The following is a 926,433-nucleotide window of genomic DNA, read 5'->3' as shown; positions in this document are numbered from 1 at the left end:
GAAGAGTTAGAATATTTAATGGAAAATATTTTCCTATGAATGTATTACAAATTCAGTACGGGTGGATATGCAATTGAAATGTATCCACATTCATTCATTATATTTATTTGTGTGAGACTCGAATGTAGATACACCACCAGGCAACCTCGAAATACAATCCTTAACACTGTGTTCCTCAGGGGGCCCAGAACAAAGCCAGAGAGCTAGCAAGAAAATGTGATTGCTTGGGGAGGGGGCAGGTTGGTGTCACACCGGCAGTGGTGCAATCATTTCTTTTATTTATAGCTCTAACCAGAAAAATAGACTGGGAGCATCTGAGTACCAATTTATTTTGCTGCCTGAACCGATGAGTGGTTGCCTTAAATGTCATTGAGTTGGAAGGTTGTGCATTTCATTCACTGCCAGGTTCCAGGAAGCTTTGAAGCAGGTCTAGAAGGCGACCAGTAATTGTCCCGCCACCTATGAAGGTGGGCACGTGCAATCCTGCAGGGTAGAATTGGCTCAGTGGGGGAATGAGGGCCTCCTGTCATCGCTGCCTGGTCTCATCAAATGCTGCTTGAGTAGAAACAAAGGTGGCTCGTTTCGTGCTATTACAAGAGCAAAATGCAGCGGAAAGTAAGGGTTACCTCCCAGAACAGGAAGAAATGATTTGGCGGTCAGGAGCAAGGACGTGCTTAGGCCAAAAGCCATGTCACGTGCATGTGACACAAGGGTCCTGGATCCAGCTCCCTACATATGAAATGTTCACATGAAATAACCATAAGCAGGGTATGACGGGAGCACTGTGGAGACTCTACAAGGGAAGCTTGGCCACACACGTTGACCATTGCCCTGGGTCATGAAGGATGAGGGGGTCCAGGAGAGAGGGTGCAGGTCATGCTGGCCATGGGTGGATCCCAGCGCATACAGGAGACAAGGCAAAGAACAACACTATTTAGTGCCAGTGAGGACCCTAAACGAGTTCAACCTGCGTCTTTTGTGAGCTTGCGAGCTGCCAGAAATTTCACTCCCTGATACAGATTAACAGGTGTCTCCTCTGATTTTCTCAAGAACATAATAGAAAGCTGTGTCTCTGTGAGCACGTCTAGCCCTAATGATGGCAGAGTGGGCCAAAGTCACAGAGAACTCAACTCTGAAATCCTAGTAGAGTTGTTTTTAGCTACAAATAGTGCTACCCCAATAATATGACATGTGACACACAAGTACTAAGAGCCATCTTCCTAGCTCTCCAACTGAACCCCGGTGGTGTTCTCCCAGGCCAGCCGGGTGGCCGCCAGCAACAGCATCCCCTATGTCTGCACAACCACAACGGTCTGGCTCTGCCTCTCCGCCTTTCCCGCGCGGCTGCTCTCAGGACACCGCATGGACCCTCCTCTGTCATCACAACAAAATCAGCTGTCTGCGTTCATTTGCTCTCTGGGAAGTTCCCTCCCAGGCCGCTCCGTAGATACTGCTCGCTCTTCCGTCTTTCTTCAGCCCCCCAATCTCTCTCTTCCTCCCTCTGACCCATTCGTTGTCAGGGATCAGAGTGATGACTACAGAATTGATTACTATCCTCTGTTAAAGAAAACAGAAAAACGCCTCTTTTGTCTCGAGTCAGCCTCACTGGCTGTGTCTCGTGGCAGCTCTGGTTTTTCTATAAAGATGTAACAGTACTGATCTCATCTTAGAGAATACACGTTCCCTTAGTCTGGGGAGTCTGAATCTGCTACAAGATTCTAGGCCATCACAGACAGCATTTCCAAGACCTCTATTCTCCTATTCTGCCCATTTCCCATCTTACGTGAAAGTGCTTCCTTCCATTGTGGCTGGATTGTTAAAAAAATCTCTCAAAAAGCTCAAATCCAAACCACAGAGAGGCTTCCCTGAAGGAAGCACAGTGCCGGTGTATCAAGGTCAGAAGCCTGTCTAGCCCAGGGGCTCACCAGTGGGTCCCGTGCTCGTGAAGAGCAGTTCTGGAGGACTCTGACAGGCCTGCGGGTTTTATTTATTCATTTTGCAGACGTTACAGAAACCCTTTCATGTATCTTAGGGGACGGAGAGATGAATAAGAAGCCTCTGTCCTAGGGCAAGGGCATCAGACACCTACCTGTGTAACACTCACACGAGACAAGTACCGAAATGCAGGCATGAAGGAGAGCAGCGGAAAACCAGAGGAGAGTGGGATTAGGAGTCTGCAAGGATCGGGGAACACTGCCCCCGTATGCCGATCACTGCACTGGGTCCTGAAGGACTAAGAGGAACTGGTCGAGGGGAGAGGGGCGTGGAAGGTTGGGCTGACCACTGGTGGGAAACAAAGCTTAAGTAAAAAGAGGAAAAACAGGACACGCAGAAGAAGCAGGAAAGAGTCTGTGCGGTTGACCAGAAAAGAGGGAGTAACTGCAAGGGGAAGACGGGCCCAAGGGGGAATAGGAGCTAGGAACTGTCTCTGCTACCGCTGCACCCATGCCTCAGCCGGCCACGCTCACTGCCCACAAACACCGTGACCTGCTGCCTCCATCGCCCCGACAGACACTGAAGTTCCAGGAAACAAGTGACTTACAGTGGTCACCACATGCCACTAAGAGGCTATCTAAGGGGAGAGGAGATGCAGACGTTGAAGAGTTTGGAGGAAAATACACCGAAATGGTATTAGCTGTCATCTATGATCTGTAAGTTGGTAGGGCTACGAATGACTCTGATTTTCACTCTTAATTTTCTATTGTACGCTGAGCTTGTGTATAAACTGTTCAGTGGGCTACTGATTTTTTTGTGGTTTTTTATTTAATGTTTATTTTTGAGAGAGAGATCAAGCACAAGTGAGGGAGGGACAGAGAGAATCCCAAGCAGGCTCCACACTGTCAGTGCAGAGTCTGATGCGGGGCTTGAACTCAGGAACCACAAGATCGTGACCTGAGCTAAAATTAAAAGTCGGACGCTTAACCAACTGAGCCACCCAGGCGCCCCCTACTAACCGATCTTTAATACAAACCCATTCTAATAAAAGGGTTCCTCAACCTTAGTGAACCTTCATTCCTAAGTGAAGTTTCATGATAATGGCATCTGGTCCACAGGTAGAAAAGTGAGGGCAAAACACTGGGACTCTCTCATTTAGGGAGCAGAGATAACGTGGGGCGTGTCTCGTTTATTCGTGCACACATGCTGCCGCCACCCTCCCTCAGCCCACAAGCGCAGAGACAAACCTATCGCCATCTTAGGGTCCCCTGCCCCCAGCACAGAACCTGGCACAAGCAGGTGCGTATTTAACAAATGCTGGTTCATGAAAGAATCCTAGGCCTTCTGACCTTAACACAAGCCTCTCTCTGCTACAACCGTGATGCTCATACTTTAGCATATGTCAGAGTTACCCGGAAGGCTTGTTAAAACACCGAAGGCTGGGTTTCCCGACCCGCACAGAACTTCTAATCTGAGAGGTCTGGGGTAGGCTCAAGAATCTGAATTCCTAACAGGCCCCCAGATGATGCTGAATCTGCTCATGTGGAGCCACACTTTGAGAACCACTGCACTGTAACACACAGTCCCCATTAAAAAAATGTAAACAGTTGGCAGAGAGCTAAAATGACCAAGAATGCAATGACCAAGAATTCAATTCAACAGCTTACTGCTTACATTTGTGTTCAGTACTAGGACTTGAAGGGATTACAAAAGACATTTCCGCTGTTCAGCACCTTAAAGACCAGAGAGTTTGGTCATGAAGAAAATAATAATATATATAGTTGGATAACAAAATATGTGGCATCAGTGAGAATTAAAGAAGTTAGAGATCAAGGGCACCTAGACTAGCAACCACCAAGGCAAAGCTTTGGCTTTGGCACTTTGAAGGATAGTATTTAGGATATTTATTGCTGTATAACAAACCACCCCAAAACTTAGTGGCTTAAAACCGCAGTTATCTCTGTAGGCTGACTATACTCAGCTTGGGATCTCTCCTCTTGTTACACTCAGACTAGATTCCCTTCATGGCTTGATGGGGCTGGTTGTCTAAGATGCTTCTTCAGACCACGTGTCTGGTGCGTTGGCCCCACTCCATGTGGCTTCTCTCTCACAGCAGTTTCCTGGCCTTACTGATAGCAGTTCCGGGCTGCAAGAGACAGGCAGTGGGAACTGCCAGTCCTCTTAAAGAGTAGGTCCAGCACTGGCCCTTCCCTTCTACCATATTCTATTGGTGAAATTAGTCAGAGGCCAGCCTAGATTCAAGGAACAGAGCCCCATCTCTCAGTGGGGGAGTGGTATGTGTACACAGAAGAGAAGACAATGATGGCGGCTCTCTCTGGAAGACAAGTTACCACAGATAGGTAGGCAGAGGAAACCACTGACAGATTGAAGATGCAAGAACCAGATGAGGGCCAACAGGAGATCTGAAAGCTTGTACATAAGGAAAATCAGAGTAGCTGAAAACTGACATGAAGAGTCTGGGCCTGACTGTTGGAACAGTGGGGGATCACTCAGTTCTCAGGTAGCAGAGTGGCTCTCGCTCAAGACCCATGGAGTGTTTGGCTCCTGGCCTCAGGGCTGAGCGGTCTACATACAAACCTAAGACAGGCACAGGCCAGCCAGAGGATCAGAGATTAGTGGGAGATGCACTGGGTGCACAGGCAATGACAGTTGGGTATGATGACTGAAACAAAGGGCGAAATGTGGGTGTTATGAAAGCGTCCAACTCAGGTACAGAGGCAGGAGGGACAGAAAGGGGTGGCTCAGTGTTATTTTTAAAAGATCCCTCTAAGAAGCTTTTGGGCAAAACTGCAGGAGGGAAAGACAGAAGCCAAGGAGAGCAGTTGGAGGCTGTAGCAATTCAGGGAACTAGAAGCAGACAGTTTCCATCTCCTCCTCCATCTCCGATGTATGAACATGCAGTCCTGAGGCAGAGTCTGCCTAGGGCGTGGTGGGGTGTTAGGGCGGCAGCATCGTCCCTGTTAAAGATTCAGTTCCACCCGATATATGAAGTCATCTGATAAAGCTTGTCAAATGACCAAAGATGGTTGAGATGATACAGGCATTACTTAGCGTACTTGGGACATCACGTCGCAGGCAGCGGGGTGGAATGTTCTTTCCTTGGGCCCTGGAGGCAGCCCCCTGACTCCAAAGGAAGAACTTACCGTGTTCTTGGGAGGCACACAGACTCACTGACTAACCTTTAGCGGAGATTTTCTAGTGTGGTGTTCTTGTCTAAATTAGATAAGCTTGTGTCTTTAGGACAGCACCCGCGGTAAACTGCTTGGATGCTGCGCTGGGAAAATGGCAACTGCTTCAAGTCCCAGACAGCCCACCCCCCACCAGGCAGCAGGCCCCACAGCCCGGGCACGGCCTGTGCCTGGTGCACTGCCCAGTACGCAGTGGGCGCTCAGTGAATATCTGACTGGCTTGAAGCATCCATCAAATTCTGCACAGGCCACAAACGGTGATGGGGCTGGGTACGCTGAGAGCACTTAGCTCTGCGTCCTAAACTCTGCTGGGAGTGTGCAGGGAACTATTTAGGGAACAAGAGCACAGGAACGGTATCTGCTGTCATCCCTGGTGCAAACTGGAATGACTTTGTAAGAGAAACGGTGACACTTAAGTCAACACGACGAGGCGGCATCTGCCTGTCGTCCTTCCCATGTGTTTGGATCCTTACTGGTTTCAGGTGCCTCTTTTCCTATCTGCTCCTTTTACTCTTTGCACTTTCATTCAAGATTCTATCCCCAGGGACTACAGACTTTGAGGGGAGAGGGAGGGAAATGTAGGAATGTCCACTTTCCCCTTACCAGCTTGGGCCACTGCCAGACCCTATCAGAGTGGAAGAGGAGAAGTGGAGAGGAGACACCTAGGGAAACAGGAGAGAAAAATCATGAAAAAGGGGATGAGAGCAAGCAAAGAGGAGTGAAAGCAAATGGAGGCGATATGAGGCCTGGGCCAGTGGAGAAGAACCCCATGGTGTAAGGCAGGGAGGGGGAAATAGCCAGGGAACTGATTGTAGAGGTCTCGATCAGCCGTGACCCTGCCAGCCAGCTGGGCCCTTTGGTGTCACGGTCCTCTGCCTTGCTTTGGCTCTGTCATCCCACTCTCTTAGAAAAAGGGAAGAGATGAAATTTGGGCTCATCAGTTTTAGATCTTTCGTTGTTCAGAGCGAAATGCTATGTCAATTTTGTATTGCTGCTGTACCAAATCACCATGGGTGTAATCGCTTAAAACAACACAAAATTCTGATCTCACAGTTCTGCAGGTTAGAAGTCTGAAGGGAGTCTCACTGGACCAAAATCAAGGTGTCTGCAAGGCTTTCTGAAAGTTCGAGGGCAGAATAATATCCTTTGCCTTTCCCGGCTCCTAAAGGCCACCGCTTCCCTTGGCTCACGGCCCTTTTCTTCTTCAAAGCCAGTGGAGGCGGGTCAAGTCCTCACTCACATCACTAAAACCTTGCTTCTGACTCCTGACTTTCTGGCCTCCTCCTTCCCCTGTGATTGCCCTGGGACCATTGGACAATCGGAGATAATCACCTGTTTTAAAGCTGTCTGACTAGCAACCTTGCCTCCATCTGCAATTTTAATTCCCTTTCACCATGGAACATAACATAGTCACAGATTCCAGGGATTAGGATGGGTAGTGGGGCATTTGGTGTCGACCAAAACACCTTATAACTGTGCTAAAGCTACACGGTTTCAAATTTTTCCAAGTGGTATTCTTGAAAACCAAGAACTCTGAATGCCCGTTATTTGTTTTCCCTCTTACGGGTTTTGCTGGAAACAGAAGTGACAATCCTAACCATCTGTCATTTAAACAAGGGAAGATTTATTGCTTTGACTAAAAAGGCACTTTTCACAAGAGCAATGCTATATCCTTCAGCAGGCAGCACACTGCTTGCAGGGGTCCCTGCACCGGCCCCAGCTTCCTCATACCAGGGTCACACAATTCCTGGTGGCCCTGCATCCTTGCATCCTTGCCCCAGAAGGCGGTTGCAAGGTGCTCTAATGTAGGGGCAACATACAGGTACACGGTCCTGGGGAACCTGGCCATTTGTATGGATCATCTTTTTTAGTTTCTGTAGAACTAGAAGGCTGTCGTGTAAAATGACTCCTGACCACTTATTTATCTATCCAAGCAATGTAATACAGCTGCTTGGTGCAGTTGCTAGCAAGCCCAAAGGGTGATTTGGCTCCAGACCAGCCGGGCTTCAGTCAACAAGAAAGGATGTGGATTGGCTGTTGTTTTTGACATCATTATTAGGCATGGGAGAGAATGAGTTGGAATTACCAGAGAATAATTTAAGAAAATAATACATCTCTGCCTTTTAATTTTTTTCTTAGCTATGAGTGTTCCTTTGTTTTATTTTTAAGCAGATTTTATTTATTTACTTTTATTTTTTTTAATGTTGATTTTAATTTTTTGAGAGAGAGCAAGCCAGGGAGGAGCAGAGAGAGAGAGAGAGGCGAGAGAAATTCTAAGCAGGCTCTGCACTTTCAGCACAGAGCCTGATGAGGGGCTCGAACTCACAAATTGTGAGATCATGACCTGATCTGAAACCAAGAGTTGGACACTAAACCGACTGAGCCACCCAGGCACCCCTCATGAGTGTTCCTTTGAACTGGCAACAGGATCACTTTTGTGATGACAAAAGCCCACTTTTAAAATAGTAAGGTGGATATCCAGTTTCAAGAGCTTAAAATGGTAAATGGTGTGTGTGTGTGTGTGTGTGTGTGTGTGTGTGTGTGTATGTCAGAAAGAGGTTAAAATTGGGATTATATGGGTGTATTAAGTTTTTGAAAGAGACTTTTTAGACTCCCTCGAATAGCGACCATTTATGAACACCCTCCTTGTGTTAGGACTTTGCTGAGCACTTTGGGTGTATTATCTGTGATCCTCAGAAGGACCTTTCATGGCAGGTATTACAAACAAGGAAACTGAGGGTAAATGAGATTAATAAATTCACCTGAGGTCACACAGCTATTAAACAACAGAGACAGGAAATAACCCCTAGGCTCCCTGACCCCAAAGCCTTTGCTCCATCTTGCACAGAATAACTCACTGCTGGATCATCTAATACCTATAAGGTAGGTGGTGGCAATAGAAACATGTAGAAATGCCACTGCCAAGGCCGTGAGATCACCAGATTTTGTCCATGCCTCCATCATGAACTAACTCCCTAACCAGCACTGACTCCTCCAATTTCCTGCTTAGTGACTTGCCCAAATTCCCATGATGAGTCAGCAGGGTATCTATCCTGAGTGTCCCTCTGGTTTCTGGTGCCACACCACTTCTCCCCAAAGATGGCTGTAGCTTACTCAAGAAGAAATGAAGAAATGAGGCAAACAAGAAGAAATGAAAAAACTGAGCAAAGAAGAAAACAAGACAAAAATGAGAGCACGTGTATGTGCATAGGAAGGGAGTAGCTCCATTTTGTAGAAACACTGAAAAAGCCACACATACTGTTTACCATGGAAAGACTAGAGAGAATTGCTCCAAAAAACTTGGAAAATCTGATTTTCCATTATTTACCAAGTCCTCTTTATTTAGACCCCATCCTCAGAGGAGATGGATCTTTGGACTCAAATTTAATATTTGACCAATTAATTAAAAGCCAAAACCAACAATAGCCTAAATATTAGAGAAAATTCCTTTGGTGAATTAAATTCACTCAGTAATAAATTCATTCCTAAGGTCAGATAATTTCTTTTTTATAATTTACAGAAAGAGGTTATTGTTGATGGAACTCAGCTTTCCTGAGAACTCAGTATTATCTTTAAATCTAAGAATGCCTATGGACTGCAGTAAGAGACATGGTCTAGCATTAGGCAGAAACCTTCCCTAAGGTATGGCAAATCCACACATCACCCAGGCCCCATGCAGGGCGCAGCACCAAATCCTTGCAGGAACCAGTCCTTCAGAGTAAGGATCTCTGATTCATTTTATCTCCAAAGAAGCCCCATAGTGATACTCAATAAAACTGGTTAAATAAAGAAATGTATATTCTTTAATGTGTATATGTATATTCACTGACTCGCAAGACTACATAAGCACATTATTTTCCAAGGCAAAACAACCCAGGTAAAACTGCGTTCCTCTTTTCCATCCCTCCTTCCTTCAAAATTCCTCCTCCTTTAGATTTTCCTCTTCAACATAATGCTACAATAATGCTACTGACATTAATTTTAATTAAATTAGAATCCTGTACAAAATACTGGGGGAAAGGAGATGAGAGCTACATCTGACCTACACTCAAAAACTTCACAGATGGCCCATAATATGAAAAGGAGCCAGGACAGATTTTAGCACAGTTTCTATGCTGTATTACATCCCTAAAAACAGCAACTCTCCACTAGAAAGGAACATCAATGTCATGACTTGAGTATCAACTTAAGGATCCTCACCCAAAATAGAGTCAGAGGGCCTACAAAAGCATCTGAAATCTTCTGCTTCTTCCATAGGGTAAACATTGAAGGTTGCAATTAAAATCACATAAGTAAAATTTTTGTTAATATTTTAGCATTCATCATATTAACTAGTCACTCTGAGTTTTTGAAAAATTAAGACAGGCAAGTTCAGAGTCTGGATTATAGTAAAAGGCCAGAAACTGTTTAGAGCATATGGGGAGGTGAAGGGGCTGGTGGGGGAGTTGTAGGGGTGGAAAGCCCTAGTGAACTAGAAGTCAGCATAAGGGAGCTGGATACCATGAATAAAGTAACTTCCTTGACAGGCAAAAAGAATGATAAAGGAAACTAACATTTACAAAAAAAAATTATTACATACTAAATAAGTCCTGTATTAGGTACCTAGAATATACTAGCGTGAGACTCTAGAAGAAGGAGAATTTTTGTGCTTACTTTACAGCCATTCTAGCTACATTCTAAAATATTCTTGTTTTATTATGTGGTTTAAGTTACAAAAGAAAAAAGAAAACCAATGAGAAAATTACCTTTTACTACTTTTCCTCTTTGTCAGAAAACCTGTGAGCTAGAGAAACCAATTAATTGCCCCACACATTCAATAACTATGGCGGAGCAGGCACAGGATGACCAAGGGAGAAAATGAAAGGCATGTGGAGGTCTTTGGTCCATAGCAAATCCAACATGGGCACATTTTGCCAGTCCCTTGAGTAAGGTTCTCTTCTGCTGCCTGCAATGATTCTCCTCAGCTCTTGGCATCATCCTCTGGGTTCTTTGCTCTGCCCTGAGTTATCCTTCCTATTCCAAGAAATAGAGACCATATTTTAAGTTTAGTAGTTTCATGAGCCTGCTTCCTGCCTGTAAAAATTCCTGGGTCTAAAAGCTTCTTTCATCTTGAAGCCATTTTTCTTCCTAGTCCAGGCTGGTAGTATTTCTACAAGTATAATTTTCTTAAAAGCTTTGCAAGTTTCCTATGAATCTTATTGATTTTATTGGAGTTGGCTTCATTAGACAAAAGCCACATCAACAAATCTTGTCTACCCTGGGCTCCTTGTAAAGCTCCTGGACATCCATGTCCTTAATATTCTTTCAAATTCTGACTGTTTAATGGAAAGGATCCTTAAGCTTTTGTCTTTTTGCAAGTATTTAGAAGGCACCACTTAAACCTTTCTAGGGTCTTAACAGAAGATTTGACAGTCAAATCCTTAGCCTCATCTTTACCCTGGGAAGTTTTTGTGACATGGCAATGAATTTGACTTTTTTCCCACAAGGCCTTTTTTTACTTTGTGTATATTCTGTGGGAAGAGACTGGTCATCAGAAAGAAACAGGTTTTATTTTCTGACCCAGCAAGTCAAGCCTCCTTTGTATTTCCTCAAATTTTTGCATGAAAACAGTCATTTGTTCTATGGCACATGATAGTCTGTATTTGCAGACAGACAGCTAAAAGACACCAGGTGAAACTTTCAACCTCCAGCCTGAAAACTCTTTGGGCCAATCCATCAGTTCGTTAGGCATATCTTCTATTTCTACACTATCACAGGCAACAGTTTTATTAACAATGTCTTTTCCTTCAGATTTAGTAATTTTTCCCTTGTTTTCCTTTAAGTTCTAGTGACAACCTCAAGAGCCATCAACTTCTGCTGCTAATCTCTTCAAGACCCTTCCAACTTATGCCTGCAGCTCAGCTCCAAAGATACTGCCATATGTTTTAGATTGTGCTACAGTAATACTCCATTTCCAGATCCCAAAATCATTTCTAGTTACCCAATGCTATGTAACAAATCACTGCAAAATTCTGGCTTAGAACAACAACACACATTTTATTATCTCTTAGGGTTCTGGGGCTTGACTGAGCTTAGCTAGATGGTTCTTGCTTAGGGTGTCTCATGAGCTTGCAGCCAGATGGTGGCGGGTGCTGGAAACATCTGAAGGTTTGCTCATTCATATGCATGGCACCTGACCTCGAAAGACTTGTATAGCTGGGGGCAGGAACAGTTGGGGGTCCCAGACATCTCTCCCTATCTCCATGTGCTCTCCCATGGTCTCTGCAGCATGGAAGCTTTCAGATAGCTGTTCTTACTTGGCAGCTTATAACTTCAAAATGTATGTATGTGTCATGTGAGAGAGAGAGAAAGGAAGGCAGAATTTGTATCATCTTTTATGATCCTATCTCAGAAATCACAAAGTGTCATTTCTGTCACATCCTATTTGTTGAGGCAGCCACAAGAGCCACCTGGGTTCACGGGAATAGAACCCAGACTTTTTTTTAACCTAAATATAGAGTATGGTGGTATACTTATACTTTTTTATTTAAAAAAAATATGTATATTTTTTTAACATTTATTTTTGAGACAGAGAGAGACAAAGCATGAACGGGGGAGGGTCAGAGAGAGGGAGACACAGAATCTGAAACAGGCTCCAGGCTCTGAGCTGTCAGCACAGAGCCCGACGTGGGGCTCGAACTCACGGACCACGAGATCATGACCTGAGCCGAAGTCGGCCGCTTAACCGACTGAGTCACCCAGGTGCCCCTATATTTTTTTAATTGCAGTATCGTTAACATATAGTGTTATATTAGTTTCAGGTGTACAGTATAGTGATTCAACACTTCCGTGCATCACCCTGTGCTCATCAAGATGAGGGCACTCTAAATCCCCATCATCTATTTCACCCATCCCCCTACCCACTTCCCCTCCGGTAACCATCTGTTTGTTCTCTATAGTTGAATATAGACTATTTTTTTATGAGAAGTGTCAAATAGTTTGCAGATATGTTTTTAAACTACCACAGTTGGAAAAGGGAGAGAAAAAAGGACAAAAAAGAAGGCAGGCTTAAGAACTGTTGTTGAAACCATGCTATATTCTGTGGTCCCAAATAGTTAGCAGTTACAGTAACAAGTATGAGAGACGATGGTCAAAAACGGGTCAGGGGGCACATACATTCAAATGTATTAAATTAGTCCAACTTCTTATTCTCCAAAAAAGACATTTCTTTCTTCACTTACGGGGGTGGGGGTGGGGGGTGGTCGGTGGTGGTGAACAGCAAATGTTCCAAAGCTGGAGTCAGCAAAACTATGGCCTGCAGGCATCTGGCCCATGGCCTCTTCTTGCGAGCCCCACAAGCAAAGAATGATTTTACATTTTTAAAGAGCAGAAAAGAGGAGGAGAGGGAGAAGCAGCAGCATAAGCAAATAGACACCATATGTGACCAGCAAAACCTAAAATATTTACTATCTGGCCTTTTACAGTAACATCTGTTGATCCCTGTTCACTAAAGCACTTTCAAATATGTTTTCGATTGATTTCCACAGGCAGAAGAGCATCTATAGGATACTTTTGATATTATGTAGATTTTCCCCACAAAAGAGAGCAGATACTATAACACAGGACCTTATCCTATCAATTATCCCTTTCTAGTGTATGTTCAATCTAGAATCTCCAGATTTTTTTCTAATTTGTCCTCTATCCACCTACCAACATTCTCATCTCTTAATAAACAATCCTTTCACTACCACCCCCCCTCAAGTTTTGTGTGTGCAATTTTTCTTTTCCCCTTGTGTAATTTGCCTCTTCAAGAGCTGTTATGTGTTTCTTATTCCTAATAATAGTCAAAAAGGCAACCTACTGGGTGGGAAAAAATATTTACAAGTCATATATTTGATAGGATATTAATATCCAAAATACATAAAGAACGCATACAACTTAATAGCGAAACAAACAACCAACAACAACAAAAAAACCCCAGCCAATTAAAAAATGGGCAAAGGAGGGTGCCTGGGTGGCTCAGCTGGTTACGCGTCCAACTTCAGCTCAGTTCATGATCTCACTATTTGTGAATTAAGCTCCGCGTCAGGTTCTGTGCTGACAGCTCAGAGCCTGGAGCCTGCTTCAGATTCTATGTCTCCTCCTCTCTCTGCCCCCTCCCCTGCTTGCAGTCTGTGTCTCTGCCTCTCAAAAATAAATAAATATTAAAAAAAAAAAAACCTATTAAAAAAAATGGCAAAGGATCCAGGGCGCCTGGGTGGCTCAGCTGGTTAAGTGTCTGACTATTGAGTTCAGCTCAGGTCATGATCTCACGGTTCGTAAGTTCAAGCCCCACGTTGGGCCCCATGCTGACAGCACGGACCCTGCTTGGGATTCTCCCCACCCCAACTTCTCTCTCCCTCTCTCTCTCTCTCTCTCTCTCAAAATAATTTAAAAACTTTAAAAAAGAACATTAAAAATAAAAAAATAAATGGGCAAAGGATCCAAATAGACAATTTACCAAATAAGACACACAGATGATCAACAGATACATGAAAAGTTACTCAACATTACAATCATCAGGGGAATGCAAGTCAAAATCAGTGTGAGCTATCACCTCACACCTGCCAGAATGGCCAGTATCAAAAAGACAAGAAATAACAAGCGTTGGCGAGAATGTGGAGAAAGGGGAACCGTTGTACACTGTTGGTAAGAATGTAAATTGGTGCAACCAATGTGGAAACAGTATGGAGGTTCCTCAAAAAAATTAAATATGGAAACTACCATATGATCCAGGAATTCCACTTCTGGGTTTTGTTTTTTTTTTTTTTTTTTTTACATTTTACTTTTGAGAAACAGAGTGAGACCAAGCGTGAGTGGGGGAGGGGCAGAGAGAGGAGACACAGAATCTGAAGCAGGCTCCAGGCTGAGCAAGCAGTCAGCACAGAGCCCGACTCAGGGCTTGAACCCACAAACTGTGAGATCATGACCTGAGCCGAAGTCGGACGCTCAACTGACTGAGCCACCCAGGCGCCCCCCACTTCTGGGTATTTAACTGAAGGAAACAAAACAGTATCTTAAAAAGACATATGCACCCCATTTTCACTGTAGCATCACTTACAATAGCCAAGACATGGAAACAATCTAAATATCCATGGATAGATGAATGGAGAAAGATGTGGGGGGAGGTGTGTATGAGTGTATACATATTTACAGTGGAATATTATTCAGCCATAAAAAATAATGAAATCTTGCCATTTGTGACAACATGGATAGACCTTGAATGCAGTGTAAGTAAAATAAGTGGAAGACAAATACCATATGATCTCATTTCCATGTGGAATCTATAAATTCGTTATTTTGAGATGAACTTACAAAGGACAGATTGGTGGTTGCTAGGGGCAGAGGGTGGTAATGGGTAAAATGGGTGAAGGGAGTCAAAAGGAACAGACTTCCAGTTATAACACAAAAATAAGTCCTGGGAATGTAACGTACAGCATGATGAATATAGTTAATAATGCTATATTGCATATGTGAAAGTTTGCTAGAGAGTAAATAACAGAAAAATTTGTAACTATGTAGGGTGACAAATGTTAAGTCTGGCACATTGTGATGATGATTTTGCAATAACAAATATAGATCACTGTGTTACACACTTGACACTAATATAATGTTGTATGTCAGTTATATTTCAAAAGAAAAAAAGAGAGAGAGAATAGCTGAAACTCCTCACTCTTGCAGATCACTCATGTCGGAGCCCATACCATATTCCCAGCCTCTTTGTACCACCGTCCATGTCCCTGGCCCCAGATTCCTATGTAACATCTATGTTAGGCTATAGGGTTCTTGAAAGTCGATGCCTTTTGTGTAACTTTTCTCATGCTGCTCTTGTATCCAGAAATGCCCATTCCTTCATTCTTACCATATTGAGAACATCCTTATTCTTGTCTCTTGTCTCAATATCTTCAGATATTGACCCCTGATCATGATCCTGATCGGAACTGCTCAGTATTCTGCATCTCCGTGGCATGTTGCTGTATGGAGATCTGTATCACTTGGTTTATTCTGCTCTCAGTTATTTACACCCATGTCTATTTCCTCAAATAGAAAGGTTCCTTGAGGCCAGGGGATATTTCTTACTCATCTTCATATGTAATAAATATACAAATAAACAATTATTTTTAAAAATAAGTGAAGGATCCCAGATCCTTTTGCATTTTTCCTGAAAACCCACCCTTTTCCCAAAGTTCATCTAGGGGTACAGTTCTGGTGCTTAATTGACCTTTTCCTGTTTTGCTCTTATGGCTTTTCTATTTCCAGAGCTCCTAAATTCTGGAAGAAATCAGCCGACATTCTTTTTAGCAATTTTATGGTCCCAGTTTCATTAAATCATTTTCTTAGCACTTCAAAACTCCATCTGTCCCACAACATGACTTTCCACTTAGCCCAGCTCAAATGCATGCATTTCATCATAACTGCTCCCAATGGTTTCACGGTGCACAAACCACATATCCACCTGTAAGACCACCACCTTAGTTTTCTCGCTTACCTTTTCTTACATTAGAAATGTACATAAGACCTGACATCACAACCACCTTTACACCTCCAACTGATCATGGCTTTTATTTTGGAGAAGGGGAATATTATTTCTGCCACAATCACACAGACATTAGAAAAAATGTGGGGGAAGGGGCATGATAAAAGAAAAACGATGAACATTGGACCAAAATGCCCAGAGGTCATTCTGAAACTTGCACACTAACTTTTGGGATAATGTGTGTAATTTCCTGGGAGTGGTGGACCTTTCTGCTTCTTGAATCTCCGTTTATGGTATGACTTGACTATTAGAGAATGCCTAACTGTGGAAATGGTGGCTTTAATTCCCCAAAATAAAATGGTAACAAGAAGGGGTCATAATGCAGAGTCAGGCAGAGTGTAAGGAATAGTCATTTCAAACATAATGAACTACGGAGGACTTAACAGAGAGTCATCAACAGATACTAAAGGTGTTAGTAGTTGCAACATCTGTACAAATAATAATTATTAATATTACTGTAAGACAACTGAAGTTCCAGTGTTAAAATAGAAAATGCCCATGTATGTAGTAGATAAGGTCATGGCTTATTTCAAAATCTAAAACCAATGAGTCCAGATAATGGTTTACTAAGTATACACAGAGAGAGAGGTACTAAGTTAACAAGTCATTAGAATGCATACTTGGACATAAAAACTATTTAATATCGACAGTATTTATAAATCTAAGGAATTTTCTTATATCTGTAAATAATGCTTTAATATTAGAACTCTTTCCTTCAATTTTATTATACTGTTTATATATGTTTATCTCTGGCACATGGTCAGTGTTAACAGGATGATTTCTGTGGTAGTAAAACAGATTGTTTCTTTTCGACCTAAAGCAAAATTGTCGGTCGTACTTTTTAACCTCTACAGTGTACTAATATATCCAAAGAACAGCACTCAATTAATATTCAGAGTATTAGCTTAATAATACTGGTATAGGGAGAAGTGCATTGAACTACAGTTGACCCCTGAACACAGGTGTGAACTTCAGGGGTCCACTAATACATGGATTTTTCTTTATATAAATACAGCATAATACTGTAAATACATTTTCTCTTCTTTACGATTTTCTTAACATTTTCTTATCCCTAACTTACTTTATCGTACGAATGCAATATATACTACATATAACATACAAATAGGCGTTAACTGACAGTCTGTTACCAGCTTCCATGCATGCTCTTCCATGTAGGCTATTAGTAGTTCAGTTTTGGCAAGTCAAAAGTTATACAAGGCTTTCAACTGCATGGGGGGGGGGGGGTCGGCACCCCTAACACCTGTGGTGTTCAAAGGTCAACTATAATTACTAAGAGTTAACATGTATTAGTGGGAATGCTGTATACTATATATTGATAAAACATACAGATAGTAAAAACTAAGAAAAAAGGAATTTTTAAAGTAGAAACACAAAAATCTAATAAGTTGCTAAAACAATTATGACAGCTGATCATTTAAGATGAAAAAAACTAAGCTTCACGAAAATAGTTCAAGCCAAAAAATAAGTATTTTCAGTAAATTGTTTTAGCTTAGAATACCTGTTTTAGATTAAAAAAAAAAAAAGGATCCTAAAAACAAAGCATACTTCTACAAAAAGACTATGGAACCAGCAAAATACTAATATTTAAAATGGAAAGTTTTTAAGATTAATAGGGTAACATTAGAGCAACTATTTTGCACACACAAAATACTTAATTTTGCAGGTTTTAAACACATCCCTTATTAATTCTATTCTTAAATAGTTTTCATTATAATAGATAAACAATAGTATTCTTGTTGTAGACGTGTGAACTTCCATTGTACAAGTCAACAATTTTAATCTGCATTATAAGGAGAATGGACTAATCCTGTGATAGTGTTCAAGGTGATATTTCAAAGTAGTCAGGGAGGACACCCTCAGCACACTTAATTCAATCCTATTAATCTTTGTGTGGTTTGGTAGGGTTCTTTTCTTCCCTTTGGTGCTCTCTCAGCTACAGAATTCTTTCTTTCCCTTGTTTTATTTTCTTGTTGTTTTTAGTTTTTAGTATGGAACATTCCAAACACACACAAAACTGAATAGCATAAAGAACTTCCATGCTGCGGTAAGCTTTTGGACATCAGCCTTAGCAGTATTGTTATGGATCTGTCTTCTCAGGCAAGGGAAACCAGAGCAAAAATAAACTCTTGGGACTACATCAAACTAAAAAGCTTTTGCACAGTAAAGGAAACCATTAACAAAAACAAACAAAAAAGGCAAACTACTAAATGGGAGAAGATATTTGCAAATGATATACCTGATAAGGGGTGAATATCCAAAATATATAAAGAAATCATACAACTCAACACACAAAAAAACCCAAAAAATCCAATTAAAAATAGGCAGAGGATCTGAAGAGACATTTTTCCAAAGATGACATAAAGATTGCAAACAGACACATGAAAAGATGCTCCACATCAGTAATCATCAGGGAAATGCAAATCAAAACCACAATGAGGTAACAGCTCAAACCTGTTAGAAGAGCTAATATCAAACAGGCAAGAAGTGTTGGTGAGGATGTAGAGAAAAAGGAGCCTTCAAGCATTGTTGGTGGGAATACAAACTGGTATGGCCACCATGGAAGGGTATGGAAGCTCCTCAAAAAATTAAAAACAGAAACACCAAATGATCACTAGTTCCATTTATGGTTATTTACCCAAGGAAAATAAAAACACTGATTCAAAAGATATATGCACCATTATGTCCACTGGAGCATTATTCACAATAACCAAGATACAGAAGTGGCATAACTGCCCATCAATAGGTGAATGGAGAACAAAGATATGGTGTATATAGACACAATGGAGTACTCTCAGCCATAAATCTTGCCATTCATGACAACATGGATGGACCCAGAAGGTATAATGCTACGTGAAATAAATTACACAGAGAAAGACAAAATATGGTTTCACTTATGTGTGGGATCTAGACAACTGAACAAACAAAAAGAAACAGACTCATAAATACTGGGAACAAGTGATCACAAGAGGGGAGGGGACTCGGGAAAAGGGTGAAATAGGTGAAGGGGGTTAGGAAATACAAACTTCCAGTTGTAAAATAAATAAATCACAGGGATGAAAAGTACAGCATGGGGAATATAGTCAATAATACCATAATAACTTTGTGTGGTGACAGACGGTGACTACACTTACTATGGTATTTCATAATGTATACAATTGCCAAATCATTATGTTGTACACCTGAAACTAATGTCAACTACACTTCAGTTTAAAATTAAGTAAATAAACCTTCATGTCACCCAGACTCAACAAATGCCAACACAAGGGCAATCTTTCACGTATCCTCCCATCCATGTGCATGCCCCCTGCTCCCATCCAAGACCATGGGTTACTCTCAAGTATAAAGCAAATTCTGTACATCATACCCTTTTACTGGTAAATTCTTCATATGCATATCCTAAAAGAGAAGTATTTTTCAAAAACAGAACTGGAATAATGTCATCAAACATTAACAATTCTTTAATGCCAGATATTCGGTCAGTATTTTAATTACTGTACTAGTCTTATATTTTTTATAGTTGGCTTTGATCAAATTAGAATCCAAATGAGTTCTGCACATTGCAAATGACTCCTAAATCTCGTTAAGTCCATTTTAACAAAAATGAAAACATGAGCTCAAGAAATATCTCTGCACCCCCACGTTCACTGAAGCATTACTCACAATAGCCAAGATATGGAATAACCTAAGTGTTGGATGCTGCATGAACAGTTAAAGAAACCATGGGGTGTGTGTGTGTGTGTGTGTGTGTGTGTGTGATGGACTGTTATTCCAACATAAAAAGGAAGGAAATCTTGCCATTTGCAACAAGATCAACCTTAAAGGCATTATACGGAGTGAAATAAGTCAGAGAAAGACCTATACAGTATGATCTCACTTATATATGGAATCTTAAAATACACACGCACACACACACAAAACAGCTCATAGATCCAGAGAACAGATTAGTGGGTGACAGAAGAAGGGCATGGACAAAAATGGGTGAAGGGGACAAACTGTACAAACACCCAGTTATAAAATAAATAACTCCTGGGAATCTAATGTACAGCATAGTGACTACAGTTAATTATACTGTACTGTATTCTTGAAGTTGCTGAAAGAGAAATCTTAAAAGTTCTTGTCAGAGCACCTACGTGGCTCAGTTGGTTAAGTCTGAAAAAAAATTTTGTATGTAACTATGTATGGTGAGGGATGTTAACTAGGCTTACCCTGGTGTTCGTCATATATACAGACATGGAATTGTAATGCTATACAACTGAAGCTAATGTTATATGCCAGTTATACCTCAATTTTTTAAAAAAGCACACAAACTGCACTGAATGTCTAAGGTAATACATGAGCTAGTAAAATGAAGGACAGAGAAAAATGAAAGTCCTACTACGTGAGAAAAATGGGAGTCATAATTAAGAAAAATTATATAGGAGTGAGGCTGGACGTCTCTGGTCGGTCCACCAGACGATGACTTCAGCCCAGAACATCTTATGTACTCTCCAAGGAGATGTCAGTTATGGGTATGAAGGAATCAGATGTTGACACCAGTCATCTCTTTACATGGAATGTTTGAAGATATGCCCCTTAATTCACAAATATTTTTTTTTAAGTTTATTTATTTTGAGAGAGAGAGAGAGGGAGCATATCTGGAGACGGGCAGAGAAAGGGAGAGACAGAAATCCAAGCAGGCTCTGTGATCTAACTCACAAACGTGAGATCATGACCTGAACGGAGATAAAGAGTCAGCAGCTTAACTGACTGAGCCACCCAGGTGCCCCAAATTCAAAAAGGTTTTTAAAACTAAAAAGAAAAACGTCTGTGTGGATACAGAGGGGCCAGAAGAGATGCACCAGAGAAAAACAAAAAGTACATAGAAGCTTGTTTATCCTCCACATCTTGACTATTAAGCTCTTCTTGGTTTTGATGTGACATGATATTAATAATCATGTTATTTCCTACGTTGTATGTATATTAGCCATAGTGAGTTGCTACAAAAGTTGTAATTTCAACAACACAAAAGTCATATTTAACCTATAGGTTTCTTCTTCCTTTTTTCTTGCAATTTTTTTCCTCAAAGATCAGGTCATTTGTCATGTAGAATTTACCAGTGTGTATTTTGCCAATTGCACCCTGTGGTGATTTAACATGTTCGTCTATCTTAAATTTCCAGTAAACCGGTAGTCAGATCTACCAGCCCGAGCAGAGTCAAGTTCAATTACCTGAATTTCACGGATATGGTTCTGTACCTCTACTGCAACACTTCAGGGGACACAGAATGTCTAGATGTCTGTTTTTGCAATGTTAAGACTGGTCAGCAGGTTCAGGTGCTGTCAGCCTGATCCATGCACTAAATAGCTCCCCATCAACATCTCACTTAATAGTTTTAACAGCCATTGAAGAATCCTAGCTGGGTTCATTAGCTCTTGTAAATGTTAACGTCCTACTACTATCATACTATCCTTACGTTTAAGCTGGAATTATGCTATAATGAGAAAATGTCCCTCACAACTATTTAGTTACCCTGCGGTGTGGTTTGTTTAAGGCAGAATAAATACTCGATCCTTTCTCTCCTGTACTCAGTCCCTGGAAGGCTCATAATCCGCTGTCCATTACTTGTATGGTCACAACGCATCTATTCCAGAGATGTGCATTCTCTGAGGCCAGACCCACATCCTACTCACAGTGCATTCCTGCTTCTTTACAACATTTAGAATGTACACCCTAATATGTGATACCTGACTGTCTTGTGGAGACATATAAAAAAAAAGATGGCAAAGCCAGATATCACAGTCTGCATTCCTCTGGTGGGACTGAACTTTTTTGTTTTGAGAGACAGAGAGAGAAAGAGGGAGAGCGCGCATGAGTAGGAGAGGGACAGAGGGAATCTCAAGCTCTCAGCAGTGAAGCCTGATGCGGAGCTCAACCCTGGAACTCAATCCCAGGAAACTGTGAGATCATGACCCGAGCTGATACCAAGAGTCAAATGCTTAACCAACTGAGCCACCCAGGCACCCCGGGAATTTTTTTTTTTTTTTTTTTTAAACACAACCACAATATCACTAGTGTTTCTGGAGCAAGGGCTCTAGAGTAGGTACCTGAGGGGGACTCAAGTTTGCAAACAACCCAAGTGGCCCATAGATAGGGTTCCCTATGTGTTTGTTATTATTATTCAGATCTACTCCTATTAGAATACACATCCCGTTAAAGGCAAAGATTTGTTCACTTTAGTCTTCTGTGCAGCCCTAGTGCCTGCTACATAGTAAGCACTCAACATACTTGTTAAATAAAATGAATGAATGGATTTACCTAGAATAGTTATTTTGTATGAGTTGCATTCACTAAAGAACTAAAAGGGAGATAGGATTCGTATTCTCACAATTCACCTAAAGTCTTATTAAAGAGTATTATAAACATTTTTTAAGTGGGAAAATATATTTCTATTAGCTTACTTCTTTTTCAGATTTTTTTTGGGGGGGGGTAATTATTTTTTAATTTATTTGAGAGAGAACATTTGCCAGTGGGGTTTGAGAGCAGCAGACGTAGAGAGTCTTAAGCAGGCTTCATGCTCAGCACAGAACCCAAATTGGGGCTCCATCCCACAGCCCTGGGATTATGACCTGGGCCAAAGTCAAGAGTCAGATAGATGCTCAACCCACTGAACCACCCAGATGCCCCTGTTTTTTAGAGTTTAGTCAGCTCTTTCTGCCATCTATTCGGGTAACATTAAGTCAGTGTTACCACTACTACAGTTAGCCCATTGCTTGTATCTATATAATGCTTTTTGGTTAAAAAGTGCTTTTAGGAGCACCTGGGTGGCTCAGTCGGTTAAGTGGCTGACTTCTGCTCAGGTCATGATCTCGCAGTCCGTGAGTTCGAGCCCCACATTGTGCTCTGGGCTGACAGCTCAGAGCCTAGAGCCTGCTTTGGATTCTGTGTCTCCCTCTCTCTCTGCCGCTCCCCCATTCATGCTCTGCCTTTCAAAAATGAATACATGTTAAAAAAATTTTTTAAGTGCTTTTGAATATATCATGTGCAGAATATGTTTAAGAAATATTTTTTAATTTATTTTTAAATGTTTATTTCTGAGAGAGAGAGAGACACAGTGCAAGCAGGGGAGGGGCAGAGAGAGAGGGAGACACTGAATCCGAAGCCGGCTCCAGGCTCTGACAGCACAGAGTCCGACGCAGGGCTCAAACTCATGAGCTGTGAGATCATGACCTGAGCTGAAGTGGGACAATTAACCAACTGAGCCCAGGTGCTCCTAATGTTTGTTTATTTTTGAGACAGAGTCAGAGCACCAGTGGGGGAGGGCAGAGAGAGAGAGGGAGGGAGACACAGAATCTGAAGCAGGCTCCAGGCTCTGGGCTGTCCGCAGAGCCCAATGCGGGGCTCAAACCCACAAACCGTGAGATCGTGACCTGAGCCGAAGTCAGACGCCTAACCGATTAAGCCATCCAGGAACGCCCATGTGCAGAATATTGAAACAGCAACCTCCGAATCAGTACTTTTCTGTTATGTTCAAAGGGTATGAAACACATATTAATTGTAGCTTGTTATTCAACCAGAGAGCAGTTAGGGATCGCTCACTTATAAAACAGAGCATTACAACTACATGAATGATCTAAATTGCCAATGTCTATGGACACTTTTTAGTCTCTAATTTACTTGACTATTCTGACATTTGACACCATTCGGCCTTCTGACAAAACTGGATCTTTGTGATAAAACACTCAATTATGACAGAAGCAAAAGAATTTGAAACCAACTGGAGGCAAATGGTGTGTTTTCAGAAAGTGATGTCTGAAGTTGATTAAGAAGAAAGAACTAAGATTTTATCCTTTAAAACTAACACAAAACTTCTGTCTTAGGTTTGTTCATATCTGATATAATTAAAAGGGCAACTTCGTACTGCTGGGTGTCAACACCGCAGCTTAAAAGGATCCTATTCAAATTTAGTAGCCAGAAGTCTGGGAGGCACAATTCCATGACATCCCAACCAAACAGCGCTTTTTAAAAAGGTAACTGTAAAATGAAAACTTAAACAAAAATACAGAACTCTCAACTTGACATGAGAAAGCACACTGTTATTCACTGTCAAACTAGTATTTCTCTTAGACTAATTCAACTAACAGCCCCAGCATATTAGCAGACAACTCAAGGGTCAGCCACCTAGACTACCACTCAATACCAACTACAACTCTATCACTCACCTCCAACATCCCAATTCCACCCATCTACTGATGGCAATACACTTAATCAAGAGACCTAAGTGACAACATCTATTTATTCTAAGTGCTCGACAGGTCTCTCCCCTCAGCTTTCACCCACTTTTCCGCAGGTCTCAAAAGTGAACTAGGTCACGAATGTTTTTCCCACCTGCCCACATTTTCATTAAGCACTTCATGTTCTATCTTTTCTAACTGCATGATCCTTTGGGGCAGTGACCTAGCCATATAATTTTTCTGCTTTCCCCATGGTGCCCAACCATAATGATCTAACAAAAACACTTAATGAATTGCATTAGACAAACCATTCAGGTGATTTCAATATTTTTGCCTTGATTATCTGGGTCTTGATTCCAATGGCTTTTTAGATTTTACAAAAATAGTCATAATTCTCCTCTTGGACGCAACTAATCTGGCCTAACTTTTGACGATGATTTTGCTTTTGTTGCAGAAATTACAGAGGAGTATTCAGTGAGGTAAGTAAAGCAACTCTCTGGTCAGGTTTCTTTACCACTAAGACAGTGGAGTGTAACAGACAATATGGAGAGAGAATGTGTAGTTACAATGAAATCTCACCGCTTTCTTGGCACCTTGTTCCTACACAGTGAAGAGCTAATCTCTGCTGTCAGGTTCCTTTGCCAACAACTCTTTTGGGGTTACTGCACAAGACACACTATACCTTGAGCGCACCCATGCTGAGCAGTCTTGCCTACCTGACAGAAGGCAATTATATTTTTAAAATTTTTTTTAAGTTTATTTATTTTGAGAGAGACTGTGCAAGCGGGGGATGGGCACAAAGAGAGGAAGAGTACCAAGCAGGCTTTGTGCTGTCAGTGCAGAGCCCCACGAGGGACTCAAATTCATGAAACTGCGAGATCATGACCTGAGCCAAAATCAAGTCTGACACCTAACCAACTGAGCCCCAAGGCAATTATATTTTTAAACAGCTTATTAACACAGTTTTTATATATAAGACTAAATCAGAAACTTTTAACGTTGGGGCATTTAAAGCAAAACTGTTTCCAAAGAATCTTCCCCAGATGTCCCATATACAGTAACATCTATGTTTCCAATAATTGAGGATGACGTTAAAATGGCATTACCATAACCCAGCTTTCCTTTGCTAGAAAACTTGAGAAAGGCACCCAAAATACTGCCTTATTCTCTCCCATCAGTGGTTTTCGCTAATGCAAATTACTTAAATGCTTGAAAACAGGTCTTTAACAAAAAAGTTAATTGTGCCAAGTAAATGTCAAAAATACCAAAGTTGGGGGCACCTGGACAGCTCCCTCGGTTAAGTGCCCGACTTAGGCTCAGGTCATGATCTCACGGTTTGTGAGTTCAAGCCCCGCGTCGGGCTCTGTGCTGACAGATCGGAGCCTGGAGCCTGCTTCGGATTCTGTGTCTCCCTCTGTCTCTTAAAAGTAAGTAAACATTAAAAAAAAACCAAAAAAAACAAAAACCCAAAATTGTAAGTTGTACTTTTGATAAGGCAAATTCATCTTGTAGGACACTGTCAACGGTCAAAAAATGTTCAATAGGTAATTTTCTCTGGTGTACAGAGGAATATGCAAGTGAAAGGCTGATATTGCTTTCTCAATTGGAGATTATAGTATAAATAGAACCATGGTACCAAAAGTAAGTCAGCTGGGAGCAGTATATTCTCTTATAATTTAGCAAACAAGAATAACATGGCAGGAAGTACCTAAAAAATGTTCCTATTATGTGGGCAATACATAGTTTTGGATGAATTTACTTTTAAAGCAGAGGATAGGGGCGCCTGGGTGGCTCAGTCGGTTAAGCGTCCCACTTGGGCTCAGGTCATGATCTCACGGTCCGTGAGTTCGAGCCCCGCGTTGGGCTCTGTGCTGACAGCTCAGAGCCTGGAGCCTGCTTCAGATTCTGTGTCTCCCTCTCTCTAACCGTCCCCTGTTCATGCTCTGTCTCTCTCTGTCTCAAAAATAAATAAACGTCAAAAAAATTTTTTTTTTAAAAACGCAGAGGATAAACTATGAACATTGTATCTGTATAGTAGTTTGCTATCTGCTGACCCACTTTAAAGTTCAACAAATTGCCAGCAGAATCTGTAATACTTTGGTGGACAGATTAACAACTGTTGGTCCTCTGTAAAAGGTTACCCGGTGTAGTGGGCAAGAGGATGACCACTGCTGGATGAGGATGAGCTTGGCTGGCTGAATGAAGGGTCTTGGAAAATGAAAAGTATCACAGTGCAATTAGAATTTTATTATTAGTTTCTCCATAAATCAAGATTTGACCTACCACCCTGGCACTTAATAAAGTCCTGAATTTAAACTGGTCTTTCATATCAAGAAAAACAAGCTCAAAGAACCAACATTCAAGTATTTTCTGCATGTTAAGATTCAACATAAGGTTCTTTACTGTCCTTCCCACAATGAGGCAGCTCCATCCAGATGAGATCAGATTAAGGTTCTCTCTCAAAACCAAACCAAACCAAATCAAGGCACACTTATTAGATCACTTTTGAAATACAAAAGCATCACAATCCTATTGAAGTGAACAAGAAGTATTTAGTTAGTTTAGATTTTTTTCTCCATATGTAACCTTTTTTTCTTGTGAAGGACTGCCTTTTTTCCCGAATGAAGCATCAAATATTAAACCAAAGAAAACTGCATTTTGTGATTACGTTATATTCAAAGCTGATTCTGAAAAGTCAAAACCAGTATTAAGTGCTAAAATTTACCACTGATTTATCTCAGTAAATTAAAAAACTTTAAATACAATTATCTAACTTCAGGGCATTTAAAATATCAAGGAATTTCCCTAGTTATCCGAACTACATTTTCTTTCTACATATCCTGTGCTTCCTATTTGTAGTAGTAGTACTTCACAAGAAATGGGCATTATTAAATTTTAAGCCCAAAGTATCCAGAAACCATCCTTTTAATTCCTACCGAGATCCTTTCCTCCCATAGTAAAAATGCAACGACATAAACTAAAAAGTATGAGGATCAAAAAACCAAAAAGAAAAAAACAAAACAAACCACTCACTAAAAACTTACCCAAGAAACACAAAACACCAGCAGAATTGTACCCCCCCCCCGCAGTTAAACTAAAAAGAAAATGGGGGGGAAAAAAGCCACAGCACACTGTAGAAAAAATTTATTTGTCTCACACATTTAAAAAAAATCTCCATAACACACTGAACTATAAATTCAATCTTCTCATTCAAAGAGTTGCAAACAAAGTTTAAAGAGAAACTTTTAATAGCTTTAGGTTTACATTTTAAACACTCTTAAATTTACTGAGGGAATATATCAAAAAACCACATTCTAAAGGTTAAGACATAAACTTTATGATTAACGGGTCTACTATTCTGCCCCCAATATCACTTCTACCCGACAGGGCAGCCCACTCCACTCCCACCTACAGAATGAAGTCAAATAGGTAAACGCTCCTGCACCGACTGCTAAAAGAAGCATTAAAGAGATTTAGGGTGGAAAAGTTATCTGTTAACGTCTTGCACGATTTCCTTCCTTCCGGAGTAAAGAACGAGTCCAAGGCTGAGTTCTTTCCCACCTCTACAAAAACGCGCCCGCACGCCCGCCCCTCTCCCCGCAATTCCTTCCTCCCTCGGGGAACACGCAGAACTAACGGTTTCCGCGCCGGGGCTCCGCGGGCCATCCCCGCGCCCCGGAAAACAAAGGGGATTCCCAGCCATTGTCCTCCGCGGCGCTGAGCATCACCAGCACTAGCAAGGCAGTAGCTTGCGCAGTTATCTCCACAGCGGGCAATGTCACAACCCGACCAACAGCACAAACTACTACCTCAGCCAGGGCCATGGTGTCGGGGACGCAGCGGACCACGCCGAGGGCGAGCGAAGCGGCCGCGGCGCTCCTCAGTCTTTCGCCGCGACGTCGGGCCGGCGCCCCGGCCCTTCCCCGCCGCGCCCGGAGACCCCGCCCAGCGCCGCGCCGCTCGGCCGCCGCGGGCGCGCCCCGAGAGCGCCGGCGACCAGAGGTAGAGGTGGCGCCGGGGCGGCGCGTCCTCTGCGTGGCCGACCGTTCTGCTAAGAGAAAAGGTGCGGAGGGGTCCTGACGGAGGCAGCCGCTTCCTCCGCCGCCCGAGGAGAGCGCGTCCCCTGGGCCGCTCGAAAGCAGGAAATGGGCGGCAAAAGAGCAGCCAGAGGCCAGCGCGATCCGGACGGTCCCTGAGGCAGCAAGCCGCGCTCCCGCTTTCTGCCCGACGCCCGCCAGGAGCTCCGGACAGTCCCCGCCAAGCTCCCGCCACGTCTCCGCTGCACCGCCCGCGGCCCTCCCCGCTCCGAGCCCGCGGTGGGGGCTGGGCGGAGGCCGGGCCAAGCGCCTGGGCCCCCGCCGCCGCCACGCTCCCCACACTCGGCGCCCGGCCGGCTCTCCGCTCGGGCGAGCGCCCGGGGCGCTTCCCGCGGAGGACGCCGGCTCCGGCGCCGCGACAGCAACCAAGTCATAGCCCGGAAGTCCCGAGGCCACCCGTTCCCCGGCACCCTTCGGGGATATCCCGTACACCTCTGCAGAGGCGAAAATAAAACAAAAGCCCCGTAAAACTGAAACCGAGCCGGGCGACGTGTTGGGTGGCAGCGGCGGTGGCTCTGCGCGCGCGGACACACGGCCCGTCTCGCGCTCCGCTGCTCCTGTGCGTCCGGACGAACCATAGAGATCACTTAAGGAGGCTCGCGCGCTACTCCCCACCACGTGACTGCCCCGCCAGGCCGACCCCCGCGCCGCCATCTTACATCCGGGACAGAGGCGGCGTCCCCTTTCCCCGCCTTGGCAGGTTTCGACGTGTCACTAGAAATCAGCCCCAAAAGGGGGGACCCGAATCCCACGTCACCATAGTGCTGAGGCCGCGAGCCTTGCCCCCCCCCGCCCCAATCCGCTTAACGGGGCAAGGTGGCGCCCGAAACTTCTCCCGGTCTTTGCCCGCAAAGAAAATGGCGGCACTTACCGCCGTCTAAGTGGACACGTTGTACTCTGGCAGGGGTTCAAAGTTTCCGGCACCTCCTTTCCTATCCCGCAAGGACACGGCCATTTGCGCTCCACCCCGCGGGTGGCCACTGTGCTGCATTTCGCAGAAAACCGGCGGGAAAGCGGCTCACGGCTCGCTTTAATGCGCACGCTCCTGGGACTTCTGGGTGGTTTTTTTTGTTGTTTTTTTAAAGGCCAAGTTTGGGAGAAGGCCGCCTGCCGTGAGCCTCATGTGCTTTTGGCCCAGGCAAGTTACTTTTTGCCTCACATACAGAGATTTTTGTAGGAAGTTAAATCATTTGAAAGAACAATGAAGCAGAATTTGTCCAATGCAATACAGAACGTCCAGTTAAATTCGAATTTCGGGTAAACGAGTAGTTTTTTAATGTTTGTACTTAAAAACAATTGTTTGAAATTCAGATTAATTGGGCATCCTATATTTTTATCTGTTAAATCTGGGTACCCTGTTAATAATCACGCTTCTGCAAATACTGACTACACATAACAAGTAAGGAATGGAGGCATTAAACTGTTCAAACTTTGGACTGCCGCGCAAACTAAAATATGGTAACAATGTGCAAGGGACATTCATGTATAATTCCTTTTTGAAAGAGTAAGCTCCCCCCGCGCCCCCCCCCCCCCCCCCGCCTTAAAACTACATTATTAGTTTGAATAAAAGATCCTCTCGGTCAAGAGGCTCATTGCAAAGTAAAGATTACATAGCATGGCCTTTTCGTTTCTGCTCTCTACACGTAATCGGTGATGGAACACAAGTTCATGAAGAACAAGTCTTCAAATTATAACAAGTCCTGCCTGACATGATTCAAAATAACATTTGTAATATGCAAATTCAGAAAACAAAATACACTTGACTGTGTCCTCTAACAGATCTCAATGTTAGACTTAGTATAAGCAATTTAAAAACATATTTTTAATGGGGAGACAGAATGTTGGGGGGGGGGGTGCAGAGTGGGAGACACAGAATCCAAAGCAGGCTCCAGGCTCTGCGCTGACAGCTCAGAACCTGACATGGGGCTCGAACTCACTGACTGTGAGATCATGACCTGAGCTGAAGTTGGACGCTTAACTGACTAAACCAACCAGGCGCCCCGTTATAGGTGTTTTTAAAGCAACCGCTAAAGGTAGTTTGCCTGTTGTCACTGTGAAATAGTTCCAATTAATAACATTTATGTACTTACGTATTTTGTGTATGTGTTTATGTATTTTTATGTATTTGGTTTTGTATAGATGTAGAACCACTTGCAGTTAAATGCTTTACCTGACAAGAGCAGAAATTCGACTATGCATCACAGTGATGGTTACCAGAAAGTCTGCAGAAACTTGACTAATAGTTTCATTATGATTGGTACCACCCTGTCCTGATAAGCAATGATTGGGCTGCCATGGCCCAATCCACTTTTCATTCAGTGCACAGTCAACCACATTATTCTGCATCATAGCAAATGGCGTATGTCCTAATAGTACAGGATTTCAAATTCAAATGGTCAATTGTTTGGCTTACAGTATACAAATACATTAGAGCAATCAAGTTTCCGACTAAATTTAGTCATTACACTACTTCAATTGCACCTGATTCCTTTCCACAATTAACCCATTTTTGACAGTGCTGACACCAATGTACTCATCATCCAGACACAATGTATTGTTATCAGCTTTCTTTGCTCCAGCCATAATACTCAGAATTGTACCATCCTTTCCCAGTGTGACTGCCCTCAGCTTATCAATCCTTCATCATGACCGCACAGCAGGAAAAGTGCAACAGCTTCTACCTTAGCTTTCCCTGCTCTGTATTCCCTCAACTCAATCCTGCTTATTACTGCAAGTTTATCTTCCTTAGTTTTATAATTTACTTTTAAAAATAATCACTCCAAGCTTCTGCCATCTGAAATCTAGTCTGTTTGGCTTTCAAAGAATGTCCATCAATGGGCCTCAATCCCTCACAGTCAATCCTGGTTCACACAACACACCGAAATGTACTATCAGTTTTCTCATATTTCACAGATATGCCTTGCTCACATTATTTGTTTTTACCTGAAATACCCTCAAATATTCTTTGGACCCATGCAAAAAAAATAAAAATAAAAAAATCTACCTACCCTCAAGGCCCATTGAAAATTCTATTTCTACCATCAAGCCTTTTCTTTCTTTTTAATTGATTTTCCTTCTGAATACTAACAGTGATAATACCCTAAGCCATACAAGACTAGGCTAAGGTTCCCTACTTTATGACTGCGTATTAATCTGTACTTGTCTTTCACAGTATTTTGCACACTTGTTAAAGACCTGTATTTCCTGCAGAACTGAATTCCATGAGGGCAGAGACTAACCTAATGCCTAACAAATAAAAGGAACTAAAATATCATGGACACAAGTACTTCATATATGGTCTTGTATTATTTTATGTATGTGGTTTCCTCAAGTACCTATAAGCACCTGAGAGCTTCCAATGACTTTGTGCATATAGCAAGGACACAGATATGAGCACACAGTAGTTCTTAATACACAGTGGTTGTCCAATAAAAGGCAAAAAAAGGGGTCTTGTGAGAAGGCATGGGTTTTCTACTCATTTCTTGGAATGTTGTGTATCAAAAGCATATTTAATTTATATAACATTGACCTAGGTGCCAGGGACAGTGCTTTACAGTACTCTCTTAAAATACAAAGTTTATTTATTTTTGAGAGAAAGATAGTGGGGGAGGGATAGAGAGAGTGGGGGAGAGAGAATCCCAAGCAGGCTCCACACTGTCAGCTAGAACCTGACCCATGGCTCGAACCCACAAACCATGAAATCATGACCTGAGCCGAAACCAAGAGTCAGACACTCAATCATTGAGCCACCCTGGCGCCCCTACAACACTCCTTTTTAAATCCTAATAAGCAACTCCTACGAGTTAAACACCACTGTTAAATCCATTTTACAGATGAGAAAAACAAAACATTAATTAACTTGCCCAACATCACACACTAGTAAACAACAGAGCAGGGATTTGAACTAGAGTCTGACCCCACACTCTGGGCTCTTCATCACTATAATGAAACCTCTTATAACAAACTACAAATCAGTAAGATGTTCTAAACTGTCCCGTACAATAATAAAAGTCCAACGCAGCTCTGGAGGTCATAGCCATTAGGCAAATCTTTTTTCACACTATTTCAAGTTCTTTGTTACATCCCAATTCCTATCCACAGAAATAGTAATTGCCTAAAAAGTATTTTAGATTTATTTTAGTAAGGCTTGAATTTTAATGGAGAATATTTTTTGTAAGCTGTGCAACTAGCATGTTGTAGTGGAAGAAAACTGCGTTTGAAGCAGGACATGCTAATGCACAGACTATGTCTTTAGGCAAGTCACTTCAGCCTTTAAACCCTGACTTCCTCCTCTGTAAAAGGAGTGTAATATATAAAACCTTCCTTGTAGGAGTGCTGTGACGATTAAAAGGAATTATAGGTAAAGCCCTGGCTGACATATACGAGGTACTCCAGAAATGATGATTAAGAGAAATTAGAAAATGTATTATACCTAATTGCTGTAAGTACTATGTAGGCATTTTTCAGTATCATACACTTATCACACAACTCAGGTTCTCAAAAAAGAAACTTTAAAACAAACTATTTTTCTTTGAGAAGTAGAGGAATAGTCTGACATTGCTATAGATAGGCCATTTCAAGATTAGCCTCACTAAATTAAACATAAATATACAAAACAAAAGATTAAAAGAGTTTAAACTACATAAGGGTTGTTTTTCACTTGACCTAGAATTTTTACACAAAGTTCTACATCTGTTTTCTTTCCAAACTGCTGAGAGATACTTCATAATGTTCTTCTGACTAGATATTCTTTTAATTTTTGTTTTACATATTAATAGTTTCAACAAAGCTCTCAAAACACATCTCCATTATTCTATGAAAGTTTTTCCAAAATGACCATATATGTAAGCCATCCTAAACATATTGAATCATTACTTATGAAGTCTTTAACCAGAGTCAATTACATGGGGTGTCTCTAAAGTGTTGAACCTATTGGGGATGAGAAAGCAAACACAAAGTACATTAACGAAAAAAATGAAACATTTGCAAGATCTGAAAGTAAATTCTGAAAGTAGTTATGATTTTAAGTTACCCTGAGAAAACTAGTAGTGCTGGAACATAATTAAAAAACCTAGAATCGTGCTGAGTGGTAACTGTAAAGCAAATTAAAAATCTATGTAATCACAGCTATAACTATGCAGTTTTTGTGAAAAATATATCCTAGGCCACAAAGAAAACTTGGGTTTGAGGCCAAGAGACTTCATGATTATAATACATAACTGATACGTCTCAACAACATAAAAATTGTAAGGAGAAAGTGTAACAACAGCGGTATTACTTTCAAGAACTGTGTTGGGAGCTAAAAAAGAATCTCACAAAATTAGATAAATATATCCAGTCTGACATAAACACCATATGGTAACTGCCTTAAGAGACAGGAGTTGTATGTTATGTGTTAAAATTATGACACAGAGGTAGTAAAAGCTGGAAAGCAAATGCAATTTGCACAGTTGGGTCTGAAGCCTAATATTTTATTTGATTTTTCTAGATAAAAAGAATAAGATTGCAATATTACAATCTTGGCATTTTTCTCCCATCTAGTAAGACTTCACAGAAATGAGTTACTATATTGCAACAGTTTCCTAATAATGCCGTGGTTTAGCAGATCTTCCCCTGGTTGCACTCTATTGAATGTTAGTTTAAAATAAAACTCGATATAACTACATTTGCAGCAACTGGAAATGATCTCGGAATTCAAAGGTAAAATAATTTTTTTTTTCTTACATGAGGGATTAGAATCAATCCTAAAATGTAATTAAGAATGTTTCAACTGACCTCTGTGTCACTGTAAGCACTAAGCACAGGGATACCAAATATACTCTATAAAGACTTGGAGAGGAGTACTGTAACGCTGTGGCTCTTCTCTGAAGAATACTGTTTTGCCACAGAAAATTAGAAACAGCTGAAATATATGGGCAACATGCGGCCTCAAGTTTTTTTGAAAGTAAATAAATAATATTTAGATAACATAAATCTAAAATAGTTCAAAGCATTTGCCTCCAAAAACAAAGAAAAAGCCCTCTCCAAAAGAAACCAAATAATTTTTTAAAACCTCATTTAAACAGATTTTAAAAACTCTCTTTCAGAAAAGTGGTATAATCTCTCTCCATGTAACAGAAAAGACATGATTGTTCCAGGTTTAGCTGAATTCATCGTATTCATAGCAATCCCATTTGTGAGCATCCTGGCTGCTGAACCCTGTGGTTTCAGAAAGATAGTAGAAGCTACAGTCATTACTAGAACTTGTTCAGCTATTTTGAAATAGCAGGGAGACTTCACCTTTGCAAAAATGCAACAGTGGCCAAAGCAGAAGGTATTTCCAGAATATCGTTTAATAAAAAGGCAGTTGGCAGTGGTGCTACCACTAATAGCTCTGCTTCTTTTGAACAAAGTATAGGTGAAATTAAAGGAAGAGCTGGAACAGAAGAGGCAGAAAATAAAAGAGGAATGAAAAATAGAAAAACTGGGGAGAATGTATTAAAAAAGAAGATAAGGTAAACAGAATTTTTTAAAGAAAGGGAAAGAGAAGGAAAGAAAGTGATGCAGGAGAAAACGAGAGAAAAATATATAGTCAAATTTATTATAGAGTAATACATTTATCAAACAATTTTAATAGTTAACCTAACAATATCATTATGAAATCAAATCTAAGTTCAAACCATGTATTATTTTTCTCCAAAGAATTAGTAACTCATTATCATCTGTGCTTTACAGATGATAATAGAAGCCTTGAAAAGTTCACGTGCCTCAAGTTATGATTTACTGGATTGTTTTGTTATTGTTGTTTTTTATTTTTAAGTAAACTCTATGCCCAACATGGGGCACAAACTCAGGACTCTGAGATCAAGAGTCGTGTGCTCTATAAACTGAGCCAGCCAGGCGCCCCTTTACACATGCCTAAAGGTAACTAAGTCAAGATTACTAAGAGTGTTTATATTCACAAGAGGACTCACTGGGAGCTCCTTTAAAGAGAGCCAACACTATTAGTGCACTCAAAATGAATTAACTAGATTTGTAAGAAATTGGTATTTACCTAACTTCTATGAAATAGTTTTTACATAAATCAAGATACAAAGACTTTCTTTCCCAATCCATAAAAAATTTCAAATTGAAAGCACTACTCTACTTATCAGATACAAAAAATGCAATTTAAGTGATTTTGAAGTATTAAAAACTGTTTTCCCATAATACAAAAATCACTAACACACTGTAGTATGAACACCTGTTATCATCAACAATAATTAAAAAAAAAAAGTAAAATGCACTCTGATATACAACTCAGCAACATGAAGCACAGTGAAATGTGGTAGTTTATACAAGGTCAGCATATCTGCCATAATGTCAAACCTAATCTGTAGACATCTAAAGGACACACTAGGCTGCTAGCAATACTTTCATAAGACTATTTTTGTCCACATCCATGGTAGTTTTAATTAAAAAAATAAAATAAAATAAAATAAAATAAAATAAAATAAAATAAAAATAAAATGTCCTGGCCTGGACATTATATCTATGGCTTCTAAATCACCATTAAATTGTACAGCAATCACAGGCAGGTGGGTTCCTGAGAGCATTCTACTTATAGTATAGTAGATACTTATAAGATAGTACTTATACTATCACCTATGGTAGTCTCTTGAGGATTTGGCTGCCTATCTGAATTATTGTACATTTGGGAAGACTATGTTATATTAGGTCACTGTATAATAAACTGTTTTTCAGTAACACGAGTATAAAAATGACAACCTCATTAATACTTTTGTGTTGTTTTCTACACCATGCTGTTTCATCCTCACTTTAAGTAACCTCTACACCCAATGTGGGGCTTGAACTCACAACCCTGAGATTGAGAATTCCATGCTCTTCCTACTGAGCCAGCTAGGCGCCCCACACCCTCAGTTTCACAACTGATCCTTTGGCCTTAGGGTCACCTGGGACTAGTGCTACCAAACTGTGACAATAAGCAAAATACTTACTCTAAGGTTACAGTGAGAAAAGACAACCTAGTTGTTACTGGCTTGTTATAGAATTAATTTAAATGAGTGTTACTCTTTGGAATAAAATACATGTGTAAATTGTTCATCTCTTCCTTCTGGTGCTAAATATAACTTAAGGATTATAGGAAGAATAGGGGGGAAACAGGAAAGAAACAACATAGCTATCAATACAATAAAATTAAAAACGAAAGCAAGTGATGGGGCGCCTGGGTGGCTCAGTTGGTTAAGCGTCCAATTTCAGCTCAGGTCACGATCTTCATGATTTTGGGCCCCGCTTCAGGATCATGATCTTGGGCCCTGCTTCCAGCTCAGTGCTGACAGTTGGAGCCTGGAGTTTGCTTCAGATTATGTGTCTCCCTCTCTCTCTGCCCCTCCCCTTCTTGTGCTCTGTCTCTCTCTCTCAAAAATAAATAAAAACATTAAAAAGAATTTAAAAAAATGAAAGCAAGTGAAAGTGGTTTTCTCTTGGCCAGACTTTCATGCGTTTTTCTTTTAGCCCCTACAGGCTCCTAATAAGTGTTACTTATTCAGTAAAACTAACAAAATTTTAACACCAGTTATACAGAAATACTAAATGAGACACTACAAAATTACCTATTTTCTTTTCCTTTTTGGCAGTGGTAGGATTGTAGGAAAATAAAAAGTAAGCTATTCAAGTTGAAAATTTGTTTGTTTCTTTTATAATGGAAAAAAGTTATGGAAGGACTATAATCTGATGTTGGATTATACCTACCCTCTGACAATCTATATTAAGAAAGGCATGGTCAGTGAAAAAAAAAATGATATTAGGCTTAAAACTCATGGTATTTATAATATGTGTTCCAAAGAACATTATTACTAATGCTTCAAGGACTAGTCATAGTATCAGCTATGCTGTAAAGTGATATTAGCCTTGAGAACTTCCTTTTTTAATGTCATACTATCTAGTAATCTCACACAGCCCAGTTCTTCTGGTCACTACAGAACCCAATTCACACCAACAAGACAAGGGCACTCACGGTGTTAACCTCCCCAGGGACCAGGATATCTTAGAAAATGCAGACTAAGAGGAATGTGTGACTCAAGGGATGAACTGCTGATAGTGACCCCTGGGGTGGCAGGAGATATTCTGGGAGGAAAAAAACCTGTCAAATTATACCACCAAGCGGGCAGCCCACTTTGCTTGTCACTAAGACTGGCACCGATTACCATATTCTATGGTATCAACACATTCAATGCTTTTTGCTCTATAGGGAATGGTCCTGGTATTGAAGGCTAATACGATATTAACTAAAACTACTCAACTTATATAAATGTATGCTGTATACCTTTGATTTGTATTTAACTTTCACTGGAGAATAACTTTTATGATTGCAATCAATCGATTATTTCTCAGGAATAAACATTTTCACTTCAGGTAAATTCATGGCAATATTTTTAACATGTTACTTAACTGGCACACTACCCTTGTTAGTCTATTTCAGTACTTTATCAATGATACGCAGATCTTTCTAACTCCCAATGTAACATATCCAAAAATAGGAAATAAACTGAATACACAGCTTGGTATTTTCTTTTTTACAACTTTAAGGAAAATGCTGAAGACAGAATCTATGAAATGCCATATTAATTTACCCTAATTTTAGGTGAAATTATAAAATAGAAATTCATTAATTCATGTAAATAAAAATAATATCTCCTTGATAAAAGCTTACCATGTTTACAGATAATAGTGCAAATTAAATAATTTCACAATTACAACAGCCTCAAAATTGTATCTCATTCATTACTCAATTCTAATATCTTCTCCTAGTTTTATAATTATTCTGGAGAGGCTGCAATGTATAAATTCTATTAAAATCAAAGGACTTCCAGCACACTAACATAATACTGAAACCATTATGATTTCTTAATCATTGTTTTAAACATCTTTGTGTCTTCACATAAATGTTTATGCAAATGTAACTAATATGATAATACCACAATCCATTAAATAAAAAATACAGTAAGCTAGGTTAGTTTTTTAAGAAACAAGTAATGTACTCAAGAGCATTTTTCTTCTTCACTAAGATAGAAAAGTGAAACAAAATTAGCAATTCACTCCATGACAGAAAGTTTACTGTACTTCTAAATGCTTCACTGTCTCCAAAAATACACTTCTCATTGTTTTAGAACACACACACATTTTATATTTATGGGTTGGCATAGTTATTTTTTTTCTTGAGAAGACATTACAAAATGAAGCACTGCAATGAACAAAACTTCACAGGCAAAATTTAGGAAATCTGGAATCATCTTGCCTGGATCATAATTCAAAGACAGTGATAAATGCTTAGTCAGTGAGAAAAAGAAAATCAGTAGAAATATAATATGAAAAGTCTTTAAAATCCAAACACCAAATATAAAAACAGACTCACGTGAAAGCTGGGAAAGATATTTAAAGAAATGAGGTATGACGGAGTCAGAATGCTACAATATATCCCAATGTATTAAGCTAATAACTATACTTCAAAGTTGCAAAATCAGCAAATCATAAACTATTTGCTGCTGTGTTCACATGACCTTTCTGGTCAGATGTTTAATAGTCACTAGTAAATACATTTAAAATAAGCACTAAAGATAACTGCATGATCATATGGTAAGCATACCTGCCGCTTAAGAAGGCAAATTATAAGTAAAAATGAAAGCAAACAATTTTGTATTAATAAATACAGCTTCAAGCATTTAACATTATCAATATTTTAAAAATTTAAATAATAAATGCAACTATTTTATACAGAACTGTACCATTTATTATACACACGTTTATCAGTTCCCTTTGTTTACAAAGGCTGGTTATAGATAATATGGAATGTTACAGTACCATCTTGCATAAAATTTTAGTACAATTTGTACTTGAAAAAGGGTGCAAAAACACCAGCCTAATAAATCTGACTGAATGAAATATCTTTTCTTTCTTTTTAAAAAGTACATCATTAACACATACACCACAAACTGTACATAAGCTCACTTTTAAATCACCAACTGAAGATACAGTAGCAGGTATGTTGCAGTATTAACTAACTCTCCATCAGTTTAACCTACTAAAGGCTTCCACCGCTGCTCACTCAGGAGCCTTTGTTGACATGTAAGCTTGTAATATGAATTACTGAACTCAGGTAAGTACAATTTAAAGGAGGCGAACAACAGCTGCCAAGAATTATTGGTAGTAAGAAATGTCCTTCTCATAGAAGACTCACTGAAGATCAAACAGTCTTTAGATAATCTTTCTTCTTTAAAATTATTATAGCTGGTCAAGATTCTCCATTTTGAACTTTGGATGCTGGTGGCTGCATGAAATCCTTAAAAGGAACGAGTGCCTCTTTAAGTGCAGAGCAGACTTCTGCAGACGAGCAGGTGATGCATTCGACTAGAGTTGGGTATAAAGCAATCACTTGTGCCCAGGTATTTCCATCAACTGCAATTAAAAAGTATAAAATCTCAAAAACATGTGTATTTAAATAGCAGAGATTATCCAATTAACATAACACAATTCTTTAAATACAAGGCAAAGAAAAAAATCCCCCAATATGGAGATTCCACAAGCTTATACCCTTTTCTTTTTAAATCTTTGGAAGACTTCCCGATAGATCGAATAAGATATGAGGGGGAAACATATGGTCAGAGTACAGAGTCATCCATACCAAGGAATGTGCTAAAGTCCATTTTAAATGATACTTCAATTTGTGAAGGCCTTGGAAGCTAACAAAGTAACTTGGAATTCAAACTTCTGTCATTTTCAGTGTAAGTGCCAGACAATGTAGTGCATATTTCAAGAAGAATTAGAATTAGAAAACAACTCAATTTCTTATGCAGTTGTATGCTAAAAATATAAATATTCAAATGGTTTCCCCAGTAATGTCCTTGATACTAATTTTAGTTTCAAGTGACCAAAGATCCACTCTTCTCTTGTACTGCTTCCTAATCTTTAACAGATATCACTATATTTAAACTTCAGTGTGAAGAGACACGTCCGTGTTCCTCTCCACTATCACCAACAAGTAGTACAGTTGAACACTATTTGGTGAATGGGAAAAAGTGTTACATCCCATTTAGTTTATAATTTCCTTATACTCTGAGATCACATATTACATGTCTATTTTTCTGTAAATGCTGTGCATATTGCTGAGCGTGCAATACGCAACAAAACCAGCTGACAGATTTTGTTACACAGTATATGTATACGACACTATGAAACAAGTCTCAAATCTAGGAGGCAGTCTAGCATAAAAGAAAGATACTATATTATACACAAGGAACTTTGATTCTATTTTTCACTCCAATTCTCTTTATCTCAGCTTCTGTTGGAGAATAAAGGAATGCATTTCTTACACTAGTATTCTTCAAAATACTTCTTATAAAAACAATGACCAGGGAAGTTTGGCACAAGTTGTATATATTATCTTCCTTTTGGGGAAGATAGGAATAATTCACAGGAATTTATTAAAAACTTGCAGTAAAAAAGAGGCTTAACTTTATCTAATCCAGGATTTCCAAAATTAATTTGATTATGGGATTTTTTTACATTCAATATCTACTGACATCACTCATCATCATTAATATTCATTCCTGAGTACAAATCTTGGGAAATGCTGAACTGTTCATGCAATCCCTTCTTTACCCAAACAGAGGCTTCCTCAGACTGGAAATGGGAAAAAGAAAAAGGGAGGGGAGTGGATGCGTAATGGTGAAGGAGGGACTCAGGCCAGTGCTGTTTTTATCTGTTTTATATCTTGGGAATCCATAAGAGATCTCATTTGTAAAAAGAATTTTCCTTGCTTAACAGAAAACAAACAGTTTAAAGAGAAGTTTTAAACAGTCTGCTCCAGCTGTCTTCTATGAAACTTTCCACTAATCATTTAACAAAAGATTGCACAGAGAGGATTCTGGAAGAATGGCAGAGAGGAAGTACCTGGAATCTGTCTACCCACCTAGACAACAATTGTATTGGCAGAATCGGCTTGATACAACTATTTTGGAACTCTGGAGTCTACTGAAGGCTTGCAACTTCCAGAGGTAGACTTGGATAGTATATTGTGGTTAATTTTGGTCAATTTCAGCTCTTAGCACAGTAGCAGCTACCCATCCCTCACCCCTAGCCATGTGGTAGGCAGCTGTGCACGTGTTCCTGGAGCAGCTTGCCTGCAGCAGGCCACAGTGGGCAAAAAGACCACATCCTCCAAATATTGGGTATCTGTGCTCTGATCGCTGCTTCTGATCATAGAGGTGTAAACAAAGGGACTTCAACAACAACAAAAAACAACTCAATTCAAAAAATGGCAAGGGACTTGAATAGGCATTTCTCCAAAGGAGATATACAAATGGCCAATAATGTATACAAATGGCCAATAATGTACACGAAAAGATGCTCAACATCGCCAACATAAGGGAAATGCAAATCAAAACTACAATGAGATACCAACTCATACTGATTAAAATGGCTACTATCAAAACAAAAAATTTAAAAAAACACAAGTATTTGTGCAGATGTAGAGAAATTAGAAGCTTCGTTCACTGATGGTTGTAATGTAAAATGGTATAGCCACTGTGGAAAATAATACAGTGGTTCCTCAAAAAACAAAAAATAGAACTACCATATGATCCAGCAATTCTACTTCTGGGTATATACTCAAAAGAACAAAGCAGGGTCTTGAAGAGATTCCTGTACACACATTCATAGCAGCATTATTCGCAATAGCTAAAATGTGGAATTAACCCAAGTGTCTACCAATGGATGAATGGATAAGGAAAATATGAGACACACACACACACACACACACACACACACACACACACACACCCCACAATGGAATATTATTTAGCCTTAAAAAGGAAATTCTCCAATATGCTACAATATGAATGAAACTCAATGACATTATACTAAGCAATAAAGCCAGTCACAAAAAGACAAGTATTTTATGACTCAACTTATATGAGATACCAAGAGCAAAGTCATAGTAATAGAAAATAGAATGGTGGTGTCAGAAGCTAGGAGGAGCGGGGAATAAGGAGTTATTGTTTAATGAGTGTCGAGTTTCAGTTACAAGATAAAAAGAGTTATGGAGATAGATCATGGTGATGGTTGCACACTATTATGAAATTAATTAATACCACTGAACTATACACTTAAAAATGGCTGAAGATAAATATTTTATGTGTATTTTGCAACAACAGAAAAACTGGGGAAAAAAAAAAGGTTGCACAGATTGAAACCTATTTAGATTGCCCCAGGTGGAGAGTCAACTGACAAAATTAATTCTTGGTTTACTTCTGGAAAATAAAAAAATATGCTGTTTAAGGGGGCCCCTGGGTGGCTCAGCCGACTGGGCATCCAACTTCGGCTCCGGTCATGATCTCATGGTTTGTGGGTTCAAGCCCTACATCAGGCTCTGTGCTGACAGCTCGGAGCCTGAAGCCTGTTTCGGATTCTGTGTCTCCCTCTCTCTCTCTCTCTCTCTCTCTCTCTCTGCCCCTCCCCTGCTCACATTCTGTCTCAAAAATAAATAAATGTAAAAAAAAAAAAAATTTTAAAAATACACTGTTTAAGATCACATCCTAAACTCAGGGAAGGCTCTTCAAATTTCTTAAAATATAGTTTTTAAAATCTACCATACATATGGGGTGCCTGGATGGCTCAGTCAGTTGAGCATCCAACTTCAGCTCAGGTCATGATCTCATGGTTCGTGGGTTGGAGCTATGCATCGGGCTCTGTGCTGGCATAGGATTCTCTGTCTCTCTCTCTTTTGCTCTCTGCCCCTCCCCCACCTGTGTTTTCTCCCAAAGTAAAGAAATGAATTAAAAAAAAAAAAATCCCACTACAGATCTTGGGCTTACCTATCAAAAGGAATGAAAAAGCTGTATGTATTGATATGGAAGTATCTCCAAATTTTATGAAGCAGAGAAAAATAAAGAGTATTCAGGACAGTAGGTATAATATGGGGCTACTATGCATATTCATTTATGTTTAAAACTGGGCGAATACTGGAGTATATTTATATTGTATTTATATAATAAACTCATGGAAAGATCCACAAACTAATAAAAATGGTTAAATGGTTACCTATGGCGAGGTAAGAACTAGGCAGATATAAAATAGGATAAAGCTATCTCAAAACTTTTCCCTGTATATTTTTGAATTTTTGAAACATGTGTATGTGGTTACTAGCTATTCAAATTCTATTTTCTCCCTCTCTCTCTCTCTCTCTCTCTCTCTGTTGGATGGTTGATCTGGAGCCTGCAATGGAGCAAGCTGGCCCCAGACTTCTCCAAGTCTACATTTCTTTTCCTCCAATTCTTACATGTCCAAAGACAGGGAACTACAGACATGCCTTTGTAGGAGGGTTACCTATACAAATTTTAAAGTAAAGATCAAGTAAAATGATAAAAACAAAATTCCCCCAAATTAAAAATAAGTCCAAAAAATGCCTCCTCTCTCACTAGAAAACCCTAACACAAATGACTAATGTTTTAAACAATTTTGGACTGGCAACGAGCAATCCAACATATTTCCACTGGAAAGGCTTGGCTTTTTCTTAGTTATCTTCTTTTTTTCCTGTTTCTTAATGAAGCTTATCATAGCTTTCTAATATGTTACAATATCATCTTCATTTATGGTTACATTTAATTTAAAATTTCACTTCATATATCCAGAGCCACAATTCAAACTCTCTTAGACAATTTTTAACAGTAAGTTAAATCATTTACCATTACTACACTGCCCTATTCTTGGCCCACTAGCTATGAAAAAAAAAAAAGTTACTGAGTTTTTCTTCCCTTCTTCCTTTATACAAATTTTGGTTAAATTCTTGACAGCTGTCTAAAAATTCTACAAAATAATGCAAGGACTATGCACTGAAATATACTGGTTATATTTAATATACTATAGCAATAACATGGGAATTGGAGAATTTCCTGTTTAAGTCTAAAATATATTTTGGACTTGAATTAAGAATCCAATTCTATCCTATGATCTAATAAAGATTTTACTGGTCACTAGGAAGTTAATGCATGACTTCTCTCTCTAAAATATCAACCAGAACATTTTTGATGAGAACTCAAATTTGAATTTGAAGGGATGAAGTCAAGATATTGCTCCAAAAATTTTCTTACAAATTCCACCCTTCCCGGGGCGCCTGGGTGGCTCTGTCGGTTGATCGGCCAACTTCGGCTCAGGTCATGATCTCAGTTTTTGAGTTTGAGCCCCGCGTTGGGCTCTGTGCTGACAGCTCAGGGCTTGGAGCCTGCTTCAGATTCTGTGTCTCCCTCTCTCTCTCTGCCCCTCCCCTGCTCACACTCTGTCTTTCTCTCAAAAATAAAGAAAGATTAAAAAAAAAAAAAAAACCCACCAAATTCCACCCCCCCTCACTTTGTATTGAGTAAGTACAAATCTATTACTCCTTAAGGTTTAGTAAAATACTCACTCTTTCTAGGCCAAAGTACTAGTGGGTAAATTTTGAAAATGAAAAATATGTCTTTACTTTTATTACATAATAATTGCCAGGAACAAATATCCTATGATTCATTTATTAGGCATTTATTAGGAATCTTCTTCTTGGGTATTAAAAGTAATGCTGCGTAAAGTGCCAGTCTGCTAATGTGCTTGGGCCAGAATGTAAATCAACACACTTCCTTCTTTAACAAACTCTTGTTGTATAAAAAATGTCAACTAAACCACTGTGTTTAGTGACACAAATATGCCAGCTCTTTATCCTATCCTCAAACAAACCACTCTGAGTAGCAATGCTGTAGAGGATTCAAATAGAACAAAATATGGCCCAAAAAGCCTCTCAAGAAGTTTACAAGTTAAGGGAAGTGACTGATTCATCTATATGTGTAACAGTAATACATATAGAGTACCTTCGGACAAAGGTACACATAAACTAGCTACGAGTTCAATGAAAAGAGAAATCATTCACCACTAAAGATTAAAAAACAAGGTTAAAAAGTGGAGTGGTATTTGAACTAGGTAGACATAGGTAGGAGAATGAAATAAGCAAAAGGTTAGAAAAACTTGGGTAGACAAAATTTTAGTTTGGTGGGAAACAGGATACGTGAAATCTAGTGGAAATAAAGCATAAACCTAATAGAGGCTGACAATAGTACTCTCTGCATTTGGTAGGTAATGGTACATGAAAATTTTTTGTTTTGTTTTACAAGGATGGGAAAATGAATGATCAAAGCTGCACTTTTGGAAAAATCATTTCTAGCAACAATGTAAAGAACGGAGAGAAGAGAGATGAGTAACAGAAAGGGGAAACAAATGAGATAAGGCTATAAAATGATTCAAAGTTGAACAGTTTATACTTATACCATAATTCAGTACACATGCAGGATGAAGGCTACGCCCACCCAAAACTCAGTGATGCTCCACATTAAACTTATACGAAATACTAATTATCCATGCAACACCCTAACTTCAGACCAACTTAGTTAAATAAAAAAAAAAAAAAAAAAAAGCCAAACTGTTGTTTAATATTAAGAAGCTAAAACATTTACTTAATTGACATCCTAATGGACTTGATGCTTTGCTGTCATAAGGACTGGGAAAAAGGAAGTCTAATAGTTGTTATGTTCCTAAAATTCAGTTAACTTAATAATAGAAAAGTACATCAGAAATAGAACATAAATGTTATGAGTTTAGAATAACTGAGTTTCTAAGCACTTACCATTCTCAGGCTGAGTTTTCTTAAGTGAATCAATGAGAGTACTGACTGCTTTTAAAACAAATATAATTTCTGTTACTTGTTGCCTAAAAAACAGATGGGAAATTATTTCCATCATGATTTTAAGATATGCCATGCCACTAGGTTTATACAAATAGATATATTTTGGAAAAATACTGAACACAATACAAAGTTAATTTTAGTTTTAAATTCTTATTAAATTATTTTATTAACATATACTTCAGCATGCAAATAAGATTTATAGTTATTTTTACCATAAGTTATCAATTTCAAAGGGAGGGGGAGGCAAACTATTTAGGCAAATCTAAATTTGTAAGATAATTGTAAAATATTTCATATAATTATTTAACATTAAGACATTTTATAATATATGCTTTTAAGGCTTCTCTACAAAAATGGTTTTTTTTCCTTTTTAACTACTTAGCACCAAAAGGGATTTGCCAAAGCTTAAATGGAAATAAAAACCACTATTACCTCCTGGCACATATTTTATCATGCTGTTAAAGGAACATTTAAAATTATAATAGTACTTGTTTGATTTTCTAATACAACAAAAAGAAACATGCTCAAAACTAATCCTAAGGTGTCTCCTATTTGGAGACATCAGTAATGAAGAATGAACTTGGGAGTAAAGGATGAACAAGAGTAGCTTCATTCCCTTCTTTATCCCTACATAGTTTCCTCCCTTTCCCCTCATTGCTGACACCAATCTGTGTTTTCATTCTGCAGAAAAAATTTTTCTAATACTATGACAGAGTACTATTTCAAGCCTCCCTTTGTAAGCATAGAAGAAGTTACTGTGTTGCAATGTAGTTTAGAAAATAATGTAATGATACTGCATCAAACACAGGATGATACAATACAATACTTTATAGGACAACTATAAGTAAGACTCAATTTAAAAGCAATAAACACTAAAAACATGAAAAATGAAGGAAAAGCTGCTTTCTGAAGTCAAATAATATGTTATAATCTAGTAAATAAAAATATTCCAAGCAAAGCAACTTTATTACTGCTTTTCCAAGTATACTTCAGAGATTATGATAAATCAATTTTCAATCATGCCCATAACCAAATTACTACACCTGTCTTTGGAATGTTTTTATATATAAATCTGAATACGAGGAGGTATAATTTATATTTTAGAAATTCAAAATATAGTGGATCTTAAAAACAGAAATACAAATGACTATTAAGCATTGGTAATTTAAAAAAAAACAAACCACCATGTAACTATTTTTCATTCATCAAATTTAAAAAAGATAAAATAAATCATAAAATGGCAAATAATTTTAAAATGCTAAAAACTGAGAAAAGGACATTTATATACTTCTGGGAGAATGTAAATTGGTAGAAATTTCTGGTAGGCAATTTGGAATACATATCAAAAGCTTTAAAAATGTTTTTATCTTAGGGCACCTGAGTGCTCAGTCAGTTAAGCCTCTGACTTCAGCTCAGGTCATGATCTCACGGTTTATGAGTTCAAGTCCTGCATCTGGCTCTGTGCAGTCAGCTCAGAGTCTGGAGCCTGCTTCAGACTCTGTGTCTCCCTCTCTCTCTGCCCCTCCCCCTGCTCACAGTTTGTCTCTCAAAAATAAATAAACATTAAAAGAAATTTTAAAAATGTTTTTATCTTTTTAAAAAAAATTTTTTTTAACGTTTATTTATTTTTGAGGCAGAGAGAGACAGAGCATGAACGGGGGAGGGTCAGAGAGAGGGAGACACAGAATCTGAAACAGGCTCCAGGCTCTGAGCTGTCAGCACAGAGCCTGACGCAGGGCTCGAACTCACGGGCCGCGAGATCATGACCTGAGCCGAAGTCGGCCGCTCAACCGACTGAGCCACACAGGCGCCCCAAAAATGTTTTTATCTTTTGACAAGTAATTCTAACTCCAAAAATTTATTATAAGTAAATAAGAATGTGCACAAAGATTTGGGGCTGATGATTTACCTCTCCAATAGTACCTCAAGAGATGGACCCATAATGATTTTTGAAACTCTATCCTGACTTTGATAACTCTATCTTCCAATATTATTTTGTTTCATTTGTTTTGCTTTAAACTCTAATTCCCACATAAAAAAAATAGATTGGTGACATAACTCAAATTTATGATTACATTTTTTGATGAATTCTGATTTCCATCCCAACTTTGATTAGCTTTGGCTTAGCAGAAAGACCTAGAGCCCCTTCCACTGACACAGCTTGGCTAAGTGGAAAGCGAATTAGTTTAGGAACAAGGGCTAAAGTAAGCAAACTAGATAAAAAGAAGATCTAAAATGCTAGCTGACTTGTAGAGAAATCTAAAAAAAATTGTAAAACTAACTAGGAAGTTCCCAGAGTATGATTTATCAATTATTTTCTCTCTAGAGAGATCCACACCTATGTGCTCATACAGATCCACAAGTCCTTATCCAGAAATCCTTGAGAAAACATATTTTAGAATTCAAAATTTTCTTTTAAATCCAAAAAGGAAACTTGGTACACATATCATATATTACTTAACCTTCATGGCGAGTCTGAAAAAGCATCCCAAAATAAAATGCATTAATATATCTGCAGCAAAACTTATAAATATTTACACCATATAAAATAAGTAAAAGTATAAACAGCTTCAGGTTACATTCACATCACTTATAAAAACAACTTGGTGCTCAAAGCTTTTTTTTTTTTAAATTAATAACTATGACAGCATATTCCCTTCATCTATAAAATAAAATCTATACCTTGGAAGAGGGCATTTACCACTTAATCTTTCATCCTCTATATAGCGATGAAGTACATCTTGAGACCTCTTTAAAAGTACTGAGAGGGCCATTCGTGAGATATAGCCTTCTTGAGGTGTTGTGACTTTGTTACTGAAGGAAAACTGGAGCAATGTTTCAAAACACATTTTCGAAAATTCCTCTCTCAAACGAATATCAATCTCTGCTTCTGTAAAATTAACAACTTTTGATGGTTAATAGGAAGTTAAATTAATAACCTTAATGATAACAATTTAGCAAACTAGGAACAGAAGGAAATTCTTCAACTGATGAAGAGCATCTATGAAAACCTTCCAGCTAACAGCATGTATATAACAATTTTCCCCCTTTCAAGATCAAAAACAAGGCAAGACTGTCAACTCTCATCATTTCTACTTAGTATTTTTCTTGTCTTGTTTTTTTTCATACTCTTTGACAGCACTATAAAATACTTTTCAATGGTTTGCCACAAGGTCAAGCTTGTGATTTTTCTTTCTTCTTCCTCCCTCCCTTCCTACTTTCCTCTTAGCAACATCTTTCTAGAGCCAGACCTGAGCTCTATTCTGGACTAGCTGCTCTCTAGACCTGCTGTCCCGCTATCTCCTAGAACTAGTCTTTGTCATAGCCTGGGAATTGTTGTTATTCTCTTATTGTATACCCCACTTCCTAGATCCATGCCTTCCATTTCCTTGGCTTACTCCTTTGTTTTCATGGAGCACATTCTAGAATGTCTCAGAAAGACTATTCTGAATAGGAAGTAACATTTTTGAGAACTTGCATTTCTGAAAATATCATTACTTTACTGTGGTACTCAAAGAGTTGTTCCTTAGCAGCATCAACATCACCAGAAAACTCGTTAGAAATGCAGTCTCATATCCCACCCCATACGTACTGAATCAAGCTCTGAGAGTACAGTCCAGCAATAACTTGCCCTTGCAGCTGATTATAATACATGCTGACATTTGAAAATTACCATTCTACACTTATACTCTGCCAACAATGGGCCCACATTTAAAACTCCTTCTTAAAAATCCTTTCCATTTCTAACTCTCAAACTACTTCATCAACGTCTTTTAGCATATGGTGCTGCTACTGAAAAGTCCAATGTCCTCTTGATACAATTCTTCTGTGTTGGACTTTTTTCTTTTCTTTCTGAAATCTTGTAGAATCTTCTCTTTATCCCAGGTATTTTGAAATTTCCTAACAACATGCCTTCTTGTGGATCTTTTTTCTTTCACTGTTCTGGTCACTGAGTGGCCATTTTTAATTTGGAGACTGATTTCTTCAGTTTATGTATTTAATAATTTCCTCTGTTAGCTTTGCTCTATTTTCTCTTTCTGGAAGACCTATTGTCAGATGTTAGACCCCTTGGATTCATTTTATTTCTTTCTTCTTATGTTGTCTACTTTTTGTCTTTCTCTACTTCCTGGTTTACCTCCTTATATTTTCTTGTAACCCTTCACTGGACTTGTTATTTCAGCGGTCACATTTTTAGTTTCTATGAGCTCCTTCTTATTCTGATTCCTCCTTGTTAACAGTATTTTTTTTCATGAATATAAATCTTTTATCTCTTTGAACATCCTAATTATAATTGTGCTTTTTTGGAGTAATGTTTTTATGGCTCTGAATTTTATCTGTTTCCTCTCAGTTTCTTTTACTCCCTCTTTATTTGTTTTTTCTCTTTCATGTTGAAAGATTTTCTCTGAAAGCTTTGGCTATCAGGTCATACTTAAGAATGGTGGGGACCAAAACTGATCCCTGGAACCTAGGTCTTTATAGAAGCCTGGTCCTGTTTCTATGTAACATATGTTTCTATGTAACATATGTTTCTATGTATATGTTAAAAAAAAAAAACCCTCCAAGTTAAAGTTGAGAAGTTTGTGTCCAATGGCAAAGTCATTGGAAGAAATGTCCAAATACCTTCCTTACCTTGGTATATTTAATACTATAAATGGCAAGAGGTATCATCAGAAACTGCTAGAAAAAGTATACATGGCAACTCAGTAAACCTTATTAAGCTTAAAGTATTTACATCTGATTATATTGTTTGTAACACACATTTTATAAAAAAGTATCTAGAAATTTTTATATACTCTTTAATAATAAAAAGTTGACTGTATTAATATAAGTAGTATTTAATTATTTTTTCTGAGACTATTATTTTTGTTAAATCTGCACTTAACCACATCACTTTTAAAACTTGTTTGGGCTGGGAAAAAGAAGTGCTGTAGTTTGTGAAGTAAGCAGTATGAGAGACATCTAGTGGCCAGACTACACACATTTAAATGTTCTTCAAAGTCCTTAGCACAGTTTAACAGAATATTCACATTTTCCCCTCAGAAAGCTTAATGTTCTATCATGTTCTTAGAAATTACCTTAACCATTCTCCAGTTTACATTTTACCATAATCACAGGAGTAAACATTTATATAGTCAGCTTCTTCCAAAGTACTTCAATACTAACATTTTTAATAAATCATTAAAATAACATACCTGTAAATGAAGATGACTGAGAATGTATTGAGCCCTTATTAAGCATAGTCATTATCTGACCAACAAATTCCTTAGGAATAAAATTGGCATAAGGTAGTATCTCAGTGCTGATAAGCTGAACTACCTAGAACAAAAGAGGCAAACTCAAATGCATTTTGTTTTTCTTGAAAGAGACCAACTCAAATGACAGTATCTAGAGTAAAACCTAAATTTTATTTTAAAAGAAAATCAGCTAAAGAATCTTCCTTGAAGTACACAAACATTTTAATGTTAACATACAGGATGAGTAGTCCATTTCCCTCATTTGTCTTAGTAATAATAATAAATTTATTACAAAATAGTCAATACTATAGACTGTTTACTATGCAGCCATTTTAGTAAATGTTGATGTTATATGAAATGTATCCATGCTAAAATAAACTATCCAAAACAGAATTAAGAATAAGATTGAAATCACTTTTTATAACCATAAATGAGACAAAAGAGAAAGGAAAATTACATTCATTTTTGTTAAATAGCTCATTTCTAATATATAATGTGTTATTTTGCCCTTTGATGAAAACGAAGAAAAGTTTACAAGAGTTTTAATACAGAAATGGACAAAAAGCAATATTTTATACGTATACTTTTTTGATATACTTTAAAGTAATTTACTTCATTTACTTAGAAGTTCTTTTATCCTGCTTAAAGGAAAATCATCAAACCACCACCCCCAACAAAAAAAATCTATAACCAAAAAAACTACTTCTTTAAAGTCAATTTATAATCAACAAAATATATTCTTTAACAAGCTCTCATTATGTGCTTCAAGAGTTTGAGAGGCTCTATCTACAGCCTCTCAACAACTTATTGATTAGTTTGAACGACAAACACCTGGTTTGCCAAACTGTAGCACAAACTCTCAAATGCGTGCTCAATGACTGAGATTTTACTGAATCAACTATTTTTTAAAATTATTAAATGGACACAACTATGGATCTAGACAACATACACACAGCACAAAGCTAACAAATAAAAGGAAATCATGTCAGTGCTTTAAGAACCAACCTTTAATCTCTGTGAGAGTTTTAAAGCTTTTAGGTTCAATCTTAACTTACTAACCCTACTTGTTCTTTTAGCAATTTCATGATTTCAACATTTCTACTATTTGGTTTGCACAAATGGTTACAGGAAAATGTTTTAAACAGCTTCCTCACCTCAACGTCAATACTTTCATTTCTCTGAAATTCTTGAATAGAGAGATTATCTGGAGGTATGCTAAAAAATAAATAAAACACTTGATTTTTAAAAGTAACATGTTCCCTAGAAATGAGCAGTATTCAAATGACAAAAAGGATTTATTTTCTCACCCAGGTTAGACATTACCATTTATTTAAAAGAACAGTATTTTTAATTAAAGTTATTAGTATAATAAGGACTATACCAATTACAAACATGAATTTCTTAACTACAAAAAATGCTTGGTCCAATCCTGAATTAAATAAAATCTGTAAAATTAAACTCCTTTCAGTATTATGAATGAAAAAAACAATAAAAAGTGAGGGTATTACTATCATCTGCAGCTACAACAAAAATTACTACTGTGAGGATACCTGAATTCACTTACACTGCCAGTGACTTAAAAGAGTCTTGGTTATCTGCTGAACCCATTCACTCAGAGACTGGCCATTAATCACTAATTTGTAATAAACATAATGTATTAAAGATCTTTACATTAAAGATAGAGAACATCTAAAACAAAACAGGGCTGATTCAGACTTTCTAAAGCAGAAAATTATTCCAGCAAGATCAATGGAAATCAGTTATTCTGAGAGAACCAAGGTGAATTCTAAACCATGTGGCTCCTAATTAGAATGAGTGGTAAAATGGTATTAAACTTACAAAGCAGTGAAATATTTACTTAAAAACAGCTGAGAATAAGATGTTAATGATTGTTACAGTAATGACAGCGAAAAATTACAGAGCCAGCCACTGTACTAACAGCTTTAATTTGTATTATTTCATAAGTTTCCAGAGTAACCACATGTAGCAAGTATTATTCTCATGTAATTGACAGAAGAGGAAACTGAGGCTTTGAATGCTGGTAAAATGACCAAGAATGTACTGTAAGCAAATGACAAGGCCGCAATTTGACCCTAAACTTCTCTGGTATTTGAGCCTAAATTCTTCTCTTTCATGTTGTAAATGTAAAAGCAGTGTTATCTTAGATTTAGAGTTATAATATACAGTTTTGTATCTAGGGCTATTTTTGCCCTATATTTAGCATTATTTGGTTTTTCTATTTATAAGTATTAGAATACACACAAGCACTCGTGCACATGTACTCTGTTATGGGTACCAGATCTTTACTTGATTTAGATGTTTTTCATTCAACAAATATTTATTGAGTATCAGATGCTTTGTACCATATACAGCATATATACAGCATTGAGTTTGAGCAAGATGGTGTTCAAGATCCTGCTGTGAACAAGATGCACTTAGTCTCTGTTGCATGAAACTTGCATTCTGGTGTGCAAGTCCTAGACTAATTCTATAATCTGCTAGTAGGAAACTACAGGAAAAATTTTAATGACATGTACCCAAACTGGAACCAATGCTGGGAATTTCATAACTGCTACAACTAATGTAGCTTCACAGATCCTATCTGTATCTCTGGAGATAAAAGCTGTGTTTAATTCTAATTTATAATCAAGTAATATAAGTGTTCAGTGATACAAAAAAAATGGTGATAATGGTGGAGGTAACTGAGGATGGGCTGACTATGAATTAAAAAAAAAGCTTATTAGGAACAGACAGTAATAATATAAATGTGACAGGGATCATGTATCAAACACTGAAGTGGATCTTAAAATATTTTATGAGGAAAGAAAGCATACAAAGTCAGAAACTCAAAAGTTCACTCCTAATTCCAGCGATCAAAAAAATCAGGAAATTATTTGATGATGCATAGGTTAAGTATTCTGGTCTCAAAACTCAAACTAATGGTTATTTTTTTTAACTTATAGTTAGTATCCTTACTAAACACTTTGAGCATATCAAAAAAATTGGTTGAGCTTCTAAAAAACTGATAATTAACACAGTTTACCTATAAATTATAAGTAGAGATGGTGAATATTGCAGGTAGAAATGGGCCATATAAGATCCTTAATTCTCTAAGATGGAGGTAATTTTAAAAATTATCTTCACAAATATTTAGTTGAAATAAAATAACTGATAAAGTATGATTTGTATTTTTTGTCAGTTCTCTCTGCATGGTACATTCAAAAAGTGTAATGAGATACAATTTCATATACTATAAAATTCACCTTTTAAATTATATAATTCAGTGCTTTTTAGCATCTGCACAAAGTTGTGCCACTTCTAATTCTAGGATATTTTCATCACTCCTGAAACACATTCTGTACTTTGACCAGTCACTCCTCATCCTCTCCTCTCCCACCTGTAGCAACCATTAATCTACTTTCTGTCTTTACACATTTGCCTATTCTGGATATACCCCATAAGTGACATCATACAATATATGGACTTTTGTGTCTGGTTTCTTTCACATAGCATAACATCTTCAAGATTCATCTATACTGTAGCATGCATACATCAGTATTTTATCCTTTCTTATGGCTGAATATTCCAATCTGTGGACATACCACATTTACTTTATCCACTCATCAGGTGATAAACATTTGGATTGTCTTCATTTGGGGGCTATTATGACAAATACCACTATGAATATTAGTGAACAAGTTTTTGTGTGAACATGTTTCATCTGAATTCTTTTGGGTAGTACTTAGTGATTTTTAACTTAAGGTCCACAGACCATTTGTATGAATTCCCCCCCAGCCCAAGTGTATTCTAGAGGACAAGCACCATGTTTCAGTACTCCAAGGATGATTGAATGAACTCCTAATAAACTTCAAGTGTCTACCAGATTACAGTCTTTATGTTTTTCATCTTTAATCATGTTTTTTCTTTTTCTCCTTTCAACTATTTATTTATGATAGTCTTCAATGACGTCCAAAGCCTTCATTTTCTTCTAGCTAATTTTGATTTCATTTGTATTTCTTTGTTATTATACTGCCTTGCCAAAACAGCTTAAAGAACAAAAGAAAGCTAAGCATTATAAAGGCATGGTTATTCAAAGTCTTAGAGTGTATATTAAGTTAAAGGACTTATAAATGTTCCAAGATGAAATATGCTCAAATATTAGTATTATATAAAAACTAAGGCCTTATTATTCCAAGCAACATTCTGAAACACCCTACTGTTCAATATTACTGATGAACTTCAGTTATAGAACAAGTACATATATGACATAAAATAATATTTTGTGATTTCCAAAGTAATCAATTATTTGAAAAACAAAAAACAAAACCTCATGAAACTGAAAATGTGCATTGTTTTAAGTTCTCCTAGTGAGCACTGCCATTTTTAGCTTCAGCTAACTAATGCAAGTTTTCAATTTGAGCTTTAAAATATTTTTTGGACTATGAAATAAAAATGACCAGTCCAAGGTCAACAGGAAGTAGGTGATAGAGTCCAAAGTAGGTCATGACTTTCAATGTAGGGTATGTCTCTACTACTCCATGTAGTAGAAGGCGTAAATCTATAAGTAGAGTAACTACAACTGAGAACACTGATTCTGTGTTACTGACAGCTGAAGTCAGTATCTTTATTATTTTCTAGCCATTATACACAATTCCAAATTTAGAAGTAAATTTCCTACTCCTAGTTATTTACAGTTTTGGTCTTTAAAATTCTAGTTTAAAATATGGCTTTTTGATGGGAAAGGATACGGATAGCATCACTTTCTCTTAAGGAAAGGAAATAATGAGGATAATAATAGTGGTAGCAAGCATTTTAAAACACTTACATGCCAGGTACTACTCTAAGGAGTCATTTATTTTAAGTGACTTAACCCTCATAATGACCCTATGAGTTAAGTATAATTCCCATTAACAGATAAGGTAATGAGTCCCTGAGAGGTTAAGTAACTTGTCCAAAACATCTCAGTTATAAAGTAATATAGTCAAGGTTTGAATCCAGATGGCCCCACTCCTAAGTCAGTGCTCTTACCCACTATGCTGTCTGCTTTCTTAAGTAATATGATTTTCAACATACTCAATACACCCAAAACTTTAATGTAAGCAGGGCTGCCGTTGGGCTAAAAACTATAATGAATTATAGTACGACTGCATTAATACAAAATGACATAAGATGTGCAGTTTCTATTATTAGGCCTTTTGTTTCATTGCCTACTTTATTGTACACAAACACATAAAATTAATTTCAGAAAACTGAACTTAATAAGAACAAAGTTTGGAAAATGAAAAATGTTCAATAAGAAACCTGAGAATTAAGTAAGATGGTAGAAAGACCCAGCCAAAAGAAAACAAATAAGTTTTACTCATTGCCAAAAAACCTGCTCTAAAAGGTTATATTATTATGGGACACCTGGCTGGCTCAGTTGGTGTAGCGTGCACCTCTTGGTCTTGGGGTTGTGGGTTCAAGCCCCATGCTAGGTGAGGAGATTATGTAAAAGTAAAATCTTTAAAAAATAAATAAAAAGAAAAATAAATAAAAATTTTAAAAAAATAAAAATAAAAAATAAATAAAAATAAATAAAAACAAAATAATAAAACAACATGAATATACAGACAACTGAGAAGGAAAAAGAAAAGTTTAAATCTCTAAACCTATTTGATTCATACAAATTAATATAGCGATTTTGGGCAATGGAATCCACAAAGAAATTCAAATTTTCAGAGTTACAGATAAAAAGATAGTTTGTTTCAATGTACTTTGAGTCCTTATAATTTTCCTGCAAATACAGAGTATGCTTACATTGGTATTTACAAGATTTCTAGAGATGAGATACATAAGAAAGTAAACAAGGGGTACTTGGGTGGCTCAGTCAGTTAGGCGTCTGACTCTTGATATGGGCTCAGGTCGTGATCTCGTGGTCCTATAATTGAGCCCTACCTTGGCTCCACGCTGAGTGTGGAGCATGCTGAGGATTCTCTCTCTCCCTCTCTCTCTGCCCCTCCTCTGCTTGTGTTCTTTCTCTTTCTCTCTCTCTCTAATAAATAAACTTAAAAAAAAAAAAGAAAAGAAAGTAAAACAAAATCTGACCATTTGTGGAAACAGAAATTAGGATGTTACTACTTTCAATTTTGAAATACCAGATAAGCTTTTATACAAAATTTAAGTTAGCCCACAGATTCCTCATTCATAAAATTTAGTATGTCTTCTAATTATCCTACTCTCACTCAGTGAGGGGTCAAAAGATGATCCATAAACATAAGCCTTCAGATGGATGTCACACAATGAAAATTCCACTCTTCTTCACCAAAACTAACATATTTTTTTATTTAAAAAAATTTTTTTTAATATTTATTTATTTTTGAGAGAGAGACAGAGCATGAGTGGGGGAGGAGCAGAGAGAGAGGGAGACACAGAAACCGAAGCAGGCTCCAGGCTCTGAGCTGTCAGCACAGAGCCTGATGAGGGGCTCGAATCCACGAACCGTGAGATCATGACCTGAGCCAAAGGTGGACGCTTAACTGACTGAGCCACCCAGGTGCCCCCACCAAAACTAACATCTTAAAGAGCTAATCATGATCATCACTAATCGTATTTATTCTGGTGCAACACTAATTTATTGCAATTGTTTTCCTCTTGCGATGTCAAATGGGCAGCAGATTTAAAAAACAGATCTTCTTAGCTTCCTCAAGTTAAAACCTTAATTATGATGCATCCATATTGTCTTACAGACTTCTGTCTTAAAAACACAGGGCACCTGGGTGGCTCAGTTGGTTAAGTGTCTGACTTCGGCTCAGGTCATGATTTCACGGTTTCTGAGTTCAAACCAGGAGTGAGGCACTGTGCTGACAGCTCAGAGCCTGGAGCCTGCTTCGGATTCTGTGTCCCTCCCCGCTCTGCCCCTCCCCAGCTCTTGCTCTGTCTCTGTCTCTCTCTCTCAAGAGTAAACATTTAAAAAGACAAAAAAACAAAAAAACCACTGTAGGGGCACCTGGGTGGCTCAGTGGGGTAAGCTTCCGACTCTTCATTTCAGGTGAGGTCATAATCTCACCGTTCGTGGGATTGAGTTCTGCAACAAGCTCTGCACTGACAACGCAGAGCCTGCTTGGGATTCTCCCTCTCTTTCTGCCCCTCTCCTGCACATGGGCTCTCTCTCTCCCCCTCTTTCTCTCTCAAAATAAATAAATAAGCTTAAAAAAACAAAAACAGTGTAAAAAGCAAAAATCTCCATTGCTCATGATAATGTACCTAGTGGATAAAGGTCTACTCAGTCTTGCTTCGTATACAACATGGCAATCTTAATAATTACTTTGTTAATGAGTAATGAGAAAGATTGTTTTTAGATCACAGGTACTTTTTGAGAGATTGTCTTAATTGTAAAATTGAATGAGCTGACCTTTTAGTAAAGAGAAAGTCTTCAAAAGTATTGGCTAGTTCTGGCCACATACTGTCAAATTTTCCAGAAGAAGCATGCTGCCGGGCAACAGGTAGCCCAATAGAAAGAACTTTGAGGAGAGAAGATACTGCTAGTTTCCATGTGCTTTCAGAAGGGCAGGAATATTTCAAACTGAGAGGAACCCTAAGGGTCTGTGAAAATAAAGACAATTTAAGATATGTATTAATTAAAATATATAAATACAGCTTTAATTACTTAAAAAAACTATAGCAAAGAGAAAAAAATAAGAGCACAGGTATTTTCACTTAAAAAAAGGATATTATTTTCTAGAAAAATCAGTATTTCAGACATGGTCCTCAAATCCTACTGCCTAAAAAGATATTCTGTTTCCATTTTATAAACAATGACCCTGAATGAGTAACAACCTTTTGAACTTCAGTTTCTCATCATAAAATATAGGGATGTTATCCAAAAAGATAGGAAGAGTAAACTTAAAATTTCGCAGTTTCTCTCAACTTACTGTTACAGAATTAGAATGTTCTGCCATATTTTTCCTAGCAGAAAATAATTTGACTGATGGGGTTCTCCCATTTAAGAAAGATCAACACCTTGTATTTTTTCACTATTGGTTAGGTAAATATAACCTAAAGCATCAATACTTTGAAGTCTTATGTTTTATCTCTAAAATTCTTTGAACTTAATGTTCTACTCTAACATTTTAATGTACTTTTTCATTTTCCAAGTTATTTCAGTAAGTTTGATAATTCAGAAAGACTGTTTATTCCTTAACCCTTGCAGATACAGGAGTAAAGCATCTGAGTTACGTATAGTGATGTGACTGTGATGTTGAGATTTACTTTTTAACTGGTCAACTTTTGAGGTAGGTCACTATAAACCATTAAAGAACTAATTTGGTGGTTCAGAATGAAGTCCTCTGGCTATAGTTCTATCCAGCAACTACAAGGCTAGACTGATCAAATTCCCAGTTTCAGCATATCAGCAGATAATGTACATTAGAGTAAAAATCCTACTTTTATATAAAAATCCTAGTCTCAGAAAGATAAAGAGTAGCAGAGATAAATTTTCATATTTCAAGGTTATGGAGTGAATATAAAACTTAATTTCATCATCGTCCATACAAATTATTACTTACTCACTTCATGAACCATTACATGTTAGCATGAAATGGGCCTCCACTAAGAGATAATTAGCCTAGCCAGATCTATTCCTTTCCTTTCCCCAGGTGCTTTGGGGGAACCTGACTTCAATTCCACTTGGGATTTAGGGTAAAGAGATGATTAGCTCATTAAGCAAATCAATCTACTCCATTTCCCTGACCATAATCACTGGTTCAAGACTGGGCATAGGACTAAAGCTGGTCCAATTAAGGTTAATTTTAGAAACTTAAGAAGAATAATATGATAAGAACCACGTATATACACACACCTCCTACTGGACATCAAACCCCTTATTAGCCTGTAACTATGAGGAGAAACATGGGGTGTAATCAATCTTTGGAAAAGCAGAATGGAGAGAAAAAAAAACTTGATTTTTGTTGACACTGCAGAACCACTGGATAAACCAATCCTAAAACCCTCCATCTCTGAATTTTCCAACTAAGCATGGCAATAAATCCCTTTTATTGTTAAGGCTAATCAGAGCCTGAGTGTTTGCCATTTGCAAAGAAAACAGTGCTAAATTATACAAGGGCCAGTCTAAGTTAACATTTTATAACTCAAGGTTAGATAAAAGAAAAATATAATTAACTACTACAATTAATATTTTACTGAAATTAAGGGAATGTTACACACAGTAGATTTATGTGATTTGTACATTTTTTGTTTAAAAACATGTAAGCAACTAAGATGGAGATTGGTTTAAAGCATATACTCAGTAAATCTGTGTGGAACTGAGAAATCTGCTCTTGCTGCCACAAAGCTCACAATTTTTGAGAAAGAAAGAGTCTTGTCCAATTAATCACAATACAGTGTAGTGAGTGGCATCAAGAAAGGGCAGCATAGGAGCGCATGGGTGGCTCAGTCAGCTAAGTGTCCAACTCTTGTTTTTTTTAATGTTTACTTATTTATTATTTATTTTTAATGTTTATTTATTATCTTTGAGAGAGAGATAGGCAGAGTGCGAGTGGGAGAGGGGCAAAGAGAGAGGAAGACACAGAATCCGAAGCAGGCTCCAGGCTCTGAGCCATCAGCACAGAGCCCGATGCGGGGCTCGAACCCATGACCCGTGAGACTGTGACCTAAGCCAAAGTTGGGCACTCAACTGACTGAGCCACCCAGGTGCTCCAAAGCATCCAACTCTTGATTTCAGCTCAGGTCATGCTGTCACAGTTCTCTGAGTTCAAGCACCACACTGTGAGTGCATAGCCTGTTTGGGATTTTCTCTCTCCCTCTCTCTGCCTGCTCACACAAGCTCTCTCTTAAAATAAACAAACATTTTTTTTAAAAGGGGTAGGGGGAAGGAGTACAGAAAATAGATTATTTAATTCTTTTAACATACAAACTGATTCATGTCACTCTTCAATGGCTAAAGAATAAAGTCTGATTCCTTACAATGGCTTATAAGAACCATAGCTATTTTTTAAGACTTATTCTAGGTCCTGATATCTCCCTAAATGGAATTTCTCAAAATTTCTTTAAAAAATACCACAATCTTTTACATTGCTTAATCCTGTGCCTTCTCCCTAGCAAATCTATTACTCCTTCAAGTGTCACTTCTGTTGATCCTTGCCAAAATCCTCTGGATACTTCAGTTATTTCCTTGTCTATGGGGGATGGGAGGTGGGAACCTAACTTTTTACTCAGCACTGACTACTTGGCAAGTATCATTATAAGCTGTATCTCGAATGAGTCTCTCAATAGTTAAGACATATTAAGTGGTATTGGTATCAACCTTCTTTTATAGATGAGAAACGCTCTGACAGGTCCATTTACCCAAAATTATACAGCAGCAAGTAAACAGCAATACACTCAGGCAGGTCTATCTGAATCCACTGTGTACTCTTCACTTAGGACTTAACATACTTTGTCTGCCTTTTCTATATTCCCTTCACTGAATTATTAAATGTAAGAATTATCTTGCTCATTTTTAAATTTCTACTAGTTAGTACCTGGCAACAGAGGTGCTTACAAACTATTCTCAATGAATGAGGAGAGAATAGTTGTGATGGGATGAGTAGGGAGGGGAAGGAAGAGTATGACAAAAATCATGGGAAGGAGTTTAAAGAAGGTTAAGGGCAGTATCATAGGACAAGGAGGATAATTAGAAAAGCACACAGGATTTGAAGATTTGATCTTCTAAACTTTTAAGTCATTTCTGGAGCACCATATGAAAGTAAGCCAGCATGCAGCGGGGTGAGAGCGAGTGGCAGCTTAGATGAAGGCCACAAGCTGTTTAAAGGAATTTGGAAGGAAAGAAAAGCTGAAAGGGGATGGGCCATTTGAGTAGGAAGTAAAGTGAGAGAAAGTTCTTCTATAAAGGGCTTAATCATCTTTCCAAGGTACAGTTTATGAGACTAAAAGGAAAATGAAACAAAGCATCACCAACAAAAAAAGAGGGAAAGAGGAAAGGAGGGACACAGAGAGAAGGATGAGCTTTGAAACAGAGAAAGGCCTTCTCCATGAGGGAAGACAGTTCATATTGGCCTATAGAAGGCAAGGTTTAGGTGTGTTCTTCAAAACACAGGGAAAAAAAACAAGAAACAGACTTTGGAAGAATCAGACATAATCTACTAGAGATGAGTTTTTGCAAATGGTTGTCCATACACTAGGGAACTGGCTTTAAAAACAGAAAAGGCATGCATGATCAGTTAAGTCAATGGGCGATAAACTTCTCCCCTGAATACTCATCAACCTTGAAGTATAAGAAACAGGATACTTTGTTATCCTTTGGCAAAATTTAAGAAGTGAAAAAAGTCCAATGCATACTTACTTTAAAATATTTTTCATTAAAAAAAGAACTTTTCTTCCCATACTTTGGCTAGCTAACTTGGATGTGAATTAAAAAAAAAAAAAAAAAGAATTTTTCATACTGTAGAAAAATGGCTTCCTAAATATGATCCATGAATGTTGGAGAAAAGTCTCTACAAATAATTATATAAATATTTTCCATTATCTCAATATATGATAATATATCACTACCTATAATTTCAATAATTTACTGTAATTTCAATAATAGTATCATCATCAAGTGAGAGTATAGAAATTAAAAAAAAAGATACCTTAATAATATTCTGGAGTACTTTCTCATTCACCACTGCTTTGTGACAGGCTGTTTTTTGGTATAAATCCACAACTACTTCTAAAGACCTTTCAGCAAACGGTACATAATTCAAGGCTACCCATTCCGCCTAAAAAGTAATATTTTCACATGGAGTTAAAAATAAATGAGATTAAATTATGTTGTTTTCAAAGAGAAACCTTCTTTGTCTTAAAGTTCAGTCCTTGGTTTTAGGTCAAGATTATATCACATGCAAAGTTTTCAAAGAGATATGTACTTCATGAAAGAGTAATTTTCAGCCAGGCAAAAATTAAAACTATCAGAAAAAGCAGAGAGCATTCTATCAAGTACTGGGAAGGATGTGTTTTACTTGTTGCCAATAGGTTAGGACAATTTTAGGAAATTTAACTCACCGGTGCAAATAGTTGGATCTATTGTGATTCCATTGTGTTGCAAGACAAATAGAATGAGAAAAGTTAATACACATTAAAACTACTTTTCGGATGATGTAAAATTATTTTATGTTGAGGGAACAAAATCAGCCTGTGCATGCATTCAGAAACTTATTTTTCCTCTAAGCCAAAACAAAGCCAAAATTTGCCAACTATGGCTATCTTTGACATAAAATCCAACTACATTTCACACCAGCAGTAGACAATTTATTTAGCACACACAGATTTCTTCATTTTGTATTACAGATATTTAGACAAGATTAGGCTTAGGGATTTAGAAGCCATTTTGTAATGGGGTGGGGCAGCCAAGAAAGGACCTCTGAAGAAAAATGTAACATGAAAGGCCAAACTTTCTAGAGAACTACTTGGGAAAGGAAAGTCAAAAACAAGAAAAAAATGGAACACGGAAAAGGTTTTCCAAAAAGTGTTTCAGTTTAAACTGTTAACAGACATATGAAAGTTTATTTGTAAATGACAAATTTCTGAGATACTCAAAAGTCCATCTTAAGTGGAACTGTTAATAAGGCATGAAATCTTACAGAGAAAATATAATTTAGAGTAAATTACCTGATTATATTTTGCATTTGCAATGTGCTTTGTTTCCAGCTGTCCATACTGTGGAGGTTTACAGGAAAATTCCACAAATGCCAGTAACTGGTCAAATATAGCTGGATACATTATCTGCATGTTTTCTGGCCCTACACAGATGGCCTATAAAAGCAAAATATGAACAACAGAATGCATAATCTAAATTCCAATAAGTTCTTCACTGTATATGCACTTAACCAAAGAATCTGAAAGACTGTCCTATTTTATATAAGTATTATACAATCTTTTATAAGCCCTGAAGGACAGAGCTATTACAAGCTATTTTAAGCTATTATTGAATACAGTGTAAGCTAACTGTGTTGATCAGCTAAAAAATGCCTTTTAATAAAAAGTGTGATTTATTACTTAACAGACTAGAAAAAGAGCAAGCACTTGAAAAGGAGTCCCAGGCAGTCCTGAGGTTCCACAATCCGATCATTTGTTCAGTAATACAGCCATTAGGTCATCAAGAATGCTTCATTGACCAAGAGGATATTGACTGATACTGACTTCTATTTAAGTAATGGCATCAGTTCACTGAAATGACAGCTGATTTCTGCACTATGCTTAGTCTCCTAACTTTAACAAATAATCACGTATACCATCATTGGGAAAATGTGTGAAAATTTGTTTCTAAAAGAAATGTATATGTGAATTTTTTGACCTGGCAGTGTATATTTAATGTCTAATGTATCTGAATATACAGACTTGATTTAAAACAAAAGAATTTAAAATTTTTAATAGAAATTAAACTTATTGCTATAAATAATTTGATAAAACAGAATAAAATACATATCCTGACACTACAGATTTTAATTACTTCAGATAGCCTGAAAGTACTTAAAATGAGTCTTATATTTTCATTTTTTCTAGCAACAAATGTGTTTTCTCCTCCCATCCTTTCACATATTCCTGTTTTAATGTTTCTTTTCTGTGTGAAAAATATTCAATGATAGTATTTATGTAGTATCTAAAATATACTTGCGCTTTATTTACAAAACAAAAAACATAATCATTCTGCACTTGAATACTCTCAAAATAGATCAAAATTCAAAGCATTTCAAATTTTTAGGGAATTCCTTTAAAAAGATGCACACAACATTTATGGTTTTCCAGAACCCATGGCTTTTTGATCTGTCAGGTAATAGATTAATTTTATCTTCCCTCAGAGAAGACAGAGCCATTTAGTTTTAACTGAAGTTTTAGAGAAAAGTGTCTTGAAATATAAAGTAGATAAGCAAAGTGCTGCCCATACCTAAGTTAGATCATCCTATAAATACAATGTAAAAAAAAAAAAAAAAAAAGAAGACATCTAATACTATCTCTCAATATTTGGTTATTTTTCTCTGTAATAGTGAATTAGAGGAATCTGAATGGTATACAGCCTAAAAAAATCACTCTACTGACTGCTTCTGTTAAATTTCACTTTCTTTTTTATTAAGCTCTTGCTGAGTCTTAATTCTCAGAAGTAAATAAGCAGTAATTACTGTGAAAAAGAAAAAATTATCCTAAGTGGATTCTTAAGTTTCAAGGACTAAAAAAAAGTAAAGCCCATATGATTACCTTACAAAACTAAGTATTAACAGTTTCTCTGGAAATATCTTAGCACCAAACAATGACTTTGACTACACATTTCAATTTTCAGTGGCTGTTTATAAAAAGAAAACATACTGTATTGTCATAGCTGACTTAATAAGCAATTCCAGCAATCTTAAAATGCATACTATTGAATTGACATTTTTCAAAAAAAAACTCCATCTAAGAAAAAGTTATTGGTTTTCTTTCAGTGTTCTTAAATTTGTATATCAGAAAAAACTATAGTATGAACCTGATAACAGATTTCAGTTCAAAAGCTACGAATCAGTCAGCAAGCTGCACATTTCCTATTAGTCCAGTTTGAAAACTATATGTGAAAACAAGAACAGAAAATGGACATCCAACCTCTCCTGTGGTTCAAGGTTTCTCTTATTAAGTCCTTAAACAATAATTCATTCAGTGCCTACTTATACAAAGACTTTTTTTTGCCTCCTCAACTCAGAAACTAAGATCTATGCCAGGGAACTTGATGATACAGACAGTAACAGCTAACATTCACTCAATGTTTAACTGTGCCAAGCAGTAAATGCCTTGCAAATCCCATTTAATAAGAAAAAAAATTGTAGATTTATCATTTTCATTTTATAGATTAGGAAGCTCATGAATAAAGAGAGTCAGAAACTTGCCCCATTAAGCAGCAGGCAGGGCTTCACTGCACAACTCCCCGGGCACCATTCACACACAATGTGCCGGTGTCTCCTGGAGTACCCCTCCAACAGTCTTGATGATGGAGGCAGATACAGCGTCCAGCCATCTGACTGGAAGTTTAGTAATAAATAAGACAGATGCAGTCTCCTGACCTCAGAACTCAGGGAAAACAGAATCAAATTCTCAGGTCCCACGCATGTCAAAATATCTTGGCCAAGAAAAATTAATTAGCATACATAACTAAATCAATTTAGTGGGATCTAGTGATTTAAAAACCAAGAGAAGACTGTCACTCTGTAGCTTTGAACTATGTAAGGGTAAACGTGAAATAAAAAATGAGTTTTTTACAAAGGAAATTATCTTTAACCAATAAAAAGTTTCGTTGGAAAACTAATTTAATTATAAAGTCCCAAAGCAAGTAAATTTTGCTTATGAAAAAATTTTCTGACACACGTGGGAAAAAAATACAGAAACACTTTTACTGATAGTGAAATATCTTACTTTTTCCATTAGGAAATATTAAAGACACCATATGTCTGAATCATATTCAAGTGTTATAAAATACCATTTAGATAATTATAGAAGTAATAAACAACAGCTAGAGTGAGAATTAGTAATGCAAAATTGCATCAGTTGATACAAATGAACAACAAATAAGGCTTCCTAAGTTTCAGAATGAAGGTATATGTTGTTTTCAAAACTAGTAAAAGCTCAGAAAAAGTTCCTAGTAGTTGAAGTAAATGATTCTACTTGTTCTCACACTGCTAAAGCAGAGCTTTTAAAAATAAAATTATACAGCCTGAGTGGCTCAGTCAGTCAAGCGTCCGACTTTGGCTCACGTGATCTCGCGGTTAGGGAGTTTGAGCCCCCATCAGGCTCTGTGCTGACATTTCAGAACCTGGAGCCTGCTTTGGATTCTGTGACTCCCTCCCTCTCTGCCCATCCCCTGCTTGCACTCTCTCTCTCTCTCTCCCCAAAATAAAAAGCATTAAACATAAATAAATAAATAAATAAATAAATAAATAAAAATTAATAATTTTTTTTCCTTGAAAAGAATTTTGGAGGTTTGTTGTTATTTCTTTGTTTATAAAAACCTGAATCTAACATCTAAATGCGTGTTGTAGATTATAGACATCACTTAAGGTCTGTGCTTTGTTTTGCTGACAGAATAACTTTTCAATTCCCTCCAGGGCACTGCATAAGTAACATGTGCATGGTCAATCAAGGGGGGAAAAGTAGGTACTAACAGGCTACTTTTTTTCTTCACTGAAAATAAAAACAGCTATTTTGATTTTGATTGTGGAAAACTGATAACCCTACAATAAATTTTTTTAAACGTCAGATTCTCTTAAAATTTAAGTTTCTACACAATTTGTTTCTCTGCACAGACCACTAGGGTTAAAGAGATCAAGGTTACTGCACAGCTAGACTTCTTCCAGAGCCAGTGAAGAGGTATTCTGGTGTAGCAGAAACCACTACTTTCACTGTGAAAGTTTTCATCATTCCAGCTGGATATAATGCAATCAGCTAATTAGAAAACGATCTGCCATACACAAATCTGGTAACACATGAGTAATCAGAATCTAGTTCCATTCTAATTTTGCTAGAATGTCACAGCGACTTTGCTGGAATTGCTGGCTCCTCGGTTGGCATTTTTCTGTTTAGCAGTTTGTTTGTTGTGAATTGTGCCAACAATTACCTTGCTGGTTTAGAGAACTCTTTGATTCTGATCTGGTTTTGCCTGCTAGTTGGAATTTGCTCAATGATTTTTAGGTCTGTTTGTTTTAGTAACTTTTTCACAGTAACAAAACACACATAGGTAAAATCTATCTTTTTGCAATTTCTGTGAGAAACATACTTTTAAATTTATTCTTACTTCTTTTTTTTAAAATATAAGCTTCCAACAATTCCAGAGCTAAATTTAAGTACAATGAAAAAATACAGATATATATAATCCCATAACTTATTGATTTTCTAATTATAGAAGTACTTCACTAAAGCTGTTATTCAGAGAAGTATATACCCTCTTGTGAAGAGCTGCATAATCAAACCAAAAATGTTGGTGAATAGAAAAAAGAGGATACAGGCAGTTTCTGAAACTCTCTCAAAATAAACCTGAATTACCTTTTCAAATACATCAGAAAGCCCTAAGTTTTTAAAGTAACTGGATGTTTAGAACCTTGGGTTTATCTGAAAGTATGCATATACAACAATCTTGCTGATCCAGAATTTATCTTAAAAAATATGTGGCAAACTAAAAAACTTCCAGAGAACCACACACGTTATTGTTTAGACAGCCACTGAAACTCTATTACCTTCTGGAGAACATCTAAAGCTGTAAGCACAGCTTCTTGTAAACTTGTCAAAACTGCTTCAGTATAAGATGGAAGAATGAAAGGGGACGCGTCTGAACTTATGGGGACTGACACAGCACTATGCAGTGTGACTCCCAGCTTCTGCAAGTCGCCCATGCTGAAACCAGCCTTTATGTGCTGGTAGAGAGCTGGGAATATCTGAGTTAAAGCTGTAAGGAAAGGCTGGCTGGGGATGAAAGTCAACTTGTCAAAAGTAACAGGAGGCTTAGTGCTTTCCGATCCAATTCTATACCAGGTATTCCATGCAGCCCACCAGAGATTCAAATCTTCAAGCTCGTCAGTAACTATGGGTGGCTCAGAGCTGTTGTATCGTCCAAGTTTCTCTCCAATGGAATCTGTTCTTACAAACGGTCTGCTCAGGCCAGGGCCTGATATGGACCCTAGCAGGACAGGTACAGGTACATTAACTGCAGGTGGTGTCTCGGGCTTATCTGAGTCTCTGACGGGGGACACAATCTGTAAAATTTCCTGGAAGCTTTTCAGGGCAGCCAGAGATACTTCATTGTTTTTGCTGAGTGCAGCTGATTGTATGTGGTCAAGAAGAACATCCCATGCTCTTGAAAAATCTCCTGTATCGGGAAGAGAAAAACAAAATCTATCAAAATGGTCAAGATTTCTCAGACTATTGCAAACTTTACAATTTATTTTTCTGCTTAAATTCTTATAAAACTGAAGAAATATGATCAAGTACTAAGGTACTAACAGTGTGAATTAAAATCAATGAAACCTTGGAGCGCCTGGGTGGCTCAGTCAGTTAGGCCTCTGACTTCAGCCGTCTGACTTCGGCTTGGGTCATGATTTCATGGCTTGTGAGTTCAAGCCCCATGTCAGGCTCTGTGCTGACAGCTCAGAGCCTGGATCATGCTTCAGATTCTGTGTCTCCCTCTCTGTCGGTCCCTCCTGTGTTCTTACTCTGTCTCTCTCAAAAATAAATAAAAAATTTTTTTTAATTAAAAAAAAAAGAAAATCAATGAAACCCAAAAATCAAGTAAAAATTTTTTTTCAGATCTAGGGACAAAGGGCACCAAGAAGAGGATGAGTATATCAATGTTTTGGTCTTAAGAACAAAACTGTATAGGGGCACCTGTGTGGCTCAGTTGGTTGAGACCAATTCTTGATTTAGGTTCAGGTCGTGACCCCAGGGTGGTGGGATCAAGCCCCAGGTCGTGGGATTGAGCCCTGCATCAGGGACTCTGCACTGAGTGTGGAGCCTACTTGATTCTTTCTCTCTCTCTGCCTCCTTCCCTCACTTATGCTCTCTAAAATTAAAAAAAAAAAATTTAAATAAAAAATATTAAAAACAAAACCCTATAAATGTATATACACATGTTCACACTATTTCCTAGTTATTTCTGCCTACGGAAAACAGAATAAAAATGTAAGAGGGTAAAAACAAAAGCTTTTCAGTAACAACTTTGATTTACTCATCTACCTTTATTTAATGATTAAGATAAGATGTTCTCACTCTTAAACATATTGGAAAAGTTACAAATTATAACAGAATAATATGTATTTTTTTATTGGCCTAAGTTTTTAAAATACACTATGCTCTACTCATGAAATCTCAACTTCACGCCTTTTCATATTTTAATAACTTAGAGCTGCAGAATTCTTTTTTTATTTCGTTGTAGAATTTTCTTAAACATTTCTTCCCAATTACAGTGAGTCACCAGAAGAAAGTGCACCATAAAGAAGAGACTGTCTTTTTACAACTTTGAGTCTAAATCTGCTCCTCTCATGTGAAATGGAGTCTGCTGACCCACCCACAGCAGAGTATGGGCTGAGTGGCAGTTGTTGGCTTCCACTGATCAATCCAATCTCTTGTTCTACTCCTATGACCAGGTAAGCACATTTATGTTGAAGTTCTTTACAGCAACATGTAGTCTGTTTCTATGAAACCCAGCAAAAATGACCTTGTTCCTAGAGCAATTTACCCCAATGGCTTTGTTAACAGAATGGCTTATTACCCACATACATGCATTTAACACAAAAATCAGAAGAACTGACATTTTCCAAAGCAGGGTGACATAAGTAGGCTGTGACATACATAAATAATTAAGGTTTAAAGTCATTTCACAAAGGCTATAAATGAGTAAATTTTTAAATTTATCCTCATATTTCTGAGGAAGCAATCAGTTAACAGAAAAGCTGGAAGCAGTTCTGGGATGAAACAATAGGTACTACTCTGCCTATACAGGACAAAAAATAACACCTGGCCAGTTATATGCCTCTTCCTTTCCACGTTTTTTGTTTTTTTTTTTTATTATTAAAAATTGAGGTATAACTTACATACAATAAAAAACAGATTTTTTAAAAGTTTATTTTGAAAGTGAGAGCACGTGTGTACAAGTGGAGAAGGGGCAGAGAAAGAGGGAGAGAGAGAATCCCAAACAAATAGGCTCTGCTCATGGGGCTCAATAGGAACCATGAGACCATGACTTGAGCTGACATCAGAGTGGGGACTCAATCTCATATTTAGAATATTCCATACCACGGGAAGGAAAACCCTGTAATTCCTCTTTTAAAATATTCTATATCTAGGAAAAAGTACACATTCTAAAAGACTAGATGTAAGTATATATTGCTCATGGTTATGTTGAAAATATGAACCTTATTCTAAAATAATATAGACCATTTTCCAATAAAGCTACACAAACAGCCTTCATTTTTAAAAAACTAGATCTTTATTTATTAGGTTTTACATTTATTTATTTATTTATTTGTTTATTTATTTATTTATTTATTTATTTATTTATTTATTTTTTGATGTTTATTTTTGACAGAGTGTGAGCAGGGGAGGGCAGAGAGAGAGAAGGAGACACAGAATCCGAAGCTGGCTCCAGGCTCTGAGCTTTCAGCACAGAGCCTGATTTGGGGCTTGAACCCACTGACTGTGAGATCATGACTTGAGCCGAAGTTGGGTACTTAACTGACTAAGCCACTCAGGTGCCCCATACTTTAAAAATTTTTTAATGTTTATTTTTGAGAGAGAGAGAGACAGAGAGAGAGAGAGAGAGAGAGAGAGAGAGAGTGAGGGGGGGGAGGGGCAGAGAGAGAGAGAGAGGGAAACACAGAATCCGAAGCCAGCTCCAAGCTCCAAGCTGTCAGCCCAGAGACTGATGTGGGGCTCAAACTCATGAACCATGAGATCATGACCTGAGCCAAAGTCTGACACTTAACCAACTATGCCACTCAGGTGCCCGAGGTTTTAGCTTTTAAAACAAAGTAACTATCATGGAAGTTTTTTTGTTTTTGTTTTTTTAAGTTTATTTTGAGAGAGAGAACATGAATAGGGGAGGGGTAAAGAGAGAGGAAATGAGAGAGAATCCCAAGCAGGCTTCACACTCAGGGCTCATATTCATAAAGTGTGAGATCATAACCTGAGCCAAAATCAAGAATCCGACGTTTAACCAACTGAGCCATCTAGGTGCCCTATCACAGTCATATTAAAAATGATGCTTATTTGGTTAAAACTCAGCAAATATATAGTTAAGACTGGTACATTTCATTTTATGTAAATTTTATATGGAAATAAAAAACTAGGATTTTTATATACATTTAACATTAAGCTCTAGGAGAGCAAAAAGGATCAAACATTAGAGACCACTCTTGGTAAAAAAAGGAAAAAATGAACATAAAGAACACACAAAACTGCTGATGGAAAGAATAAATATGCTTATGCTTTAACATAAACAGGAACAAAAAAGCCAAATGTAAAATAATAATTTGTAAAAATGCAATAATATGTACAGCATGCTCATAATTTTATAAACCAGTATTTCTGTTCCATTCACTTTTCTCTACCCCCCTCACCACTATCATCAGAACTGAAGGTATAATCTACACTGGGGCTTCTCAATCTCAATATTATTGACATTTACACATTCTCTCTGCCTATAAAATTCTTCACATTTCATCTTACCCTTGCCTGATGGAAATACTACTGACCATTCAGACCTCAGGTAAAATACTGCTTCCTTAGGGAAGCTTACCTGGAACTCATAGGCCTGGTCAAATAACTATTATAAGCTTACAAAGCACCACTCCTTTGTAGCATTTATCACTGTAGCAATTTTGCATTTATTTATGTAATTACAGTTATTCCCTTATGCCCATGACAACAAAGATGTTGTGTATTTTATTCATCATTGTATCCCCTAGAGGCTAGCCCATATGAGGTAAATTACACATTTTCTCAACGAAATGAATGAAAATGTGTACGCTTATGCACACACCACAGATAAACAAAAACTGACATTAAGACTGATTATTCTTGGGAAGTAGCATTATATACAAATTTTTTAAAAATCTCCTACATTTTTCAAATTGCCTTTAAAATGAGTTACTTGTTTAACTAGAAGGAAAAATGCATATATACCTAAAGGTTGCAGTAAATATCTTCTAGTGTTAAAGATTCTTGCTACTCCGGCCAATGTTAAAACCCAGGTCTCTGCCCACTGCTTCTCTGCTGTGTCCCTTGAATGATGAATGAGAATATTCCCACCTCCAGACTCAATCTTTTCTTTGTCTGCAGTGGTAGAAGATTCCCGAACTCGGTCCAATAGATGAAAGAGAACCTGAATATTTATAAAAATGCATATAAAAATAACATAGCTTAAATAAAAGCATAGCAATTAAGAACTGTCACAACAAAAGTCACAAGAAATTATATCAGACAGATCAATCCAATATATTAGAAAAAATAGAAGTATTATATTAAGTTTATACTTGAAGTTATAGAATATGAAAAATGTTTTAATTTGATTGGATATTTTCTAAGACTTGTTGACGTATCAACAGAGCATCTATGGGGTAATGTGTAAGAAGGGACTGAAGCTAAGGAATTCAGTCCAGGCAAAAAACAGAATTATAGAAGACATCTAAATAGAGGTTATAACTCAAGTTTCGGGACTAGATGAGGGTGCTTGAAAATATCAAGCAGGAAGTGTCTGGGACTTGGAGAATGTTTACATTTAAAGCGTAGATTCAGGGGAAGGAGTTGAAGAAAAAAAATAAAAATGAAAAAGACAAGCAAAAGCATTCTGTGAAACAGAAGCCAAGGGAAGAGAAATTTCAAGGAGAAAATAGCCAACAGTATTAAATGCTACCAAAAAAAAAAAAAAAAAAAAATGAGTAGGATAAGAACTAAACTTAGGGCGAACATTTTGGCAATTAGAAGACTACCTGTGGCCTATGAACAATTTCCGTGGTTCTCAAAATATGGTCTCAAACCAACAGCATAGCATCACCCAAGAAATTCACAGACATGCAAATTCTCAGGCTCTGTGCCAGGGGGATCAAAAAAAATCACAAACTCCGGGGGTCTGGGGGTGGTAAGACTTCAAGGGGACTCTGTTACTAAGGTTTAAGAGGCTTTGAATTAGAATAATCTAGAAATCATATTAAAGGGTCAAGAGAATGCAGGGGAGGTGAGGAAGGAAAAAAAATCACTGAGAATTAGGCAGCAAGATTAACAATAAAGCTGTTTAAAATGAAAATAGGAATCAGAGAAAATATCAGTTTGTTTTTTAAAATAATAGTAAGGGAGACTAAAGCATGTTTATGATCTGAATAAGAGCCAATAGAGCTGAAACAGAACACAGGGGAAGGAGAAGAGATTTTAATTATTTTTATTAGTAAATGCACATTAATTTTTTAAATGTTTATTTACTGATTTGGAGAGAGAGACACAGCAAGAGAATGTGAGCGGGGGGAAAGGCAGAGAAGGAGAGAGAATCCTAAGCAGCTCCACATCATCTGCCCAGAGCCCAAAGCATGGCTACATTATTAATTTTTTAAGAAGACATTCTGGAGTCTTTTTTATTAAATTGAAGAAAAATTGTTAAATACAATTAGGATTTACTATGTTGCCTATTACCAAACTTAACTGATCTCAGAAATTCACAAAAGCAGTGTAAAGACGATGAGCAGAATTTTATTTTATTTATTTTATTTTATTTTTCAGGTTTATTTTTAAGTTTATTTAGTTTGAGAGAGAGAAAGAAAGAGAGAACACACACGTGAGGAGGGAAAGGACAGAGTGGGAAAGTAAGGGTTATAAGCAGGTTCCTGCTGTCAACACATAGCCCAACACGGGGCTCGATCCCATGAACTGTGAGATCATGACCTGAGCCAAAATCAAGAGTCAGATGCTTACCTGACTAAGGCACCCAGGTGCCCTGGAACAGACAGAACCAAAAAGGAAAGCAAAGAGGAGATGCTCACTAATAAGCTGTTAGTTTTGTAAAAAAGTCTTAGAGGATAAAAAAGAAAAAGAAAAAATGAAACTGTATATTTAATGAACAAACATACAGAATTTACCACTTAGAGGTTACTTCTGTTTGCTTAGTCTGCAAGTAAATTTCACTATTGTTGATATTCTTTCATTTATAAAATTTGTAGTTGATTACATTTCAATTATGTGGTTTTGCCACTTGGAAAAACAGGGAGAAAAAAGGGACAAAGGCAGAAATCAGAGACAGATATTAAGAGATGAAGATAGAAAAAGAGAGAATAGGCTTTCAATATGTAATTTGCTCCATGGTGTAACTTATAGCAGGACAAAACTAACATTTTGTATGGCCAAAAGCACAAATGCAGGGAAATTCTTCTTTAAAAATTAATAAGAACAAATTTAATTGAAAAATTTTTAAATCTGTCTCAAATGCTAATAACTCAGGCTAATACACAATACCTTCCAAATAACAGTATGCCATGTTGAATGCTGTAACAAAGTTCCATGTGCACCAATTGTTGAAAACAGAGTTTGCCCTGCACTTTTCCTCACAGCAGGACGGGGGTCCACACATAGTTCACCCAATTTTGCATAAAGACACAGCCACAAGCAATCAAACGGTGGTGCAGGGTGGAAGGGCCGATTTAAAACCACTCCTTTTTCTTCTGCCTGTTTTTGCTGTGCTGCCTCTTCTTTATTTAATTCTTTTTCAATAGTTTCCCCTCTTTGGAAAAAATAATCTGAAATATTCCACTAAAGAGCAAAGTAGAAAAATACCATTTCACTCACAGGTTTTATTTTAAACACATAAATAAATATTCAATACATGATTGGTTGCTTTAACTTTCAGAAACAAAACCTTAAAAAGTCACTTCAGAAATTCCTTTTCTAGCAGAATAGATTTGAAAACATCTCTGTCATATGTCTCCATCTGATTTCCGGAGAATATGGGGAAACAATCTTGTGCTGACATTAATATTTTTAAATATTTTTGTTATGAAACATTTCAAGAACATACAAAATAAAACAAAACAAAAAACAGGGAAAATGTATCAACATATCAATGTACCCAAAACATATTATTAACATTTTGGCATATTTATTTCGTGCCTATATTTTATAAAAAATTAACCGTGATACCATTATGACATCAAAAAAATTATTAACAGTTCTTTAATATCATTTAAGGGCATTTTATAATTTCATAGAACAATTACTATATCCCAACGTAGCTTATGACCTCATTCTCAACCACAGTACAGTGTATGAATTAATGAGAATTACACCAATGATAAAAATGTAGAGAATCCTATAAACATAAATATAAGAGTGACACCAGGCAGTAATATAGTCAACACTGAATTAAATACTCTTTGGGAGGGATTCTATATGTGTGCTTATTTTCTTTCCTATGATTACATTTTAATAGTAACTTATCTAGCTTGTGAGGGATATCGAACTTTAAAATTTTCTGGCTTATAGAGGCGTCTGGGTGGCTCAGAAGGTTAAAAGTGTCGGACTCTTTCATTTCAGCTCAGGTCCTGATCTCATGGTTCAGGAGTTCAAGCCCCACGTTGGGCACCTCGCTAACAGTGCTGAATCTGTTTGGGATTCTCTCTCCCTCTCTCTCTGCCCCTCTCTTGCTCATGCTCCCCCACTCAAAAATACATAAACTTTAAAAAAATAAAAGTAAATAAATAAAAACTTTTGGCTTATAATAAACTTTAAAAAGTGTAAATAATTGCCTTTAAATGCATTTATATTGGAAACAGCTTTGTTTATTAATGTAATATTAATAACATCCTAACTTAGATTTTACTTCTACATTCAAAGTGAGTAAAATGAGGCTCAAAAGGTCAGTCATTAAACAATTAACAACAGGCACAGAGAATTAAAATACAAGTATATCTGTTCCCACAGTCAAGGCTCTTCCATTAACATATGCCTTCTAGTAGCTAACGAAGCAGAGTGGATGAACTACAGGACCATGTAAAGACTTTTATTGGAGCTTTATTTACTAAATAAGTAGTACATGAAAATGTTGCTACGAAAACAATATTGAAAATCAATTAATCCTTACACAAGAGTCACATAAATATTTCTCTTTTATGTACTATTACTTGTTTACTAAATCCTCTCATGACAAACCTTTTAAAGCGAAATTTCAGCTCAATAGATAAAGATTATTCCAAATATTCTATCAATGAATTATTTCTTAAATTATGTCATTTAATCCTTCATGCAAAATCAAAGTTTAGCACTTAAATGTCATTCAAACAACCCCCATAAAACAAAAAGCCTATTTGCTTAGCATTCATTCTTAATTGCCTAACAACGATTTCTAAATTATATGATCGCAAGAAAGGCAGTAATACTTACCAATAAACCTATTGAAGTTAAACTAATATTAAGTTCTTGGTTATGAAGTCCAAAGCTACCTGCTACATCTACAACAATCTGCAGGCATGTGCAAGGCATTGTTGGTAGAAAATCTGTCACAACCAACTGAAGACACTGGAATGCAGTTCGTATCAAGGATTCTCTAAAAAAAATGAAAAATAAATATATATTTATGCACTTAAAAGAAATGTAAGTAAAAATATACACCTTACAATAATTTGAGCCAAGTTAAATTCTATTCTAAAATTTGAACAAGAGGGGTGCCTGGGTGGTTCAGTAGGTTAAGCATCAGATTCTTGATTTCAGTTCAGGCCATGATCTCAAGGTTCCTGAGTTCGAGCCCCATGTCAGGTTCCTCGTTGACAGTGGGATTGTCTTTCTCTGCCCCTCCCTTGTTCATGCTCTCTCTCTCTCAAAATAAATAAAAATAAACTTTAAAATTTGGACCAAAAAATCTCCCCTAATATAGGTCATACAGTATTTTAACATCTACATCATGTAAAAGAGATACTTATACTTAAATAAATTAACAAACAAAACTGAAGAAAGGATGTTGTATCAACCAGCCAAACAAAAGTTAGACATTAACAAAAAAAGGAAATTGACTATAGCTACTTTCTCACCACTATATCCCACAAATCTAGCATGGTGCCCAGCATATGCAAATAGACACTTAATGAAAATGAGTTCCCCATTCTTTTTTATGTATATCTCATTTAAAATAATCCATCTAGTCTGCATAAGAAAATAGTATACTTTGAATTTCAAATGAAGAGAATAAGAAGTATTTGACTTTAGGGGCACCTGGGTGGCTTGTTCCTTGAGTGACCGATTTTGGCTCAGGTTACGATTTCATGGTTCATTGAGTTCAAGTCCCTCATTGGACTTGATGCTATCAGTGCAGAGCCCACTTCAGATCCTCTGGCCCTCTCTCTCTGCCCCTTCCCTGCTTGTGGTCTCTCTTTCTCTCTCTCTCTCTCTCTTAAAAATAAATAAACATTTTTTTTTTAAAGAAGCATTTGACTTTAGAGAGAACTGGCAGTGGGGAAAATAATAACAAAAGTGAATTATAATGGCTAACACTTACTGTTTGCTATGTCATGTACTTCCTGTTTTACATGTACTAAATAATATCTTACAACAACATCCTATTTTATAACTGCACTGTAAATTAGGAGAAGAAATTTGAGCTTGATTTAAGCTATCGCTGGCTTCCTTCCACTTGAATCATCTCAGTATTTTGTAGAATTTAAGGAAATTTACTACTACAAATAAATAAGAAAGATCAATTTTCCATAATAGATAGTCTCAAGCATTTCAACCATACAAAACTCAACTAGTCATCATGTAAGATGGCATGAGTTCTGCTGCAGAATGAGACAAATATATCCACACATCTAATAGACCTTTCCACTGCAATGTTTCACTTTAAACTAAACAAGTCCATTTTGCTCTTCCTTCAGTATTTACTACTTAGTTAATACCACCACCATTCATTAAACTGCCTAAGTCAGAAATGTGGGAGTCATTCCTTATTCTATTCCTTATTCTATTTCCCATTTCACCCTTCACCTCTATAGTCAATCTTTATAGTCAATTTAAGTAGCGCAAATCCATCTCCTCCTGTCTTTTTTTTTTTTTTTAACATTTATTTATTATTGAGAGACAGAGAGAGACAGAGCATGAGCATGGGAGAGGCAGAGAGACTGGGAGACACAGAACCCAAAGCAGGCTCCAGGCTCTGAGCTGTCAGCACAGAGCCCAACGCGGGGCTAGAACTCACAAACTGGGAGATCATGACCTGAGCCGAAGTTAGATGCTTAACTGACTGAGCCACCCAGGTGCCCCATCATCTCCTCCTTTCTATCTCTAGAGAGCACTACAGGCTCTCTCATTTCCCCCCACCCCTCCAGGGTACTGTTAAAGTGATAGAGCTCAAATGCACATCACAATGTTCCTTTGCTTAAAACTCCTAAATGTCTCTCAAATGGACTGAGGACAAATCCAAATACATAGTTTATAAAAGCATGTAAGGTCCCTCATAATTTTGGCTCAGCCCCACTCCAGGGACACAGGCTCTTCCCACTGGAATCCTATTCTTTGGAGCATAACAAACTATTCTTATTAGGATCCTAACATAGACCTTGTTCCTTTTCCATAAGATTCTAGTTTTAGAGCAAGAGCTACCCAACTGTGTAATCATAGAAACTAGCAAGCATAGTATTTAGAATATACTAGGCACAGAATAAATGAACAATAAAATTTTAAAAGTCACTTAAAAGCAAATTCTTAGATTTCCCAATATATGCAGAGAAGTCCTAAGTGTTAATTTATATCTTATCAAATATTTATTTTAATAATATAAACCCCAATCTTTGGATGTGTTACAAAATTTTTTAGGTTGGTGCATTTATATTAATTATGAACTTTGTATTCTTGTACAAATGTCAAATAAACAGCAATTTTTCCATCCTTCCAAAACAAAGGTGAGCCCTAATAATTCACTCCAGCCAAATGGAGGTAGGATTAAGAAAAAATGATTCTAGATCTTAGACTTAAACAGGAAGGGTATACATAAAAAATTACCACTTCTGCAACATTTTAGGATGAATTCATTCTTTACCTCTATTACTTTCTGGATGTTAGTTTTAAAAACTTACCCTTGATCATTTCTGATTGCTCCCATGACTCCAAGCACTAATGGCCATCCAGGCCCAAGACTGTCTCCCTGACTCTGAAGAATCTGTAACACACATTCTAATTGCTTAAGTCGGATATCTGGATGGTTAATACTGGACATTTCTTTCAATGGGTTCAATAAAAGCAACTGTAGTCTCTGAAAAGAGGGCAGGAAACTAATTAGAAAGAGAAGCTTTATTGTTACTTTTTAAATTTAAATTCACCTCCACTCAGACTGTAAGAGTAAATAAAAACTTTTCTACTAAAACAAACACTGATTTCTCTGAAGTAATTAAGAGATTTATACGTCACCTTTTTTTAAAATAAGAGAAATAAAAACCTATCTTTAACATGTTAAATTTCAGATTAAATGGGAGTGACTATGCGTTAAAGGACACTAATTAAAGACCCGCATAGAAATTAATCTCAATAAAGGAAATGTGTCTATATACATCTAGCTATATCTGGAGAGAGGAAATAATCCCCAATTTCTAAAACTATCTTTCATAATTTACTCTGTTAATATACATCACGTTTTGTTTGTTTATTTTGAGCAGCAGGCAAAATATTTTGAGCAGCAGGCAAAAGTTTATTAGAATATACAATTAGAAAGGAAGAATAGTAGGAAAGCTCTCTTTACTGAGAGGGGACATTCAAAAGTGAATGCCCCTATATCACATACATTTAAATTTAAAATTCTTAATACTACTAAAAAGTGAGTAAGTATGGTACCCATTAACAAAGACAGCGTCAAACGATTAGAATCCACTGGAGTAAAGACAGCATTCTTTTCTAGTCCTTTCAAGGCCTGAAAGCACTTGCATCATTTTTACCTGTTTTCTCTTCAAGGATTCATTTATTTGGTTCACTGATTGAAAAAACATTTAAGCTCTCACCTATGTGTCAGGTATTACAGTGAATAGGATTTGGATAAGGGTTTTCTTTTCAAAAAACTTAAACTGTAACAGGAAAAAAATATGAAGTCACTAAAATTTAAGCTGTATAAGAACATATATCTTTTCTGTCTTGCTCATCATTCTATTCCAAGAGCTAAATCACTGGGTAGCATCTTGTATGTACTCAGTAACTACGTATTGAGTAAATTTATAGAATACAATCACCATCTTCATTCCTACTCAATCTTCAAACAAAAGAACTTCAGTGGACTTTTAAAAAACCGTATAAGAGATCTATAAATGATTATATGAGTCAGGACAAAGGACTCAAGACAAAAATAAATTGGGGAAGTACAAAGGAACTTTTTAAATTATTTAAAAATAAAAACCTATTTTATTGTACTTGTCTCTTCTACCACTTGCTTTTCTCCCCATGTAAGGATAATTAGAGAAAAAAATTAGGAATAGTTAGGGACCAAAGCAAGGAGGCTAATAAAGTAGGGCCTCAAAATAAAGTCTTAGCAATGCATGAACAGGGAAACTTCCACAATGGGAGCCCAATTCTAAGTAATTTAGCAGCTTTAATTCTGTGTCATTCACAAGAAGGTTTTCATGACTTTTAATAAAGATAATCCTAAAAATCCAGACATACCAGTCTTCTGTATGATATCCATGGCCTACATATAAAATATTAAACAACACCCATTCTCAGAATATCATCGATTTGATAAATTAAGAAAAAGACTACACATAGGAGAGGATGATTTTGCATTAAAAATTTTTTTAAAACAAGGTAACTTTTTTTTTTTTACCTGGTTTTGTGAAAGTGGAGGATCATGACTAAATGTTAATCCTGCTTTAATAAGTGAAGTTAAAGCTTCTGCTCCCCATTCTCTCATTCGAGAGTTTGGATGCTGGCACACCTGAAGACAAAACATTGAACAAAAATTAAATATTTAATTTGTACACTTAAGCTACATATCACACATCAACTGAGAAAAGAAAAATTTAAATATAACATTTTGTATTCTTTCACATTTTAAAAATTATATGAAATGTTCACCAATAAGGGCTGAATAAAAAATTGTATCTAAAATGGAAGTAAGCTTACCTTCTGTATAAGGGGCAAAGGAAGCAATAGAGAGACAGAAAATAAAAGATGAAACTAAACAAGTCACAGAAAAAAAAGGATTTCAAAAAAGTAAATTATATCATCAGAGTAAACAAAAGCGGCAAGCTGATACTAAGGTTCCTAATCAGGCCAACCCTCATAATCAAATACTAAGCTAAGATTTTAAAAACTTATTTTTGTGCCATTTGATGAGAATGTCTAGGACAAGAAAATCTGCATTTTTCCTCTATAGTAATTCATAAAAGTAATCCCAACAAAATGGGGAAAAAAAATAAAGAAAAGTTCAAGCTCATTTGTTTCTCTTATGAAGAGTAATACCTTTCCTAGCTTACTAAAATAATACAAAATGATCGTGGAAACTAAACCTAAAGTTCACATACACACGCATACTAACAGAAGCAATCATTACTGAGAATCAGCTAATTATTACCAGTCACTCCAACTTGAACACAAGAGTATACAAATCCAGATGAAATTCCCTGGCACTATCTACAATTAGTGATACCACACAGGCTTTTCCCTTTAGAGAAGAGCTATCTCAGAATCACAGGAAAGGTTATAAAGGAACAGTGTTTATAATGAACTCTCAGCCCCAAATGCCTTAAAGTTTCAGAACTAGCTGAAACTGAGGTGGATCAAGAGACTCTGTAACAAAAGAAAGAGGACCCAAGCTAACAGCTAGAGGAGACTTCAGAGATTTCACTGATGTGTCACCCATTATCAGTGCAAAACACCAACCTATTCCTTCCCCAAGGCAATCATTGCAAAACTTTAGTCCCTAATGAAATACACAGACATAAAGACAAGGGGGAAAAAAGTTAATGTTGATTGTTCACATGGTCATCCAGAATCCGTAGTTCAATGTGTCTATCTTTATTCTTACAAAAGTAAATACAGCATTTAAGAAAAAAGAAGTTACCTCAAGTAGATGGCCAGTTAGAGGTCTCCAAAGAATTTCTATTCGGTGCATGTTAACTAGACCAGTTTCTAACAATTTGGCAACAGCAAAAAGAGATGGTTCCTAGAGAGAAAACATATTGCATTTTGATATTGTAAGAAATTTTTAGTACCTCAACTATAAATAAAACTGACGATACTCTGAAAAGCATGACTATAATTAATATATAATTAGTATAAATTAGCAATAATCATAACAGAACCTTAGTTATCATGAGACAAGACTTTCTGAAACCCACCCTCAAGTATCCAGGATAGATTCTAATTATAAAATTTGGTTAGGAAGAGAATGCTTTCATGAGAAAAAAGTGAAAAATTCAAAATTATTCCAGACACAGAGTGGCTACTCTTCTGACCAGAAGGAAAGATACATTCTGTTATAGACTAAACTGTGTCCCCTTAAAAAATATCTATGTTGAACCCTACCGCCGAGGTGATGGTCTCTGGAGATAGGGCCTATACGGGGGTAATCAAGGTTAAGTGAGGTAATAAGGTGAAACTCTGGTAAGATAGTATTAGTGTCTTAAAAGAAGAGACACCAGAGAGCTTCCTGGCATGCTCTTGAGCACTCCTTCCCACCATGTGAAGACCCAGTGAGAAGACTGCTATCTTTCAAAGCAGGAAAAGAGTCCTCACTTGAGGACCACCATGCTGGCATCTTGATCTCAGACTTACAGCCTAGGCTGATTGATATATATTCTTACTAGTGCAGTCTTCAAATGTCCATGTTTTATGTGTGAATTTCAGGAAGTATGAAAAAATCCGAAAAGAAACAACAGAGACCAGGGGAAAGAAGTATAGAGTCAGGAATGAGGCAGATATTGGAACTGTGAGTTTAGGAAATAACAGAAAAAATACCAGAGACAGGTGACAAACCCCTCTCCTCAGTTGCTAGCATTTCACCAACCAGAAAAGGAATCAGTATTGTTTTAAGACAAATTTGGCCAGGCTGACCTTTGCTGCATGCACTAATGTTACAGGCACCCTAAAAATTTGTGTGGTAGAAGAATGTACCATTGTAGAGACAGTATGATACAGTGGTTAAGACTGACATTTGTGAAGTTTTAATTGACTAGGACCTCATTTCAACTCTACCACTTAATAGGTATGTAACTTGAATAAGTTACTACTTTCACTAAAATTTTTTTAATGTTTATTTAAAAGCAAGAGAGACCGAGCATGGGCAGGGGAGGGGCAGAGAGGGAGACGCAGAATTCAAAGCAGGCTCCAAGCTCCGAGTTGTCAACACAGAGCCGGAAGCAGGGCCCGAACTCACAGAACATGAGATCGTGACCTGAGCCGAAGTCAGACGCCCAACCGACTGGGCCACCCAAGCGCCCCTCGCTAAAATTTTTTAAATCTATACGATGGGGTAATAATATACAGAGACAACCACACGTTAGAAAGTATCTGGCAGATAATAAGTCCTCATAAATGTTGCCTAGTATGATTTTCTCCTCCTCCTCCTCCTCCTTCTTAGCCCCAACATGGGGCTTGAACTCACAACCCTGGGATCAAGAGTCAGATGCTCTACCAACCGAGCCAGCCAGCCACCCCATTCTTCTGCTAATTCTAACCAGGATGAACACAGGAATCGTGTGGCATTTAAAAAAATGTACAAGCTCAGAGCCTGGAGCCTGCTTCGGATTCTGTCTCCCTCTCTCTCTGCCCCTCCCCTGCTCACACTCTGTCTCTCCTTCTCCCTCTCAAAAATAAATAAACATCAAAAAAAATTTTTTGTTTTTAAATGTACAAATGCCCACACCTCATAACCAGATTCTTATTCAGAAAGCCTAGAATGTATTCCCGGCATTTGCATTTTTAAAAAACTCCACAGCAGACTTTGATGCACACAAAAGTTACAGCCACTAGTGAAGTGGTTAAGAATAAAGCTCTAGAATGAGACCTATGTGGGTTCAAATCCAAGTTCTAACAATTACTAAATATGTGATCCCAGGCAGATTACTTAAACTCTCTATTTTCATATTTCATCTGTAAAAAGGGGAAACTACCGCCAAACCTCACAGAGTTGTTTTAAATTATTAAATTAAACATTTAAGTGCCTGGCATACAGTAAACTATGAAGAATATTTTTGTCATTGTTATACTGAGTTTGGTAATATGTCTGCACAAGTATCATCCACCACACCTTCTTTCAGGGAAGAATTTGCAAGCTTCATCATAAGCTACTTCTCAACACATTAGCAAAAATTCCTGAAATGAGGACCAAAAATGAGATGACTTTAAATCCACACTAAAGAACACTGATATATATATCTTTCATTTTAATTTTTTAAAAATTTTTTAATGTTTATTTATTTTTGAGAGAGAGAGAGAGACACAGAGAGAGAGAGAGAGAGAGAGAGAGATAGCGATCATGAGCAGGGGAGAAGCAGAGAGACAGAGGGAGACCCAGAATCTGAAGCAGGCACCAGGCTCTGAGCTGTCAGCGCAGTGCCCAATGCAGGGTTAGAACTCACGAACTGTGTGATCATGACGTGAGCCAAAGTCAGATGCTCAACTGACTGAGCCACCCAGGTACCCCAATATATATATCTTTAATCCCTAGAATGTTTAACTCACTCAGAAGAGCTGACATTGTCAAATTTTTTTTAATAATGAATAAAAATATAAAAGTTTCTAATTTTAACATCTGCATATTTATAATAATTTTTATAAAAAGCACAACTGAATAATAAATTGTTCTTTGCCTCCAATTAAACATTTTTTAATATTTTTATAACATTACAACATTAATACATGCAGCAAAGGTCAGCCTGGCCGTATTTGTCTAAAATTTTTATAGTTTATATTTTTATAAATTTTTATTTCCATTCCACATTTATCACTTTGCTTTACAATATTAAATCCTAAAAGAGAGAAACGAGAATCCATTCTCAGGTATATAATCTCCATTCCAACGCATCCATTTTTTCAACATTTGTTCCTTCTAAGCTTCCCTGAAATATATCTGCTCCAACCACTCTCTTGAAATTGTATTCTTCCAGCATAATTATAAACATCAAATCCCTATTTTTTCTCAATTCTCATTGATCTTGACTTCTTGTAACATTTTTCTTTTGATTTCCATGAACTTGCTCTTTCTTATGTAAATTATACCATTCCTTCAATATCCACCTCCAATCACAAACCAATTCATGTTAATTAATCTTAATTCTTTTAGTAGAAATATGCACTTAGAATCTATAATAGGACACTAAAGATTCATAGAATATGTCTCACATCACTTAGTATCTATAACTATTTATTTAGACTCTTATACCATTTAAACTGCCACTTAACCATGAGCCAGTAGTTCACATGCTGTTAGAAAGTAAAAATCTTAAATATCCTTTATATTTCTTAGCACTATCATGTATACAGTACACATACCATGGTTACTGAGTTAATACGTAAATTCTCAAGACATTACCACAGAAACTTGCTCAGATTTCATTAAAGTACTCTATTAAAAATATATTTGTGCGTTGAGTTAATCTTAAAGATTCAGGATTATTAAGGATATCAAGAAATTTACTACTTTACTATATTTTATATTACCCATGCCTTAATTTGGAGTAAAGTATAAAACATATTTTCAAACACCTACATATTCATGTAATACCCTAACTATATGCTATAATATATGGAACTTCTCCTTAATAAGACCTCATTGGTTAATCTTTAAATGAGTCCTACAGATGACAAGCCACAATACAAAGAATTATAATTGAAGACTAAGCAGACAACATAATTTTGGATCTTACAGATACATGTTAAACAAGTTACAAAGCTGCATTCTCTGCTTTTTAATCATGTTCTAGGTATCTTCACTTATTTGTAAATGGTTACACCATATTTATTTTAAAACACAGAAGGCATTTTATTTTACATAATTTCTAAAATATAAACAAATCCATATATTCTTGTGCTGTCCAAGTATAATAGAAAATGATATTTTGATTACAGAAAGAAATGCTCTTGAATGCCAATATTCAAAAGTACTATATTCTATTCATTCAGCCAATAAGTAAAGGAAAAATTTAATTTTCAAGGTCGGGAGAATCATTACCTTTACTAAGAAATGATTAGCTCCTTATTTCCATCCCAATGAAGGCAAGAGAAACTGAGACATATATATATTGCTTGACTTAAACCTTGTATTGTCCCAATCATAAATTGAAATTACAAATATTGTGACATTCTATGGAATTCATTTATAAATGTGGTATTACATATATTCTTTTAAAAAATGTTTCTTAAAATATTCAGTACACAAGAGAAATGGACACAATTTAAATTTACAATACATTAGACATATCACAAACCACGTCATGTCCTCTTCACTCCCTCTTCAACCAATAACCCTAAATGGCAAAGCTCAACACAGACTGGAAGAAAGTATTAGTCCCACTACTAAAATACTAAGATCACTATGAGTGTACATCTTATTTAACTCAATAATGTACCATATTTAAAACAGAAAGAATATCACACCTTATTATTTCCATAGGCCATATCCATTGCTTCTAGGGATAAGGAGCAAAGTGCATTTATTAAATGATGCAATGATACATCATCAAGATACCTATAATGAAAATGAAGAAGTATGACATTCTGATCTAAAATACACAGCTAATAATATTTCTTTCAATTTCAAAAACTGATTCTTTTTTTTTTTAATTTATTTATTGTTTAATTTATATCCAAGTTAGTTAGCATATGGTGCAACAATGATTTCAGGAGTAGATTCCTTAATGCCCCTTACTCATTTAGGCCACCCCCCCCCACAGCCCCTCTAGCAACTCTGTTTGTTCTCTGTATTTAAGAGTCAAAAACTGATTCTTACTGTGAGCTTTCAAACAATCTTGAAAGTATATTGGAAATCACTGGTAAATCTGTCATCACTGCTGTTGTGAGAACCTAAGAGAAGAGTACAATTAAATGTAACATATGAACATATTGAGAAGCACAAATTCAGTAAGACTAACTACAGCTTACTGTACTGGGTCCTTCTACAGCTCTCCCAGGTTTCAAGGCACCACCACTACTAGGCTTTAATCCCAGAATCCATACAAGATGCTGTAAAATTAAACAAAAAAAAAATAACTAAATCTGTAAAATTGTAAAAACCCTAATAACTAAAATTAAAAGTCATTAGTAACTCTTAATAACTAAAATTAAAATCACAAGTAGGTTTCCAATAATTAAATTTAAATCGGTAACTGCTATTCATGTAAAATACTTAAAACACCAAGCATAGGCAGAACTTAGGCCATTAAGAGAAGCCACATCTTTTTTCTTTTCCAACTTTTCCTTCTTCAAACTTACTGTCTATTCTTTAGGCTTCCCCAAACTACCAACAGGCATTGCTTAATTTAATTGGTAGCACCTAGATATAAAAAGAACACTGATCTTTGACTCAGAGCCTACAACATACCTGCAGGGTCGCCAAGACAAGTTGCCATGATGTTCCAAGAACAGCTCCATGGCAGTGTGCCAAGTTAAGTAAAGTCCTCATACACTGGATATTTTTGGAAGTGAGCTATATTTAAATAAATATATATTTGTAAGAATTGTTATGCATTCTCGTAAAGTAGGATTATCATATTCAAATATTTTTTTAAATAAAAAAACAAATATATTAAGAAAATAGGTGTGGATGGTTTGTATAGAACAAATTAATTTGCTTAAAAATTGTGTTACCATCATTGTTATGATAATGTCAGTTGTCTTCTAAAGGTATCAATCATCCAATTAAAATAAATAACTCTAACAACAAAATCTGGCAAACAAAAAGAAAGGTACAGGCGACAGAGTTAACATGGCAGAGTAGTATAGGGACCCTGAGCTTGTCTTGTCCCTGAAACACAGCTAGATCAGCATCAAGACATTTTGAACACCTAAGAAATTGATCTCATGATAAATGCAACAATTTGCATAATATGAGCCAGAGAACTTGGCAGGAATGTCATGCAGAGGGGTGAAATAGGGGAGAGAAAAACTGTGGAGCTGCAGAGTAGGGTGCCATTTTCACAGAGAGAGGGCAGAGAAAGGGGGAGAGTGCAGAGCATCAGGATTGCTCAAGAAAAGCACTCCCCACCCCGACAAGAGCTGGAGAGAAAGAGAAGGAAAGAGTGAGAACACTCACAGGGAACTGGACAAACATCTGTTCTCCAAAACCATTAATGGAGAGAGGGGAGAGGGTTTCAATACCAGGGTTCTATAAACAATGGAGCGCAATGTCTGAAGGTTCAGAGATCAGTGCCTGACGATGCTCCAGTGAGGAAGTAGGGCAAATCCCCAGGAATAGGCAATGTGGACTGAGGGATCCATGTGCAACACGGAGAGAAGCGGTTCTCCTGTCTGGAGTGCATTTGATAGAGGCTATCTGTCCTCCCCATTGGCAAAAATCCCAGCGGACCCTGGAGAGCTGTCACATTTACTGATAGTAGAACAAAGGCACCAGAGTGCAGCACAACTGGCTGGGGTATGATTTACCAAAAACTCTGAGCCACTGCCACTGCATGATCGCACAAATATTTTCTAGGGAAAGCCAGCATCTGGTGATTGCTCAGCGAAACCCCGCCGCCCCCCCCCCCCCCCCCCCAGAGAATCAGTGCAGGTCAAAGATGAAGGTGTCTGTGAAGTATGGGGTTTTGAAACACAGCCCCATCTGAGATAAAACTGTGGAGGGAGGCATTACCTGGCAGGCAGACAGCTTGGACACAGACAGGGTAAAGGCAAGGAGCAGACAGAAGCCTGATACAAAGGAGGGGTACTTGATCACGCATCTGTGAGGGCACGAAATTCCTAATCCAGAGACTAGAGAGCTGGGTTAAGCTATTTTCACCCCTCGCCCATGCATTCACAGACCAGGATTGACCCCACTGAGCTAAGCAGCACCACCAAGTGAAGAATACAGCTGATACACCAAGCCCTGCCCACCTGCGTCCTCCAGAGACATCCCCCAGAAGACCAGCACAAATCCTCTCCACGTGCTTAGTCTACTGACCATAGAGTGCGTCAAAGTTTCAGTTCTAGGGGCGCCTGGGTGGCTCAGTCGGTTGGGCATCCGACTTCGGCTCAGGTCATGATCTCGCGGTCCGTGAGTTCGAGCACCGTGTCGGGCTCTGTGCTGACAGCTCAGAGCCTGGAGCCTGCTTCAGATTCTGTGTCTCCCTCTCTCTCTGACCCTCCCCCGTTCATGCTCTGTCTCTCTCTGTCTCAAAAATAAATAAACATTAAAAAAATTAAAAAAAAAAAGTTTCAGTTCTAGGGGAAACTGGATTTAACTTTATTCAGGTTTCGTTCTGTTTGCTTGTTTGTTGGTTTGTTTTCTTTGCTTCTATTTTTGCTTATGCTGTTTTCTTTTTTCTTTCTTTTCTTTCTCTTTCTTGGATACGTAAAGAGCAATTTTTATCCTATTTTATTTTATTCTATTATTAAACATTTTTTAATTAATTTAAAATTTTAATTTAATTTAATTTAAAAAATTTTACTTTTTTTCCCCTCTTTTTTCTATCAAACCTCTCTCCACAAGAAGACTGAAATACACCTAAGATCTGGCTTCCTTTATTTGATTTTGTTTTGTTTTAATATTACTTTCTTATTAACTTTTTTCTTCCTTCAAAATGACATGATGAGAAATTCACCCCAAAAGAAAGAAGAGGAAGAAATGATGGCCAGGATTTAATCAACACAGATATAAGTAAGACAGTCTGAACTAGAATTTAAAACCATGATTATAAGAATACTAGCTGGGGTTGAAAACAGAATAGAAGACACCAGGAAATCTCTTTCTGCAGAAATAAAAGAGCTAAAATCCTGTTAGGATGAAATTAAAAATGCTATCACCAAGATGCAATCTCAAATGGATGATATGACGGCAAAGATGGATGAAGCAGAGCAGTGAATCCGTAATTCAGAAGATAAAATTATGGAAAATAATGAAGCAAAAAAAAAGAGGGAAACAAAGGTGAAAGATCACCATACAAGACTTAAGAGAACTGAAAGATTTATTAAGGAGGAATAATATTCATATCATAGGAATCCCAGAAGATGAAGAGAGAGAAGAGGAGCAGAAAGTTTATGTGAGCAAATTATAACTAAAAACTTTCCCAATCTGGGGAAGAACACAGACATCAAAATACAAGAAGCACAGAGAACTCCCACTGGACTGAACAAAAACTAACCATCACCAAGGCATACTGTAGTCAAATTCACAAAATACACAGACAAGCAGATGATCATGAAAGCAGAAAGTGAAAAAAAAGTCTTTAACCTACAAGGAAAGACAGATTACGTTCATGGCAAATCTGTCCAAAGAAACTTGGCAGACCAGAAAGGAGTGGCAGGAAATATGCAACGTGCTGAACTGGAAAAATATGCAGCCAAGAATTATCCAGCAAGGCTGTAATTCAGAATAGAAAGAGAGACAGAGTTTCCCAGACAAACAAAAACTAAAGGAGTTCATGACCACTAAACTAGCCCTGCAAGAAATTTTAAGGGGGACTCTTTGGAGAAAAAAAATGAAACAAAACAAAAGAGACCAAAAGTAACAAAGACTAGAAAGGACTGGAAAATGTCACCAGAAACACCACTCTACAGGTAACACAGAGGCACAAAATTCATATCTTTCAATAACCACTCTAAATGTAAGTAGACTAAATCTTCCAATCAAAAGACATAGGTATCATAATGGATAAAAAAACAAGACCTGATCTATATGCTTACTACAAGAGACTCATTTTATACCTAAAGGCACCTGCAGATTGAAAGTAAGGGGATGGAGAACTATTTATCATGCTAATGGACATCAAAAGAAGGCCAGAGGAGCCATTCTTATATCAGACAAACTAGATTTTAAAACAAAAACTGTAACAAAAGATGAAGAAGGGCATTATATCATAATTAAGGAGTCTATTCACCAAGAAGATCGAACAATTGTAAATATTTATGCCAACTTGAAAGCACCCAAACACATGAATCAATTCATCACAAACATACAGAAAGTCATTAATAATAATACAGTAATAGTAGGGGAATTTAACACCCCACTCTAGCAATGGACACATCGTCTAAGCAGAGAATCAACAAGGAAACAATGACATGCTGGACCAGATAGACTTAACAGATATATTCAGAACATTTCATCCTAAAGCAGCAGAGTACACATTCTTCTCAAGTGCACATGGAACATTCTCCAGAGTAGATCACATAATGGGACACAAATCAGCCCTCGACAAATACAAAAAGACCTATATCATCCCATGCAGATTTTCAGATCACAAAGCTATGAAACTTGAAGTCAACCACAAGAAAATATTTGGGAAGATCACAAATACTTGGAGATTAAAGAACATTCTACTAAAGAAAGAATGGATTAACCAAGAAATTAAAGAGGAAATTAAAAAAAGTACATGGAAGCCAATGAAAATGAAAAGACGACAGTCCAAAGCCTTTGGGAAGTAGCAAAGGCCGTCATAAGAGGGTAGTATATAGCAATCAAGCCCTTCTTAAATAAGGAAGAAATGTCTCAAATATACAACTTAACCTTACATCTAAAGGAGCTGGAAAAAGAAGAGAAAATAAAGCCCAAAACCAGGAGAAGGGAAATAATGAAAATCAGAACAGAAATCAATACTGAAATTAAAACAAACAAACAAAAAACAAAAAAAAGGGAACAGATCAACAAAACCAGAAGCTGGTTCTTTGAAAGAATTAATAAAAATAATCAGACTTACCAAAAAGAAAAAGGAAAGTACCCAAATAAATAAAATCACTAATGAAAACAGAGAGATCACAACCAATACTGCAGAAATACAAACAATGATTAGAGAATATTTTGAACAATTGAATGCCAACAAATTGGGCAATCTGGAGGAAATGTATAAAGTCCTAGAAACATATAAACTACCAAAACTGGAATAGGAAGAAATACTAAATTTGAACTGACCCATAACCAATAAAGAAATTCAATCAGTCATCAAAAATCTGCCAACAAACAAGAGTCCAGGGCTGGATGGATGTCCACGGGAATTTTACCAAACATTCAAAAAAGAGTTAATACCTATTCGTTTCAAGCTGTTCCCAAAAATACGATGGACAGAAAGTTTCCAAACTCATTCTATGAGGCCAACATTACCTGATTCCAAAACCAGACAAAGACCCTACTAAAAAGGAGAATTATAGAACAATTTCCCTGATGAACATGGATGCGAAAACTCTCAACAAGATACTAGCAAACTGAATCCAACAATACATTAAAAGAATTATTCACCATAATCAAGTGGGATTTATTCCTGGGATGCAGCGGTGGTTCAATATCCACAAATCATTCAACGTGGCACATCACATTAATAAAAGAAAGGATAAGAACCACATGATCCTCTCAATAGATGCAGGAAAAACATTTGACAAAATACTGCATTCTTTTGTGATAAAAACCCTCAAGAAAGTAGAGATAGAAGGAACACACCTCAACATCATAAAGGCCATATGCAAAAGACCCACAGCTAATATCATCCTCAATGTGGAAAATCTGAGAGCCTCCCCCCAAAGGTCAGACACATAATAGGGATGTCCATTCTCACCACTATTCAACATAGTACTAAAAATCCTAGCCTCAGCAATCAGACAACAAAAAGAAACAAAGGCATACAAATCGGCAAGGAAGAAGTCAAACTATCACTCTTCACAGACAACATGATACTTTATGTGGAAAACCTGAAAGACTCCACCAAAAAAATGCTAGAACTGATACATGAATTCAGTAAAGTCACAGGATATAAAATCTACGTACAGAAATTGGCTGCATTTCTATACACCAATAATGAAACAGAATATCAAGGTATTGATCTCATTTACAACTGCACCAAAAATCATAAAATACCTAAGAATAACCCTAACCAAAGAGGTAAAAGATCTGTATGCTGAAAACTATAGAAAGCTTATGAAAGAAACTGAGAAGAGACAAAGAAAGGGAAAACATTATGCTCATGGGTCAGAAGAACAAATACTGTTAAAATGTTAATACTACCCATAGCAATCTACACATTTAATGCAATCCCTACCAAAATAACACCAGCATTCTTCACAGAGCTAGAACAAACAATCCTAAAATTTGTATGGAACCAAAAAAGACCCCAAATAGCCAAAGCAATCTTGAAAAAGAAAACCAAAGCTGGAGGCATCACAATCCCGAACTTCAAGATGTATTAAAAAGCTGTAGTCATCAAGAGAGTATGGTACACAAAAACAGACACATATATCATTGTAACAGAATAGAGAATCCAGAAATGGACCCACAAATGTATGGCCACGTAATCTTTGACAAAGCAAGAAAGAAAATGCAATGGAAAAAAAAGACAGTCTCCTCAGCAAATGGTATAGGGAAAACTGGTCACTGACATCCAGAAGAATGAATCTGGACTGCTTTCTTACACCATACACAAAAATAAACTCAAACGGATGAAAGACCTGAATTTAAGACAGGAAACCATAAAAATCCTAGAGGAGAAAACAGGCAACAACCTCTTTGACCCCGGCCACAGCAATTCCTTACTAGACATGTCACTGGAAGCAAGGGAAACAAAATCAAAAAAGAACTGTTGGGACCTCATCAAGATAAAAAGTCTGCACAGGGAAGGAAACAGTCAACAAATCTAAAAGGCAACCGATGGAACGGGAGAAGATATTTCCAAATGACATATCAGATAAAGGGTTAGTATCCAAAATCTATAAAGAACTTATCAAACTAAAAATCCAAAACACCAATAATCCAGTGAAGAAATGGGCAGAAGACATGAACAGACACTTTTCCAAGGAAGACATCCAGATGGCTTACAGACACATGAAACGATGTTCAACATCACTCATCATCAGAGAAATACAAATCAAAACCATAACGAGATACCACCTCACACCTGTCAGAATGGCTAAAATGAACAACAGGTGTTGGCAAGGTTGAGGAGAAAAGGGAACACTTTTGCATTTCTGGTGGGAATGCAAACTGGTGCAGCCACTCTGGAAAACAGTACGGAGATTTCTCAAAAAATTAAAAATAGAGCTACTCTACAATCCAGCAATTGCATACTAGCTATTTATCCAAAGGATACAAAAATGCTGATTTGAAGGGGCACATGCACCCCAATGTTTACAACACTATCAACAACAGTCAAAGTATGGAAAGGGCTCAAATGTCCATTAACTGATGAATGGATAAAGAAGACGTGGTTTATATAGGGGCACCTGAGTGGCTCAGTCGGTTAAGCATCTGATTTCAGCTCAGGTAATGATCTCTCTGTGAGTTCGAGCCTCTCTCAACAGCTCAGAGCCTGGAGCCTGCTTCGGATTCTGTGTCTCCCTCTCTCTCTGCCCCTCCCCTGCTTGCACTCGGTCTATCTCTCTCAAAAATAAACAAACATTAAAAAAAAATTTTTTTTAAAGATGTGGTATATACATACAATGAATATTACCCAGCAATCAAAAAAGAATGAAATCTTGCCATTTGCAACAACATGGATAGAACGAGAGTATATTGTACTAAGTGAAATAAGTCAGACAGAGAAAGACAAATACCATATGATTTCACTCATGTAGAATTTATGAAACAAAAAAGAAAAATATAGGGGTAGGGAAGGAAAAATAAGATAAAAATAGAGATGAAGGAAAACCATAAGAGACTCTTAAGTATAGAACAAACTGAGGGTTGCTGGAGAGGTGTTGGATGGGGGGAATGGACTAAATGGGTGATGGGCATTAAGGAGGGCTCTTGTTGGGATGAGCACTAGGTGTTATATGTAAGTGATGAATCACTAAATTCTATTCTTGAAACCATTATTACACTACATGTTAACTCACTTGGATTTAAAAAGTAAAAAAAGAAAGGTATAATAATTTTGCTGGATAGTTAATTGGTAACTAAGGTAAGAAAAGTCCTTCACCATTACTGTTCCTTGAGGCTGGACTGCCAAAGGTTGACCAACTGCCACAACTTGCTGGTGAGATTCACTTGATGGACTTATCATCATAACACTCTGGCCCTGAATGGAATATGCTAGAACACAAAGGAAAGCTTAAATAATTAAGATATACTTTTCACATTATTCAAAGTAATGTTGTACTTTAAAACATTAATTTGATTAAACTAAGTTCAACTATGACACTTATGCAGTTACCTATTATCTACATGCAAACATTTTTTAAATTCAGGAGGTATAAAAACCAATATAATTTAAGCAAATTTTAAGTAATTTTCTATATAACTTTTTAAAATTATAAAACTTAGGTATACTTTTTCACAAGCAAAATAGAATTAGGACACATGGAGTATTTTAACATATATTTCCAGTAAACTTTTATAGTTAAAGTTAGATGTCAAATCTCACATTTTCAGTCTGAAAACTAAATACCATCTTGAAATATATTTCTATTACATGTAACAAACCTGAGTGTTTTCAAAGTATTCAACAAGAAAAAAAACATCTGAACGTTAAAAGCAGCATTATTGTTCTACTAGTTCGTTGAAAAAATAAAAACAAAAACAAACAAAAAAACACCACTACTTTTTAAAATTTTTTTTAAGTTTATTTATTTATTTTAAGTAATCTCTAGACCCAATGTGGGGCTCAAACTCATGACCTCGAGATCAAGAGTTGCACATTTCACTGACTGAGCCAGCCAGGCACCCCAAACCACCATTTCAATAGTATGATATAGTTTACAACAGACTTCTAGATTTATTTTCTTTTTAAAATTTTTTTAATGTTTGTTTATTTTTGAGAGAGACAGACAGTGAAAGCATGAGTGGGGAAGGGGCAGAGAGAGATGGAGACACTGAATCCAAAACTGGCCCCAGACTCTGAGCTGTCAGCTCAGATCCCGATGCTGAGCTCGAACTCACAAGCCATGAGATCACAACATGAGCCGAAATTTGATGTTTAACCATCTGAGCCACCCAGGCACCCTGGAGATTTATTTTCTTTTATCCTCACTATCATTGTTGAAAATTGGTATTATTCTCCCTGCACTCCCATTGTTTTAAAGAGATGGAAAAAATTTAAGCTCTGGGTCGCAGACCCAGAGAAGTCTGCAGACTTCTCGCAGAGGTCATAGTCAGAGAGTAAAACAGGTAGGCTTGAACTAGGAATTTCTATAATATTTTCTCTACATAATGTCACATCACTAGATGAAAAAAAACTCCGAGTAAGCTGAAGTCTTACATTTGTTGGAAAGCGTGGCTGCGGTGGTGGTATTCAGCACAGTAAGAGCATAATGGGGGGGCAGGGAACCTTTGCATATTGCAGTTATAAAGGCGTCTCTTGAAGTTACAAGGCCCAGTCTTCCACAAAGAGCAGCCATAGTCAGTTCAGCTTTTAAAATATTCTCAGTGGCAGCTTCATCTGTGCTGAAAAGATAAAGTATTGTATTTAATATGATTAATTTATGTTTAATTATACTGCAAACATGATGTGCAATTAGGTATTCTGTGGAGTTTTAAGAAAATCTATAGACAAATAACAGCAAAATATACTTAAGGAATTTTAACTAATCAACATAATATCTGAAAATCTGAATTGGGTGAAAGCAATATATAATACATATTTCATTATTGAAGAAAATGGTTAAGCACTCAAAGATTTAACTTAAAATATCAAGCATTTTAAAATCAGGAAATTCTGCCATTCTGGAAAACAAATCAAAGTTACTGATAATCATCATCACTGTAAAAAGTAGTAGTAAGGCTTGAAGTGAAAAAAAAAATTCTGTAATTTTAGGATTGGATTTTCCGTTAAAGCATTACGAGGACTACTCTGGTGGGGAGCAGGGCAAGAATAGGAGGAAGGGGGGAGGTGGCAGAAAAAGAATAATGTCCAAAAACTAATATTAAGAAATAAATCTTAAGACAAATTGAAGTAACAATTTTAATGTTTCTTATTAACTGTCACATGCAATATAAAAATTATAAAGACTTAATACCTGGCATCAAGAAGGAGTGAGAGAGCAGCAAGTAAACCACACCAGCAGGCATTCACCATTTCTTCCCAAACAGCTCTACTGACTTAAATGACAAAAACACACAATACTTCATAATAACACAGTATTTGACAAAATGCTATTCTAAAACCTCCCTAGTCATATGATGATACATTATATATTCCATCAACAACTCAATTATAATACTAAAATCTATAATATTTATATATTTGAACCAATGAAAACTTAAAAACCACACCAGAGTTTCAGAATTCAAAAAGTTAACTTACTGGTGTGTGTGTGTGTGTGTGTGTGTGTGTGTGTGTGTGTGTGTGTGTGTAATGTCAGCTCCTTTTCCCTTCCCCTTCACTGGGCCAATCTTTCAGCCTCTGTGATCAGCTAAGAGTGATCAGCTGGTTCAGCCAGGAGACTGGTGATACACACACGCACACACACACACACACACACACATTGGGAATCAAGTAAATAAAGCGAATCCACTGAATAAACTGGGACCAAGTTTTCACTGTTGGAGAAGGTAATTACAAACATGGAAAGTTGAAAATAAACCTTGTGGTATTAAACCAGAACTGGAGAAACCTCATTTACACACACATTTTTAGACAGGCATTTTTAAAATGTAGAGAGATGTATGCTTGTGTGTGCATGTGTATGCGTGCATTTCTTTTTCAAGTAGTAAAAAGCACACTAGTGCCCATGTGTTAGTTTCCAAATACTATTCTAAACTAAAAGAAGCTAGGGCTCCTTAGATAAATAACTGAATCCTGGGCTTGGCAAGAAAAATCAAAGATGAGTTTAGAACATTTTGTTGTGTCAGATAGTAAGGTAGAGGTCAGAAAATGACAAAAGGACATAGTGACCAGTTTGAAAGGGGTCCCACTGGCAATGTCAGGAACTATCTGAGTGTTAAACCAAATAATGATAATCACAGATTGCAACCCTTCAATAAAATAAAATTCCATTCTGCCATTCTGGGGGGGAAAAAAAAATCAAAGCAACTGATAATCATCATCACTATAAAAGTAGTAGTAAGGCTTGAAGTGAAAAAAACATTCTGTAATTTTAGGACTGTATTTGCCATTAAAACATCAGGGCAAGAATAGCAGGAAGGGGGGAGGTGGCAGAAAAAGAATAATGTCCAATATATAAAAAATAATATAGATGAATAAATCTTAAAAAAATAAATGGGAGAGAAGGAAAAGCTCTCTTTAATATTTTAGATTAGTCTCAAAATATTTCTCCACAAAAAGCTCGTAATTATTCTTACACTGAAGAAACCAGCCAGACATATTAACCAAATGGTAACATTACCAATAATGAGACATGCTGACACTGTATGCTCCTGACATGTTGATACACTAAGTATAATGCAGCAACATTTCTATGGTAAAAATGAATAAATTGAATCTAATTATGAGGAAACAAAAGACAAACCCAAACTGACTGAGCTACCTTTCAAAAGGGTCAAGGTCATATAAAACAAGAAAAAACTAAGGACATGTTCTAGATTAAAGGACAGTATAGCAACATGAAACTAAATTCAACAGGTAATCCCAGAACATAAGAAGACCTCATTGGGGGGCGCCTGGGGGGCTCAACTGATTAAGCCTCCGACTCTTGGTTTTGGCTCGGGTCATAATCTCATGGTTCATGAGTTCAAGTCCCGCATGAGGCTCTACGCTGACAGTGCAGAGCCTGCTTGGGATTATCTCTTTCTCTCCCTCTATCTGCCTCACTCTGGCTCACACTGTCTGTCTCTCTCTCTAAAAAAGAAAACAAAAACAAAAACAAAAATGAAAAGGAAAAGGAATAGAAAAAAAGACATCACTGGGGCAACTGGCAAAATTTGAATGAGGTCTCAAATTAGATAATACTGGGCTAATGCTAAATTTATGATGGGACTGTACTGTAGTTATATAGGAAACTGTCCTTATTTTTTAGAAAACACTGAAGTATTAAGGGGAAATTGGGCATTATGTCTGCAACTTATTCTCTAATAGTTAAAAAGGTAAAAAGTATAGTGACATATATAAATACAATTACACAAATATGGTACTGTTAACAATTGGGAAATCAGGGTGAAGGATATATGGGAACTCTAGTATCTGTGCAACTTTTCTGTAAATTTCAAATTATTTCAAAATAAAAGTTAAAAATACATCACATATACCTATTTCCTTATCCATTTGGTCTGACGTTGACTGTGATTCTTGCCGTTCTGATGACTGTGTTGGTGAAGAAGCTGCTTCAGTGGTAGTCCGACATTCTGTTTCAACCTCTCCTAACTCTCCTTCAATCATACTAGTGATTCCACGTACAAGGTCTAGCAAACAGTGGAATGCCACAGACATAGCATAACCTTCTGGTATAGTTGGGGGCTCAACTTTGTCCAACATCTCCAGGCTGAAATTATGAGAAAATCAGAACACTAATTAAAAGCCACAATAATGAAAATACATGAAAGGACTTCCATAATTTGTAGTCTACAGAAATTAAGAGCAACAAACTGCAAAAGTGAATGGACATTACTGAGTTTGTGTTGTTCGGAGGAGGGCTCCCTTCTCAGTATTCTAAGAAACTGATTAGAAAAATTAAGGTCTGACCACTTCCATAACTAATTAGTTTAATAACTTACTTTTTTGCCTCTCCCCACAAGATGTGCCAATATTTTCATTAAATGTTGGCACTAGAAAAATAAAGACACGCAAAGTAGTGTAAGACTAAATGGATTATAAAACCACTCAAATCTGACTAAGGTGCTTTCAAAATAAGGTGCTATCAAATCAATCCTTTAAATGGGAAGATACTTTCACACTGAGAAAGTATTACTGTGAGATATCCAGCTTAGCTATCATCTCAGATACAATATGTCAACAGAGTAAGAATAATACTCAGAGCTTCAGTATGTCAAAGTCACATTTTAGAGCAGTTTCTACCCCATAGTTAAAACAAAGCTTTCAAAAGGGAAGATAAATCTTTTGTCTTAAATCATGGCAAATAAAGAGTTATGGTTTTAAGTTCCTTAAAACTGAAATCTGTCAAGATAAATCAATGGAAAAAGAACTGGTGGTACTGGAACAACTGGATATTCATATGTAAATGAATGATGGTGGATCTACCTTGCACCATATACAAAAATTAACTCAAAATGTATGAACGACCTAAATGTAAGGGCTAAAACTAAAAACTCTTAGTTGAAAACCTGGGAAAAAATCTCCACAACCTCACATTAAGTACTGATTTGTTAGATATGATGCCAAAAGCACAAGCAACAGAAGAAAAAATAAATTGAATTCATCAAAATTAAAAAATATTGTCCTTCAAAGGATACTGTTAAGAAAATGAAAGGCAATCCACAGAATAGCAAATCATATATCTAATAGGGGACTAAAGAATATATAACACTTATAGCTAAATAATAATAAAAAATAAATAAAAAGGAGCAAAGGATCTGAAAAGACATTTCTCCCAAGATGATATATAAATGGCCAATAAACACATGAATAAGAAACTCAAAGTCATCAGTTTTTAGAGAAATGCAAGTTGAAATATGGTAAGATAACATTTAATATCCAGTAGGATGGATATGATCAAAAGACTATGACAATAATCAAAAGATAGTAATAAGCATTGCTCAGGATGTAGAGAAATCTGAACATTCATATACTGTTGGTGAGAATGTAAAATGGTACAGTCTCTTGGGAAAATAGTTTAGCAGTTCTTCAAAAGTTAAACATCCACAACTACATGACCCAGCAATTCTACTCCTAGGTATATATCCAAGAAAAATGAAAACATATGTCTAAGCAAAAAAGTTACACACAAATGCTTACAGCAGCATTATCTCTAAAAGCCAAAAAGTGGAAACAACCCAAATGCCCATCAAATGATGGATAAACAAAATGCAGTACATCCATAAATCAGAATTATTTACCCATAAAAAGAAGTGAAACAGTGATATATCCTACAACATGGATGAACCTTCAAAACATGCTAAGTGAAAGCCTGAACAAAAGAATATTTATTGTACGATTACTTTTAATATGAAATATCCAGAATAGGCAAATCAGTAGAGATGCAAGGTAGATTCATGGTTGCTAGGGGGTGGGGAAAGGGAGACTAAGGAATGACTGATAATGGGTAAGGGTTTCTTTCTGGGGTGATGAAAAAGTTCTGGAATTAAATGGTAGTTACTGTTGTATATAGCTTTTGAATACAATGAAACCATAAATTATACACTAAGACTAAATTTTATGGTTTGTGAATTACATCTATACATACAATTGAAATCACTAAAGATTACAATAAAAAAAGTTAATAAAAGGGGTGCCTGGGTGGCTCAGTCAGTTAAGCATCTGACTCCTGATTTTGGCTCAGGTCATGATCTCATGGTTTGATGAGTTCAAGCCCCACATCGGGCTCTGCGCTGACTTTACAGAGCCTGCTTGGGATTTTCATATTCTCTCCCTCTCTCTGTCCCTCTCTCTCCCTCCCTCCCCTCTCCCCGCCCCTCCCTGGCTTGTGCTCTCTCTGTTTCTCTCAAAATAAATAAATAAATTTGAAAAAATTATTTAAAAAAATTAAAGTTAATAAAAGAGATTTCCTACTTCAAATCCTAAAAGTCCCTGAATCATAATCAAGACTGGAGGTAGGTAATTTATAAATATATGCAAAACTCAAAGTAAACAGCTATCATTTGTTGTGCAATTACTCTTGGCCCGGGACTTTAAGGTATTTTTTTGGTGCATTTTGTCTTGTTTAAACTCCACACAAAACCCCTAAAAGACACAGATGATGAAACCAAGGACTATGGTGACACCGCTACCAATCAGCAGTTCTTAACCCAAGTCTGATTCTAAAGTCTATCAATTTAGCCCCTAGCATGTCCTGGCTCTGAGTATTTTAAAATTTAGGTATTCAATAAAAATATAAATACATTCTTGATCAAGAGATCTAAGCTCAAACAGCAAGGGTAAATTTTCTGGATTCAACTGTATAAAGCCACACATTAAGCCTATCAGCACTAATTGTTTTTTTCAGACAAATCTCTACTTTCAAAGAACAAATGATCTACTGTGAAAATGCATCTAAAACAGATAATATAATCTTAAATATCCAAAACTCCAATCCCCAAATTCTATGGTAAAGACTTTAAGTTCCAGAAGAGTTAGGAGAAAAAAGGTGATTTATGTTTATTTATACCACAGCCTATAACATGGCCTACACTTTCTTACCTCAATATTTCAGGGCTATTTTATTAGAATCACTACATAAATTCCAGTTTTAGATAAAATGTAACTCATTTATTTAAATATTTTTAAATTTAGGTAAACTTGCAAAACTGTCACAAGCCCAACTTTGAAAGAAACCACAGTGTAATTAATCTGAAAGAATATGTCAACAATACTTAGGTAAAAACTACTTCTGAGGGCACCTGGGTGGCTCAGTCAGTTAAGTGTCCGACTTCAGCTCAGGTCACAATCTCATGTCTCGTGAGTTCGAGCCCTGCATCAGGCTCTGTGCTGATAGCTCAGAGCCTGGAGCCTGCTTCAGATTCTGTGTCCCCCTCTCTCTCTGCCCCTCCCCTGCTCATGCTCTGTCTCTCTCTCTCTCTCTCAAAAATAAATAAACATTAAAAAAGTTTAAAAAAACAAAAAAACTACTTCTGTCTGTACATCACTTAAGTTTTCAAACGATTACATACTTAAAAAAGTCAATACATGAACAGAATACACAATCAAGATTTCCATTTTTACCTTCAAAGAAAATAGTAAAAATAACTTTATACTCGAAATCACAGTATTTAGTAGCAGAACTAGTTAAAATCAACTCTCTTAATTGACAAGGACTAAATTATCAACAAACAATTGGCCCTGGGCTCCTTGGTGGTTCAGCTGGTGGAGCATCTGAGGTCAGGTCATGATCTCATGGTTCATGGGTTTGAGCCCTGCGTCAGCCTCCACTCTGACAGTGCAGAGCCTGCTTGGGATTTTTTCTCTCTCTCTCTCAATAAATAAACTTAAAAAAACTATTTGCTGTTCTTTTAAAACAAAAAGAATAAATTAAACAATTGGTTTCAGGGGCCCCTGGGTGGCTTGGTTGGATAAGCGGCCAACTCTTGGTTTCAGCTCAGATCATGATCTCACGGCTTTGTGGGCTCAAGCCTGGCATCAGGCTCTGCGCTGGCACCATAGAGCCTGCTTGGGATTCTCTCTCTCCCCTTTTTCTCTGCCTCTCCCCTACTTATGCTGTCTCTGAAAGAAAGAAAGAAAGAAAGAAAGAAAGAAAGAAAGAAAGAAAGAAAGAGAAAGGGAGGGAGGGAGGGAGGGAGGGAGGGGGGAGGAAGGAAGGAAGGAAGGAAGGAAGGAAGGAAGGAAGGAAGGAAGGAAAGAAAGAAAGAAAGAAAGAAAGAAAGAAAGAAAGAAAGAAAGAAAAATTAGACCATTGGTTTCTGACTTCCATTTTATTAATAAAAAAGCAATTATTACAACTTTGCCAAGTAATTACTCTTTTGTCATTTGTTTTGATTTTTCTTCCTCAAGCACTCACTCTCTCCCTTTAGTTATGTATCTGTTCAATCTTCTATCCTCAGAGATCATTTCTGTCCCCATCTTCACCTTGGTCACTCTCTATCCCCTTAACTTGTCTTTTCTTCAAAGAATTAAACACTAGCAAGGTGATATTACATGTTTATTTGAGCCTTTATTGACTATCTCACTCACTAATACATAAGTTCCATACGGGCAGCAATTTATGGAACCCAACAGCAGTTCCATGTTGGGGTTTTTTCAACTTATAAAATGAGGTGGGAAAGTGAATGAATCAGATTACTGTCTTCTTCAGTGCTAGAAATATGATTCTTTTAAATTTGATTCTCTAGTATACTTGCACCACTAGCCTTTATAGCAAGCAAAAGCTTATATGAGACTAGGTAACATTATCTTTTAAATGACTAAGAATAACAATGAATTTTAGTTAAATATTTCAGTCCTCTATGACTCCATGCTTTTATACTTTTAGCCAAAATAAAGCTGTACAGCAAAATATCATGATCATACAATATAGACTGACACACCATATAAATTTATCATTTAAACTAGTCAGAGAAAAGGAGGTTGGGCAAATGAGTAAAGGGGTGTGGGAGACACAGACTTCCAGTTCTTCTAGTCACAGAATGAATAAGTTACAAGAATAAAAGGCACAGCATAAAGGATAGAGTCAATGATATTGTCACAGTGATGTAAGGAGTCAGATGGCAGCTACACTTGTGATGAACACAACATAATGCATAAACTTGTCAAATCACTGTATTATATTGTACACCGGAAACTAATGTAACATGTGTACTATACTCACATTTTTTAAAAATGTTTATTTATTCTTGAGAGAGAGAGAGAAAGAGACAGTGTGAGCAGGGGAGGGAGAGAGAGAGAGGGAGACAAAAGCTGAAGCAAGCTCCAGGCTCCGAGCTGTCAACACACAGCCTGACACAGGGTTTGAACTCACAAACCATGAGATCATGAACTGAGCTAAAGTTGGACGTTTAACTGGCTGAGCCACCCAGGTGCCCCTATGCTCAAATTTTAATGAATGAATAAATAAATAACCAAACAAACCAACAAACTAGTCAGAGACTCTGCTTCAAATCTTAAGTTTTGATTTACTGTCATCGGAATAGTATTTTAATTATACATACTAAGCATTCAAAATGTATGAAATAACTGCTTCACAACAGCTGCAGCATTAAACCTATGTGGTATTAACTGCTTTATCTCTGGAGCACTGTAGTTCACTTCAACCTAAGAAAAATCAACAATACACTGCCGACTATATATTTGTTAAACTAAAATAACTAATGATAATACAAATAACATATATGGTATCCATTAAACACTTCAAATTAATTAAACTAAAAGTACTGTATGTTAAACCCTAACAATGGAATTAACTAAACAGTTAAAATAACTTTTATTACCTACAGAATCCTGAAAGGTAAATATATCACTACTCCCATTTTATAGGTGAAGAAACTGAGATTTTTAAAATTAAAGAATTTGCTGCTGGTAAAGTCAGTATTAGAAGACCTAAGTCCAAAGGGTCTGAAATCAAGTCACATACTTAAATCAAAAAGCCATATAAAACAGCTGACTAGGTCCTCAGGTAGAAAAACCACATTTTGTTTCATAATGCTATTAACAGGTCTACAAATAGACAAAAGAAAACAAACAAAATCCAATCCTTAGTAAAAATCTCAAAATATGGCCAAAAAAATTAGTTCTAAACTGTATTAGAATTAGTAGGCTTAAATTCAAAATATAATGCAGAGAGAAACATTTTATGATAAAATATCCCCAACAACATCAATCATAAAATAAGGCTACTACTACTTACTAGGTGGCTTTTGCACTGCCTTGTACTGTTATAGTCAGAATAGGTATCCAAGTTCCTCTATATTCAAATGCTGGTAGCAAAGTAACACCTCCACCAATTCCCAACATTCCTGAGTTAGCTGGTGTTGAAACAGGGCCCCCTGAGTTATTATTTCCTATTAGATAAGGAGAAGAAAACAAAGATACCAATTTACTACTTAATTACAAATCAATGATATTAAAATATCTGTTCAATTAAAAAAAAAATTTGTTCTAGGGGCACCTGGGTGGCTCAGTTAATTGAGCATCCAACTCTTGATTTTGGTTCAGTCATGATCCCAGGGTCATGGGATCAAACCTGGAATCAGGCTCCATGCTGAGTCTGGAGCCTACTTAAGATTCAGTCTCTCTCTCTCTCTCTCTCTCTCTGCCACTCTCCCCAACTCCTGTTCTAAAAAAAATTTTTTTTAAATTTCTTCTACAGGAATGGATACTGCACAAATAAATGAAGTTTATCATTCCTGTTATGGCTATTAGAGAGTCTCTCTGTCTTCCCAGAACACCATTTCCTTTTTTATTTTTTAGAGAGAGAGAGCACGAGCAGGGAAGAGGGGCAGAGGGAGAAAGAGAGAGAATCTTAAGCCGGCTCCACACCCAGCACGGAGCTCAACACAGGCTCTCATGACCTGAGCTGAAATCAAGAGTCAGACACTTAACTGCCTGAGCAACCAGATAGATACCCCACCATTTCCCTTTTTATAAAAAAAAAAAAAAAAAAGTACTAATTAGTAAAACTATTGACAAACTTTACAATATACTTTCTGTTAGACCACTTTTCACCATAGGTGAAAATAATGAATTAAAAAAACCATTAATCAGAGAGTAAAAAGTAGGAGATAAAGGCGGCAAAGAGAAACTAGAAGTTCTACACTGATTTCCAAACAAGCTTAAATCAAGTTCACCCGTTTCGTTAAAAGAAAGACTAACAGACCTCCTAAGATGGTGAACCAGACTCTTTCTTTCTTTCTTTCTTTCTTTCTTTCTTATTTTTTAACGTTTTATTTATTTATTTATTTATTTATTTATTTATTTATTAAAAAAAATTTTTTTTAACGTTTATTTATTTTCGAGACAGAGAGAGACAGAGCATGAACAGGGGAGGGTCAGAGAGAGAGGGAGACACAGAATCCGAAACAGACTCCAGGCTCTGAGCTGTCAGCACAGAGCCCGACACGGGGCTCGAACTCACGGACCGCAAGATCATGACCTGAGCCGAAGTCAGTCACTCAACTGACTGAGCCACCCAGGTGCCCCTCGTTTTATTTATTTTTGAGACAGGGAGAGACAGAGCATGAACAGGGGAGGGTCAGAGAGAGGGAGACACAGAATCTGAAACAGGCTCCAGGCTGAGCTGTCAACACAGAGCCTGACGCGGGGCTCGAACTCAGGGACTGCGAGATCATGACCTGAGCCGAAGTCGGCCACTTAACCGACTGAGCCACCCAGGCGTGCCCAGACTCTTTTTAAAGAGAGGCACAAAATGAAGACTCTTTTAAAATGAAGATAAACATCTAAAGTCTTATTCTTATGTGATTAGAGAAACTGAAAGTATACCAGAGAAAGAAACATATTCTGGAAAGAAATAAACACAGGGCTCCTGAATGGCTCAGCCAGTTAAGCGTCCAACTCTTGATTTCGGCTTAAGTAATGATCTCACGGTTTGTGGAATCAAACCCCAAGTTGGGCTCTGGGTTGACAGCATGGAGTGTGCCTGGGATTCTCTCTCTCCCTCTCTGCCCCTCCCCTGTTGATACACATGCTCGTTCTCTCTCTCTCTCTCTCTCTCTCTCTCTCTCATAATAAATAAATAAACATTAAACAAAAAGAAAGAAATATGGGTGCGTGGGTGGCTCAGTTGGTTAAGCATCGACTCTTGGTTTTGGCTCCGGGTATGATCTCTGGTTCATGACTTTAAGCCCCATGCTGGGTTCTGTGCTGATGAGGCACAGCCTGATTCTGACTCTCTCTATCCCCCACCCCCCAAAATAAATGAATAAGCTTAAAAAAAAAAAAAAGACAGAAAGAAACACAATTGCCTCAATAAGACTGAATATTCCTTTTTTTTAAAAACTTTTTTTAATGTTTATTTTATTTTTGAGAGAGACAGAGCATGAGTGGGAGAGGGTTAGAGAGAGACACAGAATCCCAAGCAGGTTCCAGGCTCTCAACTGTCAGCACACAGCCCAATGCAGGGCTCAAACCCACAAACCATGAGATCATGACCTGAGCCAAAGTTGGGCACTTAACCAACTGAGCCACCCAGGTGCCCCGAGATTGAATATTCTTTAAGTGAAAGTCTTTACTATCAACACATTTAGGTAATTCAAATTTCTCTATTCACAAAATTTCTATGAAATACCCTCTCAGAATAGTGCATATTGTAAATCGTGGCAGAATATAAAAAACAAAATATGAATTAGCCTTTACCAGCTTGGTTTGTTGTAGCAGGATTTCCAGTAGGAGGGACAAGAAACAATGACTGGATAAAAGATCCCAGAGCATTTACAATATCACGAAAAACCTTGGTAGAATGCTGTTTCATATCATAGGACTGACAAAATGACCTGTAAAATAATTTTTAAATAAAATAAAATGTTTAATAAAATGTTTCTAGGGAAAATATTTGAATATATTAACATTTTTTAATAGCAAGTAATTTTGATTTGTCAGTCTGAATGCTATACTTAAAACTTCATCACACCTGAGTTATTCTACTAAGTTAGTACAAAGGTTGAGACTGAGGTCAATATTCCAAAAAAATTTTTCTTGGCTGTATTAACCAGTAATTTGGATGGATGGCAATTACTACCCATGTTTTTTGCCCACTTCTCAGTTGTTTTCCACACTCATACCCCTACCCCTCTATATACATACAATACACAATTTTCTTTGTTTAGAAATCACTAACGTTTGGGAATACTTAAAAGTCTTCCTACTAGCACAAACATTAACCTATTTAACTAAATACTGCTGAGGTTCTACCTTAATAGCTGAGGCTGCACACAGAGTCTGTGTATAGATTCTACTGCAACAGCTCGTAGCCACTGTGGTTTATCTGCATCCAGAAATTTCACCAGAAGTGACAGAAATATCTCACATTCAGTTACCTAAAAAGTATAAGATTTTTTAATAATATTTCTTTAAATCTAAGATAAGAATTTATAAAATACACTCTTGTTCTTAGTTTATGGAAAAATCAATAAAATCTTCTAACTTTAAATAAATTACAATTCTTAATGGGGAGTAGAGAAAAGGAAGGGAAGAGCAGTTATATAAGGGAAAAGCTAACAGTAAAAATAATCAGTCTCTCTCTAAATACATCTCTGAAAACACACACTAGTCATCTGCTCACATGGTCAATCTTTTATCCTCATTCTTTAGAAAGCACTATGCACCATCACACCATCCTCACTGCTGCCAGGTAGCACACATATCATGTAAACTGCTGGTAGGATGTATATTCTACTCTTTAATAATACCACAAGTTTTTCCATACGTTCTTGTGCTGCTTAAACAAAGAGGCAATAAACGTAAGCATGTTTAGTGTATATTTTCTAGGGAAAAACAAAAAGGAATCCATAGCAGTTAGCAAGTATAAGATATAAAGTACTTAGAATGAGGCCTGGTACATAGTTTCCCTTTCTTTATAAATATCCGTTATCATTACTGTTAATATAAATCATCTCTTCTGCAAGCTCTTTGTAAATAAAAATGTTTAGAGCACATTCTCAACATTACACACTAAATGTGTGGTAGATGAATAAATGAACAAAAAAAAGTAACCAGTTTTTTCAAAAGTTAATAGATTACTTCTTAATGTTACACATTAACTGAGGGCACAGCAGGATCCTTGTGAGGTAAGAACCTGACATTGTGGTTAGTAGGCCAAACTGAAATCTCCCTTTATACCAAGTGCAGCACATTATTGGATGAGTTAGCTGGGGGTACCCTGAAATGAGTAAGCATCATGTGGGGCAAGAAATTTCAGAAATATAGCAGTCATCAGGATGTTAGCCCAAAGTCTTAGCAGCTGGTATCTTCTAATGTCTTACAGTACTGTTAACTAGATGCTTAAAACTAGGACATAATCATGAAGATAAAGCAGGAGGGATAATTAAAAACTTGATTCTTGGATTGCTATGATTGGGGAAGTCCTAAAACAGAGGCTTATCACTGTCCTAAACATGATACTGTTAAAAAGCATTAGATCGGAAATCAGATGGGCTCAGCTTTATCCAACAGAGTGGATGACAAGTTACATAACCTTATAAATAAAGGATAAGAGCATCTCATCTTCCGGAGAAGTCAAATGAGAAAATTGTAAAAATAAAAATGTCTCGTAAATATGATAAAGTGCCATGCAAATACGGAGCACATTTTTTCCTAAACAAATGATTCCTTTTAGTAAAGAACTGATAAAGAATCATGCTGGTGACTCACTATGCAAGTTGTTATCTACAACAGAGTTTTAACTTTAGTGGGTCCTCCAAACGCGCACTACCTCTTTTAGAATAAAAGTGAAATATAAATGCGGTAGTACAATTGAAGGCTCATAAGCCAGGTTTTGAGGCCAGAAAACAAAGGCTCTCAAAAACATTATATCACAGCCAAAAGAAATATTATTATAAAACTTGCCTTGAAGAGTATATCAGTTCCTCTCCTGTAAGAGAAGGACTACAGCACATTCTGTCAGCTGAAAAATCATGTATGAGTACTATGTACATAACAATACCTAGAGACCTGTATTATTTTAGTACTTATTTCATAAAAATTCCTATCTGAATATATCGTAACATACAAAAATTCAAAGGCTTTAATGAATATATTGTAACATACAAAACATACAAAAATTCAAAGGCTTTAATTTGTAATCTTAAAAAAAAAAAAAGCAAATCAAACAACAACTTATACTACAGCCACTACAACCTTGTAATTTGGGTAAATGAGAGCCTCTCTCCTGAGGTCTGGAACTTTGGTCTCCTTTCCTTCCTCCTTGCCAAGTGTGAAAGTCTGATCAGAGAACTAGTGTTGAGGTCACTGCATTGTTCTCAAGGACATCAATGGAGAGCACCTGCTGTGAATTTATTAAGCCTTTTTCCCAAGAAGCTGCACTCACAGGGAAACGTGTATTAAGAATGGCATCTATGGGGGGCGCCTGGGTGGCTCAGTCAGTTGAGCATCCAACTTCAGCTCAGGTCATGATCTTACGGTTCTTGGGTTCGAGCCTCACGTCGGGCTCTGTGCTGATAGCTCAGAGCCTGAAGCCTGCTTCGGATTCTGTGACTCCCTCTCTCTCTCCCCTCCCTTGCCCATACTTTGCCTCTCCAAGACAAACATTAAAAATTTTTCTAAAAAGAATATTTAAAAGAATGGTTTCTATGGCCTAAGTCTAATTAGCCTAATATGACATGAAGATACCTCATAAACTCCATTATACTAGCATGAAGAGTGATGAATGTTTCTGAATTCCTACAGTCCTTTGGTACTGGATAGTAGTCAAGAGACAACTGATGCTTAAGATTAATCATTCATTCTGGTAGAAATTTTAATCACAGTAGCACATGGATTTCTGATAAGGAACTATGTACATAATAAAGTAACTGTTGACTTAGGACACAACAAAGACAATCTGATAGACTATAAATGCAGGAGTCTATTTCTCAAAGGCTGATAAGAGTAAACAACCTTTTGGCTAATGAATTTGTAGTGCTAAGATCCTTTGTTGGAGACGTGTATGTGAAGCAGTAGAAAATTAGGTTGGGTAAGTCAAAATAGCCCCATTAACTCCTTTTTAAAAGCAGTGAGTCAAAGGTAGAAAAGAGATATGCTACCAATTTATAAGCTAAGTTTCACAAATCCCTTAAACTATCTTCCTAAAAAAGCTTTCTGGACACAAAGCATGAATGATTCAGAGGACAGAGAAGCATCTAGCTCAGATGATAGAAAAGAGAAAGAATATAGTATACCTGCTATATTATATCTCTTCCTGAATGTCCAGGGCATTCCAATTTCCTCCAGTCACTCTATCACTCTAGATATATTAACAGAACTAACCTTTGAATGTTAGGTATTTCCACCCCTGAGCTACTTGATACAACAAAATAAGCTGGTGAATACTGAAGGAGAACAGATTCCCTAGTTAAGTGATTCCCCAAAGTGGGGTCAAAATGAGGTCACAATTATTTTTATAGTAATACTAAGATATTACTTGCCATTTTTAGTGTATTGACATTTGCACTGATGATACGAAAGCAATGGTGGGTATAACAGCTGGCGCTTTAGCACGAATCAAGGCAGTAGCACCAAACTGCACTAATATCATTGTATTTTTCATTCCCACACACAATTTTGTTTTAAAAAGGTCTGTTTCACTAAACAACCACAATGAAAATAAGTAAATAAAAATAAGCATAAATAAAAAATAAAATACAAATTATTAATTTTATTAAATTTGACCTGTGTCTGTCTTTTTAATTTTCTGCGTGACAAAATGAGAATATATATGAAGCAGTTTTTCTATGTATCAAAGTACAACGGTTGTCTGGGGAAAAACATAATTAAGAACTGATCTAGTCACTTTTTTCCCCCTAAGGAACACAATTTTAACTGAAAAAGCAAATGGTAAATTACGACTTTTTAGACTTGTGTACATTGCAGACACTTAATAAAAAAATGAACAAAGTAAGCTTGTAGCTGTAAGGGAAACAAATAACAGTATTTGTTGCCAACAAGAAGATTTAAGCTTTCAAGCAAAAGTAAGTATTTTAGAAAATTTATATCTACCACTGTGACCTTGACAACTTCTTAATAACAGATTTATCTGATAAATGGTTGGTGATTAACAAAAGTGATTTCTGGTAATGTATAAAATGTTGACATTTGGATTATCTGCATAATTAAAATACATGATATTACAAAATCATGTATGGATAAAAGATACAATCAGAGCACAAGATGAATCAATGAATTTTAATGTAACCGAGTATGAAAATGTCATTACTATGGTTTCAATACTACACCTTTAAGAAACTGTCACTTGGTCCAGTCTGGTGTAGTAGCAAAGAGGAATATCCACTATTAAGATAGACTTAATATCCATGAAGACAATTCTGCCTTTTCCAACTACATGTCTTTGACAAGACAGATTTTCTTCATATGCTTCAACCAAAACAACACGTCACAATAGAATGAAAAAAGATAAGAAAATCCAGTTATCTTCTATTAAGCTAGACATTAAGGAGATTTGCAAAAAATATCTTTGTTTTCCTCTTGGAAAAATAATGAGTTTTATGTTAACATGAGTGGGTTCAGTATGATCTGACTTAATTTTTAGTACAATAAATGATAGAAAAAATCCACATAAACAAAAGGTCAATATTTTCCTACAAGCATAAAGAGATCCAAAGACTAAAAAGTGTAATAATTACTACTCCAGTATGTCTCCTAGATGTATAATTTCCATGTTTAAATAAAGAAAACACAAAGAAATGAGAGAGAAGCATTGCACATAAATTACATATCTTACTCCACAAGTATCATACCTTTAACTTTTGCCCTTGGAGAAGCTGTAGAATGTCTGAACTTGCTCATAATGAAAAGTGCCAATATTACAAAATCTAACAGTGTGGAATTAATATTTTAAATCATCTGAAGATGAATTTGCCTTTACAAACACAGTAAGGTAAGTTTTACCAGTTCGTCATTACCCCCAAGGAGTGAAGTACACGGAAGTAGGCCTTTCTCTACCACCTTTAGGTAGTAATATTCAATCTTTCCAGTAGCTGGTGACACTGTTACTTATCTTCCCCTTTTATCCCCCACCCAAGTCAAGGAGATTAAGGTCAAAATATGGAGAATGGTATGGTAACAGTATGAAAAATGTGACACTAAACAGCCTTGGAGAGAAAAGAAATAAGAACTAAGAAAACAGAGAAGTAGTAAAAAGCACTGGGATTAAAAGCGAGGATTTTGGGGTCTAAAAGAATGAGTTAACATCCCAACTTTGTGCTTATAAAGTATAATCTCAGGCATTTTACATAAATATCCTGAGCCTTATTTTTTCAGCTGTAGTAAAGTCTAAGTGAATATATGTAAAGCACTTTGTATAGTGTCTGAAATATATGCACTCAAAAACAGCAATTTCATCCCAAACCAAAATTACTGAGGAATGAGGTATCTGTATCTCTTAAGAAGTCACTGGATGAACTGCTATATACTAAAAGTGGTGGACAGAAACTAAGTTCTTAGTCTGCTGAGATACCATACCAAAATACCACAGACTGGGTGGCTTAAATAACAGAAATCTATTTATCACAGTTCTGGATGCGAGAAGTCTAAGATCAGGGTGCCAGCAAGGTGAGATTTGCATCAGACTGCTCTTCCTAACTCACAAGCAGCTGCTTTATCACTGTGTTCTCCCATGGCAGAAAGAGAGAGAAAGAGCAAGAAAGCTTTCTAGTGTCTCTTCTTATAAGGTCATTAACTCCATCATCATGGCCCTACAGCATGACCTCATCTAAACTTAATTATCTCCCAAAGATTCCATCTCCAAACACTATCACATTAGGGGTTAGGGCTTCATAACACTAGTTTTGAGCAGGTACAAGTAAGCACCAAGGTGACTTTTTTTTATAAGAATATAAAAGTTTTTTATAGCATTATGCATTATTATGAGAGTAGAAGATTTGGTGTTCTATGACTGATGAGTGGATATGAAAAGGAAAAGGAAGAATATCTCTGCTTCCTATACTTTTATCTTAATTTAATGTAGTTAAACCAGCATTTTAGAGAAGTCTTCCTAAGATAACTCTGATAATACTTAGGAAAATAAGTAGGTGAGTGATAGATATTTGGCCTTGTCATAGGTGAACTCTACCAGCTTTTGTTTACCTGAGAAAGTCTTAATTTCTCTTTCATTATTAAAGGAAAGTTTTGCTGGGTATAGTATTTGTGGCTGGCAGGTTTTTTTTTCTTTCAATACTTTGAATACATCATCCCACTCCCTTCTGGCCTGCAAGATTTCTGCTGAGAAATCTACTGAGTCTTATGAGCACTCCCTTGAACATGATGAGTTGCTTTTGTTTTGCTACTTTAAAGATTCTCTGATACTTTTAACAGCTTAATTATAACACGTCTTGGTATAGTTCTCTTTAGATAAATCCTAGTTGTAATTCTCTGAGCTTCATGAATTTGTATGTCCCTTTCCTTCTTCAAATTTGGGAAGGTTTGGGCCATTACTTCTTCAAACTGGCTCTCTGCCCCTTGCTTTCCTCATCTGTGACTCCAATAATGTATTGTGAAGTAATAAGAAATATATATATTGGTCCCTGCTCCTGGTTCCTGACACAGAGCTCCTACAATTCTCATAATTTCCTGAGTGATAGGAGCATCTGACACAGAGTTTTAAGTCTCCTGAAATTTCCCATGTGATTCTTTCATTCAAATGAGGCAACCCTCAATGGATTGCAGGATAGGGGCTGGATACCAGAAAAAATAATCATAATTAGAAGCTTGAGACTTTCAGCCTCACCTCTCATACTCTGGAGAGGGAAGAGTGGTAGAAATTGAGTTAATAATCAATCATGCTGACATGATGAAACCTCCATAAAAATCCTAAAAGTATGGAGTTTAGGAAGCTTCCAGGTTGGTGAATACATCTATGTGCCAAGAGGGTGACATTCCCCAACTGCATGGGGACAGAAGCTCCTGCTCTTGGGACCTTTCCAGACCTCACCCTATGAATCTTTTCATGTGCCTGTTCTTTTCATGAATCTGTTCATTGCTATCCTTTAAAATAACCTTTGTAATAAATAAGCAATAGTAAGTAAACTGTTTTCCTAGGTTCTGTGAACCACTTTGACAAATGATCAAACCCAAAGAGGAGGTTGTGGGAACTTCCTATTTACAGCCAACTTAGAATCTGTGGATAACCAGGCAATGCACTACTTGCAACTGGCATCTGCAACAGGGGAGTCTTGTGGAACTGAGCCCTTAACTACAGGATCTGTACTAACTCTGGCTAGTGTCAGAGTTGAACTCAACGTACAGTATCTGGCTGTCAGAGAATTGGCTGATGTGGGAAAAAATCCATACATCTGATATCCAAGGTGTTGTGAGTGTAGGAGCATAACCCAGTGTGCTTTTCCTAGACATGCATATCTTGGTCTGCTGTATGATATGCCAGAAGTCTGCTAGAAGCTCTTCTTGCTTTTTATGTTTTTGCTCTTCTGACCTGGTAATTGCCAATAACTTGTCTTCAAGTTTGTGGATTCTTTCTTCTGCTTGATCTAGTCTACTGTTGACCCCTTCTATGAATTTTTCAATTCAGAATTACCATATACTTCTTTAGAATTTTTGTTTTGTTCTCCTTTATAGTTTCTACCTCTTTATTGATATACCATTTTCTTGATTTCATTTAGTTGTCTGTATTCTCTTTTAGCTCATTCAGATCTTTACGATGGTTATTCTGAATTTCTGTCAGGTAATTCAGTGACTTCCATTTCTCTGGAGATTAATTTTGTTCTTTTAACCGAGCCATATTTCCCTGTTTCTCTGTATGCCTTATTTTGTTGTTGTTGTTGAAAAAGTCAACTCTGTTAGTCTTTATGGACTGGCTTTGTACAGGGAAAGAACTTCACCAATCAGCCTGGAAACCTCTCAAACCTCTTCTGTCAATGTGTTTCCTCTGGGCTTGTGTGTATAATTTCCCAGCAGAAGACACTTACTTGTTTCTATTGAGAAGCTCCCCCTGGTGTATGTCTGCAGTACTATGCCTCTCTGGGCAAGCAACAGGTTTGCCTTGGTGCCTAGCAGGCCCAAATGTGCTGCCTGTCAGTGTTCCAAGAATCAGGTGAGACAGAAACTAGGTGGACAGTACCCCAAAAAAGTCAGAATGTTAGATGCGCATTTTATCTTTTGCCCATCTAAAGGAGAAGCCATAGGTTGGCAGTTTTCTCCTGATCACACCATGCTGAGATGTGTAAGGAGTGGAGTGAGGTATGCAGTTAAGGGCCATGAGCTTTCCTACCCACTGTAATGAACCTCACTGTTTGGCCTTCCATTTGCCTATGGTGCTATAACCTCTCAACTGGTTTCCGAAGTTGTCACAGAGGTAATTATGTACTGTTAAGTTGGTGTCTCTCTGAGGGACAGAGGGCTTGAACCCTCATCTTCCAACATTTTGCTGATGTCACTCTGGTTTACAATTTTAAAAACTTTCTTTGCAGGGACTCCTGGGTGGCTTAGTCAGTTGAGTGTCCGACTTCGGCTCAGGTCATGATCTTGTAGTGAGTTTGAGCCCCACGTCAGGCTCTGTGCTGACAGCTCAGAGCCTGGAGCCTGCTTCAGATTCTGTGTCTCCCTCTCTCTCTGCCCCTCCCCCACTCAGGCTCTGTTCTGTCTCTCAAAATGAATAAATGTTAACAAAAAAAATTTTTTTTAAGTTTCTTTGTGGATTAGGGTGCCTGGGTGGCTCAGTCAGGTAAGTGTCCGAGTCTTGATTTCGTGAGAAATCGTGAGAAATTCATTTCATGAGACTGAGCCATGTGTCAAGCTCTATGTTGACAGCACAGAGCCTGCTTGGAATTCTTTCTCTTCCTCTCTCTCTGACCCTCTCCCGCTCGTGTTTTCTCTCTCTCTCAAAATAAAAAAACACGCAATAAAAAAGTTTCTTTGTAGATTGAAACGGACTATAAATAAATACAATTAAGAAAATATGACAACTGCCAGATAAAAGCTCTCCATCTTTGGAGAAATTAAGCAACTTTTCATTTATTTTCAACAAGTGACAGGAGACCTTTCAAAACCTCCAAAAGTTAATCAATGTAAAGATTCACAGAATTTCCCTCCATTTCAACTGTATATAATTAGACAAAAAAGTCTTATTTTTTCAATTAAAAATAATTATTGGAAATTATATCAAATACCATGCATGTTGGGAGGAACACTGACTGTAATTTTTAAAAAATTAAACCCTACAGAGAAAGATGGAGCTATGAACTAAAGTAAGTTCATAAACTCATATACCTAAATGTTCAATTATATGTTATTAACATGGGTAGAAGAGAAAAAATCCAAGCCAATAATAATGGGTGTACCAAAAGACTCTGAAACCTTTGGCACCTAACTCTGATAACTTAACAGTTTCCCTAATAAATAGCAACACTTTTGAAGTGATTTGATTTCCTACAGTTCTCTCTATACAATGCATTAAATACATCAATGTATATTATACATATACCTTTTGTGGCCAGAAATAATTATAACTACAGTGCTTATGAAGATTATTTCTGAATGCACTTTGCATAAATGGATTTGGAATATGAAAAGAAAATGTATAACATGTTTATCCTAAATAATTTTAAAAAAAGCCCTTTATTTTAAAAAGCTCTCCACAGAATTTAGTATAAACTATTATCTACTAGTTTGTGAAGTTGTTGGCTATCTCTAATATTTAGTACCTCAAATGCTCACAGTATTAGAAGTATTATAATTTTATACAGTTTACTATTCCACAATGATCAATAACCAATTATTCCTGTTAATTAAAATTAAGTATACAAGCTTAAAAAAAGTACAATGCTGGATTTGACTTAATATAAAATTAAAAAGAAATATAATACATCATTTTCTCTGAGAAATATTGATACATTGATGTACTGTGATCAGGAATATCACAAATTCATAAATTTATGCAAAATAAATATAATACTGGACTAGAAGCCAATATAGTTGATTATTCATCCTAGAGTTCACCAAATTTTTAATTTCTTTGCTTTAATCTGTTAAGATACATAAAATAGTATAAATGAAAGTAGCATTACTTGAAGATACTATAATTTTAATTATCCTTCAAATGAGGTATTGATAATTAGCTAAGAAGCTAAATTCCCTAGCCACAAATTCTATGCTGCCTTCAGATAATAGTCCATGACTCTACTTGACATACATTAAAAATAAGCAAGATTTAAGAAAGGACAGCATAAACCCTTATTAGAGTAACTAGGAGAATACCTATCAATACCTAAAAAATTCTGAAGTGAAAAGGCTGAATGCACTGTAATAAATTATCATTTAAAAAGAGCACTGCGTGCAATTACACATACAAACATGGATGAAAATTAGCACTTACCAAAAGACTGTAAAATTGCTTAATCAGAACAGATACTACTCTCAGCAAACGCATGCAGATAGGAAAATACGGTTTTTCAACTGGTGCTGGAGAAGATGAAGAGCTGGAACCTTGTCTGAACTTTATATTTGGAGAAAAGAGTTTTATCACAAGAGGACATACCCTTTCTTTGAGAAGGAAACTAAACTCTTGGTGCTATTTGCAAAGACAAAAAAAAAAAAATTAACTTAATTGGTACTTATTATTTTTACTTTTTACTTACTACTTTTCAAACATATGTACTAGCAAATAAAACTTAATAACCAGTATGAATTATTTAGCTTTATTATATGTTTAGTTTATTACTCAAGTTGACACACAAGTATGAAATTAGTGCTGCTCTTTGAGAGTGTAAGATCAAACTGTTCATCGTTATTTCAAAGTTTAGAAAGAATCTAATTTAAAAAGGAATCTAATGAATTGGAATTAAGTGGTTTATTATTAGGAATTTTAATTTTGCTGGAACACTATCAATTAAAAACATAAAGAACAGAAGAAAACAGATTACACAAATAGCTAAGGCATTTAAAATAAGCAGCTGAAAGAACACCAGTTTAACAAAATATGTTATATAATTCACTAATTTTATTTTGCCAAGATAACAATTCCATTCATGGATGGAAGATTTAAGAATTAACTTAATATTTTGTTCTTCTTAGACTGCTTGAACAGAACACAATAAGCTGATTTTTAAAAATGCAATGACAAACAAGCATAATTATTTTATTTTATTTCTTAAAGTTTTATTTATTTAAGTAATCTCTACACTCAGCCTAGAACTTGAACTAATGACCCCAAGATCAAGAGTCTCATGATCCTCTGACTGAGCTACCCAGACACCCCCCACAATTATTTTAGTCTGGGGAATCTTGCAAAGGATTCTTAAAATTTACTTATAGTCATATCATGTCATGCAAAAAACCTTCCTTAACCTATTCATTTCCTGCCTATATTAGCCCAAAATAGTCCCATTTTACTGATAATATAAAGTCCAGTGCACAACTAATGCCTAACCTCAAATATACATTATTTTGTTTTTTTATTCATCCAAATACCACTGAGGCTGAGAACAAGGCACAATAATAGAAATCATCCAATCTAATCTTTTAATCTTACAGAAAAGGGAACAAATAAGGTACAGAGCAGTTTATTTGTTCAGAATTAAGATTTTTAAAATGTCTCCTTATTAGAATCCGATTCATCAGAGGAAAAAAAAAAAAATGAAAAAATACCAGTAAGTGAAAAGATAAAAATAAAAGCCTTGCCTAATATTAACTTCCTGGAGAAACGCTATTGATCACTGCTAACTTCCGAATGCATATTCTTCTAGACTTTTATACACATTTTAATGTACTTTTTAATTCTTTGTCCCCCAAAATGGGATCTTTAGAGTTAAGTGATTTGAAATTCTACTGTCCTATCGATAATTAGTTTCTCTGACTGCCAAAATGAAAAGCATACCAAAGTACATTTTCATACTTCACTAACTAAATTTATATACTGGTTAATTGATAAATATTATAGACAACTCTTTAAAGTTTTATCTATTCACACTTTTTCCACTCACTACTCAACTTAATACAATTGGGCTTCCTTCATAACCACTAGGAACCACCCCAACTCCACTCAAATTATTCTCACTACAGTCATCATGATCTCTATGTCCCCAAATTATCATCTGTATAATAAAAGTTTCAGTTCCAAATCCTGGGCTAAAGGATCTTCTACTATTGTAGCACTTGGCTCACACATTTTGGAAGTGCCACTTAGGAAGGCAGTATGGTAAGGAAAGGAACTAGGTTAGTGGTAAAAAGATCTAAATTTTAGTTCAAGATTTGCTAATGACTAAGGAATCCTATGTAAATCACTGAATCAATATTAGACTTTAGCTTCTTGCAAGTTAAATGAAAAGTTTGGATTCTTACTTTTTCCTCTATAGCTCTCTATTTTGAAATATTCTGTACTGCAAATTAAACTTATCAGCCATTGACTACTACTTTTTTCCAAATAAATTATCAAAAAGCACATAGGTACATATAAACAAGTAAAGATCAGTAACAATTTTTCAGTTTTTACATATTTTAAAAAAAATAGCCCACATACTACATTCCTTCGTGGATTCACAGACTGAGAAATGTCTCACTAGATAGTCTCTAGGGATTCTAAGGTTAAAATTTCAAAATGCAAGGGCACTACAATAATGTAAGACACACTAAATTATCACAGTTCTAAAGTCTAAAGCTATAATTCTTTCAGTCCTCTAACATAGGAGAAAGAATACATGTTACTTTCTTGAAAAATATCTGTGAAAAAATCATAGATTAATTTTGTTGCAAGATACTACAAATGGCTTACTTGTAAAAAGACCTGTGGAAAATCATTCAGGACTGACTCAAGTAATTCAAGGCCAAATGTTCGAGTCATTTCTGTCATGCCTACTAGCCAGTAAGGGGCATCAGCATTAACCAACTGACAAAGATCCTGGGAAAATAATTCAAACAATAAATAAAAAATAAAACATTTACATGCTAGAATGAAATGTGCTGTTCAGAATTCATAAAAGTAAAAAAATTATCTCTTCTTATATGGTATATTTACTCCTCAGAAACTAAACACTGGTAATGCAAATTCTGACAAACTATAGACTTGATTAAATAAGTAAACTTTTAAAGAATCGTGTAACTTTTGACAAGACATAATATAAACAGATAAATGGTTAATAGTCTTTTAATGAAAAAACACTTATAATAATCCTTTAATAAATAATTAATAAAATTTCAGTGCTGATAAATCTCATTTTACTTAAAAGATTTATTCACGACAAATAATGTAAAAATTAGGTATTTGTATATCAAATTATATTAAATAGGCCAAAGGTTTATTAGTTAAATTTTAAGTTGAAAATTATTTTTCATTATTAGTTATTTTTCTAGTATAATATAATATGGTATTTTCTAGTATAGTGTAATTCATTCTACTTCCTTAAAGTGAAATGTTACATTTTATCATGTTAGTTAACTGTGGATAGTCTTTAACATTAAAGAAGTTTTTTGGAATACTACTTTTGACACTTCAAAATTGGACACTTTTTAAAAATTGACACTTTAAAAATTAAACCAAACATAAAATGCAAAAATCAAAAATTTACACAAAACTATATTCTGTAATAAAAATTATTTTTTATCAATTGAAATACCTGGAAAAGCATATATGCATCTTTAGCACAAGGTTTGAGGGTGCTGACACATCTTCTGTTACTGTTTCCTTGGACCAGTACTGGTTGTTCTATAATATCTGTAGTCAAAATCAGATGAGTTTTAGGAGTTTATAAGGACCTTTAAAAAATCATATGCACTACTTAAAATAAATACATGTTTATGAAATTACAAACTTTATAGGCTCAGAACTATGCTTCGAAACTGGGGGGAAAAATACTACTTAGCAATGAGAAAGAATGAAATCTTGCCATTTGCAACAACATGGATGGAACTGGAGGGTATTGTGCTAAGTGAAATAAGTCAGTCAGAGAAAGACATATATGTTTTCACTCATATGTGGAACTTGAGAAACTTAACAGAAGACCATGGGGGAAAGGAAGGGGAAAAAAATAGTTTCAAACAGGGAGCAAACCACAGAAGACCCTTAAATACAGAGAACAAACTAAGGGTTGAAGAGGGGAGCTAGGGGAAAATGGGCGATGGGCACTGAGGAGGGCACTTGTTGGGATGAGCACTGGGTGCGGTATGTAAGCGATGGATCAAGGGAATCTACTCCCGAAACCAAGAGCACACTGTATACACTGTACATTAGCTAAAGTGAAAATAAATTATATTTAGGAAAAACAAAAAAGAGAATGTATCCGTAAGATGAAAAACATATGATGATTCATCATTAGGAAGATGGCGGCTTAGGAGGACGCTGGGCTATGAAGCTTGAAATCAACCACAGGAAAAAGTCTGGAAAACCTCCAAAAGCATGGAGGTTAAAGAACACCCTACTAAAGAATGAGTGGGTCAACCAGGCAATTAGAGAAGAAATTAAAAAATATATGGAAACAAACAAAAATGAAAATACAACAATCCAAACGCTTTAGGATGCAGCGAAGGCAGTCCTAAGAGGAAAATACATTGCAATCCAGGCCTATCTCAAGAAACAAGAAAAATCCCAAATACAAAATCTAACAGCACACCTAAAGGAAATAGAAGCAGAACAGCAAAGACAGCCAAACCCAGCAGAAGAAGAGAAATAATAAAGATCAGAGCAGAAATAAACAATATAGAATCTAAAAAAACTGTAGAGCAGATCAATGAAACCAAGAGTTGGTTTTCTGAAAAAATAAACAAAATTGATAAACCTCTAGCCAGGCTTCTCAAAAAGAAAAGGGAGATGACCCAAACAGATAAAATCATGAATGAAAATGGAATTATGACAACCAATCCCTCAGAGATACAAGCAATTATCAGGGAATACTATGAAATATTATATGCCAACACACTGGACAACCTGGAAGAAATGGACAAATTCCTAAACACCCACACGCTTCCAAAACTCAATCAGGAAGAAATAGAAAGCTTGAACAGACCCATAACCAGCGAAGAAATTGAATCAGTTATCAAAAATCTCCCAACAAATAAGAGTCCAGGACCAGATGGCTTCCCAGGGGAGTTCTACCAGACGTTTAAAGCAGAGAAAATACCTATCCTTCTCAAGCTATTCCAAAAAATAGAAAGGGAAGGAAAACTTCCAGACTCATTCTATGAAGCCAGTATTACTTTGATTCCTAAACCAGACAGAGACCCAGTGAAAACAGAGAACTACAGGCCAATATCCCTAATGAATATGGACACAAAAATTCTCAATAAGATACTAGCAAATTGAATTCAACAGCATATAAAAAGAATTATTCACCATGATCAAGTGGGATTCATTCCTGGGATGCAGGGCTGGTTCAACATTCGCAAATCAATCAATGTGATACATCACATTAATAAAAGAAAAGATAAGAACCACAAGAGCCTGTCAATTGACGCAGAAAAGTCCTTTGACAAAATTCAGCAACCTTTCTTAATAAAAACCCTCGAGAAAGTCGGGATAGAAGGAACATACTTAAAGATCATAAAAGCCATTTATGAAAAGCCCACAGCTAACATCATCCTCAACGGTGAAAAACTGAGAGCTTTTTCCCTGAGATCAGGAACACGACAGGGATGTCCACTCTCACTGCTGTTGTTTAACATAGTGTTGGAAGTTCTAGCACCAGCAATCAGACAACAAAAGGAAATCAAAGGCATCAAAATTGGCAAAGATGAAGTTAAGCTTTCACTTTTTGCAGATGACATGATATTATACATGGAAAATCCGACAGACTCCACCAAAAGTCTGCTAGAACTGATACATGAATTCAGCAAAGTTGCAGGATACAAAATCAATGTACAGAAATTAGTTGCATTCTTATACGCTAATAATGAAGCAACAGAAAAACAAAGAAACTGATCCCATTCACAATTGCACCAAGAAACATAAAATAACTAGGGATAAATCTAACCAAAGATGTCAAAGATCTGTATGCTGAAAACTATAGAAAGCTTATGAAGGAAATTGAAGAAGATACAAAGAAATGGAAAAACATTCCATGCTCATGGATTGGAAGAATAAATATTGTCAAAATGTCAAAACTACCCAAAGCTATCTACACATTCGATGCAATCCCCATCAAAATTGCACCAGCATTCTTCTCGAAGCTAGAACAAGCAATCCTAAAATTCATATGGAACCACAAAAGGCCCCGAATAGCCAAAGTAATTTTGAAGAAGACCACCAAAGCAGGAGGCATCACAATCCCAGACTTTAGCCTCTACTACAAAGCTGTAATCCTCAAGACAGCATGGTATTGGCACAAAAACAGACACATAGACCAATGGAATAGAATAGAAACCCCAGAACTAGACCCACAAACGTAGGGCGAACTCATCTCTGACAAAGCAGGAAAGAACATCCAATAGAAAAAAGACAGTCTCTTTAACAAATGGTGCTGGGAGAATTGGACAGCAACATGCAGAAGATTGAAACTAGACCACTTTCTCACACCATTCACAAAAATAAACTCAAAATGGATAAAGGACCTGAATGTGAGACAGGAAACCATCAAAACCCTAGAGGAGAAAGCAGGAAAAGACCTCTCTGACCTCAGCTGTAGCAATTTCTTACTTGACACATCCCCAAAGGCAAGGGAATTAAAAGCAAAAATGAACTACTGGGACCTTATGAAGATAAAAAGCTTCTGCACAGCAAAGGAAACAACCAACAAAACTAAAAAGCAACCAACGGAATGGAAAAAGATATTTGCAAATGACATATCGGACAAAGCGCTAGTATCCAAAATCTATAAAGAGCTCACCAAACTCCACACCCGAAAAACAAATAACCCAGTGAAGAAATGGGCAGAAAACATGAATAGACACTTCTCTAAAGAAGACATCCGGATGGCCAACAGGCACATGAAAAGATGCTCAACGTCGCTCCTCATCAGGGAAATGCAAATCAAAACCACACTCAGATATCACCTCATGCCAGTCAGAGTGGCCAAAATGAACAAATCAGGAGACTACAGATGCTGGAGAGGATGTGGAGAAACGGGAACCCTCTTGCACTGTTGGTGGGAATGCAAATTGGTGCAGCCGCTCTGGAAAGCAGTGTGGAGTTTCCTCAGAAAATTAAAAATAGACTTACCCTATGACCCAGCAACAGCACTGCTAGGAATTTACCCAAGGGATACAGGAGTACTGATGCACAGGGGCACTTGTACCCCAATGTTTACAGCAGCACTCTCAACAATAGCCACATTGTGGAAAGAGCCTAAATGTCCATCAACTGATGAATGGATAAAGAAATTGTGGTTTATATACACAATGGAGTACTACGTGGCAATGAGAAAGAATGAAATATGGCCCTTTGTAGCAACATGGATGGAACTGGAGAGTGTGATGCTAAGTGAAATAAGTCATACAGAGAAAGACAGATACCATATGTTTTCACTCTCATGTGGATCTTGAGAAACTTAACAGAAACCCATGGGGGAAGGGAAGGAAAAAAAATAAATAAAGAGGTTAGAGTGGGAGAGAGCCAAAGCATAAGAGACTCTTAAAAACTGAGAACAACTGAGAACAAACTGAGGGTTGATGGGGGGTGGGAGGGAGAGGAGGGTGGGTGATGAGTATTGATGAGGGCACCTTTTGGGATGAGCACTGGGTGTTGTATGGAAACCAATTTGACAATAAATTTCATATATTGAAAAAAAAAGTAAAAAACAAAAACAAAAAAAAACTAAATACAGAAACTGTCTCGGGGTCTTGGGAATTATTCCAGTTCCCTATGCCTTATGTGGGAAAAATAAATAAAATTTAACAACCAAAGGGGAAAAAAAAAGATGAAAAACATATGATGAATAAAGGTCATAACTTTGAAAAAAAAAAAAACTCTTTTTATACAAAATACCATCATAATCACTCTTTACTATCTTATGACATTTTTAAGCTTAGCATCTTTATCCATACATTTGATTTTCCCAGTCTCCCATTCCCAAACCCCTTTATTTTATGAATTTGAAATTCACATGATCTTTCCATGTGCCTTTAAATATCAAACATATAAAAGTTTACCACATGGGTAATTTCTATACCATCTCAGCATATAAAAGAGAATTAACCACTTGATCTGCCATAATTACTATGTCAGTTAATACGTATTGACTAGCTAAGAGTCAGCTAAAAAGGTGTTTCCCAACTCAGCACTTCTTTGAATACTAATAAGATATCATTTTCTGTTAATTATGACAGCCTGCTTTGAATAAATGTTGACTTAATGAAAACTTGAAAAAAAACGAGGTTCTAAGTGTTTCTACCCTGTTAGAAAGTATTAAATAAGATACTGGTCTTTAGAGGCACAAAGCTAAAACCACCAATCCAGGAATCATACTCAGTTTATGAATGTATAACACACCCAAACTGGAGAACTGCCATTTTACCCTGTAAATTTACTCCTTAATATTTCAAATTCTAGAATTCCCCAGGGAAACATGCAGAAAAACCAATATACCAAAGTGGAAATACTACGATAAACAACAGATCAAGAATGCCTAAAACCAAACGTGAAAAAGCTGATCAATGGTGAACTTCAGGAAAAGTGAAGGAATAATTAGAGTAGGCAGCAAGCATTACCATCACCTACTAAGACTGCCATTTTTTTTATCAGTATTACCAAAAGAACCTCAAATGAAATGACAAACTGCATTTTAAGAGTGGGGTGGGGGAAGCTATGTAAAAGGGAAAACCAGTTTAATCTTTAGTTTCTTGAGTAAATAAAGCAGATAGGTTGCTCATGATGGTAGTACCGTATGATCCTTTAAACTAATCATGGGAAAAAATTTACTTTTCATCCAATAAGGAAAATAAATGCAAAAAGCAGAATTTCTATAGCTAAAAGTTATCAAACTGTAAAAACTGTAACAGAAACAGAGCATCTTTAGCTGACTGACATGTTTCTAAGTTTTTAGACAGTTTTTTAAAATCACAAAGAAAAAGATGTTTAAAGTTACAATAAAGATACTTGATGAAGATATGAAAAGGTTAATCTTTACATTATATAAATATTCATTAACACATGTTAAAAGGCACAGACAAAAATTCACATGAGGGAAATTCACTCCTGAAAATTTACCTTAAAGAAGTAAATCAAATGGAAAAAATATGTAAGAAGACACTCAAAACAGTATTAAAATACTGAACACAATATAACTGTCCAGCAGGAAACTCGTTCATTAAATTGTAGAACAGCTACAAAATACAGTGCAACCGTTAAAATTTAAATTACAAAAATAAAAGAATGACATGAAAAATTCATAGAACATAATGTTTGGCTAAAAATACATACAATGCAACAGCTGATATAAAAAAATGTGAAATTATACATAATTAGAAATAAACATGGAAAATAAAGAGCCTCTTCTTGGGATGATAGCACTGTAAGGGATTTATCTAAACTCCCACTGTCAATGTAATAATATTGTTAAAATAAATCTGTTTTTTAAAGTATTCTAGTTTTTGGATGCCTAAGTTCACAGGGCAAAGATGGAAAATAAAAAGAGGAATCAGGCAAGCAAAACCACCCACTGTGAAAAGGAAACTACTTTTATCACTCTACCTTGGTGCCGTTCATCTTCAGCAACCATCCTCTCAAAAACAACAGTAACAACTTGTCGCACTGTAGCAGCAGCTGTATTATTTGTAATATTATCTTTTGTGAAGTGTAGTCGAAAACAAAGAACAATTGCCTAAAAGAACAATTTTCATTTAGTGTGAAATAAGGTTGAAGAACATAGTAACTATTTGTTTTATTAGACATAACCCAAAACTAAATAACTTATGTTTGGCCGTTCCAATCACAGATACCAGAAGTCCCACCCTCTTCTCTTATACAATAAAGCCACAAAAATCCTTGGATTCTGAAATAATTCAAACTGTGTAAATATACAGCCACATAAGATTTGGTTAGATAATGTGAAACACACATTTCACAACTTGGTTCTTTTTTTTTTTTTAAGTTTATTTATTTATTTTGAGAGAGAGAGAAAGAGCAGGGGAGGGTCAGAGAGGGAGGGAGAGAAAGAATCCCAACCAGGCTCCATGCTGTCAGCACAGAGCCTGACACAGGGCTCAAACTCATGAAACTATGAGATCATGACCTGGGCCAAAATCAAGAGTTGGCCACTTAACCTAAGACTGAGCCACCCTGGCACCCCACAACTTGGTTCTTTTAATATATGTATAAAAATGTGTTATGCTTTTATTTCCCCAGAATGACTTGTTTTGCAAAGAACAAGTACTCAAAATTTGTTACATCACTAAGTCACTTGGAGAAATATAAATAGGCTAAACACATAAATGAATAAAATGATAATTTTTTAAAAGAAGTCATTCTTTATTTTTAAAAATCAACTTCAGGTTAAGTTATAATTTATATACAATAAATTCTAATCCTTTAAAGTATTTAATATGATGAGTTCTTTTAGTTATATTCCCCCATGAAACTACTGCCACAATCAAGACACAAGACAGTTCCATCACCCTAAAACTCTGCTGATGCTCCTTTGCCCTCCACATACTCCTCCGCGCTTGGCCCCAGTCAACCTCCTGGTTGCCTTTTTCATTACGGTAAGCTGGCATTTTCTACAAACACAGTCATCATTCAGTATGCACTTTTTTTGTATCTGGTTTCTTTTACTTGTAATGTTTGTAAAATTCATCCATGTTGCTCTCTGTATCAGTAGTTTGTACTTTTTTATACCTGAGTAGTATTTCACAGTATAGGTATACCAATATTGTGTTTATCCATTCATCTGCTGATAGACATTTGAGATGTTTGCACTTTTTAGCCACTGTGAATAAAGCTGCTGTGAACATCAAATACAAGTCTCCGTAGAGACGTGTTTTCATTTACCTTGGATAAGTAACTAGAAGTAAAAAGGCTAGATCATACGGTAAATATAAGGTTAAACTTTTAAAGAAAATGCTAGTTTCCCAAAGTGATTTTACACACCTTACAAAATTTTACAATTTTAGACATTTTTTAATGTTTATTTTTGAGAGAGAGAGAGGGGCAGAGAGGGGGGCGGACAGAGGATCCAAAACGGGATCGGTGCTGACAGCAGCAAGCCCGATGCAGGGCTGGAGCTCATGAGCCATGAGATCATGACCTAAGCTGAAGTCAGATGCTCAACCGACTGAGCCACCTAAGCACTCCTACAAGTGAAATTATTTTTAAAAGGTGAGAAGGAAGAGTTCTTACAGGGAAAACTCAAAGCAATTCGGGAGAATACTGATAACCCCAAACACATTTTTTTCCTCTCAGTTTCCTATTCTTCTATATTTTTCTGCTACTTTTCTCTTTTCCTATTCATGACTAAGCCTGTCAGCTATTCCCAAAGGACTCTGTTCAATCACCTTAACCTGATTTTAACTCTAACCTGAGGAAAATAAAGCATTAGTGGTTTTTTTAACATGCAATGTCCATTATCACAAGAACTACAGGGAAGTTGCTTTCAGTACAAACGGTACTAGGCTTTCCTCTTTCAGGGAGCTTATTCAAATACTGTCTCCAAAGCAATTATGAACTTTGACCACAGGTTTCCTACCTTAGAAAGTGCCTCATCATGAACTACCGTATTGGTTGTTAAAAGAACAAGAACTGTTTGAAGCAGCTTAAGTTCTTCAAGACTGTTTTCCATTAGCTGCCAAAGCATATTAATTATATTTCCAGCTGCAGTCTGTAAAATAATTATTTGAATTACTGTCAGCAAATAAAATATAAGGTTTTAGGTCCCTAAATAAGAAAAGATGTACAAATATTACCTCACTTGGAGAGAAGTTCTTGGTCATAATAACAAAACCTATGTTTCTGGATCTATAGGTCAAAACACATCTTTCAACTAATCTGAGACTTAAACTAATTTTTTCTCAAAAAATAAATTTCTTTAAAATGTACCATCTGAATATATGCAAACAGCAGCATGCAGTTCTGAGATGTCTAGTCAAAAAAATCAAAGCTCATTTCTACAATATGGGTATAATTCATGTGGACATTTATAAATATAGTCATGCAAGTTAATTGAGACTGACTACTACTGTTTCATATATTATTCCCTTTACAATGTCATAAAAAACAAAATGCAACTCAAATTAACAAAACATTTATAAACTCAATTACATTGGACATCATTTAGAATGCTGTATTAAAGGCAAAAGAATGTATCGCTTCTATTAAAGTACCTTATGGAGTACCACAAAGTTAAAGACCATTGCACTCGAAAGCAGGATGCAGATAGACCGCTGAAATGTTTTTCAGTGTTGTACTATCATAAGGTAATTAGAAACCACTGAAATTAATGAACAACAAATTATCACTTCAGATAATATAGCAAAGTCATCATTTTTCCTTTTTAAAAATAAATATTTTCTCTTATGTGGATCCTGAGAAACTTAACAGAAACCCATGGGGGAGGGGAAGGAAAAAAATAAATAAAGAGGTTAGAGTGGGAGAGAGCCAAAGCATAAGAGACTCTTAAAAACTGAGAACAAACTGAGGGTTGATGGGGGGTGGGAGGGAGGGGAGGGTGGGTGATGGGTATTGAGGAGGGCACCTTTTGGGATGAGCACTGGGTGTTGTATGGAAACCAATTTGACAATAAATTTCATATATTGAAAAAATAAATAAATAAATAAATATATTCTCTTCAGTGATACTGATCTATAGTACTCAATGGTGTCTTCTTAGTCATGACATGACAAAATGCACTTCATCTTTATTCATTATTCATGAGTGCTTAATAGTGAGAAAATCTGGTGATCTTTTAAAATTAAGCCATGTCCTTCAAGCACATAAGTTGTTTTACATTAAATTATCAGGTATACTTCATTTTCCCCTATTGAAAACTCCCGATTTGATTCTTAAGTACACAGTTTAAATTAAGATCTTCACATTACCTCAGACACGACTTCATGGGACATGAGTCTCTGAATGGCGGCCAAACACAGCTGAGTAATCTTCGGCTCCTTGGTTCCACAACCCATTAGGAACGGCTGAACAACCTCTGAGCTGTTCTCTTTCAAAGCTTTATTTAGAACACATATAAAATAAGTTATTAAATCTAATTCATAAGTAGAAATACTTTTATGTATTTACAACCAGTAATAACAATCTTAATAAAACCCACTTTATGTAAAATAAATGCCAAAACAGAAATCAAATAATAAGAGTTAAAATACTTCAGACAGATATTACAGACTCTGTATCTTAACCAGCCCTTAGCCTCAGCTTTCCCATGGCCTTCTCCTAGCACTGTTTTTTTATTTTCCTTCATCTCCTGCTGCAAACTTTTTAAGGACAACTTCTCAGAAGTTCTATCCTGCCTCAGAGAAGCCCTCTATTTCTTCAACAGTGCAGAGGGAGAAATATGAATAAAAATATTCTAGAGCAGAAAAAGTAATTAAAAATAGTATATACATCATCCTCATTACCCTTCTGAATGTTCAGAATCTCCACACAATCTTATTACATGCTTTGAATTTATAGAACCCTAATTTCTTCTTCAAGAAACAAACTCATTAAAAACAGTAACATTACTCCTCTTGTTACTAAAGCATCACTTTAAATTAATTGGATGCACATGCTATAATGCCAAATCTTAACTTAACCCCTTCTACCAAGCCAATTCTTTCAGAAGTTTTAAAGTGGTAACAAAAATCTAAGTTAGAAAATGCACAAAACCAAAAATTAAATTTACAAACTGAAATTAAGTCAATACACACTTAATGGCTATACAGAGATGAATGAGACAGGTCTGCCACCCTCAGAGAATTTAAAAAGACAACATGGGATTCTAAGGAAAGAGAACATTAAACTTATGTGTTTGGCATATGGTTCTCAAAGGTACGACACCCATCAATTATTTTTTGAGGTTAAGAATTGTAAGGAAGACATACATATCTGAGTTTTAACATGTTTTTCAAAAGAAATTGTTAGAAAGTCATCCACGATCACATTAAAAACGTAAAAGCAGTGTTAACATTAATTTCATCATTTAAATCCCCACCTTTTTCTCCCAAAGCTCCCATTATAGTATGCTAAATAAAGACCACAATTTCCTACAGCATACTCTGCAAAGTCCTTCGGTATGCCAGCATAAATTACTGACTTAAGACAGCTAAGAGATGGCAAATATGACTGGCAAAGAACAGTGTTTCCAAAAGGGCTCCCCTTGCCTTATTTCCTTGATTTCCTAGGCATAAACGTTTTGATTCAAAACAAGACACAAGGTACCGTAACAATGTCTCAAAACATTTCTATGAATGATTAACAGAGGACAATAAAACTCAAAAACTACTATTCTGAAGCAGTAAATATCCTACCATATTCAATCCTGCTGGAATTGCTGAAGCGTGAGGCTACCCCAACTCTGCTGAACATGCCTAGTTATTAAATGCCATTCAGCAAATAAAAGTTTTCAACAGTAACAAGTTGCATTTATCATTTTTATGATGTTAACGTGTTTCTCATCTGAGTATCATAATAATCATAGAGTTTTTAGAGCATGATTTGGCTCAAGTGCATAGTAAGTGGTAAAGCCACATTTTGAAAACAGGTCTTCTAACTCCTGGTTCACTATTCTTCCCACAACATTATGCTGCCACTCTTTAAGGTAAACAGCACTTAAAGCAAATCAAAGTTCAAACAGTTACAAGTATCTCAGAGGAACCAATGATCTGCACTTTCATGCTGTCTGCCTGAAGTCTTCAGGTAAATGAAGGAAAAGAAACTGTCCTCATAGAAGGAAAAAAAAATGTACTTTCATAGAGTCTCTGATGAAAGTGACTTCAAGACACATTCAACTGTCACACAGAAAAATCAGTGCCAATATTAATTCTGTCAGTTAAACTGATACAATGCTTTATCATCACTTAGAATTGTTCCTCACAATGTCATCTATCAAGGCCATTGTATTCCCTCGTCTCTGATAACAGTCACTCTGACAGGTGTAAGGTGATATCTCACTGTGGTTTTGATGTACATTTCCCTGATGATTAATGATGTTGAGCGTCTTTGCATATACTTGTTGGTCATCTGTAGGTCTTCTTTGGAAAAATGTCTATATAGATCTTCTGCCCATTTTATAATCAGATTGTTTGGGATGCCTCACTTCTTGAAAGAGTACTTCCCTATTGTCTCTGAGATCATCTTCTAAGCCAGTGTCACCCATTCTGTACATTTTGATGCTGGTGCTTTTGTGACCTTACCATTAAGATGTCAACAGAAAATTTCTGTACAACAACTAGGGTGACAGTTTAAATAGCAATTAAACTTACAAGTTATCAACAATGCACATAACTCAAATGACATTAATAGTAATATGAACCTATAAACAAGTTCACATTTGCACCGTAAATGACAGCTACATAGTACCTGGCCCACAATGATTGTAAGATGCCATCAACTGTAAGATGCATATCAATTTGGGCAATATTAAAATGTGAAAAAACAGTGCCTCTTAGAAAGAATAACATAAAGTGAGTTTCAGCAAAATGTTGTATATGGGGGCAGTCACAGTTACCCAGGTGTCTCAAGTTAGGATAAATTAAAATAGTATTAAAAATAATTTTTATGAATTTTATTTTAATGTAACAAAGGAATCCAACATCCATCTCTTGCCTCCTTCCCATTCTTTCTCCCAGTTTATATGAGAATAAAATAAAAAAGGATGTTTCAATGTTATCAGAATAAATAACAAAAAAAAATACAACGTATTGATGTGTTTTGTCTTTTGAAACACAGTGTGAAAAAAATGTATCTACCATATCCAGATCATAATGCAGTAAGACAGAAATCACAACAAAAAAAAGTTAGGTTTTTTTTTTCTTCTTGTAAAAGTGATAGTAGTCTTAGGAAACAGAAATTAGCCTGCTCTTCTAATTGAGAGATAGATGCTCTTTATATACAATAATTTTAATGACATGTTATTTTAAATACAGCTTTATATAAAAACCTTCCTATGGGCTGAGACTTTAGAAATCATGAGGAAAAAGCTATATAATGATATAAAGACATCTTGCTTTAACTATTTTTTAAACTCATTCCAGGAAATTAAGAAGAAAAGGCTCAACTCTTTTTAATCAAAACTCTCTATTTCAAATTCCTTCAAAATATAAAGACAGGCTTTTTAGGGGGTAAGGAAGAAAAATTTATTTTTTTTAACCTAAGTCCCTTAATAAATATGACTCCTTTAATAGAATAACACTGTTGGATAAATGTATTTTATTTCCAAATTTTATAACTGTGAGATCAAATGATACACTTTCACACACCTGAAAGAGGTCCAGCAGGTCCCCATATCCTAGGGGTTTCCTTGCTCTGAACAGTTTCACTGCATAATTGTAGTTTTTATCCTGGAAAGAAAGAATTAAACTAGGATACCCCACTATGAATCACATTAATGGGGGTTAATAAAAGTTTCATCATGATAAATTTTAATGGTCATTAAATAACAAATTATAATTCTTGTGAAAGAAATAAAATATGATGTAGATATGATTGCTACCCTCAAAATCCCTTAAAATTTAGTTATGGGAAAGACTGATATTTCTAACAAAATTAAAAAAAATTTAATGGTTCAAATAGTCTGAAAATACTTTATTTAAATGAGTCAAGAATAGAAGGACAAATAAAAGTATGGGCAGTTTCACATTAAAAGCACGTTATATGAAAAGGAAGGATTATTTAAAAAATGATGCTAGCTATTATAATTGGTTAGTAATTTTACAAATGAAAAAAGAATCTAGGTCCTCACATCACTCCATATATTATTAAGAAAAAATCAAACAAAAAAACTAAAAGAAAATAAAAATGACTATCACTATGTGGAAGGAGAACTTCCTAAGTGGAGAGCAACAAATCAGAAAAATTATGTTATGTAAAAATGAAAAACATCTCAATTAAAAATTAAAAGGTAAATGACCTGCAGGAAATATAAACATGATGGGAAGTTAATACCTTTGCTATAAAATAGTTCAAATAATATAAGAAAAACACAAAAACTGAAAGAAATAAATGTAAAATGAAAAAAGGAAATTTAATAACCTCAAAGGAAAATGTTCAATATTAAAAAGAAGTATCAATTAAAATAAGAAGTCATTTACCTGTTCAATTCCCAAAAACATTTTTTAAAACAATAATCAGGCAAGGATGTTATAAAAATACACCCACCTATTACTGCTAAAGGCATAAACTTTTATCAGAAAGCACTGTGGTAACAAATTCCAAGAACCTGTTCATACCCTGTGATTTAATAATTTAATTGCTAGAAATTTACCTTAAAAAAATAATTCTAAATACTGAAACATGCCTCACATAAAGGAATGGTTAATAAGCTACAATCACTGGCTAAAAAATATTATGAAGCAATTAAAAAAATACAAAAGATACCATCAAAAAAAGTATTTATGATATAATAAAAGGCAGAATACAAATTAAAGTTTTTAAAAGTTTAAAAAAAATCCAAGGAAAAAAGAATAAATAAGAACACATTATACCATAGAGAAACTGTAATCTCTCTCACCCACTAGGTTAACCTGCACACAAGGCATTAGTTACAGCCCCCTCGGTCTTCTAGCCTGGATTATAGACACCACCTACCAACAGACCTCTACTTTACTGAAGGTACATTGAAATACACCTTGCACACTGCTGGGCGAGTTTACATAAAAACGTTAAAATGAACGTGTCACTTCCTTGATTCAAACTCCTTCCATCCAGCAGCTCAGCTCAGAAAGTCACACAATGGCAATACCTGAATAGTGTATCCACATAGACCACACTGTTTTATACCTCATATATTTAAGTAATCTGCTTTACTTTCCACTTCTATACCTTATTAGTTGGGCTAACTCCTTTTTAAGCTTTGAGACTCAGCTTAAGATTCCCAGACTGGGTTGGGTGCCTGCCTTCTCTATGTTCTCATAATAAATAAGCCTGTCTATACTTCCATCTTGGCATTTACCACCACACTATGAAAATTCTCCATTTAAAGTCTGTCTCCTTCATTCTTCTGTTATCTGGCTGATATGAATGAAGTATGAAAAAATTCATCTAGTTGCATCATCATAACATGTAAAATTATGGCAAAGACTGAAAAGTAGAAAAACACACTAGAGGTAGCACTGACAGACTTACTCGCATTTTGGAATGACTCACTCACTATTGGCTTGCGCTAAATGAGGGCTTACTATTTCCTATGTAATGTGCTAACTTCTAGCAATATAAGGAGAATAAGATATTGATCCTGACCTCAGGAAGTATGTCCTCTAGAAGAAAAAATTTCTGGCAAAGGACTTCAAAAGGCAAATGGAATGAAAGGCAGGCACAAACACACTTTTCAAGTATATTTCTTATATTTCCATATAGACTACAGGTGAGTTACACTACTCATCTTTGTATTTCTTCCAGTGATTCTTACATAATTCTTTCCTTATTAAGAATATATTATGATATATTCTCTAGATATTTGTAAAATATCACAAGCATATGTATTGCTAAAATAGAAAATACTAAATAAAATCAGCAGATAAATTACCTTTTAACATCAGAAAAAAATTCCAAAGTATATTGTTCATTGCTACTTAAAGATGTTTTAGTAACAAGACCATGGAGATATGAAAAAGATGAGGGAAACTGTGTGAGAAAAGAACACAAATCATACACAGTGATCATCTACGTAAAAATTCTATTTGTATACTGACTGTGGCTGAAAGCAGCCATAGGTGGATGTGACCACTACGGTTCTGAATATGGGTTAAACACAATTTTAAGATATCACAACCTCGTTGGTTTCGTTGTTTCAAACATTCAAAAACAGATTCTCTGTTTATGTAATTTTTGTATAACACAAGCCTTCTCAGTCAATTTCAAGTATACCGTAAACTGGCTTAATAAAAACATTTGTAATATATGGTAGTCAAGTGTCAGGTTAAGGCATTTGGCCTCGTAAGTGAAGAACTGGATGTTGCTATCTCTCATTTGCAGAGTTTTATCTTGAAAGGAAAAGGAAATGTGGAGATAATGATCTGTATATTTGAATCAATGCTGACATTACCTGGCATAGCATTCCCACTTATGTCAGCATTCATGACAGCAGTGAAAACAAAGAAAAATAAACATTAAAGGAGGATGCTTAAGAGAAGGGGAGATGTAAAGCAAAGATTTATTCTGCAATGTAAATAACCTTCCCTTGGAAAATAAATCTCAGAAAACTAAAATTGGCTAGAAATCTGTGCTAAGTATCACTGATCAGACTAGTTGATCCTAATTAAGGATTCTGATTTTTATAGCAACCCTTTGTATTTCTGGAATATGTAGAGATATCTGAGAATTCAATATCCAATTTCATTTGAGATTCCTCCATTGTTTGATATCTTTAACATCCATGAGAGCACAAAAGTAGTAATTTACAGTCCCTACCACCATAGAGAAGTAAACACTTCTCAGGAAATGAAATTTTTTAAAAAGTCAACTAAAAATTGTTTTTAGTGTTAACTATACTCTAATTAAGCAGTTTAGAAACTATATATTGACTCAACTCTTTTCTTGTTCTTAAGAGCCCTTGATTTTCAAGATGCTAGTGGTCTAAAAATGTATACATTTTAAAGTATCAGTTGTTATACTTGGTAAAAAATGCTAGGAAATAGTGTAAATGCTAATACAGTCCTCAAGTACATGGCCCTGGAAACTATGGACATTAAAGCATGAACTATTAATTGTATGCGCATAAAGATTTGTTTTAGTTTGATTTGAATACAGCTAATTGAATTAAAATGCAATTAATAGCCCCCTATATATTAAACACATACTGAGACAAAATTTTTCTTACTCCTCCTTAAGATTAACCAATTAGACACCTTACTTTAGTATAGAACTCTGCACCAGACAGCAATCCTCTGAAGAAATCAGTCTCTTTTTAAAATTTTCCATCAACTACAGACCCAATGAAAACTTCCACTGTTGGAGAAATGATTAAGGACTAACCATGATATTAGCAATTATGGTAGCAAAAGTTATTATCTGTAAGGATATTCTAATACGCCTGGCCAACTTAAAAATATCCAGATCATAATTTATCTTTAAACATTAATGTCCTCACAGTTGCTAAATCCACCCAACATGCATCTCCCAAACCCACTAGCCCACCCTCCCAATCCAACCACACCTACCTTTGCCTTTACCCACCACTTTCACTATACCCCTTCTCAAAATGCACACAGAGCATTATTCAATGCTGTGAATAATGTTATGAAACTATATGGTGTTTTGACACAATGTTCAATATCAGAGAAGAAGCTGTGAGAAACAGATGCAACACAGGAGAGCTCACCCTATGGGCACATGTCCAGCAAAGCTGCAAGCCTAAGTGAAATCCGCCTTCCACCCTTAAACTGCCCCCCAAAAGTCTTCATTTCATTTTGTAATAGTCTTTGAAATTCCACCAATTAGAGCTTTTCTGGTATCCTTTTTTAAAAATGTAAAGAGATTTATGAGAGTTAGAGAGATTCGTCACTATTTGGATTTTGGGTAAATTAACTTAATAGGACTATTTTTCTCCTGTAACCAGCTGAGACTAATAGCACCGCTGGAGCTGGAAATGCAGAACGAAGAATCAGTGAAGTAAGCAATGATTAAGTATAAACACCTGGGAGGGAGGGGCTAGTGTGGAAACCTCACATTATCACGGCAGCATACTGTAGCAGGAAGAACATGCCCTGGATTCTCAACAGCCAGGGGCCTCAGTCTAGTTCCACCATTTATCATATGACCTTAGTCAAGTAACTTAATCTCTTTGCATCTCGATTTGCTCTACTATAACATAAAAACATTTCCCCACAAGGTTGTCTTTTATAAGACAAAGTGGCACGAATGTCTCACATGTAACAGATTCTCAGAAAATCCAGTTTCCTTCTTTTCCATGTTCATTACAGAGGCAAGAACAAGAAGGCACCAAAAAAAAGTAACGAGTAGACTATCAAAAGAGTGCCAAAGACAACTCTTAAAATTCCTCCTTGAAGACCAGGTTCAATCACGAGAATGTAAGAAAACATTTTCTTCTTTCTTCCACCCTACTCCCACTCTTTCTTCATGACCATACTGTCTTAGTCCTACGATTCAAAACTCATATAGTACTACTAAATTTATAATACTACGCTATCACCTGTTTATATTATACTAAAGATAAAATAGATCTTGGAAGGTGGACTGAGAACCAACCTTTTATTCAATTCAATACAACAAATATTAATTGAATGCCTTTTATGGGTAAGGTGTGTTTTAGGTGACTGAGAAGAGGTGGAGGAGAATGCAAATCCTTGCCTGTAAGGAGTTAGTAGTTTAAAGCTTTCTAATTTCAGAGAATTTTATAACATTCATCCTTGGCAAACCCAATTAGTTCATAAGTTAGGGACTTTTACATATTCTTTATCATAAATAGCATGCCAGGGCACAGAGGAGAGGCTACAGAAAACTGATGGCTGTTTTTTGTTGTTTTAAAGTGTGCACTTTTACTATTAGTGAAATTTTCATTAATTGTTGAATTTTTAATGCAAAAAATTACCTGCCAAAATTTCGGTGTTTCGTGCAGCTATTGTTTTAACTTTTATTATTCCTGATTCAGCAGCCTGTAAGAATAAAAATAATTAGAACATAAAACTTACTATCAACATGGATTAGCTAGGGAAAGAAATATATATGATCACTGTTACTTTTATTTACAAAACTTCAAATACTAAAGCCTAGTAGTGCCATATACATTATAGGTTGTAAGATAGGATTCATTTGATTGTTCACACACAAGCTCGGCACTACAGCACGTCGCCCTTCTCTGCCTAAGGCACATCTAATCCCTCATGAATTGAAGTGTTCATAAAATATAAAAATAATAAACAGAAACAAAGCCTAATAAAAAAATTAGGTTTCTCTTCCCCATTTCATACCTCCTCCGACCATTAAAAAAAAAAAAAAAAAGCCAAACACCGCAAAATCCAGTAAAACCTTTTTGGATTCAAAGACACTGAATAACCAAGAACTTTATTATTACTTTTAGTTTACATTTTTTAAACAACCATTAGATTTTTATAAGGTACCTAAAACGCTTCACGAGAAGTATGTTTAGTGGGCAGTATTTGGAAGTTATATAGCATTTTACAAAATGCCACAGAATTGTGCTGTCCAATACAGTAGCCATTAAGCACTTTATGTGAGGTTAGTCTGAACTCAGCTGTATTCTAAGTATAAAATACACAGATTTTGAAGACTTAATATGGAAAAGAAATGCAAACTATCCCTTAAATATGTGCACTGATTAAATGTTGAAATAATATTTTGAACATATTGGGTTAAATTATATATTATTAAAATTAAATGCCCCTGTTTCTTTTTACTTTTTTAATGCAATTTAAAATTACACATATGGATTACATCTGTGGTCCACATTTTATTTCTATTGGACAGTGCTGACATATAACACTGATATATAACTTCCATCATAGAAACTCAGAACATTTTTACTAGCAAGAACCATGCCTATTTTATACTTATACTGGTCTCCAAAAATAATATGTCAATATTCATAAGCTATATATCTAAGTTGTCCTATTAATTTGCTTGCTACTTGTTCATTTATTTTGTTATCTCTTATTGCTTACTAAGGGACAAGTGGTAGCAGGTTCTAAAGGTTTAAAAATATTAATGGAATAACAGCAGTGTCCTGTGGGTTCTTAGCTTGAGTACCAGTGGATTAAAATAAATAACACATTGTAGGTTATCCTATGTATAGCAGACCTTCGTCACTTTGTTGGCTTCCAAGCATGTGAAGCCCTTGCCTGTGTCTAGAGATTTCCCAACTTCATGAGTTTAGCAAGATGAGTAAGCAAGTGGAACTTATCTCCCACTATTAAAAATTGAAAATGCCAGATACCTGGCTTTCCCACATGGCCTGGCAGCTTCTTCTAATCCAAACAGACACACCTACCAGGGATTTTGAATATGGAGGCTAATGGCAAAGAAAAGCAGAAACAAGACAGAATTCTTTCTGATGACAGCAGTAAACTTCACTTCTGCTTAAACCAGCCAGTCAGCTTTCACTGCTCACAACCAAGAAGGCCTTAGTTCTACAACTTTAAGAAATGGAAATGTCCCAAATTAAATTAATATGGCTACAAGCAGAAATATAGTCAAAATAAATTACTTCAGGGAAAGATTACTGATTTTCTGATAATTTGCGGGGAGTACATATTAGAGACACCAGAAGCTTAAAAAAATCCTTGATGCCCAGGTTGCAATACATTCCAAGGAATGCCAGCGGGAGCTGGCATCAGTATTTTTTCAAATCTTCAGGTGAGTCCAATATGCAACAAAATTTAGGAGACAGTTGCAATAATGTAGGCAAAAGATGATGGTGGATAAGCCCAAGGTAATAGTGACTGAGATGGTAAGAAGTCAGATTCTGAACACATTTTAGATGTACAAACCATAGCACATTTATAATAAAGATTTGGAGAAAGAAAAATCAGACAAAACAAATACAAAATTCAAGGACACTGAAATTATCATCTATACTTTGTTATACTCACATATCTCATCTCAAACTCTGTTGGGTTTGTTACAGGGCCATTCTGTGGTCACTGAGATTTCTTCTGCCATGATTTTCAAGTTCTCCCCATCTTCACTATAACCATAGGTACCCCGTATATGTTCAAATTCAATATTTCTTTCTGCTTCATTTTCAACAAAAATTGATCACACTGAACCATCATCATAAATAGCAATGTCATTTGTCCTGACTTTCTGGAATTCTAGCCAGCCTGACCTTCTTAACAGTTTCCAAAATCAGTCCTATGGCATGCTAGATTAGTATCTAGATGTCAGTAAAAGATTTCAGATTTGCCAAACACTGTTTTGATTTCTTGAGATTAATTAAGAGTTGACCCATGTCTATATCATAAATAAGTACAAATAAGTATAAATAAATAAGTTGTAAGGAGTATAAAATGTTTACCAATTATATTTACACATATACACAGTAAGGAAAAGGAATAAGAACATTTTTTAAAGTTTAATAGTTCCAAAGTAGTGGTTTAAAAGATACATAAAACCAGTGTTTTCTTTCCTAAACACACCAAAAAAAACCACCAAAAGGACTATTTGTTGCCTTAGATATAATTAGACCTATCACATAGTTCCTCATTTCTTACATGCAGGTTTCTACTCTCAAATTTTGAAACTGTAACATCTTATTCTCTAGGCACACTGTGTTGCTGGAAAGTTTCAATATCAATGTTTATTGACAACACATGTATATCAGGGTCCCTCTAACCACTGCAGTCTTGCTTTATACCGAAGCCTAGCTACATCTTCAAGTGTCTCAAATAAATGGAGGTATTCAGACTCAGATTTCCTTCTCTTTATCAAGGACAGTCTATGTAAAGAAGAGTCTTTAACTTCTTGCTTTAAAAGTATCCCCTACTCTGAACAGGTATCTTATATATCCACAAGTGAACTACTCAATTATTTTAAACATAGTTCTTTTTTATGAATTGGCCCTCATGCATAAAATATTTAAAAAGAATAAGAAGGAGGAGAAGGAGGAGAAGAAGGAGAAGAAGGAGAAGGAGAAGTTGTTGTTGCTGAAGTTGACAAAAAAAAAAAAAAAAAGAAAGAAAGAAAAAAAAGAAAAAAGTTGCCAGTTCTGTGGACTGGATAGAGATGACATAGGTTAAGGTGCGTAGTCTAATATCTCTATTCCTGGGGGGGGGCAATCTGTGAGTTTGGGGAAAATACCAAAAGTCTTAAATACACAGCAGTATTTAATGCTTATTACTCTTAAAATTAATCTCTCTCAAGAAATACCTTTTCTTTTCTTCAATATTCTTTGATTACCCAAATAGACATACTCCCCAGGGACTTTGAATAGGGAGGCTAGTAGCACAAAAAAACAGAGACAAGAGAGAATGTGGACTCCTCTTCCAAGACTGTCTAGAATATCTCTGACCTCACTTCTCACTCAGTAAACTTTTCCTGGGCAAAAATAATTCCCTGGTTTCAATTACTTTCTAAATACTGTAGACTCCCAAATTATATTCCTGTCTCCTAAACTATAGGACTTACTAACCTAAATGTTTAAAAGGCACCTTAGATTCAAGATACTCAAAACAGGTGTCATCCTGTCACCCCCTCTACACACTTCCACTTCAGCTCCAGAAAAAACCTGTTCCTTTTCCTATAATCTCTACTTCTCTGAACAGCAGCAGTATCCATCCAGTCACTGACTAGACATCTGGGGTTTCTCTCTCATCCCACAAATCATATCAGCCACAAAGGCTATGTAGGGAACATATTTTGTACCCTTTCTCACAAATCCCACTTCTGCACCTTCATTCAAACTGCTGGGGTGTCTGGGTGGCTGAATCAGTTGGGTGTCCAACTTTGGCTCAGGTCATGATCTTGCAGTTTATGGGTTCAAGCCCTGCTTCAGGCTCTGTGCTGACAGCTCAGTGCCTGGAGCCTGCTTTGGATTGTCTCCCTCTCTCTATGACCCTCTCCCGCTCACACTCTCTCTCAAAAATAAACATTAAAAAAAAAAAAAAAAACCTGCTCATTACCAACCTAAACTAAAAGATTTCTGGACTTACAATCTTGCCTTCCATTCATCCATTGACTCAACTTTTCAATGGTTCCCCAGTGCCTATCCCAACTAGTGTTTCTCAAAACTGAGTAGTTTAAGGACTTCCTTAAAAAAAAAAAAAAAAAAAAAAAAAAAAAATCATGAACCTACCCAGTTACTGATAAATTTAAGTTTGTATAAACTTACTAGGAATAAATTCCTATTTTTACAGCTCTTAAATTATAGTTATATACAAGTTATATACAAACCCAAATCAACACTAATGCGACAAATAATGCTTTGCTGAAATTAAACCACTGCTCACAAAATGAAGATAACTGTAGGCTTAAAGAACAGGCTCTCCTGCTTTTGGTACTATAAGAGCAGTGACAGAAATAATTTCTTCCATCAATTTTTTTCTCTGGTAACTATGAAAAAGCCTTTCCATCTTTGTGGGCTGTCTATGGTTTGTACCGGTAACACTTTATCCCACTCATCTCACTACATGTCTGTTCCTCCATTCTAGCTATATGCCCTATAAGGACAAGAAATCTATTCCATTTGTCGCTTCATATCACTAACGTCTATCACAGTGCCTGGCACACAGGAGCTACATAATAAATGCTTCTAAACAAAAGTATTACAAGTTCTAAGAAGAGAAGGAGACTCTACTGCCCACTAATTAAAAACCCAGAGGAAATCCGATCCAGGTATGCACAAGGCCGTCAGGGCTGCTGGTCCACCTTTCTGCCATTCTCTTGGTTCCATCCTGTTCCATGGCTAGGTCCATCCTTTGGCCACTTCCAAACTTGCCAATAAAAACAGTTGCAGTCATTCTACATTTCACAATTTTATATGAGAAAGGCCTCTTTTAGCAGCTTTTTAAAAAGGAAGAGGAAACTCCTTGTCCAGAAGCACTCACTGGCATTATGTAACTTGGACAGAAATGAAGGTGGGGCTGGTGACGGTGGGGAGGGTTTAAATTAGATTAAACTAATCAAGGTACCCTAAGGAAGGAATGAGATTAATTCATCTCAATCCAAAGGTCTGGAAATGAAAGAAGAGTGCAGCCTACTACAGAAGGAAGCGAGAGGGAATGGATGCTAGGAAGGGAATTAACAAAGGTCCACTACTTGTACTAGAAACAATTTTACAATTAAAAAAAAATTAATGATGCTTCCCTTCATCAAAGTTCCTATGTTCTGTTTTTTCCTATGTTGTCTTTTAAAAAAAATACATACTTTTCACATCTATGAAAATTGACCTCAAAATGAGAACAAATTTACCAAAGGTCCAAATGAATTATTTACTTACATAGCATAAAACAAGAGCTGAGGTAGTATTATGAAACTCAGGTTAACAGCAATTTGAATCCAAAAATGTACCCATAAGATATCAGGGAGGTATAAAGCTGCCTAAAGACTTATGATTTTAGATATCAGGTAAAATAAAAAAAACTAAAATGAAGTCCACACTTGGGAATAAGGAGATCCAGAATACTCCCTACAGGACAACATGCTCATAAAACAATTAATACACTGAAACCAATACGGTTTTCTTCTATAACATATAATTGGTTTACAACCCCAAACTCTGAAAGATATATACCTACATGGCATCTAACTCAAAACCTCTGACCTGGGCACCTGGGTGGCTCAGTCAGTTAAGCATCTGACTCTTGACTTCCACTCAGGTCATGATCTCATGATTGGGAGATGGAGTCCCATGGAGCCTGGGTCAGGGATTGCAATGGGTGTGGAGCCTACTTAAGATTCTCTCTCTCCCTCTCTTTCTGCCCTTCCCCAGCTCCACCCACGGGTACATGTGTACTGTCTCTCAAAAACAAACAAACAAACAAACAAACAAACAAACACTGCCCCAAAACAAACAAAAAAACCCAACCGAATAACAACAACAACAAACCCTGGCTTCTACAAAACAACAACAAAAAAAGTTCTTTAACATATCAAATGAAAGACTGAAATGCAGGGACACCTGGGTGGCTCAGTTGGGTAAGCTTCTGAGTCTTAATTTTGGCTCAGGTCACGATCTCACGGTTCATGACATGGAGCCCAGAGTTGGGTTCTGTGAGCAGAGAGCCTACTTGAGATTCTCTCTTTCCCTCTCTCTCTGGCCCTCCCCAGCTCATGCTTTTTCTCTCTCAAAATAAGTAAACTCCACTTGCAAGCAAGTGAGCAGAGGGCTGTTCAGCTGCAAGAGTGGAGCAATGCCTAAGTCAAAGGAACTTGTTTCTTCAAGCTCTTCGGGCAGTGATTCTGAGTGTGAGGTTGACAAAAAGTTAAAGCGGAAAAGGCAGGTTACTCCAGAAAAACCTGTAAAGAAGCAAAAGACCGCTGAGACTTCAAGAGCCCTATTATCCTCTAAGAAGAGTAGGAGCCACAGAGATGATAACATGTTTCAGACTGGGAAAATGAGTATGTCAGTGGTTGAGACTTTAAAGGGAAAGTCCTAATTGATATTAGAGAATACTGGATGGATCTGGAAGGTGAAATAAAACCAGGAAGAAAAGGTATTTCTTTAAATCCTAAGCAATGGAGCCAGCTGAAGGAACAGATTTCTAACACTGATGATGCAGTAAACTGTAGAATCAGAGCCATATAAAACCTGTACTGTTCTAGTTGTTTTAATCTGTCTTTTTACATTGGCTTTTGTTTTCTAAATGTTGTTTTCCAAGCTACTGCATATTTGGATTGCAGAACAATTTGTAAGATGAATACTTTTTTTTTAATGTACATTATTAAAAATGTAAAGGAGGATTGCTTTGTGCCCACCACCTACTGCAAAATAAAATCAAGTAATACAATATTAAAAAAAATAATAATAAAAACAAAAAATAAGTAAATGTAAAAAAAATGCAGATTACATGTGGATCACTAAATATATATATATGATATTCCTATATATATGGTATCCCTTTTCTTTCCTTTTAAAAAATTTAACCTCTAAAAAGTAACTAATTAGTACCTCCTAGATATACAAATACTTTGCACTATGGTGAACAGAAGTATAAACAAGATGTAAAACTGACCCTTTAAGGTGCTATTTAGTCTCCCCCCCCCAAAAAAAAACCAAAAATAACTAAACAAAAGGTAAAACATAAGACTTATATGGAAATAACTTATAAAATAAATTTAAAAAAATCTTTTATGTTTGTTTATATTTGAGATAGGGAGAGACTGCAGGTAAGCAAGGGAAGGGCAGAGAGAGAGGGAGACACAGAATCTGAAGCAGGCTCCAGGCTCTGAGCTGTCAGCACAGAGCCTGATGCAGGGCTCAAACTCACAAACCGTGAGATCATGACCTGAGCTGAAGTCCGACGCTTAACTGACTGAGCCACTCAGGGTACACCTAAAATATGTTTAAATGAAAGTTAAGAAAAGAGAAGAAAACATATCAGTTTGAAAATGTGGGCAGGAGCTGTAACTGTTTTTGCTCTAACAACTAACAGTACATAGCACAGAGTAGGTACTCAAAAACAATTTCATGAACAAATGAATGAAGGGAATGAGGGGAGAAATTAGAAAATTATCTGTAAAGTTGATTTATTTATGCAACAAACAGATAAGCAACATTTAAAGTGGGATTCAATGAAAGGTAGGACCTTAATTTAAAAAGAGGAGAAGGTGGGCACCTAGGTGGCTCAGTTGGTTAAGCAGCTGACTTAGGCTCAGGTCATGATCTCAGTTTGTGAGTTTGAGCCCCAAATCAGGCTCGTTGCTGTCAGCACAGAGCCCACTTTGGATCCTCTGTCCCCCTCTCTGCCCCTCCCCTGCTCACGCTCTCTCAAACATTTATTTAAAAAAAAAAAAAAAAAAAAAAAGAAGGAGCTAATGGGCCAGCAAAAGGAACCTCAGAAGCATGGAAGAGAGAAGCAGCAGGATATATCTGGAGAATAAATAGCAGGCAATACACCTTGGCTGAAGTACAAAGGCATATCAGGAAAAACTGAGGATGATGAAGCTAGAAAGGAAGGTTGGGATGATCAAGGATGGTCTTAAATGCTATACTAAGGGGTCCAGTAAGTAGAGAGTAGCCATTAAGGGTTTCTGAGCTGCTTAGGTATATTAAGCTAGTGGTTACATATAGAATGGTTTTTCTTTTCATTTTTTTAATGTTTATTTATTTTTGAGAAAGAGAGAGACACAGACACACTGTGAGCAGGTGAGGGGCAGAGAGAACGGGAGACACAAAACGCGAAGCAGGCTCCAGGCTCCGAGCTGTCAACACAGAGCCCAACGCGGGGCTCAAACTCACAAACTGCGAGATCATGACCTGAGCTGAAGTGGGACATTAAACCGAGTGAGCCACCCAGGCACCCCACCATACAGAATGATTTTTTTTGTGTGCCATTGATGCATATTAACGGCCAGGTATTTGAAATTTGGTACTACAATAATAAGCTGAGAAAACAGAAAAAAGAAGAGGTATGTTGGAAACTACAGAGCAGGAAGGAACAGCTGACAATGAATAAAGAAAGAGAACTGAGGGGGAGAAGATAGCCCAATGTGACTAAGGTAAGCAACAGTGATAAATGCCATTAACAGAACAAGTGAAATGTGGGTAAAGGGCAAGTTTTAGGGCAAATAAGTTTAACTACAAAAAGTCCTATGTCAAGTATGGGAAAGATATTCTGGTCTAAGGAAAGACACTGGTCTATGCTCAGGAAAGAGAGCAGAGTACACGGAGTAGATTCAGGAGTCCTCAGCATCAGGGTAAAGCCCAGCAGCTTTACTGGGGGTAAGTAGAAGACAGTAATGAGGGAGGAGCATGCAGAAGAGGCCTGAAAACAGAGCTTGGGATACAATTCTACATAAACATGAAGGGAAGGAATACTGAGAGAGAAGGAGTAATAGGAAAGTAGAGTGCTACAAACATCAAAATGAGAGAATGGCAACATGGAAAGAATGATGAATAGTAACAAATAATGAAGCAAGGCAGACAAATGGAAACAATGATAGAAACAAGTAAGTAGTTTTGAAGGCATTTTGCAGCTCGGAGTAATGGAGAGGAGTTAGAGACAGATGCACAGGGAGCCACATCCCAGTTCTTCCACTTTCTAGATCTACTAATTTATGCAAGTTACTGAGCCAAGAGGAAACCATAATTTCCTCATCGGTAAAATTAAAATAGCATCTTGTAATAAAGTAAATGGATGCAACCTCCCTAGCCTAATGGAAAGACAATACTTTACTCAACACTGAGTTAACTTCATAAAAATAAAGGCAGTCTCTCATTCATTTTTTTTATCTTTCGCCATGCTTTACACTTAAGAAACTAATAAATTTCTATTAAATTATAACAGTACCGGCAAAACCCAGTGTTTCGTACATGACTGAAAATAAGCTATGCTTATATAAAAGAAAAAAGAAAAATAATTCCATTTTTGGAGTATGTCTTCCTTTTTGGTTTATGAGCCAGATAAATGTCATTTATTTCTTCTGTATCACCAAAGCACAGTGCTAAAAAGATAATCAATACATTTGACTAAAGTATGTTTCCAGTGATCTTTGCTTATTCATTTCCTTCATAAAAGTAAAAATGCAATGGTCAAAAACTTAGTAAAAAATAAATTATTATGTTTTATACTTTAATAATAAATTTCACTGGTTATGGAACTTTAATAAGTGTACAATACAGGGTATAGAATAACCAAAAGCTTTTTAAAGAAATCTCACTGTAAAAATGCTCTTAGAATACTGCAATAATCTAGCAAAATTTTCCTCGAAGTCCTAGTGAAAAAGTTGTGCTTATATATTCTTGAAGTCAACATCTAAATTGCTTACCGGAAGAAAATGAATTTAATGAGACTAGGAATCTAATATAACTTTTATGGAATAAAGTCAAAGAAAGAGCAGAGTCAAAACAAAGCAAAAAAACAAAGGTCAAAGGCCACGTGCACATCTAACACAATTATCTAAAATTGCATTATATAGGAAAGTAAGTCTTGACCAAAATGACTTCTAACTCCTTACCATAATTGTCATTATTTATGTGACTGGTGCTGGCAAGTTTTTTTAAATAAATTATGAAAATTAATTTATTTCATTATGTAAAACATCGACCTATTATGTCATACTTTTGAGAGAAAGAACACAATTGGTTGTGTCATGAGCAAATCTGTCCAACTAACGTCATCAGAAAAAAAAACTACAGTACGTTATAAAATGCTAAACCCAAATAGCTCCCAACGAAACATGTAATAAACATTATCCAGCCCTCATTCTCCACTGTCACAAGGTCCTGAAAATGAGATCTTCTCCCTACCAGAAAAGCCAACTGACTTGATCTTCAATCTCCAACTAGCTGGTTAAAGGGAGAATCCTGTTATGGTGAGTAAAAAGCATCTCTTTCACCAAACTAACACATAAAAAACACTGGGCCCTGAGGAACTCTACCACAAGAACTTCTGCTTTTTAAGGCAAAAATCCCTGCCCACCTAGGTTCTGTCAAGCCCACATACACAAGGGGAAACAAAGACAGCATAGGAAGACTACTTGCGCTTTTTTACTATTTACACCCTTCCTGATTCCACCTCACTAAAAAAGAGGGAGAAAACCCATTCAAAACCCTAATTCTGACCACCTCAGCTTAAATGGTCTTCATCCCCTTCCTCTTCTACCACCCATTCCCTGGACTTCATCATCCTCTAGTGCAGCATGACTTGGCAATCTGAAATCCAACATCCCTTTCCTGTGCCAATCCCGGTCCTTCTAGCTCTCCCACTGCTCTTTGATTAAATTGGTGCTGCTAGTCCCTTAACCCTTCCATCTTCTTCCAGTCAATCAAAGTTTTATGTATTTCCTTCTTTAGAAATAGAGCACAGATCTTACGATCTATCATCATTTCAACCACTTTTCCTGCCAAGACTCTTTAGTGTCCCAGGTTAATTTCTCCTCCACTTCTACAAAGCAATCCACTGCTCCTCTCAAACTTTCTGCCCGTCACTCCTTTCATCACCAATTGCTCCCAGCAATAAGCTTGTTTCCTACCTTACCAAGAATAGAGGCCACAGGCCAAACTATCCACGACTTCCTATCTCTCCACAATGTCCCTCCTTCAAATTTATCACATTCAAACTCATTTTTTTCTTCTTCCCTTCCTCTGTCAGAAGAAAATATGTTCCTTCTCAGAGTGAGAGCCAGTTCATTTACTTATGCCCTTGAAACTCCAGCTTCTCAGGGACCTTGCTCTGCCAAGTATTCCCTTTCTCTCCCATTTCCTTAACCTTAGTCAGCTGCCTCTTTCCCTTTACTGCTGTTGTTTCCCAAACTTCCTTCTTCGGCTCTGACATTCTCATGCCATGCACTGTTCCAGACCCATCTTATCTACTCCTATGGTTTCTATTATCATATATAAACTGATACTCCTAAATCTGAAATTCTAGACCTCCTCCTTAAGAACCAAACCATCACTTTCAAATACCTACTGGTCAGTTCCACTTGACACACACATAAATGTTAAACTTCTTATATTCACGACTACTCACTTTGCCCAAAAACATCACCTCCTCTTACGTTCCTTCTCTTAGTGATCTACCCAGTTTCCCAAGCCAGAACCTGGGAGGCATCATAGATTTCTTTCTCTATGTTATATAAAAGGTCACTATGCCTTGATAATTTAAACTGCTAAGTCTCTTTTTAATCCATACTCTCTCTTTCACACATGACTATCACAATGCAAGCAACCTCCTGTCTACCTCTACTGCTACCTCGACACAGGCAATCATCACTTTTTAAAATTTACTCTCTTCATCAATGTTAGTCCCCTCTAATTCTTCCCATGAATACTGTTACGGAAATGCTACTAAATATGAATTTGATATTATTCCCTCTCTTAAAAACCTTTAATGGCTCCTAATTACCTTCAGCATGAAATTTATTTAACATGGAATACAAACTTGTGCTAATTTCTCTGCCTAGAATGACTGCCCCCTTCTTCTATTGGCTTGCTTCTACTCATCCTATTAAGACTCAACTGAAGAATTACAAACTCTCTGACATACTTCCAAGCTCAGTTGGATCCCTCTCATTTGTTTCCAGAATAATGCCTGCAAATAGAAAATGACCAAAATGTTTTATTCATTAAATACATAAACATAAAGCTTCAGAGATTAGTGCCTCTGAAGGCAGTGAGCGTCACTTTCAGAAAAGCAATTTTACAAAGCTTTAAGGTAATTTTTAAGGCAAAGAAAAAATTATTCATACAAGTATTCCAGAACAGATTAGCTAGTAAACGTGTCCTTAAAAAGTTACATTGCTGAAACATAAAGATTCATATTTAAGGACTAAGAAAAATAAGCTGGTGCTGACAGCTCAGAGCCTGGAGCCTGCTGCGGATTCTGTGTCTCCCTCTCTCTCTGCCCCTCCCCTGCTTGCACTCTGTGTCTCCCTCTCTCAAAAATAAATAAACATTAAAAAAAAGTACTGGGGAAGGAGATCTGCCTTCCAAAGTACATCTACAATTACCACTGTAAGTTCTTAAGTACCCTTATAAGAAGTTCAGAAGTATTTTTCAACTAATAACTGTGAAGATACTGGGAGAGTGTTACCTAGCAAATCAGTATACAGATGGAAAAGCTTTTTATACTTAGAAAGGCCTTGCCTTGGGGCACCTGGGTGGCTCAGAAGGTTAAGTGTCCGACTTCAGCTCAGGTCATGATCTCATCCTTCATCCCCCAAATAAATAAAACTAAAAACTTACCAGTTTCTTAGAAAACAAAAGCCAAAATTGCTATTAATTTATCAGGAAAAATTTAATTCAATCAAAATATTTCTTGAAAGTCAAGGGTCCCTCCTATAAAATCATCACTTTTAGACTAATTACTTCATTACTGTTTTAAACTGGTAACACAGTGATGGTCATTTTCTAATTCCTAAAGTGGGCCCCTAAGCATATTAGAAGTGCCACTGGTTAAAACGTCAAGGTTCTTACATTCAACAAATTCTTACGGAGTAGGTACTATATAGGAAATTATGTATCAGAGATAATCACACCAAGAATGATTTTTGCCCTTACCTCAAAGAGTAGTGCAATCACCAAGTATTTCTTTGGCCAATGTCCAAATAAAAGAGCTAATGAGCTATATTTAAAGTTCCTAGATTAAATGGACTGAGTTCTAGGACTCTGTAAATTACCTGTTTGGAATTCTGAATGCATTTTCTAAAAAAAATAAGGTAATAAATGGCAACTAAATTCTCAAACAAGTCCACAAAGGCCTTTATATGTAATATAGAGGAATCTTAGTTTCTATATAAATTATAAGAGCTGCGAACAATCAGTTCTATAAATTATTGTCAAAAATACAACAGAACAGTCTAATTCTTTAAAATTCTTTAAAACTGCTTAATTCCTTAAAATTACTTATTATAACTTTCAGCAGAAAATGACACAGAGAAAATAATTAAAATTGGTATCACAAGCTATTGAGTATCTGAAATAAAATATATTTCGATAGTTATCTTTTCAAAAGTGGCACATCAGGTTCCCATTATTGGGTAATATTTGCTTACTTTATTAAAGGAATAGTAGATGGAGCATGTTGAAGACTAATGAAACCAAAAGCACTTACAGAAAAGTTAAGATTCCTTGGAAGCCTAAAATCCAAACTTTATTGGGTAAGTTTTAATTACAAAACCTTTATAAAGGCAAAACATTTAAATTAATATGAAACATTCCAAAATTCCTAGTAAACTTTTGGTGAATCCTAAATAGTAAATAAAATTGCTGGTAGGCCAAACTATATTATAGAAAAATAAAAATGATTGCTTTTACAAGTTTATCACTGAAATATCTTGTCCCCGATATGAGAAAGGAAATTGGGAAGCATTTTTAAAACGTTTAAGAGAAATAAAATGGCATCTTAAGAGAAAAAAATCAATAGTGACTAAACGTCAAATTCTTCACTTTAGGAAAGATTTGGAGAATTTATACAAATAATTAACTGGAACCTCTTTAATAATACCCTTTTTGCTCTGACGACTTTACCATCATAATCCAGTAAGTCCACCCTTTAACCCTATTTACACAGGAAAGAAAACTGAAGCTCAAAGAGGTTAATATGTATTTCAAGGTGTACTGGATTTGACTCTAAACCCAAACTTCCCATTAAAGTATTGCTAATAACAAGGCTTAACATAATTATTGCGGGTCTTCAATATTTGTCATAAGTTAAGTGGCTGAATAATTTATTAACACTTCGTGGTACTGACAGAGTGAAGCTGCATGACACAAGACAACAAGGAAGGCTACTCCCCTTTGAGTGATACACACTTTAAACGTGAGGAGCACAGATGTCACCGCAACGATGGATGATAGTTTTAGAAGCAACAAACCTAAGTTTTTTCAATTCTGGCTTGGCTAGTTTCAAGCTTGAAAAAGGCCAGAAAAGGCGAGGGTAAGACACATTCAGCTGAATTAGCTGCATCGGCTCACTCCGCGAACTTCATTCCTAAATCCGGAGGACAGGAGTGGAGAACATCAAAGCTCCCCAGACGTCTCCAAAGGAAACTCTAAAGAGCGCTTGTGGAACAACCCACCGACTAGCAAATCTGGAAAGGTGAGGACCAAATTAAAATCAGACAGGAGTTTGGGAGCGAAGGACTGGATCTAATAGGACCAGACATGCTCACCGTGCCCTCTCCCGACGTCACCCAAAGCTTACCTCTTTGACAGGTGGGAATTTCTTCTTGCATTCCAGGGACAAGGCCCGTAAATCGCTCTGCATGTTCTCCAGCAGCTTCTTCACTGCCTCGGGGCTGTTGGTGCCGGACATGATCCACCAAACTACAATCCAATTTGGGCGGCGCAAGCGAACTCCAGCACGGTCAGCTCCTTCGGGCGACCGGCAGCTCCCTCAGAGCGCCTCCGGCCCTTCCTCAGCGCGCCTCCTGGGCTCCGCGGGGCTCGGCCCGGCCTGGACTACGAACCCACAGCGTACCCGAGCGCCCCCCGCAGCCTTCTCGCAACTCTCGCGGCTCCTCTCCGAGGCGCCCCCCCGCCCCGGTCGCCCCGCCCCGCTAGGCTCCAGCGGCTCTGGCCGAGGAGCCCACAAGGCGGGCAGGTCCCTCCCGCTGCCGCGGGGTCCGGCCGCACAGTTCGTCAGCAGCCAACCTGGCAAAATCTCCGGCGCTGGCAGCCCAAGCCCTCCAGACTCGCAGACGCCATTAGCCGAGTCGCCCACAATTCCGAGCGCGGCCGGGACACGTCAGCCGCACTTCCGGGCACCGCGGCCACCGCCCCCGTCGCGGCCAACTGGGGCGGTGAGCCGCAGGCGGGGCGTGGCCAGGGGCGTGGTCACGTCCGGGGCTCGGTCGGCTCCCGTAGGGGCTGCTTTCCCCAGCTCGACTTTGGGACCCGCTAGGCGTGGGCCACCATTTGCCTCGTCTAAATTTGCTTCTTCGTAGATATGTGACAGCTGTCAGAATGGAGCCACGTGTATCTTGGCGTGTCTCTTGGGGTGTGTTCGTGTTATATTGTATTTCGGTGTAAACAGTTTGCTTCCTTTTGTTTTCATCTTCATCCGTCTTGTCCCTCGTCATTTCTGCCCCCTGGAATCTCTGGGCTAGTGGCCCCAAACCAATGCCTACCTCCTGTTAATTTTATTTTCCTCCTAAGTACCTAAATTGCAATTCCTCCACAGAGTTGCACAAAGCATACTGGTGCGCTTACTGCGGAGTAGTCCTTTATTTCCCTAATTTGTAAAATGACAGAGAAAACTACCCTTTGTTCCAAAACCCTCCGCTGGCCTTCCATTTTGCCCACGGTAAAAGTCAGAATTCTTCCTTACACCTGCCAGGAGCCACGCGATCTGCCCCGCCCCCTTTTACCGCCAGTTTTCCAGCTAAAAGGCGTTGGGATTTTGTCCTCCTCTGTTTTGTTCCCTTCTTATCTCCGGCACTTAGAATAGTTCTTGGCATATAGTAGATGATCAATAAATATTTTATTTTATTTACATTTTTAAATGTTTATTTATTTTTGAGAGACAGAGCGTGAGCAGGGAAGGGGCAGAGAGAGGGAGACACAGAATCTGAAGCAGCACAGAGCCCTGAGCTGTCAGCACTGAGCCCCACGCAGGGCTCAAACTCAGAAACAGTGAGATCATGACCCCAGCCAAAGTCGGATGCCCAACTGACTGAGCCACCCAGGCGCCCTGATCAATAAATATTTTAATGAATGAATGTAAAAATAATTTTGGTGCTTAAATAAGAAACCAATATAAAAGCCTTTATTAAGTAACAAATATTAAGTGAGACACAAGTAAGCAGAAAACTTACCTGTGCTTCCCAAGATCTAGGTCCGTGTGCTTTTGCCCAAAACATCTTGCAACCACTGAGAAGGAAGCAGAGGAAGGTAGAGGGAAAGCCTGAACCAGGGTAGAGGTAGGAGATGAAGAAAGGAACACCTCAGACAACTGAGCAGATGACATCATTGCAGTAGGCAGGGCAGCGGGTTGAGATTGTCAGTGGGAGGAAGGATTTGGCCCTAAAATAAGCCTTGCACCACAAGTACTTTGTAAACTAAATAATTTTTTCCTCATCTGACAAGAAGTAACACAAGGATGGATAAAGATAGCAGATAAGGTAATAGAGCTCTCAGAACACTAGTTTGTATCATTTGTGCCTATTGTGACTTTGGGAAATTTGATAGGTCCTATAATATAAGCTTTATGTATTAAAAACTGTGAATTTATAAAACAAAATCTTAGGCAGAATATATGGCAGACATTATTCTTGAGGTCCCAGGGAACTTTGAAAAATGATCCTCTTGTGGGGCGCCTGGGTGGCTCAGTCAGTTGAGCCGGGTTAAGCCCCAGACTCTTGATTTCAGCTCAGGTCGTGATCTCAAGGTCATGGGATGGAGGCCCATTGGGCTCCACACTGAGCTTGGAGCCTGCTTAAGATTTTCATTCTCTCCCTCTCTGCCCTTCACCCCCGCTGGTGTGCAATCTCTCTCTCTCTCAAAAATCAAATTAAATAAATAACAAAACCAAATAGTTTTCTATGTACATATGCCCAGGGAGATTGTACTGCCACAGAAACAATGCATGGCTTTATGCCAAAACCAACCAAGTTAGCAGGGGTAAAAATCATTCTTGATTCTACAAGTTAAGAAATCAGCTAGGTGCAACAGGGTGGCTCAGTCGGTTAAACATTCAACTTGGGCTCAGGTCATAATCTCACAGCTTGTGAGTTTGAGCCCCAAGTCAGGCTCTAGGCTGACAGCTCAGAGCCTGGAGCCTGCTTGGGATTCTGTATCTCCCTCTCTCTCTGCCCCCCACCCCTGCTCATTCTCTCTCTCTCTCTCTCTCTGTCTCAAAAAAATAAACATTAAAGAATGTTTAAATAAAAAGACTTAGTTATCAATAAGCTTTAAACTCCTAGTTGAAAATTAGGAAACCTGTGTCTTTTTCTCTTTTTCTGAGACTTTGTTGTGAATCTTTTGGAAAATGTATTTATTTAACAATGAGCATATATTCATGTGTAACAAGAAAACTTGTCCAATGACATTCTAAAATATCTGTCTCAGGTGATGGTGAAATACAAATGTAACTCATTTTACCTTTCTAGTTGTTCAATCCCTCAGATTTCACCATCATTCACTTATTCTCCTCTTGGATTTTTCTCTCTTCTACCTACTCCTTAGAGATTACTATTTCCCAGAATTCTATTATTTACTTTCTTTTCTTTATTTTCTACTCTGGAAAATATGCACACCAATGGTTTCAATTACTACCAACCTATTTAAAAAAAAATTTTTAGTGTATATTTTTGAGAGAGAGCGCGCAAGCAGGGGAGGGGCAGAAAGCGAGGGAGACTCAGATTCCAAAGCAGGCTCCAGGCTCTGAGCTGTCAGCACACAGCCCCGTGTGGGGCTCAAATTCACAAACCATGAGATCATGACCTGAGCCGAAGTCGGACGCTCAACTGATTGAGCCACCCAGGTGCCCCTATAACTACCAACCTATTGATAACACCCTGTATAACCTCCATATTCACAAATAGCAATAGAATGTCAGATTAACAGAAATACTACAGCAGGTATGTGGTTGCAATATCAGCTAAGAGATGGACATTCAAGTTTCTAAACCTTCCAAATATTCAAACTTTCTGGAATACATAACATCAGACCTTCTAGAAACTTCACTTCCCCTTCTTGTCCTACCTTATATATGTAAAGATAGATTGGTCCTATACATAGCATTCTCTAGAGACCATCTCACTTAGGCAAGGAAGCTCATCAATCTCAAGTTATATAATGCACAGCGTGATAGCTAAGGAAGCCTGCAGAGAATACTTAGACATGAAAACTCCTTTGATGCTCAGCTTCCCTAGGCTAACACAGCCTAGTCCAAGTACATTCCTGACTTTAGTACTAAGGGAATAAAACAAGAAACTGTTACTGGAATATCTCTGAGAATCATGATATCAAGCCCTTATACATAAATGTGTAACTCCAGAGCTCTTGTGTGAGATCCAAACGTGAATATTCCGCTGCCTACTGGACATCCTTACCTGGAAGTCTCATTGGCACCTATACTCTTTCCCAAAAAGAGGTTGATTCTTTTCATACATTATCTTTCTCAATGAGAGAAATTAGTTGCCACTATCCATCTGGTTACCCATATCAGGAAACTAAGAATCAAACTTGACTCTTACCCCTCCCTTATCCTCTACATCTAAGCTGAATCAAACTGTTACATTCATCACCCTTTGTAAATTTCAGTTCATCCATTTTCTCCATTCTCAGGCCATCATCATCTCCCACTGGTTTAAAACAACAATTCCCAATGTATAACCCCTACCTCTCTCTAGTCCATTTTTAATTTATTTTCCACACTTGTGTCAGAGTCCTCTTTCTAAAATCAAAGTATGAAGCCTTTTATGATTTTCTAATGTTTTGAGATTAAAGCCCAAACTCCTTTACATGGTGTACTAGATTCTTTCAGACACCTCAAACAGTAGGGCTTCAAATAAATAACCCACGTGAAAGTAAGAGACCAAGGAATTTCAGCCACAAGAGAGAGCCCTCTGGAAATATAGGAAAAGCTTGGTTTCACAGAGCCTAGGATGTAGTTTGGAAAACTAGAAAGCCCTTGGGTGTTCATACTGCTTGACTCATCTCAGCAGCTGTTATGTTGCTTCCTTCTCCCTCATCTGATCCTGAAGTATTACCAAGACAATCTCCTTCATGTTTCTGCTAATATTTCTCCTGCTTCTACCAACCAGTTGCCTCACTCCTGACTCCACATGTCACCAGGATCCAGTTCTCTCATAGCTTTAGTTTCCTCGTGGCATCTGCTCTTTTCTCCTTTCTCTATGTCCACTTAACTTCTGTTCTCTACCCTTCCAACTACATACTCTCTCTTGATGTGTCACATTCAAATTTTTAAAGAGAAAATATCGAAGTAGTTGAACAATCAAGTATCAATTCTGTATTTCAATTTCGCTATGCTTTTTGCTGGACTGCCTTCTAGGTCACTGAAAAGAATACGGATCAACTGTCCTTGGAGACAGAACCAGGAGACACCCCTGATTCCAACAGCTGTGGTCAAAGGTGATTGGTTTATGTGGTCAGGGCAAGGAGTTCACATGATACAGAACATGGATAACTATGTTGAGGAAAATATATCAGAGGTCTGTTAGTTGGATGAGTTAATATGAAATTTTATCTGCAAATGTATTTGGGTTTTTTCTAATGTTTATTTTTGAGAGAGAGAGACAGAGACAGAATATGAGCTGGAGAGGGGGCAGAGAGAGGGAGAAACAGAATCCAAAGCAGGCTCCAGGCTCTGAGCTGTCAGCACAGAGCCCAATGCGGGGATCGAACCCACCAACCGTGAGATCATGACCTGAGCCGAAGTCGGAACTTAGGCTGAGCCACCCAGGCACCCCTATATGCAAATGTATTTGTAAATGCTTTCTTACCCACTTCTTATCAGTAATTATATTCTAAGTATTATGTATAATTTAAACTTTATATTTAGAGATGAAAATATGTTAAACTCATAATTAATAGTTGTTATGAATTAAAATTTTAGACTTATTTCAGTCTTACTCTACTGTCTTTTTTTCCGTCATCATTAATTCTTTATCTCTGAATTACTTTTCCTGAAAGGAATTCAGTTTTACAGTTTTCTCTTTCAAAGAATTTTCCAGAGTCCAGAAATTATTAGTCTTTAATGGCTCTTGGTACATGCTGTCTATGTATTTCTTAAAACATATTTTCAAAGAATCCCTTAACTTTAATTTTCAGAATTAAAAATTATAACTTGCTGGCTGGTCTAAATTACATACTGACTGAAGAACACATGGTTTCTTTACAGAATAAAGAAATGATTACAAAAGACAAATTATAAGTGGAGAACCTATAATTTGCTATTTTAAACACTGTGTTCCTAGATGTAAGAATAAGTTGTTTATATGCTTCTTATGGTTACTCTTTAAATCCTTTTTTAAAGATGAATTTTTAAAAAAATGTTTTTAATTTTTAAGTGATGTCTATACCCAATGTGGCACTCAAACTTACAACCCTGAGATCAAGAGTCACATGCTCTACCGATGAGCCAGCCAGGTACGCCTCCAAGATTATTTTTAAACACTTTATTTTCTGTCTTTGTTGTAACTGCTTTAAGAACATATTTTATACTTGGTGCATGAGTTTGTTGCCTGTTGCATGGAAGGTCAGCAACAATGTAATAACAATGAAGGAACAGATTTTTAACAAGACAGCCATCTTTATTAGGAAACTTCTCTTAGCCAGTCCTTCCCAAAACCATCATATCAGTCACGTACCAGAGCGCACCTGAGTACAAATAGTGCAGAAATAGTTCTGCTGTAAAAAAGCAGAAGCAACAGTCCCAGCCAAAAGATGTCCTCCACTCCTGGGATCTCAAAGAATGGTTTAAACAACAAAGGGAGCAAGGAGGAATATACAAATTTTCCAGGTTCTTTCTACATTACAGAAGTACAGATTGAAATACTCCCTTTCAAATTTTCAGAGTCCAGAGGATCACAAACTCCTTCATTCTGTGGTGAAGATTCTCTGGAGATATTTAATATTAACAACAAATTATTTTAGAGGTATTTCCTCTAATAGTTCAGTTATTTCTATATTGCCTTGACGCTTTGTGCTCTATTCTTGCTTTCAGCTTTGTTCCTGAGACCAAAACCACACTGTCTAGTCCTCTCCAGCTTTTAAAATCACCTCTCTCACTGCTGGATCTCATGCTGGAAATCACACTGATGGTGGGGGGTTGGAGGGTGCTCAGGCCAGACTCATCATTCATAGTCTTCATTCTTTCCTGGACTTGTTTCTCATACCTGAGTCTGTTTCTCAGGTCAGCCCTACTTCCTGTATTAAGCTGAGTTCCCTGGGAGCAGACCCTAAGGAGAGATTTGTGTGTAGTTAATCTATTAAGGATGTGTTCCCAGGAGAAGCCAGTAGAAAGTGGGAGCAGGGAAGTGAAAGAGGCCAATAAGAGAAAACCCCAACCCCTAGGCAAGGGAGATCTCTTAAACACCAGCCACTGGCCAAAAGCTCCCTTAGGTAGTATGGCTTTCCAAATATGTGGAGCAAATTAACCCCAGAAGTCCATGGGCAGCACTTTGGGAGCAACATCATGCTGAAAGTCTTCCAGGTGAACTGGGGAGACCCCACGCCTTCAACCCAACCCACTCCCAAAGGTGTCATGGAAGGTTCTTGGTCTTCTCATGAGAAAGAATTCAAGGAGAGCAACACAAGTGGGAAAATTTATTAAAGCAAAAGTACACTCTTGAGGTGTGAGAGCAGGTGAGCTGAGAGAGAGAGGGAGAGAGTGAGAGAGAGAGAAAGAGAGAGGATTGAGAGACGAATGGCCTGGGATTTGGGTTTTTATCTTTTATTGACAGCTGTTAACTAGGGGGTAAAACATTCATTACTTGAGGCGGAGATGCAGGATTTCGCACCTTTTCTTCCCATGTTGGTCAGGGGCTTCCTGTCATGGCACCCACCATCATGGACCTTTCTGGTTTCATCCGGCTTCTTGTAGAGTGCTGCCAGGATAGGCCTCTGACTCTTCCAATAGCTGGGCATGACTTCCTTGTTGCTGGCCTCCAGGCATCCTGTTAGAACCTAACTGCCTATTCTGACAAAAGAAGCGTAACAGGAGTGTCTGGGTGGCTTAGTCAGTTGAGTGTCCAACTTTTGATTTTGGTTCAGGTCATAATCCCAAGGTCGTGGGACCGAGCCCTGTATCGGGCTCCAAGGTGAGCATGGAGCCTATTTAAGATTCTCTCTCTCTCCCTCTGCCCTTCTCCCCGCACGCCCCCCCCCCCCAACTGCTCGGCGCGCTCTCTCTCTCTCTCTCTCAATAATAATAATAATAATAATAATAATAATAATAATAATAATATCAAGAAGAAGGAGAAGAAGAAGGAGAGGGAGGAGAGGGAGAAGGAAAAAGAGGAGGAGAAGAGGAAGAAGAAAGGAAGAAGAGGAAGATGGGGAGAGGGAGGAGGAGGAGGGAGAGGAGGAGGAGGAGGAGAAGACCAGACAAGCTACACAGAAATGATAGAAGGGGCAGGGATCTGGGCAGAATGCTCACTACACTGTCTTACTGGGCCACTGACAGTCATTGCTTATTGTGGATCAGCTTATTGGTGAGACCCTCTCCCCCTGGTCTTCACCATTGGAGCAGCGCTGTCTCTGCAGTGCTCTTTCAGCATCATCTAACTCAGTGGTTCCCAACTGAGGGAGGACAATTTCCCCCCTCCCATCCTGTCATCCTCCCTGCACTGGGACCCCTTGGCAATGAGTGCAGACATTTTAGATTGTCACAACTTGGAGAGGGGATACTAATGGCATCTGGGCCAATGCTAAACATATTACAATGCATGCAGCAGCACCCCCCAACAATGAATTATCCAATTCAAAATGTCAGTAGTACTAAGCTTGCGAACATCAGTCCCAGTAGTTAGATCACTGTTTTGTTCTCCTATGTTTGAAACCCTGGTTTGTAAGCTATCTGGTACCCCCTCAATTCCTTAAGATTATTTTTATAAATCCCCAGACCCCTCCTTGACTGAGAGTTCCTCAATCCAGCTCCATATTATCCCCACCTGCCTGGATCTCAGAATATTGCCTGCTCTTAGGTCCCTGTATCCAAGAGTTTTGTCTGCACACATGGCTGAACATTCAGTCCCTCTGGCTGCATCTTCCTGAAGTCAATGATCCACCCTGAATATTAATGTCAGGGGTTATTTGTTCATCTTTTCTTGGATTTCAAATGCCGCCTCCTCGTCTAGATTTCTTACGGCCTCAGTTTAGTTCATTCTCTGGCCGTTTCTTCCTGCTCCTCAAGCTACTGCTCATTCATCAAATGTTATTCTTCCTGCTTAGCCTTATCTCATTGCAGCTGATACATCTATGTCCAGCTGCTTTGGAGTTAAAAGATATGTCCCATAAAGCCAGTTATAGAGGTAGGAAATCATGTTGGCCTCGCTCCATATCTCCTAACTGGAGAAATCGGGAGACAGAACGTTCGTGCCAAGCAGCATCCAGACTAGGTTTGTCTTATGAGACCTTCTCTGAGTGTGAAGAGAGATAATAGTTATCATTTATGGAACAGCTGTGTGGGAAGCCCTGTACTAAATGCATTTACTATCTCATAGGATTTAACCTTTGGAAAAATCCTGTGAATGAAGAATTACTGTTTCTAGTTCATGGATGAGGAAACTCAGTCTCAAAGAGATTAATTTGGTCTCTGGAGGTCCTGTAGCTAGAAAGTAGTGAGTCAGCATTCCAGCTTTTTTGACTGTAACATGTGTGCTCCTACTTCATCTGTATTTCAGAAGTGGCATGGGGTCCCTTGAAAAATCTGTTAAAGTTGGAGGCCTGTGTCCTCCCTTCACCTGTTTCCTGCGCCTGTTGTGACCGGAACCTTCCTTTCAGATTGATTGTTTGCTTAGAAAGAACGAACTTGGGTTTGTCTTAACATTCAGTACATTTCCCTGTGGGAATAACGTATATCCGTGTAACTGTAAGGTTATCTGTCTTACAGTTTCTTCGGTGGACAGGCCTTTGCATGATTCATAGCTATGTTCCTGGCAACTGGAATGTGTATAGTGGGCTTCGTTAACACTTGTTTTAGTTATACGGATTCTTGTCCTCAATCATAGAGGAAGAAAGGTACTGAAAAACATGACAAGAAATCAGGCAAAGAAAAATAAAATGAGGTACTGAGGTGTACATACTGGGCCACCTGCTCCCCTGCTCCTGCAGACAGGACTGGGATCAATCTTGTGGAAGCGAGAACTGCCATGCATCTTTTCCCATGTAGCTTTCCCTGAATAGCTGCATCCTTCCCTCAAAAGATGTTTATTGAGTTAGTAAATGAGTGATTGCGTGAGTACATGAATGCTGCCAGCAGAATGAGATATCTCGGGGCACCTGGGTGGCTCAGTCAGTTAGGCATCCGACTCTTGATTCTGGCTCAGGTCATGATCGCACAGTTCAGGGGATCAGGCCCCAAGTCAGGCTCTGAGCTAACAGCACAAAGCCTGCTTGGGGTTCTCTCTCTTTTCCTCTCTCTCTGTCCCTCCCCCGCTCACATTCTCTTTCTCTCTCTCTCTTTCACTCACTTTCTCTCTCAAAATAAATAAACTTTTTTTTTTTTTTTTTTTTTTTTTTTAAGAATGATGGGGTACCTGGGTGGCTCAGTTGGTTAAGTGCCTGACTTTGGCCCAGGTCATGATCTTGTGGTTTCTGAGTTTGAGCCCTGCGTCAAGCCCCACGTCAAGCCTGGAGCCTGCTTCAGATTCTGTGTCTCCTTCTCTCTGCCTCTCCCCAACTCACACTCTGTCTCTCAAAAATAAATAAACATTTTTTAAAAATTTAAGTGCACCTGCGTGGCTCAGTCAATTAAGCATCCGACTTCAGCTCAGATCATGATCTCAGGGTCGATGGGTTTGAGCCCCACATCAGGCTCTGTGCTGACAGTTCAGAGCCTGGGGCCTGCTTCAGATCCTCTGTCTCCCTCTCTCTCTTCTCCTCCCCCTCTGTGTTCCCTCTATCAAAATTAAATAAACATTAAAATTTTTTTTTTTAATTTTTAAAAGAAGAATGAGATTTCTTTCTCCTGATTTTAATACCTCCCCTGTAACAATACCTGGCCACTGTGAAGGCAACAATATGTGGCACATGGTGTGTGCCAGAAATACGTGTCTTAAATGTTTGAAATAAAACTTGAGTAACTACAGGAGTTCTTCAGATCAATGAAAACAGTGTAGATTCTTGACCAAGTCTTGGTTACTTTGCACGCAGTAACATATGACTTTCATGACTATGGTGATATGCCCAACATTTGATAAGTCTTTCTTTTTTTTTTTTTTTAATTTTTTTTTTCAATGTTTATTTATTTTTGGGACAGAGAGAGACAGAGCATGAATGGGGGAGGAGCAGAGAGAGAGGGAGACACAGAATCGGAAACAGGCTCCAGGCTCTGAGCCATCAGCCCAGAGCCTGACGCGGGGCTCGAACTCCCGGACCGCGAGATCGTGACCTGGCTGAAGTCGGACGTTTAACCGACTGCGCCACCCAGGCGCCCCGACTTTATATTTTTAAAATCAGGGTCAGGGGTCAAAGAAACTACGGAAATAGTTAAGTCCAAATAGCTCCTTGCTTCTCAACTATCAGGAGACTCTGTGAAAGCTAGTGGCCTATAAAATTACGATACAGTAGACGGGCATCTATGTGGTCTAGGGGCTTCAGTAAGCAAGGAATGGCCCACATCACTGAGCATGTTGATTGCACAAGATCCAGAGACACGATAGCCATGCTTTAAAGAGCAGCTTCCTGGTAACATTGGACACAGAGCCTGAGCACAGCCCAGGCTTGTTTGATTGCATTGCCCCTAACCTCAGACAGCTTGACTTTTGGCTTTCTGAGGGTTATGCCAGAGTGGGGCAAGACCCAACAGCTTCCTAGGTGCTTGTCTTTAATAGGGAAGCCAGCGGGGCGCCTGGGTGGCTCAGTCGGTTAAGCGGCCGACTTCGGCTCAGGTCACGATCTCACACTCCGTTGAGTTCGAGCCCCGCGTCGGGCTCTGTGCTGACCGCTCAGAGCCTGGAGCCTGTTTCAGATTCCGTGTCTCCCTCTCTCTCTGACCCTCCCCCGTTCATGCTCTGTCCCTCTCTGTCTCAAAAATAAATAAACGTTAAAAAAAAAAATTTTAATAGGGAAGCCAGAGAGAGCAGCCAGTGTCAGAAGGAGCATGCTAAATTTCAGGTTTCAAGAAAGAGCTAGAAAAAGAATGCAATTGCTATGACTGAGAGAACACTAGGTGCCCCAAAGCAGGAGAGCATGTTGAGGGTACAGAGGGGATCAGAGGATCTCCAGGTCAGAGGGAAGAGCCAACCTGCCCAGGCCAGTGAATTACCCAAGATCCTTATGAGCAAGACTCTACTGGTCCTGCCACAGAACATAGAAGTCCTTCCAAAACGAAAATGGAGAGGGCGGGGGCGGGGAACCATAATGAGCTAAGTGCCAGGAAAGACTACTGCAAAAACCCAAGTCGGTACCAGGTTCTGTGTGAAGCCGAAGCTAAGATGAAAATAGAGCTGACATTATGAGTTTTCAGAATCCTGGAGCTCCCGGGGCACATACAAGTCTTGGGGTGGATCCTTGGAGAGAAACAGGATCTTAGGCAGAAATTTCCAGCATTTGAGGAAAGTCAGAACAAGGAGGAACTCCGGGTCCAGGCATAGTTTTTGGATGGGAGATCCAAGGCCCTCTCCTGCCCAGATTGAAGGAAAGGGACACGTACCACATTCTACTACCACTGAGCAGGCTCTGAGGCTGAGGGACATCCAGCAGGGACAGGATGATGAAAAACAAGAGTGATCCTTACAAAAGCATAAGGCATTTTGTCTGGTTTCTTCCACACCCGCCCCATCCCGTGTCCACACTCTAGGGAGACTCCACCTCAAACCAGGATGCTCAAGCATGGACCAAGGTCACTTTCCCAACTAAGACAGGGATGTTTTAGAGCGATGGGGTGTTTGGGGGATGTTTTTTCATCAAATAAGCCAGTAATTAATCCTCTCTCCTTTCCAAGGAGGAAAATCTCTGGAAGCAATGTTTGTATACATACCTGGACAAAAATCTAATAGCCCTGATGCTAGCAATCTCCTAAAGAGGATGGTCTCTGTTTATCATGAGCAAGGATTTTTACTGTTCCCTAATTGTTTCTTCTTAATAGCAGTGTTCTGTTGTCAATACTGAGTGGGGGTATATGTCAGGGTATCCCAGGACTTTGGGCATAGGAAATAGAAAGGGTCAACTTTATTTTTTTTAATGTTTTCAGTGTTTTATTTGTTTTTGAGAGGGAGAGAGAGAGACAGAGTACGAGTGAGGGAATGGCAGAGAGAGAGGGAGACACAGAATCTGAAGCAGGTTCCAGGCTCTGAGCTGTCAGCACAGAGCCTGACACGGGGGCTCAAACTCATGAACTGTGAGATCATGAAAACAATAAAACATTCAGGAGCATTTCACAGTGCAAAAACAATAAAATCTATCAGAGCTGTCAGAGGACAAAGATGAGTGAGGGAGAAGCCTGGGACTTGAAGAGTCAGTCCCTCGGACCAACATGAAATGTTAATATCCCAAGTAGAAAGTAAATCTTGCTTAAGAGACTGTCACTCAGTTTAACAAAAAGTTATGTCGGTCAACATGTGATCCAAGGGGCTTAGAAAGGGGCAAATCATGAGATACGTTATCTAACCCTACACACTTGGGGTAGAATAGATAACTCTGGTGTCTACTGAAAAGGTAATGGGGTACCAACTGACCAGGATCATTATTTCACCCAGCATATTCAAGGGTATTGGGGGATAACTAGGAGCTTATTCCAGGGAGAGAGGATTTATTGGGACTACTATGATTGTAGTCTGTTGTCTTTAAATTTGGGATATTTTTAATCCAGTGTCCCTTTTCTTTGCACTACCTGCGGCCATCTTTATCTACTAGAGAGTCAAGGATGTCCCTGAGGCCTTGGGTCACAAAGATATTCTCCTACATTATTTTCTATTATCTTTAGGAATTTGCTTTTCACATTTAGTCTTGAATATATTTGTGGTCCACATTTAACTATCCTGTCAGGAAGGAAAACAGTTTTACTTTTTTCCATTTGGTGATCCAGTTTTCCCAAAACCATCCATTAAAAGTTCGTCCTTTCCCTAATTTCCAGGTAATAAGTCTCAAATACATGTGGGTCTATCTCTGAACTCTCTATTCTGTTCCAGTGTCTATTTGTCTGTTCTTATACTCTACTCTTCCTTATTTCCATGGCTTTGTAGTGTATCTTAACACCTGTTCCTCCCCATTTGGCTCTTCTTTTACAACCGAAGAAGTTAGGTAACCATGGAGTTTTGTTCTTTCAAATAACTTTTAACTGTTGAGTTTCCAAACAAACAACAAAACCAAACAGAACAAAACAAAAACACAGCTTCAATTTTGCTTGAGATTGCATGGAATTTGTGGATTAATCTGGGGAGGGTATATGCCTTCATAATAATGTTATCTCATTCAACATAGCAAACTTTCTTTCCATTTACTCAAATATTTCCCTATGTCTTAACAGTTTAAAAATATTTTCATAGATAACTTGTCTATTATTTGGTAAATTAAATTCTTACATATATATGTATATATTTTTAAATGTTTATTTTTGAGAGAGAGAGAGAGAGAGAGAGAAAGGGAGTGCATGAGTGCATGAGCTGGGGAGGGGCAGAGAGAGAGAGAGAGAGAGAGAGAGAGAGAGAGAGAGAATCCCAAGCAGGGTTCACGTTGTCAGCACAGAGCCCAATGTGGGGCTTGATCACAAACCATGAGGTCATGACTTGAGCTGAAATCAAGAGTCAGATGCTTAACTGACTTAGCCAGGTACTTATATTTTTGTTGTTTATATTATATTTTTGTTGTTTATGTTCTATTTTTCAGTTGATTATTAACTCATAAGTGAAACGTAATTATATATTTTCCCGTTGATTATTAACTCAGAAATGTCAAACCAATTGATACAAATTGATTTGTATCAATTCATCTTATATCTGGTGGTGTTTCTGAATACTCTTTCATGCTGAATAGTTTGGTTGTTGAATGTAAATTTTCTATATACATAATCATATCATTGAGAATCAGTGACAGCTTTATCTTTTCTCCCCCATCCCAATTCTTACATCACTTATTTCTTTTTCTTTTCTTACACAGCTTACTTGGTGCTGTGGAACCATGTAAAATACAGCCAATGAATTGAGCAACCTTGTGTTTTCCTGTTCTCAAAGTGAACACGTGTAAATTTTTTCCACTGAGAAAAAGTTTGCTCTAAGTTTTTGGTATTAAACCCTTGTCAAGATAAGGGAGTATCCTTCTATTTCATGTTTGTTAAGATTTTTAAAAGGGGGTGCCTGGGTGACTCAGTTGGTTAAGCATCCAACTCTTGATCTCAGCCCAGGTCTTTTTTTTTTTTCTTTTTATTTATTTTGAGAGAGAGGGTGTGTGTGCTAGTAGGGGAGGGATAGAGAGAGGGAGAGAGAGAATCCCAAGTAGGCTCTGCACTGTCAGTTCAGAACCCAATATGGGGCTCCATCTCACAAACTGTAAGATCATGACCTGAGCGAAATCAAGTGTTGGATGCATAACCGATTGAGCCACCCAGGCATCCCTCAACTCATGTCTTGATCTCAGAGTCATGCGTTCAAGTCCCATGTTGGGCTCCACACTACTCATGAAGCCTACTTAAAAAAATAAAAACTAAAAAAAGAAAAAACATAAAAAAATCTTAGCATAGGGGCACTTCGGTGGCTCGGTCAGTTAAGTGCCAGACTTCAGCTCAGGTCATGATCTCACAGTTAGTGGGTTTGAGCCCCTCATCGGGCTCTGTGCTGACAGCTCAGAGCCTGGAGCCTGCTTTGGCTTTTAATGTTTTAATAAATATTAAAAAAAATTTTTTTTAATCTTAGCATAAATGAAAATCATAAAAATTTTATTAGTTTATCATATGATATTCTGTAGAATATTATGAAGGAATTCTATTGCTAGACTTTTTTTAATGTTTTTATTTATTTTTGAGAGAGAGAGAGAGAGAGAGAGAGACAGAGCATGAGTCGGGGAGGGGCAAAGAGAGAGGGAGACACAGAATCTGAAGCAGGCTCTAGGCTCTGAGTTGTCAGCACAGAGCCCAATGCAGGACTTGAACCCACCAACCGGGAGATCATGACCTGAGCCGAAGTTGGACGCTTAACTGACTGAGCCGCCCAGGCGCCCTGCTAGACTTTTCTGATATGGATTATGCTTACATTCTTAGGATAAACTTGATTATAATGATTTTTTTTTTATTACACTACACTACACTATTGGACTTAGTTCCCTATTACAGTCATTTCCTGCTTAATGTCATCAGCCCTTTTTGAAAATGAGAGGTTGTAACTGAGAACAAACTGAGGGTTGATTGGGGGTGGGAGGGTGGGGAGGGTGGGTGATGGGTATTGAGGAGGGCACCTTTTGGGATGAGCACTGGGTGTTGTATAGAAACCAATTTGACAGTAAATCTCATATTAAAAAAAAGAAAATGAGAGGTTGTGAGTTATTAAATAGTAAAGGTTATAATGCATTTCGCATCAACCCCAATTCCAAATAAATTTCCTAAAACAAAGACAACTCATAAAAAGCATATAAGTAGCAAACAGTACCGTAAATGTACAAAATGCTCAAAACATCCCTTCCTGATACCCTTACGGTTAAGTGGAAGTTGATAAGTAGGACTTTGAAAAAGCTCAGCTGAGGTGTAGTCTTGGCCCTTCCCTCTTTCCTGGAAAGACATATGATGGCTGCGCTTTCATGCAGCCACTTTGTGATCTTGAGGGTGGAAACTACTTGCTAAGAAGGGTGGAGAAAAAAAGCCTGGCTTCTTATGGCTTTGTGCAGCTGGTTTATTAGCCCTTGATTGCTTATTTCCCTGGACTTCAATTATGTGGGAAAATTAACCCTTATGTATCACTATAGATGTGTTTCTGTTACGAGCAGCAACTACCTACCTGATCGAGGTATCTTGTTATTCAGGCCTGTGAGCTCATATTCCTCTGAGATATCAGTTCCCTGGTCTGATCTTGTGTATTGAAGAGGCCACAGCCTGCTCTCATTGTTACTCTTCCTGGTGAGTTTAAGCTGAGGGGTAGTGAAGGGAGGAAATGGGGATGAGACCCCAGGGCAGAAGGCCCCTGGATGTTGACCACTCCCTCTTTCTGCCACTTCTTTACACAGCTCTTCAGAGAGTCTTTCACGTCTTTACAAGAAGCAGCATGGGAAGAAGATGAATTCCTTACACTGCAATACACCCGTTCCAAGGATTAGAAAGGGAGACGATGAGTTTTCAGCCTAATGTTGGAAAAGATGCCAGGCATGCCCACATTCCCTCAGCTCAATCTCAGCACCATCAGCACTACTGCTGGCAGCTGCCATATTGAAAATTTGGCGGGAGCATCCTTGGAAAAAAGCTTGTTTCATGTAATGTCACAGACACAGCACAATCTCTCACCTGCAGATATCTGGTAGGTAACGTTTCAGGCACCGACTTCATAGTCTATGTCCTATTTTTATATGCCATTTTGCCAACCATTTTGCCAACTCTCTTTGAGGTCATTACTCAGATGTTGCTTTCTCCCCGAGCATCCAATTTACAATTGCACACCTTCCAACTCCCCCATCTCCATTCCCTGCTTTATTCTTCCTTCATAGCATCGAACATACAGCATACATTTTATTCACCCTGCTTATCATCTGTCTCCTTCACCTGCATAAAGGTTCACTAGCACTGGAGTATTTGTCTGTTTTCCTCACTGCTGTATTTCCAGTGTCTGGCAGATAACAAACATATGCTCAATAATTATTTATTGAATAAATGAATTCCAAGGTGTTACAAGGGTTGCTACATTCCTTTAGGTCAAAAAACTAGATTATTTTATTCAGAAGCACCTCCCAGTGCCTTAAGCCACCCCTGAACTCCTCAGGCTCATAAGGAATTCCCTTGGTGGGGGATCTGTTTCTTAGTTTGAGTGATGTATCAGTCTGGAGACAAGCAAGAAATGGATGGCACTCCTACAAGAGGTATTTAAGGATTGCTTAACAACAGGGCTATTTACAAAAGTATGGGCAGGTTAAAAGAACCCTTAAGGGAAGGTGAAATACCCACCGTGGGCTGAAAACTATGACGACCTATTATTCCTCTCCACCCTGAAGACACAGGGAGAGGACCAGTTACTGGAATCTAGTGTGAGTAGCTGTAATGTAGCAGATGTCCCACAGCGAGCCTGTAGGAAGTGGGCTGGAAGAATAATGCCTTGCCCTCACTCTCTTCCTTCCTTATTCCCTCCTGCCAGTGCCTCCCATTGGCCAAACCCAACAGGAACCTCAGGGATTCAGAAGCTTGTTGATGTTCAATATTCATATCTTAGAGTACAGAGAAGGAAGCAAAATAGGGGAGAGTGGATTTAGAAGAGAAAGAGGAAAATACCCAGCACAAATGGTAATGATTCACTGGTCAGTTGCAATCAGCAGCTTTCCTTTCCATAAAAGTCTTTCCTGCCATTGCTAAGCCCCAAACAGATTCCAGGAGCCCAAAGGTGTGTGACCCTGATTGTTTTCATTCGTGTGTCTACTATTCATGAGCATGTCTATCTGGATCTCCTATACTTCAGCACATTCAGTACCTCCATCTACAATCTATGGGATCCACTTGTTCTCAGCAGTAACTGTAGGTAACATGCCCCCTTTGATTAAGTACATGTTTTAACCACAGTCTACCCATTTACTGAGTACACGGGTACCTAATGTACTTTCTCCCTTCACTCCTATGCCAGCAGATACTCATTGCCAATGGCAAAGTTAATAGTATTCTTTATTCTTTTCCTAGCATGGTGAAGCTCTCTAATATCTTTTTCTAATGGAACCAAAGCATCATCTTTCTAATGTTGAAGTAGATTGCTACAGTATACTTGGGGAATTTTACAGAAATTAGGCCTTCCCCAGGATTAAAGAATCAATGTATCCCCCTCCCCCCACCTGCCCCTACAGGTTGTCACCATATCAGATGGTTCCAACTGTTACATAGGGTGATCTTGCCATCTTAGATGTCTAGGTTTATGGTCACAAACTAGGATTATCCACATCAAGTAACTCACTGTGCCCTGAACTACATACAGCCCCCTTGCTCAGATCACAAATTCAAACCCCTGCCCTGCTAAGGCATCAGATTAAAATTGGCCCTTCTCCCTTTACATCTCTGTCTCTGTGGTCGCTACCTCAAATCAAAGTATGATAGGAACTTGGTTCACAAATCTTCCACAGTAAGTATCATGGTACCTTCCAACTACATGACCACCCTCGGATGCAAACAGTTTTCCTAGGATTTCATAGGTATGTGTGGTAGACAAAAAATTGCCCCCACCCCAAGATGGACCCCCAAGAGTCTAAATCTTAAATCCTGGAACCTGTGAATATATTACCTCACACAGCCAAAGGGACTTTGCCTATGATTGAATGAAGGATCTTCAGATGGAAAAATTGTCCTGGATTATCCAGGTGGGCCCAATGTAATCGCATGGATTCTTGTGAGAGAGATCCAGAATGGTCCAAATCACAAGGAGATGTAACAAGAGAAGCACAGGTATGTGAGAGAAAAGGAGTGAGGAAAATGTGTAGATGTTATTCTGCTGGCTTTAAAGACAGAGAAAGTGACCATGACCGAGGGATGTAGATGAACTTAAGAGCTGGACAAGACAAGGAAACAAAGTGTCCCATAGAGCCTCCAGAAGGGACAGAGCTCTGCTGAAGCCTTGATTTTAGCTCATAAGACCCATTTTTGACTTTGTATCTCCAGAACTTTAAGATAATAAATTTGTCTTGTTTTAAGTCACTGAATTTGTGGTAACTGTATTACAGCAGCAATAGGAAATTAAAACTGGTGGCTTGGAGTAGAATGTTGATGTGGTGGTGTTTTCTGGATATATTTTTTAGGGCAGAGCCAACGGGATTTGCTAACAGATTGGATATGGAGGGCGGGGTGGGGAGGAGCAATAAGAAATCAAGGATGACACCAAGGCTTTTGGCTTCAGCAACTGAGATACATATGTAGTAAGGCAAATAACAACAAGGGAGGGATGGAAACCACAAACTTCTGTACAGTATTTTTCTCTGGGGGTTGGCAGGGGTTGAGATTAGAGAGGAGCCCTCAGGCAGCTTCAAGTATTGATAGTTTAGTTCAGGGACTGGATGGAGGGCTCCACGGTGTTTATTTTATTATTCTTCAAACTTACACATTCATTACATATTCTTTTATAAATATAAAACAATAATGTTTTTTTCTAAAAAGAACAATAAAATCCCAACAGTAGATGAGAGTAGGGGCGACTGGATGACTCAGTCGGTTAAGCTTCTGATTCTGGATTGCAGCTCATGTCATGAACCCACAATATGTGAGATGAAGCCCCATATCGGTCTCTGTGCTAACAGCGCAGAGCCTGTTTGGGATTGTCTCTTTCCCTCTCTCCGCCCTCCGCCCCCCTTAAGGAAAAGAGACTGGATATTTGAATGTGATTGTGTTAGATACACACGTCACCCAGTATATTCGTTTGAAGTATGGCTGTGAGTTGCAGAAATGCCAAGCACAATGGCTTAGCAAGGTTGAACTCATTTTGCCTTCGTGTAAACATAGAAGTCCAAGCTGGAATGGCCATCCCAAGGTAATCCAGAAACTCAGGCTCCTTCCATGTTATTGTACTGCCAGTTTCAGCATGGGGCTTCTTGTAGTTAAGCTAGCTACTCCTGCTCTGATCATTATTGTTTGTATTCTAACTAGGGGGAAGGAGGAGAAAGAAAGGAAGGGCATGCCCCTACTTTAAGGAAATTTGCTAGAATTTTCCATTCATTCATTTGTACTTATAGCCCATTGGCTGGAACTTAACGTCGAATGGCCACACCAGGCTGCAAGTTGAGGTGATGGGCTGAACTAAAACTTTCGGATCTTACTACTAAAGAAGATAAGAAAAACAAATAGTGGGAGACAATTCTCAGCCTCTGTCATATCCAGTGTGATTCCATGTTTCTTAAAGATAGAGACAACCAGGGGCACCTGGGTGGCTCAGTCGGTTAAGCATCTGACTTCAGCTCAGGTCATGATCTCACAGTTCGTGGGTTCGAGCCCCACATCGGGCTCTGTGCTGACAGCTCAGGGCCTGGAGCCTGCCTCGGATTCTGTGTTTCCTTCTCTCTCTGCCCCTCCTCTGCTCTCTCTGTCTCTCAAAATAAATAAACTTTAAAAAAAAAAAAAAACAAAAAAACAGTAGAGACAGCCAGACTAGAAAGATATATAGCAAAACATTAGTGCTGGCTGTCACTAGTCAATAAATATTAAACAATTTTTGTCTTCAACATATATTTCTCAAAATTTTTATCTTGAACTTGTATTTTTTTTTTAATTTTTAAAAATTTTCATTTTATTTTTTTAATTTTAAAGAGAAAGGGAGAGAGCATGAGCAGGAGAGAGGGGCAGAGGGAGAGAGAGAGAATTCTAAGCAGGCTCCATGCTCAGCAGGAGCCCAGTGTGGATTTGATCCCATGACCCTGGAATCATGACCTGAGCCAAAATGAAGAGTTGTATGTTCAGCCCACTGAGCCACCCACGCGCCCCTGAACTTGTATGATTTTTGAACATTTAAAATAAAACACTCATGATTAAGAAGAAATTAAATAATAAAAACAAGGAAATTGAGGAGTATTCTCTATACGGGTTGTCTCAAGGAATATTTAGAAAGCACAAATGAAGCCTATGAAAGCCTGCAACAAGGCTAGAGAACAATTTGTTGTGTGGGAACTCAAAACATCTTTTGTAAAATAAATATTAAACAAAGGGATAAAAAGTAAGATCCCTGGAAACACATAAGAAGCCTAGATTTTTAACACAGTTGAGCTGGATCTGACTTCGAGGAATGCATGGCTCTCTGTTGTAACCACTGTGAGTGCAGAAAGCCAAGATATTAGGCAGCAAGGTGATATCTGTGGCTTAGCTCTTCAATGTCAACTGGATGAATCCTCTTTCTTTTTTTTTAAGTTTTTATTTATTTATTTTGAGAGAGAGAGAGAGAGAGAGAGGGAGAGAGAGCAATGGGGGAGGGGCACAAAGAGAGGGAGAGAGAGAATCCCAAGCAGACTTCACACTGTAGATGCAGGGCTCGAACCCACAAACCATGAGATTATGACCTGAGCTGGGATCAAGAGTTGGCTGCTTATCCAAATGAGTCACCAGGTGCTCCTAACCTGGATGTATCCTCTGAATGTCCACAGTCCCTGAACGGTGTGTTTCCCTGGTCAGTCTAATATAACCTCCACTCTAGTCTTCGAAAAAGTCTCAAGCAGGGATGCCTGGGTGGCTCAATTGGTTAAGTGTCCAACTTTGGCTCAGGTCATGATCCTTTGGTTTTGATGAGTTCAAGCTCCGCATTGGGCTCTGTGTTGGCAGCTCAGAGCCTGGAGACTGCCTGGGATTCTGTGCCTCCCTCTTTCTCTCTTTGCCCCTCCCCTGCTCACACTCTGTCTCTCTCTTTCTCAAAAATAAATAAACATTAAAAAAGAAAAAAAAGGAAAGAAAACATATTAAGCAAAAGCTCAGAGAAGTTAAATAAGCCAGTCCAAGGTTGCCCAGCTGATGAGGCCTGATATCTTGAGAGTAAATGTTTTTCCCTCCATTCCTATCTCCAGTTGACATGATCTGCTGAATGTGAAGATAGATTTTTTTTTGTTTGGAGGTCTAAGGAGAGGACAAATCTTTGTGGGAAATCAAAATCAAGAGTCATAATCAGAAACTGATTCTAATTTACCAGTTTTAACATGACAATACCCATAGCCATTTTTTACTATGCACCAATTGCATAGCTGAAAAACGAAAAGATCTGGGGCACCTGGGGGGCTCAGTTGGTTAAGTGTCTGACTTTGGCTCAGGTCATGATCTCGAGGTTTTTGAGTCCAGGCCCCGAGTAGGGCTCTGTGCTGACCACTCAGAGCCTGGAGCTTGTTTCGGGTCCTGTGTCTCCTGCTCTTCCTGCCCTTTCCTTGCTCATGCTGTGTCTCTCAAAAATAAATAAACATTAATTTTTTTTTTTTAAATGAAAAGATCTGACACATCAAATTAGAAGCACTTCTTATTTAACACAGGTTTTGGAAAGACCAAAAGAACTGCAATGACTTGTACAGCTAGACACTCCTGCCCCCTGCTGGCTGGAACTGACTGCACTCAGACTATCTCAGACTAGCTACTAACAGTAATAATTGAAATCTGTCTACTAATAGACAGGTTTTTCTATTCTATTCTATTCTATTCTATTCTATTCTATTCTATTCTATTCTATCCTATCCTATCCTATCCTATCCTATCCTATCCTATCCTATCCTATCCTATTCTATTAATAGAAGATAGCTAGCTCTTTGTGTACTTTGACCAGAAAATTTCTTAATTTCCTTCGGGAGGCATACACACAGAGAGAGAAAGAAAGGGGACAGAGACAGAGAGACAGAGAGAGAAACAAAGGAACAGCATAAACACAAAATACCTTGCATCCTGCCTTCTCCTCTCCTCTCCCCACCTCAAGGCATTGTAATAGTCTGTTCAAGTACTGATTTGTTTCATTATATTGTAAGAAGACAAGAACAATGCTTAAAAAAATTTTTTTTTAACGTTCATTCATTTTTGAGAGAGACAGACAGAGTGCGAGTGGGGGAGGGGCAGAAAGAGAGGGAGACGCAGAATCTGAAGCAGCTCCAGACTCTGAGCTGTCAGCACAGAGCCTGACACGGGGCTTGGGCCCACAGACCATGAGATCATGACCTGAGCTGAAGTCAGGTGCTTAACTGACTGAGCCACCCAGGGCCCCCGATAATGCTTTTTTAATTCAAAATATAACCACAGCCTAAAACACCACCTGGCACACAGCTGCTCACTAAATATTTGCTAAGTGAGTGAGAAGTAGCAAAAGGGAAAATTGGAGAGGGATTGAGAGAGAAGAGGAAAAGAGACAAGACCTATTCTTCCAAGGACTCTTGCCACCTCTATTTCAGAGAAAGATTTATTTCAGGGATATAAATATCACACTTAGTATGTTCCAGGCACACGAAATAGGAATCCAATTAAGGTGGCACACATAGGTATTGATCTAAGCATTTTACAAATATTCTTATGTAGTTCTTATAATAATCCTTCAAATAAACACTCCTACATCCATTTTACAGATGAGGAGACTCAAGCAGGAAGAGGCTAAGTTAAATTTCCCATGGTTAAATAGCTACATGGTGGGCTGGGAATACAGGAAGTGCGGCTCCACATTTCACACTTTTAAACAGCAGCATGGTACTTCTCCAAAGGATGTGAAGAAGAGGGGGGAGAAACACAGCTTCAGCAGTATTGTACCAATATGTTCAGGTAAGTCATCTGCCTGCTGCAATGTAATCAGAGCTGATAACACTATAGCAGAGAACCAACTTCATCAACCTGGTGCTTCTCCCACTTGATCCCTTAAAGGGGCACTACTAGCACAGGTGGGTGAAGTATAGAAGGAGTGGGGTAGAGGACCTGAAACAGACTCAGGGGAAAAATTTCTTAGTAGTTTTCTCTTATAACTTACAAATTAATAGAGTCTTTCCACTTTCAACAATGGGTAGATGGACCATCCAGACAGAAAATCAGTAAGGAAACACTGGACTTAAAACTACACATTAGAAAAACAAAACAAAACAAAACAAAATACAACACAACAAAACTACATTAGATCAGATGGACCTAACAGACATTTATAGCACATTCTGTCCAACGGCAGCACAATACACATTCTTCTCAAGCACCCATGAGATATTTTCAAGAATATATCATATACTAGACCACAAAACAAGTCTTAATAGATTTAAGAAGATTGAAATCAGGGGGCACCTGAGTGACTCAGTTGGTTAAGCGTCTGACTCTTGATATCAGCTCAGGTCATGATCTCAGGGTTTGTGAGTTCAAGCCCCATGGTTTGTGAGTTCAGTGCAGAGCCTATTTGGGATTCTCTGTCTCCCTCTCTCTCTGCTCCTCCCCTGTTCATGTTTTCTCTCTCTCTCTCTCTCTCTCAAAAAAAAAAAAAAAGAAGATTGAGGTCATATCAAATATCTTTTCTGACCTTGATGGCATAAAACTAGAAATTAATTATAAGTAGAAAACTGAAAATGTTCAAATATGTGGAGATTAAGCAACATGCTCCTGATCAACCAATGGGACAAAGAAGAAATCAAAGAGGAAAGAAAAAAATCTCGAAATGGCAACATAACATTATTAAAATTTGTGTGATGCAGCAAAAGCAGTTCTAAGAGGGAAATTTATAGTAATAAATGCCTTCATTATGAAAAAGAAAGATCTCAAATAAAAAAATCTAACGTTATACCTCAAAGAACTAAAACAGAAAAAGAACTAAGCCCAATGTTAGTAGAAAAAAGGAAATAAAGATCAGAGTGGTAATACATAAAATAGGGACTAATATGACAAGAGAAAAGATTAACAAAACTAAAAGCTGGTTCTCTGAAAAAAAAAAATTGACAAACCTTTAGCTAGACTCACCAAGAAAAAAGAGAATTCAAATTAAAAAAAATCAGAAATGAAAGAGGAGACATTACAACTGTTACTACAGAAATACTGAAGATCATATTACTATAAATAATTGAATGAATTGAATTCAATGAATATTGAATATGACAATTTTTTTTAAAAAATGAATAAATTCCTAGACACATACAGGCTACTGAAACTAAATCATGAAGATATAGAAAATCTAGGGGCGCCTGGGTGACTCAATTTTTTAAACATCTGACTTCGGCTCAGGTCATGATCTTGAATTTTGTAGGTTTGAACCCTGTGTCGGGTTCTGCGCTGATAGCTAAGAGCCTGAAACCTGCTTTGTATTCTGTGTCTCCCTCTCTTTCTGCCCCTTCCCCACTCACGTGCCAACTCTGTCTCTCTCAAAAATAAGTGTGTATTTAAAAATTTTTTTTAAATTTAAAAAGATACAGAAAATGTAAAGAGACCGATTACTAGTAAGGAGATTGAATATAACAGAATGACATAAGTTAGTATTTCCTTATCAGTAAAAACTTTAAATGTAAATGGGATCAACTCTTCAATCAAAAGGACAGAGATTGGCAGGATGGATAAAAACACATGATCCAACTATATGTTGTCTGTAAGAGAGATGCACTTGAGATCCAAAAACATGAACAGGATGAAAGTGAAAGAATGGAAAAAGATATTTGATGCAAATAGTAACTGAAAGAGAGCAGGGTTGGCTACACTAATGTCAGACTTAAAATTTTTTAAAGGCTACAAGAGACAAAGACATTACATACTAGTAAAGGTTCAATACAGCAAGAAGATATAAAAATTATTAAAATTTACACTTTTAATGACAGACCATCAAAATATATGAAGCATATTGTTCTGTAACAGAGTTTTTGAACTTTTCAAAATTGAAACTCTGTATCCACTGAGCAATGACTCACTGATTTTTGAACTAATCTTGAATTTTGGGGATAAATCCCAGATGTACTATTCTTTTTATAAATTGCTGGATTCTTAAGCTAACATTGTGTGTGTGTGTGTGAGGATTTCTGCATCTGTGTTTATTGAACCTGATAGGTCTTAGTATCAAGTTTATGTTGGCCTCATGAAATGAATCCATGAATGTTCCCTTCTTTATTTTCTGGAAGAGTTTTTATAAGATTGGAATTATGTGTTCCTTAAGTATGTGATAGATAGGCAGATATCAGCAGTAAAACTTCAAGGCTTTTTTTGGTCAGATTTTTAAAAAAATTAGAATAAAATTAACAATTTGGCAGGTAAAACTAACATTTTTTTGGGTGTATCATACTATGGGTTCTATGAATTTATGAATTAAATAAGTTTTCCTCTCTCTCAGGGAAATACCTAGAAGTGAGGTTTCTGGGTTCTATGGTTAGTGTATATGTAACTGTATAAAAAACTGCCAGACTATTAACCAAAGTGTCTACCCCATTTTGCATTCCCACTAGTGATGGATGAGAGTTCCAATTGCTGTACATCCTCACTAAAACTGGCTATTGTCAGTAATTTTTATTTTAGCCATTCCAATTGATCTATAGTGGTGTTAACACTGTGGTTTTAGTTTGCATAAATCATTACAATGGCTTATGTTAAGCATCTTTTCACTTGTTTATATGCCATCTATATATCTTCTCTGGGGAAATGCCTGTTCAAATCTCTTGCAGAATGTCTTTATTTCACCTTTATTGTGATAGATAATTTTGCTACATAGAGAAGTCTGGGTTGAAAGTTCTTTTCTTTTAGCACTTTAAAGATGCCCTTTCATTGTTATTTGGGTTTCATGACTTCACATGAGAAATCCAAACTCATCCAAATCATTGTTTTTCCATAGGCAATTTCATTTTTCTCTAGTTCTATTAAGATTTTTTGGAAATATATACGTATATATATTTTAATGTTTATTTATTTTTGAGAGAGAGATCAGGCACCCACATGTGCCTGTGAGTGGGTGAGGGGCAGAGAGGGAGATAGAGGATCTGAAGTGGGCTCCGTGCTGACAGAAGAGAGCCCTACGTGGGGCTCAAACCAACGAACTATGAGGTTTATGACCTGAGCTGAAGTTGGACGCTCAACTGACTGAGCCCCCAGGTATCCCCTCCAGTGAGTTCTATTATGTTCCAGGATAATGGGGCACCTGGGGGCTCAGTCAGTTAAGCCTCCTACTTCAGCTCAGGTCACGATCTCACAGCTTGTGAGTTGAAGCCCTGCATAAGTCTCTGTGCTGACAGCTCAGAGCCTGGAACCTGCTTCTTATTCTGTGTCTCCCTCTCTCTCTGCCCCTACCCACTCACGCTCTGTCTTTCTCCTTCAAAAATAAATTAACATTAAAAAAGTTAAAAAAGAAACTTTTTAAAAATTATTATGTTCCAGGATCACATGTTGAATTTAATTCCATGTTGCTATACTGTCTTTTAATCTAGAACAGGTCCTTAGGTTTTTCTTGTTTTATATGACCTTGACATTTTTGAAGAGAACAGGTGTGAGGGGGAAGGGCAGAGATGGAGGGAGAAAGACTAAGCAGACTCCATGCTGTCAGTGGGGAGCCTGACTCAGGGCTTGGAACTCACAAACGGTGAGATCATGACCCGAGCCAAAATCAAGAGTCGCATCCTTAACTAAGCCACCCAGGCACCTTCTATTAAGATTTTTAAAAAAGTTTTTTAAGTAGTTTTCAGTGGTTTTGTTACAATGTGACTAAATGTTTTTTTCCTTGAGTTTATCTTGTTTGGGTTTTATCACGTTTCCTTTATCTGTAAATTTATGTCTTACTAAGTTTGGGATGTGTGAGGGCATTATTTCTTCAAATAATTTTCCTGGCTCCAATCTTATCTTCCCCTTCTGGGATCCCAATAAAAAGTATGTTAAAAATTTAAAAATATTGTTCCACAGGTCCTTGATGCTCTGTTCTTTTTCTTTCTTTTAAAAGTCCCACCCTCCACCATGTTCTTCAGACTGTATAATTTATCACTCTTCAGGTTCACTTTTTTTCCTCTTAGATTGCTATTATGCTATTGAAATCATCCAGTAATTAGATATTTAACTTTTAAAGCCTTTTCATTGTGAAATAATTATAGACTCATAAAAAGTTACCAAGAAAGTACAGAGAGGCACTATGTATCTTTCACCCTGTTTACTCCAATGACTACATTTTATGTAATTATAGTACAATATCAAAATCAAGACATGACATTGGTACAATGTCTGTATATAGTTCTGTATCATTTAATCACATGTGTAGATTTGTGTAATGACCACTGCAGTAAAAATACCAAACTATTGCATCATCGTAAAGACCTCTCTTATGCTTTTTTATAATCATATCACTTCTTGCGCCCACCACCTAACCTCTGAAAAACACTAATTTGCTTCCCATTTCTATAATGTCATTTTGAGAATTTTATATGTATGGAAGCATACAGTATGTGACCTTTTGAAATTGGATTTTTTTCACTCAGTACTATGCCCTTGACATCCAATAAAGTTGTCATATGTATATATGTGTATATATATATGTGTGTGTATAAATACATATATAAATAAATATAAACTGATATATCCATATTATGGATAAAGGAAATAAATTATGGATATGTAAAGGAAAAGGCCTTTTCCTTTTTATTGCTGAATAGAATTCCATAATATGGATATATCAGTTTATTTAACCATTTACCTATTGGGAGACATTTTGGTTGTTTCTAGTTTGGGCTTATTACAAATAAAGCTATGAACAATCATGTTCAGGTTTTTATGAAGACCTAAGTTTTCATTTCTCTAGAATAAACATCAAGAGTGATTCTGGGTTGCATGATGATTGCATATATGGTTATAAAAGAAAATGTCCAAATATTGACCAGAATGGCTGTACCAGTAATGAATGAGATCCAGTTTTTCTGTATTCTTACCAGCATTTGCAATTTCACTGTTTCATTCTTTTATGTTATCTTCTTTTAGTTTTATAGTGTTATGCTTTGCATTTAAATCTATGATTCACTTTGAGTGGATTTTTGTTTGAGGTGTGAGTTTAAGTCTGGGCTTATTCTTTCGCTTATGGCTGTCCCATTACTCCAGCACCACTGTTGAACATTATCCTCTCTCCACTGAATTGCTTTTGCAACTTGTCAAGGATTGATTGGTCGTCCTTGAGTGACACTATTTCTCTCTCTTCTGTTGCATTGATCTCTGTGTGTTTATCCCTCTGCCAATACCAATCTTATTACTATAGCTGTATGTCTTGAAATCTGTTAGTTTTCTTTCCCTGTGTGAATTGGTCACACATTCCTCATGCTTTGTATGCCAAGTAATTTTGGATTCTATCCTGGAAATTGTGACTGTGATACTATGGAGACTGTGAGTTCTCTTATAATCCTATGGAAGATGTTAACTTTTTTTTTTTTTTTTTTTCCCTTAACCAATCAACCCAGTTTAGGCTCAGACCAAAAGTTCTGTCTTGCTTTCTATGGGCAGTGCTTCCAATCTCAGTTCTGTTTTCAAAGTCTTTTCTATTTTCCTTTCAGACATTCCCACACATCCACCGCTCAGATTTAGTCTGAGAACTGGGCCATGGTTTAAATCTCAGTTCAAGCCACAGTGTTTTGGCTATATTGTTTTGGGTCTGTCCTGCACATGTGTTTCTCAGGGGTTAGTATGAGACTTGAGCAATGGTCTAAATATTAAAGGTTATGATGTTTTAGATTTCTCCTGTTCATGCACAACTCAGAGGTGAATGTTAAGTGTTGTGCTGAGTTAATTAATCACCTTCCATAAATCTCTCCTTTCCAGAATTCCTGTTATACTTTCCAGCCTGCAAGGTTCCCCTTTCACAGTTCATTTAGAAAGGAAAACAAGGCTCCACTGGAGGTTAGACATCTACATGATTGAGATTTCTTTAAGCGGGCCTGGTCTTAGGAGCATAGCTGTGAGACAAAAGAAACTCAGGAAACCCACCCCTTTATGGATTGCTTTTCCAACTTCTGACTTCCTTCCACAATCCCCTCATTTTCATGTACTTTTCAGAACCTTCAGGTGGTTGCTCTAGGAATATTCTTGATCTTACAAATATTACAATATTCTTGATCTTGAGCCCACAAAACAGAAGCTGTAGTGGGCTTCAGTGTCTTGTTGGAAACAGAGAAATAAATTTGTTTTTTAATATACAATTTGTGGCATTTTGTTACAGAACCCCAGCAAACTAAAACAGTCTTGCTAATTTACTGCTTTTATTAGACTTTTATTTTATTTTATTTTTTTAATGTTTACTTATTTTTGAGAGAAAGACAAAGTGTGAGTGGGGGAGGAGCAGAGAGAGAGGGAGACACAATATCCGAAGTGGGCTCCAGGCTCTGAGCTGTCAGCACAGAGCCCGATGTGGGGCTTGAATTCACCAACGGTGAGATCATGACCTGAGCCAAAGTCGGATACTTACCGACTGAGCCACTCAGGCGCCCCTATTAGACTTTTCAAAAACCAGCTTTTGCCTTGATTTTCTTTTTCTATTTTACCGATTTCTTCTTATTTTAATTTCTTTGCGTTGTTTGCTCTTCTTTTATGAGTTTCTTAAGAATGTTTAAACAATTTATTTTAAAACTGCTGCTTTTCTAAAATAAGCCTTTTAGGGGCATCTGGGTGGCTCAGTTAAGCGTCTGACTTGATTTTGGCTCAGGTCATGATTTCATGGTTTGTGAGTTTGAGCCCCACATCAGGCTCTGTACTCACAAGTGTCAAACCTGCTTGGGATTCTCGCTCTCCCTGTCTCTCTGCCCCTCCCCTGCTCTCTCTCTCTCAAAAAATAAAATTTAAATTTAAAAATTCTAAAATAAGCATTTTAAGTCATAAATCTCCCTTGAAGAGGTTTTCGCTTCACCCCACAAATTCTCACGTAGTTTTCTCCTTTGACCCATTAATTTTCTAGATAGCTTAGTATTTATTTCCAATATCATTATCTGGTGGTGAGACAGCATATTTTCTATGACCTCCATCCTTAACAATTGGCTGACTTAATTATGGGCCAGCATTTGGTTTATGTAGACTATTCCACAATGCTTTTGTAGTGTATAGTGCTCTAAAAGTATCATTCATCTTATATTAATGTAGACACACTAAATTTCTTATGCTAAGTGTTTGCATGGTATATCATTTTTCCATTTTTTTTCATTTTCCATCTTTTCACTTAAAACTTGTCTTTATGTTTAAAGTGTGTCTCTTGGGAAAAGCTCATACTTGGATTTTTTTTTTTTTTGTCCTATCTTACAATTTCTCTGCCTTAGAGAATTTAGCCCATTACATTTAACTTGATTGATATGGTTGGGTTGAAATCTAGCATCTTCCTTTGTTTTCTACCTGTTCTTTCTGTTCTTTGTTCCTTTCTTCTCCTTTCCTACCTTTACTTTTTCTGGGCAAGGAGGGGTGACAATAGTATTATTTTTCCATTTTCTCTTTTTGGGGTCTTTGAAAAAGTTTATTTTGAGAGATCAGAGAAAGTGAGAGAGAGAAAGAGAGAGCGAGCGAGCATGCGTGAGCAGGGGAGGGGCAGAGAGGCCCCGCACTGCTGGTGCAGAGCTCAGTGTGCGACTCCATCTCAGGAACCGTGAGATCATGACCTGAGCTGAAATTAAGAGTCAGAGGCTTCACTGACTGAACCACCCACGTGCACCCTTCTTTTACTGGCTTTTAGTTAAGCCTCATTTCTTTTTTTTGTGTACGTGGTTGCTCCATGACTTATAATATGTGTACTTAATATATCATGATCTTTTTGCATTAATTCACACATACACGTAAGAAATTTATAACAATACAATTTCCCACACACTCCACTCATCCTATTGTTATACATATATTTTATTCCCACATTACAAATCTCACTGCACATTATCACTTTGCTTTGAACAACTATTTGATTTTTCTAAGAAAGATAAATTGTTTTATATTTATCCACATATTCTATTCACCATCTCCAGAACCCTCATTTCTTCCTGTACGTAGACCTGAATTTCCATCTGCAAATTCCTCCAGCATTTCCCTCAATATGCCTTCAGTATAGGTTACCAATGGACAAATTGGTTTTCTCTGAAAATGTTTAATTTGCCTTCACTTTTGAAAGGTATTTTCTTGTGTATCAATCCTAACTTTGACAGTCCCTCCCCACCCCATCCCTTAGCTCCCCAAAGATGTCATCCCATTTTCTCCCAGCCTTCATTATTTCTAATGAAATTGTTACTTGTCACATCATTTCCTAATAATGTGACTTTTTTCCTATGGTTGCTTTTAAGAATTTATTTTTATCTTGGAATTTTAGCAGCTTGACTATTAAGGGTATGCATGTGGTTTTCTTCTTATTTATCCTATTTCATGGCCTAATATATGATATGTCCTTGGAAATATTTCATGTGTGCTTGAGAAGAATGTGTGTTGTGTTATCTTTGGACAGAATGTGCTGTAAATGTCTGTTAGGTCCCCGTCTGATCTAATGCATCATTTTGTTTTTTTCTATGTGTGGTTTTAAGTCCAGTGTTTCCCTACTGCATTTCTGTCTTAATGAGTCGATTTTTTTATTATCAAATTTGTAATAACTTCAGCCATCTTTCCTCAATTACATTTTTTTGCTCCATTCTCTGTCTCTTCTGTTTGGGTCTGTCTCGCATGGTTTTTGAGTTCCTGTTAATTAAGTAAAAAACCTTTTATTTTGGATAAATTTTTGACTTATTTTTAAGTTCTGTTCTGCATTAATCCATCCAAAACAGTTTTTGCTTTCAGTTAGTATATTCTTTAGTTTTAATATTTCCATTTGGTTATTTTTATAATTTTCATATAGTTCCTGAAATTCTTTATTTCTTACTCATTCTAAACTTTTCCTGTTGATTCTTTATTTTTATTTTCTTCAAATTTTTATTTAAATTCTAGTTAGTTAACATAGAGTGCAATATTGGTTTCAGGAGAATTCAGTGATTCACCACTTACCTAACACCTAGTGGTCTTCACAAGTGTCCTCCTTAATACCCATCACCCATCTACCTCATCTCCCTCCCACCTTCCTCCATCAACCCCCAGTTTGTTCTTTAAGAGTCGTTATGGTTTGTTTCCCTCTCTATCTCCCCTATGTTCATCTGTTTTGTTTCTTAAATTCCACGAGTGAAATCATATGGTATTTGTCTTTCTCTTACTTATTTCCTTTAGCATAATATATTCTAGCTCCATCCATAGTGAATGGCAAGATTTTATTTCTTTTGATGGATGAATAATTTTCATTGTGTACATATATCACATCTTTATTATAGTTATTTTAAAGTTCTTGTTTGCTACTTCCAACATCTTGGTTATTTTTGTATCTGTTTCCATTTACCAATTTCTTTATATTTCTGGTAATTGTTAATATGTTATTTTCTATTTAACAACATATGGAGGTAATGTAGTAATGTCAATGCCTCATCAGAGAACATTTTCATGTATATCTTTGGAATGTATTTTCTCATTCTTTTTTTTTTTTTAATGTTTGTTTATTTTGAGAGAGCGAGAGAGTGTGCAAGCAAGGGAGGGAAGGGAGAGAGAGGGAGAGAAAGAATCCAAGCAGGCTCCACACTGTCAGCACAAAGTATGACTTGGGCTGGATCTCACGAACTGTGAGATCATGACTTTAGCCGAAATCAAGATTTGGCCTCTCAAAGGGAAACAAAAGCAAAAACGAACTACTGGGACCTCATCAAAATAAAAAGCTTCTGCACAGCAAAGGAAACAATCAGCAAAACTAAAAGGCAACCAACAGAACGGGAGAAGATATTTGCAAATGATATATCAGATGAAGGGTTAGTATCCAAAAATCTATAAAGAACTTCTCAAACTCAACACCCAAAAAATCCAGTGAAGAAATGGACATTGAATAGACACTTCTCCAAAGAAGACATCCAGATGGCTAACCGACACATGAAAAAGTGCTCCACATCACTCATCATCAGGGAAATACAAACCAAAACCACAATAAGATACCACCTCACACCGGTCAGTGTGGCTAAAATTAACAACTCATTAAACAACAGATGTTGACAAGGATGTGGAGAAATGGGAACCCTCTTGTACTGTCGGTGGGAATGCAAACTGGTGCAGCCGCTCTGGAAACCAGTGTGGAGGTTCCTCATAAAATTAAGAATAGAATTACCCTACGACCCAGCAATAGCACTACTAGCAATTTACCAAAAGGATATAGGAGTGCTGATTTATAGGGGCACGTGTACCCTGATGTTTATAGCAGCACTGTCAACAATAGCCAAAGTATGGAAAGAGCCCAAATGTCCATTGGTGGATGAATGGATAAAGAAGATGTGGTATATATATACAATGGAGTATTACTCGGCAATCAAAAACAATGAAATCTTGCCATTTGCAACTACATGGATGGAACTGGAGGGTATTATGCTAAGCGAAATTAGTCAGAGAAAGACAAATATCATGACTTCACTCATATGAGGACTTTTAAGAGACAAAACAGATGAACATAAGGGAAGTGAAGCAAAAATAATATAAAAACAGGGAGGGGGACAAAAACATAAGAGACTCTTAAATATGGAGAACAAACTGAGGGTTACTGGAGGGGTTGTGCGAGGGGGGATGGGCTAAATGGGTAAGGGGCATTAAGAAATCTACTCCTGAAATCATTGTTGCACTATACGCTAACTTACATGTAAATTAAAAAAATTAATTTAAAAAAATTAAATTAAAAAATAAAAAAAGATTTGGTCTCTCAACTGACTAAGCCTACCAGGCACCCCTTCCCAATTATTTTTATGATAAATTTTCATGGAATGATTTTGATCCTGACATTTGTCCAAGAACTTGGTTTTTCTGTATTTGAAATTACATTAAGAAAACAACAACAATAACAACGATGTCACAGTTGTGGAAATACAGTCGCAAATGGTTTACTATAGAAGGACCTACTTCATCCCTTAACAGTCTAGTTATAGGCAGTGCAGTCAGTATAGTTTTCTTATTCATTATGGGCAGCTTAGGAGGAAGGCAGATCAGGGGCAGTCAAAGAAGAGAAGACCTACACAGACACAGAAGGTGAAACTGTAACTTTAGGGTTAAATCCCAACATCACATTTTGACAAACCAAACCACAACTGCAGAATATGAGCAAACGTCAGAGTCTGGACAGATAACCCATGCCCTTGGAGATACAATGTAGTTGTAGAAACAGACAAAAGTTACAAAAGAATGGCTAGGTCAGAATTCAGGTTTACAGAGATACCAGCCAAGTATCGGGGTAGAAACATACAGGCATAAAAGTGTTTTGTTTTTTTTTTTTAATATATGAAATTTATTGTCAAATTGGTTTCCATACAACACCCAGTGCTCATCCCAAAAGGAGGCATAAAAGTTTTAAGTGAACAGAAGTGTCTCGGAATCTGTGAAAGGTAAGTGGGCCCCTTGACGGGAGAGGGAAAATATGGCTATTATCTAAGGTAAGGAGTTATCTCTGCTCTGGTCTTAGGCTGTCTCACTTTGAGGGCAAAAAGGGCTGGTAGGACTACCCTAAACTCTGAAGCTAAGTTTTGAATTAGTTAATAATTTTAGTATGAAAGCAGTTTTCAGAATTCTAACAATTTCACTAGCACTAAAGAAACACCTGGTTTTAGCACCTTTCATCTCATCGTGAGCCTATTAAAATAGCACAAACTGTTAGCACAAATAGTAAACTGTTACTTACTTCTAGAATATACATCAATTAAATCATTTGCCATGTGCTTCAGAAAACATATTTTGAACAAGTTAAGCAATTTAATTTTCCTCCTGAGTCTATTTATCTAGGGTTTGGAGGTTTTGTTAATGAGTTATGTATGCAAGTAATTCTGGTTGGGCTGTTTGATTTTTACACAACTACAACTGGTATCATTAAACAGCTCATCTTTCACATGCCTTTGTACAAAATTGGGAAGATGCAGGATGTTTCAAGTTTACCTAGTTGTTTAAAGGGAATTTTGGGGAATATTTCCGTGAAAATATTTTTATCGTTTAACTCACCCGCAAAAGAAAAAAAAAAAACACATAAAACCTCTTTTCCAACCAAACTTGACTATTTTCTCCTTTCTCAACATTTCGTTCCTTTTGTTTTCAAAATTAACTTACTCTGTTGGGAAACTGAGTCTTGATCTTGGCCATCAATAAGAATTTTTGCCTTAAAAGTGAGATCTTTTTAAAATGGGGATTCAAGTCTGAAAACTATTTCACTCCCCAAATTAGTAATTTGCACACCTATTTTTGTGTATTCCAACCAAATAGTTAATGTTTTATTATTCCAGTGTGCTTTGGGTGGTGATGGTGGGGGTGATTAGGAACTTCTAAATAGTAAGAGCAGTAACCACTCAGGTTGATTCATACTATAAAAATTGTGCCCTTTCATGGAGATGGGGTCTCGACACAATGTTTGTGGACGCCATGTTTGTTTAGATGCAGTACCACTTGTCAGGTTGCCTGGAAGAAATTGCTAGGTAAGCCTCTCATCAGCATTTAAGAACTCTGCCTTCTCAGAGGATGGAGGAAGACAGACTTGTTGACTACATTTTCAGTCAATGCAGAGGCAAAAAGAATCTAGATCTTTTTGGTTGTTGTTTATTCTCCTGGAAAACCTTGGACTCTTTTCAAGTAAAATGGACAATCTTAAGACTTAACATGTAATATTGGGCAGAAGGAAACTATTAGCCTAGTCACAGCATGCTTTACTTTGCCATAGAAACCAGATAAGATCTGGGTTGGAAGATACTCTTTACAATACAAAATCTTTATAATTAATTTAAAATTTACAAGTAGTTTTATTTTTAAAAATATAATTTATTGTTGAGTTAGCTAAGATACAGTGTGCTCTTGGCTTCGGGAATAGATTCCCATGATTCATCGCTTACATACAACACCCAGTGCTCACCCCAACAAGTGCCCTCCTCCTCAGTGCTCATCACCCATTTTCCCTCCCCATACTCCGCCCCCCCATCAACCCTCAGTTTGTTCTCTGTATTGTTTGAAACTATTTTTTTCTCCTTCCCTTCCCCAATGGTCCTGTTAAAAGTTTCTCAAATTCCACATTATGAGTGAAAACATTTGTCTTTCTCTGACTTATTTCACTTAGTATAATACCCTCCAATTCCATCCACATTGTTGCAAATGGCAAGATTTAATTCTTATTGACAAGTAGTATTCCATTGTATATATAAATCATATCTTCTTTATTCATTCATCAGTTGATGGACATTTGGGTTCTTTCCATAATTTGGCTATTGTTGATAGCGCTGCTATAAACATTGGGGTAACAACACATGTTGACAAGGATGTGGAGAAGTGGGAACCGTATTGCACTGTTGGTGGGAATGCAAACTGGAAAGCAGTGTAGAGGTTCCTCAAAAAATTAAAAATAGAATTACCCTACGACCCAGCAATTGCACTATTAGGAATTAATCCCAAAAATATAGGAGTGATGATTCATAGGGGCACATGTGCCTCAATGTTTAAAAACATCTTTAGAAAATACAAACTATAGGGGCACCTGGGTGGCTCAGGTTAAATGTCTGACTTCAGCTCAGGTCATGTACTCACGGTTTGTGGGTTCAAGCCCCGTGTCGGGTTCTGTGCTGACAGTTCAGAGCCTTGGAGCCTGCTTTGGACTGTGTGTGCCTCTCTCTCTGCTCCTCACCTGCTTGCATTCTCTCTCAAAAATAAATAAAAACATTAAAAAAGAAAATATAAACTATAGTTCTTATTTACATTTAATTTTGAATATTCCAAATTTCATAAATGATACTGAATTTAGACTCTCACTGTATTTTTCATGTTTTAGTGTCCACTCGTGAACAAATTTACCTTTAAAATATGTATTTTTAATATGTCAGGGATGAAACAACATCACAATACAATGATGTTTCAGTTTTAAGAAAATTTCATTTGGTAATTACCACATTTAGGAACACTGAACAGGATTCTCCCATCAGATAATTCAGTTTAATGGGGTAAAGAAAGTTATGGCAACTTATGTGTCAGGAAGACTAAGCAGGTGCATGCTGGGACACGTCTTGAAGAACGTGTATGGGAGTTTGCCAGGTAGAAGATAAGGCAAGCCCTGCAAACTAGAATCATATATGGGGAAGCCCAGCATTGTCAAATTGTATGGTATGTTTGAGGAAAGGTAAAGAGTTAAGGGCCAAATTCTCAACCTTTTCCCTTAAACACCAGTTGAACAGGCAATCTGGTTACCTTACTCTTTGCTCTCTTGCTAAAAGCAGCTCATTAGAAACTGAGAATGAATGATAAAGAGAACAATCATTCCTACACGTGGGTACTTTATTAGTAATAATACCTGCTACATTCTTCACCAAGATCAAAAAAAAACTTCACAATTCTGAAAGGTAGGTAATGCAGTGCCAGAAATGGATGGCTCAGGTTGATGGGAGTTCTGTTTCCTCACAATTAGTAGCCCACTAGTAAACTGTGCATCCTGAGAAAAATCATGTGCTTGCTAAGCAAATATGCAGTTTTGACAGTCTCACACTTCCTTCTAATCAGACCCCAAGACCTTCCTAGGTGGGAGTTCAAGAGCTGATCTAGTTTGTAAACTAGGAGTGAGAGGCAGAGAGTGACATGACTTGCAGGAAAATGGCAGGCCCAGAACTCAAGTGGTTTAATTCCTGAGTCTATGCTCCAAACCAGAGGAGAACTTGAAGGTGGACAGAGGAATAGAATCTGACCTTTTCTTTTTCTTTCTTTTCTTTACTTTCTTCTTTTTTTTTCTTTCTTTTTTCTTCCTTCCTTCCTTTCCTTTCCTTTCTTTCTTTTCTTCTTCTTTTTTTTTTTTTTTTTTAATGGTGATCACTCTGGCAGAATAAAGAATGAACTGGAGTAAGAAGAGGCTGGTGGCCAGGAGGCATAATCCTGGTGAGTGGATATGATTGTACATTTACATTTTTCAAAACAGGATGCAACATTTTAGTCTGCCATGACATGCAGTTATTTAGTACTGGTTAAATTAAAATAATTATAATTGTTACTAAATATATTCAGACAAAATAAAAGCCATAAACTCTGGAGTTTGGACTATTATCTTTAACTCAAATGATTATAGACAATGATTAATGAAATTGGGGGGAAAACCCAGCACAATCCATGTCTGCCCAAGGCAGAGAAAAAGTTCTAAATTTAAAAGCTATGAAATTATGCTCACAAAAAGCTTTAAAAATCATATTGTTAGTATACAATTGGATTCTAGTATCCATGATGAAATTTTTTAAGCTTACCATCACACTGATACTTTTGCTCTTTTACAGGAGCCAGGAGAAGGATTTAAAACAAAAAACAAATTTTAATTTGGCCCATCCCATTAGTTATTCTTTTGCTAAGAATATATACTTCAACAATAATTTCCAAAGTTGAATTTGAGCCTTCCATTTAAGAAGTCTTTTATGAGTGATGCTACAACATTCTCGTTGTCCATACTACAAAATATGGTCTTATTTTGCACACCTGGAAGTTCACACCTACGTGTCCATTACTTCCTCACAAGAAACTGATATGATTTTTATGGTTGAGAAAACTGAAACATCAGCTAATGACTTGTTTAGAGCTAGCTGTGGGGAAATGGTTTCTAAATTTAGAATGTTCCCTACCAAATCTCATGGTATCCCAACAAATATACTAACCAAGTATCTGTAATTACTGATGTTTACTGTTTGCATCTGCAGTATCAATCACCTCAACTCACGCATAGACACATGGCTCAAAATGGAATGTAATTCCGAGTTTTTAAACTAAAGAGTTTAATTTTACTAAAGTCACTCAATATTTAAAAGTTCTACAGGAATCCACCCTCAAAAAAATACACTACAAATAGTTTCTCTATATTTACAATTTATTGTTTTTGTTTCTCTCAATTGAGGGCAATTCTAAAATGATCTGTATTTGTTTGTAGGGTGTTTAAGTTATTTTCAGGACACTGATAATTCACCATTTGATATAATGGAAAGATGGTTTTCACTATAAAGAAAATGAAATACTTTCATTTGCTCATAGGGAGAATTGAAGGTCAGAAGAAAGCAGGCCAGATGAAACAGTGAAGGCACACATGGAAGGCCAGACAAGCAGAATATTTTAGTGGAGTCTAAATTATGTAAATTGTATCTAAGACTCAAGGAGCAGAAGAGGAATAAGGAGTTACAATGTCTGTGAACCTACAATGTTCTCTTATAAAGTTTGAAAGAAAGGCAAATACTGTAATAAAAGTTTTAATAAGAGATTTGAGATGTTACAAAATTTAATAATCCTAAAAGTTTAAGAATTAAAAAACAAAGTGATATTTAAGCTTTTAAACAAGTTTGAGAAATTATGTAATTATTGAAAAAAATGTAATAATATACATTATGGGAAAAGACTATTGGGATGGTTCAATACTTTTTACTTTTATGTATGGAGCTTTAACTCCAGCTAGCAATGGACTTGAAGATCACAGTAAATGAAACTATGGTTTGTTTCACCAAACTATATAGAACAAGCTACAAGGTCCTGATAGGAGGAAAATTTTGAGCAAAATAAGTACCACCTTCAACCAGAATTTTCTGCAGAATATAGTTAATTACCAAAACAGTTTGAACATTTAAAATATTTGATTTTGTGCATACTGGAAGATATTGGTCTTATTTTTACAGCATTTCCATTTAAAAGAACAATTACCAAAGAGATAGCTGTATTTTCAGCTGCTTTGTGTAATCACATTTAACATTTCTAGGGAAAAAACAAAAAAACAAAAACCTCAAAATCCATTTGATTTTCTTCCTGTCCTTTGAGACTCTAGTCCAAAATGTTGTCAAGGCTTGATTTTCATGAATGGTTTACCAACTTTCTGGATTCCCTTTATAATGTAGGCTCTTTTCCTCTTATTACCCTGGCAATTTCCAGGCTCTCAAAGGCAGAGTTGGGATATCATTAGACTACGGTATGATGTGGAGTATGTTTCCCAATGCATATATTTGCCAAAAATGATTTTTGTAGTTTTATATTATCCATCAAAATATTCTTTACCCCATCATTACTGAAAATAAATTTTGACTGATAATTTGAATTTTACCATATACATTTTATCTTCCCAATTCTAATATTTAAAAACCTACTCATGTAGCTTATAAAAATTTAAATACACTTTTTAAATGAAAGTTTTGTTGTCTGAGCTATTTGGAAAAATTTTTAATACAGAGTAAATATAAATTGAACATTATCAAAAACATACATATCTAATTGAAATGTCCTACAACCTAACATGCTTATAAGAAAATTATATAGATTTCTCATTGGAAAAATCTGGTCACAAAACAATTTACTATAGTTCTGCATCTTAGTATGTAAGTCATCAAGGACATGTATGTACTCTCCTTCCCACCTCTCTACTATCCTCTGGCCCTTTAAGTGTCATTAAAAGAATTATTGGGGAATTATCCACATAATTATGTTTTCAAGAGAAGTGATTTCAAAGAAAAAGAGAAATTATATTTTATTGAGTAAAAAATACAAACAAAGGTGTCCACTATTCTTCTTTGCCTCCAGAAATGCAATTACTTTCTTTACAGTCTTACTCCTCTGAGATTTTAGAGGATGTCTGGTCCCATGCCCTAGTATATAAGAATTTTCCACATTTGTACTTTAAAAACTGAGTTAAAGAGAATGTGCTAATGTACACTGCACAAAGATCAGAAGCATACCAAGAAAGGAGGGTGGGAAGCTGGCAGTAATCAAGTGCACTGTCTATAAAGAACATAAAAATAAAAAGCAACTTGAAAGTTGACTTTTTATTTTCACCATACACGACTGTAGTGTCAATTCCTCTGGGGGGTGGAAGGTTCCAACTTGAATATGCCCCATCCCCACCCCTTTGGTAAGCTACTGGGACTCCCTTCATCTTCTCCCATAGTTTCCTGGCTTATTTTAAGATGTCCTCATCTCAATGAAATTAGTTGGTGACAAACTACTACCCATATGCAGAATCACTGGCTTTGGTAGTTACTGGGTTTCTTCTTGCCCAAATCAATGCTTTGTGTGGTTTCATAGTGCATTGCCAGGAAAGCAAGGATAAATATAGGACTGCTAAAAGAATAGACTATAGGAGAAAGCAAGATATTTAAGCAAAGTATTAAACTGTTGCTTTTGCTCAGAGATTAAAACTAAACTACAGGTGAAGAAAAAAGTCACGAAAATCAGGGCTGCATTTGCAGAAATATACAGAAGGGTGTACTTGAGTCAGATAAACAAGGAAAAAAATGCCATATTACACTTAAAATCAGTAATGAGTATACCACATAGTTTACAAAGCACCTTTCCATAAAATACATGATTTCATTTGGGATCTCAACAAGCCTGTGAGGCAGACACTGTAACAAAGTGGGAGGCAGTGCACATATCTGAGGGCAGAATATTGCCTCTATCACACAGTAATTGAATGAACTTGGGAATATCACTTAACTGCTTTGTACCTTGGTTTCTTCAAATGAAAAATGGTGATGATCAATGTCTGTCTCATAGCTACTGTGGGCATGAATGAGATAATACATATAACACTTTAATACACTACCTTGGTCTGGAGTAAATGCTCAATGAATACTACCATTGTTATAATTTTACAGATGAAGAAAGATAGTAGGGGAGATTAACTTCAAAGTCATATGACTACCAAGTAGAAAAGCTAATAGAATTCTAGGTTGGCTGCATTATTACCACCTTTATTACCTATGAATATCTACTTTTAATTAGAGCATGGACTAGCCTTTTGCACTGCCTTTAGTTTTTTTGCAGCTGAAAATGTAATTTGAGTTTGACAAATTCCATGGTATTATTAACATCCTTTTCTATTTTAAAACACTTCTTTTAGTGGGAATAAAAGTTAATCGCAGGCATTAAAAAGGAATGGTCTCTATGGACAGTTAGGGTGGAGACTACAATTTAGGGCTGGAAAAGTTAATTTGGTTTTTCTTTAAACCTCAGAAAAATGGAAAGTCTATTAAGTGGTAGACAGCAGAAAGACTGCAAGCTCTGAGTGGAGGGAGGTTTGTTTACTGCTATATCTCAAGACTACAGAATAGTGATTAGTAGGTGCACAAATATATGTTTAATGCATATTTTAAAAAACTCAACTTTAAAACACATCCTGAACAGGATTTGTTTAGCTGTGACATGCTTTCCTTTCTATTTTTTAACTATATGATAACTAAAAAGTCTATCATATAGTCACCTACCCACATAGAATTTTTATCAAGATTCAGAGTAAGAAATAAAAGACTTAAATAAGGCCTTAAATAGCTTTATTGAAATCTGTATAAATAAACATGCACATTTCAAATGTAAACTCAAGTGAACTCAAGTGCAGACAAAATTTTAACCTCTGTCATGCAGGAGGTTAGTTTACATTAAAAAAAAAAAAAAAGGAGAAAAGAAAAAGAAAAGAAAAAAGGAAAAAAACCAAAAAACAAAAAACAAAAAACAAACCCAAAGCAGCTTTTAAAATACCAGGATGAAAAACCAGCTTTAATATCAAGGTATAAAGCAAAGCCATGATCAACATACCTCATTTATCCTGGTCAAATGCATTTTTTTCTTTTTTACTTTTAAATGCTAACATAAATAAATAATTTACCAAAATGTGCACTCACAGAGTGAACTTTTATTTACAATACACAATTTATAATCTATTGTATTTGATTAGTTCAAGTGAAGAACATTATACTTTTTGCTTTAATAACAGTGGGACACAAAGCAATTTCTCAGGTAGTCGATATGTGAAATGTGCCCCAGCATTTAGATTTTTCTATTAAAGGCAGTATTGTATGCCAATCGACAATACATTCTTTCAACTAGATCAAAGGGAAAAAGCAGCAAATGAAAAATGTTTCAAATGTTCACACATATTTTTGGCATCCTGGATCCTTGAATGTGGTGAACTAAAAATCAAATTCAAGGTTTGTATACTTTATATACTATACAGGTTCTGACTCTAGAACATGCAAATGCCAATTCTCTTATAACAAGTTACCTTCTGAGAAAAGCTGTAAGGCTATGGTGAATTCCATCAGGAACACACAAAGAAAGTTAACAGACCTACCTTTAAAGCCAATTGTCCATTAATGATTTAAAGGCCAGTATATGAAAAAAAAATTCTCATCTAAGCTTGATGTAATTATTACTATGGACACAGAATACTATAAGTCTGTCCTTATATGTATTATAGCAATTGGAAGGGTTAAAGTTGCCAAATTACCAAAAAATGGGGTAGAGAAAAACAGACAGCAAAAATTTTAATTTTGGACCAACACCAGATTAAAGATATGCGTTTTAAAGCAAGTCAACAAAATTTGAATACTTAAGGAATAGATCTCAATAGCAGTAAAAAATACTTACATTTAACTGAAAAATGATTTTAGATGGAGTGTGAAATCTAGAACCTGTTTTTCACAGCGGCAGTAATATGAACATAACATTCTGGATTTTTAATGATTCTACAGAAGAAAATAACTTTTCCAAGATTGTTTCCTGTATCATGATTTGTTTTTTTAATAGGCCCATGTTGATTACCAGGGACAGATTTGAAAATTTGGTTTTCCAAGAATACTACTGCAGTATTTATGCCACATTGATACCGCAGCTAAATATCATAGTAATATATGTGGCAGCCTAATGCACATGAACTAGATTATCCAAAAACTAAGTTCAGCCATAGTTTTCTTGCAGTATTATTAGAGCAAAATAAATGACCAACATCCACAAATTTAACATCTGTCATCAATTAACTCACATCCAAAAAATTAAAGAAAACATAATTCATCAAAACAGCAGCAAACTTAAAAGGGATTTATTTGTGATTTCCTATATATATTTAGCTTGTAATTACAAGACTGTAAATGTATTAAGAGACAATTTCTGTTAAAGTTTTCATTGTGTTTCACTTCAAGTACTGCACAAGTTAAAATCTGATAAAGGATTTACATTCGGTTATCTGAAACTCCCCATCTCAGACTTTTGTTTAATGTGGTGGGTAACCTCATCATTTCATACCACCAGCAGGAAAGTCTCTCTTTTATGGCTTCTAGGACTTTCATTAGTTAGTGTGCATACAGTTTTCGTTTTCTATATCATTGTCATTATCATTGCTATCTTCATCACTTTCTAACGGGATGCCTGTGGCAGCTGAAGCACCTTTAGTTTCTCGGTCAAGAGGAAAAAAGCCAGTTCCACTGAAAGTGTCTTGTCTCTGGTAGAACAGTACATATGCTGCTTTGGACTGTTGAAACAAACAAAGGATGTCAAAATGGGCATAAGTCTCAAAGATCATATTAAGCACAGTATGGATTTTTCACCTGGTAACTGATTTTGGAGACAGGGCATAAGTCAAATAGAAAAACTGTACATGGACAAACTGTACATGGACAAACGGAACTTATTTAAATTGGTTAAATACAAGATCACTGCTATATATAAAGGAATAAGAGTCACTAGAATGAATATTTTTATTCTTTTAAATTAGCTAAACAGATGAATAAATGCAACTCTATCACAGATTAACCTAGTTGCTGCCACATGAAACAGTTCTATGTCTGCTTCCCTCCTGTGTCTAAGGAAAAGGGAAGCTTCTTTCTAATACTCATCCCTTCCCTCTCAGTTTGCTCCAGAGTCCAGCTTTTCCTGCTGCTTTCAGGGTACTGCTCCATTTGTCACCACTGCGTATATTTAGTGATTCCAATTGGACTTCTTGGCATAAAAAACACTCATGTCTCTTCCCATTATAAATCCCTCTCCACTCTACCACCTGCTCCAGCTGCCAGGCTATAGACAGAGCCACCAAATAATATCCATTTTTCACTCTCATGCAAACCCCTATATTCAGCATGATCTGTTGCGCCCATCATTCTACTGAAATTTCAGGCTTTCACTAGGGGCAATAACCTGCTGTAAACAAATTAAATGGATACTGTTTAAAGTTCTTTTATTCAGTCCCGCTGTAGCATTTAATGCTTTACTATTTTTCTTTCCTACATCAAACAATTTTTGGCTTTCATGACACTACTTTACCATAGATCTTCTATCTCCATGGTTGCGTCTGACTTTTTTGTGGGCTTAGTAAATCCCAACTTAAAAAAAAAAAAAATCATGTTCTGTCCCCTGCCCACCACTCTTTCTTACTCTGTATCTTCTCACCAGGTGACTCATTCAAACCTATGGCTTCAAGTATAAGACCAACAATGCAAAGTTATAACTTAGGCTGGTACTCACTCCTGAACTCATAATCTCATAAATCCATTTCCCTGTTGTTTATACAATACTACCACAACTTTATTTTTACTTGCTTACTTATTACTACTACCATGCTTTAAATTTAGAAATCTGTATTGCTGAAGTGACATGACAGCCTTGTTTTGCTGGAGGCTGTAATAGCCTGCTTCTTGTCTCAAATTCCAAATTTAATAATGTTCTATTGCTTAACAATCACCTATGATTCTCACAGTTTTTAAGAAAAGCTTTAAACTGTGAAGAATGTCATTTTTCTTGATCTGACTGCCATGTTTAGCTCTAGCCTAATTTCTGCCCCATATTCCTAACAGGTATTTCCTTTCAGTAATACCACATTGTTTGCTGTTTTGCTAAATACCATGTTTTATCATGCCTCCTTGCTTTTGTAGTACTGTTTCCTTTGCTTCTTTTGTTTAATTTTTCTATTTGTAGTTGCAGACTCAGGTCAAACACCACTTTATTATGCAAACTCCCCTACACTGGTCCTATCTCCTTACACCCCACATCAGCAGAGATAGCTGTCCTTTCTCCTTATAGCCAAGATATTTAATACTACTTATGATATAATTGGTAATTTACTTCTCTCTCATCTCTGGACTGTAAGCCTCTTTAAGTTAGAGATAGCGGTCTTTTAATCTTATTTAGAACTGAGTCCTACATGAAGAAGGTACTCAAATACTTGTTGACTAAATGAAGTATCATCATTGTTAAGATGTAAGGTAACATTAAATACATGTATTGTATAAAAACAAGATATATTGTTTATTTGAAGGCAAGATTAGGGCAGCACTGTCAAAGACATGTTGAAAGAGAATATAGGTAATTTCAGGATGTTCTGGCTGGGAGATTAAAGAGGAAAACACGATTGAAAAGTCACAGATGAGAGCTGAAATTAGAAGTCTAACTATAAACTGGAAATGTAATTAATTTAGGCACATACAGATTTTAAAAATATTAGCGTTCTAGTCTTTCTTTTATGTTATAGCTATAGGGAGATAAGCAACAGTACATAACACACACACACAAACACACAAACTTAAAATATCTGTAGAGAAACAAGTCAAAATTATTCCATATCTCTTCACCCAATGGTGAATTGGAACTATGCCAATAACAGAGCTCAGAAGTTTATTAATTTACTAAATTGAACAATATAAGTTGAAGACATTTAAGGCATTATGAACTCAAGAAAAAGCTGGTTTCTGCCCTCAACTGAAACTGGGAAATAAAGCAGTCAGTGCTCTGAACACCAAAAGAAAATCTCTATGTGGGAAATATGAGCTCCGTGCTCACAGGAGCAAATACTACATTTCTCACACTTCATAATATTGTGGTCAAACAGTAAAATTCATAGAAGGCAAACTTTAATAGAAAAATAAACCTTTATCAAGTGAGTGTTAGCTTTCTTCTTAGAATCAACTCATCATCCCTTCACCAATCAATATTTGATAATAAAAATATGCTCTGATGGGAAGCAAAGCAAATGCCAATATTTTGGCTCCAGCTGTAGCTGGTTAACTGATGTAAATGTGAATAGATGTTACTTCCTCATTTTTCTACTATTCAGAAGATATCAAAGTAACAGATACGCAAGGTTAATTAAAAAAAAATTCTCTAATTTGTTTTATCTAATCATGTAATTTTGAGTTTAAATGTTTAACTGTCATACAGGATAAGACTTTACTTTAAAAATCACAGGTATGGTAAGGAAGACCCTTAAAGGATTTTCTTGTTTTCTATATTAGTACTCTGATTTTAAGTAGTAAATGTCCCAAAATATCTGAGCTCATTTACCAAAGGAAGAATTTTAAATTCCAGTTTTCATGTTGAAAAGTACCAGAAAAAATTTCATGTTGCAATTTATGTTTATGTTAGTGGGCAGATTTAGAAGACAAATTTCCATTTAGAGGACAATTTTACATTTCTTTAAATCAGAGCAAGTCTCTCTTAACTATTAGAATGGCTAGAATACAGACTAGAGTGTTCCATTCCATGGGCATCTTTAAAAAAAAATGGATCTTGTAATTTTCAGGAAGTAAAAGACACACTTACCACAATCTGGTCTTCAGATGCAGTTGAGACACTACTGTCATCAAAGTAGTACCATTTTCCATCATCTTTATTTTTTGCGAAAGCAGTATCTAATGAAAAATATAATCACTTCTGTGACTGGAATGATCTATGGTTTCTGGGGGGAACCTGCAAATCTTTACAATCATCTATATAAGGAATACATACTAAAGCTGCATGATAATCATGTACACAAGGCCTATATTTTACACATTCAACTGATTCCATCGATTATAGGTTTTAGCATAATTTCCTAAAATCTAAATACCTAAGATGGTTTTCAAAGAAGTTGAAATCTGTGACTTTTTTTTTTTTAATCCCAAGGACAACAGAATAGATCTATTATTTTTTAGTGCACAGAATAACAATATGAATGACAATAAATGAGAATTAACATTTATGTAGTGCTTATTGCGGATCAGGCACAAAGCTCTGTACTTTACATGTATTATCTCATAGAGAAGGTATTATCTTATTCTTTTTCTAGTTTTAGAAATGGGAAAAGTGAAGCATGAAGAGAAATTTAATGTCCAAGGGTAAAGCTGTTAATTGGCTGAGTTAACATTTAAAGCCAGGTCTGTCCCTGACTACAGAGTTTGACATTTCAAACATAATTTAAATTTTGTATTTCAGTTATTTTTATAAATACTTACAAATTTTTTTTCAATAATACTATCCCAGTAATTTGTAGTTTTTACACCAAAAAACAAAAGTACTAAGCAAGAGAAAAATAAAAAGTGATTAATCTGTAAAATTTTTAAAGATTCGCTTTATCAGGGCACCTGGCTGACTCAGTTGTTTAAGCATCCAACTCTTGATTTCAGCTGAGGTCATGATCTCACAGTTCGTGAGATCAAGCCCCATGTCAGGCTGTGTGCTGACATCACAGAGCTTGCTTGGGATTCTCTCTCTCCCTCTCTGCCCCTCCTTCACTCACACTCTCTGTCTTAAAATAAACTTAAAAAAAAGTAAAGATTTGCTTTATCTTTAAAAGTAAAAAAAAAAAAAATGCTCCCTCTCACATCCTAGGCTTTATATAAACTATCTAATAACCGAGGAAACAAAGTTACAAAATGTCCCCCAAACAATTATCTGCTGTCATAGCTTCTAAAAAGTGACACCTTATAGGCTATATCTTCTGGATAATTCTACACCTCACAAAACAAAATTATTGCTCTTTTGGGTGGATCTTAATGTGGGTTGTAAGTTTGTCAATTGAACTGAATACCAATGCACCCACAAATTAAAAGGAACATATTGCCAGGCTGAATAAAAAGACAAGGTCTAAGAATAAAATGGTTTATAAGAGACAAATCCAACAAAAAGGCACACAGAGTTTGCAAGCCAACTGATACCAAAATAAAAAAAGTCAAATACTGGTAAAAGGAATGAAACAAAAAGAGCTACCCATTTTAAACACAAGTGCAACTAATAGTGCAAAACAACTAATAAAGTAAAAATAGATAAATCAACATTTTAGTAAGAATCCTGACAAATTCCTCCCAGAAATATAACAAATATATCAAAAATAACCAGATAGTAATGATTTGAATACAACTGATAAACAAGTTATTAGAAACATATAGAATTCTATGTCTGAATGAGAAATATATATATTTTTCCAAGCAAACATTTAAGAAACAGACCCTGTATTAAGTTAAGGCACATGGAAGCTTTAATAAACTAACGATTAATATAATACAGGCAATATAACCAATTGTTCTGTAATAAAATTAAGACAAAAGGAGAGCTTTAAAAAAACTATGTTTTGAAAAGCAGACCATATGAGGTGCCTGGATGGCTCAGTCAGTAAGCATCTGACTCTTGATTCTGGCTCAGGTCATGATCTCATGGTTTCTGAGTTCAAGCCCTGTATCAGGCTCTGTGTTCATGGTGTGGAACCTGCTTGGGATCCTCTCTCACCCTGTCTCTCTGACCCTCCCCTGCTTGTGCTCTTGCTCTCTCTCTCTCTCTCTCTCAAAATAAATAAACAAACATTAAAAAAGTAAAAAGAAAAGCAGATGATTAAACGACCTTAGACTAACTGGAAATCATAAAGGAAATTAAAAACATATATAGAATTTAAAGTCAATGAAAATACTACAACTCAAAATTTACGGAATAAAGCAGTATTTAGAGGGAAATTTAGAGCTTTAATTATAGCCTTCAAGAGAGCATGGAAAAAAGTGAAGCAAAAGGTAATAAAGTATTCAAACCAAAAGTGAAAAAAAGAGGAATGGAGCAAACTCAAAGTAACAAGAAGAAAATATAACAAAGTGGGGCGCCTGGATGGCTCAGTTAAGTGTCCAACTTTGGCACAGGTCATGATCTCGTGATTTGTGGGTTTGAGTGCCTCACTGGGCTCTGTGCTGACAACTCAAGAGCATGATGCCTGCTTCGGATTCTGTATCTCCCTCTCTGTCCCTCCTCTGCTCATGCTCTCCATCTCTCTCAAAATAAATAAAAAAATAAACATTAAAAAAAGAAGAAGAAAATATAACAAAGAAATCAGTGAGAAAGAATACATTCACATAACAAAAAGAAAAATTTAATAAAGTGAAAAGCTAATTCTTTGAATAGATTAATAAGATAGACCTCTGCACCTAGAGAAAAGAACGAAAAAGGGACAAAGACATCGCATAACTGTATTATATATAACGACTCTCAAATAAAGTGGAATACACAGATACATTTTTAGAAAAGTAGAAAATGCCATAATGCATACATCTTGGGGAAAAGAAAAGTGAATAGACTTCAATAATCATGTCATAAATAGAAAAAACTATGGCTATGTAAAAACTACATAAAACCAGATGGTTTTACAGGTGAATTCTACTAGACTTTCATGAATAGTTAATTCCTATACTATACTATCTGCTTTAGGATGGAGAAAAAAACTATCCCAGACTGTTTTATTAGGACTGTAATCTTGATTCCAAAGAAAGAATATAAAAAAATTACAAGACCATTTCACTTATGAATGAAATCTTAACCACTCTAAATAAAATTAGTTAACCAAATTCAACTGTGAATTTAAACACAATTTTAAGTAAACAATTAATTTCTAAACAAAACAAAACAAAACAAAACAAAACAAAATGTTAAGTAGGAATGCAAAGATGGTCCAACAGAAAAATCTATCAGTTGGAGAGTGTGGACTAGTATAACTGTCCTGGAGAGCCATCTGGAAGTACCTAAATACTCTGTAACTCAGCAATCTCACTTCTGGGTATGTTGCTCAAAGAAATTCTCACATAGGGCACCATAAACAACGATTTTTATCAGTCCTGTGGTGTTAGAAAGTTAAACGCAATTTGGATGTGGACCATGAAATGAGCACAGAGATAAAATATGGTAGATCTAAGTCCTAAGTGGTTAGAAGCAATTAGCTAAATGGACACAAAGTAACATAGAGATGTCTTATGTGTTAAGAGAAAAATGTAAGATCTGTAACATACTGCACCAACCATGTAAAAACTAACAATGACACATGATTTATAACACATACATCAAGCATTTTAGAAAGGGGAAGGGAAGGAGAATGGAAATGGACACGAGTCCTGACCATGATGTCCCTTTACATTAAAGTGAAAGTATGATTAACTCAATACTTTACTCCTGATGTTAAAAAAGGTTCAAAAGCTAATTCATTCATTAGTCAAATTTACTGGACAACTACTGTATGTAAGACACGTTTTATATTTCCCCTTTAAAAAATTTTTATTTTAGAGAGAGAAAGGACACGAGTGGGGGAAAGACAGAGAGAGAGTCCTAAGCAGGCTTCATGCCCAGTGCACAGCAGGGGGCAGAGATCATGCCCTGAGCCGGTATCAAGAGTCAGACACTTAACCAACTAAGCCACCCTGGCCTACTGCCCCCCCCCCATCCCCGCTTTTTTTTTAGAGGCTCCAGGTCCCAATGTGGAGCTTGAATTCATGATCCTAGATCAAGAATCACATGCTCTACCAACTGAGCCGTTAAGCACCCCATATTTTCCCTTTTAGTAGTAAATATCTTAAGAAAAAAAGTCTGCAGTTATCAAGCATCATAATTTTAGCAAAATGGTAACTGTCAACTTACAGTGTCCTCCTCCCATCCCTCCATAGTGGTTTGAAACAGCAATCAAATTATAGCGGCAAGGACCTGCATTTGGATTAATTAGGAATTCTGACATATCCAGGTCACTGTTTAACAAAGAGATCAAATTAGTTTTGTTTTCTCTAAATGTCATGAATTCTATTCTCTGTCAATGTTGCTTGACTCTCATTTATATAAAAAATAGCTCTTTCACTAAAGAAATCACTAAGAACCAAAGAACTGTAAAACAAATCACACAAACACACACCCTCTGAGATGTGAACATTTTGGCAAAATAATTCTTAAAAGGTTGGGAATTTCCAAATTCTCTACTGAATGCTGTTATTCAGATTAATGTTTTTGTGCTAATACATTTAACTTTCAGTATACTAGTAAAATAGTCATCACCCTTTACCATCTGGACCCTTTTAATTTTTTAGATTTTTGAAGTCATTTTTAGTAATTATTTATTTAAGGAAGAATAAAACAATAGTGAAAACAAACTTTCACAGAAATTTTATAATAATGTAGATATATCTAAACCCAATATTTATTCTATTTTCCTGGTTTTGATTATCTATATATCCTGAGTAGGCAACATTCTTTGAAATGCAACCAACTGTTTGTAATCTGTCATGCACAAAACTGTAACATGACCATTTTATAGCTTATCATTATTCATTTTTGGGTACTTGTGTCATCAAAAAGCAATAATGATCCTAAATTTCAAATATATCTCTCATAGATTCTAGATTATCATTACTGCTGGTTCTTCTTATACTTACACACTGTTAAAATGTTATATTTTTGAAAACTTTGATGATTCATAATTAAGGACAAAATTGCCATTGGTTTCTGGTAAAAAGCTGCAAAACATTTTTAACTTTATAATCAACAATCAGAATAAGCAATCCAAAGAATGTTTTCAATATTACATCATCTATTTACTTCCAGTCATCTAGTACACACACCTGCCTATGGCAGTTGTCTACTTATTAACTGTCTCAAACTTGTGGTGCATAAATATCATAAAATATAGAAGAATACTATCGATTTTCTTTTACCAAAATGGGAGAGTGCCAAGTTATTGCTGTAAAATGTTATGTGATGAAGTCCTTCCTGGACCACGTGAATGAGAATACACTATTTCATTTTTGTCCTTATGAATGCTCTATTAAATTTAGGGAAAGCTTAAAAAAAAAAAAAGACTACAGAGATGCTGTCTCCAGACTTTTTAAAAAAGTGATGTAATACTCTGGACAATGCGATAAATAAACTGAAGTATGACACAACAGGAATGACTGATTACACTACTGTGTCATCTTTTTAAGCAATTACATTATTCTGTTTCACATTATTCCAGTCTTCTTTAAAAAGCATACCAAGGAATAACTGATGATTAATGATGAAATAATTCCTAGGAAAAACAAAATCACTAAGATCCCACAGAGTATCTTAGATATATAAACAGGGCCCATGAACCCATATGATAACGTAACATAAAATTACTTTTATTTTGTTGTTCAAAAAGGTGTATTTTCTTTTTGTACTTTGAAAAATATCTAAAAAGGAATAAAATTGTTACTGATCCTTACAAACTGCTAGAATGACTCACAAATACTGGACCTGATGCTACCTTATGTTTATAAAAACCTACAGCTGTCCAATGCTGATAAAGCACAATCAAAACTTACTTGATGGGAAAATCAACTAATGTATCCAATTTGTCTCTCATGTATCGACTATAAGAAAATCGTTTGAGATGTACCACAAGTACTGGAGGCAGGGACCATAAATCCAATTTCTTTGTGGCTTGCTGATGTTCTTTACAATTTGGACAATACCTAAAAATAAAGAGAAATCTTTAAAGCTTGATAGAGGTAATGAAAATAATAATTAAAAAATGCTTGGAAAGTTCTTTTATTCAGTACACCTAATATATACCAGACTGATAAACTCCTTTATCATTTTTATCTTCAAAAAAATCAGATAATGAGATAAATTAGTATGTAAATAGGTATCAAAGAAATGATGAAGGCTAGATTATTTACATTTTAGTATGCTAAAAGAACACAGAACTATGTTGAGAAATAAGCATTAGAAAATCTTAATACTTCTGGGCTCTAATGGAATTAAAGCACCACAAAACGTATGACTTTCCTAAAAAGGTTTCTATCAAAATGGCTGCACAGTAAAAAAACTCTTGGGAAAAAGTAACTAAAATTAATTATCCATTGTAAAACAGCTATTAGAGAGAATACAGTAATGAGATTAGAGCTTAACATTGTAATAATATTTTTAAAGACATTTTAATCACTTTTAACAGACTATTATCATATAAAGAAATGCTTATTATTTAAATTATCAAAGGGAATTTAGTACTTTTTCAACTTGATATATAGCACATACCTTAGTATAAATCCTTAAAACATAATTAGAAACATTTTTTAACTTTGTCTCTTACCAGGGATCTTCAGCACCTAGCTTTTCTTTTGTTGTAAAAAGCTCAATGCAATCTTTTAATTTCACAAAGGGTTTTTTAGGAGGTTTATATTCCACACTTTCATGTTTTTCAAAATCCTAAAGAGAAGTATTTCTTGAGTTAAGAGAACAAATGAAACAAAACTCATTTTAGTGATACCATCTTACTATGAGTAGTAATGAAACACTCCTAAACTTTCTCAGAAGAATTATAAAGCTTTTTTCAGCTGAGATTTACACACGTCTAAAAAACTTATGATTACACACCTACATGGATGATTGAAACTGTTAATAGAAAGCATGTTCGAAACCAACAAGCCTTTTCTAGTCTATAACCAGAAAAATAAACACATCTGGTAGCAGCAAAGAGTGTAACAAAACAGTATGATCAACATGGGAATGAACGATGACTTACCTCAGCGGCATTTTCATCAAAATATCTTTTTTTCAAATCAGGATCCCAATCCAAAGCAAGAAAAGATCTTTCTAAGATGGAAAACATATTTCTCCTTTAAAACTTAATATGCTTTCGTGTTAAAATCAACATATTTTAATATTAAGATATATGCCAGAATAAACAAATAGCCATCTTTTCTACTTGCACTAGGTGATCAGGATAAATTGCTATTTCCAAGCCATTAAAATATTTAAGCAGTTAAAGAAAAAAGATACAAGACTTAAGAATAAGTCCAACCCCCATTTAATAAACAGTGATGTGTTTAATATACTTAGAAATTAAGACTTTTCATTCAAGATTTTATACAGATAGGTAAAGGTTATTTCCCATGACTGTTGCATTTCATAGTTTTCACCTAAAAAAAAAACACGGTTTGCTCAAGTTCAGTGTTCAAGCCATTTTTCACACTTACCATCTAGTCTAAGCTGCCTCTCGTCAAATCTTATATGCCTGGTGTCATCTTTGATGTAGTTGATATCAGTATTGCCTAAATTGTTGAACTGGAATGTAAATAGTCTTTTTTTGTGTCCCGTGAGTTGACTTTTACAAGTTTCCTCAGTACATAATCCATTTTCAGAATCATTATCTCCTCCAACTGAATCTTCAGACTGACTGTTTTCATTCTCGGAGGGAAGTTCTTGATCCTGGCTGGATTCATCATCTGGTTCATCTGTTTCCATCTCACCTAATTTTAGACATTAGAAGTCTTTAAATAAACCCAACGCTACATTTCAAAATTAATATTAACATTATTTTTCCCAGCTTGAAGATATTTTTCAGTTCCTTAATCCCCATCTTCTTTTTTTCTGAGGCAATAATCCAAGTGAAAGGTGTTATAATTTAACAGGAAAGTCTTACTTGGTGAGCCTTCTTCATGTATGCCATTTGGGCCGTTCCCATTAATATTTTGGTCCTTACAGCAGTGTAGGGATCCTTCGGTTTCTTCGGTTTCAGTAGATATTTTGACATACCGGCTTAAATAAAATCAGAAATCAAATTTAAGTTCTATGAAGGTAGAAACCTTAAAAAAACATTTTCCATTCCTTCAGTAAAACATAACTTTTTAATGGAGTAATGCTGGTCTTATACTACATTCAAGGATAAATTCAAACTCGGGATCTAGCACCATAAGTGCAAGTCACTAATCATTTCTGTTTTGGTTGTCTATATAAAAAGAAAGACAGCAATTTGTTACTTCTAGGGTTTTAACATCTTTCTATGCTAAAAGTTTGTGGCAAATAATTTCTTGACTTAAAAAAATTATTATATAAATATCCACATTTAGATGATATGTATTATTGCCAAGATTACTTATAACTCTATAATATGATCTTTATGTATGGGTTCTGGGATTGTAACAATTCAAAGAGGTATGCAAGAAAGAATACTACATGTCAGTTAAAAATGATAAAATAAAAGGGATCAAATGGAAGTCTTGATTATATTATAATTCAAATCAAGGTTTTAGGAAGACAAAAAAGGGGTTGCCTTAAAATACCATCAAGCATGAACGTTTATCCTTTTAAATAAAACCATCAGTACGAGTTCTTAAACTAGCAATGTGTTTAACAAAACGAAATATCTGAAATTTGTTTCAATTTTACAGTGCTGATATGACAAGTTCCTATTTTCTTCCAACTGTAAACTTCCGGTGTAAAACAGCTAAAAGAATTCACTTTCACGGTTTGAAATTACCTCAGTAATGTGTTTTACATGATTAAGAGACAAAATTAAACTATAATTTGATTTTTTAAGTTGCTACCTGTTTAAACAAAGTTGAGATAATATAGGGTTATCAAATTATATTCTGATAGTATGCTGCATATTTTTTATTAACTATTTTATTGTTTTGTCAATGAAGAACTGTCTGACACTTACCACATTCTCAAAAGCAGGAGATTATAGAGTTTATCTTCAGTGTTGTTTCGTGGTACAGCCATAAGAAAAGGCTGACCAAAAAGTGAGGAACCAGTATGGTGGGTATAACTTGAGTGTCTAAATTTTTCTCTTAGGCAAACAGGAATAATCACATGCTCTGTATCTTCTGTCCTATTGATATTAATTTCAAACCTGTAAGGACAAAACTGACCATAAACTCTGAAAACTTTTACGTTATTTCCTCTGAATTTTTCCCAAGTAATATTTTGCACAATGAATTTTATACTTACACATAAATATCATCCCGTTCCATAATACTACTAAGATTTTCATCCATAGCGAATATTCTGTGAAATCTATGATTGTATATATCAGTAACTATCATCTAAAAGGAAATAAATTTCTATTAATCTGGTTTTACATCACTGAAAAACTCAACTCCAACTTACATACTTCAAACCCAGAAACATCTTACCTTATCTGCAGGTACTCCTGACAAAGCAGACAATGCTGTACAAAGATCAAGTATGTTTCCAATTTTGGGGACAACCACTTTGTACTAAAAAACAAAAAATTATAATGAATTGATTACTTTGGAAAAAATATTTAGTAGTTGGAAATGACCTCATGTGACTTCCTCACATTCGCGTGGTATTTGGCTTACAGTGTCTGTCTCCAATCCTGCCGTCATCCTCGCCACCATTTTTCATTGGGATAATTTATCTTAGCCTTACTGTTTCTTGGCTCTTTGATACAAAGACCCACACTTACTTTCAACTGCAGTTCACTTCTTGCACCTTGTCATAAACTGGCTTCACCTCTGATATCTTAAACTCTTTTCATACTACTGACTAACCAACCACTACTTAATTTTCCTGGAAATTCATTTTTTCCTATTCTTGGCTTGCATTTAGAGCTCTAGTCCTTTTAATTCTCAATTTTCTCCAAGTTTACCAGCTTCCTACTGTCTTCATACACCTTCCATCCAGATCCCATATGACTGATTCATCACTTCAACTACTCTATTGCAAAACCTTTATTTTGTTATTCAGTTTTATTTTTGCTATACTTTCTTAGAGCTGTTTGGATATGCTGGAGGAACCTGACCAACTTTAGAGACTGGTTTGCAACAAATTCATAGTGCCCAAGTCTCAACAGATCCTTCAACAGTTGCCAGAAATTCTGTGCATCTCTTATTTGCTTTTTCTCTCATTTCTCTTACCATATAATTTACAAATCTCTCAAAAAAAAAAAAAAAAAAAAAAAGGAAACCAGTCCCTCATTGCTTTCCCTCTAAAAATTCCCCTCTAATTATCTTTCTCCTCTGCTTTCTAAATAACATTGTTAAAAGTAATGTCTACATGGACTATCTTAACTTCCTCACTTCCCATTCACTTAACAATCCATTCGTGGCTTTTGTCTTCATCTCTTTATTTAAACTGTAACCAAGGTTGTCAAACCCTGTTAGAGTTTGACCCTAGCCCTCTTCTGAATTCTATATGCTCTCTTTAGAGACTGTGATAATATATCCCAGTCTGCTTTGGCCAGTCCTGATTTAGTCCGCTGTCCTTGTATAATTATTAATAATGGCCCCTTTTATTTTTAAGAGTTCTGGTTTAGGTGATAGATTATAAGGTCATCCTAGCCTTGGGGATCTCATCCTTCTAAGATATTCACTATCATTTTCATAAACCTCACTACCCAATTTCTATCTCAAGAACAGACATCTCTTCTCTAGTCTAGATACATAAACTCAACACCTAATGAAAACTCTACCTAAATTTTCTTCATGCATTTCAGCATGTCCAGGACTACACATGATTTAAGTCATTATTAGGTCAACATATCCAATATTAAAACAGGTTTCTTCCTAAATCTTTCTTCCTATATATCCCATTAAAATAAATAACACCACTATTTCCTCAGTTTTACAACCCAGTAAGCTTGGCATCATCTTTGTATACTTGTAAACATTTTTGTTTCTTATACTCAACTGGTTCTTCAAACTGCCATCCTGACACTAATATTAAGAGTTCAAGCGCTTTTCATTTGTCATCTGATCACTGCAAAAACCTCTTACATGGTCTTAGTACATCTGACCTAAGCTTTTCCAATTCAATCTTTGTACTAGCTTGAATCTTCTTTCTCTAATACAAATCTGTTTAGTAACCTTCGATGGGTGCCCTAGCTTTTAAGATGAAGTCCAACTTCCTATCATGGTGTCAAAATTCTTTGTGAGCACTTACCATATTATCTACTTATAATTTCCAGAAGTGGGACATGTCCTCTTTCGCCTTTAGCTCTTTGTATATGCCAATCTCTTGGTCTACAATACCTTTATTTTCAGCTTTCACTTGTTTAAATCCTAATCATCCTTAAGGATTCAACACCGGCATTATTACCAGTTTGGGTATGTCACTCCTTCTATATACTCCTAAAGTACCTTATCATAGCACTTTTCACACTGCATGACAAACTTCTTGGGAACAAGAAACAGGAACACTTTTGTATTTCTAGGAACACTTTTGTATTTCTAGCACTTTGCAGAATCTTAAGTTCCAATACGTAATACATGTTCAATACAATTACTAATAAACTTCTATGACCTAAATCAACTTCGGTGATGGGAAAACTCATCAAGTAGGTTAACTCAGCTAATTTCCCTTTCCTCTCCAGCTGGTTAAAGCACATTGTTAATGAGGCTATCATTTTGTATTTGAGTTGTTACAGCCTCCAACTGGAAAAAAACCTCCCAATTCTTCTGTGCTGACCATGACTCCAACCTCTACAAATCTGTACTTTTGGTGAGAAAAAAAAAACCAAGTGAGAAAAGAGGTATACTAATGAAATTAATATTGCTGGAAAAATAATTTAAAATCCAAATCATGGGAGAATATTCAATACATGCCTCTGGGCTAATGTGTAATTTGAATGCAATCTGTCTCTACGTAATATAGATGATATTATTGGCATGGGAGAATACGGTCTTTAACAAATGTACTGTGGAGAAACAGAGTATATTCTTTTGTTGTGATCAATTTTTACTTATTGTTTTATGCTGCTCTCTCATTCCACTATACTCTTTGGCATATACTTGTAAACTTACAAACTAGAGAGGTAAGGGTGTAGTTTAGCATTGCCATGGTTTCCCTCCATTGAAAAGAATGTTAATTCTATACTTATTAAAGGATGTGATTTTAGAAATGTGAACACATCTCCCCTGGTCAAAAATAAAAGCGGGTCTTTACTGGCCTTCCTTAATATTCTTAGTACTACTGAATGAAATATTGACACGAGGGCATCAGGCTCATTGACTTCAGGAAGAAAACATAAAAGCAGCAGCAAAAGAAATAGGGGGAATTTCTACAACTGACTAGTCTCCACCACACTTTAATTACTTTGAATGAAAGGACTGTACTTTTATGATGAACACTTCATTTACTGTGCCCTTGCTGACAGTAAAACCAAACACTTTGACTAAATTAACGGTAAGACTGTAAATGCGTTAAAAGCAAATGTTTCATATTGATTTCATGACATTGTTATTAGCTGAATTGTGTCCCCTTAAAATTTATATGTTGAAGCCCTGACCACCAATGTAATAGCCTTTGGAGATGGGCTTTTAGAAAGTTTAGATGAGATCAAAAAGGTGGGTGCCCTTACAGATTACGTGCATACATGTGGTCTCTCTATGTAAACACAGTGAGGACAAGACAGAGTCTGCACTAGAAACCAACCATGCTGGCACTCTTGATCGTAAGACTTCTAGCCTCCAGAACCGTTTGCCAAACAGAGCTTTACACTCTCACTAGGCGTCCAACACATATTTGAATGAATAGAATTTTTGAATATTTCTCCATTAGGAATGCATTTCTGCAGAACTCATGGTCTAGCAGAGAAATGATAAAGTAAACCAAAGTTATAGGGAAATTTGGTTAAGTGCGGGAAGAGAATTTTAGGGGAACTGAAGGTAGAAGAGGAAGGAACTACTTTTGTTAGGGTGGGTCATGTGTCAGAAAAGGATTAATAAAGGGAGGAAATATAGTGCTTTGCTTCACAAATTTTAAAAATAATCCTATAATACTAGGCAATGGAATCAGGCTGACAACTGATATTAAGGCCTTTTTCAGGGCTCTTGAATTGAATAACCAGTGTTTGATACTCCAAACTGTTAGAAGATTAGAACATTATTGAAGCAAGTATTTATAGCTGAACTAAATTTCTTTAATTTTTTTTTAATGTTTACTTATTTTTGAGAGAGAGCATGAGTGGGGGAGGGGCAGAAAAAGAGAGAGAGACCCAGAACTCAAAGCAGGTTCCAGGCTCCATGCTATCAGCACAGAGCCCAATGCAGGGCCTGAACTCGTGAACAGTGACATCAGGACCTGAGCTGAAGTCGGACGCTTAACCAACTGAGCCAGCCAGGTGCCCCCCTTTTTTAAAATTTTTAAATTTATTTTTTTTTTTTGAGAGAGAGAAGGAGAGGGGTGAAAGGGAGAGAGAGAGAATCTTAAGCAGGCTCCATGTCCAGTATGGGGCCCGATGTGGTGCTCAATCTCATGACTGTGAGATCATGACTTGAGCCAAAATCAAGAGTTGGACTCAGTCGGGTAGACTGAGCCACCCAGGCATCCCAGCCCAACTAAATTTCTATTTCTCCTCCAAGTTGTTAACATGCCTAAAAATTACAGGTATTTAAATATACCATTATCATAACATGAATCAAAATGTGTACTATTAGTTTTATTTTCAAAAGACACTAGAAAAAAATTACAATTAACATTAAAGTTGGAAAATAGGAAAAATATTTATCATAACATTGCAAAACTGAACCTCTCATTTTTTCTTTTGTAAGAAAAAGCCTTTGAGAATTTTATTTTTACAAATAATGATACTTTACACATCCCTCAGCCTTTCACGATTCTAAAAAGGTGTATTAATTTCCAAAGTATTTAGCTTATAAAATCTCTTACATATATAAACTTAATTATTGAATTGTGCTTGAGACACAAGGTCTCAACACTTAAGTTTTTGTTTTGTTTTTTTAATTTTAGAGAGAGAGACAGAGTGCATGTGAGTGTGGAAGAGGGGCAGGATAGAAAGAGACAGAGTCTTAATCAGGCTCCAAGCTTAGCGTGGAGTCTGACATGGGGCTTGATCCCACGACCCTGGGATCATGACCTGAACTGAAATCAAGAGTCAGACACTAGACCAACTGAGCCACCTAGGCGCCCCTCGACACTAAGTTTTAATAAAAGCAACAAAGGCAAAGAAAATAATCATGACCTACCTGCATAGGTTTGGTAAGTGGATCCATTCTAACCAAATAAACTTCCAAAGTACGTTCTTTTTTCATGGGCAATGGAAGTGTCAAGTAACAAAAAGGATCAAATGTTACTGAAATCTTAGCACATTCAGGACAAACTAAAGTTGATTTGAAAAGGCCGTGAAATATATCTACTATGATAGAATCATTTCTTTTTAAATGGTTTTCCCAGGCTTCTTCAGCAACTATCTGTAAGAAAAACAGACACATATTACACAGAAATATCACATTATTGTAACAATGGTGACAATGATATTATTAAATTTACCTTATCTGGCCTTCCATCAGCATCTTTTAACTGTATATATGGTTTTTTCCTAATTCGATTCAAATCCTCATGCAGTCCATCTAATAGGAAAGCTAATAGCTCTTGACAGTCCTGCTGCTGGTATCCAGAGAACTGAGGTGCAAAACGTCCTACTTGCGTCTGCAAGAAAAGCAAAAATACAAAATCAGTTACGGGGACAAAATTGATTAAAACAAATATGATTCTCATTATTTATGGATTTTATATTTGTGAATTCACGGACTCTGTTACAATCTATTTGTAACCCTCAAAACAACTTGTGGCACTTTGGCAGTCATTTGCAGATATGGTAACTACAGACACATAAGTTCATACAGATAATTACATATCTAAAAACATTTTTAAAATTATAACTAATCTCTAATGTAGAAATGTTGACCTGAGGAAATAACAAGGAGAAAATATGGTAGAGTTTTGTACAAAGGATTTGGAAATACTCAAGCTTATTAAAATTCAATAATATTTCCGGGTCACTAGAAAAAATTATAATGTTCTCCTTTAGTTTCTGTGTATAAAAAAGAGGGTAAATCCCAGAGATAAAAGGAATGTTTGTGTTCATATATAATTTTCCTAGTCTTTGCAGTACTATTTTTTTATAAGACTGAAAAGAAATGTGAAAGGAAAAGTCAGATATCAAGAGCCTGTTTACACATAATTTTAAAAGAGAATAGCTGGCAAAATGAAACTAACTAGAATCCTGGGTAAGGATTGAGAAATAGTGTGTCTAAAGTAGCTTGTTCAAAGCTTAGAAAGTTAAGATAAATACAGGAGTATTTTGATTTGTTGTTTTTATGTTTTAGGAACTAGTATACAGTTAATAAAATAGTGCTTAGCAGATGTCCTATATGAGTGTCATTTGTGTATATTTAAAAATGGCTGAAAGCTGAGAGCTTCTTATTCTCTTTTAAGTTTAAAATTTCCCATAGATCTCACCTGTAAATAAATAGGAAAACTCTTTTAACTATATAAAACTAAATTTCATTCTTATTTGAATGACAAATTAAAGTTTTATTGGTTGTAAGAAACCACTTCACAAAAAAGAATGAACTTAAAAGTGTAAGGATTATATTGAAAGTAATTCATATTTAGCGCTGGTTATATAGACTAGTTTCATTTTAATAATTTTTCAAATTTACAAGGACTCTCAAAATAACCTGAGTGCTTAGACTTCAATGACATGCCCAAATTTAGCCTTTACATTTGTATAAATAAATTTATGTAGGTTTCTCATATATGTACTTATTATAAAGCAACCTGCCTATGCTCTGCTGTCTCTTTCTTGTCATTTTGTACCATAACAGTGTTTTCCAATCTTTATTTCAATATTTCCCTCCCCATCTCCCAGAGATTTTTTAGACATTTTAAAGTAATCGTCCACCACACCTCCCACCCAGAAAATTGAACAGCACTGATATACTGTGTATCTTTCTATTTGTGCTAGGTCCCTATGGAGGGCCATAAACCAATGTAACAGCTATGATTTTTCAGGGCTTCCCCCAAAGAACACATTTTTGTTCTGGGGGTCATATAGCCCTAACGAAAATGTATTAACCATACTAACCTTAAAGGCTCTTGGTGTGACATAGCTAAATTTTCCAGACCACATTTGTTTGATCAATTCAGCGTAAGATTTAGCTATTTCACCTCTCATTCCTAAGGGATTGTCAAAATTGAGTTCTTCTTGATACTTATCATTGAGGAAATATTCAGTAAGTGGAGGAGTGTTGCTCAAACACTGCAAAGAATAAAACACATTTTCAAGTAAAAGTAACCACAGGTTAAACATGTAAAATGAAGAGAGAAACAAACGGACTTGCCATAATATATAGAGAAAAATTTAAATGATGGCCTCATGAACTAATAAATAACTGGTCAAATGAACACTCAAATGATGCACTCAACTATTCATTTCCCAAATTTCAAATCAATTACTTATAATAAATGAAAATGCTATTATTTGTTGCTGTAAAATCTGCATTAATTTTAACCACAGCAAACTACCTGTTAACTGGGAGAGAAGCTCAGAGTTTTCTTTCCTTCTTTTACTTGATTGGTAGAAATTATGGTTTGTCTACTCATCCCAGGCACCTGCAAATTAGCCTAAGTAGGTAAAAACTGAGATAGAGTGCAAGCAAGAAATTAACTTTAAAGAGGTATTTATTGCTTCCATTGTCAATTCCTTATGAAAGAGCAGCCTTTACATTTTCCATTTGGTCAACCAATTTTAGAAGGGACAGTACAGATTCACTGAGCCTGAGGAAACTTAACTTTTGTTATGTGAACTCTGGCTAAGTGTGTTCCTACTTCCTCCAGTTCTTCAGTATCATGACAATTCAATTTTCCTTTTTGGCAAGATTAAAACTATGAATTAGTTAATTCTCCATCTCCTTTCTATTCAGAATGAAATAATTTAGGAGTTAAAATAAAATGGATGCCAGAAGTACAGTATTTCCATAACACTTTATCTCAAGATAGAATAATTTTAAGTTGACAATACCATATAATTTGAACCCAATGTTATTCTTTATTAAGAACCCAATATTACTTTATGAATTAGATGTCTAGAGTCATTAAATAGAATATGTAATGACTGACATATACTTTTCTTTTTTTATTTTTTACTGCAGGAAGACATTGGTCTTGGGAGTCAAAGTTTTTCACAGCTTGCTTATCACTCAGGTTAATAGTCTGGGATTGAACAGTCTTGGTAGCTATGAAAAGTTCAACCTGCTGGGTTCATGCCAATAACTGGCATGCCATAAACTATGTCTATATACCATGTACTGTTTGACTAAAACTTCAAAATTAAGCATATTTGATTTTTTGAAATAAATTATGATGTTCTGTTTTGTGGTTTCAATTATGAATTAATTTAGGTTTACTTAAGTAACCATAACATCTATTTTGGCATTTTCAATGTAATAAAAATAATACAATACTGCTCAAATTGATAGTCTAGTACCTATAATAAGGCAAAAGGGAAATTGTTTATAATATCATGGAATTTGTTATTATATAATTAATTCTTAGGCAATGAAAGCAAATAAAAATGTTTAGAGTGGACTATATAGACCTTAGTGTCATTTACAAGCCATTTTCAGCAGATATCAAATTTTATGGGAGCAAGAGGAAGATAAAGGTAGATTACAGTGTAGGAGGCGATTCAGGAAAGGATACTTTCCAACTTCTGAACTCCTTTTACATGTCAACCTCTCAAAATCTTACACAGCTTTTGAGATTCATTCTCTTTTCCTTTTGCATTATATGTTCTTTTAACTATAAACCCAGCACTAGAGGTAGGGTCAGGCAACCCAGAATACACCATGGCTACACTAAATGCCACCACTTAGTAGTATCATCTGATTTAATACAAACAGGATGAACACTATATAGTCAATGAGGCAAAGGGGAGGTCAGACAGCATTTCCAACAATTATCAGTTAGTTTTCAAATCCTTGAATTTGATCAGTTCAGGGTTATACTAAGAATATGATATTCTACTAATGTAACACAATTATACAAAGAACCTAATTTATGGTTTTACCAAACTAAGAACCAAGTTGTACAGATGTGAATAATTTTTGAACTTTGTTTTCACTTAATTCTATGTATCCTTATCTTGCAAAGAACTTCCAAATATAATTTAAAATCTGTAGCTTTCCAGTAGCATCCGGAGTGATTTTTCTAAAATTTATATCACTTTCATGCTAAAAATAATAGCAATTTCAGATTGAAATCTCAATTTTTGAGAAGAGTCTGTCTTTTGCCCACCTATGTGGCCTCTTATCTTGCTAATACCTTTATGTGACTCTATCCTAGCCTCATTTAATTACTTTAGGTTCCTTGACCTCCATGTATTCTCTCACTCTTAAATTTGCAACATCAATCCATCTATGTGAAATATACCTTCTTTGTTCTATTAACTTCTACTAAACCATCAAGATTCAGGTATCCTGTCTGGGAAGTATTCCTAGATTTCCTTCTAATGTTTCCTTTGGTATGTTTCCATATTGCATAATGCTCACTTGTACTACACCACTTATTTTCTAAGATACTGTAACTTTAATTTTTAGTTTACCTGTCTTGCCAAATGGACTGTGACCTTCATGAGAGCAGGAACCATAATATCAATTATATGTATATCTCCAGCACTCAGTATGTGTACAATAAACACACGTTTAATAAAACATGTTTTTGCCTACATATACAAATGTTTTTATCCTTTTGGCTTTTTAAATCTTTTCCTCCAATGTTTGGCACAGAGCAAATTTTTCTTGAATGAATTATTACTTAGGGAGGCAAAAATATATTAGCTGGTAATGGATAATCTCAAAAACTTCATCAAGCACTTCCACCTGATTTAATGGTTTAAATCACTTGGTTTAAATTATATAAACCAAAAGAAGGACAGCACCTATTAAAAACTTGCCCATGCTTTTGTGTGACTCTTGATCTCAGGGTTGTGAGCCTGAGCCCCAGAGTAGAGATTATGTAAAATAAATAAACTGAAACATACAAACAAGCAAACACCAAAAAACTTTCCCATCCTTTTAACTTTCATTCAATTCACTATCTACTTTGTAGTGGGTCTCTGCTTGGATTTTTTTTAGTCCTTGATACAGAGACCAATGATTATTTTCAAAGTGACACAAGCCATTTTGAAGATGACTATAATTGAACATTAACAAACTAAAAACAAAACACAGTTTTAATAAGTGCTTGTATTACTTATAAAGATATCATAACCAATATATTTTGAGGTAACCCTTATGTTTAAATTAAAAAAAAACATTCTATTTGTTAAACATAATTTTAAAAAAATTTAAGTATAGTTGACACACAATGTTACATTAGTTTCAGATATACACCAGAACATACTGTGTTAAGAAACTCACAAGCTACATTTTTCTAAAAATTTATACAAACATATATAAATACAGAAATTCAATAGACAGTTTAAGTGTTCTACTAATGTACATATCATAGTAGTTTAAAAACTGAAACTGATGTCAGACTTTTCTTTCTCATATTGTAAAATACAATACTTTTCTCCCTCACCTTGAAATTATTATTCTGGGAATCATTATATTCTTGGACTAGTATAAAGACCACCTAAAATACTAAAAGTTCTCTTTTAATTTTTGGTATAAATTTCAAGGTATAATTAGAATACAGGTCAAACAACTAAAGTATTTCCATGCCCCAAGTGTTGTCAGTATTCAATGCCATCACCGTGGCAGAAGTAAGAAGGTAGTTTCTTAATATTGGTCATACTGCAGTTTGAGTTATAATTTATACAATTCATTTTATCTTTTAACATGGGGCTATCTTAGAGGAATGAACATCTTTGACAAATACAAGAAAACTGGACATTTGGACTAGTTGCCATTAAATACAATGTTTTAAAGAATAAAGATTTTGGTTAGTTCAATAATAAAAACAACAATAACCATAGTTCTGAAGCATCTCTCTCAAAGATTCCTCTGCTATAACAAGTATCACTTTTCCATCTGATTGGGACTGTCCCAAAACAATTCCTTTCTTAAGACATATACAGACAAAGGGAATTTCTTCTTTTAACCTGTAAGATACTTTATTGAGTGACATAATATGGACCTGAAATCACACGTTTTATGCATCTATGTGGATATATTTCTCACTCTCAATGATTCTTGAACTGCAGAACAGAACAAAACTCATCCTTTCCTAACATAAACGGTTTCTCCTAGCAAAACCTGAGAATACAGATATAAATAAATCTTTGTAAAATCAAAAGGGATTACATAAATAGTATTAGTATGTTATTTTATGGCTACTTATGAGTTTTGTGATGTTCTACCAGTCATATGCCATTTTGAGCTTCACCTTTGTTAATTCAGATTTCAACTACCTGACATTGACAGATACCAACACTTCAGTATTTCAAGGAGAGCTACCTCTTACAACTCACCACCAAAAAAACTGAAGTTCAAGTATGAGGTGATGTGACTCATAATAAAACACAGATCTTAAGCCACATTTTACTTATATCAGAATGGTGCCTACAGTGGTTCTTACAATTGGTAGAATTTTATCAAATACTATGTTAAAAATAAAGCAATAAACAGAATGAAGAGAAGGATTCTGTACCAGTAGTCTCAATTCTTAATGTAAAAAGGAGTAAGTAAAAACTTACAGTAGTGAACAAGCAAAATTGCTTTAGTTAAAAAACTAAATTCCACATTTAGTAGATGTTAAAGAGTTTTGGCATTCATTAATTTAAATTAGTCTTTGTGATAAAACAACCAGTTGGTTAACTGGAAGGTCAGGACATAAGCTAGTATGAAAAATTGGTTTATCCATGAGGAATGAGAATGCCTGGGTATGTGCAAGCCAGTCATTTTGTGAGCAGACATGACTACTAAGTATCTGTTCCTGAAAGTGGCTCTGTGTCTTAAGACATATTAGTCCTTAGTTTAATGTATTAAGATTGAACCTTAGCCATGTACTTCTTCCTCCCTTTCTTAGAATGTTCTCCCCCTGTAAGAAATTCCTATTCTTTAACACTCATGTCAGTATCTCTTACAACATTTTATCTTGCTCAGCACCTCAAGGAAGAACTAATATTACTTCTTCTGAGCAAACTCTATACCTTGAACTCACTTACACTGCGCTTATTTTGAAAGCAGCCTCCATGTCTATTACACCTTTGTACCTCAGGGTCTACAGCACAATGCCTGACACATACCTTAATAAAGGTGTGTTGAATGAATGAAAACTTGTATGACAGAAAGACTGGAAGCTGTCCTTACAGAAACTGAGAACAGTGGGAAAACACTAGACTAAAGAGACCTGAATTACACCCTGGTATATAACTATAACCTATCTAAAAGTTCTGTAAGTTCAAAAACAGAAGTCCCAGTAATGCCTAGGCAGGCTTTTCTAATGAAGAAAAACAGCTACTGTGAATGCCCCAAGCTATCAGGATAAATCCATATAAGTCAAAGACATGTGAAGGAAAAGTATTTGGAAATATATTTTTATCAAGACTCCTCACTAAATCTTCAACCTAGAATGAGGTATAAAAATTCTGAAGAGAGTTCTTCTAAATAATCGAATGTCTCAATCAGTGGACATTCTGCCATATGGTTCAATGTATATAGAACTTTAACCACTGCCACCATGAAGAACTATTTTTAAAAAGAATGCATATACCATTCAACTATTTTATAAAGTAATAATTCTCTATGAAAAACTCTCTGGTTACAAATTTCCATACATCTAAAATTGGAATATTATGTGAGGTTATGATTTTCTTTCATTATTTAATTAGCTGGAAAGGCTACAATGCTCTGTACATAAGTTTTCCTTATACACACATGCACAAATCCTATTGCTCTTACATTATTTTCAAAAAGTTCTTCCGTTAAATATGTTCTGATCAATAAGAATGATGTTTCTAGAGTTCTCTGGAAAAAATTAATGACTCATAAGAGTCTCGATTTTGTATTTCACTATAAATTTCTATATCATTTTTTAATTGACGAAGTGAAATAAAGTTCTACTATATAACCAAATCTCAAGTCTGTAATCAACATATTTTAGGAAATGAATAATTAATAGCCATCCCAATAACTTGTAATGAATCTGGAATTTCCCCAGTACCTGGAAAATAGCCAAAGTAATCCCCTTCAAAAAGAGAAAGTTGTCTTTTGTAATGCTGAATATGAACCACTCCCTTTCTGTTCAGGTGCTCCAGAAGCCCAATTTTCAAGTGATCATGTATGCTCACTATTTTAGTAAACCGGTAACTAGAACAGGAAAGAAAACAAACTTAATTTTTGATTACCTAAAGCTCTGAGTTGTGTAACTCATTCTGTAACTGATCAAAATGTAATGCCACTCACACCCTTTAAAAAAAAAGTAGCTATACCTTCAAACTAACCAATACTAAAAATAAAAACCCAATCTAAAATGAGGAAACCATTTTCTTTTCTTATAATTTAAAAAATTACACCTGAAGTGACCTTAGAATAATCCAATATTTTTTTCCTGGATTTTAATATTAGATGGATAAAGAATTTTCAGATTTGCCATGCTATCGTTTTTCACTTTGTCATGACAACAGTATAGACATTCTAAAAAGATCTGAATTCTGAAGCATTTCTCTAAATACTGGGATATTGGCTCTAGTTCTGTAATGAAACAGTGGATGAGAAAGGAAAGTATGATGTAGATTTTTACAATGAAGAAGTATAAATATAAGCCTGCCCCTTCATCAAGTAAATTTTAAAAATGAGGCATTTTTAAGACACCTGATATTTTATTCTTCGTTACTTTTTCCCTTAGGAAAGGCCAATCTCGTTACATTTGAGAGATCAATTCTGAAGCTTCCCCACCTATTTTGGGAAAGCATATACAATCATTCTATTTTGCTTTTCATTTCCAATCTCCCTCCAAGCTTTCTTTAAAAAATAAATTCAGGTAAGTAAAATATAAGTGGGAATAAATTTATTTATTTAAAAAACCCCCAAAAAACCAAAACTTCTGTTTTTCCCTCTCCCAACTAGTCAGAGAAGAGAGAACTGACATACACTCAACTTAAAATATTGGAACTTTACATAAAATAGTTTCAAAGGCTGCATTTTTGAATTGGACAAAGATAATGTTCTAACAATGTAATGTATGTTATTAACCTGGTCACTATGCTTAAGACATAAATTAAATTTCATTTAAGTTCCTGCTGTCACCCTTTCTTTCAAATTCTATGAAATTTCTTCTTCATACAATACTTAAATTCAATAAAGAATTATTATGAAAGCTCTGGGAAATAGGAGAACTAATGGGGAACATTTTGTGGGCTAACAAAGAAATAGTGTTATTTTTTTCTCTAATCTATAAAATTGAGGAAGGAGAATTCTAAGTTTGTGAAAAGGTCTACCCCGTTACTGGCAGTGAGTAAAGCTTATAACTAGAGATTTCAATGTTAAAAAAAGCCATGATTATGTAAAGACCATTAATTTTCATACTAAAAGCTATCAGCAGAAACTAGACGGAAGATCTATTTTTAATATAAGTAAATTTGAAAGCTTCTGAGATGATTATACCAACAACAATACTGCAAGTTTCAGGCAGAATGTATTTTAGTGAGGTTTTCAAACTACTCAGCTATAGCATCAATTGTCTAGAAAAAAAATTTTTTTTTTGGTAAGAGGCTATTTAATGAGTGATTTTATGTTTAATATTATTTATAGGAAGCAAGCTAAAATCAAATGGTTCTAATAATATTAATAAACTTTAGTATAAATTGCATTTATTTTAAAGAACTAAAGCATATGAATTCAATTGTAATATTTAGTATTATTATCTGCTCTACACTGTTAATAATTCAAAACTGGCTCACAATGAAATGAATGTCACTATTTTAGGCAAGCAAGATGAAGGACTTTAGAAAAAGCAATGGTTCTTCATAATTTTGTGTGTGGTTCAATGCCTTGCACATAATATTCAGTATAGAAGCATTTTTGAAAAAATAAGTATCACAAATTTCTGATTCACTGATCTTTTAGTTTCCCTGTGAAGGCATACATGAAAGGATAGCAGAAATTTTTCACGAAGTTTAACTGAATTTTTACATTCTTTAAGGGAAATCACCAAGTCATGTACTTCTCTTCATTATTTCATTACACTAGACCCCAAACTGACAATAAATACTTCAGCTGAGTTGAAAAAGAAGTTTAAGGACTATGTAATAGCATGAACTATGAAGGGTTTCTGATTATTTTCATAATCCAAAAGAACATTAAATTTATCTAAATAATCACTCAACAGATATTTATTAGGAACAGAAGATTATTATTTGAAGAGTTTCTAGTAATATAAAAATAATGTTCCAAAAGGATTTTTTCCTATCATTCCTATTATTTCCTATCATTCATGGAACTAGCTGCGTGGGACTGGGGGTTGCTCTGCCAGGCTGGGGTTAACATAGCAGTTCGATGCAAGTGCCATCGGACTGGTTGCACCGGTGGAACGTAATGCTGTATTATTTCTTGAACTTTATATATAGCTGGGTTTCTGACTTACTCGGTTGCAAGAAGTAAATATATATATTATGTGCTATTATTCTTTTTAAAATTAATGTGCTCTTTTCGAGTTAGACAGCTCCAGAAAGATCATTAGTCTGGTCCAGGTGAAGTTCTAAACATTTCTGGTAAATTTTCTAATGCAGTATTTCTCTGTTTATGTGAAAGAACTAATTTCTTAACAATTTCCAAATCATCACAGACTGAGACTTTTATAAAGTACAGTAAAAATGAACCACTAGAAAAATGAAATAAAAAATGACATACAAAAAAACAAAGCCTCATCTTCTATTATGAGATTTAATAGATATAAAATACCCTGACCAAGTTGCTAGAAAAGTTTTAGACCACTTATACTTAATTTCTATGCTTATTTGTCAACCATGCTGTCTCATCCATAGACAGACTCTGAGAAATACTGTTCTAATCATTATCTGGCATTATGCTAAACATTGGGGATATAAAAGAAAACCAAAGACAGTCTCTACTTTCATGGCTCTCACTGTGTAATAGGTATTTATCCAGAAGAAAGAGAGGAAAGGGGGGAGAGATAGAGATGTGGGAAAGGCAACGAGGGAAAAGGAAGGAGTATACACTAACAGGTTTGATACATAACAAATTCCAAGAACCTTTAGTTTTGGCTTAAGAGGTAGGAAAAGCCCCATTTGGGTTTTATCCTTTAGGTGATGAGAAGCAAGTTTTAAGCAAAGAGATAAATAATTATATTTGCATTTTAAAACAACGACTCTGAAAGCAATGCACTAAATGGAGAGGAAGAGGATAAATGAAGGAATAAAGATAGGAGTTAGAGATATATTTCAACAGGTCACATAAAAGATGCTCAAGTACTCAAATATTGTACTGACAGTAGAAGAGAAGATGGATGGAAGTGACACTAAGAGGTAGTGAAATGAACAGGATCTGGGGAGAGTCTCAAGTTTTTGACTTGGGTTAGTGGGTGGACAGTTGCAACTAAGGGAGTATGAGATAAAAGGATCAGGTTTCTTGGGCGAGTGTTTGGTCTTAGTAGCCAAGGTTAGTTTAAGTGTAATATTATCTAGGCAGAAATGTCCATCTAATTGTTATATACTGGAAGGAAACTCAGGAGGGAGAATTATAGTGGAGACAGATTTGAGATTTGTCAGTTAAAGTGGATGTCAACATCTCAAAGGTAAAGAGTGACATCTCAAAGATAAAGAGGCTACAAACAACCCTGCAAACAGAAGGTCAAGAATGACTTTATCAAAAGCAATTTTTTGGGGGTGGTATGATGGTCACAGTGATGACCTAACAATAGTTGATAACTGCATATTGTTTACCAGGTACCAAGCACTTGTTAAACAATTTATCTTCATTTAACAGATGAAGAAACTAAAAAGTTTCTTATTCAAGATCACACAACCAAGTGGCAGAACTAGGTTTTGAATCCAAGCAGTCAGGTTCCAAAACCTATGCTTGTAACTACAACGCTATGCTGCAGAGGACTACTGAATGGAAGATGAGAAAGTAGGAAGAAAGTACAAACCATTATTTTCAGTTTTCAAGGTTAAGAGTCCTCTTCACTCCTCACTTAGAAGAAGAAAAAAAAAAAAGACGATATATATATATATATATGCTGAAAGGAACACAGTGAAAATGTGAGGTAAAAGGTACATAACAAAGATACGATGATTAATGGAACAAGTTTCGGGAAGATAGCAGAGGTCCCAGGAAGATGGTGGTATAATCATGATGACACAGACACTTCAGGTATGGTACAATGAGAATAAGAGGAATCTTAAAATGTTCTAGCTTACTATTAAGAATTTCCTTATAAACAATTAGTAACATTTTGGTTAAAAATTTATAATTTCTTTTCAAAAGTTATTGAAAACTTTTTCTTGTCAAAGTATATAATAATTAGGTCCTGGGCAATTACCGAAGAATCATTCATAATACTTCAATTACATACCAAATCTGTAACAACAACTACATATATTTATATTTACATATATAAATAGATATATATTTATATTCATATATACATAATGAATATACGTGTGTATATAGATTAGTGCATGTGTGTCAGTGATTCAGTTTATTTTCAAAGCAACATCTCTCTAAATGAAAGCCAGAGACAGACTTTCAATTTTTAATTATACACGACATGGTTATAAAGCAGTGATTTTCTGGTAAATCCTTCAAGTTCAAATGAACATCATCTTTGATGTAATCACTTTAGAAGGCTGTATGTTTTCTTGATACTGTCATTGCTCAAAATATTTTAGGTACTTTTCAATAGAGCCGGCACACATATGAAAAAGCATTAATATCTAGCATACAGTGGGTGTCAATATGTGTTTCATGTGTGTATACTCAATGAGCTTTTTTGTACGGTAACATAGATTTGTTTTCATTTATTTTTTTAATGTTTATTTTTGATAGAGTGCGAGAAGGGGAGGTGCGGGGGGTGGGGGGAGATACAGAATCTGAAGCAGGCCCCAGGCTCTGAGCTGTCAGCACAGAGACCAACATGGGGCTTAAACCCATGAACTGTGAGATCCTAACCCGAGCTCAAGTCAGACGCTAACTGAGTGAGTCACTCAGGCACCCCGTAGTATGGTAAAATAGATTTCTAATGTAGGGATTTTTGTGATAGAAAATTATGGGAACAAGCATGAGCTGTAATGTTGTATTTGTACCTTTGGTAATTCAGTGTTATTTTTATGACCAGATGAATAAAAGAGAAGTCATTATGAATAGTGTACTTTATCAAATAAAATCAAGGCCTGACTCAAAAGTCACCTCCTTGGTGAAGCCTCACTTATTTCCCAGGGGCTCATTTTTCTTTGCTTCTGTAACATTTGGCTGATCATGCTTTCTATCTTATCACATACTGTGTCTTATTTATTTATACGTCTAATTCATTCACAACACCAAGAACTTCTAAGAGCACAGGCAGTCTTTTTCAATTCTATTACTAATGGCTAAGAATACTGTTTGGTACCCAGAGACTCAGTGGATGTTTGTTGGATTAGCTAAATAAATTACCCCGATAAAAACAAGACAACTAGTTTAGCTGCTCTTAATTCCTTTGCCCTTTCTCTCTCCAACCCTAGATAAACCCAGTTACTTACTATATGAACCCAGTCATCTACTGTACACACCATGTAGCTAAACACTGCTAGAGAAAATTTCAAGTGAATAAACCCACACCGTTCTAAATTGATCTCCAGACTCAAAGGAGATTTCAATACTGCCAAGCAATCTTACTCTTTCATTCTTAGCAAATAACCTGGTCTCGTATTTTTAGGATAATGAAAGTCAACACAAAATCTAGAAACTACCTGTAAACAATCTTCTTTTCTCCTGTTGGCAACAGCAGTGTTTTTACTCCACTCAAATGTTACATTTCAAAGCTTAGTCTTGGGACCTCTTTTTCATAGATGCCCTCATTTAGATGCAACTATACCTGATATTAAATATCATCTATAAGCAGCCATATTTCCATTGCTAACCTAAGCCTCTGGTCTGTATTCCTTGTTAGAATATCCATCTGCCTATAATGTATCTAACTTGGGATGTTTCATGGTTGTCACAAACTGAATATGCCTAAAAAAATTAACTCATATTCTTCTCCCTACCTGAAATTTGGTCCTGCTACTGTGCCTCTCCTCCCATCACTCCAATTTCATTAAATGGCTATAATTATGATGCACAAGCCAGTACCTAGAGACAAACGTGACTTTCTTCACTTTTCATTAACTCGAGTTCCTTCTACATATCAAACATTGTTCTAGGTAACAGAAGTACAGCAGTGACTGAAAGCCCCTGTGTTCATGGAGGATGTATGTGAGAGAGAGGTAGGAGGAGGTAGACAGATATTTGGGGCTATAGCAGTGACTAAAACAAAGGCCCTGAGCTCATGGAGTGTGTGTGTGAGCATGCAACTCTGCGTGTGAGTGTGTGTGTGTGTGTGTGTGTGTGTGTGTGTGTGTGGGTGTGTGTGAAGTAGGCGAAGGCAGACAGAGAACAAACCCAAATATGTAGAGAGCATATGAGGTGGTCATAGCTGATGTATGGAATGTGGAGAGGGTGGTTACTACTGCATATAAAGTAAGTGTGAAGGTTCTGACTGATAATAAGAGACCTAAGGAAGAGAGAGAACAAGGATATAAGTATCTGGAGGAAGAAATTCCAGGGCTAGGAAATTCTAAGTTCAGAGATCCTGAGGCATGAACATTCTTGGCATCACAAGACTAGGGCTAATAAGGATGGAGAAAAGGGAACATGGAAGAAAGTGGAAGGAAATAAGATAGCATGCAGCCATATCATACAGCGCCTTGTATCTGTTTTAAGAACTTCACCTTGGTTGAGTGAAATAAGAAAGCATTTAGTATTACAGACAAGGAGTAATGGAAATGCCTTAGGTTTGAACAGGATAGCTTTGGCTGCTCTTTTGAGAAAAGGTCATGAGGATGAAGAATGTAAGCAGATAAATCAGCTAGGAGATAACTGCAATAAATCAGATGAAATTACGGTAGCCTAAGAATCTTTAATGCTTTCATAATACATTAAAATCCAAATTCCCCCTACATGATCTGGCTTTGCCTACTTCTTCAGACTCATTTTATAGCACTCCCGTTCAAATATTATTCCACAGGTTACTACTCATCTTTTGGCTCCTCAAACTTGCCTGTCCTAGAGGCTTTGCACATGTTATTGCTCTCCATCTAACTTCAACTCTCACCTAATTCACACCTAATTCATGAGTTCTTTGGTCATAAGTCAAATGTTACTTATGGACAGTATGACACCCAAGATCAAGCAGGTATTCTCCAAGTTCTTGTTATTTTCTCAGAGCACCCCATTTTTCTTCTTCATGCTGCTTATCAGAATTCATGATTTATTTAATGTTTATCTTCTCTACTAGACTATGCTCCATGGAAACAAATACAGTTTTGTTCACAATGTTGTAATTAGTGCCTATGAAAGGAACTTAGTAGGCCCTCAATAAATATGTGCTGAGTAAATGAATGGATGAATTCATAAGTATATTTGATTAAAAAGAATTACCCAGCTTGATCACCTACAATATTCTGAAGATAATGTTCTGAAAAACTTCAGGTTTTTGAAAATCAACTTCATCATCAAAGAAGAGAAATATCAATGATATTAAGAAAAAGGAAAGCAATTCCAAAAGGAGTTTTTAAAATGTTTTGAACACTCTATCAAATGAGTAAATGTGTATATAATCTTCTACAAAACCATTTTGATCTGTACAAAAGTAATACTACTTTTGGGGGACCATCTTGTATTAAGGGCACCATATACTTGGCCTAGATAAAAAACATTTGTAATGGCTGTACAATATGTATACTTAAGGCCACTGAACTGGACATTAAAAATGATTAAAATAGTAAATTTTATGTTATGTATATCTGACCACAATTAAGTATTTTTATGCATTTCTTACAAGTTGATTAGTATAATTTTGACAGATAACATTATCTCAGAATGTTTGGAATAACAACTGAGTTTTAACTCACTTATTAACTTGTTCTACACAAATCACTTAAACTTTCCTTGCCTCAATTTTCTCATAAGTGAAATAAGGATACCTTATGCCCTGACAAACCTCTGTGAAGAGGAAATTAAGAAAGTGACAATGATATAAAAACCTGCACTCTGCAAAGAAGGGTACTGTTTTCAGAGGCTGTAGGTTCTTTACTGGGCTGTTAATTTTTAATATGAGTTTAGGGAAATGAGTAATTTATTTCAAATATTATTATTAAGTAATGGTTTTCAGTAACCAACTCACTGACCCTCTCCCTGCCCCGTATAGCATAGTTTACAAATCACTGTTAAGAATTTATTGATATTACTTAGCAACTGCTTTCCATACATGTATACACTACTAAAGGAATATGTAACTAAGCAATTATTTGTAAAGTGACTAATGAAGTGGTTCATGAGCAATAAGCATAATCACAAACTATTTCTACGCAAAAACTAAAATAGAAAGGTGATTTTAAGATAAAGGACATTAAAAAGAAAAAGAGTCCAGAAAATTAGGGAGGTTTTAGTAATAAATATAGCACAGCTTCAGTTGACTAGAGTTTATATGTATACATTAAAACAAATAGACAAAAGATAACAAAACAAGCCCTTAAGAGGGATTTAGAGGGGATTTAGTGTGCCTTTCCTTTTCTTAAGGCTCTATCAGTCCAATATCCTATATTTTCTAGTGACACTATTCCATAATAGCAATTTAGAATTTAGACTATAAGCCTGACACATTTTAGAATCTTCCAACTATAAAGTGTTGAATATTAGTGTATATTTAATAAAGGAGGAAATAGATCTTAGAAAACATTCTGCCATCAAGAAAATCAACTGTTTGATTTTTAGGTGATAGAAGTAAATCTGGAACCACTTCCACTTTGTTTTTTTTTCGGTTTTTATTTTTAGAGGGGAGGAAATTTGTAGTTATTGTTATAAATTATAGATTGACATTTCTTACATTTTCCTTTGATTACAAATAAACATCCTTTTTAAAAAAATGTTTATTTTTGAGAGAGTGAGTGAGCGAGCAGGAGAGGGGAGAGAGAGAGAGAGAGAGAGAATCTCAAGCAGGCTCCGTGCTGTCAGCATGAAGCCTGACGTGGGTCTCAAACTCATGAACTGAGAGATCACGACCTGAGCCAAAATCAAGACTTAGACGCTCAACTGAGCCACCCAGGCACCCCATAAATACCTTTTTTTGTTGTTTGTTTATTTCGAGAGAAAGAGAGCACGAGCATGAGCGGATTAGGATCAGAGAGATGAGACAGAGACTCCCAAGTAGGCTCTGTGCTGTCAGGACATAGCCTGGAACAGGGGCTCGATTTCACAAACTGAGATCATGACCTGAGCCAAAATCAAGAGTCGGATGCTTAACTGACTGAGCCACCCAGGTGCCCCTACAAATAAATACCCTTACAACAATTATTAAAATCATTACAAGAAGGGCACCTGGCTGGCTCACTCCATGGAGCATGTGGGACCTTGAAACTGGGATTGTGAGTTTGAGCCCCATGTTGAGTATAGAGATTACCTAAAAATTAAAAAAAAAAAAAAATCAATACAAGATATTTTAGTCTGATTGTATTAACCACTGCTATAAGGTGTGATCACTGTAAGTAATCCTACCTAGTGAGTATATGTAAATTGGTGTTGATCTTTTTATAGCCAGAATAATGTAGAAACAATTCTGTATTAGAATCAGGTGTAATTATTTACAACTCCTTGAAATCATCCCTCTATTTCTCCACAATCTATACTTAATGTCATTTCCTATTATAGAATTAGGGGCAGATAAAACATTTAAGTCTATATTAATTCAGAAGTTGAAGCATTAATCCTAGAGAAATTTGTATTTTCATTCAGAAAATGTGAAGAGCAGACAAATAAGTTTGATTGCTTCAGTATCTGATTTTAAGAAAGGCATCTTTTCTTAAGGAATCTACACCTGAAATCATTGTTGCTAGCTAACTCGGATGTAAATTAAAAACTAAAAAAAAATTTTTTTTAAATTTTAAGAAGGCTTGTTTTCATGACAAAAAAATCACTACGAGCCAAGTTACACAGACTCAAGTCATTCTTTTAAAGATACCATTTCTCCCCCAGTCATGAAAACTATATTCTTACAGAACTATGCTATATACATTCTTCCCCCAAATAAAATGCCTGACAAATCAGGTTTTCCTTTTCCACCCCCTTGTCTTTTTTTTCCCCAAGTTTATTTATTTTGAGAGAGAGAGAGAGAGAACGTGCAAACAGGGGAGGGGCTGAGCGAGAGAATTCCAAGCAGGCTCTGTGCTAACAGCGGGAACTCAAACTCACGAACCGTGACATCATGACCTGAACTGTAATCAAGAGTCAGACACTTAACTGACTGAGCCACCCGGTGCATCCCCCTTTCTCTTTCTGAAAGAAGGGGTGACTTCTCTCTTACCCTAGCTCAAACAAAGAGAAAAGTAAAAACATTGGTATCTGTGTTGAGAAAGTGAATGGTTCTAATATAAGTAAGGTCATTTCCATTTTACATCAAAATGGAAAGAAGACCCAAGTGAGCTGCCATTTGATAGATGATTCAACATATTTTTGATGATAGTGCCATGTAATTTTTGACACATAATATGGGAGGAACTCAAATAACTGATTTTAATTTCCTGGATTAGATATGTCAAGTACAGCATACAGTTAATAATTTTGTAATAACTTTGCATGGTGACAGACGATTATTTTGTAACATATAAAAATATCAAATCATTATGTAGTACACATGAAACTAACATAATATTGTATGCCATTTATCATTTTTTAAAAATCTTCCCTACGAAAAAATATTTGAATTTTTAGCTATATTCTCTGTTTATTAGAAGAAGTCATTTCCTCAAGATCCTCAACTGTTTTTTTTAAATTCTTATGTCTCAGGGGTTAAATGATTCTTTTTTTGATGAAAACCATTTCATTTATTTAACTATAAATTTGGCTAAACAAAATTAGCTTCATGTTAAACCGGGCTTCTAAGAATTGGTGTTCCAATTAATGCAAAAAGAATGTCTCAGGGTGAGAGAAGAACAGCATCATACTTCATCATATGCAAAGCTATAAAGTACTACAACACAAAAATAATACCTTCAGTAATATCTTTTCCACTGTTTCACAGTATTATAGGATTTTAGTTTCTTAAAAAAAAGTTATTTCTGTGTATTACTCATTCTGTTTATTTGAAAAATAAACTTTAAGCTTTCTATTTAACATTCTTCTGAATTTATTGAATAGATTTTTTCCTAATCCAACAGATAATAATAATAATAAAAAAGTTGACTTTAAAAATGCTTGGAATCACAACTGATTTTACACTATATGACAGAACAGACCCTCGATTATTTTTTTTTCAATGACTTCCTACAGTAAGGAGCCCTATTACTTCCAAGTAAAGAGTTTGAAAACAACCATCTTATGCCATGCTGCCCTCCAGTGGAAAAGACCATATCACTTCCCTGCTTCAAATCCATCTGAAGAGTTGCTTCTTCCAGGAAGCCAATCATGAGCTTCCTAGGCCTTGACAATGAAAAAGACAAGGGTTGGAGTGCTCCTGAATCTACTCAACTGATGCTAATTAAAATTACCTCCAATAATGCAAACTTTTATAACTAAACATTCTCTCAAAGATTTAGGACATTAGAAAACTATTTTGCTAACTTATTTGTACCACTGGGACATGGTGGTATATGCCTACAATCATAACTACTGAGGAGGCTGAGGCCAGGGATAACCTGATCTCAAGAATTTTGAGCTCTCTGAAGACTAAATATGCACAAAGAGTTCTTCATTATTATATTCCTTGTGTAGGGAGAGTTAAACACAGTTCAGAAATGGAGCAGATGATAAATACCATTATTTCAATAATACTGAGTGAAAAATAATTTAAAAATATAATTAATTCTTTCTTCATTCACTAGGTTCAACCCAAGTGGAATAAGACTTGTAGGAAAGGGGAATAAATACAGGGGTTATTGAAGGTAGACTTTCTTCCAGAGTCACTCTGCTTACTGAAAGAAAGAAAGAAAAAAGAAGATAAAATATTAACCTAATGCCTACTCATTTATGATGTGCCAGTCACTATTCTAAGAGCTTTATATTCAACTCATTTAATCCTCATGAAATTCCTAAGATACAGGTACTATTATTTTCCTCATGAGAAAAATGAGTTGTGGAAATAATGTAAACAGGGCAACACAGCTAATAAATAGGAGAGACATATTTTCAATCCAGACAGTGTAACTCTATAGTCTGTGCTCCTAATCTATATTATTAGTTTTTAATGTGTTCTTTTCTTTTTTTCTTGCTATAATATAGTTTTTAGACTGTTCCTTAGAGTCTTAGAATCCCATGAAAATGCTTCTGGGGCCATTAAGAAAAGAAAGTAAGAGAAAGCAGATGGGACTCCACATCCTTTACCCAAAACAACTTCACTGCATCTGTTTAAAAAGAGGATAGAATTAAACTTTTCATAGTAATAATTAAAAAAAAAAAGATTTTCATAATGAAATACAGAAAGTGTGAAAATCAAATTATCTAGACTATAATCTTCATGAGGTCAGGATTTATGTCCAAAAGTATCTCACATGTTTGATATTCAATAAATATTAACTTAAGAAATTAGAACTATATGGCAGTACTACTCTCATCAAAAAAATTTAATATTCATTCATACCATTACATCAGACAAAATCTTGAATACCAGTATAATTAAATAACACTAATAATATTAAATTCATAGTAAGATTGGTGCCACTTAGTTTTTAATAAGAAACCAAAAGATTTCATTACCTCAAGGCTACTGATAGCTTAATAAGCATAATCCATTCTCACATAGAAAAAAAAAAAAGGTATGCTTTCCACTCACATTTTTTAAAATATATCAGTAATTATACTGCCTGAGATACTAAAATGTCTATGCATTTTTTAGAATTGGTAAATATAAGAAGTTACACTGAAATTCAAATTATCAGGAGAAATATTGGAGTATTTCTGAAGCTCATGAATTGTCTTCAACTTCACAGGTATTACAAGAAAACTGGAAAAAAAGGATAATTGAGGAAATAGTATCTAAAAAAAATATTTAAAAAAATCTACTCTATTAGTTATCTTTTACCCCTTTCATCTGTAGACCTAACAACTTACATACGTGTTCATGAAACAGGGATAAAGGCTACCAACATTTTGTATTCCCTTTAATGGTGAGTTTTCAGGTTGAGAGTGGACATCTAACCCATCAAAAATCACAAAAGCTTTAAGAAAATGAAACTAGTACTAGCTTTTCTAACTGTGGATTTAGATTAAAAGTCAAAAGTAGCAAAAATAAAAACTCATCTTTTTCTCTTACCCAAACTGATGTAGAGATTTTTATTTTAGAGAAAATACAATTTCCAGCCAAGACACAGACATGAAATAATATCCACTGCTTAAAAATTTTAAATCCCTTAAGTTTTCATCAAAAGTTTTTCTTATTTTATGACTAGTACAAGAAAGTAACAAACTATCACCCTAACAAACCTCACCCTCATGAATCTAATTTCAACTGAAATGAAACATGTGAAGGCGATATAACATTAAGAGACGGTCAGCAATAGACCTACCAACTTATTGTAATAACACTGCTTTAAAGTGAGGCAAAAACTAATAGAAGTTTCTGATACCTTAAACATATACAAGAAAGTTCAACAAATGCCAAATCTAGCTCAACATAAGTGATTAGAAGATTTAATTTTAATACTCATTTTTGAGAAATTATAACCATCTGGAAACAAAACACTAAAGACTATATCAAAGGCAGAGGTAATTAGAATGTAATAATCCCTTCAAAGGAACTCAGTTTGAATGAAAGCCAGAGCTTTCTCTGAATGATTAGCATGAACATGAACTCGTTCTCTTCTGAGAGACTCAAATTTTTTAGTGCCTATAGTGTTAAAATTATTTTCTTAATCCTTATGAGAAAGCATCAGGATTGGTTTTCTACACTAGATTAAAAAGAAAACAAAAAAAATTTCTCAAGTTTTCATCAAGTGTCTAGAACCAAAATAATTTTGGCAGTGCAAGGATAGGAGTTATACAAAAATTATGACCCGGTGACACAAGAACAGGGTTTTCTGGTACTGATGAAACCACCATTTATATAAAACATTTTCCAGAGATGGTATTAAAGATGATGTTCAGAGGTCAGGTAGAGTAGTCCAACAGATACCCAAATAAAATGAGAACCTGTCTGGCCTGTTCCTGTCTCTGCAAGCTCAGCACCCACACACTTTATCTAAATAGCTGTCAGGATAATAATATGTTTTGACTTGTTCTCAGATGATGTTCCCATTCTCCTCTCCCAGAAAAATAAAGGTAAATGTTTTAAAAAATTGCAAGGATCCCAGAAAAATAATTTTGAATAAAAAAATTCACATTAAAGTATAAGTAATATTACTCCTCAAAGAGGGTTTAGGAAGAGTTTATTAACCTTACACAGTATATGCTTGAACAGAAAGGCTATTTCCTGAGTGGCTCAACTCTAAACCAAGAAATCAGAAATTAAGCATATTTATGTCCCCTATGCATTTCTAAAAGATTTCCAATTCCTGATCTAGAGAATTATGACAATTAAGTTCTAATTTTCCAAGAATGCTGCAAAGGCAATGGTTAATTTAGGAGACAAATTGATTAATGCCAAAGTACAAAAGGATTTATTTAGAAATTTGGGTGGTTAAGAGTCGTATACTATTCTTAGTGAAAAAGAATTGTAATAATGCCCTTAATTAATCCATACTCTATATGTAATCTATATCTTTGTAGGATGACACGTGGGCATAGGAGATTTACTATTAAAATATGAATAGAGAACAAAAAATTCATATTTAAAAATAAAATTTCAGAATTTGCAAAACAAAAACAAAAAACACCCCAAAACAAAGGACCAAAAGAAAAAAAAAAAAGGTTAAAATTGAAATATCAACAATAGTATACCATTATTTTGGGCTTTTTGAAATACAGAATTCTATCAAAGGGGAATGAAACAACCAGCTCTAATTTTATAAACAGTGAGATATTAAAAAATATATAGATTATTGTCATTACTTCAAAGTCGATCAAAGACATAAATATTTAACAAGTTGGAAGAGGATATAGACAGAGCAGGAAGAAAAGGGGAGTTCCATGGAGAGACAAAGGGAAAAAAGGGGCAGTGATCAATTATATCCCCAAATTAAAAGATCTTTAAGGGAAAGTGATTTGTTAAAATATGTATGCAAAAGGAGGTTCATAGAATTTTCTCATTAAAAAAAATCTTAATTTCATATTAAGTTTAAAAAAAAGATTTAAAAATAAATTTATTTAGAGTTAGAGGACTGGTGACCATAAAAGATTCATTCTCTAACATTCCCACAGATGTCCAAAAAACACATGAAATTTCTACTGAATATGTAAAGGAGAGATCTCATGTGGTGTTTTTCTTTCTTTCTTTTTTTTTAAGTCCAGGTTTTCTGTTTGAAATTATATTTTTGCATGAAGTGATAGTTAATCTTCCACCATGTGGTAATCAGTCATATGCCACCTAATTGAGGAACATGATAATGATACTAGTACTAGAATGAGTGAATCAAATATACATGCTTAAATCTTCCATGAAAACAGAAACTTTCAAAACATATATAATACTTATGTTTTGATATGTAAAAGTCTACTCTTCTTTTATTGCTGATTTCCATGAAACACATGAGTTTCACTTTGGAAAGGACCTACCTGAATAGCTGAGTTCATGAAACACGTATTCCCCAAGTTACTTAGGCCGCAGAGGCCTGGCTGTTCATTGTTTCTGCCAGGTTCTGAATAATCATAGTTCTTATAAGCAGTATATGATGGGAGACAATAATTTGAATTTTTCACACTGGAAGAAAACAAAGAATATTTTTCATAATGCAGCTGATTATAATATAGTTATATGAACACAGTACTTTAAACTTGAGATAGGTGGTCAGTCATTAAATTCTTTATAAAAAAAATTAACTCAGGTACTTTTAAAGATATAAATCTAAATCAAAAGAACCCCTCTAATCAAGATACATCCCATCAACAAAATCACTGCACACTATGCCACACCAACCAATACAAACCACTGTTATATCTTTCTACCCTTGATTAGCCGGAGCAGCTCCACAGCTTGCTCCATTCTTCATTGCTCCATCAAATTTAAAACATTCAGATTTTAAACACCACCCACAGCAATAAATCATCTCATTTATGTCCCTTTTACATCCTGCTACTGTAATTGAATGAGAACAGTAGAAACAGGAGTTGTGCTTTAGTTACAGGTGAGAGAAGAGATTTCCAAGGCCTCTGTGACATCACTGGTCTGATGCACTGAAGATTCTATTTATAGTTTCTGTGCTAGACCAGCAAAATCTAGTATTCAAATGCAGAAAAAAGCCTGGGCTGATCAAGGCTGCAAAATGAAATGATTCTACGCAAGAACATTCCAGTATTATTTGCCTTTTCTTTCTTCTGGCTTGTTAGAATAATGTAGTTTATTCAACTAGATGAATATAACCTTAGGATAATTTGGACTATCAGTAGAATAAATATTAATCTTAAAAACAAAGAGCCAAAGTCATCTTCAACGTTAGGGAACCAGGGTAATTTTAGAAAGAACTAAGGAAAGTCAATCAATAAGTTAAATTGTCCTCTTTCTTTTTACATGTAATAAAAAATAATTCTGTGGAAAAGGATGGATTCTTCCTTAATTTTTAATAGGTTATTTTATAAAATATTTACAATGGACACTTTAGATTATTATTCAAAAGCATACTTTCAACCATAATTTTTTTTATTCATTAGAACAAACCTGAATGAGAATCAAGGTCATTGCTAAAAGCAAATGATGATTCAAATAAAAGAATACAGTGTTACAAATAAACATGATGAATCAGTAAACCTGACAATCCCAATTGGCTACACTTTATTCCTGGTATTCTTTTTTAAAAATAATTTTTACTTAAGATTTCAAATACTTTCTATTGTAGCTTCTATATTCTCACTTTTCTATTATAACACTTTAAGTGAACTATACTACTACCTGTTTTAACAAACCGTTTAGTAAAGACACACACACAAACACACACACACACACACACCCCAACAAGCTAAACAGTTTAAACAAAAGTACCTCAACCAAAAACTAAACATACGATGCTAACCAACTAATACTTTTGCATTTTTAAGAGCATATCCCCCCCCCACCAAATAAAAAGACCAACTCCAAGACTCAAAAAAGCAATATATCCTAAGATTAAAAAAAAAAAAAAGAGGGCCCAAAGAAATGAAACCTTGATTAATTCAAATTCAGAATTTCTAGACTTATAACTATATTTACTTGTTTTAAACTAAAAAAAAGTATAAAACAAAAAACAAGCATCTTTTGGTTTTGTCAGATCACTAGCCTTATGATTCATATTTTATGTGCCCAATAACTAATAAAGTACAAGACACCTATTAGCAATTCTTCAGTCAGTAACTGGTGATTGGATTATCAAATCTAACTTCTTCAAGGACATGTAACAAGAAGCTAAATTCTGTTTTTCTGTTAGTCCTATAAGTTGTGCTAAAAATCAAGGTCTCTACATACAAAAATGAAAGGTCTATATTTTCTATACATTCTACATGTTCCAGATATAAAACTATAATAGAATTTGAGCAGAGTATATAGGGAAAGTATGCTCAAATGCATGCTCATGCTTAGGCGTGCGTGCGTGCATACACACACACACACACACTCACACACACACACACACACACACACACACACACACACACGAAAAGACTAAAAACACATTTACATACATCTTCCTTAAGTATATATTCAGATATCTATCTCTGCCCACAAGTAACCTGAATGGATGCTGGAAGCTCTCCTCTTCGTAGTGGCAACAGGATGGAATTTGCTAGGATAGGGATTTTTATTTACTGAGAAATGAACAAAAAACTTACTTGCAGAACAATTTTTTGGTTTTGTCTTAAAAAAAACTTTTTTTAACGTTTACTTCTGAGAGAGCGAGAGAGAGGGAGAGAGGGAGAGAGAGACAGAGTGTGAGAAGGAGAGGGGCAGAGAGGGGCAGAGAGGGGCAGAGAGGGGCAGAGAGAGAGAGAGAGAGAGAGAGAGAGAGAGAGAGAGAGAGAGAGAATCCAAAGCAGGCTCCAGGCTCTGAGCTGTCAGCACAGAGCCCGATGCTGGGCTTGAACCCACAAACCAGGGGATCATGACCTGAGCTGAAGTCGGATGCTTAACCACTGAGCCACCCAGGCACCCCTTTTGTTTTGTCATTTAAAATTTGAATCCTTAAAGGATATCTACATTTTAGACTAAGTGACAGGATAAGTATAATTCTTGCTCAAAAACTGTAACAGTCTAGATGCTCAATGATAGTAATGAAAAGTGATAAATTTAAAATATGTTAATATTATATAGATTAGCCAGTTATAATCCACATGTTATGTGCTTTGTGAATCAAATATTAAAGTCATAGAAAATACCAAAACTAGCAGTTCTTAAACACTTCAACAAAGTCCTGGAAACCTAGGCCTAAAGATAGCCTCTGTTATCTTTCATGACTATTTTTTTCCTAGAGATTGTAAACTAATCCTTATCCTCTAAGGCTATGCTATTTTGCAAAAATAAATATGCCTGTAATCTTAATGGGAATTTTAGTACTTACTATACTATATAAATTCTGTATTATAAATTTATCACCCTAAATGAAGACACTGAAAAAAGTAAGTTGTTTTTTGGTAAAAGTGAGCTCTATCTATACAAATTTAAGACTGACTTTTCAATTAGCATTTACACTTGACATTATGAGCATTAAAAATCTATAATTTAATCCTCATAAGTACAATGATACCTATTTTGCAGTTAATGAATGATGCTTTCCAGAAGTAACTTGTAATAAGAGCCATATGGCTGGCTAGCTCTGGCAGTCTGCAAAATCAAGTTCTTTTTCACAGTTTAATCTCTTACAGGGAGTCATTTCCATTTCAAATAAAAGAGCTTTAAATGAATTAACATAAAAATAGAAATGTGTTCTGATGTGGAATGCCACGAGTTGGGACAACACACACATTAAAAAGATTTTTTTAAAGGCAGTATTCTATCAAGGCAAATGCAGCAAGACAGAAAAATGCAGTGAACAGCAAGAAACTGGTGCATTATTAAAAATGTACTTAAATTATAATCGAGGCACAACCAAATACTCTATGTACGATCAGGCAAAATTACTACATCAGGGTGAACTGATTCTTCATAATATTAGTCTTTAGTAAAAGCTTTATTAAATTTATATGAAATAGTTCCAAGTATACTTTGTTACTATCTTTATGACCAGTATCCTTATTTCTGGTAGTGAAAAATTTTATCTTAGTAATGTATCCATTTAATTCAAATCTTCAAACTGTAGATAGTTTCATATAAACTTGTAAGTCATAACTACTGATTTTCATACATACTTTGTTCTTGTAGAATATCTCCACATACTTGAAGTTTCAAAAATGCAATTTATCTAAAAAATGTCATTACCCTTTTTACATACTTTTAATTAAATGAAGCATGCTATTTCCATATGAAGCCTTAAGCTGCTACTTATTTCTACAAGCTGAATGGAAAGAAATTATATGTGAAATAATTTAGATAATTATGACGATATTAATTTAAATTCAAATATTAATTTAAAATAATCAAAATACTAAGTCAAATTAATGTAAAACATTTTTTTCCATTTTATAAATTTTGTTCCACCTAAGAAAAGTAAACTTGACTTTTAAGCGTGGTGGTAACTCATTAGCTATTTTCTATAAAAATTTCCTAATATGAAGGACTATTTTAGTGTCTAAATTAAACAACTATAAATACCTAAAAATATAATCTATCCATGTGAGGAGAATCATTAGTTAATCATATTTTAAACTTAAGAAAATCCTCCAATTCCTCTCAGTATCTTCTGCAGTTAGAGGTTTTAAGATCCGATTGTAACATCATATTTTTACTACAGGAGGGAGATAAGACAAAAACAGAGACTCACCAGACCACATATACTAATAAGACGACTCCAGTCAAAAGGTCAAAATACAGTCTATGCTCAATACAGTCTACATACAATGTTAAAAGTCTCTCCAAAGAATAACTATAAACACATTATACCTGGAACTGCTTCTTTTACAGTAAATCTGTGAGCATCTCCAATTGGTAGAAATACAAGAAGTACTTTATCTCCTATGAAAAAATTACTTTGATGAATTTAATTAAAAGATACCATATAAAATAATACAAACCAGATTATAAGGGTATTCCCTTTCACTTTTTTGCCTGTGGACATACATTTTTAAACAGAAAAGAGCATACTAAACTGCAATACTGGATATTCATAGAGTCTTTGATATTTCACTATTACAATACAATGTAATATTATTACACTATGGTACGTGTCTTTTTATAAACTACTAAAGGGGATGAATGTTTTAAATCTTGATACTCCAACCACTCCTTGCAAGAATAAGTATAATTACTTAATGTTTCCCAGTGAGACTGAGATGGAAAGAAGTGGATGGAGTTTTTTATGGTTTTAATTTGCACATTTCTAGTCAGTTGTGAATTTGAATATTTAAATGTTTATACATTTTACTTTATCTTATTTAATGTCTATTGATTTTTGAGAGAGAGAGAGAGAGAGGGAGAGAATGAATGAGAATGAGCAGGGGATGGGCAGAGAGAGAGGGAGACACAGAATCTGAAGCAGGCTCCAGGCTCTTCTGAGCTGTCAGCACAGAGCCGCATGTGGGGGTCGGACTCCCAGCAGTGAGACGAACTGAGCTCAAATCGGACGCTCAACCAACTGAGCCACCCAGGCACCTCTAAATGTTTATATATTTTAATTATTTTCCTTTTATTGCCAGCTGCATCATTGTCCAGTTTTCTACTTATCTTAGAAAATTTCTCACTGATCTTTACAGCTTTGATATATTAAGAATATTTATCCTCTGCTATTTGTAGCAAGTATTTTTGCCATTTATTTGCCTTTCATTTTTTATATGCCTAACAATTTAAGTCAATTTAATATAAAGTTTTACAAAGAAATTCTCAATCGTGATCCAATTTTCCAAACAACATTTCCTGGATAATCTGCCCATTCCCCATTAGTCTACAATGTTTTCTGATCACATTAAATTCTTTTATGTATAAAGGGCTGTTTCTGGACTGTCTTTTCTATTTCATTGATTTGTAGATGTTATTCTTGGGTCACTACTATGCTGCTTGGAACTTTATATCTTTATAACAGGTTGTCATTATTTAGTAGGGTTAATCCTTTCTCATTTTCCTTTCCAAAATTACTTTGGGTATTCTTACACATTTATAATCTAGATGTACATTAAAATCTTTTTGTCAAGCCCTCTCCCCACCTTAAATATGAATTCTAAGGTCAAATGAATTTAACCTGTAAATTCATTTAATGATGTTATTTTAAATATTATTTCACAAATAGCCTTATTCTTTTCAAATTAATTCTTTGGGAAACCAGATGCCCTTTATGAACTGGCCAAACAATGCAAATATTTAACTACATAAATACAGTCAACCTAAAAAATAAACGACAATGTAATGTATATATTCAAAAAAATAAAACAAGGATAAAATTGTCTAGATTAAAGGTTTTCCCCTAATTTGACTGAGCCACAAACAATAAAAGGTTTCTTTTTATCCTTTTCTAGAAAACAGAAACCAAGCCAGTTTTCAAGGTAATACACTCATGTCAGATGTTATAGTGCAGTCCAAGTGATTTTTAACCTTTTTTCTTATGGCCATACAACACACACTTTCACGCAACTCTTACAAATTCCAAGATTGTGAATATTATTCATGATGGGGCAAAGGAATTGTTTCTCTAAGCTTTTTAAAGAAAAAGTGATTGCCTGTTGATGAACGTGAAAATCTGTGTATGCTTTCCAGGTGAGAATCACTGATACACACTTTTAAAAAATACTACATATTGTAGGTCAGTGACATCTGAAATTTACACTCTTCCTAAAAAATCGAGTTCTAACAGACTTCTATATAAATTTCAATAATTAGCGTTTAAAATGTAAAATTCTGAAAGTACTTTATTTCTTTTTGTGAATTACTATAGTGTATGTATTAAAGAAGTTTATAACTGTGCTTTCTTTCTTGTAAAGTTACTCCTAGAAGAAGTAATCCGTAATTTAAAAAAAAAATCAATTTTAATGCATTAAGACTTTATCCTAAATTTTAGATACAAGAGATTTTTTGCAACCACAATAGGGCGATCGATTAAACAAAGAGTTTTTAAGATTCAGTGCTTACTTTCTGTTGTTGATGTTGTTATAATTATTTGACAGAGATGAAGGAGAGATCTTTGGTAAAGCTGAAAAATTGGATGCACCTGGGGACCTTTAAAAATATGAAAATGTTAAATTAGATAAAAAATGCTGAATTTTGAAATTAATTATGAAATAAAGAAAAGACAGATGACAATGTATGTAGTAAATGAATGCTGGAAAACAGATTCATGAGCAAAATCACTGTATATCCTTTGTTTTTCTATTTCCTATGTACTCTTTCATATAAAAAATAATGGTACAAAAGGGAACTATTTTCAAAAAAAATTTACCAAATTAAATATACAACTTGATATTTATTATTCCTATATATCTACTGACTCAGTACACCCATTTCTGAGTTCAAGTAACCATTTTTAATATTTTACAATCAATAATTTCATTAAATGAGTAGAACTAAAATATCAGTTTTTTAAAGGAAGCACATAAAAGCAATCCAATTTGGGTCCCAGTGGGTACCATGGCATTCTAATTATACACAACAATGATACAGATATCTGAGAATTTAACAATTCTTTAACATCTAAGGCAATAGGGACAGAATAGCATAAAATAATTCAAAACTAAATCCCAAGAAGTAATTTTTGGCCAAAGTTATCTCTGCAAAAACTGAAAGGACATACATCTGACTATATATTACACACCTCATTAATTCAGAATCTTTTTGGAAAAATCTCAATTACTAATGGCTTTTAATCAACCAATATGCTTTAAAGGCATAACTTATAATTACAAATCCATTACATAGGAATGATTACTTTCTTAAAGATTTAATTTCCCTTGTAATTTTGTTAATAATTTTATTTTATGAGGTAACATCTAGTCTATGAGCTGTAAAAAGCTAACTTTCAGTTCAGCATCTCAGTCATCATAAATTCTAAATTAGTGAGGTCCAAAGTGAGTAGTTTTAAAAAATTATTTTATTTCCTTAGGTGCTAATGAACAATGAAATGGTCAATGGGCAGGAAAGTATATCTACAGAATCTGTTTGAAGTCTATAAATTTTAGGTGATTTGGATTTCACCTAATCTATATACTTGCAACATATTTTGGAGAATAAATTTTGGGCAAAAAAATGTCTTACACACAAAAATTTTATTTATCTTTTGAGGTTTTGTATATTATGAAATCTTGGTAAAGATTTTTTTCTTATTTTAAAGGTGCTTCTTTTTGTTGATACAGGTTGTATATAGGTAGATTACATTAAGTGAGACTTCTATTTAGAAGCCTTTCTGACAAAAGATCTTACAAGATATTATTTTACCGTGCTTAAGTTAAAAACATAAAAGACAATCAGCCAAGTTTTAACATAAAAGAGAGAACACATCTAAAATGTTATTTAATATTTTAAGGTACTATTTTTTAAATATTAATAGAAATATAGAAGTATCCTGGCATTTTTGCTTTCATGTTAAGAATGCTAAATTAGCGAAGTAAAAAAACCCCCGAGTTTATTAGAGATTGAGTTATAATGAATTAAAGGAAGTTAATTTTTCAAAATGTGATCCATTTACTGCATTTTAGTTTAATTCACTTCAATTTTTCAGAAACACAGAAATAAACTGAAATGTTCTCTTAAATTTTACTTGCAATAAAATTTTTGAAAATAAAGATTCATTACTGTATCCAATAAAGTGGCTGAGGCACATATATTTTTTTCCTTTTTCTGCCCATCTCTCCCCTTTTTTATTATTCATTAGCAACTCTATCCAAGGATAATATTAGAAGTTTCTATGAAATTCACTGAAACACTCAAAACATTTATTAAGTGACTACTATAAGCCTTGCTCTTGGAAAATACTAGGAATACAAGGAGAGACAGTTCTTGACCTCAAATAGCTCACAATCTAATGGGAGAAAAAGACACATAAGCAAAGTAACTATAACATAGTGCAAGTCAAAATTATAACAAATTTCAAAATTATAACAAATATAAAATTTTGTGGGTAGTAAAATGAAGTGATTCAAAATGATGTGCAGAGTTGGAGGGAAAGGTAGAAACTGGACGTGAGAGTCCTCCAGTAGAAAGAACAGCACATGCAAATGTATGGGACTGTAGAAACCATGATGTGCTTAGGGAAGTATCAATAAATTCAGTTTGGCTTAAAGAACAGGAAGCAGGTAGTGACAGGAACAGAAGTTAATAAGGTAGGCATGATAATAAAAGACTTTTATATTCTATGAAGGAATTTATTTTATTTCATTATGCTGGGCACGTTAAAAGTTTGGAAGAATGTGTATCTACACAATCAGATTTGTATTTTAGATAGCTAATTCATGAGAAAAAGAAAGAAGACTAAGAGATCATTTAGGAAACCAGAGGTGATTAATAAAATTAATAAAGGATGGGGCTAAGACTATTGAATGGGCAAGGGCAACATGTCTTGGATGTTTAGGAAGTGGTTCTCAATGGACCCTTAGAGGGTCGCACAATTCTTTCAGACTGTACATCTATGAAGTCAAAACTATTTTCATAATAACTTCAAGGTGCTATTTAAGTGTTATTTGACCTTTTTCACGGGTGGATATTTGCAATGATAGCACAAAAACAATGGTGGTGAAACTGCTGACACCTTAGCATGAGTTAAGGCAGCAGCACCAAATTATAGTCATTGTATTCTTCACTGCCCCTTGCAGTAGAAAATGGTCATTTTCACTTAAGAATATCCATGTTGAAAAAATAGAAAATACTGATTTTATTAAATCTTGACCCTTAAATACACTTCTTTTTACTATTATGCGACCAACTGGAAAGTTTGCAGAAAGCACAAAGGTTCTATACTGAAGTAACATGGTTGTCATGAAGAAAAAGACTTGCATAATTATTTGAATTTCAAGCAGAACTAGCAACCCTTTTCACAGCAACATTCTTTCACATAAAAGGCTATATGGTAGAACATCTTCTCAAAAATAAATGAAGGGAGCCTATCACTTCAAGGAAAACAAAGTATTTGTTGCCAGTGATAACATTCAAGTGATCATATAAAAAACAGAATTTTATAAAACTTGACTTTGCCACCATGAGGCTTGACAGCTTCCCACTACTTGTAAGATTGGTAATGTTTTAACAAATGTGATTTAAAAATATTGTAGAATGAAATATGTCATTAATTTGGACTGTCTGCATAACTCAATTAGTATTTTCCAACTACATCAAGTTACACATGATAGATATTTCTTAAGTTTATGTATTTATTTAGAGAGAGAGGAGAGAGGAGAGAGAGAGAGAGATCATAAGCAGGGGAGGGATGGGGGGAAAGGGGGACAGAGAGAGAGAGAGAGAGAGAGACAGAGAGAGAGAAAATCCTAAACAGGCTCCACAATGTCAGCACAGAGTCAAATGTAGGGCTTGATCTCATGAATTGTGACATCATCACCTGAGCCTCAGATGCTTGACTGAGCCACCCAGGCGCCCCTACACATGATAGATTTTTAAAATAACAATATAAAAAGTTCATTGATAAGATTTCAGTTTCAGATTCCACACTGCGATTAAACTTTGATCATTAAACTACCACTGGTTGAGTTCAGATGTGGTAGCAATTATTTGAAATATTTCTCTCTGTTCTACCTATCCGTGTGAGGCTCAGTATTCTCTATGTACTTCAACCCAAACAATGTATCACAATAAACTGAATGCAGAAGCACATAGAATTTAGTTGTCCTCTATTCAGTCAGATATTAAATAAATTTGCAAAAATGTAAAACAATTCCACTCTTCTCAGTATAATTTTTTTGTTTTGAAAGTTATTTTTCATAAAAATATTACTTATATAAAGATACACTAGTTTAGTATTATTATTTTTAAATAAACATTTAAAAATTTATTTTTTATTTCTAACCCATATAAAAGAAGTTCTTTGGGTCCTTAATAATTTTTAAGAATGTAAAGGGGTATTAAGATCAAAATATCTGATTTAGGAGGTAGAATGTGCAAGACTGCTAACTAATTAGATGAAAAGATTGAAGGTGAAGGAGGAATTCAAGATGGCTCTGAGATGGTACCTGAAGTAGGGAATACAGGACATGGATATAGATTAGGTTGAGGGAATGGGAGAAGGTGGGGTAAAAAAGATTGTAGGTGAATCTTATATGGTGAAACCTATACCACATTTAGAAAAAGTCTGGAATTCAGAAGAGAGTTCTAGGCTAGAAATACAGAATGGGATGTTTGTGTGGGTTTGAGCTGAGGGACAGAATTAGCGTAGTCTATCCACTGATTTTGAGAATCTATTATAGTATGAAAGGAGGGGGTCATCTGATGGAAATTTGTGAAGTATCAATGCACTGAAGTTGTGAGCAGAGCTGCTGCATATAGACAAGCTGTACATTGCACAATTCCAAGGAGGTCCTTTCACAGAGAGATTACAATGTGGAAAATGCCCAAAAACTGTGCAGTACACAACCCACACAAGCAAACATGGCAGTTATGGAAAGGAAGAGCACCAGCCAGCCAGAGAATTGGTTAGAGAAAGTGAAAACAGTCTTGAATCATAGACTCAAATTAAGAGAATTTCTTTAGGAGATAGTTAACAAAAAGAAGTATTACAGAAAGATCAAATAAGATGAAACAAAATGAGAAAAAGTCAAATGAGAACTTTGTTACACTCTTAAATGAGTGGCAAGGAATAATTAAGTACTACCTTTAAAAAAGTTTTTTTTAGGGGTGCCTGGGTGGCTCAGTCGGTTAAGCGTCCGACTTCGGCTCAGGTCACGAGCTCACGGTCTGTGAGTTTGAGCCCCGCGTCGCGCTCTGTGCTGACAGCTCGGAGCCTGGAGCCTGCTTCGGATTCTGTGTCTCCCTCTCTCTCTGACCCTCCCCCATTCATGCTCTGTCTCTGTCTGTCTCAAAAATAAATAAACGTTAAAAAAAAAAATTAAAAAAAAAATTTTTTTAATGTTTATTTTGAGAGGAAAGACAGAGAGACAGCATGAGCAGGGGAGGGGCAGAGAGAAAGAGGAAGACACAGAATCAGAAGCAGGCTCCAGGCTCTGAGCTGTCAGCACAGAGCCCGACGTGGGGCTCAAACTCACAGACCATGAGATTGTGACTGGAGCTGAAGTTGGATGCTTAACTGACTGAACCACCCAGGCACCCTGTAAGTACTAGTTTTTTAAAGTTGACCAACAAAGGAAAAAAAAAATAATGAATGGTATTTGGAGTAAGTTTACGGTTTTTGTTTTTATTTTTATTTTTAAAGAAAGGATAGATTTATATTTATAGGCTGGGGGGAAGATGACACTGGAAAAGAAAGAAAAGAATGAATTACTGTTACTTCTTACTATACATGTCTGCAGAGGCAAGGGAAATAAAAGCAAAAATGAACTATTGGGACTTCATCAAGAAAAAAACTTCTGCACAGCGGAGGAAACAATCAACGAAACTAAAAAGTAACTGACAGAATGGAAGATATTTGCAAATGACGCATAAGATAAAGGGTTAATATATAAAATCCATAAAGAACTTATCAAACTCAACACCACCAAAACAAATACTCCAGTTCAGAAATGGGCAAAAGACATGAACAGACACTTTCCCAAAGAAGACATCCAGATGGCTAACAGACACATGAAAAGATGCTCAACATCACTCATCATCAGGGAAATACAAATCAAAACCACAATGAGATACCACCTCATACCTGTCAAAATAGCTAAAATGAACAACTCAAGAAACAACAGATGTTGGTGAGGATTCAGAGAAAGGGGAACCCTTTTGCACTGTTGATGGACTGCAACTGGTGCAGCCACTTTGGAAAACAGTATGGAGAGTCCTCAAAAAATTAAAAAAAGAGAGCGCCTGGGTGGCTCAGTCAGTTAAGCATCCCACTTCGGCTCAGGTCATGATCTCACGGTTTGTGGGTTCGAGCTCTGCATCGGACTCTGTACTGACAGCTCAGAGCCTGGAGCCTACTTCGCATTCTGTGTCTCCCTCTCTCTCTTCCCCACCCCTACTCTCACTTCGTCTCACTCTATCTCTCAAAAATAAATAAACGTAAAAAAAAAATAAAAAAATTAAAAAGAGAGCTACCCTACAACCCAGCAATTGCACTACTAGGTATTTATCCAAAGGTTACAAAAATGCTGATTCGAAAGGGCACATGTGCCCTAATGTTTACAGCAGCACTCTCAACCACAGCCAAATTATGGAAAGAGCCCAAATGTCCACCGACTGACAAATGGATAAAGAAGATGTGTGTGTGTGTGTGTGTGTGTGTGTGTGTGTGTGTGTGTGTGTGTGTAATGGAATATTACTTGGTGATCAAAAAGAATGAAATCGTTATTTGCAACAATGTGATGGCAATAGTCTATTATGCTAAGTGAAATAAGTCAGTGAGAGAAAGAAATATCATATGATTTCACTCATATGTGGATTTTAAGAAACAAAACAGACGAACTTATAAGGAAGGGAGTATAAGATAAAAACAGGGAGGTGAACCATAAGAGACTCTTAAATACAGAGAACTGAGGTTTGCTAGAGGGGTGTTTGTGGGGGGATGGGCTAAATAGGTGATGGGCATTAAGAAAGGCACTTGTTGGGGATGAGCACGTCTACTCCTAAAACCAATACTACACTGTATGTTAACTTGAATTAAAAAAATTTTTTTTAATGTTTGTTTATTTTTGAGAGAGGGAGTATGAGTAGGGGAGGGGCAGAGAAAAAGGGAGACACAGAATCTGAAGTAGGCTCTAGGCTCTTAGCTATCAGCACAGAACCTGATGTGAATCTCGAACTCCCCAACTGTGAGATCGTGACCTGAGCTGAAGTTGGATGCTTAACTGACTGAGCCACCTAGGAACCCCTAACTAGATTGAATTTAAACAAATAAATTAAAAAAATAAGAATGAATTACTGTTAACTGAGTGTCTACTATATGTGTGGTAGTATGGTAGACATTTATACATATGTAGAAGGGAGGAGATAGTGAAAGAAAAAGCAAGGTCTAGGAAGCATTGGGATATGCTCTATTTGGGATAAATAGCATTGGTAGAGAGATTGCTCTTAAAAAGCATAATGATCAGAAGAAAGAGAAGGATAGATGTGGTCCACAGGTAAAGCTAAAGTATATCAAGACTTTTAAAATGCCATTATAGACATTACTGATAAATGTTAACAGATCGCTTATTTATTCTGATTCCAGCTTCTGACATAAATTATACATAGCCCAATCTAGCTAACATTTGTGGAGTTAATTTAGGGGTTGACTAGCCAGTCTGTGGATTATAACCAGAGCTCTTGAGATCTATTTGTTTGAAGTAATTTAGAAATTACACCATTCCTCAGCAACCCTGCTCTAGTGGATTTTTAAGGAGAACAGAGAGAGAAAAAAAGCGCTTAGAATATCACTCATAGATTACATACTAAGCCAGTAACCTAGTGTTAAACTAACTGTGGCTAATTTGGGCTAGGTATAATATAAAATAGGGATCCAAGTCTTAAACAAGACAGAAAACAGTAAAACATCAATTTAACTGAAATTATTTCACAAAGACAGAAATTCAAACTTCATGCCTGACAAACATAGTATCTGAACTGCCCTACTTCAAACTGGAGTTTCAACTAAAAGCATGCAATTCAAGGCTAAGTTGAACTTCTTCCTTCAACAGAAAACTACAACTCGATAAATTACCTGAATATTCTTGATAAACTAACTTAATAATTAAATTACATGAAAACCATGTAATTTAAAAAACCATTTTGAGCAACCAAAATATGGAGATGTTAAGTTTGAACGCTGACATGGCAAAACAATGAAAGATTTTATAGTTATTTTCAAATCTGACATAAAAGAACCCCATGTTGTAAAATCTAACATTGTAAAACAAAAATTATCTTATTAAGAAAAACAAGACCAATTTTAAACTTTCCCCATTTAATTTCTTTTTTAGTGTTTATTTATTTTTGAGGGATAGAGCATCAGCAGGGGAGGGGCAGAGAGAGAGGCAGACACAGAATCCGAAGCAGGCTCCAGGCTCCAAGCTGTCAGCAGAGAGCTCGACGTGGGGCTCAAACTCATGATTCATGAGATCATGACCTGAGCTGAAGTCGGCTGCTTAACCCAACTGAGCCACCCAGGCACCCCTCCCCATTTCTAAAGATAAGTTCTTGGAGAAAAAGAAAAGTTTAAATCTCTCTAAAAATTAAACACTTTTACTGTTGCAAGATACAGATTAATTCAGTTCAACAAGCATTTGCTGTGTGCCTCTCCTATGACAGGCAGGGTATTAGATATTTAAAGATAAATGGAAGAAAGTTTAAGGGAATTTATGTATAAATTGGTTCTCATAACTTTATTTTTGTTCCTTATTTTGACTACCAATGGTACTTACAACATAAAACATTCCACTTAAAAATAAAATTACAGTTACTTTCCTTTAGTCATTATGAATCCCAGTACCAAAACTGCAACCCATTTTTTCAACTTATTATAGAAACTTCCAAATATATGCAAGTCCTCATGTGCCCAGTATCAGATCTCAGCTTCAAAAATTAATATTCTGCCATTTTTATCTGTATCCTCTCAGCCTCCTTTCCCCATGTTTTTGCTGGACTATTTTAAAGCAAATTCCAGACATTTATAATTTCACCTGTATATATATAATGGAATATTACTCAGCAATAAAGAAGAACAAAAGCATGCCATTTCTAACAACATGAATGGAGCTAGAGTGTTTTATGCGAAAAAAAGAAAGTCACAGAAAGACAAATACTATATGATTTCACTCATGTGTGGAATTTAAGAAACAAAACAGATGAACATAAGGAGAAAAAAAGAGAGGCAAACCATAAAACAAACTCTTAACTACACAGAACTATAGAGAACAAACCGAGGGTTGCTGGAGAGGTGGGGAGTGATGGATATCAAGGAGGGCACTTGTTGAGATGAACACTGGGTGTTCTATGTAAGTGATCAATCTCTAAATTCTACTCCTGAAGCTAATATTACACTATATGATAACTAACTGTAATTTAAATACAAACTTAAAACAAACAAAAATTTATAGTATAGATCCCTAACCCACAAGAGATACGATACCAGTGCCAGTCCCAATTTAACAGTCAGTTCATGTTCACTTTTTTCTCCCCAGTTGGTTAGTTTGAATCGGGACCCAAATCAAGTCCATATATTTGCAGATCAATTTTGATAACTTCAAAAGCCCTTACTTGCTCCCGCCAGCTAACTTCTCCTCTGGCTTCACCTTACTGTGACGAAGTTTAGTTTACATTTGAGTGATTTCTGTATCCATTCAAATAGTTAACATTGACTTATACATGTTACCATAAATTGCTCAAATCTTTTTTGGAACAAACCAGGGGACAAAAAAGAATATATCCAATAATTATTTGTGAGTACCTGTGAATATTAAGCATCTATACGACAACTGTAAACTTATTCTTTATGCATGAAATATACTAAATTTTGTAACTTCAATTAATGGCTTTTAAATAACCGCACACTAGGGGGCGCCCAGGTAGCTCAGTTGGGTGAACGATGGACTCTTAAATTTCTGTTCAGGTCATGATCTTGGGGTTCCTGAGTTCGAGCCTCATGCCAAGCTCTGCCCTGGCAGCATGGAGGGGATTCTCTCCCTCTATCTACCCCTCCCTTACTCATGCTGTCTCTCTCTCAAAATAAATAAATAAAACTTTTAAAAATTTAAATAAATAAATAAATATCTGGACACTAGTTAACATAAACTTGACTGTGACCATGCTGTTTGGCAAAACTTGGGAGACATGGTATTGGTACTAGATTATATATTATTTTTCCAGAACAGGAAGCTGGTAAAATGTTCAGAGGAAGGAAATATTTATTTAGTCCATGTGCATTTTCAGCATGTCAAAGGAGTGTATATATATACACTCAAGGTCTTAATAGGTGTTTTATTAAAATGAGAAACCTCAAAGTACAGTTATGAGGAGTGTATTTATGTGTAGGCACAAGCATTTCCAAAAAGAATTTAGAATTTGGACATCTAAAATAACCAGAAAAAAGCTGCTTATTGATAACCAGCAGCACACAGGAACTTCATTCTAACATCATATGATGCCTATCTTTAGGTGACAAATACCTAAGAAAGATGTATATATTCAAATAACAAAAAGATTTATATATAGTTTCTCTTGGAACCCTGCCTTTCCAACCAATTTACCCTCTTAGTTATCTTTCTTCTGTCAGTACATTTCACGGTGAGTGATTTGATCTATACCAGCTGTTCCATTTTCTGACTATTCAATTCCTCTTTCCCTATCATCTATCTCTCATTCCCAACATACTGTTTCCACTTGTCAAATACACAGAATCTCTTTTGTTCCCCATCCCTCTCCCCAGTCTCTGCATCACTTAGCAATGCTGACCATTCGCTATCTTCTGAAAGTGTTTCCCCTTGTTCTCTTCGATATAATATGTTCCCAGTTTTCCTAAATGTTCAGGATTACTCTATTTGATCTTTTTGTTTTATATCGTTTCTTAGGGACATCCTTTAAAATTCAGTATTTAGTTCTTTACATTTTTTATTAGATAATTCATATATGCTTATATTTCTCACTTCCAGGAATAGAACTCTGCACCTGCAGTTATTACTCTCCAAGCTTTGGTTCCTGATCTTTAACTGCATACTAGGCAGTTTTGTTTGGCTGTTCCATTATCTCAACTTAGAGTCTTGGAAAAAGTCACTGTATGTCTCTTACTGAAGGAGAACAAAATAGGAACAAAATAAAATGATATAAAGCATGTAAGAAAACTTACAAAAATTCAAAACATCTTAAAAAATGACAACAAACTGCAGATTTTGGAATACTACCCTAGATTTATGGCTCAGAGCTTACATTTTAAATAGAAGACACATTATTAATTTAAAATATGTGAATATAAATGAATGGACAAGGAATTGAAAGCTGGCTTATGAGCCATTCTCTCAACTCCCACAAACTCAAATCATTCAACCCCCTACTTTGTGTTTGAACAAGGTTAAGATTGGTAACAAGTTTGTATACTTTCATAGAAACTTTGAGGGTGCATTTTCTGTGAATGCTAATAACTATAGCTTGTTTAGTACCCAAACAGAACTGTAATAACCAAATCTGTTTCAAATAAGCAGAACCTATCATGTACAAATACTTAAAAAGTCTCAGTACAATTTGTTAAAATGAAACCAATACTTTACGTGGTAGGAGTTTCCTAATATTTATTTTAATAATTTTCAATCAAATAGGTCTATGCACCATTTCTGAATCCATTTATACAGTTAATGTTCTATTATTAAGCAAATTGGGCTTAATCACTCTCTAAAAAGTTCTAAAGAATTATGCATTTTTTGAATGTATTTAAGCGAATACAGATTTGAAAACGATAGTGTACAAAAGCAAAAACAATACTGCAGAGTCACCTAGGTGTTTTTATTATTTATCTTGGGCAAAAAGTAGTATGCAATAGTTTTATTTATAAAATGCTCCCTCTCGCCAAGCAGAGCACTCAGGGACAGAGTGCTGTAAAAAAAAAAAAAAACTAATATGGCACCAGATTAAGTTTATACTTAGCGTTTTGGTCACCAATTTGGTATTTGTTAATTAGAACAACACAGATGGCCAAAAGACAATGTATGAGTGAGAACTAACTTAGTTTTCCATTTGAGTATTTTTGGCCTTTCATGCATTATCTAGTTGATTTTGGATTCTTTCTCTGGATGTTTTCTTAGCCCATGAAAACTGCCTTTCACAATCATCAATAACACAACTTTTATTCACCCGATACTTAATCAACATGCCTTTTATCAATATTTGTGAGCAATTACTGAAAATACCTGAATTAAATCAGTTTCTTGGGCTGCTCTCACAAGAATTTTATTTCAGTAAAACCGTAAAATTTGGATCTTTTCATTTCTATAATATTAATAATCTCAAAACCATTCTTTGAAATACCTATACCTAAATAAAACCATAGAGAAAAAATGTGCATAATTTTTGAATGAATTCAAAATTTAATAAAGTTGTACTTCAGAAGCTATAGCTAAGGAAAAAAGTATTATGTTTAAACAAACTGGAAAGTAAGGGATCATCTGTTGGTCAGGTTTCTCTTCTTTTTAGGAACTTCTATACTTTTACAATTTATCTACTGTAAAATAATTTTTTAGAAATACAAGATTTAACTAACTATATATCTCCACCTGAATAATTACACTATGTACCTGATGCCAACATCTTTAGAAAATAAATGGTCAAATTTAACAGAACAGAAAACTGTGGGTTAAAATCTCTCTAAGATATTATTAGAAAAGATTGTGTTTTTAGAGGTTGTAAGAAATCAGCAAATCTAGATGAGAAGTGCAAGTTCTGAAAAAACTAAGCACTTAGTTTTTAAAAAATAACATAAATATGAAGTTGAAAATTTCAAATCACATGCTGGTATCTAGCAGAAAAATCCAGATGGAAAACTCTTGAGTATTTTTTAGGTAGGTTTAGATTTCTAACACGGATTTTGGGTTATTTTAGGGTATATGCAGGACTACATATTTTAAACAAAATTATATTTTACCCTTAACATTTCTTAATATTTAGCATTTCTTCTCAATCAAGTAGCATAAAAATTTAGCTTCAGCTGAGGATATACAGGCTCAATTATGATAAAAATGGGCTCAGGACAATTTTAGGACATTCAGAGCACTTTAGTTCCTGTTTTCAGTGGTGTAGTAAAGTCAGACAATTAGATACTAACATGCTTTCTCTCAACAAACATATGCCTACTATAATGGTATTTTCTTGTTCATAAGCAGCACCTAAAATGAAGATTCCTGGGTCCACCATAAAGATTTATCTTCTGCTTATCTGGGGTGAAGACCTTGGAAGCTGCCACCTATGGTGTCCCACAGAGTAAATATTAAGAAACATTACCTACAGAATATCTCAAAGTGTGATCCTTAGACAAACAGCATTAGAATCACCTGTGAGCTAATTAGAAATGTTAAATTCAGGAGCTCCACCCAGCTCTACCAAATCAGAAATTCTGGGGATGGGAAACCATATTTTAACAAATTTAACAGATGATTCTTCCTTCTATCACCCTATTACAACTTTAATGTTTCCCCCTCGACTTTTGATGCTCTATGTAGGAACCGGTTATGTGGTAAGCAATATGAGCACCAGAAAAATCCAGGTTAGTGATGTTTATTAGAACTAGCATCTTCACACCATCTTGAGGACTAGGAGTTGTCTCCTGCCAGATATAATGGCAATAGAATGTTCTACACATTAATATGCTGAAATTTCTCTTGAGGGCCTAAGATTATAGGCTCTCTGCTGGAGCTGAATATGTTTAAGTTATATGTGCTTATAATGTGACTTCAATGAACACAAAGAATTCCACTTTTTAAAGCTGGCATTTGCCCAGAAAAAACAATGTGCATCCTTACTTTACTTATACATATAAAAGAAGTGGTAATTCCTTCATCTTTTTCTTCCTAATCTGTACTCCTATTTTCCTCTATACTAGGTGCTTTCTCTATGCTCTTAAATATTATAATTTTATGTAATATGTTCTGCTTTGTTTTAAATTTATGTAAATGGTACTTAATTAAAATCTCATTTTGTTTTTTCTTTTCTCTCAACTGTATATTTATTTTAAACCTTACCCAGTTTTAAAGATCTTGTCATTGTGTACTTCTACCTGCCGCTCTCGTATTCCACAGCATACCATCACTCGTTTTAGCTAGGCTGCCTCCAAATCCCCACTACCAGCAACAACGCAGCTACAAAGCTTGTATCTTCAGGGACCTGCATAAAAATTCCCCTGAGCGCTGGGTCAGAGGGATTAAACAATTCCTGATTTCGGTGACACCGACTGGTTTATAGAATGGCAGTTCTAGTGAACACTCCCACCACTGGTTCATAACGCTTCTCCTACAACACTTCAAAACTCTGTATTAGCTATCTTTTACATTTTTGTCATTTTGGTGGCTGTTGGGTTGTACCTCGTGCGTCAAGCTTTCTGATTACAAGTGAGTTTGTGTATCTCTTCATCTGTCTGTCAGCAATGGAGCTTCCCCTTCTTTAAACTACTCATATCTTTCAGTTATTTTTTAAAAGATTTTTGCTTTGTTTCTGTTAATTTATAAAAGTTCTTTGTACATTAAGGTATTATTCTCATGTAGGTTTTAGATATTAAAAAAACTGACACTTGACTTTTTACTTCATTTATGGTTCCTTTAACAGAAATACTTAATTTTGATGTAATCAAACCCACTAATTTTCACATTATGTTCTCTGATTCTTAAAATATAGATATTTCCTGAAATTTCTTCTTAGCTTTAAAGTTTTACATTTCATATTTGAGTATTCCTTCTGGAGTCGGTCTTTATAAATAATGTGTAAGCTGGTGATCCTGTTTTTCTCCAAACAGCTAGTTTTCCTAATAAAAGCTAAGCATCTACCTGCTTTAAGCAACCTGTTTCTCATTGACTAGTGATGCCACTCACCAAGTTCTCATATTTACATGAGCGTTTTTTTTGAGCTCATTAATTTATTCCACTGTATTTGCCTTTCTTTTGTTAGCATCTTTTTGTTAGCATTATGGCTTTGTAGTAATTCTCACTATGTAGTAGGCTCAGAGATTCCTTCCTCTTCTTTGTCAAAAGTGACTTAGCTAATCCTGGACCTTTACTGGGATATGTTAATTTTAGAATGAGTTTGTGAAGTTTCTCAAAAAACAAAACAAAACAAAACAAAACTCAGGATAGAATTTTTAACAGGAGTCAGTGACAGGATAGATTTCAAGAAACAGGCATCATCAGATTAAAACACATAGTACATGATAATCCTTTGTCTTCTAATAGGTTATTTACCATGAAGGTTTTATGCATTCCTAATTAGGTTAATTTTTGTTATACTATTTTCTGATTGGGTTACTTATGGAGTATATACTAATGATATTTGCAGGGGTCAGGAACCTATGGCTCACAAGCTAATTCCAGTTTGCCACATTTTTCTGTAAATAAAGTTTTACTGGAATACAGCCATAACCGTTTGTTGACATAATGTCTATGGCTGCTTTCAAGCTCTACTGGCAGAGTTATAGTTAAGTCAGAGACCATATGGCTCACAAGCTAAAATATCTAGTTCTTTATTAAAAAGATTGCTGACCTCTGGGTATAAAAAACACATTAATTTTGACAAATTAATCTTAAAGAATCTTGCTGAATTTTCTCAGTTCTAACAGTCTGCTGATGGGTTTTGGGTTTTACATAGATGACTGTATCATATGCAAATAGTGAATTTTTTCTTTCACTTTCAATCTTACTTGGTTTGTGTTCAAAATTTCTCAATATAATTTTTGCTACAGACTTTGGGTATACAGACTTTATTAAGTTAGGAGAATTTCCTTTTATTCTTAGTTTTCTGAGAGTCTTTTCATACACTGATGCTAATTTCAAAAAACACATTTTTTTTTTTTTTTGCATTCTAATGAACTATCATTGGGCAATTTAGGACATTCTGTTATATGGTATAAGGCATATTTTATAGTAAATGGATACTAGATCATAGGCTATAGTATATAATGGATACTATATAATATACAATAATAGACACTAATATATATATATTATGTATATATGTGTATATATATATATATATCTCATGTATATATACTATATATATACGTGCAATGTTTTCATGCTTTAACATTTGGGTTCTGTATTAAAATACTGGGTAATTCAGTGAAGAATGGAACTCTTAACTAAGCACATTTCTAGTATAGTACTTTCATTCACCAACACTTTTTATGTCTATGTTGTTAGATATTATATACGAGAAATTGTGTTTTCTCTTATAGAAGGACTGCAGCTGTTTAATAAAAATGGTATCGTGTGCTAGCAAATAGGGAAGAAAAGAAAATATATAGTTTTATCTTTCAAGTGAAAATCAATAATTTTAAGTAGAACAGATCTCTAAATCCTTAGAACTCATGGTATTTCTTAAGGCACAAGCAACTTTGAAATTTCAAAAATTATTTAAAGCTGTTAACAAATACATAACAATCTAACAATAAGCTAGAAAAAAGAACATTTATCTTGATCTAAAGACTAAAAGTAAATATTCGCAAAGAAAACATTTCTAACTTCTAAGCTTCATCAATCAAGAAATTTACAATTATCTACCATGTGCTTTCAATATCTTCTTATTCTAAGTTCTACCCTTATATTACACCCTACTAAGTGGGAGTAATAATAAAATCTAATTAATATACTTAAGTGGTCTCATAAAAAAGTTAAATAAAAAAACTTCACAAGATAAAAAGGACAGAGAGCCACTCATTAAAGATGCATTTTAGTTTTAAAGATAAAAATTAAGTACCAGATCATTTTTCTCTTTTATTTGCGAGGTTAACGTTTAATAAATTACTTTTAATTTATTTAAGAATCATTATTTTAAGTATTTCAAACTATAAGTTTATAATCCCTTATGAAAATTCTGAAATTTCAAAAGCTCTGAAAATGTTTAAAATATTTCACAATTCACTTGAGGGAAACCTAACCTAAACTGATATTAAACTATTTATAGTCCTTTATCCTACTTAGTGTGAATATTTGCTAAGATTAATGTATTTGGTTAAGAGAGTCCCCTTGGATTCTACAGATATACTAAAATAATAGGCACCATATTATTTCTCAAAGGTTTGAAAAGTCTAAAATTGAAATACAACTGGCACTAAGTGTTTTCGATAATGTAGTATAAAACTGATCATTCTAAAACCTTTACAAATATTTTCTCCCAATCGGTTTGTTGTGTTTTCACTCTGTTTATTGTTTCCCTTACTGTGCATAAACTTTTTAGTTTGATGTAGTCCCATTTCTCTATTGTGTTTGTTGCTTATGCTTTGGTGTCATATTCAAGAAATCACTGCCTGGACAGATGTCATGACGCTTTCTCCCTAAGGTATCTTCTAGGAGTTTTATAGATTCACATCTTATTTTTAAATCTTTAAGCCACATATTTGATAAGGGGATAATATCCAAGATATACAAGGAATTCCTACAATTCCATGGCAAAAAAACAAATAACCAGATTAAAAAGTGGGCCTAGGACTTGCATAAACATTTCTCAAAAAGAAGGCATACAAATAGTCAATAAGTACAGATGTGCAACATCAGTAATTGTTGGGGAAATGCAAATCAAAACCACAATGAGATATTACCTCATACCTATTAGGATGGTTACTATCAAAAGAACAAATGATAACAAGTGCTCACAGGATGTACAGAAATTGAAACACTAGTATAGTGTTGGTAGAAACGTATAATGATACAGCTGCAATGGAAAACAGTACAAAGGTTCCTCAAAAAATTAAAAATAGAAGTACAATCTGATCCAGAAATCTCACTTCTGGGTATATATCCAAAAGAAACGAAATCATCTCAAAGAGATATCTCCATTCCCCTGTTCACTGCAGTACAATTCCTAAGATAGGAAAACAACCTGAATGTCTATAGATGGATGAATGGATAAAGAAAATGTGGCATATACTGCAATGAAATATTATCCAGACTTTTTTAAGGAAGTAAGACTGTGTTAAGTAAGGAAATCCTGCCATATATGATAACTTGGATGAACCTGGGGGACATTCTGTTAAGTAAAATAAGCCAATCCCAGAAAGACAAAAACTGCATGATTCCACTTACATGCGGTATCTAAACTTGGTCAAATACTCATAGAAACAGAGAGTACAAGGATGGTTGCCAGGGGCTGGGGGGAAGGGAGAAATGGGAAATTACTGTGCAATAGAAATAAAGTTTCAGTTATACAAGATTAAGAAATTCTAGAGATTTACTACACAACAATGTGCCTACAGTTAACAATACTGTACTGTGCACTTAAAAAATTTGTTAAGAGGGTAGATCTCAAATTAAGGGTTCTTACCATGTTCAAACAAATGTTAAAACGATTTCTAATTCTTTCATCCTTCCTTCATTGACCATCAAAAGCAATTCTTATACTCCTCTATCTCTACTTGTGCTTTTATATTCTAAAACATTTAAATAAATAAAAATATTAACTTTATGTCAGACTCATTTTGATAGTGTTCTTTAACATACTTTTAAAAGAAATCACAAAAAGCTTGAAAAATAGTAAACAAAATGTTTAATAGTGATTTGATGTATTAGACAATTTAACAATATTTATAACATATGTATATTGTACCTTATTCTAAAAGAGATCCGAATTGGAAGGCTTTTTAATTATAGCATATTAATTTAAATGCAAACTTAGAAAACATCTATAATGGGAATAAAATATTTAAATATAAAGTAGGAATATATACTTGCAATGTACAATTAGGTATCTTCTATCATTCTGGATTTTGTTATCTGAAATCAAAGGCTTTAAGATCATGCAATCAGCCATAAAAAGTGGGAGCACTTACTTAGGAGCAGAAGGACCCCTGGGCCATGTTCCATCTTCATTTTTCTGTTCTATCACTAACACCTGTAAATATGACACAATAAAAGAGTGTTTTTCCTTAACTCTGAAGTTAAGATAGCTTTAGAAGATTAGGTGAATACACTAAGAAACTAAAGTAACTCTGGGATTAAAGGACATAGTAGACAAGGTGAAGAGGTATTTGAATTTTGATTCCAAAGCTGGGCAATATAAATAGAATATAAATTCCTTGAGTTTAGGGAGTATATTTTCTATTTCTTTTCTATTTATAGGTTGTGACATAGTAAGTACCATGCAAAAAAACCCAGATGCTCAATAAAAGGTCAAAGTTGTTAAACATACTGATATATAAACTTAGCTATCATTACGCAAATCCTGGAAAATAGCCCCACAGATAATTCCAAATTACAGATCACACGTAATTTATTTGGGGCTTTAAAATTTGTCTTTATTTACGTTATCACTATGTAAATTATAGAATCTTTTAATGTATAAATGATAGAGTCACATTTGTGAGATTCAGACTCAAGTTCTTTATTGCAGCATGGTAAAGGCAGACAGAAATCAATTCTAATAAATGTAAAGTACAGGGCAAGCGAACTATGCTTTATTCTAAAACATGTCAGAATCCTCCCCCTTATCTGCCAGTCTAAAAAGCCTTTCTTCCAGTTTTTGCTATGGGTGAATCTGTGCAAAGAAGAAAAACTAAGCAAAAATAACTAAATTAGCAAAAGAAATATGTGATATATCAATACGTTAATAACCAAATTTCCATGGGAGAACTATAACATAGAAAACATGTCTTCAAGTAAACTCAAGCATTACAAATTGTGAATGCATCCTACATAATCACCTTCAACTCTTTTTCTTGAAATTGCAATTTTGTAACCTACTCTACATACTCTCAGTAAAATACTTTTGTGGACTGTATGTTTCAGGCCATTTGTAAGCTGGCATTTGGATCCTAATAATATAAAATGTAAGTCTGTTTCAGAGCACATACAACAAACATTAAAGCATCAATAAAAAAAAATTAATGGAACCAGGTTGTTGAGAGTATTCTAATTAAAATATAAAAGTTATCTTTAAGTGTTAATACTTCCTACATTCAAGGAACGTGTATGAAGTACATGTGTAGTATATAAAGAATAAGAGCACTCTACCTACTATCCTGATCTCTCCCTGATCATACTTTTCTCCCTTCCTATCATATACAATTTATCACTCTCCTCAATTTTCTGATATCATTCCGATATAATCATATATTCATATATTTTCATAGATTTATAAAACTGAATTTAGTAATTTTTAACTCCTGAAGTTTTTCTTTACTGCAACTTATAACTCTACAGACATCTATATATGAACTACACATAGAGAGAAAACATGTCTTGGCATTACAAATTTGAATATATGTATGTTTTGTTTTATATATATATATATACACACACACACACATATATATATATACACATACACATATGCACACACACACATATATATGTAACCTTCAGTCATTTGGAAGACTTAAATTAGTTATAAAATGAAAGACTTCAGTTATAAAAATTCCAAAATTATGCATTTAGTTATCATTGTTTATGGTTTGCTTTCCAATGGAAGGCCCTACAACTGAAGAATCAAACAAATATTTAAAGGTGAACCATAATATTTTAATTTCTAATAGTGTGTGTAGTTAAAATTTCATGTTTTACAACCAGATATTAATTTTGAAGGCCATCAGAAATGTTAATGCTCACTCCTTTATTCAAATATATTATTTTCTGAATAAAGTTTTGCTCATGGTTAAAACTTTCAAGAAGAAAACTATTTCAGAAACATTTCAAAATTGAATTAAGCTGAATGTGTGCATGCACACGTGCACACACACGCACACACTCTTTTAAGAGAGAGAGATAAGAATCGCCCATTTTGGGAGGCAAACTCTTCAATTATGTATCTTTGTTTCACTTTCTGATGTTTCAGTTTACTTTCAATTTCGGTAAAAATTTTAAAAAGTCCAGGACAATGTGAGTTCACTTATCATCAGTCAGAAAATAACTGTTTACAAAATCTGGAAAATTTAAAGCATGTTGTTTGAAACATCATTATTTCAAAAGATCAAATGTTCTTAAGGATATTTAAACTTGTTAAAATAATTTATCGTCAGCTGCAAGCTGATAAGTGCATTCCTATCAGGAACATCAAATTATTTAAATTGTCTAAGTCTCAGTTTTCTAGTGTACATGATGGATGGATCACAGCCATTACATGGGCTCGATCCTGGAAAACATTTAAAGAAATGATTCCATGTGTTTCAAATTGAACTCTTGGAGTTCAAGACTTATGGATGGTAACTCAGGAGTCAAAGAGGAAATTGGCCAAGGAGGGGAGTGCTGACTAACCAACAGAGTTCCAAATTCCTTATACCACCTTCAGTCAGGTTAACTCTGCTTTTAATTACAACACATGTTAGTTTCTGTAAGATTTCCCTTAAGACTATAGCTAAAATAAGTCTGAAAATTAATGTTTTTATAGCCCAATACATGACATACAGTAGACTTTTACTAAAAATTAATTTCTTCTGTTCTGAATTTTTTAACTTGGATCAAAATACCAATGTCAATAGTTATTTTTAATAAAACAGAACAAAATAAAACCCTCCATATATCAGAGCACCAGGCTCTGTGTTAGGTACTAAAAATAAAAACAAAAATAAATAGACACAAAGTCCAACTAAAACAAGGAACTCATAGTCTAGCTGGGAAGCTCAACATATAAATAAAGTACATAACGAATGACACAAAAGACCTATACATAAATCATTATAAAGTTAAGGGAATAATTTTTTCTCCAAAGTAGAAAACTCCTACACCTGAAATAGATACTGAGAAAAATAGACCAGGAAAGGCTGAAGAGATGACGTGACATTTGAATTGGAATCTGAAGGATGAAAGATCTGATCTGGTTAGACTACATGACAAAATGGAATGGTTAATTTGACTATTTTGATGTTTAAAAGGACTTTTTGCTGGATGGATGCAGGCATTGGGAAGAAGGGTATAACAGGCAGATGGAATAACACAAATGAAAACACAGGAGTTTGGAATAGGATAGTATGCTTAGAGAACTACAAGCAGTTCGGTTTGGTACTTGTCAGAGTACAAATCACAAGGCAAGGATAATGTAAGATGCTGGAAGACTAGCAAAAAGGTCAAACCTTGACTTGCATGCCGTGTTAAGTTGCCTGGACTTTAATTGTTAAGGAACCAGGAAAGGTTTATAAAAGGGAAACACTGAGGTTTTACATTTCAGAAAGAGTATTCTAACAGAAATATGAAAGACTGAGAGTGGATATGCAAAAGATTGGATGCAGAGGTATCTGTTAAGACACTACTGATAGGGCTGAGAATGGAATAGAGAGATTAATTCAAGAAATATTTAGAGGGTAGAAGCAGTAGGACTTGTTGACTGTGTCTAAACATCTTCATTTTTCAACACATTCATTTCTTTGGATTGTATCATAAAGAAGGACCAAATTGGGGGTTGATACCTTAGCAGAGGTTGGCAAACTACAGTTCACTTAGCTCACTGACTGCTTTTGTAAATGAAGCTTGTTGTTTACATATAGTCCATGACTACTTTGTTACTACAAAGGCAAAGTTGTAGTTGTGATAGAGACCATATGGCCTACTCAGCCAAAAATATTTACTATTTGATTCTTTACAGAAAGTTTGCTGACCTGTATTTTTAGCTGTTTTTCGATGGAAAATCATTTCTTTTTAAAAAGTAGGTTATTCTCAAGCTCAAGGAGGGAAGCAAAAGCTATTGCCAATGAACAGCAGGAACAGGGAAGAGATGAGTTAGAAAGAGGAAGCCAGAGAGAGTAGAACCCACTATAGATTGTCAAGATATTCATAAAGTTTGTGACTCCAAAAAGCTTCATGTATAGTATGCTTAAAATAAACAGTACTGCTAAACAATACCTGTCCTTGGTATAAACCAGCATCCTGAATGGTGCTGTCTGGTTTATTCAGTGGTTCAAATGTATTACTCATGTATTTGTTCCACAATCTGGTCTCCTTTTCATCTGGAATATTGAAGATTTTTCTTATTTCTTTTTCAATTGTATCTAGATTTAAGGAGGAAAGATATATAAATATAATACATATTTTAAAATATACCACATAGAGCTAAGTGCTCACCAGCATAAAAATCCTAAATTTAAAATACTGATATAATAGCAAGAATAGGTGAACAAATATGTAGGACATATATAAAGAACAAAAAAGATAAGACCGATGTGTTTTTTTACAAACAAAATGGTAATTATAATTCTGACAGATAATTACTTGGGAAAACAAAGATCTCACAAGGTAGAAAAATTTAATCATGTAACACTCCAGTATAATTTATATTATACAGGATGAAGTTTAACTTTTTACACATTATAAATTCAATGTATTTTTCTGATGATATGATGGACTCAGAAGAAGTATGAGTCACAGATGCTACAGATAGAAAATTTTATTTTTAATTGTAACATAACCAATTTTAGGATAATTTATATTAAATTGAATATAACTTACAGTTTGAATAGTTCACTAAAATTAAACAGAATAAATGGACACAAAGGAAAGTGCCTTCTTGAAGGAATGTCTGTATTAGTAAAAATATCTTGTTTTCATAGTAAAGCCATATATTTTCCTTACTTCTAAATCAATTACGTGAGTAGAAAAAGTATTTTTAACCTGGAGCAGCTTAACCTGCTATACAACAGGAGTCCCCACATATGAGAGTAGAGATGTAATTAAATTTCAGTGCCATACAGTTAAATGAATCTTTAAAATTTTTAAACATGAGAGATTATTAGAAAATAGCATTAAAACTATTGAATTCTGGTCAGTAACTTGCCTACCTTAGACTCATGAAAAGTGTAAAATATCTTATGACATATGAAGAAATATATAATACTTCTACATTTTAGAGTACCTGGCTAGCTTTGGGAAGAAATTATTTATAAAACACTAAACCTATTAATACATGTTCTCTGAAGAACTATAAAAACCTATACCTATCCTACTTCATTAATTTTAGTCTAATAATATTGTTTATGCTCTACTTAGCTAAAATTCATTAATAGTCTTATAGTCAAATGAGATTTTGATCAAGGCTTTAAATAAACAGGAAATCTTACAGTGTATCTCAAAACTTGGTGCAAATTAGCTAGAATATTTAAATAATTACACAAAATAAATATACTAACAGTACTGCTTTCTATTTTGGTGGGTTGGTCTTTTTCCTTTTTGTTCTTTTTATTGAAATATAAATATATAACAGAAAAATTCACAAGTCATCAGTATATAATGATAGATTTCCAAAGTGGATACACCCCGTAACTAGCATCCATATCAAGAAACAGAACATTACCTAGGAAGGAGGGTAGAGGAAGAAGCTGAGGAAGGGAGGTCATTTTCGTCTTTCTATAAAACTAAGTGCTCTTTTTCCTGATTGCATAAATAATTCTTGCTCATTGCAAAAATTCAGGAAATACAAACACCACTGTTAACATTTTGTTATTTCTTCTTTCAGACCTTTATCTGTTAATACACAGATACATAATACAATACATGGAGACACATATGGGAATTTCCTCTTCAATGAGTTCTGCAATCTACTCACACATAGGGGAAGAACATTAAAGACAGAAGAAAGGACTGCAAAGGCCCTGAGATAAGAATGCATTTGGCATGTTTCAGAATACTGTGGTGCAGCAGTGTGGCTGAAGTGAAATGAGCAAGGTGGAAATGGATTATATAGAATCTTGTGAGCTATGAGAATATACTATTTTATCTGAGTCAAGGGTAGGAGACTAGGCTACTGAAGCAATCAAAACCAAGGGAGAAGCAATGTTAAGTGGTCAGAATGAGAACAGATTCTGAAGGAACTGCTTAGAAGATACACTGCTTAGATTACATGCAGGGCATGAAACAAAAGAGAATCTGAATGATTCCAAGGTTTTGAGCCTGAGCAACTGGAAGAATACAAGTGGGGACTACTCAGATGGGGAAGAATGACAGGGTAGCAGGTTTTTTGGGGGGAAGGGACAGACTTTAGTTTTGTACATGTTATATATTGAGATTCCTATCAGGCAGAAGTGAAGTTAGGGAATGATTAAAACTGGAATTAAGGGAGAGTTTTGGGTAGGAGATATAAATTCAAAAGATATTGATACACAGAAAGTATGTGAAGTCAGGGCACAGAAGGAAATCACCAAAGAAATGGGGAAATCCAAGGACTAAGCATGGTAATACCCTGCTGTTTTGAGATCAGAAATATGAAGAGGATCTTTTCAGATTCTCTGAGAAGATGCAAGCAGTGAGAACTTGTGCCCTGGAAGCCATGTAAAAAGGAAATATTTGTAAATGGAGAAGTGAGTATGTATATTAATTTTTGCTGGCAGGTTAAGAAAATGGAAGACTGATATTACCATCAGGTTTATCAATGTAGAAGTAGAGACCATCATAGCAGCAGTGCCAAGGGATTGGTAGGTCTGAAGGTCTGATGCAGCAGAGTCAAGTGAGAATGGGAACAGAGTAAGTGGTATCTAGAAAGCAGGATGCTCACATTGAGATTCACCAGGTGCAGCTACAGATAACGACAATCTAGGGTATAACTAGGGAATTAATGCCTCAAATTGGATACAGATTAAAGGTCACTTGAGAATGTCAAGGTATTGAGAGGGTGTGTAGACTTTTCCACATATGAATCTGACTGTGTCAGGCAGTTAATAAAAAGCATAGAGGTAGAAAAATTATTACCTCATATAATAAAAACAAAATTGTTGTGACAAACATTTCTAGTAAGAATATTTAATAAAGTTAAGCAATTCTATTAATAAATTTTATAGAAACAAAGTACTTTTCAATAAATTTTATAACAAACATTGTTTTTTCCAGTGTATTCGTAAAGAAAAAATAAAAACCAAACTTTATGTTTCTTATTGGAACATTTTCTATATCCAAATATGTCAATTTAAGGAGAAAAATACTCAAAGGCAAGGCATTTTGGCTCTGAATGAAGTAAATTATTTAGATCCTGCCTGTGGCTACTATCATTATTATTATAAGTCAGTGTAAATAGTAGTGGCTGAAAATGAGTTTTGATTTGGCAAAACCAGAAAACAAATACTTCTATTTCTTAATTCTATTTACATAGCATATAGCTATATTTTATGGACATATATATTTGGATCATTTTTAATCAAGATGAGACCACAAGGGAAAAATATACATCCCATATTTCCTTTCTTATTATCCAAATTTTTTTTTATCATTTCAAAACTTACTTCCTTTAGAAAAACAAAATCAGCCCAATTAACCCTTGCACAGATTATATAACTCAATAATTAAGAAATGAGACTGTGTCCAGTTAGAATATTTTCACTTGGAACCAGGGTGATCCTAAGTAAGTCTTTTAACCTTTCTTAGCCCCAACTTCATCATCTATACAATGAAGATAAAGTATTGCTGAGGTTTAAAAAGAAATTTCCTACAAAGTGCCAAAAACATAGTCCCACAACTGCTAACTACTATGATAACTATTTTATCAGGTCTCTAAAATTCCCAGTTTAATTTTAATTTTTGTGAAGGTTTTACAAAATTTCAGTTTTTGTAAAACCTTTTGCTTAGAGAGCAAACTTGCTCAAGTACAGATTACTGAACTTTAAAAACTAAGACCTACAGTAAGAAATCGTGGCCCTATATACACGTGTTGTTTTCTATTGTGATATTTTCTGTTCCATTCTTTTCACTCCCAAACTACTTATACCACCCAGAGTATTGACAAACATGCTCTAATACAGTAAGAAACTTTGGCTGTACAAAAATTCAGGTCACTTACAATTTTAAGGTATATATCCAATGTATGTAGCATTTTAAAGTATTAGTATGTTGATTAAAATCTATACAAATCATAAACTTTTTGAAGCAGATTCTTTATAAATGATTTAACTCCATAAGACAAATTCTTATGTAGTACTTAATATGAGAACTCCCCACTGCTTGTACTGAAATCAGAAATTAAACCAGCTGATCTTCATATAATGAGCTTAAAAATATTATTCCGTGAACTAATGTTCTAAAATAAGATTTCTTTTATAAATATTTTTTTAATTTTAATTTTTAAAATGTTTATTTATTTTTGAGAGGGAGAGAGACAGAGCTTGAGCAGGGAAGGGGTAGAGAGAGGAAGACAAAGAACCTGAAGCAGGCTCCAGGCTCTGAGCGGTCAGCCTAGGGGCCCGATATGGGGCTCCAACTCATGAACCACGACCATGACCTGAGCCGAAGTCAGATGCTTAATCAACTGAGCCACCCAGGTGCCTCTCTAAAAGTAAGATTTCTGATTGTCCCATATTTATACATAATTTTTCTACAGAAATAAGCTAAGGAGAAAAGGAAATACCAAACTCTAGTTTAAAATAACTAGAAAACATTATCTGTATAGTAGCTTCTCATTTATATTCCAACTAGCTGAACATTTCAGACATTATTTAATTTCAATAGACTACCCTTATTAGACTTTAGAGTCTTACTCTGCATATTTTAATATGATTAATGCAATTTTATGTATATTGATAACTTAAAAAATTTTTTTTGAATGTTTTTATTTTTGAGAGAGAGAGACAGAGCGTGAGTGGGCAGGAGCAGAGAGAGAGGGGAGACACAGAATCCAAAGCAGGGTCCAGGCTCTGAGCTGTCAGCACAGAGCCCGATGCAGGGCTTGAACCCATGAACTGTGAGATCATGACCTGAGCCGAAGTTAGTCGCTTAACTGACTGAGCCACCCAGGTGCCCCTATATTTGATAACTTTCAGTTTTTCATATACAGAAGAAATGTTTTATTTTCCTGAATATGTTCCACAAATCTAGAAGTTCAAAAGTCAACTAATTGTACATATTAGTATAATAAAATGACATTTACATATGGAATTCTTACTATTTTAAGTATTCATTGTATTTTTTTAAAGTTTGATTTTGAGAGAGAGAGAGCACATGCACATGCAAGCAAAGGAGGGGCAGAGAGAGAATCTCAAGCAGACTCTGCACTGCAGCACAGAGCCCGACGCAAGGCTCAATCTCGCAAACCGTAAGATCATGACCTGAGCTAAAATCAAAAGTCAGATGCTTAACCAACTGAGCCACAGGCACCCCTTAAGCATTTATTTCAGAAAGATGACTTAATGAGTTTACTAAATTGCATCACAAGCTTATAAATGTTCTAGGTAAATAAAGAGGGGGAAAACAGAAAATCCATACATAATATCATATTTGTAAAAACATGAGGATTAACCAAGCACTAGGTATTGAAGAATGGTGTTATTTCATGGAAAATACAGTTTTAAAAGTATGTTCTGCTGTGAAATGGGTAAGTGGTGAAAGTCAAATATACTTGTGAAATTCAGAAATATTTTTATTTGCTTTTAACAAAAGTATACTTAATGACTGGTTTCAACAAAGAAAGCTATACATAAATTTGCAATTTTTTTTTTTTTTTTGGCTGAGAAGTTCTGTTCATTAATTGCTATGTTTCCACTGTCTGTCTACATTTTCCAACAAGATCAATATTACCATTCATCTTGCTTTCCAATAACTTTATTATAAAATAACTACCTTCTATAATTTTTATTTTGAGCTGTGTTCTATGAACTACAATTTTGTTATTAAATCCATAATCATTTATTTAAAAAATATCTTATTCAACATAGTCTGACCTTAAATTAAAATGTGACTTTAAAATACAATAAAAAATTGCATATATTTTAATACGCACTTATATGTGTAGATATATAAATATATAATGATATGTAGATATATAAATATACAGAGGGAGTTGGGTACACTTGAGACTATAATTTCCTAATCCACTCATTGTTAAACAAGAAAAAAATTAACGTATCATAAAAATGCTAACTCTACTAAGCCTACTGCCTTATTTAAGCAGCTACTTAATTGTATTTAAAGTCCAAAGAATAAACAGGAAAAAAGAAAATAAACAGTTGTCATTTTCCATGTTAAGTAACAGTTTCCATGTTACTTACAGTTCTCTACTTTAATTTATACTCACGTTACAAACATGGTATGTATTTTTTCAAATGCTAAATTAAAACAGTAATTATTTCATTTTTTTAAGTAAAATAACACAAATAATAAACTCATCTAATAATGTAAACTAGATCTAGACATGATAAATGATTCAACTCTAGGCTAAGATTTGTTGCCTCAAGCTTGGAAATCTGTAATGTTTAAGTGTAAACCTTAAAAAAGTTATCATCCTAGAAGCATATAAGAAATAGAATTACAGTTAAATTTCTAATAGCAATGGACAGGATGTTGCATACCTATTGTGTCAGCTTTGCTAAATCTTCGAGTTACAACATTGTTCATGTTTCCATTTTCACAGAGCTTCAATTCTGTGAGATATACTTCTACTTTGCAGTGCTTTACAAACATACCCTGTTCAACCACCTAAAAACCAAAGGAAATCAGTTAGCCAAAGCTCAATATATTTCACTGTCTCTAACAGCAATCAATATATACCTCTAAAGAGGCTTTCGAAAAAAACTACGGATCTCCAATGAAAAACATCTATTAAGAACTGTCAATATAAAATAAAAGATACTAGATAGTTTGAAAAGCAAGAAACATATTTGGAAATTTTAATATTTAACAGAATATGAATAATCATTTTAGACATTAACTGGTAGTTTGGAAAGGCATTTACTGATCTATGAAGATATTTTGGTATACTATAAATAATACATTCAATATTTATGAGAAAGTTTACCCCAAATGTAAATACAGTTCTGATTAATTATCCAGACCTACTTCTAGCTTTTAGTACTTGAGCTCTAGCAGAAAACCTTTAAATATGTTAAGTTTTATAAAATCTCAGTTAGCAACAGCTAACTCTATATGTTAATTCACTCTATATGTTAAATCTTTTAAAATAACTCCAAATTACTGCTGCCAAAATATTCAGCTATGGTCTGTAACTGATACGTTAGTTTTCCATCCTAAGATGACTTTGTTTGACCTTTATATACGCCCTTAGTAATTCTATTCAACAAATGGAAAAAAAAAGCTGCTAAACATGCAAGCAACAAAGCAAAAAAGGAGTAAAAAAAAAATATATATATATATATATATATATTAGGGTCACCTTTTAAATAAGTGTATTTCCTTTTGATCTTCTAAAGGTTAACTGTAGGATTTCAGTCATGAATACTGTTTCTGAAAATAGTAATTGGCCTGATATGTGATACATTAGACAAATATGGCAAAAGGGAGGCTCCAAAAGACTGTTGTACTCACAAGCTTAGCATCAGTTCAGTAAAGGACTTACAAATTTGTCTTTCACTTGCAGGGAAGTTGTTTTAGATCAACAAATTCAAATGTAGCTTAGCTAATATTTAATGTCCAATCCAACACTAATTTTTATGATACTCTTGCATTTATATTCTCTTAATTATACTTGTTATATTCATATTTCTAAAACAGGCCAACAGCATGCATCTCTCCATCTTTTAATTTTACAAACTTACAGTCTCTTAACGAAATTTGTTTTAAATTCCTTTTGCTTATTTATTTTGAGGTTAAGAATGTAACAAAAGATACCATATCATTTAATTTTATAGGATTACTGGTAGCTATATTTAAGAGGAAAAATTAGAAATCAAATATTCCTGTCAATCAGAAATTTCCACTCTGGGACTCTAGTATCTGAGTGAGAATCCTAAAATAGTATTAATACTAACCATTGGCAGATTGCTAAAACTGAGGTGGCTATAGGCCTCATTTTTAGGAGGGAAAAATGGAATGACCAATAATAGAATAGGGTAATAGGATAACAAAACAGGATAAAATAACAAAAAAGAAAATCCCTCATTATGATTTATATTGAGATATATTTTCTTCTAAATAAGCCTATTCTTTAAAAAAATGAGAATTAATTTTAGTAATACCAATAGATATTTTCCTGGAAAGAATCTGGTGATTCAACTATCAGAAACTCATTGTAAACAATGAAAACAAAACACCAAGATTATTTCAAAATCCACTTTATTGGGTTTCAGGATTTTTCTCGTCATTTTTTTTCTTTTCTCCAAAACTATCTTATATTATTAAAACCCTCATCATCAGTACTCAAAATACTACTGTTATATTTTACTTCCAAAAGTAGTGTAATAAAAAGATGTTCTTTTAAATAAATGTGAGTTTGTCCTCTCAACTGTTTTTATTTGAAAGAACCATACTATATGAATAATTAAAGCTTGAATACAGTAGCTCCACGGCAGAGAAAAATAATTAACATATTTATGTATGTGTTATTACGGTTTTATGTACATTATTTATTTACATAACATCTTATTTATATTTATTTATATAAAGTCTACTGCCTTATTAAAAATGCACAGAAAATAACCATTTAAAATAATGACTATGAAGACTGCGCAACAGGAAGAAACAGGCTCATAAAAAACAAGGTATAAAGTTATATTTACCTAATTATTATAAACATTAAAATATATATTTGAAATTAAGACTGGAATGTGAATATTCAAAAGCAGTAGTTATGTTTCAGAATTAGAGATAACCACGGAAACATTTTTTTCTAAGTGAATTATGTTATATTAATATGAATAAGAAGGAAATACAAGATGAAATCTGGCTCCCTGTCCAAAATTTAAAACTTATGGCTAAATAAAAGTAATTCCATTAATTGATATCCACAACAAAGGTAAAATCTCTTTACTAGTGAGGGAAATAAAAATTTATATTGAATTAAAATAAATATAATTTCCATTTGTTCATTTTGCTGTGAATATCAGCATTTTCCCCCCTTTGCAAACAGCAAGTGATTTCTAAGGAAATCTGGTATCTAAAACAAGTTGATAATATGGCCTAATGGACACATTTACTATTTTTGAGTTGGCTGCATTCATTTTTGTAGCACTTACTGAGTACTATGCTTATCCTAGTGGTAAAAACAGACAAGTAGTGAAGTCTAACAAAATTTCAAAATCATACATATTAATACATAAAAAAATCCTACATATGATATTCCATCCACAAATATTTCAGGACTTATTTCTTCAAAAACAAGAAAACAAGGACTCAGGACCATAATACCACATCACACCTAAAAAAACTTTAAAACTAGGGGCGCCTGGGTGGCTCAGGTCATGATCTCATGGCTCATGAGTTCGAGCCCCACATTGGGCTTTGTGCTGACAGCCCACAGTCTGGAGCCTGCTTCCAATTCTGTGTTTCCCTCTCTCTGTCCCTCCTCTACTTAGACTCTGCTTCACTCTCTCTCTCTCAAAATGAATAAACATTAAAAAAATTAAAAAAAAAAAACTTTAAAACGAATCTTTCATATCAAATATCCAGTCAATATTCAAACTGCCCCTACTGTTTCATTTTTAATATACTGTTTGAATCAGGATCCAAATCAAGTCCATACACAAAAGTCTCTAAAATGTCTTTTAACTGCAAGTTCACCATGCATTTTTTTATTCTTGCAATTTTTAGTAAAACTACTTCATATTCTTGCAATATTCAGTAAAACTACTTCAATGAGATACATTCTAAATAAGATGCATAGTTATCTAGTTGCCCCTCTTTTTGTGATGTTGGTAGGCATTAATTAACCAGTGCTGAGATCAGGGATGGGGAAACTATGACCCCACAGGCTACATCTACATCTGACTTGCTATCTATTTTTGTATAACATTCTACTAGAACATAGTCATGCACATTCACTTATATATCATCTATGAGTGCAACCAAAACAGCAGAGATGAATACCTTCCAGAGACTACCATGGCTTGCAAATATTTACTATCTGCTCTTTACAGAAAAAGTTTGGTGACACCACCCCCCACCCCAAGCATTATTTTATTTTTGATCAGTCTTGCCTGGACTCATCTTTATTTTACTGATCTAATTTTACTGTTCTTTATGAGCCAACTTTGTTCATTTAATATAGGTTTTTTTTCTATCTTATGTTATTGTCTCTTGATTAGGCTTAATTTCCTTTTCATAACTCCTTGAGACAAAAGATTTTGACTTCTTTTCTAATATAAGTATTTAAGCTAGCACATTCTAAGAATGGCTTTAGTCATTCTTTCATGTTGTGTTATTATTATTCAGTTTAAAATGTTTAATTTTATTTTGTATTTCTTCTTTAAGGATTACTTTACAAGTACAATGTTCCATTTCTAGACAGCTAGGAGATTATCTAGTTACCTTTTTGTTACCAACTTCTAAATTCCACTGGGGACAGAAGTCACTGAATAATTTCTAACATTAGAAGTGCATTGGAATTTGCTTGATGGCCCCGCATATGGTCAATTTTGGTAAAAATTCCACTCAGGAAGAATCTGTATTCTGCACTAAGTGCAATGCATGTCAATTAGGTCATGCTGTTCAACCACGTTGTTCAAATCTGCTTCCAAGCTCAATCATGTGGTTGCTGGCAGTTCTCAGAACCTCTCCAGCTGCTGGCAGAGAATTTAACTCCTCATTATGTGAGTGCCTCTATAGGCTGCCTGCATGGCAATATGGCTTCACTCAGAGTGACTGATCCGAGAGAGTGAGCGAGTGAGTGAGCGAGCGAGGGAGGGAGGGAGAGAGTGACAGAGAGCACACGCGTGAGTGCACACACAAAAGAGCACTTCCCAAGTTAGAAACACCAGTTATCTTTTCTTTTAGAAACTAATCCCAGAAGTGACATACTATCACTTCTGCCATATTTTACTGGTCACACAGACTAACTTTGGTACAACGTGGGAGATTACACAAGAGTATATAAGTAACAGGAGGTGGCAGTCACTGAGAAGCTTTTTGAGGCTGGCTACCACAGTCCACTCTCTGGCTCCCAGTAAGTCACAGTCCCTCCCTACAACATGCAAAATGCATTTACTCCCTGCAATGCCCCCATTAGTATCACCCGATTATAATATCAACTCAAAGTTTAGAAACTTGTCATCTATATCGGATCCAGGTATGGATAAGGCCTTGGATATAGTTTCTTAAACATCTTGGGTATAGTTCCTCTTTATCTATAATCCTGTGAACTACGATATAAGTTTTCTGCCTACCATACACCCTAAATAAAATGGTGGGGCATACAGAAGACAATTTTTTAGATATTCCTGTTAAAAGGGATGGGGATGGGGTGGGGAGAAAAACAAAGGAGTCAACGGTCCATGGAAATTCTGAAATCCACCTTGATCAGGGCCTGAAAATGACTCTTTACAACATTGTTTGTTTCCTGAATCACACTTTTTTTCATGAAAGTTAGCACATGTGTGCAGTTGAGTAAATTCTTAGTCTGACCTCTGCTTGTAGAAGTCTCAGAGATCAAAGGCCTCTTTGATCGTAACACTGTTTCTGTAGTCCAAGATGGTAGCAGTTCGTGAAAACACCACAGGTCTCCAGTGGATCTCACTGGAGTCTCATTCCATTAGACAAAAGTCACATCCACAAATGTCCTCTAGATATGTCCTATCTTGGGTTTACGCTGAAAGCCTGAAGGGCGATGCTCTTAAGCTTCTCAGAAGCTCCACTGTTCTTAGAAGCCACATATTGAAAGGAAGTGTGAAGTACACCCTGAAATTCTTTAAAGGGCCTTTTGTCTGAACAGTATTGTGAGGTACCACCTTTGACTTCTCTGAGGTCTTAATAAAGAATTTTACAGTTGTACTCTTGGCTTCAACTTTCGTTCATGCTTTCCTCAGAGTGACTTAAGTTTGATCTTTGCTTGGGAACACATCAGAGTTTCAGCACTGTCATCTGGAGAGGCCATCAATCTTCCAAACCAGGAAGTCTTGGATCCTTTTTAACAGCCCTTTCTTTAGTTTCTCTCTCCCTTCTCACATGTGACTATATGAAGCACAAGAAGAAACCAGGCAGTACTTCCAATATTTTGGCATATCATTCAGCTCATTAGATATTTTTTTACCTTTCAATTTACTGCAGTTGACAAATGCTGCTAAGCTTTCTGCTACCTTACAACAAAGATCACTTCTGGGTTCCATTAAGATTTTCCTCACTTTCCTGTGAGTCCTCACTGGCAGCCTCCTCAAAGTCTAAAATTGTGCTATCAATTTATTCAAGGCACTTTAAGCTTTCATTAATACTCATAATTTCTTACAGCTTCTACTCCCTGCCTGGTTCTAAAGCCACACCACACTTCAAATTTTGATAAGGCAGCACACTATTTCCAGAACTACCAAAATTAGTTCTTAGTTTTCTTTTATATACTTTTTTGTTTTGTTTTGAGAAAGGGAGGAGAGAATCCCAAGCAGGCTCCACGCTCAGCGGGAGCCCACTGTAGGACTACCACAACCCCAGGACCACTACCAGAGGAGAAATCAAGAGTCAGACGTTCAACTGACTGAGCCATGCAGGCATCCCAGTTACTAGTTTTCTAGTGCTGCATAATATATCATCCCAAAATTCAGCAACTTAACATTAGTTCACATAGTTTCTGAGGGTCAAGAACCTGGAGCAGCTTAGCTAGGTTGGTCTGCTTGGGGTCTCTTATGAGATTAAGGTCAAGCTGTAGGCTAAGGCTTCAATTATCTGAAAGCTGTAATGACACTGGAGGATTCACTTCTGAGGTCACTCACATGGTTGTTAACAGGTCTCCATTTCTCTCTGTTGCCCAGAGATCTCAGTTCCTTACTATATGAGCCGTTCCACAGGCTGCCTGAGTATGCAGTTAAACTTCCCAGAACGAGAAATGACAGAGTGCAAGAGGTTGTGTGCACCCAAGATGGGAGCTGAGGTGTCTTCTATAATCTCATCTTTTCTATTTTAATGAGGTATTATTGAAATGTAACATTAGTTTCAAATGTAAAACAATGATTTGATATTTGTGTATGTTGTGAAATGGATCACTACAAAAAGTCTAGTCAATGTCTGTCACCCTACATAGTTAGAAACATTTTTCTCTTGTGACAAGAACTTTTAAGATCTACTCTCTTAGCAGCTTTCAAAAATGCAATACAGTACTATTAACTATAGTCACCATGCCATACATTACAACCCCATGACTTAACCGATTTTATAACTGGAAGTCTGTACCTTCTGGATCCCTTTACCCTAAAATCTAATCTTGAAAGTGACACATCCACTTTAACTTCTGCCATGTTACTGCCACAAGGGACTACCCAAGGATATGGATATAAAGAGGTTGTCTTGGAGGCTACTATCTTAACTTATATACTAATATGATGTATTTTAAGTTTATGTATATATTCATCCTAATAAGATATTACTACCATTTTAAATAGTCTGCCTTAAGATTTATTCACAATATTTACTTTTGTTAATCTACATTTTTTCCTGGGTCTCCAAGCTTCCATACGGAATAATTTTCTTACCATTCTGAAAACTGCTTTGTATTTCCTTTAGTGCAGGTCTGCTAGTAACAAATTCTATCAATTTGTTTATCTGAAAATAGCTTTCTTCACTACCCGAAGGATCCTTTCCTTGGATACACATTCTAGGTTGGCAGTGATTTTCTTTCATCATGTTGAAGATGGTTATTGTTATTTTTCAGATTTCATTTCTTCTGAGAAATAATTTCTTTGTTTATTCTTACTTTGAAGGTAAATAGACCTCTTTTTTGGCTATAAGAGGAATATCTTTCTGCTTTTGCTATTGAACATTTTTATTGGGTATGGTTTTGTTTGTATTTTTTTGAGCATGGGTTTGTTTCACAGCATTTGATTCTGTAGCATGTTACCTTCCACTGGTTTTAGAAAATTCTCAGCTATTATCTCCAGCATTACTTCTTAAAATGTTGTTGTTGTTATTTCTTTTTGAGAGAGTGTGTGAGTAGTAGAGGAACAGAGAGAGAGGGGGACAGAGGATCCAAAGTGAGCTCCAAACTGACAGCAGTGAGACTGACGCAAAGCTCAAACTCACAAACCACGAGACCATGACCTGAGCCGAAGTGGGACACTCAACTGACTGAGCCACCCAGGTGTCCCACCTCCAATGTTACTTCTATGCTGTTCTGCTTTTTCTCTTCTTCTAAGAGTCCACTTGTATGTATATTAAACTAATGCACTTTGCTCAAAGTACCTTTGCTTATTTCTGTATATTCCATCATTCAGTGTCTCTAAACTTCAATCTGTATATATTTTTTAAAGTTTATTTTGAGAGAGGGAGGAAGCAAGAGCATGAGTGGGGCAGGGCAGAGAGAGAGACAAAGAATGTCAAGCAGGCTCTGTGCTGTCAGCACGGAGCCCGACGCAGGGCTCAATCTCACAAAACCTGAGATAATGACCTGACAGAAGTCAAGAGTTGGACGCATAACCAATTGAGCCACCCAGGTGCCCCAAGTCTATTTATTTCTACTGATGTTATCAGTTAGTTTACAAATTTTCTCTTTGGTTCTGCTTACTGTTTTACCCAAATACTGATTACTTACTTCTTAATTTTTTTTCATATTATTTTAGAATTGCAAATTTTATTTGGTTCTTAATAGTTTTAGAATTATATTTAATTCTTAACAGTTTTGAAGTCCTTCAATGGTCTTATTTTTAAACATAATAAGCACAGTATTTATTTATTCATATTTATTTTAGAGGGAGAGTGTGCGCATGTATGCACAAGTGATGGAGGGATGGCGGCGGGGTGGAGAATCTCAAGCAGGCTCCACGTCCAGCATACAGCTGGACTATGGGCTCGTTGTCATGACCATAAGATCATGACCTGAGCTGAAATCAAGAGTCAGACGCTTAAGTGACTGAGTCATCCAGGCTCCCCATAAGCACAGTATTTTAAAATTTCTGTCTGATAATTCCAGGGACAGAGAGAGAGACGGAGAATCCCAAGCAGGCTCCGTACTGTCAGCGCAGGGCCCGATCCCACAAACTATGAGATCATGACCTGAGCCTAAATCAAGAGCCAGACGGTTAACCAACTAGGCCACCAGGCACCCCAAGATTTAATTCTATACCTAAACCACCAATATACACATACAAATTGTTAATATAGCAACTCTGTAGCAGTTCCAAATAAATCCATGTATGGTTTGGTCTACTACAGGTCTATATGCTTGTGTTACCTAATTTGTTTTTTTAATTGTTTCTGGGTTGAAAAAAAAAAAAAAAGATAAATAATTATATGCTCAGAGATTCTGGTCCCCAAACTCTTCCTTCCTCTCTTCCCCCTCCCTGCCTGATACACTATTAAATACTTGTGTAAGATTGGCAGACCTACTTTAAACATTCTGTATTCTGTTAAATGACAACACCCTTACTTTCATAAATGACTTTTTAGTTCCAAAAAGTAAAAACAATGGGTCTTTTTTTTTTTTTTTTTTGACAGAGACTAAGAGAGAGAGAGGGAAGGGAAGAGGGAGAGGGACAGAATTTTCAGCAGGCTCCATACCCAGCATGGAACCTGACACAGGGTTCAATCTCACGAATGTAAAATCATGACCTAAGCCGAAATCAAGAGCTGGAGGCTTAACCAACTGAGCCACACAGGTACCCTGATAATGCATCATTTTTAATGTTTCTAAACTCTAACTGTAAAACTTGCAGCATAGTGGTTAAGAAAACAGGCTGCCTAAGTTTTTAAACTGATGTGACTTTCTAAAAGACCCTGAATCTATCTCTGTCCTCATTTCCTCATCTATAAAATGAAGGTAAGAATACGTACCCTACAGAGCTTCCTAAACAAAAATGTGAACTGTTGGAGAAAAATATTTTTATTCAGTTATGCTTAATACATACCTTTCGTGCTATTGGTTCCTGACCTTCCATCAATGTGTACCAGCTGACAAGTTTATTCCAGCCCTCAGTTGGCAACAGTATGTAATCCAATTCATCAATAAGATGTTCCTTAAGTGACTGGGCATCACCATCTGCAAAAGAAAATAGTAAACTTGATATGTAAAAAGAAACAATAGTACATATATCTAATACTATATAGTGTAACTATGATAGATTACTTAAATTCATGGAGACTAATTTAAATATTTAACCAATGAGTTCTGAAGAAAGCTCTGAAGAAATTCACATATAAATCTACATGTTTCAAAATAAACTGTTGCTTTAAAAAGTTTCAATGTGTACCAGTAGTCAATGAACAGCATTTAAAGACATAATTTTTTTATTAAGCTCTTAAAAAAAATACTAAGGTGTAATCTTAAAAAAATACCAAGGGATCTGAAAGAAAAGTGTTTCCCCAATATTCCAAGTAGCAGATATTCCTCACGTGGTAAAAGTGATCATTCTAGCATTAGGTGATGAAGGAAATTCAGAAGCAAATCAATAACCTTTTACAATGACTCCAAAGCATATGGGCTGGGAACCATGATGGAAATCAAAAAAGGGCACCTTGAAAACCAAATCATTACTCCAGAAGGCCCATGATCTATGTTCCTCCCAAAATCTAAAGTAGAGGTAGTTGTTCTGATGTGGTTCTAATTCTATAATCATTTTCAAAATTCTGGTTAAATTAAAAACTTACTGCAGGGCAGACCAGAGATCTAGAAGCAAGAGCATGAGTTACACCTGTATGACAGTTCTAATCTTAGACTCATTTTTTATTATCTGGTCCTGTTACCTGAATTTTCAAAGTGCAGAAACAAACACATATAGTTCATTGAATTACACACAACATAAAGATTTTCTCAATCTGAGCCAGTCTTAAACTAACAAACATGGAAAGCAAAATTGTTGTTAGTAGTATCTCAGTGAGAACACATATTCTTAATTAGACATTACAATATAAAACAAGAAGCAGGAAAAATTCTGAAAAGATTAAAAGAAAGTTATTTATTCCATCTAGCATCAATCTATGGTCAGAGAATCACACTGAACTTTGAGAAAACTTTCATGTAGAGAAGAAATGGTAAAACTCTAAGTTCTATAATACAAACTTCAATCGTAGATGCAAACTAAGCATTAATTTTTAAAACCTTAGTTGTAATTCTAAATTCTTTATGGAAACTGATCATTTGGAACATATTTTCAGAACCTGCTGAAGGTGAAAGAGACTTACACATTGTAAACACCTCTATGCATCATATCCTATGAGACATACTACAGGAGACAACCATGTTATCTCAGTTCTCAAAGCAATCCTGTAAGATAGGTATCTCCATTTTAGATTAGAAAATATTTTCAGGGAAACTCAGTAACTTTCCCAAGATCATACATACAGAAAACTGCAGGTACTATGAAAGGTGTTACTATAGAAAACACTGTTAGGTGACTTTTCAAAACAGTATCATGAGGTAGATATCTCCAAATTAATGAGTAAACAGATTCCAGTACTGATTAACTCGCCAAAGGTTACACATACAGAAGACTGTACAAATTGGACTCAAATAGATTGGTTTACTTAAACATCCATTTTCTTTCTACTATTGACAGATTGCCCTCCAGAAAACTTAGGAAAAGAAAGAAAAGTTTAAAAATTAAGACTTATAAGCTGTTTTCCACAATAATTCAAGAGTTTGAGTAAATGATTTTACTATGTACCAGAATCAAATAGTAACTTTATATGTAGTGGACAATATTTGTTACTTCTGCAATTACTGACTCATAATTGATACACAATAAATTGCACATATTTAAGGTGAACTATTTGGTCAATTTTGACAGATCAATACAAATGTGAAACCACCACCATGACCAAAATGATGGATAGATTCCTCCCCATTAAAGGATTCCTAAGAGTCCTTTGTAATCTCTACTTTCTGTTTATCTAAGTCTACTGTCCTGTCCCCCAAAAATCACTTACCTGTTTATCCATATTTTGCAACTATAGACTAATGTGCACTTTGTAGTTTTATATGAAAACTGTCTTTTGTTACTACAGGCATTTTCTAGAATCTCATGTAAAAATTATATATAGTGTTTTTGTTTGGCTTTCTTTACACTGCGTAATTATCTTAAGAGCCACCTATGTTTCTACATATTAATACTTCACTGCCAGCACAGAGCCTGACATGGGGCTCAAACTCATGAAACTGTGAGATCATGACCTGCGCCAAAACCCAGAGTTGGACGCTTAACCAACTGAACCACCCAGGCGTCCCTACACTTCATTCCTTTTAATTGTTGAGTAGGATTTCATTATATGGATATACTATAATTTGTTTATCCAGTTAGCTATTGATGGGCATTTGGGGTTGTTTCCAATTTTCTCTATTACAAATAACATTGCTATGCACATCTGTGTATAAGTTTTCATATGGATATATATTCTCATTTCTTTTGGGTAAATATGTAGGAGTGGAATGACTGCTTTCTACGGTAAACATGGGTTTAGGTTTTTAAGAAATTTCCTATTTCCAAAAACAGTGTATAGAAGCTCCACTTATTTCACATCCTTGTCAACACTTGGGTATCATTCTTTTAAATTTTAATCATTTTGATACACGTATCAAACAAACATACACATACACATTTGAAACCTCATTTCTCTAATGACTAATGATGCTGATAATCTATGCAATTATGCAGTTTTTGAAAACTCCATTTTCTTTTGTGAATCATCTGTTCAAATCTTTTGCCTATGTTTTCCACTAAGTTTTTCTGTATTAATATAGGTTCAAGAATTCTTTATTCTGCATACAAGTCTTTTATCAGTTAGGTGATCTGCAAATACTTCTCCCACACTGTGGTTTGTTTTTTCATTCTTAACATTTATCATTTGAAGAAGATTTTATTACTGAGCACAGGTTTTTTTCTTTTATCAGTTTGCTTTTCGTATCACATTTAAGAAATCTGCCTAACACAATGTCACAAAGATTTTCTCCTATTTTTTTACAATTTATATGATCTGTTTTATTTTGTATATAATGCCAGGTATGGATCCAAGTTCAGTTTTTTTTTTTTTTTTTTTTTTTTTTGCGAACAGATACCTAAAGCTCAAGCAGTATGTTTAAAGACTATCCTCTCTTTACTGAAATCCTCTTACATCTTTGTTTAAAATCAATTGACCACATATGTGTGCATCTACTTTTGGATTCTCTAATCTGTTCAATTGATCCTTGTCTCACACCGTATACGAATATTAACTTAAAATTGATCAAAGTCATAAATGTAACAGCTAAAACTATAAAATTCTTAGAAGACAACATAGGTGTAAATCTTTTATGACCCTGGATTAGGGAATGCATTCTGACACCAAAACCACAAGAAAAAAAATATAAATTGGATTTAATCAAAATTAAAAACTACTGTGCTTCAAAGACACAAGAAAGTAAAAGACAATTTACAGATTGGGAGACAATTTTTGGAGATCATATATCTGATAAGGGGCTAGTATCCAGAATATATAAATAACACTTAAAACAGAAAAATAAAAAGAAGCCCAATTAAAAAATAAGAACAGGATCTGAACTAACATTTCTCCAAAAAAGATACATAGACAGCACAGATAAGATACTTAACATCATTACTCACTAGAGAAATACAAATCAAAATCACAATGAGGTATCACTTCACACCCAGCAGGATGGCTATAATAAAAGGACAATGTGTTGGCAAGGATATGTCTGACTCTAGATTTCAGCTCAGGTCATGATCCAAGGTTATGGGATCGGCCCGTGTGAGGCTCCATGCTGAGCATGATATTTTCTCTCTCTCCCCCTCTGCCTCTCTTGCTGTCTAAAATAAAATAAAAATTAAAAAGATACAATTGGGTTTTTAAATAATCGTCTTATATCCTATAAACCAATCTCATTTATTACTCCTTAGAAACTTTGTTTTTTGTAGATTCAATCAAATTTTCTGGACAACTAGGCATAGTTACCTGTGAATAAAAGCAGATTTATTACTTCTTCCTGTACAATCTGTATGCTTTTTACCTCTTTTTCTTGCCTTACTGCACTGGGTGGAACCTCTAAGGTCAGCTGAAGACCTAAATGGACACTCTTGCTTTTTTCATGTTACCTGTAGATTTTTTTGTAGAAGCCATTTATGAGGCTGAGGACACTTCCTTCATTTTATTCTTTTATCTTACATATTATCTTTAATTTTTTTTAATGTTTATTTATTTTTGAGTGAGAGAGAGAGACACAATCTGAAGCAGGCTCCAGGCTCTGAGCTGTCAGCACAGAGCCCAATGTGGGGCTTGAACTCACAAAGTGAGATCATGAACTGAGCTGAAGTTGGACGTTTAACCAACTGAGCCACCCTGGAGCCCTGATGTATTATCTTTTAAATATATTTTTCTATATGATACATATATACATATAAAATATATATATATGTATATATGCGCGTGTGTATATATATATCTTACACATACATACCCATTTCATTGTTGGACTTTATTTACTAAACTTGTTTAGACAACATACGTAGACAAGAGTTTTCTTTGGATGTCTGTAAGATTTTGGTATCAGGGTAATGATGGTTTCATAGCATGAGTTGGAAAGTATTAGCTTCCAATTTTGGAAGAGTTTTGTAAAACAGGTATATATAAATATGTGGTGGAATTCACCAGTGGCACCATTTGGATCTGATGGGTTTTTCTGTGAAAAATTTTAAGCTACAAATTCATTTTCTGTAATTGATACAGGGCTATTCAGGCAATCTATTCTTTTGGAATGAGCTTTGGCAGTTTCACTTTTTTTCATCTGGTTTGTTGAATTTAATGACATAAAGTTCGTAATAATTCTTTATTGCCCTTTTAATAGTTGTTGATTCCGAACTGGTGTTACCTCTCGTGTTCTGATATTGGCAATTGTGTCTTTTCTTTTTTCTCTTTTTTTTTTTTTATGTTTGTTTATTTTGAGAGAGATACAGTGTGCATGTGTATACATAAGAATAGGAGAGGGGCAGTGAGAGAGGGAGACAGAGAATCCTAAGCAGGCTCCTGCTGTCAGCAGAGTCTGACACAGGGCTCAATCTCCCAATTTCACGAACTGTGAGACCATGACCTAAGATGAAATTAAGACTTGGATGCTAGTCAGAAACTAGATATGGACCCATTTTATTATTTCACAAAGAACGAGTTTATTTTTCCTTTTTTATAATTGACATATCATATTATATTTGTTTTGAGAAGAACTGATTTTTGGTTCATTGATTTTTTTCTTTATTTTTCTATTCTCTAATTTCTGTTCTGAAATTACTTTCTTTCTTCTAAGTTTAATCTGTTCTTTTTTAGTTTCTTAAAAACTGTCACTGATTTGAGAGTCTCATTTTCTTTACTGATATATTATTTCTGTATTATATAATTATATATTAATACAGTCACTCCAGCTTTCTTTGGATTAGTGTTAGCACAGGTATTACTTTTCTATATGCTGTATAACAAAGTAATGCAGCGGCTGAAAACCATACCCATTTACTATCTCATAGTTCTGTGAGTTACAAGTTCGGGGGGCTCAACAGACTTCTCTATTTAGGGTCTCATAAGGCAGAAATCAAGACGTCAGATGGGCTGATCTCCTAACTAGAGACTCTGGGGAAGAATGTGCTTCCAAGCCCATTCAGACTGTTGGCAGTATTCAGTTCTTCATGATGCCAGGACTGAGGTGGTCTGTTTCTTTGCTGGCTGTGAGCCAGGGTCTCTCTCTGTTCCTAAAGGATCCCCTGCCTTCTTTCTCACATGGCCCCTTCCATTTTTAACCAGCAATGATGTACTGAGTAATTCTCATGCTTTGAATCTCTGACTTCTACCAGCCAGAGAAAAGTCTCTGCTTTTAAAGAGCACTTGTTGTTAGATTAAACCTGGTGGGATAATCTCCCTTTTGCCAAACAATATTAATAATCCTGGGAATGGTATCTCATCCTAATTCACATGCTCTACCCATACTCAAAGGGGAGATGATTATATAAGAGAGAGAGAGCAGTCACTGGGAGTCAGTCTTAGAATTCTGCTTACCTAACATGCCATACTTTTTCAATTCTTTTAATCCATTTGTATCTTTATATCAAAAGAGGGGTTTCTTATAGACAGTACATAGTTAGGTCTTATTTCTTACCCAATCTCTACCTCTAATTAGGGGTATTTACATTTAATGTGATTATTCATAGAGAAGAGTTTGAATCTACCACGTTGCTAATTTGTTTTGTATGTTCCATTTGTTAATTTTTTCTACTTAAAAACTTTTTAAACATTGATATTTCTCCTCATTATGCATATTTTTCTGCTTCTTTGCCTACCAGGTAATATATTGTTAGATCCAAGACATTATAAATTTTATCCTGTTGGATGCTGAATATTTCTGAATTTCTCTAAGTACTCTTGCATTTTGTTCTAAGATACAAAGTTTGATGCTTTCAGGATAAAAGGACAGGACGATTAATTTTGCCCTATTACAGTGGCAAAACTGTTCGCAGTATACTCCATGAATTATAAGGCTTTCCACTCTGTTATGAACACTTTATTCTTGGTCCTATATGAGCCCCAATGATTGTTCCCTCTAATTCTTTTGGGCGCTTCTTTCCTTGGCCTTGGGTACCCCCTTCACATACATGAGCTAATCAACACTCAGTTGGAGATATGAGAGAGACTCTGTATATCTCTAGGTCTCTGTCTCTTTTTGCTGGTCATTCCTATCTGGTGCTCTAAACTGAAAACTCTGGTGGCCTGGATCTCCCTGAATCCCAAACTCTTTCCTCAACTGGGGGGAGTGCCAGGCTCTACATGGGTTTCCTCTTTTGTGCCTTGTTTTGAAAACTGGTATCAATGCAGTAAGCTGAGGCAATCATAGGGCTTACCACATTTGTTTCCTATATCTCAAGGATCACTGTTCTTTGCTGCCTGGTATCCAATGTTTTGAGAACCACTGATTTATATATTTTGTCAAGGTTTTAGTTTGCTCAGGTGGAAGAGTAAATCTAGTCCCTGTTACTCCATCTTGGCCAGAAATGGAAGCTCTGGTACTTGTGTTTTATACCCTTTAAATGTAATGAGAGGTACAGAAAACTGGTAAGTAGCAAGGGTTGGAGAAGATTGATGCAAAAACCCAAGAATGTAAACATTTATCAGTGCTCCCCAACTGAATAAAGAATCATGTGTCCATTAGGAATAATGTAGCACTATAGCGCTTTAAGATAGTGCTTTGTAACTTACATTCTTCATTTAAAGATGTGAATAATAAACATTTCTTACAGAATAAATGAAAACAATCTGTCATAATACACAGTAATAACTAATTATGATAGAATAATCTGAGTTCATTAGGTCAAATCTATTATACAAAGAAATTTTTTTTTTTAACATTTATTCATTTTTTTGAGAGACAGAGACAGAGCATGAGCAGGGGAGGGGCAGAGAGAGAGAGAGAGAGAGAGAGAGAGAGAGAGAGAGAGAGAATCTGAAGCAGGCTCCAGGCTCTGAGCTGTCAGCACAAAGCTTGACACGGGGCTCGAACTCATGAACTGCGAGATCATGACCTGAGCTGAGCTTAACCAACTGAGTCCCAAAGAAATTTCTAATATATCTATTTACATTAACATTTTCCATATTATGTACATTTACTATAACATATTCAAATGAACACATTTACAACCTAACTGAAGAAAAGAAATAATGACCTTTGAGAAGTCCAGAGTTATCAATGGGTCCAGGATATACATTTTGATCTCCCATCTGGTATTTGTCCCAGCTGTCAAAGCCAACATATTTTTTCCACTGTTTGAACCAGCGACTATCGACTAGGTACCTAAAAAAGAAAAGAAATCAGTAAAGGAACTATAGGAACAGCAAAGAAGCTATTTTTGATACTTCATTTTATACTACAGTATATGCCTACTTCAAAGGATTATTGAGAATAACTGTAACGTGACTCAGTATCTGGAAAAAGAATATTTCATTTGTGTAAAGTGTTATTTCTACTATTCTATAAATATCTACTATTTGAGGACAAGTATTGACATACATGTTAAAAAAAATCCTTAACAGTACCTCTTAAAAAATGCAGTAACTATTCAATAAAATATTTGACAATTGAACCAATTCAAATGGTAATCTTAAGAATCAATCAAAACAAACTTTAAAATATAACATGGTAAACAACATGAAAATGGTTCTTCTGCAAAAAACTTACAAACACAGTATGTTAATTTTATATATTTTACTCTATGTTTTTGGGGATAAGGAAAATGGATTATTAAAAGTTTGCAAGATCGATTATAATAACTATAATAACACCTTTTTTAAAACTATAAAAACAATTAGTTTCTTCACTAACAAAGTTAATAACAATAATACGGTCTCCATCTGTTTTTCATACAGTAGTAAAATCTGCTGGGGCAAGCAGAATTGTTTTTCTTTTTCTTTTTTCTTTTTTGGTGGTTTCAAAAGTGTGGTACCCAAGCACTATAAGCTTTACTTTATTGAAACTGTATTCATCTTATTTTCAAATATCTAGAATTGGCTTCTCATCAGATGGCCAGTGACAGAAGAAGTCAAATAATGGTGTTCTAGCAAAGAAAATATAAAAAAAATCATAAACGTAAAAAAGTTTACAAATTAATTCTGATTATTTTATATCTACTATGAAATACCGGTTTGCCATGGACTCATAATTATTTTAAATTCTTTACCAGAAATATTTTCCCCACACTTAACTAGGTTTAATCACAAACAAAATCTGGAGTAAAGGTCAACAAGATGTTTAAAGCCCACATGTGTACTAACACAGGTAGCCAAGTTTATTTGGAGACCATCATTATTATGTATCTGTGCTTACCACATGCAGCACTAAGTATAGGAATGAAATCCTACAGTTATATCTGAAAATATCTGAAGCAAATTCCTAGAGAATATTCATCAGCAGTTTAATTCCCTAAAAATGGGTTTTGTAGAATTATCTATACACTAGTACCCCAAACCTATAGTCAGAACTATGTAACATAAAGTCCTCAAACTGCAGAACTTGAGACTTATGTGGAGAAAAAGTTCAGAGACTAAGTCCTAAGAAAACCCTGTCTCTAAAATAAATAGATTAGCAATAACTTTACATGTTAAATAATAAAGAAAATTATACTTAATTGTACCTCATTCACTAAACATCTTTTAGAGTGTCTCCTATATCTAAATAAAATTATTCAGATGTTTCATTTGCTTTCTTTGCAAATTAATGTCACACTAAATGGCCTTTCCTCTGTTTCATCTATTTTTTTTTAATCATTGTGCCAATTTCATAGTATCTTTATTACTTTAATCTTAATCTTTATTTTTTTAGGGCAAGTTCCCTCAGCTTGCTGATTTTGCAAATTGCCTAAACTATCCTTGGCCATTTGCTCCTCCACATGAATTTTAGAGTCAGTTTACCAAGTTCCACAAAAACTATGATTAAGATTTTGATTGGAATCACACTGAATTTATAGATTAACAGTAATACTATAAATAACAAGCCATTTATAAAACTTACATTAAAACTACTTGGGAAATACTACCAAATTCTACTTATATTTAAAAGATACTTCTAAAAGATGGCATTTTATCTGCCAAAGTATTTAATAAATCCTTTACTGTTATAGTGTAAGTTTGTACTGGGTAGTATTCATCTCATCTTTTGCCATAATATTTCTAGTTCAACTCTCAGATCATGAAGTGACTACTTTCTGTATAATACTACTACTGTAAGAGGATACTCTCCCATTTGATGGATATTTATCTGCTTTCAACACTACTTTCAATTAAAAAGTCCACCATATTTCTATTACAGGCTACCTATATCTTATTTATGGAATTTTGTGGTAATGAAAGATGAAGGAAATGTAGGAAAAAACAGGAACATCTATTATAGAAATAATATGTAGACTTCTCCACTCTGGAAAAGAGTAAGAAGGTTCCTCAAAAAATTAAAAATAGAAGAACACTACAACCTAGCAATTGCACTACCGGGTATTTATCCAAGGGATACAGGTGTGCTGTTTCAAAGGGGCACATGTACCCCAATATTCATAGCAGTGCTACTGACAATAGCCAAAGTATGGAAAGAGCCCAAATGTCCATCAATGGATGAGTGGATAAAGAAGATGTGCGTGTGTGTGTGTGTATTTATATATATATATACACACACATACATACTTTCTTGTATACACACATACATACATACAATTGAGTATTACTTGGCAATCCAAAAGAATGAAATCTTGCCATCTGCAACTATGTGGATGGAACTGGAGGGTATTATGCTGAGTGAAATTAGTCAGAGAAAGACAAATATCATATGACTTCACTCATATGAGGACTTTAAGAGACAAAACAGATGAACATAAGGGAAGGGAAGCAAAAATAATATAAAAACAGGGAGGAGGACAAAACGTAAGAGCCTCTTAAATATAAACAACAGAGGGTTGCTGGAGGGGTTGTGGGAGGGGGGATGGGCCAATAAGGGGCATTAAGGAATCTACTCCTGAAATCACTGTTGTACTATATGCTAACTCACTTGGATGTAAATTAAAAAATTAATTAATTAAAAAAAAAGGAGGGCACTTATTGGGATGAGCACGGGGTATTAAATGTAAGTGATGAATCACTAAATTCTGTTCCTGAAACCATTATTACACTATATGTTAACTTGGATTTAAATAAATTGAAAAAAATAAAGAAATAGTTCAAAATTTTAAAAAAGTATGTAGACTTCTCAAGTATACTCAAGAAAGATAATAGTATTAGATGAAGTTGACAACTAAAAAAAAATATTTCAAGACATATACATAGATTTGTTATACTATAAAAACTTAACCCCTAATCTGCATATCTGCCAAAATTTAAGACTTCTCAATGTGAACTGATTAAAGCCTACAACAGAATCAGTACCTCTCAACGATTACAAATAAGTGAACAAAGACAGGACTTAGACATTCTCAACAGCACTCATTTTTCTTTCTTTTTTTAAAAAATTTTTAATGTTTATTTATTTTTGAGAGAGAGAGGAAGAGCATGAGCAGTGGAGGGGCAGAGAGAGGAAGAGACACAGAATTTGAAGCAGGCTCCAGGCTCTGAGTTGTCAGCACAGAGCCCGACATGGGGCTCTAACTCACCAGTCTTGAGATCATGACCTGAGCTGAAGTTGGATGCTTAACTGACTGAGCCACCCAGGTGCCTTTCTCAACAGCACTCTTAATCTTTGGTGTACTATTAGGATCCAGATGGACCAATTTCAGTTTCTGAGGATTTTTTTTTTTTGAATAGCTAGAACCATTTGTAAAGATTGATTTTTTCATGACTTTTATTCTTAGACCGCTAAAAAAGAATAAAAGTCATGAAATAATAATCTTTATAAACTGTTATAACTTTGATTTTAAGATGAAGTCTAAAATCCTTAGCATTGCCTACTAGGGCTTGCCTGATCTATCTACTCCTGCCTACCTATCTAGTCTCAACTGGTACTAATTTTCTTTGTGCTGAGATCTAACTACAAGAACTTTCTTTCAGTTGCTAGATACTCCATTTTTTGCCTTACAGCTCCATCTGCCTAGAATATTCTCCTATTGCTCCCAACATCTATTTAGTTCCTATCATCTTTCAGATACTCTACATGTCACTTTCTCAGGGAATCCTTCCATAAGCCTTTCCCATTTCCTCTCAGTTTAGATTAGGAAAAACAAGATGGCAATATCAGCCTACTAGTTATCAAGACTCTTTATTAAGTTAAAGAAATTACTTTTAATAACAAAATAATTAACATTTGAGCTTTATTCTTGGGCCAGGTGCATATTTCTAAGCACTTTAATATATTCGTTCATTTATTCCTTTAACTACCCAATAATGTAGGTACTATTATAATTTCATAGGCACACAGAAATAACTTGCCCAAGGTTACAAAGTTAGTGCCAGATCTGTGGGTAAAAAATGTGATCATGGCATAGAGAGAAGCAAAGACACCAATGAAAACAGCACAAAGAAACAAGAATTGGACTCATGTGTATGTGGAACTATGATATATGCCAAAACATGATTATGAATAGTGGGGAAAGATCCGGTTAAATGTGTGGGGGAAAAAATTAGAGCTCTACCTCACATATGCAGTCTGTTCTACTCTAATGTTTGTCTTGAAAACTTGAAAATGTTAAATGTATTTATATACTAAACATGATTAATATATTTGAGGACAATAGCACAAATTTCAGTATATGTTAAAGCACTACTTTAATACACAAGCAGCGCTGGGACTAGGGTAAGGCAGGTAAGATGCCTAGAAACCCTAATAGGAAGCTTCTTCAATTCTGCCCCATAAATGCCTAGACTGCTTTACCATAGTCCTAACACTGAAACACACACAAGGTGACGTAGAAAACTACTCAGCTGCACTGAACGGCTTAGGAATGCACAAAGCGCACACACTTCAAACCTTCATGTGTGTTATGAGTCACATTTGCCACATCTGCTGTTAAAACTTCTTGGCAGATTCCAGGGGCGCCTGGCTGGCTCAGTTGGAAGAATATGTGACTCTTGATCTCAGGGTCGTGAGTTCTAGCCCCATGTTGGGTGTAGAGATTACTTAAATAAATAAAATTAAAAAACAAAAACAAAAAATCCCACAACTTCTTGGCAGGTTTCAGAAAACTTTCCTTCCAACTCTCCACAATAACTCACAAGCTGCAACCCTTTAAAGCCTACTTCTGCAAGTCAACTTCATCATTTTCAAAAGAAAAATGTCATATTTATTATGGTAGTTCTACATTTCTTAACAATTTAACATATGTAAAACTGTGCTATCACTTTTATTATATATATATTTTTAACTTTAACGTTTATTTATTATTGAGAGACAGAGCATGAGCAGGGAATGGGCAGAGAGTGGGGGAGACACAGAATCCAAAGCAGGCTCCAGGCTCTGAGCTGAAAGCACAGAGTCCAACATGGGGCTTGAACCCACAAACCGTGAGATCATAACCTAAGCTGAAGTCGGACTCTCAACCAACTGAGCCACCCAGGCGCACCTATTATGTTTTTTAATGTGTCACTGACAAAAATTTTATGAGTGCTGTGTCCCAGACCCATTTTTCCCATATGCTGTGTTTTTTATTGCATGATTTTGCATATTGCACAGTGATTTTTAGGAACACATGCCGTGTTACAACAGAACTAACTGTACAAAAATAAGTTATAGTTGGACTAAAAATGTAAATGTGAAAGTAAAAGTATAATTTAAAAAAAAAGATAGGAGAAAATCCTCATTACCTTAGAATATAGAAGAGTTAAGACAAAAAGCAAAAAAACACTGATAAACTTGCCAAGGTTAAAATGAAAAGCTACCATTCAACCACAAAGACACCATTAAGTAAAGAGATAACATACAGACTGGGGAAGATACTTATACGCCACATAACCGACCAAGGATTACAATACATGAAAAAGTCCTTTAAGTTAGTAAATCAAAAAAAATTCTTTTAACAGAAAAAGGAAAAAAAAGCAACTCACAGAAGAGAAAGTCATAATGGCCTCTATACATATGAGAAGATACTCAATTTCATCAGCAATGGAAAAAAAAAAGAAACTAACACCATACCATATTGTTCAGAACCATATCATGAAGCTGGTGAACACAAGCATGTGCACATGTGTCAACAATATTAAGTTGTGGAGAACATGTAGGGTAACAGGAACTTGTATACTGCCACGGGGGAGTAAACTAGAACCTGCTAGTTCCTTCCAACTAGTTTGGATGGTAGTTTGGCAATATCTACTAAAGATGAAGGTGTACATACCACACGATCATGTATTGTCATTACTAAGTTTTACCCTACAGAAACTCTGGCACATATTTACAAAAATACAACTGTAAGAATATATACTGCAGCATAATTTGTCAAGAATGAAAAAGGGGGAAAAAACCCAATATCCACTTTTCATACCAAATATATTACACAAGAATTCTAATGAAAAATACAACTACATGTATTAATAAGGATAAATCTCAAAACTACAATGTTGAACCAAAAAAATAAGACACATGTAACATAACACAAATACATAAAGATAACAGATATGCACACACAGAGCAACTACAGAAAACTTAAAAACATGCCCCAAACAGTACATACTATTTAATGATCCATGCATATATTAAAATATATACATAAGATAATTTTAATAATTATAAAACTAAATAAAATATAGAATTTAAAGTAATAACAATAACCTAATTCAGGACAGTGTCTCCCTCTGACAAGGGAGGGAAGGGGATGGGACTAGGGAAACATACACAGGGACATTCAACTGTTTCTGTAATGTTTTACTTACTTGCTTATTTATTTATTTTTAAAGTTTATTTATTTTGAAAGAGAGAGCATGTGCATCAACAAGTGGGGGAGTAGTAGAGAGAATCCCAGGCAGGCTCTGCACTGAGGGTGCAGAGCTCAATGCGGGGCTCAACCTCACAAAAGAAGCTGAAGTCAGATGCTTAACCAACTGAGCCACCTGGGTGCCCAATGTTTTATTTTTTTAAACTAAGAGATGTGTACACAAGTGTTTTGTTATATTTTCCTTTATACTCTTCTGTCTTCCTGAAATAGGACATTAAACATGGCTAATATTTTCTATTTAAGATAGAATAACAGTTTATATATACGGTATACATATACACACACAAAAAGGGAGTCAAATGTATAGACTGAATAATTTTGAGGTCAAAACTGGTACGAGTTAAGTGACAGTCAATAAATGAGAAGACATTTCCACCATAAAAATAAGAAAATTATAAATACAACTTAGGTTTTTTTTTTTTAAAATTGGGATAGAAATATGTACAACAAAATGTATAAAATGCAGTTTGTTTTACTATTTATTTTTGAAATTGTAGGTTTATGTTATCTCTTATACTAATCTCATATCTTATATGATCTTTTCCAAATAGATAAATTCACATTTGAATTTTAATAAAAAGTTTACATAAGTTTTGGAGAATTTTCTTTGGAAAAAGCATGATTTACTTATTTCTAAATTTATCAAATTATGCTTCTGACACATATTAATGTATTCATTCTCAAGAAATTATTTCCTTTGGTAACTAGAGCAACCAGTAAGTAAGCCAGAAAAGTAGAAATGATTGGGTGATATCTCAAAAGAAAAGAAAAGCACATAAAATATAGAAAGTACAGATTATAACCCTTGATATCTGGGAAGATGATATAAGCTAAACAATCAAAAATCCTAAAATTGACACATATACTGATTTTAAGCTGGTTTAAGTTTTAGTACGAAGTATTACTTTATAGATTTGCAACCATCTAAAATTCATCTAAATACCAATCTGCAAATATCCAGAGAGTCCAAAGTGTAGAAGGGTAATAATAAATTGCTTTGTGATGAATGCACTAATTTAAGTTTCTTGCACAACAGACTCTATACCTTATAGATGAGACCAAAGGTGAAATCTATAGAGTCCTTTTTTAATAATCTGAAGACATCTGGCTGTGCTCCCATATAAAATGCCATGAGGAACATGCACCAAAATATGATCAAAATCACTTTATTTATGATTGAGGCCTCTGGCTGTAGCTTAATCACTACCATTTCCCTCTGTTTCAGTGGGTTACAAGGAACTTCATGAGTGTCTCACCCTTGCACTACCCATGATTCTCCACAATAGTACGCTAATATGAAAATATTTTTATCATTATGTTATTATCTGGGTTCAAAAATTAGTAAGGAAAATCTCGTGGAGATTAAAGATCTATGGTCTTCAGTCTCTCAAATCCTTCAGAGACAACCCACAATCCTCCAGCATATCTTCAGATAGCCTTCTCTATTTCCAAAAATTTCAACTTTGCCAGTCTAACTCTCTCATCCATTAGGCTGAACAGACAATCTTGCTTCCCTACTTTCTGAGGAAGTTAGATGCCTCTACTTTCTGTCCAACTCTCTCGCTTCACATCTTAATCTTATCTGATTCTGTTACAGTTTGGTGAAGGATGTAACCCTCTTTAAATCCAAGGTAATTATTTTTGATCCTAAGCTTTGGATTTAATTTCCTTCTGCCTTGTTGGAGACTTACCCCATTAAGAACCCCTACTCTCTTGTTTCTCCTTGTATCTTATCTTTTTTTTTTCCCACTCAGCATGTAAAAAGGGCCAATTCTTTCACCCTTTTCCCCCACATCACCTCCCAACTTTTACACTCATTTCCTTCTGTATCTACTTCCATTCTTCTGATCTGTCCTTGCAATTAAGCTTAAGTTTCTACTCCTCAATCCTCACTTACTCTTCACCCTTGTACAAGAAGTCTTCCTACCCCAAAGAGCCCTCAAAAAGTTTCTTAAAAATTCAAAGGATTCATAGTATTATGTACCTTATCAAGCCTTTCTAAAGTTAAACTATGTGAGGGGCACCCAGGTGGCTCAGTCAGTTAAGCTTCTGACTTTGGCTCAGGTCATGATCTCACGATTTGTGAGTTCGAGCCCTATGTTGGGCTCTGTGCTGACAGCTTAGAGTCTGGAGCCTGCTTTGGATTCTGTCTCGCCTTCTCAAAAATAAGCAAAAAAAATTTTAAGTTAAACTATGTGATACTACCTTTTGTTTTTTGCAACTTTCGCTTCCTCTGCTCAAATGTTACTACTTCACAGAGTTGCTAATTTCTTCTTCACTCACTGTTCATACTCTCCAATGATATTGTACTTCATACCAATGATTCCAAAATCTGCATCCCAGGGCCAGTCCTCACATCCTTAAATCATATTTCCAATTCCTACTAGTCCATGTCAACTTGGTTTTTTCATACATTTCAACCTCCATGTTTACTCCTTCACTAAGGGTCCTTTAATAAATGTCATCAATAATTTAATTTCCCAAGCCAGAAACCAGAATACTACCCTGTATTCCTCCTTTCCTTACCCCATAACATCTAGTAACCAAGTAACTTCAGAAAAGTACCTTATTTCTGTACCTCCCCTCCCCTATCATTTTTGAGTGGCATAGATTATTGCAATAGCTGCCCAACTTGTCTTTCCACTTTAAGTTTACTGCTTCCAATTTCCCTTCCATTCTGCTGCCACAGACATTTTAAAGACACAAATATGATCATGTTGCTCATTGCTTAAATCAGAATTCTACCACATAACAAAATATAAAAGCCTTATATTTATAAAAAGTGTTGTATAAAGTGCTTTCATGTTAATTAGTTTATAGTTAGAGTAACCTTTCCTTTCTTTTTTTATTTAGTTGATGGGGAAACCAAAACTCAGAAAATGTGACTTACTAATGAAATACAACTCTACTTGCATACATGAGTAATGCAAGGCCTGTTTTCATTAAGCACTCTAGTTTTCAGACTCTAAAGTTCAATGCTTTTTTTAATACATTAAACTTGATTACAAGTCCCATTTAATAAAGACCTAAAGATGTTATAGATGCTTAGTAAAACCACGTACCATTCCCCTCTTTACGAAACAGTAAGCGTTGTCCTAAAACTGAAATAGTAGAGGGACATCATAATGTTATTACCAAGCTATAAATAAAAAGTGAAATACTTATTCAAAAGGCATAGTTTAACAACTATTAGCCATTTTACGAATTAAGAAAATAAGTATTTTCAAAGTGGGGCATCTTTGGTAAATGTTAGATCTTTGCCTATCAAGAATTTAGTAGAAAAAGCCTGAGTGTTCACACTACGCCTATATGAGAGTCACACTTTCATGTCAATTAAGGCTACACAAAAAGTGAACACCATCTTTCTTTTAGGAGGTTTTCCAGAATGGTAGGTGAATACTAAATCATGGGTGAATTTTTTTTTCACATCTAATCTCAATTTGTTTTCATGCTTAGTTTTGCTTACAAATCTTCCTACCTCCTGAAATCAGACTGGAATATATATAATTTCTAAATTTAGAAGAGAGAAAGAACTAGGCTATAGAGGGTATTATGTTAGGTGAAATAAGTCAGACTAAGAAAGACAAATACGGTATGATGTCACTTACATGTGGAATCTAAAAAACAAAACATTAAAAAACAAACAAAATGCAGAATCAGACATATAAATTCAGAGAATAAAGTGATGGTTGCCAGAGGGAAGTACTAAGATTAATTCTCTCATTTAATGACATACTATTGATAACATCTGGAGGTTGTGTGATGAGGAAAATGGGTGAAGGTAAGTGGGAGATACAGGCTTCCAGTTACGGAATAAATAAATCCTGGGAATAAAAGGTACAGCAGAGGGAATATAGTCAATAACATCACAATAGTGTTGTATGGTGACAGATGTTAGCCACACTTGTGGTAAGCAGAGCATCATGTATAGAGTTGTCAACCACACTCGAAAGAAAAAGGACTAGGCCAAAATCTTCTAACATTACTTGCTGTGAGATCTTAAAGAGGTTAGTGCTAAAACCTTTAGATTGTTCAACTTAGAAATGGCAATTCATTTATTCACTCAATAAATACTAAACGTCTACTACATATATACTATTCCATATTCCAAAATAGCCAAGGTCCCTATATTCACAGAATTCAGAGTCCAGTGGAGGACACTAATTAAGTAATTAACATATGTAGTAAAATACTATAAGTGCTGTGAAGGGAAAGTACTGGAAATTATGAAAATATACAAAGGGCTCCCTATTCAGATCAAAGGAAAGCCTCTTTGAAAAAGTAACATTTTAGCATATGAATAGAAGTTATTTCAGAAAGAGTAAGAAAAAAAGCTATCTAGACAAGAGGAACAGCATGTGCTAGGACCAGAACTTTGGGAGTCTGGTATGTTGGAGGAACTGACTAAATGATGTTGGAGTTTATAAGGGGGTGGGGGGAGGTGGGGAGAGAAATGCTAGTCAAGGCTAGAGATGTAGAATGGACTCAGACTGTACAATGCCTTTAGGGTAATAATAAGGATTTTATCCTAAGTGTAACAGAAAGCCGCTGTAAGATTTTTAGCAGGGAAAAGATATGATCTGATTTACATTTCATGAAGACCACTGGAAATACCTCACAAGATTACTGGGAGGATCAAATACAAATCAAATCTTTAGTGAGTAAAAAACTTACATAAAGCTATAAGTACTTCAAAAAGGTCTATATTATATTGTGCTAAATATCTGAATGCGTGAAGAAAAACAAATTGTATTGTGGTCTGGATGGAATAGGTTTCAGTGGCTCCAAAGTAGCTGGGTCAGTTTTAGGACCCAAAATAAAGTTAATTTTAAGACAGTCGTCAAATGCTGAAAACCTACTATAAGAACTAAAATGGCCAAGTTTCTTTCTTCTTCTTCTTATTTCTTTTTTTGGTGGTGGCAGGGTAAAGACAGAACTCTAAAAGTTGTTTAGTGTTTTTATGCACGCTGGAAGCAAATTTAAGGAAAGATATATAGGGGCCAATAAATGAGAAATAGTCTTAGACACAAAGAAGTTTAAAAGCAGTATGAGGCAATGAGGGAATCTCAGTAGCTGCGTTTAGGAAATCATAGAGCTAATGAATGCATAGTTCTTTCTTTTCTTTTCTCCATTAGTATGTTTATACTTACAACTTTTAGATAAGCAGTTCCTCTTTGTCTAATACTGACATAAATATGTCATTTATTTTCTAAAAAACCCACCTTTTTCTCTGCAACATATACATAAAATAGTAATTCTTTTACCACTTAGAAAATACACACATATTTCAGCCTAATTCAACGTAGCACACAATTTCAGAAAAAAAATGTATAACTATTTATGCAGAATTAGCAGAATAAACAATTCTCGATGCTAATTCACTCTAAGATTCATTCTCTAATTTAATGATATACTATTTAGATTACATTTACATAGCAAGAACATAAAACCATTTTTAAGACTAAAGGAGGTATCGATAATATCTAGCATTTTAAGCCATTATAAACCAGATAATGTACAGGCTTTTTAAAAAAGTACCAAACTATAACTCAGGATTTCATTGTTTCAGTTAAACTTAACCAAAGAAAGCTATGAAGTCCTTTCAAATAAAACAATGGCTTGATTAATCTCTTTATATCTTCATTTTAAATTTCAAGCATGTCCAACTGATTTTCTGCTTTGCACATTAAATTCATCAGTTAGCAAGAACCAATTTTTATGACCTCTTTTTACATCTAAACTAAGATTAAAAAAGGAACTCAGGAAGGAGGCCAAGTAAAATTGTGAAAGTGAAAAGAAAACCCAGAGAATGGAAGAAAATTTTGCAAATCATTTCTCTAATGAGGGATTTGTATCTATAACACATAAATTCTCAAAACTCAGTAATACAAAGACAAATAATCTAATTTAAAAATGGGCAAAGGATCTAGATAAACATTTTGCCAAAGAAGGTATACAAATGGTCAATATCCATATGAAAAGATGTGCAATATCATTAATCATTAGGAAAATGCAAATCAAAACTACAATGAGATACGACTTTATATCCACTAAGATGGCTGTAATCAAAAAAAGACATTAACAAGTGCTGACAATGATGTGGAAAAATTGGAACCCTCATATACTGCTGATGGCAATGTAAAATGCGGCATCCACTTTGGAAAAGAGCCTGTCAGTTCCTCAAAAATTAAACATAGACACCCAGCAATTCCACTTCTAGGTCTGTACTCAAGAGAAATCAGTTATATCTACCCAAAAACTTGCACATGAATGTTCACAGCAGGATTACTCATAAGAGTCAAAAATATGAACAACTCAAATTTCATCAACTGATGAAGGAATAAGTTCAACGTGGTATATTATCTATACGATGAAATACTATTCAGTAATAAAAGGAAATGAAGTACTAATACTTCACGGAAGAAGCCAGACACAAATATCACGTATATGATTCCAAAATAGGCAAATCTATAGAACAAAAAGCACATTAGTAGCTGCCTAGAGCAGGGGGATTTGAGGAGAAACGGGGGGAAGAAGGGAGCTGCTAATAGTTACAGAGGATTTGGGGAGGGGTGATATTCCAATACTAATTAAGGTAATGGTTGCACAATTCTAAGAGAATACTGAAACCCAGTAAAATGTAAGTTTTAAGTGGGCAAACTGTATGATATATGAATTACATCACAATAAAGCTGTTATTTACTATTAAAAAGCGATTTTTTTTTTTTTTTTTTTTTTTTTTTTTGAGAAAGAGAGAGCGCAAGTGGTGGACGGGCTGAGAGAGAGGGAGACACAGAACTGGAAGCATGCTCCAGGTTCTGAGCTGCCAGGAGAGAGCCCGACATGGGCTTGAACTCACGAACCATGAGATCATGACCAGAGCCAAAGTTGGATGCTCAATGGACTGAGCCAACAAGGCACCCTTTTCTTTTCTTTCTTTTCTTTTCTTTCTTCCTTTCTTCCTTCCTTCCTTTCTAAGAGTAGAAGGGTCATATATGTGGATAGGATTATTAGGGATGATTCTACAGAAATTGGTGTTGAGCTAGGTTTTGAAGAAAGTCAATGTCAAGAATTAGTAAAATGTACTTGAAACAATATGAATGATGTGTAAAGCCCTATGATGCAGAAATCAGTAAGTAATTTGCAGGAAATGGGAAACACTATCAGTACCAAAAGCAGAGCTATGTAAGTTAGAAATGAGACTGCTAAGAGACTAGAAAGCTAAACCAAGGAGAGAGCCACAGAATATCCTACAGGTTCCTCAGATGGAAAACAGATGAAAGTGCTATTTTGATAAAGCTATCGCTTCCTGATTTTAAAACTTCAAAGTATTCTTCTTTCAAAAGGTGCTTCCATAATATGAGTATATGGCTCAGTTTTAAATGAGCATCATGCACTCAGTTTAAAATGTGGGCTTTCCAGTTGACTATCTAGCTTGGGAATCTTTGCTCTACCACTGACCCAAGTGTGACTATGTGCATATAACTCTGTACCTCAGTTTCTCTATCTGCAAAATGAGAACAGGTATAAAGCTCTTAACACGGTAAATGAGTGATAATTTTTGTAACCATCACCATAACTATATGATACATGTAACTATTCAGCTGTACTTCTCCAGAGAATTAAGCTTCTACAGCTTGAAACCCATTCAAATTTATGAATATAAATTTTCCATCTATATCAAACATAAATCTCCTGTGATTAAACTGTTAAACTTGGTCAATCTTTTTAAACATAGTTAAATAATATAAAACAACCCAAATCTTCATATTTCTTTTACTATGATCATTTTACCTCACCATTTTTAATCTTTTTTTTGGTAACATTTTACTCAAGGAACTTCATGCTCTTTTGACTCGGGTAATTAATTTGGTCTTTAATGCTCCAGGTTTTGATTTAACTGGCTCTCTAAAATTTAGAATTTTAGAATTTTTAGAGCCACTCTTGGACTTGCTTGTGAAAGTCTTTGACTTCTTTCACGAAGGAGGTCCTTTCTATGGCTGCTTCTGCTACATGATTTTTCCTAACAGTAAGGAATTATCACATTACTATTTGGGTCTTCTCAAAACTAAAAGGAGAGAAGGGACAGCTAGCTCTCCTCCTCAGGGAGAAGAAAAGGTAGTCATTACCCTCCTTTTCAGGGGGAGGGCTATAAAGAAACCATGCAGAATCTTACTGACGGAAGTAGTAAAAAGTGTTGTAGGCATAACCAAATACAGGTTAATCATACAGAGGTTTTCTGCCTCCTGTTAAAATCTCACCTTCTTTTCTTCTTTTTGAGGAGTTATTCATTAGGCCTTCAGATATGTCATTTAAACTGTATCCAAAACTGAGGTTACTTACTACCAGTCTTATTCTATGTTTCTTTAGTAGTGACTTCTGTGTAAACTGGATGATAAAACTGAAAGGAGCTCCTTCCTGTCCCTTGTTTAAAGAATAGATGGGAAAAGAGTGTGGAGAGATGACTTCTATGGAAAAAATATAAGATATAGAGTATGAATTACAGTGGAAACTAGGGAAATGAAAATAAAAGGCACAAACTGAACTGAGTCAAGAAGAAAAACAACTGTTTTAGTAACTGTTGAAAAACTCTATAAAGGAGCTAAGGAGGAATAATGATTTAATGAAATACTATTTGCAATATATTTGAATAGTGACAGCATGAGGACGTTCCTAATACTAAAGAGATATTGATAATACCTAGTATTTTAAATCATTATAAACCAGGTATTTAAACCAGCTCTGAACTCTTCAAAGCATCTATAAAACGAGGTAAATAAGAAAACTTACTCTAAGTATAAAGCATTTACAACAGTGAACGACACAGTGTTAGCATTCAATAAATGTTCACTAGTGGTGGCATTACCACCTGTGAACCACATGCAAATCAATTGATTTCTCTGAGCTCAGTTTCCTTACCTATAAGAAAGGAATATAAATACATACTTGATCCTTATTTTAAGGACTAAATCAGATAATGCAAGTAAACACCTTCATTGGTTGTTCTTAACCTTCCCATTATCTCCTTGTTAATATGTCTGATGGCTTCAATTCACTTTTATCAATAATCATGGCTTATTAATGAAGTGATTCTCAAAGTGAGGAATAGAAAAATCACATTAAACTCATGTAATAAAATGGATATATCTAATGACTAATATGGCAAAACTGATTGTTCTCTTTGCAGTAATGCTACTTGAACCATCAGTTTTCAGGAAGATGTTAAAGAGGGATCAATATTTTCACTGTCTTAATTCAAAAGTCTTTTGACTTTGAAAATTCATGAAGAGTTGTTTTTGAAAAACAAAATCACTTGGTAAATATGGAACATAAAATACCAAACTTTCATATTTGCATTTCTGGGCTGGGCTGTTCCTATGGATTCATAGTCCAAAAAGGGATCCTCATGTGTTTGTGGTTTACTATAAGCCAACACTTTTAAAATACAGGCAAGGTAACTAAAACAAAAATATCCTACAAGTTCTTCCTGTCTGCTTGATGTGTTATTTCTGTAAAACTGTATGAGAAGGAGCCATACAGCCTCTAATAAAATGTTACAATTACTGATAAACAATTTAAATTCAAAGTTTCAACAATAAATCATCTCAATTTCTTTATTTTAAATAAACTTCTGGATCAAAATAACATTTATTCTACATACTGAGTTAATCACCCATTAAACTTTAAATGAATTAAATTTTCAATTTCCAGGAGAAAGACATTACAATTTTTCTAAATACTACATATCTAAACTGAACAGTCGGAAAAGACAAGTTGGCAATAAAATGGTAGAATTCTGCTACTAAATATAAAATAGATTCCATTTAAAAAGAAAACATGTCCTTTTTTTTTTTTTTGCCTTTTTAAAGTGGGACATTTTAAAATGCATCTTCAAAATAAGAGGCAGTATAGTACAGTGATTTTAGGGCCTGAATTAAAGCCCCAGACCACTTGGGTTCAAATCCCAAACTGAAAGGTATTATGCTGAATGAAGTAAGTCAGCCAGAGAAGGACAGATATCATATGCTTTTACTCATATGTGGATCTTGAGAACTTTAACAAAAGACCATGGGGGAAAGGAAAGGGGGAAAAATAGTTACAAACAGAGAGGGAGGGAGGCAAACCACAAGAGACTCTTAAATACAGAGAACAAACTGAGGGTGGATGGGGGTGGGGGAGAGGGAAAGTGGGTGATGGGCACTGAGGTGGGCACTTGTTGGGATGAGCACTGGGTGTTGTATATAAGCCAATTTGACAATAAATTATATTTAAAAAAACAAACAAAAAAACAAATCCCAAATATATCTCTGTGTGAATACTCTGAGCCTAAGATTCCTACAGCACTTTCACATTCTAGTGCCCTAGAATCGTAGCAGAGTAAACAAGTTAACATATGTAAGTACTTAAAACAGTACCTAGCAGGTGGTTTTTAAATGTAATATAGGGGCACCTGGGTAGCTCAATCAGTTAAGCAACCGATTTCAGCTCTGGTCATGATCTCACAGTTAGTGGGTTTGAGCCCTGTGTTGGGATCTGTGCGGACAGCTCAGAGCCTGGAGTCTGTTTCTGGTTCTCTCTGCCCCTCCCCCACTTGTGCTCTGTCCCTCTCTTTCAAAAATAAACATTAAAAAATTTTTTTAAAAATGTAATATTATACAGCGTGGCCTGACACTAATTTCTTACTATACTTATGTACAAGCAAGATTAATACTTGTCACAAAACTATTTTGTAAAAAGAACATTTAATATTTTACATGTGCTAATGGGGCAAAAAGGATAGGATTTTGGGGGAAAAGCCTAAATGTCACTAAACAGATAAATGAAATCACTGACTAAAAAGCTCTGGATCTTCCTGGCAAATGAGGTACATTAATTTTGGACTAAGAACTTAGAAGTGATTTAAAAACTTATAAGAAGGCTTAAATTAGGAAAAATTCCCTTTCTGGATTTTAAGCAACCAGAATGTAAAAAATATGCTTTAATAATGTCACTATTTCTGCCCTTATTTTCACCAATTTACCAACACTAAAAAAGCAGTTTTGCTTTCTGGTTTCATTTCCTGAAAATGATGTGACATGTACCCTAATTTAGTGGTTAACACTTTGGCACAACTAAAATTAACATTTACAGTAATAGTAATGAAAAGAAATTTTTAGCAAGCATTTAGTAAACAATCTGGAGGTTACACTGATTAATAGTGCTCTTCTACATTATAAACTGATTTGTCATTCTAAGGTATTTTCTGTCAGTGTCAAAGTTTCAGAAACATAAGAGACCATATAAAATAAAGCCTCAAAGATTTCTAAGTAAAAAGAGTAGGAATGCAAGGAAAACTCTAAAACTGAATGTCTCCTAATGTGAAAACCTTGATCTGATGGGCCACTCCTTGCCAGCGTATTTAAACAAAAATATCATACATATCATGTGCAATAACTCCAAATACAAATTAAAGTTACTCTCTGAAGTTATCTTAAACCTACTATAGTTATTAGGGTGTATACAAGAGTGACACACAGGGACACCTGGGTGGCTCAGCTGGTGACTCCTAATTTAGGCTCAGGTCATGATCCCAGTGTCCTGGGATCAAGCCCTGAGTCAGGCTCCATGCCTGCTAAAGATTCTCTATCTCCCCCTCCTACCCTCTCTCCCCTGGCTTGCCCACGCTCTCTCTCATTAAAGTAAAATAAAAAAAATGACGCAAAATTTATATTTGTAAGTTAGCTATGCATTACCATAGACTGTACATAAAAGTTAAAATCACACATAAAAATTAGTGAAAACGACTGGTAGAGAAATAAAATTTCATAAAAATGGGGAAATAATGCGATGATTTTGATGATATGTAGTTATCTGTTTATTTACTTATATCTCCAAAGAGAGTAGTCCGTAACCCAGAAATTGTCTTAGTAAGTCATTTATTTAACTACCTATCCCCCTTGACTAGGTTCCTTTATCCCTAATATACTTAACATGTAACATACTTTAAACAAAATTTCCTCTTCTCTCCATGTCATGAGAAGCCACCAAGTATTTGAAGGTTATCTTTCATTCAATCTAAACAATTTTAGTTTCTTTATCCTTAGTTCTATAGTTACTAAATTCTAACAACCTTGTTCATGGTTTTCTGAATATCTCCTTTGAGCTAAAATACAGATTAAGAAATAGCATTATAAGACTACTTCTTTACTCCTTCTAATGCAGATCAGTGTCACTTTTATACCTCACTTTTTTAAGAGGTATAATTCTGCATCAATTTTGAGTTGTCACTATAAAATCTAGTATCAAAGTTATAAAATTTGTTCTTCCTCATTTCAGACTTGTGCAACTTATTTTCATCTATAGAAAATCAGTCTGCAGATTAAAAAAATCATTTACTATTTACAAATAAACAGAAACTCTAGTTTTCAAGCAGAATCAAACCTGTACCCATGCTTAAGTGTTAGTTACCGAGCAGACTACTATGAAACCCGTCCTTATCCAAAAGTGCTCACAAACTACTTAATGAAATTTATTCATTTTAATTCCCTTGACCATAACATCAAACATTAGTATTAAACTTTTAAGAATCAACTTATGGTAAATCTTCCATTTTTTCTCATTAACCCAGGTTTTCCAAGATGGTTCCACACATATATGAAGACAACGTTCCATCTACATATAATCCATTTCAGTTATAAAATACCAGACTGGATTTGCCCCAATAAGCAAAAATGACTAATCTAAAGATCTTTTAAAAAGACATCAAAAAGAAATAACTTTTTAACAAGTTAAAAATAAGTTTGAAAGAGTCCCAAAAACATGGGCCCAAGTAACAACTAAATTATTAAATATCTTTACCAGTTCTGTAATTATGTGTACATAATCAAATTTGTACTTACCAAATTATTCTCCTTAAAGCTCTGAATCAAACTGAATCTGAACTATTTCCTTTTTTGACAGGTTTCACCTAATTGCAAATTAACTGCCTTACATATAAACCAAACTGGTTTTTGCAAATCCCCAGTACTATCCTGTTCCTGCATTCTTTTTCCCTTTAACTAAGGAGGGTAATGAATTTGAGAATAAAATTTTTCACATTCTACTGTTACCTAAAAATACGGTCATCAGTTTCCTTTTCTTTAAAATGAAAGCTTTGAAAAGACGCAAATTTTGGACTTCCCGTATTCTTTTAGATCTTTAAAATGTTTTATAATAACTTTGCCAAAAAGCAAAAATACTTTTATTTGAGAAACATTAAACTTTAAAAAGTTTAATGCCCACAATACACATACTGTTCCTATCACCCTATGGTGTCAACACCACCAATTATTACTCAGTATACCAAAAACACACATTAAAGAGAAGTAATAGCCACATGAATAAGAGGCATATTTAAATTTTAGATTTCTATTTCATGGAAGTCCACATTTATCTTCCTATGAGGTGGTAATTGGCTAGGTGAATCAAGAATTTTTAAGCGTAGGAAGCAAGAATTACCTTCAATAATCCACAGACTAAGGTAAACTTGTGTCTCAGGAAATACCCAACTTCCACACAAGAATAAACATGCTACAAGCACTCCAATATGAACAATAATGACGATTAAATCATCCAAAGAGCGTATTTTCTGTTGTACTGCAACAAGTGTATGTTTACACCCTCAGGGATTTTTATCATATAAGCACAGAATGGAGCCTCACAAAGTAGGAAAACAGTACCAAGACTTAGATCAAAGTACTAAAATTCAAGTCCCAAGACTGCCATCTACTAGCTTAACTTGAAAATGTCCTAATACTACAGCATTTTATTAGAAGTAAATGGCGGTGACAAGAAAGTAACTAAAATTTAATGCTATCGCATAAACATAATATTTCAGAGCATTTCATTGAATCAGGACAAAAACCCCATAATGACATTATTATTGCCCATTTTTCATAGATGAAGATACTGAGGTACAACGATTTAAATTAACTTTCCTCAAAGTCACACCGCAGGTTAAGTGGTGAAAACAGTGACCTAACTAGGTCTAAATCTTATGTTCCTTCCAATAAGTCATAGAGAAGGTGAAAAAACACTCTAAATAATATACCAGCGATATGGTGACAATGGGACACGAAAATAATGGTTACCACTGTGAAGGGGAACATCATCCTTCTTAATAAACAGAGCACTTGCTCTTCACGCTACACATTCCCGTATCTAAGTTATTCTGAACGCCACTTGCAATGGCCGACAAGTATTAGAATGTATACACACTTCCTTCAGTTGTTTTAAGGATATCCTTTGGTATTTCATAAGTCTGACTATTAGCAAGCGACTTAAGCCTCAAGTGGACTTATCTACTTTTTGCAGGCCTGCGTTATCCTTCAAACGAGGAGAGAGCTGCGCTTCTAAGAGAAATGCTGCCGGTTTCCACCAAGCCTCCCCGAAAGCACAAGACCACGTGGTACTCCTCATTAGCCTAAGGATCTGTACTCCTATCCCTCCTTTTGACAAGGACCTGGAAACTAGGGTTTCTTTCTCTTAAGTGGCGCCCTGACACATGCCACCTGTGTAGTAGGAACCGCAAACATCCTGCAGCCCGCCTCCCGGAAGAATACGAGCAACAGAATAACGAGGAACTTGAATGCCGACAATGCCGGGAAAAGGAAACGACTGGAGGAGGAAAGAGGGTGAGCTCTTGATCAGCCGCGGGACCTGGACCTGTCAAAAATTCGGAGACTTACGCCGAAGGACTGTAACCTATCATTCGGGAAGGCCTGAGGTGGGAGCGGCACTACGGAAGGAAGGAGGACGGAAAGGAAAAGAACTGAGTGAGTCGCCTGTCGCCGCTCCTCGCACACCTCTCAGCTCGCCCCGACAAGCCACGAACCCTGGCCCTAATCTCGGGTCCAATCTTTGCCCCAGCATTTCGGGAGCAGCCCAATTCTTGCTGCCCAGCGCGGCGGCCGCCGGACCTGCCCGCACCTGTCACTAGCGAAAGACACCGGCCCGCAGTTCCCGCCCAGTTCTCCCCCATCCTCCCGCAACCACGGCCACCTCAACGCCTTTCTCTCACCAGGTGTCCCCTTTCCGGAGGGAGGTTTTGAGCAGCGTCGCGATGTCAGACCGCTGGATGTCCAGATCCGCCGCTCCGCCTTCCGCCATCTTCTTCCACTAGCGGTAGCGGAGGCGGCAGCGACGGCGGCGGCACACCCCAGAGCATTGTGGGAATGGCGTCCCGCAGCCCCGCCCAGTCGGCAGGTCGAAACCAAAAGAGACGTAATGGGGGGAGGCACCTCGGGACAAGAGTTGGTCCCCGGGGCGGACCGAGAGCGCCGCCGTGGTCTGCTGCCCCCCATCGGCCCCCGCCCGTTCAGCATCTCGTCTTGGCCTCCTGTGGCCCGGGACCGCCAGGTTTTATGTCTTGTCTGTGGGACCCTGGGTCCTCTGTCTCTAGAGCGGTGCCACCGCCCCGTCCATCCTCGACTTCTGCCTTCCCCTCCCTCTTTCTCACAGACGGCTGAAAACCCTTATTTGCGCATTCAATCACGCTGGAGGGTGGGGTGGGGCGGGGGGCGTGGGGACGGCTAAGATACGGCAGGCAGAGAATTTTAACCATTCTGAGACACCAGTCTTTAGGTTGCTAGTCGCAGAACCTAAGCTCGGTGAAGTTTGGCCCAAACAAAGAGCAATCCGAAACCGAACACTTGGCCTCGATGCCCTTCTTGGACTCCTTCCTGCCCTCCTACTCCTGTTGTAGGTGGAAACCTTTTATAGGCTCTTTGTGACGCCTCCCCAGGCACACCCAGACGCCAAACTGCAGTGAAAAACATGTTCCGATTCCTCCGTGAACAGGGTGTGAAATATGTATCAAATAATGCCAGATACTACAGAGGAAGAAAACGTGCAAGAAAGCCTGTATCTCCGATGTTATAAAGTAACATTTTCTTGACCACACCTTCCCAATGTGTGTATATCTGAAATATGTAGTAATAGCAGCTTTAATTATAGCCAATTATATTACAAATGGGGAAATCGAGTATCAAAAATCAAATGCCAAGGTCACACGGTAAGTGGAGAGGTAAGTTCATAACCGAGGTTCCAAGGCCCACGTGCTATCTGTCCACTAGAGCACACTGATTACCTCTTTTTTTGAAATCCCGACCTGAAATATAAACTGAGCTGCACTGGGTTCGTGTGTGTGTGTGTGTGTGTGTGTGTGTGTGTGTGTGTGTGTATTTTAAACCTCTGAACACCTAGTGGCTAGCATAGTGCTACCTAACATGTAAGAACCACCTAAATATTTGTTTCAAATGAATTGTGGCAAAACTGCTTGAGTGTTTCCAAGCATGAGGTCCAGAAATTTGACTTTAGGATAATGTAAATGATCTGAAAAGTCTAGAAGATGGATAAGAATTCCTGCATGATCTCCCCTTTCCCATTCTTAATGTCTACCCTAACTCATTTGATGGGAATATAATAAAGATGAATGCAGTTATGCTCATAAGAAGTACTGAGCCCTTCCAAATTAACGTAGTGTATACTGGCATTATGATGTGTGTGTATCAGCATTATGATTGCTTATTTTCTTCATAATACTATTTTGCATTATCATGGCATCCTTGATTTGAGAGTCTTCAGACTTTGAAGCTTCCAGTTACTGCTATTTCTTATATTATTTGACTTTCTTTATGAAGGTTAAAAAAAAAGTTTCCCTACCCATGAGTACCATCAAAGGGTCACATTTCCCCCCTCCCGCCAACCCCTAAAAGACAACAAAGTAATTTTCCAAGGGGAGGCAGCATGATATAGGAATATTGGAGTCATGAATAGGAGTTAAAACCTCACCTCAACCTCTAGCTCCAAAGTACTCAACTTTTCATTTAATCATAAAATTAGGAATAATAATACCTATCTTAAAGGATTTTTATGAAGATTAAATGGAACATTTTTATTGCCTGGGACATAATAGCTAATCAGTAAACACTAATGTTTACCAGTGACATGATGAATTGTGTAGCATATAAATTATATCTCAATAAAGCTGTTGAAAAAAATTTCACAGGCTTTGAAATCAAAACCATGCTATCATTGTATAAACATAGCTTCCATTGATTATTATTTTTATTATTTATTTTTGAGAGACAGAGACAGCATGAACGGTATTTTATAAACATAGCATAATTGAGAAGTGATGCCTCATGCACACTATTCAGTTTTCTTTCAAAGAAAATGCATATTTGAAATATTGAAGCCTATAACCATGCAGCAAAGTAAAATAATCTTTCCATTTGCACCATGTTCAAGGCAATGAGTTAACTGGAACATACATATGTAAGTTAAATGTTAATTTGAATTATACATCAGATTTATGAGGTCATTTTATAGCCCTAATTAGTTGCCTTTGGAGGCAGGAAAGAAATAACAATTACAGTATTTTATTTAATAAGCACTTATAGAGTTCCAAGACCAGTTCTAAGCACTTTAAAATATTAACTCATTCCTCATAGCAACCCTGTGACATAGGTATTATTATTATTATTTCCATTCTGTAGAGAAGGAATTGAGGCAATTGACAGAACTAAAATTTGAAACCAGTCTAGCTCCAAAATCTAGAAGTTTTGGGTAGGTTTTAATTTTTCTACCAATCTTTACAATCTCTCCCCCCCCCCACCCTGCTTTTTATTGAGAAACAACTGACTTGTATCACTGTGTAAGTTTAAGGAGTATAGCATGATGGTTGACTTACACGTATTGTGAAATGATGATCTTAATTATAGCAGTCAACTTTCTAACACCTCAGTTTACTAATTTATGGAAATTCTGCTTGTTTTACTTATGCTTCTATTTTAAATTATGAAGAGAAATAAGATATTATTCATAAACATTGAATTGGTTAAAGTCCACTTCCTTTCTGAATGAGTAGTAATTGATGAGAAATGTAACTTTCTCTTGAATCATACAGATAAATGAATATAAGCCAGGACTTACATTGCTTATTTGGAATCAGTGTCTTGATGTTTCCCTTAGTCAACTTTGTAAGAGTGTACTATTTGCTTGGTGATTATCATTACATCTTCAGACTCTCTGCACTTTTCTTGTCCGCTAAAACCTTAACCTAGGGCTTTGAGAAGGGGAGAGGAGTATGCTGAGAACTTATGAGGCTTGATACGAACCAAGTGTACCTTACATAAAGGCAGAGTAGGCTTTGAAATTAGAGATACTGTAGGAAAGGTTCCTTGATCTTCTGAATAATTCCCCTTTCTACTCACTGATGTTTATATGATCCCTTTCAGAGAGTTTCTTATACATGCCAATTAAGAGATAGGACTTCAAATGTAAACCTTTGGGAGAGAGTGAGGTTTAAACCTGAGGTTTCAAGTGAGAACCAGTTTTCAGCCTGGGATGCACCAGAGAGAGAAGAAAAAACACTGTGTTTTTAAATAAAGTGGAATGGAAGAAAATACTGAGAAGTCCAAGACAAGTTTTGCCTACTTCACAGTATTGTTTGGTGCTGGCTACATGAGTCTAAGGAAGACTCTTCCAGAATGAGCACATCCCTGAAGAGAACAGTGATTGATACCTTGCTGTCTTTATTTCTCAAGTCTTACTATCTTTAGTTCTTCAATAAGCAGTGTTTCACTTTTTCTTTCTACCTTCTTCTTCCTCTACAGTTATTTCCTCTGATAACTCCCTTTCCCTCCAATTTTATTCACTACTCTAAACCCTTCATTCTTTTCTCTTTTGTACTTTTATAGTTCCCTTCTCCCTTTACTGGCTCTCTAAATAGCTAAAAGGCAGTGGAAAGGCGGGGGAGTAGTGCAAACACCAAAACAGCATGTAGTAAAGTGCTTAATCTGTTAATGATGTTGTGCAACTTGAGATATGAGTAAAAATTGTTAAGTGCCATTATAGTTTTTAAAACTTAAAAAAAAAGAGTCTCCTTATTTCAGACAAACGTTAGATCCTGATAAAGAGAAAGAAAAAGTAGTGAAATGAATACACCGTCTTGTACAAAGGGCTAGTATACATGAATTTTGAGTTTGGCTCAGTGCCACTAATTAGCTGGGTAACCCTGGTCAAGTCATTTAATCTCTTTAAACATTAGTTTTCTCATTATAAAATAAGGTGATTAGACTCTTCCAGGACTAAAACTCAAATGCTTTCAAGGGTTAGACTATGTAACTATAAATGGGTGAAGCAAATCTGTTGTAAGATGGTACGAAGTTGTGGGAATTCTAATGAACTGTCTGCTCCAATGAAAGTTATTTAAATTAAAAAAATTAGAAAAAACAAAATTATATCTCCTACCCTAAAAGATCTGGAAAGTCACATTTTAACATCAGCATGAAGTTTAGGAATTTGATTATCTGAGTTGCTGCTTGATATTCTCTTTTTGGAAGCACACACAAAATGCTCTGAAAGCTGACACTACCCTGAAGGTTGATGTCAGTCTACTCCATAGTAGATACTCACTGAATGGTAATAGAACTAAACTGAATGAAATCAATAAACAAATCAGATAGTCTAATCAGTCTAGAATTCTATCATCAACAACAAAACATCCTTAATACACATAGTACATTCTATGGTTTGTAGGAATTTTTAAATGAAATGTACTTGCATGGTGGGAAACTATTCCAAGAAAGAATTGGGTTATCCTATCCAAGCAAGAGTGATATAGATCGAATCAATGTTGCTAGTAGGGATAATCTGCCTGTTTTATACTTTGTTATTTATATTTACTGACAGATTTCAAGGTTGATAAAGAACCACTTCATGGAAAAAAAAAAAGAAACATTAAACAGCCTCTGAGTCCTTTCCCCAACTTCATAATAATGACTGAACTTTAGAAAGCAAAATTATTTTAGACATGCTGATTTTTTTGTCTTAAAAGACAAGTTAAATCACAACAAAATATTGATCTTTATATACTTGATTGTTTTTACTTTATATCAGTTTTGTGCAAGAGTTTAAAAATGTTTTCTTTTATGCTTATGGATTTTGGAAGTCTACACATCCAAAGTGAAGGAGATAGTTGTGTAATGATCTACTGATTCTGTAAGTATATAGATTCCAGAGAGATTAACTTTGTTTTCTCCCATGAGAGGACTGAATTATTCAGATTTTCTATTTGGTCAATCCTTCTCTTCATTTTGGCTTAGATAGCAAAAAGATTTAAACTGCTTACAAAGAGTCTTAGAACAATATAATGGCAGGTCTTAAAGGATGCATCTATGTTCCAGGAGTGATGTAAACATTAAATGAGGCATTTTTCATGATGTTGTCTTCCAGGTCTCTAAGCAATAGGGCACTACAGACCCTATTAAGGGTCTGTTAGAAGACCTCAATGAGGAAGATAAAACAAGTCTAGTGATTTTATAAAATATTTACCATTGCTTTTTGTTGCTAGCCAGTATACTTCTGTCTAGGCCCTTTTGAACTATGTCAGTTATGGATTTCTAAAATTATTAGTGGCTGAATGCTACTATATAATATGTTTGACATGATTTCTATAGTATGGAGGAAAGGAAAACTTTTCCTTTTCATGAGATGTGTAGGAAATAGTAATACACCTCCATACACATTTTAACTTAATGTTTATGGAAATGTTTATAGAATAGAGTGGAAAGATTATACATTTTGGAATTGGAAAGACCTATATGTGAATGGCCCACTCTGCCACTTGCTAGTTCTGTAACACTGAAAACTTTAGTTTCCTCATCTGTAAAATGGGAATAATAGACTTATTTCATAGGATTCAGTAAAATGGTAATGAAATCAGAAATGTGAAACTTTAAAAAATTTTTTAATGTTTATTTTATTATTTTTGAGCGAGAGAGAGATAGAGCGTGAGTTGGGGAGGGACAAAGAGCAAGAGGGAGACACAGAATCTGAAACAGGATTCAGGCTCTGAGCTGTTAGTACAGAGCCCAACATGGTGCTTGAACTCGGTAACAGCGAGATCATGACCTGAGCCGAAGTAGGGTGCTTAACTGACTGAGCCACCCAGCAGCCCCTTGAATAGTGCACTCTTAATAGTGCTCAGTGTATAGTACCATTTACACATGAAATATTTGTCCCTCTTTGACTGGGACAGTTTTTCTAGTAGGACAAATGTCTAAACAAGTTCATTAAGATCACAAAGCTGCTATGCAATAATTAAAATGATTAGGCAGTTGTGTTAAAATTAATAGTACCCCATATCAAAGAAACCTAATCACTAAAGGGGTAAGAAAGATAATATTAAAATTACAGCTTTACTCACAGTCTTTTCTGTGAAGGTATTCTGAAGGATAAAACAATGTACTTGGAAGCAATATAACAGAAAAATATTACTATTGTTATGAAGTTCTCTAATTACAAAATAGGTACCTAACATATCAAAGACATGTGTCACAGTCATCTTACCCATGGAATGACAACACCGAAGGCAGAATAACGGCTCCCCAAAGATGTCAGTGTCCTAATCCCAGAACCTGTGAGTATGTTACCTTACATGACACAAAGGACTTTGCAGATTTGATTTAGGTTAAGGACCTTGAGATGGGAAAATTATCTTCCATTATCCATTATCCATTAATATAATCCCAAGAATCTTTAAAAGTGGAGAAACTTTCCTGGCTGCAGTCAAAGGTAAATATGACAACCGAGAAATCTCTTTGAAGATAAAGGGGCCATGAGCTAAGGAATGTGAATGGCTTCTAGAAACGGATGAATTCTCTTCTAAACCCTCCAAAAAGGAACAGTGTTGCCAATGCCTGGATTTCAGTCCTGTGAGACCTGTATTGAACTTCTAACCTATATAAATATATAAGATTATACATTTATATTATCTCAAATCGCTAAGTTATGGTAATTTGTTATAGTAGTAATAGAAAACTAAAGTAGTAGAACAGCCTACCCTAAGGAAGTTGAGACAAAATCATTTTAGATCCAAAATGACCAATTTGTCTGTCTACTATAGCAGTACACAGATATGTCTTGGATAACAATTATAAGAAATTGGGCTCGATAAGATATATTATCCGAACTACTAGTTGACAAAAGTATGGAAGACATTTTTAGAGATGAGCTCTAAAACTGATACAATACAGTGAGCACCTGGGTGGCTCACTCAGTTAAGTGGCCGATTTGATTTAGGCTCAGGTCATGATCTCGGGATTCACAAGATTGAGCACCCCATTGGGCTCTGCCCTGACAGTGGGGAGCCTGCTTGGGATTCTCTCCTTCCTAGCTCTCTTCCCCTCCCCACCCCCTCAAAATAAATAAGCATTTAAAAGTAATAATAAGACTGATACAATACATAAAATAATAGCCATACCAAAGTCGTCAGCAATTATGAGATTATTTTAACTCTTCAGGTAATGTCACCAAATTCTTAACATCAAATTATAATAAATACCCATCAAAGGTGAGGACCTGGAGCTTATAAGTGTGCGGATTACACTTCAACTGGCCAGATATCAGCCAAGGATAGAAAATAGTAGATCCTCAAACAGCTTCTAGACATGTCGCAGTGGAATAATTATTGACTATGCAAAAGAAATGCTATCCAGACTTACTAATAGAGACTGAATCAGTTCAGGGAAGCTAAAGCAGCTGTTAGCCAACTTCATGATTACAATCAGAGGAAATTGAGTCAAGCTGACTTATGAGAAATAGAGCTGTAAGTATATATAGAGCTAGATAGTACTTATGACTACTAGCCAAACTACAAATCAATACATATAGCCAAAAGTTTCCTTCCTTCCTCCCTTCTTTCCTTCCTTCCTTCTTTCCTCCCTCCCTCCTTTCCTTCCCCCTTCCTCCCTTACTTCCTTTCTCCTCTCTCTCCTTCAGTTGCTCCCTCCCTTTCTTTCTGCCTGTGTCCTCAGGCATTTATAAAACCTTATGTGGACAGTGGTTCCCTTGTAAGTACTTACTGAATGAAATGTCTTTGTGGGCAGGTTAAAACTAAGAGTAACCCTCAGCTCTACTGACTACTTAAAGTGGTTAATAGGAAATAGAAGTAGATCAAGATAAGAAGACAAAAACCCTGCTTTTAGTAGGGCAAGGGCTGAGTGCTTTTAAGTAATGCCCTTTAGACTCTATATCCTGTAACTGCTTTTCAATGGCTCATGTAAATGGCATTGTACCGTGAGTTTTCAGCCTTTTCAGAGAAAAATGAATTTCAAACTTTTTTCTCTTGAAGTAAATTAAAGGAAATTAGAAAATTAAAACTTCAGAACTGTCAGCCTTCTAAAATAATTTCCCCCCAAATGCTTCTACTGTTAAAAAGGTTTGCATTTTCTAGCTTTCTATTTTCATGTTGTGCAAATTAATTCAGAAAACAATAAAATTTTATAAAGATGTGAACACTTTTTCCAAGTTTGGAAGAAGTTTAAAACTATGTTAAAGAGAATAAGTCAGTTTTTAAAAATGCAGAAAGATTCTTCAATGGGAAACTGTAGGAAGGAAATTTTTACCAATGTTGAGTCTATTACATATTTGCTGTCATGACATCCAAGAAAATTTATGATAAAATCAATTGAGGAATTTTTTAAGATATTTCCTTAAAAGCTAGAGAAATAGTATTCTCTGATTAAGAATAGACTTGGGCACCCCAAATTAAATTCTAGTGCTCTTTGCCTCAAAAAAGAGAACTCTTAAATTAGGAAGCAGTGTATCTATCTGGCAACAGAATGCTACTCTTCATCTGAACTTAAGAAAAGGATGATGGAACTCAGTTGGAATTTTCTCTTCCTTTTGGCTGCCTAGAGGTATCACTTATCCAATGGACTGTTAATGGCTGGAGGGTTAAAAAAGGAAATCGTCTTAGCCTAAGGTAGTGTTTCTAAGGTAGTGTTTCTAAAAGTGGAATCTCTAGATAAGCTGTGTCACAAAGAGTTGAGGTGCATTTTAATATACGGATTATTCGGCTCAACTCCAGAGCTGAATCAGAATCTCTGGTAGATAAAGTTTAGATTTCTGCATTTTAACAAGTTCACTGGTGATTCTTGTGCCTTCCAAAGTTTGGGAAGCATTAGTCTAAGGAGATAAGTTGGCTTCTTCAATTAATTTTGCCCAGATTCAGGCAATGGCCTGTGACAAGAGTGAAATTATATCATAGCTGCGGGGCTGGATTGTTCATTCTTGATAGAATGATCTCTCCCTAGCCCTCTAGGATTATTTAATCTCAGTAAATTAAATGAACAGCTCTAGTATAACTCACATACTGTAACTGTTATCATTTCAAATAGGATTTTTTTCTTTTTTAAAATATATTTTCAATAAAGATGTTGGCTTATCTCAGTGGACTGATTTAATATTCAATAATTTCTTCTATTTGATGTCTCTAACCATGTATAGTCCCTATCAGTTAAAACACAATAAACTGTTAAGAATTGTGTATTCAGTTGGTGACAAATATTTTCAGTAAAAATGTAGAAGTAATTAGTTTTTATAGTAAAAGAGAAGTACTGTATAAAAAGACCTAACTTACGATTTAGGCCATAAATAGTTAAATATAAACATAATACAAATATACTATACTACATAGATATTTATAATTAGAGATCATTTTTAGCAGAGGGAATGAAATACTTGTATAGTGAACCACACATTTTTCTCTATGACAATTTAAATGTGTAATAAGTTACAGATTCTGTACCAAAACCTTGGTAGCTTTACTTTTTTAAGGATCATAGTCTTTGTTACTGCATAAGGATTACCACAGTAGAAACTCTTATTATTAAAAGGTGATTTCATTCTGGAACCACTGAAAAGAGACTTTTCTATAGGCTGCTGTCATCCCAAAACTTTAGATTCTTCTTGACCTAAGAATCATGTAGGGGATATGTAAAAATGACACATTCTTTAGTACTTTAGTACTTGATTTCTACAGAAAAAGAGTGCAACAAAAATGAAAAATGAGCAATTATTCTTTTTATTGCTAAACATTCTCCATTTTATATTGTGGCAGTGGATACCCCACCCCTATCCTGCCCACCCTACCTCAAAATGAGCTTAAGTGATCTTTTCTTCCTGGGCCCATTTCTCTTCTCATGAGTAAAGCATACTTAGGAGCAGTTTAGGGAACATGACTTCCCTAAAAAGTACTGAACGTTCCTATGTATTGGTTTATGGAACTAACTCCTTCCTTCGGACTCTCCTATTTTAACAGGTAAGAAGGAACATAAAATGAGAACCAAAGGAGTCTTGAATAAAAAACCAGTTATTAGATAACACACAGAGACGATGACAATGTAAACATGGCTTTTAAAATAAGAATAATTAAATATAATTAAGTTTAGGAGCAAAACATCTAGAAAAATATTATTTAGAGATGTACTTTCCTTAATTGGAAACAGATGGAATTGAAGGATTTGTGTTAATTACAACAGAGATTTCTTATTTAGAAATTACTGCTGAATAATTTGGGGACTCTCCTTTATTAATGATATTTAAAACTGTAGTTGAGTGTTTCCCTGTTTAAAGTCAGGACTTTGGGGGCACCTGGGTGGCTCAGTGGCTTAAGCATCTGACTTCACCACGATCTCACAGCTCACGAGTTCAAGCCCCACATTGAGCTCTCTGCTCTTAGCGCAGATCAGCACTCTCCAGATCTTTTGTCCCCCCACCCCTCCCCTGCTTGTACTCTCTCTCTCTCAAAATAAATAAAGCAACTTTAAAAAATTAAAAAAGAATAAAGTCAGTCCTTTGGATTTGTTACCCTGATGTCAAATTCAGCCCTAGGAATCTATAATAAATATTGAGGCAAAAACTTGAGGTACATTAGTACCTCAAATAGTAAAATACAAACTTGGAAAGGACAAAGAAAATTCAAGATCAACTATTTGAGAATGAGAAGTAAATATTATTTAAACAATATTTAAAGTGGGCGATATACATGAAGGTCACTCAAGGGAACACTCTAAACAAGTGCGTGCCTCGAAATGACACATGGGAGGAAACAATCTGTGAAAAGGTCAATTTGTAGTTGGAACCAAATGATCTTAGAACTTAATGGACCTGTAGCAATCATCTGGTTTAATTTTTACCTTTTCAGTGAGAGAGGTTGTGACTTATCAAGATAATAAAGCTAGTGAATGTAGAGCCAGGACTAGCATCCAAATAACTGCTTACTTCAATCCCCTTGCTGTAGTATCACAATAATTCAATAAATCACTGTGTTGGTGCCGGGGATTCTTACATTTTTTTTTTCAAGTTCATTTATTTTTGAGAGACGGAGAGAACAGAGTGTGAGCGGGGGAGGGGCAGAGAGCAAGGGAAACAGAATCCAAAGCAGGCTCCAGGCTCTGAGCTGTCAGCTCAGAGCCCGATGCAGGGCTTGAACTCACTGACCCTGAGATCATGACCTGAGCCGAAGTCAGACGCTCAACTGACTGAGCCACCCAGGCGCCGCTCCTTTGCTGGGCATTCCTAATATAATATGACTCGACACTAAATTGGAAACTTACCAACAATGCCAAAAGTCACAATACTCCGTATGTCGGAGATTGCTTACTGTCCCCTAGTATACACATATATATTCTGCTTTTCTTCCATAGCAATAGAAGTTTCAACTGAACACATGGCCACACAAAGAAACTATGGATTTTTTTTTCTTTAAAACACTGACACATAATTCCCATGCTATACATTGGACCCATTTAAAGTACAATGCAATAGTTTTTAGTATATTCACAGAGTTGTACATCTAACACCAAATCAATTTTAAAATATTGTCATTACCTTCTGCTGAAACCCCATATCCTTTAGCTGTCACTTCAACTCCTCATCCTTCAGCCCTAAGCATCCACGAATCTATTTTCTTTGTTTATAGATTTGCTTATTCTGGACACTTCTCATAAAACCAAACAATATGTGTACCTTTGTGACTGGCCTCTTCGATTTAGCATAATGTTTTCAAGGTTTATCTATGTTGTAGCATGTATTGGTAGTTCATTATTTTATTGCTGAATAATATTCCATTGTATGGATATACACATTAATTTATCCATTCATAGTTGATGGACAATTGGATTTCCTTTTTTGGACTACCATGAATAATGCTGCTATGAACATTCACATATAAGTATTTGTGTGAATGTACGTTTTCATTTTTTTTTGGGTAAGTACCTAAAAGTGGGATTGCTGGGTCAAATGGCCACTCAGCATTTAAAGAAAGTCAGACTGTTTTCCAAAGTGGCTGCATCATTTTACATTTGCTACTAGTAATCCAATTTCTGCACATCCTCAGCAATACTTGTTATTATATGTCTTCTTTTGTTATTGACACCCTAGTGGGTGTGAGGTGTTATCTTACTCGGGTTTTGATTTCTATTTATTTTTGAGAGAGAGAGAGAGAGAGAGAGAACACAAGCAAAGGAGGGGCAGAGAGAGGGAGAAGAGAATCCCAAGCAGGCTCCATTCTGTGAGACAGAGCTCCATGTGGGGCTAGAACTCACGAACCTTGAGATCATGACTGGAGTCGAAATCAAGAGTTGGAGGCTTAACTGACTGAGCCACCCAGGTGCCCCTTGATTTCTATTTCTTTAATGGCTAATGATGTGGAGAATCTTTTCATTTGCTTATTGGTCATTTGTATATCGTCTTTGGAGAAATATCTATCCAGATCGATCCTTTGCCCATTTTTTAGTCAGGTAATTTGTCTTTTTATTATGGAGTTGTAAGTGTTCTTTAAATATTATACATACTAGACCTTTATTGGGTAGATAATTTCCCTCAAATTTCTCCCATCGGTTATCTTTTCACTTTTTTTGTTGGTTCCTTTGAAGCAAAAGAGTTTTGATTTTTGTCATGTTAAGTTTTATCTGTTTTTTCTCTTTTTTTTTCTTTTGTTTCTTATCCTTTTGGTGTTCTAAGAAATTGTTGCTTAATCCAATGTCCTAAAGACTTACACCTTTCTTTTATTCTTAGATTTTTATAGTTTGTGAACTTACATTTAGTCTCTGGATCCATTTTAAGTTACTTTTTGTATGTGGTATGAGGAATGGGTCCAATTTAGTTCTTTTTTAAATTTTTAAAAAATTTACTTATTTATTTTTGAGAGAGAGAGAGAGAGAGAGAGAGAGCACGAGCAGGGGAGGGGCAGAGAGAGACGGAGACACAGAATCTGAAGCAGGATCCTGGCTCTGAGCTGTCAGCACAGAGCCCGACATGGGGCTTGAACCCATGAGCCGAGCCATGAGATCATGACCTGAGCTGAAGTCAGCCGCTTAACTGACTGAGCCGCCCAGGTGCCCCCCCAGTTTAGTTCTTTTACATGTGGATATCTAATTGTCCTATCACCATTTGTTATAACTATTATTCTTTCCCCCTTTTAACTGTCTTGGAACCCTTTTTCTAACTGACCATAACTGTGAAGGCTCAATTCTATTCCATTCATCTCTATGTCTATCCTTATGGCAGTAACACATTGCCTTGATTAATATAGCTCTGTAAAAAGTTGTGAAATTAAGAAGTGTGAGTCCACCAACTTTGTTCTTCTCTCTCAACATTGCTGTGGTTATTCTGAGTCCCTTGAAATTCCCTATGAGTAGTAGGATTCACTTTTCAATTCTTATAGAGAAGTCAGTTGGGATTTTGATAAATATTGCTTGGAATCTGCAGATCAATTTGGGGATTATCATGTTAACGATATTGTCTTCCAATTTATGAACATGTGATCACATCATGGGCTTTAAGTCTCCCTTGCAAATACATGTGGTTATATTCTAGGTTGTATTCAATGGGACATGAGCACAAGTGATGTGTGAAACTTCTCATATATACTCTTTCAAGAAAGGGTCTTGTTTATCACTCCCCCCTTTCCTTTCTTCCTTTCTGCTGGCTGAAAATCAGAGACGTTAGCGGGAGCTAGAGTTACCACCTTTCCCCACATATTGGAAGCCATCTATTGAGGATGGCAGAGCAAAAAGATACAGAGTCTGGTACTCCATCATTAAGCCATTATATCAGCCTTGGACTGTCTATATCAACTTCTAGGTGAGAGAGAAATTTCTATCTTGCTTAAGATACTGTACTTTTGGGTCACTTTGTTACCATAGCTTAACCTTAAAGGAAAAGTCTTTGCTGTAAGAGGGTCTCATTTCCATGTTTTCTTATTTCAGTGCAAATAATATTTTTTAACAGCATAGTAAGTAGTTTATGATTTTCAAAATGCTTTCGTGTATATTCATCTGATTTTATTCCAACTGTAACTTTGTAAAGTGTAAAGATATTTTTGCCTTATGTATGAGGAAAATGGGGTGCAGAGAGGGTAAGTGTCCTCCTCTAATCATAAAGGCATTACATGCAGAGCAATAGAATCTACATTTTCTACTATTTCAGTGCACTTTCACCCCACCATACTGATTTGCTTTTATATAACACCTATATTACATACAAAAAAGAAACATTTATTCATTCACTAATTCAATCAACAAATATTTCTGAATACCTAATACTCACTTTGAGTCCCAAGTCAACCGCATAGGACATGCTAGTATGCTCTAAGATAAAATTCCTCAGATACAGAATTCCAAAGTAATATTGAAGTAGATGAACATGGGGGTGGGGGTGGGGAAGTGACAAGCAAACCATGAAACACTCTAAACTATAGGGAACAAACCGAGGGTTGCTGGAAAGGAGATGGGCAGAGGGGATGGGTTAAATGGGTGATGAGTATTAAGGAGGGCACTTGTGATGAGCAATGGGTGTTGTATGTGGGTAATGAATCAGTAAATTCTACTCCAGAAACTGATATTACACTATATGTTAGCTAACTGGAATTTAAATAAAAACTTGAAAGAAAACAAAGCAAAACAAAAATAAGAGAAAATAAAATAATTAAAGCCAATCCCCCCAGACCCCAAGTAATATTTTTAAAAAATATTTTTTAATGTTTATTTTATTTTTGAGAGTGTGTGTGTGAGAGAGAGAGAGAGAGAGGGAGAGAGAGCAAGAGCATGAGCGGGGAAGGGCAGAGAGAGGGGGAGATACAGAATCTGAAGTAGGCTACAGGCTCTGAGCTGTCCACACAAAGCCTGATGCGGGGCTCGAACTCATGAACTGTGAGATCATAACCTGAGCCAAAGTCGGATGCTTAACCACCTAAGCCTCCCAGGCACCCCAGACCCCCAAAGTAATATTAAAGTAATCTGCAGTATAATCTATTCTACAGTGATCTTAGTATTTGTTACCTCTGCAGTGTTAACTTTACTTTTCAATTAGACCACTTTAATAGATCTTTATACTTATAATTTATGCTTAGATCACCAGTTATCTGTTTGCAAGTAACTAAGTCAACTTTTTTTTTTCAATCAGTCATTCTAGAGAAGCTCTATTATCTTCAAAACACTCATTTATAGAGTTAAAGCAATCTTTTAAATCACAGTGTGGGTGCAGTACCATAAGGCATAAAAGATCTGATGAAATAAACATGATTCTTTTACAAGAATTTGGGAATCTGGAAACTTGTCAACATGGTTTATCTAATCCCTCTTGAACCTATAGAAATGGTAGATATTATATCAAAAATTAATCAAGAATTAAATTCTCCAGGTATCATAGATAAAAACAAAAACAAGATTTAAAGAATAGTAGGTATAAACTCTCACCAAACATTACTAGGATACGTGTATGGGGAAAGAATACATTCAGAATGTAGAACGTGCTGAATAGAGGCTATTGATCCAAGGATGTTGAAACCCCTCGATATGGGAAATAATCAAATGAACACTTCCCAGTAGAAACATTATTCTATTTTAGGTTTCATGGACTACCATAGAAAAGTATCATATACAGAAGATAACAAAAATTTACAAGATGCACTAGAAAACAAACTACATTTAAGTGTCAACATATGCACCAAAAAGAGAAAATTAAAAAACCATAAGTAATGGAAAAATCTGTGTTAAAAATAAGTAAATTTCATATGGTCATAAACATAAAAAATAGAAACTAAGGAAAGAACAGTAAAATGTGCAAAAACGAAAAGGCAAATTGAAAAATGAACCAGTTAGACCTTCTATGAATATATAGGATGGTTATTGAAATTAAAATCTAAATGGATAGGGATCTTAGTTACCTTGGGTTGCTATAACAAAAATACCACAGACTGGGTGGCTTAAACAATGGAAATTTCTTACAGTTCTGGAGGCTAGGAGTGTAAGATTGGGGTGTGGACATGATTGTGTTCTGGTGAGAGCCCTTTTTAGGTTTGCAGGTGACTGCCTTCCAGGCAGTGTGCTCACTTGGTGGAGATAGATCTCCTGTTTCCTCCTCTTTTTATAAGGGCATTCATCCCATCATGAGAGAGCCACCTTCATGACCTAATCTAACCCTAATTACTTCCTAAAGGCTTCACCTCTAAATATCATCACATTGGGGATTAGGGCTTCAACATTTGAATTTGGGGGGTGGGGCACAAACATTCAGTCCATAGCATTCTGCCATCGCTCCTTCCCAAATGTATATCCTTACATTGCAAAGTATATTCATTCCATCTGAACATCCCTTAAAGTCTCCATTCTTTCCACCACCAACTCTAAACTCCAAAGGCCGAAGTCTCATGTAGCTATTACCTAAGTCAGATATGGATGAGACTTGGAGTATGATTCATCCCAAGACAAAATTCCTCTCTAGCTGTGAACCTGTGAAACCAGACACGTGTGCTTGCATCTAAAATACAACGGTATTTTAGAGATAGGGTAGACAATTCTATTCCAAAAGGGAGAAATCGGGAGAGGAGGGGGTCCCAAGTAAGTCCGAAATCTAGCAAGGCAAATCCCATTTGACCTTAAAGTGGGAGAATAGTCTTCTTTCATTTGGTGCTCTGCCGTCCAGATCCACTGGGCTGGGAGCTTCATCCCCATGGCTCAGTGGGAAGCTGCAGTCTACCTCACAGCTCGGCCAATGACTGTGAATCCCCCACAGCTCCTGGCAGCTTCACCCCCATAGTTTGGATTAAGAGCTGTCTGGACTGCTGAATGTGAGTTTGCGACTCTCATGATCTCCGAATCAGCAGCAGGGTCATGCTTCCCTTGTCTTGAAGAATGTCACATATTTGTAGCCTAAGACTCAATGGTCTGGGTCCTCTAGGATCTAAGAAACCCAAAAGCCTTCCTTTATTTTGTCCTATCTCTGTTCCTTTCGGTTCAAACTGGCAACGCCCCTGCTGGGGTCATCGATTAGGTCTGTGGTTGACACCCATATTAATCTCTTAATTAAATGGCAAGTCAGCCACACCCTTAACATTCTTTTCCCAACACAGTTTCTCCTATTTGGTATGGACAGGCTGAAAATTTCCACAATATTTAAGATCTGGTCTCTTTTTTGCTCAACAGTTCTATTTTAATTAATTTCTTTTTTGAAATTTACTTTATGTATCAGGGGGAACCTAGCTTTTCCTTCAGCATTTTGTTTAGAAAACTTCTCAGCTAAATATCCCCTCTCATCACTTGGAAGTTCTACCTTCCACAAAACACTACGACACAAACACAATTCAGCCAAATTCTTTGCCGCTTTTCTCCAGTTTCCTATGATCTCATCAGATGGCTGGTACCATTCACATTTCTACTACCATTCCATTCAGGATTATTCATGTGTTTTCGAGGAAGACAGAGGCACTCTCTCTTCAACTCTCTTCTTTTTCTTCCTGAGCTCTCACTAGAATCACCTTCATAGCAATACCAGATTTTTCTAGAATGTGCTTCAAAATTCTTCCAGCTTTTACCCAGTTCTAAAACTACTTCCTCATTTTTAGGTATTTGTTGCAGCAGCACCCTACTTCTCAGTACCAAATTCTGTATTCTCCAGAGAAACAAATATACATATATATACACATATATACATAGATATACATATATAGATATACATACACATACAAATGTATATGTTTGTTTATTTATTTATTTATTTATTTATTTATTTATTTATTCATACAATTTATAGAAGCCAAGAAGTCTCACAATCTGCTGTCTGGAAGCTAGAGATCCAGGAAAGCCCCTGGTTTAATTTCTAGTCCAAGTCTGAAGACCTGAGACCTAGCAGAAGGTTCAGATGAGATCAGTCCCGGGCCAAAGACAGGGGAAGACATATGTCTGTCCAAGCAGTCAGTCAGAGAGCCATTTTATGTCTCTTCCTCTTTTTATAGGGCCATTAATTCCATTATGAGGGCCCCACCCTCATAACCTAATTTAATCGTAACTACCTCCCAAAGGCCTACCTCCAAATACCATGGTATGGGGGATTAGGGTTTCAACATATGAATTGGGGTGAGGGTGGGGGTGCCCCCCACCCCCCCCAACAAATATTCATAGTAACAGGTTAAGTTACCAATATGATGCAGGTGAGGAAACAGTTCATAAATTCTTAATCCGAGAAAATTTCCCTGTATTAATTGGCTTCTGCTTTGTAACCAACCACCCACATACTCAGTGGCATACAACAAATATACTTTCATTTACTTCCCATACATTTACTACCATTAGGATTTGGCAAATCTAGTTTAGACTCAAGTGACCTTGGCTCTAAGCTGCAAGTTGAGGCCAAGTATATTGTACATTTCTGTCATCATAAGGACTTGTGGCTACCTGAGGCATGTTCTTCTGATGGGAAAAGCTGGAGGGCAAGAGAGAAAGTCCAGCCACACAAGCACATTGTAAGCCTTTGGTCCCGTTGTGTTCATTAATATCCCATTGGCCAGAGGATGTTATATGACTAAGCCGTAAATCAAATAGTGGGAAAGTATACTCCTGCCTGGAAGAGAAGGGAAGGAATGACTATATGTTGGACAGAGTTTTAAATATACTTTACTACAGTCTGCCCTTTTAGTCACAAATATTCATTCACTAACCATATGTACTCAGTCATTTCAAAACACCCCAAAAATCTCATTCAAGCATGACATTAGGCTTAAAGTCTAGGATCACATGATTTATATAAGGTGTAGAGTGTCTCCTTGTGATTCAAAGCCCTGAATACTTAAAAGATAAGGTATCTGCTCTCACACATTCAATACATGATGGTAGAACAAAGGTAGGATAACTATAGTCAACAGTTATGTTTGACAAGAAGAAGAATGAGATACGTATGGGAGTCACTGGTCCACAGCAATTCTTAAATCTTGCTAGGCAACTATTTCCAAGTCCTTCCACCTTGGGGATGTGGAATATTCCTTGATGAAGTCTTACTTCTGTTTCTTGAAAAACACTTCCCATCTATGCTTCTTCAGGGCACTTTGCTCTGCTCCTCTCATGAGGAGGGAGAATTTATCCTTTTCCATCACCCTCCTTAGCCACTTCTGAGAAGGTTTCTTCTTGGTGGCTAAGAGACTTGTGGTCTGTCCCCTGTGTGTAGAACACTGGCGCGCAAGGTTCTTTTTATATCTGAAGACTCTCAGTGACTTTTAGTCCAAGCCTGTGATACTTTCAGTTGTTATGGATTTTCTATGTATTTGATGCTAGTCAATGCTACATGCCAAAAGCTACATCCACAATTCTTTTTGAGATATGATCACCTCACTTTATAGCCTTAATTACAGATACCTCCATCAACATTCTGTTAGGCCATATTCTTAATCTTTCTTAGTTCCCTTCCCCCTCCCCCCACCCCAGCTGAAGAGATCTAGTAGGTAATATGTGTAGTAGACAGTCCACCTAAGCTCATACCTCTGGCTGCATGATGACTACCTTATGACTAGTTTACAATAAAGGGGACAAGTTGAGGTTTTATTTAGAAATGGTTCAGCTCAGTATGTGGGTATAAGCCAAAAAATGATGGCGTCTGCACTATAGATCCATTCATGAGTGGACTTGAAAGCAAGTAGTGAGGGGAAGTTCTCCCAGTGAACAGAGCTTTGGATGGTACACTTGGTCATCCACTTTGCATGAAAAGACAAGTTTGGTCAAGGTCCTAAAAAGAGAAATATTGTTAGATTGAGCACCAGGAAATTTAAGGAAAAGTTATGTGGCTGGACTTAGAGGAGTGGGTAAAAGTGTCAAGATTTTAGTGTTACCTGTGAACACCAATCATAAAGGATACACCATTACAGGTATTGAACAAACAGACTGAATGACACCAACAGTTGACATCAAATAGCCTCCATCCCCAGAGCCAGAGCAATGAGCACATGAATGCATAACCATAGTGTCTATACAACAGCACCAAAGAATGGGTTCCCTTTTACCAAGGCTGATCTAACCCTTACTGCTACCACATGTGTAACCTGCCAGGAACAGAGAGCAAGGTGAGCCTGTGATATGGAATCAACCCCAGAAGAGAAACAAACGGTGGTAAGTTAAATATATTGGATCCTACCCTGGAAGAAGGCAGTGATTCATATTGATTGGAATTGACATTACAGGTATTATTTTCCTTTCCTGCCAACAGTGCCTCAACCATTTCTACCATCAAAGGACTTACAGAGGGTTTGATCTCATGACATAGGATCTTTCATAAAATATCAAACAAGGAGCTACCATGCCTAGGTCATGCTCACTTCCAGGGGACAATCAGTATGTAATGACTGGTTGATGTGGGATTATAAAGGCTTGACACCTTTGCCTCAGTTTGGAACAACTCTGAGGAGCCATCTAAATTCAGCGGATTGAAGACTTTTTGTAAATGTAGTAGAGCTCACCTTCTTTCTCTGCCCAGTCTTGCTTGCTTCCTTTTCTTTCAGAGGTGTTGATTCTGAGAACATTTTTGTGCAGGCTAATTTCCATGTCAAGCTTTGCTTTCATGGTACTCTGACCTGCAGTACCACCTTTATCTTTTCTGAGGTTTTACTAAAGGATGTTGCAGTTACAGCCTTGATTTTGCCTTTACCCAAGGGTCATGTGTTACTGGTAGCAACCTAGATTTGCCTTCTCTCTTAGGTTGGGATTTCATGATAAATAGTTTCATTTTCAACCCTACAAATTTCAGAATTTCTGGACTCTTAAATTCCTTCTCAATTCTGTTTGTAATCCAGGCAGTTCTTTTTGAGTTCACCTCTTATGTCTCATTTTTTCTTTTAAGTTTTTATTTAAATTCCAGTTAGTTAACATACAGTGTAATATTAGTTTCAGGTGTAGAATTTAGTGATTCAACACTTACATGCAACACCCGGTGTTCATCACAGCTTATCCTTTTTAAATGCAGTGTAGCTAAGCAGCAGCTAGCTTTTTTTAAATTAACATTCTGCTTTGAAATCACCTCACCCAACTTAATAAGTATATTAAGTACATACTCTGACTTTTGTGCTATCGCAGGTAACAATTTTCCCAAATGTTTTGCTACTACATAAGACTGCTGCCATTTTCCCACTCTCATGTTAATTGCATCGCTGCCTACTCCCCATTCCCACGGCCAATTCCACATATTTTAAGTTTTTGTTATGGCAGCACTCCACTCTAAATACAAAATTCTATAGGGGCACCTAGGTGGCTCAATCGGTTAAGCATCCGACCTAGGCTCAGGTCATGATCTCAAAGTTTGTGGGTTCGAACCCCGCGTCGGGCTCTGTGCTGACTGCCCGGAGCCTGGAGCCTGCTTTGGATTCTGTGTCTCCCCCTCTCTCTCTGCCCGTTCCCTACTTGTGCTCTATCTCTTTCTCTCAAAAAATAAATAAACATTAAAAAAATTAAATATAAAATTCTGTATCAGTCAACTTTTTCTGCCTTGCAAAACACCTCAGATCCTAGTGGCATATGATAATATACATATATTTCTTAGTCATGCCCTTGTGGGTTGGCTGAAGTTTAGCTGATCCTGGCAAGCTCAGCTGGCCTGCAACCTGCAGGGTGGACTAAAGTGTGTTCCACATACATCTCATGCTCCTCAAGCCAGAAGACACTTGAGTCACGTTCTCATGCAAAAAGCAGGTGATGGAGAGAGAAGCCCAACTTTGCAAGCTTAAAATCTGTGGCAGAGAAAGCATATTCCTCCTATCGGGAGAGGTGAAGGGAGGGATCATTTGCTAAAAAAAAATCCTTTAATCTACTGTATTACCAGAATGCAGGATAGAGATAAAAGTATGAAAAATCAGAAAGAATGATTAAGACACGTGGAGAGTAGACAAAACCCAACATATTTCTATTAGGAGTTCCAGAATGAAAAATAAGCAATATTCAAAGTGATAATGCCTACACTTCCCCCGCCCCCTCAAATGACTCAGAAATCTTCAGGTTCAGATTTGGAAATTAAAATGAATTTCATGAAAACAAAATAAAACAAAAAATAATTCTCTATATACACACATACACACACTCTCTATACACGCACATACATACCCATACACACAGAAATTACAATGAGTTTGATGGGAATGATAAAAATAAAAAAAATCAATGCACATACATGCATACCTATAAGTACGTAGACCCATTGTCATGAACATAAAAATATGGATCTCATAGAAAATCTTAAATACAAAAAAAGAAGATTTCTCTGTTAAAGAAATGCCGTTTAGATGGAAACTTGTCAGTTGCAGTATGTGCAAGGAGACATTGGAATAATATCTTCAAAGTGCTGAGGGAAAAATTAAAACCAACTTAAAATTCTGTACTCAGTTAAACTATTCAAGATGAAGGGAAGTAAAGAGATTTATAGGAAAGGATTGAATTTACAACATACTGACTTCTCGCAGTTTCTCACACAATGTACTTCAGGAAGATGAAATTTGAACCTAGAAGTGAGAGGAATATAAGGAGCACTGGTGAGCGAGGAAATAAAAACAATACATTAGACTGACTTGAGGGAGGGGTGTTTTAAAAAGAAGTTGTATGAATGAACCTTAGGACTTCATGCTAAGTGAAAAAGGCCAGTCACAAAAAGACATATATACTATAGGATTCCATGTACACAAGGTGCCTAGAGTGGTCAAATTCATAGAGACAGAAAATGTCCTGGTAGTTGCAAAAGGCGGGGGAAAGCAGGGAATGAGGATTTGCTGTTTAATTAGTATAGAGTTTTAATTTTATAAGATGAAAAGAGTTCTGGAGATTGGATACATAATGATGTGAATGTACGTAACATTACTGCTGTACACTAAAAAATGGTTAAGATAGTAGATTTTTGGTGTATATTTTACCACAGTTAAAATTAAGAAAAAAAAGAAGTTGAAGCGAAATAATTTTAACAAATACAATAAATGACAGAAGTATAGAAATATCAATTAACTTTAGACCTTTTTAAGACAACTGTGTTAAAGATTTAAGAGTCACTATTTAAAAAAAAAAAAAAGAAAAAGAATGGAGCGCCCGGGTGGCTGAGTTAGTTGAACATCCGATTCTTGACTTTGGCTCAGGTCATGTTCTCACGGTCTCTCTCCCTCTGTCTCTGTCCCTCCCCCGTGCTCTCTTTCTCTCTCTCTTTCTCTCAAAAGAAAAAAAGTAAACATTTAAAAAAAAAAGGAAAGGAAAATGAACAATTTCCAAATGAGTAGAAGAAGGGAAAATAATACAGTAAATTAAGCCAATCCAGTAGAAGGCAGATGAAGACAACAATGATAACAATAGTAGCAAATGGGGGGTGGGGGTGGGAGGGAAAGCAATGGAAAGCATAGCATATAGAAAACATAACATATCTACAATAGTAGAAATAAGGTCAAATGCAATTGCAATACATGTGAGTAGACTAATTTGACTTGTTAAAAAACAGGTTCTTATACCTAAAAACAAAAACAAAAAAAGCAGCTTTAAGCTATTTTATCATAAGAGGTACTTAAAACACAAAGACATACAGGAACGTTGAATGTAAAAGGATGAAAAATAACATGGCAGAAAAATACCAAGGAAAGTTGGTTTTGCTGACATATCAAAATCTGTTTTGAGTTATCTTATCATGTCATTAATTAAATATCAATTAATGTGGACTCTGAAGCAAACAAAACAAAACAAAACCTTATTAGAAAAAGACACTGTCAAATGATGAAAAGAATGGCTTATAAGGAAAATGTAACGTCTCGAATCTTTTTGTATCTGAATGCATCACCTCAAAGTATGTAACATGGAAAGACTCAAGAATTATGTATAGAAATTGAGAAACTTTAAAAAAGCTTGATAGATCAAGCAAAAATCATTAAAGATATAGAAAATTAGGACAACATAATCAGATTCTTCTGCCCAACTAGAGAATACAGATTATTTCAAACAAGGATAAAACATTCATAAAAATTGCAGTTTGAAGTGGTAAAACATTTTAAAAATGTACCAAACAATCCATGTTGTAAAGATCTCCATTTCTGTACAAAATTAGAAATCTTTAAGAAAAAAATGGTTGTTCCGAAGTCCTTTGTGTTTGAAAAATGAAACTAAATAGCTCATGGCTAAAATAAATCATAATTGGAAATTATATAAGATTGATAAAGGAATGACAATGAAAATAATTTGGTGCTAAAAGAGAACCAAGGGTGACTTTTAAGGTCTTTCATGTATATACAAGAAAAAATGAAAATTAGTGAGCTAAAATTTTATTTTAAGATGTTGGGAAAAATACAACAGAATAAGCCACAGAAGTAAATAAAATAGAAAACAGAAACAAGGGACGCTAGGGTGACTCAGTTGGTTAAGCGCCAACTTCAGCTCAGGTCATGATCTCCCCGTTTGTGAGCCCCTCACTGGGATGTCAGCTGTCAGCACAGAGCCCAATTCAGATCCTCTGTCCTGCTGTCTCTCTGACCCTTCCCCGCTAGCACTCTTTTCTCTCAAAAATAAATAAATATTAAAAAAAAAAAAGAAAGAAACAGGAGCGCCTGTGTGGCTCAGTCAGTTGAGCATCCAACTTTGGCTCAGGTTGTGATCTCACGGTTCATGGGTTCGAGCTGCGCATCAGGCTCTCTGCTGACAGCCCAGAGCCTGGCTCCTGCTTCAGGTTCTGTGTCTCCCCCTCTCTCTGCCCCTCCCCGGCTCATGTTCTGTCTCTGTCTCTCGAAAATAAACAAACATTAAAAAGAATTAAAAAAAAGAAACAAAAAGAAGGATCCCCCAAAGCCAAAAGCTGGTCTTTGAAGAGGCAGGGATATTTGATAAAATGAGTAGAATATTGCTCATGCACAGTGACTGTTAAAGATAATGGCTGTGCTGATTGACAGGAGAGTGCTACTGAGCCATCATTTCAGATTTCTGCATTTACCCAGGTTATTTCGTTTTTGCTTGCTCCAGTCCCTGGCATTTAACCACACAATGAAATAGACAATCATTCCATAAGTGGTAGCCTTCACAAGTAACCATGAGTGTATATTGTTGCTTGGTTTAATCGACTGCATAATATTTTAAAAAAATTACATCATCTACTTGATAAACTGAAATGGCTATGGGGCTTCATTCCATCCTAAAGGTACATGATATGCATTTATAAATATGTAATTAGGCAGTTCTTAAAGCCAAATTTGCTAGTGCTACATTGCATGTCCAGCATCATAAGTACTAAAGCTTCTCCCTGCTGCGCATCCTATATCAATATTACTAAGTGGAGCAGCTTGACTTTGAAACGTAGTCGCTATACAAAATATGTAATGGAAAACTTGCATCTTGATAGTCCTTTTTATGCAAATCTTCGTAACTAAAGGTGTTTTCATTTTCTCCCTCCCTCCCTCCCTCTCTCTCTCTTTCTTTCTGTCTTAGAAAGAGAGAGTGCAAATGCGGGAAGGGGAGAAAGAGAGTGGGAAAGAGAATCCTAAGCAGGTTCCATGCCCAGCATGGAGCCTTATGTGGGGCTGGAGTCCTTTGTGGGGCTTGATCCCATGACCCTGAGATAGTGACCCTTACTAGTGAGATAGTGAGTCGGACCCTTAACTGACTGAGGCTCTCATTTTCTTAACTTAACATTTTAGTAACTTAACAGGTGCCCCTCATTTTCTCAGTATCTTAACTATCTTAATATTTAAAATCTTAATAACTTAGGTTGAAATCTTAGTAGGTTAGCCTATAGGTTTCAACACAAATTTTATGTTAAACACATATTTCATATCTACTTTTCAGGTTAGAACTCATTTCAAAGTCCTTTTTATAAAACTTATTTTTTAAATGTGTATTTATATTTGAGAGAGAGAGAGAGACAGAGTGTGAGCAGGGGAGGGGCAGAGAGAGAGGGAGACACAGGATCCCAAGCAGGCTCCAGGCTCTGAGCTGTCAGCACAGAGCCTGATGAGGTGGCTCAAACTCACAAACCATGAGATTATGACCTGAGCTGAAGTCTGATGCTTAACTGACTGAGCCACCCAGGCATCCCTCAAAGTCCTTTTAAACGAATCCAACTTTTGGGCAGAAAGGTGGGAAGAAAATTTTTGATGAGAATTTTACAAGCTGGTTAGTTCCTATTACTTGTAGATTGTGTTCTTATAAGGCATGTAAATTTCAATCTCTGTGAACTTTACTTTGGTCAAAGTACTATATTTTCTCAGAACAAGAAGACTCTGCTTTATAGATGCAGTCACAGACTGTATATGTGTGACATTAAATATTAAAATTGGAAATATTTAAAAAGTGTAGGAAATTACACAAAGTGATAAAACATACACCTGTGAAACGAGCACACAATACTCAATAGTTAACATTTTGTCATATTTGCTTTATCTTTTTATAACATAGTGACTAAAACAGTAAGGATAAATTGAAGTCTTTGTTCCCCCAATTCAGTCCAATTTCCTTTCCCCTTTTCCATAAATTTAATGTGTGTCCTTCCATTCAAATTTTATGGTTTTATACACATTATAGTATCAGACAAAATATATAGTATTGTTTTATGTTCTAAACCTTACTTAAATGAATTCATCCTGCATAAATCACTTTTCAACTCCTTTTTTTTCAACAGCATTGTTTTTCATATATATATATATATATATATATACACACACACACATGCATATATATATATATATATATTTATTTATATAAAGTTAGTGCATTGCTTTTACTTGCTGTATAATATTTTGTCCTTCAAATATACCACATTTTATTTATTTATTCTCCTAGTGGACATTTCAATTTGGGCTAATATTTTACTTTTACAAACAAGTCTGAAATGAACATCCTTACATTCATCCCCTTGTAAACACGTATGAGAGTTTCTATAGAGTGTGTATCTAGAAATAGAAATGTTGACATATGCAAAATGTTCATGTTAACATCTATGTCCTTTCTTTACTTCTTGCCAAAGTATTCTACTCAAATAGCTTAAAATTCAGTAGACACTATAAAGAATATATCATAAAAATTAAAGTCTCTTTTTCTACCTTCTCTCATGTTCCTCCCTGGAAGCCACCACTTTCAATTATTTTAAAAGTTGACTTTGGTGTTTACCTCTATTAAACATAATATGCTTATACTGGTATTGCCTGATTATTAATCATAGACATCTATAGTCTTTCTGCTTTGGGACGTAAAGACTTAGCTAATTTATAGCTTCTAACTCCTTCCTTCTATTCTTTTACACATTCTATATCACAATTTTTGATTATTAAATCTCTATCTTGTGTCTGCATCTTTTGACTATGTGAATATTGATCGCTGATGAGTCAGGTGTTTACTATCTTGTTCTTTTTTTTCTTTTTCTGAAGTTGATAATTGCTTTATTTTTCATTTTCATTCATTGAATTTCTTTGGAAATTTGGCTAAACTTTTCCCATGGTTTCAAAATCTCCTTAAAATATATCTCAATATCATCTTCATCAGGTGTGAACTTTAAGTTTATTTGTTCTAATTTCCCTCTTAGAAACATCAACACTGGACATATGTGATGTCCTGCCAGTCTTAATAGGTTGGTGTCTCTCCTTGATGTTCACTGTTGTCTTGGAACTTCCCGTTGTCACTATTTTTGGAATTCTCATTGCTTTACTTGGTCTTCTTTCTGGATCTGGACAGAGAAGAGAGAGGAGAGTGGTCTTATTGCTCAGTATGAACTCTTTCACCACCTTCCCCTATGTCTGATAACCTTCAGACTAGCACCTCTGTATTTCAAGAACAAGCATGTGTTTTCCTATGGGGATGGGGACAGGACAGTTGCTTGGCTTTCTTGAAGATGAAAACTTGGGAGTCTAATTACTAACCGTGTCATCTTACAAACAATCCCTGTGTTATCAGTCCCTTCTCTGCATCACTGCCTCCCATTCCCAAGTCCTTGTAGGGTTCTGAGGGCTAAGGCAGCTTGTTTCCCTTTGCTTTTCCCATTGTAGGCAAAGGTATACTTTGTGTTTTTGTTTCTTGTTTTCCTTGTTGCTTGAGGTAATTTTCAAATGGGGAGGCAGTTGGAAACATCTTCCTCGCTTCTGCTATGGTACACTATTTCTTCAGAAGATCCAGAAATTAGACTTCCACCATCCCACTAACTACCATGGTAGCAGTTGCTGGAACCAAATTAGGAAGTTGACTGACACATCACTAACTTGGAAAAAGATCACCTGCGGGGGGAAAATAACTAGTTAAAATTCCTGTATGTCAGGAAAAGGACTTCATAGGGAAATTAAATTGAAAAATTAAGAGTAGTCCCTTTTAAAGATGGCAAAGATATTTTTGAGTCCTCTTGGAAAATAATGTCAATACAATAAAGAGAAGAAAACTAGGAAACCCACTCCTTATCTTTGATAAAACTAGAAGACATTTTAAATTCTAAACCACAGTAAATGAAGTCAGAAAGGAAGTGGGCCAGATCTAAGTGCTTACAGTGGAAGTGCACTGTGAGGCAAGTTTGCTGTAGGATATGATTCCAATCTAACTTTTACAAATCTATCTTTCATTGTTTTCTTACACGTACTTCATGTTTAAAACCAAAATGGACCCTTCAGTTTCCTAGAACATATCTGTATTTCATATCTTCTTGGTACACAGAAACCCATGCTATTCTGTCCTCATAGAAATATGATTCCAACCTTGGCTTGTGTGTATTGGATAGAGTTGTGGAGAATTAGATATTCGTCTAGTGATCTAGAGTGCACTCAGGATTTAAACCATGGGTCTAGAATGTCCTTATCACCCCTTTTCTCTTCTGCCCTCAGGCTTCTTTGTAGTAAAATTCTACCCAATATTTCTGCTCATCTCAAGGACAACCTCATCTCTTACTGATCTTGTTCACTCTCCATTTCCCTACCCTGTTATTTCTTTTTCCACTGATCCTTTGTAGCCCTTTATTTATATACTTTTTATGGCACGCACTATATTCTTTCACATGGGAGACTTGTATTTACTATTTGTTTTTGTCATCCCTAGGCTGTAAATCCTTGGAAGAATCTAGTCTCTATTCATATTTACATCGTTCAAAGCATTTAGCACAGGGACTTGCTTGTAAGTGGGTACTCAATAAACATTTGTTACATTGAATAATTCAAAACCTTTTGATGAGGTGCTTGTTTTTAACTGAGAAAACTGAGATTGGAAGTCTATGGGATGTGATAATAAGGGTGTAATCAGTAGCAGGTCAGATTAGTGAATTCTATGTTTGAGTATATTTGCTATAAAATATTAAAAGCCTGGATAGCTATGATGTTTCTTTTCTTTTGTTATGTTTATTTCTTTTTGAGAGGGAGCACAAGTGGGGGAGGTGCAGACAGAGAGAAAGAGAGAGAGAGGATCCAAAGCGGGCTCTTCACTGACAGCAGAGAACTCAACGTGGGGCTCCAACTCACAAACCATGAGACCATGACCTGAGCTGAAATCTGACGCTCAAATGACTGAGCCATCTAGGTGCTCCTAGCTATGATGTTTCTAACACAGTAACAGACAAATCTTCAGGAGTTTACGTAAGTCTACAATTTCTAATTTCCTATGTCAGAACAACTCTGCAATGAGAGCCACCTTGAATTATTATAGATCTCCACACCCCAATAATTAGAGAGCCAATTAAGTAGAATTTGCTGACTAAAAAATTACACAATATAGGAAACAGGAGATTATACTGCAATATAGCAAAGCAATAGTACTTATTATTCAAACTGCTTGAATAATAACCAGCCTTTGCCTGGTGAGTCCACTCAGGCTGAAGTTAAGATAAAAAAACTTCCTGAGGGGCGCCTGGGTGGCGCAGTCGGTTAAGCCTCCGACTTCAGCCAGGTCACTATCTCGCGGTGCGTGAGTTTGAGCCCCGCGTCGGGCTCTGGGCTGATGGCTCAGAGCCTGGAGCCTGTTTCTGACTCTGTGTCTCCCTCTCTCTCTGCCCCTCCCCCGTTCATGCTCTTTCTCTCTCTGTCCCAAAAATAAATAAACGTTGAAAAAAAACAAAAACAAAAAAAACCTTCCTGAATCTAAGAACTATGGTTGGCCTCTACTGGAGAAAGGCTTGGCTGCTATAATGGCTAAGCTTTTCTTTGATTAGCAGTCAAGAAAAATCAGTCTTACGGCATCAAAAGAAAAATAAGGACAGTTATTGTCCAAATAACAATCACTGGTATTCTCCATCATTACTGCTTTCTTAACCATTTTTGGTTCTGGGCCCTCAGCTCTCCATCATCATGTGCTGCAGAGGGAGTGCCTGTGCCCAGAGATGAATCTGTGTTACTTTACTATTTGGTGCTGATGAAGGCCAGAAAAAAATCAGATATACTTTCTCAAGGAGTTTATATAACATGTGCTGTAAGTAGACAGAAATAATTTTTATGGGACACATTTTGTAATGGATGCTGCTTCCCTGGTCCACCTATTCTATGGTGGATGTCAAAATTTGATTAAAATGGTTAAATGATACCTATTCAACTCACTTTTCTATTTATCATAATTCATAAGAGCTTTATTTCAGGATTTAATGATAAAAAAATAATACTGATAGTGGTGATATATTGTAGTTACTTAAAAGTTTATGCGAGCATTATCATTTTAAACAATGGAATAGGGGTGCTTGGGTGGCTCAGTTCATTCAGCATCTGACTCTTGATTTAGGCTCAGGTCATGATCTCATGGTTCATGGGATTGAGCCCTGCATCTGGCTCTGTGCTGACAGCGTGGATGTAGCCTTCTCAGCATTCTCTCTCTCTCTCTCTCTCTCTCTCTCTCTCTCTCTCTCTCTCTCTCTCCCTCCCCCTTCTCCCCCCACTCATGCATGTGTTCTCTGTCTCTCAAAATAAATGAACCTTAAAAAAAAACAACTATGGACTAAGCGACTGCATAGTGAGTAAACTTATACATATATATGCAACTTAAAACTTTTGAAATAATTTCTGTCTTAAATCTTTAGTGTTATTGAGACAAGCATTAGATAACTGTCTCAGTTATCTTTCTTTGTATAATAAACCACTCCAAATTTAGTGGCTTAAAACGACAACCATTTATTTTACTTATGAATCTGCAATTTGGGAGGGTGCAGTGGGGAGAGCTCATTTCTACTTCATGCAGTATCATCTGGGCTGCCTTGAGTAACTCAAAGGCAGGAGTTTGGAATCACCCGAAGATGCACTCACTCTGACAGTTGATACTGGCTGTTGTCTGGTACCTTAGGTGGATCATTTACACATAGCTTCTCTATGTGGCTGCTTGGCCTCCTCACAGCATGATGGCTAGCTTCAAAAAGAGAGCATTTCAAGAAGGCAAGGTAGAATGCATGTCATTTTTATGGCTTAGCTGTGGAAGTCATATAGTATCACTCCCACCATACTCTGTTGGTTGAAGTAATCACAAGTGTCTACTCAGATTCAAGAGAAGGGCTGTTTCTTGATGACAGGAATGTCGATGTCATCTTGTAATAAGACATGTGTAGAAGTGTGTGAAAGTTTGAAGATGAGGATCAGTGTGGAACACTTGGGGGCCATTAGCATACTAATATGGCCCAGAGAGTAGATGGGATTGCTTTAGAAGAGTATACCAGGTGAAAGATGTGGATCAAGAATGAATCCCTAAAACACAACAGTATTTTAAGGGGTGGGCTTTGTGAGATGAGACATATTGTGATGCTAACCCTTGGAAAATACACTTTGCCACAGTGAGGATGGAAATTGAAGAAGCCTAAAGAGCTAAATTGCTCTCCACTCTGTAGATTTAACACTCAGAGAGAAGACTCTGGAAGGAGGAGATGACTGCAATTGACACAGTAGGAGAAAAAAGGAAAGACAGGTCAGTTGCTGTGGAAAGAAAAGCTCTAAGAAAATTCCTGAGGTTTTCAAAGGGAATTAGAAAGAGGTTTTGCTATTCTGTTTTGTAAAAATCTACATATTTTTCACTGTCCCTGGAATTGGACTCTTGTCTTTTTGTGATAGCAAAGATACATTGGTTTAAAGGAAGCTAAAAGACAGTGCAAGAATGGCCCAGGATACCCAGTCATATTCAGGATATATATAAATACACCAAGAATACACCTACATTAGGAATGCTCTATACTATAGTTCTGCTGATAACTTCCAAATACACCTCATTGCAGATTAGATTTGCGTTTAGATCAATACACATTTAACAGATACTTAAAATGTTCAGACAATGCTGGTTGCCAGGGCTATAAAGATGAATAAAACATAATTTGTCATTCTAAATCTAGTGGGATGACCAGATTTATATATTAGAAGTTTCGCTTAAAATCCTTAGGGATTGAAGGTTTAACAGATTCTAGAGTCAATATGCCTAATGCTGGGTAAGCTATGTATCTAAGCCGTAGGTTCATCATCTACAAAATGAGAAGGTAATAGTTCCTACCACAGTGAGCTAGGTTGGGAGGGTTAAATAAGATAATGCATGTAAGATACTTAGCACAATGCCCAGAACATGGAAAGTGCTGATAAAATGGACGATTATTATATAATATAGTAAAACTAATAAAGGTTAAGATGTACACAAGAGATGTCCATGAGGACATTGAGGATTGGGGTATTTATAGGGCTGAGATAGTCCATACACAGGCTCAGTACCAGTGAAAATGTGGGGCCATTGTTAAAAATTATTATGAATTAAAGAAGGTGACATCAGAGTATTAAACCAGGTGTGGGAACCTTCTAAGACTGGGGCCTCATGAGATGACATAGGTCATATTCCCATGAAGCTGGTTCTGCCCCTATGGTACCTTTGTGAAAGAAAAAGGCACACTTTTGCCATGCCGCTGTTTGCCCCCACCTGTCCCCTCAACCAGGTACTTTAGTAAAGTGTATAAACTGCACAACTGTACAAGAGTAGGATTGGACACTTATCCCAACCAAGAGTTTCAGAGTAGGCTTCTTGGAAGATATGATTAGACTGCTGTCTTGAAAGATAAACAAGGTTTAGCCAAAAAGAAGGAAGATACGGAAGAAAAACAGAGAGGACAGAGGTAAGAAACATCTTGATATCAGAGCCAAACTACCACACAAATTTTGCACTACCTGAACATTAATTCAAGGTATGCAATGGGAAAAATAGGTGACAGGAATGTGTTACGAAAGCCTTGTGTCATGGCAAATAGTCTGGGCTTTAACCTGAAGGCAGTGGGGATCCACTGATGGATGTTAAGCATAGGGCCTACGTGTTTGGATCTGGATTTTAGATAGATTGTTAAGGCTTTAACTTAATGGGGGCAAGGCTGGATACAGGAAGAGAAGGTGTTAAGCTGTTGCAATATTCCAGGACCAAAAAAGATGAGGACCTTTACTAAAGCAGCAGTAGCAAGGATGCAGTGGAGGAGTGAGATTTGGAAAACATTTAAGAGGTAAAATCAGTACCACTTGATGATTGATCATGAGTGAAAAGTGAAGAAGAGGGATGATTCTTATGTATATTTTTGTCTTCAGTAACTTGGTGAATAGTGTAATCATTAATTGATTTTTGGAAATATGAGAGGAAGAATGTTTTTGGGTGGGAAAGTGGGATAAATTTAATCTTAGGTTTCCATTGAAGGGTGTAGGTACCACACAGGTGAATTGATATACAAGTCTGAAGATGGGGGTCAATGCTAAAGATCTGGGGGCCATTAATATACTGGTGGTAGTTAAGGTCACGAGAGTGGGTGGAATTGCTAAGAAAGTATATCAAGAGAAAGATGTAGAATCCTAAAACACAACAGCATTTAAAAGATGGGCGTAGGAAGAAGAATTCATGACTGTGAATGGGAAGGGTAGGTCATACAGGACAAGAAGAAGTAGGAGAGATTCCGGTTTCAGACACCAAGGGATTAGAGGATTCAAGTAATCAGGAGGACTTGCGGTTTGAAGATGGTGGGATAAGTGGTTGGCATTTGTCTTTCCTTTTGCTAAAAATCATCTAAAAGCAACTAGGAGAATGAGAAAATAAAACAACACAAACCAGGAGACTGCTAAAACTCCAGTGCATAAAATGGGTAGAAATGTTAGCAAATCCTTAGAAATTAAGCAAAGATATTTGTAGGAGGGACCAGAGAGAACACATTATTATGAACATCTCCCAAAGAGCCAGAAAAGGAAACTTTTCGAAGTCAATAGATATAGCCTGGGGAGCAAAATCTAAGTAATTTGTTTGGGAAAGGTGTACATATTGGTTGTGCGAGACCATTGGTAGGGTAAGTTGCTAGAAATGAGATTGGATCCAAATGCATGACACTTGGAAATTTTGATAAATTTTGCCAAGTTGTCCTCCAAAGATTTTAAATTCATTGACACACCAGCTAGCAATGTATAAAAATGCCTGCTTCTCTATGCTTTTCCCAAGAGTGTGTTGTTAAACTTTCTGATCTTTGCCAAACTTATAGGTATAAATTGGTATTTTGGCATATCTGTATATATGTTTCTCTTCTTGTGAGAAAGTCTGTGCATCTTTTTATATGACCAAGAGCCCATGAAATGTCTTTTTAGATTATTCCCCATTTTCCATATTTTCTTTATAATACTGATTTGGAGAAACTTTTACTCCATAAGGAAAATTAATCATCTTCTCATGATTAAGTTGTAATAATTTCCCCCAACTTTCTTCTTTTAAAGAAAACTTTAGTGGGTTTTCCACATTTTTGTTTTTTTGTTTTTTTAAAATAATTGCAGCCAAACTAATCAGTCTTTTCTTTTATGACTTTTCAGTTTGGAAACACACTTAGAAATTCCTCCTTTCAGATCAGGATTTTTTCCACATAATTCTTCAAGTTCCTTTATGATTTATTTAAATTTGAGTTCTTGCTTAATTTTGTTTTTTTTTTATTATAAGATGGGAAACATGAATCCCAATCTCGTTATTCTCTAAAAGGCTGCTCATTGTCCCAACACCACTTATTAAATAATCCATCTTCCTGGTACCTACAGTTGTGGTGAGCATAGTGTAATGTGTACAGCTGTCCAATCACTACTTTTACACCTGAAACTAATGTAACACTGTGTGTCAACACAACACACTGTGTGTCAGTGTGTAACACTGTGTGTCCTTCAATAAAAAGGAATAATAATCCGTCTTTCTCCAGTGACTTGAAACATCTAAATTCTTGCCATATTTGATTTATTTCTGGATATTCTAGTTCATTTCTTCCACCATTGGTCTACGATGATCTTAGTACTTTAATTAATTGGCTGAACTAATTCCCTTTTAATATTTTTTTTTCAGAAATGTATTGGATATTACTTGTTTTTTAATCTTAATTTTAATTTAAAAATTGGGGTAAAATATACACACTATAAAATTTAATATTTTAGCCGTTTTTAAGTGTACAGTTCAGTGATATTAAGTACATCCCATTGTTGTGCATCCAGAACGTTTTCATCTTCCCAAACTGAAACTCTGGGCCCATTAAATAACAGCTCTCCATTCCTACTTTCCCCTACCAACTACAATTGTACTTTCTGTGTCTATAATTTAACCACTGTCAGTACCACGTATAGGTGGAATCACACAGTATTTGTCTTTTTGTGACTAACCTGCTTCAATCAGCACAAGGTTCAACATTTTGCAGCATGTTTCAGAATTTTGTTTCTTTATAAGGCTGAATATTTCAGTGTGTGTGTGTGTGTGTGTGTGTGTGTGTGTGTCATTTTGTTTATTCATCTGTGGTTGGACACTTGGGTTGCTTTTACCTTGTAGCTGTGATGAATAATGCTGCTGTGAATATGGGTGTACAGATATCTGTTCACGTATTTGTTTTCATCTCTTTTGGGAATATCCTCAGAAGTGAAATTGCTGGATCTTACAGTAGCTATGTTCCATTTTCCAGGAACCACTATACTGTTTTCCACAGTGACTGCACTATTTTACATTCTCTTTTCACTCTGTGGATAATGTTCTTTGATGCATAGAAATTTTCATTTTGATCAAGTCCAATTTATTTTTTTCCCTTTTGTTGTCTGTGCTTTTGGTGTCATATCCAAGAAATTGCCAAACCTAATGTCATAAAGATTTCCCCAATGTTTTCCTCTAAAAGTCTTGTAATTTTAGCTCTTCTATTTAGCTCTTAACCCATTGTGGGTTAATTTTTCTATGTGGTGTAAGGTGAGGGTCCAATTTCATTTTTGTGTGTGTGTGGATATCCAGTTTTCCCAGTACCATTTGTTGAAAAGACGGTCCTTTCCTGATTGAATGGTCTCAGTTCCTTTGTCAAAAACCATTAGATCATATATTACATGTTAAGTTTTGAATATGTAGAGTTTAGAATCAGCTTGCCTAATTAAAAAATCTTAGTATTCTTACTGGAATCACACGAAATTTAAGATCAGCCTAAGGAGAATTTGTATCTTAATAATGTTGAGTCTTCCTAATCAAGAATGTGGTATACTTTTTCATTTGTTTTGTCTTCTTCAAGTCCTTTAATATTGTTTTAAGATAGTCTTTGTGTAGGTGTCACATTTAATACATTCTCAAGTGTTTTTATGTTTTCTGTTGTTATTATAAGTGAGATCTTTTCTTTGTATCTTTTAACTGGTCACATTGTTTTTATATGAAGACTTTCTGAATTCTTTTGTTTTCAGTTCATGGAGGCAAAATAACATCTTTGAATATTTAAATCATTTTTATGATGAAATGTGTGGGTTACAACTTTTATTTATTTTTCAGCATTATTTTCTTGAGAATGTTCTTCATCTACATTAGCTTTTCCTATTCATTTACTCTGGCAGTATCTTTGTACAGATCGTGTACTGGTTCTTTTTTGACTACTCATCTTGAGGGAAGTCAGTTTTTCGAGGGCAAGGTACCTGTGGATACCTCATGTTGGAGCGGAGCTGGGGCCATACTGAGACTAAATGAAATTTCCTTATGACTCAGGATTTTCTGGTGTGTGTTTTCAAACCTTTACTTTTCTCTACTCAATGGAGGTAGGCATCTATGATCAATGGGGTAGGGGTTCTCACAATGCAATATCTCTGTTCAGCCTTCTGTCACAGACACAGACTGCCTCCTAGAATAAGGCTTGCTTGCTTTGATCCTTATTTAGCCCTACTCCATCAATTTATTGAATTCAAATTCTTTGTTTAACATGGTTTAGAAATTTAATCTGGAAATATCCTGCAACATTTTGATTTGTAAGTCTTTATATATTTTGGATACTATATTGAAAATATATTTTCTCCTCTCTATAGCTTTCTTTTTTTTTAATGTTTATTTATTTCAAAAGAGAGAAATAGAGAGTGAGCAGGGGAGGGGCAGAGAGAGAGAGAGGGAGAAAGAGAATCCCGAGCAGGCTCTGCACTGTCAGTACTGAGCCAGATGCGGGGCTCAAACCCATGAACTGTGAGATAGTGACCTGAGTGGAAACCAAGAGTCCAATGCTTAGCCAGTTGAGCCACCCAGGGGCCCCTGTAGCTTCCTTTGTTTTGTTTTGTTTTGTTTTTTAATTAACCCTTTTATGCTGTCATTTAATTCTTCATTTTAATGTATTAGAATTTTTCAATCTTTTATAGTTATAGTTTTTCTTCATCTTGTTTTAAAAAATTCTTTCTCTAAGGCCATAAACATATTCTGTAACATTATTTTCTAAAATCTTTATCATTTTGTCTTTATATTTGCTTCTCTAATCCTCTTGGAATTGATGTTCATAAATGCAGTGAGGGTGAGGCCCAATGTCATTTTCCTCAATTATCTCAGGTCCGTTTAATAAAAGTCTATCCTCTACCCACCAATCCCTCATGCTACTCCTGTCATATATCAAATGTTCATATATGAATAGATTTTTCTTGGTTTTCTGTTGTTTCTTAGTCATTGACCTAATTATTTATCTCTGTGCTACTAACACACAATCATCGTTATCATATCTTAATAATGAACCTTAGTATTTGTTACCAACTCGGATGCCTACTAAAATAAGCTGGGTGCTCTTTCAATATTTTCAATATTTTTGGACAGTGTATATTAAATAATGCTCATTTAAAAAATAATAAGTTTTTTTTTCAGTGAATTATCTGTGGTCTAAAACTTTATTAAGATAAATTCTTTTTCATACTGGTCTGTTTTGATCATATTGACTATGAATACTCCCTATTTTTAAAAATATATTTTCAGTGTTTTGTGACTATTCACTTCCCTTTGATATCACCTTTATTGTTACACCTTAGAAAATATTTTCACTAATTTCCAAGTCTTTTAAAATAGTGTAGTTAATATCTGGTTATAACATATAATAGTATTACATGTATATCATAGAAAATATAGAAAAGTATGATAAGGAAAATAAAAATGACCAATATTTCAGCTACTCAGAGAGGATTATTTTGTTAAATATTTTGGTTTCTTTGTTTTCAAACATTTTTTCTCTTACTTCCTCTTTTTCCTTTCTTTCTTAATGGACTTCAGTGTTTATAGCAAGATTTAGATGAAGGACAGAGATTTCCCATATATCCCCTGCTCCTGTACATGCATAACCTCTTTCATTATCAACACCCCCACTAGAGTGGACACTTGTTAGAACTGATGAGACTACATTGACACATCATCATCATCCAAAGTCCCTAGCCCACATCAGGGTTCACTCTTGGTGTTGTGTATTCTACATGTTTTCACAAATGCATCGTGCAGCCACTATCGCAGTATCATACAGAATAGATCCCTTGGACTGAAAATACTCTGTGCTCTGCCTATTCACCCCTTCCGCCAAGAACCCTTGGCAATCATGATCTTTTCTTTATTTTTTCTTTTACTCTCTCCACAGTTTTGCCTTTTTTAAGAATGTCATATAATTGGAATCATACAGTACATGGCCTTTTTAGGTTGGCCTTTTTCACTCAGTAATATCCATTTAAATATCCTCCAGGCCTTTTCATGGCTTGATAGCTCATTTATTTTTAGTGCTGAGTAATATTCCATTATTTATCCACTCACCTACTGAAGGATGGCTTAGTTGCTTTCAAGTTTTGGCAGTTATGAGTCAAGCTTTTATTAACCTCTGCGCTCAGGTTTTTGTGTGGAGATAAGTTTTCAACTCATTTGGATTAGTACCAAGGAGCATAATTGTTGGATTGTATGTTACAAATGTATTTAATTTGGTAAGAAACTGCCAAACAGTCTTTGAAAGTGGCTGTACCATTTTGCATTCCTGCCAGCAGTGAGTGAGAATTCCTGTTCCTCCACATCCTCACATGTGGGCATTGTCAGTGTTTTGGACTGGCCATTCTAACATGTGTGTGGTGGTATCTCATTCTTTCAATCAGGTATTTTTCAAAAATCTTTTATCTTTGTTCTTATATTTCATTTCTCCCTTTGTTAATTTGTATTTTTTTCACTAAGTGGGCTCAGTTTTATAATTTCTTTTCAAAATAACTATTAGTGTTTTTCATTGGTGTATCTGTTTTTCTACTTACTTTCCTACGACTCATACTTTGTTCTAGTTCTTTTTAAAAAAATTTTTTTTTAATGTTTATTCATTTTTGAGAGACAGAGAGCATGAGCAGGGAAGGGGCAGAGAGAGGGAGACACAGAATCCGAGGCAGGCTCCAGGCTCTGAGCTATCAGCACAGAGCCCAACACAGGGCTCGAACTCACAAACTGCAAGATCATGACTTGAGCCAAAGTTGGTCACTCAACCGACTGAGCCACCCAGATACCCCTAGTTCTAACTTAATCAGCTTTGTTTGTTTTTGTTTTTCTTCTGGGGCAGGGGGCAGTTTGTTAGTGCCTCTAGTTAGCTTTTACCTTTAGTAGAGACACTCTGAAATAAATTTCTTTTTGGTGACATTTCAATAATTAGCTATTTTAAACTATTCCATAATTAAAAAATACTCCATAATTTGTCCTAGATTTTTCTACTTTCCGTAAGTATTTTCAGTTTTCATTTCATATTCTCTCTGATCTGCTCATCAGTTGCTCTAAAAAAAATTCCAAGTCTGTATGTTAGCTTGTTGACATCCCTATGAAAAATGGAGACTTAAAGAAATGAGATTTTGCACTGTTTAAAGTTAATATTTAGAATTATTTATTTATTTTAATAACCCATTCAAAAGGAAGACTCACTGTTACAGTTCTGACATGATAGAAGGTGACAAAGTTTTCATGGACTGGGTGAACTGTGAGGTTATAGTTAGTGATTTAATTATCTTAAGTTTGGTGAACAAATTCAACCCCTCATGAAACATTTTGCTTACAATTTGAAGTGAAAAGTTCTCATTAGCAACTCTCAGATGTTCTAAGTCAACAGTCCTGGGAATTTTACTACTGAAATCAACTTGTGAATATTTTAGAACAACTCTTTGTCCTTGGTATACAGAAATTTAGTTTTATATTGATTTAGATTAAGGGTAGATTTATTTTGTGGTTACTGTATGTAAATATTCTCTAAACTTCTCCCGTATCTACCAATGCTTTGCATTTCCAAAAGCACTTACGTTAGCAACTTATTTTGTTTTCTATTAAATACAAATAAAATTGTGTTTTGTTTATAATTAAATCGGTTTCATTTATAATTTTAACCAAAGCTAATTTTTCATTTTTACACTTCAAATAACCAAATTAATTTCTTTTAGTTATGTGTTTGAATTCTTAGAAGTCAACCTAGGTTCTTATTTTCAGAGCTGGATGTGGAGCATGTTTTAATTCATCAATTTATGGAGATAAAATATTAATAAGAAGAACTTCTAAATTGTATTTTTTAAAAATGTGTTTTCTTTAAAACTTTTCTTTTACTATGCTCACCTTGACATATTTATTCTTATTAATTAAAATATAATTTTGTCCTCATCTTTTCTCAATTAGTCCAAATCACAGGTTTCACATATTGCCACTTTAATCCCATCATCTCAAATCTGAAATGCCAAAATGTCTACCTACTTTGCAAGTATGATATTATTGAATGTCCTATGTAAATGTGTAACTGCTTGAAAAAATGTCCTTCAGAATATCTTTGGTAAATATAAAACGATTCCAATTTAAATGTCCTTTGATATCTACTCTGATTATCATTGCTTTATTGACTTTGTGACTTACAATGAGGAATCAACAAAATATAAAATAGGAAAATAAGTGGCTAGGAACAACTCTTTATCCAAGAATATTCAGAAAATCTATTTGATTCATAGATTTAAGAGTGTACATAGAAAAAGTAGCACTATATTATAGAATATGGAGGAGTATTTGGTATGTTATAGGTAGTAAATACATTTTTACTAAGTGAATGAATGAAATTCAGACTTTTCACAAGTATGGTTTGTGTTAAAATGTTTAGTTCTTTGCTGAATAGCAAATGGTAGTATTTCTTTTTAAAAAAAAAATTTTTTTTAAATGTTTATTTTCGAGACAGAGCATGAATGGGGGAGGGTCAGAGAGAGGGAGACACAGAATCCAAAGCAGGCTCCAGGCTCTGAGCTGTCAGCACAGAGCCCGACGCGGGGCTCAAACTCACAGACCGTGAGATCATGACCTGAGCCGAAGTCGGACACTTAACCTACTGAGCCATCCAGGCGCCCTGCAAATGGTAGTATTTCTTTGGACTAACCTTATTCCTCACTTTAGTAACTTTGGAAGTGAAAGTTTACGCATAGCATTTTAAGGAATGGGAGAGATATGTTAAACACGGGAGGGGAATCTCTTCTACCTTTCCTTTCCTTCCCTCTCTTCCTTTCTTCCACTCTTTGTCTTTATAAATTAGCAATTTAATTCAGATTCACCTAAAACAAAAATCCAGAAGTAAAGCTTCTTTTTCCCTTCTCTTATTTTCATCCATCTAATTCAGTAGAATTTTGGTATGTATTTTTAGGTAGTTTTTTTTTTTTTTTTGGAAAAAGATTCTCAGATGCATATTTGTTTGCAAGAAGTTTACTGAAGAATGCCCTTGGAATCAATAGGGATCAAGGGAAGTAAGAATGGCAAGATGGAGCGTTAAACTGTGAGGCAGCTGTGACAATGGCCTTGGCCATCTCCAGGGGAGCTCTGGAATTAGTATACCCCTTCAGAGTTCAACTTTGAAAGGAGTGCTAGACTTTTATACTCTTACATCTAGATTAGTCACTGAAAGTGGGGTGCCCCCAGGAAAAGGGCTTAGTTTTGGGAGAAATGGGTCTCTTGAGCTGACTTAGGAGAAGTCTGACAGAACCCACCTCATAATGATTAGCTCTGGCCCACTGATTACTTGATCTCCCGTGGTCAGGCTCTCTGTCGCCACCAAGGTACAGCAGCACTATAGACAGCTTCTCTCTCACACACACCGTCTCCCTCTCAATAGTGTGTAACTCACTGCTGCAGTTGGCATAGTTTGATCCAGAACCTTAGGGATCTATGCTGTGATTTCAGTGGAGGGACCCGGCATAAATACCACATGATATCCTTTCTCGTCATTGCCACCTTTAATTCTGAAGGGTCTGTCAGATCATATGGCCCAAGCATTACAACCTGAACCTGTGGCAAGTCTCCTTCCTGCTTTGGGTCTCGCTCAGACTTTCATGTTACCTGGTAAGTGTGTCAGACTGGTATTTCCTAGTATGTAACATGCTGCTTCTAGAATCCAAAGAGGAATACAAGGCATTATATTTCCTTTCTTTGTGCAGGAAGACACAAGATGCAATTACTTGTTTCTTGATTTAGAAATAATGTCATAGAGTATCCCAGATCACTTAACACCTACGTATTACTTACATGGCATTTCCCTGAATCCTTACAGGGTCTAACTTCCACTCTGTAAGGCATGTTATACCAAGGCCCGTTATTTATATGCTACTTCTTGTTTATCCAATCTGATTAGCACAGTACCATCAATACAGTGACCAACGCAATGTTCTACCAAATGACCAGGTCAGGTCTCTTCTAACTATGTTATGTCAGAGAGCAAAAGTATTAACCTAGTTATGGGTAAGACTACAAATATACATACATAGCTGCTTCAAGTAAATTCAAACAATTTCTGATCTTTCCGATAGGGATGGAGAAAATGATACTTTCATCAGATCAGTAATGGCATAACAAGCAGCAGAGGCCATGATAATCTGTTCTAGCAGAGAGGCCACATGGGGCCCGCAGTTGCATTTGGGATTACTTTCTAATTGAGGTAATTCTCCAGGATATGTCTATTTTTTTGTAGGGTCCAAGCTAGCTAAGTAAATGATGAGAACCAGCAGCCATGCATCCTTTAGGTTTTTAAGGGGGGCACTGATCTCTGCTACTCCCTCACCCTCCATCCAGGGATAGAATACTTCATAAAAATTTATAATCTTCAGGGAGGGTAAAGTTTCAGACGATTCTACAGTCTAAGGAACCAATATGGGGGTTCTGCAAGTTACCAGGTATATCCATTATAACTATGCATTTAAGAGCAAGAGAGGTGACCACTGGATGGTCTGTGGCTCCACTGTTAGCAGAAACTCGGCCAAGACTCCATTTATTACTTTATTCATATATGCCGGTACTCTAACAGAGGAAACATGATGATGCTTCAGTATCAACTCAAACCCTGTGTCCCAAAGCCCTTGAAATGTTTGAGTATTTTCTTAGCTGAGTAAATGAATTAGGTCAAATCCATCTGGGGAGGGACTAAGGAAATTGTTAACCTATTATCAATAACCCCAAATGTGAACAAGTGGATGGAAACTGCCTTTTGTTGCCTTGTTCAGAAACTGGAGGGTATGAGTGTTTTGGGAAAGTTTCAGTCTCCTATGTTCATATACAAAGATATCTTACCTAAAAATAATGATTTAAGTTTATGTCTCTCAAGTGAGAATTCTACAACTTTCTTTCCTTTCTAGACATGTTCCTTTTGTTTTGGATCAGGAGAGTAGGTCTTAGTGCTGAACTTTCCCATCTTCTAGTAAAGGTTTTGACTTTTCACTGTTGAGCAGGATGCTAGCTTGTTATATGTGGCCTTTATTGTGTGAAGGTACATTCCTTCTATAATTCATTTTTTGAGAGTTTTTAATCCTGAAAGGATGTTGAATTTTGTCAAACGCATTTTCTGTTTCTATTAAGATGATCATATGATTTTTACCCTTCATTCTGTTAATGTGGTGCATCACATTTATTGATATTCTTCTGTTGTACCATCATTTCACCCCAGGGATAAATCCATCCTGATTATGACATATGACCCATTCAATGTGCTGTTGAATTCAGTTGGCTTGTATTTTATTGAGGATTTTTGCATCTACATTCATCAGGCATATTGGCCTGTGTTTTTCTTCTCTTGTAGTACCCTCTTTAGCATCAGGGTAATTCTGGCCTCATAAAATGAGCTTAAACTGTTCCCTCCTCTTCAATTTTGTGGAATAACTTGAGAAGGATTGGTAGTAATTCTTCTTCAGTGTTTAGTAGAATTCACTAGTGAAGCCATCTTTTCTCTGTTCTCAGCTGCCCCCAGGTGTTCTAATTACACTCATTGCCTCAACACTCTGGGTGAGGTGAGAAGGTAGTAAGCCTTTGGGGGCAGTGCCCTGAAAGCCTGGGGATGCCTTTTCTCTGAGGGAGAAATTACAGGCTGAGTGGATCTCTCTCAGCCTGACCTGGGTGGCTTGAGGGAGGGTCTGACACAGATAAAGTGAAACTGTTTCTGTTACCCACTTCAAAGCAAAATTCTTAATTTTATGATCTCCTGGGGTGTTGCAAATTCTCAACAGGATTCTGGAGGTTGCATAAAAGTATTTTGGCTCAAGAATTGTTGTTTTACCAGTGTCTCTGCTGGGAGACCAGGGCTGGAACTTCCTATTCTATCATCTTGCTGGTATCGCTCAAATGTCTAAATCAGCTCTTCTATTTTATTTTATTTTATTTTATTTATTTTATTTTATTTATTTTATTTTTTATTTTTAAATGTTTATTTATTTTTGAGAGAGGGAGGGAGGGAGAGAGAGAGAGCACAATCTGGAGAGGGGCAGAAAGAGAGGGAGACAGAGGATCCAAAAGCAGGCTCTGCACTGTCAGCACAGAGCCCATTGTGGGGCTTGAACTCACAAACCGTGAGATCATGACCTGAGCCGAAGTGGGATGTTTAAATGACTGAGTCACCCAGGTGCCCCTTCATTGTATTTTAGAGAACGACAGAGAAAGAGAGAGAGCGAGCAGAGGAGAGGGGCAGAAGGAGAGAGAGAGAGAGAGAGAGAATCTTAAGCAGTTCCATGCTCAGCATGGAGCCTGATGTGGGGCTCCATCCCACGACCCTGGGATCATGACCTGAGCCGAAACCAATAGTCAGATGCTCAACACACATCACCCACGCGTTCTTAAATCAGCTCTTCTTAGCCTGGGGTGCTTGAAGGGGTCAGGAATTGCTGGACTCCTTGAAAGAGTTTATGAAAATTTTACAGAAGTATGTGTTTTCATCAGGTTCTCAATGGCTCTCTGAAAAGTGAGGAGGCCAAACGGTGTTTATGTGCTGGTAGTGATGTCAACTGGGAATTTGGTTCAACTTCTTTGTGTTTAACAGCTTTTTCAGAATTTTTTTTTTTTACCTTGGTTCACATTTCTGGGCATCTACTACCCATTTTAATCACTGTTTCCATGGGATGGGGACAATCTGAGTTCCAAATAACAAAGTTTTGCAAGATATCCCATTTGTTAGTTGCAGCTACCTATAACTGGGATAAAAATAATTGATTTTAAAGGATTTCAGTGGTTGAGAAACATTTTTATGCTTTAGCTTGGATTATAACTTCTACAAAACCAGAGTATGTATATTTACGAAGCACACTACCACACACAGGAGTACTTAATAGCAACTTGTACTTTAAGTAATTATCAAACAAATTGAACTTACTTAAATTTTCTTTTCTTTCAAAAATTTTTACTTATTTATTTTTGAGAGAGAGAGAGAGAGAGAGAGAGAGAGAGAGAGAGAGAAGGGAGAGAGAGAATCCCAAGCAGGTTCCAAGGCCAGCATGGAGCCTGACACAGGGCTGAATCTCATGACCATGAGATCATGACCTGAGCCAAAATCAAGAGTGGATGCTCAACCAACTGAGCCACCCAAGCGCCCCTGAACTTACTTAAATTTTCAAGTAATTACCCTTAAAACTAGGCAGATTATCCATAAGCAGAGGGATTTTTCCTCTGAATTCTAAAGTATGGGTTTAGACCTATTCAATCCCTCCTTTCTTGCTCAAATAGGAGGGATTGAAAACTGTTTGGTATATTAGCAGCTACCCAGTCTAAGTCCAGAAGAGAAAGACAGACATTTATAGTGACTCCTGGATATAAACTGATTAGAGAAACGGGGCAAAATTTGTGGTCTTAAAACTTCCTGGGTTGCTAGTATAAATGCTACAGTTACTTCACATCTTGACTATAATTATTTCCACCAAAGAGAACAAAATACATTACTTGTGGCCTGTGTTTTATAAAATTTCATAGTTGCATTAAAAAAAACCCTAGAATATGAGGCAAATATTTCAAGTAGTAATCATTGTTTGAGCTTATTTTGGGGCATCTTCGGCACCCTCATATTAAGTTTTAATCTTCTGTAAATAATTTTTACCTTGGAATTTACATCTCTTGGACTAAATGAGGTATATTTTTTATTCTCAGAATAATGAAATAGTTAAGAAACTTATTGTAGCAGCACAGTTGCAATTTATATTTCTTTCTCTCAAGGGTTGGATTACACCTTTGGTAATTCAGAATGCTGCGTGAATAAAAAAAACAAATGTTTTCAAATATTTCATTTGTATTAGTACTTTTTTGGAGGGATAGAGCATATTACAATCTCAATGATTCTAACAGTCTTTTAAAGGAAACAGTGAGGTCTGTCAAGGAAAGAACTGAAGCTTAGACAATGTTTATTTATTTATTTAGCTCTATGCCCAATGCAGGGCTTGAATTCATGACCCCAAGATCAAGACATGAGCTGAGATTAAGAAGATGCATAACTGACCAAGTCACCCAGGCATCCCATAATGTTATTAAGGAGAGAGGAGTAGGGTGACTTTTCCTCTGTAGATGTCAGAGGACTTTGGTAGGCTCAGCTATAATACCTTGTCAACTTGCAAAACATCTAATGGTGACAGAGAGGAGTTTTCCTAGAGGATATCCTTGGAGAATTTGAAACTTGATCATAAAAAGGGGGAGACCTTTATTCAAAACCCACAAAGACAAAACTGGAACAGGTACATTGTGAAATAGAGCACTCTGTGAAGCATCTCCTTACAAGTACGTTCTTGGAGAGGCTGTTGAGTTTCCATTGCTGAGTATTGAACGTTATTAAAATGAGAAAGAGATTTTGCGTCTAGGATAGTTTGAAGGAAAACTGAGTGCTTTTGGAAATTTCCTTTCCAATCCTATGAGTTGATGATAAGTATAGACTGAATCTCTTTCTACCCACTTTTTCCTGATTTGCTATATGCTTTGAACCACAAAGGGATAATTATAATTATATTATGATTTTTAACAGTATTTATTGCTTGATTACAAGCTTCATAAAATCTGGTGATTTGTTGTGAAGTTAGTTGTTAATAATAAAGTTACTACTAATAAAGCACTGAACTTTGGGAAGAATTTATTTTGAAATGTAAACTGGAAATGTTATCCCTGTAATTGTCCTTTTCACTCACTTGTATTAGCTGTGCTTTGTCAGCAGGAGAGAAAGGACTTACAGGAAAGAAGCCAAGAATTTTGAATAACCCTGGTACATTTATGAGAATGCTTTCTGTCTCACATAAGGAAATAATCAAAATGTGAGAGCCACTGGTCTAATCCATAGCCTTGTACACGTGTGCACGGTGTTAGGGCCAATACTCCAATAGAGATAGGATTTCATAATAGAGGTTGACCCAGAGAACCCAAGCACAAATCCTGAATAATTACAAAAGAAGACCTATTATTATTAAAAATCCTTTTCTTATTATACTCAGAGTTCTATGGCTATATTTTCTAAATTTAAAATTTAATTAATTTTAAAATTAATTAATTAATTTTAAAGAAAGAGAGTGCGTGAGTTGGTGGGGGGGGAGTGGCAGAGGGGGAGAGAGAGAGAATCTTAAGCCGGCTCCATGCTCAGCATGGAACCCAAAGTGGGACTTGATCCTAGGACCCTGGGATCGTGCCCTGAGCTGAAATCAAGAGTCAGACATTCAACCAACTGAGCTACCCCGGTCACCCCCCTGCTTTTTAAATTTAAAACAAACATATGCTCTATACCTAATCTGCTTTGTCATTCATGTAATTGGATCAATGAGCTAATACCTTCATTTTGTGATGATGTCATCATCTCTGCTTAATTAGATTGTGCTTTCCAAAGGGCAGGTGCTATCTATGTACAATTAAATGTGTAGTGAGTCCACTTAGATGATGATGTTTTAATGTTAGTCCTAATGGATCTCTTGTTGCATGGTGTTCACTTGTGTTTGTCATTACACCTTGGTGGAACTTGATTTCTATAGGTTTCCCATCAGTTGTCTAACTAGAGATTTCACTGAATACCTCTAATATTGGCAATTCCACTAATTCTTTGTGTGGCTCATTACGCTGTCTAATTAACCTCTACATTAAAAAATGTGTGAAACAAAACCTGAATACAACTCCTCTTATTTTTACTGCCTCCTCACATACAATTAAATTTTATTATCTCATTTCCTTTTACTCCTTTATTTTTTCTAGCATTTTGGAACAGGCACATCTTCACTTACGCTATTTAACTTTTTCATTTTTAAAGATTTGTCTCCTCAGTTTCATGCACATCTTTCTGTGGTGGGAGTATCTTCTATATGTATAAACGTTACCGTTCAAAGACTCCAGAACCTCTGTCATGATTTATTTTTGTTGCTATAAAGCAACAGTGTATATACACTATCATGCTTGTTTAGAAACATTAGTATTTGCCTGCAGTTGCGCTGTTTTGACACTGGGTGGCCAAAATGTACAAAAAAATTCAAACTAAAACTTGCCTGGGCAACATTCTGATCCTTTTGGGTGACAGAAATCATTCTCTATCATACTAAAAAGGGAGGAGATTTTGTATAGGGATTCAAAGAGAGCTTGCATGGAGAAATTTCAGAGCTCGAGCTTGAGCTCTCTGGAAATAATTAGATCAGAACAATACGTAGGGTGAAAAGTACGCTGGACTGGAAACTGGGAGACGGAGTTCTTGTTTATGTTCCTGAGTCAATAAAAATCGAATTACAATTCTGGCTGCCCTCACTTTTTACCTGAATTACTTGGACAAGTTATCTAACCTCTGAGCCTTAGTTTATAAATCATAAAATGAGATGATATCTATTTTAGAGAACTATTATGAGAAGAAAGAGAGAAGTTAGTTTTCTTTATTTTTGACGGAAAGTTTGTGAACATTGCTCTCTACTTAGTTTCAGTTAAAAATAGTCTTTATTGTGTGGTCATTTAGTTTAGTGGATTTCATCCCCCTTCTCCCCATTCTTAGCCACATTCTGTGAATGAACAAAACTGTGGATTATTAATCTATTTAGTCAGCAAATAATAGAGGGAAATGAGACTTTGAGCTAAAGTATAGGACGACCCAGCCTCAAGTATGGTACTGAAAATTTACTTTCATCTTGGTCTGTTCCTCCAGAATGTACCTTTTCTGTGTGAAATCTTTGGTTCCCTGTTGAAGCGACAGTCTGTCTGCTTCCACAACCTTACGTGGGGTAAGTGGGGAGAGGAAAGTGGGTGCAAAGGGGGCGAGAGGCCAAAGGCAATCTAATTAATGCAGTAAACCAGGCAGGAAGAATGAGGTTTAGGAGAAATATCAAATGGCCGTGATTACTACAAGCACGATAAATCAAGAGATGGGCCATCTGGAGCTATAGGCTGTAGGAGGTTGTATCGCTCCTTAAGTGAAGACAGAAGAAAGACCGCTCTGGGTAACTGTTACAAAAATCTTATGAAAGAAGACAGCCAATGAATTAAATGAGGAACAGTGGTTAAAGAGCCTGGACTTCTTTCCTCAAACCAATGGAAATTTTTGTTTCTGATGGAGCAAGAGAACAGTTAGTAAGACAACACCTTCAAAGCCAATGATCCTGCCCTCCAAATTTATGTTGTTGAGACTGGTATGTTCATTATACGGACCACTAATTTCTCATATATCTGGGATTTGTCAGTTTCTTCCCAATCCTCAATCCATGTGAGATGTTCATAATCATTCTATAGCTGTTTACTTGCTTCCTACCTAGTTCCAGAAATCACGAGATCTCAGACTAATGTAATAGTAATAGCTCCTTTCTGTGAACAAGTGGTGTCTGTAAAATAGTTTTTGTGTGTGTGCTGCTTTATCCTTTAGAACTAAAATGTCCAAAAGGCCATTATTCATATAACTTAACATTAAGCTCATTAATAAGTGGGCACAAATTATTAAGTGCAGTCAAGGCATTGCTTTATTCTTCTCCCAATGCCTTGATGTCTCAGGCTCTATACAGCCTTTTGTGATGGTCACTTGGTCCATAAAACTAATATGTCTTTGACCAGTTGAATAGATTTGACTCTTGACTCTCAGATGATCTCTCTATTTTGGACTGCTCTTCTTGGCCACTTCAGCCACATTTCTCCCCTTAGAAATTTCAGGCAATAAGCAGGCAAATTTCACATTTGCTCCCAAACTACTGGGGAAACAAACGTTAGATTCTCCCAAGGCTCTTTTTCTCTCTGGTCTCTGCAGCTCAGCAAGCATCTAGGCAGGCAAAGAAACCAAGAAGGCCCACCTCACCTTATCCCTCCTTGTGGCAGACCTCAGTGATTACAAGGGATGAGGATACCTAGACATTAGAGACCCAGGCAAAACACCAGCATCTAAGTTGTCAAAGGGAAGGGCTCTTACTGAGTTCAACAGGAAGCTAACGCTGGGTTTCTTCCTTACCTAGTTACTCTGGCAACATGGGAAAAAGGTTTATGTGCTTGTAATTTAAATGAGTTGATCATGGAAAGCTAGGGTTCGGAGTCTAGGGCTATTCTTCTTTGATCCTTGATTGAATATAACACTGTGGAGAAGTGGAACTTCCTGTGAACCGTAGGAGCCACTGTAGTTCAGCTGTTGGAGCAAACTGGACTTCAGTTACTATTCTAAAACAAGGCTTAGTCCTCAACTGTGCATGGAAACAGCTGAATGTAGGAAATAGAAACAAGTAGGTGGGACTCTGGAGGTCAGCAGGCCAAGATAGACCTTAAGGAGTGAGTCTGAGATCCTTGTCTCTAGAGATGTGTGTGTGTGTGTGTGTGTGTGTGTGTGTGTGTGTGTGTGTATTTGTACAGCAATGAAAAAGGGTAATTTCATAGACCATGTCAGCATTGTTCAAGATTTCCAGAAGTCACTTGAAGATCTAATCTCTAGATGAATGTAATTCATGTGATCAGCACGATGAAAGCATGAAATCATCATTATTGGATATTAAGGTAAGTGTGATCATGTTATTCCAAAATCTTGTCCATTGACATATGTTCATTACCCATCCATCTATCCATGTCTAAAGCTTCATGAGGTGAAATACAAATGTACTAATGTGGGATAATTTATGAAATTTATAAAAATGAGTCAATTATAACACAATGTAGTGAGTGTGAAGATCTCTATCTTCACACTTCAGATGATTTTCTAGAGGGGCTAACCCTGGTCCTGAGCCATAATGAATGAGTTGTAGTTAACTAGGTGAGATTGTTTATAGATGTGATAGGGCCAAGGGTTTCAATCAAGCCCATTTGGGAAGTTATTTATGATAGGTATTTTTCCTCTTAACTCTTTGGAACATGTTAAGAAATCAGGAAGTAAACAAAGTCTTTAACCAAAACAGATTTTGTGGGGTCCATTTACCAACAATGAAATAATTACTGCCATGTAAAGGTTGCTAGTGATTTCTAACTAACATGTCAGATTTTATAATACTATTGATAAATCTTAACTGTCCGTTAAAGCCTTGGGATTGATTCAATGGCTAATGTGGAAAGTACACGAAGTCTTGGAAAATTTGTGCTTTCTAGTGAGAAAGAATTACAGAGGCATGTTCCACTGTATTGGTGAAAGCTGTTGCACAGACTATCTGATAATGAGAGCAAATCTGGAGACTTGATAATCTGGACAAACTTCTCGTTCTTACTCAAGATAGGTGTCCTTTATACTGTGCTGGGAATATTCTGCTTTTCACAGCTCAGTCCACAAGACATCTAGTGGATTAAGCTACCATGCAAAATGCTAACCTTCTGGGATAGCTATTGTACCAGATTGTAAAGATCAAAACAAGTTCTTCCTTTCCCTGTACCAGGTTCTTGAATGTGTTATTGTAGCTCTATCCATTACGAGGCTGGCCTGATGAGTTGCTTAGTCAAGGAGACCATAGTAAACACGATGCAAGCCGAGCCTTGGAAGGTGCTTAAGTACTGAGGCTTCCCCTATCGCTACTCTTAGAAGCCTGTGTTAAACAGCCAGGCTGGCCTACTAGATGGTGAGAGACATGTGGCCTAGTTACTCCCTGATACGCCAGGGTATACTCAGCCGATTGTCAGATAAGGAATGAGGCACTAGACTTTCAGGTCACCACAGATACCTAAGCTGAGTCCAGAGAAACTACCCAGCTGAGCCTAGCTGAGCTCAACCCAAATTGCTAATTCACAGAAATGTGAACTCAATAAATATTTGTTCTTTAAGTCACTACAATTTTGGAGTGGATTATTCCATTTGCTACATATAGGACAGTTTTCCCGCCTCAGTTCTTTCTCACACCACTCCATGGAGAAGTTCTCTTGATTTCTTTTCATGGCGTCTTTCTGCTTATTTGATCTTTGGTGTCTTGATTACCGACCAGAAAGTATTTAAAGAGTATTTATTGTGTTAGGTAGTATGCTAGGTGATGGGGAGTCTAAAAGTTAATAACATATGCATGCCACCTTGGATTATATGGAATGGATTCGGTGCTTCTTCTGTTCACCTAAGTAGACAAAAACACTTAAAAGATGAGTGGGAGAGGCATTATTGGGAAAGATAGAAATAAGGCGGTTAGCGCCAAAGAAACAAAACAAGAGGAGACAAGCAGGAATGAGAGGCTTGTGATATTCCTTTTAATGTATGTACTGGGAATCAGAACTTTGTGTTCATCTGTTCTAATACTCCCTGCCCCGGGCTGACTACGGAGAGGGGCTGGTGCTAAGTTTTCCTCTCTTTTCCATCACTCCTTTCTGTTCTCATTAATGAAGCCAAGTTCCTTGGCTAAGTCTTTTCCATATCCAAACATCCAAATGATTTTTATTTCTCTGTAACACAGGAGATAGCACGTTTTAGCGGTGGTGCTTGGGAACATAGAGAAAAATCAAGGCCTAGACCAAAACAAACCAAAACCAAAAACTGGCTTTAGATTTAGGTAGATCTGGTTTGAATCCCAGCTCTGCCACTTCATGACAGTGAAATTAAGTCTCAATTTTTTTTCATATGTATAATGGGGGTAATATCGTCTATTTTAAGGGATGTTGTGAGGACTTGAGATAAAGATTTGAGATAACGTGTTAAACCTCTGGCAGAAAGCTTAAAGTGCCCCAAAGTGACATTTTAGTACTCCTTCAGAATATGAAGAGCTATACACAGTTACAATTGGTGAAGTTCAGCATTCCAAGCAATGATTTTTTTATTGCTTACACAGGAGGAAGTGGACAGTTTAAACAAATAGATGATAAGAAGCATCATCTCAAGATTTCTATTAAACTAGGCATGTATTTGCTATTTTATTTTGGGGAGAAAACAAAAGATTTGGTTTTAAAGTCTAGGAGGTGCTGGAAATAGGAATACCTTGATCTAAAAATCACTAGGAATTATCTGGATGCTGACAAATAGGACGAATGTTGTTATAGAATTTCAGTATCATATGACGCTGGATAATAAATTCTCTGTTGTATTTTGTAGTTAATTCATACATTTGTTCTCTTTACTTTTTTCATATTTTTATAAAAAGACAGGCTTAATTAGGAAAATAAGGATGAAAATGCCATTTTAACAAAAAATAGTTTCAGCAATATGATAAAATTATAGATTTTCCTACAACCACACAGAACTAATGAATTAGAAACTGAAGGATTATGATGTATGCTTTTTATTTCTTGTGGGAAAGGAAGGCCATTGTTCTAAAGTGATTTTATAAATGGCTATTCCTCCCAGCACAGGGCCCCGATTTCCACTGCCATTCCTACTTGGATTCCATCCTACTACTTAACGTAGCAGACACACCATTACTATAAGATTTGCAATAAAACAGTGCCAGTTGTTGTAAGAGGAAAACTTTCATCCCTGGGGAAATAAGTAGCCAGGCAAGAGGAATAAAATAAAAATCTTTGGCACATGTGACATGAGTCTTTTGAAAGAGACCATTTGAGGGTACCTGAAATGGTTGTCATGTGCTAGGCTGATTCAAATGTACCACAGAAAAATTAGCTAAAATAGTAATCCTCACCTGGTTTGGTTTTGGCTCCTTGTCAGTCTAAGGTATTTTCTTATAAGTTCTTTTCTTTCTTTAGGCTTATACTAAATTCAATTATCAAGTTAAAATAGAATCGCTTCAAAAATTCAGAGTGAATGGTGAATGGGAAGGAATTTAATCATAACATAAGTACATATTTTGTAAGTCAGACATGCAGAAACATTTCGAAAGCAAGCCTTCAATTAGCAAGTTCACAACACTTAAACATTAAAGTTACAGATAGAAGCTCGCTTGAATCTGACTGAAGTAACAAAACATAAAATCTGTAGCGCTTTTATTAAAACAACCACGCCAACCTAAATTACTTGACGCCTTTCTGATATAAAATATGTTTGAATTACAAAGCATGTTAAAATCACTAACAAGTGAAACATATATTCCATATTTGTTTGTAAATATGGTGACTAGTGTTACCTTTATTTTATAGCTGGTGAAGGGAGCATGTGATGCCTAGTTTGTTGATGATTTCAGCAAATCGGAGTTATCAAAGCACAACACTTAGAGCTGGGAGGAATTCAGTCACCTTGGAAATTACCAGTTAGTTGAATAAGAGGTATAAATGTTGGCTCTGAAACAAGATCTTTGAGACATTCCCAGTTTGTAAGGGACTTGTATGTAAGATTTTGTGGATCAGCATCTTATTTCTTTGCTTCAGATTTTCTTCTTTTTCTAAATCTAGTATGGCTACTCATTCGTTTTTTATGATGTTCTAATCGTTAGATTAGGTTTTGCTCATCCCAAACTCGATCACAGCGAGCCTAAGAAGACCCTTCATTTAAGTTCATACGCATTCTAAACCAACAGCCAATTTGACCAAACCTGTAAGGACATGACCTTCCAGGCTCTTGCTATTATGTTTCTGTAAATATCTCGATGTTCCTTTAGCAAGGACTCTGCTTACATAGGGTGGCAGTGCAAATTTTGTCTCTAAATCCATTAGAGGCTGGAATTTGTAAAAATGCAAAATTCTCAGGAACCAGATGCTGTTTTTTTTTTCTTTGTGGAGAAACTGGGAGTACTACTTACCTCCAGTCAAGCTTTCTCACCCGGTTCTCCCTCTAGAGGGAGACATAGTCCAGCTTTTATACCGATTGCCGCCCTCTCATCCTTTACTGTCTCCTTTCCTGCAGGACCGCAGTTCGCTCTTCGCAGCAGCCGCGGCTGCTAACAGAACAGGCTATTGGCAGGGACCGGAGGGAGGCCACGCCGCCGGGTTCTGCCATCCCACTTTAATGCCTAATTCAACCTGCGGTGTCGGGACCTCTTCTCTCTCCGCGTGGTCCTTGCACCATCCAAGGAGGCCCTCACTCCGTACTCTCAGGACAGCCAGGCTGGTTGGAATAAGGGGTCTGGGTGGACCCAGGGGGTCCTGCCCTTTACGGTGACTTTCTGAAAGACACCACCGGTGTCTCGACAGTACAGCGCCTGGGGTGACAGGCGGGGAGCGGGTTTCGGTTACTAAACCGCTTACTTTTTTTCCGCCTGGTCATCCGGATTTGTTTCCTGGGCCCCCTCCCCCGCCCCTCCTCTCTTCCCTCCCGCCTTTAGCGAAGTGACACGGGCAACACCTGCTCGCTCGTGTTCGATGTTGGAAGTCGCACCTTGTCGGTGGTGACGCCGGCCGCGTGCTGGGGGCAGGGGACAGCGGCGGATTTGCCTTCCTTCCAGCCCACGATGCCCAGGGGGGCAGCGGCGGGGCTGCGTGGGGCTCTGCCCGCAGCACTTCGAGGCGGGATTGAGGGGCTGCAGCTGGCCAGGAGTTGCTGCTAAGTGGCCTGGGCGCAAAGCGTCCGAGAGAGAGGGCACCAGCTGGGACCTGTGTGCTAAGAGCGGGAACAAGGGGCAGGTGATCCGAGGAGGCCGGCGTCTTGAGGGCCGAGGACCGCCGAGCGCAGAGCCGCTCTTTGCTGCCCCGAGCCTCGCCGGCAACTCCTCCGCGCTGGAGACCTGGGACCCGCGAGAGCCAGGGAACGGGAGTAGCCTGCCTGCTCTCCTGAAGGTGAATCGTTCCGTCCAATTGCCTTTCCCTCGAGAGCCAAAGGGAGGGCGGGAGAGAGGGACGGAGGATGTGTGAGTGTGTGTGTCTGTGAGAGGGAGAGGCGACGCGAGGCGAGAGGAAAAGTCTACTCGGCGTCGAGAGCAAACGGATCAGAGATGGAATAAGAGCTACTCGCTGCGAGACCGCCTCGATTCTCGCATTCGGGGGAGCCGAGCGCACCCCACGCACCCGCTGAGGACCGCGGGCGACCGCGGGCGCTGGCCAGGGCTGCGGGGCTCGGGCTTTTGCCTCAGTAAACACGTCTTTTGATTACTTTGACACCGCGGAAGAGAGAGCCGGGAAGAGAGGCGAGGTTCAGGCGCGCCACCTTGCACCCGCTTTCAGGGGGGACTCCAGTGTGGATGTCAAGAGATTCCTGAGCCCTCTTTGCCATCGCAGGAGGAAACACGCGCGCGCACACACGCGCGCTCAGGGCCACCCTCACACGCCCTCCACGAGCACACCCCACACCAGACGTGGGTTCCCTATGCCCCTGAACGGCGACGGCGGATTGGCATCCTGGAAGCGATGCAAGAGCGATAAGGCTGGCGCGGGCCCGCGGAAGCTGCAGGAGCGTCGCTAGGTGTTGCCGCCACCAGGAAGCCGGGCTGCAGGTAGGTGCGAGCCGCGTCTCCCGCCTCCCCTCCCCGCCGGCGCCGGGGAGCGGGCGGCAGCTGGAGGACCCGGGGGTCGCGGGCCGTAGGGGGCCCGCCCCGGGACGGCGAGGGGTGAGAGCAGGTGCGGGCCGGGCGCCCGGCACCTCCCTCGCGGGCGGTCAGGGTAGGGGCGGGGGTGGAGGGACGCCGAGAGGGGCTCAGAGCACGCGAAGGAGGCTCGGGGAGCGGTGCCCTCCCTCTCTCCTCTGCCCCATTTCTCTTAACACAGCGAGCGGCCCGGCCGAGGGTTGCAGTGGGTTTGATGCCATTCCTCACACAAGCCCATCCCGCCTGGTAACCATTTTGGACTCTTCGTAAGGAGTTGGGGGTCGCGTTCAAGGGAGGATCGGTGGGACGTGTCGGGTCGCTTTTCTGAAATCCCCACTTTCCGTCCACTTCTGATTAGTTAATTCTCGGGCCTGTCTGCAGAGGGTGGGCGTTTCGATGAGGCTATTGATTTTCCCACCTCTAACTCTTTTCATAAAGAATCATCTTGGTAAGTTCTGGAGCCTCGCGTGTTTTAAAGATATTCTTAGATTTGGGAACGGACACTTCATGACTGAATGAAGCAAAGCTTCGGTAAAGGATTCTACAGGACAGCTTTAGGGAAAGGATCGTTTCACCAACAGCGTTCAGAAAAAAAAAAAGAACAGCTTCAAGAAACGGTTTTTTAAAATACTTTTCTTTCCTGATAGGTGCCTCCCCAAATCTTGTTAATGGTACATGGCTTTTCTGCCCTGCTGCTTTGCTGTCCCTTCCCCCTTTTGTTCCAAAATGCCGGGTTCCTACTAAGAGGTGTTTTCTTTAGGCTACTGATCTGCACTTGTCAGTGGGGAACGTGTTATTTCCAGAAACTGCCTTTGCAAAGGAAAGTTTGATATTCGTCGCCCTATTTCTCCTAGAACTGCAGTCTGAGCTATCTCGTCTCTACTTGAAAAGGACGAACTGTAGGCGCTCGCTGAGCCCTCGGGTAGACGCGTCGCTTTTCTACTCAGTATTCCACTTCCTGACCAAGTGTTAAAACAATTGCCTGAAGGGTTTGGAATCAAATGTGTACTTACTGTAGTGGCTAGCTAGCCTCTCTTCCCCTCGTGCTGGCTGACTTTGACTTGTGGCAATAAGAAAAGAAAATATGTTCCTTTTTTGAGTGTAAATCCCCTCTTGAATTGTGCAGAAATCATTCTTGGAAAAAAAAACAACAACAACAAACAAACCCTATATGCAATCTTAACTCTGAAAAGTACCCCAGAAGCAGTTAGTGTGTAAGGGTCCTTCACTCAGGACAGGATGAATTTCAAAGACTATTGACTGGATGGTAATTATCTGGTTCCTGTCTTCCCAACTAGATTGTTGGAGACATCAATAATCAGACTGTTATCAATTAACACTTTAAAACTGCTCTATTAGGCAATGTAAGTTAAGACAAATGAGTAATTAATTTAAGATTTCTGTGTAAAGTGCTAAATGGCAATAACTACCAAAGGAGATTAAAAACACTTCTAAAACCTTAAAAAAACAAAGCATTAAGATTCCTTGTATTTACTCCAGCCTTTCCATGTTTGCACATGTGTTCTCAAGACTGGTTGAACCTTCTACAATTTCAGAATTGGTACCTAACCTCCTTAAAAATCATCAGACACATTCATATTTCTCTTTGCCTACTTTATCTGTTTTGGATCTCATCTTGAGTCAATTGTTTGCATGCTGACTTTTTTAGAGTCCTAATTTTTTAAAGCCATCAGTAGTCATTGAGAGGCCATCAGTAACCACACTGGAGCTTATTTGATTATTTTCTTAATTTTCAGTGAAAAGATTGGGTTACATTTGTAGATGTGATGCTATGGGAGCAGTGTCACTACCGATGGAACACTTAGACACCAGTGACTTAAGAGGAAGAACACAGTTTCAGTGTGGCATTTTTTGGGACTAAAATCTTGATTCTTTTCTTGCCTTTAATAAAATTGTGTAGTTGAGGATACTTGAACTTACACATTATGCATAGTGCCATGCTGATACCTCTTAAAGAAGAACCAAAAACCTCTATGTAAAGCAAACACCTATGATGCTACAAGTTGTGCCAAAGGGGAATCTAAGGTTTCTGAGTATATGTGCTTTTGAATCTGAAAAATGTTAGCTGTTTTAACCAAGAATGAAGATTCATTGAAACGCCCATGGATCTGTGTCAAAAAAGATACATATTGCTTAGACACTGCATTATAGTATTTACTAACCACCAAGTTATAAAATGTGATGACACAGATGTAAAATGATCTGTTTTTAGACATGGCCACTTTACCTTTTTAAAAATTTATAAAGTGATGAAACTTGGTGATAAATGATTTTCTAAAAATTATTTTATATATTATCAAAAATTTTAGTGGTCCTGGATCCAGTATCTCCATTATAGTATTTAATGATGATTCTTTTACAAGGTGTTTTTGGATATTGGTATGTTGAAAGTGCATTTTAGGGTTGATTTATCACTAATTGCAGCTATGGATTAACCTATACACATAGGGTGAGATGTGCCTTTCCAGCATTTTCCAGGCATCATCATGGGTTGTAGTAAAAGGTATTGTTAGGTTCTGCCAAAGTTCAGCTGTGGCTCCAAACTGATGACCATTTGCTTCTCTGATGTATTCCCCAAACTAGGAATGTTCCAAAGTGTCATCAGTTACCTCTAATAGATTTGAGAAGATGAAACAACCAGAGTGCAAACAGTTCAGTGTGCTTGCTTTTACTTCTCCAGTGTTTTATTAGGGATGCCTCATTAAGTCGTATTATTCTGCAGCTGTTTTGTTCATTGAAGATTCAAGTAAAAATAAGGAACTTTACTGTGCAATGCAGTTTTGTTTTCTTGGTGAAAAACACTAAGTTGAAGTAAAATAAGCATCTAACATAGTCCCCTTTGATCTATGCCTGACATTTACACATGTAATTCATCAACTTGTCATTAGTAGGGCTCCATCAAAACAAAGAGAAGAAATGCATTAACACCGGCTGCTGCTGGGTATGAAGGCCAAACTAACTGAATCAACTTCCTATCTGGTTCCCATGCTTGCACAGTATTTGACATATATCTCTCTTACAAACCATTGTTTTTTTTTTTTTTTTAATGATACATAATATGGTATATTAGCCATTTTGTTCCAAAATTCTTTGGTTAACTTTATTCTAAACTACTCGGAGAACTATACCACTATACCATTGGAAGAATAGGAATAATTTCACAAGGGGGTTATCATAAGTCTTTTTAGAGACAAGTTTTGCTTTAGATCTGGTTTGCTTAGATCTGGAGCATAGTGTGATACAGGGGAGATGGAAAGGTGGGCCCGTTCATTTTTTGTTTTTTAGTTGTCATCGACCACTGATTTATTTGGTCATTTTTGGAAAATCTGATTCTATTCGTTTGGCACAGTGATTCACGTGTCCTTGTCAATGAAATATAGCAAGCAATTCTTATTTTCTTATTTTTAACAGAAATTTAAGAAGTGTGGTTAGACTTGTTGGAATATGAAGAAAAGTAGTATTTAAATATATTTCTCTGTATTATCTATGTAATCTTTATATCTCTGTATGTCCATATACATATATGTGTATTCATTTAATGGCACCCATGTATTATACTGGTTTTGTGTTAAAGAGGAAAGAATGACTTTTTAAAAAGCCTACATTTTTAGGTACATAGTTTTTCACTATTTTACATGATTTGACCTGCAGTGTAACTGCATCCATGGTTTCACAAGGTCATTTATAATTGAGTTTTATTATTTGGACCACTGTTGCATGTAGTATGTTTTTCTCTTTAGTTTTTCTTTTGGAGGCACTTTTATTTGTTAGGTTACAAATGTTTTTAGTTTTTCTTTTGGAGATATTTTTGTTAGGTTACAAATGCAAAACAAACAAACAAACAAACAGCTTTGTCCTTTACGTAGAGTTGCTTGGGTTGTGTTTATTGAGCCTATGACTGGGAATTTCAACACATTTAAAACACTTATATGTTTGTATGTGATCTTTCTTAACTATGCACCTCCACAGTTAAAACAAATCATGCGTTACATTGGAGCATGCTACTCTGGTTTACACATGGTATCTACAAATTTTCTAGAAACATATTGATTCCACATTTGTTCGATTTCCAAAACCCACCCACTTCCCAATGTGTGTACCACATGTATATGTTGGATTTCATCCTATGTTGCGATGATAGGCAAGCTAGTAACTGGAATCTGTGAAATTCTGGCCTATTTTGCCAATTTATCGATACTGCCTTTGGAAAATAGAAGACTTTCAGGTCACTTTTGTGATTCAGATGAAAACAATATGTAAGCTATAAGGAGAATATTCTATTTTATTCACAGCGATCCATATGAATGAGGTATGAGCTATAACTAAGGAATCAGTGTGTACATGCTTATAATAAAGCCCTTTTAATCACTTCCTTCAATTTCCTAGATTATTCCACAGGTGCTGTAATTTTGTGATTTCCTCTGAATGGCCAATTAGCAAAGGTATAGCTCCCTTTCCCTGTGCTATGTAGGCATAGCACAAACATACTAATTTAATTCAATTTATATTTATGTTGTTTTATACAGTAAATTTTTGAAATTATTCACAGAGTATTTTGGTTAATGGGACAGTGTTGCATTCTGAGCAATTATGGTGGTGGGGCTGAATTTAGTACTTTGGCAAAATGGGGACAAGCCGACAAGTGTCTTGCTTTTTTGTCTCTGTGGGCTATGTAAAACTAACTCTTGACATAAAGCTGGGCAGTGCACAGTAGCTTTTAATGAATGCAAGGTTTGTTTCACTAAATATTTTTGTTTCTGTTTTGTTTTTTTTTTTTTTGCTGTTATGAACTAGTCGCTGTATAATTGCATGCATGTGAATGTGAATGGGCAACTGTGTTGACCTTTAAAGGTCATGCAAAAATTTTAAACCTTTCAATTTACAGAGTTAATTGCTATGGCCTCCTGTTGCTGCATATAGAGCTTTCTGCTGAGTTTAATAATAGAGAATAACACTTTGGTTTTCTGTGGTGGATTATGCAGCTTCTATAAGGAAATTTATGAAGGTATCTGTAGTAGGCACTATGATGGAAGATTTTTGGAAAAGTGCATTTGTGCTTTGCAGTTAAAGTTTTCAAGTCCAAATGGCCTGGGCTATGAGGATACAAATGCTTTCTGGTACAAAAAAGCTGATCTTTCACAATTATTACCTATAGGTAAGAAGCTGCGCCATGGTTTTATTTGATTTTGGATCAGCATTTCTGTTTTTTAACCTCCTTCTTTGAGATTCCAATGAGAATTGTATTTAAATATTGGAGGAACTAAATATGCTTGCTCTCTTAGGGAAAAGACTATGAGGAAAAGTAGGTTGGGTTAGTTGTCCCTGTTTTTTTTCCTGTCTTCATGTTGTTTGTCATTATGGATCACACTAAACAAAAGCAGGCAACTGAAAAAGGCTTATGTGGTCATAGGAATCTTACTAACAAAGCTTCAACCTAGTAATAGAACACAGAGATTTTTGTTAGAATACATTATTCTGGAGGGCAGGCTTTCCACAGCTCTAAAATTTGGTCTCCTTGAACGGTGGAGCTTTGTGTACCAATGCAGTGAATTTGTGATTACTCAAATAAGTCGAGAATTCAGAAATGGCCAATGCAGATCATTTGAGGAAAGCAACATACACCCTTATATTTCTTATTTGTATTAGTTTATGGGTAATTCCAAAGGTATTTAAGGTGGGAGAAACTGGTTATTGTTACCATTTCCTTCTTAGTTTAGTTTTACCTTGCTCTAGATGTATGGTGAAAAGCATACTCACATTTGTTGGTGCTGAAGAGTTTGGTAAATTCTTTCTTAGAATGGCCATCAGACATGTGAGTAGCAGTGACCTGGTCTTGCTTTTGTTTGTATTTTCTACAGAAAGGTGAGTCAAATTAGTTATTGTACAGTATACAAAGAGAAAGGAGGTGGAAGATCCACATTTCTTCAGTCAGGCAATCCAAAAACAAAGAGGAGAGTGAAAGGGCGTTGAGATCTCATACTCCATAAAACAGGCCCCATTTGGGGCAGCTTTAAGTTGAAGGAAAATTTCTAACAATTTTATTTTAGGTTTAGTTCTTGAAATACTGTATCACAGTAGTTTTCTGCTAAGATGCATGTACTTTATTGCAAGCTCTTTTTAGATTGATTGTTGGTATGTTTATAAATATACCAGAATTTGATCAAAATTTAGACTTTGCTATTTGAAGATACATTTGCTCATCATATCATTTGTTGAGTGGCTAAAATTCATTGGCTTGCATTTTAGTTAGCGGCTAAATTTTGAAAATGACTATTATAAAACCAGTGTAGGGCAGTGGTGAGAGCTCTGGAGATGCTTTTGTAGCCCTCCCATTAAATAACCCATAACCACAAGAAAATCACTTCATTTCTCTGTGCCTCAGTTTCTTAGGAATGTATTTTTTTGACCAAGTTTTCAAGACAATTAAAAATGGAAATTTTTTTCTTGTGTACAGATCTAATAAACATCATGGTTTTGGAGATACATACAATAGTATTATAGGACATATCTTTTAGTTAGGAAGTCAGACATCTAGCGCTTAATTTCTGGCACACCAGTAAATGTTCCATAAATGCTTTTCGATAAGTGATCTGTGACAGTTGTCCAACTTTATAAGACTGGGATGATGATGATGATGGTGATTATGATGATGACCCAAGATTCTAGATGTGGGTACATAGAATTGAATCAGATGAAATCTCATAATTCAGTGTAGCCATTTTGCCTAGTTTACATGACATTGTTTTGTTGCAAAACAAGTTGTGATAGGTCACTAGGCTTAGGCTTGTTAACATGTCTTCTCTCTACTGCTGGTTTTTGTAGTCACTGAAATAGAAAGGTTTGTTTGATGAACCCAAATAGAGTTAGGCTAGCAAATCAATCTTCATATACTTGTTGGCAATTAAAGGCATTCATTCAAAATCTGTGTATGAATTTTTGAGAATTTATCATTCTTGGGAAAGTTCCTTCATTTATTCAGTAAGTATTTATTGAGCATGCTATAGGTGCTTGAGGTATGTCAGTAAACAAAGACAAAGGTACTTGCCCTCATAGAATTTACCACTTCTTTTTTTTTTTAATGTTTGTGTTTATTTTTGAGAGAGAGAGACTGCGATTGGTAGAGGGGCAGAAAAAGTTTCAAGGAATCTGAAGGGGGCTCTGTGCTGACAGCAGTGAGCCAGGTGTGGGGCTCAAACTCAGGAGGTCATGACCTGAGTTAAGTTGGACTCTCAACCCACTGAGCCACCCAGGTGCCCAGTTTGCCATTTCAGTAGATACAAGTTTTGAAATGAATCTGGAAGAATGATTCAACAATGGATTTTGCTGTGGCTGCTCTTGCTATTAATTCTTGTTTATGACTATGATTCACAGTTTTAAAAAGAAATAGTTAAAATAGCTAAAATGTCAGAATTGGAATGAATTATGTAGAAAAAAATCATAGTATTAATTTAAGGTGAGGTACTGTGTAATTCAGTGGATTGATTCCAGATCAAAAGGTTTCTGATCCAACTGAAGGTGATATAAGCCATAGCCCCTTTTCCTGAATTACACATATGAAAGAATAAATTCAGATAGGTTGAATGACTTGAGATCAATAAAGGGGTCAAAAATTCAAAAGCCAATAGGGGTCAGGCTGGGAATGTGAATGAGTGAAGCAGACCAAATGGAAGGTAACAAATTGCAAGTGACACGCAACCTCAGCTATAGTGTTGGGGAGACCCTAGGGAGTGTAGGAGGTTCTGGTCAACATCTAAGTGAGACAGCTGAGTCTTTGCCCCGTGCTGGAATGTGGGTCTGGTGTTGCCAGATTTTCTGATTTGTGGAAGAGAATTAGGTGTTTAGAGTTTTTTAATGTGAAAGTTCCAGATTTATGAATGTTGGGAATGAATTCAAATTTGAACTGTTGTGTGGGCCAACAGACATATCTGCAGGCCATATGCAGGCTAAGGGGCATGAATGTGCCACTGTTGACAGATGGAGGTGTGGGGACAGCTAGTTAGGAAGATATGCATGTGCCTGCCCTTCTGTCATCTCTACCCAACCCCCTGGCATTTGGAGCCAGGGTGGTTTCCAGTTTAGGGCTCAGCTGGAGGAGCTGAATGATAATGAGGAGTGGGTCATTCTAACCTCTGCATTTAGTGTTCTTTCTTCTTATTGACTCATTGTACACTTGATGCTGAGCTCACCTTAAAGTTGGTGGTATCTTGGAGGGCTTAAGGGATGTGCTGGAAATGCAGAAGTTTAAATCTATGCCCAATATTTGGAATGGGCTGTATTGTTCTGTAATGCCTTATTCCTTTATATCAGTGCTTGTTAAACTTGTATTTGCACACAAATCATGTGGGGGAAATTTGCCAAAATGGAGGTTCTGGGGGGGGGGGCTGAGATTTTTAACAAGCTCCCAGGTGTAGCTATTGCTGTTGGCCCATGGACTACACTTTAAGCTTCAAGTCTTTAGAGAGCTTTTTCACCACTGAATTTCATTCCCTGCGTGTAAGAATCTGGGGAGGTCTCCCACTCTTGCCTCTCTGACAGGTTTCTCCCCATAGTGAGTAGCCTAAACCTGGCCACTGACTCAAAACCCTTGCCTCAAAGGCTTTCCAATCTGAGTGTAGAATTTATAAGTGTTTGCTTTATTTACTAGTTTTCTATTTAGAGGATATATTTTATCCCAAAGAGTAGATCAGAAACTGTCTGCTTTTCACATACTAATGCAAGTTTGGTTTACGTCATATAGTTTGAAGAAGTAAATGTATTTATTTCATAACTACAGCATCACGTTATACATGGCTGTATTCTAGCATATAAGGTCAATTTTAGCTCTCCAAATCATTGTTTTTTGGAATTTCAACAGCAGTTGCTTCCTCTTAGGGCTTAAATGTCAAAATTTTGGCCACAATGTCTAGATTTTTGTTCTACTTGAGTGGTCATTATGAGTAGGTGAGAAGAGGGATTTAAAAATGATGGTTTTGTGTGTTTACTGGGCTTACCACTTTTAACTGAATCTCTTTTTTGTTTTTGCTCTGCTTGACCCTAAATACCTTTCCAGAAGAGGTCTCTTTAGGATTGAAGACATAGTAACTTACTATTTAGGGAGTTTGACTCCTTCATATATTACTAATTTTTCCCCCCTAAAACCATTTTACTAATGCCAGAAGGTATCATAGCTCAGGTGTGTGACTATTCTACAGAAGTCTGACCTGGGTCTCATGTCACAGGTTCAGTTCACTGGGTAGACTATTTTGTTGTCAGTTTTATCAATGCCCTGGGAATTCTTAAGTTTCCTTATGCTGGTATATTAATTATAAACTGAGATTAGATTTCAATATGTCAGTCTGAGGGAGAGAAGCAATCTGTTTTCTTGCAAGTTGTATGATTAATATAGTTTACAATAATAATGCTATTATTTCTTACTCAATTTCTTTTAAGGGCTTAGGAGTTTCTATTATATAGAATATCTTTGTTTGTAGGTGAGTAATCATGTGAATTTTATTGAGTCTGTTAGACTGTAAGCTCTGTGAGGCAAAACCATGTGCATCATGTTTCTGTTGATTCTCAGTGCTTAGCGTAATGTGTAGCACATAATAGGTACTTAATACATTTAATGGGAAGAAGATTAATAGTTCATATTGATAGAATGTCTTTTTGTAAGTTTCTTCAATGGGTGAGAAGTATTCTGTGAAGAATTGTCTTTTATCCTGTCTAATTGAGTGCATGTGAGAGAGAAAGGAGAGGGAGAGCCATTTATTTTGACCTATACTTTCCATCTCTAACATGAAAGATATTTTAGCCCTCAAAAAATACATACATTTTAGGCAAATCATAAAGGACAAAAACATGCTGATAGATAATTCCATTCTTTCCACAGTTTATTATAACCTGGAGGTTTAGAGACTACGTATGCTTGTGATTCTACTGTTGTATAAATTAAATAATATTTGTCAATGTCAAATTTAAATGTTAATCACATATGGAGTATATTTTGATTGCTCTTGTCAGTGACTTGACTCATCATTCATTAGGGAACTTAAAGCCATTTATTCTTATCTACATAATTACCATTTTTATAATTTATCATGAACCAGATTTACTTTTTTCACCTTCAGGAACACTATTAACTGTGATACCATTGTTCTTGGCTTCAGTGATATTGAAAATTATTGGTATTCTAATTTTAAATGCTATTTAGTATGGATAGTATGCATTCAAATATTTATTGATTTTTATTTTAGTCCTTCTGTGTTAAATAAACTTTCAAATGCTTGCTGCCATGGAGAATTTCACAAAATTAAAACTCTTCCACTATATTTAATTATTAAGGAAACCTTTATATATTATAAAACCAAAAAAGGTCAACTGATTGGATTACTGGAAACTTTAATTTGAATTTTTTGCATTGCTTTTATTTTAAAAAATTGCACTAAACTGCATATATTAGCATATGCTTATGTACATACCTACACACATATAAACTATATACTTAAAAAGTTTCTCAGAACCCTTAAGTGTGATGTCTTTACTCTTGCAAGTATTTTTGGAACTCTTAAATGAGTCAAAAGACAGGCTTTAGGTTGAATGGATCTGTTTTTTCCCTGTATTGTCCCTAAACATTCATACTTGTGTAATTAATATACAACCTCTAAGGTTATGGAGCTAGTGCTACTCTGGAACTTACTGAAAAATAGATCTATTCCTTTTCCCCACCTCAATCCCAAATAAGAGATGAGTGAAAAATTTAGGTACTGTATAGTACTGAAAAATTTTCAAAATCAGTAAGTAGAATTAAAATCGAGCTTATAGTACTTTGGTGAATTTTGCTGCGGGGCAAAGTCCATGTTAAACAGTGACCCTTGCACAACACGGGTTTGAACTGTGTGGGTCCACTTATACGTTTTTTGTTTTGTTTTGTTTTTGTTTTTGATAAATACAGTATAGTACTATAAATGCTTTTCCCTATGATTTTCTTGATAATATTTTTTCTCTAGCTTTATTCTAAGAGTAGAGTATATAATGTAACATGGAAAATGTGCGTTAATTGACTGTTTATGTTACAGGTAAGACTTCTGGTCATGGTCAATAGTAGTTAAGTTTTTGGGGGAGTCAGAAGATAGACACAGATTTTTCATCTGTGCCAGGAGTTGACACACTTAATTCCCCTGTTGTTAAGTCCAGCCGTACTTCTAGGAAGGGTAGGTGAGCTATGGTTTTCCTTGCCCTGTATCTTCTCCTGGCAGCTGATTACATTCAATCTTCAAGGTGGATTTAAGAGTTTGTGGTTAATGTTTCACTTTGTATTTTGTGAAGTCTGCTTCAAGTTGACTGTGTAGGTGGTATGGCAGACTGGAGTGAGATGAAAGAAAGAAGCAGATTGATTAACTGGCAGTCAGAGATTGAGAAGGTGGTAGGGTTAGTTAGCATTTTGTGGGCTATGAAGGGGAAGAATTAGGTAGGGGCCCAGATGACACAAAAGGGAGAAAATAGAGGTCAGAAGGGAAGTTTGTTCTGGCTAGCATTTTTATACAAATAAAAGAGGAAACCCTTGACCTTTGGAGGGGGAGAGAGAGAGAGAGAGAGAGAGAGAGAGAGAGAGAGAAGAAGAAGAAGAAGAAGAAGAAGAAGAAGAAGAAGAAGGAGAAGTAGTAGTAGTAGTAGTAGTAGTAGTAGTAGTAGTAGTTAGGCAAAGAATAAATAAAACCGTTGTTATTCTTGGGTAGCAAAGAGGTAAAATGGCATTGAACTGAAATAAGACCATAGAGGAGAGAAAAATGGTAGTGCCAAACCAAATTTTCCTCTTGGTCTTGGAAAAACTCTACCAGGAATATGAAATTTCTGTCAAGGCTTTTTATCAAATTAAAAGTCAGAAAGAATGGGTCTAATGCTGACTCTGCCACCAGTTAGTTGTCAACTTCTAAAAAAAAGTTAATATATATTTATCGGTTTTCTTGTTGGTAAATGAAATGGTTAGGTTTAATGATTACTTAACTTCCTCCAAGCTCTATAAGTCAATGATGACCATAGGTCATCCTTTTATGCTTTTGTTTTGTCACATGAATACATCTTAGATGCTGTCCTATCTGCTTCTTTCCTACACTGGAATTCTTGAGGACAAGGAATGTGTCTTATTCTTCACCTTGTACTACCCACACCTAACCTAGAACACATTCAGGCATTTAGTAAGGCATTAATAATAATTTTATTAATTGATATTTAATTTTTTATTATAAAATTCTGAATTATTTTCATCTTTCATTTCTGTAATAAACAACAAATTTCCAGAGGCATAAGTGACTACATTTGCATCGTTAGTGCTATATTGCTTTATAAAACTCTTTCATGCATGTGATTTCATTTGATTTTGTAAAGTGAGTTAGGGATGAGTGCTATCCTTAATTTTAGGTGAGGAAACTGACAGAGTGGCAAAAATGATACAGCCAGTGGGTGCCAAGAGTCTGGTTTGAATTCAAGGCTTAGGTGTTGGGAACAATTTTCCATGGGTCTCTCAAGATGCTAACTTCTCATAATACCTTTTTAAGGATGTTTAAGAAGTGAATAGGCTTGGAAGGTAATGGCAGATTTACTCAATGTCCAACATAATAAATACAGTGTTTCCCTCTAGAGCAAAGGGTAGATCTCTTTGCAGTCCATTATTTGTCCAATATTTGGGTTCCTTAAGTTTGGGGCTCCACAAATCAATGTGTGTGCAGCATCCACATGGGCAGCCTTGCATCACACCTGAGAGATTTGGGGGCAGAGGAAACCAATTCAAATGTGATGTTCATGCTGCTTTGCTGTGTGTGAGAAATAGCTCTCTGTCTCTGACTCAGGAGTCTTAGGTCTTTTGCCAGCATCCATAAAATATGGTAGACTAACTTGTAAGCTTACAAGGAGGGTAAAAATCTCAGACCTTTCACAGTTCTTGACAGTATATCTTTCTGTCACATCAGATCCTTTTCTTTGCTCAGTTTATGTCTACTTTTGTAGCTACTGTAAGTAAAACTGTAGCAAAAATGAGTGATCTATTATACTGCCAGGATTTTAGTACTTCTCTACTGGGGTCCCTCTTGAAGCCCACCCTTCTCTTGTGATTAGATTCTTTGGTGGCAGCATAGAAGATAATTTCCATGGAGGGTAGAGGCTAGGAAGCCGGGGAAACCAACTAGAGACCTATTTCAGTGATTGTGATTTCAGTGATTGTGGAAACTGGCAAGAGTTTGAAGAAAAGAGTTGGAATAAAGGAGGAAAAGAAGACATAAATTAGAGGTAGAACCAACTGGTCTTGGAGACTGAATGTGTGGGACAGGGAGAGAAAAGAGACCAGAATAGATTCTAGCTTAGGTGACGCATGCTGTTTGTACAGTAAGATCTCAGAGCCAACTGTAGTCTTTATAGATGAAGATAATTGGTTTAATTTTAAGCATTTGGAGTTTGAGGCATCCTTGGGATACTCAAAAGAAAATCCAAATACTTGTAAATTTGGGTCTGGTGTTGAGGACAGAATTATGGTTTAGAGCTAGAGGTTTGGGAGGTCACCAGTGTACATGTAACTGTTGAAACTTTCTAACCGGATGAGGTCTCCCAGAAGAGTGCTTAAAAATCACCAAGAGGAGACTCCCGGAGAACACTAGGATATAAGAGAATCGTAGATTTTTTTTTTTTTTAATGTCAGCAGGAAGAGCCACCTTTCTCTCCATTGTTTTCTCTCAGGGATTTTGCTCAGCTTACAGCAAGTAAACCTCATACATCATGGAATCTACCTTTCCTGCAGTGACCTGCTGCCTAGAGAAGAAAAGAGAGTAATGGAGGAAAGTGGGGAGCATGTCCAGAGCCGCCTGTTTCCATTTTGGCTCTGCTACCCCCTTAGTATCATTGTGTACTGACTGGTTCCCTGCATTGCTGTCATGGACAAGAATGATGGGAGGGGACAAAGACATCTCCCCTGTGGTCATTACTTGCTGTAGAGATCTATAGACATTTTTAACATTTAAAACCTGAGCATTTACAATGTACCAGCCATGTACTAAACACTTTACATGAATTATCTCACTTAATTCACACAGAAATTCCAGAGGAAAGAACTGCAGTTATCCCTATTTTATAAATAAGTGGCTTGACCAAGGCCACACAGATTGTAAGAAGAAATGAGTCTTGAAACACACAGCCTGCCTTCAGAGCTGAGTTTTTAATCATACAACACACATCTCAATCATACTTGTTGGAAAATGAAACTTCTTTTGCTTAATGTGGTGCTGGTCAGAGAATTGTCTTGGTTCAAATGATTTATATTTAGACCTCCTAAGTAGATTCTATTCCTTTAGGTTTAGAGTTGTATCATTAAAATTACACTAACATGCATAGCATTCTTTGAATATGCCTCAAATATCCCATAAGTAACTTTCTATGATTCCCTAATTTCATTTGATGAAAAACTTTAAGTAATGAGATACAGTACTGGTGTTCAAGAAAAATTGAAAAATTCATTTATATACTCAAATATTTATTCTTTTGAATTGAAAAACATCCCCCAAAACTCCACCTCTTAAAGAAATGTGAGGTAAAGTATGTCTTTTTCTGGAATTTATATTTTGAGAGAGAGGGAGAGAGTGCACATGTGAGTGGGGGAGGGGCAGAGAGGGAGGAAGAAAGCGAATCTCAAGCAGGCTCCATGCTGGCAGCGCAGAGCCAGACGTGGGGCTCAGTCGCACAAACTCTGAGATCACGACCTGAGCTGAAATCAAGAGTTGGATGCTTAACCAACTGAGCCACCCAGGCACCCCTGGAATTTAAATTCAGACAGAAATAGCCTACTACATCTATCTTACAAAAATTTCTCTTGGGCTTTTTGCTGTGTAAGAAATGGGTTTCTTCTGGGTAGGGTGGGAATAGCCTTATGCAGAGTCCCTGGTTGCAGAACTCAGTTGATTCTGTAGAACATCAATATAAGGCTAATTAGATGTTAAATGCTTGCTGAGTATTGAACAATGCAATCTTCTAATTTTCGGATTAATGACAAAGCCTCATGAAAACATTAATTATTTTGGAAGAATTCAGACAATTCCTTTTGGAGTAAAACAGAAAATATATCTGTAAATGGACTTTTCCCCCTAATGATATGATAATGCAGGCAGCAGACATTTTATGGTAATATAGAATAATAAGTTCCTATTCTGGAAGGTTATGGGTGTTTTTAATATGATGACAACATCAAAGGAGCAGTACTGTATTACAGCTATGTTGTATTTTCTTTTGACTCTTTGAAGGAAAAGAATGGGGACATACTGGCTCTTTTTTTTTTTTAAATGAGAAGTATTATGCAATACCTGTGTGTGTGTGTGTGTGTGTGTGTGTGTGTGTGTGTGTATAAAACATATTTATTTTTAGAATATATATAATATGCTCTTTGTATACTTGAATCACTTTTTTGGTCTGAATTATAGCTGTGGCTTAAAGAATGGGAACAGTAGTTGGTGATAATTTGTCTTAATTGCCAATAAATATCACTATAGATTGTGCTCTAAAATTATAAGTAGCAACAAAACTTTCTAGCTGGGGCCAAGAGAAAAGCCCCTTGTTACAGAGAGGATTTAAAATCATAACAAACAACAATATAATTCCACCTGAAGAGCCACTTTGTCGAAGATGACAGGGCAGTTTTATTTCAAATGACTGGGGATATGGCAAAATGAAAATGTGGTATAAAAGGAGCTTACCGTAGACACATGATAACTTTAGAAAAGAAGAAAAATGTGAAGTTTGAGAAAATGGTATGATCAGAGCAATGAGTAGACACTTCAAATATTTCTTTTACACATTTTATTATAACATTTACATGTGATTCTGCTCCTCTTCCCCCATAATCTTAGAGTTTTGAACCAGGAGAAAACCTTGGAGTATATATAATCCAAAAGATTCACTTTATAAATGAGACCCCACAGTCCAGAAAAGTAGCCAGATGTGCTGAAGGACACAGAAATAGTGGCAGACCTGGGATCCAGGTTTCCTGATTTCCCAGTGGGATGTTTCCACTATAAATAATGTTTGTAAGCGTTTTGTATGATCAGCATTCTGGAAGGAGTTGAAGAGGCACCTAGTCTATCTTGCTTTCTCATACTGATTAGGAAAGTTATATGAACATTAATTAAGGAAAAAAACACCAGGAGTGGCTGGGGGGCTCAGTCAGTGGAGTGTCTGCCTCTTGATTTCCTCTCAGGTCATGGTCTCCTAGTTGTGAGATTGAGCCCTGAGTAGGGCTCTGTGCTGGATGTGGAGTCTGCTTAAGATTCTCTCACTCCCTCTTCCTCTGCCCTTCCCTTGTTCATGCTTGTACTCCTGTGTGCTCTCTCTCTTTCTCTTTCTCTCTCTCTCAAAAAAAAAAAAAAAAAGGAATGCTAAAAACTCAGTCAGTAATTCTAGAATTTAAATCTTATTTGTCAATGTAGTCATTTTTTAATCATTGTTTATGGAGCACTTACTATGTTTCAGGCACTGTGATATGTGCTGCAGGTACTTAGTATGTAAAACAGAGAGTATCCTTGGAGTTTAGTAGGAGAGTGAACCAATAAATATATCTTTATGTATATACACGTGTTTGAAAATTAGGGTAAGTGCTGTATCAGAAAATTGATCTTCAGATATTTAGAAAACTATTGTCTACTGTTGTATCAGTGGACAGAGATATATATATATAGATATAGATATAGATATATACATATATCTATATCTATCTATCTATCTATCTATCTATGGAGAAATATATTGATTCATAATGAGAAAGTTTATAGTATTTAGAGCTGTCCAAAGATAAAGAGTTTTAGAAAGTGGTAAATTTCTAACACTGGGAGTGTTAAGTGCAAGTGGACAGTTCCCTGGAGAGCATTATTTTGTAGGCATTCAAACATTAAGTGGGCCCTTTATTGTTATCTTCCTTTGAACATTTTAATGAGTAAATTGTTTATCCAGTGGATTTTATTTAGGCTTCATTTTATTTGATCTCTTTGACATTTGTTCTAGATGACTGCTCCCTTCTTTTTCTGCTCAACTCCCCTGTGGTCTTGTTAAACAGTATTTGTAGGAAGTTACTTCTATGACCATTTCTTTAGAACCTCCTTTGTGGGCTTTTCTTCCTTAGCCTTTCCACAAAATATTGATGTTCCCTGGTCTTTGTCCTTGGCATGTCTCTCTTATCAACATATTCTTATTTCCTTGTTGATCTCATCTTCTCTCATCACTTATCTAGTGCCCTTGTGTTGACAATTGCCAAATCTGGGGCCTGGCAAGACCTTGTTGATCTGACTGTCCAATTGTATACTAGACCTTTCCACCTGGATGTCTCAGGAATCTTAAACTCTACACATCTGAGATTCAACTCCTTTTTAATTTCCTCAAAACTCTTCTTCTGTTTTTCTTTGACAGTGAGTAATACTTCCTTCTGTCCAAAGACTGAAAGTTGTTTCAGAAAGTGGTGAATTCCAACACTGGTGTTTGTTGTGGATATTAATCATCCATCAGATTATCTAGAACAGAAACTTAGACTCAGATTTACAAGACACTGGTCTGGAACACAATCCATGACAGAGGGTAGATATGCAGTAGTTGTCAAATATATTAATTGGTGGAGTTTATGCTTGATATTGATGGCACTGTTTGATTGCTCTCAAGGGAGATTTAACCTTTTGATAAGGAAGGTTGTAGAATAACCTTTTCCACATGCATTAAGCTTAGAACATCTTAAAAGAGAATGATGAGGAGATCCTTCAAGGTCTTTTATAGTTGGGATATCTTTTTTTCCATATAAATAGTAAAGACAGGAGACTAATTTATTGAATACTCTACATGGGCCATAAGTTCATATATATATTAGTTCATTGATGCCTCAAAATGACCCAAAGGATTAGTATCAGTATCCTCATCTTCATTTTATAGCTAAATAATTAAGAGTCAAAGAGGTTATTAGGTACCCTGCTTAAGGCCAGTAGGCTTATTAAATGATTGAAATTGAATTTGAACCCAGGTTATTTGAGTTTTAAGTCAAAGGCTTGCTCTAGTTTTCATTTATTTTCTGCTTATATTTTTAACTCACCAAGATCACTGGCATTTTAATTCTCTTTATGGTGAAAATACTTGGCATTATTTTTCTAGCTTTGAGTGTGCAATTACGATGTATTAAAGCACCTGCCTTGTGTTTTATACTGAGCATTAAATACAAAGAGGCAGAAGTCAGCCCTTGTCTTGAAAGAACTTTTTATTTTCTGTTTTTTAATTTTTTAATTTATATCTAAGTTAATTAGCATATAGTGCAATAATGATTTCAGGAGTAGATTCCAGTGATTCATCCCCTATGTATAACACCCAGTGCTCATCCCAACAAGTGTGTTCCTTATGCCCCTTACCCATTTAGCCCATCCCTCCCCCCACACTTCTTTTTTTCCTGCTGGATTGTTCTAGTTACCTGATCTTGGAGAGTCTCTTTGGTATATTGATGAATATATCATTCAAATAATATCAAGACAGTCTTCTACCTGGATGGAGCTATTGGGGCTCTCTTTTGGGCATTTATGCAATTTTGATTTACATCTATTAATGCATTCACCTTATTAAAATGTAATTATTTGTTTGCCTTAACCAGTAGATTATGTGATTCCTGAGGGCAGAGACTGATCTTTGTCTATTTCTTGGCATGATACTGTCCCTTAGCAAACGTTTGTTGGAAGATGAGGGGAGAAAGAAAGGAAGGGAGGAAGGAAAGTATCCTTGTTTTCTATCTTCTGGGCCTATAATATTGTCAAGTAAGAATGTTAAATTTGTCTGAAATGTTTTCTTCTTCAAAAGAAGGGTTTTACTGCATGATCAATACTGTTTATTTTTTGATAAAGAATTTTGTGATGATTTGCTTCAGTAAGTTTCCAGTTACATTTAAAATATATAGATATACAGTTACATTCTGAGGTTCTTCCTAAACCTCCGTGAATTTTAAAAGAATGATAGATATGGGCCTGTGGTCAATTTCTTAGTATTAAAAGAGATTTATATGTTCTTTTTTAAAAAAGGTTTTATTTATTTTGAGAGCAGCAAAGGCGAGTGGGGAAGGGGCAGAGAGAGAGGAGAGAACTAGAATCCTAAGCAGGCTCCTTACCAGCAGCACGGAGCCCAATGTGGGGCTTGAACTCAGGAACTGGGAGATCCTGACCTGAGCCATGCAGACATACCAATTTATGTATTTATTCTTACTTGATTTCAGTATTACCAATATATAATGCATCAGAAGGAAAGAACAGAAACTTGGGGGGGGGTGTCTTTTCTTGACAATTTATTACCAAGGGAATGTCATGGAGCAGAAATTTCTTGTTACTGCTCCAACGTTGTTCTAGCCACAGCTATAGTTGTCTTACAATACCGTCAAAGTATGGGGCCTGTGTTTCAGGATTTAGAATTGTTCCCTAATGTAAAATTGTAGCAGAGTGGAGCCAAAAAATTATGCAGAGGGGAGTTGCTTACTTACGTTCTCTGTTTTTTTTCTCTCCAAATGCTGTAGATCATCTGTGTGGGTCAACCATTGGAAGAAAGGGGATGATTAATAAAATCAGTAACTAAAACTAAAATAATAACAACAATGATCTGATGTATAGAGAGACTATGTGACACCTTAAGTGTGGTGGGTCATAGCAAAGTGAATAATTCAATGTTACTAGGTTGCATACTACTTACTGGTTCTAAAACATGGGTCAATCAAGAAATGTTACAGCAGCCTAAGTGTAAAACTAAGAATAAACAGTTTTGAAAACTCAGAGTATAAAATGTTCTGGGTAGAATAGGTCAACAGCCAAGTCTGTTATCTGATAAAACCCATTTTTCAGTTGGGGTTTATAGCTCTTTGTGTTCTCTATTTAGTAAATCCTATAGAAAAGTAATAAACAAATACATAACTCTAGGAGAGCAAATGTAGAAATGGAAGAACATAAAAGCGGAGTGATCTATCTCAGGAACCTGGCTGACTTGATGTACATGTTGGACAAGTTTCAAAACTAGTATTTCTTTTATGTCTTGGCAACATTTCAGAGGAAGGTGTATCTTGACATGAGCTGCATCACTAGGAAATTTCTTTCCTCAAAGAGATTGTCTAAAGTATCCAGTGTGATGCTAATCGCTTAATATCAGATTCACCTGCTTAAATATCTTAGACTTATGATGATGGTAACACTGGACTCTGACACATAGTTTCCTTTGTTTGGCATTTAAAAAAGAGGTACCAATTATTTCAGGCTGTGAGGGTACTATTAAGTTTTGCCCTCTGGTCCTGGAGACTACAAGTTTCTTTTCTGGCTTCCATAAATCACTGGCATAACAAGACGAAGAAGAGGACAGTTATGGTGCTTATAAAGAACTTGGAAAGCCATGTACTATATGCACTTAGAATCTTAATGTATTTTTTAGATATGTGCTTATATTGTAATCCCATTCCTATTATATATCACAGACTCATTTCTATTATACAAGTGCTTATCAGTTATGAGTGGAATGGATTAACAAAAGCATTTATTAAAAATACATGTCATTTATTTTAAAGTGCCTATTTCTTGTGCTGTTTTCTAAGTCTAATTTGCCACTCTTTTAGTTGGTTTTAATCTTTACTATGACCAATATATACTTGTTAAACTGTTACTAAATGCATATTTAAGGCATAGAAAACCCTGCAAAGATAAGTAATACAGGTGGTAATAATTTACAAGTGGCTGTGTGCAGGTGTCTGTGTGGTGCATTTGAGAGGTATCTCAGAGTATCTAATAGATCATAGGCTTTGGAATCAGACAAACAAGATTAGAGTTCTGGCTTTATTGCTTACTAGCTGTATGATACTGGCCAAATCACCCAACTTCCACAAAACCCAGTTTTGTTTCATTTTTACCTCCACCCACTCCTCTACCCCCAGATTAGAAGGTTGAAGATAGCTATCATTTTTTTTTCTGAAAATATTTCTGTATTTTTCTAAAAGATAGTGACTTTTTAAAAGTATTTATATATTTTGGATATGAAGTCCTTACCAGATACAGTTTGCAAATATTTTCTCTCTGTAGGCTGCCTTTTTCTTTTGTTGATGTTCCTTTGCTGTATACAGAAGCTTTTTATTTTGATGTAATTCCACTTATTTGTTTTTGCCTTTGTTGTCTTTGCTTTTGGTGTCAAATATATATATAAAAAAACAGTTGTGAAGAAGGATATCAAGGAGCTTACTGCCTGTTTTCTTCCAGTTTATGGTTTCAGGTCTTATATTTAAGTCTTTAATACATTTTCAGGTTGGTTTTGGATAAGGCGTAAGGTCGAGTTCCAGTTTTGTTCTGCATGTGGCTGTCTAGTTTTCCTTACGCTATTTATTGGCTCCTTTGTTACAAATCACTAGATCATATATGCATGGGTTTGTTTCTGGGCTCTCTGTTCTGTTCTCTTGACCTATGTGTCTGTTTTTATCCTAATACCATGCTGTTTTGATTATACAACTTTATAGTGTAGCTAGAAATCAGGAAGTATGATGCCTCTAGTTTTGTTCTTCTTTCTAAAGATTGATTAGGCTATTTGGAGTCTTCTGTGGTTTTATATAAACTTTAAGATTATTCTGTTTCTGTGAAAAATCCCATTAGGATTTTGACAAGGATTACATTGAATCTGTGGATTGCTCTGGGTAGTATGGACATTTTAACACTATTGGTTCTTCCAACCAGGGAGCATTGAATATCTTTTCACTTATTTGTATCATCTTGAAAATCTTTTATCAATGTCTTATAGTATATGAAACTTTATATAATGTATGTATATGAATGTATATTATTTGTACATGTATACATATAAATGTTTATAGGTATATGTTTACACATATAAAATATATATGTAGCCATATATAAAAATATAAAGAACTCAAACAACAGCGAAGAGATAAACAATCTGATTACAAAGTGGGCAGAGGAACTTGAGTAGACATTTTTCCAAAGAAAGCATACAAAGGGCAAACAGGAACCTGAAAAGGTACTCAACATCACTCATCATCAGGGAAATGCAAATCAAAAGCACAGTGAGTTACCCCCTGACATCTGTTAGAATGGCTATCATCAAAAAGATAAGAGGTAACAAGAGTTGGAGAGAATATGGAGAAAATGGAACCCTTTTGCACTGTTGGTGGGAATGTAAATTGATACAGTCATGATGGAAAAGAGTATGGAAGTTCATCAAAAATTGAAAAAAGAACTACCTTATGATCTAGCGGTTCCTTATATCTGAAGAATTTGAAATGACTGTCTTGAAGAGATATCTGCACCCTTATGTTCATTGAGGGATTATTTATAATGGTGAAGACCTGCAAACAACCTACAGGTTCATCAATGAATAAATTAATAATGTGAAATATATATCTATATCTATATCTATACACACACACACACACACACACACACACACCTACACATATACACAATGTGAAACACACACAGTGGAGTATTATTCAGCCATAAAAAGAAGAAATCCTGCAGTATTTGGCAACATGGATGGAATTTGAGGTCATGGTAGTAAGTAAAATAAGTCAGAGAAAAACTATATGATCACACTTAAAGGTGAAATCTAAAAAAAACCAAACTCATGGAAACAAAACACCTCTGGTATTTGCCAGGTGGAGTGTGGACAGTGGGAAGAAATGGGTGGAGGTGATCAAAGATGCAAACTTCAGCTTATGAGATAAATAAGTCCTAGGGATGTAATGTACAGCATAGTGGCTCTAGTTAACAATAATGGATTGTATATTTGAAAATTCGTAAAAGAATAAATCTTAAAAGTTCTCATTGCAAGAAATTTTGTAAAGTGAGATCAATATTATTGTGTTAATCATTAAAACAATGTATATATATGTCAAATCATTATGTTGTACAGTTTATTTTATTACTTTTATTAAGCTTATTTATTTATTTTTGAGAGAGAGAGTGAGTGAGCAGGGGAGGGGCAGAGAGAGAGGGAGAGAGAAAGAACCCCAAGCAGGCTCCACATTGTCAGCACGGAGCCTGACGCAGGGCTCCATCCCATGAACTGTGAGATCATGACCTGAGTGAGCCAAAGTCAGATGCTCAACTGACTGAGCCACCCAGGTGCCCTTTGTACAGTTTAAACTAATACATTGTTATATGCCAAAAATTTGGTCACAATTTCATATAATCGCAATAATATACATACATACATACATACATATGTATGTAAGAGAGAGAGAGAGAGAGAGAGAGGAGTGTGATGGATGGATTGATTGATATATAGTTTAAATCAGGATTCAAAAGAAGTCTATACATTTATTCGTTGATGATAGCTCTTGAATATTAAAAAAAAATTTTTAATGTTTATTTTTGAAAGAGAGACAGAGTGTGAGTGGGGGAGGGGCAGAGAGAGAGGCGGAGACACAGAATCTGAAGTGGGCTCCAGGTTCCGGATGGCAGAAGAAAAGCTTGATTGTTTTTATTTACACATTTTCAGATATATATATTTAGCCTCTTTCAAAGGTGAATGAGTTTTCTAAAAATTAGAATTACGAATTTTATTATCCTGAGGTTCAAATTGCCTTATCTTTGGTCAGTGAGAACCTTTCCAAGTTGTCTCATTAGTGTTTCTAAACAACCCTATTTTCAGTGTAACAAGGTGTGTCAACCTTGTCTTATATTTACCTGCCATAAACCTGGGACAAGCTATTTTCTTGAAAAGCCCTGGTTCATTTTAGTAGGAAGTGACATTTTGAAGTATAATCTGGGAACAAACAATGCCCATTACTGTTGGATTGAAAGCTGTTTCAAAGTTTTTCCAGTGTACTAATACTAGGAAATAGGAACTTTAAGGTAAATTCTATTATAAATTCATAATATCTCCAATTAAAGTTTAGGACTATAGAGTTTTTACGTAATTTCTTTGATTTTTGTCTGTATCTTTTTCTGTGCTGGAAATCCTTGTTACTAGTGATGCCAATATAATTGTTCATTTGTTTCATTCAACAACGCACATAGAATGGTGTAAGGATCACAATACTAACGCTACCACCAACAAATGATTACTGAAAACCTGTAATATTAGTAACTAGCTCCCCTCACTGTGGTTATACTACTAGCTTGATAGACAGACTCATTCTTTCATATTACTTTTAGCTTTTAGAGCTTGTTTTTAAAAATTGAATTCTTATGTAAAATATTTAAATGTAAAAAACAAGGCCTATTCAGAAAAGTTTAACTTTTCTCACTGTCCTTTCTTCCCCTTGTAGGTCATGGTTTAAAAATTTTGTTTACCTTAAAAACTAGGTAAATACATATGTGTATGTACATCCTCCCCTCTTAGATAAAATGGTTGCATAGTCCATACATTTTTTTCTCCAATGATTTTTTTTCCAGTTATTATTTCTGGAAATCATCCCATTGTAGTATGTAGACATTTCTTGGACCTTTTATAGTTGAGTAACACTTCAATGGGTGATGTAACCTAGTTTATTTAGTCAGTTGCTATTGATGGACATTGGGTTTGTCAAAGAAAAATAAGATTTAAATGATTTAAGTAGATACTAAAGACTTCATTCAGCTGCTGTGCATTACCTGAAGACCAAGTAATGCCCTCAGCTGCTTCACAACTGGAGTTTTATAGGAATTTTATAGAACTGGAAAAAAGGCGTGTCCTTGTGTTATGGTCCTGTGATTTCACCTCTTACTGTGGAGGAACTTGTAATTGGAACATTTGGAGATTGTTTTGGTTCTTCATGCCTCTTGTTTGGGATCATGGGGATAATTCCCTCCTGGAAATTGTAGAACTCTTTTGCAATCCTTGTAGTTTTTCAAGATTTGGGGATGCTGGGGAGGAGTGGGGGTATAAACAAAGGAGAAAGGGGAAAAAAGAGAAAAAAAAAGAAGCAAAGGTTGAGCAAGGGCAACTGGGGTTTGTTTTAATCCATTTATAAATTATTTCTGTTCCTTTGCTCTTATTAAATAGCGCTATAAAAGTGGGCCTTTGTCTTTTTGCCAATATTACTTTGGGAAGTATTACTAGAAGTGAAATTGCTGGATTGCAGGTTAAAAGTACATGTAATTTTACCAAATTTCCCTCCCTAGGGTTTATACCATTTTGCATTAGCACCAGCAATGTATGAAGTGCCCATTGTTTTACCAAATTGCCGAAAGAACATATTGTCAAATTTTGGGACTTAGGCTAATATGATAGATGAGAACAGGTGTTTCAGTTTAATTTATATTAGAGAAAACACTTTTTAAAAGCAAAGGATACATAAAAACAAGAAATAGAATGTGACAAAATCAAAGAAATGCTATTGTAGAGGTGTTTCTTTGTGGAGAGTCAATAGGCTTCCCAGGGGAGAATTCATGGTACCAGTCCCCTAAACATTCTGAGAAGTCAGAGTCTAGACAATTTTTGTTAATACTATGGGAGAAAGAGAAAGAGTGACTATAATAAGCTTAAGTAACCACCAATTAAAAACAAAACAAAACAAAAACCCAAACCAAAAATAGTCCAGCTAGCAAAGTGTTAAATTTTGAGTCCTTACACAGTAATTTTTGGACAGACTTCCTTAACGTTTTCTTAAAGAAAAATGAAATAGACTTCCTGATTTTCTTCAGTACTATTATCATTGAGAATGTATTTTAGCCTGAAATATGTGTGGAAGACCATGGTTATAAAACCTTCTGAGAGAGTGCAAGTCTTAGTTTCAGAAGTGTTCATAGTGAGTGACATCACCTCTAAAAATGTATTAGGCTGTTTACATTTAATTTTTGTTCTCCTAAGAGAAAAACAATCACTGTACTTTTGAGCAATGAGTGCCTTTTCTCATTGCCTCAGTCTCAAACATTGAGCAAACACATGTAGTGTTTGTATTTTGCTGAGAAATTGATTGAACATAGTGGATAACAGGGCTGGACAAGATGGCAGAGAGTCTTGGTTACAAGACCAAAGCATTTAGATCCTATCTAGTAGGCATAGTGGACAGATGTGATCTAGGGAACAATGTGATAGAATGTGACTCAGGAGGATCAATTACCCTTGGGTAGTTTTTAAGATGGCTAGAACTAAAAGCACACCAATCATTTAAGAGGTTCTGGGAATGGGGAACTAGACTAATGTGATTTCAGTGGGAAAGGGAAGGAAGGAATAAAGAAAAGACATAGAATGTATGCTGGATTACTTATGAAGGGTGAGGAGACTCAAAGGTGTCTTCTTGGTTTCAAGACTGGAGAATTATGGAACTGTTAATAAACTGTGGAAGTTTGGGTTTTGCACTATTTTTAAGGGGAAGATGATTTTGATTTTGGTCCTGGCAATTTTGACATAACATTAGAACACCTAATGGCAACAGCCAGTAGGAAGCTGGAAATCTGGTGCTAGATTTCAAGAAAGACATTAGGGCTAAAGATAAATGTTTTGGAGTACTGGGGAATATGTGTGATGTCTGAAGGAGACAGTACGGAGATTGAAGTGTTCAACTTTGGAAATGCCCATACTTCCAGTACATGAGGAAGGAGGAGAAAGTAAACAGAAGGAATAAATAGAAGAGATAGGAGTTCATTCAGTGTGGTGTCCTTAGGCCAAAGGACAGTGTAGGTGATGGTGTTAAATGTAGCAGAGAGGTTAAAGGAAGGTGAAGGCTGAGAAAAAGGCTATCACATTCTGAAATTATAAGTTGTACAGGATAGAAACTGAGAAGACTTCCTACTAGAGGATAGAAGTAACGCTTAGCCCTTCTCTCTAAGGATAGTTTATATGACAAAATAGCTCATTATAATGGAAAAAAATCATTTCCCTTAAGGTATTGGGGAAGCAGTATTAGACTTGTCAGGGGGCCTGCGTTCCAATTTCAGCTCTACCTCTAGTTAGCTTTGTAACCTTGGGCAGATCAGTGAATTTCTTTGGGCCTCATCTGTGAAATGAACTGCTGGGGCCAGAGAGGGTTGTGTGGCTGGTACTATTATGGCCACTACTATGCTGCTGAATTGCCAGCTATTGCTTACTGAGCCCTGTGCAAGACTGTGTACTGACTACTTTATACCTATTCTTTCATTTAGGTGCTATTTCATGAAAAATGACATGATTTAATCTGAAATGCCTCAGAAGCGCTAACACTTGGAAGCAGCTCTGAATTAACCAAGATTATGTCTGAAAAACATTCTAGCTGATTAATTTTTCCAATTGATTAATTGCTGGGTGGATTTTTAAAAATAATAATTATCTAAAATCTTGAGTGAATCATGTGTGTATTAATGTCTAAGACCTGAACCCTGTCTAGATTTAAAACTTGTAAATTCTCATGGGAAGTATATTTTTAGGCATATTTCTTCACTAAAGACAGACATGTTCGTTAAGAAGGTAAATGAAATATTTCTTTAGAAAGAACTCAGTGTCTCAATAAATGCTGGCTGGCTTTTGTCTGCAGGTTTTAGCACAGTGATGTCTTGAGTATAAAAACATATCTTAAGTTCTCTAGGAACAAGATAGGTGAGAGAGAGAGGGAGGGAGGGGTTGAAAAACTAAGTGAAACTTTGGCTGCTCTTCAAAAACCTCAAGTTTACCAAATTGCAGATCAATGGACTCTATTCTTATTAAAACTTCTAAGGGAGAACCCTATACAGAAGGATCCATGATTTAAGCACAGATGTTCTTTGAACCGTACTTGTGAAAAACAAATCAAATACTAGATTTCTTGTTCCACTCTCTTTGATTGCCTGAAATAAGACTATTCATAACATTTTCATTTTCTCTGTTTTCCAAAAATAAATTAGATCTTAGCTCTGATTATAGAAGCCTCTGTTGAGGTGAAAATCCTCTTAATGAAGTCATGGGAAAGAGTTAAAATACAGCTTTCCCCCAACTTCTCCTCACCCCCAATCCATGTGCTTTTAATACACGCATCAAAAGAAGTTGGACTTGTTAATACAAATGGCTGTTGCCTGAATCCATTCGTCACTGTGCCCAGCTTGTTGAAGGTCCGTTGCATTTACGTTAGGCCAGCGAGAGATTTATGTTACTTGGAAAACAAACAGGTATATTTGCCATACTTAAATAAGAGCCACTTTCTGAAAGCATCTGTCTTTGAATGCAGATTTTGCAAATGAAAGAGGACATTCTGTGGGTTCTTACATTTCCGTGACTGCTCCTCTGGGTTTCAACAAATCATCTTTAAATAGGCAAGACACCTCCCTGAAAATGAGAAGGAAGGTCAAAGAAAAACTAGAACCACTGGCCTTAGCCACTGTGAGAGACAGCATAGGAAAAGTGAGAGCAGTGGCTGCTTCTGGCCCAGATGATGAGTTGAGAACAAAGAAATTGTTCTTTTAAACAGTCCTGCCATTTTAATATCAACATCCCAGACTGCTGTTAGCTATTATGGATATAAAACAGATAATTGTGGACAGACAAAAGACCAAGTCCTAAGAGCAATGAAAAGCTGCGACTTGTTTGTATTTTCTTCTAGCGTTTGGAGATTGTTGTCCAGAATCTGGGAGCTCATTTTTACAGAACTATGCTAAAGGAAGCATAGCACTGAACATACTCGTTCATATTTTTCATGAAAGATCCTTGTTAAGTCATAAATGCTCCCTTCAGAGACAAACTGGGTTGTATTTCAATAGTCTTTTTGAATATTTTAAATCTTCTTCCTGGCATTCAGATATCTGCACTGTTGTCCTAACTTCCGTTACTGGTTTTGTCTTCCAAGCTCCTACCTACCCTTGACATTTTTTACGTGATTAGACGTCTCTGTGTTCTTCAAAAGCTCAGTTTTTCCTTCTGTGCACTTTATTCATGTTGTGCCTTCTCTTGCAATGCCATCTTCCTTTATTTCTACCTTTGGAGAACTCTTCTCTTTCCTTAGACCTTAAATAAAAGCTCGACTCTTTCTCTCTTTCTTTCTTTCTTTTGTTCTTTCGTTCTTTCGTTCTTTCTTTCTTTTTTGTGTGTGTGTGTGTGTGTGTAATGCCACAGAGATATTCATACAGTAGATACAGAAATCTCTTTATTGACTCAAAATTTCCTTCACATTACAAGATTTCACTATTATATGAGGTCTGAAACCAAGATGGTAGATCAGTCAAAGGGACATATTTGCTGGGAACCAGACAAAAGCTACAATGTATCAGGCATTTCAGTGCCCAGAGGTGATGCAGAATACTGTTGTGGAAATAGAAACCTGTCCTCCCAATTTAGAAAACCTCTGCCCAAACTTAGAAGAGGAAGAGAATCGCTTTATTATTGAAAAATGATTAAACCAGAATGTGAAGTGAATCATAGGCCCTCCAAGAGATGGAAAAGCAGAAATCTCACTCTTGTGTATAGCCAAGAAGACACAAATCGTTATATACCCGCTCTCCAGATAAACAATAACTAGTCTTTATGAGGACTTCATAGCACTGCTTCTCAAGAATAGTCCATCCAATATTTACCTAGCAATTCAGAGTGTCTCTGTGTGTTAGCTGATTGGTTTCCTTCAGAGGAGAAACAAACTTCTCCTTTATTTATGCTGAGAGAGAGTTTTGCAAATGGTGCTAGGCTCCCGCCAAAGTTAGTGCCCGTCTCCCAGTGTCTGTGGGATCTTCCTTGATGTTTACATTGCAGAGAGAGGGGTCCTTGAAAAAGACCTTCCTGTGTCCTGAGCCCAGCAAGAGGCTTAGGTGGCGTTTAAAATGATTTACATGGGGGCACCTGGGTGGCGCAGTCGGTTAAGCGTCCGACTTCAGCCAGGTCACGATCTCGCGGTCCGTGAGTTCGAGCCCCGCGTCAGGCTCTGGGCTGATGGCTCAGAGCCTGGAGCCTGTTTCCGATTCTGTGTCTCCCTCTCTCTCTGCCCCTCCCCCGTTCATGCTCTGTCTCTCTCTGTCCCAAAAATAAATAAACGTTGAAAAAAAAAATGATTTACATGTATTTCAAAGAGAGAAAGAAATTAAAATGACAAGTTTTCTAAAGTAAATAAGAAAAAAGACAATGTGGATGGAAGATGTCTCTTTGCTTATTTTCTTCCTTTTTAAAAAAAAAATGATTCCAAGATTTTTAAAGCATTATATATATGAGAGTGATCTTCTCATTCATTGTGCTGCTGTAGATACAAATCCAGACATTCTCCACTCTAAAGCAATTTTCTTTTCCGGTAGTATTTGATGCATCAGAATGCTATTTTTTTTTTTATTGTGGTAAAATTCACATAACATAAAACATACTGTGTCAACCATTTTTAAGGGTCCAGTTCAGTGATTTTAAGTACGTTCCTGTTGCTTAACCACGTCACCACCATCCATCTCCAGAATTCTTTCCATCTTGCAAAACCTAAAACTACATCTATTAAACAATAATTCCGTGACCTCTTCTACTCAACCCCTGGCAAGCCACCAATATACCTTTTTCTATTCTTTTTTGTTTTGTTTTCTTTCTTTTTTTTTTTTTTTTTCATACATTGGCTATTGTGAATAATGCTTCAGTGACCATGGGAGTGCAGATGTCTCTTCCAGATAGTAATTAAGCCTCTTATTTTGAATTGATAATTTCTCTTACAGTGCCACCTGAGAGCAACAAGACTCATTAAAATTTTTTTTAAATTTTTTTATTAAAAAGATTTTTTTCGTGTTTATTTTTGAGAGAGAGCACAAGTCGGGGGAGGGGCAGAGAGAGAGAGGGAGGGAGACACAGAATCTGAAGCAGGCTCCAGGTTCTGAGCTGTCAGCACAGACCTGTGGTGGGGCTCAAACTACCCAACCGTGAGATCATGACCTGAGCTGAAGTTGGACGCTTAACCGACTGAGCCACACTGGCACCCCCCAAAAATCTTTTTTGTTTTTATTTACTTTGGAGAGAGAGACAGAGCGTGAGCAGGCGAGGGGCAGAAAGAGAGGGAGATCCAGAATCTGAAGCAGGCTCCAGGCTCTGAGCTGTCAGCACAGAACCCACGAACTGTGGGATCATGAGCTGAGCTGAAGTCAGACAGGTAATTGACTGAGTCACCCAGGCACTCTGTTACTCATTTCTGACCCCTCTCACAGGTAAGGACCATAGAATTGGTCAGGGTCAGACCTGCCTCCCTGTTCACAAGTACTTGCAGTTAATCATTACTTTCTGTCATATATTAGATATTTCTCTGCATGTTTCATCTCCTTTGCATGACTTGGAGACCCTGGATGGCAAGCAGAAAACAATTTCTTATTCTCTAGCTTCTTCATGTTTAGCAATATTTATTCAAAATTTAGTGTGACAGATATTGTGATAAGGATAGGGTAACAACGATGAATATGGAGAAACCAGAGACAGCAAGTAATTATGATGCATCTGGCCTTTCAGAGAATTAAGAACAGAATGCTCCGAGGGCTCAAAGGAAGGAATAACCACTTGGAGGATTCTGGAAAGATTCCCTTAGAAGGTGTGATGGTTAATTTCATATGTCAGTGTAAGTGGGCTATGGGGTGCCCAGATTCAGTGCTGTTTCTGGGTGTATCTGGGTGTGTGAGGGTGCTCTAGGTGAGATTAACATTTGAATCAGTGACTCACAAGGGTGGGGACATCAGCTAACCTTTTGGGAACTAACAGAATAAAAGACAGAGGAAGGAGGAATATGCCCCTTTTTCCTACCTCATTGCCTGAACTGGGACACCTCATCTCATCTCTTTCTCTACCCTGGGACTGGAGGTTACCTCAACGTCTCCCTTGTTCTCAGGCCTTTGGATGTAGCCTAATTGTACCACTAGGTGCCAAACAGAGAGTAAACTGTGGGACTTCTTCGCTTCTGTAATCACATGAGCCAATTTCTCATAATCTCTTCTCATATCCTGTTGGTTCTATTTCTCTGGAGAACACTAATACAGGAAGTGACAATGAACCTTGGTAGAAATCTCTCTTGTCCGCTGCCTACATGCACATTCAGATGTACTGACTTTTTCTTGTTACCTAATTGTCTTCTGAGATCACAGAGCTGTTAGGGAGAGAAGAAAGGCCAGGAGAGACAACCTTGGGGTGGAGAGACAACTGAGACAGCTGCACGTCTGGCTTCCCAAGATATTTTTCAAGGACTTCAACTATCGCCTCAACATCAACCACTTTGCCTTTCGGAGCTCTAAAAACACAGGACCTGTTACACAGAGTATTGCAGTACTTAGTTCTTGAACTGAATGGCTTGGGTAAAGGTAGAGGGGTGAGAGAAGAAACCTGAAGTCATGGGACTCCAGGGGCAGGGAACCCAAGGGTGTAGGAACTGGTGTATCATGGGGGAAGCTAAGAGCATCAAACAGTCTTCCGCTAATTGATCACACTGAGCTTAGTTCAAAAGCTGGGACTTGATAGAATACACAGGCATATTATTCAGTTTCTGCCATAAAAAATATTTATTGTGGCCTTCTATTAAAACAAATTAGAGTTCTGACACTCAGAGGAGCAGACTGTTCCTTTCAGAATATTTCTTTCTGAGTTATAATTCCTAAATGGGGGAAATGCATCTACAAGATACTTAAGAATTTTATGGTTCTTAGTAATTCACCATAGTCTACTCAGTTTATGGTAGCAGTTCTGCTTTAGTTATAGTTTGAATATTTTTATTAATGACCAATCCATGGAGTGCTTGTTTCTTCAGTATCATTAAAAATCCTTTGCTTAGTTATTTTTTCATTTTGTTCTCTCCTGAACCCACCTTTTGGCGAGTGATTGACTATATCACTGCATGAGCCAGTATTTTAAGGAAACAACTTGAGCATTTAAAAAATGTCATTAAAAAAATGTCATTTAGCCATATCTGATGCGTTTACAGAAACAGAAGAGTCCTTCAGTGCTAGGTCAAGTTACACCATGGGACAGGAAGAAATTATGTCTCTTTTATAATGAGTCTTTTGACAGCCTGAACTCTAAGAGTTTTTTTAGAACTCTACTGAATTAAGGAAGTTTGTTGGCATACCTGTATAATATGTGAAGGTACTACCTTTTACTTCTAAACTGGAGTATTTGAATTCAAGACAGACGTTTCCTTTTTTCTTAAATAAATTGAAGAAGGAATCTAATGCTTCTTATTTTCCAAGGGCCTTTCCTTTTCATTTGTACTGGGTCCTTAGGGTGGGAAGGAAGTACACAAGCTTAAGTGATGGCGACAGTAGAGGACATGAGCATTCTGATTTGCTTTTAACTAGGTACCTCTAACATCCTATCTTGGGAACTAAGGGGGGAGAGAATATCCATTTGTTGGGGTCAGGAGTGGGTGGGGCTGTGGGGTGGGAAATAAACATCCAAAATGGAACCAGCTGTATTTTCACAACTATGTCTTAATCGTTGGGTAGGAAGAACTGAATCTGAAAAACAGAGACCAGAGACCTAGGTCTAAGATACAAGATGCAGACTTGAGGGGACATAACAGTTTAGTAGTCTTCAATTTAAGGAATCTAGCTTATAGATTTGAGAAGACGTACTTTATTCTTTCCCACGGACAGTTGACAGTATCTGGAAAAATATGTTCTCTTATGCTAATAAGTTGTGAAGAACTCACCAGGAGAATGTTTGGATCACTCTTTTTTAAATTTTAATATTTTAATTTCTTTTTGTCTGTCTCTCTGTAGTTTTCTTGAGGTAATTAGAAACCAATAGAAATGTTTTAATGAAGCATTATGTTAAGAATTGTATTTGTGCGGGTGCCTGGGTGGCTCAGTCGGTTGAGTGTACAGCTTTGGCTCAGGTCACGATCTCATAGTTCATGGGTTCGATCCCTGTGTCCAGGCTTTGCACTGATAGCACAGATTCTGCTTTGGATTCTGTGTCTCCCTCTCTGCCCGTTCCCCACTAGCATGCTTGCTATCTCTCTATCTCTCTCAAAAATAAACATTAAAAAAATTAAGAAAAAAGAATTATATTTGTGATCTGAGATACTATTATGTACACCTCTATGCAGCAGCTTTAGTCCTTTCAAATATTTTGTTATTTTGTCATATTTGTAGATTAAGTATAAATAATAGTTGAATTAATGCAATTCAGCCTATAATTATTTGTGTCACGTTCTGTCTGTCGAGATTATACTAAGTATTGAATGCTGCCTGTGTTTTAAACAACTTATTTTGGATAAACCATAAAGGTATTGATTTTTTTTTTCAGTAAAGTTTATAGGGAACACAATTTAACCTACCAGACCATCAGAGCCACTATATATATAAATTTTTTTTTTTCACTCAACAGATATTTATGGAGCACTTACTTTGTGATGAACCCTGTTCTAGCTACTGAAGATAGAGCTATAAACAAGACAGACAGTGCCCCCGGCTTTGGTGGAACTTACATTCCAGCCTGGTGGGGATGCATAAGATAAACAAATGAACCAAATAAAGCATATCAGATAATTGTAAATGCCATGAAGAAATGAGAGCAAGGTGATGGTGAGTGACTTTTTCAGGGGAGCATGGCTGAAGGGGGTCAGCTCTTAAGTCAGGATGTTCAGAGAAGACAGCTTTATGGAGGTAACATTTGAATCAGCAGTGGAACGGTGAGAAGGAGCCAGTAACGTGGAAAATTGAGGAGGTGACAGCAAGTGCCAATGCCCTGAGGTGGTGGGGTGAATGGGTGTGATTCAGGGAGGCAGAGATGTCATGAGGGAGGGTGGGCTTGACCGCAGACGTCCTGCTGGCCATGGCGTATGCTGTAGGTGTAGGGATAGGAGCAGTAGGTAAGGTGTTTTTCAGGCTTTCCAAACAATTTGCTCCTTGATATGTTACTTTAACATCATGCATGTTCAAATTGCATGTTCATGTCGGTCTGTGCTCCGATATTCACTAAAAATCATGTTACGGTGCCAACTGCTTCTTCACAGGGCACTGTAATTATATTGTCACTGCGACAGAATATTTTCCTTATTCTTTCCCGCAATGACTTTTTTCTCAAACCATTTTCTAGGATGTGAAAAAATTAATAGACTTCCTGAAAAAAAATTCAGTGTCTATCATATGTGCTTGTATTGAGAAGATGAATTATATAAAATTTTATGCTTAAATTTTTTCTTGCGGTTGTCTTTTATTTATTTTTTCGAAGGAGAGGGTAGTGCTTCAAGGCATTTTAATTCACAAACTGAATAATTGCTGTTTAGTTTTATCACATGTAAATGAGGGAAAGGCATATATACCCTGTTTTAATTTTTATTTTATTACTATTTTGAATTCTAGTATAGTTACCATACGGTATTGTATTAGTTTCAGGTGTACATTATAGTGATTCAGCAATTCTATACATTACTCCGTGCTCATCATGACAAGGGCACTCTTGGTCCCCTTCACCCATTCCCTCACCGACCTCCCTTCTGATAGCCATCAGTTCTCTTATACTTCATTTTTAGACAAAAAATTGGGTCATCAAAGATAAATGATATACTTAAATAAAAAAGAAGTAAAAAACTTTTATACTTTGCCTTAATATCATAGGCTGTATGTTTTTAATTTAGCACATGTTTTTACATATATTTTTAATGTACAATGTCCCAAATATACAAGGAAAAATACATCCTTCCCGTTTCCTAGGTGTATGTGTGTGAAACCTAATATACTGTATATTAGGTAATATGCCTATCTATAGTTAAAATAAGTATTTTATCTATGTCCATTTTCATGATACTGTATATACATGAAAATAGTATCACATTTGTTCAACTTAAATAAATCAACTTTGTTAAGCTTCATGGTCAACAAAACATTTTCAAATATGTTCTCACATGATTCTTAACACCAGCTCCGTAAAGAATATTGAGGCAGACCATGCCAGTTACCGATTCATTCCACTCTAATATAACCCCAGTTTTGACTGGACTGGAAACATGTCTAACCTAAAAAATGTACACTTCCTCACCTCCCTTGCTACCAGTGGCATATGACACAATTCTAGCCAACAAACTATAGATGGAAGTCTTCCTGGGATCTGGAGAGCTTTGTCTCTTCCATTAAAGCCTCTGCTGCATTCTCCTCCACACTTGTTTCCTTCCTTCTTCTATCACAGGCAAAATTGTTAGAGTGCTCACACATTTCTGGGGACCAGAGGGAAAGACCAAGGGAACGGTAGTGACCGTGGCATCCTTAAATCACCAAACCAACTCCAGCAACTCTATACTCTTGGACTTGTTGTGTGAGAACAGCCTCCACATGTGTTGGTCTGCATGCAATCCATTATTAATACAAATCAGCCAATGGAATAGAGTGAGACAGAATATAGGATACAGAGTCTGAAGACTTGCATTCAAGTCCCAAAGACTGCCCCTTACATGATGTGCATTCTTAGTCAAATCACTGAAACTGAGAATGTTAATAGATTTCTATCACACCATGGATTTAGCATATTGATGATTGTTTTTCTCAGAGATCTTGTCTAATGAGATTGGAATATTTTCCAGAGCAGGCACTCATCTTCCTTCTTACCTGTTAAAATAATGGGATGTGAAAGGTGAGGGGTCACTGTGCTAAACATAAGCCAGAGGTAACAGCTAAATCAGTTTTTGTTGGGGTCATCACTGCTTTGGACACCCACCTTGGATCTTCAAGCCCCAAATTTCCAGTTTAAATTGTAGAAGTTAGGTATTGTAGTCATTCATTAAAACAAAATTATTGAAAGCCAAGCCCTGGGCGAGATGGTGGTACTGAATGATGGATAGGTTCTTACTATAGTATATGCAGTTAGCCTCCCTCCTCTGTTTATCATGCTTGACATCAACATATCACAACACTTGGGCGTTTTTGCCCTATAGCAAGGGTTCAACACATTCTTGGAGCTTGATGAAAATTAAAACATGAATATTTTTCTGGAGAACTGGCTCTATTGTTGTAATATAATTTGACACTTCAATGGCTTTTAAATCTATGTCTTTAGAGCCACAATTATGCTGGTGATTTGGGCAAAAGCAATTACCCATGCAAGTAGCCGCAGCTGTGTCCAAATAGCCTGAAATTATTCACTGCCCCCATCAGGGCTCTGTGCTTCACTTCTGTGGGAGAGTGACCCTGAATTTCAGAATAGCATAACACAGATCTTTAAACAGGAGATGAATTACACGCAAAGGAGAACATTGTCAGAATGTTTATATCTATCCTTCATATCTGGATTAGACAATTATGGGCTCCAACTTGGCAGAGAACTTGGGACATCTTTATGCTACCAGTGATCAATCAATCAATAAGTAAAATTTCTCAACATTGAATTATTGGTCACATTTTCTATCCTTTGGGTCAAGAGTGAGTTCCTGAGCTTGAGGAGTGTCAGGATGCTTCATCTTCCCGGTGGGTCTCTGTACCCCAAAGCTGCTTTATCTGTATAAGGAACTGACACTAAGTTCACATTTTCCCCAGTAGTTTACAGCAAATCATATCCACTCTATGTTCTTTTCTCTACATTGTTCACTGTGCATACAAATCAGTAATCTGGGAATGTGAATGTAATTAAAAAATGCTCTCTAATGAGCATGGCAAGAAAAAATCTTCCAGACATCATCTTTTTTTTTTTTTCTTCTCTGGATACAGTTGACTGCAGTGTAAGATGTTTGCACACTTTCCAAAGCAATATCATTCTGCTGTGTATTATAGGGTAGGCCTGCTGTTCCAGAGGAATGTACTAAATCAGAAATGCCTACTTTATTGAAAATATTTTGCACTACAGCCTTGTATTATGTTTCCTATTGCTCTCCAGAACCATAAACATCTAAAGGCTAACATCACTGTGTTTCACTGGTTCACTGGGTAACTGTATCTGATAACTAAATGAAACATAACTGAAGAATTTATTTCTTGAGTCTTGTTAATATTCCTAACCCCATAAATATACTTTTCTAAATAATAGTCTATTTTAATGTATGGCATAGAAGCCCTGTTGGGCTCATGGGTGTGTAGAAGTAGAGATTTCTATGTACAAGATACTTAAATCTGGAGGAGAAAGAAATGAGCATATGAACACTTTTCTGAAAATTGGGAAAATGACAGTTGAAATCAGAGCAAACTGGCTAAGGGATCTTTTCTGGGACAATATATAATTGTGTTTGAAATTGTTACTAAAATCTTATTAGGTACCCAGTCTTTTCTATAGGACACTAAATAACTATACACACCTCAGATATTGCAAATGCGCCATATATATTGTCATTCTGGGCAATCTTCTGCATAAAAAGAAGAGAAGACCTTCCTTTCCATAGAAAGCACGTCTTGGGCTTTTCTGCAAGTAACAAAATCTAGGAGCGCTATCTTTCTCCACATAGACTTTCAGCTAAGAATGAAACTGAAGGCGGTGGGTAGGAGGAATGTGCTGATGGGCGTTGGGGGGGGGGACAGACATGTGGACTGCTCTCAGCCAGGGGCTCATGGGTGGGCTTCCTGCTGCGTGGAGGCTCTGTGGGAGGAAGCTGGAGTTAGCATGATCGGGGCTCATTTGCTGGGTGCCCTTGGACCTGGATTCGCCCAGTTGGTTGGATTTGGAAAGGACAAAAAGAATGCCTTTCTCTCTGCCTAAAAGAGGAAAATGGGTGTGCACATCAAGGAACCTCTTGGAGCCCCTCTGGCTCCAGAAGTCAGGTTTTAGACACATTTGAAACTACAAATTAGAAACTGCAGATCAGTCCTACCCGCCTCCCCCAGGGGGTGGTGGTGGTGATACAAATGTGAGCAAATCTGTGGGAAAAAAAAAGTAAACAACTTACATGGTAGTTATATAAGATCCCAAATGGATAAAACATAAGTGGGTTTTTAGGTGAAAGTACACATGTATCTGGTGTGACTATCTTTTTTTTTTTCTTTTTAAATGACAAGGCCTTTAGCACTTGGATGTGCCCATTTCATTCTAGAAATGTGTTACTCAGTCCCATTCAGTCGTAAGCACGTATATGGGACAATGCATTTAGGTGGGTTCTATATTCTCTGTGCCAAGACTGCCTCTGACTTGATACTGTTGGTTGATTTTGAGGACAATGTGTATGGGGTAGCACTTAATATTTGGGAGTGGATGAGTGAGGTGATCAGGACAAACCTATTAGGAAAATTAATCTGATGATTATAGGATGGGTTGGAAGAGAGGTTCAGTCTGTGAGATGATTTAGGAAGCTAAGAGAGAATATCATGTCTGTTACCTGCCCCTCTAGGGAAATGGAAATCAGGGCCTTCTCTTTATGTAATATGCTAATTCAATGTACTTAACTGTAATACCATATATGTTATCAAAATATGAGACTGGGTACAAATAAGGTAGATACACAGAAATATCATGAAGATAAGAATAAGAACCACCTGAGGTCTATTTTGAGGAAAGCATCCTGTTTTAATAATCTTTGGCTGTCGACACCTGCCACAGTGCTTGGCACCTGAGTACTTCATTAACATTGTCTGAGTTCCTGGAAAGTCAGGAGATAATTGATAATTGGGTCAGAAAACACCGCATCTTGAATATGGGTCCTCTCCCTGACGCCATGCCTTTGGTTTTTTTTCCTCTTACCCTGTGCCTTTAAACACTGAATATCAGTTTCAGTTTACTAGCAGCTAAAGGCAAACCAAATTACAAGTTCCTGGGTGTCTTAAAAAAAAAAGAAAAAGAAAAAAGAAACCTAGAAGATTTCTCTAGCTCTCAGCTCTAAGGGGAGTTCATTACATGTGTCTTTATATAAGGGACATGGACAGTATCTTCAATAGCAATTTCACACACAGGGCAGAAGTGTTTGTCATATTGCTCTTCCTTAGATCGACCCCTGATAAAGGCTAAGGCATAATAGTAAATTAGAGTTCTGTAAAGGCATTTCTGTGAGCGTTGAAGGAAACTATTTGTGTAGCAGGACACAGAACAGTGAATCTCAAAAATAATGATTGTGTTTTGGCATAGTTACTAACATTCTGTTTCTTATGGTGGTAATTAGTAAAAAGTCCAGTTCCCGCAGGAAGCTTTTATTCTTATTTGATAAGGCAAGAAGATCTGTATTCATTTTCTCTGAAGGAGTTCATAAAGGAAATGTTCATTTTTTCTGGTGACAAAACCATTTTCCCCATACAACACCTTAAGCCTAATATACAAAGCAAATGAAATCTTGTCTACTTGGGTTGGCAACATGTGTGGGACGACAGTGCTGGGAGACCCACACTCCTGAATTTCCCACCACTGGCAAGGCTCCTGGGATGCCTCCATGCAATCCCAGGGTTCTGTAGAACCTGGTTTGAAAACCTCTTTCTAAAAGCTTTAGATGATTGCCTAGATCTGTGTCTTATGTCTTACTCTCCAACATTTGTAGGACTTGAACTTTATTTTTTTTATTTTTATTTTATTTTATTTTTATTAAAAAAAAATTTTTTTTTCAACGTTTATTTATTTTTGGGACAGAGAGAGACAGAGCATGAACGGGGGAGGGGCAGAGAGAGAGGGAGACACAGAATCGGAAACAGGCTCCAGGCTCTGAGCCATCAGCCCAGAACCTGACGCGGAACTCACAGACCGCGAGATCGTGACCTGGGTGAGGTCGGACGCTCAACCGACTGCGCCACCCAGGCGCCCCAGGACTTGAACTTTAAAGAGCCACTTCCTATTCATGTTGATTCTTAACAAATTATAGTAAAGAAGAAATATTACTGGGATTTATATCAGGAAAACATAGTAGATTCACGAATGTTTTTGTTGTGGAATCAAAAGCAAATGTTACATTAACAAATTCTGTAAGTGTGTGCTAAGTCCTAGCTCAGGGTCAGGCTGAGGGCGTGTCTACTCCACCACCAATTTGGTGTGGTCTAGAAAAGAATTCTAAGTGATCCTAAGATAATAATGTCAGGTAATGGGATCATAAGAAATAAAAATTTTGAAAGACTGTTGGGATATCTAAAAAAATCCACAGGGGCCCCTGGGTGGCTCTGTCGGTTAAGTGTCCGACTTTGGCTCAGGTCATGATCTCGCAGTCTGAGTTTGAGCCCCCCGTCAGGCTCTGTGCTGACAGCTCGGAGCCTGGAGCCTGTTTCCGATTCTGTGTCTCCCTCTCTCTCTGCCCCTCCCCTGTTCATGCTCTGTCTCTGTCTCAAAAATAAATAAGCGTTAAAAAAAATTAAAAAAAAAATAAAAATCCACAAACACCTCAAAAACGGGAGCCTGACCTATATATTATAATATATATGATCTTGTGTTGGGGAACGGGTTGTACTGGCATTAGAAGGAATGGTTTCTAATTGGTTATATCCAGTAACTAAGAAAAATGTCCCTTTTAATGTTAACCAGGATTGGTGAGATAAGTCCCTCTTGTATCTTCATTGCATAGTGCTCATAGTTTAATAAAGGACCCAAACTTTAGCCCAGGTGGAGTCACTTTGAAGATCGCAGCCTCAGTAGAAACAAATTGTTTTAAAATTCCCTGAAGACATTATCAGGTCAGAGTCTGCGTTTGATTTTCTAATCTTGTCACATCCTGAAGACTTTCAGTCTTTATCAGATGTATTCCAGAGAACTCTCAGGATCATCGAAAAGGCAGCTTTTTGCTTCCTAAAGCCTTGGACGATGTTTCTACACGTAACAGGATGTTGAGTGGAGGTTTTTCTATTGCCTGGGTTCTGGAGACTAGATCTTAAAGTTAGGGACAGAGAGGTTAAGCCTCCCTTTCTGAAGAAAGCCACCCTGATTGGGAGCCACTTCACTCAGGGTAAGGGTGGAAGCCTTGCTACCTCCAGTCATTACCCCCAACACCTACTCCTAATTCCAGTCTGTAAAAGAAGAGGGGGGAGAGGACTGGGGAGACTTGCAGCTGTGCAGAATAGTAGCATCAGGAGTGCAGCACTGTGATCTTGCATGGGGGAATGATGCCAAGCAGGAGGAGGGTGCTTTGGCTTCTCAAGACGAAATGAGGGGGACTCTAAGAGAGCGCTCTTCTTCGGGACTGCAGGTGCCTGCAAGGCGGTGAAGACAGCGCTGCAGGATAGAGGGTGGATATGGCAAATGACCTGGACTATCGCTGTGCTTATCTCAACAGGAGAAAGGAGAGCTGGAGTGAAATAGGACAGAGAGGAGTCAGAGAGGGGGACTAGCCTGCATTTCCACTCTGTGGCACAGCAAGGAGGAAGTGTCAGTTTGTCATTGGTGTCCTAGATGGCTGGACTGAAGCTGATGGCTTCCACCTTCCCCGCCCCACCCCTGAGTATGAAGGGCATCCCCACAGCCATGGGCTTTGAGGTAGGAACTGAGAGCAGGCCAGCAGACAGCTCAGGCTGGAACTAGATTTCATCATGTCAGGGAACAGTGAGGATACCTGCAAAGTCAGCTAAAGAGGCCACAAGTGGGCCTCCTGAGAGAGTGAAGAGTTGGACACTTCCTCCAGATTGGGCATCTGTGGCCCACCAGTGGTAGCCAGTAATGCCATTCAAGTAAGAGACTTGGGTCCCTTTGACCTGAAAAGGGAGCCACTCAGTAGGGGAGGAGGATGTCCTAGATGGACAGCATGGATGTTCACTCTATGGTAAAGAAGGAAGACAAAGAAAAAATGTCCTCCACTTCCTTCAGTCCTTTCTACCACAGACTGAGCAATGTCGGGAGAGGGGAAAAGCTTTGAATCTGGTAGGAGATGGGAAATCAGACTGCACAAACTATTAAAACCAAAAGGTGGCTGAGAAGTTAGGGAGCCTGCCCAGGATATTGTTAAATGATCTGCTACAGGGAGGGAGGGGCCACTTAGGAGGCTTTGGAGAGGAAAAAAAAACACCCAACCTCATGCTTCAACCCCAGTGAGAAGATGCCTTTAAATCAACTGTTACATGTAGTTGATGATTTACTGACACTTCCAGGTTAGACATCAAGGCCAAGTCCATCTGGCTAAGGCATAACTACAAGACCAATTCCTTTGAAGTGAGAACACAGTCCTTCTTCACTAGTCCATCTTGGGAGGATAGCGGCTCAATGAAAAAACAGCCAGCCCGTGAGGAGGTGACATCCTATGGTATCGGGTATCATTAGGGCTCTGCTTGTGGGTCTGGGATGTTGCTTTAGGTGATGCGAAATATCAGGACTGTTTCCTTTCAGGCTAATCATAATGTGTATTTTAAATTAAAGAGAAAAATCCAGGACACTTAGAGACATAAATCAGTGAAGATTCTTTGTTCTGTATCTAAAACAATGTGACACAACATTTAGGTATTCCCACTGGCTCTCCCTGTGTATTTTTTTACGTTTATTTATTTATTTTTGAGAGACAGAGACAGAGCACAAGTAGGGGAGGGGCAGAGAGAGAGAAGAAGACACAGAATCTGAAGCAGGCTCCAGGCTCTGAGCTGTCAGCACAGAGCCTGACACGGGGTTCGAACTCACAAACTATAAGATCATGACCTGAGTTGAAGTCGGACATTTAACTGACAGAGTCACCCAGGCGCCCTACCTTGTGCATTTCTTTTTATAATTCTTTTTCTGCAAATGTTCAACCAGATCTTGACCTTTCCTTTTTTTGGTTGGGAGGAGGGATAAGGCCATGCCTTCATTAAGGCTTCAGTGATCTTCGTGGAGTTCCCCTGCACAGACGTGATGGGCAGAAGAATATTCAGTCATGACTGCATGCCTCCGTTGGGGTGCAACCAGGAGCAGGGCATCTCTGTGCTTTTTAGTAGCAATATGAAACATGAAGCTGGCATAATTTTGGATAGAGATGTTTCTTAGAGGAGCTTGGCTAACATCTCCTTCTCTCTATATTGAAATATACCTTCTAGAGAAGGACACATATCTTATTTAAGAACAATAGGCAGCAGTAACATTTTGCTAATTCCATTTCTTTCCCACAGGAAAAAAACCCCAATCATCCACATGGTAAACGTAAGGGAGTTTTTGAACTTCAAAGGATAATTTGACTAAAGGTCTTGAAGAAACAGATACCATCAAGAGGAGACTGGGTGAATAAGATTGTGGTTGGAGGCAGAGAAAATTGTTACTATATTGCCATAATATGTGTCAGCACTGCTGCTCACAGTGGCTCAGGTTGTAAACTGCACTGATCCAGGTAGCTCATTTCATGTAGATTGGGTGAATGGCATATGTTGGAATTGAGTAATGTGGTAGCTCCAGGGATGTTATACTTTGTACTATTAGCTGTGAGATTTAAACTCTGTATACTGATCACTTGAACTTATTTTATTATTGTCTTTTTAAAGTTCATTTATTTATTTCGAGAGGGAGGGAGAATGCACGTGTGCGTGAGTGTTAGAGAGAAAGAGAGAGAGGGAGGGAGGGGGGAGGGACAAAGAGAGAGGGAGAGAGAATCCCAAGTAGGCTCCATACTGTAAGTGCAGAACCCAGTCGGGGGCTTGAACTCAGGAACTGTGGGATCATGACTTGAGCCAAAATCAAGAGTCGAATGCTTAACCAACTGAGCCACCCAGGTGCCCCTTGATCACTTGACTTTATAGAAAGTCAGGCATGCCTTTAGCAATAACTGCTATTTTTCAGATGCAATTAGGAGACTTTCTTTAGATGACTAGTCATGTGAGGGAGATCCTTCTGTGAATGGGGCTGAGTATTTTCTGGGAAGTAAAGAAGGCTGTGAGTGTTGGAAGACCATGGAATTATGCCGAGGAGGGCGGGAAGTAACAACACATTGTAGCCGCCTCTGTGTTGAAAAACCTTGTTAGGCACAGTTTTAAACCTAGCCACTTCTTAGGTGTCTTTCAAAGCAAAGGAGTCTGGCAAGGCAGAAATAAAGGGATTGTATAGCATTATGGTCTCTGGCACTGGAATGCCTGGGTTTAAGGTAAGCCTTTATTCACAGTACAACTTTGAGCATGTTCCTTGACCTCTGTGTGCTTCATTTTTCTCCCCTGGAAAATGGGGATACTAGAGGTGCTTATATAATAGGGTTGTCATAAGGATTAAAGACGTTGACCCACATGAAGTGGTTAAAACATTATCTGGAAAAGAGTTACAATTCAAAAAATATTAACCACTTAAAAATTATCTCAGACACTCTGCTTTGACAAAAGGTTGGATCTGTTTAATTGGCTTTCTTTGAGAATCCACCTAAATTTAAAGGGGATCCTAATAATTTTATTATAGGCTGTACCTTCTTCTAGCAAGTGTCATAGCGAATTTTATTTGAGGGAGAGCTGAGGAATTTTATTGAGAAGTCTGACTTGGGTAGAGCTTTTCTCCTTCTCAGATGCTATGGAATATTGATCAATATTGGGGAGTTAAATATGGGAGACACTATGAATTTTTGTTGTGGCATATCTTTAGTTAGGCTGCAAATTATTCTGGGAACATAACAGTGCTGTGGTCTGAAGCATGATATAATGTAGTGAAAGGTATTTAGGCATTTGGAGAGTGAGAGACAATGTTGGAATCTCTGGTCTGCTCCTGACCAGCATGTAATTCTGAATATCAACACCGGAGCCATCATTTGCCATATAATGACTTTATCAGTTTTCATATAGTATTTCTAATTCTTCTCACATTCCATTATTGAGACTTTGATTTATTTAACAAATGGTAATTGAGGGCCTAGTGTCAGGCAGAGCACTAGGGAAATGGGGACAGCACGAGACTCTGGTAGTATTTTCCCCATTTTACACATCTGAGAACTGGCTCAGATCAATGAAATAGCTTCTCTAAAATCGCAAGCTTATAACGTGGCAAGTTATTTAATCTTTATGAGCCTCAGTTTGTTTTTTTTTTTTTATAAAAAGGAGGGATGATATCTGCCAGTAGCTAGTATATATGGAGATGAAAATGCTTCCCTTGTTGGTTGGATAACACAGGAAGCTGGGCATTCGTGGCATTCAATAAGTAGTGGATAACAGAAACAACCGTAATCGGTGAGGGTTAGTTTCAACGCATTTTGTAGGAAGATCTAGTTTAGGAGTCTCCTAAATCACTAGGATCAGTGATGAGCATGACTTTGTCAATCTCTCTTAGTTGACCTAGTGGAGTGTTTATTGAGGTTTGCGTAGGAGTCCCACTTCGGGATCTAGGAAAGGCCTATCTATGCAGAGCTAACTATAGAAGATGAGCATTCAGTTTCCCCTGTTGGGGATGTGACTGTCCTCATAATTGCTTTGCATACCTTGTCTCTTACTGTTCACAGTTTAAAAGTTTTCAAAAAGCAAATAACAGTAAGAAGCCAAATCAAAAGATGACTGACGAAAAAAGACAAAACCATTAAACTGCGACACACATTCAGATTTAAGCATTGAAATAACAGTCAAAGGGCCAAAGTTCTTTGTTTGAATACAAGTGTGAGGTATATCCCCAAGGCAGGAGCAGAGCTAATGACGATTTCAGGTAAAGCTTCTGAAGGTGGAGGCTGACGAGAGCCCATCCAACAGGGCCAGGAACTGGAACCTTCCAGGCAGGCACCAACCACCTTAAACCACATCAGAGAAAAGCATCCCTATCAGCTGAGGTAAGCCTTCTTGTCTGTGGTGTTCCTGGTCAGGCAGCATGGAACACACAACCCCCAGAACCCAGGCATCATTCTTTCTGACTTTTCCATCTCCAGAGATCCTTACCGGCTTTAAATCTAACTTCTGTGTATGGAATGAAGAACGTTGTTCATTGTCAAAGGAATCTCCGGTGTCTGTGATTGAGTTGGTGACCTCAAACAATTTAGTTAGCCTGAGTCTACTTCCGAAACTGTAAACAGGGTAACAAAACCTACCTCAGAGCAGAGGGTGGTTGTGAGAACTTGGAGGGACAGCATATATAAAGCAGCCAGCACAGTTCCTGGGCCAGACAAGCTGGTCACGAAATATGAACAGAGGGTCCTTCCCGGATATCCCTGCCACCAGCGGCCTGTCTGCTCTCTCTACAGTCCAGGTTCTTTTCAGTCCGCCCTATGTGCTGACTTTTCGATCTGATGGGAGTAGTGCCTATGGTTTTCGACCAGGTAGTCTCTCAAACTGTCCTGTTCCTACAGGAAATACCCTATTTCTGACAGCACTGATACATAGTCAGCACTGGGGAATTTGGTTGTAGTGTGAACTGTGCATCCTCTTAGCTCTGATTAGGGTATCTGCCTAGGAAATGCAGTAGACATTTGTTGTAGGTTGGATTGAGTGGAAGCAGACATTGGGGCAGAGCTTGGTGTGGAAGATATTTATTTGGGATTGACTGCTTGTGAAGGAAGAGAGGAGGAAGCAGGATTGGGTGGATGGAGGCAGGTCCAACAAAGCTTTGTTCCTCTTGGCAGCGAGCTCTGGGAGTAAATATTGTCCCTCATATTTGCCCTGCATTAGCCAGACTGTCTAAGTTTATACTCCCACCTTGCTTGGACACCAGATTTGGGTGGTATCAGAGGGTTTGAGCTCCTGAAAGGTGGTTTGCTGCAGCTGATGGGAAGCTGAAGGAACCAATATCTGAAGCTGTTCTTCCTTGTTGACTGGGAGAATGTCCTTCTTTGATTAAAAAAATTTTTTTCATGTTTATTTTTGAGAGAGAGAAGACAGTGTGAATCGGGGAGAGGCAGAGAGAAGAGAGGGAGACACAGAATCCAGAGCAGGCTCCAGGCTCTGAGCTGTCAGCACAGAGCACCATGTGGGGCTTAAACTCACGAACCAAGAGATCATGACCTCAGCCCAGGTCAGACACTTAACTGACTGAGCCACCCAGGCACCCTGAGAAGGTCTTTCTTTGAATGTCTACCATAACATTCTTTAATGACGAAAGACATCATCCCTGTTCAGGTACTCCCTCACAAGACCACTGATAATCTGTAGACATTGATCTGGGGAGGCTGGGATAAAAATTTAATCCTATAACTAAATAAAAGGAAACTGCTAAAATATTTACAGTAAAATGTGCCAAGTTCCCAGGACAAATCTCTTCATAAAACACATTTACCCAAGAGCACATCGTGCTCTGGGGAAATAAGATACACATTGCCGCTCTGGTATTGTCTTTCTAAAGTCTTATATTACAAAATACAAATAAACAATAATAAATGAGAATGTCCTCTCTCCCTCTGCCTTTCCTCCTGCTGCTTAAAAGAAAACAATGATTTATCAAGTACCCATGATGTAGTGGAAAAAATGATTGGATTAGGGGTTAGGAGACTATTTTAGTCCTTGGCTCAGTCATTGTGTGACCCTGGGCAAGTCAGTTTTCAAATTCAAACCTCGGTTATCTTGTTGGTATAATGAGGAAATTGGACTCGATACCTTCCAGCTCTCATATGTTATGACTTTGGGATAAGAAAGCCTGTCCCCAAAGTGTAGCCTCCTTAGTCTTTTTATGACATGGCATGGTTTCAAGCAATGCTTGTTACTGAGATGTATGGCATTGGTCACATAGCCTACTAACTGGAGAAAGTGTTTCTCTAGTATAGATGTTGACTCATGTATTCCTTCTCCCATCCCCAAGCAAGAGAAGACATTAATGATTTCTTAGAATTGCTGTAGTCTTATATTAAATCAATGTGTACACTATAAAAAGTAGGCCTAGTCTTCATACTCTATAATAAAACTGTGTACAGTAGCCCCCCCTTTATCTGCGGTGTCACTTACCTCCGGTCAACTGTGGTCTGGAAGAAGATGATACTCCTCTGACCTATTGTCAGAAGGTCGGTGGTGGCCTAATGCCATGTCACCATGCCTGTGCCATTTGTTTCACTTCGTCTCCTCATGTAGGCATTTTTTAAATCTTATATCACTCCAAGAAGAGTGACTACAGTACAATAAGATATTTTGAGAAAGACTCACATAACTTTTTCAATGTTTATTTATTCTGAGAGAGTGTGCACGAGGTGGGGGGGGCAGAGAGAGGGAGCGAGAGAATCTCAAGCAGGCTCTGCCCTGTCCACACAGAGACCAATGCGGGGCTTGGTCTCAAGAACCGTGAGATCATGACCTGAACCAAAATGCAGAATTGGATGCTTAATCGACTGACCCACCCAAGCGCCTCACATTCACATAAATTTTATTATGGTATATTGTTATAATTGTTCTATGTTATTATTAATCTTGTACTGTGCCTAATTTAAAATTGGACTTTACCGTAGATATGTATATGCAGCAAAAAACAAACAAACAAAAAAAAAAACAAAACACAAAACAGAACAGGGTTTTGTAGTATTTGCAGTTTCAGGAATCCACTGGGGGTCTTGGAATGTATTTCCTGAAGATAAGGGGGAAAAAATACTGTATTTTGCTTTTCCAGTAAGAACAACTTACAGCACTGATACTCTAGGGTAGAATGTTTCAGTTTATCTTACTTCTTTGTAAATCTCAGTCCCTCAATGGGGGAAATGAATTCTATGAAATACTTAAGAATTTTATAACACTCTGTAGTCCAGCAAAGAGTACTCATTTTACAGTGTTGGATGCATTAGTTGTGACAGTACCAAGGAATTACAATAATGATTATGCTCTATTAGTTTCTTCAGGAGTATTGAAATACGTTGGTGGACTTACTTGTATTTATTTTATTTTCCCTAAGCCCCCTTTTTAACAAGTGACCGATAAGACCTCTTCCTACATTGGTGTTAAAAGTAACCAGCTTTGGGACAGTCTTTCTATCCATTTACCCACATTTAACAATTTCATAAAATCTTAAGATTTTGTCTTTTATATATCTAGTTTCTCTGTGGGAAAGGATGGAAATTACTTTTTTTAACCTATTGCTGGTCTTTGGATAGCATGAAATCTATTAATTCTTGTGGAACTCATTATTGAATTAAGGATTCAATTGGCAAGCCTGTTTAAAATGGGAAGCTCACACCTCTTCTGAAAAAAGGTTATTTTAAATTAAAATGAATGTTTCTGTTTCCATTGTTTTAGATGTCTTAAATGGTGCACTGAACTGAAAAGAGGACGTGAAGCAGACATTTGGTTGTACCAGGGGAAGCCAAACTTTGCTGAGCATTGCATATGCACTCAAAAGCTGCATTTAATTGACGTGCAGTGGAGTGTATCAAGGCAACCCTCCTATTATAGTGGCTATCATCCAAATAGGCTCTGGGAAACCTTACAATTCAGTGTCTTCTGTTGGTCTGTCAACTGAGACTTGAAGTGCCAGTGACCATTTCGTAATTAATTAATTCATCACATGTTGATTGTATACCTACTGTGTGCCTGCCATTGTTCTAGGATCTGGAGCTTTGACAGTAAACTATTGGGCAAAAATTCTTGCCCTTCTGAAACTTACATTCACAGGGGGCAGAAAATAGAACATAATCAAATAAGTAATGTTAATGGTATATCAAATGATAAGTATATGGGGAAAAATAAAGAAGGGGAGGGGGAAAAGGGATGTTGGGGTAGGAGTTGGTATGCAATCTTTAATGGCATGGTCAGGGAAGACCTCACAGAGGAGAGAGTATTTGAAGCAGAGTCTTAAAATATGTGTGGGAGTTTGTGATGGGAAATCTAGGGAAGAACATTGCAGGCACAGGGAATGAACAGTACAAAAGTCAAGAAGTACGTCAAAGAGGCCAGTATAACTAGATTGGAGTAATCCATAGGGAGACGTTTCAAAGATCCTGAAGTGAAGTCAGAGAGGCAGGGATGGGACCTGACAGAGTTGGACCTTGTAGGCTTTTGTAAGTCATGTTGTGTTTAATCTGATTCTCTTGGGGAGCCACCATAGGGTTTGAGCAAAGGAGTAATGCTGTGATCTAACTTATACTCTAAAAGGATCCCTTTGGTGCTGGGTTGAGAATAGAATGTATGGGGGCAAGGATGGGAGCTGGGAAACTGGTGAAGGGGCCATTATAAGAATCCATATGGAGATAATGATGACTCATACCAGGGGGTTTGTGGTAGAGGTGGTGAGAAAGGGCTGGGATTCTTTTGACTAGATTAAGTATGTGCTTCAAGAAAGCAGTCCTGGGTTCTGTGTTCTAAGCACTGTAGATGACCACACCATGCACTCAGCTGTGGGGAGATACAATATAATAGAATGTGGGCTTTGGAATTAACAGAGTTAGAATCCAAATTCCATCAGCTACTGGCAGTGTGACCTTGGACAGGTTACTTACCTCATGGAGCCACTGTTGTTGTTTTTATTATGATAAGTGTACTCTTTAATCCCCATCACCTATTTCATCCTCCCTCCCACTGCCCTGTAGCTATTACTTTGTTTTCTATAGTTAAGAGTCTGTTTCTTGGTTTGCCTCTCTCACGGAACCACTGTGTTTGAATGTGAATTCTGTGGTTTGAATGTTTGTGTTTCCCCCAAATTCATTATGTTGAAGCTTAACCTCTAAAGAGAGGGTATTAGGAAGAGGGTCTTTTGGAAGGTGATTGAGTCTTGAGAGTGGAGCCCTCATGAGTATGATTAATGTCCTTAGAAAAGAGGCTCCAGAGAGATCCCTTGCCCCTTCCACCACAGTGACATTATGAACAGGAAGAGAGCGCTCTTCAGAACACAGTCATGTTTGATGTCTTGATGTGACATGTCTTGATTTGAATGTCTCAATGTTCTGGCACCTTGATCTCAGCCTTCTAGGATCCAGAACTATAAGAAATAAATTTCTGTTGTTTATAAACCACCCAGTGTCTGGTACTTTGTCATAGTGGCTTGAACGGACTAAGATGGAATAGTAACTAACTCCTAGGGTTGTTAAGGAAGATTTACTGTGGTAGGCGCTAATAACAACTTGTAGAGGGGTTAGCTTACCTAAATGCTTCATAAGTATTAGTTTTCTTCAATTCTTCAATAGTTTAGATATGGTCATTTATGATGCAAATTCAGTAGATCATGGCTTATTTGCTCCTAAACTCTAAGTATATTCCTTTTACTTTTTTGGGCAGTATCTGCTTAGGGCTTCTTCCAGTGCATCTGACCCTCAGGTGGCAGGGGTGAGGTATAGGAGATTTTCCTGGCCAAAGAGCTGCAACTGTATTGAAGACAAATTCCTAATAAGATGTTTTTTTTTTTTTTTCTTTAAGTTTCAGTCCCACCTTCATATTTAAGGTGAGGGCCCTCTTCAAAGCAGAGGTTTTTTTAGGGAGGGAGATGGAGAAGGATTTCCAAGGATAGACTTAAGGGGCTCGGGAAATCCTCTCAGATTTTATTAAAATTTTGTGCATATGCCTATTTTTTTTCTGGGAATAAGAAATAAAAGATTATAAGATTCGCAAAGAGACCCACAAAGCCCAAAACGTTACCAACCACTGTTCTATAAAACTTTACCTAGCCAGTGGCTGTGTTCTAAATTACCGCCCCCCCCAAAGAGAAATTGTTGCCTACTCTTGCTAATTCTGTTAACAAATATTTAACCACAAAACACTTTGTGGTTAGAAGATGTTATCCTGGTTTCTTATATTTCTCAGTCTGTCAATATCTTCTGTCTTTGACTCCCCAACCACTGCTAATTATAAACTTCTCTGCCTATAGCTGTTTACAGAAAAAGCTTAGGACGTCTTTATAACTTATGCTTTTTGTCATGAATTACAACGACAGCTTATTTATTCTTACTTCTTCTGTACCAAAAACCTGTGTGGGTAGGAATCCTGTTCTGAAAAGGTTTGTCCTCTGCCATTTATATTTGTTGAATATTGGAATGATAGAGTTTCGTAGACGGGAAAAGCACTTCCCTTCCTTGAAAATTATCGGAGTTGACAGAAGAGTCACAAAGGAGATGAAAACTGCCACATCCCGTCTGATTCTGGGTTTGATTCTGTCTAACCCATTTGTATCCATATTTCCATTAAATGACTTCTAATATTTGTTAGGATCCCTGTATTAAATAAAATAACTTTTAAGATTCTTGGCTCTTCTGAATTAATGAAAAGGAATATACTTTTCCTCCTAATTAAAATCTCTACAATTCAAAAACAAAAACATGCCCACTTGTTAATGAGGAATGACACCACAAACACTGCTGTGTATGCAAGCCATTGAATTTACAAAGTTGAAAAATTGCATGCAAAATAAGGGTCGAGGCAGTGATGAGCCAAATATGACCCATCAGCATTCATCATGGAGCCTCTGGCATGAAAAAGAGCATTCTTCTCCTGAGACACATGGAGAGCAGAGAAAAGCCAATCAGGGTGAAGAAGCCATGCATTCCTTCTACGTATATGTGACTTCTCCTGAGAAATACATTGTTTATCAGTTCACATCACAGAAAAAGTAAATCCTCTTTCTTGAGCTACAGACCAGTCAAAAGATAAGCTTTTCTAATAGTACTTTATATGATATTCACTTTATTGTATAATGTAAGCTTTGTTATTAACTTAATTGAGCTGATGATATCCATGAGTGGAAAAATTCAGAGGTGGTAAATCAGCCACTAAATTTGCTTTCTGAAAGGAAAGCTTATTTTGTTATTTAATTTGGTTGTTTTACCATGATATAGAAAATCTGTTTTTCATTAGTTTTTTTTCTCTCTAATGTTTATTCTCATTTTCAAATAACCCTTTGCTTTCTATATGTAATGATTTCCAAATCTTTCTCACCTTGTAGGAGTAACACTCTGCTGGCTCTCTGACCTTGTGATGAAGAGATTTTTACTTTTGTTGAGTAGTTGAGTTTCCAAATCATAAATCTGGTGGCAATCTTGTGATGCTTGTCACTGGAGCGCTGAGCAATTTATTGAACTATCCAATCCTTCAGAAGTGGCATTTTGCTTGATAGGACGTTAGAGGAATCAGATTTTGCTAAGAATGTGGCTTTGCTTGGGTCATTGGCAAAACAAACAAACAAACAACAAAAAACAAAACCAAAAAAAAACCCTGGCTTTTTTTTTTTTTTTTGGGCAGAAAGCTCTTGTTCACAGCCTCAAACCTAAGTACCAGTCTTATTGGAAGAGGGAATGGAATAGTTTCTGTTGAGCCCCTACTATGTGCCTATGGCTGTGACCAAGATATACTCCTTACCTCCATAGAGCTTACAGTTTACCAGGGAAAAGAAGTAATTAAATAATTATGATTGTACATGTGATTGGTATTATAATAAGGCATATGGCAGTGGACATAGCATTTTGGGTCAGAGAAAGCCTTCTGGAAAAGGAAGGTGTTAAGGTAAGACCTGAAAGAACAGTAGAAATGAGATGGGTAAAGAATGATGGGATTGGGGGTGAGGGTAGATAGTGTTGCAATGCTGGGATGGAAGAAGATGACTTCTGGCAGAAGGAATAGCATATGCAAAGCATATCTGAGGAATTAAAATGAGTCCAGGTAGCAACAGAATATAGAGTTTGGGTGGTATGAGGTGAGCTGGAGAAGTAGGGACCATTCATTTGACAGTTATGTACTGAAGGTTATGTGCTAGGTGTTGGTAATATCTGCCCCCATCAACTTTACTTTCTAGTGAAAAAGAGACTAGGTAAGCAAGGAAACAAAACCCAAAATTAGCATAGATTTGTGATAAGTGCAGTGAAAGACATTAACAGTGCACGATAGCAAGGTGGACATGGCTGCAGAGTTGTCCCGGATGACGCAGTGCAGGAAGTGACATTTAGATTGAATCATGAAGGACCAGGAAAAGCTAACCATAGGGGGAAGAGAAAGAACATCGCAACAGAGCAAATAATCATCAGGAATGAGAGGGGGATGTTAGAGGTTTTACAAGGAGGCTAATGCGGCTAAAGCATTATCAATCTAGGAGCAAAGTATTGTGAGATGAAGAGGTAACTCTTCTGAGTTTTACAGGTAAGGAATCTGAGAGGCTATTTGCTCAAGGTTATTTCTAGTACTAAATAGTAAAGCTATGAAAATGGTACATGCCTATATACTATATCTTTGTCCAATCATATGTTTGTTTACTCAATATTTATTGGCAGTCAGGCATCATGCTATATGCTCCATATTATAAGCGATAAACAAGATTCTTGCCTCCATGGGGCTAGGGTTCCATCTTTTCCCTGAGTTATGTTGCATCCTTGTAGGGCAAGAGGAAGACATAGGGACTTATATCTGTAAGTAAAGGGAAAACAAAGATTAATATGTCTAGGGAATTAAAGGGGAATTGTTTGCTTATGTAATTGGAATAAAACTTCCAGGATGATTAAATCTCCATCTCTAATTTTTTCTGTCCTTCTCTTAGTTCTTTACTCTTGTGTAATTCAGTTTTGCCCAGTTCCAGAGTTCGTATGCACATACCACTCTGTCCAAAAGGAGAAAGGGTCCCAGAATTTCCATCATAAGTCCTAAGCTTTGTGCTGATTGAGTTGATCTTGACAGAACCAGCTTAACCCCAGGTTCCATATTTATTCCTGAACAAATTATCGCGATAAAAATATTCCCAGAAATTCTTAGTAGGGTGTGATGTCAAGTTGTATGTGCATGGTAGCATAAGGAAAAGTGTGCGCAGAAACTTTTGACGAGTGTTGTGTTGTCACAATGAAGGGGGAGTCAAAACTGACATTTAGTGGACAGGGGCTAGGGATTCTAGAGGTACTTTAATGCGTAGGATATGTCTGCACCACAAAGAATTGCATAACTTTTGGATGTGATTCTGGACTATATATATAGGTAAACAATTTTATATAATTTTACCAATTATGAGTTATTAAATTTAATACACAAGTTATTTGACTTTTCTTTTAAAATGCTTAACACATTTTCAAAGAGGTTGAGTTTATTTTTATTATTTATTTTTATTTTTTATTATTACCTACCTTAGGTAATATTTAGAAAAGAGCCTGGCATATAATATAAACTGGTAAACATTTATTTAATGAATAAATTAAGACTGTTCCTTTTTTCAGTTATTTTAATCTTTACTGTGTACAATACCATCACATGGTTTTTCATGCATCAGATTTTTTCCCCCCAAATATCTATAGCTGGAAAGGAATTTGCATTGTTAAAATGTATTTGGCTTTCGAATTTTATTGTAATCGTTTATCTTTTTAGCTTTCTTGGGTATGGACACTGGACTTGGCAAATTTGAATTGCTATTTTAAGTAATAGTAATAACGATGGGCTCCTGGGTGGCTAAGTCAGTTAAGTGGCCAACTTTAGCTCGGATCATGATCTCATGGCTCGTGGGTTCGAGCCCTGCGTGGGGCTCTGTGCTGACAGCTCAGAACTTGGAACCTGCTTTGGATTCTGTGTCTCCCTCTCTCTCTCTGCCCCTCCCCCACTTACACTGTCTCTCTCAAAAGTAAATAAACATTAAAAAAAATATAAAGTAATAGTGGTAATGAGAACTAACTTTTTTTTCCTGTTATTAATTACTTATTTAGTAAGTAGAATATTTCAGTTTATTTTAGGTATTCTTTTTTCCCTTTTTTAAAAAATTTTAAATTTTAGTTTGTTAATATACCGTGCAATATTGGTTTCAGGAGTAGAATTCAGTGATTCCTCACTTACATACAACATCCAGTACTCATCACAAGTTCCCTCCAACCATCACCCATCTAGCCATCCCCCCACCCAACTCCATCCATCAGCCTTCAGTTTGTTCTCTATCTTTAAGAGTCTCTTATGGTTTACTTCCCTCACTCTTCACTTCCCTCACTGAAAATATGGGAGGAACCATATTTTCATCTGTTTTGTTTCTTAAATGCCATATAAGAGTGGGATGTCTTTCTCTGAATGACTTACTTCTCTTAGCATGATACATTTTAACTCCATCCATGTCATTGCAAATGGCAAGATTTTGTTCTTTTTGATGGCTGAGTAATATTCCATTATATATGTGTGTGTGTATATATATATATATATATACACACACACACACACACACACACACATACACCACATCTTCTTTATTCATTCATCCATTGATGGACATTTGGGCTCTCTCCATAGTTTGGCTATTGTTAATAATGCTGCTATAAACATTGGGATGCATGTACTCCTTCAAATCTATATTTTTGTATCCTTTAGGTAAATAGCTAATAGTGGAATTGCTGGATTGTAGGGTAGTTCTATTTTTAGTTTTTTCAGGAACCTCTGTACTATTCCCCAGAGCTGCTGCATCAGTTTGAATTCCTGAAAAATTTTGTATAATTATCTGAACCTAGAACTTAGCTGTTTCACATTTAAACATGAAGTGTAGTTTTGGTGGTACTGTTTGAGTATATCTGAGTTTATATTGAGTATATACTGAGTTTTCTAGAAGTATAGCTACTGGGTATATTGTGAGAATATTGTACTTTGTTCAGAATTTTTCTAAGGTTTATTGACCCATTTGAAAAAATCTCATCATGGTTGGGATGTTGCCCTGGTATTGGAGTTAATCTGTTTAGTATACCTTATCACCTGCATTTGTAGGTGTCTCATTTCATGCTGGTTTACATATTGGAATACATTTGTTTTATAAATTACTTTAAAAATTCTGCTTGGTTTTATTTTGAAAATTATATTGATTTTTGAAATTATGTATGGAGATAATTATATTTGAGAATTTAATTTTAGTATAGAATGGAAGCATCACAAAATATTATATAAAGGATTATTAGGTTTGATCATGTTGAAGTCACTGGTTTAGACCCATCAGAGACCAGGCCTGAAGTTGGGGGTAGGGTCAATACCTGTACAACCTCATTAATATACACTCATAGAAGTGGATATTGGAGAGATATCCACACTGTCCATTAAATGCTCATTTTATTTTTAAATGTGAGCCTTTTGCGAGATAGAATTGGAGTTTAATATTAAAAAAAAACCTGTTTAATCTTTATTTTTGAGAGAGAGAGAGAGACAGAGCTGAGCAGGGGAGGGGCAGAGAGAGAGAGGGAGACACAGAATCAGAAGCAGGATACAGGCTCTGAGCTGTAGACACAGAGCCTGACGCAGGGCTTGAACTCACAGATGGTGAGATCATGACCTGAGCTGAAGTAGGCCACTTAATCGACTGAGCTATCCAGGTGCCCCTGGAGTTTAATTAAAAAATTTTTTTAAAAAATGTTTTTATTTATTTTTGAGAGAGAGAGTGAGCGGGGGAGAGGCAGAAAAAGAGAGGGAGACACAGAATCAGAAGCAGGATACAGGCTCTGAGCTGTAGACACAGAGCCTGACGCAGGGCTTGAACTCACAGACTGTGAGAACATGACTTGAGCCAAAGTCGGACACTCAACCGACTGAGCCACCCAGGTGCCCCATGGAGTTTAATATTTTTAATGTTAAATTCATTCTTGGGGAAAATCCAGATTAAGGTGACTTCTCGTTTTGAAGATACGCACCAATTGCTTTAAAAAGCAAGTTCATCTGGGATTAAATGTGATATAAATTTTATTTTACATTGAAGATTTTATCAACATAGATTTCAGATTCTCTCTTGACTTAATTCATCTCTGCGTAGTTACCTCTTATTTGTTTGTTGTTTTAACACACCATTTTCCATTTTACTGTTGTGAACTAAATGCACAATTTCAGCATCTACAAGGGTTCTCAAATGTACAGCCTGACCTGGCCATGAAGTATTTACTAGAAATACTAATTTCTAGTAAAAGAATCATCAGGGAATCAGTAGAAGGATAGAAATGGAAGGCAGCAAGTATAAAACATGAATAATGGTTGGTTTATTTTATATGCTAAATAGTTGAGACAACTCATAGACTAGAGTTATACAAACATATCTGGTTCCTTTTAAACAGGGTTTAAAAACAAACATTTGAAAATCGCCATTTTAGATAGTGGGAGTTTAGATTTTTTTTTTCTACTGCTATAAAATTCACACCCAAGTGAAGATCTTCTATGCTGCCTTGAATTAAATTACAAACCAAAAAGGTATGCCTATTCCTTTGGTCATACATATTTGGTGCAGTGCACATATAGCCCTCTAGGGTGTTCGAGGAGCACAATTGAGAGTCATGTGAATTTTAAAGAGGGATTTATGGAGTGCTCCTAGGTCATACTTCTAAAGCTTTTCACTTCTAGGACTTTCTAAGTTCCTATAAAATAATTTTTTTATATACCAAACCACCTGTAAATATGCAGGACTTAACTACTTGCTCTTGGATAATCTTAAGTGCATAGAGAAAGTGCAAATGTTACCACTTTTTTCTTTCTCCTTGTGTGTGGATGTGATCCACAGAGTCTTTACAGTTTCAGGGGTAGTAGTTGATCTATTTATTTTGTAATTAGCAGAGAATGGCTCTGACCTTTTGCTTTTGTGCTCCAAATTTCTAGCTTCTCCAGTGAACTGCAGTATATGTTTTTGCATTGTTTTGTATGTGACACTTTTTCACAAAGCCCATGAACTATACAGCATTGTCCCTTAGTGAGGTTTTCAGTTTTAACGTATTATTTTATGTCAGCTGGCTTTTTTGGTTTTACATCAACATTGTAATCAGTAGCTAACATTTTGTTAAGCGATTTATTGGTGCTTATCACTTGTCAGGTTTTCAGTTTGCTAACTGCTGACATGATTGTCATTTTCTTGTTCAGAAAATGGTTTTTGCAGTTTAATAAAATGTTACCAAACATGTAATTTTCTCTCCCCTCTCTTTCCTCTTGTTGACCTTGCCTATAAAATAGGTATCTCCTTCTCAAAGAAACATATTGTGTTTGAAAGTCTGAACAATTAAAACATACCAAATATGGGTCAGTAGATTTCAATTGCTACTTACAAAGAAGACCGTTATGTGGAGCATGTCATACATTTATGTGCAGAAATGTTTTTAAATGTTTTTATTTAGCTGTGAATGTCCCTAGCACAGTTCCTGCCCTTTAGTGGGTGCTCAGGAAATGTCAGATGAAGCAAAATGAAGAATACATGTAAATGATCACTTTCTAAGTTTAAATAATAAAGAATTCTAACTAATTCATTTTCTTGCAACAGTACATCCTGGGGAATGGGCTAGCCAATAAACACGTCATGAACTGGTCTTACTGGATTTATACTATTAGTTTATATATTCATATATTCCTTATTCCTTTGAATTGTGTATTTCATTTCAGCCACTTTAATTTTGAGCTAAGATAATTTTTTTCCTTTGTGTGAGTTTCAGCAACAGCAGGAAAAATTCTGAAGGCCTCCTGATAGCTGTTGCAAACTCTTGATTATAAGGAGTAAAAGAAAAAGCTGAGGAGACATTACGTACAAGGCTACAACTATGGTTGTAAAATCCCTCAACTCTCTCCCTCCCCAACTTTTACTTGGGATAGTGGAGGCAATTTATCAGAATTCTGTTCCAGTTTATGGTTGAAAATAGCTGCTAAAATTTAAGAAGGTTAAGTTCCTAGAGTATTAGAATTGAATAATGAATAAATACCTTGGATTTATGTTTATCATCTGTTGTAACAAAGAAATGGGGTTTATGGTTGACTGAATATGCTGGTTAATGAAATGTTACTAATGCACAACATAGAGACTACTCATTTATCCAGGATGACTGAGAAATGGATTATTATGTACTTTGGATCTCTAACGGTTGTTACAAATACTACATCTTCTATAGCAGTGGTTCTCAACTGGGGGCAATTTTGCTCCTTAGGTGACATTTGACAATGTCTGGAGACCTTTCTGATTGTCAGGGTGGCGAGAGGAAGAAGCGCCAACTATCACTGAGTGGGTAAAGTCCAGGGATGCTGCTAAACATCCAGGCAGAAAAACCATCCTCATGACAAAGAATGATGTGGTCCAAGATGTTGGTAGCTTTGAGTTTGAGAAACACTGCTCTGCAGATGAGCACTTTTTATCAAATTATATTCAGCAAAATTGAGCTATAGTACAAGATGGCAGCAAGTATTTTCGATGATTTAGATGATAGTTTAGTGTCTACAGTGCTTCTGTGTCTTTACTCTTGTATTGGTGAAGTGTACAAGAGTTTATGAGGCTTCCCAGTTGCTAGATGGATAAGGATGTTATGCTGTGGCACAATTATTTGAAGAGGCTCAATTAATTCTTGTGTCATAATAGTTAGTTGTAATTGCAACTTCTTCCTTATAGGGAGGATTATTTACATTTCACATTATAACAGAAGTGAACTATAACTTAACTTTGTTAGTGTGTTTTTAAATTTTTTAAAAAATGTTTTATTTATTTTTGAGAGACAGAGAAGACAGAGTGTGAGCAGGGGAGGGGCAGAGAGAGAGGGAGACACAGAATCCGAAGCAGGCTCCAGGCTTTGAGCTGTCAGCGCAGAGCCCAATGTGGGGCTCGAACTCATGAACCGTGAGATCATTACCTGAGCCAAAATCGGACGCTTAACCATCTGAGCCAGCCAGGCACTCCTGTTAATTTGTTCTTAAATGTACTTTAAAAATAATAGGTGATGTGGTCTTGGAGGAATACTTATGTCAACACAACTGTTGTTAGAATATCCCATGCTTTTATTTTAAGCGTACTGAGGGAAAATAAGAAAGAAAAATTTTCCTCCTACTGTAGGATAAGGTTTATTTCTGTGCACAATTCAAGAAAATGGAAATGAAAACTATGTGTTTCTGGGTAGAAAAACAAAGGAATCTGTTTATTTATTAGTCACTCAATTAAATATTTATTGAGGTCTGTCTCATTCACATTCTGGGTCTAACGTGGTAAATAGAACTTTTTATGATGTCGTTTACTGAATTATTTGGAAAATAATAAAAGTTTAAAGCATGAAACTGAAATTAATTTTATGTCTATAGTAGCTTCTTACACACATGGATTCAGATATAATGTATGATATTTACAGCTATCAAGACTTCAATAATAGAAGCGGCCTATTTTGTGACCCTAAGCTTATCCCCTGAACCACTCTGAATATGAGTTCATTAAATACTTACCATCCTTAAGTGGGTTTATGCAATTATTCCTTTTCACTAAGCACACATTAAACACCTGATATGTACTCTGCCATTCTGTCAAGAAGGGACAGAAACATGAATCAGGAATAGTCCCTGCCTTCCTGAGACGCTGCAGGAGGAGGTACTTGGCCAGGGAAGAGAAAGTTGGAGAAACGGGTGTTGAGAATGTTGAGTGGGATAGGAGCACTGAGGAGATAGAGTTATGTGAATAGTAATGTGTCATAAGTGGTAAAAGATGATAAAGCATGAAAGGAGCAATTTGTCACTTATACCTGTGTTGACCTCTTTTTTTTTTTTTTCTTTTTTAACCTGGCTTTGATTACTCTTAACCCTTTATGTTGGATACTTTTAACTCTCCACTACATTGAATAATTAGCCTTGGGAAAGGCAGGGTACACACAAGCATAATTTATGTCTGTTTCACAGACTCTGAGTTTCCAAGGAAATGAGTTCTCTAAGCACAAACTCCGTGCATTGATTTCATCACACTTCATAACAAGCCTGTGGCTTTCAGGGCCTTTTCTCTGAATAGATTAACATTGAATAAACAATGAAAATTCTTGAGCCTATATATTCTGCAGTTTCTATTTCAAAACAAGTCCTAATTCAACTTTTAAATGTTTTTTGTTTTGTCTTTGTGTGATAAAATTGACCTGAACACACTGCTGAGAGAGAGAGAGAGAGGAGACAGAAGTGATGCAGGCAACTTAATCTCAACATGTCTAAAATAGAATGCATTGTTTTCCAACATCCTTGTGCTTCTTAATCCCCGTGCATTTTTTCTGTTCTTTTTTTTAATTAAAAAAGTTTATTTATTTTTGAGAGACAGAGAGAGAGACAGAGACAGAGAGAGAGAGAGAGAGAGAGAGAGAGAAAGCGAGCAGGGGAGGGGCAGAGAGAGACACACACAGAATCTGAAGCAGGCTCCAGGCTCTGAGCTGTCAGCACAGAGCCTGATGCAAGCCTCGAACCCATGAACCATGAGATCACGACCTGAGCTGAAGTCAGACGCTCACCCGACTGAGCCACCCAGGCACCCTGTATTTTTTCTGTTCTTCAGTGTAGCTCCGGTGGATTTCATTCATGTCAGTCTTGATACCTTCAGAGTTGTTGTCCACAGCAGTCATATTGATCTATAGAAACCATAAGTATGAAGGGAATAATATAAACAGATAATATTTTTTTAATGCCAGTATAGTTAACATACAGTGTTTTATGAGTTTCAGCATACAGTATAGTGATTCAGCAATTCCATACATTAGCCAGTGTTCATCATGATACGTGTATTCTTAAACCCCCTCACCTATTTTACCCTACCCACCTCCCCTCCTGTAACCATCAGTTTGTTCTCTGTGTTAAAAGTCTGTTTACAAAAAAATTTTGTTTCTTAAATTCCATACATGAATGAAATCATATGGTATTTGTCTTTGACTTATTTCACTTAGTGTTCTACTTTTTAACTCTATCCATGTTGTTGTGAATGGCAAGATTTTATTCTTTTTTATGGCTGAATAATATTCCATTGTAGATACATACCTCATCTTCTTTATCCATTCATCAATTGACAGACACTTATGCTGTTTTCATAATTTGGCTATTTTAATAATTGTGCAATAAACATAGGGGTGCATATATCTTTTTGAGTTAGTGTTTTTGTATTTGTTGGGTAAATATTCAGTAGTGGAGTTACTGGATCATATGGTAATTCCATTTTTAATTTTTTGAACAATCTCCATACTGTTTTCCATAGTGTCTATACCAGTTTGCTTTCCCAACAGTATATGAGGGTTTCTTTTTCTCCACGTCCTCAGCAACACTGTTGTTTATTGTGCTTTTGGTTTTAGCCATTTTGACAGCTGTAAGGTAATACCTAATTGTGGTTTTGATTTTCATTTTCCTGATGATGAATGATGTTGAACATCTTTTCATGTGTTTGTTGGCTATCTGTATGTCTTCTTTGGAGGAATGTCTGCTCATGACTTATACCCGTTAAAAAAAATGCTTATTCATTTTTGAGAGAGAGAGAAAGAGAGCAAGCATGCAAGCAGGGGAGGGGCAGAGAGAGAAGGGGATAGAGGATCCCAAATGGGCTCTGTGCTGATAGCAGAGAGCCCTATGTGGGGCTTGAACTCCAAACCGCAAGACCGTGACCTGAGTCGAAATCAGATGCTTAACTGACTGAGGCACCCAGGCACCCCTGCTTCTGCCCAATTTAATTGGATTATTGTGTTTTTTTGGTGTTGAGTTGTATAAGTTCTTTATATATTTTGCATACTAACCTTTTATTGGACGTGTCATTTGCACATGTCTTCTCCCATTCAGTAGGTTGTCTTTTAGTTTTGTTGACTATTTCCTTTGCTATGCAGAAGCTTTTTATCTTGTAGTCCCAAAGGTTTATTTGCTTTTGTTTCCCTCGACTCAGGAGACCTATCTAGAATGATGTTGTTATGGCTGATGTCAGAGAAATTACTGCCTGTGTTTTCTTTTAGGAGTTTTATGGTTTCCGGTCTCACATTTAGGTCTCTATTCTGTTTTGAGTTTATTTTTTGTGTATGGTATGGTGTAAGAAAGTTTCATTCTTTTGCATGTAGCTGTCCAGTTTTCCCAATACCATTTGTTGAAGACACTGTTTTTTTCCCATTGCATATTCTTGCCTCCTTTGTCGGGGAGTAATTGACCATATAATTGTGGGTTTACTTGTAGACTTTCTATTCTTTTCCATTCATCTATGTGTCTGTTTTCTGTGCCAGTACCATAGCGTTTTGTTTCCTACAGTTGTGTAGTATATCTTGAAATCTAGGATTGTGATGCCTCCAGTTTTGTTCTTCTCTTTCAAGATTACTTTGGGTATTCGAGGTCTTTTGTGGTACCATATAAATTGTAATATGTCTTCCAGTTCGATATTAGCAGATAACATTTAATGGAGTGCTTACTCTGTACTTTGGTGTTCTTCTAAGTATTCAGTGTATAGTAAATCCTTCAGGTTTTCACAACAGTATAATATCAGAACTATTCTTATCTTTATCGTATAGATGGTAAGTCTTAGGTACAAGAAGAACTTTCTATAAGTGATATATCTAGTATGTGGCAAAGCCAGATTTTTACCTGGTGTTCTGATTTGGGATCAATGGGTCACAACAGCCAGGCTATGCTCTTCTACTTAAGATTATCAATGTCCCCTCAGAGCCTACCAAGAAAATCAAACACACTTCTCATTTAATGACTTTTAATTCATTTTTTGCAAAACCTGTTGCTAAATGAAAAACTAAAAGTAAGAAAGAAAAATCCAGTAATTTTAACCCCAAATTAAAAATTATAGTTAATTCCACCTCAAGATAACTAAACAGGTTTCACAGGTAGAAAAAGATAGCAATTCAACACTAAAAGCAGGTTTATGTAAACAATAAAGAACAATTTAAAAGTAAATAAATAGAATCTACATAGAATGAAGGTTTATTTTACTTGTGAAAGGAGGAAGAAGATTTTTGGGAGCAGGTAGTAAATGTTAGAAATAGAGTACAGTGGAAACCCTCTTTGGAAAACACGATCCCCTTTCTTTTTTTAACCAATTCTTTTTTTTTTTTCTTTACCAATTCGTGGCCCTTCTTTGGGCTTAAGATTATCCTGCACTCAAGCTTCACTTTATAAGTGATCACACAGGAAAACACCTTCAGGGCAAAATAAAAGTTAAACACAAGAGTACACGTAATACAAACGATGTGTGCACGCACACCTGTATTTTCTGTTTCTCTCTCTTTCAAAAAATGTTTTGGGTTCATCCAAATGTGGTACTTAATTAAAATGACTTCCCTGGGGCGCCTAAGTGGCTCAGTTGGTTGAGCGTTGGACTTCAGCTCAGGTCATGATCTCGCAGTCTGTGAGTTTGAGCCCTGCGTTGGGCTCTGTGCTGACAGCTCAGAGCCTGGAGCCTGCTTCTGATTCTGTCTCCCTCTCTCTCTCTGCCCCCTCCCCCACTCATGCTCTGTCTCTCTCTCGGTGTCAAAAATAAATAAACATTAAAAAAATTTTTTAAATGAATTCCCTAAGATACTTTGACTAAAAACTAGTAAGTCAAGTAAGTTGGTGAGTGTGTTTCCCTAAAACCGTAACTTCAGTATATCATGTCTTACAGTGTATTTATTTAGCGGATTATTGGGAAAAATGTTGCTGCATTAAAAAATTGATTTGGGGCGCCTGGGTGGCGCAGTCGGTTAAGCGTCCGACTTCAGCCAGGTCACGATCTCGCGGTCTGTGAGTTCGAGCCCTGCATCAGGCTCTGGGCTGATGGCTCAGAGCCTGGAGCCTGTTTCCGATTCTGTGTCTCCCTCTCTCTCTGCCCCTCCCCCGTTCATGTTCTGTCTCTCTCTGTCCTAAAAATAAATAAACGTTGAAAAAAAAATTAAAAAAAAATTGATTTAAAAATGCATAACTTTTCAACAGCTATACAGGTCATTACCCAAAGTCATTATGAAATAAGTTTACAGTTGGCACACGAAGTTCCCTAAGATTCCGCCATTGCATTGCTTCCCGGCCTCATTTTCCCCACTTTGTATCTCATACCTGTGGACACGACTGTGTTGTTTATAGTTATGCATCCATATGATGGTGTCCCATACCTCTGTTCCTCCGCATGGAGTATCCCCTTCTACACACACACAGTGGATTTGTGGCACAATTGAGGAAACTTTGGAAACCCCAGTCCTTTAAAGGCGGTGGCTAGAAAATCTGCCCAAACTTTACCCTGGAAGGACACATTATCTTAATTATTCTGTTCGGAAAACAAATCTGCCCTCTGCCCTGGAGAGGGAGACACTGTGTCTTCCAAGGGTGTGTGGTATGCAAACATTCTAGAGCAGCTAGTCTGAAACAAAATATTGGTTAATGCCTTTGCAGAAAGTGTAGAAATAAGAGCCATTCTTGGAGAGTTTTCTTCCAGCAATTGTTGTGCTTGGCACATTACATTAAAATTATCCATTTACTTGTCTGGTTAGTGAGTCCATTTAAAGCAGAGATTTAATCGTGTCAATCTTTATATCCCTAATATCCAGCATAGTGCTTATGACAGATTAGAGAAACAATATATGTTTATGAAGTAAATGAATAAATAAAGACCTTTAAAAATCTGGAGAACTTGGGGCTCTAACAAAAGTTTTATTTAAGACAGTCCTTTAAACCACACTGAGAACAACTGAAATTTAAATACCAGGTGGCTCGTAGACAACCAGCTGGGTTTCTATGACCCGTATTCCAGTACATTTAAAAGTAATTATTATGTAATGATAATGCCGAGTCTATCACTATTGTGTGCCAAGCATTGAGTTAAACTCTTTATAAATTATGCCTCACTATATCCTGGTAAGCAACCCAATGAAGCAGTTCTAATATTGGTTGCTAGTGGAAACAGATTCAGCAAAGTAATGTGACTTGTTCAAACTTGCATAGGTGGTCAGTGGTGAAGGTGGGATTTGAACCCTGGTGGTTTGACCCTGGAGGTTGTGCTTTTAAGCACTTAAATTGAACAGCCCCTCACAAGAAAGGAAAAAAAGAGATGTGCATGAATTAGGTTCTCTCAACAGATGCTCTGTTTCCCAAACCAAACTTGGACAGAATAAAAAACATGCCCTATTAACAGGTTCCAGCATGCATTTGGGGAAATAAACTGAACCGTGTTTGTTTTAGCAAGGATGTCTCTCTTGCAAAGGTAATGCTTTGAGGATGATAAGATGAGGTTGGCATCTTTGTCTGATGTTGGGGATGAAGGATCCATGAAGACACTGTTATTGCTAACCTTAAACTAACCTAGGGCTCCAGCAAGGCCAACTTCATGGGCTTGTGACCCCTGTAGTCAGTTGCATAGGATTCCATATTTACAGGCTGTGCCTAGAAGGGTTTCCTTGGTTGACTTCCTGCTCTGCTGTCACTGTCTTGAAGTTCTTAATACTTTTTGAAAAAGGGGCCCTGCATTTTCATTTTGCACTGGGCGTCTCAAATTTTGTAGCTACTCATGGGCTGGAGTCTTGGTTAACCCTTTCTGGCAGCTCATGATAGGACAGTGGAGACAGGAGATAGACTGGCAACATCAGAAGAGCTACTGGCAAAGGTCTTTAGTAACCTGAGGTTATGCCAGGATCCGTGCTGGACTCTGTAGAGAAAAGCTCAGGTCCTAGATTTCAAGGCTGTGGAGTATACACATCTCTGAGTACTTGATGATTTTATAATATCACCCTGGGACTGGTTTAAGATCTTCATTGCAGAAAATCAGTCTAAAGGGAAAAAATATTATAGACCATATTTTCCAGAGTTTTAGAGATCTTAGGTCTAGTTTCATTCTTTTTCCTGGTATGATGGTTTGTTTTAGTACAACTTAACCACTCTCTTTTATAATTAGCACCAAATCAATTAAATGAGAAATAATACTTCCTTCTGACAGAAATCAATATCTACCATTTCCATTTTGATGCATAAATTACATTGCTATTATCTTTATTTAAAAAATTTTTTTTAACCTTTATTTTTTTGAGACAGAGACAGAGCATGAATGGGGGAGGGTCAGAGAGAGGGAGACACAGAATCCGAAACAGGCTCCAGGCTCTGAGCTGTCAGCACAGAGCCCAACGCAGGGCTCGAACTCACAGATTGTGAGTGAGATCATGACCTGAGCCGAAGTCGAAGTCGGATGCTCAACTGACTGAGCCACCCAGGCGCCCTGCTATTATCTTTAGTAAATGCAAATGTACTTTGTGATTTTAGGATGTTTGGGGGAGGCGGTGTGACCGTAGGCTCAATATATTCTTTACTATCGGATTTGCTACTATATTTCAGTAATGTTAACAACAGCTTTGATCTGTAGTGCTTTAGGGATACTGCCTGGCCAATGCTGTCTTTTCTTTCTTAGAAACCTTACTGAGAGGCTTTAAATTTGCCTTTATCCTCTTCATCTGCATTTGCTTCTGACAAACACATGTGTAGTCCAGATCTTTTTTCTTGTGATTATTTTCTTCGGTACAGTTTTATATCCCTGTCTCTTTAATATCTGAGCTCCCCTGCTGAATTCCACCATTCTACTACCAATGAAGATAAACACGGACAAGGAACCCTGATTTGTGTAGTAGTTTCTTAAAAGCCACTTGTCTTGATATATCGTTACTAGTTTATCCAGGTCCTAAATCTCTTCTGTTTTCAAGTGATTGTGTTTTGTTAGATAGTGAATTTAATTTTAGGTAAAACAGGAGAAATTCTGTGGGGGAATGGAGTTCCATAACCTCCAATTCTACAGAATTGTATGTTTTACTCCTGCAGACCCAGCAGAGGGAGCCCAAGGTAATGAACAAAACTTTCTCTGGTGCGGTTTTGATGACTCAGAACTAGTAATTCATAGTCAGATGGTGATTTTTTTTTTTTTTTTTTAAGGCAAGGGGGTTAGGATACAGAGTACATGTGTGCGCGTGTGTGGGCCTGTGGGTAGAGAGTAGAAGAAAGAAATAAAATAGAAGGTGCAAGTCAAGTGAATTTTAAGATGTACGTGAAATGTGGTTGATGTATTACATCTCCAGCAGGAAAATGGCAAACTTGATGGACTAAAGCATTTGATTTTCAGATCCTGAGAAGCTACTTTAATGCTAAATGTATAAAACTACTTCCTTTTCTTTTTCAATTAGCTGGTTCTCCCCTTAAAACTTTTTAGATTGAATCCTAATACATTCCCATTTCTTGTGATTTTTATATTTAGGGTAATTTCCCAATGAACGCTTTATTTATTTCCTTCTTCATTTCATCAGCTCACTGACCCACACATTGTGTGTGTATCCATGTCTGAGTACAGAAAATCATGGAGGCTGTTTAAGCTTAGCTGAATATTTATTCAATAGATTAATCAATTAGTCTGCCAACTATCCAAACAGCATTTATTGAACTTTTAGTACAATATGAGGTATGGAAGGTGTGTGTCTGTGGGCATGAGGGGGTGCCGTGCAACCAGGGGAGGGAATCAAAACCTTTTTCTGTTCTCAACAGACTTACATGTAGCTGAGTAAATACATGTTCGGTAAACTGCAAAACATTACATAACCAAATGTTAAGCAGTAGTTCAAAGTGTACATAAAGTAAACTGAACATAAAGTAAGTGTGTGTAGAAGAGATCAACAGATCTTTGAGGTAGGTGGAAGAGCCCAGAAAGGCTTCAGGGAGGATATGGCCAGGCCTGAATGATAACTGACTTTGTGCCTGGAAAGAAAAGAGGGGACCGGGCCTTCTTTGGTAGAGAAGCAACTTGAGAAAGAATGGTTTATGATGGAGATACAGGTTCATTGTGTGAGGTGATGTTGTTTGTATATTGTGTACTCCTATGGGGTGCCATTCACATCAAGCCTGAGGGAATGGTGTTCTTGGAGGTATCCAGTCTCTTATGAATGAGTTCTGGAGTGACAGGTTACATTAAACACTGGTTCTTTGCCCTTTGTATATTATAATCATCAGTAACTCTAATGAGAGGAATCTATAACATGGTGGGCATAGATTAGACTGTGTAATCAGACAGCCTGGATTTGAATAAAAAGAGATGTGTGACCTAGGATAAATTTCTTAACCTTTCTATGCCTTATTTCCCCCTCTTCTATAAAATGGCATGGTAATAATAGTGCCCAGGGCATCAAGTTGTAATGGTTAAATGGGATAGAATGTCATCTGCTTAAAACAGTACCTAGAGTCTAGTGATCCCTGAGTATTTGCTGTTACTATCAAAGAATTAATGTGTTACTGGAACAGAAAGCAAATGTCCTTTCTCAAGTGCAGAACTATTTCATTAGACTTTCTGTTAAGAAATTTATGGGTCTCACCTAGACTACTTTGTCTTTTGCTGGTTAAGAATCAAGGAGCACATCATGTGTTCAAGATTACGCTGGTTTTGCAGGCTGCTTGGTGGATGTATATCAGCATGGCCTCCCTTGTTTCAATGAAAAACAAAGATGACACTCATTTCAGTAAGTGTCCTCACCTGGGAATTCGGTGGTCCCCTTTGTGCCTGCAATGTCTCCACACTTTGCAGTTGCTTTGAACCACGCACAGAATATAAACTCCATGAGAGCAGGAATTGTGTACCTTGGTCACTGTTCTATCTCCAGTGCCTGGCCTTCACTTTTCTTTTTTTTTAAATGAATGGGTCAATGATTAAATGAAGGCATGATTTTAAAAATGAAACCTCTCCCCTACTACAAAATTTTTGGCAGTCTTATTCCTAGTATAGGAGAAGTAAGCATCACTACAGGATGTCTTGGGGGAAGGCTAATTAAATAGCTCTCCTGGTGGTTTATCATTGCCATGAAGGGAACATCACTTATAGTTTAGATCACTTTATAGTTTACAAGTGCTTTCTTTATGTAATTTCCTACAGCATTCAGGTGAATTCATTGTTTCTTCCATTTAATAAATTGACCTAGTCTCAGGAGAGTTAAATGACTGACTTAATCTTACATATGAATGACTGTGGACTTTGGACTTGATCAAGTCCTTGGACTACAAGTGCAGAGGGTTTTCTTTAGATGTGTGTGAAACCTGAATGGAGAGCTTCACGATTATCTTCATTCCCTAGGGAATGATGGAGCCTCGACAAATTTCTCATATCTATGTAAATAATTTGTGAGATTAGGCTGGGATTGCCATGGAACATGCCCAAAGGGGATGTGATACCAAACAGAACCTTGAGGTAGGAGAAGTAGAGGGCAGAATTAGATTTCCACTTGGATAGGTCACAGAAATCATGGTAAGTCCATTGCGACTGGAAGTCCTGGATGGGATGCTCTGGTAGAGGTTTTGAATAAAAGCAGTGGGAGTGTAGCAAAGGTCAAGATAGGGAAGACTGGAAAATAGAGGACCTGGAGTAGGCATTAAAAAGCCTAATAATTTTATGTAGAACTTGTCCAGTGCTTGGATCAGGTGGAAACCTAAAGCCAAGTAACTGAGTTGCCTGTAACTGTCTGACTATAAACACTGTAGGAGGTGAGAGTTTGAAAAGACTTTATTCTTCAGTTCTTCGTCTTCTCTCTTGGGCTTGGAGAAAAGCCTTTATCAGATGTTGGTAACATTTATCATCTTCTGTGCCAGTGTTTATCTTATGGTCCGAGACGTGCCTGCCAATAGATTTTGCCTAACAAATTACACTCCTGTTGATTACTTCTATTCTGAATTTCCAACATCATGAAATTATGAAGTAGCTTCTTGAAAAAGAAATTTAAAAAAATGCCTATTCAATGAGATTGTTGAAACGTACAATGACATATCCTTAGGTGCTTAGTAAATACAAACATAATTGAACTCAATCAACATTTGTGGGCATTTCTATTATATAACTTATCATAATTGGTCCCATTTTAAATTTATTTATGGCTCCCTGATTATATCATAGAGCAAATTTGTGTTGTTTTTACTCTCTAGTGCATTGCTTTGCTCATCATAGATGTTTGTTAAATGGATTAAAAGTTAAACCCTTTTACTTTTACAGAGTAAATTGGTGGAGAAATGGAGAAACGAGCTCCTCTGAGATAGTTGATATTTGGCAATTGATTTACTATTTAGTATGCCATTTCTTTATTTGTGAATTAATTTTATACATAGAGCAGGTTTACTCAATTGAATTTTAGAGCAGATTTAAAAATAACTGATATAAAATGACTGTAAAACAAATCATAGTATGAATGCAAAAGTGGAAATGGAAGCTGTTATGAAGCTATGAGTGTTTTTGCCTCTTCCACATTCCTGTGGCTTTCTGTGTGTGGTTTGTGTATGTTTATATGTGTGTTTCAGTTAGTCATGATAGATTTATAACTATGTCTTAAGGAAGGGAATGGGAATGCTTAGTTGTTAGGAAAATCACCTTCCTGTTTCTCTTTTTTTGCTATTATTTTAGTGTATATGAAGGAATTAGCAACGTATATTTCTACCATGCAAGATTTTCTTTCATTTAGGAAAATATTATGTAAGTAATATCAGAATTTTGGGATAGCTTATTTTAGAATTGTGTAATAGTTTTCTAAAACTGGACATCAAAACCTGAAAATTTCATTAAGGGTCAAGAAAAATGAAATTAGATACTTATCCCACACTACATAAAAAGATTGACTTCAGATGAAGATTTCAATACCAAAAACAAATCTTTAAACATTTAGTAGAAAATGTAGGTGAATGTGTTTTAGACCTAGCGGTAGGAAAATATTGCTTAAATAATGCATATAACATGTTGATTATAAAAAACGTAATTTTTACTATCTTAAGAGTAGAAACTTGAGTTCAAGAGATCATTAAATTGAAAGTCCTATAACAAACTAGGGGGAGTTATTCACAATATACACAACTGTCTAAAGAATGGCGTCAAGAGCACAGAAACATCTCCTACAAATGAATTATAAAAATGGGCAAAGATCTTTTTTTAAAAAAATTTTTGGGAGATATGCTTGCATGTGGGGGACGGGTGGAGGGGTTGAAAGAGAGAATCTTAACCATGCTCTGCACCCAACACAGAGCTGGACATGGGGCTTTATCTCATGTTTGTGAGACCATGACCTGAGCTGAAGTCAAGAGTCAGATGCTCAACCAACTGAACCACCCAGGAGCCTCATGGGCAAAAGCTCTTAATAGGTATTTCATAGAAGAGAAACTCTTATGACTAACAAACATGTGAAGAGATGTTCATTACATCGCCTCATATCCCTTAGTGATGATGGAAATGCAAATAGAGACAATTATACAATATTATTTTATACTCTTCTTTTCGCAAAAAATTTAAAAGCCTAATAATATCAATTGTTGGAGAGAATATAGATCTGGTAGATGTTCATTGCTCGTCAGGGAGCTAATTGGTGCAATCATTTTGGAAAATACTGACATTTTAGGAAAAATTGCAGATTCACACATCCTTTATTCCAGAAATTCCACTACTAGGTATCAAGTGAAACTTGTTTACATGTATAACAGAAAACACGTACAAGGATGTTCATGTCAGTGCTATTTAGGGTATAACCTGGAAATAATCCAAGTGCATATCAGTAGGAGAGTAGATAAATAAATTGTGATATATATTCACAATATAATATATAGCAGTTGAATGAAGTACAGCATTTATAAATATGAATGAATCTTAGCAATATAATAGTAAGTTAAAAAACTCAAGTTCTAAAAAATCATTTACAACATACTGTTTTTATAAAGTTAACAACTAAAATATCTCTTAAATACTGGGAGACGTAGTAGTTCTGTATAACAAGGATGTCAAGGGAATTATGAATATGGAATGCAGTATGGTTATTGTCTCAGGAATCGAAAGGGATGTCATATGAGGTGACCACATAGCTGAACATGGGCTATGATTAGAGTGTTGTTGTTTCTTTCAGGTGAGGAGATTCATGGTTCCTACTTATATTATGAAAAATGGCTAAATAAATGAATAAAAGTGGGTCATACAATTATGAATAATAAGAATATGTTATAAGCCAGAGATTATGAGTAATTGAGTAATGCAACTTTGTGCACCAGAGGTACAAAGAGAAAAAAAGGAAATAGTACCCCAAATATATGAATATTACGGAAATTTAGTATTTAACCATATTTTAGTGTATCATTGTACTAATCTCAATGAGATTAGACACTTGAATGGTAAGCATTAAATCATCAACCTAAATATATCTGTTAGATGTGGGGCGGGGGGCACCTGGGTGGCTCAATCCATTAAGTGTCTGACTCTTGATCTCGGCTAGATCATGATCTCACAGTTCGTGGGTTTGAGCCTCACATCAGGCTTTGCGGTAATAAAAAAAAAAAAGATACGGGGACCTGGATTGAATTTGCTGGGTCAGTATGTGGAACTTGAGATCTAAATGTCTGCTTTCCTAAAAATACACTTCCTATAATTCACATTTGGTTATATTTAGAAAACAAAATTGGAAGCATCTTAGAATAGCAAAATTAAATCTATTGTGAATTATTGTAAATAAAAATACAATACAAATATCATGTAGTGTATACCACATCCAAAATACAAGAACTAATCAATAAAAGGGAAAGGAATTTCAGCTTACAAAAATAATGGGCAGTTTTTAGAATTTGGCAATACTATTTTGTAGTGAAACATATATATATTCCCATCTATATTAGCTGCTAGAGCTACCATAGCAAAAATACCATATACTGGTTGCATAAACAATGGGAATAAATCTTTTCCCACAGTTCTGGAGGTCAGAAGTCCAAGATCAAGATGTTGGGAGGTTTGGTTTCGAAGCCTCTCTCCTTGGCTTGATGACCAACCTTCTTGCTATATCCTCATATGGTCTTCTTCTCTGGTCATAGGCATCTCTTTCTCTTATAAGGACACCTGTCATATTAGAGTAGGACCCCACCTTATCAGCCACAGTTAAACTTCATCACCACTTCAAAGAAGTTATCTCCAAATGTGGTTACCTTGCAAGGTATTGGAAGTCGGGATTTGAACATACGGATTTTGGGGGAACACAGCTCAACCCATAGCAACATCCTTTTCTTTTTTTTTTTTTTAATTTTTTAACTTTTTTTTAAATTAATTTTTGAGACAGGGAGAGACAGAGCATAAACAGGGGAGGGTCAGAGAGGGAGCGACACAGAATCTGAAACAGGCTCCAGGCTCCGAGCTGTCAGCACAGAGCCCGACGTGGGGCTCGAAGTCACAGACCGAGAGATCATGACCTGAGCCGAAGTCGGCTGCTTAACCGACTGAGCCACCCAGGCGCCCCAGCAACATCCTTTTCTGTGACTGTGATTGTTCCAGAGACTGCCTGCTCTTTGCCAGACCCTGTTCTAGGCATTGGAGTACAACAATAAAGCTTATAACTTATGTCTCACAGTGGACATGAAAAAGCAGCAAGGACCCCAAATTAGAGGAAAAATTTTTATGATATTAAATTTGCAAATGCCATTATCCCCACATCCCTGTCATTTTTTACCAAGGGCTGTAGGCTCCCCCCTTAATTGTTTGGAAGAATTAGCCACTTCAATAAAGAAATCCCTGTCGCTACTGACTCTAGAGTCTAGGCATGCCGTTTGTATTTGAGCACAGGATAACAGCTTAAAGAACACCAGTAATTAGAAGCTTCTGTCACTGTGCAATTGGTTGTGGACTCATATTTGGAAGACTGTGTTTTCTCTGCCGACAAGATCTTGCTTCATGCTTTAGGTGTGTCATCTCTAAATGTGGTCATCTGGGCCTCTTGCGCCCTAGTGTTAGTTGCTCTAGGGGATGGCTACCTATCTCTTTTGAGGTACTCCTCAGTCCCTCAAAGAGAAGTTTAGGGAAGTCACATAGCACACATTTGAAGTCCCAAGAATAGGTTCCCGTTTTTGTAAAAGATGAACTTTAGTGGTATTGTGTCACATTCCAAAAACTGATACCTTATTGTGCTTGTTTGACAACACAGGTGGCTTTAAGGCAGGAAATAGATGATGTTGCAGAAATGAAGACAAATGACTTAGACAAGATAGGATTTTTTTTCCTCAAAACCTAATAGGTGTCAGCAGTCTAGGGTTGGCAAGGTGGTCCTCAGCAGAAGGCCCCTGGGAGCAGTCTTCTCCCCCTATCCTTACCCTGCTACCCCCTGTCCCTGCCCCCAGAAAACCGAGGGAACAGTTTTCAGCATCACAGAAGCCTAGGTATACATCCCATCCTTGGCCAACACAATCAGTAAGGTTCATTCTGGGCTGCAAGTGCTTGGTTGAAATGGCCCAAGCCATTCAGCAAAATATTTAATGACTCCTTTGCCAAGAATAGGCAGAGTTGGGGCAGCATCTGTGAGGTCATAAAGAATCCTGGCTCTTCCCCCCGCTTCCCCCCACCCCAACTCTACTTTGGCCTTCTTCATCACATCAATATTTCATCCTTGAGCTTGTCAATTTATTTTTAAAAAATGGTCCCAGACATCACATCCTCACATCACTGCCACAAACAAGGAGGCAGGAGAGGAGGGAGGGGGACCTTTTCTTTTTGTGTCTTTCTTTCCTCTTTTTTCTCTTTTTCTTTTCAGAACAAAAGTTTCCTAGAAGCCCCTTAGAAAACTTATTCTTGCAGCTTTAAAAAAAAATCAGTTTATTTTAACTAAAAACAAAAACCAAAAATAGTTCACCCGTTTCTCCCATCTGCCACCCTCCACATCTGGCAGTCACCAATCTGTTCTCTGTATCTTTGAGCTTGTTTATAATGTTACAGTGAACATGGGGGTGCATATATCTTTTCAAGTTAGTGTTTTCATTTTCTTTGGATAAATATGCAGAAATGGGATTGCTAGATCATATGGTAGTCCTATTTTTAAGTAAAACATTTTATGGAAGTAGGGTTGACATACAGTGGTTTCTGAGTTTATGGTATACAACATAGTGATTTGACAATCCTGTATGTTACACAATGCTCACCATAAGTGTAGTTACCATCCGTCACCAAACAATGTTATTAAAATATTTTTGACTATATTTCCTATGCCGTACTTTGCAATTCCATGACTTAATTTATTTTAATTTTTTATGCTTGCAGCAAGAATTACTATCAAACTCCAGTCATTAAGCCGGGACCCTTGTGGTGTTAGCGAAAGACTTGCCCCTAATGTAGCATACTCCCTACACTTGTGAGTTCATTGGCCAGCCAGGGCCTCAACTCCGAGCTCTAATGACTTATTTATTTTATAACTGGAAGTTTATACCTCTTAATAGCTTCCGCCTATTTCGGCTCTTCCCTACCTGCTTCCCATCTGGCAACCACCAGTTTCTGGTGGGTTTTTATTAGATTCCACATGTAAGTGAAATCATATGGTATTTGTCTTGTCTGACTTCTTTCACTTAGCCTAATACTCTGTAGGACCATCCATGTTGTCACAAATAATAAGATCCCATTCCTTTTTATGGCCGAATAATATTTGTCTGTTTATACACCACATCTTTATTCATTCATCTATCAGTAGATTCTTAGGTTATTTCCATATCTTGGCTATCGTAAAGAATCCAATAAATAGAGGAGTGCATATATATTTCTGAATTAATGTTGCTTTTGTTTTTGGTGTCAGACACACAAAAATCATTGCCAAGACCTATGTCAAGAAGTTTACCACCTGGGTTTTCTTCAGGGAGTTTTATGGTTTTTAGGTATTACATTCAAGTCTTTAATCCATTTTGATTTAATTTCTGCCTATGGTGTAGGTTAGTGGTCCACCTTCATTCTTGTGCAGGTTACTTTCCAGTTTTTCCATCACCATTTCTTGATGAGACTGTCTTTTCCCCATTTTATATTCTTGTCTCCTTTGTCATAAATTAATTGACCATATATGAGTAGGTTTATTTCTGGGCTATGCATTCTGTTGCATTGATCTATGTGTTTGTATTTTATGCCAACACAATACTAAATAATGCTTTAATTACATAGCTTTGTAATATCATTTGAAATCAGGGATGTGATGCTTTCAGCTTTGTTCTTTCTTAAGAAAGAAATGGTCTTTTGTGGTTCCATACATATTTTAGGATTGTTTGTTATATTTCTTTGAAAAATTCCATTTGGGATACCCTCTAAATATTGTGAAAGTCCGATCAATTATTTTTATTTGTTTTCATACACAGAAAAAAGAACTCATATTTACCTTTACTTTAAAATGCGGTTGGATATTACTTTCCAAGATTAGCTAATATAGCCTTTCTCTCTCCATTCTATTTTTGTTATTCCTTTGACTTCCCTCTATTTGGGAGGTTAGACCACAGAGGGATGCTGAGAGGAACAGAGTCAAATGATTTTAATGTTGAGGCATCTAGAAGTGAGGGGGCTACTGTGGCTGAGCATGAGGGAACACCGGGCAGTAACCTCCTTGGGCCAGTGACCAAGGACAAGGAAGGAAGCTGGATATCTGAGAAAATACCACTGCAGATCAATGGCATTTGAAGGTCAGATTCACCCCCTACTCTAGAATGTGGTACAGTTAAGCTTCCTCCTCAGGATGGAAATTGGATATAACCTTGGGAAACCAGGACTTTGGGGAGGGCAGGTGAGGGTGTAGATGAGGGGCTACATCTTTAAATTTACTGAGGTGTTTCTGTCACACTGTTACAGAAACATCAATATTAAAAAAGTTGTATTACTTGCCCACCTGAGTTTATGGTCTAGGATTTGGAGCTGACACTGTGTATTCCATATATTTTGGTTTTGTTACAATGGCCTCTGCTAACAAGGACTGAAGAAGATTGAGCTGCAGTGTGGCTTGATCCAAGGCTAGAGACTCATGAACTGTAAAAATCATACACAGCTCTTGTAATATGCTGTCATAAATTGAAAAAAAAATCAGTACAATGTGAAATACTGATCTTCTGCAACAGCATAAAGATGATCTGTTATATAAACTTGGAAAATGGGGGCCTGGGGAGGGAGGCATACACAGTCTTGGTGCAGTAAGAAGGTAACTCTTGTTAGTTTTTAGCTTGATGATGTCTAATCTGGATGAATTCATTACTTTCTCTTCTAGGCTTGAGATTAAAATAAAAATGGAAGCTAGCCAAATTATAGGTGAGGAATTACTCAGAAGGAGGTCAATATTCCAAAAAAAAATTTAAAAAGAAAGGAATTGATAGTTTTAAAAATTGACCTTGCCTAAATGACCAAAATCACACTGCACTTCAACTAATCCATAATTATCAGCCCATGTTCAGTTGAGTGAGGCCCTTGAATTAGAATATGTCCCAAATAAGAACTATGACCAAAATTGTTAATAAAAATAAAATTCTTGGAGGAATCTTTTGGGTTATGAATCATACCAATAAAACAACCCATATATTTACAACAGTGATAATTGATATAAATATAGCCCGTAATATTAAGTAGTGGTTAAAATCCTGGACTTTAGATTCAAGTAGATTCTGATTCAAAGGCTGGCTCTACAACTTAGTATCTGTATCAGCCTGGGCAATGCACTTTGCCTTTCTATAAAATGGGAATATAAGCTCAATTCCATAGTATTATTATCGATATTAAATCTGAACACATATTTAATGGGCCTGGTAATGGTAATAATTTATACTGTTATTAAAAGTTTACTACTTGGAGGTTTAGCAGACTGACCCAATATATTCTTTGTTGGTTTAACAACATATCTTTAATTAGTGAGACTTTATGAGTTTTGCATTATCTAAATAATTGTTATTCATTAAAAATGATACTTGACAAAAACTTCCATGTAGCTTTTCCTAATGTATGGCCAAAAAAAAAGCTATGAAAAGATTATGAATGAAAAAATGATTTTTTAGACAATATTCTTTATGGCTTAGGCAAAATTAAAAAAAATTTTAATGGCCTCTGGTTGATAGTAATGATAATATTATTGTAATAGATACTACAGTAATTTATATTCTATTTAGTAGCATTTTTATTTCAGTCATCCAGGGGATTTTAACAAAATGAAACAGTGAGCTTGTGTATGCTAAATGAGGAAAGAAGGGGTTGTTGTTATGAATTTACACCAAGGAAAATATAAATGCAGAAGAGTAAAGATGTCCAGTAATATGATCCTAATGAACTAATTCTTCTTCCAGGCCTCCTGTTTCCATTTCCTCTGTGGATGCAAGCCTTGCTTAAGAAAATAATTGTAGTTCATTGAGTCAGAATCTTGAAAATGTTGAGGTCCCTAGACTGAAATTAAGAAAACATGGCTTTGAAGATTCTTCAGAAGTCACTACTTGATTTTCATTTTGGACACAGAATTTGGTTTGTCTGGAAAAATCACATGCAAACCAAACTTAGGACTCAGATGGCATTTATTTGATGTTCCCTTTTGCTGCTTGGAAGAAATGGTGTCTTTGTTTTTTGTTCTTTTTTTCCTACTGGCTTTATGAGCTCTGATTGCTCCTCATTCTCAACATTTTTGTAAAGAAAATACTAGAGATATTTTTACACTTTTGCCCAAACTGCAGCATGACCTAAACTTTTGTTTGGCTTTTAATGTTATTAATAACTTTTATTAGCAGTGATGGATAGAGGGTGAATACGAAAGCAAAAATCAGTGCACGAGGAGCATTAAGAAAGCAGAATCCTCCTTGTTAGGGATTTTATCTTGATCTTTGTCAATGAGGGGAGCAGCAGAGGGTGTGATCCTGAGTTCGTAAAGGAAGGGTATCCTTTTTTGAGAGATTTCTCTTGGAGTCAAAAGGTAGAGGTGGTCTCTGAGAAATGGAATACACTGCAGTAAAAGGAAGCTTTTTCAAGCATCTCCATTGCTGCTGCTACTCCTGACAGTGAGGTTATTTTAACTTTTAATTTGCTGAAAGGCAAATAAGGCAGCTGTCTTCACAGTAGGAAGTTCGGGGTGAGTGTTGGAGAAACAGCGTCTCTTTTCATGTAAATTAAAGGAGAACAGACTAAAGAAAAGTTAGCTGTTGCTTTACAGAGTCTCTCTTGGCTAGCAGGCCAGGATGTCCTCTTTAGTGATTCTCTTAGGCTTCCTTTTAATTTGCCGAACACATCAGATCTGAGGGCAGATTTTAGATTTGACAGCACTGAGCATTCCTTCCTTTTTGCCCCTTTCTCCACCTTCCCGAACACCAAAAACCAGAAAACTTTTTGGATGATGTCTGATTTTAGGATTCTGCTTAGTGTTTTCGTTAAACCTTTATTCTTTTCTTTATGATATTCCTTTTTATTGAAGCATTTCTCTAGAGGAATTGAGGCACATGTAGCAGGAACTAAGATTGCACCCATTTTTCATCAAATAGGAGCTGTGTTAGCAACATCTTCAATGGTGCATGTGATCTACTAATGGCTGCAGACTCTGGATGATTCCTTTTGATGTTGCCCTCTAAAGGTCTCATCAGAAAGCATTACTCTCTGCATTATCCCCTTCTAACTTCTGGTGGTTTTGTTTTATTTGGCTATTGATTGGTATTACACATCCCTCTTAATGCTAACATTAGATGATGCTGTATAAGAGCACTTAGTGGAAAATTACTACATAAAGGTAGAAAGTTCATTAAGTAGTTTGAACTACGTGTCTGGGATACATCATATCAGCCAAATACCTGTTCTGACTATAGGACTGACTGGGAATTTTGCTAAGTTGATTCATTTACCTAATCTCTGCTATACTTTTTGTCATTTGTAGGGTAACATGCATTATTTAAAAGAATGCAAAGCTACCCTTTGTACTCAGTATAATACATTTTTAATGGCTAACGATTGTATAGATAATCTCATGCAGAGGGGCAAAAATGTTTCCCTTTGGTTATCATTATACATTTACTTCTGAACTAATTAAAAATGAAATCATCATCCTTGTCAGAAATGGACAGGAAGACAAAGGGTTATTAAGAGTCTGTTTTTCCCTTGGTGAAATATATTATCAATAATCATTGCAGTCCATAATGCATGTGGTTTGGCATGATGTATTAATTTGTGCTGATTTAATGGTCTAGAAAGCATTTTTGTTTTACCCATTTTGTTGATTTTCTCTTCTGGGACTTGCAGTAATCACATATCTTCCGTAAATGAGTTTGCATTATGATTATCATACTGAACCTATATGGTGTAAGGTCAAATAAAAATTAAGAGGTTTAATTTTCCCTGTTGAAAATAAGGGAAGAGACTTGTTTTTTCCCTTTTTCCTAGAACACTTCCTTTAGCAAACTTGTAAGTACTTTTTCCTGCCTTTGAAAAGTATATAAATCCTTCTGAAAACCTCATGGACGTTTCCTCACCTCTATGACCCAGGAATATCTTCCTTAAGGACCCAGGAGCCATCCCTCTGCAATGTAAACATTAAGGAAAAAAGTGTTCCTCACTCCTGTTACCTGTGGGAGGGTGGGAATCTCACTTTATTGGGAACCTTGCTGCAAAACTACCTCTGGTCATAAAGATAGGAGGAGTTTCTCCTCTTCTGGATAAAGCCAGTTATCTAACACACATGGTCACCTCGAATACCAGGTAAATTTAAGATGAACTATGTGTGACAAATGGTGCTATCGTGTCCTCTTACTTGAGGACTGGTTATTGTTTATCTTGAAAATATGTAGTGAATTGTATCTGCTTGGCTATATAAAATGGTGAGATCTCCTTCCATTCTTGCCATTTCTTAGTGGATTTCATGTGAAGCACATTACATTCTGGTTTAATATTAATTAAAAAGTAAAAGTGTTTTTTTTTCCTCTACTAACTTTGGGAGGAGGATTTCTGAGTTGAGGGAAGATTTAGCTTTAAATTCTGTTTCACCAAAAATGGTCATGGACTATCATAGAAAGTAACACTTTGACCAGCTCATGCCTTTAGTTGTGCTGTGTCTTTTCTTCTTTAATCAGATGTTCAATTCAGAGATAACCCTCTTGGCTGAAACCACTGTGGATTAATCAGTATTATGTAAAAAGAAAACAGGACTGTCCCATTTGCATTTTTTTTGCAGAAGAACGGCATTCCAAATTCAACCCTGAGAGCTATTGTGAAGATAGAATTAGCTAAGTGGCACGTTTGTCACTTTTCTTTTAATTATTACTTAATAAATTCTCGCAAAAAATCTATTTATAGGATAATGCTATTCTATTACAGTTACCACTATTCATTTTAAATATCACTTGCTTTCAATTATATTGTTAGTAGGATCCTGCAAAATGTTAAACTTGGCATTGCTAACTCAGAGGTGACTTGTGGCACCGGAATGATTTATGCCTGTGGATTGCAGAGATCTAAAAATAGGGCTTGATGTTACATTAATATGTAGTGCAGTACACACAATAGGGTTAGAGGAGGATGGAGTTTCATCCCTAACTCTCAGTTTTCTTGTCTTTGTCTCTGTGTCTGAGCAGCACTGGAATAATTAGACATTGCTCATTTGTCATTTGTATCATTTCCTATCAGTGCATACCATCGTGCCCTGCCAGCTCCCAGGTGCTTCCGAGGAAGCACGTGGTCTGTAAATAGCCATTCTGCACATCTCTGGTCGCTGTCCTAATTTGAAAATCTCCTTCATAAATTGGACCGGACAATAACAGACCATTGCTGCTAGGTTCTGATGGGGTAAGTGTACAACTCTGACCTTAGTATGAGATCAGAAATGAAAGTGACCAGCTGGACATAAAACAAATACCACAGATTCCAAGAAGGTATTTCTGTTAGCAAGGTGAATGCCAGCGGTTCTGGGCAAGCAGCATTTCTCAAGGAATGGCAAATATTTTGGTCAATGTCTCCCCTGGTTTGATGCCTCTGATTTCAGCTGTAATCGAGTGTGAGACGGCAGTGTTGAGAGATGCTTGTCTTCAACCTTTCTGAGTAGGAACTCTGATCAGATGAGTGGAAGTCATGTAACAGAGTTTGCACATCTGTTGTCGACAGGACTAGAGGTTGCATGTGCATAAGGATGTGCTGTAGGCAGAGAAATCAAGGCTAGTACCATTCAGAATATATATATGAGCAGTGTAGGAATTGGGTACTTTTTCTTTCCTCATTGGATGAACTGGGGTGGACTGTTGATAGAAAGAGACAAGGAGATGGAGCAACCCTGCTCAAGACACCCTCAGAGACTTCTTTAATGACAAACTGGGAAGATTACACATGGGAGCTATAGGTCTGCCAAAATGTCATGAGTTCTTACCTTAGTTTTTCTCCACCAGAATATATTTGATCTTTAAGTTGAGGAGGCAGTTGGGTTCAGGGTATATTATTGTCCCATAATGAAGGAATTGCTCAGATTTTGGAGGTAGCTCTGGAGTTCTCTAAAGTCATGGTAATCGTAGAACTGATCTGATACTATTGTTTCATAGGTAGCTTAGCTCTTGGAGTCTACTGGAAACGATCTCAGGGATCATCACATCAGCAATTTTCGCATTCACATAATAGCTTGCATGTTGCTGTGGTGTAACAATGTGGAACATGTTATACTAGTCACCAGCTGCCAATTTAAACACACACTTGGAAGAGTCATCTATTTTTCAGGGGTATTAACTTGATCTTAATAGATGTTGATGTTTAATTTAATTGTGACCTTTAGTTATACTTTTTAAAGAAAAATGTCTCATGTTTTCACAACACGAGCTGTTGAAAAGTCAAGATACTGGGGCAGATCTTTTAAATGGACCCAGAAAAATATTTTAAAAACAACAGTAGTTTCTACCTGACTCCAGCATATTTTGTTTCAATCCAAATAACAACCTAGTAAATCTTCCCTGATTACCCACTTTGAAGTCAGAGGAAATATAATCGAGAGGAGGACAAAGCACTTGTATAATGAGAGCCGGAAGAACATTTTTCTCTCACATGCTTACAGTTAGTGATACAGCAAGAAGAAACTTGATTCCAGCAGTCTTCTTCAGCTTCTTAACTAGGCAAACTCCTAGTTGTCCTTCACAAATCACTAGAAATGTTGCTTTGTATGTGTGTGAATTTTTTCTTAAGCTTCTGCACTACCCATAGACAGAGCTGATGACTCTCTTAGCACTTGGTTCAAATTTTGTTAGCACTGCTGGGTGTTCTATCATTTATTTTTATATTTTCCTCCTTCACTTGCCTGTGCATTCCTTGAGGACAAGGACTATTCCTTACTCATCTCAGTGTCTAATGCTAACCCTAGTGTTAGACCTAGAGTAGGTACTAAATAAATACTTGGTGAAAAATGAAAAAAATGAATGGGCTCTTAATTAGACTTCAGAAATGGTTGATCCTCACTGTGTTGAGGTAGAACTCTCTATGTAGGGTGGTGATGGTGCCTGTCCTCTGATGGATTGTTCTTGTAGAAGTTGCACATGGGGTCCTTCAATCCATTAGCTGTAGATCTCCCTTGGAAGTCACTTGCATTTTGCAGCACTTTGTCTTTCAGGATAAAAGACAGGTCTGGGTTTATAGAAGAACTAACTCAATCTAAGGAAATTTGATAACCAAATATTTCATGATGAATATGCATCTCCAGGTAAATGCAAAAACCTTCAAGTGTAAGTATACATTTATGATAGGCATGATTATAGATTTGAAATAGGTCACTTCTCACCTTTGGGGTTTATTTTTATGGCTGGTAATTTGGCATCAGCCATAGCACTGTATCAGCCAAGTCCATTAGTTAAGTATGTTTTGACTCCTACGGATCTCAGACGAGCAGCGTTATTGTCAAAGAACCTAGTCTGTGGCGTGCTGGCTCCTCAAGCTGCCCTTAGGTTTGAGGGAGCTCTTACAGTCCTCAGGGCTTTCCTGGATCTTGGTTTATTCTAGAGCACTGTTGAAAAACAGACTTTGATTCATAGCTATTGTTGGATAATCTGAAGCTAACCTAGGCCATTTCTACATTGTGAGTGTTTGGTGCATGTGTATCTAAGTGTCTGCATCTATGAATATGGTCTTTGTCAGTTGGGGCTTCCATAACAAAATATCATAGACTGGCTGGCTTCAGCAGCATACATTTATTCCTCACAGCTCTGGGGCCTGGAAGGCTGAGATGGGGTTTCTAGCATGGTCTGGTTCTTAATAAGAATCCACCTTCTGGTGGTATCCTCTTATGGCAGAGAACAGAGAGAGAGCAAGCTCTTTTGTTTCTTCTCATCAGGGTACTAAACCTATTTGTTAGGGCTCCACCTTCAGGTCCTAATAAGTTCCTAAAGGCCTCACCTTTGAATACTATCACATTGGGGGTTAGGATTTCAACATAGGAATTTTGGGGGGACATTGATATTTAGCACAATCGGCATGTCTTATCGCATCCCAGTTAATTAGTATCTGTAGGAAATTGTAGGATGCGGCTTGTCACAGTGATTAAGACCTCTTTTTCTGAAGTATCTCCATCATTTGTGTAACTTTCTAAACCTTATATTCCTTAGTTCCTATGATAGGGGAGTCAAAATAGTACTGACCTTTAGGCCACTCATAATTGGGTTCCATCCCTAAAGAGCATTATTCATATTATGATGTATATGACTAGCACCCCAAAGTTGAAAGAGCAGAATGTGTACAGCCACTACCCGAATACCTGTTTGGTTATGAGAATTAACAAGTCACTGCACATAGAATGCTTGGCATTCAGGATGTGCGCAAGTGATAACCTTCATTGTTACAGGAAGGTTCACACTGTTCCCTTAAGAAGACTGGATAGGATGAGGTATAGTATCGTTACAACAAACAATATTTTAAAGTGATGCTAATGGGCAAGTAAAGGATTCAATTGTCATCTCCATAAATCATTGCTAGAGTCTATATTTAGAAGTCAGATTGTTGGCGAGAAACACCAGACCAAACTGTATAAATGTATAATTATATCGACATTTCATGTATCTGAAGGTGGTTTTCTATCTGCAGTCCTGCTTTCTGAAATGTCAGTTTTTTAGGATATAACTTTTACTAGAAGTAAGGAAACAAAGTGAGGAGGCCTCTGAAACAGTGATTTCAAAGAGCTTCCTACAAAGACACGGAATTGACTTTCTGAGTTCTACCGGAATTTTAATGACTCTTAATAAACCTACAGTTCTTAAACAACCTGGTTATGTTGTTTACCCATCCACAGCGGACTGGAAGACCAAACTTGAAGGGCTGTGGGTGTGTGTGTAAAGCTACTATTATGAGGTGTTAGTGGGATACACAATGACGTAAGTGGAATAATCAAAAGTTTGACCTAGAGGGCTAATAAAGAAAACAAAACAAAATCTCCATATTGATGATTATCTCTGAGACATTAAGAAAATATGTTCCATTTTTTTGTGCTGAAAGGAAAATTTACCTCTAAAATTCATTCCCATTTTATGATCATTTATTATCTAAAACATGGTCTAAATGAAAAAACTTTGGGTGTCTGGGTGGCTTAGTGGGTTAAGTGGCTAATTCTTGATTTTGGCTCAGGTCATGATCTCTCATGGTCTGTGAGTTTGGGCCCCATGTCAGGTTCTGTGCTGACTCATGAAGCCTGCTTCAGATTCTGTGTCTCCCTTTCTCTCTGCCCCTCCCCTGCTCATGCTCTTGCTCTCTCTCAAATAAAAACATTAATAAAAGTATGTTAAAAAAAAGAAAAACTTGGGTAGCTAAGAGAAGACAGTATGACACGGTAAAAACATAGGACTTGGCATTGGACTGGATTCATTCCACATTTGCCACTTATGCTTAAGTGTACTTAATGCTGTGAGTTTCAGCTTGCTTTTTTCTGTAAAAGGCAGAGATGATAGTTCCCACCATGCAGGGGTGCTGTGAGGCTCGGATGACATCATATTTGTGATTGAAGTACAGCCAGCAAGGGCCTGGCATGTGCGGCTCAATATATTATTTGCCTCCTTCTTACCAATTTGGCAAAATTTACTTATTTTTTTTATGTTTTATTTTGAGAGATAGAGACAGACACAAAGTGGGGGGAGGGGAGGAGGCGGGGGAGAGAATCATAAGCAGGCTCCACACTCAGCACATGGGGTACCATGCTGGGCTTGACCTCACCATCTTGAGATAATGGCCTGAGCTGAAATCAAGCTGATCTTGTAACCTCAAATGGCCTTGGCTGCTTAACTGACTGAGCCATCCAGCGCCCCCTAAAATTTATTTATCTAAAACACCCCATTCTCAATGAGGTTTCCCTACATTGCTTTTTCTCTGACTAGAAATTAAATTCATAATGCACATCTCTGACAATAACCGGTCATTGACTTTAGTAATTATAACCTTTGGTCTTGATACTGCAAAAAGCCTGCAGATGGGGAGTCTCTAGCAAAGTGGTAAGGTGGTCTGAATACTTTAAAACTATTTGTTTTGTAGTTTGGTGAGGTTTTGGGAATGTTATGACTCTCTAGTATGAAGAAGGAAAGATAAATTTTATTTGTTGCCAGTGCTACTGAAGTTAAGAAGACTGATAACATTCTTGTGTTCAATGCACTTTTAATATAGTTTGGATAATGTTTCTGGGCTGTGTTACAATTCACTTTTTTTTTCATTTACTCTTAGGTGGTTCTTGTCCTTATTATATATCTTATTGATTTGGAGGATGTTCTAGAGACTTACACTATTGATTAGGCAGAGTGTTTCTATATTTTGTGTTTTACCAGTTTTTGTTCCTTGTATCATCATTACCAGTAGAATCAAATTGAAAAGACATACAGATCCTTTTCTCTCATAGAAGTTTTAGTCTTTTATGACATGTACTGGATGAAATAATTTTATGAGAGCTGCCTAATTCCTTTAAATTTATCTAAGATACACCATCTGCTTTGTAACCTCAAGTGATCTTATGGTTTATTACATTTATTAAGCAAACATTTAATGTGTAAATATAATTTAATAAGATTCCCACAGCTTTCTAATTAGGCTTTAATTTCTGCCACTAGAATTAAATCCACTAAAATATACTTAGGTCTCTAAGTCCTAGTAATACTTCATAATGTTAACTGATCAAATAGGAATTTATATTTTGGGTCAGTTTTAATATCTTTAAGTCTCTGTTGAATTCTGATATCAGACCACTACATGAAAGAGATGATTCTTAAGGTTTGGGGGGATATTTTTTAAGCCAGGACTAACTCTGTTGCAAGTGACAGAGAACCCCAACTCAAACTTGCTTAAAAAGAATTGATTGGCTAAGTAGCTTCAATGAATATTGGGAGTAGATCTCAGACCCGGAGGAAGTGATGCAAGAAGTAGGACTTTAATGAGTAGAACCAGGGACTCAATGATGGCAGAAGTCTATCTCTATTTTTTACCCATGTGTCTATTTATTTACATATTTGTTCTGTTTCGAAAGGATTTTTCCATATGGCAGGACACAAGGCCATTGCAGCCCAAGCTTAGCAATGCCAATGGAAAAACAACTTCATTCTCTTCTTATACATTTGTCAGTTTGGGGGAAGATTTCCATTGGCCAGGCTGATCAGATGGTGGTGATGGGAAGGTTTGCTAGGCACAGGTAGGTTAACCTCAGTCATTCACTCTTGAACCCTACTGCAAATCTGGCAAGTGTTACAGACTTCTGCAGGAAAATTGCTAAGTACCAATGGCTCTGTTTGTAATTCTTTCAGGGAGCAGCTTCATGGTGTCTTAGAAGTTTGGACTTCAAATTAAGGCCCCTGTGATAAAATGTTAAGATAATGCAATTCATTGTTGAAATCAAATGTTGGCAAATTGGAAATAAAATGTGAAATCAAATTTTTACTTCTTTAAAAAAATTTTTTTTAATGTTTTTATTTATTTTTGAGACAAAGACAGAGCATGAGCGGGGGAGGGGCAGAGAGAGGTGGAGACACAGAATCTGAAGCAGGCTCCAGGCTCTGAGCTGTCAGCCCAGAGCCCAATGCGGGGCTCGAACTCACGGAGTATGAGATAGTGACCAGAGCTGAAATCGGATGCCCAACCGACTGAGCCACCCAGGCGCCCCATCGAATTTTTACTTCTAAAATACTAAATTCTTTTTATTAGAGAGAAAAGAGTGTATCTTTGATAGAATTCAAGGTAATATCTCCTTGTAATATGGGGAAATGTAAAGATTTTATTATTGGGGGATTGACTTCCCAAGCTTAAAACATCTTTAAGCTTTAAGGACAAAGCAGCTTCCATGAAGAGTGAACACAGCTGAGAAGGGAAGGGCCAGAACTTTTCTCATGCTAGTTATTGGATTTACCACACAAAGGAAAAGAGGGATCTGGGCCTTTAATAACTCAAGCTTTTCCACGAAAATCAGAATAGGGTATAAGTGACTGGTGGAGAAGGAAGAAACTCACCTAATTGAAAGAGATGGAGTCCACCTGGATTATTGCAATGCCCTTGAAACCAGCCTCCTGTCTTCCACTCTTGCCATCTTAGTTGGTTTTTTTTTTTTAAGTTTTTAATGTTTATTTTTGAGAGAGAAAGGGGACAGAGTGTGAGCTGGCAAGGGGCAGAGAGAGAGAGGGAGGCACAGAATCTGAAGCAGGCTCCAGGTTCTGAGCTGTCAGCACAGAGCCCGACATGGGGCACCAGCTCAGGAACTGTGAGATCATGACCTGAGCTAAAGTCGGAAGCTTAACCGACTGAGCCACCCAGGTGCCACACCTCTTCCACCCCATTTTTTTTTTTTTTTTTAATTATTACCACAGAACAGAAGGCGCGATCATTCAACATGTAACCAAGCAGATTTGTGAGTACTGGTCATTGACCAATCCCTGTGGTAAAAATATTTAACATGATCTATAAGCTGTGGTCTGGCTCCGCCTCCTTTCCCCACGTGGTCATATGCCAGTTTCACCCCTTTGACTGGCGTTTCTATTCTGCACATGCGCCAAGCTCTTGTGTTTCTTAGTTTTTCCCCACGTTGCGATTTATTCCTTAAACGTCTTCACTTTTGCTTTTTTCCCCCGTAGCTCTCTCCTATTTGTCCTATAGACCTTGATTTAATTATTACTTCTTCAGAAAGGCCTTCTGGAACCTAAGTATATTTGAACTTTGTGGTATTCCCTCAGGAGTATTGTATCGGTGTAAGTTGTGAGGATGGATTTGTTGGTTTAATGTCTATCTCCTTTTTACATTATAAGCCCTGTGCGGTCAGGTATCATGTCTGTTTTGTTCACTTGGTGCCCAACACAGTGCTTGGGACGTAATTTTTAATGAATGCTTTTTTAAATAATCAGCGAAGAAACGGGAAGAGAGTAGTGATGCTACCAAGCAGCTGCAGCAGCTGAGTGCAGAGCACAGAAGGAGCAAGGGAGTGATAAACTATAGCAGATACTCCGATGGTGGAGCCAGAGAGACATACACATGCAAAACGCACACTGAACAGCATTGCCGCCTGGGGCGTGGGGCTCTGTGATTGCAGGCACGTGTCCCTTGAGGACACGCATAGGCACGCGTGCCTCCTGCTCAACCGCCCCTGAGCGAATCGGTGTGACGCTGGGGAGGCCTGGCAATCAGGACCGCTTAGCAGCCTGGGGAAAGCTTTGCACACTGCCTGTGAATGACAAGCTAAGCCATTTCTGCCTGTGTTTCAACACTCGCTCTGCTGGTAGACTTGGCTTCATTTGTAACACTGAGTTATCATTATTGAAATACTGTGAATTGCATTGTACACTTGGGAGGTATTTTCCTTAAAAATAATTTAAAGATCATTTACCTTCTGGGAATACATACAAAAAGGGGGACAGTTGTAGTTGGGATTATAATCCTTTGTACCAAATTTAGTTTACTCTTTTTAAATGAACTTTATTCCCTGTTTTTTTAAAGGTAATATTTTACATTTTCTTTTCCATGAGTTGATCACATTGTGATGAGCTACATGTCTTTTTATCTTAGCTTTAACGAACCCCTCCCCCTCAAAACCCCTTTCCTTTGGGTTCAGGTATAGTTAAGCAGGCCTTCTTCACTTTCCCCTGTTTTCTCGATGATACTTGCATGATTTTAGTGTTTGTAATTTCAGTGATATGTGGATGCTTGACTTTTGAAGGAGCACATCTCAGTCTGAGCAACATCTTTGGCATCCAGATAGGAGTCCCTGGACCTATCTGTGATGTTGGGCTGTACCTAAAGGTACAAAGAACAGATAAGATCCCCAAAGAAGGGAATCCAAAGTCACACTCTGCTTTTTTTGATAATAGCTTCCACAACTTATCATGGGATGCTGGTTTAATGGTGGTGGGGAATGATCATGTACAAAGGTATTAAGAAAGATATGGCAATGGCAATACAGGGAGACATTTTCCTAATACCAGTCTTTGTAAAGTTTGCTCTTTGAACCAGATCTGTCAGGCTCTTTTTCTAGGGGCTTTGCATAACGGGTTCCTTCTCACCTTTTAGATGTCATTTTTAACATCACATCCTTAGAGAGGCTTTCTGGGGTAGGCCAGTTTGCAAAGACTGGTTCATGCTTGAGGATTTGCAAAAAAGAATTTTTGATCTTTGGGTACTGTTAGTGTTCTTGTATATTACTATGAATCGGAAAATAAACAGTGCAAGGGTACATGTGAGTTTAGCAACACAATGGCAAGGAGGGAACAGATTCCTCAACCTCCTGTGTTTTTCAGAGGCACACCCAAAATTTAGTAGAATCAGCTGTGATGGATCCTACAGGGCAGAAGGGTTTTTTGCCTTTTAACCATTTTTAGGCTAGTGTGAGAGTTGGACATACCAACTTAGGGTGAGGTTCTGCCTTATTAAAAGAATTTCATTTGGGGGCGCCTGGGTGGCTCAGTTGGATAAGTGTCCCAGTTCGGCTCAGGTCATGATCTCACGGATCGGGGATTCAAGCCCTACATTGGGCTTTGTGCTGACAGCTCAGAGCCTGGATCCTGCTTCTGATTGTGTGTATCTCTCTCTCTCTCTCTCTCTCTCTCTCTCTCTCTCTGCCCCTCTCCTGCTCATACTCTTTCTCAAAAATAAATAAACATTAAAAAAATTCATTTGAGCTGTGCCACTCACATGTGGATGCTAGGTCCATAATTTCTTGCTGTGCCATGACATTTGATTTACTGCTCTGATATTTGGCCTTAAAGGGCGTGACCCTGGTCTTCTAGACCTTTCCTAGCCATTCCCTTTATTCTCTACTACAATGCCATGTTTATTTCCCTCATAAGTCAAATAGCATTTAATTTGTTTGCCTGTTTCATGACCATCTACCCCTCAAGATGTGAGCTCCAGTAGGCTGGCAATTGTAATTCCATCTCTCAGGTGCAGTCCTGTGCCTAACCCAGTGCCCGATACCTAAATACCTTGTATTTCTTCCTCTCGTAGAATCATGCATATGACACTCTTGTGGTTGTAGGTATGATTAGGTAAGAATGTTTTCTACATGTGTGCAAGCCGCACACTTTCAGTATGCCCCCGAGATACCTTAGCAAAGTCTGGCCTACAAGGTCTGGGGCCTGGGATCCGGGGGTAGGTAGGCATGTATAGATGGTACCTTTAAAACCATCCATAGCATTTGGAAACCTGGGCAATTGAGAAAAACCTGTCAATGGCTGTTTTTTTTTTTTTTATTGTTATTTCTCCTCATTCCTGCAAATTTTAATACCTTTGAAACACATGTTCTTCTAATTTGTTGTAGTAATTTGGCCAATATTCTAAGCAATTATATCACCGTAGTTCAGAGAACAGGATCTAGATTGAATTGCCTGTGTTCCTGTCCCGGCTCTACCTCTTTTGATCTGTGTGATTTTTAGTGTTTTTTTTTTCTTTTTTAACTTTTATCTTAATTCAAGTTAGTTAGCATATGGTGTTATATTAGTTTCAGGGGTGTGGTATAGTCAGTTATTCAGCACTTCCATACATCACCCTGTGCTCATCACAAGTGCACTCCTTCATCCCCATCACCTGTTTTACCCATCCCCTCACCCCCACCCACCTCCTTCTGGTAACTATCCGTTCTCTATAATTAAGAGGCTCTTTCTTGATTCGGTGCTCTCTCTTATTTTTTCCTCTTTGGTCATTTGTTTCTTAAATGCCACTTATGAATAAATTCATATGGTATTTGTCATTCTCTGACTTATTTCACTTAGCATTATACACTCTAGATCCAACCATGTCATTGCAAATGGCAAGATTTCATTATTTTTTCTGGCTGAGTAATATTCCATTGCATGTATATACCATATCTTATTTATGCATTCATCAGTCGATGCACGCTTGGGCTGCTTCTGTATCTTGGCTATTGTAAATAATGCTGCAATAAACACAAGTATGCATGGTTTCTAAATCTCTATGCTTTGAGTTTCTTCATTTTAAAAATGAAGCTAACCAGAGGATGTATTTTACAGTAGTCTTGTAAAGATGAAATTTTTTTATTAAAAATTTTTTTAATGTTTATTTTTGGGAGAGGAAGAGAAACAGAGCATGAATGGGGGAGGGGCAGAGAGAGGGAGACACAGAATCTGAAGCAGGCTCCAGGCTCTGAGCTATCAGCACAGAGCCTGACATGGGACTTGAACTCATGAACCACGAGATCATGACCTGAGCTGAAGTTGGATGTTCAACCAACTGAGCCACCCAGGCCTCAAGATGCAATTTTTTAATAGGTTCAATGTGTTCAGAGCAGTCTCTAGAAGAGAGTAAACATTCAGTGTTAGTCAAAATAAATTGATAAATCAGGGTTAAAATTCAAGTTTAAATTTGTTCTCTTTCTTTCCTATGTTATGTAGCCATTTGAAATTTTGAAAGGTAAACGAATTTCTTTCTAAAATTCTTTTGTGGTAATGCCAGTCATGGCTATTTTTCAAGTTGGGAGACATAACCCTGAGAAAGATGGGGACAGTTGTCTCCTAGGTGCCTAAATTTACAAATACCCATAGCAAGGAATTTTTAAAACACAAAAGTTCCTGAATGTATAATAAACATGATTGATATCTTTGAAAATATTTTCCCCTGGAGGCTGCACACATTTCAACCCTGCTGCAATTACTCAATACATGTTAAAATCTTCTCTTTTGGATTCGCCTTCAGAGCAAGTTTACACTCTTTCCAAGGACATCTGCCTTTTTATTTTGTAGTTAAATCTTGTTTTGAGTATTGCTTAATTTTATCATTCACCTGATTTATTGGACTTGACACAAAATGGTTTTGGTTCTTTAATCCACCCTCAGTGAATGAACACATGTGGCTCTCTGAGGATAATCAAGAGTGCAATTTGTGCTTTGGGAATGTTTTCGAAGGTGGAGTTCTCAAAACGTCATGAACATATGGCACCATCATTGGAATCTGGTGTTGCCTTATAAGGTTACCACTTTGAGAACAACATGTATTTGGATGTAGAAGTTCTAGCAGTTATTAGTTTTATAGCTAAAATTTGAACTCCCCGGAGGGTCTTTTTGATCCTTTGCTTTCAAGGTACATAACAACTTTCAAGCCAAAATTCATTTGAATGTGTGAATTCTATTAGTTAAAAAAAAAAAAAAAAAGAAAACAACAAAACTCTAGCAATGTCAATTTGCGATCCTTTTTTGTCATGGCTGCATTTTATCATTAAATATTTGTCATTCTAATCACACATATTTGAAATCTTCACTTCCATCATTAATACTACCTTGATAAATCCATAACATATACACGGGAGTGGTTTATATTAGAAACATATAAATGCATTCTCTCATTGCTTTCCATCACAACACATTCCTGAAAATTGTTCTATAAAGGAGATAATGTCTTCCCAGAGGAACTACTGTTGGAGATTGTGTTCCTAACAAATGACAAGAAAATCAAATAAATCAGAGATGTAGCAATAATGTATTAAAAATGCAAAATTATAACAGTCAAGCCCTTTATAATAGTCTAAAATACTAAAGTAGTATACTAAGTCATATAAAATATCCATAAATATACTGAACATATTGATTATAAAGAAGATATGAATTGACTATAAAGTTTCCATATTGCAAAGAAAATATTGATGTATAAATCTGACTGAAAACTGACCGATAGTAAATGGTTATTATTCATTTAATTATAATGGTTTTAAAAATTGTATGGGATTTGGAGAGAGATGATTTACTGGACTGATGTCTCTGAAACTGTCTAAAGAAATGTAGGGGCGCCTGGGTGGCTCAGTCGGTTGAGTGTCCGACTTCAGCTCAGGTCATGATCTCGCGGTTGTGAGTTTGAGCCCCGTGTCGGGCTCTGTGCTGACAGCTCAGAGCCTGGAGCCTGCTTCAGATTCTGTGTCTCCCTCTCTCTGGCCCTTTCCCGCTCATGCTCTGTCTCCCTCTGTCTCTCAGAAAATGAATAAATGTTAAAAAAAAATTAAAAAAAATGTAAACATTGTGCCTTTTCTCTCTTAATACAATGTTCCCACAAACAGGCAGATGTGACAAAAAATAAAAAAGATACCTTTGTCCTTGGAGCCATGTCTTAACCTACTTTTTAGTAGGTTTTCAATACATTTGTTAATGAGATGCATTGATTCACTCAAGTGACATATATGGGACATGTACAGTGTTACAGGCACTGTTCTAGATATTGGGCTACCTAGATGTAGGGGAGTTGAGCAGGAATCAGTAAAAGAGGCTGAGAAGGAGTAGAAAGGAAAACCAGGTGAGTGTGATGTTCTGCAAGTTAAGTGAGGAAGATATTTCAAGGAAACTGGGCTGCTTATTTGTGTCAACTAGTATGAGAAGGAAAAATACTTAATAGCAACTCTTCAAAAAGCGATTTGGAATCTCTTTCCTAGAGCCAGGTATGAGGTGGTCTTGGAACAGTATTGTGACTGAACTTACACCTTGTCCTCAGTTTGACAAATATTTGAATGAATATATAGGGACTGGGATCACCTAGTTGTGGCTGTTAATTTGGGACCTTCAAATGATTTCTTTGGAAATCTGAGTAATTAGACAAGATGGCAAATAGCTGTATGAGATCTGAATTACCTGCTCAGAGTACCAGTTGATCTGTCACTTAGTTCCACATGGGTGCTTTGGTGATCCTCCTCTTCTCCACCCCCCAGTGATCAGAAGGTTGTAACGTACAGGGCATAAAAGGCAAGGCCAGTACCTAGAGAGACATTACATAATGGATGTCTATGTGTTTATGTAAGTATATACATTATGTTTAAGAGGGAGACAAATACTTAATATATATCTATTATATGCTAAGCATGTGCCGAGCTCTGTAATGTTGTTTAATGTCATACGGGCATTCACTGCCTTGAATTAAAATGAGAAATATAAATATAAATGCTGTAGTTGCTTACAGAACAAATGTGAACTGGAACAGTCAAAGAAAAGTTGGATAAAAATGTGGAGTTTGCACTGGGACTTCCAGCCATGTCTTTGTCTTGGCACCTGAGATAAGAAAAGGATGTATCTACACCTAGCAAAATGTTTGGCACGTAATAAGTAGCTAACAATGCCTGTTTGGTTACTTTTGCTATATTACATGTGTGAATATTCAAATCTTTTGTTCAGATTTCCTGAAAGCGGCAAAGCAATAGATAGTAGGCATAAATAACTGTATGTATGTAGGAAAAGAATCCAGCTTTGCCAGCTTTATCAAATGTAAATTACTGGAAATCTAGTGTAGGCCCAAATTGGCTATCCTCTAAAGATTTATGAACTGTCCTAACAAAAGTGGCAGATTTCTGGAAGTGACCGAACAACCGAAGAAGAGATAGATTTGCTTATTTGTCTTGATCTAACTGGGAATATTTTCCCTGGAATGTGAAGGTTGCAATTGGGATTATCTATTCTTTAGAAAAAATATTTGTCATGTTCAACAGGGAAGAAAAGGGCATAACTAAATGTGGAAAAGAGAGAAGAGACTAGCTTTTCAGTTGACCTTGAGGCTCCGGCACTAGGATTGATAGTGACTCTATTTCAGCCTTCAATTATTACTCAATTGCCAAAGGAAAACTTCTTATTCACAGTCTTGAGGCAAGCCCTTTCTCTTTCTAAATCAGCAGCTTGCTTAAAGTAATGCCAACTGTTTTGTTTAGAAACCTCGCTGTTCTTCAGACTGTAAAAGCATGCTTCTATTTTCCAAAGTAGAAACGTATTTTATTTGATTTTGCAGTATAATTTTGATAGCTTTGTGGTAAAGTTGGAAAATTTTCCTGTTAGATAATGGATGTGTAAATGACTGCCAGGAGATTTTGTTCAGGGTCCAATTTCCTGTAGCTCCTCACTTATTTGTAGAAAAAGCTTTCAATTCAGTCCATTAATTGAAATTCTTGAATAAATTCCCCAAGAGTTTGACTCTACTGGACTAGAGGTTAGAGACTAGTTTGCAATCATGTGGAAATTTTATCCACTGAAAAGTCAGGATCTGAATGTGAAAGGAAACCAAAGGGGGAGACTCTAACGTTAAGTAAAATGGGGAGTCGCTCCCAGAGCCTGAAGGTAACTGTGTGTGGAACATAATATCCAGGCAGTCTTGAGAGGATTGCTAATATTTAGGTAGCACATAACTCATAAAGGATAATATCCAAATGATATCCAGCTTAATTCACAGTGCAGGATACAATGATGTGTGAGGTTTGATGGATCTATAGTGTGATTAAAGAACTCTGTTGGGGGATAAAGCAAATGGCAAGTGGCAGGACGAAGGATGCTTGCATAGGTGAAAGCCTAATCAGGTATGTTACCTGTAGCCGTTGATCTTCAAAACCTCATAAAACATGGACTTCATCTTCAGTTCCCATGACTCATTAGCAGTTATTTGTTTCAGCACTGTGGTTTTTCAAAGATCATCCAGCTATTTCTGTGGGCCACATATATCTAAAAGCTTGGGCCAGGTCAACAGGAATATAGAATAGATTCAATTGGCCTCAAGGGATTGGTACTTCCCCTCCCCCCCTCTAATGTTACAGCTCAGTATAGACTCTGGCTAAGTCCTGCTGCTTTTCATATCCTGTTTGGCTCAGCTTAAAACTATCAATTGACAAAACCAATGACTGAAATTAAAAACTCATCACTTAAGACCTTGGGCACTGCTAGGGTTCTTTCATTTAGGGTAATACTGGAAATCATAGTATGTAGATGGTTCACAAAACTGAGGCTTAAAATAGCCTGGAAATGATGGGTAGCAGGTGAAGTGTGGTGGTTCCCTTTGAAACAAAACTAACCTTTGCATTTGCTGCTTGACTCTGATCACATTCACTGATAGTCCCCAGTCAATTTCATCTATCATATGATTTCACTCATATGTAGAATTTAAGAAACAAAACAGATGAACATATGGGAGAGGGGGGAAAAAGGGAGAGAGAAGCAAACCATGAGAGACTTTTAAGAGTAGAGAATAAAGTGACGGTTGATGGAGGGAGGTGGGTGATTGATGGGCTAGATGGGTGATGGGTATTAAGGAGGGCACTTGTGATGAGCACCAGGTCACTGGGTGTTGTATGTATGTGGTGAGTCACTGACTTGTTCTCCTGACACCAATATCGCACTGTAGGCTAACTAGAATTTAAATAAAAATTTGAAAAAAAAATAACACCATTAGAAATATGTGAGTAAATCTTAATATCACAGCAAGGTTGTAAAAACAACATGATAATAAATATGTGTGCAAAAAAAGTATATTGGTTTATTTTGTCATAAGAGGTTTTAATGTTAACTAACTGGACTTCAAATATTCATAAAAGAGACTAGTGTTAGTATAGTATTGGTGTTAATTTGTTTTACCATTATCTCAGAGTTGGTTTGAAATCCTATTTTGTCCTTGAGGAAATCTGTTGACCTTGAGAATTAAGAAAACTTTAGAGCATTTTTTGTTGTTGTTGCTACTACTTCTCTTTTGGATAAAGGGAAAGAAAGAATATTGTTTCATGAGGTTTGGTGTGTGTGTGTGTGTGTGTGTGAGAGAGAGAGAGAGAGAGAGAGAGAGAGCGCGAGAGATAGAGAAAGACACAGACATATAGATAGCAGGTGTTTTTTCAGTGTACATCAATCTAGATTTTTCTCTCAGAATGCAAAATCATAATAAATCTGACACCCCTTGTGAGTACCTCAGGAACTGACAACTTCAATATACGAACATATTTCTTAATTTGAATTTTACATAGTGCTATCTCCATCACTTGTAATTACTTAGATGCAAGGTATTCCTATGCCTTTGTCTTCCTAAGGAAGCATCTTCCATAGCCTTCCTCACTTTTAATGTGTTTTCTAGTTCATCGCCAGTGCCATTTTCTGGGGAGCAAGCAGTGTCTCTATAGGGCTCCTTTCCCAGAGATGATCCTTGAGAGTCTTTCCTTCTACTCAGTTAGTGCTACAGACCATTGTTGTTCCCAGCTCAAGAATAAAGCTCATCCTACCATAGTCTTGCCAGGCCAGAGAGCCACATCTGTGATCTTTGTTTGTACATGGGACTGAGGGCACCATGGGAGCTATTCTTCTGTATGCTGCTCCCTTCTGGAAATTGCTTTTTTTCCCTTTATTTTCTATTATTATTATTATTTTTTTTTCTGCTGAAGTTTTAAGATGCATACTTATCTGCTAAATTGGAATGAAAAGAGAAACATGGGAGTTTTGAATGATCATGGACAAAAAGGATTGAATAAAAACGAATGGGATGTGGAGTTCTAACTGTTCTTTCCTTATTTGATGATGCTATTAATAGACTATCATTGAAACATCAATACCACAAACTTCTGGTTGCTCAAGCTGAAGAGTCATGCTTGATTCTTCTTTTTCCTTTATTCCCCATAGCTGGGGTAACTGTGGTTTATTGTCCAAACTGGGGTAATGTTGAGAATGAAAGTGCCCTATATGGGGCACTGCAACCATAGACAGAAATCAGTTTTGTCACAGGTGAACAGGGAATGAACGATTATCCTATCCGTGAGTAAATACATAAGATTTGTTAGCTTTGCCTTCAAAACATACATTGAATGAATTCATTTGTCTCCATCCCCACTGCTATGATCTCCAAGCCATCAACGTGTGCTGTTACAACAACTCCTAGTGGATCTGCTTTGATTCTTGCCTTCACAGGTTTCATTTTCTACACAGCAGCCAAAATAATCTTTTCAAACAAATTAGAGCACATAATTCCCTTGTTCCAAAATCTCCCAAAGTTCCAAGTCCTTGGAAGAAAATTCATATGCTCCCCTGGCCTGTAACGCCTTACCTATCTCTTGTAGGTCATCCCATAGCAACATCCCTAGGCCTCATCTCTACTGGGCCTTCTCTGTAGTTCTTCACGTGCAAGGCCCAGGTCTGCCACAGAGACATTGCACTTGCTCTTTTTCTTGCCTGAAATGCTCGCCCACCAGGTCTACCTTTCTGATTCTTTCTTGTCATTCAGATCTCAGAAAATGTCACTTCCTCCGAGTACTCTAACTCATTCTAATGCCATCTTTACCCTTTCTCCAGTCATTGCATCTTGTTATGTTTCTTTATAGCACCTCCCAGTATCTGAAATTACTCTGTTGTTCAAAATCGTGGTAAAATACGCATGTCATAAAATCCACCAGGGTAACCACTTTTGAATGTACAGTTCAGTGGCATTAAGTCCATCGACCTTGTTGTGCAACTCTCTCCAGCATGTTTTTCATCTCCCCAAGGTGAAACTCCACACTCATTAAACAACGTGTCTTGTTTTGTTTCTCCAAAGCCCTGGGACCCCTGTTCTACTTTCTGTCTCGGTTTAAGTTTGACTATTTGAAGTACTTCATGTAAGTGTAATTTCACTTAGCATAGTACCCTAAAGGTTTATCTGTGTTGTAGCATATGTCAGAGTTTCTTTTAAGGTTCAGTATTTCATTGTGTGTCTATAAACCACATTTTGTTTATTTGTTCATTGATGGATCCTTTTGGCTACTATGAGTAATACTTCTATGAACATGGGCATAGAGATACCTTTTTAAATTTTTTTTAAAAGTCTGAGAAAGACAGAGAGAGAGAGAGAGAGAGAGAGAGCCCAAGTGAGGGAGGGACAGGGAGAAGAGAATCCCAAGGAAGCTCCTCTCTGACAGCTCATAGCCCGAGGCAGGGCTCGAACCCATAAACCCATGAGATCATGACCTGAGCCGAGATCAAGAGTTGGACTCTTAATCAACTGAACTACCCAGACGCCCCCATACAGTTACATTTTTGAGACCTTGCTTTGAGATCTTTTGGGTACACACTCAGAAGTTTGAAGTTGGATTGCTGGATTACGTTTTAAAGTTTTTCATGAACTACTATGCTGTTGTTCATCCCGGCTGTACCATTCCCACCACAGTGAATAGGGTTTTAATTTCTCCATATCTTCACCCCCACTTATTTTCTGGGTGGTTTTTTTTAATATGTCATTGTAATAAATGTAAAGTGGTATCACTATAGTTTCATTTCCATTTCGCTCATGATTAGTGATGTTGAACCATCTTTTCATGTGCTTATTGACTGTGTATCTTTTTTTGGAGCAATATGTATTCAAGTCCTTTGCTCACTTTTAAAATGAGTTCGTCGCTGAGTTATAGGAGTTCTTTATATATTATGGATACTTTCCATATAAGATATATGGCTTACAAATATTTGTTCCTGTTCTCTGAGTTGCTTTTTTACTCCTTTGATGCACAAAAATTTTTAATTTGGAGGAAGTCCAAATTATCAATTTTTTTTGTTACTTGTGCTTTTGATAATACATCCAGGAAATAATTGCCAAATCCAATGTTATTAAGGTTTCTCTCTATGTTTTCTTCTAAGAGTTTTATAGTTTTAGCTCTTTTTAGGTCATTGATTCATTTAAATTTTTTTTTTAATGTTTATATTTATTTTTGAGACAGAGACAGAGCATGAGTGGGGGAGAGGCAGAGAGAGAGAGGGAGACTCAGAAGCAGGCTCCAGGCTCTGAGCTGTCAGCAATGAGCCTGACGTGGGGCTCGAACTCATCAACTGTGAGATCATGACCTGAGCTGAAGGTGGATGCTCAACTGACTGAGCCACCCAGGTGCCCCAGGTCTTTGATTCATTTAAAATAGATTTTTGCATATGGTATATTGTACCTGCTCTTTTTTATTTCTGTGACTCCCATAAAATATAAGCTTAATGAGAAAATGCATCATGCTTGTTTTTCTCTACATTGTATTCCAGCCCTTCCATTAGGGCTTGGCATATAGTAAAATGTGAAATGAATGAACAAAAGGAGATATTCAAGTGAAGTGTTTAAGGTAAATAAATATTCACTTCTCAGAATCATAGAATCTTGTGCCAACATGAGAGCTTATTCAATTTGTGTTAATCACTTTCTAGGTCTGCTTTCTTCTAGCTCTTATTTCTTTGGTCATCCAGCCTAGAAATTATGTTCCTGGAAATGTGGTTTATCAAGTTCAATTTATCTCCATCTGCTAAGAGTGGGATTAAACATAACGTAAGTAGTGTAAGGTAATGTAAATAACAAACATAACATTGAAAAGTCCTCTTTCTTCTGTAGAAGAAATGGGGGCAATGAACTTCAGAATAGGTCTTCTTTTTAGAATTTTGAAGTTTCATGTAAGTTTCATGTTAAAGATGCTGTAACTTTGTCTAGTTTCTTTCTTTTACCTGGGAAAGTACAGTCTTGTTTATAATTCTTAGCATGTTATGTGAACAATAATTGAGAAAGCAGGCTTGGAAACTTCAGCATTGCTTTTCTTAATTGATTGGAGAGTAGAGAAAACTCTTCATAATCCCTCCTCTTACCTCAAGAAAATCTGCTTAAACTATTTGTGCAAGAATCTGCTGCTAGAGATAGGGAGGTCTGATGAAAGGAAGACAAATCATAGCTTATTGATGATAGAGGTGCTATAGGGACAGGTTTACCAGGACAGTGGGAAACAGTCTCATCTCAGTCTGGGGTGGGGTAATCCATCCCTCTGATTGCGTGTGGAGTGGGGCATGAGGGCCTGAACAGATAGTGAGGAAGCATTTGTCTTGGAGAAGCCTGACTGAGAGGGGTCAGTCAAGGTCAACATCATTGGGATTTTTAGTTCTTAGTGGGAGTAGCAACTGGTGATTTCCTCATGGATCCTAAAGTTTGAGGTTATGTGTGATGAATACAGTGGCTTCTGGGGCAACTCAAACAGGTCGTTGTTGTTGTTGTTGTTGTTCTTCTTCTTCTTCTTCTTCTTCTTTTTTAAGAAAGAAAGAAACTTGGATATTCTTTTAATTCAGTCGCTGAAAGAACTGAATTTTGAGCATACTCTGTAGCTCATGTGGCATAGGGAAACAGTTCCTATATCAGGAGAGCCTGAAATGTTTTAACTGATGTCAACCTGTCTTGCTATAACCTTTCTGTCTCACTGATTGTTTTTTTTTGAAATGTAAGTTTTATTTTTTAACTCTACTGATTATGAGGAAAAGAAAACAAAATAAATTCTCTGGGTGGGTTTTAGAGTGTTTCTAAAGGGTTCTATCATTCAGATAAGTGTTTGCTATCTCTCTTACTGCTTTGTCCAGTCTTTATTTCTAGTCATGAGTGTTTATGATAGTCTAAGCATGAGGCCTGCTACTTAGAAAGGACAATTTCAGCTGAAATAAATAAACCACTGGAGGGAGAACTTGCCTTTGCTACTCTCTTTTCCCTTTTTTGGGGGGGAGCAGGATTTCTCCTCTCATAAAAATTATTGCAGACTCATATCCAAACATGGCTCTCAGGTTTTGGCAAACATTTATAACTGCGCATTGGTAAATATGCCAAGAGACCTTCCCCACTTCTTGTGAATATGACTGTGCACGAGTCAGTTCAGCATTTGTATTATGCCTCTACCTTTATACTATGCTTTTATAATTAGAGAAGAGCAAATGGAAAAATGCTAATGACTGTCATAATTGGATTCATTATTTAAACAAGTATTAGATAATCTATTAGGTGTTTAAGTATTAAGCATATAATTGGGAAGTGGTTTTGTGCTCTCAAAAAGCTTCCATGTAAACTTGGATTTGAAAATTGTAGGAGGAAAAGGAATATAATAGGTGAAGAAAATATTAGAAACATGTAGTGCAGTTGCCAGATGATTTTGTCTCTTTGCATACCTAGTACAGATTTTGATGAAAGGTTGGCTTCTTTGAAAATGTACTGTATACTCATATTTAAGCCATAAATCTCTTGAATTTGGAGTTCAATTTAAAACACCCTGGGAATACTGACACATTTCCTTTTGAATGTATCTTTAGAAACACACACACGCTCAAGCACACACACCGTGATTATAAAATATTCTCTGAGTAACAGCAGTGTGGGAAGAATTTAAGTTAGATGGTAAAAAAATAAAAAAGTCACATAAATGCTAATGCTATTAACATAATTTAAATGTTCTAGATATTTTGATGACAGGTAATCTGTTGATACTCTAGTACACTAGATACTCCTACACTAGTTTTTCTACTATCTGGCCATTGCTAATAAAAATAACATTTAAACATAAAAGGCCTATTACTCTCTCAAGCTAAAACTTTGCAAGACAAACCAAAGTTCTTTTTTAAGTTTATTTTTATTTATTTTGAGAAAGATACAGAGAGCAAGTAGGGGAGGGGCAGAGAGAGAAGGAGACAGAATCTGAAGCAGCCTCTATGCTGTCAACCCAGAGCCTGACATGGGGCTCAAACCCGTGAACTGTGAGATCATGACCTGAGCCAAAATCCAGAGTTGGACGCTTAACTGACTGAGCCACCCAGGTGCCCCCAAACCAGAGTTCTTGATGGTAAAGTTGTGTTTGTAAATGATGTACAAGCCATTGTAGTCAAATGTGATTTGGGTTTGCAGCTTTAAAAATATTGGTCAGACTCAGATAAACAAAAGCTCAGCCATATTTAATTTTGTTGATGGTGGGGAGGAGAGCAGGTTATTAAAAGTTAGAGGTAATTAAAAATATAAAACCTGCTATCTTTGGTACATACCCCAGAGAAATATTTAACTGGACTTTGGGGCGTGTCCAGTAAGCATTTTTGTACTTTCTGAAATTCCTTTACAAATGAAAACTCTCCCCTGATAAGAAGAGAGTTAGAAGGAAGAAGAGATAACTACCATTGAGAAAGCTGTGGACGGTGAAGCAGTGCATTTTCCACCCAAAGAGATGATTCAGATCAGACCTTACCCTAGTCCTATCAGAGCCTGACAAATTCATATGAGATGAGATTGTTGCCTTGATTTACAATCTTGATTAACAAAAGAGAACTTTAACATAAAAGATAAATTCCCTGTGCCTGGAATTTAAGAGAAACTCAAAAAAATGTTCATTGAGGCAACAGAGTCTACTAGTAAAGAGCCTTGATTCTAGAACCAGATTCTGAGAGTTTAAATTTCAGCTCTATGATTTACTGTGCAGGAGTTTGGGCAAGTTCCTTTTTTTGCTTTAGTTTCCTCAACTGTAAAATGAGAATAATAACAGCACCTACTCTCAAAGGGTTGTTGCAAGGATTAAATGGAAAAAAAATTACTGTAGAACATGGTGGACCCATAGTTACTATTGTGTGTTAATTGTCTTTAGTAAGTGAGTAAATGGCACAAACTATTCTCGGAGGCTGTGTTTTGCAACTTAGAGTGGATATTCTTTAGAATTGGATAGAAATGTTCCACTGTGAAGAGTTTATGATTAGTTACTTTTTTTGATACATGATGGAGTCTTTGCTTGACTCCATAGCCCCATCAAAAGACTCGATGTGCATCCAGGTGCTCCCTGGAGACCTTCAGAAACCACTCTCCTTGGAAGTAATTTCCGAATTGGATAAGCTTTATAAATGCAGGACTATGCCTTGTGTTGAGGCAGCCTCAGCACCCCAGCCTGGAACCTTATGTGGCACACAGCAGTGTTCAATATCTATTGCATGAACAAGTACTGACTGTGTGCTATGCCCTGTACAAAGCAAGATAAACAAGATGTGATGTTTGTACACTGAAAAACAGAAGAAAACAAAAAAAAAAAACACACACACACACAAAAAAACCCCTCAGTTGCTTATTAATAAAGATGACAGGGAGTGCCAGTGGAATAGGAAGTGCCTCAGGCCAAATGAGAAGAAAATTGGAATCTGCTCTTGGTTCTGTTCCTAACTTGCTAAGGAAAAAATCATTAAACCTTTCCCCAGACTCAGATTTTTTTTTTTCACCTGTGAAATGAGAGGAGTAACACATGCTGTACCTATCTATTGTACATGGATTTTTTTAATTATAAAATTAATGGGACAATAATTGTGAAGTTACTTGAAAATGTAGGCTGATTTAAAGTTAAAATGAATGCAAAGATATTATTATAATTCTATACGTAGAAGTAATATTTAGGAGGAGGTTTCTTTTTGTTGTTGTTTGTTTATTTTTGAGAGAGACAGAGCATGAGCAGGGAGGGGCAGAGAGAGGGGGAGACATAGAATCCAAAGCAGGCTTCAGGCTCTGAGCTGTCAGCACAGAGCCCGATACAGGGCTCGAACTCATGAACCATGAGATTGTGACCTGAGCCCAAGTCAGACACTTATGCGACTGAGCCACCCAGGTGCTCCTAGGAGGAGGTTTTAATGCCAAGAGAAAATAGACCATGCGTCAAAGGATCAGGAGGCTGCTTTTTCATGAATTTGTTGCATAGACTACTCTTCATGGCATTAAAGTTAAGTTGAGACCATCTTCCCTTTTCTGTAACCTTGTACATTTTTTATTATAAACATGTTACATATGAATGTATGGTCATGCAAAATGGAAATCATTGTTTCATAAATTATGAAACTGAAGGCCAGAGAAATTCACAGATTTAATAGAGCCACACTAAATAAATTATAAATTTTAGAATTTTGTGAAGTTTGTACGTGTGGTAAATCAAAGAAGCCACAACAGTATTACACATTCTTCTTCCTTGTGTCTGTTGCTCCTTCCATTGGTCCTTCCTCTCTCTGCTCAGGGGATAATGTGGTCTAGTGTCTGATTATGTAGTAGAAAGAACTATAATTAGTAGGCAGAATTTTAAGATGTTCCGCAAGATTACAACCCTAGGTATATATTGTCTCCCTTTGAGTGTGGGCCTGAACTGTGACTATAATGGGGCTTTAGGAAAAGAGATTATCCTTGTCGAGCCTGACCTCATCAGGTACATCTTTAAAAGGGATTGCTCTCTTCCTGGAAAATGAGATTTGGAATGAATGGGAATTTGTATTGACAAGGGACAATCTGTGTTGCTTGCCTTGAAGATGGAGAGGGGGCTGCATGTCGAGGGGTTTGGCTCACCTCTAGGAGTCGAAACCAACCTCCTGCTGATAGTCCACAGGGAATTCGGCACCATGGTCCTCCCACTGCAAGAAACGGAATTCTGCCACGATGACATTGCCTTGGAAGAGGAGAGGAGCTCCGGATGACAACACCTCTTGGCTCACATTATGATTTCAGCCTGTGAGACCTGAGCAGTGAAACCAGTGTCTTCGCTCTTGGACTTCCGGCCTGTCGAGCTGGGAGCTAACAAATTTGTCTTGTTTGAAGGTGTCCAGTTTGTGGTAATTTGTGACGCAGCTATAGAGAATTAATACAGGGAGATTAGGGATTAGCTATTCCATTCGTGTGTTTCTTGATTTACTTCTTGTGAGCAGCTTCTGAAAAAAAAAAGAGTAGGTTGAACCACATTAACTTGAATATCCTAGAATTATTTTAGACAGAAATACTAATTTGAGATCATGGATTCAGTCACAACGTGTTGTTAAACCTTTATCAAGTCACATTGTTGACTCCAACCCCAAGACCTATCAGAAATATTGAACAATTTGAATGTAATTGATAAAATATGTTTTTTTATAAACGTCTACATTTTAAATTCATGCTCTGTTTTCTTATGTCATTTTACTCCCTGCCCTCTGGCAGAGACGCTGGTGAGTGATAATGATGAGAAATGCAGCCTTAATTTGCAGATTTGGGAATGTACGTGTGTGTGTGTGTGTGTGTGAGAGAGAGAGAGAGAGAGAGAGAGAGAGAGAGAGAGAGAGGGGGGGGGCAGGGGGAAGGGAGAGGGAGAGAGAGAATTGAGGTTAAACAGATTCAAATGGATATGAGGCCTACAATTTGCCTAGGCTTCTGTTTGTAGACTTATTTGTAGGAAAGGGGCTTGCAAAAGAGATGTTGGTGTATCTTGCTGGAGAACTGAGGTTAAGACAATGGTATCTGCAGATGATACAACATTGGGAATCCATTATGTCTCCATGGGCTACTAGGACCCTACACAGAGAAAGACTATAGCCAGAACTTGAGTTGTTTTCAAGAAAAAATTGTGAAACGTGCACATGGGCTGGGTTGCGTGGATCTCCAAGGGCCAAAGTAAACTACAGAGGGGGATTTTCATGTTTTCCCCTCTTCTTGTGAGGCTTGGTATTGCCTCTGGTGATATGAAGACCATAGATACTCGTGGATATACCCAGAGGATCACTGACCAAGTTCTGAAGGAAAAGATGGACACCATTCATGGAAAGAGGAAATGCAGGAAGGAGAGCTAACAGATTATTTGCCTATGGGGTAGGAAGTAGAGATAGTAAATTTGGAGCATGTTGATTTTGAGGTCCTTGTGTTAGAGAAGAGGTTTTAAAATATGGACTGGGAACTTAGAATGAGGTCGGTATTGAAAATGTAGATTTTGACAATCAGTGTATTGGTGCAAGTTGAATTCATGAATGTGAATTAGATCATGTGGAGGAGTATGTGGGATAATAAGAAAAAGCTCTCAGGACAGACAGGCAATACTGGATAATACTGATGAGTTTGGAAGAGAATTGGAAAGTGATATATCCTAGCAGCTGAGGGAGAAATGGGATTTCACATCTTTATAAAATTTCTTCCACCCTTGGTGATACCTGTTGAATAGCTTTAGAGGGATTTAATGATCTAGTCACTAAAAGAAATTTCTTCTTGGAAATCAGCCATGCTCGATATGATCCTCATTTCTTTACCAACAATATCACTTTCCTTTTAACAATCCAGAAGAAGTTACCAAGCGTTTCCTCTTTTGTAATTAAATAATCATTACTTGCTAATTTAAGAAGGAACTTTAGTGTTTAATTTTGTCTCATATAAAAGATAGCTTGTATAATGACTTGGAGCCAAACTCTCAGTGAATATTTCTTTGTCAGTTAATGAAAACAGAACACCAAGTAAAAGCATCTCATTAAACCACATTCATATATTTTGCAGCATCTGAAATCACCAATGTCAATTTAATTGAAAGAGGTATCTTTAAACTGTTGGTTTTAAGGAGAAACCTAATCAAATCAGTCAACAATAATTTTCTAGGTTGATAATTAATGAATTTAATAATTTGTCTTGTGTTGAATAATTCCTTTTATGGTTGATAGATTCATAAATAATTATCTAGGATTTGAAGAATATGCATTATTTTCATTTATATTAAATATCTCAGAAAGCTAATCACTGAAACTAGACTAATATACCAGAGGAATCTAAAATTCATTGAGGCTTTCTTTCTTTCTTTGTTTTTAAAAAATTTTTTAAGGTTTATTTATTTTTAATAGAGAAAGACACAGAGTATGAGCAGGGGAGGAGCAGAGAGGGAGGGAGACACAGAATCCGAAGCAGGGTCCAGGTTCTGAGCTGTCAGCATAGAGCCCGATGCTGGGCTTGAACTCACAAACCACGAGATCATGACCTAAGCCAAAATTGGATGCTTAATCGACTGAGCCACCCAGGAGAAACTTTGAGACTTTATTTCTATTGGAATTCTACCTCTGAGTTCTTTTCTTGACAGGTTTCAGTTTCATGTCGATGTCCCCCCCTCCCCCTTCCCTACCTGACTTTGATGCTGCCTTGAACAGCTTTTTTACATCCTCAGGGCCTTCAAAAGAATGGTCTTATCTGAATACTAGCCTGTGAGGATAGTTATGGGGATAAAAAATAAATTATATCTCTATCCCTTCTGCTTTGTGTGTTGTGTAACAGAACTGCCGGCTAATTTTCTGGAAAAAAGAATTGATACAAGTCCTTGTTTGATTACCTTCTTTTAAGGGTGTAGGAGAAACACTATTTAAATGTGACACAAAATTGGGTGCGGGATTGGGAAGGTTCCTGGCGAATATCCATGGACTTTTGTTTGGTGTCTAACCTTAGCAAAAGAAGAATTGGAAGAGTTGTGAGGAGAATATTAGATTTTACTGAGGGAGATCCCTGGAAAGCTTTAAGGAAAGCTTAGGAAGCAGAAAAAAAATACATAACTATCCCAACTGTCATGTCAATAATAAGACTTTGCTGAAATCCAGTACAGAAACGTGATTTTTGAAAAAAGTTATACAGATTTTTGCCCTGGAAATATTTATTTATTAAAAAAAATCAATTTCTATTTCTAATGCCTTAAATCTCACTGAGTTACCCTGCTAACAAAACGTAAAGATAATTTGGAGGCTTTCTCCTCAGAGACTTTAAACTTTAAAATTCTTCATTTTTCTTTTCCTATTTCTCCACATAGGTCTATTGGATTTTTTCAGAATAATATTGATTATACCAGACATGCTCAAATATATAGAAGTAGGAACGTCTGATCATAGCTAATTTTTTAATATGTTTAAAAAATTTTTTTTACCATTTTTATTTATTTTTGAGAGGGAGACAAAATGTGAGCAGGGGAGGGGCAGAGAAAGAGACAGAGAGAGGGAGACACAGAATCTGAAGCAGGCTCCAGGATCTGAGCTGTCAGCACAGAGCCTGACGTGGGGCTTGAACTCATGGACCGTGAGATCATGACCTGAGCTGAAGTCAGACGCTTAAACTGACTGAGCCACCCAGGTGTCCCTTAGCTAATTTTTAACATAACGACAGGCAAAATTAACTTCCCTTTTGAATATGCAGCTCAAATTAGCTGAATTTGCCAAGTCAGACATTAGAGATATCATCACAAATTGCTGGTACAATGTAGTTTTGAACGTACAGATTTTGCTGTAGTACCTCCTAGGCCAATTGATAGTTGTTTCTGTTTGGAAGTCACTTAACCACTCTGAATTTCAGTTTGGGATCTACAAAATAGAAGATGTATAATGAGGAAAAAGTGAGAATGTTTTTGGAAACGTTTTGTAAACCATAAAATTTAAGTTCACAACTATTCAATTAAAATGTTGAATGTCATTAGCAATATAATATCAAAAAGCAATAGTTTCATTTATAGCTTATTGGGTGTTCTTGATGTTTTGGTCCGTGCTTCTTAAAGAACTTAATGGATTAATAAACCTGCAGAAGTAAAGACAAAAGCCCCTCTTGGTTATTGACTATAGCGCACACACACACACACACACACACACACACACGTGTGTATACATACACATGTGTGTGCAAAATTTATTAGGGTAGGCTAGCCTGCTACAATAAACAGACGTCAAAATAATGGTTAAAGAAAAGTTTCTAAGTTGATTGTTGTCATCTAACTGGCAGCTTTTCTTCTTACAGTTAATTGGGAACAGACTTGAAATGGCCATTGGAGCTATGAGAAGGAGGAGAGCATCTAATCCAGGTCCACTGATTTCCACTCAGGCAAATAAGGTGGACTTTGCACACATTGCTTCTACCCAGGCCACTGGCAAGAGCCTGCATATGTGGCTGCATTTAAGTGCAAGGGAGCCAGGGGATAAATAATGCCTAGGGTGGCATTCACATCCCACCTAGAACTTCATTGTTTCCAGAAGAACAATGGATAGCTATGCTGTCAGCCATGATGGACACTGCTTTTTCTTTATTACCCTTTTAATAGAACACCTAGAATGTTGGGGCGCCTGGGTGGCTCAGTCGGTTAAGTGTCCGACTTAGGCTCAAGTCATGATCTTGTGGTTCATGGGTATGAGCTCCGTGTGGGGCTCTGTGCTAACAGCTCAGAGCCTGGAGCCTGCTTTGGATTCTGTATCTCCCTCACTCTCTGCCCTTCTCCCACCTGGACTTGGTCTCTCTCTTTAAAAAAATCAACATTAAAAAAATTAAAAAAATGTTTTTAAGAATACCTAGAATGTTGAATGGTTTGCATATTAAATACCACCTAAATAGTATGTTTGTGTCTGGTATACAGTAAGTCCTCAAGTGATAGTTATTATTACTAATGCTTCATTTATTAACAGTGAAGGAGAATGTTGTTTCTTTGTGCAGTGATTGGAATCTGAAAATACAACACATGTCTGTCTTTCATGTGTGATGAATTTCCTGTAGTCATTACATATTTAAAAATCAGGTAGAGAAAGGATTCTGAATGTGAATATTGCACAGACAAGCTTGCTGAAAGCTATTTGTTGTGAAAATAAATTGGTGATTGACAGATGTGGCTTCAGAAGCAAGAGAGAAATAGAATTTCTTATTTTCAAAGTGCTCGATAACTATGGATTTGTTGTGAAAAAAATGGAAATATATAATGCTTTACTGAAAATGCTTCCAAATTAACAAATTGATTACCATGAATTAAGAATTAGCTCATAAGACACATGACTCCAAACAAATTGCATTAGAGACTCGAATTTGAAGGGTTTTAAAAAAATCCTTCCTTTTAAATGAATCCTTCAATTTCAGAATTAAGTATGGGAAATTTTACAGTGCAAAGAAGTATACTTAGTGATATATGCTGGGGAACCTCTGTGCCTCTGCTGTAGTGTTGGCTGGAATGTTGTGGTTCCTGCTGGGCTATATTCTGCCTGGGCACAAGAAGTCTAAAGCACATCGTGGCTTTGACATACATTATCTTCTCGTGTGTGTGTGTGTGTGTGTGTGTGTGTGTGTGTGTGTGTGTGTGTGTGTTTTAGCTCTGGAAAGTAAAGGGTAACAATGAATAAACTTCAGTCACTCTTGTGTCTGTCAGTTACTGTACATTTAATGAAAAATAGATGTTACTGCAAAGTGCCTTGCTGGCAAAGTCAATCAAACGAAAGCAAGTTTGCACTCACTAACCCAGCCTCAGATTCAGCACTCATAACTTTAAGAATATTTCTTTCATAAACCCATAAGGTAGTCAAGATAGAGATCCAATTTGCTCCAGCAGTGTGCAGGTGTGATGGTTGGTTCATCCTCTCAGGAACAGTCCATGCACTCTGGCCATCCTGTGGAAGGATTCACTCTTGTCTGGAGAGCCACAGCTATAGGAGGATCTCTGTGTCACCTGAGCCCTGCTGTCACTTCATAATGGAAGAAAACTGAACATGTACTGCCTATGTACATGTTATATGTATGGTGTATACCTATTTATACCTATGGTGTAACTAGAAATGTGTCTAGCAAACAAAACCGATGAACATAAGGGAAGGGAAGCAAAAATAATATAAACACAGGGAGGGGGACAAAACATAAGAGACTCTTAAATATGGAGAACAAACAAAAGGTTACTTGGAGGGGTTGTGGGAGGGGGGATGGGCTAAATGGAATCTACTCCTGAAATCATTATTGAACTATATGCTAACTAACTTACATGTAAGTTAAAAAAAAATAGGGGGTCCTGGGTGGCTCAGTTGGTTGAGCGTCCAACTTCAGCTCAGGTCATGATCTCAGGGTCCATGAGTTTGAGCCCCGCGTCGGGCTCTGTGCTGACAGCTCGGAGCCTGAAGCCTGTTTCAGATTCTGTCTCTGCCCCTCACCCACTCATGCTTTGTCTCTCTCTGTCTCAAAAATAAATAAAAACATTAAAAATAAATAAATAAAAATGCAAAACAACAACAAAAAAGAAATGTATCTAGCAAATTATAAAAAATAGGGAGGCACAATCAGGGATTTTAAAGTTCAACAGACCTAAAGCCACAGCCTGGCTAAATCCCTTACTAACTATGCAATGCTATGTAAGTTACCTTTTCTGAACATGCATTTTCCTGTTTATATAGTAATACCTATCTCAAAGGAGTGATGTAAGGATTAAATGGAAGAAGACAAACTATGAAAAATGTCTAGTACACAGAAATGAAAAATAGAGTAATAGTGAAAATCTTGAGGCAAGAGTGTTTAGGGCAAGATATTTGTAGTATTTTTTCGGTCCCTGTTTTTTGATTGCTTCTGTCCACTGATCTTCATTGCTTATTTTATAACACTCTAAGTGGGATGTGGCATATCTGGTATCAAAAGCAATGTTTTGGATTAGTTTGTTTTAGTCCTTGCCCTATCCTCTGTGCTCTTCTGGTGGGAGAAATTGTCAAGATCTCATTGGCTCCCTTGAAGAACAAGAACATCATTAACATTAGCTCCCTAGACAGAGAGTTGCCACCAAAATTCTTGGGGTGTCAATTTAATCAAGGGAAAGATCAGATTGTTGACCATATTTCCTTTTCTGGTTGTTGCTCCTGGCTGGTATATTTTAAAGCCTATTTTTCAATGTGTGGTGAGTTTTGTCACATTATTTCTGTCTCTCTGATACGCACACACATACAGATTTTCCTGTCCTTATGGGAAGAATTATATCCCTTGAGGATGGCTTGAAAAAAGTTACCGGTTGTATCAGTGTTAGAGATTAAGAAAGTCTCAGCAGTCCATTGCTATTTTTATGTCATTCAATACACCTTTTAAACTCAAATTCCCTAATAATGTTCCAAAAATAAAGCAACAGAGGCAATAAATACCTTAAGGAAACTGACCTCTATCTTTGGAATTTCCTCTAGTTCCATGCTGAGAGCTGGTCTCAGATGGCTCATGAAAGAATGAATGAATGAACAAATTAATGTTACTCCCCACACTAGCAAGCAGGTGTCTAAATGTCTACCTGAAGTAAGGCTACCTTACAACATTATAAGTACTAGAAGAAACTCAACATATATGTATTGGCCATAATAAGCATGCTACTTAATTCAAATAAAATTGTTCTTATTTTAAAATGTTGTCGTAAATCTTTACAATGTTAAGGAAGAATGCAATGGACTTGCACGTTGAGGCCGTAGTGATGTGCATGGTTAGTATTGTGTTGTTCTTACCACATGGAAGTGCTAAAATTCAAACATCCAACATTGGCTATTGAGTCATGAATAGTGATATATTATCAGTTTCCTTTTTTTAAGTACAAGAAACAAGTACTTGGACTCAATGTAAGTGAGGAACGTATTTACAGATTTACTTGGCACTTAGGAACTGCTCAACACATGTTAGCTAGTGTCTTTACACGGTTTAATGCATTTCTTGTCTGTTGTTCACGATCCTCTGGAAGTTCTTACTATTAAAGTACAATTTGGGTGAACTCCTAGGGCATGTAGCTTCTGAAGCTTCTGAGGTAGTTTTAGCCCAGGAAAAACTGTAGTTCAGCATATTCTTAATTTTGGTAATGCACTATTTGTATACAGACTAAAGAATTAGATCTGTCTCTGCTCCTTGGACTCAGAGCACCGATTGGTCATTTCCAGAAAATAAACAACACAAGACGTTAAAGAAATCTGTCTTAATTCTTTCCTGCCCCTATGCCATTATGGATTTTCTGTTATGGTCAAAGATAAACTAAAGTGTATCTGCAGGTCAGAGTTAACAGGCTCCCATGGAGCAATAAGAGTGGTCAGCCTGGAGAGCAAGAGACCAGTATGGAGCCCAGACGCCATTTATTGGTGGTTCCCTTAGATTCCATAAACTAATCTTCTCTGTGGAAATTGTGATATGGAATCCCTGTGTTTCTTTTGTGATTGAGGTTTTCAAGCCGGCTTTGTTCATTTCCAGAGAGTACATGCTTTGTGATGTCCCTACACAAGAAACTTTGAAAACATGAAGAAAATTGGTGACACGCAGGCACCCAGTTTCTGAGTAACCTCCTCCTGTTGGAGCATTGATGCTGGTAGCACTGATGCATTCAATGAGTAGGAATTCGTCATTTCTATGTTTAAATGATTGCTTATGATCATCACTGTTTCTGACGGATGCCATGTTGCAGACTGCAGGTTCACATTTTCCAGTGATTCGTAATAATGGTGGAGTAGTATCAAACATCCCCCGTCCTCTATATGAAACCAAAGATAACATTTAACTTGGTGAAGGAGAAATCCTCTAAATTAAAAATTTTGAGCAATATTTGAAGTCCGTGCATTTTTTCATTCTATATTCTCATGGAAAGCGGGCTCATCTGATAATTTGGCGTGATATATGAGCCTCTTGCATGACTGTTGTAAGACCTATTCCAAGGAGGCAGGTGGAAGACAAGATAATTGCTCTTAGGCTGCCAGCAGGAAAAATAGCTTTGATACGTTTCAGCTTCTCAAAAGAGAGCAGAAGTAAGGTTATAAAAAGAGAATCCCATCTCGTCTCTTTCTCAGGCAGCTCCGTCCCACAACTTTTTCAGTGCTGAGATGTCTTTGTGGTGGATTTTCCCAGGTGTCCGAGGATGTGCCTTTGGAACTTAAGAGTGGCCACAGGTCTGCTCATATTGGGGCATTTGTAATTTAACATTTCTTGAAAGTTCACTTGGTAGTTTAGTGTCCTTCTTTCGGTTGTCTTTGTAAGGATGCTCATCACAATGTTTCCTGCATTAAAAACAAATAAAATTAGAGAAATCTGTTCTGAGTTGCATCAGTGTTGATATTTTCAAAGTGAGGATGGTAAAGAAGTCTTATTACTTTTATTTTTGGGGAAGCCAAAGGAAAAGGAATTATAGTCCAGTGACTGGAGAATGGGACCACTCTGGAATGACAAAAAGGAGTTTGTTGCATTGAAGATCTGATACTAATAATCATCCTTTCTATGCAGAAGAACCTGAACAAATCAAAAAGTAAAACCAAGAATTACTAAAATGGAAAGTGATAGGGGTGCCTGGCTGGCTCTGTCAGTGGAGCGTGTGACTCTTGATCTCGGGGTTGTGGGTTCAAGCCCCATGTTGGGTGTAGAGATTACTTAAGAATAAAATCTTTCAAAAAGGAATGTAATAAAGAGACACAGAGTCAAATCAAAGTCATTAAGTGACATAAAAATGCAAATCTTATTGTGAAGTCTAGTGTTTTATTTGCCTTCTGAATGATACTTGGATATTGAGACGATACTTAGTTCTCAAGAGTTCATTTTGAGACTCTAAGAAGACTAGAATTTTGTCTGATACTTGCATGTTTTTTTTTAAGTTGGAATATTTCAAAAAAGGCTTATCAGACTTTTATTTGTATGGGGAATTCTCCTGTCTTTACTTTTATGTAACTAATTCACAGCTTCCTTTCTCTGTGAAAAAAAAAATTCCTGTTCCTGATCACACAGAAATGACAGGGTTTATCTCCAGATTTTCCTACGTGCACTGGTGCTCTCTGGATTACACTGACATTAATAATTGTAACCTGCTGTTTTATAAAGTGGTGTGGTTCTGGAGGTTGTTGGTGTTTTCATAACTGACATGCAAGAGAAAGCTTGTTGTTCCTTTTATCATTTTGTGGATGATAAGGCTGAGCCAGATGTAAATATTACTTTTGAGATGAAAATCAGAGTTGTACTTCTACCTTCATTAATCATTAACACAGACAAGTTAAATTTTTCATTGGCATACATAACACTTCTTGGGTAGTCAGATTTTGTGATTTTTAAAAATTGATTAGCGCTGAAGACCTTTTGTAGACTAGAGGCCAACTAAGAATAAAGACAAAAAAGTTTATAATAAATTATGTTCTGGGCCTGTGCTCATGACACACTTTTAGTCTGAAAACTAATTTTACAAGTCTCAGTATGATTTTGAGTTTTCAACTGTGCATTTTCCAACATGGTTACAGTATTTTATTGGTATAATTAGGTAGGAAAACAAAAGCCTCTTATATTATGTTCAGTGATTGTTTCTTCACAGGACTTTAGTTTCTAACAGGTTGCTGAATATTTGATTTATGTAATTTGGAAATTCCTATTCCTGTTTACTCTGCATACAGAAACTGTTGATGTTTTGACTGCTGTATGTTTTTTCCTGGAAGTGAGTCACATGGCTCAGATTTTTCTGGAAGTGAGGTGTATCCTCTTAATGAGCCCTTTCTCAGTAAAATACATGTGTTGTGTAGTACGTTCTGATTTCATGCAAAGCTTGTATTCATTATGAAAATAACTTGCAGAAAATGCTTGTACCATGACTGGTTTTTGGAACTGAACTCTTTGGAGGAAAAACAAGGCCGTGTGATTTGCTAATCTTGAGACACTGCTTTAAGGTATAATGTTAAAATATATGGCATTCAGTTACGTATGTTCAAGACCTTGTATCATTAGTTAAAATAGCACAATTAATATTGACAACTTAGGAAATGTAGACAGCAAAAGCTGGACTTTGTAGTTCATTAGATGATGCAAATTCAAAAGAATCACTGTGAGGATCGTCAGTGGTATTCCTACAGTAATAGTTTTGTAAATTCTTTGGATTACATGGGAACCATGTGCACTTGAAACTTGTTATTGACCACCATTTTGTTTTAGGTTTGCAGATGGATATGTATATAGCGAACTGATATGTATCTTAATATCATTTATTAGAGATCACATTCAGTTAAATAAGTTATTTTTTCCCAGCACTATACTTTATGTGAAACAAATGGAAAACTTAATGATTATATTGAATGGAAACATATCTTATATTTGGGTAATTATTTTAAGATTTTGCATTGTTGTGGAATCCACTGGAGAGGCAAATTTGAAAACCAAATTCAACATATTTGGGTGATGTATGTTTTTTGTTTTATTTCTTTTTATTGCTTTGGCTCCCAAGCCAAACCTGGGTTCCCTCATAATGTTGTACTGGTAATTTGTTACTAAGAAAGCATAGGCTGGAGCATTTGGGTAGCTCAGTTAGTTAAGCATCCAACTCTTGATTGCAGCTCGGATCTTGATCTCAGGGTCGTGAGTTCAAGCCCCACACTGGGCTCCATGCTGGAGCCCACTTAAAAAAAATAAAAAATAAATTAAAAAAAAAAAGCATTGTAAGTTTGCTGTCTGACAACTATAATTTTTTAAATTGACCTAAATTATTTTGTCAGTGTGCAATGGTAAAACATGCCAAAATTGTCTCTATATAAATACATAAAATATAATTTATATATTTTATATTATATAAATTAACAAAACTAAGTTTTCCCCTAGAATTTAAAAAATAACAGTGTTTATGACTGTTAGGTAAAGCTTTCAGTATATTTTAGAAAGATGATGAAATTTATGCCCAGACTCAGGTTTAAAAATTACAACTCTGAGGGGTACCTGGGTGGCTTGGTCAGTTAAGCATCCAACTTGAGCTCAGGTCATGATCTTGCCATTTGTGAGTTCAAGCCTTCATAGGACTCTACGCTGACAGCTCAGAGCCTGGAGCCTGCTTGGGATTCTGTGTCGTCCTTTCTCTCTGCCCCTTCCTCCTTCCCTCCCTCCCTCTCTCTCTCTCAAAAATAAACAGTAAAACAATTACACTTCTGACACTTGCTAGCTAATTGCCTTTAAGCAAGTTTTAAAAATTGTCTTTGAGCCTTAGTTTCCCCATCTCTGAAATGTGCATGCCACATAAATTACACAGCTGCTGTTAGGAATGTAGTAATATATATTATGCACTTGGCACTGTCTCAGAAATAGAAAAGGGGACAGTAAATAACTCTTATTATATTGTTTTTCTCCAGAGTTGCTTCTCTGTTCTTGTCTTTAAACATTAGGATCATCTGATCTATTTTCTTTGTGAGCCTAGCCATCTTTCCTAAGTGTGATGACAAAAAAAACCACTTTGGCCTTTGTATTTGGATTCATTTTGGGATATCTGTATCGTTAGTGATGCTTACTTTTTATCCTTCAAGTTTTTTGATTAGAAGAAATCTACAGGTCTCATACCTCTATTAATTGTAGTAAATGATATATCAAAACAACTTATTCCATTTGGGTAATGAAGAATTTGCTATGAGAATAGCATTCATTGGGCAAATAGATAGAAAAATATGATTTGGATAACCATTAAGTTGAACACTTCATTGCCTCTGTATCTGCCTTTCTATCAAAGGTGCCTTTTCTAGGGCTGCATACTGAATGAATTTCATTGCTTTAGAAAGATCCCAAGTGTACTGAGTAAAGGTTAACCCAAACAATATATGGAATACACATTTCTGTTTGCTCAGATAAACTTTAGCAGATAAGTGAATAAGCATTTTATGGTAAGATGTGTTCTTGGATTTATTCATAACACGGTGTAGATACATAAATAGCCCAGTTATTATCTCTATTGGCTTAGATTGGCACTGGAAATTGCAGAACTATTTCATGTTAAGATTTGGGGAAAACATTAATAGTAAGATTATAACCAATTTTGTCTTCTACAAAGCATCTCTCATTTATAAGACTAAAACGACTAAATAATACTCATGAAGAAACTAATCTTCTAATGGAGCAAAGTAAATGTACTCTGAAATCACAAAGAACATTTTAAAATTTGCCATTTCGGGTTGAATTAATGGAAAACACTTGCATCGCTGAAAAAGAGAATTATCCTGAAGTGATAAAGTACTGTAAGCATAAACCTAGAGACAGAGAAAACAACCCTAACGCATTGTCATTACCAAAGTTTTTATGGAAACAAATACTTCCCTATGATGACATGGTTTGGTACTATAGATTTGGAATATTATTGTTTCATAAAGCATCTTAATGATATGTAATAGGAACTTAATAATACATATCTTGCAAAGTTATTCTGTATCACAAAGTAAGTGTACCCCAATAAAAAAAAGTTCTGTTCTAATTTTATTTAGGAAGTTGATGTCCTCTTTTGAAACTTTCTAAAAGCACTTAGAGAATAGTAATTTAATTATAATGATTATTGGAAATCTCCCCTTTTGTGCTGTGCAGAGGCCATTAATAAAACACTTTTCTTCTTCTTCCGAAACCAGCCTCTGTTTGTAAAGAAGTACAAATTCTCTGCTTGAAGCCCACCAGCGAGTCAAGTATGGTGGACAGAATAACGTCTTCTCCTTCCAAAGATGTCTGGGTCCTAATACTCAGAAACTGAATGTGTTACCTTACATGGCTGTCTTATTTTGGGCTGCTGTAACAGAACATCATAAATGAGGGGGCTAATAAACAGCAGAAATTTATTTCTCACAGTTCTGGGGGCTGGAGGTCTGCAATTAGGGTGCAGACTGGATTCTGGTGAGAGTCCTATTCTGGTTTGTGGAAGACTGTTTTGCCCTTGTTATCTGTAGATGACAGAGGTCATAAAAGAGTGCTTTCTGGGGCCTCTTTTATAAGAGCAGTAGTCTGGCTCATGACCTAAGTACCTCTCAGAAGCCCCACCTCCTAATATCATGATATTGGAGGTTAAGATTTCAATATAAGAATTTTGGGAACACAAACATTTAGTCTGTAATGATGGGAAAAAGGCTTTAAAGATGTGATCAAAGGTAAGGACACTGAAACGGGGGATTTTACTGGATTATGTAAGTGGGTCCAGCCTATTGCATGGGTCCTTAAGAGTGGATCTTTCCTGCTGGCTCAGAGAGCTGAGAGGGAGGAGGAAAGATTTCAAGTGTGAGAGGTACTCCACCCACTGTTGCTGGCTTCGAAAGTAGAGAAGGGGAGTCCATGAGCCAAGAAAGTCACTGGCCTTTACTAACTGGGAAAGGCCATTAGCTGATAGCCACCAAGAAAATGGAGACCTTGGTTTAACAACTATGAGGAACTGAATTTGTCAACAAGCAAGAAATGGAATATCATTAAGAGCCTGCAGAAAGGAATGCAGCCTGCCAGCACCTTGAATTTAGTGTGATGAGCCACAGAACTGTAAGAAAATAAATTTTTGCTGTTGTAAACCACTTTGTTTGTATAATCTGTTAGGATAACAACAGAAAACTAATAGAGGTGGGATCACCTCTGCACTTCATTTCGGCAGATAAAGATAAGGGGGCAGTGGAGTTGGATTTTTTCTTTTCTGTAAAATGGAATAATAATACTTGCTCTAACATGTTGCTCGATGATTTTGAGGACCATGTATGAAAACCATTGCAAACACCAATGGAAAATAGCCAGGTCTTTTAACAGATCAGTACAGTTGAGCAGAGAATCTTTACCATAAGCTGGTTTTAATCTTTACTAGCTGTGTGGCTTTGGGCAAGTCATTTGAGTTCCAAGTCTTGATTTCTTTACTTGTAAAGAGGTATGATAATATTCTCTGTTTAATAGTGTTGGATCTTTTTAGATGTAACTTCAGGGTAGAAGAAGGCTGAGTTGGCCTGTGACCTTTATTGCTAGGTCCTTGACTAGCTCTTGACCACAACTGTAGTATTATCAGGAAACTTGCAGAGCGAGATTCTTTGATGTAATAACTCTTTTTGTCATTATACATTTTTGCTCCAAATCTCTGGCCTTTATAAGTTGGATGCGACTGTGCATGGACCTCCAGCATCCTTCATCTTTCTCATGGAAGGACTAGACTAAAAACAATCCCATTGTACTTCTTGGCCCTTTTCCCCAGGTTCAATATTTTGAACTTGACACTTGCTGTCCTCCTCCTAACATGGTAAGATGAGCAGGGAAAGGTGAACCCAAGGGAAAAAGGCATCACATTTTTTCCCTGAGATTTATAAACTTAAAAAAAAGTTTTTTTTTGTCGTTTATTTATTATTGAGAGAGACAGAGCATGAGCAGGGGAGGGGCAGAGAGAGAGGGAGACACAGAATCCGAAGCAGGCTCCAGGCTCTGAGCTGTCAGCACAGACCCCGACGCGGGGCTTGAACTCATGAACTGTGAGATCATGACCTGAGCCAAAGTCGGTCGCTTAACTGACTGAGCCACCCAGGTGCCCCTTTCCCCTGAGATTTAGAGCAGAGATGGCCTAATTGACCCACTCGAAGATGTCCTGAGAGCAGGTGGGGAGAGATCCTCCCTGGCTAGACAGTCTGAGGATGGTCTTTCCATACCTCCTGCATGGTAGCCTTCACAATAAGGCTGAGTCAAGAGAGAATATTCTTAAAAAACAAAACAACAACAACAAAAAGGAATTCAAAGTATTAAAGAGATACTCCATATACAGAAGAAAAGACCTGTAATGTCAGGTCACCCTGAAAACCCCTGTCCTTCTAATTTTTTTTTTTTTATAGCTAGGTAGCTTGCTTGCTTATTTATTTATTTACTTGACATGTAATGTTACATTAGCTATGTTGTACACATAGTGTTTCCACAAATTTATACATTATAGTGTGCTCACCACAAGTGTAGCTACCATCTGTCACCATACAATATTATTATTATTTTTAATGTTCATTTATTTTTGAGAGAGAGTGAGAGAGTGTGCGTGTGAGCGGGAGACGGGCAGAGAGAGAGGGAGACAGCATCTGAAGCAGGCTCTGCGCTGTTAGTGCAAGGCCCGACCTGGGGCTCAAACCAATGATCTGTAAGATCATGACCTGAGCTGAAGTCAGACACTCAACCGACTGAGCCTCCCAGGCACCTCCAATATTATTTTAATTTTATCTTCTAATGCTCCCCATCCAGATGCAAGAAACTTGAGTTTCTCCTATAATTCAGAGCATGTTGTTTACAGACTTAGTGAGCATTCTAAGATAATAGATGAGATCTTGAAAATGAAGGGTTGGATCCGATTCTAAGTAAAATGGCCAAGGAGGAGAGTTTTGTATTTTACGTTTCTTTTTTTCTGAGCTTCCTCTGGACATCTTAATGCCATGTCTTTCTCACCCTTACAATAAATAGGTTAATGTCCTCATGCTTTCTAGAATGTCAGTCTCCTGTGGGCAAGGAGTTTTGACACTTAGGACACTCATGTATTTCCAAAAGCTGGAGAAAAGTCTAATCTGTTATCTTGTAGGTGCTCAATAAATATTTGTCGAGTGAATGAATGAATGAATGAATGAAGACTTCTTACTTTCTTTGGCACCTGATAGCTTTCCATATTCCTGTGATGCCCCCAGTTTTCAAAATTAGTTCCTCTACCTCATAATGTGGGTAATCTCCTAATGGCCATCAGGTTTAATTATATTTAAAGGTTACACTAAAAATGGAACATTTTTATTTTCTCCCTCACATCTTGTGACTGCCCTTTCACCCTACTGCCCTCACTGTAGGATATATTTAATACTTGTAACATCCCTGGAGGCACCTGCCTACTTCTATTTGATGGCTGCTCTGGACAGAGGACAGGGGACAAAACCCAAGGCCCACCCAAACAGTTTTAGAGACCAAACAGTTAGATCTTTGTGAAAGAGTAAACCTGTGAAAACCCATCATACAGAAAGATGAGGCAAGAAAATATACTTGTCTTGATGTTGTTGGGTTTTAAAGGGGGAAAAAAAATCACCCCTGAGAATCTGTAAAAGCAATATGGCTCTTGCTTGAGTTGAAATTTGAATTCTTGTTGCTTTTGCGGCCCATAAGAAACCTGAAACTAGAAGCTCTTTTATCATGTTCTTGATTTCCTTTTTCCTTTTTCCTTATCGGTAGAAGCAGAGCTAAATCTTCTCCAGAGGAGGCTTTCTTGTATCTATGCCTCCAAGAATTAAAAAAAAAAAAATTAACAAAGACAAGGACTTTCAAGTTGAAACAAGACCTGATGTGAGAGAGGCAGCTGAACCACAAACAGAATCAGTGGGGACAGACTCTAGCGTGGGCCCTGATCCCTATTCCCTGATATTCACAGCCTTGTGTGGTCTCCTCTCCCCTCCAGTGCGAAGATCTTATAATCAGCTCAGTGGAAAGACAGATTTCCTACACAGGCAGATGCAGAGTTGCCTTTTGAATAGCAAGAAAGGGAGCTAGAGGATGGTGCCATGATAAATGATGAAAAGAAAACAACTATCTCACTATAATTTTATATTCAGGAAACCAGTCTTTCAAGAGGAAGGGTGAACCAAAGAGATTTTCAGGCAATTAAGAGAGAGCTTCCCATCAATATACTCTTCACTAAAGGAAATTCTAAAGCATATACTTAAGAGTGATTCCTTAAAGGAGATCTGAATGCAAGAAAGAATGATGACCAAAGAAAATCAGAAGCTTGTGGTTACTCACTGCATGAATCAGTAACAATAATAACTGATTAGTGTGCTTAAAGTGATAGAACTAAGATATTTGACAGTGGTATATACTTCCCAGTGGAACGATGGCATATGACAAGTTCAGGTATCTAAACATTTTTTGAAAGGAGGGTAATACTGATGAATATTAGACTTTACATTTTTGAAAAAAAAAATTAAATGTTTATTTTTGAGAGAGAGACAGAGACAGAGTGTGAGCAGGGAGGGGCAGACAGAGGGAGACATAGAATCAGAAGCAGGCTCCACACTCTGAGCTGTCAGCACAGAGCCTGACGTGGGGCTCGAACCCACAAGCCACGAGATCATGACCTGAGCCGAATTCGGACACTGAACCAACTGAGCCACCCAGGCACCCCTAGGCTTTGCTTACTTTTTAAGTAAGTAAGCATAATAAAATTTCAAGGGTAGGACTCAAAGAAAAGGGAAAGAATACATAATTTCCAAATTAGTTAAATAAAAAAGGAATGAGGAAGAAAATAATTTAAAATAGGCAAGAAAGGAATAAAACATAGAAATGAGAGAAAAATAGAAAACAATATAACATAGTAGGAATAAATCCAAATACAATCATAATTTAGAAAGAAAACACACTTTTAAGAGATAGGAGCAACAGAGTCAAAATCTGTTTTTTTGGAAAGACTTAATTAGCAAATACCTAAAAAGATTGGTCAAGTGAAAGAAAAAGCAAGTGTAAAAAATTAAGAATAAAAAAGGGGCACAATTGAGAAATTAACATGATCAGAAAGACATTGTGAGTAATGGAATGGTAATAAAATTGAAAACTTAGCCCAAAGTGGCAAAAAATTTTTAGAAAATTACTTTTCACCCAAACTCAAATAGAAATAGAAAACCTGAAAATTTTTATAAGCATTGAAGAAATTAAATCAGTTAGTAGAAATCTGCCCACAAATAAAATGCCAGGTTCCCATGGCCTTAGAGGTACGTTCATCCCGATATTCAAGGAATAACTAATTCCAATCTTCCACCTTAAACTTTTACAGAGAATAGCGATGGAAGGTACAGCACAGTCTTGACATCAAAATCAGAAAAGGACAGTATGAGAAAAGAAAATGGCAGGCCTTTCTCAGGAATGTAAATAGAAATGCTGTACAGAGAATGCCAGTTAAACCTTGTCTTGACGAAGGATTAGACATTTTCCCCCAACCCCTTTAAAAAAAGATTTTAAGTTTATTTATTTATTTTGAAAGAGAGAACCATGGGGGGAGGGGCAGAGAGACAGGAGGACAGAGGATCTAAAGCAGGCTCTGTGCTGACAGCGGGGCCTATGCAGAGCTTGTACTCGTTAACTGTGAGATCACCACCTGGGCCGAAGGTGGTCACTTAACCCACTGAGCCACCCAGGCACCCCTCCCCTCACTGCCTTACTTTTCTTGTGTTTGGTTACTATTCAAGGCCAGTACCACCTGTTTAGCTTGCTAGGGAATGCAGGAGTTAGTGTCTCTGACATAGTTCTTGATTTTCATTTTCTCTGCACAGCCCATCTTGTGACCTCAGTGTTCTTGGGAGATCCTGGCTAAAGGGTGTGTTCATTCCTGGGGAATTAAGATCTGTATCAGAGCAGACAAAGGTCCAGTCAGCCTGAGAAAGTTCCAGAGTGCTGATGGAGCTCTAGGAGAGTGAGTGTGTCATGAGGGAAGGGAGTTAGGTAGGGGAGCCTGTGGCCCACAAAACCCAGGTTCTGGGAAGTTCAGGACAACTGTTTTCTGCTGATACCCTTTCAGTGACTGGTTAGACCACGTGCTCCTACTGCTACTACTAATTTATTAATTATTATATGCCACGCTGCTGTTTATATATATCAGGTTAACTTTTCTAAGTTAGATTCAGACATTGTGGTCAGTTATGTTTATAGCATGATACCTATACACATTTGTGAAAATTAGAGGGAATATCGGCTACTACAATAGCATATTGCTGAGCTGAAGAAGAGATTTTTCTTTTTTTCAGAATAACATAATTTAATTACTTTCTAAGAGAGAATGTTTTAAGCTTCCGGAAAGCTAGCAACTAACCACTGTGTAGTTGGTTTTGTGGTACTCAACTTCATATATCTCCCCCACCCTCACTCTCCCAAAAAAGGAGTTAGAAGAGGTGGATAGAGCAATAAAAAGAGAAAAGTTGTATTTCCAGTTTTTAGAAGTCATAACATCAGGAATGAAAATATGGTCTTTAATGCAGAGAATCATTTTACTGTATTTGTTAGAACTTCACATATTGTGTAAGTATATATTGCTTTCTTGGATTTGCGTGGGAAGTGAACTACATAGATCAATTGTAAGCAGTAGTCAAGAGTTTTACATTTTACTTTTATATTTATATTTATGTGTTCTCTCTTTTAAAGGTTTTTGACAGTGACTTATAATAAGAAATAGGTTGTAATTGCAATTCAACATGCACAGAAATACATAATTAAAAAAATGTTTCATGAAAAGATAGTCTTACGATATACTTTAATATTTCTCATGTTTTTGTTTTATTCTGTTCTGTCATTTAGCTAAAACAATGCAGGTTGTAAACCACTAACTTATTTGGAGGCATACTAATAGGTCACAACCTGCAGTTTGAAAAATACTATTTAAAATATAATTAGATTGCTCATTTTTCTTTGGATAGCCGTTGATCTCTATTACTACAGATTATTTAGATATAGTCACTTGAAATCATTTTTCTTTCAATCTTTCTAGTTTGCCATTGAAATGGTGGCAGCATAGTAATTGTAACCTGCAGAACACATAATCATCTTGGATGAGTTTAATTCTGCTGTGAAGTTTGGAATTAATGCCCATGGTAACTGAATGTGGAAATACCTATAGTTACCATTGTAGTAAGTTGACTAAACTGTATGTGGAAAATTAGATGGAGAGGAGGTTCCCTTCTGTTACAGGCATTTTCAAAATTCTGAAATAAATGGGTTAATTACTAACTGCTGCTGTGATCTAGAAAAACCCATTATATGTATGAGATTAAGTTGTTTCTTAATTATATTTAGAAGATAAAAATACTATTTTAAAAAGAAGATTCTGTGTTGAAATCCTAATGTTTCCACGTTTTAAATTGTGACACCATTTTATAATTCTTTGGTTCTGACATCAATAAAATAAATGCAGCTCCAGAATACAAAACAAGGTATTTTAAAATGCCATGAAATGTACCCAAGTGTTATATATTTAGAACACAGCTGTATGGAATAGAATGTTGTTTTATGTAAAGTAGCAGCTTTCACACTTCAGGTATCTGGAAGAGCTTTATAAAACAAAGCATTAAGTGTGAACTGCTCCGTTTTTATTCAAAGTTTATGAGATTCCAGAAGTACCATTATATTGCCTTTGCTTTAAAATGCAATTCACAGTAAAATACATCTTCCCTTTCTTTTTTAATAAGATTCAGTGGGCTAAAGCTTCAAGCGTCTGGTAGCATGTGTGCATTTCCTCAGGCTGACGATGGTTTGGCGAACTCCCGATTTTGCATGGTCTGAGACTTAGGTTAAGTGTTCTGGAACTTTATTTCTGAAACGTTGCTTTGTGAAAAACACAGTGGGCAAGTCTTCATGTTAAACCTAAGGCACTGATGGTGAAGGGACTGAAAAGGTAAAACAGGAACCTTTTAATATCATGCCCATATTTGAGTTTGTGTGCACGCAGACACGCTTTCTAGATTTGATTTATAGTTGTTAACCACAGAATCTGTCACTGGATGTACTTTTGCTTTTTGGGTTTCTGATCTACTTGATATGGTTGGCCAAAGATGTTGCTTCAGCATCGTGCCTGTAATGCAGGGGACCCACCTGGCAGCCACTGACTTCACAAGAAGCACACAGCTGTATCATATCCATTGAGTTGTGCTCTGTCTGGTGTGTTTCTCCTGTCCAAACTGCTCAACCTCAATTTTCCTTTCTATGCAGCTCTACATAATTGTCTCTTGTTTGTCATTTGTGAGGTTAAGTCATAGCAAATGATATAGAACCCAGACAAAACAACATACGCCTAATGGCTAATATCCAACATTTTCTATGTTTTAAGCTCTGTTTATAGTAGGTTACAGATAACTATCTCACATCAACCCTGTGAGATAGGCTCTTATATTATTAATTATGCCATTTTTCAGCACAGCAAACTGAGACCACGTGAGAGGTTAAGTAACATGCCCAGAGTCTCTCAGTTACTAAGCATGAGTCAGACTTTGTGTTAGGGAGTCGCATTCTGTTGTGTGGTACAGCTTCTCAACTTGCAAAGCAGTGGAAAAAGGGAGTCCCCCTTAACATTTTTCTGATACACTGAGTTACTGAAACCTATTTTGTTGGTATTATGGATGTTTTGCTTTATTTTATGCTGAAATAATATTTTCAGTAAATAAGTATTTCAGATAGGATCATACCAAATAGCTTAAACTACAAAATTTTTAGTTTGCTTATTGATTTTTATTTCAAAGTTGGTTAATTGTTTGTAATACTTATATTAGAATCTTGTATGCTCTGCGTGTTTCGCTCTATAGTAGAGGGTCTTTTTCTATGAAGATCTTTCAAACTCACAGTGAAAGGATAACGAAGAATATCCTGAAAAATATACCAGAAGATTAAATATATGTGTTCAGAGAGGCATCGTATACTGACCAAAGAAATCTACTTTTTCAAAATGTCCTGAAAAAATATTAATCTGGGTTGTTGTAATTTACATGAAACTTAGGGAAAGGAAAATTTATTGCTTAGGGAAAATGTACTGCTTGCTTTTTATATGTATTCATGATTTTGATGTGGAGGACAAGAAATTAACTCTCATTTTGGAAGTCTTTATGGCACCATCAATAATTGGTCTAATGGTTCCAGGAGATTAAATTGTGGATCGTTGTGATGTTTTGGCCCTTTGCTCAATTCAGAAATTTCTGTGCTATAAAAGAAATCACTAGCCTTTCTTTGGAGAAAGAAAGGCTTTTTACTTTACTCTTTTACTTTTTACTTCTCTTTCTCTCTGTCTTTTCTTTTTTTGAGAGAGAAAGAAAGTGTATGTGGTGGGGGGAGGGGCAAAGGGAGAGGGAGAGAGAGAATCTCAAGCAGGTTCCACACCCAGCACAGAGCATGACAAGGGACTTGATCCCACAACCTGAGCTGAAATGAAGAGTTAGATGCTTAACCAACTGAGCCACGTAGGCACCCCACTTTTTACTTCTTAAGCAAGCCAGTGTTCATCTAGGATGCTCATTGCTACTTAGTATGACCCTGTCTGAAATACTTGTTTACTAAAAATATATTCAGCATAAAATAAAGCAAAGTATCCATAATACCAACAAAGTAAGTTTCAATCTCTCAGTTTTTTTGAATGAACTGAGTAAAATTGCTCAGTAAACTTAAAAAAAAATTCAAATGATTAACTTTAAAAAATTATCTTAATATTTTGAATCTGTACTCCCTATTTAGCAAGTAATAAACATCATGCTTGGATACAATCCTCCTTTGTGACTAATATTCACCAAGTCTGCCAGTTCTCTTAAATCCTACTATTCCATGGTTTTGCTGAGTCAGACCCTGATGTTCTGGAACAGTTAGAATTGAGGCAGAGCAGCTTTGTTTCATTTTAGTGGCACCAACAGAATCAATTGGCTACACTGAGGACCTATGAGGAGCTTATTCAGTGCCAGGTGCTAGAGGACTGATGAAATGTGTAGGCAGAGGACGTGTTAAAATAAAATATTAATATGCAAAAGTATCTAATCGCCAATTGCTTAGACCATACATGTTAAGACAGTCTATCCAGAATGAAGAGAAGGTAAAAGGAGAAGGATATACTGGTAAATCACAGAGGTACTTGTTGTAACTGAACCCATGTTCATGTGCCCCAGTTGCAGCAAAGCCCATCACTGAGACATGGACTGTGTGCAAGGAAAGTCTGAGAGGCAGCCAGATGAGGACAGGAAAGGGCAAGCCTCAACTTCGTCCCCACCTCCCCCAAGGAGAGTCAGGGATTTTTAAAGTCAAGAAAAAAGGGTCTGGGTAAAGGAGAGAGGAACTACTAGGCTCAAAATCAGATAAAAAGAAATTGCTAATGGGGGGGGTGTGTGTTAATTTCATTTTGTTGTGTTCAAAGAGGAGGTCAGTGGTCGTAATTGGTTCTGGCTGGCTGCTTGATGAAACCTCGAGTTCCTGCAGAATAACTAAATTAACGCTCAGTTATGACGGTGTCAGGCAGGAATATTATAGAAACGATGGCATCAGCACTCTGAGAACGAACAAGATTTTGATAAGAGACGCAGAGGCACTGTTCTGCCCTGTTAACTCTTGGGTTGCTGGTCGCACTATGAAGATGTCATCTCAGTTTTCAAAGTTGAAATTTGGGGGGCGGGGCACCTGGGTGGCTCAGTTGGTGGAACTTCTGACTTCAGCTCAGGCCATGATCTCATGGTTTGTGAGTTTGAACTTCACATCGGGCTCCACGCTGACAGTGCAGAGCCTGTTTCACACCTTCTGTCCCTCTCTCTCAAAAATAAATAAACATTAAAAAAAATTGAAATTGGGGTTGGCAAACTATGGCCTGCAGGTCACTTGTGACCCACTGTTATTGTGAATAAGGTTTTATTGGGGCTTGGCATATTTGTTAGTTCATACATTCTTTATGGCTGCTTACATACTGCAAGGGCAGTGTTAGTAGCTGCCTCAGAGACCATATAGACTGTGAAGCCTAAAATATTTACTACAGGATCCTTTATAGAAAATACTTGCTGACTCCTGGTCTAAATTATATATGAAAATTATTTGCAAGTTCCCTTCAAGGTATTGTAGGTATACATATAAACTGATGTCATATCACACAGCTTGAGTAGTGTGGTTTGGAATGAAATTATCTTAGAATGTCACATTGAGTAAATTACTTCATCATATGAAAAGATATGTTCATACCTTTGGAAAAATTTATATTTTATTACTATAATTCAATTATTTTAAGAATAGATTTATATTCCTTGGGGTAAAATGAATTTTTATTTTGTATGGAAATTTAATTCTCATTTGGAGATCTTGATCATGACTTAATGAAAATTGGAATGCTAAAATAGCTTATTATTTTACTTACTGCATTTGATATTTTGTTAATGGGAGTTAGTACAGATTACTTTTCTCGTTTGCAGGACACTTTACAAGATATCAATTAAATATTCCTCTGAATTAGTAGCAGTCTGTGACACCAATGTGTGACATCTGTAAGTTTCACGTTACATGACAACCATTAACCTTATAAAATGCATCTAGTGGTTGAAAGAGAAGTTTTAGAATAATTGGTTTATTTTTTTGAAGGTTGGCAGAGAAACATTTTGGAAAGCATGCCAGCTTCTTTATATTTTGGTTTTATTTAATACTTTTTAAATTTAATTCATTTAAACATTTTTTTTTCTGGCTATGTATGATATAGTTCTAAGGACTAAAGTGTATCTTAGGGCTGAATGGCGTCTGACACATGGCTCATAGTGTAGTATAACTTGACTGCATGTTTGCTTCTCCTCCTGTTTCTATCTCCTCATGGATAGGTGACAGGTACGCACAGTAAGTCACTCACTGTAGTCCCTGAGTCAATAAATTGTGTTGAATCGAAGTATCCATGTAATGAGAAATTGCATATTTAAAAAGTCCTCCTTGAATTCCAAAGTATTCTTACTCTTCTTGCTTTTAGTTAAAATACAATGGAGAAGCAGTTACTTTCACTGTTCCTACTCTTACTTAAAATACAATGGGGGACGTCTGTTTGCCACACTTGATCTCCGTAAGAAGGGATTGTGCTTGATTCCTTTTTTGCGCCCGGCATACAGCATGAGTATATACCTGCGAAGCAAGTTATTAGTACAGTGACTGGCATTCCTCATCACACACGAAAATAGGCATTTGCTTCTGGATTCCGATGAAGTCCTTTCACGGGAAGCAGGCAAGAGGAGGAGGAGTAAGGAGTAATCTGTAATGCCTTGCTGGGTTGAAGGTCTGAATAGTCAAGGATTGCTGAATGGATGAATGGAAGAGTGGTAATTAGACTCCTAGCTGTCAGGCAGCACAGAATTGAAATATTAGAGCAATACCAAGAGCTGATTTAGCAAAAAAGTATTTTTTTTCCCCCTCTGGTATAATTTAGCAACAGTAAGGATGCTATTAAGGTATGTTCCCTCAGAGAGAGTGAATTTTCAGACTGGGAAATGTTGGCATTTTGGAAATCCTGGAGAACTCTTCTAAACTGAGAGATGGGAAGGGATCCAAGTCAGTTTTTAAAGGGTGCCTAGAGTAGTGTGGTGGGTTGGTAAAGGTTTAACAACTGCTCTCTATAAGGTGACAAAAACTCTGATTTGTAGTGTTTTCCAGCTTCTGTGGTGTAAAGACTCCCACCATGGCTGATTTAAGCTACTGACTTGACATTACTGAAAATGGAGTTGGAAAGAAATACACAAAATTAACTCTCAGGAGCGCTAGCTGGTTCTAGCACACAGCCCTTTAAAGTAACTTTGGCTCTTTGTTGTAGGGATTTACTGCAAGGTTATTAGAAATTATGTGGAGGTGTTTCATGTTATTAGCTAAGAAGTATGAATGTGATCATTTGTTTTACATACACGGGTAGATATGAAATTGTGGAAAGTTTGTAACAAAGTGTTATTCTTTGTATCTTGGTGGGAGAGGCAACTGTAGTTTGCAAAATTTGTGTCTCAGGAAGGTTGGACAGAATGGTTCTAGGCATTTCCTTTGCCATTCAGTAGTGGTGACAAGTAGAGGCATTTCATTATTCTCTTTTCAAATGAGTGAACTCTCCTAAAGGTACAGGGAAGAGATGGCTTTGAGAATTTTTGGTGTATACAGACATGAGCCAGCACTGTGTAATTGTCCTAGCCAACACTGATCTGGTTTTGTGAAATCTACACCTTTCCTGAGGATAGTTCACACCTAACTAAATGATCCAGTTTTGATATTCAAGTAGCCGCTTGGAAGGCTTGAGAAGCCTCTTTCTTTTATAGGCAACTGGTAACAGTGCTTCCCTGCAGAACCGTGTCCATCCTGTTTGTGTGCTAGGTACAGCAGTGTGCCTCCATCGTGCAATTACCTGGTAAGAGTCTGACTTATTCTTTCTCTGTGTTGCTAAGATGCCACTCAAAAAAGTTAATAACATATTGACATAATGTACATAAATTTACTTTATGTTGGAAACCTGGTTTTCATATCTTATCCTATATCTGTTGACTTTGTTTCAAAGCTATTTGTGACATTTAAGATATTCTTTGATAGTCTTCATAGAAAAGGGGTTTAGATTAATTTCTTCTTCATATTCTCCCACTTCCTCCTGAACTCAGTGTTGTTTGGCTTCTTTGCCCATTATTCAACTGAAACTGTGTTAGTTAAGTGCCTTCTCTTCTCTCATCATTTTCTTTTCTTTCTTTCTTTTTAAAAAATGTTTATTTTTATTGAGAGAGACCGGGAGCATGAGCAGTAGAGGGCCAAAGAGGGAGGAGGAGAGAGGATCTGAAGCAGGCTCTGTGCTGACAGCAGTGAGCCCGATGTAGGGCTCGAGCTAATGAACTGGGAGATTATAACCTGAGCCAAAGTCAGGCACTTAAACCAACTGAACCACCCAGGCACCCCTGCTCTCATCATTTTCTGCTTGTTCTCCTTAAGACCTCATCCAAACTCATGTACCTCTCAGGAAGGCCAGAGGACATAGTGTCATTCCTTTCCATCCTCACTACCACAGATTGAGTTAGGTGCTAGGTACTTCTTGTCTGGGTGGTTGCAAGAAGACGCTTAAGTGTCTCCCCTCCAATCTGTAGTGCTGCCAGACTGCACCATCTAAAATGAAAATCGGATTGGGTTAGGTGACATCTGGCTGCCCTCCTAGGGCAATAATTTGGTGCCCCTTCTGAAAAAGTTCTCTTTATTCTTCCACATTGATTTAGAAGGCTGCCATGAAGGTGCAGCGGTTTGAGTACGGCTGCTGGTGGCTTGCTCAGTAAATCCCGTCTGCTTCCCTAAGCGGCACGTCACTGGAGCTACTTGGGTATGTCCAGAGGAGGATATACTCCACCTCATGAGACTTCATCGAAGTAGTCTCTTATTTAGCCTGTCCTTGAGAGGACTTTGTAAAATGCAATTTTCACCATCTTGATATATTTCTAGCGATAGTTTCTTGGTAATATGAGCAACTGTGTGACTAGTCAGCCTCTTAATGTAGTTTTGTCTGTTATCACATCTTTCGTGATAGATTCCCTTCCTTGCTCTGTGTATATAGTACGTAGTACTCAGCTGTAATATTCACACACTTTAAGTGGGTGCTGGCCCTTACTATGAGAGAACTCTATTATGATAACCGGCTTTACATCTTAGGTTGTGCGAAATGATTTAGTTCTCCATTTTATTAATTCAGCTATTTGGACACTTGGTGTAGTTTACTCCTAATAAGGCTTGTTTATAATAATAAGAATGGGGGCAAAAGTAATAATGAATTTGATATAACAGCATTATGATCAGAGGTTGAGCTGTCAATAAAGGGGTAACTGACAACAAGTGAAGATTCAGAAATTTGGGAAATGTAACCAGAGAAAAGTTAGCTGCTAAGTGAAAGTTTAAGTTTCCAGAATCTTTTGGGTATTGTTACTGTCTTATATCTGCTTTTACCAAAACTATCTACTGCATATATTGGAGAGATAATTTCCTTGGTTAGAAGCAATCACCAAAAGAAGAATTATTTAAAAAAAATATGCTTCAGAAATCACATTATTATCACACAGTGTTTACTTTGAAGCAGGAATTTGTGTGGTTGTGTTTATTTTATTTATTTATTTTTCCCTTGTAAAATTTTGGAGACCCACAGATCAAGGACTTGGGAAGAGGTTCTATTCAGGAACTTTCAGAATGAGGAAGCAGTTATACTAGCTCCATTTTAACCTCTACCTGGGCACATCCTAGCATTCTAGGGAATCCAGAACTATATTATTCTTTTAAAAAATTTAATTGAGTAATAGTTGACATATAATATTAGTTGCAGGTGTATAACATAATGACTCTCCAATTCTCTACATTACGCAGCACTCACCATGGCAAATGTAGTCACCATCTGTTACCGTACGGCGTTATTACAATCTTTTTCACTATTTTCCCTTTGCTGTGCTTTTTATCCCTATGACTATTAACTTAATAACTGAGAGTTTATACCTCTTAATCCCTTTTATCTATTTCACCTTTCCCCTTACCTCTTTCCCTCTGGCAACCCCCAGTTTGTTCTTCATATTTATGAGTCTGTTTCTGTTTTGTGTTGAGATTCTACCTACAAGTGAAATCATACGGTATTTGTCTTTCTCTGACTTATTTCACAGCACTATATTATTCTTCAATGACAGTAGGCTAAGGTGGTACTAATAGGTTATTATTTATTGATGCTTTTGAAAATCTCACATAGCAAAAGGACAATTTGCTTCACATTTGTGGGTATGTGTACCTCAAGGAAGGAAAATAATTTACTAATTATCTTTTTAAATTAAGTTTTTTCTGTTAAACAGAGATTTATAAAATATGCCACTTAACACTTTGGATAAATAAATTTTGAGAATTTATATTGGAAGTTGAATTAATGACAGTTATCAGTATTCTGTGATAAAACCAACCCAGAACCGAATTAAATTTATTTTTCATTATTTCTTATTTCCTCTGGTTACCCAAGCATTGGTAGTAGTAATACATGTGTATTACATAGGGCTCTATCATTTAAAAAATGTCACCTACACCATCTAATGGAATCATGACAGTGATTGTAGGATACAAGTTGGGCTGATATATTAAGAAAAAATTGTGGTTTAGAGAGGCTATGGCTTGATGCTACAATTCTGGACCTAATTATTATTACTATTTTACTTTCCAAACTTTTAGATTGTCTTAGTTTTTCTACATGCACTTTTTTTCTAAGGAATAAAAAATAAAAGCATAATTTAAAATTCTTGGGATTTTGCAAATACTGTGTTGGAATAGTAACATCTTCTAATGAACAGAGCAGTAATCGGTTACATAACCATTGGATTGAGACAAATCCCTCAGTCCACACAGTGTTAGTTATTCATATATTGATCCCGATGAGTGTTTTTTTCTGATTTAATAAGGCATAAACAATTAGAATGAAGTGGGACAAATAACAATTATAGTAACAATACTTACTCAAATCTATATAATATTCTGTACTTCGATAAGCTTTTCATTCCTGTAGCAGCTTTTTATATCGGATGTAATTGTTTGGTGTAGGCAGTAAAATAACAGCATTTTCCACTTCATTTAAAAATATTTTTAATCAGTTAGATAATAATGTACCAAAATTCACAAGGAGCATGTTTAAATGTTAACATGTGTTTTCTTTTCCCTTTAACACTTGGAGTGATTTATAACCCAAACTAAATTTGGTTCTGCATATCTTTTCGTGTAGTTGGTTGAGATAGAAGATTGCAGAAGTTTTAGCCTTTATAGTGTCTTTTTTCCTTTAATCTTTGTTTCTGATCAGTGAGCTGAGAGCTGCCTAATTGGATGGCAATAAATCAGCACAGGAACTGACTTATCTTGACTCATTTTTCTAGCTCTGATATCTAACCAACACGGGAGCAGGTTGAATTTTGGGGTCAAATAGTATGAGAAACACACTTTAATCATTTGGATCCAGTCTTAGTATTTAAAAAGCACATTACAGAAGTGTTGCTTTCTGAATCCATCATTATGGTCATGGGCTACCTTGACCTTTGTATCCCTGTCTGTCTGGGGCACCTTATTTTGCGAGCTAGTTTTCTTTCTTTCTGATTTCACTATTTATTGTGTTTTCCCTCAGATTTCCTTTGGATCCCAGTTCTTATTGTTAAGTTCACTGTTAGCTCTCAGATCCCTTGCTCTGGTGTTTCTTACTGAAGGCAGTTTGTATTCTTTCCTGTCTTTTGTTGACTCTCCATGTGCAATACTGGTTTGGGAAGCGCCTTGCTGTTTGCTCTCTGTGTGTTGTGGATGATGAGGTTTCTCTCATACTGTTCTGGTAGCTATTGTAATTTGATTGATTTGGCAAAGGGGAAAGAAAGAAGGAAGAATGTCATATTAGATTCTCACACGTAGTATTTCTTAATTTTTATAAACAGAAACATTTTTAAAGACCACGTTAATACCTGGTACCTGTGTATTATGTTGATGCTTTCTAATAGAAGACATGGCAAAAGTCTGTAGAACATAAATTTGAAGGCGAAACAAACAAACAAACAAATAAATAAATAACACCTTTACCTGTAAATAGTTTGTGGTTTTTGAAGATACTCTTTTTTGGCTGAAATTTTCAGAATCCACATAGCTTGGCTTTGAAAGGAAGGGGTAGATAGCTCTGTTTTAATGGCGAACTCTTTGGAGAGTATACCATGTGCCATTGTATGATGAAGTCAAGATTTGTCTTTTATAAGTTCTTCCTAGGAGAGCAAACTTTTTTTTTTATAAGTTGGTCAGATTCCAGCCGAAGGTATATAGTATTTGATGAATAACTAATACAGATAATGAACAGATTACGAGAATGTGTGAACCCAAGCATGAACAGAGAAGTTGGGAAGGAGGTTATCAGTGTAAAAAATGTTAGAAATGAACAGGGCAACTGGAGCATGAATGAAATCAATTTAATTTGTGGGAACTTGTATTTCCTTAGAATTATATTCTTATTTTCTTACTCTGTATGATTTAGGCTGTGTCCACAGTCAGTAAAGAATATTTGTGCCTCAGATACCTGCTAGATGGGCTAGTTTAAGTTTCTCTGTAAAGAGGCCCATTGCTGTATTGGGTGCATATCTCAGTCTGTTCTTCCCTCTCCATGGAGTGTTGTCTCTGGTATTCCGGGCCTTAAAATGCCAGGAACAACAATTTTCCAAGGGCTCAAGGAACCCAGATGGAAACCCCTTCCTGCCAAATGCAAGAAGAAGCAGAAAGCAGCCTGACCATCCTAGGTCTTATTCTGTTCTCACATAGTTTGGAAGCTTGAAGAAGCTTGATTGCTTGGCTTCACATTCCTTTGTGCCTGAGAGAGATTTTAAGCCCAGTTGTTGAACTGCTATTTGGATGGTAGTGCCTCAAGAGGATGAAAGATAAAGATAAAACATTCTAGTTCTCATAGACTTTTCCAGAACCAGTTGGACCCCAGAATGTCTGGTACATCTAATAATGTCTGCTAGACTATTGATTTCCCAGCAGGTAGGAAGCAGACAGTGGAGGCAGATGAAAGGAGGATGAATCTGAGCTGAATGTCATTGGTCCCCTCCATGTTTAATAGCTCTTGGTATCTGTTGACCTGAGCTGTGATGGTACCTGCCAAAATTCAGGCTGTTCAGGCTTTCTCCACTCTTGGGATGTGCACACAATTGGCCTTGTTTTCCTTCCATAATCTGTTGCCCTCTGCTACCTTTTGGTATTCCCTCTACCAGGCATAGATTCCTAGAATCCTCATGATCCATTTGCTCTCACCCTTTAATCTTAAATACAGAGCTTTTGTCACTCTAAGTTATATTAAAATGATAGCAACTTTAAAGTATTAAAATTCCCCAATTGTTGCTACTTATACTAGTATTAAGAATTGAAACTAAAAAATTTTGGGCAATTGTGCCTGGGTGGCTTGGTCAATTAAGCATCCAACTCTTGATTTCAGGGTCATAAGTTCAAATCCCACATTTAAAGAGAAAGTTTTGGGCAATTTAAAGAGGAAGAAATATATAAGGAGGGAAGGAGATTTTTGGAATCTGAGTTTTCCTGTTACTTGAAAGAAAGAGGAAGGAAGGAAGGAAGGGAGGGAGAGAGGGAGGGAGGAAGGAAGGAAGAAATAAAGAAAGAAAGATAAAGAAAACCACAACTCCTTAATACTCACTCTCCACCCACCTGCTCTTCTCAGGAGGCAAGGAGGAAGGCTTATTACTTTAGAATCACACTGCTAGTGGATTCTCAAGTACCTCTGCATCTGAAAGTCTGCATTTCAAAGATGAAAAAGATTTGGAAATTGTGTAGAACTGTTATAAGTCTCATGAGTAATTAATAGATTTGGATTGGAAGAGGATTATGTTTGCTTTAAAATGTTAGAACAAGTGCCACTTGTTACTTTTTTGTGTTTTGTTTTGTTTATTCTATTATTCCTGTTAATACAGCATAATTGCTTTTAATACAGCATTCAATCTGATGGCAGCCAAGCTTTAAAAAATTTTAATAAAGTGCCCTGCATGTGGTTTTAACCAATGTATGGGGATTTATGGATTTAATATGGGCTGGAACTATCACTTGCTATACACAAAACAACATAGCCCTTTCCACCAAGAACTTACATTTCTTGCAAGGTGGTTTATGTGTGACACATTTCCAAAAATTATTTGAGGCAAATCAGAACACCAACAAGTAAAATTTAAAGACATAATATGTAATTAATTATTGAGATTCAGTTACCATAATAATTTTGATTAATGGTAAATACTAGTACTCCTAAAAGAAGACAGAACTTAAAACACGCATTGAAATATTAATTAAAATGGAATTTTTTAGATTTTTATTTTAGAAACAAGAAATATACTACTTGTATACTTATAAATATTCGTTACTACTGTCTTTATCATTTATGGTTAATATCTCTATCTGCTTTTTTTTTCAAGGATCTAATTTTTATTTTTTAAAACAATTGAGATAGGTAGCAATTATGACATTTTAATGTGAGGGCCCTAATAAGAGGAAGGAAGGACAAGGTACCGGCAGTTCTGCATTTGGTTGATCCAAGAAGTGATCACCACAAGAGGTCGTGCTCAGAATTGGACTGGATATAGCACACTTAACCTCATAGGGTAGAGTATATGAAAGTCTACTCCACTAGAATGGGACAGGTATTGAGATGATTTATGTGGTTTAATAGAGTTGATGAGATACAGAGCACATGATCAAAAGGTGTAGCAACAACAAAATACAGTCTCATCATGGAGTTGCAAATGTAAAGTAATATAATGCAGGTACTTAGGAGTCCAGGCAGACGTGTAGGCTGGTAGAACCAAAGAAACCGTTCAAATAATTGCAAGTTTTCAACCACTAGATGAGAATTCAGGGCAAGACTCTATTCCAGTAGGGACACTGGGAAGACAAAGTCTCAAATCTGGAGGAATGCACGCATTATGCCTATTACTGAAAAACGAGTATAGAAATTAGAATTAAATCCAGCTGATCAGAATTGGGGTACAAAAATTTCTAGGGCACCTGAAGTGGATTTGTAGTCAAGGAGACTTCTGTCCATCTGTAAGTTTTGGGCTAGCGTTGTTCATAGTGTTCCTCCATAAGATCAGGTTTGGCTTAAACACTGGGGGAGAGTTGAGCCTTCAAGTGCTCTTGGTTGTGGGAAGAAAAGAGCTTGGGAGGACATCCCATGAGTTTCTCCCCGTGCTGTAGGAATTCTCTTCTCGAATGGAACAGATGTTACTCTTAGAGATTTTCCATCATGATCATTATTTAAAATATGCTTATATAAAGTATTAAGACTACATGGATAAATGAAATACCTCTTGGACATCCGTTATAACTCTGTGATTTTGAGAATAAGCATTTAATAATAAAAGGAATGCTCTATCATTGGATTCTTGGATTTTAAGCAATGTTGGATCTTCTTTCAGAATTTAAAGATGAATAAAAAATGGCTTTAAAATGAAGTAGGATAGTCTTTGAGCAGAATCTTCTAGGTCCTGTGAGAAATCTTTATTAAAACATAAATCTTTACTTAATCTTGAGTGTGATAAGAAAACATGATGTTATTAAAAATACTTAAATTTTATATTTTAATGTACCATATGGTTTGGGTCTCTAGCTGATTCTCCACTCTTTATTAAGGGAAGAATACATAAGCATACACATGATTCTGATAGTAACCTTTAAATTCCACCTTGAGATTTTCTAAAATTAAATTATAACTGAAGTTGTCGACTTGACCAGAAAGATAATTTTACTAATACACATTGGTGGGAAATATATTTTATTTTGGCAGCAATAAATTCTGATTACTTCCAGGTGAGTGGCTTCTTCAGCTCTTCTATGCATACGGCCTTTCAATAAGAGAAATACTTTTTAGCTGTTTCTATGAAGTTAGGAAACTGTAGTTTCCTAAGCCTGCCTTCAGTGCCTGTCTCATTTTAATAATTATTTGGAAATAATTACTGGGAAATCTGGACAGCCAAATGCAAAAGAATGAATTTGACCATTATCTTATACCAGATACAAAAATTAAAATGGATTCAAGTCCTGAATGTAAGACCTACAACTAAAAATCTGCAAGAAGAAAACAAGCAGTATGCTCTTTGACATGGGTCTTCGTGATGTTTTTTTGAATCTGACATCAAATGTAAAGGCAAGAAAATAAACAAGTGAGGTGACATCCAACTAAAAAGCTTCTGCACAGCCAAGAAAATTATCAAAAAAATAAAAAGGCAACCCAAATGGGAGAAAATATTTGCAACTTCTATCTGATAAGGGGTTAATATTCCAAAATATGTAAAGAATTCATATAACTTAGGGGCGCCTGGGTGGCGCAGTCGGTTAAGCGTCCGACTTCAGCCAGGTCACGATCTCGCGCTCCGTGAGTTCGAGCCCCGCGTCGGGCTCTGGGCTGATGGCTCAGAGCCTGGAGCCTGTCTCCGATTCTGTGTCTCCCTCTCTCTCTGCCCCTCCCCCGTTCATGCTCTGTCTCTCTCTGTCCCAAAAATAAAATAAACGTTGAAAAAAAAATTAAAAAAAAAAGAATTCATATAACTTAATAGCAAAAAACCCAATCTTATTAAAACATGGACAGATGATCTGAATAGACATTTTTCCAAAGAAGATATAGAGATGGCCAAGAGGTACATTAGAAGACACTCAACATCATTAATCATCAGGGAAATTCAAATCAAAATCACTGTGAGCTATCACCTCATACCTGTTAGAATGGCTATTATAAAAAGACAGTAAATAACAAGTGTTGGTAAGGATGTGAAAGAAAAAAGGACTTTTATACACTGTTTTTAGGAATGTACATTGGTGCAGCCACTCTGGAAAACAGTATGGTGTTTCCTAAAAAATAAATAAATAAAAAATAAAACTGCTATTTGATTTAGCAAATCTACTTCTGGGTGTTTACCTAAAGAAAATGAAAACACTAATTTGAAAAGATATACACAGCTCCATGTTCGTTGCAGCACTATTTACAGTAGCCAAGATAAGGAAACAACATAAGCATCTGTTGATGGAAAAATTGATAAACAAATTGTGGTATATACATAGAATGGAATATTACTCAGCCATAAAAAAGAATGAAATCTTGGTATTTGCAGTACCGTGAATGGGTCTTGAGGGAAGTATGCTAAGTGAATTGAATCAGAAAAGCCAAGTACCATATGATTTCTCTTATATGTGGAATCTAAAAAGCAAACAAAACAATCCAAGCTTATAGACTAGATAGGTGATTGCTAGAAGCCAGGGGGTAGAGGCTGGGAGAAATGGGTGAAGAGGATTAAAAGGTTAAAATATATGTATATATTTCCATAAATCCACTTTCATCATATGCTCATTTTAACAATTATTTCATGGAGCGCCACAGTCCACATGGAGCCAGTTATGGTGTAGTGGAAAGACCACGAGTTTTTTTTTTTTGTTGTTTTTTGTTTTTTTTTAATTTTAGAGAGCGAGAGAGCACATGTGTGAGTCAGGGAGGGGCAGAGAGAGAGGGAGAGAGGGAGGGAGAATACCAAGAGAATGCTGATGTGGGGCTCGATCTTACAACCCTGGGATCATGACTTGAGCTGAAATCAAGAATCAGATGCTTAACCAACTGAACCACCTAGGCCCCCCAAAGGCTGTGAGTTTGGGAAGCAACAGATATGACTTTGACCCCCAACCTCCTTTTATTTTTTATTAAACCTCTTACCAGCTCTCTGATCTTGGGCAGTTTACCTAACACATGGGTTTCCTGACCTGTGAAAGGTGATAAGACACCTTCCTCAGAGGGAATTACAGATATTAAATAAGGAATTTATTAAAATAGTGCCTGTATATTACATAATTTCATTTAAAGTTTAGTTCTTTGCTAGCTCCAGTTTCTGATTTAAGCAGTAGAGATAATGCCTACCTCATCAGATGGTCTTCAGAATTGATAATAAAAATATTTTGAATAATAAGGTCCTAAGGACATATAGGGTTCATTGTTATTCCTTCCTGCTATCAACTGATACTTCAAAACTGTTCTGAGATTGCATAATCACATGGCCAGTGAAAGTTGTTCACCTGACCAGGAAGGTCACTTTATCTATTTATTTAAAAAAATTTTTTTAATGTTTATTTTTCAGAGAGAGAGAGAGAGACAGAGAGACAGAGAGACAGATGGGGAGGGGCAGAGAGAGAGGAAGACACAGAATCCAAAGCAGGCTCTAGGCTCTGAGCTGTCCTCACAGAACCCATTGTGGGGCTTGAACCCCTGAAACATGAGATCATGACCTGAGCTGAAGCCAGACACTTAACTTACTAAGCCACCCAGGTGCCCCAGGAAGGTCACTTTAGAGGGATAACAATTGTTTAGGTAATTTCTGTGAAATTCTTACTGTCTTTGGTCTGAAATTCAGTTCAACCTCTTTCCCCTTTGGTCTTATGGTACAACACTCCTTTTTCTCCAACCATGGGCTCTTTGCTGCCACTTCCTATTGTTCCTGTGAATATTTGTGCGTTTTTTAGGGCTGCTATATAAAAGTACCAAAGACTGAATGGGTTAAAACAATAGAAATTTATGATCTTACAATTCTAGTCTCTACAGGTCTGAAATCATGATGTTTGCACTGACATGCTGTCTCTGAAGGCTCTGGAGGAGAACCCTTCCTTGCCTTTTTTAGCTCCTAGCAGTCGTTGGAGTTCCTTGGGTGGTGGTTGGATTTTTCCAGTCATATAGCCGTCTTCGCTCAGTGTCTTTTTATGTAGTTGTGTCCCTTTTTGTGTGTCTGTCTCTGTGTTGAAATTTCCCTTTACAAGGACATGGTTCCTACTAGATTAGGGCCTATCTTAATGATCTCATTTTTCCTTGATCACTTCTGCAAAGTCTGTATTTCCAAAAAAACATCACATTCTGAGGTACTGGGGGTTAGAATCTCAGTATATCTTTTTTTTTTTTTTTTTTTTTTTTTGATTTCCGACCTCAGCCTCTTTTGGGTCCTCTCTTTCTGTATCCATTCTTGAATTTAATGATAACTGTCACATAATGGAGTGAACATGGTCTTTGAATCAGACCATTTCACATTGGATTGTGGCTATTTCACTTTCTGGTGAGTTCACCAATGTGAGCACCATATTGACAGGGGTCTGTTGAGTGGTATTCTCCTGTTCAGGGTTCTTCCCAGGGAAACACAGGGCCAAGATGGCATAGCAGAGGCTAAATTCACCAGTGAGTTGGCCTTCAGCATTCTTAGTTTACCAACTTAGTATGGGACACTCAGAAACAAAGGGTAAAAGGAATCAGAAAAAAATCACTTGGAGGAATATTACTGAAAATATGGCCCATAGACCAGCATTTGCATCACCTGGGAGATTTTTGGAAATGCAAATCCATGGTCTCCGGGTTCAGATTACTGCTTTAAGAATATATCTGGGTGATTCTTACACACTTTGTAGGTGAAGTACTGAATTTGATTTGGTATGTATAGAATACTGTGGCGACTGGCTATGGCGATGATGGCAGGCTTTATGGGTTGATCACACAAGTGTGTATTCATCACAAGACTGTTTAAGCAACAGGTAGGAGCATTCCCCCTCCTCTTTAACTTCCCTTCCTTTGAGTTCTTAGCAGCATTCCTAGGCATACTAATGGGAAAGATGGCATTGATATTGAGGCAATGTAGCATTAATTTCATCTGAGTTACTTGTAAAAGTCCTATTCTAAGCTCCATTTGGCAACTGATCTTTCTCAACATTGCTTAATGCCCTGCTCTCAACCATCAAGTTTCTGCTTTACAACTTCTTGTCTAGAGCGAGTAAGAACCTAGTGAAAGGCATTTCTCTTTTTAAAGGAAATATGGTATGCATATCATCCTCTTATTATCCTCCCCAAGGGGATGTGTGCAACATAAATGATAAATTAGAGTGACTTATTAGGACTGAAGAACCTATTCTAGTGTCCTTACTCAGCAGTTTTCATGGAATGCTCTATGAGTGGGAAAGTATTTGTTACTTTTGGACAGATTTAAAATAAAAGAGAACTAGTGCAAGATGCCTAAGGTTTAACATATCAAATGAATTTGCCTGTCATTACAGTCCAGTGTACCCAACTGCATTTTGTATTTGTACATTGGTAGTTCTGGTTCTCCATTTTCCTTGCATTTGAGCTCCTGACATCTCGAATCAGATGTGGGGTCTAGAATTTCCTTTGTGGGTCACCTGTGGCAAGAACAGATACTGTTACACTTTTTTTTGCAAATATGCAGACATCTTCTGAGGCCGACTTTGCAAAAGAGTAAAGCAATGACGAGTGGTCAGGTCAGACAACAGGGAGTATAGGAGATAACTGAGTGAGAAGCTTGGGAGTAATCTAATTTCTTCCTGGGAGGTCTATCATGTATAAATAGCTTATCTTAATTCATTTTAATAATTGAGACTTAAGATGCATTCATGGTAGAAAAGATGGGTAAGATAAATATGCATTTCCTTCCTGGGAACCTGGTACTTTCTTGCATAACACTTCCAAGTGATAAAATGAGAAATCTCATTTTTTCTCCTCCTTCGTGTATGTCTTGAGGTTTTTCTTATATAAAAAAACCGAGGAAACGGATTAAAGTACATGTACGTGTATGTAAATATGCTTGTATTTCCTTATCCAAATTTTATTAAACATCTGTTATATAACTGGATCCGGATTCGAAGGTCATTTTGTTCAGTCTGTTCCAGGAGCCTGTCAGTTCATCTAGGGAAAAATAATTTATGTTGTCAATCTTCTTATCCTTGACTCATTAATAATTATATGACCATTAGTAATTATTGCTCTCATCTATAAGGTAGTTATTCTTAAATTTTGGTGCACACAGAATTGGGTGTGCAGGTTTTCTTGGGGATTGCGTTAAAAGGACTGGGGGTCTGCCCCTATCTCCGGCTAATCTTATTCCATTAGACTGTAGGGGGCCCACACATATGTTTTTGTTGAGGGCAGTGCAGATGAGGTTCATCACAATTCAGGAGCCTCTGCTGCAAGTGCCTAGAAGCAGGAATGATCTATATGTTGATTTGTGGCATGAGTAGATCGAGAATCATAAGGTTTTGTAAAAATCAGGAATTTGCCTGGAAATTTGAGCCAGAACTCCAATAGAGCAATTTAATGATAGCTTTGGCCCTTGGAGACTTCACCAGACTCAGGGGTCAGAGGGATTCTGTGGGCAGTGTTTTTCCATTCTAGTATGCCTAAGGACATTGGCTCTTACTTCTTGGTTATTGGTTTAAATGAAACTCATCCTGCACAGATGGACCATGGTTTGTAAGCACAGATGGAGAAGGAACAGTAAGTTCACTGGCAGAGCCCACATGTGGGAAATAGCAAGAGAGAAAAAGACAAAGGCTGGGGGTGGAGGTGCTAAACGAAATTAACATTCACCTGGTCATTATAGGAAATGTTCCATCCTCTTAAGTTTCTCAGTAAGGGTATACATAGCAAGTCTTTTAGATGCTCATCCAGAGTTACCTTACTTATTGCCATGAAATTGCGTAGTAAATACCTTTCAAGCACTTATAAAATAAAAATAGCTAACAATGCAACAGGATTGAAATAACAAGAAACCTCAGTGACAAATTACATGTTTTTCCTACAGAGCAGAAGGAGCTAAGTTAACAAGAGTGGAAATAGTTGACTAACTTTCTGTTCTAACCAACAAAGTTCTCAAGTTAATACAGCCATGAGACTTCTAAAGAAAAGAATTACTGTTTCTGGTGAAACACCTTTGTTTTCTGTATTTGATTTTTGCTTTGGTTTTGATGATTTGGGTTTTTTAGTTTTGTGCTAAAAAATGTATAAGGACATACTCAAAGGAGCATAAATACCATCTATTTACATATGGAGAGATATACAGGATATAGAGAGAATATATTCTTTATTTTATAATATATATCTACAATTTATTCTCCATATTATTTTTTATTTTATTTTATTTTTTTAATATAACTTATTGTCAAATTGGCTTACATACAACGCCCAGTGCACATCCCAGCAAGTGCCCTCCTCAATGTGTCCATACTATTTTTGTCTAAGTCCTACCCCGTCCCTAATATCTGTATTGGAATTCCAATAATCATGGACAAACATTTATTTAGCAAACACTGTGTAGAGCATTACTGCCAGGCTGCCTGGTAAACACAGATGCACAAAAGGCCCCTGAAGCCTAGATGATCCAGCTACATGAAGGGACAGTGGGGAAGTACGTGACCAGTGACCCTGTTTGCACTTCCAGTGAGGCAGCTGACCTACTCAGATTATCCTGGGAGTGACTGACCTACTGTCACCCTAGTCTTCGGTAGGCTTGGAGAACTATGATTTCTCCGGCAGCTGTAGAATTTAACTCCTTTAATTAATGTCTTCTTGCCCTACCCAGATTGTTTGAAAAAATCATTCATTTGCTTTAATTATGCAGTGTTTTTTCATTGCTTTTAGGATAAAGGCCAAACTTAAATCACCTATAAGGCTTTGTGGCAGTGGTTTTTAACCAAGCGCAGTTTTGTCCTCAAGGGGACATTTGCCAAAGTCTGGAGACATTTTTGGTTATTGCGGTGGTGGTGGCAGGAGAGAGGTGCTATTGTTATCTAGTGTGTTGAGGCCACACATGCTGCTAAAAGTCCTACAATATGTGGGACAGGTCCCCAACACTAAGAACTATTGACTCCAAATGTCAGTAGCACTGAGGTTCAGAAACCTTGCCTAATGCCATCTGGCCCCCATCTGCTTCACCATCCTAATCTTGGGGCTACCCTACACTTGCTGTCTCTACTCCAGGCGTACTGGTTTCCTTTCAGTTCTTTGAGTAGTCTCTGTTGCTTTTTTATTTTTAGGGATTTTTCAGCTCTCCGTACATAGACCTTCTTCCCAGTTATTTGCCTAGTGTGAATTAGCTCCGAATCCTTCAGAACTCAGCTAATAGCACTCCTTAAAGAAGCCTCCGATGCTTCTCCTACTAGCTTAGAATCTTATGCTCTTAAAACACCATGCATTCCTGTGCCTTGGACTTTATTTACACTCTAATTAAATACTTTATTGTGTAACTGGTTGTTCACATCTTACCTGCTCCATTAGAATGTAATCTTCAGGAGGGCAGAGCCTATTCACAGTTGTATCCCTAGAGACTAGCATAGTGCTTTGTACTTGGTAGTCAATTAATATAAATATATTTGGAATGAGTGAGTCATCAAATAAGATAATGTACCTGACAGTTATTTAGGAAAAGGTAGACCCATTGCTATTTTGACACTTTAGGTGACCTCTTTATTCTAAATCCATAAGGCCTTTTTATATAAACCAATATCTGGTATTAAACATACATGGTTTTGTATAGTAGTTATAGGCTAAGTAGGCTATATTGGCTGTGGCTTTTTGGATGTGATTGTTTTTGATACAATGAGTGCAAAGTCACTCTCCTTTATCACCATTCCTTGTTCTCCATTTTCTGCCTTCTCCAATTACAGCTGACTTTCAATTTCTACTTTATTTTTGCATTGTCTGATTTTTAAAAAATTAATGAATATCACTTTATATTCAGAAAGATGATTAAAATTTTAAAATTCAATTTGGAATTGGACTGGATTCTAAGATTTTATCATCCAATTCCCCAAACTATAATTTTATAGGTGTTTAATAATATTAAGATAACAAACTGCAACTTTGTAGGAGTTTAATAATATTAAGATAACAGATGCATTCTATTGACTATGGAGAAATTTGTGAGAAATTTCACTGAAGATTAACTATGCAATTTGGAGTTGAGGATAAGGGTTTATATTGTGATCCAAACATCCTGCTTGGCTCACTGTCTAATATATATTCTCAGCCAAATATAGTTAGCATAATTAAGCAGCCTACACAAAACAGAGGTGTTCATCCTCTAGATTTTTCAAATGGAAAACAGACCAGAGATCTTTATTAGGTTGATTAATCTATTTATTACCTGAAACAAATTTGAATGAACATTATAGCTAAAGAGAGTAATAAAAAATTTGAATCACAGACCATTCTCTATGAATATATTCATAGAGCATGAGTTGAGTCTGGCCCTTTCTCATGTCTGTAAGTCTAGTAAACATTTGACTCCTGCTCATGTGTTTTGACTGCCAAGTAAATGATGCCTAACCTTCATCCTGTCCCTACTCAGGGTGTGGTGTGGGGTTCACAGAGGGGGGTGGGTTGATGCTTCCATGGCTTGGGGTTTAAAAAATGTGTGGTTTGTTTTTAGCTGCCCTTGAGTCAAAATGCAACAAGTTGCTGCTCATAATGTCACATACCAGTTATACACCTTTGTGCATTAACTGGATGTGATGATCTGTGAATACAAGGATTTTGATTTACACAGCTTTGTTCCTAACCTCTTTCTATTTTATGTCATTCAGTTAAATTTTTTTTGATGACTGTTTCAGGTTTAACCCTATGAATTTGTTAGTACTCAACTGTTTCTGACCTACCAAAAATGACATTTTCGTATGGTTTGTTTTAATATAAATAAATGAATGGATGAACTTTGAATTTATTTTTCCATAGAAATGATGTTCTAATTAATAGTGAAACAAATTAGAAATCGTACTATTTGTTCAGGTACATAATGGTTCAAATAGATTTTTATAGCCTACCGGGAAAAAGTTAGCAATAATTTAAGCCATTGATTCAGTAGGAAAAGGCATGTCAACTACAAAATTCAACTTTATATGAACACTGAGTATATGATGTATTCATAGATTGGTGATCTAAATTATGGGGCCTGTAAGAATTTTCTTCATTTTCTGACAGGATCATTGATAGAAGATACTGTGTTAGTCATTTGGTTTAGGACTAGCAATTAGGGATGTGAAGAGAATTAGACGATAATGTCAGCATTACTGGAGTCTGTGTCCTCTTTTTGAGGCACTGAGTCATTAATAGAAACCTTTGTCACTAGGGAACAGGGTCTTTGGGATCTTATAAAATGTAGGAAAAATTTGCGGAATTATAAAAAGCAACCCCCCCTTTCTAGGAGCTGATATATGTGTATGGGTTGCTGTTATGAATGAAGGTCATTTTTAGTGTTTGTTTATTTCCTGATGTTAGTGGTTTGGGAATTCTGTAGCTCATGGACTTTTAGCTCTCCAGACACACAGGAATATTTGTGTTTTTGTGAAAAATCTCATGATGTGAGTGGGCATCTGGTTGGTGTTTCATAATGAGACACAGGAAGGGTGCTGTTTCTGCCAAAGGGTGATGTAACTCACCATAATTTCAGCCTTTGAAGAGCAGGGGTAACAGCTTAGCTCAGTCCTGCTCTCTGCATAGGCTGGAATAACTTTCCAGGTGCCAGTATGACATGGCTGTAGGAGTGGTCCATATGTGCGTTTCTTTATAGGGAAGATCTTTACTTGGGGAGGAAGAAGAGAGAGCTGAATGAGTTTTTATTAACTCTTTTAATCCCTTGGGGAAATAATAATAAAAATAATAGTAATAAATCCATGAAGATGTGGGAATCATTATTGAGGGAGAGGATATTCTTAGGTGAGAATGTAGCTTCCTTTTCTATTGTTAATTTTTAGATAAAATAGTGGAATGTGGGAACTTCCCCATACTCCTTTGTTTCTGCTGTCTGATTAATGTTAGCAAGAGAGGCTAACAACACTCCTGATGCTCATAAATATAAGTAGCTCCAAGCAGGTTTGTTGTTTTTGCCTTGTTAAAAAAGCGACCTCAGGATTCTTTATTAATACATCAAGAAGTCTTATATGAGAGTTTGTTGGAAGAAAACACCATGATTTGTATGGAACTTAAGCAATTAAAAAAAATCGGCTAATGAATGATATGATTGCCAGTCGTTATTATGCCAGATTTCTTGAGGCTTATATTGGTGAGACTAGAAGTAATACTAAAGTTATTATTATTACTGTTATGACAGATATCATTATTAAAAGCAACATGTTTTTATTACTTACAATCCTGTTTTATTTTCAATTTAATATATTCCTCCAGATTTTTTTCAACTTTTTACTAAAATCCTAGTTAGTTAACATGGATATATGGTAAAATTGATTTCAGGTATAGAATTTAGTGATTCATCACTTACATATAACACCCAGTGCTCATCACAAGTGCCCGCCTTAGTACCCATCACCCATTTAGCCCACCTCCCTCACCTACCCCCTCCCCCATAAACCCTCAGTTTGTTCTCTGTAGTTAAGAGTCTCTTACGCTTTGGTTCCCTCCCTCTTTTTTCCCCTTCCCCTATGCTCATCTCTTTTGTTTCTTAAATACCACATATGAGTGAAATTACATGGTATTTGTCTTTCTCTGACTGACTTATTTCACTTAGCATAATAATGCACTCTAGCTCCATCCTCCTCGTGGCAAATGGCAAGATACTTATAATCCTTTCATATATTTGATTTGCAAAATAGTTCTCAGAACTGTTGTTAGAGATATTGGCAAAATTTGATGAAATTTTAATGGGCATGTTTTATCAATGCCAATTTGTATTGTGGGATCCAGTGGAGAAATTTTGTGTCGAATGAAATTGAGAAGGGTCATATTACTGAATGAAGTTCTGTCTTGTACCCTCTCTCAGGTGTGTTTCTCCCTCATCATAGCTACATTTGTCTGCTTTGTGTGTTCAACATTATTTGTTAAACCTACCCACAGAGCTGTTTGTAAGTCATCATTCACCACTGATCTCTGGGACTAACGCTTGCTTTGCATCTCCAGGTTGGTGTTACACCATCAGTAACTGCTTTCTAACTGCAGTTTCCAGCCAACTTTTCGCTGTTATTTACAGTGGGAACCATATCTGATAATAGAAGGCAAAAAAGTCCTAATTAAAATCTTTGCCAATGGTAAGAAGAATTCACTTTTTGTTTCCTAATAATATTCATCATACCACATCAGCTATATTTTTCTTATCAAATAAAAAATTAGCCTGGAAAATTCATCCTGAAAATACTGGAGTGCACTCAAAAGTAAGTAAGATTAGCAATAAAGTAGGTGACCATAAATATTGGAATTATGTTCCAAATACTACAAAATACATATTGCTGACAGTGATATGACTCTGCAACAGGCAGAGTCATGTCTTTTGTTGAAAGAGAACTTTATAGTATAAATGACTATTAAACTTAGATTCCCCAAATTCTCAAGGTATATATGCATAGGCTGTATGCATTCTGTAAAATTTACTGTGGATTTGTCTGGCCTTAAGGACTTTCTTGGTAGTCCAGGTCTTTGCTCCTTTACACTGGGTCCACCCATTGATCTTCACCCTCTGCAACATCTCTCTGAAGGTACACATCCCTTCTCCTTTAAGCAAAGACAACCTAACTTTTCTAGTTCATGACTCCTTTGCCCAGGAGCTAAATAGAGTTAACTCTATTTCTCATAAGTAAAATGGGGATGATAATGGTACCTCCTACATAGGGCCATTATGAGGGCTGGATATGAACTGAGACGAAGCCCACACTTGCCCTATGCCTTTTATCTGCATCACTGAGGGTGAAGAGGTAGCCCCAGAACCTATCCCTTCTATCGCTAACACTCACAGCTTTATCTCCACCATCTACCTTGAATCCATTGAGACAAATTTCATGTTCTTAATCTTTAGTCATGACAAGAATTTTATCTCCCAGGTGACCCCCCACCCCTATGTTTCATACTTGAATTATTTCAGCCTTTGTACATCTTCTCTCCTGTCCCTTTTATTTTATTATTTTATTTTTAACATTTTATTTGTTTTAAATTATTTATTTGATTTTTAATTTGTGTCCAAGTTAGTTAGCATATAGTAAAACAATGATTTCAAGAGTAGATTCCTTAATGCCCCTTACCCATCTAGCCCATCTCCCCCTCTCACAACTCCTCCAGCAACCCTCTGTTCTATTTTTTTTTTTTTTTACTGTTAAGAAAAATTTTTTTAAGTTTTAGTTATTTTTGAGACAGAGACATATCATGAACAGGGGAGGGTCAGAGAGAGAGGGAGACACAGAATCCGAAACAGGCTCCAGGCTGTTTGTTCTCTGTATTTAAGAGTCTCATGTTTTGTCCCCCTCCTTATTTTTGTATTATTTTTGCTGCCCTTCCCTTATGTTCATCTGTTTTGTATCTTAAATTTCTTATATGAGTGAAGTTATATGATATTTGTCTTTCTCTGACTAATTTCACTTAGCATAATACCCTCCAGTTCCATCCACATAGTTGCAAATGTCAAGATTTCATTCTTTTTGCTTGCTGAGTAATACTCCATTGTATATATACTGCATCTTCTTTATCCATTCATCCATTGATGGACATTTGGGCTCTTTCCATACTTTGGCTATCAATAGTGTTGCTATAAACATTTCTCCCAACCCTTTATAACACCCCTCCCTGACTCCTAGAACTCTTCTTTGTGCCTTATAAAGTTTGAGAGCTGTTATCAGTAAAGTCTGCAACAATGTCAGACTTTTCTCTGAATATTTCTTTTACTTTCTTTTTTTTAATGTTTAATTTTGAGAGAGAGACACAGAGTGAGAGCGGGGGAGGGGCAGAGAGAGAGGGAGACACAGAATCTGAAGCAGGCTCCAGGCTCTGAGCTGTCAGCACAGAGCCTGATAAGGTGCTAGAACCCACAAACCCCGAGATCATGATTTGAGTCAAAGTCAGACACTTAACCAACTGAGCCACCCACATGAGCCACCCCCCCCTTTCACTTTCTTGTTCTGACATCTGGCTCTGCTTGAGGTTGCTGCTTTCACTGCATGCCTAGCAAGAAGTGGCTGTTTTCCTCTTGTACCTTTTCTTCATACTGCTCGGCTCAAGGGTGAGGAGGCATCTTCCTTGTTCCTCATTGTCATTTGCAGACCATGCTTCTGTCCTCCTCCTAAACTCCTTTAAACTACTCTTCTTCATTTCTCTTGCCTACCAACCACTGGGTGTTTGGTCTTCATTTCTCAGCAGTTTTCTCTCCTGGCTCTCACTTTGTCCCATGCTACCCCATCTTAATTCTCGGCCACTGAAATGTACATATAGATGATTTTTCACTACCCTTGCCCCTCAGCTCCTAGGAGTCTCCTTCTCCGTGATCTTATATTCCAGAGACCTTGTCTTTACCAATAATTGCAACCCTTCTTTAATTGCCAGTTTTAGGCATCCTGCTCTGACTACCACCTTTGAGACCTCAGTGAGAAGTATATGTAGCTCTGAAAGCAGTTAATTTTGAGGCCACTTTTTTCAGACATTGCTGTGATACTGCTCCTATGTTTATCTGATTCTCTAGAAACTCTCTGGAGTCCAGGATAGTGTGAGTGAGTGTGTGTGTGTGTGTGTGCGTGTGTGCATGCACATACATGGAAAATGGTTAGGGGAAGAGGAGGAGAAAGACCCCTATCTGTGTAGGTTCATCTATGTGGCCATGATCATGAGGGCTGGAGCCTAGTTTTCTCACATGGGCTTATTGTTTATTCCAGAGAGACCTTGACCTATACTTCACTAATGAGGTGATATCAAAGTACGGGGCAATTGCACTTTCTCTTACCTTTAGAGTCTACAATTTTGTGTTTTGGCTTTTCCCCTTCCTCCCTCCCTTCCTCCCTTCCTCCTTTCCTCCCTCCCTTCCTTCCTTCCTTCCTTCCTTCCTTCCTTCCTTCCTTCCTTCCTTCCTTCCTTCCTTCTTTCCTTCCTTCCGCATTGGGTAAGTGAGGGGGAAGAAGAGTTTATCTTGTTAATTCTGGATGTTCTGCCATATTGTCTGATACTTAGCCACCTTATCATATGAATTTAAGTTATTCAAGAGGTATGGGACATAGAAACTAAATAATGCATAGTTTACTAGCATTGGCAACTTTGCAAACGGAAGGTCTGCTATTAGCTGTATGACCTTAGATGAGTTGTTAGCCTCTCAGAGATAAAATGTCATTATCTGCAACTTGGCTATGATAATACCTTCCTAACATGAATAATATTAGTGTTAGAAAGATGCCATACAGTTGAAACTGGCCTGCATATCAGGCCTGTGCTAGATCTTATATAATTTGTTGTTTTTCTTCCTTCTTGTCATCTCAACTGACTACAACAGTGTTGCCAGTGGGTGTTTGTCTAATAGGTTATAAATTCTAACTAAATGGTTTGAGATAACTGGTCTGATTTCAGTTGGAATAGAAATATAAAAGGATTGTTTAAAACCAATTAGTGGAGGTTAAAATGTTACTAACCTAATGTTTTTAAAAGTTTATTTATTTATTTTGAGAGTGAGCACACACATGTGCAAGAGGCAGACAGAGATAATTTCAAGCAGGCTGGATGCTATTAGTGGGAAGCCCGATGTGGGGTTTGAACTCATGAACTGTGAGATCATGACCTGAGTTGAAATCAAGAGTCGGATGCTTAACTGATTGAGCCACCTAGGCACCCCTAATTTTTGATTAAAAAATAAATACATTGGGGTACCTGGGTAGCTCAGTGGGTTAAGCATCTGACTCTTGATTTTGGCTCAGGTCATGATCTCAGGGTTTGTGAGTTCGAGCCCTGTGTCAGGCTCCGTGCTGATAGTGCAGAGCCTGCTTGGGATCCTCTCTCTTTTTCTGTTTCTCCCTCCCCCCACTGCTGTGCAGGATGGCTCTCTCTCTCTCTCAAAAAATTAACTTAAAAAATAAAAAACAATTAAATACATTGACAACATTTTCCATTTTTAATGTTGAACATATTATTCAGTCTTTCAAAATACCCATTTTTTTATAAATTTTCTTAAAAAATATTTTTTTAATGAGACAGAGAATCCGAAGCAGGCTCCAGGCTCTGAGCTGTCAGCACAGAGCCTGATATGGGGCTTGAACTCAGGAACCGTGAGATCATGACCTAAGCCAAAGTCAGACACTTAAGTGACTGAGCCACCCAGGTGCCCCTAAATTTTCTAGTGTGTGTGTGTGTGTGTGTGTGTGTGTGTGTCTGTGTCTGTCTGTGTGTCTCTGTGTATTAATTACAAATGAAATACACATGTTTTTACACATGTTTTAAAAGTGAAAATAATTATGCTTGGTAACATGTTATCATAGTACAGATAATAGATGGCAGAGATTCCTGTATTAGAGATGAAGGAGGGGTGAATGGAAGCAAACAGAAACCAGGAAGTAGTTTGGTGTATAGTTTGTCCTTTGGGGTCATTGTACTGGCTGTTATGGCAGAAGTCTCTTTTCCTACTTAATAAACAAAATTGATTTTACTCACATTTGTTCTTGGCTCCCAACTCACAACAGGTGGTCAGTGAGCCTGTTGTTGCCTCTGCAACTGCTGATTGTCAGGAGCTTTGAAAACCTTCTGTTGTGATTAAAGCAATAGTTTAGAAAAACTTGGGAAAGTTAACTGAGTTTACACAATTTGTAAACTTACTTGCAAGCTGACGTGGATTTTAGTGACTCACATGATGCTTTTCTTTTATGCTGTGTTGACATGTTTGGCTATAGAGGACTCTAACATTAGATGTGTATTAAGCGTTCAGTAGCTGGCAGTTGAGAATTATTTCAAAAGTGTCTCTGCTATGAGGGTTAGGTAGAAGAGGTGTTTTTCCAAGACCTGCTGGCTTTCTCTTCTGGCAGAGGGGAAAGCTTCAGAGGTTAAAGATGGGGAGAGAGAGCATGGGACTCACTGGCAGGAGCAAATCCCTTGTCTTCCTGCACCTTCCTTGTCTAGCTCTTCATAGACAGATAAGGTCCTTAAGCCCCACCCAGCTTGCCATAGTAGAAAGCCAGATTAAGTCCACAAAAAACACATGTGAGCATTTGCCTTTTTATATATTCCTTGAGACCTTGATATGGTAATAGGTTAGCAGAGAAATATTTGGGGGAATTTGCTCTTATGAAAAATAAAGATACTGGGGACATGATTTTCCTCCATCTATGACGTGGCCTGATGGAATTTGGACCCAAACGGGCAGGTAATAGAGCCTGTCTCTATAGCAGAAGAGGTAGAAAGTAAAGACCTAGCCTGGAGGCTCAAAGTCCTTCAACAAAGAAACAGGATGGACTGATTTGGATAACACAGAGACATGGGATTCTTAGCCTGCTGCTCCTCAGAGATCTGAGCTAGTCTTGTAGTTCTGCAGAGGTGCTTGTCATGGAAAAGCATTAAAGCATGGCTGTTTTGCACATGAATCCTAAAGATGGGTACCTGGATTAAAATCTCCACTTTACTATTTTTGACCTTTAATAAATGGACAAATTAACTCCTGTGTATTTCAGTTTCTTTGTCTCTAAAATGGGAATAGTATTTACTGCATAGAGGATTTAGAATACAAAAATACACAATGAACTGGGGCTGACATATGGCCAAGTACCACATTTGAGGTTGTTTTTTGAGAAGAGGGGAGGTAAAATATACTCTTTATGAAGTAGGGTAACATAGATGTTCTGTGCAAGAAAAATATCATTAGACTGGGGGATTCATATATGAAGAGTGCTATAGAAATACTACCAATCATGGGGCACTGGTGTGGCTCAGTCACTGCTGACTTTTGATCTCAGCTCAGGTCTTGATCCCAGGGTCTTGAGTTCAAGCCCTGTGTTGGGCTCTGCAGCGAAAAGAAAGCTATGAATGTTTCCTTGCTTTGTTCTTTGCAGTGAATTTCACTTTTTAGGACATTTAAAATTTATATCACTTCTCTTGGGGATAATTTAATTTTCTCTAGTAGCTTTTTTTTCAGCCCTACTCTATTGCCTCATGAACAACACTCTAGTTTATTAATTTGTTTGAGTGTAAACATTATCCTCTTAGTTTCTGTTCTGTGTTTAGGGCCATGCCAAAGGCTACCTGCTGCATGTTAATTCTTTATCTTCAAATCACACAAAATGTAATTCAAAATAGTAACTTACATGCAGGTCCTTGGTCCAGCCTAGAAAATTTTCATTTACATATTTTAAATTAGTCTGCTTTCAGTTCAGTGATTTTGTCTAATTTTATAGTTATAAATATGTGGCCCATGTTTAGCTAAATTTAAAAATTAGGAATAATTATTGTAGAAATAGTACTTTTATATATGCCTTTCTGTGAACCATGGGAGAGCTATTATTCAAAAAGAGAACTCCCCTGAAAAAATCTTAGTCTTTGAGCTATTGGTTTTTAAAGGAAAAGACCCTAAAATTATTACGAAATCAGCTAAGTTAGGAGTATAATTTCAAGCTGTGTTCTGATTTATCTCATGCTGTTTGATATTGCCACAAGAGTGATGCCGGTATGGCCAAGCATTTAAATGCAAATTTATAATTCTGAATGCTTTTTTTCATTGAAGGCATTTTTGTTTAGCTTGAAATCCCCAAAAGGCTTACCACAATTTTGAGTATTTTCTGAAATGGAAACCTTTGATAAAAATAGAAGAGTCAGAGAGTACGCTGAATAATATAGCATTATTCAGCAAATTCGTCTCCCAGGCTCTGTGAACCCAAACACAGTTGGACAAAATAACCCCTGTCTGCCAGCCGATGGAGGAATCAGAGCCATTTGTGAGGCCAACGGGGAAGTGTGCAACAGGAAAGGTCAAGCTGAGCTGGAGCTAGAAGATAGAATCATATCAATAAGTACATCAACCTGCTCTAGTGACAAGGGATGTCTCCAGGCTTTGCCAAGAGTCTGGAAATTCACATTCCCAAGAAGGAAGCAAATCTGTTATGGGTTCACCTCAGTGCAAATTGTGGGGATGCCTGAGAGGGTCCTTTCTCTCTGCTTTGTGTGCCTTCCTTGACTGGCTATACCATCTACTCAGGTAAACCTTGTTGAAATAAATGAGCAATGGAAATGACCCAAAAGGAACACCTTAGCAACTATTTTGCCAGTGATTTGCCAGAGATTCGAGAAAGGCAATAGACTAATTTTAAGAAAATTTTTTTATGGTTAGTGTTTAGATTTGACAAGGATGATGTGAATGTCTTTTCCAACGCTTATATTGTTAGTAGAATTTTTTTACCCCTTGTCATGTAAATTATTAGTGCCCCTCTTTGATTGGGTTATTGCATGTACTGAAATATATATGGTATGAAAAATGAGGTAGGGTTTTTTATTTGCCGTGTTACCCGTTAATTTAGAGTTAATTTGTCTAGATTACCTATTTTTCTTGGGTTCCTCTGCAGTACACAGAGTAGGTGCTCAATATTTTTTATTAGAGTTTTTCCTTAGATGAAAATTCTAGTTTGCATTGTAATTAAGATGGAACAACCAATTTTTAATAATTAAAGGTATAAAATGAAATTTGAATTAGGTTACAATCTTTCTCATAAAAACATTTTTCATTATTAGAGGACTTTAAAATGCCATACTTATTATGCTCTAAGTAAGTGTGATACAAAGCAAGTTAAAAGGGATTTTTTTTTTAACCATAGCAAGAACAAAACAACAGCAATAAAGTGTTCTGGTTAAATTTTATCTCCTCTACTTGAATATGCATGATAAATTTTATGTAGAAACTCTTTCCTACAAGTAAAAACAGTCCACAGTAATGTTTCTTGGATCTATGTCATATTGAGAGAAAGCTGTCAAATACTAGTTTATCAGTGTGTAGAAATCAGAATGGATTCTCACATGGGATATTAGTTTCATATAGCTGCAAAGAAAAAAGCCTCAGAGGCTCTGCTCTAATGAAGCAGTAGGCACCGTGGACAGGATCACAGAATCATTTTAGAAGAAGTTATGTATGGTGAGATCCCTATCTCTTTCTGGACAACTATTCATTCAACTCTCCATGACTATTCATCTTCAATCAACATAATACAGTCAGGTTCCTTAAACAGTGGGTTTGGCAAGGTGGTATTTCTGGTGGTATATACCAAATCTGTGCAAAAAACTAAGGAGAATGAATGCTGAGATCATGGAGCTGTTGGTTGACTTTCCTAGTGTGGCCAAGGATGATTATACCAAATTATCGTGTGATGAGAGGGGGAGGAGAGCATCTGCATGATACAGAAAATGTCTCCACATCAGAGGCAGGCAAGAGGAATAGGAACAGAGTCTCTTCAAGCTGTCCAGGTAAGACAGCTGATCTTGATATTAGAAAATTTTTAATTACATCAGATATAAAAAAGATGCTTTAGAACTAATCAACACTTCGGACTTCCACAATCTTAACAAATGTCTATTTATCCTATAAACCTTCTCATAAGATAACTGAGGTTAGTCACCCTTTGGCAATAAACATGGTAACACACAGTGAAGAAAAAAATAGGTAAACCTTGGTGGGAAGTTTTTGGGAGATACCTGTAGTTTTCCCTCCCCTGATTTTTTATCTTTTCCTTTATTCCTCCTGTTGGGTAGCAGGTCAAGTTCAGACTGTAAGGAGTGGAGGTAGTAGAAAAAGCTAGCTATCTAAGGTGAACTGAGGAAGTACGGAGGTACAAAATGCTGTCACCCTCTCACTGCTGTTTTCTAGTGTATCTGAAAGCTATGTTGCTGTTTTAGGATATTGAGAGGAAAGTCCACATACGCTTCAGCACCTTTTCAGCAAGAAAATCATGGTTTCTAACTCACGGTCCAGAAGTCTTGGTTTGTCAGTCTTGTATTGTGTGGGTAGTGCTCGAATGAAGTGGTAACTTCCTTGTTTGTCATCTAATTTTGTCTAATTTTCCAATAAAGTGATTAAGTCTATAAAATATACCGTATCCTATAATTACTAAATTTAGATCTGAACTCAAAAGCTACTGTATTTAATATAAGCAAAATACTTAGCGTATGAATCATTTTCTGTACTTTCAGTGTAAAAATGAAGTTAATTGCTTCCTATCCCCAAGAGAGGTTTACCTCTTGTTCATCCATAGTGGGTCACCTATTGACCCCCCACCCCTCCCAACCTTCCCTATGCATTCTTCTCCCTGTTACTAAGCTAGTCATGCCAGTATCAATTCCTAGTAATTTCATCAGTTTTGCTATTGGGAAACAGGCCCCAAATACCATGTGTTAAGCATTGATTTCTCTCTTTCTTAGCTTCATTCTCATCACTAATGCTCATTAATTCCTTCCCCCCACCCCATCTGTCTCTCTGTTTCTCTTTCTCTCCCCACATGACTAAAACATCTACCTGCCAAATTACTTAGAAGGCAGATGCTTAAATAAGGAGGATTTCAAGGTTTAGGTGTATTTGTCAGTATAATCCTGGGTGGATCGGGCGGACGGTGTGTTTCAGGTCTGAGATTGGTCGTGGTTGCTTCCCTCAGTCAGTGATTGGAACCCTGGGGATGGGCACTGTTGACTGGTGTAAACCACTGTTTCCTCAGCACCATTCCTGGTACATGATGGATGCTTAGTGCACTGTCGTAGTAGGTAATGAGTTCATTAGTCAACTACTTGTCTGTCTCACCTCACAAGGGAAGTTAAAGTTATGCTACAAATATTGAACATATTTAGCCAGGAGCAGAAAACATACGTGGTTTGAACCCTAGAAATGTTTTCATGCAGAAAACAGTTAAATCTGGTCACATTATCTTATGTATCCAGCTCAATGAGAATTACTTGTGCAGGGCATATAAGTGAGGATTGAATGAGATAATACATCTAAAGGACTTTACATGTGCTTGGTACATAGTAACATTCATTAAGTACTAGGTGTTATTACTATTATTTTTATTAAGAGAGAGAAAATGAGTAAGGATGGTGGTTGCCTGATAAGAATGTTTCTCAGTTCTTCCTAGAGAAAATATTCCTTACATCCCAGTGCTGTGTTTTTTTAGGTAGGAAAAGAAAACACGTTAAATACAATCAGATACATTGCTATCAGGATGACTGTTTTAAAATGTAAGACTGATCATGTCACAGGCCTTCTTTTTTTTCTTTAATTTTTTTTAATGTTTTATTTATTTTTGACAGGGAGAGAGAGAGCATGAGCGGGGGAGGGTCAGAGAGAGAGGGAGACACAGAATCCAAAGCAGGCTCCAGGCTCTGAGCTGTCAGCACAGAGCCTGATGCAGGGCTCGAACTCACAAACCACGAGATCATGACCTGAGCTGAAGTTGGACGCTCAACCGACTGAGCCACCCAGGCTCCCCTCACAGGCTTTCTTAAAACCCTGCAGAGGCCTGCCATTGCCTTCAAAATGAAATTTGAAGTCTTCAGCATGACATATAAGGTTCCTTGTGATTTGCTCTTTTAATTTAATCTAATCTAATTTCATCAGCTTTTTCTTAATCACAGTCCTTTGTTGTAATTTGGGCTCTGTGTCCCAATTTCATGCTCTTACAATATACTGACATTATTTGTAGCCCATTCAGATGCTTAACCTACTGAGCCACTCAGTCACCCCTCACATTGTATTTTAACTCTTCTGTTTGTGTGTGTTGCTCTTTCCCAACATATTCTAAAGTCATATGCCTGTGCCAGTATAGAACTTGGCATGGTGGTCATTTACTAAAAACTAAATAAAATGAAACCTTTTCATATAAATTTCCAGTATCCTATTGAGACTGGCATCACTTTAATCTACAGTGATGTGACTAACTTTCAATGATTCTTTAGGTAGTCTCAGTGTTTAACATTGAAATGAATGTAATTAAAATTGAATACAATTGTAGGTATTAACAAGAAATTGAAAAAAAATTAAAATTGGAAACTTAACTAAGTCAATTATGTATATCTCAATTTTGTAACTTAGTTTCAAGTTTAGTAGAATTGAAATCTCCAGATGTATTTAAGCCTTTGCTTGGTTTTGTGTGAATAAATGGTGATATCAATAGTGATAGCATATGTGTATTGCTCTTGTTTTCTGGAAAGGCAAAGGAGAGTGATATTACTGAAGATTTTGTGGCGAAATGTAATAGATTTTAATTAATGACCATGTTATTTCTGCAAGTTCACGGGTTTCAAAACTTTACTTTGATGGAATGTAGCTGGAAGAGATAGGAGACATTTTGTAATGTACATTAATTACGGTGTCAAATATTCTGTTATAAAAATTCTCTCAAGCATTTTATACATGCTCAATCCTTACTTACTGTAGGAATACCCAGTACCTTATATCATATATCTCCTTAGTTCTCTGGGGAAATTTCCTGCATTCTCCCACACTATAAGATTTCCAATTGAGATCACTGTTCTGGGTATATTTCACCATAAATGTCTTGGGAAATCTCTCTAGGAATTGAAGGCATCTCATCATGTGCAATGAATAACCAGCTTTTCCATTATTGATCAATCAGTTTCACCAGTTCTGATAATTATAACAGATAGTAATGAGTTTCAATGGCAGTTTAGGTTGTCATCATAAACAGAATGTCAGAATACTGGCTGCTTATCTTCTTTCTTTGAGAGAATTGCATACCAATGATTGGAAATAAGCATGTTGTTCAATTGGTACACGTGTTTATAAAATATATGCTGTATTAATGTGAAAAGCAAGAGCAACCATGCTCAGGTGAACTTACTTGGTATTTAACTTGTGCAAAGTCCTTACATGGGGAAAAATAGGTATCTTGCAGTTACCGGACAAAACAATGACGGAGAATGTTAATAGAATACACTCCAGAATAGGGGCATTTCACACTAAGCCCTCACCCTTAGGCCTTTGGGTATCTTCCTTAATTTTAAGCTACAATATATTTTGTTAAATATTCTCTGCAATGCAAACACCTTAATGATAGGAATTGTGTCCTATATCTTTGTGTACTTAGCAGTGCCTGGTACAGTGTCTTGTATATAACAACAGCACATATATTTGTTGAATTAAGTTTTATTTATAAACAGTTCAGACAGTATGTATGAAAAAGTAATGATTGCTAAAATGCTCTCCTAGAATAACTTTTCCAAACATGTGCTATTTCTATAAACATAAAATAATTAAATGATGGCAATCATTCACTGAGAACCTAGTATTTTTTTTTTCACATTAAATGAATTGACTTTCAAAACCATTGTATGTGGTTGGTATTAATCCCTCTCTTCCCTCACCCTTCAGGAAGCTGAGGCTCAGGGAAATAAAATAACTGGAATTTATGTGTAAAATGACAAGAGTATTATTTTGTAGGGTTTGTGAGGATTAACTGGGTTGGATTATAGACCAAACTTCCTGGTGTTGGTAAACCCTAAGTAATTTAGCTAGTATTACTAAGGTTGTGCAGCTAAAAAGTTGTAGAGTTGGGATTACATCACTGATCTGTTTCATTTCAGAGAGCCTATGCTCTTTTCATCATTGTGTTTCAACTTGTTGGGGAAAATACATGGTGCAATCATTATCCTTCCAATCTTGAGCTCCAGAAGGGCAAAGGAGGAGACTTTTTCTTTAGTATCATCTACTAGTACCCCATACACACAGTAATAAATGTTGACAGCTTGCTGGCTTGGCAATGATACTGTTTCTGGTTTTGCTTTTCACATGAATGATTGGTACAGTGTTTGATTCTGAGTAGGACTCAGAAGAATGTTGGTATAGTATTCCTCACCCTTTATGTTGTAAAGTTCCCTTCCCGCCCCAGTAATATACTACCTGCATCTTGATTTTGAGTTTTGTTTCCCCTGTGCCTGTGTAAAGAAGGGACTGAGAATGGTCTGTATTCAGTCAGAGTTAACATTTTCCAATTAGCTTTGCCAGTATTTCTCAGTTTCATTCTGAAGTCATTTCTGGTGGTCGTGCTCTGGGATTTTCAAAGTGTAAGATTTTTCACTTGAAGGGGAAAAATTTCTTTGCGTTATTGGAGGTAAGGGAATTAAAACAAAAATCATTGAGTCTCCTAGCCCTGGAGAACTTTCCTGAAAGGGAATTTGAATAAAAAATGAGCTGTGTCCCTGAGGTTTCTTGCTCGTCATTTAATGATGCATCATTTGTCGAACATAGTTGTCTGTCTTGAAGATCCTGCTGTTGGTGGTGTTTCTCCATACTTGTCCATGTGCAACTCAATAACAAAGTCACGACCAGCAATTCTGTACATGGGGGTGCTTTGTGTGACTGTTTTTTTCCCCGTAGTTTTTTTTTTTGTGGAAAAATATAAAAAACCTAAAACTTACATTTTAACCATTTTTAAGTGTATGGTTCAGTGGCATTAAGAACATTCACATTGTTGTGTGACCATCACCATGATCTATCTCTAGAACTCTCTCATCCACCCAGACTGAAGTTGTGTGTCCATTAAACAGTAACTCCCCCTTCAGCCCCTAGCAACCGCTATTCTGCATTCTGTCTCTGTGAATTTGACTGCCTGTGTTTCACTTTTATAACTCCATAATTTATTGGTTTAAATTGAGGCCTACTATCTTCTGTTTTTCCTTGTTGTGGTTATTATCTGATTATTGGGATTGATGTTCCACTGCCAGATCTATGTGACGATGTGAACTTAATGCAATTCTCTTGCAATCAATACTCTGTTTTGCTTCTCTATATAGCAACCCCTTAAATTTCATTATCACATGAGGGCAAGAACTGTATCTGTTCTCTTTACCACTATATAATCAGTGTCTGGTACACTGTAGAGAAATATTTATAGAATAAACAAATGCTGCTGATCTTTTTGATTGGGAAAATATTTACTTAAAAATCATTTAAATATCTCTTACTGAGACTTTATACTATGTAGGAGATCAGCTAAAACAGCAACTCCTATGCTTCTATGATCATCTCTCTAAAAATAAACTGTGGTGGTCTAATCCAAATGATTATGGGCTTATGCCCCTCCAAATCATTCATTTATTCTTTAATTTATTTATCCATCAAGTATTTATTGAGTACCTGCTATGTTTTATGTGCTGGCTGTGCAGTGGTGCACAAAATGGCCATGATCCTTGAACTCATGGACAGAGTCCTAGTAGAGAGCACCGGCTGTAAAAAGTGAAAACACAAATGATATATTAGTTGTAAATTTTGTGAAGGGTGAAAGCTGGGATGCTATCAGAAAGATTGATGATGGGTGGACTACTTTAAATTGAGGCAAGTGGAGAAATGATAACTATTTTCATGTTTGTGAAGACCTGTGCTCTCATGTAGGAGAACAAGAAGGCTTGTTTGAAAGCCTTAAAGAGGTAGTAGGGTAGACATTCTTAGAATACAGATGTTGGCTAATTATGGAAGAATTTGCTAATAGAGCTCTTCAAAGATGAAATGCATAGCCTTTTTCACATTGTCTGTCCTATCACTGGAGCTAGTTAGGCATAGGTTGTAGAGAGAGTGCCCTCAGACAACTGGTTTCCAAACCTGGTTGACCATCTGAATCACCAATGTATGTGGAAAGGTCCAGCCCAGTGCTTGGTATTTAATGATTATGCTTAGTAAATGCTGCTGAATCTTTGCATTACTCTTTGGTATATTTAATTATGGCAGCCAAGATGAAAAATCAGAAAACTGAAAATGATTTAAATTACTTCAAGCTCACAAACACAAAATTAATTGCTCAGCAGTATTGGTTAACATACTGTCTGGTTAGGTCTGAATGCTGCCAAATATGGTCCATTGTTGTACTAAGTGTACATAGTAACCTTGAGGATGTAGCTTTCTAATTATTTGCCTTTTAGTGCCTAATTGGGAATCAAGATTTGTGATGCCAGTAGGGTCTTTCAAGTTAATGTCTGTTTATAGAACTCAGTGGAATAATATGTATTTTAAAGATTTGGGTAATTTGTTTTATAGTAGCATGCTAAGTTATCAGTCAGCAATCAGATAGATATCAAGTATTTAAGGAACATCTACTGTGTTCCAGGTGCTACTGATGCAAAGTGAATCAAAGGTTGGTAATTTTCATTCTGTGTATGTTGATGAGACCAATTGGGTAGGCCTTATGAGATAGAACCTTTTGCCATTGTATCTAATACTGTAAAAGTGTAATGCTATTTTGGCATTTGATTATGCTATATTTGAAGATGACTTTACATTATCACTTAACTTACAGTTAATTTATCATTTTTACATAGTGAGTCTCCCACGGTGCTTAACTGTAGATGGTCAAGATTTGAAGACTGAATAGTTGAGGAAGTAAGATAGGTTATTACATGAAACGATCTGGCTTCAACACATTCCACTAAAAAGCAATTGCATTATTATTGCAGTTCAGTAAGTGATCCTATACTACTTACAATGCACTTCATTACTCACGCTGTGGTATTGGGCTAGTCACAAGGGTGATTTTAGTAGCATTAAATCTCACAGAGCTACTACATTGTGTCATGATGACATGTGTGGTGTTAAATATCTGGGTGTAGTGTTTGTCTGAAGAATGCGATATTGGAGTTTAAGACTTACTATGAACTCAAGCCGCAAATGGTACCCGTTAGCAATAGGAACTCTCCTTTCTTTTTCTTGTTGAGTGCTTATTACCACACTTTTGAAATGCGTTAACCAGGAAAGTTGTGTTCTACTTGAACCTGCATTAGTTCAAACCTGTTAACATGCTATGATTAGAGATTTGTGGGTGGGTAGCGGCAGGCATCAATTTCTTTTGTGTCACCCTTGCTATAAATACCACGTATTTGTAAGCTACAAAGCTTCAATTTATCTCCCCAATTTCCATGTAGTAAAATTCTATCTCATTTATAGTCTCATAACCTAATCCTTCTCACACAGCCTACCTCACTGAATTTACCGATCTTTTGTCCATAAACTGCAAATGCTCAATAAGGGGCTAAATTCACATGACAGCATCTGCAGATAATCTAAACATTCCCTTGTGAACCTGCATGATTTTAAATATGGGACCATGAATGCCTCTTGGGCAAGGAATTGATTTCCACCATTTTAACAAGGAGGGTGTGTAAATGCACGTTGAAGCTCTGAACTCTATTGTTAACTGGGCCAGTTTCAGGATGATGTTTGTCTATAGCATGAGTGCATGTTACCTTATTTACTACAAACTACTGTTCCCTCCATATTTAGATTTAAGCGATTTTTTCCCCCTAACCTTGCAATAATCAGGAATATAGGATTTTTTTTCTCTTCCAAATGCATTCTACTGTGGAATATTTAGCTGTGTTAGAGTATCAAAAACATACTGTACTGATTTGCTTTTATTATTGCTAAGGTGAAATTTAAAGTACTGTGTTTTAGATTGAATTATTTCCCATTAAATTTCCAAATATTTGTTTCTATAGAATAAACTTAGGAATAAGACAAAGTCTGAGATGAAATAATTGGGTACAGTTTCACCATGGTAGAGATTTTTCTACTTTTGTGCTTTGAGAAAATTCAGTGGGAACATAAAGCAGTGAAAGTTTGAAGGTACTAACAAAAATGGAAAATATCTTTTTGACCACAGGCACCGTTGTGCCTCCTCAAAGCTCCTACAGAGGTTAAAATAGCAACAGCAACAACAACACTCTATTATAAACTCAACAGTGTGTTTGGTTGGAAATACTGAGATATGAGAAGGATGGTATGTGTGCCTCTCACTGGTTTCAATATGGTACATACACCTAAAGGAAAATAAAAGTAGGAAAACTAAGAGTTTGCTTACAGAAAGAATGTTATGTTTTTTATCTGCCTTAAGAGAAGTGCAGATTTTCACTGCACTAAATATTATATTTAATAATTAACATTTGTTGATGATTTACCCATGTCCTGATGTGCATCAGGTGGTTTGGATTCTCATTGTTGCTAAATCACTTTTATTTAATGTCTCCCGGATATGACTAAAAAAATAATTGCCCTTAGAAATTCTAGATTTGCACCAAAGATGCTCGCTGTAGTGTTGATGGTGCAATATGAAATGACTTAGAAACACTAGAAAATTATACACAAATGGATGATTTATTTAACACATGTGTCCTGGGAACTCAGCCAAGCATTGCACAAACGTGATAGTTGGTACTAGCTCTGTTTTACAGATGAGGCAAACTGAGGTTTAAAGAGCTTAGAGGAGTTTCCAGGGTTTTAAAAAACTCTGGTCTACCTAATGTAAGGCCAGAAGCTCATTGGCTATCTTATACAATAGTTTCAAGTTAATGTTTTTGTGTAGATGTTTTGAATTCTGGGGAAAAAAAAGGAGAGTGTAAAAATTAATGGAGAATGGGTGTTTCTTAGCCACATTTAAGTATGTTAGATGTGGCGGCCTCAATTGGTCAGTTTCCTTTATGTTTTCATGGCACTGCAAAAGCTGTTTGGGGGAAGTTTTAAAAGTACATTGAATTATTTTAGCATACACTACTTTGTTATTAAGGCATTCCTTCTTCTTTGAAGAAGAAAATGCAAGGAAGATAAGTTTATATGGTTTATAATAGGAAAATTATGACCTAGGGACTAGCAGACAAGAGTTAAGGTCTAAGAGGCCCCTCATATTTTTGACCTCATACATATTGCAAAATTTTCAGAGTATTAGTTTCCTAAATGGCGAAACAAGGAATAAAATTCTCAAAATCTTTTCGAGGGGTGATAAGTGGATGGGATGACATAATGTATCACTTCTCATGGTTTAGTCATTGGAAATAATAAGAGACTTGCACATGGTTATAGTTTTTAATATCTGGAATGGCCAAATGAATGTGTCTGAATTGCCCCATAGGTAATGTTTAGTCTATTTTGATTTTATTTTTTCATTTTATTTAATTAATTAATTTGGTTTTAATTTTATTTTTTAAATTTACATCCAAATTAGTTAGCATATAGTGCTAGCAACACTTTCAGGAGTAGATTCCTTAGTGCCCCTTACCCATTTAGCCCATCCCCCCTCCCACAGCCCCTCCAGTAGCACTCTGTTTGTTCTCCATATTTAAGAGTCTCTTAGGTTTTGTCCCCCTCCCTGTTTTTATATTATGTTTGCTTCCCTTCCCTTATGTTCATCTGTCTTGTCTCTTAAAGTCCTCATATGAGTGAAGTCATATGATAGTTGTCTTTCTCTGACTAATATCACTTAGCATAATACCCTCCAGTTTCGTCCACATAGTTATAAATGGCAAGATTTCATTCTTTTGGATTGTTGAGCAATACTCCATTTTGTGTGTGTGTGTGTGTGTGTGTGTGTGTGTGCGCGCGCATATGCACATATATGTGTGTGTGTGTGTGTGTGTGTCTATATATATATATATATATATATATATATATATGACATCTTCTTATTCCATTCATCCATCGATGGACATTTGGGCTCTTTCCGTACTTTGGCTATTGTTGATAGTGCTGCTATAAACATTGGGGTGCATGTGTCCCTTTGGAACAGCACACCTGTATCCCTAGGATAAATACCTAGTAGTGCAATTGCTGGGTCATAGGGTAGTTCTACTTTTAGGTTTTTGAGGAACCTCCATACTGTTTTCCAGAGGGGCTGCACCAGCTTGCATTCCCACCAGGAATGCAAAAAAGAGAACCTCTCTCTCCACATCTTCACCAACATCTGTTGTTGCCTGAGTTGTTAATGTTAGCCATTCTGACAGGTATGAGGTGGTATCTCATTGTGGTTTTGATTTGTATTTCCCTGATGATGAGTGATGTGAGCATTTTTTCTTGTGTCGGTTGGCCATCTGGATGTCTTCTTTGGAGAAGTGTCTATTCATGTCTTTTGCCCATTTTTTCACTGGGTTATTTGTTTTTTGGGTGTTGAGTTTGATAAGTTCTTTATAGATTTTGGATACTAACCCTTAATCTGATATGTCATTTGCAAATATCTTATCCCATTCTGTCAGTTGCCTTTTAGTTTTGCTGATTGTTTCCTTTGCTGTGCAGAAGCTTTTTATTTTGATGAGGTCCCAGTAGTTCATTTTTGCTTTTATTTCCCTTGCCTCCAGAGACGTGTTGAGTAAGAAGTTGTGCAGCCAAGACCAAAGAGGTTTTTGCCTGCTTTCTCCTCAAGGATTTTGATGGTTTCCTGTCTTACATTTAGGTCTTTTGTTGATTTGGGGTTTATTTTTGTGTATGGTGTAAGAAAGTGGTCCAGGTTCATACTTCTCCATGTTGCTGTCCAGTTTTCCCAGCACCACTTGCTGAAGTGACTGTCTTTCTTCCATTGGATATTCTTCCCTGCTTTGTCAAATATTAGTTGGCCATACATTTGTGGGTCCATTTCTGGGTTCTCCATTCGATTCCATGATTGGAGGGTCTGTTCTTGTGCCAGTACCATACTGTCTTGATGATTACAGCTTTGTAGTATAGCTTGAAGTCTGGGATTGTGATGCCTCCTGCTTCGGTTTTCTTTTTCAAGATTGCTTTGGCTATTTGGGGTCTTTTCTGGCTCCATACAAATGTTAGGATTATATGTTCTATCTCTGTGAAGAATGCTGGTGTTATTTTGATAGAGATTGCATTGACTATGTAGGTTGCTTTGGGCAGTATCGACATTTTAACAGTATTTGTGCTTCCTATCCAGGAGCATGGAATCTTTTTCCATTTTTTGGTGTCTTCTTCAATTTCTTTCATAAGCTTTCTATACTTTTCAGCGTATCGATTTTTCACCTATTTGATTAGGTTTATTCCTTGAATTTTATGGTTTTTGGTGCAATTGTAAATGGGATCAATTCCTTGATTTCTCTTTCTGTTGCTTCATTGTTGGTGTCTCGGAACGCAACTGATTTCTGTGCATTGATTTTATATCCTGCAACTTTGCTGAATTCATGAATCTATTCTATCAGTGTTTTGGTGGGATCTTTTGGGTTTTCCATATAGAGTATCATGTCATCTGCGAAGAGTAGTGGTTTGACCTCCTGTTGGCCGATTTGGATGTCTTTTATTTCTTTGTGTTGTCTGATTAGAGAGGCTAAGACTTCCAATACTATGTTGAATAACAGTGGTGAGAGTGAACATCCCTGCCTTGTTCCTGATCTTAGGGAGAAAGCTCTTAGTTGTTCCCCTTTGAGGATGATATTAGCATTGGGTCTTTCATATATGGCTTTTATGATCTCGAGGTATGCTCCTTCTATCCCTACTTTCTTGAGGCTTTTTTATCAAGAAAGGATGTTATATTTTGTCAAATGCTTCCTCTGCATCTATTGAGAGGATCATATGGTTCTTGTCCTTTCTTTTATTGATGTGATGTATCACGTTAATTGTTTTGCAGTTGTTGAAGCAGCCCTGCATCCAGGTATAAATCCCAGTTGGTGGTGGTGAATACTTTTTTTAATGTATTGTTGGATTCAGTTGGCTAATATCTTGTTGAGGATTTTTGCATCCATGTTCATGAGGGAAATTTGTCTATAGTTCTCCTTTTTAGTGGGGCGTCTGTCTGGTTTTGGAATCAAGGTAATGCTGGCTTCAAAGAATGAGTTTGGAAGTTTTCCTTCCATTTCTGTTTTTTGGAACAGCTTCAAGAGAATAAGTGTTAACTCTTCCTTAAATGTTTGGTAGAATTCCCCTGGAAAGCCATCTGGCCCTGGACTCTTGTTTTTTTGGGAGATTTTTGATTACTAATTCGATTTCCTTCCTGGTTATGGGTCTGTTCAAATTTTCTGTTTCTTCCTGTTTCAGTTTTGGTAGTGTATATGTTTCTAGGACTCTGTCCATTTCTTCCAGATTGTGCATTTTATTGGCATATAATTGCTCATAATATTCTGTTAGTATTTGTGTTTCTGCTGTGTTGGTTGTGATCTCTCCTCTTTCATTCTTGACTTTATTTATTTGGGTCCTTTCCTTTTTCTTTTTGATCAAACTGGCTAGTGGTTTATCAATTTTGTTAATTCTTTCCAAGAACCAGCTCCTGGTTTCATTGATCTGTTCTACTGTGGGTTTTTTTTTTTTTTTTTTTTTTTTTTTTTGGTTTCGATAGCATTAATTTCTGCTCTCATCTTCTGTCTTCTGCTGGTTTGGGGTTTTATATGCTGTCTTTTTTCCAGCTGTTTAAGGTGTAATGTTAGGTTGTGAATGTGAGAACTTTCTTTCTTCTTTAGGAAGGCCTGGATTGCTATATACTTTTGTCTTATGACTGCCTTTGCTGTGTTCCCGAGGTTTTGGGTTGTGGTGTTATCATTTTCATTGGCTTCCATATACTTTTTAATTTCCTCTTTACCTTCTTGGTTAGCCCATTCATTCTTTAGTAGGATATTCTTTAGTCTCCAAGTATTTGTAACCTTTCCAATTTTTTTCGTGTGGTTGATTTAGAGTTTCATAGTGTTGTGGTCTGAAAATATGCACGGCATGATTTTGATCTTTTTGTACTTGTTGAGGGCTGATTTGTGTCCCAGTACGTGGTCTATTCTGGAGAACGTTCCATGTTCATTGGAGAAAAATGTATATTCTTCTGCTTGAGGATGAAATGTTCTGAATATATCTGTTAAGTCCATCTGGTCCAGTGTGTCATTCAAAGCCACTTTTCCTTTTGAGTTTTTGATTAGATGATCTGTCCATTGCTGTGAGTGGAGTGTTGAAGTCCCCTACTACTATGGTATTATTATCAGGGAGTTTCTTTATGTTTGTGATTGATTTATGTATTTGGGCCCACCACATTTGGTGCATAAATGTTTACAACTGTTAGTTCTTCTTGGTGGATATACCCCTTGATTATGATATAATACCCTTCTTCATCTCTTGATACAGTCTTTATTTTAGAGTCTAGATTGTCTGATGTAAGTATGGCTACTCTGGCTTTCTTTTGTTCACCATTAGCATGATAGATTGTTTTCCATCCCATTACTTTCAATCTGAACGTGTCTTTAGGTCTAAAGTGGGTCTCTTGTAAACAGCATATAGATGGATCTTGTGTGCTTATCCATTCTGTTACCCTGTGTCTTTTGATTGGAGCATTGAGTCCATTGACCTTTAGAGTGAGTACTGAAAGATATGAAATTATTGCCATTGTGATGCTTGTAGAGTTGGAGTTCTGGTGGTGTTCTCTGGTCCTTTCTAGTTTTTGTTGTTTTTGGTATTTAATTTATTCATTATATATATATATATTATTTATATTGTTATATATTATTATATTTATATTTAAATATATAAATGTATATAATATAAATATATATTTATATAATAAATGTTTATATAATAATGTTTATATAATAAATGTTTATATAATAAATGTTTATATAATAATGTTGCTTTTGGTATTTAATTGATTCATTTTATATATATTTATTATTTATATTATATATTATATTTATATTTAAATATATAAATATGTAATATAAACTTATGTTTATATAAATAACATTTATATTATATATTATTATATATTATGTATATATGTATATATATTTTTATTTATAGTTATTTAAATTTTTTAAGTTTATTAATTTATATTTATTATATATGTATTTATATATATTTTTTTCATAATTTCTCCCCTCAAAGAGTCCCCCATAAAATATCTTGCAGGGCTGGTTTAGTGGTCCGAAACTCCTTTAATTTTTGTTTGGGAAACTTTTTATCTCTCCTTGTCTTTTGAATGACAGCCTTGCTGGATAAAGAATTCTTGGCTGCATATTTTTCTGATTCAGCACATTGAATATATCCTGCCACTCCTTTCTGGCTCTGTTTTTCCCTTGCTGCTTTCATGATTCTCTCCTTGCCTGAGTATTTTGTGAATTTGACTATGATATGCCTTGTGGATGGTCAGTTTTTGTTGAACCTAATGGGAGTTGTCTGTGCTTCCTGGATTTTGATGTCTGTGCCTTTCCCAGGTTAGGAAAGTTTTCCACTATTATTGCTCACATGACCCTTCAACTCCTATTTCTGTCTCTTCCTCTTCTGGGACCCCTATGATTCTGATGTTGTTCCTTTTTAATGAGTCACTGATGTCTCTAATTCTTAAATTGGGCTCTTTTGACTTAATCTCCCTCTTTTTTTTTTGCTTCATTATTCTCCATAAATTTGTTCTCTATATCAGTGATTTTCTGTTCTGCCTCATCCATTCTTGCCACTGTGGCATCCATTCATGATTGTAGCTCAGTCATAGCATTTTTTATTTTATCCTGACTGGTTTTTACTTCTTTTATCTCCTGTTTTGACTTTTATTTGAGAACTTTTCATGATGGTGATGTTATTCTCCAGATCAGAAGTAGTCCCTGCCATGTTATTGCTTCTGTCAGCCCTAAAGCGGCTGGGGGGCTATGCATATTTATATTCCCCATATCTGTTAGTTCATGAAACTCAAGAAATGCCTATTAAATGAATAAATGAAGAGCTATAGCTAAGGAACTTGAAGTTTCTCCTTTGTCCTTTGATACCTCTATTAGAAGAATGAGTCCCAGAGGACATGATGATTTCATAATTGAAGGGACTTGCATCACCTTTTGGTCTTACGATGTCCTTAAATTTTAATTTATTTTAAAATAATTTATTACTTTGCAAAGTATTACAAAGATCTACAGTTATGTGTTCAATATGATCCTACATATGAATAGATAATGAAATTCTTATAGTTTTGTCCTTTTTAAAAAAAAAACTGATTATTTGTGCTACCAGATTTCTCTCCATGTAGGTACTTGGATGGGAGATTTTCATTGAGAAGCATGACTAATAACAAAACTTTAGTGGTTGGAAAAGTTGGTTATTCAAGAAGGAGATCCAAGTATGATTGCAAAGTGGTCCTTTTTGTCAATTTCTGTCATTTGATTTTTCTCTATTCGACCCCACGATTTTCTTTCAAAGGTCACTTCTTTCATCATGTGCAATATGCGGCTTAAAATGCTGGCAATAAAATGGATAGTGTCAGGCATTTTTTCAAAATTCCAAATGATTGCAATCATTTGTCTTGTGTGTAATCCTGGTGCATCTAGATAGACAGCAATGCCAGAAAGTCAGGTAGGATTTTCACACGTGTTAACAATTTTGCCATTTTTGCTAATTCTTTAGTGATGGTAAGCATACTTAAAATGTGTTCATTCTAGAGCTTGGCTTTTATATGAGCATATATTTAAGAGAGTAATATTTTTTAAGATGAATTCTAGGCGTATCATTTTTGAATCAGACTTAGATGTTAATAGTGCGTGATAATGTGTTAAAATACTTTTATTTGAACAAGGTTTGGCAGTGACCTATTAAAAACAGGTACTAGCTCACACACTTAAAATTGGTAGGTTATCTATGGTTTTTTTTGCTTTCTCATTCTCAAGAAACATTATTGTATTATAGCCTTCATTTAAAAGAGTAGAAGCTATGTGAAATATTTACCCTTTAACCACTTATCCATTTCCAGAAATGTTGCATTTTTGTAGCTGTTTTTGGTGTTGTACTTTGTCTTAAAATGCTTGATCAAAAGAAAAAGACAGTGATCCAGAAAAAGTATTTTACATAACAGTGCATTGAAATCTTTAAACATCTGATGGTGTCCTCAAAATTAATTTAATTGCTTTATTTATAATTTATTCCTTTCAAAAAGTTATGAGGATTTCTAAAAATACTCTTCTTAGAACCAGTAGGAAGAGCTTAGGGTCTATTTATTTGAGATAATCTTTCTTTACAAAATCACAGGCTAGGGCTCTAGACATCATGAGACCACTCTCTCATTCAAAGTGGAAATGAGCTCTGTAATGTCCCTGATAAGTTCATTTACTTTTTATTCAACAAATATTAATTGATTACCTGCAATTAGGCAGATACTCTTCCAGTCATTGTGAACAGAGCAGGGCACCAGGTAAGTTAAATCTCTGCCTCACAGAGCTTGCCTCCTAGTGGGAAGATAGTGACTATATACAAAGCACAGTGGCTATAATAACAGGAAGGAATAAATGCTCATGTGAGAAGCAGAGTCAAGGGCTGTGGTCATTTTATACGGGGTAATCAAGGGAATATCTCTTTGATGTGATGACCTTTGTGCAGAGTCCTGTATGTTCCTGTAAGAACAGGCTGTGTGGCTAAATGTATAAAGAACATTACAATCATAGGGGTCAGTAAGTGCAAAGGCCTCAGGGCATGGTGTGTTTAGAAAGGGATCAATGCGCCATAGCACAGGGAGCAAGTGGGGAGAATGGTCAGGGAGTTGGCCAGGTGACCACCTTAGAGAGTTCCTTATCACTTCCCAGAGTGATGTCATACATCATGGGCAACACCTGTGTCTCAACGCCCCATAAGGAACATATAGTGTCCATTTAGTCCACAAATCTACCTTAGGAAGTGATAAGTATATATATTTTTAGAGTTTATTTATTTTGAGAGAGAGAGAGAGTGTGTGCGTGTGTACATGGGAGGAGCAAACAAAGAGGGAGAGAGAGAATCCCAAGCAGGCTTGGCGCCCAATGCAGGGGCTCCACACAGGGCTTGGTCTCGTGAACCATGAGATCGTGACCTGAGCTGAAATCAAGAGTCAGAGGCTTAACCGACTGAGCCACCCAGGCACCCCAGAAGGTAAGAAATATTATCCTAAGTTTATAGTTGATAGTTTAAGTAATTTGCCTGAATCCAAAGCCCACAAGCAGGGAGTTGTCTCTCTTGGCTTGTAAACAGATATTTAAAAGGTTTATGGGGGAATTACTGTAGAATGGTGATAGACAATGGGTTGGGAGAAGATATGCTGGCCACCAAATTTGGGGACTTCCATTCGACAATTTCCTTTGGTGAAATATGATGAATAACAGAAGTGACACCATCTATCTGAGTATGATTTCACTATCACTTCCTAGCTGTAGCCTGTGTTAGATTTCAGTTCGTAGTAAGGCAAACATAAAATACTAACACACACACACACACACACACACACACACACACTAATATGCTAATAAGATAAATCTTTTCATTCAATTTCAGTTTCTATGCCTTATAGATATATTTTGTTTCCTATTTGAAGTCTTATATCATGATGGCTTTTTTAGAAATAATTTTTAACCTAGTATATTTTAGATCTTTAGATAATACTAGATAGTCACATAGATCATAGGATGTCTCTGGTTTAAAGTATGACAATTTTCTTTTTTCTTTCTTTCTTTTTTTTTTTTTTACCAGCAGAGGGCACACTTCACAACTCTCTTTGCCTATGTCAACAAAAGCACAGATGAATTAGATTTTTTAAACTTTCAAAAATGATAAACTTTCAAATTCTCTGTATGTGGTTTATGAAACAAAAACATGAAATAGAAGGAAACTTAGGATCTAGTCAGTACAGGTGAGATTTTACACTGTTTGAAGTCATCTAAGAGAGATTAAAAGTTGTTTTTATAAATCAAGAGAAGAAAAAAATACAATAATAAATGCTGCCTATGAGTCTGAAGAATACTTAAAGAGGGAAAACAGGTTTATTTTTCTGAATAGAGCTATGTATGAAAATATTGAAATACATATTTTAATAAATAGATGATCTAGGGGTAGATTATCGAAGATGTGCTGTGCAGTTGCTTCTTTTCCAGATATGATTTTTCATTGGCAGGTGTGCATATTAGATCGTTAAATGTGATTTGAACTGCTTATGGTTTGCACAGTTTAGGACAGATGACCTGTCTACACCTTATTTTCCTTATTTGTAAAACGCATGTAGTCATGCCTGGCTGAATTATTTATGTGGATTATTGGAAAGAAAGGATGGAGAGAGAGGGAAGCTGCATTGTAGGCCAGCTCTGTGACCTTTGACAAGTTGTTGACCATCTCTGGATGTCGATTATCTAGTTTGAAGTAGATTATCTATGGTCTAGGTATGTGGTCTCTGTAAGAAATTTTACCCTAAGATTTCATGTTAAAACGGCTAGTAAACTGGGGGGTGCCTGGGTGGCTCAGTCAGTTCGACGTCTGACTTCAGCCCAGGTCATTATCTTGCCGTTCAGAGTTTGAGCCCCGTGTCAGCTCTGAGCTGTCAGCACAGAACCTGGACCCTGCTTCAGATTCTGTGCCTCCCTCTCTCTCTGCCTCTCCCCCATTCTCACACACACACTCTTTCTCTCTCACTTTGTCTCTCAAAAATAAACAAACTTGAAAAAAATGTGAAAAAATGGCTAGTAAACTGGAAAGTGCTATGTAAATATAACTGAATAATAAAGCAGTATGTACCTATATTATTTATTTATTTATTTGCTTACTGTTGTCTCTGTATTTTAAAATTAAATTATATTGTATGTGAATTTCTGGGAATGTATCTGCATTCTGAAGCCATGGTGATCAGTATTTAAGGTCTGAGCGGAAAGAAAGAAAGAAGCAAGTGTTGCATGGAAGCAATATGAACCAAACAAAGGCCCTTAAAAGGCAGCCAGTATGACAGACCATCAAGGAAACATAACCCTTCTTCCCAAGCACCTTCCTTCCCAGTGACAAAGTAATCCTCGGGTTATAAATGCATGAGTTGTGCATTCATTCACTTAATTCACTAACCGAACAATTGTCTTGCTCATCCTGCTTATTCTAAAGACAATTTACACACTATCACATTTCCCACCAAATTTAGAGACAGTGTTTTGCCCTTTCTCTGCTCATGTCTGAGCAGAGATGCAATGCTCCTTTGTCTTTTACAACATACCTGTTTTCAACTTAAGTAAATTTTTAGGTAACTTTTTGTCTCCGCCACCTTCTAGCTCTTGGTTAGCAATCCCAGAAAGACCTACTTTCCTTCACCTTTTTTCTAGTTCTCCTTATATTTCATTTAGATGAGTTGAAAAGAAAGTATCTGTGGATTAGAAGTATAAGAGCAGTGCTGGTGATCCACTTGTGACAGCCAAGGGGAAATCCTTGGCTTTGAAGTGAAAATAGACGTGGCAAAGACTCCATTTCTAATAACTTTACCAGGGCCTTGAAGTCCCCTTCAGAATTAACATAAAAGTTTCCAACTTTCTTCTCACTTTCTTTAATTAAATATGGCTGCTCTTAAGTGTTGGTATTCAAGATCAAATAATACTTTTTATTACTTTCTTTGCTTTTCAAAAAAGCTTTATGGAGGTATAATTGGTATATAAGAAACTGCACATATTTACTGTATTCAGTTTGATGAGTTTGGACAGATGCAGGTACCCATGATACCATTACCACAATCAGGGTAATAGATGCATAAACTCCCAAAGTTACTTTGCATTTTGCATTTCTGCTTGTTAATTGATATTGAAATGGTTGAATTCACTGTTACCCATTTATAATATGCAGCATTTTAGGTACTTGTAAATTAAATATGCTTTTGTACACTGACTTCTGGATTTCCAATTAGAACATTTCTTACCTATGGGGGGAAAATGTAGAAATCAACTTTTGGACTATAGCATATGGTCAATTAGGAGATTTTTATTTATTTTTTGAATCCACTTCCTGCAGAAAGATAGCAAATGAGGAATCTGCAAGTTTATACTGCAGTCTAGTTCTGGTTCTGTTGAAATCCAGCAAGTAACACATAGAGGCATATTTATGTTTTTTATTTAAACATTTATTTGGTATAAATGGTATATGTACTATGTAGTAGGCATTGCTGTAGGTACTTGGTGGGTATAAGTGAATAAGACGGATCAAAAATTTTGACCCTCATGGAGTTTAAATTCTAGTAATGGGGCTGGGCAAGAGAAAGATGATGGGTATAATACATAAACAGATTATATACTATAGTAGACAGTTAAAAGTACAGTGGTAAAAAGAAAAATAGAATAGGGTATGGAAAAGTGGGAGTACTAGGCTGGGGGAGGTTTCAGTTTTAAATAAGTTTTCAGGGTAAGCCTCATTCAGAGGCTGAGATTTGAGCAAAACTGAAAGAAGGCAAAGGAGGAAGTCATGTGAATAGATTTAGTTTAAGAGCATTGTAGGCAGAGGAATTAGTCCATGCAGAGGCCCAGAGGGAGGGGCATGTCAGACAGATTTGAGAAGCAGTGAGGGTTCCAGTAGCTGGCCTACAGTGAGGGAACAGAAGAGGAGTAGGAGGGGAAGTCAGAGGTAAGGGGCACAGGTCACATCTGGGCTTATAAGCCATTGCTTGGACTTGGATTTTACTGTGAATGAGATGGAAACCACTTGAGAGTAGTGAATAGAGGAATGGCATGATTCGATTGACCTTTTTTTAAAGGCTGCTACTGGCTGCTTTATTAAGAATAGACTGACCGTGGATAAGCTGGGGGAACTGTTAGGAGACTAATATGATAACCCAGGTGAAAGATGATGTGGTGAGAGGGAAATGGAATCAAGGATGTATGTGAGGAAGTGATTGTAATGATTTACCATGGAGTTTTGAGTACGGAGGGTGGAGAGATGTCAGATGGATGGAGGACAGTGAAAATTAGTGGGATCAATGCTCTGCAAGTTCCCAGGAGATTTAAGCTGGAGTGAACTGAGGTACTAGAAGCAATGCTCTTGAAGACAGAAAGTGGCCAGGAAGTGGGAGGCTTGAAATTTTGGAGAATTTGTAGGTAATAAAAAGGTGAAGAATGGGTCTTAGGAGTGAGTGGCTAGGGGCAGGGTATAGGACATGATTATTGGAAGAGAGAAATTTGGGAAGAGGCCAGGGTGTTGAAGGCCTTTCTATGTATGAATTGAAATAGCCAAATATTAAGATAGGGGTTGTGTTGTATGAAAGTCGTAGTGAACGAGGAGTTAATATTGTCAAGCAGTGAGTGGGAATGACTCTGGTATCAGTGGATGGCACCAACAGTGATTATATCTGATGAGATTCCAAGCTGGGAAATTTTATAGAGGAGAGTAGTGGGGGTGTAAAGAGCAGGATGTGACATGGTACTATGAAAACATCACCAGAGAGGGAGGCTGCAATGAGGAGAAAGGGGGGCATCTACCTCACTGGTAGGCTCAGTTGAGTTGTAGACTCTCAGTGAGAGAAACCAGCACTTGAGCTGTGAGGGGAGTGGGGTGCTCATGTCATGGAGGAGCCAGGATTTCTGTAAGGGAGAGAGGGTGAAGGCTATAAGTGGGCTACTTTCCCATTGAAAAGAGAAACCAAGACCTGTCTTTTATGATAGAAGTATATGCCTCACAGAAAACTCCTGCTCCTATTTTTTCTTTTTTATCCCAAGGAAGCAAATCTACAAATATTTACTGAATACCTGCAATGTAAAAAGTACTATAGTCTGTGGTCCATGAAAAATGCAGTGAAACATAAGCCATGGCCAGACAATTACAGTGACCTGCCCCACCATATCATCACCAGTCTCTGAAGATTTTTTCCATGGTCTGGACCTTTGTCAATTAATGTGGGGTTCTACAGAAGAGGGAGAGGTTGGAGGGTTGAGGGTACTCGGGGGTGGTGATAAAACCATCTGGCTCTATTTTTCTGGTACCACTATTGTGTTTATATCACTAGGGGATCTTTTGATTCCAAGTTTTATTCATATTAAAACCTCTTTTAAACATCATCACTCATGAACAGCTAATTATATCTCTCTATAGTGTGTTTTGATATTTGCATAGTTTTTAATTTGTTGCAATAATATGTGTTTTTGTTTTACTTTTTACATACAATATGGATCACTATATATTGTGCTGCCTAGGGTGTAAAAAAGTCCAGTACATTTATTTCCCGGATGAGGGAGCAGGGAGAAGTTTAGCAATCTTTCAAAGCTTGTTGGAGGAAGCAACAGAATCTCAAAGGTTGTATAGGCCAGTGTAAATGCTGTGATGTTCTTTCCCCTGCCTTTTATACTTTCTGTAGGATATTTATGAATTGTAGGGATATCATTGGGAAGAGGGAGCAGAGCAGTGGAGTACAATGATGTTCATTCTGAGGATTTAAATTTACATAAACACTTTTTATCAGTTGTGATATGATTTATAAGTCATCATTCAGATGACCAAAATATATTTCTTAGATATATATGGTCTTCATCCACAATTAAAAAAAAAAACTTCAGAGCCATAAACGTGAAATGGGTGTCTTATTATTAATCAAGATGACTTTTAGACCCTGCTCAAGGGCAGGAGCTAGTTGTCAGGAGGACAGGCCATGTGATTTGAGAGTTTGGAACTTTTAGTTCCAACTTCTGACCTCAGGGTAGGTGATAGGGGCTGGAGGTTGAATAAAAACAATGGCCAGTGATTTATGGCCATGTCAGTCATGGCTATGTAATGAAACCTCTGTATAAAACCCAAGAAACTAGCTTTTTGGTCTTCCTCTTCTTCTTTTTCTTTCTTCTTCTTTTTTCTTCTTCAAGACTTTACATGCTTAGGGAATCAAAGCACTTCTTTGTGCCACTGGACTAGGCCCCAACTTCCATGAGGACAGAAGCTCCTTTGTTCAGGATCTCATCCAATGTACTCTTCATCTGGCTGTTGATTTGTATACTTGATCATATCCTTTAATTATCTGGCAAACATAAGTAAATGTCCCTGAGTTCTGTGAGTCCGTTTAGCAAACTAACCAAACCTAAAAAGATCACTGCAACCTCCAATTCGTAGCCAGCCAGTCAGAAGCATAGTTAACCAGGACTGAGATTTATGACTGGCATCTGAAGTGGAGGATGGAGGGCGGTGTTTTAAGGCTGAACCCCTAACCTGTGGAATGTGAGGCTGTCTCTGGGTGGGCAATATCAGGATTGAGTTGAATTCTTATACCTTGCTAGTGTCTGAGAATTGCGAGGTGTCGTGTGTGGCGGGGAAAACTTCTCCTCCCCACATTAAAATTGGGTGTTGGAATCCTGAAACATCAAGTACTTCAGAGGTCCCTCCTGTGTCCCTCCCCCAAAGGTAATCACTATTTCTGACTTCTGTTATTATAGATTCATTCTTCCTGATTTTGTCCTTTATATAAATTGAATCATAGAGTATGAATCTATTTGGGGGTGGTTTCCTTTGTTTCACATGATGCTTGTGAGAGTCACTGTTAAAAAAATTAATATTTGTTTATTTTTGAGACAGAGACAGAGCATGAGTGGAGGAGGGGTAGAGAGAGAGAGGAAGACACAGAATCTGAAGCAGGCTCCAGGCTCTGAGCTGTCAGCACAGAGCCAGACGTGGGGCTCGAACTCATGAGCCGTGAGATCATGATCTGAGCTGAAGTTGAACGCTCAACCAACTGAGCTGCTCAGGAGTCCCGAGAGTCACCATTTTTATCATCAGAGGGGGTAGTTTATTTTCACTGATGTGCAGCATTCCATGATGTGAATATATCTTAATTTATTCTGTATTGAAAGAACATTTAGATTGTTTCATTTTGGTGATATTCCATGTTTTACTGCTTTGAACATCTTTGTACATTTTTTTGAGTACACATATTTATGCATATCTGCTGAATATGTACCAACAGTGGAGTTGCTGTATGTATAGGGAATGTGTATATTCAGTTTTGTAAATACTACCAAACGTTTTGATAAAGCGATTGTACCAATTTTAACTCCCTCCTATAATGGATGCGATTTCCATGTACTCCACATTCTTGCCAACACTTGTTATAGAATCTAGTTCAGAACTACCATGGCCTTATTGAGGTATTGACCTTCTATATATTGGAAATTATAGTAAATGGTGCATGGAATGAAAAAGCAATGTATGATGTACTTTCTGTCTTTGAGTTTCCCCTAATGTAGTTGGATAGGTAACACCTGTGAAGAAACCAAAGGATAACATAATTTACAATAAGATAATGAATTACAGGGTTAAGCTAGTAACAGCTATATTTATCCATTAATTGTGACTTTGTTTCGGTTCATAATTTTGGTTTTCTTTTTAAAAAGTACAAGCTAGGAGTGCCTGGGTGCCTCAGTTGGTTGAGCATCGACTCTTGATTTCAGCTCAGGCCATGATCCCTGGATCATGGGACCGAGCCCCATGTTGGGCTGTGTGCTGAGTGTGGAGCCTGCTTAAGATTTTCCCTCTTCCTCTCCCTCTCCCTCTCCCTCTCCCTCTCCCTCTCCCTCTCCCTCTCCCTCTCCCTCACCCTCTGCCTCTTTCTCTCCCTCTCTCTCTCTCTCCCCCACCCTCCCTCCCTCTGCTCCTCTCCCCTGCTCATGCTCTCTCTCTCCCTCCATCTCTCTCTCTCTCAAAAATAAAAAAAAAAAAAGAAAAAGTATAAACAATAGGAAATGACAGTAATCTTAGTGGAAAAATAAATAATTTGGCTCATCCAAACATTTGATCAAATTTATTTTGGTATCTCTAAAAAATATTATTTTTTTGTTTATAAGATTTTTTCTTTATAAATATATGAAAATTTCTGGGAAATATCTCCTCTATTGGAATATAGATATAGGGGTGCCTGGTTGGCTCAGTTGGTTAAGAGTCTGACTGATGATTTCAGCTCAGGTCATGATCTCAGGGTTGTGAGATGGAGCCCCAGCATCTGGTTCCATGCTGACTGTGGAGCCTGCTTAAGATTCTTTCTCTCCTGCTTTCTCTGCCCCTCCCTAGCTTGCTCGCTCTCTAAAATAAAGTAAAATAATAAAAGAAAATAGGTGTAAGAACTATTTATGTTGGCCAAGATCCTATCTCTTTCCATAATCTCACAGGTTTGGGAAAGTCCTTTCCCATCATTTCTGAGATATGTCCCCCAGGCCACCTCTCTGCCTTTCTGGTGAACAGAACTCACTCGTTAGATAGCTACATTTGCAAAATTTTTCTTTGTATTTATTAAAATCCTTTGTTCCAGGGACTGTGCTAAATGTTGATATACATTAGTTCATTTAATCATCTCAATAGTTCCGGGATATAGATGTTAGTATTAGCCTCACTATAGATAAGGAAACAGGTACAAGGTGTTTAAATAACTTGCTTGAGAATTTCACAGCATTCTCTATGGAATTCTATCAATTAGCATGGAACTTGCCACATGAATGGCCTGTTGAATGATTTACCTTTAATGGATGATTGAATGGTCTGATCTTCACTTTCATGGAGCTATATCCACATATCACCTCCATACTTCACCTACTTATGTGATCCTACCAAGACATTTAAGCTCTGTATCCTTTATCTTCTTTAGCAAATTCAGATACTAAATTTGATGAGTCTTCTTGGTGGATTTTATGAGGTTAGATTTGGGTACTACAAAATGACAGCCATTATTTACAACAAATTCAGCTATTGAGGCTATTGAATAAATTGGGAATATCTGGGAAGGTTCTTGAGATGAGAGTCCCGAGGTCACTTTTGAAGAAGGGGACTAGCTTTAGTTCAATAGTAATTTGAATTTGTCATTCAGTTAAGTTGGAGGACAAAATCCCCTGGAATTAAATGGAATTGGTTCTTTTCCTGTTAAGATCCTCTTATGGCAAGGGTCTTTTTCAGTCTTCAATAAGATCTCTAGAAGAAGAAGTAAGGAAGTATAATATTTGAAACTAGATTTTGTTCATGCAGCTGAGTAAAAGCCGGCTTCTTTGACATGATGCTCTGGTATTATTACAGAACAGGTTAGTACTTGAGTGCTACAAGTAGGAGAAATTTTTCAGGATATGAGAATCTGCCTATGATATGGGAGGTGAATCTCTCACAGTTGTAGATGAGATGAGGATTAGAGAACATCATTTGCATCTTCCCTGGCACCTTCCCTCCTTAGCTATTGAGGAGAGATGCTTATTCCCAGCCCTTTCCTCATTTTTCTTCAATTACATCCTTTAGGTGCTGGTTCTGATTTTGTTTTTTTCTAAACTAAGGTACCATCTGCACAATACAATAGGAGGTAGTATGTGTAGTGGTTAAGAGGACAGAGCCAGACTGCTGGGGTTTGAATTCTGGCTTCCACCTGTGAGGCCTTGGTCCAGATATTTAACTTCTTGGGAGCTATTTGTGTAATGGGGCAAATAATAGTACATGCCTAATGTAGCTGTGAGGATTAAATGCTTTTATACATGTAAAACACTTAGAACAGTGTTTTGTATGTACTAAGTACTATGTAAGTGTTGGCCTTTAATATATGAAGTTTTTAAAGGAAAAAAAATACCTATCTGTGTCATAAAAAGTACTGTTTGCATCTTTATATCTAGATTCAATCTTTTTTATGACTGAGGTATAATTGACATATAGCATTGTATTAGTTGCAGGTGTACAACGTAATTGATTATGTATTCCAAAATGATCACTATAGTAGGTCTAGTTAATCTCCATCACCGCACTTAACTACAAAATTTTTTTTCTTATGATAAAAACTTGTAAGATTTACTCTTTGCAATTTTCAAATATGCCATACAGTATGGTTAAGTATAGTCCCCATGCTTCACATTATATCCTCAGGACTTACTCATTAAGTTTGTACCTTTTAGAGTGCTGTCTTTTTAGAGATGTGAGCAAGAAAGGCAGATGAAGTAAATGAACAAGCAAAAGGTGTGTTTTTAAATGAAGTTTTCTGGAAATATCTTTAAAATGTTATGCTAAATTACATTTATTAAGAAATTTATAGATCTGAAATCTTATCATGTCCTTTGAAACCTCAGATTTCCCCCCATACTGATATTCTGAGTGACAGGAATGGGCAATTATGCTTCTAAGGGAAATTGTCACTCCTCTTTTACTTGTGCTATTTTATCCGTTAAATTCCTTTTAATTTTTTAATCTTTAGCACAGTGAACCTGAGATTTTCTTTTCCCTTCTGACTTGGATAATTTACACCTGACTGTGATTTCCTGTAGATTGTGACAATGGGGTTGATCTAAGTTTTCTCCTTAAAAGAAGTGCTTAAAAATCAAATTTTGCTTTGCTTTGTAACCAATATGAACACTATGTAATATTCCAGATCAGCTTTATACTTTTATTAAGAATTAATTTAAAATTTTTGGTTAAACATGAATAGCTTTCTGTCATAATATTCATTTGCAAGAAAAACAATGCTTGAGCAGAACAAACATCTTTACTTTTATTTAATTTTAACATTTATTTATTTATTTTGAGAGACAGTGCATACATGTGTGCATGCAAGCAGGGGAGGGTCAGAGACAGGGAGAGACAAAATGCCAAGCAGGCTCTGTGCTGTCAGGGCAGAGCAGAGCCCGTCGTAGGGCTTGATCTCAAGAGTTGTGAAATCATGATCTGAGCAGAAATCAAGAGATGGATGCTTGGGGTGCCTGGGTGGCTCAGTAGGGTAAGTGGCTCACTTCAGCTCAGGTCATGATCTCATGGTTCATGAGCTTGAGCCCTGTGTTGGGCTCTGTGCTGACAGCTCAGAGTCTGGAGCCTGCTTTGGATTCTGTCTCCCTCTCTTTCTGACTCTCTGTCCTCTCTCTTAAAAAAAAAAAAGAGTTGGACCATCTCAGCCACTGAAGCACCCCTCCCCCCCTTTTTTTAGATGCTTAAGTCATTTGAATGCTTTCTCCCTCCCTCCATGTTGATCTGCTCTCACATCCCCCCCCCCCGACCACTGTTAAAGCTTTCTGAGTGGGCCCCTGCTTCCACCTCTGCCTCCCATAGTGTCACCACCCAGCAGCTTGCATAATCTTATAGAAATGTAAATGCAATCACACCATTCCCCTTTTTACAGTTGTCCACTGGAGAAATGCTTTCAGAATAAAATTTAACTTCTGTCCCTTGGCCTTCAAGAGCCACCCTGCCTCCTTTCCTGTCCTTCTCCTGCATACTTCAATTCCAGCTGTATTGCCTTCTTGGTCTTCCTTGAACATAACAAATTCATTTCTAACTGCTGGTCTTTGTCCTTACTGTTCCCTTAACCTGGGAGGATTTCCTCCCAATAATCATTCAGATTTCTGCTCAAATACACTTTTCCAGAGATTCCTTCTCTGGTCACAGCCTCTAAAAAAAAAAAAAAAAACCAAAAACACCCCCCCCCCTTTTTTAATAAAGCTTATCACTATCTACCATATTATATATTTACTTGCTGGTTGTTTCTTGCTACTAGAATAAAACCTGTAGAGAATGTGGATTTTGTTATGTCCACTGCTGTATTTTCAGAACCTAGAAGAAAACCTGATTTATAGTGGAAATGGATATTTGGTGTGAGAATGAGTGAATTGTTGAATGAATTATTTTGGCAAATGTGTAGTCCTATAAGCATAATTTATGGTTGTCCTATCTGATTGACATTATGCCATGGTATGAATTCAGAATATTTAGGTCCTCTTGGTAAGACAATGAGAATAGAGAAGTAGACTTTGAAGATTGCCTGAAACAGAGATCCAAATAGATACTGAGACAAGGCTTTCAATAGGTAGTTTATTTGGGGAAGTGATCCCAGGACACAGAAGTGGAGCATTTGGAAGAAAGAGAGGGAAGGAGTAATAGCCTGTTCAAGGTACATTTTTGAGCTGTTTACTGCTATGGGCAGCTATGGCTCAGTCCCACTGGGCAGACTTAGAGGAGTGGTATAATTACACCTGGGACACAGAAGAGTGGACTATTTATGGATTAGCTCTGATGTGGTTGAGGGTTGTACCTGTTGTCAGTGCCCACCCCTTCCAGGTTTGCACATATGTTGGAATGGCTGAGTGGTTCTGTAATGTCCCACAAGGCTGCAGTGTAAGTCTCGGTAGAAAGTAGGAGGGAGGGGTTGTTTAGTTAAACCTGCACACAGCTGGTTGCTGAAATGCCAGCTGGGATAAAAAGGGATGGTGGAGCATAGTAGATGAATCATGAGAGGTTTCTGATACAGTGACCTTCGCTCTTCATCATCTTAATATGGATTAAATGGGTTCTTCAGACTTCTTAAGGGAAGAGTTGAGGCATTTTTCTTTTTGGTCACTTCCAGTACCTTCATGGTTTGCAGTAGGTATTGAAGAAGTACTTCTTTCCTTTTTGACTGCCTTATTAACATTAGTCCATATTCATTTACTTTTAGTACTATAAAATGAAACAAAATATAGGCGAGTGTACATCTGTTATCTATGAAATTAAAAAATTAATCAACCCATGGATTAATCAAATGTTCTTTTTTTTCTGTATTGGGACATGGTTCATATACTGTAAACTTCACCCATTTCACATGTACAGTTTAATGATTTTTGTATATTTGAAGAGTTGTGCAGTCATCACCACAATCCAACTGAGGGCATTTTTATCACCCCAGAAGAAATCCCACGCTTCTTAGCATCCACCCTCTTTTCCTCTCATCTACCTGAAGCCCTAGGCAACTACTCATCTACTTTCTGTTTCTACTGATATACCCATTCTGGATATTTCAGATAGATAGAATCATATAATATATAATTACATGTAATCTTAAATCTTGGACATATTTATTGATATTCAACACATATTTCCTGAGTACTTACTGTGAGCCAGGCACTATTCTGGGTATGGGGCGAGGGGGGCATGATGTTAAAAGAGGCAGACCTGGTCCCAGTCTATATTCTAGTAGAAGAGATAGAAAACAAGCCTAAAAACACATAGAATAATTACTGTGATAAATTTTATGATGAGAGCATAGGACACAAATAGAGAAAACTGACAATGGAAGAGACCCCCTGAATTGTGAGTTCATGAGAAAAACCTCCCTAGGCTGGTGACATTTATGCTGAACTTGAAGAAACTAGTGATATGAAGGTGGGAGAAGGGTGTTTTCTCAGGAGGGAACAGTATGTGTAAAGTCTCTAATATGGGAAAACTTAGCTTATTTGCAGAACTGAAGGGAGACCATTGTGGCTGTAGCATAGTGAACACAGTGATGGGGATTATTCACGTCCATGTGGGGTGAAGACAGGGGAAGGTAACATGATGCAGGCCTTGGAGATCATTATATGAGGTTGGATTTTGTTCTCGGTGTTTGGGAAGCCTCTGAGGGTGTTTCACAGGACAGTGAACTGAACTGATTGATGTTTAGTGTGGTCACTCTTGTGTGGCTCATGCAAAAGACATGAGGCAGAGACCAGGTAGGAGGCTGTTACGGTGGACGAGGCTAGCAAGGATGATGGCCTGGAAAGGGCTCATTTCAATGGAGATGCAGAGAAGTGAATATGTTCAACATACAATGTAGAACCTAGAGAAAGAGCTGGCCCAGGCCCAAGCCCTAACCATATGTAGAAGTGAGAGATGGAGAAGGAGACAGGGAGACTGAGAAAAATCTCTAGGCAAGTAGAGAGAAAGCTGGGTGTATAATGTATGGAAACGGAGGAGGATGTCAAAAAAGATGAGGACAAAGGAGAATGCATTAAGTTTGGCAAGATCAAGTTTATCGGTGACTTTAGCCAGAACAATACTGATGAAAAGATGGGTGGAAATTCACTTAGACTGGACTGAAATGGGGATGTGCATGAGAAGATGGAGGAAGTGTGTGGAGACTTGGAGGAGGAGCAGAGAAGCAAGCAGAGTGATAAGTGAATTAGGTGAGGTGTTTTACTCCCCTCCAGTTGGGATGTATTGAAACATATTTGATTGGTAGAATTACTCAGGAGAGGGTGAGAGACTGGGAGACTGAAGTTGTGGGAGAGAGGTCTGGAGAAGGCAAGATGGGATCCTGAGCGTGACTGGAGACATTGGTCTTTAATAAAAATAGTGGCATTTTTCCCGTTGTAATCAGAGGGAAGAGGAAAAAGCAGGCACAGACAGCTTTGTGTGTTTGAGGTTGTGCTGCTGACAGAGTGCCACTTTGGTGACTTTCTTCACAGTGGAGGTGTACAGACTGAAAAATGGTGAGAATGTTGACCTTAAAGAGAGAGAGGAGGAGGGTGCGTGGTACAGGTAAACTTATCTGGGCAAGGGCACAGAGCACAGAGGGAACTCCAGCTTTTTGGCCTGAAGTGTTTGTTACAAAATTGTGGGCTGTCAGCCTGTAGAGAGTGGGGTCTGGTTGTAGGAAGTGTTCAGTATCACACTAAGAAGTCGAAACTTCACTCTAGGTAGTAGAGAGCTGTTTGTGCAGGGTATCATAGCGGAGGGAGTGATGCGAGGGAAGTGGTGTTTAAGAAAATGAGGGCTGCCTGCATGCCTCAGTCAGTTGTGTATGACTGTTGATTTTGGCTCAGGTCATGATCTCACGGTTCATGGGTTCAAGCCCTGCGTGTGTTTGAGACTGTCAGCCCAAAGCCTACTTGGGGTTCTTTCTCTCTTCTCTCTGCCCCTCTCCCACATATGCTCTCTCTCTCTCTCTCTCTCTGAAAATAAAAAAAAAAATTAAAAAATAAAGGTGAATCTCTCATTGCTTCAGTGTAAATAGACAGTGAACAGAATGGAAAGACTCAAGAGGCAAATAAACATCCTGTTAACACACACACTTTAGTGTCTGTGTTAGAAAATTAGTTACAATCTATTTCAGTATCTGTATCTAACAGTGACCAGTTGCAGAATGTCCTCAGTTTACAAATGGAGAAACTGAGGGTTAACAAGATGGCAAAAGGGGTGCCTGTGTGGCTCAGTTGGTTAAGCATCTAACTTTAGCTTGGGTCATGGTCTCATGGTTCGTGAGTTCAAGCCCCATACCAGGCTCAAAGTTGTCAGCAGAGCCTGCTTCGGACCCTTTGTCCCCCACTCTCTCTCTTCCCCTCCCCCGCTCATGTTTTCACTCTCTCAAAATAAATAAACTTAAAAAAAAGAAGATAACAAAGGAAAATACTGATCTATGAGACTTTCATTAGAGTGAGCAAATGGGCATCTACTCTCTGTGCCCTTATGTTCAATGATAGGAATATTTGAATAGCAACAATGAATTGTGTAGCTTCTGACAGATAACTTGTATTCTTTTACATATTATGTGTATATTCAGGTTAATTCATCATTTAACACTTGTTAGAAACAGTCACCAAAACAAACAAACAAACAAACAAACAAAACAGTTCCCAAAAAGAAAGAAAAAAAGGAAGAAAAAAAGAATGAAACACACACAATGACCAATGTATGAGGTGGAAAGACATTTTAACAAAGTAGGTTCCAAACTAAAGACCTGAATTGTATTTGTTTGGACAGATAAGACTAACACAGACCTACAATTTAGAAAATTATAGAAAGGCTTGCATATTTAAGAGCACTGTAGTACTTCACAAACTTTAAGTGCTTTAATCCTGAAAATGGAGACACTGATATAAATTGGAATGATTCATATGAATGAATGGAAATTATGAAGAGAAGTATTGATTTGTAATATATGGGAGATTTGGAGTTGGAAGAGGGCATTCCAGATACATAAGACTGCCAGTTTAAAGAATAGAAATAATTGTGCAATATTTAGTATGTAGAGGAGCCTAGTGAAAAGACCACAGAGTTGAAACCTCAGTGCTACCACTTTCCAGCTGTGTGATCTGGGATATGAAATACAACCTTCCCATGATTCAGCTTCCTTATCTATGTAACAGGGATAATAAGTTTTTGTGAAGGTTTCACATAGGGTAGGCATTGGGCTTGGCATTCAATCTGGAGGAGCTACTATTTATGGAACTGTATATATACACATATATCTATATATACATATATATGTATCTATATATACATATCTATATAGATATATATAGATATATAGATATAGATATAGATACATATATATGTATATATATACATATATATACATATGTATATGTATATATAGATATATATGTATATGTATACATATATATGTATATATAGATATATGTATATATAGATATATGTATATATAGATATATGTATATATAGATATATAAAGATTCATCATTGAGTCTCTTCAATGAATATATGAATTGTTGTAGTTTAGGGGCACATCAGTTTATAAAACACCCAAGTTGCCATTTTCATGGAGCTTATATTCTTGCGAAGGGATGTGTGTTGGAAGAAAAGGAAGAGCAGTGTGGGTGAAGCAGAAAAAGGTGGTTGAGAAGGTGGTGAGGTGGGATGGTTGAGGTCAGAGAAAGCCAAGTCCTACAGGGCTTTGGTGAAGGCATCACAGGAGGCTGTGGTGAAGATACTTGGTTTAAGTGCATGAAATGGGAAAGCAGTGAGATATTTTGAGGGGAGCTGTGACAGTTTGACTTACGTTAAGGGCTCACTCTCACTTCTGGGTAGGAACAGACTATAGGGACACAAGAGCAAAAGTGTGGAGGCTCCTATAAGAAGTGCAAATGAGAGGCAAAGAGGCCTTTGGGTTGGGTAGCAGTGGAAGCTGTGAGAGCTGGTTGGATATTGTATATATTTCCAGAAAGGAGTTGAAAGGATTTGCCGACAAATTGAATGTAGAGTGTGAGACAGAGTAATCAAGGAAGATTTCTTCTGAATGGAGTCTTCATTTACAAAGATTAGGGAGATGGGAGTATTAGCAACTATGGGAGGAATAACATATGAAAATATGGGAATAACATAAGGGAATAACATAAGGGAATATCATGGGAACAACATATGGGAGTTCAGGACATATTAACTTTGAGAGGTTTTAGTTTTACAAATGGAATGAACTAATAGAGGTTGGATGTGTGTCTGGATTTCAGAGAATAGGAAGGACCTGAAAATGTAAATTTGAGAGAAATCTACACTTAGATAATTTTTTAAAGCCATATGACTGGTTGATAGGAACGAGGGAGTTAGTGTCCCTCTGAAGGTCTGAAGATGGAGTCCTGGGTTGTATGAATGCTTAGAGGTCAGAGAGGTGAGAAGGAACCAGCAAAGACTGAAAGGTGATGGAGAAGAATTGAAAGAACAGTCTTCTGGAGGCCAAAATGAAGGAAGTGTTTCAAAAAACAGGAGGTGACCAGTAAAATCAACTTTTGACAAGTAGATGAGAAAGAGAATCCCTGAGAAAAATGACAGCTGGGTTTTACAATGTTTAGGTTATTAGCGACATTGGCAAGAGCTGTTCTAGGGAGAAGAGCAGGGAATAAAACCAAATTAGAATAGGTTCAAGAGAGAATGCTACAGGAAATCCAGACAGCAAGTAAAAATAATTCTTTCAAGAAGTTTTGTTGTAAAAGGGAACAAAGAAAATAAAGAAGATCAACAGAGGTTTGTTTGTTTTTTAAGATGGAGGATACAATTTTTATTTATGTTAATGGCAAAGAGCCAATAGAAGGAGAAGTTGATGTCATTGAACTGTAGAATTCATGTTAGAATTTGTGAGAAATGTTTGGATCATGGATAATACAGAGCTTTGAAAGCCAGTGAATAACCTTAAACTCCATATGGTAGGAACATGAAGATTTTGTAGATATTTGAATAGAGAAATTACATAAAAACCTAAATATGTGCCCATAGTTAAATTCATTGATTTTTAAGCATCATTACTTCTGATAACACCCCTTTAAAAATAAAAGATGGTAAAGTCCCAGCAGGATAAACATCTCATCTTTAGGTGGACTTAAAACGTGCTGTACAACATATACTTTAATACTTTAGCCCATTTAATCCTACCAGCTCTTCTAGAAGGTGGATACTATAATTGACCACATTTTATAGATGAGGAAACCGAGGCGCAAAGATTAAGCAACTTTTCCTAGGCAACAGCTATAAGTAGTAGAGCTAATAATAAGCCAACAATCTGGTTCCAGAATACAGCATAAAGCACCATGTTTGATGTGTCTTTCTCCATGTAGTGTGTTTAAACTGTAAATTTCTTTTGGCCCCATTTATAGTTATTTCATCAGAATCTAAAAAAAGTTTGCTCTTTCCTTCACCTAAATATTCTGCCTCTCTTTTTCCTGTTCTACAAATTATATCTCCTTTCTTATGGCTCACATGTATTATGATACGTATATCACTGTGCATAATTTACATACCGTGTATACACAGCTTCTGTTCATATACATATACACCCCTTGAGGTGGTGGTCAGACACAGATTCAAGCAAATTAGAATGTTTTTAATAATGGTCACTTCATAATTGCATAGTGCTTTATTGTTTCCTAAAAACTACCACATGAACATGTCTACTTAATCATCATTGCAACCCTGTGGTTAGAATAGATATAAATATTGCCTTTAAACAGATGAAAAATCAGAGGCTGTTGGAAACTGGCACAGTGCTTAGCTTAGAGTAGACACTTAATAAATAGTTGAATAAAAGAGTAAATGAACAAATGGTCTAGAGTCATAGTCACAGAGCTTGGAAGAACAGAGCAGTAATAGAAAGCTGGGACTCCTGACTACTAAGCCAGGGCTTTTTCATTATACTGCAGTTGTCTTGAAATTTTTTAATCATTATTTTAAAATAGAATCCTTTGGCTTCCAGGTACTAGCAGTTAAAATATAATCAAAGTGGTGAGATGGGATTCTTTACTAGCCGCCTCTCACATTCCAAGCTGGTTTTCAATTGAGACTTGTAGTGATGCTGCAGGTAGCAGACATTTCTTTGGGTCAATATCCAATTAATGTCTCAGCAGATTGCTAATGGAGACTGGATTGTAGGGAGTGCTATTTTGGAGGTGAAATGGGTGAAGGAAAGACGATTCTCAATTACTGAAATCATTAAAATATTGAGGGTGATGATTTACACATCTAGGGTGTGTTAGTTGTTCTGAGTTGGGCACACTCCAGCTTGAGTAATTGGTATCTTTCCCTCTGTGCATACCTCTCTCCATTTATTGTAACAGGCTATGAGGGCAGTAAGCTTTCTGGCATCCTATTTGGAGCACTTCTGCAGATTTGCTTCACATGATTAGCTCTGCCAGATGCCACGCTTCAAGTACATCTATTCTGGGGGTGGGTAAAGACGTGTGGCTTCTCACATCCATCTTCTGACACAAGCTGTGAGTTGGCTCTGGCTTCTTCTTTCTGAGAAGATGGGCAGTAGTGCTGTCTGGATGAGGAAGGCAGGTGGTGTTTACATGAGGTGGTGCTGAGGGGCTTGGGAAAGAGTTAGTGGGGAGCACTATTTTTACACTCTTGGTTAGACAGGAGTGATTTCACATAGCCAAGGCACTGTTGGAATGTGATGGGCATTTGTCAAAATCAGTGTCATGTACAGTTGTCAAAGTTGTGCTCCGTGGGGAAAAAGCTAATGGGAAGATCCAGGTTTTCAGTGTGTCTTAGACATGACCCTTTTTTGGGGGGGGGGCAGGGATAGCAGTTTATTTTTGTATGATGTACATTGTTACTGTCATCCTCTACAGATTTCCAGGCACTCTTCCACATTTGATGAGAAGACACATGCAACTATACTTTCAGGTTCCATGCTGTTGCACAAAACCACTGAGCACAGACCTGAGACCCCTGTTACAGCTAGCTCATCTTGGGGTGGGGGGAGCCTCAACATGCAGTGCTACTTTAAACTGGTCATCTTAGGGGTACCTGGGTGGCTCAGTTGGTTATGTGCCCAACTTCTGCTCACATCATGATCTCACAGTTCCTGAGTTCAGGCCCTATGTCGGGCTCTGTGCTGACAACTCAGAGTCTGGAGCCTGCTTCAGATTACCTGTCTCCCTCTCTCTCTCTGCCTCTCCCCACTTGTACTCTGTCTCTTTCTGTGTCTCAAAAATAAATAAAAGGTTAAAAAAATAAATTTGTCATCTTAAGGAGCACACCAATATGGAACAGTATTAGCTAATAGCATCCTTAACAATTTTTTTTTTTTTGCTTAAAAGCATCTGTATTATATACTATGTAAGAATAGTTTGAACAGCTGAAAATATATTCATTTTTAAGAAAAATATTCGTCCTTTTCATAGACACCTCTGTATCTGCCTATATTGAGGTGGGATTGTTTCCATTGAAATAAGGATGAACGTTATATTCCTAAGTGTCAAAATAAAATGTCTATTCTGCTTGTCTGGCATCAATTAAAAAATGTAGACTCCCACCTCCTGCAGCACTCAGCAGGGAGCTCAGGCTTGCATGGGCAGCCTCCTGCTGAAGCATGTTTAAAACAGTATTTGGAGAAACATTTCAGTTCAAAAGACACACTAACTATTCCATAAAAACTGAATACTCTCTGAACTCTATTGCTGGGGCCAAATCATATCACCAGAATACAACATACCTTAGCTACAACCTTAGTTTTCTGATAGAATGTATTTGTTGAGTACTTTTTAAAAGTTTTTTTTGATTTTGACTTATTGAGAACAATTAAAGTTATGTTCATGACTTTGATCAGAGGCCAAGTTAAGAAACAGCTATTTGAAGAGTATTTCTTAACATTGTAGTGCACAGAGTGGGTGCTTTCAGTAAACAGTTGAATTCATGAATGAATTGAAGACCTTATGTATTCTGCTTCTTAAGGTCCCCTTCCCCCAGGAAGTATCATGTAGAAAACGCCTCCAAGGGTTTAGTACCAGCAGAGTTTGTCTTTTTTTTCTCCCCCAGAGCTTATCTTTCCATATGTATTCGCGTCTTTTGATTTCATTACTTCCTAAATGGTTTCAAATCCATTTTAATTTTTAACTCCAATATTTATATGTTTTAATATTATTACAGAAATTCTCCAGGCTCTTTCTTGGAACATTTTAGAATATCTGTAGTATATTTCATTATCTGCTGCTTGAAATGCTTCAAGTCCTTTTGGGTCATGAGGTGGGCATATATGAAACATGAAAAAGAAAGCAGCAACAAAATAATAAAGAGTCCCAAAAGTGTTGTTTGAGAAGAAAGGGCTCCTCTCATTGAGGATGAAAGCTTAGTTCAGCCTGGAGCTCAGGGCCATGGTGGCATCCCCATACACACCCCCCCAAAGCTTAGGACATCCCTCCAACCTGGCCATAACCCACTGCATTTATCAGAAGCACCAACTCCTCCACCATGGGAGAATACTAATTAAAAGAAGGGTTTCATTGTGGTGATGATTTATAATCTTTGATTTATTTGATGTGATTTAAGCCTTAGGGAAGTTTACTGATTTTAATTTGCTTCAGCAAACATTTGTTGAGAGCCTCGATTAAGTTGAGCACTTTACAAGAACGGTAGGTCTTCCTCTTGAGCTTTCTGAGTACACTGTGTTTTGGGGTAACATTTCTGAGTCTGTTCACTTCTACAACAGAGATTCCTCCTTAGATGTAACAGTGTTATTTTATTTATGGATTTTGCTAATTCAGTTTAGGTGGCAGAACAATCTGAATAATTCAAGTGCTTTTAGATTGGGCTATTTTGGGTTCAGGTGTTATTGTATTATCAGAAGTACAACTTTCAATAGGGCAACTGTCATTCAGGAAGGGTGCAGACTTTCTTGGGCTCTGTGGTTTAGTACCTTGCAGGGGATAATATTTCTGGCCTATTTCTAACAGAGGTAATCTGCATTCTGAACAAAGCAAAATACAAATTGCACATGATACCCAAGCTATGCAATAATGGTACACATACCCAGAGAGAAGCACATTAGCATATTTGTTCAGTGATGAGTTGAGCAGAACCGTTTACTTCTTTGTCCTGGACCTTGATGGATTATTGGTTTGAAAAGAAGGCAGAGATCTATAGATAGAGTCCTCATTCTAAAAAAAAAAATTAGTGGCACAATTGCTTTCCCCTTATTGCTTTTATAATTCAGCTACATGTAAAGAGGAAACTGCAGAGAAGTGCATTATAATTTATGAGTTGTGGAGTCTGCTGCACCAAGATTCTTAAAACCAGAATGCAAACTTGTTTTCTTTGAATTTCAAAGAGAAAAAAAAAGTATTTTCTCTCCTCACTTTCAGAGTAGATGCTTAAAAATTATAGCAAAATTATGACTTTAATGACTTTTCTTATGTTTGGAGGCGGGAACCCAGCCACATAATAGGAGTTTCTGAAAGAAAATAGTTTGTCTGTTCTGTTCAAAAGAATTCCCCAGTTACTTTCTTGGAGCTTTTTCTTGACCAACAGAATCGCTGTGTAGCAGATACTATCTCCACTGGTGAAGAATGCGAGCCTCTGACCTAAATGATCTGCTTGTCTTCTCCCTGGTTTTGCTTCTATCAAGATGTGTTTATATGATGTCATGTTTTATGTAATTATTCAAATTTAAATGATTTTAGTTTTCAAACATATAAAAGAAAGTTGGTATGCTTTTGACGCTTCTACATCTATAAATATATTTCTTCGGATTAAAAAGAAATGTTTTTTGAGTCTCTTGTATACCTTGTGATCCTAGAAGTCTGAGAGCAATATCTGTGGAAAGGAAGAAAATGAACATTACCAACACATGGTTGTTTTACCAGAGAGCCCTTTTCCTGGAAGGACTCCATTTGATTTTTGCTTGAATGAAAACCATATGCTGAAGATCTGATTGCATTTGTGATTTCATTACTATTGACCAACCATATACACACACACTTCTTAAATACTATGTAAGAACACCTTTTATTTTTATTTGATATAATTAACTCTGTTAGGACGGTAGGGTAAGTTTTACCATTGAAGAGGTTTAAGTGACTTTTTTCCCCCAGATCTCATGATCAATATGTGATAGACCTTTTGTAGAGCTTAGATCATTTGACTTGGGTCTTGTCACTTTTCACTTAGGAAATATGCTGAACATGATACAAAAGATGGTGTGGCATAGGACCCCTTTGTGTGTACTATTTATTCAGTGGTCGCCAGGGGAACCTATTAGATGCCATGAGAAAAATGATATCCCAGACTGATGGATGCAGGCTAAGTAAGGTGAGAAGTCTTGATAATATGTTGAATGGTCCAGTGCTGTGATTACCAGTGTATGCCCCACTCAAAAACAAACAGAACCAAGAAGTGCGCAGACTTGTATCTTGCATCTAAATACAGCAATCAAAAAGATATTTTGTATATAATAACTTGACTTTTTAAGCTGAAAATGAAAAAAAAATTCTTTTGGTTGTTCCTAAAAATCATAATTCAGTGGAAATAAGTGCAATTGGTTTCTTTGCCCACATTCAAAAACAGAAGAACAAAGAGAAAGAGAAACATGTTATTAGGTTAGAGAAATCAAACTTTTGAAGAGGAAGGAGCTGGTGTGTTAAAATGTGATAACTTACTGTCTTTTTCATAAATTCTTAGGTTTTTTTGTTCATTATATTAATACTGTGTCCCTGAGCAGGGGAGATTTGTATCTTACAAGTAAATATTAGAAACCTTTGAATTATTTGGACTTCTGTTCAGTAGGGATCATTTCAGTTGAGTCTTTCAAAATAACCTCATAGGTAGGGAGTGGGCAAAATAGGAAGAGGTTGTTAAACGGGCACACAATTTCAGTTATAAGGTGAATAAGGGCTGAGGATCTAATATATAACTTGATGACTATAGTTGATAAGACTATATTATATAATTGAAATTTGCTGAGAGGAGAACTTAAATGTTTCTACTCCCCACGCCCCAGTCCCTGACCCAACAAAGTGTAAATAGGTGATGTGGTGGCTCACATTTCCTTGATGGTGTGTGTGTGTGTGTGTGTGTGTGTGTGGGTGTGTGTGTGTATTTTACAGTGTATGTGCTTATTAAGTCATCACCTTGTATACTTTAAATACCTTACAATGTTATTTGTCAATTATACCTGTTAAGTAACAAAATTCACCCAAATAAATTGGAAGATCAATTGGCTTTATTAAATGATTCATAAATCAGGCAGCCCTTCATCTAGCAAGTAGGAGTCCATCTAAGGAGTTGTACAAAATGGAAGGTTTTTATAGAAGGAGGGTGGGGGCAAGAAAGTTATCAGCAAAAGAAAAGGATTGTTGTAGGCTAGGCAGCTTTCTAGAAGAGAAAAGTAGGATGCTGATGACCTCAGCATCCTAATTTGTAGATGAACTCCTCTCTGTTTGTGGGGTGGAGAGGGCACATGTAGCAGACATATTTGGCATGGATTGACAAATTCCTCACTGACTGGTTAAGACTGCGTATCTGGGGGAAGTTGAAACTGCACTTAGATTATATATTGAGCACTAGTTGGAGAATTTGGTCTAAGTGACAATATTTGGGCCCATTTTTACTTTGTTTTGCTTTTAAAAAATCCTCACCTCCATCCCCCTCCCTTTTTTTTTTTGAGAGAGAGTGAGCAGGGGAGAGGGGCAGAGAGAGAGAGGGAGAGAATCCCAAGCAGGCCCCACACTCATCACAGAGACCCACATGGGGCTAGGTCCCATGACCCTGAGATCATGACCTGAGCTGAAATCAGGAGTCGGACACTTAACCAACTGAGCCACCCAGGCACCCAAGAATTCTCCACTTTTGATCAGACTCTAAGCTTAAATGAGGGATGTGATCAAATATCTAGTCATTAGTGTCACTCTTGGATACCACTTGGAGGTTCCCAGAGGTTATTAATCCTCAGTGTGCCTTAATGTTTTTACTTAACCTCTGTGATAGTCACAGGTCATGTCTTCTAGTTTACATTTAATTCGTTGTTTTTTTTTAATTTTTAAAATTTATTTATTTATTTATTTACATCCAAATTAGCATATAGTGCAACAATGATTTCAGGAGTACATTCCTTAATGCCCCTTACCCGTTTTAGCCCATCCCCCTCCCACAACCCCTCCAGTAATCCTGTTTGTTCTCCATATTTAAGAGTCTCTTATGTTTTGTTCCCCCCCCCGTTTTTATATTATTTTTGCTTCCCTTCCCTTGTGTTCATCTGTCCTGTATCTTAAAGTCCTCATATGAGTGAAGTCAGATGATATTTGTTTTTCTTTGACTGATTTCGCTTAGCATAATACCCTCTAGTTCCATCCATGTAGTTGCAAATGGCAAGCTTTCATTCTTTTTGATTACCGAGTAATACTCCATTGTATATACATACCACAACTTCTTTATGCATTCGTCCATCAGTGGACATTTGGGCTCTTTGCATACTTTGGTTATTGTTGATAGTGCTGCTGTAAACATTGGGGTGCATGTGTCCCTTCGAAACAGCACACACTACTTGGATAAATACCTAGTAGTGCAATTGCTGGGTCATAGGGTAGTTCTATTTTTAGTTTTTTTAGGAACCTCCATACTGTTTTCCAGAGTGGCTGCACCAGCTTGCATTCCCACCAGAAATGCAAAAAAGAGATCCTCTTTCCCCACATCCTCACAACATCTGTTGTTGCCTGAGTTTTAATGTTAGCCATCCTGTTATTACCATCCTGACTTACCATCCTGACAGGTATAAGGTAGTATCTCAGGTATAAGGTTTTGATTTGTATTTCCCTGATGATGAGTGATGTGAGCATTTTTTCATGTGTCAGTTGGCCATCTGGATGTCTTCTTTGGAGAAGTTCTATTCATGTCTTTTGCCTATTTCTTCACTGGATTATTTGTGTTTTGGGTGTTGAGTTTGGTAAGTTCTTTATAGATTTTATACTAACCCTTAATCTGATATGTCGTTTGCAAATATCTTCTCCCATTCTGTCAGTTGCCTTTTAGTTTTGCTGATTGTTTCCTTTGCTCTGCAGAAGCTTTTTATTTTGATGAGGTCCCAGTAGTTCATTTTTGCTTTTGATTCCCTTGCCTCCGGAGAGGTGTTGAGTAAGAAGTTGCTACGGCCAAGATCAAAGAGGTTTTGCCTGCTTTCTCCTCAAGGATTTTGATGGCTTCCTGTCTTACATTTAGGTCTTTTGCCCATTTTGAGTTTATTTTTGTGTATGGTGTAAGAAAGTGGTCCAGGTTCATTCTTCTGCATGTCGCTGTCCAGTTTTCCCAGCACCACTTGCTGAAGTGACTGTCTTTCTTCCATTGGATATTTTTTTCTGCTTTGTCAGAGATCAGTTGGCCGTATGTTTGTGGGTCCATTTCTGGGTTCTCTGTTCTGTTCCATTGATTGGAGAGTCTGTTCTTGTGCCAGTACCATACTGTCTTGATGATTACAGCTTTGTAGTATAGCTTGAAGTCTGGGATTGTGATGCCTCCTGCTTCGGTTTTCTTTTTCAAGATTGCTTTAGCTATTTGGGGTCTTTTCTCATTCCATACAAATGTTAGGATTATATGTTCTAGCTCTGTGAAGAATGCTGGTGTTATTTTGATAGAGATTGCGTTGACTCTGCAGGTTGCTTTGGGCAGTATCGACATTTTAACAATATTTGTTCTTCCTATCCAGGAGCATGGAATCTTTTCCCATTTTTTGGTGTCTTCTTCAATTTCTTTCATAAGCTTTCTATACTTTTCAGCGTATCGATTTTTCACCTATATGATTAGGTTTATTCCTCGGTATTTTATGGTTTTTGGTGCAATTGTAAATGGGATCGTTTCCTTGATTTGTCTTTCTGTCGTTTCATTGTTGGTGTATAGGAGTGCAACTGATTTCTCTGTGTTGATTTTATATCCTACAACTTTGCTGAATTCATGAATAAGTTCTAGCAGTTTTTTGGTGGAATCTTTTGGGTTTTCCGTATAAAGTATCATGTCATCTGCGAAGAGTGGAAGTTTGGCCTCTTCCTGGCCAATTTGGATGTCTTTTATTTCTTTGTGTTGTCTGATTGCAGAGGCTAAGACTTCCAATACTATGTTGAATAACAGTGGTGAGAGTGGACATCCCTGTCTTATTCCTGATCTTAGGGAGGAAGCTCTTAGTTTTTCCCCTTTGAGGATGATATTAGCATTGGGTCTTTCATATATGGCTTTTATGACCTCGAGGTATGTTCCTTCTATCCCTACTTTCTTGAGGCTTTTTATTAAGAAAGGATGCTGGATTTTGTCAAATGCTTCCTCTGCATCTATTGAGAGGATCATATGGTTCTTGTCCTTTCTTTTATTGATGTGATGCATCACATTAATTGTTTTGCAGATGTTGAAGAAGCCCTGCATCCCAGGTATAAATCCCTGTTGGTCATGGTGAATACTTTTTTTAATGTATTGTTGGATTCGGTTGGCTAATATCTTGTTGAGGATTTTTGCATTCATGTTCATGAGGGAAATTCGTCTATAGTTCTCCTTTTTAGTGGGGTGTCTATCTGGTTTTGGAATCAAGGTAATGCTGGCTTCAAAGAATGAGTTTGGAAGTTTTCCTTCCATTTCTGTTTTTTGGAACAGCTTCAAGAGAATAAGTGTTAACTCTTCCTTAAATGTTTGGTAGAATTCCCCTGGAAAGCCATCTGGCCCTGGACTCTTGTTTTTTGGGAGATTTTTGATTACTAATTCGATTTCCTTCCTGGTTATGGGTCTGTTCAAATTTTCTGTTTCTTCCTGTTTCAGTTTTGGTAGTGTATATGTTTCTAGGAATCTGTCCATTTCTTCCAGATTGTGCATTTTATTGGCATATAATTGCTCATAATATTCTGTTAGTATTTGTGTTTCTGCTGTGTTGGTTGTGATCTCTCCTCTTTCATTCTTGACTTTATTTATTTGGGTCCTTTCCTTTTTCTTTTTGATCAAACTGGCTAGTGGTTTATCAATTTTGTTAATTCTTTCCAAGAACCAGCTCCTGGTTTCATTGATCTGTTCTACTGTGGGTTTTTTTGGTTTCGATAGCATTAATTTCTGCTCTCATCTTCTGTCTTCTGCTGGTTTGGGGTTTTATATGCTGTCTTTTTTCCAGCTGTTTAAGGTGTAATGTTAGGTTGTGAATGTGAGAACTTTCTTTCTTCTTTAGGAAGGCCTGGATTGCTATATACTTTTGTCTTATGACTGCCTTTGCTGTGTCCCGAGGTTTTGGGTTGTGGTGTTATCATTTTCATTGGCTTCCATATACTTTTTAATTTCCTCTTTACCTTCTTGGTTAGCCCATTCATTCTTTAGTAGGATATTCTTCAGTCTCCAAGTATTTGTTACCTTTCCAAATTTTTTCATGTGGTTGATATCGAGTTTCATAGTGTTGTGGTCTGAAAATATGCACGGCCTAATCTCGATCTTTTTGTACTTGTTGAGGGTTGATTTGTGTCCCAGTACGTGGTCTATTCTGGAGAACGTTCCATGTTCACTGGAGAAGAATTATATTCTTCTGCTTGAGGATGAAAGGTTCTGAATATATCTGTTAAGTCCATCTGGTCTAGTGTGTCATTCAAAGCCATTTTTTCCTTTTGAGTTTTTGATTAGATGATCTGTCCATTGCTGTGAGTGGGGTGTTGAAGTCCCCTACTATTATGGTATTATTATCAAGGAGTTTCTTTATGTTTGTGATTGATTTATGTATTTGGGCCCGCCACATTTGGTGCATAAATGTTTACAACTGTTAGTTCTTCTTGGTGGATAGACTTCTTAATTATGATATAATGCCCTTCTTCATCTCTTGATACAGTCTTTATTTTAAAGTCTAGATTGTCGGATATAAATATGGCTACTCAGCTTTCTTTTGTTCACCTTTAACATGGTAGATGGCTTTCCATTCCCTTACTTTCAATCTGAAGGAGTCTTTAGTCAAGTGGGTCTCTTGTAAACAGCATATAGACGGATCTTGTTTTCCTATCCATTCTGTTACCCTATGTCTTTTGATTGGAGCATTGAATCCATTGACCTTTAGAGTGAGTACTGAAAGATATGAAATTATTGCCATTGTGATGCTTGTAGAGTTGGAGTTCTGGTGGTGTTCTCTGGTCCTTTCTAGTTTTTGTTGCTTTTGGTCTTTCTTCCTTCCTTCCTTCCTTCCTTCCTTCCTTCCTTCCTTCCTTCCTCCCTCCCTCCCTCCCTCCCTCCCTCCCTCCCTCCCTCCCTCTTCTTTCTTTCTTTCTTCTTTCTTTCTTCTTTCTTTCTTTCTTTCTTTCTTTCTTTCTTTCTTTCTTTCTTTCTTTCATCTTTTCTCTCCTCAGAGAGTCCCCCTTAAAATATCTTGCAGGGCTGGTTTAGTGGTCCCAAACTCCTTTAATTTTTTTTTGTCTGGGAAACTGTTTATCTCTCCTTCTCCTTTGAATGACAGCCTTGCTAGATAAAGAATTCTTGGCTGCATATTTTTCTGATTCAGCAGATTGAATATATCCTGCCCTCCTTTCTGGCCTGCCAAGTTTTTGTGGATAGGTCTGCTGCAAACCTGATCTGTCTTCCCTTATAGTTTAAGGAATTTTTTTCCCTTGCTGCTTTCATGATTCTCTCCTTGCCTGAGTATTTGGTGAATTTGAGTATGACCAGTTTGTTTGTTTTTTCTTTTTGACGGTCAGTTTTTGTTGAATCTAATAGGAGTCCTATGTGCTTCCTGGATTTTGATGTCTGTGCCTTTACCCAGGTTAGGAAAATTTTCTGCTATGATTTGCCCACATAACCCTTCAACTCATATTTCTGTCTCTTCCTCTTCTGGGACCCCTATGATTCTGATATTGTTGCTTTTTAATGAGTCACTGATGTCTCTAATTCTTAAATCATGCTCTTTTCCCTAATCTCCCTCTTCTTTCTCCTTCATTATTCTCTATAAGTGTGTCCTCTATATTGCTGATTCTCTGTTCTGCCTCATCTATGCTTGCCACCGTGACCTCCATTTGAGATTGCAGCTCAGTTATAGCATTTTTATTTCATCCTGACTAGCTTTTACTTCTTTTATCTCTGCTGAAAGGGATTCTAATCTATTTTCAACTCCAGCTGGTATTCTTATTATCATGATTCTAAATTCTGGTTCAGACATCTTACTTGTACCTGTGTTGGTTAAGTCCCTGGCTGTCATTTATTTTTGCTCTTTTTTTGGGTGAATTCCTTCATTTCATCATTTTGAAGGGAGAAAAGGAATTAATGAGGCAAAACAAATTAAAATTAAAAAATATGTATAATTAAAGAATTAAATTTTAAGTAAACACACACACACACAAATTGAATAAATGATGCTAGATCTCAGATGTGTTTTGGTCTGGGTGTTGAAAGCAGCTTCATCGATTAGAGAAAAAAGGAGAAAAAAAGGAAATCATTTGAAAATTTGAAAAAATGAATACACTGAAATATATACTAAAATGAAATGATGGAAGTAAAATAGAATTTGTAAAAATTTGCACCAAAGTAAAAAATATAGTAGAAAAAAATTAAAGAAAATATATTTAATAAAAATTGAAAATTGAAATGAATTTTTTCTCTTTCTGTATTAAAAAAAAGAAACGAAAAAGAGAAAAATAAAAAAAAATTGAATAGATGGACTGGTGAACAGACAAATATGACTGAAATTACTTTGTTTTCCCCTAGAAGTCAAAGTATGAAGTACTTTATAGTCCATAAAGTAAGCAGGTGGAGAGGTTTGTGTTGCTGAACAGGGAGGTTGGCCCCATTGGGTGGGGCTTAGTGTAATGGCTCTATTCTCCACTAGATGGCGCTGCTTAGCTTAGTGGGGTGAATTGTTCTGGCGCTTGTAGGTGCCTATGTGCATGTGCGGGAGTGGTTAAAATGGAATCACCCGGCCACCGAGTCTCTAGTGTCAGTACTCTGTTCTCCCCAGTCAGCAATCACACACCTGTCCTTTGTCTCTGGCTTCCACCCACTCCCCACGTTTACACAGTCAGTGACCAAGCCCCAGACAGCACCTCCCTCCTGAGTTTTGTCTCAGATGTGGCTGTTTTTCCCGATCCCTTACTTCTGAGGGACTGTGGCTTTTACCCGTTCTGCCCCTCTGCAGCAGTGTCTCATCGAGCAATGGCCAGGTACCATCTGCTCCCAGGAATGTTTATGGTCCTGTGCTGCTGCCGATGCCCAGAGACTGTGGCTGGGTGCCAGCCTGTCCCAGAAAAACTTCACAAGATAATGTAGCAGCAGCGTTTCAGGGATTATGGAAAATCACAACACACATCTGGCACCAGGCTTCACCCCCAATAACCTTGTTCCAGCACCAGTGAATGTGGTTGTTCTCCCCAGTCCACTGAGGACTTTCCCTGTGGGGTGGCCACACAGCTTCTACCAGATGTCCTCCCATCAAGGGAACTGCTTCTCCCATGTGGCCTAAAGAACCCCGGACTCTACTCTGCTCCTGGGAATTTGCCCTTTCCACCAGAGCACTGCCAGGTATTGAGCTGTGGAGTTTCAGACTCTGTGCTCCCCCTATTTATAGTCTTAATGGAATTTAAACCCTCTCCTTTCTCCCTTTTTAATTCAGTCACCATGGCTGTTTCCACTTTTCCACTTTCTCTCCAGCTGCTTTTGGGGGGGGTGCTTCCTTCACCCCCCCCCCCCCCCGCCCCATCTCCATCCTCTCTCTGCACACAAAAGCAGCTTCCTGCCCTCCATGGCTTCTCTCTCTCCCCCAGTTCACTTCTCCATGCTGTGTACCTGCTGAATTCTGTGGTTCAGGTTGTGCAGATTATTGTGTTAATCCTCAGATAAGTTTTCTAGGTGTGCAGGATGGTTTAGTGTTGGTCTGTCTGTATTTCATGCACACAAGACACACAAAAAACTTCCATGTTGTTCCCTAATTTGTTGTTGTTTTTTAGACATTTTTGTCTTAGGGAGCTCACTTGTTTGGTGCTTAATGGCTGTAAATACATGTTTAAATTTTTTGAGAGAATACAATGCACCAGGGAGATAGCTATGATTACTGTAAACAAGATGACTCCCAATATTTGAGTGCACTTTAGAGGCATGGTCTCCAAGACCCAAACCAATCAAAATCAAATAAGTCAAAGAAGCACTCCTATGGAAGGAGTCACCCTTTAAAGACAAGCAGTTTGTTCTTATGGAATTGATTTTTAACTTCCCCAGAAGTGTTAATCCAGGCAGAGCAGGTGCTGGTAGACACAGCACAGATGTCTCTTTGCCCGACAAAAAAATAATCAAGAGCTATTTTATTATAAAGGACAACTTTGGCTAGAAAGTTGAAGGGTCTTTGTTGGGCTGCTCTTGCTTTAGCAGCAGATTGTGTAATAATTTTAAGAATTAAGGAGACATTCTTGATCATAGCCTTATTTACATTTATCCCTAATCAGGGAAATTGTGACCTGCCAGAAGAAGTAAGTCCTAAATTGAGAAAGTTTCCTGGCAGGTCTTTTTTAACTCAACAATGTAAATTTAGGGAGTCAACCAATGAGATGTCTTATTTTGTTTGTGAAAAGTTATGGGCTCAGTTATTTCCTAGACTAAAATAAAACAGGTTACACACACCCCGCCCTAGCAGTAGCCTGGGAAATACAGACGAGGGCACTATTCTTTTAGGCCAATGTCAGTATAAAAAAAAGGAAAAGAAGGAGAAAGTGTTCTATGTTCAGATAAAGTGTTCTATGTTCAGTATGAAATCTTGATCTAGTGTTTTGGACAGAAGCAGTCCAGCTCAATGTCAGCCACTTATCTTCCTCATTAATTTCATTTGGAGATCTCTAGCATCTTCTAGTACAGCATTGTCAGTGGTCAGGAACACTTGGTAAGGTCCCCTTTAATGGCATGAGGGCTGTCTTTCTCTGATAACATTTTATAATACCAAGTTGCCAGGCTGTAGACGATGACCAAAAAGTTCTTTTGAGTTAGGATCTAGAAAGGCTTCTTTAATCCATTGATGACAGGCTTGAGCATGAAATATTAGAGACTTATAATAGCAGGTCATGCTAGCATGAGACAACAGGGGATCAGTAGAAGGCTGTATACTGATAGAATTTTAAGGAGGTTTTTGAGGTTCCTGTGATTTCTCTTGTCAAGTAGGTGCCTTGATCACTGGAGATAGTGGAAAGTGCCCCCCAACTGGGAAATACATTTTTTAACAGTTTTGAGGCCTTCAGCCTTGGGGCAAGAAAGGCTTTAACCCATCCAGATAATATACATAAAATAACAAGAACATAATTGATAACTCATACTAAGTGCAGCTACATGGAGTCTACTTGCAAGTGTTAAAATTTTATAGACGTCTTTATACCAATGTTTATTCATAATTTGAGTCATCTGAAATGTACCGTAGTGGATGAAGGAATGCAAAAACTTAAAAAATGGTGTTTGTTAGGGAATTGGTTTGGGCGTCCCCTAGCCCCTGACTGTTTACTGAATATACGACCATTATTTGTCCATATTAATTTTTTTTTCAGAAGCAGATTGTTACCAGGTCACAAGGACATTAGAATGGCAAAAGTCTGGCAAGGAGGAGCCATTTTTGCAGAAGTGAAATGGGCTTTATTTACATTTGTCGTCATCTTACAAGTATAATCTAAAAAAATGTAGTGTTTGATAATATTTCCTATGTAATTTACATAGTAAATAAGCCTAATTAGTTTAGCAAATCTTTTGGAATATTTCAGATCAAAAAGGCATTTTTTTTTCATTTTTTAGAATTTCATTTTGGGAAGCTTGTCAAAAATGTCAAAAAAGGTTTTAAAGTTCTCATCTAAATAGGATCACCGATCATTATGAAACTTAATATTTAAAAGGTATACAAACTTATAACAGCCTTATCAAAAAGCAGCCCAAAGTCCAAGAAAACTTTGTCCTTTTAGCAGAGAAGACCAAATTTTAATTTTGGAACAGCTTAATTTTGATATTAAAATTTTTAAAAATAAATTTATTTTAATCTTACATTGGCCATATATTAAAAAAACTTTAAAAAAAATTTACCTCTATTTTTTCACAATATTTTTAATTAAGCTTTTAGTTTTAATTCCAATATAGTTAAATACAGTGTTATATTAGTTTCAGGTGTACAGTATAGTGATTCAACAAGTCTATACATTACTCAGTGCTCGTCAGGAGAAGTATACTCTTAATCCCCTTTACCTGTTTCACCCATTCCCTCCCCCACCTCCCCTCTGGTGACCCTCTGTTTGTTCTTTATAATTAAGAATCTGATTTGGGGCGCTTGGGTGGCTCAGTTGGATAAGCCTCTAACTTCGGCTCAGGTCATGATCTAGTGGTTCACAAATTCAAGCCCCACATCAGGCTCTGTGCTGTCGGCTCAGAGCCTGGAGCCTTCTTCAGATTCTGTATCTCCCTCTCTCTCTGACCCTCCCCTGCTCACACTCTCCCTCAAAATAAATAAACATTAAAAAAAAATTAAAAAAAAGAGTCTGATTTTTGGTTTGTCTTTTTTCTCCCCCCTTTGTTCAACAAACCTGATTTTTTATCTTATGTTTTTTCTTTAAACCAGTCTCATTTTTAGGACAAGATTATTTTTTCCTTAGCAAAAAAAGTACCTCTTCCTCATACCTCTTTTTTTGTTTGTTTTTATTGAAAATATCTTGTCTTCCTGGCATATGAAGATGTTTATATAATTTTTATAGTTTAAATAACATATTAATTAGAATTTTTAACCCTTAGGAAACTTGATTCCTAGTGAAAGTCAAGCAGTAAACAATAGTGATGGTCTGTCTCGAGCATTTATTTTTAAATTTGCAAATTTATGAACATATTTTAAAATATCTAGAAGCATATTCCTTTACCATTTTTTCAAATTACAGCATTAACATATACAAATATTTACAGTTTTTCTGTAATAAACCAAAGGTAGATAAACCTATGTTTAGTAATTAATGTTCCATTATTTTCTTTTTTTTTATATATGAAGTTTATTGTCAAATTGGTTTCCATACAACACCCAGTGCTCAACCCAAAAGGTGCCCTCCTCAATGCCCATCACCCACCCTCCTCTCCCTCCCACCCCCCATCAACCCTCAGTTTGTTCTCAGTTTTTAAGAGTCTCTTATGCTTTGGCTCTCTTCCAGTCTAACCTCTTTTTAATTATTTTCTTATTTGAAAATGATCTAGACATTTAATGAATTTACCTCATTATTGAACTTAGCAAAACTTTTAAGTTTTCAAATTACCAAAAAAAAAAAAAATGGAGAAGGTATTGTTAGGAAGATTTTCCTCTGTCATTTGAGGTCCTTCTAGTTGGACTAAGAAGTAAATTGACATGAGACACATTTACTGGAGAAAATCAAATTTAGTTTTCTATGTACAATGAATCCACATAGGTGTGAAATTCCAGAGTCTGTCAGGCAACATGAGGCTTACAGGACACCTTGAGTTAAGGAGATTGGTCGGATCTGGGTATACAAAAGGAAGGGAAACAGTTAGCAGGAAGGTGACAGGAGATCTTCAGGAAAACAAAGGTTCCCATGTTACACAGATAAGTTTCTGAGGTACAGAGGAGTTTCTGTTAACAGTTCTTTTTCTGGTATAGGCAGGCATCTGGGGGAGAGGTAAAGATCTTTTCCTCGATCTGCTGGGTTTTGATTGCCTTTTACTCGAAATAATCTTTATGCTGAAGTGGTCCCTCTTGAGATGGCTTGCTGGTGTCCCCCACACTATTTAGAAAATTGACCTAAAATTTTTAATTTAATCTACTTAACAATTAGGTTTAGATTACTCACAAAAACTTGATTAAACTTTTGATGAAGTCAGTCATTATTTTAAGCTGTTATTTAATTGGTCTTATAAGAGATAGCATAAATTTAGTTGGTTAGTAAACTTAGGTAGAATAAAAGTTTTGCATTTAATGTTGGTAACTCTGAAGACATGTTTAATTAAACCATCAATTTCAAACTTGCCTTTCTATCAAATATTTTTTCAGATATGTGAACTTGAAAAGCATTTTGTTTATTTCTATTAATTTTTTTTGAGTTTTAGAATGCCCATTCCTTATAAGTGCTTGTCTTCAACTAAATAAAGCTGTTTTACAAATTAATTTTAGCTAACCTTCCCAAGGTTAGAAACATATTTACAACACAACTCGTATACAGACACACTGTATCTGTCCATGTATATGTATGTGTATCACACATTGGATCTGAGTTTGTTTTTGTGGTCTAGATGGCTAAAGCTTTCTTTTACTTGTGGAGAAGACTCTTAAGATTTGTATTTTTCTTTGGCAAGTCAGGTTTTAAAAGGCCTTTGGCCATTGCTTTTACTTCATAAGAATTCCCTCCTTGCAATGGGCATTTTTAAAGAGATGGGCTAGATAAGAAGTTGCTGGAGAAGACCGGGCAGAACACTGAATATTTACGTCCTAAAGGCGCAAGGAAAAAAATGCAAGCACGTTCTAGAAGGACTTTTGTTCTCTTAAGGCCAGAATTTTAACAGTACTTATGAGCCTTTTGAGATAAAATGACAGAGGTTTTGAGATTGGTAAAGGGAATGGTGGTTTTTGAATTGTTTTTGGAACTACACTTCTGGTTCTGTGAAGACAATAGATTTGTAAAACAAGGACAGATGGTTTTAATTTCTCACACAATTGGGTTGTTGCTTAAATAATAGCAAAGTACTGACACATCCATCCATCCATCTATGAGAAAGTGTTGTTTTCCTCTGGGCACATTTAGCTTAGTGGAGAAGGCCTAAAATTTCCATCAGGGTCTGAATATCAGCTTTCAATCTGGCCAAATTTCTGACTATAGAGTTATTAAAATTTTTTGAATCTTGAGGCACCTGTGTGGCTCATTTTGTTAAGCCTCTGACTTTTGGTTTTGGCTCAGGTCAGGATCTCACAGTTCATGAGTTCGAGCCCCACATTGGGCTCTCTGTTGTCAGTGCGGACAGAGTCTGCTTTGGAGCCTCTCTCCCGTTGTCTCTCTGCCTCTCTCTCTCTCTCTGTCTCAAAAATAAACATATTTTTTTTTTATTTTAAATACCTTGTCAGCTTTTAGCCAGGGCAAGCAGTAAAGATTTTTGGCAGTATTAAACAACTTTATGAACCCAGGAAACATCCTCAAAGAGGGTGTGAAAAATACTATTTTTACAAGATCTAGAGCTACTCCCAAAGAGGGCCAAAGAAAGAACTGACAGTCTGCATGTCACAGGCGGGCAGAAAGCCAATCCATATTGTTAGAGTTAAAATGAGATGAGCAAGAAAAAAATTAGTTATTCTCAGGTAAGAAGGGGTTACTAGCCTGTGGGTCTGGATTTGGAAAGGAAAAGATAATGTAAATTTTTATTTCCCTATATTAACTGAGTTCAGGAGATAATCTATTTAAAAAGAATAAGGAGAAGGAGAAGAAAAAGAAAAAAACCTGTTGGGAATCATCCCTATGTTTAAAAAATATTTTACTGTGGTCCTTGGTTCAGTCTTTGACCAAGGAGTGAAAGATCTCTCTGAAGAGGGTTGCCTATGACTTCAGGTGACTTTATTTGAAAAGATAACTATCTCTTTAGAGTGGAAAGACAGCTCAGAAAATTAGTAGTATGAATTAGTAGTACTAATTTTGTACTACTACCAAATTAGTAGATTGGGTGTTCCAGTAAAGAAGTGCTGAGGAGGAAGAATTTCCTCTGCCCTTAAAGGTCCTTCTTGCTAGACTAAGAATCAAATTGATATGGGTCAGATTAACAGAAGAAAATCAGATTTAATAGTGTATTTATGGGGAATCCACATGGACATGGAATTCCACAAACAGTGAGGCAAAATGACATGAGTAAGGAGAGGGATGGGGGTATGAGGATACAAAGGGGAGAAAGACTATTAGCAGAAAGGTGAGAAATCCTTGGGAAACAATGTTGCCCTATGTGTATATAAGTTTCTTATGTGAAGAGGAATCTCTGTTAATAGCTCTCTTCCTGGTACAAGCAGGCAGTTGAGGGGGAGGTGAAGAGCTTTTCCTCAATATGCTGGGTTTTGTTTTCTTTTAACTCAAAATATTTATGCCAAAGTGGCCCACCCTGGGGAGGCCTGCCTGTTGGCCCCTGTTGAAGAAGAGAGGGAAATTACATCAATGTTACTGTCTTTTGTCTTAGATACCTCTTGTGTTTTTAATTTTATGTTAGTCTTTTGTAACAAATTCTTCACTGAGACTAGTTTGGAATCTTAAAGCCTTTTAGAAGCTTCTGTATACCAATGAAAATAGTCACCCCATTCTGTTGACTTAATTTGGGAACCTTTACTTTCAAGAACACTTCTTAAATGAACAATCTTATTTAATTGAAACAATTCCCATAATGGCCACTGTAATTCTCAGTTACTGTTAATAAAATTTTTCTATCTTGTTAGATACCTGCAATGTCCAGGTCTCTAGTTTTTAGACATAAAATAAACAGCTGTGCTGGAAGGTAGCATGCCAGAATATAAGAATCCCATTAGCTAAATCTTTGGATTTCTTGGAATCAGTCTAAGACCTAAAAGGGATGGACCTTGGGGTTGGGGATTGTACTTCATTGCATAAAATTTTCTTGAGTTTGGTGGGTGAACTATTGCCAATCTAACCTGTTCCATGACCAGCTCATCCTATCATGGGATCCTTCTTGAGGTGGAGTCTTTAGCAGCCTTCAAAACTCATTTTACACAAAACAAGACAAATATGTACCTTTGTATATTTGCAGTACTGTGTTGTGGCCATAAGAAGGCCCTGTGTGTACCACCTCCAATGCCTGTAGAACCTTACTGAGGTTTTCCACCTGGGGAATTATGGTTTAAAAGGCTAGGGGCTTGGCTGTAGGCAGACCCTTCTGTCAGTTCAGTCAGACTCTGGGCAAAACTGCACGCTTGACTGGGTTCTGGGCAGAATGTCCATCTCAGTTGACTTCAGGTATAAATGTCTGCCAGCTCAAGCTGACCTGCCCTGTAAAGGAAAGCCAACCAGGTTTGGAGTCCAGTGCCACAAGGAAGCAAGCTTAGACCCCGAGGAGCTTACCATAGCCCTCAAAAAAGCTGAGAAGTTGCTGAATTCAAAGGGTCTGCGGGTATCACACCCGAGTTTCTCATCTCTCAATGGTGTTGGACGTTCACTTAGGATCTCATTGCTGCCACTAAATCTGTTGAATAATGGAATTCAAGTAAATAGGAAGATCAGTTGGCTTTACTAAACAATTCATGAGCCTGAAAGCACACCATCTAGCAAGTAAGAGTCCATCCAAGGAGTTGTACAAAATGGAAGGTTTTTATAGGAGGGTAGGGGTAAGAAAGTTATTAGGGAAGGAAAAGTATTGTTGTAGGCTGGGCAGCTTTCTGGGGGAAAAATAAGATGCTGATGATGTCATCATGCAGATGATCTCCTCTTTGTTTGTGGGACGGAGAGGGCCCATGTGGCAGACATATTGGCATGGGTTGAAAAATTCCTGGCTGGCTGGTTAAGACTACATTTCTGGGGGAAGTTGAAACTGTAATTAAATTATGTATTGAACACCGCTTTGAGATTCGGTCTAAGTGACAATTGGGCCTATGGGTAGTTTTTGTGTTTGTTTGTTTTAACCATACCTCACTACAGCTGGGGGGAAAAAAGGAAAAACAAAAGGGTATAAAATATCCCATTAATTTCATATTGATTACATGATGAAATGATAATATTTTGAATCTATTAGATTGAAAACATTAAAATTAAAAGTAAATAACAATAACCCCATTGTAACTGTGCAGAATTCTCAGAACAATTGAATTTTTTTCATAAGAGATTGTTTAGAATAAACCAAAATTGTTTTCCTCCCCTCAAGAGCTTAGGATTACTGCTGCTTAACACTTTGTCATTTATGGTTCTAAGAGCAAAGGTATATATAGGACAAAGAAAACTTCTAGTGAAAATATGAAAAACAGGCTCTTTTATTGACACATATTTAGGCGTTATTACGCAAGTCAAAATAAGCCTTTTATTCCTTCTTAGTCTTGGGGTTTCAGTCCCTAAACTTTCAGTGCAGGAACTCTTCTGTTTTACTGGATTTTTCTGTGTCAGAGAGGATTGTCTGTGGCCAGGAAGGAAATGTGACTTCTGGAGAGTAAATTGCATGATCAGCTCAGGTTTACGTTCTAAGCAAATTTCACCCTCTCCCTCTCTCTCAATTAAAGTCTAGGACAGTATTTAAAATTTCGTTTCTTTCACATTCCTCATGTTTAGTCAAGGAGAGTCTGGCTTATAATATAATATGGCATATTTATTCTTACACCAGTATATATGGACTGAAGCTTTATGTTCTTACTGGCTCACTGAGAGACCAGTATCACGATTCTAAGACTTGGTAGATGATGATTTCATTCCATTAGAAAACAAGCATCATGACTTAATGAGGACCTGTTACATAACCACTGAGACATTTCCAAATTGTTAGTTCCTGTACCCATTGTTAAACTATACACGGAATTATGTATATGTGTAAATTTACGCACATCGATTAAATTACTACTGCGATAATTTATTTAAAACCTAAATATGATCCCATGTATAAAATATATAGCTGAAAATGCTCCTTAGAACAATAAAAGTCTGAAGAGTTCTCATGGCTACTTCCTCTTTTGTGGCCTGATTTGAATAGGCCTCTAAAAAACTGAGAGAGCTTTAAAGATAGATGATGGAAAAAGGAACCAACTCAGGCTTTTCAGCTCTTTCTCATGCTTGTTAATGTCTTCCCTCAGCTGTTGCTAAATTATTGAACCCTCTCTTTTGTACTTTGTTCAGCATGGCAGAGTGGAAGGGCTGCATGAATTATAAGATGTGAGTGCTACAAATCAGACAGCCTACTTGTCTGTTTCCCCTGCAAGAGTATAAGCTCCATGAGGCAGGGACTCCGCTCTCTTGTTCATTTTTGGATCTTAGGCATCTATCATAATCTCAATTGATTTGTTTCACAAATATGTGAGTGCCAGACACTCTTCTACATGCTGGTGCTAGCACAGTGAAAGAAATAGACAAAATCCTTGCTTTTATGGCATTAATACTGTAGTGGGAAGATACATGTGATAAGTGCTTCGAAGGACAACATTGCTGTGTCTGATTGGGGGCATGGCGCTGTATAGAGTGGTTGGAGAAGCCTCTCTGCTCAAGTGACACTTGAGTAAAGCTAGGAATGAGCCATGTGGATATATGGGGATAGAGAGTTCAGAGCACAGTAAATAGAGACTCTAGGATGCTAGTTGTGTTTAAAGAATAACAATAATAAATATAAACAAAAATGAGTCAACCTGAAATCATAGAGGTGCTGGTGGTAGGACTTGAGGCTATTAGCCTTTTCTGTTTAATCGTGGCCTTTAAGCTTGTTTTCAGCCTTCGAGCAGAATATTGCACTGATTTCCCTGATTCTTAAATTGCAGGGGCTTCCGAATTGTCTCTAAAGTCCTGATGAATAGTCCTAGGGGCCTCGGACCTAGAATTCCACCTCTTTCCAATTTTTCTTACATGGTGATAATAGCAGAAAGTTTCCCAGGCTCAAAATCAGTAGTAGTCTGAATGGGAGTTTTTGCTTGTTTTCTGCCCCAGAGGTGTCATTTAGATCTCACTGGGCATAAATGGGACAGTGGATTTATGGGAGTTGTGGCTTATTGAAAGGAAAGTAGGGTGGTCCATAGAAAATACACCACATTCTAGCATTGTATAGTTTTTTTTATCTTCACTACAGTCTATTCTATGAGCTTTTTAAACTAGGACATATTTTATCTCCTACTCCATCCAAACTGCATTCCAGTTGACCTTTTGCTTTCAAAACCAAGCCTGCCTCTCTTCTTCTTCTTCTTCTCCTCCTCCTCCTCCTCCACCACCTTCGTCAACTAAATTTAAATGGAGTGTGGATTCATAGGGTAGGGAGGAGAATTAGAGAACTTTTAAATATATGAAAAGCCGCCCAGGTTTTTCTCACCCAGTTGCTGGTGGGAATGTAGTCATTTTGGAAAGCAGTCTGGCAGCATGTGGTTAAATGAGCATTTGCTGCATGACTACTCACCCAGGCCTAGGTATACCTTATAGAAAATTCTAAAAAAGGGCATGGAATATGCTTGAGAATCATCTCTCTCACCTGTATAGAGTGTATACAGTTTTGTGGTGTCGGGAGAATATTTGAGAGTTAGAAGCAACAAAGATGGTCCATAACTTGGGGACTGAGGAAGTAAAATGCAGAAGATGTATGCTTACTTACTAAGGGCACTTGAAGCTAATAGACTAGATATGAATAGAGCAACATGGACAGACACCAGAGCTTGGATGGATGGTAATAATCTGGTATGAGTTAAGAGAAAACAACCCAAAATGAGATGCAAAGCCTAATACTACTTTTGCCAATTAAACACGCTGATATGAACTTAATATTTTTATAAATATGGGCATGTTTAGGGACTTCAAGCAGTTTGGGAAAGGAGGGATGTTTGGGCAAGGGAGGATAAGGATTAACTGGAAAGGAAGCTAAAGCAGGGCAGAGGCTTTACAGTAATGATAGTGTGCTTTGACCTGAGGAAAATGATGAACTCTTGCATCCAAGGTTCAAGGCACAGGAAATCATGCTCTCTTGTTTGGAAATTAAATGGTCTTTTCTGCTTCTCATATATTGTGACTTCAGAGATACATTCCTATGGAGAAAAGAGTACTGGAAGTAATTCTAAATAATTCATGAGTATGAAATACACTTTAAAGATAACTTATGTAAAAGAAAGAAAAAACATTTTCTAATTCAGCGTTAGCACTAATGCTTCTAGTTAGTGTGGCATTTAGAGTGCTCTCTTATAAAATACAGGGTTGGTAAGGCTTGTCTGTGGGGTCTGAGGGTAAGGAGTGAACATAGAGGGCTGTTAATTATTCATTTATATCTGCTCTGTTTCCACAGTGGTTTCTTTGTGAGACTTCTCTCCCAGTCTAGTTCCTCCTAGCTGTGTCTTTGACTAACTGGCCTTTTTGTAGGCCCCTCTACTGTGGTGATGGGGCTGCCTGGGGTTGGGGGTCTGCTGTGAACTTACTTTGTGGCAATACAGCTTTTCTCTTGGAGACTGGTTTTTCTCCTTTTTTTTTTCTTTCTTTCCTCTAATTTTCTTTGTTCTTTTCTTAATTTCCTCCTTAGGAACTCTCTATCCTTTTCCAACTCTGATGTTGCTTTATCCAGTTCAGGATATTTTATGGGCAGGGCTTCAGTGAATTGCTAGAATACATATTACCTCCCTCCTGTACTGTTCCTATGCCCTGGCTATATAAATTCACTTGAATTTTAGCATTTTTAAAGTGGAAAGGGTGAAATTATGCTGCCAACTTTAAGTTCTGAAATGATGATACAGTATATGAATCACCATTTCACTAAATTTTTTCTGTTTGACTTTGTTCCTTTTCTTATTCAGGTGATATAATTTAAAACCCATGACCTTTGAGCTGTTCTTTAGTGGCTTAATTTTAAGGACTTCATTGAAGGTCTCCTTCTTTTGTTTATCCAGTAAGGCATTGATATCTTTTACCATATACCAATTCCACTTAGTTATTGGTTCCTCAAAGGATAATTACTATTTCTCTAATTACGCGGTAAATGCTATGCAGGGACAGGTAATTAAACAATGTTCTCCACAATTACAAAGTGTGGTGTTTGGAGGAGTTTGTGTGATCAGGATTCATTCTAATGGTAACTCATTTGATACCAAAAGAGAATAACATCAAGTTCCTTGTAGGGAAATGGCAAATGTCATTTCATTTTGCATTATAGCTTATTACAGTTTAGCACCAAAGAAGCAAAGTGTATTCTCCCGTGAAAATGAGTTTCACACACTTTCCTGGTTGCTGGAGAACTAGTTCCTCGGTTTTTTTGATTGGGAAGTAGTTGCAAGTGTTCATTTAGGAAATATTGATTATCTCCTTGTGTGCGCCTAGTTTGAAAGGCAATGCAAACGAAGGCAAGAATAGGCAAGACTCAGCAAGCATAACTACTGCCAACTTGGGACTTCAGTTCTTACAGTTTCTTCAAGTATGGCATATTGGGGAGGAAAACTTTACGCTTCAAGGTTCTTCTGGTTGGCCCAAGAATTAAATTGACAGGAGACAGATTAACAGGAGAAAATAAAGTTTAATTTTGTATGTACAGAAACCCCACATGCATGAGAGGTTCAAAAACAGAAATATAAAATGGGGTATATATGCCACTCGGAGCTAAGGAATAGGAGAGGGGCCTGGGGCTTCAAAGGGGAGGAGGGCAATTCACAGGGAAATAAGAAGAGTAGATTATTTGCCAACTAGATATTGGTTCTGCCCTACAGATGAGTCACGCAGATAAAATTGATTTCTGGTAATAACCCTAATTCTGGGACAGGTCCCCAATTTAGTTTCTTCTATGTAGTTAAGGGACGGTTAACTGTTTCTCTTGAACTTGTTAGGTCTTGATAGCCCTCCGCTTAAAATAGTCCACATGCTAAAGTGGCACATTTTGGGGAGATCTGTTCTGAACCCTTTCAGGTACATGGACTACTGACATCACAGTCATTGGTAGAACTGAGCCTAGGAGGGGGTTCTTGTCAAATGTTAGTTTTGGCCCCCTACAGATTCTAATTCAGTAGGTCTAGGTTGAGGCGCTAAAATCTGTGTTTTACCTAGATGGACTCAAATGCTCCCCGGATGAATCCAAAGCTACTAAACATCATGAGGATACCGAGGTCTGATGTGTGAGTGTGTGTGGAGACCTGTGTGGGCTCTTTCTTCTTCATCGTCCCCTCCCAGTACTTCTGTCTAACATATGTGTATGCCAGTTCAACTTTCTTTCTCATAGGCACTCTTCTCCTTTCTTTTCAATTTCAAAGTACACTTCCATTTTTGAAGTTAGTAAGCCCCCCAATAAGAGTATTTGTTACAAAAATATTGTGACTAATACATATATGTCTTGAATGTGAGGTATGATGTACATAGTAAACACATAAGGATACTGGATTCACTAAATTCATTTTAGGATACATTTATAAAAGATGATTGGCCTTTTGAGATCTTTGTGAAGTTTTGCTTTCAAAATAAGGGTTATTTAATAGGACAGTTAGGCAGGTCACGTATTTTACATACCTCTTCCCTTTTTCTTTTTATATTATTTTAATGTTTATTTATTTTTGAGGGGGGGAGAGAGAGAGAGAGAGAGAGAGAGAGGGAGAGAGAGTGTGTGTGTGTGTGTGAGAGAGAGAGCAGGGGAGGGGCAGAGAGAGAGGAGACACAGAATCCGAAGGAGGCTTGGAGTTGTCAGCACACAGCCCGATGCAGGGCTCAAACTCATGAACTGTGAGATCATGATCTGAGCCGATAGCAGACGCTTAACCGATTTAGCCACCAATGTGCCCCAATATACCTCATCCATTTTAAGCTAACAATCTCATGTTGAGAGAAGTAATAATATACTCATTTTCACATGGGAAATTGTGGCATGGAGAAGCTAAAGAGCTTGCCCCAAATCACACAGCTTAGTAAATATGCATTGATAAGTAAAACTTGAGTAATGCTGCTGTGGGGAGGAAGAATAATTTTCCTTTTATTGTTTGATGGGGTTCAGAAAAAGCCTCCTCCAAAATGTGCCACTTTAGCATGTGGACTATTTTGAGCTAAAGGTGATCAGGGCCTAGCAGAGTTAAGAAAAACTTTTACCTCTCCCTTTACCTAACAGAATGTAGACTTAGAAAGAGAGCTATTACAAAGAGATAAATTTTTATACGAATGGCCTGTGTGGCAAGACAAACATCTAATTACCAGATATCTGTTCTTATACTGTGAATCACTCTCCTCCCCTTTGAAGCCTCAAGCCCCTATCCCGTGTCTTAACTCAAGATGGCATTAAGCTTCAATTGCCAGGGTTGTCTTTGGGTCTTAAATTCTTATGGGGACCCCATACCAATGTAATTAAATTTGTTACTCTCTTATTAACCTGGCTTATGTTAATTTGGTTATTAGCTCAGCCAAAGAATTTTGAGGGGTAGAAGGAATTTTTTCCCTTCCTAGCACCTTCCAGGTTCTTGGCTGAGACATCCCCTGTAATAAAACACAGATTAACAAAAAAGCTAAAAGAAGTTTAATAGCAGGTATACCTCCTATTGTCATGGGAGACACTAAGGAAAATTGAGTAACTCCCCCAAATGGCCCAGATAATACCTTAGAAATCATCTCTAGCTAAAGACAAAAGATGTTGGAGGGAGGGGAGGCCAGTTATGGTAGGTTACCAGGCAAAGCACAGTAATCAAGGTTATGGTTGCTATGCAGGTATAAATCTATGCCTTCTGTATTGATAATTTTCTGGAGATTTAGACATCCTCTTTTTGGTATGGAAAAGGAGACACCCTAACAAATGGAGATTTTCCTTGTAAATGTCTCTTAAAAAAGGGCAATTTCTCTGTTTTTACAGCTTTTCCTGTGTCTGCTACCTCCTAACAACAATCATCCTAAAGTAATCTTTGCGCCAAAGAAACATATTCTAAAGTCAAATTCTACTCCCCTTCACGGCTTTTGAGCACCTTCATCATGGACAGCATTGTAGGAATGCTTTTATGATTTTTATAAAAGAAATTCTTAATTAAAAAAAAGGCAAATCTTTAATCTACCATAGTTTGTTATGGTTTCCTTCTTTCATTTTTATATTTTCCACCACCTCCTCCCCTCCCCTCCTGCCCTGAGTCCCAAGATGTGTGAGAACCTATCAGAAGAATGAGGACACCACTATGTTTGCATTGTAAGAGCCTGGCTGGAAGAAAGACTGACGTTCACAGAAGTGGCTGTTGTGCATTGATTTTTTTTGTGGTGAGAGAGACAAAGTGAAAGAATGGCTGCATATGTGAGGAAGTGACAAAGTGTAGACTTAAATGAATGCAACCTCCAGAAAACTAGGCTTTTAAAGAGTGACAATTTTACTTCATTGGCCTACCAACTATAAGATGTAAAAATACAATTTTATTCATTTTAGAGGCCAGGTACAGGGTTACTGAGTGAGTTTTACAAAGAAGAGGTTTTAGTCAGACAGGTCTTGCTGACAGAAGCACATCCATTGTTTGAGCTTTGCAATGGAAGACGCAACATTCAGTATACACTTGGGTGAATGATGCCCAATAGGAAAGTCATTTTGTTTCATGATTTGCTTAGAGCTCTTTATAATATTTCTAGTGCAGATGTGAAAAGCATAGACCACCTTTCAGGGAATAAGGTAATTAATATTAACAATAGTTATTTAATATTAACAACTTAGAACCATTTTAAAATTTGGACACAAAATATTTTATTTATCTGAAAATTCTGCAAAAAGAAGTGAAATTCTGATCACATCAATCATTTGATAAAGCTTTGTCAGAAAAGCATGCTTGAGCCTTTCATTTGGTATTAAAGTACATATAGTTTATAGTGCTAATTCATATGAAAAATTCCAAAATGTTTTGTGTGGAGAATTATTTTTAAATTATTTCACTTTCTTTATGTTTGGATCTATTGTGGAGGAAGAATTTCCTCTGCCCTTCAAAGTCCTTCTAAGAATCAAATTGATACGAGACAGATTAACAGGAGAAAATCAAATTTAGTTTTGTATGTACAAGGAATCCACACAGACATGAAATTCTAAGGACAATAAGGCAATGTGAAGCTTACATGAGTTAGAGAGAGGGTTAGGGTCTGAGGATACAAAGGAGAGGAAAACCATTAGCAGGAAGGTGAGAGCTGTTTGGAAAACAATGGTTGCCCTATTAGATAAGTTTTTTAGGTAAAGAGGAATCTTTGTTAATAGCTCTTTGCTGGTACAGGCAGGCAATTGAGGGGGAGATAAAGAGCTTTTCTTGAATCTGCTGGATTTTGATTGCTTTTCATCCACAATAATGTTCATGCCAAAGTGGCCCATCTTGGGGTGGTCTGTCCTTAGCCCCTACAAATCATCATAAATATTGCTGATGTTGGGGACAAAATTTTTTTTTAATCTGCTCTTCAAGTTTCTTCTAGCTGGACTAAGAATAAAATTGACATGAGACAATAACAGAAAATCAAACAAAAGTTTAATAACACGTATACCTACTGTATACATGAGAGAGACCCCAGAAAACTGAGTAACTTCCCAAGATGGCCACAGCCACCCCCTTAAATACTATCTCTAGCTATAGACAAAAGAAGGTGTTGTGGGTGGGGAGTCCATTAGGGGAAGTTACCAAAACACAGTGAATAAGAGTAAGGTTGTTATGCAGATTGAAGTTCATGCCTTTTCCACAGATAACATTTTCTAGAAATTTAGAGTAATTCGCTGAGGAAAACACTAAAAAATGGAGATTTACCATATATATATATATATATGTATGTGTATATATATGCATATATATACACATACATATATATATATGTATGTATATATATGTATATATATATATACATATGTGTATATATATATATTATATATATTATCTGTGTATATATATTATATGTGTATATATATATGTAAATGTCTCTTACAAAAGAGTAACTTCTCAGGTTTGAGTATCTCTTGTGTCTGCAGTTTCTTAAAAATAACTGGATTGAATAATCATTATTCAATAACCAATAACAATATTATTCATACTGAATCATCAGTATGCCAAAGAGGCATATTTTGGAGCAGCACAATTTGCTTCTCTACATCCAGCTTCAAAGTAAAAGCTGATTTAGGTGATTCACGTGTGTTTCTTTTTACTTGCAGGAGAGTCCACTTTAAAGTTGTTCTTACTATTTATATTCTCAGAGTTGCATATTTTAAAAGGAAAACTGAGGAATATTAAAAATTTTAAGAGTTTAATTGAATGAAAATTGATCAAGTCCAGCAGTGCCACATCAGAAGTGGTTAGGACTGCTCTACCTATAGGAGCCAAGGAAAAGACACAGAAGGGGTATGGAAGCAAAGAAAGAAGTTATTTTGCCACAGTTTAATGCCTAGTTGGATGTTTGTGATTGGTCATCCTTAGGTTTTGATTCTGTAACATCGAGACATTGGAAGACTTATATTTTGGTTTGCTTACATGGTTTGGGGCCATCATAGCACTAGAGCCATCTCAGTCTAATGGCTACCTTATTAATGTAACAATAACTCAGGTTGTTGAAAAAAAAAAGTGTGTTGGCTTTGAGTGGGCAACTAGTGAGTCCATTAGTGGCTCACTGAAGAAGTTGAAAAGGCAAATTACATCATCTTTGACTTTTTCGTTTTAAAGAAATTCTTCTAAGCCAATGAAGAGGGAAAAGTGGTTTTTAAAGGACTGCCTCTTGATTCCCCCTTGATGTTTCAGGGTAAGAGTACAATTATCTAGAATCATACCTACCTCTGCACTAGGAACTGTGCAGATAATTTAGAAATCTGTTGGTCATCAGGCTTTGGTCTAAGGATTTGCATTTATAACAACTACAAAATCTTCCCAAAATGATTGGCTACATAAATGTTTGCACTTAACTGTATCTGAAACATGTACTATCAATTGGTAGTGTATATCTAGCTCTTACATAGATGAACTGTGATAACTGAGGCTTTTTACCAGGCAGTCAATTCACACACACACACACACACACACACACACACACACACACGCACACACACACCTTTCCACTATTTCTGTAGCACTCAGGTTCTTTCACCAAAGGAAACTGCATTGATTAATAATTTAAATACTATTATTCTGTGAGTCTCATAACCACATGTGCTGTAGAGACTGGATTACATTCTGCTGTGAGCATTGTGGAAAAGATGAGCTGTTCCTGGGTGGCATTGCTACTGTAACAGTGTGAGTTGCACTTTTAATTTGTCTTCCCATCTGACAACACATCTAATTATACTTTATAAAACCTGTTTTAAATGATACTTAAACATCCCATTGAAAGATATTTACATAAAAGTGAAGAAAGTAACACTTAAAAATTACATCATCAAATTATTTTAATTCAACCTCCTCCTCCATTGCATTTGAAATGTAATAGATGCTTTTTTTCTTCCTGAGCTAATTTTCAAGACAGCCAAAGAATGGCCAGTTACTACTGATTAGAATGGTGGTGAGAAATGAGAGATGACCTTTTCTGACTTTGAAATTATTCAGTTACTTAATTTACATATCTGAGTATTTGGAAACCTTTTTGTACCACCGAAATTCTTTTTAATTCTCCTAGGTGTATACATTTGGCAAGAGTAGTAAATAGGATAGGAGCATATATGTATTTTTTAACTATATAGAGATGGAAAGAATCATAATCTTTAAATAACAGGTTAGGTTACAACTCCTTTTCTCCATTTGTCTTGCTTAGCCATTTTCTGTCTTTGTCCTAATTTTCAATATTGTCAACATAATAGCTGGTCTACTTATTAGAGCTTCATTATCTTTATATAACATATGTATTTTTGTTCTTTCTCTATTCTTGGAGAGTTTTAGCAAGAGTTTTTATGTTATCAATGAAGTTCTTTTTCCAGACATCTAATGATTTTGATTAGTATTACAAACCATCTTGCGATTTAAGGCATTGGATTTCAAACTTGGGTGTACATTTGGGCTCTTTAAAAAACAACTGATGTCTGCCTCTGACTGCTCAATGATTATAGTTTAATTAGTCTGTGGTGCAGATGGGTCTAGGGATGTTAGGACTCTCACATGATTTTGATGTGCAGCAGAGTTTGATCCTCTCAAGGGGTAATCAGGTTTCCGTTAAGGAGTTCTGTGTTAACACAGTGGTTTCCATATTGTTGGCATGTTGGAATTATCTAGGGGATAGAAAAAAAATGATGCCTATGCTGTACCCTGAGAACTTGTGATTTAATTTCTCTGGGTGGTAGATTGGGATTTGGAATTTTTAAAAATCCCGTGTGATTCCAATTTGAAGACACGTTTGGGAACCATTGTATTAACCGAGAATTTTAGACGATATATTCTAAGGAAATCAGAACTTATATATGTTTTCAACATGTGGTAATCCTTGGAGTCTGTGTACTTGATGAAAATAAGATATGAGATATTCTTTGCCCTTGACATTGTGTAAGTGAAAGGTTGGATGTACTTGGAACTCATAAAATGTTTGTGGTGCACTTAAATTTTTTTTAGTGTTTATTTATTGTTCAGAGAGAGAAACAGAGTGTGAGAAGGGAAGGGGCATAGAGAGAGGGAGACACAGAATCCGAAGCAAGCTGTCAGCACAGAGCCCAACATGGGGCTCCAACTTAACAACCATGATGAGATCATGACCTGAGCCAAAGTTGGACGCTTAACCTACTGAGCCACCCAGGCACAACTGTAGTGCACTTTTTAAAAATTTAATTATTTTTTAAAATTTACATCCAAGTTAGCATATAGTGCAACAATGATTTCAGGAGTAGATTCCTTAATGCCCCTTACCCATTTAGCCCCTCCCACAACCCCTCCAGCAACCCTCTGTTTGTTCTCCATATTTAAGAGTCTCTTCTGTTTTGTTCCCCTCCCTGTTTTTTTTTTATTATTTTTGCTTCCCTTCCCTTGTGTTCATCTGTTTTGTATTTTAAAGTCTTCATATGAGTGAAGTCATATGATAGTCATCTTTCTCTGACTAATTTCGCTTAGCATAATATTTCTAGTTCCATCCATGTAGTTGCAAATTGCAAGATTTCATTCTTTTTGATTGCTGAGTAATACTCCATTGTGTGTGTGTGTGTGTGTGTGTGTGTGTGTGTATGTGTGTGTGTACACACACACCACATCTTCTTTATCCATTCATCCATCGATGGACATTTGCGCTCTTTCCATACTTTGGCTATTATTGATAGTGCTGCTATAAACATTGGGTTGCATGTGTCCCTTCAAAACAGCATACTTGTATCCCTTGGACAAATACCTAGTAGTGCTGTAGTGCACTTTTAAATTGTATTCATATGTATGCTCCCAGGTAGAAGAAATGGACAAAAATGCCCTTTACTATTAGTATCTATACTCTATCTTTGACAGATGTATAAAAATATGCATTTTTAAAATGAGTGTTATATATTTGAAAGGGAAAAAACAAATTACTTTCATATAATTCACATGAGTATTTTCATCTGGAGTAATAATATAGTAGGTGTTCTAATTTGTGGTACTAGTATTTGAATGGGGTATTGAGGTCAATGGGAAAAAATTTTTAAAGTATGAGTTACTTGATTTGGGTCACTAGATGTTTGTGTAAGATAAATCCTGTATTCTTAATAATGGGTTGGAGCAGTTGACCCTAGTGTAATGGTTTTGTCCCACTTTCCCTCAGATATTCCTTGTCTGGCACCTTTGTTTTGGCAGCTCGTCTCTGGCTGCCCAGCTTCTCCTCCAGATGATTTACTGCTGCCAATAATATCTATGTCCAATGACAAATTTGTTCTCAGCTACAAGTCATTTGATCTTTAAAAAAAAAAAGTCATTCGGCTTCTTCTCCCTCCACTACAGACTCTTTATTCTGTCCTTTTTTTCTTTCTTTCTTTTTTTTTTTTTTTACTCCTAAGACCCTTTTTCTTTTCTAGCTTCCTTAAGTTATCCAAACTTACTACCCTCATACCATACCCACCAGTTAGGGTTTGGCCAAGAAAACAGAATCCACTCTGTGAATGTTAAATGTGAAGGTTCTAATACAGGGACTGAGGATTCATACAACTTTGGAAAGCCTGGGAGAGTGAAATTATCACCCCTGGAGTATATCTCCTGACTGAACAAATTTGAGGTCCTCCCTTCTCAAGTTTTCCTTCTTTATACCTTCTTTATAGACAGTGCTGATTACCATGCCCAGCTGCTTGACCTTTTATTGCATATAACTTCTGTTCCTTTATTCTCTCCCCATGACTTTGAGTAGATTCAAGATTATTATATAATTCACCACTCTCTTTATCTGATTCTTACCATTCAAAACCCAGATAACCTTTCTATTTTTTTTCCCCAAGAAGTCACTGATCACCTTTTCCATGTGATCTTTGAATGAGTATTCTATAACCATCGTCTTTGTGTCTTTGATTTTCACTCCATTTTCTGCCCTGCTTTCCATACCCTCCCATTTTCTTTTTATTTCTTCAAGTTTACTAATGACATGTTTTGCTATATCCTAACTTTTTGTCAGTCTCAATTGATATAGAACTTATGGGTCACTAGACATTATGGTTTACCTTCTCATTCTTGAAATTTCTACAGTGAAATGCAGATATGCCAGAAATATTCTTTAAGTTAAAAAAAAACCAATATAAAATGAATTACTGAGGATATTTTTTTCATCTCCCAAAAGCTTTTTGAATTTTCCTCATAATTCCTAAAAGATATTTCTAATCTGGGTGTTCATAATAATTTCATAATAATTTTGCTTGCTAACTGGTGATTCTTGTTTCTGTAACCACTTCTTAGTGACTCCTCTCTCCTGATCTGTGGTAGGCACTGAATGCATGTTTGTTAGCTAATTAATGATCCAAAAATAGTGCTTCTGTCATTTTCGTGCAGAGGACCTTAGTTTTTGTTATTGCCAAACTCCTTTGACTGTTGGACTTTAGACTCTGGGCTCGATCTGCCATTTAATTCTTAACACTGTAACTTTTGAGGTAGAAAAAGTTCTTATTGCTATCCTGGTTTATTTTTTACATCTCAGATATGTTAACCCTCTTTTGTTTATTTAAAATCTTGCCTGTCCTTTGCAACTAGTTTTTTGTTCTTATCACATTTAATAAATTACAGCTTCTGACATGTTTTTTTTTTCTTTTGTGGCCATTATTTCTAACAAATCCAATATTTGGGGAACACAAAAATATTTAGATACAAATTTTATTAGGAAAATATGGCTGTCAAGGTCTTTAACAACCTGACTGTATGTTCCCTCCCATCCTGTCTCTGACCTACATCTGTATTTGCCCTTTGCTTTAGCCTTATCAGATTTCTTGCCATCCTCTGAAAATGTTGCAACCTAATTTTTACATGCAACTGTGTTTTTGTTCCCACAATTCCCTCTATATGGAATATCATTTTGTTTCCTTCTTAGCCTTGTGAATTTGTATTCTTCTATAAGGCCTAGTTCGTATGTGTATTGAGTTCTCTGATGCTTCAAGCTTAGCTAATATCTCCTTCCTTTATGTTGTTATATCATTATTTTTGTACCTTTTAAAAAGTATTTACCACATTATGTTATACATGTTTTCTCTATTAGACTATGAGTTCATTGGAGATCAGGTGTATGTCTTCAAATTTTTTTTTTTTTCCCACTCAATACCTGGTAGATCTTTCATTAGAGATGCTTAGGGATACATGCCTCTTATGCATTGCTCTCTTATACTGTACATAAAATAAGATTTGGGCAAGCATACCAGATCCTATATTTTTAAAGTGTCTCATGGCCACAAGCTGGGTTAGGATTCTACTCATTAGTCATTGAAGATGTTTGTCTCCAGGCAGCCTTTGTTAAATTATCATTTTTCATATCCTCAGTATAATCTCACTGATGGATAATAGACTAAAAAGTTAAAAAGAAAAAAAGTTTAAAGTAGATTTTTAAAGGGATCTTGTAATCTAACATTAAAATTGGTTAGCATATGAATATATCTTTATTTAATCACAAGTGTATATTCAGTAGTAAAGCATTTATTGATTACTTATGGTAAAATTATTATACTTGAAACAATAGAGCACAGAAAAGTTGTAAAATTGTTGTTTGGCATGAAGACCTTCCAATTTAGGAGAAAAAGAGAAAATAGCTGCTTAAGTGTTTGCTGTATGACAGTCATTTTGTGTGTGTGTGTGTTTCATATACTTAATTCCTGTTCATACTCACAAGTATATTATTTCATTGTTAAGAAATGTGGCTTAAAGTGGTTAATAAATTCATTCAGGATAACCTAGCTTGTGAATTTGAAATCAGCCAGTTTTATGTGTGTCTAAAGCCAACACTCTGGTCCCACCCTTTACTAGTGATCTCTTTGAATGTTCGTTGAGATATGAATTCTAGGGAAAACTTCTTAATTTCTTTTCTCTATCAGTTTCCTGATATAGTTAAATAAAATAATTATCCTCATCCCAACTCAACTGCGTAGAATTGTTTTAATGATTGACTAAGATAATATGCGAAAAATAATGAGCCCAGTGATTGGAACAAAGCTCTCAAAAACTGGAAGCCACTATGATCATCATCATGATTTAATCATAGTGCCTTTGAAAAAATAAACAAGGAAAGCAGACCTATATCTGCACAAACACAGCAAGCTCAAGATGCTGCATGTGGCTTGAAGCAATGACATTGATAGTGAGGCCCATGTTGTGTGTCTCATATTTTTATATAGTGTTTTAAAATGAACCAGTTGCTTTAATGTATATTGTTAAGGCATGTTAAATGTTGGGGGCTGAAGTACAAGTTTATTTTATTGACATACATTTGTAGAGTAAGAGAGCTCAAAGAAAGAGGTATTTGGCTTGGAGAATGGAGTGAGTTAGGGAAAATTAAAAATACTGACAGAGTTGTAATGAAAGTGCTGGTAGAGCGTTTATAGAGAGATAGATAGATAAATGTGTGTAGATAAAATAGCATAATGAAAGGACCAGAAATTGGAATGAACAAGTTGTATATGGAAGAAAAAAAATGAGGTCGGCCCTGGACAAATTTTTTTTCTTCTTTTAAATCTCTAGCCATCTCTGCTGCCACCTAGAAGAGTAGCTAATGTAACAAGGAGATAAGGAACATGTTTTAAACATGTTTTAAATGATAATATGTTGCAGTTACATCTATTAACTGATAAGTACCCATTGAACCAACATGGAGACCTCATTAAACAATGGTTGGCCACAGGGACATTACCAGGGCAGGACCAACATTACAGAAATGTGGGACTGTACACCTGTTGAAGAGGTTCACTGCTTGTGTATATATCCTATTTGGACTATTATTTTCTTTATTGGAGAATGTGTGACAGTGGTGAATAGATCACCTTTATCTTTTCTCCCCATTCATATAATACAATGCAGAAACAGGAGCTCCATAAATCCTGACTGTAAGTGCTTATCAGTTTGCTTTCTTCTGATGTTTTCACTTCTCCTGCCAGTATTCTTGATTGCTTTTCAAGTTTTGAACTGAAATACTGAAAGCATTATTTTGAATGGTTCAAGGAGCTGGTTCAACTTTTACTTGAGTTTCCAGCATTTTGTATTATTATAGATTGAAAGAACTGTATCAGCCTGCCAGTGCTGTTTGATAGAGTGTATGTGGTATGTTGAATGTGTTTCATTCAAAATGATAGAAGGAACAGTGCGGGTGTAGTATGTTTTTTAGAATCAAGTCATTGCACTAGATACATAATGGATGGCTGTTAGATTCTCTTTAACTTATCCTTTACAGTTAAATTATTGCATTCGAGGACTTTGAATTCCCTCTGATAAAGGACCTCCATGGAGCATGGATCGTTATTCCCAGTCACTTCTTTGGAGGAAGTCAAGTCCTTGGGTTCTTCTTTGTAACCCCAGTGGGCCTAGCACAGTGTTTATATTTAGCAGGTAATTAATTAGTGTCTCTTGATTGAATTAATTATTGCCTAATTTCAGAAGAGTACATGTGCTGCTCTGAATACTTAACACAATAGAATATATACATAGAAAAAGATACACTCAGATGTCACCTCCTCACTGAAGCCTGACCCACAAGAAAAGATTGGGACACTTTGTATTACAGACCTTCATAATTTCTCATTTTTAATTTGGAGCAACTTAAAATTTATTTGTAATAGTATATGCATTGTTTCCCCAGGTCAGCTTGGGTATTCTTCTACATGTCTACTGCTCATATGTAAACTTATTTAACAGTAGAATATACACATAGAAAAAGACACCCATAGAAGAGTGATTATTTCATTGACTGGCAAAACATAAGGAATTTTATATTTATTATTGAAGTCTGTCACTCTAGTGTTGTAAATATGTCTTGGCAGTTTAAAACACTTCAAATAAGAAAGAAGGAAGATAGAAGTTATGTTAACAAAGCTGCAAGTGAGAACAAAATGGGCTGTACTCCAAGATTCTTGAAGTGGAATTATACTATGCAATGTGGTTCTACTTTGTTTGGATGCAACTGAGCTGAACTCTCCGATTTGGTTCCGTAAATATTTATTGAAAATGTATATGCTCAGCCATAGCCTTGATGTGAATGATTTAAAATATGATTAATATGCACTCATACCCATTATATTAGAAAAAAAAGAAACAGAAAATAACGAGTGTTGGTGAGGATGAAGAGAAATTGGAAGTCTTATGCACTGTTGGTAAGAATGTAAAATGGTGCACTTTGCTATGGAAACAGTATGTTGGTTTCTCAAAAAGTTGAAAATAGAATTACCATATGATCTAGCAATTAAACTTTTTGGCATACATCCAAAAGAATTGAAAGCAAGGTCTTGAGATTTTGTACATTCATGTTTGTAACAGTATTGTTTATAAGTATCAAAAGGTGAAAACAACCCAATTATTCATCCATAGATGAATAGATAAACAAAATGTGGCATATATACATTTGGATGGAATACTATTCAGCCTTAAACAGGAAGAAAATTGTGACATATACTACAACATGACTGAACCTAGAGGAAGATATTATGCTAAGTAAAATAAGCCAGTCACAAAAAAAGGACAAAAACAACAGTTCCAATTAAATGAGGAACCTGGAATTGTCACATTCATGGAGACAGAAAGTAGAAAGGTCATTGCCAGAAGCTGGGGGGAAAACGGAATGGGGATTTACTGTTTAATGGGTATAGAGTTTCAGTTTTGCAAGATGAAAAAGAGTTCTGGAGATGGGTGGTGGTGATATGTGTACAAGAGTGTAAATGTATTTAACACTGATGAGCTGTACATCTAAATGTTATCATCTTAACTTTTATGCTTTATATTTTCATCATCTTAATTAAATTTTATCATCTTATTCATTTTTATGTTTTGTATATTTTACTCCACCCCCTCACACCTACACGATGATTAAGACACAGTTCCTGTCTTCAGTGTTTTACAGTCTCTTTGTGGTGATGAAGTAAATGAAGTTATACTTACTTGAGTGGAATACTAAAGGCTGATTAGGAGTTAGCTTCATGTAGAAGGAAGGCAGAAAGGTAGAGGGCCCTGGGAGAGGCATGTGGAGTAACTAGGTGTTAGGATGGCCAAAGCTTGTGGGATGTGTAGACCATGGTATCAGATGAGCCTTGAGAGGGAGGCAAGGTCCGTGTTTTTCAGAAGTTCTAGGCCACATTATAGATTTTAGTCTCTAACCCAAATATCCATGTTCATTGAATGCAATTAAATGTGTCTCTGATTAGGTGTTTTGGGGGTTGCATAACTCCATATTATTCTCAGTTTCCCATACTTAGGGCCACTGATCATCTGCTTGCAGCTTCTGTTTTGTTCTGGCTTCACCGTGCCATTGATGACTGGTTAAGGAGTAATAATTGCATGAGGTTGTCAGAGTATTCTTAGAACCAGTCCATCCCAGAGAATCAGACTTCTTGTTGCTTCTGAGTTTGTCTGATCTTGGATTCTAGCATTTATTGATTTTTTAAATTAGTTTTATTGAGGTAAAATTGACAAAATAAGATATTTACAGTGTAATGATTCGATGTGCATATATGTTTTGAAAGAATTCCTCCCCCACTGAGTTAATTTAACAAGTACACCATCTCACGTATTTACCTTTTTTGTGTGTGTGCGTGTGAATATTTCTGCTTCCTTCTCTAAGCAATTTTAATTATGCAATACAGTGTTATCAACTGTAGTAATCAGATTATACATTAATCCCTCAGATCTTATTCATCTTATAACTGAAAGTTTGTATACGTATAAGTGATAGCATGTGAAATTTGTCTTTCTCTGTCTTATTTCACTTAGCATAATGACCTGCAGTTTCAACTATGTTGTTGCAAATAGGATTTTGTCCTTTTTCAAGGTTGAATAATATACGTGTGTGTGTGTGTGTGTGTGTGTGTGTGTGTGTATCACACTTTATTCATCCATCAATGGACATAGGATATTTCCATATCTTGGCTTTTCTGAATAATGCTGCTCTAAATATAACTCTTCAAGATGTTGATTTCAACCCTTTTGGATATATGCTCAGAAGTGGAGTTGCTGAATCATATGGTATTTCTATGTTTAATTTCTTAAGGAAACTTAATACTGCTTTCTTTAGTGGCTGCATCAATTTATAATTACATCAACAGTGTGCAAGTGTTCCCATTTCTGTGCATCTTTGCTAGCATTTGTTCTCTCTCTCCCTCTCTCTCTTTTATAATAGCCATCCCTACAGGTGTGAGTTGTTATTTCATTGTTGTTTTGATTTGCATTTCCAGATGATTAGTGATGTTGAGTACTTTTTTATTTACCTGTTGGCTATTTGTATATCTTCTTTGGAAAAATGTCTATTCAGGTCCTTTGCCCATTTCATTTTTCTCTTTCTTTCTTTCTTTCTTTCTTTCTTTCTTTCTTTCTTTCTTTCTTTCTTTCCTTCCTTCCTTCCTTCCTTCCTTCCTTCCTTCCTTCCTTCTTCCTCTCTTTCTTTCTTTCTTTCTTTCTTTCTTTCTTTCTTTCTTTCTTTTTTATTTGGCTATTGAGTTGCATGGGTTTCTTATGCATTTTAGGTATTAACCCCTAATTAGATATGTGGTTTGAAAATATCTTCTATTTGGTAGGTTGCCTTTTCATTTTGTTGATGGTTTTAGAAGTTTTGCTGTCCAGAAGATTTTTAGTTGGGATTTTGTTTCACTTGTTTATTTTTGCTTGGACTCTCATGTTTAAAATAAACCTTCCTTGCTCTCTGATTGAGTCCTTACCTGGTTACCCTCCCAGTAGATCACTTTTCTCCTAGGGGGGATCTTTTCTTGTCAGTTACCTTCTCCTAAGTAATTGTTTACTTGCATGGATTCTTAGGTATGAACTTTGCCTAAATATTCTATTTCTTTGCTAACCTTTTGGAATTTTGGGTTATGGTGTCAATTAACCTTCAAATATCTGTACTAATCTCTTGATGGGAAACTAAAGATGTGTAAAGCATTTTACTTGACAGTCATATATAACCTAGTGGAGGGGCTACAGATAACTGTCTAATACAAATCAAACTATGATGAGTATTGTGATAGTAGTATGTAAGTAAATAATTCTTTGAACACATAAGAAAATTATTTTTGCAGGGGATGGTGGAGAGAAATTAAAGAAGGTGTTATATAGGTATTGCAAATACCATTGGATTGGGTCCCAAAGGATGAATAGAATTTTGATATATGGGGAAGAGAGGTGTTACTGAAAGAAGTCTAACAAACAGAACAAAATGATTAGCATCTGACACTGTCCCAGATACATAGAGTGCCTTACATATTTGTTCAGTGATTAATGAATGGATAAAAGGGTGGGATAAGAAAGAGGGAATAATCAAAGAGATTGTGTGTTGCTAACTTGACTAACTGGATATGTGGTAATGCCAAGACTCAGGATTCTGGGGCAGTGGCAGATTTGGGTAAGGTAGGGGAAGAGAAGGTTATTTAACATATGGTGAATTTGAGGTGTTTGGATGCATCTTGTGAAGGTTACAGCATTCTGATAGCTCAGCCTTAGCATTCCTTGGGTAGCACCTCATAGAAAGGAGGTTTCTCAGAGGAAAGACAGTGGGAGGGAGATAATTTGGGGGATTTTTACAAAAATCGAGATTAAAATGACTGTCTAAATTAAGATACTGGGAATATATTAGAAGGAGTGATATGATTTTCTAATAAAGAATTTATATAAGGATATAATTAGAAAATAATGAAATGTGAATATAAACCACATATTTACTAAAAAAGAAATAAAACAGGGTGACTGGGTGGCTCAGTCGGTTAAGCTCAGGTCATGATCTCATGGTTCGGGAGTTTGAGCCCCACATCGGGCTCTGTGCTGACAGCTCAGAGTCTGGAGCCTGCTTCAGATTCTGTGTCTCCTTCTCTCTCTGCTCCTCTCCCACTCATGTGCTGTCTCCCTCTCTGTCAAAAATAAAATAAACATTAAAAAAAAAGAAATAAGACAAAAACCAAATAAGCAACAAGAAAAATTCTATGACTCAGGTCCCCATCCAATCATGACTGCATTTTTCAGAATTATAAGCTTGGCTATTTGATTATCTCCTTTTAAGCTCCATGGTGACTAGATCAAACACTACTGTAGGAAAAGAAGACCAGGCAAAGCCTTCTATGTATAAAAAAAGAGCTATATCAGGGAGATAACTTATTTTACTTGAGTTTTGTTCTGAATGAAGCTGTGAAGCAAATACTTAAAATACTTTTCAGAGGTTTGGTGTCATAGACTCTGGGTCTAAAGTTCTCTCCTGTCTAGGTAGAGAGCGGGACTCAGGATGAAAGACAAGAGCCCTGAATAAGGGTCCTTGCCCCATTTTTATTAGGATCAGAAGGCTTACAAACATGGCGATGGACGTGCACAAAGGGACAATGAATCTGTGAACATTAACTTTGGACGTGAGGGAAAGGGGGTCTTGAGGATATATGTGGTTAGGGCTTTGGGTTAATACAAAACAAAATCCAGGCACCGGGCAGTTGGGAGGAAGGTTGTTGTTAACAGCAGACATGATGCAGCAGCTCTGTTTATCTTAGCTAGCCTAGGAGATGAGACAGGTAGGGAAAATAGCCTCAGGGTTAACAAGGCACTTTTTCTTTTGTTAACCGTGTCCCCTCTGGGCTGCTTTGCCTGCAGCTCAGTGGTCCATAGTTCAATTCGCCAATTTACCTAACCTGGCCCTATCCTCCTGTGAAAGCAGCTTTTCTGCTTTAGTACTGAACTGGGGGTGTTACCACCCTAAATATCTAATCTTGTTTATTACATATACCTATGTATTGGCACCTTTGCGCCATTCTTATTTTAGGCCTTTGCCTCTCCCTTTCTATTCTGGGGCTCTGCAGCCCCTCTCTATTTTGGGATGCCTTTGCCTCTCCCTATTTCTGGCGCCTTTGTGCCTCCCTATTCTCGGAGTGCCTTTGCACCCCCCTTATTCTTGGGGTGCCAATCTGGTTTACCCAAACTTGAGTGTGAGCATTTTATGATTTTGTATTTCTTCATGCCTTTTTAACCCATTGGTGTAAGCCCTGGGGATTCTTAAGTTTATCCCCCACAGTTTGTGTTAAAATATGAAGGTAAACAAAAACTCCTAGAATTTCTGTATTAGCTTTAATGTACATAATCTTTAATAATAATTAATGAAGAATGAATGTGACATTTTGTTGGCTTTAATGTAAATCCATATAAGTAGTGAAAGTATTGTAGTTGTAATCAGCACAATTCAAATTTTGAGTTCTAGTGGAAAGGAAAAAAAAACACACTAGTTTAGCTTTCTACCAATTAGAGGGATTAAATATTCTGAATTCAAACTGTAGTTGAATGCTATCTCCTGTTGTAGAGAAAGCACTAGGTCTACTTATCTCAAAAACGATAGATAACAAAATACAACCAGATAGATTTGGAGGATCATTCTAAGGAAAGCATTTGATGTTAGAGAAGAGATTAAAACAAACAGGAAAAACTACAAGGACATGAACCTCAAAGAGAACAAAACAGTCACATGGAGCCTGAAATATACTCTATTACATGCATAAGTAAGAGGAACAACTCTCTGAAGTTGGTGCATCCCTGCTTGACCTGACATGCATCCCTGCTTGACCACTCAGTACTTTTGTGACCTTGAATGAGATGCTTACCTTTTCAGACTATAACTTCTTTACCTGTAAAATAAGGGAGGAAAGATGCGGCCTGATTGCCAATAATTTATGTAAAAGTGCTATGGAATAGGAGGCATTCTGTCAAGCTAAAAGCTTTCAGAAAACAAAGTGAAGGATTAGCTCTGGAATAAAATTTTGATTAGAAACTATATCATCTCATCACCCCAGATGACCACAGTTCTATAACATTACGATTCAGATGGAGAGTATATATCCAAGTAAAAATTATAGGCCCCAAGTTGATAGCAAATACAGAAAGGAAAAAAAAGACGAGTTCCATTTTCTTTGTTTTCACCAGGTGGTACATGTAAATGTTTAGCATTTTTGAGTATAGAAGGGTTTTTCATTGAAATAGAACTAAGTGGCTGTAATTAGAAAAGGCATAATGATAACTTATAAAATATGTTAGGTGGAGGGAATGGGCTAAATGGGTGATAGGCATTAAGTAGGGAACTTGTTGGGATGAGCACTGGGTGTTACAAGTAAGTGATGAATCACTCAGCTCTCCTAAAACCAACACTACACTATGTGTTAACTAACTTGGATTTAAATAAAATTAAATAATTAAAAAACATGTTGAATGGGATCAAGAGATACAAACTCCTAATTATAAATAAATAAGTTACAGGGATAGAAAGTACAGCATAAGGAATATAGTCAGTAACATTGTAATAACATTGTACGGTGACAGATGGTGATTACACTTATCATGATAAACATTGTGTAATGTATAGAATTGTCAGATCACTGTGTTGTATACCTGAAACTAATGTAACGTTGTATGTCAACTAAACTTCAACTAAAATAAATAAATAAAAATAAAATAAATAAATAAAAATATGCCCAATGGTCCAATGTGGCGATTTGTGAAAACATGCTGTGATATGATGAAAAGAGGATTCTAGGTCTTGTCCGAGGAACATATCTGATAAATTTAATGATGAATGATTGCACAACTGTGTGACTGTACTAAAACTGACTGAATTCTATGCTTTTAAAAGGTGAAACTTATGTAATTTACATCTTAATAAATTTCTTATCTAAAAAAAGTTGAAAGGTAGTGTAATTGATTCATAGAATTCATTAAATAGCTAAAGATTAATCTATAATTGGAGAATATACTACTTATGATTATGTGGGTAATAGAAAGGAACATATGGGAGGGGGAACTGAGAGACTAGATCCCAGTCCTTATACAATCCGTCTCTGAGCTGTTTAGAGTATGTTTTCTCATGTGACAAATGAGGTTAATAATAATGCATTTCTCAAGGGTAGTATGTGGATAAAATGAATCAATATAAATTTAGTGAGCCATAAAACTCTATTCAACAAATACATTTAGCACCAAAAATATGCTTAGCAGGATGTTAGATGTTAGGAATATAATGATAATTGGACAAAGCTTGTTTGCTTCAAGAACACACAGTGTAATGGGCTAGGTACCTGATTGTGCTGTTTTGTTGCCACTTAATTAGATATGTGTGCAGAGTGATCTTGGAGGACAGAGGGAGGAGCATGGATATATTTTAGAGAAAGATTTTGAAACTAGAATCATACTGAAAAGCACCATACAAATTTGAGATACCAAGATTACACCCATAGATTTACAATGGTGAGTGGTAAAGAAACTATCAAGTTATTTAAATATGAAATTTAAAGGATGAAATTAAAAAATCAAATCAACAAATTGCAGCACACAAACCAGCCATGTTATTGCATAAAAAGTAATGTACTGAATCTTTTGATAAACTGTTAATTTATGAGATCATTCCAACTGTTTAAAGAAAACACAGAAATGTTTACTTCTAGCTGAAGAAAAAAAATTATAGAAAATGATACATAAAATCAGTTTAGACAGCCCCTATATTTATTGGACATTGTCTTTATTTTTCCACCTCCACACGAAGGCATAATGTTTAATATTAACATGATAGACATAATTTCCAGGTCTGGGGCCCATACTATTGCTCTGTTTCTTTGTTACTACTCATTAAAGCATATATCTAAAATGTATATTTATATTGAATAAAAACAAATTAAAGAATTAATGTTAGAATTCAGCAAGTTGGCTAGATGTGCATCACATAAACAAAAGTAATCGGTTTATTTTCTTTATTCTAGGAATAAATACATAGAAATGCTGTCTTATAATCATGATGAAACTATCAAATTGTTAGAAGTAAATTTAACCAGAAGAGTAGCAGACCTATGCAAACAAAACAATGACATCTAATTAAAACCATAAAGCAAAATTTGAATAAAGGGATAGATATATCGTGTTATAGGATGGAGAAGTCAATATCATGAAAGTAGTAATTTTCTTAAAGGTTAATGTATATATTTAATGCAATTTCAATGAGAATCACAGCAGATTAATTATTAAGTGGACAAAATAATCTTAAAGTTCACATGGAAGAATGAATGTTTTAGAACAGCCAATAAAAATGTGAGAAAGAACAGCAAGAAAGTATTTTTCATATCAGATATCAGAGCATACAATAAAGCTTCTGTAGTCAAATCATCATGGGGATAGATGAATAGGTTGGTAGAAAAGCATAGAGAATGATGAATATGTTAAAAGTAAAGAATTAATATTGACAAACAAAATGGCTTTAATTTTTCTGGAAGAGAAGAAAAATGGATCTTTACCCTATGCCATATGCAAAAATAAATTACAGACAGATTAAAATATAAAAAGTTAAAAAGTGAATAAATGATTAAAAAAATACAGAGATTAATGAAACTTCTTAACCAGGACTAATAACCCATTATCTCAAAAAAAAAAAATTGTATGTAACCACTAAAAACCTATGGAAAACCTATGTATGGAAACCAAAACATACAATGGATCTGGAAAATACATGTCCCGATTTTAATATTTATATAGATAAGAAAAGTTGTAAAACAAAGGCAAACACATTAGGAAAAATGGGCAAATGTTATGAATATGTGATTCAAAGAAGAACAAATATATATATTTTTTAATGTTTGTTTATTTTTGAGTGAAAGAGACAGAGTATGAGTGGGAGAGGGGTAGAGAGAGAGGGAGACACAGAATTGGAAGCAGGCTCCAGCCTCTGAGCTGTCATCACAGAGCCTGACGTGGGGCTAAAACTCAACAGCAGTGAGTTTATGACCTGAGCTGAAGTCGGATGCTTAACTGGCTGAGCCACCCAGGCACCGCCCCCTGCCCCCTGCCTCCCCGCTGTAAAAAAAATTTTTTTTTCTTAACGTTTACACAGAAGAACAAATATAAATTATCAACAAACATATGAAAGGATGCTCAAATTTCTGTTGAGAAATGTAAATGAAAATAAAAACGAGATATAACTTCATAAATATTAGAATGGCAGAAATTAAAGACTAGTAATGCAAATTATTGGTAGGAATATAGACAAATTTATTTATATATTGCTGATGGATATAGCCTCTTGCAGAGGTCTTTGGAAAAATCTAGAATTGTAGTGTTGGGGAGTTATAGAAATAAAAGCAGCTACATATAGTTAAATGTTTAGTATGATACTTTGTTCTATCAAAAATCTGAAAAGAAAGCATCCAGCAGTAGGGTATATATCCATACTTTGGAATATTATGCAGCCATTAGAGAAGAAAATGCTTGTGTTATACTAGATAATTTTGAGGGATTTCCTTGCAGTATTGTGGAAGAAAAAAATGTTTAATAATATGACTCAGTTTTAATAAAACAATGCAAGGCAAATTTTATATATGTATCTGTATATGTAGCTCTGTGCACATATAGGTCTGTGTAGGATTGTATGAGAAAATAGGAAAGGATACACATCAGTGTGGTAACTTATGATAGGTTTAGCTGAGGAGCAAGTGCTATTATGGATGGAGACTGAAGGACATGAACAAAGGATAAGGGGACATGGGAAGATGATTAAAAAGGGAAATGAGAAAAAGAAGGCTGCCCTTTCCAAAAAATGTGAACCACATTTATGCATTTATGTGTGGTTATACATAATTTAAATTCAAAGCGTTGACAAACTAAAGAGGAAATTACCCAAATATGACTGAGAGAAATGGTACTAACGAGTAACTATGTATTTGCCTCTATTTGCAAAAAAAGCCATTTGTAAATTTTAATATTTTTATAACAAATTACTTGTGATTCATTCCACAACTTATGCCATAGCTATGAATCAGTATTCAGAGCAGGGCTTCCCTGTATTTTTCATCTCCTAGCACACATAGGAAATGATAACATTTGCTTGGCACAGTGGGATGGTGGGGGAGGCTGTTTGGAGCTTAGTTCTGACTTGCCCAGGGGCTCTGCAGTCCTGTAAGCCATGTACTCTGCTGCCCAGGGGGAGAGGTTTTGCTCCAGAGAACCGGAGAGTTAAAATGTGTGTGTGGCCATTTGGAAAGCTATAATTTCAATTTTGATGATAAGTTATTTTCTCTTTTATTTAACCAGCAATTCTTTTGTTACTTATGGGTTATATTAGCTCATGCTAAGTTTTTAAAAAATGGGTAGCAAATCTTTATATCCCATAGCCCAAATTTCTCCTCCACGTGGAATATTCTCAAAGCAAGCACTGAATGCAGGCTGAAGAAAGAAATGTCAATGGCTCACTCATTCTTAATATTTAATTTTCCTAGAATTATCTTTTGGATTTTATCTTTCCAACTCAACCTAGGATAATTTTGCCGTGAGCACTCTATTGTAATAAGGGAGTCATATTTGTCAAGTGTCTCAGCCAAGATTGCTTTCTTTGTGAATTACAGAAATCCTGACTATATTGCCTTAATTTTTCTCATACAACAAGTCTGGAGGAAGCAGTCCAGAGCTGCATTAACAGTTCCACATTTTCAATATTCTGGACTCCTCCTTTGTATCTCACCATCTTTTTAGCATGTGGCTTTAATTCGTATGATCACAATTGGGATTTGTTGTAATCAGGAAAGAAGTGAGGGGAAGAGGCAGTGCCAATATCAGAAAACTGAAAACATTCCCAACACTTTTTCCAGCAGGATTTTTCTTATGAGTTGATGTTCAGAGCCATGTAACATGTCATACCTAGCTGCAAGAGAGATTTGAACTTTCAGCTACATATGTGGTGACAAGGACTCTTTGGCCAAACTCTAGTCAGGGTCCTCTGAGCCTTCTTTTTTGACTAAAACTTAAGTTTGGCCCCCACTCTATCTTTGGCCTGCCCAGCCATGCATTAGAAAAGAATCCTACTAAGTCACTTTAGTGAGAATCTTTCTACCTTTGATATTTGATCACATGCCTTATCCCCCCACCTTGTATAAAATTCTTGGCTTGTCTATAGTGAGAATCAGGTTAGGTCAGTTTCGCAAGAATTCTCTTACCCTTGAAATCTTCTGTCTGCAGTTTTCTCTCCACTGACCCTGTCACTCTGTGTCGTGGCTATAAATCCCCAGCTGTCTTCGCTGTATTTGGAGTTGAGTCTGATCTCTGTCCGCTATTGCAATACCCTTATTGCAACAGTCTTGGATAGAGTCTTCCTTACCATTTTAACAAGTGTCAGAATCATTTTCCTTTAACGATGGTCACTCTGAACAGAAGTAGGACTCTGCTAACCAAAAAGAAGAGAAAAATGGATAACGGAGAAGCAATTAACAGTGTGCCTGCAAACCAAAGGTCTCCTTATTCTAAAAGTTGGTCGTTTCCATTTGAGGAACCAGTGTGAAATGGGGCATAAATCCTTGTGAGTTTGCGACTTGGATTTAACTTTCCCATTTGTTAGTGATACATACCCAAGAATTCAGCAAAATGAACTTGTATAACTTTCTATCTCCATATTTTGTGGAAGTATTGTGAAGTTTAATTAGCTAATGGTTATAAAGTGATTTGATGAAAGTTACTGCAAGTACATAATGCTTTGTTAGATAATGTGTGAGTAATTTCACAAAATCTGGATAACTGTCAAGTAATTAAAGGCAAATGCAATGTGGATGCCGTTATGTGACTTCCATTAGTGTTCATCAGAGGCTGACACACCCATTGAGGAAAGAGCAGATCTCGTACTGTTCTGAAATGGTTTTTGAAAAATCCTTACTCCTCTTTTAAAATCACTTTCACCATCTGCTGGTAAAAGAATTGAGTGGCTGCCTGTGAACTTAGCAATTAAATGTGCTAATACAGTAGCAGGAGAAAATGATTGTCACACCTGTTTTTGCAAAAACAACAACAAACAAAACAAATTCCACTACCACCCCCACACCAAAAAACACCATCTGGTTTTCTGTGAAAACAAGACTTCAGATTTAAGGAAAAACAACAACAACAACCCCAATGATGTCTTCAGGTATCATGCACACTGAACATAGAGTTGTTTTATTCCTCTTAATTCTTAGAAATATTGGGGTCTTAGGCAAAGAGTTATCAAACCAGTATTACTGTGTGTTTTCCTTCCTCCTTTTGGGTTTTGAGAAGATGGGAGCAAAACATAATCATGAAAAAGTTGTTTCATTTTACTTTGTCAGTGAAATTCTTAATCCCCCTACCAAAGACAAGGGTTACATATCTGTCTCAGTTTAAGAAATATGAATGAGTATATGAAAATTGACATGTATAAAGCTAATAAAGGGATACATTGCCAAAGAATCCTCTTCTTAGCAGAGGCCTATTTCTGTTCATAGTGACCATCGTTAAAGAAATATGAGACATTATGAGATACATTGCTAAAGAATACACAAGAATCTACGGAGACAGAGTGTTATAAAATGGAGTCGTTGTACCCTGATGAAGGTTTCTGAAAATCTTTAGCAAATGCAGATCAAAAGTTTTTTTGTTCTTTTTGTTTTTTAATCTAGTTGGTATTCACAAATTACTAGGCTACTGGAACCTAGCTTTCTGGTAACTGTTATTCACGTGTTATTGTCTGCCTGCCACTAAATTTCATGTTTCTCTTAATTTAGAAATCATAGTTAAGGCCAAATTTAAAATTTATACATATTATTGAGCTATGAAATTTCAAAATATATATATATATATATGTTTTTATTTTAGAGCGAGGGAGCACAGTAGGGGAGATGGGCAGAGGGGGGAAGAAAGAGAATCATAAGCAGGTTCCACGCTCAGCATGGAGCCTGATGCAGGGCTTAATCCCATGACACTGGGATCACAACCTGAACTGAAATTAAGAGTCAGATGCTTAGCTGACTGAACCACCTTGCTAGGAGCCCGTTGATCTACAAAATTTTAGAATCACTAAAATTATATCATGAAATTTAGGGCATTATGGGAGCTTTCTGGCACCAGGATAATTGGTATAAATAAAATCAACATGTGCTTGATTCATGGTTGAATCTCATCTACTACTCCAATGTCCAGTGTGAGAACTATATAACATTGTAAATTAAGTAATTTGTGAGATTCATGGATTTCTGAATTAATAACACCTTCCAGAAAAACTCAGCCTTCTTTTTGAGTATGCATCAAATTTAAAATTAATTTGATACACATTTTTATTTAACTTAAATTTTTCTGAAAACATCTATCATATGACAGTAAACATAGGATAATATTGTGCTCTGGTTTTTTGTCTAAATGACAATAGTTAACAGTATATGACCAACCTATCTAGGTTAGCTAACACTTTCTCCAAATGAAGCATTAAATACCAACCAGTAAGTTTATAATCCAGACATTTTATTTTTATTTATGGGGAATTTGACACTATTTATAGTAGAGCTAATATTATTTCCACATACTGTAGTCTAATACCTAAAGATTCTCATAATATTCTTTACTGGAATGATGACATTTGCATATTTAGGAATTTACCCTGGTACCTGGTAAGCTTCTAAGAGTTAAAAATACATGAAGTTTCACGTTAATTTTTTTCTGTGGTTTAATGATTTCCTATAGATCAAATGAACCCTGAAATAGGGCTTTCTGTGAGAAAAACCTCCTGAAGTCACAATATCTCTGTAGTAATGTAATAGCTAGAGTTTTATTTATTTATTTATTTTGTCTGTTCTGGTTTCAAATACTACAAGTTGCTTAGTGTCATTCATGTACATGAATTTCCCTTTTTTTGCACCAAATTGAGATTACTGTATGTTTAACACTGTAATAAGCAGATCACTCAAATAAAAGTAAGCACCATTTAGGCAAAGTTCCATAAAGGATTCTCATTATCTGTTCTGTCCACTTTACTCCCCAAAGTAATACTGTCTTGTCAACTTGGTCCACTCCACCTATGTGTTTTGAAGCAGTAATACCCCAGGTACTTTTCCTATGTGTGTAAATTTCTCACAGGGTGCTAGTGAATGGGCTGGGTCAGAGAGAGTAATGCCCTGAGGCTGCTCTTTAGGGGAAAGCCTCTGGGGCGGGGGTGGGGTGGGGTGGGGGGAAGCAGCTACCTTCTCTAGGGATGAATTTTAGATACCTCATGGCTGCAGGGAGGAACAGCTGGTCCCAAGGATGGAATGTTAAGGTTATTCTGGCCTTGGACCTTAGCAGAGGTGGGATTGGGGCCCCAGGGTTCTACAAACCCACCATTGCTACTCCAAGCCCTTTTCTCTCCTGGAAGGCTGCAGATTTGGGGTTGGCACATGTGTAGTTTACTCTCTATTCTAGCCTATGGTGTAGCCTTCCTGCACTGCCTTTGGGCCTCAGGACTTCTGGCACCCAGCCAAGCCTCTGGGGAGAGGCACCCCTGTGCTGTGACTCTGTTTGGGGCCAGGAGGCAGGTGTGGGGGTCCATGACCGTTAGGTTTTGTGTTTAGTGGTGTGAGCCAAACTCCTTATTCTTAGAAAAGGTGACTCTGGCTTCTGGGGCACCCAGCTATTTCTCACCCCAGCGTCCTTCTGCCCACCCCCTACCTCTCAGGAGACTCTGCAAGATTGGACTTCAGGGAACAGTGGTCATGGCCATAGCACCTTCCCAGATTCCACCATTCTCTGAGCCACTGGTGATGCTCAGCCCATCCCAGCCCATCCTCTCCCTGTCACTATGTCAGAACCCCCACATACCCCGCAAAAGTTTATTATAAAGTTAAGCTAGGAGCATTACACACATAGGATAAATGCTAATTGACCATTGTCAAATCTATACTGTGAATGAGATGACTCTTATTTTCTGAGCAATTAACTTGAAATTAAATTTATATATTACAAACTCCAAATGCTATATAATATAGTGTTCCACTGACTCACCTTCCCCACCCAAAGAAAAAGGTAAGTATTCTCCCTAGACTGTTGAGTGGACTTTGTAAAACCTTTATTTTTAACACTTTATTAGTTCCTATAGTGGCTCTGCAGGTGCTATAAGTTCATACTCTAACATCTCCCTTAAACTCATTTCTAAGCCTGTATTTCTTTTTTTTTATAATTTGTTTTAGAGAGGGAGAAAATGCACATGAGTGGGGGAAAGTGGCAAAGAGAGAGAGAGAGAGAGAGAGAGAGAGAGGGAGAGAGAACTTTAAGCAGGCTCCATGCTCAGAATGAGATCGTGGCCCTGGGATCATGACCTGAGCCAAAATCAAGAGTTGGATGCTCAACTGACTGAGCCACCCAGGTGCCCCCTAAACCCATATTTCTAAATAAATTCAGGAAATGGTAGGTTTAAGAAAGGATGTCCTTTTTTAAATACAGTTTTCAAAAAAATTGCCTGTATAGTGATTTATCAATGGAATGCCTTATCTCTGTGTCTGATTTTGTCACACTCTCATCTGTTCTCTCTGTGTCCTTGTGATGTATGACTTTCTGGGGTTTGTCTAACCAGGCCCTGGTGTTTTGCTGGATGAAGTACTTTTGAAGATACTGAGACAGCGTTCCTGCCTTCCCCTAACACCCGATTGTATAGAAATCATGAAACTGTTGTGTCATATGTGTTACTAACAAATATCTCCTAGCTGAAGCCACTGATTATTAATCATACACATTTTTTATAAGCTAAACTCCCACAGAAATGTAGCAAATAAGTGATGATGGAAGCTGTAAGAAATGTGAATTTCTCAGTGAGTGATTGGCAGTAGTTATTAGTCTCGACAAAAGCTGAATCATAGCTGTATTTCATTTGTTATTATCCTGCAACGTAATTTCCCTGAAATTACACCTTTTTTGAGTTACTGTTACTTAACTATTTTCTTGACTTGAAAGCTGGTGCTGACTTGTACCTGTTTTGCAGTGGATTAGTATCTTTTGCATTTAACTTCCTGTTACAAACACCTGTAATTCAACTTGAATAACTATCTGAAAAATACAGACTAGGTGGATGGTGGTAATACAAAGTTATAGGGCTTTTCTAAGGGGAGTGTCATTTCTTGGAAAGTGTAAACAGTGCCTTTGCCTAGTGCTCAGGAGGTGATGGGTTCTCAGGACGCTGGACTGGCTGAATTTGTATATGTGGCTTCTTTGATCTCCAGAAAAGACTTAAGCTTCATGGAAGAAATGATAAACATGAGAAATGGGATGAAGAGTCACAGTTTGGGTTTGGGTACATTTTTGTGACTCCTTATTTGACTACTAAATTAAGTAAAAATCTAGCGAGGCATTGGTTTTGTCTCACACTGATCCTGATAGTATATGTTCCAGCTAAACTGCTTTCCCTAGGCCCCCAGTTTGCTCTGCTCTTCGAGTACATTAAGTCTTCCTTGCCTTTGTTTATTCTGTGTCTTCAGCATAGAACTTTCCCCCTACTGCTTCCATTTGACATAATTCTTCTTGTCCTTCAAGGTCCATCTTAAATATTACCTCCTACATGGATCTCTCTCTTATCTCCTTTACCAGATATGTCCTTTCCCTCTCATTTGGACTCTTAAAATAGTCCAAATTTTAATAAATGCTCCTTATTTATGCATCTCACAAACATGTATATTTTCCCTTATCTACTATTTATTTTAATTCCTATTTCATTCATCCCCATGAAATACTATAAAGTTCCCGAAAACAAAGACAGTCTATTTTTCCTATTTAAGTGCCCAACTAATAAGAACTTAAAAGTATGGTCATGTAAGTGAAAATTGCATATAGACCCATACATCTAATAGCTCCAGAGATTCCTATATATTATATATATCAGTGTTTGTTTTTTTTTTTCCAAAATTGATGTTCACTTAAGTAAAGTAACTGGTGAAAGACATAGCCTTGTGCTATTCAGTATAAAATGACATATTTAAAAATTGGTCTAGGTTGTTTTAACAGATCATATCTTTCTGTTTTTATAAAATATTAAAGAGGAGCAATGGTCTAAAAAAGTTGATCTTGGGTCCAAAAATGCACACTTAATTCTTTATATGGCCACACACATCATCATATATACATAACCATGTATTTAGTCAGAGAGCACACCTCATTCTGAGACATGCAAATAATTTCGCTTAAAATTTCATCTATTTCATAAATTTCTGTATGCAGTTTTTCAGGCAATAAAAAGAATCCTAAAGATTAACAAATTGGAAAACCAAACTGTAGATACATGAAGCTTATATATGTAGAGATGAAAAGGTCAGTTGCTTTTTTTCCTTTCTGTAAATAGTAGAGTGCAAGTATTGTGTTTCTGAAAATCTTTCTGTTTCCAGTGGCTACTCCTTGTCAGTTCTTGATGTTTTTATATCGATCCCAGCAAGATAAGTGTTTACTGGAAATCCGGAAAAGAACAAGCCAGTTTGAGTTAATTAAAAGCAAAATTGATGACAAGAACAAGGAATAAAAATATAAACCCTCTGAAAGGTGCATGCAAAGCAAATTGAGGATGGAAAAAAATTGATATAAGTCTTCAATTTTACTTGTTCATAGTCCTGTTTTTTTCTGTCTGAAAATCTCATAGTTTATTCATTACCTAATGAGTAGAGAAAAGTAATTAATGAAAACACTGTAATATTATTGACTGACAGGTTAGATATTTATTTTTACCCACATGGTCTGTGGTGGAAAATGGGCAGCCCTGATATCTGTCTTGCCTCCCCCTGTCTGCCTTCCTGTCAATCATCACTTCGATAGATGGTAGTATTTGCAGACACTTGGGACGAGGCATGTGTGCACATAAAAAGCACAAAAAAATATGATATAGAGATGAGAAATATTTCTTTGGCCATCCATTTTTTCTACCACTTATGCATCGGTAACACTAGGAAGAAGTCCAAGTGCTACCCTGGATTTGGCCGTCTTAGGTTATTATAATGCTTGAAGCGCTTTGCAGTCTTTCTCAAGTGTATACTAGTGAAGCCATATTTAACCTTTCCTTTGTATTATGAAGTAAATATTGCAGCTTCTGCAGAAATATTAGACTGAAGCCTTAAACTTTAAGAGCAGCCAGTTTCTGTAATAGGTGCACACAGTGATTAGTTTGGCAGAGGTATGACTTAATTGAGAATTCAGGCATTTGAAATGGAATTACTGATTAATTTTGATCCTGATTATTGACTGATCAGGATTGGAGGATTGTGGCAGAAAGAGGTGGTGATGGATGACAAAATTGGGACAGCAGTTGACATAGCTGGATGATAATCCTAATGATTAACCAACTGGCTTTGCCAGTGTGGTATGGCAGAAAGTGGTCTGGGCCTAATTCTAATTAATACTGTTCTGTGACCTCGAGCAAGTAGCTTAAGTTCTCTGGGTCTCAGTGTCTTTCTTTGTACCACAGGGAGGTGTAAATGGTAGCTGGGACCCCTTTTATTTCTAACATTGTGTGAGTTGGGGACTGGGTGTTCAGATTGCAGCGGCACGGTGAATTTTGGGAGGAAGACAGTTGGAAGATACTTTGGAATTCAGGATCCCTTTATTTTAAGCTGCACAATTGGAAGTTATCCCAGTGTCCTGTTTAAGGTTGATTTCCTTATTTCCTTAGCACAATGTTTGACTGTACCTAACCTAAACTTATTAACCCATATTTAAAAAATTTTTTTCTTAATGTTTATTTATTTTTGAGAGAGAGAGAGACAAAGTACAAGCCTGGGAGGGGCAGAGAGAGAGGGAGACACAGAATCAGAAGGCTCCAGGCTGTCAGCTCAGAGCCCAACACGGGGCTCAAACCCGCGAACTGTGAGATCATGACCTGAACCGAAGTCGGACGCTTAACCAACTGAGCCACCCAGGCGCCCCTTACTAACCCATATTTTCTTTTCACCCCCACCATTGCAGTTGATGGGTTTATTTTAACTCCTAGTTGAAGGTGTAGCTTCAACTAATTTTGCTTGGTCATCTGAAAAAAAAACTTCCTTATGTTCAGATTTATTTTTACAGTCTTAGACCTTAAAAGTTAAGGCCAAGCAGTCAGCACCTCATTGTAACTCTAGTTTGTGGCATGCCTTCTCTCCTGATCCCGCCTTCCAGACACTTCACAATTGCAAAATTAAAATCAGTTTAATGCAACAGTCACCTAGAACAGTGACTTATTTACAAAATAAAAAAGCCCCAGGGCCAAACTAAAGATTTATGGAAAGTTGGACTGTCTCTGACAGACAACATATTTTATTCTGTTAGAAAAACCACAAAGTTTCTGACAGGGAAGTAGTAAGAACCAAGTAGCATTTTGTCAGGACTTTTTATTTTTAGCTAGTGTTTTCCTTCTAGTCTTCTTGGGTATACCTGATCTATCATACAGGTACTGAATATAAAGTGTCTCAATTGATATTTCATTAGGAAGAAATAGGGGAGGGGCGCCTGGGTGGCTCTGTCACTTAAGCGTCTGACTCTTGGTTTCGGCTCAGGTCATCATCTCACAGTTTGTGGGTTTGAGCCCCATGTTGAGCTCTATGCTGACAGCATGGAGACGGCTTGTGATTCTCTCTCTCTCTCTCTCTCTCTCTCTCTCTCTCTCTCTCTGCCCCTCCCTTGCTCCCCCCTCTCTCTCTTTCTCAAACTTAAAAAAAAGAGGAAATAGGATATAATAAATATTGACATGATTACATATTACTGCCAAGGTTTTCTGTAGCACCAAATCCTATTGAAAGGGTGTCCTTGTCTCACATGAGTCTAAAAGAGTGAGGGCATCATCGTGGATCATCATTCGAAGGGCACCAAAGGTGGCATCACTGACAGTCCTTCCAGAACCCATGAATGAAACTATGGCACAATTTTAGCTGTGTGTATGGATTTCCAGACTTGTTTTGAAATTTGTAGTATATACCTCAATGTCATCTGGAGAAGAAAAAAAGAGAAACTATATTTCCTTTGTTGACACCATCTTTACTTTTCTCTTTCCTTCCGTGTCCTTCATTTCCTATCTTTTGTTTTCCAGACATAAAGTTGCCTAGGCTTTCCCATGTGGTTCTGACTTTAACCCACTCCTCACTCCCATGGCTTATTTAATTTCCGTTGCACATCTAGCGGTTAGTTGTCAAACTGTTGAGCTACATAAATGTGCACATTTATTGCAGGCATGCACACTCACACTAATTCTTGATTGATGTTATTTTCAGTCTGTAAGGTTTTCTGGGTAGAGAATAGTCCATACTGCTGATATTTCTTCTTTTTAAAATACCAGACTTTTTTTATTTTTACCATTTTGTTAAAAAAAAACTTTAGGGGCGCCTGGGTGGCACAGTCGGTTAAGCGTCCGACTTCAGCCAGGTCACGATCTCGCGCTCCGTGAGTTCAAGCCCCGCGTCAGGCTCTGGGCTGATGGCTCAGAGCCTGGAGCCTGCTTCGGATTCTGTGTCTCCCTCTCTCTCTGCCCCTCCCCGTTCATGCTCTGTCTCTCTCTGTCCCAAAAATAAATAAACGTTGAAAAAAAAATTTAAAACAACAACAACAACAACAAAAACTTTAAAGTATGTATTTGCCTGTTAAAAACCAAAAAAAACCAAAAACGATTTAGCCTGTTCTTGGTAAGATCGTTTTTGTAGGCATCATTTTGTAAACATCACTCTTCCTCTTGTGCTCCATGGAGCCCTTGGGGGAAAATTCATGTATGTGAAGCTGCCTTCTCCTGCACCAAATCTCTTCAGTTTCCTGTTGAGTTGATGGTTCTTCTGACTTCTTTTTTGTTAAGTCAGACTTCAGTAGTTGATCTTTATCTAGTACTATTTTTTCCTCAGCCCTTTCTTTCTCCCCCTGCACCCCAGCCCTTTTGGCATCTAATTTGTGATTTTGGTCTTTGAATGCAAAACTCTAGTCTAGCAAAAGCCAGGTGAACATGATTGCTAGATTGTACAGCCAATAAGAAAGCAGCAGGTTCTAGTCCAAGGAAGCTCCCACCTTTCCTATGGATTAAGAGGGTTGATGGTAGAGAGTTGGTTCAAAACCTGTGTCTCACAATTGCCCTCATATGCATCTGTGGTCAACATTTACCTCCAGTTGATTTCTCTTGGCTTCCAGGTTTGTAAAAGTTTGTATTAGAAGTCCTTTGCAGTGAGGTTATACTTATTTCAGATCTCAAATATTAGGGACTGCCTAATTTTAAACTTGGCTTTGACACTTACAAGCTGTGTAATTTTGTGTAAGTTACTTAACTTCTTTTGGAACAGGAATAATAATCGAACCTACAGTATGGAGTTGTGAACATGGAAAAATTAATATATGTAAAATGCTTGCCACAGTATCTGGAAAATAATAACACTCAATAACTGTTAAAGGTTATTATAATGAAGAGTTCTTGTGTAGATTAAATGAAAAATTCTCGTCAGTGTGCCTGGGTACTCAGTCATTCTTAGCATCTTCTCCTCCTCTTCTCTTCTCTTCTCTTCTCTTCTCTTCTCTTCTCTTCTCTTCTTTTTGGATTACATGGCTGCTTTTCAGGTATTTGAGGTTGCTGTAAGTCTTACAGCTGAATAAATGAGTTTCTCTAAAGTATGCATGTATATATCCTTATATATCTCCACTACCATTATACTTTGTGCACACTTCTTTATTCAACAAGTATTTTTGAGGCTTACCATATATCAAGACTTGTGCTAAACTCGTGAGATCCAAAAATGAATGACACTTCCTTGCTTTTAAGTTGAGGAGTCTTGTAGGGCACACAGACATGTAAAGCATAATGTACTAGTACTATCATGTATATGCAGGGAGACAGGGGGAACCTTGACTTTCAGGAATCAGAAAATTCACCTTCTTAGAACATATTTTGCTGGGGTAGAATTTTGGAAGGGTAGGTAGAAATTGGCCCAGGGAAATAAGGTGGGGCTTTCCAATGAGCAGACAGAATGGAAAGATTACATGCCAATTTTCAGACAGGTAGCATCACATGGTCCCTAGTACATGGTTGTCTTTCAGTTGTTGTGGAGAAGCTTGTAATGAAACAGGTGACAAAATTCTTAATTTTTGCAGTACTTAATTTTGCCTACAACATAATCCATTAGACTAATACTGTCCAATAAAATATAATGGGAGCCAGTATGCAATTCAAAATTTTCTAGTAACCACATTAAAAAAGTAAAGAGAAAGAGTTGAAATTAATTTTAATGATATATTTTATCTACCTAACATATCTAAATATTATCATTTTAACATATAATCAATATAAAAATTATTCATGACCTATTTTAAGTTCTCATTTTGGTACTAAGTCTTAAATTTTGGGTGTGCAATTTAGTGATAGCATTTGTAATTCAGACTCCAAATTTTTCTCTCTCTCTTTTTTTTAATTCAGACTCCAAATTCTTTAAATGTTTTATTTATTTTTGAGAGAGAGAGTACAAGTTGGGGAAGGGCAGAGAGAGAGCATGAGTCTGGGAGGGGTTGAGAAAAGGTGATAGAGTATCTGAAGCAGGCTTTGCACTGACCGCAGCAAGCTCAATGCAGGGCTCAAACTCATGAACAGAACTGTGAGATCACTACCTGAGGCAAAGTCAGAGGCTCAACCAACTGAGCCACCCAGGTGCCTCTAGACCCCAAATTTTAAACACAAGGAAAACACCATATTTCAATTCATAAACTTACAATTAAAAATAGTTTCATGTACATGTTGTTCAAAACATACACAAAAAAATTTTAATAAGTCATATCTTTTAAATTAAAAATTAAATTATATTTAAGTAATTAATTAAAAATTCATTTAAAATATGGCTAATGGCTCTTGTCTGGAATGACCTGGCATTAAACTGTTTCCCCTTAAATAAATGAATGCAATTTCCCCTAATGTATCTGAATGATAAACTCACAACTGTGGCATTCTAGTAGCTTCATGAAGTAGTTTATAGATAAGAGCAGTTTTTCCACAATATTTACCATAAAACCACCATTTATTGAGGGTCTACTCTTGCTTCCATGCGTCTATATCCAAAGATCAGTTCTCATTCATTGTCTTATTTGACCTTTAAGCATCATGTGGTGCAATGATCTCTTGTTTCTCTTGGACATATTTTCCTGGGATTCTTGCCAACATACCCTCCCACTTTTCCTTTAAGCTAGCTGGTCCTTCTCAATTTCCTTTACTTTTTATATCACTGACCTCTAAATGTTGAAAGGCTTCATATCTTTGTCTTTGGAACTTTTTATCACTCATGTTTTGATCCTGTCCAGTCTCATAACTTTAAATATCATCAACATGTTGATGACTACCAAATTTGAATCTTTAGCTCAGACCTTTATTTGAACTCCAGACTCATAGACCTACTCTGATGTCTAGTGTGATGTTTAATACACATCTCCAACATAATGTATCTAAAACTGATTTCCTGATTTCCCACCAGGAAGTTCTGGCAGTCTCCCTATTTTGGTCAATGGCAGCTCTATCCTTCTAGTTCCTCTGGACAAGAAACTTAGAGTCATTCTTGCCTCCTCTCATATCCAGTATCCTGTTGGTTTTACTTTCTAAAATATGTCCAACATTTAAATCACTTCTCATCACTTTGTTTCTGCTACTATCCTGGTCTAAATTACCATTGTTATCAACTAAATAATGACTAACTACATTCCATGTCTCTACTCTTGCTCAGTTCATTACAGTCTCAGTGCAGAATCTGGAACATGATACTTTGTATAAACTCCAATGGCTTCCCATGTTAGAATGAAACCTGATAATGGCCTCACAAGGCTACTTGCCTTTCTGATCTGATTTCCTTTCCATCTTCTGGGCTTATTGGCCTTGGGACTGTTTGAGGAACATGAACCAAACTCTTGTCTCAAGACCTTTGAACTCGCTTGGCCCTTATTCCCTTGGCCTACTGTTTTCTCACTCCAACCTGTGCAACTCACTTGTTCACCTTTCCAGACCTTTATTCAAGTGTCACCTTTTCAGGATACCTTTTTTTTAACTGGCAGGCCCATTGCTAGCTTAACTGGAATCTCTGTGTAAATAAGACAGTGGGTACCCACTCTTGGGTCATGGCTCTCTGTTTCACAGATGGACAATAAGACAGGCAGGTAGACTACGGCATCTAAAGGTACCTCTGGCACCTTGTCATATGTATGATTGTCCCCACTTAAAGCCACCTTCCTGGAGCCAATTTTGCGCAGAGAAACCCAGGTCCCCTTCCTCCAGGTGGTTTTCGGCCCCTATCAGCCCCTTCTGCTAGGCACTTTGGTGTCATGTTCAAAATGTGCAACGTCATGTCGAGGCCCTGGTGATCACTCTGCCTGCTTCCCATCTCCCTAATCCCTTCTCACTATTTTCCTCCATAGCATCTACCACCATCTAGGAAATGAAAATGGGGCCCCTTATTCAATAAACATTAAGAATTTCAAGATGACAACAGTAGAAGATTAAATCAAACAGAGATCCTTTGAGCTCAGGGCTGTGTGAACTTGCACAGGCTGCATGTCCATGGAGCAAGTGCTGCCGTCATCTGACAGACTGTATATTTTACCCATTTATTTGGTTGGTTGTTCTTCTCTTACTTGAATATAAGCTCAGTGGGGCCTGGGGTTCTTCTGTTCCAATCTCTATTATATCTACAGCAACTAGAAAAGATTATCTGTTGAATAAATGAATGTGCTAAGCATAAGGCTATCTGCTTTAAATATATTATCTCTAAAGCCAGTTCTACAGACAGAAAGCTGTGTGAGATAACACTATTAAATCTATTGTCATTTGCCTGCATAGGTGGGGCCAGGTAAGCTGTTCCATTTAGAAAGAAATACTAAGGCTCTGTGACATTTAGTAACTGCCCCCAGAGTGAACATTTCAGTGCCAGAGAATTGGTCTTTTTCTCTGGGTCCTACTTCAGGTGATAGCTTATTTTTTGGTATTCTGTTTTGAGTGGGTGGAGAGAAAGGCCATGCAAGAAGAGGCAGCCACCAGATGTATTTTGCTGCTCCTCTCCAGTCACTGGAAAATGCCCTTGATAATAACATTACATACTTTTATGTATCTCTTAAATTATCCCATTTGCTCCACAAAAAAAACGTCTATGAGAAAGAGAGAAATTGTACTTTTTCCCACTTTATAGATGTGGAATTTGGAATCCAAATTGCCTAAGATTAATCAACTAGTGAGAAGCAGGTCCTTGCTAGGGACCCTGGGGTTTTCACTTCTGTTTCTCTTTGTGCTTTGTTCAAGAGTTGATCTTTCAAACAAATGATTCTTTTAATTTATTGCAAATTTTTTCTTGATAAATGCTTGCCATTTTTCTATTTCTAAGTAATAAGTATGTTGAAGAATCTCATATCTTTCTTTTTTTAGTGTTTATTTATATTTGAGAGACAGAGAGAGAGAGAGACACACAGAGACAGAGCACAAGCTGGTGTGGGGCAGAGAGAGAGGGAGACACTGAATCTGAAGCAGGCTCCAGGCTCTGAGCCGTCAGCACAGAGCCCAATGCGGGGCTTGAATTCACAAGCCATGAAATCATGACCTGAATTGAAGTAGGACACTTAACTGACTGAGCCACCCAGGCAACCCTTGTATTTTTCTTAAAGCCATGGTTTTTAATCTTGTGCAAATCCCATAATGAAAGTAAGTATATGTCAAGAATTAGAGTTTCTGATACATTAGATGGAGTTTAAAATTAGTGTGGCATAGCACATCAGGTACTTGATAAGGTGTTCATAAACTTATAAATAGCTAGATGAATTATTTCATTGATTCAGGGATTAAATGGCAATTTGGTCTGGCGGCTTTTGATGAATTAGAGCATGATGAAGTTTTCTGGAGAACTATGATCTAGGCAGTTGCTTATGATGAATTTCCATCAATTGAGAAACAGATTGTATTTCTGGGAAAGGTAGCTTGAAATATTTCTTATCATTTTAGTACTCGGGTTTCTTGGCATTCACTATTGAATGATTATTTCTGGATAATGTTGTCAGAAACCAGACATTCTAAAAATAAAACACACTCTCCTAGAGTTAACATTTTTTCAAGGTAAGGAATATTAGTAAAACTTAGGACTTTGCATATAGCTGTTTGTAGTTCCATTTTTCATCCTGATTCAGTCGATGGTGTTATACAGTCAATAATTAGTTATTTCATATACTCATGCCATGCTTAGTTGATGTTTATGAATTCAGCCAAATGCACTCATTTTTTCATAAATCTTATCTGATCGGAGGCATACATACAGGTGTTCTTTAGAAATTAAGTCTATTTCCCCAAAAGGGCTATGTAAATAGAATCACACATTAAGTGTGGTAAGGAAGTGGTTATTTAAAGAGATCCTCTTGAGAAGTGGAGACTCTTGCAAAAATCAATCTATTTTATTTATTTAGATTCTAATCTAGGTGTTTCTCTTATCACTTTCCTGAGTTAGCCATTGGATGCACAGTGTGATAAATGTCAAGAGTGATGATGTGGAATGTTCTCTCCAGAGAAACTTTTGCTCATCTCCAATATTTGAAAACAGTTTTTGACATACAGAGAAATGTCTCTGTCAGGTATCGTAGCAGCATGAAGAAACATGTGGAGAAGTTGAGGACAGTTATCTCTGCTTTGAGGCAGAGTTTTCCCAGGCAAATGAACATCTTTTTGGTAGGTATATATGGGCCCAGGGGTTATTTTGTATCATCTCAGAGTTCAATTTAGCTTGATAAAAAGGTACAGGAAGTAGCTTTTCATTTTCTTATAGTAATTTTGTTCATTGCTGGGGTCATTTCAATTGGTGTTTGGTCTCAACCTTAATTCCTGAAGAAGCATTTGCTTTCCTCCACTACCTACTTCAGTGCCATTGGCGGTTGTGAGCGTTAGGCTTTATTCTTCAATTCTGAGTCTCCAAGCTCTTTGAGTGGAAGTTTTGTGACATTGGGTCACTGTCAGCTAGCCTCTTGGGACTTTCTAATCAAGCTAGAGGCACTGGCCTTCTTTCTCTGATAGGTGGTACTACTTTACCCTACTCCATGGGTTTCTGGTTAGGGGAGTTCTGGGGAGTCTTGGGCAGTGTGGCAGCAGGAATTAGGGTGGTGAGTTTGTATAGATTTACTTGGGTCCCAAAAATCTCTTTCACTTAGGTTTTGAGATCTGTTACATAAACTAAGGAAAACTATTACGTTTAGAATACATGATGAAAATGAGCATTGGGCAGTTCTTGGCTGTGTGACATTGGAGAAGTTACTTACCTTTTCTGAAGTCAAATTAGATGCTAATTTGTCTGGTGGAACCCTGACTCAAAGCAACGGATGGGATATCCTTTACATGTCCAGTTTTCTCTGTGCTGTTTGTATCACTTACCAGGGATACTGTTCTGTCAAATAATAATGTATTCACACTGTAGGTTTTTTTAAATGAGATTTAGAAATACTATATCCATATGCTTGGCACAGTGACTAGCCTGTAAAGTATTCAATAGTAGGTCATTGTTATTTTTACTGTATCTGCTACTGTTGGAATGGATGCTACTATTATTTTGGATAGTTTTTGACCAATAAAGAGGTAACAAATTTTTCAAACCCTGGGATAAAGTTCTGCACCAGGAACTTTATGTACATTATTTTATTTAATCCTCATGACAAACTAATGAGGTAGCTCTTATCTACCCATTATGTAAATGTGGAAACCACAGCTCAGACCTTTTCAGAATACTTTTGCTAAGGATCTGTAAGAGTGTGAAGTAGGATTTGAAGTTAGTTGTTTGATTCCAAATTCTGCATTTCTTCTTTGATGCCATGAAGTATCTAAGATAAATCTAGAAATGAAGCAAATTCATGTTAGCTAACAAAGATTTCTTCTTGCATGAACACAAGTATCTTCTTTACCTTGACCTCAGTGGATCTTTTTCACTGTGTTTGGGGGACTTGTTTGGGGAACTTGGTAAGAAGCTCAGTGAGGCAAACTCAATTTTCTGTTTTTTTCCATGGTTGCCTTGAATGCAGCTCAGCTTTTATAGTTCCTTAGTCCCAGGAGACAGTAGCTTGTGGCCTAGGGAAGCCTACTAGTATCTAACATTTGATTTGAGGCTCCATAATGTAGCAAAATGTCTACCACACAGACTAATTTCCAACAGACTCTCATTAAATATTAAGGAGTCGACTCTCTGCCAGGAAGAGGAAGGGTATAGGAAGGTTAACAGAACCACTTGGGTGCACAAAACTTAGAGCTTATTGAATAGAAAAGAAGGGTTGTGGGGTCCTCTTCGGGGGCAGGAGAAGACTTAGGGTGTACATGCTGTCTTTCCTTTCTTTGCTGTACTACTATCTGCTTTCCACTCTCTACTCTAGCTACACCATTTCCCAACCTTGGAAAACAGCTGTTATTCCACTATGATTAAGAGGTCACCACCACAAAGTTTCTTTATAAAGTTGAAATGCAAGTAGCAAAGAAAAATAACGTGTCATGTGATCGTAGCCCCTTGTCTTTGGCTGCAAAGGGCACCATCCTTGATGCACTCGGTGGACAGCATTTGTGGTACCCCTTCAGAGATCACTCCCCCAATAGGAAAATCTACAAACTATTTTTCTCCCTTTAAAATACTATTTGGGGGCTTCTTGTATATTACATTAGTAATATACATTATTTTATTACTGTAGATAAGGAAGCTCATTTTTTGGTACAAAATTAATTTGAAATGAGTCAGTGATTTTTAATGTTATTTGATGTAGCTGAAGTGAAAAAAGATATGAGGCAAAGGAGGAAATTTAGGCTTAGGTATAACACTTGCAAGGAATGAAAACATTGGTGAAGCAGAATTCTCTTCAAATACATTTTTGTAGGCAAGCAAGAGCCCTATATACAGAGCTTTGATTATATATAGAAATTTCCTGGCACAAACCTAATACAAAAATTGGTTTGCTGCATATTACCTTTTGTGTTCCAGAAGATTTCCCAAAGAAGATAATTCATCTGATAAAGTTGCTCTGTAAGCCCACTGTGCATTTAAAACAAAAGACCTTGTAAGATTACAAAATGACAGTGACCACCAGGGACATATGCAGCTCGAGTCAAACAGCACCTTCCATACTGGAGATTAAAATAGCTCACTTCTCTTTAGTTTTTGAAACTTCTGGGAGAGGCACAACAGATCCAAGATTTTGTGTATTGAGTAGGGTTTCATAAAGGATCACAGGTAAGCTGCAACAAAAATAAACCTTGGGCTTGGGGATTCCTCATTTATGGCTTTCATATAATATGGTAATCACAGAAAGGCATTAAACGGTATCCAGTTTCACAGCAGCTGGACCTTACTATGTGCTCACACAGCATAAGGTCAGGCATTGTGCCCTCTTTATTATATTGATTTGAATTGGACTACTATAATATTTGAATCTAAAATTAAAGTAAATATTTTGATGTATCAGGTGAACCAAGGTATCTGAGATTTCCAATATAATATAGGTAATATGAGGATTAATTTTGATGTGCACATAGCAGGGATTAATTATGAATGCTGAAAGACAACATATGAAATGGATCAGTTTCTAGTAATTCTAAAATTGAAAAAAAGTGGTAATATACTTTAACCGTAAATATTTTTTAAAATTTTGTTTAAATCCAAGTTAGTTAACATATAGTGTAATAATGATTTCAGAAGTAGAATTTAGTGATTCATCACTTACATGTAACACCAGGTGCTCATCCCAACACATGTCCTCCTTAATGCCCGCCATCCATTTAGCCCATCCTCGCACCCAACACCCCCTCCAGCAACCCTCAGTTTGTTCTGTTTTTAAGAGTGTCTTATGGTTTGTCTCCCTCCCCTGTTTTTATCTTATTTTTCCTTCCTTTCCCCTATGTTCATCTGTTTTGTTTCTTAAATTACACATATGAGTGAAATCCTGTGATATCTGTCTTTCTCTGACTGACTTATTTAGCTTAGCATAATACACTCTAGTTCCTTATGAGAAACTATACTAATTTATGATAATGATTACACTGATGATGGCATGAGGAACAGGAACATGTTAAACAGCATAATTTCATTAGCCATTTTGACATGTAAAAAAAGGAAATAAATGATCTCTTTTTGGTCTCTCTAGTCATTTTATCAAACCAATCAACTATCCCAAAGCCTAAGTGGGAGATGGATTCTCACTGTATTTATTAATATGTTGGCACCAAATCACTTCTGCCATGCAATCCTCTTTAGGATTTATCAGCAAGGCTATCACAGGAAGTGCTCTTCCCATGTGGACCATTGTACCTCATGGCACCTGACAAATTGGATTACAGACATTGCCATTTCAGGGCATAAGTTACCCCCTACCTCATGCAGAATGCTATAAGGGAAAACTAAAAATGCTGAAAATATGTTCCAAGGTCCTAGGGAATTTATATCTTGTGGGAAAATAAGTCTTTTGAAGATATCCACTGAATCTAATATCCTAAAGTATTGAGTGTATGAATGTTTTGCTCTACTAGATGGAGGCAGATATAGAACACAATGATTAGGGTCAGGGGCTTTGTACCCAGCAGTTACAATCTTGGTTTTGCTATGAGTAGGTATGAGGTTTCAGCTTTCTTGTCTGCACAGTCGATCTAATAATAGTGTTTCCTCATAAGTTTGCTCTGAAGAGGAATGTGATAATCCATGTCAGCTATTTAACACGGAGGCTATCGCATACTCAGTGCTCAATGCATGTCTCCTGTTATTATTGAAGTGGCTTCATAGCATTCAAGGGATACAAAGATGTAAGCTTCTGTATGTTCCTTTCTCTGAACTTAGTTTAGCTCTTGAGGCTTCATTTTTGCTCTAGGGAAAAAAAAAAGATTTAATCTTGCCAACTTGAGGTTATACAGTCACTTCTCATTTAAAACTTAAGTCTGCTTGAGTGAATAGTCAGATTTGAAGATTTTATATTCCCCTTCTATTCCCCCTTTCTTCCCCCTCTCTCCTCCTTCTGCCCAGAGCTGATTCTAAACTCCAAGGGACTTTTTGAGTGTTTTGGCATCCAGGAAGTATCAAATGGTCTGTTTTGCTTTTCATTTGCCATCTTTTGCTTTGTGTTGATGTATCTCCAATTCTCTCTATGTGGAAATTGCATGGAGATTGATCTGGGGGAGCTTGGTGGACTTTCTCTGAAGACTTGGCCCCATCTTGGCTCTTGATACTGAATTGCCCTTCCAGTTCTATTGGCCTGTTGACTCCATAGCCATTGCAGACTCTGCTTAATGAGCTTATGTTTATCATTAAGATTATTAGTGATTCTAAATCTTCTAGAAGAGTATGCTAGAGATTAGGATAACACAAACTGAATAAAGGTGCTAAGCAACAGCTTGTGTGACCATAAATCTTTTTGGAGTCATTATGGTCAATAAAAGATGGAATCTATAAACAATTATTTGATTACCAATTACTGTAGTTGGAATTTAACTTCAAGAGTTCTGTGTCCCAATCCTGTGTTCTTTTCACTGTTTCCATCACCACCTCATTTTTTTTTTTAAAGAGACGCTTTACTTTCAGTTTTAAGGGGAGAGCCTACATTCCACCCACAGTAGGGGTAAGAACATCGTGTTACTCCAGACCTCCTTGATTATACATGAAGGAGTCTAGAGGGAACCACAGGTTCTTTTCCATTCTTTCCAAATGCTCTCAGCCTCACTATCACATTCTACCTTGAGCCCATTTGAACTTGAGCCCATTAGGTTGGCCCTTAATTTCTTTAAAGTTATTCTCCACAAGACTCCAGTCTTCTCCCACCTTGTAATTTGCATCAGCTTTGCCTGTATCCTATTCTGTCTCCTTCTCTTACCCTTCCCCATACCCCAAAACTTTTCCACTGGGCTCATCAAGGTCCATCATGAGCCCAGCCCCCATATTCACATCCTTTGCTCTGAACAGTTCCTTTAACTCACTCTTCAGAGGATCTTGCTTCCCCTGCAGATTATCTCAGGTGGTGACATTTCCCCTCCAATAGCTCTGTTACTATCAAGGCTGAAGCTGGAGAAGTTTTCCTAGCTATCTGTTGCCACTTGTAGATCATTCTCCCTCTGTCCTCCCTGAAACACCCCAGTGCTGAATCCCATGTTGGCAGACTGTTTGATCCTTTACCTCTCACTGTTCTGATCAACTGATCCTTGAATTATTCTTCCATATTTCTTGATAATTTTAACTCATGCCACTGTCCATTACTATTTATATTTTAATTCATGGCAGTTTTAATATGCATATATACATAATCCTTCCAACACTTGACAGGTAAGTTTCTCAAACTCCTCTTCTATAGTCTTGTCCTGCTTCCTACATCAGGATTCAGCCACTGAATCATATGGTGGTTCTCTGGCCTCTGCATTACCAATAACTGTAGCCCACATATAATTTCAATTTCAGCTGTGCTGCTCTCTGGCTACCATTGGTGATCTTTTAATTTAATTTGTTTTCTTATCCTGACATCCTTCTAATATCCTTCATGAATCTTTCAACCCTCCAGGATCTTCAATCCATTAATCCTACCATCTTTTTACCATCATTCAGCTTCTTTATTCTCTTAGCCAATCTTTACCTAATTTTTTTTAAAAAAATTATTTATTTATTTTGAGAGAGAGCAAGTGTGAGTGAGCATGAGTGGGGGAGGGGAAGAGAGAGAGGAAGAGAGAGAATCCCAAGCTGACTCCACACTATCAATGCAGAGCTCCATGCAGGGCTCAGTCTCATCACTGTGACATCATGCCCTTAGCCAAAGTCAAGAGTCAGACGCTTAACCAACTGAGCCACCCAGGAGCCCCTCTTTACTTGATTTTAATCTCCCAGTCCATCATTATATTCACTGCCTTGCATACATTCTTGACCCACTTGTTTTTCTTGTGCTTCTCGATACTTGCTTGGAGAAGCACAACTCTCTTTATACCCAACTCCTCTATTTCTATACCTATGTAGCTGATTGATGTTAGAATAAAACCATTTGACTGGTATCACTTTAAATCTGTAACCATATACCTCAAAAGGGTCTGGAATGCTTCTTGGCCAGCATAGTGTCCTTCACTTTTTTTACTCTTCTGCTCTCTGCATGCCCATTTCACTATTTATTCTCTGTCTTCATAGTCCAGAACCTCTTCCTCTTCCTCATTCTCACCCTTCTCTAATGGCCTTGCTTCCTGATTTATTGAGGAGGAAAAAAAAAAGGATCAACACCGAAGTTCCACTGAGACATTTACCTGCACCCCCTCATCTGCTTTCCTGCTTTGTACTATAGAGCAGTGTTTTTCAACCCTCTGGGCTCAGTGGAATCACCTGGGACTCTTATAAATCTAGTAATGCCTCTACTCTTGCATGGTTAGTTGAGGCCAGGGTATTATATTTTAAGGACTTCCCGGAGGATATTTTTGTTCAGCCAGCATTGTGAACCATTGCCACAGATGTATCCGTGTTACTATCTAAAGCGAATTTTTCCATTTGTTCATTGGCTCCTATTTCCTCTCACCTCCCAAGGATATAACACTGGTGATTCTCCCTTCTCTTTCCATTATCAGTTGTTCACCTCCCTAGTAGATTCATTTTCCCTGTATACAAACGTGGTGTTATTTCTCTATTATTTTTTTAAAAAGTTCTTTTTACTGTACTTCCCCATCAGCTCTATTATTTTATATTCCTTTGCAACAAATCTTGCTCTTCTTTCATTCTCTCTGACAGCACATCTCATCTGGTCCGTGTGTCACCACTCCTTGAAACCTGTTCTTACTAAGATAACCAAAGACTTCTCCGTGGCCAATTCTAAGGTTCATTTCTTAGTCCTCATCTTCCTTGATTTGTTAACAGCATCTGACATAGTTGATTACACATTTCTTGATACAATTTCTTTATATGACTTACAGGGCATCATACACTTGATTTTTCTCCTACCTTATTTTCTGTCTCCTTCACTGGTTGCTTCCTTTTCCCTGACCTTACCATGTTGGTGAGGTCTTGGGCTCAGTCTTTAATCCTCTTCTTTTTTCTGTTCATACTCTCCCATAGTCATCATACCTAGATCTATTTCTTTATGCTAGTGGCTCCCAAGCTGGTATTTAGATTCAGATCTCTATCCCTAATTATTTACTTAGATATGGAGTTGCTTAATCCAGCATTTCCATGGAGGGCTGATACACAGCTGATAGCCTTTTCTGTCTCACATAGTGGAACTTCTATCCTTCCACTGCTCAGTCCCCAAATCTTAGAGTCCTCCTTGAGAACTCTTTTTCTTACACTTATGTTCAGTTACTTAGTAGGTCTTATTGTACTTTCAAATTATATCCAATATCTGATTGCTTCTTGCCACCTGGCCTAAATCACTATCATTTTGACCTGGATTAGTGCGTAATCTCCAGACTGGCCCCCTGTTTTCTGCCTTCCCTTAAGGTACATCATAATCAAGCAGCCTGAGTGATTAATTTCACATCTAAGTCAGAGCTTGTCATTCCTCTGCTCAGAACACTCCTGTGGCGCTATTTGTCACACAGAGTAAAAACCAATTCCTCTAATGGCCAAAAAATCCCATAATGATTTGACCACCATTTTCTTTCTAATGACTCTCACTGCTTTCCCTTTCTCCTCTCTTACTCTAACTACATTAGCCTGTAAGCCCACCAGTGTCATTCCTGAGTCTTGACCTTTGCACTTCCAGAGGGAATTTTTGCCCCCAGTATTCACTAGGCTACTCTTCATCTTCTTTAAGTTGTATCCTTTTAGTGAGGGCTTCTCTGGCAACTCTTCACTTGCCCTTTTGTTCATAGCATCTTAACCTTACTATTTAATACTTACTACATAGATAACTTGTTGTTATACTGTTATTAGAGTCTTAGACTATCTTATATAGTATGCTTACTAATGATTTATTGTCAATAGAAAAAATATTCTTTCACAATTCAGTGTCTCATTTAATGTCTAAGTTGGTGCTTATTTGTGTATCAATTATATATTATATTGATACTATAGGTATTTTAATTTTAATACTTGAAAATGCTTCAAGTACTTCAAAAATTGCCTTTGTGATTATTACCTATTTTTAAATTTTGCATATAATAATTTCATATTGGTAATGAACTAATGGGACCAAGAAATTTTAGCATGAGTCAACATCAAGAAAGTGACGTAGGAAATTGAGGATATTATGCTGATAAGCTAGGCCCAAAATGCATTTGCCTGAATTCAGCAATTGAAACAGACCTTACTGTTTTGAGTTGAGTGATTGATTATCTTTCATTGCCCAACTTCCCCCTTTCTCTCTCTTACTACAGATTTAGACTCAATGATCAAATGAGATAAATGAAGAAATTGCCTGTTATACAATTACAATTAGAGGACACATACAATGATCAGAAAGATTGCATTGGGGAGGTGATGGTTGATCTGAGTGTTTCACAGATGGAAAATATTTAGCTGCTGAGAAAGTCATTTAGAAGGCTTTCTAGCAAAAAGTGCAACATGCCAGAAGGCTTGTATGGGAGAAGTGGCAGTGAGCATGTGGAGGGTAGTGTCTGGGCAAGGGAGAAGGGTTGTCTATGAAAGATACAGTGAATATTAAATTAGCAGGTCTTTTGGTTGGTTCCTCTTTGCCCTATTTCCAAAGATATACAGAGCATCAGAAATAAGGAAGCCAAGAGAGAAATGTGGTCTTGAAAGTGTAAGTAATTCCTTGAGGGGAAGTTAAAATCAATATGTTATAATAATGAGAACTAAAAATAATAATTGCTACAAATTACTTAGTGGCCACTATAGGCAGTGTGTTACATACTTTACACTTACTTTCTTATTGAATTCTTATAACAATCCAAACAGATGGAAGCTGTGATTATCATTTTTATTTTGCTAAAGAAGAAATATGTTTGGGATTGGCAAAGTGCAGGTATAAACTCATGTCTTTATGACTCTAGAGCTCTTAACCATGGCATTGCTATTTCCCAAAGAGCCTGCTCTTGCTAAATATAAAGCCTCCTGGGCCTCACACTAGAGGTACTGAGTTAGAATCTCCAGGAAAGGAGGCAATAGTCTGCATTTTAAACAAGCCTGGCTTAAATAATTTGAGAATCTCTGAACTACCCAGTACTGCTTCTCTACAACTGCATGTATTCACTCATATGATTTGTGAAGCTCTTGAACAAGTTGTCCTTTGTTTACAAAACTTAGTTATTGATTCTCTTCCATGAGGCTAGACTCTGCCTGCCTGCTAGCTAAGGTTTGTTTCTTGTTTTGTTTTTTACTGCATGGCTTTTTGGGCCTTACATCCATGCCTGATGTAGGAATTGTGACTTTAGACCTATACCCAGTTATCACACATCCTTAGGTTTTTCAGGCCCCTAGTACAGATTGTTCCCCAGTAGGTAGAAGTAGCCTGGCCTGCTTTAATAGGCACTGTCCGTAAGTACCCACCAGCTCCTTCCCTTTGATCTCCCACCTGCAAAGCTTACTGATCAATGTCACTCTAGAGAGCCCAGGTCAATTATGGGTTTGGGGGGGGGAGATATTACGGGAGGGTATAGAGTTTAATCAAATAAATGGAGTAAATGCCTAACAAAAAATGTTTTATCACTGTTGTGCTGTGGCTTGTGAGGTAGCGAGACCTTCTCCTGTGGGCATAATCAAGCACAATCTGGATGCCTTATTGTCAAGGATACTACACAAGAAACTGGATATAACTCTGACTTTACTATTAAAGAAAACTAAATGTTTAATTTCTGGCAAGAGAAAATTATTAAAAAAATTTTGCGCATTCCTTTCAAAACACTGTCTAGGTTTGGATTTATAGGGACAATTTTATACATTTTCTTACTGTTTTTATTATTTCACAAATGTTTCCTTGCCAAAAGAAAGTTTCCATGCCCAGCAACTTCAGATCTCTGCTATTAAAGCAGTCTGCCAGGTTCTCTTGACAATTACTCCTCTTGATTTTGAACACTGATTTTGTTTTCCTTCTCTTATCTTTTGTAGATTTAGATGGCAGGACTGGGGGCTAGGAGATCCACATGACTCAGTCTCCTTGCCTTGTGCAAGTTCTTACTACTCCCAGTCGGGCATTTAGGTTAATTAGACATGAATGACAATGATGTGAGTGAACTTACCATAGTTAATGTAGCTATTAAGAAGACATTTCCATGCAGCATCTGTACATAATTTGGATAAGGAAGCATCAAATGTGAAATATATCTTTTCTTAATTATTTTTCAAGCAAAAATGGAGAGCATCTTAGATTAATGGGGAGTTTTCACTATGATCCTGTCAATTGGGAGTTAGAGATTTATCATGAACCCACACACCGAATTTACTGTGATACATGGCTCAGTGTCCCCACTTAGAATTTTTTTCTAAATAAAAGTGGGATGAAAGAAGAAGCCAGAGATAGGTGAGTTACCAAGCCAAGAAATCAGAGAATAAAAAAAGCAAAAATATAGAATTGCAACCAAAAGATGAAAAGCAGAAACAGATAATAGACTGTCTTCAGGAAAATTTTAAACAACTTCAAATATAACTTAGTCATGCTTTACTGTGGGCTGGTCAGATAACAGCTGGAGAGTAAACACAGTAACAATACAAAAAGAACTACCATTTATTAATCTTTTGATTTAAACTTTTAGATACCAAATTAAATATTATACACACTACATCACATTTAATCCTTAAGATCAACCTTTGAAGAATGTAATGAAACATTCTGATCTCTACTATGTGGAAGGTGAGATGAGGAAACAGGAAAGTTAATTAACTTGCTGAAGGCCAAGCACTGGGAAGTTGTAGAGCTAAGGATCTAATACAGATCTATCAGAACTCAAAGCCTATTCTTTTAAAGCTATTATGATATATATTTTCCCTTGATTATGTTTACTTCTGGATCTCATTTTTCAAGATGGACATAGACAAACTGGAACCTGTCCAGAAAAGTGAACTTAGTGGCAAAGGGTTTTTATATCATTTCATTATGAGGAAGGGCTGAAGGCCTTGGGAACAGCTTAGATCAATCAGGAAGAAGGTGATAGCTGTCCTATAGTATTTAAAAATACCCATATGGATGGGGACTGTGACTTCATTTACATGGTGGGAGACAAGGATCTACTGGGAAAATGAGTTTGGTGACGGTGATTTCTAGGATATGTGGGACAGCCACTTGGTGGGGATCTTGTAGAGAGGATTGGATAGTTTGGGCTGTATACATTTATGGTCTCTTCTAAACCTTAAATGATATTAGTCTAGGAAATAGAATTGTAGAGCAGTTGCAAATCACATCCAGCTTATGGCACATCATTTTCTTAAAAAAATTTTTTTTGTAATGTTTATTTATTTTTTAAATACAGAGAGACAGAGCATGAGCAGGGGAGGGACAGAGAGAGAGGGAAACACAGAATCCGAAGCAGGCTCCAGGCTCTGAGCTGTTAGCACAGAGCCTGACATGGGGCTTGAACTCACAAGCTGTGAGATCATGACCTGAGCTGAAGTCCGACCCTCAACCGACTGAGCCACCCAGGCGCCCCATGGCACATCATTTTCTTATACTACATATATAAAAGAAGTTTTTTTTTTTTTTTTTTAATAGCCTGTCTTTCCAACTGGAAAGCAGCTATTTAGGGAATGAGAGCCTTGCCTAATTCTTTGCCAACTTTAGATCCCTTGCCTGGCATACAATGATGCTGAAATGCTTGTTGAATGAATCTGTGAATGGTATAGGATAATCTTAGAGTAAAGTCTTGAGAACATAATGGCAGGTCCTACAATCTAGCAATGAGAATATTTTTTTAGAAACTTCTTTTGAGGAAAATTCTCTCATGTCTTGTTTTCTTTTAGGTAGCCTTATTGATAAACCAAGAGAGTCTAACTGGAGTGGCATTAATCATTTTCATGGGACTGAGAGTGACCCATAGTTTCAAATAAGTAGGCTTTCCAAAGAATGCATTTCCAACCTATGGACACTAACAGTGATTGCTCAAACTCCTACACTTTTGGACCTTTGAGCTATGGGGAGCAGTATGGTGAATGTGATATCCATATTCTGGGCCTCCTCTTTACTTTTGGTGTGAGACTAGCTTTAGACTATTAATAGAAATATATTATCAGATCCAAAGACAGTGATGGCCCATGGCATAATTATGAAGTAAATGGAGTTTGAATTTAATGCCTTGCAGCTGAACTTTTAACATGTCTCTTCTTATACTGCCTCAAATTCTACCCATGGGTCCTCAACCTTAAAGTTAGGGCATCAGGGACAGATGTGAGGAGAGAAAGGTGATTTCCTGGAGTGCCCAAATCTCATCACTCTTCTTGTCTCTAGTAAAGACTGGTCTGGTCCTTACATGGCATGATTACAATTGCTTAGAATAGATGTAAGGAACAAATTTCTCCATTACAGAATCCTACAGTGTTAGTGCTTTTAGTGGTTCAGTGGCTATCTAATCTAAGTCCAGCAAGGTTAAATGTCCTGCCTCAGGTCATTCGAGGTGGCATACATATGAGTCTTCTTTTTTCAGTCCTGGGCTTCTAGTACTATCCCACAGAGCCACTTCCAAAAGTTCTTAGTTAAATATTTGTTTCTTTTGTCACCTTTATTTTGAATACTATGAAATCATGGTTCTTAGGACTCAGATTTTGGAGTCTTTTGAAAGTTTGGGAAGATATTGCATCCAGCTTTTGTCATCTGACTGTCCTTAAGTGTTCTTTCAGGGGTGGGCATAGCTGCCTTAGAGGTATATGTTCTTCTGTGACCAGATTGTGGCTTTCTTGCATGAAGGACATAGGTTCCTGTTATTGTTGACCTCATTGATTTGCTTAAGAATTACATTACTGAGAAAGTGGTGTAGAAAATATTAATGAAAAATGTTACAACTACTTGGAAGTCAGGATCGTGATTCTATCCATTCGGTCTCTGTGATTCACATCCTTCTGACTTCTCTGGTATAAGACAGAAAGGAATGTGACACATAGATTGAGAACAGAATCATAGTCATGCTTTCAAAGTGCTGTCTTCAATAATAAAACCTCCCAGTTTTTTTCTTTGTTAGATTAGGGTTGCCTCTAGGGACTATAGTGTATAATAATCAGCACATATCCATACAGTATTTTGGGAAATGTTAGAGGCTTTGTATTATAAATGTCAATTGATTATTCAGATTTCTTGGGTCATATAGGGATGGCTACTTTGTGGAGTAATCAGAACCATTTTATGCTCACTTTCCTTTCTTAACACTCTCTTTCCTTCCATATTTTCTTTCCTCATTCTTTCTTTCTTAGCTTGGTTTTCGTGCTGTGTAGTAAAGCCTATGGCCTTAAGACTGCGACAGAAGATTGTTCATGGTTACCTCAGCAATTACAACAGAATGTCTTAATTTTTTTTTCAAATTTGATGCCTTTAGCCAGACATACATCACCTATTACCAGACTTCCTACTACTCCCTATTGTACTACACCAGAACTACATTTATATAACCAGCATAGACTCTATAAGTCCTTGGGTCCCTGATCTCAGGCCTAGAGGATTACTTCCTTTCTGAGCTAGGATGAGGCTCACAAGTTCTTATGTAAGCTAACTAAGCTCAGAATTGAAACCTCTGACTTGTATTCAGGTCTATGTTAATGTTTCTTGAATTTTCTGTGATTCGCCTCTGTTGTATTGTGGTCATTTAAAATATCCTTTTGAAGAGGCAAACATTTCTTTGCTGTTCTAAGAGGAAGTAAAAGAAGAGTTTGTTTCCACACTTAGATGCTGGCATGATGGTGTGGCCGTAGGTAGGGATTCCAGTGAGGACGGTAAAAAAGGGAGCAGAGTGAGGGCATTCGGTTGTCATTTTTCTCTTCTGGATACTGTTTTTCTGTAGCTAAGACTTTGGAGGTTCTGTTTTGTTTTAAGAAGTTTTAAGAAATAAATTGTCTGCATTTCTATTGGTCAGCACTATTCTAGAATGTAAGTTCGGTCATATATATATGTACATATATAAATTTCTTTATAAAAGTTTTATATAAATATGTAAGTTTCTGTTAGTCACTTTAAAAAATAAAAGGGGTGAAGTTAATTTTCACAATGTATCAATGTATTTTATTCAAATTAATGTATTAAAAATATTATCATTTCAACATGTGGCAGTAGTCACAATTCACATGCTTGATAACCACTTGTGGCCACTTGCATTGGTCAGCACTGTTCTAGAATGAAAAAGAGCTACATGCATTTTCATCTGCACAAACTTTATCATAAATAGCATATTATAGAGAAATGAGCCCTTTGAATCCCAGCTCTGGCTCTTACTATGTGGTGAGTTTAAGGAAATTATCTCTCTGGGCCTTGGATTTCTCATATGTGAAATAGAAAATTAATAACTGTCTAGAGGGTGTGACATTTAAAAGAGATAATGTAGGGGTACCTGGGTGGCTTAGTCGGTTAAGCGTCTGACTTTGGCTCACATTGTGATTTCACAGTTCATGGGTTCAAGCCCCTCATCGGGCTCTGTGCTGACAGCTCAGAACCTAGAGCATGGTCAGCTTCTGTCTCCCTCTCTGCCCGTCTCAGGCTTGCACTCTGTCTGTCTCTCTTAAAAATAAACATTAAAAAAATAAACGAGATAGTGTATATAAAGTGTTTAGCATACAGGCACTAGGTATATCATAGCTACAAGTATTCTTAGATTCTGGTGAAGAGTTTGCATGATATTCTTAAGTTTCTACTCAATAAGGACTGGGTGAAAACTATTAGCCAGTGAGGACAAGGCATTAACTTCTGTGTGGCATTGGTTTGGATCTTCTTTGAGATTCTCTGCATCCTCTGCTTTAGCCTGTGCTGTTTGCATTTTGATTGCTCACTTCCCTCTTCAGAGCCTTGCTTGTTGTTTCCTGGATGCTCTTCTGATGTTTCACCTTCAAGTTCTTGACATCTCTCATTCAGGATCCTTGCTGTCAATTCTGATTTTACCTCCCAATTCTATTTGTGACTCACTGTCTAGGCTTGATGCTAGCTTTTTCTGCTTCTCTGGCACCAACCCTGGTTTTATTCTTGCTCTACCTCAGAAAATAAAGTAGGATAGATAACCCTGCTCGCTGAATGCCTGAGAAGTGTTGGCCTTCTAAAGATTTGGGGTGATTTTTAGTATCTGTACCTCAGCCTGACAAGGAATGCCTTACGGGATTTAATTTGGTAGCCAAAGCAAACTAATTTGAAGTGGTATTTGAGTGCAAAATGTCAGGATTTAATACAACTTCACTTGGTGGTACATGGAGTTTACTTGACGTGGGAGTAATGAGTGTAAGGGAAATGGTAGGGTTGTTTATTGTTTAGAATATTTGGATGACGGGGCCAATCCCAATGCCTCTTTGATTGGTATGTTGCCCAGAGTCTGTGCAAAGGTGGGAGTATTGAGTAGAGAATCAGGGAAGGGAGCTTCTTGCTGCTGAGTGATTATAAGAGTGCTAATTATGGTAAATTGCTATTTTTTTTTTGGTTGCATGTTGGATTATTTTGTTGTGTTTTTAAATGCAAAAATGTAAACTCAAAGAAACTTTCCAATCCAATCCTAAATGAATGGCCCAGAAAACATAACATAGAATAAACACGGCTATTTTCTTTTGAAAATTGCAAGGACAAAGTACAATAAATACAACCTTTGTGAACATCTGCACATGATGTAACTCCTTAGCCATGTGGGGAACTTCTAGAAGGACAAAGAAATTGTGAGACATCTGATCTTTGAAACAAGTGCCTCCCAAATTAGAGCTGTCCCAGTCATTGGCAGTGTCAGGGCTGATATTACTCACTTTGAAGAAACACAGATGGTTCAGAGTTGCATGGGGTGAGTTTATTGGTGGTAATGGTGAAGGGGGTGCTAACTATGAGAAGACTGGCTGGTTTCACTTTGCTGCTTGGGGTCTCTGGCTTCACCTAGGTTTAAGAGATAGTGCAGTTCCTGCCTTTTTCCCAGCTTTTCCTGAGGTATGTTCTTTCTTCTTTTAATACATTTCCATTTGTACTACAAATTTCATTAACAATTAGGCATAACCCTGAGCTAACTGCCCTCTAGTTGTCTTGACCAGTCTATAACATCTTAATTTATTTAGGGCTTCTCAGGGCTGGGTGTAATTTTCCAGTTAAATTGGAAGCTCCTTGAAAACAGGGGCTATTATTTATATCACTTTAACCCCCAGCCCTGCCCAGTTGGCATTTGTTGATTATGTTGATTCCAAGAGTCAATTTCTGGTGCGCATGTTACCCAGTGAGATGAGAGACAGGCAGAGTCGAGGCTTTTCAGCTCCCTGAGAGCTACAGTTAGTTGTTGTCAGCTACCTGTACTTTTTGGAAGTCAGCATTCTCTACTTAATTATCTAAGCTATGTTCCTAGCATGTATACTGATATGTAATACCAAAGAATAAGGTAAGAGAGAACTTCTTTTCATACCATGGACTGTACCCCTAAATTCCATAAATTCTCTTGACAGTACATGCCTTGTGTCCTGAGGGACTGAAAGAGAAAAGAGTATGGATGGGTCAGCATAACCACCAGATAAGACACACACATACAGAAGAATATTTGTGACTTTTCTGGGGACTTGTTTTGCATTGTATTGAAAATTATTAACACAGTTGAATTCCCGAGGTCAGAGGTTTGTCTTCCATATCCTTGTCCTTTCCTATAATCTCCTTTAATATTTTTTATTGAATAAATGTACCTTCTTTACATATTTAAAAGGCAGTAAGTGTATCAATTATTCTTTTAAGGAATCTAGGAAATTTTTCCTTAAGTAAATTCCTCTCAGTGAATATTCTAAACTTTTCACAGTCTATTTAAGACTACCCTCAAATTTGCTACTTCTGCTTTCTACAGTTTGCCATGACTTTTAATTTATGGAAAACCAGAAGCCTTTAGATGTGACCACTCTCAAATCTGCTTTTCCCCATTGTATAAATATGGCAGTGAAGGGTTTCCAATCTCTTTATTATTCTTTGATACATTTGCTATTTAATACCTTGTCACTGACTCTCTATCCCCCATTGGCTGCCTAGCCTTTGCACTCTCCTGGTACTTGGCAGGCCTCCTGTCTTTTGTAGGCTTCTCCTTTGCTTCTCCTTAAACACTGGCATTTCTTTAGGGATTTATCTTCTTCTAGAGCTCTGTTGATGCCATATTCCTTCCTGGTTGATCTCATCATGCTTCTCAGTCCTAACTATCCCTACCTCTTGCCCCAATATGATATGATTCCGAAATGTGTATTTTTAATCTAAACATCTCCTCCTGGGGCTCAGAACCTTATATAAAAATGTCCTGTTGGTCAGCTTTACTGGTGAGAAGGGTCTGTGGGTAACTTAGCCTTGCGTTCCTAGGCACTATTAGCATGCTCTCAAATTGCATGATTTTTCTTATATTTTGGTAACATACCTCCATTTTCTCAAACTAGCAAATAGAACCTTGAAAATGTTTTGATTTCAAGGTCAAAATGCTCCTTATAGTTTATGAATTTGTGACTGACTACTTATCCTGTGTAGGGCTTTGGACATCTTTCTCTCCGGATATGTGGACATCCTTCACTGTGTCCATGGGATTACAAACTCCCATCTCTGGTATCTCTCTCACAGTGAAACACAGGCTCCTTCATGCAAAACTTTCTTCATGAAATTGCACTAATGGATCGCTCTAGGATTAAAAATTACACTTGAGACCTGAGAATAAACTGACTTTGGAGCAGTTTTATCATTTTGGCTTAGGTTTGCAAAGAATGCAACATTGTGATCATACATTGAAATAAAAGGATGGGAAAGACCATGAACTATTACCTTGTTTCCTCCCTCATTCTCATGTATAGGTTTATGTTACTCTGTAAAGAGATTTCCCCAAATTAACATGGAATACATTCATGTTCTTCAAAACCAGTATCTTCAGTGGACCATCATTTGGTGTCATATCACAAAATATTTTGGGTGTCTGGGCCAGTGGTTCTTGGCAGTCTTGAAGTTCTGGGATATCCTAGTACCACATATCACATGGCTTGAAGCTTTCAAAATCCCTAGAATCCATGACCTTGTGGTAGAGTTTATGACATCCTCAATACTTGCAGATGGATACAGTGACTCCTCTGTATTTCCTAGTTAACATTCAGTGTTTAGAATAGTTATACTTTTTCTTGACAACCTGTCAAAAACCAATTTCATCTGCAGTTATTCTGAATGAGGTAGTATACTTTCTTTCTTAAAAGAAAGATTAAAAGTAGTAAAGTTGTATGTTAACAACATGATTACTGAACTTAGACTTTCTCCATGTCGTCTCAGATGAATTGATAAAGCATTGTAAAAGAGAGATTTGGGGCCTGTGGGTAAGAGAGAGTGTCTGTGTGCCTGATAGCAATAGATAGATGTCAGAGGCATTTTGTTCAGGGACTTAATAAAATGAGTATTTGCCTTTTGGTAATTTTCAAAAAGCTATTATCTCCTGTATATGAGAAAGGAATTCTACATTATTCTTTGCTTTCAAAAGTGAGGAGGACAAGAAGCCCTTTTTCTAATTAAAATCTCATTTTATACTAATTTGATATGAAGAAAATTTTCCTAGAGACCTCAACAGTTTTTAATATATGTAACAGTGATCTGTCTGGTGATACTGAGACTCTCTGGTGATACTAATTCTGTACATTTATTTAGCACTTTGTAGTTTACATATTCATACATGTATATTTCAGACTTGATCCTCAGTAAAAAAATATTAAGACCATATTACCTTTTGAGAGGGTAAGCGAATGATTTATTTTGTTTAATTTATGTCATTGTTATTATAGCTATTTATTACTCCAAATTAGTATCTTGATATGAAGGTAATAGTAATATTGGGCCATTAAACTATAGTTTCAGAAGAACTGACAGTTTATTGCTTTTTCATTTGTGGCACTTCTCAAGTCATTTCAAGTTATTAGCACACTTATTAGAAGGCCTAACACTGGCTTAGGCTTTTGAACAACAAAATAATCTCTTACTCTATGAGAAGATAAGAGACTACCTTTTTAAGATAGGCATAAAATAGGTCCATTACACTATAGAAGTCTCACATACTGCTGAATTAGGTACAGTAATTCTCTGTGAAACAGAATAATACTTCTGGGCTATATTCCTGTATTTAACCAACTAATTGTTATGAAATGGAGAACCAGAAAATGGGGGGAAATACTACCCCACACTCTTGAGTCACCAGTGGGTACTAAATGTACAACTTCCTCTGACTTCTTTTTAGGATATAGTTTTTAAAGGCAACCTAGTGAATATATGACATTAAAAATTAGGTTGTTTAGTAAATATATCAACACTGTGAATTTTTGTACTTTTTCAGTGAATCAGAGATGAGGCCAATGAAATGCTTACTCAATCTTTAAGCATACAGAAAATAAATAATTATAAATATTTTTTAGTATTGTTCATTTATATGTTCAGGCCAATGGTTATAGTGTATTCTTGCCAATGGAATGGAATGAGTCTAAATTTTCATTTCAAATGTATACTGTCAATGGCTAGAAGGAATCACATAGCCCATGTGTTAATGTAACCTGGTTGAAAATTATAAAAATAGTAAGTTACTTATTGAAATATTTTCTTTTGTGCCAAGTATGTTGCCTACTTTATCTTGGCTGATCATTAATGGGATTAGTATTTTTCTTGTTTTATCTCGGAGAAAGCTAGTGTTCTAAACTATGTCTCTAAATTACCGGATAGGCTTATTTTTGTGGCCTTCATCTAGGATAGCCCCTGGGAGAGTAGGTGCTCAGTGGCTATTTGATGAGGGGAAGACCTGTAATCTGCTCAAGTACAAGCAGTGAGAGGCAGAGCCAAATTTTGAACTTAATCTAAAATCTCCCTACATTCTTACTCTTCCACCCTGCGTCTTGATTCAGTACCTGAGTTTTGGAGGGAGTTTGTCCCACCAGGAAAAAACCGGTAATATTTTTTGTTTAAATCTCCAAATGTTCATGTTGGAGATTGTTTACCTTTCACCTAGTATGGTGGCTGCAAAGCTGGGGACCTCCTTGTGGGTGTTATATCTTTAGAACATCACCATTAATTGCTAGACTGTACTGATGCTCATCAAATTTACATTTTCCTTTACCTTATTAATAATATAGTTGATATGGAAGGATGCTTTGAGGTTTCCACTTCTAACTTCTATGTCAGTTTTTTACTGTCCCCAAAGCATGGCTCTGAAGGTATAGAATCTTTAGTAATTTCTGATGATGGATCTTGAAAAGAATAGCAGGACTTGCCAAAAGCTGAGTATTTTTTCTCAAATCACTTAGGCTATTATTATTTCATTGTCTGAAAGGCATAGAATTTAATGAGTATAAATTACAATTGACTTTGTAGAGAAGAGCTTTAGCTCTTCAAGTTCCTCAGAAGTAAAAATAAAAGTGAGGTTTTTGACTTCATAAGTGCAGTTGCATTTTTGACTCAACATGGAATAGCTGATATACAAACTGTAGAAATTTTAAATGACTCTCTTAAAATTAGAGAATGGCATGCAAATCAAGCAAGTTCTCCAAAACTATTAAATTTTATGTGAAAATATAAATCAGGGCATTTTTTGGGGGGCGGATGGCTATTGGGTATTGGAAAGAGAGTCTTTATTAAATTTATGTTTTATATATTTATTTGCTATCTCCTGTGAACCAGTAGCTGCTCTAGACCAAGTAGCTTGGAACATGGTGGTACACAAGACAAAAGATTCCTTATATAGAACTTAGATGCTAGTGGTAAGAGTCAGAAAATATACAAACAAGTACACAAACACATTATCACTGATAGTAATGTTCGTTGACTGGAAATAAATTGGATGGTAAGCTATAAGTGATAATCAGGGAAGACTCTTTGAAGACTTTGAACAGAAATCTGAAGAAGGAGAGGGACTTCTAGGCTGAGGAACTTGGCAGTATAAAGAGCTTGAGGATTTCGGCACTTTTAGAAAAGAGGTGAGTGGGTCATGGTAAGGAGTTGAGATTTTATTCTGAGTAACATTACATTGGTAAATTGTAAGTGGGCAGTGGTAAGATTTGCATGTAAAAAAAGAAAACAACTCTGTGTGTTATTAGGAGAAAATATTCTATGGTGAAATAGTGGAAGCAGAAAGATCAGATAGGAGGCCATTGTAGTAGTGAAGGCTAGACTTGGGAAAGAATGTAGGTGGAAAAAAAATGGATGGATTTAATTTATATTTGAAATGTTGAGCATCGGTTGTGCTGAAATGTTGGAAATGAGAGTGAGGGAAAGAGGAATCACAAGTGACTTCTGAATATTTCCATTGGCTGGATGGTGGTACAGTGGAGAATGGGAGAGGAAGAGTGGGTTGGGAAGAAGGATGGAAATGCGTAACTCTACTTTTTAAGGTTGTGATGTCTATAAGGATGTGATCTATATTGGAGATTTGAAACTCTCAATTGAATGTGAAAATCTGGCTCCAGTAAGATGTCAGGGTTGGAGGAAAATTTTGTGAATGAACAGTCATATCATACCCAAACTGTGGGACTAGATGAGATCATCTGGGGAGGAATTATAGATAGAGAAGATGGCTCTGGCAGAGCCCCAGGGCACTGTGATAGCCATTCAGAGGTTATCCAGAAGAGCAAATATTAGCAAAGTGTCCTGAGAATGAGAGCCCAGTAAGGTAGTAGGAGAATCAAGAGTCTGAGGGTGTTGGGTTCCTCACTCCCAGAAGAAGGAGAAATGTTTAAAACGGAAGGATATGCTTGATTGTGTCTATACTACAGAGAGCCCCAGGAAATGAGGACAGCAAAGTTAACAACAGCATAGGAGGTGGTGTCTGTGCTGTTTTTGGAATTGAGCATTGATAATATGCTATGTCCAGCTTTGAACTGGATGGACAGTAAGTCATAGTATTAACATGTTATTTTAAGCTTGTGACAGTTGGTCATTTTTAAAATGTAAAGTTGATGTAATAGATGTTTCCCAAGTTCTATATAGTTTAGCTAGAATCCTTAGACTGAAGCATTATGTAGACAGCTTAGATTTAATAGGGTACTAAGAGGCTAGATTATTCCTATAGTACCATACCAGAAAAATACAGATTCTTTAATGTTAATGCCCTGTGGTTAACAGGTTGAATTTAAAAAGTCTAACTGGCAGAGGTGCAGAGCTGTAAGCCCTGTCCATAGCCATAGCTAGGTGCTATAAAAATCATAAAACTATATTTGATAGAAGATGTACTGCTATTCTAGTCATGTGTAGTAAATAAGAAAAATGTGATGCCTATGCATAAAAGTATTCAAAGAAACAGACCCTATTGTCAGAAATGATATTATGGTAGATCTGTGGTAGGTTGTTATAGCTGTATAATCATCATCATTAACTGACATGGTCTAACAATCTAAAATTGTCTCTGGATGCTGTGGGAGACATAATTAACAGAGTTGTGTGGATCTAAAATGTTTGATCAGGCTGTGCTTTCATTTCAACTTTAAATACCATTCTGTCTTTTCTCATCTGAGGAGAAGAATTCATTTTTATTGGCCAAGTACATGAGCTGTCTTCAAATAGCATCTTAAGGAAATCAAGGCATTTTTCACTGTAATTCCACTGTGTCTTTTTTCTACTCTAGGAGTTCTATATGTTTGTTTTGCCACAGTTAGCAAGTGTTAATAAAACTTAGAGAATGATTTTCAATTACAAAGATGGAAAACAATCAAAATTATTATAAAAAGTGAAATTAAAGAGTTAAAACCTGGGAAGCAACTTTGGCAAATTGGAATAATTCTACTTAGAAAATATGCAAAACACTACTGGCAAAAAAAGGATCAGTCTATAGACATATCTAGGCATAGATTTTATAAAGATCACGGAAAAGTGACCAGCAGCTCTTAAAATCTGACATACTTGTTATAAGTGGACCAGAAACTGGTAATCATATCTACAACTCAAAATTCAGTACTGGGTGGCTAATTTAATGAAAAACTTGATGTGATCTTGGTGTTTTGGTGATAGAAAAAAAGGGATGGTGTTGACTGCTTGCCTGAAAATCCATTAATTGTTCGGAAATTAATGGATATCAATGAAAGTCATGAAGTCAAAAAATATAAGCATCATAGAAAAAGACATTGGCTAAATACAATGTGACATGTCAATTATATCTTAATAATAATAAAAACAATATTTGCCTTCAAATGGGGAAATGCAAATTGAGACCAAAATGGATATCATTTTGTACTCACTAGAGTGTAAAAAATACAGAAACCTTTCAATATCAAAAGTTGGCAAGGATGTAGAGTAATGGAACCTCATCCACTACTGCTATTGGTGATGTAAATTTGGACATCCACTTTGGAAAACAATTCAGTAGTATCCTGTAAAGTTAAACACATGCATTCCCTGTGGCCACCAATTTCTTTCTCTTGTATAACTCCTAGAGAAACTCTTAGCACAAGTGAACCAGGAGACATGTATAAGATTATTTCTAGTTGTATATTCACAATGGCAAAAACATAAACTACAAACAACCTAAATGTCCATGAACAAGAAATGGGTGAATGTATTTTGCTAAAACCACACAAGGGATTGTACAACTGTGAAGATGAATGTCCTACAGTTGAATGCAATGACATAAACATATCTTTTGAAATGTAATGTTGAGTGAATGAAGTAAGTTTCAGGATACTATACACAGTATGCTACTATAGTTATAAGGCTCAAACCAAGAAAATAGAAATAATACATTGGTACAGGATACATATATATGTGCTAAAATTATTTTTAAAAAAGGAAAGTTATTGGTTACTTTTGGATAAAGAGAAGCAGGAAAGAGCTGGGATGGAGCACAAAGTAGAGTGGTTTAAGAACAGTGATAATGTTTTTGTTCTTAAATTAGTAATGCATAGTAGGTGGTGGTTCACATTTATTTTATTATGCTTTCTAACTATACACACATTACCTGTTTGTGTATGTATCAAATAGTATAGAAAAGTAGTATCTCATGAAATCAGTTATAATGGGAATCCTCTTGACTGACAGTGGAGTACTACCTAGGTTACCATGTTCTTAAGTCTATTTGTTATACTCTTACATAACTCTTAGGTAACCTTCCTTTGCTAGTTAAATCACAACTATCTTGATGGCAAACAAAAGAACATAGATAATACAAACAGTTACATTTCTTTTTGAAAGCTGAGCTCGTGTTCTGGGGTCCTTAAGAAGCCAGGATATCTGTTTAGCATTTTGGTTGACAGGGAGTCATGTCGTTCGATGCCTGCTGAACCCTTTCCCTTTCTTCATTCATTCAATTTTAGAAATGCTGGCAAGATCAGAATAAAGAAAATCAAATCACCTGCTGAAAGGCTTACCTGTAAGGTATAGGCAGATAGTACAGAAGTACTAATTAAAACAAGCATATTGAATCTCTGGTAACCTAAGCTCTCTAAGCAGAGGGATTGTCAAGGGAAGAGCTTCCAGCCATTTGAAGTGGCCACATAATATCAGGAACAATGATGTGAATGTGAATCTAAGCACTTGTGGAGTGCTGTGTATTTAACTGAAGAGATAATTGTATGCAAGTCTATGGGATCCCTGGGCAGATGAAAAACGTGGAGTTTGGTAGATTATTAAATATTTCATAATGTTTTTTTACATTCATGAAAGTATAATATAATTAGATCTTGGCTTAGTTTGTGCTTTTGACTGCCATTGTTAATTTTTTTCATTCCAAAATTTTATTAACTCCCAACCCCAGAGTCATTACCTTCCGTACACTTCATACTTAGCTTTGGCTAAGTTTAAGGCTTTAATTGCTATAAAAGAAGTGAAAATTAAAATAAAGAACTGGCTCCCCATTGTCTCCTCTAGGAGCATAGATTTTTGGTACCATCCTTTGGCAGTTGTATCTCTTCCCTCCCCTCCCTTTGGCTCTTCCTTTCCCTCCTATTTTCCCTCCCTCCCTTCTCCCTCTCTCTCTACCTCTCTCTTTCTCTCTCCTTTCTCTCCCCTTTCTCTTATTGCTGTTTGGATTCGTGGTCTTAATCTTAAGAAATTCTTATTAACAAGGCAATCCTTCTTTGGGGGGTGGAGTAACTTCTCTCTAAAACCAAACCCTTGAGGAATTTGCATAAACTGTTTTTTTAATACATTAGTTACCAGGTTACATTCTACTTCTTACTAGAGTGCCTGGGCATTCATGCTTTCATTCACTCATTCATCCAGTACACACTGTATTGAGAACCGACCACACGATAGTGCTGTGGTGGACTGCTAGGATATCAAGTTGAAAATAACAGAGTCCCAGCCTCTGAAGTTTTTTTTTTTTTTTCTGGGTGAAGGAATTACCCTACTTTATGATTTAGAAGTATGTGCCGTCAAATATATGAACTGTTGCAGTTATCTAAAAGAAGGGCAGTTGTCATTCTTGGGGATATTGGCCTTTGTGATTTCCTAATTCTCTTCTGCACTGTATATGTGATGGTTTTGGTACCCTTGAGAAAATCCCAGGTACCAGGTCTTAAATTTATCGCAGCATTATTTGAAATAGCCAAGGCATGGAAACAACTGAGTGTCTGTCTGTCAGTGGATGAATGAATAAAGAATGGATAAAGATCTATTACATATCATGGATATATACACAATGGAATATTAGTCAGCCGTAAAAAGAGGGAAATCCTGCCTTTTGTGACAACATGGATGAATCTTGAGAGCATTATGCTAAGTGAAATAAGTCAGACAGAGAAAAACAAATATTGTATGATCTCACTTATGTAATATCTCAAAAAGCGGAACTCAAAGAAACAGAGTAGATTGGTGGTTTCCAGGAGCTGGGGGTGGGGGAAATGAGGAAATGCTGGTCAAAGGGTACAGACTTCCAGTTGTAAGATAAGTTTGGGGGATTTAATGTACACCATAGTGACTATAGTTAACAATACCATATTGAATACTTGAAAAATGCTAAGAGAGTAAATCTTAAATGTTCTCACCACACACACCAGAAAAGGTAGCTATATTAAGTGATAGAGGTGTTATCTAACCTCATTGTGGTAATTATTTCTTAATATTCTTAGTATTTGTTTTCAGTTTCTATTAGCAAGACTTGATATTTGTATATTAAATCATCACATTGTATACTTTAGTTTATATAATACTATCTGTTATATTTCAATAAAACTGAAGGAAAAATCTAGCCACAAGAGCCTAGAGAGTCACTGGGCTAATTTTTATGAGATCTGTTTTACTTTTTGAGTGTGTGAATAGGTAGATGAGAAGAGGGAAAGTGTGTGCTTTGTAGGGGAGGGGTGGAAGGATATAGAATGATTGGGTTTTTAAAAAGGAATTAAAATATTTGTCACTAACTTGTTGCTTTAGGGACCAAGTCATTGAGAATCTCTGATATGTCTTAGTTTTCTCATCTGATTAAAAATATATTTATGATCTCTTTCTATCATCTCATTAAATTCATAATTTCCACTTCCCGTAATCCTCTGGCTGGCCCTCCCTCCCTCCCTCCCTCTCTGTCTCCCTCCCTCCCTCCATCCATCCATCTTTCTTGACTGCCTTTTGGGTAACAGATGCTCTGCAATTGCAGCATAAAAGGGCTCTGTCTTTATGGAGCTTAGATTTTGTTCTGTCTATGCTCCTTGTGTTCATAGAAGGAAACTAAGATAAATACTCCCCAAAGATAGTGAAGGTGGAAAGTTTAAATTGTAGTAAACTTGCTGAGAAAGAGGCCTGTTGATCTGGAAAATATTATCAAAAGATAACGATGTGTTAGTTGGTTTAATAATCAGGATTTTTTTTTCTGTACCCATATTTTCATCAATTCTAAAAGCAGTATCAGTTTGATTTCAAATGCGGGATATGGATAGGAGACACATTCCTTTAAATATTCAAAAGAATACAGGATTGTTTTAGCTGTGAGCTTTGTGTTAAAAATAACAGAAACCATGCATACAATCCTTACCCTGAAATTTCAATAAATCAGGGAATTTTGTTTATCAGACCATCACTCTTTTGTTAATAAGAACATGAAGTGCTATAGGCAAATAATCATGTTCATTTACAAATATCAGGAATTCAGGTAACTGACAAATGACTGCATGATATTTAGAAAAATGTTCTAAAAGGAATATATCTATTTTTAAAGTCTTCACTGTTTCTCTTTGTGCTCCTCAAAATGCAGCACTCTTTGCTGCTGAGCTGCATTTATAGCTATATCACTGAATACCTGATTTTTATTTTGGAGGAGATCCAATGCAAATATCCACATTAATGCAATACATGCAAAGGTCAGGAGGTCCAAAGTATGGTTCCCACAGCAACTGACCTTTGTTTCTCTGGAGCTTGGCAGTCTTTACTTTCACTTTGTATTAGCAAAACTTTTCTACTTAATGATGTACGGTATGATGCAGTTGTTGCAGGAAATGTTATTTAGGAGTTTCTGGTTTCCATTTAGAAAAACTTCATTCTTGATGTTATAACAGTTTAGAGGCTATTTTATACTTCCCATATTCAAGAAAAATAATGGCAACCATGGGAAAGTAAAAGTGAACACTTTTTCCTAAACAACTACCTAAGAGTAATTCATTTACCTATCAAGATATCTTGAAACATGCAGCTAATTTTGAGTATGTCTCTGTTTGCATGAGTACATAATAGCTGAGTAATTTTGGACAAACTACAATGTAGGCAACATATTTTATTATACATGAGATATTTTTGTGTACATGTTCATAAGTGGAGTCATTTTATAACATTCGAAACCCTCAGAAACCACACCAAATTTGCTATCTACTTTCTGTTAAAATGGAAGAATTGTTTCTACTACTGTTAAAAGTCAACCTATCCATCATAGTTTGGATATCATTTCCTACAAAGGGCTTTCATCCCACCATTTTCCCCTCTCATTTCTGAATCGTCCAGTTCTATCTACCAGGTCATTCCATTGACATACACATCCTAGTGTATCTTCTCCACCCTTTGTCACCGCATTGTTACCACCCTATTTTCTGTATTCACTTCTTCATCTTTCCATCCCACTCCAGTGGGTCTTTTGTTCCTCCACTTCACTGTAGCTGTGGTTTTCAAGGTCATAAAGGCTTGTTTCCATGCTGCCCAGGGTCATGGTTACTAGTTGAATCCATTTTATTCAACACCTGAGCAAGAGCCAAAACTTTAGAGTCAGTCAAGCATCACTTTCTTGGGACACCTTTTTTCTCTTATTGCCTGTGACCCCACACTCTCCTTTTGATCCTTCCTTCTAAGTCTCCTTATATATACTTTGTAAACTCTTCTTCCTCTGATCCATCTCTGCAGGTCAGAGTACACCAGGTCTTGGTCTTCTGTATTTATAATCTCATCCTGAGTTAGGGTTTCCACGTTGAGCAAAAAAAATATATAGAATAACCAGTTAAATTTGAATTTCAAGTAAATTTTTTTAGTGTAATTTTTTCCTACATAATACACACACACACGCACATTTATCTTTGTATTGCCTGTTTTTCTATCTGTGCATCCATCCCATAAACTATAGGGATATACTTTAGTATAATTATGTTCCATGCAATATTTGGGGCTTACTTATACTAATAAATTATTTATTGTATCTGAAATTCAAATTTCACTAGTATCCTGTATTTCATCTGTAACCATTTTCTGGATGAACTCTTCTGGTTACTTGGTGTTAGATATGATCTGTATGCCCTAGAATTTACCTCTAACTAGTTCCAGGTTTGTGCTCTCAATTTCATAAGTAACATTTGGATATCTGTCTTCTCAAAGTTAATATGTCTGAAAGAGAATTGCCTATTTCTATCCCTTCTCCGTCTTAGTAATGACACCAATATTCTTTTTAGCATCCTCTCATCAGTCTTTGGATGAGTCCCAAGATGTATATGTCTAAAACAAGTATATGTACTTTGCTTTATCTTCACTAATAGCTTCCTCAGTCGGGCCATCATGATAACTTGCCTGGACCATGGCCTCCGCTTCCTAAATGTTCCTCTTGCTTCTAATACATCTACCTCCCACAACTCTTTATCCACGCAAAACAGTTTGTAAAGTGATCCCTAAAAACTGTCTCTGATACCATGTCATTTGCCCTGTTGTTTCAAAGCTCCTAATTCCACCTGACAGTAACTTCTCATTGCACTTTAAATAAACTCAAATTTATCATAACCAACAAGGCTTCCGTGATCTGATGCTTGCCAGTACTACTCTTCTGATTCATGTTACCTCCTCCAACCACACTGCCTTCTCTCTATTTCACTATTTCTGTGTCTTTATTTTTCCCCAGAATTTACTTTCTCTTCTTTTTTCTTGTGGCTGTTTTCCTTGGCTAATATCATCACTAATATCTTTGTCATTATCTTATCTAATACTACTTTCTAACTTTCACCTATCACTATTTATCACATGACTCTTTTATTCACAGCATTGATCAATATTTGAAATTTTCACAGTGATTTATTTAGGTATTCATTCATTTTCTCTCTCCTGGAACATAAATTTCACGGAGGAAGGGACCTTGTTTTGTTTTGTTTTGTATTTTTTGCTTGTTTGTTAATTATTTTTATGTACAGTTTGTATGATAGTACGTAAGTACTCAAGTGTTTGTTGACATTTGAAACAGTGGTTTTCGGCAATAAATGTGAGCCACAATATATCATGAAAGTTCTAGCATATTACCCTTGGATGGATTTGAAGATAGGTATAGAATAAAAATATTTGCACTGTATTTTTCCCCCCACTGGCACTTATACGTGATGTTGAATTGGATGTGTTGGTGAAAAAAACAGCAGTCAACACCAGTGAAAACACTGAAAATGGTTTCATCTGCTGGTATGAGCTGGCTCTGTCCCTGGGGAGAAGCCTGACACATTATAGCCAGTCAGGATCTTGCAATGTATTGTCTTTCAAAGTCAAACTTCAGCCTGTCAAGAGGTGGAGAAAATGATTTGTGACCTGGAGAGATGGTAGATTAATATTTTTGAAAAACTGTGCACTAAACCCCCTGTAGCTACTTGTTTGTTCCACTATTAAGACCTTCCTCCCTCTGGTATAGGAAATGCTTTGCACGCAACAACATCTTTGCTTTGTATATAGACATTTCCCCTGCCCCAAGATGGGGTTTCCCAGTGAGATGTAACATTCATTAGCCCCTTTGGACAATGCAGTTGCTGAGACAGACTTGTGTCTGTATCTTACACCTTCATTTCAGTGTCAGACTGCTCTGGATGTCGGGGGGAATCTGTGATGTATGAAGCAGAAAGAAGATTGATTTTCTACAAGGTACCTTGTACCTGGAGTAATGAGAATGGCAAATTACTTGCTCACTGAGCAAACATGACAGGAATGTCATAGAGTGAATTTATATTTATGCAAACACATTAGGTTCACGTAGGTGGGAATTCCACAAAGTGACCTTATCTCTGGAAGATATCCCTCAAAATCATCGCCTTACGCCACACTCAGCAAAAGCTGCGTAATGGCTGCTTAAAAAACAAATACTTCTAATGAATAATGTAATACTCATGGTACAGTAAGAACTAGGATAAATTGTGGTGCCATTTTAAAATGAGAGTCTTCAACTCACAGGCTATTTCTGGTGTTCATCTTGGATTTTGTGGCAGTGGAACATAAAATATCTACTTTAATAGAGTCAAAGAAATGGAGTGATTTATCCTAGTCATTGTGGGCCTTTAGAACCTCTCATTTGGTAATGGAAAAAATCAGTCGTTGATGGGGAAGCAGATAATTTTTCTATGTTTAGGCACTCCAATGCATAGAGGCCCTAGTGCTTCTCAGAACATTTGAGGCAGACAAACAAAACAAAACAAAACAAAACCTTGAAAAAGTCTTTAGATGGAAGGAAATGCTGGTAATATTCATTTTAAACATTTCAAGATTTCCAATATACCAGTTTACACAATGCCCTTTAAAAAGCACTACTTGGGGTGCCTGGGTGGCTCAGTCAGTTAAGTGGCTGACTTCAGCTCAGGTCATGATCTTCCGGTTCATGAGTTCGAGCGCCGTATCTGGCTCTGTGCTGACAGCTCAGAGCCTGGAGCCTGCTTTGGATTCTGTGTCTCCCTCTCTCTGCCCCTTTCCCGCTCATCATCTATCTCTCTCTGTCTCTCAGAAAATGAATAAGCATTGAAAAAAAAATTTTTTTAAAACACTGCTAATGCTCTTAGCTATAAATTATTAAAAGAACATTAAAATGACAATAATTTTGTTAGTGAGTTTAAAAGTCTTCTGATTTTAGCAAGTAGTCCTGGATTTATAATAATTTTTTCTTGTTTGATATTCGTTGATCATTCATTATTCTTCGAGACCCTGGTTTGAGCTTGGTGCTGTGTTAAATGTAAGGTGCACAGAGATCAAAGGCATAATCTGACTTCTCAAGTAGCACATTCCTAGTATCTCGGGTTGTAAATGTAGAGTAAATCTAGAGAAAGTGAACCTTGTTAAGCCTTGGTATGGGGACTGCGCCTTGGAGAACAGAGCAGAACACAGCATTCTAAGAGAAGTGTTACTGATCAGCTTGTGCCCCCTCTTGTCTCCAGAGTAGTGATGGGAATACTCAGTGGGGTCCAGTTAGTCTGGATATTCATAAACGACAAAAGGTGACTTCCTTTAACTTGGTACCTTATGTCACAACAGAACATGCATATGTTTGTATGTGTCATGCACCATCCTAAGTCTTTCATTTGCGTTAGCTAATAATCATGCTATTCCTATTAGCTAGAATTGAACATTAGCTTCACTTTGCAGATGAGACAAATGGAGAATGAGATGAAATAACTTTGCCAAGGTCACACAGGCAGTTAGCAGTCAAGACCAACCTGCTGTAGACACCTTACGGGGCATCCCATGACTCTAGGGGAGTTTAACCTACTGAATCTACATTTTGGAATAAGAAATATTCTCTGAAATTTACGACATGACTAGGACATGTTTATAGATAACTACAAATGGTGTAGAATGGAACTTGTATTCATTTCCAGGATGTAGTCACTATGAAGCTGGTAATGCACATTGGCACACTCCGAATTTCTCTTCCTTTAGGTACTTCTAATCCTCTTTTGTGTTCACACTATTCTTGCCTCATGCCATTGTGTGTTGGATTGCTGCATTCTTGCTTAGGGCCCCTAATTTTTATTCTAAGAGTCTTTGTATTCACTTGCTCTTCTAAAGTGCAGTCTCTCACTGAATTTCTAACAAAGATCGCATCCTTTAAAAGCTTTGAAAATGTGAGTTGTTATGTATACTTGTTATGCTTCCTTTGCCTGCTTTCTTTCTTTGTAGGGTGATGCAGTTATGATTACTTCCTTCTAGTTTGGGTGATCTTTTCCATGGGGTGTGTTCTTCTTTAGGCTGCAATTAATATTTCAGCTTGCTTTCATTGGGAAGAGTCCTGATCAGGGCCAGAACTAATGACGCACTGCCTGTTTGTTAGAAACATGGATGCCTCCTGGCTTTAATTGCTTAGGGACATGCTGGTTTCATCATTTCATCTCCCTGCCTATTGTGCGGGCTACACTAATAATGAAGAGTAGCTAGCACTTCAGTGTTTTCTGTATGTCAGGTGCCAGTCTAAGTGCTTTATGTGTCTTAACTAATTTAATAAGAAGACTAACCCTGTTAAGTGGAAGAATTATTTTCCACATTTAACAGATAAAGGACTTATACACAGGTAGTAAGCTGTCAAGGCTGACCTAGTGCTTCAAACCTCCCTGCTAAGCAGTTACTGATACATAGGAGGCAAATCCAAATTGTCCTGGGGAATGGCAGAATGCCTTCGTGGAAAAGTTAATAGTTGATTTCAACATGGCACTGATTTTTACATTTGGTCTTCTCTATGACTCTTCTAATTATTTATTAGATATGGCAGTCCACCCACATAATACTTGTTGAACATTTATTATGAATGAGGCCCTGCTATAAGCCCTTTATATGTGTTATTTAATGAAGTCTTTAAGAAATCCATCATTGGGGTGCTTGGGTGGCTCAGGCGGTTAAGCCTCTGTCTCTTGATTTACACTCAGGTAATGATCTCACCGTTCATGAGCTTGAGACCCAAGTTGGGCCCTGTGCTGATAGTGCAGAACCTGTTTGGGTTCCTCTCTTTGCCCCTCCCTCACTTGTGTGTTCTTTCTTTCTCAAAATAAATAAGCTTAAAAAGAAAAGAAGGGCACCATTATCTTCCCCTATTTCATAGTTGAAGAAATGAAAGTTCTTGCTAATTTTGTCCATTTACCCAAAGTTGGCAAATGTCAAAAGTATGGTTTTATTCCAGGAAGTCACTCCTGAGTTACATACCCACCACTCAGTACAGCATTGCACTGTTAATGTCAAATAAGGTAGTCGTAATTATAGCTGATGCCCAAACCTTACCAGTTCATGAACCATACTATTTTATTCTCTGATATTTTAAATGTCCTGTAAGAGCTAACAGTATAAAACAACAAAAGTGAGGAACCAATCTTTTTTTTTTATGTATCTCTCTCTCTTTTTTATTTTATTTTTTTTATTTTGGGAGAGAGAGAGCATGTGCATGTGTGCATGGGCATGAGGGAGGGGGAGAGGGAGAAGGAGAGGGGGAGGGGAGAGAGAGAGAGAGAGAGAGAGAGAGAGAGAGAGAGAGAGAGAGAGAATATCTTAAACAGGCTCCACGCTCTGTGTGGAGCCTAATGCAGGTCTCAATCTCACATCCATGAGATCATGACCTGAGCCTAAATCAAGAGAGTTGGGTGTTCAACAACTAAGCCACCCAAGTGCACCTATGTACATCTCTTTCAATTAGATTATAAGCCCTGAGTGATAAATATCAGCAAGTTGACACAGATGAGGACCACTGGGGCCCATAACTAGACCTTGCCACTATGAGAGTTTGCTCTTGGAATCAAATCCAGCTTGGGTCTTGAGGGTTGGTCCATTCTGACAGGCAATGCATGGTATCTAAGTGATAAGGCAAGGGCAATAAAGCCTGAGAAATCTTATGGAGGGCGGTAGAGATATACACAGACAAATTAGTCAGGGAAGACTATCAGGAGAGATCAAAGACTAGAGATAAATTTCAGGGACAGCCTTCCAGGTGGGTAGTAAGAGCAAAGTCCTTACTAAGAGAGGAGGTCAAGCCTGGGAAAATGGCAGAAGTTCAGTTTCTAGAACTGCAGCACCATGAGATAGCTAGAATGACAAATGTGATGTGAGTACCATGGTATTGGGCTGTATCCTCTTAAATTTCTTATTGCAATTGCTAGGGCTGATCCTAATTATTGGAGGAAGGTCTGAGCCTAAAGAAGATAGAGAGAGGTTCTGGCTTTGGGAAAATGCTTTTTTGTATATCAGAGGAAGACCTTGCCCATATCCTGTCTCAAATATTAACCAATTATTTGTCATAAATGTGGGGGTTATTTCTAGATTTAGGTGCATTCCATTGGTTGTACTTACTAGGTTCTTTTCTGATTGGTTCTTGAGGAAGAGCGAAGACACTATTCCTAGATATGTTGTCTGCTTTCCTCAGGACTAAAAAATTTGAAAAGAGAGAAGAATCCTTCATATCAGTATGTTATCTTCTGGTAGAAAGTGGGAATTAAGTCTATTTAGGCATGTCATAACATCAGTGGTCAAATCACTGGTACGGAGGGAGGAGAAGGGTGATGTCCTTAAGCCTACATAGCAGAGAGTCCAAGATTGCTGCTATTGACTATTAGGGACCATTGTGTAGTTGTCAGCATATAATCACCTCCTTAAATACGTTTTCGTATAGTGATCAATTTTTAGTCTTCACACTTTAAGCTGGAAGGAATTAATTCAGAATCAGGTGAAGAGCGAAGGTGAACTATGTGGGGGACGCATGCTCCCCAGATAATCCACAAATTGGGAAGTGACCCCCGGTAGATGAACACTTAATTGTATTATCATCTTCCTCTGGTGTTTGTACAGTATGATGTCAGCAGATGGTGTCTGGGGTTCTGTGAATGTGATTGTTGTACAGTTCTTGGTATAGAACTAAAGAAGAGGATAAAAGAAGCAGTGCTACCCTGCACCCTGGCGTCATGTTGTTCCTCCTTTGTGCAAAGTGGCACTTAATAAGCGAGGACTCTTTCTCTACTCTTCTTCTGGGGCGAAATGTCCACTGGCATTGCTTTAGGTTGATGTAGTAGAAAGAACAGGACCTTGTAGTCAAAGACCTGGATGTGGGTCCTACAGCTATCCTGTCTGGGTGTGTTCCTTTTGGGCAAGTCACTTTACCTATCTTGGTTTTATTATTTTTGAAATAGATTGTTCCAGATTTAACTCTTATTACTCCATTCCATAGACTTTGGGGTGGAACCAAAGGAGACTGCTTGCCTTCCCTCCTCCTTGCACGTTCCCAATTCCATATCTTTCCCTACCTGTTCCCTTGACTTGGTATGTCTTTCTTATCATCTCAGCTTATTAAAATTTGACCCATACTTCAAGGTGTAGGTCAGTTATTTCTTACTTCAGAGCCAGTTTTAAAACATATTGAGGACATTCTGGTGTCCGAAATAGTGAGGGTGCTTCACATATGTTATCTAATTCAACTACCAAAGTTGTGGAGTAACTGATATTCAGATAAATCTGTTTAATTTATCCTGATGTTTGTTTTTTTTTTTCAGAAGAATTTGTGAAGGCCAGAAAGTTAGTAAAGTTTTATTGTTTTATTTTACAGATAGGAAAGCTGGGTTGAAGTAATTTGCTTTAGTTCATATAACCAGACTTAGGTGAAGACATAATCAGAATCTAACTCAGAATTTTGGCTACTGGTCTGGCATTTTGTTCTTTTTCTCCTCTCTGTCCTATTTGTTAAAATTTTCTATTTGACTTCTGACTTTGGTTTATCTCTCTAAGCCATTACAATCCTTCATTTAATACTTCATGCATTATTCCCTACTTACACATCTACAAATCTTATTTCTGCTCTATTACGAGTCCTTTGAAGGATGGAAGGCCCTGGGACTTGCTGATCTTGGTATCACTTAAAGTGCCCTCCATAGGGCCTTGCATAACATAAGCATTTAACAATAGCTATTTTGGATGAATATATGGTATTTCCCCAAGCCAAACTGAGTAAGCAGCTGCATTTCCCTTAAGTTTGCCTGATAGGAAGTGGGTTCATGCTGACTGTTTAATAATGACTATGTACCGATGATGCATATATAGTAAACAGTACTTTGACTATGTGATTTTAGGCTAAGTGTCTTTCTGAATTTATTTAAGATATGCTATTATATTCTTTTTTTAATGGAAATGAATGGAAAGCAAGCAATGCATTATCAGAGACTTATTTATAATCGTTTATTAGCCAAATGAGGAATTATTATGTTTACTATGCTGTTGTCAAACCTTAAATTAAGGATTTTCAACTTTAGGGGTGCCTCGGTGGCTCAGTTGGTTAAGTGTCCTACTTCAGTTCATGATCCCAAGGTTCCTGGGTGTGAGCCCCACATCAGGCTCTGCGCTGACAGTGTGGAGTCTGCTTGGTAGTCTCTCTCTGCCCCTCCCTCACTCACACTTTTTCTCACTTTAAAAAATTAAAAAAAAATTTAAAAAGAATTGACAGTTTTAGCAGAATGTAGGCTCTGTGTGTAAAGATCTTGCCTATTATTTTCACAGCTATATTGCCAGTATTTAGAGTGACAGTAGATGTTTAATAATATTTGTTGAATGGTGGGTGAGGATGTAGTTTTCATTGGGTTATGGACCTTTGACTCTGGATAATATATTATTTAGGTTGCAAGACATTTTCATATAGGTTATCTCTTTTGATCTTCACACCAACCTGATGAGGTAGTGAAGGCAAGTGTTATTATCTTCATTTAACAAAAGAAGAGGCTTCAAAAGATAAAATGACTCCAGAAATCATCTACCTAACAGTAGCTGGTGACCAAGGCTTGAATCCAAACATTCTTACTGCAAATCAGTCCTTCTGTGTTTTCATGTAGAATGGAATGTGACTGGGGTGATCACATTAGACACGCTTTTAAGGTGTTTCTGGAAAGTTATATGTAATAAATTGATGTGGCTTTGGCATCTGAAAGATGGTATCACCAAGAAAACAATGCTAATGATTTTGGTGAAAGAGTCTGAATTTGAGGTAGTTCTGAATTGTCCTTCGAGCCTTAGACGAGGAGGAAAAACTAAGTAAAACCACTTATTTTCCATTTACTTACTTTGCCTCTAGTTTCTAGTTTGTCTGAACCATAAGCTATTTAAGGCTTCACATTTTTACCAAAATTTTCTAAATATCTTTTTGTACTCTGTAGTTTTTGTTCCTATCAGCTGAAAAGAACCAGCTGACTTCTTGGGTATTCTTATACCTTGTGCTTTATTGTTTTCCTTCAGTGTTTTCTACACGATGCCAAAGTGCAGATGCTGTGATTGCTACTTCTAGTTCAAGACATCTGCTTTTCAGTAGGTCCTTTCCTTTCTTTCATTCCTGATTATAATCTTTATGTGCCACTGCTAAAGTACAGAGTCACATCTTGTCCTTGTAAGAATGAATACTCTGTTTTTAGCCTCTTGATTCTCGCATGGAATGCAAACTGAGTTTTAAGATACCATTTAAATGGAGCATCTTTAAATCTGAGGACTTTAAAATACTCCTATAAGCTCAGTTGTCTGATTAAAAAAGCATTCATTTGAAGCCTGTAAGTCAAGGTACAATTTTAAATTGGGAATAAATAAGAAGTATAGGGAAAGTTGCTAATTGGTTTAAGGTTATTTTCATCTTTATATGCTCCTTTTTTTTTTTCTGATCCAAGTCAAACAGAATTATATAGCCTATTACTGGAAAGTATTTTCTATAACCTACCCAGAAAAATAATGGGTTAGATCAAAGGTGCACACTAGCTGCTCAAGGGCTGTATTTGGCATGCAGAGTGTTCTTAAAATGGAATTAATTGAGAACATTGAAAAATTGAGAGATTTCATAAATGGTTCTGGATTTCTGGCTCTTCATAAGAAATGAGGGTATGACAGAACAAAGCTCACATTTCCATGTATCACCAATGGACTGGAGGTGGTTTCTGGAGGTGAAGTAGAGGGTGAGACTGATTCCCCATTTCACTTCCTTACTTTATTGCTCCTGCTGGCCCCATCATAGATCTATATACAGCTAGTAGCCTGCCTGCCTTCCTTCCTTCCTTCCTTCCTTCCTTCCTTCCTTCCTTCCCTCCTTCCCCTACTCCTCCACACATCCTCTCCACCCATGAAGGCCCTCTCTCCCTCCATCCAGTATTATATTGGGAAATAGTTCACTAAATTTATTTCCAGACATGGATAATCTGCATCTTTGAGGATTAAAAGATATCTATGGTCAGGGTATCTTTTTTAGAAGCCCCAAAAGGAAATATAGTAGGACTTAAAGTATTCTATTTTAAAGCATAGAAAATGTGCCATTAGTGTCATTGTTTTCATTATCGTCATTTTAAATCTTTTTTTTTAAATGTTTTTATTTTTCAGAGAGAGAGAGAGACAGACAGACAGACAGACAGACAGATAGACAGAACATGAGCAGGGGAGGGGCAGAGAGAGAGGGAGACACAGAATCCTAAGCAGGCTCGAGGCTCCGTGCTGTCAGCACAGAGCCTGACACCCGGCTCTCACTCACGAACTGTGAGATCATGACCTGAGCCAAAGTCAGATGCTTAACCAACTGAACCACCCAGGTGCCCTTCATTATCATGCTTTCAATGAAAACAGTATTGGATCTGGAAGACCTGGTTTTGAGTTTTGGCTCTGCCGCTTACAACTTTGACCTTGAACAAGTCATTTAACTTCTCTGTGCTTGTTTCCTCATCTCTGCCAGGTGATTATATCTGCCAGCCTCTTGGTCATGCGTATTGAATGTGATCATGGATGTGAAAGTTCTTAGTACACCATATGGCATTTTTCAAGGGTGAGATACTTTATGAGGAAGCAGAGCTAGCATATGGTTTCTCCAAACTTGGAATCTAGTTACAGAGACAGGGCTTACATATAAGATAAAATAACAATTGAAAGTATCCTGCCTACAAGGGAAAGAGGTAGTCATTGTTACCAGATGTAAGAAAAAGTACATTATCATGTAGGATAATCAAACTCAAAATTAAGAGGACATATAGTATTTCTTCCATTTATTAATTTATCATAGAGCTTACTGTGTAGATGGAGGTTGCTGCTTTGATTTTTAATTGGTTGCATTTACAGCTGCTTAAGCTATTAACTGAAAGCTGAGTATAGTACTTTGCTATATTAAAATCTGATAATGTTCTGCTCTTCCCTCAAAAGGAGCTCATTAAGATATATGAAGTTATGTACAAATACTGAACACAAACAAGGATTGTATATAAAATGCATTTAGGAAAATGGGTGAATCCTAGTGTCACTCTCTTTCATTATACATTGTGAAGTTGATATGCTTAGAGTTTAATACTGGGTATACACAGTTGTCCAAAAATCTTGGCTAAACAATTATTCTTAGAGCAAAGTGTGGACCATTGAGAACTTGATTAGAATAGCCTCTTCTTGGACCTCTTACTGTTTTCTTATGAGGAGGTAGAATCACATGCCTTTCAACACATAGCTGTTAACTGTCTTTTTCATGGTTTATTTACTTTTATAGATTTTCATAAGGTTGAAATTTGTTTATATTGGTGCCTTGGGGGAGATGGTTATATGAGGGGAGGTCTTGAGGCTTGCAGTTCACTTATGTCACAGGAGGTTCTATGTGGAGGGGAAGGTCTGTGTTGCAATGGCTTATTTGTAAAGGTGTATCTCTCTTAGGTGAGATGTGTCCTTCTCAGACCACAAACTTTATCCTAACAGGAAACCCTTAAAGATTAATTTTTTTTTATTATTCTCACTCATTCTTTCGCTCCTTGGCTAGCATACAGGAGGACTTGAGGTGGAGTAGATTTTTTTCTGTGGCCTCATTTCCCAAGAGAACAGGTACACTAGAGTAAAAGGAAAAAAGTTCTTAACTAGTTCCAGTGCTAACAGAGTAGACAAAAAGAACTGATTTCATGACCATAAATTACTTGCTTTCATAACTATACAAGCTTTATTAAAAAGGAAAGGAAGGGACACCTGGGTGGCTTAGTCAGTTGATTATTCTGACTCTAAATTTTGGCTCAGGTCATGATACCAAGGTTGTGGAATCAAGACCCATGTCAGGCTTTGTGCTGGGTGTGGAGCCTGCTTGAGATCCTCTGTCTCCCTCTGCTCCTCCCCAGCTTGCTCTCTCTCTTTTTCTCTCTCTCTAAAATAAAAAGAGGACATATTTTATTATGAACACTCTATGTGGACTTTAGATACATGTGCAGAGCTGTTTTTATCATACATACAAAATTAAATGCTAGGCTTGTGATTTAGCTACATATGATTGGAAGTTTTCTTTCTTATGCTACTTAATGATCCTCTACCCAACAATTGTGAGATGTAGCCATATCTATATTATTCAGGAGTAGATGCTCTGTGAGTTGTCTAGATACTGTCTGTCTCCCACAACCTGTTCCTAGCCATCATGTGACATAGCGTCATTGCTGCAAGAGGGTGAGAGGAGGTAAATCCAAATTTTCCTAGTTGTTGACATTTTTGCCTGAAGTTTTTCTTTATAGAAGAGATTGAATATGAAATGATGCTTTACGTGGTCTAGTAGTTTTCTTTATAAGTATCATCAATGTACCATTATTTGGTGGTAAACATATGTTTTATATTAAATTGTACAAGCTAGTTTATTTCCAATTAAATGGCTTTATTACATTTTAAGTTTTAGCTCAATTACACTCACATTTGTTTATAGCTTATTGTTTGATATTGTATATTGCTTGTTTCAGGTGGTTCAGTATGAAATCTCACTTTGATCATACCATATAACCGTAGTGCCTTTTGTTTATTTTTAATTTAGGAAGAACACATTTGGATCCCAGAAGCAATAGTCCATAATTAAAAAAAATCAATAAAAAAAAAGGTATGGATAGGGCTACTGAATATGAAACAGAAGTGCAGAGAAAGAATGTAGCTTAAGGTTAATACTGTGAAGTGCAAAGAGATATGAAATTTAAATCTGATGGATACACTACCCTCAATTGTCTAAAGCCACTGAGAAGGGAGTAAATACCTCAACAGGTCATGTAAGAAGGAAGACATGTGTTCAGTACTGGCTTCCTTATGCCTTGTGGTGCTTATCAGCCAGATTTGGAGATCAGTTGACTGGCTTTTTCTTATTTAATGAAGAATTAATCACAGAAGAATTTTAAATGACTACTATATTACACATGCATTTATAGATTGCTTACTATGTGTCAGGATCTGTGCTTAATACTTTACCATCAATGATCTCATTTACCTTCCCAACAGCTCTTGGAGGCAGTTATTATCCACATTTTATGGAAGAGGAAATGGATCTTTATGAAATTAAACAGCATGTCTCTAACAGCTCGTACACACCAAGTCTTGACATCCATGTCTGACTTCAAACCTCATGCTCTTAATTGCCATACTTTACTAAATATGCTACATTTTTAGCCAGAATAAACAATTCAGAATCTTCAAAATTGGCCAGCAGAACTGCAGCCAACTTGAAGAAATAGTTTTTAGCCGTGTCTTCTTGCGTCCGTGTGCATAAAATAGTAAAAAAAAAAAAAAAAAAAGTGAAGATTTCATTATTTAAGTGTTTGTCATCATCCCTAAAATTCTAAGCTTGTTTTTTTCTTTAGATGAGCATGCTTCCATGTAGATGTCAATGTTAGTTTCTTGCTTAAGATGATATAGTTGAAAACTAGGGTAGAGTCATCAGATTTGGCAAGTAGCATTATAGGACACACAGTTAAAATGTCAGTTTCAGATAAAACTGATAGGAGATTATTTTCCAAAATATACACAGAACTTAAACACCCAGTAGCAGAAAAAAAAAGATTAAAAAATAGGGGATCTGAATAGATATTTTTCCAAATATCTGTAAATATTTTTGTGTATCAGTTGTATCTCAACCTGTGAAAAAGAGATGAATTCCAACTTAAATTGGCATTCTATATTTTATCTGACAAATGTAACTAAGGTTGTCATTCTTGGTATAGCAATTCCATTAGGTCTAATCTCAAAAGACTGGTGTCTGGTAGATCCTGGAAACTTAATTCTGTTTAATTCTGAAAGTGTTAACTCACCTTTCATCAAACCAGGTGTATACATGAAAAAGGGTGCACCATGTAAAGATTGTTTATCTTATTTATAGCCCACAGTAATGAGGTACAATAGTATCTCCTTTATCCAGTATCATGGCACAGAAGTGATGAAAAAAAATGCCAGATAACCAAGAGCTAGCACTCCATTTTAGCCTTTTTCAGTGCACACTATCCTAAAATGCAGCATGTGCTTTTGAGATACATTATAGAGAATGTGGAGCATTATTCATCTACTGTCTCAATGAGGACCAAGCCAGTGGGCAGAAGATCTGGATTCAAGACCACATTCCTACTTATAACTTGTCTTCAGATTATTCTTGCAGATTCTCATGTGTAATCTGGGGATATTAATACATGCAGAGCTTTGTTCAAAGAGTTATCATGAGGATTCAGTGATACATTAAACAAGCCAATATATTTTAAGCCAGTACATTTAGAGCTGTAGAAACATATGCAGTAATATTAGTAACTTCAGTTAGCATGCTGTGCTCTACTTACCTCTAGGGGCATCTGGGAGTATTTGTCCTATTTCTTTAACAGGTTTTTTTTTTTTTTGAAGTTTTTAAAAAATTTATTTATTTTGAGAGAGAGACAGAGACAGAGAGAGAGAGAGAGAGAGAGAGAGAGAACAAGCACACATGAGCAAGTGAGGGAGAGACAGAGAGAGGTAGAGACAGAATCCCAAGCAGGCTCTGTGCTATCAGTGCAGAGCCCAACACAGGGCTCTTATCTCAGGACCCTTGAGTTCATGAGCTGAGCCAAGATCAAGAGTCTGAGGCTTAACACACTGAGTCACCCAGGCACCCCGTGGAGTATTTGTCCTTATACCTAATGATCCTAGAATGCTGTATATTTATAGATTTGATGTATTCTTTGTTATCCTTGTATCACTATTTATTTTGAAGAACCATCAGAAATCTCTGTTCGTTAGCCCTGCCTCCAGTTTTTAGCCTGTTGCTTAATATTCTCACCTTTTAATTCTGTAGACTTAGCCCACATCCCTAAAAGTAGGTTTATGTCTTACTTATGATTAGAGAACATGAGGTCTTTTTGTTGCTCAAGGACTTTTTCTATTTCACTCATTCTTAGAATGAAGCTATGCTCCAAATATTAATAATATAAAATAATAGATACAGTTTTGATGTCTACTGTATTCTGGTTTGTGGTAGATGCTTTGTATACATCGTTTTTATTTTTTACAACAGTCCCACCAATATGTAATAGTATCCACGCATTCCATATGTGGGCCTTGAGACTTAAAGCTGTTAATAGACAAATGAATTTATCAAGTTTCCTTAGGTGTTAGAGCCAGTATCTCACTCAAGCAGATATTTCTGACTTGTAAGCCAATGCTCTGAGAGAAGGACCTTTGAAGAAATAGTAACACCTCTGATCTATCATATATCTTTACTTTTTTATTTAAAAAATTTTTTTTAATGTTTGTTTATTTTTGATAGAAAGAGAACGTGAGCAGGAGAGGGGCAGAGTGAGAGGGAGACACAGAATCTGAAGCAGGCTCCAGGCTCTGAGCTGTCAACACAGAGTTTGACGCGGGGCTCAAACTCACAGATGGTGAGATCATGACCTGAGCCAAAGTTGGATGCTTAACTGACTGAGCCACCCAGGCACCCCTATCATATATCTTTTATTAAGTTCCAACTGTCACATGAATTCTTGTTTGTTAGAGTGGCGTTCCTGCTTGAGAATATAGTGACATTCTCGTTTTATAGATGGAAAAGGAGGGTACGTGATTCAATTGTAATCACAGATGCACAGCACTGGGGTTCAATTTAGTTATCCTCATTGCAGATATCTTTCTAGGACTTTCATAAACCTCCAGTGATTGACTTATTTTGCCTTCTTTCATTTTTGCCAGTTTGGTGTATTAGAGCTTGGATCCCTAGAATATTGCATGTTTCTGGAGAAATCATTTAAGTGATGATACATTTCTATTTCCTATCATTATGGTCTTTAGGTGGCAAAGGCATTTGTACACAATCAACACTTTGGCTATACATTGCCAGGCATTAAGCAAAAGTTCTCCCTGGGTTTCTACACCCATGAAAATTGCAGTATTGTGGAAAAATGAATGGAAGTATAAAGTTTGGGTGAAGGGAGGAGGCAGTTGTGGTTCTTAAATGGATCTTGTACTTGCTACCAGGCAAGCCTTGGAAACCATTTGACTTTTTTTGGCAAAACCTCCAGGGTTGACTTAACTGAATAAAATCCCAAATGTAGATTCATCATGAAACACTAATGTAAAAAATAGAATGAAATTTTTAAAGCCATTGTTTTAATTCAGAAAGAGTTGAGAAACTGATTAAGATTCCAAAAACTTTGTTTTGAAGTTACCTAAGGAAATACAAGCTAACTGGGCTAATCATATGAATGGCATATGAAAATGCAACTCTAAACTTTTGATCATATTTACAAGATGGGACGTCCAGATTCTAATTGTTCAGGAGGGAGGTTTTAATTTAAATGTACGTGGTAAGTAAATTGCAGTAATGAAAATGTGTTGAATCAACCACCCCAGCTTCTGGATGATGTAACACACAGTGTAGGATTACTGGTAGAGTTGCATGATTATCTCTTAGGTTTGTTACTATATATTCTTTTATATGCACAATACTTTAATCTTTAATCTAGATATTACTGTCTACTTCAAAGATAATTGCTATTTCAGTCAACAACTTGGATATAGTAGATAGAGTCATAGTATTTATCATAAAATGTTCATCGAGCTTGACATTCTTCTTGGATAAAGCCAACAATGTTGTGAAATTTGTGGCTCTACATGGGCTATTCAGTAGGCTTTTTCTAATTACCTATCAGCAAATGAAGAATCATTTAGTTTTGGAAGATACATTTGTTTCAATATAAAATGAGGAAATTAGAAGTAGTAATAATCATAAAAAACAATGTTATAACAGCATCGTAATAATAACATAGTTATGGAACATAAAAATGTACAAAAACTTCAGTCTTCAAGTTTATCCTCACTTTGATATCTTTACCTTCTCTCTTCCTTCTCTCCCCTTCCCTTCACTCTGTTCAGATCTCTCTAGCACCACTGTATTTTTCCTTGTCTTCTCTGCATGTATCTTGAGAGATTAATCTGGTCTTTGTTTTTATTTCCTTGCCTCCCACTCAGTCCTCTTTTTATTTTATCTCCTGTTACTCCACTAATATGTATGTGGTTCTTACCATTAGCATTCCTAGCTGCTGAATATAATAGAAATTTAATTGTTTAAATTAAAAGACACCTGTGGCTTAGTCCGTTAAACATCCAACTCTTGATTTTGGTTCAGGTCATGATCTCACAGGCATGAGATGGAGCCCCGCATAGAGCCTGCTTAAGATTCTCTCTCTCCTTCTCCATCTGCCTCCCCCCACCCACCCAAGCACGTGTGTGTGTTTTCTTTCTTTCTCTAAAAATAAATAATAAAAAAAGAAGTAATTAAAGTTATTCATTAAATAGGATTCATTTCTTTTGATTGTAAAATCAGTATACTCATTCCTTCATTGAACAGCTGTTGATATTCCATGATGTTGGTATTCTTTGTGCTGGAGCAATGATTACTAGACAGGACCTGCTCTCATGAAAATTATCTTTTAATGGAAAGAAGAATAAAGTAAACCCTAAAGATGTATAAATAAGTGAATAAGGCCACTTCAGATTGTAATAAGTGGAGAAAGAGAACAAGAGAGACTGTGGGGTGGGTTTCTCTGGACTCTGGAAAGTAGGCTGGTCAGGAGCCACTCTGTGGAGGCTATCATAGATAGAAGCTCACTGTACCAAGACCTGGGGGGGAGACTTTAAGGCAGAGCTAGCAGTTAGTGTAAGGTCTAGAACAAGCTTGGCATGAGGGTGTTGGTTTGTACCCTTGGGAGTTTCCTGGGTGAAATCTAAAACTGACTCCCATACATGTGGGGCAAGGAGAAAGTGAAGAAAGAGGCAGGCCCCTCCAGATTGGTAGGTGTCAGGGAAGGGAATACTAAGCAAGGGGACTTACATATGAGGCTTGTCTTGGGTGGCTGCAAGCAGAGTAGATGTCTCCACCCACCCACCAGACTCTTAAAAGTATATATAGAGTCCTGAATGGTGTTCAGTCACGTATACCATTCCAGATGGTGTCAGCAACACCTTCTACTCTCAAGAGTAGGTCTTTGAAACAACTCCCACTCTGTAAATGGTGGGAAGAATGTATCTTCCAAGGATAGGCAAGGGGTGAGAAGCCTCTGATTGCCTGGGTCCAGCTCGGCAGCCAATTATCAGTCATGTCTTCTTGATGAACTTCCCCAGCAAAAGGATAGAGAGAAGGCCAATGTGGCTTCAGTGTAGGCAAGGAAGGGACCAGGAATGTGAGGTGAGGTCAGAGAGGTCTAGGGGGGAGATGATGTTGAGCTATCTTTCTGGCAAGAATTTTAGATTTTACTCTGGTTTCAATAGGTAGGTAAATTCTGGGATTTAAAGTAAGGAGTGTGTGTTTGGCAGGGGTGCAGGAGGGTTAGGGGGAGTTAATATGATTGGATTTAAATTTTATAAGACCAGTCTGGTCCCTGTGAGGAGAAAAGGAACTGGTGTTACCAATTGTAGCATTCTGCCTCAAGGGTAAATTCCTGTACTAGATTTGGCTGATAAAGTCCATGCCTACACTGGATTGGTATGCACATTAGATCAGTGTAGAGGAGAGCCCTAAAAAGACCCTTATGTGTATTGTCTTACATGGCCTTTATTTCTACAGAGCATATTAAGCTCAAAGGGAGCCCAGGTGGATACTAGGCTCCAGCTTTTATCTCCTTTTCCCATGCATCTTCTCCTCTTTAGATCAGCTAAACTTACTTTCTGTTTTTATGGGGAGACGATTTTTCTAGCAGCGTAACAATTTTTCAGTTCTTGCTTATTTACAATTAAACACACTTTTAACATCAGTAGGGAGGCGAAGGGTTTCCCAGTGCTTCAAAGATGAAATCTAAGAGAATATAACTGAAACATGTCATATGAAAGAAAGGAGTAGGAGAAAGTCTGAAGGTTTAATTGTCAGTTTTCTCCTCTGACAACTTTTCAACATCCTCCACTGCCAAGGTTACCCTTACTCAATTATCCCGTTTCCCTTGTGCTCCTTGTAAGCTACTGCTGCTGGAGGAGCAATTTCAAGGTTTCATCCTCTGTGTGTATTTATCCTGCAGTTTTCCGTTTCTTCTTCCCTCAGAGGTTGCTGTTAAAAAACGCACTTATATTTTGTCATTTTCGCAGATGAAGGGGACAGTTCTGAAAGTGCGTCTGACCCTTGACTATGGTGGACACGTTCAAACTGGGGTCTGGTGTTTACACACTGAATGAGAAGTGAATGCCCCCTCTTCTGTGCTCTCACAGAAGGTCAAGAAGAAATGGAGCACTCAGCCTTCTTCCTTCTTGATAACGCTCCTTTGTTGAAAACCTCCTTCACTCCATTGCACTTCAGTTTGCTCAAACTTGATTGTTCTTTAAAACTCAGTTAGAATAGCACCTGGCTGGCTCAGTCTGGCATCTGCCTCTTGATTTGGGCTCAGGTCCTGATCTCGCAGTTGATGGATATGAGCCCCTCATCTGGTTCTGTGCTGATGGTGCAGAGCTTGCTTGGGATTCTCTCTCTCTCTCTCTCTCTCTCTCTCTCTCTCTCTCTCTCTCCTTCTCTGCCCCTCATGCACCCTCTTTCTTTCCCTCAAAATAAATAAACTTAAAATCAGAATAAAACACATTCCAGATTGGATTTCTCCTTTTTTCTTCTCTTCCAGATTGCCCTTTCTTGTCTACCCCTCCCCCACCTCTTTCTCACATTCTTCTTTGTTTGTCTTTTCCCAGTTTTACCCTAAAGAAATGACACATACTTGCTTCCTCCTCGTGTTGACAACTACACAATATATTTGGATCTAGGATACCACCAACATTCAACAAAAACTCATTTTCCATTCTAAGCTGACCCTTGGGCCAGGCCCTAGCTATTCACAAACGTATGGAGTACATTCCCTATCTTTAGGAACCTTATATGACAGTGAGGGATGGAGATAAGTAAATGGAAATTATAATAGTGTGGCACGTGGCTGGTGTGCGTAAGGAAGGATTCTCAACCTGGTCCTGGAAGGACTGCTCATCTGCCCCTTGACCAGTGAATAGAATGTTAGCATTAACAAGAATGGAGGATGGAGTGGATGGCTGTTAGGTTTTAGGTGACGTGGAAGTGAAATTTGGCTGGAAGAAATTGAGGAAATGTAATGCAGTTAAAATACAGACTAGGAGCATGTGTGGAGAGGGAGATGGGGAGGAAAGCCCTAACATTAAGATTAGGGACATAGTCAAAAAAATGTTTATCTCTGATTTAGGTTTTTTTTTTTTTTAAATATAATTGCTAACAACTTATTAAGGGTGTTTACTTCTGAACCCAAGGGGATTCTTGTGAAGGTTTTAATCATGTAAAGCGTGTCTCATGATCATAGTTATGTATTTGACCACACTCTATTACATTCAGTCAACAATATTAGGCACTTACTGACTGTTAAACACTACAAATTTGGTCATGAAAAAGGCAGACAGAGAGCTTGTCTTCAATTCCAGAGGGTGACAGTGTTGGCAGTAATAAATTAGCTAAGAGAGAAATTTGGGTGGTGTGAACTGCAGTGTTGCAGTAGGAATGAAAATAAGTGTATTCATTTAAGAAATACTCAGGAAGTAGTACTGACCAAAGATGATAATTGACTGGAGGGGATGGAGGGGGTGTGAGAGGGAGAAGGAAGTGGTCTTTATACATCTCCGCATGTTGCATTGTATTCCCCTTCCTTTCTTAGTTTGACAGCCTGGTGACTTTGTGGGTGTTTCTGTTTCCATATGTCCAGTTACCAGTTTGACCAGCTGTCAGTTCTGTCATCCCAATTGGTGAGTGCACAATGGTATGGAAAATACAAATGGGTCATTGACCTTGTAGCAGAGGCCATTTGCTATGGGAAAGCTATTATCAAGAATTATGCTAAGCAGCTCTTCTTGTCAGATGAGTTTTGCTAAACTGTTCATTCAGTTATATGATATGCAGTACAGTAAGATTGCAGGGATCGGGTGTGTGTGTGGGCGGAGGCAGGAGGGCTAAAAAAATTTTAGAAAAAGTATAGAAAAAGTAGATTCTCAGAACAAAACTAGTAGTAAGAGTCCTGAGAGGAAACAAAGGCTACAAAATGGAAGGTGTAGAATGGGTATTTGGTTTACAGAGGGAGAATACAAGACCAGATTATTTCTCCAAGAGGCTTCCTGGGAACACTTGTATCCTGTGTTACTCTGTGGAGAAAGGCTTCTGGAAAATGCTGCACACTCAGATATGCCTCTTACATTTGTTGAATCCCATACACAAACATATATGCCCCCTATGTTTTTCACTAATACTGTAATAACATTCTGTGAAAATTGATGCCTCACAGAATGCCCCAAGGGAAATGCTGGACTAACCAATGAATTGTTTTATTTGATTTAAAAGTTTACTTATTTATTTTTGCAAACTCCATTGTGTTTATATACATACACCTTTACATAGTTGTAATTTCAGTGTAGTTTTTAGAAAACAGCATGTATTTCCATTGCTATCATTGATTATAGTAATTGTTAACATTTATTGAGTACTTATTATCTTCTGTGTATAGTGTATACACAGTGCATACAACTTCTTCATGCCAAGGAATATTAGCATATATCTATATTAAAATAGATAATAATTCAATTTTAAGGCATTTACCCATATGAAAGACTCCTTTTCAAAATTATACAAAATTATAGCCATCATTGCTACCACTGAATCATATTTTTGGAGATGGAATTTTTGGAAGTAAAGATGTGAGGAAAGAGGTAACTTAGAGAATCCAGAGGAAGAAGAATCAAGCTAGGTCAGGAAGTGACCTCATGAACCTTCCCTAGAAATAATGTAAGAATCTGTAGGTCAAACAAGAATGGAGTTCAATATAGGACCAGAATCTGAGAAGGCACTAAGTGATGGACAAATATTTTATGTCCCTCAGAAATAAATGCAGATGAATTGTATTTTATATCAGTTTCACTCACCCCTTAACAAGGCAGTAATGTAAGGAATTTAGAATTAGGCATTTCTGGGTTTGAATGTTTATTCTATCATTAAATATGAGCTTAGGCAAATTTCTAAATTTCATCTTTGAAATGGCGATGGACATACCAATATCCCAAATTTGTTGTGAAGAACGACTGAAATAATGTCATAGAAAGTTAGAGAAAGTAGGTGCTGAACTTTTATTATAGGTGGCTATTATTTTATTAGAACATCACTTTCCTGAGTTTTGTGCTTTCAACTTGAAAGTGTTTGCTTGGGGGGCACCTGGGTGACTCAGTCAGTTAAGTGTCTGACTTTGGCTCAGAACATGATCTTAACGTTCATGAGTTCGAGCCCTGCATTGGGCTCTGTGCTGACAACTCAGAGTGTGGAGCCTGCTTCAGATTCTGTCTCTCTCTCTCTCTCTGCTCCTCCCCCACTTGTACTCTGTCTATCTCTGTCTCCCAAAAATGAATAAACGTTAAGAAAAATAATAAAATGTTTGCTTGGTATTTTTCATTCTGCTTTTCCATTTCTCTCCTGCTTCTGATAAAGTGCAGAATGGTGGATTCCAACAATATTAAAACATCTGTGTGTCTCTAATGGTAGAATTGTAAGAAGTTGTACCAGGTGACTTTTTTTTTAAAGCACATTAGGAATAATAGATTTGAAATGAGTTTATTCTGGGCAGGAATTCATCTCACACATTTTATCTAAACTGTTTACTCTGACCATTTGACTTGGCATTGAAGAAGGAATCTTTTAGGAAAAAAGTAAGATAAGTCACTTATTTATTCAAACAACTATGCCTCGGATTTTGTGAATAAGTTAATCTATATTTATATGGAGAAAAATGGTAATGTTTCCCAGTTGATTTAGGCTATTGTTAAGTGAATGAAGACTGACTGAGATAGGGCCTCTCTTATCTCTTTCATCGTATCAAGGTAGTTTGTTTGGAATACTTGTATTTTTTCTTTTCAGAGTTTATATACAGTAAACAGCTTTCCAAATACAATAAATGCAATTTTCAGGTGTTCAGGTGTCATGAAAGCTTTAAATGTAGCACAATTATAATGGAAAAACAGTGATTTCATATGCTTAGGGTTTTTATTATTGTTTTTTATTTGCAGGATGAGTAAGAGATACTTACAGAAAGCCACAAAAGGAAAGCTGCTCATAATAATATTTATTGTGACCTTGTGGGGGAAAGTTGTGTCCAGTGCAAACCATCATAAAGGTAAGCTCTTCTGATTTTTTTTCCCTCAGCTCTCTGTAGAAAGTGACTTCCTTTAACCCAGACTGTCCTGTTCTATCTTCACTGGTCTGTTAGTTTTACTGGGTATGGGTCCTTCCTGGTCATTCTCTTTAAGTAAAAATGCAGAGAGAGTTATCCTTGATATGGCTTTGTTAGGGGAAGCATGATTGCTTAAATGTTTCTAGGGTTATTGCCATTTCTGCGAAGAGTTCAAAGAGTTCGGAATTTTGGCTCTGCCTTTCTGCCGTCATTTCCATTTTCAAGGTATTGATGTTAAAATGTTTAGTTGACATGTAATAAACATGAATTTCAAATTGCAGTCATCCTGGTAATGAAAGGATCTGTATCTTAATATACATATATAATATATATGTAAATATGTATGTATGTGTGTATATATATATGCACATATATATATATGTAAATTTCCCCTCAGTGCTTTTTATGGATCATATTTCTTCATGCCAGAGTACCTCTTTCACCACCTTTTGGACTCTATCCCTAGTACGATATTCAGCAGGCTCAATTCAGGACAGAGTGAGAATATTTGTTTTAAACATATGTGTTAAGCCTGACAGCTCAGGACCTTTCTGTTCTCTTTCCTGAGCGTAAGACTCAGTATATGAATAACTACCTTTTCAAAATGAATTAAAATGGAGCTATTTCTGAACTGTCCCTACCATAATCAAGTATTCATAACCTGAATAGTCAATTCAGATTTTTCTGTGAAGTATGATTTTACAATTCAATTTTCAGTCCTCTGTAAAGTCTAGAGATGAGCAACATTTAAATTTTATTTTGAGGGGGGGGAGGGAGTTAAGAGTGCCTTGAATTCTGTAACACTTAAATTAGTTACACATGTGCACTTCATTAGCGTCACATGGAACATTAACACCAGGGAGAGGAGGGATGTGTTGTGAGAGGTATGCCTCTTGGACAAAATCTTTACCTCCATGTTTAAAACCAAAAAGAGACATCTTTCAAAATAAGAGAGTTTTATGAAGCAGCCCTTCATATTTTATAATCCTGTTTTCACCCCACAGTGTGTGTGGCAGTGTATACATATAATATTAATTATATCATGTCTTTTTTAGAATTTCCTTCTTTCTTTAATACAGCATACTGATCCACAAATCAAACTTTAAATGGTCTTTGATAATTGTTATTAGTGTAAAATTAAAAAGATGGCGAGAAGGACGTTATTCCCCATGCCTCCAATTGGCAACAATGGACCAAATCTAAGGACAAAGTTAGTGTTAATTACTCACCTCTTTTTTTTTTTTTTTTGAGAGACAGAGTCAGAGCAGGAACAGGTGAGGAACAGAGAGAGAGGTAGACACAGAATCTGAAGGAGACTCTAGGCTTGAACCCACGAACTGTGAGATCATGACCTGAGCTGAAGTCTGACACCTGACTGAGCCACCCAGGCACCCCAAATACTCACCTTTTAATAAGACTTGCAAACTACTAGGGCCGAACCCCCTGCCTTCGCGTAACAGGAGAAGACACACCATTCCTTCTGTGATGGGTGGTCACCCCAGTTCCCCTTCCCAGCCAATAAAAGAAGAATTGAGAGAAGTTGGGTGGAGGACGGTTATAGGAATGGTCGGTGTTACTCTTGTGAAGCAAAGGTTTGTGATAAAGATGCTTTGTCAGCTCAAAGCCAAGTGATAGGATCCATGCAAAATGCCCCTTTTGTTTTAAACTAATTTACATTTAAAATAGTAAGTATGATGTATATGTAAGTCATGTCTATAAAATGAATATGTGGTTCATGCTCACCACCCAGTTGAGAAATGTAGTATTTCTAATACTCTGTGGCTATGTCTGCCACTCTGATTTCATTCCTTTGTCTCTTAGATCCCCAGATAATCACTATTCTTAAATTTTGTGATTATAATTCTTTTGCATTTATTTCTAATTTCGCTATGTCTTTACATCCAAATGACATATTCCTTAATTTTGGCTCTTATTGAATTTGCATAATAGTATTATACTGTATTCTTCTGTACTTTGCCCAATAAGTATTTGTGGCATTAATTATGGGTGATGGCATATAGCTCTGGTTTATTCATTTTTTACTATTGCTCTGTATTTTTTTGTATAAAGTCACCACAATTAATATATTTATATTCTCATACATGAACATTTGGTATTCTATTTTCTTGCCATTATGAACAATGCTTCTATAATATCTGCATACTTCTGGTGCACATGTGCGAGAGTTTCTCAGAACACATTCTGAGGAACAGAAATGCTGGTTCTCACGGCATGCATATCTTCAGACTTACCGGATGATGCCAAATGGTTTTCCAAAGCGTTAGTGCTAATAAAGTAGTTCAGGGCATATTTTCTTACTATCTTTGTAACCCTCTGTGTGTGTATGTATATCTCCTCTTTCTGTGTGACTAGTGCTCAGTGTGTCTTCTCTCTTTTCTTGATTGAGAAAACCAGAATTGGTCAATTTTATTCATTTTCAAATGATCCTGTCCTTTGTGTATCTTCTTATATGTCATTACTTTCTGCTCTTATCTTTATAGCTTCATTAATTGTATTTATTTTTATTTATATAACAATCACTTAAACTCAGTATAGGGTGGGTATTTGTGGGAAAGTGAAACTTTCTGGAGTTCTCAGTGCTCCAATAAAAAGCCCCAGCCTCCTGAGATATATCACACCTAGAGTTAATTATATAGTTAATTGCTTTGATTCAAAAGAATGATAAAATTCCTCTTGTCCCCTCAAGTGAAATAAATGGTTAACAGCTTGGATTAGGTCCGTAGATTAAGCTCTCAAGGTGTCAGAAAGATTAGGGCCACTACCTTTCTAAGTATGAAACTCAGATCTTGGAGACCCCTGAGGTTTCTTTGACCCTTGGAAAGATGTATTTACATTCAAAAGATTAGAGTGAGAACCTAGGATCCTTTCCAACCCATCTCAAAGCAGCAAAAGATTTTTTTTTTCCTTTCAGGATGGGAGAGGATGACTGTCTCTCCTGTATATAAGTGATGAAAAGCCCATTCTTCTCTCATTCACCTGTAAAGTATTCAGCTATTTGTGTAGGACATTTGAGCTGGTTTTCATCATGAGTAAGGCTTGGGGCACAGCAGGCCAATATACTTATTTATTGGGAGGTAATCATAATATCTACATCTGAATCTATATCTGATTCAGAGCACCTTGTGTAAACATTCAAGAGAAAAGTTAGAAAGCTGAATATTAAAAACTCAACAGCACTATTCTAAGAGCTTTACAGATACTCATTTAATCCTCATAACAATCTCTGAAGTATGAAATATTATTAAACCCACTTTACAGATCAGAAATTAGCAAATGAAGGTTAAATACTTTGTCCCCTAATGGCTAGTTAGTAACTCGGAGGCAGGATTTAAATCTAGGCAGTCTTGCTTCATATAACCATGATATATACCTAGTAGTGAATTTCTTTTTACACTATTTATGGTTTGGTTGACTTTCTGAATCTGTGGATAGGTGTCTTCCATGAACTTTGAAAATATTTCAGGCATTATCTCATCAAATATTTCTTCTACACCACTATCTCTACTAAACTAGAGCTCTGGTCATGTGTATGTCAGCTTCCTCATAGTGTCCTCTGTGTATCTCAACCTTTGTATTTTCCACCTTTAAGTCTCTCAGTACTATATTCTGGGGTATTTATTCACATCTTCCTGCCACACTAGTTCTTTGTTCTCCTCAATCTAATCTCTCTTTAATCCATATATTGAGTTTTAGTTTCATCTACTATATGCTATTCAAGATTACTTTTTTTTCCTTTTGGTGAAATTGACTTTTGATATTGATATATTTTTGTTGTCATTCATGTTTGCATTTCCTCTTTTTATGAATTTTATATAATATATGTTTTGTATATATCATATATGTTTTAAAGTATATATAGTTATATATATTTATATACAGACAATATATAGAGAATATATTATATGTTGTATACATATACAACATATGTTGTATATACATATACATATATGTATATACATATATGTATACATATATGTATATACATATACAACATATAATATATACAGAATATATTGTATATATAATACATGTTTTGTGTATATTATATATAGGTTTTATATTTGAGTTGATTCTCTTTTCTAAAATTTTTGTGTCTTTTTCTTGGTGAATCTCACTCATGATATGTATTATAAAGTTTTGTGATTTGAAAAAAAAATTATGAACTAATGTTCATTGAAATCATGTTTGTGAGAATCTTTAAGGCCTGTGCTTAGGATGCATTCTTTCAGATGATTTGCATATTACCCTATGTCCTAGGTATGGTTCTCCAGAAGCAGAGCCAAGTCGGGAATTCTTGTTTATGTGATTTATTAAAAGAGTGCTCTCAGGAGGAGAGCAAGGGCAGCAGGATAGAGCAGGAAATAAAGGCTAAATACAAATACAGTCTCAGCTGGAGAATAGCCTGGTCAGGTCCTTTGAAGGTGCTCTGAAACATGAATTGCTCCAGAGTTGGCCTCTCCTTGAGATAAGATAGACAGCCTCATCCACCCTTGTGTCTACTAGTAATTGTCTAGTCAAGTCTGTTGATTGCCTTCCTGGGGAAGTGGCTCTTCTTTTGCAGAGGGTAAACCTTTGAAGACGGGAAGAGCTGAGAACATTCTGCTAACATTCTGCTCACATTCACAGCAAATGTAGGAAAGGTGCACAGCTGACAAAAAAGAATCTTGGTAACATTGCACCATCTGTATTCCATTACTGTCCATTTTTCATAGCCCTCAGATCCACTTGCTGCTTATATAAGTTCACTTCATCCAGGCAAAGTTTATCAAATTGGTCACAGTTGGTTGCAATTTCTAAGAAAAGGTACTTGATAATACAGTTGGTACCAAGGCCATTACTGATACTCATGATCTGTCCAGCCCCCTAGCCATTTAGGTTTCACTTTCCTTTAGCCAGCACTTCTCATCAGGTAGGCTTGCTTGATGTTTTACCCAGACCTAATACCTGAGGATTCTGAGCCCTGGATTATCATGTTCTTAATGCTATGGTTGTACTTACAAGTTTATAGTTATAACTGACATGAAGATGCTAAAAAATGACCCAGTGAATCATCCGAGAGCCTAACATACTCGTTTCTGTACTTCCTCCTTCCATTCATAGCAACTACCCTCTTCCTCATGGTCATCAGGGTCATTTGCCACATCAATATTATTAACTCCTTTCTTTCTTGTTGGTCTATGCGGTTTACCAGGAAGCAGCTGTAGCTTTGTGTTCAGCTGAACTCCTACTGTTTCCCCTGGTAAAAGTATCCCCTTTCTGGGAACCAGTACTCCTAGACTTATAGAGTCTATCGGTAGTTTTCATAAGAGTATTAAGTTATGGTAATTCCAATGGGATATTTGTTTTACTCAGTAATTTTCATGTACCTAAAATAAGGGCTGAGAATATATCAGTACATAAAAGAGGCAAAAATTTTTGTCTTTATGGAACTTTTGTCCTAGAGGTAGGAAAACAGATAATAAAGAGAAAAATAAAATGGTTTTATCATGTAAGTGCTATGGAAAAAATAAAAGAAGAAAGGTATAAGAAGTGTTCAAGAGGTATTGTAATTTTAAATAAAGCCTTTGGGTAAGACTTAAAGTTTCCACTAGAGCCAGCCACAGAAATATCTAGGGGAAAGGTGTTGCAGGCAAAGCAGCAATAAACATGAATGGTTTCAAGTAGGAGCATGCTTGGAGACAGTGAGGAGGATGATATGCATAGAGGAGAGTATGTAAGAAAGATAGTGGTAGGAGATTAGGTCATTACAGAACAGGCAAATGAAGATGAAAGAATGGAATAAATAACTCTAAAATATCAGTGCCATAGCATTGTGCTCTCAAGAGCAACCAAATGGAGAATTGTGTTACTCTGCTTTCTGAACACGACATAGGAACACTAGAAACCCAGAGCATTTGGGTTTGAAAAATGAGATATCTAAAAATCAGAAAATGTCACCAACTTAGTAAAATATTCTGAGCTTTGGGAACTAAAAGTCCCTCACACACAGATAAATAAGTTTATTGCTGTAACTGCCGTGGAGATTCAGTCCTGAATTCTCATGATTGTACTGAGCTGGGCACTTTGGGAAGGGATGGTGATTAACTCAGAGCATTGTGACAGCCAGTCAGAAAGCATAAGCAGTATTTCCCCCTTGGAAGCAATTACATTAGGTCCAGCTTCAGATATTAGGGATCAGAGAGGAAACATTTCAGTTTAGGACTCGAAGTTCCCTACAGAAAAATATAGTCATTAATCTTAGGAGGCTAATACATTTTCTAGCCTTTTCTTCCTCTACCCATCATGTCGAAACTAAATCTAAAGAAAATGAGTCATCACAGGATATTTGGGTTGGAAAAAGGATCTGTATTAGTGTAAAAGAAATACACACAGTTGAGTTATATACAAAAAAAATCAAAATTCCTTAGCTAAGATTTAATATATATTATCCTCATTGTCATACAAAGTAATTACTAATCTGAGTTGAGACTTTTGATTAAATGGAATTTTTTCCAAAGGAAAAAAAAAATTAAAATTCAGATGATTTTTAGTTCAAAGCTTGGAAGAGAGAGCTGTCATTTAATTTTTGTTTTTCGGTAGCTCTTTATTTCTTTGTTGTTTTATTTTCATAGTTTATTTATTTATCTAACCAATGACCCAGTAAACAAAATCTATATTGAAGGCCTGTTAATGTATATTGAGATTGTTAATCTATTTTGAGGATCAAGTTTTAGATCAAGTTCTGGAGATATAAAAGTGAGCAAAATGGCACAGTGTAGGAAATATAGTCCATAGTATTGTAATAGCATTATATGGTAACAGATGGTAGCTACACTTGTCGTGAGCACAGCATAACATATGAACTTATCAAATCACTGTGTTGTACACCTGAAACTAATGTAACATTGTGTTTTGACTATACTTCAATAAAAATTAAAGTGAACAAAATAGACATGACCCACGTGCTATGAAGCTTATAGTCAGAGAAGAAAACATTAATCTGATAATCAGACAAATATTTAATTAAAATGGTATAAGAGTATTATAAAAATAAAATTTCAGGATAAGAGTATCTGAACTGTAAAATGATGGAGGGTGATCAGGGAAGTCTTTTCTAGAGAAGAGACCTTTGAGCTGAGTTTTGAATGGGGAGTGGGAATTAAGTAGGCACAGGGTGGGGCATCCAGGCCAGAGTAGCAGCCTGTGCGAGGTGCTGAGATATGAAGGAACAGAATGCTCTGGAGCTGAGAAGACTGCTGCGTCTGCAGAGAAAATAAGCAAGGAGGTTAGTGGCATTCAGTCAGCTTGGAAAGGTGGCTGGTGTAGCTCCTTTGAGGCCATATTCAGAATGCTGGTTTTCTAACAGTTAAAATTGATCCAATTTAGCTATGATATTAATAGATTCTCTTGGGCTGGTTTTCACCTGACTATGATGTATACCAAAGTTTAGGAATCCTGATTTATAATTCAACATCCATTCATGATAAAAACTCTCAACAAAGTGGGTTAAGAGGGCACATAACTCAAATAATAAAGGCCATATGAAAAACCCTCAGCTAACATCATACTCAGTGGTGAAAAACTGAGATCAAGACCAAGACAAGGATGTCTACTCTCACCATTTTTATTGTATATGGTACTTAAAGTCCTAGCCACAGCAATCAGATAAGAAAAAGAAATAAGATAAGAAAAAGATAAGAAAAAGAAATAAGAGGCATCTGTATTGGTAAGGAAGCAGTTAAGCTGTTACTATTTGGAGATGACATAACATTATCCCTAGAAAACCCTGATGACTCCACCAAAAAACAAAACAAGCCAACAAACACAAATTCTTAGAAGTAATAAATACAGTAAAATTGCAGAATACAAAAATAATGCCCACTGATAGAGTGTCTATACACTAAGAAAGAGAAATTAAGAAAATATTTCCATTTACAACTCCACCAAAAAGAATAAAATACCTAGGAACAGACTTAACAAGGGAGATGAAAGACTTGTACTCTGAAAACTATAAAATATTGATACAATTCAGTGTTGTAAGGATCTTGTTTGTGGAAACAATTGGATTAATGTTCCCATAGAAAGAAAAGTGGCCAGAACATAAAACTGACCTAATTCTGAACTTTTAACAACATATTTAATTATTTTATTTTATTTTCAGAGTAATACATGTTCATTTGAGAAATTTTGGTAATGAAGAGAAATATCAAGAAGACCATTAGGGTTACCTATAATCCTTTCGCATGGTAATTATTAGATGTCATTTGGGCGTATTTTCATCTGGTATAATTTATGAACATGTTAAAATGTCTGAGAGCTTGATGTTCATTCATTTATTTATTCACACATTTATTGACATGGACATAGGTAAGTGAGAGACTGAACTGCCCTGAGCTGGTGATTCTGTTTTAAACGATGAAGACAGAGGTGTTGTCTTCCTGGAGTTTATCCTTCCATGTCCTGATATTTTTCTTCTTTTATTTTAAGATATCTCATACATACAGAATAAAACATGTATGTACACTTGCAAGAATAATTATAAAGTAAACAACTGGGCAACCATCAACCAGGACGAGAAATAGAATATTGTCATCCTCTCACAGCTCCTTATGCCTCACCCTCATTATAACCCCTCCTCTTACAGGTGTACTCCTTTCCTGACTTTCTCCCCCTAAACAACAGAACATAATTTTGTGTGATTTTTAATTTCGTAAAAGTGGAATCCTATTATGGACATTTTTTAAGTGTTATTTATTGCTTGCCCTCAAGATTTTCTCTAGAGATTCATCTATGCTGTGACATAGGATTCTACTATATGAATATACTGTTATGGTTTATTTCTTTTATGATTGATGGACATTTGGGTCTTTCAAGTTGTTGGTTGTTTTTTAACAACACTGCAATAGACTTTATTGTACATGTATTTTGCTTTACATGTAAAAATTTTCCCCAGGATATATTTCTAAGATAAGAAATTTATGACTCATCTGATAACTGCATATTTAACATTCCCCTCCCCCCCCACTTTGTATAATTAACAGTAAATGATGTGTATTAACTTATATATCTAAACACCATTCATAAACACAAATCTTATCTGGGGCTTAAGAAAACATAATAATGTACTCTAAATTCCTTTGGTAAATTACTTCTCTCTAGTCTTAGATTTCTTTGGGACTTTTTTTATTTGTTCATACTAATATAAAATTTTTGTGCAATAATCATTTACATGTAATATTAATTCATTAAATTTATTAATAAATTTTGTTCATATTCATTTCTTTACATAGTTAACACTAATGACAATTTCTGAGGTCAAAAAGAATGAAACAGGTTTGTATCATTCAATGTTCACTCTGGAATGAGGAGATCATACTAGGGTATTTAAAAATAGGGAATTGGCTACAAAAGTATTGAAAGGGTGGGAAAGGAAACAAGGAGGGTGATACTACTCCCTAGACATTGGTAACTGCAGAAAGCCATTCCTGCCTCTAGAGGTGGAAGAGCAAAAAAACAAAAACAAAACAAAACCCCCCCAAAACGCAGTGTTACCCAGAGCTCCTGAATGTATTTGCTGTCGAGGTTGCTGAAACACTGGTACTGCTTTAGGAATCACTTCCAATGCCACTGAGTAGGAAGCCTGCACCAATTCTGATGCTGCCAGACAGACTCCACTAATGCTGCCAAAGCCCACAGGCATCTACATTATCCTTCCTTAGCACTTCTGAAGCCAGAAACAGGAAAAAAAAAATATATGGCTCTTTGTTCTTCCAGTCTCCCTTTCTTATGAGAACCTTCCTCTGAGAAACAGACTCCAAGATAGAATTCAATGTGCAAGAAATTTATTGGGGGAGACACTTTTGAAGTACAAAGGGGGCAGGAGCAGGAGGAGTAGATGGAGGCAAGCCTTTAGAGCATGAGGAAGTTCTGACCCCTGTGCAAGAAGAGAAGAAAAGAAGGAAGGTTGAGGAGGAGGAGCCTCAAACTTCAGCACAGTTTTGAAAACATCTTAGGCAAACTTGGAATCCTTAAGCAAAGGTTACCCTTTGGAGAGAGTGCCATTATGTGCTATAGAATTCTTGTCATGCTCAGCCACTGGTAGCAGCTCAGGGAATGTGTGGCCTTGGTGGGAGCCTATAATGGATCTACAGGTGGGACAGGTGGACGTCATAGGTCGACTATGTTCTTTGCAGTGGGTTCTTTTGAGGGAGATCTAAGCACACACCTTATGGCTGTCATACCTTGATGGACAGTATCTAAATGGCAAGGCAATCTGAGAAATCTAATATCTAAGATCCCACTCCCCCTTCAGTACAGAGAGGAACATAGAAAAATGAATGTTGGAAAAGAAAGTGTCAAATATCTACCACAGGAATATTTATATAGGAATGTATATTATATATGCAGGAATAGTTATATTATCAATTTACTCTGTCTTCCCTCGCAGAGGTATATAAAACTTCCCATCTTACCACTCTGAAAATATTGGCTATTAGTTTAAAAAAATCTTTTTTAAATAAAAAGGTCCTTACATAGTTATTCAAGTTTTAGTTAATATTTTTGAGTACTAATGAATGAATACATTTTGAACTCTTCATTTTCTATTATTTGAATTATTCATCATTTCCTTTGCCAATTCAGTGTTTCTTACTGTTGATCTGTTTGAAAACCTTACATAACTCTTAAAGCTTGATCATGTTCATTGTGTATTTTCAGTTTATATGCTTTCCAAATTTAATGTTGTTTTAAAATAATGTTTATATTTTTCAGAACGTAAAGCATCCTACGCTTGTTGTTGGAGATAGTTTGGAAAGTATATAAAAATATAAAGAAATTCTATAACACCTATAATCTTATACATATATCACTATTTATTCTTGAATATTATTCATATAATATCAAGAATATGTTATATCCATAGATTTTTCTTATTATATTGCAAGACTATCTTCATATTTCTTATGTAAATATTTAGCCACACTATATTATTGGGTAGTTAAGCTGTTTATTTTTCTCTGATAAAATAGTTCTTATAATGAACATTTGTATGTTGCTTTTCCCCATATCTGTTAATTACGCTAGATTTTTAGTGATGGAATTATTAGGTCAAATGACTTAAATTTTAAAATATTACTGTTTGGACAATGGTATTTTTAACTATAAAATTATTTGTGTTCTTTTTAGAAAAATCTAAAAGAAGCACTGATAAAAATGATCTAATATAGGATGTTTATTAATATTTATTATATGTTAAATGTATGCATATTGATATATAGTGTCAAGTTGCAAACATCCCAATTTATGTTACCGTCAGCAGGGAATTTATACATTCTTGTCAACACCGAGATTTATCGTTCTGTTTAATCTTGGTTGAGTTCATCTTGTTTTAATTTGCAATTCTTAATTACTAAAATGATACACATCTTCATTGATATATTGATCACTGATATTTTTATTAATTATCTTTTCATGTATTTTATCTATTATTTTCATTAGAGGACCCTGTTTTTCTTTATAGTTTTATGAAAGCTCTTTGTAAAGAACAAATGCTTTGTGTCATGTGACCGGTAGTTTATATTTTGTCTAGTCACTGTGTTAGCACACACTTTGTGTGAGCCCCCAAGCCCCAGTCTATTTTAATCCATACTTCTTTTACTAACTTGAAGGTAATCTTGCCTCTCTTTTTTTGTTGGGGGGTGGGGGGTGGAATATCTGGATACTTTTAAGACAGTTTCTTTTACCTTAAATTTTTAAAAAAATGATTATTACCAATATATATCTAGGTTTAGTTTCTTTCAATTATGGAGTAAATCTTTCCAAGCTTAGATTTCAGTTTTCAAAGAAAACCTTACTGGGGCACCTGGGTAGCTCAGTCAGTTAAGCGTTGGACTCTTGGTTTCGGCTCAGGTGATGATCTCATGGTTTGTGAGTTTGAGCCCCACATCTGGCTCTGCCCTGATGGTGTGGAGCCTGATGGGGCTTCTCTTGCTCTCTCTCTCTCTCTCTGCCCCTCCCTTACTCAAGGCACTCTCTCTCCCCAAATAAATAAACTTAACAAACAAACAACAAAAACAAAGAACAAAGAAAACCTTACTTTTACTTTGCATTTAATAATGCTTTTGTCTTTTTGTTCTGTTTTATTTTTTCCCTCCTCTCTGTTTCTAGATCCCCTATTGTTTGTCTCTTTGACCTCCTGGACTTGTCTTCTTCTAGTCTTATATTTTCTGTCTTTTTGCTTTATGTTTTTTTTTTTTCTTTGCGGGGGTGGGGGATATTTTCACCTTTATTTGTCTAAACCTGTGTAAAATTTTATATATTTTTTATACTTTTAATTTCTATGTGCTATTTTGTTATCTGATGTTCTCCTGCCCCCCATTTGTAAATATTTCTTGTTACATAGTTTTGCTTCTAATATATATATTTTTTCCCTCTGTTACTTTAGTTTCTGTGTTCCATGCTAGAAGCTTTTCTCAAATAACGGAGAGTTAATCCCAAACTGTCTGCTCTGGAAACTCTGGGCACATCACTGGGGCTTTATAGAATTTGAGATTCAATTTAAGATGATGTAGGGCTTTCATTGGAGGCCCAGCTATGTCAGTACATTTGAGTTTTCCCTTTTGGACTGGCCAGATTTCTTAGAGAAGAATCCTTTAATCTCTTGGCTGAGAATGTCAGAGAGTTGAAAGGTAAGAGCGGCTGGGGTAAGCAGTTATGTCTCACTTCACCATTCTGTAGTTGATTCAGTAGGGTGCCCGTAACCTCTCCTCTCTCTTGGGTTCCCCTGTCCAGACACTACCTGTGTCTCTTCCCAAATAATAAACCTACAAGCTTTTGCCGGGTTGGCAGGTGGACAGCTGCCTAGTGACATAGAATGATGGAGAGTAACTGGAGATTTAATTGCCTCTCAGACAGCGTTCACCAAGGCTCCTAATTATTGTCTTCAATCCCTCACCCTTTCCACACCTATCTGCTGCTTTCAGTCCCCCATTCTCTGATAATTCTGCACTGCGAGCCTAGAGAGTCTCTTTCCTAAGACCAGGAAATTCATTCTAAAATTTTGTTGCCATTGCCTCCTACTTAGATGCGTCTTTCAGTCCACCCTCTTAAATCAGAACACTAATGATGCTTTACATTTTCTTTTTTCTGTTTTGTTTTCTTTTACATGTTCTTGTTAGGCTCTCTTTTACATCCACATATCTGTTTTCCAGTTCCAAACTTCTACTCCACATTCTGTTGTTGCAACTCATTTGTCATCCTTGCTTTCATCAAGTCCATTTTTCTTGAATTATATGGAAGTACAAAGCAGGACTTTAAGAGAATTTTTTAAATGTCATATATTTTTACATGATGCTGTGAAACTGGTTTTAGAGTTACTATAATCTCTCCCTTTCATTAAAAAATAACATTCTGCAGCCCTTGTTTTTTTCTTCCTATTTTCTCATCTATTCCTATTTTTTGTCCACTGGGTAGTAGGTCTTGAATTTTCTCTCCTCATGTGTATCCTGTTAGAATTCTGCTCTTGGAATGTAAGTAAGACATTCTGAAGTTATGGCCAGTTCAGGTACCTGCCTGGTTTCTTCTTAGTGTTTGAGGTAGCCGTTGTGATAGGCACCAGATATATGCAGCTAATTTGGGACTTGGCATGGGCTTTCTTGCTAGAAACACAAGACATTCCCACCTTTTTCTGAAGGCTACTTAGTACCCGTGAAGTCAAGGGAGGGTATCATTATCCTTCTGGTTTTCTTTCTTTTAAAAATTTTTAATCTTTATTTATTTTTGAGAGAGAGAGAGAGAGAGAGAGAGAGAGCGCGCGCAAGCAGGGGAGGGACACAGAGAGAGGAAGGTACAGAACCTGAAGCAGGCTGCAGGCTCTGAGCTGTCAGCCCAGAGCCCGAAGCGGGGCTCGAACTCACAAGCCGTGAAATCATGACCTGAGCCGAAGTCGGATACCCAACTGACTAAGCCACCCAGGCGCCCCTGTCCTTCTGGTTTTTGTTTGGTCTCTCAGAACATCTGTTTAATTCGGAATGCTCAGACGGCATCCTCAACAGCATGCTCCCCATTCCACAGTTGGCACTGCTCATTTGCCAGTTGTTCAGGCCAGAGTCTTCGGCAGTATCTTTGACAGCTTTCTTGCTATTTCTCCCCATATCCAATCAGTTGTAAAATCCTGTTAGTTTTCATTCCTAAGAGCCTTTCAGATCTGAATGTTCTCTATCTCCATGGTCTTTGTCTTCTTTGAGCTATTGCAATTCACTTCTCATCCAGTATTTCCTGACTCTAATCTATTATCCACACAACTACTGAAGTGAAATTTAAAAGTAAATGTTTGGTGGGGTACCTGGGTGGATCAGTTGGTTAAGCTTCTGAGTCTTGATTTCTGCTCAGGTCATGATCTCACATTTTGGTTCGTGTGTTCAAGCCCCGCATCAGTCTCTCTGTTGTCAGTGCAGATCCTGCTTTGGATCCTCTGTCTCCCTCTCTCTGTCCCTTCCCTGCTTGTGTGTGCACTGCATGTGTGGTCTCTCTTTCAAAAATAAACAAGCATTTTAAAAAAGTAAATATTTGGTGATTTTACTTTTTAGGAACTTTTTAAAAAAATTTTTTTTAACGTTTATTTATTTTTGAGACAGAGAGAGACAGAGCATGCACAGGGGAGGGTCAGAGAGAGGGAGACACAGAATCTGAAACAGGCTCCAGGCTCTGAGATGTCAGCACAGAGCCCGACGCGGGGCTCGAACTCACGGACCGCGAGATCATGACCTGAGCCGAAGTCAGACGCTCAACTGACTGAGCCACCCAGGTACCCCTAGGACCTTGAAGATAAAGTTAAAACTTAGAACACAATTGACAAAGTCCTGTGTGATTTGTCTCTGGTTTTCTTCTTTAGGTACCTTCCCTCTTAGTGTGATCCAAACACATTCTCTTTTGCAGTTTCTTGAAGGCATTGGGCTCCTTTGTGTGACCTTTGCCTCTGTGTGCCTTTTGCATTTTATTGCCTTATTTGTCTACCTAAATGCAAGCTATTATTCACATCTATTATCTCCCCCAGAAAACTTTTCATATCCTTCTAGGTTAGTTTCAAAGGGTCACATAGTACCTTGTACCCTTTATATGTCTTATCTTACATTTAATTGATTATTTGTACAATTTATTTGTTAATGCTTACTTTTCCACTTAGCTATAAGCTCTATGAGGATAGATGCAAGTATATTTCATGTTCAGCATTGCCTGTTCCTAACAGTATCTAGCATAACTAAAATGATAACCTAGTCTCCTCTTTTAAATATGCTCTTAATTTAGATTTCATATTTCAAAACATTGAACAGAAATTTACAAATTTACATAAATACAAAAGAATTTAAGAATTTAATACTGATACCAGATATCCTTGTTTTTATTTTATTTTTTATTTTAATGGTGGCAGGTCTATACCCTATGACCCAGCAGTAACACTGCTAGGAATTTACCCAAGGGATACAGGAGTACTGATGCATAGGGGCACTTGTACCCCAATGTTTATAGCAGTACTCTCAACAATAGCCACATTATGGAAAGAGCCTAAATGTCCATCAACTGATGAATGGATAAAGAAATTGTGGTTTATATAGACAATGGAGTACTACGTGGCAATGAGAAAGAATGAAATATGGCCCTTTGTAGCAACATGGATGGAACTGGAGAGTGTGATGCTAAGTGAAATAAGCCATACAGAGAAAGACAGATACCATATGTTTTCACTCTTATGTGGATCCTGAGAAACTTAACAGAAACCCATGGGGGAGGGGAAGGAAAAAAAAAGAGGTTAGAGTGGGAGAGAGACAAAGCATAAGAGACTCTTAAAAACTGAGAACAACCTGAGGGTTGATGGGGGGTGGGAGGGAGGGGAGGGTAGGTGATGGGTATTGAAGAGGGCATCTTTTGGATGAGCACTGGGTGTTGTATGGAAACCAATTTAACAATAAATTTCATATATTAAAAAAAGACTGGATAATATTCCATTGGAAAAAAAAATAATGGTGGCAGGTCTAGTGTTTCAGCATTAAGTATAATGTTGACTTTTAAAAAAAAAGTTTAAAAATTACATTTAAGAAATCTTTTTCTCTTTTTATTTTAAGTTATTGGGTTTTGGTTTTGGTTCAGAATGTATTTGAAAGTATAGAATTAGAGAAGTTCTGAATATTTAAAGTTAAAAAATGGATAATCCTATTATTTCTAGTATGACTTGAAATACATTATTTATTTGGGCTGTGAAAGGAATATTCTTTCACAGTCTCATGCATTCAAGAATTTTTTTTTTATAATAAACCTAAAGTAGAACAGGTCTACTATGAGGAGACTAGATCTTACTATTTCAGGAAATACAATATAGTTTTTTTGGTATTGTCAGGTTCGATAGTCACTGAATAAAGGTATATATCATTGTTGTGTAGTTGCATGCTTAAAAAAAGATAAACATCATAAAGCATTTATTCTTTTTTTGATTGTGAAAAATTCATTAGGTGAAAAATATTTAGTTATTTTCGGGCATATACTGGACATTGTGTAGGCATCAAAAAGCATTCCATAAATTATTTGGGAAAATTTAATGTATTCCTATGATTGATTTGCCTTGTGTAGCAACAATCAAAAGAAGTCAAAGACATCTTGAATTAGTTTAACTTAGAATTTGCTAGTCCTTGTTTACTTAGAGGAGTGTTTCTCAATTGTTTTCTCATTTTTGCACTCTAAGGAGTTTTTAGATTTTTTCCCCCTAATTGATCCCCACTCTTTTAAGATTTTAATACCACAGATATACTGTATATCTGATTGTGTGCTGCATATATATCTGTGACTTATAGTTAGGGGGTAAGATTTTTTTCTCATGAATCAATTTTCACCCTTGTTGAAAATGCATGACCCAGAGTTAGTCAATTTTTGTTAGTGTGCTATCTGTTTCACAGTACTCTTCTCCTGTCATTAATCATCATTTATCAAAGTCCCCAATAACATATTGACATAATAGACCTTAAGGATTTGGAGGAGCTAATATCACCTAGCAGATCAATAATCTACATTTTAATGAGTTTGTATGACAACATATTTGAGGGAAAAAGTTCTTTCATATATCATATGATTTATTTTATTCATGTCTTTTTCATGAGTGTGATAAGAAAAAATGCTGGCCTATTGAAGTACTAAAATTTTTGTTCAGTCACATCAGCCTTCTAACCTTAGTGCTGGGAACACGTTTCTTATCAGATTATCAAACCATACTGTTCTATAATTTTTACAATAATATATGTTATTGGGCCACTGAGAAATATTCTTAGTATTTTCTATAGTTTCTACTTTTTCATACTGTGAATATCATGTCTGTATCACTAACACATTGGATGCCTGGATAATAGGAAGTCATTTACTTAGTAATTTGTCTAGTCATGATATTTGGATGTTAATAAAATAAAATAAACGGGACACAAGACAAGATATTAAATTACCAAACAATGACTACTTAGCTGATCACTCATGATGAACCTGTCTACTTTTCCAAATAAATTATTTATAAGTTCACAATGACTGTGGGAGACTGCATTTGTAGGATAAACAGATTGAGAGACTAATTTTAAAAGGTAATATACATATCTGATGACAGTAGTGAAAATAGAAAAAAACTTGAGTCAAGAGAATTTAGGGTTTAAGCTGAATTTCCTTGAATAAAACATATCATCTCTGAAATTTTAATTTCTTTATCCATAAAATAGGAATAATAGGTGCTTATTTTTCTATATCCTATATTGGATTGATAGATAAAAAATGATAATGTGTGTGATATTTCTTTTAAAGGGCCATAAAATGTAAGTTATAGTTTTTACTAGATGTATAATTTAAATTTTACTGATACTTTTATAAGTATTGATTATTTTGAAAGGCATTTATTGGGAAATAAAATTAAGGTGTAAGTCATATAGGGAACATTTTCTTTCCCTTTTGAATATGGCACATAAAATGATCAGTCCCTTAATTATTTGCATTACATGAAATTAATATGCTTTTGCAAATATATACCTGTGGGAGTATTTTGAGGAAACCGAGTGTTACCTGTTAGTAGAGTGTTACATGTTGTTTTGTAATGTTATTTTGAAGTTATAACTAGTTCACTGGAAGATTCATGTTGAGAAAATTAATTGAAAATTTTACCTGAATTGAACCAAACTGCGTTAAAAAAGAAATGAAAATCAACTATAGATAAACGTAACAGCTTCACTAATAGAGAATCCATGGAGAAAATATGTTATTAGGTTATTTGTGTAGTAGTTTTAGCTTATGTGTTTTTTTCTAACTTTGCAAATGTCTTATCTCAGTACAGATGTTACCTAAGTAAAATCACCTTTACTGTTGTATTTGTTTCCTCACAAAAATATGCTGCTCTAACATTGATATGAAACCCTGTAGCAAATACTCCTCCAGAATGCTGGTGCCCACTAGACATTTAGATCGAAGACAGATGAAGCACTTTTTTTCTTTGCAATTTATATATTTCTAAAATTTATGTTAAATGAACTTTGTAAATGAGACCATTTAAAAAAAAACACTGAAGAAATTTCACCTTTCTAGGTAAATCATATTAACATATAATTATATCCCAACGTATTTCTCTTACACATTTTATATATAATGTGTTTTTTCAAAGTAATTTATACCAATCAACTCTTTGAAAACAATTAAGTTTCAGAAATAAAATCAAATTCTGATTGTCTTTTTTTTCCCCTTCCAAGCATTCGTTCGTTCATTCATTCAGAAACATGGGTTGAGCATTTATCATATGTCACATACTGCTTAGGCTCCAGGAGATCATCACAATGAATTAGATCATTGTGCTCTCAAGGAACTCATCAACTAAAAGAAAAGCACATTTGTGAAATGAAAGTATGAACACCATGAGTGTTTAATAAAATCTTACCATTCACAGATAAGGACAAAGCATGTTCACATGTATATAATAACAACAGCAGAAGAACTGATAGAGGCAAGTTCATATTAATGTTGAAAAGTGCAAAAAGTACCAAAAAAAGTTACTAAAAAGTGCAAAAATCTGTCAGCCTTAGAGTGTCCATGTAGGTAGGAGATGGCTGATGTGTTAATGGATGAGTAAAGGACTTGTATGGGAGGTAACACGTAGGTGGTGAGAAGGCAGCTAAGGGAAGGATGAGAAATCCATGTGGGAAGTAAGAAGGAAGGGAGACTAAGCTATGATCACAAAACAACTTGTTTGATGAAACACCCCTGGGAGATGAACTTGAGTCTTCGGTTTTTCCCCAGTAACAGCTTGGATTTTTGAAATTGTAGAACTTTTACCACTTTAACTGAACAGTTGTTCTAATCTCTTTGTGTTTTTATGGAGGACAGTAAATATCTCTATCAAAATGTGACTGTCATTCTCAGAGCTCTTTGGTCAGGTGATTGTTTTAGGGTGCAGTTGCATTCTCATTTAACCAAATAAAAATCAAGTTTTTATTTTAATTGCAATAATATTCAGGTTATATGAACAAAGACTATAGCTTTAATAAGGTCTACCTTTCTATCATAGAAACATTTAAAACCTGTTATTCATTATGGTTTTCTTACTTGAATTTGTTTCGGGGTTATGATTTTATTTTATCAGACTGAAGAGTTCTCAAATAAGTCATAAACTTCTGTGAAGTTGTCTTTTTAATGAAAATGCTGTATCACCTTGGTAGAAGTAGTAGGATGATTCCCACTCATCTTTCAGAAGTAGTTTTTGAACTTGAATCTAATCATTAAGAAAATGCTCTTGGAAATGAGTATGTATATTTGATCAAAAGAAAAGCCCCAAATCCTAATAACTTGAAGAGAGTATGCTAAGGAATATGCCACAATAATATTTATAATGCATTAATAAGTATAGAGAAAAGTCTTTCCATCAGACTTGCAATGGAAATGAGACATGCAAAGACAGAACCTCTGAAGGTACTCTAGGATATTGCTATTGATGATCAGTTCTAGAATTATTTTTCAAGATTCACTTTGTTGTTCTTTAGCTAAAGCTTCATATTTCAAAAAGAGTCTGGACTCCCAATCTGGGCTCTAAATGTATTACTTTATTTCACAATGTAGACTGGTAGCACTTTCAATAATATCATGAAAATGAACAAAAGCTTATTTTATATAAGAATTCTGTGGTCAGTTCAACACAGACATGGCATTGTACTGTTAGTGAAGAAATTATGAACTTATAAATGAAATTAGGCAACTACCTATTCTGTCAATAGGAACATCCTGGACCCTTACCATATGGTATGTTGTATTTTTTGTATTTTATAGAATCTTCTTTTGTGGATCATTCACACGAGTGGTAGTAGCAAAGGGCTTTAGACTTTAGAGTTACCAAATGATTGCTTATGCTTCTTGCACACGCTGGGGAGCTTTAAAATATGAAGTTGTAATTCCAAATGCTGAGATACTCTCTTTGGAAAATAGGTAATCTTTCCAGGGGGATACTGACCTATCTCAACTCTCTAGGGGATTTTTTTTTAATGTTTCAAATCTGGCTTCTCTCAAAGCCCTAATACTGATTCCTCATAGGGAACAATCCTGTGCTAAACAAATTCTTCATAAATCAAAGGTTGATCGTCAAGCCACAGCATCTCATGCACTGCAGTGTTTCAAGGTCTCTGTATCATTTTTCTCTGGCCTAAAAAGGCAATGAGAAGCTTTGGGCTTGGATATTAGGATCCAGAATTTGCAGGTGACCAAGGTCTTGGGCATATTTGGAGTCTCCATATGCTTTTCCTTTTATCTAGAGATAGTGTCTCTGATTAAACATGGGAACATAGGTAAAAACTATTAATAATTCAAGTGAAAATTTGTGTTACAATTTTTATAGTCTCAATGAATGACTTATGTCACAGTAAAAAAAACTCCTCTGTTGTTGGTAGTGCTATAACTGCTACAGACATGATCAGGCTGGAGCTCTCTCAGACACCAGAGATTTAAAATACTAACTCAACTAATTGCCTTGGAAATTTCTTAGTTTATTATTTGACTTTCTTCTCTTTATGAAATATCTTTGCTCTCTGTGTCCTCTTTTCCTGGAACCCATCTCTGTCATGTCACACAGACAATTTCATCATGCTTAATTCCTTGTGACTTCAACTCACTTCTGTAGCTGGTCCTGAGCTCAACACCATAGCAACTTTCTTTGACTGGTAGGTAGTCTATTATGTATTATATTAACCTAGAAATGTACACTGTGCATATAGTTCTATGTTCTGTGGTACTGCCAGATGAGCTTGCTTTGTGGATTGTTTGTAAGGAAGGCAACAATATACGATCTAAGGATGAGCAAACTGCCAGTTACTCCTCATAGACATAGATGATTTTCTGTAAACTAATAATGAATTTTCACATGGCTGATAATTGTTCATGAGTTGTGCTCTTTAGCTAATTTCTTGCTTCTCTCTGAACTGTGATTGGTGATATTTTATTTTATTTTATTTATTATTTTTTTTTAAATTTTTTTTCCAACATTTATTTATTTTTGGGACAGAGACAGAGCATGAACGGGGGAGGGGCAGAGAGAGAGGGAGACACAGAATCGGAAACAGGCTCCAGGCTCTGAGCCATCAGCCCAGAGCCTGACGCGGGGCTCGAACTCTCGGACCGCGAGATCGTGACCTGGCTGAAGTCGGAAGCTTAACCGACTGCGCCACCCAGGTGCCCCTGGTGATATTTTATTAAAGCACAGCGACTTCTTTTAGAAGAACCAAATTATTATTTCTGTTTACTTTCATTTCAAATTAGATCATAATGAAAATCTTTGGGTGTAATGAGCTTTAAAACCTAGTTCCTGGGGGCGCCTGGGTGGCTCGGTCGGTTAAGCATCCGACTTCGGCTCAGGTCATGATCTCGCGGTCCGTGAGTTCGAGCCCCGCGTCGGGCTCTGTGCTGACAGCTCAGAGCCTGGAGCCTGTTTCAGATTCTGTGTCTCCCTCTCTCTGACCCTCCCCCGTTCATGCTCTGTCTCTCTCCGTCTCAAAAATAAATAAACGTTAAAAAAAATTAAAAAAAACCCTAGTTCCTGTAAAAATGATCCATTTTAACCTAAATCATAAAGACTTAGTAGTATAAATTTCTGTATCTCAAAGAAATTAAAAAAAACATTTGAAAATATGTACAAAATGCTTTTTTTTTTTGGTACTACTGTAACAAGAAAGAAAACTTTTTTTTTTAAAATGTTTTTACAAACAAGTGACTCCATATTCAGTTCTGAATACTGAAACACTGAAACTAGATCAATTTTCAGTTTTGCTACAGATTCTTTGAAATATTTTTCAAAAAACCAAACTATTTTCAAAATATTTTATCGGGAAAGTTAAAATCTTTTTCAAACCAGAGATGTTTCCCATTTAGTGTCAGTCTTAAGCTCAAGGCTAAAGTATTTTTTATTGGCTAAAATGTAGAAACGATTTAAAGTGAAATTCTCAGGAAGTCTCATTTGGCTGTTATAGGGAAGAAATTATTAAATGAATAATGAGAAAGTACAAATTTATAAAACTAACATCTTGTAAGATACCACCTTTCTCAATAATCTACGTTTCTGCATAAAGTATTAAATCTTTTAAGAATTATCTCATACAAGCCATGTATACATTGTTATTAACATGAAACATTTTCTCCTCTCAGGAAACTCATTGATCCAGAGTTTCAGGATTGAAAAAGCAGAGGCCCTATATTCTAACCACTAATCAAAGCAGGAATCACTTCTATAACACTCCTGATTAGTCTTCAGCTTTTTAAATCTATTGTCACAGGCTTGCTTCACAACTTCATGAAGTTCACCTACTTTATTTTTTGAACCATTAACTTCTTTTGAAGTTCTGTATCATGTCTTTATACACTTATACATTTGTTTACCAATTTGTGCGATATGTACGCATCTACTTTGAAAATTAGAAGTAATAACATCTGTTGCATAACTGCAATTGAAAATAGGTAATGAGGTATCACATGCCCATTCCTTCTATGTAAATTAATGGTCTTTTAAATGTCCCAGACACCTGTCTTCTCTTCTTTAGAATTAAAATCCCCAATTCTTTCAACTAATCTTCAAATCAGACTCTTTCCTTTATAATCTTTTGAGGACTTACCTCTGTGTATCAGAGGTTACTTTAATTATGGACTGGGAACTGTCCAAAGCAGAATAAATGGAAAGTACAGTGTTCTGAATATTTTTCTATTGCTTTTTCTGCATTTTTTGGTCAACCTCACTTTTCTGGCTTCCCTCAAATATAATTTTCCCATTTTCTTGAGTCCCAGTGCTTCTTAAATAGCATACAACTTTGTTTTAAGAACAGAGTGTAGTAGGGTAATTCAGCAAACAAAGAAATAATTTCCTTATCTGACTCAGGCACCTCAGATCTGTAGTTACAGAGAGAAAAGACTTGACTGAAATAACCTTTCCTGATTGCCCTCTTTTCCCTTAGGTGAGGCAGATTTGTTCTGAAGTTAGTCTCAGTTTCCCTGCAAGGTCTAATGATACAAAGGCAGCCATTCCCTTGGTGTCTCTGGTTAATCTCAGCCCTCCTCTGTGTGTCTGGTTCCTTCTTCCTTCGATGAATCTGCTCTACTTCTCCATGCCTAGATGGCCACCCATAAACTCTCAAGTTTATACAACATCAGATGCAGCCACATACTGAATCTGAGCCTGATGTATCACAATATCAAGTGAAAATTTCCAAGAAAGATGCCCTAAATAACTGTGGTTCAAGTTTAAATATGATTTGTGTAGAAAATTTCAAAGGGAAAGAGTGTCTACTTTAATGTTGATTCGCTCTTTGGTTTGCCCCAGTGTTCAGTCTGTGGCTGCTACTATTTTATATTTCTCATTTTTGATGAAATTAAAATATCATATATTTAGGGCTTCTCATTGAGGTTTTTGAAAAATCTAGGAACATCCAAATTTTCTTGACATAGAGTGTATGTTTTAATGTGACTTCAAGAAAGTATTTCACAGAGTCCATTAGGCCTTTGCAGGAGCATCCTTTGTTTATTTATTTTTTTTTTAATATAATTTGTTATCAAATTGGCTGACATACAGTGTATACAGTGTGCTCTTGGTTTTGGGGGTAGATTCCCATGATTCATCGCTTACAAACACCACCCAGTGCCATGAGCATCCTTTAAGTGGGCTCATCATAAAAACCTCACAAACCTGAATAAACTCAGATTCCTAACTTGGCCTCTTATTCTTCATACAGATTTATGCAATCCATTGTTTGGAAATTGAAAAGGTCAGGCATTTCAAAGGATTTGTACCTGACATTTTCAAGAACAACAGAGTTCAACTTTTAAAAAATCAAGAACACACTGTGCTGAAATAGCATCTGCCTTTAGAATGAAGGCATTTAGTTGCAGTCAATATTTTGACCTCCCCAAAATAAAGAGTAAGTTCCCCCATGTTGAAGTAGCCTTTTGATTGAGCAAAAATAGACCATGTTTTCTTTTCTTCTTTCCCTCCTATCCTTTGTCCCTCTGTAGTTAGTAAACCCATGTAGTTGGTTGAGAAGATCCATAACCTGTTAAGTGTAATTATTTTCTGTACACCTTTGAACTATGAACAAAAAGGAAAAAAGAAAGATTCCCTATGAATTCCCTACTCTTCCAAACAGCCTCATCCTTAAGTATACTGGTTTGAGACAGGCCCTTCTAAAATAGCCTTCTTTTGGTAAAAAGAAGCCCTATTTTGACTATTCTGAGTTTGGATAAAGGAAAAGCGCCTTTGATGTAGTGTAACACCACTCTTTCAGGAGCTGCTCTCGATATGGTTGTGCACTGTCCATGGCAGATATAGTGCTATGGGCCATGTTTACAATGGGACTCACCTATTGGTACAAGCAGACTGGGGGCTGGCTGACCTGTCACTGTGTTGATCCTTGCTCCAGCAGGAAACATGGGTATGCATAGTGCCCTGTGTGAATTAGGGACTCCACCAGTCTTTGCTGAATTAAATGGAGGAGGCTTTGTGACCGTATAAGATATTTTTTATATCTGGGATCTTGACTCTTTCATTTTGATGATTGACCTTGCTTAACATTGATTTCAGGCACCTCTGTGTTTTTTGGCTTCTGAATGCTGGCCTTGCCCTTACCTAAATTCTAAGTTTCCCTCATGATTTCTACTCCTGATCTCTCAAGTGTCTGTCTACCACTGTCCTCACCTTCCCACTATCTTGATAGGATACTCAGAAGAGAAACGGAAACAAAACCCCGTAGGAAAGAAACATCATTATTTTATTTTGTTCCTTTACTGGGAGGCTGGTCATGTAAATAGTCAATTGTTTGTTTAACTGGTGATCTTGAATGTTTAAAAGAGTAAAAGACCTTTAAGAAAAGGAAAAAAAAGCCTGAAAATCTTCCAAAGTATAATATAATAGATACTGAAGACAACAAGCTATGTTGAGAGTTACCTTAGAAACTAGGATAATTCCCTGGCAACTGATACCAAATTGTTTTGCTCTCTACCTGAGATTTTTCAGCTGCCTCATCTGTTGTGTCATCTCTCAACCAGTCCCTTTAGTAAGGCTTCTCTTCCTAGGATCTGTGCAGCTTAATATCTGCTCTTTGGTTGAATGGTGTATCTTGCAAATTAACATGTATATGAAATCAAAGAAAGGTTTGTCAAGGAACAATGGAGGTGGATGTTGAATATATACAACCTTATAACCAAAGTGAATTTAAGAAGTTTTAAAATATGCGAGGTTGATTCCTTGTGTCAGTCAAACTGACTGGTTGTGAAACATGCCAAATAACATTATCACTGATTTATCACACTCTCGATATAAATATCCAGGCACAGTGAAATACAGAACGGAGGCACTTCAGGCACACATATAAAAATAGACTTGAAGCAAATTAAGTCAGAATTAACCTCAAAATGCCCCTGCTTCCCACTTCGCAGTGCACCAAATCACAACTGTGTGCTTTGTCAACTCGACTGGTGCAGCCTTGCGTTTGGTTTTGAATTACCGCTGCTCTGGGGGCAGTGAGGACTTGCCACTTCAGCATGATCTCTGTTAGCCTTGCTGTTTCTGGGTCTCTCTGCTTCAGAAGTCCTGAGAGCCTGAGCCCCGTGGACAGTCCACATGCTTTCACAGGTGAAGATCTTTGAATCACGACTTCACATCTTTGCATATAAGGCTTTTTTCTGTTTGAAATCTTTTTCCCATGTTGATGCCAACTTTGCCTGGCTAATTCTACCTTGTTCTTCTGGTACTGACTCTGATCCTTCTCTTACCTTCTTAGGCAGCATCTAAGACCATTTTCCTTTATAGAAGTGTCCCTTGATCCCCCCAGACTGGATTGGATACTCACTTCATTGTATTATAGGACCATATGTTCCTCGGTATCTTAGTACTGACAACATTTCTGTCTTCCTGTCTTCCTGGCCCTATGTCCCTCATTGGACTGTAAGTTTCTAGAGGGCAAATGCCTGCCTGTTTCAGGGTCCTAATGGCACAGACCGGTTTTAACATCTGACACAAGCCTGAGTGGATTCTCTGCTCTTGGGCTGTTTTGTCTTCAATGTTAATAGCTTTGATAACACCTTGTTTCCTCCGAGGCAGGGTTTCTTAACCTCAGCACTATTGACATTTGAAGTTAGATAATTATTTGTTGTGGGGGCCTGCCCTATGCACTGTAGGATTTTAGCAATATTCCTGATCTCAATCCATTAGATACAAACAGCCCCCAACCCCAGCTGTGACCACCAAAAGTGTATTCAACCACTCTCCCTGGGAGGTGAGAGGCAGAGTTTTCCTAGTTGAGAATTACTGCTCTCAGGATATTAATCATAATCTGAACAAACTTTCTATTTCTTCAAAATAATTGAAAAATGTACTTTTTATATAATGTTTTCTGGAAAATCCAATGCTTATCCTCCCCACCCCCCACTGCTGCCCCGCTCCCTGATACACCTGCTATATAATAGATGCTCAAAAATGTCTGCTGAAAGTATTTTAAAAATGCTTGGAAAGAACAGATTTTTCAATCATTGAATTGCCCTTTTTTTCTTTGTTTGATTCTCTTTCTGCTTCAGTAGGAACAATGTGAAAATTGCTTGTAGGTTACATCTCAAATCCTATACGTGGCCTACAAGGCCCTGAATGATTCCAACTCTTCCTGACTACTCTCCTCTCAGATGATTTTTATTTCCATTTAGAAGGACTTTTTCATGTGTCAATCTTTTGTCTGCCTTGAGCCTTGGAATGTGTTATCTTCTCTATCTGGAATATACTGCCTCTGTTCCCCTGCTGATGTTAATTAGCATGATTTGGATTGAAAGTTACAGAAATTCATATTCAGCAAACTTTGGAAAAAGGATTTATTGGAGGCATGCTATTGTATCTTGCAAGATTATAGGAAGGGCAGGGTGATCAGGCCTTGGATACAACTGGCACAAGAAACTTAAATGCTGTCTGCATGACCCCTCTGCTGTCCTGTCCTTTCCTCTCTGCTAGAAACTTCATTTTCTCCTCCCACAACTTTCTTTGTCCACGTGCGAAGAACAGAGCCACAGTGGTGTGCGGAGTCTGCCTCTTGTGTTGACTTCTACCACCTGTGAGGCATTGATTCTCTTCTCTTAGGTTTAGTCCTCAGAATTGGCTTACCTTAGATCAAAGGTCTATGCATACTTTAATCAGCTCAAGCTGTGGGCTAAGCTCATGTAAAACAGACATAGCAGCACAGGGTTCTTTTCCAGATTTTGTGAGCTACCCAGCTAACCCCAATGTCGTCTAGTCCACTGGCTTATTATTTCCAATCCTTCAGTGCTCATCTCTGATGTCATTTACCCAAAGAACCCTAATTACAAGCCCTTGTAGCACTTTTAACTTCTTCATAATACTTATTAAAATTATAATTACTTTTTTATTGGTATAATTTGTTGGCCATCCCTCCTCCTCAGTAAAATGCAAGCTTCAGGAATGCAGCAACCATGTCGGTTTGGTCTGTGTTATTTTCAACAATTAGCACTAAGTCTTGCTAAAAGTACATGTTTGGTTCATAGTTATTGAATATAGGAATGAATTCCTGGACCAAGTCATAAGATTTCAAACCTAGCAAATCACATATGCAAGTGATGTCTTAGCAAGGAAGTGCTTAAAGTTTCCAAATTAGTCATTTACAGGAGTATTAGTAGATTCCATCTAATGCCTGCTATCTACACCAAGAATATGATTCCCATTCAAATACTATTTAAATACTATTATATACCAGACGTGCTTTGCAATTTATGTAACTGTTAAGGTAGCACCAATAGTTAAAATTATGATGTGACTAAAGAGCAACACTCATTTTCATCCATGTGAGGAGGATGCTGGAGTAGAGGAGGAATCTCATATGGATATAAGAAGGCATACCACATGACCTTTGAGTCCTCAAAACTTAAATAGTAATAAAAGAAAAAATTAAACTGGCTCTGAGATAGAATACTGGCTGCCATCCCAATCAAATCTGTTGGTTGTTACATCATTCACAAGATATAGATAAGGTAGAGGGAAGTTTAGAGATCAATGATATAGAATGATGGATTTGACTACATGAATATTGGAAACTGTGGTAGTTAAAAAACACCACAAATAAAATACATGGAACAGACTTCAACAATATTTATGACATAAAAGGGTAATAGCTTAAATGCATTAAGAATCTTTTACAAATCAATAAAGGAAAAAAAAACCCTCTGCAAACACTTGTATGGATTAGCAGGAAGTTCCAAAGGAAGGAATACAAATTCCCAATAAAGATATAAACAAACAGAAATTGGTTCCATTTCACTATTAATTTGCTAAAAGCATAATAGTGGTATATATCTTTACACGTACACACACACACACACACACACACACACACACACACACTGAGGCCAGCAGTAGTTAGTTAGCCCAATAGCTGGCTTAAGGAGGAAATTGTATAATTTAAAACTGACAAATATATATACTAATTCACCCAACTGTTACAGAGGCTAAGGCCTTTTCTTTGAGATGGGTCCTGAAAGTAGAATTTTGCCTTATCTTCCCTGTATATAACACATCATCTAAATTTCTAGGTTGGGATTCAAGAATCTAAGGCATTTGCTGAATAATCTGTTTGTAGAATCTTTCCTAATTTTTGAAAAATGTTTTTCAGTCACACCTAGCTCCTCAGAAATATGTTTTTAGTAACTTGTCTTTCTTGAATCTTACCAAAGCTTTTCACATTCATATAGCATCAGTTTTTTACAATAATTAAATTATGTAAGTGCAATGGCATGTACAAGTAATATAAACATGTCTGGGGACACATGCAAAGGATTTTTGGTAAGTAATCAATTTAACCAGTAGAAGTGAATAGCCATTAACTAAGAATATGTACTTTTGGTGTTGGGGAATCCATTAATCAAAGGCTAGGAGTGGATGACACCAAATAATCCAGTATTGTCTAAGTGGAAGTGAGTTAAGACACATCTGCTGTGCTTACCATTATTTCAGTACTGAAGATGCTAAGTGCACTTTTACAGTTGACCTATCTCCTGCTCAACTGTAGGCCCCTTCAGGATGGGTACTCCATCTTGTCCATACCTATGTTTCTTGAGCCTATTAGAGGGTCTAGCACAAAATAGGTGTTTATGCAATTTTAGGTTGGATTAAGGAAGGAACAGAATGTTTGTGCTCTTTCATTCGGTAATATTTCAATTCTATAAATCTGTCTTAACAAAAATTCAGACCTATGCCAAAGATCTATGTTTAAAGGTGTTTATTGAAAGTTGTTTTTTTGACGGTTTATAGGGTTGCTTACTGAAGCATTGTTTGTAATAGTAAAAGATGGAAAATATCCTAAATATCCAAAAATGTAAAAATAAGTTATGGTAATGTTTGATAACCTGTCATACCATTATTAAAAGTGATTTATTTTTTTAAATAATAAAGTCTCTTTTTCAAAGAACATGGAAAATGCTCAAAATTTGCTATATTTTAAGTTACAGTGAAAACTATACATAGCATTATCCTAATTATAAAAAATTATAATAAATAAATTTATATATATCTCAAAGCCTGGAATGAAAAACACATTACTATTAACAGTGGCTCAGAGTGGGTTGTGTGTAATTTTAATTTTCTTTTTGATACCTGTTCACAGGTTTTATGTATTACTTTATAGTCAGAAGAAGAAAATAAAGTTTGTGGGTAGAACTGATTTTTTTCCTTAGGCAATGAGAGGAAACGAATTAGCCTTCAGTTAGAAATGCAAAGAACAGTCAAGACAGGCTAGCTGAGACAACATAAGCAATTATGGAAGATCATAGTCACAGAAAGAAAAATTAACAAAGTGACGGAAAAGAAAAGATTGTATTCCAAAAATTAAGTTTGGAGTGACTAGAACCATGACAGAAATAAATTACATGATTTGATGTAACAAATAATTGCTGTGGCTTCAATAAGTTACACAGTATTATTGATTTTATTGGATAGGAAATGATAGTAAGAGAAATGTCTGTCATTTAATCCAGAAAGAATTAAGAACCCAGCCAAATGATAAAATCGATCATTGGTAGGGTTTTAAAACTGGTTATTTCTTGCAGTTTTTTTCCACTTATTTTTATCTGCAGAGTTTGTTCATTGTTTGAAGTTATCTAATTAGGATAGTCCCCCATGAGTTGATGTTTTGCCAGGAAGGAATGTGGGAAAACTTGTACTGACCTCTTAGCAAAACATTGTACAGAGCTCCATATACCAGATCAGTATACAACCGTAAAGAGACATAACCTGCGGGTGTGCTCTGTTGCAAAAGGAGCTGCAGACTGGCCCGAAGGCCCTGTCAGTCTGCCAGATTTCCCTCTGCAGAAGCCAATGTCACTGGGTCAGGCTAAGGTCAACATTGTGAATCAGAGGTGTTCTTCATAGCAGAAATAAGAGCTGATGTGCAGGTAAGGAATCCAGTAGCAAGCCACAGCACCAGACAGCCCAATGCTATTGATTTTACTGACTTCCTGCTCATGCTGCCAAATTCTCATTTCTCTGGAGTAGGAAGAAGCAGAGGATCTCTGTAAACTGGACATATGTCCACAGCTGGGCCAAGCAGCAAAATGATGAAATAAGGCAGAAGCCATATCTAAGCTATGTTGATTCATAGTGCTTGTGAGGATTAATGCATATAAAAGTATTTAGATCAGTGCTTGGCCTATGGAATAAACACAGTGTAAGTGAGAAAAGGGATTAGTAAATTGCAGTAAGAAGGGATAATGGTAAAGGGATAGTCCCTGAGTCTTGAAGGATGAGCAGAATTTTAATGGATTCAGTAGGTGCATTGATTTCCATCCTTGGTTTAGGAACCAACCTTGGCTGTGTAAGAATCACACGGGAAATTTACTAATAATAGGGAATCTCTAGGCTCTACCGAGATGTTGCAACAGGGCTATATCATGTGTATTTTAGACCTCCCCCAATTTTTCTGATGCACAGCCTGGTTTGAGATCATTGAAGTTGGAGCTGTGGGTGGAGAACAACAGCGTAATGAAATGCAAGGAAGTGTGGAGGTTTGTGTGATGTTTGTAATGAGTCAGCCCAGTTTATTTGAGGAAGAGAGTTCTGGAATGCTATAGATGAAGATAAATTCAAAAAGGTAGTTTGGGTTATTACATAAAGGATCTTGGGTGCTATGCCAGAGGTATTTGACTTTACTGGCTAGGTGCTAGAGATTCACTGAAGATTGAGGAGAGATTAAGAATGATATTCTTCGTCCTGAGCATCAGGAATATAAATTGGAACACTTTGGGAGGGTGGGCATGAAGAACCATTATGCTTTATCTCATTTTATATTCATGGTCATCAAATTAATTGAGACTTAATTGCAATTAATAATCTCATGGGTGGCTCTTAAACAATAACTATGCCCTGGTCCCAATTCCAGAAGATCTGATATAATTGTTCTGGGGTAGAGTGTCCCCGTTGATAGCAAATGAAGATTCCCCAGGTGATTCTAATATGCAACCAGGTTTGAGAAGCTCTGCCATAGTCAATTCACTCTTATACTAGTAAAAGCATTTCAACATTTCTCTTTCTCTCTGAATGCTGTTCATTTTCTTACCTCATGACTTTCAGGTATTGGCTTTGTTCTTTTCTTTTTTTTTTTCTTTCTTTCTTTTTTTTTTTTTTTGAGTAAATAGAAACAATTCCCTATAACCTGAACCTGTAAGTGCATCTTCTTATTCAGTACTCTACTTTCTCGTCTGCCCCTGATCCCTATTTAGGCAAACTTTCTATGTATAAACCCTAGATAAATCCTCTCTTACCTACTCAAGGTTGCCTTTGGTTTTTCATTTTTCTCCCCTGCATCATCAATTATTTCCTCTCTTTTGGATCATTCTTATTAACATAAAAGCACACTTATTTCTCCAGACCCCATCTCCACTTTCTGCTTCATTTATTTGCTCCATATTGGAGCAAAATTCCTTGAAGGAGTTGTCTGAATGTGCTGTTTCTATATTTTATCTTTCTGTTTTCTCTTTTAACCACTTCAGTCAGGCCTTGGTTCCCATCAGTCCTTTGAATTTGCTCTTGTCAAGGTCACCAAGGATCTTCATGTTGCTAAAACTAATAATATATTCCCAGCACTCACTTTACTGGAAATCACAGCAGATATTGACATGGAGCATACTTTCTTTTAAGATGTTTTCTTTACTTATTTTTCTTGGAGATCCTTTTTTTTTCTTGGTTCTCTTTTAATCTCTTTTGCCATCCTTCTATTTCTTTGAAGAATCCTCATCTTCTCACTCAGCCCTTGGATCTCTTATTTACTTAGACCCCCACGGTGTGGTCAGCCATTTCAGGGCTTTGAATACTATTTATACACTCTTGACTTCCAAAAAATTTTTCATTTCTAGCCTCAACTTGTCCCCTTATTTATATAGTCCTAAATCTAACTGTTTAAGTGACATCTCCCATTTATATCTAATGTGCATCTCAAACCTAACTTTTCTAATATCATATTTTGACTCCCCAACTCTTGCCCTAAATCTACTCTTTTCTCAGTCTTTTCCATTTCCATTCTTCAGTTGCTAAGATAAAACATTGGAATTTACCCAGACACTTCTCTTTTTCTCACATTCAACATTCAATCCATCAGCATATCCTGTTGATATTCTTACCTTTTCACCTGTATAGCTACCATTTGATTTTCCTGAGGCATTCTTAGTTCATGATTGTTAACAGCATTCCCTTTTACTCTCAAAAGCGCCTTAATTTGGATAATGGTCATCTTAGTTGCCACCTTAATCCATGTCACTATCATCTATCTCCTGGACTATTGCCAATGACTCTCACTAGTCTCTCATTTCATTCTTTTGTCCTATAGTCTGTTCTCCACATAGTAGCCAATATGACCTTTTCAAAATATAAGCCCTCAAGTCACCCTTCAAGCCCTCCAGTACCTTCCATCCTTAGGGTAGGCCAGATTATACTACAGGAATAAACCTCAGCGGTGAGCCCCCCTGTCCCTGCCAAAGACTGTCACTTACATACCATGTCCATTGTGTGTCTGTTTGGGGAAAGGAGTGGTGATCTCTGTTCCCAGTAGTTACTCAGGTATCCAAGCTAATAGAGGCTTTACTTTGTGGTAGTTCAACCACCTGGAATTTGTAGCCTTCTTGATTGCTTAGGCAGGTGAAAAGAGAGGCTAAAGAATCCACATGACATTTTTATTTTCTCAGCTGAAATGTAACCTGGTACTCCTACTCATATTTCATTGGCCACATCTATTCAAAAGGTCTTGTCCAACTGAGAAGTGTATTTTCTGTGGCCCAAAAAGGAGAAGAAAACTAGAGATTCATGAACATATTTAATGTTTCACACATCATTTTAGTTAGAATAAAATCCAAAGCCTTTGTGATAGCCAAAAGAGCTCATAGAATCTGCTTCTTGGATAACTCTGGCTACATCTTCTGCCACTGTCCTACTTCTTCACTCTACTCCAGCTATTCCTGCCTTCTTATTATTTTTGAACACTCTGATCACAGACCTCTCCCTGGAATGATCTCTCTCTACGTGTAGTACTAGATCTCTCATTTTATATAGGTCTCTGGTCAAATACATTTTTTTTTTAGTATTTATTTTATTTTTGAGAGGGAGAGCGAGAGCGAGCAGGGGAGATGCAGAGAGAGAGGGAGAGAATCCCAAGCAAGCTCCATGCTGTCAGTGCAGAGCCCAATGAGGAGCTGAATCTCACAATCCGCGAGATCATTACCTGAGCCAAAATCAAGAGTCGGACTCTTAACTGACTGAGCCACCCAGGTACCCCTCTGATCAAATACATCTTATTAAAAATGTCTTCTTAACTCAACAATAAATTAAAAATAAATAAGGAAATAAAACTAAAAAAAATGTCTTCCAGTACCACTCTATGTAAAAAGTACCTCTCTGTCCTTTGTACCCTGCTTTATATTTCTTCATATTACTTATTTATACTTGTATTATTATATTATTGTATGCCAATTTATTTTCTATTTTTACTAGAATTTATGTACTATCAGAGGAAGGATGTTATCTGTTTGGTGTACAGCTATCTATAGCTGGTCCTACAACAGTGTCTGCCACACATTATAAATATTTATTGAATGAATTAATACATGAAGTGATCATTGAAATCCTAGCAGTAGATGAGCTAATCAAAAGGAGATAGCAGGGAAGAAGGCTGCTTTCTTTCAAGGAGTGCCTTCTTTCAAGAGTGTGCTAGAAGAAATAAATCCACTGAAAAAGATTGAGGTAGGGAGAGAATCAGAATGTGCTAAGTGATGAATGTAAAGATAGGACAGAGATTTAAAGACTGGGTGCTTGCAAGGTTTAACAGAATGAAAAATTTGTAGAGGGCATTGGGTTTAGTAAGTAATAAAGCCACATATGTTCTGGTTGTTGCTGCATAATCAGCCATCTCAAATTTAGTGGCAAAAAGACAATTTTGATATGCTCACAGATTCTTTGGGTTAGGAATTTGGACATGGCACAGTGGGAGTGGCTTATTTGGGGTCTCAGCTGGGAAAGCTTGATTGGCTTGGAGTGACTTAAAGACTAGGGCTGGAATCATCTGGAGGCTTTGTTCACATGTCTGGTGCCTGGTCTAGATGGGATTCAGCTAGACTGTTGACAAGGGTACCTAAAGGTGACCTTTCCTCTGGCTTGGGCTTATCATAGCTTGATGTCAGGGTTATTTCTGAGATGAACTGTCCAGAGTAGGTACATCTGGTAGATGAGCTTTCCAAGGGAAGCAGATATAAGTTGCATGGACCTTCTGATCCGGTTTAGGAAATCACACAGTGTCGTGCTGCTACATGATGTTGAGTACGAGCAGGTAACTATGACCAGTGCAGATAAGGGAGGATAATTACACTCAAAATTGGGGGTTGGAGTAGGAATTAGATTCCATTTCTTGATTGGCAAGTGACAAGATCACAGTGCAAAAGGAGATGCAGGGAGAGATATTTCATAGCTATCATCTTTGAAAATGCAATTTGCCACAATTGATAACTTTTGATAATCTCATTTATGTATATAGATTTCTCTGCTTGGTGGTAAAAGAAAGAGATGGACTGGATTAGACATAAATGGAATATTTCAAACTTTTTATTTCAAATAATAATAATAATAATAATAATAATAATATGAAGAGTTTAACCAAAGAGATTAAGTGACCTGAACAAGGGCACACAATTTGGAGGAAAGTCAGTTTCCAGAAAGCAGGACCCAGAAGCCCTCATGCATTCTGTGCTTTCCATTCCATTATAACATCCTGGAATTCTGTAGGAGTGGGGTGGTCCAGAATCTGCTTTGCTCACAGTAGATGTGGATTCAGGGCTCTCCATCTCTGCTTCAACTAGAGCAGCTCTTAGTTGATCAGTTTTATATTGGGGCTCCAGTTGGGATTTTATTTTGAAAAAGGATTTTGCTGCTAAAAAAAAATGAAAACAACAAAGTCGAAGTTCTCAAAGTTCCTTCTATTTCCAACTTTCTATGTTCCTATTTTTGTGTATTGTTCATAAGCTGACATTGACAGCAATTCCAAACATTGAGGACAGGCCAGGGAAAGAAGAAAGTGAAAAGTACCAGTCGTTGCAGATCTGTACATATCATGCTCTGAGCCAGAGTCCTTACAGATGTGATCCCTTTAAATCCTTTTACTCCTGCAAAGTAGGTGTTATTATCCAAAAGGTTCAAATAATTCAGATTGCTTGTCTAGGGTCACTCAATCACTCAAACGGAATTGGTTAGTTTACAAAGACAGTGTTTTTTTTTCTTCCTTTTTCCCCTTTTTTCACAAAAGACTTCATTATCTAGTGATGCATACTGAGAACATACAGAAATCTGCATGCTTCACTTCACATGCAGTAGAACAATCTCCACTTTATAATAAGTGAGTGTCAACTGTTTTATGCAATATAAACCTTTAGATTTATGATCACACCTCAGAATTTAATTCTATGAATGTGAAATATGACTTTGGCCTTGGCTTCCCTGGGCCAAGTATGTATGTGCTTCTACCAGACATAAGAATTTTTACATCTAAATAAGTATTTTATTCATAGCGATCAGTTGCACTAAATACAAGGCTGGTTTGTTTTGTGTGTGTTTTTTCCCCCGAATTTTGCTCTTAAAAGTTTTTGAACTCTATTTTTGTTAGAACACTAACTGAAGGAGGTGGGGGAGCAGGATATTTTGGAGTACTACATTTTTTTCTCAGACTTTCTTCTTTTTATACTTTGTGTTATTTATTTATGGATGGAAGATTACCTAAAGTAATTATAGATTTTTTAATTGTATCAATGCTTATAAACTAATTCTAGAGAAATTGGAATGACAATATAGTGCCTACTATTCTTACTATTTACATTATTATTATTTACATTTCATAAAAACTTGTCAAGAAAATATGTATTTCATAAAGTTATATAGCTAATGTGTTTTTCCCTGATATTTATCTATTACATGCATTTCCCTGTTTAATCCTTTGGGTGTTTTTAATCATTTTCAACATAAAATTAGCAGCTTTTATTATTAGATATAAATTGTTACAGCATTTTACTCTTAGAAAAATACATTTGCATTAGTGACTGAACATATTACCAGTTTTTAAAGATTTTATTTATTTTGAAGAGAGGCAGAGTACATGCACATATGGTGGAGGGGCAAAGAAAGAAGAAGAAGAAGAGAGAGAGAATCCCAGATAGGCTCTGTGCTCCAACCAAATCTGAGGTGGGACTTGACCTCATGACTGTGAAAACATGACCTGAGCCAAAATCAAGAGTCAGATACTCAACTGACTAAGCCACCCAGGTGCCCCCAAATTATTACATATTAAATATTATATATTATGATATACATAGCACAGAAGGAAATTTCCTCCAAGTTACATATTCACATATTAACAATGGATTGAAATGACTTGTCTTTATTTAATACTGTAGAAATGATGGTCATCTACCCATTACATGATCTTTGACCACACACAAGTTCACTGAGGCCAGAAATGGCATCAAAGTAGGCTTTTAACTCCTTGGCAGTCTCAAGGTCATGGCTCAAGTCACATGTGACAGCAGATTTGAGTGTAATACCAAGGCTGAAGCTAAACTTTAGTCTCTCCCTATTGAATGCCCATCTCTTTGTAAAACTGTTAAGTATCAAACAAACAGCTCAGGAACCAAATGTATCCTGAGACCATTTTTTCTTTTAAATAGAATTAATTAATACCCACAAATATCTTACCAATGTGACAAGACATTTGAATAAGTTTAATTTGGAATTATAATTGAGAAAAGAAACAAGAACACTATTAATTTATTCAAGAATATATTCATATTCAGATCAAACTGTCCATGTGGAGTCATTAGATAGCTATTCAAAAGTTTACATATTACTCAGAGCTCAGTGGAATCACTATTAATTATCTTTAATTAAACTTCTGACATTTAATGTTGAGAGCTACCATTAGTGAGGTCCAAGAGATTTGATTGAAATCAATTTGATTACCTAGACTAAATGCAGTTAAAAAAATTTTTTTTTTTGGAGAGCCGTATATTTGGTTAATTCATGAAATGGTAGCACATGATGTGATTAAAACCAATTTGGTCACAAAAAAACTGGCCAAGAAAATGCTATTGAAAAATTGGTCACAACAAATAATTTATATACTTGTTTTTCAAAATTGGTTATTTTGGTAAGGCAATTTTTAATTTTTTAAAAAAAAATTTTTTTTCAACGTTTTTAATTTATTTTTGGGACAGAGAGAGACAGAGCATGAACGGGGGAGGGTCAGAGAGAGAGGGAGACACAGAATCGGAAACAGGCTCCAGGCTCTGAGCCATCAGCCCAGAGCCCGACGCGGGGCTCGAACCCACGGACCGCGAGATCGTGACCTGGCTGAAGTCGGACGCTTAACTGACTGCGCCACTCAGGCGCCCCAGGCAATTTTTAATTTTATAGTTAGTTATTACTACCAAACATTTTACTATGTAGACTTACATAAAGTTAGTTATACTGTAAATCCTATAATTTTGGTAGATCTAGTTTATTTAAAACTTTCTAATAGACTGTACTTTATTAACATGACTAATGAAACTTTAATGTGCCCCATCCACATATGAATTTATGATTGTTTATTGAGGCGACAATTACTGATTAAGAGAATGGATGTGGAAGACTAAATGTGCATTTTAGTTGTATAATTCTTTGGTTTTGTGATTCTTGAGTTTCTAGTCAAATGGCAAGTAATGAAACTGGTAATGTTCATTATCAGAGAATAATGACTTTCTAGTCGGAAAAAGATAGATATCATATGTTTTCACTCGCATGTGGATTTTGAGAAACTTAATAGAAGACCATGGGGGAAGGGAAGGAGAAAAAACAATAGTTACAAACAGAGAGGGAGGGAGGCAAACCATAAGAGACTCTTAAATACAGAGAACAAACTGAGGGTTGATGGGGGAGTGAGAGAGGGGAAAGTGGGTGATGGGCATTGAAGAGGGCACTTGCTGGGATGAGCACTGGGTGTTGTATGCAAGCGATGAACCACAGAATCTACCCCAAAAACAAAGAGCACACATTACACATTATATGTTAGCCAATTTGTCAATTATATTAAAAAAAAGAAAATAATGACTTTCTTTCATTGATATTTGTTATGTTATTATATGATTGAGTGAAAGCAAAAGTTCCTCAGTTTACCCCTTTCCTCAATGTAGGCTGTCCATGAAACTGAAGTGAATTGAGTGCACACTGCTGCAGGTGGACAGTAACAGTAGAGGAACTGAGTTCTAGTTGCTACTTGCTTCACTGAGTGCTACTTGTGTCATTAAACTTTCAGATGCCATCACTGAACTAGCAAATAATCCTTACTATATTGTGGCCAGTAAAGGTGGACATGGGCAAATTTAATAGAACCAGTTAATGTCTATCTTAATTAATGTCTTTACTTAGAAAAGTAAGAAGTGGATGAAATGGACCATATTGTGAAATAGCAAGTTCTGTTACTGGAAGGTTTCTTACTTAGCAAGAGTTGAACTATTTGTTGAACATGTAGAAACTTATGCATTATGTAGTGATTAAAAATTCTCCAAAGAATGTTCTACGGAATCGCAGTTATAAAATATGTTAATATATTTTGTGTTTAAAGTGTTTCTATGTTCCATTGCTAGGGGAAAAAAGTTAAACATGATCCTTTATTTCAGGAATACTCATATTTTTGATATGCTAATATGCCTTGTGCATCTCAAAGAAGAGAATTAATTTTAAGTGTTTTCCAAACTTTTTTGACTTTGATGCCCTTTATTGTTATCTCATGAGACTACTGCCTATCCAATTAAATACACATCAGGAAACACCAGACTGCATGTTACATAAAGCTCCTTAAAGCTCTAAGATTATTTGACTATAATTGTTTTTCCAAAGTGGAACTGCAAATTTGGAAGGAAAAGAAAATAAGCATGATGTCCAAGAGCAAATAATGATGGAGAATCTCCTATTTCCTCAGTAATACACAAGGATAGACATTCAGCAACATGACAAGATCCTAAATAATACTGCTTTAAACGAAAGAGGTTATTCTCTCATAAAATTCTGAAATGGTATTGGTGATATGCTGTGGGAATTTATCAAGTCTGAGGGTTCTTCTACCTTGTCACTCCAGCCTCCTAGCGGAGTCCCTTCATCTCCGTGGTCTAAGAAGGCAGAAAAGGGGAAAGAGAAGACAAACCACTTTCTTTTATGGGCACAACTTACAAATTGCACACTACTACTGACATCCTTTTGGCTACAATTGAATCTTATAGCTACCTGTAACTGCATCTCTAAACCGAGCTACCTCGGTTTATTCTGGGTGGTTATATGCCCAGCTAAGGATTGGGAAATTCTCTTACTATAAAAGTAGGAGAGTATGGATACTAGAGAAAAACCTGCAGTCTCTGAGCTATCAGAGCAGTTTCTTTTGATGACATAATATTTGTGGTTTTTGAATTAAAAAAAAATTTTGTCATCACAAGTGTACTTTTTAATCCCCATCACCTATTTCACTTGTTCCCCTACACCCCTCCCCTCTAGTAACCCTCAGTTTGTTCTCTATAGTTAAGAGTCTGTTTCTTGGTTTCCTTCTCTCTCTCTCTCTCTCTCTCTCTCTCTCTCTCTCTCTCTCTCTCTCTCCTTTTCCTTTGCCCATTTGTTGTTTCTTAAATTCCACGTATGAGTGAGACCTTATGGTATCTTTCTCTTATTTCATTTAGCATTATATTCTCTAGATCTATCCATGTTGTTGGGAATGGCAAGATTTTATTCTTTTTTAAGGCTGAATAATATTCCATTGTATACATATACCACATCTTTATCCATTCATCTCTTGATGGACATTTGGGATCCTTCCATTGTTTGGCTATTGTAAGTAATGCTGCAGTAAATATAGGGTGCATGTATCCCTTTGAATTACTGTTTTTGTATTTTTTGGGTAAATACCCAATAATGCAATTACTGGATCATATGGTAGTTCTGTTTTTAGCATTTTGAGGAAACTCCATACTGTTTCCAGGGTGGCTGCACCAGTTTGCATCTCCATCAACAACTGTGCAAGAGAGTTCCTTTTTCTCTGCATCCTTACCAACACTTGTTATTTCTTGTGTTTTTAATTTTAGTCATTCTGAGACGTATGAGGCAATATCTCATTGTAGTTATGATTTATATTTCCCTGATGCTGAGTGATGTTGAGCATTTTTTCATTTGTCTATTGGCCATCTTGATGACATAATATTTGTAAGAAAACATTCCCTCTGGAAATTAAAAGTATATTTCTTTACTGATTTTTGTCATTCCCTTAAGTATATATCTAAAATCCAAGAAAATCTAGCAAAATATAAAATGTTGATAATAAATCTGAGAGAGAAAGAATGTGCAAACACACTGAGAGAAGGAATGAACAAATGAAACTATATGAATGAGATGAGCTAGACCATGTATAATGCATTTTGCTGTGAGTCAAAGCTGAGAGTAACATTTTGCATATAAGGTAAGATTCCCTGGCCATTGGTAAATTCATATGTACTGTTTCAAAAAGCCACATGTGCTTTCTGACTCATAGCCACTCAAATATTCATATATATTCGCTTTATGATGGTGTTAACAGTTCATATTTTACGTAAGATAATTTCGAAGCTAAGGACTGTTTCCTAATTTTTTTAAAGAATTTCAAAACTTTTTGTCATTCAGTATTTTTTTTAAGTTTATTTATTTGTTTTGAGATAGAGCATGTGTGCACGTGGGTTGGGGAGGGGCAGAGAGAGAGAGAGAGAGTCCCAAGCAGACTCCACACTATCAGCAAAGAACCTGACTCAGGGCTTGAGATCATGACCTGAGTTGAAAGCAAGAGTCGGATGCTTAACTGACTGAACCACCCAGGTGCCCCTGTCATTCATTATTTTTAAGATTGCATTTTTCTTTTAATTATTTAATGAACAATGAATTTGCCTATATTTGACATCTATTTTCTCACTAAACACTAAACACAATTTCAAATTTACAAATACATATACGTTTACATTATGTATATACATCATATACATATATAAACTAATAGTTATAAGAACCTTTTAATTATATATACTAATATATAAAGTATATATAACTAATAAACATATAAACTAATATGTGTATATTAACTATAAAACTATAAAACTATATATATATGTGTATATACAAACTATATATACATATATATATATATAAACTAATAAGTAATTATAAGCACCCTCTCTATATAGAATTGCAGTAAATGCTATGGAATATGTGAAAAAGGGTAGCACTTGGTTACTGTGAGGTTGTGTGCTACACATACTTTAAAAATAGAAAACCTAGAAAACAAAATTTTCTAAAACAAAATGCAAATTATAGGACTAGTGGGCATGGTGTTATCTGCTTGTCTGGACCTAACATTCATCATCAAGAAATAACTTGCTTTTCATAGCTGAAAACATAGGTGTTAGAATCTTGCATCTAGCTGTCATTGCGTCAATCTAGGGTGCTGTATTAAGAAATGGAAAGCATGTCAGAAAATTGCTCAATATATGTACGTGTGTATGTGGGTGTGTGTGTATGTATACACATATATGTGTGTATCTATCTATCTATGCACACACATACATACACATACATACATACAGTAACTCCATATTCCTCTGAACGTTCACCAATCCTTTCATACTCATCACAGCTGCCTTGTGGTCCATTTTTATAGATGTGCCTATCTTATATTACATTCAAAATCAGGACAGATGGTCTACTTTTTTCCTTTAATTTTCCCTAACGGACAACAGAGTTGCTATGTACCAAAGGGCATGTATGTTAAGATTTTTGTTGTATGTATTTCAGTGGCTTCCTTCAATATAATAGTTTTCATCTTTTGAAAATACTCAGATCAGAACTCTTCTTTTGACTGGTAGGCAGACATACCCTGAAAAGCATTTAGGTAACTCCAATCTCCTCCTAATTTTTTGCATGTTCTTATTCAAGATCCTGTTGCTTTGCTACCTTGAAAGCATGTTACATGTAGTTGTTATGTCCTCTTTATTTCTTAACCTGCTTCTTATTCACTGTACACCCAATACTCAGGTGAAACTGCACTTTTATGGGCTTCCTCATTGGCAGACCTCCTTGACTTCTTTCTCACCTCTTGTCTCACTCACTTTTCCCTTTAAAGTCCAGCACATACCAGATACACCTGCTCCCTCCACACAAACCAGTCTGCCTCTTATCTCTCTCACATCTTTTAATGATGCTTCTGTTCCTTCTCATGCAGGTTTGAAACTTCAAAGTCATTTTCAATTCGTCTTTCTCTATCATCTGTCTCATGCAATCAGTTGACCAGCTTATTGTAGGGTCCAGGTCCACAATATCTTTCTTTTCTGTCAGGATCTTCTCCATGCCAGCTTGGTTCAAGCCTTCATGATTTTTTAATTGATGCTGACTCCCATGCTCTTGTTTTTTCCCAATAAACTATGATGGCTTTCAAACCCAAATCACTTGTTCTATGAAAATTCCCCCAATTCTTACCCCTAGGTGCATTCATTTACTGTTTTCTCCCATAGAATGTTCTCTGTCTTATACCTAGCTATTGAAATATTACCCATCCATTCATAACACTCATGGTCATTTAACTGAAGCCATTTTTTCCCCACAAAGATGGTATAGATGAGTTCATATAAGCAATTTTACTTTTCAATAAAAATTTTTTCTTCTGTTAAGATATTTGGTATTGGAAACAATTTAAACCTTTTCATATTGACAACATATTCTCAAAACTTAGTGCAACAAACTTGTAGTTTCTCTTAGGGCACTAGCCATGTCTTATTCATATCTGTATCCCCCAGAGCACTCTTTACAATTTACACAAGACAGAAGTGCATTAAATATTTGATAAATTAATGAGTGAACCAATTTAAGACTTGTTGCTATCAGTATTAGTAGACCCTAATTGTAAAGAATGGCCAGAGACCTCATCAATTACTTTGAGAAATATGTTCCTCATTCATTCTCTAAAATATGCTTTATTCTAGATTTCTGAGAGAATAAAATGTAATAACTTTTTCAGAAATACAGTAGCTATATCCATTGCGTTTCTCGAGGAGATAAAATGAGTCATTTTACTTCCTATGTGCATAGCACTAATAAGGACCCTACACAAAATTCAAGCATGAAAAGACCAAGATTAACTTCATAGTTGTACGAGTTACCTATTGGGGCATGAAAAATTGGCACACAATTAGCCGCTTAAAACAACACACATTTATTATCTCATGGTTTTTATAGGTCAGGAGTCTAGACATGGTATGACTTGGTTCCGTGCTTCAGGATTTCACCAGGCTGAAGTCCAGGTGTTGGCTGGGTCTCAGTCTCATCAGAGGCTCAACTGGGTTAGAACTTATTTTCAAGCTTTCTCGGGTTATTGGCCATTCATTTCCTTGCAGTCTAGGACTGAGGCTGCACTTTTTCCTTCTAGAGACTACTAGCAGTTCCCTGAAGCATGAGTTTCTACTTTATGGCAGCTTGCTTCTTCACAGCTGATAAGGAAGAGAGACAGGGGAGTTACTTTGCTGGCAAGACAGTCTTCTATAACATGGTCATGAAGTGACATCCTATCACTTCTGCCATCTTCTCCTGGTTATGAGCAAATCACAGGTCTCACCCATATTTAAAGGGAGGGGAATTTATAAGGGTGTAAACACCAATAATTGGCTATCTTAGGGGACAACTTAAAGTCTTTCACCACAGTGATGGCATTGGTATATGATTCCTGTTTGTTCATGCATAAATTTTGGTCCAAGCTCTGCTGTAGTTTAAGAATCTTCCCTGTACCTCTTTTTAAAAATTATTTTTATGTGTGGATTTCCACTGTAAGGATATTAAAATTGAAGGACCTGATAGTTTTGCAGGGGGCAGGAAGACTACCTTTATTTGTTAGTAGTTTCAAGAACTGAAAATATTACAGAGTTCATACTAAGATTCCTAAAAAGGAGTTACATCAACACAGAATGTGATGAGTGGGATAGAACCTGTGAGGTCATCTGATACAACTACTCACTTTACTCACTTGCAAACAGAAGTGCTCAGAGGTTGACTGGTTTGTCCAGGATTGAAGTCAATCTGTGATCTACCTGGGGACCCTGAGCTCTTAGATAGCAGAGGTAATGAGTACTTGCCCTGAAATTATTTCAGTTAAATATAGTTTATGGAGATTGACTTTGATCCAAAGAAACAGGTTTTGGAAGATTTTTTGGTAAACATTTTAAAAAAAGTGTAATAGAGTAAAAACTATACTTATTTTGGTACACAAAAAATAAAATTAAAAGATTCTTTGACACTTTATTATTATTTTTTTATTTTTTGACACTTTGATATTTTATGCATATGCTAGCAGTTAGCTTTATATAGAGTAAAAAAATAACTAACATGGTGTTTCCTACAAGTCTCTAACTATAACTCTATAGAGAAACATATGGAATGAATAGTCAAAATTATGAATCATAAATACATGAAACACCTTGACCTGAATCTTGATTATATTCCTGGATCTTTTTTGGATCCTGGTTAGGCTCTACCTTTTAGAGTATATATTTGTGTTTCCCTCATTGTGAATCATCAGCTCATTTACTTAATTATATATTAATGCAGCTTAGTATATACTACATCATAGACATTATGCTGGCCCTAGGAATGTCAAGATCAAGAGTTAGTCCTTTTAAGTACTTCATGGTCTAGTGGGGAAGAAGGAAGCATAAACAAAGTTAATACACAGTATGCTCAGAGTGTGGCGATATGAACTAGCCCTGGTATAAGTCCATAGGCAGGAACAGTATCTGTGTCTGAAGAATTCAGGAGACTTTCAGAGAAGTGACATTTAATGTCAGGCAGGGATGCACAGTGAACACTCACCTTGTCCTCCCTACTGGTTTCTTAGTTCTCTAGCAATTTTACCTTATCTACATTTGATTCTTCACAGTTGGGTGTTTATTCCAATTTAGAATATTTAGGCGGCATTGAAGTTGTAATAAATTACAGTTGGGGAGGCATGGGGGAAAGCACCTTGTCATTTCCTTTACAACTTGATACTGCTCCCGACTTAATGCTATTCATGACCCCATAGCAAAGGGGTACATGCACTGATGTGCCTAATAAGTAGGTGATTTATTTTAGATCTGTGCTATTACGAGATTTAGAGGTGAGAGAAAAATTTCTCAGTATCTTGAATTCATGTTTTCTCATCATCAGTGAAGAATAAGGTAAACATTTTTACATATAGTAGACACAGATTGGATTAGTATACAAATTAATTATGTCTTTTAGTACAAATGACTCCCTAAGGATAAATGAGAAATTAAATTTGCAAAATAAATTCAAAAAAGAGATTATCCATAAAAATCTATCATAAAATTTATTTTATTTGTTGCTTTATAACTGATTTTCAATTATAAAACTATAGATAATTTTCAAATTAATTCATTTAATCACATATAACTGTGATTATCTGAAAAATGGGGCTAACAATCCCAATTTGCCTGTAGATGGGTTGTGAAACTCAAAGAAGATCATGACTAGGAAAGTTCCCTACAAATTAAAAGCTCTAAAGAAATGAAAACCATTCAAAATTCAGAAATGTGAGTTCAGAATTTTCATTTCTTAAATTTTGAGAACAAGTTTGGAAGCATGGCAGAAAATGAGTTAATTAAAAAAATTTTTTCTCTGAATTTAAATCCCATAAAGTTAGTTATACATTGTTATAATTAACATTCTCTTGGAGAGGTGCTGGTGGAATTTTAAGGATGGAGGATAAATATGTTCTTATTAGAGTTCTTGCTTGCAAATTTATGTTAATATGAGTCACAGTCCAAATGACACAGAGTTTCCTAGAACAGCTCTGAAATAACATTTGTTTCTAAGGGTCTCTATTTTCTTCCCCTCTCTACTCCTCCCTCCCTGTCTTTCTTCTTCTTGTTTTTTCCTTCCCTTTCTTTCTTGCAAGCCACTTTATTGAAAGATAACCCTCAGTAGGCTATCTCAAAGTGAAAATTCCAATTTAGGTTTGGGAAGAGAACTCTTATTTAACTGTAGATGTATTTTGGTTTTATTTTTATTTCCTAACTACTTCCTAAATTCGGTATTAAAAAGAACCAGTAAAAACAGATTCCACCTAATAAAAATTTGAGAATCTTCAAGGCATTCACTTATATTCTAACTACTTAATCATCAGTATGACTATATCAACATTTTACCCTTTAGCTATAGAAAGTAAGTTAGGAGATATGTTCACCTTCAATACAGCAATTAGTTCAAATTGCAATGAGATGTTTTAGTGAACTCATTTAATTGTGTAGTGCGTATGTGCGTGCGTGTGTGTGTGTGTGTGTGTGTAAGTCTCTATCAAATCAAGTGTCAACACTGTAGGTAGTAGGTCTTTAAGAAAAAAAGGAAGTAACTAATCATTGAATGAATGACTAATGTGTGCAGGCAATAAAAAAGCTATTATTTCCCACCAACAAATTAGCAAAGGTACAGACGCCTTCCTAAGGCTTAGTATATAGGTATATCCAGGGCTTGCATCATATTTCAAAACAAAAATAAGAGTCTCCATATAAGCATATATATCACTATATATACACACCCTCATAGAATGTTAGTGCTCAAATTACAAGTTGCCTTGTCCCAGTTCTTCATGTTGTATATGACATCCACAAAAGCCAATGTGTTTCTGAATATTCCTGCTAGAGAAAAAAAAAACTTGGACTAAAATCCATCTCCTTTCCCAAATAGAATTCTTTTCAACTTATTTTCATATTCATTTATTTAGAGCCATCAAATAATCAATGAGTACTTTGTTTAGTAGGACAGAGAGAAAAGGTGGTATAATAAAGCTTGATATCTCCCTCCTTCCCTCCCCCTTCTCCTCCTTCTTTTGTATTACTTACTCTAACTGACACTGTTCTGGCTATTGGAAGTTCCTAAAGCTTACAGTTAGGTAGAGTTCGAGAAAGTCACAAAGGTAGGTAGGTAGGTAGGTAAGATTAATAGATACATATGTAGATAAGATATTATTATTCTTATATTACTGCTTATTTATATTAGTGCTTATTAGAGTTTAGTGAAAAATCAATTAGGGAATGAATTTAGATGTTATAGTTAACGAAAGCTTATGTTTCCCATATTATTTGGATATATTAAGACAGATTTAAAGTGAGAACACAGTGTAATGTTATCTGTTGGTGTCTAGTTATTTCAACTCTCCATGACCACCCCACTGTTTTATAAACTTTTCATATTAAAGTAAATATAATAGATGTACTGCCTATCACTGTATCATCACTGATTCACACAGTAATGTAATCCTTGACCCTGTGAGGGGCGTTAGCAACTATTGGTATGGGAGGAACTAATACAAATACACTTTTCTTTAAAAATTCAACAATGACTGAGGCACCTGCGTGGCTCAGTCAATTGAGTGACCGACTCTTGATTTCAGCTCCAGTCATGATCTCACAAGTTTGTGGGATCAAGCCCCACATTGGGCTCTGCACTGACAGCAAGGATCCTGCTTGGGATTCTCTCTCTTTTTCTGCCCCTCCCCCTCTTTTGCTAGAAAGAAAGAAAGGAAGGAAGGAAGGAAGGAAGGAAGGAAGGAAGGAAGGAAGGAAGGAAGGAAGGAAGAAAATGAAAAATTTTAACAACAACTATTAAGACTTGTGCAAACATTCCCCGCCCCCCTGCCCTGTGTTTCTGGGGTACGGTAGAGTGGCTCTTTTCAAGATCAGCTAAACTTTTAACAAAATATGAAGACTCAGTGAAATTTTATCATTACTCCACAAATTTATCTATGGATTTTTGAACAGAAAAATGTACAATGATTTTGAAACTTAAAACTTTTGGAGAAGAAGTTTTTCTATCCCAGATGTTGGTGCATTTATGAAATTTAATAAAATTTCATGGAAATGTGCACTGAATAATGCCTTCTGGGACATTTGTCAGATTCTCTGTATCGATTCATGAAATGGAAACCAGAGCTGTTCTGAGCTGGTGTGATTACGTAATAGACAGTAAACATGTGTTTTTGACAAGTGAATAGTTAGCAAATTAGGCATCTGGATGGAGTGAAATTTTGGATTCTAAATTGCATAATTCACCCCTGAACATCTGCCAAAGGAAAAAGAGCAAAGATAACATAGAATCTGTGGAAAAATATAAGCTGATAAACAGAGAACGATAATGCAGTATCTAACAAGTTTTTGAGTTCAGATCCTTAGTATGTTTTCCACAACTATGCTATTTCTGTAATTATCCAGAGATATTTGGATTTGCAGTAGCAGTGTTCTAAGGACATGGAATTCAGCTGATTAGGAGAAGAATTCTGCTTATTTTTACATTTTATTACTGGAAAGATTTTACAATTGCTACAAATCCAGTGTGTGCTCTGGACTTGATGGTACTGGATGGGTTAATATGAATTAAAAATATATTCTTTGAAGTAATATTCTCAGGTAATGACAATTTTTCTAGTACATTTGAAAGACTTAGTTTAAAAAAAAGTCTTTGAAAACTTTGAAAACTTTTAACTATAAATTTATCAATACTATCCTCCCCATTTCTCTCTTCCAGTCAAAACTATTGTTACTTAGTGCTCTATGCAAACCTACTCCTTGCTGCTGTTCTGTTTTTTATTAGTATAAGTAAATATTAACATCCACCATGTTAATCAGATATGCCGAACACCTTCACAATACAATATATAAGAGAATGTAATTTGTGATAATTGTGGGATGCAGACTAGGTTAGGAAGATGTGATCTGGTTTAGAGGTAACGTACAATAGTAGAAGAAGCAAGAGTTTGAATCCCATCCCAGCCTTCTTAAAAAATATGTAAACTTAAACAAGTTACCATCTCTGAATCTGTCTTTTCGTTAGTAAAAATGATACCATTATTGGGGGATTAAATGGGATACTGCTTATGGAACGTTTCAATAAAGTGAAAATTAGCACTCAACAATATTATAGTTTCTTCCCTACTTATTTTTTTCTTATGTTGAATAGAATCTTTGGATAGTAGAGCTGTAAAGGGACTTAATGATCCCTTAGTTCAAAGACTCTCATGTGCTCCCTGGAGTCTTGTAGGTTGGAAATATCTCAGGGGCCGCCATAAAAAAGGGTGATGATACACCACGGGGGCAGGGTTCTGGAATCCCATTCCAACCTGTGTCAGGTCGTGCTCTATTTGGGTGACTTTTTTTTTATACCTAGATATACAACAACATTTAATAAAATTGTGAAATCATTTTAGTCCACTCCACCTCAATTTTACTGGTGAGAAGGACCCAGGGATGTTATATTACGTATCCAAAATGAATAACTGTTTTGGCTCATTACTTATTAAACACAGGTAAAAGAACATGAGCCCTGAAATGTACAATTTTTTAAGGAATGGGGTTTGGCAGATTCTGTTTGTTAAAGAAAAAGAGATGTGACAATATAGAACAGAGAGAATGGGCTGAAGATTTAATGACAGGTAAGAAGGATAGAGAAAGTTGGGGCTTCAGAAAAAATTATCAGAGTCAATTGGCTGAAAGTCTCAGTGGAGGAAGATGTGGATTCCATTTTTGTGGTGAGGCTGCCAGGCATCCTGATGCTGACTTATGAGGAGGAATGATATAGCCAATGTTGGACGCTTGGGAGAGAGCCTGTTTTGGCTACTTGGCAGCCTTGGGTGTTGCTGAAGGATGATGGAAGCAAGAAGGGAAGGTAACTGAATAGCAGAGGCTCCCCAGAGCCATCATTGTGATTTAAAGTTTCTGAGAATGAAGTTTGGAGCACTGGGAGAAATAAAATGCCTAGAGGAAGGTAGAGGGTGGTTGAGTAGACCACAGAATTGTGTCAATATGTCATTTTGAGGTAGCTGATTTATGTTTATTTTAGGCATTTTTATATATCACTGTTATTGCTTTCTGCTAAAATTCACTCATTGTGGCCTTTTTATGGCTGCTCTGTGCTACACTAATCTGCATCAGAACTGGGAAGAGTTGCAGAATCAGTCTTTAAAGACCCAGGGCATGCCTAGTTGCCACTTAACACACACACAAAGCATCTTTAAAGCACTAACTTTAAGATGACCTTTGAGTAGGAAAAAATAAAAAGCTCTCCGGGGGAAATATTTGTGTCTAGGAATTGATTCATGTATGTTTAAGGTTTCTAGTAAATCAAAACCATATAAAGCAAATTCATCATCATACATTCTCTATCTCTAGGCCATTTTTTGGCACTTTAGTTTCTTGATGGTGTTATCCTAATGATTATCCCAATATTTGTTATTTTTACTACTATAATAATTACTGTTTTCACTTTGTGACTGGCTTGGCCCTGTCACATGCAGGTAAGAGCGGAAGATATGTTTACCACCATTTATAGATTAGAACATGAAGCCTCAAGAGTCTGGGTGGCTCAGTCAGGTTACGTGTCAGACTCTTGATTTAGCTGAGGTCATGAACTCACAGTTTGGGAGTCTCAGCCCTGCATCAGGCTCTGTGCTAATGGTGTGGAGCCTGCTTGGGATTCTCTCTCTCCCCCTCTCTCTGCCCTCCCCTGCTCGCTCTCTCTCTCTCTCAAAATCAATAAACTTAAAATAAAGAAAATTAAGCCTCAGAAGTTACTTGTCAAAGTCCCCAGTCCTATTGTGTGTGAGATCCGGTTTGAGAATCTTGTCTCCTTACTACAAGTCCACTTTTCATTCACTTTATCAGGATGTCTTCAGGTAGCGTACTCTGTAGCAATACACATCATGCTGCTGATACATTGCCATTTGGGTCACTGTGTTTATGCAGTCTCTTCAAGTCGATTGTGAACTATTGGAAAGGGCAAGTCCTTTTATTTTTTTGGGTCCCCCCAACCTTGTAGATAATAAATACTTATTATTTCCTCATAATTTTTCAGTGGCAAACACAATAATATATATCATAATAATAGCTACCTCAGTGCCAGACTGCATGCAAAAAAAGAAAAGGTGTTTTTTTCTCCAAGTGTTTAATCAGATGGGAGAAGACAATAAGTGTGGCTGCTTCCTGTCATTCAAATCTCAGCTTAAATGATTCCTCAATAAAGAAGTCTCTGGGGATGCCTGGGTGACTCAGTGGGTTAAGCCTTCGACTTTGGCTCAGGTCATGGTCTCATGCTTCCTGAGTTTGAGCCCTGGGTGGGGCTCTCTCTGTGCTGACAGCATGGAGCCTGGAGCCTGCTTCTGGTTCTGTGTCCCCCTCTCTCTCTCTGCCCCTCCTGTGCTATAAATAATATTTTTTGAGGAGGGCACCTTTTGGGATGAGCACTGGGTGTTGTATGGAAACCAATCTGACAATAAATTTCATATATTGAAGAAAAACAATTTTTTTTAAATTAAAAAAAAAAAAAGAAATGTCTTGGAATTAACCTGAAAATTCAAAAAAAAAAAGTTTCTGGTCCTCAATTTAAGGATGCCTTCTCTTTTAAATGCTAATATATTTTATCAGTTTCTGAGAATGACGTTTTCCAACTGCTTTATTTAAAACAGCCCTGAGACCCCTGCCATCTTGCTTTATTTTCATTAAAACATTTATTCCTCCTTATATTTTTTATTTATTCATGTGGTTTATTATCTGTCTCCTTTCACTGGAATAAAAGCTTCATGAGAGTAGGGAAAATTTGTCTTGCTCACTGCCGTGTGTCCTGGTCTTAGAAAAGCAGATGCTTAATAAATATTTAGTGGTTAAAGGAGTAATTTTATCTAGCCTCATAGCTTCAAATGCCACCTAAATAGTGATGACTTCCAAATTCTAAGTAAAATTTAACTCTCCAGCCCTTACCTCTGCACTGAATCCCAAATGAACATATCCAATTGCCTACTTCTTACCCTCTCGGGACTAATAGGCATCAGACACTTAACACTTTCAAAATAAAACTGTATTTTCCCTTTCTCCTTTTTTGCCCAGCCTGTTTTCTGTACAATTTTCCCAACTTAATACCTATCTTCATTATCTATCTGCTTGAGTCAAAACTCATAGATCCAATACAATGCTTATCCTATCAGATCTGCCTAGAAAAAATATATATCATATTTATTTACTTCTCTACTATTTCTTTTTTTTTTGCTTTTTTTTAAAATATATGAAATTTATTGTCGAATTGGTTTTCATACAACACCCAGTGCTCATCCCGAAAGGTGCCCTCCTCAATACCCATCACCCACCTCCCCTTCCTCCCACCCCCCACCAACCCTCAGTTTGTTCTCAGTTTTTAAGAGTCTCTTATGCTTTGGTTCTCTCCCACTCTAACCTCTTTTTTTTTCCTTCCCCTCCCCCATGGGTTTCTGTTAAGTTTCTCAGGATCCACATAAGAGTGAAACCATATGGTATCTGTCTTTCTCTGTATGGCTTATTTCACTTAGCATAACACTCTCCAGTTCCATCCACGTCACTACAAAGGGCCATATTTCATTTTTCTCATTGCCACGTAGTACTCCTTGTGTATATAAACCACAATTTCTTTATCCATTCATCAGTTGATGGACATTTAGGCTCTTTCCACAATTTGGCTATTGTTGAGAGTGCTGCTATAAACATTGGGGTACAAGTGCCCCTATACATCAGTACTCCTGTATCCCTTGGGTAAATTCCTAGCAGTGCTACTGCTGGGTCATTGGGTAGGTCTATTTTTAATTTTTTGAGGTACCTCCACACTGTTTTCCAGAGTGGCTGCACCAGTTTGCATTCCCACCAACAGTGCAAGAGGGTTCCCATTTCTCCACCTCCTCTCCAGCATCTATAGTCTCCTGATTTGTTCATTTTGGCGACTCTGACTGGCGTGAGGTGATATCTGAGTGTGGTTTTGATTTGTATTTCTCTGATGAGGAGTGATGTTGAGCATCTTTTCGTGTGCCTGTTGGCCATCTGGATGTCTTCTTTAGAGAAGTGTCTATTCATGTTTTCTGCTCATTTCTTCACTGGATTATTTGTTTTTTGGGTGTGGAGTTTGGTGAGCTCTTTATAGATTTTGGATACTAGCCCTTTGTCCAATATGTCATTTGCAAATATATCTTTTCCCATTCCGTTGGTTGCCTTTTAGTTTTGTTGGTTGTTTCCTTTGCTGTGCAGAAGCTTTTTATCTTCATGAGGTACCAATAGTTCATTTTTGCTTTTAATTCCCTTGCCTTTGTGGATGTGTCAAGTAAGAAATTGCTGTGGCTGAGGTCAGAGAGGTCTTTTTCTACTTTCTCCTCTAGGGTTTTGATGGTTTCCTGTCTCACATTCAGGTCCTTTATCCATTTTGAGTTTATTTTTGTGAATGGTGTGAGAAAGTGGTCTAGTTTCAACCTTCTGCATGTTGCTGTCCAGTTCTCCCAGTACCATTTGTTAGAGAGACTGTTTTTTTTCCATTGGATATTATTTCCTGCTTTGTGAAAGATGAGTTGGCCATACTTTTGTGGGTCCAATTCTGGAGTCTCTATTCTATTCCATTGGTCTATGTGTCTGGTTTTGTGCCAATACCATGCTGTCTTGATGATTACAGCTTTGTAGTAGAGGCTAAAGTCTGGGATTGTGATGCCTCCTGCTTTGGTCTTCTTCTTCAAAATTACTTTGGCTATTCAGGGCCTTTTGTGGTTCCGTATGAATTTTAGGATTGCTTGTTCTAGCTTCGAGAAGAATGCTGGTGCAATTTTGATTGGGAGTGCATTGAATGTATAGATAGCTTTGGGTAGTATTGACATTTTCACAATATTTATTCTTCCAACCCATGAGCACGGAATGTTTTTCCATTTCTTTATATCTTCTTCAATTTCCTTCATAAGCTTTCTATAGTCTTCAGCATACAGATCTTTTACATCTTTGGTTAGATTTATTCCTAGGTATTTTATGCTTCTTCATGCAATTGTGAATGGGATCAGTTTCTTTATTTGTCTTTCTGTTGCTTGATTATTAGTGTATAAGAATGCAACTGATTGCTGTACATTGATTTTGTATCCTGCAACTTTGCTGAATTCATGTATCAGTTCTAGCAGACTTTTGGTGGAGTCTATCAGATTTTCCATGTATAATATTATGTCATCTGCAAAAAGTGAAAGCTTAATTTCATCTTTCCCAATTTTGATGCCTTTGATTTCCTTTTGTTGTCTGATTGCTGATGCTAGCACTTCCAACACTATGTTAAACAACAGCAGTGATAGTGGACATCCTTGTTGTGTTCCTGATCTCAGGGGAAAGCTCTCAGGTTTTCCCCATTGAGGATGATGTTAGCTGTGGGCTTTTCATAAATGGCTTTTATGATGTTTAAGTATGTTCCTTCTATCCCAACTTTCTCGAGAGTCTTTATTAAGAAAGGATGCTGAATTTTGTCAAATGCTTTTTCTGCATCGATTGACAGGCTCATATGGTTCTTATCTTTTCTTTTATTAATGTGATGTATCACGTTGATTGATTTGCGAATGTTGAACCAGTCCTGCATCCCAGGAATGAATCCCACTTCATCATGGTGAATAATTCTTTTTATATGCTGTTGAATTCGATTTGCTAGTATCTTATTGAGAATTTTTGCATCCATATTCATCAGGGATATTGGCCTGTAGTTCTCTTTTTTTACTGGGTCTCTGTCTGGTTTAGGAATCAAAGTAATACTGGCTTCATAGAATGAGTCTGGAAGTTCTCCTTCCCTTTCTATTTCTTGGAATAGCTTGAGAAGGATAGGTATTATCTCTGCTTTAAACATCTGGTAAAACTCCCCTGGGAAGCCATCTGGTCCTGGACTATTATTTGTTGGGAGATTTTTGATAACTGATTCAATTTCTTCGCTGGTTATGGGTCTGTTCAAGCTTTCTATTTCCTCCAGTTTGAGTTTTGGAAGGTGTGGGTGTTTAGGAATTTGTCCATTTCTTCCAGGTTGTCCAGTGTGTTGGCATATAATTTTGCATAGTATTCCCTGATAATTGCTTGTATCTCTGAGGGATTGGTTGTTATAATTCCATTTTCATTCATAATTTTATCTGTTTGGGTCCTCTCCCTTTTCTTTTTGAGAAGCCTGGCTAGAGGTTTATCAATTTTGTTTATTTTTTCAAAAAAACAACTCTTGGTTTCTTGATCTGCTCTACAGTTTTTTTAGATTCTATATTGTTTATTTCTGCTCTTATCTTTATTATTTCTCTTCTTCTGCTGGGTTTAGGCTGTCTTTGCTGTTCTGCTTCTATTTCCTTTAGGTGTGCTGTTAGATTTTGTATTTGGGATTTTTCTTGTTTCTTGAGATAGGCCTGGATTGCAATGTATTTTCCTCTCAGGACTGCCTTCGCTGCATCCCAAAGCGTTTGGATTGTTGTATTTGCATTTTCATTTGTTTCCATATATTTTTTAATTTCTTCTCTAATTGCCTGGTTGACCCATTCATTCTTTAGTAGGGTGTTCTTTAACCTCCATGTTTTTGGAGGTTTTCCAGACTTTTTCCTGTGGTTGATTTCAAGTTTCATAGCATTGTGGTCTGAAAGTGTGCATGGTATGATCTCAATCCTTGTATACTTATGAAGGGCTGTTTTGTGACCCAGTATGTGATCTATCTTGGAGAATGTTCCATGTGCACTCGAGAAGAAAGTATATTCTGTTGCTTTGGGATGCAGAGTTTTAATATATCTGTCAAGTCCATCTGATCCAATGTATCATTCAGGGCCCTTGTTTCTTTATTGACCATGTGTCTAGACGATCTATCCATTGTGTAAGTGGGGTATTAAAATCCCCTGCAATTACCACATTCATGTCAATAAGGTTGCTTATGTTTGTGAGTAATTGTTTTATATATTTGGGGGCTCCTGTATTCAGCACATAGACATTTATAATTGTTAGTTCTTCTTGATGGATAGACCCTGCAATTATTATATAATGCCCTTCTTCATCTCTTGTTACAGCCTTTAATTTAAAGTCTAGTTTGTCTGATATAAGTATGGCTACTCCAGCTTTCTTTTGGCTTCCAGTAGCATGATAAATAGTTCTCCATCCCCTCACTTTCAATCTGAAAGTGTCCTCAGGTCGAAAATGAGTTTCTTGTAGACAGCAAATAGATGGGTCTTGTTTTTTTATCCATTCTGATACCCTATGTCTTTTGGTTGGCGCATTTATTCCATTTACATTCAGTGTTTTTATAGAAAGATATGGGTTTAGAGTCATTGTGATGTCTGTAGGTTTCATGCTTGTAGTGATGTCTCTGGTAGTTTGTCTCACAGGATCCCCCTTAGGATCTCTTGTAGGGCTGGTTTAGTGGTGACAAATTCCTTCAGTTTTTGTTTGTTTGGGAAGACCTTTATCTCTCCTTCTATTCTAAATGACAGACTTGCTGGATAAAGGATTCTCGGCTGTATATTTTTTCTGTTCATCACATTGAGGATCTCCTGACATTCCTTTCTGGCCTGCCAAGTTTCAGTAGACAAATCCATCACTAGTCTTATTGGTCTCCCTTTATATGTTAGAGCATGTTTATCCCTAGCTGCTTTCAGAATTTTCTCTTTATCCTTGTATTTTGCCAGTTTCACTATGATATGTCATGCAGAAGATCGATTCAAGTTATGTCTGAAGGGGGTTCTCTGTGCCTCTTGGATTTCAATGCCTTTTTCCTTCCCCAGATCAGGGAATTTCTCAGCCATTATTTCTTCAAGTACGCCTTCAGCACCTTTCCCTCTCTCTTCCTCCTCTGGAATACCAATTATGCGTATATTATTTCTCTTTCGTGCATCACTTAGTTCTCTAATTTTCCCCTCATACTCCTGGATTTTTTTATCTCTCTTTTTTCTCATCTTCTTCTTTTTCCATAGTTTTATCTTCTAGATCACCTATTCTCTCCTCTGCCTCTTCAATCCGAGCTGTCGTGGTTTCCATTTTGTTTTGTATTTCGTTTAAAGTGTTTTTCAGCTCCTCGTGACTGTTCCTTAGTCCCTTGATCTCTGTAGCAATAGATTCTCTGCTGTCCTTTATACTGTTTTCAAGCCCAGTGATTAATTTTATGACTATTATTCTAAATTCACTGTTATATTGTTTAAATCATTTTTGATCAGTTCGTTAGCTGTCGTTATTTCCTGGAGGTTTTTTTTGAGGCGAAGTCTTCCGTTTCGTCATTTTGGATAGTCCCTGGAGTGGTGCGGAACTGCGGGGCACTTCCCCTGTGCTGTCTTGAATAACTTGCATTGGTGGGCGGGCCGCAGTCAGACCTGATGTCTGCCCCCAGCCCACGGCTGGGGCCACAGTCAGACTGGTGTGTGCCTTCTCTTCCCCTCTCCTAGGGGTGGGATTCACTGTGGGGTGGTGTGGCCCGTCTGTGCTACTTGCACACTGCCAGACTTGTGGTGCTGGGGATCTGGCGTATTAGCTGGGGTGGATCGGCAAGGTGCACGGGGGCGGGAGGGGCAGGCTCATCTCGCTTTTCCTTCGAGGTCCGCTTTGGGAAGGGCCCTGCAGCACCGGGAGGGAGTCAGACCCGCTGCCGGAGGGATGGGTCCGCAGAAGCACAGCCTTGGGTGTTTGAGTGTTTGTGTGGTACAAGCAAGTTCCCTGACAGGAACTGGTTCCCTTTGGGATTTTGGCTGGGGGATGGGCGAGGGAGATGGCGCTGGCGAGTGCCTTTGTTCCCTGCCAAACTGAGCTCTGTCATCCGGGGCTCAACAACTCTCCCTCCCGTTGTCTTCCAGCCCTCCTGCTCTCTGAGCAGAGCTGTTAGCTTATAACCTTCCAGATGTTAAGTCCCGCTTGCTGTCTGAACACACTCTGTCCGGCCCCTCCGCATTTGCAAGCCATACTAGGGGCCTCTGCTTGGCCGGCAGGCTGCCCCTTCGCCCTGGCTCCCTCCCGCCAGTCCTTGTAGGGCGCACCACCTCTCCGCCCTTCCTACCCTCTTCCGTGGGCCTCTTGTCTACCCTTGGCTCTGGAGAATCTGTTCTGCTAGTCTTCTGGTGGTTTTCTGGATTATTTAGGCAGGTGTGGGTGGAATCTAAGTGAACCGCAGGACGTGGTGAGCCCAGCGTCCTCCTACGCCACCATCTTCCACCCACTTCTTTACTATTTCTGTCACCATTGCTCTACTACATGACACTGTCATCTCCCCCATTATTACTTAATGCAAAAGTCTTATGTACTATTCTTCCATGTGGCTATAACAAATAACCACACATTTAGTGACTTGGAACAACATAAATTGATAATCTTATAATTCTAGAGGTCAGAATTCCAAAATCGGTTTCACTGGGCTAAAATCCAAGTGTTAGCTGGGCTTTTTTCCTTCAGGAGTCTCTAGGGGAAAGGCCATTTTCTTGCCTTTTGTAGCTTCTTGAAGTCATCTGCATTCCTTGGCTGGTGATCACATTCTTTATTTTTAAAGCCCAGCAGCATAGCATCCTCCAATCTCTTTTTCTGTTTCCATTATTATATTGCCTTTTCCGATGCTGATTCCTTATTTCCATCTTGAAAGGACCCTTGTGATTACGTTGGGCCAACCTAGATAATCCAGGATAATATTCCCATCTGAAGATCCTTAATTTAATCACATCTTCAAAGTCTCTTTTGCCATGTAAGGTAACATATTGACAGGTCCTGCAGATTAGGATGTGGACATCTTTGTGGAGAAGAGGAATTGCTCTGTTCATCACAGTTATCAATGACAGTGAATGAGTAAAAAGTAATTTTCTAATAATTGAGTGTTTAATACATTATGATTTAGTCAGTGGAATGCTTTACAACCATTATGATGAAGAAGTTTTAAAAGTAGGTTAAGAATGGGGCACCTGGGTGGCTCAGTCGGTTGACTGTCCAACTTCAGCTCAGGTCATGATCTTATGGTCTGTGGGTTCGAGCCCTGCGTCAGGCTCTGTGCTGACAGCTCAGAGCCTGAAGCCTGCTTCTGATCCTGTGTCTCCCTTTCTCTCTGCTTCTCCCCTACTCTCACTTTGTCTCATGCTGTCTCTCAAAAATAAATGTTAAAAAAAAATTAGAAAAAAGTAGGTTACAGACAGTGTGTGTTGTTTCATGCTATTTTTTAAAGCATTTTTTTCTGTGTATATTTTCAAGGAAAAATTAGGGAAGGAGTTACAGCAAACATGTTAGGAGACTATTTGTTGGTTTTTATTCATCTGTATTCTCTGAATTGTCTTCAGTAAATATTTATTAAAAAGAAAATAAAACACAACACAAAATAGCTATTACATTAATAGAGGGAGAAAAAAAATGAGGCTTTTCAGATTCTAATCCTCTAGTTCAATCCATATTTGATCCTTAGATTTATCTGGCTAGTATAGAACTTTAATAATAGTTTCTGTTACATGCGTAACAAAGTCAAAACTTAGCTTGATATTCAAGAGCCACTATGAACTGATCCCAACTTGTCATTCTAGCTCTTTGCCTATCCATTTCCTGTTTTCCATTATACCATATATTTGTCCACTTGAAAGATTTTTTCCTGTCTCTACCCATTGAATTCTACCTATTCACGAAGAGCCAGGTTAAGTGGTATTTTCTATAGAGTTTGCGGACTCTTTGCTAAAAATGACCTTTCTTATCTAAACTCTCAGAATATTCTGTAGTATTATTATGACATTTACTACATACTATATTTTGTTGCAGTTATTTTTGTACAGGTTTGATGCCCCCAACTACTTTTTAATGTGCTTCATGTTCCTTACATATTCTTATTTCTCACAGTCCTTGAATGTCATCATGCCCTGTACCTAAAAACTTCCTAATTGAATGAATGATGAGTTTACAGATTGGCTTTATTCTTTATGGTTTGGGCTTCTTAATATTCTCTTAATTCACTAGGCACATGATTATTTTGCAGTTGATGGGTGTTTCAAATCCCCTCTCTTACCAACTGATACCAGTATAATCTTTGGCAAATCACTCAACCTCTCCATGCTTTATGTTTTCCAGTGGTAGGATTTTCAGAATTAATGTGGTAATGTATGTAGAATGGCACATTGTAAGAAATCAATAAGTGTTAGACAAATCATAATAATTTCCATCATGTGCTATTTATAATAATTGTGTGTTAATCTGTTGACATTATCATTTAGAAATCTCCCTTTGAGAGAAATGATAATTTTTTCTTATAAGTTATATAGTGTCAATATGGTTTTCTTTTACTGGATAGTAATTTGACTACATGGACTAGTTAAGGTTAATCTAGCTGGTATAAAATATTAAGTACCAACACTCAATAGGTTAATACGATAAGAGATTATCCATGCCCTCCCCTCCTCCAACACCACTTGACAGTGGCAGAAACAGTGGCAGTTTGGTCTTAATTCTCACCCAGCCTTGCAGCAACCCAGGCTGACAAAACTCTGCCTTCTTTAATACCTGGTTTACAAGGTCACCTTAGACAATTTCAGCTGGCTTGATGGTAGAAGAGAGAAAGATCATTGAGGATTGTAGAGGAGATTATAATCCCCAGAACTGGAAGTAGCAAACTTCATTTCTACCCTGATTCCACTGACTACAACTTACTCACATGGCCCCACCAAGAGATAAGGGAAGTTGGGAAATGTTGTGTCTAGTCAGACAGCAACTTTCAACTTTTCAGCAACAGCACTGAAATGAGGAAGGGAATACAAGGGAGGTAAGTAGCTATCTCTATCATATTATTTAAACTTTGCTAATATTTAGATATTATTAGAACAGTCACCTTAAAATAATAGGAACACTTTATACGAAACAATAATTCTTATCTGTTCTTGACTGTGAGCACTCCCTTCCTAATCTTATAATTTTACGTGAGGCTACATTTAATCTCCTTAAATATACTTATGTGGAAATATGTACATTTTAAAAACAGAGGAGTCATGATATAAAGTTATATTTTTGGAAAAGAGAGATTCAAAATAACGGTGGTGCCTCCTTAAAACACTTTTTTTCCCTCTAGAGAAAGAGCAGAGCTCATTTTAGGAAGCCAGGTTTAAGTTTGATACACTGGAAATGAGAGGCAGAATTCTTAAAATGTTGGGCAAGGCTTATTTTGAGGAAAAATATTACATGCTCATTTACCAATACTTGTGAAATCTTTAAAAGACAGGAAATCACTATTTATGTATTTTTTGTACAAGGGAAATATTTGATCAGAGGGCAAAGATGATGGGAGAAGAAATGTAGTTCCCAAGAGGACCCTAACATTGTCCTATGATTCCCTTGCCGATGTGGAGGCGTGGCCCATTATGTCTGCAGCGAACACCATGGGAATGGGAAATTGTATGGAGATTACCCCCTGGAAATGCTGGAACTTATCAAACTCAAGTCACCTGTGCTTAGAAGTGTTGCAATTTGCCCTTCTGTGGCAGAGTGGCCACCAAAGCCGAGAAGGGCTTGGTGCTTTGTGCTGATGACAGTAGGGTGAAGTAGGTACATACACTTATCCTCAATAGGCGTTCCTACACTCAACAGCAGGTAAAAGTTAAATTTCCTCTAGTGTAAAACACTAAGATGTAAAAATCACATCTCAATGCATTATACTGTCAGTTGAAATCTTGTAGGAGTAATGCTTTTTTGTTGTTGTTTAATTGAAAAATGTTCTAATCATGATTCCTGCTAGTTTCATGGGTTAGATAATAATTAGTGCATGCACTGTTAATTTTTTAAATAAAAAGCATAGTTTTATGATGACAAATGCCCTGAGGCTCAGTCAACTATACCTGAACCACATCTGAAAGAGCAGTAGCTCTTTTCTTTCTTTGAAAAAAGAAAAAAATAACATCAAGAATAGTGACTAATGGGGACACCTGGGTGGCTCAGTACGTTAAGCTTCCAACTTTGGCTCAGGGCGTGATCTCACATGTGTTTGGGCCCCGTGTTGGGATCTGTGCTGACAGCACAGAGCCTGGAACCTGCGTCAGATTCTGTATCTTCCTCTCTTTCTGCCCCTCCCCCCTCCCTTTCTCTACTTCTCTTTGCCCCTCCCTCTCTCTCTCAAAAACAAAACATTAAAAAAATAAATAAAAAAAAGAATAGTAACTAGCATTTATTGATGCTTACTATGTGTAAGACAGTTTGACAAATACTTGTACTATCCCAACTAATCTTATAAGTACTATTCTAATGCCATTTTAAAGGTAAGGAAATTACTATCATAGTCAGTATTTTAAATATGAAAAAAAACATCGGTTAAATAACTTGCCCCCAATTAGCTCACATGTAAGTATTATGGTTCCAATATGATATCCAGGCAGCCTGACTTTGGACTTGCTCACTGAACCCTGCTCCCTCTGCCTTTCCATACGTGTGGTCTTATGCACACATGCTTTCAAACTTGAGCCTCTGTGACTCATCTATTTCCTGTAACCACCATTTCTAGATGTCTTTACTAGACTTTCTGTCTTGATATCATAGTTCATTCATTTATGTCTTCATTCAGTAAACATTTACTGATTGCATATTGTGCTGCAGGCACTCTATAGGGATGTGAGGCTGCTGTAAAAAATACTGATTCATTGTTTCCAATCTTTCCCTCCTAGAACCCATTAGCATTACTCCTTCCAGATCAACAGTCGTTCAGTGTTGCTTTCATCCTGGAAATTTAAACTTTGCTGCTTAAAGACTTTTTAAAGCATTGATCCAGTCTTAATTACAGGCTAAACAACATGTCCTTTCCTCTCTTTTCTACCTCCATGCTGGCATACATTGCTTTGCTCTTCAACTTACCTAAATCCTAATCATCTTTTAAGGTTTTCCCATGGGGTTACTATTGCCTATGAAATAGGGAATGCACATAAATAATTGTATACTACTTTCTAATTATTATACATTTATACAAAAAAGTATAAAATAGAAAAATAAAACTGTACACGTTCCCTGCAAAAATACAACACAGTGTGGAGGAAACCAGCTGCATTCTTCACCCTCACATCCAAGTAATCAGTGTTAATAGTTTATTGTTCCCTTCTTTCCTCTTCTCCATGTGTTTTGATTATAGAGACTATGTGTTAAGGATGTTTGTTCTAGCACTGTATATTTCTGAATACATAGTAGCAAACAATTTAATCTGTTAATTTGTTAACTCCACCAAGATGAAACCATCAGCAGTTTAGGGTAAAATCTCATCCCAGTTTTGGGTTCCATAAATAAATTATTGTCCTATTAAAAACATATTATTAAGTTCTCCTTATTAGTATTTCTGTACTTTTATTTTTTTTAAAAAAATTTAATGTTTATTTATTTTTGAGAGAGAGAAAGAGGGAGACAGAGTACGAGTGGGAGAGGGGCAGAGAGAGAGGGAGACACAGAATTCAAAGCAGGCTCTAGGCTCTGAGCTGTCTGTCAGCATAGAGCCTATGCGGGTCTTGAATTGATGACCTGATCACACGAGATAATGACCTGAGCTGAAGTCAGAAGCTTAACTAACTGAACCACACAGGTACCCCTGTATCTCTGTATTTTCAAGAGGTTAAATTAAATAAGTTGCTATTTCCACATTCTAATGAATATGGTTTCTTATTTCTATGGGTACATATTCATTCTGGAAATTAAAATAATGTTGCCTAGGGCATCTTGATGGACATATCCTGCAAAAAAGAATTACTTAATATGGCATGAAGTTGTCATAATAATCTCCATCACAATATTAAGTATTAAAAAGTGTTGAACATCTGAGCAATAAACTTTGGAAAACTATTAGTAAAAATAAAAATGCACTTTGGAGCATTTTGTTTAAAAATAATAAATATATTCTAAATCTTGCAATATGTAACCTTAATATTCATTGAAGTTTGAGGTTTTGAATTAAAAGTGGATGTTTCCACATACAATCATGAATGAAGTAAGGATAGAATCTTTTCTACCACTGGTGGTAGGTGTCATAAATCTCTGTCGCTATAAGGTAATAATCCTTAGAAATGCAAACTGCAAGTGTATTTTGACATCTGACAACTTATTTCTGTAGTGGCTAAATGTCATGGCCAAATGTTATATATTAGAAAGAATTTTATAATTATTCTATTCATTTTATTTCTTCAGGCATATTATTATTATTATTATCATTATTATTATTATTTTAGAGTGAGAACATAAGTAGAGGAGAAGAGCAGAGGGAGAGAGAGAGAGAGAGAGAGAGAGAGAGAGAGAGAGAGAGAGAGAGAATCTTAAGCAGGCTCCAGGCTCAGAACAAAGCTGGATATGGGGCTGAATCCCATGACCCTGGGATCATGACCTGAGCTGAAATCAAGAGTTGAACACTCAACCGACTGAGCCACCCATGTGGCCCTCTTTAGACACTATTCTAAATTACTAAATTATCTTTAAAATAAAATTTTGATCATAATATGTGTTATCACCTATAAATTCAGGATATATACTCTTTTATGGATATATAAAAATAGAGTTATTAATTTGGTACAAGGAATTATATTCATGATTATATGCTAATTTTGCTTTTAGGCTTAATTGGTCACATGTGAAAGTGCATAGTAAGCCTTGTCCTACTGTCTAGTTTACAATGTCAATAAGAATTGTAGAACTAGGAATAGTATAAGTAACTTTCTAAATACCATTGGAATTTTGAAATTTTCTCAATTTGTATCTTGGTTCTTCCAAATATGAACTGTATGATCTTAGGTAAGTTATGTAATTTCTATGTGTCTCAATTTCCTCATTTGAAAAGTAGGAAAAATAATAGGGATAGGTACAAAAGGTTATTGTAGGTTTAAATGAGATAATGGATATAAAGCTTCAAAATGCTTCAAAGATATTAGGGTTTATTAATTTTTAAAAGACTTCCAGGAATGATGATTCTACAGAGCACATATTGTAGTAGCTCGTTTTATGGAAAATTAACTTGGCTAAATGATTTTGGCCCAAATATGTTCTATAAATGGCACTTAGAATCATTGTCATATAAAATGAAGTCCCTGACTTGATTCTCTGCTCCAAACTTGACCTAATCCATTTCCTGGGTAGCATTGGCACAAGTTTATTAGTAAGAACTTTTTGCAGATGACATGGTAATATGTGTAGAAAACTCTAAAAATATCACCAAAAAAACTTTACAACTAATAAATGAATTGAGTAAAGTTGCAAAATCTAAAACTAATATACAGAAATCTGTTGTTTCTATACACTAATAATGAAGTAGCAGAAAGAGAAATTAAGAAAATGATCCTATTTACAATTACATCAAAATGAACAAAACACCTGGGAATAAATTGAACAAAGGAGGTAAAAGATTTGTAGTCTGAAACTGTAAGACATTGATGAAAGAAACTGAAGAAAACACAAATAAATGCAAAAATCTATCATTCTCATGGGTAAAAGAATTGATATTGTTAAAATGTTCATACTTCCCAAAGCAGTCTACAAATTCAGTGCAGTCCTTATCAAAATACCAATATTTTTCACAGGCCTAGAACAAATAATCTTACATTTTGTATGGAACTACAAACTACTGAATTCCAAAGGAGTCTGAAAAAGAGCAAAGCTGGAGATATCACAATCCCAGATCTTAAGTGATACCACAAAGCAATAGTAATCAAAACAATATGGTATTAGCACAAAAATAAACATAGAGATCAATGAAACAGAATAGAGAGCCCAGAAATCCATATTTATATAAATCCATATTTTTAATCTACAACAGAGGAGGCAAGAATATACCATAGGAAAGACATTCTTTTCAAAAGATTGTGTTGGGAAAACTGGAAAGCTACATGCAAAAGAATGAAACGGGACCACTTTCTTTCACTATACACAAAAATAATCTCAACTTTGATTTAAGACCTAAATGTGAGCTCGCAAACCATAAAACTCCTAAAAGAAAACATAGGCAATAATCTCCTGAACATCAGCCTTAGCAACATTTGTCTCATCAGGAAAGGGAAACAAAAACACAAATTAATGGGACTATATCAAGCTAAAAAGCTTTTACACAGTGGAAAAAAATCATCAATAAAGTGTAAAAGCAACCTATTGAATGGGAGAAGATATTATTTGTAAATGATATATCCAACAAGAGGTTAATATCCAAAATATATAAAGAACTCCTATAACTCAACACCAAATTCTACTGCTACTACTACTACTACTACTACTAATTTGATTAGAAAAAGGGCAAAGGACTTGAAAAGACATTTTTTTTTTCAAAGAAGACATACAGATGACCAACAGACACATGAAAAGGTCCTCATCAACACCTACCATCAGAGAAACAGAAATCAAAACCACAATAAGATATCATCTCATACCAGTCATAATGGCTAGTATCAAGAAGACAAGAAATAACAAGTGTTGGCAAGGATGTGGAGAAAAGAGAACCCTCATGCACTGTGGCGGGAATGTACACTGGGGAAGCCACTTTGGAAAACAGTATGGAGGTTCCTCAAAAAATTAATAATAAAAATATCATACTATCCAGTAATCCCACTACTGGGTATTTACCCAAAGAAAACAAAAACACTAATTCAAAAGGATACATGCACCCTTATGTTACTGCAGCATTATTTACAATTGTGAATATATGGAAGCAACCTAAGTGTCTGATAGACAAATGAATAAGAAAGATGTGGCGGGGGGGTGCCTGGGTGGCTTGGTCAGTGAAGTGTCCGACTTTGGCTCAGGTAATGATCTCATGGTTCATGAATTTAAGCCCCACATTGGGCTTTATGCTATCAGCACAGAGCCTGCTTCGGATCCTCTCCCCCCCCCCCCCCGCCCCTTCCCTGACTGTGTGTGTGTGCTCGCTCAAAAATAAACATTAAAAGAAAGATATGGGGTGTATGTATGTATACATACATACATACATATAATGCATTATTACTCAGCCATAAAATAGAATGAAATCTTGCTAAGTGAAGTAAGTTGGAGAAAGACAAATTCAGTATGATTTCACTCATATACAGAATGTAGAAAAATAAAACAGATGAACAAACAAACAAAACCAGGAACAGACTCATAAATGCAGAGAAGAAACTGGTGGTTCCTGGGGGTGGGGAGTAGGGGGTTGTGTAGAAGAGGTGAAGGGGATTTAGAGATATAAACTTCCAGTTACAAAATCATGAAAAAGGGTATGAAAAGCATAGCATAGGGAATATAGTTAATTACACTGTAATAACTTTTTATTGTGAAAGATGGTGCCTATATTGTCATGGTGAACATTGCATAATGTATAGAATTGTCAAATCACTATATTGTATACCTGAAACGAATACAATATTGTATGTCAACTGTGCTTTAGTAATTAAAGTAGTAACTGGTTGAAGTACCCTTTTCTTGTCTTTCTCTCTTAGAGAAGACCAAGGAGAGTGTGCCTGCTGAGCTAATTCAAGTCTCTCTGAATATGAAGTGGTGAGAAGGGGGCGGCATAAAACATATGGCTTTGTTTATAGCAAATTTTTGACAGATAGGCATGTGAATGTTTGGAATTAGTGACAAATGTTTTTGAAGATGGACATAATATCTTCTATGTTAGCAACGGTAGTAGTGAATGGAACATTTATGGAACATTTGTGTCAGTTGCTTGTTAAATTACTGAAGGCTTATGAAAGAGAAATATGAGTTACAAGTGTTTACATTTAAAGTATGCAAAGCTATTATATTCTAGTCTTGACTTGGATGGAAAACTGTAGATTGGTTTTCCAGGTCTCAGAAGACTTCACTCTGTCATTTGAAGATGTTGAGTATTTTGAGTAGGAAGCTTTAGACAAATGTACTGAGTACAGTACTATCTTTCTTTTTCGGGTTACTGAGTGAATAATAAAAATGTGTTTAATAATAGTACTGTTCTCCTAGGCTTATAAGTATTGAAAGAGTTAATATATGTAAGATGCATAATATTACACTTTGCACATAGGAGTGATATATAAATCTTAGGTATTGCTTTTCTCATTATTCTGGAGTATGTGCTGTTTGGTATATCTGTGGTTTCTAATGGCAAATCTCTTGAGAACTCATTTAGCTAGCAATGAAGAAGTTATGTTTCATATTTTAAAAATTAATAAAAATATTTATTTAAATAAGTCAATGAATGATAGTTACACATTAGGAAACTGAGTAAAATCTGGCGTGCCTGGGTGGCTCAGTTGCTTGAACATCTGACTTTGGCTCAGGTCATGGTCTCGTGGTTCATGAGTTTGAGCCCTGAATCGGGCTCTGGGCTGACAGCTCAGATTCTGTGTCTCCCTCTTTCTCTCTGCCCCTCTGTTACTCATGCTCGCTCTCTCTCTCTCTCTCTCTCTCTCAAAGATAAACATTAAAAAATTACAAATAAATAAGTAAAAAGAAAATTGAGTGAAATCTTAAAAATATAATTGTGTTTGTGTTCCATTCAAGTATTTATGCCAGTATAGAGGTTATGTATACAATGTGTAAGGGGGATTTAGGATAATTTTGTTATCCATTAAGACATATAATTACTGACACAATTTGTTGATTTTAATCACTGAAAATTCTTTTTTTTTAATTTTTTTAAACATTTATTTATTTTTGAGACAGAGAGAGACAGAGCATGAACGGGGGAGGGTCAGAGAGAGGGAGACACAGAATCTGAAACAGGCTTCGGGCTCTGAGCTGTCAGCACAGAGCCCGTTGCGGGGCTCGAACCCATGGACCGTGAGATCATGACCTGAGCCGAAGTCGGCCGCTTAACCGACTGAGCCACCGAGGCGCCCCTGAAAATTCTTATTTAATGTATGTAGATGGAACAGACCATTAGTACTTAAAGCTGGGCACAAAGTTCATTGCAGAATCTGAATGAAATCTACCCCTATGAAATCAGACATGGCTTTGTGTTACTTGGCAATTAATTTTGTTACTTTTCCACTACTTATTTCTTTTTTATACTCTGAATTCTATTGCATGATAGACTTGCAACTCCAAGGTAGCTTCTCCCTAGTCAGAGACTCTGAATTAACAGAAATTTGGGCCTTAGAGATGAAACAGTAGGCATGCTCATTCTTGAGTCTTGCTAGTCATTTCATATGTCTTTTATTCTTATCAATTTGTTTGTCTTATCATTTGTAATCCATAGATAAAAGTATCGGTCAGATCTATATTCCACAGGAAGAAAAATATTAGTTATTTTATTCATGCTGTGCATTTTTAAAAAACTTTTTTCATTACTACACTGGACTTGTGAGAAAGAAGTTTCAAAAAAAATGTTTTCCTTTGAGTGTAGCTGACACATAATGTTACATTAGTCAGGGGTACAACATAGCGCTTCGACAAGCCTATACATTATGCTGTGCTCACAGGTGTTGCTGCCATCAGTTACCGCACAACGCTAATATGCCATTGACTGTACCTTGTATTCCCATGACTTATTCATTCCATAACTGGGAGCCTGTATCTTCCCCTCTCCAGCCCCCCTGCCCTCCTCCCCTTAGCAACTATCAGTGTGTTCTCTGCATTTACACATCTGATTCTGCTTTTTTTAAAAAATTAGGTTTGTTTTAGATTCCATATGCTATCCATTCTTAAAAAAATGGAATATCTATCTATCTATCTATCTATATTTTTTTAATTAAAAAAACTGCTATTAAGGGATTCAAGGTTCAAGTTATAACTGTTGGGGTATAGAACACCGCACACATGGAAGTCCCTGACGCTGAAAATCTCCAGCCCAGTGGAGTCCTGTGATGCATTCTTCATAAATGATGTGTAATGTAGTGACCCTTGCTGCCTTACAGTAAGAGGGTGAGAAATGGCATCTCATTAATTTTTACCCTTTTTTGCTCCATGTGGAGTCTATTTCTGACCCTATAAGTGTTCCCTTGGGGGTCAGGGGAGGAATCTTTTCCATAAGGGACCTCCCCAGCCCTTCTGAAGCATTTGGCACTCTTGTCCATAACCTCAAATCTGTCTTCCATTTCTTTCTCTATCTGGCATTATCCTCTTTCTTCTGTATCTCTGAACATTCCTTCTCTTTTGCTGCTCCTTCTCCCTTTCCCAAATTCTTCCTTCTGAACCCTTGCCGCCGCTCATGCCTTCTGTAGTCTTAAAACTTCATAGATTGCACCTTTGTAGCAAACCTCTTCCCATCTCATTTCTCAGGCTAATCAAGTTCCTCAATATTTGCCCCATATTTCCAAGTGCTTGATGAGTTTCTCTCCCAGTACTGGGCTGTTACCACCAATTCATTGTGTTCGAATAAAGCTCTCTCATGTTTTCCTGATTTCAGTTATTGAATCATGGTTTCTCACCTGCAGCTTCCTCCTAATAAGTATAAATTGTATAAATCTGTCAAATATATCTTCTGAAAGCAAGGTTTTAATTATGAAATTTCTTTCTGCAGCAAACCTTAAATTTGAATACAGAACACATGGGTACAAATATTACCAACTTCCTGCAGTTGTAGTGAAGATCAAAAGAGTCATCAAAAGTACAGGTAGCCAACATTATATCTGGTACACACAATACCGAATCTATCATTCATGATGATGGCTAATGACATCTGATCACCAGTTTTATTTATTCAAGTACATTTTGCTTCCGCTTTTAAATTTTTTTACATTTATTTATTTTTGAGAGACAAAGTGCAAGTCAGGAAGGGGCAGAGAGCAAAGGAGACACAGAATCTGAAGCAGGTTCTAGGCTCTGAGCAAGCTGTCAGCACAGAGCCCGACATGGGGCTCGAACCTACGAATGGTGAGATCATGACCTGAGCCGAAGTTGAATGCTCAACCGACTGAGCCACCCAGGCGCCCCAAGTACATTTTGCTTCTTAAGTGCCACTTAAATTAATTGTATGATGTCTTCTCAGTTGTCATTTATATAAAAATATCCATTACTTGCTCACCATTCCAAATGATAGTATTTATTTGAGAGCAATGTAATTTACTTGATTTTATGCAATCCTAACCTAGAAGGAATAGAAAGATTCTTTCCTGGAGGGACAGAGAGCTGTATTGGAACCCTCAAACCTCTGTATTTGTCCAGATTCCACCACTTGGGTAAACAACTTTATCCTCTGGATTTTTAATTTTTCACTTCTAAATTAGAGATAGAAATATATTTTTTGATTGTTTACCTCATAAGAGTTCTGATGAGCCTCAGACAGGGGTTCTATCCTAAGAGAGCCTTGGTTCTGTGCCCTGAGAGATCTCTTATGCCTTCCCTCAGTTCTCATGCAAGCCCCTCTCATCACACATTGAAAACGTGATCTAAAATAGGACCAATGTCTTTAATGACAAAAATGCTTGATGACACTTATTATGTGACTTCTCCAAAGTAAAAATAATAATATGCTGCTAAACAGTAAACTATAAACAACACATTATTAATTTGTTACAAGAAGAAAAATGAGGAACAAACACATACTGAAAGAATCACAAAGGGACTCTATAATACTGTTCTGTAGCCACAAAATACTATTATCTGTTACATGAGTTTGAAAGTGAAAAGTGCATCTTACACATTTGGTAATAAAGCATATGTGCCCATTTGGTGCCAGTTGTATAGAGACTCAGTGGAGTTGAAATGAAGGAAGCTGTGTTTTCTATCTGCTTTTGTCTCTTGGCTGAAATCTGTTCTTCTTGCTGGTTTTATATTCTGGGCACTTGGCCCTCAAGGAAAAAGGGAGAATAAACATTGTTGGTGCTGGGCATTTCTCCTGAAAGATCATATAGTCAGTTGTCTTAGCATTCTATAGAACGTTTTAGATATCTTATGTATCCTAGTGGATCTCTGTATCACTGATCTTTAATATCTTTTTATAAAACATTTAACTATACAATATGTAAGTATGATAGAACTTTGCGTTTTGACAATGGGTCTATTATATGTTCACTTCTTGTCCTGTTTCATCCTTTTCCCCCACTGCACATATTCTTATTGTCCTATTTCATGGAACCATTATGCCTTAAGAATGGACCTCAGGTACATAAAGTGGTCAGATTCATAGAGACAGAAAGTAGAATGGTGTTTTCCAGGGTTTGGGATAGAGAGGAATGGGGGAGTTAGTATTTAATAAGTACAAAGTTTTAGTTTGGAAAGATGAAGAAGTTCTGGAGAGGCATGGTGTTGCTGGTGGCACAACAATGTGAATGTGCTCAATTCCAGTGAATAAAACAGTAAATTTTCCATGTATTTTACCACAGTAAAAAACCAAACAAACATGAAACTGATTTTCAAGAGCAGTATTTTTAAAACTGCAAGACGTAAGGCATCAGTTGATCCTGACAGCAATGATCAGCATTTGAACAAATAAAAGGAAGAACAGAAGATAACAACAACAACAACACAACCACCACCTATGCATGCATTGCTCATAAGAGTACGCATTGCTCAAACTTCCATTTCATGATAATTTACCGAATCGACATTGGTATAGTGATAATAGGCTGTTTACAGCTAATGTTTGGTCTCTTGAGTTAATGCCCTCTTCTGATAGATTGATGCCTCTAACACACTGATTATTAAATATTTGGAAAATCACCTCTGCATGTATTGTGTACTAGACCATGATATAAAATATATTTCTTATTGTGGTTGAGAGTCAAAAAGTTGGAAGACAAAAATTTCATTCTAGGGCAAGTCTGATTGGCAGCAAGCTCTTGTATCGACAAGTATAGGGAACTGGTGTCCAGCCCATCCCTGCACCCTTAATTACAGCATCGGCAATAAAGTTCTCTGTTCCTGTGGCCATGGAGGGATCTTGACTTTGTGGAAGATGAGATCACCTATTCAGAGAAACATGCTTTCACCAGTGCTGAAGCACTGATTGAATAAAATGAGTCCATGTAAAGCCAGGAGGGTGAATTCAGATGGCTGAAAACTGGCCAGGTCCTAGAGTTTCTACATGGAGTACTCCATCTGTGGTTTTATGTTGTTGTTGTTGTTGTTGTTGTTGTTGCTTTAATGACTTTTGTGCCCAACTGAGTCTAGGCCAATTTTCCATTGAAATTTGTATAAACTTTTTCCTGACTCAGCAGCTATAAATCCATCCAACTTCCATTGCAGCTCATGGGCAGTGTCCTGGGACTATTTGGGGCTTAATTTCACTAGGTCATTAGTGTATAAACTCCTTAGAGAATTGCTTGCATTTGAGTTTCCCTTGATTTTTTTTTTCCAAAGAGGAAAAGTCTTCCTTGACAGATGGCTGTTACTGGTGGCTGGCAGGCAGACTGATGGAGGAGAATTTTCTCCTTTGGTATGATGCGGTGGAGCATGCCTGGCAGTGTGGATCTGGCAAACCATTTGTTAGCCTCACTTTTAAAGGCTACCAGAGTTGCTGTTGGTGTGTGATGCTCAGTGAATTCTGCTCAACATTCTACACCCAACTGGACTAAATGGGTTAATTGCTTGGTCGAATCAGCTCTTCTGATGTAACTGGCATAACATCTGTATAGTAAACACTTACCAAGAATTAGTTCTTTGAATTCACAACTGCTCTCCCTGGAATTAGTCTGATTGAGAGAGTTTTGTAACAGCTCTTTGAAAGAGGTATGATTAAGGATGTCCTCTTTGCCTGTATTTCTTGCTAGTTGTTAGATATGTTTCTGCATTTTTATATATGTTAAACTGTGAAGTCAGTAAATTTCAGATTTGCAAAGATTCCCTGCCACTTCCCAAAATTTGGGAAGAAGACGGTGTTTGACAGAATTGTTCACTAAAGGTAAGACAAGATGAATGAAGCCACCATTTTCTCATCTATTCATCATGAACACAAATAGCTGGGCTTAAAACTACTAAACACTCATGACTTTTCAAGTCAAAGCACACTTCGAAAAAAAGTTTTTTAGATGTTTTACTTATTTTTGAGAGAGACAGAAGGAGAGAGCAAGTAGGGGAGGGGCCGAGAGAGAGGAAGACAGAAGATCCAAAGCAGGTTGCACACTGACAGCAGAGAGCCTGATGCAGGGCTCGAACTCATGAACTGTGAGATCATGACATGAGCCGAAGTCAGACACTTAACCAACTGAGCCATCCAGGTGCCCATCAAGTCAAAGCACACTTTTAATAATAACTTTCAAATCTTATTTCTTGATCTCTTTTTTTTTTCTATTGGAGTAGGAAATTTTTTTCTCAGATTATGAGAATAATGTTACCATTTTTCTTTGTTTTTTCCTTTTAAAAATCTCTCTTCTGCCCCTCCCAATCATGCTCTAGCTCCCAGTTCCAAGGCAACCACTGACCTGCTTTCTGTCATTATAAATTTTTATTTAATGTTTATTTTTGAGAGAGGGAGAGTGCATGAGCTGGGGAGAGGCAGAGAAAAGGAGATACAGAATCTGAAGCAGGATCCAAGCTCCCAGCTGTTGGCACAGAGACTGATGTTGGGCTCTTGAACCCACAAACTGTGAGATCATGACCTGAGCCAAAGTCAGATGCTTAGCCGACTGAGCCACCCAGGTGCTTCCTGTCATTATAAATTAGAATTTTTCTATAACTTGATATAAATGGAATTATATACACTCTTTAAATCAGGCTTTTTTATCCAGCATAATTATTTGAGAAGCCTCCATGTTGTCGTTTGTATCAATAGTTCATTTCTTTTTCATTGCTCAGTGGTATTTTACTGTGTGGTTACACCATAATTTATCCATTCACTTTTTGCTTGCCATTGGTGTTATATCCGGTTTCTGATTAGTGTATGTGTGTATCTGTTATAAACATTTTATTTACAAGTCTTTATATAGACACATGTTTTTATTTTCTTCAGGAAAGTACTCAGGGTAGAATGACTGGGTCATGTGGTATGTTTAGCATTGTAAGAAATTGTCAAACTACTTTTCAAGGTGGCTCTTCATTTTGCATTCCTCCTGGGGGTTGTGTGAGACTTCAGCGTCTTCAATTTTGTTCACATTATCACTAATACTTGTTCTAGAGCAGTCATTTTAGCAGTTCTAATAGTGTGTGATGATATTTTCTTGTGGTGTAGTTTAACATTTTCACAATGACTACTGATGTGGAACATCCTTTCATATGCATATTTGTCACTCATCATATTTTTCTGTTATTGAAGTATCCATGTTGCTTATAGCTGGCCAATTTTTCCAGTACCATTTGTTAAAAAGCTGTCTTTTCTCCACTGAATTGCTTTTGTCTTTTTGTTGAAAATCAGTTGATCATATATGTGTGAGTTTAATTCTGGACTCTATTTTGTTTCACTCACCTGTGTGTCTTAACAGTACTATACATTCTTTTTTTTTTTTTTTAATGTTTATTTATTTACTGAGAAAGAGACTGGGAGGGGATAGAGAAAGTGAGAGAGAGAATCCCTAGCAGACTCTGCAACATCAAGGCAGAGCCCAAAGTGGGGCTCAATCCCAAGAACTGTGAGATCATGACCTGATCCGAAATCAAGAGCTGGACGCTAAACTGACTGAGCCACCCAGCTGCCCCTGTACTTTACATTCTTCATTAACATAGCTTTATAAGAAATCTTGAGATCAGGAAACATTAATTCTCCAACTTTGTTTTTATTTTCAAAGTTGCTTTCAATAATCTAGGTCTGTAGATTAATCATTTAATTAAATTGATCAATTAAAATTTCTGTAGTAATTTTAGAAGCTTCTTGTAAATTTCTGCAAAATCTGCTGCTAGGATTTTAGTATTAAGTAGGGTTACAATGAATCTAAGGATCACTGTGGAGAAAACTGACACCTTAAAAATATTAAGTGTTTTGACACTTGAACAAGATATATGTCTCCATTGATTTAAATCTTATTTTCTTTCAGAAATGCCTTACAGTTTTTAGAGTATAGGTCTTCCAATTTTTTTCTCAGCTGTTTTCATAATTTTTGATGCTATCTTATGTGCTGTTTAAAGCATTTTGTTTCCTTTTTTAATTTATTTTATTTTTTAAATTTACATCCATATTAGCATATAGTGCAGTACTGATTTCAGGAGTAGATTCCTTAGTGCCCCTTACCCATTTAGCTCATCCCCCCTCCCACAACCCCACCAGTAACCCTCAGTTTGTTCTCCATGTTTATGACTCTCTTCTGTTTTGTCCCCCTCCCTGTTTTTATATTATTTTTATTTCCCTTCCCTTATGTTCATCTGTTTTGTCTCTTAAAGTCCTCATATGAGTGAAGTCATATGATTTTTGTCTTTCCCTGACTTACTAATTTCACTCAACATAATACCCTCCAGTTCCATCCACATAGTTGCAAATGGCAAGATTTCATTCTTTTTGATTGCCGAGTAATACTCCATTGTATATATATACCACTTGTTCTTTATCCATTCATCCATCGATGGACATTTGGGCTCTTTCCATATTTGACTATTGTTGATAGTGCTGCTATAAACATGGGGGTGCATGTGTCTCTTCAAAACAGCACACCTGTATCCCGTGGATAAATGCCTAGTAGTGCAATTGCTGGGTTGTTGGGTAGTTCTATTTTTAGTTTTTTGAGGAACCTCCATACTGTTTTCCAGAGTGGCTGCACCAGCTTGCATCCCCACCAACAATGCAAAAGAGATCCTCTTTCTCTGCGTCTTCGCCAACATCTGTTGTTGCCTGAGTTGTTAATGTTAGCCATTCTGACAGGTGTAAGGTGGTATCTCATTGTGGTTTTGATTTGTATTTCCCTGATGATGAGTGATGTGGAGCATTTTTTCATGTGTTGCTTGGCCATCTGGATGTCTTCTTTGGAGAAGTGGCTATTCATGTCTTTTGCCACTTTTTTCACTGGATTATTTGTTTTTTGGGTGTTGAGTTTGATATGCTTTTTATCTGTTGGTTGCGTTTTAGTCTTGCTGATTGTTTCCTTTGCTGTGAAGAAGCTTTTTATTTTGATGAGTTCTCAGTAGTTCATTTTTGCTTTTGTTTCCCTTGCCTCCGGAGATGTGTTGAGTAAGAAGTTGTACGGCCAAGATCAGAGAGGTTTTTGCCTGCTTTCTCATCAAGGATTTTGATGGTTTCCTGTCTTACATTTAGGTCTTTTGTCCATTTTGAGTTTATTTTTGTGTGTGGTGTAAGAAAGTGGTCTAGGTTCATTCTTCTGCATGTTGCTGTCCAGTTTTCCCAGCACCACTTGCTGAAGTGACTGTCTTTCTTCCATTGGATATTTTTTCCTGCTTTGTCAGAGATTAGTTGGCCATATGTTTGTGGGTCCATTTCTGGGTTCCCTGTTCTGTTCCATTGATCGGAGTGTCTGTTCTTGTTCCAGTACCATACTGTCTTGATGATTACAGCTTTGTGATACAGCTTGAAGTCCGGGATTGTGATGCCTCCAGCTTCGGTTTTCTTTTTCAAGATTGCTTTGGCTGTTCGGGATCTCTTCTGGTTCCATACAAATTTTAGGATTGTTTGTTCTAGCTCTGTGAAGAATGCTGGTGTTACTCTGATAGGGATTGCATTGAATATGTAGGTTGCTTTGGGCAGTATCGACATTTTAACAATATTTGTTCTTCCTATCCAGGAGCATGGAATCTTTTTCCTTTTTTGTATGTGTGTCTTCTTCAATTTCTTTCATAAGCTTTCTATAGTTTTCAGTGTATCGATTTTTCACCTCTTTGGTTAGATTTATTCCCAGGTATCTTATGGGTTTTGGTGCAACTGTAAATGGGATCGATTCCTTGATTTCTCTTTCTGTTGCTTCATTGTTGGTGTCTCGGAATGCAACTGATTTCTGTGCATTGATTTTATATCCTGCAACTTTGCTGAATTCATGAATCAATTCTAGCAGCTTTTTGGTGGAATTTTTTGGGTTTTCCATATAGAATATCATGTCATCTGCGAAGAGTGAAAGTTTGACCTCCTCCTGGCCGATTTGGATGCCTTTTATTTCTTTGTGTTGTCTGATTGCAGAGGCTAAGACTTCCAATACTATGTTGAATAACAGTGGTAAAGGTGGACATCTCTGTCTTGTTCCTGACCTTAGGGGGAAAGCTGTCAGTTTTTCCCCATTGAGGATGATATTAGTGTTGGGTCATTCATATATGGCTTTTATGATCTCAAGGTATGCTCCTTCTATCCCTACTTTCTTGAGGGTTTTTATCAAGAAGTTATGCTGCATTTTGTCAAATGCTTTCTCTGCATCTATTGAGAGGATCATATGGTTCTTGTCCTTTCTTTTATTGATGTGATGAATCACGTTAATTATTAATTGTTAATATTGAACCAGCCCTGCATCCCAGGTATAAATCCCAGTTGATCATGGTGAATTTTTTTTTTTAATGTATTGTTGGAGCCTGTTGGCTAATATCTTGTTGAGTATTTACATCCATGTTCATCAGGGAAATTGGTCTATAGTTCTCCTTTTTAGTGGGGTCTCTGTCTGGTTTTGGAATAAAGGTAATGCTGGCTTCATAGAAAGAGGTTGGGAGTTTTCCTTCCATTTCTATTTTTTGGAACAGCTTCAAGAGAATAGGTGTTAGCTCTTTCTTAAATGTTTCATAGATTTCCCCTGGAAAGCCATCTGGCCCTGCATTCTTGTTTTTTGGGAAATTTTTGATTACTAATTCGATTTCCTTACTGGTTATCGGTCTGTTAAAATTTTCTATTTCTTCCTGTTCCAGTTTTGGTAGTGTATATGTTTCTAAGAATTTTTCCATTTCTTCTAGATTGCCCATTTTATTGGCATATAATTGCTCATAAAACATTTTCAGTTTCTAATTGTTTGTTGCTCATATATATAAGTACAACTTATTTTTGTATATTAACTTTATACTCTGTAACCTGATTAAACTCACTCAGTTCTAGTATCTTTTTTCTAGATTCCAGAGGGTTTTCTACATAGGTGATCATATTGTCAGCAAATAGTTTTATTTATTCCATTCCATTCTGGATGCCTTTTATTTCTTTATCTTGTCTGATTGAACTATCCAGAACTTCTAGTAAAATGTTCAGTAGAAGTGATGAAAATGGGACATCTTTGTCTTGCTACTGATTTTAGAGAGAAAATAATTAATCTTTCACAGTTAAGTATGACAGCTGTAGGTTTTCCATAAATATTCTTTATCAAGGATAGGAAGTTGTCTTCTATTCATAATTTGTTGTGAGATTTTATTATGGATACTGGATTTTGTTAAATGCTTGTTCTGTATTTATTGAAATCATTTTTTTTTAGTTTATTAATATGGCAGATTTTTATTTTTCAAATGTTAAACCATGAATTCCTAAGATAAACCCCACTTCATCACTCTATATTATCATTTTTATATATTGTTAGATTTTTTTTTTTTTACTAAAATTTTATTTAGAATTCTTGGATCTGTGTTCATGAAGAATAGTTTGTGTGTGTGTGTGTGTGTGTGTGTGTGTGTGTGTGTTTTATAACTTTCTGTCCTTTTTTATAATGTTTTTACTGGCTTTGTTATCAGGGTAATGAAGGCCTCATAGAATGAGTTGAGAAGTAGTCCCCCTCTTCAGTTTTCTGAAAGAGTTTTGGAAGAATTGGTATTATTTCTTCCTTAAATGTTTTGTAGAATTAATAAGTAAAGCCATCCAGTCATAGAGTTCTCATGGGAAGGTGGTTCATTAAAAATTTAGTTTCTTTGACAGATATGGGCTATTTGGGTTATTCAGTTTTTCTTTTTAATTTTTTTTAACGTTTATTTATTTTTGAGAGAGAGAAAGAGCATGAACGGGGGAGGGTCAGGAGAGAGGGAGACACAGAATCTGAAACAGGCTCCAGGCTCTGAGCGGTCAGCACAGAGCCTGACGCGGGGCTCGAACTCACGGACCGCGAGATCATGACCTGAGCCGAAGTCAGACGCTCAACCGACTGAGCCACCCAGGTGCCCCATATTCAGTTTTTCTTGAGTAAGGTTTGGCAGTTGGTATTTTTTAAGGAGTTTGTCCATTTCATATAAATTGTTAAAATTATTGGTATGAAGTTAATATCTTTATTTTTCCCTTTTTAATATCTATAAAAACAATAGTGTTCTTATTTCTCTCATTCTTGTTTTGGGTAATTTTTCCCCCCTCACATTTGTTCCTGATAGCCCAGGGTGGAAGATTATAAATCTTATCAAACTGCTCAGAGAATTAGCTCTTGGTTTTATTGATACGTTCTATTGTTTTTATATTTTCTAGTTCACTAATTTTAATTCTAATCTTTATTATTTCCTTTGTTTTGCTTACTTTGGTCTTAATTTTCCTTTCTTCTTATTGTTCCTTAAGGTGGAAGCTGAGGTCATTGATTTGAGATCCTTATTCTTTTATAATATAGGTGCTTAGTGTTATAAGTTTCCCAGCATCCCATAAAATTTGATAGATTATGTTTTGTTTTAATTTAAAATTCAGTAAAAAACAAGTTTTATTTTCTCTTTTGATATTTTCTTTGACTCATGAGTTATTTAGAAATGTATTTTTTTCAAATAAATTTGGGTAATTCTAGATAGCTCTCTAATGTTGACTTCTAATTTAATTCAGTTGTGACCAGAAAATTTGCGTATTATTTGATTTTTTCAATTGAATTTTTTTTACTGAGATATAATTGTCAGATAACATTATATTATTTCCAGATAAACAACATAATGATTTGATATTTATAGATTGTGCAATGATCATCACAAAGAGCCCAAGTTAACTTTCATTGCTATACGATTATAATCTTTTTCTTTGTGATGAGAACTTTTGTGTATGTGTATGTGTGTTGAGAACTTTTAAGATTTACTTTCTTAGTGACTTTAAAATTTTCAATAGAAAATAGAAAATAGGCCACTCAGGTGCCTCAGTCCGTTGAGATCTGACTTCAGCTCAGGTCATGATCTCATGGTTGGTGAGTTCTAGCCCTGCATCAGGCTCGCTGCTGTCAGCACAGACCTCACTTCGGATCCTCTGTTCCCCTCATTCTCTGCCCCTCCTCTACTCATGCACTACCAAAAATAAACATTTAAAAAATACGTGCAATAGAGTATTATTAACTATACTAACAAATCTGATTAAAAAGTGAGCTGCGGATCCAAATAGACGTTTTTCCAAAGAAGACATACAGGAGGGCAATAGGTATGTGAAAAAGATGCTCAACATCACTACTCATCAGAGAAATGCACATTAAGACCATAACGAGATACTACCTTAAACACGTGTTACAGTAACTTATCAAAAAGATAAGAGATAAAAGGTATTGCAGAGGATGTAGAGAGATGGGGGGACCCTTGTGCACTGTTGATGGGAATGTAAATTGGTACAGCAACTCTGGCAAAAAAAAGTATGGAGGTTCCTTAAAAATTTTAAAAATAGAACTACCCTACAACCCAGTAATTCCACTTCTGGGTATTTATATGAAGAAAATGAAAACACTAACTTAAAAATATATATGCACTCCATTTTTATTGCAGCATTATTTATAATAGCCACAATATGGAAACGACCTTAGTTTTATTAATGGATGAATAGATAAAGCAAATGTGGTATATACGTAGAAAAATGCAATATTATTTAGCCATAAAAAAGAGAATGAAATTTTGCCATTTGTGACAACGTGGGTGGATCTTGAGGGTATTATTCTAAGTGAAATAAGTCAGACAGAGAAAGACAAATACCATATGATTTTGTTTGTAGGTGGAATCTAAAAACAAAACAAAAAGCTCATATATACAGAGAACAGATTGGTGTTGTTTTTAAAGACAGTTTTTTCTAGAGCAGTTTTATGTTTACTGCAAACCGAGAGAGAGATAAAGGAATTTCCATATACTCACTGCCCCCACACTTGCATAGCCTCTCCTATTATCAACATTCCCCAGAACGGTACTTTTCCACCAAGGTTAAATCTACATTGACACATCATAATCATCCAAAGTCCCTAGTGTACCTTAGGGTTCTCTCTTTGTTTTGTACATTTTCTGAATTGGGGCAAATATGTAATTGTTATGGTCAGGCGTAAGGCAGGGTAAAGATAAGAGTCAGAGGCTAAAAAATTTTAGCAGTCAAAAGCTTTATCAGGAACTAAGGTCTCGGACGAGGTTCCGTGACTCAGGGAGAGAGAAAGAGAGAGGAGTCAGGGAAGTTGCGCCCAGGTGTGGTGGGGTGGGGTTTTTAAGCTGCAGCGGTTCTGGGTTTAGGTCCGGGAGGGCCTTTTTCACTTCAGGTCGTGCTGTCACTCAGTGATTGTTTGACCTCCAATTTGTTCTGGCACGCTACCAGGGGCTTTTTGTTGGGTTGCGCTGGCAAGATGGCCATCCCCTCCACTGTGGTTCCAAGGACATCCTAACATTCCAATCTCTTATTGGTGATAATGGGTGACGGATCTGATCTGGCTGCTTCCTGTGGGTGTAAGGGCGACGTTATGGTATGTGGGGTCTGAGGTTGGAATGCGGGAATATGGCCAGACCACCATCTGGTGAAATGCAACCTGGGAAACTTCATGAATTTGTTTTCATACGAAATGGAGAAAACAAGGTAAAAGCATAAGTATTATACAGATAGCAACTAGTGGGGTGACTATGGGGAGGAGCCAAGTTAGGAGGGGGGTTAGGGGGTCTGAGGATCCTGGGCAGGCGAATAGAGGTTTTTGGATTTCCTTTAGGTGTTCTATATTGGTTTCGACTAAGCCTGATTCATTGAGGTAGTAGCAACATTCCTCTCTCAGGAATAAACATGTTCCCCCTTTTTCTGCTGTCAAGAGATCTAGGGCCCATCGGTTTTGTAGAGTGACCTGTGCTAGGGAGTTAATCTGCCTTTGTAAGGCGGATAGGGAGGTTGCTGAGGCTTCTATTGCGATTGGAAGCCTGTCTGACAGATCCTTGGAGGAGCTAATGGAGTGTATTAGGGAGCTGGTCCCCACCCCAGCGGCCAATAGGGAGGTGGCCGGGGATAGTCCGACCATCAGTGGGAGGAAAACGGCTCGTTTTTGGAGACAGAGTTTGAGGAGTTGATGGAGTTCTTCCTGTCCGTATAGGGTGAGTTGGGGGATGATGGTGACTGGGGGGCAGATAGAGGCGTTTTGGTACTTGTTTATAAGCTGTGCCATTACACCAATAGAATCCCCCTGGGAGGGGGAGGGATTGTGGCTAGGCATAGGCAAGGGGGAGGGGCAAGTTGGGGAGGCATGAGAAGAGTAGCATGTCGGGTGAGATGTGTTGTATTGAGGGGTCTCAGTGAGGATGGGAACCTGTGGGAAGATTTGACTTCTGGGGTGATTGATGGAGTTAGTGGCATTGGGAAAGGGGGTGGGTAATGGGACGGCTATTACTGGATCCTGCTGGAGGGATGTGCAAAGAAAGCAGTGTGACAGGTTAGTTAAGCCTTAGTGATTAAGCAGGATCGCTCCTTGTCTGATTAGTGTAAGCCATGAGAAGCGATGTTGTGTGGGGGTGTTTGTAGTTGGGTGTTGAGCTGGTTTTCTTGGTCTGTGATTGTTTGGGTAAGATCGTTAAGGTTGGAGAGGGAAGGAGCCATTGAGGGTTCCTAGGATCGATAGATGGTTAAAGAGGAGACGGGGTTAGAGTGATGGCCGTTCTGATACAGTTTGCCCCTTGTTCCAGTTTGCCAGCAGATATCCCATGGATCAGGGATAGTAAGGGTAAAGTTGCCATTTCTCAAGCAGAAGCAGCCCGTCTTTGTTCCTGTGAAACAGTATTGGTTGAGCCAGTGTATGTTACAATAGTAATAGGGGCATCCCCCATATTGGGGGGGGGGAGGTTTGGGAGCATTTGTTGTCGGTTTGGTCATATAAAAAGCAAATGGCGGGGTCATATAAAAAGCAAATGTGCAGAGGCTCAGAGAGGGTTGAAGGAGGGAAATTTAAAGGTAACTTGATTTTGGCACCCAACAAGGGGGAAAGGGGCAGAGGATATGATAGAGGTGTGTCCATTAAAAGTTTCGGATAGATAAAAAATCCACCTATAGGAGGGCTGTGAGGGTATAAGGGGGAAGATGTTAAGGAGGAGTAACAGGGGGAGTATCATCATGATATATAAGTATGGTTAGCAAAAAGGTAAAGAAGGAGATTTCAGCAGGGGAGAAATCAGAGAGAGTTCCCTGAAGCCAACAGTCAGAGACCCAGGAGAGGAATGAGGGGAAGGTGTAGGGTCGGATGGGTGGGAGAGTTGTAGCTCATGTAGTATCGTGATTGTGAAGGTGGAGAACTGAGGGGAAGGGTCAGTCATGAAGGGGTTTGTCCAGTTAGTTTGAGGGTGAGGGGGCCAGTTGGTTGGGAGGTCCACGACTCTTCTGGTATGGGGAGTAAAGGGGGGGGGGCCCGCTTGAGGTTGGAGGTGTGAACCCACGGGGTATGGCCCAATAATTTAGCAGCCGTGGGGGTTGTGAGTATGACCATGTAGGGACCCTTCCATCGGGGGGCAAGGGTTGGTTTTTGTCTTACTCGAAGGAGTACCGAGTCTCCTGGGTTTACAGATACTGGGGGAGAGGAGAGATTGGTGGGAGCTGGTAGAATGAGGTCAGCGTGCTGTCGGATCAGGTGGCAGAGCAGGCTAAGGTAAGGAAGATAGGCAGCCAAAGGAGGAGGATCTTTTGGTATGGGTTGGGGTAGCAGGAAGGGTCGCCTGTACAGGAGTTCAAATGGGCTGAGGCCTGTGGGTCCTTGGGGAGCGGCTCAGAGTCGGGTGAGTGCTATAGGCAGGAGTTGAGGCCAAGAAAGCTGAGCCTCTATGGAGAGTTTAGTGAGATGTCTTTTATGAGGCCATTGGCCGTTTCAACCTTACCTGAAGATTGGGGGTGGTATGGTATGTGGTTCCCAAGTAATGCCTAAAACTTTGGAGACCTGTTGGGTGGCTGCTGAGATGAAAGCAGACCCATTGTCAGAGTGTATCCTTCTTGGTAGACCAAAGCGAGGGATGATGTCCTTGAGTAGGATCTCAGCCACTGTGGAGGCCCCTTCAGATGAGGTGGGGAAGGCTTCTATCCACCCTGTAAAGGTGTCACTTATAGTAAGGAGATACCGTAATTTTTTGTGTTTTGGCGTGTGAGTAAAATCTATTTGCCAGTCTTCGCCCGGGAGATGGCCCCACATCTGATAAGTGGGGCCTGGGTGCCTAATTCCTCCTTGGGGGATGACTGCGGCGCATGTGGTGGATTGTTGGTGTGTTTTGGTGATCAGTTGTTGTAGGTGGGGATGGTACATAATGGGCTCAAGGAAGTAGAAGGTGGCCTCCAGCCCACTGTGTAGAGTTTTGTGGATTTTTGTTAGTAGGGAAGGGGCTAGGTTATTTGGGAGGGCCAGTCGGGGGCCTAACATGGTCCAGCCTGCATTGGTATGGGCATCGGGATGGGCCGTGTATTGTTTTTGTTCATCTGGGGTGTAGTCGGGAGTTGTATCGTCGGTGAGGATGCCCATAGGAACTGGGTTGAGACAGAGCTGTTTTTCTGGCGGTGTTGTCAGCCTTGTGATTTCCTATAGCTATCTCTGTGGTTAGGGGTTGGTGGCCTTTGCAATGGACAATGGCCACCTCTTGTGGGAGTTTGAGGGCCTCAAGGAGTTTTGTGATGAGTGGCCCGTTGATGATGGGGGTACCCTTCGTTGTGAGGAATCCTCTTTCTTCCCATAAGTGGGAGTGTGTATGTGCAATAAGGAAAGCGTATTTTGAGTCTGTGTATATTGTGACTCTCTTATTTTTGGACAATTGGAGAGCCCTAGCGAGAGCTGTGAGTTCAGCCTTTTGGGATGTGGTTCCCATGGGTAGTGTCTGGGCCTCTTGGGTTTGGTTTAATGTAACTACAGCGTACACTGCTTGTTGGTGGCCTTGGGAGTCAACTAGTGAGCTACCATCTATAAATAGGGTGAGATTGGGGGAAGTGAGAGGAAGGTCTTTTAAGTTAGATGGAGGTTTGGAGAGAATGTCTATAAATTCAGTGCAGGAGTGGAAGGGTGGCTGTGAAGTGTCTTTGGGGTCAATTTGTGGGAGTAGGGTGGCAGGATTGAGCCTGGGGGAGAGTTGGAGAGATATTTCAGGATTTTCAATAAAGAGCAGGTGGAACAATTGTGTGCGTGATGGGGAGAGGAGCGCCAAGGCCTTATGTGTAAGGAGATCAGATGGACGGTGCAATGAGAGTACCGTTAGGGGGCAGTGTAGGGTAAGTTTGAGTGCCTCTTTGGTTAGGGTGGCAGCCGATGCAAGTGCTCTGAGGCAGGGTTGCCACCCCTTGATAGTAGGGTCCAGTTGTTTAGAGAGGTAGGCGACAGCTTGTAACTTGGGGCCACAAGGTTGGGCTAGGAGCCCTGTTGCAATTCCAGCCCTTTCATCTGTGTATAAGACGAAAGGCTTTGAAACATTGGGGAGGGAAAGGACTGGTTGAGTGACTAGAGATGTGACCAGCTGTTGGAAAGCCCTTGCTACCGATCCCAGGCTGGAGAGTGGGCCTTGAGGGGTTTCTTTAGCTGCTTTGTATAGGGGGGCTGCGTGTACAGCAAAGCTAGGGATCCAGTGCCTGAAGAAGCCCACTAAACCCAGGAAGGAGAGGATTAGTAGGTGGGGACAGGGTCTGGAGGGCTTGGAGATGGTCTTGGGTTAGGGTCTTGGTGGTAGGTGTGAGTGAGACTCCCAGGAATGTGACTGTGCTAGTACAGATTTGGGCTTTGTGTGGGGAGACTCGATACCCCAGGTTAGCCAGGAAGTTTAGGATATGGATTGTATCTTGTTTGGTGTGGTTGAAAGAGGTTCCACATAGTAGAAGGTCATCTACGTATTGTAGTAGAGTACAGTGACTAGAGAGTGGGGCTTTGAGGAGATCCCTGGCCAAGGCTTGCCCAAAGAGATGGGGACTATCACGGAACCCCTGGGGAAGTACCGTCCATGTGAGTTGGCAGGCCAAAGAGGTGACTGGATTTTGCTACGTGAAGGCAAAGAGGAATTGGGATTCAGGATGTAGGGGAATAGTGAAAAAGGCACCTTTGAGATCAAACACTGTAAAATGGGTTGTGGATGGGGGAATTTGGGAGAGGAGGGTGTATGGGTTGGGCCCTACTGGGTGGATAGGGCTTACTGCTTCATTGATTATTCGAAGGTCTTGTACTAGTCTATATGAGCCATTAGGCTTTTTTACAGGCAAGATCGGGATGTTGCAGGGGGAGTGACATGGGATTAGGAGGCCTTCCTTGAGTAGGCGATCGATGATGGGCTTTAGGCCTAGTCAGTGGTTGTGGTAGATTGGGTATTGGGGTCTAGACAGGAATTGCAATGGATTTTTGAGTCTAATGAGGACAGGTTGGTGGTGGGTGGCGATCGTCGGGGTGGACATATCCTATATGATTGGGTTTACTGGGAGGTCTGCGTGTGGGTTAAGGTTGTGGTCTGTGTTGTCTGTGATAACAGTCAGTAGGAGATGAGTGGGGGAGGGAGAGGGGCAGATAGCTGGTAGGTGTATAGAGGCTCCTAATTTATTGAGGATGTCTCAGCCCAACAGGGGGAAGGGGCAGGTGGGGATGACTAGGAAGGAGTGGGAGAAGTGGAAGCCATCCAGGCAGCAGGTGAGTACCGGTGCATGGGGGAATGGAGGAGATGCCGTTTATACCCATGACCAAAACAGAGGATGGCGTGGTGGGGCTGGAATAGCTCGGCAGGATGGAATAGGTAGCTCCCGTGTCCAACAGAAAGGAGATGGACTTACCCGCTACCTGGAATTTTACCCTGGGCTCAGCGTGGGTCACCGGAGTTACTGAGTCTGGGCCTCGTCTGTCATCATCCTCCATCTCCAGCAGTTGGAAGGCAGAGTCCAATCGGGGTGAAGCTTGCCATGTGGAGGCGTCACGAGTCTGTCTCCCTTGGGTTAGGACAGTCGGATTTCCAATGGCCCATTTGTTGGCACAATGGGCATGGACTGGTAGGCTTTTGGGGATGGGGACACTGACGAAACCAATGGCCTTCTTGGCCACATTTAAAGCAAGGCCCCGGAGGGGGCCGTGGTCTGGAGGGCTTTATTGTGGCTGGCCTCAGGGCAGCTACCAAGGCTTGGGTCTATAATTGTACCTTTTGTTGGAGACGGGCCTATCGCCATTGTTCTTGAGCTTCCTCTCGGCCATTAAAAACTTTAAAAGCCATCTTTACCAGTCGGCCATAGGGGTTTGAGGACCATCTTTGGCCTTTTTTAGGTTTTTTTGAATATCAGGGGCAGATTGGGATATAAAATAGGTGGCCAATACTGTGGCCCCGGCGGGGGTGGTAGGGTCTAGTCTGGTATACTGGGTAAGTGCCTCTGTGAACCAGCTAAGGAAGGCTGCAGGGTTTTCATTGGGGTCCTGTATTATTTCTTGAAGTTTGTTCAAGTTTACTGATTTGTTTGAGGTTGCCCTCATGCCTGCTAGTAGGCACTGGATCATCTGGTCCCGGTGCCAGTGACCATTGCCTGCATGTTGGTAATTCCACTCGGGGTTGGCCACCAGGACAGCATTGACCCCTACAGGCATAGTGGGGTCGGCCATGTGGGTTTGGTCTGCATGTTCTCTGGCTGTGGCCTGGATGCGCTCCCTCTCCTCAGGGGTGAGGCTAGAGGTGAGGATTACATGGATGTCATGCCATGTGAGACTGTAGGCTCGGGCAAGGTATTGGAATTCTTTAATGTATTGGGTGGGGTCAGCCGAGAATGACCCTAGCCGCTTTTTGATGGCGGATAAGTCTTGGAGGGAGAAGGGGACGTGAATGGAACCAGGCCTTCAGGTCCTGCCACCTCACGGAGAGGTAAGATGGCCGCTGGGGTCTGTTCGCTGGGAGGGGCCTGAGCACGAGTTTGGGATGATATGGGAGGCGAGGGCGGGATGGCTGGGGGTTGGGAGTATGGAGGGGGGCGAGGGACCCGTGGGCGTCATGGCTAGATCCTCTAATGGGTCGGAGATCAGGGAAGTTGGTGAGGTGGGGTCGTTGGGGGGTTGTGGGCAGGCAAGGAGCATGCATGCAGAGGGGCAGGAGGAACATAGGTTGGGGCGAGACCTGAGGTCCCAAAAGACCATGACGTAGGGTATTTCTCCCCATTTTCCCCACCGATGGCAGATATTGTCCAGATCGGTTAAGATTTGGTATTGTAAAGACCCCTCAGGTGGCCATTGAGAATCATTATCTAATTTGTACTGAGGCCAGACTACGGTGCAAAGGCAGATGAGTCGGTTACGACAAAGTTCTCCTTGTAAGCCCAGGAGCTGGAAGTTTTTTAACAGACATTGGAGTGGGGTAAGAGATCAAGGCAGTTTAGACTTGTTACTCCCCATTGGCATGGCAGGGCGAGGTGCCCCTCATGCTGCAATAAGGGGCCTATTGGCGTGTGGGCCTTGCGGCGTGCGGAGGAAAGGAGACTGACTTGCAAGACATCTCTCGTGGGTGTCAGCCATAGTTGGAGGAGGGAAGGAGGGGTCTGTCCTACTTACCGGCTCCTGTAGGCTCTTGGGAGTAGGGTGGTTGGCGTCTGGCTTGGCGAGGAGGGAGCTCAGACAAGGGAGGCGAGCTACTACCTCCCCCGGGTTTCGGCACCAAATGTTAGGGTCAGGCGTTAAGGCAGGGTAAAGATAAGAGTCAGAGGCTAAAAAAATTTTAGCAGTCAAAGGCTTTATCAGGAACTAAGGTCTGGGGCGAGGTTCTGTGACTCAGGGAGAGAGAGAGAGAGGAGTCAGGGAAGTTGCGCCCAGGTGTGGTGGGGTGGGGTTTTTAAGCTGCAGCGGTTCTGGGTTTAGGTCCGGGAGGGCCTTTTTCACTTCAGGTCGTGCTGTCACTCAGTGATTGGTTGACCTCCATTCTGGCATGCTACTAGGGGCTTTTCATTGGGTTGTGCTGGCAAGATGGCCGTCCCCTCCACTGTGGTTCCAAGGACATCCTAACAATAATGACATATGTTTGATATATTTTTAGTTAAAAACATGTTTTATTTTCCCTTTTGATATCTTTTTTTTAATGTTTTAAAGTATTTATTTATTTATTAGAAAGAGAGAGAGGAGAGAGAGAGAGAACAAGCAGAAGAGGGGCAGAGAGAGAGAGGGAGACACAGAATCTAAAGCAGGCTCCAGGCTTTGGGCTGTCAGCTCAAAGCCCAAGCAGGATGCAAACCCAGGAACCATGAGATAATGACCCGAGCTGAAGTTGGACACTTAACCAACTAAGCCACCCAGGCGCCCCTTTTGATGTCTTCTTTGACCCATGAGTTATTTAAAGGGTGTTACTTTGTTTCCAAATATTTGGGCAATTTTTAGATAGCTCTGTAGTTGACTTCTAATTCCATTCCATGTGGCCAGATAACATGCTTTCTGTAACTTGATCGTTATATCCTATTGATGAGCTGATCTCTTTATCCATTAGTATTCTTTTTTAAATCCCTGTTAATATTCTCTGCCCTGAAGTCAACACTATTTGAAATTAATAGTCACAACCAAGTTTTTAGTGTAGTATTTGCATAGTGTCTCTTTTTCTATCCTTTTGTTTTGACCTATTTATGTCTTCATTATTTATAGTTGATTTCTTATAGGCAGGAAATAGTTGTGTCTTGTGGTTTTACCTAATCTCATCATCTCTGCCTCTCAGAGCATTCAGACTACTTTATTTAATGTAGATTATTTGTATGTTTAAGTTTAAATCACTGATCTTGTTCTTTGTTTTCTTCTATCTGCTCTTCATTCCTTTTTTTCCTCACTTCTCTTGGATTAAGTTTTACAATTCTAGCATATCTTATTTGGCTTGTTAATTGTAACTGTCTTATAGTTCTTATTTTGCTTTAGAGTATACAGTACACATCTTTAAGATAACAGTCTATCTGACAGTAATATTATGCTGCTTCATGTACAGTTTAAAATCTTATAGTAATGTACTTCTATTTCTCCCTCTTTGGTCTCTGTGCTATTGTTGTTATATATTTTACTCCTTCATTTGTTGTATACACCTCAAACCACACTATTATTATTTTTGCTTTAGAAGTCAACTATCTTTTGAAGAGAATTGAATTATCAGAAAACATTACATATTTTCCACATAATACCACATCCAGGATTCTTATTCCTTGGTATAGATCCATTTTTCCACTGGGTATCATTTTCCTTATGTCTAAAGGACTTCCTTTAACATTTCTTGTGGTGTAGGTCTGCTGGTGATGAATTATTCTAATAGTTTTATGTCAAATGATGTGTGTATTCTGCCTTCAGTTTTAAAAGATATTTTTGTTGGGTATAGAATTATGGTGTACAGTTTTTGTCTTTCACCTGTGAAAAGATGTTGTGCCACTACTTCTCATTTGCATTATTTCTAGTGTGAAATCTACTTCTCATTTGCATTATTTCTAGTGTGAAATCTGCTAATATCCTCATCTTTGTTCCTTTGTACCTAATGAGACTTTTTCCTCTGGCAACGTTTTTCATTTTGTAAGAATATATTCCTTAATGCAGTTTTTTCATATTTCTTGTGCTTGGTGTTTGGTGAACTTTTTGGATCTGTGAGTTTATATATACTTTTATCAACTTTGGGGGATTTTTATCCATTAGTTCTTATAAATGTTGTAATATTTTTTTCTATCTCCCAACCTCTCTCTCCTTTCTTTCAGAAACTGCAATTAAATATACTTTATACCCACATACTTTACACCTACAACTCCCAGTCCTGTGTGGTCTCTGGCGACTGTTTCTTTGAATCCTTTTGAGTATTTCCCTTGCTTCAGAGAATTTTCTCAGAAGCATGTGGTATCAGTACTCTGCTGAATATTCAAGTTCTCTCTCTGTATAGCTGTCCTCTCTGGTAAACTGCTCTGTGAACTCTAGCTACTTTTTCTCACAACTGTGTCTCCTTAACTCTAGGCATCATGGCATCAGCTAGGCCCCATCTGGGCTTCTCCTCCCTAGTTTTGTTTTGTTGTGTTTTTTTAGTTTAATAATTCATCCTATATGTGATTCTCATAGGGATCAAACTATTCTTAGAATGGGAATTTGTTTCCTTTGAAGAAAGCATGAAACTAATTCTTTGGTCACCTAAAAATTTTAAAGTAACTTTAATTATGACACAATTAGTATAGGGCTTATAACAAATATCTGGCCATTTAATAAATGAATCATTTCAAATTATATAAAAGTAAGATTTGGCATCTGAAGACCTGAGCTTCAGTCCCGGCTCTATCATTTATAAATGATATGACCTTGAACAAGTTGCTAAACCTCTCTGATCCTCAGTTTCCAAAAGTGTAAGGTGACAGCTTTCCCTGCTGATATGTAGTTATGAAGTTTATATGAGATAAGTTATATGAGAAATAAGATAAGAAATGTATTTTGCACTTTTGGACTCTTCCTAACGTTAATATTTGGGTTTTTACAGTATCAGTTGAGGAAAAGGATCTCATATAGATCACAATATGCAAAAAAAATACTCATTGCAAATAAATTACATATGAGTAACTATTGCAGAAGCTTACAGATGAAAGTAAACCTTATGCATGCTTTTATCTCAGTGCTACAATAACACATTTTGGCAATATGACATATATAGCTTCTAACTTGAAAAGTATCTTTAAGACTTCAACCCTCTTATAAACATATGTTTTGGTAAAGCACTTTTTTCCTGGTTTGTGCTCAATTTTTAATTTTCTCACATGTCCAATATCTCTTCTTTTTTATTGATAATTATATCTTATTTCCAATATTTCTTATGTAGGATTTTGAGAGGAGCCACGTGTGTGTGTGTGTGTGTGTGTGTGTGGCATTGATTTTTTGCCTGTATCTGTGTCAATATGTTAGAGTCAATAAACAATATAATACAAACTTGCTCATATACTAAAAGTGTGGACATATTATATCCTAATTCTTACACAAAGTTCAAGGCATAATTGATACTTCACGGACTGCAAAATGGCATGAGAGGTGCACTTTTATATTTACAGTTATTATTCCATTGCCAACAAGTAGAAGTAATCTTGGCTTTTGTAGCATAGAAAAACTACACTATAGTAAAATGTTCATTTCCTTTGATTCTTTCCTTAAGAGTCAGAAAATGAAATTAAACAAGGAAAGATAAAAGTAAATAATTAAAAATGAGGGAATTTAAGAAAGACTAAATACATAAAGCTTCCCTTGTACATAACATAAATTTGAAATACAATTTTTTGAAAAATGGGGGAGATATTTTAAGACATATTGAAGTCCCCATTTAGTTTGATTAGAGTTAGGGATACATTCAAACCTAATTTTATTCTTTTGACAACAAAAAATTCTTGAACACTGCATACTTATATCTGTAACATATTCTCTCCCCCTGTACTGGACTGTGAGAAATTCTCTCCATAAACTCTCTTCCCAAACTGTGGTTTGGAACCACTTCCAGTAGGATAACATTCTGCCAGTGAAACTCGAGGGTTCTTCTCACTTCTGATCTTTTTGCAGTTGGGGAGTGATGGTGGGGGTCCAGAGCTGATGACCAAGAAAGAATTCTTGAGACATTGGCACAAAAAGGTGATTTTATTAAAGCATGGGGGCAAGACCTGTGGGCAGAAAGAGTGACACTGGGGCTGTAAGGAGTGACTGATTGTGCACTATGGAGTTGGGGGAGGTAGAGGCAGAAGAGAGGTTTCCATAAGGACTTTCATATGCTAAAGAGGACTCCTGACATAAGGATGCTTAGCTGTTGTCAAGCTCTGTTGTTTTTCCCTCTAGCAAAGCATTAACATTAGGACAGTAGGGAGTTGCTAGAGAAATGTTATACTCTGCCTGTCTCAAGTATTTGTCAATGGGCTGCAGGTTATAAAGAAATTTAGTTTTATCTACATTTTCTTCTTGTTCCCCACATCACTATGGAGGGTAGGGTGACGTTAGGGCTCCAGGAAACTGAGTCTACAGGTTTCTGGAGATAGCCTTTTTTTTTCTTGTAAATCATTAAAACAGTTGCAAACTGATGGAGACTGTGTCCTGCATGACTGTGATCTCTATCAGTTAACCATTTGTTTTTCCCTTTCCTTTGTTCTTAGGCACTAGGAGTGCCTGAGGAATATCACACCTTGGGGGATAGGGAGTGTGAGGGGCTGTTAGCTTTTCCTTTGCCCTCAGCTTGTCTTTGGCTCCTTCATCAATCTGATACACTATGAGGACCAGAGAAGATTCCTGCCTCACCCCTTTTTGAGGGGACTTCTTTTATAGCACTTAATATACTTGACAGTTCTTTGTTATGTTGATCACTCTTTGAGCAAGAAAAATTACCTCTCAGGCCTTCCCCAGTCACCTAAGCTTCATGACTTAAAGTGGGAGGCAGTCTCTGTTGTGCACTGAATGCTTGTGTCCTCCTTCCCTCCCTTCCTCCCCCAGATTCATAGATTGAAGTTCCTTGCCCTCAAAGTGATGGTATTAGGAGAGAGAGGTAATTAGATCATGAGTGCAGGGCCCAGATGAATGGGATCAGTGCTCATATTGTAAGAGACTGAAGATAGAGGACTTCTCTCTCTCAGCCTTGCGAGTACATAGTGAGACGGCAGCTGTCTACAAGCAGGGCAGTGAGCTCTCACCAGACACCAGATCTGTCTCCAGAACTGTGAGAAAACAAGTGTACATTGTTTAAGCCACCCAGTCTATTATATTTTTGTCATAGCAGACCAAACTAAGACATCCTCCTGGACCTCTTACTCAGTATCCTCTTCTCTCTACACTTTTCATATTTTTCTCTATAGAGTGGGCTTATTTCCAAATTACCTAAAAGAATTAGATTATGACCTTTCCTTCTTTCCTATTTTACATCTCTTTTGCAGAAAAGGTCTCAGTCTCACGGGAGGAAGCATGACTATCCAAACAAACTTTGATGACAAAAGTATGTTGTTTTCCATGCTGTTTTTATGCCTTTGGCTTCCATTTAGTTTTCCACTTATACGTGATCTAAAGTGGATTGTCTTGAGTTATTTTAAGAAAAATACCAATATATTAATCTCCTCTGACTAAATGAACTGTTAATACAAGCCTTGAAATGGAACATTAGGCTATATAAATACTTAAAAGGCATACCTCTTACCTTCCTTAATGGCAATGAATTTTCTTTAGAAAATCTAATGTTGAATTTTGCAGTTTTTACTGAGGTCTTTCTTGTTGATTTTGTCTTGGGACTTAAGTCCCAATTAGTCATATTTAAAATAATTTACAATATTAACCATCTATTCCTTTACTAGTTTAAAGAGCAGAGCCTCTTGCCCACTTCCTTTCCGAAGTTGCTTTCTGTTCATGAAGTAATTAATATCATGTCTGGGACAGGAAGTGGAGAATACCTGGTTGGCTTCTTGTCTGGCATATGCTTAGTGTTCATTAATTTTAAGTCAATAGGTTTTTATTGAGCACGTACTTTGTGCCAAATGCAAGAAATGTCTGTCTCAGAGGAAGCCAGTTCTTACCATAGAATCTGATAACTGCCTCAGCGCATTGGGGGTACAAAAGAGGAGTTGTCACAAGCTCTTAATTTTATTACCAGAAATACACTTGATTCTGTCATGTATAATTAGGCATGTGAAATCAAAGCTTATTCACAGGAACTTGTCTTAATCAAAATAGGGAGGCATTATTCAACAATTCTCTGTAAAATGAATACTAATTTCTGTATTCCTTATAATATCCTTTTCTGGGTTTGTTTTCACATTTCTGATTGATCTTTCCTGGGCTCCAAGCACTTCAGACTTCCTTGCCTGGGGCTGTCCATCAGATAGTTAATGATCTGTAAGCAGTATTTTATATAAGTAGTTTTCAAACAACTTACTGACCCTTTGATGTGATAGTATGTTGAAAACTCAATATGTAAAGTAATTTAACATAAATTCTCCAAAAATAAATGTTTTCCTGAAGCTTTCAGATTAAATTCTAAAACTTCCAGGAAAAAAAATTGTATGTCAGCTGTGCTCTTCATTATGAGACAATGAAAGAACTCTTTGGAATGTTCTTAGGGGAAGTAGGTTTCAAGTCTTTGCTAAATATCTTAAATAGGAAATAAATATATTTGCTTCACCTAAGCTCATAAATACTGTGTCACATACAATGGCAACTTTACTTAAAACCTCTTCTAAAGAGTCTCTTTAATTACAGAGGAGTTTAAAACCTGATTAAATAACGAAAGATGGAGAAATCTTTGCAAGGTTTTTTGTTTGTTTGTTTGTTTGTTTGTTTTTAGGCCTATAATTTAAGCTTGTACCTTTCGGTGGAAACATTTACATGAAAATGTTGACGTTTTCAGTAGTCATTTACACTATTATGTCTAACACAACATTCCCCTTATTCTCAAATTCCCCATTTCCTAAGGGATATCCCAGTTCAGGAGGTATGAGAAAAAAAACATCTAGAAGAATTTTATGAGCTTTACTGGTTGGTGATGGCATGAAATCTCATAAATTTCTATTTTTTACTTCTTTTATTAGCAACTCTTCCTGCACAGAAGTAAAAATTGCTGGTCTTCCTGATTTTTAATTGTAATTATTATTATCTTAGCTCAATTATTTCGTCGATTGTAGGTTATTTCATAAATCTATTGAGTTTTTTGTATCAATATATAATTGTGTTACAATATTTTTCCCTAAAAGTTTTATTAACGACTTTATACATATATATATATATATATATGTGTGTGTGTGTGTGTGTGTATGTGTGTATGTGTGTGTGTGTGTGTGTGTGTGTATATATATAGTTTATTTCTAATGTTATTGCTAAGGGCTTTTTTTTTTCAATATAGCAATAAATGGAATGGAGGAAGATTGGTAATTTTTGCCTTGTCCGAGGCTATGGTGGTGCGTGTGTGTGCGCGCGTGCACACACGTGCATACACACGCTAATTTGACGCATGCTATAGAAAGAAAAGTGAAGAAACAATGTCAGATTTCAAGTACAGTGATATTCTAAAATCGAAGCTACTTTACAAGAAGTCAGAAGTGTTTAATAAAACAAACCCTGAACATCTTCATTAATCAAACCAAGTGTGGCTGCCTGTGTGTGCAGCTGCATGGCAAAAATACCTCAGCCCCCAACTTCTTTTTATCCTAAACCAGTTGGAGGTTGATGAGGCAGACTCTAGGCGAAGCTGTAAATCCTGTGAAATTTCTTTGCCCTCATTTTTTCCGCCTTTTTTCCTCCTCTGCACCACCAGCCCCCTGTCTTTCTATTCTTCTCAGGCTTCCTGCTCCTTAATCCAAACAGGAAAGGCTCTCATAATGACCCATTTATACCTATTGATTGGCTGATTACACCACTACTGAAATGCCTTCACACTGAAGCATTACCTCAACCAGCCTTTTATCTCTGATTGTAGGAGAGGCTGATTCTTTGTTAGAAAAATTTTGTTTTCCTCTGCAAACTGGTGAGGAGATTGTTTTTGGAGAGTAAGGTAGGAGGAGGCCCTTTGGAGCCCCTGAAATCACAGTTGTTCTAGTCAAGCAAATTTAATTTAGAGTTTATGATGTTTTCAGCTGTCCGAGCAGATGCTCTACATTAAGCCCTATAGAAGAAAAATTGTATTGGACACTTGTTTAAAAGTGGCAAGGAAGATTTTATTCAAGACTATGGCAAAAGGATGGAAAGAATGAACTCAAAAAAAGGCAGGGGGATTTTTAAATAGTGGGGTGAATTGGTGGAAGAGTATTCAAGGACAATTTGGGGAGACTGGTCAATGTGGTTATCTGGGGCCATCTGTGTCTGCTAATTGGTGAATATCAAAGTTAGCCTCCTAACCTGTCACAGAGACTAGGAGACAGAAGCTCTGTCTTCCTTGATGGTTGCATTTCAAAGGAATGTCTCCAGGGTCCTTGAGAAAGATATTCTTGGGTTATAAAATGGGCAAAAGTCTGGGAAAAGATTTACATTTCAAAGAGGCAGAGAAAGAATCTACAAGTGCATATTTTCTAAAGTAAGTTTTGTAAGAAAAGGGAGGTCAGAGATATACAGTCTGGGCAAAGCCTGTCTCAGGTTCAGTCAGGCTGAGGAGAACCGTAAGATCATCTTGGCCATCCACTTTCCACACTCTTCCCCTTCCTAACGCCACCTACAAGCTCTCCAGCCTGCTGAAGAACATTATAAAATGTTTGGTTCTTACGGGCATTGACTGTAGTTGACCTGATGATATCCCTGTATTATTAGTTTCTTGCATTTATGATACATACTCTGCCCTCACAGAGGTATGTGTGTTAGCATTTATCCTACCTCAACCTTATGTGCCTTCTCTCCCAAATTTAATCTAATTTCTGCCATTTGTTCCATATGCCCTCTGGCTTGGAATCACATACATTATGTTCTGGGATACTTGACATTGTTTTTGTTTGCATTTAATGATTTTACATATCGTAACTTTCTGTATTTGATGTCCTGAAACACACCTCTGAACACAATGTTATTTATACCTCCAGTTATAAGGTTTTGTCTAAAATCGACATAGTACTGGGCTGCATGCCTTCGTGAATAGAGATGTTATCATATTGGGGGTTAATATCTGTAGTCACAAAACAAAGGAAAAGAAGATGTCATAGATGCAGAGCAAGAGGAAACCACCTATGTTGTATCTGGGAGGCTTCAAGCCCAGCCAATATAATCTAGGCTTTTCAGAGAAAACATGTGGCTGAGTTTTCAGAGTGTAAAAATCCCTATGCCCATGTAGGAAAACCTGTTCCCTACCAATTGACTTTAGTCTCTTCTATAATGAGGGAGTGTGGGGCAAGCTGAGGGCAAAGTACAGGCTAACGGCATTCCCTCTACCCCTCACCCCCCAGGTGGAATATGTGTGATATTCCTCGGATACTCCTGGCTACCCAAGAACAAAGGAAAGGGGTTTAAGTGCTTGCCTGGTGATGTGGGGAACCAAGGTAAATGAAAAATTAAATTCCCTTTCTGCCTACAGCCCATTGACAAGTCCTTGAAACTGGCAGAGTGACCTCCTTCCAGGAGCTCAGCTGCCTCACTGATGACACTTGGCTAGGGGCCAAAGAGAATCTTAGCTTAACATTATCCCAACCCCCAGGATCCTGTAAGTCTACTTTAATATATAAAACTTCCTTTGGAAACTTCCTTTATCTGAACTCCCCCAAGATACATGCTGGCAATCATACTCCAAGTTTATGGCCTCTGATGCAGATCTGAAGGGTCTCATGACTAAGGTTTTACTAAATGATAATAAATGGTGTTTTCCTAACAACAGCTACCCCCTCAAGGTCTTGGAAACCTTGCTTTCAAAATTCCCTAAAGACCTACTCTATCCCTAACCCCCTCCCAAACTGAGTGCATGTAATCAGTTACCTGTCATAACCCCAGTGCAGCTCTTTCTGCCCACGGGTCCTGTCCCCATGCTTTAATAAAATTACCTTTTTGCACCAAAGACATCTTCAAAAATTCTTTCTTGGCCGTCAGCTCCAAACCCCGCACCATCACCCCAAAACTTCATCACTAGGATTTTAGTCTCCCCCGCCCCCAACCCCAATGCGAGACTTCATAGGACATAATGACCCAGATCAGCACATTTTCAAAAGCCTGGTTATTTAGGCTAGAATAACACCATAGTTAGCAAGGGCAGGCTTTAGCAGAACAGTTCCGAGGGAGCGTTGGCAGTGATTATATGTTCCAGTTTGCATCCACACAGCTGCAGTTAACACCTATTATTCCAATATAATCATTAATAGCAAATCTATTTACTTTTCAAATGGCTCCTGATGTGGATCATAAATTATATGGTCACTGGAGCTTGTTCACTCCATGTACTGATCCCTTCTGAGGGTCCTCTACCAGCATGTACTGAAGGTGTGTCTCCTTATTCAATCATGCTTTCAGGTGTGCAATTATTGGATTACATTTTCTCATTCTCTCACACATATACACATATTCACATGATGGACACCACTACTCCAAGGGAAAAAATGTGCTTTTTAGACTGACTACCTTTTAAGTGTAATTTGAGGAAAAAAATGTCTTAAATGCAACATGATATGAAAAGATACCTGCTCACAGTGAAGAAACAGCTTTACATTACGATGTAAAGCACAATTCATTCTCCATTGGGATTCACTGCTTTGTGTTTTCAAAAGACAGAAATGTGGTGGTGACCATTTATTACAGAAAAATTGGCCAAAGCTTTGAAAACATAACTCCCCCCCCCAACCTTTTTAACTAATCACATTTTAAAGCAAGTTACCCTCTCTTGTCAGACTCTGTAAGCAAAGGGGAACTAGTACGATGATTTATTTTCCTTTCTTGGTCTGCAGCTAATTCTAAGAGCCAGATACGAGGTGGATGGTCAACAAGAGGGTTATTCTTCCAGTTTCAAGAGGACTTTGGCATTCACATTTCCCAAAAGCAGAAATTGAAGCTTAGAGCAATTACCTAGTTTGTTCAACACACAGCTAATGAACAAGAGGACTGGGGCTTAACGCCAGGTTGATCTAATTCCACAGCCTGTGTCCTGAACCAGCCCCCTATATTGCCTTTCCCTGTCATAGTTCAATGTTATCTTCTCCATGAGGGCAGGGACTTTGGCTTCCCTGTGTTTGGCAAATCACAGGTGTTTGTAAATATATGAATGACTAAAGTCACACATGAGAGGGAGAGGGAAAAAGAACAAAAGATGGCATCTGAGGGAGGCACAGTGTTGGATTTGTATGTTCACAAGTCATCATGAGGACGCTCACTGAGAGTCCTGGGTGAGAACCAGAGCAGCACCGGTGGATGGATATAATGAGGTAGCAAGGTTTAAGAGCGGGGGTTTGGCAGTGGAACAGTTTGGCAGTTCAGTAGCTTCCTTGCCCCTCAGAGATAGTGTGGGGCAGCGGTCAAGGTGTGAGCTTCAAATTCAGTTAAGCCTAAGGTAGAGCTCTTTAAAATATCTCCAAAAATCCAGTATAGAAGTAACCATTTTACATTCAGGATCCCATTTCATCCTCACAACAGTTTTATGGGGTAGATACTGCTATTCCTATGTTATCACCAAGTGCCTTGAGACTTTGGAGTGAAATAACTTGAGCAAAAATCATGCACAAGAGGTCACCTTTCCAATTTGGGTCTGTCTGACACTAGAGAATGAACTCTCAGGGGGCTTGAGAATACCATAACCACCAAGGCAGGATGTTACCATGAACACCAGTGTCCCTCTCACTCCCCATGGATGACACTACCTCCTCCTTGTCCACAGGTGTTAAGCAAAATGTCATTTCTATCAGTGGCAATCATTTGCAGAATACTTGCTGTGGCCAAATGCTGTTGCGCGCACTTTAGATACATTAATTAAGTTCTCAGAATTGTGCTATGGGCCGACACTATGGTTGTGCCTTATTTTACAGAAGAGGAAACTGAGATGAAATTACTTAACCTGTCAAAAATGATGCAGGAAGTAAATGGCAGAGCTGGAATTGGAACCCATATAGCTTGGCTCCAGAATCTGTGTTTTCATAATTACTACTTAACTATGTTATCTACTGACTCAAAGAGGTAACTTGCTGAGGACTAGATCCTTTCATTAGCTTCACTTAAAACCATTGCCACCTGTGTACCTCTCCTCCTGAGGAATGTTCTCACAAGGATAATAGGAGTCTCTGGATTAGTAATAATGATGATAATAACAACAGCCAATGATCACTGAGCACTGTCTATGTGTTGGACATGGTGTTAAGAGCCTTCCCTATTCTTAATCTTCTCAACAATAATGTGAGGTTAGCTTATTATTCTTGGTGTACAGATGAGGAAACTGAAGCTTGAATGTTCCTTTGCTCAGTCACACAGCTACTGACAGCTGTGGAAAAGCTGGCATCTGTCTGATTTTTCCCTTGAACATCCCAGAAGCTCTGCTGCCTCCCACAGAGGGGTGTTTTAGCTTTTGATTCATTAATTAGTTTTGCTGGGTGGTGTCCATTTTAAGCTGCCCAGGAGGGCATGTTATTGTACGTGCTCACTTCACCCTCAGGAGAAAAAGGCAAATTATTAAAAGAACGACAGAACACCAGAGACCTCTTCAAGAATTCCTGGGATGCCAGTCAGTATATGTTGTACATATTTCACACTATGTCTTGGTGTTTGTTTTTTGTTTGGGTTTTTCTTTCTTTTTGTTTTGCATCTGTATAAAGCTATACTCCAACACACCTGAGAACTGAATGCTTATGATCATGGCCAAGATTAATATAAATGATATTTAGGAGATACTGTTTAAAAAAAGCAAGATAAGTGGGGGGGCATCTGGGTGGCTCAGTCAGTTGAACATCTGAATTCAGGTCATGATCTCACAGTTTGTGAGTTTGAGCCCCACATTGACCTGGTTGCTGTCAGCAGAGAGCCTGCTTTGGATCCTCTGTCCCCCTTTCTCTGTCCCTGTCCTGCTTGTGCTCTCTCTCACAAAAATAAGTAAACATTCAAAAAAAAAAAGGCAAGGTAAGTGTTTTAGAAAGTTTTATATGAGAGGGTGCTTGGGTGGCTCAGTTGGTTAGGCATCCGACTTCAGCTCAGGTCATGATCTGAGGCAGGGTTCATGAGTTTGAGCCCTGCATTGGGTTCTCTGTCCACTTCGGATCATCTGTCTCCCTCTCTCTCAAAAATAAATATTAAAAAAAGTTTTATATTAGAAATATTTCAATATAGCATTCTAGATAGTATATGTGGTACGGTTAAATGTACTCATGTAAACAAAACACAAATATGTACCTCTCTGTATTGTTATTAAGAATGTACATAAAGTTATAGAAATTTAAAATCAGAGATAACATAGAGATCATCTAGTCTAGATCAGGAAACTAAGTGAGGCCAATGTTGCTGACTTGACATGTCAACTTTCAGGCATCTCACAAAATTCAGATTAAGCATCACCTTCTTTAAAAATTATTCCCTCGGGGCACCTGGATGGCTCAGTCAGTCAAGTGTCCGACTTTGGTTTAGGTCATGGTCTCATGGTGTCATGATCTCACGGTTCGTGGGTTTGAGCCCTGCGTCAGGCTCTGTGCTGACATCTCAGGGCCTGGAGCCCACTTTGGATTCTGTGTCCCTTCTCTCTCTCTGCCCTTCCCCTGCTCACACTCTGTCTCTCTCAAAAATAAATAAACATTACAAAAAAATTCCCTACTCTTCTTCACAAATTATTTCCTATTTCATTTCTCATGCCTGCTCCTCATTAGGTGGGATTGTTTTTTTTTTTTTTTTTTTTAAACTCTTAGTACATTCTGTGGCTCCTGGTATCATGGCCCCTTTATCCTTTATTTTCTTTTTGTATACATGATGCCCTCCCGCTACAGCCTGCTGAGCTCCATGAAAGCAGGTAGAGTTTTTCCTTTGGTCTGTATTCTGGGGAGACAGCACAATGCCTGGCACTGAGTCAGTGTTGGATGTGTCTTCAGTGTGTGAATGAGTTGGCAGAGCTCTCTTGGTTATTTAGTAATGTAGTACAAATGAGGATGTAGATTTTCCAACTCACCAACCAGTGATCCTCTCACTATACTTTGCTACTTCTCTATTCTAATTTGAATTTCACATCATTAATGAATTCTAAAGTCATTTTTTAAAAGGACATTTTCAGAAGCTATCAACAACAACAAAAAGCTCAACTGATAGCAGTGTAAATCCTTATCCAGTGAATAGGTAGTATGGCATGTAATTTCTCAAAAAGTTACTGGCATCTTTCTTCTAAAAACTGAAAAAAAGCCTCATCTAGTCTTCCTTAATAATTTGACTTAAGATTTATATCCTTTTGATCTAGAGTGACACTCACAACCTGGATGTTCCATATTGAAATTGCTGAAGTGTAGAGGAAAGATAATCTAAATTTGCTTTTCATGTCAATCACTGGGAACAAAGCAAATCTGTGTGTGAGAACAGATTTTGTTGGAAGGCAAAGATTTTGTTCATTCTTGAGTGATACTGATTTCTTCTGCTTATAGGTGTCTTGCTGGCTTCAAAGAATACCCCATATGTAGAAAACCTCTTAGTATACTGAAGGGTATAGAATTATGAATCTGCAAAATTAGATAAAGGAAACAGTAAAACAGTAAAAGTTTTCCTTCTCTTAGGTGATTATTATTTCCTAAAATTAAAAGACTTTAGTGCCTCTATCCCTCTGATTTGTACATATAGCACACCATAGATTACATTTTTAGAGAGGAGAAGATATTGAGAGATCCTTCTAATTTTGTAGTTGAGGAAACTGAAATCCAAATAATTGAGTTTTCAAAGAATTGTCCTGACCAATTTGGGACCAAAATCAAGGTTTTGGGGGGAAGAACAGAAAGTCATAATCCTCAGATTAATAAGTTTTCATTGACTACATTGGAGGTTTCTTCTGTTATATACCAATACTATTGGTTGAGATACTTTTAGCTGACTTTACACTTTTTTTTCCCATTACGACATAATATTAAATCCTCTGTCATCATAGACAACTTCCTTATTTTACAGATAACTTGTTACTTCGGGAGATAACTGATTTACCAAAGATTAAATAGTTCATGGTAGTGCTATAAATAGAAACTAGGACTTTCCATCTCCCAATCCAGGGCTCACTGAGTGTATCTCTTCTCCTGAAACCCTACTTGGCTCTCTAATAGAACAAATTAAGCACACATACACACACCACCACAAAATGACAAGGTCAAATGTTTTTACAATTTCTAGTAAGTTCATCTAAGCATGCATTTGGAAAAATGATTCAATTTACTGTTTTTTTCTCTTTTGAGAACTCTTATAGCAAATCATCTATTTATTCATTTATTCATCAAGCATATTGATTTTTCTATTATGGATCTCAAACTGTGCCTCAAGCTGGGGATTCAGAGATGAATAATCATGAATTTGGGTCTCACAATTTAGTAGAGAAAAACAGAGATATAAAAAGTAAATATAGAACACTGTTACAGGTATTGCAGAAAAAGTAAGAAAATGTTATTCAGAGGACAGAGTGGTTCAGTCTACCTGAGGAGTTAACAGCTTCAAAGAGTAGATGTTGTGATGTTCTGAGTTTGAAAGAAGGGGTAGAGGTTTCCTGGAGATAAAAAATGGGGCAAGGATTCAAGAGTGACAGGTAGCCTGAGCAAAGATATAATAATAAGATTCTAAAAATAGTTTATAGGATTTTAGTGGGGTGTGCAACAAGAGTGCCTATGAAATTGTGGCTGGAGGATGGACCAGTGGAAAAATGCTTGGGCTGTGCCAAGAGTATGAATGTATCCTACAAAAAAAATGAAGAGCTTAGGAACAGTTTACACTCTGGGCTTAGTTTTAAGATCTACTGTAATATAATGCATATGTTTATGTGTGTGTAAGGGAACAAGTTAGCAAATAGGGAGACCAGTCCTGGCCCCTGATGGTTATGCAAGGAAAAGATGCTAAAGGTGCTTAAGCCAAGTCAGTAGAAGTGAAGTTGTGGAAGGGGTAGAAATTAAGGAGTACAGAGGCAGAATGAGAGGAATGTGGTGAACAGAGATGTGGGGGTTAGGTAATGGAAGTGAGATTGAATGGAAAATTAAGACAGCCAAGTTCTAATTATGGATCTTCCACTCTCTAGCTCTGTGATCTTGCGCCAGTGAATATTATAGATGTTTTCTAACCATCAATTTCCTTTTTGTAAAATGGCAAGGTAGGATTTTATCTCTATTTTTCTTTAAGTCTCTACAAATTGATGGTTCTCTCTTAGATATTTTTATTATATAAATAGAATCAAGGATCTAAGTAAGGTCATCTTAGCCTCTATAATAATCATAGCTAACATTTATTCTTCATCAAAATATAAGCATCGTTATGAATGTCGACTCAGTGGATCCTCATTACAACCCTTTATGGTAGATGATATTATAATTACCATTTTACAGATGAGTAGCTGAAGCATAGAGACTTGAAATAAATTTTTTAGATCATATCTTTTTGTTCTCTGTCAGTCCATTCAGGCTGTCTATAGCAAAATACCAGAGACTGGCCTATAAACAAGAGAAATTTATTGCTCATGGTTCTGGAGGCTAGAAGCCCAAGATCAGGGTGCCTGCATGGTAGAGTGAGGACCCTTCTCGGGGATGCTGACTTCACTTTGTACCCTCACATTGCAAAAGGAGTGAGCTAGCTCTCGGGGGCTTCTTTTGTATCAGCAGTAAACTTAATCAACTTCCAAAGGTGTTACCTCTTAATACCATCACCTTGGGCATACCTTTTTTAACATTTGACTTTTGCAGGGACACAAACATTCAAAACACAGCACTGCTCTTTTGATTCACTGAATAAACTCCCTTAAGAAGCATTTGTGCTGTACCTGACTCTTTTCTATTTCCAATAATAGGAATATTATTGCATATTAGTTAATACTTGCTATTGTAACAGATACACCTCTAAATCTCATTGACTTAACACAGCTTATTTCTTGTGCATGTGAAACCAGTTAGTGTCAGGGGCTGGATCTTTCCTTAATACAGTCATTCAGGGTCACAGGCTGATGGTAGCTCTTCAAGGTCACCTTTGGCACTGACATCTATATGAAAGAGGAAGAGGGTTCCTGACAAAGTAGGTTTTTATAGACCTGGTCTTGAAGACCTATAACTTCTGCCTATATTCCATGTGTCACATGCAAGAAAGAATAGAAAATGTAGTCAGTCTAGTTGTATGCCCAGAAGAAAAGAAAAAGAAGGCTTGGTGAACAGTTAGGCACTCTCTTTTGAAGCTGGGACTTGAGCCTAGACCATCTGGCATCAGAATCCTCACCCAGAACTCCTGGGTGGCTCAGTAAGTTAAGCATCTGACTCTTGATTTTGGCTAAGATCATGATCTCACAGTTCTTGGGATCCAGCCCTGCATCAGGCTCTGCACTGACAGCATGGAGCCTGCTTGGGGTTGTTTCTCTCCCTCTCTCTCTCTGCCTCTCCCCTGCTCACACTCTCTGTTTCTTAAAAACAAATATCTAAAAAAAATCCTCACCCAAACCACTGTGCTATATTACCTTTTGGATTTGATTGCTTTCATGGAATTGACAGTAATCAAACTCTTTTGTACATAAAATAATATAAGGATGCAGGTTGACTTTATAGTGCATATTATTCTGTGTAGTTAAGATTTGTGACTTCACACAGATAAGAAATATATTCAAAATATAAATTTCATAAACTCCCTTCTCAGTTTCTCATTAAGTTCAGTGAATTAATAGACTTAATTTATGTTAGTTTGAAGCAGTTAAAAAATCTTTTACTTTGACTTTCATTTTCTGATAGGTCTAATATATTGTACCCATTATAATGAAACTTAGTCATTTCATAAATTCCAAGAATTTTAGAATTGGAAGGAACTTTCAATTCTAAATTACCACTAAAACTAGTCTGATTTCTTCATTTTGCAGGAGAGGAAAGATACCCAGAGACCTAAATGACCTACTCCACATTACACTCTTCAGAGACAGAGAACTATTCATGAGAGCCCAAATATCCCAGCTTTCTTGTGCCTGCTTTTCTACTCATCATGTCATTTTCCTCAAGAAGCTCTTGGGCTGTGCTACCCTCCCTCCCAGGGACACTCACAGGAATATTATTAATCATAAAAGGACAGCATGACTCTTATAGTTTATAGGAATTGGGGATGTTCTGATTCTTCACATTTTTTAAATGTGTATGTAATTTGGGATTAAGCAGAAAATCTGCTTTTAAACGTTTGACATTAGAAACATTTAAAAAAGCACAACAGGCCATTTTCCTGTCTGAGCAATTCAAGATGGCCTCAGGGTCATGACTTGAAATGTCGCATTTTCATTATGAGGGAAATGTAGAAAGTGGATTGGGCATTTCTTGGATCATACTTTGAAAAGGTAGACACTTGTCTCCTGCTCTTACAAGTGGGGACAGAGATAATTCTAGCTGATAATTAGCTTTTGTTAATAATAACTTCAGTTAGAAAAAAAGAGAGAATTACCCTGGTCAGCACATTTTTGGGTCAAAGAACACAAACATCATGAAATTACCTCGGGAAAAAAAAGAGGTTCATTGAAACTTATTCTCTAAAGTACTTCAGGAATGCAGGAAAATTTTCAGGAAGACCTGAGGAAGGGCAAACACCAAGGCAGCTTGTCGGACTACTCATTCTCTTATCTCTAACCTTGCTTTGTATCTGTGCTTAGTTCCGTGTCTCGTCTGCTTCCTCTGAGTCCCATCACGGTGACACATACACACATCTCTCCATGGGTCACCTGATTCTGAATGCCAGATGACCTTTGGCTCAAGTGCCCATTTCCATGTGACAGTTTGGTGGCTTTCATTTCAAATTTCCAGCCAGAGGGATTTGATTCGTCCAGTTTCTATTCTTCAGAGCAGGCATTACCAGAAGTTCTGGACAGTTTATAGAGACCACTATTCTGTGAGGTTTGTCTCCCTCAACATCAATTCTCATTTAAAATGTGGATGTAGGGGTGCCTGGATGGCTCAGTCAGTTAAGCATCCTCTTGGTTTCAGCTCAGGTCAATGATCTCACAATTTGTGGGATGGAGTCCCATGTAGACCTCCCAAATGATAATGTGGAGCCTGCTTGGGATTCTCTCTCCCTACCTCTCTGCCCCTCCCCTGCTCATTCACAATTGCTCATGTGTGTGCATTCTCTGTCTCTCAAAAATAAATAAATATTAAAAGAATGTGGATGTAGAAGATGTTCATGATTGAGTTGAGGGGCAACATGTCTAAAATTCTCTCAAGAGTGGATCTTCTTCTGTTCTACCTCTTTCTCTTAAAATAGATTGGTGGACATCCTCTGGTTGAGAGCTTTCTCTTAATAGAAATGGTACCGTTAGTGGGGTTACTATCCTTTAGTGGCAATCTTTTTTCCCCCAATGACTGTTTTTCAGATAAAAACGGAGCAGTTTTAGAAAACAGGCTTTGTAAAAATGTCACCAGCACTTGGCTATTTCCTCCCTGATCATTTTGACTTCATAAATTATGTGAACTTTTGAAATTTCATTGAGCTCTTTAAATAACCATTTCTTTTAATTAGATTGCTTCAGCATGAAAGTCTAAAAATGTGCCCTATTTTCTCCTTCTAATGAATTAAAGTGAGAAATTAGCTGTCTTAAGAAGTTTTTGTTTCAGCACATTTTTTCCATTCAAAGTGATTTACAGCAACCTAAATCCACTAACTAGCTTGCATTTCAGATGTCTGTTGGTGCATGTAGGTGATGCTTTATTTCTGCTTAGAAGGTGTAATGCAGACTCTCCGGGGAGCTAGTCAAGCTGGGTAAAACTATTAAATAGGAGTGTATGGAGACAAACAAAATTTTGGAATCAATGAGACAAATCAGAATACAAATAAGAACTGAAATCTAATGGAAAGGAAACCAACTAGGAACAAATTCACAACTTGATGCTAAATTTACTCTGTTCTGTAGCCTACGTGTCAAATTAAGTATTTTTTTACATGCATCTCATGTCAACACAAGTATATATATAGATTTTTTGAAATATCAAATTAGAACTTTCAGAAAATGTAGATAGTTTTCCCTAGCCGTTGTGTCTTTGTAACTTATATATGTCCCATCATTTTGTATTTGTTAATTACATTAATAGTAAAAACAAATTTAATTAATATTGCAGTAATGCTGTACAATTTAAAAGCAGTTTCATATAAATTGTCTCATGCGGTCTTCACAAGGACTTTGTGGAGCCATTTTAGAGATGTACGAAGCAGTTCTTTGGTGAATGGATTTGCTTAAGGGCTTACTCAAGTACAGTGTAGGTATAGCAAGACTTGGACTGGGGTATTTGAGCTCCAGAGCCCATGTCCCTTTGAGGCTACCAAGCATCGCTTGTGGGGGAACATGTCCTGTATTCCTCCAATCATCTGGAACTGGAGATTGTTGATGCGTGTGGAGCATTATAGAAAAGGCACTGTAGGATAGTGTTTAAGATGATGGTTTCTGAAAGCAGACTGCCTGGATTCTCATCTCTGGTTTTTCTCTTACTAGCTATTTTACTTAATATTTCTGGGGCTCAGCTTCTTCATTTGTACATTGGGGATAATTTTATCTTCTTCTCCAGTGGTTGTTGTAATGATAAAATGGAATAATGCTTGGCATACCATGAATATTCAATAAATGGTAGCAGTAATCATTATTTTATACATTGTTTTCAGCGTGAACAAATAATTTATATATAGAGAATGTGATATGTGTAGCTCTGTGCTCTTATTAACCTAAGGCCAGCAAACACTATTCAAGGTGAAATGATTTGCATAAATATTATTCTATGGTGTACCAATTTTTCATACCCATACGTTTATAGCTGATTCACAGTTGATGAATAAAATGTGACCATATTAACATATGTATAAACCTACGTGTGTGTATGTATATATATGTATATATGTGTGTGTGTGTATATATATATATACACACACATATAATTATGTGTATGGGCATAATTTTTACAAGGCTTGTGTGTATATATATATGTATATACATATACATACATAATTATGTGTATGGCCATATAATTTTTAAAAAGCTATGCATGCATACAGAGCAAATGTTATTTCATTCAATTTCCGCCCCCCCCCCCCCCCGGAGAAATTCCTTTCAGTAGGTAAAAAAGTAGTTGAAAACAACAAACGTTTGCTAAAATTCCTTATAGGACTTCATGCCACAGAATTTACCAGTCACAATAGCTTTAGAAAACTTTCAGGAGTCTTGAGACATGATTTAAGAGGCAGTATCTTTTTTTTTAAAGTTTAGTTTTCTTGAAAGAGAGAGAGTACAAGCAAGTGGGGGAGGGACAGAGAGAGAGAGGGAGAGAGAGAATCCCAGGCAGGCTCCTGCACTGTCAGTGCAGAGCCCAGTGTGGGGCTTGAACTCATGAACCACGAGTTCATGGCCTGAGCTGAAGTCAGACACTTAACCGACTGAGCCACCCAGGTGCCCTGTAAGGCAAGGTGAGTTTCTCACCAGGAAACTCAACCTGGATGTCTGTACATTTTCTTTTCTATCTTAAGGTCATGTTCTGGAGGTACTCTAGGTTAATGACCCTATTGTTGAAATGAGACATAGGGTAATAACCTTGGAAGGCAACAATTAGAGCTGTGTAAAACTTGGTATCCCTGTTTTCATAAGAATTAATGTTTCATAAGAGTTATGTGTCTCTAGCATCCTTTCGCAAAAATGTAGGAGGCAACACTTGGTGTTTATGCATCACATCCAGGGAGGAAAAAATAGAATAGAAGAAAGGTGTTTTTTATTTGCTTGTGCCTGACTTGGGAATTGTGACATGAAGAAAATTGTTTGTTTGTTCTTTTTTCATTTAAATCTTCTCCAGGGGGTCTTGCATTATTTTAATATGATGCTAACTGTCTGTGAAGCCTATTTTGTTAATTTGGAAAGCCCTAATATTTGATTAGGTTAGTTTATCATGGAGCTCTGTCTGAATCTGTGTAGAGAATTCTAGTAACTGCTGGAATTTCCTACAGTCTCATTAACCTTTTAAGGAAAACCACGGGAATTAGTTTTATTTTCTTAAATTGCTTGTTTACCATTTATTAAACACGTATCACATGCTGGGCAGTTTACATGAAAAATTAGTCTTTGTATATAAGAATCTGGTTATCATAAGATGTTAGACATATAGATAAATAAGAAAACTATGTATATGTATATACTGGCCATGCTTAGATGAACTAAATTCTGCTAGAAGTTTCACTCCCGCATTTTGAGGTGTCTTGTTTCACTTGGCATATTTACCGGCTTGTATGAAAACGTACTGGACCATATTCTTCCTACCCATGCCTTCAAACACTGTGAGTATATTACCCATCCATCCATCCATCTATCCATCCACTTACCTATCATCTATTCTATTTTAAAAAGGTTAATTAACACTCTCTCATTTCTCCACAAAAGAAGCTTTACAACTTCAGTTTTAATAAGAAGAACAAACGCTGAGAAAGATGTTTTTACTCAGTCTCATTTCTCACCAGGAAACTCAACCTGTATGTCTGTGCATTTTCTTTTCTTTCCTCAATGAAGAAAAAGGTCACGGCAGCAAAGCCCGTGTCTGTCAGGCTTGCTCTTCCTGGTCAGCTTTATTATTAATCTCTTCATATTTAGTACCATGTTTTCTGAGGGGGAGGACATGTCTGTCAGTCTTCCCGGTGCAGCTCCTGCCTTCTCCTCCTCTTCATTATGCCATATGGGCATCATTTTACCTCCTTTCTCCTCAGACAAGAAAGCATAACTTCCTTCACTAGCGTCCTCACATATCAAACCTAGCCAATGTAATTATCCAATCATGGAATAACTCTCTGCAGTCCGTTATATAATATATAAACACTTTCCTTTATGCATTTTGCATTGACTCAGATAGAAGCTAGAATATGTTTTGAGATATGATGCTTCACTGGTTTATCCTCCAACTAATGCATTCTGAAAAATATATCCTACTAAACAATCTAGGATGTGGTAGAAAGTACTACTATGTCCTCAGGGCGGGCTAAGTTTTGACGCAGTAACCACAACAACCTCAAAATTTTAGAGCCTTATAACAACTCAAGGCTTATTTCCCACTCAGGTCCATCATGGTTGGTGGGGACTCTGCTTCATGTCTCTTCACTTGGAGACTCAGGTTGATGTAATTCCCACTGTTAAGAACATATTTGGTGGCTCGGGCTGGTAGGGAGGAAGGTAGTGAATTACACACTAGCTTTTAAAGCGGCCACACAGATGATATCCTTTGCTTTTGCTCATAAGTGACTGCTTTCATTTTACTTGAGCTTTCATTTCATTGGCCAGATCAAGTCACATCACCACATCTAAGTTAATGAGGTGGAAGAGTACAATATTACCATGTGTCCAGAAGAGAGAACCAGAAATATTTGGCAGTCAGCACTAATGTTTATTATGACTACCACAACTACTTTATCCTTTTATAGTTCTTATCAGGCAACGAAGAAATGAACTTTGGTACTGGCATTGGGAAGGGGAAACCAGATGCAGAGTTTTTGCCCGTCCATCCCTTTCCAGTGTATGATAAACTCTCCTTATAACAAAGACGGTAAAATGGCTTTTGTGAGTGCTGAAATAGTGCCTCTTCTTTCAGGGGAGAGGTCAGTGGCCTGCTGCTCTGTGCTCCTGGTTGCCACTGTACTGTGGAAGGGACCAGAACCCCCACCACCTCAGGCTGTCCCCAGAGCTGTCTCAGCTCAGTGCTGAACAGAGTCACTAATAATCTCTTACCTCCAGCCTGGCTTCCATTCAAAGACTTGTAGGGCTGATCTCATGACCTATATCTCCGTTTTCCTGAATCACTATCAGAAGTCCAAGGATCCCAAATAATGATGACGGAGAGGGTTTTCTCCATTCCGCTCTGAAATCCCAGCCCTTCTTGCATCCTGCCACGTCCTCTGCAGTTTACAGTGTGCACCAGCCAGCTCCCTCAGGCCATCCTCCTACTCCTTCCCAGTACAATTACTTTCCCTCTTTCTCAGATGACTATTGTATATCCTCTTTTTTCTTTTCAAGCAGCTCTCATATTTCATGGCAAAATTAGATGAAATCGGATAAGAAACTGCCTCACGTCCTCACCGCCTAGTCTACTCACACCTACCTGCCGCGGTAGCTACACATCCGACCTTCACTCTTGTTAAAATGGATTAAGTATTTTCACATCAATTTATTGTTAACCCCCCAAGTGCCCCGAGTCTCAATTCCTTCTGCCTTCTCAAGAACATTCTTTTGTAATTACCCATCTTCTTTCCTATATTGTGCGTTTCTCTACCAGATCGTTCCAGCAAGCAAGCATGCCTTTATGGCATCCATTCAAAAAAAAATTCCCTTGACACCATGTTTCATTCCAACTATTGCTCGCTTCCTTCTTCCCTTAACAGAAAAGCTTCTTCGAAGAAAGTTGTATAATTGCACTGTTTTACATCCCATTCTTCAATAAACTTACTTTAATCATGCTTTTATTTTCATCATGCCTCTAAAATGATTTTTACTGTGATCAAATGCTAACAATAGCTAACACAGAGTGCCTACTATAAGGCAGGCAGTGCTCTAAATATTTACATCCATTAACTCATTTTAGCCTCAAACCAACCCTATAAAGATGGTGCTGTTAGTATCCCTCTTTTAGATAAGAAAAAAAAAATGCTATTCAGAGATACTGAATAATTTGCCCAAGGTCACACAGCTTTTTGGAGGAGCTTACATTTGAACCCCGCTACTCTGTTTTTCAAGGCTAGTACATGATATTACTTTTTTAATGGACAGTGATTTCTCTTTGCTTATTGAACCTTTCAGCAGCACTTGACAAAGCTGATCAAGCCCCTCCTTCTTGAAACATTTTGGTTTTTGGTTTTTCATGCTTTCATCCCATGGTCTTTTTCTCTTACCTAATGCGCTGCTCTTTGTCAGTCTTTATTGTTGTCTTCCCCATTTCGGACTGAGGTTTTTTTGACTATTCTTTCCCTTCTCTCACGGCAACTTTTTCATGGTAATTTGGTTTAGTCTGTGGCTTTAAATATCACCTATGAGCCTAGATTTCTTAAGTGTGTATCTGCAGCCCAGATCTCTTCCCTAAGCTCTGCTTCATAAATGCCACTGCCTGATTTACATAGCTACTTGGGTGCCTTGTAATTATCTCAAATTTAACACTGACAATACAGAACTATAGGTGTCTTAACCCCACCCAGCTATTGCCAGACCCCCCTATTCCCAGGCTTTCTCTATCTGCCAGAACCACCACTATATATGTATATGGTTCGTGTATAATTAACATACGGTGCTATATTAGTTTCAGGTATACGGTATAATGATTGAACAGTCCTACACATTGCTCAGTGCTCATCATGATGAATGTACCTTCACCTATTTCAACCCCCCACCCCCCAATCTCCCATCTGGCAAACATCAATTTGCAGGAACACCAATTTACCAACTTCTAATTGTTCAGGACAAGCTGAGGAGGAATCCTAATTCCTCCTTCACTCACAGCTCACATTCAATCCCCTAACAAGTCAGACAGCTCTACAGGGAAATACTCCTAATCTTCCACTTCTCCCCAACTCTGCTGCTATTAGTATAGCCTAAGTCCTATTCTTTATCTTTGAGACTCTTGCAAACTCTTTGTAACTGGTCTCCCTGATCGCACTCTTGCTTTCTTCAGTCCATTATTTAAAGAACAGTCTGAGCAAACTTCTAAAGCATTTATGAGATGGTACCATATCCACCCAGAGTATTTCCCTTGTGAAATCCAGTCCCCACACTGCAGCATCCCAGCCCCCACTTGATCTTCCTACATTTCTGACACAGTTCCTAGACCTCTCAACTGTTCAGCCACACTGTAGCCTGGGAACACAGCACACATTTCCCCATTTCAGTTCCCTGTCACTTACTGCTGCTTTTCTTTGGAATGCTCTTCCTTTCCTAGATCTTCATAATAGATGCTTTCTTCTCACTCAGGTCATCATTAGATTAACTCACAGAAGTCTTCTCTGAGACTTACAAAAATATAATTTCCCTCCCTACTCTCACCTTATCCTACAGAAATTCCTTCCAGGAGCTTAAAAATCTAGTATTGGCTTTATGTCCCCCCTTTTCGTTGTTGTAGCCCCAGTACTCAGAAACATACCTCAGGTGTGATATTGACTCAAATAAAATCTGATTAAGTGAAGTGCAGTATAGAAAGCAGTATATGGACTTGTATGACATAATGTGAAGCATTCAATAAATTAAAACAAACTGAATCATCCTTAGCTAAGAAAATGTTTTCTAGAGCATAAGAAGAAAGAAGTCTCGCTTTCAAGTTTTTAACTTTCCCACAGATTGCCTTCTGTTTGAATCAAACACCGAGACATCCCCATTTGTATCTTCAGTGGCAGGAAGATCTTTGTGACATTGGAAATGGTATCTGCTTCTTGAAAATTCTTTTGAGAATCACATGTCAAAGCTGTATGTCACACCCAACTTTCTTGGTCTCACATAGAGGGATGATGTTGACAATATGTGTGATTTGTTCTCTCTCACAAGAAAAATCTAAGGAAGGTATCTAACCTGAGTTACAGCACAGTGATACTCATACCCAAGGGGAAGATTAATATAAATATATGATGTACTGATCTCATTTACAAAATGGGCCTCGATATGTTTATAACATTAAACAACTTCAGATGTGCTTTTTATATCAATCACATTTTTTAAATTTCTGAAAGCATAGTGTTTCAACAGATGTTTGATTTTAAATTTGTTGTTTTTAGCAGATGAAACTTCTTTATCATTTCACAGTAGGGTTAATACTTTGAAGATGAAATGCTGCAAAAAAAGTGAGGGCAAACTAGAACCCTAACGTAACGTGATAAGTGAGGTCCAAAATTCTCAAGCACCCAAACCGTTCAGTAGCCTTACTGCCAGGTTAACGCCATGGGTCGGGGAAACTTAAAGCTGGTTGGATGGGGCTTCCAGGCTAGATATAAATACATCCACATTCTGGCGACAGTTGTTGCTATTGGTGGCAGTTGTTCCCTCAGGAGGAACTGAAAGAAATGATTTTCAGGTCTGAAACTGGCTGGGGCTTTCAGGAAAGTGGCAGCAACTTGAAGAATTCCCAATTAATTCATGCCCAGGGAAACTGGGCAGAAGAATACCTAGAAGATGGGTTCCACCCTGTACTTGCTTCCTGAAAAGAGGTTCCCTTTCTGGCCTTTGCACTCATCCCTAGAAGAACAACATAACCTTAATCCCTCCTCCCCCACTTTGAGACCAGGTCTGCTCTTAGCCCCACTGCAGGATACCTTGTCTATGGCTTTACTCTTCTTTGTTGGACAGAAAGTCACATGCAAATAAGTATGTTTTTGATGGCACCACATATTGTCTCTGTATTTCAGACTGTTCTAACAGCTTATCCTAATGTGGTCACTAATTGTTCCTGCTTCACCAAGCATTTACTGACAGAAATGGTTCTACCACATTTAGAAAAGAAATCAAATCTGCATTATGGAGTCAGCATCATTGTATTTCTAGTTTCATGCATGGTGGGTCCCTTATAGAGCAATATTTAATGCACTTCTAATTAAAAAGGGGCGGGAGTATCCAAAGCTTTCTCAGCGTTGCCTTATCTCTTGTTTTTGTTTGTGCAGCTCACCATGTTAAAACGGGCACTTGTGAGGTGGTGGCACTCCACAGATGCTGTAATAAGAACAAGATAGAAGAGCGATCACAGACGGTCAAGTGTTCCTGCTTCCCCGGACAGGTGGCAGGCACCACGCGAGCAGCTCCATCTTGTGTGGATGGTGCGACTTCTTCCATTGCTTCTTGTGGTTGTATAGCTGGTGACTCATTAGAACTGGAACCCCACTACAATGCTGTTGACTGTGGTCAATCCTGAGGGACCATACCATAAATCATGTAGCTGTACAGAGATTATTTGGGGGGTATTCTGAAATCTGAAATCCTTTGGAAGGAGATCAAAGACCTTACTCCGTTTTGTAATAAGGCATTATAATGAGGTTCCGACAAGTCCATGTGTTTCTTACTTTGATACCATGAAATACTGCTTTGCCAGTGAAGGGCTTGTGTATGTAAATTAATTGGGAAAGGAAGGATGAAAATAATGGATTAAACAGTATGGTTGCCTAAGAACCCATGGATGGTTTTAAGAATGAAAAATAAGCACCATACAAATGAGCAAAGTTGTAGTTGTAGATTAAATTCACATGAAATATTGATTTTTATGGAGATCCATCAAAATTAATTTCTTTATTGCAGGGTTCACCTAATTACAATAGGAGATAAATATTTGTATGGGTCTATTTAATTGATATTATCATAGATAACTAAGTACTCATATTAGCATGGTTCATTTCTTGTGATGATGGTTACTGCCCACATTAAAAAAATTACATTGATTCTGAGGGTTGCTGGAGGGGTTGTGGGAGGGGGGATGGGCTAAATGGGTAAGGGGCATTAAGGAATCTACTCCTGAAATCATTGTTTCACTATATGCTAACTAATTTGGATGTAAATTTTAAAAAATAAAATTAAAAAAAAATACAAGAAAAAAATCCCCCCCCAATTACATTAATTCTAATAGCCTCCTAATTTTAGCCTACTTGTGGGAAATATTACACTGATTCTAAAATACTATGAACTGGTAATAGGTTTATTTTTTTATGTTTAGGTAAATAATTGCACACATATGCCTACAGAAGTCTCTTTCCAATGAAGCCTATATGTTCACATGAAAAAATCCTTCAACAATGTGCCTATAATTAACAATACTATTTGTTAGGAGAGTAGAGCTCATGTTAAGTGTTCTCACCACAATAAACTAAAATAGAAAATAAAAATTCTTTTAGTCAGAAAATCTAGAAAGATTCAGCCCCTTTGGACAAAAAGAGAAGCATGCTTCAAAACCCAATCTACCCAGTGATGGGGAAAATTGGTGCCCTTTTTTCCTCTTTAAATGTACATTCAGAGAATTAACTAGTCCAAATAGAAAACACTGAATTGATTTTTCTATCTCCTGTAGCTTCAATAGTGGAACAGAAATGGTGGTGCCATATGCAGCCATGTCTTGAGGGAGAGGAATGTAAAGTTCTTCCGGATCGGAAAGGATGGAGCTGTTCCTCTGGGAATAAAGTGAAAACAACTAGGGTAAGTGGACAGCCAGCTTGGGAAAGCAAAAGGTCTCTGAATTTATAGAGCACGGGAAAGTGTAGTAACATGGTTAAGTGATGGTTGTAGAATGAAGAGTTTTCCATACTACATTTCCCGCCCACCCCCTCCATTTTCTTCCTAATTCATTTTCTCATAGCACATTTTTATTTCACTCAGAATAACATCTTCTATAGATTTCCATAAACTGTCATGTTATTTAATAAATTAATGTTATTTGTTCCTTCATGAGATACTTACAGTAATGTGAAATCCCCTGAGGATGCATGTTAAATGCTGGGAAGGTAACCCCAATCCTTAATTCTAATAGACAGTAATTTGAATAAATTCTGGGAAAAAAAACCCAAAAAACCAAAACCAAAACAAACCTTATTTCAATTTCCCAGTGAAGATTCTTTCATTTTCATGAAAGTAATTATTTTGATCTCCCTGATTTCTGGGTCAGTAAATAGTTTTCTAATGGTTAACTCTGTAATCATTGTAATGAGTTACCTAGAGTAGTTTCTAAATCTCAGGGTCAATATGAAAGGAATACTCTTCAGACAATGATGTATTTCATTTTGCAATGATTGACTTCTGGGACATGGTAGAGAAGTGAACAATGGTTAGATTTCTTCTCTAATTTCCTAATTAGCTCCATGGATATTCTGGACTGGCAGAATTTAAATTCTTTGTAGAATCAGCAAATGAAAGTTCTGTCTTGTTTTGCTTTTTGCTTTGAGGGGAAAGCAGACTATTGATTAGAATTGGATAATTGGAGTCACGAACAGAATAATGATATAAGGTGATACTTTATAAAAAGTAACATAAAACCAGAGACTGGTTAATTTACCATAGTGTTTAATAATAGCAGTTTTTTTTAAAAACCTTGTCTGGACCTATTCAAGAGGATTATTTTTAAAATCCCATGAGATATATAATTCAGTCTGTTGAATAACATGTTTAGTGCATTGACTGTTCACACATACACAAAACTAAGTTTCCAACAGCAAAAATAATAACTTTATACTTTGTCAAATTATTTATGACTGTATCTGTTGGCTAAATGCTGACACACTTTTACAAAACCCATAGACTGCATGATCAGTTAATTAGAATAACTGTATTATTCAGTCAGTTAGCACATGATATCAACTATATTGATTTGTTAAAAAACATCCTGGCAATATAAAATTTCCTTATCAGTTATTTATAGCATGGAAATATTTCCTTCCTAACACTATTAATTCTTAGTCCAAAATAGCACTCATGGAAATTCACTGAAGATTTGAGATTCCGAAGCAAATTAAAAAAAAAAAAAATAGCACTCTACAACTAAACTTAGTTTTTTATTACTTCGGTGGACATGGGGAAGCTAACATTTATTGGATACTTAAAACATATGCCATAAACCGAACAAAGTACCGCATGTGACTGAGCTCATTTAATCCTCTTAACAGCCCAGTGAGGAAGATAATATTATTATCTCCTTTTTACAGATGAGTAAACCAAAGTTTCAGAATCTTCAGTGACTTCCCAAGGTCAGCCAGCTAATTAACAGGGAAGCCAGAGTTCAAACCAAGCAGGCTCATTCCAGAATCTAATCTCTTAAACCGTCCTTGAAACTGGATAATTTAACTTAAGTTTAACTAAGTAATAGTGAGGAAAGTTTCCTATCGTTCTATTCATATCAGGTAGACCTTTAACTTTCTGGATCATTGAAATGAAAAGGTCAAGACCATGGGTTGGAAATTCTCATAGTAAATTGTTTTACAAGTGGTTGCTTCACTCCCTGCTGGGCTCTAGTCTCAGCAGTCCAAAGGTAAAATTGAGTCTCTGAAATTCTTCAGGTTTAACTGGCTTTCATAATGTAATTAACAAGTTGGATGACAGGCTAAGAATTTGTGAGTGAGGAAGACCATATCTAGATCCCCCATTTTGTTTTAGTTATAAGGTGTGATGTCACATATAGTGGCTTGTACTTTCTGTTTATATTTCGTCTCTTTTGCCCTGAAGATCTGTTAAAGAAGGACCTCACTGAAGATATTTGAGGGAGGACTCAGGCAACTATTCTCATTTAAAAAGGAAAAATCATCATATATAAGACCAGTGATCTTGAAAGATGGAATTTCTTGAGTACAATCAAAGTAAATTATTATTTTTTTCTTCAAAAGCAAAAGATGGCTGGTGAGAATGCAGCTATGTAGACATTTCAACTAAAGGGATATCATGGCATTCCAAATGGCTAGGCAAAAAGATGTGCAATTTGGAATGTTTTTTGGCTCACAAAAAAATTTGGGTAAATTTCCCTGAGGCCTCAAAAACAAAGTTTCCAAGGTCATCAGGTTATTATTATTCTCTCTCCACTGAAATAGTACCAAAAACATAGGAGATACACATTTTTGAAATAGTTCTGGCATAGTATTACTTTGCACACAGTGGAAGTGTTGGACAGAGTTTCTGCTATACATAAATAGCAGCAGTGTAATTGAGAAGATTCTGATTATCACTTGAGTCATTGGCATTATTGTTCATGTGCCAGTCTTAGATAAGTTAGCCATGGCTGTGGGGAGCCAAGCAGCCACTGAAGCCCTGATTTGGCAGGTCCTGGCCACAAGTGGGGAAAGTCCAAGAAATTAAGCAGGGATAGGTTACAAAGTAACTGAAGAGCTGCTTGCAGCCAAGAGTCATTTGAGTTTCTTATGCAAGATATGTTGGTCATGTCGGATTATCACTGCAAGCAAAATGGCTCGAGAAATGATTAAAATTTGCAATAATGTACACCCTCCCTTTTAATTGCCCATATTCAATCTGGAGTACTCTGGTAAGCCTAATGTTAGAAAAAAAGCAGTCAGCCAAAAACAGCAATGAGGCTTGCTTAGCCTCCGCAGAGATACAGTGGTACCTTCCAGAATTGACTACAGATTATGGGTTGGGTGAATCCCTCATTTAAGACTAATTTGGAATTTGCCTACTACAAAATGTGAATTATATCCCCCTTCTTATTGTTCTGACCCATTTTCTATTTGTCCTGACAAGGGAGAGAAAAGGCAAATAGCCTTTTTGGAACATCAATATTTTGCATACATGTTCTTCGACACCTCAAACATTTAATATGGAGGGAAAAGAGGATGCAACATTTGTTTCCTGAACCTGATTTCTCATCTTAAAAATGGAAACTTAGGACTGCCTGTGACATCCATAACCACCTATTGTATTACTTTTAAGAACTCCTAAGCTCAAAAGAAGGAAAGGAAAAGTCATGAGAGCCTTTTGATTTCAAACTCACTTTCAAAGATAAATAATAAAGAACTTTTTCAAAGAGTCATTAATAAAAGAATAGTCTTTCCAGTGTGAAAGATCACATAATTATACGCTAATTCTATCACACAAAAGTAGCAGGGGGGAAGGTGCTATAGAGCTGTAAGATTTGAGGGAGAAAAAAATCTTTGATAACATTGTTGGATCCTCAGAAAAAAACAGACTATGATTCACTTATTTTAATGTTTTGATATTCTTTCTTTGTGGAACATCTCCTAAAGGAACTCACATTTTGCTTTTAGAATTCAGAGCCCATGGCCTTGGGTATGGGCTCGAAACTCTAAATGCCAGTGGTCATGTAGCATTAAGTCTGATTCTTACCTAAAGAAAGATGAACTTCATAATATGCAAGATTTTATATTTTCATTAGAAATATTATCTTTATGAATCATAAATCCTAGGTCTATTTATTTTTCACATAAGAAATTTTCTGGGTGATTTTTAATTGGAATTCTTTCACCTTTACTAATTTATTTAAAGTGCATTACGGAGATAAAAACTCTAGTTTTCTAATGTCTCTGAATATAAGTGGATAAAGCATGATTTTTTTTTGTCGCATAATGCAATGAAAATCAACAGCTGTTAAGAATTCCCCATGCATAAACATTCTATAGTAATAATGCTCTTATTACAGTCAAAGCCACAAAAGCATATATGCTGGTATTTACTTAGCTTTTATAGTGTACTAGGAACTCTGCTAAGTGGACTGCAGGTATTATCTTAGTTCCCCAACCACAATAGGCATTAATGAGGGTACAAAGATACATGGTGTGAGCCCTATCAGCCAGAAGTATGCCCTTGAGAAGGGGAATGAAGAGCATACAGTTGCATTATCCTTATATTTGTTATCCATATGCAGTCCACAGACAGCACTGGAATCATGGATAAATATAAGAGTAACATGGTTATAATAATGGGGATAGTGTAAGCCTTTGGGTCAGCTTCGTCATCTGCAAAATAAATGAGAATATTGAGTTAGATTGAATTTCCAGTTCCTCTAACCAGTATTTATTTTTTGGTTCCACGTGCCAAGGAAATTTCTAACTTCCTTTCCTGCTAAATTTATATGACACTAATAACTGGCTAATCTCAGAAGATAGATAGGTATTAGGTTTTTAATCCTTCCCTGTAAGGGAAGAGAGAAACAGCATCTTAGATGCTTTGCTGATGAAAGCCTCAAGTCTTCCTCTTCCAGATGCTGTTGGATTTTATACCAAGAACACGGACTGTTCTTTGTTAGGGGGGTCTGAACAGTGTCCAGAGGCACCATTCCAGCCCCAAGGCAAAACAAAACAAAAAAACATCACACGAGGAAAAGGGTTCATTTCTTCACTTTAACATGGTGCAATTTGTGTGAATACTTCAACCATAGTGCTCTCTCTTGCCTTGCAAATTTAATCACAGACTTAGCATAGTGTAGTTCTTTCCTGATCAACTCTTTTGTAACAGACACATTCACCATTCATTTGTCTTCATCTCACCTCTGGTCAGGCCCTAAATTGCATCCTGGTCCACAGCACAGAGTGCAGTGACCTTTAGGGCTGTTGTTTTCCAATTATTTTGCTGGTACATTTCTACAGTAAGAAATACATCCTACAGTGTGATCCAGAATACACACACTCATACATCCCACACTGAAGTTAAAGTTCTAATTTTTTGGTTTTATTTTCTTCCTACCTATCTCAACCCCATAATTTGATTTTATGACCTGTTAGGATATGCATTTTGAAAACCAGTGCTTTAGGAAGTGGCAACCAGTCGCCACTAACTTGCAGAGATACAGACTACTGATTAAACAGTTTTCAAATCAATCCACCTTTTACACTTTAGTTTTAAATATTTTCATTCAATGTTTTGGGGTCAAAAAACGTTATCATCTTGTAAAATACAGATTTCATGGGAAAGAATGCATATACTGTGTATATTCATTCATTCAACAAGTATTCATTGTCTATTGTTGTGAGGTGCTATTCTAGGCTCTGCCACACAGCATGGAAAAAAAATCCCAGATGGGAATCCGTGCCCTCATAAAGCTTATATTCTAATAGGGTATACTAGTTTTCTATTGCACCCTTAGCAAATGTAGTGACTTACCGTAACATTCATTTATTCTCTGTTGGTAAGACTCGGCACAGCATGGTTCAGTTATTTATCGGCTCTGGGTTTCACAAGGCTGAAATTGCAGGATGTGTTTCATCTTTTCACAGCAGGGCTGTGTTTCTGTCTGGAGGTTCTAGGGAGACTCTGCTTCTAGGCTCATTCAGGATCTTGACAGTATTTGGTTCCTTGTACAAGCAGGAATGAGGTTTCTGTTCTCCTAGTAGTTGTCATTAGGGAGCCTCTCTCACCTCAGTCAGAATGCCTGCTTTCCTCATCACACTCATTCATTTTCAAACCAGCCACTGCATATGGAGTCTTTCTCATACCTTGAATCTCTCTGGCCCCCATATGTCTTCTGCCTTACTTTTCTGCTTCTGAGGGCCAGGTATAATTACATTGGCTCCACACAGATAGCCCAGATGATCTCCCTATGTTAAGGTCAGCTGTTTAGCAACTTTAGAGAGCTTACAAAGTCCCTTACAAAGTTATTTCAGTAACTAGGGGACAGTAACCTTGGGGGTCCATCTCTAGAATTTACCTATCATGCAGAGAGAGACAATAAGTAGGTGAAGTAGATAGTATGGTAGATGGTGATAAGTGCCATGGAAGAAAATGGAGAGTGCAGAGGAGGAAGTTTGCATGTTTCACTGAGGTCCTGGAGGAGGTGAGGGAATGGGGCACATGGCTACCTAGAGGACAGGTTTTCCAGGTAAAGAGAAGAACAGGTACAAAGGACCTGACCTGGGACCTGCTGTGGGAATATCACATTCAAGGGACAGCAGTGGTGCTTGTGTGGCTGGAGTGCAGTGAGCGAGGCTTAAGTTTAGGATTGGAAGGGTAACAGAGGCCTATCACGACTGACTGAAATTTTTGTCCTGAGCACGCAGAATGACGAAGTTGCCAGTTAGGGGAGATGGAGACAATTGTAGGCAGAGCATGTCTTATGTTTTGCATTAATACTGCTAAGTCTAAGTCCTTTAATTAATGGAAATAAATACAGTAGAACATCTTGAACTTGATATGTATTAAGAAGAGTAGGTAAAAAAGTTTTTACTATAGTAAGAAATACACACATTGAGTGACCTTAATATCACAAAAGATTTAAAATTTCAAATAGTAGGGACATTTGGAAAAGTATATAAGGGACTATATAATTACTATAATAATTTTTTTTAAAGAGATGCGGACAGAAATGGATTAATATACTGAAGGACTTTTCCCCCTCAATTAGATAATGAATCCAAAGGTCAGTAAGAAAACAAGCTAGTGTCCATGTAGCAGCACTGGTAAAAGTAACATTTAAACCTGGTGTTTTAAATTTAAGAGCTGCTTACTTAAGAATAATCTAATAGGGCCAGAAGTGTCTCTCTTGGTATTTCTTTAGAGAGTTATTGGAAATTAATGCAAAGACTTAAAAATACATATCATCAGGGCTATATTTCCAAAATCAGGCCTATAGTTTTATAATTAAAATGAAAAATGGGCAACATATGAATACATTGAAGTTCCTTTAAGATTTAAATACTTCTATAGTATTTGAGCCAAGCGTTTATTTGTAGGTGTTATTCTGAATATTGTGATTATAATCTTAACATTAATTATGAATGTTCACACATGGTAATAGAATTAAGTTGGGACATGGTACAAGTTCGTTAGCAACTATGAGGTACATCCTTAGGTTCTTGCTTATGTCCTGTGAATTAAGTGGTGAGGACCACATCCCTCTCCCTTATCTGAGGATTAAACTTCTGTGAGGGATACATTTTTAATATGGAAGAGCTTGATGTTTGTTCAGAGGTAACTATCCCTCAGAGAGGCAAGCCTGTTTTTGGTTATCTGTAATGCCTTAATAAATGAAGAACACTACCTCAAAGGACTTGAATATTCTGTTCTCCTCTCCAAGGCACCCTACCTAGTGGGGGTTCTATGCCTTCTCCTTTTCCCATAGTGGGTGACAGCTCTGTCAAAAACCATAGATAATCTTCACTGTATACATCCCCCATACTTCTTTCTCTTCTCTACTCTTCATACAATTTACATGGAATCTACAACTCTTAATCAGTGATTTCAGATCCAATTTCATTTTCTTACTTTGGCCAACAGGATGAAGATACAGCTGAGAAATAAAAGGTAATTTTCCCACAGGCTCAGAATTTCACATGCTTTATGACTGGTGCAGAGATTGCATAAGAAAACAAAACTGTGGCCTAATTCCCAGTTCTCTCTAGGATGAGCATGAATCCCGGCTCTCTGCTGAGCAATCCACTTGTGAATAATGTGAGGTGTGCATAATACAAAGAGCGGAGTCAAGCTTCACTCTACTGTGTACCCCAGAGACCATGTCTGACCATGATAAAGTTCTGGATGCTAACTTTTAGTGGGCTAGGGGAAAAAAAAGGCTTATCTAAAGGATTTTGTGGATAGTTACGTCAGAGAACAGAAGCACTAGGAGTAACATGTGTTAAAATTATTTGAAGATCTATCACATAAAAGAAAAACATAGACTTGTTCTGCATGACCACAAGGAGTACAATTAAGGGCAAGGAATAACTCTAATGGTGTCAGCTCTAGATGATGTTGAATGGGCTGCCTTGGGAAAAAGTAAATTCCATATTTCTGCAAGTCATCAATTTGTGACTTAAAGGATGTGCAGAAATTTAGAGTGGGCTAGTTTACTATCCCACCACCACCAAACAGCTTATGCAAAGGCAGGGAGGTATAGAAGATCATGTCTTTCTTTGCTCATGGAATAGAAATCAGTTCATGTGTGTGTGAGGGGAAACATGGCAGGTTGAGTTTTTATCATAATAGTTTTTTAAAATGCCATGCTAAATGATTGGATGTTAATCTCTAAGAAATGATAAACCACTGAAGAACCTTAATGAAAAGAGAAGAGATGTGGTTTACACTTTAGAAAATCTATTTGTTGGCAATGTGTCACCTGCAAGGAATTGAGAGGAGTAAGAGATGATGGGCCTGAACTAAGATAGGAAAGTGACACACTGAGGGTGTCATAGCCTAAGAAGTAGAATCAATAGGGTTTGGCAATTTTATATAAGAATATACTGAAAGGAAAATTTCAGAAAGGCCCCTATTTTTGGCCTAACCTATTTGGTGATATTAATTGACAAGGACACAGTGAGATGGAGATCGACTGGAGAGTTTGATATACAGCCTTAGAGATGAAGACAGAAGTTTGAGAACAGTTATCCCCTAGATGATGAGGAAATGATTCTGAAGGCTGTCAGAGAAGAAATGTGTTGAGAGAGAAGAGAATCAAAGACATTTTCTCAGGTAATTCACAAGAAGGTCCCTGCTTAGGAACATGAAATGTGGACAGAGTGACAGGAAAACGAAGAGACTGTAGAGTCTTAGAAAATGCAGAAAGAGAGAGTTCCAGGGAGCCAGGGCCATCAATTTATACAACAAATATATAGAACCTACCAGATTATGTGGACTTTAAATTTCTTTCTGAACATGACATTTGCAAGAAATATTAGAAGTTCACGATCTGTTAGTTGAATATGATTTACTCTCATAATCTTAAAATTTGCTTCCTCATTGTATGGTACCATTGACAAACCATTGAAAATATTGTAGAATATACATCTATTTAAAGTAGAATGTAATATAAGAAACATTTTTAAAATAAGAGTATAGCAGAATGAGAAGATTAAGATGGCAGAGGAGTAGGGGGCCTTAGGCTTGCTTCATCCCTCAAATACACCTAGATAAATATCAAATCATTTTGAACACCCAAGAAATTGATCCAAGGACTGAGAGTAAAACTGCACAACTAGAGATAGAAAAAAATGGCACATTGTAGAAGACGGGAGTCATGGAGAGTTAATTTGGGGAAGAAAAGAATTGTGAGTGCTGTGGAGGGAAGGGAGCCCTTATCAGAGAGAGAGGAGCAAGAGAGAGGTAAAGAGAGTAAAAGTACATGGGGAAATTGCACAAGAAAAACTTTTTCCCAAAACCACTGACTGGAAAAAGGAGAGGGGCTGAATACTACAAGTTATAAGCAGCAGAGCTGAAAGTCTGAAGTTTTAGAAGTCTACACCATCACCAGGGTCATGCCTGGTGGGCTTGGCAGAGACCTGGAAGCAGGCAGTATGGTCTGAGGATCCCCTGAGCCCCTGGGGAGAAATAGTTCCCCTGTTTGGAGTACATTTGCGAGTGCTGACATGGCCTCTCCAGGGACAAAAAGAACTGGTGATGTCAACCTGCTGCCCTGTTTCCTAGTATAGGAAGAAAGATACTGGCTGAGGGAAACAAACCTTTGCTGGCTTTGTGTTGTGTTTTACCATAAACTCTGAACTGCTGCACTGAGGTGGAACCACTTTTCTGGGACAAACCAGGAAACAACAAACGTGTAACCAGACCCTCTCCCAGAGGATCAGTGCGGGTCTGCATCGTGGGTCCCCAAGATTTGGAGTTTTGAAACACAACAACACACCTGAGATAAAAAAACAAAACAAAACAAAAAAAAAACAAACCAGGAGTACTGCGCTGCCTGGCAGGCAGACAGCTCATTGAAGCCAGGGATCTGACGGAAGAGAGGTGAGAGTAGCAGTAAGAGGTAGCAGGCATGAACTCCTTGCTCTAAGGATGAGAGGGCAGGGACACACCATTCTCTCCCCTCCCGCCACCACCATCTTCAGTGACCAACTTTAGTGTGCAACACAGCACCCCCAAGTGGAGGCCAGAGTTGCTTACATCACCCCCCGCCCCCACCGTGCCCTCCACTGGAGCACGAATCAGCACAGCAAGCTCTACCCCCAGAACACCAGCACAGACCCCTCCCATGCATCAAGTTTACTGATCATAGAGTGCTGCAAAGCTTCAGCTCTAGGGGAGATGGATTTTAGCTTCCTGTTTTTTATTTTTTAATTTTTTTAAATTTTTTGTTTCTGGACCTCTTCTTACTATAGCCATTACTCTCAGGAACCCAAATACAACAGGCTTTCTTAACACATACGAAAAACAGTGATGACCCACACAAAATGAGAAGATGGAGGAAGAAGTCATGGCCAAGGATTTAATCGATACAGATACAAAGATGATGTCTGAACCAGAATTTAAAACAACAATCACAAGGATACTAGCTGGGTTTGAGAAAAGCATAGAAGACATTAGAAAATCCCTTACTGCAGAGATAAAAGAGCTAGAGGATGGACAAAGTGGAGGAACAAATGAGTGATATAGAAGATAAAATTGTGGAAAATAATGAAGCTAAAAAAAAGAGGGAAAGAAAAAAGGAGATTTAATCAAATTATAATAAAAACTTCTCTAATCTGGAGAAGGAAACAGATATCGAAATCCAGGAAGCACAGAGAGCTCCCACTAAATTCAACAAAAGACAGCCATAACCAAGACATATCATAGTCAAACTCACAAAAACACAAACAAGGAAAGGATCCTGAGAGCAGAAAGGGAAAAAGAGTCCTTAACCTACAAGGGAAGACAGATCAGGTTCACAGATGTGTCCACAGAAATGTGGCAGGTTTGAACGGAGTGGCGTAACCAAGAATATCCAGCAAGGCTGTCATTCAGAATAGGAGAGATAGAGTTTTCCAGACAAACAAAAACTAAAGGAGTTTGTGACCACTAAACTAGCCCTGCAAGAAATATTAAAGGGGACTCTTTGATGGGGAAAATAAAAGACCAAAATCAATGAAGACTAGAAAGGAACAGAGAACATAACCAGGAACACCAACTTTATAGGTAACACAATAATTGCTGTGAATATAAATGGACTAAATGCTCCAATCAAAAGACATAGGGTATCAAACAAACAAACAAACAAAAAAAACAACAAGGCCCATCTGTATGTTGCCCACAAGAGACTCATTTTAGAGCTAAAGACATCTGCAGATTGAAAGTAAGGGGATAGAGAACCATCTATCGTGTTAATGGATGTAGAAATAAAGCTGGAGTAGCCATACTTATATTAGACAAACTAGATTTTAAAACAAAGACTATAACAAGAGATGAAGAAGGGAATTTTATCATAATTAAGGGGTCTATCCATCAAGAAGATCTAACAATTGTAAATATTTATGCCCCAAAGTTGAACTCCCAAATATATAAATCAATCAATAACAAATGTAAAGAAACTCACTGATAATAAAATAATAGTATGGGGCTTTAATACCCTACTCTTACAGCAATGGAAAGATCATCTAAGCAGAAAATCAACAAGGAAACAATTTGAATGGCAATCTGGATTGAATGGACTTAACAGATATATTCAAAACATTTCATCCTAAATCAGTGGAATACACATTCTTTTTGAGTTAACATGGAACATTATCCAGAGTAGATCACATACTGGGTCACAAAGCAGTCCTCAAAACCACAAAAAGACTGAGATCATACCGTGCATATTTTCAGAACACAATACTATGGAACTTGAAGTCAACACAAGAAAAAATTTAGATCACAAATACATGGAGATTAAAATATCCTATTAAAGAATGAATGGCTAACCAGGAAATTAAAGAAGAAATTTAAAAAATACATTGGAAGCAAATGAAAATCAAAACATAACAGTTCAAAACCTTTAGGATGGAGAAAAGGCATCTTAAGAGGGAAGTATATTGCAATACACATCTACTAAAGAAGCAAGAAAAGTCTCAAAAACACAACCTAACCTTATACCTGAAGGAGCTAGAAAAGGAATGGCAAATAAAGCCTAACGTTAGCAGAAGAAGGGAAATATAAAGATTAGAACAGAAATGAACGATATAGAAACAACAATAAAAAACAGATGAATGAAACAGATCAATGAAACTAAGAACTGATTCTTTGAAAGAATGAAACTGATAACCCCAAGCCAGACTTACCAAAAAGAAAAGAGAAAGGACTCAAATAGATAAAATCACAAACGAAAGAGGAGATATCACAACCAACACCACAGAACTACAAATTATAAGAAAATATTATGAAAAATTATATGCCAACAAACTGGGAAATCTGGAAGAAATATACAAATTCCTAGAAACATACAAACTACCAAAACTGAAACAAGAAGAAATAATTTGAATAGATGCATAAGTAAAACTTCTCAGATTAGATTTTTAAATCATTTTAAAGTTTCCTACCAGTTACAAAATATGGAAGAGAGGAGAGGGGGAAAGAAGGATTTTATATATGGGAGGGTAATAGTAACTGATTAAATAAAAAATAGTTTAAGATTGTGGCCATGAAATAATACTGGAGCCTCACAACAGTGTACACATTTATTAATACTTTTAGCTTATAGAACACTTTAAAAACATGGGGCACCTGGGTGGCTCAGTTGGTTAAGCATCTGACTTCAGCTCAGGTCATGATCTCGTGGTTTGTGAGTTTGAGCCCCACTTCAGGCTCTGTGCTGACAGCTGGGAGCCTGGAGCCTGCTTCAGATTCTGTCTCTCCCTCTCTATCTGCCCCTCCCCTGCTCATTCTCTTTCTCTCAAAAATATAAATAAACATTAACAATTTTTTTAAAAAATAACACTTTAAAAACAATATATTTTATTTATTTCTCATTTTTTTAACATTTATTTATTTTTGGGAGACAGAGAGAGACAGAGCATGAGCTGGGAAGGAGCAGAGAGAGAGGGAGACACAGAATCCAAAGGAGGCTCCAGGCTCTGAGCTGTCAGCTGTCAAACCCATGACCTGTGAGATCATGACCTAAGCCAAAGTTAGATGCTCAACCGACTGAGCCACCCAGGTGCCCCACAATTAATATATTTTAAAGCAAAGTCAGCCATTCAGCTGAAAAGATCTAATACTCAAATTGCCAAATTAAAATAAAGAAATAAGTATTTTTATCATTTATATTAAGCTAGGAATTCTATTTCTTGTAACGGTTAATCCTGAACTTAATAAAGATGAGAGTTATTTAGCTGTTGAATATACCTTTAGCTCTTGTGGTTTAGTATTATTGGGTTTTGCTCTTATATTAAGTAGCAATGTTGGGTTCCCATGATGTATGGTGGGATTAGCCCAAAGTCAATAAAGGACTATTCTGTAGGGTTCTGCTTACTCTTGACTACTTCACCTTTTATTGCTTGTTCTCTTCTGGTGGCACAGATATTTTACCTTTACCTTATATCTCCTAGTTTTCTTTTACAGGACTTGGAAAAGAATATGAGTGAGAGAGACAGAATAGATCATACTAGGTAGTGTAAATTCATTTTCTAAGGACATTTGGAAATAATTGAATACAATCTCTACTTTGCAACTTCAGAATAACCTCTTCTGGCAAGAGCTGTTGGAATAATTGTGGGGAGAGTTGATTTGGTCAGACTGTTTCTAGGATTCATATACTGAGATGTTTTTATACTGTCTTGAAAGAAATAAAATTGAATATTCTCTGTAGACACTTTGGCTGACAAAAATTTAAACAGGTATCATGATTAGAAATCTCAACCTCCAACTTCAATTACAACATATGACTGATTTGCAAGATTACTGAAGGCAAATGTCTGGCAGACAGTCAACCACTGTTTGAGATTAAATTTCACAAATGAAATCAACTTGTTGAGAGTACCCTTGCATATGTAACATAGATGTGAACTATCTGCCTCCACATTTTAACACTTAACTATAAGGATTTCTTATAGGAGCTGTAAGGGGATTCCTTATGAACAGGTTTAGAATAAAGGCTGTTAATGTTAATCTTGACAAATTGATACTACACTTATGTGGTGGTTTAAGGAGACCCTAATCAGTGAAACTATATCACTTTGCTATATGATACCACTGGTATCATAACATGGAAGGAAAGTGTTCCTATCAGTGATCTAAAAAAATCTAGGGTATAATTACTTTTGGTAGTACCAGTAACCTCTCACTGAGGGTTCAGCCTTTCTGAAGTTACTGAGATTACAGAAAGATGAAGACATTGTCAGGATGGATCAGGTGATTTTTAATTCACCATTTTCCCCAGGAGAGTCGCTCTGGTTGCTGTGCAGTGACGTCAAGGTACCACAAGCCTTATAAACCTAATGGCATCCTTACACTTTTCTTCACTGTGGTTCTCTCAGCCACATCCTCACACATGCACACCAACTGTGTGTCATGACGAATGCTTGCCGAGTATGCTGTGCTCTTCCAGAGTGCTACTAGGTAGATTTTGCTAACATGAGGATAGGGTATTAGTGATGCCATTAATTATTTGCAATAGAAATACTACATTCTCCAGAGCACTTGCCTCCTTTTCTCTTATCTAGTACAAAATGAGAGCTCTATAAACCAAACATAAAAATAGACTAATCCCTATTCAAAATGCAGATGTCAACTACCTCTTAATAGGTTTTATAAGAGGAATGATCTCATTAGGAGTGTCTCTTTCAATGTCCACTAGAGAGAAGTTCAACAAGTATTGTAGTTTTTGCTTAGTCATCAGATAATCTTGTTTATTCACAAGATGGTAAAGTATAGGAATCATATGTTCAGAAAGTCAAAGGCAACAAATTAGTTTTTGTGACAGTTAATCTTGTGTGTTAATCTGGGTCACAGTACCCAGATATTTGGTCAAACGTTATTCTAGATGCTTCTGTGAGGGTGTTCTTAGATGTGATTTACACTTAAATCCATGAATTTTGAGTAAAGCTGATTATCCTCCATAATGTGAGTGGACCTTATCAATTCAAAATCTTAATTAGAACAAAAGGATGCCTTCCTGTCCTAATGCATTTGGATATTTTATTTGCAACAGTATTAAAAAATAGATAGAAGATATGAAATAGCAATCACATTGATAATAATACCTGCCTTTGATGAGTTACAACTTTTGCCAGGTACTATGCTATATCATCTCAACAAAATATTTCTAGTAATTACCACATTGGCATTATAAGTTTTCTTATTCCTTAGTACAGATGAGAAAAAGAGGCCCAGAGAAATTAACTTTCTTAAAGTTATATAATTAGTAAGTGACAAAGGTCAAACACCAATCTGATACCAAAGATTATACACTCTCCAAATAAATATATTGTTCACAAGAAGTATAAAAACTCTAGGTGCCGTGTAACCATTATAATGTAAATATAGTTTCTCCCAATATTTTCTCAGTTTTGACTAATATTGACATGATTGTCATTTGTTCTTCAAATGTTATGAGTGCATAGTTGATATTCTTAGAAGAAATATTGTGAATATTCAACACTGTGTGTGTGTATAATCATCTGTATACAATTACAAGGGCTAAAGAACTAGACCCACCACTAAAAGTTAAGACATTTCTATAGTTAGAAGTCAGATAAAATACTGGTAATAGTTTTCACAGGGTATAATGTGAGAAACTTGCAGCTTTCATGAGGGAAACAATACCAATTCATCAAGATCCATGCATTATACACATCCATCGGGAAGAACTTTTGTACTAAGATGAAAACAAGGAAAAAAAACCAAACAAGGTACTTAGTATCTGATGAAGAAAAGATGTTTTGAACTAGCCATGGGCATGCAGAATTATAACCAATGCACCAGTATTCAAGTGAGAATTTTTGGAGACTAGAAATGCATTGTAAATCACTTAAGTAAACTTTTCTCTAGGACTTTCAATTGACAACTGTTGTTTTTGCATAATAGAAGGTCTATACAAAATTTGTAATTGTAATTCAGTGACTTTGTTTTAGGCCTCCATATAATAACCCCTTTTGATCAGGCTTCTGACTTGATTTTTTTATTAAAAATTTTTAATGTTTATTTTATTTTTGAAAGAGAGAGAAAGAGAGAGCAAGTGCACACATGAGCAGGGGAGGGGTGGAAAGAGAGGGAGACATAGAATCTGAAACAGGCCCCAGGCTCTGAGCTGTCAGCACAGAGTCCGACTTGGGGCTAGTACTCACAAGCAGTGAGATCATGACCTGTGCCAGGATCGGATGCTCAACCTATTGAGCCACTCAGATTCCCCTGACTTAATTTCCGTGAATTACAGAATTTTCCAGTGCTGTTTATAAACTCTGTTTCCCTAAAACTTTAGGTATTGTACCTCATTTTAATGTTGTGCTGATAAAGATTAAACAGATATTCAGTTATTAAAATAATATTGAATACCTACTATATGTCAGGGTCTACACTAAATCCTGTGGATATACATATATGAGTAAGACATTGTTTTTGCCCAGGAGATGTTCCAACACCTGATCTGATGGGACGGACTCTGCATTAGTCAGATTAGCCTAAAAAGAAAAAAAAATGAGCTTCAAACATCTGTAATTTAAAGCAAAGATTTAAGTCTTATTCAGGCTAAATTCTCATCATAGAGGGCCTCAAAGTGTCAATTCTGGGTCATCCTCTTTCCATAACTAAGACCAAAGTGCAGACATGGTCTGGCATGTTGTTGTTTTCCAAGGTAGAAGGAAAGATAATTCTGGAGGGGTTTGTACTAGCAATTATGCAATCAGCCCTGAAGCAACAAATCTGACCACAATTCTTGATCAAAACTGTTATGGATATACCCAACTGCAGCAGGTCCAAAAAGTGGAGTTTTTCTCTAGGAGTTCTGGTTCAAGCTGTCAACACAGGAAGATCCTTCCATGGACACACTAAGTCTATATATATGGAAGAGATTTTTAAACAAATCCTCAAGACTGGCTAAATAACTCCTACACACTGGGCAAACAAGAAAAAAAAACCCACATTAAAGTGGGTAGGACAGACCGGGACACAATCTCACTATCAACCTCATCCCTGGCCTAGCAAACCCACAACTGGGAAAGAATTCCAAGCCTGGAGCTTTTCCCTGAGGAGCAAAGGGTTTGAACCTCACACTGAATACACTAACTTTTAAGAGAGACACACCTGAGAGACAAACTGCCAAGACATCTAGCTTTGAAAAACAACGGAGCTGTTGTTCATAAGACCCACAAGGCTGCAATGAATTGGGAAATGCCTCTTAAAGGGCTTGTGCACTTGGAGTCACCTGCCCCAGGGCCCTGCTGAAAGGTAGCAGATCATGCTCAGACTTTAAGTGAGAGTCTCATTTGCTTATATTAAAGTGTTGGCCTAAGGGGCAGGCATCTCACTTAACATACATATGTAGGACACTGTTGGAATATTTTCTGGGGATGAAGACTGGCTGGCACCATTTTCACACCCTCCCTATGTTTTGCTCCAGCACTCAGTCGCCAACTTTTTTTTTTTTTTTTCCTGGCAGGTCCCATCTTTATGCTCCCTCTCTGCTGTGCTCTAGAGCACCAATATCTCCCAGGAAGGAACTTATACACTTGTGTGGAGTCCTGAGTTTTGTGATTACCACCCAGTGGCCACCTCCAGGTTGCCTGGCTCTGGTTGCTAACAAGACTTACACATGTAGTACATAGGACTATATTTGCATACTCTAAAATCTGCTGTCTAAGGATGTCACTTACAATTAGCCTGAATCTAGGCGCTGAATGTAGATCCCACCCCTTTTGGGACACATAGATTGTAGCACACCCTTAAACACTGGGAGCTAATAAAAATAGAATAAGCTGCTTGGACAATTAGAAAGGTCTAAGAGACAACCAAAAGCTATGGCAGTGTTGAGCAATAAGGCGAATCTCCTACATGAGGCCACTCCTTCAAGAGTCTCAGAGGTGGTTGTTTCAGCTAATGCATACATACCAACACAGAGAGTCAAGCAAAGCAAAGAAAGAGAGGAGTGTGTTCCAAACAAAGGAATATGATAAAGCTTCAGAAAAAACCTTTAATGAAATGGAGATGTTATATAATAGAAAATTCAAACTGATAGTATAAAAATACTATTTGGTACAGAGATACCAAACTCAAGAGAATAACACATGAACACATTGAGAACCTCAACAAAGAAATAGAAAATATGAGAAGGTACCAAACAGAAGTCACAGAACTGGAGAATACAATACTGAAGTGACAAATACACTATTGGGATTCAACAGCAGACTAGAGGAAGCAGAAAACAGAAATCAGTAACTTAAAAACAGGGCAGTGGGACACATCCAATCAGAGTAGCAACAAGAAAAAAATAATTAAAAAACTGAAGATAGTTTAAGAGATTGGTGGAACAACATGAAGTGGACTAACATTCACATTATAAGGGTCCCAGAAGGAAAAGACAGAAAGAGAAAGGAGAAGAAAGCCTATTTGAAGAAATAATGCCTGAAAACTTTACTAACTTGGGGAAGGAAACATAATTTTGGTTCAGAAAATTTCTAATAAGATGAACTCAAGAATACCTCACCCAAACACATTATAATTAAAATTTAAAAAGTTAAAGGCAAGGAGAGAATCTTAAAAGCAACAAGAGAAAAGTAACTTGTTATGTACAGAGAATCCCCCCATAAAATTATCAATTTTTCAGCAGAAACGACAAACCAGAGGGAATGGCATGATGCAATAAAAGTGCTAAAAGGAAGAAACAAAAACAAAAACTTGACAACCAAGAACACTCTACCCAACAAAGTTACCATTCAGAATTGAGAAAACAATAAAGTTTTCCAGACAAGGAAAAGCCAAAAGTGTTCATCATCATTAAACTGGCTTTTCAAAAAAAAATGTTAAAGGGACTTAAGTTGAAAAGAAAGAGCTCTAATTAGGAACAAGAAAAGTATAGATCTCCCTAGTAAAGGTAAATATAAAGAAAAAGTAGTGCATTAATCACTTACAAAGCTAGTATGAAGGGTAAAAGACAAAGTAATAAGTACAATAATTAGTTAAGGAAAACACACTATGTAAAATATGACATCAAAAACATAAAAAGTGGGATTGGAGAGTAAAAATGTAGAGTTTTAGGGGTGCCTGGGTAGCTCAGGTGATTAAGCATCTGACTCTTTTGTTTGGCTCAGGTCATGATCTCACAGTTTATGAGATGAGCCCCACATTGGGCTCTGTGCCAATAGCATGGGACCTGATTGGGATTCTCTCTCTCCCTCTCTGCCCTTTCCTCATTTTTGCACACACATGTGCACTCTCTGTCTCTCTCTCTTAAAATACGTAAGTAAACTTAAAAAAATGTAGAGCTTTAGATAAGCTTATAATAACTTCTGTACAAACATAAAATAGACCATTACAAATATGTAAGCCTCACAGTAACCACAGAATAAAAACCTTTGGGAGACAAAGAGAAAAAATTTAAACATACAACTCAATAAAGTCACCAAATTATTAAGGAAGAAAGCAAGTGAAGAAGAAAGGAACAGGGAAGAGCTTAAAAAAGCCAGAAAAACAAGTAACAAAATGGCAGTAAGTCCATACCTACCAATAACTACTTTAATTGTAAATAGGCTAATTCTAAAATCAGAATACAGAATGGTTGAATGAAATAAAAAATAAGACCCATCTGTATATGTCCTAAAAAAGACTCACTTTAGATACAAGGAGACACATAGACTTAAAGTGGATAGATGGTAAAATATATTCCATGCAAATGGGAACCAAAAAAAACTGAGGTAGCTATACTTATACCAAACAGAATAGACCTTAAAACAGATTGTAATAAGAAACAAAGAAGAGCATTACATACTGATAAAGGGGTTAATCCAATGAAAGGATGTAACATTTGGAAATATTTACACACACAACATAGAAGCACCTAAATATACAAAGGAAAAATTAATAGACCTAAAGAGAGAAATCAACAGCAATCCAAAAAATAGGTTTTAATACTCCACTTTTATCAATAGATAGGTCATCCATAGACAATCAATAAAGAAATATCAAACTTAACCTACATCCTAGACCAGATGGACATAACACATATTTACAGAACATTCTATCCAAAAACAACAGAATACACATTTTCTCAAGTGCACATGGAAGATTCTCCAGGATAGATCATATTTTAGACCACATAACAAATCTTAATAAATTTAAGACTATTGAAATCATATCAAGCATATTTTCTGACTACAGTGGAATGAAACTAGAAATTATAAAAATAAAACTGGAAATTCAACAATATGTAGAGATTAAACAACATGCTCTTGAACAACCAATGGGTCAAAAATCAAAATGAAAAGAAATACCTTGAGACAAATAAAAATGGAAATACAGCATACCAAAAACTATGAAACACAGCTAAAGCAAAACCTATGCAACACTTTTAGGAGGGAAGTTCATAGCCATTAATGCCTACGTTAAGAAACAAGGCAGGTCTCAAATAAGCAACCTAACTGTGCACCTTAAGAAATATAAGAAAAATATCAAATGAAACCCAAAGTTAGAAGAAAAGCAATGGCAAAAAACAATAGAAAAGATCAGGGAAACTAAGATATAGTTCTTTGAAAAGATAAACAAAATTAATAAACCTTTAGCTATTATCACTAAAAAAAAGAGAGGACCCAAATAAATAAAATCAGAAATGAAAGAGAAGTTACAATTGAAACCCCAGAAACACAAAGGATAATAACATACTACTATGAACAATTATACACCAATAAATTGGATAACCTAGAATAGATGAACTTTGAAAAACATACAACCTACCAAGACTGAATCATGAAAAAATGAAAAACATGAACAGACTGATTACTGGTAAGGAGATTGAATCAGTAATCAAAAACTTTCCAATAAACAAAAGTCCAGGACCAGATAGCTTCCCTGATGAATTCTACTAACCGTTCAAAGAAGGATTAAATACCAATTATTCTCAAACTCTTCCAAAAAATCAAGGATCAGGAGATGTTTCCAAACTCATTTTCTGAGCCAGCATTACTCTGATACCAAGACCAAATGCCACAAGAAAATAAAATTATAGGCTAACATCCCTGATGATCATAGATGCAAAATTCTCAATAAAATTTCAGGCATTATAATTCAACAGTACATTAAAAGGATCATATGCTATGATCAAGAGGGATTTACTCTAGAGAGGCAAAGATGATTCACCATCTGCAAATCAATAAATGTGAATACACTACATTGACAAAATGATGAATAATATTATATGATTATCTCAATAGAGGCAGAAAAAGCTTTTTGACAGAATCAACAACCATTTATGATAGAAACTCTCAACATAGTAAAGGCCACATATGACAAACCCACAGCTAACATCATCCTCAATGGTGACAAGCTGAATGCTTTTCCCCTAAGATTAGAAACAATAAAAGGATGCCCACTCTTGCCACTTATATTTAACATAATATTGGAAATCTTAGGTGGAGTAATTAGGCAAAAACAAATCAAAATTGGAAAGGACGAGGAGGAAACTGTTAGTATACAGATGACATGGTATTATATTTAGAAACTCTAGAGACTCCACCAAAGCTCTTAGAATAAATGAATACAGTAAAGTTGCAGGATGCAAAATGAATATACAAAAATCTGTTGTTTCTATACACTAATAATAAACTTTCAGAAAGAGAAATTAAGAAAAGTATCCCATTATAAAAGAATAAGATACAAAGGAATAAATTTAATCAAGGAGGTGAAAGATCTGCACACTTAGACACAAATAAATAGAAAGATATACCGTGATCATGGACTGGAAGAATTAGTATTGTTAAAATGCCCATACTACCTAGAGCATTTTATAGATTCAGTGTAATCCCTATCAAAATTCCAATGGCAATTCTCACAGTTTTAGAACAACGAATTCTGAAATTTATATGGAACCACAAAAGACTCTGAATAGCCAAGCAATATTTAGAGAGAAGAACAAAATGAAGATATCATGCTTCCTGATTTCAAACTACATTAGAAAGCTATAGTAATTAAAACAGTATGGTATTGGAATAAAAACAGACACATAGATCAGTTGAAGAGAATAGACAGCCCAGAAATAAAAACATGCATATATGGTCAATTAATTTACAAAAGAGGAGCTGAGAATACATAATGGGGAGAGGACCACCTATTCAATAGTTGTATTGGGAAAACTGGATAGCTACCAGCCCAAGAGTGAAACTGGGCCACTGTCTTACACCATACACAAAAATTAATTCAAAGTGAATTAAAGACTTGAATGTAAGACCTGAAACAATGCAACTCCTAGAAGAAAACATTAGTAAGCTCCTTGATGTTGGTCTTGCAGATGATTTTTTTAATCTGACACCCAAAGCAAAAAGAAAAAGAAACAACTGCAACTACCACAAACTAAATATCTTCTGCACAGTAAAGGAAACTGTCAACAAAATGAAAAGACAACCTACAGAATGGGAGAAAATATTTGCAAATCTTATATCTGATAAGGGGTTAATATCCAAAATCTATAAAGAATACAAACAATAGCCAAAAAATCTGATTAAAACATGTGCAGAAGATCTGAATAGACATTTTTCCAAAGACAGATGGCCAACAGATATGTGAAAAGATGCTCAACATCATTAATCATCAGGAAAATGCACTTCAAAAGCACAATGAGATGTCACTTCACACACATTAGAATAGCTACTATCAAAAAAAGAAATAACAAGTGTTGGTAAGGATATGAAGAAAAGGGAACCTTGTGTACTCATGGTAGGAATAGACATTGGTATAGTCACCATGGAAACAGTATGGAGTTTCCTCAAAAAATAAAAACTAAAAGTACCATATGAGCCAGTAACCTACTTCTAGATATTTATCTGAACAAAAATACTAACTTAAGAGATATATGCACCTCCATGTTCTCTGCAGTATTATTTACAGTAGCCAAGACATGGAAACAACCTAACTGTATATCAATGGATGAATGAACAAAGAAAATGTGTTAAGATGTAGGAATATGGTGGCAGTGTAGGAGGACCTTAGGCTTGCTTTATCCTACGAATACAACTAGATCACTATAAAATCATCCTAAATACCCCAGAAATTGACCTGAAGACTGGCAGAACAAACTCCACAACTAGAGGTAGAGAAGAGGCCATATAAAGGAAGGTGGGAAGGGTGGAGATGTGGTTTGGAAGAGAAACATATAATGGACACTACAGCGGGGAGGGAGCCAGAGACACGGAAAAGGCTGAGAATCAGACTAACACAGAGGACTGTGAAGGGTAAATGAATCCCCATATCAATGGACTTGGAAAGGGAGAGGGCCTGAATTCTGTTACCTCTGGCACCTGTGGTGCTTAAAGCTTGGAGTTTTAAAGGTCAGCAGGCTTGGCTCAGATCGAGCCCAGAGGGCATTGTGGTGATCTTGGAGAGAAGGCAAGCTAACAATCCACAGTATGGAAATAGCAATCTGAAGAGAACCTGGGGCACACAGTGTGGGACTATTTGCTCTTCCCAGAGCACGTACCAGAGAGGCAGTGTTCACAGAGAGACCTCACTGGGAACAAAGGAACTAACTATTGCCATTTCCTTCCCCTACCCTTCAGCATGAGCACAGGGCCACCTGTGGGAACATGTGCAGAGCAGGTTCTTGCTAACTAACTAGCTTACACTAAGCCCTGCTTCTCCAGTCTACTGGAACCACCCTTCACAGTCACTTTTGCTTCAGTCAAGCTTCACAGGCCCCCTACCCCAGAAAACTGACCCCAAACTCCTGCTTACACCACATCTCCCAACATGGGAGGAGTTTTATGGAACCTCAGTTCCAGTGGGGGCGGCAACAGGTCTCATTTCACAAGCAGACCAGAGCGCACCTCGTTAAAATGAGCCACCTTCAGGACAGGGACCAAACACTGCTCGCAATAGGCAAAGAGAGCCTCTGCAGATGACTGGCCTAAAGGATAAAGCAGCCAAGACAAAGCAGCAGAGCACATACATCACACATTGAAGACATTCTCAGAAGCAATAGGCCCTGGGGAACAGGGGACACTACATGGCAGGGCACTATAGGACCTCTTCTTCATAATGCCATTATTCTTAAGAAGAGGAGACATAGCTGAGTCTCCTAACACAGAGAAACAGGCACAGAGACTTGGGCTAAATGAAAAGATGGAGAAATTTATTCCATATGAAAAAATAGACCATGGTTAGAGATCTAAGCAAAACAGATATAAGTCACATGCATAATGGAATATTTAAAGCAATGATCATAAAAATACTCATGGGACTTAAGAAAAAAGTGGAATACATGAATGAGAGCTTTCACACAGACATAAGGAATAACTGAGATAAAAGTCTCAATAAACAATATGAGAAACTTGTGATGGAATGAACATGTTTGATGAAAAAACAGAGGAACAAATTGGTGACCTAGAAAATAGAGTAACAGAAAGTAATGAAGCTGAAACAAAGAAAAAACAATTATGCAAAATGAGAATAGACTTAGGGAACTCAGTGATGTCATTAAATGTGATAACATTCGTATTATAGGAGTTCCAGAAGAAAGAGAGAAAAGGTAGCATAACATTTATTTGAAGAGACAATGACTGGAATCCCTAATGTGGGGAAGGAAACAGATATGCAAATCCCGGAGGCACAGAGAACTCCCAACAAAATCAACAAAAGCACATCCACACCAAGACATATTGTAATTAAATTGAAAATACAGTGATAAAGGAAAAGTTTTAAAAGCCACAATGTAAAAGAAGACAGTTACATACAAGAGAAGCCCATTAGACTAACAAGGAATTTTCAGAAGAAACCTTCCAAGTCAGAAGGGAGTGGCATGATATATTCAAAGTGCTGAATGGGAAAAATCTGCAGCAAGAATATTCTATTTAGTAAGACTACCATTAAGAATAAAAAGAGATATCAGGAGTTTCCCAGACAAACAGAAACTAAAGGAGTTTGTAACCAGTAAACCAGCCTGGCTAGAAATTTTAAAGGGGACTCTTTGAGTGGAAAATAGAGGCCAAAATTGGCAGTACAAAGGTAGGAAACACAAAAGTAGTAAAAATGAATATTTCTGTAAAAATTCAACCAAGGAACTAACAAAAAAGGATATAAAATATAACATATGCCTAAAATGTGGAGAGGAAAGGAGTAAAGGATGGGTTCAAACTTACACAGGCATCAACTTAATGTAGACTGCTATAGACAGAAGAAGTTAGACACAATCCTAATAGTAACCATATTAAAAAAAAACCTAGTGAGTATGCAAAGTGTAAATAGAAAGAAATCAAAATATATCACTAAAGAAAATCAACAAAACTTGAGACAAAGACAAGAAAGGATCAAAGGAAAGCTCCAAAAACAACCATGAAGCAAGTAACAAAATGTCAATAAACACATATCTACCAATAATTACTTTGAATGTAAATGGACTAAATGCTCCAATCAAAAGACATAGTGTGACAGGATGGATAAAAAATAAGACCCATCTATATGATGCCTACAGAAGACTCATTTTAGACCTAAAGACACCTGTACATTGAAAGTGAGGGCGATGGAAAAATTTATGATGCAAGTGGATGTCAAAAGAAAGCAGGAATAGCAATACTTATATTGGACAAAAAGACTATTTTTTTAAAAATTAAAAAAAATTGTAAATGTTTATTTTTAAGAGAGAGAGAGAGAGACATCGACAGAGCAATAAGCAGGGGAGGGGCAGAGAGAGAGGGAGACACAATCCTAAGCAGGCTCCAGGTTCTGAGCTGTCAGCACAGAGCCTGATGTGGGACTCAAACTCATGAAGCACAAGATTATGATCTGAGTTGAAGTTGACTGCTTAGCTAGCTGAGGCAGCCAGGCACTCTGACAAAACAGATGTTAAAACAAAGACTGTAACCAGACAAAGAAGAAAGATGCTATATAATAATAATTAGGACAAGCCAAGAAGATATAACAATTATAAATATTTATGCACCCAACATAGTAGCACCCAACATAAAACAATTAATAATAGACATAAAGGAACTAATCAATAATAATACAATAATAGTAGGGGACTTTAAGACCCCACTTACATCATCAGACGAATCATTTAAACAGAAAATAAATGAGACAATGGCTAGGAATGGCACAATGGAACAGATGGATTTAACAGATATATTCAGAACTTTCCATCCTAAAACAGCAGAATACATTCTTTCCAAGTGTACACAGAGCATTCTCCAGAATACATCACATTAGCCCACAAAACCAGATAAAGACACCATTAAAATAGAGAACTACAGGCTAATATCCCTGATCAACATGCAAAACTACTCAACATACTAATAAATTGAGCTCAAAATACATTAAAAAATCATTCACCACAATCAAGTGGGATTTATTCTTAGATTGCAAGGGTGGTTCAGTATTTGCAAATCAATCATTGTGATACCATCACTCCAAGAGAAAGGATATGAATCATATGATCATTTCAATAGACAAAGACAAAGCATTTGACAAAGTACAACATCCATTAATTATAAAAATCCTCAGTAAAGTGGGTTTAGAGGGAATGTACCTCAACATCCTAAAGGCCATAGCTAATATCATCCTTAATGGGGAAAAACAGAGTTTTTCACCTAAGGTCAGGAACAAGACCAGGATGTCCACTCTTAACTACTTTTATTCAACATAATACTAGAAGTCCTAGCCACAGCAATCAGAAAATGAAAAGAAATAAAAATCATCCAAATTGGTAAGGAAGAAGTAAAATTGTACTACTTGTAGATGAGATGACATTATACATAGAAAACCCAAAAGTGTCCACCAAAACACTGCTGGAACTGATAGATGAATTCAGTAAATTTGCAGGATACAAAATGAGTGCATAGAAATTGGTTGCATTTTTATACACCAATAATGAAACAGCAGAAAGAGAAATTAAGCAAACCATCCCATTTAAAGTTGCACCAAAGATAATAAGATATTTAGGAATAAACCTAACCAAAGAAGTGAAAGACTTATGGGGCGCCTGGGTGGCTCAGTTGGTTAAGTGTCCAACTTCGGCTCAGGTCATGATCTTGAGCCCTGTGTTGGGCTCTGTGCTGACAGCTCAGAGCCTGGAGCCTGCTTTGGATTCTGTGTCTCTGTCTCTCTCTGCCCCTCCCCCACTTGCACTCTGCCTCTCTCTCTCTCTCTCTCTCTCTCTCTCAAAAATAAACATTAAAAAAAAGAAGTGAGGGGTGCCTGGGTGGCTCATTCGGTTAAGTGTCCGTCTTCAGCTCAGGTCATGATCTCACGGTCCGTGAGTTTGAGCCCCATGTCGGGCTCTGTGCTGACAGCTCAGAGCCTGGAGCCTGCTTCAGATTCTGTGTCTCCCTCTCTCTCTGACCCTCCCCCATTCATGCTCTGTCTCTCTCTGTCACCTCACACCTGTCAGAATGGCTAAAATCAACAACAAAAGAACCAACAGGTGTTGGCAAGGATATGGAGAAAGGGGAACCCTCTTGCACTGTTGGTGGGAATGCAAACTGGTGCAGCCACTGTGCAAAATAGTATGAAGCTTCCTCAAAAAGTTAAAAACAGAACTTCTCTACAATCCAGCAATTGCACTACTGGGTATTTATCCAAAGAATATAAAAATGCTAATTCAAAGGGATACATGCACACCTGTTTATAGCAGCATTATTTATAATAGCTAAGATATGGAAGCAACCCAAGTATCCATCAAATGATGGATGGATAAAGAAGATGTGGTGTATAAACTAATTTATCATATATATATATCTATCATATATATATCTATATATATATCTATATCTATCATATATATATATCATATATATATCTATCATATATATATATATATATCATGTAATGACATGTATGGAGCTAGAGTGTATTATGCTAAGTGAAATAAGTCAGAAAAAGACAAATATTATATGATTTCACTCATGTAGAATCTAAGAAACAAATGAGCAAAGGGAAAATATGCGAGAGACAAACCAAGAAATAGACTCTTAACTACAGAGAACAAACTGTATGGTACCAGAGGGGAGGTGGGGGGAGGGGGGTAGATGAAATAGGTAATGGGGATTAAGGAGTTCACATGTTGTAATGAGCACCAGGTGATATATGGAATTGTTGAATTACTACATTGTACCCCTGAAACTAATATAACACTGTATATTAACTAATCAGAATTAAAATAAAAACTTAGAAAAAAAGAAAATGTTATGTGTGTGTGTGTGTGTGTGTGTGTGTGTGTGTGTGTGTGTGTATCATATACAATGGCATAATTTCAGCCATCTGTAGCAACATGGATGGACCTAGAGGGCATTATTTTAAGTGAAATAAGTCAGACATAGACAAATACCATATGATATCTCTTATTTGTGGAATATAAATAAAAGAAAACAAAACAAAAAAACCACAGCACCAAGCTTATAGATACAGTTAATGGATTGGTGGTCATGAAAGGTGCAGGTTGGGGGTGGGCGAAATGGGTGAAGGGTGTCACAAGGCACAACCTTCCAGTTATAAAATAATTTGCTCATTGGGATATTAAATATAGCATGGTGACTATCGTTTACAATATTGTATTTCATATTTGAAAGTTGCTAACTGAATAAATCTTAAAAATTCTTACACAAAAAATTTATGTTAAGTAGATCCTTGTTGTAATTATTTTGCAATGTATATAAATATTGAATCATGTTGTACACCTGAAACTAATGTCAATTATATACCAAAAAAGAATTTAATATGTTTTTAAAAAGTAGAATATTTTTATATACCTAGAGGATGTTTTCTATGTGTGCAGGTTTGGCACTCTATGTATAAATTTGGAGGTTTTTTTTTTTTAAACTGTGTGTGTTGTATCTGTCAATGGAAATAGAACAAAATCATACCTGAATCTGAATTTGCTAAGCATTTATTGAACACCTATTTAGCGCCAGTCATTATATTAGGAACTAGATACCAAAGACAAATCTAGTCACAGTATTTCTGTTGTATGGAGATCCCAGTTCTTCTGCGCATTGTCTTGTCCCATCTACAATGGAAGTTTGACATATTTTTTCTGACCTACCTCTTCAGGTTATATTCCTCATATTATGAGATACCAGATTAGTTAGGAAATGCGTCTTTTGAGAAAATCCATAAGGCAAGCAAGTAAATTATAAAGTTGTCATTCTAAATGACATTAGGATCCATTAACAAATTTTTTTTAGTGTTTGTTTATTTTTGAGAGATAGAGCGTGGGGGGAGAGAGAGAGAGGGAGACACAGAATCTGAAGCAGGCTCCAGGCTCTGAGCTGTCAGCCCACAGCCTGACGCAGGGCTTGAACCCACGAACTGTGAGATCATGACCTGAGCCGAAGTCAGATGCTTAACTGACTGAGCCACCCAGGTGCCCCAGATGCATTTTTTTTATAAGAACAACAACAGCCATTATTACACTCAAGAATATAACCTCATTCTTTAGTCATATCACATACAGAGAGCTAAGAAACATAGCAGTCAGAAACACATTCTAGAGCTAGTATGCCTAGTGATTTAGTCTAATATATAAGCAAGAAAGTGTTTCTTGGGAAGGGAGTAATATTCTGTTTTTAATTTAACAAGACTTTTGCATGAAAAAAAAATTTCTCTGAGACTCCAGAACGTTTCCAAGAGCTGTACTGTTTTGCCTTAATCACTCACAATGGATGAATTGCCAGGAGCTGGTTGTCTATTTTTATAATGGGTCCTATTTGCCTCGATGAGAAATGGTTGCTGTGTTCTGTTGAGAATGTCTTCAAGGATGGTGTAATCATTAAGAAACTGGTCTCTGGAGTCAGATTACTTGGATTCATTTCCCTAATCTGCCACTTATTAGCTGGTGGCCTTTAACAAGTTACTTAATAGCTGTGTTCCTCAGTTTGCACATCTGTGAGATCGGGACAATAGTATACCCACCACATAGGGTCCCTGTCTGGAATAAATAAGTTAATATTTGTAAAACACTCAACATAGTTCCTATTTAAGGGTAAGGGCTATATTTACTTGTTAAGTAAAATACATTAAACAATAAAGTTAATAGGTGTATAAAATGAGCCAGCTTTTTCAGAACTCAAACATGAACATTATATTCCAAGTTGTCAATCTGATTAAGCACTAATGTAGAGATATCTCAAGTCTTCCCTTACCGCCTCCATACATATACGTGGGCTTTCAAAAGCAAACATTCTTCCAAGGTTGTTCTGTGCACCTATTCTCTTTTGGATTAGCTGCAAAGAGATCATGCTGATAAGGGACCACAAAGAGGAAATATGTGGATTCTAGTGTCTGTGATGGTAACAGGATCTGGGCCATTCCAGTTAGCTACCACAGATGGGCCTCATGGAAACTGTTGTGTTTATCAACTGTAAAGGCACCTTTGCTAGGCTTATGCTGCAGGAGCAGATACAGGTTTTCCTGTACAGCCACTAGACCATGGCTCTTCAGCAACATCTCTTCAGGGACTTATCAGAAGCTACCACATGAAGGTGGCATTTTTTCCCCCTGAACACTGCAATTATTGTCATTTACTCAACTGGTATTTCTATATCCATTCGTATATTTCAAAGACCGTCTCACCAAAAAAGTTTCCCTTTATAGTCAAAATGTTTTCTTAACCTGAAAGAAATGTTATGCTAGGGTTTATGTGCTAGGTTTGTGGGTTATACTTTTCTCTTCTTCATGTTAAGGTTTTTGTATTTGTTTGCCTATGGCAATTTAAGATGAAGTTAGCTTGGAGTAGTTGGTACAGCAGTAAAGGACTGCTTTATTGAATCCTGAGCCACTCTTGCCCATTTTGCTGTTACTAATACAACATTAATGTTCTTACTAAATCACAAAAACAGCAAGTAGAAGCTGATGCTGAAAGCGTTTATAGATATTCAGCAATTAGCAGAAGCTAATAATTCCTATTTATGGAATAACAAATAAAACCTAAGTGATTTTTTTAACCTCAGTACATTTCCAACAAAATGTGTTATATATAAGTTTCTACTCTTAGAAAATAACAAAAGTTGTGTTAGACCTCATGTGCATAATATACCCTCCTTATAATTTATCCTGACTCTAGCATAACCTTTGAAAATAAAGCAGACTTTGCACAGGAAATTTATAGCTTTGGAAAGGACACAGTATCAGAGAGCCAGAAATACATCCATACTTAATGTCTTATTATAGAATAAGATTTCATATTTTATAATGACAATGGGATACTGAAAATGTTAAGTATACAAACTTATGTTTCTGAAAATATTTATTTCAAGGTACTGTTTATGTTTAAAAGTCAGTATTTATTGTATTCTTATTATAGGTATTATTTCATTTAATCTTCATAGTAGTATGATGAGACAGGGACAATCTCCATGTATAGGAAAGGAAACAGTTTTTTTTGTAGTGAAATAACAGCGCCGCACATTTAAGATACTGAAGTCAGAACCAGCCATGACTGGAGGATGCTCTTAACCCATGCTCTTAACCATTACTTGTAATTACTGCTTGCCTGATTCTCTGAAAGTCTTAAATTTATTATTTTTTTTAACATCATCAGTAGGTGAACTTTAAATAAACGTAGGACACACCACCTCTTGGCCAACTTTTAATTATTCATGGTCAAGAAAAGAAAAAAAAATGAGGGAAATTGAAATTCCCAATGATCACTTTTCAATTTTACTCAAGATTAGAAAGATGCCATTAAAATATTTTTCATTATGGTGCAATGGAAGTAACAAAAATATCTAGTAAGCAAACCTCATACTTAAGGGAGTATTAGTGTTTTAAAATAGATCTAGATTTTGTAAGAAGCTTCTTTTGACCTCTTTGTTAAAATGAATCTTCTATTTCAAAGGTAATAGTGTGTTCCATGGCTTTAATTTGATTCAGAGTTCATGACCTTGGATTACAATAGTAACTGATAATATTATAGTCAGTCTTTCACATTACAACCTCAATGTCTCATTTTTATGATGGAAAAGTTGAAGAAGTTAGTACAGAGCTATATCTAGGAACCCTTCCTCAATGCCAGCCTTAAAAATTTATTACCAACTTGATGTGATTTAATGGATTTCAGAAATGTTTTATGCTTCAAAAAATGTTCCCTTTTTTTGCAACCACAGTGGCTTAAATTCCCATATTGAAGAATTATTCATTCGTAGCTTTAATATTTCAACATTCAGTAGTTGTTTACTAAAATTCAAATTTCCACAGTAAAGATGAGTACTCTATATGAATGAAGATATAATTTATTGTCCATAATAGGACATATTTCCAAGATAAGCTCAACAGAAAGTCAGGACAACAGGTGTAAAGCAGGACTACTCCTCAAACTGGAAAATATATCCCAAGTGTATCCCTACTACTTATTATGCGCTCAATTAATACTAGTCAAATAAATTAATGGAAGAAACAGGTATGCAGTACCTATTTTAGTAGGTTTGAAGTCCCAGAATGAGGATCTCAGTCCCTAGACTATCACTGCTTAGATGCATCTTCCAGAAGTTTTGCTTAATTTTTCTGAACTTCAGTGTTTTCAACTGTAAATTGGAGATAACAGTCATTAATAACAAGACCTAATAACTGTAAATAGTAAATGGGGATAATCTCAAAGAATAATTCTGAGGGTTACAAGGGAACATAAATGTGCACCAAGTTGTCTATTGATTCCAGCAATTATGATCTGAAAGGTGGAGGCAAAGGAAAGGGTGAGGAAGGTTCCAGGTTTCCATGAGGAGAAGGATCAGCTGTCTTTGGCATTCTAGTCTAGACCAGAAAATGGAGTCTGTTGCATTTCACTAAGCAAAAATCAACTCTTTGCCTTCTAAAACACTAGCCTCTGGGGTGCCTGGTGGTTCAGTCCATTAATTGGTTATTGTTATTTGTTATTTCTACTGTTATTTGTTATTTCTACTCTTTAGACTCATGTTTGTGACATTGAGCCCTACATCAGGCTCCATGCTAGGCGTAGAGCCTGCTTAAGATTCTCTCCCTCCCTCCCCCTGCCCCTTCCTCGTTTGCACACACTTGCTATCTCTCTCTTTCAAAAACAAAACAAAACAAACAAACAAACAAACAAAAACAACCTTCTAGCCTCTATATTTGAAAAAAGAAATAGGGGGAGGGGTGAGGCATCCTAAACTACATAGGGTATATAATCAGTACATAAGAAAGAGAGATTGAATTCACATTAGTTACTTTGGAAGTGAATCAATCATTGTGAAATTTGTTTACTTTGTTCCATTATAAGAAATTTGTTGGTATTTCATTTGTAACACCATACCTGATGTCAAGTGAGCATGTAATACTTAGGTGTAGGATAATTGTCACCACGGAATATTTCATGAGAAAATTTTCCTGACAGTGTTAAGCAGCAGTATGGAAATTACTCAAGAGAGAATTGCATTTAAAAAAAATTAGGATAATTTCTAACTGAAATGTTAACTGTAATGAGTATGCTGGAATCAACCTTGATGTATCTATTTGGACATTTTCCACATCCCAAGTGGTTAGTCTAATACCAATTAAAGCATCACACATTGCTATTATCTTCTTGCATCATTATTTTCATGAATTAATTTTGTTTTAAAAATCAGACCTTTTCCAAATGAGAATAAATTTAAATATCCAAGGTGCAAATGTGAAACCGATGTCAGGACCCATGCATATCTATAATTTCAAATTCTGAAACCACAGAATCATGGGAATAATCCTAAAAAAATAAAAAATGGAGGAACTGACCTTTGGGGTCACCTCATTGTTCCCCTAGCTATTCACAGAGAATCCAAATAGTAGCCCCAGGTGTCCTTCTCCTGAAATTATGTATCACTTTCCTCTTACCTTCATTCATTCATTTTTTCATTTATCTATCCACCCACCCATCCGTCATTTCAGTCTTTCATTTGACAAATATTAGGCATTATTTATGTGCCTAGAATGCTGCTTAGCACTGAGGAAACAAAATGTATGCTGAATATCTTTTTTTCTACTATATCATAGCTTAGTGTGAGAAACAGAGATTACTAAATAATCATAATATGATGAGATATGTCTTATAAAAGATGTATGGACAAAGTGCTGACTGGATGAATCACAAAAGGCTTATGAATTATGAAGTGGTAACATTGCTTCTGAGGTTTGAAAGAAGAGATTTCTGGCAAAGGTAAAAATGTATAAAGATAAGGAGATATGAATGGGCATATCAAGTCCTGTGAATATTAAATAGTTAGTTATGACTAGAGATGAGCCTGTTTGTCTCTGAAGGGACTGGGAAGATGGAGAGATGAGGGTAGGTGGATTGATATGAAGCTCCTATAAATTTCCTCCAGCTTCATCCTTTATAACAAGTGTCTATGGCAAGTCATGACACCAACCCACTTTATGACTGCATTGGCTCTGACCTGTGTGGATAAAATCAAGTACTCATGATGACCCGAACTCAAAAGTTCTGTTATTTCTCAGGCCATCATTTTAGTCTTCCATTTTCCATTCAGGTAGGGAGAGATCTAGGTGTGACGAGGATAAGGGGTTGGTTCTCATTACTCAAATATTCCATTTTTTTTTTCAAAATTGGGAGACATCTTTCTATATTATAACATTATTAATTTTTTCTCCTGCTATTGGTTTTAACGATCCTGAACTCTCAAATTTATGTAGGAAATGTTTTACTTCTGGTTCATATTACCAAAACCTTCTATTGTCTGATTCTAAATTGTTAGCCACTCCTTCATAGGATTTTTATTATTTATTATTGTTATTCATGTTATACTCTCAAATATTTGAAATTCAAATAGTAGATGTTTGATATCTCTGGAGTAGCTTGGGAAAGAGATTATAAAGCAAACCTTTGCAGGTCTATATCTGTAAAATGTCATGGATCCCATTCAGACTGTTAATCAGGATTACACAGTTGATCAGCAGAGAATAACAAAGCTGGCTTGTGAATGCCTATGGGTGGCTAGACCTATACATTGGTTAAATGACCTGGCCCCATTTATCAACATTAAATTGTGTACAATTTAGGTTCATGCTTTAGCAAAATCACAAATTACCGTAGACATGGCTGTTCAGGAAAGATCATGAATATTAAATCTTTGAACTGTGATTGAATATTACTACATAATACTATTTGCATAGTTCTCTTACCCTTTTATGTTAAAATGATGGTGTACTAATTTCTATATACTTTCTCCCTTGACTTTAATGAACTTTTTAATTAAGTTTGTGCAGAACGCTTCTCAAAATATTCACAAGAAATTCTTGCTATTTTTGTATCAATTTCTCGTAAAAGCTTTTTTATTTTAGGTCCCGTTTATGAGTATCTTTCTGAAATTAAAAAAAATGTTCTACGAGTTCGTGATCCTCTAGGAGAGATGCAAACCCATCTCCATTGTGAACTTTTATGGACGTAAAAGAAGTTATTGTCTCACTGTCCCTTTATGTTTGTTGAAATGTTCCCTTTCTCCCAGGTTTGCTTCCTGTAATAATCTGTTGAACAGTGGAGTACCTGACATGTGTTTGTTCCTTAGGCAAACGTGTAAAACTCTTCAAGTTCGAATGGAGAAGTAGAAAAAGAAGGTTTCTGCTGTGCCTGATGACAATTTTTGATTTTTCCACACTCAAAAATATTCTGGCTCCACGTTGGAGCACTAGTGTGGCGAATCCTAGTGTTGGTCGGATTCTAAGGAAGGGACAGAAGTTTCGTTGAGGAGTAAAGATTCAAAACATCTCCCGAAATGAGCGCTCGTCTTGGTTTATTTCTCACAGAGCAGGTGTGTACACTGTGTTGCAGGATTAACTGTAACCTAATCTTTCTTATAGTTACCATTAGCATTCCAGATGCTCCTGATTTCAGGGTGAAAGATGAACTTGGTATAGCTTTAGGGATCAGAAAGCAAAGAACTGTCTCAGTATTCAGTAAAGAAAGGCATTGAACTATCTCCTATAGAAATAAGGAGGGGGCATCACTCTGAACTATTATGAGGCCCACCAATTAAACTGTGATTGAATATCACAAGGTCTTAGAAGGAGGTGAACCTAATATTGTCACCTACAGTGGCCCTGCCATTGACATTGTTTTTCCAAGCATAGGAAATGGATAATAAAAACTTTGGGTGTACTAGTGGACCTCTGTCAGTGTTCAACCTGCCTGTTAATATAGAAGTTAACATGAAAAGTACTGAGCCCAAATGAAGATAATATTCTTACTTAATGGTCCAATCCTTACATAAATCGCTCTATAATTGAATCAGCTATGTCAAATTAGCATCTAAGCTATTAGAAGTACCTAAAGATTCATATTTTGATCAACTTTGAGATTTTGAAACTTCTGCTATGTGACTATTATTCTTAAAAGAAAAAAAAAAAAGAAACCCAGGGAAGAATGTAACTGAGAAAAAAGAAGGGAAGAGGCAAAAGCACCCGACATATGAAACATCACTGACTATATTACCCTGTTTGTCAGAAAATACATTCTAGGTTTGGAAGTTACAGACAGCAAATTTTTTTCCAAGGTCTGCCACATATGGAAGGATAATTTCTAATGTAATATTATGGAAAAGGACAGGGCTGGGGAGGAGGGCGAATGTGCTACTTCAGGCATGGTACCGGCTTGGTACACGTTGCACCAAGTTCTTCTCCAGGTGACAACAACATCTTCTTTACTCAGACAGGTATCTCAAGGAAAGAGCCATTTGCATTTATAACTCAAACCATCCAGGAAGCTCAGAGAAAATGCTGTTCTTGGTAATCTCTAGGCTATCAAGTTTTAGCCCTTCTCCCCTACCCACTTCTCTTAAATTCACCTTTTGAGCACAATTTGTACTGTGTACCTTCTGCCAGCCCTCATATGCAGTGAAGCTGAAACTCTTGAGAAGTGAGATCCTTGAACAGATTTAAAATTTTAAAGTAAGGCTTTATGTCAGAAAGTGGATAAAAACTATCAATTCAAATGACTCCTTCATAAATTAGAGGTGAGTCTAAAAAACGAACCCAGTATCGAATTTAGCAGGTAAAGTACCTTCCGATTGAGTTCATAATCTCCACTGTCTCTAAAAATGTGAGAACTCTGCTGGTATATGGAATATTTTTTTAAGTCTATTCAGATTTCCTTCAAGTATTCAAAATAATTGTTTTCCTTTTTTAAGGACTTTTGAATGTTTCTGAGAGAAAAATAACTGGATCCCATTATCCTGTTGTCTTTCAGAATTATCTTCATTCTGGGGGTCATTTTCCACCTGGAATAAATACAAGTTGTGTACAGGAGCCAGGAGAAGGAAAGTCTTAAATTTTCTTGATGTCCCAGAGGAATTTATTAACTATCCAAAGAGAAATCAGGCAATGTTTTGTTTTGCTAGCAGTGAATGTCATCCAGGCAGTATCAGTCGACCTGCTTCTGAGGAGATGAATGTGCATAAATGGCAGTGCAAACAGTCATCTGCTTTCATGAGTCACGTAGAAGAGTTCATGGCAGGCGCACTGTACAGCTTTCAAAGTTCCAAGAAATAGGGCAGGTCCATCTGTTCAAAAGATTCATTTCCAGTCAAGATCTTCATTTACACAGCATAGGAAGCTGAAAGCCAGTGACAGATGTGTTTGTGGTAAAAGCTTACTAGTTCTGCATTCTAATATGATGAATAGGCTTCTTAGAAAAATGAACTCTACACAGTGGTTGTACCACCAGTGAATTTAGGTAATCAGAATAAAGCTTAATCCCATATGGAATCAGTGCTTCTTAAGAAAAGTCTTAGTAGTTTGGCGATAGAAGGGAATTAGAAGCTCACTTAGTCCGACAGAGTGAGCTGACAGATATAAGCCCTGGAGATTCTGAGATTTTTAAGTGGCTTGTCCAGTGTTCTAAGACTAGCAGGTAGTAACACTAGTATAAAACTTTTATCAGAATAAGGCCATGTCTCCTCAGTTATGTTTGGTGCTTTGCTTCTCTCCAGAAGTCTGGTTAGATTATATGCCATCTTCTGCTTCCACACTGGTACCCACATGTGTTATACCTAAATATAACCAGCTAGCTAGGGCAGTGCTCTGTGCTGTCTGCAATGACTCCCAAACATCCAAAGCTGTTAGATTTTTTGAGAATTTATAGGACAGATAACAAAGTCATTTAGTAGAAATACTGACCCTAGCTGAACTATTATACAGATGGCTTTTGGTGCCTCAAATGTTAAATGTTCAGGCCAAGCCAGCACCAGACATTCTTAGGAGGGAAAATTAAACTGTGGCATGAAAATCCAACAGTTTTCATGGCTATAGGAATCACCTCCATTGCCAAGAAAGTAAAATACAGCCTTAGTTTTTTTTATAGGTGGGTGTAATTATAAAGATGATACATATGTCATTGCCTTATAGGGCCTCATCAATACCTAAAAGCTGTCTGTTCATCTTGCTCTTGAATTATTATCCTAGACAGACAGGTGTCTTGCATTTTGTAATACCTCAGTATATAAGGTGCTTTAAGATAGGACAAGTGCATTCATGTACAGTTATGACCAGCTCAATGGCAGCTTTTCTCTAGTTTAAATGAGAAAACCTGCTTCTGCGGAGTGATGATGTTTTAATTGCACATTCTGTACACAAAAAGTAAGGGAAGAGCTTAATTCACGTACTTGTAAGAGCTACATTAAAAAAATACATTTGCAGTGAAGCAGCAATGATGTTCCACGCAAGGGAAAGTTCATTCAAATCAGCTTTTAGGATTATAAAGGTATCTAGCTTTCCATTTACTCTTATCAAATAAGTTACATTTATTTATCGGAATGTGAGTTTGACATGGTGCCTATTGTGATGTTATTTAAGTAGCTGTATTATGAAGACTGGACATGTGCTCCATTTAAACCTGCCACCTCCTTTTGGAAATATCGCCACATATTTCTTTCTTACTTACTAAATATTTGTTCTGTATGCAAAGTCTCATGCAAAAGACAAAGTAAGAATAAAAAAGAATGGAATTATGTGTCTATAAAGACTAGTGATGTATGATCAGAAATAATCAGGAACAAAAACTAGGAATTCATTGCATTCATATACCTAGAAGTGTGTGTGTGTGTGTGTGTGTGTGTGTGTGTGTGTGTGTGTGTGTGTGAATAATAGTTACCATTTACATAGAGTTTATTATGTGCCTAGCATTGTTCTAAGCACTTGGCCTATTATTTGCTCCTCAGATCATACAACCTTATGATATAGGTCCCTGTTTTACTCAAGGTCACACACTGAGTTATCAGAAGAACTAAGCACTGAACCTAGGAAGCATGGCCTCAGGTACATTCTTTTAAACCGCTCCTCTGTATCATCTCATCTGAAAAGATAGTCTCACTCCCAAAGCAGGCTAAAAGGTCGTGTTCCCCTCTTTATATGACTTTTATGATTAGAAGAATATGAAATGAATAATTGCAAGATCAGTTTCTAGAAGACACGGAAAATTAACTTGAAATCAATACTTACAGAGAAATAAGCAGTATTGCCCCCTCCAATAGTTATCCTATGTATCATCTTTTGTGTCGTGTTTGGGAATTATGACTACTACCACCTGTTATAATTTAAAAAACATTTACCTGGAGACTTTCAAGGGATTGTCTTATTTAACCACAATAGCAAATGTATGAGGCCTGATGATAATACAATTCTCATATTACATTCCGGGAGACTAAGGCTCAGGGAATTCAAATAACTTCTTCAGCCCCAAAATGTGAGAAATTGCTAAGGCAGAGATCTGAACCTAGGCTGTGTGCCCACGGAGCCCACACTTTGTCATGCCTCTCACCATAGTGTGTTGTCTCCCCCTGACAATGCAGGCGCAAGGCTTGAGTGGGAAAAAAAAGGAATTACAGACTCCATGAATATAATTATTTTAAGAACTTTATAAAATCATCTTTTACACGGGGGACAGGATAGATTCTTGAATTTCCTTTTTAGCCTTTCTAATTTATCTTGAAGATAGGCAGAGGATACTTCATAATGTTCAAAACATAAAATAGAAACAGTATAAAATAGTTGACTTCACTTAATTTCACACTTAACTAATGTTATATATGCTATTACCTGGTTTTATTTTCTCTAATTGGCAAACAGATTTAAAGGATGTGATTTTAGCATAAATTTTTGAGAAACCTAATCACTATTCTATAATAGATTTGTTAGGTTGGGAGAGATAAATGGATGGGTTAAAAAGGGGGTAATTCTTAAAGAATTAATGCTTTTTGTTTAATGTTAGTAGGTGAGTTTCATCCTGGTGGATCATTATCAAGATACCTTTGTGCTTGTGACTAGAAAAACTGCCGTTATTATTATTATTATTATTATTATTAGCCTTTTGCATGTGTTCAACTGTTAAGTAGTTTCTCTTGCTGAATTGGCCGGTGTGCAGCACACACAAATAAGACTTACATAAAAAGAAACAGCTTTGTGAAACAATGCCTTTGGAAAGCAAATTCACTGAGGTAGTGATTAAAGCCTATAAAGCTCAAGGCACAACTATAATGACTGTAGGACCATTTCACTCCCTCATGCAGTATTTTATATCTATTGCCCTCAGAACCAAAAGACAGTGCATTCATGGTAGCAAATGCTATATCCTGTCCTGTAAGGATGGTTTTCTAACAACCTCCTGCTTTTAGTTACTGGTAACTTGCTGAAAATCTTGACCAGCTAAAACATTTTCCTGAAAATCTTCTTGACCACCTAAAACTTTTTACTCTTTGGCCTCTTCCAAAAGATACAGCTTGAGTGAAAAGAGAGCAATATTTGAGTTCTGAAAAATAAGGCGATGCTTAATGTAGTGTATTAAAAATTAATTTTAAATGAAAGCAACATTTTTAAATGTTAGATTGCATAAATATTGCTTAAACAACCCTTGCATATCAGGAAGTTCTAGTTTATAGTCTACAAAGGATAGAATGGCACTTGTTTCCCAACTAGTCCGCCAGAACTTTGACTTGAGTAACTTGCACTTGTTTAAGAAGCACATTAAATTGTGAAGGGTTGACTTGTTTGTGTGTTACATTTTAGACAGTTTCATTTTTAAGTATTATTGGGTCTTGCATATTAGGCAATTAAAATTGATAATGCACCTATATTCAAAATCATCTTTATGTTTTTAAATCTTTGGTTTTGCCATTTCATTTGGTACAAATCTGGAGGGTGTCAAGGAGGGTGCTGATACATGCTCACACAGGTTCATATTTATATTACATTGAAAAGGACAATTAGCCTTTCTTTGAATTCTGTAGGAATTCTCTAATTTGACTGAATGTCTAATGTGACCCTTTCATTGTGCTTTTAGTGCATTAAAAAAAAAAAAAACTTTCATTGTACTACTCCAGAGTTGGCAAAGCTAGGTGTTTTCTTCCTTTCTTTCTCACTCACTCTTACTTTCTTTGTTTTTGGGGTGGGGGGGAAGGGGAGAGGTGGTGGAGAGAGAGAGAATCCCAAGCAGGCTTCATGCCCATCATGGAGCTGATGTGAGGCTGGATCTCACAACCATGAGATTATGACCTGAACTGAGATCAAGAGTTGAACGCTGAACTGACTGAACCATCCAGGTGCTCAAAGCTAGGTGTTTTCATAGACATTATACTATTTGATCTGCACAGCAACCTTTTTACATAGGGGAAAACTGAGGGGCCCAGAGGTAGCATGACACATCCACTGTGACTGCTATTATTGCCACACTGACCTTATTGTAGAACTCCACAGGCCAAACCACAATTTTTGGATCAGAGTAATCTACAAAAATTAAATCTATAATTTTTTTAAATATTTATTTTTGAGAGTGAAAGAGACAGAGTGTGAACAGGGGAGGGGCAGAGAGAGAGGGAGACACAGAATCCCAAGCAGGCTCCAGGCTCAGAGCCCAATGGCAGGGCTCGAACCCCATGAGGTATGAGATCATGACCTGAGCTGAAGTTAGATACTTAACCGATTGAGCCACCCAGACACCCCTACAAAGACTGAATCTAAAACAGTCCACTTAAGCCCTATCTTCATCTCATAAAATGTGCTAGGATATTTTTAGGATTAATAACATAGGAGTATTATGTAAAACTGGGGTGAGAAAAAATCGTTTTAATCAGGTTTCAGTCTATGCTTATTTAGATAATTCTTTTAGTTGCATTTAAATTTTCACTTTCTAGCAATTATTTTAGCTGATAGAAACAATAAAAATGTATATTTATGATATTCTTAGGATATGGATTATATATATATATATGTATACACACACTATATATATATATATATATATATATATACATATATGTCTATGTGTACACATATGTTTACTGAGATGGAGGAAAAATTTGTTCCAGGTACATAGACCTTTGGTGTTGTACTGTAAACTTGAGTGTCTATTTTTAAAAGAATGTGAAAATAAAGCTTTAACATATAGTTGAGAGAATCACTCCCCAGCTTTATATAACCTAGTAGGTTAAAATGCTTAGCTTGGAATGAAGATAGAAGAATGCATTTACCATACCCATGAAGAGATTACTTGTAACCAGGGCTTGAAATGATGTAGGAGGTCAGGCCACTTGCTCTCATGGATTCACCGCACCATGTCCCTCCAGATGCCTGTGCTGAATCTCTGCTGAGGCTAACCTTTTGGTTTCCTCTCAGTCCCTTTCTTTCTCAATTCCTCTCTTTTCCTGGCACTAGTTTGGAAATATAATCCCTTGTTATGCTTTATAATTCTTCCTACTAAGAGGAGAATCTTCAGAAAAGGCAAGTGGCAATCTTGCTCAGGCAATGGCAATCAAAGACTCTGGTAAATCAGTGTTTATCAAGAGAGTCTGTCATGAAGTTTCTGTGTTTTTCACAATGATCAGTTATCTCTCCATTAATGTCTGTAGAGACATTTATATTTACTTTCCATGTTGTTCTTAACACTAACACTCAAATTGGGAGCTATTCACAGAACTTTTGTAAAGTGACCAACTAAGTGGAAGACAAACTGATCATGAGATTGCTGCTCTACCTAAGATAGCCCCTGCTCCCAGCATCTCTAGATGTCAGCAGGCCCTTTCTGTGTTTGTATCCTTCCATCCTCAGTTCAGTTCCTTCCATAGTTCCTCTGTGCATGGGAGCATGTAGTTTTAAATATGTAAGCAGATGCTCCTTCCTTGGGAAAGACAGCTGACCAGAGAGACACAAATAAGATGACATGCCTCTATGCAGAAAATACTTTTTTGAATTTTATATCTTCTTTTTGTAGTGTAATTGGAGACTAGCCATGGTAGAGCCATCGCTAGATTATTTTGCTTACTGTTTCTCTTTTTCATAGTTGCTCAAAAAAAAAAAACACAACAAAACAAAAAACAGCTTTTCTATAAATGTCTTATGAAAGGATGAGTAATTATGTAATTTAATGGAATAAAACCAAAGTACCCACAGTAATTTCCAAGGATTCACTTTTTGTTATAACTATTGCTTAAAAAGAACAATTATGAAACTCTAAGTACCTTGATACTAGAGTGTGCCTGGAAGTTCACTGACACAGCAGAAATCTGTCTCTTTCTCTATGTCCATTTATCATCCACATCTATGCGTATACAGAAAGATAGAGGTATCAGGAATTCTAGATGTTTATTATGTTGTGAAAAGCCAGTGTGGATCTCCCTCAGTAATATTTATAACAGCATTCATACAACTCTAATCAAATTTTTGAGAATTTTTGACACCTTGAAAACTTGGTAAAACAGGTGCGTAATCATTGTTTTTCTCCCCAGGTGTTCCTTTTCTCCTCATTAAAGAGTTAATTTTTCTGAAACATAATTGAGTCAAATAAACACCCATGTTTTAAACTATTTTAAGAATGGATTTTATGGAGACAAGGCCGAAGGACTGTATGTGGTCTGATTGTACTCCTGTGAACAAAGGCCTTTCTTTACTGAGGCCTAGCATAATGTGTCTTCCAAGAAGACATACGAAGACATATGAAGATTCCAGAATCATTCTTTGGACTTGAGATGGGTAACAAGACCAGTTAAGATCTTCCTGGTCACAGCTGCAGTCATTTGGATAGTTGTGCAAGTGGCTCTAAAAATATTGTGAGATGATAAATAGAAATGATGTATTTTTATAACGTAGCAACACCTGAGTATGGTAGCCTTTAAAATTTTAACATTTTATTTGATAAGGTAAATACCACCATTTTGAGTTCTCTATTAATTTCTAATACTAACTTGTGTTTGGAGTTTTAAGATTATAGCCTTGTTATAAAATGATTATATTTTCTTCTTCCTTTGTAGGTAACCCATTAACCAAGGATAAATCAATCAAGTGATCCTCAAGCCTGATTACATTCAACATATGCACAGAAACTTAATTCCTGAGGTGATCTTGAAGGGAGATTTTTATACCGCTCACAAGAGGCACTCCAGAGCTATATTTCCAAGGGATTTCATGGCTCATAATCAGCCTCTTCTTGAAACCAAGACTTTAAAAAAGTCTGACATGAACTTCTATGCCATGAAGATGTCAGATTTGAACTGTGTTCAACTTGTAAAATTGCACTTGCTAAAAGAATTTGAAGTTCCCATCTGAAGAGTTGGTGTTTCCAGGTGATGTCACAGACACTCACCGTTTGGGTTTTTGGCTTCAAATATGACTGCTTTTCTTGTTTCTGAAAGTTTGCCAAGTGCACCAGCCTTCTGCCATGGATGTGTTCCTGGGTCCGGTCCTGTGTTCACTGGCTAGTGGGAATGCACCCAGCTTTATTGATATTTCCTTTGCAAACTTCTCCTTTGGCATGGTGTAGACTGAGACAATTTTATTTGTATCCTAATCTTGGAGCTCTGAAAGCCTACATGTTTTAACATCTTAAAGTTGCTTTTGTTAAAGGAATGGAAATATATATCCATTGATAATAATTATTGCTGGCAAGTAATAGTTATCTGAATACATCAATCATATAAGAATGTATAGACAAGCTGACATGTTTCCCCAAGGCTAACATTCTACTGCAGCTCTCTGTCAGTCAAATAGGTAATAGTTAGAACTGAATTTCCATTTTCATTATATACTATTTTGTACTTCTAGAGTACTCTCCCTTTCAGTTTTTTTTTAAGTGGGCTTTTTCTTTCATGTTTGTGTTTACTTTTTTCCTTCACAGAAATCAGCAGTGAGCAGTCAAATATGTAGGTAGCCTTCAGTTTCAAAAAATTGCCAGGGATGCATGTGGATATCTGATTTCTTAGCTTGAGTGTTACTCACTTAGATTTCTTCTAGTAATTTTTTTTTAACTATACTTTCTATCATTTTAATAGACTGCCCCTTGCTCGCTCCCAATGACTGTTTGAATGCTTATATATTTGTTCAGTCTGTTAATAGAATTACTCATTTTCCTTGGCATCAAATTTATAAATATTTGCTTATAGTTGTCCCATTCAAACAATTTCTTAGGTCAGTTTCTGTCCACATTTTTGTAGTCATTTTAACATTTCTGTTTTTCAGTTCTACAGGAAAGTCTTACAAATATTTATAAAGGCCTTAAACATGTATGTACTTTTTTCCTAAGTTATTACAGAATGTATAATTTTATACTACATTTGTTTCATTTGTTATGTGAAGGAAGAATTGAAATCTCATAGCCATTCTGTAATTGGGATGTAAAGGGAAAGACTTCTTTGCTTAGTCATCTTAGACTAATAAGAAGATACTCCAGAAACTGTCCTATTAGAAGTTCCATTATGTTAGACAAGATATGAACATCTTTCGTATTTTTAAAACTCACTGACATGGCCAACTAGTTATATGTTGGCTTCCCTGATGGGGGCTGACATACCTTGGAGAATTTTGGACTGTTGGTAACAAATTTCAAAGACCAATACATTTCCCAGAATGTCTCTGGGCATAAAAATTAAAAGTGTAAAATCTGTTCAAAATTAAATTTGTAAAGTACACTTTTGGCACTGAATCAAAAAGGACACTGCCCCACAAATCCATGGAATGAAATGACTTCTTCCCTCCCTTTTAATTATACATAAAATGAATTAGATGGTTCTGAGTGGATTTTACAATAGTTCAAGACTGTATGAAATCAGAAAGAAAGAACAGTTGTGCTGGAGTTTTTGCACCAATTATAATATCATTAATTTCTTTGGAACAGAGTTAGAAAACTATTTTATCTTGGAAATTATGAATTCGTCCTAGGTTTGTTTGAAATTGTAGATCATGCTTCTCGTTTTTTTAAATGCGTCCTTTAAAACAACACTGGAAATTCTGTATTATATACAAGTGTGACACATGCATATCAATAGAAAAAAATAAATGGAATTTCAATTATACTAACTAGATTATCCCCCATAGATTAATGTTGTGACTATTCAGAAAAGGTAAATAAAATTGGGATATAAAATGGACTCTCTTTCATGAGTTACATTTGGAGAATCTGTTTTCTGATTCTGTTTTATTTAAAAAAACTTTTTTTAATGTTTATTGTTGAGAGGGGGAGGGGCAGAATCTGAGCAGGCTCCAGGTTCTGAGCTGTCAGTACAGAGCCTGATGTGGGGACTGAACTCATGAACCATTATTAGATCGTGACCTGAGCCGAAGTCAAACGCTTAACCCACTGAGCCGCCCAGACTCCCCTTGAGTGTTTTATTTTAAAAGTCCTTCTGTTACTGTTCAGGAAAACCTCTGAATTAATGGGGAAGCTGACATAAAATTTTCAACCTCCTTTTGATAAAAACCTATGGCAAATCTTGGTTCCAATAATTGATTTGCTTCTTTGCTAGGAAACAAATGAAAGAGATACATTTACACTTGTGCTACTTGCCCACATCTTGAGTATGAGCACAACTGCTGTATGTTTGCTAGTAATACGCAAAGTTATTATTATACAATTATTAAATAGGCTGCTTATCCTTTGAAATACATTACATATGGAAATATTGATGAAAATATCAGATATGGTTATAACTCAGCTTTTAAATTTTTAAAAAAGCAATTTTTAATAATAGTTTAAAATTCAAAAGCAAGAAAGAACAGAGAACCTCTGCGTACCCTTTCCCCACTGTCCTCCAGTGATACAATCTTACAAAACAAGGAAACTAGCATGGGTATAACACCATTAACTCAAATACAGACCTTATTTAGATTTTACCAGTTTCGCATGCACAGTGTGTGTATATTTGTTTGTGTGTGTGAGGGGGTGGGGGAAAGAGATATTATCCTTTTCAATTAACTTGGCAAATGTTCACTGTAGTGTGGGGTAGAGTCTAAGAATATGGTCAATGAGTGACTGATTTGTAATAACTTTTCCAAATTCTCTGTTTTTAGAATAACATCCTTTAGCTGTATTTTTCTTTACTTTTATACACCCTTGTTGCCTTAACATAATGGAAACTTCCAGTTTTATTACCAGGCCGTACCACATGTGATTTCAAATTTAGTTTTGACTTAAATGGGTAGGAGGAGAACTGAGAGTCTGTATCTAAGGTTGAAATAAAAAGGGAGTTGATCCTGTTTTTTTATTGCCCTCAGCAAGTCCTGTTCCATCACACAATGCTGTAGAGTTGGGTTGTGACTTTTGGTAACACACAATAGCTAATAGCACAGTGATTAAATGGAACTTGGATCTTTTTAAAGATTTGATTCTTTTCTCAATTCATAGGTGATATATCCATCTGAAAGAGCCATATATGCAAAAATATCAAATAGTAGTTTTCATCATCCTGCTCTTTCTCATTTCGACTTACTTACTTTGAAGTGGGGAGAATTAGAATGATGGCAGACACTTCACTAGGAGAAACAGAAAAAATAGAGAAATAGTACACTGGCAGCTTCCTGCTCCCCTTACCCACACAGAGAACTCCACGTGGTACTATTTTTATCAAGGTAAGGCCTATGTGTAATAGAATGCTCTTGAAAAAGAGTAGAGGTAGCAGATTTCTTCTTCCTTGTTTTTATTTGCACTGTGTAAAGCTGTGAAAAGTAGCATAGACATTACAAGTATCTGGCATTTAACTGACAGTTACTAAATTCCTACTAGGTCCAAATGTATCTGGCTAGATTACATTTTGGGGTTACCTGGGGTTTAGCCTTTAAAACACTTTTAAAATCAGTACACTAGGTAGTTTTTTCAATGTTCTCCATATGCATGGCACTATGCTAACCTTTGAGAAAGAGAGCACCCAAAAGACTTTTAAGTATTTTACATTTGTTTTTATTTTTTCATATGTTTTCAAAGTATTGCAAATTACTAAATAGGTACTATGTCCTAAATGTTTTTCTGGAAATTCTATTATGCAGAGTGACTGAACAGTATTTATTTATTTACTCACTTATTTATGAACTTTATTCTAGAAGTTAGGTGAGGAGGACAGTGCATGTCCAAAGTGGTGTTTTATAGATTTTAGCAAAAATGTGACTGAGAATCTTGAGAGATTGTGGACTTGAAGAGAAATGACAGAGGAGTAAAAAAAACCCAGGTAGAGGGAATGAGGGCCTGAACTTGGAGTATTATTACACTGAGAAGAATGTGAAACAGTGGATATCAATCCTGGTTGCAATTTAAATTACTTGAGGATACTAACAATGACCCATGTCTGACCCTACTCTCTGATATTCTCTTACTTGGGCTCAGGCTTTAATATTAGGCCATTTTTTTAAAGCTCCCCAGGTAATTCTAATGAACACTCAGGGTCAAGAACCACTAATGAAGGGTTTTGCCCAAGGTGGGAGTGATGAGTTGGATGACATGATTGCATGAGTGAAAGAAACACTTGGAAGGGGACTCTGGGATGTCCTAAGCCTACTAAGATGGGATAGTTGAGATTCAGTTACGTATGACAGAAAAACCTGGGGAAAAGCAGGCTGAGTGGCTAGTAGAGACAATGAGTTAAATTTTTTAAGCCTATGGAGTTTAAAGTGCCAATGAAACATTCAGAAAGTTCATGTCAGATAAGAACGGAACAGGTTTTATTGGATTTGTAATTATAGATTATTGTTGGTCTTGGTAAGAGCAGTTTCAATGAAGTGTCTATTGTAGAACTGAGCTTTCAGTGGGTTGGAGAGTGAATGAGAGATTTGAAAGTAGAAGTAGCACACACAGACTTCTCTTTCAGTGGGAAATGAAAAGGCAAAGTAGGGTAATGTTTATGGAGAGGAGGTAGAATTCAAAAAGTGCATTTTTTTTAAATGTGGAAGAGATAAACTTGTGTTTATATATTCTGCAAAAGAAGGAGGGAAGATGCGGAAGAGGTGTGTTATGAAACTAGAACTGGGGGCGCTTGAGTGGCTCAGTTAAGTGACCAACTCTTGGTTTTGCCTCAGGTCATGATCTCTTGGTTCATGGGCTTGAGCCCCACCCCCTCCATCGGCGCAGAGCCCGGTTGTGATTCTTTCTCTCCCTCTCTCTTCTCCTTCCCCGCTCTCTTGTACGCTCTCTCTCAAAATAAATAAACATTAAAAAAAATCCTAGAACTGAAAATACAAAGGAATTGAAGGCAGGAGTGTCCATATCTAGATGGAAATAAAGTCATAATGTGTAAGGAATAAACAGAACCAAATCCCAAAGAAAATCTACTGGCGTGAACAGTAAAGAAGCAATTGGTGCTTAGGTCTTTGGTGACCCCCCATAAAACAGTATCACTAGTATGGTAGACCCTGAGTCAAGTAACTTGGGTTGATTAGTACAAGGGTATCAATTTATACCCAGGCTACTGAGACTTTGGTTAATGACTCTAAGATCATAAATATATAAGAAATAAATTACCTAAGTGGCAATACTCTTATTTATGTGAAAATATGTAATGTCACAGGATTGCTGTGAAGATTCAATGAGTTAATATATGCAAAGTGCAGCATCTAGTGCATAGTATTTAACTAAATGGTGGTGCTTCATTTTTGAAAGAGGTCAGTTCTGTTCACCCTGCAGTCAGTGTAAAAGTTGTGTTGATAGAATATAATAACATATCATATATGATATGAAAAATTCGGGGGCCCACTGGTATATGGGCAGATGTAGAGGCATTATATTTAAGCCACTTTTTTCAAAACTTGTGTGGCCGCAAAGAAGGTTAAAGAATAACTCGTGGCAGAACAAGCGGAAATATATCTATGTTTTGACATGGACCAGAAACATTCACAGGCTGACTGAAAAAGAAGTAGAGAAGGAGGAATTGATAAAAGAAGATTTACCAATTTATTACCAATTTATTGGTAATAGGTTGGGAATATCAAAGGGACGGTTTAGTGTGAGAAGAATCTGTGTTTCTGCTGTTAGATAAATGAACAAAAATGAGTGAAGCTATTTAAAAGTGCGATTAAGAGAAATAATGCCTAGGGGCCTCTGGGCTGAGGGAACAGCGGCACATGCAGGTCTCAAATAGATGAGATTTATCTGCTGAGTATACAAGATACAGAGTTCGGTTTGAAATCAAGGGGAAGAGAAAATATTTGAAGCAAACTGGTGTTTTTAGATACTCAGAGCTCACAAGGCAATAATGTCAAAATATAGGGCACCTAATTGGTAGAGATATGTGATTTTCCTTTAGTATAATGCAGTCTGGACAATGAACAGGTGAAAATAAATAGTTGGGATCATCTTTGGATGAACATAGTCCAAAGTCTAAAAAAAGGCTAGCATCACTTGAGTACTTACTCTGTGACAAGAGTTCTAGGAACTTTATTACTTAAGTTAATATTATTTGAGATACATATTGTTGTTACTACCATTTTGTAATAAGAGAACTGGGACATGGAGAGGTTAAACAGTTTCCCTAGTGTCACAGTAAGTGGCAAAGCCAGGGTTTTAACCTGTGTAGTAGTAAATAGCAGGTTGTCAGTTTACATGCTATTGGAGTATATGATAGGGCTAGAGGAAGACCCCAGAGGGCAAGTAAAATAAAAGGGAATGATGTTTATAAATTTAGAGAGGAGCAAAGAAACTAGATTTGAAACTGGAGAGCAGTTTTATTAGACATAAGGAATAAGGAGAGAGCCATTATTTAACAAATCATTTTGTGCTCTTGTGTGCCAAGAATTGTGTTAGAAGCAATGAACACAATATAAGTATGGTTGGCCCTTGAACAACACAGGTTTGAACTGTGTGGGTCCACTTTTACATGGACTTTTTTAAAGTACAGTACTAGAAATATATTTTCTCTTCCTTTGATTTTCATAACATTTACTTTTCTCTAGTTTTATTTTAGGAATATGGTATGTAATACATATATCATACAAAATATGTGTTAATTGACTATGTTATTGATAAGACTTCTGATCAACAATAGGCTATTAGTAGTTAAGTTTTAGGAGAGTCCAAAGTTATACAGGAGACTTCAGGTCTAAGCTGGTGACAAAGACATTGAACTCACTTCCTCCATGGACACACCAAATATACACCTACTTATACAGCAATTCCTCCTGAAGAAAAGCTGAAGCCTGACTGAACAGCTTTTGCACAACAGAAGACAGAGAGACCATGTACAAAATAGGAAGAGAGACAGAGACACAGTAACAAAAGGAACCGCCACCCCCAATGCTGCACACTGCAGTGTGGAGGGATAGTATTGATGGCCACGAGCAGATTCGTTTACCCTGGGGCTCACAAAAAGGCCATGGCTTAAAAGGGCAATTGAAATATAAAGGAACGAGCCCTGGAATCCTGACAAATGGCAGGGTAACAGCTGATACCCACTTCAGGTCAGCGAGGCTGGCAAGAACCATGGTTTACATTCTCACCCCACCTTGATAGTAGGATCCAGGTACCATAACTGCCCTGCTGCCTTAGCAAGCCTCAGGCCCCTAGTACATAACAACCCTACAGGCTCTAGGGGCATAAGAAAAAAAAAACATATTTTAAAGGAGCAACTACAATATAAAAGATGCAGCACTAGAACTCCACCAAATGGAAGGGGAAAGCTGCTGAAACTCTCTTCAGGTCAGAAACCTATAACAGATGAATAAAAAAATAGGGAGTAAGAATGCCAAGCATAACACTATCGAAATTCATCAATCACAAGGAAAGGGAAAAAGAGAAGGAACAAAGAACAACAAAACAACCAGAAACAATTAACAAAATGGTAATAGGTACATACCTATCAATAGCTACTTTAAATGTAAATGGTCTAAATATTCCAATCAAAAGACATAGGGTGGCAAAATGAATTAAAAAAAAAAAAAACATAACAAGACCCCTCTATATGCTGCCTATAAGAGATTCACTTCAGACCTATAGACACATACAGAATGAAAGTGAAAGGATGAAAAAAGATACTCCATGCAAATGAAACAAACAAACAAACAAAGGCAGAATAGCAATACCTAAAACAGACAATTAACTAGTAGGGGACTTTAACACCCCACTTACATCAATAGATACATCATCCAGGCAGAAAATAAGAAAACATATGAATGACATATTAGGCCAGATATACTTAACAGATATATACAGAACATTCCATCAAAGAACAATAGAACACACATTCTTTCCAAGTGCCCATGGAATATTCTCTAGGACAGAGTATGTGTTAGGCCAGAAAACAAGGGTCAATAAATTAAAGAAGACTTAAATAATATCAAGCATCTTTCCCAACCATAATAGTATGAAACAAGAAATCAATTACATGAAAAAAAAACTGGAAAAAACACAATCACATAAAGGCTAAGCAATATGCTACTAAACAACCAACAGGTCAATGAAAAACTCAGAGAGGAAATAAAAAATACCTGAGACAAATGAAAATGAAACACAATGGTCCAAAGTCTTTGAGATGTAGCAAAAGTAGTTCTAACAGGGAAATTTATAGCAATACATGCCTACTTCAGAAATAAGAAAAATTAAAAAACAAACAAACAAAAAAGAAAAATATCAAATAAGCAATTTAACCTCACATCTAAAGGGACCAGAACAAGAAAAAAAAAAGGAAGAAAACCCAAAGTTAGTATAAAGAAGGAAATAATAAAGATCAGAATGGAAATGAATAAAAACAGAGACAAAAACACAAGAGAAAAGATCAATGAAACCAAGTGCTAATTCTATGAAAGGATAAAATTGACAGTCAATCTTAAGAAAAAAGAGAGAAGCCAAACATTTAAAATCAGAAATGAATGGGGTGGCTAAGTGGCTCAGTTCGTTAAGCGTTTGACTTCGGCCAGTTCATGATCTCACAGTTTGTGAGTTTGAGCCCTGCATCCAAATCTGTGCTGACAGCTCAGAGCCTGGAACCTGCTTCAGATTCTGTGTTTTCTCCTCTCTCTGCCCCTCCCATGCTCATGTTCTCTGTCTCTTAATAATAGTAAATAAACGTTAAAAAATTTTTTAAAATAAATAAAATCATAAATGAAAGAGGGAAAATAACATGATGCCACAGAGACATAAAGAATTATGAGACTACTATGAAAAATTATATGCCAGACAGCTTGGCAAACTAGAAGAAATGGATAGATTCCTAGAAACATACAATCTTCCAAAAATAAATTGGAAGAAATAGAAAATTTAAACAGAATGACTACTAGTAACAAAATTAAATTGGTAATCAATAAAATACTAAAATAAAAAATAGAAGACTGAGACCAGATGGCATCATACATGAATTCTACCAACATCTAAAGAAGACCTATTCTTCTTCTAAAGTTAAGACCTATTCTCAACTATTCCAAAAAATAAAGGATGAACGAAAGCTTCCAAATACATTCTATGCATCCGGCATTACACTGATACCAAAACCAGATAAAGAAAGAAAGACAGAAAGACAGAAAGACATAAAGGGAGGAAGGGAGAAGGAAGAAAGAAAGAAAATTACAGACCAATATCCTTAATGACCACAGATGCAAAACTCCTCAACGAAATGTTAGCAAACCTAGTTTAACAATGCATTAAACAATCAAGTGGAATATATTATGGGGATGCAAAGATGTTTCAGTATTTGCAAATCAATCAATGTGATGGTACCACATTAACAAAATGAAGGAAAAAAATCATAGGATCATCTCAAGAGATGTAGAAAAAGCATTTGACAAAATTCAAACATCCATTAATGATAAAAATTCTCAACAAGTGGGTTTAGAGGGAATATATCTCAACATAATATAGGCCTTATATGACAAACCCATAGATAACCTCATACTCAATGATGAAAACCTGAGAGAGTTTTCTCTAAGATCAAGAACAAGACAGGAAGGTCCACTCTCACCACTTTTATTGAATATAGTATTGGAAGTCTGAACCACAGCAATCAGACAAGAAAAGTATATAAAAGACATCCAAACTGGTAAGGTAAAAGTAAAACTGTCACTATTTGCAGATGACATGATACTGTACAGAGAAAACTCTAAAGACTCTACCAAAAACTATTGAAAGTACTAATGAATTTGATAAAGTTGCAGGATACAAAATTAATATTTTTGTTAAATTAAATTTGTTGCATTTCTATACACTAATAACGAAGTAGCAGAAAAAGAAATTAAGAAAGAATTCCATTTACAATTACCACCATCAACAAGAAAAATACCTAAGAATCAACCAAAGACGTAAAATACCTGTACTCTGAAAACTATAAAACATTGATGAAAAAACTGAAGGCGACACAAACAAATGCAAATATCTAACATTTTCATGCACCAGAAGAATTAATACTGTTAAAATGTTCATACTACCCAAAGCTATCTATAGATTCATGCAATCCCCATCAAAATAGCAACATTTTTCACAGAACTAGAACAAATAATACCAAAATTTGTATGGAACAACAAAAAACCTCAAATAGCCAAAGCAATTTTGAGAAAGAAAAAAAAACTGGATATATCACAATCTCAGATTATAAGATTTACTACAAAACTATAATTAGCAAAACAGTATGGTACTGGTACAAACATAGACACATAGATCAATAGAACAGAAGAGTTCAGAAATAAACCCATTCTTCTATGGTCGGTTAATCTATAACAAAGGAGGCAAGGATACACAATGGGGAAAAGACAATCTCTTCAATAAATGGTACTGGGAACACTGAACCCTGGACAGCTACAATCAAAAGAATGAAAATGGAGTACTTTCTTACATCATCCACAAAAGTAAACTCATAATGGATTAAAGACCTAAATGCGAGACCCCAAACCATAAAACTCCTAATAGAAAACACAGGCAATAATCTTGTCAGCCTTCACATTTTTCTAGACATGTGTCCTTAGGCAAGAAAAAACAAAAACAAAAACAAATTATTGAGAATATACTAAAATAAAAACTTTTGTGCGTCAAAGAAGACCATCAATAAGACAAAAAGGCAACCCACTAAATGGGAGATATTTTCAAATGATTTATCTGATAAGGGGTTAAATCTAAAAGACAAATGGAAAGATGTTCAACATCATTAATGATCAGGAAAATGCAAATAAAAACCACGATGAAATATTATTTTACACCAGTTAGAATGGCCAGTATTTAAAGACAAGAAATAACAAGTGTTATTAATATAGAAACAAAGAAACCAATGTACACTCCTGGTTTGAATGTAAATTGGTGCAGCCACTGAAGTATGGAGGTTCCTCAAAAAATTACAAATAGAAATACTATATGATCCATTAATTCCACTACTGGCTATTTACCCAAAGAAAACAAAAACACTACTTTGAAGTAATATATGCACCTCTATGTCTACTGCAGTATTATTTACAATAGCCAAGATATGGAAGCAACATAAGTGTCCATTGATAGCTTAATGGATCAAGAAGATGTGGTGGGTAGATAACACATGTAAATACACACACACACACACACACACACACACACACACACAATGGAATACTGCTTAGCCATAAGAAAGAATGAAACTTTGCCATTTGTGACAACATGGATGACATAGAGTCTATTATGTGTGAAATAAGTCAGAGAAAGACAAATGCCATATGATTTCACTGACATGTGGACTCTAAAAATTGAAACAAAACAAACAAAAGCAGAAACAGACACATAAACACAAACAACAACCTGGCGATTGCCAGAGGAGAGGGGGTTGGGGGACGGGCAAATGAAGAGGAGTGGGAAGTACAGGCTTCCATTTATAGAATGGACAAGTCACAGAGTGAAAGGTATAGCGCAGGGAAATAGTCAATGGTACTTCAGCAGTGTTGTATGACAGATGGAAGTGACAGATGGAAGCTACACCCCCGAACACAGCATAATGTACAGAGCTGTTGAATCGCTGGTTTGAACCTAACACTAAGGTAACAGTATGTCAACTATACTTCAATTAGAAAAAAGGTTATACATTGATTTTCAGCTGTACATGGGATCAGTGCCTCTAGCCCCTGCATTGTTCAAGGGTCAAATGTAGTAAGCTTTACCTTCTTTTCAAAAGATATCCTTCTTGGGAGGGGTAATAAACTGAATTTGAAGATACTTAGCTTAAGAATGTTCAGAAAGATGACATGAGGTGCTGAGGTCATAGCAGCACTACAAAGAGAACCAGCTGGATGTAAGATGGCGAAATGAAGAGGATGGAGATAAAATAGCTTAGAAAGAAGCCTATTCTTTTGATGAGGACAGGTATGTATTAATTACTGGGAACCTCAGCAATGTCTGAGCATGTTATGGAAGAAAGACTACCAAATAGATGGCATTCTATATTGAAGGCTTACCTCTGGTTCATAATTGGAAGTGAGGTTTCCTGTTTTTGTGCCCAACTGTCATGTATCAAGGGAAGATCTGTTAGAGAGGCATATTCCTATGTAATGCACAACTCCACAACACAGAAGCATAAAACAGCAACCCTCAATTATTGCTTCCAAATCTATGGGTCAGCTGGGAAATTGTGCTGGTCATGGCTGGGCTCACACTTGTGACTGCTGGTGGCTGTGGATGCACAGGCAGTGTTCAGTTTGGACTGTCACATGTGTTCAAGATTTCTGGATATAGGCCAATCTACCATTACCTTAGCTGGAGCAACTTAGTTACTTCCACGTGGTATGTCATCTTTCATGTGCTTTGCCTGTTCTCGTGGCACAGAAAGCGAGGTTCTGAGACAATAAAGATAGATAGGCAAAGGCTTAGGACTGGGACATACTCACTTTGGCTATATTCTATGTCCAAAGCAACTTATAAGGGTAGGTCACATTCTAGGAGTAGAGAAAAAGGCTCCACCTTTTGGTGAAAGTTGCTGCAAAGTCACAATACAAGGCTAGATGCAGGAAAGGATGAAGAATTGGAGCCATTTTTTCAATCACCACTAGTAGCTTCATGATAGTCTTCAATGCAAACTTTACTTGGTTATCTCGGTAATCTTTTCAATCCTAATGGGATTTTGATATACATCAACTTTAAATTCTTCAATGGCTCCCCACTATCCTGAAATGAAACCTATACTCTATACTCAAACATAAGTGGCATTCCATTATTTGGCCCCTACCTACTTCTTACCTCCTCCCCTATGCAACAAATCCTGTCACACCAAGTCCTTGTATATACTTCCTAGAACATATCTGCTTCTACAAACACTCATTTTGCCTCTGAAGGATTCTTTCTCCATCTTTCCCTAGCTATTTCCAATCAGCCCTTTCTCATATCTGTAAGTTTAAATTATCAAATTCCGTTGCTAATTAATATTTCCACCATAAAAATAAGTGGATGAATATTGAGATGTTATCACAAGACTCATACTGGTAAAACAGTTTTGAGGTAAAGTCTTCCTACAACCCAACTCTCAACAAGGACTTACTCTCAACAAGGACTTAATTCAGGGTTCTACAAAGGGTAGTGTATATTAAAAATTTAATCTTATTTTTTTTCTGTTGATATTTTATAATTTGTATTAAAAATATTTTACAGAGATGTTTTGTAGAGTTGCTTGTGAGGTAATTATTTGTGATCCATCCATTCTCAGGTCTTTTTTTTTTTTGGTAAAATGATTTTGATATGAGACAGAAAAAAATACTTTAGAGCTTTCCTTTACAGTATGTACCTCCATCAAGTCTCCCCTGAACCGCACAGGATGTAGGTGCCTTTTCTACATGCTCACATTGCTTTCTTTTGCAATGTTCCTTTGTTTGCTGTCTGGCTAACTTCTGCAATCCTAGTCTTTTTCTCTTGATAATCTTACTGCATAACAGTCTCCGGGATGCAGCAGGCAGCCAAGACATTGCTTATTAAGTGAATCATTGCATGATTTAATGTACACTACATTAAAGGCACATTTAGTAATAACTGAGTTTGCTCTTGTTGATTGACTAACTTGTTCCTTATTCAAAATGCTGAGTATCAGCTGTTAGGAAAGATTCTGGCAAATGGAGCGTGATGGTGATTTGCAGTGCAAATGTCACGTTAATTCTTTTTGTTTTCTGGCTGATAGTTAAATCTCTTGTACTATTCATCAAAAATGTCACAGCTAAACAATCTGAAGGATTAAACCGTTCCTCATAATCTCCATGCTGCTAAATGGCAGAAAGATATTACATAACAACTGTTGTCAGTCTTTGCTGGTGAGTTCACATAGAAAACACATCCTTCTTTTTTTTTTTTTTTTTTTTTTTTACTTTGCAGGCATTAAGAAACACACTCAAATCTCAAATTACAATTTAAAAGTTGTTTGTTTTGAACTACACAATCTGTTGCTGTTGCTCTTTCATTGTCAGTCATTTCAAATATTTTACTAAAATTATCAGCAGTGGTCACTGTTGATTTTCACCTTCAGTGCTCTTTTCGTGAATTTCCTTTATGCTTTTATCAAGATAATTTTAGAAGTTTTTAAATTTCATATTGTTTCATAACAACCTAATGATGTATGTTGCCAGTATCCCTAAACACTAGTGGAAGCTTAAATATTCTTGTTGCCTTAATTGTTTCTGGTAGCATTCCTAGTGATACTATATGAAACTCATTTGACCCTCCTCATTTCACCTCTGGCTTAACATTAGGCCCCTTTCTTCTATTATGATTCCTATTTAGTTTTAAAAAGTTAAAATGGTCCATTTTCTGTTTTAAAAGACTCATTATCAGAACCAGTTTAGATGAGAACCATGTGGCAGTTGTGAAAGGGAAAGTATGAGATATCTCTTAGCATCTCTTACAGGTTTACTGAAAAAGAATACTTGCGAATGGATTATAGATAATTACTTCACAAGGAGCTTTTTAAAATCCAATTGCAAGATTTTCTTATTTAAGTCAAAAAATGGAAAGAAAGAGAAAAATCCCAGGCTCAGCTTAAATGCAATGTGCTATTTTGCAGAATATCGAGTCCATCTTGGGAGTTTAACTGTGGGAGGACTTTGTAATAGCACTGTCTTCCTATAACAGGATTCCACAGATAGCATTATGATGAATCTCCTGTATGTGTTCATTTAATTTCAGGGGTTGCTGCACTAAACAATAAACCAAATTTGAGAGCCTGAATCCAGATGTATTGTGTCACTTTTTTTCCCAGTCAGTTCAATCAAATGTCATTCTATTCAATTGAATATAGACAGGGTGAATTTCAACTAAGAGAAAATTCAACCTGAGTGACATATTTTTCTCTTAAAGTTACTTTTGTTTGATTTTATTATTATTTTTTTTTCTTATTTGCTGTGAAACCATACAATGAAATGGAAACCAGGATGTCAATTCTACTGTTGCTTGCTCCTTCTGACTCAGGCTTTTGGATCAGCGAAACTAGTTGCTCCATCCATGCCTCAAGTGGTCATACAGGTTAGACACTACAAATCCAGGGAGTACCAGTGACATATATCATTATGTAGATGTCGGTCCTGAGGAGTCGTGCAGTGTCCAGTAGGAACAACCATAAACAGAATCTCTGTTGAGTTTCTCCATCATGAAAGAGATATTGCCTCCTGTTTTGTTTCAAAGGAATACAGAGAATAAGAGTGACAGAGATTTTCAATTCGTGACTTAGGCATTTTTTGAGGGCACTGTAGAGAATATGGGCCCCGAATTGATAAATTGTGACCCTAGGCAAGCAAATGACTTAACCTCTTTGGGCCTCAATTTTCTTACTAGTGAAAGATAAATGATAATATCTGTTTTCTCTGCTGCCCAGAGCTATTGTGAAGATGAAGTGAGAGACTGGTTAATTCTCTGCAAAGTTAAACATGCTAGGAAAATGTGTTCTAATATTATTTTCATTGTGAGAGTGTGCCAGAGAAGACACATGGCATATGATCTTGGTGAAATCTGTATAACATTTTCTATCAGTGAGAGCTATTTACAGTACATTGTTAATTAAAACAAGGGCATATTACACTGTGGTTCTTACAAGGTTTTAATACTACTACAATTAGAAGGATGTTATCTTTTAAACATTTATAGATTTGAGTAAATAGGGTAGGTGTGTGGCATTCTTATGCTATCCTAAGGACTGAGTAGCACTGTAATTCTCTTACTCCCAATTAGAAATGCTTATTTTTCTTCAAAAGAGCATGTTCAAGTCAGTTCGCAGCCTCAGTTTAAAGACAAAATGTAAACAACAGCTTAATTATTTACTTTACAAATATTTATTTGTCATATATGGTTTAAGCCTTCTACAAATTTTCACTCCTGTAGTGCTCACAGCCACTTCGTAAAGCAGGTACTATTATTGTCTGCATTTTTCTGATGGGAAATTAAAGCAGCAGAGATTAACTAATTGACATACATCACATAGCTATTAAGTGTGAGAGCAGGATTCAAATCCTAGATGTCTGACTACACAAGTCTGTGGCTCATGAGCGTTGACTTGTTATCAATCATGGTGTTCCCTTTAGTTGTGTATAGGAAAACACTATAGATCACATGGGTAATGTGCAGAGATGCCTATAATTTCTAGATCAGGTGATTTGAGTGCTGTAAAAATAAGGCTAAGGTTGAAGGCCATATTTTCATGGACAACTTTCCATGTACATCAACACCATTTATTTATCTAGTCCCTGTGGACTAGAAAAAGTAAAAGAAGAAATTGGCAAATATCCAATATTCCCGGTGAGTCATCACATGTTCCCAACTGCTGACCAGATGTCGTATTTGAATATTCACACAACTATGATATCGCATGGGATGCTATCACAAGCTGAGGCTTTTCCATGTCCAGTTTAATATTCCTAAACAAATGTCCTATTATCGGGAGTCAAAATTTCCATCAAATGAGAACAAAGTACCATATGGAGGTTTACATGTCTTTTTTAAAAAAATTATGTAGCTTGGTCATGTTTTTTAACTGTAGTGTAGCTATGTTAACACTATTATCAAAGGAATCAAAGGAATTCTATGTAACTTGAAATTATTTTGTAACCTAGAATAGGATACGCCTATTATTTGTACCATAATCCAACCATTATTATTCTTTCGATCTTTGGAAATCAAAAGTACGTTTACTATCCCTAGTCTTCCAGCATTTCTCCACTATCTGTGACTAATCAATGATTTCATTCAAGGGTTTGACATTATAATCTAGGAGTTCTTTCAATAATTTTTTGAGAGACCATCCATATCAAATGAAATCATGTTAAAAGAATCTCCTCCCTCATATATGCACTTGCTACCTTATTTCTAATGTTAATTACCCCTCTACAATAAAGACTAATTCCTTTTGAGAAAGCAGGCAGAAGTAAAACAAATTAAAGAGAGATACTGTATTTTAAAACACACCTACTGCAATATTGGACCCTTGATTTAATTTCATTTGATATTTACTACAGTCATGTGAGAATATACATAATCACTAAATTTACAGAGAACATTGATTCATAGGTATAAGTAACTATCTGACGGCTATAAAACCATTAAGTAAATCATTGAATATCAAATCCAAATCTCCCCAAACTCCAAAGTACATTATACTTTCTATTTTATTTTGCAATTCTCTCTCAACCACCATTTAACATAAGCAACTAGTTAGGACAGAGGGATATGGGTGTTAAGAGAAATTAAAGAGACTTTTAGTTTTATAAGAATTTCCCATATTTCTCAGTTCTTGATTTCCAGTTACTATTTATGCAAGCCTATACTGTAAAGTCTATACTTAAAGTGCTCTCATCTTTTGCACATTTTTTTTTTTTAATAATTGGAGCTCCTTATAAAGTTCTCTTTGCAGCTCTACCAATATTTTTAGGTAATTTTTCCTACCCCATTTTCAATTTCTCAGTCACTCGTAAATAAACTTGTTTTCCAATTTATAGGAATCCATCAATATCTTTGACTAACAATTCCTAGAGACAAAATTTGATCCACTTAAAAGCAGTCACAAGTATTTTTACTATATCCAGAACTAATCCATTCACTCAAGACTCCTTTGAATCACATAAAAGTGAAGATTAATTGTATTGTGAGGGTTGCCTTCACTTAGAATCACAGTTATTAAGGTTGAAAACTTATAATGTTTGGCCAGTGGTAATTTATGCCAGTGTATTTTGTTTATTTTATGGATTCTATCTTTATTTTTTTTAATATTTATTTTTTAGAGAGAGAGAGAGGGAGAGAGAGAGAGAGACAGAGTAAAGCCAGGGAGGGGCAGAGAGAGAGGGAGACACAGAATCTGAAGCAGGCTTCAGGCTCTGAGCTGTCAGCACAGAGCCTGATGTGGGGCTTGAACTCATGGGCTGCGAGGTCATGACCTGAGCCAAAGTCAGGTACTTAACCAAATGAGCCACCCAGGCTCCCCTGGATTCTATTTTTAAAAGATAAAATATTAATCAATATAGACTAAGTCATTTTATTTCATTGGATTCTGATTTGGTGCAATGAAGCACATACAAGATTTTAATGTAAAATCTGTCATTTCATTAAGATCATTAGTATTTTCTTATATAAGTATATACAATAAAATGTATTAAAATATTTAATCAAAGATTAATGCCAGTATAAATAATTAAATAGAGATTTGCTATGTTAGATTAATAGTATCCCAACTTAATCACTTTTAGGAAATCTCTATATGTGAGTATTTCAGGAGATTTAATTTCTTGAACAATGACAATGATGAAAATTTTTCTCTTCACTATTTAGACTTTCTTCCTAAGCAAGATCATCTACACTGATGACTCTTCAAATGTGTGTTTTCAGCCCTGCTCTTGCCCTTGAATTATAAGATCATTAGTCTAACAACCTACAACCAGACATCCTCACTCAGCTGTCTAATTGGTATTTTAAACAGAACATGAGTAACACAGATCATTCTTCCTTCTTTCTTAAGTCTCCTCTAATGTTAAAATCACCCTATACTTCGTTTATCATGTTAAACACTTAGTCATCTTTGAATTCTTCTCTCATTTTCTTTCCTCCACATCTATTCCATCAGCAGCACTATTCACTTAACAGCTCCAAATACCTTGAGTCCATTTTTCTTTATCTCTTATTCCATCACCCTGGCCTAATTCACCAGGTGATTTACTTAGGTAAATGAAAAAGTTTCTTAATTGGTCCTCCCACTCCTATACAGACCACTGACGATAATCCATTCTGCACACAACAGCCAGAAAAAAACTTTTAAAAGAATAAATCTATCTTTCAACAAATTGTGCGGGGGCAATTGTACACTCATAGGCAAACAAACCAACAAAAACAGATAAAATAAACAAATAAACAAAAAACACCTCACCTTAAACAAAATTTCATACTTTGTACAAACATTAAAACAATCCTTGGGGCGCCTCGGTGGCTCAGTCAGTTGTGCGTCCTACTTCAACTCAGGTCATGATTTTGCGGTTCGTGAGTTCGAGCCCCAAGATGGGCTCTGTGCTGACAGCTCAGAGCCTGGAGCCTGCTTCGGATTCTGTGTCTCCCTCTCTGTCTGCCCCTCCCCTGCTCACTCTCTGTCTGTCTCTCTCTCAAAAATAAATAAACATTAAAAAATAAATAAATAAAACAATCCAGATTATGGACTTAAATGTAAAACTTAAAATAATAGAAATGTTTTTTTAAGTGGGAGATATATTTGGGATTTTGATTTACGTAAAGAAATCTTAGATTTGAGACTAATACATAATCCATTAAGGGAGAAAATTCATAACTGGGACTTCATCAAAATTAAAAACTTTTGCTTTGTGGAAGACAATGTGAAAAGGTTGAAGATACAGACTACAGATTTGGAGAAAATATTTTCAAACCACATACCCAACAGATGAATAGTATCTAGAATATATAAAAACTCTCAAAAGTCAACAATAGAAGTTCTGATTCAATATAGCAACTTAGGAAGACTGTGAATTCACCTCCTGCCATGGATACACCAAGTCTACAGCTACATATGGAACAGTTCCCTTTGAAAGAAATCCAAAAACTAGCTGGACAACTCCTACACATCAGATTAATGAGAAAAAAAACCACACATCAAAATGGGGAGAAGAGGTTCAGCCATGACCTTACCATAAACACCAGCACAATAACATACAGTCTTGCCATAAAACCAGCACCGTGACAAGTGAGAGGGAACTAAGAAACAGTTCTTAATAGACTTTAGCTTACTCACCTTGACTATTCCTCCAGAGACTAGCACAGAGGTAGGAGGCTGAAACAAAGGAATTATAAAACAGCCAGAATACAATTAACAAAATGGTGATAAGTACATATATATTGATAACTTCTTTAAATGTAAATGGACTAAATTCTATAATCAAAAGACACAGAGTGGCTGAATGGATAAAAAATAGGACCCAACTACACGTGGCCTAGAAGACACTCACACAAAATGAAAGTAATGGGATGGAAAGAAGTATTTTATGCAAACAGACACCAAAAGAAAGTTGGGGTAACTGTATGTATATCAGACAAAAAGTACCTTAAGACAAAGGCTGTAGTAAGAAACAAACAAGGTTTTTAGATAATGATAAATGGGTGAAACCAACATGAGGATATAACATTTATAAAAACTTATGTATCCACTCTAAGAGCACCTAAATATATAAAGCAAATATTAACTGACAAAAAGGGAGAAAAAGATAGCAATCTAATAATACTGGAGGACTTCAATACCCCATTTTCATCAATGGGTAGATCAGCCAGACAGAAAAATCAATAAAGAAACACTGGACTTAAATGACTTGATTGAGTAGATAAACTTAGACATTTATAGAATGTCTTGCACACATTCTTCTCAAGGGCACAGGGAACATTCTCCAGTAGAGATCATATGTTAAGTCCTAAACAAGTCTTAATAAATTAAAGAAGACTGAAATCATATCAAGCATCTTCTTCAATCATAATGGTATGACATTAGAAGTTACAAGAAGAAAAGTAGAAAATTAAAAAATATATGGAGATTAAACAACATACTACTGAACAACCAATGGGTCAACAAAAAAATTTAAAAAAATGTTGAGACAAAAGAAAATGGGAATACAATGTACCAAAACTTACGAGATGCAGCAAAAGTGCTAAAAAGGAATTTATAGTGAAAAATGCATACATTAAGAAAAGAGAAAGATTTCAAATAAGCAATCCGAATCTATACATTAAAAAACTAATATAAGAACAAACTAAGTCCAGTGTTTGCAAAGGAAGCAAATAACAAACATTAGAGTGAAAATAAATGACATAGAGACTAAAAAGATGATAACAAAGATTCACTGAAAGAGGTGGTTTTTTTCAAAGATAAAATAACAAACCTTTAGATAGACACACTATAAAAAAGAAGACTGAAATAAAATCAGAAATGAAAAAGAAGACATTAGAAAGGGTAACACAGAAATAAAAATATTGTAAAAGAACTACAATGAGCAATTATATGCCAACAAGTTGGACAACATAGAAGAAAGAGATACATTCCTAAAAACATACAACATGCCCAGAATAAATAAAAAATCTGAAAAGACCAATAACTAGTAAAGAGATTGAATCAGTAATCAAAAACTTCCAGCAAAACAAAAGTCTAGGATCAGGTGGCTTCACTATTCAATTCTACCAAACATTTAAAAAAGAATACCAAATTCTCAAACTCTTCCAAAAAATAAAAGAGGAGGAAACACTTCCAAACTCATCTTACCAGGCCAGCATTACCCTGAGATGAAAACCAGAGTAGGATGCCATAATAAATGAAAATCATAGGCCAATATTCCTGGGGACCACAGATGCAAAAATCTTCAACAAAGTAAGAGCAAACCAAATTCAACAATACATTAAAAGGATCATATCACAATCAAATGGAACTTTTCCAGAGATGCAAGATCATTCAACATCCACAAATCAATGTGATATATTAACAAAATTAAAGATAAAAAATCATATGATCTCAATAGATCAGAAAAAATGTATGACAAAATTCAACATCAATTTGTGATAAAAACTCTCAATAAAGTGGGTATAAAAGGAATGTACCTCAACATAATAAAAATCGTACATGTATGACAAGCCCACAGCCTCCTCAATGATGAAAAGCTGAAAACTTTTCTTCAAAAATCAGGAACCAAAAAAGGCTGCCCACTCTCACCTCTTTTATTCAGTAGAGTACTGAAAGTCTGAGCCAAAGCATCAGAATACAAGAAAAAGAAATAAAAGTTATTCAGGTAAAACTGTCTCTATTTGAAAATGATATAATATCATATGTAGAAAAACCCTAAAAACTCCACCAAAAACTGTTAGAACTAATTAAAATATACAGGAAAGTTGCTGTATACAAATCCATATATAAAAATCTGTCACATTTCTATGCACTAATAATGAATTATCTTGAAGAGATATTAAGAAAACATCCCATTCACAATTGCATCAAAAAGAATAAAAAAATCTAGGAATAAATTAACCAAGCAGGTGAAAAAACTGTACAATTAAAACTATAAGACATTGATGAAAGAAACTGAAGGCATAAAAAAAAGATATTCTGTGCTCATGAATTGGAAAAATTAGTATTGTTAAAATGTCCATACCATTCAAAGCTATCTACAGATTCAGTGCAATTCCTATCAAAATTCCAATGGCATTTCCCATGGAAATAGAACAATCCTAAAATTTGTATGGAACCAGAAAAGAATCCAAATAGCCAAAGCAATCTTCAGAAAGAACAGTTGTAGGCACCACACTTTTCTGATTTCAAACTATGTTACAAACTTACAGTAATCAAAACAGACACATGTATCAATAGAACAGAATAGAGAATTCAGAAATAAATTGATGCATATAGGGTCAATTAAGACAATGAAGCCAAAATTTGGGTAAAGGATGGTTTCTCCAATAAGTGGTGCTGGGAAAACTGGAGAGCCAGAAGCAAAGGAATGAAACTGGACCACTATCTTATACTATAAACAAAAATCAATTCAAAATGAATTAGATTTCAACATAAGATTTGAAACCATGAAACTTCTAGGAGAAAACATGTTTAGTAAACTCCTTGACATAGGCCTTGGCATTGATTTTTTTTTTAATTTGCCACCAAAACCAAGGGCAATAAATGTAAAAATAAGTAAATGGGACTACAAAAAAACTAAAAACTTTCTGTACAGCAAAGGAAGCTTTCAATAAAATGACAAGGCAACCTATGGAATGGGAGAAAATATTTACAATTCATGTCTGGTAAGGGGTTAATAACATATACATATTTATATATATAATGTTCATTTTTGAGAGAGAGAGACAGAGCATGAGTGAGAGAGGGCGACACAGAATACAAACTGTCACCGCAGAGCCTGACATGGGGCTAGAACCCAAGAACTGGGAGATCATGACCTAAGCCAAAGTCAGACGCTTAACTGACTGAGCCACCCAGGAACCCCTCCAAAATGTATTTTAAAACAACTCATAGAATTAAATAGCTAAAAAATAAACAATATGATTAAAAAATGGGCAGAGGAACTGAATAGACTTTTGTCTGAGTAGACATACAAATGGATAATAAGAAAAGGTGCTTAGCATCACAAATCATCAGGAAAATCAAGTCAAAACTGCAATGAGATAGCAGTTTTGCCATCTCAAATTCAAATTTGAAAATTTGAAAAATCCTGAAATTTGAAAATTTGAAAGTTCAAATCAACTGCAATGAGGTAACAGGTTATACCTGTTAGAATGACTGTTATCAAAAAGACAATAGATAACAAGTGTGGGCAAGGATGCAGAATCCATAAAGTCCTTGTATGCTGTTGGTAGAATGTAAATTATGCAGCCACTATGGAAAGCAGTATGGGGTTCCTCAGAAAAATAAAAATAGAACTACCATGTAATCTAGCAACCCCACTTTTCAGTATATATCCAAATGAAACAACACCATTATCTCAAAAAGGTGTCTGCAACACTGTGTTTGCTGTAGCATTATTTAAAATATGAAAGACATGGAAACAATATAAGTAGGGGTGCTTGGGTGGCTCAGTTGATTAAGCATTCAACTCTTGATTTCAGCAGAGGTCATGATTTCATGGTTCTTGAAATCAAGCCCCACATCGAGCCCCATGTCAGGCTCTGCACTAACAGCATGGAGCCTGCTTGGGATTCTCTCTCTCTCTCTCTCTCTCTCTCTCTGCCCCTCCCCTACTCATGTTTCTCTTTCTCTCTCCCCCAGAAAAAAACATTAAAATTTCATTTTAAATAGAAAAGACATGGAAAAATATAAATGTCCATTGACTGATGAATAGACAAAGAAAGTTGGTATATATACATACAATGAAATATTAGTCAGAGAGGCCCTCTGCCAGCTGGCTGACAGAGTGGCACTACCCTGGAACTGGGACACACCAAAGGGATCCTTTAAGATATCAAGGTCTGAATCTCAGCTGAGTGCCTGGGAAGTGCAGGAGAGTGTGAAACAGAACAAACAGGCCCACTCGTGCCTACAGGGCACAGTGAGGAGCCAGAGGCCCTTTGTTCGTGTGGCAGAGTGGCTCTGCCATGAAACCAGGGCAAGCGGAGTGGGATCCTTCAAGACATCAGGGTTTGAAAGCCAGCTGACAATCTGAGAGGCATGAGAGACTGTGGAGTGGGACAAACTGGCCTGCTCATGCCTGAGCGGCACTAAGAGGACAGCCTGAACAGAATGGTTTGGCACACCTGAACCGGGGCAGTGGGGGGGGGGGGCAGAGAGACTGGGGTGTCACCATGTTTCTCCCCATCACCAACAAGATAGGGCCTCAGGGAATGGACAGTGGGCCCACCTACATCAAACCATGCCTCTCCATGACTGGTAACTTGTGTATCAGAGCAAGATTGACACTGAGAGCCCCTCAAGCCCAAAGAAGAGAGCCCCTCTTCCAGACCAGCACAACCACTGGTTGCAAGGCACAGTCAGATATCAGTCCAGTGGTTTTGCATTTTCTGATTTGAGATATATACAAATATAAATATAAATATATATTAATATAAATATATAATATACATGAATATTTTAAAAGAATAGGTCTTCACAGCATATCACAATGAAACTGGCAAAGTACAAAGACAAAGAGAATTCTGAAAGCAGTGAGGGACAAATGGGCCTTAACTTACAAGGGTAGATACATAAGGGTAGTAGCAGACATGTCCACTGAAACTTGGCAGGCCAGAAGGAAGTGGCAGGAAATATTCAATGTGATGAATAGGAAAAATATTCAGCCAAGAATCCTTTATCCAGCAAGGCTGTCATTCAGAATAGAAGGAGAGATAAAGGCTTTCCCAGACAAACAAAAACTTAAGGTGTTCATGACCACTAAACCAGCCCTGTAAAAGATCCTAAGGGGGACATTGTGCGTGAAATGCTGCAAAGAATACAAAGGACCAGAGACATCACCACAAGCATGAAATCTATAGATAACACAATGACACTAAATCCATGTCTTTCAATAATAACTCTGAATGTAAATGGATTAAATGCTCCAATCAAAAGATATAGGGTATCAGAACAGATAAAAAAAACCAAGATCCATTTATATACTGTCTACAAGAGACTCATTTTAGGCCTGAGGACACCTTCATATTCAAAGTGAGGGGATGGAGAACCATCTATCATGTTACTGGAAGTCAAAGGAAAGCTGGAGTACCCAGACTTATATCAGATAAGCTATATTTTAAACTAAAGGCTGTAACAAGAGATGAAGAAGGGCATTTTATCATAATTATGGGGTCTCTCCATCAAGAAGAGCTAACAATTGTAAATGTTTATGTCCCCAACTTGAAGGAACCCAAATATATAAATCAATTAATCACAAACATAAGCAATCTTGTTGATAACAGTATGGTAATTGCAGGGGATTTTAATACTCCACTTACAACAATGGACAGATTATCTCTGCAGAAAATCAATAAAGAAACAATGGCCTTGAAAGATATACTGGACTAGATGGACTTGACAGATATATTCAGAATTTTTCATCTGAAAGTGGCAGAATACACATTCTTCTCAAGTGCACATGGAACATTCTCCAGAATAGATCACATACTGGATCACAACATGGCCCTCAATAAATATAAAATAACTGACATCATACCATGCATATTTTGAGATCACAATGCTATGAAATTTGAAATAAACCACACACAGAAATTTGGAATACCTCCAAATGCATGGAGGTTAAAGAACATCCTACTAAAGAATGAATGGGTCAACAAGGCAATTAAAGAAGAAATTAAAGAATATATGGAAACAAATGAAAAGGAAAACATGACAGTCCAAACCCTATGGGATGCAGCAAAGGCAGTCTTAAGAGGAAAATACATTGCAATCCAGGCCTATCTCAAGAAACAAGAAAAATCCCAAATACAAAATCTAACAGCACACCTAAAGGAACTAGAATCAGAACAGCAAAGAAACCCCAAATCTAGCAGAAGAAGAGAAATAATAAAGATTAGAACAGAAATAAATAATAGAGAATCCAAAAAAAAATCAATGAATCTAAGAGCTGGTTTTTTGAAAAAATAAACAAAATTGATAAATTCCTAGCCAGAGTTCTTAAAAAGAAAAGAGAGAGAACCCAATCATGAATGAAAAAGAATGAAAGAGATCACAACCAATACCACAGAAATACAATTATTAGGGAATACTGTGAAAAATTATATGCAAATAAATCAGGCAACCTGGAGGAAATTGACAAATTCCTAGACACCCACACACTACCAAAACTCAAATGGGAAGAAACAGAAAATTTGAACAGACCCATAACCAGCAAAGAAATTGAATTAGTTATCAAAAATCTCCCAACAAATAAGAGTCCTGGCCCAGAAGGCTTTCAAGGGGAATTCTACCAGACATTTAAAGCAAAGTTATTATCTGGGGTGCCTGAGTGGCTCAGTCAGTTAAGTGTCTGACTTCATTTCAGGTCATGATCTCATGGTTCATGAGTTCGATCCCCGCATTGGGCTCTGTGCAGACAGCTCAGAGTCTGGAGCCTGCTTGCGATTCTGTGATTCCCTCTCTCTGACCCTCCCCCCTTAATGCTCTGTCCCTCTCTCTTAAAAATAAATAAACATTAGAAACATGTTTAAAAAATAAAGCAAAGTTAATACCTATCCTTCTCAAGCTGTTCCAAAAATAGAAACAGAAGGAAAGCTTTGGACTCATTCTATGAAACCAGCATGACATTGATTCCCAAAGCAAACAGAGACCCTACTAAAAAGTAGAATTACAGGCCAATATTCCTGATGAACACGGATGCAAAAATTCTCAACAAGATACCAGCAAATTGAATTCAACAGTGTATTAAAAGAGTTATTCACTACGATCAAGTGGGATTCATTCCTGGGCTTCAGGACTGGTTCAATATTCACAAAACAAGGTGATATATCACATTAATAGAAGAAAGGATAATAACCATATGATTCCATCTATCAATACAGAAAAAGTATTTGACAAAATACAGCTTATTTTGTCCTTCCTTAATAAAAATCCTCAAGAAAGTCAGGATAGACGGAACATACCTTATCATCATAAAAGCCATATATGAGAAGTTCACAGCTAATATCATCCTCAATGGGGAAAAACTAAGAGCTTTCCCCCTGAGATCAGAAACATGACAGGGATGTCCACTCTCACCACTGTTGTTTAACATAGTGTTGGAAGTGCAAGCCTCAGCAACCAGACAACAAAATAAGATAAAAGGCATCAAAATTGGCAAAGAAGAAGTCAAACTTTCACTTTTTGCAGACAACACGATACTCTACATGGAAAACCCCAAAGACTCCACCAAAAAGCTGCCAGAACAGACACATGAATTCAGCAAAGTCACAGGATACAAAATCAATGTACAGAAATCAGTTGCATTTCTATACATAAATAATGAAGCAACAGAAAGATAAATCCAGAAACCAGTCCCATTTATAATTGCACCAAGAACCATAAAATATCTAGGAATAAACCTAACCAAAGATGTAAAATATCTGTATGCTAAAAACTGTAGAAACTTATGAAATAAATTGAAGAAGATACAAAGAAGTAGAAAAGCATTCCATGTTCATAGATTAGAAGAACAAATATTGTTAAAATGTCAATACTACCCAAAGCAATCTACACATTCAATGCAATCCCAATCAAAATTGCACCAGCATTCTTCTCAAAGATAGAACAAGCAATCCTAAACTTTGTATGGAACCACAAAAGACCCAGAATAGCCTAAGTAATGTTGAAAAAGAAAACCAAAGCAGGAGGCCTCACAGTACCAGACTTTAGCCTCTACTACAAAGCTGTAATCATCAAGAAAGTATGATATTGGCACAAAAACAGACACAAAGACGAATGGACCAGAATAGAGAACGGAGAATTGGACCCACAAATGTATGGTCAACTAACCTTTGACAAAGCAGGAAAGAGTATCCAATGGAATAAAGACAGTCTCTTCAGCAAGTGGTGCTGGGAAAACTGGACAGCGACATGCAGAAGAATGAAACTGGACCACTTTCTTACACCATATGCAAAAATAAACTCAAAATGGATGAAAGACCTCAATGTGAGACAGGAAACCATCAAAACCCTGGAGGAGAAAACAGGCAATAACCCCTTGACCTCAGCCCCAGCAATTTCTCGCTCGACCTGTCTCTGAAGGCAACAGAAATGAAAGCAAAAATAAACTATTGGGACCTCATCGAGATAAAACTTCTGCACTGCAAAGGAAACAGTTAACAAAACTAAAAGGCAACTGATGGAATGAGAAAGATATTTGCAAATTATATATCTGATAAAGGGTTAGTATCCGAAATCTATAAAGAACTTACCAAACTCAACACCCAAAAAACTAACAATCGAGTGAAGAAATGGCAGAAGACATGAATAGACACTTTTCCAAAGGAGACATCCAGATGGCCAACAGACACATGGAAAGATGCTCAATATCACTCATCATCAGGGAAATACAAATCAAAACCACATTGAGATACCACCTCACACTGTTCAGAATGGCTAAAATTAACAATTCAGGCAACAATGGATGTTGGTGAGGAAGTGGAGAAACAGGAAGCCTCTTGCACTTTTGGTGGGAATGCAAACTGGTGCAGCCGTTTTGGAAAGCAGTGTGGAGGTTCCTCAAAATATTAAAAATAGAACTACCCTGCAACCCAGCAATAGCAGTGCTAGGAATTTATCTAAAGGATACAGGAGTGCTGATTTATAGGGGCACATATACCCTAATGTTTATAGCAGCAGTTTCAACAATAGCCAAATTATGGAAAGAGCCTAAATGTCCATCAACGGATGAATGGATAAGGAAGATGTGGTTTATATACACAATGGAATACTACTTGGCAAGGGGAAAGAATTAAATCTTGCCAGTGGCAGCAACATGGATGGAACTGGAAGGTATTTCATCAGTCAGCGAAAGACAGATATTATATATTTTCACACATATGTGTAACTTAAGAAACTTAACAGATGACCATGGGACAAGGGAAAGGGAAAAAATAGTTTCAAACAGAGAGGGAGGCAAACCATAAGAGACTCTTAAATACAGAGAACAAACTGAGGGTTGATGGTGGGAGAGAGAGGAAAATGAGTGATGGAAATTGAGGAGGGCACCTGTTGGGATGAGCACTGGGTGTTGTATGGAAACAGTAAATTGCGGGAATCTACTCCCAAAACCAAGAACACATTGTATACACTGTATGTTAGATAACTTGAAAATAAATTATGTTTTTAAAAAAGTACAGTAGTATAAGATTAAAATTCTGCTTTATTCGCTGTTAAAAGAAGAAATATTTCTCAGTCATAAAGAAGAAGGAAATTCTACCATTTGTGACAACATGGATGCACCTTGAGGGTATTATGCTATGTGAAATAAGTCTGACAGAGAATGACGAAAACTGTCTGATTTCACTTATATGTGGAATGTAACAAAAATCCAAATTCACAGGTATAGAGAACAGAGTAGTGATTGCCCAAAGTGGGGTTTGGGTGGGTGCACTAATGGGTGAAAGTTGCCAAACATTCAAACTTCCCATTATGAGTTATGTAAATTCTGGGGGTGTAATATACAACATGGCAATTCTAGTTAACAATATTGTATTATATATTTGGACACTACTAAGAGGTAAGAGTAAATATTCAACCTTCTCATCACAAGAAAACAATTATAACTGTGTCTTGACTAAACTTATTGCGATGATCATTTTGCAACATGCACATATATCAAGGCATATTTTTTTGTGCATCTAAAACCAATACTATATTACATCAATTAAATCTAAACAAGCAAATAAACAAAAGATCAGCAATAAAATAAAAGATCTAAGAAGAAAAATGGGCAAAAGACATGAATAAATGTTTTACTGAAGAGGATACAGAGATTGCAAAGAAAATATGTTCTAGGTACTAGGGAAATTAAAGCCACAATAAGCCTTCATTACTCATATTTTAATATGGCTAGCTAAAATGAAAGGTAGTGGTAAGTAAAAGTGGGGTGGATTTTATCAATGTCAGTATTCTGGTTGTAATATTTACTATAGTTTTTTTTTCACTATAGTTTTGCAAGATAAGATTGGTAAAATTCAGTAACAGGTCAGGTATCCATTATCTTTATTTCTAATATTGCAAGTGGATCTATAATTCTCTCAATAAAAATTTCTTTTAAAAATGTATAAATCACCCCTCCAAATAAGCCCCACCATAAGTTGACCAGACTTAAATAAAACAGAATAAACTCCATATTCCTTACTAGAGCTGTTCTCTCTGTCTGGAAAGGCATCCCTCCAGATTTTCACTTGGTTGTCTTCTTGTCACTCATATATCCTTTCTAATGTTTCCTCCTAAACAGACACCTTTCTTATCTAGAGTAGGTTACACTCTACTCTGTCCATTCACTCTACCATTTAACTTTTTCATTCTCCTTAAAGCTTTCATCAAGATATGATATTACCTAGTTTACTCTTATACCTCTCATTTGATTCAAATGTGAATCCCATGAGGGTAACATCTTGTTTATTTTCTTCAGCATCGTTTCCTTGTATCAAGACAGTGTTTGGCAGGTAGCAGACACTCATATTCATTTATTTAAGTGATGAAGCGGGCAGGCAGGTGAAAGAGAGAGAGAGAGAAGGCTGGAACAGCCACTTGCTTGAATCACAATTTAGAATTATAGTATAGGCCTGAGTGAAGACTGTGTCAATTCCATTAATGTCAAAACACCAAAGACCAAGCTGGGAATTGGCATGTAATCGGTGAAGTAAACATATGTACTCCTAGGTAGCACCACACACACAAAAGTGTGATGAAAGGTAGTATGAATTCCTCAATCCAGGAATTTTCTCAGTAATATTTGTGAATGAGTAAATTGATGAGTGAATATATGTATGTATAAGTGGAATGCAAGAGAAATAAGCCATATAATCACTACCTTTAAGGATCTGGAAGGACAGAGCGGGTGGAGAGTCACTTTTTACTGTATGTCTCTACTACCCTATATCAAAGGTGTTAGGGTCTTCTTCATTTGAATGAGGAAAAAGTAGAGTTATGGATTGGAAAATGTCTTACTGAAACACAGCCAGTTAGTGTGGCACATTCTCACAAGTATTTGGGGGAGCATCAGCCACTCAGAAACATGAAAGAGCTTCATAAATGAGGCAGAGCTAAATGCACCATATGCAAATGTCCTAATAATTCCTTTCACAGAGTCCTGGCATTGAGCTGAGGGCAGGGAAGCATCCACTATGGTTTGGACAAGGTAAAGTATGTACTCAAAGTCTGACAGAAAATGTGCCTCATTTCCCATTATCACTTTTGACATGGAGTAAAATAGAATAGCCCAAGATCTGCAGCAAAGAACACAGTAGAACTTATAAGTGGAGGACGACAGTATTGCTAGCTGCTACCACCGGGAAATCTTGCTGCTTTGCCTAGAAATCATGGCAAAGTGACTTGAAAACTATGTCTCCATATGCCGTGGTTGCTGGAATTATTCCTCAGATAGATTCCCTTTTAATTTTTCATATGTGGAAACTCATTAGACACCTAAAGGAAGAACATATGGAGGGAAACAATGATTCTATTGGTAGAAAATGCTGTATAACAGTGTATTTATATTCTAAAAGATCTTGCTGCAAACAGCTTACTAAACATAGTAATGACTGCTATTTCATGAAGTAGATAGTAACTTAATTCTCACTGTCTTAAATGCAAGTGAAAACATTCTCAATTGAAATAAAATATCTGGCCTTTTGGCCAGAGGAACTGTTTTGTCTAATTTTCTTTTTCAGTATTGAAAGTCTAGTTAGTGATTTCAGAAATCTTTTTTTAATGTTTATTTATTTTTGAGAGAAAGAAAGAGAGAGACAGAGCACGAGTGGGGGAGGAGCAGAGAGAGAGGGAGACGCAGAATCTGAAGCAGGCTCCAGGCTCTGAGCTGTTAGCTCAGAGCCCGATGCGGGGCTTGAACTCACCAGCCATGAGATCATGACCTGAGCTGAAGTTGGACACTTAACCGACTGAGCCACCCAGGTGCCCCAGTGATTTCAGAAATCTTAATTATTCTGTGGAAGAGAAGATGCTGTTGAATTTTTTGAAGTTGTGATCTCTCTTTTGATGGAAGAATTGTTACATTAAAAGGACAGAGGTATTTTAACTTAGTAGTTCAGAGCTTGGAGTATTCAATCAGAAAGACCAGGGTTCCAGTCCAGGCTCCATGGCTTGGCACAAGCTATTTATGGTCTCTGTGTCCTTATTTCTTCATCTATAAAGTAAGGGCAACAGGATCTAACTCTGAAGTTGTAAGAATTTAGTGAATTGATTAATGTCAATCAGGTTCTCCTACTTAAGTTGTCATCATTATCACCATCACTGGGCAGTGTCCCAATGAATACATTTATTTTAAAAATACTTTTATCCTACTAGGCTAAAGGGTAAAAGAAAAGGACATTCAGATAATGGAAAGTTGCAACTACCAGAGGGAACAATCCAAATACACATCCAAATTCATACCAGTCAAACTAAAAGTTTTGAAATACAATACATTGTTTTGTTGTTACTGAGGGTTGATTCTAACATTTGTAAGTAAGATTTGTTGCATATTATTGTCATCTATTTATATAGTGTGAATCATGATTTCTGTCAATTATTCTATCAGGAGACTCTCTTTTTCGGTATGTCGTTATTATATAGTAGTCAGCGTCTTTGCAGTGGCACAATTGGTAAAGAAGACCTATTGCAAAATGTAACTCAAGATGCCATCTGATTTTTCCTGTTTGTGAGTTCTGTTCATTAAGCCCTTGGCCTTCCTTCTGTCACTGATGTTAATGGAAAAATGTTATGAGAACAATCTCCTCAGTTGAGACATGAGTGACAAGGAAAAGAAAACCCTAGATTTAAAAAACAAGAATTCATGTAACTTTTTATGACATATTTGCAAATGCCATGTTCCAACAACACTATCTTTCTTGACTTACACTGGGCTTCTTCCAGGGTCCCAGTAAATGGGATGGTGAATTTTGTTTCCTTTTTTAGACTCTATCTTCAGGAAGCTGAGCCAAGTAGAAATCTAGAAATTGTGTATTCAATATCACAAATGTAAGTGGAGATAAGGGATAGACAAGCAGGTTATCTTTTTTGACTCTACACTTTGACCAGATTACCCAAGCATTTACCCCATTTATATATTTTTAATGTTTATTTATTTTTGAGAGAGAGAAAGATAGAGCATCAGTGGGGGAAGAGCAGAGAAAGAGGGAGACAAAAAATCCAAAGCAGGTCCCAGGCTCAGAGCTGTCAGCACAGAGTCTGACGTAGGGCTCAAACACATGAACTGTGAGATCATCACCTGAGCCAAAGTCAAACGCTTAACCAACTGAGCCACCCAGGCGCCCCAACCCCATTTCTATTTTTTTCAAAGCTTTATAGGGATAGACTCTAGACAAATATACCAGAAAACAAAATTTACTCTGTTTTCTTCCCTATCAAATAGATTGAAAGAATCTCTGTTTCTAGTGCCTTGCTGTTAGAGGGGTCTTGATAAAATGAGCAAACTAGATTCTTTAATTTTTCAGTCTATTCTGTGGAAAAGATACATACCACCACAGGATTAAATATTAACGTGGAATTTTAAATCAATCCAATAGTGAGAGGGGGCCAACATGGCGGAGAAGTAGGGGGATCCAAACTTCCCTTTTCTCTCCAACAAAGAAGTGTTGAAGCCAAATTACTTTGAATCCCAAGAGTCCCAGAGGAAAAGAGAAGGTCGCGCTTCCAGCGACCCGCCAGGACAACCTGATGGGCCATAGGTGTGTGACTGTGAACTGGGAGAGATAAAACTAACAGAGGGGAGGGATCCACTTCTGCAGAGAAACAAAGGGAAGATAAAGTGCGGCTGGGGAAGCATGGGACTGTATCTGAACAAGAGAAAAACCTCAGAACTGGAGGGAGAAAGATCAGATCTCTAACTGTGGGGCTTGCTCTGGACTGTGGCCTGCTGCCTGGATCATGAGCCTGGGGAGGAGGGGAGCCTGCCCCAGGCTCAGTGGCTAGCTCAGGGGCGCAGTCCGCAGTAGAAGAAATCTATCCCCTCCCTGGAGAGCTATGGGACAGGACAAACCCTGCCTGTGACCGCCAGAAGGGACCACATATTGGGTGGTGCGGAGCAATGCTTCCCTAGTACTGGGGCGTGCAGAGTGAGAGTCTGAATCAAGCCAAATGCCAGGCACAGGAGTCAGCAGAGTGAGACAAACTGCTTCATTTGCGCCCACAGCACAGTGAGGATGGCTCGAACAGAGTGGTTTAGGACACCGGGTCTGTGGAGAAGAGACTGGGGTGTCACCATTTTTCTCCGCACTACCACCAAGGCAAGGCCTCAGGGATTGGTGTCCAGGACCCGCCTATACCAAACCCCACCCCTCTGCTCCCGGTAACTGCACATCCACTCAAGCCGGATAGACACTGAGGTAACAGACGGCTCCTCCTCCAGACCTGCACTGTTGCATTGCCTGGTTTAATTCTTGGACAATTCTTATTATATAGATACATTCTTCCTTCCTTTTCTCCTTCTTATCTCTTCACTCCTCTAGTCTGGTTACTCTGGTTGTTGGTTTGTTTAAGCAGACATATTTAATCCATTCTCTTGATACATGTTCCACACCTCCTTCTTTATTCTCCATTCTTTCTCTCTGGATTAAGCCATATGCTTTCTCTGTCTGGACAACTTTATCTTCTTTTCTTTTTCCCCACCTCCTTCTGAATTTTCTTTTCTCTCTCCCTGGATTAATCCATATAGTTTCTCTGTCTGGATAACTTTATTTTCTTTTTCTCTCTCTCCACATCCTTCTTTATTTTCTGTTCTCTCTCTCTGGATTAAGCTGTATAGTCTCTGTGGTCAATTTTTATTCTTTCTTTTTCCCCACCCATGTCATTTCTCTCCTTAGATGGGATAAAGCCTCTTCCATCAGCATTGCCTCCATCCTGTTGTTTACTTTGTTTTTGGTATTTTTGTTTGTCTGTTTTCGTTTTCTGTTTGTTTTCCTTTCCAGGGCTACTTCAACGAACAAATCAAAGCACACCTAGTGGAGGGTCCAAAATATCACTATGAGTAGGGAGCTAAAGTAACCAAATTCACAACATAGAGCAAGTAACACTCTCCAAAAAACACCTCCTGAAGGGCCAGGCCCTGGACAGTGTATGACCCCTGTTTAAAATAGTAGTGCTCGCAGGTCCAGGGCACACAACAAGCTTTTAAAGCACCTATGAGACAGAAAACTAGCCAAAATGATGAAACAGAAGAATTCTCCTCAAAAGAAATTCCAGGAAAAATGACAGCTAAAGAATTGATCAAAACAGATATAAACAATATAATGGAGCAAGAATTTGGAAAAATAGTCGTAAGACTAATGGCTGGGCTTGAAAAAAGCATAGAAGACAGCAGAGAATCTATTGCTGCAGAGATAAAGGAACTAAAAAATAGTAACGATGAATTTTTTAAAAATGGTATAAATGAGGTGCAAAATAAAACAGAGGCGGTCACAGTGAGGACTGAAGAGGCAGAGGGGAGAATAGGTGAATTAGAAAATTATGGAAAAAGAGGAATCTAAGAAAAAGAGAGATAAAAAAATTGTGGATCATGAGGGGAGAATTAGAAAACTAAGTGATTCAATGAAATGGAACAATATCTGTATCATAGGAGTTCCAGAAGAAGAAGAAGAGAGAGAAAGGGGCTGAAGGTATACTTGAGCAAATCATAGGTGAGAATTTCCCCAATCTGGAGAAGGAAACAAACATTGAAATCCAGGAGGCACAGAGAACTCCCTTCAGACATAACTTGAATAGATCTTCTGCATGACATATCACAGTGAAACTGGCAAAGTACAAAGATAAAGAGAGAACTCTGAAAGCAGCTAGGGACAAATGGGCCTTAACCTATAAGGGTAGACACATAAGGGTAGTAGCAGACCTATCTACTGAAACTTGGCAGTCCAGAAAGGAGTGGCAGGAAACTTTCAAGGTGATCAACAGGAAATATAGGCAGCCAAGAATCCTTTATCCAGCAAGCCTGACATTCAGAACAGAAGGAGAGATAAAGGTCTTCCCAGACAAACAAAACTGAAGGAATTCATCACTACTAAACCAGCCCTGCAAGAGAGCCTAAGGGGGATTCTGTGAGTGAAATGTTGCAAGGACCACAAAGGACATGAGACATCACTACAAACATGAAACCTACAGATAACACAATGACTCTAAACCTATATCTTTTAATAATAACACTGAATGTAAATGGACTCAGTGCTCCAATTAAAAGACATAGGATATGGGAATGGATAAAAAACAAACAAACAAACAAAAAAAACCAAGACCCATCTATATGCTGTCTACAAGAGACCCATTTTAGACCTGAGGACACCTTCAGACTGAAAGTGCAGGGATGGAGAACCATCTATCATGCTACTGGAAGTCAAAAGAAAGCTGGAGTAGTCATATCAGACAAACTAGATTTTAAACTAAATGCTGTAACAAGAGATGAAAAAGGGCATTATATCATAATTATGGGGTCTATCCATCAAGAAGAGCTAACTATTATAAATGTCTATACACTGAATTCAGGAGCACCCAAATATATAAAACAATCACAAACATAAGCAATCTTATTGGTAAGAATATGGTAATTGCAAGTGACTTTAATACTCTACTTAAAACATTGGACAGATCATCTAGACAGAAAATCAATAAAGAAACAATGGCCCTGAATGATACATGGGACCAGATGGACCTGACAGATATATTCAGAACTTTTCATCTGAAAGCAGCAGAATACACATTTTTCTAGAATGCACATGGAATGTTCTCCAAGATAGATCACATACTGGGTCACAAAACGGCCCTCAATAAATATAAAATAATTCAGATTATACTATGCACACTTCGGATCACAATGCTATGAAACTTGAAATCAACCACAGGAAAAAGTTTGGAACACCTCCAAAAGCATGGAGGTTAAAGAACATCCTACTAAAGAATGAGTGGGCCAACCAGGCAATTAAAAAATAAATTAGAAAAATATATGGAAACAAATGAAAATGAAAACACAACAGCCCAGACCCTTTGGGATGCAGCAAAGGCAGTCCTAAGAGGAAAATACATCACAATCCAGGCCTATCTCAAGAAACAAGAAAAATCCCAAATACAAAATCTAAAGCACACTTAAGGGAACTAGAAGCAGAACAGCAAAGAAACCCCAAACCCAGCAGAAGAAGAAAAGAAATAATAAAGATCAGAGCAAAAAATAAACAATATAAAATAAAAAAAAAAAACCACACCAGTAGAATGGATCAATAAAACTAAGAGTTGGTTTCTTGAAAAAAATAAACAAAATTGCAAAGCCTCCAGCCAGGCTTCTCAAAAAGAAAAGAGAGAGGATCCAAGTAGATAAAATCACAAATTAAAATGGATTTATCACAACCAATCCCTCAGAAATACAAGCAATGATCAGAGAATACTATGAAAAATTATATGCCAACAAACTGGAAAACTTGGAAGAAATTAACAAATTCCTAGACACCCACACACTACCAATACTCAAACAGTAAGAAATAGAAAATTTGAACAGAGCCATACCTAGTAAAGAAATTGAATAAGTTACCAAAAATCTCCCAACAAATTAGATTCCTGGACCAGATGGGGAATTCTACCAGACATTGAAAGCAGAGTTAATACCTATCTTTCTCAAGCTGTTCCAAAAAACAGAAGTGGAAGGAAAACTTCTGGACTCATTCTATGAAGCCAGCAGTACTTGATTCCCAAACCAGACAGAGACTCCACAAAAATAGGAGAACTACAGGCCAATATCCCTGATGAACACGGATGTAAAAATTTTCAACAGGATACTAGCAAATCGAATTCAACAACATAGAAAAATAATTATTCTCCATGATCAAGCGGGATTCATTCCTGGGCTTCAGGGCTTCAGAAGAATGGAACTAGACCACTTTCTTATACCATACACAAAAATAAACTCAAAATGGATGAAAGACCTCAATGTGAGACAGGTCTCACATTGTGAGACAGGTCATTCAATATTCACAAATCAATCAATGAGATATATTATGTTAATAAAAGAAAGGATATGAACCATATGATCCTGTCAATCAATACAGAAAAAAACATTTGACAAAATACAGCATCCTTTCTTAATAAAAACACTCAAGAAGGTTAGGGTAGAAGGAACATACTTACGCATCATAAAAGCCATATATGAAAAGCCCACAGCTAATATCATCCTCAGTGGGGAAAAACTAAGAAATTTCCTCCTAAGATCAGGAACACGACAGGGACGTCCACTCTCACCACTGTTGTTTAACATACGGTTGGAAGCCCTAGTATCAGCATTCAGACAACAAAATGAAACAAAAGTCATCCAAATTGGTAAAGAAGCCAAACTCACTTTTTGAAGACAACATGATACTCTACATGGAAAACCCTACAGACTCCACCAAAAGACTGCTAGAACTGATACATGAATTCAGCAAAGTCACAGAATACAAAATCAACGTACAGAAATCAGTTGCTTTTTTATACACCAACAATGAAGCAACAGAAAGAGAAATAAAGAAAATGATCCTATTTACAATTGCACCAACAATAAAATACTTAGATATAAACCTAACCAAAGATGTAAAAGATCTATACGCTGAAAACTATAGAAAGCTTATGAAGGAAACTGAAGAAGAGACAAAGAAATGGAAAAACATTCCATGCTCATGGATTAGAAGAACAAATATTGTTAAAATGTCAATAGTACCCAAAGCAATCTACACAATCAATGCAATCCCAATCAAAATTGCACCAGCATTCTTCTCAAAGATAAAACAAACAATCCTAAAAATTTGTATGGAACCACAAAAGACCCCAAATAGCCAAAGTAATGGTAAAAAAGAAAACCAAAGCGGGATGCATCACAAGTCCAGACTTTAGCCTCTACTACAAAACTGTAATCATCAAGAAGGTATGGTATTGACACACAAACAGACACAAAGACCAATGGCACAGAGAACCCAGAATTCGACCCACAAATATATTGCCAACTAATCTTTGACAAAGCAGGAAAGAGTATCCAATGGAAAACAGTCTATTTACCAAATGGTGCTGGGAGAAGCAGACAACAACATGCAGAAGAATGGAACTAGACCACTTTCTTATACCATACACAAAAATAAACTCAAAATGGATGAAAGACCTCAATGTGAGACAGGAAACCATTAAAACCCTGGAGGAGAAAACAGGAAACAACCTCTTTCACCTCAGCCACAGCCATTTCTCACTCAACATGTATCCAAAGGCAAGGGAAATGAAAGCAAAAATGAACTATTGGGGCCTCATCAAGATAAAAAGCTTCTGAACTGCAAAGGAAACAATCAACAAAACCAAAAGGCAATCAACAAAATGGGAAGATATTTGCAAATGACATATCAGACAAAGGGCTAGTAACCAAAATCTATAAAAAACTCACCAAACTCCATACCTGGAAAACAAATAATCGAGTGAAGAAATGGGCAGAAGACATGAATAACATTTTTCTGAAGAAGACATCCAGATGGCCAACAGACACATGAAATGATGCTCAACATCACTCATCATCAGGGAAATACAAATCAAAGCCACACTGAGATATCACCTCACACTTGTCAGAGCGGTTAAAATGAGCAAACTGGGAAACTATAGATGGTGGTGAGCATGTGAAGAAATGGGAACCCTCTTACACTGTTGGTGGGAATGCAAACTGATGCAGCCATTCTGGAAAACAGTATGGAGGTTCCTCAAAAATTAAATATAGAACTACCCTCTGACCCAGAAATCGCACTGCTAGGAATTTACCCAAATGATTCCAGGAGTGCTGATGCATAGGGGTAGGTGTACCCCAATGTTTATAGCAGCACTTTCAACAATAGCCAAATTACGGAAAGAACCTAAATGTCTATCAATGGATGAATGGATAAAGAAGATGCAGTTTATATATACAATGGAATATGACTTGGCAATGAGAAAGAATGAAATCATGCCATTTGCAGCAATGTGGATGGAACTGGAGGGTATTATGCTAAGTGAAATAAGTCAGTCAGAGAAAGGCAGATATCACATGTTTTCACTTATATATGGATTTTGAGAAACTTAATAAGAAGACCATGAGAGCAGGGAAGGGGGGTGGAAATTAGAAACAGAGAGGGAGGGAGTATAAGAGACTCTTAAATACAGAGAATAAACTGAGGGTTGATGGGGGCTGGGGGAGAGGGGAAAGTGGGTGATGGGCACTGAGGTGGGCACTTGTTGGGATGAGCACTGGGTGTTGCATGTAAGTCAATTTGACAATAAGTTATATTAAAAAAAGTCAATCCAATAGTGAACTGATAATCACTGTATTTGTTACGCAGAGACAAGACAATTGGAAGAAACACTGAGGATACTTCATCAGGGATCATGAGTCCAAAGAAAGGATGTACATAAAGGAAGATGGTTTATTTACACACTCCAGGTAAAATGTAAATTTGAATTAATTATTCAGATAGTTTAAACTAAGTAGCAGCTGATTTTATCTTCTGCTTTTCAGGTATCAATCAGCCTGGCGAAGGCAATGTAGTAAGTGTACAAAATCTCACTGAGCACTGCTTGACTGAGAACAAGGGGATTTATAATTTGGTAATATTCAGGTCAAACAATGCTGAAAGCTGAATTTTATGTTAAATACCTTTTTCTATAAAAGGGTGGTTATACTTAAAATTTATAGCATTGCTATGGGAACGAAAAGTATAATGCAGAGGTAAAAAATGTCAGGATAACCATCGGCTCCCTCATACTAGAGCAGCATATAGCTATTTTATGGATTTATTGTAATAGTTTTTAAAAGGTCATTTAAGTATGAAGACAATTGCCAGGCTTGGCCCTTTAAGAATTTGCTTTCAGCAAAGTACATTAAGACTTATATTAACGGCAATTTCAGGACCAAGCCTAGAGGCCTATAGTTAGGGCCAGACCTATTCGATATTTTTGCCCTTATAACACCAGCTCAGTGTGGCCTTGCCAATATTCTGCCCAGATGGGCAGCCCCTCCACAGAGCATAAGACGACCCAGGAAACAATATACCTAACTTTTAAAATATAATTCTGATTTTAAAAGTCCTCCTCTGTTTTCTTTGTAAGTGTACTTGTATATCATACTTTGCAGCATTATTTTCAGTTTTGGTAAATAAAAACACCACTGATACATACTGATAAATAAACATTCAAAGTTTAGAAACCAGGAAAATACACGGAACACAAATCTAAAAATGTCATCTCTTGATGCTTCTGGACTTGAAGCACTATAGCAAGTGCCTTGTGGTATTAATTTTTGTTTTCACTGTGCTTTACATGAAGGAAAATAGGAAGTCCAAGTAAAAGGATTTTTAAAAAAAATTTTTTTAACGTTTATTTATTTTTGAGACAGAGAGAGACAGAGCATGAACGGGGGAGGGTCAGAGAGAGGGAGACACAGAATCTGAAACAGGCTCCGAGCTGTCAGCACAGACCCCGATGCGAGGCTTGAACTCATGGACCGTGAGATCATGACCTGAGCCGAAGTCGGCCGCTCAACTGACTGAGTAAAAGGATTTTTTTAAAAGAAAAATATTCTTATAATCCAACATATGACCATCTTTGAGTGTGTTTATGTGTCTGTAATTGGATAGGAACTGTAAGCATCCTATATGTAGGCAATAAACATTCTATCAGGGAAGAACTATTTTAGACTGAGATTCCTAACTGAAAGATCAGGTGGCCCTGAAGAGTCCAATGAGACATGAGCAGTCATTTCTGGGCCACCTATAACAATGCTTCCTTGTTTGCATATAGAGTCTGTGTGCAGGATTTTTACACATTCCCAATTGGCATGGGGCCTGAATTTACTAAAAGGGTCTCTAACTACTTCCATCAAAACAAGTTATTCTGTAACTATTCCATGAAGTAACTCAGTTTGCCCAGTGGCGTACCATAAGGTACCATGGTACCAAAGGCACCATGATTTCCACCTTTGCATCTTTCCTTACATTTCTATCATTTCCAGAAAAATGCAGCAACTGAACAGCTCTTGAACTTAGACTTCAAGGCCTGTTCAAGTTTAATTTAATTTTAAGCAATAATCACCATGCTATTGAAAGTGTGATGGGAAATGTTAATGCATCAAAGCAGGAACACATTGCATTTTATTAAATTTAGAGAAAATCTGTTTGATAGGCAATAAACACTAAGGCTAAGAGTTCTAATTTTTATGAATAGCCCTTATTTTTATTATTGGGTCATACAGTATTTGCTACATGGAATTTAAGTGTCAATGATATTGAGCTGGAAGTTTAATTTCAGTTCAGATCATTAAAATGGGGTCTTTGCCCAAACTAGGTTATAAAATATTCTATATCCTCATGACCCAAAGGAGTCTTCCAAAAAATAACTTTTATTATGTAAAGTTAAGTGTTGCCATTTTCTTGTATGTATAAAAAATAATAATGACGATGTTCAAGAATGAGCCTACATTAGCAATGCCAAAATGGCAATTTGGTACAATTATGTGTTTAATTCAGGAGAAAAAAAAATCTTACTCCAGTGAGCTATACAGTAAAGTGGCATCCTTACCTTTCTAAATCCCTTCTAGTTTTTTTCCCCCTAATACCTACTTGGGCTAGCATGACTCCAAATCTACCAGACAGTTTAGTATACCTGTTTTTCTAATGCCTATTGTGGGGTATTAAATAACAACAAAACAAGACCCAAACTTTAATGAATCCTAGAATTCATATGAAGGTCAACAGCAATGACTTCATTTATTTTTCATTTTGGTGAGTTGTTTTTTTTTTTTTTTTTTTTTTGTAAAAGATGCCTGTGAGGGACAAAGTGAGGGGTCCCTAAGTGGTTCAGTCTGTTGAGCGTCAGACCCTCAGTTTCAGCTCAAGTCTTGATTTCATGGTTTCGTGGGTTTGAGCCCCATGTCAGGCTCTGCACTGACAGTGCAGAGACTGCTTGGGATTCTCTCTCCCTCTCCCTCTCTGCACCTCCTCCAATCACGCTGTCTCTATCTCTACATAAATAAACAAAAATATTTTAAAAAATCATTTAAAAAGATGTCAAAGTGATATCAATAATTTGCATAATACCTAGAGAAACTATGGTTTCACTTTATTTCCCAAAGTATGTATATTTTACTGTAATTGATAGAATATTAAAAATCCAACAAGAATTTTTTGTTGGAAGATTTGCCTCAAAGCTGGAATATTATTTAAATATATGTTGTTTGGCAAAGAGATATAAACTCACTCAGCTCATTCACAATAAAAGCTCCAGTGCCTTAAGCTGCTTTCCTAGTTATAGGAGTGTCAAGGTGACTTCTCTTTCTGTTTCAATTACTCAGCTTTGCCATAGTTTAACTATTACATTGATGGAAATCTCACACTCCACTTATTTATGGAGGGTGACATTTCAGGAGGGAGAAATCTCCCCCACTGAATTGTGGAAGAAAATGTTACATTAACGGATACAAAAAGGATACCATGAAATAGTGAAATGAGTAGATGCTATTTTGAAAGAAGATTTGGAAATCAGAAAACATCAATTATTCCCAATAAGTGATGAGTCATTATCAGTGACTATTTTTTGCTCAGCTTGCTTTCCACCATTTTGTCAGAGGGGTGCTACAGAAACCTTCGTTTTTACTTTGTCAGCTAGGGACATTTTCCTCATGCCCTTGGAAATAAGCAAGTAATTGGAGCCTTTTAGTTCTGTTTTTGCATGGCGTTTAACGTGAAATACAATAGAGTTTGAGATGACATTTGGAATGGACTAATATATTTTGTTAAATGGCACTTTCAATAAGCTCTCTAAGCTTCATTACCAGTTTCTCAAGCATAGTGAGTCTCAGATGTTTTGACCATCAGTCACCACTGAAACATATAGGAAAACATAATGTTGAAATGCTGGGGAAATGTACATATTTACAGCCAATTTAAATACTAATGAAAGACAATGCAGATGGCAGACCTGGGAAGAGACCTCAACAGTATTATGTCATAATTTGTAAAGGGGTCAACATTATTCTTAAACTCAAAGTCAATCAAAGGATAAACGATAGTTAGTAACTGTCATATGCTTATTGACTGCTTACCATGTGCCAGGCAAAAGAGCTCATTTAATCCTCAGACAATGCCATGGCATAAACATGACCGTCCTTCTACAGATGATGAAACGGAGTCCTAGATTGTTTAAATAACTTGGCTGGATTCAAAGCTAACAAGCAGTGGGTGCATTATCTACTGGCCAGCCTGCAAAATCTCTATGTCTAACCACTATGTAAGACTAGCTACTTTATTTTCCTTACTGTGTTCTGCATCATGTAAGAGATACTGATGTACAAAAGAGGGAGGGAGGCAGGGAGGGGGAGAGAGAGAGAACGAAAGAATGAGAGAATGAAAGAAAGAAAAAAAATACTGGTATATAAATAAAAACTGTGTTGGAAGATTATTTTTTATAGGGATGAAGCAACAGTTCCTTGTCAGTGAAATGAGCTTAAAATCCTAAACCTTAAGAAATACTATGACAGAAGCATCTTAAAATGGTGATCCTGTTTCCATGCAACACTCTGTGGATGCTGCCACTTGCTCATAGCTCACACGAGTTGTAGAAAACTAGTTTTTGAGAATATCCTTTCCTCTTTATTTAGATGTTGCTGAGATCAATGTGATGGGAAAACCAAAAAAGTGGTACTTGGACTGTGACTCTCAAATGATCTAGTTGAAAAGTGTCAGGTTAAATGTACTCTGAACTCTCCTGGATAGACTACCCTTCTCAGATCAGATCAGGAAATACTCAGATGGTTGGAATAAACCCCCTTCCCAAATTTCCATTATCTTATTAGTGGGGAAATGATAAAAATGAATAGATCAGAGATACAAAAGCAGTTGGGAGTCAGGCCTTTACATACATGGACAATACTAAATATGGATCCTGGTAACTTCTTGACATGCTTTGCTTTGAGGAAAGAGAGTAGTTTTATGAGCCAAATGGCTGGAACTTGTTGAAAAACCTCCCTTTTCCTCCCAAATATTAGGGGTCAATTAGTTTGTCTCCAGACCAGATTACAGCACATTACAAATAAATTTTATTTATTTGTTCATAAAATTTTTACTTATTTTCGTATGTATGTATGTATGTATGTATGTATGTATGTATTTATATTTGAGAGACAGAGCAAAAGTGTGGGAGAGGGACAGAGCGGGAGAGAGATGCTGAGTGTGGTCTGTGGAATCATGACCTGAGCCGAAACTGAGTTGGATGCTAAATGGATTGAGCCACCCAGGCACATCTAAAAATATTTTTAAATGAAAATTATATATATTTAAGATTGCAGCATGATTTGATATACATAAATATAGCAAAATAATTACTACCATCAAACTAATTAACATAAACTTTTTTTACATGGTTACTATTTTTTTGTGATGAGGGCACCCGGAATCCATTCTCTTAGTAATATTTCTAGTGTTGTGAGCTATCGTCATCATGATCTATATTAGATGTCTAGATGTATTAATTCTATGTAACTCACAATTTTGTACCTTTGATCAATATCTTCTCATTTCCTCCACCCTATTACCCCTGGTCATCACCATTCTACTCTCTGCTTCTATAAGTTATTCTTTTCTTTTCTCTTCTAGTTTTTGATTCCACACATAAGTCATCCCACCTACAGTACTGCCTTTCTCTATTTCACTTAGCATAATGTCCTCTGGGTTCATCTATGTTGTCACAGATGGTAGTATTTCCTTTTTTTCTCATGGCTGAGTAAGATTCCACTGTGTGTGTGTGTGTGTGTGTGTGTGTGTGTGTGTGACTGTGTGCACACATATACATGTATTACACCTTCTTTAGCCATTCATTTGCAGATGGACAAAGGTTTATCCATATTTTAGCTATTGTGAAAAATGCTGCAATGAACATGGGAATACATATACTGATTTCATTACCATTGGTTATATACCCAGAAATGGGATTGCTGGGTCATACCTATTTTAAATTTTTTGAAGAATCCTCATACTGTTTGCTATAATGGCCCTATCAATTTACATTCACACCAACAGTTGTAAAAGCAGAAAAGTTCCCTTTTATTCACATCCTCGCAGCACATTTAATTATTGATATTTGGTGTAGTATGTTTCTCAGTGATGTGCTATATATGTGAATAGGTATATTGTACCTATCTATCATTGCTCACTATTCAGAAAGTAGGAAACATCAATACATCAATAAAGAAAGTTTAAGATGTGGCAAAATAGGTGTAAATCCTTAGTAACACAGTAAAGGGAGGGTCTAGAGAAGTCCTGATTTAGATAGCCTTTGGTCATGTTGCTGCTTACCTACTCTCCTTATTCTTAACATTTTAACCTCTGCAATTTGAATCCAATCAGATCAATAAGCTTTTTTCTCCCCCAACAGCCTAAGTTTTTCTTTAAATTCAGGGCATTGTGGGGGCACCTGGGTAGCTCGGTCAGTTAAGCGTCCAACTGGGCTCAGGTCATGATCCCACAGTCCGTGAGTTCAAGCCCCGTGTCAGGCTCCGTGCTGACCACTCAGAGCCTGGAGCCTGCTTTGGATTCTGTGTCTCCCTCTCTCTCTGCCCCTCCCCCATTCATGCTCTGTCTCTCTGTGTCTCTCAAAAATAAATAAAAGCATTAAAAAATAAAAAAAAAACCCCTCAGGGCATTGTACAATATGATAAAAAGTGTTAATTAAAGTCATTACATCAACTAGATAACATAAGTTACAAATTATTTATAAAATCACTAATACATGGCAGTCATCCACCCAACCATTTGTCTCTCTCAAACCAAAAATAAAATGCACCTGTAGTGCAGACTTGCTATTAAGTCCAATTCTGCTAGCTGTCCAAATTTTGCTATCTACTTCTTCTCATGGAATATGAACAGAAGTGAAATGTGTTCCCTTTGGATGGGGCTTTAAGATAGGCTTCTTCATGCTCTCTTTTTCTTTTTTGCCAGGTATCCTGGCTGGAAATTCACTTCTATCACACAGAGGAGAATAATACCCACAGGATGGTCGAGATGTCCTGCTAGCCTGGACCCCAGATAGCTTGACAGAGTGGAGTCTGCCTGCCAGTCTTGCACTATTACAGGAGGGAAGAAAATTTCCATCTTACTTGAATCATTAATATTTGTGTCTCTGGAGATATATTTAGTTTTGACTGTATGTGTTAAATGTCTCCATCCTTAGCCTTTCCTGTAAAGACTCCTGTACGGAGTTTGGTTGTTTTCTAATTCTTTTTTTGTGTCACAAACCAGCCTGCTCATCACATTAATGCGATCACTTCCGTGTGTCAGTCTTGATATCCAAGGCCAGATAATTCTTATGCAATCTGTAAATGTATACAATTCAGATTTTAAGGTATGAAGACTTTATCAACTGTATTAAACTACCAGCAGCTGTATTTCCCTGTTTGCTACTGCATAAGTCTATGTGATACTAGAACTACGACAGCTTCGTTTTCCTCAAATCTTTATTCGCTCTGCTGCTGCTAAAGGCCACTTGTTATTTCCCCCTGAACCTTGGTGGGGATTGGTGTGTGAAGGTAATAGGGTTTTATGAGTTACCACTACGGCTTGGGAGTAGGTGGGCCAATAATAACTGAGTCCTATGAAGAATACTACCCTGCCATTATTCATGATTCATACTATATTAACTTCCTTAGTTATACTATTACATTTCTTATTTAATAGGGTCATATTTATATTTAATTATAGATATTTTGGTTCCCTTTTTCCTTTAAACTTTTCCTCAAAAGCTCTAAGTTATCCATACTACAGGAGAACATGTATGATACTAAAGAAGAATTGATATGGTTTTACATGCTATTAATTAGTATGTGATTATTTTGCCAACAATGGAAAAGAATCAGGCAGATTTTATAAAATTTATAATCATAAATATGGAACAAATAAAATAAAAATTCAAATATTTGAGGGGCACCTGAGTGGCTCAGTTGGTTAAGCACTTGACTCTTGATTTCTGCTCACGTCATGATCTCACGATTCGTGAGATCAAGCCCCGTGTCAGGCTCTACTCTGTCAGTGCAGATTCTCTCTCTTGGGATTCTCTCTCTGCCCTTCCCCCATTTGTGCACACATGCATTCTCATTCTTGCTCTCAAAATAAATAAACGAAATTTAAAAAATTCAAATATTTGGGCAGATTATCATAAACTTTTGTTTATTTTGAAAAGCAAGTTAAAAAAAAATCAACATTCTAAATTCCTGTACCTTTAAAAGTGGTAAAGGAAAATCCACTGCATATGATGCAATTAGTTGAAATACCACTGTGCAAGTGGCAGGTAGGTTAGCTGGAGAGAGCTGAAAGTTCAACATGACTACTCCACAGGGTAGTCAATGGGCAGAACATTTGCATGAAGGGGAAAGAAGGTGACTAAAAGTGAGATGAGTCAATTCCTTGGGTATGTCAGACTATTCACAATACGTGCATCATGGCTTTGGCATCAGTTAAAAGAGGCTGAATGGGAGGTGTCTCACAAACGAGGGAAATAAGAATCCCTTGGTTATCAGTAGGAGGTATGTATGCCTTCACTGCATGAAGGTTAGCTGGGGAAATGAATGTATAAGCCATGTTAAACTAGCTCACAGACAACTTGCAGGAAAGCTAGTGCAAGTAGAAATAATGGCATGATGTGTGTGCCATTGAAATGACATTTTGATTTGTCATAATTAATAAGACTCTGTATTATCATTAGTTTTATTTGTTTGTATCCCAGATAATCCCTAGAGTTCTTGCAATTTGGATGATGGTTAGGTATATCAGTTGGACAACTCAGTATTAAATAAGGTCATGTTGACAATTTGTCGTAGGTCTCAAGGCTCAAATACCCGACGTATTAACTAACAAAAAAAATCCAGTTTCTTTTCCTTGGTTTACTTCTTCAAATATTTTCTCTAAACTCCCAAAGATAATCATTAACCTAGGAATGTACTTCTCAACTGTAAATGGCCCTAGAAGTCAGTGATCCACTTGAGAGAGAACTCACCAACCCCTGAGTTGGCTGGGAGCAGTGCTGCTGCAGTCAAGTGGTCCTTGCTTCTCTGAGAAATCAGGCCCACAGGGAAGCCAGAAGTCTGCACATGTTGCTGCTAGTTACATGCACAGGTTTAGCAAAGTTAGAGAATGAGCCCGCAGTTAATCAAAGTGTGTCCTATAGCCATCTTTGGAGCAAGAAGTGGTGTTATCTCTTGGGGAGTTTGCCCCTTGGTGTTACCCTAAGAAATGTGGCAAATGCTAGGGAGACTGGCACAGTATGGATTCCACTGAACCACAAGCTCTGCCAGAGCCTTGATATCTCTAAACACGCCTAGGTCTTGGTGTTGCAGCCAGATCATCACTCTGGGATGTTTTCCTTTATGTAGATTTCCCTCTCCAGAGCCCTGGTATTGTTTTGAAGTTTGATCTCAGTGAGATTATTCTAGCTCATCAGAAATATTTTTTTTACATTTACAAACTTCAGAGAGGTTCTCCTGTTCTCTTTTTATCTGGCCAACTTGTCAGCCTCCTAAGAAGAGGACACCTGCCAATACAAACTTTCAAAAAAGAAAAAAAAAAAGGGTGCCACTTAGCTCCATTCACAAGCATCCCAGACAGTAACAACTGTCCAGAGATGAGTGATTAGAATGTTAGAAAATAGTATTTAGGTCCAGAATGTAAATGGGAAGCTAAATGTTCTACTATTCTAAATAACTAGGGAATCGGGTGAAAAATGCAATGAAAAGGGTTTAATAAAACTTGGAGCTTTGAGTTCCTTGCTTGGATACTGTTAAAAGTCATGTCGGAGCACCTGGGTGGCTCAGTCGTAAAGTGACTAACTTTGGCTCAGGTCATGATCTCAAGGTCTGTGAGTTGGAGCTGCACATTGGGCTCCGTGCTGACAGCTGAGAGCCTGGAGCCTGCTTTGGATTCTGTGTCTCCCTCTCTCTGTGTCCCTACCCCTCTTTCTCAAAAATAAACATTAAAAAAAAAAGCTGTATCTGTGTGTTATCATCAATAGGTATTTATGAAATGCCCATTTGAGCAGGACGCTGCAAGGAGTGCAATACGGAGTGAATGAGAGGTCCCCCCAAAGTACTCATAACCTTGTAGAAAATATGTTTATAGTCTAAGTTATGCTTAAATCCGTATTTCTCATCTTACTCATCTTATCTTAATATCTCATTCCCCAGTCTAGTTACTAGTTCAAGTATTAATTCTTAATCTCCCCCAAAGACCTCTCTGTGGCTTTGCTGTGACTAGGCAGGCAAGAGTAACTGAGAAGGAACACATTAAGTTTGCACAATAATTAAGCATGGTATAGGACACAATTTAGAATCCTCGGCAATTCACAATCTTGTGTGTGAATCAGCATTACCATTGTGTATCTCAGAAGGTTCTACCCAAAGTCTAGCGGCTTCCCAGGGAAGTCTGGATATGTATACTTAGGATAGAAAACAGAGAGGGAGATAAGTTAATAATTTCAAAACAAAAAGTAAGGTGATTGTCAGTGATGTCTGGAATGAATTGGGGGCACTGCTGTAATTTCTGTGGCTCACGCAGGTGCAGGGAAATCTGTGTGGTGACATTTCATAAGTTTTGAAACAATGCCAAGCCTGCTCATTTCCATATTAAAGAGTAATAGCCATTGCCTGCTGTGAAGGGAGACATCCTTCCTTTTACCAAGACCCACTGAAAAGTGGCCTCTCCCAGTTTTCTCTGCTCCTTCAGGATGTCAGCATCACTACAGAGAGATTTCTGGTAGCCAGAATGTTGTTTTCTGTCTTTATAAAGTTAGTTTCAGGGACTATAACACATCAAAATTATGTAGTGTTCATCACAGAATCTTTGGGGAAAAAAAACAAAGATTTTACAATAAAAGAGGATTTTTCCCCCCACTCAGTGATTCAAGAATATGGTAGTTTGTGTCTATAGTTCATTTAGATGAATCAGTGGACTGACAAGTAACATAAGCGAAGAAGATAAACATTTTTTTAAAATGGCTTTCATATCAAACAAAGCAAAATATTTTATCCAAAAGTATAATCTTCATAGTTTTTATCAAAAAGAAAATGACAAAAAGTCTTTGTGAGTTCAAACTTAGTTGAGTTGTGTTGTTTGCAAGTGAAATTTCTCTTCAGTGTTTGATTCTGCCAATGTCCTCTCTCTCTGAAGTCTAATGTGTGTTGCTCATACCACCTATTACACACTCTGTCCTTCCAAAATATTGTTTCTATGTGCTAGGTCTCTCTTCTGATGCTACCCTCTACCTCATTCAGATCTGTTCTCACCTAGTTGTCAGAGCAGAAGTGAGTGGGATACCTTTGTTACAAGTCTAGGCCTACCTAATGGCATAATTGATATAACAGCTTTACATCTTCTTTAGAAGCACTTGGATTGGCTACAAAAATAATTTGTAAGGGTGAGAAAAAAATATCTACACGAGGCCTGTTAGAAAGTGATTTTAGGAAGATTCAGTCACCCTCAAGTCAGACTGGCTCTGCCTACTCTATGCAGACAGGGTAACCAATGATTACGTAGCACTTTTCCTTGAGTTTGCAAAAAAACCCTTTTTCTTAATGTGTAAAGCCCCGATTTTAACAACATACCTTTGAATTAAATATTATTAGGTCCATTTTCTTGATGATGATACTAAGAAATAGTGAGGTTTAGAGGTTTGTTTACATGCACAGCAGGGACGGATTCAAAGCCAGATCTTTAGGCTTCAGAATTTATGTTCTCTCCACTATAGCACCATTTTAATACTATTTATATTAAAAAGAAAACAATTTGATAACCACACTTACTTTTATTACTAGTGACTTACAGTTATTGAGTGGCTGACACATGCCTGGCATTTTCCTAAGCATTTTGCACATTTGAGACTCCTAACGTCTCCATGTTATCCTGTTTGGTGAGAGATCTGAGGCCAGAGACCTGTGGGAAATCTCTTTGCCGATGCTGACATGAAGGTCTTCCCACATCTAAGTACTACCTTCCCAAACCTCTTTATTCCTCAGTCTCCAATTCAGGACACACTACTACAGAGCAAGGCCTTAGCAGATTTTATACGGGATTGCAGAAATCCTTGAAATTGTTTCTCTGACGACCAACAATTCTACATGCTTGAGGAGGTGGACTGGAGTGGGGGTGGGGACTGAACAGAATAAGAAAAGAATATCAAATACATGGAAAGGCTGATAATGCATTGGGCCAGTTTTCTTGAGTTTCCTCCTCTTGTTTTATACTTTCACCTTACACATTTTTGAGCTACATTACCATTTGGATTATAGCTGTTAGAGTTTGCTTGTTTATGCTAACTTGACTTTTCTAGGCAATACAAAGCAAAGAGCAAAGGACTTCAACTTCATTTCACAATCAAAGTTCAATCACTATCTGGACATTTCTATTGTTAAGCTAACTTTTAAATAACCTTCAATCATTGGATGATACAGGAATTTGAAATGAAATGTCTAAGAACATATCATTAGTGACTGTTAATGCAACAGGACTTTGCAAGAAACACATCTGGATACACTTTGGTAAAATTGTTCAGTTTGCACTTTCCAGCCTGTTCCCTTGCTATAATTATGCCCAAACTGTAGCCATCCATGTGTATCTTGGGAATGCCTGCACATGAGCTGAGTTCATTACAGGTAATAGAAAAGACGGCAATAGTGGTGTAGCGGGGATATCTCTGGTATTTTGTTGTTATTGTTGCTAGAATTCAGATGTGAGTTTCAGGTTTGCCAGTTATTGACCTGTAAGTTCTAAGCTTTGGAAAATCACCATGCTTTCATCTCTTTTTTACACATTTGTAAAGCAGGAAAAAGGTTGATGTGAAAGTCGAATGCTTTAAATTACATTGTAGTCTTTGAAAACTAACTATAAAATATAGATATTTTCATCATTTGGTCTTGAGGTGATAACTATGTGTCATTCGCGCCAGCACTATTCTACTAGTGCACAGAAAATATTGCTAATTTATTATAGCAGTCTTTTCAAGGGGTGTATGTGTATTTACGTGCTTATTTACTTACATATTTATATTTAGAGCCCTTCTCAATATAGCTCTCCAGATGGTCACCACCAATTATCCAGAGATGCACACTACATAAACTTTCTCTCTCATTTTATTTTAATTCAGCAAATTTCACTTGTATTTGAAGAAGTTACAATTTATTCATTGAGTCAGAAAACATTTATTGAGTACCAGGAAGGGTACTGGATTTGACAGAAATATGAATAGAGTATATTTCTGATCTGGGACCTCTCAATCTGGTAGAAGAGCTGGTGTAGAGGTTAGACATGATTATAGCAGGGTGATTAGTAGTATAATAGCAGAGGAGGAAATGCTTATTTATGCCCCTTGAGGTTAAAGATTTGATTAAAGCAGCCCTCTGGCCTGGATGTGTGATCTTTCAAGAACTGTAGCAACATACTGTCTCTTAAGTGGACAGTAATAAGGAGAGTGTCCAGTGCCATGATGTGATCTGTGCTAAGAACAAGAGACCTAGGTCCTTAAATTCCAAGTTTTCTTGAAACCTATACCATGGGACATGTATACTTTAAAGGAACATTTGATAACAAAAGGTGTTAGTATAGTGACAGGGAGTTTATTCTTTAAAAAAAAAGAGAGAGAGAAATTAAAAAACAAATCAACAAACACAACTACCATAAAGAAAAAGTCAAATTGCAAAAGCAGATTTGGATGGCTGTGGTTCTGGTGAGCTTAATTACCCTTTCCAACAAATAATCAGAGAAATAGGGTCATTAAAGACATAAGGGTTCATCTGTATCTGTAAGAAGACCTCTTATTTTAAGTGGCATACAACTAGACTCCTTCTAAAAATAATTGGTAGTGGAAGCCTAAAACATGGCCTAAGTTTGTCAGTTGTTAGTTTCAAAAAGAACAAATTAAGCCCAAAGTTAGCAGAAGAAAGGAAATAATAATGTTCAGAGTGGAAATAAATGAAATAGAGACTAATAATTATCAGTGAAAGGGGCTGCTGGGTGGCTCAGTCGGTTAAGCGTCCGACTTCGGCTCAGGTCATGATCTCATGGTTTGTGAGTTCAAGCCCCACATGGGACTCTGTGCTGATGGCTTAGAGTCTGGAGCCTGTTTTGGATTCTGTGTCTCCCTCTCTCTCTGCCCCTCCCCTGCTCCTGCTCTGTCCCTTTCTGTCTCTCAAAAATAAATAAATGTTTAAAAAAAAATTATCAGTGAAAATAAAAGCTGGTTTTTCAAAAAGTCAAACAAAATTAATAAAAATTCTGCTAGACAAACTAAGAGAAAAAGAAGACTCAAAATTAGAAAATAAGACATTACAACTGATACCACAAAAATACATAGAATCATAAAAGCCTACCATCAACAATTATATGCCAACAAACTGGGTAACCTAGAAGAAATGATATTCTAGAAACACAAGACACCAAGACAGAATCATGAAGACATAGAAACTATGAATAGATCAATTACTAGTAAGGGGATTGAATAGATAATCAAAAACCTTCCCCCACACAAAAGCCCCAAATCAGATGACGTCATTGGTGAATTCCAACAAATAGTAAAGGAGAATTAATGCCAATCCTTCTCAAAGTTTTCCAAAAAACTGATGATCAGGATACACTCTAAACTCATTTTATAAAGTCAGCATTGCTTGATTTCAAAGCCAGACAAGGACATCACAAGAAAAGAAAATCACAGGCCAAAATCCTTGCTGAATATGGATGCAAATTTTCAACAAAATATTAGCAAACCAAATCCAACAACATGTGAAATGGTTCATGCACCATACCCAAGTGAGATTTATCCCTCGGATGTGAGAGTGGTTCAAAATACAAGTCAAAAAACATAATCCACCACATCAATAGAATGAAAGATAAAAATCATATGGTCATCTTAATAGATGCATAAAGAGCATCTGATGTAACACAATACTTTTTCATGAAAAAACCCCTCAATAAATTGGATATAGAAGGAATATATCTCAACATATAAATGATCAGTATGACACCCCCACCCCCAGCTAATATTATACTCAGTAGTGAAAGAAAGCTTTCCCTCAAAGATCAGAAACAAGGCAAGCATGTCTACTTTCATGACTTTTATCCAACATAGTACTCTTTAGTCCTAGCTAAAGCAATCAAATCAGTGAAGAAATAAAAGATACCCAAACTGGAAAAGAAAAAGTAAAATTATCTCTGTTTGCAGATGATATAATATTATATATAGAAAATCCTCAAGACTCAACCAAAAAACTTTTGTAACTAATAAATAAATCCAGTAAAATTTTAGGATATAAACTCAACATACAGAAATCAGTTGTGTTTCTTTACAGTAACAATGCAATATCTGAAAAGAACTGAGGTGTACTATCCCATTCACAATAGCATCAAAACAATGAAATACTTAGGAATAAATTTAACCTGGGAAATGAAAGATCTGTATAATGAAAACTACAAGACTTTGATGAAAGAAATTGACAATGACACAAACAATGGAAACATATCCCATGTTCATAATTCAGAAAAATTGATTTGTTAAAGCACCCATAATACTCAAAGCTATCTATAGATTTGAGGCAGTCCTAACAGAATTATATGGCATTTTTCAAATAGAAAAAAAATCCTGAAACTCGTATGGAACCACAAAAGACCTTGAATAGTCAAAGCAATCCTGAGGAAGAAGAACAAAGCTGGAAGCTTTGAAAGTAGACATGCTTATCTTGTTTCTGATCTTTGAGGGAAAGCTTTCTTTCACTACTGAGTATCATATTTCCTGGTTTTAAACTATACCAGAAAGCTACAGTCATCAAAATAGTATATACTAGCATAAAACCAGACACATAGACCAAAGGAGCAGAAAAGAACCCAGAAATAAACCCCCATATATGCAACAAACTAATATTTGACAAAGGAGCCAAGAATATTCATTGAGGAAAGGACAGTCTCTTCAATAAATGGTGCTGAGAAAACTGAATAACCACATGCAGAAAAATGAAACTGGACCCCCATGTTACGTCATTAACAGCAATTAGCCTGAAACAGATTAAACAATTAAGCAAAAGACCTGATATTGTAATACTCCAATAAGAAAACATAGGGAAAAATCTCCTTGACCTTTGTCTTGGCAGTCATTCTTTGGATTTGATGCCAAAAGCACAAGCAACAAAAGCAAAACTCAATAAATGAGACTAAGTTAAACTTAAAAGCTTCTGTACAACAAAAGAAACAATCAACAAAATGAAAGGCAGTCTGCAAATTGGGAGAAAATATTTGCAAACCATGTATCAGATAAGTGGTTAATATCCAATACACAAAGAAGTCATACAACCCAGTAAAAACCGCATCAAAAACAACGACAACAACAATCACCACCTGATTAAAAAATGGGCAGAAGAACCAAATAAGCATTTCCCCAAAGATGACATCCATGGACAACGGGTATATGAAAAAGTGGTGAACATTGCTAATCATCAGGGAAATGTAAATCAAAACCACAATGAAACAGTCCCTCATATCTGTTAGGATGGTTAAGATCAAAAAGAGAAAAGACAAGTGTAAGCATGGATGTGGAGGAAAAAGAAACCCTTGTGTGCTGCTGGTGGGAATGTAAATTGGTGCAGCCACTATGGGAAACAGTTTTGGAGGTTCCTCAAAAAACCACAAATAGAACATGATCCAGCAATGGTATTCTGGGTATATACCCAAAGCAAATGAAAACAGTATATCAGAAAGATATCTGCACTCCTATGTTTATTGCATCATTGTTCACAATAGCCAAGAATTAGAAACAACCTAAGTGTCTCCCAGTGGATAAATGAAGATATGGCTATTTATATACAATGGAATATTGTCCAGACATAATAAAGAAGGAAATTCTGCCATTTGCAACAACATGGATGGACCTTGAGGGCATTATGCTTAGTGAGATAAGCCAAACAGAGAAAGGCAAATAGTGTATGGTATTACTTATATTTGGAATAATAATAATAAAAAAAGCTAAACTTGCAGAAACACGGGATGATGGTTATCAGCAACTGAGAGGTGGGGGAATTGAGAAGGTATTATTTAAGGGTACAAACTCGCAAGCAGTAGATAAATAAGTTCTGGAGATCTAAAGCACAGCACAGTGTTTATCATCAATGATATGATACTATATTCCTCAAAACTGCTAAGAGGCTGGATCTTAAATGTTCTCACCACACAAAAGAAATGATAATTATGTAATATGATAGAGACGTTAGCTAAAGATAGGGAGGAATCATGTTGCAATAGATAGATGTATTTAATCAACACATTGTACACCTTACATTTACACAATGTTATGCCAATTATATATCAATACTAATGTCCATTAGACAGTAATATATTCGAGACATCAAGAATACAAATATGAGTTACACAGTCTAATGTCAATGTGTTTAATGGGAGAGAGATCATTCAAATAAATAAATAATTGTCAATTTCTATAATTCATCATAATGGACATTGAGTGAGGATTTTCCACTGTGATTTTTACATGTCCTTATTCCAACTCCACCAACACACAGCTGTTCTTCCTCACCCTCTTTCGCAAAAGACAATGATCTCTGATGGTGTAATATACCCTCCTACACATTCTTTCAGTAAATCCAAATTGCCCAGTTGCTGCTAACCCGAAGCAAAATTTCTCCCTTTGGGAAAACCATCTTTTGACCACTTGTTGGTCAATTGTTTGACCAACTGTTGGGGACATAATCATAAACTAAATCTTCTCCCAACCAGAAAACTTCTCACAAGGGTAGTAAAGAAAGTAACCAGTTTTATTATTAACAAATGAGCATTAAACCAGAATGTGATACGTACCATAGGCAATGTGCTAAGAGACTGAAAAAACAGGAAGAAATCACATCCTTTTATATAGGGAAGTAGATACAACCCATTGCATACATTTTCTAAAGATAAATGATAACTGATTCTCAAATAAGAATGTTTGAAAGCACCATGTGTCATATACAGTTCACCCTAAATTTATTCACCTGGTAATTGGGGTGATAATCTGTATTACTTGTTTTAATATCAAGGGAAAATAAATTTCTCATATGTTGTTGGTAGGAGGTAGTTTTGCAACTTGGAGCCAGGGACTTGTTCAAGTTAGGCTCCTACCCTCCCCTAGAAACTGGGGAAAGGGATGCAAACTCTTTTGACTCTTACATTAAAAGGAGATGGCTGCCAGGTCCTTGAGAAAGACATTCGGGGTCATAAAGCTGGCAAGAGGCTTAATAACTTCTAAAAAGATTTATATGCATTTCAAAGAGACAGAAAAGAACTTACAGTAAGTTCTCTAAAATAAATGTTCTAAGGAAAAGGGCAGCAGTCTCTTTATTTTCAAAAATTGTCTTATTTTTAATTTATATTTGCCCTTACACTATTCTTAAAATAAGCTGAAAATTATGTAAGCCCTCCTGCTAAAATCCTGTAAAATTACTGCCCTTATTTCTCGAATTAGAAAGATTTCTGAAGCCTTCTCTGCCTAAGCATTTTCAAACAAAGTCTTATGTTAATAATGCCACGACTGATTTTCCTCCATAGTAGCTATCTGGTGGAATCACACTGTCCTTAAAGTATAGCTCGAATTGACTTAATATGTGTTCCATAGATTGTGGTCAATGTCTAGGACAACATTCTTGAAACTATCAGGGGTTCTTATGTTCCTATGGATATAACTGACTTAGCTCCCAAACTCAACAATTAGCTTAGTTTAGAGATCCTCTTTTTAGCAGTCTCCTGCTATGTATCTAGACATTCAAGACATGGAATTCTGTCCCTTGGTGCACAATATGTATTTGGTATTTGGAATGATGCATAGGTTTGTATTAACATCAATGAAATAAGCTTAATATTAATCTTAGGATAATTCTGTTCCTAAATTCCTCTGAAATATTCAAAATTCTAGTTTAAATCTTCTATATATTATATTCTTTTCTCCCCTACCTTCTTTCTTTTTCATTTCTTCCTGACAAATTTCTCTTCATCGTTATTGCAGAACAATTTGATGATCACTTTTGTTGCCCTGAAGGCTGCCCAAAGGAGTTTACCTTTTCTCCCAATGGCTTAAAAATGTGCTTCAAAATAAAGACAATTTTCTCTTTAATAATTCTGATGTCAGCTTTTAAGTTAAATACAACTATATTTATTTATTTGAAAATGTGTTCATAAAAGAGAACAAGGTAAAGCCAAAATAAGTGCAGGAATTAGGTTATAAAGGGAAAATAAGTTTAGGTTGAAACAGGTATAAGATTAGAGTACAAAATGCACATTTTAAGGTCCTGTATGTTTCTTAGAGGAAGATCAAATATTTCTGTTCTGTGCAAATTTGTCAGGTTCTATCAGGGAGAGGTATGTACAAGGTAGCATAGGACTAGGTGGCAAACTAGGGCTACAGGCATGAGATAAGACAAGAATGCTGATTATTTTCATTGAGATAAAGAAAATATGGGAGCTCATGAAGTGAGAAGCCTGGAAAAGCCATTTATGGGCAAAGACTTGAAATAACAGTGTCCTGGGGTGTAGGTCCAAGGAGCATCAGATAGACCAGACATGGATCAGAAGAAATGGTGAGAAGGGATGGGAGATGAGGCTGGAAAACAAGCTTAGCTCTGGTTATGAAGGTTCTTGGGTGCCTAATAATGTGCTTATTATTTATCCTTGAGTAAGTAGGGGATTAGGGAAGACTTTTTAAAAGTGGAGAGACCTAAACAGATTTACATTCAAAACGTTTTTTCTTATATTCTACAAATTATGAGTCACTGTCTATAAAATACTTTTGAATTAATTTTTTCTCAACTTGTAGGCAGAATTCATTACTTGCAATAAGAAGGAGGAAGGAATTTGTATGTCATATGTATGTGTGTGTGTATGTGTAACTCCAAGCAGGAGTTGCTGTTATAAACATTGTATTCAGATTAAACAGAAAAAAAAATTTACTTTTATTAGAGCTAAGCAGTTTTGGTGACAAACAGAAAGGTGGATCACAGTTTTTGTTGTTGTTGTTGTTTTTCAGTTTAATTTCTATATTAAAAACAAAACATATGGGGTACAAATACCAGGTGTTTGTTTTAAAAGCATAGGCCCATTATCTGAGGCACCTGAATGGCTCAGTCAGTTAAGTGTCCGACTTTGGCTCAGGTAATGATCTCACAGTCTGTGGGTTCAAGTCCTGCATGGGGTTCTGTGCTGACAGCTTAGAGCCTGGAACCTGCTTCAGATTCTGTGTCTCCCTCTCTCTCTGCCTCCTTCTGCTCTCTCTCTCTCAAAAATAAACATTAAAAAATAAAAAAAAAGAAAGCAAGCATAGGCACATGATCTTATAATATTTAAATTATTGAGCTTAGGTTTTAGACAATTAATTCACAGGTGACTGGCATTCTAGTTTGTTTTCTATAATTCTGTAAGAATATATCTTCTCTTCACTAGGAGTATAAGTTACTAAATATAATTAACATAGCAGATTGAAAGCATTTAGCCATAATAAAGCATATAGACATCTTCTGAGATACATATTTGAAAAGTTCACAATCTCTTCCAATCATAATTCAATTTTACTAAAAACCCATCAAATAAACTAGAGCATTCAACATATTCTGTTCCCACAAACGGTTAATCTTTTCAGCATCTTTGATGAAGTGAATCAATGTGATCTTATTCATGATAATAGAAAATACTGCAAGATGTTAACAATTATCACATTCAAGTAAGAAATAGGATGGCATGTGATTATTTGATCTGTTCACATTTTGTAGAAATTCTAGATTAGCTAGAGAAAAAGGTTAGCCAAGAGGAAACTGTGAAATTATTTAATTCAGAAGGGTTTAAAACTTATTTATAATGATGTGATGGGGGTTGGTGTTATTTGAAGAGATCAAGATGTGATGGGGGAAAAATAGGCTCAAAAGTGACACAGACACAGAAGGAAATTCACTCATACTGACATGTTATTACGTCTGAGATTCACATTTCTAATTCCTGACATACTTTGTTAAATTTGAGCTAATATATCATTAAGAATGTTGTTTTTGTTAGGTAAAGTGAATTTCAATAGCACGTAAAGGTAACGATTAATGGTGGGCTAAAAAAAACCCCAGGGTTATATCATAATTTACTTTTCTTACTGATTTCTGTTGATAAGGAGACACAATATATTGGGTGAAAGATCCTTAGGTGGCAACTATATCTTTAACCCATCCCAGTAATAATGTAGGCAGTATTCGAACTGATCTTTCTTTAATGCTTACAGTAGCAAAAAACATGAAAATACTATGTTTGTGTAGGTAGCATACCCAATATGGGCAGTAATCACTATAATTTTGATTATAAATTTGTACTCTTATTGACATATTAACAGTGTAGCCTACAGCATTTTAGGAGCAATGGAGTCAATTGAGATATCTTATAAAGCCTATTTGTGAGACTAAGTGGATATTCTCACAGTGTACACAATGCACTAGTGTAGGGTACTGATGTGCCAAATTATTGGTCCATTTAGCTATTTTGGCCTGGGAGGCTTTGAAACAGCTGGAATCTCAGGATCGTAAGCAAATAACACCTTGCTTTGCCCAAAGGCAAAGAGCAAATATTACGACTATGTTCAACTGTGAGAAGCGTTGAAAGAACAGGGTGAACATGACGAAAGCTAAGCTAAGAATGGCTTTTCTAGCAAAGACTAACGTAAAGAATCAGAAAGATCAGAGTTTGAGTCTTGGCATCCCTAAATTCATGTGGCCTCAGTTTTCTCAAGTGAAAAATGGTGTATAAAACTTCATTTACCTCAACAATTATTTTGAGGATGAGATAACATATGAAAAACCTTTTCTACAACTGCACAGAGCTACATGTGTGTGAATACATGCAGGCGGATGCTTCCAGGGCCACCTACCCTTTAGAGCAAAATAACAGTTGAGTGTTCACCAATGCTTCACAGATGAACAAATATGCATTCGTATATTAGTATTAGAGTACTACCATGGGAAGGTGAGGGGTTTACAATGGGACAGACTTGGATTTAGATCTTGGCTCTTGAGCTATGAGTCCAATATTCCTTTTGAACTGTTATAGTATTTTTTGAGCACTGACAGGAAACAGATAATTAAAATAGACTTTTAAGGTTATTTATAATGTTTCTTTCTGTCTACTTACCTATCTGCATATGTGTGCCTACACACAATACCTTCTTCATGTGTAAAATGGGGATAATAGTACCTATATGACAGGATTACTTTGATAGTGAAAATCAGAAATAACACGTAATAATGTAAGTACTATGTCACCTACTCTTGGCTCTTTCCTCCGTGTGGTCTTCATCCTGGTCATTTTAGCATAGAGTTTTTCAACCTCAGTACAATGATATATTGAGATGGATGGGTAATTCTTTGTTGTGGAGGGCTGTTCTATGCTTTTCAGTATGTAAAATGTCTCTAGGCATCACCAAATGTCCTCTAGTGGAAAAACTGCCTTCATTTGAGAACTACAGGCTTTTCCAGGCCAAGAAACCATTCCCAAATGGAAGATAATTGACCAGTCCTATGTACTAACCTTAAATGAGTTACAAAGGATGAAGATCTCAAAAGAAGATCCAAAGGTAACACTCCAAAGAGATGCAATCCTGACAGACAATGGTAAAAAAACAATAGGGGATACCTGAATTCTCTCTGGTCGCTAGTATTGACTAATGCTGGACTCTCTCACTATTTTCATATTATTATTATCACTTTAGTTACATCAGCTAAGCTGATATTGTGATTAATTGATCTCTGAAATTGACTGCATTTAAAAATAGCATATATATGGGACAGAACAGATCACAATAAATTTAGATCATAAGGAGCTGAGGATATAACACTGTGATTCATATTGCCATATAGAAATAGAGCCATCTATCATAAAGTGGATTTAGTCCTCCTTACTATCTACCTCTAGCATTCTGATGCTGATTATGCAGCAATAAGAACCATGGCAACCAATTTCCCATTGTGTAGCATTGGTTTCTAAGGCTGAATCAGGATCATCCCCTTCCTAGGTTCCATTAGTAAATTCTTACATACTTTGGTAACTAGAGAATCAAGGAGTGAAGGCAGAGATTTACCTTTGTTCAGCAAAGTGATACCTGATGAATTCCTATGAATCAATACAAGTGGGCTATTTCATTTTATATCTGTTTAGTTTAAGCCTAACAGTAGTTACTTAAAGGCAGCCTAATAACTATGGAGCAGAAAGAAGGGTAATCTGTATTTTCTTTCTACTGACAGTCCTGAGCCAGGTTACTTTTTCCTTATTAAAAGAAACAAGGTGGTATCATCAAGATGGCAGAATAGGTGGTTCCTGACTTCAATCCCACTCACAAAAAGAGCAACTAGAAGCTATCCACAGACAAGACACAGCGGTGAAAATCCCAGAACCCAGGGATTAGGTAGAAGCATATCCTAGGAATGAGGCTGAGAAGAACCACATTAGAAGGGTAACAGAATTGGTTTCATTCTGCATTGCTCCTTCCCCAGGCCAGCACAGTGGCACACAGAGGAGTCCTTCAGCCTAGGATTTCTCCAGTGGGCAAAGAGAGCCCAAGGTAAATATCCTGTTCCACAGAATTGCAGGATGCTTCCCACGAGGGCCACTTGGGTCTTGCCTCACAGGGACCACTGAAATAATTGGGGTGCTTGGACCACCAGGCATCAGATAGAGATGGAGAAGGGGCCATGGATTAGAGCAACCAATGTATGGATACTGGCAGACCATGTTTCTGATGAAAGTGGTACCCAAGCTGAGACCCCAGCCATGAGCCTGCAGGGCCAAGGAAGTCAGGTGGCATTACTGCCTGGTTGGGATCCCCAGACAAGGGCCTTATCAGAACATTGTATGGCCCTACCTGGATAGGAGAGCAAATCAGCAGCCCCATTCAACTGGTGAGTATAGATTCCATCCCTGCCCCACCAGAAACCATAGATGCCATGAAACTGCAAAGAACACTGTGGCACACTAGTAGAAGGAAGCAAGTCAGCAGACCTGCCCAAATGCATAACCTCCAGTTCCATTTGACCAGGAAGCACAAACAGTGATCTGAGTAGCCTTGGAGCTCAGCCTATGGTACAGGCAGGCTGCAGAGCTCCATCTAACAGCTGAACTCAACCTATTGGCCCTGCTCATTTGTTTAGCATAGCCCCTGGTGTCACCCAAACAGGAAGCCTGGGTAGTGACTCTGCCTAACTACATGGCACAACCTCCACCCACACCTAACTGTGGGGCACAGCTAGAGGCCCCATTTGATCAGAGAGCCTGGCCTGTGAGCTTGTCCAACAGCAGAGCACAGCCAGCACTTGCCTAATGATGGAGCTCAGCTTGTTGCTCTCTTGATCTTGGAGCACAGCCTGAGGCTTTGTCTGATGTGAAGCTCCACCTGAAGCCCTGCCTGAACAATGTCCAGATAGCAGTACCATCCACCCGAGGAGCACAGTCTGAGACCCTATCTGGCCAGGAGTAATTGAAGACCCCAGCTTATAGTACCAACTCACTGCAGACTGCAACCAATGGTACCACCTTGCCAGGGAACACACCCTGTGACTGCACCCACCCAGAGATGATTGTGGAGCCCAGCTAGCAGCCCCATTTAAAATAGGAAGTTATAGCTATCAGTAATGACTTTGTGTAGGCGGATTAAATTCTCTAATCAAAAGAATGGCTGAATGGATTAAAAAATCAAGATACAGTAATATGCTGCCTACAAAGGACTCTCTGTAGCTTTAAAATACAGGCATAGATTGAAAGTGAATGGATGGAAAAAGATATTCCAACTACATACTAATTAACACAGGCCAGAGGTAGCTATACAGGATAACTTGGACATACTGCAGGTTTGGTTGCAGACCACTGCAATAAAGTGAGCCAAAGAAATTTTTTGGTTTCCCAGTGCATATAAAAGTTATGTTTATACTATACTATAGTCTATTGACTGTCCAATAGCATTATCTAAGATAACAATATCTGTACTTTAATTAAAAAACACTTTATTGGTGAAAAATGCTAACCATCATCTGAACTTTTAGCTAGTCATAATCCCTGATCATAGAGAACACAAGAAAATAATGAAAAGATTTGAAATACTGTGAGAATTACCAAAATGTGATACAGAAACACAAAGGAAGCATATGCTATTGGGAAAAAAATGGTGCTGATAAACTTGCTTCATGCACGTTGCCATGAACCTTCTATTTGTAAAAACCACAATATCTGTGAAGTGCAGTAAAGAAAGTGAAATAAAACAAGGTATTCTTATACTTAATTGCAGACAAAATAGACTTTAAGTGAATAATGGTCACAAGAGACAAAAAAGTTCATAATATAATAATAAAAGGGTCAATTCATCAAGAAAACATAAGTATTGTAAATATTTATGCACCCACATTGGATCACCTGAATATATGAAGCAAATACTAACAGAATTAAAGGAGAAATATAAAGCAATACAATAATAGTAGGGGACTTCTGGACCCCCACTCTCAACAAGGGATTGATCATCCAGACAGAAAATCAATATGCAAATAGTGGCATTGAACAACACTATAGACCAAATGCACCTAACAGACATATATAGAACATTGCATCTCACAGCAGCAGAATCAGAATTTCAATGGCACATGCAGCATTATCCAGGACAGATCTTAGGTTAGGCCACAAAACGAGTTTCAACAAATTTGAGAAGTTAGAAATTATATCAAGTATCTTTTCTGACCACAATCATATGAAAATAGAAAGCAATAATAGGAGGAAGACTGGAAAACTTATAAATAGTGGAAATTAAACAACACACTCCTGAAAGCCAATATTTCAAAGAAGGAATAAAAAATAAATATCTTGAAAAAAATGAAAATACAATATACCAAAACTTATGGGTTACAGCAAAAATAGTTCTAAGAGGGAAGTTTATAGTGAAAAATGTCTACATTAAGTAAAAGGAGAGATCTCAAACAACATGATATTACACCTGAAGAAACTAGAAAAAGAACAAATGAAGCTCAAAGTTAGCAGAAGGAATGAAATAACAAAGATCAGAGCAGAAATAAATGAAATAGAGACTAAAGACAACTGAAAATATAAATGAAACTGAAAGCTGATTTTTTCAAAAGATAAACTAGGTGACAAGTTTTTAGCTAGATTCACCTAAAAGGAAAACATACAAATACAATTAGAAATGAAGGAGACCTTACAACTGATACCACAGAAATACAAAGGATCTTAAGAGACTACTATAAACAACTATATGCCAACAAACTAGACACCCAGAAGAAATGGGTAAATTCCTAGAAACTTATGACTTGATAAAACTGAATCCTAAAGAAATAGAAAATTTGAACAGATTAGTGAGTAAAGGGATTGAATCTATAATCAAAAACCTCACAACACACCAAAATAAAAAACTTTTTCTCAGCAAAATAAACTATAAACAATGAAAAGGCAACCCACTAAATGAGAAAAGGTATTTCAAAATGAGATAATCAGTAAAGGGTTAATATACAAAATATATAATGAACTTCTACAACTTAACATCAGAAAAACAATCTGATCAAAAGTGGAGAGAGGACCTGAATAGAAATTTTTCTAGAGAAGACATACAGATGGCCAATAGACAAAAGAAAAGATGCTTCATATCATTGATCATCAGGGAAATGCATATCAAAACCACAATGAGATATCACATTGCACCTGTCAGAATTGCTAGTATCCAAAAGACAAGAAATAGCTATTGGTGAAGATGTGGGGGAAAATAAACCTTTGTACCTTGTTGGTGGGAATGTAAGTTGGTGCAACCACTGTGGAACAGTATGGAGGTTTCTCAGAAAATCAAAGCTAGAAATACCAAATAACCCATCAATTAATTCCACTACTCTGTATTTACCCAAATAAAATGAAAACACTAAGTGAAAAAGATATATGTACCCTTATGTTTATTGTAGCATTAGTTACAATAGCCAAGATACTGAAGCAACCCTAGTGTGTAATGATAGATGAATAAAGAAGGTGCAGGGTGTATATGAATAAAATGGAATGTTGCTCCACCATAAAAAAGAATGAAATCTTGCCATTTGGAACAACATGGAGGGACCTAGATATACCTAGGGTATTATGCTAAGTGAAATAAGTCAGACAAAAAAAAGACAAGTATGAAATGATTTCACTTCAATGTGTAATCTAAAAAAACAAACAAAACACAAACAAAAAAATCACAACCAAACAAAGCCAACAGACACTTACATACAGTGAGCAGACTGGTGGTTGCCAGAAGGGAGGTGGGTGGGGGAATGGGAAAAATAGGTGAAAGGGATAAAGGGGTATAAACTTCCAGTTATAAAATAAGTAATGAAGATGAAAAGTGCACATTAAGAATAAGTCACTATTGTAATAACGTTGTATGGTGACAGATGGTGACTACACTTTTCATGGTAAGCATTGAGTAATGTATAGAATTTTGGAATCACTCACTGTTGTACACCTGAAACTAATATAACATTTTATGTCAACTATATACTTCAATAAAAACAAAACAAAACCCTTCACAACAACAGCCTATAGGACTAGTTGTTTCACTGGTCAATTCTACCAAACATTTAAGGAATTCATGTCAATCCTTTTCAAACTTTTCCAAAAAATTGAAGAGGAGGTGACACTTCCAAACATATTTTAGAAGGTCTGCATTACCTTGATAGCAAGTCCAGATAAGGACACCTACAAGAAAACTATAGACCAGTATCCTTAATGAACATAGATGCAAAAATCCTCAATAAAATATTAGCAGACTGAATTCAACAGCACTTTAAAGGGATCATACACCACGATCAAGCAGGCTTTATCTATCAGATGCAAGGACAGTTAATTAGCAAATCAGGGGCACCTGGATGGCTCAGTGGGCTAAGCATCAGACTTCAGCTCAGGTCATGAGCTCACGGTTTGTGGGTTCAAACCCCCACATTGGGCTCTGTGCTGACAGCTCAGAGCCTGGAGCCTACTTCAGATTCTGTCCCTTCAGATTTCTCGGCCCCTTCCCACGCTCATGCTGTTTCTCTCTCTCAAGAATAAACAATAAAAAAAAAAATTGAAAAAACATAAGCAAATCAACAAATGTGATACACCACATGAATAGAATGAAAGATAAAAATCACATGACCTTTTCAATTGATGCAGAGAAAGCATTTGAAACAATATCTTTTCATGGTAAAAATACTCAACAAATTGGGTATAGGTAGAAGAAATTATACCTCAACATAATAAAGGCCATATATGACAAACCCACAGTTAACATTATACTCAACAGTGAAAGATTAAAAGCTTTTCTTGTAAGATTGGGAACAAGAAAAGGGTGCCCACTCTCACCAGTCTTATTCAACACAGTACCGGATGTACTAGCCAGAGCAATCAGACAAGACAAAGAAATAAAAGGCATCCAAATCAGAAAAGAAGTAAAATTGTCTGTTTGCAGAGGATATGATTTTATATACAGAAAATCATAAAGATTCCACCCAAAAACTGTTAGAATAAACAAATTTAGTAAAATTGCCTGACATTAAGCTTTTGATTGCCAGTGGATCTCTTTCAAAAGACATCCATCTTAAATAAACATTACCAGCTGTGTGACACAGCAAAACAATCAGACATCCCTGTCTGATCAGACATCAGGTCCCCGCCCCCATCCCCCCATGAATTCCCTATTTCAATAACCTAGATAACTCCTCTTGTCCTTTCCCATGCCCTAATTCACACTCTTATGCTTTAAGTTAGCCAATAAAAAATGAACTTGGAAAACTCCAGACACCACACACTTGGACCCTAACACCCTTGGTCCCTTTACCCGTGACCTCATTGTGTGACCCTGGGGTAAGCAGAACTCTCTTTATGAACTGTGAGTAATAAATCTAGTTTCTCAAATCCTTGATGGTTTTGGAAGTTTGTCCTGCAATCAAAATAAGCATCACAAGGGCTGGTCTCACCACAACACTGGCCCTCACGGGAAGCTTACTACTAGTAAGTATGGGCCCAGGTAAGTGCCTTAGGCATTCCTAATTAATAACACTGTTATTAGTAGGTGGGGACAGACAATTGGCATAGGGTACAGGACTGTGTCCTCCATGCCTTGGGCCAAGTTGAGCTAAAACCCCCAAGGAGGTTCACCAGTTCCTTGATAAGTGCAACCCCCCCTCCCCACCCCCCCCATGGAAGCTTCCTGGGCATTGCTTGATTCCTCTGTATACCAACATGCCAAGGTTCTGGTATTATGATACTCCAGAGGCCTAGCAGCTTTCCCCAAGTATCCTGTGAGTGCTAAGAAAGTAGAGGCAGACCCCAATTCTGGAGAGGTCAACTGGGACACCCTGGAAGGGAGGTGGCCCCTTAAGAAGAGGGCTCACAGGGATGTCTTCCACAAATTTTCCCAGTAACAACACGGAAGGTCAAAATAACAGGAGAAAACTAGGAAGCAGAAACTGAAACTGAAAATTATACTTTAACTGAAATTCAAACCTTTAAAGATTTTGTGTAGCAGCAAGATAAAGAAGCTGATTGGCTACTACAGGTTTTTGGAACAGGCTCTCAATTGTTACTTATGGCTGCCGAAATGCACCAACTGGCAGGTACCTCTAAAAACCTTAAAATCCATGGTCTCCTGGGTGGCTCAGTCAGTTAAGAATCCAACTTTTGATATGGGCTCAAGTCATGATCTCATGGTTCGTGGGATCGAATTCCAAGTTGGGCTCTGTGCTGAGCCTGCTTGGGGTGGTCTCTCCCCCCCTTTCTCTCTTCCCCTCCCTTGCTCTCCTTTTCTCTCTCAAATAAATAAATAAACATTGAAAAAAGAATAGTTTTTTAAAAACAACCTAAAATCCATAACCTTCTTCAAGATGCATCAGGGCTATATGCTTGTTTCCTCTGAGACACCACAGATCCTGCACCCCTCAGCTTTCCCCTCGAATGGTGCAATACAAAGAAACATGCTTCATGAGGCTTCCTGCCACCAGGAGAAAAGGTGACAGGGTTATCCAGATGTCTAGCGAGGAGGGAGAAGAAAATAAAGGAGCTCTTGAGCTACTGATATTCATACCAGGGCCCTCCCTCTCCTCACTTGGTATTTATTGCCTGGCACTGTGCCTGTCTTTTCATCACATGACTGTCAAGGCTCACAGTGAATGAAAACATCAAATAAGGCCAGTTTCCTGCTGTGCAAAATTAGCCTGGTCCAATGGCTTTATCATTTCTATGATCATAGTGACCCAGTGATCCCCTCATCATCTATAAGAGGCTCCATTGGACCAGGTCCAGAGAATTCTTTTTACAAGGTGTTCCCTCCAATTACAAGGTGGCACTACTATATTTTATTTGGGAGTGCCAAAACCATTCAAAAGGTACTGGAGAGTGTTGAGATGGTTGTCAGACAGGGAGGACATTCTCATTCAGAAGTCCAGATACTCCAGGCTCATTTCCCTGTACCCCCTTCTGCTCCAGAGGAATTCCCTTTGAGAAAATTTCCCTCAATGAAAGGGGTCCCTACTTCCTCCTCAGTAAATCCCTGACCTAATTTTGCCACTTATGGGAATACACAGGCAAATTCTACTGGCAGTTATAAAATTTCAGTGTTCCTGGCCAGTTGATCACCAGACCCAGTTTCTAAACTCTAGTCCCTAAAACTCATATTCTCCAGCTATATCTATCTTTCTACTATCTACCCTCTTGCCACACAGCTACTTCTAAACCCTCTGTCCCAAACCCAGTCTCCACTAATTCTTGTGTATCCTTCCCTTATCTCCAGGACTGGCATTCAATTAAGCCCCTACCCTAGGAAATCAGTGGCTCCTTGGGGCTTGTCCCACCTTCTGGGGACAACTACGCCTCTGGTGGTCTATTGGGACAACAAAAATATATAGTCCTTTTTGGTCTTGTTAAACACCAGAACCCAAATCACTATCATTCCAGGTAATCTCTCTACATTTCCAATAGGGAAGGCCTTCAACATAGAGTGCTGCTGGTAAAACAAGCAAAGGTGAACATATCTGTTCTCACGTAACTTTTGTAATCATTTGACTCAAACAGCTTCCTCTGGTGGTTTCCCCCTTGGCTAATTTTTTGTTCCCTTTTATAGACATAGATACACTGAGACTATGCCAAGCCACATGGAACAAGCCCAAGTACTTGGCTTTCTTGGTGGGACTCACCAAATGGATGCCAGTGACTTCCTCTTCCAGTCAATATGGTAAACACCATCCAATACCAACCTAAACAGGGCATTGAAGGCCTGTCATTAAAGATATGCTTGAGATGGGGTCACTAATCTCCCCTTTCAATAGCCACAGTTGGCCTGTACTTAAGCCAGTCACTAATAAGTAGTGCCTCACCATTGTCTATAGAAACCTCCATGCTCAGGTTCCCCCCATTAAAACTCCAATTACTAATGTTATAGAATTGATTGAGGACATTCAATGGACCCAAGAAATGTCCTTTGCAGTCACTGACCTAGCTAATATGTTCTAATTTGTTCCCACTGTGGAAGAATCCTTGACCCAAAATGGTTCCCAAAATGGACTGAACTCTTGCCCTAAGCCCCTTTAATTCTGCCTGCCTGGCTTAATTCTCATCCCTGGGGCCTTCATACTGCACATACCAACTATTCCACACACCCTAAAATTCCACTTTGATTGTCTCTGGAAATCCTTAAGCTTTTATCCTCTAAGATGATGAATGTTTTACCCTCCAAGATTTTGCCTTTTTTATTTCATCTTCTGACTCACTGTTCCCTTATTGCTATGATTTTTTCATCCTCTCATCACTTGCATCTCAATGGCAATGTGATCCAGGGCAACTAGTTTGATCCCCTCATCACTGAATACTCCCTGGGTCAAATGTCTACCAAGTTAGTGTGAGATCATTTCTTTGGAAACCCTAGCAACGGTGAGGAGTCTCCAAAAGCAGCCACCTCCATGCCAGCCACTCTGCCTGAATATAGTGTCTATAAAGGTTGGCTAATGAAAATAATTCCCGTACTAATTACAGGAGGTGGAAATCATCACCCCATGATCAACCAGTGGCACAGTTTGGGTGTCTGCAAGAAGGAAAGAAACTCTCTGCCATATTTGGATCCATATTTAGAGAGGATAGCATGGAGAGAAAAGTACAAGTCATGGCTTTACTCCATGCTAGAAGAAGTAACCCAAAGTTTCTCAAAGAGAACCACATTCAGCCATTAGTAACATGCAGGTAGCTCATCCAGAAGGAATCTAACCCAAGCTCATCAAATGTTGGTGCTCTATACAGCTATTGTTATTCTTACTGCTTTGTGTAGTCTGAGTGATGGGTTACTAGAAGACCCCTTGGGCCTAATCTTTACCTAGAAGCAATGTTGGAAACCCACCACTCCAGTCCCCAATTGCTCCACAAGGTGGAAAAGAAGGGAATGTTGCAGAGCCCTGATGGAAGAGCTCAGGACAGCATGCCACTGAGCAAAGGGACTAAATCTCTATACATGCAATGGGCCTTCTGGAGGTGATGCTTAAATGACATTCGCCTTCACCTCCTACCAAATACATCAAATGTTGCTCATACATAAAACCCATCTGGTTATAGAGACTGTGCCCCTATAATCTTTCAATCATTCTCATGGGTTGGTCCTAGGAATGCCTCAATAACATCCATAAGATCTGCCTTAGCCCAGGATATAGATATTGCCCAGAATCTTTGTACATCTTGAATGAGTTCCTGAGGGAGTGCAAGGGCAGCACCTCTTCCTATGCTAAATGTGCCACTAACAACTCCAGGGACCTCTTAAAAATCTGTTTCACTAACCACAGTTATGCAGATATGCAGCTCAGTCCTCAGGGAAGCCTCCAAGTTGTATCAGGATACTCTACTCTCAGCCCATGACCAATACTCTAACTAGACAGCCACATTATAGGAGGGTCACCTACCCTCGGTGACCACCACTCCAGAGGATCTCAACTCCAACTGCAACAGACTCATCACTGGAAAGGACATCACCCAAGATGACATCACCCCAACTCAAGAGTTCATGGTTAGAGATGACTATGTCTTAACCCAAGTGGTCATCATTGGAAAAGACTATTCCCACAACATCATAGATGACACCCCAGGGACATATCACTGCATCACAGATATTACTACTAACTCAGATGCCCGCCCTCCCCCGCCCCCCACCCCCTGCCCCAGTTCATTGCAAACTCAGCAAGATACTACAATGGGGACTCAAAGTTTCTGGGAACGATGGGTTAAACACACTGCTCTGATGGAATCAGAGGATCCAGTGGAATATTATTTTCATGAATTTACCTTCTGTTTGCCTACCCAAGCTGTCCGTCAAACTGAGTAACTCTTCCATCAGCCACAGGGCAGCATTGTATCATATCTCCCCACTGTGGCAGGCCAAAATGTTCATTTGGAACCAGACAGCTCCCTTACCTAGAAATACAACACATTTAGATCACTCCTCCTTGCCTATACTCTCTCATCTTCAGCTTCTGTATGCTTACATGGGAATACCCAACCAAAACTTCTGCTGTTCTCCTGCTTTCCTCAGTTATACCACAGGTTTCACTTCATTGACCCCATATCTGCTGAACCTGCCTCCAGTACTTCCCTGTGATGCCACAATCCCATACCACAAGTACCCCCCCATGTTATCATGACCACTTTCACTACTCTTCCCACTAGACTTTCCACATGGCTGGCAACATGCTTCATAAACACCACCAACATTTATATCCTTTGGGCTGAGAGGGCTGCCCATGCACTGGAAATCAGAGCTTGCTAGACCTGTGATTTGGCCTCCAAATGACAATACCTCATCATAAATTCATACTCTACTGATATACTCAACCTCAGCCAATTCCACTTACCACCACTACCTTTACCCTGAGCTTCCTTTTAGTTAGATGCCCCAACTATTTTCTGCCCTACCTGCTCCTTGAAGTTCATCTTGGGATGCCTTTGAGGTCACCTTGGTGATTCTGTGCCCAGGCAAAAACAGCTCTTGGCCCACATACCACTTAAATTATACCACCTGGAATCATATAGCACAGATAGGCAAAGAAGAGGCTCACATTTCTGGTTTTACCACCAGAAGCTCTGATTAATATTTTACACTAGGAATATCCAGTTTTAGGTTTTACTGTAGGCCCACATTGTAAAGACCTCACCTGGCACACTATACTTCCTCCACCATCTGATTGGCTTCCCCTGGGCTACACTCTAATGTACTATTGTCTCACTCAGCTTGCCTCTATAAGTATTCCCCTCAGGTCATAGGCCTCCTGAATTTTCTTCCCTAACTGGCTACTACTAATCCAAAAGGATCATCTTCATTCCCTTATTCCTGGACATTTCGATACTACTAGGATTGACTGGACTTGGGAAAAGTGTAGTGGCCCTAGGCACTCAAAATTGGGTAATTGAGACCAACCAGCAATTACTGACCACTTTAACCCAACATGTAGAGTGACTCCATAGAACCTTGCCTCTTGTGCAACATTCCCAGGAGTCTCTTGCCCAAATGGTTTTAGACAACTATCTGACCCTACTACCTACTGGACAAGAAACAAAAAGTTTGGGCCCCCTTGGGACTGCTTGTATCATGTATATCGGCAACTCAAGACACATTCAAACCTGCTTTACCAGATGACCCAAGATTTAAAATATTCTGCAATATTACCCAAATCTCTGAACAGATTCCAGGGTCCCTGAGATCACTGACATATTTTGTGGCTGGACTCTTCTAGTTGGGGGTAATGGCTACAGCCTGGGGACCACTGCTTGTATAATTACTATAGGATTTGTTACTATAATCCTATGCAGATGTTCACACTTTTGGCCACTACTTGCTCTACCCCTGACTTTTACATATCGGCCACTCTTTAATGCCTCACAGGGTAAAGGGTAGAGTGAGTGAGTGACATTAAGCTTTTTATTGTCAAGCCACCCATCT

At 36.9% G+C, this 926,433-nt stretch overlaps 3 protein-coding genes, 2 non-coding genes and 1 pseudogene across 17 annotated transcripts; 2 read left to right on the top strand and 4 right to left on the bottom strand.

Moving 5' to 3' along the window:
* Positions 1-38,018: 38,018 nt before the first annotated feature.
* Positions 38,019-155,640, bottom strand: MON2 (MON2 homolog, regulator of endosome-to-Golgi trafficking). Of its 4 annotated transcripts, XM_053226448.1 has the most exons (36): positions 155,110-155,183; positions 140,382-140,445; positions 135,094-135,174; positions 131,719-131,846; positions 130,371-130,502; positions 128,381-128,510; positions 122,379-122,476; positions 121,538-121,663; positions 119,144-119,338; positions 108,997-109,121; positions 108,442-108,578; positions 105,977-106,130; positions 99,756-99,988; positions 97,568-97,649; positions 96,811-96,995; positions 95,533-95,645; positions 88,026-88,130; positions 87,587-87,667; positions 87,435-87,508; positions 87,083-87,173; positions 82,548-82,649; positions 81,309-81,419; positions 79,582-79,757; positions 76,901-77,063; positions 74,981-75,274; positions 72,665-72,863; positions 68,227-68,855; positions 63,647-63,790; positions 63,041-63,058; positions 62,629-62,757; positions 58,392-58,582; positions 52,156-52,216; positions 50,960-51,083; positions 48,450-48,657; positions 45,708-45,790; positions 38,019-39,460 (listed from the first exon to the last, which is right to left on the bottom strand). In XM_053226448.1, exons 4-36 carry the CDS (start codon positions 131,803-131,805, stop codon positions 39,297-39,299), a joined length of 4,944 nt encoding a protein of 1,647 aa, XP_053082423.1. In that variant the 5' UTR covers positions 131,806-131,846; positions 135,094-135,174; positions 140,382-140,445; positions 155,110-155,183; the 3' UTR covers positions 38,019-39,296. The 4 variants fall into 4 exon arrangements, with proteins under 4 accessions (XP_053082423.1, XP_014935001.2, XP_014935003.2 ...); XM_015079515.3 differs by lacking the exon at positions 135,094-135,174 and having other exon boundaries at positions 155,110-155,640; XM_015079517.3 differs by lacking the exons at positions 63,041-63,058; positions 135,094-135,174 and having other exon boundaries at positions 155,110-155,640.
* LOC113602916 (small nucleolar RNA SNORA38) lies at positions 43,252-43,383 on the bottom strand. Its single transcript, XR_003424444.1, has one exon. It is a non-coding gene; the product is annotated as a small nucleolar RNA SNORA38 (small nucleolar RNA).
* Positions 146,588-147,184, top strand: LOC106981323 (activated RNA polymerase II transcriptional coactivator p15-like; annotated as a pseudogene).
* Positions 155,641-198,420: 42,780 nt separating the features above from the next.
* On the bottom strand, positions 198,421-316,002 carry USP15 (ubiquitin specific peptidase 15). 8 transcript variants are annotated; one of them, XM_015079518.3, is made up of 22 exons: positions 315,840-315,999; positions 294,074-294,201; positions 286,298-286,428; positions 276,878-277,004; positions 270,462-270,607; positions 266,462-266,523; positions 248,011-248,097; positions 241,392-241,536; positions 219,575-219,748; positions 217,975-218,133; positions 217,671-217,895; positions 212,856-212,939; positions 212,671-212,765; positions 212,381-212,572; positions 211,361-211,476; positions 210,915-211,187; positions 210,461-210,531; positions 210,029-210,144; positions 209,259-209,408; positions 207,568-207,671; positions 203,470-203,558; positions 198,421-200,410 (listed from the first exon to the last, which is right to left on the bottom strand). In XM_015079518.3, the coding sequence occupies exons 1-22, from the start codon at positions 315,926-315,928 to the stop codon at positions 200,228-200,230; spliced, it is 2,946 nt and encodes a 981-aa protein (XP_014935004.2). In that variant the 5' UTR covers positions 315,929-315,999; the 3' UTR covers positions 198,421-200,227. The 8 variants fall into 8 exon arrangements, 7 of the variants coding, with proteins under 7 accessions (XP_014935004.2, XP_014935005.2, XP_026927159.1 ...); XM_015079519.3 differs by lacking the exon at positions 248,011-248,097; XR_008300300.1 differs by lacking the exons at positions 198,421-200,410; positions 203,470-203,558; positions 207,568-207,671 and having other exon boundaries at positions 209,375-209,408; positions 210,029-210,160; positions 315,840-316,002.
* A 28,871-nt stretch (positions 316,003-344,873) lies between these two features.
* TAFA2 (TAFA chemokine like family member 2) lies at positions 344,874-852,993 on the top strand. 3 transcript variants are annotated; one of them, XM_053226445.1, is made up of 6 exons: positions 344,874-345,012; positions 346,164-346,296; positions 686,994-687,100; positions 805,021-805,173; positions 806,412-806,536; positions 850,882-852,993. In XM_053226445.1, exons 3-6 carry the CDS (start codon positions 686,995-686,997, stop codon positions 850,891-850,893), a joined length of 396 nt encoding a protein of 131 aa, XP_053082420.1. In that variant the 5' UTR covers positions 344,874-345,012; positions 346,164-346,296; position 686,994; the 3' UTR covers positions 850,894-852,993. The 3 variants fall into 3 exon arrangements, 2 of the variants coding, with proteins under 2 accessions (XP_053082420.1, XP_026927164.1); XR_008300299.1 differs by lacking the exons at positions 344,874-345,012; positions 346,164-346,296 and adding exons at positions 371,508-373,007; positions 842,158-842,400; XM_027071363.2 differs by lacking the exons at positions 344,874-345,012; positions 346,164-346,296 and adding an exon at positions 371,515-373,007.
* Positions 450,211-450,362, bottom strand: LOC113602909 (small nucleolar RNA SNORA62/SNORA6 family). Its single transcript, XR_003424437.1, has one exon. It is a non-coding gene; the product is annotated as a small nucleolar RNA SNORA62/SNORA6 family (small nucleolar RNA).
* Positions 852,994-926,433: the final 73,440 nt, after the last annotated feature.

This window comes from Acinonyx jubatus, chromosome B4 (genome assembly GCF_027475565.1).
Source record: "Acinonyx jubatus isolate Ajub_Pintada_27869175 chromosome B4, VMU_Ajub_asm_v1.0, whole genome shotgun sequence".
In the NCBI taxonomy this organism is placed as follows: domain Eukaryota; kingdom Metazoa; phylum Chordata; class Mammalia; order Carnivora; family Felidae; genus Acinonyx; species Acinonyx jubatus.
Note: the sequence above shows the minus strand (reverse complement) of the source record. Positions and strands in the feature narration are given on the sequence as shown.

Bases quoted from the DNA above. Each gene is read 5' to 3' on its own strand.
- USP15 (XM_015079518.3), bottom strand. From the start codon at position 315,928: ATGGCGGAAGGCGGAGCGGCGGATCTGGACATCCAGCGGTCTGACATC. The intron at 294,202-315,839 runs GTGAGAGAAAGG...TTTCTTTTTTAG, and splicing joins CTCCGGAAAGGGGACACCTG to GTACCTAGTCGATAGTCGCT. The intron at 210,532-210,914 runs GTAAGTGTGAAA...TTTCCATCTTAG, and splicing joins GAGGCAGCTTAGACTAGATG to AAAGATCTTTTCTTGCTTTG.
- MON2 (XM_015079515.3), bottom strand. From the start codon at position 155,220: ATGTCCGGCACCAACAGCCCCGAGGCAGTGAAGAAGCTGCTGGAGAAC. The intron at 122,477-128,380 runs GTAGAGTGATAA...TTTTGACTACAG, and splicing joins TGAAGATGAACGGCACCAAG to ATATTATAGAACAACCAGTA. The intron at 48,658-50,959 runs GTATGTTATTTT...TTAATTTTACAG, and splicing joins TCAGTCATCTTCATTTACAG to AAGCAGAGATTGATATTCGT.
- TAFA2 (XM_053226445.1), top strand. From the start codon at position 686,995: ATGAGTAAGAGATACTTACAGAAAGCCACAAAAGGAAAGCTGCTCATA. The intron at 687,101-805,020 runs GTAAGCTCTTCT...TTGTTTGTGCAG, and splicing joins CAGTGCAAACCATCATAAAG to CTCACCATGTTAAAACGGGC. The intron at 805,174-806,411 runs GTGCGACTTCTT...TATCTCCTGTAG, and splicing joins AGCTCCATCTTGTGTGGATG to CTTCAATAGTGGAACAGAAA.